The 1,153,433-nt window shown below is 44.6% G+C and overlaps 1 protein-coding gene across 2 annotated transcripts; it reads left to right on the top strand.

Moving 5' to 3' along the window:
* Window positions 1-28,547: 28,547 nt before the first annotated feature.
* LOC146809832 (histo-blood group ABO system transferase-like) lies at window positions 28,548-972,561 on the top strand. 2 transcript variants are annotated; one of them, XM_085616683.1, is made up of 7 exons: window positions 28,548-28,640; window positions 416,028-416,121; window positions 479,666-479,755; window positions 524,945-525,016; window positions 713,872-713,907; window positions 812,614-812,748; window positions 967,041-972,561. In XM_085616683.1, the coding sequence occupies exons 2-7, from the start codon at window positions 416,036-416,038 to the stop codon at window positions 967,705-967,707; spliced, it is 1,086 nt and encodes a 361-aa protein (XP_085472809.1). In that variant the 5' UTR covers window positions 28,548-28,640; window positions 416,028-416,035; the 3' UTR covers window positions 967,708-972,561. The 2 variants fall into 2 exon arrangements, with proteins under 2 accessions (XP_085472809.1, XP_085472808.1); XM_085616682.1 differs by lacking the exon at window positions 28,548-28,640 and adding an exon at window positions 123,768-123,859.
* The last annotated feature ends 180,872 nt before the right edge of the window (window positions 972,562-1,153,433 follow it).

Here is a 1,153,433-nt window from a genome sequence, read left to right on the forward strand (position 1 = left end):
AGGGGTAGCTATGGAGAGCAGCCTTCCGGCTAAGTCTTGAAGGAATGTAAAGCAGCTTGTTTTACCAGTCTATAATCTCTTGAATGGCTAAATGAAAGACAACCACACCAGGTATGTATATAAAATATATGTATTTATTTATAAACACACCCTACTAGTCTCTTTATGAGACTAGAGGTCTAAACACATAATTTACACTTCAAATATTACAGTAAAATAGCACAAATACCCATTAGGCCCTAGGGGCGAGCCAAACCATATACTAAAATAGTGGTATAAGAGCCACGTCTTAACTAGACACAAGGACTAGAGCCTGTAGAATCGCTGGAACCCCAAGGAACCACCCAAGGTAGTGACACAGGGGACCCAGTGCAGTGTGAGAACACAGCCGCAAGCTCCCGTTAGCTTCTATGGGGAAAGTCGCGGTTAGATGTTTAAAGATTAGGGACACTTACAGATGAGCTAGGACCAAACCCTTTTGGACTTAGGAAGTTCTAGGGTCAACACCCACGGGAGCACCAGAGTACTCGAGTTACCTCACCCAGGGAAGCCGGGTGCATAGGTGTCAATTGTTGTCGTGTCGGGTCGTCGTTTTCAATGGGAGCTGGCGAAGAAGTGCTGCTGCCGGGTAGATGCGAAGTGTCCAAAGAGATCCAAGCATGGATCGAAGTTGAGAAGAACCTGAAAGCAGAGGAGACAAAGTCTGGGTCACTAGCCAGTGACCTGGGGCACGGTAGGCATATACCCACCGAAGTCGGGTGATTTCAGGTGAATACGGTGAAGCTTGACTCTTCAGCCACGAGGACGAGGAAGCGTCGAGGACAACCAGGAGCTGGATTTGAGCTGTCCCATGAAGGATGTCGAGTGCTGCAGCATCGGTGCCCGGATTTGACACAACAAGCCTTGGCAACAGCAACCCGCGCAGAAAGGAGAAAGATGCTTTGGTGCAGACCAGCAAGTTCTGAGGGACTCACCACACGGTGGGGAGTCAGGGCATGTCTGGAGCAACCAGGAGAGCCCAAGGAAAATGAAAGCTGCTTTCACAGGGACCCACCAGTCGACGGACCAGGGATCGCGAAGGAGCCTACAGCTGAAATGCAAGAAGCGGGCTCACGGAACACTTGTGTTGTGTAGGCCAACAATCTTCGGTGCAGATAGTGCTCGGTGCAGGGGCTACAAGTATCCCAAAGCGCGACTTCGAGAGACGTCGGGAAGTCAATGCACTTGCAAATGTTACTCACGAGGGCTGCGGGTCTCAGCTTTGCTGGGGACTCGGGTCGGCCTCTGAGAAGTCTGGAAATCCTCTTCCTGGGCTGCAGATACTTCGGAGTCTGGCGGGAGCTTCGGAGATGCAGACCGGCAAGATGCTTCGTTGATGCCTGCCAAGCAGGGGAGTCACTCCTTGACCCCAAGGGAGATTTCTTCAGTCCTCTAGTCTTCAGTAGAGCGTCGAAGTTCCAGGACTCAGTTGCAGAGTTTCGTCCAGGGATATCTAAAATCCTGTTGCCAGGGGTTCCTTACTTATACCTAAGAAAGGGGTTGGACGAACTCAGGGGACCCACCTATGGGAGGGTTTGGAAATAGGGGCGGCTACACCCATTTCCTTTGTCCAGTTTCACCCCAGAGCAGGGGCTGGTAGCCCCTGATCCGGTTTGAGCTGGACTAAGCACAGGGACACCAAATGTGCCCCCAGTGCAGGACTTCAAAGCACTCTCAGAGTGCTCCCACCCAGCCCCAATACACATCAGCCTGTCTGGGAGGTAGTTGCACCTCCCTGTGACAGGAAACCTATCGTCCAGGTCTCCCATTTTGTGATGCCAGGGCTCTTTTAAGTTGGTACCGGGTATACCGGTGCTGACATTTCTCTCCCTCTAGAAGGGTGGGATCATACTCCCACACCAGTTATTGGTGTTGGGGTATTATTCCAAGGTGTTTGACACCAAACACGACATGTTTCCGTGCAGCAAGTCCAAAGTTAGCATTTACCATTGGGTTATAATGCACTTAAGAGTATATGGTCAGGCTGCATCACTGACAACCCCGGAGAAGAGATTCCGAAGGCTGCAGAGGTGCTCAGCTCATGCCTGGGCACCCTCTCACATATAACCAAGCACCCTGCCTTCAGGATTGATAAGGCCTGCCATAGGGGTGACTGATAGGTTTCTATGTGCAGTGATAGGTGAGGTATAGTGAACCTATACCTCAGTAAGGGGTGCATGCACCACCTCACCCAGGCTGCAGTAGCAGGCCTGTGGTGTCATTTTGGGTGGCTTTCCAGGGGTGGCACAATACATGCTTCAGCCCCCCATAGGCCTCTGGGGTACCTATGCCCTGGGTACATAGTATACCATATAATAGGGACTTATAGGGGCACCTCAGAATCCAATCTGTCATGTACCTAGGGTACATGGAATCAATGTGTAAGAGAAAACAGATGGACTGGGGACCTGATTAGCAGGTTCCCAGCCAAACTAAGTCAAAAACCATCAAAACACCAGGAAAAAAGTAGGGGCAACCATGTAGTCAGATTCCACCTTCCTACACAAGGCATTTTATCTGACCTACAGTATGGGTTCAGGCCAGGTCAGAGTGTCATTGAGCAAAGTCTGCATCTTTACTTACTGATTGGTAAGTATACCAAGGTCAAGAAGGGGGCAATTCATTTGGCCTTCACGGTCCATAACTCTGCCTTCGACAGAGTCAGTCGTTCCAAACTATCGTCCATGATGGCTCAGCTGGAAGTAGACCCTGTGTTAATCAACTTTTTGTATGACTTACAAATAGATCTTTCAGCTAATGTTAGATATGGACCTAACAGGGAATGCACTGAGCACTTTAAATTGCAGCGTGGGGTTCATCAGGGCTGTATTTTAGCACAGTTTTTATTTATCTTTTATATTAATCATTTAGAATAAGCTCTGAAAGACCCATGTGTGCATGTTCCCAAAGTAGGAGGATGTTCTATACCGGCCCTGCTCTATGCAGATGACACAGTTTTAATTGCCCGGACAGCCAAGGGATTACAAACATTTCTTAACCTCTTTATTGATTTTATGAATAGCCTTGACCTCTCTACCAATTTCTCGGAATCGCAAGCAATGAAGTTTGGCCCACCCAATATGAAAAGTATGACATTTCTAGTGGATGGAGATCACGTCAGTCAGGTGGATGAGTTCAGACATCTAGGGGTCCGGCTGGACTTTGGCCTAAATTGGCACCCACTTATAACCCAGAATGTGATGTCTTTTAACAGAGCTATGTTTAGCATAGGTGATTTCTCACACCGGCTTGGGCGCACCCACATAAAGTCAGTCTCAGAAATCTTCAAGGCAAAGTGCGTCCCAATAGCCAGTTATGGTAGTAGAATATGGGTCTATGACCCGGTCGCCCCGATTTAAACAGCAGAAAATACATTTTTAAGGGGCCTCCTGGGAGTCCCACAAAGTGTACCTAAAGAAATTGTTCATGCTGAACTGGGATTAAGTTACATCATTGATCAGCTTCGACTCTGTCCTTTAAAACTGTCGCTTTCAATCTGGACAAAGGAGGAACTTGGTCTCAATAGATTAATTCTGCAAGACTGTCTGAAAATGGGTGAGCCCTCTCTGATCCTGTGGTTGGCTTCTATTTCCCATAATATGATGTCTTTAGGGAGGCCCGATTTAAATTCTAATCACAGTAGCATAGTTAGCTCTGATCACAATCGGTTTGTAGCAGCGTTCAGAGATAAGATGGTAGTGGACCATGAGACACTGCACTAGCGAAACTTTCGGTGCGACATGCAATATTAGGTAAAACTGAGAGCAATTTAGAACCTCATTTGACCTGGAACCTGACACGTCATCAGCGCCGTCTACTGATATATTTTAGGTTCAACTTATTCCTGCCATTAGTTTCTTTTAATAATGGCTGTTTTAAGGATTCAGAATTGCCCCTATGTGACTGTGACAATGTCTCAGTCAAAGATACATTACATATTGTCATGACTTGTACAAAACATAATAACTTGCTACTTAAGTTTTTGCGACCTCTTTTAAAATCATTGAATTGTACTCAAGTTAAGCCGGCTCTACAGTATTTACTGTTTTTAAACACACCTACAGTCTGTTTTTGTGTTTTACGTTATCTTTCTGGGGTTTTAAAGCAAGTGTAAAATAGATGGATGTCAAATTTTGCACTTTTAAATTGATTTGTCTTTTATGATTTTATCTTTAATATCGAATTACAAACACAAGCACAACAGGCCTAAGTGGGAAAATTAAGTTTTGAATTGCGATCATTGTCAGGCCATTAATGGGTAAGACTTGATACTGGGGCAACTTGGTTTAAACTTGGCGTGCCTGCAAAAAGGGCCCTCATACTTCTATCTAGGTTCAGAGTGGTACTGCCTGAATAAGCGTAGATGGCCTTTAACGTCACCAGAGGACTCCATAATATCATCAGAGACACAGTGGTCAAGTCATGGGCTTTCCCTTTTCATTACATTGCTCTCAGGTGTATTAGTCCACTTGGTTAACCCCTTCGCTGCCAGGCCTTTTCCCCTCCTGTGCCACGCCCTTTTTTGGCTATTTGGGGTAGTGCGCGCTCAGGCCCCTGTAACTTTTTGACCACATAAGGTATCCACGCCAAATTTGCGTCCTTTTCTTCCAACATCATGGGGATTCTGAAGGTACTCAGGGTTTGTGGATTCCCCTGGAGGGGTCACAGAAATGAGCCAAAATACAGCAAAATGTAGGTTTTTTTGGGGAAAATGGGAAAAACGGGCTGCAAATGAAAGCATCTGGGTTTTTCCCTGCAAGTGTTATCAAAATGGGTTAGTGGGGCTGAAATCACAATTTTCCCAGCTTTTAGGGGATACCAGACTTTTGTCAGAAACCCAACATTTTTTACACAGTTTTGGCATTTTTCTGGGACATAGCCTATTTTTGCTATTTTTTGTGCTTTCGACCTCCTTCCAGTTAATGGTAGAAATGGGTACAAAAGCAATAATGGATCCTGGAAAGCTATACATTTTAGAGAAGTAGACAAAATTCTGAATTCAGCAAGGGGTCATTTGTGTAGATCCATCAAGGTTTCTTTATAGAAACTAACAGTTAAATATAGGATAAATTGAAAATTTGTTGAAAAAAAGCGCCTTTTTTGTCAACGTTTTCACCTGTAACTTCTTGTAATTATGACAGCTCTTTGAAAGCAATGTACCGTTACATCCGCTGGACATTACTGGTTGTGGGGATATATAGGACTTGTAGGTTCACCAAGAACCCGACGAACCCAGAGCCAAAAACTGAGCAGCAACTTGCAATGGTTTTTTATTATGTACCGGGTATATAGTAATTATTCTGTAAAAATGTGTACATGGAAAAATCGGTATGAAAGACACCTATGTATTTCTGAAATGGGAACAAAATATAGAGTTTAGAAACAGCAGATATTTGCACATTTCCAAATTTGGGAATACTCATACTAGCATGAGAATTATCAGTCATTTTTTAGAATGACTTCTTTTTTACACAATGTCTTTCATTTGGAAGGCAGAAATGCATCGAAAGTCAATAGGTAATAACAGTTCCTTTACAAATCTGAATTACCCTAAGTCTCCCGATAAAAATGATACCTCACTTGTAGGGGTAGGCATAGTGCCCACGACCGGAAATGGCTCAAAACCCAACGTGAACACACCACATTTTCACGATGCAAAATTACCCTAGCCTAGCTGTAGTTTTTTAACCCTAGCTCTGCCGGCACGTAGGGAAACCTAGCAAACCTATACATTTTTGAAAACTAGACACCCAGGGGAATCCAGGATGGGGTGACTTGACTGCCTCCCACCAGGTTCTGTTACCCAGAATCCCTTGCAAACCTAAAAAATTGCCAAAAAAAGAACACTTTTTCCCCACATTTCTCTGGTGGAAAGTTCTGGAATCTGCATGGATCCACAAATTTCCACCCACCCCGCGTTCCCCAAAGTCTTCCGAGAAAAATGGTACCTCACTTGTGTGGGTCAGCCTAGTGCCCGCGACAGGAAACGGCGCAAAACGCAACGTGGACACACCTCAATTTCGCTGTGAAAAATGACCCTTTTTTGGCAAAGTGCCTAGCTGTAGTTTTTGAACCATAGCTCTGCCGGCACCTAGGGAAACCTAGCAAACCTATACATCTTTGAAAACTAGACACCCAGGGGAATCCAGTATGGGGTGACTTGACTGCCTCCCACCAGGGTCTGTTACCCAGAATCCCTTGCAAACCTAAACAATTGCCAAAAAAACGCATTTTCCCCACATTTCTCTGGTGGAAAGTTCTGGAATCTGCGTGGATCCACAAATTTCCACCCACCCCGCGTTGCCCAAAGTCTTCTGAGAAAAATGGTACCTCACTTGTGTGGGTCAGCCTAGTGCCAGCGACAAGAAACGGCGCAAAACGTAACGTGGACACACCTCAATTTTGTAGCGAAAAATGACCCTTTTTAGGCAAAGTGCCTAGCTGTAGTTTTTGAACCATAGCTCTGCCGGCACCTAAGGAAATGTTAGAAATGGCGATTTCTGGTTGGCTAGGGCTTGCGCCGAAGCCAGGCAGAAACCACCACTAGTCAGGGCTGGGGAGTTACACGCCAAAGATAACCCCTGCTCACCCCCTTGGTAGCTTGGCACGAGCAGTCAGGCTTATCCCGGAGGCAATGTGTAAAGCGTTTGTGCGCGCACCCAGCAACAACACCCAAGGCCCACCACAAAAGAAACTCCACACAAGGTATTATATCAAAATAGCCTTTGTATTATACCAAAACACATTAGATAATATTCACACAATTTACACTGTGCCAACTGGCACTGGGCAGAATTTTACAAGGGACTATTTACACGGGACAGGGCCACATGGACCACTGTCAGAATTAGCACAAATCACCAATAGTAAATGTAGAACATATACCAATGGAAACACAAAGCAACTGTAGAGCACGACCAGTAACTACTGGCGCAATAATGACCTCAGCGTCATCACACTAGCATCAGGTATAAAACCTATCCTGCATCCATCACAGGGGCATAAACACATTTATGCAATTTCTCATCAGTCTAACGCATTAGACCTAACCACCTAAGTATAACTACACTAGGGGCGTATATCGCACAGGGAAGTACAATCTCCCTAATACCAACCTAAACAGGTAAAACAATCTCCTAGGCAGAAATGACCACATTTAGAGGTATAAGAAACAGGGTGCGCAAAACATACTATACACAGTACATTTCCTAACACCATAAGCATTAACACAGGGTGCGCAAAACATACTACACACAGTACATTTCCTAGCGCCAAAATCACAGAGTCCAGGTTGCGCCAGAACCTAAACGTAGCAGCTGCCCACTACTTGCTGGGCAGCTGGGGACAGAACAGGGCCTAAACGCTGCAGGTGGCACTAAGTGCTGCGCAGCTGGGGAAGGCAAATAGGCGCAGGGGGGCTCTCATTAGCCCTCCAGAACAAACTGCGCCAATCCTTGGAGTCCTCTAGGCTCTAGAACAACCAGTGTGACAAACGAGCCATCTGGCTCTGGAAATCATGTCCCCTGGAGCACACGGGCTCCTGAAATAATTGTGCGCCAAAATGTTGGAGCCATCTGGGGCTCTAGAATAATTGTGCCCCATAGTTGGAGCCACGCAGGCTTAGAAATGCATAATGCCCTCGTAGCGTTGGAGCCAGCTGGGGCTCCTAAAATAAACATGCCCCCTTGTTGGAGCCACGGGGCTCTATAACAATTATGCCCCCTTGTTGGAGCCACGGGGCTCTTAACCTCAACCATGCCCCCGTTGTTGGAGTAGCGCTCCAAGCCAGCATGACCGTAATGGAACTGCCCCCTCTCGTTGGAGCGGCCCGCAACGGCGGGTCCGCTCAGAAAGCAACTAAACGTGCACACTCTGGAGCCCGCCTCTTACCGGCTCTCGGCGAAGGCAGCTGTCGTCCCTTTCACCCGGTCCCTCTCCTAGGGGCCGGGACTTCTCACAGGCGGCGGGGCTTCCCTCAGACACACGGGAGCCCTGCGCAGAGTCGAGATGCTGGCGCCACTTCCCGCCCGGCTGCAGGCTCCGCCCCCGTCACGGGCAGGAGTGCCTGACTTCCGGGTCAGCCGAACGGGGCCGCAGCGGTGATTTTCGAGATAGTTAATTCGAGGGGTGGGCACCCGCGACGTGAGAGAAATAAACGGGGTGGCCACCCGCAACGTAAATAGAGAAATTAAGAAGGCGGCCATGACGCGGGGTGGGCACCCGCGATCTATAAAACAAATTCAGTAGCGGGGTAGGCTCCGGCCCAAAGCGCATAAACGCGGGGTGGGCACCCGCCGGGACAGACAATTAGCGGGGTAGGCACCCGCCGGGCAGCTTCACGGGGGAATCCCTCCAAAGCGGGGTGGGCACCCTCAAGGCTCATCACAAAAGGGGGGAATACCTACGCTGGGGATTCCCTCAGCCAGGGCTGCAGCACCGCTCTGCTCAGCCCCCAGGCTCTGCCTCTCTCGGGGTAGCACAGCGCATTCCGGGCGCACAAAGGTTTGGACCACGCTTTGGCAGCATCCAGGGGGCAATGTAGGGCCCAGGGGCCAGCACACAGGGCCCTCCAGCAGGGAGGCAGCCCCCATGGCGGTCCCTCCTGGGCCCCACCAGCAGCAAGCCCCCTCCTGTCAGGGTCCAAAAAGAGAACAAGCAATAAAGCGCTCACCAGGCGCTAGAAGTAAAGTCCTCCAGCATCCAGGGCATCCAGGGGCTGGGCAGGGCCCAGGGAGGCAAGCCTTCCTCTGGGCCCCAGCAGCAGCACGCCCCTGGTAGATTCAAGACAGAAAGCAAGAACCTTTTACATGGGGTCACAGCCCCTTTCTATACACAGATCACCTTTGTTTCAAGGTGCTGGGGAGGGGCGAACCAGATGCAACTGGATCTTGAGCACTTTGTTTCGCTCAGCCCCTCTCCTTATTCACAGGGCAGGCCAGGGTCATCAGTCGCACCACAGGGGCGGAGCCAGCATTGTGTGGGGGAAAGCCCAGCCCTATTCAGGTCCTAAGTGTACTCCTCAAAATTCATCCACATGCAGCTATCTCCATTCACCACCGGGGCAGACCCATCCTGACTCTGGGGATTCCCTAGCCCGTCACATGACCTCAGCCAGCCAATCACGCGACAGGCAGTCACTGCACATTTATGCCAGAGTCTAGAAGTGGCACTTCCACACTAGCTACATGGACACCGCACACATCATCGCGCTGCATTTAATCACACGAGTCCGTACATACCAAACTCGCACCTGCACTCCCCACGCATCAGGAACTACCAGGGACACATCCATTCCCCATTCATTCCTATGGGTGGGCAGGTCAGTCTCACTCAATGTAACCCAGAGCGCACGCACTTTACACTGGGACACAGTGTTAAAGCGCCTAGAGGCCTAAAACCACTAGTACAATACAGGAAAAAGGCTAGGATAATGCAAAAAGTTCTGGGGGTGAAATTACCAGAAGGGCCAAGTCCAACAGGAAACCTAGCAAACCTATACATTTTTGAAAACTAGACACCCAGGGGAATCCAGGATGGGGTGACTTGACTGCCTCCCACCAGGTTCTGTTACCGAGAATCCCTTGCAAACCTAAAAAATTGCATAAAAACACATTTTCCCCACATTTCTGTGGTGGAAAGTTCTGGAATCTGCGTGGATCCACAAAATTCCACCCACCCCGTGTTCCCCAAAGTCTTCAGATAAAAATGGTACCTCACTTGTGTGGGTCGGCCTAGTGCCCGTGACAGGAAACGGCGCAAAACGCATCGTGGACACACCTCAATTTTGCAGTGAAAAATGAACCTTTTTTGGCAAAGTGCCTAGCTGTAGTTTTTGAACCCTAGCTCTGCCGGCACCTAGGGAAACCTACCAAACCCACACATTTCTGAAAAGTAGACACCCGGGGGATTCCATGGAGGTATGGCTTGTGTGGATCCCCCAACGTTTCCTTACCCAGAATGCCCTGCAAACCTCAAATTTAGCTGAAAAAATCACCTTTTTCACACATTTTTGTGTGGGAAAGTTGTGGTATCACCGGGCTGACACAAATTTCCTACCGCCCAGCGTTCCCCCGGGTCTCCCGATAAAAACGGTGCCTCACTCGTGTGGGAGACCCAAGTACCCGCGACAGGCAAGGGCCCAAAACGTATTGAGGCGACATGAAAATTGCCTACCTCAAAACTACCTAGTTTTGCAAGGGGGGTCACCTGGGTTTTTGGCACGGTGCTCGGCGGCCACCTAGGGGAACCTACCAAACCCACACATTTCTGAAAAATAGACACCCGGGGGAATCCAGGGAGGTATGGCTTCCGTGGATCCCCCAACGTTTCCTTACCCAGAATGCCCTGTAAACCTCAAATTTAGCCCAAAAATTCACCTTTTGCACACATTTTTGTGTGGGAAAGTTGTGGCATCAGCAGGCTGACACAAATAACCTACCACCCAGCGTTCCCCCCGGGTCCCCCGATAAAAACGGTGCCTCACTCGTGTGGGAGGCCCAAGTACCCGCGACAGGCAAGGGCCCAAAACGAATTGAGGCGACATGAAAATTGCCTACATCAAAACGACCTGGTTTTGCAAGGTGGGTCACCTGGGTTTTTGGCCCAGTGGTCGGCGGCCACCTAGGGGAACCTACCAAACCCACACTTTTCTGAAAACTAGACACCCGGGGGAATCTGCGTAGATCGACAAATTTCCACCCACCCCGCATTCCCCAAAGTCTTCCGAGAAAAATGGTACCTCACTTGTGTGGGTCGGCCTAGTGCCCGCGACAGGAAACGGCGCAAAACGTAACGTGGACACACCTCAATTTCACAGCGAAAAATGACCCTTTTTTGGCAAAGTGCATAGCTGCAGTTTTTGAACCATAGCTGTGCCGTCACCTAGGGAAACCTAGCAAACCTATACATTTTTGAAAACTAGACACCCAGGGGAATCCAGGATGGGGTGACTTGACTGCCTCCCACCAGTTTGCAAAACCAGGTCGTTTTGAGGTAGGCAATTTTCATGTCGCCTCAATACGTTTTGGGCCCTTGCCTGTCGCGGGTACTTGGGCCTCCCACACGAGTGAGGCACCGTTTTTATTGGGAGACACGGGGGAACGCTGGGTGGTAGGAAATTTGTGTCAGCCCGGTGATGCCACAACTTTCCCACACAAAAATGTGTGAAAAAGGTGAATTTTTCAGCTAAATTTGAGGTTTGCAGGGCATTCTGGGTAAGGAAACGTTGGGGGATCCATGCAAGCCATACCTCCCTGGAATCCCCCGGGAGTCTAGTTTTCAGAAATGTGTGGGTTTGGTAGGTTCCCCTAGGTGGCCGCCGAGCACCGGGCCAAAAACCCAGATGACCCCCCTTGCAAAACCAGGTCGTTTTGAGGTAGGCAATTGTCATGTCGCCTCAATACGTTTTGGGCCCTTGCTTGTCGCGGGTACTTGGGCCTCCCACACGAGTGAGGCACCGTTTTTATCAGGAGACATGGGGGAACGCTGGGTGGTAGGAAATTTGTGTCAGCCCGGTGATGCCACAACTTTCCCACACAAAAATGTGTGAAAAAGGTGAATTTTTCAGCTAAATTTGAGGTTTGCAGGGCATTCTGGGTAAGGAAACGTTGGGGGATGCACGCAAGCCATGCCTCCCTGGAATCCCCAGGGTGTCTAGTTTTCAGAAATGTGTGGGTTTGGTAGGTTCCCCTAGGTGGCCGCCGAGCACCGGGCCAAAAACCCAAGTGACCCCCTTGCAAAACCAGGTTGTTTTGAGGTAGGCAATTTTCATGTCGCCTCAATACGTTTTGGGCCCTTGCCTGTCGCGGGTACTTGGGCCTCCCACAAGAGTAAGGCACCATTTTTATCGGGAGACCCGGGGGAATGCTGGGTGGTAGGAAATTTGTGTCAGCCCGGTGATGCCACAACTTTCCCACACAAAAATGTGTGAAAAAGGTGAATTTTTCAGCTAAATTTGAGGTTTGCAGGGCATTCTGGGTAAGGAAACGTTGAGGGATCCACGCAAGCCATACCTCCCTGGAATCCCCCAGGTGTCTAGTTTTCAGAAATGTGTGGGTTTGGTAGGTTCCCCTAGGTGGCCGCCGAGCACCGGGCCAAAAACCCAGGTGACCCCTCTTGCAAAACCAGGTCGTTTTGAGGTAGGCAATTTTCATGTCGCCGCAATACGTTTTGGACCCTTGCCTGTCGCGGGTACTTGGGCCTCCCACACGAGTGAGGCACCGTTTTTATTGGGAGACACGGGGGAACGCTGGGTGGTAGGAAATTTGTGTCAGCTCGGTGATGCCACAACTTTCCCACACAAAAATGTGTGAAAAAGGTGAATTTTTCAGCTAAATTTGAGGTTTGCAGGGCATTCTGGGTAAGGAAACGTTGGGGGATCCACGCAAGCCATACCTCCCTGGAATCCCCCGGGTGTCTAGTTTTCAGAAATGTGTGGGTTTGGTAGGTTCCCCTAGGTGGCCGCCGAGCACCGGGCCAAAAACCCAAGTGACCCCCTTGCAAAACCAGGTTGTTTTGAGGTAGGCAATTTTCATGTCGCCTCAATACGTTTTGGTCCCTTGCCTGTCGCGGGTACTTGGGCCTCCCACACGAGTAAGGCACCGTTTTTATCGGGAGACCCGGGGGAACGCTGGGTGGTAGGAAATTTGTGTCAGCCCGGTGATGCCACAACTTTCCCACACAAAAATGTGGGAAAAAGGTGATTTTTTCAGCTAAATTTGAGGTTTGCAGGGCATTCTGGGTAAGGAAACGTTAGGGGATCCACGCAAGCCATACCTCCCTGGAATCCCCCGGGTGTCTAGTTTTCAGAAATGTGTGGTTTGGTAGGTTTCCCTAGGTGGCCGCCAAGCCCCGGGCCAAAAACTGATAGGACCCCCTTTGCAAAACCAGGTTGTTTTGTGATAGGTAATTTTGATGTCTCCTCAATAGGTTTTGGGCCCTTGCCTGACGCGGGCACTAGGCCTACCCACGCAAGTGAGGTACCATTTTTCTCTGAAGACTTTGGGGAATGCAGGGTGGGTGGAATTTTGTGGACCCACGCAGATTCCAAAACTTTCCACCACAGAAATGTGAGGAAAATGTGTTATTTTGGACACATTTTTAGGTTTGCAATGGATTCTGGGTAACAGAACCTGGTGAGAGTCAGTGAAGTCACTCCATCCAGGATTCCCCTCGGTGTCTAGTTTTAAAGAATGTACAGGTTTGCTAGGTTTGCCTACGTGCCAACTGCGCTAGGGCCCAAAATCCACAGGTATGCACATTGCTTAAAAAAATCCGGAGCCCAGTGGCCTTTCTGCCGCCCTGGGGGGGAATCGGGGAAGGGGGTTTCATCCTGATATGCCCCTAAAGGGGCAGAAAGACTGTGGCTATTTTTTGTGGGGGTGGGGGCACTGGTATGACCATTTTGGGCAGCCCCCACCCCCACGCATAAAAAAAGCCTGCGTACTCGCTGGCGCCTAGTGGGCTTTCTGCCCCCCCAGGGGGCAGGTCAGGGGCCACTGCCACCATCTGCCCTCCCGGGGGGGGCAGAAAGACTGGAATTTCTCTGGGGGTGGGGTGGGGTATTGTCATGCCCATTTTGGGGAGCCCCTACCCCATCACTAATAAAACAAAAAAATCCATGGTTTCTAGTGGCCATTCTGCGCCCCCAGGGGGGGCCAGATTGGGGCCTACAGCTCCCATCTGCCTCCTGGGGGGCAGAAAGACTGTCATTTTTGTGGGGGGGAGGGTGGGGGCATTGTCGTGCCCGTTTCGGGCAGCCCACACCCTAAAAACAATTGCGCAAAAAAAATCCCTGGTGTTTAGTGGGCTTTCTGCCCCCCCCCCGGAGGGGCAGATTAGGGGCCAAAGACTGTGATAATTGGGGGGTGGGGTGGGGGCATGGGCCTGCCCGTTTTGGGCAGCCCACACCCCTATTTTTTTTTTTTTTACAATTCCCTGGTGTCTAGTGGTCTTTTTGCCCCCCCGGGGGGGGCAGATTGGGGGCCAATGCCCCATCTGCCCCCCAAGGGGGGCAGAAAGGCTGTAATGGTGGTGGGTGGGTGGTTGGGGGCATTGGCGTGCCCGTGTCGGGCAGTCCCCACCCTAAAAAAAACTGAAAAGAAATCCCTGGTGTATAGTGGGCTTTCTGCCCCCCCGAAGGGGCAGATTAGGGGCCAATGCCCCATCTGCCCCCCGGGGGGCAGAAAGACTGTGATTATTGGGGGGTGGGGTGGGGGCATGGGCCCCCACCCCTATTTTTATTTTTTGGAAAATTCCCTGGTGTCTAGTGGGCTTTTTGCCCCCCGGGGGGGCAGATTGGGGGCTACTGCCCCAAGCTGCCCCCCAGGGGGGGCAAAAAGACTAAATAATGCCCAAATAATTTGGGGGGAGCAAAGGCCCTTGCCCAAGGGGCCACTCCCCCCTCCCTGGTGTCTAGTGGGTGGATCCCTGCTTGGGGATCGCCCTCCTGTGGCGATCCCCAAGCAGGGATCCACTGGGGAGGGGTACCATTGGAAAGGGGAGACTCTCCCCTTTCCAACGATACCTCTCCCATCTTTCTACATGCTCAGGGGGCTGAGATAGCCCCCTGAGCACGTACAAAGTGAAACCTGAAATGAGCCTCTTGGCTCATTTCGGTTTTACTTTCACTGTAATGATGTCGGCGCGAAGGGGGGGGGGCCTCGGGAGCTGGGGAAGCTCTTCCCCAGCTCCCGAGGCTATTTTGGTTAAAAGGGAATCCCTCTGGTGCCCGCACCAGAGGGATTCCCCTGGGAATGCCTCATGACGAGCTGGACTCGTCATGGGCACAGCGCGACTGTGCTCCATGACGAGTCCAGCTCTTCATGGGCACAGAAGGGGTTAAGCTGATGTAATGCAAGACTACATACAGGGCCAGCTTTAGCGCTTGTGGAGCCCGGTGCGACAATCATTTTTGGTGCCCCCACCCCATGGCCTCCTCCTCGGATTTTCTCACTCACACCGGGCAAAAGTGCCCCTAATCTCTCCAACCATAAGATATTCCTGAACAAAGCACACCCCCTGAGGTCAGCCCCCCCTTCACAGGTTAGCGCCCAGTGCAGGTCCACTGGTCACACTGTCCTAAAGCCGGCCCTGACTACATATCCCAGAATGCACTATTGTGCTTAAGGAAAGTCGGGGACTGCAAAATAGATATTTTACTGATACGGAGTCATCTGGTACCTTTACTAGGCTTCATTAGTGAAGTGGGAAGGCACAGGGAAAGTGCCCTATGCACTCCGTGATTCCTAATTTCAAGCCCCAGCTCCCACCTGAGCCAACTGTGATCTGCGACTGCTGTGCTTAACCCCACATTCAGGCTCCGATAATACTTCAGTTTGTGAGGTAACCTTGACATTCAAAACACAATAAGCAGGAAGCAGTGGTCGAAGTGGAAAGAAAAAGTAGGAAAACTATGGCCGGAGAATCAGAGGGCGAGAATACCCTGAGATTTGGTTCTGTGGGAAGAGTCACAAGTGTGATCAGAACGAGCAAAACTTCCCTAGTTTTAGTATTTGTGTGGCATTTCACTGACCAGTTACAGCGTATTACGTTATTTGATTCAACAAATAGATATAGATGTTTATTTAAAGTTTAATATGAGTTATTGATATTAAATAAATTCAAAAAGTGGGATATGTTTCCAATCTCAGAATGTGCCAAATACGCTTAAAAGTGAAATCGCAAGTCATTTGTCTCCGAGCCATGCAGTTTCTGTCATCAGCACTCATCCTCCCTTTTTCCACAAGAGCAGTTCAAACATGAATGGCAAAATATCCTAGTTTGCAAATGTGGTCCACTTAATTATGGTTGTACCATATTTGCCACATAATACATCATCTGCTGCTTAAGCTAACGATTTTGTCATAAAAGTTGTTTGTAGCTCAAACGGATCAAAACTTACTAAAAAAAGTGACTTATGTTGCTTCGAAGTGGAGGGCCCTTTGCAAAGGTTGAATGGTCACCTTTCTCACTGCTGCATTTGTATGTTACACAGGTACTAATGATGCAAAGTCTTTGCAGAGGCTGTTAGTATGTATAAAAATGTCTAAATAATAAAGTATCATAAAATGTACTGCATTACGCTGCAGCCTTTTTTTTGCTGCATAATTTAGTCAACACTGCGATCTAATTTTGTCGTTCATTGCTGCATACTTCCAGTAGCCCAAAAGCTGGCAGCACTTGTTAAGAGTGCTTGTGCATGTAGCAGAGAGACCATGAAGTTTACAAACTTAGTTTGGTGTGTGTGCATATCCTGCATTGACGATCCCTGGAGAGTTGCACTACTACTGCTGAAAAAGACCAACGGAGGTCAGTGGCGGCTGGTGACATTTGAAAGTGGTGGGGCGTCAAACGTGTGGTGGAACGCACCGCGGCGAGCGAGCGCGCCCGATCAGCATAAGGAGGGTTCGGGGGGGTCCCCCCCCGAGAAAATGTGGAAAAAGAGTGGGCAAATGGTGCATTTTCAAGCAAATTTGAGAAAGCAAGATGGTTAAAAAAGCAATTGTGAAAGTACAGTTATTACATTAATAAAGAGATGTCAATGTCATATTAATAACATAGGTAGTTCTTTATTCAGTATAATCACAGAACTGCATAGCAGACTTCGAGATAACAATGCTGAGTACCATTCATACATAGCACATTTGCCATCAAAATGTTCTTTTTTTGAAGCATTCACCTTAACTGTTTGAGCTCGTAAAATAAGTAAAGCAGTGGCAGCTGGTGATTTTTCAAAGTGTAAAAAAGTTAGAACCAACTGAGCCCAACTGATATAAGTCAAGATCAGGGGGAGGGGGTTCTTCATCTAAGAAGTTTTTGAAAGAAAAAAAGGGCAAATAGTGCATTTTAAGCTAATTTAGACAAAAAAATGAAAAAGCAATAAGAATCTAGACCACACATAGGGTGCACGACAACTGAGCTGCCTCTTTGTTAATGGCATTATTGTAAGGAGGGAGGCTGAACACTTCTAGTAAAGTACACCTGCACCTCAGTAAGCAGTCTAGGGACATAGTGTTGGACTAAACCTGACTTGTATTTTTATTTGTCACAAATCTAACAAAAAATAAAAACATAAGTTGGCAGTGTAAGGCACAAGACCCACCATGAAAGCTTTAATGTGAAAACACACTTCCTTCTGTAATTACTAAAACATACACAGCGACAGTCCTATTCTGCCTCAGCATTGTGGCTTTTATTGAAAAAAGGACACTAGATGGAATACATAATCTCCCAAATACATTCTGTAACTATTTCTCACAGCGAAACATCGATCACATGCATCAGTGTACACTGTTGTTGCTCTATAAAATATAAAAGCCAACAGTTGAAAAACTGCTGAAAAAAATATTTAAAAATCATAACAAAGCACAACAGTGCATTACTGCTGCATAATCAGTAGTTTTGCCTGTAAATTGGACAGTCACCCGAGGTCAGCTCTGTACCCCCAGAAACATCAAAGTCCAAGTTCATATAGGTGTTTTGCAAGGTATAGGAGATTGCATGCACTTTACTTGCTGCAGACAATGTTTGTGGTAGTACCAGAGAAATAAACAGTAAAAGCAGCCTTCCAGACCATAAAACAGGAGCACAAACATAACAAAAAAAACTGCCTACTCTTTCCCATTATTAAACGTTACCTCACTGTGTTAGTGATGACTTCACTCGGCCTCAGGAGTCTGCTGAGAGAAGGGTTCCCACTTCACCTCTACTCTCGCCTTCTGTCAGCAGAATCTGTTGCGCAAATTGCACTGCATTTTACGCTACTAAGTTAAAGGCATCAAATGGCGTGCCAGCCACCTAGCTTAGGCGGCAAGGAGCCTTTGATGTGGTTTCTAACACTTGCAACAATGTGAAACTCTATGTAGATATTCTGGGTTTGCAGACCTCTTTACAGCACTAAAGTGTAATAACATGCGCTCTCTGACATACTTTGGGTGCTCTCATACACCAATCTATAAATAGAAGCAGATCGGCTTAGTTTGGCACACATGTATCCATGTCAAAAAGTTGTGGCGGAACCTGCCATTGAGCAGCACTGATACTTGGACCTGAATCCAAAAGTGCACCCAGCTTTAATTTTAAGAACCCTGAGTGAAAGTGCACCCTGCTTTAATTTGAAGAACCCTGAGTGCTTTCTGCCCTCTTACTCTCCCTGCTCTGCCAGTGGCTCTCTAATTACCCATCTGCCTCCTTCTACCCCTCTCTGACTCTGCCCTGCTCCGTGCTCTCTCTCGCCGCTCTGACTGCCCCTCTGTCTCTGCCCTCTTACAGTCAGAGCTCTCTCTCTGGCCCAACTGCCTCTCTCCTACCTCCTGCCACTCTCTGTCTCTGCCCCACTGCTCTCTCTGCCTCCCAGGCTCTCCCCCCTCTCACTCTCCCATCTCTGACTGCGATTCTTGAACTGCCTCTCTTTCTCTGCCCTCCTACTCTCCCCACTCTGCCTGTCCTCTAACTGCCCCTCTGTCTCTGCCTTGCTCCTCTGTCCCTGCCCTGCTCCACACTCTTTCTCTCGCCGCTCTGACTGCCCCTCTGTCTCTGCCCTTCTCTGCCCTCTTACACTCAGAGCTCTGTCTCTGGCCCAACTGCCCCTCTCCCTCCTCCTGCCACTCTCTGCCTTCGAGGCTCTTCCCCCTCTTACTCTCCCCGCTCTGCCTGTCCTTTGACTGCCCCTTTGTCTCTTCCCTGCTCCTCTGTCCCTGCCCTGCTCCACGCTCTATCTCACGCCACTCTGATTGCCCCAAAAAACCACAAACATACTTTAATTTTATTCTAAACCAAAGGAATGTTACCACTTTTCTGTGATATACAAGCTGATGAATATACTATAACAGAATTGTCGGTATATGTATTCAGTATTTCTTATATATAAATATATCACACTCGTGTAAAATCCAATATTTACAGTCATAAACATGTAGTGATTAAATACATTCTTTAGTTGTTTCTAAGTATAACTATAATAAAGAAACTTTGAACATAACCTAAGGGAAATCCCATCCTACAGCCAGTCAGATGGAGCCATAAAATACAAATCACTCACCTCGTGAGACAGGGTTGAGAGTCTGCAGAGCACCATCTGGACTCTGCAAGCAGTGACGCAGCCACGAGTCCCAGACAACTGAAGTGGGCACCTAAGCAACCTTCCCTTCATGCTGCCATCGTGTCCAGGGGTCTTCTGCTGGCTGCCAGACAGTCCATCACTGTGTAGTGCTGTAGACGTGTGATGCACCTACAATTCAACACCGGAAACAGAAAACTCGAGTCTGCGCAGTGTGTCTTCAGGAATCATGTGGATACACTGCACAGAATCAATTTCTACGCTTCCTGTCTGCCTGGAGCCTCTACCCCACCCCTTGCCAACTCCTCACAGGGTGGGACCAACCCACCGTGACGAGTTGGAAATGGGTGGGGTAGTCATGCTCTTCACTCCCTGATTGGCGTGAAGCCCCTGCACTACAGGGCTTAAGCCTGAAGCGCCCGGGGCTAACTTTACCCCCACGTCATCAGGGGGTGGAGACTGATCCTTTGAGCTATGTGTTTGCCGAGCTGATGACCTCACAGACCTCAGGTCGGTGAGCTCTTCAGCCCGGCAAATAGTTTGCCCAACGTCACTCAGCGTCAGTGACTCAGGCTGGCATTGTGCATTACTTATGGCCCCATTCACAGAAAACAAGGATGGCATGTATACTATTTACCGACCGAATTTAGGTGAGTGCAGCAGCCTGCATTTTTAATAACATAAACTGCAAACTGTTTTTATTGTGGAGATGGACGGACCCGGTGATGATGGGGACAAAAGTAAAGGGGGCGGAGCCCCGACGCCCGGTACGAGAAACCGCCACTGACGGAGGTACCAATGGGTGAGGTGAACTGGCCTCAAGGGTCTTGTCACCTTAGTGACAGGATCACTGTCGCTCTAGGGTGTGCTGTTCGTATGCCTACCCACAAGACTGGAGGTGAACTTCAGCAGGCAGGCCACACTTGCCACCGCTAGGGTCCACCTGCTGGTGCTAAGACACCAGGTCTTCTATGGTCTATCGGGGCCTTCTAAGGTGTAGCATGGGAATGTGCTCCTTCAGGACAGTGGTCTGGTGGACTGGTCATGAAGGCTGAACCTGGTTCTCCAGTTCCAAATTCGGCGGCTCTGGCCGAAGAGCCATAGTCTCTCCCCCACTGAACACAATACTGCCCCACTGAGAGAAACCTGCACTGCTTTCAGCTACAACCCAATTGTGCCGGCTTAATTGAAATTATGCACTAGACAAGAGTAATATCCTGCCTGAAAAAAGTAAAAACACTCATAGGGAATGTGAGGATAAGTAAAGAATGTGAAATGTAAGCAGGAACAACATGGTTACCTTAACGCTTTTACACTCTCACACTCACATTCAGAAATCAGTGAGTGATTTTGCCTGAAAAGTTCAGTACATGAATACAGGGCCAGGAGGGGACCCGTTTCAATGTCCATTGCTTATATCCTTACAAAATGCAAGCAATGTGGTTTAAAAAGACCACATCCCTGAACAAAGAGCTGCAGTACACATTTTATAAGCTAAAATAATTAAAACAGTTGAGAAGGATCACATTAATCGTTTTCCACTCCAACTATCAACCAGGTATTGCAGTGCCTCCAGGCATGGTGCACTTCCCCACCCTGGGAAAACAATGTTGTTGAAAGAAAGAAGATAAAAACGAAGAAAGTAGCGCTTCATTGCCAAACTATGTAAAGTGGCGCTAATGTGTGTGGGTGTGTATGATACCAATCTGGTCTGTCTGCGACTACTCTGTATTGCTTTATTTAGTTGTTTAATTATTTTTTGCATTTTGATAATTTTTTAGGTCAAGCCTGGACAGCGCATGCACTGCTCTGCTAGGCATTTTGTAATGTAGACTGTTGCCTGCATCCCTCCCATGTTTTCAATTTGTTTGTGTTTGTGCCCTTCATACATGCCTGTTATCAATTGGAAAGCGTGCATAATTAGTCCCGCCTTTTTACATATCAGACCCTCCCAGTAAACTACACCTGCTACATGTGGTTTTACACGTTTTAGGTCTCGCCTGAGCCAGCGCATGCGCTGCCCTGGCGACACTTTTAGTAAGGGGGCTTTAAAAAGCTCACCACAAGTTTTTGCTTGTGGCCTAAAGCTTGCGGTTACGCGCACAGTTACGCGCATGGCCGCCATCTGGCTTTCCTCTGTTGTCATGGGTCATTAAGCGCCTCTCTAGTGGGCACCTTTCTGATTGCAGTACCATGACATGCTCTCTCTTAAAAGCCAGCCTCGTCTCCAAATTATACATGTTTTCGTGCTTAGCGTTCCTTTTGCATTATCTCTCGTGGGCACCTTTCTGATTGCAGTACCATTCCGTGCTCTCTCTTTAAAGCCAGCCTCGTCTCCAAATTATACATGTTTTCGTGCTTAGCGTGCCTTTTTCATTTTGAAATATCTCTTGCGGGCACCTTTCTGAGTACCATGACGTGCTCTCTCTTTAAAGCCAGCCTCGTCTCAGAATTATACATGTTTTCGTGCTTACCGTGCCTTTTGCATTTTGAAATATCTCTCGCGGGCACCTTTCTGAGTACCATGACGTGTTCTCTCTTTAAAGCCAGCCTCATCTCCAAATTATACATGTTTTCGTGCTTAGCGTGCCTTTTGCATTATCTCTCGCGGGCACCTTTCTGATTGCAGTGCCATGACGTGCTCTCTCTTTAAAGCTAGCCTCGTCTCCAAATTATACATGTTTTCGTGCTTAGCGTGCCTTTTGCATTTTAAAATATCTCTCGTGGGCTCCTTTCTGATTGCAGTACCATGACGTGCTCTCTCTTTAAAGCCAGCCTCGTCTCAAAATTATACATGTTTTCGTGCTTAGCGTGCCTTTTTCATTTTGAAATATCTCTCGAGGGCACCTTTCTGATTGCAGTACCATGACGTGGTCTCTCTTTAAAGCCAGCCTTGTCTCCAAATTATACATGTTTTCGTGCTTAGCATGCCTTTGTAATACCTTGAATCTGTTATTCATTACAACACAAAAGTATATTTAATTGAATATTTGTTTTCAAAACAATACTTTCCCATAACACTTTCTCACTCTCACTAGCTCACTAACTCTCTCACTACCTTGCTCACTCACTAACTACATCACAAATTCTATCTTCATCTATCAAACTCACAAATTAATTAACTCTCTCTAGTTCACTCTCACATACTACCTAAATAAATCTCACACTCTATCACTAACTAACTAGGTCTCTCACTAACTATCTCAATCTCTATCTCACTCAATCACTCACTCTCCTATTAACTCAATAACTTGCACTAACTCTATATATACATATGTAACTAACTCTTGCAACCTGTAAACATTACCCAGTGCCAATTGGAACATTGTATATTGTACATTTACTATTCCATTATGTTTTATAATAATACCAAGGCTATTCTTCATAAAACCTTGTATCGAGTTCCTTTTATTGTGTGCCTATTATGGTGCTGCTCTAAACATACTGTGCAAACGCTTTACAAATTAACTCAGGGATAAGCCTAACTGCTAAAAAACGTATTTAAATAGACACTAAAGCCGAGTTAGGGTTACATTATCTAAAACAAGATCCTTCACTCACTCTCTCTCACTAACTAACTCACTCTCACTCACTAACTGACTCACACTCTCACTAACTAACAAACTCTCACTCTCTCACCTACTCACTAACTCTCACTTTCACTAACTGACTGACTCTCTCAATCTCACTAACTCACAATCTCTCACTCTCACTGACTGACAAACTCTCACTCTCACTGAATGACTCTCACTAACTGACTTACTAACTGATTTTCTCACTCTCTCACACTAACTGACTCACTCTCTCACTGACTAACTCACTCTATCACGAATTACATGACTCTGTCACTCTCACTAACTGACTAACTTACTAACCTTCACCCTCCTGTTATTTATGCCCTCATAACAACAAAAAATTGCCATAGCCAATAGGTCTCGCCTTTGGAACTTTATAAGTTTTTAGCCATGCAACAGTTGATAATATTGCACAAAGGATATTATGCTGCATAAATAAATACTTATAAGGTCCCAAAAGCGAGACCTATTGGCTATGCCAATGCTTGTTTTATTTACCTTACGGAGATGGAGGCGGAGACGCTGTTCGCAGGAGCAAGCCATGAGCCGGGCCAAGCCAAGCGAAGCCAAGACCAGCGAACTGCAGGAGTGACGGGGAGGCAAGTGAACTGTTGCGTGGGGGGCAAGTGGGCAGTGCAGGCAGCGGTGAGGTTAGTGCCGCGAATTCCTCCCGGCCATGCAGAAGTGGCCGAAGTTAGGTCAGCTCGGCTTGCACGAACAGCGAAGGCCACTCCACCCCGCCTGTTCTGCTGAGCTCATGTCCAGCCCTGCTCGTCCTGCTCCGACCACATCCACCTTCACGGGATGCAATGACAGGAGTTGCAGGATTGTCCCAGTGGCGCACTATCGCCTGAACCCCCCCCTAATTGGGATAAAACAGTAATTACCATGCAACCTCTAAGGGGCAACCAGGGGCCCTTGACCCTGCTCAGGCTCAGGACCAGGCAGTCAAGCCAGAAGTGTTTACTCAGGCTGAACTTCCAGTCTGGTGTGGAGGTGCTGTGGTAACTAAAGGCTAGCGGCTAATGGCTAGTAGGACCCTTTGCAAAGGTTGAATGGTCACCTTTCTCACTGCTGCATTTGTATGTTACACAGGTACTAATGATGCAAAGTCTTTGCAGAGGCTGTTAGTATGTATAAAAATGTCTAAATAATAAAGTATCATAAAATGTACTGCATTACGCTGCAGACTTTTTTTTTTGCTGCATAATTTAGTCAACACTGCGATCTAATTTTGTCGTTCATTGCTGCATACTTCCAGTAGCCCAAAAGCTGGCAGCACATGTTAAAAGTGCTTGTGCATGTAGCAGAGAGACCATGAAGTTTACAAACTTAGTTTGGTGTGTATGCATATCCTGCATTGACGATCCCTGGAGAGTTGCACTACTACTGCTGAAAAAGACCAATGGAGGTACCAATGGGTGAGGTGAACTGGCCTCAAGGGTCTTGTCACCTTAGTGACAGGATCACTGTCGCTCTAGGGTGTGCTGTTCGTATGCCTACCCACAAGACTGGAGGTGAACTTCAGCAGGCAGGCCACACTTGCCAACGCTAGGGTCCACCTGCTGGTGCTAAGACACCAGGTCTTCTATGGTCTTTCGGGGCCTTCTAAGTTGTAGCATGGGAATGTGCTCCTTCAGGAGAGTGGTCTGGCGGACTGGTCATGAAGGCTGAACCTGGTTCTCCAGTTCCAAATTCGGCGGCTCTGGTCGAAGAGCCATATTCTCTCCCCCACTGAACACAATACTGCCCCACTGAGAGAAACCTGCACTGCTTTAAGCTACAACCCAATTGTGCCGGCTTAATTCAAATTATGCACTAGACAAGAATAATATCCTGCCTGAAAAAAGTAAAAACACTCTTAGGGAATGTAAGAATAAGTAAAGAATGTGAAATGTAAGCAGAAACAACATGGTTACCTTAACGCTTTTACACTCTCACACTCACATTCAGAAATCAGTGAGTGATTTTGCCTGAAAAGTTTCAATGTCCACTGCTTATATCCTTACAAAATGCAAGCAATGTGGTTTAAAAAGACCACATCCCTGAACAAAGAGCTGCAGTACACATTTTATAAGCTAAAATAATTAAAACAGTTCAGAAGGATCACATTAATCGTTTTCCACTCCAACTATCAACCAGGTATTGCAGTGCCTCCAGGAATGGTGCACTTCCCCACCCTGGGAAAACAATGTTGTTGAAAGAAAGAAGATAAAAACTAAGAAAGTAGCGCTTCATTGCCAAACAATGTAAAGTGGCGCTAATGTGTGTGGGTGGGAATGATACCGATATGGTCTGTCTGCGACCACTCTGTATTGCTTTATTTAGTTGTTTAATTATTTTTTGCATTTTGATAATTTTTTAGGTCAAGGCTGGACAGCGCATTCACTGCTCTGCTAGGCATTTTGTAATGTAGACTGTTGCCTGCATCCCTCCCATGTTTTCAATTTGTTTGTGCCCTTCATACATGCTTGTTATCGATTGGAAACCGTGCATAATTAGTCCCGCCTTTTTACATATCAGACCCTCCCAGTAAACTACACCTGCTACATGTGGTTTTACACGTTTTAGGTCTCGCCTGAGCCAGCGCATGTGCTGCGCTGGCGACACTTTTAGTAAGGAGCTTTAAAAAGCTCACCACAAGCTTTTGCTTGTGGCCTAAAGCTTGCGGTTACGCGCACAGTTACGCGCATGGCCGCCATCTGGCTCTCCTCTGTTGTCATGGGTCATTAAGCGCCTCTCTAGTGGGCACCTTTCTGATTGCAGAACCATGACATTCTCTCTCTTAAAAGCCAGCCTCGTCTCCAAATTATACATGTTTTCGTGCTTAGCGTTCCTTTTGCATTATCTCTCGCGGGCACCTTTCTTTTTTTTTTTTTTTTTTTTTTAAAGACCTTTATTGTTATGTTTACGATACACAGCTTTGGCCTACAACCCTTCGGGCCGGCCGCATATTGCATTCATGCACTTTGTCTTAACTAACACAGCCCAGTGCCGTCAACCCGGGGGTACGGCGGCGCTAGAAAGTGCATTCGTATCACAGTTAAAGAAGGATAATGCAGGCCTCATTTTCTCTATGTAAACCATAAACAAACGGAGAGCTCCCAACGGCGCCGGCGCCGAACGAGCAACTACTCCCCCCCCCTCCCCCCCAAACTTCCCTAAAACCAGTCACCACTCTTACCGTAGATATACTCTGTACCCATGGGCGGCTGCGGCTGCGGCACCCCACCTCAGCCCCGGGAGCCACTGAAACGTGGGAGTCCTATATAGCCCCTGCATCATCCTGCTCGACTGCAGGCGGCTCACAAATGCCACCCCTAAAGTCATTCCATTTGGACCATACTTCCCCCCATTTCCTGGGGCACCCTCTCGCAATATATACAGTCTTTTCTCGCAGCATGCACCAGTCCATGTCGCCGTGCCAGTCCGAGAGTTTTGGTGGAGTAGGGCTTCCCCAGAGTCTGGCAATGTTCCGTTTAGCCACCATTTGACCAAGCGTCACCCAGAGCCTACCCTTCGGTGGCAGGTCCGTTGGCTCCCAGATGTTCAGGAGACACCTCTTGGCCTCCGGGCGAATTTCCACCTCCCATACCTCCTCCATACACGCGGGCACCTTTCTGATTGCAGTACCATGACGTGCTCTCTCTTTAAAGCCAGCCTCATCTCCAAATTATACATGTTTTCGTGCTTACCGTGCCTTTTGCATTTTGAAATATCTCTCGTGGGCACCTTGCTGATTGCAGTACCATGACGTGCTCTATCTTTAAAGCCAGCCTCGTCTCAAAATTTTACATGTTTTCGTGCTTAACGTGCCTTTTTCATTTTGAAATATCTCTCGAGGGCACCTTTCTGATTGCAGTACCATGACGTGGTCTCTCTTTAAAGCCAGCCTTGTCTCCAAATTATACATGTTTTCGTGCTTAGCATGCCTTTGTAATACCTTGAATCTGATATTCATTACAACACAAAAGTATATTTAATTGAATATTTGTTTTCAAAACAATACTTTCCCATAACTCTTTCTCACTCTCACTAGCTCACTAACTCTCTCACTACCTTGCTCACTCACTAACTACATCACAAATTCTATCTTCATCTATCAAACTCACAAATTAATTAACTCTCTCTAGTTCACTCTCACATACTACCTAAATAAATCTCACACTCTATCACTAACTAACTAGGTCTCTCACTAACTCAATCTCTATCTCACTCAATCACTCACTCTCCTATTAACTCAATAACTTGCACTAACTCTATATATACATATGTAACTAACTCTCGCAACCTGTAAACATTACCCAGTGCCAATTGGAACATTGTATATTGTATATTTACTATTCCATTATGTTTTATAATAATACCAAGGCTATTCTTCATAAAACCTTGTATCGAGTTCCTTTTATTGTGTGCCTATTATGGTGCTGCTATAAACATACTGTGCAAACGCTTTACAAATTAACTCAGGGATAAGCCTAACTGCTAAAAAACGTATTTAAAGAGACACTAAAGCCGAGTTAGGGTTACATTATCCAAAACAAGATCCTTCACTCACTCTCTCTCACTAACTAACTCACTCTCACTCACTAACTGACTCACACTCTCACTAACTAACAAACTCTCACTCTCTCTCACCTACTCACTAACTCTCACTTTCACTAACTGACTGACTCTCTCAATCTCACTAACTCACAATCTCTCACTCTCACTGACTGACAAACTTTCACTCTCACTGAATGACTCTCACTAACTGACTTACTAACTGACTCCCTCACTCTCTCACACTAACTGACTCACTCTCTCACTGACTAACTTACTTACTAACCTTCACCCTCCTATTATTTATGCCCTCATAACAAACAAAAAATTGCCATAGCCAAAAGGTCTCGCCTTTGGAACCCTATAAGTTTTTAGCCATGCAACAGTTGATAATATTGCACAAAGGATATTATGCTGCATAAATAAATACTTATAAGGTCCCAAAAGCGAGACCTATTGGCTATGCCAATGCTTGTTTTAATTTACCTTACGGAGACAGAGGCGGAGGTGGAGACGCTGTTCGCAGGAGCAAGCCAGGAGCCGGGCCAAGCCAAGCGAAGCCAAGACCAGCGAACTGCAGGAGTGACGGGGAGGCAAGTGAACTGTTGCGTGGGGGGCAAATGGGCAGTGCAGGCAGCGGTGAGGCTAGTGCCGCGAATTCCTCCCGGCCATGCGGAAGTGGCCGAAGTTAGGTCAGCTTGGCTTGCACGAACAGCGAGGGCCACTCCACCCCGCCTGTTCTGCTGAGCTCATGCCCTGCCCTGCTCGTCCTGCTCCGACCACATCCACCTTCACGGGATGCAATGACAGGAGTTGCAGAATTGTCCCAGTGGTGCACTATCGCCTGAACCCCCCCCCCCCAATTGGGATAAAACAGTAATTACCACGCAACCTCTAAGGGGCAACCAGGGGCCCTTGACCCTGCTCAGGCTCAGGACCAGGCAGTCAAGCCAGAAGTGTTTAGTCAGGCTGAACTTCCAGTCTGGTGTGGAGGTGCAGTGGTAACTAAAGGCTAGCGGCTAATGGCTAGTAGCTCTTACCCAGTACATGAGCACGTGCAGAGAGTGTCTTGCGGACAGCAGACAGTGGAGGATATACACATGACAGGAATCAATCTGCTATAAAAGAACTATAAGAACTGTAAAAGAACTGAGCAGGCGCCCCCCGTGCCTAGAGGAGGGGTGCCCTTAGTTGCACCACGGGACCAAGCAGACATCTGAGAGCCAGGTTTGAGGAGGGGGACGGTGACGTTGCGGTTTCCGGATGGGTCAGAGGGCCAAAACGAAACCGAATCCTAAGGGTTCAGGTATTTAAGGCAGTGCCTCGTGGTGATCCTCCTCTTTGTCTCCCTGGACGTGTGAAGCTGAGGCGCCGGAAAACACAGAAGGAGTGCGGGTTCCGGTTGTCGGCCCAAGGAGGGCAAAGCGGTGGGTTCAGGGGGGCCAGCGTAGTGATCAAAGTGGGGATTGCTTAACAGAGTTTACACATTGAAATAATCACCCCGGAGCTGTAGTAGTGATGTGGCATTTCATTTCCTTTGGTTTCTGCTTCCATTGATTGCCGTGTTTATGTTTTCGGAGTCCGATGTCACTGTTTACACACAAGCTCTCCCGTGCGGGTGCATGCACACGCTCTAATGGTCGGAGCCATGGTGGCAGATTTTGGAGAGCCGTAGTAGAGTGTTTCTTTATGTGTACCTTTTAATCGCAAAATAAATGCTTTCAGTATTACAGAGCGATGCTGGCAGCTGTGGGGGTGAGTCAAACACTCGAGACATGGCAACGCGTAGTGCAAATCAAGCAGCACAGGGGCCCGTGCTCAATATGACAGTGGGGGCGGTGGGGCAGAGCATCATAGCAATATCCACGACAGCTGCGTCTGTGGGGGCACCTCAGGTGGGGGGTGCGCCAGTGGCATCACAGGCAGCAGGTAGCGCTCCGGCTCCACAGCCCCCGGGCAATATGGCAGGCTTAATGGTACTATCGGGGTGCCTTCAGGACCCCAAAGGGGTTTGCAAACGGCGGGGTCATCGGTTGCCCATCAGGCCCCAGTGGTGTTGGGGGGGGCAGCTGCAGCATGTCACGGCCCGCAGTTAGTAACAGGTCCACAACGGGCGGTGGCGGCACAAGTGTGGTCACAGACCTGTGGGACTCCAATAACAGCGGGCCTGGGGGTAGGACAGCCTACTACCACACTACATGCAGCGGGAGCGAGTGTAGTCCAAACCCCACCAGTGGTGACCTCTTTAATATTTGGATCAACGTCATTGGTGCTGGCCCCCCTTCCGCGATTGCATGGCATGTTCCATCGGAGACAAGAGAGAAAATTGACAAGGGTGAATTTGTGAATGTTTTGATCTGATCAATGCGGGGGTAGTCCCAAGTCATCCCAAAACAGTTAAAGAGAGTGAGTTTAAGCCAAAAACGGTGTGGGTGGAGTGGTCCCTGCGGAACTGGGTAACAGGGTTTTCTATTTATGCAGCGATCTTAACTGAGAAGACACCATCATTAGCCCCACAATTGTTTGGATACATGTCCCTCATACATGGGGCGGCCTCCGAGTTCCAAAGATCTGCTTGGATGCAGTACGACACTAAATTAGGCAGATGAAAACTGTCAGGCCTGAGATAGCATGGGACCAAAGGGAAATCAATATTTGGCATGCTGAGTTTAATATGACTTGGGCACCTGGGAAGACAACTCAGTCCTTTCGTTTCAACAAAACTTTGGGGGACAAAAAATTGGCCTGTTGGCAGTACAACAAGAAGGAATGCAGCAAAGGGCCAGCCTGTAAGTTTAAACAAATTTGCTCATTCTGTGGGGGACAGGGACATCCGGAGTTCAAGTGCTTTAAAAAACAGGGCAAGTCAAGAGAGCGCACACCCTTTAAGAGCATATTGCCCAAGCAATAATACCGGGCGTCCTTCACCAATCCGCATGCATGTTCCCACGCACCTACTCAGTAAATACAATAATCATGAAGATGCTTACAGGTTGTATTATGGTTTCAAGGATGGGTTCCGCATTCCTTCCAGTGCACCCCCTTCACCAGTTCTGCCAAAGAATCAACAGTCGGTACTGCAACAGCGGGAGTTGATCTGGGACAAGATTATTGGGGAGGTGTTCGCGGGCAGGGTGGCTGGTTCTTTTAGTTCTCCATCTTGTGAATCTTTCGTGTATTTACCCCTGGGGTTAGTGTCAAAGAAAGAGCCAGGCAAATTTTGCTTGATCCATAATCTGTCTCACCCTAATGGGCTCTCAGTAAATGATGGTTTGGACCAGGCCCTTTGCACAGTGCGGTACACCACCTTTGACGAGGCCATTGTGAAATTACAGAGTTTAGGCAAAGGGCCGCTAATGGCAAAATCAGACATTGAGGCCGCCTTCCGCCTTCTTCCCATACACACAGAGGATACTCGCTTGCTGGGTTTCACTTTTGGGGGACAGTTCTTTATGGACTTGTGTATGCCCATGGGATTTTCCATAGCGTGCTCAGTATCTGAGACATTCAGCAGATTCCTGGAATGGGCGGTGAAGGACTTGGTGTCATCGGACGATGTGGTGCACTACCTAGATGCCTTCTTGTTCATGGGGACCCCGGGTGATGAGGTGTGTGGGAGGGCGCTGCAAGGTTTCCGGAAGCTTGCCCAGGCACTGGGTGTTCCATTAGCTGAGGACAAGACAGAAGGCCCTACTATCCGTTTATGTTTCCTGGTGATTGAAATTGACTCAGTGGCAGGAGAGTGTAGGTTGCCACAAGAGAAGGTGAGGGCATTCAGGGAGGCGGTTAACGCCTGCATTTCAGTCAAGAAGGTTACCTTACATCAACTGCAGGTCTTAGTAGGCCAATTGAACTTTGCCTTAAGAGTGATTCCCATGGAGAGAGTCTTTTTAAATGCCATAGCAAGAGCGATGTCCGGCCTGCGGGCTAAGCACCATCACACGAGGTTGTCAGCAGATGCCAGAGAGGACTTGGAGTCATGGCGAGGGTCCTTAGACAGCTTCAATGGAACACTGTTATTGCAGCAGCCAGCGTGCAGCAACAGTGAGTTAGCCCTCTATACTGATGCGGCGGGCAGTATTGGTTTTGGAGCAGTATTGGGCAGTAGGTGGTGCATGAAGCATTGGCCGGAGGTATGGGTTACTTCTGGGCTTACACGCAATGTCACCTTTCTGGAATTGTTTCCTATCATTGTCGCCTTACACATCTGGGGGGCAATTTTGTGAACACAAAAGTAATTTTCTGGTCCGACAGTATGTCGGCGGTGATGGCCATTAATAATCAGAGCGCGGAATACCCGTTGGTGCTGCGGTTGTTGAAAACTCTTATTCGTCTGTGTCTCTTGCATAACATGTCTTTTGCTGCCAAACATGTACCTGGTGTGGATAATACAGTGGCGGACACTTTGTCTCAATTGAAGATGGCAGAGTTCAGGGCACGGTGGCCGCAAGCAGACGAACTGATGACGGAATTCCCAGAGGAGTTATTGAGGCTTGGTGCCCGATTGCCGCACACCTAATTACAGTATCATTGGCACCCCAGACAAAACGTATGTACGAGAAGGCTTGGGAGGTGTACAGTGCGACGTTCGTCACAGGCGCAGAACAAAACAGATTCACACCGGAAGGCGTACTGGGTTTTCTGGTGGCCCAGAAGCAGCAAGGAAAGTCACTTTTGTCAGCGCGTAGGCAATTGTCTGCCATCGCTTTCTTTGCGGGGTTGCATGGTATTAGAGATCCCACTAAAGATTTTAGGGTGCAAAAGGCCATCAGGGGTTGGGAACGTTTGGTGCCTGGAATACAGGACACTAGGTGACCTATCAATGTAGAGAAGTTGGGTAGACTGGTGGGGGCCCTACAGTGGGTGTGCCTTTGTCAATATGAGGTTAAGTTATTGAGTCTGGCATTCTTTCTCGCCTTTTTTGGGGCATTGCTGGTCTCTGAGTTGGTGGCCGCATACAAACAAGGTGAGAGTGGCTTAGAACTGGTGGATGTCTTACTAGAAGAGGGAACGGTCCACATAAGGATCCGGCGGTCAAAAACTGATTCGCGTGGAAGGGGCACATGGGTTAAATTATATGCGGCCCATCAGGTAGCATATTGTCCAGTTGAACTCACAAAAGAATACCTTAAGGTCCGCCCAGTGGTGGCCTCAACCAGGCTTTTAGTGCACAGGGATGGTGTGCCAGAGACAAGATATCAGTTTATCCAGGTATGTAGGAAGGTGTTACGATACCTAGGGGAGGATTTCATGCAGTTTAGCTCCCACTCCTTCCGAATAGGGGCAGCCACTACAGCAGCTGCAATAGGTTTGTCAGCTGATGCAATCAAAAAAGTGGGGCGTTGGCAGTCAGAATGTTTTCAGCGGTATATTCGGCCAAGTCTGGTGTAAGGGAAGAATGATGCCCAGGGTGCCTATCAATCATGGTCTTAAAACCATTTATTTCTCTATTGCAGTTGTTTACCGAAAACCTATACATGTGTGTTGGTGTGGGCATTCCTTGATTTGCAGTGCGGAACAGCAATTTCACGGGTCCAGTTTGGAGGCAGCACAAGGGGCCGCCTGGTTTGTGCATCACTGGCTGGGGGTGCGGGGTCTGCGGTTACAGGATCTCTTTGTCCGGCTTCAACAAGTGGTAGAATCCGAAGTGATGCCTCGCCCAGTCATTCTAGTTATGCACGTAGGTGGGAACGACATGCTGCCCCTAGGCAGACAAGGAGTACGAGAAACTTTATTTTCAGTCCTATCTAGGATTCGGCAGTACTTACCGACTGCTCTGATATTGTGGTAAGAGGTAATACCCAGGGCAGTGTGGCTTGGCGGTGCTTCGGCTAAGGCCATTAATAACTCGGTATGAAAGCTGAACTCCTCAATACATTAACTTTCAAGGGGCTCTTCCGTGGGTACAATCCGGCACAATTTGCTACATCCGGTAAAAACTGAGTTGTTCCATCACAACGGTGGGCATCTGTTGGTGAAAGGAATTGAGATATTCATCTGCACAATACTGGGGGCGCTACTAGAGCACAGTCAGCGCCAGCGGGGGGGTGGGCGTGTGCGCCGGGGAGCTTCTCTCCCTGTGGCGGAGCGCTGACAGTTTACAAAATGGGACATGCTCAACAAGGGAGGTTGAGTGACTGGATGGACCCCATGATGGGGTAGGATCGAAGTGTTTAGTGGATTGGCGGAGAAAGGGGGCCGGCTTGCCGGTGGTCCTCAACTCTACCACCCGAACACGTCACTTAAGGACTGAGATGAATCTTGGGGAGGCTGCCTGTGTTCAGGTAATGCAACTGTTTGCTGTAGCGCGTTATGGCCTGCCGGCATAAGGTGCACAGTAGAGTGTTCATGAGAATGGACAGCTTGATGATATGCTGAAAATGTAATGTCTATTTTAATGTCTTTGTGCCTTGATCATATGAAGGAAGCTAACGTGTGAAGCATGTATAACTTTATGTACCCAAGTAGGATACTTATACTCTAGTAGTGGTTATGTTGAATTATCCTGTTTGATATGAATAAATCTACGCCTTGGACAGTATAATCGGATTCTGTCAGTTCATGAGTAGGACAAAGAAATGGGTAGAGGGGAATGTTGGCAGTGGTTGAGAGGCTTAAGTGTCACGTTGTGCGCACACTATGAGCAGGCGCCCCCCGCGCCTAGAGGAGGGGCGCCATTAGTTGCGCCACGGAACCAAGCAGACATCTGAGAGGCAGGTTTGAGGAGGGGATGGTGACGTTGCGGTTTCCGGATGGGTCAGAGGGCCGAAACAAAACCGAATCCTAAGGATTCAGGTATTTAAGGCAGTGCCTCGTGGTGATCCCCCTCTTTGTCTCCCTGGACCTGCGAAGCTGAGGCGCCGGAAAGCCACCCACCCACCCAACCTTTTATTTTTAGGGATGCGGAGCACTGACAGTTAACAACAAGGGACATGCTCAACAAGGGAGGTTGAGTGACTGGATGGACCCCATGACGGGGTAGGATCGAAGTGTTTAGTGGATTGGCGGAGAAAGGGGGCCGGCCTGCCGGTGGTTCTCAACTCTACCACCCGAACACGTCACTTAAGGACTGAGATGAATCTTGGGGAGGCTGCCCGTATTCAGGTACCTCGGTGGGCCGGTGCGCTATGCGGAGCCCTGGTTTTCAAGTAAGGCAACTGTTTGTTGTGGCACGTTGTGGCCTGCCGGCACAATGTGCGCAGCAGAGGATTCTAAACTATGAACAGCGGAATGCTATGCTCATCTGTGACGACAATTACAATTGTATGGTGCCTATGATATGTGTATGCGGAAGGTATTGCCATTGTTCAGGTACCTCTGAGGGCCGGTGCGTTAAGCGGAGCCCTGGTTCAGGTAATGCAACTGTTTGCTGTAGCGCATTATGGCCTGCCAGCATAAGGTGCGCGGTAGAGTGTTCTTGAGAATGGACAGCTTGATGCTATGCTGAAAATGTAATGTCTATTTTAATGTCTTTGTGCCTTGGTCATATAAAGGAAGCTAATGTGTGAAGCATGTTAACTTTATGTACCCAAGTAGGATACTTATACTCTATTAGTGGTTATGTTGAATTATCCTGTTTGATATGAATAAATCTATGCCTTGGACAATATAACCGGATTCTGTCAATTTATGAGTAGGACAAAGAAATGGGTAGAGGGGGATGTTGGCAGTGATTGAGAGGCGTAAGTGTCACGTTGTGCGCACACTATAAAGACTCCAAGACTCCAATATTTCTAGGGCAGCAGGCATAATATAGCATAGACAATACAGCAGCCTGCAGTAAATAGTGACACACAGTAGTAGTGTCACGACCGCTGCCACAAGCCATTGCTTTCCGGTTTATTTCAGAAATAACACAGTGCGCTTTAGCTTGAATCAGCACAAGGAGGGCAAGTGCCTGATAATACACAGTGTAAAGAACAATCGCCTGGCAACCACGGGGCAGTGGATACTGCGCAGAGCGGAGGACGGCTTTTCAAGTGCCTGCTAAGGTTCCTGCCTCTGAGTACCCGCCAGCAGTGTGACCAGCCCAACCAGAGAGAACAGCGACAGGTCTGCTTCTTGCTTTCGATTATCCACCAATAGTGTGGACAGCGAGAACAGCACAACCAGGGGGAACAGACACTCGGAAACCCAGCAAGACAAGGGGCTGACCCTGATAATCATGCTACAAAGTAACCACATAATCTAATCCACAACCAGTAAACAAATCAATACCAATTGTAATATCCATACCAATATCAATATCCATTTTGAATATAGCAATGGAGTGGACTAAAGCTACAAAAGCCTAGCCGGGCTCAGCCCGACTGATAGGACACCGCCCATTAAGATAGCAAGGAGAAAATAACTGTAAACCATTCTATAACTATCAAGAATAGAAAATGAGGTAAGGGAGACTCAGAAAACAAGTGGCACAAAAAACAACAGAACAAGCCACCAAGAAGCCACCTGCGTCAGGTTTAATGTACGCAGGGTGGGCGTTCCATCGCAGGAAGCCCCGCAAAAGTGACGCATTGAAATCTACAAGATTTCACTGAGTCACTTTTACGTCCATGCTGCGTCAAAACTCTGCGCCTGCGTGAAGCAGGCGTAAGGGGTGACGCATCATGTTAGGCATAGGGCGCCCCTGAGCATTGCTGGAGTTGTGTCGTGCTTGCGACACGACTCCAGCAATGCTTGACTTTTCCGTCAACAGATGCGTCAGAATTTCTGACGCATCTGTCAATCCTTGCGCCATGGTGCGCCGTATTGTACGCAAGGGTTTTGCATGTTGGCGCAGGGAAAGTGTCGCATCTCTACAGATGCGTCACTTTCTTGTAAATCTGCCCCAGAATATATAGAAAAAGTGGCTGGCCAGGATCAGGTCAACAGCAGTCAGCTAGTGATTCAGGCACAAGTACATGCTTCTGATTGTCCACATTCCACACCTAAATCAGTGTTAAATATGAGAACATCCAAACAAACGTAAAGAAGTCGAAGACATACAGCTCGACATCCCTGATAATCCCCAGTCTCCAATCGCGCAATCCAACAACTCGTGGTTTCACTCAATATTGTTAATAAGTAATACAGACTTACTACAGGCGTTAGAGGTCAAAACCCTGAATCAATCAGTGATGAATAAGGCAATCAGTGATACAACACAGGGATATTCAACACAAGGATGTTCACAGTCAATTATTGAGCAATCTAGTACACTGGAGCAGGCAACACAAAATCAGAATTGGAAGAGGTATAATCTGGACGAAAAAGTATTCAACCCCATAATAAAGACACACTCTAGTCCCAAAGAAACAGGAGTGACAGAGAATAAAACAACAGAGAACAAAACAACAATGACAGATAAAACAAAGGGACGTGATCACATTTTAAAGAACACAAAAAGGAGGGGTCTATACCTGAGACAAAAGCAGAGAAATACCAGACATCATGTACCTCACTCTCAAATGTGCTAGAAACTAAAAGAACAGTCCTCAATTTGCAATCGGATAAGCTGGACACACAAATAGATCTAATGAACATTATAGCTTCATATATTGTCGGAATAAATGCATGTGAGAAGTTGGCCTGGTATATGCTGTCCACTAATTATAGTGGGCACCCTGTACCAGTCCAAACAACCACTTATTGATGATAGGTTAAAGTCAACCTTTATTGAAAGCTATCCTAGTGGTAGCTATGGAGAGCAGCCTTCAGGCTAAGTCTTGAAGGAATGTAAAGCAGCTTGTTTTACCAGTCTATAATCTCTTGAATGGCTAAAGACAACCACACCAGGCATATATATATAATATATGTATTTATTTCTAAACACACCCTCCTAGTCTCTTTATAAGACTAGAGGTCAAAACACATAAGTTGCACTTCAAATATGACAGTAAAATAGCACAAATACACGTCAGGCCCTAGGGGCGAGCCAAACCATATAGTAAAATAGTGGTATAAGAACCACGACTTAACTAGACACAAGGTCTAGAGCCTGTAGAATCGCTGGGACCCCAAGAAACCACCCAAGGTAGTGACACAGGGGACCCAAGGGGCCGTGTGCAGTGTGAGAACACAGCCGCGAGCTTCCGTTAGCTTCTATGGGAAAAGTTGTGGTTAGATTTTTAAAGGTTAGGGACACTTAGAAACAAACTAGGACAAAACCCTTTGGGACTTAGGAAGTTCTAGGGTCAACACCCACGGGAGCACTGGAGTACTCATGTTACCTCACCCATGGAAGCCGGGTGCATAGGTGTCAAATGGTGTCGGGTCGCGTCGTCGATTTCAATGAGAGCTGGCAAAGAAGTGCTGCTGCCGGGAAGATGCGAAGTGTCCGAAGAGATCCAAGCATCTATCGAAGATGAGAAGAACCTGAAAGCAGAGGGGGCAGAGTCTGGGTCACTTGCCAGCGACCAGGAAGACGATAGGCGAATGCCCACCGATGTCTGGTGTTTCAGGTGAAGAAGGGGAAGCTTGACTCTTCAGCCACGAGGACCAGGAGGCGTCGAGGATGACCAGGAGCTGGATTCTAGCTGTCGCACAAAGGATGTCAGGTGTTGCAGTGTCGGTGCCCGGATGGGACACAACAAGCCTTGGCAACAGCAACCCATGCAGAAAGGAGAAAGATGCTTCAGTGCAGACCTGCAAAGGTCTGAGGGACTCACCACTTAGTAAGAAGTCAGGGCCCGTCTGGAGCAACCATGGAAGCCCAAGGAAAATGAAAGTTACCTTCACAGGGACCCACCACCTGACGGACCATGGATCGTGAAGGGACCTCAAGAGGAAACACAAAATGGCGGCCCACGGGTCACTCGGAGTGACTAGGCCAACAATCTTCAGTGGATTCTCTGCTCGAGGAGGGGGCTACTAGTAACCCCAAGCACGACTTCAAGAGGCGACGAGAAGTCAATGCACTTGCAAAAGTACACGGTGACCAGGTTCGACGCTACTCACGAGGGCTGCGGGTCTCAGCTTTGCTCTGAGATGTCTGGAAATCTTCTTCCTGGGCTGCAAATACTTCGGAGTCCAGTGGGAGCTTTAGAAATGCAGACCGGCAAGATGCTTCGTTGGTGCCTGCCAAGCAGGGGAGTCACTCCTTGACCCCAAGGGAGATTTTTTCAGCCCTCTAGTCTTTAGTAGAGCGTCAAAGTTCCAGGATTCAGCTTCAGAGTTTCGTCCAGGGATATCTAAAGTTCTGGTTACAGAGGTTCCTTACTTATACCTAAGGAAGGGGTTGGACTAGCTCTGGGGACCCACCTATGGGAGGGTTTGGAAAGATGGGTGGCTACACCCATTTCCTTGGTCCAGTTTCGCGCCAGAGCAGGGTCTGGAAGCCCCTGAACTGGTTTGAGCTGGACTATGCACAGGGACAACAAATGTGCCCCCAGTGCAGGACTTCGAGGCACTCAGACAGTGCTCCCACCTGGCCCCAATACACATCAGCCTGTCTGGGAGGTGATTACACCTCCCTGTGACAGGAAACCTTTTGTCCAGGCCTCCCCTGCCGGAGTTTCGGTCAGCAGAAGGAGGCCAGACTTGTGTCTGTGGCTGCAGCATCCATTTTGAGATGCCAGGGCTCTGTTAAGTTTCTACCGGGTATACCAGTACTGCCATGTCTCTCCCTCTAGAAGAGTGGGATCATACTCCCACACCAGTTACTGGTGTGGGGGTATGATTCCAAGGTGTTTGACACCAAACAGGACATGTTTCCGTGCAGCCAGTCCAAAGTTAGCATTTACTGTTTGGTTATAATGCACTTAAGAGTATATGGTCAGGCTGCACCACTCACAACCCCGGAGAAGAGATTCCGAAGGCTGCAGAGGGGCTCAGCTCATGCCTGGGCACCCTCTCACATATAACCAAGCACTCTGCCTTCAGGATTGTTAAGGCCTGCCATAGGAGTGACTGATATGTTTGTATGTGGAGTGATAGGTGAGGTATAGTGAACCTATACCTCAGTAAGGGGTGCATGCACCACCTTACCCAGGTTGCAGTAGCAGACCTGTGGTGTCATTTTGGGTGGCTGTCCAGGGGTGGCATAATACATGCTTCAGCCCCTGGTAGACCTCTGGGGTACCTATGCCCTGGGTACATAGTATACCATATACTAGGGACTCACAAGGGTACCTCAGGATCCAATTTGTGGTGTAGCTAAAGTACATGTAATCAATTTAGAGAGGAAGCAGCTAGGCTGGGGCCCTGAATATCAGGGTCCCAGCCAGACTAAAGTTTAAAAACAGTGAAACACAAGCAAAAAGTGGGGGTAACCATAAGAGGCAGATCCTACTCTCCTACAATGCAAAGCTGGAAACACTTGCGGACTTAATAATCAAGGATCAGGGAACAAACACAGCAGCATTTGGGGAGTGTACATGTGGCCCAATAATAGATAAACTGAGTATAATACCGGCCATCCTAAAAAGTATCCTAAACGAAATGCAAGCGAACTGATCAGATAAAAAGTACAAAATACACAAACATGATACAACAGCCAAATCAACAAATCTCTCCCCAGAGCAATCAAAAACACTAGTCATACCTGAAATGGCTGAGATTTCAAATGTAGGACCTGGAGTAAAAGACACCAAGAGTGAACATGTAAAACAGCAATTAAATGCACTGGTTAAAAACAGAGATGCAAGGGATCACCGGGAACTGAAGACAACAATAGCGTGCAAGCAAAACAACCTCCTGACCCAGTAGAAGACCAAGGTAAATCTGAAAAATGATTGCAAACTAAAAGACCGAAGAAACGAGCGAGGACATCCAGAAAGAACAACCAAAGTATAAAGAATGATGCTAACACTGGGAAGAGATGGTTTCATATCTTTGAAACAAAAAAAAACACAAACAGTTGCGGAACTCCCGAGCAAACAGACAAATCAAGCAACGATGGATGAGAACGAGAAAACTGAAGGACAAATTACTTCATGGAACACCTCAAATTAACTAACGAATCAACGGACATCAAACAGACAAACCAAGAAATAGTGCTGACACAAACGCATTAACTAAAAATAACCTACCAGAACTGAAAATTAGAAATTCCTCGACGCAATCCAAACAAGATTCAGGGATTAAAAGAAATGCTTTGGACAAAGGTCAGAAAAAATCCAACGACAGCACAAATGTAAAACAGTATTTAGTCATGCAGCACAATATCCTTGGTGCAACAACATCAACTGTTGCATGGCTAAACACTTATAAGGTCCCAAAGGCGAAACCTATTGGCTATGCCAATGCTTGTTGTATTAAGTTCTCTTCCTTGTGTGCTGCTTCACACCCTCAATACCTCTCCCTCATTCCTCGAAGTTAGTATGTAAAAGCATAGAAAGTTTGATATTTTAGCTTTGGTATGGCAGAAGACCAGACTGTTTTTTTTTGTTTAATTTTATCTCCTGCATACCAAATATTGCATCAAAGCACAAGCTTGGGCACACAAGGCATTTATGGCAATCTGCTGTGTTGATTCAGCTGGCATCTGAAGCAGAAGGCATACTTAGCATGACACTTCTGCTGAAGGTCCATACATCTCCTCCCTGAGTTACTATAGAAGAACAAATGGTTGAATCCCATGGAAAGTAAATTGGGTCTTGTGAAGCGTTTCCCTTTATGGTCTGATACTTTCAAATTTTTTAGGTCGAGCCTACAGCAGCGCATGCGCTGTTGCTCGACTTTTGTAAGTGGGATTTGGAAGTGCTTCCCACCGGCATTTGCTGGCCTAATGCTTGCGTTCACGCTCGCGTGAACGTGCAATTACTTTCACTTCGGGCACTGGTGCGCGCGCACCACTCGTGTGTTTGCCTGCACGCGTGTGCGCGCCTCCGCCTCTCTCTCCTACAGCAGCCCCCATCTTTGCATTCCCCGCGACCAATGCTTGTTTTCTTTTGGATAAAGCAATTAACGAGTGTCTTCGCTTTCCAGCTCTCCCTTGTGTACTTCTTTCAATGTCCGCACATGTTGCTCATTTCCCCCATTCTCTCCAGATCTCACTTTCATGTATTCTCCTCCCAATGGGGTGCTCTGTGTTATGTCCTTCCTTCCGCACTTCAAAGAAATTGTTCTACCACTTCTTATTTTATGTACTAAACCATCTCGTTATTTTTTTTTTTTTAATTCTTGCATCATTTTGTAGACACGTGCATACATGTTCATAGCGCTATTTTTAGGTTTCCTTTAGCCATGCTGCACAGCGTCGAGAGTGCTGTGCAATATGCCTAAAAATCATTGTCAACGCGAAAAGGACCCAAAGGCTTTACCAAAGTTTGTTCCTCTATGCAATGATTAATAAACACATTTGTGTTTCAAAATGAATCTTAAAGTATTAAATTATGATGTGATTTGATTTTTTAGAAACAAAAAAAAATAAGGAAATACACATTACATGTTCCAATGAGCGTGATCAGTAAGGTATTCGTGCAGATTAACATTCCATGCACGTTTAAGAAAATGTTCGGTTAAAAAGAACCCTTGTTTCAGTGTATAATATCCTTTCGCTGATGTTCTGTTCAAGCCTTGCCTGCTGTCATTCTGTTTCAATTCACAAAGTTATGGCACCGCCACATTTGTATCAAGTGCTGTTACTAGGCAACTGCTGACGTCAATCACTACTGCACATGGTTTGTGTGTTTATCTGTGGACTTAAAGGGCAGAAGTACGGGGCGAGTACCATGGTAATCCCAAACGTAGTGTTAAACGACAATCTACATCGTGTAGTTAAACAGTTTTAGATGCCTTTTCAGTGTAATTGACATCTATTTAGCAGTAAAACAAGCTGCAAATGCCATTAGCTTAGGTGAGCCCAGCTTTTTGTATCTTTATTTTAAGAAGGAAAAACGACCTTTATGCTTTTTTTTATCTTGTTAAACACGTAATGGGAGTATCACTAAAATTGATGGTTTGGCAAGTTTGAGAATGTTGATTATTCTCGTACACAATAACAGTTAAGTATGTTTCTCGGCAAATCAGTGCCATTTAATAGCAGAAAAATAATTGGCAGCTTTGGTAATGCTTATTGAAACGTACTTCAGATTTATTTGAAGTGTTTTGACTTTTTTATATTAATAATTTATAAAGCTTCGTTGGCAGAGGCGGAACAGATGCAGACGTTTTTACAGTAAGCAAGGTAAAGCGCACACTGGCAGCGCTTATCCCTCAAGCCTCTTTTCGTTCCTATGTTGCGCCGAGCATTTTGAGTCTGCTGCAAAATCTTCAGTTTCACTCCCAAAAAACTCTGGGAGTTGAGGCAAATTGAAATGGCATAGGGTCGGGAAGGAGCATTGCATAGTAGTGGATATGAGCCTGAGAATTGTAAAATGCAGTGGACTAGGTCTATACCGATCTATGCAGGCATCCATGGCACAAATATTGCTCTTGTTGTGCCGTCAACCTGCTGTCTAAGATTTAGTTTCTTGGAAACCCCTCCGGGTCATTTCTAACTCCATGGGCATTTAGTGATTTCGGATACTGGTGAACTTGAGTTTTTATCCGTTCTGCCGTGAGTGCTAGAATTTTTCTGTAGATTAGATACAAACTCCAGAAAGAGTAAATAATTCCTTTATTCTTAGCTCTGCAGCAGCAGAGAAGCGCACCTCTCGTGCGCATACCTTCTTTTCCAACTGCCCTCCACAGAACCTTCTCACATCCCCCATTCCATACTACATCATAACCTCACACACTCTGTTGCACGCAGGCAGCAACACCACACATCCTTCCTCTTTATACACCCAAACAAAAGAAACAATCAGCCCAATAAAAACATTGATAAAACACTTGAGCTGTATTGAACGTTACTTAAAATGTAGATGAATACCTTCCTAAATAAAGGCATAAAATCATACTATAAACCAGTTCCTTTAGGTATACTTAAGCATGATATCATAATAATAGTTGTATTCAATGATGCTAAACTATGCATGGATCAATAATGAATACCATTCTACTTCAATAAAAAAATTAATCTATTTTTTCAGAATGTGAATGATCCTTCCTAATCAGCTGGTTCGTTCCAGCTTAATACCTTCCTCCCCAATCCTTATCCGTCTCTTCAGAGGCTCTCCTTTCTGCCTGCAATCCTTCCAAATCACGTTCATGTTCCACCACCACATCCTTCCACAACCATTAATTCTCATACAATCCTTTCGCCATTTCCTCACCATTGGTCTCATTGCATTTTACCATCAGACTTATATGCCACACACTATTATCACTCAACCTCGCAGAATTTTGCGAACACTTCTTCACTCTCAAGGGTTCTGCATACTTACTTTCCCCTTTAGGCAACTTACCAACCTTCCCGACTTTCACCCATTCACCTTCCTTCGACTTCTCTATCTTAGTTCCTCGCTTGGTATCGAGTTCTTGTAAACACACTGATCCTTCAAAATATTCTCCTTCACTATTTCTGATGACTATTCTACCTTTCTTGTAGTGTCCATCCACCATAAGCTGTAATTAGTATATGGTTCTGTCCTTCACATTAATAACAAGCATTGACATAGCCAATAGGTCTCGCCTTTGGTACCTTATAAGTGTTTAGCCATGCAACAGTTGATGTTGTTGCACCAAGGATATTGTGCTGCATAGCTAAATACTTATAAGGTCCCCAAAGCGAGACCTATTGGCTATGCCAATGCTTGTTTTAAAGTCTGGTGAGTTCCCATAGTGAAAAGTGCTTAAATAATAAACCCTGACATTTATAAAAATTTAAAACATTTCACTGTTTAGTTTTGATGTACCGTAAGAAATGTGTTCAGGACCAGCTCTAGTGCGGTGCGACCGCTGACTTTGGGTGGGGGCGTCACACTTGCAAGTATATTATGGTTTTAAAAGCACTTTCTGCCCTGTTCCTGGCCTCCAGTAATTTTCAGGCAACAATAAAAATGTTGATTACTCCAGTGATTAATGTTTTTCCTAGAGAGAGATCGGAGTTTTGTCTAATGGAAGTTTTGACTCATGGTGAGGTAGCGCAAACGGTTAATGTGCCTTCTGGACAGAACATGTAACATGCAGATCACAAAGTGCATAATATGAAAATAGGTCAATGGGTTACTGCTTTTGACAGAGAGACCCTTTTTATGTCTTGCCTGAGCCAGCGCGTGCGCTGCTCTGGCGAGACATTTAGGACATTTAGTAAGCTGCTTTTGGAAGTGCTTCCAAAGGGGCCACCAGCTTGCGGTCACGCGCACAAGCGTGTGCGCCACGCTCCCCCTCTAATGCGCGTGCATCCCTTATTTTCTTTCACTTTCGCGCAAAGCTAATCGCGGCACCGGCGCTTTACTTTTAACATTAAAAGTATAGCGTAGGTGCTGCGATTATAGCAAAAGTAAAGAAATAGAAACAAACATCTATTTCTTTACTGTTGCTATAATCGCGGCACTGGCGCTTTACTTTTAATGTTAAAAGTAAAGCGCGGGTGCCGCGATTATAGCAAAAGTAAAGAAATAGATGTTTGTTTCTATTTCTTTACTTTTGCTATAATTGCGGCACCTACGCTTTACTTTTAATGTTAAAAGTAAAGCGCGGGTGCAGCGATTATTGGAAAAGTAAAGAAATAGATGTTTGTTTCTATTTCTTTACTTTTGCTATAATCGCGGCACCCGCGCTTTACTTTTAATGTTAAAAGTAAAGCGCCGGTGAAATAGAAACAAATATCTATTTCTTGTCAGTCATCATTTTTCAGTTTCCAATGCTATTTAAACGCAGTAACTTGCTAGTCACAGCACTTTGGTAACTGTTGTGGTTCCTGAAGCCATGTCTTAAGTACTCCGCCTTCCATTTTGTTACTACTATTTTGACTTGCCTCAACTGGTGACTTGATAGTTTGCACATAGATGGATTGAAGGAACGAAAAGATATTGCAGTATGGTAAATATAATATATTTGGTGTCGATAATTTGACATGTTTTCTTAGCTGCAATGGCATACCTTCGTTGACATTTTCTACCATTTTTGTTGCAAATGTGTATATCAAATAGCGAACTTTCTGCTGTCTCCCAGGCCTGATTTTTGCAAAGATAGGCACACCTAAAAGCTGTCATGCCCAGACCAGGGGCACTAGGACCCTGGGGCAAAGGGCAGAAGCCAGAGGACACTGGACACCAGTTCCGGTGAGGGGAGGGGGGACGAGGGGACAGGGGCATTCCAGGGCAGGACCTCAGGACGAGAGGTCAGGGTCCACGCACGAGACAAGTAACGATAATAAAGAATACCTGAAACGATCTGGTGTGTCTCGCGTAGTCTGTGGGACCGGGAACACGACAACTGGCGACGAAGGTGCGTGATCGTGTGCCCAGCAGAAGAAAGAAGAGTGGCGGTCCGCCGCGTCGAAGGACAACGACATCGAGACCAGGAGCCCACCCTGGCTCGTGTGTGCGGCTACAGAAGGAGACACGGCGCGGGAGCCCACCCCGACCGTCATCGAGTGAAAGAAGACTGTCCTGCATCACCCGGTAAGGCGACTGGGAAAGTGGAGTGAACGCGCGCTGTGAACTGCTTGCAGCGCGAAATATCGCGAGAAGAGGGCAGAAGTCAGGCAGAAAGAGGGACAATCAGCATTGAGAAACAGCGGGCGGCCATTTTGAAGTCAGGCAGCACCCCGATTGGAGGACAAAGTATCGCGAGACCACCGGCGGCCATCTTGAGGTCAGGCAAACAGACTAATAAGAAGACAGAACAGCGCGACGGCCATTTTAAAGTCAGGCAAGGAAAGAAAAGTGCCAAATACAACACTGAAAAGAGAAAAGAAGCACTGGCAAGGACAAATAAAGAAACAAGAAGCAGAAAACAAGCCTTGGCAAAGGCAAACAAAAGGAGAAAAAAAGCACTGGCAAGGACAAATAAAGAAACAAGAAGCAGAAAACAAGCCTTGGCAAAGGCAAACAAAAGGAGAAAACAAGCACTGGCAAGGGCAAATAAAGAAACAAGAAGCAGAAAACAAGCTTTGGCAAAGGCAAACAAAGAGGCAGCATTAAAAGAAAAAGATGGCAGAAAAGCAAAGTGCGCAATATCGTAGACCATTACCATTCAACCCATCAGAGCCACAAGCAGGAATACGATGGGAGAAATGGATCAGGCGTTTTGAAAGGTACATGGAAGCGACGGATGTGACAGCAGCGAAGCAACTAGGCCTATTCCTAAACCTAGTAGGGGATGAAGTTGAAGACCTATTAGTGACACTGCCAAACGAGGAGACTACCACCTACGACAAACTAAAAGCGTGTCTGACAAACAAATTTGACCCGCAAAGAAATGTCGATTTCGAGCGATATACCTTCACGATCGCTTTCCAACAACAAGATGAAACGCTGGACGATTTCGCAACGAGACTGCGAAAGCTTGTAACACACTGTGAATTCGACAAATTCGATAACGAACAAGCCATCAGACTGCGCATCATAGAGGGCTGCCGTGACACGGAATTTCGCACAAGAATTCTAAAGGAGCCAACGTCTTTAGAAAACATCCTATCACTAGCAAGAGCAGAACAAGAGCGATAGCACAAGCAAAGGAAATGGAACGAGGAAAGGAACGATCAGTGGGCCAAGTGCACCGAATGACAAACAACAACCGCACAAGCGGATGGAAGAAAGACAGAAATGACCAGACAGTGAAGAAACGACCAGAAGGAACGTGCTGCAGGTGCGGACTTGAATTTCCACATTGAGGTCCGTGTCTGGCGTTTGGTCAGACATGTCGGAAGTGCAATGGGAGAAATCACTATGCCAGTGTGTGTCAAGGAATGCAAGTCAGGAACGATAGAGGAAAAACAGAAAGACCACGAGCATCAGCAAGCAGGCATGTCCGACACGTTGAAACAGGAACAAGGAGCTCCTCAATAGAATCCGAAGAAGAAGAAGAAAAAGAAGAGGTACCGACGGGACGACTATATCTCATGTCGGATGTCACTACCGAACAAGCTGAGGAGGGTGAAAGTGGAGAAAGCATATGTCTGATAGACAAAAGCAAGATAAAAAAGACAGAATCTGTTACAATAGGTGTAGGTTTCAAAAAAGGGGGATGGAAAGGGCTTTTTCCGCTCTCTAGGGAGTGGGAGGTCCAGACAGGTAGTGAGCCCCAACAGTAAGACTATCAAGAAGAAGTGTTACCTGTTGTTCCTCAATGAAGAGTGAAGGTTGAGAATGAATCAACAAGAGAGCTGGATAAGACTACAAATGCATTGTGTGCAGGTTGGGTAATCCTTTTGTTGGATATTAATGCCCTCACACACCCTTTCAGGTGTCATGCTTCATCATCTGGGCTGCTCCTCGTCGGGCCGGCGGTGCAATGCCTAACGGGCTCCCTTAAAGGGGCACTTTATCGGAGTTCTTTAATCCAACAGCCGTTTGGTGAAGTGCGGGTATGGGGGCCTGATAGATGTAGATGTGAAAAAATGTGATTTAAAACAGGGTCGAGAGTACCAATATAGGAATTCGATTTTATTCTAAAGGTCTCCTTCCCTAATTAAAAAGGTGTGTTTTGACACTCGGTAGAGTTTAATGTCTCTAATTAGAGTGTTTTAAAATTAGTGTAAGTGGTCAACATGTTTCTCGCTGTGAGCTCGTGCACTCGCGATTCGTCAGGACCTATAAACAAAACTATCTACAAAAGAATAAGTGGGGACTATACAGAATATTAGTCTCGCAATCACAACAAGTAATGTGAAAAAGTCAGTTAACTAAAATACCTGTCATGGTCTGGTACTACCCCATTCAGTAGGACTGTGGACCACAACAGTACTTGGTGGGCTCTGCATGAGCCAGGGAACCTCTAAAAGTAGGTATCTGCCTCCCAGACTCGGTGGCTCGGGCAGGTCTAGGAATACAGCGTGAGCGGGGCAGATACCTACTTTTAGAGGTTCCCTGGCTCATGCAGAGCCCACCAAGTACTGTTGTGGTCCACAGTCCTACTGAATGGGGTAGTACCAGACCATGACAGGTATTTTAGTTAACTGACTTTTTCACATTACTTGTTGTGATTGCAAGACTAATATTCTGTATAGTCCCCACTTATTCTTTTGTAGATAGTTTTGTTTATAGGTCCTGACGAATCGCGAGTGCACGAGCTCACAGCGAGAAACATGTTGACCACTTACACTAATTTTAAAACACTCTAATTAGAGACATTAAACTCTACTGAGTGTCAAAACACACCTTTTTAATTAGGGAAGGAGACCTTTAGAATAAAATCGAATTCCTATATTGGTACTCTCGACCCTGTTTTAAATCACATTTTTTCACATCTACATCTATCAGGCCCCCATACCCGCACTTCACCAAACGGCTGTTGGATTAAAGAACTCTGATAAAGTGCCCCTTTAAGGGAGCCCGTTAGGCATTGCACCGCCGGCCCGACGAGGAGCAGCCCAGATGATGAAGCATGACACCTGAAAGGGTGTGTGAGGGCATTAATATCCAACAAAAGGATTACCCAACCTGCACACAATGCATTTGTAGTCTTATCCAGCTCTCTTGTTGATTCATTCTCAACCTTCACTCTTCATTGAGGAACAACAGGTAACACTTCTTCTTGATAGTCTTACAATAGGTGTAGGGTCACACAAAGCAAAGTTTGTCCTAGACAGTGGCGCAACATGTAACATCATGTGTGTATCGGAACACAAAAAAATGAAGATAAAGCCAAACTTGAGGCCGTCCCGAGTTGAAGTATTCACCTGGGGGTCCCGGACACCAGTAACAAACATGGGGAAATTTACAGAAGAACTGACATACAAAGACCAAAAGACGAAGGAAGAAATTCATGTGTTAAAGGGTGACATCCCAGCGCCATGCCTATTGAGCAACATCACAGCTCAGATGATGGGTCTTTTTGAAATGACTTACAACATATCAGATAAAAGAAGCATCCTGAATGAATACCCCAAACTACTGCAAGGCTTAGGGAAGCTAAAAGGGCGGCAAATAACACTACACATTGATGAAACAGTAAGGCCGATAGCGCAACATCATCGGAGGTTACCAATACACCTGCAGCCGCAGGTAGAAGAGGAATTGGATGCATTACTAAAGCAAGACATCATAGAACCAGCAGAAGGACCTACCCCATGGGTATCACCGATCGTGGCCGTACCAAAGAAAGATACGTCAAAAATAAGAATCTGTGTGGACATGAGGATTCCAAACAAAGCAATTGAACGCGAGAGACATCCCGGACCGCACCTTGATGATATGATCAGCTGTCTAACAGGCATGAGGCGGTTCTCTAAAGTAGACCTGTGCAAGGGATACCACCAGCTAGAACTAGATCCTCAGTCTCGATACATCACGACGTTTTCCACACACCTAGGCCTGTTCAGATACAAACGTTTGAGCTTTGGTATATCGTCGGCTGCGGAGATATTTCAAGAGACAATACGACAAGTAATAAGACCGGTAAAAAACAGCCTGAATTACAGCGATGACATCCTGGTGTTTGGAAAGTCAAACGAGGAGCACGACAAAGCCCTAAGAGAGGTATGCTCTCACCTAGAGCAGGCGGGTCTGACACTGAATAAAGAGAAATGTGAGCTGGAGCGAGACGAACTAGTATTCTTTGGTCACATCTTCTCCAAGAAAGGAATGCGGCCGGATCGCAACAAGGTAAAAACGCTGGAAAGAGCACAACAACCAAGTGATGTGGCAGAAGTGAGGTCATTTCTTGGCCTGTCCAGCTACTGTGCAAGCTACATTCAAGACTTCGCTACTGTAAGTACACCGCTGAGGGAATTAACAAAACAAGGACAAAGATTCGCATGGTCTGAAAAATGCAGCAAAGCGTTTGAGGAGATCAGAAGCGCCGTAACGGCAGTAGATCACCTAGCATACTTTGATCCGAAACTGTGCACTGAACTGACCGTAGATGCCAGCCCAGTGGGGCTAGGGGCAATACTGGCGCAACACCATCCAGGAAAAGACTCCCCAAGGCATGTAGTAGCATATGGAAGCAAAAGCCTATCGGATGTCGAAAAAGGATACTCCCAGCCGGAAAAAGAGAGCTTGGCGGTAGTATGGGAATGTGAACACTACCACATGTTCATCTACGGAAAACCTTTCACAATAATAACAGATCACCAAGCACTGATAACAATATACGGAAATCCAAATGCAAAAATACCACCCAGGATAGAGAGGTGGGGAATACGACTAATGGACTACAACTTCAAAATAATACACAAACCAGGGAAGGAACACAATCCGGCTGATTATGTGTCAAGGCACCCCCTGCCACAAGCATCTCAAGTAACAACAATGGCAGAGGAATACCTAAACTTTGCACTCAAACTCAACACACCGGCAACGATATCAATGGAAGAACTGGAACAGGAGACAGGGAAAGACCTCACCATGCAAGCAATAATGAAAGTGACGAAACAGCAAAGGTGGAGGCACGTCAACAACAACAACAACTGGGAAGCAGATGTGAGAAAAGAACAACTGCTTGCATTCAAAAAGATCAGCGAAGAACTCTCAGAAAGCGAAAATGGAATAATGATGAGAGGCACCCGAATTGTAATACCGCAAACCCTGAGGAGAAGGACAGTAGAACTAGCACATGAGTCACATCGAGGGATTGTGGCAACAAAAAAAATGCTACGAGAAAAAGTGTGGTTCCCGGGACTGGACAACATGGTGGAAGACACCGTGATGCACTGCCATATCTGCCAAGTAACAGGGCCCCCATCAAAGCCGGAGCCACTGCAAATGTCCAAACTACCAAAGGCAGTGTGGACAGAACTGGCGGCTGACTTCTATGGACCTCTGGAGACAGGAAATTACTTGCTGATAATAATAGACGAATTTTCCAGATTCCCAATAGTGAGGCAGGTAGCATCAACGTCAGCAAACGCAACACTGCCAGTCATAGATGACGTTTTCGCAGCATGGGGCTCACCAAAGACACTGAAGACGGACAATGGGCCCCCATTTTCAGGCGAGGAATTCAAAAGGTTCATGGAATACCTCGGGATCAATCATCGACGAATAACTCCCCTCTGGCCACAAGCAAATGGGACGGCAGAACGGTTCATGGGGACAATCAAAAAGGCAATACAAAGAGCAAAGTTGACGCAGGTCTCAATAGGACAAGCTCTGTGCCAGGTCCTAAGGGACTATCGAAATACCCCCCACAGCTCCACAGGAAGGTGCCCCGCAGAACTGGTGTTGGGGCGATCAAGCAGGACGAGGTTGCCACAAGTGAAAGAAAAGGAAAGCATGGAGCGACAAGACATAGCAACGAGAGACACCGAAGCGAAAGGAAAGATGAAGGCATATGCTGATCGGAGAAGACACGCGGCAAACACAAAGATAGAAGAAGGAGACGCCGTGGTAGTACGGCAGAGACAAGTGCGAAAGTCAGACAGTGTCTTCTCAAGGGACCCACTGACAGTGACAGGAGTGAAAGGGCCAATGATAACGGCTTCAGCAGGGCCATACCACATCACTCGCAACAGCTCACACTTCAGAGAATTGAAATTAAAAGAAGAGGAGCTGCCAACACATGGGCTGAAGGAAGAGACACACGAGGAGACAGCTCCAGTGGACATCAGAACGCAACGACCAAGAAGAGAATGCAAGAAAACAAAAAGTCTAATTGAAGAAATATAAGAAGACAGAGGTCCGTGGAGACTCTCTCTCTCTCTCTCTCTCTCTCTCTCTCTCTCTTTATGGACGAGAAGCAAAAAAAAGAAAAATAATTTTGTTTGCAACAAGGGGGGAGATGTCATGCCCAGACCAGGGGCACTAGGACCCTGGGGCAAAGGGCAGAAGCCAGAGGACACTGGACACCAGTTCCGGTGAGGGGAGGGGGGATGAGGGGACAGAGGCATTCCAGGGCAGGACCTCAGGACGAGAGGTCAGGGTCCACGCACGAGACAAGTAAAGATAATAAAGAATACCTGAAACGATCTGGTGTGTCTCGCGTAGTCTGTGGGACCGGGAACATGACAAAAGCCATGCAGCTGGTTTCAAATCTGCTCTCTACTGTAGGTGCATCCAGCAGTTCAAACAAAAAAATCTAATGCTAGCTAGAAGCTTAGAGGTTGCAGCCTGAGTACTTTAGAGAAGTAAATACATAGGCCGCTTTTCTTTAAGTTGAACAGCGCTGAATTACGCACAGGCAAGTGTCTACTTCCATCTTACGATTCTGGGGACAGAATTAAGGGGCATATTATCAAGACAGGCGATAACATTATCTTCAGATGTGAAGAACATCTAACATGGGCTTCAATTAGAATTCCATAGAGCATATTATCAAGCCCATTATCGCCGTTTTAGCTGCAGTTTTCTGCCGCTAAAGCGGCGATAATGTTATCACCTGTCTTGATAATATGCCCCTAGGTTATCTGACTGCAATGATATGAGCAAATGAATCGTGCCGGATTCAATGCCAGATTTCTAAGATAACTACATTTATGTAAATGTGGATATGTCAAAAATCTGGCATGGATCCGGCCCTCCAGGACTGACTTTAGAGAACCCTGCTATATATGTATAGGCTTTGCTACCAGAATATCTTTATCTCAGAGCCAACGACTAAGTCAGCCCAAGATTTCATTTCTAATAGACTTCCTCTTTGAAATATGATACAAAAGTTTCCCGTGAACGCCAGAGGCTTTTTTCGCTTTTGCTTTAAGAAGGGCAAGCTTTGACACCATGTTAACTTTCAAGTCGTTCAAGTGTTCGGCTACACCACAGCACTGTGAGAAAGACTCTATAAAAAGCTACCGAAATGCAGTGTTAATGAAGCATCAGATTTGCAACCAGTGAATTTACAGCTGAGAAAGGAGGCGGGCACAGAAGGCAACAAACTTATGACTGCCAGCTAAAGACAAATATTGCCTGAAACGCTTCAATTATAAAATCTGCAGAGCTTGCAGATGTGAGGTGACAATGTGAGAAGATGAAAATATATTCACATTTATAGGTGCGTTTGTGGGCATTGAAAGGCTCTGTGTCTCTATTCTAATTGTTTTTGGGGGAATGTGCTTTACAGGGCATCTGACAAGCAGCCTGTCTTTTCGTCCTTATTTGCATTTTTAAATTGAAAACCTTACGTATGTAGGTATAATGTTTACAAAACTATGTTTAGTTACATACACAAGGTTTGCAATTTAAAAATGTAAATAATAACCGAAAAGTCACGCAGCTTTTCAGATGTCCCTAAAACACATTCCTAAAAAAACAATTAGGAAGAGAGACACTCAGCCTTTCAACTGGCACCGTTCATTTAGCCATTGAGCAACCTGGTTGTCACTATAGAAACAAGCATTGGCATAGCCAATAGGTCTCGAGATGCCTTTGGGATCTTATAAGTATTTAGCCATGCAACAGTTGGTGTTGTTACACCAAGGATATTGTGCTGCATAACTAAATACTTCTAAGGTCCCAAAAGCGAGACCTATTGGCTATGCCAATGCTTGTTTTACTTGCAGTTTTTAAGTTAAAAATCCTAACATAGAACAGTGAGCTACTAACTGAAATCAAAGAGCTGTGTGCAAACTGCAAGGTATAAATTATAGTGTTATGATTTTCCCCCAGTCTTTGATTATTAATGTTGCAAAAAGGGTTCATTTGGAGAGAAATCAATCCTGATTATTAAAGAGAACCCCCAACCATGGTGTTACCTTTTACATTCTGAGTTTGTACTTCTCCAGACCAATCACTATTAAATTATATTGCCTACCAGTACGGTTGTCACGTGATTCCTCCACCTTGTAGTCCTCAGTTTTATGTAACATATCCTACACACTGATTTACACACATATGGTTGATTGTCTCTCTTTGACGTATAGTGTTTTGACACCCTATACTGGTATGAGTGTCACTATAAAATAATTAAATGCATCTGAGAGAAAGAGAGATAGTGGTTATTGAGGCTTGAGGGGCACTGTTAAAGGGTGGTCATTGGGGGTACCACCAAACCTTGTCGCACAGGGCGCTACCAGCGATAAAGACGGTCCTGTATGTGTTCGCATTTCTAACAGTATTTTGACATTTGCTTTCTTTTATATTTTTTAAACAATATTTTACTGAGAAATATCGGCACAGTGAACTACTTGCCACTCACATTATAAGGACGAGACCTATTTGCTTTTTGTTATTTAATGCAGCCAATAGAGGTGGTGTGCGGTATCTCCCCCAAAAATGCCACATATCCCTCTCCAGAATTCCTGCAGATAAATGAAAGGAAGCACTGTAATCACTTACTCTCTTGCTGTTGACATTTTTATTAAACCTGAATACTATTTTCTTGTAGACACGTCTAAATGAGATGTGTAAAACTTTCCTGCTGAAACGGGACCCGGTTAGAATGCATTTGTACCAGGGCGTTTGGATTTCCCCCCAGCGGCAGCTGAAAACACAGTTCAAAAGGAGTGCGTGTCCAAAAGGTGGACGCCTGTATTTCACGCATGTTGTATAATTTCCTTGGCAATACCTGTTATACTTGTAATGCCAGTAAGGTACTGTGTCTCGTATATCAGAGGCTGCAGACTAGAACAACATTGCGAAGTGAAGCTGTCATGGGATACTGTAGCTGACCAGGGGCGGCTGGTGGAATTTTAAACTGGCGAGGCGTAAGCAGAACGAATCAACGTATGTGAGCGAGCGCAGCGAGCGAGCGCGATGGCAATAAGGGGAGTTCAGGGGGATTCTCCCCGTGAAGAATTTTGTTTTAAAATTGGCATCTTTTTGGTGCGATTTTCAGCACTATTTCTGTGATAAATGGACTAATAATCCAGTTCTTCTAGGCATTCATAGAAGAAAACTGATACATTATTTCAGAGAATTTCTGGGTTGCCAAGCAAGTCTGACTTCTGAAGAGGGCTCGGGTACTAAGCAAGACTGCTTTGGCTCTACCCTTTCCAATAGAAAACACTAGTTAGCGATGTGAACAAGTTCAATGGACAAATCTGGGGTCTAGGGAGAGTCCCTCTCCTGAGAAAGAAATTTTAAAAAGATTGGCAAACTCTGCGCTGGCTCGTCTCCTTCACCTCGTGGTGCACGGCCACACGGTTCTGAAGAGCATGTTGCGCCACATCTTGGACTTGGCGTGCGCCAGCAGATCAGCTTCACCTGCTGTCATGGCTGCAGCTGTGCATTTAGGCTTGCATACTCCAAGGAGATCTGCTACAAACGTGAGCCTGAAAGAACAAGATGCAAGGTGCCCAGGGAGGACTCTGCAAGGGGTATGGTAGCAGGATGTGAGAGGTTATTTACATCATTGGTGGGTTTGGGGATGTGAGAGTCAACTGAGGGGAAGTGAGGGGTGAGACTCTGCCACCATACGGCTTTGCTTGCATGATATTTATCTATGACTTGGGATACTCAAAGTGTTTGCAATAGGTGTAAAGCCAGCAAGGGTGAAAGCCGCTGTTTTCACAACCCCCCCCCACAAGAAAGCAGGGACCCTGCAATACACCTCTGCAACAAAAGACACAGAATGCAATCTCCCATCACAAGGTGCTTGAGAGACAATAATAATATGACAGAAAAAAATCTATTACAAATGGATGGATCCACCCTTCCCATGAAATGGTCAATAAAATCGATATCAAATTATAAGATGTATGTTGGTGGTTAATTTTCACCAGTTTAAAATTCCACCAGCCGCCCCTGGATTATAACATCTTGGTTTTCGACTCTGACACGCCAAGTATGGGCAAATGAAAGGCAGCCGATCCAGCGCAGTGCACTCAAAATATTGAAAGAGCTCCACAAAACCCGATAACTGCCCTTTAAAGGGAATTGAGCTTCTAATTAAGGAGGTCAAGCCAGTAATCGGCACTGACACAAGGGAGGACACAAATTACACTCACACTATTGCCCAGCATGCTGAAACAGGAGCAATACCTAAACGGAAACACCACCAGGATCCAAAAATGTATAAATGTTCAGCCCCTAAGAACAAACATGAGACCCCCAATATAGCGAGCTATTTCAATGACCCCACAAAAGAAACCCATTCAAAAGAAACTCATATTTCCCAAGACACACTAGACTCCGAGCTAATCAATGGGTGTGGCATTCACAAATTGGCTATACACTACAGGTACCCTCGATCCCGTGCAGTAATCGTTTCCTTCCTCTTGCCGAACAGGTACAGATGCCCCCATCCCAAATGATACACGCAGGGCCCCAGGCAGGAAAATCTTTCCCCTCGATCCCCACAGATGATTCCGCCTCCTTAGTACAGCAAATCATTGAACTCACGAAAGAGGTAGGGGGCATTAAGATTATGCTAACACAAATAGCTTCCGACCTTAAAGTCCATTCACTTGTCGCTGATACTAAAATTTTATATTTTCGCCAGACACAACTTAAAAAGGCACATTGCATGATCACTGTGGGAGTTTATCAAGCTCAAAAGATGTTCAGGGTTAGGAAATTGAAAAGTGCAAAAAATTGTGAAAAAACCCCACGGCCGGCCGTATAAGTAATTGACATAAAACTTTAGTTCACACGGATCAAACTGCTGATTTTTTAAAGTATGAATGAGAAATATGACAAACAACTTTCTTGATGTCAAAATGCCATTTAATTTAGTAAACCTGCAGTGTATGAACATGAATTTGGGCCACACGCATTTCCAAAATATTTCATTAGCTTGAAGTCTGAAAATTATATACAAACAATACTTCCTCTGCAGCAAAAGTTAATATGATTGGTTTGATACTGTCTACGTCTAGACAATACTGTACCTTTTGGTATTCAGCAAAATAAAACATATAGTCAATCTCACAGGCCCAGCGCTCATGCTGCACGTATCATTCACATATTGTGCAGTGAGCACTGCAGCTTTAGCATTTGGTCCTCCCGCCCCGAATCCAATCAGTGGGCGTAGCAATAGTATATTTCTTGACGCTGTAGGCATGCGACACATTCCTTTCAACTTCCTTCAAATTCCAAAATTCCTAACTAACGCAACTGGGACAGGTTGAGCCAGTATGAGTATCAGCAAGTAAAGGTGACGTCAAAATGTTATCTGAAGGCACAACAACCGGTATAGCTTCAAGGGAGTAGGTAAACGACTGGTAGCTGCCTACGTCTGCGAAGCGTGCAACAAGCATTTTGTGAACAATTTTCTTTTGCGTATCAGGAAGGGTTGTGAGTCTGTAGGGCATCAGTTTATGTTCCCCATCGTAAACAAGGATAAAAATATTCTTCCCTGACAAGAAGCGGTCACAATCTCTAATATAATTCCTCGGAATCATCAGTGGCTTTATCTTTCCATGGCTGTAGCTGTCCTCCAGTGCAGGAGGTGCAGTGACACCGAGGTTCGAGGATGTGAGGACCCTACTGCACGCCAATTGACCACCACATCTTGAACAATTAAAAAAGTTGAGTGATAAATGACGTAATCCGAAAAACATTTTACCACTAAACTGAACATACAAGTTTCAAAAGCTTTATTCGACAGCATGTCATAAAAGCAATTAACATCCTAACAATATCATAAATACTATACTAAAATACAATATTAAAAATACATTAAATCATGATGCTGGCGAATAACTTTAAGAAAAAAAAAGCAACATCAATAATTAAAATCTACTTAAGAGATAAGATAATGATTTTTAAAATTGATTAAACGTCATTTGGTATCAAGCATTCAATGACCAGCTTCAAGGGATTTTAGGGTACGAAGGCGTAATATCCATGCCCACCCCAAAAATTTTGCGACAGCAATGGCTGAACAAGGAGTGCAATCAGATTCGAGTATTCTTAGTGCTTCCTTGTAACTACGTGTACCCAAGTTTGAACATACTGGTTTTAGCCACCTATGGCGTGGAGCAATATACAAAGGACACACAAACAGCAAGTGACCTGGGTCTTCAATTAGATCTAGACAATAGGGACATTTATCATCCTGGGTTGATGACCATCTATGGGTAAAAGCTTTTACAGGGAGAGACCCAATTCTAAACTGGAAGTACAGTTTCCTGTCAATGGGCCTCTCTATAATATCCCAAAATGCCTCGCAAGATGGTATGGATTTAATGTCAAAAAAGCGACCAGTCAGGTTGGAATTTTGGCCAGAGCTAGAGGCTGATGTCAGGGTCATGTCCCAGTACAATTTCTTGAGAATTGACTTTGATGGGAAACTTGAACCATTTGAGTCATTCCATAAATGCCCTAGTTCCAATTTTATAAGCAGATCTCTAATTTCTTTGAGCCATAGGATGGAATGGAAACGGTCGGCCCTAATAATATCTTTCAGGGCTGTGGCGTAATGTGCTAGTTCTGGAGTTGCCATGATCCATCGCCAATAGAGGAGTGGGCGTAATCGTGCCAAATCCTCTACTTTTTTCCTGCCTAGGTCATATTTAAGCGGAACCATTGGGGTACTTTGGGGAACACCTGTTAGGCAGCGCAAAAACGTATTTTCAGCCAATCTTAGTTGGTTCAGATTGGCAAAACCCCATAGTTCCGAACCATACAAGGAGGCACTGATAACTTTCATATTATAAATTTCCAGGGCGGGAGTAATGGGTTTAGTCAAAGAAGATTTATGTTTAGAAACAATTGCACCTGCTAGCTGATGAAATTTTAAAACAGCCATATCAATATGGTTTGTCCATTTCATGTTATTCTGGAGGGATATTCCTAGGTATGTAAAAACCTCGACCTGTTCCAGCGGGATGCCATTGAGTTTAATAACTCCTCTAAAATTTTGCCGCTGATTTAAACACATAAACTTAGTTTTGGAGGTATTTATCTCGAGGCCACGTACTTGACAAAAATCGACAAATACATTTAATGCTTTCTGTAGCCCACTTGGTGTTCGCGAAACTATCAGCGTATCGTCCGCGAACATGAGAACAGGCACTCAGGACCCTGCCAATACAGGGGCATCCGTGGGGGAACATCCAAGATGGTCAACTATGCCATTTATATACAAGGAGAACAACGTGGGCGCCAAGACACATCCCTGTCGAACACCACGCTCAACAGGAAATGGGTCAGTCACCTCCCCCTGGCTTCCCCATCTAATTTGTGCATAATTATTCTCATGCAAGCGGACAAGTAGCGTTAGTAGTTCTGGGGCCATTCCTGCATCATCGAGAACCCTCCAGAGTTTAGAGCGAGGCACTAGGTCAAAAGCTGACTTCAAATCTATAAAGACCGCATAAAGGGTCCCATTAGTCAGCTTCACATTCCTCCAGTAAAGAGCTAAAAAATAGAAAACCTGGTCAACAGAGCTGGTGCAAGGTCTAAACCCAGCTTGGTACGGGGAGAACATGTGATTTTCTTCAACCCAAGATTGTAACTTATTTTGCACTAGTCGACCTATCAGTTTTTGGGCTGAATCTATAAGACTAATAGGTCTATAGTTACTTGGTAGAGATTTATCCCCTTTTTTAAAAACCGGAATTATTTCCGCCCCTTTCCATGAAGGGGGAATAGGTGCACCCATGGCTACTGAATTAGCTAGCCATTGAAAATATTGACACCAAGTTGGTCTGTCGGTTAAAAACACATCCGCAGGTATCCCGTCCATTCCAGGAGCTCGGCCCCCAGTTACACTATCTAAAGCTAGATTAACATCTTTGATCGAGAACACCTGCGTTTTAAAATAGATGGTAGGGGGGAGTGAGTGTTCTCCTTCAGATAAGACAGAAGCATACTGTGGTCTAAAAAAATCTACCCATTGATTTTTTGCCACATTATTTTGAGGTGATGGTGCAATCCCATCTCTATCCCACTTTACTACGGCCCAAAATTGTTTTTGGTCTTTAGCCAGGCAGGCATGTTTCAAATCTTGCCACAGCTCCTCATCCCACTCTTTCTTAGCCACTAACTGCACTTGTCTATATAACTTCCTAGCTAATTTCACATCTTCCGTATTTCTTGATCTAAGGGCTACACTCAAATTCTGGCGAGCTATTTTACAAGTTTTATTAAACCATCCCACCTCAGGTGGATTTCTCTTGTTAGCTTTACCAGCCTTAGAGGACTTCATAAAAAACCCTTGAAGTTTTGAAAAGAAGATGATGTGGGCCTCAAGCATGATTAAAGAGAAATTTTTATTAGTCAATTGGGAACTTAGATTGGCCACTTCGTCAATGGTCACTTTTTTAAGGTCCTCTAAATTTTCCAACTTCTCTATAAATCTATCCCATTTGACATGTCGCATATTATTTGATACGACAATGTCCAGGGTAGTTTTCTCCCCTCCGATTTTGGGTTCTCTAGACCTATTAGGAGTTTGTAGTTCCAAACGTAGGGGATTATGATCACTTTCATCCCGTAGAATTATAATCATGTCGTTCAGTCTGTACCAAACTCTAATATCCACCAGGAAGTAATCTATACGACTAGAGGACCTGCCATTGTCGAATGTACTTGCACCCTGGCGATCTGACCGAGTGCGCCCATTAGCGGCTCTGAGCCCTCTCTCCAGACAGAGTGCCTTAAGTTGAATGGCTGCGGCTGACCATCTCTTGACTGGGGGAAGATCCAGCTGGGGAACACCCCACCTATTATCCTCTTCAGCAGCAAGAAACTGGTCCTCAGGGCCAAGGGGCTCAAATGTCGTGTTAAAATCTCCTCCTACGATCATTAACATTTCCGATGGAAGTGCTGAGAGGTGGTAATCCAAAGCAGATGTCACATCAGACAAGGTTCCTCCAACCATCCCTCTTGCATAAATGTTGAAAATGGCCATTCCCTGGCCATTGGGCCAAATAAGATTTAATGACAAAATATCATTAGATGGGAGGCTCTGTTGGTTAATTTTACAACATAATGATTGGCGTATCTAAATTATTAAACCACCTGATGGGCGACCTTTGGATTTTTTAATAGCAGGTATATAGAAGTTAAGAAATCCAGGGCGGAAAACCGGGACCAGAGACCACGATTCCTGGAATAAGATAATGTCGAATTGGTCAACAAAGCTGCACCAAGCAATAGAATGCAGCTTGTTGGCTATTCCTGCAAGATTCCAGGATAAGAAAGTCAATCCTGATTCAATTACAGGAAGACAAAGGAGTTCTTTAGTCAATGGGCCTTGTATCTCGCCAACTGTCCTATTCACATGGTCAACATTAATACATGGAAGGCCCAGTGAAACATTTACTAGTACATTGGATCCTAAACTTACACTTTCAGGGATACTGGGGAACGTTAGCCCATGTGATTCGATTACATCCGTCTGAATTTCTCTGAGGTTAACTACTACCCCGTTTTCTCGACTACTAACGGAAGTTGTAAGGTCAGTCAAACTATCAGACAGTACTATATTCTTATTCACTGGACTAGTTTCCCCATCAAGTCAGTCACAGTCATTTAAGTCTGACAAAACCCCAAACCTATTTTCTAGGCTAATGTTCCACTTACTAATGGAGTCCCTCCTACCCCCTATACTTGGGTCCGGAGTCCTCCCTGGCCTCAATATCGCTCGATAGGCATCTCTGCTACTCTTATAGTAAAAATATTTTAGAGTTAATGGGATGATAGCACCTTGCCTTCCTTGGGGGGGAAATATGTTATCCAGAACATTGGGAAGAACATCTGGATTAGAAAAGTTAAGAACCACACAGTCTCCTTTAAACATTTTTGGGTTTTGCCCTAACCATGAGACTCTTCTTGCCATAATTATTTCCCCTGCTAGTTTTTGCTCGCCCCAAGGGGACATCCTCATATTATTTACCATCCAGTGCAAAGATTTGCTAATCAAAGAAGATGTAGACTCTGCTTTGTCAGCCGACAGGGTAGGAACATTAGCAAGAACCAATGTAAGGGGATGGGCCTCAATGATACATTGAAATTTATCGCTTACTGGAAGTGGGGCATTATGGCTAGCTTTAGTTACCTTCTGAAAATTTTTATCAGATGTAGGTTGCTGAAGTGGGACATTAACTATCTCTTTTGTTGTAGCACTTACTCCACCGCTAGAGGGCACCATATTTGAAATAGATGTACTTGGTGCCAAAGGTATTACTTCTTCCACTGGCCTGTTTATTAGAGCACTCAGTCTAACTACCTCTGCCATAAGGTGATCGATTTTAGCTACCAAAGGTGTAATAATACTTTCTATTTTGGTATCGATCATGTTTACAATTTTTGCAGATAGCTCATTCTCAGAGTCTTTATTAACATGTGACCCAGGTGCCTCTTCTTTATTCGTGCTTTTATTTACGGTAGTTACCCTTTTCCTTCCTAAACGAGTCGCATTATTTTTGGTCTGGGATTTCCTGCATGCTCTAACTACCCTGGTTCTCAGAGGAAGGGCAGGAGACTGGGGATCTGCCACTTCAACATCCTCAACTAGATCTAAAACAGGATTAGATGACAAATTAAGGGCTGGGGGCACACTTGGTTCACAGTTATCACCATCTAAGATCACTATGTCAGTGGGAGTACTACTAATAGCCTGTGAGGAAGAATCCAACAGTGAATCAGACAGGGAAGTCGACAATGGGGGATTGGACAAACAATTTAACCCCAGTGACACCCTCCTATCATTATTGATTTTGCTGACAATCTGTACCAGGTAATTGTCCATGGTGTTTGACGTCGAAAAGTTTTTTTGTTTGGACATAATAACACAACCTGGTTTTGAGTCAAGTGTTAATGGCGCAAATCGTCAATAATCTCAGACAACAGCAATACCTGTGAGGTCTCAGGCCCGATGATAGTGACACAGAAACGCAGATGACAATAATGTGGCCCGTCCCGTCCTCAATCGCCCTCAGACGGCCCGCCCTTTGCCCGGGCTTAGCCCGGCGCAGTCCGCGCGCGGTCCCGCGACGCGGGGGCGTTATTATTTTTAAAGCGCCTTCTGGCGCGAAACGCAGGGTGTCCGTCTCCGCCTCCGGAAGTTGCAGCACAGGAGCCTGGGTGCCGTAGTCCTGCAAGATACCCACACAGCGGTCGCCGCAGAACACCCAGCGACAGCGGGAGAAAAAGCACAGCAGGCAGGAGTTTGCCAGCCCCCTAGAATGCGCCACAGGTAAGGAGCACACCACCAGCAAATTCGTAGTAGCAAACGAGCAGAGAAACTGAACATACACATACTCGACACCAAACCACCCGCAGCGCTGTTAGAGCGCACTTCCGAAGTGCGGTGCCGGACCCGCGGCTCATCACTTCTGAGAAGCAGTCAAAAGCGTGGATGCAGCCTCGTTTCGCGGACAGGCCTCGGTCCCAGCTGCTGTTAGTAGCTAAGAGCGCACGATATCGTGTTATGTCTCTCCCACTAAAGCTCATTCTGCCTGCCCTCTGATGGATGAGCGGACAGACGGATGGATGAACGGCTGCTCGACAAGACCTGGGCTGCCGGAGAGCTCTGCTGGGAGCTGCAGTAGTCTCACATCCTTTGCAGCGCCGTCATGATGGATAGAGCCTCTCAACTTTCTCCAGAGCTCCATCGATCCGCGCATTACCTCAGCGGCCAGGATGGCAGCGATATTAAAAACACACAATGACGTTAAAATTCTGCGGATGTAAACCTCCTACAACAACAAAAACAGCGAGTGTGTTTTGTGGCCATGGACTGTCTTATGCTGTTTGATGAAACCGAATCAGAGGACGGACAGCGGAAACCTCCCAGCCGACCGCAATGTAGCTGCACACCTGAAATAGTGAGAAGATCGAAATCGGATATTTAAAACTACAACGCAAACAAAATGTCTGGCAGGATCATGCACCCTTGAGGATATGTGCATTCTGCTGTCGAATAGAGTACATCATATAAATATACAGTCAATGCGGGCCTGTTTAGCGTTTCAATTATTTTTCTTATCTTTCTTAAAAATAACCGCAGTTATAAGAAACAAATCTTGAGAAATATTAGCCTGTTTCTCACACACTTCACACGACTGCTGGGAATAGAATTCCTATTCATTCACTTGTTGCAGTCTTGCAGTCCTTCAGTGGAAATATGTACTCCACTAAAAATCTGTGCTTAGCACAGCGCGCCGCCCCACTGGTATTGTGCTGCTTCTGTCCATTCAAACAGATATATAACACAACAAGTTATATTACACCTACAACAAGCCAGGACTATTGGCTTTGTCAATGGTTGTAAGTTGCATAAGATAAATAAGCAAGAACTATCTCTTCGTTGTATATGAGATTGAAAATGCTGCTGACTCTTGTGGGCGAAGTTGTGGCGTAAGGCTAGCGCAGCCGACCTTCGAGGTGAGAAAACAGGTTCGAGCCTGACGTCCTGTGATTCCAAAGAAGAAATATGCCCTTGTGTAATGTAAAAGGTGCTCATGTAAAGCGCTCCAGGCCGGCGCTAGGCATGGGCAGTGTGTGCAGCTGCCCAGGGCCTCGCAAGCCCGGCACTGAAGTAGCATCGTGAAGGGTGGCTCAAAACCCATAATTATCCTAGCAAAGTGGGCATGACGGGGAGGAGAAATAATTCTAGAAGTCCGTAACAGGCAGATTTACTTAACTTGCACGACCTGGCTTTACATGGAATTCTAGCACCAAATGAAACCACGCCCAGACAGTGGGCAATTGGATTTTTGTAATATTTTCAACTGTAACGTGTCATTTTTGAGGTATTACAAATTATATGTGGCTTGCTCTTGGAGGGTTGTCTGTGCACAAAATGTGAACGCAAAAAAAGGTACAAATATCATGTAATTTACCAATAGCTTGCGTTTGCGCTGTGGTGCAAAATATGAGCGTGGCGCTATTTTTAAAGCAAGTGTGGTTGATGACAATATCCACACCCACCTCCTAGCAAAAACAAAGCTGCTCAATTCTCTTCTGTTTCTGCAACTTTGCATTTTTACTAATGGCTGCTTTACCGGATTTTCAGTCAATCTTGGCCATTCTGCAATAAGCATCTGGCAACATAGCGAAAATAAGGAGACTGCTTAGCCCGATGATGGAATGAAGTTTCGAATAGAGAACTCCACAAAATAAATTGGCCGCCAACATATGTTGCACAGACCAACCTTTTTTAGGTCTCGCATGCGCTGCTCTAGCGAGACATTTAGTAGCGGCTTTTCGAAGTGCTACCAAAGCGGCCACCAGCTTGCTGTCACGAGCACAAGTGCGCGTGCTGCTGAGCGCGCATCCCTCGCGTGCTTTAGCGCGTCATCGCGATCACTTTCGCTTTCACATTGATCGCGATCACTTTCGCTTTTACAGTGATCACGATCGCGATGACTTCCGCTTTTACGGCCGCGCGGCCAATGCTTGTTGCTTATTTGTTTTAAATCACTCTATCGGTTTGCTCAAAAATAAAAATGTTGTAGTATAAATGCATCAATCGATAAAGAAATTGGTATATATCACAAGCATCTGACATAGATCACGTTAGCGACAATAAGAATCTAACAGTTCTCAAGTTAGTTGAAGTTGATATCAATATCCAGCTTCAAACTCTTTATATTTGTTTGTAGTTTGCTCTCCCAGTAGTTTTCTCGGCCCACCTCGTTATCAAGAGACCTATGACGTGTTTTACCATTTTGCTGCGTGTGGAACAGATGCTCTCCAGGGGACCCATTCTGTCTTTTCGGTAAAGGTCAACTAAATCGTGCCCCAAGTGTTGATTTCCACCTTTCCCTTTCTACGTCTTTGCGTCCTAGTAAGTGGTATTCTCGGCCTTCCACCATCTCCACGTTTCTAAACCAGAGAAGTATGGGAGGTGCTGTTACTTCCTCCCATGTCATGGCTATTCTTATAGCCAGAATATATACCAAGTCGGAAGGCGTATTTATGGATTTATATTTCCTCAATCTCTAGGCAATAATTCCAACAGGCGGGATTCTGGGCCACATGCTAGACGCCGATCCGTTTCCACTGTGTTCCAGTATTTCCTGCTCTGATGGAATTCCCACACCATGTGGTAGAAGACTGAGTTGGTTTCCCTGACTCTTGGACAGGTCTCCTCCTAGGTATATCTTGCATTTGTGCTTGGGGGACAGGTAGGTCTGGTGTAAATGGTTAAACTGTGTAGATCTGGTGGCACATCGCCCAGAAGAAGCTCGGATGGTCCGGAGTCCTCACGAGGGCCACGCCACTGTGGGCCTCAGAAGTGTTGGGAAATCTGCGGCGCACCAAAGGGTTCCGCAATTGGGATCTGATCGGCATCTCTCAAATTAAAGACATCTGGGGACCTGCCGGGATCCGCACGTTCGCCCAAATGCAGGACGCATACGAGCTGGCAGATGCCGAATATTTTAGATACTTGCAGGTGCGTCACTCCTTACAGGCGAATATCCCACCGGAGGTCAAACTGCCACCGGCCTCCCCGCTCGAAGATAGATTGCTGGATGGACTCCTCGCGGAACACGCCATATCCCTCACTTACAAAAAACGTATTAATAACCCCCCAGATTTGCTTCTTCCCCTTAAAGAAAAGTGGGTCGCTGAAGGGTTAGAGATAGATGACGAGGAGTGGCTGCATGCTTTGGCTTCTCCACGTGAGGTCGCGATATCGGCCCGACTGCGGCTGATCCAATTGAAGATCCTACACAGAGTCTACATCTCTTGCACGAGATTACATATGATGGGTAGGGCGGACACAACGCTATGTAGGAGGGGGTGTGTAGGCGATGGAACCTTTTTTCACGTGCTGTGGGACTGCCCGAAGATTCAGAGGTACTGGAGGAGGGTGGTGCGGAATATGGAGGAGGTGTGGGAGGTGGAGATTCGCCCGGAGGCCAAGAGGTGCCTCCTCAATATATGGGAACCAACTGACCTGCCACCAAAAGGGAGGCTCTGGGTGACACTCGGGCAAATGATAGCAAAGAGGAACATAGCCAGGCTCTGGGGCAGCGCTGTTCCGCCGAGGCTGTCAGACTGGACCGGCGACATGGACTGGTGCATGCTGCAGGAAAGGACAGTATATGTGGCGAGAGGGTGCCCTCGCAAGAGGGTTGAGGTGTGGTCCAAGTGGAATGATTTTAGGGGGGCATTTGCGAGCCTCCTTCCATTGTGCAGGAAGAACCCGGAGATGTCTAGACACCTGCCATTGCTGCTTGGGGAGCTGGGAAGGGGGGGAGGGTTGCTGGCCCGAGCCAAGGGCACATACGATAGCGCAGTGTTGACCGGTGTGTCAGGGGTTGGGGGGGGGAAGTTGGACTGTTCGGCACCTTATGCCTCCTAGGACATCATGCCTTTAATTTGTGGTTGTTCGGTATGAAACTGAGACCTGCAACATTCTTCTCTACCTCTCGGTACGCTTGCATTCCTCAACGCCGCCGTACCTCCGGGTTGACGGCACAGGGCTGTGTGATCCGACATAATTGCAAATGTGTCCTCCGCTGCCGGCCCTCAGGGTTGTAGGCGCTCTGCTGTGTACCGTAAAGTTTAAATAAAGGTCTTTTAAAAAAAAAAAAAAACTGTGTAGATCTGAACCTAGGATTCCTATACATTATTTTTTTATATAAAAGTATTCCAATCCGTTCTATTCTGTCTTATTCCCTCCTGATACTTTAGCTTCATTGTTGCTGTTTTTTGTGGTGTTCACCTGGGCCAACTTAAGCAGTGCTCCTTAACATAAGGATACAGTCTTTTCACTCTCTAAATATCAGCATGAGTTACATACGTTGAGAGGTTTGGGGTTCGTTTGCCTTTGAACTCCATGTCACCTGTGTTGGTCTTACTTGAGCATTGTATGTCATAAATTGTATTATTGTTCCAAATTTTTTTCTTACCTTGTCAAACAAGCGAAGGACTCCGGTCTCCTATAGTTTGCCTGTAATCATACATTTTACACCTATCTATTGGCGCTTGTCTCCTATTCAGAAGTGTGGTAGACACTATATTGGGATTGCTGGTGCAAAAGCTGCTGTAGCACTCATGTACTTGGTGCTTCGTTTTCAGCAGTACCATACAGTATTTACCAGCTTCAAGGCGCTAAGTGCTAGCGCAGTACTGGACAATGCTGGCCTCGGGGTCCCATTCCTCTGCATTCCCTTACCATCTCGTGGGCCATTGCAGATGGGCTGCTAGGCAACAACTCGCGCCATCCCAGCATCCCTTCATCTGTCGGCGCTGATGCTTCATATATGCAGTCTTTTACCACCCTTGCCCTAGAGAAGAGTGGCTAGGAATCCAGAGAGTCCTGCAAAAAATTACAGCGTTTAACAACCCCTTTCCCTATGAACCAATCAACGCCTTTCCTTGGTCTTTGACGTATGTTAGGACAAATGTCGGCTATTGCTTTATTTTAAGCACACTTTTTAAATCCAATTTGTGGGTTTTGTACAATATTAGCCAATTAATGAATCCCAACTGTAAATGCCAATGCCCCCAGACCTTTTACGTGTTTGATGTGGGTTTCATAACATTGAGCACATTTTGGAATGTTTCTCTGGACAGCTCCTTGCCATGTATTATAGGCTCTTCCTGTTGTGCGCACCAATCCACTTCTCTGCACTACGCCACCAGTGTGGGTGTGTGCGGATGTTTCCATAGCGAAGCTTTGTCCCTTTTTGCTACTATGGTGCACATTTTGTTTTTATTTTTTTTATATTTCTCTTATTGTAAACTTTCATTTGTACATTGCCTTTCTTGCTTTTATGCGACTCGTTACACTGATAGTGGCTTTTATGCTCTGATGCACCTTGTTTTATTGTGGCTACATTTATAATTGACCCACAGTACAGTCTTCGTTCGTTTGGTGCATGCACCCTTCACCTTCATTTAACTGCACATGAGAAAGAGCATTATTTCTTCAATGAACAGCACAGAGATCGGTTTATAGGGACTGACCCAAAGCTTTGTTTGAGTTTAGTGCAGGCTGACCGTAAATTCGGCAGCTGTGGGTATATTTGCACCACCTTTATCAAGTTTTGCAGGTATCAACTTAATCTCACCTCTTCTAAACAAAGGTAGATAGATCCAGTCATTCGGTGTTTTGTACAGTGAAACGTTTTCCCAAGCTTCAGTAATTGTCACAAACCAGGAACCACCTGCACAGAAGCAGCACAATCTTCTCTCACACACAGAGCGGGTACAGCGCTGAGCACCACAGTTCACAGGTAATGGTTGGTATGTACAGCCTTGAAAAGGCAGTCCATGTTACTGAGGCGATTGCCAGAGCACAGTCATTGACTAATGACTGGTCAACCACCTGCGCATTAATCTCCACACACCGGTCTGGTCGAGATAGTTCACGTTAATACCAACTCTGGCACGCTCCCTGAGATTTGAATATATGACCAGCAGGTAGTACACATTTCTACAGCAGTCAACACTTCATATGAATCGAGTTCATTTAAGGCAGACCACTTCTGCATAATCAAATTCTATCATCTCAACGTGGTTTTCCATCCCATTTGAAAAGCTTGTGTTCTGTGACCCACATTGTTCTGTACCTTTACTTGTGAATGCTGGGAGTGATTGACATAAGGGGTGAGGGTTGCACCCTATGCCTCTGTAATTAATGGAAGTGCAATTAAAAAAGTGCCACTTCTATTACCCATCCCAGAGGTCAGTACACATGTAAAACTAGAATGCTGCAGTACTTTATTACAAGACTAAGTGTGAGTTTGACGAGTTGTCCCTGACATGTGGCTTTACTTCCCCAATAAATGGGGGCTTTTAAAGCACTTTTTGCACAGTCCGGTAGTGTCTGGTCAGGTGACCGTGGACGGTAGAAAATGTTTTATGCTGTCAGCTAGGATAGATTGAAACATGATGGTGTGGCTGTTGTCTTCTGCTCTGCTCACTTTCTGACACTCTTATCAGTGTAGACGTCTTATGACATCAATCCCAGTGACCCAGATAAAAAGGTCTGGTCTCACGGTTTATTTTCTTGATCAAGGTATTCTGTTAACCACTGTTTTATGGCCTATACCCACAATTGGGACAGAAGTACGCTGACGGAAATGTGGGTATTCTTGATGTGTCCCTCCATATCACTGGACGGGTCCAGAACTCACATAGGCGGAGACTGGCTTAGGCCTCTCCGCACATGCTTAGATGAATGTAATGCCGGGGACAATAAAGTCAGGATACCAGCTAGATATCATATACCTACACATGGACATTCAGGGCTGGGAGTAAGTCCATATAGCTGGTAGGGAACTTTAGTATATTCTTCTGACATGGGATCGATCTTTTGCTGAAAACAGAGTGTTAAACTGATCTAGCTATGTACCCCATAATGGAACAGTTTTGCAAATTTCTATGTTGCGGAGGCCTGGGGGCCTCTGTTACTTTCTATACAGATCCCCAGGATATTGCAACATACATTTGTAAATTTGCAGCAAAAAAACGGGAATTAAGCGGTGCAAAAATTGAAATTGTGTAGCATTTTAGCTGCACATTATTTTTGTTTTGGTTTGGTTTCTTTTTAAAAACCAAACCTAAATTGACCCCAGCTAGTCCCACCGCATGCCCACGGGCGGCAGTCTCGAATTCTTTTTTTTTGTTTGCCTATAGGTCTCGCTTTTGGGACCTTATAAGTATTTAGTTATGCACCACAATATCCTTAGTGCAACAACATCAACTGTTGCATGGCTAAACACTTATAAGGTCCCAAAGGTGAGACCTATTGGCTATGCCAATGCTTGTTTAAACTCAGATTTCTGTTTAAAAGAAAAGACAAGCTGACTGGCTGCAGACTGAGTCTGTGCAAACAATGCGCTCCGGTGGTTTGTGACGAAACTCGAGATAAACATTCCAGCCCGCGTGTTAATTACTGTGAGAGGAGCAGCTGAGGAGCCGAATCGGTACATGCTGGGCACGGCCAACCCACGAGAGAAGGAGAGGGTGCGTGCGGGGCATGAGTGGCCTCTCTGCCACCAATGTGGAGGGTGTTATGCTGAGGCCTGGTGGCACAGTGGACTCGCAGTATGGTCTGGCTCCGTTGAGAGCTTGCTCGCACTGTGGTACCTAACAAGTCGTCGGAGGAGGGTGAAGCACTGGTTTGCCAGGGAAGGCGAGTCTGGGACAGCGCGCCTGCTTCTACCAAAGTGAAAGTGGGTACGGCGCGAGATAACATATGGCCCCTGCGCGGCCTGTAGACGCTGAGGGGGTAGGGGTGGGGGGTAGTGCGGCCGAGAGCACACAGAGCGATTCCCTTGCGGGAGCGAGCAGGGCCACCATCCAAAGCTCGCTCCTGCAAGGGAATCGCCAGACGTGCATGCTTTGGCATTGAATGCAATGCAACGCGTGCACGTTTTTCGCCGAAAAAGTTAATCGATTGCAAGAGGTCCCCTATGCAGCGCTTGCGCGCTGCGTAGGCCCGACCTAAAAAGGAAAAATGGGTGATGTCATAAAAATAAGGAATGGGCAAAAACTCCATCAGGATCCAGCATCTTGGAATTGGAAGGCCTCTACTCTCAATGCTGAGAAAATAGAATTACTCCCTTTACAAGAAAAAAGGGTTGGCAACAATTCAGTAAAACTCTTATCCTGGAACATAGCGGGGGCAAAAAGAGAAATACAGGAAAATGCACCGCCAACAAACTGGAAGGATTATGAGATCATAGCGTTGCAGGAGACCTGGCTGGTTGAGTCAAAGGAAATCGCCAATTGCACACATCACTATGTAAAAGCAGCAAGAACACATCGCTATGGGAGACTAAAAGGCAGCCTAGCAGTACACGTCTCTACGGCTTTGAACATCAAGTCGGAACAGCATCCCGCACTACAGCAGACACACAAGTAATTAAGATAGACCAATGGTCCAACCTCCCAGCAATATCATTAATATTAATAAATGTCTATATGCACCCAAATCCAAAGAAATAAGAATTACAATATGAAAAACTTCTTTTGATAATAACAGCAATTTAATTTGAGAATCCTGCCTGGGAAATAATGATTACTGGTGATTTTAACCCAAACTTAATTTACACCCCGGACGAAGAGGAATACCTGGCAACAGCCAACGAGTACTGTTCTGTTCCTCCACAATCCTCCTATGCAGCAAAACAACAGGATTTAAAAGGGCAAAATATAGTCCTTGCCTTGGAATATCTAGGCCTCAGAGTAATAAACGGCAGAACCAAAGATGATATTCCCCGCGATGGACCTACCAAACAATAATAGACTATACAATCCTAACGCTCTCACTATTGAACCATGTGGGGATATACATCATTAAGTATACAACTCCAAGCGACCACTCATACCAGCATCTGGAACTAAAAATAAATCTTCCAAAACATCAGTTAGCCCCCATAGAGATGGGCCACCTGACAACAGTAAATCTGAAACGCACCCAATGGTCGGCAGATACTCTTCCAGATTTAACACGGCTAGCTAAAGATATATACGAAATAAACACAACTCTGGAAAATAGTCGAGTACCCAATTGGAAAAGTAATACGCACATTTCAAGCCTCTCAAAAAAACGCCTATATGCTAAGAAAAGAACTGAGAAAAGCAGTCAGAAAAAAACAAGACTTCCAAGGTTCCAAAACACAATTGGGATCAGATCAAGAATGTTCGGACGTGGAGGAGGAGCCTAGCGCGCAACCAAGATGGCCGCGTAGGTGCGAGGCTCCCGAGGACCTCCGCAACCTCCTACATCTATCCTGAATTCATCCTGCCTCGGTTGAGGGGACTGTGTTGGTGAGCCTGAGCTGAGGTGGTACCCGTTTTCCGTTCTCAAATCGGACCTCGGGTGCCGGAGTGAGCACCGATTGAAGTTTGCGGCCTTCTTCTCGCCGAACCCCGGATTTGAGTTGGGGGGTGACCCAGTGGCAAAGTGAACAACAACAGCGGGCCGGGCCTGGCGAGTCGCGTACTCCGCACTTTCGCTTTCGCTTTCGCACCGTCTCTGCAAGTGGGATCGCGGAGCTTTTTGTGTTGGTGTGGCCTCGCTGGGGGACCCTGCCTGCCTGCCGGCTGTGACCCACCCCGCCGATCTGGGGTGGCCCCCCCCGGAGCTCGTGGCCCTGATTGCCTGCCCTCTACGGCGTTGCTGGTGCGATTGTGGGACCAGCGGCGATGGCCACGAAACAAGATGGAGATCGGTCAAAGACCAAGTCGACCCGGCGTGGCATCGTCCATCAGGCCAACAGCATGGACCGCTATACCCTCCAGAGGGGATCTCCCGGCGGACCGCACAAGTCCCCTGAGGGCCCTTCTGATGCCCCGGACTTGCCCACGGATCTGACTCTCCACGACGTCATGGGCGCCATTTCCGAGATGAAGGCCTCGGTGGGCCAGCGGTTCGACACCCTGGCACAGAAGATCGACGCGGTCCTTGTGGATGTTGGCCTGGTGAGGGCCGATCTTTCCAAGACCAACGATCGAGTTGATTCTTTGGCCCAAACCGCATCGGGCCTTACGACTGAGGTGGCGGCACTACAACTGGAGGTGCGCCGGCTTAGTCAGGCGAGCGCACTTATGGATCGGCGCCTTGAGGATTCCGAGAGTCGGGCCCGGAGGAATAACATCCGCATCATCGGAGTACCCGAGGGACGGGAGGAAGCGGCGGCGGATCTATTTGTGGAGGACCTGATCGCTACCCATCTCCAGCCTCGGGGACTGAGTAAATTTTTTGCCGTGGAGAGGGCCCACAGAGTTCCCGGGGGAAGGCCGAAGGTCGGAGCCCCTCCGCAACCTCTCATTGCCCGGATTTTTAACTTTCGGGACAGAGACGCGATCCTGCAAGCCTCCAGACTACATGGGCCGGTTAAGCTGGAAAATATGGAGGTGAACTTTTACCCTGATTTCACCCAAGCGGTCCAGAAGGAAAGACTGAGCTTCCTGGGCGTCAAACGCCGACTTCGGGACCTGAACTTAAAATACGCCATGCTCTACCCGGCCAAGCTGCGAGTGGAGGTGGATGGTCGCACGCACTTTTTTGATCGTCCCGAAGCGGCCGGGGACTGGCTGGACACTCTGTCTGGGGATCGTGATCGAGATGGCGGGGGGGGGCGGCGGGAGGAGACGGCCCACTGGATCGGGACTGAGGGGTCAATATTGGGCCTCACTCTGGACGAATACGATGCTACTTTCGATCAAGCGTCTGTCTTTGTACATTCCCCTCCCATGGAGGTTGTGTGGGGTCTAGAGGGGGTACTCTTTCCTCCTCTAGGGGGTCTAGCTAGTTTCATTCTATAGGGGCGACAGGCACACTGCAAGTTGGGGGGGCTGTCCGGGCTCATGCAGGGGTGCAGGGAGGGGGGAGTTTTGTTGGAGTGGGTGGGTTGGGGTGGGGTGTTGTTCGTTTACACCACATGGCAAACATATCATTGTGTTATCTCTACAGTGCTCTCTGGGGGACGAGTGATGACTTCTGTTTATGATGGGGGGTAGGGGACTGAGTTTGTTGTCCTGGAATGTTAATGGACTGGGGGACAGGATAAAACGAGGTGTGGTCCTGCAGTTCTTGAAGCGAATTTCGCCCGATATAGTTTTTCTGCAGGAGACGCACCTCATTGGCAACTCCTTTTGCGCTATGAATCGACGGGGCTACCGCCTTGTGGCCCATTCGGGCTTCACGTCTGGTTCAAGGGGTGTGGGCATTATGGTGAAAAACTCGCTCCCGTTGGAGATTGATGAGGTGCGCCATGACGATAGGGGACGTTACACGGTTTTGGTGGGCAGAATGGAGGGCAGAGTGGTCGTTTTTGTGTCAGTATATGTCCCGCCGGGGCTGCATACGACCACCTTTGCGGACCTGGGGCGCCTCCTCCTTGGCCTTCCGGAGGGGATTCTAGTGGTGGGGGGGGATTTTAATGCTATAGTTTCTGAAACTGTGGATCGTCACCCCCCTAGGGATCTCCCCCGGGCCCAAGCGTGGTTATCTGGCCTCTTGGATACCCTGGGACTGGTGGATTGTTGGCGTTTAAAACATCCCACGCAGCTACAGTACACCTTCCATTCAGGGGCTCATGGTAGTCTCTCACGGCTAGATTATGTCCTGGTCCCAGCGGCTTATGTGGGGAGGGTGGGAGAGGTGCGCCATTTGGCACGGGGTATTTCGGACCATTCCCCGCTCTTGTTGCACTTTGATATTTTGCCGAGGGGAGAGGGTAGGGTGGTCCCGATCCATCCCTGGTACCTGCGTGACCCCACCATTCGCGCAGAGCTGATTAAATCCCTTAAGCGCTATTTTGACGAGAATGTGGGGTCTGTGTCATCGGCGGTCTCACTGTGGGAGGCGTTCAAGACAGTACTCCGAGGAGAGGCCCTGTCCCTTATTTCCCACTCCCAGAGGCGCGAGCGGGAGGAGGTGACCCGTGTTGAAGCTGAGATAACCGAGTTGGAGGGTGATCTAGAATGTGGGGTGACGGATGACAAATTACATGTTCTCCAACTCAAGCAAGCGGCCTATAAGGCCCTCGTCACGGAGGCGGCCAGGGGCCTCAGTAGAGAGCAACAGGGGAGACTGTATGATGTGGGTGATAAGGCTGGTAAATTGATTGCGTGGCTGGATAAAAAAGAGAGAGCGAGTCGAGTTGTCCCGTTGATTGAGAAAACGAATGGTGTGTGTGTCACTGAACCGGAGGAAATTGTCTCCTGCTTCGCGGACTATTTCCGTGGGGTGTATTCCCCGGTGTCTTCCCGCTCTGAAGAGGATTCCCATGCCCTGCTCAGAGATATCGCGCTGCCTTCCCTTTCGGAGGAGGACAGAGTGTTGTTGGACGCCGCTCCAACCTCCGAAGAAATTGCCCTCGCCATACGCTCGGCCGCTTCCGGCAAGGCCATGGGTCCTAATGGTCTTCCCATCGAGTTGTATAAACTGCGACCGGATACGCTGGCGCCGCATCTCCGTGCTATGTTCCTTGCGGCCCACTCGGTGGGTTCCCTCCCGCTAGACCAGCGTCTGGCTACCATCGTGGTTATCCACAAGGAGGGGAGGCCACGAGACCGGGTCACATCCTATCGACCCATTTCGTTATTGAATGCGGAGCCCAAAATTCTCGCCAAGGTGTTGGCCAATCGGCTGGTCGGCGTGGTGTGTGACTTGGTCCACCAGGACATGTCCGGCTTTATTCCCCATCGTAACACAGCGCTTAACCTGCGGCGTTTGCATGGGGTGCTCGCACGTGTCCCGTTCATACGGGAGCCGGCCATCTTGGCATCCTTGGACGCCACTATGGCGTTTGACACACTTGAATGGCCATATATTTGGGCGACGCTCGCGAAATTTGGGTTTGGCCCAGGGTTTATCAGCTGGGTTAAATTGTTGTACTCTGGCCCACTGGCGCAGGTGGTTGTGAACGGTAGAGTGTCGGCTCCGTTTGAGTTGGGCAGGGGCACGCGGCAGGGCTGCCCGTTATCGCCGCTCCTTTTTGCGCTTGCCTTGGAGCCCCTGGCGGAGTGGCTGCGGTGGGAACCTTCTATTCGTGGTCTCCGCTGGACCCCCGAGTATGAGGACCACATATCTCTATACGCTGACGATATTCTCCTGTACCTGGCTTCCCCACGTAAATCACTGATAGTACTGGTTGATGTATTGCATTCATTTGGTCGTAACTCCGGCCTTGTCATCAACTGGGCTAAATCGTGCGTGTATGTTCTCTATGGGGAGGCTCCTATCCTTCCGCGGGGCTGTCCTATCCAGATCGCCCCGCAGGGATTTAGGTACCTGGGTGTCTTCATCACCCTGGACGCGGAGGCCCGGTATGATCGAAACTTGCTTCCCCCCCTCCAGCGCCTGAAGGAGGATGTCGCGCGTTGGCGGCGTTTGCCGCTCTCGCCGCTCGGCCGGGCGGCATTGTTTAAGATGATGTCGCTGCCGCGTTTCCTGTACGCTCTGCAGAATACAATGGACCTCGTCCCGGCGCGCTACTTCCGCGAGGTGGAGAGTTTGCAACGCCGCCTGTTCTGGGACGGGAGACCGCGTATCGCCCTGGCGAAGCTGACGCTCCCGTGGTATGACGGGGGGATTGCCCTCCCGGATATTAAACGGTATTATTGGGCCTTCCAGCTGGCTGCGATTAATCACGGCCTATACGGGCCCGCCCTAAACCCGGCCTTTGAAATGGATAAGATGCTACTGCCGGGTGGTGACTATAATCGAGCGCTCTACTCCAGCTCGCTCGACGCACGTCTGACGGGCCCCATGCGTGTCATGGTACGAGTGTGGCACGCGGCTAATGTAGCGATGGGGTGGAAGGATCGTTTGACCCGGGCGTCACCACTGTACGCATCTGAGCAGTTGGGCTCCCTGTGGACCTCGAAGGGCTTCGAGAAGTGGGACATGATAGGCATCAGCAGGGTGGGGGATCTCTGGACGAAGGGGGGATTCAAAACGTTCGAGATGCTGCAGACGGAATTCCAGTTGCAAGACAGGGAGTACTTTCGGTATATGCAGATCCGTCATGCACTATGCTCCGCCTTCCCGGACGTCGCCTCCATCCCGGAGTACTCCCCTCTGGAGGATAGAGTGCTGGATGGACATGTACCGGAAAGCACGATCTCGTTAATCTATAAAAAACTGATTAATGACCGCTCGGGATTGCTGATTGATCTTCGCGAGGCTTGGGTTGCCGATGGATTGGAGCTGGACGACGAGGACTGGGTCTCTGCGGTGGCCTCCCCGAAAGAGGTGGCCATACCGGCCCGCCTTCGCTTCGTCCAGCTCAAGATACTCCATAGGGTCTACATAACGGGGCCAAGGCTATTGCGTATGGGCTATGCTGTGGACGGGTTGTGTAAGCGTGAGTGTGGTTCTTTGGGGACCTTTCTTCATATTTTGTGGGAATGCCCAGAGGTGGAGCGATTCTGGCGTGGTGTGCATGAGGTCCTGCGGGTGGTTACGCGTGTGTCGCTGCTGCCCGAAGCGAGGAGATGCCTGTTGAACGTGTGGGAACCAACCGACTATTCGGCGCCACAGACGTGGTGGGTGACTCTGGGATATATGGTGGCCAAGCGCGATATTGCTCAACTGTGGGGTTCCCAGAGGTCCCCGACTGTTTCGGCCTGGAAGGAAAATATGGACTGGTGCATGTTTCGGGAAAAGGTGGTGTATGTAGCGAGAGGTAAGCCTGGGACATGGGTGAAAGTATGGGGCCCCTGGAACGCCTACCGCGGGGGAATCTGTGCCCCGCCGTTATTGCCCGATCCATCGCCTGCCCCGTCCCCTTAGCCGGTTTAGCTCTCCGGTACTGGGCACTGAGTCCACCCAGTCCCTGTCCTGACCTTCTCCCCCCCCCTTGATACTCCTATGGATTAGTAGGGTCCCCCTTCTAGGGGAGCACATGCTGCTGTTTTCGATCGTGGGTTGCCTTGTGGTTTAATTTTTTGTTGTTATTTATGTTAAAAAGAAACCGTCATGTGGGGTCCGGATGGTGTGGCCATCAACGCTGTTAACTCCTGTACGTTTCCCTTTGCCGCAGCATGCGTTCTACTGTGTGTATCATATGCTCCTCTTGTTTGCTAGCGGCCGGCCTGAAGGTTGTAGGCCCATCTTTGTATATTCTTTGAACTTTGTAATAAACGGTTTCAAAAACAAACAAAAAAAAAAAAAAAAAAAAGAATGTTCGGACGTTATATAAAAAGCAAACCTGGAAATATTGGTTGTTACACACGGTCTCTCGGGCAGACTGCACCTTCTCATGCATGATGCAAGTACGTCGGCCAAGGGATTGGCCTAGCCGAATCCAGTGCTGTGTTATGTTACTGTGTGTCTGTATAGAGCAGCATTCGCCAATTACTTGCTTCTTGGCGCTTAATCACTGGCATGTGTGTGTGGCATCAGTGTAACTTATTGAGGGATATTTGCTCCCCTCTGGGCAGTGTTAGACTTTGCTAACCTGTTTCAGCCATTAAGGGCACATTCTTTACTTGGCCTCTTGGTGCTTAATAACCGGCAGTAGAGTGTGGCATCAGCAGGGCTTAGTCAGGATTATTTACCCCCTTAGCAATGTTGGATTTTGTTGCCCCCTTACAGCCACTGAGCCCACACTCTCTCGTTGGAGTGGCAATCGGGTGCCCTCCTGCTGGTGGTGCCCTAAACATCCACCTGGCCCTAGAGCGTGCCCTCTCTTCTGCATCTCATCTCAATCACCAACAGGGTCACCAAACAGGTTCTACAAATTGCACAAGTGGCCCATCTCCAGTATAGAAGGACAGCAAATGTATCCTGCCCTAGGGGGGAAACGAGCTCTCACCATCCCTTACCAGATCCATCTAAAATGTCGGACACTGATTGTTGGAAACGGCCCTTTTTGCAGGGTTATCCCCAAACTTTTTGCTTCTTCCTCCTTTATGTTTTCTGACCCGTGGTTGTTGGCAATAGGACTCTGGGCACTTTACCACTGCTGATCAGTGCTAAAGTGCATATGCTCTCTGTAAAAATTGTTATATTGATTGGTTATCCATGATTGGCATATTTGTTTCACCTGTTAGCCCCTAGTAAAGTGCACTGAGTGTGCCAGGGCTGGTGATTCAAATGCTACTAGTGGGCTGCAGCACTGATTGTGCCACCCCCAGGAGTAGCGCTAAAATGATGTCTTAGGCCTGCTTGCAGTGCCTATGTGCAGTCCAGGACTGCCATGTCGACCTGGCCAGTGCACCCACTGACCAGGCCTTATCCTTCCCTTTCTGTACATGTCAGGCATCCCTATGGTGGCCCTAGGTACCCCCTGGGCTGGGTGCAGTGTATCTGAAAGATAGGGCATGAACTGAGGTGTGTAACATGCCCTGGTAGTGAATAACAGCCATTTTCGTTTTTCACTGCTGAGAGGCTATCTTGCCCATAGGATAGAATGGGGAAGGCTGTTTACATGCCTATCTTCCCATAAGGGCAAGATAGAAAATCCAAGTTTGGTATCTCTGTGTTCAGAATTTAATTATACATCTTTTTAGCAAGATGGTTTTTAAATTCACTGTGTGAGAATAGCATTTTTTAGAAAGTAGCTATTCTCCTGTTTAACCTTCCTGTGTGCCTGTGTGCTGGTTGGCTGACTGGTGTCATGTGATGGGCTAGGTGGCTCCAGGAGCCTGGATGAGTCAGCAGCAGGGTGAATAGGGAGATCTGCTTTAGATGGGTGGGAGGAGTAGTCCCTGGGTTTGAATAGGGCTGCCCCTGACAAACACAAAGCTGGCTCCACCCCCTGCTGGCCAGGCTGAGGACTCTGCCTCTGCTGGCACAAAGAAGGCTCCACCTCCTGCTGAGCGTCTAACGACCCTGCCCCTCACTCTGAAAGGAACCAGGTGCTCCAGAGCAGAGCACACCCAGGAACCGGTTTGAGCAGGGGAATCCCCCCACTGGAACAAAGAGAGACAAAGACTTGGAGGGGTATAAGAAGAGGACCCCAGACACCTAAAACTTTAGATCACTTTGGAACTAAGAAGAAACCTCTGCCAAGGAGAAAGCTGAAAAGAACTGAAGAGGAGAAGACTGCCTGCTTGCTGTTTTGCTTTGCTGCCAAGGAGAGGGGAAGGACTTTGCTGTGTCCCCTTCTTTTGATTCTGATCTCCAAGGGCCTGAGAAGAGCTGGCTCCCTGTTAAGAAGTCCCAGGAACAAAAGGACTTCACCACCAGCTCCCCTGGAACTCTGCTGAGAGAGTTCTGACCTGCCTTGGAGTGCTTGCCCAGTCTTGGGGCCTCAGGAGGTCGTTTTCCTGTGTTTGGGAGCTGGGAAGCAGAAGCGTGAACAAGAGTGACTGGTACCCAACGCATCATCCGATTGCGTGTCGCAAGACGAGAGTGCGAGGAAAATTTCATCGCGGCACCATCGCAACACGCAGGGTCCCCGCATCGCCGAGTGCGTCGAGCATCGTCCCGAAGCGTGAAGATTCCGGCCATTGCGAGGGTTGTCGCAGAACCAGTTTGCGAGCCGCACCACTGCCAGTGCGTGAAAAGTCTCCAGTCATCGGGTGCGTCGACGCAGAGTCCCGTTCCGTGGCGCATCGAGAGTTGCGGCGCCGGAAGGCAACGCTGCGCCACGCATCGCACCACATCGAAGAGTGTCGCATCGAACCTGTGCGTGAAGCTTCCCCCTAAGAAACCTACGCAACGAAGGCCAAAGTCATCGCATCCTCCCCTTACAGATCGGAGCCGGTGCATCCACCTCTGCTGCATGAAGCAGGGCTGCTGCAAAGCCTCCCCAGGATCTCAGGAGTATCGCATCGCCTTTGCAAGCTTCCTTGTTATAGCTTTTGGGAACCTTATCGCAACTACAGGTACTGTTGGGCACGAAAGTGTCGCATTTTGTGCATTGAGAGTCGCATTGTGCAGGACACTGACTTTTACATCCTGGAGTACTTTCTGCAAACTCTTGAACTATCTTTAAAGTAACCTTTTGAATTATATGTTGGTTTGTCTGTAGTATTTGGTCTTGTGAAGTTTTTAGTAAAGATACCTTATTTTTCTAAAACTGGTGTGGAGTAAATCTGTGGTGTTTTCACTGTGTTACTGTGAGTGTTGGTACAAATACTTTACACATTGCCTTCGATAGCCTAGACTGCTCAGGCCAAGCTACCTAGAGGGTGAGCAGGGGTTATCTTAACAGTGTATCCCCCTTTCCCTGACTAGAAGCAAGGGTCCCTACTTGGACAGTGGTACCTACCCTGCCAACTAGAGACCCCCAGATCTAACACTGATTGTCAAAGGCACACAGGTTCGGTTCATATAAACATAGAGGACTCGTAGACCATCGTAGGGCTTTTCAATAGTTACACATTCAATAGTTTTGCAAAAAATGCATGGCATTCCTAGGTATGGGTCTTCATCTGGTGATCTTACCCACACTGGCAGAGTCAATACTTTTTTGTATGCACTTCGACCGCTGCACCCAGGCCAGATATTTGTTTGTTGCACACTGGGATTTGTAGTTCTGTTTAATACATTAAAATATTTGCAATAAAAAAATCCAGATTTCAAATGAATAATCGGACCAGACGATCTATTCACAAATGCAACAGCTTAACTTCAAAACTCTGGCCAGGCAATGCAGACCATTCCAAACTTGATTCCGAAATCTAGGACACTTCAAATGCTGCATTCTGGTACCTGCACTCTTATTGTATCACGCTTCACCACTGAACCCACTTCAGACGCTAGCAGAGCGCTGACGATGCAATTAAAAGAGGTGCGTGTTTAATTGTAAATTGATGGATTTCCCAGTTACTAGTGAGGAATCAAGAACAAAGCTTCGAAAGATTTCACTAAGTTTGAGCACGTGCTTTTCTATTATTTTCTTGCACAGAGTAGAAGTTAAAATCAAAACCCTTTTTGGCAGAAACCAATCCCAATGTGACAAAACATTTTAACCAGCTGTAACCGCAGTGTCAGACAAGCACTTGCAATGCAATAGTTCTCGCATTTGTGAGAGTTTGAGCTATTGGCATTGTAAATGACAATGCCTTTGATTTATGTGTTTTAAAACCTGTAAGCGGTGCGTAAACACGCACTTTGTACTTATAGTCATTGCTTACAAGAACAACGAGAATCAAGGCTGGCAGTAACTGCTCCTCTTTGACTGTCAGCCTTGCTTCTCGTACGCAACGACTATAAGTGCTTGTTTACGGACCAATTTAAAGGTTTTCAAAACACATAAATAAACGGCATTGTCATTAACAATGGCAATAGCTCAAATTCTCACAAATAGGAGCCCTATTACATTGCAAATGCTTGTTTCCCTCCATCCTGAGGTTGCACTTTAGAATAGAAAAAGGTCAGAAAATGCCATCCCTAGCCAAAGTGTTTTCTTCTTTTTTTAAATCCATTTCACAGTGGCACAAATAAAGGAAAGGAGAGGCAAGAGAGGTTAAGAGCCCTCTCTTGAAATCAGCAGGAGGAGGAGTGAAACAGAGTGAGACAGAGACAGAAAGAGAGGGAGTGAGTGAGGAATAAAGAGAGGGGGGGCAGCTGGCAGCAGCAGAGCAGTAGAAGTGGACACTGTCCTTGCCTTCTCTGGGCAGGAAGGAAAAGAGACAGAGCGTTTTCCCCTTCTCCGCCCATCCCATAAAGGCTAGCCTTATCTACAGGCCTTGGTCATTTCTGTCATCCCTGGAGCACATTTTCTTTTTTAAGTAGGAGAACAGATTATATTAAATTTAAAAAGTAGGGGCATGCTGTGCCCTGCCGATCCCGCCCACTTCGATCACTGGCAGGATGAGGTGGAGAAGGTGGAGTGTCTGATCAGGGCCGGCGCTAGGCATGGGCAGTGTGGGCAGCTTCAATAAACTACAACAGAGGGACCCTGAATATTTTAAATGTGTGATGAAGGGATCAGGGAATTAAACTATTAAACACAACAGGACTTCCTACACCTATATATTTCAATATTAGGCAGTATGTCCATATAATAAGGAACGCCCACGACCAACGGTGTACAAAAATTGATCAATTCATTTATTGGATAATTTTTTCATTTTTTTGAAAGACATATAAATGTCCATTTATGTAATTAGTAAAATGTAATACATATTAAATCACAATAATAAGACAAAAATCAAACATATCGTCAACAGCACACACCATAATGACATTAATAAATAGCACTAGAACATAATGCAATGCAAAAACTAAAACAGTGGAGACAATAATGACAAAAGAATTTAAACAAAATATGCAGAACAGTTAGGCAAAAAATAAAACACAAGACAGGCGCCAACGCGCGTTTCGGAGATCCTATATAACCTATATAGGCTCCTTCCTCAGGGCATAAAACACAAGACAGGTGCCAACGCGCGTTTTGGAGATCCTATATAACCTATATAGGCTCCTTCCTCAGGGCGTACAAGATAGGTCTTTCAGAAGGCGACAAGTACTAAACACAACTTCATTTCCAACGTCATGTAGTGGAGGTGCTGGTATTATTTCAATATTGACAACCGTTGGTCTGTGGGCAGAAAAACCAAGATAAGTACTTTTACTGTATATTTATATTTAGTAATGTGTGGCTGGAGCTTAATGAAGTAAAAAAAGTTTACTAGCCTGTGAACAAATGACTAGCAAATAGAGGAATAAATCACCGAAACGTGACGAAAGAAAAGGGTACCAATCACCTCAGCTAGAAAGTATAGTAAACATACACCTACTTGGAGGGTTAACCCCTTCTGTGCCCATGACGAGCCGGACTCGTCATGGAGCACAGTCGCGCTGTGCCCATGACGAGTCCAGCTCGTCATGAGGCATTCCCTAGGGAATCCCTCTGGTGCGGGCACCAGAGGGATTCCCTTTAAACCAAAATAGCCTCGGGAGCTGGGGAAGAGCTTCCCCAGCTCCCGAGGCCCCCCCCCCCCCTTTCACTGTAATGACGATCGGCGCGCACGTCGCGTAGACGTCATTACAGTGAAAGTGAAACTGAAATGAGCCAAGAGGCTCATTTCAGTTTCACTTTCTACGTGCTCAGGGGGCTATCTCAGCCCCCTGAGCACGTAGAAAGACGGGAGAGGTATTGTTGGAAAGGGGAGAATCTCCCCTTTCCAATGGTACCCCTCCCCAGTGGATCCCTGCTTGGGGATCACCACTGGAGGGCGATCCCCAAGCAGGGTTCCACCCACTAGACACCCGGGAGGGGGGAGCGGCCCCTTGGGCAAGGGCCTTTGCTCCCCCATGTACCTTTGGCACAAATTAGTCTTTTTGCCCCCTCTGGGGGGCAGATGGGGGCATTAGCCCCCAATCTGCCCCCCCGGGGGGGCAAAAAGCCCACTAGACCCCATGGCATTTTTTTATCAATCAAAATAGGGGTGGGGGCTGCCCAAAACGGGCAGGCCCATGCCCCCACCCCACCCCCCCCAATTACTACAGTCTTTCTGCCCCCCCGGGGGGCAGATGGGGCATTGGCCCCTAATCTGCCCCTTCGGGGGGCAGAAAGCCCACTAACTACCAGGGATTTGTTTTTACTTTTTTTTTAGGGTAGGGGCTGCCCGCAACGGGCCCACCAATGCCCCCACCCACCCGCCACCATTACAGCCTTTCTGCCCCCCCTGGGGGGCAGATGGGGCATCGGCCCCCAATCTGCCCCCCCGGGGGGTCAGATAGCCCACTAGACACCAGGGAATAAAAAAAAAAAAATAGAGGTGGGGACTGCCAAAAACGGGCAGGCCCATGCCCCCACCCCACCCCCCAATTACTACAGTCTTTCTGTCTCCCCCCCGGGGGGCAGATGGGGCATTGGTCCCTAATCTGCCCCTTCGGGGGGGCAGAAAGCCCACTTAATACCAGGGATTAGTTTTTAGTTTTTGTTTTAGGGTGGGGGCTGCCCGAAACGGGCACGCCAATGCCCCCACCCTCCCTCCCCACAAAAATGACAGTCTTTCTGCCCCCCAGGAGGCAGATGGGAGCTGTAGCCCCCAATCTGGCCTCCCCTGGGGGTCACAGAAAGCCCACTAGAAACCATAAAGTTTATTGTTTTATTAGTGTAAGGGTAGGGGCTCCCCAAAATGGGCATGACAATACCCCCACCCCCCCCCAGAGAAACGGTGCCTCACTCGTGTGGGAGGCCCAAGTACCCGCGACAGGCAAGGGCCGAAAACGTAGTGAGGCGCACTACGTTTAGGACCCTTGCCTGTTGAGGCGCACTACGTGTTGAACCCTTGCCTGTCGCGGGTACTTGAGCCTCCCACACGAGTGAGGCACCGTTTTTAGCGGGAGACCCGGGGGAACGCTGGGTGGTAGGAAATTTGTGTCAGCCCGGTGATTCCTCAACTTTCCCACACAAAAATGTGTGAAAAAGGTGATTTTTTCAGCTAAATTTGAGGTTTGCAGGGCATTCTGGGTAAGGAAACATGGGGGGATCCACACAAGCCATACCTCCCTGGAATCCCCCGGGCGTCTAGTTTTCAGAAATGTGTGGGTTTGGTAGGATCCCCTAGGTGGCCGCCGAGCACCGGGCCAAAAACCCAGGTGACCCCCCCTTGCAAAACCAGGTCGTTTTGAGGTAGGCAATTTTCATGTCGCCTCAATACGTTTTGGGCCCTTGCCTGTCGCGGGTACTTGGGCCTCCCACACAAGTGAAGAACCATTTTTACCGGGAGACCCGGGGAGACGCTGGGTGGTTTGAAATATGAGTGAGCCCGGTGATGCCACAACTTTCCCACACAAAAATGTGTGAAAAATTGAGCTAAAATTGAGGTTTGCAGGGGCTTCTGGGTAAGGAAACTTTGGGGGATCCATGCAAGCCATGCCTCCCTGGAAGCACACGGGTGTCTAGTTTTCAAAAATGTATAGGTTTGCTAGGTTTCCCAAGGTGCCCGCAGAGATAGGGTTCAAAAACTACAGCTAGACATTTTGCCAAAAAAGGGTCATTTTTCACTGCGAAATTGAGGTGTGACCACGTTGCGTTTTGTGCCGTTTCCTGCTGCGGGCACTAGGCCAACCCACACAAGTGAGGTACCTTTTTTCTCGTAAGACTTTGGGGAACGCGGGGTGGATGGAAATTTGTGGATCCACGCAGATTCCGGAACTTTCCACCACAGAAATATGGGGAAAATGTGTTTTTTTTGTCAATTTTTGTTGGTTTGCAAGGGATTCTGGGTAACAGACCCTGGTGGGAGGCAGTCAAGTCACCCCATCCTGGATTCCCCTGGGTGTCTAGTTTTCAAAAATGTATAGGTTTGCTAGGTTTCCCAAGGTGCCCGCAGAGCTAGGGTTCCAAAACCACAGCGAGACATTTTGCCAAAAAAGGGTCACATTTTTCACATATTTTTGTGTGGGAAAGTTGTGGCATCACCGGGCTGACACAAATTTCCTACCAGCCAGCATTCCCCCGGGTCTCCCGATAAAAACGGTGCCTCACTCGTGTGGGAGGCCCAAGTACCCGCGACAGGCAAGGGTCCAAAACGTATTGCCCCTCAACAGGCAAGGGTCCTAAACGTAGTGAGCCTCACTACGTTTTGGGCCCTTGCCTGTCGCGGGTACTTGGGCCTCCCACACGAGTGAGGCGCCGTTTTTATTGGGAGACCCGGGGGAACGCTGGGTGGTAGGAAATTTGTGTCAGCCCGATGATGCCACAACTTTCCCACACAAAAATGTGTGAAAAATGTGATTTTATCAGCTAAAATTGAGGTTTGCAGGGGATTCTGGGTAGGGAAACGTTGGGGGATCCACGCAAGCCATGCCTCCCTGGAAGCACACGGGTGTCTAGTTTTCAAAAATGTATAGGTTTGCTGGGTTTCCCAAGGTGCCCGCAGAGCTAGGGTTCAAAAACTACAGCTAGACATTTTGCCAAAAAAGGATCATTTTTCACTGCGAAATTTAGGTGTGACCACGTTGCGTTTTGCGCCGTTTCCTGCTGCGGGCACTAGGCCAACCCACACAAGTGAGGTACCGTTTTTCTTGTAAGACTTTGGGGAATGCGGGGTGGGTGGAAATTTGTGGATCCACGCAGATTCCGGAACTTTCCACCACAGAAATGTGGGGAAAATGTGTTTTTTTTGTCAATTTTTTAGGTTTGCCCGGGATTCTGGGTAACAGAACCTGGTGGGAGGCAGTCAAGTCACCCCATCCTGGATTCCCCTGAGTGTCTACTTTTAAAAAACTACAGCTAGACATTTTGCCTAAAAAGGGTCATTTTTCACTGCGAAATTGAGGTGTGACCACATTGTGTTTTGCGCCGTTTCCTGTCGCGGGCACTAGGCCGACCCACACAAGTGAGGTACTGTTTTTCTCGTAAGACTTTGGGGAACGCGGGGTGGGTGGAAATTTGTGGATCCACGCAGATTCCGGAACTTTCCACCACAGAAATGTGGGGAAATGTGTTTTTTTTGTCAATTATTTAGGTTTGCAAGGGATTCTGGGTAACAGACCCTGGTGGGAGGCAGTCAAGTCACCCCATCCTGGATTCCTCTGGGTGTCTAGTTTTCAAAAATGTATAGGTTTGCTAGGTTTCCCAAGGTGCCCGCCGAGCTAGGGTTTAAAAACTACAGCTATACATTTTGCCAAAAAAGGGTCATTTTTCACTGTGAAATTGAGGTGTGACCACGTTGCGTTTTGCGCCGTTTCCTGTCGCGGGCACTAGGCCGACCCACACAAGTGAGGTACCGTTTTTCTCATAAGACTTTGGGGAACGCGGGGTTAGTGGAAATTTGTGGATCCACGCAGATTCCGGAACTTTCCACCACAGAAATGTGGGGAAAATGTGTTTTTTTTGTCAATTTTTTAGGTTTGCAAGGGATTCTGGGTAACAGACCCTGGTGGGAGGCAGTCAAGTCAACCCATCCTGGATTCCCCTGGGTGTCTAGTTTACAAAAATGTATAGGTTTGCTAGGTTTCCTAAGGTGCCCGCAGAGCTAGAGTTCAAAAACTACAGCTAGACATTTTGCCAAAAAAGGGTCACCTTTTTCACACATTTTTGTGTGGGAAAGTTATGGCATCACCGGGCTGACACACATTTCCTACCACCCAGCGTTTCCCCGGGTCTCCCGATACAAACGGTGCCTCACTCGTGTGGGAGGCCCAAGTACCCGCGACAGGCAAGGGTCCTAAACGTAGTGCGCCTCACTATGTTTTGGGCCCTTGCCTGTCGCGGGTACTTGGGCCTCCCACACGAGTGAGGCACCGTTTTTATCAGGAGACCCGGGGGAACGCTGGGTGGTAGGAAATTTGTGTCAGCCCGGTGATGCCTCAACTTTCCCACACAAAAATGTGTGAAAAAGGTGATTTTTTCAGCTAAATTTGAGGTTTGCAGGGCATTCTGGGTAAGGAAACGTTGGGGGATCCACGCAAGCCATACCTCCCTGGAATCCCCGAGGTGTGTAGTTTTCAGAAATGTGTGGGTTTGGTTGGTTCCCCTAGGTGGCCGCCGAGCACCGGGCCAAAAACCCAGGTGACCCCCCTTGCAAAACCAGGTCGTTTTGAGGTACGCAATTTTCATGTCACCTCAGTACGTTTTGGGCCCTTGCCTGTCGCGGGTACTTGGGCCTCCCACACGAGTGAGGCACCGTTTTTATCGGGAGACCCGGGGGAACGCTGGGTGGTAGGAAATTTGTGTCAGCCCGGTGATGTCTCAACTTTCCCACACAAAAACGTGTGAAAAAGGTGATTTTTTCAGCTAAATTTGAGGTTTGCAGGGCATTCTGGGTAAGGAAACTTTGGGGGATCCACGCAAGCCATACCTCCCTGGAATCCCCCGGACGTCTAGTTTTCAGAAATGTGTGGGTTTGGTAGGTTCCCCTACGTGGCCACCGAGCACCGGGCCAAAAACCCAGGTGACCCCCCTTGCAAAACCAGGTCGTTTTGAGGTAGGCAATTTTCATGTCACCTCAATACGTTTTGGGCCCTTGCCTGTCGCGGGTACTTGGGCCTCCCACACAAGTGAGGCACCATTTTTACCGGGAGACTCGGGGGGATGCTGGGTGGTTCGAAATTTGAGTGAGCCCGGTGATGCCACAACTTTCCCACACAAAAATGTGTGAAAAATTGAGCTAAAATTGAGGTTTGCAGGGGATTCTGGGTAAGGAAACGTTGGGGGATCCACGCAAGCCATGCCTCCCTGGAAGCACACGGGTGTCTAGTTTTCAAAAATGTAGAGGTTTGCTGGGTTTCCCAAGGTGCCCGCAGAGCTAGGGTTAAAAAACTACAGCTAGACATTTTGCCAAAAAAGGGTCATTTTTCTCTGCGAAATTGAGGTGTGACCACGTTGTGTTTTGTGCCGTTTCCTGTCGCGGGCACTAGGCCGACCCACACAAGTGAGGTACCGTTTTTCTCGTAAGACTTTGGGGAACGCGGGGTGGGTGGAAATTTGTGGATCCATGCAGATTCCGGAACTTTCCACCACAGAAATGTGGGGAAAATGTATTTTTTTTTGTCAATTTTTTAGGTTTGCAAGGGATTCTGGGTAACAGACCCTGGTGGGAGGCAGTCAAGTCACCCCATCCTGGATTCCCCTGGGTATCTAGATTTCAAAAATGTATAGGTTTGCTAGGTTTCCCAAGGTGCCCGCAGAGCTAGGGTTCAAAAACTACAGCTAGACATTTTGCCAAAAAAGGGTCATTTTTCACTGCGGAATTGAGGTGTGACCACTTTGCGTTTTGCGCCGTTTCCTGTCGCGGGCACTAGGCCGACCCACAAAAGTGAGGTACCGTTTTTCTCATAAGACTTTGGGGAACGCGGGGTGGGTGGAAATTTGTGGATCCACGTAGATTCCGGAACTTTCCACCACAGAAATGTGGGGAAAATGTGTTTTTTTTGTCAATTTTTTAGGTTTGCAAGGGATTCTGGGTAACAGACCCTGGTGGGAGGAAGTCAAGTCACCCCATCCTGGATTCCCCTGGGTGTCTAGTTTACAAAAATGTATAGGTTTGCTAGGTTTCCTAAGGTGCCTGCAGAGCTAGAGTTCAAAAACTACAGCTAGACATTTTGCCAAAAAAGGGTCACCTTTTTCACACATTTTTGTGTGGGAAAGTTGTGGCATCACCGGGCTGACACAAATTTCCTACCACCCAGCGTTCCCCCGGGTCTGCCAATAAAAACGGTGCCTCACTCGTGTGGGAGGCCCAAGTACCCGCGACAGGCAAGGGTCCAAAACGTAGTGCGCCTCAACAGGCAAGGGTCCTAAACGTAGTGCGCCTCACTATGTTTTGGGCCCTTGCCTGTCGCGGGTACTTGGGCCTCCCACACGAGTGAGGCATCGTTTTTATCGGGAGACCCGGGGGAACGCTGGGTGGTAGGAAATTTGTGTCAGCCCGATGATGCCACAACTTTCCCACACAAAAATGTGTGAAAAATGTGATTTTTTTCAGCTAAAATTGAGGTTTGCAGGGGATTCTGGGTAGGGAAACGTTTGGGGATCCACGCAAGTCATGCCTCCCTGGAAGCACACGGGTGTCTAGTTTTGAAAAATGTATAGTTTTGCTAGGTTTCCCAAGGTGCCCACAGAGCTAGGGTTCAAAAACTACAGCTAGACATTTTGCCAAAAAAGGGTCATTTTTCACTGCGAAATTGAGGTGTGACCACGTTGCGTTTTGCGCCGTTTCCTGTCACGGGCACTAGGCCAACCCTCACAAGTGAGGTACCGTTTTTCTCGTAAGACTTTGGGGAACGCGGGGTGGGTGGAAATTTGTGGATCCACGCAGATTCCAGAACTTTCCACCACAGAAATGTGGGGAAAATGTGTTTTTTTTGTCAATTTTTTAGGTTTGCCCGGGATTCTGGGTAACAGACCCTGGTGGGAGGCAGTCAAGTCACCCCATCCTGGATTCCCCTGGGTGTCTAGATTTTAAAAATGTATAGGTTTGCTAGGTTTCCCAAGGTGCCCGCAGAGCTAGGGTTCAAAAACTACAGCTAGACATTTTGCCAAAAAAGGGTCATTTTTCACTGCGGAATTGAGGTGTGACCACTTTGCGTTTTGCGCCGTTTCCTGTCGCGGGCACTAGGCCGACCCACAAAAGTGAGGTACCGTTTTTCTCATAAGACTTTGGGTAACGCGGGGTGGGTGGAAATTTGTGGATCCACGCAGATTCCGGAACTTTCCACCACAGAAATGTGGGGAAAATGTGTTTTTTTGTCAATTTTTTAGGTTTGCAAGGGATTCTGGGTAACAGACCCTGGTGGGAGGCAGTCAAGTCACCCCATCCTGGATTCCCCTGGGTGTCTAGTTTACAAAAATGTATAGGTGTGCTAGGTTTCCTAAGGTGCCCGCAGAGCTAGAGTACAAAAACTACAGCTAGACATTTTGCCAAAAAAGGGTCACCTTTTTCACACATTTTTGTGTGGGAAAGTTGTGGCATCACCGGGCTGACACAAATTTCCTACCACCCAGCGTTCCCCCGGGTCTGCCAATAAAAACGGTGCCTCACTCGTGTGGGAGGCCCAAGTACCCGCGACAGGCAAGGGTCCAAAACGTAGTGCGCCTCAACAGGCAAGGGTTCTAAACGTAGTTCGCCTCACTATGTTTTGGGCCCTTGCCTGTCGCGGGTACTTGGGCCTCCCACACGAGTGAGGCATCGTTTTTATCGGGAGACCCGGGGGAACGCTGGGTGGTAGGAAATTTGTGTCAGCCCGATGATGCCACAACTTTCCCACACAAAAATGTGTGAAAAATGTGATTTTTTCAGCTAAAATTGAGGTTTGCAGGGGATTCTGGGTAGGGAAACGTTGGGGGATCCACGCAAGTCATGCCTCCCTGGAAGCACACGGGTGTCTAGTTTTAAAAAATGTATAGTTTTGCTAGGTTTCCCAAGGTGCCCACAGAGCTAGGATTCAAAAACTACAGCTAGACATTTTGCCAAAAAAGGGTCATTTTTCACTGCGAAATTTAGGTGTGACCACGTTGCGTTTTGCGCCGTTTCCTGTCGCGGGCACCTGGCCGACCCACAAAAGTGAGGTACCGTTTTTCTCATAAGACTTTGGGGAACGCGGGGTGGGTGGAAATTTGTGGATCCATGCAGATTCCGGAACTTTCCACCACAGAAATGTGGGGAAAATGTGTTTTTTTTTGTCAATTTTTTAGGTTTGCAAGGGATTCTGGGTAACAGACCCTGGTGGGAGGCAGTCAAGTCACCCCATCCTGGATTCCCCTGGGTATCTAGATTTCAAAAATGTATAGGTTTGCTAGGTTTCCCAAGGTGCCCGCAGAGCTAGGGTTCAAAAACTACAGCTAGACATTTTGCCAAAAAAGGGTCATTTTTCACTGCGGAATTGAGGTTTGACCACTTTGCGTTTTGCGCCGTTTCCTGTCGCGGGCACTAGGCCGACCCACAAAAGTGAGGTACCGTTTTTCTCATAAGACTTTGGGGAACGCGGGGTGGGTGGAAATTTGTGGATCCACGCAGATTCCGGAACTTTTCACCACAGAAATATGGGGAAAATGTGTTTTTTTTGTCAATTTTTTAGGTTTGCAAGGGATTCTGGGTAACAGACCCTGGTGGGAGGAAGTCAAGTCACCCCATCCTGGATTCCCCTGGGTGTCTAGTTTACAAAAATGTATAGGTTTGCTACGTTTCCTAAGGTGCCCGCAGAGCTAGAGTTCAAAAACTACAGCTAGACATTTTGCCAAAAAAGGGTCACCTTTTTCACACATTTTTGTGTGGGAAAGTTGTGGCATCACCGGGCTGACACAAATTTCCTACCACCCAGCGTTCCCCCGGGTCTGCCAATAAAAACGGTGCCTCACTCGTGTGGGAGGCCCAAGTACCCGCGACAGGCAAGGGTCCAAAACGTAGTGCGCCTCAACAGGCAAGGGTCCTAAACGTAGTGCGCCTCACTATGTTTTGGGCCCTTGCCTGTCGCGGGTACTTGGGCCTCCCACACGAGTGAGGCATCGTTTTTATCGGGAGACCCGGGGGAACGCTGGGTGGTAGGAAATTTGTGTCAGCCCGATGATGCCACAACTTTCCCACACAAAAATGTGTGAAAAATGTGATTTTTTCAGCTAAAATTGAGGTTTGCAGGGGATTCTGGGTAGGGAAACGTTTGGGGATCCACGCAAGTCATGCCTCCCTGGAAGCACACGGGTATCTAGTTTTAAAAAATGTATAGTTTTGCTAGGTTTCCCGAGGTGCCCACAGAGCTAGGGTTCAAAAACTACAGCTAGACATTTTGCCAAAAAAGGGTCATTTTTCACTGCGAAATTGAGGTGTGACCACGTTGCGTTTTGTGCCGTTTCCTGTCACGGGCACTAGGCCAACCCACACAAGTGAGGTACCGTTTTTCTCGTAAGACTTTGGGGAACGCGGGGTGGGTGGAAATTTGTGGATCCACGCAGATTCCAGAACTTTCCACCACAGAAATGTGGGGAAAATGTGTTTTTTTTGTCAATTATTTAGGTTTGCCCGGGATTCTGGGTAACAGACCCTGGTGGGAGGCAGTCAAGTCACCCCATCCTGGATTCCCCTGGGTGTCTAGATTTAAAAAATGTATAGGTTTGCTAGGTTCCCCAAGGTTCCCGCAGAGCTAGGGTTCAAAAACTACAGCTAGACATTTTGCCAAAAAAGGGTCATTTTTCACTGCGGAATTGAGGTGTGACCACTTTGCGTTTTGCGCCGTTTCCTGTCGCGGGCACTAGGCCGACCCACAAAAGTGAGGTACCGTTTTTCTCATAAGACTTTGGGGAACGCGGGGTCGGTGGAAATGTGTGGATCCACGCAGATTCCGGAACTTTCCACCACAGAAATGTGGGGAAAATGTGTTTTTTTTGTCAATTTTTTAGGTTTGCAAGGGATTCTGGGTAACAGACCCTGGTGGGAGGCAGTCAAGTCACCCCATCCTGGATTCCCCTGGGTGTCTAGTTTACAAAAATGTATAGGTTTGCTGGGTTTCCAAAGGTGCCCGCAGAGCTAGAGTACAAAAACTACAGCTAGACATTTTGCCAAAAAAGGGTCACCTTTTTCACACATTTTTGTGTGGGAAAGTTGTGGCATCACCGGGCTGACACAAATTTCCTACCACCCAGCGTTCCCCCGGGTCTGCCAATAAAAACGGTGCCTCACTCGTGTGGGAGGCCCAAGTACCCGCGACAGGCAAGGGTCCAAAATGTAGTGCGCCTCAACAGGCAAGGGTTCTAAACGTAGTTCGCCTCACTATGTTTTGGGCCCTTGCCTGTCGCGGGTACTTGGGCCTCCCACACGAGTGAGGCATCGTTTTTATCGGGAGACCCGGGGGAACGCTGGGTGGTAGGAAATTTGTGTCAGCCCGATGATGCCACAACTTTCCCACACAAAAATATGTGAAAAATGTGATTTTTTCAGCTAAAATTGAGGTTTGCAGGGGATTCTGGGTAGGGAAACGTTGGGGGATCCACGCAAGTCATGCCTCCCTGGAAGCACACGGGTGTCTAGTTTTAAAAAATGTATAGTTTTGCTAGGTTTCCCAAGGTGCCCACAGAGCTAGGATTCAAAAACTACAGCTAGACATTTTGCCAAAAAAGGGTCATTTTTCACTGCGAAATTGAGGTGTGACCACGTTGCGTTTTGCGCCGTTTACTGTCACGGGCACTAGGCCGACCCACACAAGTGAGGTACCGTTTTTCTCGTACGACTTTGGGGAACGTAGGGTGGGTGGAAATTTGTGGATCCACGCAGATTCCGGAACTTTCCACCACAGAAATGTGGGGAAAATGTGTTTTTTTTGACAATTGTTTAGGTTTTCAAGGGATTCTGGGTAACAGACCCTGGTGGGAGGCAGTCAAGTCACCCCATCCTGGATTTCCCTGGGTGTCTAGTTTTCAAAAATGTATAGGTTTGCTAGGTTTCACAAGGTGCCCGCAGAGCTAGGGTTCAAAAAATAGAGCTACGCACTTTGCCAAAAAAGGGTAAATTTTCACTGCGATATTGAGTTGTGACCATGTTGCGTTTTGCGCCGTTTCCTGTCGCGGGCACTATGCCTACCCACACAAGTGAGGTACCATTTTTATCGGGAGACTTAGGGTAATTCAGATTTGTAAAGGAACTGTTATTATCTATTGACTTTCGATGCATTTCTGCCTTCCAAATGAAAGATATTGTGTAAAAAAGAAGTCATTCTAAAAAATGACTGATAATTCTCATGCTAGTATGAGTATTCCCAATTTCAGAAATGTGCAAATATCTACTGTTTCTAAACTCTATATTTTGTTCCCATTTCAGAAATACATAGGTGTCTTTCATACCGATTTTTCAATGTACACATTTTTACAGAATAATCACTATATACCCGGTACATAATAAAAAACCATTGCAAGTTGCTGCTCAGTTTTTGGCTCTGGGTTCGTCGGCTTCTTGGTGAACCTACAAGTCCTATATATCCCCACAACCAGTAATGTCCAGCGGATGTAATGGTATATTGCTTTCAAAGAGCTGTCATAATTAGAAGAAGTTACAGGTGAAAACGTTGACACAAAAGGTTGTTTTTTTCAACTAACTTTCAATTCATCCTATATTTAACTGTTAGTTTCTATAAAAAAACCTTCATGGATCTACAGAAATTACCCCTTGCTGAATTCAGAATTTTGTCTTCTTCTCGAAAATGTATAGCTTTCCAGGATCCATTATTGCTTTTGTACCCATTTCTGCCATTAACTGGAAGGAGGTCAAAAGCACAAAAAATAGCAAAATTAGGCTATGTCCCAGAAAAATGCCAAAACTGTGTTAAAAATGTTTGGTTCCTGACAAAAGTCTGGTATCCCGGAAAAGCTGGGAAACTGGTGATTTCAACCCCACAAACCCTTTTTTGATAACATTTTCAGGGAAGAACCCAGATGCTTTCATTTGCAGCCCGTTTTTCCCATTTTTCCGAAAAAAACCTAAATTTTGCTGTATTTTGGCTTATTTCTGTGACCCCTCTAGGGGAATCCACAAACCCTGAGTACCTTTAGAATCCCCATGATGTTGGAAGAAAAGGACGCAAATTTGGCGTGGATACCTTATGTGGTCAAAAAGTTACAGGGGCCTCAGCGCGCACTACCCCAAATAGCCAAAAAAGGGCGTGGCACAGGAGGGAAAAAGGCCTGGCAGCGAAGGGGTTAATCTTTCAATGTAGGCACCAAGCCTGAGATGACTTCTAAAGGTATGTTTATAGAACTATAAAGAAAATCAGAAATTAATAATTAACAATAAAGAACTGTAGATAATAGTTTACACGCTAGCAGAAGACTCCAAGAATGAAGAAATAAATTCGTGTCCTGAAGAATTTTTTTTTAAAAACCACATGGTAAGCATATCAATGCTATCTCCCCTTGAGTAATTCACTCAAACTGCACAAACATCCTTACATAAAACACTGGTCCGATAAAGAAGGTGTAAATAATAAGCTGGTGAAGACACCAAATTAACCAAAACAGACCCCCAAAGTATGGAAATAAGCCGTAGTAGATGACTAATGGCGGCTAAAACGCTAGAACACCTAATGCAGACAGCTTTAATTAGCCATAAGTCTAATGGCCAGAACGTTAAAAAACGGAGTGTCACAGTCCAAACCAACACTTACCAGTCTTAAATAGAATAGTAGTTGGGTCAATGTCCTAGGCGGGATTTTAAGGCAAAAATAGCGCCCGTATTCGGGTGGTAAAACCAGCAAGAATCTATCGGAATATAGTTATGAGATAACGTGCTGCCAGTGCTGCCTGAAAGTACAAAATTAAAAAGTGTTATAATAGGTATAATCTAATCTAAATCCGAATCCGAAATGATGACCCCATGTTCACTTACAGTTGACACGTTCTGGATCTAATAGAGGTAGCGTCCGTACAATGCAAGAATGATAAGTCCATACATTTGGACCATCCAAAGGCCTCAATGGAATAGACGGTAATATTATTTCTAAGAGAAAAACAAAGTTACAGCTATTAAATAGGAGGACTTTCTAAAATAGTTATAGCTGGAAAAGTAGAAGCTAAGATACATGCTGGGGCCAAAGTTTCACTTACCGCAATATAGCAATATTCAGACTAGAAGATTTGCGGCATCCGCGATCCCGGCGGTAAACGAAGAATGAACTGGGCGTCTTCCTTATAAGGAATACCCTGTAGGCAGTGCGTATACGGCAAATAAATAGAGAAAGGACCAAAATATCAAATAGACATGCATATAAAGCAAGATTAATGGAAAGAGGACAAAAGCAAACTGAATGTGCTTACCGAAATAGACCCAAAAGAAGATCGCCATATTGGAAGTGGGTTATCGGCTACACTCTACAGGAGGAAAAATTCTCAAAGAGAATATACACATATCGCGTGTAGTAGCACAAAATAAAATATAACCAAATGAGAATTAACAACGTATTAGAATGATGACGAATGATGCAGATTACTGACCAATATATAATTAAGTCCCAAAATACAACAGGGGCTACAACATAGCGTCCCTATAATGTACTAAGGAGTGTAAAAGACGGAGATAAGACCTCAAAGAATAGCATTTTCCCAAGGGAGGTGCTCATTCAAGCCCCTTTCCTGAGTTTGAAGAACATATATCCAGAACACTTCCCTTTTGCGTCTTAAGGCATCAATATTGCCATCCCTAGGTGGGTAGACATGTTCCAAAATAATCCAGCAAAGATCAGAAATGGTATGTTTCTTTTCAATCCAATGTGAAACCAAGGGGGCCCCAAGGCGTTGGTTGGAAATAGCCGACTTATGTTCACTAAATCGGACTCGAAATTGCCTACCCATTTTGCCTACATAGCCTTTGCCACAAGGGCAAAGGATAAGGTAGACGACATGTTGAGATCGACAATTGGTCATATTTTTGAAGGTGAAAATCCTTTTATCCCAAGTTAGCTTGTTTGATACAATGGCAAACTGGCAAGCATGACAATAACCACATTTGTGCGTACCCATGATAGGTATGGTACCGGTAATAGATTTCTGGACAAAGGAATTGTTAACAGGTCCTTTTGATTTGACCAACAAATTTCTCAAGTTCTTATTGCGTCGAAACGCAAAGATGGGCTTAGGAAGAGTCTTTTTACCGTTATCAGAGTTGAGGATGTGTCATTCACTGTTAATGATTTGCCTAATCTTATGGTCAATGTTCGAGTGAGTAGTAACACAAACCAATTTGTCTTCAATTTTAGTTTCTTTGTCCTGCAACAATACTGTTCTATCGTAGTATTTAGCTCTTTTATAAGCATCCTTAATCAATTTAAACGGATAACCTCTATTACAGAATTTTTGTTTGAGTTGTTCAGCATGCAGATCATAATTCTGTATGGTGGTACAGTTCCTGCGAAGTCGCAAAAATTGGCTGAACGGAATGTTGTCCTTTTGACTACGAGGGTGGTAACTAGAGTATTGGAGGAGAGTATTTTTGGCTGTGGGTTTCGTATACAAACTGACCTCAATCTTCTCATCAACAATTTGAATCCAGATGTCAAGGAATTCAATTTTGGTTTTACTGATATTGGGGCTGAATTTGAGATGGACATCACAGAGATTAATCCAAAGAATGAATTCTTCTAGCTGTTCCTCTGGGCCTCTCCAGATAAAAAGGATGTCGTCTATAAATCGATGCCAACATAGAATATTCTCACTGAAGGGAGCTATCTCGTTGAATATAAACTTAGCTTCAAATTCTCCCATGTAAATATTGGCTACATTGGGCGCACAGGCATCGCCCATACTAACTCCTTGTATCTGTTTAAACACTTCACCATCAAATTCGAAGTAATTTTCTTTGAGAACAATGGCCAAACATTCCAACAGAAATAACCGATCACCAGGGCTATTACTGTTAGTGAGGGTTTGTTTAACTGCTTCTAAAGCATTTGTGGAATGTTAGTATAAAGAGCTTCAATGTCCATAGAAACCAAAATGTCAGTGTGGCTGTTGAAGTGTGTACCCTCAATTTTGCTAATGAGGTGTCCAGTGTCTTTGATGTATCCCCGGAGTTTGGATGCCAGGGGTTGAAGAAACATGTCTAGGTACTTGGAAAGAGGCTCAGTGAGCGACCCAATGGTAGATACAATGGGTCTAAAGGGAGGTACAGTCGAGTTCTTGTGTATTTTAGGAACCCCATATAAGATGGGTATTCGATGAAATTCTATATTTAAATAGTTGAACTCTTGTTCACATAGGGAACCTCTGTCTAGGGCGCTCTGGGTAATATCTAGAATATCAGCTTTGATTCTTTGTTCCGGGTATGACCTATGTTTGATGTAGTGCTCGGGGATATTGAGCATAGCCTGAATTTGTTGTTTATACGTGGAACTATCAAGTACCACAATGCCCCCTCCCTTATCGGCAGGCTTGATGGTCAGCTCAGAATTATTAGCTAGTTGTTTAAAAGCTTGATATTCCGAATAGTCCAAATTGTACTCAGGTTTAGGTACAAAGGTAAGGAGTTTCTGTATTTTGGAACTAACCACTTTCTCAAAAATATTGACTTCGGCCCCAACCTGGTCTAGGGTGGGCGTAAAAATAGATCTGGGCCGAAGTCCGGTATAGTTGTCGTCATTATGAGTTGGTCTATCCTCAAAAAATCTTCTAAGTCTGATCTTACGAAAAAAAAGACTGAATGTCAGTAGTCATTTTAAAACGGTCAAGGTAGGTAGTCGGGATAAACGTAAGTCCTCGAGATAACAATTTGAGGGCAGGTATATCTAGTTCAGTTTTGGAAAGATTAAAAACTGGGATGGTTTGTAGGCCTTTCGAAATGTCCTTGTCAGAGGGTACTCCTGGTCCCTTCAGTATAATTTCCTTAGAAACTGTAAGTACTGAAGCGGATACTCTATTAGTAGATACATCTGAAGGGGAGTTCATATCATGTGTAACTCCTATTCTCTCCAATATTGGTTCCTTCGGGTCTGTAGGAATTGAGGGGAGTTCTCTGATTGTTGATAGGGGCCCCTCTCTAGATTTCTGTATCGTGCTCTCGTTTGGCCTTGTCTGTTGCCTAAAAAATGGGCATTTCTTCTCGGGCCCTCAAAATTTGCCCTTCTTTGTCCATAGTTACCAAAGGAACTAGGGCCGCTTTCGTCACGTTTCTGTGATTTATTCCTCTATTTGCTAGTCATTTGTTCACAGGCTAGTAAACTTTTTTTACTTCATTAAGCTCCAGCCACACATTACTAAATATAAATATACAGTAAAAGTACTTATCTTGGTTTTTCTGCCCGCAGACCAACGGTTGTCAATATTGAAATAATACCAGCACCTCCACTACATGACGTTGGAAATGAAGTTGTGTTTAGTACTTGTCGCCTTCTGAAAGACCTATCTTGTACGCCCTGAGGAAGGAGCCTATATAGGTTATATAGGATCTCCGATACGCGCGTTGGCGCCTGTCTTGTGTTTTATTTTTTGCCTAACTGTTCAGCATATTTTGTTTAAATTCTTTTGTCATTATTGTCTCCACTGTTTTAGTTTTTGCATTGCATTATGTTCTGGTGCTATTTATTAATGTCATTATGGTGTGTGCTGTTGACGATATGTTTGATTTTTGTCTTATTATTGTGATTTAATATGTATTACATTTTACTAATTACATAAATGGACATTTATATGTCTTTCAAAAAAATGAAAAAATTATCCAATAAATGAATTGATCAATTTTTGTACACCGTTGGTCGTGGGCGTTCCTTATTATATGGACATACTGCCTAATATTGAAATATATAGGTGTAGGAAGTCCTGTTGTGTTTAACAGTGTGGGCAGCTTCCCAGGGCCTCGCGCTCAGCTAAGAAACAGAGGGCCCCGATTCCCTGTTACAAAACACACTTTCACAGTTATCCCAAGCGTGGTGGCATTCCTGGGGGTGCAGGGGTGGGGGGAAGGAGCAAACAGAATGAAGCTGGTACAGCAGCTGGGCCAGCAATTACGTTGGCTCAGTGTCAGGTGTGAGGCAGCACCTCTGTTAGTTACCGGCCATTCTAGGCTCCCTTTCAGCATTTTGTTGCTAGGTGACAGAAGGTCCCTTTGTTTCCAGGACCAGCCGGACACAGAAAACGGCGGGGCTTTGGGGTTATACATAGGAGAACGACAGAAAGTGAACAGGGTTGTTAAAGTGTGTGGCATCGATTTCGTGAAAGGTTCAACTCCCAAAGGTGGTGTCCTATGGTTGATTGAGAATTTGGTGTCAGGTTCATAATCATAATTAGCAAGGTGTGTGGGGTAATTTTGCTGTTATTTTGAACAAAAGGATCACTTGCACAAGCCTGTGTTTTTGCTCGTTTTATTAGTGATACCAGTAGCACATTCTGATTATCGAATGGTCTAACAAGGATCTGCTGAGTGCAACATAGCTTCAGGGGGGTGGGACACATTTATGCTGTTTCACTTAGATGTTATAGATACCAGGCGACATCAGTGAACACACGAGGACCGCAGAGTCTTCGTCGGGGTTTGGACAACCGGTGAAGCACACAGGTTGCCTAAAAGGACACAGGCAGGCCCGCACTCCAGCGCTTCCGGGAGCCGCACAGGTTTGGAGTGGATCACCTGACCCGCTGGATTAGCTAGTGGTGGGCTCTGGTTGCGCGGATGCTTACGGCCTGTTTGTGTACCTCCAATGTGTTAAGGTAAGCGCCTGGACTGGGGTCCAAGTCATCGCTGGACCTAGGAGTGTTTAAGTCAGGCTACTACACGTGTAGCTCGCCTGTGGGCAGAATACTGCTGTAAGTTTTATAAGTAATGGCTGGGAAAGCTAAGAGGGGAGACCAGCGTTCTCGTATGGAGAGGCTGATGAAGGCAATGATGAAGAAGGTAGATGAACTGGGTCATGGTCTCGCTGATCTCAGGGAGAAGGTGGAGGGGCAAGAGGGGACAGAAGAGAAGGCTAGGCGCAGCACTGTGCCCCCCAAGGCTCCATTCCCTCCTATCCCGTGGGGAAGTCCCACCTTTGCCACCGGTACCTCTGGGGGAGGTCCCACATGCCCCAGTACCGGCACCTCCAGTGACACCGGCTGTCCCGGTGCCAGTACCAGCCCATCCAGTGACACCGGCTACCCCGGTGCCAGTGCCAGCCCATCCAATGATTCCGGCTGCCCCGGTGCCAGCTCCCCAACCCGCACCCACAGGGGTAGTGCCAGTTGAACCAGGGGTCCCGGCACCAGTTGCACAGCCCACGGGTGAGCCCAGGCCTGCAGGGGAGGCCCCACTGAGGGATAGCCCACAGCTCCCAATAGAGGTGCTGCGAGGTAGCACCTCTGTTAAGTACCGGCCATTAAAGGCTCCCTTTCAGTATTTTGTTGCTAGGTGACAGAAGACCCCTTTGTTTCCAGGACCAGCCGGACACAGTTAAGTAGATGTGGGTGAGGGGAGGAGGGAACAGCCAAATCAACTGGCTTTTGTAATCTTTGCATCACACGTAGCAAAGATTGCTTTGATGTGAATGCGCATTTAAATTGTATGTAGAACTGCCGGTGCTAGGGAGTGTTGTGCATAATGCCTCGTACTGCTTCAAGGCCCAGGGGAGGGCCGACCCCCCCTTTCCTGGGCCTCGAAGCGCTAGAGCCAGCTGTAAGGTCTAGGTGTGGGGGCCCCCTTCCCTGGGCCTTGTAGCCATTATTCCCTCTTTCCTCTCCTTTCATTTATTTGGTCCTATGTGAAATTGACCCAAAAAGAAAAACACTTTGCTGGAAATGTCTTTTTTGGGAAATTTTTCTAATGCAAAGTGCAGCCTCAGGATGGAGAGAAATAAAAGTTTCAAAATGTGAAAAATAACTAAATGAAGCAAGACAGGGTGGATCACATAGTGGCCAGATTGATTTTATACACACCCAAAACACATTAGCGCTAATTTACAGAGTTTGCCAGTGAATCGCTACTTTTATTTTCTCTTCTTTCTTTGAACAACATTGTTTTCCCCGGGTGGGGAAGTGCACCATTCCTGGAGGTACTGCAATACCTGGTGAATGGGTTGATTGGAAAATAAAATGCGTACTGCGGCTCTGTGTTCACAGATGTGGACTTTTTAAACCATACTGCTTATGATTTGTAAGGATAAATGTAATGAACATTGAAATGGGTCCCTTCTGGGCCCTGTAGTCATGTCCTTAACTTTTCAGGCAAAAGCATTTCTGAATAATAAGTGCAAAAACGTTAAGGTAACCATGTTGCTCCTTCCTACATTTCACATGTGTTACTTAATCTTGAATTCCCTATGAGTGTTTGCTTTTTCCTGGATGTTGTTACTTTTTTTAGGCAGAATATTACTCTTAATTGATCGTAATTTTGAATTGTGTCACATCCAGGTGTTTATAGCGAGGCACAATTTGTTTGTCGTTGAAGGCAGTGCGAGTTTCTCTCAGTGAGGCAGTATGGTGTTCGGGGGGAAAGGATGTGGCACTATCGCAGAGCTGACGAATATGGGACTGGGGAACCAGGTTCAGCCGTCATGACCAGTCTCCCAGACCACTCTCTTGAGGGAGCACATTCCTGTGCTAGACCTTAGAAGGTCCTGCCAGACTATAGAAGCCCTGGTGTCTTAGCACCAGCAGGTGGACCATAGCAGTGGCAAATGTGTGTTAACCTTGAAGGCCTGTCCTCCAATCTCCATCCTGAAGTTCATCTCCAGTCTTGTGGGCAGGCCTATGAAACAGCACACCTTAGGGCAGCAGTGACCCTGACACTGAGGTCACAGGACCCTTGAGAAGGGCTGGCTCTAGGGCAGTGCGACCGGTGTGATCGCACCGGCCGCTGACTATGGGTGGGGGCGTCTTGCTGCCTCCTTCCTGGCATCCAGCAATTTTGGGCAACAATAAAAATGTCATGATAACTCCATTGATTAACGTTCCTCTTAGAGAGAGATGTACTTTTGTCAAGTGAAAGTTTTGACTCCTGAAAAGTAAGCGCAGAGGGTTAAGGTGCTTGCTGCATAGAACATGTACCATGCAGATCACAAAGTGCACATAATGTAAATAGCTCAGTGGGTTACTGCTTTTGTCAGTGAGATACTTTTGTTACTTGCAGTTTATAAGTCAAAAATCTTAACATAGAACAGTGAGCTATTAACTGTCATCTTAGAGCTGCATGCAAACTGCAATGTATAAATTAGAGCATTATGGTTATTTCCCCAGTCTTTGAATATCCCAATGTTGCAAAGAGGGTTCATTTGGATAGAAATCAATTCTGGTTATTAAAGAGAACCCCAAACATGATATTATGTTCTAAATTTACAGATTGTGTTTCTCCAGACCAATCACTATTAAATTATTTGCCTACTAGTATGATTGTCATGTGACTCCTACACCCTGTAGTCCTTTGTCTTATCTAACATTTCCTATACAGTGTTTTACATACGTGTGATTGATTGTCTCTGTGTAACGTGTGTGATGTAAAGTGGTCTGGCACCCTACACTGGTATCAGTGGCGCTGTAGATCAAAATAAATGCATCTGAGCGAGAATGTGGTTGCGGAGGCTTGATGGGCACTGTTGAGGTTATCTGTGGCAGAGGGAGTCATTGGGGAGCACCAACAAACATTGTCGCACAGGGCTCCACCAGCAGTAAAGCTGGCCTCTACCACTTTCTACTGTTCCAACACTAAATCAAAAACATTGATTTGAAAACCCCTTGAATCTGCAGCATACCTTCAAGTCAATGTATGATTTAGTAGTGGTCTCGGTGGTTCTAAGCATTTTTTTTAATTTATGTACAATCTTTATTTGTTTGCAATGGTGTCTTGTATTTTTGTAATATATGTGTTGTGTTTTTACACTTAACATAATTCTGGCGAGTAAAGAGCCCATACACAAAAAAAGACTGTCCTACGAGTCTTAGCATGTGCGTATGGGATACTGGTGAGAGGATTTACTTTAAAACAACTTACTAAGTATTAATGTCATACTAATGTGGCACAATAATTGCACGGAAAGATAATGGAGCCTTTTGAAATTTGCGATTATATCCATGGTGTGAGGGTTTTTGTCGTGTTTAATGATATATTTTGAATAATCCCACCACTCATTACCTCAACAGGATCTCTCCCCTTTATGAGACAGAACTGGAATTTGTATCATGCACTCATCTGGAAACAATCATGGAATCTGGAAACATGGAGTAAAAAATATCTATATTTTTGAGACCTGCACCTAGCTTTTCCATCCAATGTGACAAATGTAATCCATTTAACAACGTCTTCAAATATATGGACTTATTTCACTTGTATATTTATCTTTTTGTTCATGTTACTGATATCCACATTGTTAGACCTGGCACCATTGGCGTGGGTCTCCCTTCCATTTTTGCTGTTGCCTCATGTGTTTTTGCTGGTGTTAGATGCTTTGGGCACTGTGCCACTGCTGTCCAGTGCCACAGTGCAAGTGCTCCCTACTGTAAATGAATGTATTGATTAGTGATTCCATGGTTGACTGATTTGGTTTACTTGTCAGACCCTAGTATAGTGCACTGAGTGTGCCCAGGGCTTGTAAATCCAAATGCTGCTGGTGGGCTTGCAGCACTGGTTGTGCCACCCACAGAAGTAGCCTTGTAAAATGTGTCTAACATCTGCCATTGCAGAGCCTGCGTGCAGTCTGGTACTGTCATGCTGACTGGGCAAGTGCACCCACTTGCCAGTCCCTAAACCTTCCCTTTTCTTCATATCAGACACCCGTATGGTAGGCCCAAGGGCAGGGTGCATTGTAAGTATAAGGAATTATTGCAAGGCTACTGGTTCTCCATAGGCCAGAATGGGCTGTTAGATTATTACATGTTTATAATCTTAACTGACTCAGAGAACATGGTAGAAATTCAAGATTAGTATGCCTGAACTCAGAATGATAAAATACATCTTTTAGTGAAGGTGGTTTTAACATTCTGTGTTTGAAAATATCACTTTTAGAAAGTAGGTATTTTCTTGCCTAACCTTTCAAGCCTGCCTCTGCTAGGTTGTGTATTCCTTTGTCTGGTTTCTGTGAGTGACAGGGCTGAGGGATTCCAAGAGACAGGATGAGTCAGCCCGGTGGTGAATAGAGAGAACTGCATCTAGATGGGAGGGAGGGGTTACACCTGAACCTTGAATAGGGCTGTGCCTGCCTTCCAAAATGCTGGCTCCACCGCCTGGGGAGCGGCTGATGTCTCTGCCCTGCACAGTGATTGAAGAGAAGGAATCCTGTCAACAAAGTGCTCCAGGGCTGTACTTGCCTTCCACAATGCTGGCTCCACCTCCTGTGGGGCGTCTGATGTTTCTGCCCTACACTGTGAAAGGAAAGAAGGAGTCATGTAAACAGAGTGCTCAAGAACTGGTTTGGACTGGGCAAAGGCCCCTCTGCCCTCAGAGGACAAAGGGGTTTGGGGTATAAGTAGTGGGACCCTGATCCCAAGAATTTAGATCACTTTTGGAACAAGAAGAAACCTTTACTGAGGAGCGGAACCTGAAGAAACTGAGGAGAGACTATCCCTAAGTTGAAGTGCTGCTTGGGGGATTGGCCTGCAGTGGTTTACCTGACTGCCAAAGGAAGGAGAAGAGACTTTGTGTGCTTATTTCAACTTGTAAGGATCTCCAAGGGCTTGGAACAGAGCTTGCCGCCTGCTGAAGTCTCAGGGACAACAGACTTCAACCCCCAGCTTCCTAGAGTTCTTTGGAAGTGCCTGCTGCTGTTTTGGGCCTTCTGAGGGACTGTGTGTTGCAAGGAGCTGAAAGCGCGACTCACCGAAGCCGAAGGGTGTCACCGTCGCTGCTGCCTGCCGTCGCACTTCTGAACAAGGGTGTCGCCGCTGGAGTTGTCGCACTGCACCGCATCGAGAGAAGGGTCTCGCAACGAGGAAGAAGCGTGTCGCTGTTGCTGCCGTCGCACTTCTGAACAAGGATGTCGCCGCTGGAACTGTCGCACTGCACCGCATCGAGAGAAGGGTCTCGCAATGAGGAAGAAGCGTGTCGCTGTCGCTGTTGCTGCCGTCTCACTTTTGAACAAGGGAGTCGCCGCTGGAACTGTCGCATTGCACCGCATCAAAGAAAGCGCATCGCATCCCAAGAGAAGCGCACCGCCGTCGGAGCTGCTGCCATCGCATTTCTGAACAAGGATGTCGCCGCTGTAGTTGTCGCATTGTGCGGAAGCTTTACGCAAACTGGGAGAAGAGTGTTGCAGCTGAAGCTGTTGCCGTCGCACTTCTGAACAAGGGTGTAGCCGCTGCAGTCCACGTATCGAACCGAGAACTTCTTGCATCCCCGGAGAAGAGTGCCGCATCTGGAAGATCTTCACGTCTTTATTTCTTTGCACCAGATCTTTGCTGCATTTCCATTGCTGCGACATTACTTGTTGTGGAAGCACAACGCATCGTAAGGTACATTGACGCAAAGTGTCGCATCTTAAGAACTGAACTGAACTAAGCTAAAAACTACCATCTTAAAGTAATAGTATTGTGTATTTTTGTTGTTTATGGTCTTGTGGTAAATCTATATAAAGTATACTTATTTTTTATATAAAACCTGTGGGGTGTCCATTTGTAGTGTTGTCACTGGATTGCTGTATGTGGTCACAAATGCTTTAGACACTGCCTCTGAGATAAGCCTGTCTGCTCGTGCCAAACTACCAAGGGGGTGAGCAGGGGTTATTGTAGGAGTGTACCCCCTTACCCTGACTAGAGGCAAGGGTCCCTATTTGTCACAAGTACCTACCTGTGCCAATTAGAGACCCCCAAATCTAACATTGGTGGTCAGCGATGAGGATCCTGGACTTGCACTTGTGACTTATGTACAGTGATTGGTGAACACTACTTAGTGAGTGCAGACCATAACGCAACCACTGTTTGGTAGATTACTTTTTGGGTTTTCTATTTTTGAAAGATGCCAGATTCAGTTGTCATGGGAGATACAGAATCCATAGCCTCTATTGATTGTGATTGGGAAGAAGAGAAGCTAGAAAGCTACAAAGTAAGGCATCTGAAGTACTTCTGCAAGAAATTCAAGGTTTCCACTGTTGGGTGCACCAAGAAGGAAGAGTTCTACAAGGCGCTGAGGTAGAAGCAAGGAAAACTTCTGAAATTGAGGAGGGGGATGACCATGCAGATGTACAGCTGGAAGGGCCAGTGGGCCAAGGAGGAAGGAAAGTACCTTCCCCGCAGGTAGCAGTACTTCTGGCAAGAGTCTGTCTCCAGAGGAGTTGGAGGACAGAGAGAGATCTAGGAGGCACAAAATGGAGATAACCAAGTTCAAGGTGAACATGCAACTGGAATTAGAAAATAGGAGATTAGACATAGAGGAAAAAAGGTTACAGTGTGAGCATGAAAAGGTTTTGAGGGGGTTGGAGTTTAAAACCAAGAGTTTAGAGGTTACTCCCTCTGGAGGCAGCGTACCGGCAGTGCCTGTGGAAGCTAGAGTGTACATTCCTAAAGATGTGGTGAAAGAAATTTATAAAAATGATGATATTGGGCAGTGGTTCAGAGCCTATGAGGTAGCCATGTCTTCCCACCGGGACCGTGAGAGAGATTGGGGAGCGGGGTTGTGGGGAAGGTTCCTTAGTGAGGGGCGGGACACACTGTTAGACTTGCCTTCTGAAGTCCACAATTCATACAGCCACATGAAGGATGCATTAATGTCTAGGTATGGTTTGACCCCTGAACTCTATAGACAGAGGTTCAGGAAATGCAAGAAGTTAGAAAACAGTACCTGGGTAGAATGTCACTTTCTTTTGCAGAGCATTGGATGGTTGATTGAAGGGCAGCAAGGTTAATGATTTTCAAGGTCTCTTTGATTTGGTTGCATGGGAGCACTTGTCTGATAATTGTTTTCCAGAGCTGCGCCAGCAACTGATAGATAGCAAGCTGACTAACCCTAGGAAGCTTGCTGAGGAGGCAGACCGCTGGGTTAGCACCAGGGTCCACAAGGGTTACATGGGAGACTCAGCCAAAGGTGGGCAGGGTCCCCAGCAGAAGAGTGGGGGGGACAAGGGTAAACAGAAGGAGTTCCGTAAAGGGCCCCAAAGTAGTCCCCAAGGGAACCAAGTGAAAGGTTCACAGCCTCCCCGTGAGAGAAAGCAGGGGGTCCTGACAGGTAGTCCTGCTCCACAGGGGCCCCTGAAATGTTACAAATGTGGGGACCTGGGTCATAAGGCAAATGATCCCAGGTGCCGCCTATTTGGAAAGACAGCACCCACTGGTGCTCCGCCCTGGCAGATGGCTAGTGTAGCCTTTGGGGAGGAGATTGATGTCCAAGGTGGGTGGGTTCCCACAGAGATGTCCCTTGTCTCTTTAGGAGACTATGAGGTGGTCCCAGGGACCCAACTGCCCAGGAACACTAAGAAATATGGGCAGTAGGTGACCATCAATGGCCACAAGGTGGAGGCTCTTAGAGATACAGGAGCCAGTGTGACAGCTGTCAAGTGTAACCTGGTGTCTCAAGAGCAGATTGTCCCTCATGAATTTTGCCGAGTTGTTGTCGTCGACAACACAGAGAGCCATTGTCCAATGACTCAGGTTCCCTTTGAGTGGGGGGGGTGTCTCTGGTACTCTTCAGGTAGCTGTGATTTGGAGAGCTCACCTTGGGGAAAGGTGGAGAAGAGTACTCACCTGGAGATGTTGGGTCTGCCTGACTGGGCGTGTGAGACCACCCGGTCAATGGCAGCCAGTAGGGGTGCTCAAGAGGACCTGGAGCCTGGGAGGGAGGCCCAGGAACCTGCCTTAGAGAGAAGAGGCCAGGGCGTGGGAAACCGGTCCCCGAAGTTCCCACGGCCCAGGAGAAGGTAGACCTTGAGGGGGATGTACTGGAGCCTACCAGGGAGCAAGTAGCTGAACTGGGGGACCTGCCAGAGCAGACCCATTGGCAGCAAGAAGGAGGCCCCTCCAGGGAAGAATTCTGCAGGGAGCAGAGAGAATGCCCTTCTCTTGAGGGCTTGCGGCGACAGGCTGCAAGCCAGGCAGCAGGTGATCAGTCAGGATAATAACAACAGCCAAGAGGATAGCGGATAACATCTTAGTCGAGATACAACTTTTAGAGTCCCAGATCAAATCAGTGCTGGTTACGGCCACTTACAATAAACAGTCTAAAGAAACTGACAAAACCAGCAAGGAGTTCAGAGATACCATTCTTGCAAACAAAATTGTTAAATTCAAGAAGGATCTGGCTAAATTCTCTATGACTAAAGTTTATCCTTACACGAGTGATTCCTATGTTCCTCCCTCATACAACCAACAAAGTGGTAGGTCTGGTTCGAACTACTCTACGTCTGGTAGCGATGGCAATTCGTCTGACTCAGATCCAGGCACGTACCAATCCTCAAGAGGTCGCAATTGGAGGAGAAGGGGCCCCAGAAGAGGTAATTTCTTTGGAGGTCCTCCTCAGCCACAATGGTGGCCACCCGGACCCTACAATTTCCAACAACCCTACTTCCAGCACCCAATGTATCCTGGTCCTTTGCATCCTGACAATTTCCAACAACAGCCTTTTTTAGGACAAGGCCAACGCCGCTCCAGAGGCAAGAGAAGACCAACTCAACGAAACGTCCATTGGAGCCCTCCTCCATCGTCCCGGACACGGAGCAACCTGAGAGATCCTGCGGCACCAGGACCAAGCAACGTGACAGCCTGATTGTCAATTTAAGTAAACGCCCTCTTACTGTTGATGAGACCAACGTTCTAGAGAAGGGGCTTGGGTATGTTCCAACATACAAAGGAGATTCATTTCAAACTAGACAAGAACTAGCTGCCTTCTTTAGAAAGGTGAGACTACGTGCGTTCTTTGGTGAGAAACCACAAGAGGCCGATGAGGAGAACACCACTAACACTGGCTTACGCCCGAAGTCCACTTTTAATCCACCTACACATCTAGTTCCCCCGGAAATACTCACTTTTGAGAGGGCTGTTTTGAGAGATGCTGAAATGCTTTTCCAGCTCGAGAATTGACAATTTATGAATTTGTCCAAGAATGAAAACTTTGCTCCCCAGACATTATCGATGGACAGGTCGGTTACCATCAAACCTGCGGATAAAGGGGGCGCCACAGTAATTATGGACACAGAAGCATATAGAAGTGAGTGCAAGAGACAACTGAATAATGGCACTTTTTACCAGCCTCTTAAAATGGACCCCACCAAGAGGCTGATGGCCATCATCAAAGATCGAGTAGATGATGCGTTGGAACAAGGCTGGATCACAAACCATGAGGCAATGTTCTTGAAAACTACATTTCCAGTAGTTCCATATTTTTATGTATTACCAAAAATACATAAAGGGGTGTTACCCCCTCCAGGCAGACCCATAATCTCGGGGATAGGGTCACTCCTTGAACCCTTGTCTACTTTTGTAGACTTTTTTCTCAAACCCCTTGTGAAAACAATGCCCACATACGTTGAGGACACGAAGGATCTACTGCGCATTATAGATGGGATGCCTTTTGACACCACACAAGACTTCTTAGTGAGCTTTGATGTGGAGTCACTATACACCTGCATCCCACAAGATGAGACTTTGTCCGTCATTAAAACACTCCTGGAAGCACAAGACCTGCAGAGTCCCACGCCAGTTGAGTTCATCATGTTTTGTGCAACACTGGCGATGAAGGAGAATTTCTTTCAATTCGAGGATGAGCTATTTCTACAGATCTCCGGAACATCTATGGGGGGTATTTTTGCCCCTTCTTTAGCCAATCTGTATGTTCACCAATTCGAACAGGAAGAGATACTGTCCACCACAAATCCGTTTCTAGGCCATATTTTGTCCTGGAAACGGTACATAGACGACATTTTAGTCATCTGGAGAGGTTCTATGGACACCATTGAGAGCTTCCACTCTTGGCTGAACAACAGAAATGGTTTTCTGAAGTTTACTTGCGAGACTTCGAAAGAGAACTTACCTTTTTTGGATCTATTGATCGGTTCTCAGGATGGGACACTTACTACGGAACTATATAGGAAACCGATGGCTCGGAACTCTTTGTTACATTTTAAGAGTTTTCATCCGAGAGCTCTGCGGGAGAACTTGCCATTTGGGCAATTTCTCCGTATTCGGCGAAATTGTTCAACTGTCTCCAAATACTATGAACATGCCACCCAGCTCTCTTCCCAACTGCTGGATAGGCAATATCCTAAAAAAACTGTAAGAACATCAATGAAGAGAGCGTTTAATAATCACAGGGAGGCTCTCCTGGAGAAGCGAATATGTAATCCAAGTACTGAGGAGAACAGGATTACGTGTGTCAACACCTTTTCGAGCTACTCAAATGCACTGAAGAAGAGCATTCTCAAAAATTGGAGAGTGGTCAAGATTGAAGGAAAGGCATTACCCCCTCCTTTATTTGCTTATAAAAGGAGTCATAATATCAAGGACCAGCTGATACATACACGTCCTCGAGCTTTGAGCAAATCCACAGATGCGCCCCTTTGGGGTCTTCCTCCAGTTAAAGGCCATTTCCCCTGTGGGAACTGTTCGGTGTGCCCCCAGACTTCGCACACCACGGAAATAGACATCGGTACGAACAGACCATGGTGTCTTAACAAACATACTAACTGCAACAGTGACAGGGTTATTTACCTAATAAAGTGTCCGTGTGATAAGAACTATGTGGGGATGACATCTCGAAAAATCAAACTGAGGATTGCAGAACATAAGAGTACCATACGGTGCAAAAAGAGTGCTACTAAACTCACCAGCCATTTCATCACAGCAGGCCATAAAGAAACTGATTTACGTTGGGTAATACTTGAACAACCCTATATTCCCCAACATATTGTAGACATCCAACGATTTCTCCTATGCAAAGAACAAAAATGGGTTTATCGACTACACTCGGATGTTACAGGGCTTAATGACGATATCCCCTGGCTTTTGCTATGAGGTGTTATGAGATATATGTGCGTTAAGCAGTTTTACTTTGACTGATATCGCAGTAGTCAACACTTCAATCTCAGCTTTTACATGTTAGGCTGGTCTTAGCACCGCTCTGGCTTGCGAGCTGTGTTTGATTAGTGTAAACAGATCGACACATGCGCACTGTTTAGGAGCAGAGGTAGCATACTGATGACACATGCGCAGTCCGCTATAGCTACGAACCCGTTTGGGTCCTCACGCCGTTTTTAAACACAACAGGCTTTGCCTTGGCCACCCCGGTGAACACACGCAGCTGTGTACAATTAAGGTTCCTATAAAGCACTCCTTTCCTATCTAGTCGGCACCTCCGGTCTTTACTCATAGACCGCCCCGGGGTACCGACGGATAGGTAAGCGCTGCTTCATGCTCTATGACTACTTTCTGAGTCTGGGAGCGTGTTTTCCTTACTATATTTAAACCATACAGAGGCTTGACAACACTCGAATATTTGCGAGTGGTCTTTAAGATAAAGTATTGGGTTTCGTTATTTATCCTGTTAGAAACCTTTGCTTGACACTGTAGGTAAGCGCTACTGTCTGATTCTGGGAGCGTTTTTTCGTAACTACATTTAAACCATGCAGAAGCTTGACAACACTCTAATACTTGCGAGTAATCTTTAAGATAAATATCGGGTTTCGTTATGTATCCTGTTAGAAACCCTTGCTTGAAACTGAATTTTTCTAAGTTCCCTACCCTTAGATTCCCAGTAAGGGTGAACACTATTTTAAACCATGCTGTTTGCCATCACATTTATGTAATACATGGACGTTGCCTATATTCTTTTTTGCCATCTTGACGGGGAGGAATAATGTTTGGCATGTTAGCTAGCAGCCTGTCTTTTTCTTCTCCCCTTTATCAGAGCGGGGCCCCTTTCCCTGAGCAGAGACCAGGTTGAGGTGAGGGTGTCACCCATAATTTTGGGGTAAGTGCAATCTAATACATTATTGGATGCATGGAGCATTAATTTGTGCTTCTAAAGACGGTATTTGATTACTGTTATTTTGCTGTCTTAGACAACATTGTTGATTTGTTGCAATTCTGATTCGTTTCTCTTTGCTTTCCTAGGTATCCGGTTTTTGACATCTGTAGAGTTAACCGGTGGTAGGAATGTCTGTATTTTTCCTTATATTTTCATACACTTTTTACATAGTAGCAGCAATTTAGGTCCTGATGAATGCCCTTGATACTACACAGATCCTAATGGGCAGAAACATGTCGACCAGATACTATGGACAATGAGCATAATGACAAAATATTTATGCTGAATTGCCATTTTGCTTTTTAATGTTGGCAGAGGCACTCTAACAATTAAAGCACTTTTGAGGTACCCTAGCCATTTTTATCGTCACTCTTATGATTTAGTGCTGCACTTTTAGAACCCCTTTCACGTGAGCGAGGGCTTACTACATTTCTCTTGTTATCATTGGTGGAGATCTGACAGCAACCCTTGTATGCCACTTCTCTTTACTCGCAACCGGGTCGTTCCAACAGGACCTGGGGCGTTGTATCAAGAGACACAGACCCAAATGATGACAAACACATTGACTCCTTGGTGATTGATGGGTTCTGTTCCAAGAAGGGTTCTCTATTAACAAGAGATGTCGGAATCAGTAGATATGCTTCCTTTTCTTCTGTGTTGACACAGCACCAGACCTGGGTTGATCAGTACATTGGATTTACTGGGAGAATGGTCTCCTGTATAGTGAGCCTAAGGTTGCTGAACCTGGGTCAGCCCATGTGCTGGTGGTACCCTAGAGTTTCAGAGCCTTCCTACTGGGGCTCATGATGTGCCGTTAGCAGGACATTTGGGGCAGGACAAGACCTTTGAAAGGCTTGTCACCCACTTTCATTGTCCCCAAATGCGCAAGCATTCAGACACCCATTGCAGGACCTGTCAGACTTGCCAGGCAAGTGGAAAGAGTGGGAGGAAGCAGAAGGCTCCTCTTCAGCCATTCCCTGTGGTCAATACCCCCTTTGAACGGGTGGGGATTGACATTGTGGGGCCACTGGACCCCAAGACAGCCATGGGCAACAGGTTCATCCTGGTCTTGGTGGACCATGCCACCCGGTACCCGGAAGCCATACCTCTGAGGACAGTGACGGCCCCTGTGGTGGGATGAGCATTGATGGGAATTTTCTTCCGAGTGGGATTCCCTGGCGAGGCAGTGTCTGACCGGGAGACCAACTTCATCTCTAAGTATATGAAGTCCCTGTGGCAGGATTATGGGGTAACTTACAAGTTCACCACTCCTTACCACCTCCAAGGAAACGGGTTGGTTGAAAGGTTTAACCGAACCCTGAAAGGCATGATAATGGGTCTTGAGGAACCCATGAGGCGTAAGTGGGATGTCCTCTTACCATGCCTACTCTTTGCATACTGTGAGGTGCCACAGAAATCTCTAGGGTTCAGTCCCTTAGAGCTTCTCTATGGACATCCAGTCAGAGGACCTCTGAGTCTGGTCAAGGAAGGCTGGGAGCAATCTCCCAGGAAACCTCACCAGGATGTATATAGCTACATGCCGGCCTTCAGGAACCAGACTAGGCGTTTCAGGCAACACGCTGAGGAGAATCTGGAAGCCAGCCAGGAGGAGATGAAACAATGGTATGACCAGACTGCCACTCTGGTAGAGCTTCAGCCTGGTCAGAAAGTGTGGGTCATGGCCCCAGTGGAGCCCTGCACGCTCCAAGATAAGTGGACCTGACCGTTTGAGGTTGTGGAGCGCAAGAGTCCAGTTACCTACTTGGTGGACTTGCGGTCTCCCAGGAACCCCTTGAGGGTCCTGCATGTCAACCGCCTTAAGCCCCATTTGGAGAGGCCCGAAGTGGGCATGCTCTTAGCAACAGATGCTGGAATGGAGGAAGAGACTGAGCCTCTTCCTTACCTCCTGTCTGCAACAGAGCAAGATGGGTCAGTGGATAGTGTTAACCTCTCTTCCACCCTGACCCCTGAGCAACAGAATGACTGCCGCCAGTTGCTGGGACAGTTCTCTGACCTGTTCTCCCTGGTTCCTGGTATCACAGATTGGTGTGTCCATGATGTGGATACAGGAGACAGCTTACCTGTGAAGCACAAGACTTACAGGGTAACTGACAGGGTAAGGGCTTGCATCAAAGACGAGGTCTCAAAGATGCTTGCGCTATGGGTGGTTGAGTCCTCTAGCAGTCCTTGGGCCAGCCCAGTGGTCTTGGTCCCAAAAGCTGCGGCGCCAAGTGCCACACCCGAATTCCGGTTCTGTGTGGACTACCGAGGGCTCAATTCGATCACGAAGACTGACGCACACACCATTCCCAGAGCTGATGAGCTCATTGATCGGCTAGGGGTTGCACGGTACCTCAGCACGTTTGATTTAACGTCTGGGTACTGGCAGATCGCCTTGACTGATGGGGCAAAGGAGAGGTCAGCATTCTCCACACCAGATGGGCATTTCCAGTTCCTGGTTATGCCCTTTGGGATGAAGAATGCCCCTGCCACCTTTCAGAGGTTGGTCAACCAGGTGTTGGTTGGACTGGATGAGTTCAGTGCCGCCTACCTGAATGACATCTCAGTGTTCAGCGCCAGTTGGGAAGAACATCTGCACCACCTTTGGGAAGTGTTGTTGGCGACGCGGAAGGCAGGCCTCACGATCAAGGCGAGTAAGTGCTAGATCGGGCAGGGTTCCGTGGTGTACTTGGGACACCAAGTTGGGAGCGTCCAGGTGGCGTCCCTACAGCTCAAGATTGAAACCATCCTGGCTTGGGAACCCCCCAAAACTCAGGCAGAGGTGAGAGCCTTTTTAGGACTCACAGGGCACTACAGGAGGTTTGTCATGGGGTATGGCAACATTGTTGCAGCCTTGACAGAGCTGACTTCCGGGAAGCAGCCCAAGAAAGTGATTTGGACTGACACCTGTCAGAAAGCTTTTGAGGCCCTGAAAGCTGCCATGTGCACGGCGCCCGTGCTCCTGGCACCCAACTTCTCCAAAGAGTTTATCATTCAGACAGACGCTTCAGAGCATGGTGTGGGGGCTGTTTTGTCACAGATGAATGAGGAGGGCCTAGATCAACCTTGAGCCTTCATCAGTAGGAGGCTACTTCCACGGGTACAGTGGTGGAGTGCTATTGAGCGTGAGGCATTTGCTGTGGTCTAGGCACTGAAGAAGCTGAGACCATACCTGTTTGGGACTCACTTCCGGTTTCAGACAGACCACAGGCCCCTCAAATGGTTAATGCAGATGAGGGGTGAGAATCCAAAGCTGTTGAGGTGGTCCATTTCCCTACAGGGTATGGACTTTACGGTGGTACACCGCCCTGGTACAGAACACGCCAACGCTGATGGTCTGTCCAGATTTTTCCGCCTTAGTGATGAGAACTCCCAGGAGGTAGGGTAGTTCTCCCCACATTTCAGCTGGAGGGGACACGTTTTAGACCTGGCACCATTGGTGTGGGTCTCCCTTCCATTTTTGCTGTTGCCTCATATGTTTTTGCTGGTGTTAAATGCTTTGGGCACTGTGCCACTGCTGTCCAGTGCCACAGTGCAAGTGCTCCCTACTGTAAATGAATGTATTGATTAGTGATTCCATGATTGACTGATTTGGTTTACTTGTCAGACCCTAGTATAGTGCACTGAGTGTGCCCAGGGCTTGTAAATCCAAATGCTGCTGGTGGGCTTGCAGCACTGGTTGTGCCACCCACAGAAGCAGCCTTGTAAAATGTGTCTAAGGTCTGCCATTGCAGAGCCTGCGTGCAGTCTGGTACTGCCATGCTGACTGGGCAAGTGCATCCACTTGCCAGTCCCTAAACCTTCCCTTTTCTTCATATCAGACACCCCTATGGTAGGCCCAAGGGCAGGGTGCATTGTAAGTATAAGGTAGGACATGCCCTGAAGTGTGTGGCATGTCCTAATAGTGAATTACAGCTATTTTCGTTTTTCACTATTGCAAGGCAACCTGTTCTCCATAGGCCAGAATGGGCTGTTAGATTATTACATATTTATAATCTTAACTGACTCAGAGAACATGGTAGAAATTCGAGATTAGTATGCCTGAACTCAGAATGATAAAATACATCTTTTAGTGAAGGTGGTTTTAACATTCTGTGTTTGAAAATACCACTTTTAGAAGGTAGGTATTTTCTTGCCTAACCTTTCAAGCCTGCCTCTGCTAGGTTGTGTATTCCTTTGTCTGGTTTCTGTGAGTGACAGGGTTGGGGGATTGCATGAGACAGGATGAGTCAGCCCGGTGGTGAATAGAGAGATCTGCATCTAGATGGGAGGGAGGGGTTACATCTGAACCTTGAATAGGGCTGTGCCTGCCTTCCACAATGCTGGCTCCACCTCCTGGGGAGCGGCTGATGTCTCTGCCCTGCACAGTGAATGAAGAGAAGGAATCCTGTCAACAAAGTGCTCCAGGGCTGTACTTGCCTTCCACTTTGCTGGCTCCACCTCCTGTGGGGCGTCTGATGTTTCTGCCCTACACTGTGAAAGGAAAGAAGGAGTCATGTAAACAGAGTGCTCAAGAACTGGTTTGGACTGGGCAAAGGCCCCTCTGACCTCAGAGGACAAAGGATTTTGGGGTATAAGTAGTGGGACCCTGATCCCAAGAATTTCGATCACTTTTGGAACAAGAAGAAACCTTTACTGAGGAGCAGAACCTGAAGAAACTGAGGAGAGGCTATCCCTAAGCTGAAGTGCTGCTTGGGGGATTGGCCTGCAGTGGTTTACCTGACTGCCAAAGAAAGGAGAAGAGACTTTGTGTGCTTATTTCAACTTGTAAGGATCTCCAAGGGCTTGGAACAGAGCTTGCCTCCTGCTGAAGTCTTAGGGACAACAGACTTCAACCCCCAGCTCCCCAGAGTTCTTTGGAAGTGCCTGCTGCTGTTTTGGGCCTTCTGAGGGACTGCGTGTCGCAAGGAGCTGGAAGCGCGGCTCACCGAAGCCGAAGCGTGTTGCCGTCACTGCTGCCTGCCGTCGCACTTCTGAACAAGGGTGTCGCCGCTGGAGTTGTCGCACTGCACCGCATCGAGAGAAGGGTCTCGCAACGAGGAAGAAGCGTGTCGCCGTCGCTGTTGCTGCCGTCGCACTTCTGAACAAGGGTGTCGCCGCTGGAACTGTCGCATTGCACCGCATCGAGGAAAGTGCCTCGCATCCCAAGAGAAGCGCGCCGCAGTCGGAACTGCTGTCATCACATTTCTGAACAAGTATGTCACCGCTGTAGTTGACGCATTGTGCGGAAGCTTCACGCAAACTGGGAGAAGAGTGTCGCAGCAGAAGCTGCTGCCGTCGCACTTCTGAACAAGGGTGTCACCGCTGCAGTCCACGCATTGAACCGAGAACTTCTCGCATCCCCAGAGAAGCGTGCCGCATCTGTAAGCTCTTCACGTCTTTATTTCTTTGCACCAGAACTTTGCCGCATTTCCATCTCTGCGACATTACTTGTCGTGAAAGTGCAACGCATCGTAATGTACATTGACACAAAGTGTTGCATCTTAAGAACTGAACAGAACTAAGCTAAAAACTACCATCTTAAAGTAATAGTATTGTGTATTTTTGTCGTTTATGGTCTTGTGGAAAAACTATATAAAGTATACTTATTTTTTATATAAAACCTGTGTGGTGTCCATTTGTAGTGTTGTCACTGGATTACTGTATGTGGTCACAAATGCTTTACACACTTCCTCTGAGATAAGCCTGTCTGCTCGTGCCAAACTACCAAGGGGGTGAGCATTGGTTATTGTAGGAGTGTACCCCCTTACCCTGACTAGAGGCAAGAGTCACGATTTTTCACAAGTACCTACCTGTGCCAACTAGAGACCCCCAAATCTAACACACATTAGGTCTCTACAGTGATGCCAAATAAGATCAATAGTCCTGCGATGTCACTTTCTGTAATGTCACTTCTTGCGATGTTACATGCAAATTAGAGGGGCCTCACATCTTCCTTCTCACCCAGGGCCCCAGAAGTTCTAGGGCCGGCCCTGCGTGTGATCTCTTGTCGGCCGGAGCATCATGGTTTCCACTCTTGGGGTTTACCAATTCCCGAGGGCTTCCTTCCAGCCGTTGTCATAGTGCAGTGTTGTTGCTCTGCTTATTTCCACACAGCAGTGCCCCGTGAAGCAGCTTCCAGGACTTCATCCAGATGGCGATGTAACCAGGAACGTTACGTGGTCACCCTAGCTTCGGTTCACTTGTTGGGCATCCCTTTGGGCTTGTGGCCTTTGGGTGCCTGTGTCTTCTGGCTTCCATTTCTGTATTTATTGTCGGTTTCGTTCATGGTCTGTGCTTGTTCAGATGTGTACACAGAGGCCGAGGATGCTGACGGACTCAGACATTAAAATGCTTTGTATTTCTGGAAGTGCTTTAAATGGAAATAGAGAAGTTCTAGTACTCACTAACCGTAGTACCTCTTTGCTCCTGAGATGTACTAGTACTCTCCCAATGAATCTATTGCGGCGGTGCTGAGGAGTGCAGCAACTCTCCCTTCTAATTCAATGACATATGGGTGCTCAGTACCGGACAGTACCTGCCCACTTCGAGCACTGATCTTCACTTCTGAGCTCTTTCGGTGCATGGGTTGCTGCCTGGCCTCCATTGACACCTAGATCTGTTCTCAGCAGAGCAGAAAGGTAGAGTTAACCCTTTGAGTGGGGTTTAGGGGGCGCAGGTTTCACCTTGCGTTGCACCCTTATCATGCACCGCACTTTATTATTGATGATGCCCTTTAATCAGGACAAAGATGGTGTCAACCTAGGATCACCAGTGGATCTGCCGACTTCAGTTCGCAAAAGCCCCATTAGTCTGCAAATAACTTTTCTGGCCCTCTGGTTATGTTTTCAGGATCTAAAGATTAGTGTACTAGATTACTTAATGTCAGACAGAACACCAGCTCCTAAACCTGCGATGAATTAGCAAATCCTTGCTATCAAGTCTAGCTGTGTAGAAATTGTTGCAGCTGCAATTAACCAAGACTACAACTCCCAGAAAGCTTTAGGTTGGTGAAGGAAAGCCCAGAACTGGAAATAGTTTCCTTGAGGACATGGAATCATCTTTTAGCGTGCTACTGGCCGAAAAACGCTTTGACGCCTCGTCAGGGGTAGTAAGCGTGGAATTACACTTATGTGGCTCCCACCTCCGGCAGCGACATGGTTGGCTCTGTTGGAGACTCCTAACACTGCAAGCATTTGGCCTGCCAGTCCAGGAGCTAGTCTTCCCATATGCATGTCCCTAATGTCCCGTGCTCTGTCCTTGTCACCTCCTTTCTCCTCGCTGTCAGGTGCACTTTCTGAGAGTGTGGTGACTCTGTAGACCCCTGACCTCACTGGGGCTAGCATGGCAGTATCGTGTTGTTATGACAATATGTACTGCAGGAGGGTGAGTACGGCCGATTCATGTTGGAAGTTTGACATAACACCTACATTAAGAGATTTTCACAAACCGCGCAAGGAGACATCATATTTCTTTAGTGAGAAGACATTCCGGAGAAAACGGAAGGATGTCTCAGAGCAACAGAGCTGTTCACAGCCCTTTCAGTCTGGAGCTCTTTCAAGCTTCTGTATGGGGTACTTGACATATATTCCCAGTACCTACACTTAACCCTTGTGTCTTAAGCCGATAACGTGAGTCCCGATAATTATGTAAAAGCAACACTCGTTATTTACATGAGCATGGACCTGTTGGACTGCGACAGGAAAAGCAGCAAAAACATCACAATTAAAAGTGATCTATAAAAAGAACACACTGAAAAGAGAGCAACTTGGTGTGATTTTAACACTGTAAATATACTCAGTGGAGGCTCCTCTGCTATTGCGAAGAAGCGTCTCCCACTGCTCTGCGAGCAGTAGTTAAAAGAAAACTAAAATGATAATAACCAGCGTTTTAGTTTTGCGTTTTGCATTTCCTGGTGTGGGGTGGGGTAGGCTGCCAGAGCAGAGGCCAGGAGGAGGAGCGGTGGCTCACTGTAAAGCCTCTTGGGCCAACCATAACAGCAGGGCCGGACTGGCCTTAGCGGGCACCGGGCAATCCCCCGGTGCGCCGCACGGGTGTGGGCCGGTTTTGGGCCTCTGGGGGCCGTTTTTGTTACAAGGCCGATTTTGCAGCATAGCTGCAAGATCGGCCCTGTTACAAAATCGGCCGAAAACCGGCCCTGGCAAAGAGCTCGGGGCACCCCCAACCCCCCTGCCGAGCACTTTGCCAGGGCCGGTTTTGGTTCCCAGTCCGGCCCTGCATAACAGTCATGCACACTTTGCACGTTCTGCTCCAGGGTGCAGAACATGCCCAGGCCCCCATTCTCTGTCTGAGCGCCGTCCACAGCGCTCAGATCAATCACAACTTTGCACTGCAATATTGTAATTGGCTAGGGGAGTCAGGAGCATGGGTGCTACCTGCTTCCGAGGAGCGAGAGGAGGCAGGAGCAGACCCCGAGGCAGCGGCCGGGCAGGTGGCAGTCCTGAAGGTAAGTGTTTTTTGTGGGTTTTTTTTAAATTTGTAAACCCCTCTCACCCTCAACACCGCCCATCCCACCACCTCTGGTATATAGCAGCCACCACTGAATATACTAGGAGCACGGTGTGTGTAAAAGAACCTGCTCCAGTTGAATAACTGTCTCAGGTGTTTGGATGCAGCAATCAGCCTTGTTTATCTGTCCGTGGTTGATAACGTGATGAGCGGGCAGCAGCAACCCACATTACTTGTAGTTCTGTTATGATACTGCAAGACACGGGAGAAAGTTAAACTTTAAAGCGCATTCTGAGTGTAGTGATCGTATATGATTTGAAACGCACCATGACTTCTTCAGAGTGGCAGATGCTGGAATGCGGGTCTCTGTACAGAACAAGCATTTGCAAGAGTTTGAGCGTTTGGCATTCTAAATGAAAATGCCTTTTATTTATATGCTTTGAAAACCTGCAAGCTGTGCATAAACACGCACTTTGTACTTATCGTCCTTGCTTAAAGGGAAGCAAGACTGGCAGTAACTGCGCCTCTTTCATTGCCAGCCTACAGGCGCGCAACTCCCATGGGGCTCACGGGGCTTCAGCCCCCCCCCCCCCCCCCCTCGTGTGTGACAGCCCGGCAGCCGCACCAGAGTACATCACGGGTCTTTAAAAGACCATTTACTCGTTAATGAGGCTTTTGTTGTGTTTTCGCCCCTTCTTACAGCCACTCTGCCTATGGCCGGAAGACTTAACCCCCGAAATCTTTTTCAGCCCCCCCCCGAAATTTGTCTCTAGTTGCCCGCCTGCCAGCCTAGCTTCTGGTAAGCAAGGACTATAAGTAACGCACCGCATGCAGGTTTTCAAAACACATAAGTAAAAGGAATAGTCATTTACAACGCGCGACCTGGTGCAATGCAAACGCTTGTTTTACATGTTGCACAACCATGCTTAAAGTCATTTAAAACAAAAAGCGCTATGATGTGGCCAGCGGTGACCCCGTCGGAACACTATTTCTTTTTTTACTTGAAATCATTTAGCACAGCATCTGTGCAACATGTAAAAAAAACACAGAAAATGACAGTCAATATATATGGCAAGGGCATACCTATTGGCTTTGACATTGCTTGTTATAGCAGCTGTCGCTGTTGTATTCCCTGGCCTGAAGTTCATCCTGGAGGGAGGCGGCCCCTGCCATCCGCCCCTCCCCATTAATGACTGGTGGGACTACCTCTGAGCAGACACACATCGGGCGAGAAATGAGGGAAAACGCCACCGCTGACTGAGCAGGTGTGAGGCTCGAATGTATTTGTGCGATTACAGTCCGGCAGCAAGGTAGGACACACATTTACAAACTATTTTGGCACTTTCGGAAACTTTGAGATCGCCTTTTAACACCGCGAGGAGGGGTGCGCAGAATATGCACGACTTTTTTCATTGGCAGCTAAGTCTGTTTTTTCGGGGTTTAGCTGAATGCCTTCATTTTTCGATTGGAAATTCTTAGCCCTCAGTCCCAAATGTACTTAATTGTTGAATAGAGAGGAGAGTGCAGTGTTTTTCGTAGATATAAGGTGATCAGGCTTGCTCAGCAAAATCTACGTTTAAACAGAATGTCGCAACTCGCAGCCTTTGTGGGTCCACGCAGCCTTACATCCTACTGAGGCTGATGAGAACAAGCACAACTTCTTCCTTTCTTTGCGATTTTATATAGCGCGAACGCGACACGCAGGAATGGGAGCGCTTTACACGAGTACCAGTGACCTCACACAAGACACATTCATTTTTTGCAGGGACGGGCAGATTAAGCAATTTGCCCGGAATCACAGGGTCTTGAGCCGACGCCGACACTAAAAGTGTAAAACCTGGTTCACTAGTCCATGGTTGGCAACTCTGGCAGTTATGGCACATCCTCCAGCGTAGTGTGAGGTCTCATCAATCAATCAAACCACTTTAATCGATTAGTTAAAATCATAAAAGTACAAGACAACATTTACATTCATAAACAAATACAAATACAATAAATAACAATATTATGCTCATCATAGATACATCCATAAAAAATTATTTCATAACCATCAAAGCTAAGGTGCATACAAAAACATGGTCACTGATAGAATACCGATCCGTCAGAATCCAACATATTTTGAAAGTTACTTAACTAAGTCGTTGATCAAATTGATCAATAGGAATTAAAACAAATTGCAAAAATACACAGGGGACCAAAGATCGCTATATATTCTATCTAAAAAATGTCAACTGACCATAATTCTTCCCCTCAGCCTGACTGCGGCCACTCATCTCTTGAAATGAGGGCCACTTGTGAGTTTCCATTAAAATACTTGAAAAGACTAATATCAAACAAGCATTGGTAAATGCATTTGATTTTGCCTATGTGATTAATAATAAGCTGTTTTTTGTTGTAAGCTGTAGCTTGCCGAGTAGTAGTACTTAATAGTGGTATAGTGCAGGTAAGTAATAGCAACATTTTGAAAAATGAAATGAAAGAGGGAAATAAATAGAATTAATTGATGTAATAGTAATATTATGTGTTTAGAGGAGTTCTGACACGTTTGGGCTCTGTGCCACTGCACCTGCTGAACCACTCAAATCCTGCCCCTAGTACCAGCATGATAACTGCATTTCTGACTGCACCTGCTGCACCATTCAAATCAAGCCCCTTTTAATTGCAAGATAACTGCTAATGTGTCTGCCTGTATAGTAGTAAAATAGTGCACTATTAGGTGTTTAGAGGAGTTCTTAAAAGTTTTAGGCTTGGTGCCACTGCATCTGCTCCACCATTCAAATCATAACCCTGTTGCCTGAAGGTAACATAGCAATTTTAGGTGTTTATTGGGGTGCTTAGAGCTTTTGGTCCTAGTATCACTGCACCTGCTGCACCATTGAAAGCATGACCCTGTGGTCTGCAAGGTAACTGTACCTATGGCTGACTGTTTAGTAGTAAAATATAACATAGCTCTTGTATAAGAACTTTATTTTTAACGTGCAATGTTTATTACAACTTTTAGAATTCGATCATAATGACCAAATAGATTATGTTGAAAAAATCAATCCGATAATGCCTACAAAGTGCAAAGAAACGTACTGAAGCATAAATAGGAAATGCTACAAACGTTCTAAGGCTAAAGCATCTGCTTTGCACAACTGAGTAATAATAAGCAAGCATTCCAGTATACTGTACTTTTACTGCCTGCCTGCCTTTTCTGTGGGAAGAGATCTAATATTGACAGTGAATGGGGCTTAAACAGTGTGAACAGCTTTAGTAAAAGTATTGTAAATGCGTGCAGCCAGGGGAAGTTAACAAAAAAAAGTTCCACACAAAAGCGAATGAACACAGTAATTTGGCTTGGGGACTGATAACAGACCCCTTTTAAGTTGTATTAGAACGAGATTTCAGAAGCACAGCGTGCTGTGCAGGCAAAAGCTAAAAACACTATAATTAGTGGAGATGATGTGGCGTAACGTCCAGAGCTGCCAACTGGGGAACCAGGATCTAATCTCAGCATCGGCTCAACTTCCAGTGATTCTGGGTAAATTACTTAATTAACGACCCTAAGCATTGATAAATTCAATAGGTATCACCTATATGAATAATAATACACTGTTTTTGTTGTAAGGTGTAGCTTGGTGAGCAGTTGTACAATATAATTTACTGAAACTCCATTAAAGTGTTATGACTTGTTAATTGAGCAAGGCAATATATTGTGTAGTTACTGGTGGTACTATAAAGCGGGGAGAATATGTAAAGGGCGGAGGACAAAGAAAAAACAAGCATTGGTATATCCATTAGGTCTTGCCTTTTGGCCCCTTAAGTGATTAGCCATGCAACACATATGTCTTACGAACAACGTACTTACCTTTGGAGTATGCAGTGAATTTTGGATAAGCCAGAGACTGAGAAAAGGGGACATACGGACACACACGTGGGCACGACACTTAGATATAACTGTCCCATGCCAGGGGCCTGACCAGATCGCACCTATATGTAATGCAGCACTAGGGCAGAGCACCCTCCCCCTTATTCTGTTCCCTTAATTACACCCACTACAACTGGACCCGACAGCTTGCGCTCTGCAGTGGCGGTATATTAAGCAGGTATATACATACGACACTTGTGGAATAGGCACGCTAGCTTGGTGGTTTCAAGTTTAAAAGTTTTCTTTGTTTTTCTCTCCTCTTTTTTTTTTTCTTCTTAGAATCGAGTCTCTATGCAGTTATGTACTATAATACCGGTTGTTAATCGTTGTAATGACTTGACGCTGTCAGCATTTGGGAGTAATGTCGAAAGCGGCAATTTCCCCCCCCCCCCCCCCCCACCTAGTGGGCATAAACAGGCAAATGAAGATGCGCTATGTTTTGTATTTCAATATGACGCTTATACAGCTGTATGGTATGTTGATTAGAAAACAAATAAAGATTATTTTAAAAAAAGAGATAACGCAGTGAATTACTGCTACAGTGTGCCCCTAAAATAAATCTGAACACCTTTTGGTGGATATGTACTGGAGTTGTAGAGAAAATCCGAGCCGCTTTAAATTAAATGTGTGTCTAGCTATATATCTCTTTTAATATAGTCAATAAAGGGGGATAAAGGCTGAGGTGACTCTGATGGATTTCAAAGCCCTGGCATGCAAGTTACATAAAAGCAGAAGGATCATTAACCCCCCAATCTATCTAGTTGGCTAGTGGGAATATTTCTAATAATGCACATCAGCATACTTAACTGCGTTTTAACCGGATCTAGGTCACATGAGAGGAAGGAGGAAACAAGCATTGGCATAGCCAATAGGCCTCGCCTTTGGGACCTTATAAGTGTTTAGCCATGCAACAGTTGCATAACTAAATACTTATAAGGTCCCAAAAGCGAGACCTATTGGCTATGCCAAGCGAAAGTGAAAGTAATCGCGATCAAGCACGGCGCGCGCGCCCACGCACATGCACCGCGGTTCTAGGCTGGCCTGGTAGCACTTTTTGGAGCCCTCTCAATAAGTCTCGCCAGACCAGCGCATGCGCTGGGTCAGGCGAGACCTAAAAAGAGAGGGCTCAAACTGCGGCAAAGTTTGGCAAGCCAGTAAAAGTTTAAAATCAGCAACTGAATCTTGTTTAGCATTCGTGGAGACAGAGGGAGAGGTGCTTTGCTTCAGTGATGCGGGACAGCCCGGCGAAAACACAAAGGGAGAGAAAGTGCCCCTTCCAAAACAGCAACAGTAGATGGGTGCAGGAGATGAGGAGGATTGAGCGAATGCACAGGCCCTTGTGAGTGGGAAGAAGAAATGTCCAGGATGAGCGTAACAATGGGGCAAGATTTCGATAACTTCATACTGTCAACATGAACCGTGCCTGTAGAGCAGGCAGTGCAGAAGATGGCCTGTACATTCATTGCACCTTCACGATCAAAGTTACATTTAGTGATGCTAATAATGAGGAATGTCAATACTTGGGAAGCAGCCCGAAACAAAAAGTGGACTCGCCCCACCACCTGTAATGCAATTTGTTGACCCAGCACTAGCCATTTTTGAGTTAATGGAAATGTGATGAAAATGTAAATATGAGAAGCGTATTGCAATTTGGGTGCGTCCATCTGTATTGGGCAAAGTTGTCATTCATGCGGGTGAGTCTAGCAGCACTCTATGCCCACCCTAGTAGCCAAATAACAATACGTAGTAACCATTTAAACATTATCACCTACCTAGGGTGAAGAAACATGTTTCTTAAAGATGGGGAGGCGTGGAGAAAGTGTTAGAAACCAAAGTACTGTAGGTATTCTGGAAAGTTGTAAAGTACCCCCCCCCCGACTTAGACTCAACCACCCACTGACACAGACCACGTCCTACATTTACATAGAAAGAAGACAGGAAGCAGAGGTTTGCTTGTTTCGATTCTGTGGAACTTGGTATAACAATCAGCCATCATGGAGATCAAGTGTAAGTGAATGGCCTAGTGCATATTACACTCAATAACAAGCACTAACAATGAAATCAGTCTCGCCTTTGGGACTTTATAGGTTTTTGGGAATGCAGCATATTATCCTGGTGTTGTAATGTAGGACTTCCCCCCCTTCCCTTCCCACCTCCTGAGAACCCGTACCCCCGCGCGTGCCACTTCTGTTGTGACATATCAGCTGGCGTTCTAAAATGCCAGCTGATAGCCTGTCAGTTGAGAATTGTCTCTGAGGCGTGGACACGCTGTGGTTACTACGTGGTCCACCTCCTTCCCAATGTGCTGTTACTACATGAAGAATAAACCTGTAACTTGGAACTACTGCCTACGTGTATTCTTCACAAGACCTGGGTGCTAAGAAACGTAAGAAAGACACATTATGAAACTGTTGAAAGGCCAAACTACAAGGCCCTCAATGTAGCGAGCGCATGGTTGATTCTGCAGAAATCACTTTAATCTCCCCGTGCCTACTAAATAATGAATGTGTCCTTGTGTAAGTAGCTGGGTCCGGTTCGCACTATTAAAACAAAAAAACAAAAAACACAACACCTGACCTGCAATAGCCAGATGGGAGGAGGGCCTGACTCTCTCCCTTTGATCGGCGGAGCTCTGAAATTAATTAATATTCACCGGCAGCCAGCATTTACATTATAGCCGCCACAGCAGGGGCCCAGCCGTGGGTGTGAGCAATCTAAACATTGTATTTTGTATTGAAAGAGAACCCTTCCAGTAAAAACCTATACTATACTGACGCAGCCATCCTTGCACTATGTTGCAAAGGTGTGTGTGTAGTGCACAGCTACCCGATTGTGTGCTGGCGCTCGGGATGGGGAGGAGAGTGCCATATCCCTGTAAATATGGCGTACTCCTGCTCTCTCCTTCCCACACAACTCAGCGCAGCATTTTTGGCTGTGTGAACATTTCGTAAATAGACCCCTATCAGTGGCATGACATAGGCAATGAGGGGAAATCTAAAGTTTGCATCCCTCTTTCAGTAGTGCGACTTTTGCCTCGTGGTTTCCAAAGATGCAGAGTAGTGCTTAGTGATAGATTATGACACAGAAAATGTTACCATACAGAAATTGATGGAAGTGTTCCTAGGATTCCTTTTTTCCCTGTGAGTAGGCCTTCCCTGGGTCTGTGATGATCCACCTGGCACATACACCAACCCGTCAAAAGGCTACAGGATCCACAGGTGTTTGAGTAAGAATGAACTCTAAACCAACATGGCTACATCAACTACCAGTTCAGTGTGTATGAAGGGGTCGAAATATACAAGATTTCCTGCTTCGGGCATCCTTGTGCAAGTATTGTTAAATGCTGTTTGGCACTGGTGGTTCAATTTAAAATTGTTTCCCTTTTTTGTGAGTTCATGTACCAATGCACTAAATGGGAACAGTAGTAGATAGCTAACCCCAGAAAAAATAATTCTGGTGTGTGAACCAAAGCAAGGACAAAGACTGTAATAGGAGCCAACCATATGCTGCTTCTTGCAGGGCGATGTGCCATAGAATTTCATTGAGATTTCCCCAAAGTGGCATTTTGGTTTTCTGAGAGTGAGGCAGGCATGCATTCTGTAGGGCTTGGCAGACTTTTATCAGTGGCTCAGTGTGTTCCTGCTTGGATTTGCCAATAAGTAGTACATTGACACAGTAGCTCAAGTAATTGTGTATTCCTTGTATGACTCTCCATAATCCATCATGGAATATATTGGCAACATCAAAATTGAGGTGCTTGAATCAAAATAAACCAGGAGTTGCAGAGGTTCTTAGTTGGCCTGACCCTTCCTCTAGCTGAACATGGTGGTAGCCATTGAGCAAGTCAAGATTGGAAAACATGTGGGCTCTATTTGACTGGTCAGTCATATCTTGAATTCTCAGCGCTAACCATTAAATTATCAATTTGGCTTCAGTTTATTGTTTGGGCACAGAGACAGATGGAGAGACCCATGGGGTCGGCACCTCCACAGGTTCGATGATGTCTTTCCCGCCTTATTATTTTTACACTAAATTAGATGCCTCTTAAGTGTTGAGCTATGTGGTTTCACTGTCTCCTCTACGAGAAGCCCAATTTGTCAGATTTTCCAAAAATTTGCTTATGCCCTGAAACTGTTTTCCCACATCGCCTTGGCCCTCAGCTGTCAACTTGTCTCTAATACTGCAAGGTATCTGCAAAGGTTCTACATAGATGGCCACCCTAAAGCTCATGACACGGTGCCAACAACATCTTCCTCTATGCAGTGTCTACTACAGCGGAGTGAGATCCTTGTGGGAGCTCAGGTTAAAAAACCCTGAGACATCTGAGAGGTCTTCTGAAGTCATATTCATAAATGCTCACATTGGTGTGCAGAAGATCAGGCATTAGAGGTCGTTTGGCAACATTAATCTCAATCATAACATTAATGGTGGCACCTATGTCTACTAAAAGTGGAGCTGACACTCCAATAACATCAATGTTGACTACCAACTCATATAGACCATCATTATATATAGACTGCATTCTATCCTTGATGGAGAACAAAAATACCTTTTTTTGGTGTTCTTCTGAGTCTGTTGGAAGGAACCTGTATATAGTGGCATGGTGGTTGAAAAATGATAGACTAGAATGAGGCTGCGACTGATCACCAGTGTCAGAGATTATTTCAAACATCTTTTCATCACTGGTTGTTTATTGCAGTCTCACTGTAAGCAGAAAGATTCTCCTTCAAAGTAATAGAAAGACTGTTCCCTTCTGAAGACTTTGAAAATGATACAGTTCACAATGGTGTGTGATTGCCGAAACATTAATACAGACGCTTTAAGTAGACTTGCTTCAGGAATGAGCTTCTCCGTTTCCCGGGTGCAGAGGCTGCCTGGAAAATCAGTTGAGAGAGAACACCTCAGCTAGTCAGCTTGAGCTGCAGGCGAAGGGGCACAGCGGGCCACTTCATTGAAAAGGAAAATGAAATGCTACCAGAACAATATACACTTTTAAAACTGGACACTACATTAATGCATATGAATAAAAAAGGTAGACATGCGGCACCTGGGCGAATCACTTAATCTCCCCGTGCCTACCAAATAATGAATGTCCCCTTGTGTAACGTAACTAGAGAACTTCGAGTCCGATTACCAATATAAAAACTACAACAACAAAACAAGCATTTGCAATGCAATAGGTCTCGCATTTATAAGAGTTTGAGCTATTGGCATTGTAAAATTACAATGCCTTTTATTTATGTTTTGGTTTTAAAACAAATAAAAGCCATTGTCATTTACAATGTCAGTAGCATAAACTCGCATAAAAGCAGTGTGTGGAATGCAGCAGTGTGTGGTGTGCAGCAGTGTGCGGCGTGCAGCTGTGTGCGGCGTGCAGCAGTGTGCGGCGTGCAGCAGTGTGTGGCATGCAGCAGTGTGAGGCGTGCAGCAGTGTGAGGCGTGCAGCAGTGTGCGGCGTGCAGCAGTGTGCGGCGTGCTGCAGTGTGTCGCGTGCAGCAGTGTGTGGTGTGCAGCAGTGTGCGGCGGGCAGCAGTGTGTGGCGTGCAGCAGTGTTTCGTGTAGCAGTGTGAGGCATGCAGCACGGTGTGGCGTGCAGCGGCGTGCAGCAGTGTGCGGCGTACAGCAGTGTGAGGCGTGCAGCAGTGTGAGGCGTGCAGCAGTGTGTGGCATGCAGAAGTGTGTGGCGTGTAGCAGTGTGCGGCGTGCAGCAGTATGCGGCGTGCAGCAGTGTGAGGCATGCAGCAGTGTGAGGCGTGCAGCAGTGTGTGGCGTGCAGCAGTGTGTGGCATGCAGCAGTGTGTGGCATGCAGCAGTGTGTGGCGTGCAGCAGTGTGATGCATGCAGCAGTGTGTGGCGTGCAGCAGTGTGTGGCGTGCAGCAGTGTGTGGCATGCAGCAGTGTTTTGTGTAGCTGTGTGCGGCGTGCAGCAGTGTGTGGCATGCAGCAGTGTGTGGCATGCAGCGGCATGCAACAGTGTGTGGCGTGCAGCAGTGTGTGGCATGCAGCAGTGTGTGGTGTGCAGCAGTGTGCGGCGTGCAGCAGTGTGTGGCGTGCAGCAGTGTAAGGCGTGCAGCAGTGTGCGGCGTGCGGCAGTGTGTGGCGTGCAGCAGTGTGAGGCGTGCAGCAGTGTGCGGCATGCAGCAGTGTGCAGCGTGCAGCAGTGTGCGGCGTGCAGCAGTGTGCGGCATGCAGCAGTGTTAGACATGCAGCAGTGTGTGGCGTGCAGCAGTGTGAGGCGTGCAGCAGTGTGTGGTGTGCAGCAGTGTGAGGCGTGCAGCAGTGTTTCGTGTAGCATTGTGTGGCATGCAGCAGTGTGTAGCGTGCAGCAGTGTGTGGCGTGCAGCAGTGTGTGGCGTGCAGCAGTATTTCGTGTAGCAGTGTGCGGCGTGCAGCAGTTTGTGGCATGCAGCAGTGTGCGGCATGCAGCAGTGTGTGGCGTGCAGCAGTGTGTGGCGTGCAGCAGTGTGTGGCGTGCAGCGGCATGCAGCAGTGTGTGGTGTGCAGCAGTGTGTGCGTGTAGCAGTGTGCGGCGTGCAGCAGTGTGTGGCGTGCGGTAGTGTGCGGTGTGCAGCAGTGTGCGGCTTGCAGCAGTGTGTGGCGTGCAGCAGTGTGTGGCGTGTAGCAGTGTGCGGCGTGCAGCAGTGTGCGGCATGCAGCAGTGTGTGGTGTGCGGTAGTGTGCGGCGTGCAGCAGTGTGTGGCGTGCAGCAGTGTGTGGCGTGCAGCAGTGTGTGGTGTGGTTTGAAAACAACAAGAAAAGCGGACATCAAAGGAAGGGTGGGAGGGAACGAGCATATGGGGTGTGAGTTATAACGAAAGTTAATTGTTGTAAGAGGGGATGCAGAAAGTGAGGCCGAGCGCGCGCTGGCGAAAGCAGTCTGCTGCTTTCAAGTGCGATGCCAGATGCCAGCTTCGCGCTTGAATGCCTCACATGCACTGGCCATAAACCGCATTCCTAAGGTCTTGTGCCGCTTACTAAATCTCCCTGAATGCGTGAGGCGGCGCACGCGCAGGAAGTAGCTGGTGGCAAATGTAATGCGCATGGTTGTGCGCGTAACCGCCACCCAATCCGCCTGGGAAGCCTTTGGGAGCATTTTCTGAAGCCCCTACATAAGTCTCGCTGAGCGATCGCTTGCGCGATAGCCAGGCGAGACCTAAAAACAACGCATACCAGCCCTTCGTAGAAGTGGCGGTCGAGAGGAATGAGCTCAGACCCGCCTTGAAGTGGCTGTTAAAGGTGGGATAGTTTTTAATGTACTAATGAACCCTGTGGACCCAACTAGATGTCAGTACCACAGGATAGCGACTATAATTTCAGAAGTATCATTTTCACATTTTTACAAGCAGAGTGACTCATATTTTTAGTCCTGACGAATGCCATGCACCAGCTGGTCAGATTAAAGCAAAAACATGTTGACCACAATATGAAATAGGAGAATATCCATGTCCATGTTTCACTTAGCTTGGTTTTAAACCTACTGATTGGGGGTGCCAGAATAAAGTCTATTATACCCACCAAAAGATAGTTTTAACCCACATTTACCACATATTTTTTGTATGCACTCTGACCCTCCCTCCCCCACAGACTTTCACAAAGAGATGACCTGACAAAAAATAAGCCTCCTGCTCCTCGCCTTAGGGTTAGTTGTAGCCCTCAATGGGTACCTTGCGGTCCCAGAGTGAAGAGGGGACCCAATGATGAAGCATGCCACCCTAGTGGTAGGGTTTCTGGAAACAAAATGTATAGCATCACTGTGGGAGCCCCAATATCATAAAATAATTTTACATGAATGGTGAGTACGGTTACAAAACCATTTTATCTATCATCTTCATCGTGTCTCTTGTCTAAACGTTTATGATTGGCTTTTTAAAATCTTTTTAATAGTCAAAATAGTTACTATTAATCAGTACTCAGGGGTTGGAGTAGTACTCACCACTCTGAGTAACATTTAAAATTATTTTTAAATTCTTTTATGTTATTGGGGCTCCTATAGTGATCCTGTACATTTTTTTTCCAGACCCCCTACAAATCACCTTTAAAAGAATGCAGAAAGGGTGGTCCTGATGAAGGTGGATATAACTAACAATTTCCACCGACACATGCGTTAAGCTGATTGCATTGGTTCCCAGCTGGCAACACAATCACGGACATTAATTAAGGGTTTTCTCCGTGATTTCACAAGTGTATGCTGGTTATGGCTGGCAAGTGTATGTACGTGATGTGTGCGCTAGTGTGGCGTGGTGTGAAAGGTTAGGATGTGAGTGTGGTCATAGTATGGGGATTTATTGCTTGTTTTTCATTTGCACGCAAACCTTAATGAGATGATATACCTCAAATATGTTATGTATGTAGTAACTGTTTCTCTGTGTGTATCTGCACTTTAGAAAAAGATTTGTTGTTTCACTTTCATGTCTTTTAACTTTTGTATAATTGATGGGAAACAACATTATTTTTATATTTAAAAAAACGTCCTTTACATACAGTTGAAAATTAATTGAACAATAAAATGAGGCATAAAAACAAATGGATATTCAATTGATTTTATAGCAATGGGTAGCCCATAGAGCTATTGGTAGTCACCAGTGAAAATATATAGGTCGGGGGGAGGGGGGAGTTCTTTCTAATTATATAGCATGAATCATTGTTTTCCAGAGGTGGTAGCTTGTGCTCCGAAGAACATGGAATATGGTGTAGGAATTCTGCTTATGACTCTTACATAAGATTGTGATTTAATGTATAATGTGAATTACTCTTCTAGCCTTGATGAACTCAATTGATATGCAAATGTCTAGAGACAAAATACTGTTGGCTAGTGTGGTGTAGAAATTACTAGAACGATATGCCGACCTTGAGTGGATTGTTGTTTATTGCTGGAGTGCTCTAGATTGCATTCTTTGTTTGTGGAATTTATCTTTTGTGCACCCAGTAGATTTATTTGATATGGTCTGTATTATTTGTGATTGGAATATCGGATACTGAGTGTCTGTGTGCTGAAGTTACCCAGTCGCCATTTTTAGACTGAGGTATGCCAAGGGTGAAGTGCTAAATATTGTCATCTGGTGTACTGTTGTTTTAGCTTCACAATGGAGTATTCCTAGTGTAACCTTTGACCTTTTGATGGGAAAATGAGTCGATTGACAATGAAGCACCAGGACAAAATTGATTTTAATATGGAAGTGCACTTCTAGGAATAAATGTCAAAAAATCATCTGGCGTCAACGAAAATAATGCATTATACTAGCTTAAGGTCTGTTTAAGCAGGTATGGCCAGGATGGCTTCCATGAGGGGTGCAGTGGAGCAGCGGTTGCATCAGAAGCACACTTTGTATAGTAGTGTTTGCCACTTGTGCAGTCTTCATTCTGTACGCGAAAATGGGGAGTGTTAACTGATTGAGTCACCATGCCTATTGATGGTGGTAAGCAGTGGTTCCTCGAGTAAATATTACTATATTTAAAGGCACATAAATACAAAACTGATTAAACAGTATCTGGTCTTATTGAATCATGCTACCTGCATGGCCAGTGCCAATACGTCCTTGCACCATTGATTCACATTTGGTGTGGCATATGTAGATTTCAACATGAATTGGGATATTAATAATGTGATTTTATGCAGATGTCTGATTTACCCTTTGGTAGAAACTTAACACTTTACTTCTATGACGCTTGAGTAACATCAAAGCTTTTTTCTCTGCACAGTAAAACATAAATACAATCCTTTAGGCTCTGTGTGGAGCTTGGCTGCACGGCGCGTGGACGCCATCCATACACTGACCTATTTGTCTTCCAGGACACGTCTCAATTCAAAATCAGTAAAACATTCACTGTACCCTTTTTTGTTGTTTCTTAAACTACAGATGAAATATTACCAGAAATATTAATATTTTTGATCTTGAAAATATATATTTATTCGATTGCCGCTACGGGGCACTTCGCACTCTGCAGCACGTATGACGCACTATCAATTGTGTAATGATTACATCACATACCGAATGGGGGTAAAAAGTCACTTTATTAGCAACCATCTAATCAATTACAATAATGAAAGCAAGTCTTAACTAACACATCTCAAATGTAACTCCTCCCGCCACCCCTACTGGATCCCCCATGAATTTTTCCCCATCTTGATCCCCCATGAATTTTCCCCCATATTGATCCCCTCTGAATTTTTCCCCATATTGATTCCCCATGAATTTTTCCCCATATTGAACCTCGTCCCCAACCCCTTAGTTAGTCCACCTTCCTACCTCCTGCCTCATTCCTCTGTCATCTGTTTTCCCTCTATCATAAGCTATTCTGCCTGCCCCAACCCTTCCTGCCTGCCTCAATCCCGTCCAAATCAGCCACCAGGAAAAAACCCTGAACAGGCGTTTGTCCTGTCCCCCCCCCCCAAGGATTTGAATTGTGACGGATGCCCCTTTTCACTAAAGATGAAGTCAGAATTTCCAACCAATTCAGTAACAATAGAGGATTTAATTAAAAATGCCAGAACATAAAAAACGCATTGCCCTCAAAGTCGCTCCAACAGAGGATAAATAAATGAAACCTCATAAGAAATGACTTTTGGAATATAAAAATTGACCCCCAGGAACAAAATAAGAGACTGTCGCTAATACAGCCCTTAACCCCAAGGGTGCAACCCTAAAATATCAGATAACTTTTCTTTAATATTCACCAAATACAATTTGTTTGCTATAAACGAAAGGTGAACGCCATCAGGTCTGAAAAATTGGCAATCGTCTTTGCTGATATCCTCATGAGCCATCCAGCTAATTCCATTAATAATGGAGAAACGATGCAGCTCTCTATTGACTTTTCTCCTGGCTCTGTCAACTGCTGAGAATTTCTCAGCCCCCCTCCACACCCTCCTTGGTACCAGAGCAGTTAAGATGAGTTTTGCAGCAGGCCAAGACGTGATGATCCTCTCTAAATCAGCTTTTATCTCAATGAGTAAACCCAGGCCTGAAACTTGCACCAAGTCATTTTCCCCCAAATGAATAAGTAGAACGTTAGGGCATGGCTTAGAAGAAAAATAACTCATGTAACAAAGGTAGCAATTGACCCCAACGCATGCCACTTTTTCCCCACCAATCAATCTTAATGTCCTCAAAGCTAAAACCTAGGTTAGGTCCATAATGGTTTCGTTCAGCCTGCTTGGCTGCCCACTTAATAAAGGAGTGTCCGACGATCCAGACGCTTGCCATGGATGCCGGTTGAGTCAACAGGGCACCTAAAAAGAGAAAGATGTTAGAAAAGCCAAAAAGATCTGTAAGTCATCTAAATCTCTAACATACTTTAAACAGCAGTTTGATGACCTGCAGCCTAAACATTTTAGCTGTTGCAGTGAAAACCCCTCTCACACAGCTTCTGAAGCCACGCCTATTCTAAATGAATGGGTACCAAATTCAATAGGGTTGAGACCTAAGATACCAAAAGCTTTCCGCAAGACTGCTAAGATTTGTGAAGCTGTCAAAGCAGAACCATCCTGATGCTGAAAAACAAATTCTTGCAAATAGGCGTTTTCTGATTTAAATTCAAACCAAGCTGACAATGGGCAAAGCGGGTCACTTATCCACTGTAGCCCCTTTACCTTTTTGTTCCGTTTTTGAGGATTCCACTAAAATACGTAGATACCGTTTCATGGTTGCAACATTGGAGACTTTTAGCCCTTGTAAATTTGACTTACCTAATATCTCTGAAATCCTAAAAGCTCCAAAAAATAACCGCACCATACAAAGTTTGAATAACAAAAATTCAAAATGGGAATAGCAAATTTTAGGTAACATTTTTATAATGCTGGCCAATGATTGAAGAGATATAGGCTTCCTCAACACAATACTGCATTTCTTTATTTTAGACCAACCCTGTAAAATTCTCCTACCCAGCTCTCCTAAACATGGTTCGTAACCCCAAAAACACTTACCATAAAAATAATTCCAGCCAGTTTTCCAGCAATTGTAGTTGCTGAGATATTCCAATCAATATTTTCCATTACAAAATGTAAAATGTCATTCTTACGATTTATAGAACCCAATTCATCATTGTTGTGACAAGCAGCACCTAGATGGATGAATTCTGCCCAAGCTCTTCTGTAAGATGAACGTGTACTGTAAGCAAGAGAGTTTTCAACGAAGTGCCGTATCTTTAATCTGCAAGTTCCCATACCTCTCAAGGAATCTGAGTTTTCTCTGGGTCTGCTCTGGGTGCCAAACCACAGAATCTCTGCCACAGGGAATGAGATAATGCATCTGCTATATTATTATCCAAACCTGGCACATGCTTTACTTTAAACGTTATATTGAACATCAGGCAACCAAGCATGAATCTCTGTTATAATTGTAGCAGACGCCTATCTTTGGCCTTTTGCACATTTACCAGGTCAACCACAGTTTTGTTGTCAACATGAAAAAGAACGTTTTTCTTTTTGCCAAACTTGTGCCCCAAACGGCCTAAGCTACATTCAGAGGAAGGAATTCAAAAAATGCAATACTGCGTTTTTCTGCAATCCATGTCTCTGGCCAGGTTTCAGCACACCAATTTCCATCCCAGAAGAGCCCACAGCCATTGGCCCCTGATGCATCAGAGAAAATCTGAATTGATCATAAAAAACTTTCGTCTAAAGACCAAATAGTAACTCCATTGAAGACCTCAAGAAACATAATCCATACTTCAAAGTCCGCTCTCATGGAGACAGACACGTTAACTCTGTGATGAGGTAAGGTAATCCCTGACATTGCAAAACCTAACCGTAGAAAAAAGGAACGGCCAGCTTTCACCATTCTGCAAGCAAAATTCAAATGAACTAATAAGAGTTGCATTTCAAACAAACGTGAGTTTCTGAGATAACCTAACATGCTCCAATAAAACCTTTACTTTTGCCAAAGGTAACCTGGCCTCCATTTTTATGGTGTCAATTTCAATGCCCAGAAAATGAGACATGTCGGGGGGCCTTCTGTTTTCTCTTCAGCCAGAGGTACGCCTAATTCCTTGGTTAGAGACTGAAAAAACTGAGGAGCTCTGCTACACTGTTGAGTCTTTGCTACACCAACAAACAGAAAGTCATCCTGATAATGTGACACTTGAACATGACCCGATGTTAAAGAGAAAACCCATTGAAGAAATTAGCTAAATTATTCAAAAAGTTGACAAGAAACTGCACAAACCATAGGCAAAATTTATCGACCAAAATTTGTTCTTCAAAATGGATGCCAAGCAAGGCAAAATCCTGTGGATGTACAGGGAGTATCTAACGCAGATTTAATTTGGCATTTAGCTAACTCTGCATGTAAGCCTGCTTCCCTCACCAGTTCAAGGGCCTCATCTACTGAAGCAAATTGTACCGTGGTATCTTCTTTAGCTATGAAATCATTTACTGATAAACCTTGTGGCCATGACAAATGCTGGATCATGCGAAATCCGCCGTGCGTTTTCTTTGGAACGACTCCCAAGGGTGAAATGATGAGATCGGGAAGAGGCCAAGTAGGAAAAGGACCAGCTATTCTGCCCTCTGTCGTCTCTGTATGTAATTTCTTAGGGATAATGTGTGGGAATTGATTAGCAGATTTAAAATTTTGAGCAAACCTGCGGCACCTAGGACCCTGGTAACCCAAACGGAAGCGTTCTTTGAAGCCCCACACCTAGGACCCTGGTAACCCAAACGGAAGCCTTCTTTGAAGCCCCACTCCAATTTTAAAGCCTTGTCCCTCAGAGGATAAAACTGAAGCCAATAACATAGTTTTGGAATATCAATTGGGGTAACTGCCCTTGTAGTTAGGCTGGAATAGAGCACCCCACCCTCTGCTTTGACCGAAAGGATTCCTGTGGGTTTTCTCACAGAAACATTGCAAAATGGTGTGTTTACCATTACATTTGGAAGACTCATGCCTGTATTTACAGGGATTGTTTTGGCAGTACCCCCTAATAAAATTCCAGCACGCTCCAGGAATGAATGATTGAGGTTTTGCCCAAGTACCCACCCCTCCCGAGGTGGGTTTTTAAAGAAAAGGCCGGTGAGCAACAGCAAGTCCGCTGGCAGTATGCATGGTAGGAGGAGGACTCTGTGGATACATCCACTGAACCCACAATTCTTTGTCAACCTCCCCCCAGGGTTTATCGAGAATAAGGATTAGCTGGGCTCTAAATTCCTCATCATAATGAAGCCATGCAAACCCACCAAATTCAGACTGAGCCTTTCTGATTGTATCCAAGTATTTAAAAGTAGAGACTAATCAATTTGGAAATTTCTCACAATAAACACTTGCGAAAATCAGGAAGGCTGAGGTCCAGGAATCTATTGGTAGGATCTCTAGGTCTCTTAGATAGTTCCCAAGCTTCTTCCCTGGAACCCTCTTTAGATTGTATTTCTCTGTGAAGAAGCTTAAAGACATCAACAAACTCACCTTTCCAAAATTTCTCTTTGGTAGTCTTATTTAAATGGGAACCCGAGGGGCATAGATAGACCCATAAAAGGAAGCCTTTTTAAACCCTCTACTTTTGCTTTATCCTCTTTTACTTTAGACGGTGAATCCTCATTCTGATCAAGTTTGTCTGACCCCGGTAAATTGTCCTTGTCCTTAGATGTACTAGGAAGTATCAATTTTTTAGAGTCCAAAGGTTTCTCGCAATGACAGCAAACCATAGTATCAGTACCTTTACCTGTTACTAACATCTCGTTTGCTTTGCATTTTTTAGTATTTGCATGGCCGCACAGATGTCTGAATTGGGTCTCACCTGTCTGAAAGGGCTTTTCCAGCGCCAAATATTTCCTCCTGTTGACACCTTCTCTGCAGCCGGTCTGTTTTTCTTAGTCCTTCCAGCACTTTTCTGACTCCTTCATCTGTAAAATATGAGCTTTGGACATCTTATTAGTAATCCACCCCCTTGTTGGACTGGGAAAAACTGGTAAGGACATCCTCATCCCCAGCCCCATTTCCCCCATCTTCCGGTTCGGGGGTCATCATCCCCATCAACATAAACCCCTTGAAAGTCCCCACTGCAGGTTGGCTGCACCCCATTCCCTACCCCACTATCAAAATGTCTCCAGTTCACCGCTTTTTTGAAGGGACTGCGTATTTGAGTGAATACATTATATTTTGTTTTAAGACAACAAAGTGAAACAAAAACTAATGCCTGAAGATCTATGACGAAATAAAACAAAATTGTTATTCGAGTTTGACAAACTAAATATTCTGCTTGTGTGGGATAGAACATTCTTCTGGCCCTAGGCTGGTCCTTTGCCTGTGTTCGAAAATGCAGTTAAACAAGTTTACTGCATGAATTTTTTGGGGGGACTGATGATAAGAAATTCTACACCACCTATGGAAATGAGCCTACGTTTGTTGCCGTTGTGTGATTATAAATATGCAATGGCAGTTAAAGTAGGGGTGTTATGGGGTGCTGTAAGCACCCCTAAAATAACCATACTGGAGTTAAGAAGGTGAATGAGCAATAAAGATTATTATAAATTTGGATTTTAAACTTGAACTTTTTATGTGCATTCAAAGACAGGCCGAATTTCAGGGTCTGTGTTCTGTCAAATTGCTGCTTATTTTTTAAACATAGAAATTGGTGTTTACTTTTCAGGTTTATTTGATTATGCTCAGCTTATTAAAGCCATTACAAATTGATAAAACATATAAAACAAACACAATTAAGAGTAGTGTCAGACACTATTGTAACGTTGAGTTCAGTGAAAATTTTAAATTACTATTACAAATAAATATCACTTGTGAAATTGCGTGACTGCAATAAAGTGTTGTATACTGCCATAGCACAAGTTGTATGATCATTTAAAATGTAGATATATCATAGCTTAAAAAGAGATTCTTTCTGCACGGTATCAAAGTCTTGCCCTGGTCAACTTAATGATATTAGTATGTAAAGCTGGTTACTGGTTTGGGCCATTGAATCCAGTAAGCTGGTTAATAGAAATAGGTGTTTAAATAAAACTTCAGACACTGCCGTTGCACCCTTTGTGGTGTAACTTAGAATGTCAGTGCATCATTAAAAATAAGCACATTCCATGAGGACAAGATATTATGCCCAGTTCCTCCTTGAGGTGTTAGTAGAAAGTGCTGCTGTCAAGCTCCTAGCATTCTGATGGTGGTGTGTGCTTTTGGTAAGCGCTCATGTTTAATTACCAGTGGATCAGTGCTTCGTGCATTTGTGCTTAATCAAAGGTGCAAATGAGAGATGATAGTTTGCATACAACAGTTCTTAAACATAGAGGCGCACATAGAAAAGGGATAGTGAGTAAGAGTTTATGTTCCAAGAGAAACTGGAGAAATGAAAGTTCTTAGCAATTTGTCGTCTTTGCTCATTAATTTGACCAAGCCACAAATAGCTTGAGGATGAGAGTTGTTGAGCAGGAAATCTACTGCTGCTTGAATTGTTTGGGACCCTTGTTTAATCCGTGCTTGACGAAGAAATTTCCTGCGATCATCGATTAGGGCTGGACAAATACAGAAAAGATGAGATAAGCTCTCCTGAGATTGACCACATAGCTGACACTCGCTAGACTCTGGGTGGGTTGACCATGGCAGTAAGAGATCCAGTGATGAAAAGTTTCACATCCTAATAATGCAATACTTGATTTTGTAATGCACAGCAAAAGTGTATGTAATATATTTTTTAATAGTTCTTTTGTTGTAGCTTCTCTGCATATGATAAGCATGCTTTCAGACCATAAGGGCCCAGAATGTAAGTATTTAAGAGTGAAGGCTTTTTGTGCCAGGACTTTATCGCATAACATGAACTCCAATCTAATCTGAGCTGCTGCAGAATGGTTTGAGAGTTTAAATAATGCTCTTAACATTTGGCTCTGAGATTTATTCAGAAAAGTGCCCAGTTTCCTGGGGAAGGCTTCCAAGCTGTAGGCCAACATGGGGATAATTTGGCTTTTACTATTTTCAACAGAGGTTCTAAAGTGGGTTGCTTGATGTGTTTAAAAACGGATTGAAATGCAAACCGTAGCGAAGCCGTCTTTTGTTTAAGAGAATATTCATGGGTTAAATGCCCTCCCTTATCATCTAGCCAGCATCCAAGGTACTTAAATCCAAACGGTCTGGACAAATGGTGTTTGATGAAATGCCATATTCCGAGGTTTTTTTTTCCATCCGAAGATCACATTGTTAGTCTTCTCGAACTTCACTGTCATACTGTTTTATGGTGCTATGTGAAAATAAGATGTCTAGAGGACTTTGTAATTCCCAAGCTGTTTGGCTCAGAACAACAATGTCATCAACATAAAGAAGAGAAGCGATGTGACGATGGCCCAATTTTGGCACGTCACTAACAACCGCCAAAAGCACCCTTGTTTGACTCCTTACTCTTCTCTATCCTGATCTTGTTGGAGACTGTTGAGTTATTGTCGAGATTGACTCTTGCCCATGTTTTGGAGTAGAGTAATAGGATGCCACGTAGCAGCGGTTCAGGGATGTCCCAATTTTTTAGTTTTCGACCAGAGAAGTTCCCGTTTGACGTGATCAAAGGCCTTGCTGTAATCTACAAAAAAATAGTTCTTTCCATATCTGTTTTGACACTATCATCCTGATTGCTACTAGGTTATCAGTGGTGCCCAGCATGGGTCTGAATCCAGTTTGGTTGAATAATATCAGGTGGTTGGAGCTGCACCATGCTTCTAGGTCTTCCAATAATAGAGAAGCGCAAAATTTAGCTTCAACACCTAGGAGGGCGATGAGCCGATAGCTCTCAGGGTTTAACACTGGGTCTTTTTTTATAAATGGGGTGCAGGATTGATCCTTGCCAAGCAGGAGGAACAGTGTCTGTGATGAGACAGGTTCTAAACAGCTTTTCAAATAGTTTTGAGCAAAATTCGATATCCAGCTTACAAACTGAAGCAGGAATGCCATTTGGTCCGGGGGCACCATCAGCTCTGCTTTTTTAAATTAGAATGGCGATCCTTTTAGCCTTGATGGTTAGTGCTATGTGGTGCGTTTGCTCTTTAACATTCCCCGGGTTTCTAAAAGTTTGGCCAATTTGAGGCTGCAAGTCTTGGATGTTTGAGGAGCTGGATTTAGTTTGGTACAGGGTGCTGATATGGTAAGAGCAACTGTCTGCATTTACGTTGTTTCCTTTATGTCGAGGATGGGCGTTTCGCTCTTTTGTCAATTTATTGTAATCCAGAACGCTTTAGATTTTTTTGTTTGACAAGCCCAGAATAATTCTAGCTGCAATACTTCCTGATGGCTCTTTTTTGCTTGCCAGATGGAACATTTGTATATTCCAGAAAGATTATTTATTTCTTCTAGAAAGACAGCATTTGATCCGGTTTTTAGCAGTCTGATCATTTTTTTAAGGCATGTTTCAAGATTTTGAGATCATTTGTTAACTATGGCCACATTAGACTATCTGTTGGGTGGCCTGAACACCAGCCGGACTCCTGAGTGTAGGTAAGGGCTATAAGGAGATGGTGCACAAATGGTTCCCAGTCTTCAGTTGTGTGACATCGTGGGGAAATCTGATTGGGAAGTGTTGTTTTCCACATAAAACTTTTCGAGGGAGTTTTGATGCGGGTTTCCTGAGCCAATCGTCTCCAATGTCATGAGGGCCTCAGTCTGATGCTCTAAGGACAACTGCAGGGGTAGGTGGTCGCTTTCACAGCGTATTTGGATGACAAAGTATTTTCCATGACTTATAAGTGGAATTGAACAAAACTTGTGGCCTAAGATCATTTGACTGTGGCTTGTAAAAGTGTATAATGGGCTGGCTGATCCTCAGAATTGCGACCATTTAAAAGGCACAGATGCATGTCCTCAAGAACAGCTAGTAGAGCTTGTCCTGTGAAATGAGTTCTTTGAGGTGGCTTGATCTGCGAGGGTATTAGCCCCCGTGAGTCCACTAGTGCAGAAGAAGGGTTTTGAGATGGATTATCAATTACATTTTTGTTATACTCACCAGTTAACAATATATGGTCATTTGGATGAGTTAGTCTGGTATCTGTGATTAGAGCTCCAAAGCTTTGATGTTTTGCTTCTTCGCCCGGGTCTGCTGGGTGAATGTACACATTTAGTAGTATTAGACTGACTGCGTAGGGATTTTGGCTCCAATTGTTTATTATAATGCCTAGAAAGTTGTGATGGGCAGTGGGATAAATGGAAGCATCAAAAGACCAGCGTAATGATAGATAGATGGACAAACCGCCCATCTTGTGACCCTCGATAGATTGTCAGGTGGCTGAAATGGAAAGTTTGCGGTAACCTTCAAGCATGGTCTCTTCTTCGCACCATGATTCCTGAATGCATATGATATCATGTGATGTTAATAAAGATTTTTCATCTGGTGTGTTAAAAATCTTTTTTTTTTTTCGAGCCGAGACTCTTTTAAGGACAGTAGGCTTATGGGTTTGGGTTCACTCTTCGTTTTCAATGCTGGAGGTGCATGTATTTTGTACTTAAGTCATTTTTGCGAAGGACCTGCCAAAGTGGCAGCCAACCAGCCCCAGTCCTCTTGCTGATTTTCCAGTGCTAGTAAAACGAACTTGCAGAATCTTCCTTTGTGGGCATTGGTGGAACTCATAAAACCTTGCTTGTGGTTGGCCACAGTTGAATGAAGAGCGTGTATCAGGCCGATCCTGAAAAAGCCTGCCCTGGATCCTACCGAGGTAAAAAATTATCAACCTATTTCATGCCTGCCATTAGAAGTCAAAATCCTTGAAAAATCAGTCAACAGGGAGCTAACTCAATATCTAGAATCCAATAATCTGCTTGACTCAAGTCAGCATGGTTTTCAGTCATGTCATTCTACAGAGACTGCTTTGATCATGGCAACTGAGGAGATTCGCAGACAGGTGGATGGGGGGGCAGAGCTGTCCTTCTCCTCTTAGACCTAACAGCAGCATTTGACACTGTGAATCATTCAGTGTTAGTGCGGCGGCTGAAGGCTGTGGGGATTGGGGATGCGGCTCTGGCCCTTTTCTCCTCCTTTCTATCCTCAAGTGAGCAGAATATACACTGGGAAAATCTACAATCCGACACATTTTATCTTCCATGCGGAGTGCCGCAGAGATCAGCCTTGTCACCGACTCTATTTAATATCTATGTGACTCCACTGGCCAGAGTCGTCAAAGAGCATGGCTTTATCTTGGTCTTGTATGCGGACGATTCGCAGCTTGTCATATCCGTATCTAAACAGCCAGAGACCACCGCCATTAGCTTTCATGCCTGCCTGACGGAAATCATGAGCTGGATGGGTCAAAATTTTCTTAAGATCAATACTGGTAAAACGGTGGTAGTGGAGTTCAGCAAGGGCCAATCCCTGTGGAATCAAATTTGATGGCTGACTGAGGCTGGTGAATGTACCCGCCCAACAGCTAAGGCCAAAAACCTAGGAGTGATCTTTGATGATCAGCTTAATTTTGCATCTCAGATCAATCGTCTAACTTCTTCCTGCTTCTTTTTATTGAAGACCTCACGGATGATTTTCCCCTTCATTCCTCAGGAACTCAGGAAAACAGTGGTTGTAGCTCTTATTCTCTCAAAAATAGACTACTTCATTGCACTTTTTATCGGCATTAACAAGGCGCAGATGACGAAATTACAATTGTTACAGAATGCTGCTGCACGATTGTTATTAAATATTCCTAAAGGCCATCCCACCTCGGCTGGTATAGATCATAGAAATCTTAGATCGCCAAATGTGGGTCTCATCCATATTTCCAAAATTCGCAGAGCAAGATGGGGAGGTAGGAGTCTATCACACTGTGCAGCCAAACTGTGGAATCAAATGCCTATCACTATGAGACTGCAATCCAACAGGCAGCTTTTTAGGAAATTGTTAAAATCCTGGCTGCTCCCCCCTAACTAAGTCGCCGGTGTCAACGGTGCAGTCCCTCTTCGCACCTTAGCGCCAAGACGCCGCAAACATTTGAGCGCTTTACAAAATGTATCTTATCTTAAGAGGACCTGTTGTGTTTCTAAGAAGTGTTGAAGCGTGTGGCATTTGTTGCCACCTGCTACGGTTTGTATTATTCATTGGATCGGGAGGATCCTGTTTTAAAAGGCATTGTGGATCTTGCAGAAGGAGGGGGTGAGGATATCGGACCTTCAAAGCCGGTGTGATCAGAATCCCCCATTCCTAGAAGAGTGTGATTTTCAGATATGGCGGTTGGCTACTAAAAGAGTAGTCCACATCACATCTGTCTCTTTTTTATGGGGGAATAAGGTTGAGGGTATGAACTGGACACTCTTGATATCAACAGAGTTTAAGTGTTGAAATTTAGGGGGAGATGCTAGATCCTTGGGAGATATACTCAGAATGCACTATTTTACTTAGAATGGCAGTTAGTGATAAGGAAATGTTTTGGGTTGGAACTGTGGTTACTTTAGGCACTGATGTTATTGAGGTCACCTGATGCGTGCTTGTTATCCTGTTATTCTGTTGTTAACTTGTGTCGATGCAAACCTTCGGGCAGCTGAATGATCCCTTTGAGGACTTGCCTAGATTTATTTTCTGGAGGGCTAATCCTGTGTAGAGCTTAGCTAGATTTATTTTCCAGAGGGAGAGCAGCCAGGACTTTGTTTGGAGATTGATCATTAAAAAGCTGGGCTCCTGAGATGGTGGGTCTAGCGGAATGATAGAGGTTTGAATTATAATCTCTGTGGTGTCCGATGAGTGTTTCTTAACATTGACGTGAAGTTAAGCTAATTTGGAGGAATGCACAATGGCATAGTGAAAAATTAGTTGGTGTTGTGGATAGTTTAGAGCTAGGTTGACCAGCCTTCTGCTTGTCAATCAGTTTGACCTTCTGGAGTAGATCACTGACTCTTGCTGGTAGGACAAATAATTTGTATAACAGGATTGCGCAGACACAGTCCTGAGGACTTTGTTTATTGGTTTGTTAAGGTGTGAGGTTGCTAAAATTGTGGGGGTTAGATATTAAACTACTGACGGTGGAGTTCAGACACTAGAAACGTGAAACAATGGATGATGTCTACTGAGCTGGTGCTTCTAACAGAGCAATTTGAATGTCGAATTTGTTTGATTTATACTCCAGTGCTTTGACTGTGGGTTCTAAGGTGCTTATCAATTGTTGCCAGGTCCTCACGTCAAAAGTTGAGGTTAGGCTGCCATTTTGGGTTGGCGATTCAATGCGAAATTCACCAATAAATCATAATTCACGTGAGAGAGAGAGAGGCTGAAGAAGCGAAGATGGAGTCGTTCTAGACAGCTTTGAATTTGCTAAATGGTCTGTGGTTTGTTGAAAACAAGCTCTTTAAGATTGCAGAAGAAGGGGTTTAGTTGATGAAGCGACATTGGGCGTACCAATATTAATGCAGTTTTTTAGAGCCTCAAGAGTTTTGAGAGGCATCGAGTCGGCACTTAAATTCAAGGGTGGCTTAACTACCTAAGCAGTTTGGTGAACAATTTGTGCATGTGATTGAAAAGTTGAAGAGGACCTGGGTAGTTGTTGCTGTGTTGATTAATTCAAAACTTTTTGACTAGTTTGGGGCGGGGTTTGCAGTCCTGTTGCGTTTGGTGGGTTTATTATATGAGTCTGTGATATTGTCTGTGGTGTTGTATTGGTGAGTTGATTAGTAGCTTTTTCCGGGGTACCGAGTTTTGGGATCATCAGTGAGTGGGAAGTACTTCTCTGACCTCATCCGCTGATGGATCAAGAATGGCACTTTCATCTTTCATGTAAGTGAATTTTGATATCCTATTTTTCCGAAGTTTGGGCCACAGGTCAGAAATGCTAGATGGTTGATCTGTAAGCGGTGATACCAACGGGTTGACTTTTAATAGTTCAGGGTTTGATCTCCGACTAAAGTGACTGTGGGGCACAGTTGGGGTGCATTGGCTCTTCTATTTGCGATGCAAAAGGTGGGGGGTTCCTCTTGTTCTGCCTGACCTCATTGTTTTGGGGAGAATTTTCAAATATGTATTTTGCTATCTGTTAGACCTGGCATCATTGGCGTGGGTCTGCCTTCCCCTCTCCTCTTCCTATTTTTTATGTTGGCTGGATTTAGATGCTCTGGGCGCCATGCCGTTGCTAATCAGTGCCACAGCGCGAATGCTCCCTGTATATAAATGACTGTATGACTTAGGATAATCATAATGCTAGATCTGTGTAGCATGTCCAATGGTGAGTTACCCTCCATTTCACTGTTGCTACTGTGACACAATCCGTTCTCATAGGCCAGACTGGGCCGGTTGAGGATTACTTTCTATCCTCCTATCTGGCCCCAGGAACCTGAAAGGAACTTCGAGTTTGATATGTTTGTGCTCAGGACATTGAGAGACACCTTTTACAGGGGTGTGGAATTTAATAAAATATCTACTTGTCCATGGGACAGATAGCTTCACAAATCTACTTGTCCTGAAACATAATCCACTTGCCCCTTTGGTGCCATGTAGTGCAGTGACAAATAATGACACCAATCTCATTTTATAGGAGCTCTGATAAAAGCCTCTCGGATTATGCCAGGGGTCATACTATAGAAGGGTTTGAATACTAGCAATTGCCTTATTTTGCCACCTTTCTGCATATCATAGCTAGAGGTAGTGGTAAGCAATGATTACAAGGTTGGATTGCCTTTTTGAGTCTGTATAAACCTACTAACTTGCACGTTTTAGTGATTTTCACCAGCTCTTCTGTAATCTTTTCCCGTACTGAGAAAGGTTAGAAATTTACCACTGACAATGACAGAAGGAAAATTTCTTCCTGGGCTGGGAAAAATGTGGTTGGAGGAAAAGTGAACTTGTAAATGCTCAACAGATTTTCGAAGGAGCAAAACTATGCATTCATATTTGGTAGTACTAAAATGCAGTTCACAAATATTTTCTAGGAGTACGATTTCCTGGCCTTCATGTGAATACATGAAAGTCGTGAATCTGCACTAATGCAAGGAAATATACCATGGGTGAACTTTCATGACTTTCTTTAACAATTGGGCTCCTAATTAGGCCTGGAATTAAGCAAGACCTTTTGTTTTATGAAAAAATTATCTATATATTAACTGGCTTTACTGTGAGTTACAGCATTCTGCTCTTTTACATGGAGCATATCCGAACACATAGTAGTTTTGTTCAGTGCCAGGAAATACTGTGGCAATGTGTGCTTTGAGACCAAAAACTATTTTTCCAATAGTTGTAATGGTTAGGACCCAGCATCTCCTGCAACAGTAAAGGTTTACATAATCCATGTCAAAACAAGACACGCATTGACAAAACCAAAAGGCGGACCACCAAAGTCAGACCTATTGGCGTTGTGAGTGCTTGTTTATTTTCATGTTTCCCATAATCTTGTTGAAACTATTTACACTGATTTTCTATTATGAATATTTTTGGGAAAAACTAGCATGCATCCACACATTTTAATAATTTATGCTTCACAGAAATGGATCCTAAAATTTCACAGTAGTGTAGCAAAACGGAGGGAAGGGTTTTAGAGGTGGCTTGGGATGGTTACGGTCTTAAGAAGAAGAGTTTCTACAGTGGGTGCCTGTGAGATTTGTGCCGTAAAGAACACAGCATCAGTACACTTTCAAATTGTATTACTGTCTCTCCTGAGAAGTTTGCACTGTTAGCTGTTCCTGGGTTTAGTACCTTCTAGTGGTAACTTCTCCATGTATTCACTTGCTCTGCGTGTGATTTCTTTCCAGCAGAAGAAAAACTGTCTTCCTGACTACCTAGCAGTACAATTCTCGGCTCTGTGCATTCATTTAATGTTCAACCTTACTGCAAGGTTGTAGAAAATCCGAGGCTCCGGGAACAAATCTAACACAAAGAACAGACTCATGAGCCTCTGCAAACATTTGCACCCTGAAAACAATACATCTTACTGAAGTCAAGGAGCGGGAAGCCCCATCAATCTATCCGTCCCAAACAGGAGGAGGATTTCTTTAGACCAATTTATCCTACGGTCTCTACTTCGTTTTTCTATGTCAATTGTTAAGGTGCCTATTTGAATACATTGCATATACACACACACATTGTCTAGCCATAGTAGATCCTCTAACTAGTCACCTCTACCAGTACATTGTAGGTAACCATTCCATATTTTTGCCTTGTATCAGCACACAAATCACCTGGTACTTGCGGGAATGTGGCTTAAAAATCATCTTTGAAACGAGGGATCTGAACCTCCAACCAATACTCACTTTCAGTTAACTACATTGTGTGATCCTGGGCAAGTGTTTTATTTTCCTGGTCCTCCGTTTCTTAATCTACTAAATTTGGTAGTACTTAGCTAAAGGTTACCAAACGCTACCTTAAACAACTGTATATTGCTAAACAGCACAAGAGTGCTGGGTTTAACCAAAACTTTAGTAATGTTTGCAGGGGCGATTAAGAGTTTAAGGCTTAATTATTGCTGTAAATTAGATAAAGGTGCAGGCAGCATATTGGGACACTCATTGGTATTTGTGGGTGAGTTTGACGTTACGTCCTTATTTAATGAGAACTGAGCTGACCCTGCTGTAGCCCCTTTGTAGGCCTCAAGTCATGTAGTCTTGTGCCCTGGCACTTCAAGAGATCACCCTCCATTTAGCAACCCATGTTTCCTCAAAGCCATGCCTGGCAGTGCACAAAAAAGCATATGAATTCCCTCAGTTCAGAGGCAAGGCTTTGGTAACATCAGGCAATTTAAATGAAGATTTACACTGAGTGTCTTTTGTGCACATATCTTCACAGCACAAGTTGGGGGTGGAAGAGAGGGGGCTGAGTCCCTCCACTAATGGGGACACCGTCATGTTTTGCCCAAGGCAGAAGGAAGCTCAGGTATGTCCCTTTTACAACTGTATGAAAACCCATGCAGTTACCTAACATTTTCATTGCTGTTCCCAAAGGCAGACACATGCCTTTGTGTTTACTTGCAATGTGGCTCACGGTAATTTGTCACTAGACAACATCTTCCTTCTTCTCCAGAGGAGCCAATGAGGGGGTTAACTGATGGGGGAATTGTCCATCATTGACACATTAATTTCTTTACAATGTTAGGAATCTAGTGTTTTGCGGTTTTATGGTGTTATACATTACAGCAGGATCGAAACATAGAACACCTAACAATTTGCTCTGTACAAAATATACACAAAACACCTTCCATGTACTCATTGAAAACTGCAGTTTTTAACTGTAATAAGAAGAGTCTTTAAAAATGTCACTTTGCGTCCCCCTTTGTGTTTGGGAAAACAAATGATTTATAAGAAGTAAAACGATTATAAAACATAGTTTAGCATTTCACTGAATAATTATATTTGTTATTTTTGAAAAGCTCTTATACAATCAGGGGACCATTTCGGAAGGCTGACAAAGCCTAACAATATAAAAAAACTTTTTTTTAAATGCTACATTTTTAATGCACCGCACAAGATTGTAACATTACTTGCTGTGACATCACTTCATGTGATGTCTCTGTGCCTTGCCTATTCTAATTAGTCCACTAGCGATTTTCTCAAGGACTTGTGCCTTGCATACCAAAACAAACCAGTCTATAAAAGCAGACTGCTGTGCCCCTCCTGTTTTCTTTTTCCCTCTTCTCGTTCCTGGTGCCGGTGAAGGGACAAATGCAGAGCACCTGGCTGTCTAGGAAGAACAAGCTGGCAAATAGCACCAAGCCCACCAAATAAGCCTCAGGTAGCGAAAGGAGCATAGTGCAGGCACATACGGAGACATGAGGGGCCCAGTGAAATGACAGAAATGGGGGTAGGCCAGAGGCCTATATGAAAGCGAAAGCCCCATCGGTAAAGTAAGAAGCTTTAATGTAAGCCAGCGAAACGATAAGACATGAGAAGCCAAGGGAAGCGGGCCAGGGCTGTCCGAGAAGGGGTAGGAGGGACAGGCACCATGTGAGATATAAGGTGCACAGGGAAGGCAAAGCATGAAGGGAGGGGCACGAGCTGCATGAGCAGGGAAAGCAAGGCACTTCACTGTAGGCCCAGGAGGCGAGGGTGAGAAGGGATCTTGGGGCCTTATGAGGCCCATAGGTGGAACAAAGAATAAAAGGCAGGGATCACGGGTTCAAGTCAGAGCAGGAGCCTAGGAGCAGATAAGCCAGCCTCTTACATGCCAGTGCCGTAGGTGTTCTGGAGCTGCAGAAGCTCGATGTTCGCCTCGTGCTTGAAATAAATGAAAGGACGAGGGGAGGGCCCGGAAGCCACACAAGAGCCTCGGGGAGAAAGCAAAATGCCTGTTACCTGATAATGCTGTGGGTGTTCCACACGGAGCTGCAACTACGAGTTCCACTCCATCCTGTTGGTCTTTTGCTCAGGGAAATGAAAGCGCAGGCCCCACTGACCCTTTCACTGCCAATAAACTGCTCAAAGCCCAGCCTTGATCAGAAGCCACCAATAGAAAGGAAAGGGGTACCAGTGGAGCGAGCTAATCCCTCCCCCCATCCAAACCCAGTCGTGACTGCACTGCAGGCCATTAGTGCAATCACAGGCCACAACATTTCAGAATGTAAAGGCATGTAGTTCATTCAGAATCATTGACTGGCTATGACCAACAGTGTTGAAGAGCTGTGTATCGGATTACAGCAAGTCTTTGTCTACTTGTCCTTGGGACAAAATAGTCATTAAATCTTCTTGCCCTTGTGAGAAATCTAGATGTCTCGGGCGTCGGGAGATACAAATTCCCCAACCCTGCTTTTAGTAAGGACCGTTTATATATCCCATGTTTAGAATTGCCTCTTCTGAAAACGCGGTAGTTTCTTGCCTAAGCTTTACTGTAGGTTTTGCGAGTATGTGTATTAGTCGTCTGGTTTTGGAGCAGCAGGGCCAGCTGGGTCAGACCTGGCTAGAGAGAGGGATCAGTATTCACAGCCTGGGGAGGGGTGACTCTTTGATCCGAGCAGGGCTGTGCCTGGCAAGGTGAATGATGGCTCCACCTACCACTGGGCGTCTGATAGCAGACCCCCTCATTCTGAAAGGGCAGGATGTCACCTCATAAACCAAGTGCTACTTTTATAATGGAAATAATGTCAAAAAGTATCAAGATTGGGGTTTAGAAAGTCCTGATTGGTCCACTTGGGGTCGAGGGGTACAGTTCTCAGGGTGTCAAATGATGAAGTCATCAAACTTGCTTGTTCCGGCTTTTAAATTGAGCTTTGTCTTTGGTCTTGGATAGGTTCCCGGAGCGTAGATGAAGGGTACATGTTCTCCCGGGGTCAGATCCAGGCCACTGCTGCTGGTGGTGACGCCTGCGCACTTCACCCAGAACCTCGTGTTGTCAGGGCAGTCACGTTTAACGTCTTGTTCAGCCATCTTGTTTAGGCCGAAATGGTCAACTTAAGCAAAAGAAACACAAAAATGTAATTAAAACATAGAAATGGCTAATACCCTTGCTAATACCCATATGTGTGTGTATTTATCTAGCAGAAGCAACACTCAGAGCGGTTTATACTCACTGAATAAAGCACAAATCACAAATACATCACCAAAGCGACATATAACATGCAATATTCTAGTTTTCTACTATTAATATGCGTACTCAAGTTAGTTTACAATTAATATAGCCATGCAAAGTGCAATTCCCACATGTAATTCTTTTGTTAATATAATTGGTGAGTTATCACTTCAAACGGATTAGTAATATTACAATTAATTGATTATTCGGATTAATATAAACATGCAGAATGGGGGGGGGTATACAAAATTTTGTATTACCCGCTCCAGCAATCCCCCCTTTGGTGATTATATCACCACACTAATTAAAAAATTTGTATCCCTTTTACGGAAATATAAATTGATTTCTTGTTTTGTTCATATTTCAGTTTCCCCTGTTTCTTCTCTTTTTGCTGTTTTGTACATGCTATCCTTTAACTCTTCTAGTTCTATTTCTTCAAATTCTCTTTCTTGTTTCTTATCCCTTCTCCTTAAGTTTTCTCTTTTTATTCTTTTCTGATTTTTATTCTTTCTACAACAAATACAACCTAGTCTAATTATTAATACTAAGGAAATCACACAAGTTAATGGAAGTAATATCTTACCTATAAATGTACTACCTAATTTTACTACAAAGTCTTTAATAGCTTATATTTTCTTACCAATCTTCTCCCAGACACCTTCAACCTCCAGTGGTACAATTTCGTCATGCAATTTTGTAATATTTTTAATATACATTTTCAAATCTCTGCTGTCGTCAGGAATGTAAGTACAACAATGTTGAACTTTCAGCATTCCACAGACTCCACCCTCTTTTGCCAATAAAATATCAAGGGCAAGTCGATTTTGCATTACCATAGCACACATGGCAACCATTTCAGTATTTACCAATAAGAATCCTCCAGCGGTGCTTGTTGACAAGCGATCCACTACTGTTGAAAGTTTTCTAATTTTGTTCGCATTCAGAGATATTCCCACTGCGGGTATCAGTGCTCCAAAAATGTCACCCACAATTTCAGTCCAAGATTCTCTCTTACTACGTGCTAAATAACTACCTAGACTACGTACACCATCTTCTCCTCTATCCATGTGAAAAATCTTTGGAAAAACTATAACATGTGCCATACCAATGGTCTGGCAAATGATAATATGCCCTGTTCCCGCAAATGAAATACAGTCCTGGAAAGACTGGATCTCTTCCACCTTTAAATCCCCATCCTCCCATGATTCGGTATGTATCATGGCACTCACTATTCCCTAGAAAATAATTGTCATACGCCGTCTGATTCCTTCTTATACATAATTTCCCTTTCTGAGGCCAATCTAAAGCCATAGTTGGACTTGTTTCCCCTCTCAAGTGCTTCTCTGTTTCTACATCCCAAACTTTTTTCTCCACTTTCCCTTCTAAAGCCTTTCTTTGCATTTTCAATCTCCTTTCTTCAACCATATCCAAAAATGTCTTCTCCTCTTTCTTTAAACTGCAAGTCAAATTATTTCTAAATATATATTCTAATGTTAGTTCTTTAGTCTCTAAGAAAAATTCACCTAATACCTTTGCAGGGTTTACCTTGTTTAGTTTGTGAATTGCTGGTACTTGTGAAAATATAGTATCTACATCTGAAAAATAATACTCTAATTTACCTGTTTGATATAATAAACTAGCTATTACACTACATGTTATTCCATATGTTTTACAGGAAGGTGATGATAAGTCACTCCTTCAGATACAGATGCAGGTAATTGCATACAGACGTAGCAATCCCTTACGTCCATTGTTTTGACATATTCATACAACAACTTTGAAAACACATTGTTAGAAAAATCTGTTATTGACCTGTCTTTATGTAAATAGTTTTTATCTATTCTAGTTGGAACTATCTTTTGAACTTTCCCTATATTAGTTATGTTATCACTATGTCCTTCTAATGTATCTACAGTAACTCTGAATGAAATGAATAGAGCAAGAATACTCCAAAGAAGCATTAATAATCCTGTATAACAACAACACATTTTGCACCATCTTCTAAGGAAGGTACATCTACTTTTGCTACTTTCTATGTTTGCCATCTTTTCTAAAATGGGCCGTGTCTTTTGACTTAGCCTCTTCTACTTCACAACTAGTTTCTAACCCAAGGCTTCTAAGCACCTACGTGGTTCTAACAGTTTTTGTCTTTTTCAGTATTTTATTGTCTTTCCATCAGTAATTTTCTTGTCTCATTCAGTTTGGCATCTCATTATCTTTCACTTTCCCTTCGTTCTTAACATACAGGTTGTCCTGAACATCCGCTTCTTCTCCAATATCAGACAAGATAACTCTCAGGATTTCCGATTCTTCGTCTTCCTCAACCACTTCCGGTACAACCACCTCTGGATTTCCTTGGCTATCCGCCTCTTCTTTCACTTCAGGCAGGGCCACATATGTCCATTCCGGTTAATTTATACTTCTGGTTAGGTTTTCTTGTTTGTTTGTTTTCTTTGACTACTGTCTGTTCTTCTTCTTTCGATTTTTCCTGACTCGTTACTTCATTCACCTGTTCAGCTCTTGGCGAATTTACACGTGTCAGTCGATATCTCAGTCTCTTTATTTTGTTTGGCCACACCTCATCTTTTGCCGCTCTTTTCAATTTACTCCCTTTATCATTTTTTTCAGTTCTCCAAGCTCTCTTTCTCAGAACTCGGCCTTCTGGTATTTCATCTTTGCTTCCCTCAGACTCTGTTTCAACTTGCTTTTTACCTTCAATGATTTCTTTTTCCACCTCTTCTTTTGTTTTCCCTACTTATGTCCCTCCTCGAATCTCCGTCACGCAATCTTCCTGCTGACTACTTGTCCCTGCTTCTTCTGGATGTTGGAGTTCCCTACGCCTCCTCGGGGGTCTTTCGCAATAATCTTTCCCTCTCTCTCTGTATCTGGCACCTGTCCATCTAAAGGTGTTATTTCAGGTGGAATTTCTCTCAATCTTTCATCTGGCACTTCCTTCTCACGGATTTCTTTTATTGTCTCTCCGCTTTCTTTTTCTTTGTTCCACCTTTGTTCTTTCTTGGACGAATGTGCTCTTTGTTCTGTCTCTGAGTCTGAACTGGATTCAGAAATCTGTAACCTTTTCCTCAGGGAGTTACTTCTGGAGACCAATGTTAACCTTGGATCTGTCCCCCCCCCTTTCAGAGTTTTCTCCTTCCTTATCTTTTGGCTCTCTGTCATCTGACTCAGTACTGGATTCTGATTCATCAAAATACTCCTTTTCTTTACAGTCAACTGGATTTGGAATTCTCAAAGTATGACTTGCATGGGTCCCGTACTTCAATCCAGCACACTTCACAGCTGTTGTTGTAGTCAAAATGACTTGCCTTGGTTTTCCCCACCTAGGAACCAAACAGTTTCTTCTTCTATGTACTTTTATCCTTACCCAGTCCCCTGGGCTCAGATCATGAGCTGGCTTCTTTTCAAGAGTGGTGGCATCCGCTCCAACCTGATGAAACACAGAATGAACTGCGTCAGCCAGGCTTTTACTGTATTCCAATACCATGTCATCAGTTATTGTCATTAGTTTGTTGACTGGTATAAATACATGTCTCATTGCGCGTCCCATGAGGATCTCATGAGGACTCAAACCAGTAGTTCTGTCTGGTATTGATCTAATAGTCATGAGTACCAGAGGCAAGACATCGGGCCATTTCATACCTGTGGCTAATCACATTTTCCCTATTCTGTTTTTGATAGTACCATTCATTTGTTCTACTACACCAGAAGCCTTTGGTCGGTAGGCACAATGCAGTTTTTGTCGTATATTCAATGCTTCACAAATCAGTTTTATAATCTCATGATGAAAATGTCCTCCTCTGTCTGATTCAATTGTTACTGGGAACCCAAACCTAGGTATAAATTCCCTCAACAATAATTTTGCCACTGTCATTCTATCATTTCTTCTTGTTGGGAATGCCTCTACCCACCTTGAGAATAGACACGCCATCACCAAAGCATACCTCAACCTGTTACAAGGAGGCATTTCAATGAAATCTACTTGCATTCTTGTGAAAGGCCCTCACTCTCGACCTATTGTTCCTAGACTCACCACTGTCTTTCTTCCTGGATTGTATTACTGACAAATTAGACATCTTTGACAAAAACTCTCCGCCACAAGCCTGAACTTGGCATTATACCAAGTTTGTTTAAAAGACATAACCATGGCGTCTCTCCCTATATGTCCCTGTCCATGATACATCCGTGCCATGGCAGACATCATGCTATGAGGCATAACTGGTCTTCCATCTCGATAGAACCACACATGATCTTTCTCTCTTGGTGCACATCCTGCTTTTATCCACTGTTTTACTTCTTCCTCTCCTGCTTCTTCCTGCAATTGTCTTACCTCATCCCATGTTCCCACAGTGTTAGTAAACATTGGGAAACAAGAAATCGACTCCTTTTCCTTTGCCCGATTGATTGAATTCTGATTTCGTGCACAATATTGCGCCATGTCGTTCGCAAACTTATTTCCAGTGGCAATGTAATTACCACTGCGACTATGAGCAGCACATTTTACCACAGCCAATTGCCTAGGCAGCTGTATTGCCTCAAGCAACTTTCCAACCACTTCAGAATTCTTAATAGGAGTTCCACTTGAGGTTAGGAAACCTCTTTGCAACCAAATTTGGCTGAAATCATGGACCACCCCGTAGCCATACTGGCTATCAGTTATCACACTCTCACACTTTTCCCAATCTTACATGCTCTGGTCAGGGCGATAAGTTCAGCTACTTGGGCCGACCTTACTCCTTTTAAATAGGATGCTTCCATCACTGCTGCAACTGTACATACTGCATATGCTGCACTCAGCACTCCATCATCTGTTCTCAAACAAGATCCATCAACAAACATGACATAATCACTTTCCGGTAAAGGGTCATCTTTTATTTCAGGTCTTGGTTTTGTACAGAAATCAAGTACATCCAAACAATCATGATCTGCTTCATCTCTTACCTCCACATGCTCTACATCAGGCAACAATGTTGAAGGATTCACATTCACGCATCTCACAAGACTCCCATTTGTTGCACCCAAAATGACCTTTTCATACTTAGTCAGTCTGCTGTGCGTCATATATTGAGTACGACTCCTTGTTAAAAGAATCGCCACATCATGAGGTACAAACACTTTCACAGGGTATCCGATCACAATTCCTTCTCTCTGTTCCAAACTTCGACATGTAGCAGCTACTGCTTTCAGACACCCAGGAAGGGCTACAGCTACTGGGTCCAACATGGATGAAAAATATGCAATTGGTTTCCTCAGTTTTCCATGCTTCTGTACTAGAACAGAGAGCGCACATCCATTTCTCTCACTGCAATACAACTCGAACTCATTATCGTAATCAGGCATGCCTAATGCAGGCGCTTCACACAATCCTTCTCTCAATTTCTTGAATGCTGCCAACTCCTCTTTGTTCAAATCAATTGGATCTCTCACATCACTTCTTGTCAATCGTACCAAAGGTTTTGCAATCAATGAAAAATTGCCTATCCACTGACGACAATATCCAACCATTCCCAGAAACATTCTCACTTCTCTTTGGGTCATTGGTGGACTCATTCTTTTTATGATCCTTATTCTGTCTATGGTTATTTTCCTGTGTCCTTTCTCAATGATGTGTCCCAAATATTGGACTTCTTTCTTACAAAATTGTAATTTTGATGGTGACACTTTTAATCCTCCATCTGCCAAATGATTCAGCAAAACTACCATGTCTACCTCACAAGCTTCACGAGTTTTCGATGCCACAAGTAGGTCATCGATATACTGGACTAGTACTGAATTTTCGGGCATTTCCAAACTCTCCAAAGACTTTTTCAATAGCTGATTAAATTGAGGGGCTTTCTGTATACCCCTGTGGAATTCGGCACCACGCCAAAATACGCTTGCCAAAACGAAATACAAAAATTTGCTGGCTGTCATGGTGCAATGGGATGGAAAAGAAAGAATGGCACAAATCAATCACTGTGTACCATTCTGCGTCATGAGGGATCTGATATAAAATCACAGATGGATTCGGTACAATGGGACAACATGGTACAACAATTTTGTTTATCTTTCTCAGATCTTGCACTATTCTGAACTTCCCACAAGGCTGTCTCAGTCCCATTATTGGTGAATTACATGGGCTACTCATTATTTCTCTCAAAATTCCTTGTTTTATAATTTTCTCAATCACAGGAGTAACTCCTTCGATTATTTCAGGGGTCAATTTATATTGTGGGACATTTGGGTAACATACTCCTTCTTTTACAGTTATCTTTACTGGATCTACATTCCTCATCAATCCTACATCTTCTCCTGTAAAGTCCCAAACTTCTGCTTTTATGGATTGTTTTAATTCTTTTGGTAGTTCGTCAGGGTTGAATACAGCATAGGTTCCTGTAATCTCTTTCTCTCTGTTTGCCAATGTCATTTTATACAACACATCATCATCTGGTGTTTCAAAGGCTATTCCATCTGGAGTACAAAATATAGTGCAATTCATCTTGCACAATAAATCTCTACCTAACAAATTCACAGGACTGGTGTCGCACACTACAAATCTGTGCATTTCAGAAAATTTCCCTATACTAACTTTCACTGGTTCTGTAAGGTAAGTTTTAATCTGTCTGTTGGATACACCAACTACTTGGATCGTTTCATCCGAGAGAGGACGATTCTTAACATCAGCTGATCTAACTGTTGATCGAGTAGCACCAGTATCAACTAGGAAAGTAATATTTTCATTATTAACCTTTCCATCTACAAACGAGCCTGTCTGGTCTACTTCTAGAGTTGCGCCAAGTACGCACTCTTCTTTCTCCCTTCGGCACCGTCAATAACCCTCTTCTGAATCGCTTTCATCGCATTGCAGCCAATACTGCGAAGCAGCGCTAGCGCGTTGCGGCTTATTTACCTGTTCTTTGTTGTAGAATCCATTCTCCTTACTATACTTCTGGCAATTTTTGTTCTGTGGAAAAGGTGGTTTTGGCACCTGATTCTGTTGTGTTACACCCTGCTGTTGTCGTTGCTGTTGACCACTCACCTCATTCTGCACCTGTGGATTCAAGGATGAATTTTCATCGTTAGTACTTGGTGGATTCTTATACTCGGATTTCCAATGCCCTATCCTACCGCAATTATGACACGGAAATTTCTTCTTAGCTTCCTCAATATTCCCTTTATTTTTCCCAGGATTAAATCTCTGTTTTGACCCAGCTTGTTCCACTAATTGTGCTTCCTGTCTCTCTGCTACTTTTACCTGTGCCCACATTGCCTTCTCTTTTAGTTTTCGCTGTTTTACTTCAATTTCATCACTGAAATATTTAGCATGTCTTAATACTTCGTCTATTTTCTTATTTTGCCAATCTACTGTATGCTGCTTTATCATTTCACTAATTTCTGGACGAAGACCATATACAAATCTGTATACGTAATTACTCAAATCCTTGTCACTCAAATTTTCATCTCCACTGAATTGTTTAAAGGCTAAAATTAACCTCTCATAATAGGCATGTACTGATTCTTTGCTTTCCTGATGTGTTCTGTCAATTTTTACCCAATCTGTCTCTTTAGGGGGTGCTTTTTTCTTCAAAAATGCCATAACCTGTTCGTATTTCTTCATTACCTCAGGGTCTGGAGCGCCTGTCTTAGGATCCCTTGGGTATTCCTGTGTCGGCCAATCCATTACTATCTTACATTCCGTCCATAGATCTGCTGGTACGATTATGTCAAACAGGCTATTCAGATCAATCCACAATACTTTGGATAATTTCACAAATCTGTCCACCTGTCTATACCACTCGACAGGTTTTTCACGCAGTCGAGGGAAGTCATTCGTAAATGACAAAATATCCTGTCTGGTCCATGGGACATGCACATATCCTCCTCCCGGAATCTCTCTCATAGGGTATTCTGTCACAACCTTCTCTTTCTCTCTCACAGGATAAGCTGAAAACGTTTTGTCTGAAACTTCGTCTCGTTTGCGATACCATCTGCTCTTCCATTTGTCCACATCTCCCCATTTTCTCAATAAAATAATTATTTCCTTAATCTGACCTATTCGTCCTGTGGTATTCATGTTTTCAATATCTTTTTCAGTGAAATCTACTCGGTAGGGTTTCTGTAAGGCTTTTACCTTTTCAATATCAATACCCATCTCATATGCCACTTCTTCTAATCTTTCATGAAGACTCTTTGCTCTCCATGTTACGCTTTTGCACAGAAATAACAATTCCTCATCTTGGTAGGTTTTTAACTTCTCTGTCGGAATAGTTTCCACTATTAATTCTTCCAGTACCATTCGTAATTTAGCTACATCTATTGAATGAGATTCCTTGTCTTTCTTTTGCAAGCTTCTCAACCATTCACTCAACTCTTCTGTAGACGGTCCTACTGGCTTCTCTACATTTCCTTGTCCAAAGTCTTTTTGAGTTTCTGACATTGTCTCTATCATTGTCATACGTTTCTCTGCACAGTTCTGACCTACAAACGGGTTATTTGAAAAATTCGGTTCAATCATACTCATAGTCTGTCTCCATGGATTCTCACTCTGACTCATTCTTGGTTGTTCAACCAGTTTATTACTTTTATAAGGGACTGTCAAACAATGTTCACTGTCTTTCTGCTTGTCAAAAATAGGCATTACTGGACCTATGGTTACTGGTACAGTTACTGCTTCCAAATTCTTAGTCAATTCTCTTATTTTCTCAGTCAATTCTAGGGTTGTTTTTGCTAGTTCTGCTGAATTTTCTCCATCTAATTTTCCTCCAGACTTCTTTTCTACCTCTCTAATGGAATTGTTTCTTCCTAAATCTTGGAACTCTGGTTCCGATTTTATAATTCATACTGTTTCTTTCATTTGGGCACTTGGAGTTAATATTTCTGGTTCTGGTCGATATGGTGGTGGATTCTTGTAAAACATATCATCAAGAACATCATCCTCTGACTCATTCACTCCATATCCTCTCGATTCCACATTATGCCTCTTTTCTACACACTTTCGTCCTTCATTCTCTCCTGTAGTTCTTACGGGAAACAAACCCTCTGTCATACTTGCATTCCGCCACCTTCTCATTCGATCATCATGCGTCTTATGTCCGTATGATCTGCCAAACAGGTACCTATATCCTCTACCATTTCTCTGTCTTTCTCGGTCATGCATTTCGTCTTCCCACTCCGTCAAAGCCTCAAATTGAGTCGGTCTAGGTCTCGGTTCTAAATTCATCATTTTCTCTCTCAAATTTCTCAAAACAGCCAAATTAAATGAACCATGCTCTGGAAAGGCCAACACTCCGTCCTTTTCAGTGTATTTAACCCAATTATCTAACCAAACGCAGGTGTGATATCCATTTTTCGCAACCATAAAGTATGCAGGTGTTTTCGGTGGAGGAAGTAACTGTCCTTCCCTAGTTATGATTGGTTTGTCCTTCTTAAACCACTTCTTAATTTTACCAAACCATGACTTTTTCTCCTTTTCTGGTGGATCGTAATACATTTTCCTTTCTTTCGTGTCTCACTAGTTTCTCCTTTACAACTGTACCGCTCTTCTGTCTAATTGCAGCGCGACTCTCACTAACGCACCAATCCGGAGCGGCTACGTCACTGTCACAATTCTCAAATCCCAGCGCGACTCACAATAACGCACCAATAGGGAGCGTTTACGTCACTCTGTATTTCTCCACTCCTAGCGTGGCGCACACTAACGCACCAATCCGGAGCGTTTTACGTTTTTGACCGTCTGTCCAATCCCAGCGCGGTCGTTCTGACGTCAGCAGCCGCTGCGGCAGCTCCTTCTCCTGTCTACCCCTCCATACAAATCTGCTCAGTACGTTTTTGTTTACATTTTTACAATTCGGTTTGTAACAACATAAAAACGTCTCCATTGTCCACTTCGCTAACCAAGGAATAGCAATAGACCTTTCTTACGAGAATTCAGTCTTTCCCGAGAGCAGCGCTTACCTCTGCCCTACTACGGAATCGTTACCTTCGTTGATAAAGTAGCACATCCCTCTACTTCACCCTTCTAACAAGCATTAGCTAACCGTTTCTCCAGAATTAAGACACATAGTTGGAGACCCAATGCTCCTGAGAAATAAAACTAGAGTTTCACAATTAACCCGAATGCCTTTTCATTCATGCGCTTTCACACAAGAAAATGTAGTCCATTCACACAGAATCCTGTCTTTCCCGAGAACAGCGAACAGTCTGTCCTACTACAGAATTATGACATACGTTAACAAAGCAGCGCTTACCTCTCCTTTGTCCTTCTATCAAGCTCAGAGAGTACCTATTACCTTTCCAGTGATAAGCGTTATCGGAATGCCAATTGGATCCCTGGTACCTAAGACCAGAATTTCACAGGTAACCTTCGCTATCATACACACTTCTTCCACACAGAAAATGTCTCTAATGGCAACACATGGCGATGTCACCGAATCGAACCCAGACAATGCGTCGTGCAACTTCAATCATCACACGTTTCTCCTGTGTACCTACAGGATAACAACAATTCCGTCTTTCCTGAGTACAGCGCTTACCTCTGCTCTACTACGGAACCGTTACAAACTTCCGACTTCCTACATCCCAGAAGCCGTGCAAACAACATAAAACTCAACGCGACACAACATAGAGTGTTAGTACATAAACCAAGATCAATAACCAATAATCAATAAGCTATTTACAAGCAATAATCACCAAACCAAAACAATAAAAACCATCGTCTTGCTACCAGAAAAACTATTGCAGCGCGGAACATCAAATTCCTCCTTCGGCACAGACCAACTACCTCAGCATCAAATTCACTCATGTACATTCATTGGTGGGGCCCATAACACCAATACTTACTCTCAGTTGATCTGCTTTCTGAGGGAAATATGTTTCCAAACGCTGACATGAAAGGAATACCTTTACCTTACACTAAACACATTGACCTCAGCCCTAAGATATCCCTCTCATAAGGAGATGGATCATTTAGTTGTTTGCAGGTTTAGTTTCACAGTCATTTATCTAGTCTTTAAATCTCATTAAATTTTCTTCTTAAATAATCGACACAACACATTTGTCAATTAATCAATTATTCTTTATCTAAGAAATATTGCAAGAAAAGTTAGAAATCGTCATCAGCATTTCAGACCATCATATTTACCTATTCTGGCTAAAGTCGTCCTCTAAGTCAGTCAGTCAAGAAGAATTTTATTCTGCAAAGTTAGGCTGCAATTCAGTCTCTCAAAGATACAGGATAACAGCTGTCCAGCAGTGTCACCGTCCGCTCCGTCAGCATAACGTCAGGAAATCGAGTTCATCAAAGAAGAGCAAGCCAATGACAGTTCAATTCCCTAGCTACTACTATAATGGAAATAATGTCAAAAAGTATCAAGATCGGGGTTTAGAAAGTCCTGATTGGTCCACTTGGGGTCGAGGGGTACAGTTCTCAGGGTGTCAAATGATGAAGTCATCAAACTTGCTTGTTCCGGCTTTTAAATTGAGCTTTGTCTTTGGTCTTGGATAGGTTCCCGGAGCGTCCTTGAAGGGTACATGTTCTCCCGGGGTCAGGTCCAGGCCACTGCTGCTGGCGGTGACGCCTGCACACTTCACCCAGAACCTCGTGTTGTCAGGGCAATCACGTTTAACGTCTCGTTCAGCCATCTTGTTTAGGCCGAAATGGTCAACTTAAGCAAAAGAAACACAAAAACATAATTAAAACATAGAAATGGCTAATAAAATGTTATCCCCTTGCTAATACCCATATGTGTGTGTATTTATCTAGCAGAAGCAACACTCAGAGCGGGTTATACTCACTGAATAAAGCACAAATCACAAATACATCACCAAAGTGACATATAACATGCAATATTCTAGTTTTCTACTATTAATATGCGTGCTCGTTAGTTTACAATTAATATAGCCATGCAAAGTGCAATTCCCACATGTAATTCTTTTGTTAATATAATTGGTGAGTTATCACTTCAAACGGATTAGTAATATTACAATTAATTGATTATTCGGATTAATATAAACATGCAGAATGGGGGGTATACAAAATTTTGTATTACCCGCTCCAGCAAGAGCTGCTGCCACTGTGAGCCCACCACGGAGCTGCACGACGAGAGTCATCGCCACCACCAGCCCGGACCGCCGCAGCTGCGTGCTGCTGCCGCTGAGAGCCCGCCTGTCCCCGTGTGCCCGAATCATTGTGGGCGCACGCTACGGACCTCTGCAGCCTAGACTTGTGGTCGCTGGGAGTCTGCCTGTCATCGTCTCAGCTTCTTTGAGAAGCTGCGTGCTGTGTGCCCTTTCACCGACAGGTTTCTGGTGCGCAACGGATCGCGTAGGCCCAGGCCTTGAACTCAGTCAGTGTCACGTTCTGGTGAATACGTATTGCCTTTTGGAGTCCCTACTGGATGACGTGAATTGTAGTTGTTGAAACGCTTTGAAAATTTTGAGTTAAACTGTTAGATAAAGATATTATTTTTCTATACATACCTGAGTTGTGACCTTTTGTGGTGTTGTTACTGCCGTGTTGTACGTGGTGATACATGCTTCACACACTGCCTCTGAGATAGGCCTAACTGCTCGTGCTATGTTACCACAGGGTTGAGCAGGGGTTGTCAAAGGGGATAGCCCACTTGCCCTTACTTAGGAAGAAGGGTCCCTATTTGGACATTGGCGCACGCCATTGCCAACTAGAGACCCCCATTTCTAACACTATCACTAGGATGAAAGCTCTTGTTGACTTCCCTCACAGGGTTTGTGTTGAAAAGATGAAGCGCTTTTGCACTTTACTGCACTTTGTTACGGTGCAGTGCGATGCCTAGTTGGCAGAAGGGTAAACGTCTGTGGGGGTGAGTGGCTTAGCTCCTCTAAAGGCTATATAGCCTTGTGTTCTTGCTCGATATCAGATGACAGCGTGGATCGGCGCAAAGGAGCTGGCTGTGTGTGTGAGCGGAGGCTCTCGGAGGTGCCCCACAAGCCGCACCCAGACCTATCTGGGCCGCTTGTATGGTGAACTTACAGTGCGCTCACTCTGCAGGTGTCACATACTGCTCACTGCGTTCTCCCTCTGCTGTGGGCTGGGAGTTGTAGATTGTGGATTGAAGATTGTATGTTAAGCTGAGCTTCTTAATGCACACAGGCCTTTGGATCCACAGAGATTGAAAACACACTGCCCCTCTGACTTGCAAGGAGCAGGTGTGTCCATTCGATCAGGGTTTGGCAGGGGTCCAGATTTAAGGAAATCTTGTGGATACTTCACCATTTATTGGACAATTTTAGGGGGCTCTTTGAAGCTGCATAGGACTGCATAAAATACAGGTGAGGGTCCTGGGGTGAATGGCAGAGAGGTCGGGAGCTGGTAAGCAGGTGAGCAAGCTGGCAGTGTGCAGTGGGGGCTGGATGAGCTGGGGAGCTGTGGGTATGACGCAGAGGATGAAAGGCGGGCTCCTCGTCAGTGCAAGCCGCACCGGCCTAACGCTGGCCGCCTCCGCCCAGAGAGGAAACGTCCCTGGACTAGCTTTACCTCCATGCTGGTTGGGGATTCTATTCTGCCGTCTCACTCCCCCCTTGCAGAAGGCTGGACATAGCTGCCTCCTGTCTTGCTTCTATCGCTTCACTCTCCCAATAGGAACTGCAACTCCTCCAGCAGAAAGTGAGGGGAGCGGAGGGTGTAGAGTGGAGACACAGGGAGAGGATTTTCTAAGGTGACATTGTACAATCTTGCTGGGGTACAAGGAGTGTAGAAGGAAAGGCTGTAGGATGTCAACACAACAAAAGTTTAATACCTGTATATAAACTGTAAAAATTAGTTAAAATATATCAGCAGTTGGAAAAGCACAAATAAAGCACAATTTTTGCAAGTCTAAAATAAGATGGAAACAAAGATTTTAATCCGATCAAAAGAAAATTGAGGCTCTTTACTTGATGAATTACAAATTATAAATGTTTGGGAAATCTGACTTCCACACATTGTGTGCTAAATTGTTCAGTCAGTAAAACTGTATGTGTGTGCAAATTTAGTTGCCATTTCTGTGAAAATAGTGCTGTCTGTAAATGTCAGTGTCCTATCACACCGTGCTTTAGTAACCTATGTGAGACTGTGCTTTGAAATGCACCACAGGCTACATACCACATCTTTACCACTCTCCTGTGGCATGGACGTGGCTCATTTGCTACACTTGTTCTTAGTGTGATGCATTAACTTTTCACAATCCCTATGAATGCATTCCCTGCCGAACAGAACGCTGCACATCAGTCCATTCTTGAAAGAATTGTGTGGATTTGAGCTACTGCGGAACTAAAAGCAGCTTTTGAAGCACTCAAGAAGGGTTTGCCCTGAGTAAGTTGAACATTATGTTGAGTTTACAACACTGGAATATTACATTACTTGATTGGCCCTTTGCCATTTCAGAAAAACACAAGAAACCTTTTGAATACCTGGAAATAACATAGAACAAAGCAAATACAGATGGCTTACTCCTGATGAAACGCGTGTAAATGTGGCTAGGTCGAAATGTCGAGGCTAAATTTTTCGTTTTATTCAGGGGTGGGCCTGCAGAATTTGGCGACTCCACATTATTCGTGTAGTGGATTTTTTTCACTCTTGGCTTCAGAAATGCAAGTGAGATTTGACGTACTCTAGCGCCATTTTCCAATCGCAGTCAGAGGGTTGCTTATCAAGTGGTTTTGCTGCCTCTCTAGGAGATTTTCTACTTGAGCATTAGCAAAATCTACTTGAATGCCGCATGCTCTAGCGCATCGCATGGTGCCGTTTGCGCAGATTTTTCAGAGCAGCTCACGCTTCTGACGCTAAATAGCAGTGCAATATGGAAATTTCCTCTCATTGGTGGAACTTCACAAAATCTCACAGATTTTTTTATGTAACTTTGCATAATTGTATGGAGTGGAACTCTGCAGGTTGCACAGACCCCAGTTGTATTATAATTATACCTCAGACGAGGATTATACCAAACATGAATAATTTCCATTGTGATTAACCGACTATACATCTGAAGTTATTGTGATTTTAAGGGAATTTGTAAGCATTTTTACCATAAAGGGTACTGTGCCTCTACACTTTGTTTATTTATCTATGTGTACTAATAGATTGGGTATGCGTTGAAAAGAGTGGTTTATGAAGGCACAATCCCACTAGACACTTGGGTAGGTTTTATCATGCTGCAAAGCACAGCATGTAATATGTAGGTCACAGTATTTTTATGTGACATTTCTCAGTAAGTTGATGTTGCAGAATTCTTTCTCTCCCCTGAAAGCCACAATCCTGGTAAAAAAAAAGCTCTGTTTGAAAGGAGAAGAAAATGTGTTACTTACATGTAACTTCAGTAATCCAGTATTGACATCTTTCATAGATTTACATGCTTGAATCCCCGCTATCGAGGTGGGAGTCTCACTTAAAATTATAATAGTAGTAATTCATATCATCATAGGCAACAATCCATTGCACAGCACTGCAGTAGCCCATCCAAATCCGGTTTAAAAATGAACCGAAGCTGAAACACAGCCAATTAGACGTCAGCACCCTCTAGAACACTCCACAGAGGCAAGAGTCAGATTTTCTAGCACAAGTGACAAGAGTATTTATTCTAATAATAATAAAGGAAGCCTCTCCAGAGAGGAGGGTGTGTTGCATGTGAATCTATGAAAGATACCAATACTGGATAACTGAAGTTACAGGTAAGTAACTAGATTTCTTATCCAGTACTGGATCTTTCATAGATTCACATGCTTGAATCAGAATAGCTAGCAGTTACCAAAGAATAATTTTTCAAATGTAACATTAGAGGATGGCGGGTACCATATAAATATCTATTAGAGATCTATACAAATAGATATACATATATACATTTACATACCATCATTTATAAAGCAGCATGTAAAAACATAGCAATAACATGTCAACAGAATATCATTGAATTGAAATAATTGACCACCTCCAAAACAGAGGCTTACCTTATTGAAAAAGATTGCGTAAGACTCCCTGTCTTACTGCCGCTTCCACATCCATAGCCAAATCCAAGCAGTAATGCTGCATAAATATATGCACACTTCTCCATGTTGCAGCGTGGCCAATGTTGTCCAATGGCACTCCTGCGAAGAGCACCACTGAGGACGATACTGCTCTCGAAGAATGAGCCTTAGGCTTGAATGTAAGTGGCTTGCCTGCTTTAGAATGGCAGAAATGAATAGCAGCTGCAATCCACCTGGCAATTGTTGCTTTAGTCACTGCAGCACCTGGTCTTTGTAAACCATAGGAGACAAACAGCTGATCAGATTTTTGAATGTTCTTAGTATATGATAAATAAAACTTGAGATATCTCTCTATATCCAAAGTATGAAGAGCTTTTCAACCGAAGAAATAGGATTTACAAAGAATGTTCTTAGAATAACCGGCTCATTAAGTTGGAAAGCAGACGGTACTTTTGGAATAAATACTGGATTTGTTCTAAGCAGTACATAGTCATTAGTGAAACAAAGGTACGGTTATTTAATTGTGAAGGCTTGAATTCCACGGACTCTCCTGGCTGATGTAAGAGCCAACAATAATGCAACTTTCCAGGAAATATATTTGAGCCCAGCTTTGTATATAGGCTCAAAGGAGGATTTCAAAAGTTGTGCAAGAACCAAATTAAGTCTCCAGTCCGGATGAGGAACTCTAATAGGAGGGTAAACTCTGAAAAGTCCTTTGATGAACTGTTTCACTAGTCGACATGAACAAAGAGAAAAACCTCCAGAGGAACGTCTCTAAGTAGAAACAGGGACAAAAATTACCTTAATAGAAGTATACATAAGGCCTGCTTTTGCCAGGGAGAGAAGTTAAGGCAAAAAAACTTCTGAAGAAGACTCAAACAGGTACACATTGTTTTGAAGACACCATGAACAGAATCGCATCAATTTGAGATTGTACGTTTTAATAGTAGAGAATCCTCTTGCTTTAGATAAAATGTCTCTACAGTCTTGTGCCAGGTCTAGGTCCTTAAATTCATTGAGTTCAGTAACCACGCGTGCAGCTGCAGTGACACGGGATGTGGATGGAGAATCTAGCCCTTGCTCATTGTTAACAGCGTCAATGGTACCGGAAGGCGATAAGGTTTGCATTCTGAGAGCAGAAGACTACCCATGAACCAATGTTGGCGTGGCCAACGCAGAGCAATGAGGATCAGACTACATGGCTCCCTTTTAATTTTTAATTTTCATCAGCAGCCTTGGTTTTAATGGATAAGGGGGGATAGCATAAGCGAAGATCCCCGACCACCTTATCAGAAAAGCAACTCCTCATGATCCTCTTTCTGGTTCCTAGCTGGCGAAGAACTGGCACAGGTTCATTTCGGAGGTGAAGAGATCCAATTTGGGCTTACCCCGTCTCTGGAAGATGACATCAAGATCTGTCTTGATGTCTCTCATGCGTGGCAGGAGTTGGAAGTGCTGCTTAGAGTATATGGCAGACTGTTGTTCACCCCTTTATGATGTTCCACCTTGATAGAGATGTGGTGTGAGAGAAACCATTTCCAAATTTCCTGTGCTTCCAGCAATAGGATATGGGAGCGTGTGCCTCCTTATTTGTTGAGGTAATGCATGCATGTATTATTGTCTGTTTTTATAAGAACCAAAATGGCTCGTAACTCCAGGAAATTGAAAGTGCCTTGGACCACTTGACTCTTATTCCGAAGGTGTGCCCCCCAACCTTCTGGAGAAGTGTCTGTAGTGAGGACGAAATCGGTTTCAGAGAACGGAGAGTTAGCCCTGTTAAGAGATTCCTGGAGAACTGCCACCAGGGAAGTGCTTTTTTCGTGACTGGAGTTATATGCACTAGGTTGTGGAATGATCCAGTTACTTGGAGCCATTGATTGTCCAGCTCCTCCTGTAATGGTCTCATTCTGAGATCTGCCTAAGGTACCACTAGAATTGCTGAGGACATCATGCCGAGCAGAGATGTTATCATAAGCACAGAAGCAAAATTTTTTCCTGTCAGCTTTGTCTCCAGGAAAATAAGGTGGGCTTGCCTTTCTGTAGATAAGAATGCCTTTTCTTGGACGGTGTCTAGGATTACTCAAAGAAAAAACATCTTCTGAGATGATTGCAGAACTAATCTTTGATAATTGAGTGTTAGCCCCAGGGAAACAAACATTCGTAAGCAGATTAAACTTGCCTTTGAGGCCTGCTGAAAAGACCGTGCTTTCACTAGCCAGTCATCAAGGGAAGGAAACAGTTGCAGGACTTGAAGCCTGAGATGAGCAGCAACTGGAGCCAGACACTATGTGAACACTCTTGGGGCTGAACAAAGAGCAAACAGGAGGACTTTGAATTGAAAATGAGCACTTGCCACAGTAAAACGGAGACATGTTCGATGTTTGGGATGAATAGGGAAATGGAAATATGCATCTTGCAAATTTAGAGTTGTCATAAAGTCAACATAATTGAGAAGTTGAAGTATCTTCTGCAGGGTGACAATGCAGAAAGATTTTTTTCTGCAGATATTTGTTTAGCTTTCTGAGGTCCAGAATTAGTCTCCATTCTCCCCACTTTTTCCTTATTAGAAAGAAGCGGAATTAAAAACCTTTTTCTATAGCCCCTTTCTGGAGCATAACCATGGCTTCCTTTCTGAGCAATTTGAGATGAGCAGGAAGTCTCCTTAGAGGTGAAGAAGGCCGTGAGGACTTTTACAAATTCTTGAGTATGACCATACTTTACAATGTCCAGGACTAATTTTTCCATCGTAATTTTGTTCCACTGATCGTAGTGTAAGGAAATATTTGCAGAATTGAGGTTGGTTTTCAGCAGAGTCTTAGCAGGTGTTGGGAAGTTGTTACTGTTTTCTAGCATTGTCTGTGGCCTAGGTAGGTTGCTTTTTACTGGGTTGCTGTCTGGAATACGCAGCAGATGGTAGGGCTCGATATGACTGCTGTTGTTGATAGCCATATCTGTAGTGATATGATCGTGGTTGGACTTTTGATAGCTCCCTCAAAAGTAATACGATCCTCTGCCAACGGGCTCCTAGACAAGGTGTTTTGCTATAATGAATCACAGCCACCGCCTTAGCTGTATCAGTATCCTTTTTAATCTCTGGTAAAGCCTCCTCAATATGGTTTCCGAATACCGCATCGCCATCAAACGGCATGTCTAAAATCTTACCCTACACCTCTGGACGGAAGGTAGTAGACTTGAACCATCCTTTGAGATGGAGAAATTCTGCACCATCTAGTTGCCTAAAAGCAAGAGAAGCCATATCCATAGCTATATCAATAATTTCAGAGGCTGACCGTTCATCTTCGAGCAGAATCTTTCTTGCCTCTTGATCTTATCGTCTGAAAAAAATTCAAGATATGTTGCCACATCCGACCACATTTGGCCGTCGTATCTTTCTAGAATAGCTAGGGAATTAGCGGCATGCACTGACACACCAGCAATGGTGGTCAACCTCTTTCCGATGTTATCTAAACGTCTTCCATCCTTATCAGGCAGAGCAGTGATGGGTATCGAGGGATTCCATGATCTTTGTTGCGCATCCTTGGTAATTATAGAATCTGGCCTTGGATGTCCCACTAAGCATGATAGTGCATCGTCTGGGGCATTCTATTTTGTATATCAATCCTGAGAAGGATTGCCGCCACGGAATATGGTGTTTTCATGATTTTTATTTCTTCTTCCAAAATATGATCTATAATGGGAATTGCGCTTACAGATTTCCTATTCTGATCTTTAAAATCATACAAAAAACAGTCAGACTGTTTCACAGGCATTGGTAAGTGAAAACGATTTGCCACACTTTCCATTAAAGCATGGAAACCCCCAACATCTTCAGTTGCAGAGTCAATCGCTTGAGGAGTTGGCGGAAAAGGCGCAGGAATTAGATAATCTTCCCACTCGTCTATAATAGTTGGAGTTTTCAGAATTTTGCCCTCTTCAGCATTATCATCGTCATCCTGTGGAACGTGATCGTGTGGCACAGGTACAGAATCTTGTGACTCAGCAGGGGGGCAATGTAACTTTCCCAGAATCCAAAACAGGTGGTGGAGACCTTTCTTTTTCCACAGTCCCTGCTGCTTTAGGGAAACGTGGATGGTAATCGTACAACACAGCTGTTTGATACTGCACCAATCAACACCTGTGACCTACCCATGGATTAATGATATTGTGGCCCATAATACTCATCTTCATCCTCCTCTTCCTGAAATTTTATAAGAAGTTGGGAAGGGCTACGGGCCAGGCTAAACATCCCATCATCTTCAGATTCCTCCAAATATTGACTAGGAGGCAAAGGGGAAATGCAAGATGGATCCTGATTAAAACCTCTTGACGCCAGGATCGTTGGCGAGAATGTGGATGATGAAACCAGTGTGAAATGTAATGTAGAAGGTCTCTTTGCTGGAGGCATCGACAAAATCTTTGTTGACGGAGAAAGAAATGCTGTCGATGTAGAGAACACAGTAGTCAGAGACGGTGTCGTCATCGTCGATGTCGTAGACGGCATAACTACAGTCGAGGAAGAAGTCATCATCGATGAAGTAATTGTCGCTGGTGGAGGTGTCATCGACGGTAGAGACGCCAACGATGGCGGCAGTGCCGTCGAAAATGGCAAAACCTTTGCCAAAGCTTTGTTGTGCAAGTATCAATGACGACTGCTGAGAGATGAAATCCAATGGCTGTTTTGTCATTGACAACTTTTTTTTGATGAAGAAGAGGTCTTGACAGATTCTGACTGAGCCTTAGGTTGCTTATAGGCAGTTTTTGAGGTAGATTGTTCCTCAGAAGGGAATGGAAATTTCCCTTTTTTAGAGGTAGCATGCTCAGACTCATGATGATTTTGTATGTCCCTCAGGGATTCCACAGATGTGTCCCTTTTGATAAGAAGCTGGACTGACGCCTGCGAACTAACACTGCCTTTCTCATCAGATAGTACAGAGGATTTAGATTGTAGCATTTCCAACCAGATAAGCAAACTGCCTTCCCTGTCTTTCAGTTTCTTATAAGGAAAAAGTTCTGCAGATTTTACAGTCCTTTCCCTTGTGAAGAAGGTACAGGCAGTAAGAATAATCCTTGTGGGGATCTTCAGCATGTAACCTTTTCTTACCACATGACCCACAAGGCCTGAAGAGTCCTTTCTTAGAAGATTCTGACATCATGAACTCACAGAAATCCATGTTGAAGAGAAAAAACTGAGCAGAGCTCAGGGAGACTCCCTGTCACAACAATGTGCGGTAGAAAATCTGAGGGTCTTGCCTCTCTGTGGAGTGTTCTAGAGGGTGCTGATGTATGATTGACTGTGTTTTAGCTTTGGTTATTTTTACAAAAGGATATGTAGGGACTACAGCAGTGGCTGTGCAATGCATTGTTGCCTATGATGATATGAACTACTACTATTATAATTTTACCTTGAGACTCCCACCTCGACAGGGAGGATGATTCAAGCATGTGAATCTATGAAATATCCAATACTGGGTTAAAAGAGACTTTTATGATGTGTGGTAAGAACTTGGTTATCAGATATTCTGTTTAAGAGACCAGAGCAAAATCTGCCAGTTTCCATCAGCTTGGATGAAATCAATGGACCAACCTATGAGACTTGTGTAGGACCTTGTTAGACCTGTCAGCCTTAGGGTGGTCTCCCCCTACATTTTTGCCCCTTTTGCCTCACATTTTTACCTCACATTTTTGTTGGACTTAGGCCTCTGGGAACCTTACCACTGCTAAACAGTGCAGGTGCTCTCCCCTAAAACATTGTGACACTGGCATATCTGCCACAGGCCCCTGCTACTGCAGTGAGGCTTAACCCTCCAGAGGCTAACATTGGGAAACCCCTTTCTGGGATAATTTCTCACTGGGACTTAATGAGTCTGTCATGTTTGGTCTCGTTAGAATCGGGGCGGGGAACCCTTTCCAATGATATATGGGGTTTGGGCACTACTACTGTAGAAATCCCACTTTTAGAAAGTGGACATATTTCTACCTTCACTTAGTCTGGGCACTGGCAGACTTCCCCCTCCCATCTGCACTCTGATAGCCTTGCTAGGCTGTGAGAAGGGAGTGGTGATTCACACCTTCTCCACTTGAATGGGCTGTGACTGGCTGCCCACTGTAGCCTTAACGACCCTGCATTTTGTCCCTGGTCAGGGAAGGCAGGGAACATCCCAAAACTCCCTGGACTCTTCCAGAATATCCTACCCCCTAGACCCTTCCAGAGACTTCTGCCCCCTTCTAGTAACTAGACTGCAGGGTATAAAAGGGAGGGTCCTGGTCACACATCTCTGTTACACTGCTGGACCAGGAAGAATCTCTGCTGGAGTGAAGACTGCTGCGCCAGGAGGATTGCCACACTGCTGAGGCTGACTGCTCCTAGGAACTGCTGCCCCAACTTGCTGAGCTGCCCTGCTGCCTGCTCATCTTGCCTTGCCAGGGAGACTGAAGAAATTCTTCCAGAGTGACTCCGTAATCTGCTGATGACTGTCCCCCTGCCTGCTGGGAGATTCATAAGGACAACGTTTTACAAACTGCCTTTTGGAACCACGATGCTCCCAGGACTTGCCCTGTAGCGCTATATTTGCACTCTGCACAGTGATCTTCAGGACTGCCTGACAGACTTTTTGATACCCAATCGTTCACCACGCGGCGTGCCTGGGGTTGCACTCAATGTGGGACTTCCAAAGCAATAAAAACTGCCCCTGAAATCACCGCCGCTGGCCCATGGTAAAAGCGCTCCCAGAAACGCTTCTGCAACTAGCCCTGAAGTCGCCGCTGCAGGCCAGAGTCAGATCGCTATTTAAATTACCCCCAGGATCCCCGCCGTGTGCCCGAGTCCAGGCGCACTAAAATCGCTGCAGGAATTGCCGCCACCAACTCGGGAGACTCGGGAAACCCGTGCACTGCCCCGCTGATGTCAGAGCAGGACCGTGCTGGGATTGGTGCAGGCGCTGGAGTCTTGCCCGACAACGAGGGGCTCATCCTGGAGCGAGACCGCATTACCGCATTGGAAATCTGGAAGGGCTGCCCCTCTCGCTACTGTGCAGCGCCAGCGAGAACCCAGCATTCCAGCGGTCAGAGGACCCTCGTACCACTGCCAACATCATCTCCCTCAGGTAACGCTTGTGGTTGTGTGTGCTGGGAGGCCGAGGGCGGCATTGCCTTAAGCGGGACTGTGGGAACTGCCTCCCTGCAACAGCGGGCTGGCCGAGGACTCTGCATCGCATCGCGAGCCTGCCGGGGACTCCATAGTCATAAGGAAAAGGCCTGCGGGAGACTGTGCTCGTTGGACCGCTGGGAATTGGAGACACTGCTGGGCCCTTTTCTTTCCCAATCGGCGGGGCTGTTAGCTCTGCACCGCTTTGCCACAAACCATTAAGAACGCACTGCCCACAATACGAACAGGGCAAAGAGTGGCACCCCCTCCTAATCTCTTGATCTAGGGACAGTTTCCCCCAGCGCTTCCTGCCTGAACCTGGGGGGCTCAAAGAGTAAAGGCCTCAGAGAGGAATAACCCCTGAGATAATAGTGCGGCAGGGAAGGGTACAGGACAGTTGTGTGACACTTCCCTTTGGTATCTTTGGAATCCGAGGAACACAAGCTTGGAGATACCGCGGTCAGGTGCATAATCTTCTTCGCGTAAGGGACTGTTTCGCCTTAGATCTTTCCGCTTGGAGAATTACAGTCCCAGCCAGATTATTTCTGTAATTCCATTCTCCAGAGACATTTTCCCTGGAAACCATTACTATATGTGATTGATTCTTGCCATTTTTGAGCTTGATAAATTTTAAATAAAAATAGTTTTATTTTTATATAAATCCGGTGTGGTGTCCCTTTTATGAGTATTTTTTACTGTGCTACTGTTGGTGTGTGTTGCACAAATACTTTACATATTGTCCCCTGCGTTTAGCCTACCTGCTTTGCGCCAAGATACCCTGTCGGAAGCGGTGGTCCCTGTTTGGACTAGGGTGCATACTCCGGTCAAGTAGAGACCCCGGTTCTAACAGACTCCTTGAATAGGAGGTGTATAGTAACTAAACACTATTCCATTGAGGATGCAGAAAACATAAAATATATGTTTCCAAGAGGTAATGAAGAGATAATAAAATATTTTAGCAATAAAATGGCGTTTGTGAAATGTGGTGATGAGCCCTAATGGACTACCAAGCATGTTCAGATCAGACCTAGATAACTGGATATGCAGGCTTGGGGCCAGATGTACAAAAAACCAAAAAAAACCAGGGATTGCGATTTCCTAATTGAGATTTTTACTGAAACGCAATAATAAAAAAAACACAAGTCCTAATTTAAGAAAATTTACAAACTTCAAATATTGATTCCCAATGGGTTCTCAAATAGACCTACCTCATGATTATTGATCAATGGGTTCAGCAGACCACCATGTCTGTAATTGCTTTGTAATAAAGTAGTCCTTTTTCTGGGGGTGGAAAACGCAGCCCATTTTCCTTAAACGAAATGCGTTTCGAAAAATACAATAAAATGTTTAAGTTGCAGATTTTTAGGAGCTGGCCGCTGGGGGAAGTTGTCCCCTGGAGACCCTATCTCCTTGCGAATGGTTACCACAACCCTTGAGGTGTCGATTAAAAAAGGATTGTTTCATGGTCGTTTTTCAGTTGAAAAACATTGATGCATAGAACTGCAATTTGGAATTTGGAAGGTTCGCATTCCAAATAACAATTCACTAAACACAAATTGCGATTTGGTAACATTTGACCAAATCATAGTTTGTGTTTTGTACATATGAAAAAGCATTTTTGCAGCCGGAAACTGCTCGATCCTTCAAATAGGGCTGTTTCTGACAGTAAAAATGCTTTTGTTCATATGGAGTTTATTATGTAATTTGCAGCCACCTTGCATATGCCGCAGATTCCTAATTCCTGGAGAGGCTCTTTACTTTACTTCTTCAAAAAAGGGTGACCCTACTAATTATCTATTAAAAAGCCTACACTATTATCCCTTTGGGTGAATTAGAAAACTGTTGAATTAAACAATTGTTAACCTTTCTATCAAACAGGGATTAGTCTTACGTTTAGCACAGCAGCGAGTGTACTAGCAATGACGTTTATGGTCTTTCTAACATCTTGACGTTGGGAGGAGGGAGGAGGGGGATGGAGAATTTGTTAATATGGCACATATAATATTGTACTGCTGCCTTTGATGGTGTGGACCATTGTTTGTTTGTGGCGAAAACTTGCTACCTGTGGTATTTCAGATGCTTTAAGAAGTTTCGCCTCTCATCACTCAGACATTTGGGTCAGGGTAAAGGCTGGTATTGATACTAGAGTCTCAAGATGAGGCCACACTAATAAAGGCCTGAAGCATAGCTACATCTTGGCAGCTGTATAACGGTACCATCCAGATGCCTTTATCATGCATGCCTTTACTATATCTTAATTTAATGTTGTTTAATTTACTTCTAACCTGCCTTTACCATTTTGCGCCCTTGAAAGTATTATTTAATTTGTGGGGAAATGGAACCCCCCCCCAACTATGATTTTTTATTTTTTAAATTTACTCCTAATCTCTTTTTACCAAAATCCAGCCTCAAGCCCTAAAATTACCCTTACTGCTCTTTACCACTATCACACCCTTAACCCCAAGAAATAACTAGTACCACCCTTTAGCACTATCCGTACCATGCTTGGAAAAGGCATATGTGGTAACGGCACAAATACCTATATGCATGGTAAAGGTATCTTTCGCTTCCCCATTTTGGCTCCTCCGTTGTTCAGCCTTTCAACAGCCAGTCTTTGAAAAGCCTGGGAAAATGTAAGGTCATTCCTCCCCAGAATTAGTCTCACATCTTTTACATCTCCCTCGATGGACGATTCTGTTTATTTTGAATGAAACTAGTATCTGTCTTGAGAGGTCGTTAGAAGGGTTATGTGTATATAGTACAGTTAATAAACTAGGTGCCTATACTTAAAAAAAAAGATCCTGATGTTTGGTTGACAGGACAGGAAATATATGAACTAAAACCTGGGTCCCACTAGATCAGGTGACAGTCAGAGGCTCCCCTAGATCCCATCAGATTTCCTTAAAGAATGAGTGTGCCATCCTCAGTCCTTCTGCTGGATCCATACTTAGTCATTAAGACCAAATTAATGCCAGTCCTTTCTTGTGACTAGGAGATTTTCCTTTTATGGTGGCTAAAAGTTTGGATCTTAAAAAACAAAAAGGCCAGTTAAAAAACACACTTGGGCTTACCAGACAAGACCTAGAATGTAACGCTGCATTGGTGGAGTACGGCCACCAGGTGGAAAGGCACTTGTGGTAGGCACCCTTAAAGCTTGATGTTCTCAGGCCCATCTGACATGGATTTAAAAACCTATCCTTGGAATATTTATTTGTCCTCAATAGAAGACCTGTGTTGCATCATGGGCAGACAATCGTACTTATTTTGGGGCCGATTACGATCCTGGAAAAACCTGGTACAAATTGTGGGTCGGAGCTTTTTCTCCGTCCGACTCGTACCGGGTTGTAATACTTTACAAACATGCAATTACGATTCGTTCGGAAACACCATTCCCGTACGATTCGGAAAAAAGACCAACCGATAGAAAAATATATACAAATGTGATCTGGGACACCGCGGACGTGACGTCCGGACGGAGTTAGGCATGCTTTTACGTACCAGTAATTACGATTCGCACCGACTGCAGTCCAGATGGGAAAATTTTTACGGCACCTAAAAAGTGCCGGAAAAGCAGCGATGCGAGCTGATTAGGGGGCCCGGTACGTGCCGTACCCCCCCCCGCCCCCGTATGTACGGTGCGTACCCCCAAGCCCCCCATATGTACGGAGCGTACCCCCCAGCCCCCCATATGTACGGAGCGTACCCCCGTACCCCCCATATGTATGGAGAATACCCCCCAGCCCCCCATATGTACGGAGCGTACCCCCGTACCCCCCTGCCCCCCATATGTACGGAGCGTACCCCCCAGCCCCCCATATGTACGGAGCGTACCCCCGTACCCCCCAGCCCCCCATATGTACGGAGCGTAATCCCCAGCCCCCCGTATTTACGGAGCATACCCCGTACATACGGGGGGCTGGGGGGTACGCTCCATACATATGGGGGTGGGGGTACGCTCCGCACATACGGGGGGCTGTGGTTACGGGGGTACGCTCCGTACATACGGGGGGCTGGGGGGTACGCTCCGTACATATGGGGGTGGGGGTACGCTCCGTACATACGGGGGGCTGGGGGTACGCTCCGTACATACGGGGGGCTGGGGGGTACGCTCCGTACATATGGGGTGGGGGTACGCTCCGTACATACGGGGGGCTGGGGGTACGGGGGTACGCTCCATACATACGGGGGCTGGGGGGTACGCTCCGTACATATGGGGGTGGGGGTACGCTCCGTACATACGGGGGGCTGGGGGTACGGCGCGCCCATCCGCGGGGGGCTGGGGGTACGGCGCGAACATACGGGGGCGGGGGGGTGGGTACGGCGCGTACCAGGCACTTGTTTGTACATCTCCATGGTTGCTATGGGAGTTCGCTCCGGACGGTCTTTTTTCCATACAGTTGTACAATCGGACGGATGGGACGGATCGTAATTGCGCATTGGGACTTGACTTTTCCCATTTGTACGTAAAAATGTCCGGGGACGTGTCGGAGACTTTTCCCGACCCGAGGACGTGTGGGGGAATTTTCCCAATGCGATTTGTATGGACTTTTTCCCATACGAATCGTAATTGGCAGTTTGTACGGCGCTTTTACCATTTGTACGGAAAAAAGTCCAGATTCAATTCAGTTGGGGAAATTTTTTCCAGGATCCTAATCGGCACCTAGTGTTTAAATCAGTCGTAAAATGCCAGTTATCGCTGAACCCTCGGACTATAGATCTTGTGAATACAATCAAAAGAAGCATGCAGACTTCCTAATAAATTCATGTACTGTATTTCCAATGCAGTATTACTTGAAGAACTGCTGAAGAGTACATGTGGACAAAACTCATTTGTATACGATCCCTGTTATTCACGATTATTGAATTTAGAGCAGGCTGGCGTAAGCAGATAATACGTTTTACACCAGTAGATTGTTCAGTTATAAAAATTTTGAATGTGGATTTTGTATCAAGCACAAAGAACCCCCAAAGCCTCAACAATTAAATTAACACTGCTCAGAGACCCCCAGAAACTTCAGAATTTTAATTAACCTCGATCTGCCAGCTAATAATATAGACAGTAATTGACCGCATCTCTTCTGCTCGCACACACAGTCTGGGTTCAATGTCTTTCGTGCTTTCTCTGTTTTTTTCTCTACGTAAAAAATGCAATATTGGCCCCGGTCTTTGCCTTAGGTCAAGTAATAATGTTTAAAATCTACACTGTGGCTGCTCTTCACTTAAGAAAATGGCAGATCACTTACAGTTTGCTTCCCTCTGCTTCACTTAGCTTCCATTAAGCTCTCACGGGGTGAAGGTCACAGGATAAGATGTCCGTCCACTGCACAGATGCTTGTCGCCAAAATATGTAGTAATTTACACCTAGACAGGTGTAAATTATAATTAAGGCTTGTGATTTCCCTTTTTACTGATTTTTACAGACACAGACTGTTATAACCTATTGTTGTTGTGGTGCATCTTCCTTATTAATATTTTATCCCTTGCTGCTCAGCCATGAGTGATGTCACTTGGAATGTTGAGTGTGTGGGACTGGAGGAGTTGGCAGTTGGTAGAGATGGGCTGAGCAGCAGGGAGGCTGCTCCTGGTGGGGCTCTACAAGAGATCTACATGGGCCTTAAATGAGCTTTTATATGGACTTTGTAACTTGATGAATAAACCTACGACTTGTTCTAAGCGGCCTGTCTACGAGACATCTTTCATTATTACACAGACAAATAGCAATGTGCTTCCTGTCTGTATTTATTTTTAAAAGTGGAAACGTTTTCCAAAAATCATGAAAGAACAACATAGGAATTACAAAAGGTTGGCAGACAGTGCCAAACCTATTGGTTTTACCAATGCTGGTTTTATAGCTGCAACACTTACGAATTACAATATTTGTTTTAAACTCATCAGATAAACTGTTTTCGGATAAACGTGCACAAGCAAGACTTACTGAATTGGGCCCCATGGTGACTCTAGGGGGCCACACACTGACAGAAATTGTTGCAGTTAAAAATGTTTGACCATGCAACGTTTTTTTCATATTCAATATTTTTGCATTATATTAACTGTAACCAGTAAACATGTAAATGCTATTAACTGTGTATTAATCACGTGTAGATTGACCATAGCTAAAGTAGGCCTGCATTTTAAATGGCTTATGTCTGTTTTCCATCTTGTTTCATACACATGTATGTTCTTATTTCCAGGAGAAACTGAACTCACAATTAACAAATGCGTTGAGTCTTTGCTCACGTTAAATATTTTAATGTATGTGACAACTGCAGAACGTTTTGGTGAGTTGCAGAAGTACACCTGCAGAGTAGAGGCAGGCCCCATGTATCTCGTTATGTTGCAGATCACTGTACGTTTGAAGGACCTTTAGAGAAGCTTCATTGTGTGGTATCCTGAAAAGCTAATTAGCCATAGTTTGTATAATTTGCTCTAACCTGATTGGAGCGTTTTATGTGTAGGTGTATCAAATGGTAGAATAGGACAGCGTACAATACAGTCCAGACATGTATTTACTCACTTTCAAGACTGCTCAGAGCAGGGTAGGGCACTCTCTTTATGGGACAACTGATTTATGTGACTGTTCCTTTTGACGTGACCGCCTAATAGTTTGTCTTCTCACTTGTATGACTGATTTGAAGTTCATATTTACTAATGCATTCATGCATTGATAACTGATTAACCTTATGCTGATGATTTTGAATTTTGAACCTTTTAAGCCTTTAAAAAACCTTTATCGTTTGAAATCTTAGCCAATCGGTTGCTTCCTTGTGCTTCATATAATTTAAATGTATTGATTTGATGACTCGCCTTATTCATGGGTTTTGATTTCTCATATAGCGCTTTATTGACCCCAAATGTGCATGAAGAAAAGCACTTACAACTACTAGTGTCCACATCTGCAGGTCCCTTTTTCTTTCATTCTACCATATAATAATAATAATATTAATAATAATAATAAGAAGAAGAATTGATTGATATATCTAATTAGGTTCATTTCTCTCTACTTTAAAAAACACAGACAAATGATTAAAAAAAAAATTAAAAAGTTTTAAGGTGTTAAAAATGGAACCAGTCCAGAGTGGCTATGTCCTTCGCGTAAATACACATAAATAGTCAGGACATAAAGTCTGGGCATAAAGGGCTTAATGCTTTGTGGGTTGATATGACAGCACTGGACCAGTCCTGAGATAAAGTGCTTGATGTGTAACTGTAGCAGCAACATCATGAGGTGGGCCTGAAGTTTGGCTGTATTTCTGCCAATATGATGAGTATGTTTTGGCTGTGAGAGACCCTAAAAATAATGCGTGGCAGATCGGTTTAGTATAGCACAGCAGTTTGGCTGTTGTGCCCTTCCAGCAGCTTAGAAACATGGGTGAGGAACGGCACAGCATTGCATGAAGATGGCACCGGGTACCCACCTATCAGGGCTCTTACTGCAGAGCGACATGATCTAACTTTTAATGATCTTAAGGTTGTGCATAAAGATTTCACCTGTGCTGTAGCGTGGCTGGACACATACACATACACACACACGTCCAGCTGTAGGCCAATTTCCCTCCTCCCAGCTTTCTCTACAGTACCAGAGAAACATGTGAACCATCCGATATTATCATACCTTGAAAGGAATTGCCTACCACATGCCAGACAATCAGGGTTTTGCCCTTATCACAGTACCAAAACAGAACTGTTGGAGGTTGTTGACTCCATCCGACTTGGTCTGGAACTGGGTGGCAGGGCACTGCTGGTCCTGTTAGATTGAAGACACGTTTTTATTTTGAAGACGGACTACGTTGGAATACCCGATACATGAGCCTCAGCTTCGCACTCGAGGATACCTTACCGGGACTCACCAGTTTATTTCCACATGTTTTTTCAAATTGATTGCATTTTGGAACTCTTGGGTTTGGATTGGAATCTATGTCATTGAAAATAATTTTAAACGCCATTTGGGATGGAATTATCACCATATGAGAAGTCTCAACTTTAGATACTGGAGCCTTGAAAAAGTCGCTGCACGATTTCCCTTTGTGGCGACGAAACACGTGTTGATTGGCTGAGAAGTCAACACAGTGACAAGAGAAGGAAAAGAATAAAGAAAAGAGGATAACTGCAACTTTGATCTAATTTTTGTGTTTACACTAATATTGATTTTACCTTGTGGACATGTGCTAGGGATTGTATATGCTATTTTGTGTTAGCCTAGGCCACACCATAGGGAGACTGGTGGTTCTCTCTGCCCTGTAGCACTCTCATTCAATACTAGTCATTGAACTAATACATGTCTTTTGATACGATCTCTCACCATATTCTCCTGGCCCGTCCCCACTCGATAGACATTGGGGGGCAGGCGTGGAAATGGCTGGCATCCTTCCTCGAGGGGAGGGGACAAGAGGTATGGTGCCACACCTACTCGGCCAATTCCCACAAGCTGAATGTTGGTGTTCCTCAGGGCTCTGCCCGACTTTGTTCAATATTTTCCTCACTACTTTGGCTACTTTGGCAGGCTTGTTAGGGGCAAAAATTGTGTCTTGGGCAGATGACACCCAGCTGCTGATCTCGTGAACCAACTTAAATGTAATGCGTGAAAGACAGAGCTGCTTTTTTTTGGGTCAGATACGGTGACACCCTTGCAGTCCTTCTGAAAAACTTGAGCTTTAACTTTGACAGTCAATTGCTATTCCATACCCAAGTGAACTCGGAAGAGGTCACCTGCTTTGCCCTCCTGCGACTCCTTTGGAAGTTTCTGTTCCTATTGTCCTTGGCGGCCAGACAACAAGTGATTCAAGCCCTGATCATCTCACGCCTTGACTATGGGAACGGTCTTTACTCAGGCATGCCTAAGTACCTGATAGATAGGCTTCAGCTGGTCCAGAATGGGGTGGCCCAAACTATTTTTGGGCTTCCCCGTGATGCTCACGTGTCATGCCTTTTTAGGAGTCTTCGTTGGCTGCCAGTGAGGAAAAAATTATCTTTAAGACGCTGCTTCTGACCCAGAAAGCCTTATACGGCACGGGCCCTGGCTATTTAAAAACAGTATTTTATTCTATTCCTCACAGAGAAATCTCTGCTCTGTGAATCTCTTCCTGGCCAGTACCCCTCATATCAAGAAGGCTAGGTCAGGGGGAAAGGCCCTCTCCTTTCTGTCCCCGTCCCTTTGGAACAAACTGCCGCTGACCCATCAAGTCAACCTCCGTGTTTCGAAAGAAGCTGAAAACGTGTCTTTTTTCCAGCCCATAGCTCCTTCTTGACCCCGTTGACACACTTCAGCAATCTGTGCCAGGACACTCCTAGGAGTAGCAGTTGCGCTTCATAAATATTCCTACATAGACATAGACATAGCAAGTGGAGCAGGGTTTTGTTAGTGTACTCACAAAAGGTGGCACTGGTTGCTGGGCCTGGGCTGCTCCCAAGAAGGGACTAGGTCCTTGGATGGTTAGACGGCAATGCTTATAAGCATCAAGTCATATTTCCCGGCTGCAGAAAAGTGAGAGGACAGGTAGTGCTGTGGGCCGCAGGCTGCTTACGATGGCATGTCTGCCCACGCATGCCGTTTGCACTCAAAAACAGCCTTGTCTAATGTATGTGATAAAAGCTTGACTGTTCTATTGGTGATTCGTTTGAAGGCAGTGTATTCCATAGGGGTGTGCCAGGTGTCCACTAATTGCAGCACTTTGAATGTCAGAGAACCACAAGTTCTTTTTGTGTGCTTACTTTTCAATTTCCAGCCAGCGCTGATTTGAAAGAGAGTTCGCCTCGGCCGTTCTCATCCTTCAGCACAGTTTGACTAAGGCCTTGTTCCTTGCTTGGCTCTCATGGAACAGGCTGGAGCCTAATTTTAGCTTGTAAGATATACTCTGGTATTTCAAAGAGTTTTCTGAAGAGGCTTGTTTGTAGTGTAGAGTCCCCACATTTTTCCCTTTTGGCAGGTCTGAGCCAAAGTTTACTGAAGGCATAAATTCGGCACCCACAACCTGAGGTATCATGTTGAGGTGGTTTGTGTCTTTTGCTGCCTAGTTTTGAATGCAAGCAAGAGTTTGTTTGATGTGGATTGTCTGGATACAAGATGCGTTTTGAAGGTTAGGTGAGAAACTAGGTGGACCCTAAGATACTTATAGAACGTTGACAGTTTTGGGTCACTGCCCTTTGCCCGCTAAGTGAATTTGAGCTCCGTTTTGTTTTATTCACTCGAGAAGCAGATCACCTTTGCTAAAGTTAAGTTCCAACCGCAATATGTCGGTATATCCCAGTAGATGGTCTATTAAGCGCTGCATGCCGAATGGTGTTTTGCTGAGAAATACAATGTCGTCTGTATATTGCAGACTTCTGAGTTGGTACTGGCCCAGCCTGGAGGGATCATTTGATACTTCGGCCAGGTGGCTATTAGGTCAGCCTAAGCATGGGGCACCCCTGTTTTAGGCCCTGTTGGTTGGGATTCTTTGGGTGGTACTTCGGCTGTCCCCAAACCTGATTTGGACCCAAGTGTTGCTGTAAAGGTTTATAATTGTGCCCAGGATTTTCGGCAGCACCCCCCAGCGAGAGATTTTTCCCCACAGCTGTGCCCTCAGTACCTTGTTGAAAGCAGTCTTAAGATCGACTAAGCAGACGTAGAGCTTTCTGGGTATAGCTGTAGCTTGTTCAGCAAGTAGAGTTCCAACCAGCAGGTTGGTAGTTGTTGCTCATGCCTGCTCTGAAGTCAGTCTGAATTTTTGGCACGATGTGTGAGCAATTGACCCAGTCCTCTAGATCAGTGAGCAGATTGGAGGCATGAATCTTGGCTTCTACGTTGATTAGGGCAATTAATCTGTAATTTGTGGGATTTGAGTGTTAACCAGATTTGTAAATTGTGTGTAATATGCTGCCTTGCCAGGAGTCCGGCATGGAGTTTATTAGTATAAGTAATTGTAAAGTGGTGTTAGGTGTGTGGCCCAGAATGAGGGATCCTTTTTGAGTAACACTTTGGAAGGCTATTGGGCACTGGAGCACCCTTGGACCTGAGACGTTTCAGAATCTGTGCGACACGTGTGTGGTATAGGGCGAGGTGAGAGGCTACTTTTAGTTGGGTGCTTTGATGAAGGTGCCAGTGGGTGTCCTCTTGCATTTTCGGGGGCTGGGCCAGGTCAGTCAGATTGTAGACTGTGTCTATGTGTGTTGCCCAGGTGGCCTCCATGATACAGCGGCCATTTGCTAATTTGTTGATTTTGGCCCAGAAGGATTTTGAATTTTTCTGCTTACCTGCATGGAGCAGTTTAATCCAGAGCCTCATAGTAAAGTTAGATTTGGCTGACCAAATGTTTTTTGGTAGGCTTGTTTCATTTTGACAATTTAAAGTTTGATTTGATTGCTGGGTTTGCAGCCCAGTGGGAAAGTGCATCTATCTCCTTTATGAGTTGCCTTTTCATGGCCCCGAGTTGTGGCCTTAACCATTTGGCTCAGGTTTGGTATCATCCATTATCAATAGGAAAATTGATTGGGAGTTTTGTTATAAGGACCTTTGTGAAATCCTCCCTGGACAGGTGAGTTGCTGGAGGTACCACACAGTGGCCCAGTTTCAAAGTAGAGATTAATGAAATCCATGATTCTGGCCGTCATTGCATCTTTCCAAGTGAGGCGCTCATGTTTAACAGCTGTGGAGATGAGGACAGACCTTTCGCTTCTGGTGGCTGTAGGAGAGAAATCTTTAGGGTAAATATTTGAGAGGGGTGGCCGCTCCCTAGTCTTGGTTTTATGGAGAAGTTAGTAATTACCACATGGTAGCAGGTTTTTTCTTATCTACAAAATCAAGTACTTGCATAAATAATATTGCAAACTCAGGTTATTTCACATATCTAATTTTCCTAACAGTTTCTATCTTGTCTGCCACATATAAGTGTTTATATTGCATCACTTTTGCAGTGATGAGAAATAAAGTTAATGTGTGAATAAATAACGGGGAGTGAGTTCGAGAGCCAGAGCGAAGTGGGAGAGTGAGCTTGAGTGAGTGAACAGTAGTGATTGCTTACCATTCATTTTTATTAGCCTTAGTCCAAAGTCCCTGTCACAGTCATTTACTTGTGAGGTGAACACACCTCAGTGATAGGAGCAAAAACAGGAAGAAGAAATGGACTTGCCTTAATCCCATCCATATAGTGTGGTATAAGTAATTGCCAGTCCCATTCCTCTTCTTGACATATCAAGCCATCTGAGGCCCGACGTTTCAGGATGGGAGGGACGTAATGACTGAGACGAGGACCTCAAACTAAGGATAATGAAAATTACTGGTAAGTAATTGGCTCATTATCCCTACATCCTTCTCATTTACTCATGAGGAATACCAAAACCAATACTGGCTGAACAATCACATGTCCTCAGCAGTACTGCCTTTAAAACATTCTTTCATATTAATAATAAATGAAAAAAAATACAAACCAGAAGAAACAAAGTATCTTCAAGTGTTTAAAACTGATTCAAATACTTTGACTAAAGGAATGTATCAATACCCACCCCCAGAATCTTGTAGTGGTGTAAGAAGGTGTGGGGAGAATCCAAAGTGCCTGCCCAGCAAATCTCTTCCTCAAGACAGGAACAAAAGCAGGAAGAGGAATGGGATTGTCCATTATTCAATTCATGAAATTTGTTGAGCACATAGATACCTCTAAGGAGATATCCCGGCACTAGCAGAAAGCTCATGAAAGTGAGGGTCAACTGTAATATTACAGAACTACAAGAGAGGTATCAAACAGAGAGATTCTGAGTTTGAGCCTGAAGACAGATTCCGAGGGGCTACAGCGCATACTGAGTGGCAATATGTTCCAAAAATTGAAGGCCAGGTACATGAAGGATCGACCGCCTCTTCTAGCTTTATGTATGCAGGGAACCTAGAGCAACTTGAGGTTGTTGGACCTCCAAGCTCTGGACCATAGATAAGGCTTAAGGCTTCTCCTATGTTAAAGAGAGCCTTTATGAGTTGAAGGCTCTGGGGACAAAAACAAGTGCTATAAACTGGATCCTCAGCCATTGACGATGCTGCAAGTGTGAAGATACTGCAGATCGCAGGGGGTGAAGGTTCTTCAAGATGTGGAGTGCAGCAGAGTTCTAGGTAATTTAGAGGCGTTGCATAAGAAAAGCTGGTAGGCCCAACTATGAACTGTTGGCATAATCCAGTTTTGCTGTAACCAGAACGTGGACAACAGTTTTACAGGAGTCCACCGGAATGAGGTGGAACATCCTTCTGAAAGATCTGGGAGTGGCAAAGCAAGTTGTGTGTAGGGACTTAATTTGAGGTTCAAAGATAAGATTTTTGTTGAGTTTTATCACAAGGTTTCTGGCCAGTAGAGTTGGGGGCCAGTAGAATTGGGGGGGGGGGGCAGCACCCAGCTTAGGTGGCTACCAGAAACTAGCCTCGGGGAAACGCATTAGTGCCAAAGAAAAGGATCTCAGTTTTATATGAGTTCAGCTTGAGCCACTCTCTTTTCAAACCACCACTGCCTTCAGACCTAGCTTAAAGGAGCTCAAAGTTGCAGGCGTGTTTTCATGGAATGCCAAAAGGAGCTGGGTGTCATCCGCGTAGGAGACCACCCGCACCCCCCAGGACTCCAGCAGTTTAATCAAGAGTAAATGACTGGGATGAGGACGTAAGGATAATTAATGCAATATAGAGTGTGCTAAAAAGAGGGAGCAAGCAAGAGGAAGAAAGTTCGAAATACTGATAGAATGAAAGAGTAGGGACAGAAAATGAGAAGTTGTACGAAAGATCATGAGTGTGACTATTAGAACCTAAATATGTGAGAGAACTTGAGCGTGTGAGACTGTCTGTGTAAGCATGAGTGGGTAAATAACTACTCGAGGGTGAATATGACAAAGAAATTAAGTGTTTGAGAAGGTCAGAGATAACTTTGAAAGACAGGGAGGGAAGGAAGCGTTGAGGAGAGGGAGAAAAAGACAAGTTAGGTAGTGGAATTTGAAAGGAAGAGGGAATAGAGGGAAGAATGAATCAAAAAGAGGAAGACAGACTGCTGCATTCTGTGGCATGATAACACATTGGTCAGGCATTCTGAGCACTGCTAATGCCTTGTGGTGTTTTCTTGTTCTAGGCCCTCATTTCTTGTGACCTGGTTATTTTTTATATGTGTGGTAACTGATGTCACCGCACGTGTGGTAACTCAAGTCACCGCATGTTTAGCAATCATGTTTTTTTAGGATAAATATCGAAAGGTAAAACCTGCTGGTATTAATCGGAGAATAGATTTTAGCACACTGACCCTCACAAACACAGGTCAAGCACACAAAGATGCTATCAGCAAAAGACCCCATATAAACAGGAACACAAAAGTGTAGGATGTATTATAAAGAACACGAAAGCTTTTTACACCAGTAATTCAGATGCCAACTATACCTCCACCCAGGAGTGGACAGAGTACAGAGATAAACCCTTGGAGCAGAAAGAAATAATGCACAGCAGTGAAAAGCAATCAGCGACCAGCGCAAGTATTGTCATAAAAGGGACCACTACTCCTAAAACCCCAGTCACTGGCACAGAAAAGCATATACCTTGTCATACATGTATAAGTTGTCACAGAAGCAGTGAAAGAGTAATAGTACAGATGTATAGGACACAGTGTGGATTTAACTGCATCAGGGTGCCTTGGGAACTAAACTAAGCATCGTTCAGGGAGCATACTGCCCACCTGAAAAAAGCGCATATGAATGTCACAAACAGATGCTTTACAGTGTATCACATTCCCTGGTCATTGTTTTTTTTTTTTTTTTTTTAGACAGGGCTTAATAACTTTGAGTTACGCAGTGCCTTGTAAAACATGCATTGGCAAAGCTAATAGTCTCTGCATGCGAAAGCTATTTGCTTTGTCAATGCCTTTTAACCACTTGGCACTTTCTTTCGTTACTTTCAGCCATGCTGCACAACAGCCAAAGTGCTGTACAACATGGCTGAGCAAAACATTGACAAAGGCGATCAATCTTGAGTAGGAGAGACCTAATGGCTTTAACAGTGCTTGTTATACACACTATTCACACAACTGGATTTCTTAACTAGCCCCTTGCTGCGTTTACTCACACATATGTAATAAAATAATATGTGAAAATAGGCCTCTCGGAAGGAGATTTTTTTAAAATCCATTCAACGCAGTGAAGCCCCCAGCGAGGCTGTGCTGCGTTGCGTGACAGTCAGGGAGCAGGAGAGCGCCATATCTTCAAAGATATGGCTCTCTCTACCACTTACCCCCAGCTGATTACAGCTGCCGTACGTCACACACACGTTGGCGCCATAGCCCTTGGGTGTGTGTGTGTGTGTGTGAGTCTAGCATAAGTTTTGTACAGGGCGGGAACCGCTCCTGTACAAAATACCATCCCTAGACAAGATACAAAGCTTTTCTCACTTTGCATGCGTGCTACACAGTGCAGCGTAATCTTAGCATTTCCTTTCAGCATGTCCTGCCTCTAGGTCATTGTTTGCTTACTCCTTCTAATCGTGTCGGGCAGTCTTTTTTTATGTGGAGTTCTTAAGATTTCATCACACTGTTTTAATTGTATCTTGCGCATCACTTTGGTACATTTTTCACAGCATCGCTAATTTCTGCTCACAAGTCGTTGCTGTGAATAAATATTCACACTGCCTTCAATTTCGGCCAGTGCGATATGTCCAGCTATCCTTGAAGCAGTGTGGCATGCCATCCCCACATTGCCTATAATGCTTAAAAGTAAACAGAAAACAAACAAGCGACTGAAGTCATATTAAAAAACAAAAAACCCTCACCCCTTCCAGCACCGCAATGCATGGATTGGTTTTATTTACTTTCAAGGGACCGACATAGTCATGCGTTGTGCTGCACGTTACCACCGCAGACATCATGCAATGCACTTTAGCGTTGCAATAAGAAAAGCAAACCTACAAGACCAAAAATCCAAAGTGCTGTTGGTGAAAACAGCTGGCTATGTGACGGTGGATAATATCAACAAGCATTGGCATACCAATAGGTCTCGCTTTTTGGACCGTATAACTATTTAGTTATGCAGCAGAATATTCTTGGTGCAACAACACCAAATGTTGCATGGCTAAACACTTATAAGGTCCCAAAAGCGAGACCTATTGGCTATGCCAATGCTTGTTTTCTCAGAAGCTGTACTTACTTGTATCCAGTCTGTACCTGGAGCGTTGTTTTACTGGATGGTTTGATGCAGGAAGTTTCTTGAAAGTGGTTTCCTTGTTCGTAAAATGCACTCGTGTCCTGCCTTTCGTGTGTAATTTCCCCAGTCTGATATAAATAATGTCTCGTAGCGGTATCTGTTGTCTGCGGTGTCGTCCAGTTCAAGATCCTGTACTTTTGGGACGTAATGTGTAGATACGATGAAGATAATGCAACAGGTGTGACTTTTCAGTCACACTCCAATCTCCAAACTGCAGCCAGGATTGAAGGCCACCTCACACTGCAGAGTTCAAACATTCATCATACTAACGCAAACTACAGCATGCTCATCCTCACACTGCACAGGTGCAAATGTCACACTCATGGAAGCTGTAGGGGTCTCAGTCTCACACTCAACCCAAAATGTAGGTGGCATCAACATTCGCCCAACACTGCATGAAGGCCCCAAGTTCACTGCACACTGAGTACAAACCTTAGTACACTCATGGAAACTGCAGGGGTCTCATCCTCAAACTCACCTCAAAAAGCAGCTGGGACCAACCCTCACCCCAAACTGCTGCCAGGACTCAAGCTCACCTGGCACTACAGAGTCTAAACATTAATTACACTCAAGCACACTACAGAGGGCTCATCCTCAAACGGCAGCTGAGACCAACCTTCACCCCACACTTCATGGAAAACTCAACTTTAGTGCAGAACGCAGGGGCCCAAATATTGCCCTTACGCAAACTACAGAGGTCACATTCCAGGGCTGGCTTTAGGGAAATGCAACCAGTGTGGCTGCACTGGGCGCTGACCTGGAGGGGGACGCTGACCTGAGGGGGCATGCTGTGTTTAGCCTAATTTAAGATTTAAAAGCACCTGCCGCAGAGTTTCTTGGGCGTCCACGTTTCAGGCAGCAACAAAAACGTCAAGATAACTCTTGTGATTAATGTTCCTGCTAGACACAGAGAGAGAGAGAGAGAGAGATGGAAGTTTTGTTTAGTGGCACTTTTTACTAGCTTTAAAGTAGCGTTGATGGTTAACATGCCTGCTGCAAAGAACAGGTCTATATTTTATGTGGATAGCTGAGTAGATTAGTAAAGCCAGCCTTTACCAGCGCTTTAAACAAATTAAATGGATGTGGGAAAGGGGCTATGGAGAGATGAGGGGCATTTTTGCCTGATGGTGGTGTATTCACTGTTTTCTTGCATCTTAACCTTTTTATTTATTTCCGCCTTTATCTTTCTCGAAGTGCCCTTTCCCCCTTCCTCTTCTCTTCTGCCCCCCTTTCTTATTTATTTCTTTTAATCTCCTTCTCTTGTTCCTGCCATTACTGGCTCGTCAGTTTTTTTTTATTTTCTCATCCTCTGTTCTTTTCTTGCTCTGTTCTTATTTATTATTTATTATTTATCTTAGCGTTCTGTCCTTCCTTCTTTCCCCCACTCTTTATTTTCCCTTTTCATGTTTTCATGTTCAATGGTGATGACGGTGCTCTAAGTTGGATACAAAGAGGAGGGCGGGGTCTATAAAAGAGTAAAGAATGGGGTAAACGTGCACTGTTGGCTATGTTACTCACTTTTTGTGTGACGCACTTCTATTACTTTCATGGCCTCGTAGCGCTGGTAAGGGCTGCCTCTTGCTATGGCTTCATAGTACCCTCAAAATCTGGCATCTGTTAATTCTCCCCTAATATCCGTCCGTTACTCAATTTATAATTCACCTACCGTGTCCCAATCTCTACTCTCCTGTTATTTATATCTGCTCCCACTCAAAAAAAAAAACTATAATAAACATTAGAGCAGTTATGAAAAAGTTGCCAACACTAAACATTTTTTTATATACATTTTTATTTTAATAAGGCCATTCAATTAGACATAATCTCATCTTAATTATAGAGAAGGTAACAAAAAAATGCTTATAACTTTCCAACATGATGCACAGTAGCCACGCTGCTCCACACTATAGCTTAAACACATTAGCAAAACCAATAGCTCTGACTAAACACTTATAAGGTCCCAAAAGCGAGACCTATTGGCTTTGCTTGTTTTGTTGTTGGGAGAACAAAAAGTTGAGTGGCTGTGCCATGAATCAAGCTTGTGATGCGTCGGCTACACATGAGATTGATGCAGCACGCGCTCAATCCGCAGATCTGCAGGAGGGGAGGAGACACATTGCAATGCTAATTGTTAGAGGGCTGTGTCAAGAGCACCACACGCGCATCCTGTGGTTACTGTATGGGCATTCTTTGTGTGACCCGCCGCTGTGCGCACAGTACATCCCAGGTTTACATACATTATCAGTTTCCTGACTGAACACAGTGAATAGGGGCGCGCAATAGTGCTGCTTATTGCATCCTATGGTCCCTTTATTGGTTGGAAGTGGTTGTTGGGGTGGAGAGGAACTGTGAATGTGCGTAAGCACGGATATAGCGCCTAGTGGGTTTTGGCACTGGTGACAGTGCTCGTGCTGGCTATGAAAGCAGCATATTGAGGTAGGGGCATGGAAGCGCCTACAGTTGGTGCATGGGGTGACACTGTCGCCAGAAGCTGGCATCAGTGGGCCAACTTTTAATAGGAAGGCGCTAGCAGCCGAGCGGAAAGCAACTCTTTCATTTAATGCTTGACTGGTCCGTTCTATGATCAATCCGTTTTTATCATTTTTAAGAAATCTTGCCACTAAAGGGCATTACTTTGTTGGAAATAACATGTTAGGCCCTGGTTCCCCACAATGCTTGTGCATCGATGGATGTAGGTGCTTGGATTTGGTTTCTGAACTCCTGGGTGGACTGTAGGGTAGCATGGTGAAGTGAGCAGAGATCCTGCCTTGAGAATGATGGCTGTGAAGTTGTGCAACACCTAGTGTGTCCTCATCTTACACCACAAGTGTGATGGAAGTGGTGGTCAGGGGCGAGTGCTAGGCCTCCGTTCAGCTGTGTGGGCTTGGGGCAGTGATGCCACAGATATCTGCCCCGTGTCTGCTGAGTGGGCTGGACAGTGGTACTATGGACAGGTGTTACTTGCAAGTGATGCTGTTGCGAAGCAGATCGTGGCCTCATTTTCAGCAAGATGCCTTGAGGCAGCAGTTCCCCTGGTATGTTCTTGCAAGAGATGAGGTGCTGATGAGAAGCAGAACAAGCCCCCTTATCTGCTGAGTGGCCCCGGCCAGTGGTGCCACGGGTGGGGGTGTCCCTGTCTGTGATGTCTTTTGAAGCATATATGGCCCATTTCTAATACATCCAGTCAAGGGGTAGGTTGGCCTTTCTAAAGTAGTCTACTGGACTGTAACAACAGATGATGGCCGAATATGTCTACCATGTCCTAAGTTTGGATTGGTAGTATGTGTATTGCAGACAGGTTCGTAAGTTTATTTGTGGATTTTTAGTTTATTTTCATGTTTTTCTTTGATTCACCCTCTATCTCAAAAAAGACCGATAAAACCTGCAAATCTTAAACATTCACTGTGCTGTAATCCAATTGTTACACCATCATAATACACATTTTAGGATGCCTCTTGCAAGTAACCGGCAGTTCTTTGTAAGAATTTTCTCCCTCTGAAGCCAGGCCCAATGTGTTAAGCTGATATATAACACCAGGCTTGTTCCGAGGCCATGGGTCTAGCCTAAGATAATTACTTTTTCTTAGTTTCATTTCATATTTCGTTTACAAGGCAAATTGGCTTGTGTGTGGTCTCAGTTTGTTATTTTCTTCATTCTTTAGTATTATTTGGCCATTTGTTAAACATGTACGCTAGGAGCCTCTTGGTGTAATAGATATGAAACAGATTCAGCTTGGTGGAAGGAATTATAGTGTGAAAATACAGGTTTTTAGCTTTTTCCTTTATTTCAGGTGGGATAGTGTTCTGTAATGGTACGGAATAATCTAACACAAACACACAAGTACAAAAACACTTGAAAGTCTTAAAGTTTATTAAATGCAACTTTATTCTACATGGATTACCTTCCTTATGCATTTAGATGACTTTCATGTACTTATGTATCTTTATATTTATTACTTTGCACTACCCTAGATCTCACCATATCTCTCTCGCAATATATTCTCTTCCTCCACTCTGACTCATCTCAAACCTCACTACTACTCTCTCCAATGCACTGCCCTATTTCTAACCCTATACATCTATCAATATATTCTCTACCTCCACTCTTTCATTTATCCTAAACCCCATACTCTTACCTCCTTCCAGCATCGCATACCTCTTTTACTATTCAGATCTCCCAAACAAGCCTTTCTAAGTGTTCCCCTCTGACTCTTCCCCCTCCATCCCCAAACCCTCTCCTACTGCTATGAACCCCCCCAAAAAAAACATTCTAGACCCTTCCTTCTTCTATCCCGCCACTATTCCTATTCAATACAAATAACAGACTAACATCGCCACCACTCAGATTAGTTTCATATTTCCTTATACCAGTTCCCCACTAAATCTGTTTGGGTTCCAGAGTAGCGTGCTAACCACCAAAAAGCGCTTCAACACCTCATATGGGGTAGTAAGTGCTATATATATGCAAACCTTTTCCCTCTTCTATTCCTCCACTATGCTTCTCAATCCAAATAGCAGACTAACATATCCACCACTCAAATTACTTTCATATTTCACTATACTAATTCCCCACTGATCCTCTATGGGTTCCAGAGTAGCGTGCTACTCACCGAAAAAGCGCTTAATCACCTCGTCAGGGTTAGTGAGCGCCATATAAATGCAATTACAATAGGAGCTGCACCAGCCGAAGAGGTGAGGATCGGAATTTTGTGACAGGGATATAATTACCAAGTTCTGTATTTTTTGCAGGATCAAGAGCCTGGCATTTGACCTGTCTTTTGAAGAACAGAAAATGTAATATGTAAATGCCTTATTATTTCTCATGCACCCTCTGAATTCCAGCATTGTTATTATGGGGGTGCTGCTGCACAGCACCCCACCCACCCCTACTTCCACTGCCTATACATTAAAGCACCATGCTTTAATGTCTGTAATGCCAATACATTAATGTTTGTTGGTGCTATCGTTTGTAACAACACTGCAAATGGACACATTGCAAAATCTGAAATTCCTTCTGTGGCTCTCGGTGGTGGACGGAGTACCCTTTTTGTGTGAATTATATCTGTGAACAGTCTAGGTTTTTCAGAGAGTAGCATGTTGTTCTGGGCTCTTTTGTCCCAGTTTCATGGGCATTCCATTAGAAAAAAGGGTGTAATTTTAATTGTCTACATAATATCGTTGTGAGACAATATAATGTACTTGAGTGACACTTTATTGCAAGATGAACGAATCCATTGTCTGTTATTATATAAATGGTTCACATTACCCTCTGTTCTCCAATTTAATTCTCATAAAACTGATTGTTGTCCAGTTTCAAATGCCTAATTTGCCACTTCTTTTTCTCAGCTTGGCCTGGGCATTACCCGATCCTGATTGTCTGCCATTTTAGCCCCGCCCCCATTGAATTGAACTAACACCACAAATGAGTAGGCGTTACCATGGCGTCAGAGACTGGCCTCCTGATGTTGTTTGCTTTTGACACCTGTTGTTGTTTTCTACAGGGAGCACCCTCCCTTCCCTTTTCCAAGAACAGCAAATCGCTAGAGCACAGAAACAATTTCGAGGAAAACAAGCAACAAGCATTGTGTTAATTTATGTTAAAGGCAATCTTTCCTTTTCAAATGTCCTCGTTAGTGTGCATAAATCTCCTGGGAGCTGAAGACAGGCAAGGAGAGGAGTGGAAATGATTTGCACAGCATGACTCATGAAAATGTCAGCAGCTTGTATCTTAACACGCAGGAATGAATGGGAAAGCGAGAGGACAACTATTATAATGTTTTTTCCTATTGTAGTTAAAACATTAAGGCTGAAAGCCCGGGCGTTCAGCCCAATCTACTTGTTGCCAAGTTGGGCCAGCGCTATGCCTGTGTATTTTAAAACTGATTCAGGAGAAAGCTGGAATGATCTGTACAGCGCCTTCCCAGATAAAGAATTGTTTCTACGAGCCTCAGCACAGTTGCTTTTTAATCATATTTTTATAGGGAAACAGCCTTTACCACGAAGGCTTTTCTACGCATTACGTTTACAACGGTACACTTACCACGTAAACGTCTTTACAACGCGTATTGCTTCCACGACCGTCTTTACCACGCAAGCAACGTCTTCACGGAACGTCTTCTTCCTCATCAGATTCAGTCCTTTTTTAGTGTTGGCGAAGACGTGAGAAAAAGAAAAAAAAAAGAAAAAAGGGGGCTTGGGGGGGTCTTCCCCCTAAAAAAAAAAAAAGTGAGAAAAAAGGGGGCTTGGGGGGTCTTCCCCCCCAAAAAGAAAAAAACAAAGAAGTAACGTCAGGTCGGGGAGGAAATCGACGTCGTTTTAGGTGAAAGGGAATGACGCTTCAATTTTAAGACGTAAAACGTCAACAAGGAAGAACGAGGAGACGACATGAAAAGGGTAAGGGGAATATAAATTTAAAAAATAAATATATGGATTAAGGGTAACGGGCAGGGGTAATAATAATAAGTATTGGGGGTCAGGTAAGGGTACAGGGGAGGGGTATAACCTTTACCAAGAGTGTGCCATTACCATGCATACATTTACAACAAAAATCGTTGTAAAACTATGCGTGGTAAAGGAATAATCGCGGTAAAGGTTATGCGTAGAAAAATCATTCCGTTGTAACGCATGCGTGGTAAAGGCATGCCTTGCAATGAAATGCGTAATAACGACATATATTCATTCTTATAATGAAGACGTGCGCAGCTGTCCTTTCAACTCAATTGCTCTGAAGTTCTGAACCCTCTTGTTAGCCTCAATATTACTACTACAGTATAATGTACAATTACAGCCCTGGGGTTTCCTATCATTGTGCAGAGCGGCAGTCCAAGGTATAGTAAATAGCAAAACAATCGGTTGTTGCTGTACTCTCCAGCTGTACCCCTGGATGTGCCAAGGAGCAGAATCGACACAGCTGGAAAAACTTTGGCACACTCTCCTCTGCCCGAGGCACTGATGCATCGCCGCTCCTCTCTGGTGATTTACTGCTGTCACTCGCATTGTAGCGCTACAATAAACAGCAGTAAAATAAGAAAAAAATGCTGTCAAGCTAAACACGGAATAGCGTTAAGCGTGGCACTTAAGCAGAAATTAAACAAGCATTGGCATAGCCAATAGGTCTCGCGATTCAGGAATACATCCTTGCCTCAGGTAACATTTATGGGAAGGCCAGGTCTGATAGATAGCGGTGGGCGAGAAAGGTGGGACAGTGAGAGGGATTGAGTTTGGGAAAACCAAAAGGTGAAATGAGGCCACAGTGGTGTAGCAGAGGAGCCTACTACATTTGTACGGGGGAGAGGAGGGGTGCACACCTTTCTGTCACTAAAACAGTTTAGCCTAAGGCCTAATAAATCTCCAAGATACATGAGTCTTGGGGGCCCTCGTCACACTCTGCAGGTAGCCCATTATTTTGAATGATACCACTGCAGAGGGGTTGTGGGGGGGAGGTGAGTCAGAAAGCTGGGGAAGGCAAGTGGGAGAGGTTTATGACAGAAACAGGCAGGTGGGTGAGCCAGAAGAGAGAGAGGGCATCACAGTGAAAGATGTGTGGGAGAGCAGAAAAGAGACTTAACAAAGTGAAGGAAACAAGTGGTGAGATAGAAAGAGGGAAGGGAAGCCACAGGGATAAGTGGGAATGAGAGAAATGTGGAAGAGGCAGCTGTATAATTAGAGGGAGAAACAGCTGACAGAGGAACAAAGCTTGGAGCGAGGGTAGAGATGCTGTGGAGCGAGCTGCACAGCAACTAATAAAAAAGTGAGGCAGATAGACTGGAAGATACGGTGGAGAGAATGCTGTAAGCGAGAAGGGAGGTTGGTGGTTCGATCACACATATAAACAATGAGAGGCAGGTGTACAACGCATCTAAGGCAAGATACAGAGTTTCAAGAATCCAGTTATCTTGCCAAGAGCACATGCTGGGACTTGCAGGCCACCCTAATAACAAGAAAAGTTTTTTAAAAAAGTCCCAGAAAAAGAAAACAGATGACCTGGCCACCCTCATTATGACAGTGGTTATATTGGGAACGCAAGTGGTCTAAGGGGATACAAAGTGAGACAGAGACAGGTGGGAGAAAATCCTGTGAGAGAGAAAGATTCAATTAATGGGGAGGGGAAGAGGGAGGAAGAGAGAAAGGTAGAGGAAAACAGACAGGAAGAGAGAGAGTTTGTGGGAGAAGGAAAGTACTGTCAGGTGGAAGAAATGAGATGCAAAGGTGGTAAGTGACCCATAATATGTGTAACACCAACCAGGTCTGACTTTCACCAAACACAGCTTTGCAGTCTGGGACTTGTAGTCCCACAATTACACAGCGAGGCTTGCAACTACAAGCCAGTCAATACAAAATGACGGGTAATAAAACAAGCATTTGCAATGCAATAGGTCTCGCATTTGCAAAAGTTTGAGCCATTGGCATTGTAAATGCCAAACCCGTCATCCATGTGTTGGTTTTGAAAACAGATAAATAAAAGGCATTGTCATTTACAATGCCAATAGTTTAAACTCTGGCATTGTAAATGACAATGCCTTTTAACCATGTTTTTAAAAAAGAAACATAAATAAAACGCATTGGCATTTACAATACCAATACCGATAGCTCAAACTTGTGTAAATACTCGTGTAAATACCAAAAATACTCGATCTCTGATCAGCAATCGATGCTTCTGCTTTTCAAACATAAAAACATACGTTGTATTAGAAACACCTTAAACAAATGTAATGCAAAAATTTCCGTTTTGAAAATATGTCATCCATACATAAATAGTATTTTATAGGATAAGCAATTAATGCACACATATATGCACGGTCTGTGAAGCACTAGATATAAAGGGGCTTCCAGTGCAGAGAAAAACACACAGTCCTGTTTGCTCATTTCGCAACCGCTAACAACCACCAACAACAGACATAGTAGAATTATTTTGTGATGTCTGCTGCGGCTTTGAACTGCTGAGTGAAATATCTCACTGGATTAGGTAGGTCACTAAACCTACAACAAGTGCTCCTTTAAATGTCCTGTAATTTATATGCGTGGATACAGCTGAAGTACACTGTCCCGTCTACACAACCACTGCCCCTCAAGCTGTGGCAAGTAGAATTTGTGCATTTTTATATAGCACCAACTTTAAATGATAATAAAAGATTATGAGTGACACTATCTTACGAGCAAAATCAAGCAATATAGACAAGGGAAACATATATAAATAATAGAAATTACACCTATTTGAGCAACAAGAAACTCTAAGATATTAAAACTGCTGTAAGCAAGCACCAGGAATGCAAGGGCACATACCTTGGCTGCTGTCTGCAACCAGAAACACCCCTGGACACAGAGTTTCACGTCCCACTTCCATTCATGAACTCCTTGCCTCGGAGGATTTAAGTGATCCCCTCTGACAAATGCGACCAAATAAATGCTCTGTTAAAAACCAAATCTGTTTAGGGGCGGGAAGGGCCAAAGGCGTGGAATCTATGCACGTGGTGGTGGAAGCATCAGCTAAAAAAGCAAAAAGAAGTGCGAACTGATTATTAAGAAAGGTACGGGAGGACGTCCTGTTATTAGTCCTGGCTATTCTCTGCATAACTCTAGAAACCGTTCCTATGAGATGAGGATCTGTCATAGCGCCAAGACGCCCACGGGCATTCGCACGCTCTACAAGTTGACAAATCAAATCAAAATCAAATCAATCACATTATAATAACTGCATCATAATCGTCAATTTTTGTCCGATCTACAGAATCACAGGAATTGTGCGGCTGAGGAGGACTAAATTATGAGGCAGGGTAGACTAAATTATGCGACGATAAAAGCTGTTTATGCAGCGTAATGCGGCATCTTTTGTGATAAAACTGCTTCATTGTTTTGTACTTTTTACACTGTCTGTGGAAAGTGTTCACCCCATTATGCGGAAAATGGCAGAATTCCTTAATTCCAGAGTCCCTACCGAACTCGCACTACTGGGGAAGCTGAGCTTGATTTTAGAGTGTTTTGGCAAGGCCTCTCCTTGATTCTTATGCTAGGAAGATAGTGATTTTAGGGTGTTTTAACTGTACCTCTTTCGTGGACCTGCATGAGACATTTTTGCTATTCTAGGGCCCTCTGGTAGGCCACAGGGTGGTGAGTGGGCCTATGCTAGCCGTAGGAAGGGTTGCTTGGGTCTGTAGTTTCTGTTCGGGCCCAGTGTGACAGTAGGGTGTATGAGGCCTGTGCCCAGTGGGGAAGGGGTGAGCAGTATGGGGAGAAAGGTACAGAGCCTGGCTCTGTACCTTTATAGTGCACCCGCAGGTTGTTCTAAGAGAGGCCGATGTAGCTGAACTTGTCCTTGGGGCTCCAGGCTCGGGGCAGCGGCGTCTCCTGTTCATCCACAGCCGGGTAGAGGCGTCAGAGCCTGCGCTGCAGCTCCTTCTCCTGCTGGTTCAGGGCCGAGTCTCCATGCGGGTGTGCGGGCAGCGGGGGCCCGGGGGCTGTCGGCGTGGGGGGCTCTGGGCCCAAGGCTGGGGGAGGCGGCGGAGGCGGGGGTGGGGGGGGTGCAGCAGCAGCGGGGCGGCAGAGCTCGGGGCCGAGAGCAGCAAAGAGGAAGGAAGAGGACAGCGAGGAGACAGTGCCCGTGACCGGCGGCGGGGGCTGAGGCCCGGACATGCTGCGCTGGGCCCGGGGTGTGGTTTCACGAGAGAGCCGATGCTGCGTGAGGAGAGCAGGGCCCTGGCTGGCTGTTGCGCCGAGAGGAGGCGGACGCTGTTCCCGGCTCAGGCGCCGCGAGTGTACTGCACTGCGACCTCTACTGCCTCTGCCGGCCTCGCACAGTGTAGACCCGCCGGCCCCACGGCAGCGTCTCCAGCACAGGCACAAACTACTGCCTCTGGCAGAGTGACTCCAGCGCACAGGCTGCTCCGCTGCTCCCCCACTTCCCATACCACAGTCACCACGCAGCCGTGTCTGTTAGCTATCACAACATACAATGAGTGATGTCGGCTGCCCTGTGACGGGCAGCTGTGAAAGGCGAACCCGGGGCTGCTCAGCTGCTTCCTGGGCCCGGCTCTTGTTTTTCTCCTCTGAGTCTCTCTAGTTCTCCTCCTCCTGGCTGAATCTGGTGTTGTTGTTGTACAATCTCCCTCCCCACACTGCCTATGCTCTGTTTTTACCCCCACCCTTCACATAATTTCCTCATGATTCGCCATCCCCCAACTGGGCTCAACTGAAACGCATTTGTATGCTTTCGACCAAGCTAGTTTTTCATCTCCTACTTTACTTTCTTTGTATGTTTTTTCATGCCATTACAGTACCTCCCCTTTCTAACAAGCGCACGGCATGACGTATTCGCTGGGCTTTTTCTGCCGTTCCACTTGGACGGCCTCGCCTGCGAAAAGGTTTTTTGTCTTTATGGGGCCATGTGTTTGGCCCCATAAAGATAAGAAACCTTTTGCGACGAACGCAAAGCAGGCCAGGCCGTCCAAATGGGACGGCTCAGAAAGCCAAGCAAATATGTCACCGACACCTCTTTTCCAATGGCTGGCCACCGTTAAGCATAAACGGTGATGCCAGCCAATGGAAAAGAGGGGCGGGGTTTAATGCCCCTTACAGAAAATACCCACATCTCATTAAATCTCGCCAGCGAGACTGCGCATGTGCGCAGCCTACGCTAGGCGAGACCTAATTTTATTTATGTTTTTGTTTTTAGAATATAAATAAAAGGCATTGTCATTTTCAATGCCAATAGCTTAAACTCTCGCAAATGCATTGCATTGTGAATGCTTGTATATAAATGTTTTCTTTAAAAAAAGGCACAAGCCTCACTGAGAGCTTTAAATGTTCTCCTTCTCGGTTGCCTTTTGGGTTCTGCCGGCGGGGCCATTGGGGGAGGGGGAGGGGTGGAGCCAGGGACACTGTCTCATCTAGTCTCCTTTATTCTGTGAGATATCATGCAGCTGAAAGCAGCCCCGTCCTGTTAATCCTTTCCAGAGACGTCAGAAGCAGACCTGCTGGCTGAGACCCTCTTGGTTACTCAGCTAGTCTGTTTCATTTTTGCAACATTTCTTCCGCCAGCCTGTTAATTTGTAAATGAATGAAGACAGGGGGAAGGTAAGATTATTCCTGTTTCTCTTGTAAGCTATGGGCCGGACATTGGAGGAGGGGGAGGGGTAGAGACAGCCATAGCATTAGAAACCAGAAGAATCTTACCTTCCCCCTTGTCTTCATGCATTTACAAATTAACAGGCTGGCGGAAGGACTATTGCAAAAATGAAACAGACTTGCAGAGTAACCAAGAGGGTCTCAGCCAGTGGGTCTGCTACTGATGCCTCTGGAAACTTTTAAGGCAGCTCTAACCACTGTGCCTCCTGCAGAGCCCGGAACTTGCACAGTAAATATCTGCCGAGTGCAGGAAGCACGAGTCACTCACAATTAACACAAGCATTTGCAATGCAATCGGTCTCGCCCTTGGGACCGTACAAGTATTTAGCCATGCAGGTAACATAGAAACTTTTACAGTAATAGGTTCATTATAGTGCTGCTTTTAGCCTGATACAACTCTTTCAGCCATGTAGCCCTACATTTTAATAGAATTGTTTTTTTTGTGTTTTTAATATATATTCTTCAGTCTGTCGACCTAAAAAGAAAGGAAAGCACACGAAAATGCAAAAGAGGGGTTTAGGGCCTCTAGTCTGCAACAGCATAGGCCGTGTGGCTGTAGGTGTAAGAATCAAACTGGCAAAAGGTGACTTTTTACAACAAAAAATGACAACATTTCCACTTTCCAACCGAGGCCTTACCTTTCTGATATAAATTGAGGGTTAAAGTAGTGTGTTTATGTTTTTTATAGGTCTATATAACAAACTTGAACCAGATGCATTAGAGCGGGTTAGATTCTACAAGGTCGCATTCTGTTTATTTAGGCAGAGGGAAATTAACTGATTTGCCTAGAATTACAGGATGCCGAGGCAAAGCTGGAACTTGAACCTGGTTCACCATTTCAAAAGATGGCAGCTCTGGCATCAACACAATAGTTCACTGGGTTGTTTTGCCATGAAAACCGTCTGCTTATTGTTCATTTATGTGCTCATTTGCGCAATGTAGCAAGCTCTCCTATTATATAATTCTTGTAAAAATAGTGTGAAAATGAAACCGGGATGGCTAAAATTGTTACATATATTACAAACGCCGGCAACTTTATCAAGGCAGGAAAAACAACAAAACAATGCCTAATTAGCAACAACGCAAACTCTTGTAAGCGTTAAGCAATACCAAAAGAATATCTTTAATTTAGGACAGCAGTGCAATGAATGAAGTGGTTGGTGGTGGATTGAAAACTAAACCCAATAACTCCTACTCGGCCTTTTATCTTCCAACATAGGTAAAAGGAGTACCGTTTAGTCGGGCCCGTGCTGTGAAGCACTATTGGTAAATTAATAAAACCCAAAACTATGTCCTGGAGTGACTGGTCGCTTTTGAATATTGTTTGAAAAGTGAGAACAATTGATTGGTTTGTTACCCGAGATGCGCAGCGCTGTGATAAGGCCGCTTGGTTTTGTGTTTATTGTTTTGGTATTTCCGGGTACTGTTTGCAAAATTAAATATTTGCAAATATTTTTGTCTTAAGATTCTGTTTTGTTAAAAACGCAAATCAGAGCAGCTATGGTTCCTTGTTGACGTTTGCATTTAACACGACAGGTATTGCTGTAATATGTAGGAATACCTTTTTTATGCATAACCTGTGTTTATGACGAGCGCATTCATCCATGAGTTTCTTGGGGCTATCTGATTTTTTTGGGGGGCGGGGCGAGGAGGCTAGCTCAAATAAACGTATTTTATCAACTTGGGGGTGCGTGGGGTGAAGGGTTAATGGGACACAGAGCAAACTTTTTTTTACTGATGTTCTGCCGGTGTGTTAATTGACTGATATTCCACTGCCGGTGGTATGCGTTCTGGAAAATGGCCTATGTATGTTGCCTTTCACTTTTATTTTGTTGGTGCTGAAGGCAGCTAGTAGTGTTGTTGCCGTTCTTTATGATCGGAGCCTTGAGAGGTCAGGCGGGACAATGAGGCGGAGTGAGGGCAAAGAATTGGCGCTGGCGAGAGAGACCGGGGTCCAGTGACCGGAGAGAAAACTACAAGGAAAAGAGGGCGCTTGTATAGTGCCTCACCCTAGTATGTTTGAGGAGGTTAAGCGTTCCTGGACAGTGGGGGACAGTGCAGCACGTTGAACAGTGTCGGAAATATAGCAGCGGGATCTTTAAATCAGGGGCAGTCTGAATGTCCCATCCAGCCACGATAGTACAGGATGGAAGCACCGAAAAACAAGATGTGCCAGCGCCTTGGGTGAGGCTTTAATAAAAAGCAAAAGTGAAGTACGCAGGGGTTTCATATTTATAGTTTGCCTCAAAGGCATGACATTTTCGACGAAGAACATTGTGAGCTGAAGACTATGCTGATGGCCCAAGGAGGAGCGTGAGCTAAAGAATGGAGCAGCTGCATATCAAGGAAAAGGAGGGAAGGAATGACAGGAAAAAAAGAGCGAAAAGCTCACGTGAAAAAAACAAGCATTGGCCGTGCGGCCGTGAAAATGACACGGCCGCGCGGCCCGCGAAAGTGAAAGTGATCGCGGACGCGATCAAGCAGGGCGGAGGTAACACATATGGCGGCTGCGCGCGTGCACGCTCACGTGCACGCAAGCTTTGGGCCACAGGCAGCACTTTCAAAACCCGCATACAAAATGTCTCGGCCAGACCAGCGCGTGCGCTGGATCAGGTGAGACCTAAAAATGGCATCAGCTAAATACGGAATCGAGTTAAGTGCGGCGCTTCGACAAACAAGCATTGTTAGCATTGTGCTCTTCAAAACATGAAGCTCAACAAACAAGCATTGTTAGCATCGTGCTCTTCGAAACATGAACTGCAGCATCAGAGAAACGGGTGCCCTGCTGACATATGCAGTGAGGGAAAGCAAAAAAAGAAAATATGCTCATTGAGGAACATCAGTGGGGTAGCTGGGGGGTGTAGGTGCAGACCACCCCAGGTGGCACAAGTTTTGGGGGGTGGCGTCCCCCCACTCTTAACAGCGGCTGTCATGGCTGCATGAATCGCCATTACCAACCACAGGGGCAGCCCAACACATAGCAGTCAGCGTATAGTCCTAACAATGGTTCAAGAAGCAATTTGCTGAAAATACAATATTCATACACCAATCAAAATTATAGACAGAACAAATAAACTACAATCTAATAAAGGTAAAAGAGAAACAATGCCCATATGTAGAAAACAATCTCTGAAAAATTATTACAAATTTATTACATATTATAAAACATTTAAGACAGTAGCGCTCAATGCAATATGCTGGTATACAAACAATACATATCACAAACTAGACAGGTGGCTAACGAAAAAATACACGTTCCAAAACAGGAACAACATGTACAAAATTAATGTGTCCTCCGTTAGTTTTTTGGCCACATAAGCGTCGACGGCGTTTCGACCACTGTAAAATTACACGGTCATCATAAGGACCATGAATTCCAATGAGCGTCACAAGCAATTCAATTTAAAATGACCATCCAACCATATTTGTTTTAAGTTGGACAGGGAAGAATTCCAAAATATCAAATGGACAAGTGTGACTTCAGCCTGTCCCAAAGAAAAATTATTTTCAAATTGGCCGCATCTATCCTTACAAATAGGAAGATGTCAGGTGAACAAATCACTGCTGTACCTCCACACAGCAGTGGGCATGTGCGTCCGCACAGCAGCCGAAGAATCAAGAAGCCTGCATGAATCGCCAGCACCCCCCGCTCTTCGATTAGGCCAAAGTGGGCGGCAAGCGCAGGGGCCGCCACGGGCAGTCTAAGGCTTAGCTATGCTACTGAGGAACATTAACTAAACAAGCGTACATACATTGTACTTTACCAGTGCTCCTCAGCCTTGAAAAGAAGTGAGGTATCGGCTGCAGGAATAAAACAGAAGGCAGCAAAGAAGAGCGAGGCTGGATTAGACCAATGGTAAGTAGGAGGCGGGAATATGGTCCTTTTATTGATCACACCAGATCTTGCAGACAGCGCATGCATGCTGTCGGCTCGACCTAAAAATTTGCCTTCATTCGGAGCATTCATCAGCCCTTTACTTCCCACATTTTAGGTTTTGTGTGCATGTACTTCAGATATGGCCAGGTTTGTTTATCTTTAATCCCAGCACTGCGAGAAAAGGAATGTTGATGTGCGAGTAAATTAAAGTCAACTTGTCCCAACAGCAGCTGCGCAATGCAATGTTGCTTTTTCTTGACTGAATTAAAATAAAGCCTCACATCTAATAGCTAAACGGTGGTTGCTGTTTTGTCGTACTGTGGAAACATTTCTTTGCCCTTTATATGGATCGCATTTTTTAACTCTTTGAAGACTGAACGCCTGGGTTGGCCCTGCTAGTGTCCAATGTCTTAACAAGCAGCTACATTTACATTCTTTGGGCTGCAGCTTCAAACATTGTCACCTAGTAGGCGAACGAGAGCAGTGGCGGCCAACACTGATTTTAAGTGGTAGCGCGGGTGGAGGAGGTGCGGCGGGAGGTGGATGTGGCTGGAGCACACAGGGTTATAATAGAAAATAAATAAAAACGTACCTGGTGCTGCCGCCTGCTTCACGCTCCTCTACTTGCACTTCCTGGTCCCAGCAGTCCCTGGGCCACCATCATGGACTTCTCATCCAATCCACTGCTGCTCTCAAGCATGAGAGCCATGTGGGGATTGGTCTGAACAGGCTGGACCAACGCTCACTCAGCTACAGTGCTGTTTCTCCAACCTGGCTGTGCAAAACAGGTTAAAGAAACCTAAGTGCGCATGTCAGTTTGGCTGGCCTAAGATGGCCGGCCAAACTAACATGCACACTTAAAAGTGCACATCTACCACTCCTCCTACTCCCTCCCATGGCCTGTCCCCACCCCTCACTGCACACGCTGGCTCAGCCCCACTCTTTTTAATGCAGATGTCACCTCCCTAGCAGCAATCAGCAGGAAATGGGGTTTCGATGTCTCTTCATACGCTGATGATACACAACTACTGATCTCCCGGAATGACATACACGTCGACACCAAAAGCAACCTAACTGTCTCCCCGAAATCGCAGCTTGGATGACGGAACATTGATTAAAGCAAAACTCCTGAAAATCGGAGATTATACTTTTCGGGGGAGCACATCTAATCTGGGACAGTTCCTGGTGGCCGCAAGCGCTGGGAGCCGCCCCGAGCCCAAGCGAGTTGCTAAAAATCTGGGCATTTTATTTGATAACCCACTAGCTATGCAGGATCAAGTGCGGAAGCTATGCAGAAAATGTTCTGCCACACTGAAACTATTCGGTAGGCTCTTCCCCTGGATCCCTCTGAACTGCAGAAAGACTGTCACTAAGGCCCTCTTTTTGCGCAAATTGGATTATGGGAATATGCTTTATGTGGGCATGCCCGAGTATCTCTTCTCTTGTTTGCAGGTGTTCCCAAACGTGGCCGCCAGATTGGTCTGCAACAAAAGCAGGTATATCTCAGCATTGGACAGCATACTGGAGTTGCATTAGCTGCCAGTGCGCCAGAGGGCTAGATTCAAGATCCCCTGCTATGCACACTGTGAGAAGTTGGCCTGGTATATGCTGTTCACTAGTTAAAGTGGACACCTTGCACCAGTACAATTCGACTCTTATGGTAGTAGGTTTAAGACAACCTTTTAAAGAAAGCTATCCTAGTGGTAGCTGAGGAGAGCAACCTTCAGGCTAAGTCTTTAGAGGAATGTAAAGCAGCTTGTTTTACCTTATAATCTCTTCAATTACTAAATGAAAGGACACCACACAGGTATATATATCAAATATATATGTATTTATTACTAACAACTCTCTGCTAATCTCTTTATGAGATTAGAAGTCAGGAACATATGCACAAATCAACATTTCACAATAAGTTAAGCACATATATGGCTGGGGCCCTAGGGGCGTACCAGACCATATACTAAAAAAGAGACTTAGAGATAACGACTTGCGAGGGGACAAGGCCTAGGACCTTCAGAAGCGCTGGGGCCTCACAAAACCACCCAAGGCAGGTAAGTGAAGGACCCACGGGAGACGTCTGCAGTGTGAAAACACAGCCATGAATCCCTATTGACTTCAATGGAGCAAGTCGCGATTGTAAATTTAGAGTTTTAGGATACTTCGGGAGAGTCTACAAGCAAGTCACTTACAGGGTAGGTAGTTCTAGAGCCAACACCCACAGGAGCACCGTAGTGCTGGAGTTACCTCACCCAGGGAAGCCAGGTGCATAGGTGTCTTTTGGTGTCGGGTCGTGGCGTAGTTTTCAATGGGAGCCAAAGAAGACTTGCTGCTTGTGAAGACAGGAGAAGTGTCCAGTGGAATCCAAGCCTGGTTTCAGAAGAAGGAAGACCTGAAAGCAGAGGGGACAGTGTTCAAAGTCACTTGGTCGTGACCCGAGGCAAGGAAGACGGATGCCCACAGTCGTCGGGTGATTTCAGGTGATCCTCGGATTTCTTGACTCTTCAGCCACGAGGTCCAGGAGGCGTCGACGATGACCAGGAGCTGGGCTTGGCATGTCCCACAAAGTCTGCAGCTTACTACGGTGTCGGTGACCAGATTGGAGCCAACAAGCCTTGGTAACAGCAAGTCTCGTGGAAAGGATAAAAAGTCAGCGGTGCAGACCAGCAAGGTCTGAGGGACTCACCCAGCAAGGGTAAGTCAGGGCAGGCCGGGAGCCCTTTGGAACTGTAGAAAAGTCTTCTGGGGACCCGCAAGCCAACCGGCAAGGGATCACAAAGACGCCATGGGAGGATTCACTCAACAGGGGCCCACGGTCACTCGGGATGGGGTAGGCCTCTGATCTTCGGATGGATTCCTGCTGGAGGCTTGGACCACATTTGGTCCAATGCACAAGTTCGTAGAACATCGTGAAGGGGTTGCACTCGAAAATAGTGCACCGTACCCAGGGGATTGCGGTTCCTCGTCACTCGTGGGGTCCACTTGCCTCAGCGTCGCTGGGGACTCACGATGGCCTTGGAGAAGTCAGGAAATCCTCTTCCTGGGATGAAGGGACTTCGGACTCCGGCGGGAGCGGGAACGTTTGCGTCCGTTGATTGCAAGATTGGGTGCCTGCCAAGCAGGGGAGTCACTCCTTGACTCCAAGGGAGATTCTTCAGTCTTCCAGAGGTAGTGGAACGTCGAAGGTCCAGGATTCTTCTTCAGAGCATCATCCAGGGATATCTAGTTTACAAGGGCAAGGGTTCCCTAACTTAGACTGAAAGGAAGGGAGGGACTAGCTCTATGACCCCACCTATGGGAGGGTCAGGGGAGTGGGTGGCTACACCCACTTCCCTTTGTCCAGTTTCGCGCCAGAGCAGGGGCAAGTAGCCCCTGAGCCGGTTTGAACTGGTGTATGCACAGAGGAGCCTACTGCTCCCGTAGTGCAATACTTCAAAGCACTCTAGGAGTGCACCCACCCAGCCCCAATACACTAAACCCTGTCTGGGAGGTGGACACACCTCCCTTTGACAGGATGCCTATTGTTGGGCCTCCTCCACTGCGAGTTTCGGTTATCAGCAGGAGGGCAGCCCAGTGTCTGTGACCGGTGGGCTCCATTTTGTGATGCCAGGGTTCTTCAGGATTCTACCGTGTTCCCACAGTAGGTACATGTCTATCCCTCTAGAAGGGTGGGATCATACTCCCACACCAGTTACTGGTGTGGGGGTATGATTCCAAAGCGTTTGACACCAAACACGACATGTTTTGATGCAGCCATCCCAAAGTTAGCATTTACCGCGAGGTTATAATGCACTTAAGAGTATATGCTTTGACCACATTTACAAACAGCCCCAGAGAATGGACTCTGCTTGCTGCAGAGGGGCCCTGCTCAGGCAGAGGCACCCCTCACATTGAAACCAAGCACCCTGCCCTCAGGATTGATAGGGCCTGCCTTAGGGGTGACTGATAGGTTTAAATGTGTGTGCTGGGAGAGATATAGTGAACCTATATCTCAGTGAGGAGTGCTAACACTACCTCACCCAGGCTGCAGAAGCATGCCTGTGGTGTCAGATTTAGTCTGCTTCCCAGGGGTGGCATAATACGTGCATACTGGTAGGCCTGTGAAGTACCTATGCTCTTGGTACCTAAGGTACCATAAACTAGGGGCACATAAGGTACCACAGTATCCAATCACTAGTGCACCTAATGTGCATATCATGTCGTTTAAGGGAGTAAGCAGATAGGCTGTGGTCCTGAATAGCAGGATCCCAGCCAGACTAGTCAAAAACCATCAAAACACCAGGAAAAAAGTGGGGGCAACCATGTAGTCACATTCCACCTTTTTACACACACATTTAGAATTATACGCTGCTCCACGAAACCTGAGGTCCCTCCACCAGGCCCTGGCGAAGATCAAACAAACCACCAGAGTTAGAATGGGAGATCGCTCCTTTTCTAAACTGGCTGCTGTCCAGTGGAATGATCTTCCGCTTGACCAACGACTAACAGACTAACAGACGGATATTTGCTCTTTAGAAAGAAATTAAAAACCTTCTTGTTTCCCAGATGCTAATTAGGTCAGCCTTTATCTAAGAACACCCCACTCTGAATCTGGACACTTTCACCCCCACTCCACAAGAGTATGCTCTCCTAGCACCGTAATGTCCCTCTGTATGAATGTTGCACTCTCCAAATGCAAAAATATTGTACTTTTCAGCTGCTGGCTCTGAGCCAGTGGGTTGACGCTCCTCTGCTATTGCAGAGGAGCCACCCCTGACTGTTAGCCCTATGAACTCTGGTTCAATGTGGGACATTCAGTATTGCTTGTGGGAGGGAGTGTGGCAGGCAATACAGACAGCGGGAAGGGAGGGTGGTGCAAAGCTAAACAATTCTTTGAATCAACTGTTTGGGAGGGAGCAAGGAGCCGAATGGGGAGGAATGGCCCGCTAACACAAGCAGACTTATTCAGTGCTGTAACTTAAATACATGAAAACGGCTTCACCACCCCCCCATCGATTTCAGATGGGGGTTCTGTGTTTCTGCATTTAACAAACTGATGCAAGCTGGACCTATAGCCCTCACTGGTTTCCCCTAAAACTCTCCTAATGAACTGTCACCATAGCATGTGACACCAGCTGGAGCAAGGTATCTCTGCTTCCCTTAGCTTCCATGTAAAACACTTGACAACCCCGAGAGCAGTGGCCGTGCTACAGTGACACCCACACTTTAAAATTATTCAAATGATAAAAACAGTAGGTACACAAGAAAGGTCTCTGAAGTTGTTTTCACTTCAGCTGCGACTCTCAGGCATTCTCGTCCACAGAACAGGAAAATTGTATGAGAGAATCTTGATTTAAAAAAAAGAAAAAAGATAAAAATCATTTAATTCCGTATTTTGAGCTAAAACAAATATATTTATACGGGGCTTCATAATTATATATGGAATTTAGGGTAACAAAGTTTTTTGAGGGTAGCGCCTTGCCCACTGATAGCCCCGGTGATCTCAGACACATCACTATTTTGGCTGTGAAAGTTTGAAGCTGTGTCTGCGAGCTTAGTGGAATAACCGAGACAATTGTGTGATAGGGGCTGGGCATAGGTAGGGCCACTGGAGTTATGAGGTAGTGGTAGGCCAAATTATGCTGCAGGTTTGAGAAAATTATGCGGCAAGGCAAGGCAAATTATGCCGCACATTTTGTTATGGTATTATTTCTTTACTAGTTTGTCAACTTTAAACTTGTTAAAAGTAAGCATTAGTTGCATTTCTTTAGTACCTGTTTAAGACTGAAATATTGCAATAAGCTCCAGACATGTGACCGGTGTTGTGCAGCAGCACGTGTCACTGTGTTTTTATTAAACCATTTGGGCTAGAAACACATTTTCTTTTTGTTATAATCTGCAGAATATGCAGCAGATGATGGCTTATGTGGTGTTAGAATCCGGGTTCTCTGGTTGGCACAGGTAGGTACCTGGGACAAGCAGGGAACCTTTCCTCTAGTCAGGGTAAGGGGTTACACTCCTAAAATAACCCCTGCTAACCCTCTAGGTAGCTTGGCGCGAGCGGACAAGGCTTATCTCAGAGCGTTATAGGTTAAGCATTTGTGAATACATACAGTAACCAAGTGACAACACTACAAATGGACACCACACAGGTTTTTATATTAAAAATAAGGATTCTTTATATAGAGTTACCACATGACCATTAAACAACAAGAATACACAATATTGTTACTTTAGATGGTAGAAGTTTGCTTAGTTCTCTTAAGTTCTTAAATGCGACACTTTAAGTCAATGTACCTTAGATGTGACACGCAGGGCAACGATGCTGATGCGATGAAGTTTTTGGTGCAAAGAAATAAAGACGTGAAGATCTTCCAGATGCGTTACGCTTCTCCGATGTTGCAAAAAGACTCGTCTTGATGCGTCGGCTGCAGCGGCGTCACCCCTTTACGCGATGCGACGACAGCGGCCTTGGCAGCGGCACTCTTCTCCGACGTTTGTGAGACGCTTCCACTCGATGCGATGCTGCAGCGGCATCACCCCTTTACGCGATGCGACGACAGCAGCTCCGATGGCGGCACGCTTCTCCGTGGATGCGAGGCGCTTTTCTTGATGCAGTGCAATGCGACAACTACGATGGCTGCGATGGCGACACGCTTCTTCCTCGATGCGAGACTCTTCTCTTGATGCGGTGCAATGCGTCAGCTACGATGGCTGCGATGGCAACACGCTTCTTCGGCGTTGCGAGATACTTCCGGAATGATGCGAGACACTTCCGCTCGATGAGATGCTGCAGCGGCGACACCCTTTGCGAGATGCGACGACAACAGCTCCGACGGCGGCACGCTTCTCCTTCTCGAGTCACGCTTCCAGCTCCTTGCGACACGCAGTCCCTCAGAAGGCCCAACAACAGCAGCCGGCACTTCCAAAAGACTCTGGGGAGCTGGGGGTGAAGTCCACTGGTCCTGGGACCTTGTTCAGGGGGCAAGCTCAGCACAAGCCCTTGGAGATCTTTTAAGCACAAGTTGAAATAAAGTCTTTGTAGTCTTTCCTCCTCTCCTTTCAGCAGCAAGGCAGCCACTGCAGGCCAATCCCCCAGGTCAGGGACAGTACTCCTCCTTACAGCTTTCCCAGTTCCTTCTCCTCAGGCAGAGGTTCTTCTTGTCAAGCAGGATCTAATTTCTTGGGAGCAGGGTCCCAATACTTATACCCCTAATTCCTTTGTTCCTCTGGGGTAGAGGGGCCTTTGCCCAGTCCAAACCAGTTCTTGAGCACTTTGTTGACATGACTCTGCCTTTCTATTCAGGGTGCAGGGCAGAGACATCAGCCGCTCCACAGGAGGTGGAGCCAGCATTGTGGTGGCAGAGCACAGCACTATTCAGAGTCCAGGTGCACTCCTCCCACCCATCTGGATGTCAATCTCTCCATTCACCACCAGGCAACCTAGCCCTGCCCCTCTGGGTTTCCCCAGCCCTGTCACTCACACAAACCAGACAGGCAGATACACATCATAGCAGAGGCGGGCTGAAATGGTTAGGCAAGCAAATACCAACTTTCTAAAAGTGGTATTTGCAAACACAGAATATTAAAATAAACTTTACTAAAAGATGTATTTTATTATTCTGAGTTCAGGCATACTAAACTCGATTTTCTACCATGTTCCCTGGGTCTGTTAGGATCATAGGATGAAACAATTCTAACAGCCCATTCTGGCCTATAGAGAACAGGTAGCCTTACAATAGTGAAACACGAAAATGGCTGTAATTCACTATTAGGACATGCCACACACATCAGAGCTTGTCCTACCTTATGCTTACACTGCACCCTGCCCTTGGGCCTACCATAGGGGTGACTAATATGAAGTTAAGGGAAGGTTTAGGGACTGGGAAGTGGGAAGTGGGTGCACTTGCCCAGTCAGCGTGACAGTACCAGACTGCACGCAGGTTCTGCAATGGCAGACCTTAGACACATTTTACTAGGCCGCTTCTGTGGGTGGCAAAACCAGTGCTGCAAGCCCACCAACAGCATTTGTATTTACAAGCCCTGGGCACTCCTGGTGCACTTTACTGGGGTCTGACAGTAAACCAAATAAGCCAATCATGGAATCCATCCAACATATACATTTTACAGTAGGGAGAGCATATGCACTTTAGCACTGATCAGCAGTGGTAAAGTGCCCAGAGTCATAAAACAGCCAACAACAGGTCAGAAAAAATGCAGGAGGAAGGCAAAAAGTTTAGGGATGACCCTGCAAAAAGGGCCAAGTCCAACATGTGGCACATGCAGCAAATCTATTATGCGAAAATCACCATAATTCAGCTGTGTGCATTCTTCTACAGGTGTGCTCTGACACAACTCCTCCCTGCTTTGAAGAGAGGGGGGAGGGGCTTGTATACAGGCACCAAAGAGAGAACAGCCAGCAAGGAATATAATGGAAACAAGCAAAAAGAAGAAAAAAAGCATTGGCATTGCCAATAGGTCCCGCCTTTGGCTCTTATGAGTGTTTAGCCATGCAGCACTTTATCCTTGGTGCTGTGCCGCCGGGGATTGCAGAACTATACAATTACTACACACTGGGGGACATATTACATAATTGCGCTCCCCGGGGCACTTTGGTATTATAGAAGGGGGCGCAGTCGCTTGTGCGTCCCCTTCTATAATACTAATAGTGCTGGTGCACTTAATGCGCCAGCGCTACCTACAGAGGGTGCTCAGTCAATGCAAATGAGGGAATTCCTTTGACTCTATGCCAGCGCCATATTACAGATGCGGGCGCAGAGTCAAAGAAGCCCTCAGGAGGTGCATTGACAGTGCACCATTTAAAAGGTGGCACACTGTCAGTGCGCCTCCTGACAGCATCCCTCTGCAGGGGGTAATGGGGGTCCCACGGACATAAAAAACAAAGGAGGAAGGGGGCGTCCAAGGGAAATTTAAAGACCGGGGTGGATCAATACCCCAGACATTAATGCAAAACACAAGAAATCATCGGGTCTGAAATGCTGGAGAAAGCACAGAAAAGAGACTACAGAAGAGATATCTTGTTGTTAGTGGGGGAGTCATTTAATTAGGACGCAATACCATCACCCACCTAGGTGGCATGCTTCATCATCTGGGATTATCTTCTTGGTGGAGACTCCTAGCAACGCCAAGGGTTACAACCCTCTCACTGTGAGGGAGCAGCTCAGGGATGTTTTCAGATTCCTACTCTATGAAGGATATCCTAAAATCCTCGAGAAGTGAAACTAAACATTTTGGGTTACAGGCGCAGTGCAGAGAAAGGAATCTCAAAGTGTGCGTTACGTGATACTAAAACTAACTACTAAGAATGAAAAAAACGCTATTGGGAGTGAGGCAATCCCTGAGCTCCTTCCTCACAGTGAGAGGGCTGCAGCCCTTGGCGGGGATAGGAGTCTCCACTAAGAGGAGAATCCCAGATGATGAAGCATGCCACCTCGATGGGTGATTGGATTTCGTCCTAATTAAAGGACTCCCCCACTAACAACAAGATATCTCTTCTGTAGTCTCTATTCTGTGCTGTCTCCAGCATTTCAGACCAGGGGATTTCTTGTGGTCCCATGGACCCCTCAGACATCCCCTTGCAGGCGGGTGCAGTCACTGACTGCACCCGCCTGCAAGGGGACCTCTAAACTCCTTTGAAAGTGGAGGCGGGTGCCGCCTGCATAGTGGAAACACAGAGCAGCTGCTCCGTGTTTTTACATGAATGTACTGCCCCCAGGGCAGCGCGAGTTCGCGTCTGCCCCCAGGGCTGCACATTCACCATTATGGGCCACATTAGCATTGTTTGCGCCCGGTGCACCATTTTAAAAGGGCGCCGGGCGCAATCAATGCCAATACATAATACAACCCTGGCTTGCCTCAGGAAACATGTATGGACACATTTCACGGCTTGTTGATGCACAGACTGAAAAACAAGTGCCTAAATCGCGATCACGATCAAAACGCTCCTTGCAGATCTCTCTGCACTGCAACTCAACCCCCTCATCCTCACTTCAACTCACTTAGCCGGCCACATCCTAGACCCAGTCTTCTCCAACTTAGAAGAACTCACCTCAGAGCCACCCCTTCCTATGGGATGGACAGATCATTCCCTTATTAAATTAGCCATTCCGGTCTACAAAAGCAGGCACAACACGGCACCGACCAGCCGTCTAAAAAGACCGTGGCATAAACTGTCTCATGATGACCTACACAAGACATTAGGGGACTTTCACCCTGACTCTAACGCTGACATCAACACTAACTACAGCACGTTTCACGAGTGGATTACGAGCGGACTAGACAGTCTTATCCCTGCTAAATGGACAAAAGGTCGTAACTCGCCATCGAACCCCTGGTACAACGACACACTCAAAAAACTACGAAAAGAGTGTAAAAAGGCAGAACGCCTTTGGCGTAGGGAATACAATAAAGAAGGAAAAAGTGAATACCTTTTGCTACAAAAAACGTACCATAAAGCCATCCGTGCTGCACGGACCGCCTTCTACGCCGTCAAAATTGAAACTAGTCCCACCCCCGCGAAAGAAATTTTCAAACTCGTGCAAGAACTACAGAGCAGTAAAACATCCCCCCCTATGATCTCCTCTGAGCAACAGTGCGATGAACTTGCTAAATTCTTCGTTGACAAAGTGCAGAAAATTTACACCTCCTTCCCCCAGCATGACCCTAATACCATTAGCTACCCCTCCGCTTCTCTTAGCTACTCGACTTTGACCTACATCCCAGAAATCTCCAAAGACACTCTTACTATACTTTGCAATAAAGTAAAGTCTGGCTCCCCCGCAGACCCTATGCGCCCGGCCCAATTCCTTGATTCTATCAACTTCTTTCTACCAGCGCTAACCGCCATCCTGAACCTCTCCTTTACTTCAGCGCGTGTACCATCTGCCTGGAAGCAAGCGTGGGTTTCACCTATCATCAAGAAACCCACCCTAGATCCATCTAAACCGGAGAACTTTCGCCCAATCTCCCTGCTTCCATGGCTTTCCAAACTTGCTGAAGCACATGTTAACAGCGCTCTATCCCAACATATGGTCAAAAACAACATTCTGGACCCATCACAAAATGGGTTCAGACCAGGCCATAGCACTGAGTCTGCTCTTTTAGCCACCACAGAGCACCTCCGGACGATTTTGGATGCCGGTCAAGGTGCTGCGCTGATCCTCCTGGATCTCAGCGCGGCCTTTGACACGGTATCCCATGTCATCCTTCTTAAACGTCTGGAGACCTTTGGAGTAACGGGCCATGCCTTGGAGTGGTTCAGATCCTTCCTCGAAAACAGGTCCTTCCGAGTCTCTGCCCCCCCCTTTCTATCTAAACCCCACCCTATTGAACAGGGTGTCCCACAGGGCTCTGCGCTAAGCCCCTCTCTTTTTAATCTTTATGTTCAGCCTCTAGCGGCAGTAGCCAAAGAATGGGGCTTGACATTGGTATCGTACGCTGACGATACACAACTGGCCATTGCCCTCTCAGACGGACCTTCCAACCTTTCCTCTAATTTTAAAAACGGACTCTCTGCAGTCGCCCAATGGATGACTACAAACTGCTTACAACTCAACGGCGGAAAAACAGAGGTGCTTCTCCTTGGCAAAAACACCAGCCTTTGGAATGAGCAATGGTGGCCATCCTCCCTTGGTACCATCCCTCCCCCCAAAACCCTAGTGAAAAACTTGGGTGTCTGGATGGACGACTCACTCAACTTTCGAGCTCACACCAAGAAAGTTGCCGGCACCTGCATTGGCTTACTGAGAAGCCTTAGCCATATACTAAACTTTTTTGACGCAAAGACCCGCCAACTCATCATCCAAGCCACCATCCTCTCGCGTCTAGACTATGCCAATGTACTCCTTCTTGGCGCCAACAAATGTGAGTTAGCACGACTCCAACGCGTGCAGAATGCGGCCGCTAGAACTCTGGTCGGCCTTCCCCGCAGATGCTCAGCCAGAGCAACCATCAGGAAACTGCATTGGCTTCCGGTTGACTCCAGAATCAAGTTTAAGACCCTCATCACGACCTTCAAAATTCTCAAACTTAACACTCCCCCTCTGCTTCAACCCCTTCTCACTCCCTATGCGCCGTCACGGAACCTAAGATCCTCTAACCAAAACCTTCTCTGCGTCCCACGCATAAAACTCTGCCGCATGGGCGGACGCTCCTTCAGGTTCCTGGGAGCCAAGATGTGGAACGAACTACCACATCATATTCGCGAGATAGACAACCTATCTGCCTTCCGGAAGGCAGTGAAAACTCTTCTATTCCCTTGCCCGTAAACTTTCCTCCGTCCTCGGACCCTCTAGCTCAGGATCGGATCTGGGTTTCAGCGCCGGGACGCCTCATTGCCGGGGCAGCTGTTGCGCTTCACCAAAACAATAAGATAAGATAAGATAAGATAAATCCAAGTGAACAGAACTACAACATTCTAAACCTCATACTTCACAAGAAAAGGAAATCTGTACGGAAAGATGGGATACAATTTATACAGCATTAGATACAATTATATTCCCTATTAGAAGGGCAGTATAAACAAAGAACTCCAGGGAATACACCTGCAGCTATACTTTAAACAAAATCTATTAGAACAAAAGGGGATGAATTGCAGTCGCCAATGCTCAAAAGATGGAAGGTTACCGGGAAGAAGGAAGGAGCAACTAGGGTCCTAATTGGGTGACGGGAACATGGGGAACAAAGAGGGTTTTAATTCTTTTGTGGACAGGGTTTGATCAAAGAGATTGTAAATGTAAATTTGATACTTGTATAGCGCACTACTCACCCGCAAGGGTCTCAAGGCGCTTGTACGAATACCGCTGTGGAACCCATCCTGGCTTTCCCTGTGAGGCGTCCACTCCTGGGCACCCCCAAGGTGGAGGCCAGGCATCCTTAGCGTTGTGGGGGCCGTTGTGGAGATTAAGCAAGCTATTGCCCAGAGTTGCAGAGTGGGACTCCATGATTGGAATAGGCACCGAGACAAGAATTATCAGGTCCGTGGAATTTTTTTTTTGAGCCCAAGACCCGCCGAGGCGGGGAATTGAACCCTGGTCCCGGGCTAGACCTCTGCATCAGGGTCTGCCGCTCTAATCATTGAGCCACACTTATCCACTTGCTCTATTGATTAACTAATATGCAGTGGAGATGGTGAGCGCTTCCACCTTGTTTCTCATACTGACGTAGTCACATCAGTATGCATCATGGCCAACTGAGTTTCACAGCTGGAATGTTATCAAAGCTACCTAAAATAATGGTATGACTTGAGATTTCTGCTGGTGCCCCAGAGTTTCAATTTTGCACTGCAAAATTATAGATGGTATACAAAGAGCATAAAAGCGTGTTTGGAGTAGGTTTAGTGACTCAGAACAGAGGACAGTACAGATCCTGGAAGTTATGCTTGTGACTCCAGCATGGACGGCCCCCGGAGCTGTGTAAGCACATTGAAGGATCCAAGGTAGGATAGGGGACAGAGTGTGGAAGGGAGTAGGAGACCATTGAAAAGCATTGAGACCGCTCCTGATGATAGTGAGATTTCGTTGGTGAGGCGCTGCATATGAGCCGTGACCAAGGGGTGGCTAATTCCAAAGGCTGGCCGGGTTCCAAACTTGCCGAGAAAAAATGTTGTCACGTATCTCCAACCCGGGGTCTATATCAGCTGGTCATGGTGGTTCACTACACAACTAAACAAATCCCCAATTCCCAAAACCACATACCTGGAAAGCCATTATGGGAGACTTCAATGGCATGCCCAGCGAGAGTACAGGAAAAATTTTGGGTGCACCATCTTTAAGGGCCACCAATGACCGAAACACAGCAGTGGAGGATGGAAAAAGAGGTGAGCTCTGGGAATTGTGGTTCCTTAAAGAAAACCACTGCACCAGTAAGGGATAAGGCCATGAAAACATGCAGCCCTCCAAGCTCTCTGACTGGGCAGAACTGTGGCCTCCTGTCAGCATGCTCTGCAAAAGTCAGATAAACACAAGCATTTAGGTGTTAGTGGCCGACTTAGGTAAGTGAAAACAAAAGGGATTAGGGCGACCTGTGATATTGAAGTCACATAGCCACCATTATTAAAAGTCTAACTCAGTATCTGCGAGAAAAGCTTGTCTGAAAAAGAAATGTGCCCTTCGGTAATGCAACTGGTGCTTATGTAAAGTGCTCTGATACCTTTGGGTCGAGTGAAGTTGTAATGACTAGTTAAGAAATCCAGGTTACAAGAAGCTTAAAAGATAGTCTTGAAAAAAATCGAACACATATTTGGCGAGTAACGGGTGACGCATAAGATAATCAATAGTAAAAGAAATGTTTGAGGCCACTGTGAGCGTTCGGTCACTGGCAACTGTCAACCACCCTGCAGGGCCCCACTCATTCAAACATCAGAGCTCCGTCTCCCGCCATGCTAACTGCAGACAAGTGCGCCACTGGTTTCAGGGGTGGGCACTCTGCCAAGCATGCAGCTCTCAGCCGTTCCCATCAGCAAGCGGGGAAGGTGGAAGAAACAAGGCCAACCTCCCCTAAAAGTAAGCCCATATCCAACCAAACATTTTACGAAGGCTAAAAAAAAAGTACAACAAATAGAGCGGGATGTAGAATTAACGCAAACAGTGGCATTAAGAGGAGGTGTGAGGGGGAAGTGCAATAGTTAAATGTAGGAGCTATAGCGCCAAAGCTGAATACAGGCAAACAGTAACTGAGGAGGAAACCAAGAAAAAAATTGTTCCCAAAAAAACAGCTAAAGAACCATAGTGGAATGAGACAGTACTAATTCCCTGCTCTGTGGGAGGAACAGAAGAGAGAAAGGAGGGAGAAAGAGGCAGGATTGACCACTAGCAAGTAGGGATTCTTAAAGGACACTGACATAGAGAAATGAAAAGCAATGGCATGAAAGGGGATGGGTGTGATGCATACAGACTGATTACAGCAGGTCTCAAAGAGACAGCGCTGTCTAGCTCGACGTAAAAACAGCTCATCTGTTGTACAGGAAATGAAAGAGCTAAATATAGATTAGTGATTTTGAGTGACATGACAAAATCTTAGTTTACCATAAAGATATCCTTTCAGCTCGATTGTTGCCATACCCATACTCTCCAGGGATGTATAGCAGTAATTACTAACGATTTGTGGATGAGGTGTGTTAGAAATGAGGGTCTCTAGTTGGCAAGGGTTTGCACTTTTGTCCAAGCAGGGACCCTCGCTTCTAGTCAGGGTAAGGGAGTTACACCCTTAGACAACCCCTGCTCATCACCTTGGTAGCTCGGGTAGAGCAGACAGGCTTATCTCAGGGGCAGTGTGTAAAGCATTTGTGAACACATAAAGTAATACAGTGAAAACACTACAAATAGACACCACACCAGTTTAGAAAAATGCGTAATCTTTATCTAAACCACACAAGACCAAAACAACAAAAATCCACAATACATATACCAATTTATCCTCAAAAATAGGTTATTCACACAAATAAAGCTTGTTGCAATAAATAGCTCCGCCTGGAGCCATTACGTCATTGTGACAGATTAAAATAAAAAGTCCGGCGCCGACCGCGAGGTGCGCAGCATCGGGCGTGGAGTCACACAGACCCCCAAAAACATAGTACCTTGGCTCCCAGTGAAAGCAAACATGATCACAGCGTCGGAGAGGTGATGATTCGTTGGTGCCGGGCGGCGTTAGTTCATTACAACCGCAGGGGAGGTGATGCGTCGGATCCTTATGACCCAAGAGGAGGTGAGATCTTGGTTCCTTACTGCAATGTAGGGGAGGTGAGGCGTTGGTTCCTGAATGTTGCCGGGGAGGTGATGCCGTGGTGGCAGCTAGGTGTCGGTTCCTTACACAGTGCAGTGTCAATGGATTCAGCAAGTCACCCACATCCAGTATTGGCTCCGCGATGAAGAGGCATGGGCGTTGAGGAGGTCGGGTTGCGGTGCAAGTCGGGGCTGAGTCGTGAGCGTCACGAGTGGTGGCCTAGGCTCTAGTGCAGGCAGCGGCTTTGGTGACAGCATCTGAGTTGATACAGTGCGGCATCGGCAGGCATCGGGGCTGCAGTGCAATGCGGGGCGGTGTGTCATTGTAGGAAGGTGGGATCATTCTGCATGGTTACCCCCACTTTTGCCTGGTGCTAAACTGTTTTTGGACTAGTTTGACTGGGATCCTGCTAATCAGGACCCCTGTCTCTCTGCTTTACCTCTTAAATTATTGTGGTAAGTACTTAGGTACATCCCAGATTGGATACTGGGGTACCCTTATAGGTCCCTAGTATATGGTACTAAGGTACCCAGGGCATAGCTACCCCAGAGGTCCCCCATGGGCTGAAGCATGCATTATGCCACCCATGGGAGACTATTCAAAATGGAACTACAGACCTGCCATTGCAGCCTGTGTGAGCTGGTGCTAACACCACTTACTAAAGATATAAGTTTCCTATATCTAGGGTCACTGCACTTAAAACATATAAGCTACCCCTATAGCAGGCCTTTACAATCCTGCAGGCAGGATGCTTGGTTCTAAGTGTGTGGGTGCACAAGCATGAGCAGGACTCCCCTACAGCCTAGAGTCCATTTTCCCAGGTTGTCAGTGAAGCAGCCATATACTATATAGAGGGGCACCGTGTAATTGTGCGATGACCATCTGGAAACTGGCTGCAACGAATCCTATCATGTTTGGTATCAAACATGTTGGAATCATACCTCCCACACGTATGATTACAAGCGCTGGAAGAGCCCTCCTTTAGGCTCTCAGTGTTCCCGTTGCCAGCCTTCTTGACCCGGACAGAACAAAATGGCTGCTGCCAACCAGAGACACGATTCTGCCCTCCTGCTGCTGAGCGAAGCTCAAGCAGGGGAAGGCAGAACAATAGGCATCCTGTCACAGGGAGGTCTGATCACCTCCCAGATGAGATTTAGTGTATTGGGGTAGGGTGGGTGCGCTTGCCATCGCCACTCAGTCTGCATGAGGGGCATATTTAATGTCCCCATGCATAGTCTAGTTCAAACCAGTCCTGGGAGCCGTTGGCTCCCACTCTGGCACGAAACTGGACAAAGGATATAGAAGTAACCTCCCCCGTGTCCCCTGTATCGTCCCAACCCTTTCTCTAGAGTACTTAAGGGTTTACCTGGGTTTAGGTCCCTAGATTCGTTGTGGGACAAGATTCAGATCAGACACCACTTCTACTTCTACCGTCTGGGCACTTTGGACTTCGCCGGACTTTGTTTGGCTCGACTTTGTCTCCCTTCCAGTCTGCTGCATCGTCTGGACCTATGCACCATACAGGAACCTTCCAAGGCCTGTGGGCATCAGAGACATCTGAAGGAATCTTCCTTAGAGTGAAGAAGTCACTTCCCTGCATTCACAGGCACCACAATTAAGTCAACCGGTCTGTTGATCTTGAGCTCCTCCGGACTCTGTAAGGGTCTACAACACAGGTGGTAGTTTTCCACAGCTCCCGAGGCCTGCCCTACCCTCTCATAAAGTTAGGGTGGGTGCGCTTGCCACCGCCACTCAATTTCGTTGCGCGCGCACCATCGCCAAATGCGATGCAGCGCGCGCAACAAAATTTGTTTTCTTTATTTTTTTCGTAACTTACCTGCAATCGGCCGTATGCCGCATTTTGCAACCCCCCACCCTGCCCCTCCTCTGCCCCAAGTCACCGCCCCGGTAACACGCCCTATACGGGCCGTCGCTGCATTTGCCAAGGCTTGTTGGTGCTCCCGCCTGACACCGACCCCTCAGAACAGGACATCCTTCCTGCGACACCTCATGCATGGATCATCATCATCCATCCTACACCACCCGACATAGGAGGGCATTCGTCTTCCAAGTCTCCTGGTCACTCCTGACATAGGCTCCGTCCCCTCTGCTTGCAGGTACTTCTCATCAAAAATCCACCTTCCGATTCCACTGGACGGCGGCTTCCGACACCACTTCACATGTATGTACCCGGCTTCACTTGTGTCGGTAATGTGGATACTAGGGTATCCACAGGTGGTGTGGCTCTCTAACCTTCTGTCTTCTACAGGGTTTCTTTAGGGTCTACTGGGAAGGGTCCTTAATCTTTAAAGATCCTAACGCGACTTGCATGTAGAGTTGTACGGAGCATGCAGTTGTGTTCCCACACTGCACACACTCTCTGTGGGGTCCCTATCTACTCACCTTGGGAGGTTGCTTGGGTCCCCAGCACTTCAACGTCCTCTTGACCTTGTGTTGACTCTAGTCATGGTTCTTATTCCACTTTCTTCGTATATGGTTTGGTCTCCCCCCGGGGTCCACTGTGTATTTCGTGCTATTTACTGTGTTTCTTTGCAAAGTATTGTGTGCATTGTGTTTATCTCTGTTTAGGAGATATTTAAACGTGTTAGAGAGTGTCTTTTATTGAATACATATTTTTATAAATACCTTGTGTGGTTCTTTTTCAAATAATCTATACTTAAAGATTGCATTCTGGGAAAACAAACTGCTTTACACTCCTTCTGGACTAAGCCTGAAGGCAGCTCTCCACTGCTACCACTTAGAGAGCTTTCTAAGGTAGTCTAGGACCTCTTAAATCACCATACAGGTTGTCTGGACTGGTGCAAGGTGCCCACTTACATTAGTGGACATCATATACCAGGCCAGCTTTCCACAGTCTTGCTCTTCAGTAGCGGTGCCCACTGCTTCGTTGCAGGTCGCGGCGTTGCTTGCTGGCATCTGTGTTGCAATTTGCCTCTGTGGCAGCTGAAACAGCAGTTCCAGATGCAGGAGGACAGAGGAAATTAAGTATTTGTGTCCCTGAGACTTCTGAACAGGAGGCAAGCTCTACATCATGGTCTTGGAGATCATATTCAAGCAGGATACACAGCACACAGCAAAGTCTTGCCTCTCTCCTTTGCAGAAACAGCCACTGCAGGCCAGCCCCAGACAGCACACAGCAAAGGGGCAGTACTTCTCCTTCACTTTTCCCAGCTCTCATCCTTGGCAGAGGTTCCTCTTGAGTCCTGAAGTAATCAAAAGTTCTGGGGTCTGGGCCCCAATATTTATATTTCATTTATTTTCGTTCTCTAGTGGCAGAGAGGCTCTGTGCTCAGTCAAAACCAGTTCTGTCCTCTCTGTGGTCCAGCTTCCCGGCAGGAGAGGAGACAGCATTGTGTAGGCAGACCAGGCCCAATTAGGTGTACGGAAATCTCCCCCTAATCTAAATGCAGCCCAGGTCTATTCAGCCCAGCCCATGACTCATCCAGGAAAGGCAGAATATACCTCATCCCCCCAGTGGCTGTCTTCCGTTAATGCAAATCCCCAGCCCCTGTCACTCCGAAGCCAGACAGTCAACCCACAAACTAACAGAGAAACACAGGATGGCTGAGCAAGAAAACACCCACTTTCTAAAAGTGGTATTTTCAAACACACAATATAAAAATCATCTTTACTAAAAGATGCCTTTTTTAATTCTGAGTTCATGCATACTAAACTTTGTCTTTCGATCTTGTCCCAATGGGAAATTATACTTATAAAATGCTATAGGAAAACTCCCATTCTATACTATGGGACAGATAGCCATTCAATAGTGAAAAATGAAATACGCTGTTTTTCACTATCAGGACATGTCACACATATCAGTACATGTCCTACCTTTCACACACACTGTATACTGCCCACAGGGGTACCTTGGGCCTACCTTAGGGGTGATTTACATATAATAGAAGGGAAGGTTAGGTCACTTGCCAGGTCGACATGGCAGTAGAGATTGCGCGTAGACACTGCAGTGGCAGGTCTGATACCCCTTTGAAAGGCTACTTGTGAGGGTGGCAAAATCAGTGCTACAGGCCCAGTAGCAGCATTTGACTTACAGACCCTAGGCACACACTGTGCACTGTAGTAGGGACTTAATAATAAGTCAAATAAGCCAATCATAGAAATGTAAATCCATCAACGCAATTTACAGGGAGATCATATGCACCTTAACACTAACCAGCAGTGGTAATGTGCCCACAGTCATAAAACCAACACAAACAGGGTCAAAAATAGAAGGCCCAAAAGCAAAAAGTCTAGGGATAAACCCGCTGAAAAAGCCAGGGTTAACAAGGTGGCATAAAAATATAGGGGTGTTGAAAGACGAACAAAAGAATAAAAGGGGGTCTGGAGGGAGCAGCAGGCGGGGGAGTGAAAGGGGGCATGAAATAGTATCTGAATCACGTTGGGCGCAGCGGTGGGCACTGATTAAGTTGAATCAATCTGTGCTTGGTGACTGCTGTACAGCAAGCATCGGAAGTGACGTTTCAACTGCACTGCCCAATTAAGATGGCTGCAAAGAAGAGGGATGCTGAAGGAGACAAATGGTAAGCAGTGGGGCAGGTCCAAGTCCTTTTTGTAAACAACAGTGTCTCGCAAGCAGTACACATGCACTAGCACATGCTCTCGCAGCCATGACCATAAAAATGAATCCATTTAAAACAAGTTCAAAGCTCTGAAAAAGTGATACAATTTTCAATTCTCTATAAAAAAAATAGCACCTCAACATCCTCAAATAGGTTTGCAAGGTTAAGAGTTCCAGAACCCAGTGTTTATATCTAGCACATGTTCAAGGAAGGTCACAGGACAAGACCCCCATAGGAGCATCCAATAGCATTAAGAGGCTGTGGAAATGGCACTCGTTCTGCTATATAAGACACATAAACTAGTGCTGTTCGAAACAATTGAAACAGACTTATATCCACCTCACCCCCACACACTCCCGCAAACTTTCAGTAGGCAAACTAGCATTCTTGCAGTGTGTGTGTATATGCAGGCTAGAAAGTGACCTTTAATGAAAAAATATTTTTTTACTTACTACTGTAATTTTGTGTAAACGTTGTGTGACTCGGTCTCTTGACACTGCCCTATATCACATGTGTACATATAAAGGGAGCCTTTGTGAGCAGGCTGGTACCCCAGTTCCCTGTTGCTCACTCTGCACTACCTGGTGCTCCCTTGCTTACCCTCAACTCCCTCCCACAGCTTTGTACCCCCATGAGGCAAGTCATAGCTAGGCTGCACCCAACCCCAACTCCACCACAGCCTGGTGGACCCTGGAGGACCCGCAGACTTTTACCACTAGTAAGTGTGGCAATCAGGTATTTTTAGGTTTCGCCTGCATGAGCATGCACTCTAGCTTGCGAGACACTTTTCTATAATGGGCTTGAAACCCGCTCATTGCTTACCTTTCGTTTGCAGTGTTGTCACTCTAATGTTCTGCCTTCTAATTGGACAGTGCTTCGCATGCACCACTTCTTCTCCCGTCGGCAGATCATGGACCAAACACAGATTCATTTAAATTTAATTAATGTCCCTCTTCTGCTATCATTGATTCAGGTATTATTTCTTTGTTAAAAAATAAAATGGTGTGACTGGGTCAATTCATGCCGCTTCATAGAGCTTTTTTTTTCACCTTTCCCCAGACCGGACCTAGTAAATTTAGGAGTTTGTGTTTGCTTTGATATTATGGCAGGACCTTATTGTGGCTGGTGTATGGGACTTGCACTATGGGAGTTTGATATAATAATATGAGTTCCTATAGTAATTTGTATGTAGTGGTTAGGGGTGGGCGGAATTTGCGAAAGTGACTTTCGCAAATTATCGCGAAAATGTTAAAAATCTCCGCAAACACGTGGAAATATCGCGACGATGCGGAAGTTTTTTTCCCGCCCGTTCGTGGTATTTAGTGCGTGGTCGCTGCTTGCCAACTTACCCATGCGGTTGCTCGCGGGCGCGGCCATCTTCTCTCGGTGCATGATCGCGAGAATAAAGACGTGATCGCGCAACCAATGACATTACTGCGGGCGCGAACTGTCGCGAGACAGCGCAAATGGCTACCAACAATCCAACATCTCGTGGAGAACGCGACCGGATAGGGAAAACTTGTCGGCGAACGCGGGGATTCAGGTAAGTCGATCGCGCGCGCGCAAGAATGTATTATTTTACAGCGCGAGCAAGAAACAAATTATCGCTAAGCTGAGTAATGCGGAAATTTTGACATTTTCGCGCTCTCCGCGGAACGTGAAAATGTCAAATTATCGCAATTTCAACGAGCGGAACGGAAATTTAGCCCAGGCCTAGTAGTGGTGCTAACTTGAATCATACAAAGTGCTAAGTTACACGTATTTTAGGGGAATAGCGTGATATTAACAATTTTTTGCTGCTGATTTTGCACCAAGATGGCGGTATCACAGCATGCCAAGGTGTACATTGTTCTCTTTGAATTAATTGTTCACAAATATTCGTGTGTTACTCCTCTCAGTAATGTTCTTAGCGTGAGTGAAATCAGCGGAATTGGGGTGTTTGTAGACGTCCAGCACAGGTAGGACAGGAGCAGAGCAGGTGAAACTATAGCCAGTGTTTCTTATAAGGTACACCTAATCCTAATGGGTCCCACATCAATTGAGGCTTACGTATTGAATTTGGGTGAATGTAAGGAACACTGATAGCGTGATGAGTCATTCGGATTGACATAGTGTTATGCTACATATTTTCAGATATTTGACTACCGTATCCTAGAGAACTTTGAGCTATGCTTAAGCACTGCTGCAATGATTCAAGGTGAGCCCATACCATATTAGCTTACCTCTGACACGGTGGGAGCTGATATCTTTCTCTTGTGTTCTGTTACTCTTACTTTATTTACCATCTATTTACTCTGGAGACCTCATTGATTGGTGCCAATTACCGTCTTACTAATATTTGTAGTTTTAACTAATTGTTATACTCCCACCTTTGTAGATACACAAGTTGTGGACCTTCTGGGAATGTAACTGAGTGTGCAAAACAATTTCTTGATCCCTTTTGTCTACTGAGTGTGTCTGCACCACATTACCCACCCTCCTCTAGTTGTTGAATTCTTATTGGTATTTATCCATGTTTATGTTGTGTTTTGTGAACAAATGAAGTCATAACTTGTATATTTCCAAATTTATGTTACCAATAAATGTGCACTCACACTTTGATGCCTGCCAGTATTTAGCATGTTATACAGCCAAACATGCTAACACCCATGTGGAATTTTATGCAAAGAAACAGGCTACGGCTGACCATAAGTTAAGCACTTCAAATCCCAGATTTTTTAATTAAAAGTTCAGTTCCTGTGCACAAATCTTCCTGGAGCACGCCGTAGATCGACTCCACTGGAGACCAGTTATATAATGAAGAAGAGCAAAAGAGGAAGGTGCACCAGTAAGAAGTCCAGGTCCAAACAATATCTTTGAAATATTCTTTTAATTTTCTTGTAAAAAAGACTTGCAGCCAACGCGTTTCGTTCCACACTGGAACTTCTTCAAGGCTGAAAACATGCAACATAACCACATTTAAATACCAAAAAACACCACAGAACATCACATGACACATTCTATCCGATAGTCGATTGTTTCAAAAGTACCAAAGACAAAGAATACATCAATTGAAAAAATAATAGTATAACAACATGAACAAAGCTTCACAGGAAGGACAAAAAATGTGTGCCAAAGGAAAAACATCACAACATTTATATCATTAATAAAAAACACATAATACAACATTTATATCCCATATATCTTGTGCAATAAGAATACTGCATACACGCATATAATAAGGGAATATAAATATGAAACATTAAGATATCGTCAGCACCAATTTTAAGGTACCTATCTCTAGTATGTGGCTGGGAGGAATTGATTTATATATGTAAGGCAAGATGTCATTCCCCAAAAAAATAACCACAAACTACTAAAAGAAGAGCGAAAGAGAAGGACAAAAAGGGGGGGAAAGGGAAAGAAAAAGAAAAAAGAGAAAAGAAAAAGGGGAAAGGAAAAACGAGAAAAGGGGGGTAAAGAAAGGGGGAAGAGGGGGAAGGAAGGGAGGGAGAGGAAAGAGGGTGGAAGGAGGGGGGAAGTTGAAAAATATGGGAGAAAAGGTTAAAACCCAGTTGGAGTGGTCAATCAATAAGCAATATGCAAGAAAACTCACCAAAAACAGGCTTCTATTAGAACAAACAGCGTAGTAAAGGATGCAACGTAATGGTGTCCCGCACGTGTGAAGAATATATATTCACAAGCAGAAGGTAAGTCTATCTGTATTAGAAAAGGAGGTTTATATATAAATGAAAAATTTCAGAAAAAAGAGAGACAGCCCAATATCACAAGTAAAAAGTGCTGATAGTATCTCACAGTGATCGGCGTGGGCTTACCAATAGTAAGAATATAATATGGCTTTGTCTTATATTCGAGTTCAAAACAGGAAAAGTCACCACGACTGCATATGTAGCTATACAATGCAGGTGACCAAGGTGACGGCTCCGTAGTACGAGCAAACAAGTATCAGGAATTCCAATATTCTAAAAGGAAAAGTATGACGAATAATTAATATACTAATTGCACCCCATGGCTAAAATCAGATTTTCTAATATGTTTATGGTACAGGTAACCAATAGTACGTCTACAGTATAGTACCGAAAGAGAATGAAACACGGGCCAATTGGGGGTGTAGCAAAATCAAACCCTTCACATCAATATCAGAGAAAGGGGGGCTATCGGGTTGGCCCTAGCCCCAAAAATGGTATGGAAGAGCAAAGTATAGCCATACTATATATATATATATAGCAAATATATAGCAAATAACTTCCATCTAACCAGAACCATGATATAACAATAAATACCGACTCTAAAAAGGGGCCGCCTACTTAAGTATCATAGGACGGTACCACATTTAAAAACAATATATATATATATCTATATTAAATGCTTGAAAGCAAGCAAGCAGTGCGCTAATAGAAGAAAGTCTGTCGGAGGTGAGTATCTAAGTAAATTCCTGCGTGCAACAAGCATAACCCAAAACGGCAATGGCCGCATATTAATATATAGTGGGTGTCGGGTATTATATCTAAAGAGAACATGTCCAGAAATTAAAGACAGCATGCTGCACATATATCCCAAAAAATTGAAGGGCCACGTTATCGTAATGAAGGGGAAGGGGAGTGCTTAAGAGTAAACAGTCAGCTAAAAAGAAGCGAGTCTGTAAGGGGTAGATCTCTTATTGATGACTGTGTACAGTACACACCGCCCACAGTCATCGTAGACACATGTAAGTCCACTAATATTAGGGAATCAGCCTACATTATGATTCTAGATAAAAGCACACAACATCCAAAGTGGCAGTACACGCGTTCCCGTGTATAAGCCATCGTATATGTAAAAAAGCGTCACGGAATAGCTAAAGACATATCCATTTAAAAACTAGATGCTCCATGTGGAATTATTAGCAAAATAGCACAAACATAGGATATATAATAAGGAGTGAATCAAGGAAATCTTAGTTCATTTTTTAACTCTCCGTGCTGTGAATCTGTGTAGTTATGGGCCTGAAATTCACTAATCACAGCATGGAGAGACACTGAAAGGAAGCTCCGTTTTCTGTTTTTTTCAGTAAAAAAAAAAAAAAAGCATGGCAAATCCAATAGGTCTTACCTATGAGGGAGCTATTGTCTTTTCAATTGGGTGGGGTGCAGTTGTATGATGGAACCACGCATTCCATTACCACTTATGCCTTTACAACGCTGTAAATACACCTCATGCGGCATTATCACGCATGCATTTACAACGTACATTTTTACAATGCATATGCCTGTACCACGAAGATTTGGTGGTAAAGGCATGGTTGGTAAATGCATATATGTGCTTAATATTTGGCATGCGTGGTAAAGCTGTGGTAGGATCTTGGTAAGCAGTAGCACAAAATTAAAGTCCGATCTTGAAGGATGGAAGGCATGCTAACAGTTGGGGTGCACTGGCGTGGCTGCAGAGTGAAAGCACAGGATAAAGCAGAATAAAGGCTGTGGTTGAAGGGAATGAATCTGGGGATACAGGCTGTGTTGGATTATGGGTATTTTGTGACATTCATTTGGGGTTGTTTTATACAAGAACTGCTTACTTCAGTGACACATAAGTTCAGTTGAGGAGTGCACAACAGGTGGGGCAGTGACAGGACTGCGAAATTTAAAATGGTTTGTGCCCCAGAGTTGGAATTTACATAACATATGAGCAGGACCAGTGAAAATTAAGCCTGGACAAAGCACTACACTACGCTCGAGTAGTTTGCGAAGTTTGCGCTACTTCGCACTACACGAATTGCATGCAGCACAGTGCAAACATGTGTAGCGTAGCATTGCGTAGTGCACCTGTCATTTTTTGCTTGCCCGCGGTCCTCAACATCAAGTTGGCGACCGCGAGCAAGCAAAATGACATCCCGGCGAGACTTTTTCCTTCTTCGCGATCAGCAACATCAAGTTGCCGATCGCGAGCGTGGAAAATAAACATCCTGGTGAGATTCTCAACGCGAGGAGGTCAGGTTTCTCATTGCGAGTTGTCGCGTATGCTCGCGACCGCGTATGCTCGCGACCGCTCGCAATGAGAAACTACCAGTCCGTATTGAGAAATCTGCTGCTCGAGTAAAAATCTACTCGAGCCGCAGAAAACTACAGCTCGCACTGTGCAAGATGCCATTTTCAATGATTGCACAGTGCCGGATGCTTGTCCGCACTGTGCAATCATTGAAAACGTCATCTTGCACAGTGCGAACAGGGTACTACGCAGTTCGCGAAGTGCTACGCGTAGCTCGCGTAGTGCGAAGTGCACTTTGCGTAGCTTCGCGTAGTGCTACTTCGCGAACTACGCCCAGGGTTAGTGAAAATATGCATATGGGGAGGATCAAATTATGCGTTAGGTTTAACTAAATTATGCAGAAAGAAAAGGTAAAGTGTGCAGCATCATGCAGCACATTTTGTGCTAGTATTACCTTATAACATTGGCATTTTTACAGGTTAACATTTTTCTGGGTTAATGTTTAATCTCATTTGTAACACTTTGACACCCAAAAACAACTAGTTGAAGCATGCCTCGGGCTGCTAACAGAGCACTGGAAATCAGAAGGAACTAGTGACTGCATCTTGACAAGGACGGGTTATTTCTGAACTTTTGCCTGGCTCAGGAAAGAGCTGGGATTAGTCCAGAGGAGAGGGGTGAGCAACTGCCTGCGGCTGTCTTTGTAGAGCATAGAATACTATCAGTGGCGGATGGTGACATTTGAAAGTGGTGATGCATAAAACAATTGTCGTACTGCACTGCGGCGAGCAAGAGTAGCGAGCGCGCCTGAACCACCTTAGGGGTTCTCCCCTAAGGAGAACATTTTGAAAAAAGAGTGGGCAAATTGTGCATTTTCAAGCAAATTTGAGAAAGCAGGAAGGTGTCTAGAATAAAATTGAAACTGAGAGAACCTGCCTACAACACAGTCCAAACTAACTCTTTGATTTACCTCTCTAGTTTTCTCAAACTATCTGGCAGCCTGAGAGGCTTTCTGAGTAAAGGGCATATCATCAAGACAGGCGATAAAATTATCATCGCTTTAGCGGCAGAAAACTGCCGCTAAAACGGCAATAATGGGCTTGATAATATGCTCTATGGAATTCCAATTGAAGCTCAGGTTAGATGTCCTTCACATCTAACATGGATAGGAAGGTGGTTACTTTTTGTAGCGAACAGTATTAATTTGTTTTTGTCTGGGTACAGCTTTAAGTGATTAGCGTTAAACCAGGATTGGATTTAGTGTGACATTGAGGTGTTGAATGACGCTTGGTGATTTGATTTTGTAGTAAAGTTGAGTGTCATCTGCATATAGGTGATATTTAACTCCTGCTTCTTTCAGAATGATTGTAAGGGGCTCCATGAAGAGATTGAAGAGGGCAGGGGAGAGGATCGAGCCTTGAGGGACCCCGAGTGTGACTCATGTTGGCTTAGAGAGGCAGGAGTTGATTTTAATTTGTTGAGACCAGTGCTGGAGGTAGGAAGCGAGCCATTGTAGTACCATGCCATCAATGCCAGAGCGGCCCTTCAGAGTCTCAAGTAAAGCTGGGTAAATAATTGTGTCAAAAGACGCAGATAGGTCAATAAGGATGAGAAGACAGGCTTCACCATCGTCTAAGACTTTATGTATATCGTCCGATATATGAAGCATGGCTGTTTCCGTGCTACACACTTGAGGAGGTCAAAGTCATAAATATGTTTGTTAAGTTTTTGGAGAACGCACTTCTCCAAGGTTTTGCCTAGGAACGGGAGGTTGGAGATAGGTCTTAGATTGTTGAGATCATTAGGGTCGGCTCCTGGTTATTTGAGTATGGGTGTGATTTGTCCTAATTGAAGGGAGTCTGGTACACAGCCTGATGTGAGAGAGGAGTTGATGATCTTAGTCCAGAAAGGGGTAATGATGTGGTTGAGTTTTTGTACAATAGTGGCTGTGAGGGGGTCCATAATGTGGGAGGAGGGCTTTAAGCTCGCAATTATATTGAAGATCTCGTTTTCCGACACAAGTTCGAAGTCCGACCAATTTGCATGATTTTTCAGTTGGCAGGGGACATGTTTGTCCTTGGTATGAATTAGATCTGCTTGGTCGAGGGCAAGTAGTGGGGGGCAGGTTGAGATTGAAGATGTATTGGAGGCTTGGATGAAGGATTGCTCAACTTTTGTGATCTTGTCTGTGAAGAAGCTGGCAATTTTTCACATCGATCCTTGGTTGATATCATTTTGTGCAGGAATTTGCAGTTCATTTGCCTTTTGACAATATTGAAGAGTTCTCTAGGTCTATTCTTAGCCTGGTCTAGTTGGTTACGGAAGAATGAGGCCTTTTCTCTGAAGATTTGCTTTTAATATTCTGACCGAGCTGACCTAAGAATTGCTAGGTGCCTTGTTGATGGGTCTTGTCTCCAAGTCCTTTTGGCCAGTCCGAGTTGTCGTCTTTCGGTATTGAGATCCACATTGAACCATGATTTAGATTTGATAGATCTCAATTGTTTGAGTTTGAGTGGCGCTACTTGATCTAATACCTCCGTCATCGTAGAGTTAAAGTGAGCTGTAAGGTCATCGGCCGATATAGTGGTAGGCTGGGGCTGTAGATGGGCGTGTATCTTGGATTCAAGTTCAGAGATAGGGACTTAATTGATGTTCCTGATTCAGTGCTTGGGTTTGTCAGATTGTATTAGTTGGTGTCTGACAGATGAGTTGATATTAAACAAAATGAGGTGGTGGTCAGACCAGTCAATGGGTGAGATTGACCTCAGAGAGACTAGTTCATTACTGGTGATGATCGTGTCTAGAGTTGCTCCTTTGATGTGAGTTGGTTCATTGCAGAGTTGTTTTAGGTTGGTTATTTCAAGCAGGTTGGAGAGATTCTGGACAATGGTGTCTTCTGTGTTGTTCCAGTGGATATTGAAGTCACCCAGGAACAAGTGTCTGTTAGGGAGAAGCGTGTTATTAGGTTGTTTAGTTCTTCAGCGAAGAGGGTGCGCGTCCCAGGGGGGAGGTAGATGGTGTGAAATTTGATGGGGGAGTTGCCTTTGACTGCAAATTCGATGCCAAGATACTCCAGAGTCAGGCATTCCCCAGGTTTTAATGCGGTGATCAGATTACCTTCTTTGTGGACGATTGCTAGCCCTCCACCTAATTTGAGCGGTCTGTCCTGTCTAATGACGTTGTAACCTGGAGGGGAGAGTAGATCAATAATGGCGTTGGAGTGATCATTGAGCCAGGTTTCTGTGAGAAATGCTATATCTATTTCTTCCCTAAGTATAACTTCGGCAATGTCTGTGGCGTGTTGTACTGCTGATCTGCAGTTGAGCAGCATGCAAGAAAAAGGGCAGGACGTTATAATGTCGGGGTGTGCTGTAAAGATAGAGGTGTATTGTGCCGTGGGTCTGGGCGAATGGACTGTTCTAGGCATTCTGCTTGTGCCAACAATAACTGGGATTGGCACGGGAGCTGTATTCTGGTTTGTTGTGGGGTGGAAGTTGTTGATCTCATCGGTTTCCATCATGGAAAGGGTGCGAAGGGCTCGATTAGGTCGATGAGCCTGCCTCCCCAAAGGAATGGTGGGCCATGGGGAGGTCGGGCGGGGCCATGGAAGCGGTTGTGGGGAGGAGGAGTGTTACTACCCAGAGAGTATGAGCATGGTGGCTTGAATAAGTTGGTCCGCTCTAGTTGTAGAGGTAGGATGTCGGCAGCTAGGGCGTTGCTTTTTTGCTCCAGTCTGGTCAGTTGTTGGGTAAGGGAGTTAAAAGAGTTAAGAGTTACTAGTCTTCGGAGGGGATGGTGTAGAAGACGAAGTCCATTTTCGTCTTGCCGTTAGTTGTGGTGTGGTAGTTGTCTACTATGAGTATTTCAAGGTGCTGTTTTAGGGTTCTGTGTTTTAAGTTTTTTTTAGCATAACTGGACAGATTTTCTTGGTAGATTATGGACCAAGAGTTGGGTCCGTAACGCCTGAGTGCCGAGTTAAGGGGGGGGGTTTAGCAGGCGCATGGTTATCAGTAGAGCATTCCGGTTCTATGTGACTCGGGGGTAGGAGTAGGTCTTGATCTGATCAATAACGAAGGAGTTCAGTTAAACAAGATAAATTCTATCTATCCCAATTGACTTCATGTAGCTTCTTTGAGAGATGTTTTACTGGCAGATGTATGAGTAGGGGGCAAGAAGGTGGCTTTATCACGTATGGCTTTGTGTAACTTGGTTGAGAATTGTTTATCTGTGCCTTACCCTTTGAGCATCCTTTAATGTGGTATCGGTTCAATGCTTAGTGGTACTGCCTTCCATGCAGGTTCACAGGAGAGCTTTTCAAAAGTCTCAATATAGAAGCTAGATCAGAAGCCAAATTCAGTTTGAGTTGCACAGTGTCATAACACTGGTTAAGTGATTGACTAATCAGTGTAAGGGGCTTAAAAAGGCTTTATCAGAACTGCTTTGTTGCAAGGATTGAAGACAGACAGGTATACACTGTATTAAATACATCTTTCACTGTGGTTGGTTAGAGGCAGAGGATTTCCATGCCCAGATCCAATGAAAGTACCATCTGGGTATCACTGGGCCTTATAGAACTGAGGGTTACGCTGTCCAAGATGGCCCCCGCCTTGGTAGCTGCAAATGAAGGAGAGCTTGAGATCCGGTAGTCCTCTTTCCATTTCAGTTGTAGAGGGCCTCAGGGACAGCAGTCTCTTTTTTATGTCCATGAATAAATTGGGCAAGATCCGAGAGGAAGGGGACGGAAAGCAAACCCAAGATGGAGGTCATGGGTTCTTCAGGTGTCCGCATGGACTCTGTGATCAGTTACAAACCACCATGTGGTGCACTTCAGAGGCGGCCCGCATATTAATGACCAGTCTCCCATCTCAATCACAGAGCATGTGGCGGAGGGGAGGGGGAACACCCTGGGAGCCCTCTGTAGCAGTCAAAGTCCAGGGGGCACTGCGGGAGTACGACTCACCCAGCTGCCCATACCCCCGACATTTGTGAAAGGAAGAGAAGACGAGTGAATTGTTAGTCAATACGGCTCCTAGTTGTAAATATCCAACTCTTTTCTTCAGCAGCATGAGTGAAATGTAGATAAGTAACTTGTAGAGGGCCTCAGGGACAGCAGTATCTTTTTTATGTCCATGAACAAATTGAGCAAGATCCGAGAAGAAGGGGACGGAAAGCAAACCCAAGATGGAGGTCATGGGTTCTTCAGGTGTCCGCATGGACTCTGTGATCAGTTACAAACCACCATGTGGTGCACTTCGGAGGCGGCCCGCATATTAATGACCAGTCTCCCATCTCAATCACAGAGCAGGTGGCGGAGGGGAGGGGGAACACCCTGGGAGCCCTCTGTAGTAGTCAAAGTCCGGGGCGCGCTGCGGGAATACGACTCACCCAGCTGCCCATACCCCCGACATTTGTGAAAGGAAGAGAAGACGAGTGAATTGTTAGTCAATACGGCTCATAGTTGTAAAGATCCAACTCTTTTCTTCAGCAGCATGAGTGAAATGTAGATAAGTAACTTGATAGAAACAAACAGCAGGATGGCTAATTTCCGAAACCCACTGTAGTCTACAGGTGAAATGTAAAAATAAAAGCAAAGAAACAATACACACAGTTTCAAGTCTTTCCAAATTCTTAATAGATTTTATAAATGCCACACGGGCCGTGAATTATCAGAGTGTAACATTTGTCTTTTAAATGCGTGCTAAAATGTTACAAAACAAGATTTGGTAGTTAAGTCTAGTTTATGCGCAGGTCCATGAGCAGTTTGGAACTAATAATTAAAATTGGAGTCATGAATGTACGTTACAAGATGGCAGATTAGCATTTTGCCCATGAAAAGTCCTCCTTTTCTTTTTTTGGTGCACTTATATTTGTGGCGTTTGCTGTATTACGGGCACAAATGAGTAACGTAAAGTTTTTTTTTTAACTTATTTACGGTACCTAATTGGTTTCAAAAGCAAACAGGAAAAGGGCGTTTGTGACCACGCACATTAACATTTCACAACTTTATTATTATTATTTTTTTTTTAGATACTTGTTGCAACAATGTTGCGTTTCTTTAAATCTGACGTTTAACTGGAGATGATATCTTCAGAATATCGAAGCTTTTGCACGCTGCTTGAGGGTGGGGGGAGTGCTTTTCTCACATGAAGTTCATATTTAAAAAATGTAACACCGCATCATGAGAGCATAAATAGAAACGATATAGCATTTCCACACGCATCAAAGGATCACGAGTTGGCGCAAAATCATTCAAACCGAGCACATATTTTCAGAACGCATATGGGATGGGGTGCAATGCAATAGGTTTCACATTTATGGAAGTCTGAGCTATTACAAGTTCAAATAACAAAGCCTTTTTTTGTCATTTTAGTTTTTTGTAAACGCTGAGACCTATTGCATTGCAGATGCTTGTTTAACATTTTGTGGTTTTGCGAGCATATTTGTAATGTCCTTGTTCACAGGTTTTAATGTGCAAAAGTGCAATGCTTACTCACTGCATTATGAAGGGCTGCATATTGATGCTGTGCACACACAGAGGGGAGTCGTACATAAAAGGGCATATTTAAAAGCCCCTTTCGCTGTTGGTAAGTTACTTTTTATCATACTAAAAGTAACGCTCCAGCGGCACAAGGAGCTTGTAAATAAGCCCCTTAGTGCTTTAAATGGCCCGGGACTGTCCGGTACGGAGTAGTGTCACCTTTTTTTTTTTTAAAGGGAGAGTACCTGAACTTATCAAGAGAAAAATAATACTTTTAATTGGCAAGGACCAGCACTTATCAGAAATAAACTAGTACTATAGTACTGAAGACCTGCACTTTTTAGTTTTGCAGTTTAAGTACTGTGTAGATCCATTTGTATCTATAAGTAGCCAGGCCAGCAGTCGTAGCTCCGTGACTGTTAAACATGGAGTGGCAGTTTTGAAGATTTGGCCCCTGTAGTGCAGGCACAACCTGCACAGCTGCCAACGAGGCTATTTGCTGCAAGGACATATGGCCAGGTACTCCCTACACCCCCTCCTCCCCACAATGAAACCCGTGACAGGGGAGAAGTTTTTGGAAGCAGGGGGCGTGACACCCCCCGGCCGTATTTATTATACAAAATTAATAAACATTAAAATTAAGTTTTACAAACACATAGCAGAAAATATACTTTTCACAGATTACAAATGATAAGTTTACAGATATCAAATGGCTAACCTTAACATAACTCTAATACAAAGGTTTCCTGTCCATATCTAAACATATTGTTATTAATCTTTACAAACTTTATTTTCTGCATTCTAAAAAGGGGCCTACGGCAAGGTCACTAACTGGTGTCAGATACTTATCAAATTGTAACCGCGCCCTCCAACCGGAGTGCGCATGCGCAGAGGGCCCGTTCACCGTGAGGGTACTTCCCCCCCCCCGGTTACCTCCGTACGCTCCATACCTGATCTCCATAAAGGGGACCTTGCAGCCGCTGTGCACGTGCGGGATGGCCAATCAGCCTAGAAAAAGCGTGACTCCCTCCTCCCCCGCACCCAACTGCCCCTGGAGTTCTAGGAGAGACCACTTGTCCCTCCTACTTGGGCGACACCATTCGGGAATGGCGCCGCCCTCTAAAGGACCTTAAATTTACTGCTCACCAATCATGACCTTACCGCCACAGGCTAGCATAGTTGACCGACTATCTAGCCCCCCCCTGTGCTCACTAGAAAAGGTCATCCCCTGCGCCTAAGGCCCCTCAGCCATGCCAACATATTCTCTAAGAACACCTCGTTGCCTACCTGGTATAAGTGAACGCCGTCTTTTAAGAAGCACGGCTCACCCCTAATGCATCCATGGGCGATGGTCTGTAAGTGGGGAGCCCTGAAAAGTCACTCGAGTTTATTGTTTATTCTCCTTGCAGAGTGATTCAATGCCTTTACAGACTCCCCCCCTCTCCATTGGAACCGGGGTATCATCTGGGATCACCCAATGGTACAGCCCTGACAAGTCTTAGCTAACCAGCCTATCTCAGTGACTATCGTTTCCACCAACCCTCTACTTCCCAGTCTTGCTAAATCGTTCCCCCCCCAAATGCAGGATGATTATATCCGGGGGCGGACCCCATTTCCTTAACAGGTCAAGTATGATATCCCGGAACCGATCAAAACACAGCCCCCCTTTTCCATGGCATGCAATCTCAAACCCTGCCTGCCGCGCTCTTTCCCTGTAATCACCTGTAGAAAAAAGGTTAGACAGACGCCTTACATATGAATGGCCTATGATCCACACATTCTGAAAAGTTTGCCTTTGTGGTGATAGTATCCGCTCTGCTGATTGCTGCTGGTGTAGTGTCTTGAGTTTCTCCCCTGCGTGACAGGCTCGAGAAACTGTAAAGAAAGCAGAAAGACCATGCATCAGCGTTGTGTGCCTCCCTTAGTCACAACATGTGTAGGCGCACATAACGTTTGTAACAATTGGACACCCATCTCCCTATCTTCTGTACGTCGCCGGTTGATAGACCCCTGGCCGTTGCTTCAGTGGCAGCCCCTATCCTAAAGGAGTGGGTGCCGAAACACTCTGGGTTCTGACCTACCTTCAGAATTGCCATGTCCAATACCCTTTTAAATTGGAAGCATGTCAGCGGTACCCCATCTGCATGAATCAAGAAAGGCCCCCTTACGTTAAGTGGTCTAACCTGCAAGTAGCTCTCAACGTGTGCTACCGGACAGCATGGGTTACCCTGTGCCCGGTGGAGAACCAACTCATCACCCCGGGCCTCCTGATCAGTCTTGGACTTCCTGATTGATATTAATAGGGCATCGGCCTTGATTTTTAGGCATTCAAACTGAAGACCGCCGTGCATGTCTAGTTTGTTTGGGGTCACCAACTCTCCAATACGGAAAGCACCATAAAAGGCTAATGAAAAGGCAGCAGTGAATAACCGGACCTCACTTGGTGTGTTGCAAATTGCGGGGAGGGCTGCTAGTATTGACGTGAGATGCTACACCCCAATTTGCTGCCTTGTGTCTGGGGCCGACCCCTGAAGGCGTCGCCACCCTTTCAAAGCCTTCTTTACCGTGAAACTGCTAGTGAGGTCACCCCTGTCCCTGATCTGAGCAAAGAAGGAAATCGCCGCTACCTGTTTCCTAGCTGCCGCCGCCGAGCGCCAGTTGGCCCTTAACCAACCCAGTCATTAAACCCAACTCCGCGGATGCAATGGGCGGACCCGGCCAAACTACCCTGCCATTAAAATCCTGCAGGAATGCCATCCACATCCGCATGTCCTGCCAAACCTCAGCTGACAGCCTTGTGTGGTGATGTTTTTCTTTGAGGCCAGTCATGGCTTGGGAGATGGATCTGGAGAAGGGTCTGGCCATTGGAATGACCCGCAGGACGAAATTGAGTTGCCCTACCGTCTGCTGCAACTGATGTAATGTGACCTTCTGCTTGCTCAAGCATAGTTGTAAACATGCCCTGAATTTGTTGACCTTGTCCAAGGGTAACCTAAAACACTTCTGGACAGAATCCAGCTCAATGCCCCGGAACTCTATAGTAGATGCAGGGCCAACCGTCTTCCCCGGGGCCAAAGGAACCCCCAGAGCCCACCCACATTCCGGGGAGCCCCGCGACCCCAGGATAAGAAAATCATCAAGATAATGCATGACCCACTGGTGCCCTGACTTCTGTCTGAAAACCCATTCCAAAAATGAACTGAATTTCTCGAAGTATGCGCATGAAACAGAGCATCCCATAGGCATACACATATCCATGTAATAATTATCCTGAAATTTAAAGCCAAGCAGGTGATAATCGTCCGGATATACCGGGAGTAACCGAAAGGCTGATTCTATGTCGGATTTCGCCATCAGTGCTCCTGGGCCCAACCACCTGAGAATCTCCACTGCTTGGTCAAATGAAGCATATTTAACACTGCAGAACTCATCGTTAATAGCATCATTCAAAGAGTTACCCCTGGGAGCGGACAAGTTGTGTATGAGTCTGAATTCCCCTTCTACCTTCTTGGGGACTACGCCCAAAGGGGAGCACACAAAGTTATCAACTGGCACAGACTTGAAAGGGCCGGCCACCCTACCCAGGCGCAGCTCCTTGGCAATCTTTGTGGAGACTATGTCTGGATTGGTCCGGGCGGAGAGTTGGTTCTGGCATTCAGATGCCCCCCTATAATTTGGAGCTGGTATCCTAAACCCATTCCTGAAACCCTCCAACAAAATTCTGGCTGTCAGATGACATGGGTATTTGTTGAGCCATGGGATCAGGGCCGTGACATCGAAGGGTGAGCGTGCCTTAAGCGGGAAACCCACCTCACTCCTGTTTCTTCCTGCCCTTATCTTTAGATCTTTTAAGGCATTTGGATTCTGGGTGGGATGGATTGGCGCAAATGGAACACGCGTGCTTGAACCTGCACTGACCCTCTGGTCTGGTGCAAGTCCTCCTGTTGAAATCCCAGCACGTCCCTTTCCTTCCACCATTATTGCTTGAATTCGAGGTGTAGCTAGCGTTACCCTGTGAACGAAAGGGCTGTAAAGGCTGGGCTGCCTGAAAGGACTGACTCTTTATGCTACCATGGCCCTCGCCCCCGAATAGATCCAACCAAGATACCGTGTAAATTCGATCCCATGACAGGGTTGGGTCAGATGCCTTAGCCACCCTGAAACTTTTGTCATACGCTAACCATCCCCCGCCTGCGAATTTATCGTGGGCCAACACTATTCTGTTCTGGTAACAGGCCATCTGCGCCTGCAAGTTTGGGAAACGCTCGGCTGTGACTGCCATGAATATGGAAACAGCTCTAATTCAATTAATTAAGTTCTCCTCCACCCTAAATTTCTGCATCTCAATGGCCCATTCCCTTGGAAGCATGTAATCCTTGTTCTTTCTTGACACCTCCCTTTCCCTCTCGCAGATCAGAAGCGAAAACATGTTAATATATTCACCAGCCCAAATTCTGTTTTTCAACTCCTGGGACACGTGCCTGCCCAAAAACTCCCGTTCAGAGCTGATTTCGCCCACGCCCAACATTGGTAATGCTGGCAGTTTACCTGTTACCGCTGTTCCTGAAGCTTCTGGCTGAAGCCCTGTCGCCGCACTGGGGACTGACCATCCTTTGTTCTCCAAAGCGCCTGTGGCCCCCCCCTGAAATTACAGGTAATGGTGCGACTGGCCCAACATTGATCGGTTCCCTGGGGATTGTAATGAATTCATGTACAATGCGCCGTGCCTCGGCCAAAGTATTAGCACCCAACTCTTTCACCCCCACAGCTGGGGCGAGTATGCCTGCCCTCCCCAACCATGGCAGAATTGCCGCCAGATGTGATACTACATCTTGCGGGACCCCCCCCTCCCACCAGTGGTGTTGGTAAAGGGACAGTGGCCGGGGTCGCTGGGAGTGGCCCCCCTAGGGGAGCGGGTTGGGGCACAGGGAGCATGGGAATAGCCGGCGGCCCGGGATGCAGAGGTGGCGCCAGCGGTGTCAGCACCGGTGAGGTTGTCGCCGGCACTGGTGTCACTGGGCTAACTGGGCCCGGCACCGGCACCGGGGCAGGGGTAAGTGGCACATGATCGCCCCCTGGGGCTTGGGAGGTGGGTGGAGCTATTCCCTTCGCCACAAATGTTACCACCTCCTAGCGAGGCGTGTGGGGGTGCAAGCTGGGGAGCCAGGAACCAAGAGGAGGCTTCCTGGGCTTCCCAGCCCTCTATAGCCCTGGTTGGACGTTTGCCCCTTAGCGCGACCCGGAAGCGATTTGCATCGCCTCCGGGTCACGCTCCTAGCCCGAGACCAATGAGGGTGGGGGGGGGGGCGGCCGCCACGTCACAAGTGTGCGCGAAAGACACGCCCCCCCCACCCCCTGTCGCGGAGGGGGCCGGATCGACCGCCATACCTTTTGGCGTGGCCGATTCCGGCCCCGCCGTTCTATTCCCATTACTTCCTTGTGTTTTGGGCTACCCTTTGGGCTACCCTTTAAAAAATATAAAAGCAGGGAATATTATACTATACATAGGATCATTGGGAAACTGGGGTTTTGGAGCCCCAAAATATGTGGGAAGGTTGACCAAATTGTGCAGCAACAAAAAGCAAATAATGGTGCACAAAGTCTGTGGCGATATGTCCGAAGGGAATTGACTTCTACCAACACAGCAGGACTCAGAGCAGAATTGTCCTATTGCTTCAGTGTAGCTGGCATGCTCGCAGACACCTCACTTTCTCTGTATTCGAAGAACTCCGAGGCAGCTGAAATTTGCAGTGTTTTGCTTTGAACATTGTAAATGGATGAACACAGCGATGAAAAATACTTCAATAGATAACTGACACAAGAATATGTTGCTGATTTTACAGCGGTTTCAGGTTTAAAGGAGTCCACTCGAGAGGAATACCAAACTTAGGGGCATATTATCAAGGACATCTAACCTGAGCTTAAATTGGAATTCCATAGAGCATATTATCAAGCCCATTATTGCCGTTTTAGCGACAGTTTTCAGCCGCTAAAGCGGCGATAATTTTATCGCCTGTCTTGATAATATGCCCCACAGTTGGAAAATATACAGCGGCAGTTAACTACAAGGCGGTGATAGTAAATTATCGCCGCTTTTGCGCCCGTTTTCGTCCGAAAAGCAGCGATAATTTTATTGCCTAATTAGAAAGGTCACGCTAACGCGTGAAACCTTGCTTGAGCGCCCAGATTCTTAACGCCCAGCTTTGCATCTCTAATGAGATGCAAAGTGGGCGTTCCTGACCTAACATGACAGGAGAAATGTCGCTAAGCGACATTTCTCCTATCACCAAGCCCTACGCTATGAAGCATAGCGGCAAGAAAAGTAGCGATAACCCCTGTTATCGCTACTTTCCTTATGCCTGCTTCAGGACTGACTTAGCCATGATAACCTATGGAAGGTGGATATCATGGCTAAGTTTGTGAGGCCCTATCATCAAGCTAACGCCACATTTCGTGAGATTATCGCTGGGTTTCCAGCGATAATCTCACATTAGGCAGTTAGCGCTAGGATTTTTATCGCTAATGAGATAAGCGTTGCTAATAGCACGCTATCTCAGTGATAAAAATCCACGTTAGGTGGCGATAATTATTCTAGCGCTAAATGCGCTTAGTGATAATTATCGCCGGTTGTTGCTGATATGCCCCCATGTTTCTGGCGTAGTGTCTGCAGCTCATGCGCCAACTTCTTGAATTACAGAGAAAACCCCAATTACAGGCTGAGCGTAATGTGAGCTAGAAAATGTGCAGCGTGGGTTGCGTGTTTTTGTAATGCTTTAAAGCATATATATTGCAATGGATTTCAGTTCCAAACGTGCTTGTTGCTGTATTTTTGTTCATCGATTTTACAGCTTTTAACTGTGCACAATGTCATGATATAGGTACGACCACAACGAGGGGGTTATGTGTCATAATTCTGGTATCAAATGAAGCATACTGCTGTCTGTACAAGTATCACAACTTAAAGTTTTTTTTTTTTATGGAAACAGAGGCCAACTGTTTAAATTACAAAGTGAAAAAGTTCAATGCAGTGCATGGATATAAATGTAATTGCGTGTAAGGTGCAGGAGTCCAACAATATCCCCTGTTGCTATTGTGCAGGTTATAAACAAAAATGTTGAGACTATTTTAGTGTATCCTATTCTGTTAGTAGCTATAAAAAACAAGCATTGGAAATGCAATAGGCCTCACATTTGTTGGAGCTGGAGCTATTGGCATTGTAAACTGCAATGTTTTGTACTTTGCAATAGGACTTGTATTTGTTGGAGCTATTCACATTGTAAATGGCAATGTTTTTTATTTATTCTTTGGGATTTATATAGCGCAAAACTTAACAGCCTCAGTTGTGAATTTCGATTCATCAAAGTTTTGTGAGCTCTGAAACAAGTAAATTGCCAACAGTATAAATATGGGCACTGTTTAATAAACAAAACCACAGCAATACAAGAGCAAAGGTGACCGAGTGACTGCTTCTGGGTTGACAGAGTTGCTTACAGTCACTGCCCGTTAAAGCTAGCTAGCCCGGTACTATGAGTTTATCAAACTTAATGCTATGTTTTCTTATGTTATGCTATGCTATGCTATGCAATGCTATATTTTGTTGTGTTTTGTTATGCTATGCTATGCTATGCTTTGTTTTGTTATGCTATGCTATGTTTTGTTATGTTATGCTATGTTTTGATGTGTTTTGCTATGCTATGTTTTGTTGTGTTTTGTTATACTGTGCTGTGTTTTGTTGTGTTTTGTTATGGTATGCTATATTTTGTTGTGTTTTGCTATGCTATGTTTTGTTTTGCTATGCTATGTTTTGTTATGGTGTGCTATGCTTTGGTATGCTATGTTTTATTTTGTTATTCTATGCTATGTTTTGTTATGGTATGCTATTGTATGCTATGTTTTGTTGTGTTTTCTTACGCTATGCTATGTTTTGTTTTGTTATGCTACGCTATGTTTTGTTGTGTTTTCTTATGCTATGCTATGTTTTGTTTTGTTATGCTATGTTTTGTTGTGTTTGCTATGCTATGATTTGTTTTGTTATGCTGTATTGTTATGGTATGCTATGTTTTGTTATGTTTTATTATGCTATGCTATGCTTTGTTTTGCTATGCTATGCTTTGTTATGCTATGCTATGCTTTGTTTTGTTATGCTATGCTATGCTATGTTTTGTTATGCTATGCTATGTTTTTTTATGCTATGCTATGTTTTGTTATGCTATGCTTTGTTATGCTATGCTATGTTTTGTTGTGTTTTGTTATGCTATGATATGTTTTGTTGTGTTTGGTTATGCTATGTTTCATTTTGTTATGCTATGTGTTGGTATGCTGTTTTGTTGTGTTTTGATTTACTATGCTATGCTATGATTTGTTTTGTTATGCTACACTATACTTTGTTATGCTATGGTATGCTATGTTTTGTTATGCTATGCTATGTTTTGTTGTTTTGCTATGCTATGCTTTGTTTTGTCATGCTATGCTGTATTGTTATGCTATGCTATGTTTTGTTGTGTTTTGCTGCTATGCTATGTTTTGTTTTGCTATGCTATGCTTTGTTATGCTATGCTATGCTTTGTTTTGATATGCTATGCTGTGTTTTGTTATGCTATGCTATTTTTTGTTGTGTTTTGTTGTGTTTTGTTATGCCATGCTATGTTTTGTTATACTATGCTATGTGTTGTTGTGTTTTGTTATGCAATGCTATGTTTTGTTGTGTTTTGTTATGCTATGTTTTGTTGAGTTTTGTTACGTTATGCTATGTTTTGTTGTGTTTGGTTATGCTATGCTATGCTATGCTGTGTTTTGTTGTGCTTTGTTATGCTATGTTTTGTTGTGTTTTGTTATGCTATGCTATGTGTAGGTATGCTGTTTTGTTGTGTTTTGTAATGCTATGCTATGCTTTGTTATGCTATGTTTTGTTTTCTTATGCTATGCTATGCTATGCTATGTTTTGTTATGCCATGCTATGTTTTGTTTTGTTATGCTATGCTGTTTTGTTGTGTTTTGTTATGCTATGTTTTGTTATGCTATGCTATGTTTTGTTTTGTTTTGTTATGCTATGTTTTGTTTTGTTATGCTATGCTATGTTTTGTTTTGTTATGCTATGCTGTTTTGTTGTGTTTTGTTATGCTATGTTTTGTTATGCTATGCTATGTTTTGTTTTGTTTTGTTATGCTACGTTTTGTTTTCTTATGCTATGCTATGCTATGCTATGTTTTGTTATGCTATGCTATGTTTTGTTTTGTTATGCTATGCTGTGCTTTGTTATGAATTCTCACTTGTCAGTGGAAGGGTGCTCTAAGGGTTGGGGCAGGAGTGGGCTAAGGCAGAACAGGGCCTGCCACCCAGCCAAATTGTCTGTTTATTGGTACTTTGAGAAAGAGAGCATCATAAATGATGCACTGTGGAATGCCGAGCAGTCGCACAATGGAGACAAGGTGAAGCCCCGATACCATACCCTCAGCAAGAAAGTGTGCATTAAAGCTTCAGCTGAGGGGAACGGGGCACCGCCTATTTGCTACGAAGTTATAACTGGTTTTATTTTCTGACACAGATTTGCATGCGTAATCAAGGACACATTATCTACTATATGTAGAGTACATTGCCTCTACGCCAGGACGCTGAAAATGTTTAAAATTCTATGCATGCTGATCCAAATCCAATTCTAACTAGACTGCAGACATTTTATGACCCCCGTGTTCCGTTTCAGGAAGGGGTGACGGTTCCAAATAACCTCTTTAACAATGACGATTGCCGGCTAGAACCAAACATCCAGCCTCCTGCACTCTCAATCGAGGCCTTCTGTGACCGGCCGCCTGCGCAGCTGTGTTTGCGCTTCACGGCTTCAGGCGAGCAACTAGAGCCAAATTTCGGGGGGGGCTGAAAAAGATTTCGGGGGGGGGGGCCTAAGTCTTCCAGCCATAGGCAGAGTGGCTGTAAGAAGGGGCAAAAACGCAACAAAAGCCTCATTAACGAGTAAATGGTCTTTTAAAGACCTGTGAAGTACTTGGGTCCGGCTGCAATTAGACGGACGCCAGCACGCGAGGCTTTCTCAGCCGGGCTGACACACATGACGGGGGGGGCTGAAGCCCGGTGAGCCCAATGGGTGTTGCGCACCTGCATGGCTTCCCATTGAAAGGCGCCCTCTGACCATGGCACGAGGGTCAACATGACAGCCCCAATGTGCCTCTCGCGGGAACCCGCAGTAATTTACACAGAGCCTCCAGTCAACACAACCGAGGACCGAAGGCAGGCACGGGCCTGGGTGTGCTCATCAGGCCCTGTTGTTTTTCCTCATCTTTAAGCAGTGAGTGTAAACCGTTAAGTAGTTTACTCTGAGCCACGCTCTGCACACAGACATGCTAGTGCTGTAGTAACTGGCCAAGCCCCGTGTAACGTCACGTTCCCCCAGTACAGACGCTAGCCATCTCAATAGAAGATGGACTAATGCTGAAAGCCCTTACTTAGAATATAAAGCGGGCTGTGATCACCCACTGAGGCCCTCTATCTAGTCTGATGACGCAAACTAGAAATCTGCCTCAGAGCTATCAATCACCAACACCATTAAATACTCCACAAGAGAGCAAGAAGTCCGAATGCATCATTTAATGCAAACAATATAAATACACTTTCATTGGTTGCGTTTCTGTGTTAGGCCCAGTCTGAGCGAAAGGGTCATCGTCGGAGGTCATCAAGCCGTGTGCACAATCACATTCCACACCAACCCTGAGTCAGACACGGTTCAAAAATGTAACATTACGGCCCTTGGCTATAACAACATAACTCCGCTGACCGCGCCAGCCAGCTGCCTTTTAGGCACGCCAAGGAAGGATCAAAGGTCGGGGCTAGGAAAGTAATTCCTCCCAAGCTGAGCCGTACATCAAAGCAAGGCTCTGTGTGAAATAGTGAAGATAACTCTGATGTGCAAATGTGCCGGGCACAGCTTGGCTCGCCCTCGGCTGGAAGGAGCTGAGGACGCTCTTGCGCCGGCCCTCAATATACGAGGGGTTCAGTAATCCTCTGACACAGCGATCAGGCTGCAGTGGGCGACTGTGGGGCATACGCACCTCTGTAATTAAATACCAATAATCTACCAGAAATGCGATTAGCTATTTAATTGTGAGATTTTGTATAGATATACAAACACAGGCATACACAAAACAAGCGCGGTCCCGGAGCATGGGGATCTCTTATCTTTATGGGGCCATGTGTTTGGCCCCATAAAGATAAGAAACTACTTTGCGACAGCAGCAAAGCAGGCGAGCCAGTCCGGCTCGGAGACAAAGGGTGTGAACAGAAAACCCTTATTTCCAATGGCAGGCCACCGTTTACCATAAACGGTGACGCCAGCCAATACAAATGAGGGGCGGGGCTTAGAGCCCTTTTCTGAAAATTCTCTTCTACAAAATCTCTCGCGGAGGCGGAGCAGGGCTCTGCTCTGCAAGGCACGCGAGACCTAAAAATCTGTGGGAAAAAAGGAGCCTGAAAGTCTGCTATAGTGTGAAACATCAACATGTTTCAGTGCTGGAAAAGGAAACCAGGACAAGCTAATTGAGTGAGAATAAGGCTTGTTGTAGAGATCCTAATCTTTCCGTTTGCAGCATCTGTGAGATGCAGATCTTTAAGTTGAGAAAAAAAGCTAGATGGAAACCGTGTGAAAACAACTGTAGTTTACAACTAAAATGTCCCAAAAAACACAAAACATTACACACATGTACAAGAATTGTAAAACCCACAATTCATTTTATAAATGTAACACAAGACCTAGAGTACCCGAGACAAAATTTATTTTATAAATGTGCCAGTATGTTTAAAACCGTGGGTGGTGATTATTTGTGGTTTGTTTGCAGATAAACATGGATTTGGGAAAGATAATAAGTAGTAACCCTATAAAAAACAGAAACTGCGTGGTATATAAAATATAGAAACAGGGATTCAATCCAAATTTCTGTCCTATATACTTTTAAGATGATGTGCACATTCCCCGTGCTCAGATTTTGTGGTGAGAGTTGGCTATGTCTGTATAAACATGCTTAAGCGCGTCCCACCATTTTGCGCCATTATGGCAATGGAAAATAAAATATTTAACAGTATGGCACACAGATTTTTTGTGGGTTAAAGCATAAGTCTTTATTGACGGTGCAGAAATAAATAGTTTTATTAAAAGACTGCATCTATAGGGGCGAATTTATTGTCCTTTTATCATGTGAAGTTTTGTTTTTGACCTTTTTGCAAGCGTTTCAAGAGAACATATAGTACACATTGTGCATTCGGTAACAGAATGTGTGAAAATCAAATCTGTAACTTAAACAAGCACGCATTTTCAGACCGCATACAGGGAGGAGGGAGGGGGTTACACTTTGCATCGCTGGGCGCGATTTCCTTATGTTAACACTGCATTTTGACTCTTCCCCCATAAGCATTGAAAGAAAGTACATGTTTCCTAAACGTTTGGGGGTTGGGGGAGGTAGGTAGTGTTTTTCTAATGTTAAGTCCATTGTTCTAAATGTGAGCACCGCATTATAATAACTTTATTAAAAGCCAGATAGCATTTTACACTGCATCCAAGATTCGAGTGTTTTCGCAAAAACATTTAAACCAAGCTCCCCTTATTAGAACGCATGTTGGGGGAAGGTTTGCCCATTTCTCTCGATAAGTTTTTTTTCCGACATCGTTCAACCGTAGCACGAGAACATATGGTACAAATCGTGCAGTAGGTAACAGCAAGTATCAAATGCAATTCGGTAACTTTATTGTTCTAAATGTAAACACCGCATTATAATAACAGAATAAAAGCTAGATAGCATTTTTACACCGCATCCAAGATTCCAGTGTTTTCGCAAAAACATTTAAACCAAGCACCCCTTATTATAACGCATGTGGGGGGGAGAGTTGCGCATTCCTCTCGTTAAGTTTTTTTTTCTACATCGTTCAACCGTAGCACGAGAACATATGGTACAAATTGTGCAGTAGGTAACAGCAAGTATCAAATGCAATTCGGTAACCTTAGAAAACAAGCCGCATTATGTGAAAGAATTGTACAAATTATGCAGTCGGTAACAGCATGTATAAAATGCAAATCTGTAACTTGTATAAAACCAACACGCATTTTTACACCCCAAAGGGGTAGGAGGGAGGGGGTTTCATTTTGCATGGGAAAAGGGCATATATTACATTAACACTGCAAAATGATAAATGAAACAAAGTACCATTCCCAGAATGCATGGGGAGCTGGAAGGGGAATTTGCGCATTTTACACATTAAGAAACTGTAGCTGTTACCGTTTTTTTTGCTAAACTACAGAGAAAGTGTGCATAAAACAGTTGTGCAATGTAGTAGCGGTTTGTAGTGTGAGTGCAGCGTGGCGTAGTTGCGGGTTCTGGTAGAGGTAGGGTGGGGGGTAGCAAACCGCGGTATACAGGTGACCAAATCAAAGTACATAATTAATGTAAAAATAAAAATGTACCTAATGGGCACAAAATTTCGTTTCAGCGTGCGCAATGAAATTAGTTTCATTGGTACACTGAGCCGCTACTGAGTTTAACATATTTTTTTTGTTTTTTTTGTTAACCTGATTGATTTTGAACGTAAAAACGTTAAAAGCCCGTAAATTCTACAAATGTCTTTGTTTTAAATTGACCCTTAGGTTCGATAGCAAATTAGAGCTGTGAAACGAGTGTTAGTGCACAAGCATTTGAAACAAAAAAAGCACCCAAACAGAAAAAAGTTCCGCAACGAATACTTCATGCCAATGGGAGCATGTTTACTGTAGTCAGGCGGTGCTGCATAGGCGTGCCTAAACTAAGAAAGGAGGAACAAAGACACAAATTAGCCAGTCACAGCAAACAAATTTAAGATATCAGCGGTAAAAAACAATAAAAGTCAAGCAGAGCCAAGGGGTGGAGTTTCTACACATAAACAAATTACTTTGTGTTTCGTAGAGACAGCGCATGCGTTGCCTAGGTGAGACCTTAAAATGGTCATGCTTCCATGTGTATTATACTACTGTACTATTCACCCATAGTGATCCTAGCCCATTGTTCCACAACTTTAAATTCACTCTTGATGGAACTGATCTGGGAAACAGGCCGCAGATGGTTTGGACTAACGAAACTACAACAACCACCCGACGAAGGCAGCCTAGGGCCACCGGATTTCCAGCCATACTGTTATGCAAGGCAACTGCAATAGCTAGCGTACTGGCTGGCGGGACACAATTTGCATGAAACAGGCTATACACTGAAAATGCTAGCCCGAAGTGCTTTGCACACAATACTGCTCTCCCGGAAAACGACCCCCAAAACAGCACCCCTGCTGCTGAGAATCGCTATTGTATATTGGAAATTAGCTCTAAAATATATGAAGAAAATAACCTCCTATGCCCCAAATATCCCACTTTTGGGCCTACCCATTCCTACTGGGATACTGATGAGCCAACGCATACAGGCGTGGCAACAGGCGGGCATGACAACAGTGGGAGCGCTATATGGGAACGGGTCACTGCTTAGTCACATTGACTTCACCCAAGAACATGGCCTTCAAGACTCTTTATTACTTACACATGCAAACAATATACAATACATTTGAATACACTGGTCCCCGAACAGCACGGAACTCCCTACACATGAACTTGTGCACTCTCTCCATCTGATGGGAAATGATGACTACATAAAGGTATACGCACACACTCTGCGGTACCACTTGCAACCTTGAGGGAGAAGTGGGAGCGGGAACTGGGTAAAGCACTCCAGGATAAGGAATGGAAAGATATACTGGCTTTTCCCTAGAAAGTCTCCCGCAACACAAGATTCAAGCTCATCCAATATATGATGCTGCATAGAGCATACCTCACACCACACAGGCTACATAACATGTTCCCAGAAATGTCCGCAAAATGCCCGAGATGTGTAGACCCAGATGCAAACCTGATTCTATTCATACGTGACGGATACAATACAAAAACTAACAGGAGGAACACAATGGGATGTAGTGAAAGGCTGCATACTAGGTTTGTATCACGCACCCAAAACACATAAAGTACAAATAAAATTTGCCAACCTATTATTGCTTTTTGTGAAATGTTTAATAGCTGAAAGATGGAAATCTGCATTGCCACAAGAGTACGCTGACCCGGCGAGAAGAAGTGATCCAATGTGGAACAGCAGAAAGTAGCGCACTCCAGAGGGAGGAATACAGGGGGCTACGGAAAACATCAATATCCACGGAATGGGACATGTTATTAAAATCCTTTAAGGCAGTAGATGAGACAACAACCTGAGCAGTACATACCCGAAACTCTGGCCAAACAACACTACATTACCCCTTTAAGCGCTGCACCTAAGAGTAATACCCGAGCTATTCCTCCTAATCACTTCACTAAAGAAAAGGCCCATGGCCCCTACAGCAGGAAATGATGAAATCTGTACCTACAGGTGTTGGCATCTCGTGTACCATATGTAATAGAGTAGTAAGTGAAGAGGGGAGGAAGGTTAGTTTGGGGTTTATTTGATAACCAACGGGTAAGATACCACAATGGCAGAATGTGCAAGAGCCCACAGTTATAGGCCACGTAGAGATATGTCCTACTTGGCCAATAGGGTTGATGTAGAACACGATGCCTGTGTGAGCTTTGAAAAACCAGCATCCACTAAAATAGACCAGTGAGAATTGTTGTAAGCCTGTCAGTTAGAGGGGCTGTGTGTTTGTCAGGGACTCCCTGTGATCTAAGGTGGCTGCTGCATGGACATTTTTTTCATGAATGAATGGCCACAAACAGGCCTTGGGATGTTGGGGGCTCCAGGTGAGGTAAAAAAAAAATTCTGGTGTGCTCCCCTCTCGCTAAGAAAAAATATATATGTATTCAGGTCTTTTAAAGCAATTGTGCACCACCACTAGGTGTTGCCGTGAGACTTATTCCCTGACCAGTTTTATGGGCGTTCCGGCCAGACCACAATACAAGGCTTTATCCAGTGCTTAATTTTAAAATAATGTCTTGATTCCTCAGCGTTTCTTTCTTGCAGCTCCCCACGCTTCCTTTACCTTTATCTCACAACTACAGGTTGTTTTTATCCCATCTGTCTCTCGTTGTCACTGTTTTCCTGTCTTTCTCTTCCAGCTCCTGTCTTCATTTTCTGCTTTCCTCTGCCATGTCAAAGTCTGATGATAAAAAGTAAGGGCCATTGCCACTACCTGCAACCATCAACCACCTCCACAAATCAGGCACTGTTCCCACTCCAATAATCCAATGACTTCTCAGAGATCTGGTTAGCCAGAACAATTTCCTCCAGGGGTGCAAAATTGAGTGTTTCCCCTAAAGACAACAGCCTATCTCTTGAAATATTAGATTTTTTTCTTCTGCCAGGGCCTTAAAATTCCAGGAGGGACTCCACCAAGCCTGTGCTGAGACTAGAATTAACGGATATAATGTAAGAATAAACGTTGACTTTCAGCAAGGAGGGGCAGTTGTGTTTTTCCAATTAGATTACCAAATACACTCAACAAAAATATTTCTGAGCTGCACGTTTTTAGGTCAAGCCTGAGCAGCTCATGCGCTGCTCTGCAAGGCATGCTGTATTTAGGTAGGTACTTGAAGCCCCGTCCCCTTTCCACCCATATTTTTCATTGGTTTGTATCATTGCCCACTGTAAACTGTGGCTGTTCATTGGTCAATAGGCTTAGTAGTCCCTCCTTAGTACCGTCCTGTCTCATTTTGTAACCGGCCATGGCGACACTCCGTTACATGTGTTGTTACTCGGTAGGCTTTATTTACAGCCTCCGAGCGCTCTTTCCTCAAATATCTTTGTCCTGCCTGCTGTTGCTTGCAGGACATGCTCTCTCCTAATGCTTTTTGTTTAATTTTCATAGCACAAAAGCTTTTGCAATGCAAAAGGTCTCGCATTTGCGAGAGTTTAAGCTATTGGCATTGCAAACAGTGGTGGCTCCTCAGCTATGGCTGTGGAGCATCGCCCTACAAGAAAAATAAAATGATAATAACGGCAGCTTGTTATCATTTTATTTTTCCCTAGCGATCTCCAGGTGCAGGGCAGGTAGGGCTGGGCTACCCACAGAGCAGGGGAGGAGTGGTGGCACTCCCCAAGTCTGCATGACTGCTTGGCCAGCCTTCTTGGGCCGGTAAAACAGTCCTGCGCACTATGCATGTTCCCCACCAGGCTGTAATACACAACCTGGTGAGGAACATGCCCAGCCTCCCATTCTCCGTCTGAGCGCCCAGTCATGGTGCTCAGACCAATCACCACGCTGCTATCAGCAGCGTCGTGATTAGCTGGAGGAGTCTGGAAGCCTGGGTGCTTCCTGTTCCTGCGTCTGCAAGAAGGATGGAGGAGAGGCAGCCGCTTGTAAGGTAAGTTTTATTTTTTTCTTAGTTTTTTCATTTCTCACTTTTGTTTTATTAAACCCCCCTGCCCCGCCCCACTACTGATGCCCAATAGCAGCCTCTACTGATTTTAAATGGCAATTCCTTTTATTTATCTGTTTCAAAAACAACACATAAATAAAAGGCATTTGTCATTTACAATGCCAATAGCTCAAACTCTCGTAAATGCGAGACCGATTGCATTGCAAATGCTTGTTTTTCCAGTGGAAACGGCGCATCTGGCTTTACTCTGCTAAAACGTTTACCACGCATATGCCTTTATCATACATTCCTTTAGAACACAATTCTTTGTAAAGGCATGCGTGGTAAAGGCATGCATGCTAAAGACATGTGGTAAAGTCATATGCGTGGTACTGGCATTGTTGTAACGGTCACGTGTGGTAATGACACATTGTTATGGTTGTTTCTTGTCGGGTGGGTAACAAGGGAGGTCAGATGGGGTGGATAATGGGATGGTTAAAAAAAGCGATTGCATCTTCATAGCGCTTTATTTTATCCTTCTGTCAATTGGGAGATCTGAGAAGTGCAGGTATTGAAATTTCACAGGAAGGGTTCAGTAGTGAAAGCTTGGCAAGATCTGCTTCTGCCTTGCCTCATCCAGCAATGGAATGAAAGAAATTGTGGGAGATTAGCTGTAATTCAAAGCGTTTGACCTTAATGGGCGTTGTGCGCCTGGTGCACATGTCGGATTGTCCGACTGTCTTGTGATGGTCAGCCCAACATGCGCACTCCAGACCTCACCAATCCCAGCGATGTTAAACTGCCGAGGTATTGCAGGCACAGGCAATTCGCCTCAAAAGGAGCACAGGGTTAGTGCTCAAACCAATATTGGTGCTTCTCTCATTCTGAAAACAGCATGAGAGCAGCTCCAGGATTGGTTAGGTTCGCATTGGCTTTCTCATTTGTAGGACGTCAACCCCTGTCACCCAGAGCAGACCCTTCTGCCTCATGGCTCCTTCTGGTTAGTTAAAACTTGAATATGTGTATTGATTATGACGCTCCTTAGGGCGGAACAACCTGCCATGTCTATGTTTGTTCATCCACAAGGAGCCAAGGACCCTGCTCCCTTTGAACTGCCTCTGTGAACAGGCGATCTTCAAACAATGAAGTAAAAGCGCAGGATGAACCCGATAAGGCCTCATCGAGTAGATGCACTGAACTGATAATTTCCTTCTCCGTGTAAACGTTGCAGGAGGGCTTCCGGGCCCTCTTCCGAAGGCGGGCCAAACACGAGGGCCTTATCCAAAGGGGAGCCGAGAGGAAAAGTCCAGTAAGGTTTTTATATGGCACGCAGCAAGACAACGAGCACTTTTTAATCTTTTTATGTTGCACAGCTCGAAACAAATGTGCAGAGCTGCGGCATATCGATTTTTATTGTTACAGGCTGTATATTCATAAAGTGTCGCTGTTGCGCCCAGTCATTCATGCGCTTTTTTCAAGCGAAATCAGGAAAGGGACAGGGACCTGTGTAGCAATTACCCTGTGCAGAGAAGCTGGGCTCCGAACAGCAAACACCCTCTGCCTCAGAAGTTGACCTCTCATCGATAGCGCTCCGCGAAACGCACACCACGTGGCGCATCGGTAGAGGTCTGGAGCTGAGTCAAACTGTCATTGACTTAATGGTCACATACACCTGCGCTGTAGGTGAGTCAGTCTGGAGAACCACTGAAACACAGAATTCAGAGAAAAGTGGCACACAGTGATGGGGAAATACTGGCACCCTCCCATGAGCAAATGCATGAAACTCACCAGACACAGCAGGTTTGCTCAGAAACAGAGTGAAATGTATTTATTGGTACCAAAAGCATGCATCATTGCTAATCAGCAAGGAAGAAGTCAGATCTGCCACATTAGGGGCTCTCAGACGGCTTCTTTCTAGAGTGGCTGCTTTCTGGGTGCTATATAGTTTAGTAATGCCATGTCAGCGGAACTAGAATAAAGCACCAAGCCAAATATGGCTAACATGGATGTGCAATGTCTGCACCATGCAAATGATAAACAGACAGATATGGGCAGACCAGAAAGGCTGGCTCGGCACTGTGTAAGCAACTTGCACAACCAGATAAGGAAGCTTATGATGACGTCAGGACAAGGAAAGTGACCTCTAAGGCTGATTCAGAATAGCTGTTGGAACCTTGTCCAGGCAAGGTAGATAGGAAGCCCTTTGGAGCTCTGGGCCTCATGTTAGTGTGAGTGCATACATACGAATTTAGATGGAAATACATATATATTTTGCAACACACAGCCCCATATAGCCCTATGAAAAGAGGCGGGTTTGGAAGTAGAGCTTCCGATATACTGGAATCGATGCCAGATGAGATGGAATGATAGCACTGGTAAGAGCGCCATCGATGACGGGGTCCTTCGCGGGTCACCTGCTTGACTGTAATGTGGCATGGTGGTAGGGAGTCAGTAGAGTGGTGAGGCCTAATATAAAAAAGCCATTGCGGTGCAGTCCATACCCTGAGGCTTAAAGCAGACGCACGGTGAGTAGAGTAACAACTAAAGAGAAGATGTGGCTTAATGGCTAGAGCGGCCGACTTTGAAGCTGGGGGAACCAGTCTCGATTCTGGCGGGTGGCTCAAACATCCTGTGATGCTGGGCAAATCACTTCATCTCCCGAGTCTAGCAATGAATGTGTCCGACTGTAATTTAACTGGTGCACATGTAAAGCGTTCTGATACCTTCAGGTCCAGTTTGCTCTATATAAAATTGTAAATGAGAGCTGCAAGTAAAGGACACTAAGAGGCTGTTGTCAAACCCACGAGTGCGCGAAACCATATTCTGCGCCCCGATTCAACGCGAGGCTTTGTGAGTTCTGCATTACTGAGGGATACCCGGGTGTAATTTTAACCGTTTTCCTGGTGCAGCGAAGCAGTTTAAGGGTGTAAAACTGGGAACAGCAACCAGCTGTGCACTGGGAACAGCAAGCAGCCTTGGCAGATTGCTGCTCGATTGGCCTGAGTTTGGATCACAAGATACAGCTCTTTAGCAGTGCACCGGTACAGTGAAGGAGTAAGCTGGTGTAAGATCGCTGTATAGGTTAAGATCATGCGATACAGAGTTTATGCAAGGCCCTGGTGCAGTAAACTAGTGTGGGCAAGTAAAGAGTCTTGCTTTTTTAGTTACGATATAGAGCCCTTTAGCAGTGATTGTGGTGCAGTGAAGCAGTGTGATAGTGTAAGATCTCTGTGTAGGTTGTGCTCACATGATACAGAGCTTTAGCGGGGACGTGATGCAGTGTGAGAGCATAAGATCCTTGCTATCAGTTTTGCATGAGTGCCAATTCAATATGTAGAATACTCCTTCATGTAGCACGCGCAAACATGCCGTCGAGCTCTGGGACCTGCTCTACACAACATCCCCGGACGTCGCCTTCCTGACAGAGACCTGGTTGAACGACTCCTCCGCACCGACATCGCCATCACCATCCCAGACAGCTACAAGATCACCCGCAGAGACCGCACCAACAAAGTCGGAGGAGGAATCGCCATCGTCCACAAGAACAGCATCAGGGTCTCGACTAGCACCGACGTTGCGCTCAGCACCAACGAACACATGCACGTCCAGATCCACACAGACCCCAACTCCACCCTCAGAGGCACCCTCGTCTACCGACCCCCTGGACCCCGCCCCCAGTTCAGAGACTCCATCCCCGATTTCATCAGCACGCACGCCCTGACCTCCACCAACTACGTACTCCTCGGAGACATGAACTTACACCTTAAGAACAACAACGACAACAACTCCACAACCGTGATCGATAACCTCGCCAACCTCGGACTAAAGCAACTCGTCACAACGCCCACCCACTCTGCCAGCCACACGCTCGACCCCGTCTTCTCCTCAAGCCCGCTCGTCTCCGTCAGCCACACCACCGAACTCCACTGGACTGACCACCGCTGCATCCACTTCACCTTCCAGAAACCCACCACACACCACCGCACCCAACAGATTCCCCGCAGCTGCTGGAGCAAAATCACCGAAGACCAACTACATGCAAACCTCGCTCTCAGCCCACCCAGCGAACCCTCCAACGTCGACCACGCTGCCCACAGCCTCAGATGCTGGACCGAAGACTGCGCTAACACCCTCGCCCCGCTGAAGTAACCCCCCCCCACAGAGACACCAGCAAGAGGGCCAGCTGGTTCACCCCAGAACTCCTAGCCTTCAAGCAAGCCTGCCAGAAACTAGAGAAGAAATGGCACAGCGAACAAACTCCGGACAACCGCGCAGCACACAAGGACGCCATCCGCAAGCACCACCACCTCATCAGGGCCACCAAGAGAACCTCTTTCAAAGACCGCCTCGACAACAACTCACGCAATAGCAAGGAGCTCTTCAACATCGTGAAGGGACTCTCCAACCCCAGCTCCAACACCAACGACATCCCGCCGTCGCAAGCCCTGTGCGACTCTCTCGCCACCTTCTTCAACCGCAAGATGGTAGACATCCACAACAGCTTCAACACCCAGACAGACCCTACAGACAGCAACACAACAGCCACTCCGCACACCATCGACCACGACCCCCTGCTGGCCTGGGCCAGCGTGAGCATCGATGACACCATCAAGACCATGAGCACAATCCACTCTGGCTCTCCGTCAGATCCCTCCCCGCACCACATCTTCAACAAAGCAAGCAGCTCCATTGCACCCCACCTGCGCAACGTCCTCAATCTCTCCCTCGAGACAGCGACCTTCACAGAGAGCTGAAAACACACTGAGATCAATGCCCTACTGAAAAAACCCAAGGCTGACCCAAGAGACCTCAAGAACTTCCGGCCCATCTCTCTGCTCCCCTTCCCGGCCAAGGTCATCGAGCAAAATCGTCAACAGTCCGCTAACCCGATACCTTGAAGACAACAGAATCCAGGACTCTTCCCAGTCAGGGTTCCGCCGCAACCACAGCACCGAGACTGCCCTCATTGCCGCCACCGACGACATCAGGACCCTGCTGGACAATGGCGAGACCGCAGCACTAATCCTCCTAGACCTCTCCGCCGCCTTCGACACCGTCTGCCACCGCACACTACGCGCACGCCTCCACGCCGCAGGGATCCAAGAGAAGGCGCTGGAATAGACCACCTCCTTCCTCTCCAGCAGAACCCAGAGCGTCCACCTCCCCTCATTCCGGTCCGAAGCCTCCAAGATCATCTGCGGCGTACCCCAGGGATCCTCCCTCAGCCCAACAGTGCTCAACATCTACATGGCCCTGCTCACACACGTCGCCCGACAGCACGACCTCGACATAATCTTCTACGCCGACGACACCCAACTGATCCTCTCCCTCACCAAGGACCCCATCACCACCTAAGCCAACCTCCACGAAGGAATGAAGGCAGTCGCCGACTCGATGGAGACCAGCCATCTGAAGCTGAACTCGGCCAAGACGGATGTCCTCATCCTCGGCTCTAACCCTTCAGCCTGGGATGACTCCTGGTGGCCGATGGCACTGGGAGCAGCCCCGACACCCACTGACCACGCACGCAACCTGGGAATCATACAGATGGATCCCGACAGATACAAGAAAGACAGTCACCCAGGCCCTCGTCAGCAGCAGACTTGACTACGGAAACGCCCTCTACGCGGGAGCCCCAACCAAGCTCATCAAACGACTACAACGCATCCAAAACGCCTCGGCACGACTGATCCTCGACGTACCATGCCACGGCCACATCACCCCCCACCTGAGGGACCTGCACTGGCTCCCCGTCAGCAAGAGGATATCCTGGTGGCCGATGGCACTGGGAGCAGCCCCGACACCCACTGACCACGCATGCAACCTGGGAATCATACAGATGGATCCCGACGGATACAAGAAAGACAGTCACCCAGGCCCTCGTCAGCAGCAGACTTGACTACGGAAACGCCCTCTACGCGGGAGCCCCGACCAAGCTCATCTAACGACTACAACGCATCCAAAACGCCTCGGCACGACTGATCCTCGACGTACCATGCCACGGCCACATCACCCCCCACCTGAGGGACCTGCACTGGCTCCCCGTCAGCAAGAGGATATCCTTCAAGCTCCTCATCCACGCACACAAGGCACTCCACAAGACCGGCCCAGCCTCTCTCAACAGACGGCTCTCCTTCTACATCCCCAACCGCCAGCTACGCTCCGCCACCGTCCCGCGCATCCGAAGAACAACCACCGGCGGGAAATCCTTCTCTCACCTCGCCGCCAAGACATGGAACACCCTCCCACTGAGCCTACGATAGACCCAAGACCTGCTGACCTTCAGGAGGATGCTCAAGACCTGGCTGCTCGATCTGTAGCGCCCCCCCCTAGCGCCTTGATACCTTCATGGGTGTGTAATGCGCTTTACAAATGACTGACTGATTGATTGATTGACTCTTGTGCAGTGCATACCTTGAACTGAGCGGCACCACTTGTTTGCAAGATTGAGAGCTCTGGAGCTGTGGTTGAAGGCACTGCGAGTTTCTCACAGTGTCTGTCAGTGGATTATATAAGGTGTTCACAATTCAAGGCTGTCATTGGCCTCTCTGCAGAGCGCACAGGAGAGAGCCCACATGTTTCAGTTGTAATTGTGATTCTATGCAAATAGGTGCGATTGGGGGTACACTGTTTTCAAAACTATGACAAGGCGAAAGTAAGTGAAGAAATAGTGGTTGCCTGCTACTTGAAACTCATCCTTAATTTTTACACCCCACCACCTTCAAATGACACCAGCCTCCATTAGGTTACATGCACGAGACCGACAAAAGATTGCCTTCTCAGTGATGCTACTCGAAGACTGTAAGTAGGTTAATCTGGCATGGGACTGACTCATCCCCCGCTCTACCGCCATTCCAATAGCCTCACAATGTCCCTGTAGATCATAAAGGGGGAGGGCAAACCTATGTGTAGAAGCGATAAAGGAAAAGCAGTTCATTTCCTTAACTTTGAAACAGCACTCGGTTTGGCAGGAAAATGCATTCCAATATTAACTAATAAACAACACTGTCTGTATTTTATTCTCAATCTGACACAGGCTGAATTCAAAACGTTACAGAGCAACTGCATTAGTCAATCTGACTTCTCCCTCCCCCCCCCCCCACCCAGCAGAGGCCCATTCTCTATGGAGCGTCAGTGCTAGGAATAATAACGGACTGCATTTAGATAGAATACACTAAGTTAAGAGGGTCAAATAAAAGGCTCTTTATATGCCCAACTCAGAAGCACTCTTCGAATCGATGTTGGGTAGATAAAAAGGTGGAGTTGTCCTTGCTGGGATTCACACATCTGGCATGTGGCCGTATTGATAGGCCTGGGCGTAGTTCGCGGAGTTGTGCTACGCGAACTTCTCAAAGTTTACAAAAAATACTCAGCGAAGTTCAGGGAGTGGCAGAGTGCAGTTCGAACTGCAGTTTGTGCTGGTATTCCTTCAGCTCGGGTAGAAATTGTACCCGAGCGGCAGCTCGCGCTCGCGAACCTACCGTTCGTGATCGTGAGCGGGGAAAAATCCATGCTGCACATCGCGCAGCGGAGTTTTCTGCACTCAGCGAGCTCCGCGGAGTGCAGAAAACTCTGCAAACTCCGTGAATAGAGCGAAGTTCACCGCCCAGGCCTAATCAGGATGGGATGGGGAATGACTATGTCTGTCATAACGAGTATGGTGAAACTCTGAACGTAATCATCGTCAAATATGATTTCCAGCTTTTGAGGGGTGATTGTGATATAAATGGAGAGCGAGTATCAACATTTATTGGGAGGAATTTGGCTACTACTATTGATCACATACTGATATCTGCATCAGCTAATGCTTTGTGCGGCACACTCTATTTTTGGGGTAAGTGGCGTGATTCATTTACTATAGTAAATAACATCACCGCAAGTAGACCAAATGGCGTAAGGATCAAATGGGAAGGAGTTGATCCTAACATTATGCTACACTAAATAGTACACGAGAACCACAGTGAAATTAATTACTGCCGTCAGGAGACCATTGTAATCAAGTTGCTAGTAAAAAACTTTAATTATATTTCTAGCTCTATAAATTCACTCCTGACTTGCCATCCTACAAGATCAGGGAACATTAAAAGGGGTTGGTTTAATGCAGCCTGCACCAAAGCACTTAGATCTCTCAAACATGCCCTAAGTAGCTCCCCAGGGGATACCTTGATCATTAAGACATGGTACATTCAATATAGACAGGCCTTGGGTGCAAGGTAAAAAAACACCACAGAATAAAGCACTGGATAATTTTGCCCTTGCGGCAGCGAATAAGAACATTAAGTTGTTCTGGGATACTGTGAATGCCCTATTCCTAAAAAATTATGATATGCCGGATGTTAGTAATTTTGTCCCCTGTGATAGTTGGGTGGCACATTTGTCTGACACTTTTGGACAGAACACCAAGGATGCAATTAGGCATTAATGGAGGCCGGAAGGCGACTGAGGGGTTGCAAAGCGTGAAATTACTCTTGAAGAAGTCAAGCTGGCCATAAAAGCCAGCGCAGGGGGAGGGGCTACTGGACCGGACAGAGTACCAGTTAATGTATTTAAATCTGCCCCCAACCTTTGGGACCCTATCCTGACTAGGGTTTCTAACATAGCGTCGATGGGCAATATTTCATCTTCCTGGGAGACATCTATTATCATAACAATATATTAAAAGGGGGACAGAGCAGATCACAAAAACTATCGCCCAATTTCACTCTTAGACTCTTTGATGAAGGTAATGAGTGGAGTCTTACTGTTAAGGCTGGGGAATGGGCATTTGAATAAACGATCCTGGCCCCGGTTCAGTATGGTTTTAGGAAACAATTGTAGACCGTAGAACAATGTATTAATCTTGAGCTCCTAATTGGAAAATACACCAGGGCCAAATTTGAGTAGTGCTTTTGATTTAGTAGACCATCATTTATTATGGGCTTCACTGATCTCTATAGGCACACCAAGACAAATTGTGGGGTTTCTATTACGTCTATAAGAAACTACCCAGTCAAGTTCACCTCGGTCCTCAAGGGGAATGCACGCCAAACTTTAAATTATGGTGTGATATTTGCCAGGGCTGCGTATTGGCATTTCTACTGTTTTTACTTTTCATTAACTGGGTAGATCGCCATATTCAGGCTCTGCAGGCTGATGCTCCTACGGCTGCAGGGCACTCTCTATACCAGTATTGCTTTATGCAGATGATGCAGTATTCCTAGCTTGAACACCAGTGGGTCTGCAGATATTGATGAAGGCTTTTGGCGTATGTATGGCGTATATATGGCTTCTGAAAAGAGGGTCAATTATGAAACCAAAAACATTTCCCATGGTCTGTGGCCAAAAGTGAAAACTACGCAGAACATTTTTCATTGATATTATTCAAATAGTCTCAGTGAATTAATGTTGCTATTTGGGGTTTCTGTTTGTGGGCAATGGCTCATGGTCGCAGCATGTACTGAACACTAGAGTCAAAATGAGTAGGGTCTCCCAGGGTATTTTTAAGTTTGCCTCTAAACTGGATAGCCAACCCATTAGGAAAATGGTAGCTCTCTATAAAGCTAAGGACGTGACTACTGCTATGCATGAGGATGGCCTTTAGGGGCATGCTAACTGTTATACCTTACAAATTGAGGAAAACCAATTTCTTGAATGGCTTTTATGTCTACCACTTTGTGCATAAAAGACCATAAGTCATAATGAGGTTGGCTTGCGGTATTTAGAAGACCACCTTTTGGTGAGACCCTTTTATGATTGATATCACTCTGGGCTAAGTAAGAAACCAGCTTCACTAGACCAATTACTCTTGAATGCCTTGCCTTGGATAAGGCCTTAAGGATACCCTGGCTATCCTACATTAACTCTTGCCTTGGCAAATTGTTCAGCCTGTCAATCTGTTCCGACCTCACCAGGTTTACATCACTATTCAAGAACAGGATTAAAAATATATTTTTCCATACTAGGTTGGACATACGTGAGTCAGATGATGAGAACAAATTGTCAGTAATATTCTATAATTCTATAAGTCCTTGGATAAGGAGGAGGGGCACAACAATTACCATACTAAGTTGGACAAACGTGAGTCAGATGATGAGAACAAATTGTCAGTAATATTCTATAATTCTATAAGTCCTTGGATAAGGAGGAGGGGCACAACAATTACCTGTCATATGTAACCAATATGCAGCACCGATTTGTGCTGACAAGGTTGAGATGTGGTATTAACCATCACCTTGTTGCCTTCCCCCATATGAGGTCCTGCCCCTCTGATATACATCTTTGTCCCTGTGATAGACTTAGCAAACAAAGCAGTATGCGCTTTATTGTCCTGCAATCTGTACTGGAACCTTAGGTCCCAATATTTGAAACCCATGCTTGTTGCTCAGAATTTTAGAACTCATAAAACTGTGAAGAAATACCTGGTGACACTAGGCGACCCCTTTATGTTTTAAAATGTTGCACTCTTTCTATTGAATGCTATTAAAATACGAAAAAGCATATTGCAATGGCTAGGGAACTGATATCGATGTAGTTATTATCAATTTAATCAGATTTACTCGATTTCTTTTAGACTTACTTAAATTACTGATTGTTGTTTAATACAACAGATTAATTGCATATCTGAATTTTAGGAGACAATTGATTGTATTCTTTTTCATGCTATACAGTTGTAAAAGGAAAGGGATTGTAAACCCTACTGTGTTTTATGTACTAAATGATTTGGAGTTTCCGATGATGTGACCGGAGTTTTTATTGCTTGTTTTTAGGTCTGGCCTGGCAAAAGCAGTGCAGGCGTGCTCTCGCTATGTGAGGGCCTTTTGCGATCAATTCAGCCACAGCTGAATGCACACGCGTACAGAAGGACAAAGATGGCTGCTCTCGCCATTCACAAAGCTAAACATGCACGCGTACGGACAAAAAAATGCACGTGCATGTGGACAGCCTGACGTCATCTTTGTTTACTTTAATTAGCGTAGGGATGTGCACACGCGCGCGCATTTTTTTGTCCGTACGCGTTCATGGTGGCGTGCTTTCGCTTTCCCTCCCTCCTCCCGTCGGAATTTGGAACTGCTCCCAGACGGTCTGAAGGGCCCGGCGGCAGTGCTGAGGAATCCGCCGTGGCGCATTTAGTGATTTGTTTAGGTCTTGAAGCCACCCGAGTTGACCTCAAACCACTCGTGTTGGCGACGAGGCACCTTAGATGGCTGCAGTTTAGCTAAAGATATCACATCTCATTTGCTATGTAAGCAAAGCTCCCTTCCAGGGAGAGCGGATCCGTTCCCCCTCATTAGACACACACTATCTTCTCTAGGATTCAGAGCCAATCCAAGGCTCACAGGCCTCCCCCGAGGCCTGCCTGCCCGCCCGCCTGCCCAGCCAGAGCTCTGCAGGCCCATGGTGTTAATCCGAGAGGCCTGCGTTCATCAGGAGCCTTCATGGAGACAGGCCGTGCTTCATAAGCACAAGCAGGGCCGGGGCAGAGTCAGCGAACTGTATTCTACCAGACCAATGCCTCTGGAAAACAAGCTGATGCGTGGCACAGTCATTGAACCTGGCAGGTGATGCATGAACTGATTGCCATCACTTTTTTGCCTTTCCAATCATATTGTGTTGTATTCTATTGTACTTGGATTTGTGTAGCGTCTCATACCCCTGTACCAAATCTCACATGTTGTAGCAATAAGAATGAGCAGCGCCACTGGTATTGAACCTGCTGGCGTGCTTGTGGGTCCGTAAATCTTATAAAAGTATTAAGGTGTTACTTACCATGCTTTATCGTCTAGTTGCACATAAACTGTTTATGCAAATGTAAAAGACTGGCACGATGCAGCTTCCCCTTTTGTTTTTCACAGATCCTATTATTGTAGCCTTGCACAGATATATCTCACTGATTTCACAGTCTTGGACAGAAATAGATCCTCTGAGTGTAAAATGAATGTAATTAACAATGTGCCCATGTCACCATAAAAGTCAATGCTTCTCCCAGCAGAGCTAAGAAAATCGAACACACATACACTCTACTTCTCCCCCTAATATCGAAAAAATACTATCTCCGCTCTCCCTCTCATTATCCCAAACCCCACCACTCCTCTCCTATCTGCATCAGCAGATTCTTTTATTAGAGGGAGAGAAGTTTCGGTTCGGGAGTGCAGCTGCCAAGAGGAAGCAGTTTGTCAAGTAAGTGTGCCTGAATGAACCCATGGGTCTCCAGACCTCTTTACCCAGCTAAAGAATGAACCCATGGGTCTCCAGACCTCTTTACCTAGCTAAAGAATGAACCCACGGGTCTCCAGACCTCTTTACCCAGCTAAAGAATTAACCCCACTGGTCTCCAGACCTCTTTACCTAGCTAAAGAATGAACCCATGGGTCTCCAGACCTCTTTACCTAGCTAAAGAATGAACCCACGGGTCTCCAGACCACTTTACCCAGCTAAAGAATTAACCCCACTGGTCTCCAGACCTCTTTACCTAGCTAAAGAATGAACCAACGGGTCCCCAGACCTCTTTTCCTAGCTAAAGACCAAGATCACCAGTGATAGCTCACCTGATTGCTCACTTCTGTGACCACGGAACTGCTGCTAGGGGAACATTTGGGCATCAGCTTGGAGGCCTTGTCGTGAGGAGCCAGCCATCGCCTTTATCCGTCTCATCGCTCCAGGGGGTGCTCTGCTGCTGTCTACACTCAGGGGGTGAGCCGCTGCAGGACCGCAGCCGCTGAGAACTACGTGTCCCACAACCCCCTGAAGGCCTCCTAATCAACTGCACTATAAATCGCAGCCAGAGCCCCGCGGGCCCGTCCCCACCTGTCAAAAAACGGAAGAGACTGGGCTGGGCCTCCCCTCATAGTTTTCTTATTTTGGAACATCTAAAGGTATTGTCCTGATGAAAATTAAGATTATTTCTTGTTTGGCTTTATGTAAAGTCTTTGGAGGATCGATACCTTTCTATGGACTTCATAGAAGATTATATTCTTTTTCCTCAATTACTGTTATAATTTAGCATTAATTACACCAAACTTGGGTGGGATTAATGTGTGCAGCCTAGCTACTATGGGGAAGCGCAAGGCCGCAGATCAAGCCCAGGGAAAAGCTAAGCAACCTAAAAAATCAGGGATTAAAGATACAAGCAGCCTAGAAGAAATAAATCATCTAATGGAGGAAGCTGAACTTCTCTACGGCCTGGCCATCCCCAGCTGAGTGAGCCCCCAAAAGAAAGCAAACAGATGTATGCCCCACGAAATGTCTAGAGATAGTGGCAAACCCAAAAACACACAAGCATTGGCATAGCAAATAGGTCAAGCCTTTGGGACATTATAAGTGTTTAGCCATGCAACAGTTGATGTATGCCCCACGAAATGTCTAGAGATAGTGGCAATCCCAAAAACAAACAAGCATTGGCATAGCCAATAGGTCTTGCCTTTGGGACATTATAAGTGTTCAGCCAGACGACAGTTGATGTTGCACCAAGGATATTGTGCTGCATAATTAAATACTTATAAGGTCCTAAAGGCGAGACCTATTGGCTATGCCAATGCTAGTTATATATTTGTATGTGTTTTACTGATGCACTTTTATGGTTGTATTTCCTTTCAACTGAATAAAGTTTATGAATTGAATTGAATTGACATGTACAATTCTTACTACCGGCTGGGACGGTCGATCTCGAAGCTGGAGAATCGTGTTCGAGTCTCGCAGGGACGCTCATCATCCTGTGATTCTGGGTAAATCAATTAGTCTCCTGTGGCTACCAAAAATGAATGTGTCCTTTAGTAACACAACTGGTGCTCATGTAAAGCACTCTGATACCTTTGGGTCGAGTTCGCACTCTATAACCATTCCACCAACAAAAAGAGATCTCTGCAGTAGCAGGCATCGAAAACATTGAGCTTTTCTGCTGTCAGAGCAGCCATTTCTACAGCTGGTTTCTCATCTGTACACGTGTCATGGAAATGTGGGATGCCCTTCACGTACAGCAAAAAGGACAAACTCTAAGCTATATAATCAGCCGAAAGGTATCAAATGCATTGCCAGCGGTGGGTATAAAAATGCCTGGCCAGTTCCATGGACTCCCCCTTCTACACAGGGGCCTATACAGTTTATGTTTCAAACTCACTTTGGTACCATTCAGTCTGTGAACACTGGGAGATGAAATTTCGTTTTAAGTAACAAAGCACAAGAGCGCTTACATTCCCAAAAAACTGTTGTCCCTGCTTAATTCAAGTGCCTAGAAACTGACACACTTTATCGCACACCAGCAGTACATGGCAGGAGCTTGCTGGTTGTCAAATCTTTTTATTTAGATGGTTGAAGATTCTGAAGTCTAGGCTGCTGGTAGTCCAGAAAAAAACTAAGAAAGCAAAACTGTGGCATAATGTGACCACCTGGCATGGAGGCAAATTCAGGACAGAACTGTAAATAGTTTACGACAAATGTTCAAAGCTCAGGACAAAAATTTAGGATAAAGGGTCAAATTCAGAATAAAAATTCAGGACACAAGGAGGAGCGGCCATACCCCACTAGTTTATTAATGCATTTATTTACTATTTTTTATATTTCACTACCCATTCATTGTGCTGTGTATGAGATTGCCTGCAGGTATGCTACATTCAGATACCACGTTATGCCCTCGTTCAAAAGTACATTGATGCACTTGAGCACAGTGTCAAGGGCATCACTTCACCCAAATATACCCAATCTTTCTTGGAGAGAAAACAACAGCAGCATTTTGATTATGTTTGTAAACATTTCAATACACATGGCAAACAGTTTGGGAAACATTAAGGTAAGGGACTTTTTCACCTGCTAATTTAGGCAAGTTGAACAAACACATCTGGCTCACCTGACCCTCCACTTGCCGTAAAACCTCTAAAAATTAATGAGGCAGAGTAGATGGTGTAGGTGACAGTCTCACACCAAATGCCAGTTTGTATGGTACCCACAACTTGTCTGTAGTCTTAAAGCAACAAAAAGGTCCAACTTCTGCATCAGAGTATGTGTCAGGGACTCTAAATTTCTCTCGTAACTGGGAGCCTGACTAGCAGACATAGAATTAAAGTGCAGGATGAAGACCGGATCCGATGGGAGATCCGTGTAAAGATGAGACTGTTCACCAGGCAGGCTTGTAGTCAAAGATTTATTGACAGTTCAGCACGATCCATAACACAGCACCAACACTTCTTCCGTTGCTCTCTCTCTCTCCCTGGAATCAATCTACATCATCTGATGCATCACTCCATTCCATGACATGGAGAGCATTCTAACCACAGATCACAACACATCCCCCTCCCAATAAACAAATAAACAACAACACAAATCAACAATAAAATACTATTCCACAAAAGAAATATAAACAACCACAGAAACCGACACTCTGCAAGGAAACACAAATTAAGCAGAGCAGGTAAAAATTAACACAAGCGCAACATGCACTTCACAGCTTCAGCACAGTGCAGCAACAACAATTACTGCATGCAACTTCATTGTTATAGCACAGTATGGCAACTGCACAGACCATAGTGACATTAATTCAACACATAGTCCTTCAACTTGATGGGCACTCTCCTACACCTTGAAGAATGAGATCTAGTTCCCCCCCTATCAAGGGTGCCACTCTCAATAGGACTACCCATATCCGACAAAGCAGATCTGGAAACCCCCACATTCTGAAAACCACCCGAATACCTGACCAACCTAGACATACTCCACCAGCAGTCAGTGTCAACTCTCACAACATTCTTCCTGATCGCCACAATGGTGAAGGGACCCAGAAAACCAGATCTACCTTTGAAAGTGTGTCTGGGATTTTTCACCAGCATCCGATCTCCAACACACCACTTCTTGTATTTCACATTCATCCTAGAGTCATAACTTGATTTATACCTCCCCTGGTGGTCAGCAACCCTGGTACGTCTCGTGTCTGCAGATATACCACCACCAACGCTGGGAGGTAACCAACTCGGGTTCAATTTGGAAGGAGCCTTCCTCCCCCTCAAATCTTCAAAAGGAGACTTTAGTGTGACGACATTCGGTGTAGTGCGGTGAGCCCACCAGGTTTCCCTCAAAACAGCACTAAAGGGTATCTTAGATTACAGAGCTCGCTGAGCACAACCCTTAACCACCCTGTTCATCCTTTCCGCTAATCGATTAGCCTGAGGCGAGTATAAGGCTGTCTTCTGATGAACAATGTTAGAATCCCTAAGAAAATTGCACATTTCATGAGAGACAAACTGCACACCATTGTCAGTAACTAAGAACCTTGGAACTCCTTCCGAAACAAAGATATCTTTGAGAAACTCTATCACCGTTTTCGTGTTAGCTACAGACACACATTTGGTGACCACCCACTTGGAGGTGTAATCCACCAGCAAAAGAACAAACCTTTCAAAATAAGGTAGCAGTTCAAATGGGCCTACAATATCCAAACCCACCTTCGTCCATACCTTCTCAGGAACCTCCACAGGAGACAAAGGAGCATTACTGGGAGTGTGAGACTTATCGTTAGCAGCACAAGATAAACAATCTTTAACCACCCCTAGATCATGCGGTCCATACTGGGCCACCAGTACTTCTCTCTCACCCGAGCTTTTGTCAGACTCCTTCCTAAATGACCTTCATGAGCAAGGTTGACTATTCTCTCCCTAAAAGCACTGGGAGGAATCACTCTATCACCTCTCATGAGATTGTCACAACAAAAAGACAACTCTTCCCTCACAGCCCAAAAAGGTTTCATGTCAAAACCTAGAACCTTGTAATCAGGCCACCCATGATTTATCCACCCTTTAAGCAGAATAAAGTCCCTGTCACTGCTTACACCCTCCTTCCATTCTTCTGATGAAAAGGCAGACTCCGCAACCCAAAACACACCCTCAACCTCACTACAATCCGATGTCTCTCCAACCGGCAACCGAGAAAGACAATCCGCAGACTTGTTACTCAAACCTGGAATGTAGCGAACCACAAAATTAAATTCTTGAAGTCCCTCACTCCAACGCTTGAGTCTGGGCGTAGTGTTTTCACTGTGGCGACATGAGAAAACTTGAACTAAGGGACGATGATCCGTCCGAACCAAAAAGGGAATCCCCCAGAGATAGAATTTAAAGTGCTGAATTGCCCAAAATACACTCAACGCTTCTCTCTCAATACAAGAGTAATTCACCTCGGCATCCCTGAGAGCTCTAGAAGCAAATGCAATAGCTCTGTCCTCACCATCCACTACTTGGGAGAGCACAGCTCCCAGCCCTTTTAGACTGGCATCCGTCGTCAGAACAGTTTTACAATTCACATCAAAATGTCCCAAAGTGGGCATCTTACCAATTTCAGCCTTAATACAATCAAAAGCTTTCTGACACTCGTCAGACCAAACAAACTGTGTCCCCTTTTTAAGCAAAGTTCTGATCGGTTCAGCCACACTAGCAAAACCTTGAACAAACTTAGAATAGAACTCTGCGAGTCCCAAAAACGATCTCACCTGGTCTTTATCCTGAGGAGTAGGAGCTTTCACCACGGATTCAGCTAACTCCAACTTGGGTTGAATACCCTCCCCAGATATTACATGCCCTAAGTATGTCACAGAACTCAACCCCACTCGACATTTCTCCTTTTTAACCGTGAGTCCAGCCTCCCTCAATTTTCCCAACACCGCATACAGGGTTGAGCAATGTTCCTTTTCATTCTTGCCATATATCAAAATATCTTCTTGGAAAAACATAACGTTAGGTATTTTCCCAAGCACCATCTTCATGACCCTTTGGAAGCAAGCCGCCGCCGACGCCAACCCAAAAGGTATTCGGAGAAACCGATAAGCCCCCAAAGGCATCACAAAAGACGTGAGGTGCCTCGAGTCTTTGTGCAGCATAATTTGGTGGTAAGCCGACGACAGATCCAGCACACTGAAAACTTTAGCCCCTCTCAGGATACTAAGAGACTCTGATATGTTAGGCAAAGGTTGGCGATCAACCCAAATCCACTCGTTTATTCCTCTAAGGTCCACACACATCCTGACACTCGTTCCTCCATCCTTTGGAGCAAGAACAACGGGCGCAAGCCATTCTGAGGCCTCAATCTCTTCAATAATCCCCAAACCAAGCAACCTCTGCAACTCTGTTTTTAGTGGTTCAACCATCATGTTCGGCACCTTCCTAACCTTGTGCACACAAGGTATGGCCCTTTCTTTTAGAACAATACGATGCTCAAATCCTTTAAGGCAGCCCAGGGCATCTGAAAAGACCTCTGGGAACTTCTCGTAGCATTCATCACTCGCACCCCACAAATCTACCAACATAACTTGTTCCTTGGGGTCACTTGCACAAGGGTTAAGCACAATGCCAAGATCCCGTTGGTGCCTCCATCCCAGCAAATTGTTCCCTCTTTCAGCCACATAAACTTTGCCCATGGTGTGCCTATCCTTAAATTTGATCAAAGCTTGAACATAACCAAGGACATTGATCTTGGCACCACCATAACTAACAGGGTTGATGTCTGGCGTCAATAAGGTCATATTCTCTAGACCTACACACTCATCCCATTGCTTATTCCCAATCATGGTAAACGGTGAACCAGAATCAGCTAACACAGTAAAATCATACTCATCAACCATGATTTTACATTCTGGCATGATTACTCTGTCTGCATCCACTTCCCCACTATCAGCTTTAATGCTCAAAAGAATAGTGCGTACAATTTCAACATTTCTCTTAGAGTTACGGTTCTTATCCAAACCCTTGCACACTCTAGCATAATGTCCCTTGATGCCACACTTGTTGCATACCGCCTCTCTCGCAAAGCAGTGTGGATAATTTGAGAAGTGTGAGAAACTACCACACCTCAAACACTTAAATTTAGGATTAGACAAAGCAGTCTTATCACTAGAGTCACCACCCCCTTCAGCAAGGTGGTTGTCACGTTCTCCCTTATTATAAACATCTTTAAAAGGAAGACGCCCACGTGTGTCCTTCTCAGCAGGCGCCTTGCTGTTGACAGAAGAAGAAACCTTTGCCAAGGTACTGCAACCCTCAAAATTTTCCTCTTCTTCTATGGCATGTACTTCACTTGGTTTCTGCCCTTTATCTTCCTTGTTCTTCCTAATCTCTTTTACCCATTTGGAGGTGTTCTCCATTCCCTCTACAATAGCTACAGCTTCAGTCAAAGAAGGATTTTTCGACAGTAGCTTCTCTTGAACACGAACACTGTTGGTGCATCTCACCAATTGGTCTCTTATTAGCGAATCTGACAAGTCACCGAACTCACACGTGCGAGCAAGCGTTTTCAAAGCTGCGACATAGCTCCCAACACGTTCCACTGGACCTTCTACCCTAGTAAAAAAACTTGTGTCTTTCCAAAACTACATTGATATGGGGACCAAAATACTTTTCCAGCATAACTAAGGACATCTCATACACATCACCGGGCGATCTGTCACCATCACCAACGGGGATTAAATCCATACTGTCATAGGTATTCCTTCCTTCCACGCCCAAATTGTGAAGAAGAATAGCTTGCTTCCTAAAAGCAGAAAACTTTTCACCCCCAATAGCTACAATATATGAGTCAAACAAGTTTTTCCATCTTTTCCATGGTAGAATTGGATCCCCTTCTTCAGAGAGAAAAGGCGGCGGCTGCGACATGCTTGAAGACGAAGCTAACGCCATTCTACCTCGCTTAATCAAGTTTGAACAAAAATGGCGAAGTGATGTTGTTGATTCAATCAATTCATTACAACTTGTCTGCTCTTGTCATGACACTGTTAGTTTGCATTTGTAATGACTTGCTTTTAACTGTTAAATGGATGCACTTCAAGAGTCTCAGTAGAATTATTTCAGAACTACTTCAATTTCTACTAAACACCGTTCAACACCGTTTAAAGAAGCGTACAGGAAACCACTTTACCTCTTTACCTCCTTGTGATAGAAGTTTTTCCTTTAGGCAGAGAGTAAAAAAAAAACACTTGTTCGCTTTTTTTGCTTGCTCCGTGTAATCCAACGCAACTTTTTCTCCTTGCTCCGTGTAACCAAGGAGACTGTAAACAAAAATGGCCGCTATGACGAGGCGCGTAGGCACGTAGCTGTGCGTTCCAGTGCGTGCGTTCCACAGCAAGCAACGATGCAGGAGCTCGCGGACAAGCTTGCGAAGACCAACGGTGAACGGTAGGATCCAAATTATTCCAAAATGTCTCTAACACGAACTAGATCATGCCACACTCACGTGAATGAGTGAAGTCTTCATTTCACTTCACTGAGTTCCTCCAAAGTTGAAATCCAGGTCCAAAAAACAATCGAAATTGAAAGTGATAGGGGAATTGGTGCTTCGCTGCGTTGCCTGTCCCCAATCAGGCATAAACAACTCGTCGCCAGTGTAAAGATGAGACTGTTCACCAGGCAGGCTTGTAGTCAAAGATTTATTGACAGTTCAGCACGATCCATAACACAGCACCAACACTTCTTCCGTTGCTCTCTCTCTCCCCCTGGAATGAATCTACATCATCTGATGCATCACTCCATTCCATGACATGGAGAGCATTCTAACCACAGATCACAACAATCCGCAGCCACTGGTTCAAAGGGTCATTGCTACGAATCGGATAAATAAGAAAGAACAACAAGGCACGACAATTCCTGCTTTCCGATAGGCCCTCCATGAGTACTGGTAAACTCTGTCGGTGTGATGGTCCATTGGTAGTGCTTGTGGAGGGCATGTAGGGGACGGCCCCCTGAAATGTTGGGCCCTGAGCAATAGTCCACTCTGTTCATGTCTTAAACTGGCTCTGTATCGGGCCAAGCCTGCACATCTGGCTCATTCCTAGGTGCCAAGAGCATGCAGAAGCTTCAAAATATTTGGGACACAAATTACACAACAAACAAAATATAAGAACATGATAAAGACTTTAAAATGTAGAAAGTGTTTCTCTAACACGTGGAAGTGTTTCAGTTTAGTATAATAGATCACAACACTGCATTGACACTTATTTGAATTGGAAGTTTCAAAACATGAACTTTAAAATATTTATTAACCCTCCCTCCTGACAAAGCCTTGAGTGAACAAAGAGTATGACTTGTCAGGTGTCCCTTATGTCAGGGCCAATATTTTTATGGATGGAGGAATATTACAGGCTATTAGAGCATATACAAGTGAGGTGTTTACACAGGATACATCTTGAACTGAATTACTTGAATTTGCTCTCATATGTCACTATCAAGTAAACTAGACACATGAAGTAACTTAATTTGACTTAAATCACATAACTTTAGTCATGCGGGTGAGCCAGGATTAAGACCCTGGTTTACTGGCTACACATAGTGTAATTAAGCAACGGACTTGACTAATTTATTTTTCTCAATCCCCTTTAGCCCCAGAGGACAATGTTTTTGTACAATTCTGTCAGATGAGTAGTAAACTGCATTAAGTGAATACAGATCACAGGTTAACTTGACATAATGTCTAAAAACACTAAACAAAAAAAAAGGTATATAGGAAAGGTGAGGGACTGCAGGACAACATATGTTAACATCACTGGCTTTCTCAGTGGTCAAAAGACATTAAGGGTACTGTGATCCCAGGGACAATGGGGATGTGGTCAGTCAGTGTGGAGGCAGAATGAAAGGCGTAGCTAAAAAGAACAAAACATTTTTTGACTATATTTTGATCTTTAACCATCAGGTAACAGCATATAAAATAATGCACACCTTAAATAAAAAGTAAATGCAAGTTGAAAAGAATTAGTGGAAAAAGACAACAGTTCATGTCATGAAAAAACCTTTGTTGATTATTGCGAACACTGCAGATGAATGCGTGTGCAACTAGAAGTCCATAGAACTGAATTATTTTTGTTTCAGCAGGGAATAGTGACTTGTGCATTTTTAGTGCTAAGAGGTCCCTGCTTGTCGCAGAAAGACCTACAAAAGTGTTTGTCACTATTTTAAATTTGCTTTACACACGGTATAAGATAGGCTGCCACAAAATGTGGACTTATGTTTAGGTTAAAATCTAAAAAGGGTTTTCCAAAGTGTACATTTTAGTAGTATGGTGATTGCACTTAGTACGAAACTTTTACAACTGTCCATTAAAAGCATGCCTCACTACTGTCCATTAAAAGCGTGCATTCCACAACTCAGCTTTGAACTCCTTCCTACAATACTTCTCAAAAAGAATAAATCTTTGTCTTCAGGAATTTTAAAGTGTCTCTATCAAATAACACCACCACCACCAAGTAGCCTTTACGTTTACAGATTTACCAATTTCACGAATTTAGCAACGACTCCTCCACCAAGGCAGAGGAGCGTCGCCCCACTGTTTTTCTGCAGTGAAAAATGAAAAATAAAATAAAAATAACATAGGTTATTATCATTTTATTTTTCCTTACTCACTTCCGGCTGCCAAGCCGAGGGCTGGGCCATCCATTGTGACCTAACACAGCTGCAGGAGGGATGAGGAGTGGTGGCACTGCTTCAAGTGCGCATGACAGTTTCGCCGACCATCTAAGGCCAGCCAAACCGTCATGTGCACTTCGATCTCTCCACCTGTGCTGTGCCGAACAGCCGGTCGGAGAGCAAGCACAGGGCGCAGTTCCTTAGTGAGCCCTAACTAAGGTGCTCACACCAATCACGGTGCAACTGTCATGATGGTTAAAACCATCATACTAGTATTATTCTCAGCAGCTCGATCCCGGCAGGCCGGGCAGTGAACACACAGGACGTCCTGCTCGCCACTTCCTTCAAGGGCCGTGCTCACTGCATTCCCCTGTGGATCACATTTGGCTCACAAGTTAGAGCTAAAAACGTGTCATACTTTTTCACTGATCGAAAGCGGCCCCTGTTATTGGAGCGGCTCTAAAGTCTGTTGTCTAGTTCAATATGACTAAAATGCACAAACGTTGGGGTCCAGGTGTTATAAGCATTGCGTGTGCTTGTTACGGTTTGCATGGCTTTTTGTGCAACTAATAGTTTGCATTGAATTTCAGTGGTTTTCCATTTTTAAATCATAACCATGGTTAAACTTTTACAGTAGTCAATAAGTGAATTTTGAGTGTTTTTTTTACAATAATGGCTTGTAACCAATCCTAGCTAAAACTTTCTCTTTTTTAATATGTACTACTTCACACTTTCCGCCTCCATGTACGGCCAACTCCCTCTGCACACACCCTTTGGCCATGCACAGCGGGGTAAACAGCAGGGCATTCGCACAACTCACGCAGTCAGCCCGTGGGGTGTTAGCTGGACAGCCTTGCTTTATGCTGGCTCCTGCCAGCAGCCAGCCAGCATTGTGCACTGCCTTTGTTAGTATGCCACATAGCAAAGCCCCATTTACAGGTGCACTCTGAACTGAATCACTTATACGTGTCTTCAAGTGTTGCACTGAGGCAAAAGTAGGCGTTGTTAAGTGAAGAGCTATGACTCACATTACATTGTTCTGCCATGTGGTAGCTGGGTTTTAGGGCAGGAGTTCAAACACTGGACTTTTTCTCTTCTTGCATTCAATTTTATACCGACCAACGTCTGCATTGTGGCAAATCAAAAAATAAATTGGCCCTTTGATTAGTAATTAAACTTTGCCTAACAATATCAAAGTAAGTTTCAATTCTGTTAAGGGCACGGAGATGATGATTATGCTTTTATCTTCCTTTGCATTTATACAATATTTTCAAACAGCAGCCATTTTCAACATTTGAGAAAAAACATTTTTTTCCATGAACATCAGGGAAAACAAACAAGCAGTTCATGAGTCCTTCTTTATCCTTCTTTAATATCCTCAACATAGGACCCCACATAGTCCTTCCTCACTGCCTGGACTCCCTCTTTCTTCCTACGAATATCCAATCAGTTCAATATCACGAGTCCTGTTTTGATCCATCATTTCCTGCAAAGGCACACCATGTTGGTAATCATCTCTGACCTTAATTTTCAGTGCTTAATTTGTAGATTATGAAGTGCAGGTGCTCAAATGTTTGTTGGAGGCACACCTACTTTTTTTGTTGATTGCTCGGTCTGCGATTAAGCGCTCGTTTGGAAGAGAGTGAAGATAATTGCTCTCACTGATCTTTTGATACAAGAACCTAAATATGTGGATTTACACTAAAACTTGCAACTGCTCAAATGTCAGGCAATGGAGCCATGGCCATCATGAGTCAGCCACAGTTAGAGGTTCTAATTTCCTGTCTGTGCCATCCCTGATGGCGGGCATTTCAGAACTGCCACAGCAGCGAGACACAGATGAGCCCGTTTTTAGGTCTCGGCTAATGAAGGCTGCGCTTGCGCAGTCTCGCTCGCGAGACATAATGACTTGGAGAAGAGGGGCTTGAACCCGCCTCTCTTCTCCCCTCTTCTCCATTGGCTGGCCTCTTGAATGCTGGCCAGCCATTGGAGAAGAGGTCCGTCACTCCGAACAGGCCCCGTCCTTTTCGGATTCGGGGGCGTGTTTTTTGCAACTTTTCTCATTATCGCAGCCCGGCCCTTTTTTCGCTGGTGGGCGTGTTTGTTTTTTTTTTTTTGGGCATCCGAAGGTTCGGCCATTTCGTGCGCGGCGGGACTGGGAACGGTCAGGAAAGGTGTGACGCGCGCTGTGCACATCACCTAAGAGGTGCACAGCCTTTTATACATTTGTGATCAACATTATACACGTACTCAGAAGTATTCAAAAGTTCATCCAATTTATTCATTTCTCAATAGTAGTCTATCACGTCAAAGGTACGAGGTTCCATAATTTCATGCATTTTTGCTTGCTCTGGAATTGCCCATCCGGGCCTAATCACAGGCACGTTTAAGAAACTCGAATCCTCCATTTACAATTCAGTTCACCCAATGCATTTCGATCATAATTGATCTTCGTCAGGGGTATCTGCAATAGTTAATAAATAAATATCAGCCCAACAAAAATAGTTCATTATATGGCAGCAATAAACTGGGAACGGAGCATTTTTTTTATATGCGGCAGACAGGAGTCTGCAAAGGTACAGAGCGGTGGCTGTATTCCCTCTCTCTCACCACCGTGAGGCTGTAGGGTGAGAAGTATGCATTTTCGAAGACGTTCGCTCTTTACCTGCCCTTGAAACGGCTGAGAAGGGGCCGTGTTTACATCGCAGACTGAGTTTCTGATAATCCTTATCCCGCACGCAGCAAGGGCCTCCTCCCGAGCTTGCTGGTGTGTGAGCTCAGCTGGTGACTCAGAGCATGCAGTCATGCTGCTGCTGCATGGCAGGCGCGGGGTGAGGAGCAGCGCGGGTCCCGGCCGTGGAGGGACGCACTGCGCGTCGCGTCCTCGGCTGCAGGGAACCGGGGTGCAGACGCACGGCTGCCGCTGAGTAGGGAGCACGCTTAACTTCCAGCGGTTGGCTACAGCACGAAACTTGGAAAACCAGACCTGCTCTCACGCTGGAAGGAGGTATGTGTGAGGAGGAATGTACAGTGAGTTTCAATTCCCGTGTCATGGGCGTGCACTTTACAGAGGGAGGAGGGGGGCGCTCGGAACTACACGTTTGTAAAAACACTCAAGTTGTAGGGCAACTTTTATGATATATTGGCTGTTCAGGTTGTCTCGACGTGCAGAATGTTGAAATTAGGTTGTTTTTTTACGTTGAAATAACTGCTGGTTCAGCGCTCGTATTTAGGGGAATTTTGGTATAAATGTTTATCCCCCGCAAAAACTGGCCTCCTTTTACCTGAAAATAAATTGAAATATCCTTTCCTTATGCATCACGCTGCATGTAACATCGCGATCATGCAGGGTTGTGCAAGCCAGTTTTTCCTGCAGAGTCTGTCCCTTTGGGATGGAAGAGGTGTTTGGGGGGGAGGAGGGGGGGGGAGTAGCGCGGTTAGCAGGGTGTTTGGATTCGTGGCAGGGTGTTAACTTCTACATGCAGCATTGACGCTGAACACGTTGTTTGCCTTTTTTCTGTTGTTTTCCGCGGTTTGCACGCCCATATCACTTTCTGCCGATCTGCAGCCCAGAGCCGTCCACTAGGGCTTGCAACAGCATGCAGTTTCCTTTCAGAGGAAGTTTGCAGCACCGAGCCTCGCATTCTCTCGTGCAACCCCACCTGATCCCAGGCACTTCCCTCCTTTACCATTTAGTTATGCTTCAGTGTCGCGTGCGCTGGACTTTGAGAGCCCCACTGATTTGCAAGATCTGATAAGGGAAACAGTGACGAATATTTCATTTGCATGCAGTAGCCAGCCGAGCACGCTGTCTGAATAATTAAACGCATTTAAGCATTTTTCTGATCAGATAGCGAGCTTTTGAAACGTACATAAATGCTCACACCGTGTGCCTTTGATCATTCCTTTTTGTAAAAATAGACATGCTTGGCTCTGAGGTTTCTTTCAAGCTTCCCAATTCCCGTCTTTCTCTCCTTACTCCATCTTCCTGCTTTCCCTCTGACCCCTTTCCATCTGACCCCCTCTCTCTTTATCGCATCACTACATCAATCTCTTCCTTTCCCTCTCATTATTCGATCCCTCTCTCCCTCTCCCCTTCTCCATTGCTCAATCAGTAGCACCTCTTCTTTCCCTTTCCTGCATCTCCCTTCCTCTCTCTGATTCAGAGTACAGAGCTTGGGATCAGAGGCTCCATCGCGCTCCCCCCGGTCCCCCCCCCCTACACACACCGCTCCCAGCGGGAAGCAAGGCTGGGCATGTAGAAGTTCACACCCAGTCCAAGGCGTGGACCTCTGCAAAGTTCTTGCACTATCAGTCCATAGGCCTAGTGCAACAAGGGATGGCAGTGCATTAGCAGTGGTGCCTTGGCCGACCCAACCAGCGATCACCAAGGTTCGAAATTGCACGTATTTATCTCAACTGTGGCAGGCTCCAGCTGCGCTATGTGTGGGCACAGGTGGCTATGTGCATACAACTTCCAGCTTAACTCGCAATCTTAATAAAACTTTTTATTAAAAGCAAGCTGTGCTCAGTATCAGTCTCATATTTCATCCTCTAACTTCTAGAAATATTAAATCTGTTTTATCTGGATTTAAAGTTCTTTGTCTAACAACAATTTTGAATTATATATTTTTTTACTCCCCACCTCCTCTTGTTGGTTTAATGAAAACCGTGATTATGATGTACTGACTATGACCACGCTCGTCCCTTTTTACAAAGAGGTGGCGCTGGCACAGTGGTAGACTATCTAGAGCTCATAAGTGGCCTGGTGTGCTCCATTTAGGTCCTGCCGGGAGGATAAGCTATTGACATTGTAAATAACAATGCAGTTTCTTTACATGTTTTAAAAACAAAAACAATGTCAGGAGCAATGCCAATAGCTCTAACTTTAACAATGCCGAGACCATTGCATTGTAAATGCTTGTTTTGCCAGCCCCCACGGATTTAGCTATTTTAGCCACTCTGAAGCAGAGGAGGATACTTGAAGGGCAGGGACCCCGGAAGCAATACTATCCAAGATGACAGATGACACCCAGGATACTACAGCAGCCCAAAATGTAATCAGGAGCCAGGAAGCAGCAAGACAAAGATGTCAGCAGGGGCCCATGATGCTCCAGAAGCCCAGAAGTTATAGGAGGAACAGATGGCAGTCACAGCCCACAATGTTGAAGTGGTCATGATGCTAGTCAGGAGTCAGGACCCAGGATGATGGCAAAGGTCCAGGATGCCGGCGTCTGTGAACTTATGATGTGGGGTAAAGTGGTAAACACCTTTCTGGAAAGGAAGCCTGATCAATAGACTGATGCAGATAATACATTACTTCCCAAGGCTTTCCATTCAGTTATACAATTGTCCATAGGCACAGGTTAGAGGCAGATTGCATTAATGTGCACCAGTGCTAGGCAATTTAGGAGTTACATTTCTACAGATAGGCCGGGGCCCGGAGGGAATATTTATTTTTGTAGCAGTCGGTTGGTGAAAATTTCTTTTAGTGCACTTTTTAATTGTTGCAAATTGTGCTTCAAAATAGCCATCACTGCCTCAAATGGATGTAATTTGACCCCAATATTGAAAGTTGGCGTCTGCCTACTCAAGTCTTGTGACACCAGAACTGTGGGAGAGAAGTGAGCATGAAGTGTGGCCTGCAGCTTGTCAAAAGAGGCTATGAGCTCCCCTGCAAAGACACGTAGCCACGGAGTGCATTCTCCTGTACTCATGGATCATCATACAGAAACCCAAAGGAAGTGCTTTTAGAACAGTGGGGTGCGTGCGTCGTGCGTGCACAAGGTTTTAACTTTAAAGCCTGAATCATTCTGGAATGTGGCCGGTCAAAAGGACTGGTATAGGATACTGCCAAGCATTTGGCTGAGTGAGCACAAACTCCTCTTGAAAAATTTCTTAACCGTGATTCACTCGGGAGACGATAACGACACTCTGCGGCTGCGCCGAGTTCAGTAGGAAGGTAAATAAAATACATCAGTAATGCAATCTTTGATGTGCGCAGCAGATGCGTGTAGGCCCGGCACTGATAAGTAAGTGCCGGTGCTAAGCACCGGAAAGAACCGGCACAAATTAAGCACTGATACTTTTTGTTGCAACAGGCCACATGGCAACCATTAATTTCATACAAGGCAGAGAAAAAACTTCAACAGATGAACATCCAAAATGTTCAATTGTAATATCGATAAGGGCAAACAACTTTGCTTGCTATGATACGCGAAGGGTCCACATCTTAACCCCTTCGCTGCTAGACCTTTTCCCCCCTGTGCTAAGCCTTTTTTGGGCTATTTGGGGTAGTTCGTGCTTAAGCCCCTGTAACTTTTTGACCACATAAGGTATCCACGCCAAATTTTCGTCCTTTTCTTCCAGCATCATGGGGATTCTAAAGGTACTTAGGGTTTGTGGATTCCCCTGGAGGGGACCCAGAAATTAGCCAAAATACAGCTACATTTTTGTTTTTGGGGAAAAATTGGAAAAAAGTGCTGCAAATGAAAGTGTTTGGGTGTTTCCCTGCAAATGGTATCAAAAAAGCGTTTGTAGGGCTGAAATCGGCATATTCCCAGCTTTTTGGGAATGACAGACTTTTGTCAGAAAAACTAAATTTTTTACACAGTTTTGGAATTTTGCTCGGGTATAGCCTATTTTTGCTACTTTTTGTGCTTTAAACCTCCTTCCAGTTAATGGTAGAAATGGGTATGAAAGCAATAATGGATCCTGGAAAGCTATACATTTTTGAAAAGTAGACAAAAATTCTGAATTCAGCAAGGGGTCATTTGTGTAGATCCTTCAAGGTTTCTTTATAGAAATTAACAGTTAAATATAGGAAAAATTGAAAATGATTTGAAAAAAACAGCCTTTTGTGTCAACGTTTTCACCTGTAACTTATTCTAATTATGACAGCTCTTTGAAAGCAATATACCGTTACATCTGCAGGGCCTTACTGGTTGTAGGGATATATAGGACTTGTAGGTTCACTAAGAATCCGACGAACCCATTGCCAAAAACTGAGCAGCGACTTGCAATGTTTTTTTATTATGTAGCGGGTATATAGCAATTACTCTGGGAAAATGTATACATGGAAAAATTGGTATGAAAGACACCAGTAGTGGCCCGTGGAGGGAGTTCGGTGGGGCAGTGAGGCGGGGCAGGGGAGGGGCAGGGTGGGGAAATGTAAACACCGGAATATGGATGAACGGAGGTAAGTACATATTTAAATAAATAAAACGTATTTCGTTGCGCGCGCTGTATCACATTTTGCGATGCAGCGCACGCAAAGGAATTCGTTTTATTTATTTAAATTTGCACTTACCTCCCTTCATCCATATTCCGGTGTTTACATTTCCCCACCCTGCCCCTCCCCCGCCCCGCCTCGTGCCCCACCGAACTCCCTCCACGGGCCGCTACTGAAAGACACCTATGTATTTCTGAAATGGGAACAAAATATAGAGTTTAGAAACAGTAGATATTTGCACATTTCCGAAATTGGGAATAGTCATACTAGCGTAAGTATTATCGGTCATTTTTCAAAATGACTTATTTTTTACACATTGTTTTTCATTTGGAAGGCAGAAATGCATTGAAAGTCAATAGGTAATAACAATGGCTTTACAAATCGGAATTACACTAAGTCTCCTGATAAAAATGGTAACTCACTTGTGTTGGTAGGCATAGTGCACACGACAGGAAATGGCTCAAAACGCAACGTGAACACACCACATTTTCACAATGAAAAATTACCCTTTTTTTGCAAAGTGCCTAGCTGTAGTTTTTGAATCCTAGCTCTGCCGGCACCTAGGGAAACCTAGCAAACCTATACATTTTCGAAAGCTCGACACCCTCGGAGAACCCAGGATGGGGTGTCTTGACTGGCTCTCACCAGGTTTTGTTACCCAGAATCCTTTGCAAACCAAAAAAAATGGCCAAAAAACTAGATTATCCTCACATTTCTGTTGTGTAAATTTCTGGAATCTGCGTGGATCCACAAATTTACACCCACCCCGCGTGCCCCAAAGTCTTCCGAGAAAAGTGGTACCTCAGTTGCGTGGGTAGGCCTAGTGCCTGCGACATGAAATGGCGCAAAATGCAAAGTGGACACATTACAATTTCACAGTGAAAAATGACCCTTTTTTGGCAAAGTGCCTAGCTGTGGATTTTTAACCCTAGCTCTGCTGGCACCTAGGGCAACCTAGCAAACCTATACATTTTTTAAAAATAGACACCCAGGGGAATCTAGGATGGGGTGACTTGACTGCCTTCCACCAGGTTCTAGTACCCAGAATCCCTTGGAAACCAAATCAAATTGTCCAAAAAAACACATTTTCCTCACATTTCTGTGGTTGAAAGTTCTGGAATATGCGTGGATCCACAAATTTCCACTCACCTCGCGTTCCCGAAAGCCTTCCAAGAAAAATGGTACCTCACTTTTGTGGGTAGGCCTAGTGCCCGCTGCAGGAAATGGCCCAAAACGCAATGTGGACACATCACAATTTCACAGTGAAAACGGACCCATTTTTGGCAAAGTGCCTAGCTGTAGTTTTTGAACCCTAGCTCTGCCGGCACCTAGGGAAACCTACCAAACCCACACATTTCTGAAAACTAGACACCTGGGGTATTCCAGGGAGGTATGGCTTGCGTCAATTACCCAACATTTCCTTACCCAGAATCCCCTGCAAACCTCAAATTTAGCTGAAATAAATCACTTTTTTCGCACATTTTAGTGTGGGAAAGTTGTGACATCATCAGGCTAACACAAATTTCCTACCACCCAGCGTTCCCCCGGGTCTCCCAATGAAAATGGTGCCTCACTTGTGTGGGAGGCCCAAGTACCTGCGACAGGCAAGGGCCCAAAACGAAGTGAGGCAACATCAAAATTGCCTATCACAAAACAACCTGGTTTTTCTAGGGGGGTCACCTGGGTTTTTGGCCACGTGCTCGGCAGCCATCTATGGAAACTTACCAAACCCGCACATTTCTGAAAACTAGACACCCGGGGGATTCCAGGGAGGTATGACTTGCATGGATCTCTCAACATTTCCTTACCCAGAATCCCCTGCAAGCCTGAAATATAGCTGAATAAATCACTTTTTTCACACATTTTTGTGTGGGAAAGTTGTGGCATCATAGGGTTGACACAAATTTCCTACCATCCAGCGTTCCCCCAGGTCTCCCGATAAAAATGGTGCCTCACTCATGTGGGAGGCCCAAGTACCCGCTACAGGCCAGGGCCCAAAACGTAGTGAGGCGACATCAAAATTGCCTATCTCAAAACGACCTGGTTTTGCAAGGGGGGTCACCTGGGTTTTTGGCCCGGTGCTCGGCGGCCACCTAGGGAAACCTACCAAGCCCACACATTTCTGAAAACTAGACACCCGGGGGATTCCAGAGAGGTATGGCTTGTGTGGATCCCCAACGTTTCCTTACCCAGAATCCCCTGCAAACCTCAAATTTAGCTCGAAAAATCACTTTTTTCACACATTTTTGTGTGGGAAAGTTGTGGCATTACCGGGCAGACACAAATTTCCTATCACCCAGCGTTCCCCCGGGTCTCCCGATAAAAACGGTGCCTCACTTGTGTGGGAGGCCCAAGTACCCGCGACAGGCAAGGGCCCAAAACGTAGTGAGGAGACATCAAAATTGGCTATCACAAAACAACCTGGTTTTGAAGGGGGGTCACCTGGGTTTTTGGCCCCGTGCTCGGCGGACATCTAGGGAAAGCTACCAAAACCACACATTTCTGAAAACTAGACACCCTGGGGATTGCAGGTAGGTATGGCTTGCATGGATCCCCCAAAATTTCCTTACCCAGAATCCCCTGCAAACCTCAAATTTAGCTGAAAAAACTCACTTTTTTCACACATTTTTGTGTGGGAAAGTTGTGGCATCACTGGGCTGACAGAAATTTCCTGCCACCCAGCAATCCACCGGGTCTGCCGATAAAAACGGTGCTTCACTCGTGTGGGAGGCCCAAGTACCCGCGAAATCTCACTGTAAATAAAATTGCAAAATCTGCCCCCGGGGCTGCAGACAAAGCCAAAAAACACTGCCCCCGTAAGGGGAGCGACCCTAGCCCAAGAGGCCACTCCCCATAAACAAATCCCTGGTGGTCTAGTGGGCCAAACATAGGGAGACACAGCCCCCAAAGGAGAGTGACCCTTGCCCAAGGGGTCACTCTCCCAAAAACAGTTCCCTGGTGGCCTAGTGGGTCCTAGATTAAAAAAAGGCAAGATCTACCCTCCCATGGGGCAGACAGCCAAAAACATAGCCCCCGAAGGGGAGTGACCCTTGTCCAAGGGGCCCATTCCCCACAAAGTATTCACTGGTGGTTCAGTAGGCCACATTAAAAAAAATGTGAAATCTACCCCACAGAGGGCCAGCCAAAGCCAAAAAACATTGCCCCCATAAGGGGAGTGACCCTTGCCCAAGGGGCCACTCCCCACAAACAAATCCCTGGTGTGCTAGTGGGCCAAATATGGGGAGAGACAGCCCCCAAGGGAGAGCGACGCTTGCCAAGGGGTCACGCTCCAAAAAATAAAACCCTGGTGGCATAGTGGGCCCTAGATAACATAAAAAGTCAAGATCTGCCCCCCAGGGGCCAGACAGCCATAAACATACCCCCAAAGGGAGTGACCCTTGCCCCACCGGCGCTTCTCCTGTGGGTGGGTGCCATGACGGCCTGGAGCCGTCATGAGCACACACCCACTGTGCATCATGACGGCTCCAGGCCGTCATGAGCACAGAACGGGTTAATGATCACCAGATGGGATAATCCTCGGCGCCGTGTCCTTAATAGAATTTAAATTTACCTTCACGTTGTTAGGCAGATTTTCATTCTATGTAAGGACTTGAGGTGAGGATTGTGCTAGTTCACCACCAAATGAGCCACTTTTACCTCCGGCTTAAAGTAGAATCTCTTGAAGGTAGAGTGTGAGTACCAGTCCGCCCCTAGACAGAATGCATTGGAGGCCATTGCTCCCCTTGAGGAATGTGTTCCAAACACTTTGGTATCCATGCCCACTTTTTGCATCACCCAACAGGATATTGTAGGGTAGGATAGCGCCCTGCATGGTTTTCTCAATGAAATGTGGAGCTGTCTTGAGTCATTTCCTCATATGCCCTAAGGAAACGCACAACTTTGGAGAGTCACTGAACGCTAGTAAGATATTGTATGAGTATTTGACTTGGTACTTTGACTCACAGTAATGATCACCATGTCCGGGGAAAATACAATAACTTAAATATCCAAAGCCCGCACATCCAAGACACATCTGCATGAAATGAGGCAAAGAAGCATTGTCAATCTAGCCAAGAGCTGCTTTGTGGATAAGAAATTATTTGGCTGCCAGGAAAGGAAAAGATCTGGTACTAAATCTACATACCACTGAATTGAATACCACAGTTCAGGGGGAAGGGAAAGGCAGATGACTTTAAGTAGTTTGCAAACATAAGGGTGTTCTCCCACCGAGGCCCCGTATGACAGTTCTGACTGTGTTAATGGAACTCCCCCAGGCTAGACAGGAAATTCAATATGTGCACTACATCTGTAACCAATGGGTCTGGATACCCCGTAGCAGATGCCATCAAACCGATCTTGTGCAGGACAAACTGTATAATTAGGTGGTACTGTCCACCCAGGCCTTGGACAGGAGAAACTCAGCCTTTCATGAAAGGCCTGGGAGCTACCTGAAGTACTGGGTTTTTCAGAACCAACCCAGCGGTGCCAGGGAACACACCCGAAGACTTCGAATTCTTCCTGTCTCAGACCACAGAAACACAGAGTCTTCTAGGTGAAGTCAAAGATCGTATTTATTGGCTGCAGACCAATCACAGGTATCCGAGAAGTACAACACGATGTATGTGCTCAGGAGACTGCTCTCAACCAAAAAACAGTCTTTTCTTATATACAAAATATTACGCTCTGGGCAACACCGCCCCTACTTTACAAGTGGTCGTTCACATATTTTCGCTTCAAAGAAACAGCAAAGTCATGATGATAATCCCACATTTCAGCTCGGTTAGCACATAATTATTTACCCAGCGAGGCTCAGAACCTTCATCAGATTTCAGCGGACCCCAATAAAACGGGCACCTCCTACTCGTAAAATAAGCCATAAAGTGGGAAACAGAGTCAGGTGTGAAAGAGATTGGTCAGGGTTCGTGTGGGAAAGACGACTTTATGGTGTGTCAAGCCCTGGTGCTAATCCCATTTGGCCGCAGTAAAAGGAACCGGCCGAACAGGACTGACCTCGGGCAGTGGAGTCAGGTTGCACAGGTCACCAAGAAGGCACAGAAGGTGTGCGTGTCCTTTAGGCCTAGGCATGTCCTTAATTCGCTGCCTATGTGAGGGCAACCACAGAATGGTTACCGTTCTAAAATGGAACCCGAGGGCTCGATATGTAGTGTCGTATACACGGTGCATTCATCGGTGAAATATGACGAAAACACTCATAAATACCGCGTTAGTCATTTGCGGTTCGCTGATACCAAAATCGGCATGGTGGGACCATGCCTCCAACATGGTTCCGAAATTTACAGTACCACAGACCCTCCTTTTGCCCTTACATAGGCAATAACTATACTCATACTAATCTGAGTCCAGGTCTATATTCATAAGGCCATGGAGATGTTGCTGTAGCATCATCCTATTGCTCAGCTCGTCCCTTGATACAGGTCTCCTTACACATGATGTAACACAGAGGCTACACATTACAGGAGCACACTGTACACATAGACAGAACAGGAAAGGAATGGCTAAGATCGTCCCAGTGACTATAAGGATCTTCCATCCCCAAGCTTATATCAGTCCCCAGAACCACCCCATCATCGACCAATCTCCTTTATCCACGTGAATGGATTCGGAAACCTTATGCAGTTTGGAGATGGCTTGATAGACTGTCGGAGCGTTATCTGGTATGAAAATACAACAGCTTGATTGGATAACCTTACATACCCCACCACGGTCTGCAAGTATGACATCTAGAACCATACGGTTCTGCAACGTCATGAGGCGATCCGCTTGGAGCTCAGCTGTCAAGTTACCAAGGGCACCAGCCGTTACATTAACAGTGGTTTCAACTACACGAGTCAGTTGTCTCAGGTTCCTACTATTGACCATTGGTCCCCAAAACGGCAGGAAACCCAGGAAAAAGTCTCCCGCTTCCTGACCGGCAGTATCCTCCTTACTAACAACGCCTCTCACAACTCTGGTCTTGTGATAATCAGAGGCGGCAGTAAATGTCGGCGGTAGCAAATTTGCAACATAACACGTGTCCGAGAAATCAGGGGGCAACCATGTATATGCTCGATCATTACAAAGTATATACCCTTGGCAGCCAAAAACGCAGGGGAAAACTGTGATGGGAAAGTGTACGTTTCAGCACAGTCACTCTTCCCTAATTGAGCTCTTGGATTCTGACCATTACCTTGTAAACAGAACCGACCTATGTGGGGTACGACCCAAATCGGGGATGAACTTTTACGCTGTTTCTCACCCAAACTAATGCTATACCCCGTCGCGTTCCAACCCACATAAGCTCGCAACTCATCCTTGGGAATAGATGAATATGCATCGATATCTCTGCTCATATCAGCAACTCCTTTCATCAAGGCCTTATTGTTCGTGCTAGGTCTAGTGGAACGCGGTGGTCGCGGGGAGTAGGTTCAAGCGCAAAAAGAAACATAGTCTGGAATGCCCATGATGACCCATTATAGCTAAACGGCAGCACTAGATATGGGATACCCTTATTAATGGTATGCGGCATCAAACCACACACCCAGCAATTTGTCATATTCATAACTAGTTGGTGCTGGTGCAGAAGTTGAATAAACGAATTGTTTACGAACTCAGAATGTCTAGCTTGTTCGTGTTCAGGCAGAGGGTGGAAAGAGTGTGAGGAAACAGTAGGAGGAGGTATGGGCTGTATAGTGGGTGCAAACGGCACTTGAAAAGACAATAATACATAGCCTACGGAAAACATCATCATGCTAAATAGGACAAACAGACATAATATTACAAAACGTTTGCTATTCATTACTTTACATATTCTGCTCTTAAAATTTATTTCCTCAGCGGGTCTCTTCATCTCGAAAAACTCCATCCTCTAATCGTGCTGTCCGCGGCGGATGAGTTTATTCTGCTAAGGAGTACACCTGTCAGTCCAGGGAACGCCCTAGACCAACCAGAGCGTTGACCTAACGTCTCCGGTTTGTACCCCAAAGTCTTGGCACCGCGACCCTGCAGCTGAACCCGGATGGCGGTTCGAAAAAGCAAAAATGAGAAAGTTTCTCAGATGGAAGAGAGAGCTGCACTTCTCATAAAATATCAAAGAAAAAGGATTTTTATTTGTCCATAGTTCTCGGCCTCAGATTGTAACGACTTCTTGTAGGTACTGTTTGGTCTTGAAACAAGAGTTCAGGCTCTGCAGTGTCCAATTGAATTGACGGTGGCACAGTTTCTTGCAAGATGTCATCGCTTTCCTTCTCAGAAAGCGTTCCTTTTACTCGTGCATCGCTAAACGGCAGAAAACAAGGCACATTCTCAGTCTCTGAGTCAGCGATCCCTTCCTGGACCCACTGGTCGTAAGGCAAAGGCAAAGGGACCCTCTTGCAGTGAATGCCGTGTATCCAGTTCTTTTTCCCTTTTACTCGAACAGCCGATCTCGTGGAAAGAAGGACGAGATGGGGGCCGGTCCAACGGGGCTCATCATTATTTGTCCTTTTGAAGTTTTTGACCAGCACCCATGATCCAGGATTGATAGGATGGCCTGGAGCTTCAGAGACCTGAGGCAGAGTATCATGCACCTGTTGGTGTAAAACACGCAATTTAGCCGTCAATTCATACAAATAATCAAGCAGTACTGGATGTTCGATCTCACTGAATTTTGTAGGCCTTGGCACTCCCCATATGTTGGCCGGGCGGCCAAACACGATTTCGTAGGGACTAAGTCCCACTCGTGAATGCACAGTCATTCTTGTTGATAGGAGTGCTAAGGGCAGAGGGTCAGGCCATTTAAGACCAGAACTCGCTTGGATCTTGGCTAATTTGAGCTTCAATGTGCCATTATAGCACTCTACTAGTCCAGCTGATTGGGGGTGATTTGCAGCGTGGAATTTCTGCTTTATACCTAGTCCCTCACATACATTTTTCATCACTCGTCCCACAAATTCCCATTATTACTCCATACCATTCTTGGCATTCCAAACCTAGGGAAAAATTCCTTGACAAGGGCTTTAGCTGTGGATAAGGCAGTATTGTCTTTTAGGGGATATGCTTCTATCCACCTTGAAAAAGCGCAGACAACAACAAGTACATATTTCAAATTGTTGCACCTTTCCATGTGGATGAAATCTAGCTGCAAAACCTCGAACGGATACGTTGGAGGCGCAAAATGACCAGCTGGAGTTGGGGTTCCCCTACCAGGATTGTATTTCAAACATACCATGCAATTTTTGACCACATTCTCTGCACACTTGGGAATTCCGGCATTCTGCCATACTGGAGCTAACAACTTACAAATCCCTTTCACACTGATATGCGCCATTCCATGTGCCATCGTGACCACTGGAAGCACATATGCATCATGTAACAACCATCGCCGGAGCTCTGACAAATCAATCCAACAACCATTTTCATCCAATTTTCCCTTACTTTCTTTCCACATGCTCAATTCTTTCTCTGTGGCTTCAGCTTGAAGGGACTTCACACTCTCTATTGTGTCTTCACACATTCCAACATCACCAACCCATCTTGCAGGGCCTGTAACATACATTCGATTCGTCACATCTTTTGCTGTTTCTTTCGCGATTTCGTCAGCAAATGCATTACCACGACCAACATCATCAATAATTTTCTTGTGTGCACTGCATTTCACAATCACGACTTGTAATGGTAAGGTCAGTGATTCGAGGAGATCATTCACCAACTGACCATTCTGAATCTTAGTTCCATGCAAAGTCAGGAACCCACGTTCTTTCCACAAGCGCACAAAACTATGGGCCACGCCAAAGGCATCCTGACTGTCAGTATATATGTTCACTTTCATTCCTTTCGACAACACGCATGCTCTTGTAAGTGCAATTAATTCTGCTGCTTGAGCCGAATTATGTGGTATACGTGCAGTTTCAACAATCGTGTGCAAAGTCGTGACAGCATATGAAATGAAATGAAATGAAAAATTATATTTATATAGCGCATAGACTACCCGGAGGCCTCGCAGCGCTTTAATTGATCACTGTGGCGGGCCGCAGGGTGAGACTAGCACGCTTTGCGAACAGGTGGGTTTTCAAAGCTTTCCTAAAGGCCAACCGGTTATTATTTTCTCTGAGGACTAAAGGGAGGGAGTTCCAAAGTCTCGCAGCAGTATGGGAGAAGGAACGGCCGCCCCAACGGGCTTTGTTGATTTTAGATGTGGTGACTAGGTGCAGTGAGCAGGAGCGAAGGGCTCTGGATGGAGCGTAAGGCACGACTAAGGGGGACAGGATGGCAGGGCCTGTTCGATGGAAGGATTTGTGCACAATACACATAGCCTTAAACTGTGCTCTAGCAGCCATAGGGAGCCACTGCAATTCTTTTAGAGCTTTCTTGGCTGACTGCCAGTGGGGGATGTTGAATAATAGTCGGGCGGCGCAGTTTTGCGTGACTTGGAGCCTGTTGATCACTGATGCCGGGGCACCTAGGTATAGTACATTTTCATAATCCAGGCGGGAGAGTATCAGGGCCTGAACCATGATTCTCCTCGCCTGGAAAGGAAGCAGAGGGAGGACTTTGCGGAGCATTTTCATTAGACCGACACACGTGGAGGCAGTTTTAGTAGCCTGGACCGAGAAGTCCAGCGCTTTATCGAGCCAGATTCCCAGACTCTTTATCTGCGGTTTGGGAGGGAGAGGAGCACCGAGGCAGGTGGGCCAGATTGATGTCAAAATGGTCGGGGGAGGGTTGCCCAATAACATAATCTCGGTCTTCTCCCCGTTAAGTTTGAGACAGGTCGATTGCATCCACTTAGCGACGGCCTCTAGACAGAGGCCCAGGGTGTTGGACGACTCCTTAGTGTGGTCCAGAGAGACCACCAACTGGGTGTCGTCCACGTAGGTGACAATACGCACACCAAAGGGCTGGACTATCTCCGCTAGAGGTCGCATATAGACATTAAAAAGTGTGGGGCTCAGGGAGGAGCCCTGGGGAACCCCACATCTAAGTGGTTGCTTAGGGGAGACTGCTTTGCCCTCAAACACCTGGAAGAATCGCTCGTCCAGGAAGGAAGTCAGCCATTCCAGGGCCGCGCCCGACACGCCCATGCCTTTCAGGCGATGTAGTAGTGTGGCATGGTTGACAGTGTCGAACGCGGCACTGAGGTCGAGTAATATGATGGCTGCTTTTCCTCCCCGGTCCAGCACCAATCTAGTTCCTTCCGTCACTGCTAGGAGAGCAGTTTCAGTACCATGCTGCGGGCGGAAACCCGTCTGAGAGGCACATAGCAGACTATTTGATTCTAAGTAGTCCACTAAGATATTATTGATGTGCCTTTCGAGCAGTTTGCTCATCCAGGGAAGTAGGGAAATGGGGCGAAAGTTGGCCAAGTTGTTCTGGTCCAAGGTGGGCTTTTTCAGAAGGGCCCTAACCATCGCACACTTCCATGGTACTGGGACGGAGTTAGAGGAGATGGAAGCATTGAGGACATCCAGGATAACAGGGCGGATGATGTCAATCACCTTATTGAGAGTTTGCGGGGGCGCTGGGTCATTGGGAGAACCCGAGGTGACTTTAAGAAGCATTCTGTCTAGAGTGACGGGATCTAGGAGGGGGAATTTATCCAGTGAGCTGGGGACTAAGGGGTCGGGATCTGTAGTGGTGGTGTGGTCCATGTCACCACTGCCAGTGGAAAATGAGGAGTAAATGGCCTGAATCTTCTGGGAGAAGAATGTGGCTAAATTGTTACAACGGGTTTGCGCGCCGTCGGCGGACAGACGCTCAGGGGGAGGGGGGGAAATTAAAGATTTGGCTATTTTGAAGATTTCTTTGGGGGAGTTAGCAGCTAGGTTGATTTTGGCTTCATAGAAATGGGCTTGTGCAGATTTTATTTGGTTTTTATAGAGCTTTATTGCGGCTCTATACTCAACTTGCTTTGATTGTGAGTAATCTTGTCTCCAGGCTCTCTCTAGTTTGCGACAAGATTGTTTCATAGTCCTGAGAGCCGGGAAGTACGAGGGGGCAACTTTGGCTCTGTTTATTAAGTGCAGAGATTCCTCTGGTAGGACTATGTCAAGAGAACTGGAGATCCATTTATCAAAATTGACAGTGGCTGTATTGGGATTGCTCACATTTGGGGGTAGATGTTCTATAAGAGCCAGTTTCCACTTAGAAAGTGGGAGGGAGGCCCATTTTCTTCCCCGGTGCTTATTGTGATTTTGAGAGATGGGGGGGGGGGAACATGTGGACCATGTAAAGGGTACTAAAAAGTGGTCGGTCCAGGGTAGTGGTACTGGATCCTCGACGGTTAAGCTATCTAGATTGCTATAGATGTGATCTAAGAGATGCCCCTTGACATGCGTTGATTGAAAGCCTTTCTGGAACAGGTCAATGGACTGAAGGTTGGTTCGAAAACTGTTGGCTATTGAATCAAGCGGATCGTCTAGGTGTAGGTTAAGATCGCCCAGCAGGGTGAAGTTTGCCGAGGTGAGCACAAGGTTGGCAGCTAGGTCCGTCATGTTAGTATATGCAGCAGTCGTATCACCATTCGGAAACTTGAAGCACGAGCCATCCACCCATAAGGTACCATCGCACTCAACCAGGGGAGTATCTTTAAGATCCACTCTCCCTTTTGTTTCTTCTTCTGTTCTGAACAGACAATCATGCTGTTCAATCTCATCTGTGTCTGCTGAAATCGGTAATAATGTAGCTGGATTCAACGTATTGCACCTCTTTATGTGCACATGACTCGCTAGCAGTGTCAACTCGTACCCTGACAATCAAGCACTAGTTAAGTGCTGTGTCTTGGTCCTGTTTAACAATGTGTCCACTGCATGTGGAACCATTACAATCAACGTGTTATTCATTACTAACCCAGCAGACTGTCGAATCGACACAGCTGCTGCCGCTGTGGCTCTCAAGCGACTTGGCAATGCCTTAGCTACTGGATCCAAAGTTGACGAAAAATACGCGCATGGACGCTGTCCGTCTCCAAAAGACTGTGTCAGCACTGACAACGCACAACCTTCTTTCGCTTGAACATACAATGTAAAAGGTTTACTGTAGTCGGGGGTACCCAACACAGGAGCTGAACATAATGCCTTACGTAATTCCGAAAAACTTTTCTGACACCCTTCAGACCATGGGACGGGATTCGGTGTATCTTTGCATGTTAATGCTATCAAAGGTTTTGCCAGCAAAGAAAAACTCGGGATCCACTGCCTACAGTATGAAGTAATACCCAAGAAAGCACGCACTTCTCTCTGTGTTCTAGGCACGCTCAATTGTGCAATGGCCTGAATTCTTTATTGGGTCAGTTTCCTTCCCTCATTCGACAAGAGATGACCTAAGTAGGTCACTTCTTGTCGACAATATTGCAGTTTTGAGAGAGACACTTTGTGATGAAAGGCAGACAAATGACGCAACAATGACAATGTAGCTTCTTTACAAATGTCCTCAGTATCCGCGGAGATTAGTAAATCGTCAACATACTGAATAAGGGTAGCACCACTAGGTAAAACAATTGCATCAAGCTGCGCTTTTAAAGCCTGACTGTATATTGATGGACTTTCACAGTAGCCCTGTGGAGCGCGTTTAAAGCGGAAGCTGCGACCTCCTAAACTAAAACCAAAAATATCCCTGCTTTCCTCTGCAATCGGAATGCTAAAGAAAGCATTCTTTAAATCAATCACTGAGAACCAAGCAGCGGAAGCTGGGATCATAGTTAACAAGGCAGGTATATCAGGGACAACTGGAAACTGTGGCACAACTATCTTATTTACCTCTCTAAGATCGATCACAAACCTGTAAACAGGTGGCCGAGAAGGGTCAGTACGTTTTAAAACAGGCAAAACAGGACTAATGCAAACGTTGCCTCTTGTCTCTTCGATTACATCCTTTTCAATCAAGTCATAGAAGATCGCTAACAACGCTTTCTCACCTTCATTAGAGATCTTGTACTGGGGAATGCGTGGCGATTTAACATTGGCTTTCAAGGTGACCACATATGGCGGTATTTCCAAGAGACCCACATCGTTAGGACCAGTAGCCCAAAGGACATCCGGAAGAGACGACAATTCAGCTGGAAGTTTATTCTTCGACAAATACATTGGAGAAGTCACTTCCCTACCCAGTGTAAGTTGTACTCCCGAGGGGGAACAATATAATGTTGCATGTAATCTCTTTAACAAATCCAATCCTAACAGGTTTTCACCACAACCTGTCGTTAGGATAAGGGGTGCTTTCAGCTCACAAGGTCCAACAGAAAGGGGCATAGGACTAGAGATCGGGTTCCTAACCGGGGCGCCAGAAAAACCTAATGAAACATTCATTTCGCCAGACAAAGGCGCGCCAGGGAGTTTTGAGTGCATAATTGAACTCTTTGCAGCACCAGTATCCAACAGAAAAGGCTCTGACACACCCGCTGTAGTCACCTTAACATACGGTCCACTCTGATCCACTGGCACTGAAACAACTCCCTCTCTTTGTCTACGGCTGTCCTAGTAATCATTACCTTCCGCATTTCCATCTTCTGCATAATAGTCGTTATTATAGTACTGAGCTGTCCCACCAGTTACATTGGCCTGCTGATCAAAACTGTTCATCGTATTTTGAGGCGGAAGAGGACGCGCGCTCTGGGGAACATTCCCACGCCCTCTACCCCTAGGAGCTTGCTGACCACCTCTACCTCTCGCGCCATAAGCATTATTCGTGCGCTGCAACAATATAGGACAACTATACTTAAAATGACCTTCTTGTTTGCAATACGAACACTGATTGGGACCCACAGGAACACGCGGTTGGGAATACCCGAACCTTTGCGAGTTACTCTGAAACTGTTGGGGTTGTTGATAGTTACTTTGACCTTGCTTATAGTTATTCTGATCTCCACGTGGCGGGTAAGCCTGCTGTAAAAGAACCTTCGTCTTTAATTCTTTTGTTTTCTTGTCTGCTCTATCCTTCTCATCTTTATCCCTATTTTCGTAATACTGTGCAGTAGCCAGGGGAGCAAATTATGCACAAATTTATCAACAAATAACCGTTGACCACCTTCCGTACTCATGTCTTGACCACTGTGGTCGATAAATGTTTCTTCAAACCTGGTGAAGAAATCAGACACTGTTTGGTCTTTCTTTTGTTTGCATGCGGATAATTTATCCCAATTCACACGCATCGCCGGCATTAAAGTCTTCATGTAGGTAATAATTCTACCAGGGAGTTCTGCTACTAAGGGCTCAGGTTTCGCACCACCAACTTGTCTAGTGTCTGTAGCAATGATATTAGCCCATGTGCCACCTAGCTCTGCAGCATGATCTGTATTACGAATCAATCCCCACAAAGGCTGCGGAACAACATTCCCGAACAACATATCAATGTCAGCTAAATTCATGACACACGATTCTGCGGTTTGTGATAACTCCTTATAATATCCTGCAGGGTTTTTACGGGGGTCAGGCAATGTCTGCTTAAGCGCTATCACTTCACCTCGCTTCCATGGCACGTGTACCCAAACACTCTGAAAATGTGGCTGAACAGGTGGATTAGCATTTGCATCACCAGGTCTCCAAACTGGAGGAACCTCATGCATCGGATATTGGCGCGCTTTTACCTTTTTCCCTACAGGGAACTCCTGTTTGAACAACGACTGATGACAATCCCCATTCCTGAAGGACAACAATGTCGTAACTGCTCTATCAACATCGCGTCCCACAATCGTGCCTTTCTCAAAATCGAACCGTACATGACACAACTCCTGCGGGCTTGAATCTAGACCATGATCCTCCAATTCCTCACAGAGGAATTCACACATTTTCTCGAAAACGTATCTCTGTTTTGGTGCTTCCCATTGATGAAAAACATTTACAACAGATTCCACATCATATCTTGAAGGAAAAACAACCCATTTATGTGCCATGCGGTCTAATACTTCTTTCTCTTCAGAACCTGGCAGCTGACTACGCAACTGCGTACGTTGTGAACCAGGGGTCGTACTAGATGACCCGAAGAGAGGTGACATAAAACTAGTGACCGCACTAGCTATTCGTTGTCGTGTAGAAGGAGAAGTTGAGGCAAGAACAGGGGGAAAGACAGAGGGAAGAAAAACAGGTGCAGATACAGGTACAGGGGTCGTATCAGGAAGAGCGCCGAGGGAGGCAGCTGATGTACTAGGTAAAGTCGCAGGGAGCGCAGAAGAGATAGGCAGCGAAACCGGCGGCCCTTGAGAGGGCTGCGCCGTAGGCATAGGAGCCGGCTCAGGGGGAGCTGGCGGCTGCGGGAAGGCTTGCGGCAAATTAACTAGAGGCTGTAAATTTAAGGGTTGCGGAGGTGCTGTAGCACTCTGCACATACGGGGGTGGTGAACTCAGCAAATGTGACATTAGGGGATCTTTCTCCTTTTCTCTTGACGCATCTTGCTGAAGGGGCGGCAAAGCTGGGTAGCATTTATCAATCACTAGTTTACGTTGCCTGTGCAGCTGCTCATTCATTTGTTCTTCTTCATTATCTTTAAACTGTAAGGCTGCTTGCATTATCGACATACCTTTCTCTCTTTTATTTTTCTTCGCTAATTTAATTTCTTTCTGTTTGGCTTCCTTTCGCCATAGGCGGAAAGAATCAAACATCGCCGGCCGGGCTTTCTTTTTAAATAATTTAACTTCTAAGTTATCTAGGATTTCTGTGTCGAAACTACCATTTTGGGGCCATTTTAAAACACCATCTTTCCTGGTGTATCGGATCCATACTTCATTATACGCAATGGGGCCCACGCCATGTTTCACATAAAGCTCATACGTTGGAGTTCCAATTGGAGGAACCGGACACGAATCCTCTAATCGGGAGTCCCTATTACAACCCAAACAAAATAAATTTCCAAATATACTAGAACCAGGCATCCTCGCTCACTAGTCTACTTTCAAACTTCAAAGGATTATCGAATACGATAGTCTCGTGAATACACGAGTCCTTCGGCTTTGGCACTTGCAAGTTCCAAATCAAAGCGATCCCGAAGGGATACCAAACTAAGAACCAAACTAAGAACTGGGAGACGCTCCACTTATACTTAACTGAGGTATCGATGACGTCACCAGAAGACTCGTTAAATCGTTTCGCTCTACCAAATCATCAAGGGTCCAAAACAGGGCGATAGTCAGGGCAGCAGTCCTTTGTAGCCGTCGGGACGCGGAGAACCTCGCAGTAAAGACTTTCGGACCACGTCGACATGCAGGGGTCGATGAATTGGCGGCCTTCCTCCAGAATTTTCCCACAAAGCTCCTCACGAACCTCTGGCTTGGACCGGTACCGCTGAAATCGCCCCACGTAGGGCGCCAACTGAAGTACTGGGTTTTTCAGAACCAACCCAGCGGTGCCAGGGAACACACCCGAAGACTTCGAGTTCTTCCTGTCTCAGACCACAGAAACACAGAGTCTTCTAGGTGAAGTCAAAGATCGTATTTATTGGCTGCAGACCAATCACAGGTATCCGAGAAGTACAACACGATGTATGTTCTCAGGAGACTGCTCCCAACCAAAAAACAGTCTTTTCTTATATACTAAATATTACGCTCTGGGCAACACCGCCCCTACTTTACAAGTGGTCATTCACATATTTTCGCTTCAAAGAAACAGCAAAGTCATGATGATAATCCCACATTTCAGCTCGGTTAGCACATAATTATTTACCCAGCGAGGCTCAGAACCTTCATCAGATTTCAGCGGACCCCAATAAAACGGGCACCTCCTACTCGTAAAATAAGCCATAAAGTGGGAAACAGAGTCAGGTGTGAAAGAGATTGGTCAGGGTTCGTGTGGGAAAGACGACTTTATGGTGTGTCAAGCCCTGGTGCTAATCCCATTTGGCCGCAGTAAAAGGAACCGGCCAAACAGGAATGACCTCGGGCAGTGGAGTCAGGTTGCACAGGTCACCAAGAAGGCACAGAAGGTGTGCGTGTCCTTTAGGCCGAGGCATGTCCTTAATTCGCTGCCTATGTGAGGGCAACCACAGAATGGTTACCGTTCTAAAATGGAACCCGAGGGTTCGATATGTAGTGTCGTATACACGGTGCATTCATCGGTGAAATATGACGAAAACACTCATAAATACCTCATTAGTCATTTGCGGTTCGCTGATACCAAAATCGGCATGGTGGGACCATGCCTCCAACATGGTTCCGAAATTTACAGTACCACATACCAGTGTCACCTGTAATCCGCTACGCCATCAACTGGAGGAAACCCTCTGATACCAGGAGATGCGGCGTCCGATCTGGATGTAACACAATATGTGGAAACTGAGGGAATCAAATTGTAGAATCCCAAAGAAGATCCAGAAAAACTGGTAACAAATACTTGCGACTTCAAAATGTGGGTTAGCAGGACTACCTCTGCCACCTAACCGACAGACCTGAGACAATGACCAAATGATCATAGAGAAGGAGGGGAAGGCATAACCCCAATCCTGGATTCAATCCAAGAGAAAGGAATCAGTTACTGCTGCCTGAGGGTCTGGCCTCCAGCTGAAGAACTGGGGCAGCTGATGACTGAGATGGGACGCGAACAGATCAACCGAGAAAGGGCCCCAAGAGGCAGTAATCCACTGCAGTCGTGAAGATGCCTGGAGTGCCCAATCCACCACCTGGTTGGCCTGGCCTGGAAGGTATTCCACTGTGACAGAGATGTGATGCTCCAGGCACAAGTTCCAGAAATCGTTCGCCATGTCTGCCAGAATACTGGATCTGGTGCCCCCCAGGTGATTGATATAGCTCATTGAAGAGACTATGTCGATCTTTAGCAGGACATAAGACTATATTTGGTCTTTGGTCCAACACTGGACCGAAAACGATCCCGCTAGGAACTCTAGACCGTTTGGCAGCTCTCTTCCTCTAATGACCAACTTCCTCCTGTGGAGAAGTCCAGTCAACGGGCGCCCCAACCAGATCTGCTGGCATCCGATTCGATGACTAGGTCGGGAATGGAACCGAAGATTGCTTTCCCATTCTATGCCTCCATGTGGGTGAGCCACCATCTGATCTCCTCTCTGGCTTTGTCTGCCAGAGACACCAATCAAGCATATGTCAAACCCCTTCTCAGGTGATGAGTTTTCAGGCACTGTAGCGACCGGTAATGAAGCGGACCCGGGAAGATTGCCTGAATTGAGAAGAAAAGGAGGTTTACTAAGCGGGCCATCTGTCAAAGTGATGTGCAAGACCTGGCTAGTGTCTGGCGAAGTTTGGGCCTCTTTTTGGCCATCTTCAAGAGGGAAGGCTCAGAGATGTCGACATGGAGCCTACGATGAAGCCCAAGAAGGTCGCTCTTAGGGAAGGGTAGAGAAGCGACTTCTTCTCGTTGATTACAAAACACAGGCCTTGCTAAAGGTCGATCGAGATCTGTAGCTGGGAAATATATTTTTGTGGTCAGTGGGCCATGAGCAACATGTTGTCCAGGTAAACAATTAACCAGATGCCCTGTGCTCTGAGAAACTCTATCACTGATCTGAGCACCTTGGTGAAACACCACTGCACCGATGATAGGCCGAATGAGAACGTGGGTCTGCTACCAGAATTGCAGAAATCAGCAATGGGGAGAAAAAACTGGGTTGGATAGGTAAGCGTCCTTCAGATCCAGGTGCACCATCCAGTCCAACGGGAGCAAGACATCCAGAGGAGACAAATTCCTTCCATTTTTGAAGTGGCGGTTCACCAGCCACTCGTTGAAATCTCAGAGATTGATAACTGACCGGAGACCGCTTTCAGACTTGTGGAGTAGAAAGATTTTGCTTTAAAAAACATTGGGATGCAGGTCCGAGTGACAGATGGTTCCTTTCCGGAGGAGAGCCAAGATTTCTTCATCTATAAGAGCTGCGACACGGGCAGAGAAACATTTGGACCTTCGGTGTGTAACCCAAAAAGGATGGTCCCAAAACTCTATATGGTCTGCAAGACCCAAGCATGTGAGGTGATGGAATCCCAAGCTGAGAGGAATCCTGCCAAGTGCCCTCCCACCTTGAACTGAACAGAGTAAAGGACACTCACAGTATGAGTTGGCACTGCCAACCTCTTCTCTGTATCCACCTCGACCCCGGAAACGTTGCCCTCTTGTTGTGTAGAAGTTGTTGAAGGACAAGCTATTCAGTGTGGGCCACGCCTGAAGCCTTGTTCCCAGGGAAGGATTTAGTAGGAGGGGTGGCTGGTCGAGAGGCCCCTGCCTCGACTGCCCCCCTGGAAAACATGTGAGATAAATGTTGTGGTTAATGTTGGCTTGTACTTTATCCAAGCAAGTGAAAGTCACTACAAACCTTCGGAATTCTTTGACTGTGCCCCACATCAGAGGAGGCTAGGTCCCCCAACTTGGGGTAGAGTTTGATCAGTAAAGAGCTGCGCTGCTCTGTCAATAGAGCACAGTTCGCATTGCCCATAAAAATAATGGTTGCATACTGCGCCCAGTTCGAAAGAACCTCTGGGGAAATGAGAGAGCTTGACATCTTGGCCTCTTCTTCCATGTCCAGTATCTTGGTCATGAGACCCATGGCATCTAATAGCTTGTCCTGAAGTGCCATGACCTATCTCTGGCCATCTTAGGGTCTGCCATGTACTTTGCTAAGAAGGTAGCCATTTTTTAATCAATGTCAGGGGTGTGGGCCACCTTTCCCTCCAGGGTAGGTCAAGGACACTCTGCACTAAGGCAGTTTCAGTCTTCCTTCTCTAATGGTTTGCGGAGGTGCCCAGCAACAAACTTAGCAACCTTGTCCCCTGGGGCCCGCACAGTTGACTTCCAGTGTATGATGTCATCCGGATCTAACAAATTTGAATCACCTCTTTGAGGGGGAATGGGGTTGGCAGTCGGGATTGAAGGACTCAAGGAACCAGCCTCTTCCTCCGAGTCCCCCGGGGGAATGTCCGTCCTGCTGGTCAGTGGTAACAGGGTGAGGGGGCTTTGGGGAAGAGTGAGCCGGTTCAAGAGGGGGGTGCTCCTGGGGAACTGACTTAGCCAAGAAGGCCGGTGTGGGCACACAAACCCATCTCTATCCACACCTGCCTCAAATTTCTTCTTTAGGATGGGGGAAACCTTCCCCTGGGGTATCCATGGGGAAACTTCTGCTTGACAGTGGCCTGGACCTTGGCAATTTTGGCGCACTCTTGAGTAAATCTGTCAGAGAGGTGCTGTACCATAGGCCCCATTAGATTATTTATGGCCCAGTAAATTGAGGTGTCCACCGCCTCATAAAAGCCTTCATCCAACCTCAAGTAAGAAAGAAATCCTTCTCCTCATAGGTGGCCTCAGAAGCCTCCATGTCTAAACTAAATGCACTGCGGGGTACAGAAACCTCTATAATGTCACTTTATTGCAGCAGGAGGAGATAACAGCTGTTTATATTGTGTGTTTATGCAGCATTAAAGTGTGCAAGAGTGGTAGACAACTTCTATTTATATATTGCTTTTATGCAGCACACACATGTGCAGGAATGGGTGCTGGAAGGGGGTCCAAACAATGTGGGTGGGCCGAGGATTGGTACCCACTAATCCCAGGGACATGCTCACACCCTTTGCACTTACTGGCCTTTGCTGCCCAGGTGATATTGCACCAAGAAAAGCCTTAGCTCCTGTAGTGCAATACAGGCCCGAAGAACGTCAATGCAAGTAAGGCTCGCAATACAGACCCCCAGCGTGGGCGTACATTTTGTAGAATGTGGGGAAAGTACTGACCCGGCTGACCGGGCACAACCCTGAACATTGTGACAGGGCCCAGTGGCTCGCGGGCTATGGCAACACACACTCTCCTGCTGTGAAATGGGAAAACGAGACATGCTGTGCAGAGCTAGCGAGACGTGCCAGAGCAGTGCCCTCTACCAGGTGAGGAGCGCACCGCCGCAAAGGTTGAACAGAACTTGGATGCGTGAGGAGCGAAACAGCAGTACCGCTGCCTCCCACCTGGAGGGTTGCCTTGCTTTTCCCTTCCAGGTTTTGCATGTGACATTTCGGGGAGTCCAGTGCCAATAATATTTCTAAGACTTCAGGTCTTCCTTGCCCTGCCTCACACTGCAAGGATTCCTGGGTCAAAGAGCAATCAGCTACACTTTCCAAGGGGCATAAGGATCTCTCATTGGCCAGCTTCTCACAGTAGTGTAAATTTAGTTTCTGGCTCTGGCCGTCGTCTACTTGTTGCTTCACCTGGTCAGCTGAGTATGGTTCGTGCAATGTAGCCTTACTGAATGGCTTCCCTTTCACAAACGTTCTCAGCGAAGCTGGTGTTGGCGTGAAATACTTGCAGATTTTCATGGCGTTGGAGTTTGGGTGTATGACGGGGATAGTTCGAGCCGGGCTCGAGGCTCCATAGATGGCGTTCTCGCTGTGTGGGTTTTACAAGAGGATGGTTTAGTACTCGGTCCCTCTTTGTCATTTTCCATCCCTGTAGCAAGCTGAGTCCTATTCCCCAGCTTAAAAGGTAGTTTGCAAACCAGTTTCTAGATGTGTGGCCGCTCTTCTTCAGGTTGCTCTGTTTTACGGATCTTTCCGGGGTGTATTTGATGTGGTTTAGCTTGGCTTTTTTGGATCCAACTAGTGGATCAGGTTGCTCTTTGGTCGCTCTCACTGCACTGATCTGCTGAGTGTCTTGGATTTGTTAGTGCTGTCTCACCTTTGTTCACCCTCCAGCTGACTCTGACTGTGGCGAGGACCACTAGGCAGGGCCAGGCAGCCACGTAGGCACTCCTCATCTCTAGCCTCACCGGTCCTGGTGCCCTCTCAGAGACTAGAAGCAGGATTCTTGCCCTGGGTCAGGATAGGGCCTCTTTGGTTGTCCGCCTGGCAGTGTTTGGAGGGGTGGAACAGGAGTGGCTAAAGAAGAGTGACAGCCGGGGTGGCGAGGGAACGGGGCTGTGGGTAGGTGATGTTAACCGTGATAGTGGTGGTGCCGGTGGGAATAGTGGGAATCCCTCTTGTCTCCCTGTGATCTCCCTTACCACAGGTGTATGTGGCCTGACGGCCCTATTGTGCAGGAAAAAACCAACAGCAGAAATAAGCGAGGGGCGGGGCCCGCTCTGAGGTAAGCCGCACTAGCCTATTGTTGGCTGCTACTGCCTCAGTGTGGGGCAGCCCCCAGCCTAGCCTCCTGTTAGTTACCTGCTGATCCTCTGTGCTGCCTCCTCCTCACGACGGCCCCCGTGGCAAGATCCAACTGGTCCGGGGACCTCTGCAGCCTCTTCCTGCTTCTCTGTGTACCCTGTGGCGGCTCCCAAGGTGCCGACGTACCGCAGCTGAGCGAGTGCAACACACTTCTGCCTCGCTTAAGCTCTGGCTTGAGCAATCAGTCACCGAGCAGCCCAGTCCTACGCTGTGATAAGCTCCAGTAGGAGGTAGAGTGGTTGAAAAGTAAGTCATTTTGAAGGGCATAAAACACTGCCCTGAGGGTGCAGCTCAGGGGGAAAAAGTAGGAATATCATTCCAGCTCCCCTCTGGTTGGACAGGTTGATATTTCAGTGATGTAGACATGTGCTGACTTGGGGCTACACTGAAATCACATGAATTTCATGTGTGCCACTCTAGAGCTACCAGGAGACAAATCAATTTCATCTCAGAAGCCCTGTGTGTGGTCGTGACAGGCCTGGTGAATTGGTGAAGCGATATAGACGTGTACACTGTGTAGACTTCAAATTGGCAAAGGACAACTAATTGAGAAGTGCACGGATATCAACCCTAAACCTCGGGTGTACACAGGATTATTTTTTTTCTTTTTCTGTTTATTGGGTTTTTAAAATTACATTTTAGAAGAAAAGGAGCGTGTAAAAGTCCATCCTTGATTAGTCCTTCCAAAATTCAAAGAATAATACTGTTCATTCCTTAATTATCATCAGTCAATTCAAAACGTATTCATTTTGGAGTCTTGTGTTTCTTAATGGATCCCAAAAATTTTATTAAATCAATGCTTTTCATCAAAAGCAGTCAACGCAGCCCAGCCAATGCGTTTTGTCCCTACAGACATCATCAGGGCTGTAAATCAAAACATATGTATCAATCATATGAAGTTGGATTTATAATTTATATATATACATATTTACAATACAATATATATAATTCAAATACAACATTATTCCCATTAATACAATAAATTGCACAAAATCCCCCCACAAGACTCCCCCCTATATACACTCTACTGTGGACATTCTGTCCAATAACATCTTAGTGACATATCAAAAAGGTTTTTATTTTTATTTTATCTTGATACCCCCTATTTCTGCATGATCAACATCTCTAAATATTGATGTGCTGCCTCCTTTCCAGCCACACCCTCCATGCCTGTATACCACCTTGTAATGTTTAGAAAACCTCCTGTATACCACCCTGTAATGTTTAGAAAACCTCCCATCTGTGTATTGTGGAATACTGCACTCCCTCCCTTTAAAGAAACATAAGTTCCATCTCTAACGTGAGCAGAAAACACGTAATTATTGCCTCAATATCACGATTCAGTCAGAAGACTCCGTTAATTCCTCTGTTGTGTCTATTAAGGTGCAGCACAATTCACATAAATGTTTGACATCCAGATCTCATTGATCTCTATAATAAAAGAGACACCACTTCAAACCCAGTTGGTTACTTATTACATCCAACCACTGTCAACCTGACTCGATAAATATACATGCCAAAATGGTCCATTTACTTTGGCCAAAAATAATAATCAATTTGACAATTTCCTCAAGCCCTTCTCCATGCCCATGTTAAAGTTATCCTTCTCCTTGCCTCCTCTCCAACTGTACCTATTTATTTAAATAAAGCCATTCAGTATTGGCCTGACATGTCCTGACAATAAGCTGCAACTTGTAGTCATTGCAAAACCAACAGAGCATCCATACCATGGCTACACATCTCTTGGCTAATACAAACAGGATGGAGGCGAGGCCCTGCAGGAGTTGGGCAGAGCTAAGGTATCACCCAGCAAGGTCATCTGGCAGGATGGTGAGACTTTGGGGTCAAGGATCTCGAACACTGTTAAGAGTATTTCCCACAAAGGGCCACGCAACGGGGGCCTATCAATTTTCCTTTCCGCCCCTTGGGATTTTAAAGTCAGAGAGCATGATACGGGCCATAAATATGTACAATGTGTGGAAATCTAAAATTGGAAACATAAGCATATAACCTGCAATTTATTTTTAATAAATGCCTACATCCATCCTGTAGTGGCAGAGAAACAACAGTGCGTGAAGAAACTAAAATATCTGATTACTGCTATTAAAAAAAAAAACACGAAGTCACAACTGGAGATTTTAACTTTATTAGAGAATCCATACTGAAGCATGGCAGAAAAAATTGAGGATATCCAGTGGCGGATTCCCACACAAGTCTCACGCCTGCAAAGATTAGATTCTTTGGGGTGCTCCCTACTTGCATCACTAGAGGCATTGTCAATTTGAGCACTGAATGGTGGCTTTGCAGGGGATCAACCGACACGCACTACACATTATTGCCTAAAGAGGTCAGGAGTATTGGATTACACTTTCTTTTCCGTTACTCACTTCAACAGCATTCCAACGTATTCTATCCAACTATGCTGCGAAAGTGATCATATGCCTCAGGTTTGGGTATTCTGCACAACATTCAACAGCAACCCATCACTGTTAGCGAAAGGGATAAATGATGTGCATTACAACTGGAGACGGAACAAATGGAGTTCGGAAGCCTCTATAAAGTATGGTGATTGGAAAAGCATTAGCTGACCAGGGCAGGCCATCAATAGATACCATTAGTGATTGGGAAAAGCTAGCACAAACACTAATTGCCTCCTTGGTCAGCAATAAACCAGGCCGTGACCCCTTAAAATTCACAAACTCCAAACACTGGTATACAAAGAAGATGAGGATGTTAGAAAGAACACTGAATAAGAAGTGCTGTGCACTCGAAACACAAGCAAGCCTGAAATTAACTAAATCTTTGCGCACTGAGCATAAAAAACAGATTTGGCAAACCAAACGAGATCATGAGGAACTGCTCCAAACCGAACAGTTCTTGGCTTGCAGACACAGAAATGCAAGACTATTTTGGATGATGATAAATAGGCTGAACAGTGGCTCATCGTTCACTGCTACAAATGGGAACAATGTTACTGCAGAAAACTGGATAAAGCATGTTACCATGCTATATAAAGCTTCTCCCATAAAGTCCATCGAAGTGCCAGCTTTAAGCGAACAAAACCTGGCATAGTTCCCTCCAACATCATCTGTGGCCAGAAGCCACCAATATGCAACATATTTTGACGCTGGCAGGATTGCAACGTTAATCCCAAAAAGTAGAGGGGACAGTGCGCCGGGCCCAAATGGTATCTCGACATTAATTTACAAAGAGGACATCGATTTTTGGTCTGGGTTATTACAAAATGTATTCAAGAGATACATAGGGCAGCACACAGTGCTCTTGTCTTGGCAAGGCTCGATTCTCCATCCCATACATAAAAAAGGCCCCATCTCTCTGCTGGACAGCTACAGACATATTACACTACTGGATTTCGAGTCAAAGTATTTTACCTCATTATTACTTGAGGATTTACAAGACTGGGCAATGTCAAACAACCTGCTCTCCTTTAACCAAACTGGGTTAAGAATGCAGGCCGGCACCACAGACAATCTGGCGGCCATAAGGATGCTTGCCACTAGACAAATACAGGAAAAGGAAGAGCTGTTTTTCTGCTTTATTGACTACAGTAAAGCTTTTGACTGAGTCAATCCGTCACTTACTGTGGGCTAAATTTACAGCTTTGAAAATCCCAGAACCATTATTACAAGGCATCATGCTACTCTATTCCAACACATGGGCGAGAGTAAAATTAGGACGATGCACTGCAGTTTCGTAAAAAATAAACATTGAACAAGGGGTTAAACAGGGGTGTGTACTAGCACCTACCCTTTTTAATCTGTACATGAGTGATTTGGTTCCTGCATTAAATCTTAGTTAATAGTCACGCTCCTAAACTGACAAATCAACACATCTCTTCTCGGCTGTATGTGGATGGCATCATCCTGCTCAGCCAGATGCCGGTAGGGCTTCAAAGATTGTTAGATGCCTTAGTCACGCATTGCCTGGCAAATGATATGTAGATAAACTATGAAAAAACAAATACAGTTATCTTTGGTCGGAAAAAGAGAAAACAACATCAATGGAATCTTGACAATCATCGCCCGACCATCATGAACCAATACAAATATCTTGGCTGCTGGTTAGACAACAAAGGAGGTCACTTACTGCACTTGAACTCACTAAAACCAAAACTAGCTTGGTTGCAATGTGCTTTCCGAACAATATTCCAGAGCACAAACAAGTTCTCTATTGAGGCACTGCTGAAAATTGTCTCTGCCAAATTAGTGCCAACACTGTCATACGGATCAGAGGCCTACCCGGGAAAACTGGGGACTTTCCTAAATAGGGCACAGAGCGCAGTTTAGGCCGTTATTTCAACTGTAAGGCAACACCTCGCCAGCTCAAATTAGGATGGAATTTGCACTACAGGATCAACTGTTTGTACAGATGGCTGGCATAATAAAATACCTGCACTCCACAAGATCTGCTGAGCAAGGATCGTTAAAACATCTCATTTGGTGAGAAGCTGCATGTTTTGACAGCACAAACCTTTCCAACTCCTGGTCGCATGCCCTAGATAATGCACTGGTAGAAACTCGCTCAAGGGAGCTGTGGAACTCAAAATGACCTCCTCTTCATTCAGTTCAAAACAGCCCTGAACAGAAATGTAAAAATGATATCTCTTAAATCTGATCAAAGAGCATTTGCTAGAAGAAAACATGCTTACCTGGTCCGTAGTAGCTATGACAAAAAAAGCCCACAAAAATATATCAACAAGACATTTTCCTCCTATTATAAAATATTTTGCCTCCTAAGACCCGTCGCCACCATGGGCGGTCAAAAATATGCCGATTATACACTCTATTCCAGGAGTCGATTACTCATTTGCTCCGTATATGTCCTACACTGCTGGAAGACATCAGAAGATTGCTTAGGTTCCTACGGGCTAAGGAGGGGACACGGACATTACCAACTGCTGTCAGCTTCCTACTGAACAATGAGCAGCCGCAAGCAATCACAAAACTGGTAAAATTCTTGGGGTGTGTGGAGAAGTGGCTAAAAATAATTTCAGAACCCCAAAATGAAGAAGGGGAGGATCCCTGAACCTTAGTAGTCTTAAAACAAATTAGCCTCAAATAGACCGTCAGTGCTGCTTTTCTTTTAAACCAAAGGCACTCTTATTAAGTCACTAGCGTTTTATCGAATTGTATTTTAACCATTTTCACCAGTGACGAATCCTGAGGATGAACTATGAATTACATTTCAAATTTAGGAGACTTAAGAAAAATTGTGACAGTAGCTATCATTTCGATTTTATTTGAAAAACATGCACTTTGACAGACTTCATTGTCTAAATAAAGTATTTTTTTAATGAATGTTACGAATGTTTCATGCCAGAAATTTGTGAGGCCTGGTCACTCTCAAATGTATAAAATAGGCATTGATGAGACTACATCTACAACATTTACTGTGCCGGTTTCACCTAACTGCGAGATTCTGGCTAGTGTGTAGTAGTATTGATGTAGCTATTTAAACTGTATTAGTTTATGTTTATAATTGTAAGGAGTGTTTTTAACTTTTACACAACAATATGCCCAGGTCTTGGAATTTGATAACCCAGGGAGATCTCCTTTCTGCGTCCGGTACATCAGGCCTAGGAGCTAGGAAGATAATATACCGATATGAGAATGATTGCCCCCATATCAGCCCACATAATGCAGGCTGTTAAGAGTGTTGCTTCAGGTCTCGCAGCAGGTACTGTGGTAAGTGCTGCCTGGGCCGCTGAGTGCAATCTAAGGTAGCGGAATGGAGGAAGCAATGTCAGGTCTCAGCCAGTGCAGAAAGAGTGCCGCCAAGTTATTCACAAAGATAGTACAGAGGTTTATTTGACCCAGAAGGAGGACTTCTAGTCTCGCCACATCTTTCATTTTGGTTTAGATTTCTTTTTTCGTCTCCCATAACAATTTATAGCTCCCCTCCCCACTTCCTGCATGAGTCCAGACTTGCCTCAACACTTCTCCCTCTTGTGAGTCACTATCTAGGATCATTTCCTTGAATCCTGATGTTTGCTTGACATACAAATGCATATTCATACTGACCACTTACGAGATAAACTGTATACTCTGAAGAGCCCTCATTTCTTCTCTCCATTATGATGACCAATTCAACTCTCTTATGAGTTTGATTGCCTGTGTTTTGGATCTCACTCTAGCTGGCCCCTAAGAAGCCCCATCCCAACACCCTTGTGCCCCCCGGCCCTCCTTGCCATAGATCTAACCTCTCATCCTTAGATGGCAGTCCTGCTTTCAGTGCATGTCCGATTACGGGCAACACCCACCTTTATGAGACTAATTCCCTGCTTAAGAATTTTAACTTGTAATCTAGCAATTGACTGTGCTGCACAGGCTAAGCCATCTTCATCTTCTTAATTACCCAGCTAATGTTAGAAGAAATCCCTATCTTTGTTTTTCAATGAAAACCCAAGCGTAGCTTTTTAAGGCTACACATGTGTAAAATCATGTTAGCATACCCTGTCCATACCCAGAGGTCCATTCACTTTCCAGGGAGAGTATGTAGGCTGGGCGATCAAAACCAGACTGTAGTCCGTACCCGCTCCTCCCCAACTCAGAGGGTAACCTGAAATGTAGGGGCAGCAAGAAAATATTTATTATGGTTTATTTAGCAGTCTACAACTTAGACCGTAATTGCTAGCAAGGCATGACCATCAGCCATGTGCCAAGAAAAAACCTTAGATTTTCTTTTGGTTCTGTTCTCAAATGCCATCTTTAAAGAAAATCCCAACCAGCAAAATATGTTTTACACTGCAAGACTTCACTATATGGTATGTCTATACACTTAAAGTGACCAATAAAGATAATCGTCTGGCAATCAAAATAAGTTAGAAATTAGAGAGCATGATGTACTAAGCCATCTTGCAGTTGCAATCCTGAGATTCGCAAAAGCATTTGTTGCAACCTCAAAATGGCTTTTTGGTATGTGCTAAACCCACTTTGCATTAGGTAAAAGGTTATCAATTAGCAAAATAGGTTTAGAAATTGATACTGAATCTTAATTTAGAAGGAACAGGTTTAGAGCATCTCTTCGATATTGTGATTCGGTAGCTAATGTGGGTTGGTAACTGATCCTCAAGGTAGGTGGTAACCTAGTCGCAAAGGAGAAAAGGTTTGTTTGAGAGTAGGCATTAGTCCAGAAAAAAGTATTTTCCCATTAGGTAATTATAGTTTTTCTTTTTTATCCTCAGAGTTTTATATAGCGCAAACGTGACCTGAGGTATTAGGTATCAGAGCGCTTTACATGAGCACCAGTTGCATTACAGACTGACACATTCATTTTTGTTAAGCACAGAAAGATTAAGTGATTTGCCCAGAATCACAGGATGTTGAGCGTTGTTGTCGAGACTTGAACCCGGTTGCCCAGATTCGAGGTCGACCGCCCTAGCCGTTAGGCCATATCCTCTCCCCAAGGACTTAGTTTCTATAGGAAAAGTAATTTTGTTTTGCCAATAACTTCAGCGCCGTTTGAGGAATCCTAACAATTTTCAAAACTAGTTTGACAGTCTTAAAAGTTTAAGGGTGATCTATCAAGAGGGAGCCGAGAAAAAGGGGGGGTCCCAAAATATATTTTCCCCATGTTAAATCCCACAGGAACTTTAGACACAGCTACAGCCCGATCTGCTGAACGAAATTACATCAAATTTGGCAGAAAGCTAGATATTGGTCCAGAGAAGTGTCTTTATGTTATTTGGTTTAAATCTGTTCAGTAGTTGCAGAGGTCATCAAAGAAATTCAAATTTGGATATATAGGGATATAGGGACGTGGATCCTCCGATTCCTCATGCTCAAATCTGATTGCCAGCCACCTTAACATTTAGGCAGCAGCTGCTGCTCCCTCCAAAAAAAAAAAAAAGAACAGGCTCCTGTGCTTCTCTATTATTAAGCACTCGGGCTGGCAAGGTCCGGAGGACATTGCAGCCATAAACGTGAAAAAGAAATTGGGGAGTCTTGTGTTCCCCACGTACCCCATGACCTCCCCTGGGCTATCGCGAAATAAATCAGAGGGGGGGCTTGCGGATCTCCCCATGCTCCGGGGACCAGCACTTCCCCAGAGCTATTTTATTTGCAATAGATGGGCCTCAAGGACCCCCCCGGGGACCACCCCCTCCCCAGAGCCAAATGATATTTTTTTAATTGGGAGGGGTCATGGGGATCATCCTTTCCCTACTGACTGAAAGCAGGGGCCACGCGGCCACCCTTCCTGGAGCCAACCAGGGCCAGCTCCTGCTATGTCCTGGGTTGCCCACCCCCGGGACATAGCTGTTTGCTGTGGCTTGGCGGGAGCTTTAACCGCTCCTATCAAGCCACAGCAAGCACTCCACCTCCAGCAAGCAAGAGCAGTGAAAATGCTCTTGTCTGATGGAAGTGGAGCATTCATCTGTTTCCCTGCCTGCTGTCAAGCGAGGAGGGAAATAGAGAAATTGCTTTCAGACACAGGGAGTTGCATGTTTAGCAGCTCCCTTTGTCTGAAAGCAATGACTTATCCTGCAAGAGGTGGGAAGCCGACAGGGACAGCGGGGGCCTTGAGTCTACCCTTGCTGTCCCAATGCAAATTTAGTGCCCTGTGAGCACCCAGGACAAATGGCCAGGTCCCGGGAAGGTGTCCCTGGGGCTGACATTGGCCCCTCCCCCCATTTCAATGGGATGGGGTCCCCAGGGCCAAATTCTGCCTTGGGAAGGGGGCCATGCGGCCCCCCACTCTTTTAAAATAATTTTTCAGGGGGATGGGTCCCCGTGGCCAAAAATCAGTTACCCTAAATATGTATGTATATATTTTTAAGGCCAGCCACAGGGGAAGTTGTTGGGAATGAGGGAATAAAGAGGAGAGAGAGAGAAAGAAAGGAAGGATGGGCCTGAAGGAATGATGTAGGCAGGAAAGGCAGAAGAGATGGTGGAAGAGTAAGTGGAAGAGACGAAGAGTAAAAGAAAATAGGGGTGTAGGGTAGGTTTGAGGGAAGGAGGTAGGGTGGAAGAGATAGTGGAAGAGACGAAAAGGAAGGAAAGGAGGGCCGTAGGGAGAGAGGAGTTAGAAGGAAGTAAGAAAAAGAAAGGACTCGGATAGGAGAGAAGGAAAAAGTGAACTAGAAAGAGGGAGCAGGAGAGGAAGAGAGGGGAAGAGGTGAGGGTAGTAATGAAGAGAAGGGAAAGAGTTAAGGAAAAGAGGAAGTAAAGGAAGGGAAAGAGAGAGGAAGGAAGTGACTGGAAGGAGGGATACCTGATGGAAGGAAGAACATATAGCGGTAGAGCATGGATGCAGTGGAGAAGAATGAAAGAGAAGAGAGGACTAGAGGAAGGAATCAAAGGGAGGGGAGGCAGAAGGAGCCCACTAATGCTGCGCTGCACAAAGTACGTGCTTCATACATACTCAGCATCGGGAGCAAGGAAATGTCTGCCATCATATCATTTACCTTGAGATTACGTAGGTGTGGCATTGAGACCTGGATATGTCCTGGGTGCAGGCCAAGAAGCATGGAGACAGGAGTAAAACTAAGAGAAACACTACACCTAAGAGAAGCAGGTAATTGTATTTGTGGCACCCCAACCTAATTAGAGCTGGCAAAGCCATGGCTTACAAACACTTACAGCCCTCTCACCCTGACTGGAAGCAGCTGGTGGCCTGGCTGTCTGCACCCAGCTGCCAGCAGCTCGTGATTATTTTTTACCTTTTTTTTTTTAAAATTCTTTTTATTGGCATTTTCGGCAACAAACTTAACACCAAAACTACACACTGCTGTGTACATATGACAAATTATGACAACACAACCCCCCACCCGCACCACGACTATGACAGGAGTGATAGAGACCATCTCAGTATTGCGGGGCAACCCGCATATGTCTTATCCACCCACACTCCTCGCCCTCCCGCACATGATCCACCTCGCCGTTCCCTGCTAGCGTGCCCCAAAGTCAGCCTCAAGTATATCCGTCCCCAGCCAGCCCTAGTGATGAGCCTCGAATTACAGTGCTTGAAGCATGGTTTGCGCCAACCAGTGCGTGAAGGGCTCCCATGTGTCTTCCGGTCGTGATCGCACCGGCAAGAGCTCCCATTATAAGGCGAGCTGTGTCTGGCGGCTTTTAACCCATTCTCTAAGGCTTGGCGGCTGAGTCACACCCCAATACATTGCAACTTGTCGTTTGCCCAGCAATAGTAGCATCGCCGGCAGCTTACGGCGTTTAGGCTCAATCATGTGTAAAATTCCCAGTAGCGCAGCCTGAGGCGTGCATGGAATCAGTAGGCCAGTGATTGCACATATTATCTCCAGCGCCCTGGCCCAGAATATCTCCAATACGGGGCAGTCCCACGCCATATGCAAGAAAGTAGCTCCGCGCGCTTGGCAGCGCCAACAATTATCTGTTTCTCTCAGGCCCATGCGGTGCAGCCGGCTAGGGGTGCGATAAATGATATGTATGTACTTGAAATGGATCAGGCGGAGCCTGTAATTGGGGGATAAGTTCTCAAGGAGTTTACAGCACAGGTCCCAGTGCGCATTGGATATGTCGGCACCCAGTTCCGCGGCCCAGTTGCCACGCGCCGCCGGACGCACCACGGGGTGGCTATTTTGCATTCGCCCATACAATCGGGATACGAGTTTGCACCCCGACTCCACCGCTAGCACATTCTCTAGGGCGAGTAGATCTGGCGTCGGCGCCGGAAATGTGGGAAACAGCTTCTGGCAAGTATTGCGGAGCTGGCTTTAAAGAAGCGTGTCAAGCATCGTCGGAGCCTCCGCACCACACATCTGCTCCGGCGTGAGGAAGTTGTCTCCGGGGAACAAATCTCCCCCAATGTGAAGACCCAGCGCCGCCGCCCGCTCCCCAGTCTGCATATGTTGCAACGGTGGCCACATCGGGTTACCGCGTAGAGGCACCGACCTGGTGTAGAGAAGGCCCAACCCGGCCCTCCGTCGCAGTCCATCCCAGGTCCACCTGAGCGCATGTACCGGGTCGATGTCCGTGCATCTCCGCTTGTGTGGCGTGTACAGTGCCACAGAGAGCGGCAGCAGGGCCACTCTGTCCGTCTCTATCACCACATGCGGCTGAAATGGTGTGGGGTGCGCCCAATAGTGCAGGAACTGGGCCTGCGCGCAGTAGGCATATAGGGAGAAATCCGGCGCCGCCAAGCCTCCCTGTCGCTGTGGGAGAGTGAGGGTCTCCCACGCCACCCTCGGCTGTTTTCCCCCCCAGGCCAGTTCTATCATCTGCGAGCACACTTGCCGCAAAAAGCGGGCAGGCAGGGGCAGCGGGATATTTACAAATAGATATAGGAGTTTGGGCAGGATCACCATTTTGGCCACAGCGATTTTTCCCGCCAGCAAAAGGGGCAAATGTTTCCAGTGGCTGACCCTCTCCTCTACCCAACCCAGCACCTTGCCGTAATTTTCAGCCCATATCTGCTGCATGTCTGTGCTGATCCAGATCCCCAGGTAGCGCACAGGTCCTGTTGCCCACTTCAGCGGGCAGTCCGGAGTAAAGCGGGGCGTCCCGGATGTCAGGGGCAGAATAACCGACTTTTCCCTGTTTATGGTCACTCCCGATAGCCGACCATATTCCAACAGTTCACTCGTCAGAGGGGAAAGATTTACCTGCGGATCCAACACATCTAATGTAATATCATCCGCATACAGAGATACGGTCAGCGCCCTCGACGAGAAACCGATGCCTCTGGCTGCATGATGCTGTCTAATGCGGGCGGCCAGAGGTTCAGTAGCGATTGCGAATAGTAGGGGCGATAGGGGGCAGCCCTGCCTCGTACCTCTTCCAATGGCAAAGGGCGCAGAGATTAGCCCGTTCACTCTCACCCTGGCAGTGATGTTAGTATAAAGCAGCCTGATGTATCGGATAAAGGCCTCACTCACCCCCATTCGCTGCAGCAAGGGAAATAAGAACCCCCACTTCAGGGAGTCGAACGCCTTTGTGGCGTCCAGCAGCACCGCCGCGGCCTTAACGTGTGGGGCCAAATAGTGCAGTACCCCGAAGAGGGTGCGAAGGTTGTGGGACGTTGAGCGGCCCGGCACAAAGCCCGACTGATCCGGGCATATCATAAGCGGCAACACCGGCTGCAATCGCGTTGCGAGCATCTTTGCGAAGATCTTTGCGTCAGTATTGATTAAAGATAATGGCCGATAGGAGTCACAGTGCTGGGCATCTTTGTCAGGTTTTAAAAGGGTAATAATGGCTGCCTCTCTCATCGATTCCGGAAGTATACCAGCCTCAACTGCTTCCGCATACACTGCCAACAGCCGGGGGGCCAGGAGATCCACGTATTCCTTGTAAAACTGTACCGGGATGCCATCCGGCCCCGGAGCTTTACCGGCCGCCAGGGACCCTATTGCCTCCCTAACATCCTCTACCTCGAAGGGGCGATCAAAGTATCCCTTTTGGTGCGCATTGAACCATATGAGTTGTATTGTGTCCAGATAATCAGACAACTCCGCCTGCGGGGGTCTACCCGGGTACTATATAGGTCCCTGTAAAAAGTCCGAAACGTATCCAGGATTTCCGGAGGAGAGTGTATGCTACCACCTCCCGGTGTTGCCACCGAGGAGATGAAGGGGGATGGTCTTTGTGATCTCAGCAGGAGGGCGAGCGTCCTGCCCGGGCGGTCCCCCTCCCCGTATCTGCGGGCAACCGCGTGTTTGGTGAAAATTTGTAGCTCCCTATCCGCCTCCGTCTGATATTCAGTGAGTGTGGTGCGTGTCTGCGCCAACGCTGTCGTCGAGGGGTCTGAACAGTATCTCACCTCCAGGGCATGCAGGCGGTCCTCTAACTTACTGAGCGTACCCCTGATGGACTTCAGTACTTTGGCCTGTCCCGCAATGCAGTGACCCCTGATCACCACCTTGAACGCGTCCCACAGGGTGCTCAGCGATGCAACAGAACCTGTATTGAGCTCAAAATAATCGATTATGTGTTGGCGTATGTCTTCCTGGAACACCTGGTCCGACAGGGTCTGCGCCGGCAGTCTCCAAGTGAAGGGCGTAATGTACGGTTTTGGGACGTGCAGAGCCAGCTCCACCGGGGAGTGGTCTGAGAGGGTGCGCGCTCTGTGGGTGATGCCAGAAACCCAAGCATGTACCTGTGAGGTTAAGAGCCAGAAGTCCAAACGGGACCAGGCTCCTCTGTGTGGGGTAAAACAGGTGCCTTCCCGTACCGCGGGATGCAATATACGCCACAAGTCCAGCAAATTGTAATCCGCCATTAGGCCACGGATAAGACCTGCCGCTTGCGGGTGGTGCGTGCGAGCAGCCCCCTCCCTGTCAAGCTCCAGCGAAAGCACCGCATTAAAATCTCCCCCCCACATGCACGCCCCCCCCGCCCAGGGACTGTGCCAGGTGCCAGACATGCCGGAAAAAACCAGGGTCATCCGAGTTGGGGCCATAAGTGTTGACTAGTGTGATCGGCATGTGGAACAACCTCCCCGACAGTATTATGTAGCGCCCCTCAGGGTCGGCATGTACTTTAAATGTTGTCCAGGGCAGGCCCTTGCGGATTAAAATAGCCACTCCACGGGAATAACTGGAGCAGCCGGAGGAGTGTATTTCTCCCCAGCGGGCATGTCGAAGCCTTTCCCCGGCGCTCTGCGGCAGATGCGTTTCCTGTAGTAAACATATGTCAATCTGGTGCCATGTCAAATGTGCTTGTGTCAGGCGTATCTTGCGGTGATTATTAAGACCACAAATATTCCATGTAAGGCAACGCAGCGCGGTCAGGGATGTAAAGATGTGTGTGTCCCATGCAGCGGCGCGGCCACCGGCGGCCCCCCACCCAGGACCCACAGGGAGACCACCCGCGCACCACGCCCCCCAGTCAATAACAACAGATAGATCGCCCGTGGCAGGGCCGCATCACCATACAGTAGTGTAGTAAAACAGTGCAGTGTGATAAAACCAACCAACGACAACCGTAACCCCCCCCACCCACTCCAATCCCCCAATCAGGTTGAGACACAATTCCCCCCCGCAATCCCACCCCACAATAACTGTCCCGCAAAGGTAGCTCGGGAATCATCCCTATGAGGGCGTGGGGTCACCCGCTAACTCCCCTGTCAGAAAGCGACAGGGTGGCCGAACAGTTCTGCCTTCTACTCACGTAGTCCGTATATCCACAGCTGGAGATGCCCTGCACCACTCCCCGTACAGTTCACGCCAAGTACCAGAAATGTTCTTCGTGCCGAGCCCAACTGTGTAGTGCAGCTCACTACTGCAACCCCCGCCCTCCACAGGCCAGAGGTCACCCCAAGGCGGCACAGGTCGTATACTCATCAGGCACGGCGTCCAGCAGTCCATCATGGCACAGGGATGGGAAGTACCCACAATATTGTGCTATGTTACTCTATGTCACTTAGTAGGGCCGTCGAGGAAGTCTCTTGCTCATCTCGCCGATCCCTTTGCGACCGCTCCGCCTGCCTCGCATACTTGAGCGCTTCCGTCGCCTCTGTGAAGACCATTGGTTTCCCTTTATGGTGGATCCGCAACTTGGCTGGGTACAGCATGGCATACTTAGTCCCCACCTTCTGGAAGATTTTTTTAGCCGGTAGGAATTCCCGCCTCGCCGCCTGTACCGCCTGTGTGAAATCCGGGAACAGGGAGACAGCCATATTTTGGAAAGTGAGCCCTCCTTTTTCACGTGCCAGCCGCAGGATCGTGTCTCTGTCTCGATAGTTTAGGACTCGGGCAAGGATCGGTCGCGGCGGAGCCCCCGGCACAGGGCACGGCCCCAGCGTGCGGTGCGCCCGCTCAACCAAGAACATGGCCGACAGTGCATCACCGAACAGGTCGCGGAACATGCCCTCAACAAATTGTTCCATATTGCCAATGTTCGTAGATTCCGCGATACCAATAATTCTTACGTTGTTTCTACGGGAGCGGGCTTCCAAATCCTCGTTGCGCCCCCTTATCACTTCCAGGACCCTGTCCATGCGTAGTAATTTCTCCTGGGTAGCGCCGTGGCTCTCTTCACAGTCGGCAATCCGCGCTTCCGCCGCAGCAATTCTCTCCTCATGCTGGTCGACTTTATGGGATATTCCGTCGAGTCGCTGGGCCATGGAGTCGAGTTTGCCGTCAATCTCCTTCAGGCAGCCCTTAAGGTCGCGAAACATGCTTTTGACATCTTCGTCCGGCGCCGGGTCCATCTGAGTTTCAGGGACCACCGTCTGCGACGCCAGTTCCATCTCGATGTGTCGGGTGACCTGCCTCTCGAAATGGAGCTTCCGCTGTTTGGCCTCTGATTTACCCATGGTGCCGCCAAGGAGCCACCGCACACGGGCACCAATTGAGTGGACGGAATGCCCAGAGGGAGCACCGCAAGTCCAGGCCCCGGCCAGGCACTCAGGCCGTGCAGGCCCTCGATACACTGTCACAGTGCTGCTCCTGCTCGGAGTTGAGCTCCACGCCTACGGCAAGGCCCAGCAGGTCGTCAGCGCCCCCCGACCATGGGCCGGCGTCGATTTTCGCGCCGCCGGTAGGCTCACCGCGGACGGGCAGCCACTCGGCAGGCACCCCAGGCGGCCCCTCGAGCAGCGTCCGTCATCACCTCGACAGCACCACAGCTGGCAGACCCCTCCGCACCGATGCTGCAAGGCGCCGAGATCGGACCGTCAGGTGTCACCCACAGGCAGGAAGAGGGCGGGCCGCCCACACCGGGCGCCGCAGTCATCGACTCTCGCCCCCGGGAGCGGCAGCGTAGGCAGCAGCACAGATCTAGACCTCGTTGGCGAGGCCGCAGCACCTCGCCAAGCAGCCCGGCTCCCGGCGTCCCCAATCCCTGCCAGGAACCAAGTACACCGCTCTCCCGGGGCCTCGCCACAGCTATGCAGGTGACGAATGCGGGGCAGTTCCGGCTCCACCGGTGTTAGCAACGCCTCCACTGCACAGGCCAGGTCCCGGCCCGCGACTGGGGACTCGCGTAGTGGCAGACGCCGTCCAGCGCGGGTCCGACAGGCAGCCGGCTCAGCGATGGTCCGTAGTGCCGGATCTCCGCCACAGAATTCTGCCGCAACCGCAGCACACGGATCCGCTATGTCCAGGCACCTCCCGCCGTATCTTCCCTGCACACTAAGTAAGGCAGCAATCGGATGGGCTGACGGATTAGTTGGTCGGCCGGCAGAGCCCCGTTACACGGCGGCCATCTTGCAGCTCGGCTCGGCCACGCCCCCATTATTTTTTACCCTTAGATTAAATGTTAGGGGGTTTGAATGACCTTATAAGACAACAATGAGCTAAACAAGCATTAGAAATGCAATAGGTCTCGCAGTTTTTGGAGTTAGAGCTATTGCGATGTAAATGGCAATGTCTTTTAAGAATGTAGAGCTTTGGAAAATATGCAAGGGATAGAGAAAGATTGAGCAGGAGTGACATTCTAAAGCCAAATGTGTGCCTCTTTGAGTATATTTGTGACACAAACAGACACATGGTATATGTGCTCGGGATCGGCATATGGGTAATTAATAGGAATCATTTACCGTGTGGCACCAGTTCCTTTGATTATGTTATGTGACTGTGAAGGCCACTGCACAGTGCTACTACTCAAATTCCTATTGAAACTAAAGAGTGAATAAAATGCCGAACACCTGCAAACAACCAAATCGCATCACACATTATTAAACGATGGCCTCTTTTGTTCTGCACAGATGAAAATAGTGTTAGGATGCCATGACATGCCATGATGACTGAAAGTGCTGTACAAATACCAGTGATATAAAGTGATTTTAAGCAATGTGCAACACAATCTTCATAGCGTTCAAGTTTCCCAGTTCCATCTGTGATGTGCTATTCCAATCTAGGGTTTTTCTTTGAGTTCTGAGACTTGTAGTCCTGTTTTATAATGGAGTGAGCAAGACTACAAGTCCTACAATTTAAAGAACAAACCGAGACTTGAGCACCACCGCACACCTGGACCAGGAAAAAAAACTTGGTAGGACTGAATCTTTGTTGTTCACTTGCCCTCTGCTGATTTAGATTTGCTGTTTTAAGCGTCATACTCCCTGAAACTGTTTTTTTAAATTTTATATAGCACAAACGAAGTATTAGAGCAGTGTGCACGAGCACCACCAGTTTATATTAACCACCTGTTACATTACAGAAGCCACTTTTTTTTTTAGTTCTAGCGAAATTAAGTGATTTGTCCACAATCACAAGATGCTGAGGGGACGCCGAGACTACAACTCTAACAGATGTTACCAACAGGAAATGAGCGTGAGAAAGACACGAGGCTCAGGGAATTAGATTACGTTAGATGTGCCAGGGCGTTGGAGGCAGCTGTAACAAAGCATGTTACAAAGCATGGTGTTAATAAAAGGAATGCGGGGGTTTTAAAGAGACCGGCTCTGCTCTCCTAAGTGCACCGTTCATATTTATGGTATTGTCATGCAACTGTGGCCTGTTATGAGTTAAACTCATACCAAACAATGGCCAAATACCGTGACAATCCTGTCAGCTATTTTTTTTGTTGCATATTTATATGGCGCAAACTCGACCCGAAGGTATTGGAGCGCTTTACATGAGCACCGTATTTACATTAGACATTCAGGCACGGGGAGATTAAGGGGCATATCAACAAGGGCTTTATCTCTGCTTTTTTGGCTTTAAAAGCCAAAAAAGCAGAGATAAAACTAGTGCCCTATCAACAACAGGGTGCTAACATGCAAATTTGCATGTTAGCACCCTTTTACTCTACGCTTCCCCTTGCATCTCTAATGAGATGCAAAGGGGGCGTTCCAGAGTAAAATAATAGGAGAAATGTCGCTAAGCTACATTTCTCCTATTATCAAGAATGTCGCTAACCCTGTTAGAGACAAAAAAAGCAGCGCTAACCGCGGTTAACGCTGCTTTTTTACATCTGGTATTTTCCTGACTTAGCCATGATATCCTATGGAAGGAGGATATCATGGCTAAGTTTGCCTGTCCCTATCAACAAGGTAACGTGAGATTATCGCTGGGTTTCCAGCGATAATCTCACGTTAGCCTGTTAGCGTGAGGATTTTTATCGCTATTGAGATAAGCGTTGCTAATAGCACGCTATCTCAGCGATAAAAATTCACGCTAGCCGGCGATAATTATCCTAGCGCTAAGTGCGCTTAGAGATAATTATCGCCGGTTGTTGTTGATATGCCCCTTGGTGATTTGCCCAGAATCACAGGATGTGGAAGCGATCTCGAGGCTCGAACCCTAGTTTCCTGCTCCAAAGTCGTTAGTTTTAGCCGACGGACCACATCCTCTCCCCATAGCTATCATTTCAGGACGCTACTTATGCCGCTTTCTCCTTGTCGATGGTGACCGCCGCCACTCTGCACCGGTGCGTCTCTCACCACTCGAGTTCTAAAGCCCAAGCAATAAAGTAAGGGTGACGTGACCGGTACACACGGGGAGCAGAGGGAGGGGGGCGTTATAGGGAGCTGCTGCAGACGATGCAATGTCAAAAAGAAACACAGTGAAAAACGGCGGATATGAAACAAACCTAGGGGCATATTAACAACGAGGCGATAAAAAATTATCGCCGCTTTTGCGGCCGTTTTCGGCCGAAAAGCGGCGATAATTTTATCGCATTATTTACAAGGACACGCTATTGCGTGTTTCCTTGAATCAGCTCCTGTTTAGTTCACGCCTCACTTTGCATCTCTAATGAGATGCAAAGTAGGCGTTCCCTGCAAAAACTAAGGGAAAATGATCTCTAACTGCCCTACTCCGTATTTACAATACGGCCTAGGACACCCTTAGCGATGTAAAATACAGCGTTAACCACTGTTATCGCCGGTATTTTACATCTGCTAATTTACATGACTACCCTATCTATGACATGGGAGGTGGATTCAGTGGCTGAATCCACATCTCCCTATCATCAAGGTTTCTTCTATCGCTGCGGGAATATCGCTGGTTTACCAGCGATATTCCCGCATAACGCCACTTTTGATGTAAAATTTATCGCCCTGGAGTAACGCGTTGTTAATAACGCGTTATCCAGGCGATAAATTACAGCGATAGGCAGCGATAAATATAAAAGCGCTAAGCGCGCTTTGCGATATTTATCGCCGTCTGTTGCTGATATGCACCTTAGTGAGGGGGTCACAGTGTGTGTGACACTTACCTGGTCTCCCCCACGCCCCCAGCATCGTCCAGTGGCCCATGAAACTCTCGCGACTCTTGCCGCAGCATTGAAGGGTGGGGAAGCGAGATGACGGCAATGCTGTGTTCCAAACCTTGCAACCAGTAGATGGCTCTTCCTGCAAAGTTTCACAGAAAGTATAAAGTCACAGAAAAGGGTTAAGCAAGAAAAAGGACAGAGACGTGACTTCCAAAAGTTTATTAAGAAATGCAGATTAGTCCCTGCGCGTGGCGCACGGACCGGAGGTCTGTGCTTATATTTGAAGGGAGCCAGTGTTTTAAATGGGGAAAAATAAGTGCAGGTACTCATTAAAATGAGCTAGAGGTGTAATGAGGGGTCGGGGCTAAGGGCAAGACATGATGAAACTTAACAACTTCTATATTAGTTGCAGCACATACCAAAACACATGAGAAATGTGTTTATATAAACAAAGTAGTTTAACTCATTACACAAAATGAAAAAGAAATGCGATAACATGTTAACATTTCCTTTTTTTGCAATAGTTGCACCTTCTTAATGTCATACTGGTAATTGCGGTTTGGCACAATACTATATATTTTTGAGCACGCGAGTAGGAAGAGACTGAAAATACCCTCACATCGCACCAAAGCTCTTATGGCACCAAGCAAATGAAGCAACTCATCATGACCCTCACCAGAAGATATCTCTTGTCTCTTCCATCAATCTATCCATTCATCCTTTCATTTACCTGCTGATGTCCACCATTTAACCTTTACATGCTATCGTCTCTTCAGTCTTTCATCAATCATTCAGGTTTTCACCATTCCGTCTATCCACCCTTCATATCTAAACCTATCCATTCATCCTTTCACTCATCCATCTCTTTATCCACCCATTCCCTCATCCATCAATCCTTACGCTCATCCATCTATCAACCCTTTCACTCCTTTATTCCATCCACCCTTTCACTCAATTCTTTCTTTCACCATCCATCACCCACCCTTTCATCCATCATCCCTACCTTTCATTCATCCATCCAATCTTTCACTTAACCACCCATCATCCGCCCTTTTATCCAATAATCTACCTTCTTTCACCATGCATGTTTTCACTCATCCATCCATCTATCTATTCATCCAGCTATCCATCTATACATCCACCCTTGCTCACTCATCCATCCACCCACTTATCCACTCACCCATCAACCCACCAACCCTCCCTTTTACGTTATTTATGAATCTTTGTCACCGAACAGACATGTACAAACAAAGTGCCGCACATTTTCTTTAAAATACCTCCTGAGAGTGTCTTTATTCTCTCGTTCACTTTTCTCTTACAAAAACAGGCATACAAATGCAGGCAAACACACAAACATAAGCAGACACACAAAAGACTCGGGTATGATAAAAGCCATGTTATACTCTTCACCTACCATGGCTTTTTGATTTGCCACCGTAGCCTGATTGCCACTGCCAGGGGACTACCATAATTCCCGTGTTTGCACAAATGCACAGGATAGTGTGACAGTGTAAAGAGGACGTTCTCCCACAAGGAAATCGCACCCTCCCGGCATTCCGCAGTAGGTTTTTTAATAATAATTCTTTCAATCACAGTTTTGGCCAAATTGTATTATATTCGGTTATAAATTTCATTTATATCATCCTGTGGTTATGCAGCACTAATGTTGACTTCACATTGTACTTAGCATACATCTTCACATTGCTTTAGCACAAACCCCGATTCCAAAATCAAGAATATCACTCTTTGCGCTTGATACCAACGTGTATAAACTCATTCAAAAAAACAAAGTACAACGATGTACTTCTCCAGTAACACCTAGTTACCGACGGTGCCTTAATGTCACAATCATGCGTTCAAGTTCCTGACCACGTGAAATGAAGTTCATAATACAAGTGGCTCAGCAGCCCCAAGGGTGACTGTAGAAAAATAACGGGTGTCTAGCACAATATTGTGCCCCGTAAGAAAGAAAGCGTGTCTGCTTAATTGTCATACCAAACATAAATAAGTGCTCCTGGCAGAGATCAGAATCCAAGTGAATGAGAACCCGGTGCAAACCTGAAGTTAATAAAGTGAAACCCCGCTTCACCTAAAATAGAAGAGGTCCGAAATGCTGGGACGTGGTGTCAATTACATGGAATAAAAGACCGGGTAACGTGACGAAGAATTTAAAGGAAACAACATTTTTTAAATGTAAATGTGAGTCACTGTCTCCAGTGTACAATAACTGTGAATGGAAACCACGTCAGTAAGAGGCGTACTGTGGGTCGAATTCAGGCAAGGAATACCCACTGGCACCCTAAACATAAGCACAGGGACAATTTCATGCATTAAGCTTGTTTATACTTAAAAGAGTGCGATCGCTAACTTCATTTTTGCAATGATACTGACAGCACATGGCCTGAACGGAGCCTGCTCCATCAAACACATCACAGCGTGATGGCGAGCACCGGACATTATTCAAAGGAGCCCTGCTGAATAGCTCAGCTGGGGCTCAAATCAGGTCTACAGAAGCGGCGCCTTGGCTTCCAGAGACACGTTCCACTCCATCACAGCCAAAGAGCCTACCTTTTCATGAGTACCGGTACTCTCCAGGGCAGTAGAGAAGTGCCGGTACTCAGAGTGATAATTCTAAGAAGTGCCGGTACTCAGTACAGGCGAGTACCGGCCCATTTAAAGCACTGAAGGGAGCAGTACAAAAGGGGGTGGTGATGGACGGAGCATCAGAACCAATCAAACACTCACACCCAGTCAACAGATCTGGGTTTAATCCATCACTGTTCTTTAGCCCACTCTGCCACCCCAGTTCAGACATGGCCATATGCAAATCAGTCTGACCCTGTGCCTCATGGGAAAAGTCCAGCCCGAACTGCCAAGCCATGCCTTCCCTGGACCGGAAACAAGATTCCTAGGACCGGTTTCTGGCATTTCAGCCGTCTTCAGCCAGGCTTGCTTGAATCCAGTGACAAAGTGAGCAAGGGACTCACGTCTGAGCATACCCTGCCAACTTATGGCGAACAAAGCAGTACAAAAGGGGGTGGTGATGGACGGAGCATCAGAACCAATCAAACACTCACATCCAGTCAACAGATCTGGGTTTAATCCATCACCGTTCTATAGCCCACTCTGCCACCCCAGTTCAGACATGGCCATATGCGAATCAGTCTGCCCCTGTGCCTCATGGGAACAGTCCAGCCCGAACTGCCAAGCCATGCCTTCCCTGGACCGGACACAAGCTTCCTAGGACCGGTTTCTGGCATTTCAGCCGTCTTCAGCCAGGCTTGCTTGAATCCAGTGGCAAAGTGAGTAAGGGACTCACGTCTGAGCATACCCTGCCAACTTATGGCGAACAAAGCAGTACAAAAGGGGGTGGTGATGGACGGAGCATCAGAACCAATCAAACACTCACACCCAGTCAACAGATCTGGGTTTAATCCATCACCGTTCTATAGCCCACTCTGCCACCCCAGTTCAGACATGGCCATATGCGAATCAGTCTGCCCCTGTGCCTCATGGGAACAGTCCAGCCCGAACTGCCAAGCCATGCCTTCCCTGGACCGGAAACAAGCTTCCTAGGACCGGTTTCTGGCATTTCAGCCGTCTTCAGCCAGGCTTGCTTGAATCCAGTGGCAAAGTGAGCAAGGGACTCACGTCTGAGCATACCCTGCCAACTTATGGCGAACAAAGCGGTACCAAAGGGGGTGGTGATGGACGGAGCATCAGAACCAATCAAACACTCACACCCAGTCAACAGATCTGGGTTTAATCCATCACCGTTCTTTAGCCCACTCTGCCACCCCAGTTCAGACATGGCCAAATGCGAATCAGTCTGACCCTGTGCCTCATGGGAACAGTCCAGCCCGAGCTGCCAAGCCATGCCTTCCCTGGACCGGAAACAAGCTTCCTAGGACCGGTTTCTGGCATTTCAGCCGTCTTCAGCCAGGCTTGCTTGAATCCAGTGACAAAGTGAGCAAGGGACTCACGTCTGAGCATACCCTGCCAACTTATGGCGAACAAAGCGGTACAAAAAGGGGTGGTCCTAGGAAGAACGGTGATGGATTAAACCCAGATCTGTTGACTGGGTGTGAGTGTTTGATTGGTTCTGATGCTCCGTCCATCACCACTCCCTTTTGTACTGCTTTGTTTGCCATAAGTTGGCAGGGTATGCTCAGACGTGAGTCCCTTGCTCACTTTGCCACTAGATTCAAGCAAGCCTGGCTGAAGACGGTTGAACTGGGGTGGCAGAGTGGGCTAAAGAACGGTGATGGATCAAACCCAGATCTGTTGACTGGGTGGGAGTGTTTGATTGGTTCTGATGCTCCGTCCATCACCACCCCTTTTGTACCGCTATATTTGAAGGGAGGCAAAAAAAGCAAAATAAATCAATAAAAAGACGAGTGGGGGGTTCGCATGCAAGCGCGGTGAGGGGGGGTTCTTGTGGAGTTGTGTTGGTTGTGCGCATGTTATGGAGCCGTCTTTTCGCTTAAATCATTTAATTAAATGCCACCCACTGTCAAAACAAGTGCCAGACAGAAAGCGTCAGTCCCGTAGAGAGCGGTGGAGCAAGGCTTCAGGTGAGGGCAGGAAGCTGGCAGATGTGCCAGTGGCGGCAGTGTGCAAACTTCCTCTGGAAATGTAAGCAGCAAAGAAAACAAGTAGTCCCTAAATGAAGGATAACAGCCAGCATCGTAACTAGACTGTAGTTGGTCGGTGCTGCTTCCTGCCAAAACGGAAGTGAAATTCCAGATCGCCAGCCAACTAGAAGCCAGATAAGAAGAGCAATGCCAGACTTAACCAATGGCAAGCAGCAAGAGAAATGACTCTCCATATTCTGTTTACTACAGGTCTTGTGACAGCGCATGCGCTGTCTAGGCTCGACCTAAAAAATAAAAGGGGTGAGGAACAGACTCAGGAAGATAGATGCCTATGGCACAAAAACACAAACTGCTGCATCTCAACCCCTTCCAGTGCAATCAAGTATATGACATCTGATGTGATGTAGCGACATTGTAATGACACATTCAGGGCATGTAAATTAACTAACTGGGGAGAGGAGTTTTTCTAATGGCTTGGCGGTCGATCTCGGATCTGGGGAGCTGGGTTCGAGCCTTGGCTATGACGCCGAACATCCTGTGATTCTGGGCAAATCACTTAATCTCCCCGTGCCTAACAAAAATGAATATGTCTTCATGTAATGCAACTGGTGCTATGTAAAGCGCTCTGATGCCCGATTCGGGACAAGTTCGCGCTATATAAAACTCCGTAAAAAAAAAAACCAAAATAATGTAAAACTGAGGGGTCCTGAGTGTCGCTAGACTAGGAAATTATTTTTGTGTGTGTGTGTGTGTGTGTGTGTGTGTGCGCGCGCAAGTCTAGGCATGTTGTGCCTAGTCATGATGATAAATAACCTGTGTATGCAAGAGTGGGGTGCTGTGTGCTGTTTTGTTAAAGACTTGGAATAAAATACCTGTTTGTGCAAAACTGAGGACAATGTCTGCCCGAGAGACGATAATTATTTACAAAGGTAAACAAGGGACAGCAGTGTGTGGTCTGGGAGAGGCTGAGATTAAGCAGGAGGGAGGGACGAGGACTTCGCTTCAGTGAAAAAGACAAAGTCATATTTCACACCTGCACTCTCCCCAAACATGCTCTTCGATAGTGTCCTGGCTCTCCGCACTCAGCTGCAGTTCTTGATTATTTTTGGCACTAAGGGGAAATGTCAGGTGATTTGAATTATCATATATGACTTTTAACACACAAGTGGAGAGAGGGAGGTCCCGCCACCGTATATCCTCCCTAATCAAACCACAAATACGTAGTGGAAGTATCCATGAGTGTGGTAAATACGCATCTGCTACTGCTATCAATGTGTTACTCTTCTGTCTTCATTTCCATCATTCCACTGTACATACAAAAGCAAAAACAAATGCCATTTCTTAGGATTTCTAAATGTATAATGGTTTCAGTCAATACGTGTATTTTCCTGAAACTGACATCATCTGTCCGTGGGAGCAAATAAGCGTTTTCAAAAGAACTGAAACTTTTTTTTTTTTTTTTTTTTTTTTTGAAACCGTTTATTGCAATCTCAAATATATACAGGTATGGGCCTACAACCTTCCGGCCGGCCGCTAAAGTGACGATAACAAATGAGAAACATACAATGAGGCACTTAGCTTTGCATAGACACTAAGGCAGGAGGTATCAACAACGCAGGCCATATGGCTCAGAGCCCGCAATACGGTTTCATTTTCTACAACACAACAACATAAGTAAACACACACCCGCAAGGCAACCCACGATCGAGAGTGACAGCACGTGCTCCTCAAATGGGGGACCCCAAACCATCCACTGAAAACCCCCAAGAGGGGAAGGGAAACAAGTCCAGGACTGGGGGAACACTATGCTTGGAGCTAGGGAAGGGAGAAAACTAAGGGGATGGAGCTGGTGAGGCGGGAGGCAACAACGGCGGCTCGCAGATATCACCGCGGAAGGCGTTCCAGGGGCCCCATATCTTCACCCATGCACCAGGCTTACCCCGCGCCACATACACCACCTTTTCTCGGAACATGCACCAATCCATGTGTTCTTTCCAGGCCGATACCGCCGGGGACCTCTGGGATCCCCACGGCTTAGCCACCATATAGCCCAGAGTCACCCATCGCGTCTGCGGAACTGAGTAATCGGTCGGTTCCCACACATTCAGCAGACATCTCCTCGCTTCAGGCAACAGCGCGACATGCGTAACCGCTCGCAGGACCTCATGCACACCACGCCAGAATCGCTCCACCCTCGGGCATTCCCACAAAATGTGTAGAAAGGTCGCTGAGGCACCACATCCACGCTTACACAGTCCGTCCTCGGCATAGCCCATACGCAGAAGCCTTGGCCCCGTCATGTACACCCGGTGGAGTATCTTAAGCTGGACGAAACGAAGGCGAGCCGGGATGGCCACCTCCTTCGGAGAGGCCACCGCGGAAATCCAGTCCTCGTCGTCCAACTCCAGCCCATCGGCAACCCAGGCCTCGCGGAGGCCAGTCAGTAAGCCCGAGCGATCATTTATCAATTTCTTGTAAATGAGGGAGATCGTGCTGTCCGGAACATGGCCATCTAGCACTCGATCCTCCAGGGGGGAGGACTCCGGGATGGAGGCCACGTCTGGGAAGACGGAGCCCAGTGCGTGACGGACCTGCAGGTACCGAAAGTATTCACTGCCCCGCAGCTGAAACTCCGCCTGCAACGTCTCAAATGTTTTAAATCCTCCCCTCGTCCAGAGATCCCCCACTGTACTGATGCCTATAGTGTCCCACTGCGCAAAGCCCTTTGAGGTCCACAGAGAGCCCAACCTCTCGGACGCATACAGCGGTGACGCCCGGGTCAAACGGTCCTTCCAGCCCATAGCTGCACTAGCCGCGTGCCATACTCGCACCATAACACGCGTGGGTCCCGTCAAGCGGGAATCGGGCACACTAGCGTAGAGCGCTCGATTGTAGTCGCCACCGGGCAGGAGCATCTTGTCCATTTCAAATGCCGGGTTTAGGGCGGGCCCATAGAGGCCGTGATTAATTGCAGCTAACTGGGAGGCCCAGTAATACCGTTTAATATCCGGGAGGGCAATCCCTCCGTCGTACCACGGGAGCGTCAACTTTGCCAGGGCTATACGCGGCCTCCCGTCCCAGAACAAGCGGCGCTGTAGACCCTCCACTTCACGGAAGTAGCGCGCTGGGACCAGGTCCATGGTGTTCTGGAGAGCGTACAGGAAGCGCGGCAGTGACATCATCTTGAACAAAGCCGCCCGGCCGAGCGGCGAAAGTGGCAAGCGCCTCCAGCGCGCGACATCCTCCTTCAAACGCTGGAGGGGGGGAAGCAAATTTCGCTCGTAGCGGGCCACTGGGTCAAGCGTAATGTAGACACCCAAGTATCGAAATCCCTCCGAGGCAATCTGGATCGGACAGCCCCGCGGGAGGACAGGAGCCTCCCCGGAAAGCACATAGACACAGGATTTGGCCCAGTTGATGACAAGGCCTGAATTACGGCCAAATGAGTGCAGAACATCGACCAGGACAATCAGTGATTTACGCGGGGAGGCTAAATACAAAAGGATGTCGTCTGCATAGAGAGACACGCGGTCCTCATACTCGGGGGTCCAACGGAGACCTCGGATAGAAGGGTGCCACCGCAGCCACTCCGCCAGAGGTTCCAAGGCCAGTGCGAACAGGAGCGGCGACAGGGGGCAACCCTGTCGCGTGCCCCGTCCCAGCACGAATGGGGCCGAGACTCGACCATTCACCACCACCTGCGCAAGTGGGTCCGAGTACAACAATTTGACCCAGCTGACGAAACCCGGCCCGAAGCCGAACCTCGCCAGCATCGCCCAGATGTACGGCCACTCGAGTGTGTCGAACGCCATGGTGGCGTCCAAAGACGCCAAGATGGCCGGCTCCCGCACGAACGGAACACGCGCTAGCACGCCGTGCAGGCGTCGTAGATTAAGAGCCGTATTGCGATGGGGAATAAAGCCGGACTGGTCTTGGTGGACCAGGTCGCCCACCACGCCGACCAGCCGGTTGGCGAGCACCTTGGCGAGGATTTTAGGCTCCGCATTCAAGAGCGAGATAGGCCGATAGGATGTGACTCGGTCTCGAGGCCTCCCCTCCTTGTGGATAACCACGATGGTAGCCAGACGCTGGTCCGGCGGGAGGGAGCCCCGCGAGTGGGCCGCAAGAAACATCGCGCGGAGGTGGGGTGCCAGTACATCCGGTCGCAGCTTGTATAACTCGATAGGAATGCCGTTCGGGCCCATGGCCTTGCCAGAAGCGACCGAGCGGATGGCGAGGGCGATTTCGTCCGAGGTGGGGGCGGCACCCAACAACTCCCTGTCCTCCACAGAAAGGGAGGGGAGCGCGATGTCACGCAGCAGGGCATGGGAATCCTCCTCCGAGCAGGTAGAAACCGGGGAATATACCTCGCGGAAATAATCCGCGAAGCAAGAAACAATGCCTTCCGGCTCAGTGACACGCACGCCATCCGCCCTCTCAATCAGCGGGACTACACGACTCGCTCTCTCCTTCTTATCCAACCACGCAATCAACTTGCCCGCCTTATCACCCACATCATACAATCGCCCCTGTTGCTCTCTGCTGAGGCCCCTGGCCGCCTCCGTGACGAGGGCCCTATAGGCCGCCTGCTTGAGGTGCAGAACGTGTAGCGCAGCGTCAGTCACCCCACTCCCCAAATCACCCTCCAATTCAGTAATTTCAGCCTCCACCCGGGTCACCTCCTCCTGTGCGCGCCTCCGGGCATGGGAAATAAAGGAGAGGGCCTCCCCTCTCAGCACTGTCTTGAAAGCCTCCCAAAGGGAGATAGCCGACAGGACTGACCCCACATTCTCCTCGAAATACCGTTGCAAGGATTTAATCAAGTCAGCGCGAATAGTGGGGTCGCGCAGGTACCAAGCGTTGATCGGGGCTACCCTGCCCTCCCCCCTCGGGAAGACACCAAAGTGCAACAGGAGCGGGGAGTGATCTGAAATGCCCCTCGCCAAATGGCGCACCTCCCCCACCCTCCCGGCATAGGCCGCAGGGACAAGGATATGATCAAGCCGCGAAAGGCTACCATGGGCACCCGAATGGAAGGTGTACTGCAGCTGAGTGGGATGCTTTAAACGCCAGCAGTCCACCAATCCCAGTGTATCCAAAAGGCCCGACAGCCACGCCTGTGCCCGGGGGAGGTCCCTAGGGGGATAACGATCCATAGTCCCAGAAACCACTGCGTTGAAATCCCCCCCAACCACCAGAAGCCCCCCCGGAAGGTCAAGAAGGAGGCGCCCCAGGTCCGCAAAGGTGGTGGACTGCAACCCCGGTGGGACGTACACTGAGACAAAGACGACCACTTTGCCCTCCAGTCTCCCCACCAAAACAGTGTAGCGTCCCCTCTCGTCATGGCGCACCTCGTCTATTTCTAGCGGGAGCGAGGTCTTGACCATAATGCCCACCCCCCGTGAGCCTGACGTAAAGCCCGAGTGGGCCACCAAACGATAACCACGTCAATTCATGGCACAAAAGGAGTTACCAATAAGGTGTGTCTCCTGCAGAAAGACCACATCAGGCGAAATCCGTTTCAGATACTGCAGGACCACACCCCGCTTAATCCTATCCCCCAGCCCGTTGACGTTCCAGGACAACAAAGTCAGGTCCCTACCCCCCATCACATACAGAAGCCATCATTTGTCCCCCCGAGAGCAACTCAAGAACACCAGTACAATAAAGGGTTTGCCTTGCGGTAGAAACGAACCACACCCCACCCCAACCCACCCATCCCAACAAAACTCCCCCCACCCTGCACCCCTGCATGAGCCCAGACAGCCCCCCCAAAGTGCAGTGTGCCTGTCGCCCCATAGAAGAAAACTAACTAGTCCCCCAGAGGAGGAGGGAGATCCCCCAAGAAGAACTGAAACTTTAAAATATCCAAGATCTTAAGAGTCTGGGCATTTGAACTGTTGTAACAATAAGGTCACTGTAAGTTGCATTTCTGTGATGTCGTGTCTATCCTTTGGTAAAGATCGATCTCAAAATCACACTACTCAAAAATATTCAGTCTTTAATAAAATGACTTACTTTGTACATACTTTGAAAAATCTGCATGGCGGGTAATTGAAGGAAACCTGACCAAGTTACACTCTGCTTTTACAATTCTACTAGGTATCCTTCCCAGCCTCTATTAAACTTTATTTACAAAGTATCTAAAAATTTGGAAAGCCTCCATAAAATTTCACCGAGGGTGTAGGCCTCACTTATACACAGTGACCTTGGGCCTCAAGAGGGTGTAGAGATGAGGTGGTCTAGTAGCTGTGTGGGCGGAGCAGAGTGGGTGGAGTAAGGAAGGTACTGCCCGGGACAGGAAGGGGCGGAGAAAGGGAATAGCCAGGCAGTTGAGCGTAGGGCTATGCTGGTGTAAGGACGTGAAATAAAGTGTCCTGAATAGAACCCTCTGTGTCTGTCCTTATTGGTGCCCTGAGGACACGACAGCTGGCGACGAGGGTGGGATGGAGCTAGCTGCTCTCCCCGGAACACCAGCACACTAACGAGACCGGCGAAGGGCTGGTCACGAAGAGACCAGCGAAAGCGCCGCCACTCGCGACACACCCGGAGCGTGTGAAAGCCCCACGACCGAAAGGGCAAGATCGCGAGACGCGCCCTGCATGAGGAAAGGGCCGGCACCAGGAACGGCAAGAAAGGAAGCGACGACGCTGACACGCGCGTCACCAGGACAGATCGGAGCAGTGAGCGCGAAGACTTCAGCGAGCACAAAGACCCCCGCCCGCCTACCTGCTGCAGAACCGTGAGTGAAGCGGATGATGAGAGGGGCCGCCTGAGCAGCGCGCAGTCCTGAAATGAATGAAGTGAGGGCCCAGCACCACGTGTGATATCTACGCGCGTTATCCAGCCGGCGGCCATCTTGAAGTCAGGCGGATTTCCAGACGCCCCATGCAAATAGACCCGGGCGGCCATTTTGAAGTCAGGCAACGCTGAAATTTAAACAAGCACAAGCAAATACAAAAAAAAAAAAAAAAAAAAGAAGGCGGGCAACGACCTAACACAGACGCACCAGATCCCTGGAGGATTCCCAAGGACTGTCCTTGCGCTGACGCTGCGCACATCACACGTGCACCACGATGTCGAACCATGGATCCCCTGCTCATTCTCCAGCGCGCCAGGATGCAAAGCCGATCATCATGGGGCTGTCGCACCTGCGCCCCCCAGAACCCTTAGCGCTCGTGGTTGGGAGCAGCATGGGCCCTCGCTGGGAAGAGTGGATTGAAGACTTTGAGGACTACATTAAGGGCTCGAAGGTGATGGGGGATGAGGATCAAATGATCGCACTTCGGAACCTCGTGGGCAAGGACGTCAGCAAGATGATAAAGGAACTTCCCGCCGCAGACGCGGGAACGTATGCAAATGTGCGTGCAGCCCTGGATCGGAAGTTTGTGCACAAGAAGAACGTAGATTACGAACGTTACGTGTTCCAAAGAGCGCGACAAGAAAAGGATGAGGTCATGGGCTCATACATCACAAGGTTGCGGCGACTGGCGCGCCACTGTGAATTCGACAAGTTCTCGACGGACGATGCCATACGCCTGCGGGTGATCGACGGCTGCCAGTCAGAGACACTACGCAGAAAACTACTAAAAAAAAGTCACACATTGGATGAAATAGAAGAGATCACAAGGCTCCATGATCAGACTGAAGAACAAGCCAAGACCATGGAGGCAGGACGCGTGGATCGCAAGGAGGTAGTCTGCCAAGTGCGCACTGACCGCCCTCGCCGGGGGTCGAAAGAACGGGAACGACAAGCTCGGCCGCCATCGAGACATCACCGCCACCCTGGCCATCGGCGGCCTGACTCGGGGAAGAGAAGCCGGCGTCAGGACTATGGGAAGAAGGCGCCATTGAGAAGATGTTACCGTTGTGGATACGACTTCCCACACATCGGGGCGTGCCCGGCCCTGGGACAGAAATGCCACAAGTGTGGTCGCAACAATCATTTTGAGACAATGTGCGGGGACTACCGCCGGGAGAAGGAAAAAGCCTCCACGAGGTCACCAAGAGGCGAGACGCGCCGACATCACGCGCATGCGGTACGAGACCGCCGGAAGTCCTCCTCCAAGTCCTCCCAGTCCAGCAGGGAGTCGCGGTCCTCACGGTGGTCTAGAAGATCACCATCCAGAGACTCCGAATCACCTTCAAGCGAACATGAGTACTCCGTTGAATATGCTAACATGATCGCCGATCCAGACCAACTAAAAAAATACCCTAGGCTGGACATCAGCGTTGGCACGCATCCCACAAAGTTTGTGATGGACAGTGGGGCATCCCTCAACTACATCCCAGTGACAGAATACAAAAAGATGAACCCTCGGCCTCGGCTCAGTCCCGCACATGTGCGTGTCTACACCTGGATGTCCAGGAAGCCGCTCCCTTGCCTTGGGAAGTTTTCAACGACACTGAGGCATCAAACAACATCTATTCCGGCCGTGATTCACGTCATCGAGGGACCGGAAGCAGACTGTCTCCTCAGTCTCCCAACTGCTGAACGGTTGAAGTTGGTGGAGATCCTGTACCGCGTCAACAGTGACAATGACACCATTCACAAGTTCCCAAGGCTGTTCTCCGGACTCGGAAAAATGAACAGGGGCCAGATCCGCCTCCACATAAATGACCAGGTCCGCCCGGTTGCCCAACACCCGCGGAAGGTACCGTTCCACCTCCAGCAAGCGGTGGAGGATGAGCTACAGGATCTGCTGGACGCCGACATCATCGAACGGACAGAGGGCGCCACACCGTGGGTTTCTCCAGTCGTGATAGTACCGAAGAAAGGAACGCCAGGGAAAGTACGACTCTGTGTGGACATGAGAATGCCCAACACCGCCATTGAGAGAGAGCGTCACAGGATGAGCTACAGGATCTGCTGGACGCCGACATCATCGAACGGACAGAGGGCGCCACACCGTGGGTTTCTCCAGTCGTGATAGTACCGAAGAAAGGAACGCCAGGGAAAGTACGACTCTGTGTGGACATGAGAATGCCCAACACCGCCATTGAGAGAGAGCGTCATCCAGGACCCCACTTAAGTGACATGATCGCCGCCCTCAATGGGGCGAGGGTGTTTTCTAAGTTGGACTTAAATAAAGGCTACCATCAGCTGGAACTACACGAGAGTTCCCGCTATATCACGACATTTGCGACCCATCTGGGGTTGTTCAGATACAAGAGACTGAACTTTGGCATTTCATCAGCCGCGGAAATATTCCAAGAAGCCATCCGGCAAACCATACATCACATCCCAAATACGCTGAATTACAGCGATGACATCCTAGTCTACGGGGCAACACTCCAAATCCACGACACGGCCTTAGACAGGGTTTGCCATGCTCTCCTGGAAGCCAACCTCACACTCAACAGGGAGAAATGCGAGTTTCATCAGTCGCAACTGAAATTCTTTGGCCACATCTTTTCAGGAGCCGGAATGCAACCAGACCCTGACAAAGTGAGTACTCTGAACAGCACCAAGAGTCCACTTGACGTCAGTGACGTGCGGTCCTTCCTCGGCATGGCGAGCTACTGTTCAAGATATATTAAGGACTATGCCACAATCAGTCACCCACCTCGCACTCTCACCAAACAGGGACAGGCATTTGAGTGGACCCCCGAATGCGAGCAAGCATTCCAGGACATAAAGAGAGCCGTGGGCACGGTGGAAAGCCTGGCCTATTTCAGCCCGGATCGCAAGACCGAAATAACAGTGGACGCAAGCCCCGTCGGGCTGGGAGCCATCCTGGCTCAATATGACAAGGACACGGACCACCGTCACATTGTGGCGCACGCCAGCCGGAGCCTCTCCGACACGGAGAAGGCCTACTCCCAACCAGAAAAGGAGAGCCTTGCGGTGGTGTGGGCGTGTGAGCACTTTCACGTGTTCATCTACGGGAAGCATTTCACCATGGTAACAGACCACCAGGCGCTCGTCACCATCTATGGCAACCCCCGGTCCAAAATGCCACCCCGCATTGAGAGGTGGGGACTCCGTCTGCAGGAATACACGTTCACAATCGTGCACAAGCCAGGGAAGGCTGCCAACCCGGCCGACTACATGTCGCGCCACCCGGAAGACTCGCAGCGTCTCACACCGTCCATGGCCGACGAGTATATCCACTTTGTGGTGGACCAAGCGCGACCACCAGCGGTCCCCCTAGAGGCCATCCTGGACGCCACCCAGCAAGACACCATGCTACAACAGGTGATCCGAAGGGTCCAAACGAACAGGTGGCGGCACGAAGAGTCGGAGGACGGGAGGGGTGACAGCACAAAGCGTCAGGAGTGGCAAGCGTTCCGGAATGTGTGCGACGAACTATCTGTCACGCCCGATGGCCTACTGTTGCGAGACAACCGAATCGTAATACCCCAGCAACTGAGACAGGGAGTCGTCAACCTGGCACACGAAAGCCATCGAGGAGTAGTCACGACGAAAAGAGCACTTCGTGAACGTGTCTGGTTCCCCTTCCTAGACAAAATGGTAGAGCACACTCTGAAGGACTGTCTGCAGTGCCAAATGGTAAGGCAAGGAGACCCGCCAGCTCCACTTCAGATGACGCCCCTGCCACCAGGAGTATGGCAAGAACTGGCCATGGATTTCTACGGCCCCATGCCGTCGGGCAAGTACGTGTTAGTTATAATAGATGAATACTCGCGGTTTCCCATCGCCCGGTTCGTCCCATCCACCAACGCGGCTGCCACGCTTACCATCCTGGATGAAGTCTTTGCAGCTTGGGGCATACCCACTGAGGTGAAAACAGACAATGGGCCCCCTTTCAATGGCCGGGAATTCAGTGACTTCCTGACGCTCATGAACGTGCGACACCGACGGATAACACCACTATGGCCGCAGGCCAACGGCACCGCGGAAAGATTCATGGCCACTCTCAAAAAGACATTCCAACAGGCTGCTCTAGACAAGAGAGACCCGCAAGCAGCCCTCAATGATGTACTCCGAGCATATCGGACGACACCGCATGCCACCACAGGCAAATGCCCGGCCACACTCATGCTGGGACGCCCAGTCCGGACACGGATACCCACATGGGAGGGAGCACTACGACCCATTTCCCCCAGCCGCATCCATCGGGAAGTGGAAGCCACCGACAAAGCTCGCAAAGAAAGCATGAAGGCATACGCGGATGGCAGAAGACGTGCTCGGTCCCTTTCATTCCACGAGGGAGACTGCGTGGTCGTTAAGCAGGAGCAGTGCAAGAAGACGGATAGCAAGTTCAGGGCGGAAGCCCTAACGGTCACCCGACAAAAAGGTACCATGCTGACAGCGGAGTCAGACAACAGGCGCGTAACAAGAAATGTGTCCCACTTTCAGAAGTGCAGCCCAGGCCTACAAGAGACACTCGAGTCGCGAGTGACACCGTCAGGAACTCGACAGTTCGAAGCACAGAGCGACGGTGACGGCCACCTGGGACAGATACCCGGCGCCGGCACCACTGCAGTGCCTGAAGGTCGCACGCTTAGACCACGACAAACAATCCGCCAGCCCAAGCGGCTGATTGAAGAGATGTAACTCTTGGTGACTCATTTCTTGCTAACAAAGGGGGAGATGTAGAGATGAGGTGGTCTAGTAGCTGTGTGGGCGGAGCAGAGTGGGTGGAGTAAGGAAGGTACTGCCCGGGACAGGAAGGGGCGGAGAAAGGGAATAGCCAGGCAGTTGAGCGTAGGGCTATGCTGGTGTAAGGACGTGAAATAAAGTGTCCTGAATAGAACCCTCTGTGTCTGTCCTTATTGGTGCCCTGAGGACACGACAGAGGGCAGCAGTGTCCATTGATGTGCTTCCCTCTAGCCAATCTCTTGAGAGCCTGAACAGCCAGAGGGACGCGTCACACACTGGATGAAACTGCCATTTTACCCCAAAGTACCTCGTCCTCCAATTTGGCCGTTAGATTTTGATACTGCCCAACCCCTGTCTGCACAAGGATTGAAATTCTGAGTCATAATTACCCCGGCAAGTTAAAAAAAAAAATTGGTAGGTCTAAAGTGCTAAAATGTACAGAATCAAAGCATGCAGTAGTTCTCAATGCATGTGCAATTAGTTGCAGAAAGAACGCAATTCTGTGTGTAATTACTCAAATTCTCAAGTAACGCTCGTAGTTGGAAGTATTTACTGCACTAATTAAATTCCCCAATCATGTGGTATCCGTTTTTACTGCCCCATATGGCCCAGTTGTAACTGGGAGTATGTAAAGACCTGAAGGGCATTTTTACATTTTGCCTGAGGCGGTTCATGTGCAATTGCCTATTGCGAAGTCTCTTGTAAACACAAACAAAGGCTTAGAGCTAGACCATGAGATATTGGGTTATTGGTTGAGGGGGGAGAAACTCTTCTCAAGCAACAACCACAATCCTTGTCTTGGTGAACCACAAAATTAACTAAATTAACTTGTGCTTTACAAAGCTTGGTACAAAGCAGTCAGGCTAAACCTAAAGGCAATGACACCAATTTAAAACATAAAAGATCGCCCCTGATGCAGTCGCACCAAAAGGAAGCGCCCAGGGTTTCGACCAATATCTCTAAATATCCTGCCTATCCTGACATCCCCACAAAGTATATATATATTCACTGAAAAAATCATAGGTTTCAGAGACGTTATAGTTAGAAATTAGTATTTAAAAAACCTTAGAAATTCACAGAAAAAAACATAGGTTTCAGGAGTGTTATAGTTAGCTGGCCATTTCACTCGTACAAAACCATAGAAATTCCTTTGTTATATTTAGTTCTGCTAACTATAACTCGCACGCCCGCAATGCACTGCTGATGATGTCACATATTGCATCATTCATGACATGGTCAGTGACATCACTGATGACATCACTGATGACATCTAAAATGGCATCACTGATGACATCACTGATGACATCATTCGATGAATGTAGTTTAGTTTGAAATTTAAATATGTATTATATATATACCAACTCTATGCATAGATGTGTGAATGGTTGATTGACTAGGTGCATAGGTTTAAGAGTGCATGTGGAAACAGTTGTTTGGGTGACTGAGTGTATGTATTTGTGTGTTGGTGAGTCAATATATGTTTTAGTTGTACATCTTCAACAAAGTAAAAAAATAAAAGGCATTGTATGTGAGAGTTGGTGTATATAAATAAGTATGTGTAAGAGTAAGTGATTGTGAGAGTAACTATATGAATGAGTGTATAATTGTAATGGTTATTTTTTAACATAATAACTATGAGTTACGATGTGTTTGAATAAATGATGTGTTGTTGGATACTTTTGTAAGTAAGTAAATGTAAGTGTGATTAATTTCTTTCATGAGTGAGTAGGATGACTGCATAACCAACTAAGATGACTGCTGATGTGTCAATGTCTATATATGTGTATAAGTGCATTTGATAGTGTTCTATTAATTAGTGACTGCATGTATAAATGATTCTGTTGTTGAATGGGTAGTTGTGTGTGTAGACTTAGGAATCAGTGAGTGGGTATGTAGTAACTGGTATTGGTGTGTCAATTGTTTCAAATATGGTACTCTGTATTTTACAGTGAGTGATGAAATGTTATACTAGTGTATGATGAGGTGTATCAGATTGTCACGTGGATGATGTAATCAGTGATGTCATTGGAGATGTCATCAGTGATGTCACTGACCATGTCATGAATGATGCAATGCGTGACATCATCAGCAGTGCATTAGCAGAACTAACTATAACGGAGGAATTTCTATGGTTTTGTAAAGGTGAAATGGCCAGCTAACAATAACACCCCTGAAACCAATGTTTTTTTCTGTGAATTTCAAAGCTTTTTTAAATGCTAATTTTTAACTATAACGTCTATGAAACCAATGGTTTTTTTCAGTGAATTTCAAAGGTTTTTTAAATGCTAATTTTTAAGTGTGATAGTAATTATACCTATTGTTTGTAATGATTTTCTACAGTTTTTTCACTGTTTATTTATAAATATTTTATTCATTAAATAACATTATATATTTTGCTGAAAATAGCAAAAAAAAAGAAAAATTTGAAACTGAAATATTGCTTAATGTTTTTGTTTTCATTTATTATTTTAATATATTTTTATTATTTTCTTTTAAAAAAAATGTTTTCCACATTTTTTTCGGAGTCGCGCACTCAAAGCGTACACATCACGGTGGGTGTGCGGATTCTAGCTGCTATTTTAGAAAAGTCGTGAAGGATCCACGTACGGTGTGCGACGTCTGCGTGTTTTTCAGTTACATCATAAACATTTAATATTACGTGATGTGCGCGATTGGTTTGCGACCAGTCTGCGACTCCTGCTCCCCATGCATTCGCGACACATGCGCATTACGGTACGAGATGCTTGTGCGGTGGCGGGTCCCGCGTGACGTCATATACATGCTGGGGGGTGCTGGGTGCGCGACTCCCGCAAAAAAAAACTTATGTTGAAAAATGATATGTATGTGTCTTTAATATACATTTTAGGGCAAGAGATAATCTAAGATAGTCATAAAAATAACATATTTGTACTTATAATAAATGTATATTATTTTTAATTTCGCGAAGTCGAGTGCGTGCATCATGAGTGCAGAGAACCATGTCAGCAGCGGTGCTGTAGAGCCAGAGAAACCAGGTCAGCAGAGCCGTTGTAGAGCCAGAGAACCAGGTCAGCAGAGCTGCTCTAGAGCCTAAGATGCAGGTCAGCAGAGCAGCTCTACAGCCAGAGACCCAGGTCAGCAGAGCTGCTCTAGAGGCCGAGAACCAGGTCAGCAGAGCTGCTGTAGAGCCAGAAAACCAGGTCAGCAGAGCTGCTTTAGAGGGAGAGAACCAGGTAAGCAGAACCGATTTAGAGCCAGAGAACCAGGTCAGCACAGCTGTTCTAGAGCTAGAGAACCAGGTCAGCAGAACTGCTTTAGAGCCAGAGAACCAGGTTAGCAGAGCTCTTTAGAGGGAGAGAACCAGGTCAACAGAGCTGCTTTAGAACCAGAGAACCAGCCCAGCAGAGCTGCTCTAGAGCCAGGGAACCAGGTCAGCAGAGGTGCTTTAGAGCCATAGAACCAGATCAGCAGAGCTGCTTTAGAGCCAGAGAACCAGTTCAGAAGAGCTGCTCTAGAGGCAGTGAACCAGGTCAGCAGAGCTGCTCTAGAGCCAGAGAACCAGGTCAGCAGAGCTGCTTTAGAGTAATAGAACCAGGTCAGCAGAGCTGCTCTAGAGGCAGAGAACCAGGTCAGCAGAGCTGATTAAGAGGGAGAGAACCAAGTCAGCATAGCTGCTTTAGAGCCAGAGAACCAGGTTAGCAGGGCTGCTCTAGAGCCAGAGAACCAGGTCAGCAGAGCTGCTTTAGAGTCATAGAACCAGGTCAGCAGAGATGCTTTAGAGGGAGAGAACCAGGTCAGCAGAGCTGCTCTAGAGCCAGAGAACCAGGTCAGCAGAGCTGCTCTAGAGCCAGAGACCCAGGTCAGCAGAGCTGCTTTAGAGCCATAGAACCAGGTCAGCAGAGCTGCACTAGAGGCAGAGAACCAGGTCAGCAGAACTGCTTTAGAGCCAGAGAACCAAGTTAGCAGAGCTCTTTAGATGGAGAGAACCAGGTCAGCAGAGCTGCTTTAGAGCCAGAGAACCAAGTTAGCAGAGCTCTTTAGAGGGAGAGAACCAGGTCAGCAGAGCTGCTCTAGAGCCAGGGAACCAGGTCAGCAGAGCTGCTTTAGAGCCATAGAACCAGATCAGCAGAGCTGCTTTAGAGCCAGAGAACCAGTTCAGCAGAGCTACTCTCGAGGCAGCGAACCAGGTCAGCAGAGTTGCTCTAGAGGCAGAGAACCAGGTCAGCAGAGCTGATTTAGAGGGAGAGAACCAGGTCAGCAGAGCTGCTTTAGAGCCAGAGAACCAGGTCAGCAGAGCTGCTCTAGAGCAAGAGAACCAGGTCAGCAGAGCTGCTTTAGAGCCATAGAACCAGGTCAGCAGAGCTGATTTAGAGCCAGAGAACCAGGTCAGCAGAGCTGTTGTAGAGCCAGAGAACCAGGTCAGCAGAGCTGCTCTAGAGCAAGAGAACCAGGTCAGCAGAGCTGCTCTAGAGGCAGAGAACGAGGTCAGCAGAGCTGATTTAGAGCCAGAGAACCAGGTCAGCAGAGCTGTTGTAGAGCCAAAGAGCCAGGTCAGCAGAGCTGCTCTAGAGTCAGAGACCCAGGTCAGCAGAGCTGCTCTAGAGGCCGAGAACCAGGTCAGCAGAGCTGCTGTAGAGCCAGAGAAACCAGGTCAGCAGAGCTGCTTTAGAGGGAGAGAACCAGGTCAGCAGAACTGCTTTAGAGCCAGAGAACCAGGTCTGCAGAGCTGCTCTAGAGCCAGAGACCCAGGTCAGCAGAGCTGCTTTAGAGTAATAGAACCAGGTCAGCAGAGCTGCTCTAGAGGCAGAGAACCAGGTCAGCAGAGCTGATTAAGAGGGAGAGAACCAAGTCAGCATAGCTGCTTTAGAGCCAGAGAACCAGGTTAGCAGGGCTGCTCTAGAGCCAGAGAACCAGGTCAGCAGAGCTGCTTTAGAGTCATAGAACCAGGTCAGCAGAGATGCTTTAGAGGGAGAGAACCAGGTCAGCAGAGCTGCTCTAGAGCCAGAGAACCAGGTCAGCAGAGCTGCTCTAGAGCCAGAGACCCAGGTCAGCAGAGCTGCTTTAGAGCCATAGAACCAGGTCAGCAGAGCTGCACTAGAGGCAGAGAACCAGGTCAGCAGAACTGCTTTAGAGCCAGAGAACCAAGTTAGCAGAGCTCTTTAGATGGAGAGAACCAGGTCAGCAGAGCTGCTTTAGAGCCAGAGAACCAAGTTAGCAGAGCTCTTTAGAGGGAGAGAACCAGGTCAGCAGAGCTGCTCTACAGCCAGGGAACCAGGTCAGCAGAGCTGCTTTAGAGCCATAGAACCAGATCAGCAGAGCTGCTTTAGAGCCAGAGAACCAGTTCAGCAGAGCTACTCTCGAGGCAGCGAACCAGGTCAGCAGAGTTGCTCTAGAGGCAGAGAACCAGGTCAGCAGAGCTGATTTAGAGGGAGAGAACCAGGTCAGCAGATCTGCTTTAGAGCCAGAGAACCAGGTCAGCAGAGCTGCTCTAGAGCAAGAGAACCAGGTCAGCAGAGCTGCTTTAGAGCCATAGAACCAGGTCAGCAGAGCTGCTCTAGAGCCTAAGAACCAGGTCAGCAGAGCTGCTCTAGAGGCAGAGAACGAGGTCAGCAGAGCTGATTTAGAGCCAGAGAACCAGGTCAGCAGAGCTGTTGTAGAGCCAAAGAGCCAGGTCAGCAGAGCTGCTCTAGAGCCAGAGACCCAGGTCAGCAGAGCTGCTCTAGAGGCCGAGAACCAGGTCAGCAGAGCTGCTGTAGAGCCAGAGAAACCAGGTCAGCAGAGCTGCTTTAGAGGGAGAGAACCAGGTCAGCAGAACTGCTTTAGAGCCAGAGAACCAGGTCTGCAGAGCTGCTCTAGAGCCAGAGACCCAGGTCAGCAGAGCTGCTTTAGAGCCATAGAACCAGGTCTGCAGAGCTGCTCTAGAGGCAGAGAACCAGGTTAGCAGAACTGCTTTAGAGCCAGAGAACCAAGTTAGCAGGGCTCTTTAGAGGGAGAGAACCAGGTCAGCAGAGCTGCTTTAGAGCCAGAGATTCAGGGCAGCAGAGCTGCTCGAGAGCCAGAGAACCAGGTCAGCAGATCTGCTTTAGAGCCATAGAACCAGGTCAGCAGATCTGCTTTACAGCCAGAGAACCAGTTCAGCAGAGCTGCTCTCGAGGCAGCGAACCAGGTCAGCAGAGCTGCTCTAGAGCCAGAGAATCCAGGTCAGCAGAGCTGCTTTAGAGCCATAGAACCAGGTCAGCAGAGTTGCTCTAGAGGGAGAGAACCAGGTCAGCAGAGCTGCTTTAGAGCCATAGAACCAGGTCAGCAGAGCTGCTCTAGAGCAAGAGAACCAGGTCAGCAGAGCTGCTTTAGAGCCATAGAACCAGGTCAGCAGAGCTGCTCTAGAGCCAAAGAACCAGGTCAGCAGAGCTGCTCTAGAGGCAGAGACCCAGGTCAGCAGAGCTGATTTAGAGGGAGAGAACTAGGTCAGCAGAGCTGCTTTAGAGCCACAGAACCAGGTCAGCAGAGCTGCTCTAGAGCCTAAGAACCAGGTGAACAGAGCTGCTCTAGAGCCAGAGAACCAGGTCAGCAGAGCTGCTCTAGAGCAAGAGAACCAGGTCGGCAGAGCTGCTCTAGAGCCAGAGAACCAGGTCAGCAGAACTGCTTTAGAGCCATAGAACTGGTTCAGTAGAGCTGCTTTAGAGCCAGAGAACCAGGTCAGCAGAGCTGTTGTAGAGCCAGAGAACCAGGTCAGCAGAGCTGCTCTGCTCTAGAGCCTAAGAACTAGGCCAGCAGAGCTGCTCTAGAGCCGGAGAACCAGTTCAGCAGAGCTGCTGTAGAGCCAGAGAAACCAGGTCAGCAGAGCTGCTTTAGAGGGAGAGAACCAGGTCAGCAGAGCTGCTCTAGAGCCAGAGAACCAGGTCGGCAGAGCTGCTGTGGAGCCAGAGAAACCAGGTCAGTAGAGCTGCTTTAGAGGGAGAGAACCAAGGTCAGCAGAGCTGCTCTAGAGGGAGAGAACCAGGTCAGCAGAGCTGCTCTAGAGCCAGAGAACCATGTCAGCAGAAATGCTTTAGAGCCATAGAACCGGGTCAGCAGAGCTGCTTTAGAGCCAGAGAACCAGGTCAGCAGAGCTGCTTAAGAGTCATTGAACCAGGTGAGCAGAGCTGCTTTAGAGCCAGAGAACCAGGTCAGCAGAGCTGCTCTAGAGCCTAAGAACCAGATCAGCAGAGCTGCTTTAGAGCCAGAGAACCAGGTCGGCAGAGCTGCTGTGGAGCCAGAGAAACCAGGTCAGTAGAGCTGCTTTAGAGGGAGAGAACCAAGGTCAGCAGAGCTGCTCTAGAGGGAGAGAACCAGGTCAGCAGAGCTGCTCTAGAGCCAGAGAACCATGTCAGCAGAAATGCTTTAGAGCCATAGAACCGGGTCAGCAGAGCTGCTTTAGAGCCAGAGAACCAGGTCAGCAGAGCTGTTGTAGAGCCAGAGAACCAGATCAGCAGAGCTGCTCCATAGCCTAAGAACCAGGTCTGCAGAACTTCTCTAGAGCCAGAGAACCAGGTCAGCAGACCTGCTGTAGAGCTAGAGAAACCAGGTCAGCAGAGCTGCTCTAGAGCCAGAGAACCAGGTCAGCAGAGCTGCTTTAGGGCCAGAGAACCAGGTCAGCAGAGCTGCTCTAGCTGACACTGACTGACTGACACTGTCTGACTGACACTGACAGATTGACACTGACTGACACTGATTGGCTGACACTGACTGACACTGACTGACACTGATTGACTGACACTGACTGACTGACAATGACTGATACTGATTGACTGACACTGACTGACTGACACTGGCTGACACTGATTGAGTGACACTGACTGACTGACACTGACTGACACTGACTGACTACTCTCTACTACTCTCTACTACTCTCTCTCTACTAATCAATCTCTACTAATCAATCTCTACTACTCACTCTCTACTACTCTCTACTACTCACTACTACTCTCTACTATTCACTCTCTAGTACTCACTCTCTACTACTCCCTACTACTTACTACTTTCTCTCTACTACTCACTCTCTACTACTCACTCTCTGCTATTCTCTACTACTCTCTACTACTCTCTACTACTACGCTCTACTACTCACTCTACTACTCTCTACCACTCACTCTCCACTACTCTACTACTCACTCTCTACTAATCTCTACTACTCTCTCTCTACCACTCACCTTCTACTACTCACTCTCTACTACTCTCTACTTCTCACTCTCTATAACTCTCTACTACTCACTCTACTACTCACTCTCTACTACTCTCTACTACTCTCTACTACTCACTCTCTACTACTCACTCTACTACTCTCTACTACTCACTCTCCTGCTCTCTACTACTCACTCTCTGCTACTCACTCTACTACTCTCTACTAGTCACTCTCTACTCTCTATTATTCATCCTCTACTCTCTACTCTCTACCTCTCTACCTCTCTCACTATTACTCTCTACCTTTACATCTCTACCTCTACACCTCTACCTCTCTACCTCTCTCTACATGCACACATATGCACATATATATGCATATTCATTTATATATATGTATGTGTATATATATATTTATACATACATATATAAACATATATATAATCGGCATATCTATATAAATACAAATATAAATGCATGCATACATATACATATACATATATGCATGCATATGAATGTTATGTATATGAAAGTTTGAAAAACACTAATAAAAGCAAAGCTAAAAATCCACCTAATTACAAACAGAATTGCTTTAACTTAAACGAGGGCGAGACCTATTGCATTTTCAATGCTTGTTTACTTTGGTTCCATCAAGAAGGCATTCAGATGTGTCACACATTTGCCATAAATTCTGAATGGTAGCACTCTAGTTGCTCATTAGATCACTGTAGTAAAGCTACTGCTCACCAGGGAAGTCTGCTGCTGGTATTGAAAGTGCATGTTTCAGTCTGCATGTCAGAATTTTTTAATCAACTAGAAGAGGATTTGAGAAGTCACTCAAAATGTGCCTTAATTTTTTTTCCTGCAGCACTAATCATACTTTCTATGGCAAAATGAGCTCCCTCATTTTGTTCCTTTTTAAATTAAATGTTTTAAGAGTTACCACCTTATTCCAATCATGATGGCTTCAGGTGTGCCATACGTTTGTCATAAGTAGGAATGTTAGCGCTCTAGTTGTTCTTTGGAACACTCTGGGGAGCTGCAGTAGAACTCAAAGGAATCAACTGACAGTTTCTGCCCTTGATGGATGTGCATGTTTTACTGAGAATGTCAGACTTCATTCTCACATGACTGAGAAAGAGAATGTGAATTTACAGAAAATATGCTCTCAGTATAGCTTTTAGATCACCTTCCAAACCTCTGTGGGAAAAGCATGAGAAAATAGTTTTCTCTCAAACATGATTCATGATATCCCAGCAGAAGGCTTTTTCACATGGTAAAATCACATTAGAACATACCACAATTCCTAAAATGAGTATGGTACCATCAACAAATGATTTACAATGTAACTAAAGTCTTAAAACCCTCTATTAACTGCAATGCTTTTCAATGAGGTGCTATCATGTATATTGGTCCCAAGATGGCTGTCAACACTTCTTGGATGAAGTGCTGACAGCCAATCAGATCTCACGATGAGATGTGTGGTTAGGCTCCGCCCAGATATATATGTGATTTTACTTTTGATTTTCTCAGGAACTACTGAACGGATTTACACCATTTAAGCAAAAGGCGCGACTCTGAACCAAGGTCTACCTTTCTGCCAAATTTGGTGTAATTCCAGTCAGCAGTTCAGGCTGTAGCTGCGACTAACGGTCCCTATGGAAAATTGCATGGGGAAAACACGTTTTGGGAACCCCTTTTTTCTCAGCCCCCGCTTGACGAATCACCCCGAGACTTTCAGGATAGGAGCGGACCAGAGCGGGCCACGAGGTTCGAAAAATTTGTGAAGATTCATCAACCGGCACCAAATTTATTCTAAATAGAATGTTGCTGATTTCCTATGGATAATAGGTCCTAACTATAACTACCTACTGGTGACCGCCAGTAGGTAATATATATATACATGCTGGCAGCTCACATCCCAAGCACCTCATCCGAAGCATTCCTTATGGAGAGATGCTGTGGCTTAGACGCATTTGTAGCTGCGAGGAAGATTTGGCGATAGAACAGGAAAACGGCAAACATCGCTTTGTGCAGAGAGGATATACTAAACACGGCATCGATGTTGCCATCCGCAAAAGTATGATGTTACCTAGGGAATCTTTCTTGAAAAAAGATAGTGTCCTGAGTCCTGAATGGCAGTGACCCCATCACCGTGAGACAACCACAGCACCAGACTCCCTTCGATCAGTGAGGCATATTTCCATATGCAACGGCGGCGACACGTGGTGCCAATAACTCTGTTCAACACAAGCCAAACAATCCCACATGTGGAACTGTGTCCTGAGTCCTGAATGACAGTGACCACAAGTCCATGGCAGCGACCACAGCAGCATACTTCCTCTGATTAGTTAGGCATATTTCCATATGCACCGGCGGCGACACGTGGTGCCAATAACTCTGTTCAACACAAGCTGATCCCACATGTCTAACTGTGTCCTGAGTTCTGAATGGCAGTCACCCCAAGTCCGTGGCAGCGACCACAGCACCACACTCCCTTCGATCAGTGAGGCATATTTCGATATGCAGGGCCGGCAACACATAGTCCCGCTAACCCTCTTTAACACAAGCCGATCCCACATGTGTAACTGTGTCCTGAGTCCTGAATAGCAGTCACCCCAAGTCCGTGGCAGCGACCACAGCACCACACTCCCTTTGATCAGTGAGGGGTATTTCCATATGCAACTACAGACTCCAGTAGGCAAGTAACTATCACAGTCCTACACCCTACATATTATCCTTTTAGTATCCCCACTTTCAAGACCTTTTTTTTTATATCAGTTATAGCTTTACTACAATGACCAAATTAATCTTCAAATGCAAACTAACATGGAATAGCAGTCTACACTGCAGGCAGTATAGCTTGCAATTCCAATTTTAAATGTTAATTTCTAACAACAAGATTGTACTCAGAAAATACAATACTTTGTCAGTGTATTCTATACTTATTTCATCTTTTCATCATACTCCTACACTGCACTCAGTAGGGCTCACAATGAAAATTATTTCTTCATTCATTAACTACAGAGTCCACTAGGCAAGTAACTATTACTGGCCTCAAATCTACATAATATCCTTTTAGTATCCTTTCTTCTTGAACATTTTTTATATCAGTTATAGCTTTAGTACAATCACCAAATTCATTTGCAAGTACAAACGAACACTCAGCAGTCTACACTGCGTGCAGCAGACCTCGCAATTTGAATTTTGGACAACCTGATCCCACATGTGTAACTGTGTCCTGAGTCCTGAATGGCAGTAATCCCAAGTCCATGGCAGCGACCACAGCACCAGACTCCCTTTGATCAGTGATGCATATTTCGATATGCAAGGCCGGCGACACGTAGTCCCACTAAGCCTCTTTAACACAAGCCGATCCCACATGTGTAACTGTGTCCTGAGTCCTGAATGGCAGTCACCCCAAGTCTGTGGCAGCGACCACAGCACCAGACTCCCTTCAATCAGTGAGGCATATTTTGATATGCAAGGCCGGCGACACGTAGCCCCACTAACCCTATTTAACAAAAGCCGATCCCACATGTGTAACTGTGTCCTGAGTCCTGAATGGCAGTGACCCCAAGTCCGTGGCATTGACCACAGCACCAGACTCCCTCTGATCAGTGAGGCATATTTCCATATGCAAGGCCAGTGACAAGTAGTCCCACTAACACTATTTAACACAAGCCGATCTCACATGAGTAACTGTGTCCTGAGTCCTGATTGGCAGTGACCCCAAGTCCGTGGCAGCAACCACAGCAGCATACTCTCTTTGATCAGTTAGACATATTTCCATACGAAAGGCCGGCGACACATAGTCCCACTAACCCTCTTTAACACAAGCCGATCCCACATGTGTAACTGTGTCCTGAGTCCTGAATAGCAGTCACCCCACATCCGTGGCATTGACCACAGCACCAGACTCCCTCTGATCAGTGAGGCATGTTTCCACATGCAAGGCCGGCGACACGTAGTCCCACTAACCCTATTTAACACAAGCTGATCTCACATGTGTAACTGTGTCCTGAGTTCTGAATGGCAGTGACCACAAGTCCGTGGAAGCGACCACAGCAGCATACTCTCTTTGATCAGTTAGACATATTTCCATATGCAAGGCCAGCGACACGTAGTCCCACTAAACCTCTTTAACACAAGCCGATCCCACATGTGTAACTGTGTCCTGAGTCCTGAATGGCAGTGACCCCAAGTCCCTAGCAGCGACCACAGCAGCATACTCACTTTGACTAGTTAGACATATTTCCATATGGAAGGCCGGTGACACGTAGTCCCACTAACCCTCTTTAACACAAGCCGATCCCACATGTGTAACTGTGTCCTGAGTCCTGAATGGCAGTCACACCAAGTCCGTGGCAGCGACCACAGCACCATACTCCCTCTGATCAGTGAGGCATATTTCCATATGCAAGGCCAACAGCACGTGGTGTCACAAACCCTGTTCAACACAAGCCGATCCCTCATGTGGAACTGTGTCCTGAATCCTGAACGTCAGTGACCCGAACTTCGTGACAGTGACCACAGTACCACACTCCATTCGATTAGTGAGGGGTATTTGAATATGGAAGGCCGGCGACATGTGGTGCCACTGAACCTGCACTATGCAGGCCGGTGGGGCCACCAACGTATGCACGTGGCTATGGGCCCTTGCTCACCTCTACCTCTGGTCTACACTGCGGTCAGCAGGCCTCACAATTCAGATAGAGTCTTAATTCCACATGACGTATTCCAGTAGCCAAGACACATTGCTCCCAGTGCGGCCCGTCCACACCAAGCATCATCACAGGCTCATACAGTCTCAATGGTTCTGGTGGCACTAACCCTCTTTACCACAAGCCGATCCCACATGTGTAACTGTGTCCTGAGTCCTGAATGGCAGTGACCCCAAGTCCATGGTACCAACCACAGCACCACACTCCCTTCGATCAGTGAGGCATATTTCGATATGCAAGGCCGGAGACACATAGTCCCACTGACCCTCTTTAACACAAGCCGATCCCACATGTGTAACTGTATCCTAAGTCCTGAATGGCAGTGACCCCAACTTCGTGGCAGTGACCACAGCACCAGACTGCCTTCAGCCTTATTTGTTTTTCTTTTCTTCAAATATTTTTTTTATATATAAATCTATACATGACTAAAATTCTTCTTTGTTCAACCGCACAGGGACACTTCCAGGCCCAAGAAGGTTTTTGGGGGTATGATGGTAATGTGGGAAGAGGGTGCGTTACCTGCTGATGTGGGGAGAGGCAGCGTCAAAGGGGTATCTATCACAGAAAGAACTCAGATATGTTTTCACAAATGCCTCAGACCAATGCCAGCTGATGGACTGAATCACAACATGGTTTTACAATGCTTATGTAGTGTGAGTTATGAACAGTTCGTACCCAGGCTCGCAGAGGGACAGCTGCGGCCCGTCCGCTCGACTCACAGATGCAGTACTACGAGCCGTCCGTGTCAGGCTATCCCTGCCCTGTTCCGTCGTATGCCACGCCACGCCACTCCACTCCACTCCGATTACTTTCCGACGTTGGCCCCACATAGCTACCTGTCGCCGGCTGTTAGACTTGGGGGGCTCTAGTTGGCACAGGTATGCACTTGTGACAAATAGGGACCCTCTCCTCTAGTCAGGGTAAGGGGGTACACTCCTAAAATAACCCCTGCTCACCCCCTTGGTAGCTTGGCACGAGCAGACAGGCTTATCTCAGAGGCAGTGTGTAAAGCATTTGTGAACACATACAGTAACCAAGTGACAACACTACAGATGGACACAACACAGGTTTTATATCAAAAATAAATATTCTTTATATAGATTTATCACAAGACCATTAAACAACAAAAACGCACAATACTGTTACTTTAGATGGTAGGATTTTGCTTAGTTCTCTTAAGTTCTTAAATGCGACACTTTAACTCATTGTACCTTTTAAATGCGACACGCAGGGCAACGAAAGTGTTGCAACGATGTTGATGCGATGAAGATTTTGGTGCAAAGAAATACAGATGTGAAGATCTTCTAGATGTGGTACGCTTCTCCGATGTTGCGAGAAGGCTCGACTCGATGCTTCAGCTGCAGCGGCGACACACTTTATGAGATGCGACGACAGCGGCCTTGGCAGCGACACTCTTCTCCGACGTTTGCGAGACGCTTCCGCTCGATGCGATGTTTCAACGGCAACACCCCTTTACGCGATGCGACAACAGCAGCTCCGACGGCGGCACGCTTCTCCGTGGATGCGAGGCGCTCTTCTTGATGCGGTGCAATACGACAACTACGATGGCTGCGATGGCAACACGCTTCTTCCTCGATGCGAGACTCTTCTCTTGATGCGGTGCAATGCGCCAGCTACGATGGCTGCGATGGCAACACGCTTCTTCGGCGTTTTGAGACACTTCCTGGATAATGCGAGACGCTTCCGCTCGATGCGATGCTGCAGCGGCGACACACTTTACGAGATGCGATGACAACAGCTCCGACGGCAGCACGCTTCTCCTTCTTGAGTCACGCTTCCATCTCCTTGCGACAAACAGTCCCTCAGAAGGCCCAACAACAGCAGCAGGCACTTCCAAAGAACTATGGGGAGCTGGGGGGTGAAGTCTGTTGTTCCTGAGACTTCAGCAGGAGGCAAGCTCTTTACCAAGCCCTTGGAGATCCTTCACAAGTTGAGCAAAAGTACACACAAAGTTCCTTTCTCCTCTCTGTGGCAGTAAGGCAACCACTGCAGGCCAATCCCCAGGTTCAGGGATAGTTTCCACCTCAGCTTCTTCTGGTTCCTCCCTCAGCAGAGGTTCTTCTTGTTTTCCCAAAGTGATCTAAGTTCTTGGAATCAGGGTCCCAATATTTATACCCAGAAATCCTTTGTCCTCTGAAGGCAGAGGGGCCTTTGCCCAGTCCAAACCAGTTCCTGAGCACTCTGTTTACCAGACTTCTCCTTTCCTTTCACAGTGCAGAGCAGAAACATTAGATGCCCCACAGGAGGTGGAGCCAGCATTGTGGAAGGCAAGTACAGCCCTGGAGCACTTTGTTGACCGGATTCCTTCTCTTCATTCACTGTGCAGGGCAGAGACATCAGCCGCTCCCCAGGAGGTGGAGCCAGAATTGTGGAAGGCAGGCATAGCCCTATTCAGGTCCCAGGTGCAACTCCTCCCACCCATCTAGAGGCAGATCTCTCTATTCACCACTGGGGTACCTAATCCTGTCTCCTGGAATTCCCCAGCCCTGTCACTCAAACTCCAGATAAAGGAATACACACAGCCTAGCAGAGACAGGTTTGAATGGTTAGACAAGAAAATGCTTACTTTCTAAAAGTGTCATTTTCAAACACAGAATGTTAAAACCAACTTCACTAAAAGATGTATTTTATCATCCTGAGTTTAGGCATACTAAATTCGAATTTCTACAATGTTCTCTGAGTCAGTTAAGATTATATGATGTAATAACCAAACTGCCCATTCTGGCCTATGGAGAACAGGTAGCCTTGCAATAGTGAAAAACGAAAATGGCTGTAATTCACCACACCCACACACACCAGGGCATGTTCTACCTTATACTTACAATGCACCCTGCCCTTGGGCCTACCATAGGGGTGTCTGATATGAATAAAAGGGAAGGTTTAGGGACTGGCAAGTGGGTGCACTTGCCCAGTCAGCATGACAGTACCAGACTGCACGCAGGCTCTGCAATGGCAGACCTTAGACACATGTTTACAGGCTGCTTCTGTGGGTGGCACAACCAGTGCTGCAAGCCCACCTGCAGTATTTGGATTATAAGCCCTGGGCACTCCTGGTACACTGTATTAGGGTCTGACAGGTAAACCAAACCAACCAATAATGGAATCACAATTTATACATTAATTTACAATAGGGAGCACTTGCACTGTGGCACTGGACAGCAGTGGCACAGTGCCCTGAGCAACTAACACCAGCAAAAAAAACATGAGGCACAGCGAAAAAAATGGAAGGGAGACCCACGCCAATGTGCCAGGTCTAACACAGGCGTACTCGCTGTTGGTGTGCAGGTCAGTGGTCTAGTTCTCAACATCTCACAGCCACTCTCTGAGGGTAGGTTTGCACGCAATCCACACCCATCCGGCACATGTGTCACAGATCATGTGACCACGCAAATATAATAGATCGACAACGTCACATCCTTTATTGCCGGTGCTGACTAGATGGCGGAAGCTCCACGTGTCTCAACCATAAAAAGTCTTTGAAAAGTTGCGCAGAAGGTTACTCGCACCCTGATCTGTATAGAGGTCAGGGGCCTACCACCCCCTTGGCGCAAACTTCAGATGCACAGGGTTAGTGCCACCCGAAGCTCATATGGCCATCAGGAGCCTACCACCACGTGGCTCGGACTTGAGTTCCACAGGCTTGGCGGCCCCAAAAGCTGATGTGGTCGCCGCCATTGATGACTCAGGACTCAGCGACATGTGTGAGATCTGCTGGGCCGCGGAGAAGCTGATGTGGAGTCCGCCATTGATGACTCAGCACTCAGCAACATGTGTGAGATCTGCCAGGCCGCGGAGAAGATGATGTGGTCTCCGCCATTCATGACTCAGGACTCAGCGACATCTGTGAGATCCACGGAGAAGCTGACGTGGTCTCCGCCATTCATGATTCAGTACTTAGTGACATATCTGGGATGCACGGAGTTTTGACTGGCACGTGGAGTGCCCACTGCTGCACACTCCGGTGGCACCAGGTAATTATTTGCTCATGGATGCGCAGGGGCGGCAGAGTCTGTTTCTCTCTCTCTCCCTCTCTCTCTCTCTCGCTCTCTCTCTTCCTTCTTTTCCTTCTATCGCTCTAACTCTCTCTCTTCCTTTTCCCTTTCTCACTCCCTTTCTTTCCTTCCCTCTCTTTTTCTCTCTGTTTTATTTTTCCTTCTCTGTTTCTCTGTGTATCTCTCCTTTGATATTACCATTACAGACGTCCTTATTTTGTGCTTTATTAGGCTCTGTTGTCGACATCCATGGTCCCCTCAGGAGTGTTCAACCTTGTTGTTTTGTGTTATTTTTGATTAATGTTGTTTATTAGTTTATCATTCATATATATATATGTTAATAAAAAAATTAAGTTTGAAAATAGTTTATCGTTTACATATATATGTTTATAAAAAAATAAAGTTTGAAAAAAAAAAAATAATAACGTTTTTGGTTGTTCTCTTAACTGCTGTGTGTGTGACTCTTTCTTGTTCTTATTACTGTTATTTGATGGGGCCCACCATGGTGTTAAATTTTGGGGCACTTATCACTGGAATACTAGTGATATCTGCAGTTTGCACCAACTTCTGAATAGTGTGTTAGATTTATCTCAACTTTACTTCCATTAAAGTTCTGATAATGAAATGCAGACTAGCCGTTCCGTGCAAAAAGACACGAGTTGCACCTTTGCGATTTATTCTAAATACTAAAATCCTGTATTGAATAGCACTGAGGTAGTGACTGCAGTGTACACACAAAATCAATTAAGAAATCTCATTGTATTTATATTGATTGGGAATAGTGCGTCAGGTGCTGGATCTTGACGAGATACACTGCTCAGTTCGTATATTGTTCTGCACACAAAAAAAATCACATCAAATCTTTCACACCAACTGCAATGCGAAACAAATTCCGGTGATAAGCACCAGGGATTTTACACCTGCTTTCTGCTGGTGTTAAGCAGGACGACTACCTGCACCATGAAAGGGAACACAGCCAAGAGCCACACCAGAACACCCACAGGTGCCATAGAGTCAATGAGCATGATACAGGGATACCCATGAGGGCCACAAGACTCATCACAACAACTCCAGGACCGCCAACGCCCCCCAAATCCGCATCTGAGCAAGCGTGTCCCTGTGGTCATTGTCTTAGCATGATAGGCATGGCCCTGCAACATCACAGTGTACTGTCACCTCAGCGTTGGCAGTGAGCCTGGACATGTAGCTACGCACGCATCCTCCTGCATGCACAACCGGCGTGTGCTGGTTCGGGGTACACATGTCAGCGCAGGGGTCTGCCTATCCACTCAGAGGAACGGGGTGTCTCGGACATGTCCATGTACAGGAAGTGCGGTAAGTGTGTCTCTGTGTTCTGGTGTGGCCTGCCACAAGGGCCGCAGCAGTCGATGTTGTAAAGTGGCATGCACCACCTACAAACGGCACTGTGATGGTGTAGTTAGAATGTAGCAGGACATGCACGAATAGGCATTACAATGGTGTGCTGTACGAGTGCACGAGATACCACAGCGCACCGTACAAAAGTGTGGGGACTCGTGGGAGGGAGGAGCAGCTGTTTGGCACTGTAACACACACAGTGAACTGCGCCCATGTGCCACATGCTGGCCATCTCATCCATGATGACCACAGTCGCAGACATCCCACAACACCAACGACCAGCCTTTGTACACATCCTGTATGAATGCAGCGTGGTTTTCACTTCTGTGCTCGTTCAGTGGTGTGTTGTTGGCGGGTTGTGTGACTTGCGCTCCTTGTTGGTGTGTTTCATTTTGGCCATTGTTTGTCTATACTTGTGCTGTACTTAATTGTGCATGTGTGCCATTCTGCCCATCTCCCCCGTCCCCCCACTCCCTGCTTCTTCCTCTTCCTGGTGCTGTTGTGTCTATAATTGTGTTGTTCCACACATAAATACATGTAAATAACAAATTAGAATAGTTCCTTGATTCTTTTAGGTTTCAAAACTTCTCTCTATCGGTTTCTTTTTAATTTTCCATATAAACGATTTTTAAAATATTCAACAACACATAGAAGTAAGAAGTGCAACGTATTCTATCAACACACTTTCTAGAACATTCTACATCACGTGCAAGTTAAAAGTTCATCAATCTTTATAAACGTAACAATATTTTTTTGCAACATTTTCTCGAACATTTAACGGCACGTGCAGGTTAAAAGTTCACTATTGTTTTACGTTCGAACAGTGCCTTCCAAATGCAAGTACCAGGCGTGGTTGAGTTGAGCAAATTTTATCCTATGATATGTACTCCACGTTGAAAACTGCTTTTTCTTAACCAATCACAAAGATGCTTTTCCACAAAACGAATGTGCACCCTACTTTTAAAAAAGAATGCTTTTCATCTCCCAATCACGTATTGTTTTGTATGGAAAAAAAAAGTAGTTCCCCATCTTTAAACATATCTCTTATTCTACCAAGGAACTGCATGAGCTACAGACATCTTTCCATACCTTCCAGCATACCTTCAAAATGCTAGTGTGGATCGTAGGACATAGCTATTTTTTCTGGTGCAAGAGGTATGCAGATAACAGACGTATTGACTTAGACCTAGGTTTACAAAATGTGGACATTAAATGGTTTGCACAGAGAAGATTGAAGTGGCACCAATTGCTACCTTTGATTAAAACCTCTTTGCATCTTCCACACCCTGACCTCACGATTGTGCATTGTGGTGGAAATGACCTATGCACATTGACTGGGGTTGGTTTGGAAATGCTTATGAAGGACACCTTTGGACACCTCAGCTCAGCACCATGTGACTCTGGGCAACAGCTCACTTAATAGCTCACATAATTTCCACGCCAGCCTCGAGGGCCTTCAGACCCATAGGGGTGAGTAGTTTTGCGCTTTACAAATACCGTATTGATTTGATACGCGCAAATTTACCTTCGCACTCCCTGTATAACACCCCCTAAGCACCATACACAGGTTACAATGTTCGAAACAGAAGTTCCTCAGAGTAGGTATAACTACATGCTGACACTACTTGACAGATGTGGCACAGCGGCCAGAGCACATGACACACAGTTTGGACTCACGCTTTCATCCCTGACTCTGGCAGCACCTCAGCTTATCACCATGAGACTCTAGACAATACCTCACAAATTTTCCGTACCCCAGGACTTTCAAACCAGTAGGAGTCAGTAGTTTGTCATAGTAGGTATAAACACATGCTGACACTACTTCCACAAGTGTGCTGCAGCGGCCAGGGCACATGACTTCACACCATAAAGACACACAGTTTAGGCTCACGCTTTCATCTACGCAATACCTCACTTAATTTCCGTACCCAGCACTTTCAGACTGGTAGGTATGAGTAGTTTGCTTCACACCCCCTCTACAGCACACCCTAAACACCCCACAGAAGTAGCAGTGCTCCTACCCTCTTCTTTCCTACTTTTTTCACCCTTTTTTTCCCTAACTCGCTTCAACAGAATCACAAAATGGCAGCCAACACTTCCTGGTTGCAACCGCTCACAGCGCTCCCAACCAATAAGCAGCAAGCTCGTGCTCATAACGTTCAGCAAATCAGATGGTAGAATTCCCAAATATCGATATCTGTAAATTCCGATATTTCTCAAAAACTACTGAACTGAGACCCTTCTCCTTGCTAATTTTGGGGTAATTCCATTCACCCGTTCGACCTGTAGCCTTGTCTAAAGTTTCCTATGGAAATTAACATGGAGAAAACACGTTTTGGGACCCGCTTTTTTCTCGGCCCCCCTTGACAAATCACCCCCAAACTTTCAACATAGGAGCTGATATAAACAAAGAATTAGTTTGGAAACTTTCATGAGGATTCATCAAAAAACGCCAAAGTTATAAGCATAACAAAAAATGTTCTTCCCATGGAAACTTCCTCCTAACTATAACTACCTACTGGCGACCGCCAGTAGATAAAAAATCAAATAAAAAAAATAAAAAAAAATATATATATATTTAAACAATCTTAGAAATTCACGGAAAAAAACATAGGTTTCAGGGACGTTCTAGTTTGTTGGACATTTCACTCATACAAAACCAGAGAAATTCAGCCTTTAAAATTAGTTGAGCTAACTTTAACTCGTGCCCCCGCAATGCACTGCTGATGATGTCACATATTACATCCTTCATGACATGGTCAGTGACAGCACTGATGACATCTCAAATTACTTCACTGATGCTGGGGCATGAGTTATAGTTAGCTGATCTAACCATAGCAGCCAAATTTCTCTGGTTTTGTAGGAGTGAAATGTCCAACTAACTATAAAGTCCCTGAAACCCATGTTTTTTCAGTGAATATATATATATATATATATAGTTGAAACTTCGAACGTTTTTTGAGCTGAACAAAGAAAAAGCAAATAACACGCAAAGGGAAACAGCCGCCATTTCCTTCAGTCCTCCAGTAGGCACTGTGGGTGACCTCAATCTTCTTTGTGATCTTCAACGGTTACATGAAGAAGGCCGAGTTGACGATCTTTCGCAAGTTGACGTTGCTCCTATTACCAACAAACCAGGTACAACACCCTTTAAACCAAAGTCCACATTTAACCCCATCATGGTCCATGACAACATAGATATATACAATGAAATGGTTACCTGCCAATCGAAATCTTTGCACAAATCCGTCAAAAGTGCCCGGCAAACTCAACAACACTGGAATCATGGTTATGGGCAGTTGATGAAAAAGATCCAAAGTGATGACAATATTATTGTCCGTCAATCGGATAAGGGAGGAAACGTTGTCTTGTGGCCGAGGAAGTTGTATGTCGAGGAGGCCCTGTTGCACCTAAATGACAGGTTGTGCTACAAGAGAAGCGAGTGGAAGGTGGTTAAAGCAGCATGGGGTGATTTCTACAACAAACTATTGGCGTGGAAGAGCGTTGGTCTACTCAGCACTGAGGAATTTAAATTCTTGAAAGTTAATCATCCCATCATGCCGGTTTTCTACCTTATTCCTAAAATACATAAGAACACTGTTAAACCCCCTGGCAGGCCTATTATCTCGGCCAGGGGCAGTATTTTGGAGAAAACATCACTCTACGTTGATTTTTGAGTATGTGAAGGGATTACCATCATACATACAAGACACTAACGACTTTTTGAGGAAGATCAATGACATTGAGTGGCAGGATGAATACTGGTTAATTACCCTGGATGTTACCGCTTTGTACACCAGTATTCATCATCAGGATGGGATTAAAGCGGTTGAACACTTTCTGAGGACTGAGCCCATGTACATGATGGACCACTGCAAAATGATTTTGGCCATGATTAACATCTGTCTTAATAACAACTTTTTCTTATTCCAAAATGTTGTGTTCCAACAACTGAGAGGCGTGGCAATGGGGGCTTGCTTTTCCCCGAGCTACGCATGTTTACACATGGGCATGTGGGAAGAGCAAGTCCTCAAAGCAGACTTTAGTGAGGTCATGTCTAATAACATCATTACATGGCTTCGCTATATAGATGACCTCTTTGTGGTTTGGAAGGGGTCGAGATCAGCAGCCTCTGATTTCATTCAGGCCATTAATGTCAACCAGCTTAATTTGCAGTTCACAGCCCAGATTAGCCAAACCCAAGTTAACTTTCTAGACGTAGAGGTCTTTGTTCTTGAGGGTAATCTACATACTAAGCTGTTCCGCAAAGCAACTGCGGGCAATACAGTGCTGCATGCACACAGCCATCATCCTGAACATCTTATACGCAGCATCCCCTACGGGGAGATGCTGCGTATTAGACTCATTTGCAGCACTGATGCACACTGCGTGTCAGCCCAGGAACAGAGCAAACTTAGGTTGCTAGCAAGGGGTTATTCCCCGGCAGTGATCGATAAGGCTATGGCTCGAACTAGGTCTATGGCCAGAGACCAAACTCTAACTACCAGAACTACAAACTCCAATTCTGAAGATGCCTCTAGTTTGGTATCCACTCAAGATGACACACCCAGACTGATTTTAACCTATAGTCGCCAACATCACCACTTGCGTAGAATCTTCAAGAAAGATTGGTCACTCATTTGCCATGACCCAGTAATTGGCAGCAATGTACCAAATGCCCCTGCCATAACTTTTCGGAAGGCTCGGTCCATGAGCAATATGTTGGTAAAGAACAGTCCCGAAATAAGTAGCAATACAAGCAATTGGCTACAAGCCAGCAAGGGATTCATTAAATGTTCCTCTTGCAAGGCCTGCATGTTGGGCAAGAGTACAACTACTTATTCTTCTCCGTTCTTCAGCACACCCTGTAAGATTACTAAGAAACTTACATGCAGGACAGATTTTTTTTTTTTTTTTTTTTTTTTTTTTTAAAAACCTTTATTTGTGCATAGTAAAAGAACAAATACGGGCCTACAACCATCCGGCCAGGCACAATACGGTTAAGCACTGAGTCAAACATTACATCCCTTGTGCATTGATGATCAAGCTTAGCTACGATTCACGAGGTATACACTGGAGAGATCCTTGACACCAGGGGAAGGAGAAGTGAAGGTTAATTTTAAGGTTTTTAAAATAATTTTTCGAGAAAAAGTCAGTAAAGGATAGAACCAAGGAGATTCGAGTCCGCAAGATGGCTTCACCACACAGGAGAGCAGCAGCATCATTAAAACGACCATAGAAATTCTCAGACAGTGAGGCGGTGCAGTTAGATAACAGGATAGTCACGTGAGTAAATACGCACCCCTCCAAAGCCGCCCCCACTCAATCCACCCCACACCCGGACCCCGAATCGAAACAAGTATAGCGCAGAGACATAGAAGAAAAAGGCCCATAGAACTAAAAAAACAGTGAATTACCCCCCCACCCTACACCAATGCGGAGGCTACGGCCTGCCCCCCCCCCAGCATAGTGCCTGTCGCCCAATGAACCCGAAATATAGACAAGAGAGAAAGTAGGAATAGAATGAAGAAAATAAGAAAACAAGAAAGAAAGAAAGCGGGGAGGAGCCCCACGTAACCTCGGAGCGCCCGGGACCACCGGCCAGCCACGCCTCCACACACTGAAAACCCACTATACCCAAAAGCGATCGTGTGAAGATAACGTGTCACAGCAATTTAAATGAAGGCAGACAATTCGCGACGAGTGCGCACAACATATGCAAACAGTTCCAGTCCGAGTCCAGTCCAGCCGTGAAACCATGGTGATATAACTCAACCTAGCCCTGGCCCAATCGCGGGCTTAAGATTAGACCAGCCCCCACATGAAGGCCCCGCATCCCGTGCAGACAAAGACAATATGGCCGCTGGGGAGAAGATGGAGAAGTAGAGTCACAAAATGGCCGCCGATCGGCTATTGAGGTCCCCTTGTGCACCATATAAAATCCAGACCTGGCCTGTAAAGTACACGAGTTCCACATAAAAGAAGCCATAGGCCACCGTGAACGATTCCTCGAGGACGTCAGGTGTCGCTCAGCTGGATACTCTTGCGGGCGCGGTGGGGCAGGCAACAACAAAGCAGGCAGCGATGAACGGGGAAACAAAGTATCCGCAATTGAGCAGGAGAGCGATTGATCCTGGATACCGGGAAAGCCAGTTGCAGACACCAGCGTAGCACGGTTATACACAGTCATTGCGGCCCCGCAAGAGGACAGAAGCACCGGCCGACCCATGTCTTGTTGATAACAAACGGGGCGCTCACGACCCGCAGCCGACAGTATGGAGTCGAACCGCTCACTCAGTGTTTGCAAGCCAGCACACAATTGCAGACGAAAGTCCCGCAGGGCAGCCAGAACGGAGCCGCATGTCAGCGGAAGCTGCGCCCCCACATCGGCAGCAATCCGGGACGGCACTGTGGAGCTAGAATCTGGTAGAGGGAGGGCGAGGCGGGTAGCGGGCCAGACCGGAGCATCCCCCCCCAGCAGCAGGCAGGCAATCAACGCCATGTTTTACCGCTGAACGGTGCAGTGGCCAGGGGGGGGTCGTTACAAGGAGGCAATTCCCATCAGGTCTGCGCCGCAACAGGTGAAAGCCAACAGTCGCTTCCCCTCCCTCGGGCTCTCTGTGCCGCCGACTAGGCGATAGAAGAAGGGGGTCTGCAGCCTCCCACAGCGCGGTCCACAGAGCGGGCCAGAAGACCCGCCACACCGGGGCTTACCCTATAGCTCCAGCCCGTCAGGTGCAGGGCGCAGGAGGTGTCCGGGCTTCTCTCCCCCGGCTCATCTGGCGACAGTCCGTGGTGTGAGGCGGGATCGGGACCGCGGGGCTCAGGTTTGCGCCAGCGGGTCCGGTGACTGCGGAGCTTCCAGGGGGCCGGCCAAGGCCACAATAGAGCAGGGGTCCAGTGCGAAGTACAAAGGCACCAAGAACTCCGGCATCCGGGCGGGCTAAGACTCCGGGAAAGCGGCGGCGCGGTCAGCGCGTCGTCGCACACGGTGCACCTCGAAAATCGGCGAGGATAGGGATCAGGATGATAGTCCGAGGCCAAGGGCCGACGGAGCCGGGCGCTCAAGCGTCTGCTCCGGTCGCCATCTTGGCTCCTCCCCGCAGGACAGATTTTGCAGTTTATGTGCTGGAGTGTACGTGTGGCCTGCAATACATTGGTAGCACCAAATTGCAGGCACACAAACGTATACTCCAGCACATGAGGGCTATTACCAATCATGACGCATCCTATCCTGTAGCAAGACACTTTGGTGATAAACATAACAGCAACCTTGAGCATCTTAGCTACTTTGTCATCGATTCAGTGCCTCCACTCAGACGTGGTGGTGATCGGGAAGCTATCCTTAGAAAACTGGAGACGCGGTACATTTTGGAGCTAGATTCCAAGGTATCAAACGGATTAAACTCCAGTGAGGACTTCTTTACATGGCTCTAAATCCAACCAATACTCCAAACTTGCCCTGCATGTGTAATCTGCATAGTTTCTAACAGCACATGTTCCTCGTAAAAGCTCAGATCCAATGTAACTGGTGATCATCATTTTTTCCTTTTTGTTTATTTGTTTTCATTTACAATTTTTGATATCACCCTTTTTTGTCTCTTCCTTTTGCTACACTAACCACTAAGATGTTGGTTTCTCTATGGCAGCACAAGCACTTTCTTGAATGTAGTCAAACTTAGAGGGTCTCAGTAACTTCAGTGGCTAACTTGTCTGTGGGACAATGTTTAACATAAGTTGCAACGGATTGAACCAGGTATATGCAGCAACTTGATTAAGTAGAAACAAACCGAGTTATCAATTCAGGTTAGTTTCATGAGCCAACCCAATAATGAATTATGGAGTGGTTTACAGGCGTTATGTATCTATGCCTGTGGTGTGTCACCATATGGGGTTCCTACAAGAGCTATTTAAATCTATTGCAAAATATTTATGAAATCATTTCTAAGCAATATGTGCTCCCCGCTTTTATGGTGCCCCTCATTCATGCCCCAATTGATTTAGATATTTATTTATCACTGTATACCTCTGTGGCCTTCTTTCGTTGTTTTTTTAAAGATTACAATGTATTATACATATATGACAACAAGTTTAAGAATTGCATGAGTATCTTTGACATTTTTACAAAAAAAAACGACGTAAAATTCTGTTTTCTATGTTCATTGTGATGATGTCACGCAATCTTGCACTTGCACTTTAAAAATTCAGGCTTCTGTCGACAGAGTCATGTGATCTAGGCCTCCAGTAGGTCGAAACGCGTCATGGCGGTGGTGCAGGTTATGGATTGAATAAAATTCTAAGAGCACCTACTTCTGGGTCCGTGTTTGTCTCTAGAGCGTGTATGCTGCGCAACCTTTGAGGCAATTCCTTGTGGCATATATATATATATATATATATATATATATATATATATATATATATATATAATATGAACCCTAGACTTGTCACTGCTAAACAAACATAGTTTGACTGCTACGAGATGTAGCCTAGTAACTAATTTACAAATTTTACAACCAAGAGTCGTGTTGCTGTTCATTCTGTGTCTGGCTTTCTCTTGATTACTTTATCTGATCAAATTAGAGGCAATTCACTAAGAGCATCCACTGGTGAATGGTGACATTTTTGACACTGTTATATTATAATGGGAAAAGCAAATGAGTTCAACTTTCTAAAAACTGTGTTTGGGAGAGAGATTCCGGTTAAGAAAGTTTAAGAAAACTGTGATTTTTAGACTTTTACTGCACATTTTTCTAAGGAGCATGACTAGAAATTCCTAGCTTTTACGGCCATCTCAGAAACAAAAATCATAGAATATTCTTGTACTTCTGAATGTTCTCTAGCACCCAGCACTAGCATTTGTCTGCAGGAACAAATCTCATATGCAGCTTTAAGAACATTGAATACCTCATAGAAGCATTAGATTCTCAAAGAGAAGTGTGTGCAACCGGAGAAATAATGGGTCCAGGTGCAATTTATTAATGAGGAAATTCCCTTCAACTCATGCTTTTAGCCTTGAATGGTCCCCCATACAAGTTCCCAGAATCATCCAGTAAATGTAATACAAGTTGAAAATAAATTATAGAAATTTAATTTCTATCACATCTTTCCCACTGCAACAGCTGAAAGTTAACACTTCGCAACTGACACTTCCTTCCCTGTTCAATAGCACATTTCAAATAGAGAATATTCTGAAACCATAAGGTTGGACAAATGCATTGAACAGCATACGTGACAGGGAGAATTCCCAAGAACCCTGTGGTAAGACATAAAGTAGATGGGGAGAAAACCTTTGTTTGATCAGTTGGGAAAAGATAGACCAGCTTACAGCTGCTCCTGTGTGCCACCCAGGTGTGAAGAAGTAGGACTCCCAAATCTGTGGTGTAACAAAGGCCCCGGTTGGGGGGGCCCCCTCAGCACAGTACCCTGGCTTGAGAGCTCCTGGGTGAGTCCGGAGGGGGACCTGTGCATATAATTTGCAGGGGGCCCCCTCAAGTTTCATTAAGCCACTGTCCCAAATATGGTGTAGTGTAACAAGATTTATCGAAGTACCCCAGTGTTTGGAAATGTCCCATCAACCACAGTGGCAGGCAGGTAACTGACCTGCATCATTCCACCACATCTCAACATTCTTCAACCCAGGTGCTACAAAGGCAATAACATGGAAAGAAGTTACAATGACAGGCTACCACACACCTTCCCCCAATATAATACAATGAACTCTAACAGACCATAACATAACCTAATCTAATCTACAATATACCATAAGTTATTTTAGTGGTGCAGTATAAGGTTGAAAGAAAAGAAAAAAAAAATGCAACACAGGGGTATATTCTCAAGAACGCATGATAACCATCGCAAAAGTAACAACGCAACTCTCAACATCGCAGTCTATCGCGGGAAAATTACGCCGTGTCAACTAAGTATTCACTCTCAATGGGGGCCAAGTAATTATAAACCTGGACACAAGCATGCGCTGCACAAGCGTTATACTGACATTACATCACAAGTTCACCATGTTTAGTCAAGCTTTTCTGAGAATATTTAAACGCATATTCTTTGATCATCATTTCTTATTTACACAGGAGTATGTATTTTATCATACATTTCATTTTCTGCTTCATTATATACACAACCTCAATTTAGAAATTACAATCATTCAACAATATAATTTCTATGTTATAGATGTTTGAAGATCTTCGCCCAATGCATTTTGGGACGATAAGAGTCCCTTCGTCAGGGGCAGTACCTGTCAATAAAGCATATATATACAAAATATTAACTTAAAATGTTTCCAGATTATCAAATTTACAAAGCAGTCCTATTCAAACAGTCTGTCCGTTATACAATCACCCTGATATTGAGTCTAGTTCCATGTCAATCGCAATACAAAAAGCTGAGAAAACCAGCAACAGGCCTGCAAATCCCACGCGTCTGGCGGGTAAAATGCACCATTAAAACTACAAAATCAACACACCAGAAACAATCCAAATTGCGTAGCAACATGGATGCACTCTGACCGAGCAGAGGCCAACGCGAACCCCACAACCCCCACAGACCATCAGCAAGGTACAACGGGACCGGGGAAGGCCAGGGAGAAGAGAGAGAGGAAAACGGGGTGCAGTGCGCAGCAAAACCAGATCAGCGTCATGGAGGTGACAGAACACTACCATCAACTGACCCACAATTAGACCACCGGGAATGCAGTCGGAGTGTCGAGAAGGCCAAGAGGCGCTGGCTTGATGTGAAAATCTAAACCAGGCACAAAGCCGCTGCCAACAGTAAAGCAGCAACGGCGACAGAAGGTGGGAGTCCTGCGCCACAGGAGGAGCTGGAGGAAATGGAGGCCACAGTCAACAGTGTGGAGACGGTGCAAGGAGTCGGGAGTGCGGACACAGCTTGGGAGGACCTGACACAACATCAACAGGGTCAATAAAAACCAGGAACTGGGGGGACGGGGTGAGATGGGCACAATGGCACACATTCACAATGATATGTAGCACACTACACACCCACAATGACCCTGGATCATGTCCCTCATCCCCGTGGTACACTGCAGCACACACACATAGCAATAAAAGCACATCCACATTGACGACAATGTGGTAAAATGTCCAACCCCAACACTGCAGAACAGAGGACACAACTGGCTCCGCACACACGCAGAAACAGGCCTACAACATCTGACAGAGCTGGAAACTGTGAAATGGAAATGTACGCGTACAATCTCACATCCGTCATGTAGTCCAAATGTACACTGTCCCGCATCTAAATCCTGCACCTCCAAAACAGTCACAATGTACATTGTCATACAGTCTGCATGTAAACAAGAACAATGTGCCAACATACATGTCAACACAATGTCAACATGCATCTCCCCTTCACATTGCAGAGGGACACACAACACCTCCAGCAAAGCACAGAAGACCACACATCAGTGATGCCAGAGAGGACCACCACCCCTTCGACACCGACGCCTTACAACAGCCCATGGACATCACACGCAACCCACCACCAGGACCAGGGCAGCCAAGCTACTTAGAGAAGAACCCAGCCCCTGCAACAAACCACACAGCATGAAGCACCCGCAAGCACGGCTGGCTCATAACACTTCACCGACCCGCACATGGCACCCCAATGCCAGGTGTCAGAACGCCAAAAGGAGATGTAGGAACAGGTGTGGGTGTGGGCCGAACCCATGGAAGGCGAACTAGATCACATACGTGGGTGTCTATTACCCTTCAGGGACCACCTACACCCCACAAAGGAGACCCACACTGCCATAGAGACACATGCAGATGCACATTCCCAGTACAGACCCACGCCCAGGGGCACGCACATATCAGTCACACACCCACATTGGCTGTGCATACAATGGCCCAGTCTACTCCCCTTATGAATTGAGTGGGTGACGACAAAGTTACATATCCAAGCTCTAACCCGCTGCCTGCGGTGACATGTCTGTGTCCACTGGACACAGCACAGTGTAATGTCGTAGGGCCCAAGGCCCTCATGCATACAACAAGACCACAGGGACACATGCAGATATTATGTTGAACTGGTTACGGGCACGTGCGCCCAGCCCCTTTGTTGGCAGGGCCACATGTACAGTGACGCCTGTGCTGGATGTGTGTGGGGTGAGTATAAGCCAGCCCGCACAGAGTGCTTGGTGCTGGCAACAACTTGAACAGTGGACACCAGTGTAATGCCGGCACAGGCACACTGCCACGGGACAGTCACTTGCGGTCCACTGAGGTAGGGCCACGCAGACTGAGCGGGTCCTCGTCAATGTCGAAGGTGAATGAGGTGGAGGGTTGCTGGGGACAGTGGAAGGTGTCCTCCAGGGCATGATGCAGGGGACAGAAGCTATCCGGAAGCATCAAATGGAGGATTAGAAAGTGACAGCCTCATTGCCACCACCAATTCGGTATCAGCTGCATGAGGATGAAAACTACCCCCTAGTCCATAGACGCAGACACCACCAATGTACGACCAGAGAGTGTCCATGAATGTCGGCGAACAGACTTAGTGGCACCGGGGCTGAGAGGGGATGCAGTCTGCAATGATGCCAGCCCGGTACGCTGATATGAACTCCGGCATTGCCAAATCAAGACTCTGTGACCTACTGGACCGCAGTGTAGGCCCTAGGCAGCAGTCAGCAGTGGGCCACAGCCACGTGTCGTAGGCTCACGATGCACAGAGTTAGTGACCCTGGGGCAGTTGTCGGTAGTGTTCGATCACCTCTGTAAAGATGATGACCTTTTTCCCCTCCCAAATGCAACGCGTCATCCTCTTACGCCTCTCCTTGTGTGCAATGATATGTGCTCTGACTTTGAATAATCGATGTTCAGTTCCAATTCTGTAACCTACTCGAGCGCAGCCTAGGCCGAGAGCAGTAGTCCGCATGGGCCCACAGAATCTTGTGGTTGTGATGTACTACTAAGACCTGGTGGCACCACATCAAAGCGTGTATAGTGACATACACTCAGCCATAATTAATGTGCTCCGCCATGGTGTAATCAAGACTCAGTTCCAAGTGTGTGACCTACCTTTCCGCTGTGCATGCCAGTGGAGTACGTCAATGAGGAAGGAGTACTGCGGGCCTGTATTGCGGAGGACGTGATGGTCTGAGGAGGCTGCCAAGGTCGCAGGCCTCGGGCTTGGAGATTGCACTGGCACGTGGTGGGGCCTCTTCGACACACGCCGGTGTTGGCAGGTGGACAGTGAGGCCTGGGTGCGCAAGGGCAGGCAGGACTGGTTCGGGGACCAGCGTCCCGGGGTGCAGCAGGCGCACAGGATCACTGGCAACACCGCTCACGGCATCGGACTCGTGGTGGGGTGAGAGGCACGGCCCTGGCAGAGATGTTGGGCATTTCGGAAGAGGACCATGCCCAGAGTCAAGTGGCTTTTATTCACACCCGTACGCTGGCCGGGCGTACGCCGTGCCAGCCCACTCCGCTTATGCTTACGGGGGGGACTTAACAAGCTACATTTACGTGATCTTCCCCACTGGCTGGGGTGACATGGTTGCGTCCACTGTCCACTACACTCCAAACACCAGCGGTGTGTGTCGACATGGATATGTGTGTGGTCTGCATACTGCAGTCTGGCCAGCACATCCACACCACACTTGGCATTGTGTACAGTCTCATTCATCAGTCACTTGCCTCCTTTGCACATGCCTGGTCCCACCTCTTCTGACATTCTGCTATTGTGTGGCCAAGGTGCCACGCCGTTGATGGCTAATGTACATGGCTGGCTCAGGTTCCCACAGTGAGTTGTGCTGTCATGTCTGGTGGGTGTGTATGTTGTATGTGAGCTTGCGACGTGTGCATTTCCTGTGTTGTGTGTTGCATGATTGTGGAGTTGAGGTGTGTGCATTTGGTATTGGCCAACGAGCAGTGCATTTCCGTGGGTGCCATTCTGGAGGCGCAGGTTGATGATGGACTGTCGGAAGGTGTAGGAATCATGCACACTGCTTGGGTGGTTGGCGGCGGCGTTGGCGGAGATTCCCCGGTGGTCCACAATTGCCTGCACATTAGTGGGACACGTGCGCTTTCTGTTGCGCTTATTGTGTGCCGTGTTGCCAGGGGCCACTAGTAGGACATGTGTGCAGTTAATTGCCCCCTCACATGTGCGGAAAGCCAGCTGTGGCATACACGCCTTGCTTGGTCTCTGGCTGTTCCTGCGCAGTGTATGGGAAGTATAGATAGTGGGGTACCAAGCTGATGGTGTCATCCATGACCTTTGTGAGGGACTTGGATTGGCCTGGCTGTGTGACTCCTCCGTCTCAGGCGGATGTTGGTTGGAGGGTACCTGAGGCCAACACGTGCAGCATGGCCAGCAGCTTTGTCTGAGGTTGGATGTTGGTTGTCCGCTGTGTTGGTACCGTCAGCCTGTGGGCAAGGGTGGTCAGGATGTGGAGGAGGGTTGTCCCTTTGAGCATGTAGTGGGCAATGACATTCTCTGGTGTTGAGTCTGTGAGGTTGGTGCATTTTCGGAGGGTCACAGTCTTTGTCTGCGCTGCCTCACTGTTGGTCCGGGGGGCGGAGCTGTGTGTGTCCTGGGGGGTGGGGGTTGTCCTGGGGGTGGTGGTGATGGGTGTTTGGGCCCTCTTGGGTGTCTGGTCCGCATGTTCTGTGGCTCAATGGCATCTGTTGTTCTTCAGGTGTGGTTGTGGGATGGGCACCCTTTTGTGGTGCAGGCTGCCGTCCGACTTTACACCAGGTCAGAGCAGGTGTTAACTTCCTGCTGTTAACGCGCTTTATCGCATGTTTTGTGGTCTTTTCGCCAAACTGGCTGGTCGTTGAGAATGTTGCAGAGTGGTGTCGTGGCTTTTGGCACGGGAACGCCTATTCTGCATCTCATTAGCGATAGTTGCCAGGGTCAACTGTGGCGATGTTTTTTGCGGCTGCTATCGTGGGTAAACTGGTGTTATGGGCTGTTCACACCAGCTTGTGAATGGGGCGATAAGTTTATCGCAACTGTGGCTGCGATGAAGTGCCGTTAACTTGTCTGTAGCTCCTTGAGAATATGCCCCACAGTCTATAAAGCATATACACCCTTGGGGAGAGAGTGACTTTGAACGAAGTCCTTCAAAAGTTCAAAATATTAGATGCAACCAAATATATAACGGATATGTGCAGCATAGGTAAGAGGCTTTAAAGAAAGTCTTTCAAATGTTTAGGATGCACCACAGCCCGCCCACTTCTCCTTTGTCTGGTACATTTATTTAAAAAACATTTAATGCTGCAGTACGTCCGCTCCTGCACCCCTGCATGAGCGCCTCCTGCTGCCGTGGTGGCCTGAGTGAGGTTCTCACGCTGTCATTTTGGCCTTCTCCTCGAAAAGTTCTTGGACACATCATGTTGTTAGGGCAACACTGGGAGAAGTGTTTTACCTCACGCAACCTCTGTGGCATAATATTCTTCACTTCACACTGTGGGCGTGAGTTGCCAAGACAACTCCGCAAAATAAGGAGGAGTCTTCCAGTTTTATGGTGTTTTCACGTCAGTCATCACACACAAGTGGTCACGCTGTTAGTGAGGGTTGCCAAGACAATGCAGCAACAATAAAGAAGAGCCTTCTCATCAGTCAAGAAACACAGGGTTTTTTCTTGCCTCTACAATGCAGCTTTTCAATTGTTTACAACCGCTAGACAATTCTGCTGAAATTTAAGTTTGGTGCACAGGTGCCAGGCACACCTTTTGCTGCATATCCTCAGCATAAACACCTTCGCAAGAGCATGCTCCTTCTTGTAGTGACAGTGACAGTGACACGCACACCCGTGAGATTTTAATTCTTGTACCTCCTTGCTGTATTTCTGTATTTCTTGTGAGATGCATAATGTTACGCCACCACCCTTCTTTTTGTCCAATCTGGGCGAACCACCCATTAGTGGAAGAAGATCTTCATGCATTATACATCAGTGTAAGGTGGTCTTCATGCATTATGCCAGTGGGGCCGTGTTTCATTAAGTGCTCAGAAGAACACATCCTGAAATAATGACACCGACGCGAGCTGAGTGTAAGTACGTCTTTATTGTAACTCTTACTTTTCCTAACTGGCGCGCACTCGCGCCGCTCCTCCACATCTGCTTACGGCCATGCCTGACCCAGAAGCCCGGGACATGGTCAGGCATGGCGACGCAACATCGCCCCCTTTTGTAAATTGGTATGTACCTTAAGTCACTATTCTTTAAAGTTCTTCAATAAGTCAAACTGGCCTTGGAGTAGTCCTCTGTGTCCGGTGAGGAGGATGTTGTTCTCTGGATTCATCCACGTCCACTCATGGGTCTGAGGTGTCTGTGTCTCTGTCCGTTTCATCTTCTCGACTGTAAACTGCTGGATTACACTTCTTGAAGTGCGATATGTTTCTCGTGGTCCTCTTTGTTGTGGAGGCTGCTGTGATCATGGTTTCTTTCCTCTTCACTACTTGTAGCGGGTGGGCATGATATCGGCTATCCGCTTTAGTTTTCTGTTTCTGCTTTACTAGGACCCAGTCTCCATCTTGGATACTGGATGTTCTTGCATGGTGCCAATTGTCAGCGTAGTATTTCATTTTTGCTTTCTTATCTCTATCAATGTTCATAAGTGTCTCGTGATCTGAGGTCGGGAGTCTGGAGTGTATAACTGCATCCGACATCGGGATCCTGGTGCACGGGGTTCTCCCGAGCATTAGGGCGGCGGGGCACCTGTTGGTGGTTCTGTGTAGTGTGGTTCTGTATGCTCTCAGTACTTCGTTGAGCACAGGTTGAATGTCACGCTGTGACAGCTCGGCTTGTTGTATTGTTTTCTTCAGTGTGGCCATGAAGCGCTCAACCATCCCATTGGCTTGGGGCCATAAGGGGGTGATTTTCCGGTGTTTGAAGTTCAGATGGTCTGCGAATTCTGTGAACTCACGTCCATTGAAAGGCAGTCCATTGTCCGGCTTTACTATCTTGGGAATTCCCCAGGCTGCGAACACTTCTTCAAGGATGGGTATAACAGCAGATGCTCTTGTGGATGATAATTGGTGTGCAATGGGGAAACGGGAATATTCGTCCATGATGACGATGACATATTTCCCAGATTTTAGTGGGCCGAAGAAGTCAACAGCAACTTGATGCCATACACTGTCTGGAAGATCCGACATCTGCAGTGGGGCGGGTGGTTCTTCTCGCCCCACTAGTTGCCATTGTGGACAATCTTGAAGCGTGGCTTCTACCATTTGATCAAGGGACGGGAACCAGACCCACTCTCTCGCTGCTTTCTTTGGAGCTACAACACCTCTGTGGCCTTCATGGGCTAGATTAACAGTCCCTTGACGTAGATGGTGAAGAATGACAATCCTCCTGTCTCTCAGTAGCAATCCATCTGCACTGATTGTGAGGTCATCCTTGACGTGTCTGAAGGATGAAAGTTCATGCATGTTGATAGCAGTGGTAGTTTGGGAGGTCTCCAGATGTCTCCATGAGTCCGCTCGAATGCGCTGCATGACGTCTTGGAGTGTGGCATCCTTGGCAGTGACGTCTATAATGGCATCTAGTGGGACAGCAGGTGGGCGCGCTTCGTCAATAACGAAGTGGAGGTATTCTTCAGCTAGCGACGTGCGTGTCTGTGTCAGTATTTGAGGATGGTGGGTTCTCTGCCTTTCCTAGCTTGTGAATGATGGTGTAAGTGCAGTCCTGCAAGCGGATCCCCATCTCTCGATCCTTGGAGGCATCTTTGCTCGAGGGTTGCCAAAGATTGTAATCAAGGCCAGGTGGTCAGTAAAAAGTGTGAAATGCTTCCCGAAAACGAATAAATGAAAATGCTCGCATGCCCACACGACAGCCAGACTTTCTTTCTCTGGTTGCAAGTACGCCTTCTCGGTGTCAGTGAGGCTGAAGCTGGCATAGGCTATGATGTGACGCTGGTCCCTTTCATCATCGTACTGGGCAAGAATGGCGCCAAGGCCCACGGGGCTGGCGTCGACAGTGACTTCCATTTTCCGTTTGGGATTGAAGTAAGCCAAATGTGCGGCGGAGCTCACAGCGCCCTTGATCTTGTTGTACGCATGATCGCATGCCTTGGACCAGTGGAATGGTTGGCCTTGTCTCGTTAGCTCTCGCAGTGGATAGCTGATGGTGGCATAGTCTTTAATGTATCTGGCACAATAGCTGGCCATGCCCAGGAATGACAGAACGTCACTGACATCGCAAGCTTGTGGGGTGTCAGCGAGTGCTGAAACTTTGTCAGGGTCTGGTCTCATGCCGTCTCCAGAGAAGATGTGTCCGTAGAATTTGAGAGTTGACTTGTGGAATTCACACTTGTCTCTGTTGAGTGTGAGGTTGGTGTTGAGAAGGGCATGGCACACGCGGTCTAGGGCTTTGTCATGGTCTTCGCGTGTCGTACCAAATAATAGTATGTCGTTGCTGTAGTTCAATGAGTTAGGAATGTGGTGGATCACTCGCCGAACGGCTTCTTGGAAGATTTTAGCCGCTGACGAAATGCCAAAATTATGGCGTTTGTATCTGAAGAGTCCTTGATGGGTGGTAAACGTGGGAATATATCTCGAGTTCTCATGGAGTACGAGCTGGTAGTATCGTTTGTTGAGGTCTAGTTTTGAAAAGACCATCATTCCGTTCAGGCGAGTAATCATGTCGCTGATATGGGGTTCCTGTTCTATGGCTGTATTCGGGGCGCGCATGTCCACGCACAGGCATACCTTGTTTTCATGACCTCGTTTGGGCACAACTACCACTGGCAACACCCAGCGAGTGGGTCCAGAGGACCGCTCTATAATATCCTCTCTCAGCAGGTCTTGGAGCTCATCATCGACTGCTTGTTGGAGGTGAAACGGTACTTTCCTGTGGTGTTGGGCCACTGGCGTTATTTACTTATTGATGTAGAGTTTAACTTTGACGTTGGCTAGTTTTCCTAGGCCTGAGAACAGCTTCGGGAATTTGTTGATTCTGTCGAGTGAGTTGTCCACTTTAAGTAAGATCTCTACTATCCTCAGCCGTTCTGCTTTGGGTAGGCTGAATAGACAGTCAGCAGCTTCAGGGCCTTCTATGACATGAATTTGGGCCTGGATTGTCCTGTCCTTGTAGGTAAGTGTTGTGGGAAAATGCCCTAGACATGGCAGTGGCTCTTTGGACATCCATGTGTAGACTCGTACTGCGGTTGGTTCTAACTTCGGGCACATCTTTTCATATTCCGTTGTGCAGATGTAGTTCAGTGATGCTCCCGTGTCCAGGACAAACTTGGCGGAATGATTTCCCATTCAAATGTCTAGTCGGGGGTATTTCTTCAACCGGTCTGGGTCTGCCACCATGCATACATACTCGTCACTGTCTTGTGATATGGGAGTGAGTGCGGACGATTCTCTTGATGTAGACCGGTGGGATCGATATGAAGTTTGGGACTGGGTGCTAGACCTGGATGAGCTGGTTGAACGGTCTCTTCTTCCGTGTACCGCCCTCACATGGTGGCGTGCCCCGGCGCTTCGTCTGACCGGTCTTGTTTCTTTACGCCGGGTTTGGCACATAAAAGTGATTGTCTCTCCCGCATCTGTGGCATTGTTGTCCTAGGGCTGGGCAGGTGCCGGTGTGTGGGTATTCCAGGCCGCAGCGGTAGCAGTGTGGCGGTTGTTTCTGGGTTTTACTGGTTCTGGCCTCACCGCGAGATGAACTCGTGGGTTTGTCAGGTCTCCGATGATCTGGCCGACGCTTTATTTCTGTCTGGGATTGAATTCGGAGGGCTTGTTCACGCTTTTCTGTTTTTCCGGCTTCCATTTTCTTAGCATGCTCTGCAGCTTGATCATTTATGCACGTGAGATCTTCAATGTCATCAAGCGAGTAGTGTTTTTTGAGTAGTTGACGTTGCAGTGACTCTGTCTGGCATCCTTCGATGATGCGTAAACGAAGCGCATCTTCAGTGTTAAAGTTGTCAAACTCACAGTATCTTGCCAGACGCTTTAGTCGCAAAATGAAATCGCCCATAGATTCATTGCGTTCTTGGGACGCAAGGTTGAAGGTGTAGCGTTAGTAATCTAGGTTACGTTTGTAGAGAAATTTCGTGTCCAGAGCATCCTTCACATCTGCATACAACGCAGCATTTGCTGGGGGCAATTCTTTGATTATTTTTCCAATGTCTTTTCCCACTAGGTTTCTCAGTGCTATAAGTTGATGGTCAGGGTCATCTACTCTTGAACATTTCATGAAGTCTTCAAAATCTTCTATCCAGCTCTTCCACTTGGGGCCCATACTTTTTCCTGAAGTCAGTATTAAAGGTTTTGGGGGATTCAGGAACAATACTCCCATTAGTAGGGGCCCGTGAGGCACTGGCGGCGCGGCTGAAGCTTGTCCTGGTATTGCATTTTCCGTGGAGTCAGGTCGAGTGGACATGGTGATGTATTGCTACTTCCCACGGCGCTTGCAAAGCCTCAACTCTCTTTTTGGCTGGCCCAGGGTCCTTTTCTTGTCTTTGCCTGACTTTAAAATGGCCGCCAGACATGACACTTGTATGCCAGCTCAACCGTGGGGAAAACTGGTGTTCTTACCCCAGAGCTGTATTTTCTTATTTCTTTCAGGCCTCAGGGACTTGCCTCGTCGGGACTGCAGAGGGAGCCGATCGGCACTGCTTTATCACTCGGCTGGATAGTACATCTCTTTCTGGCTGGATGCTCATCAGACACTGCTCTCCACTTGTGTTTACCGAGGGGGGTGTCCTGCAATCCCACCCTCATCGCCAGGTTTAATGTTTACCTGAAATAATGACACCAACGCCAGCTGGGTGTAAGTACATCTTTATTGTAACTCTTACTTTCCCTAACTGGCGCGTACTCGCGCCGCTCCTCCCCATCCGCTTATGGCCATGCCTGACCCGGAAGTCCGGGACATGGTCAGGCATGGCAACGCGACAGGTGGCCTGGAGGTCTTCGTGCATTTACCTGACCTATGTGATGGTGATTCTAATAATCTTCATTAGTTTGTGATATGCTTGGCGAAATTAGATAAGCACCACCTAAAGTAAGTACTATTTTGTAACGTTAGCATTTCAAAAGGCGTATGCAAAAAGCACATTAATCCATTGAGTCTTATGTCACAGACTTGCGTAAGTTGGTTGCTACTTGCATGTTTGATGACTTGTTGGAACAATGTATACACAACCAGTTAATGCTGGATTGCAACATTCAGAAAATTAAAGACGAACTGTGGCAGAAAGATAACCCCAAATTAGATAAGGTGCTGCTGGTCGCCAAGCATATTGAACTCTCTATTGCCTGTGTTAAAGTGTTAAAAAAGGACAATGACTCAGATCGTTATGAGAAGATAGAAAGTATAGCTAGGACATCTGCTAAGAAATCAGGCAATTTCTTGACCAACGATAACAAGAAAACAGCCAAGGTGAAGTGTTTTCATTGTGGAAACAGTGGGCACCGTGTTAATAATAAGTCCTGCTCCACTTTCTTAGTTAAGTGTTGCATTTGTGGTAAAACAGATCGCTTTGCCAAATACTGTAGAACCCTCCAGAAGACTAAACATGTAAAGCAAGTGGGGTTTGACGAGGGTAGTGTCTGTAAGTACGATAATTTTCACTGTGGTGAGGTGGTGCTTCAAATTGATCTTCATAAAAAAGGCCTGTTTGATATTGTATTAAGCAATGGTCAACCAGTTCAGATATTGTTTAACTCTGGTGCCAAAATCTCACTAGTCCCGAAAATGTTCTACTTGGAAAAACGTATTAAAGCCTAACATAAGACCTTTGGTGAATGGTGGCTAGCCAATAAATTGTTTGGGTATTTTTTGAGCGATTTGGAGTACAAAGACTGTCTAAATGCGGGTAAGGTTTACGTCACATGTAAGAGAGATGGTATTATATGATGGGTCCACCAAGTTGAACTTGAGGTTATGTTGGATCCAAGTGGTAAACCCAACATTATATTGAAAGAAATGTCTTCCAGTGGGAAAATGAAGCAGAATGTGAAGTCTGAAGTGGAAGGCAGCTCAGTGGGAAAAGGTAGTGATGACATGAATGTGAGTTAGCATCGAGAGTTTGAAGGTATCTCTAGTGACAAGGTGGATCCCTGGGACTTGGAGGATTTTAGAGTGTGTAAAATCACTGATGGGGTGAATGGTGAGTACATTTGGAAAGATATGTTGACAAAAGATGTGGTGTTACAAGGTGCTATTAAGCAGATTTTGAGTAGTTGGCAAAGCAAGAATGATGTGTGAGAGGACGCTCCGAAATACTGCAACGTTTGTGATGAACTTGATGTCAAAGACGATCTTCTCTGGAGGCGCACAACATTGGTACCTCCTCTAAAGGTCCAAAATTAAAATAATCAATTTTGGTCACCAAGGGCACCAGGAGATTTAAAAAATGAAAGAGAGAATCAGATTTTACTTCTGGTGGCCTGATATTGATGTACAGGTAGCTAAAACAGTATGGGATTGTTTGTAGTGTGTCTCCAATGACAAGGTTTGTAAGACCAGGGTTCAACCTATAATCATGAGGTAGAAGCCTTTGAGAGTCTGGCAAGAAGTGAATCTTGATATTTGAGGACCTGTGACCAGCAAAACTAGACAGTTGTATGTCTTAGTCTTGATAAATATTTATTCAAGGTGGCAAGAGATTTGCATGATGCATAGTACCGAGACACAAAAAGTTATAGAGTTTCTTAGTGACTTGTTTAGTATGTAAGGTTTGCCTGAATGCATTTTTACAGACACTGGCATGCAATTGGTTTCCAAGAAAATGGAGGTGCTTTTGTCTGAGTATCCAGCATAAAAGTTCTCCACTCTACCATGCTAAGATTAACAGATGTGAATAAACGTTGACTGGACAGGACAGAAGCCAGTTATAGCAGCATATCCTCACAACCTTGAAGCCACCCTGATTCCAACCTGATGCGAAGCCATAAGGTCTGTGGATTCCAAAACATTGAATATTACATTTTTACCCATGTTATCCATGGTGGGACAGAGATATTTGCCTGATGTTTAGAACAACAGAAGGATTCAAAAGGATGGTTTTGCAAAGATGAGACCATTGCTTTTTTCCACGGCTGATGACCCGTTCCTGAAGATTAATAGTATTAAAGAAGAAAGGGAGTAGGTAAGAGCAAGTCTCCGGGAATCAGAAGTGAGTAAGGGATCATGAGGAGTACCAGATTTTAAAAGAGAGTAGACAAGCCCCCTATGATTTGTTGATGGAAAACTCTGCAGCATTAGCTACGGAGATGAGTACAGGTCTGTTAAAAGAAACACAACTGCTCTCATAGATTGTAACCATTTGTTTTGTCCACAAGGATATTAGAATAAGGAATCTTTTCTCACAACAATTGCAAAATGTCAACACTTACAATTGTCAGCTCGTTTATGATTGGGGTGCTTTCTAGGAGAATTAGAAGAAGCTGCAGTCTTGAAGATGAAGAAAACAGCTTTAACTGGGGCTTATTTATTGTTTATCTACACAGTTAGAGATCCTAGTCTTCACATGATTTGTCCAAGGAGAAGCGCCCCATCAAAGTACAAACTGATGGGTAAGCCGTGTTTCTGTGTGGAGAGAGGGAGGGAAATCTCTGAGTTGGTCAGGATTACGATTCTTGGGTATTTGCCTCAAGAATACCAAGCGGTCTGCAGAGATGGTTGCTTTATCAAGTTTCATTGAGAGGTGACCCTTCAAAGAAGATCCTTCAGTATTAGATCAACTTTGAAAGTACATGAGACCGCTTTCAAGTTCTTTATCTAGTCTGCTTATATTTCTATTTTCTACGATCCCTGCCAGCTCTCTGAAAGTAAAGGAGAATTGTTTTTATTGCCCTTACTGCTGACTCTGCACACCTTAATACAGAAACAGGATTCAGGGGATGCCAAAAAAACATTTTGCACAGCACCTTGGAGGAGTAGAGCAGTACAGCCTGGACTAATCCATTGGGTCAGATAATATCATCATTGTATTATTTTAAATTTAATTTTATATTGTGATATATTTTAAACGAATGGCATACGGTTGTAAAACGATTCACTGCCCAGTACATACATTTGTGATTGTGAACGCAACAGTGGTTGCTAATAAATAAAATTAAAAAATAATAAAATAAGGGAAAAAGGAAATTATCAACGGACCAAGGAAAGTCCAGTTCCCCCGATCGGTCACAGACACATACACAGACCTTATCATTGAAGTGTTTAACACATGTGCCATGGGCGTAATAAAAACACCGAATAATGTTGTTGAGTCACTCTTAGTCTGTGGAGAACAAAATCTGACACCGCCAGTTGCAGTACAAGGCTTAGTCGGCGGAACGGTAATACCGACTGATAAAGAAGCGAATGGGTGTATTTAGAATACATCTGATGCCAGTAACTCCTCTGCATCAGATTCGCCACTCCCAGCTAAATAGATTAAAAAGCTACGTATGTGTACAACAACTAACACACAAAGCAAAGTGATTATCTGTAACAAAAGGGCTAAATCCTAATGTAAAACTGCCAAAAAAGTAACAATAGATTTACTGCTCAGTCTAAGCAGTGCGGTGGCCTAAATAATGATGCATTCTGTGCAGCTGTTAAATCCCTTGAGTTATTTGTGAGAAACATCATAGAGAGTATTAACAAACGATTAACTGAGATTGAAACCAACCTGTTTGGATAAACTGGATTACCGATTCACAAATGAGCCCACAAGGAATGAGATGGCCAACAGGAATGCGAATGTAACTAATCTTGAGAGGCAATTAAACATCGTACGCACATACATCCCACAATGCTCTACATCGCAGGACCACATAAGCATACTAGGGAAAGAAGGGACAATCCCGGTAAGACTGTTACCTCCACAGGACAACTTAATTCTCGCAGTCGCTTCGACTCTGCTGCCAACTGAGTTTCTAGACCTCCCACCTGCTGCCACCCCATGTGTAATAGTTCTATCTAATGTCCTGCTTTTAAATCATAAGACCACTGAATCCTGGACCTCTCTCAAAAACAAGTTCTTATACTGGATTGGGGTAAAATCAGGACTAACTGAACACCTATTTGCAGGCCTAAAGATGGCCAGAGGAATCAAATGGGTAGGCAGATCACAGAAGTAATTACCAGGAGATTGCATAGTTCTGTCTTTTAAAACACCGACATTTGTGGAGACAGTGTTAAATAGAACAAGGCAAGAACCAAAGGAAATGATGGACGGAGTGTTGAACATTGCAAGCACTCACCCCCAGTCAACTGATCTGGGTTTAATCCATCACCGTTCTTTAGCCCACTCCGCCACCCCAGTTCAGACATGGCCATATGCAAATCAGTCTGACCCTGTGCCTTATGGGAACAGCCCAGCACGAACTGCCAAGCCATGTCTTCCCTGGACCGGAAACAAGCTTCCTAGGACCGGTTTCTGGCATTTCAGCCGTCTTCAGCCAGGCTTGCTTGAATCCAGTGGCAAAGTGAGCAAGGGACTCACGTCTGAGCATACCCTGCCAACTTATGGCGAACAAAGCAAAAACCAAAGGAAATGATGGACGGAGTGTTGAACATTGCAAGCACTCAGCCCCAGTCAACTGATCTGGGTTTAATCCATCACCGTTCTTTAGCCCAATCTGCCACCCCAGTTCAGACATGGCCATATGCAAATCAGTCTGACCCTGTGCCTCATGGGAACAGTCCAGCCCGAACTGCCAAGCCATGTCTTCCCTGGACCGGAAACAAGCTTCCTAGGACCGGTTTCTGGCATTTCAGCCGTCTTCAGCCAGGCTTGCTTGAATCCAGTGGGAAAGTGAGCAAGGGACTCACGTCTGAGCATACCCTGCCAACTTATGGCGAACAAAGCAAAAACCAAAGGAAATGATGGACGGAGTGTTGAACATTGCAAGCACTCACCCCCAGTCAACTGATCTGGGTTTAAAACCATCACTGTTCTTTAGCCCACTCTGCCGCCCCAGTTCAGACATGGCCATATGCAAATCAGTCTGACCCTGTGCCTCATGGGAACAGCCCAGCACAAACTGCCAAGCCATGTCTTCCCTGGACCGGAAACAAGCTTCCTAGGACCGGTTTCTGGCATTTCAGCCGTCTTCAGCCAGGCTTGCTTGAATCCAGTGACAAAGTGAGCAAGGGACTCACGTCTGAGCATACCCTGCCAACTTATGGCGAACAAAGCGGTACAAAAGGGAGTGGTGATGGACGGAGCATCAGAACCAATCAAACACTCACACCCAGTCAACAGATCTGGGTTTAATCCATCACCGTTCTTTAGCCCACTCTGCCACCCCAGTTCAGACATGGCCATATGCAAATCAGCATAGGAAGAGGGGTGAGGCAGAGCTGTGTCCTTGCACCTTTTTTGTTCTCACTTTATATCAACAACATGGGCACTGCACTCACACTACAAGCGAAGGACCTGGCCCTAGTGGGACACCGCCCTATGCCCACCCTTCTCTATGCTGATGGCGCCGTCCTGATGGTGCGCACCCCAATTTCAAAGCAGCTGGTACTCAACGACTTTGTCAAACATATGCAGGATCTTGACCTACGTGTGAATCAGGCCAAGACATTTATAATGAAGTGCGGGAGGAAATCGGGCAGCCCCCGAGCTATGAGAATCCAGGATACTACCATTGAATATACCAACACCTTCTCATATCTTGGTATGTTATTTTACAAAGATGGCTCTTTGGAGTCAAGTTAATAAAGCAAGGTCATTACTTTTTAGAAGTGCTTGTATGGCCTTACGTAAAATCGCTTTAAGATTGGGTACTAATCCTCCAAGGGAAATGCATATTATTTATAAGGAAAAATGTGTCAGCAAAGCAGTATATGGGGCAGGCATATGGGGCCATGTAAACTGTATGCCTATACAATTAGTGGAGAATGAATTTTTAAGATATTTACTCGCTACTTCGAAATCCACACAAACCTTTGTCTGTCATGCGGAGCTGGGACTATTGTTCCTTGTGGATTTACTTTGGCATAAAGTATGGACATCTGAGTATACCGTCTTAAATGAACTTGTCATCAGGGATTGTTTAAAATCTACTCAATATGCACAAACCCCTTGGCTAAAGTATGTAGAATGCTTTTACCAGGATTTGGGTTACCCTGAATATTTTAATAATCCTGAAAGCTTAGTCAAACTGAACAGGAAAGACCTAAAAGCTGTCTGTTTAGCACACCTTGAGAATAATAGGATGTCTGCAGAACTTTTAAATCCCTCTGTTCAAAGAAATCAGTTCCTTCTAACTAGCTACAAAATGCAATAATACCGTAGTCAGGTCCCACACCAAAAGCACCGATATTTTTTAACCCGTTTTAGGATGGACACCTTGCGTCGCATGGTTAAGATTCCTGAGTTAAATGATTGGTCTCTTACTCCGTCGAACTGTCCCTGCGATAATGTCTCAACACAGACAACAATGCATGTCGTACTTTTCTGTAAATTGTATTTTAAAAAAATGGAGGCAGCATTACATACCAAGTAAGCTCTTAGATGTCTATCAATGCCGCCCGGCTTACTTACTCCTGCAGTCTTTATCGACAATTGACATGTGTGAAAGAATGCCATTCTTCTCGAGGAGCGTTCTCTATGCCAGGAAGTCTGTTTCATCAGTTTTATGAGATGCTAGTGTGACGATGGTTTATATGTATCTTAACAAGTAGGTATTGGATCGGGCGAGCACCACAAAGCTTGTATGGCGGGTCCAGCTTTGAGGCTCCTACCCTCCTGGATGCTGCTCTCCGATCATGTACTTAGAACTTTTTAATGAATATAAGGCAACAATACCTCTAGAATATTTTTAAGTAGGTATGGAAAGGATTGTTTTTTCATGAATGAAGGGTGATTTACATGTACTTGGTAATGTGCTTTATATATACGAGTTGATGTGACATGCAACAGGTTCACAGCGTCCTATCTTTTACATGTATGTGGTATATTTATAATGAGCTTTAATGGTCTAATGTTTTCGACCGAATAAAGATGATGATGATGATAGATTCAGTGGAAATATCAATGTGGTGAGTTCCACAAGTGAAAGGAAGTACAGCATGGGGAGCAGTGCAGGATCTCCCACACAGAGAACAGTCTTAGTTCAATCATCAGCAGTGCAGATTGCCTAAGCCACTGTGAAGCCACAGCATGGGAAGCAGCTGAGCAAGACTTGTTTGAAACAAAATGAGCATCACGTGGCAGCAGTGCAAGTATCCCTCACACAGCATATGCACGGGATAGGCAGCATCAGTATGAACAATCTTCATGCAGGTCAGGCACAGAACTCCAAGCAGCTGTGCAAACCTCCCTCGCAGAAAACTGCAGCTGTGCAAACCTCCCTCACACAAAGCTGCAGCTGAGCTGCAGCTGTGCAAACCTCCCTCACAGAAAGCTGCAGCTGTGCAAACCTCCCTCACAGAAAGCTGCAGCTGTGCAAACCTCCCTCGCAGAAAGCTGCAGCTGTGCAAACCTCCCTCGCAGAAAGCTGCAGCTGTGCAAACCTCCCTCGCAGAAAGCTGCAGCAGTGCAAACCTCCCTCACACAAAGCTGCAGCAGTGCAAACCTCCCTCACACAAACCTGCAGCTGAGCTGCAGCTGTGCAAACCTCCCTCGCAGAAAGCTGCAGCTGTGCAATCCTCTCTCACACAAAGCTGCAGCTGAGCTGCAGCTGTGCAAATCCCCATCACACAAAGCTGCAGCCGTGCAAACCTCCCTCACACAAATCTGCAGCTGTGCAAACCTCCCTCGCAGAAAGCTGCAGCTGTGCAAACCTCCCTCGCAGAAAGCTGCAGCTGTGCAAACCTCCCTCACACAAAGCTGCAGCTGAGCTGCAGCTGTGCAAACCTCCCTCACAGAAAGCTGCATCTGTGCAAACCTCCCTCACACAAAGCTGCAGCTGAGCTGCAGCTGTGCAAACCTCCCTCACACAAAGCTGCAGCTGAGCTGCAGCTGTGCAAACCTCCCTTGCAGAAAGCTGCAGCTGTGCAAACCTCCCTCACACAAAGCTGCAGCTGAGCTGCAGCTGTGCAAACCTTCCTCACCCAAAGCTGCAGCTGTGCAAACCTCCCTCACACAAAGCTGCAACTGTGCAAACCTCCCTCATACAAAGCTGCAGCTGTGCAAACCTCCCTCGCAGAAAGCTGCAGCTGTGCAAACCTCCATCGCAGAAAGCTGCAGCTGTGCAAACCTCCCTCACAGAAAGCTGCAGCTGTGCAAAACCCCTCACAGAAAGCTGCAGCTGTGCAAACCTCCCTCACACAAAGCTGCAGCTGAGCTGCAGCTGTGCAAACCTCCCTCACACAAAGCTGCAGCTGTGCAAACCTCCCTCACACAAAGCTGCAGCTGTGTAAACCTCCCTCACACAAAGCTGCAGCGGTGCAAACCTCCCTCGCAGAAAGCTGCAGCTGTGCAAACCTCCATCGCACAAAGCTGCAACTGTGCAAACCTCCCTCACACAAAGCTGCAGCTGTGCAAACCTCCCTCGCAGAAAGCTGCAGCTGTGCTCCATCGCAGAAAGCTGCAGCTGTGCAAACCTCCCTCACAGAAAGCTGCAGCTGTGCAAACCCCCTCTCAGAAAGCTGCAGCTGTGCAAACCTTCCTCACACAAAGCTGCAGCTGAGCTGCAGCTGTCCAAACCTCCCTCACACAAAGCTGCAGCTGTGCAAACCTCCCTCACACAAAGCTGCAGCTGTGTAAACCTCCCTCACACAAAGCTGCAGCTGTGCAAACCTCCCTCGCAGAAAGCTGCAGCTGTGCAAACCTCCCTCACACAAAGCTGCAGCTGAGCTGCATCTGTGCAAACCTCCCTCACAGAAAGCTGCATCTGTGCAAACCTCCCTCACACAAAGCTGCAGCTGAGCTGCAGCTGTGCAAAACTCCCTCACACAAAGCTGCAGCTGAGCTGCAGCTGTGCAAACCTCCCTCGCAGAAAGCTGCAGCTGTGCAAACCTCCCTCACACAAAGCTGCAGCTGAGCTGCAGCTGTGCAAACCTTCCTCACCCAAAGCTGCAGCTGTGCAAACCTCCCTCACACAAAGCTGCAGCTGTGCAAACCTCCCTCACACAAAGCTGCAGCTGTGCAACCCTCCCTCGCAGAAAGCTGCAGCTGTGCAAACCTCCATCGCAGAAAGCTGCAACTGTACAAACCTCCCTCACAGAAAGCTGCAGCTGTGCAAACCCCCCTCGCAGAAAGCTGCAGCTGTGCAAACCTCCCTCACACAAAGCTGCAGCTGAGCTGCAGCTGTGCAAACCTCCCTCACACAAAGCTGCAGCTGTGCAAACCTCCCTCACACAAAGCTGCAGCTGTGTAAACCTCCCTCACACAAAGCTGCAGCTGTGCAAACCTCCCTCGCAGAAAGCTGCAGCTGTGCAAACCTCCATCGCACAAAGCTGCAACTGTGCAAACCTCCCTCACACAAAGCTGCAGCTGTGCAAACCTCCCTCGCAGAAAGCTGCAGCTGTGCAAACCTCCATTGCAGAAAGCTGTAGCTGTGCAAACCTCCCTCACAGAAAGCTGCAGCTGTGCAAACCCCCCTCGCAGAAAGCTGCAGCTGTGCAAACCTCCCTCACACAAAGCTGCAGCTGAGCTGCAGCTGTGCAAACCTCCCTCACACAAAGCTGCAGCTGTATAAACCTCCCTCACACAAAGCTGCAGCTGTGCAAACCTCCCTCGCAGAAAGCTGCAGCTGTGCAAACCTCCATCGCACAAAGCTGCAACTGTACACACCTCCCTCACAGAAAGCTGCATCTGTGCAAACCTCCCTCGCAGCATGAGCAGTTGCTGTGCCAGACTTCCTTACAATAAGGTTTCACAACAAAGGCAGCAATGCCATCTCACAAAAGACACACAAAAAGGGAGCAGTGAAACAAGACTTGTCCACAAAACACACAGTAGGAGAAGCAATTTACATTGGATTTATAACAAACACAGGTCCTCAAGCTAGGCACAGCTGTACTAGCTATAGGAAAAGGAATGTCAGTGATGGGAAACGGGTCACTTTCTTACTCCTTCCCACCATGAACACTTTTTCAACCACATCCAGTCCCTGCTTCCCAGTCATTTCTACTTATTCAACATCCGCATGTTTGTTGTTCCTGTCCCACCCTGCCATAATCTGGAAGATTGTTTTCTTCCCACATCTCCTGGAAGAATTACTTCTGGTACAGTTCGACCGTAAATATGTAATCTGCACACATTCACTGAACGTTCAACACTCAGAGAACTGTTGGATTTTGCCCTCCTTCCATTCTCAGGTAAACATTTCTATGATTGCTGTATGTTTTGTGGTGATTAGTCTCACTTAAACAGTAAACACGCCACATTTCAGTGACCAAAAGCAGATTTATCTAGTTTTAAAATTACTAATAAGCATACGTGAGATTATGCCAGTTAGCAGAAATTTCCCGTGGGTTTACAGAAAGGCGGCAATCCCTATTCACCTCAGCAATGTACCTCAGCATATTCATCCTGCTGTTTCAAGAACCAGATGTTTGTGCACAGAACAGCCAACTCAAGTCTGATCTGGTGTCCCTTTCAAGCAGTGGTTGAAGTGGGGGGGAAAAAGTAGGGGAACTGTGGCTGGAGAATCAGAGGGTGGGGATAACCAGAGGATTGGGTCAGTGGGCGGGGTCAGAAGTGTGGCCAGAAAGAGCAAATCGTTCTTATTTTTTGTATTTGTTTGGCATTTCACTTCCCAGTTACAGCTTATTACGTTATTAAATTCAAACAATGGATACACGTTTATTTATGGTTTAATATGAGTTATTGACATGATAATTCATTCACAAAGTGGGATTCGTTTCCAATCACAGAATGTCCCAAATAGGCTTAAAAGTGGAAGCACATACTTATGTTTTTGTCATTATCTCTTTGCAAAATCAATAAAATTGACTGTCAAAAAAAAAAGTGGAAGCACAAGCCATTTTGTTATCAGCATTTCTCCTCCCTTTTTCCACAAGAGCAGTTCAAGCATGAATGGCACAATATCCTAGTTTGCAAATGTTTTCTATATAATTATGGCTCTGCAATATTTGCCACATAATGCATCATCTGGTGCATAATTTGACGATTTTAACGAATAAATTGTTTGTAGCACAAACGGATCAAAAGTTACTAAAAAATGTGACTTGTGCTTCTGCGAAGTGGAGTGCCCTTTGCAAAGGTTGACTGATCACCTTTCTCACTGCGGCATTTGTATGTTTCACTTGTAATAACAGGCCAAAATCTTTGCAAAGACTCTTAGCATGTGTAAAAATGTCAATATAATAAAGTATCAGAAAATATACCGCATTACGCTGCAGCCTTTTTTTTGCTGCATAATTTAGTCAACACTGCGGTATAATTTTGTCCTCCATTGCTGCATAATTCCATTGGCCCCAAAGCAGGCACCACATGTTAAAAGTGCTTGAGCATGAAGCAGAGAGACCATGAAGTTTGTGAACTTAGTTTGCTGTGTGTGCAAATCCTGCATAGACAATCCCTGGTGAGTTGCAGCTACTACTGCTGAAACAAGGCCAATGGAGGTACCAATGGGTAAGGCGGACTGGCCTCAAAGGCAGGGCCAGCTTTAGCGCTGTTGGAGCTATGTGCAACCATGTTTGTTGGTGCCCACCCATTTACTCCTTTTGCAACGATTCCATTACTACCACCCTTTAACAGTGCCCCTCAAGTCTCCATAACCACATTCCCACTCACATGCATTTAATTTGATTTACAGCACCACTGCTACCAGTGTATGGTGTGAGGGCACTTTACAGCACACACATTGCACAGAGACAATCAATCATACATGAGTAAATCACTGTATAGGAAATGTTACATAAGGCAAAGGACTACGAGGTGTAGGAGTCACATGACAACCATACTAGTAGGCGGCATAGTTTAATAGTGATTGGTCTGGAGAAACACAAACTCTGAATTTAAAATGTAATACCATGGTTGGTGGTTCTCTTTAATAACCAGAATTGATTTCTATCCAAATGAACCCATTTTTGGAATATTAGGATAATCAGACTAGGGAAAAAAAACATAACGCTCTAATTTATACCTTGCAGTTTGCCTGCACTTCTTAGATGACAGTTAATAGCTCACTGTTCTATGTTATGGTTTTGGCTATAAACTGCAAGTAACAAAAGGATCTCTCTGACAAAAGCAGTAACCCACTGTCTTATTTACATTATGTGCACTTTGTGATCTGCATGGCACATGTTCTTTGCAGCAGGCCCATTAACCTTCTGCACTACCTTTCCACGAGCCAAAACTTCCACTTGACAAAACTCCATGTCTCTCTAGGAAGAACATTAATCACTGGAGTTATCTTGACATTTTTATTGTTGCAAAAGATTGCTGGAGGCCAGGATGGAGGCATCAAGTACTTTTAAAACCATAATATACTTGCAAACACATGCCCCCACCTAAAGTCAGTGCTCGGTGCGGTCGCATCGTCCTAGAGCTGCCCTCCTCAAGGGTCCTGTGACCTCAGTGACGGAGTCACTGTCGCTCTAGGATGTGCTGCTTCATAGGCCTGCCCACTAGACTGGAGGGTAACTTCAGCGTGGATTGTGGTGGACAGGTCTTCAAGGTTACCCCACACTTGCCACTGCTAGGGTCCACCTGCTGATGCAAAGACGCCAGGGCTTCTAAGGTTTTGCGGGGCCTGCTAAGGAGTAGCATGGGAATGTGCTCCCTCAGGAGAGGGGTCTGGGGGACTGGTCATGAAGGCTGAACCTGGTTCCACAGTTCCAAATTTGGCAGCTCTGACCATAGTGCCACATCCTCTCCCCCTTTGAACACCATGCTGTCCCACTTAATCAATCAGGGATTTGTGAAGTGCACTACCCACCCGTGAGGATCTCAAGGCGCTGGGGGCAGGGGGGATTCGTGCAGCTCCCTCTCCCCACTGAGACAAAACTTGCACTGCCTTCAGCTACAACCCAATTGTTCCCCGCTATGAACACCTGGATGTGAATGCACTAGACGAGTAATATGCTGCCTAAAAAAAAACCTAACAACATCCTGGAAAAAGCAAACACTTAAGGAAATGAAAGATTAAAGTAAAGCATGTGAATTGTACGCAGAAACAACATGGTCACCTTAATGCTTTTGCACTTAATATTCAGACAGCAGTGAATGTTTTGCTTGAAAATGTAAGGACAATGCTGCAGGGCACAGAAGGGACAAGTTTCAATGTCCTTTGCTTATATATATTTTTGCACTGTTTTATACAGCGCGAACTTGACCCTAAACCAATCAGGTATCAGAGCACTTTACACAGCTCCAATTACGTTCCTTTCAGACACACATTCATTCTTTGTTAGACAGAGGGAGATTAAAGTGATTTGCCCAGAATCACAGAATGTTTAGGTCATTACCGAGACTTGAACCCAGTTCCCCCCGTCCGAGGTCCAGCGCCCTAGCCGTTAGGTCAACTCCTCTCCTCTTTTATAGCTTTACAAAAAGTAGGCAGTATGGTTTTCCAATCCACCATCAAGCATGCACTGCACAGTACCTCCAGGACTGCTGCACTTCCCCACCTGGGGAAACAATGTTGTTTAAAGAAAGACAAGGAAACAAAAGTAGGCTTCACTGGCAAACTTTGTAGAGTGGCGCTAATGTGTTTAGGTGTTAATAAAATAAATCGGTCTTGCTTTATTCAGTTATTTTTCACATTTTTAACCTTTGATCTATCTTCGTCCCTAGGCTGCACTTTGGAATAGAAAAATATCCCAAAAAAGACATTTCCAGCGGAGGTGTTTTTCTTTTTTGGATCCATTTGATGGAGGAACAAATAAACGAAAGGAGTCCCGGTTTTTAGTAAGGGTGTAAGGGCTAGACAGAGAGGGAATAAGATGAAGAAAGAGGGGGGCAGCTGCCAGCGCAGAGCAGGAGAAGTGGACACTGTCATTGTCTTCTCTGGGCAGGAAGGAAGAGACAGAGTCCTTTTCCTCTTCTGCCCGTCCTTCTCCGAAACGCCACGAATGCCCGGACTAATCTGTGCACCTTGGCAACTTCTGCCGTCCTGGGACGTGTTTAAAATAAAAGCAAGGTAGGGGACCAGAATCTATTAAATTGAAGAAGTAGGGGTCCTGCCGATCCCGCCCACTTTGAGCACTGCTTTCAAGGCCATGACAACCCAGACTGATGCTCCTCAATGCAGCTCAATCATGGGTTGAGCTTGTAGCTGACTCTTCTCACGTCTGGTGGCCCTGGGACAGTAAATCTGTCTCAATGCAGTGAGTCGCACAAAGAAACATCAGCACACCTCTCTCTCAAAACATCAGCGGCCCAGCGGCGAACAAATCCTGGACCCCCTCGCCCCTTCAACCCTAAAGCATTATGGGGCATCTCCATCTGACACACCCAGGCTCAGAAAAAAGAGATTGTTCTTCTCAAGCCAGGGTGAGCAGAAGGTCTTCGGAAAGCCTGGTGCACGCATCAGCTCCAGGTTGAGCCGGAGTCGAGTAAACACCCACGCAAACAAAATCAGAAGCTGAGGTGGACCCCTTAAGGGCTCACCCATTGCGGTGGGAGTGGGGTCCAGGGGGTATGCCTCTGACCCCAAGGCTTCACGGCATTACCTCCTAAAACACCTAAAGAACAAAGACCACATTAGACAAGACACTGCATATGTCCCTCCTTTAGGAACATATCTTGCAAGAAGGCAGGAGCCACTAGGACCAGACATACTCAACCCTCAGGCTATGTAGAACCAAAATAGAACAGGTGGCTTAAAAATGGTGCACACAATAATACGCCAATAACACAGTACATTCCCATTTTACTTCTTCACAGCACAACATAAGTGCATCTTACAAGGCTGCATGCTCGGCATGTGGGTGGTTCAGGGGCCTGGTGGGCATGATGGGCATGATCAAGACGAGCAGTAACAAATGTGACAAACAGCTTAAGCTTTGGTCAAAGCTTGGTAGAATTGAGAGGCTAATTGTCAGACAAAGACCACCTAATTCACACAAAAGTAGCTTCCCTTTGGAGGCATTCAGCCTGCATACAGATACCTACGCTAACTCCTTAACACCCTCCACCTTCCAGTGTACTATCTGAGTGGTTCAGAGACCCCTAACGGGCCTTGACCAACCCAGATAGCTGCCAGAGACCATCATTCCACCCTCAGAGGCCATAGCTGTTGATCTAACAACCACAGCATATCTTTCAACTCCCCTAGCCCTAGAGTCCCTTGCATAAAGAGTTAGCCCCAAATTTAAAATACTTCCCAACCCCACTCTGAAGTGTAATTCTAATGGCACTAAGGCTGTACCGTCCAAGACAGTATATTTTCATTCAGTTCTGAAGAAGCATTCACTAATAAACTGCAATATTAAAGCATTACGTGCAGAGGCTGATCCTTCCCAGTTAGAGAAACTTACCCTTGCCAAAATCATTTTGAAAATAAGGCCAAATTGTACATGTCATCACACAATTTAAAAACATGTTTAATACATTAAAGTTTTGCATACAGTTTTGAAGAGGCGCTCTAAATATTGGAGTATTCATACTCTATCGACCAAATTTAATCTTGAATAGGGGGACTGACAAAGAGAGACGAGGGAGTTAAAATATCTCCAATGAATAGCGGCCTGTCCCCTGCCAAAGTGGGGTGAGGGGCTAGGCCAGAGGAGGGAGTTGGGGAAAAAATATAAAACAAAAAAAAACTTGCCTCAGCGCCGCCTTCCGCATTTTGCTCTTCCTGCATCTGGGCACATGCTCCCAGACTGCATTGCGGCCAATCATGCTGCTGCATGAAAGCAGCGTCAGGATTGGCCTGAGCGTTGGCAGCATGCGCTCCCAGGCAGACTGGGAGCCTGTGCGCGCTCTCTCCAGCCCCAGCATCGCAGTTGAGGCTGCAGAGAGCTTCACTGCAATGAGGGTTTTGCTGGCTCACTGAGCTGACCGGCCAAACCCTCATGCACAGTGAAGGGAGTGCACTACCACTCCCCCACCAGCAGTGTCATCCCCCTGGACCCGACCACAAGACTCATTAGAGTCCTAGGGGCAGATCGAGGGGATTCAAATAAAATGAGTTTAAAACCTGTTTTATTATCTTTTTATTGTTAAGATGGAGGCAAGCGGGGCGTTGCTCCTCCACCCTAACGGAGGAGCTGCCGCTGCCTCCAACTATGTCCAAGAAACCTTTCTAAGACATGGTAAAATCAAGCATTTTTCAATCCAAATTCCCTAAGAGGTGGCTTAAAAGATTAAGTGGTAAAGGCAGTGCAGTTAATTTTGGGTAGGCAGTTTGACGTAACCCATCATTTTATGTTTAAATCTTTTATTAAGGTTTTCAACAAAGGAAAGTATGGCAACAGGCAGTTACACTCTCCCTGACCCCAGCGGGGGCAGGATAAACACGGCTCGCTTCCACCGCTAACAGTCGGGTGGGAAGTCGAAGAGATGCTTGCCAGGCCCGTCAGCCGCTATCCTATTCTCCCCGCACCCCTAACCCAAACCCCCCTAGAAACCCCCTCCCACCAACCCTCCCCTCCCCTCCCCTTCCCCATTAACAAGATAGTCAGAAGAGCGAAGGAAAGAAGAAAGAAGAAAAGAATGGAGACCCTATCTCGGGGTCAAAGGGACCTGAAAGCCGAGCATAAAGGGCCGCCTCTGGGCCAGTAGGCCAGTCAGGGTGTCTGAGCGGGTTCCCTATCCTCCGGATCTGTACTGAGCCGTAAGAGGCGTAAGTATCGGGGACAAGTCAGCTCCCTGAAGTCCTGGGTCAGGAGGGACCGGAACGGCTGCCACAACTCCGAAAAGGCGGCGCCCTTTCCTGCCAGTGTCAAAGAGATACGCTCCATCCCTAAGATATGCCAGAGGCGGTGCAGCCATTCTAAATGTGTGGGTATGCGGGGCGTGTTCCAGCAGGCTAGCAGGCACTGTGTGGCCGCCCCTAGAGCCAGGGCCATCTGTTTCCCCCTGATAGACTTCAAGGGGTAGGTAATGGCATTAGGGACCCCCAGGATGATGTATGCAGGGAGTCTGGGCAGCTCAGTGGCAAAGTATCTGTCCACCTCGTCCAGGATTTGTCGCCAATACGAAGATAACAAGGGGCAATCCCAAAGAATGTGGGCTAAGGTGCCTAGGTGACCGCACCCCCTCCAGCAGTTTGCGTTGCGTGAGCTATCCATGCGGTGTAGGCGTTCCGGTGTATAATACCAGTAGTTCACCAATTTAGTGAACGTCTCCGTGAGCCCTGTGTGTGTAGCCGTGTGGCGAGCCCTATAGCAACTACCCTCCCATTCCTTCGCTAGTAAGTCCCTCCCCAAGTCTCTCTCCCTAACCCATCATTTTAAATATGTATGTAGAACCTTTCCTCACATCTGCCCACACCTAAGATCCCCCCTACCTGCATTTTACCTTTCTGCCATCAGTCAGTCGCCCAGGTATTAAATATACTATTCAGGTTAAAGATTCAGGATGCAGATGTAACCTTAAGTTTACACTAGATCGTATAGGCTCATGCCTCAGACTGTAGTACTTATGATTATTGTTTTGAAAAGCTTTACAAATAAAGATGGTGAAATGCATTTACATATGCCAAGAAATGACATCCTGGAAATTAAATCGGCAATCTTGTGCCACCGAATTATCATTTAAATAGCTGCTTTTAATGTGTGCTGTAAATGCAATCATTTTGATTATTTCCCTGATGCCATAATTTCACTTTAGGCAAATGGATCAAGACCACCACTCAAAAAAAATGAGTATTTAAAAAAATATAAGGGGGAATGAAGAAATATTACCCGAAATGAGAAAGAAAATTAGGGAAGGAAAAAGGACAAAGTAAAATAAAGAACAAAACAATTAAAGCAAGCATGAAATCAAAGAGCAGACAAGAATAAAAAGAGAAGTTGAAATGAGAGATAATAAATGTAAAATGAAGGGAGCAGAAATATAAAGAAAGGGAAAGGTACTGATGGGAATAAAGCAAAGGAGAAACGAATAAAGAAAAATGGGGCATGGTAAGAAAGACAGACAGACTAAAGGAACCTGGAGGTAAAATGAGAATGGAGTTGGAAAGATAATAACATAAGAAATAAAGAAAAAGCAAGAGGGGAGAGGAAGAAATTAAAACCAAGATTCAAAGAAAGCCAAAAGAAAAAAAGCAATGAGAATGGGTATGCAGGGAGAAAGAAAAGAGAAAAAGAACAGCAAGAAGTGAAGGCAAGGGGAAAAAATTGAAAGCGAAGACCGGAAGTAAAAGAAAGCAGGAATGAATAAAATATAAACAGAGATAAACCTGAAAGTGTTGTGTCTGAGGAAGGCCCTCATAGAACCAACGCCCTCTTTTGTAATGGACACGTTTTCTTAAGTTGCCTTCCTCTTTATACAATAACCTTTTACACCACATTTGGGTGTGTGACAATGTTGGATTCATTTCTCTAAAGCTGCTTTCCCTACAGATTCTGCTCCGCCTAACATTATCACGATTCATTGAATACTACGTTCAAGGTCTCGACACACATTGTGGAAATGTTGTTTTATTTTTTATCCACGGGCGACATGGCTAACTATAGACCAACACAATGCAGACTTGCACAGTGCTCGCAAAAATGCTTGTCTTTATAAATAAACAAACATTTCCAGATTTAGGCAGCGGAGTGCTTTTCTGATATTGGCAAGGTCTCTATGCACTAATGCTTCGGCCCAGCAGCTTGCTGACTTCTTAGTGCAAGGGTGTCCAGCTTAAAACCAAAACAGGGATATGCATTCTTTCGCATGCGGCAACTGTGGTGGATCATGCAGTACGGGGATTCTTGGCTACATACACTCACCCTCAACACTTAGGTTAGGGACTGAATAATAGGAGTACAACCAATTTTCTAGTTCGCATTTTATGACTTCATATATATTTTGTTTTATCACAATGGTGGAGCTTATTATTCTGTTTACCATTCTGGTGTACTTAATAACACTCATTTGTTTCTATGGATCATTTCAGCACATATATTCTATACAAGATTCACGCTGGTTCAATAAACATTGAAAACGTCCCTTAGTGTATTTCTTGATTGTTTCTCTGAGGGTATTAGAACAGGAGATGTCTGAGAAAAAGAGTTCTAGATCTGTTACCATACCGTCGGTTGGGAACCACATGACAAAGGAGACATGGAGGTTATAAGGAGTGGATAATTAAGGTGAAAGCTGGAGACAGATGAAAAGGAGACAGCGGAAAGAAAATATAAAGGGAAGGGAGAAATATTGAAAAGATGTTTGAGAAATATTCAGAAACATTTGTCAACCCCTTCAATAAAAAAATACTTGAGATACAACTGGACAACGAAAATACTAAACCTAATTCTTCTACAACACCTACTCCTCCTCCCTGCTGCTCCACACTATGATCATCCTCCAGTGCCTCAAAGCCCTCTCCTGTCAAACTTCATCAAATCCCTCTCACCCCTATTGACAATGAATCCCTTACTCAAGGAATCTTTCCAGAAGTGCTCAATATATGCCATATTCTTCCACCCCTGACAAAACTCATACTAGACCCTGATAGCCTTGCTAATTACCAGCCCATCACTCATCTACCCTTTATCAGCTAGATTATCCAAAAGCAGTCTATTCACAAATTTAGGGTCACATCAGCACCAACCATATCTTGCGCAGCTATCAATCTGGCTTCAGACCAGAGATAAAACTATATTACAAATCATAGGTGTCCTTCTAAACACAGATAAAGAGGACCGCTTTCGACTAATATTACTGGACCTTTCATCTGATTTCTACAGCCAACCATCCATTCTTATCCACACCTAGAAGTCAAGAATGGTATTGACAGGAAACTCACTTCACTGGTTCTCCTCGTGCCTATTCAAATGATACATGTTCATGCACATGTGCACCTTCAGGTCCCCAGTGATCTCAATCAGCTAAAGCTTAGCCTTACCAAAACAGAACTGGTGGTGTTTGTCAACAACAAGCATCACCTAGTCAATACTGACTTATCTGAACCTGGACAGACCTGAATCCCAACTATCACACAATGCCAAGGATCCTGGATTTACCCTGGACACCAATTTCAAACTCAAGGAACACATGGTCATGAAAACTAAGCTGGACCAGTACCAGTTCTCTCAACAAACAAAAAAAAGTAACACCATTACTCCCAGAAAGCGACTTTGGAACTGCACTTCAAGCTCAATTACTCTTTCATTTGAGTGGTGGCAATGCCCAGCTCCAGGGTTTACCAGGCTCTGCTTTGGTCCATCCCCTTTCCCTCTTAAGGACATCCTACCTTCTGCAGCATGCTTCATGAAGGGCCTGAAAAATATTACCACATCACCGCAACGCTGATAAAATTCCACTGCCTCTTCTTGCCAGTTCATTATGGTGGCCCTGGTATTAGATCACTTTCCTTGATGTTTTTTGGGGAGCATTGTATAAATAATTTTGCGCTTTCCTGACATAATGATGTCCATGACAAAGGAGCTCATACGTGGCATATTGGAAGTATTCTTGGCATTACAATAATCATCCAAGGTGCAGGGGTGGCCATTCTTGGCATACTGGAAACAGCCTTTATCCCATAGTCTTAACAACGACCTTACTTTGCAATGAAGTCGCCATCCTGAATGTGACATTACCACCCATTACTTTAACCCGCAAGTCGTTACAGTGACTTGCTGTAGGGAGCACAATGTTGGACTAGTGTTGGATTTTTATTCCCAACACTTTCCCTACTGTTGCGTAGACTGGAGTTGGAATAGTAATTTATACTATTTCAAAGTCCACCTCCACCTAAAGCAAGTAGTTGTAACATCTTGCATGGTAAAATAACGAGTACTAACATCCCAGTTGGGGTAGTGACCTCGTAAAGGCATGCAGGTAAGTGCTTGAGGGGTTGCGTCATACAAACTTTGCAAACGGTCGCCAAATTACTATTGCTGGACATTCTGACATAAGGCAGGCATTCCTGAAATTAGAGGCTACCACAATCCTAGGATGGGCATCTCTGACATGAGATTGCAATACTTGGATATGTGATGCAGATTCTGGCAATGTGTGGCAACAGTGCATGTGAGTAATTGCCCCCAAAGATCAGCTAGTAATTATCATCAGACTCATGGATATACTACAGCAAGAAAGCTGGTATTTAGGTTGAAAAACAAGACCTGGGCTTTGAAGTTCAATCTTTCCTTCAAAAATAGCCTGTAGAGGGACAATGGAGCCTGTTCTCAAAGCAGAAAATAACCACTGCAAGGTTTGTCATTTAAAAAAAATAAAAAATGGTAATGAAATGGTCGAACACCTATCATACACAGGTGATGGAAGGCAGATGTGGAGACACTGTTTTACTGGTAAAGATGCTACCACTCCAATAGCACTCTAAATTGTCAAACAGCACATCAAAGCTTTGGACTTTCTCTACTGAATGTGTGGAAAATCCCAGTTAATCAGACCCTGACAGGGAGGTAGACCTTGGAAGAAAGGCCCCAGTAAAATGGAAGTTAGAGAGGTTACGTGTCATGAGTAAAGACAAGTAGCTGGTGAAATTGACGGGAGGTGTAGGTGGTGAGAGAATAAAAGATTATCTAGATCATACTGGTTCCTTATGAAAGGAAATGAAAGGGAATCAGTGTTCACTAACTAATAAGTCAGCTAAGCGTAGGGGCCCAAGTTTAGAGAGTAGGTTTGAGTAGAGTTTCACAATGTGTTTGTGATTCAGGAGTGTGTACATTTTCAGGTGGGGTTTAAAACATATTTTAAGATAGGACATCATTTTCTGTTGTGGTCTACTGACTTTCAACGTTAGGACTTTGTTAAACAGTATACTTTCCCCTTAAAATATCAACTGTCCCTTGATTTCAACTAATTGGCTTAACTTACTTTCCAGAAAGGCCAGTGTAGATGGCACAAGAAATGTGCTAGTAGCATGGACATTAATTGACAGATGTAGGCTGCAGTGTGTATTTGCAAAACCCACATATCTGACAATGATATATGCTTTTAGGACACTCCCCTGTGAACTGCCTGGGCAGCAGATTTAAAGTCGTGGGACAGTTTGCTCACCATGGCCGTGTATTTTTCTGTGCCAGGAATTATTAGAATGTCTTTTCAGTTATAGAGCTGAAGTTGCTCTGCCAGATTATCAGCTTTTCACTCTTAGAAGTTCTATTGAGATCCACTGCGGTAATTCCATCACATTTCTGACACATCTCTTTGGCTGCTAAGCCTTGAAGAATGGCTGCTTTTTTTGAGTGTGTGCCTATCGGTGCATTTTAGATTGCGGTTTGGGGACAGTGGCACCCCTGTAGAATCCCAGGATGTGATGATGGGGATCCACGCCACCTTTTTCACAAGTGGTCTCAACTTCTTGTGAAGTCTTTGCAACACGATAGAGAGACTGAAGATCTGTAAATTTACTCTATATTATTTTGCTATTGCTTTCGGTCCTGCTAAAGGTGGAAGGAAAATTAGGGTGTTCCACTCAAACATACGTCAAAGTCTTTAAAATTTGCCTTCTACTGTTAGCCACACAAGGGGGAAGAGACATATCTCTCCTCTTTAATGTTTAGACTTTGTGTCCACAGCAGAGGCCATGTTTTTAACCAAGGACTTAAATTTAGGTTGGATTAATTCTGTAATGTTGGTGGCAAAGCTGGTTTTGTTGTATTGGGTTTAGAATGTATATTTGATCTGCGATTAATTATTTTCTTCTTTTCTCAGGAATAATACAATGATTTCTTAACAAATGTGTAGTAAATAAATTGATGAATTGATGTAAGTAATGATCTTGATTAATAATTGAATGTTTGGGCTGAGGCGGGTTGTGTTTTTGCTTATATATTAAGTGGGTATTCTTTTGCCCTATACATCACACTACCTGTTGTGTTTTTAATTATTACAGTGATACATGAGAAGGAAAAGGGTATTTTGCATAAAGGAACATCTATTTTTATACATTAGCTATGACAGCCTTTATATATTTCATGTAAGCCAGCAGGGCTGAGTGCAATAGCAATGTGTACTCTACACACTAGGCACAGAATTCACAGGATGCCCTGGCAACGAACAATTCCAAAAGCTGTTTTCACTGTGTAGGTACAGCTGTGTTTCCCAGGAACAAGCATACCTATAAATAGAATCAATATATTATATCTAATCATGATAAAATGCTGGTGTCATTAGAAGTTATTTTCAGTTAGTTCCAAAAATCAAAATCCATGGTGATGACAGCGTTTTGAAACAGTAGTGGAAAAATACCTTTAGGAAAGTGTACTTTGCGCTGCTCGTGTGCAAACTGGTTTAGAGTTCGTACACATCCTTGGTTTACTTGCTAACTACCCTCCTCTAGTACGGAAGTGGCTTAGCCTCTGGCAGCAGGGAGGCAGGGCTATTGTCAACATGAAGCACCTTACCATAGATGAATCATCTGGGAAGCATGCAAGAAATCTTTAAATTCTCGACTCTCGAAAGGCGGGCCATTGTCAGACTTCACTTTGGCTGGAACAAGCCATGTCTCAAAGATGCCATCTAGGCTTTCAATGACTTGCTCTTGAGTAGTAGATGAAAGATCTTCAATTCATGGAAATTGTCAGTATGCATCCACAATCACCGGCAGGTGATGTCCATTGTCAAATGAACCGAAAACTTCAAAGGCTGTTCTCTATCAAGCATGCTTTGGGAGTTCTGACATGTTCAAGGTGTGGTGAGTAGCTTTTGTAGAGCAGTAGTTGCATAGATGACAGACAAGAGGAGGCCAGCTTTGTTGCAACCATTCCACAATGTCCTTTAAATGACACTTTAATTATGTTCTGTCGCAGACTCTCCAGAATCTGAGTTTTCGACCCTCATAGTATAACTCCTTCTGAGTTATAGACAGCTCATCCTAGACTGTTTTGTATTTTTGATATTTACCATTACAGGTAGTCCAGCCAATCATACAAAATACCCCATACACCTAGTATTTAAAATTTCAAGAGCAGGAAAAAGCTGTGCTCTGAGAAGCTTCGACTTTTTTCTTCTCATACCTCCTAATCTGGAGAAGAAATCGTCGCAGGTGCCCTCTTTCTCAGGAAATGCTCCCAAGATTTGGAACTCATTCCCTGAAGATTTCTGCCACAACCTCTCCCATTCCTGCTTCAAACAGGACCTCAAATCTCTACTGCTTAACAACTACTTCAACATATTCACATGCTGAGCCTCGTTTCTTGTAGATCCAACCCCACTCAATAGGATTCTTCGATGCATTCACCTGACATATTTAGGGCCATATGTAGGAAAATTACATTTACCGATTCTTAAATACCGAATTTTACCGATTCGGTATTTATGAATCGGTAAATGTAATGTAGGTAAAAAAATACCGATTCGGTAAGTGTCGGTATTTTAGAATCGGTATTTACCGATACGGTAATGGTAACCTGTATCTCATTGATTCCTATGGGCCAGGAGGCCCATAGGAATCAATGGGAAGCCAGTTACCATTACCGAATCGGTAAATACCGAATCGGTAATGGGGGGAGCTCAATCAAGGGTGGCAGGGTGTCACATTGACACACTGTTGCACCCCTGATTCCTGCATGTGTGCACATGTGGCACACATACATGCCCTGAGGGCATGTGTGTCTGCCACATTGCACACATCTAAGGGCCAAATAGTGTCTTAACTGAGACATTCGTAATTTACCACCAACTTTCAGTTGGTGGTAAATAACGAATCCCCACACCCACCACACACTCCCCCTACATCTCATTTCTGTATTCGGTATTTACCGAATCGCTAAAATTACCGATTCGGTAATTTTACCGATTCGGTAAATTACCGAATACAGAAATGATCCCCCTACATATCAAAAGCCTAAATACCGGTCGGTAACGGTATATTTACCGAAAATCGGCCGTTACCGACCGGTATTGGGCTACCTACATGAGGCCCTTCGTCTTCAATCTGGTGGTTACGCCATTACTTTATTGCTGTATTGTTTACTTATTTTTTTGAAAATTATTCTAACTACCCTAATGCTGTATTGTTGCTTGTTCACTTCTTAGACCCACTAAAACTCAAATAAATAAATAGAACAAGCTGGAAGAACAAAGGGCAGCTTTTACAGCTCTTTCATTGACTTGGAAATGTCAAACATAGTTGTCGGGACGGATCTCTCTACTGACTCATCTTATTTTGGTTGTTTTGGTATTTTTTTTAATTAAATGTACTGTTTTCTAAATTAGTTTAGAAATGTTATTTTGTTGTTTTCCCTACTTTTAAAGTGTGGGTACTACTTCTTTGGGAACTTTTCTACTACTTGGGATTGCATTAACCAGCTTGAGTAGAGTTTCTATTAGAACTGTGTTGTGACCAAATCAGGGTCTGTCTATTAAGTTAGTAGGGGTACCCCCTTCCAAAATAATAAATCACTTTCTAAAATATATGATGCAAGGTCATTCCTAAGCTCAATGGATATGCTTTTCCAAATCTTAGAATCTAAACTGGAGAAGTAGTAGGGTAGATCTAGTGTTATGAAGAGATCTCTACTTGTTGAGAATTGTGTTCCTACTTCAGGCAGTGGGATCTGTTTAGGCTCAGTGACCATATTGACCTGAATGTACATCGGACAAAGCCATTTGTGTTGAATTAGTGTAGGTGCAATTTAATAAATTCTTTAGGCCTGCGTTCATTCTTGCGCCTGCGTTAAAGACTTTTCGAGGGGGATGTCCCAAAGGCAGGAAGGCCAGTGAGTACAAATATTCCATTCATGAAATGGTCAGTGCTTGAATGACATGAGAACATCTTTAGGTATGAATTGTCTTCATTGATTACAAATGTTTTAGCTGACAACGAGCAATTTGTAACCTGTATAAAACAAGGATTAACGGCGGACTCCAAATGCCGCACCTCCTTACTATGTTCCCATAAGGTGTAGTTAGTAATATAGTTGTAGTTGGTGTGCACAAAACTGCTCCTGCATCCACCGTTAAGGGATGCAAACTGCCAAGCAGATCGACAAAGTTTGAAGAAAATCAGAGCGGTGCACTACCAGATTGCTATTTTATGTCACACCAAGTGGTCAGTATTCTTTCAATAGAAAAAGTCTTTATTATGATTATCCAACAGAAATGTAAGGACAGTCTCAGCCAACGTGTTTCGTTCAGAAATTGAATTTCTTCAGGGCATGCGTGAGAATGGATGTTCACTCCACAGTAGAGCAATTGTCTGTATAGTTGTGAGTCAGTCTCGAGAGGAGCTAATATTGCTAACGTAGCGATTCCAAATTACTTTGTTTGACATAAATGCCTCCTTGATAAGGGCACCATTAATGATTCGTTGGAGCCGTGTGCTCTTGAACCTCCCGACTTCCAAACAAAGTAATTTGGAATCGCTACGTTAGCAATATTGGCTCCTCTTGAGAGCTAAAAATGATTATGTTTTACCACTTTAGACAGTGCCAAATCATTTTCGACACTTGACCTTTTGAGGAATGTGCTGCTTTTGGTTTTAAAAAATAGCAGCATTTTTTGACCTTTAGAACATAACTACAGAACACAGCACGCCTCAAAAACCTACCACCTAACAATAACATAGCACAAATCAAAATAGCACAATACAAACTTAACCACGTTAAAAACAATTAAAACAGGAACACACAATGCGTTACGTAACATAAGATACAACAGCACACACCAGAACATAACAGATCACCGCCGTAAGAAAATGTTACACCATAAAATGAAATAAACGGCCACTACACAGTAAAACAACTTTAAATACATCACAACAACACAGTGGAATGACACAAAGAATCACAGTAAAAATGAAATTACAAAATAATGACACAATAAATACACCAGTATAATACACCACAATAACACAGTAGTACATTTTTACAACAGTAAAACAATCCACCCACCAACACATAGCAGAACACCAAGAGAAACAAGCATTTGCAATGCATTAGGTCTCGCATTTACGCGAGTTTGAGCTATTGACATTGCAAATAACAATGCCTATTGGCATTGTTATTTACAATACCAATAGCTTTAACTCGTGTAACTGCGAGACCTATTGCATTGCAAATGCTTGTTTAAAGCTGCAAGACCAAATGCAGTAGCAAGCTGGTTGAAGTGCACTCTGCTAAACTCACTGACCGTGGTAGGGTATGTGCGTGTGTGAATGTAATCGCGATCGCGATCACATCAAAGCGGCCATGTGGCCCGCGAAAGTGAAAGCAAACGAGTGCTTTCAGGCCTATTTCTTTAAATATGTGTTCTAGTCACATTTTATGTTGCTGCAAGTGTATACTCTCACCCTATGGGACTTCAACGCGCTATATAAACATCCGAATTAATACACTAAATAAACACGGTAGAGAGTGTTTGTGAAATAAACAGAAGAGGTTCAATAAAGTAACAGCTGGGGGAAGGTGGACAGTCTTGGGCCTGCCCAGGGCGCCAGGGGGCGGTAGGAGGGGGAATTCATTAACAGATGTGCTTTGATTAAGCCGCCGGAGCTGGGAGTGAAGTGCCCGCTTTGAAATGAAGTCTTGCGCCGATATGAATGGGGCTCTCGATGAATTATGGAGGGCGTGTGCGGATGTGTGCTGGCCGGAAATGGAAGGCACTCAGGAGAGAGGCATTTATCCATCACTCGACAGCCTGATTGCCAGGCACTTTTGTGATATTCAGGCTTCCAGATTCACTGCACAGGCATTGAGGGGGGGATGTGGCCGGTTTATTAAACATAGAAACTCTATAGTAAAGAAGAAGAACTATCTTCACAGCTTCAAGGCACATGTGGTTAATAAACACGTAGGGAATGGGGGAGGAGGGGTGTGGGGCGGGGGCAGAGAAGAGGGCGCACTGTAGCCCGTAAACAACTAGCTGGTTTTATATGGGGCTGGCTGCTGCAGTTTGTGGCTTTGTAGAACGCAGGGGCTGCTTCTGGCCATCCCAGAGGGCAGGGGCATCACAAACCCCCATTCTAGCAGCTGCAAAGAGGGAGAAGGAAGGGGGAGTAGGTTGTCACAGGGCCAAACACACTTAGAGGAGTTTCTATGGGACGCTTTTGTTTTCAAAGAAAACTCCATAATGGTGTGGCTCAAACATTCTAATCAAGACAAATACAGCAAGCAAGACAGAGAGAGCGAAGATAAACTTGGGGAAAAGGAGAGAGCAAGAGATGGAGAAATATATTTGTAGAGAAAAGGGGGTAACTGTGAAAAGGATGGTTGAAATGAAAGAGGGTAAGGGAAAGGATGAAGCATGAACATGAAGCTAAAGCGAATAAAAAGAAGAAAGATATAAAGGACAAATCTAATAGTGAAAGAAACAAGAGTGAACAGAGGGAAAAGTAATCGCGATCGCGATCACATCAAAGCGGCTGTGCGGCCCGCGAAAGTGAAAGCAAACGAGTGCTTTCAGGCCTCCAAATGGTGCGCGCGCCCGGCCGACGCACATGCACTGTATTTGGAGGCCTGAAAAGCCACTGTTTGCACTTCCAAAACTCGCTTACTATAAGTCTCGCCAGAGCAGCGCTAAAGCGCTGTCTCAGGCGAGACCTAAAAAACAACTAAGCCGAACACAATAGAATTGCAAAAGTGTGCTACCACGATGTTTTGTACTGGTGTTATTGTATTTTTATTTGTCAGCTGTTTTGTATCCGTGTTGTATTGTTCTTTTTGTCTTGTTGCTGTGTTATTGTGTCATATTGTGTTATTATTCTGTGCTCTGTTGCTGCTATCGTTGTGTGTTTTTGGAATATGGTGTTGTTATTATGGTGCTGATATGCTTAAACACAGTTTGTCTGCTTAAATATCCATCCATATTCTTGTCACACATTACCACCTCCACAAATCTGCTTTCATAACACAGTATTAAAAGATGCTTGTAAAAGTGCTAAATTACCTTACCGCCAATTACATATAATAGAGCGAGCCAAAAAGTTTTTGTGATCTGGCTCACAGAACTTGGATGTTGAAGCCAGATACAGGAGGGTCAGATTCATATCAGACTTTTTAGCTATGTAAAATATTTTTACATACAATGAATCAATATGAAACTTATTTACATAATCAGTAGTTAACCTGCTATGTATCCGCCCATGTGGATATATACCAGACACCCATGAATAAAGGATATAATCATAGTGTTTAGCTGCTCATTAGAAAGAGGCAATATAAAACTAGCAAATTTACAGCTGCATTTTCAAAGTGTGTAGTCCTGATTCACACTAGTAAACTATGGAAGAAAAAAGGGCTGGGCACGGGAGCTTGCTTTTGTCACTAGGTGTTGCATCACTTCACCCATGTGGTCAGGTAGAGCACTGGCATGTACAGTGTTTAAAGGGTCAATGCTGTCGAATTCCTTTGCATTCTTAATTTGGGGTATAATGAAGTATAATTGAGTACTTATGGAGTTAAGAGACTGCAGGGGATAATTCAGTTCTCTAACAGCACAGTGCAACATCACAAATGCGGTAGGGAAATGGTATGTGTGTAAGGCAGCAATCTCATTGCATCCTTAGGTGAGCATTCAATTGGTTGTAACAAAATGTACCCCTGCAACGTATTTTTTACATGAGCAAATATATGAACTTCCATGCTAGCAAAATGCAACCTTCTGCCTATTTGTGCTTGAGCAGATTGGGAGGATGAGTTTCTGAACCTCCACACTGTGTCACCTGGTTATTTTATTTATGACTGTAACTTTAAAAGGTACACTGGATTAATTGTACCCTTTTTATGGTTCAAGGTTTGATCTGTTCTGGTCTTCTCTCCCTGCTAGGGTCCACCATGTTCTGGGACACAGACACATATATGCTGGATATCTTCATTTTCCGCTCCATTGTTTCTGTTGCAGCCATCTTCTACATCTACAAGTATGTAATAGTTATCTCTTCAGTGGTTTCTTGGCCGAGAAGACATATTTGTGACTCACTACAATGAAACAAAATACTGTATCCACCCCTAAGCCATTGCTGTACTGTTCATTGTAGAAAAATCAACTCAAATCATGGGCCTCTTGCGTTAAGAGGCATGCTAGCTCTTGCCATTGATTTTCATGGGAACGATCACACAAAGCCCACGGGCAGAACTGTGTGGGTGAATTCACTGGCTGTGTTAGCACCATATACTGCATATTATAAGTTACATACCTTCATACACTGGCTGTACTTGGGTATTTATAGAATGGGATCAAAGGGATTGTTGACCATCGGTTAAACTTTGATACACTGGAAGGACTTGTTTGGAATTCTGGAACGGAATAGCTTGGAGGGCTGCACATTACATTCCAGAGTTAGGTGATAGAGGATAATACTTCAGTTGAACGTATTCGTAAAAAATTATTTGTTTCCAGAGGTCTCAAAATAAATTACAATTACATCTCCAACAATTTCACAGTACTGTGGGGACAGACTAGTGATGCACATTCAATTTAACTTCAGTTATAAGAAACATCAGTTAACATACTCCTAGTAAACACTGTTCACCACTATCAACATTCTTCCACCCTCATACTCTGAACTGTCTTCTGCCTTTGACTCTACCATCCTCTCTCTACTTGATGAGCATCACAGACATACCACATCAATGGCTTGTATCCTCCATCACCAACCACCCTATATCCATTGCCTGGCAATTCAAGTTCTCCACATCAAACTCGTTTACCATGGGCTTGCCTCAAAACTCCACTCAAGGGCCCCTCTCTTTCTCACCAAACACTCTAAAACATCAGCGCCTCATTTGGAAACACTCATACTATCTCCACCCTCACAACACCTAAATTGTTTCTCAGTTTCTTTTTTTAAGCCCTCCTTCAGACATGCATTTCTGTCTTTCAGTCATCCATCACTGGATGTATAATGGCCATTCATAGTAAACTTTTCTGAAACTGAGATGCTACATTTTCACTGTTCCTCACCACCTGTCTCTCTGCTTCTATTCATTGTTACCCTGATGCTCTTAACTTTGCCTCCACTTCTACAAATCTGGAGGTTCATTTCAGCCTGTCTATGAAAATGAACTCCTTCATAACCACATCAGTCACTGCAGTACTGTATCAAATGGTCCTATATTTTATTCAACATATCTACAATGCTCAAACTCACTAGCATTACACAGTTGGTTAGTGGGCCAACCCAATATTCTTTTGCACAAGAACCATATACATTCTAACTTGTTATGCAGACACTTCATCATACAGCCACAAGCATGAAGAAGACTTGCTCTTTCCCAAAAATAGGGCTGTAACCCAAACTACCTCTTTAACATTGTGTACTGCTGCATTTCAAACCGGAACCTAAGATCTGCTATCCAAAATCTCCTAGTCTCACCCTAGGCACTGTGCACCACTTCTCGGTTCTGTGTATTTTATCTTTTAAGGTCTAGAGTTGCATAGTGGATGCAAATGATTCTTTAGAATGTTCCACAGACTAATTGCTGATGAGGCCCCCTATTTGCAAGTATCCTTCACATTACTTTTTATGCGTTTGATATAACACTTTAAGTGGCCAAGAGTAGACCCGCAATGTGTGTCCCTTGCTCGCTTTCATGTGGGATCCAAGTCACACCTCACCTCTGAAAACTTAACAAGGCCAAAAGGTCCATGTTTCTTGGGTATTATTGGACTGGAATATAACGTGGTGCTGCAGATTATCAGTACGATGTTAGAGACAGTTAAGGGCCGAATACGAGCTCTGTCGGAAAGCCTCCAACTGCTAGTTGGAAGCTTTCCGACCGTGGTCAGAGACTTTACGACCGACACGGTTGGTTTGCGGTCTGACCACCCAATGACAATGTCAGTGGTTGGAACGTAAACAGGCCGGTCCTTCCGACTCAGTTCCGATCGGCTCTCAGAGTCCTCCTGCCGGTCGGAACTGCAGCGTAATCCCCTATGGATGGCGTTTCCACCAAGAGGATTACGATGTTGGTTTCCCACAGCCTTTCCGATCTGGAAAGGTTGTCGGACAGTGACAGTGACTTTGGATTCCACTAGCAGGGTCCCCTTGCCTCTGCAGCCTACAGTTGGGTGGTACCCTCTTGTAAATCGATGCACTGTGTGGCAGGCACCATGAGGTGTCTGACATAGGGTTCAGGGTTTTACACACACACCCTTTTCTCCATAGAACCCTGTATTACGGCTGGTTTACAGATGTGACACAAGCTCCCATAGAGAACAGTTGGAATCCAACCGAACAGTGTTTGGAAGCATCTTAATGAGGCGGTCAGAAGCACTGACCAGAGTTCGGTTGGCACCGATAGGGTGTCCGTCGGTTGCAACTCTGACCAACATTGTAAGCGGTTCCCTTAGTGTTGAACATGAAATCAGTGATGTGATAAGCAGGTGAAGATGCAGATAACTGGTAAGGATATAAGTGCTCTTTCTTAGGTAGATTCAATGCCTGCAGCTAAACTGTTAGGAATTCTCTAGGTTATCCATTATTATTTGCACTCATCGGGCTCCAGTAGTTCGAAGTGACAATCACCAACTGCAGCAATAAATGCAGATGGAAAGAAATAAAACATGTACCAAACATTCGGATAGTCGGTAAAACAAATCACTGAATATTTGGATCCCATATTTACTATGCAAGGACTTTTCTATAATATATGCACAGACTGACAATCCTGCTTACATATATTGGCACGGAGGACATACATGTAGGCAATGCATGCACATAGTGACCCAGAGGCATGTAGACAGTATGCGTATATCTACTGCACAGGCACAGGTAAAATGCAAATTATTATTGTGTTTAAAAAAAATTTTGACAACAAAAAGTGTCGAACATTAGGCAAAAGTTGCACAAATAAAATGGGTATAGGAGCATGCCTGAATCCCATTTCTTTTAAATAAGTCTTAAGATACAATCACCTAGGATAGGTAAAATGTTTTCATAAGAATTCAAAATGTAGAGGGTCCAGTGGAGACCTATTGTCGCAGCCACAGGGGCCTCTACCGTCTACACATAAAACACAACTTGAAGTAGAGGCCACTAAATGAAGGAACATATTTAATCTAAAACGAGTAATTAAACATTTATCATGGGCGCTAGTTAAAATGGAGAGATAGGTCTCCATGCCCTGTACTGATTTAACTAGAACAAGACCTCTTACGTTATAGAGCTCCCTGTCCTCACGGTCTGCAATGGATTTTTTTTTAAACAAATTTTTGATCAATTTTTTGTCCTGTTGCTGCATTGTGTAACATTTTTAAAAAATGTCTGCTCTTCCCAGGGACGAAAATATTTCCTTTACATTCCTTATCCTTGGGATTTTAAAAGCTAGGTCAAGTGAGAGGCAATCCAAAATTACTGCTGGTTTAAAAGATGCCGCCTCATTGGTCCAGACATTCACCCAACACAACAAGCGCTTAACCGCAACTAGATCGGTTATATACTTAATCCCTAGTTCTTAATGTACAGAGTAAGTGGGAGTTCCCTGAGGGTCTTTTGGAAATCCACCTTAAAAATTAATTTTGCGCCGTCAACAATTTATCGACCGCCTTATACCCCCAGATCTCACTCCCATACAGGATCTTGAAGATGCAAAAAGACTGATATAATTTTTAAATCATCCCCGGAGAGCATGTGCCTAATCTGTGTGCATAATTTGCAATAGCTCCCAAGAATTTTTTCATATCGCTTAACTTCTCCTTCAAATGTTTCCAATTCAATTTGGCATCAAATAGGATGCAGAGTTATGTGAAAGCCGGGACCTTGGCTAGACTAAGAGTGCCTGCCTTATATGTTTCTGTTTTAGTCCCTCGACAACCTTACTCCATCACAAACACTTTAGTGAAATTAGTAGAGAGGTCCAACCCCTTCATAAAGGAGACAAACCCATTTATTAGGACTTGCAGCGCCCTAGGTGTGCGGTTTATGAAAACAGTGTTGTCCGCGTACAGCAGGACTGACACTGTTCTCCTGCCTATTCTTGGTGTATCAAAGCAAAGACAAGGAGATGATGGACGGAGCGCTGAAACTTTTCAGATACTCACCTCCAGTCACAGATCTGGGTTGAATCCATCATCCTTCTTTAGCTCACTTTGCCACCTCAGTTCAGACCCAGCAATATGCAAATCAGTCTTGATCCTGTGCCTCATGGGAACAGTCCAGCCCGAACTGCCAAGCCAAGTCTTCCCTGAACCGGAAACAAGCATCCTGGAACCGGATTCTAGGTAACACCCTTCATCAGCCAGGCTAGCTTGAATCCAGTGGCAAAGTGAGCAAGGGGCGATGGATTTAGGCCCAGATCTCTGTAATGGGGTGAATGTATGACAGTGTTCTGCATTCTGTCCATCAATTGTTCTTTTAGCATTTGTCACCCCAAGTGGGACGGGTATGCCCAGATATGTGTCCTGTGCTCTCCATGCCACTGGAGTCAAGCTATCCTGGCTGATGAGAGCTGAAAGCCCGAAACCGGTCCTATGTTGCTTGTATCCAGCCCAGGGAGGACCTGGCCTGGCAGTTCGGGATGGACTTTTCCCATTGGGCACAGGGTCAAGACTGATTTGCAAATGGCTGGCTCCAAACTGGAATGGCATGGTGAGCAAAAAAACGATGGATTTAGGCCCAGATCTCTGTACTGGGGTGAATGTATGACAGTGTTCAGCATTCTCTCCGTCAATTGTTCTTTTTGCATATTCTCGGTGTATCGGCCTGTAGGGATGTCAGGGCAGATTCTGATCCATTAATATTTAAGGTGAATAAAAAGGGGGCAAGAATACACCCTTGACTAACCCCTCTAGAGCACTTAAAATTATCATTGAGTCCCTCTTCTTGGGTGAATCTAGCTGCAGCTGTGGTATAGACGTGAAAAGTCGTTAAAACATTTATAATTGCTGGCTCAACTCCTAGCTCACCAGGCAGCATCCACAATTTGTCACGATTCACTTGATCAAATGCTGCAGTGAGGTCCATAAAACCAAGGAAGAGGGGTCCCGCTTTGGCGATCATATATTTGGAAATTTAAAGATAAACATTAAGACCCTGGTCTACTGTAGATTTGCCTAATCGAAAGCTGTATTCGACCTCCGAAATGATTAGGTTTTTTTCTGCCCAATCAGACAGCCTATTTAGTAAAACCCGACCCAAAACCTCAACTGTAGAGTGAATCAGTTTGGTTCCGAAAAACAATGACTGTTAATAACCTTACAGAAGAGAGTACTATCTTTTAATTTGCTTACTTGTATCAGCTCATCCCAGGCCTGTTTTTCTAACAGGGACGTCCGTTTCTTAAGGGCCCTTTTATAATTACTTTGACAACTGACCACCCAGGGTGTCTGTTTCAGGGCCATCCTAAGGTTCTTGAGCGCCTTAGATCACTCACTATCAAACCATCTCTGATTATCCGAGCAGGCAGTCACTACTGGGACTGTTAGCAAACCAGCAACTGTCTGGGCGATGACAATAAATTAACTAACTGTTTCTTCTTCTATGGCTGATGTATGTAAGCACTTTAAAATCTCCTGCTGCCTCACTTTAAAAAGAGAATGATTAAAAACATTAGTAGCTTGACTTTGTGCCTTCCCTCTAGACAGGGCCTAGATACCCTCACTGGTGGTTAGCTACGCTATACAAATGTAGATTGATTGATTGATTGAGACAGCCAAACATAAAGGAAGAATAGGTGAGTCTGAGTGCCCATCTGCATCCTCATGGCTCATCCTGGGCAGGATGGAAGGGAAGAGGTAGGAAGAAAGGACTTCTATGCACTTCAAAGACTCTTCTTTGAAGTCACCCCCACTTCATACACTTCAAAAGCTAAACTGGGTAGGAGTACTGGGTCTCTGTCGAGAGGAAGAACTGCTGTGTTCCTACAAAGACTGTCACTCTGCTGAACTGCTGCTCTGGAAGAACTGCTTTTCTGCTGTGCTGCCCTGCTGCCTTCTACCCTCTGACACCACAGACCAAGAACTGGACTCTGCTTGAACTGAGGGTCATCTCCATGGGCTTGTTGGCTTGCTTCCTGTTTCTGAGACTCAGGGAAAACAAAGTCTCACCCCCTGCACCTGGTCCATTGGAAATGGACCAAGGTGTTTGATCCAGTCGAACCAACAAATCTCCTGTCTGCGTGTAGCCAAACTTATCAAGTGCTGAAATGAAGGCCTGGATTCAGCTGACTCCTCTCTGCCACCAGTCTCGTCTGGCTTCTTAATTCCTCTTTCTGTCCATGCGCAGCATGTGCTCCAGTTCCAATAGAAGGCAAGGAGTAGGGGGACTACGGCAGGTGTGCAGCTTCAGCAACCAAAAGACCAACATTTTGGCTGCATACCTTTTGAATTGATGTGAACAAATGGTAATCATCTGGCTTCCAGGTAAGCTGCATTGTGGGAGAATCACAGGGAGTACATTTTTTAACATTGTTCCTGCTGATTTCGTCTTGGCTTCTGGTACACATGAAGTGAAAAATCACAGGGTGGATGTTAGGGAGTTTTGGGTTGATTTTCCACCTTTGCTACTGTCCTGTGAGTTATCCTTACAGCATTGGGAACAAGCATTGGCATAACCAATAGGTCTCGCCTTTGGGACCTTATAAGTGGTTAGTTATCCAGCACAATATTCATGGTGCAACAACATCAAGTGCTGCATGGCTAAACACTTATAAGGTTCCAAATGCGAGACCTATTGGCTATGCCAATGCTTGTTTATCTTCCAATGGGACTTTCTCAAACGCTTGCGGTGGCCCTATATGCAGATGATAACCTGGTTTATTTACAAAACCTGAACAGGATGGTATCTCTGTTTTTGGAAGAACCAGACAAATTTGCAGCGGTGTCCGGCCTACAAGCTAATAAGACAAAAAAAATGTGTTCTCTTTGAGAGGACCGGGCCAGCCAGGAGCAGGTATCCCACAGGGCAGAGATGGGAAGAAGAAAAATTCCAGTATCTAGAAATATTGGATTATGCGTAGCACTGGGGCACATTATGATGTTAATGTGGGGGCACTGCTGAGAGACCTGGACTTATTCATGGAGTTCTCGGTTAAACTGCTGCACTTGACGGACGTTTGGCACAGGGTGATCAGTAAAACATTGAAAAGGACTGCCTCTGCTGGAGGACCGGAAGCGCGACAGAGGACTAAGAAGCAGTGGGAAGCTGCATGCTCAGATAAATCTAACGACGTTGGAATGGACAAGGGCTCGTGCAAAAGTTAAACAGGTATTTTCCAACACTAGGTTCAAACTAATTCAGTTTAATTATTTACACCAGACATACCTGACACCTCTCAAGCTGACTCAGATTGACTCGAACAGGCCGGTAGCGTGAGGGAGGTGCAGGCTATGTTCGGCAGAATTACTCCATATGACATGGACATGCCCCACGTGGGGAGGTTTGTGGGAACTGTAGTAGAGAAGTTGTCGCGCATAGTGGCACACCGGCTGGAAGGGACGGTTAAACTGGCTTACTTGGCATTCTGAACAAATGGCAGCTCTGCAAAATGAGCACTCCACTGGTGGCACTTAGCTTGGTGTTAGCCAAACAAAGAATAGCAATACCCTGAGTAGCACCACAGGCCCATAAATCCTTGAGTGGATAAATACCTTCTGGTGTGGGTCACAACCAGCACATAAAGTTAACGAGAAAGGATGGAAAAGTAGGGGAGGACCAGTTTGGGCGGTTACAATTAAAAAGATGATGGACCATCATGGAGCCGGATCTCTTTAAAAGCCCACAGAGGGGAGTTTGGGATGTATACAAAAAGATGAAGTGGGTGGGTACCAGGGGATATTTTCTGTCTGCCGATAATAGTGGCTCATACTGTACTGTACACCTATGAAATTATATTTGTGGGTTATACTAAGGAATGGTTGCAATCAATCTGCTTAAATGCTGTTTGTGTGCCTTGAAAAAAGTCAATAAACAGATTTCCAAATGAGAAAAAATAACCGAAGATTTGAAATTTTCATTTGTAAAAGAATTAATAGAAGCAAAGGATTAAGAATAAATCTGTCAAACTAAACAAAATCGATGTTAATGTGTACCATTTGATAAGCAGTCAAATAAACAAGAAACGCGAGTGGTGCGCTGGCGAAAAGTGAAAGTAGGCTGCACGCACGAAGGTGAAAGTGATCACGGCTGTACTTATTGCAAAGATGCAGGCTGCGCGTGTGCACGCTCGCGTGAACGCAAGCTTGTCGCCAGCCAGCAGCACTTTGAAAACTCACCTACTAAATGTCTCTCCCTGCAGCGCATGCGCGCTGACTCAGCGAGACCTAAAAACTTAACTCCATGACCTCATAAGAAGGAAATGAAGTCACGAAGGGCATAATCATGAAAAGCAGCCTAAGAGTCCATTTATAAATTACTGTTTTTTTAAACTCTGCTGCATGGAGAAATATGACTGTAAATCGGTTCTGGCTTAAGTGGTCACAAACGCTGCATTTCAAATTATCTTGAGGGGAAAAGGCACCTGCTGCAAAGATCTTTGTGTGCCCAATAAATCTCAGGTAATAATAATGTTAAGATAATTCTGGTAGTTAATACACTTGCTGGAGGGGTCTGTGTTTCATCTAGTCACAGTTTTGACTCAAAGTAGAGTAGAGGGTTATTGCGTCTCCTAAAAGCCACATCATATAACATACAGATGTCAGATTTTATTGTGTGTAGTTAGGTAAGTGCTTTTAACACTGAGATTATTTTGTTACTCGTAGTTTATAAATTGCAATCCTTCTAACAGAGCTCAATGAGCTGTGACCCTGCATCAGGCACCTGCATTCAAACTGCAAGGCATGAGTTTAGAACCTCATTGTTTTTTCCTCAATCTTTTAATTATTAGTACGCTGCTCAAAAGTGTTTCTGTAGGTAGAAGTAAAGCCTTATTAGTACTGGCAACCCCAAGCACTGCATTATTTTGTTTCTCCCAGCCATGCACTATTAAAAAATAATGCCTACCAGTAAGGGCAATATGTGACTCCTACACCTTGTAATTCTCCTTGTCTTATGCAACACATCCTGTACATTGATTAAATGTGTACGATTTATTGGCAATGTATAACACATGCATGTGATGTAAAGCTCTTTAAGATCCTACAGTGAAATGAGCGGTTCTATAAAAGAATAACATTTAAAAAAAATAGAGGCATTAACATTATTTGCGTATATAATCATACAGACTGCTACATCTGTCATTCTTACAGTGCACGCATATCTCTCATGTGCTGGGATTGAACAAAGTCAAGCTTGCCACCAAATCGTAGTATCTTTTAGGTACATCTGAAGTGATAGGTACTTGTGAATTGTTAACGAGCTGGGTGCCTATGTTTCCCTTCCATTCATTGGCACCTAGGGGTTGGGCTTCAGATAGCTCCTTTGCAGAATCTTACTCGAACAAAAGGAGGGTTGATGGCCTCCTAAATTCCACCTTTATTTTTGTCCCAGCTGGAATCTGAAATCTTAAGTTTCACTCACCGTCCGCGTGTTGCTACTAGGACCAAAAAGCAGTCAGTCAGTCAGTCAGTCAATTTAACTTTATTTAGTTTGTTACAACCATAAAAGTGTACATTACATCTGTTTCGTCTATTAAAATACATATATAAAATATATCACAGATTCATCATAGCTAAAATAATCCATATCCTATAAAATATTCTAAAATTAATAAAACCAGGTGATTCCTGCGTTTGTACCTTTACATCCAGTATTTCCGATAGATCAATTGCAGGACTGATGTCTTTTCGTTGTGCCATCTCATAACAACGTTTGCGTACCCATACAAAGGTTACTCTAAGCCCTTAAGAATCGCTTTGACCTTACACATAAATTTCCCCATGGCGCAAGCTATGTCTAAATTCCTCATTTCCATTAAAAGTTCAACAGCTTGCATCCTACTCATTATTCTGTATTTTATGAATATTGGGCGTAGAATCTCCTTTCGTAAATCTAAAAATGTCATACAATCCAATAAAATGTGTAGAATATCATAGGGGGTCCCCAAAGTGCAAGTGCATTTCCCCCTAAGATCTATCATGAGATTTTTCACCCCATTATTCATATAACAGGGGTTTATCCCCATTCGCACTCTTAGCACCTCACGTCGTAAATAGTGACTTGGTAACCTATCTATATAAGGGTAATGTTTATCCTTTTCCCAAGCCAAAATCATATGTGATACTGAAATTTTTCGTGAGAGATACTCCTGGTCATGTATACATGACGTATCAAAACCCAATGACCTGAGTTCTTTCTTATCTATTCGGGGGTGACCTAACTGCGGATCCAGCATTAAACCTAGTATTCCATACGCTTCCTTTATTACAGATTTTGCCTCTTTTGCCCAGGACAGCTCACTCGTGGCAATTTCTGCTTTACACCACTGGGAAACTTTATGAGACTCCTCTGCCCCTAAGCGCTGCCAGAAGCGTATTAGTGCCATACAGGCTGTTATGGCCCATGAGGTGATTCCCAACTCAAGCCTTGCTGCTTGTACCATTGATGATTTTGGCAGCGAGAACAAACTTTTTAGGATATTTCCCTCTTCTTTATCCCAGCTGGATTTTCCGCTTAAATATAGTACTTCTATCCCGTACAGGAATTGTGGCGGAACCATTGCTATATAGGCCTTTATAACCGGCCTATCCGACATCTCCCCATATACGCTATTAAATCTTTTTAGGCCCTTCACAGACGCCGCTGCCCGTATTTTTAGCGCTTCCAGATGAGTATTCCATTTTAGATTACTCGTAAACCATATACCTAGATATCTATACTCCGTAACTCTCTCGAGGCTGAATGTGTCCCGGTGTCGGAAAAGTGCACTGGGACTAATTCAGCAGATTTCACTGGGGCTCAACTTCTTGGTAGGGGGGATGCCGCCCACGCTGTGAAAATAGTGGGTGAAAGTTGTCCACACGCTTGTACCCCCGATTGTGTCCTGAGCTCAGAATAGTGGTAAGCTCTTTGTAGAGAGCTACAAAGCAGTTGTACGGAAGCACTTTCACCTATACCTATGCCATGAATTCCAGGTCAGATGAAAAAAGTAGTTAACCTACCACCAAGAGCGACATTTTCAAAAAAAGGTTTCTTTAAAAATGAATAACTTTTAAGAAGGGTACAGCAAGGTGTGTTGGGAGATCACTTACAAAGATTGATTAATTGCCATGATTTAAAGCTCTGGTCAACTCTGTCTGAGAGGGTAATGGTACAGTATGTGCTTTAAAATATTTTTGGGATGTGTATGAAACGGTGCCCTTCTAGAACCAGCATGCTGTCTCATCATTAGGTAACATCTCTGGTTCCGATCCAGTAGTGCTTGAAGGGAGATATTGTTTACACACAAGTCATGGCCCACCATTTATCCTGGAATGGGCTACAAAGCCAGTGCATGGTTTATTTTGGGACTTAATTCTTTCTTTCCAGCATGGTAATATGATGAACTGATACAGTCTTGTGATTGTTCTTCTTTTAATGTTCTCTGATCACATATATGGTGTGGTAGATGCTAATTTGAAGGTGGTAGAATAGCTTTAAAGTTCATTCAATATTTGTACATTGTTATATTTTTCTTATAAATGTGTTTAGTGCGAGTAGGTCAATATCCTGTGATATCTTACTGTGTATGATACCATAGGTGGATCAGAATGTTGGTGGAATTTGAATCAGAACAGGCAGTTGGGATCGAATCGAAGGTGTAAACATGCTGTATAGGGCTGAAGAATAAAGGCTAATTTCTTTAATTCAAGAACTGCTGTGTATACAGTTATTTCAACACAACACCGCAGGATATGGTGGGTCCTAATTATTGATTGAAAAGGTGCATTCAAGAAATGCCATGATCCAAGTAAGTGATCGAACTAAGGGTAAATGTACATTTATTCAGCTGTGCAGTTAGACCCTTGTCACTCAAGACTGATACCACTCTCTATACCCTATGGTCATGTTCAGCACAGTTCTTACCCTCAATAAGCATATTGTCTGGGGAAGAAATTTGTCATCTTCATGGTCTTTAAAAATGGATACATCATACGCTGAACTACAGTGGCAGCTGGTGCCAACCCAAATGGCATGCTCATGCACTGGAAACATCCAAATGTTGGGATGCAGTATCACCTGGTGGTACGCTGAAATGAGGTTAAGAGACGTAAACCACTTAACACCCCTTGTTATGGCCAACATTTCACTAATTTTGGGAAGCAGAAACTTGTTAATAATTATCCAGGAAGTTAATGCAAAGTCAAACTTTACCTTCGGCACGTCGTGTCACCACCAAAAGGGCTAACCACTCACTAGTCTCATTGCATTCAATAATACCTTTCTTGGCCACTTGTCTGATTAATCCTCAACTTCATCCCTGATACAAAATAGTATGTTTCTCACTATATTTCTGGTATGATTATCTTTTACAGTAATTTAATGCTGAAATCCTTGTAGCTCTCCAATTTTGCCCTAAAATACCTTGTGGAACTCCTTCTACATCTGTTATGAGAAGTAGTCCTCATCATTTAACAATTTCACCCTTTCAGGACTATTATGGTAATTAGTGATGCCCAAATTCCACTGATCCAACCACTCGAATACAGGTAGTCCTTTCTATTAAACATATAGTCTCCCATTTTCTCTGCCTTTGAATTCGAATTTAACAACACAATGCCCCACCATTGATATAGGTTCACCTGTAAAACCTTTAGGGCGCACATCTGTGGAAGGCAAATGCTCCCCTAAGGTGTCTACAAACTTCTACGGGCCTGATCACGATAAGGTTCAGACCACAACATATGGCTTGTCAGTTGCAGTCTGAACTGCACTACTGCTGCGGTCTGCCCGATGCAATATGATGCGTGCAGTCGGAGGCAGCAGTTGGAGGGTCTGACCAACACAATCTGACAGACTCATGGAGCCCGTCGGTCAGTCAGAAAGGCCTCATACTCCCTAAGGAGAGCGTTTTCGCCACCAGGATTATGATGTTGGTTTGCAACAGCCTTTCTGACATGGAAAGGCTGTCAGAAAGTGACATTGGGGACCCATAGCAGGGCCTCTTCCCCCTGGCCCTCCGCATGTGGCACTGGGAGGCACCTATAATGCCTCCTTAACATCCCTGGCCACACGGGGAAGGGATGTTTTAAAGCTTCAATTTTTCAATGGGAGCTTGTGCTGCAGGCGGGTTCGATCCGACGCATAAGCACCAATTGATAAAACGGTGGAACCTGAGGTCATTTGGTTCCAAAGACGCAGAGATGTTGGTCAGAGGCAACTCCGACCAACATCGTAATTAGGACCTATGTTGTTCCTGATCATCTTCTTGATCTGATGAGGAATCAGAAGGGTTGGCAATTAATTTAACAGTAGAGTTGGGTTTTGGTACAGCGAAAAAAGAGCTGGGCAGCGGCTATCATTTGCAAAATAATCCCTGTTGCAACATCTGTAACACCCCTTGCAGTTGTTTTGGGAAAATCTTTGAGATTGGTCTTTGGACAATCTAACTTTCTGAACTGGTACCTTCTTCAAGTGAGAAGTTACAGGCATTGACATCTTACATGCACTTTCTTTCTTTTCAATATTATATAATACTTTCTTGGTACAACATTTCAAATGCTCTCATATCTTTCAAAGTGGTATCTATATTTGCCTAACGTCTTTCTTGGACACTTGAATCCTTAGTGTTCTCTACAATTACATTTCTGGTGAGATCATCATGGAGGCTACCAACTTTACATGAAATATCTAGTTTTGTAAGCTCTGCCACACAATCCTCAGTGAATTCTTGAGCATCGTCCTTGCATTGGAAAAAAATTGAAATGGTCTTTAGAAATACAAATGGGTGGTGTGAAATGATTATCACGCTTATCCATGGTGCTTGAAAGCACGTCAATTTCTGTAGCCAATCTAGTTTTTTCCCCCTTACATTATTACACGCTTTAAACCTCTGTGGTGAACTTGAAGAAAGTTTGAAACCCTTTCATTTGGTGTTCCTACAGGAGTCCTGGTTGAGAGAGGATCAGATAATACAAAGTTTTATGGTAGTGAACAATAAAGTTTAGAGCCTGCATAAGACAAGAGTATCCACAGGTGTCCTAACCTTAATAACCATTAAGATAATTAAAAAATCATTGGAGGTCATAAAAGTGTCAGGTGGTCTGCAGCTTTCTGTTAATGAACTTGGCTTGAGTAATAACATATATAGATGCTTCCTTCTTATAAATGTTTATATTCATAAAGAAGACCACCGGCAAATGAAAGGCTGACTGGAATCATTTGAACTTTCCTTCCAGTGTCTGGTAGCAAAATACCCAGAATCAGTCATAATAATGGCCGGAAATGTTAACACCTGTCTTTTTCCTGCACAGATGCACTTACAGTTGGTGGAAGCTTTGGAATCCTTTAACATTCCTCTAGCATAATTTCCTCCTGGTGTTTTTAAAAAGGAGGCAAGAGTGCTGAGCTAATGGCTGGTCAACGATGGTCTGATCTATTTAAATGGAAGTGAAAGTGATATGTCAGCAGCCACAACTTTACAGCAGGTCCTTTCCCTAGGCTAGATTGACTATATATTCACGTCCTTTTGGCACTTCAATCTCTTCCTGGACTTTGAAGTGGCAAAATATGAGGGTAGTGACCAATTGGTAACCTCTAAGGTTCCTAGACTGTACGAGCCGGTGACCCCTGGGAGGGTATTGCCACTAGGGATATCTTATCTGCAGAGACTTTCAACATGCCTAGATCCCGTTCATCTCCAATATTTAACCGCCTTTTAGTTAAATGAGAATATCGATATCCTTTCCATTTGTTTCGAGAACACTATTGAGTGGTACAACGAAATTGTGCATTCTGAAAACGTTAGTGAGAAGGGACCTCGAGTCGATCCTCTTATTATGGGGGGGGGGGGCTGGTATGATCCCACTTGTCAAGAGGTTAAGCGATTGGTGAGATGGAGAGCCAGGAGTGCCAGGTAACACTCAGGTATTGTAGCCTCCCAAAAGCTGGCTAAACTTAAGCTACAATATAAATCCCTAGTGGAGGCATAAAAAGCTTCCTTCTACCACAATAAGTTGGATGAGAGGCAGGAAATATTCCTCTCCAAGGATCAAAAAAGGTTCTGGGCGAAGGTCAATGAGCCCAGTGAACTTTACAGGAGTACCCTTGTATGTATGATTCCGGTAGATCAGTGGGCTACCTATTTGATAGACCCCAGAGAACCTTTGGACAAAAACTCCCCCCCACCTGGTTTTTAATAAAGGAGATAAGAGCAGTCCTTGAGAGAACAAAGCTTTCCCGAGCCGCAGGCCCCAATTACATTCCCACAGTTATAATTAAATCAAACAGTATATATACAAGAGAAGAGGGTGGAGGCTGATTAGGACCGCACCAAACAAATGTTAGTGGTTAACGTAAATAATTCAAATAGTGCACGAAACCAGAGAGTACTACCCTCTTTACTCTCAATAATGTGGGACAAAGTCCTACAACAACATATAAATGCACAGGAGGTTCAGCACTATGTACTATGGTTAGATCTCCAAGTACCTAAATACTTTTGTATCGTTAACAGTTAACGAGTAAAATTCTGATAAAGCACACGACACATTAAACATATAAGTCTTTTTCCTTTTCTTCTTTATTGATTTTGTATGAAGATTTCTTCCATGTCATATTTCATATTTTCATAGCCAACGCGTTTCGTCTCCCATGAGACTTCTTCAGGGCTATCAAAAGAGCATACACGAAAGAGTTTTAGAGTTCAATGTTAGCATTTCTAAACATTGTTTAAAAACATGTTTCAATTCCTTCACATACAAATCTTTACTTATAAAAACATAGCAGCTCTATATAATTCTACACTGACCATATCATTCATAAAGCATGTTACATACACAGATAAAGGACCTAGTCTATAAAAACATTGGACAGCATTAGTATTATTATTTTTTAGTATTGAGTTGTTGTCTGAATTGATAATTTCATCAATACATATCACGTCTTCCTTAACATCTAAGTTTCTTAACTTGCAAGTATATAGCATCCTATTTGCCTAAAAACCACATGATGGTCAAGAGCTTTAGGGTTACAAAAAAGCTTCAGTTAAAAGTGTAAAATACATAGTTCTGTTATAATACAAGTTCACATCCTCATTGTCAATATTCTATGCTCGATTTATATCTTAATTAACAACCATAAGTAGACCTTTGCATCACTATTGCATAATACTCTTTAAAATCATATTTGCTTTGCATACCTCACGGATATTTATCTTAATGCAAACAGCTTTAATGTAAAGCTCACCATTCAGCACTCTGAAACAAATATAGAGTTTTTAGATCTAAAGCTATTTGTCATAGATGGAAATATACATAGCGACATTTTTAGCTGAAGCTTTTTTGTAACCCTAAAGCTCTTGACCATCATGTGGTTTTTAGGCAAATAGGATGCTATATACTTGCAAGTTAAGAAACTTAGATGTTAAGGAAGACGTGATATGTATTGATGAAATTATCAATTCAGACAACAACTCAATACTAAAAAATAATAATACTAATGCTGTCCAATGTTTTTATAGACTAGGTCCTTTATCTGTGTATGTAACATGCTTTATGAATGATATGGTCAGTGTAGAATTATATAGAGCTGCTATGTTTTTATAAGTAAAGATTTGTATGTGAAGGAATTGAAACATGTTTTTAAACAATGTTTAGAAATGCTAACATTGAACTCTAAAACTCTTTCGTGTATGCTCTTTTGATAGCCCTGAAGAAGTCTCATGGGAGACGAAACGCGTTGGCTATGAAAATATGAAATATGACATGGAAGAAATCTTCATACAAAATCAATAAAGAAGAAAAGGAAAAAAACGTATATGTTTAATGTGTCGTGTGCTTTATCAGAATTTTACTCGTTAACTGTTAACGATACAAAAGTATTTAGGTACTTGGAGATCTAACCATAGTACATAGTGCTGAACCTCCTGTGCATTTAAATCAAACAGTATTTGGTGGGCTACAGTTTATTCATCTTTGTCCAGTTGGATTGCTTCATCTGGCTTTCATTCCCACATCATGGGAAGGGTCCAAAGTAAAATCCTTTAAAAAAAGGGAAGGACTCAGACACCAAACATTCATGCTTATTAGCCTTCTGGATATCTTCCTAAACGTCTTCTCCAAAATTATTTTATCTAAGCTGGAAGACTGGGCTACCGAACCTACGATAATCCCAATAGAGCAGGGGGTGCTTCCGGGTTGGCCACTCCACCAGTAATCACTGCTTTGCGTTGGGGCCATTATCCAGAAGGCCCTGGAAGTAAATCATTGGCTGTGCTGTTGTTTTGTCGACTCCAGGACAGCCTTTGATTCTTTGGACAGGGACATACTATCAGGAAAACTTGCTGCCTGGGAGCTTCCTTCAAACCCCATTAGTGTCATCCAATACTTTCACTCTGACAACTGGGCTCAGGTGCTATTGGATAAATTGGGTGGACTATCTCAAAGAATCTCCATCAGGAATGGTCTTCGGCAGGGGTTCGTCCTATCACCCTCGCTTTTCAGTCTATTTGTAGCTGACCTTCCCACCTTTATATCCCAATCAAAGTTTTTCTACCCCAAAGCTGGGAAACAGCACATAGATGGTCTGCTATCTGCAGATGATCTGGTATTATTGGACTGTACCCCAATTGGTCTGCAGAGGAAATTAAACGCCCCAGCAATTTATAGTAAGCAGAACCAGCTTCAAATTACACGAGAGGTGGAGCAAGTTAACCAATATAAATATGTGGGTTTGACTTTTAAGAGGAACTTGAACTGAAGCACGCATTGTTATGTTAGCTGGATTTGTAAAGCGCATTACTACCCAGAGGCGTCTAAGCACTGAGCATTGGGACTGCACTAAGCAGAAGGCACTATTGCAGGCTAGTTGTTTGTCTTGAAACAACAGTAAATTTGGGGGGCTATCTCATATTCCTCTAATAAGGGTTTATGAAGGGAAGATACCTCCACTGAGTCTGTATGGAGGAGAGATCTTTTCCCTTGATCCCCCCTCCTATGAGTGGGACCGGCTAAAAGGGGCAGTTCTTAGAAGGCTTCCATCGCTCCCACCAGATACTATGGTACAGGCCATAATGAGAGAGTTCAATCTGGTCTCCTGGAGTCTGCTGGCCTTCAATCGGGCCCTAAGATATTTCAATTGCCTCGCGGAGGACGATGAAGTGATTAAAGTATCTAAACTCTGCTGGGGTGAGATTCAAGGTAGTGAAAGAAGGCGGGCAAAGAAAGTAAGAAGTAGATTGATCTTTATCAAGAACCTCCTTTCAGACAGTGGAACAATTACATCCTGGTCCCCCTTCCCAGGCAAACAAGCATTGAAAGAGTCCGCAGTATTGGTGACTCAGACTAAGGACCTGGCCTATTTGAGCAAGAAACCATCTATTAGCTTCTCAATTTCTACTCTAGGCAAGGACACTGTCTTGACATACTCGATACAGTTACCGGAGCATGGCCTGCGTGATATAATACTAAGGGCTGGAGTGGGATGTAATGCAATCCATTAATTCCGTCCATGTTGGGCCAGGGTCCAGGATAACAGTGGTCTCCTCCCCTGTCCCCTGAATGTAAAATGCTCTCACGGCATATACTCATGGATTGTGTTTATCTCTCAAATCGTATTAACCTGCTTAAGATCCCTGTTTTTTAAATATGAAACTTTTCAAAGGAGGAAAGCTGTGGAGCGTTTATCAAAAATGCACTATTTAGATGTGTCGATAGGAATTGCTCAGTTTTTACGGTCTGTTAAACAGAGTTTTAATGATGAACTCTAGTAAGAGCAGGGTGTCAGGCAGCCAAGATGAGGTTAAATCATCGATTTTAACAGTTTTATGTGTTTTTAGAAAGTTTTACGGACAAATGTCAAAGTAAACTTGTTTTCAACCTACCTACCATAAACCTTCAGGATGCTCTACATGAAAAATTATCTTTTTTTCTCAGTAGGAGGCAAACCCTTCCTTAAATGTTCCTCAATTGTGGAAATGTAATTTAGAAAATAGGCCTTCCATTGCGGCAACTTCAGAACCACTTCACCTGGAGCTTCTTGGAAGGCCTGAACAGGAGTTATTGTGAAGATTTAGGCACACATTTTTTAGATGGAGACAAATAAAATTCCATTCAAAATGTATATAAACTGAATTTAAAGTCACTTAGAGTCCACTCACCATAAAATAGAAGAATATAAACTTTGTTTTGTGCCATTGCAGGGGCACTGCTAATAAGAGGCAATGTGCTGTAAATGCACTGAGTAAATATGATGTACAGTCCCAATGCAATTTAGAAGAAATGGTGCAATGTCAATGTAATCTTGAGTTTTTCAAGATGGTTGTTCATTAGGTTCACACAGCCTGACCTTGCATGACACATTGCACTAGGATTTGTGGGTCACAACACCATCCTTAGAATACAGCGGCATAACACTAAGGGGGATGCTAGAAAACAGCATGGGGAGTCGGTGAGTTTGTTTACTTACAAAAGAGCAGCCTGCACACTGTCAGGTGAACTGTGGCTGTGTAGCCTTGCAAGACACAAGACAGGGTCTTAAAAATTCATTATGTAGAAATCCAAGTTAAGCACAATTCCTCACGAAGAGTAGTCTGGTGAAGTCTTAGAGAAAACACTCTATGTTGGAAAGACAATTGTTTGTCACATAGCAAATTTGAAAATGCTGAAAATATGTGCAGAACATTATGGGGCCGATTCCGATCCTGAAAAACCGGGTACGAACCGTCGGTCGGAGCGTTTTCTCCGTCCGACTCGTACCCGGTAAAAACACGATACAAACTTGCAAGTACGATTCTTACGGAAACACCATTTCCGTACGAGTCGGAAAAAACACCGACCGACAGCAAAATCCATACGGATGTGATCCGGGACACCGCGGACGTGACGTCCGGACGGAGTTAGGCATGTTTTTACGTCCCAGCAAGTACGATTCGCACCGACAGCAGTCCGGATGGCAATATTTTTATGGCACCCAAAAAGTGCCGGAAAAGCGAAGGACGCCGCGATGCGAGCGGAATAGGGGGCCCGGTATGCGCCGTCTCCCCCCCCCAGCCCCCCGTATGTACGCGCCGTCTCCCCCAGTCCCCCGTATGTACGCGCTGTCTCCCCAGCCCCCCGCGGATGTATGTGCCGTACCCCCAGCCCCGTAGGTATGGCACGTACCCCCACCCGTGTATGTATGACACATACCCCTACCCGTGTATGTACGACACGTACCCCCACCCGTGTATGTACGGCATGTACCCCCACCCCCGTAGGTACGGTGCGGACCCCCACCCATGTATGTACAACACGTACCCCCACCCGTGTATGTATGGCACGTACCCCCACCGTGTATGTACGACACGTACCCCCACCCATGTATGTACGACACGTACCTCCACCCCCGTAGATACGGTGCGGACCCCCACCCGTGTATGTACGACACGTACCCCCACCCGTGTATGACACGTACCCCCACCCCCGTAGGTATGGTGCGGACCCCCACCCGTGTATGTACAACACGTACCCCTACCCGTGTATGTATGGTACGTACCCCCACCTGTGTATGTGGGGGTACGTGCCGTACATACACGGGTGGGGGTACGTGTCGTACATACACGGGTGGGGGTACGTGTCGTACATACACGGGTGGGGGTATGTGCCGTACATACACGGGTGGGGGTACGTGTCGTACATACACGGGTGGGGGTCCGCACCGTACCTACGGGGGTGGGGGTACGTGTCGTACATACACGGGTGGGGGTACGTGTCGTACATACATGGGTGGGGGTACGTGCCGTACATACACGGGAGGGGGTACGTGTCGTACATACACGGGTGGGGGTACATGTCATACATACACGGGTGGGGGTACGTGTCGTACATACGCGGGTGGGGGTACATGTCATACATACACGGGTGGGGGTATGTGTCGTACATACACGGGTAGGGGTACGTGCCGTACATACACGGGTGGGGGTACGTGTCGTACATACACGGGTGGGGGTCCGCACCGTACATACACGGGTGGGGGTACGTGTCGCACATACACGGGTGGGGGTCCGCACCGTACCTACGGGGTGGGGGTACGTGTTGTACATACATGGGTGGGGGTACGTGTCGTACATACATGGGTGGGGGTTTGTGTCGTACATACACGGGTAGGGGTACGTGTCATACATACACGGGTGGGGGTATGTGCCGTACATACACGGGTGGGGGTACATGTCATACATACACGGGTGGGGGTACATGTCGTACATACACGGGTGGGGACCCGTGTATGTACGACACGTACCCCCACCCGTGTATGTACGGCATGTACCCCCACCCCCGTAGGTACGGTGCGGACCCCCACCCGTGTATGTAAAACACGTACCCCCACCCGTGTATGTATGGCACGTACCCTCACCCGTGTATGTACGACACGTACCCCCACCCGTGTATGTACGACACGTACCTCCACCCCCGTAGGTACGGTGCGGACACCTCCCGTGTATGTACGACACGTACCCCCACCCGTGTATGACACGTACCCCCACCCCTGTAGGTATGGTGCGGACCCCCACCCGTGTATGTACGACACGTACCCCTACCCGTGTATGTACGACACGTACCCCCACCTGTGTATGTGGGAGTACATGCCGTACATACACGGGTGGGGGTACTTGTTGTACATACACGGATGGGGGTACGTGTCGTACATACACGGGTGGGGGTACGTGTCATACATACATGGGTGGGGGTATGTGCCGTACATACATGGGTGGGGTACGTGTCGTACATACACGGGTGGGGGTCTGCACCGTACCTACGGGGGTGGGGGTACGTGTCGTACATACACGGGTGGGGGTACGTGTCGTACATACACGGGCGGGGGTACGTGTCATACATACACGGGTGGGGGTACGTGTCATACATACATGGGTGGGGGTACGTGCCGTACATACACGGGAGGGGGTACGTGTCGTACATACACGGGTGGGGGTACATGTCATACATACACGGGTGGGGGTACGTGTCGTACATACACGGGTGGGGGTACATGTCGTACATACACGGGTGGGGGTACGTGTCGTACATACACGAGTGGGGGTACGTGCCGTACATACACGGGTGGAGGTACGTGTCGTACATACACGGGTGGGGGTACGTGTCGTACATACACGGGTGGGGGTCCGCACCGTACCTACGGGGGTGGGGGTACGTGTTGTACATACATGGGTGGGGGTACGTGTCGTACATACATGGGTGGGGGTTTGTGTCGTACATACACGGGTGGGGTACGTGTCATACATACACGGGTGGGGGTACGTGCCGTACATACACGGGTGGGGGTACATGTCGTACATACACGGGTGGGGGTACGTGTCATACATATACGGGTGGGGGTACGTGCCATAAATACACGGGTGGGGGTACGTGCCATACATACAGGGGGCTGGGGGGGTACGGCGCGTACATACAGGGGGCTGGGGGGGTTGTTTGGCGCGTACCGGGCACCTGTTTGGACGTCACCATGGTTGCTATAGGAGTTCGCTCCGGACGGTCTTTATACCATATGGTTGTACAATAGCACGGACGGTAGGAATCGTACTTGCGCCCTCGGACTTCAGTTTTCAGATTCGGACGTAAAAATGTCCGGGGACGTGTCGGACACCTTTTCCGACCCGAGGACGTGTCGGGGAATTTACCCAATGCGATTCGTATGGACTTTTTCACATACGAATCGTACTTGCCAGTTTGTACGGAACTTGTACGATTCGTACGGTAAAAAATCCAGATACGATTCGTACGGGGAATATTTTTCCAGGATCGGAATCGGCCCCTATGTAGATTCAGCTCCTACTCATTGCCATTCTGTAAAGTCATCACATTGTTATACTATTTGCAGACTCGCAAAACAAAAATGTCACAAAATGCTTGCTCAGATGGCTTTACCATGCCATCTGAAAGAAACTTCCTCTAACCTGCGCAATACAGGGTAACCTCAACGACCACCTTCTCCTTGCTTCTCAGTGTCACACACCCCAGTCTTCTCCGGACCACCCCTGTCAATCATTTCACAGCAGAACCCATACTTTACAGGAAGACTTAAGCCGTATCTGTGTGAAAGAACAAGCAACCCTCCCCTGGTCTTGCACCCTGAACTTCACTTGAAACCCCACTGTGGCTGCAAGCTATTTATTTTTTAAGTCTTGTTGAATACTTATCAGTGCCCTCTTCCTGTCCAATGTTTGTGGGCTCATGTCTGAGATCAGTAAGTCTTGAGTCTCCTCGTTTAATCACTGTCTTTGGTACTGCTGCACTCATGTCTCCTAGTTCTGATCTTTTTATCATTCCTATTACTATGGTGCCAGAATTGCCCCAGTGCTGACTAAAGCTTTGTGAAAGCCAATATGCTTTCTTCACAATATCCTAATTGTCTTCTAGTTGTAAATTTAGCAACACAAACAATGTCCTTCTGATATCAGCCATAATACCCTTCACAGCCATCTCAACAGGAACTTGAAGAACCCAAATGTCTTGGCAGTGGTTAGCTAACATCTCGGTCTCTCCTCAAGGTTTGCCAGGGCTCCCACTGCACTAAGTACAAAGGGTTTCGTCTTTTACCGTCTAGCCTCTATGCCATTTTTCTGATGTTGTAGGGCCTTTATCTTTTTTCACCCCCAACAATTTTGATCCACCATTAAGAATTTGCCAGATAGACCTCCCAATTTTGCTCCCAGACATTTCTGCACCACATTAAGCGTGTCTATCTACTTTAAAATGACTATGCAAGGCAGTAATAGATCTCAATAAAGTCCTCTCATCCTGTGTTCTGGTACCTTCTTCAGTTGGTTGGGAAGAACATCCTCTCTCCTAGCATTGAATGAATCACCTGTGGACAGAAAATGTCCTTCTCATCCTTTTGTCTACTTGATCTGTTCACTACTACACAACAGCCCCATGGGACAGCGAAACAATTCGAAACCGTTCTGCACTGTCATAGAATGAACTATCCTAGTTCAAAATATTTTATTGAATTTTACGTTGAATCAAAAGACCAAACAAAAAAGAGCACGGAAAAAGGTGCATGCAATTGCACATCAATATAATAATTAAGCTACAACAAAACCAATTCTAAGATAATATATGAGTTAAGCCAATAAAGTATCTATACATTCTTAAATGCGAGAATGCTAATTAAAGTAAAGGAAACTGAAAAGGGAATAAAGTGAAACAACATTACAAGTATAACTCAGTAGAGCTCCTAAATTGAAACCATTCAATCTAAACAGGAATCTATTATATATGTTATCAGTAAGAATTAATCAGAAATGAAAATCCATATCATTATCAATAGGCTTACAAAATAAATGATAATTAGGAGCATTGTGAGTGACACCCGACAAAGTCAGTTTTGCTCCTCTTCAGGTAAATATTATCCCGAACCACCATATACATATTGAGACCACTACAACCATTTATAGGTTTCAATTGTACTGTTTACAACTATAATGCTATATATATATGTGATGCACTCTGATACTGTTTAAAACTACAATGCTTTATATATGGGAAGCGCTCTGATACCCATTTCTGGGTCTTGTTCCCGCTATATAAAACACTAAATAAATAAATAGATAAATAAATAAATACATATATGTACAGATAACAATTACACATTTTTCCAGTTGGTAGTAATTGATTTTAAAGCTGACGAAATTAAAGAAATTAAGAGTTTGCTATTTATCACAGATAGCTTTGTTTCAAGTAAAAATTATTTAAAATGACTATGTCATATGACAGTGATATGAAATATTTTTGTAATGATCCTCCAAACCTCATATCAAAATTTAGCAACAATAGCACACTCCTAAAACATATGATGCAACGAGCCGGTGTTCTGACTACATTCCAACAATTTGAAGAATCTGAAAGTTTTGGATTAAATAACCTTTAAGGTGTCCATAAACGGCCGAATAATGTAAAGGAATTAGTTTGATATAGAGAGTCAGATAACCATCCAGAGGTATCATTCATCCAAATTTTCTTCCATGTGTTTTGAGATATTGAAAAATCTAATTCTATATTCCAAAACGATGAGAGAATGTTAATATTGACCCCTTCTGAATTAATACATCATTTGTAAAACAATGATACTGCATGTGATGATGAAGCAATTGTATGGATGTACATTTCTAAATCTGAAACATTCTTTAGAGAAAAACTATTTGGGAATGAATCCTCAATTGGATTACACAAGAGTTGATATTCATAAATATCTGATGGTTGCACAGATGGACCAGAATACAGAGCTGAGATCATATGAATAATTGAGCTGCCAATTTTTTAAGCAGATAAGATACGCAAAAGATATTGCCAATAGACTTTATCAAAAGATATGTTTGCATCTAAAGCTAAACAACTAGATGGTGTCTGAAGAGATGGCCCAGTTTCAATAGTATGGAATAGTAATATTACATTATTTACTGAATGCCTATTTTTCATGAAACCAGATTGATTAATATGAATAATAGTATCACACACAGAGTCCAATCTAGTTGCAAGAATCTTTGCATAAAGTTTACAATCTTGATTAAAGAAATAGGTCAATAATTTAAAACAATAGTGGGATCCTGTTATGTTTCGGAAGAACTATAATTAAAGCCTCAGTCAAAGTCCCAAAAGTTTATCCTGTACTACCACAATTAGTAAATATTTTAAGAAAATGAGGTGAAAGGTGAGTAGAAAATTCTTTAAAAAATTCAGCAGGAATACCATCTGGACCAGGAGATTTAAGCAGCTTAAGGGATTTAATAGCTGTTTGCACTAATGTAATCGTAAATCCAATGTATTCTTAACTGACTAATTACCCTTAAGCAAACCATGCATCTCCAAAAACATATCAATATGCAGCATATCACAAGATGGAGGCTTATTATATAAAGTTAAATAATAATCCAGAAATTCATGAACTAGTTCTTTGTGAGCTAAAGCAGTTTGACCATTGGAATTTGGAATTGCATTCATTTTATTTTTATCTCTCTTAATGTAATGCCCACAAGGAACAGGGTCAAGACTGATTGGCATATGGCTGGGTCCAAACTGGGGTGGTGTGGTGAGCAAAAGAATGATGGATTTAACCTAGATCCTTGTGAATGGGGGGTGAATGTTTGCATTGTCCAGCATTCTGTCCATCAATTGTTTCTTTTGCATATGTCGCCCTAAGTGGGAAGGGTATCCGAGACATGGACCCCGTGCTCACTACACCACTGGATTCAAGCTAGCCTGGCTGTTGAAGGTTGTTGCCCTGAAACCGGTCTCAAGATGGTTGTTTCCGTTCCAGGGAGGACCTAGCTTGGCAGTTCGGGCTGGACTGTTCCCACAAGGAACAGGGTCAAGACTGATTTGCATATGGCTGGGTCCACACTGGGGTGGTGTGGTGAGCAAAAGAATAATCGATATAACCCAGATCCTTGTGACTGAGGGTGAATGTTTGCATTGTCCAGCATTCCGTCCGTCAATTGTTTCTTTTGCACCTGTTAGCACAATGGCACTGCCCGTTCAACTTTGAGTTACAGGGATGACAGTAATAGAGGAACTGGATGCAGAGAGCAAGCAGAAAGCAAAACTGGGAACCACATCAGAAAAGCCAAGACTGCAGAAGGAATGCAGGGGTACTACTAGCCAACCAGGGCATGCTGGGCAAAAGCAGCCAATACTCCCGGCGATTTTCACCACTGCAGGTTCACCCTCTGAAGATTACAGAATTGAAAGGAACACAGGGTCAATAATATCTAAAGTTACTCCTGGCAAACGATTACTCAGTTTGATTGACTTGGTGGGGGAAAACCTCCACAAGTATGGAAGGGGGGTCAAAAACAGGTGGAGGGGATAGGTGCCACGCCCTCAGATATATCTATCCATGGGCTTGAGAAAACTCAGAGGAGCCCTGGCAAGGTGGCCGATGCTGCTTCCCCAGATCAATGCGATACGTTTTTCTCATTGACAGATGAATCGGAGCTGTCTGGTCTAAGGGAAGAGTTATCTGATGAAGAAACTGGCTCAGGGGCCTCCGGGGAAAGTATTAGTAGTAGCTTCAAGCAGAGTACAACACAGAAACAACCAGTGACTTTGAAGAGGTGGAAAGTAAGAAATAGATCCATCAGCAAGAGGGCCGATCCAGCCTCCAGTGTCAACCTAGCCTCAGGTGTCTCCCAGCAGCTGATATGGGACTACTCCTTGACCCAGCAAGTTTATGAAGAGATTGGTGTCAGTCCCTGGATGTGACCCCTACAGGTCCTGGACCTACATACGCCCCTCTATGGAACTTATCTATGGCCCATTAAATCAAGTGCAGGGGGAGGCTCCAGCTGAGAATCGGAGGGCTCATCTGGCTACCATAAAACTGCAGGAGGCAACACGCAAAGTTATCAAGATGTGCTCCGATATGGTTGATAGAGTGTAATCGGTGGAATTACGGACCATGGCGGCGGAGGAAGCTGCTAGCAAGCTACAAGCACATGTAGATTAGCATGATGCTCAAATAGTAGATGTCCAATCAAAGCTAGAAGATGTAAAAAATTGCCAGAGGCATATTAACTTGCGATTTTTTGGTCTCCCCAGAAGCGTTGAGGGTGGTGAGATCAGGGCATTTATTGTGGGCCTGCTTAAGGGAGCCTTCACTGATCTCCCCAATTGGAATTGGGATGCGGAAGTACATGATGTTGAGGAAAACTCGACCAGCAGATCAGGTGGAAAAACCACAGCCGATTTCAGCTTTTTCTGGCAGTTTTCTATTGCGATAAGCAATATTTGAAAAAGCTCAGCCAGAAGCCAATCGCTCATTTGAAGGCCATACCTTTTTGGTTCAGCCTGATTTCTGCCACGCCACAGTTGAGAGGAGGTGGTGGCTGCGCCAAATGTTTGCCCCTCTGCAGCGGGCTGGGTGCCAGGTGTTTTTGCTAAACCATCCCCGACTAACATTTACTTTAATGGCAGAGTTCTGTCTTTTCCCTCAGGAATAAAAGCATGAGAATTTTGGGATGAGATTTCAGCTGATTCTAACTTTTCTGGGGTTGGAAGAGTTGGGCAGGGGTGAGAAGGTCCTTTTACTAATTGTACAAGGGGAAATGATGCATTACCCTCTTGATAGGTAGGGGGCACGCAGAGGTTTTTTCTTTTTGTTGGCTTCTAGCTGGGTACCATCTACTTTTCTTGTTCTTTTTCAGGTCACTGGATAGGCTGGGTTCTATAGATTCGCCGGAGCCAACAGGTTGTGGGAGTGGTGCCACAGTGGGTGTAATCATTAGGGTCAGTAGTGCCTGGTTGCTTAAAGCTGATTTTGGGGTTGTGAAAGGGGGTGGGGTGAGGTGGACTGGGTTGGAGGGGGTATGGGTCAGGCAGACATCGGTACAAGCATGATAAAGCAGCGGGTGTATGAATTTGTGAAATGCTTAGTTGACATATTGTGGGTGTTGCTTTCTTTTTTTCTATGAGTAATCTACGTACAGCTTCAATCAACATTTGTGGGCTTAATGATTGGTTAAAAAGGCAAGGGGTGGCCATCGATTTACGCATGTTAAAGGTGGATAGAATTTGTATTCAAGAGGCGCATATAGAGAATACACAGCTAAACGTTCTAGGTGGTTTGGGCTTCCGAACTGTTTGTTGTACTACTCAAGGGACACACACTCGGGGTTGCTATCTTGACAATAAAAGGGGGTTTCAAACTTTCTTCGGTCGAGTACAGATACATTTGGTCACTTGGCCATTACAGAATGCTGCTCCCCTCAGGCTCTTTTACAATCTGCTCTATATCTGGGCCAGTATTGGCTGACCCGACAGTTTGTAACTGGTTAAAAAATTAATTAGCGCTACGTCCTCTACCGCTTATTGTATGCAGAGACCTTAATAATAATTTAGCAAATTGAGTTTTAAAAACAGGTTCTAAAATCTACCAGGGTAAAAAAACTGAATGTTTATGGATCGCTGGCTAATTTAAGGTTAAATCATGGGTTGGTGGATGTATGGGAGGGGGGAAGTAGCAACTGACCTGGACTTTACCTTCTTTTCTGCCCCCCATAGAGTGCATGTAAGATTGGATTTCTTTTTTATTTCAGAAGAGCTGGTGCCAACATGTCAGACCATAATCCATTGGTACTTGAGGTTAAAATAACTTTTTCATCTAAGTTTGAAAGCAGCCGGTCTTTTGAGAGGGCACTTCTGCTAGATCCAGAATATGTGAGACATATGTTGGGCTGCATTCCAGAGTTCATGGCAGAAAACCTTGGTAGCGCCCCAGCTGGAGTTAAAGGCTAGCCTGCGGGGTGAGACATTGAGGAATAGCATAGAATGACAGAGAAACGAAAAATAACAAATGATAGTCCTTTATGAGACTTTGGCAAAAGCGGAGGCCAAATTGGTTGACTTGATATCAACAGAACAAGGGATAGGGAAAGTCCTTTTGAAAGTGACTGTTGCCAGAGCTGCAACCACCAATATTTCTGAAAAGAAAGCTGCAGATAAATATATGGTTTGTGGAGAAATGTTTTATGAGTATAATGAGCGGGTAGGGCAGTTTTTGGCAAGCAGAACAAGACAAACAACTATTATGGGGCAGATTAAGGGAATTCGGGACCCTCTGTTGGGTATGAAATCAGACACACCTGGAATATGAACGGCATTTTAGCAGTTTTACCAACAGCTATATTTCAAGGTAGTGGATAAAATAAGCAATGGTATAGTCGAATATTTGGCTTCAGATCTTGCAGATGTTCTGGATGCGGAAGATAGGGAGCTCTTACAACAACCCATCCTAGAAGAAGAGGTGGGACTTGCTATCACTAATATAAAATCAGGGAATGCCACGGGGATGTATCTTATACCCAGAGAATTTGATAAAACCTTCTCTACTATACTTGAAGGCTATATGGTGGAGCTATTTCAGCAAGTCCAGAGGAGGAAAGCTCCTCCCAAGACTTGAGCTTTGGCTAATATAATTGTTTTTCCGAAGAAAAATAAATAAGCCACCTCAAGAAATAGGTTCAAACCGGCCGATAACACTTATGAATAGTGCTTCTAAGATTTACTCAAAAATCCTGGTATTACAACTAGCAGCTGTTATCAACCGGCTTTTCTCTCCAGATCAGCACGGATTTATAATGGAAAGCGGGACTACCGATCATATTCATCAGGTTATTGTCCTGTTTGATGCAACTGGAACAGCATGAGACCCCATGGCATTAATACTTCTAGGTGCGGAAAAAGCATTTTATAGGGTCTCCTGGTCGTATCTCCGGGAGGCTATAGAGGGATAGGACCAGGGTTTATGGCATCTGTTAAAGCCCTTTATCATAACCCTCGGGCTAAGATCTTATTGATGGGGGTTATTCTTAACCAGTGAATATATAGAACTGGGTACTAGACAAGGTTGCCCTTGCTTCCCCCTATTGTTTGCTCTTTACATCGATCCTCTTATCAGGCGAATTCCGCATAATCTGGCAATTTTGCCAATATACTCTCTCTAGGGGAGGGAGACAAAAATTCTTGCTTATGCCGATGACATGGCTATTGTCACCCCTGATCCTAGAAGCGCCCTTTTAGAAATTGAAAGGGAAGCTAGGAGTTTTGGTAGCTTCTCAGTGTATTTATTGAATAAGGAAAAAACACAAGTTGTCATTAGTAAGGAAATCGTATTTGTGGATAGACGGGTGGCGGAGGCTTCGGTTTACCTAGGCGTCACCATCAAGGCAGATGTTGGAAAAATTCTGGACTGCAACTTGGCCCCCTTGCTACATAAAAAAAGGGATTTTTTGGCAGATGGAACAATTTAAGACTTTCCTTGATAGGGAGGAGAAACGCTATCAAAATGATGTTCCTGCCCAAACTTTTATCTTATTTTTGGGCCATTCCCCTTGAGGTAGGAAACAAGTGGTTTGAGGAATTGGATGGGAGGCTTACGTGATTTCTTTGGGCACATGCTAAACCTAGAAGGGCGTTTAAATTCATGACCCTTACGAGAGAACGAGGCGGCTTGGCAGTTCGACATCTTAAATTATACTATTGGGCCTCAGCAATACAACAACTGAGCACCCTTTTGCAAGTGAAGGAATTAGGGGCGGGGTATAATATTCCATTTATATATGAACTATTACTTGGGGAAAAAGCCTGGGAGTGTCTGTTTTGGCACATTGAGTATGGTTATTTCAAGAGAGTCAGGTTTAAGACTCTGGAGGCTGCATTCCACATATGGGTAAAGGTTAGAAAAAAAGTGGGAAGTGATCGCTTTAACTTTTATTCACCTGTGCATCGTAACTCTCTCTTATCCAGGATTTTTTGGGACTCATATGTTAACAGGTAGTTAATACATGGGCCATAAAGATTGGGAGACTTTGTTTCCACAGGCGTGGTAAATACATTTTAGGTTGTACAGCAGAAATGTAAGCTTGATCATAAGGATTTTTTAAAAATATTTACAGATTCTGGATTTTTTGAGGAAAAATGGAGGGAGGATGGTGGATTTATGATGCAGGACGAAATGGATAAACATGCAAAAGGATGGGAAGATAAGATATATGCACAAGCTAATGATTTGGCTGATTCACTTGATATGGCCCAATCTTATTTAATATCCGCTAATGTACAGGCTCAACATTACAAAACCTGTTTTAATTTGTATATAACTCCAGGAAAAATGTCAAACTGGAAGGGTGGTTAAAGGGCCAAGCTGCCCAAGATGTCACAGGTGTGGGGCAGATCTGGCACATATGCTGATAGATGCCCAGTATTGGGGGGGCTTAAAGATGAAATTACTGAGTTTCTGGTAAATAGATTGGGTATGCAAATAGCTCTATCTCCCCAATTGGTGCTTTTAGGGGTTCATAATGAAGCAGTACCTATTAAAGCTCAGCCTTTTATGTTCGTCGCAATGGCAGTATTGATGTTGTGCTTAACAACACCTGGCTCGACCCTACACCACCCTTCGTTTCATCAATGGCTGGCGTGTCTTTTGCAATTTATCATTTGGAGAAAGCAGTGTATTTTCGGAAAGGCAAGAATGCCTGTAAAAACAATGGCTAAAATTTGCCTCCCCCGAATGACTTGAATTTCTTAAGAACTGCTGGGGAATAATCTAATGCATTTTTTGAATAGTTAATTGTGATCCAGCATGGGGTCGGGTCGAAGGCGCGAATTCTGCATTTATTGACAACTATACATGGCATTTTATGTCTGTTTTTTTCTTTTGTTCTCTCTTTTTTTCCTGATGAATTATGTATGCTTCAACTGCTGCTATTGGATTTACCGATCGTAAATTATGGGATATGTCTGGTTGGCAGGGGTTATCATTATTTAAAAATGTATTAAAAAAATATATATATTCATATATATATATATATATATATATATATATATTACCTACTGGCGGTCGCCAGTAGGTAGTTATAGTTAGGACCACGTTTCCATAGGAAAACCTCAACATTTCATTTTGAATAACTTTGGCGCCGGTCGACGAATCCTCGCGAATTTCTCAAAATAGGTGGGGCGCTACGCTCCGCTCCTACCCTGAAAGTCTCGGGGGGATCCGTCAAGCGGGGGCTGAGATAAAAGGGGGGTCCCAAAACGCGTTTTTCCCATGCATTTTTCCATAGGACCTTTAGAACGAGCTACAGCCCGAACGGCTGAACAGAATTACTCAAAATTTGGCAGAGAGGTAGTCCCTAGGTCAAGGAAGTGCCTTTTGTAGGTTTGGTGTAAATCTGTTCAGTAGATTCTGAGAAAATAGCCTTTAAATCAATATATATATCTGAGCCCGCTTACGGTACGCTTACCGTACGCTTACGGTAAGCGTACGGTGGCGTGCGCGAGCGCGATTCTGATTGGCTCTTAGATCTTAGTAAACATTCGAATCGGCCGAAACCAGGAAGCGGCGGCCGCCATTTTCTGTGTTTCACTCTGAAAAAAAAAGAGTGAAAACAAGAAAAGGGGGCAATGAGGAGAGTTACAGACCCCCTTACATTTGTGAGGGGGTCAAAGAAGGACTGTAAAGTACAAAACAAACATTTATTGATTTTTAAAAAAAATCACAGGGTACGCGTACGGTAAGCTTACGGTAAGCGTACGGAAGAAACATGGCGTGCGCGAAGGAGATTCTGATTGGCCCATAGATCTTAGTAAACATTCGAATCGGCCGAAACCAGGAAGCGGCGGCCGCCATTTTGTGTGTTTCACTCAGAAAAAAAACAGAGAAAACAAGGAAAGGGGGCAATGAGGAGAGTTACAGACCCCCTAACATTTGTAAGGGGGTCAAAGAAGGACAGAAAAGTACCAAAAAAACATTTATTGATTTTAAAAAAAATCACGGGGTACGCGTACCGTAAGCTTACGGTAAGCGTACGGTAAAAAAAATAAAAATAAATAAATGAAAAGCAGATTTAAGAGTTTAGAAATTAGGGAGCTCTAAAAAGAGCTGTTGTGTTTATGAAGTCATTTTTTTAGTGGTACCTACAAGTAAGTACCGATGCAGAGTCTAAGGTTCAAGAGGAAGACTCTGTTCCCTTCATCATTGAAGTGCACACTATCTCCTCTATAAATGTCTTGCATGTCATAACGCAAGTTGTTGTGGTAAATGGCACCCATACCATAGTCACGGAGGAAAGCAGAAACAGATTTGTTGACGTGCTTTCTTGCTTTGTCAATCTGCGGACAGAAATGATTGGACCAGTTCCATTTTTGCCTTTGGCATATGTTGGAAAACACAAAGGCAGTTTTAGGGAAAAGTGTAAACAGTTGTGCAAAGGTGTCCTTCATAAGCATTTCCAGACCTACCCCAGTCAAAGTGCCTAGGTCATTGCCACCACAGTGCACTATTATGAGGTCAGGGTGTTGGATTTGAATGAAGGATTTCACCAATGGCATCAATTGGTGCCACTTTAACCCTCTCTGACCAATCCATTTAATGTCTACATTTGGCAAAGCAAGGTCTCTCACCATACCTGTTTTCTCTGCAAACTTTTCACTCCAGAAGACATAGCTGTGCCCTACAATCCACACTGTGAACATCTTCAAAGGAGAACTGGATGCACTCAGGAGGTGTCTTTCAGTAGAATGGCAATATGAAAAGAAAGACAGTTTGGAAATGGAGGCATACATATTTTTTTCAAAACAAAAAGAACTGATTGGCTGTTTCATACCATTCTAGAATAAAAACTAGGCTGTATGTGTAAATTAATAGAAGCATGTTTTGTATTGGTACAAAAAAATGTGTAACCAAAGAACAGTACTATGGATTTGCTGTAAGGTTTGAAAAGTCAAGCACTCTTGCTCTGTGGAATTGAAACATTGTGTGTCGAACTTCTGACCTAACTCTACACAGCAGTGTTCCATGAGCTGTTGCTATGGTAGCAGGCAGAAGTCAAGTTGGGGGAAGGGTACTAGGCAGAAGTCAAGTTGGGGGAAGGGTACTTTTGGAAAAGGGTTGGTTTTCAACCAATAGAAATGTGTGATTACATTTGAAAAAAAGGGGGAAGCACTGAGATTTGAAACTTACATGTATATGTGTGGAAAAATAGAGGGAAAGTTTGCCATTATCTGGTTCTGCTGAGAGGAGAGAGGTGAACACAACAGAGATCCTGGCTCTGATAATCTGCTGTTTGAGTGTCACATTTCTTTCACAACTAACTAATTTTAAAGGTGAGTTTACAGTTTGAGAGGGGATGTATGTGGTAACTTAAGAAATGAATAATAGAAATGGGAATTGTTTTTGTTGTAGTTACACATGGTGGTTTCATAATGTGTCAGTCTGTAAAAGTGATTTACACTTGCCCCGAAAAAAAAAGAGCAGTAAGTGTGCTTTCAAATTGGCAAAGAAATTTCGTTTTGGGACTAATGTGAAAACATGACTCTGTGTGCATAGAAGAATTATAGGCAGAGATTTATTGCGTCTTGCTCTGGTGATTTCATAGTTGCATTAGATGGAAAGGGGGAGCGAATTTTTGGGGGAAGAAGCAGAGTCTTAGCACACACCCATGTGCTTGCCATGTATAGTCATGCACAGTATTTAGAAGCGAGTGGGGTTTTCAGGTTTAAGTCTGTAATGCAAATACATTCAGCATCACTAAGGCTGGTTGCCCTTGCTGGAGTGTAGGCAGTCACAGAGAATACACATGGTGGTGGTCTGAAAAAACAGCTTGGACATGTGCATTTAAATAAATCGAAAAAAGTGGTTTTATAATGTGTCAGTCTGTAAAAGTGATTTCCAATTGTAAAAAGTGATTTTCACTTGGCCCGAAAAAAAAAGAGCAGTAAGTGTGATTTCAAAATGGCAAAGAAATTTCGTTTTGGGACTAATGTGAAAAAATGACTCTGTGTGCATAGAGGAATTATAGGCAGAGATTTATTGCGTCTTGCTCTGGTGATTTCACAGTTGCATTAGATGGAAAGGGGGAGCGAATTTTTGGGGGAAGAAGCAGAGTCTTAGCACACACCCATGTGCTTGCCATGTATAGTCATGCACAGTATTTAGAAGCGAGTGGGGTTTTCAGGTTTAAGTCTGTAATGCAAATACATTCAGCATCACTAAGGCTGGTTGCCCTTGCTGGAGTGTAGGCAGTCACCGCGAATACACATGGTGGTGGTCTGAAAAAAACAGCTTGGACAAGTGCAATTAAATAAATTTAAAAAAAAGGTTTCATAATGTGTCAGTCTGTAAAAGTGATTTTCACTTGCCCCGAAAAAAAAAAGAGCAGTAAGTGTGCTTTAAAAATGGCAAAGAAATTTCGTTTTGGGACTAATGTGAAAACATGACTCTGTGTGCATAGAGGAATTATAGGCAGAGATTTATTGCGTCTTGCTCTGGTGATTTCACAGTTGCATTAGATGGAAAGGGGGAGCGAATTTTTGGGGGAAGAAGCAGAGTCTTAGCACACACTCATGTGCTTGCCATGTATAGTCATGCACAGTATTTAGAAGCGAGTGGGGTTTTCAGGTTTAAGTCTGTAATGCAAATACATTCAGCATCAGTAAGGCTGGTTGCCCTTGCTGGAGTGTAGGCAGTCACAGAGAATACACATGGTGGTGGTCTGAAAAAACAGCTTGGACATGTGCATTTAAATAAATCAAAAAAAGTGGTTTCATAATGTGTCAGTCTGTAAAAGTGATTTCCAATTGTAAAAAGTGATTTTCACTTGGCCCGAAAAAAAAAGAGCAGTAAGTGTGCTTTCAAAATGGCAAAGAAATTTCGTTTTGGGACTAATGTGAAAACATGACTCTGTGTGCATAGAGGAATTATAGGCAGAGATTTATTGCGTCTTGCTCTGGTGATTTCACAGTTGCATTAGATGGAAAGGGGGGCGAATTTTTGGGGGAAGAAGCAGAGTCTTAGCACACACCCATGTGCTTGCCATGTATAGTCATGCACAGTATTTAGAAGCGAGTGGGGTTTTCAGGTTTAAGTCTGTAATGCAAATACATTCAGCATCACTAAGGCTGGTTGCCCTTGCTGGAGTGTAGGCAGTCACAGAGAATACACATGGTGGTGGTCTGAAAAAACAGCTTGGACATGTGCAATTAAATAAATTAAAAAAAAAGGTTTCATAATGTGTCAGTCTGTAAAAGTGATTTTCACTTGCCCCGAAAAAAAAAAGAGCAGTAAGTGTGCTTTAAAAATGGCAAAGAAATTTCGTTTTGGGACTAATGTGAAAACATGACTCTGTGTGCATAGAGGAATTATAGGCAGAGATTTATTGCGTCTTGCTCTGGTGATTTCACAGTTGCATTAGATGGAAAGGGGGAGCGAATTTTTGGGGGAAGAAGCAGAGTCTTAGCACACACCCATGTGCTTGCCATGTATAGTCATGCACAGTATTTAGAAGCGAGTGGGGTTTTCAGGTTTAAGTCTGTAATGCAAATACATTCAGCATCACTAAGGCTGGTTGCCCTTGCTGGAGTGTAGGCAGTCACTGCGAATACACATGGTGGTGGTCTGAAAAAAACAGCTTGGACAAGTGCAATTAAATAAATTAAAAAAAAAGGTTTCATAATGTGTCAGTCTGTAAAAGTGATTTTCACTTGCCCCGAAAAAAAAAAGAGCAGTAAGTGTGCTTTCAAATTGGCAAAGAAATTTCGTTTTGGGACTAATGTGAAAACATGACTCTGTGTGCATAGAAGAATTATAGGCAGAGATTTATTGCGTCTTGCTCTGGTGATTTCATAGTTGCATTAGATGGAAAGGGGGAGCGAATTTTTGGGGGAAGAAGCAGAGTCTTAGCACACACCCATGTGCTTGCCATGTATAGTCATGCACAGTATTTAGAAGCGAGTGGGGTTTTCAGGTTTAAGTCTGTAATGCAAATACATTCAGCATCACTAAGGCTGGTTGCCCTTGCTGGAGTGTAGGCAGTCACAGAGAATACACATGGTGGTGGTCTGAAAAAACAGCTTGGACATGTGCATTTAAATAAATCAAAAAAAGTGGTTTTATAATGTGTCAGTCTGTAAAAGTGATTTCCAATTGTAAAAAGTGATTTTCACTTGGCCCGAAAAAAAAAGAGCAGTAAGTGTGATTTCAAAATGGCAAAGAAATTTCGTTTTGGGACTAATGTGAAAAAATGACTCTGTGTGCATAGAGGAATTATAGGCAGAGATTTATTGCGTCTTGCTCTGGTGATTTCACAGTTGCATTAGATGGAAAGGGGGAGCGAATTTTTGGGGGAAGAAGCAGAGTCTTAGCACACACCCATGTGCTTGCCATGTATAGTCATGCACAGTATTTAGAAGCGAGTGGGGTTTTCAGGTTTAAGTCTGTAATGCAAATACATTCAGCATCACTAAGGCTGGTTGCCCTTGCTGGAGTGTAGGCAGTCACCGCGAATACACATGGTGGTGGTCTGAAAAAAACAGCTTGGACAAGTGCAATTAAATAAATTAAAAAAAAAGGTTTCATAATGTGTCAGTCTGTAAAAGTGATTTTCACTTGCCCCGAAAAAAAAAAGAGCAGTAAGTGAGCTTTAAAAATGGCAAAGAAATTTCGTTTTGGGACTAATGTGAAAACATGACTCTGTGTGCATAGAGGAATTATAGGCAGAGATTTATTGCGTCTTGCTCTGGTGATTTCACAGTTGCATTAGATGGAAAGGGGGAGCGAATTTTTGGGGGAAGAAGCAGAGTCTTAGCACACACTCATGTGCTTGCCATGTATAGTCATGCACAGTATTTAGAAGCGAGTGGGGTTTTCAGGTTTAAGTCTGTAATGCAAATACATTCAGCATCACTAAGGCTGGTTGCCCTTGCTGGAGTGTAGGCAGTCACAGAGAATACACATGGTGGTGGTCTGAAAAAACAGCTTGGACATGTGCATTTAAATAAATCAAAAAAAGTGGTTTCATAATGTGTCAGTCTGTAAAAGTGATTTCCAATTGTAAAAAGTGATTTTCACTTGGCCCGAAAAAAAAAGAGCAGTAAGTGTGCTTTAAAAATGGCAAAGAAATTTCGTTTTGGGACTAATGTGAAAACATGACTCTGTGTGCATAGAGGAATTATAGGCAGAGATTTATTGCGTCTTGCTCTGGTGATTTCACAGTTGCATTAGATGGAAAGGGGGAGCGAATTTTTGGGGGAAGAAGCAGAGTCTTAGCACACACCCATGTGCTTGCCATGTATAGTCATGCACAGTATTTAGAAGCGAGTGGGGTTTTCAGGTTTAAGTCTGTAATGCAAATACATTCAGCATCACTAAGGCTGGTTGCCCTTGCTGGAGTGTAGGCAGTCACCGCGAATACACATGGTGGTGGTCTGAAAAAAACAGCTTGGACAAGTGCAATTAAATAAATTAAAAAAAAAGGTTTCATAATGTGTCAGTCTGTAAAAGTGATTTTCACTTGCCCCGAAAAAAAAAAGAGCAGTAAGTGTGCTTTCAAATTGGCAAAGAAATTTCGTTTTGGGACTAATGTGAAAACATGACTCTGTGTGCATAGAAGAATTATAGGCAGAGATTTATTGCGTCTTGCTCTGGTGATTTCATAGTTGCATTAGATGGAAAGGGGGAGCGAATTTTTGGGGGAAGAAGCAGAGTCTTAGCACACACCCATGTGCTTGCCATGTATAGTCATGCACAGTATTTAGAAGCGAGTGGGGTTTTCAGGTTTAAGTCTGTAATGCAAATACATTCAGCATCACTAAGGCTGGTTGCCCTTGCTGGAGTGTAGGCAGTCACAGAGAATACACATGGTGGTGGTCTGAAAAAACAGCTTGGACATGTGCATTTAAATAAATCAAAAAAAGTGGTTTCATAATGTGTCAGTCTGTAAAAGTGATTTCCAATTGTAAAAAGTGATTTTCACTTGGCCCGAAAAAAAAAGAGCAGTAAGTGTGCTTTCAAAATGGCAAAGAAATTTCGTTTTGGGACTAATGTGAAAACATGACTCTGTGTGCATAGAGGAATTATAGGCAGAGATTTATTGCGTCTTGCTCTGGTGATTTCACAGTTGCATTAGATGGAAAGGGGGGTGAATTTTTGGGGGAAGAAGCAGAGTCTTAGCACACACCCATGTGCTTGCCATGTATAGTCATGCACAGTATTTAGAAGCGAGTGGGGTTTTCAGGTTTAAGTCTGTAATGCAAATACATTCAGCATCACTAAGGCTGGTTGCCCTTGCTGGAGTGTAGGCAGTCACAGAGAATACACATGGTGGTGGTCTGAAAAAACAGCTTGGACATGTGCAATTAAATAAATTAAAAAAAAAGGTTTCATAATGTGTCAGTCTGTAAAAGTGATTTTCACTTGCCCCGAAAAAAAAAAGAGCAGTAAGTGTGCTTTAAAAATGGCAAAGAAATTTCGTTTTGGGACTAATGTGAAAACATGACTCTGTGTGCATAGAGGAATTATAGGCAGAGATTTATTGCGTCTTGCTCTGGTGATTTCACAGTTGCATTAGATGGAAAGGGGGAGCGAATTTTTGGGGGAAGAAGCAGAGTCTTAGCACACACCCATGTGCTTGCCATGTATAGTCATGCACAGTATTTAGAAGCGAGTGGGGCTTTAAGGTTTAAGTCTGTAATGCAAATACATTCAGCATCACTAAGGCTGGTTGCCCTTGCTGGAGTGTAGGCAGTCACAGAGAATACACATGGTGGTGGTCTGAAAAAACAGCTTGGACAAGTGCAATTAAATAAATTAAAAAAAAAGGTTTCATAATGTGTCAGTCTGTAAAAGTGATTTTCACTTGCCCCGAAAAAAAAAAAAGAGCAGTAAGTGTGCTTTAAAAATGGCAAAGAAATTTCGTTTTGGGACTAATGTGAAAACATGACTCTGTGTGCATAGAGGAATTATAGGCAGAGATTTATTGCGTCTTGCTCTGGTGATTTCACAGTTGCATTAGATGGAAAGGGGGAGCGAATTTTTGGGGGAAGAAGCAGAGTCTTAGCACACACTCATGTGCTTGCCATGTATAGTCATGCACAGTATTTAGAAGCGAGTGGGGTTTTCAGGTTTAAGTCTGTAATGCAAATACATTCAGCATCACTAAGGCTGGTTGCCCTTGCTGGAGTGTAGGCAGTCACAGAGAATACACATGGTGGTGGTCTGAAAAAACAGCTTGGACATGTGCATTTAAATAAATCAAAAAAAGTGGTTTTATAATGTGTCAGTCTGTAAAAGTGATTTCCAATTGTAAAAAGTGATTTTCACTTGGCCCGAAAAAAAAAGAGCAGTAAGTGTGCTTTCAAAATGGCAAAGAAATTTCGTTTTGGGACTAATGTGAAAAAATGACTCTGTGTGCATAGAGGAATTATAGGCAGAGATTTATTGCGTCTTGCTCTGGTGATTTCACAGTTGCATTAGATGGAAAGGGGGAGCGAATTTTTGGGGGAAGAAGCAGAGTCTTAGCACACACCCATGTGCTTGCCATGTATAGTCATGCACAGTATTTACAAGCGAGTGGGGTTTTCAGGTTTAAGTCTGTAATGCAAATACATTCAGCATCACTAAGGCTGGTTGCCCTTGCTGGAGTGTAGGCAGTCACCGCGAATACACATGGTGGTGGTCTGAAAAAAACAGCTTGGACAAGTGCAATTAAATAAATTAAAAAAAAAGGTTTCATAATGTGTCAGTCTGTAAAAGTGATTTTCACTTGCCCCGAAAAAAAAAAGAGCAGTAAGTGTGCTTTAAAAATGGCAAAGAAATTTCGTTTTGGGACTAATGTGAAAATATGACTCTGTGTGCATAGAGGAATTATAGGCAGAGATTTATTGCGTCTTGCTCTGGTGATTTCACAGTTGCATTAGATGGAAAGGGGGAGTGAATTTTTGGGGGAAGAAGCAGAGTCTTAGCACACACCCATGTGCTTGCCGTGTATAGTCATGCACAGTATTTAGAAGCGAGTGGGGTTTTCAGGTTTCAGTCTGTAATGCAAATACATTGAGCTTCACTAAGGCTGGTTGCCCTTGCTGGAGTGTAGCACTCTGGACATGGGCTTTTTAAAAAATCTGAAAAGTGGTTTCATAATGTGACAGTTTGTAAAAGAGATTTTCACTTTCCCAAAAAAAAGAGCAGTTTGTGTGCATTCAAATTGGCAAAGAAATTTTGTTTTGTGACTATTGTGAAAAGAAATGTAGTAATATATTTAAATACAATAAAGGATTTTTTTTTAGTTTTTTTCAGGTATTGCTGAAGAACAGTGAACAAAATTTAAGATGCCTACAAAATCTCGAGTTCAAAAAACGCTAAAAAAAAAACTATATTTGAAGACAACTGGAGGACCAAAGTTAGTAGAAGATGCTCATGTTGGGAAAAAGAAAAAATCTTCTGGTAAGCAGAAAAAACAATTTCTTAAAAAAATATTCAAAACAAAGAAAAATGTACAAAATGTCTGTCCTGGGAAGAATGTAACAAAACGAAGAGAACAGCAAAAAATTGAGAATTTAGTTAATGCAAATATACCTTCTGCAACTGAAAAGTTTTACATAAACAGAAAAACAGCGTTTAAAGAGATACGTAGAAAAATGTTTCAGAGAAGAGTTATGTCCAATTTGATAAAGGATGTGAAGAAATATAAGCAAAAGGCAAAATATTACAAGAGAAAAAAAGAAATTGAAGCCATTGCAGCAAAAGCATTAGAATTAAAAAGGAAACTATTCATATTAATTTTGAATAGGATGCGTACATTAGATAAAATGGTTAATGTACTGAAATCACAAAGCAAAAGCAAAAGAGTAGTGAACAGAACAAACTTTTGTAAAGTGTTTTTAGGAAAGTGGATGCATAGTTCAAGTAGTGAACCTTTTTTTAATGAAGAGAGCTATTTTCAAAGTAATAGTTTGCTGCATGCAGTTGACACCAGAGGTCGTTCATACGAAGTAAAAAATGGTTGCATAATGGAGAAGGAGATAATGGTTCCAAGAGATGAGGTACAAGTGATGGCAGATGAGGCAATGGGGAGACGTCCTAAAGCCCCAGTGTACACTTGGAATTGTAGTAGTATTTGCACTGTGCGTCAGGAATCTATTGACAGATTTCGAGAGTTTCTAAGAGAATATAGTAAAAAAAGTGTAAAACAGAAGATTAAGGTGCTTCAAAGTCTGGATCCATGCAGAGTGAGAGAGAATACTGGTTTGCAGGGTCATTCTCTGGCTTGTCTATCTAGAAAAGTGTGCAATAGTGTTTTCCATCATTTTAGGATGCTGGCTGTTCATCATACTGAAATGAGAAAGTTTGTGAGACGGTTGTATTTTGCCAAAAGTCCAGCAATAAAGTTAAATGAATTGAATAGGGCTCTGTTCCGAGGAACGGTATCAGATGTAGAGAAGGTTGTTGATGAAATTCAGTTTTGTTACTTTGGTCCTGAACAAAACAGTGCAGAGAAGGACACAGTAAATGAGGAAGAAGTGGAAGAGAATGTAGAACCTTCTGTAAGTAAGACATTTAATGATCACATAACAAAATTTGCAATAGTCTCTAATGAAAGACCAAATGTTACTTGTATTTGTTGCCGCAGAACTCATTATAGAAAACAAACTAGGAATGTTGATCTCTACAGAAAGAGTGAAAATGAAGATAATTATAAGTGGATGGATTTTGCCACATATATATTTCTTGAAAATTGTTTTGAATTGGGTGAAGATCAGCGTATTTGTAAATACTGTTACAACAAGTTAGAGGAAAATAGAATGCCGACCAGAGCTGTACATAATAATTTAGAATTGGATGCTATTCCTGCTGAACTTTCTGAATTAAATACATATGAGTCTATACTCATTCAATGTGTTCATCCGTTCCAGACCATAGTACGTATGGAGCCCAAAACTGGTAAATTACCTCCTTCAGATTTACTGAGAGGTTTAAAAGGTAGAGTGGTGTATTTGCCCTTGGATTTGAAAAAAAATATGGAAACTATTGATGCGGATACTTTGGAAACTGAACCATTAATTATTCTGGTTAATGGTGTACCTACAAAGAATAAGAAGATTTGGCAGGAGCTGGTAGATGTGCGGAAAGTACAAAGAGCAAATTTGTATTTGAAAAAAAATAACAAATGGTATGAATCAATTTATATAGAAGAAGAAGAAGAAGACGAAGATTTTCAAGAAGACACAGAAACACCAACTGGACAAATTGAAAAAGTGGACAAGACAAAGGAAGAAGAAATTTATGAACATTTTAGCATACATCCTCTTCATTCGAAAGAAGTTATGGGAGACAATATTGATCTCTTTCAGATGAAGAAAGCAAAAGGAACTCCCGTGAGTGTATGGGAGGAGAGCTTGGAAGCTCGATGTTTTCCCCAGCTGTTTCCTACGGGAAAAGGAGGACGATACGATGAACGTCCAGAACAGATTCCAGCTTCAGAGTATCGGACTACAAGACTATATGCTGAAGATCCCAGATTTCGACAAAGTATTCCTTATTTGTTCCATCTTTTATTTGAAAGCGACTTGTCTGCACTGTCTTATGCAGTAAATCACATTTTAAAAAGTGGAGTACATTTACAAAATGTGTCTGCTAAGGATTTTATGGAGAAAGTGCAGCACCGAGATGATCATTTGGAAACACAACTGATCAATCTGATGGCTTGTCAGCGTGGGACAAATGAATATTGGTACCGATGCCATGGTGAACTAAAATGCATGTTACGCAATTTAGGAACACCAACATGGTTCCTTACCCTAAGCTGTGCCGAGTACGCTTGGGATGATTTACTGGATTTTCTACGAGAGGCCAATTCAAACATTAAAAACATCGAATACAAGACAGCAGGAGAACTGTGCTCATTGGATCCGGTTAATGTTTGCAGATATTTCAATCATAGATTTGAGGCTATGATGTCCTTCATCTGCAATAAAAAAAATCCACCCCTTGGAGAAGTAGTGGATTTCTTTTGGAGAAAAGAGTACCAGGCAAGAGGTGCTCCTCATATTCATATGCTGTTGTGGATCAAGGATGCCCCAAAGTTTGGAACAGATACTGATGAAGCAGTGTTATCTTACATTGAAGAATATGCAACATGTGGTATACCAAAAAGCACAGAAGAGAACAAGTTAAAGGAGCAAGTTTTACGTTTCCAAAGTCATCGGTGTGGAAAATACTGTCGACGGAAATACAAGAGCAAAGAAAAATACTACACTAAATGTCGATTTGGATTTCCTAGACCTGTTCTTTCAAATGGAAGAGTAAACAGTTTTATGTCAGCTGTGAGACATACTATCACAAGAAAATCACCTAAGAATACCTACAACCTTAAAAGAAAAGAAGAATCAAAAAATATAAATGACTACAACCCAGTCATTTTATCCATGTGGAACGCTAACATGGATATACAGTATGTAGCTGACAATTCCATTGCTGTTGCACGATATGTAACGTCTTACATTACGAAATCAGAAAAAACAGAATTGAAGGAAATGTGGGAAGAGATTTCTCACGAGAAGACTGTTAGTAAGAAGCTGTACAGTTTCAGTTTGAAGATGTTATCGCATCGAGAAATTGGATCCTACGAATGTTCAGATAGGTTATCTTCTGCAAGTCTCTACTCAAAGTCAAGAAGAATAATTTGGGCAAGTTTAGGCCTTGCAGCAATGAGAAATCGGGTACTGAAATCTGTTGGAGAAATTGAATATTTGGCCGAGAATGACCCAGAAAGTACAGATATATTGAAAACAAACATGTTGGACACATATTATCCCAAGAGAAGTCATCATCTGGAGAACATGTGTCTCTATGAAGTGTTGCAGAACTACATTTATTCACGGAAAGCTGCAGAAGACATTAGTAATGGAAAATATAAAGTTGTTGGTGAAGAAGGATGTTTGGTGAAGCAAACCAAAGGAAGTTTGATAAATCACCGGAAGCTGAGTTGCGACACTACCGACAAGAAAGAATTTTACTACTTGGCTCTTTTACAGTTGTTTAAACCATGGCGTACAGAGGATGAACTACTGGGAGAATTTCAAAGCTATGAGTATTCATTTAATGCTTGCAAAGACAGCATACAATGCAATACATTCACAACTTATCTGCAAATGTTAAATGAAGAAATTGAACAGGAAACTACAATTGCAGCAGAAATAGCTAGAGACAGTTCTCAGGACAGCCAAAGTTCAGGAACACACAGTCAAGATCCCCTAGGACAACCAATCGTTGAAAATGAAGCATCAATAGCCATGAATGAAGTGGAAACAGCTATGAATCAAGCTCAAGAAGAATTTATAGACTTAGAAAATTTGGAAAGACAACTGAATCAAGAGCAGCAACAAATTTATGAAGAGATCAAAAACAAAATTGATCACGGATTTCTACATGTAAAAAAAGAGTGCTCATGCACATCATTTCATCCAATCAGGATGTATGTAAGCGGACAAGCTGGCACTGGAAAAAGTTTCCTAATTAAAGTCATCAGAAGCTACCTAAAGCAAAAAACGGATTCTACGTTGTCTTGTGTGGTTACTGCTCCAACTGGGTTAGCAGCATATAACATAAAAGGAATCACCTTACATCGTTTGCTAATGTTACCAGTGGAGCATGAGAACAAAATACAATTCAACAAGCTAACTGGAGAAGCATCCTTGGAAGTTTCACGAGTATTGAAGAAGATGCAAGTTCTCATTATTGATGAGGTGAGCATGGTATCAAACTTAATGCTTGCCTTTGTGCATTTAAGAATGCAGCAAATTTTGAAGACAGACTATGACGTGTTATTTGGTGGAAAACACGTCATAGTTTTTGGAGATCTTTTGCAACTTACTCCAGTTAAAGGACAACCAGTGTTTAATACTGTGACACATGAAGACACGAAGAAGTCATTGGGAAGCATCGGTAATACAAATATTTGGTCCTTCTTTGAGTACAAGGAACTTACAACTAATATGAGGCAAGCAAACGATGAAGAATATGGAAGTATTCTGAAAGATATCAGGATTGGACTACTCACAGAAGCTGGCAAAAAAGCATTACAGACTCGGCTGCTACATAATTTATTTCCAAAGGAAGAAATAGTTGCAGAGAAGATATACAAGAACATTGCAGAAAACAAAAGTGTCATCTGCTTAATGCCTACTCTACGTGAATGCTCAATATTCAATGAGGAGCTTTTGAAATTGGAAAAGGAAGAGATCAGGAAATTGGAAGCAGTGGACAAAATTGAGGATGGAAGAATTACTGTCACAGTAACAGGCAAACTGAAAAATAAATTGGACTCACAAGAGAAGAACATCTCCAAAACAGCTGGATTAGAAAAAAATCTATATGTTTGCATGAACTGTAGAGTGTTTTTAAGGAGAAATTTGGATGTTGAGAAAGGTTTAGTTAATGGAGCGATGGGAAGAGTTGTGGGTTTTATTAATTATCAGAAAAAAGAAGGAATTGAATGTTTAAAAATAAAATTTGATCAGATAGATGAAGTTAAAGATATTTGTCGTTGTACAGTTCGTTTTATGCTTGTGAAAGACTTATATGTACGTAGGAAGCAGTTTCCGTTTTCTCTAGCATATGCTGTAACTATTCACAAGTCTCAAGGATTGACTGTAGATTGTGCATTTGTGAACATTGGTTCAACTGTGTTCAAAGAAGGTATGGCATATGTTGCTTTGTCACGAGTCAAAACATTATCAGGTTTATTCATGATAGACTTTGAAGAATCAAAAGTTAGTGCTGATACAAATTGTGTAAAGGAGTATAATAGATTAAGAAGAAGCTATGCTCCTCATTTAGGTCAGTATCCTGTGTTGGAGAAACGTGTAGTTTCTCGTAAAAGAAAAAATGAGAATATCTGTAGTGAAGATGTAGAGAAGAGGAAAAAAAAGAGGAGTGATGTAATTGCAAGCAAAAAGAAAAAGGAAAATGAAGAACAGGTTGTAGGATGTCATTTTGAAAATAGCTCTGGTGTCAACTGCTACGCAAATGTAGTGGTGAATGTTGCATTTTATCTGGAAAGTTTGCAAGAGCAGATAATAGTAAATCAGGGAAAAAGATTCTGTTCAGAGCTGAGTCTCCTTTTTCAAAAGTTGAGTAAAGATAAAACTCAAATAGAAAGTGCTACTGACATTAGAAAACTTTTAGATGTATGTTCAGGACGAACACAGTTTTCTCAAAATGAACAGCAAGATGCACATGAATTTTTGATGTATTTTCTTCAGGTAGTGGAAGAAGGAGTTCCCATTGACATTTTTTTTGGTCTCTCTTATAAATGGGAACATAGTTGTGATAATTGTTATAATATATGTGGCTCTATTGTTGATAATGAAAGGTTTATTTATTTGACATTGCCAGAGAGTAAAACAGTCACTTTTGCAAAATTAGTTAAAGATGCTAATCATAGCATGAAATGTGGTGAGTGTAATTCTGACATGTTTTCAACATTAATTTTAAAGGAATACGGACAGTATGTAATTTTAATGATGCAACGATGTAGAGCTGATGGTTCAAAATTGGATACTTTAATAAAGAAGTTTACAGGACAGCAATTATCAATTTCAGGAAAAACTTTTGTAACTGTTGCAATAATTTTCCATGATGGACCTACTGTTACTTCTGGACATTACACAGTTTATCTAAAATGTGAAAAAGGCTGGACACTGTGTAATGATTCCCAATTGATTTTCAAACAACGTTTGCCTTTTGATTTAGCAAATTCCTATCTAATCTTCCTGAAACCTAAATTTTAGAGAGACTTGGCAAGATCTGGACAAAATAATTTTACCATTTTACTGGATTACCATTGCAATTTTGTAAAAAAAAGATTTTTAAAATTATCATTTGGCCTAATGGAAAGATAACCAATTGTAATGTGGACTTTTTTAATTTTTAATGCAATTTTGAAAAACCAATAATTTAGAGATTATCGGTAACTTCTGCACATTTTAAATTTTGGAATGTTATTGGACTGCCATTGGAAATTTTTTCAAAAATGATTTAAAAAATTACTATTTGGCCATGTGGAAAAGTAACCAATTCTATTGTGGACTAAATAAATTATTCAAAAAATTTTCGTGAACCAAAATGTTACAGAGAATCGGTGAGATCTGGACAAATTAAACTTTAGAATTTTATTGGATTTCCGTTGGAAATTTATTCCAAAAAAAAAATTAAAATTACTATTTGGCCTAAAGGAAATGAAATCAGATGTATTTTGGAGTTATTTGAGATATAATATTGTGATTATAGTTCTGAAACAAACATATCAGACGGTATTTTAAAGAAATAAGTATTGGTATTAGATGATATTTTTTTACAATATTATGCATTTCTATAATGTTAAGTTTAATTAAAAAAAGAATCAGGGCTTTTTTAATACAATCTTTGTGATTGGTATTTTTTTTTGCCCGCTGTAAAATGATGAATGCAATTGCTTTCACAATTTATAGTGAAATGCAATATATTCTGAAAACAGCAAAAATAAGGCAAAAAGATTTTTTGGTAAAAAATGTAAATATGTGTACTGTATTATAAAATGTTTAAAAAATATTAATACTTTTTTCTTTTTTTCCAGATAGATATAGAAAATTTTCGAAAACTACAAACATTTTTAAAACTATTTTTTTTAAAAAGAAATGAATAAATATTTTTTCAGTGAGTATGGTAAGTCAATAATAATAATTGTAGTCTCTCAAGGACAATGTAATGTGATAAATGATTTTTAGTGTTTTTTTTAAAAAATTAAAAAAAAGTACGCGCACCGTACGCGTACGGTAAAAAAAAAAATAAAAAAAAGTTTTTAAAAACATATGTAAAAAAAAGATGAAAGATAAGGTTGGCTCTTAAAAGAACCGTTGTGTTCATGCAGGGACAGAGGAAAGGAAGCATGGGAAAATTATTCAAAGCGACAAATGTGCTGATCTATTTTGTTGTTCACTAGGGAAACACTGGTCTCCCTATGGCAAATTAGATCTTTACAAAATGTGCAATGAATATCAACCTTCCGAAATCGAGGGTTCATTTCCAGAGGGCCAGCAAAAGGAGATTCTCCCCCCACAGATGAAGGGCTCACCTGACCTGCAGAAGAAGGAGTAAGCCCTGCAGGTGATGGTCCAGGCTGAGCTGCTGTGGATGTACTGGCTCGTCTTTCTGAAGAGTTACCTCCAAAAAGATGACCATGTGTCCTTCTGTGTACATCCTGGAGGTGTCTCTTCATGGTGTGATTCCCAAAGGAATACTTCCTGTTAGGATTACCTCTAGAAAGTACACGCTGACACAGCTTGCAAGTAACTAAGGGTGCATTCACCTTTTGCTGGCCTTCTGGAAAAGTAAAATAATCCCAAACATAAGAAGGCTTTTGTTTCCTCGATCTCTGCCTCAAGACAGTGCTGCTAGTGCTAGCCTCACTCTCAGAAGAGCTCTGCTGTTCTGCCATCGTATCCCAAAGACAAACCAGCTCCTTCTCCCAAGGGATCACAAGCAGAAATGAGGGGAATGGGTGTGGTGTAGGAGAGTTCTAGAACTGAAAGTAGTTTCAACCAATCAAAAGTTGTGTTTCAAGATCACATGACCTACCGTACGCTTACGGTACGCTTACGGTACGCTTACGGCAAAAAGTACGCGTGCGCGTAAAAAAGACACGCGCTTGCGCGCATGCGCATAACAGTCACTCCCCGGCACTTCCGCGTAACGTGCGCGTGTGGCGTAAGCGCGCACGCGTCCCACGCGCAGTACGCGCGGCTACGCAAAGTGCGTAACTATACGCAAGCAGCGTAGATAGATTACGGACGTTGCGTAAACCGTACGCTTACCGTGAGCTTACGGTACGCGTACTAAAAAAAAAAAAAAAAAAAAAAAAGAACTGGAAATAAATTTTACATGTTTATTTTAAAAAATATATTAAAAAAAAATATTTAAGGATTTTAAAAATTAAAGCATAGTCTTTATAAAAGGTAAGAAAATTAAATTAAAAATATGTTTGAAAAAATTGAAGAATAAAAAAAATTAGCTTTTAAAAAACCTTGCAAATTCACTGAAAAAACCATGGGTTTCACACACGTTATAGTTAGGAATTAGCATTTAAAAAACCTTTGAAATTCAGTGAAAAAACCATAGGTTTCACACACGTTATAGTTAGGAATTAGCATTTAAAAAACCTTAGAAATTCAGTGAAAAAACCATAGGTTTCACACATGTTATAGTTAGCTGGACATTTTACTCGTAAAAAACCAATGAAATTGCCCCGTTATAGTTAGTTCAGCTAACTATAACTCGCGCGCCCGCAATGCACTGCTGATGACGTCACATATTACATCACTCATGACATGGTCAGTGACATCACTCATGACATCACTGATGACATCTCAAATGACATCACTGATGACATCACTGATGACATCATCCTTGTGATAGAGTGGCAGACCTCCTCTTCCCCTAATATAACCTTTGACACACACATTCAAAAATAGAAACTACAATGTTCAAAACAATGGACATACCAATACCAGTTAAAACAACCTTTTCAGTAATTCTAAGATCCACATACACATCCACTCATTCACCAACAGTCCAATTCAGTCACTCATACATGTACTCACTCATCATATGTACTCATACACCTATACATCCTGTTACACAATGCCACTCATCCATAGAGTTACTCACACACATAGTCACTCATGCTAACAAAGAATCAAACATACATTTACTTGCATATACAGTTATACACACACCACCACACTTACTTCTACGGAAACTTACACATACTTAGTCTTTTAAACAATCACTTATAGAAACACATACTTATTCATACAGGAACTCTTTCAATCTCTCACTCTCACATATACTCACATATATACACCAATAGTCACATATACTAGTTTAAAACATATGTAGTTACTCATAAAGACAATATTGAGACAGTCATTCACTCACTAACACACCCATACACACACTCATCCACCCATACAGTCCTGCACACATGCTGTGTTCAACCCATACAAACAGTGAGTCCCTCATTCATGCACCTATGCACTACGTAATACCCCCCACCGAACCATGCAGACACTCAGACTGATACTCAAAAAACCAACTAATAACCTATATAGACACCCATGTAGCTACTCACCAACCCATGCAGCCACTTATACACAAAGTGAGAGACTGATACAGATATTTACATATTTAAACATTACTCACTAAGCCATGTATTCACTATGATACACTTAATCAGTCAGTTACACAATCAATTTTTCAAAAACAAATCATCCATTTAGACACTTATATACCCATTTATTCTTCCATCGACCTTGAGATATACATATATAAAACATATTTAATTTTCAGAAAAACACACATTCACTGGATGATGTCATCAGTGATGTCATCAGTGATGTCATTTGAGATGTCATCAGTGATGTCATGAGTGATGTCACTGACCATGTCATGAGTGATGTAATATGTGACGTCATCAGCAGTGCATTGCGGGCGCGCGAGTTATAGTTAGCTGAACTAACTATAACGGGGCAATTTCATTGGTTTTTTACGAGTAAAATGTCCAGCTAACTATAACATGTGTGAAACCTATGGTTTTTTCACTGAATTTCTAAGGTTTTTTAAATGCTAATTCCTAACTATAACGTGTGTGAAACCTATGGTTTTTTCACTGAATATATATATATATATATATATATATATATATATATATATATATATATATATATATATCCCACGGAGTCAGTGCCTGTTTCTGCATGCGAGAGACCAGGATTGGAAAAAAATATATATATATAGCTGGCATCTAATTCGTGAAGATCCAGTGATTGGTTGCCTTATGCCCTCAAATCCTCCAATCAGCTTCCGTAAGTCCAGAAGCATGGGGAATATGTTAACGGACAAAAGCCAAGAAAGTTTTAAAAAACAGACATGGCTACCTACAAGAAAAGGTTTTTTTAAATGCTCGTCCTGCAAGGCTTGCCAGTTTGGTACAAATACAAAAACATATTGCACTGCTTTTTCAGAAATTCCAAGGGAAATTAAGCAACATCTGACGTGCAAACTAGACTTTTGTGTCTATGTGTTACAATGTGACTGTCCCTTAAAATACATAGGCAGTACCAAACTGGCAGTCCACAAACGAATCTTGCAGCATATTAGAGCTATTGTTATTAAGGACCAAAATTACCCTGTAGCTAGACACTTTGAAAAAATGCATGAAAGTAACCCCAAATGTCTTAGGTACTTTGCAATTGAATCAGTTCCCCAGAAGCGAAGGGGTGGAAATAGAGAGGCCACCCTACGTCGCCTGGGAACACAGTATATATTAGAATACGATTCCAAATGGCCGGGGGGTCTCAATGCAACAGAAGACCTTTATACCTTCTTATAAGTTTAAATAGTGTATCTGGCAACAATATATTGTTACAGGGTGTCTGTTTCTCCCTGGGAATGTCACGTATCCATTTGAAGGTTCTTGGGCTTGTTTTTTATGAACATATATATTTTTAATGATTGGTTTTAAAGGCAGGGTAGGTTTTATTTACCTGGTGTCTTTTTTATTGATCATTTTAAATATGTCACAAGCCATCTTTTAGCTCATTATCTTACTATTGCATTTCTGAATAACCGATGTCAATTGTTTACTGCACTTTATTTGTCTATGTCTCCTACCTCAACTCGCGAAATTTGCACCCCTAAGCATCAGTCACTTTATGTCCTTTTAACACAGTTGCATTCATGCACTTTATTTGATTAACTAGATGTTAAACAAAGTGTTGGACTATTGTGGAAATGTATATAGATTAATAATAATTTTTTGATTTCTTTTTTTATTCACTAACACGGCTAAGTAAGCAAAATATATAGTAATCATGTGTCAGAAAAAATTCTTTATTGTCATTAATTACCAATTAGGGGAAATGTTTAGAAAAAACTGAACTTTACTAATAGTGGCATTTAAGCTTTTGAATTTTCAAATACTCCTTGGTAATTGTCTTTGCATTAGCAATATATGACTATGTTAAAAATGACGAGACAAACAGTAACTTTTCCATGTTTACTACTAAGGTAATTAGCACTAGCACTTTAAATTGAGGGCTTGTCAATGCGTGTGGTCAGGTGATCAAGGCTGCTTGGACGGCCGAAACGCTTCTGGACATCGAAATTGGGAAATAAATAAAGCAAACTGTTCTGGTATAACAGTGGTCTGTGCCCGTGATTTTCCTTCAGGAAAAAGAATTGCGAGTTGCTTCATATATATATATATATATATATATACATATATATATATTAGCTGCTGAAAGCAATGTGAGACACTCACATCTTGTCTTTTTGAACACATTCGCTCACAGGATAAATGGCCCCATATTGGTGTAATATCATCCATGAGCAAATCCCTTTACAAATGTACACTCATTTTAAGTTTATTGAAAAGAAATTGAAGTGACTGAACAAGATATGCAAAATAAGTTGTACATCTTCACATTCCAAGCTTATCATATACAGAATAATAGCATTGGACAAAAAACGTAAATTGAAACAGAAATATACAGAACAATTGAAATATATATGCCATTTAGATAAATAGAAAAAACTTGTGGAACAATTAGGGAGTCTAGGGTGGCTTAGGAACCTCCTGTTGAGAAGGGCGTGGTAACGAATACTGTTTAGCATTTGTATCAATAAACATTGTGACAGACGACCATAAATCAGCGCAGTTTGTAGCCAAACATGGAGGGAATACAAAAGCATTGTCCAGCCTGTGATTATGGCAGACGGTATAGCACCAAGCCCTATAAGAGATTTTCGATGAGTCTTTCCAAGTGACAGTAATTTGTTGAAAGGCCACTGCTAATAATAAATCAATAATCTTGACATTGAAAGGCGTATCATCCCAGATAGGAGAAAGGCTACCTAAGAAGATATGAGTAAAGGAGAAGGGAAACTCAGGGGCAGATCAACAACAACCGGTGATAATTATCGCTAAGCGCACTTAGCGCTAGGATAATTATCGCCGGCTAGTGTGGATTTTTATAACTGAGATAGCGTGCTATTAGCAACGCTTATCTCAAAAGCGATAAAAATCCTCACGCTAACTGCCTAACGTGAAATTATCGCTGGAAACCCAGCGATAATCTCACGTTAGTTGTTGATAGGAACTCACAAACTTAGCCATGATATCCACCTTCTATAGGATATCATGGCTAAGTCAGTCCTGAAGCAGGCGTAAGGAAAGTAGCAATAACAGAGGTTATCGCTACTTTTCCTGCTGCTATGCTTCATAGCGTGGGGCTTGATGAAGGAGAAATGTCGCTTAGCGACATTTCTCCTATCATGTCAGGTCAGGATCGCCCACTTTGCATCTCATTAGAGATGCAAAGCTGGGCGTTAGGAATCCCGACACTAAAGCAAGGTTTCACGCGTTAGCGTGACCTTGCTAATTAGGCGATAAAATTATCGCCGCTTTTCGGCCAAAAACGGCCGCAAAAGCGGCGATAATTTATTATCGCCTCCTTGTAAATATACCCCTTAGTGTTGTTAATTAGATTAATTTGAGCCCAGACTTGTTGCCAGAATCTATGAACCTGTGAGCAATTAAACAACATGTGAAATAAATCAGCGTTGGGAGAGGAACATGTCAAACACGTATCTGGGGTAGATGAGAAGTGTTTAGAAAGGTTAACTGGTGTAAATAACAGTCTGTTGTAAACTAAAAATAACGTTTGGGTAATATTTGCTGCTCGTGAGGCCTTACATAGTTTAATCCATATGCCTTTCAACAGTGGTAAAGGCCAACATGTAGTAAAATCTCGTTCCCATGCTAGTTCGATTTTTGTCTTCTGTCTGTTAGTGTCATTGCCCTGTAAGTATCTGTAAATAATAGACGCCTTAGGCGTGGTCATTAACAAAGTCTGAAGACTGGTAGGGGGATCTGAACCATTAGAAGTGTCTTGTAAGGTGTGAATATGGATAAGAGAATCTAGGACGCTGCCTTTGATTAAGTTATATTTATTGAGAAAGGAGGCCGTCAAATTGAATAATAGCCTGAGCTTATCAAAAGGTATGAATTGCGATTCTGAAAATAATTGATAAATCCAAATTAAGCCTCTCTGTCTCCAAGTCGTCTAATAGAAGGGATTATTCTGGATCAACAACTGTTTATTATGCCAAATCGTTGAATTTAAAAAGGAATCTTTAGAATCCAGAGGAGAGAGTGAGCATAATTCAAGCAATTTAGATGTATGTTTTATTATAGGAGTAGAAATAGATTGTGGCTTACGGGAGTAGGAGAGATATTCAGAGAAGGAATAAGGAGCTAAAAAGAGGCGTTCCATTGAGGTCCAAAGAGGACAATCATCTGCAGAGTCAAGCAACCATAGAGAAGCCTGACGCAACAAGAAAGCTTTCTGATAAGCCTGGAAATCAGGGAAATTGACTTCTCCTTCTGATTTGGGGCGAATTAATTTTAGCAAAGACATTCTGGGTTTTTTATTACTCCACAGAAAAGAGGATAAGATGGAATTAACTTTTTAAAATAATTTAGTAGCAATTGGGACCGGGATATTCGAGATAGTGAATAGGACTATGGGCGATAACATCATCTTGATGGTATCCAGGCGACCCCACCAGGACAGATATAGAGGATGCCATTTAGAAGTTAAGTTGGAAATCTTCTGAATGCATTTATTCATACATAAAGTGACCATTTCTGAAATTGAAGGTGTAAAATGTAGACCCAAGTGTTTAATGTTATTCGGATTCCAGTTAAAACGGGAAGCTTGAAATTCTGAACTAAAAGTATACTTTGTTAAAGGCAACATTTTGCACTTATCATTATTTAACTGATACCCAGAAATAGAAGATTTCACCTCTGCTAAAAAAGCATGAATTGATTCTTCTGGTTTGGAGATAAAGAGTAAGATATCATCGGCATATGCTGCGAGTTTAATGTGGACATTCGAAGATTGAAACCCAAAAATACTAGGATTTTGATGCAATTTGGATAAAAAAGGTTCAAGGGCTAAATTAAAGAGGAAAGGTGAAAGAGGACAGCCTTGACGCACTCCTCTGCCTAAGTTAAAAAAAGGGGAGATTAAGCCATTAGCACAAATTGCTGCGCGAAGATTAGAATAGAGAAGAGAAAGTAAATTTATGAAGTTGGGGCCAAATCCAAACCATTTTGAGGTATAAAATAGATATTTCCATTTGACTCTATCAAAAGCCTTTTCGGCATCTAGTGCTATTGCCGCTAAAGAGTGATTATGATCGGATGATTTGGATAGAATATCAAAAAAGAGTCGCGTATTATCAGAAATGACTCGACCTTCAACAAAGCCGGATTGTTCTTTCTCTAGTAAATTTGGTAAATAGGAATCTAGACGTATGGCTAAGGCTTTAGAGAAAATTTTATAATCAATATTAACAAGTGAGATAGGTCTATAGTTTTCGCAGTATCTGGAGTCTTTACCATCCTTGGGGATAAGACAAATGTGAGCTTCTGAAAATGAACCAGAGGAGTTATTGGAGGAAGAAAAAAAACTAATAAGTGAATGTAACTCGGGAATTAGAAGCTGAGAAAATTGAGTATAAAATTCAACAGTGAAGCCATCTGGACCAGGGGCTTTATCTTTTTTGAGACTTTGAAGAGCAGTTAAAAGTTCCTGTTGCAAAGACCAGATTCTAGGCAGGACAAATCCGGAGGTGCTTCCTGAAGCTTCTGGATACTAGAAAAGAACTGCGACAACGAATGATCCGTAGGTTGAGTTTCAGAAGAATATAAGGATTTATAGAAAAGAGAAAACTTGTTCAGAATTTCGACATCTTTAAACTTTAAAATTGAATGCTCATCAAAGACAGAGTCAATACTCAATTTATTTTGGCGAATCTTGAGATAATTGGCTAGGATTTTCCCTGCTTTATTTTTGCCCTCGTAAACTTTTGCGCTCGATTTTAACAAATAAAGGGAGGTGTCCTCTGTTGACTTTTTATCAAACTTCAGTTTACCATTAATAAGGGCTTTTAAGCATTCCTCCGAGTGGGATGTAAAGTATGAATGCTCTAGTGCCTTAATGTCTTGGAGGAGATCTGTCGTAATCTTACGTGCAGTTTTCCGCTTCTTCGCAACAAAGTTTATAATAAAGTCTCTCGCTGACGCCTTAAAGGCATCCCAAATAGTTGCAGGTGATAAAGGCTCTGTGCAATTTCTATCAAAGTAATCACCAAAAAAAGAAGTAAAGGAAGCTGGGAATTTGGGATCCAAAAGGAGAGCGTTATTAAAACTCCATCTTCTAGGGGCGGTATTCCTGGGCAGTATATCAAAGCCAATGGAAATAGGTGCATGATCTGATAAAAGAATGAGGCCAATATCTGCAAATGTGAGGAACTGCGAAATATTATCAGAAACAAAGACATAGTCAATTCTTGATTGGGTATGGTGCGTTGAAGAATAAAAGGAGTACTCCCTAGTGGTTGGATTACAAAGGCGCCAAGCATCAAGCAATTTATGTTGGGATATAGTGTGAACAAAGGACTTCTGTATTTTATTGGGAATAAAAGGAACTTTAGAATTCCTATCTATAAAAGGGTCTAACACTTGGTTGCAGTCTCCAGCCATAACAAAATTATCCTCAATGCAATTAGATATTCGTGTGGCCAAGGTGTTCCAGAAATAGGTATCTCCCCCCGTGGGTGGGTAAACATTAAGAAGAGAGAATGAAACACCTTTTAGTGATAATTTAACAATAAGCCATCTCCCTGTAACATCCATTTCTTCCGACATTAATGTAACTGGAAGAGACTTACGACATAATATCCCAACACCATTTCGTTTGCCGTCCCCAGGAGAAAAATAAGCCTCACCCACCCAACCTCTTTTTAAATTCAAAGACTCACTATCCGTAAGGTGTGTTTCTTGTAAGAAGATAATATCAGCATTCAACTTAGCTAAATGTGCTAAAACCCTCTGTCTCTTAATAGGAGAGTTTAATCCCCTTATGTTCCACGAAACCAACTTAAGCGGCATAACAAATTAAAACAGAGTATAAATAACCGTGTAAAACGACAGTCCAAAGCACAACAATATAGTAAGCTACATCAAAAGAACTCAAGTTAATGATGCTAAAATCCAAATCTATGTAAAGACATTGTAGATTGTTAAAGGAGAAAAGAAATAGTAAGAAGAATAAAATAAGCTTAGAATAAGGAAAGTTATAGAGACTGTACAAGCAACGGAAAGAGAAAAGAGAGAACAGTCTCATAAGAAGAAATGAGTGCAGAAATAGAATGATGAAGAAAAAAGATAGAGGAATGTGTTACAAAGCATAAAACAAAAGGCAAAAGAAAGGACATACCAACATACAGCGTACCTACAAAAAGAAGACTCAGGGAGATACGAGAAGGGAATGGAACCACATGGGAAAGGCGGTACGACTGGGGTCAGACAAACGGGGGATCCAGGAGAAACCCCGGTATAGGACTGAAAGATCTGTAAGGGCGAAGAATAATAAGGATTAGAACCAATATTGAAACGATAATTAAGTTAAATATGGAAATAATCAAAAACAGAAACAACGTTAAAAAACTGAAGAGCTAGACTAAATGAATCAGCAACATGGAACCTTTTGTAAACAGAAATCATCAAATAGAAGGGAAGGCGGTAAAAGATACATTGAACAAGAGACCAGGAAACAGTGAAAACGAAACAATTGTGATAGAACAAACAACATTCAAGGTAGGATAACACGAGGGGGATGGTCCAGGTAATTTAAGAAGCTAATTGATATGCAAAATTCCACACAGGATAAATCAAAACCTGAATGAGACGGGAAGATATATAGAAAACCAACCATGAGTGAATAAGAAATCATATGGAAGATTGAACAGGCAGCCCATGAGGGATCAAGGAATGCATGAGTTCAAGAAACACATAAAGTCAGGAAGTGTCCGAAGGAGAAGGTCGTTGAGTATCGATAGCATTCGGATTGCATGAATTAATAAAACTCTGTAGCCTTATTGGATCATCATACATTGTGGTTCTATTATTGTATGTAACCTTGAACAAGCATGGATGAAAGAGGCCATAGCGGGCTCCCAACGAACGGAGAGCTGGTCGCAAATTAAGAAAAGCTTTTTGTCTGTTAGCAGTGGCCTTAGCATAATCCTGCACGAAAAACAGAGTTGAACCAGACCAAGTAATGCGTTGAGCAGATTTAGCCGCAGACAGCACCAATAACAGATCTGTGTACTCCAGGAACTATATAATTACTCCCCTTGGTCGTTGTGAAGGCGACATGTTGGAGGAAGGATGACCAAGCCTGTGTGCTCTTTGAATGTTTAGTTTTGTGCCCTCAGCTAGACGTAACACCTTGGGAAGGAGGGACGAAAAGAAGGTAAGGGGTCGGACCCCTCAACTCCATCCTCCAGGCCATAGATATGCAGATTATTCCTCCTCTTGCGGTTTTCAAGGTCCTCAATCTGCTTTTGGAGTGTCGAAACTTGAGACTGAAGCTGGGAGACACTCGCAGTCGTATCCTTAAAGGTGGAGATACTCTGTTCAACTGCAGCGACTCATGTGTCGAGTTGAGTCCAGTTGCCTGTGAGAATTTGTAGTTTAGAATTGGTTTCCTCCATAAAGGGTCAAAGGGCTCTTATCTCATCCAACAGCATTTCCATGGAGACCGGAGAAGCTGATTTAGGAGGAGAAGGAGAATTGTGCTTTAGACGCTTAGTACGTGACTTCTCAGGTGGCGTAGGTAAGGGATCCATGACGACCGCCAAGGAACTTGGTGACAGCTGCAGAGAATCTTCTAGTTTAGAATAAGCAGAGAAGATCTTAAAGTTTTTAATAAAGACGTGCTTTTGTTTTGTCTTTGTAGATGAAACACCCTTCGTCCTGCCCATAAAAGAAAGCACCAACGTAGCCCTCAGGCAAAAATAGACAAAAAAAGTAGCTCTGTGATGTAGAATTTATATATAATAAAAGAGGCAATGTGAGTGACAGCCAATGTACATCCAAATCAAAATCGCAGCATCCGGCAAAGCATAGGCAGAACAAACAAGGTCACAACTGTGGTAAAATTTGCCAAGGCGCGAAAGGTGAAAGTCAATGCAACTCAAGCTTTGTTGTTTAATATTGCAGCATAAAGGACAGAATAATGGTTAAGTTCCTATGGACTGAGGTAAAGGCGTCATAAGAAATAATGGAATCACTCAAAATGGTCGACAGAGCCCTCTTTTAGTCAGAAAAAAGTGAAGAATCAGCCAATTAATCAGAAAAAAGAACAAAACTGCATATTCAATCCAGTAGAATGCCCTAACATGAATCATGCCAAAAAGAGCAATAAAATGGCATGAGTGAAAGCATCCCAGTAATTATGAGGAAATCTTCCGATCGTGAGTAATTCAAAATGGCGGCCGCCGCATTTTGTTTCCACAAAACCGACTCACTTGTGTAAAAAATGCATTTCCTGATGGGTATGAGCCTCTTCAGAACGCTCACGTTACTCAGCGAGCATTCCGACGACCAATGCGCATCTCAATTTCGCCCGTCACTGCCAGGGACCGCGGAGACTCGTAATCCCTCCAGAGAGCTTCACCCCCGCGCCGCCATTCACGCGGACACTCATTTTAGAGGGCTCAAAACACAAAATATACTCGGAAAATGCTCTTGTAAGTTTCCTCCTCTACTTATAGCAATTTTCCAACAACATTGCAATCCACAAAGGTTTTCACAACTTTTGGAACAATCGGTTTCCCAGGATTGTATGAATTCCATGTTACTGGCATAAGTGAATTAAAAAAACACAAATGCAACTGCACTTTAAAACGTCTTTACCTTTTTTTCACCGGGTGCAACTCGATGCCCAATACCTCATCCAGGCTTAGGGTTTTCTCCGCTCATTCCCTCCCTGGACATAGACACTAGGATTGAAAGGTTGGCCAGTGATAATTATACAATCCCCTTGTGTAAATCATGAGAGGCCTTAATAGAGGATGCCTCAAACAAAGCACAGGTTGAAAATATGGCTTGCGAAGGTTAGTAAATACCAAGAAACACACAGGTTTGGCAGTGTCCACAAACTTTCTAAGCCATCCCCTCCCTGAAAACCCACTCTCGACCCTAAGAGCGATTTTTTAAACATAATTTCACACAATCAGGGGAATATGATACACTTGTTAAAGAATCCACATGTGCACCGCCTATCTGCAGATTAGTTGCAGGTTTGCTGCGGGGAATGAAATTATTTGCACACCTTAGCCTCATGGAGGTGTACAAACATATGAGTGAATCGTCCACTGCAAGAGGTGTTTCGAATTCTCTTGTTTCCTTCACAGAATCTAGCCACCAAGGAAGCTCCCAGCTGCAGCTATCTCTGCAAATGTGGGGGGAGGCCAAATTAAATAATCATTATTTTGTAAACCGGAAGATACCATTGTATCCCCAGATACATAATGCAAGATGCATTCTAACAGTTTGTGCTTTATAATTAATTGTCGAATACTGTTTAGAGACGCTTTAAACATTAAAGATTTATAAGCAATGTTTCTGTGAATTGGTGTGTTCTTCTGTTCTGTTTGTTGAAGACAGATGGTATTATATACGGTTAACCTGTGAAGAAGTGTAATCTTGCTCCCATCTGACATAACGTAGGAATGCATCATACTCAAGCAAAGCCAACACTCAAAATCACTCTGTTGTATCTAATTGTACTGAAACGAATGGAGAATAGCATAATCAAAGTACTCTATTTGATATACGTGTTTAGAAAGTGGTTAATAGTGTTACAGGAGAATTTAACTTGAAATGTCTTAGAACGAGATACTTAATTAGGATGTGTGCAATTATTGTTTGACAATTCATACGTATAACCCAAATTAATCAAGTGTAGGTATGATTACCATGACACTTTCATAGTTTATTGCATTATATTCATGCGTATGAGAAGTTGCTTTTATTTAATTTTGTAGAAATGGTTACATATTTGTAATCCAGTGCACTAGCAAAAATAGCTACTGAAAGTGGGGCCTAACTTTGTGTGCCATTTTATCTTAGCCTAACGTTCTCCGGGTCATTGCAAACTCATGTTTGTCTGTGTTCAGCCTTCGGGATGGAATGTTTTGTCTCATTTTGTTTCCACTGCTGGTGTGGTGAAGCTTCATTAGTTAGGATAAAGGGGTTTTGTCTTAGTAGATAGTAAAGCATGAGAAGGAGTCAGCCGAGGAAATGGCAGAAATGAGCAAGGAGAGGAGTTCTCATGGGAGAGGAATGACCAGGGATGGGAGTATCCAGTCGTGCCAGAGCTATAGAAATTTCCCAAGAAGAAGTCATGTAGTAGTGTCAAGTCGACTGCAGTTGATATTATGTGCTGTGTTTAGTGAGGGAGAGAGTCCATCTTAGGTTTTTTCAGAGAGCAGACCTACATTTCTGCTTGCGTGGCTTTAAGCTACTCGACCCATGGTCGGAGTGTTTCTACTGAAGACTCTGACGGCTGACACCTTTCTTACTTGATTATGTCCTTACTCAAATTCTTTCAGTTTAGGGTTGTCCTTGTTAAGGTAGTGTAGGGAAAGATAGTTTGCTCATGCTCATTGAAGAGATTAATTTGATGCAAGTTAATCTTCGTTTATTTTTATTTTTCCTGATTGTCTGCGTCATTTTAGAGTTAGTCATTGCTTTGTACTATATAGGGTACATATCTTAAGGAGATTTGGACTTATTCTATTCTTTTTGTACTTTCATACAATTATGCTGAAATTGATGTACATCGACTTGTTTCTAAATTAATAATTAAACTCTACTAAACTCAGGTCAGGGAGTCGAGTAGATTAATGTGTAGCCCCTTTGGTTGTACTGCATTGACATGATAAACAGTGATCTGTTTCCTTTCACCACTCACTCTACTAGAAAGACCTGTCCCCTCTGGAGAAAATTGTGTGAATGGGCTTAGACTTTAACAACTGTGATTTATTCATACCGATGGAAGCCTTGGTGGCACCAGCAATACCATTAAGAGAAACGCCTTTATTATTTGCAAGTATTTGGAGCTCATTTCCTGTTGACTCGAGGCTCACTGGTGTTTCTTTCTTTCAACAGATATAAAGAAAACTATGTACGATCTTCTCTAACGCTTATCTTCTTCTCTCTGGCATTTACAGTTATGTTTATTGACATATACTTTTCCAGGTAAGCAATAGTGGTTTTAAATTATACCTGCTTTATTTTTAATACTCTACCTTTGCCCGAATGATTTTGATGCTGAACAGTTTGAGATAAAATCATTGGTATGACTGAGTGACTGAAAGAATGAATACATCAGTTGGTCTGCAATTTGCTTCAGTGGTACACATGTGTAGTTCTGGGGTTATTTGCTGTTAATCTTGCTGTGAATCTTACTTGAATCAGCACTTACTCACTGGGGTGTGCTCAAAAAGGCACAAGACACTCCTTCACTCAGAAATGTGATCTGGGAGGACAAAGATGCCAGTAACCAGGGGCCTGTCCATTGTATATTGTTAATATTTGCTTTTTGTCACCATGTTCATTGTCCATAGCACCACCTCCTACTCTTAGAAAAGCGACAGCACCTCAAGTGCATCCTCCACCACCATTTCATTCCACTTAAATTAACAGGAAAGATCAAGTGTCAGCACACCACCCAGACTTTGTCTCTTTACCCGAGATCATCGGACTTCATTATCATGATGAGTGTAGGAAAGCAATGGCCCAGGCAAGAGCCCATCACAACATTCCTTCCTGAATCTCTCCCTGTAGTAAAATTACTGGTTTAAAATAAAGACATAATGACATGTCCACAGTGACATGAAGACACACAAAGCCATGTTCCTTTTCACCTGAAGCATTTTCTACAGCAATGTGGACACCCATTCATGGAGGCGGGAAGTCTTTCTCTCAGGAAGAAAGACTGCTCTCTGATAAATCCTAAACGGTGCACTGATAAACTCAAGTGTTGTAAGCAGAGAATTTATAATCTGTGCAGGAAATTACAGACTTTTAATATTTGGCATACCATCTTGGATTCCCTTGTCAATTTGGCGCTGCAGTGGGCATGGATCAACTAATCATTTGGCTGGTTGATACTGAGCTAATCTGTTATCGCTATTAATGGTATTAGGACATCGATGGACGGTCATGGGGAAGACTTTAGGTCAGATAGAAGAACCTGAAACTGCTATATGTCATATCACTGCAGACACAGAATGCCAGCAACCGTACATGAGATGATCTATCAGAACATGAACATAGGGGCACATGCATCAACCATTTTTGCGAGCGCAAACAGTGCGATTCGCAAAAATTGGCCGTTTGCGCCCGCAAAAAGAGCATTTCCGATGCATGAAAGGTCAAGGCACTCGCAATTTGAGAATTCGCAATTAATTGCGAGTTCTCAAATTGCGATTGCATTTAAGGAATCGCAAATTGAGATTCCTTAAATGCAATGCATTAAAGTAAAAAAATTAGCGATTTCGCAAATAGGGGGAGCAAATTACTCAAGTGACTCAACGCCAGTACTCTATGCCACTGCACTCTACCCTGCACCACTACACTCCACCCGCGCCACTTCTCTTCACTTCACTCTACTCTGAAGCTATCTACTCTACACCACTGCACTCGATGCCTCTGCACACGATGCCACTCCACTTTGTGCCACTGTACCTCTAAGGGCCCGATTCACAAAATTAATATGAGACAAAATCCTAACTTTACAACTTTTGGCATTCACAAAAGGCATTTAGGAGTAGTAAAGTTAGGATTCCTAACTTTACTACTCCTAAACTGAGAAAAATCCTAACTTTACAATGTTTGGTAGTCACAAAAGGCATTTAGGAGTAGTGAAGTTAGGATTCCTAACTTTACTACTCCTAAACTGAGAAAAATCCTAACTTTATAACTTTCGGTATTCACAAAAGGCATTTAGGTGTATAGGTGTAGTGAAGTTAGGATTACTTACTGCCTTGTTTATATGCCTGCATATATACACTGTTTTAGCACCATGGTAGAACTGTATTTACTATTTACGCCTTTGGTGCTTGTAATCAATTGCATCTGCTTCTGTCAACATCTAGATGGCCCCCCTCACAGCCATCATCAGAAGCAATGGACTCAGCATCATCTCTTACCCCAATGACACCCATCTCATTCTCTCCCTCACCAAGGAACCTAACATCACCAGGTGCAATTTCCAAGTAGGGATGAAAGCTGTCATGACCTGGATGAGCAACAGCTGTCTGAAGCTCAATGCGGAGAAAACTGAAGTCCTCATCCTCGGCTCCACACCCTCTGCATGGGACAACACCTAGTGGCTCCCAGCCCTCAGAACCCCACCCACCCCAACGGACCACGCTTGCAACATCAAGCATCTTACTCGAGTCTTCACTCACCATGAATCGCCAGATCAAAGATGTATCCTCCTTATGCTTCAACACCCTCCGCATACTTTGCAAGACATTCAAGTGGATCCCCCCGACTCCAGGAAAACCGTCATCCACACACCCATCACCAGCAGACTGGACTACGGAAACGCTCTCTACTCTGAAACCAACAAAAAACTACTCCGCAAACTGCTGACCATCCAGAACACCACAACCAGACTCATACCCGACATCCCACGACATGACCACATCACCCAACACCTCCGCGACCTCCACTGGCTCCCCGTCAAAAGAAGAATAACCTTCAAACTGCTCACACACCTACAAAGCTTTCCACAACACTGGACCTCAATACCTCAACAACCAAATCCCCATGGATGCCCCCAAAAGAAACCTCCGCTCAGGCGAACTCACCACTGTCCCCCGTGTCTACAGAACCACAGCAGGGGGAAGATATGTCTTCTACCTCGCAGCAAAGACCTGGAACAAACTCCTCCTCAACCTCCGACGAAGCCCGACACTTCACCAATTCAGAAAGGACCTCAAGACCTGATGTGACCCCAACTGAGCTGCCCACTCCTCCCTCCCTCAGCACCTTGAGACCCTCATGGGTGAGTAGTACGCTCTACAAAACCCTGATTTTTGATTGATTGATTGATTGATTATCGCAGCACATGTATTCTAAACAAAAGACGTTGGTTCAGTAAATATATTGAAAATGTCCCACTTTGTATTCTGTATACTTCTCTGAGTACAAATAAGCATGAGAAAATGAGCGAAAGGTTCTGATCTGTTTCCACTATCCCTGAGGGGTCAGGGTTCTCATGTTCAGTGGTTGCCAGAAACTATTCACTCCCTGGTAAGGATTAGGGGGTTATGGGGGCACTGTGAGCTAGCTGGTCTCTATGCCAACATATCCAGTGGGGTTGCCCGGAATCAATCTAGGCACCTCACTCAAAGTTTATGTTGTCCAACAAACGTGCAGGTCCTACAAATTATTGGGAACTGCACAACACCACTGTACCTATGCCAACTACTTTGCACCACTGCACTTTCCGTCACTATGCCCTACCACATTCTGCTCCATGCCACTGTACTCTACACCTCTGTAGGCTACGTCACTCTACACCATTGCGCTCTATTTCACAATGGAATAGTGTTGAATTGCTCCCCTGGCAGGGCTGCCTCCTCGTAGCCTCTGGTCAGAAAACACAAACACAGACCAACTTCTTCGTGCGATAATTTATTAGCTTAACTGCAAGTTTGTCGCCATAACGTTTCGGCTCCCCTTGAGCCTTGTTCACATGACAACATGCAAATACAAAACACTTCCTTAAATAGGAAGAATGATACTCTGCACATGATATGGTTCAACATGGATATAGAAAGCAGACTTCAGAAATACAAGTCAAGAGCCAAGACATGAATTTTGTACATAGGAGTGCCTTACAAAATCACAATATTATCTTAATCATGACATGCGGACTTATCATATTATATTTGGTATAATACCAACAGGAATTCAAGCAAAAATAATTTTTTATATTTATATATATATTGATGAATTTGATGCTGATGTAAATAGTCGAATCAATAATGGCCGACTCCATTTTTGTTGCATCCCACTCACGAAACAACATATAAATGGGTTTATTACGGTTCCTGATTAACTCTCAATAGTAAACCTGTGTGGCCAAAAAAAGATTCCTGTAAGAATGTAAAGTCCTACTGGAGTCTGCACATTTTTAAAATAACGGGATGAATCCCCAAAAGAAACCCCATGTATCATGGTTCTAAACACATATCAAACTGCAGATCCCTGCACTTGTGCAGGTATACGAGGAAGTGTGCTAAGTGCAAAAAAATGCCAATAAATTAACATTTTATCAAATAATTTAACACTCAGTCATTTCACATACATAGCTATTTCATAAAAACATTATAAATATATAAATATGTAAACAGCATAGACGAAGTTAAATTAGAAAACTGCAATGAAAGTACAAGTAAGGATGGAAATCCGCTACTGATTCCAGTTACAGATATCCATTGCTCTTGCGTGTATCTATCAGTCCTGACAGATAAATAGATACAGCTTTGTAGATTCCTGCCAATATGATACCTGGTATGGTATTACCCTCCAAGAGAATACAGATAGGGGGTATGCACATACCGACGGTTGCCGAAGCCAGGAGGTAATTTGTGACTGGGGGTAAAATGTGCCTCATGGGGTTAATTGGTTAAGCAACATTAGAATTGATAACTGTGGGGTGTTGTTGTACTCATAATCAAATGTCATCAACTCTCCATGCCAAGTGGATATAATATGAAATGTCTGATTCTTTTAGACATCCTCAAGCTAACCTAATATCCTTCATGATTAGTAGCTACTCTTGATAGTAAAACAATAAATAGAGTACAAAAAGGTTAAAATATTTTCCCACATTAATATAAAAACCTATTGATAAAAACCACTAAAAAGTTGGTTAGATACTAATCAATATATCCAGGCTTGATATGCATTGATCTCATGTAATTACCTCCACAGTATGTATATAAAATGAGAAGTGTGACTCTAATGCAAAATGATGTGTAGGTCCTCTGTGACATTGAGCCCACCCGGGAATTTGGAGTATATATTTGGTTTCCAACTGCCTTAACTTAGTTTCCCTATTTCCACGCGTCTACTAGGTGGTACTGAGTCGATGACAAAAAAGGTCAAATCCTAATTATTGCTGTGGTGTAAATCCTTAAAATGTCGAGCCACTGGGTAGGTGTTATCTTGGTTCGTGATTGCCCTCAGGTGCTCAAGGATTCGTTTATGTACCTCCAATTTGGTACTGCCTACATACCTTAGTGCACAGGGACATTGGAGCACATATACTGCAAATTCCGTTTTGCATGTTAAAAACTTCTCAATTCTATGTTTTCTGTCGCTAAAGCCATCTTTGTAGTGTTTGGTATTGACCCCATGTGTGCACGCTTTGCATGTTTTACATTTAAAGAAACCCCCATTGGATTGGAGCCAACTGGTCTTTTCCATGATTTCAGGATTAGTGTCTACTATGTAATCTTTCATAGAGAGTGCTCGACTAAACGTCACGGTCGCTCTGCAGGTCAATGTTGGGCCTAGTACGGGGTCACTCAGAAGGATGGGCCAGTTACGATAAAAAATACGATAGAGATCAGAGTGTTGTTTACTGAACCCAGTTATAATTCTGAAATCATTTTGAGGTTCTGAAATTATTTGGGTTGTTGTATTGCTGTTAATCGCAATGTCATACTTATTAAGTAAATCCTGTCTAGATTTAATTCGAGATCTACTAATGGCCCCATCAATGGTCTTTGCAGAGTAGCCCCGTTGATGGAATCTGACCTTACTAGCTGCTTGGGCCGCCTCCAATTCCATCTCATTGCTACTGAACCTGCGGAGCCGCAGCATCTCACCATAAGGTATACTGGTGATAAGATGCTGGGGGTGAGCACTTGCAGAATGTAAAATAGTGTTTCCGGCTGTTTCCTTTCTAAATAATTTAGTTTCAATGGCCCCATTAGAAATGTATACCTCCGTGTCCAAGAATGTTACATTGGTCTGACTCATGCTAACTGTAAAACTGAGATTGAAATCGTTCGTATTGATTGCCCTGACGAATTCCTCAGCAGCATCTCTGCCGCCCCCCCATACTACAAAAAGATCGTCTATGTAACGATACCATGCAATAATGTTTGAATCCATTATGTCCTTATACTCAGTTTTGAGGACCAGCTCCTCCTATGCTCCCATGTGCAAACATGCATAGCTTGGAGAGAAGCTGGCCCCCATAGCCACTCCCTGGAGCTGACGATAAACCAGATTGTTATACATAAATACGTTGTTATTAGCGAGCTATCTCTTCTAGATGTAATATATCATTTTATCATGATAAACTTCCCCTATGGGGCAATCCACTATTCCCAGGGGTGTTCCAAGATGTTGCTAGTAAATGCTGGGCTAGCTATGGGATTATTTGTCTTTGGGATCTCTTCGATTATAACGGCCTTGCATCTTTTAAGAACATGCAGTTGCATCTATATCTGCAGTGATAGTGATCTCACACCTATATCTGCAGTGATGGTGATCTCACCCCTATATCTGCAGTGATAGTAATCTCACACCTATATCTGCAGTGATGGCGATCTCACAACTATATCTGTAGCTATAGTGATCTCACACCTGTATCTGCAGTGATAGTGATGTCACACCTATATCTTTAGTGGTGTGATCTCACCTATATCTGCAGAGATAGTGATCTCACACAAATATCTGAAGTGATATCTGCAGTGATAGTGATCTCACACCTATATCTGCAGTGATAGTGATCTCAAACCAATATCTACAGTGATAGTGATCTCACACCTATATCTGCAGAGATAGTGATCTCACACCTATATCTTTAGTGATGTGATCTCACCTATATCTGCAGAGATAGTCATCTTACACCTATCTATGAAGTGATATCTGCAGTGACAGTGATCTCATACCGATATCTGCTGTGATAGTGATCTCAAACCTAAATCTGCAGTGATGGTGATCTCACCTATATCTGCAGTAATAGTGATCTCACACCTATATCTGCAGTGATAGTGATCTCACACCAATATCAGCAGTGATAGTGATCTCACACCTATATCTGCAAAAATAGTGATCTCACACCTATATCTGCAGTGATAGTGATCTCACACCTATATCTGCAGTGATAGTGATCTCACACCTATATCTGCAGTGATAGTGATCTCACACCAATATCAGCAGTGATAGTGATCTCACACCTATATCTGCAGCAATAGTGATCTCACACCTATATCTGCAGTGATAGTGATCTCACACCAATATCAGCAGTGATAGTGATCTCACACCTATATCTGCAGCAATAGTGATCTCACACCTATATCTGCAGTGATAATCATCTCACACCTATATCTGCAGTAATAGTGACATCACACCTATTTCTGCAGTGATAGTGATCTCACACCAATATCTGCAGTGATGGTGATCTCTCACCTATATCAGCAGTGATAGTGATCTCACACCTATATCTGTAGTAATAGTGATCCTTAAACTATATTTGCAGTGGTAGTGATCTCAAACCTAAATCTGCAGTGATGGTGATCTCACCTATATCTGCAGTGATAGTGATCGCACACCTATATCGGAAGTAATATCTGCAGTGATAGTGATCTCACATCTATATCTGCAGTGATAGCGATCTCACACCAATATCTGCAGTGATAGTGATCTCGCACCTATATCTGCAGTTATAGTGATCTCACACCTACATCTGCAGATAGTGATCTCACACCTATATCTTTAGTGATGTGATTTCACCTATATCTGCAGAGCTAGTGATCTCACACCTATAGCTGAAGTGAAACCTGCAGTGATAGTGATCTCACACCTATATCTGCAGTGATAGTGATCTCACACCAATATCTACATTAGTAGAGATCTCACACCTATATCTGCAGTGATAGCGATCGCACACCTCTATCTGCAGTGATAGTGATCTCACACCTTTATCTGCAGTTATAGTGATCTCACACCTATATCTGCAGTGATAGTGATCTCACACCTATATCTGCAGTGATAGTAATCTCACACCTATATCTGCAGTGATGGCGATCTCACAACTATATCTGCAGCTATAGTGATCTCACACCTGTATCTGCAGTTACAGTGATCTCACACCTATATCTGCAGTGATAGTGATCTCACTTCTATATTTTTAGTAATGTGATCTCACACAAATATCTGAAGTGATATCTGCAGTCATAGTGATCTCACACCTATATCTGCAGTGATAGTGATCTCAAACCAATATCTACAGTGATAGTGATCTCACACCTATATCTGCAGAGATAGTGATCTCACACCTATATCTTTAGTGATGTGATCTCACCTATATCTGCAGAGATAGTCATCTTACACCTATCTCTGAAGTGATATCTGCAGTGACAGTGATCTCATACCGATATCTGCTGTGATAGTGATCTCAAACCTAAATCTGCAGAGATGGTGATCTCACCTATATCTGCAGTGATAGTGATCTCACACCTATATCTGCAGTGATAGTGATCTCACACCAATATCAGCAGTGATAGTGATCTCACACCTATATCTGCAGTGATAGTGATCTCACACCTATATCTGCAAAAATAGTGATCTCACACCTATATCTGCAGTGATAGTGATCTCACACCTATATCTGCAGTGATAGTGATCTCACACCAATATCAGCAGTGATAGTGATCTCACACCTATATCTGCAGCAATAGTGATCTCACACCTATATCTGCAGTGATAGTGATCTCACACCAATATCAGCAGTGATAGTAATCTCACACCTATATCTGCAGCAATAGTGATCTCACACCTATATCTGCAGTGATAATCATCTCACACCTATATCTGCAGTAATAGTGACATCACACCTATTTCTGCAGTGATAGTGATCTCACACCAATATCTGCAGTGATGGTGATCTCTCACCTATATCAGCAGTGATAGTGATCTCACACCTATATCTGTAGTAATAGTGATCCTAAAACTATATTTGCAGTGGTAGTGATCTCAAACCTAAATCTGCAGTGATGGTGATCTCACCAATATCTGCAGTGATAGTGATCGCACACCTATATCGGAAGTAATATCTGCAGTGATAGTGATCTCACATCTATATCTGCAGTGATAGCGATCTCACGCCAATATCTGCAGTGATAGTGATCTCGCACCTATATCTGCAGTTATAGTGATCTCACACCTACATCTGCAGATAGTGATCTCACACCTATATCTTTAGTGATGTGATTTCACCTATATCTGCAGAGCTAGTGATCTCACACCTATAGCTGAAGTGAAACCTGCAGTGATAGTGATCTCACACCTATATCTGCAGTGATAGTGATCTCACACCAATATCGACATTAGTAGAGATCTCACACCTATATCTGCAGTGATAGTGATCGCACACCTCTTTCTGCAGTGATAGTGATCTCACACCTTTATCTGCAGTTATAGTGATCTCACACCTATATCTGCAGTGATAGTGATCTCACACCTATATCTTTAGTGATGTGATCTCACCTATATCTGCAGAGATAGTGATCTCACACCTATAGCTGAAGGGATATCTGCAGTGATGGTGATCTCACACCTATATCTGCAGTGATGGTGATCTCACACCTAGATCTGCAGTTACAGTGATCTCACACCTATATCTGCAGTGATAGTGATCTCACTTCTATATTTTTAGTAATGTGATCTCACCTATATCTGCAGAGATAGTGATCTCACACCTATATCTGAAGTGATATCTGCAGTGATAGTGATCTCACACCTATATCTGCAGTGACAGTGATCTCAAATCAATATCTAAAGTGATAGAGACCTCAAACCTTTATCTGCAGTAAAAGTGATCTCACACCTATATCTGCAGTGATCGTTTTCTCACACCAATATCTTCAGTGATAGTGATCTCACACCAATATATGCAGTGATGGAGATCTCACACCTATATCAGCAGTGATAGTAATCTCACACCTATATCTGCAGTAATAGTGATCTCACACCTATATCAGCAGTGATAGTGATCTCAAACCTATATCTGCAGTGATGGTGATCTCACAACAATATCTGCAGTGATGGTGATCTCACACCTATATCAGCAGTGATAGTGATCTCACATCTATATCTGCAGTAAAAGTGATCTCACACCTATATCAGCAGTGATAGTGATCTCACACCTATATCTGCAGTGATAGTAATCTCACACCTTTATATGAAGTAATATCTGCAGTGATAGTGATCTCACACCAATATCTACATTGCTAGAGATCTCGCACCTATATCTGCAGTGATAGTGATCGCACAACTGTATCTGCAGTGATAGTGATCTTACACCACTATCTGCAGAGATGGAGATCTCACAACTATATCTACAGCGATAGTGATCTCACACCTATATCTGCAGTTATAGAGATCTCACACCTATATCTGCAGTGATAGTGATGTCACACCTATATCTTTAGTGATGTGATCTCACCTATATCTGCAGAGATAGTGATCTCACACAAATATCTGAAGTGATATCTGCAGTGATAGTGATCTCACACCGATATATGCAGTGATCTCAAACCAATATCTACAGTGATAGTGATCTCACACCTATATCTGCATTGATAGAAATCTCACGCCTATATCTGCAGTGATAGTGATCTCACACCAATATCTGCATTGATAGTGATCTTACACCAATATCTGAAGTGATGGTGATCTCACACCTATATCTGCAGTGATAGTGATCTCACACCTATACCTGCAGTGATAGTGATCTCACACCTATATCTGCAGAGATGGTGATCTCACACCTATATCTTTAGCGATGTGATCTCACCTATATCTGCAGAGATAGTCATCTTACACCTATCTCTGAAGTGATATCTGCAGTGACAGTGATCTCATACCTATATCTGCTGTGATAGTGATCTCAAACCTAAATCTGCAGTGATGGTGATCTCACCTATATCTGCAGTGATAGTGATCTCACACCTATATCTGCAGTGATAGTGATCTCACACCAATATCAGCAGTGATAGTGATCTCACACCTATATCTGCAGCAATAGTGATCTCACACCTATATCTGCAGTGATAGTGATCTTACACCAATATCTGCAGTGATTGTGATCTCACACCTATATCTGCAGTGATAATCATCTCACACGTATATCTACAGTAATAGTGATATCACACCTATTTCTGCAGTGATAGTGATCTCACACCAATATCTGCAGTGATGGTGATCTCTCACCTATATCAGCAGTGATAGTGATCTCACACCTATATCTGTAGTAATAGTGATCCTAAAACTATATTTGCAGTGGTAGTGATCTCAAACCTAAATCTGCAGTGATGGTGATCTCACCAATATCTGCAGTGATAGTGATCGCACACCTATATCGGAAGTAATATCTGCAGTGATAGTGATCTCACATCTATATCTGCAGTGATAGCGATCTCACGCCAATATCTGCAGTGATAGTGATCTCGCACCTATATCTACAGTTATAGTGATCTCACACCTACATCTGCAGATAGTGATCTCACACCTATATCTTTAGTGATGTGATTTCACCTATATCTGCAGAGCTAGTGATCTCACACCTATAGCTGAAGTGAAACCTGCAGTGATAGTGATCTCACACCTATATCTGCAGTGATAGTGATCTCACACCAATATCTACATTAGTAGAGATATCACACCTATATCTGCAGTGATAGTGATCGCACACCTCTATCTGCAGTGATCTCACACCTTTATCTGCAGTTATAGTGATCTCACACCTATATCTGCAGTGATAGTGATCTCACACCTATATCTTTAGTGATGTGATCTCACCTATATCTGCAGAGATAGTGATCTCACACCTATAGCTGAAGGGATATCTGCAGTGATGGTGATCTCACACCTATATCTGCAGTGATGGTGATCTCACACCTAGATCTGCAGTTACAGTGATCTCACACCTATATCTGCAGTGATAGTGATCTCACTTCTATATTTTTAGTAATGTGATCTCACCTATATCTGCAGAGATAGTGATCTCACACCTATATCTGAAGTGATATCTGCAGTGATAGTGATCTCACACCTATATCTGCAGTGACAGTGATCTCAAACCAATATCTAAAGTGATAGAGACCTCAAACCTTTATCTGCAGTAAAAGTGATCTCACACCTATATCTGCAGTGATCGTTTTCTCACACCAATATCTTCAGTGATAGTGATCTCACACCAATATATGCAGTGATGGAGATCTCACACCTATATCAGCAGTGATAGTAATCTCACACCTATATCTGCAGTAATAGTGATCTCACACCTATATCAGCAGTGATAGTGATCTCAAACCTATATCTGCAGTGATGGTGATCTCACAACAATATCTGCAGTGATGGTGATCTCACACCTATATCAGCAGTGATAGTGATCTCACATCTATATCTGCAGTAAAAGTGATCTCACACCTATATCAGCAGTGATAGTGATCTCACACCTATATCTGCAGTGATAGTAATCTCACACCTTTATATGAAGTAATATCTGGAGTGATAGTGATCTCACACCAATATCTACATTGCTAGAGATCTCGCACCTATATCTGCAGTGATAGTGATCGCACAACTGTATCTGCAGTGATAGTGATCTTACACCACTATCTGCAGAGATGGAGATCTCACAACTATATCTACGGCGATAGTGATCTCACACCTATATCTGCAGTTATAGAGATCTCACACCTATATCTGCAGTGATAGTGATGTCACACCTATATCTTTAGTGATGTGATCTCACCTATATCGGCAGAGATAGTGATCTCACACAAATATCTGAAGTGATATCTGCAGTGATAGTGATCTCACACCGATATATGCAGTGATAGTGATCTCAAACCAATATCTACAGTGATAGTGATCTCACACCTATACCTGCAGTGATAGTGATCTCACACCTATATCTGCAGAGATAGTGATCTCACACCTATACCTGCAGTGATAGTGATCTCACACCTATATCTGCAGAGATAGTGATCTCACACCTATATCTTTAGCGATGTGATCTCACCTATATCTGCAGAGATAGTCATCTTACACCTATCTCTGAAGTGATATCTGCAGTGACAATGATCTCATACCAATATCTGCTGTGATAGTGATCTCAAACCTAAATCTGCAGTGATGGTGATCTCACCTATATCTGCAGTGATAGTGATCTCACACCTATATCTGCAGTGATAGTGATCTCACACCAATATCAGCAGTGATAGTGATCTCACACCTATATCTGCAGCAATAGTGATCTCACACCTATTTCTGCAGTGATAGTGATCTCACACCAATATCTGCAGTGATGGTGATCTCTCACCTATATCAGCAGTTATAGTGATCTCACACCTATATCTGTAGTAATAGTGATCTAACAACTATATTTGCAGTGTTAGTGATATCAAACCTAAATCTGCAGTGATGGTGATCTCACATATATCTGCAGTGATAGTGATCTCACACCTATATCGGAAGTAATATCTGCAGTGATAGTGATCTCACATCTATATCTGCAGTGATAGCGATCTCACACCAATATCTGCAGTGATAGTGATCTTACACCAATATCTGCAGTGATAGTGATCTTACACCAATATCTGCAGTGATTGTGATCTCACACCTATATCTGCAGTGATAGTGATCTCGCACCTATATCTGCAGTTATAGTGATCTCACACCTACATCTGCAGATAGTGATCTCACACCTATATCTTTAGTGATGTGATTTCACCTATATCTGCAGAGATAGTGATCTCACACAAATATCTGAAGTGATATCTGCAGTGATAGTGATCTCACACCTATATCTGCAGTAATTGTGATCACAAACCAATATCTACAGTGATAGAGATCTCACACCTATATCTGCAGTGATAGTTAACTCACACTTATATATGTAGTGATAGCGATCTCACACCAATATATTCTGTGATGGTGATCTCACACCTATGTCAGCGGTGATAGTGATCTCACACATATATCTGCAGCAATAGTGATCTCACACCTATACCTGCAGTGATAGTAATCTCACACCAATATCTACAATGATAGAGATCTCACACCTATATCTGCAGTGATAGTGATCTCACACCTATATCTGCAGTGATAGTGATTTACAGCAATATTTGCAGTGATGGTGATCTCACTCCTATATGTGCAGTGATAGTGATCTCACAACTAATCTGCATTAATAGTTATCTAACAACTAGATCTGCAGTGATAGTAATCTCACACCTATATCTGCAATGATGGTGATCTCACCTATATCTGTAGAGATAGCGATCTCACACCTATATCTGAAATGAAACCTGCAGTGATAGTGATCTCACACCTATATCTGCAGTGATATTGATCTCACACCAGTATCTACATTGATAGAGATCTTACACCTATATCTGCAGTGATAGTAATCTCACACCTATATCTGCAGTGATAGTGATCTTACACCAATATCTGCATTGATGGTGATCTCACACCTATAGCTGCAGTGATAGTGATCTTGCACCTATATCTGCAGTTATAGCGATCTCACACCTGCATCTGCAGTGATAGTGATCTCACACCTATATATTTTAGTGATTTGATCTCACCTATATCTGCAGAGATAGTGATCTCACACAAATATCTGAAGTGATATCTGCAGTGATAGTGATCTCACACCTATATCTGCAGTGATAGTGATCTCAAACCAATATCTGCAGTGATAGTGATCTCACACTGATATCTGCAGTAATAGTGATCTCACTCCTATATCTGCAGTGATAGTGATCTCACGGCTATATCTGAAGTAATGGTGATCTCACACCTATAGCTGCAGTGATCTCACACCTATATCGGCAGTGATGGTGATCTCACACCTATAGCTGCAGTGATAGTGATCTCACACCTATATCTGCAGTGATGGTGATCTCACACCAATATCTACAGTGATAGAGATCTCACACCTATATCTGCAGTGATAGTGATCTCACACATATATTTGCAGCAATAGTGATCTCACACCTATACCTGCAGTGATAGTGATCTCACACCAATATCTACAATGATAGAGATCTCACACCTATATCTGCAGTGATAGTGATCTCACACCTATATCTGCAGTGATAGTGATCTTACAGCAATATTTGCAGAGATGGTGATCTCACTCCTATATGTGCAGTGATAGTGATCTCACAACTAATCTGCATTAATAGTTATCTAACAACTAGATCTGCAGTGATAGTAATCTCACACCTATATCTGCAATGATGGTGATCTCACCTATATCTGTAGAGATAGCGATCTCACACCTATATCTGAAATGAAACCTGCAGTGATAGTGATCTCACACCTATATCTGCAGTGATATTGATCTCACACCAGTATCTACATTGATAGAGATCTCACACCTATATCTGCAGTGATAGTGATCTCACACCTATATCTGCAGTGATAGTGATCTTACACCAATATCTGCATTGATGGTGATCTCACACCTATAGCTGCAGTGATAGTGATCTCGCACCTATATCTGCAGTGATAGTGATCTCACACCTGCATCTGCAGTGATAGTGATCTCACACCTATATTTTTAGTGATGTGATCTCACCTATATCTGCAGAGATAGTGATCTCACACAAATATCTGAAGTGATATCTGCAGTGATAGTGATCGCACACCTATATCTGCAGTGATAGTGATCTCAAACCAATATCTGCAGTGATAGTGATCTCACACTGAAATCTGCAGTAATAGTGATCTCTCACCTATATCTGCAGTGATGGTGATCTCACACCTATATCTTCAGTAATAGTGATCTCACTCCTATATCTGCAGTGATAGTGATCTCACAGCTATATCCGAAGTAATGGTGATCTCACACCTATAGCTGCAGTGATCTCACACCTATATCGGCAGTGATGGTGATCTCACACCTATAGCTGCAGTGATAGTGATCTCACACCTATATCTGACTAATGGTGATCTCATACCTATATCTGCCTTGATTGTGATCTCACACCTATAGCTGCACTAATAGAGATCCCCCACCAATATCTGCAGTGATGGTGATCTCACACCAATATCTACAGTGATAGAGATCTCACACCTATATCTGCAGTGATAGTGATCTCACACCAATATCTGCAGCAACGGTGGTCTCACACCTATATCTGCAGTGATGGTGATCTCACACCAATATCTGCAGTGATGGTGATCTCACACCTTTTTACTGTTAGCACATCACTATAGCAAGGCCAAGCGAAAGGAGCCCCTTGAGCGTGAAGGGGCATCTTGAGGCCACAATAAACAACAAAGGATGGCTGGACTCTGCTGTTGATCAGTGACTGGTTGAAGAGTTGAAGGGAGACTCGGCGGCTGGCAGAGGGGGGAGATGGTGCACACGTGTGCTCTGGAGGCAGAGGGGAGATGGTGTATGTATATCAGCACAGAAATCTGTTTAAACCAACCAATGAAAATTATGGGCGGAGCTTCAAGTACCCTTTGAAATCTCCTCTACCGCAATATGTCGCGCAGAGCGGCAGTGCATGCGTGCTGCAATGCTAAGTGTGAAGCAAAAAGGGCCAATACGTGTGTAAATGATGCATCCTTGTTGATCATACAAAAAGTTCAGGCCTCCAAGACGAGTATAGACTCAGTGTGCACGGTGCCTTTGACAAAGAAGACAACTGACATCAGAGCCTTGAGTGGTGGAACAAAAAAAAGTTATACCTTCCCCATTGCTGCCCCCTACTCAAAATTGTAAGACCTCTGCTAAGGAAGCTACGGCCAAAAAGGATTCTCATTTTTCTTGTTTTTATTTGTTGTATGTTAGCATTGGCGGCGGTTACCCTCAAAACTGGAGGGTCATCAGGGGGACAGAGACACAAACCCAGTGGAGGGCAAAAAGATATTTTGTATTCTTTTTAAAAATGTAGCTATCCTTGTTTTGCTCCCTGTGTTTTCTTCATTCTTCTGGCTTCAGCGCAAGCCAGGTCACCTCATGAAGCCTCAGGCAACCCCCTTCTGCAAATCCCAATGCTGCTCTCATGCTGCGGATAAACAGCATAAGAGCAGAGCCAGGATTGGCTGGAGCCAGCAGCTTCGACGCTCCAGGAGGTACAAGGGGACTGTGTCTGCTCTTCACCCAGCTGTCTGAGATAACTAGTCAGAGAGGTTTACACTGTGCATGTCTGGCTGGCCGTCGCAAGACGGTTGGCTAAAGTGACTTACGCAGTGTAACCTGGTAAAGTGAGCACCACTCCCCTACTGCTAGTCAGCAGCAAAGCCCTTCCCCCAAACACTGCTTGGGCTGGGAGCAGTGAAAGAATAAATGTTAATTCATTTTATTACCGTTTTATTTTTCACTTTTGCTTCAATGGAAGCAGAGGGGCGATGCTCCGCTGCCATAATGGGTGGGCCGCCGCTGTATGTTAGAGAACCTGGAGGAATGGCTGAAATCCTTTTGGAAATTATTTCAAGACAACTGGGGGCAATTAAAAGCTTAATTCCATGTCAACACCTACCTGCATGCAGCATTCCACACCACTTAATAATGACATATCTACGTCAACATGGGAAGTTGGGCCTCTTATTAAGGCACTGTTAATATGGACGCCAATACAAAGAGAAAGGTTTTGACCCCTCAGTGTTGCTATCCCTGCTTGTTCAGAACAGCACAAGGAAGAATTACTGTTCCTCATGTGGTCAGAAATACAGCCCTGCACCTGCAGCTACACCCTATCCTATTCTCTTAAAGGGCGTCCCACCCATTTGCCCGGATGAAGTGGAAATACATGATCATTTACTTAATAAAGTAACTCACTGGTTCACGTGTCAATTGAGAGATACACTCCACAAGGACATTAATGTGGAGTAGCATGGATTGATGATAATTCCAAACTTCAGGAAAGTGACTGTATTATTATCAATTTTAGAAATGAGGTTACTGTGAGAAATGTTCTTTTTAGCCAGTAATCCACAGTCCCCCTTGGTCACTCAATCCAGCCAAACAATGCAGAGGGGCACCAGAGTCAGCACAGGAGCACAGAAGCAAAGCAACCACGAAGGGGGAGAAGAAGCTACAGCTTAATAGAGCCGATATCTGCCTCCAGCTCAACTCCTCTGCAGCGCTGCCAGGATGACGGAACAGCTGCTCAATACTCCAGGGCTCTCCGTGAACAGCACCGTCTCATCCGTTCCGAAATCGGCAGAATCGGTAAAGTTAACCGCAACTCGAACACTCAGCCGAAACGCAGTGAAAACCTCCAGGGCAGAAACGCCGACCCGGTACGAGCAGCCATTGCCGGGGGGTGGGGCCGCTGGTCACATGTGGCTATCCGGAGGCGTGGCTCTCCGTAGCCATGTTTCCAGAGGCAAACATTTCTGTCAATGAGCTGCTGTCCTTCGTTTTGATGCCTCTAGATTGCCTACGGATTACCTGCTGGAAACGGAGGGAAATTGGTTGAAAGAGGCATAGCAGGAAAAGTTGTTTTAGGGGGGCAAATAGAACGTTTTTGGAGAATCTTTTGGATTTTTTTGGCAGACCGACACATCTCACGGAGCGGAAACGATTGAATAGGCAATTTCGAGTTGGGGGGGCCATTTGCGACAGCATTGGGAACTGTAATTAAGGCAATAAAGGCAGGGAAAAGCAGCTAAAGGCTATAAGGGGGCTAATAAGGAAAAAAAAGGAGAAGAAAAGGAGAGATACATTACAGCCAGAGACAATTAAGAAACAATTAAGGATAAATAACAACAGGGAAGGCTGAGAAAATGGGTAAACCACTGAAACATCTAAATGCGGCTGCCAAAACCGATTCCGCTGCTCGTCTTAAAACCAAAACACGACTAGCCCAAGCAAAAGAAGCAGCCCAGCTGGCCCGGTTGCCTAGTAAGGAAGATAACATCAACTCATGTGGTCTTGACAGATCCCTTGAGAGCACGGAAGAGGATTCGCTTCCAATTACACCTCCGTAACAGGATGAATCATGTGACAATCAAATAAATATGAGCGAAACTGCAATTATGTTAACCAAGTTCCAACAAGACAACCCGCTGGCAGAGGTCCCGAGGGGAAAAAAAGAGGCAAAGCAATTTTCTCTATTCCTGAAGAAAGCTCCCTTACCACCATACTTCCTAAGTCCAAGCTCCGGTCAAGCTCCAAAATTCTCTAAAGATTCTCCAGAAATACCAGCACTGCCAGTACCAGTACCAGTTTTAGTCTCGGCATCACATAATCGGAAGAAATCTCAATGCAATTTGGAACCAGAACGTATGGCAGTTTTGGAGGCTTGTATGGGCCAAGATTCTAGTCATGATGAAGCAGCTTCATTAATTGTATCAATGGAAATGATTGTTCCAATTACAAGTGAGTCCCGACCACAGAAATCATTAGACAAATCTGAGCTACAACCACTTTCGGCATCACAGGAGTTGATACTGCCAGGTAGCCAGCAGTCTTATAAAGATATTATGGTCAGAAATAGCTCTCCTGGTGTGGATAGAACTCAAAATGATCCTAGCGTAATTATGGAGACAGCGGGTGAATATCAATTGGATATTAAGAATCTGTTGAACTTAATATTGGATGAGGTTCGCGAGATGAAGAGTACGCAGAAAGCGGAAATTGCCTCTCTTCACCAACGGCTAGGAAAAATCGAAGAAGCGATGTCATGTTTTCCAATCAAACTCCAGGAGGCGGAAGCTAGAATCTCAGTATTAGAAGATGAGATGACCACGGTAATCGGTGAAGTAAAAGTGGCAGTAAAAAATAAGAGCTATCTGGAAAACAAATTGGAGGAGCTTGAAAATTATTCTCGGAGATCCAACCTCCGGATAGTTGGGGTTCCTGAAGGTATTGATGGCTCCCACACCCTGCAATGGGTTAACTCTTTTATCAAGCAGAAAGTTCTCCCCGAGCATGAAGGAGATCTTACTATTACCAGAGCTCATCGATTTCCAGCCCATCCTTTCCCCAACTGCTAAATTTTGCAGATTTTCGAGTGAAGGAAAAAATATTGACAAAAGCTATTCAGCAGAGACAGTTCCCAGTAAATGAAACTAATAAATGTCGTATTTTTTCTGATATGACTGCTGTTGCTGCGCGTAGAAGGAAAGAGTTTGTTAAGATCCTTCATCTGTTTTAAGCTAATGGTGCTCAAGCATCAATCGCCCAGCAATCTAAGTTGAAAGTCTTAGTCAAGGGGAAATTTTTTATGTTCTCTGATCTGGAAGGAGCTCAGGCATTATTAAAAGAGATCTCGCAAGGATCTCGGACTTAAAGGAATAGTTTTTCTTTTTTTCTCTCTCTTTAATTGTAAGATGGATATTGTATTGCCGGGGGGGTGTCGGGGTCAGCAGGGTCACTCAGGGTGTAAATCCATGACACCCATGAGGTTAGAGGGGAGGGGCGGAATGTGGATAGCGTGGTTGGTAGGGGTTTCGACACATCCCGCGGGGTGGTTTTTTTTTTCAAGGGTGGGGGCGGGATTAGGTTTTTTGCAGAAAAAAGAGCAATAGCAAAAGATACAAATAACATACAACGTGAAGCCTTAAAGATCTTAGAATAGAGATCAGTAAATGTCAGATCCTATCAGTTAATGTTAATGGAATTTTAAATTCTAAGAAGTATGGTGCTCTTATCAGATGGTTGACATCTTGTTTCTACAAGAGACACATTCAAAATGTAATTCCCCTAAGTTATTTATACCGAGGTTCTTCTCTAATGCCTTTTTTGCATCGGCAGGTTTAGCTACGAAAGGAGTGGCTATTTATTTTTCTAGAAAACCCCCTTGAGAATTTTTACAGATACATAGGGATGTACATGGGAGATGGATATGGGTGGTTACTAAGCTACTGGGGAAGATCTTCAATTTTATAAATTATTATGGTCCAGTGTTGGACGACATTTCAGCCCTGAATCAAATTATTGAGCTTTTGATAGGAGCCCCCGGCCATATTATCTGTGGAGGGGACTTTAATTTTATTCAAGACCTTAGAAAAGATACTTCTAATAAAAATAAAAAACAATTGAAACCAAATACCAAAAAATTAGTGGAAGGCATCAGACAAGAATATCAATTGATAGATCCATGGAGGGAAATCAATCCGGATAAAGAATTTTATACTTGCTATTCATATCGGTTTCGGACCGCGTCACGAATTGATTTTTTTCTTACATCTAGATCCCTCCAGATTGTAAAGGCCGATATTGGGTGTAATCCTTTTTCGGACCATGCCTACGTTACATTAGAAATGATGCTTGGGGGAGGGAGTAGGGAACGGCCTAGGTGGCAGCTGGACCGGATCCTTCTACAGGATCAGGATTGGGTGAAAGATTTTAGGAAATGGATCTCAGAGCATTTTAAGATCAATGAGGGTACAGCAGAACCCTTCTCAGTTTGGGGTGGGTTTAAGGCTGCGGCCCGCGGCCAAATAATTGCCTTTATGGCTGCCCAATCAAACATCCGGAGGTCTAAGATAGCCGAACTACAAGCGGAAGTTGAAAAAGAATAAGCTTTCCAACGTCAGTCGCTTCCTAATCAGCTTGAGCAGGCAAGAATGGCATTGAGGGATTTTTTTGTTCTAGAAGAGATCTGTAGTTCACAAATATTTCAACAAAAAGTTTACGAGGAAAGTCAACTAATTGTAAACTTCTGGCCAATTCAACCAGGAAAAAACAAGAAGCAGCCATTATATCGAAAGTGCTCGATCCTCAGACTGGTCGAGTTGTAGCTAATAGTGCCGAGATCCCGCAGGTCTTCCTAACACATTTCCATAAACTTTACTCGACTGAATACCTTGTGGATGAAGAGCAGATCAAGGAATATTTTATGAATATGAACATCCCTAAACTCTCTGAAAATCGGATCAGTATAGTGGGATCCGATATGGAATCTGCTGAGATCATGGCTGCTATTAGAGCAACAGCTGGGGCAAAAGCATGTGGACAGGATGGCTTCCCTATTGAATTTTATAAAGTTTTTTTAGGAGAATTGATCATGCCCCTGAAGAATTTATTTAATTATATAAAAGAGGGAGGCTTGGTTCCCACATGCTCTAAACAATCAATAATTGTATCCTTTGTTAAAAAAGATAAAAATCCAGCGGATGCCCATCAGTCTTCTGAATTCAGATTATAAGATTCTAATGAAAGTGTGGGCAGGGCGCTTTTTGTTTGCCGCCCAAGAGACAATTCATAGTGATCAGACTGGTTTTATCGGAGGTAGATCGATGACGGCAAACACACATTTTTAATACATGCCTTGGACTATTTTAATACAAATTCTATACCGGCAAGTATTGTTATGGTCGACACTGAGAAGGCTTTCGACCTAGTGAATTGGAGTACCTTGTTCTTTGCCCTTGGACGGTTTGGCTTCCCAGCCCAGGTCTTTAACATGCTCCGCAATATTTATCAGGGGGCCACGGCCCAGGTAATTATAAACTCAAAACAAGCAGGGACTATAAAAATAAAACGTGGGACCAGGCAGGGTTGTCCGCTGTCGCCCCTGCTTTTTACCTTTTTTATAGAGCCTCTTTCAATTAAATTACGAAACAATCCTGCTATCCAAACACCTATTTGTGGCATGCCTAGGTTGAAACTTTTCGCAGATGACATAATTTTATATTTATCTCCGGATAAAGACAATCTTGAAATTGTTTTAAGGGAATTCAAGAACTTTGAGTTAATTGGCGGTTATAAAATAGATGCAGATAAAACCGAAGTTCTCGCCCTTAATACAAATGTAAATTCCTTTCCAACTTGTTGAAGAAGGCAAGCAACTAACCTTGATCCCATCAGATATCTTGGGATATATGTGTCTAGCCAGTATCAACAGCTATATAAACTGAATTATTTAAGAATGAGGGAGAAAATCAAGAAACTTTTGGAACAATGGTTGATACTCCCCCTATCGATAGTGGGTAGAGTTTCTTTAATTAAAATGTCTATACTTCCGCTGTTAATATTTCTCTTTTCCAATGTCCCAATTAAAATAAATATGTCTTTTTTTAGAGAATTAGAAACCTTATTTAGAGAATTCGTTTGGGGAAAGAAAGTACCAAGGGTAAAGTTGACAGTGGTCCAATTACCCATTGCACAAGGGGGGTTAGCTTTGCCTCATTTGAGAACTTACTATGAAGCAGCTTTTCTAGACCTAGTGTCTGGACTGATGGGATCTAATTGTACTAAAGATAGCTTCGTTTTAGATCGTATGATTCAAGAATCAGATTCACAAATTCAAGTGTTTTTAAAAACTTCCAAATTTCCCAAAAAAAACAGGTATAAGACATTGAAGGATCTTGCTTTTAGACTTCAGTCGTTTTTTAAAAAGACAGGCTCTTCTGGTCTCCATTATTCAAAGTTGAGAGAAGCCTCTAGTCTTGGCCTTCGGTTTCGATTAAGACATCTTAATAATTGGGAAAGCTGTGGACTATCTGAGCTAAGACATTTCATAATTCAAAACAGGGCGATTTCCTGGTCAGAGGTAATGGTTAGGGTGGAGAGCCATTTGAAACCCTCCTTCTTTGAATATCTGCAAATTGCTCACTTTTTAAAAAACACGAGTGGCATTTTCGATGCCCCAAATAAACTGGTGGTAGCCCTTTATGGGGCCAGAGTGAGTGGTGTGGGGAACTGGTACCGGTTGCTATATAAACAGGGTCAAGAGTCTGTCTTAGAGAGCCACTTGGCTAAAATAGATCGTGAGACATGATGTACTTTTTCATTGAATGATTGGGAGGCTTTGTGTCTTTTAGGAAACAAATCATTGCGTGCTGCAAATTTTAAAAGGATGTCCTTCCTATCTTGGTGGCTTTCATACTTAACTCCGGCTGCTTTAAAAAAAAGATTTCCAGGAGTGGAAAATAATTGCTTCCGTTGCCAGGCTATTGGGGAAGGCGGATTGCACCATATCTTTTTGTCATGTCCACGGTTGAGGCCCTTTTGGGAGTCAATTTTTGCAGATATTAGGTTAATAATCGGGAAGACTGTTTTGGTAGAGGCCGAGGCAGCTTTATTTGGATATTGTGGGGACAAAGTGAGGTTAACAATGGCCGAGAAAGCTTTTTTATTCATTTCTTGTACGGTAGTCCGCTCCTTAATTTTACAGAATTGGAAATCTAGTGAAGCCCCCTCTCATTTGAAATGGTTTAATAAAATGAAGAGGTCTCGAAAATTTGAAGAAGCTTATGCTAGACGGATCGGGGCCATTAGAAAATTTGAAATAAATTGGAAGTTTTTTATGGATTTAGAAAAGTTAAAAGAGGGACTTTAACACTGGTTTTATATTTTGGATATTGTAGCCATCTGGCATTGTATTTTGGATGCATTTGCACTTTCTTCACCATTGCACTTTATTAGATGATCGATTTATGGTTATTTTGGATTAACGAGGGTAACAGCCGTTTTAGTTATATTCTTTTAAAAAAAATAAAATAAAAAAAAAGTCGATTTTAAACGCCGGAATAATAAAGGTTATTTGTGATAAAAATGCACTTGCACTTTAATGGATATTGCACTTTAGAACCATTTTCAACCACGTGGGTTGGCGCACTTTAGGCTACCTAGCTTGCATATTGCTAATTAGAAGCTATCGTATTTGTTTTACTAAAATGTTTATTTTTAATGATCTGAAGTTGATTATGTATTTTTGTATCTAAGGCCTTGCTCAATAAAAAAAAAAAAAAAAAAGAAATGTTCTTTTTAGACTTCACCAAGAAACAAATGATGGACGGAATGCTGAACAATGCAAACATTCACCCATGTCACAAAGATCTGGATTTAATCCATTTATTTTTTGCTCACCAGTGCACCCTAGTTTGAACCCAGCCATATACAAATCAGTCTTGACCCTGCTCCTCAAGACAACTGTCAACCTCGAACTGCCAAGCCATGTCCTCCCTGGTCTGGAAACAAGCATGTGGGACGAATTTTGGGGCCTCACACCTTATTGGCCAGGCTAGCTTGAATCCAATGGCAGTGAGCATGGAGCCATGTCTGGGCATACCCTTCCCACTTAGAGCAACAAAAGCAAAAAGAACAAATGATGGACGGAATGCTGAACAAAGCAAATATTTACCCCCTTTCACAAACATGTGGGTTTAATCCATTGTTTTTTTGCTCACCACGCCACCCAGTTTGAACCCAGCCATATGCAAATTAGTCTTGACCCTCATGGGAACAGTCCAGCCCAACTGCCAAGTCAGGACCTTTGGACTGGAAATAGGCATCCTGGAACCGGATTCTGTAGGGGCTACTGAGGTTACTGTGAGAAATATTCTTTTTAGACTTAGTAGCATTTAAGCGAGCTATAGCAGAGTTGGAGCTGTCCCATTCTCTTTCTATATTTCAAGACCTGCCCCACTTTGCTTGTTAACCAGGGCTTCCAGGAAGGGGAGTGCTTTATATGAAGTATTTCAAATACTATTATACAATAAATACGCTGTCCTTGCCCAGTGTGAGAACGTGGATTGACAAACAACAACATGTGCACCATGTTCAACCCCATATGGGAATGGGGCAGGCCACATTTAAAAAGCTACTGAGGATTTACTCGGCCTTCAAGGTAATATTGGAGTAACACATGTTATCAACTCCCTGGTGCAGGATGGTACAATCAAAATTAACTGCAGGACCACCTCCACCCAAGTTACTAGGAAAATTCTGAACTTGGAATCTGGCCAGCTTGAATTAAAAAATGAGCAACCCACAATTGCTTGCCCTATTAGGGAGCTACAATATTATTTCATTACAGGAGACATGGGCCACTAACCTATGTTATATCCAGGGTTACACGTCGTATTGTACACCGGCTACCCCGGGGTTCTCAGGAATGGCCTAGGGTGGGTTGCTAACCATGGTATCCACCACATTTCCCAGTCGAGTTATTAGAACAAACCTCCAGACACTTTCAGTTACCTTAGTTACTGTACTGCACTGAGAAGTTTCTGTTAATTATTATACTTGTTTTGATTTCAATAATCTTGTTAGTGCCAATGCTGTGAGCCATAAGTAAGAGATATCTTGCACTAATTCTGGAGAACCCTCCTTAGTATTATGGAAGAGTGATTTCAATACTTGATGTTAGTAGTCAGGTATGGTCATTTGTAGCTTAATTGACATTCAGGGACAATCATTAACACGATGCCCTCAACCAGCGTATTGTTAAATACTATATACAGTGTGCTTTTGACTTGTTTATTAAATTCCCGGTATTTAGCATCATCTATTGTTTTTAGTTTTTTGATGTTCTATTTAGTTTTTGTTCTGGATATGGAGTTTTAGGTAATGTTTCCAGTGATCATAATTTGCTCCGAATATCCTTTTACTCTAGTGAATCACCAGTGGAGACTCATTGGCTGCCTGTACCCTTACTTGTCACCAAAAATGAAGATGTACTGCAGAAATGGGAAGACGTTGACAAATCAAAATTATTTAGCAGTATTGTTACATGTAATAAAGAGGACTTCTTTGTATGTTTGAATGATAGCGGAGGCCCACTAAAGATCACCACATGCCGCAGCTCATTGTGCAGCTCCACTGGGGAGCTGGTGTCTCTGCCAGTTTCGAATAGCATCCAGAACCCTTTAAGATGGTTTGATTCAGATTGTCCTATGACACTTGCAGAGCTGCTAAAATCTGCTGACCTCATTTGAAAGTGTTCAGGGGCTTGTAAGTTGGCTATGGCAACTAGGACAAGAGAAATCAGAGCTGCAGCCTCTGAGTCTGTTAGCGGCTAGTATTCTGAAAGACTCATATGGATTTTGGAAGGCAAGCAGTCCCAGGATGCTTGTTTCCCGTCCAGAGAAGACCTGGCTTGGCAGTTCGGGCTGGACTGTTCCCATCAGGCACAGGGTCAAGACTGATTTGCATATAGCTGGGTCTGAACTGAGGTGGCGAAGTGAGCTAAAGAAGGATGATGGATTCAACCCAGATCTGTGACTGGGGGTGAGTGTCTGAAATGTTTCAGCGCTCCGTCCATCATCTCTTTGTGTTTGCTTTGCTCACCCTAAGTTGCCAGGGTATGCCCAGACGTGGGTCCCTTGTTCACTTTGCCACTGAATTCAAGCTAGCCTGACTGTGGAGGGGTGTTACCCCAAAACTGGTCCCATGATGCTTGTTTCCGGTCCAGGGAAGACCTGGCTTGGCAGTTCGGGCTGGACTGTTCCATGAGGCACAGGGTCAAGACTGATTTGCATATAGCTGGGTCTGAACTGGGGTGGCGATGTGAGCTAAAGAACGATGATGGATTCAACCCAGCTCTGTGACAGGGGCTGAATTTCTGAAAAGTTTCAGTGCTTTGTCCATCATCTCCTTGTGTTTACTTTTAGAAAGATGGCGTTCCTGCTCCTATTCCTCTGTGTCTGCAATCTATCTCCAACACACATCTGGAGTGGGTAACAGATGAACGTTGTGCATTCCCTCTAGTCAGTCACACACAAAGGGAGCTTAGGTGTGACTGATGGGGCATCTACATCCTGATGGGTGGTCCTGGGCAGGAGGGGTGAAGGATCTGAAACACCTGAATAGGACGTGTCCTGTCCCTATATAAAGGGCTGCATACTCCTCTGGAATTAGTCTAGAGCCAGAGCTGGGATCAAGTGGAGGAGCGCTGTGCACTTCAAATTCCCTCTTTGAAGTCAACCCCACTACAAAGGCACAATGGGTAAAAGTATTGGGTATTTGGCCCTACTACTTCACTTCACTAATGGACCTGTGAAGAACTCTGCCAGGAGGAAAGACTGCTGTACTACAAGGACTGACACTCTGCTAGACTGCTGCTCTGGAAGAACTGCTTCTCTGCTGTGCTGCCCTGCTGCCTGCTACCCTCTGCTCTGCTGAGGAAGGACTGGACCCATGTCAGAGTTACTCCAAAGGCATGCTGGCTTGCCCCCTGTTCTAAGTCTTAGGGACATCATAGGCTTTTCATCAACCTGCAATAGCACCTGGACTTTGCTTGCTGCAAGTCTTGCCCTGCCAAGTAGTGCCAATCCAGTCCGGGGCCTTTGGAAGTAGGTAAAAAGTGCTGCTACATCCAGAATCCACACATTGATGGCGTTTCACCAATCAGAACCAGCGCATCTCCCTAAACGCATCACCGCTGCTCCAAGGACTGATGCCATTGCCGACTACGCGGCACATCGCCTCCAGTTCTCGATGCATCGCCATCATCCTGCGGTGCACAAATGACACATTCCCGATTTGCGTTGCTTGGCGACTACGCATTGGCTACAATGCTGTGCTTTCCAACAATACATCACCTTTTGATTCTTCAACTTGTCCCTGTTAATGATGCATCCAAGGTACTTTCCAGCAGGCCAAGGCTGGTCCCTATATCTGACCTGTGCTCCATCGCAGTCGGCCTGGACTTTCATATTTGTCCCAGTCTAGCATGACCAGATGGCCCGCTCGGCCCTTTAATCTTTTAAGAACTATGTTTTCATTTAACCTTTACAAATTCATAACTCTGGTTATACTTATTGGATTTTTGTTGTTTTGTTCACAAAAATGTACTCTATGTTTCTAACTTGATGTGGAGTCTTTTAATGATATTTTCAATGTGTTACTTTTGGCAGTGTTGCACAAATACTTTACGCATTGCCTCTTAAGTTAAGCCTGACTGCTCTGTGCCCAGCTACCGGAGGGTGAGCGCAGGTTCATTTAGGGTGTGTATCTGGCTTACCCTGACCAGGATTGTGGTTCCTGCTTGGCAGGGTGCATACCTCTGCCAACCAGAAACCCAATTTCTAACAGTATTTAAAAAGTAGGAGATGCACTTTTAAGTTTTACTTGTCCTGGTAGTGAAACACTCTTAAATGTGTTTTTTACTGGCACAAGGCCTACCTCTCCCATAGGATAACATTGAAGTTTCCTCATTCAATTTTATAAGTGTTATTTCCAACTGAGAACAGGTAACCAGTTCATGTTTGGTGAATCTGGAATTGGAATTCGAAATCCTAACTTATGGTGAAGTTGGATTTTAATTTTCAATTTTGAAAATGCCACTCTTAAAAAGTTGCCATTTACTTGCCTTAGCTATTTTATGACCTGCAGCCTGTCTCTGCTTACATGACTAGGTGTAGTTGATAGGCTTTGTGTATTCTTCTTAGACAGCCACACACAATGAGGAGCTTTGGTGTGACTGAATGAGCCATCACTGGCAGGATGGGAAGGAGGAGATGGGCCCAGCCCCACTTACACCTGAATAGGATATGTCCTGTCGCTACACAGTGGGCCGCATACCCCCTGTATTTAGTCCAAAGCCAGGGTCAGGAACCTGTGCACCTCAAAAACATGCCTGTAGAAGCTTCTCCCCACTTCACAGGCAAAACTGGTTTTACATACAGGACCTCAGACACCAACTATTCAGTACATTTCTGGACCTGTGGATTCTTTGCTAAGAAGGACTGCTGTGCTGCTGCAAGGACTGCCACTCTGCTGGACCACTGCTCCCAAGGAACTGCTGCACTTCTGTGCTGACCTACCACCCTTTTTCCTGGGTGAGAAGGAATGGAACTCTAGCTTTTGAACTAAAACCCAGAGAGGGCTAATTGTCTGGACTCCTGATGTGAAGCTTCAGGGACACACAAGGCTTCCTACAGCCTCGCACCTTGGACGCTGCCATCTGTGTGTTTACCCTGCCAATTGGTGTCACACCAGTTCTGGACCCCTTGAAGTTTCCTAAGGTGATTTGCCAGCCTCTGTTTATTAAGCAGAAGCTGTGCAGTGCAACCCCAAGCAGAACAGACACATCGCCGCTGTTGCTTGGATTGGACCTGTAGTAAAGACCTACATTGCTGCCACAGCCCCATCGGAACAGTCACTGCACGAAGCATCTTCAGCGCAGGCCCCTGGATCCCTCATCGCCGGTAGTTTCAACTATGATGCCGGACTCCGTATCACTACTTTGCTGCTCTTTGGAACCGAAGCATCGCCCCGACTGTTCATCACATCCTCGAAGCTGGACTTAGCATTGCAAACCCCATTGACAGGATCCTCAACGACAACGTATGCCATCGCATCGCAGTCTTGCTGTATCTTGGAACCAACACATTTCGTCTGCTGTGCGACACATCTTTAATGCGGATCCATGCAACACTCCACACACCAGGATTTAAGGTACTTTGTTCAATGGGCCTAACTGGGTCCAAATAGCCGGTCCGCGCTCCATCGGGATCAACTTGAACTTGTGCCTTTGGCTCAATCTGGCATGACCAGATAGCCACATTTGGCACTTTGTGCTTTTTGCACTATTTTCACAAAAATCTTTAAAAGTGCATCACTCCAGTTCGACTGATTGGATTTGTAATTTTGGTCTTGATCTATTCATTAGAACAAGGCCTGGTTTTCTGAGCTAGTGTGGGATTCTTTTTGTGTAGTGTTTACGTTATTACTGTTTAAAGCGTTGCACAAATACTTTAGACATTGTGCCTAAGTTAAGCCTGACTGCTCTGTGCCAAGCTACCAAAGGGATGAGCACAGGTTAGTTTAGGGTTGGCTCGTGCGTCCTCCTGACAAGGATTGTGGTTGCTGCTTGACCAGGGCTCACACTCCATTCGACCAACAACTACATTTCTCAGAATCTGCCTCTTATAATCAAGCAATGCACATCACACATCTCTGTGCCACTTTTAGCACTTATGGCTGTGTTGTACGTAGTTTTTATTGTGATAGCCATTTCATCACATTGTTCTTAATAACTGGAAAATTCTTACTTACATCTGGTAGATCAGTATATGTAATTTAAAATAAGCAAATAAATAATGCATGCTTGTTGGACTAGCCAGTTTGCGTAGTGTCCTACATTTAGAGTAATCAACATCCTAGACATGAGAGAAGTATTTATTCAGGGCCATGAAACTAAATAAAAGTCTTCACCAACCCATTAATCAAGTCAAGTCAAAGTACTTTATTCAGCAGCCAAGAGCCATAAAAGCAGATAGTTTTAAAAAAAAGCCCATTTCATTGAAATACATTCTATACATAAAACTAAGGTCACATAAATCTATTAAAAATTTCGTTACAGAGCGAATAAAAGACAGTCAACATTGCTGTTTCAGTGATCAGATATAGAACTTACAGAAAATACAACATGTAAAGTGCAACAGTGCCAGGCGTTCGGCCAAGAGCTATAGGTATAAGCCCATAAAGTGCACAGTGTATAGTTCAGGAAAACATATTTGCACTGGCTGGTAAAGCAAGGTGGCTACTGCAGCGACAACCTTTTCCTATGTCTAGTGGTCCCTGTTAGAAAACTTGCCACCCCAAAGCAGACCATAGCCGAAGATAGCATTTGATGATAAAGCAGAGCTGGCCTGACTTGGACAAATTGACAATCTCTAAGTAGTGGAAGTATATGTTTTCTGTGCAAAAGATCATAAAAGGCACAGAAAAACATGAAATGGAGAGTTTCCTGCTCCAAATAGTGGTCACTTGGCAGGGTTTTAATGAGCCAGGTTTCGAGGATCCTTGGGGAAATGCCAGTAGCCAAGGAACCAGGTTCAGACAAAATCTGGTCAAAATGAAGCAATGATACGCTATGTTAATATAAGATAAATATGGTTGCATCTGTGGACTCAAGCTCAGTGTGGCAAACCTTCTTACAGAGGGTTTGACTAGCTCTGTCTCCTCCCTAAGCCTCTGCCGCCTGTCCAAAAACTGCTGTTTAAAATCTCTGATTGCAGTCTTGCCCAAGGGCCCAAGGCTCAGGAACAGGTCAGGACGTCCGAGCCATCTTGTCTGTTCTATTATGTATTTCAACCACGGAATGTGTAAAGCCCCCTCCAATGCAATACATTCGGTAATTATATAAGTTGGTTTCAATTTGGGATCGGACATGTCTAGATTCTGAGCCAGCGCAACAGCGGGGCAACCGTGATCTGATCCAAAATGTAACCCACCCCCAATTCCTCATGTAAAATAAAAGTAGGGGTCGCAGCGGAGACCACAAGGAGTTTGTACATAAAATTGTTCTCAGCTCCCTGAATTTCCTTCACGTCCTTGTAGCCACAAACGTCACACCCGTACGTAGCCATGAGGATACATTTTGCATTATAGATCTTCAGTAATGCGAAAAGGGGCTTTCACCTCAATCTTTTTGCAAAATTCAGGGTGGCCCCTGCTGCGCTAGTTAAAACATTCTTTTTGAGTGTTTGATGCACGCACTAAGATCCTTGTTCATCGAACAGTACCCCTAGGCATGGAAACGTGGATACTTTAATTAGTACGGCCCCCTTGCAGTAAAACTTGGCCTTGTCTGCCTTTTGCGAACCTATTGTCAATTGTGTGTGACTTCTTAAAATTTGTAGTTAGATCTAGTGAATCCATAAAAGCTATAAAACCGTTTAAAAGTTGTTGAAGGCCCAATGCAGTTTTGGCCAGTAGAACTGCGTCATCAGAGTACAGGAGTGCAGGGATCATCTTAGTGCCAGCCCTGGGTACATCTTTACATCTAGATATTAGGAAGTTTCCTAATTTACAAGACTCTGAGAACAATGACAGTAAGGGAACACAATGTGCGCAACTAACACATACAGTACCACCCAATTGAAAAATGTTAGATGCTCAACTTCCTGTGGTTCACTGTCATCAAAACCACAATCAATAAAAGTGTACAGTTAAGAAGGAACATCAAAAAATAGAGTCCATGAAATGTTTCCTTCAGGTTTCAGTAACCTTTTATTTTTTTCTTATTTCAAATTTGCTGATTCTTCAACGAGTTGCTTCAATCGACAATACAAAATCGATTTGTAGATCACAGTTGCATTTTCTATAGATCAACAGCCTTTCTGCCTACGCGTTTCGTCCTTCCCTTAGGACTTCATCAGGGCTGTAATAATAAACAAATAAACATACAATTTACACCCGATTTTCACAATATACCAAAACCATGTGATGCAACAAACATTTAGTTTAAATGACCTGATTCTAATACAGACACTTCCTATAATAATGATATATAGCACCCCTCACCAAATGAAAAAGGCAACAGTGACTTCTATAAAATTAATAAATTAACAGTTTCCAATAAACTATAGTAATGATTGTTAAACTTCACACACCTTGTATTTTAGAGAGAAGAATTCTCTTCTTTTTCTAAACATCGAATACTTTGTGTCATAAATTTGCGGCGCGCAACCAGATATCTATAGTCAATGGGAAATGAAACATGTATTGAAAATTCTCTTCTCCATTTAGTTTAAAAGAATTCATCCATATCCCTTTCTTACATGTTAGAAAATCACATTCCCCAACGTTACTCATTGAACCAGTGTAACCTGATATATGAACTTATGTCTACATAAATACATACATAATTATTATGTTCTTATAATAAAGATCTCTCTTCTTGTTCTGAAAATGAAATATTGCTGGTCCCTAATTAACAGCGTGCCCCCAAATCTCTGTGATGGATGAGGAATAATACCTGTCATATACATTAATTTCATTGATAGTTTCCAATTAAGGCTACTCAAGAACTCCTTACTTTTATATTAACAAAGGTCGCACTGGGGGGAGGAGCCAAGATGGCGACCGAGACGGCAGCGTAGACTCCCGGCTCCGTGAACCTCCGCATCCCGCACGGATATCCTGCCTGAGATCCTCAACCTGTGCTACGTGGTCGTGTTTCTGAAGGAGAGGGGCTCCCGACTGTGTGACTCCGAGGTTTCTAGCCGTGCTATCGCCGGAGAAAACTGCATCGGAACTTTACGGCCTGTGCGGCCCTGGAGCCGGGACATCGAGTGGACGCCGTGGCCGGGTGGCAGTGCGACAACAGCGGCCGGAGGTGACTGGGTGGAGTCGGCCCACCGGAGCGGTGCCAAACTCGGCCTACATTTCAGCGTGGTCGCTTCTACTGCCCAGTGTAGCTGACCGAGTGCATGACCGGGGGTGCAAATCTTAGATCCTCCGGTGACTGCCCCTGCCTTGCTGGTGAGCTGCCCGGCCGCCGTCCGTATCCTGTTCCGATCATTGCGGGCCGCCCCCGGACTTCTACGGGAGCTGGTCCGTGGTGGGGACGACTGTTGCCCGTGACCACGGATAGTTTTTTTGCCTGCCCCCGGAACCCGGTCACCCGCGACGTGGCCATCGCGACGCTTGTCCCGGGGTCCCGGCCCCGGTGAGGGTCGGGCATACTTGGCGGCCATCTTGGGTCGATGAAGCCTACCATCCTGTCCGCTGGGCCGCAGCGGGCCTGTGAGCGTACGATTATTGGGAGTGTGGCGGCGAGATCACAGAGAGCTGAGCTGGGGTACGGCGACCTCCTCGAGGCTCTTGGTACTCTTCACTCCTCCTTGGTTCATGGTTTCGTGATCTTGGGGAGTAAGCTCGATGGTGTGGCGTCGGAGTTGGGGCAGTGGCGGCCCGCCTGTCCGCACGAACACAGAGTCTACCCACACTGCGTGCAGGAGGACGCTGTGGCGGCCACCCCTGAGGTTAGTACACGACTGGACGCCCCGGCCAGTGTGCTACAGTGTGTTCGACCTTCTGAGGGCCTGATCTGTCCCGGAGGCGTTGGACCTGAGTGGGATGTGGTGGCCTCATCCCGTGCATGCCCTCCTGCGACCCAGAGACAACTCCAGCAACTAATGTCTGCTTTGGCTGCTTCTGCCTTCCTGAACCTTGCGTGCAGTGCAGATCCTGGGGCAGCACTGGGAAGCCTGTTTCCTCACGCGGCGGACTGTGTTGATGCTCAGAGACTTCCACCCCGCCTGTGTGCGTCGCTTCTCTGTCGTTGTTGGACATTCCTCTGCCTAGAAACATTGGGTATGGTGCTGGGTCGAGGGGTAGGCATGGGCAGAATTCCACAGAGTGGTCAGGGATGAGGCTGGCCCCTCGGGGGTGGTCACCTAGTGGACGGGCGGGCTTGGGGTGGTGTGCTCTCCTGACATAGCTACTGGCACAATAGGTGCATAATGCTCCCCATCGTGGTTTGAGAAGATTGTTTTTGTGCTGTTCCTTGTTACCTTTAGGGGAACCTTACCGTGCGGGAGGGAGAAGCCGGGGGTCTGTTATGAAGGCCCTCCTCCAGTTTATAAATACTTTCTCTACCCCCCCGTCTGGTGGGGGTCCTTTCCTACTTCTTTTTCCCTATTTTCCTACATTTCGGGTCAGGTTCCAGGGCGACAGGCACACTGCTGGGGGGGGGGGCCGTACTCATCTGCAGAGGTGCAGGGTGGGGGTTTGGGGGAGGGGATTCTGTATTCTTTCACCTTTTTTCCATGGCCTCCTTTTTCTTCTCTGATTCTTTTTGTTTCTCTTTTTCTGGGATCAGCGTGATACACCTCCCTTTGCTATGCCTCGTTGCCGTTCCATGTGTTCACAACTTCAGGGGTGTTCTTGGGGAGTTCTGGCGGGGGACTGCGGGCGCAACTGTATACTATGTTTTTACCCATCCTGATGTTCTTGTGTTTGCGCCATTGACCGAATAGATTGCTGTAAATCGCTAACGTTCATTACTCTGCATATCCGTGATCGTTGTTTTTAAAATTGCTTGTCACCTGATCCTTCTGCTTTGTTTCATCATAAAATGAAAACCTCTTTCTCCTGGTGCCCTACTTACGCTGTTCACAGTATTAGCAGTACGATTTTGCTCCCCGAAGTGCTGCCTGTGTTTATACTTGTCGTTATTGCTCTGATTGCTTAGCGGCCGGCCCTGGGGGGTTGTAGGCCCATACTTGTTCTTATTGAACTGTCAATAAAGGTTTTCAAAAAAAAAAAAAAAAAAAAAAAAAAAAAAAACAAAGGTCGCACTAACCTAAATTGATCTTTGAAATAGAAAAGTCTCACACCTAATTCCTTATTAAGTCTCTAAAAAATAATAAGAAAACAAAAGGTCCCCATTGAATTAGTACCTAGCAGTATTTACTAAAATCAGGAGGTGAGCAATGGGTAAGCTCAAACCTACCTTGAATTCCATCAATTCTTATTTCTCATAATTTCTTCAATACTCCTCTTTTCACTATGTTCAAAAGATAATCACTGTGTAAAAAATCAAAATCAAGAACCAGAAAATTAATCACAATACTGCCACCCAAAAAATATTATTCAACTAGACTGTTTTTAGCTAAAGTCATCCATTACCTAAACTACTGCCATTCGAGATTTCAAAACATATCATAAAAATAATCAATTATTATTTCTCTGGAATGGAATTATCTCGAACACCCAAACTTCCAAATTTTTCACAAGGTGTCAGACAAACTTTTTCCACACCTGCCAATTACGTCACTGATCAGACTTATACACCAGTCAGTTCATGGTTGAAATATCCCATCAACATTTTATTCTCAAAAACATACTCAATCTGTTAACTGACAGTCAAGAGTTCAAAACATACCTTGAAAATAATCAATTATTATTTTTCTGAAATCCTTCAGTCCTCCTCCTTTCACTAAGTTCAAAATCTTTCACTCTGCGACAAAAAAAGCACAAAGTACCAAAGAAAGACTATTAGTCCCTCCACTTTTATAATGTTATATTTTATATTTTACTGTTATGAGTTCAAGATATCCCCTAACAAAAACTACTAGCAGTCGACTTTCCCATAATCTTACTCTGTTTACTGACCAATCACATTAAAACAATGACATTTGAGCCAATCACACTCTAGAAATACTATCCCACTGATTACCATACTACGGCTTCCATTCTGGTCAGCCATCGTAAACCAGCCTAATAGATACCTTTTACAAACTACATCATTAATATCAATCTACAACATTAAAAAACCTTTAATATATGATGATATAACTGAAAAACACCTAAAATGTTAAATCTCCATTACTTCAACAAAAATCACAAAGATGGAATTAGCCCCAACTCGTTCTCGAACTCACAAATGTCCAAATTTTCACAATGTGTAAAACAAAGTATTCCACACCTACCATTTGCGCCACTAGTCTGACTTATCTGATTCTCAAAAACATGCTAAATCTATTAGCTAAACTCAACTTATGTACTCAATTATTCAAAGCATGTATATTAACTGCCCAGTAGCGCCCTAATTACTATACCAGTCTAGAACTCACGACCTCCAAATTTGTATTAACACCATATTATCTCAAGGAGCAATATTCCATTCAAACTGTGATACCACATGGGCTTCTAATTCTCATGAATAAGATCTACCACATATCTTAACTACATTTTTATCATTAATTACTTCATAAAAAATATATCTAGCAACTGAAATAGCACACTAGAAATAATTACTATTTGCATCTCACGTTGTATATCGACTGCCCAGTAGCACCACAATTACTATGCCGGTCTAGAACTCGCGACCTCCAAATTTGTATTAACACCATATTATCTCAAGGAGCTAACACTCACCACACGATCCAAGACTGCTCCTAAACAGTCTATTATAACAAATGTCCGACAACAATATTCCATTCAGATTTTAACTTCACATAGGCTTCTAATTCTCAAAAATAAAATCTAACACATATCTTAACAGCATTATTATCATGAATTACTTATAAAATATATATTTCAACTGAAATATCACACTGGAAATAATTACTATTGGCATCTCACGTTAAATCCAAACCCTTGATGACCCAATGTTTTACTCTGGCAAGATTATACCAGTCGATATGAATACAGACTTTAAATCTTGTCTAATTAATGTTGCCTAAGACACTGTAACATAAAGCCCGAACTCGTCCCAGTGTTCAACAACATCACATTGTCTGTACACACTCTAAAAGGTGAAAACTATGTGAGGAAATAGTGCAACTCAGAGTCAATGTTCAAACCAAAACGCACCGCTCTACATCTACTAATCCATCTGGATTCTTGCTGTCTCAGACGTAACACTAAGTCTCCTCCTCTTGGTCCTAATACAATTTTCTGCACACCATGAAGTTTAAATGACTTATTTTCACTGTGCTTAGATTTAATATGTTGGTATAAGGGAGACTTCACATCCTCATTTATGATTGCCCGTCTATGCTCTTGTATTCGTAGTTTCAACATCCTCTTAGTACTCCCAAAATACACCTTGGAGCAGTTACAAATGATCACATACACAACACCTGTGCTATTACAATTCATAAATTCATTAATAATATAAGTTTTATCTGTATTACATTTGAATGATTTAGTTCGATTAAGGCCAAGAGCACAGATATTGCAATTATTACATGTATAAAAGCCTTTGGGTGGAGATGGCAACCAATTCGTGCCCTCATCCTGTAGCTTCTCTACATAGTTTTTCGAAATCATGCTCCGCAAATTTGGACAGTTTCGATAAGTGATTACCGTTTTTTCCGGAATTATGACCACTAATCCAGGCACACCTTTTAGTAGACTCCAGTTTTTATTTAAAATTCTGAATATCTGATTAGTCTCTCTACTGTACGTCGATATAAATGCAATCCTGTCCTTAGCTTTAGACTTCTTAATTGTTGTTAAAGGGCTCTCTCTTGTAATTTTCTCTATCTTACTTCTTGCTTGAGAAAGAATTCGTTTGGAGTAGCCTCTATTTAATAATTTGTTAATGTATAGCGTAAACAGCAAGGGTGCTAAGCTGCTCCCCTGCCAAACCCCCCCCTCCTTACTACCCAGGTTTCTGTCAGGCTGTCATCGTCATTGTACCTTACCGCTGCTGTAGTATTTTCATGAGTGGTGTGCAGGAAAGAGGCCAATTCTGCATTTAACCCCATGTCACATAAGATCAACCACAGCTTAGACCTATTTACACAGTCAAAAGCTGAGGTTAGGTCCATATGTAAAACTCCCTTCTTGGTGATGGTATACTTCCCAATCACTAGGTGCAGGTTAAGGCATTTGTCCAGTGTCCCTTTCCCCTGCCTAAAGCCGTACTGTTGATCGGAAATAATCTTAAAATGGTCAAGCCAAACTGTTAGGCGATCCAATATTACTTTCCCCAAAATTTTGGCAGCTGAGTCTAAGAGAGTAATCGGTCTATAACAAACAGGGTCATCCCGAGCGCCCTTTTTGAAAATGGGGATGATAATCGCCTTGGCCCATAATGAAGGGAAGCCCCAAGAACAGGCAGCATTAAAAACATGAGCCAAAATATTGGCCCAGAATGTGGGATCGGCCTTGTACAGGGGTCTTTCCTCCAGATGTTGAAATGATAGCTTTATAGACCTCATCTGTGCTAAAGTGGACAGAGGTGCTTGCTAATCCGGGAACTATTTGTACCACAAGCTCTTCTAGATTTGCGTCACTATAGATGTTTCCAAAGTGCTGGATCCTATGCTCAGCAGGTATCGTACAGTCTCTACTGGAGTTTGGTGTGTCTAAGTAAAGGGGACTAAATCTAGGGCTATCACCTAAGACACTAGCTTGGCTGAGGGCATCTCAAGCCTGCTCCCTTATCTGCTTTTTTCTTTCCTGTACGGCAAATTTATATGCCTTCCTACAACTCCTGATTGGTGTTGCATCCCTCGCGTTTCGTTTAAGGGCCTGCATTAGCTCTTTGTGGGAAGCCGAACAGGTGCCGTCAGACCACCTTTTGAGTTTTGGGCATCTTACTCTAGTCTTGGTGGATAAATTGGAGGCTATCTGCTTGGTAATTTTGTCAAAGGCATTTAGGATGGCTCTATCATTGTAGTGGAGACAGGGTTCTGCTTGCACACATTGCTATGTTAACATAAGCGTATAAGAAGTTAAACACCATTTTGACACTTTTGCCGCTTTTGCCGCTTTTGCACACAACACTACATGTATCTGTTGTTGTAAGTTAAACTGCTTGCTTTTCTTCACATGAGAATGGTCTGTTTTTCACATCCCTAGACTTACACCGCAACCTCAGTCTGTACACTGTGTGCAGAAAACTTCAAGGTCATAATAACAATGTATGATGTTGATTCAGGTTGATCGGCCCACAATCTAGACACAACACGCACACAGCTGCAAATATCTGAAACTCGGGTGCCTTTAATATTGCATTGCATGCATGAGGCGGGCACGTGGAGAAAACCTTTCCAACTACAGAGAGCGTTGCTGATCCTGTGATGTGATTAACCTCTGCTGATCTTGGAGGTATGGGGTTCCCCATTCAAACCTAGAGACCTTCTATTATTATAAAACTAGCTCCTAGCCAGGGGAAGGTGGTACACAAGGCGCTATAAGACCTGTTTCCACTATCATTATAACATGATTTCTCCCTTTATGTTTTATGGAATTGTAACAATGCTGATTGTTTTATTTCTAATCACTTACCTGCTTATGTCAGCCAAAATACTGCATCTTAGAGCACGTAGTTAAAAATAAACATTTTAAACTTTTCAGTGTCTCTGATTACTCACGTTGCAGACTTATATGAGAATAAAAATGAAATAGTGTTCTTGATTCCCACCATTCCTGAGAGTACCCTAAATCGCTTGTTCTGGGTTGTCTAATCATTGGTAGCTTCGCAATAGTATGGAGAATGAAAGAGACACTGATGGTAGTCGGATAGGGGTTCTGGGTACTGAGGTGAGTTTTTTGGTACACCACAATTCACTGAGGTCTTGGTTTCCAGTGCATAGTTCTGTGCATGAGCAGAATCCCTGCAACATCATGTGGGGCAGGATCCATACATACTTGAAACTCCGGGGCACAGGAGGTATACAGATTATCTAGAAAGCTCTCTGGGGTAATCCTTTCCCACTTCAATCTCCGCACTTGATCTTTGGTGCTAATGTTAGAGATTTGACTCGCCACCCCCCCTTTAAGGCGGCGAAAAGGAAGGATCCAATATTAGAGGATTCTGATCACTATGGCAGTTCCAGGTAACGCTTACATTTTTCACAGCTTGCGTTAATAGTGCAGAAAGCATGTTATAGTCAATTATACTAGAGCTATCACTGCCTACATAGGTAGGGACCAGGGCAGACGTGTCTGTTTGCGGTAGGCAGTGTAAATTATGGGCTGAAAGGAGACTTTCTAAAAAAGTGCCCAATGGTGTGTGCTCAAAATGATTTGACAACTGAGAGCTGTCCTTCTCCTTCGACTTGGAAATGCAATTAAGGCAACAAGGATGGATGTTAAAGTCCCCTAATATTATTCTGTCATGGTGAGCTTGTCTTCGTTCCCCATAACATTCCAGAAATTCATCTAAGGCCAGAAAATGTTCAGTCTTGTGGGTTCTGGAGAAGGAATTATAAAAGTTAACCAATAACAAAGTGGGAAGATTCTTACATGACTGTTCCATTGCTAGCACATGGGGTGATCGACAGTCCATCAGTTTGACTTGGTAAGAAAGTTTGGTAGAGAACATTAAAAGAAGACTCCCCCAGCTTTGCCCATGTTCGAAGGGGTAGCATGTTTGCAAAATGAAATAAAACTGTTCAGATAAAAGCTATTATTGGGCTCCCACGTTTCTTGTATGGCAATAATATGGTGTGTAGCAAGAAAGTGTTCCCAGGCTATGTTGCCCTTCTTCGAATTAAGGCCAGCTATTTTCCAGGACAAGACCTTCATGTGGGGGTCACCAGGAATGGCTGGGTGGGATTAGAGGGATTATCCAACAGAAGTTGGAAAGTTGGAATGTAGAAGCAGGTACAGTTGACTTAGTGAGAGCCTTAGGTGGCGACTTCATATCCTGCATTTTGTTCTGCCGCTGACATTAGTCAATCATTTTCGTCAAGACCCTAAGGGCTAGCTAAAGGTATGTAATGATTAGTCAAGGGTAAAATTGGGTTCACATTTCTGTCTTGAACGAGCTCAACCAGCTTGAACGGTAACTGCCAGGGGGGATTTGCTAGGGGTTGTTTAAAAGGGTAAAAGGACTGCAAAGAAACTGTTCTAATTTTAATTTTAGTACCATCCTTATATTGGCATCCTGCTAGTGCTTTGGCCTGCATGGGGTGCTTGAAGTTAACAATTATGCAATCCCCACAACGTTTTGCCTAGTCCCATGGCCAATCCAACCCACTCTTCTGGCCATAATGATGTCAGAGGATATTTTAGGACCATTGATCACGTTGTTATTGCACCAATGAATGGTCTTGTGTATAAGGTCTAAAGAAGTTTCCAAAATACCTGGTGTAAGTGAAGGAACCCCTAATAGAACAGCAACTAGGGGTGCTGATTGAGGGGGGAGATGGAGTATTCAGTGATTTTCAACTGTGGCCATATTAGGGTGGAAGAAAGAACATGTGGGTGGTGGACCTTCTTTGGCTGTTGCCTGCCCTTTCATATGGGCCGCCTGAGGTAGAATAATCGACCCCCGGTGTGTAAATAGTGTTAATTTTACTAGAAGGGAACACACCCACTGGTTCTTGAGTACTACTCGCCTGGGGGACTTGGGTCAAGCCACCAGATACCAAATGGTCCTTCCATAGATGAGGCTAGAGGCATAAGGGAGGATCTTTCTCCCACTGGGTCCCTAGTTACATCCAGCAGTTCTCCATTCCTTACAGAGCCGTGCTAATTTCTCAGTCTCCATGGTGAGCCTTCTCTCAGTCAGAGCGATCTACTTCGTAATAACACTTGCCGCTCTGGTTAGGAAGGAGTCTATGGTCCCTGCTGTATTATTTCCTGAAAGACCCCCTTGGCCGATAGTCAGTTTCCTTTTACCCATTGCTATTTGGTCTGGAGATGCTTTATGTGTACTGAGGTACAGAAATACGGCTTCTTGGAGTATCTATGAGAAATACGGGGGGCACTCCCAGGGCTCTAAACATAGGAACTAAAAAGCAAAGTAACAGAGAATACAGTCAGGGATCACCATTGAAAGGAATTGTGCAAAGTACCTTATTCCTGCCCTTGAAAGTTCGATCCAAAAAGCTGTAAACTGGGTAAGTCCTGGCCTGATCGCACGGCTCCAAAAAGAGAGCCAAGAGACCTGGCCCAGCCCAGCCTCTTTCGGCCGCTGACGGGCGCAGACGAGCCCGCCCTTGGCCTGGGCTTCGCAGGAGCCTCCAATTGATTTTATAGCGTCTCCGGGCACAGAGCGATGGCGTTGGCGGCAACAAGCCGCAAAGGAGGCTAGAGGTTGTGGTCTTTACCTCCTGGTCCCCACAGCAGAGGCAGCAAAGAGTAAACGGGCGTTAATCATAAGGGTATAGAGAACCGATTTTCACAGGAAGAGGGTATTGGTTGACTGTCTTTAAAGGGCATTAGTTAAATACTGGGCCCATTTGCAGTTGCTAAAAAGCCCTACTCCTGTTGCTTATGGAGTGTGACACATAGATATTATTTAACTCTGCACACCTACACAGGGATTTTTTGTGGGTCATGAGGATAGGTCTGCAGTGGGGACTGTACTTCAGGAGCGGGTTGGCAGTGGAAGGAGAGACTCCACCATACCTCTGTACTAAGAGTGCCGGCAAGCGTGCCCTTGAGGGAGGGTACACTGCATGGAGAAACTGCAACCCATTGAAGATGTCCTAGTTACAGCTTGAGCCTTGCATGGACACCAGAGGAGACACAGGCTGAAAATGGTATCCCCCTACCCTGCTCTATATGCAGAGGTTTCTGTGCCTCTTGGTGACCATTAGGACTCACACTCTGCCTCTGCATAAGATCTTTCTTCAACATACTCCCATCTCTGTGTTGGGGTCACCAGTCAGGTGACGCTGCTAATGGAAGTGAGGTGGGTGCATGCCCCTTTACCCAGGTTCTACCCTTTATACTCTTTTTGCTGTGTCTGTATGGTCCTTGACTCAGCACTGCCGGGGCAGTAGGCAACACTTCGTACAATGGTAGACACAATGTTCCAGGTCACACCTATTCAAGAGGGCTGCCACCCTATCCTGTGCCCTTGGAAACTTAGCAGACTGATTCAGAGACAGAATCTAACCAGCACATACTAGATTCCCTCATCAACATCATCTCACATTACTTTTACTGGATTTGCTGTTCATTTGGGTAGGTGAGGGCAGTTTCTGAACTCATGTTGAACCCCTTCTCTTGTCTGCCATGTGCTGCTAAGAAATGATTTGCATGGAGGCCATGGCTTTACTATTACTGCTGCCAAGTCTTCTATTGCACATGAAATATTGCTTCGCAATCTGAATGATGGAGAACTCTGACCCTTCCCTATTTGTGTCTGTTCTGGTGATTTTGTGATCTGGTGCTGCGATCAGCATTCCTGTAGCTCTGAGCTCTGAGCTGGGCAGTTCTCGTCCCAGTGTTGTCAGTGTAATGATTGATCCTTAGGATAACGATTATGATTCACAAACAACAAAAGGCCCTGTTATTAGAAAAATTAGGTAAACACTATTTGTGCATTTGTGTCATACACAACATGCCCTTGCTCATGTTTCACTTGGATCTATGTGTTTAGGAAGAAGGCCACAATTAACAAACTGTTATGGAAAACCTGCTATAAATATACCTAAATAACACACATTTTGCTGAATGTTACATGTTCTGCTACAGTAAATCTGTTAGATTGAATTCCTTTTTGGATAAAAAGGGTGTTCCTTGCCCTCGCCCTTAAGTACTTAACGTTGCCTAAATCTAAAGCTCAGTTTAGCCTTAATTCTGGCCTTCACCCTGCCCTAAATGCTTAAACCTTGCCAATCCCTAAAGATCAATTTAACTCTAATCCTAACACTGGCTCTAGCCTTAGATTAAATGATTGAAGCATGCTAAACTATAAAGCTCAATTTAAACCTAATCCTAACTATAATCCTAGCCGTAACCATGGCCATTACCCTAACACTAAACCGAAGTGGAAATGTAATGCACACTATAGCAGTTACCATGACCCTAATACTAACTCTGTCAATCACCATACATTTACACCCTTATTAATGTTGAATAATGACGAAAATGTTTTTTCTCTTTATTTTTCATTTATTGCACTATACAATTGTTATTACCATTTTTATGCATTTACATTTTGTTATAAAGAATTTCTTTATACAGGATCCTCCAGAACCACATAACTCTGTTTCGTTTCAGTAATCTTTTGTACATATATAATCATACCTCAGTGGCAGCTTCCAGCTATTCAAATGAGTTGTTGGTTTGTAATTACTATTGTGGCTAACATCTTTCATAAGAGGGGAAGAAGGGATTTGATACTACAAACTTGTATGCGTCAATAGATTGAGATAAGGGCAAGCCACCAGCATAGAGGAAGAATGGACGTTGACTTAAATCCCTTGGAGGTACAAAAGATAATTTACAACTCTCACAGGTGAGAAATACTCTTCAGACCAAGTCCTAATCCAATTTGATAGGCAGACCTAAGATGTAGTGTGTATTGAGGCTCAAGAGACAGCTTGCACCACCTAATAACCTGTACTATAATGATGCACTTACCTACCAGTTCAATGTATCATAAAATATAAATATAAATAACCAGGCAGATTTCAGTTTAAACTGGTGAGAAATGAAAGTACAGGCTCTCTGTTTAATCAGAACACCTAATCATTTTTCTTTTTAAGACACTGCAACACAGAAGATCATCGGGTGACGAAGACTGAAGTGTTTAAGAATTTCAATTGGAACTCTGAAAGGTAAGAATTCCCTTTGAAACATACAGTATTGGAAGTTCCAATATATCCTTTAGAAATATTTGCTCTATTTCAAGGTGGAGCAGTAACTGAAATCTCAACATGCATTCCCCCATCACACCCTCATCAAATTCACTTTTTAAGTTTTATATACCTTTCTGCTGTAAAACTTTGGTGTTTTCTTTTAAAACATTGCCCTTCTGGAAACAGCCTTTTTTTCTACACTCTCTCTCTCCTTTCTCGAGTTTAGTTTCTATCTTTCCCATGCCCTCTAATGCTGTTCACAATGCCCACAGAAAGGAAGCAAGTAATATCAGTGGTAGTAGGCCAGTCTGATGTTTATAAGTGAAAGTGCTTGTTTGTTGCTAATTGTGTTTTGTGCAGCTGCATGGATGGGTAAATAAGTGTGAGGTTAATTTGTTTTTTAGAGGGTGGATGGATGAAAGAATGTATGCATTTTAAAACACTTTAGACCAGTGATATTGCTCAATACTTAATAGGTTGTAAAAAACACTTTATATGGAGTTTAAAAGGATCTTTTGAAACAATTTTTCGAGTCTATTGTAAATGGTGCATTTTAAAGCACATAATGCCCAATGCACTAAGGGACTTTACTGGCATGTATGACAAATGTTGATGAATATATTACAGTGCCTCTAAATAGGACATAGTGCTGCCCACAAACAAAAACCTTGCCCATACCTCCGTACAAAAAATGTTGTCGAGAAATTTTCTTTTTTGGTTTGTGTTTTGGGATCATTAGAGAAGCAATTTAACTTGGGTCGACATTGCTGATCCGAGTTTAATTTTTCTATACAACATTTTTAAAAATGGTGGATGTGTTGCAGTGAGGATGTCATATTTCAGGAACCATGAGACCTATATACTTCATTATGGTCTTAAAATATACGTCTGGGGGGTCAATTAGTTTTATAGAGGCAGAAAACAACTCCTCAGAGAAACCATTTTCAAGAATGGCAGCTATAATAGGAAGAAGAAGAGACATATATAGAAATGAAACAAAAAATGTTTTTTAATCCTTTTATATATATATACCAAACAATGTTCATGATCTGAATATGAAAAAATAAATGTTTATCACTCCTGTTTTAGACACATTTTCATAGTTCACTTTATTTATTTGTTTTGGCAATCGCTCATGGTAAATTTGCAGAATGTTAAACATTTGAGAAGAGCATATCAGCAGGGATATATTTTTTTGTAGCAAAGGTATTGCAAGTACATGTGCGTGTAAGTTCTATGGGTAGAGGCTTTCGAAATTTCATAGGTTTTAGCACCCCATCAATATCTTCCCAACCAAATTCACACAGATCTTTCTCTACATTTGCATGATCCAAAACATTTACACATCTTCTGATCAAGTAGAATGCTCTTTTATTGTGGTCACAGACAGAATATAACATCGGTGGACAGATCTCTTGATCTCACTGTACCAAAGATTCTCAAATGTGTGATAGTCAGAACTCGTTTTCCACACAGGCACAAGGCATTTTCCTATGTCTTTATAGTCACATTATTCTCCTGTCTCAGCAATCCTTTAAAAAACTTTGCAGGTTCAGCAGTTAAAGCTCCAAGCTTTGTTCATTGTGTCATCACCCGTAAGAATAAGTGCCTTGATAAGAACACTGCAAAAGACACAAATTTAGAACAAATCAAAACATTCACTCCCAGTCAAGAGATCTGGGTTAAATCCATCATTCATTTGCTCACCATGCCACCCAGGTTAGACCTGGCCATATGCAAATCAGTCATGACCATGTGCCTCATGGGAACAGTCCAGCCCGTACTGCCAACCCTGGCCCTTTCTAGACCGGAAGCAAGCATCCTAGGACCAGTGTCGGGGTTTTACCCCTCATCAGGACAGTGAGCCCAGGACCCACTCTGAAGAGTGCAAAAAATATTCTCTCTGCTTGTCACTGCAAGCTATTAAAATGGAGCAGAAGAAAGAAAAGCAATGTTCCATTTTTGTTTCCTTCAAACAGCTGCTTCAATTATGCTCTATGACCTGACCTACCTTTCACCACGGTTGCTTGCTTTGCCAGCAGGCATTGTGACATCAGAACTCGACTGTAATAACTTATAAAAGTCAAGCTCTGCTGTCTTTTCTTTATAATCTGTGACTTGGTGCGTCACAAGTCGCCCATTATAAAGAAATTTGTGACTGCCATTTACACAAGGGTTACAGAAACCAATTTATTATAGGAGGTATTGGAGTTAATTTATTAAGTCAATTCTGGTTCACTAGAGGATGTCTGTTCAGAATCGACATTTAGTGCTCTTTGGTCCCGGGATTTGACCCTACCTCGATGCCATAGTCAACTAAAGTTTGGCCACTGTTCAGGTCAATTCACAATGGAAAGAAGCGTTGGCAAGGCTAATAATTTTTTTCCTATGCAAGATCTATTGGCTTTCTCAATCTTTTTAAGGTCAAGACCTGCTGTAAGCAGTATAGCGAGTACAATCCTGCCTCTTGCTTGCCATTGGTTAACTCCTGCATTACTTTTCTATCCTGGCTCCTTATTGGTTGGTGCCACGATACATCACATCCGTTTCATCGGAAGGAGCACTAACCAAGTACAATTCAATTACGCTTTTTGTTATGTGTTACTAATTGTTTGTCACCACAACACCTAGCACGGCATGAGGTTTCATGTTTTTGTTTATAACCATTGTGCCCACTTCACGGGCTGCCATGCACAATACTTAAATATAAATGGGCCCCGCTATTTATATCTTAGCACGGTGGCCGATTTCAGCATGATGTTTTAATGACTATACATGGCCGCCATTCTTTGTTTTAGCACGGCCCCCGCATTTATATTTTTTCCCATGGCACAGTGTAGCCCACACCCTGTTTCTGGTGGCTGTACTGGACAAACGTGCTGCTGAGGTGGTGTGCTTGAATGACATATCTTATATAAACCTTTCCTTACTAGGGTCCTGTCACAAAAATTGCACTGAGCCATGGAATACTAAGTAAAACATGGGCTAATCTGTACAATATTTGCTGTTCTCGATGTGACATACTAAAGAGAGCTACAGGCGCCGCGCTTTATTTTAGCACAGCACCCGCTTTTCTATTTTTTCCCCTGGCGCAGTTGAAGCTAGTGCAACCCACACCCTGTTCCTTGCGGCAGTACTGGACAGACCTGCTGCAGAGGTGGTGTGCTTGAATGATGCGTCTTATGTATATATTTCCTTACTGGGATAGTGTCACCAAAATTGCACTTAGCCCGGATTTACATAGTAAAACTTGGGCTATGCTGCACAATTTTTGTTCTCGAAGTGCATTCTGAAAAGAGCTATGGGTGAACATTGAGATGATATTTTATTTAGGATATTTCATAAAGCATAAATATTTATTCTTTTAAGTGCTTGTTTGATGTGCACCGTAACGCAGCTCGTATGATTGTGGGCTATTCTTTTAAAATTAGCAAACCTGAGCGAAAAAAATGGATTTCTCCTGTTAAAATTGCTAGAAAAAGTAAGCGAGATGTGGTTTTCCTAAACTTCAGCGGTCATGTTGTGCCAGGATGCAGTTTACTACTCATTCAAGGAATTGCAGACTTTGAACTGATCGATTAATTCTAGAGTTTTTATTTTCCCTCTGCAGAGGAAGTCTGTCTCAAGTGAGTGCAATAAATACAACTGTGGTGGCATCTGAACAGCCAAACTTTTTAGGTAGGGCTCAGATCTTGGCAAGAAAATTCTCTTCTCTTCGGTGCCTCTTGGCAAAGTTTGAAATTCCTCCTGCCTTTGTATACACAACTTATTTAGATACACTCAGCGAGCCTCTGCGCAAAGAAATGTAATTGTTAGTTCAGTTAATTAGTATTTGCCGATTTACTACTAAAAAAAGATATTTCAGCAGTGCTCATCTGAGTTTATGTAACTGCTCCAGCGGAAAGGGAGGCAAATTTACAGATCCTCCCTGCGTCACAGATCCATAACCACACTTATTCATTCACACACGCATTCATTGGTGGGGCCCATAACACCAACATTCACACTAACGCATTCGTATCTGCACACAGGAGGATGATGATTCTGCTGGACATGTGGGGGGATACCTTATAACCTATAGGGAAGAAAAAGTTATTTTACAAAATATACATTAACATTCGCCACCTAAAGATTCCTAATCCCAAACATCAAGGCACTCCACCCACTTGGTCGACGGACCAATTAGTTGGATTGGTTGATGGTGATTTAGAAACAGCTAAAACACATTTTAAGACTCAGAATCCTTTATTCTCTTCATCGAAAAACCACAAACTCGTAATTTCTGTTAATCAAATATTTGTTTATCTAAATTTTGTTTGCAACTAATATTAGCATTTGTTTAATCAAAAGTTTAGAATTTCTGGATCAATCAATTCAAATCGCAGGACATTATATTTACCTATTCTTGCTATCTGGATTTTCTCTAATTCATTTGGCTCTGCATAACCGAAATAGCCGTTAAATTGTCCAAATAAAGCAGGCCAAAGTTTAAAGTCCAAAAGTTCTTTGCTCAGTACGTTACAGTCCCAAAGATCTCCAAAGGACCAGAAATCGTGCAGGCATCTGTCGTCGCCTGTGGGGTCAAAGAGGGTGTGCAGTCATAGTAACCGCCGAATGCCAGACCCCTCCCTATTCTACTACTCTTTTATAATACATTTCGGGATAATATGAAACATTTTTAGGTGGAGAAAGTCTGTGATTGGCTGATCGAAAACGTCCGATTTTTATTTAATTGAGTTCTCATGGATTTTGCTGGTTCACTTCCGTAGCGTATGTTTTTTCCTTATGATACAATGTTTTAGGTTTGCTTGTATGATCCAATTGTTGATTTAAACCAGTTTTTACTGACTGAAGTTTGGCAGTCCACCAAGATCCTATCTTGACCGAGGACATTGGGTGCTCAGGTCTTTAGGAAGTTCACGGAGCCATCCGAGTCTGCGCAGTAGGCATCGCGCTCACGAGACAGTGGCCACTTCTGAACTCGATTTTCGATGCCATTTTAGGGTAGGCCCAAATGTATACCCTCACTAATCCCTTTATGTATTAGTATTTTCCTAGCATATAGCAACATTTAAAGCGATAATATTCACCTTTAGGATCCAATCAGGAATGCAAACATCACATAAGCAACATAAATCATGCGATATCTAATTACCACATATACTACTATTAATATGCGGACGTATTTTAGTTATTTGAGTTATTTTGCCATGCAAATAGCAATTTCTCACGTGTAATTGGTGTATGCAAAAGGTTGAATTAATATCACACAACAAACCAGTTAGTAAATTATAATCAGTAGGTTATATAGTTAGTCTTTTCATGCAAAATAGAGGCGGTATACAAACTTTTGTTCTACCTGCACCATCAATCCCCCCTTTGGTAATTTTTAACATCCCCACATTACCTTAAATTTGAATTTTTTTGTAAATAGAAATGAATTCAGTTTTCTTAATATTTTGTTAGATCACATTACTGTTTCACCTGTCTCTTCTTCTCTTGTTTTTCTATACATATTCTCTTTCCACTCTTCTAATTTTACCTCTTTAAGTTCGCTTTCTTTTCTTTCTTTCTCTCTTTTCTCTATAGTTTCTCTTTTTATGTTATTTCGTATTTTTCTTCTTTTGCTACATAGACATTCTAATCTCAGAATTAATACTAAAATAATCACACATGTTACTGGAAACAGAATTTTACCAATAAAGGTACTACATAATTTTAGTAAAAAGTTCTTAATAGTAGAAGACTTTTTCCCAATCTTTTCCAAAATACCTTCAACCTCCAGTGGAACAATCTCCTCATGCAAATCAGTTATATTTGTAATGTACATCTTCAAATCTTGACTTTCGTCAGGAATGTAAGTAAAACAATGTTGAACTTTCAGCATTCCACAGACTCCCCCCTCTTTTTCCAAAATTATGTCAAGGGCAAGTCGATTTTGCATTACCATGGCTCGCATGGCAACCATTTCAGTATTTACCAATAAAATTCCTCCAGCAGTGCTTGTTGACAAGCGATCCACTACTGTTGACAATTTTCTAATTTTATGTGCATTCAGAGATATTCCAACTGCTGGTATCAGTGCTCCAAAAATGTCTCCTACAATTTCTGACCAAGATTCTCTTCTTCTACGTGTTAGTTGTCTACCTATCTCATGTGCATCATCTTTTCCTCTTCCCACATTAATTATCTTTGGGAAAACCAGGCCTAGATAACATGTGCCATGCCAGTGATCAGGTAATCGATAATAAGCTTTGTTCCCGCAGATAAAATATAATCCAGAAAAAAACGGATCATTTCCTCCTTTAAATCCCCATCCACCCATGATTCTATAAGTATCATGGGAATCACTTGTACCTACAAAATAGTTATCATATGCAGTTTGATTTCTTCTAATACACAGCTTTCCTTTCTGAGGCCAATGTAAAGCCATTGTTGGACTAGCTTCTCCTTTCAAATGTTTTTCTCTTTCAACATCCCAGACTGTCTTTTCTTCTTTTCCCTCAGGTACCTTCTTTTGCATTTTCAATTTCCTTTCTTCTACCATATCTAAGAAAGTTTTCTCCTCTTTCTTTAAACTACAAGTTAGATTGTTTCTAAATATTGACTCTAATGTTAATTCTTTAGTTTCTAAGAAAAATTCACTTAACACTTTAGCAGGTTTTACTTTATTTAGTTTATTTACTACTGGTATTTGCGAAAGTATGTTATCTACATCTGAAAAATAATATTCTAGTCTCCCTATTTTATAGAACAAACTTGCTAATACACTACAGGTTATTCCATATGTTACTGGGAGGTGATGGTATGTCACTCCCTCAGATACAGATGCAGGCAACTGCATGCAGACGCAGCAATCCCTCACATCCATCGTCTTCACATACTCATATAATAATTTTGAAAAAACATTGTTAGAAAAGTCAGTTATAGACCTATCTTTATGTAAATAATTTCTATCTATTTTAGTCGGGTAAATCTTTTGAATCGTTTCTACATTGGTCTTATTTTCACTATGTCCTTCTATTGTTTCTAATGTAACCTTAAATGAAACCATTAAAGCTAACGCACTCCACAGAAGCATTAGTAATCCTGTACAACAACAACACATTTTGAACCATCTTCTAAGGAACACACATTTAGATTTTCTACTTTCTGTGTTTGCCATTTCGAAAAATGATCAGTGTCTTTTGACTTAGCCTCTTCTACTTCACAACTAGTTTTGTCTAACCCAAGGCTCTAAGCACCTACTTGGTTCTTTCAGTTTGTCTTTTCCAGTACATTTTTATTTTCTCCCTTTAGAGCACTTTTTGTCTCTTCAGTTTGGCATTTGATCGTCTTTCACTTTTCTATCACAATCTTGATTCAGAATTTCCTGAACATCCGTCTCTTCCCCGATGTCGGACAAGATAACTCTCAGGATTTCCGATTCTTCATCCTCCTCAACCACTTCTGGTACAGTCACCTCTAGATGTCCTTGGCTGTCTGCCTCTTCATGTACTTCAGGAAGTGCCACATACGACCATTCTGGTGACATACTTCTGGTTGGGCTTTCTAGTCCTTTTGCTCTCCTCTGATGGTGTCTGTTCAATATCTTTTGGCTTCTCTTGACTAGACACCTCATTCACTTGTTCAGCTCTGGATGAATTTACTTGTGTCAATCTGTATCTCAATCTCTTTATCTTGTTTGGCCAAATTTCATCCCTTGCTGGTCTTTTTAACTTATTTCCCTTTTCATTTCTCTCAGTTCTCCATGCTCTTTTCCTCAGGACTCAACCCTCTGGTACTTCTTCATCACTGTCCTCCGATTCAGTTCCAACTTGACCTTTACTTTCAGTAGTCTTTCTTCCCACCACTTCTTTTCCTTTACCTACTTCTATCCCTACTCGTGGTTCTTCCACACAATATTCCTGCTGACTAACTAACCCTTCTTCTATCTGGATGTATGGTTTCCCTACATCTCCTCGTGGGTCTTCCGCGACAATCTTTCCCTCTCTCTCTCTGTATCTGGTACCTTACCATCTACTTCTGTTATTTCAGGTGGAATTTTTCTTAACCTTTCTTTTGGAACTTCCTTATCAAGAATTTCTCTGACAGCCTCTTCACTATTTTTATTTTCACCCTTACGTGTTTGTACTTGTTCAGTGTCTGATTCTGATCTGGAGTCAGAAATATGCAATTTTCTTCTTAATGGAAGATTCTCTGGTGCTATAACTGGTCTTGGCTCTGACTCCCCCCTTTCAGGAGTTTGTCTTATTCTTATTTTTTCAGTATCTGATTCAGAACTTGTATCTGATTCTTCAAAGTATTCTCCTTCCTTGTTATCCACTGGATTTTGAATTCGCAAGGTATGATTAGCATGAATCCAGTTCTTCACTCCTGCACATTTTACAGCTGTCGTCATGGTCAGAATCACCTGACGTGGTTTTCCCCAACGTGAGACCAAACAATTTCTTCTTCTGTACACTTTTATTCTCACCCAGTCACCTGGGCTCAGATTATGAGCTGGCTTCTTTTCAAGAGTGGTGGCATCCGATCCAACCTTATGGAACACAGAATGAACGGAATCAGCCAACCCTTTGCAATAATCCAACAACAAGTCATCAGATATAGGCAATAGCTTGTTGACTGGTATGAAAACATGTCGCATTGCTCTTCCCATGATGATTTCATGGGGACTCAAGCCTGTATTCCTATCTGGAATAGATCTAATAGTCATCAGTACTAGAGGCAAGACATCAGGCCATTTCAAACCTGTGGCTAAACACATTTTTCCCAGTCTGTTTTTAATGGTGCCATTTACTTGTTCCACCACACCCGAAGCCTCTGGGCGATAGGCACAATGTAGTTTCTGTTGTACATTCAATGCTGCACAAATTAATTTCATGATTTCATTATGGAAATGTTTTCCTCTATCTGACTCAATCGTAACTGGAAAACCAAACCTAGGAATTAACTCTCTCAATAATAGCTTGGCTACGGTAATTCCATCACTTCTTCTTGTTGGGTATGCTTCCACCCATCGAGAGAACAGACAACCATCACTAGAACATACCTCAACCTGTTGCAGGGGGGCATTTAAATTAAGTCAATCTGCATTCTGGTGAAAGGCCCTCCTTCTTGACCTATCGTTCCCAGACTGACCACTGTTTTTCTTCCAGGATTGAAGTGCTGACATCTAAGGCATCTTTGACAAAGGCTTTTAGCTACAAGTCTAAATTTTGCATTATACCATGTCTGTTTGAAAAGTCTGATCATAGCATCTCTTCCTACATGTGCTTGTCCATGATACATCCGTGCCATGGTAGAAACCATGCTTTCAGGCATGACTGGTCTTCCATCCCGATAAACCCACACATGATCTGTTTCCCGTGGTGCACATCCTGCTTTTACCCACTGTCTCATTTCCTCATCTCCTGCTTCTTCCTGCAACTGCCTCACTTCTTCCCATGTATTCACAGTGTTAGTAAACAACAAGGGACATGAATTCATTTCTCTTTCTCTTCCCCGATTCACAGAGTTCCGATTGCATGCACAATACTGAGCCATATCGTTGTCAAATTGGTTGCCAGCTGAAATATAGTAATTAGACTTTGAATGACCAGCACATTTTACCGCAGCTAACTGCTTAAGCAGATGTATCGCCTCAAGCAAATTTCCAACCACTTCAGGATTCCTTATAGGAGTTCCACTCGATGTCAAAAAACCTCTTTGGGACCAGATTTTCCCAAAGTCATGCACTACACCGAAGCCGTATTGACTATGGGTTATCACAGTCACTCTCACATTCTTTCCCAACTTACATGCTCTTGTTAATGCAAAAAGTTCAGCAACCTGGGCTGATTTGACTCCTTTCAGGCAAGATGCTTCCAATACAGCTGCTACCGTACATACTGCATACGCTGCACTCAGAATTCCCTCATCCGTTCTCAAGCACGATCCATCCACAAACATCATATAGTCACTTTCTGTCAAAGGTACATCTTTTATGTCAGAACGTGGTTTGGTACAAAAATCAAGCACTTCCAAACAGTCATGATCCACATCATCTCTGACTTCCACATTCTCAGCATCAGGCAGCAACGTTGAGGGATTCACATTCAGACATCTCACAAGCAGTGACGGCCCGTGTAGGGTGTTTTACTGGGGCGGTGACGTGGCGCAGGGGAGGGGCAGGGTGGGGGGTTGCAAAATGCAGCAAACGGCCGATTTCAGGTAAGTTACGAAAAAAACTTAATAAAATGAATATCATTGCACGCGCTGCATCACATTTGGCGTTTTATTAATTTGTTTCGTAACTTACCTGAACTCGGCCGTATGCCGCATTTTGCAACCCCTCACCCATCCCCTCCTCTGCGCCACATCACCACCCCTGTAAAACGCCCTACACGGGCCGTCACTGCTCACAAGGCTCACATTCGTAGCACCTAGGATGACTATGCGTCATGAACTGAGTGCGGCTCCTTGTTAAGAGGATTGCCACATCATGGGGTACATACACTTTCACAGGATATCCCATCACAATTCCTTCACTCTGTTCCAGACTCTTACAGGTAGCTGCTACAGCTTTCAAACAACCAGGCAATGCTACAGCTACAGGGTCTAATATAGCTGAAAAATATGCAATCGGTCTCCTCAATTTTCCGTGTTTCTGTATCAACACAGAAAGTGCACATCCATTCCTTTCGCTGCAATAGAGCTCAAATTCTTTCTCATAGTCAGGCATGCCAAGTGGTGGTGCTTCACACAAACTATCTCTCAATTGTTTAAAAGCCGTCAATTCTTCTTTATTTAATTCAATGGGATCTTGACTCCTTGTCAAACGTACCAATGGTTTTGCAATCAGGGAAAAGTTACTTATCCACTGACGACAGTATCCAACCATTCCAAGAAACATTCTCATTTCTCTTGGAGTCATTGGGGCTCTCATTCCTTTTATTATTTTGATTCTATCTGCAGTTACTTTTCTCAATCCTTTTTCAATTTTGTGGCCTAAATATTGTACTTCTTTCTGACAGAATTGCAATTTCGATGGGGATACTTTAAGTCCTCCGTCTGCCAAATGATTCAACAATGCAATTGTGTCCACTACACAAGCTTCTCGAGTTCTTGATGCCACAAGCAGGTCGTCTATATATTGGACCAGAACCGAACTTTTGGGCATTTTAAAATCTTCTAGGGACTTTTTCAATATCTGATTGAATATTGAGGGACTTTCTGTATACCCCTGTGGGATTCGGCACCATGCCAAAATGCGTTCGCCAAACCTAAATGCAAGCATTTGTTGGCTGTCAGGGTGCAATGGAATGGAAAAGAAAGCATGACACAAATCAATCACTGTGTACCATTCTGCATCATGAGGAATCTGATACAAAATCACAGATGGATTTGGTACAATGGGACAACATGATACAACGATTTTATTTATTTTTCTCAGGTCTTGTACTATTCTAAAAGTTCTGTTAGGCTTTTTCAGACCCATAATTGGTGAATTATATGGACTGCTCATTATTCCTCTCAGAATACCTTGCTTAATCATCCTGTCTATTATAGGAGTAACTCCTGTAATTATCTCGGGTGTCAATTTGTACTGTGGAATGTTCGGGTAACTTACTCCTTCTTTTACAGCAATTTTTACGGGATCTACATTTTTCATTAATGCCACATCTTCTCCTGTGAAATCGCATAACTCTGTCTTTACTGTCTTTTTCAATTCTTGAGGCAATTCCTCTGGGTCAAATACAGCAAATGCCACGGTATTCTCAGGTTCCATATTAGCCAAAGTCATTTTGTACAGTACATCCTCATCAGGGGTCTCAAATGCTATACCATCTGGAGTACAAAATATTGTGCAATTCATTTTGCACAGCAAATCTCTCCCTAACAAATTTACAGGGCTTGAATCGCACACGACAAAACGGTGCATTTCAGAAAATTTCCCTATGTTAACTTTAACTGGTTCAGTGAGATACGTTTTTATCTGTCTGTTGGATACTCCAACTACTTGGATAATTTCATCCGAGAGAGGAACATTTTTAACATCAGCTGCCCTAACAGTTGAACGAGTAGCACCAGTATCTACTAGGAAAGTAATGTTTTCATCATTTACCTTTCCATCCACAAAAGGGCCTGTCTGGTCTTCTTCTAGAGTTGCGCCAAGTACGCACTCTTTTTCCTCCCCTCGGCACCATCAATAACTTTCTTCTGACTCACTCTCATCGCGTTATAGCGAAACAGCACTAGCGCACGGCAGCTTAGTTACCTGTTCTTCGTTGTAAAATCCTGTTACTGTATTTCTGAGGATTTACGCTCTATGGAAAAGGCGGTTTTGGTGCCTGATTCTGTTGGGCAACAACCTGCTGCTGTCGCTGCCGTTGACAACTCACCTCATTCTGCACCTGTGAATTCAATGATGCATTTTGACCTTTAGCACTTGGGGGAAATTTACACTCGGTTTTCCAATGCCCTATTCTTCTGCAATTATGACATGGCCATTTCTTTTTGGCTTCATGTAGACTAATTTGTCCTTTCCCTTTTCCAATGCTAGGTTTTTGTCTCATGCCCGTACCATTGCTTGTTCAATCAATTGAGCTTCCTGTCTCTCTGCAACTTTTACTTGAGACCACATGGCTTTTTCTTTTAATTTACGCTGCTTTGCTTCAATCTCAACACTAAAATATTTTGCATGTCTCAGTACTTCATCTATCTTTTTATTTTGCCACTCTCTGTATGCTGTTTAATCATTTCACTTACTTCAGGTCGCAACCCATACACAAATCAATATACAAAATGATTCAAATCCTTCTCACTCAAATTTTCATCACCACTGTATTGCTTAAAGGCTAATAACAAACTTTTGTAATAAGCGAGTGCAGACTCCTTTACTTCTTGATGAGTTCTATCAAGTTTTACCCAATCCGTTTCTTTAGGGGGTACTTTATTTTTCAGAAAGGTAACTACTTGTTCATATTTTCTCATAACTTCTGGATCAGGGGCACCTGTCTTTGAATCTCTAGGGAATTCTTGAGTAGACCATCCTATTGTAAATTTACATTCTGCCCATAGGTCTGCTGGTACAATTATGTCAAATAGACTATTCAAGTAAATCCATAATACTTTTGATAATTTTACAAACCTGTCTACCTGCCTATACCACTCCACTCGCGCACTCGTGGAAAGTCATTGGTAAATGACAAAATATCTTGTCTAGTCTAGGGGACATGTACATAGCCTCCGCCTGGAATCTCTCTCATGGGACATTCAGTTACTACCTTTTCCTTTTCTCTTACTGGGTAAGCTGCAAACATTTTATCTGCTGCATCATCTCATCTTCGAAATCATCTACTTTTCCATTTGTCTACATCGCCCCATTTTCTCAATAAAATAATTAAGTCTTTAATCTGAGTTGTTCGTCCTGTAGTATTCAAATTGTCAATGTCTTTTTCAGAAAAATCTACTCTGTATGGTTTTTGTAATGACTTTACCTTTTCAAAGTCAATACCCATTTCACTTGCTACTTCCTCTAATCTTTCATGTAAATTTCTTGCTCTCCACGTTATACTTTTGCATAAAAACACTAATTCTTCATCCTGATAGGTTTTTCCATAGGAATAGTCCCTACTATTAATTCTTCTAACATTATTTTTAATTTGGACACATCTGATGGTCTAGGCTCAGCATCTTTTTGCTGTAAACTCCTTAGCCATTCACTTAATTCATCAGAAGTAGGACCTACTGGAATCATCTCATTTCGTGTCTGTTCTAAACCTTTTGGTGATCCTGGTACTGATTCTCTCGTCATTATTGCTCTATTTGCTAGACTCTGATTTACTGTCAAATTTTTAGGAGTACTTTGTTCAGAAATTCCTACCTCTTGTCCCCATGCCTTTTCTCTTGTATCCCTTCTGTGTATTTCATTTTCTCTATTACTGTTATAAGGAATCGTCTGACAATGCTCACTATTCTTTTGTTTATCAAAAATTGGCATTGCAGGTCCTATTGTTACAGGAACAGTTACAGCTTCCATATTTTTAGTTAATTCCCTAATCTTTTCAGTTAACTCTAAAGTAGTTCTGGCTAATTCAGCTGAATTTTCATTTGCCATTTTACTAGGTTGAGTATTTTCTGTTTCTCTGAAGGGGTTATTTCTTCCTACCTCATGTGGTACTGATTCGAACTTTATATTTTGTGGTGATTCTTTTACTGGGTCACTTGGTGTCAATAATGTGGAATTTGGTTGATACGGGGGTGGATTTTTATAAAACATGTCCTCAAGAACATCATCCTCCGACTCATGCACACCATCCTTACAACCTCCCGACCCTGCATTATTTCTTTTTTCTGTACATTTTCTACCAGTAGTTTCTTCGACATTTCTCAAAGGGAACAACCCATCAGTCATATTTGCACTTCGCCATCTCTTCATTCTATCATCATGATTCTCTTGTCCATACGATCTACCGAACATATATTTGTACCTTCCGCCACTCCGCTGTTGTTCTCTGTCATACATTTCATCTTCCCATTCTGTCAATGCTTCAAACTGTGTAGGTCTAGGTCTTGGTTCTAGTTTCATCATTCTTTCTCTCAAATTCCTCAATACCGCTAAATTAAATGAACCATGTTCCGGAAATGCTAAAACTCCATCATCTTTTGTATACTTTGCCCAATTGTCTAACCAAGTACATGTATGATAGCCATATTTCGCAACCATAAATGATGCAGGTGATTTTGCTGGAGGAAGCAACTGTCCCTCTCTAGTCACAATCGGTTTGTCCTTTTTAAATAAGTTCTTGATCTTTCCGAACCAAGACTTTTTCTCTTTCTCTGGTGGATCGTAATACATAATTTTCTCTTTTCTCTGTATCGCTAGATTTCTCCTACGACTATTCTGTTGTTTTATCTAATCGTAGCGTGACTTACAATAACGCACCAATCCGGAGCGTCTATGTCACTTTTGCAATTCTCTAATCCCAGCGCGACTCCCACTAACGCACCAATCTGGAGCGTCTACGTCACCCTGTAATTCTCCACTCCTAGCGCGGCACACACTAACGAACCAATCAGGAGCGTCTACGTTTTTTACTGACTGGCCAATCCCAGCGCGGTCGTTCTGACGTCAGCTTTTCTAGGTACTCCTGCTTCTGCTGACCCCTCCTTTACAAAATTTATCGGCAAACTTTCCTATATTCACTTTTTCTCAAATTCTGTTAGTAACGACATAAAAACGCCACCATTATCTGTTTCGCTAACAAAAGGATAGTCTTGACCTTTTTCACAAGGATTCCGTCTTTCCCGAATGCAGCGCGACAATCTGTCCTACTACGGAATATTACATCCGTCGATAAAGTAGCACTTCCCTCTACCTTACCCTTCTAGAAAGCATTAACTAACCGTTTCTCCGGTAATAAGACACCTGTTGGAGATGCACTGCTCCTGAGAAATAAAACCAGAGTTTCACAATTAAGTTGAATGCTGTTTTCGTTCACACACTTTCATACGGAAAATGTAGTTCTTTCACACAGAATCCTGTCTTTCCCGAGAGCAGCGCAACAATCTGCCCTACTACAGGATTATTTCATTTGTTAATAAAGTAGCACTTCCCTCTACTTTATCCTTCTAACATGCTTAGGGAACACCTATTACCTTACCAGTGATAAGCGTAATCAGAGCTTCCCAATGGTCTCCTGTTACTTAAGACCAGAATTTCACAGGTGGCCTTCGCTACCCATATACCTCTTTCACACAGAAATGTCCCTAACGATAACACATGACGATGTTACCAAATCGAACCCAGACAATGCGTTATGCAACTTCAATCGTCACACGTTTTCCCCGTGTACCCTCAGGGCAACAATAATTCCGTCTTTCCCGAGAGCAGCGCTTACCTCTGCCCTACTACGGAATCATTACAAACTTCCGACTTCCTACATCCCAAAAGTCTTCAAAAACAACATAGAGCTCAACGTGACTCAACATATAGTGTTAATACATAAACCAATACTCATCCAAACATCTGCAATCAATAATCGATATTCAAAAAATAAGAAATCAATAAGCAGTATTCAAATCTATAAGCAATAATCACCAAACGAATGCAATAAAACCATAACTCTGCTACCAGAAAAACTGCTCCAGCGGAAAGGGGGGCAAATTTACAGATCCTCCCTGCGTCACAGATCCATAACCACACTTATTCATTCACACACGCATTCATTGGTGGGGCCCATAACACCAACATTCACACTAACGCATTCGTATCTGCACACAGGAGGATGATGAATCCGCTGGACATGTGGGGGCGGTACCTCATAACCTATAGGGAAGAAAAAGTTATTTTCAAAATATACATTAACATTCGCCACCTATAGATTCCTAATTCCAAACATCAAGGCACTCCACCCACTTGGTCGTCGGACCAATTAGTTGGATTGGTTGATGGTGATTTAAAACCAGCTAAAACACATTTTAAGACTCAGAATCCTTTATTCTCTTCATCGAAAAACAACAAACAAATAATTTCTGTTAATCAAATATTTATTTATCTAAATTTTGTTTGCAACTAATATTAGCATTTGTTTCATCAAAAGTTTAGAATTTCTGGATCAATCAATTCAAATCGCAAGACATTATATTTACCTATTCTTGCTATCTGGATTTTCTCTAATTCATTTGGCTCTGCATAACCGAAATAGCCGTTAAATTGTCCAAATAAATCAGGCCAATGCTTAAAGTCCAGAAGTTCTTTGCTCAGCACGTTACAGTCCCAAAGATCTCCAAAGGACCAGAAATCGTGCAAGCATCTGTCGTCGCCTGTGGGGTCAAAGAGGGTGTGCAGTCATAGTAACCTCCGAATGCCAGACCCCTCCCTATTCTACTACTCTTTTATTACATTTCGGGATAATATGAAACATTTTTAGGCGGAGAAAGTCTGTGATTGGCTGATCGAAAATGTCCGATTTTTATTTAATTGAGTTCTCATGGATTTTGCTGGTTCACTTCCGTAGCGTATGTTTTGTCCTTATGATACAATGTTTTAGGTTTGCTTGTATGATCCAATTGTTCATTTAAACCAGGTTTTACTGACTGAAGTTTGGCAGTCCACCAAGATCCTATCCTTGACCGAGGACATTGGGTGCTCAGGTCGTTAGGAAGTTCACGGAGCCATCCGAGTCTGCGCAGTAGGCATCGCACTCACGAGACGGTGGCCACTTCTGAACAAGATTTTCGACGCCATTTTAGGGTAGGCCCAAATGTCAACTTAAGCGAAACAAACACGAAAGAATAATTAATACACAGAATTGATGATTCTAATGTTATACCCTCACTAATCCCTTTATGTATTAGTATTTTCCTAGCATATAGAAACATTTAAAGCGATAATATTCACCTTTAGGATCCAATCAGGAATGCAAACATCACATAAGCAACATAAATCATGCGATATCTAATTACCACATATACTACTATTAATATGCGTACATATTTTAGTTATTTTGCCATGCAAATAGCAATTTCCCACGTGTAATTGGTGTATGCAAAAGGTTGAATTAATATCACACAACAAACCAGTTAGTAAATTATAATCAGTAGGTTATATGGTTAGTCTTTTCATGCAAAATATAGGAGGTATACAAAATTTTGTTCTACCTGCTCCATCATAACTCCTGCTGAAATAGTGTGCATTCGTTTGAGATAGTACACATATGAATTCCACTTTTATGATATTTGTTTGACATGTACCCACAGTTTTTCATAATTTGTGGCATTCTTTTTTTTGGTTTATTTTGAGTTAGCAACATTTTATTTCCTTGTTTATTTAAATGTTGAATTTGTACACCGCTTCAATTATGTAGGTTGTTAGTACGTTAGTAACAATATGCAATAAAAATGTAATCTCATCTGAAAGCATTAACAATTTAATACTAGCACTGTGCTCATCTACGACTTTATTAGACATTCTCATAATTTGTTCTACTCTCTTTGTTACCTGTGAGGAAAACTGGTGGCCCGACTTTCAGGATTAAGAGCTTTACCCAAGACCTTTTGAGTTTAAAACCATATATATATTTCCACGCTCTTATTTAAAGGGGCTTTCAGCCAACTTTCTTCATCCATTGATCTGCTGGTGTGTCAATCACATTTTGCTCATTCCCGCAACTGCTTACAGCATGAAGCGGGGGCTCAGCCCACTTCTGCCCACTGGGTAACATCACTTTGAGTGACTTCATGCTGCTCTTTCACAAGGAGCACATTCCCACACAATCTTGTTCCCTTCTGTGTCTACATTTTTGTTTTTAATTTATTACTTTGATGTCACTTTTGTGTTTAGAGTCTGTGACAGCAGAACTCTATATAATAGATGGCAGCATACCAGATGTCAGCACAGGCCACAAGCCACCCTACAGCAGGCTCTGTCTGCTGTCAATTGCTGTTGTAATTTACTTTTGGAACAGTCGTTTGTTTTTCTGACTTTTTCCACTAATTAAAGACAGTCCACAAGGAATTTCCAGCCCTTGTAACAATTTTGTTTTCCTACTTTCTCCTTTTCCTTTTTCCTTGTTTTTTATTCCTTCTGTGAACTGGGCAAAGCAATACCTTGCACAAAAACAAGCATTTGGCTCTGCCAATGTGTTTAAGATATGTTATTAAAAATTACTTAATTTAACGACAGCCCACAAACCACTCAGTACAGACTTCCCATTGTAAGGGCTACTAGAATTATGTGGCAAAAGTATGTAAATAATCTGACGTGGTTATGGAAATTATGCAGCATGTTTTCTGGCAGAATTAATTTCATCCATTAGAGCTAAGCAAAATATTTTTTGAAAAAACTGCAAATAGAGTGACTAACTATGGGGAACATTCAGTAAATTAATAATTACAAGCCATGAGCTGCAGCCACAAAACGCAATAAATGTACAGGTTCTGACCATTAATATTCTGAATGTAAAATATTTAATAATTTAATTAATGTGTTTTAAACCTAATCTCTCATACCTTTTTATTACCCCCTTACCTAATAACTTTATGGTTAGTATTTTGTGTGATTTATTTTCTCTATTCATATATAATGAACAGCGCTTTATTGCATCTAGGTGAAGAAGCGCTTTACAAAAACACTGTAATTAAATAGTCTATTATTTCGAAGCGGTTAATTTTTACACCAAGGCAGCACAACAGAGCTTCTGTACATCTATGTGCACTAGAATTTAGGCATCAGGCACGTCCACAGAGTGTTAGGATATGGAGGAAGGGTATGAAGATGGGTATACCTGCACCGCCGGCAGTTAGGGAGTTAGGCACCTCTCCACGTATTGTGCCATTAGTGCTAAATGCACATGAAGGTTATTTGCGTCCATTTATATCAGCAACTATGAAAACCTTTCTGAACCCCACAGTGCTGCATAGGAGTTTGTGATGTGGATGGGTGGGGGCGAGCGGGGAAAGAGGATGCATCGCAGAATAATGTTGCTTACTAGGGGATATCTGTTGAAAGCAGGGCACAGGTGGCATCTATGTTATAGATTTCTGAAACAGACAATATGTGTACATCTGCCAGGTCTTGAGCAGCCGCAGTTATGGCAGTCTGTCACATGGTGGCACTGTTTATATAATTTAGAAATTAGCACATCAGCAGTTATTTATTAAACCAATATACATTAAAAATGACTGCTGTCCAGGACATCCTTATAATGATGGGCAACTGGAAAGGTCTGAATTGTTAAACCTGTAAGAGAGTAATGGTTAGGAGTTGTGTTGATAGTGTCATTGACAGCGGTGGCAGGGGCAATGGATGGTGCAAGCTGCAGTGGTCTTATGGCGAGAGCCCTGGCAATTATTTTTTTACAAATAAGCACTGATAGGCTACAAAGAAAGCTCCGTCACTGACGCCAGTACTTTGAAATTACTTGGAGTGTTTTTATGAACATTGACCCAGTTCGTTGTGCTGCTTACACCTAAACATGTAGCAAAATGAAGCAAACATGATAAAAATACAATGTGTGCGCCATCGTATCTGAGCATGGATTCAAGTTGCAACATCAGGCGGTGAGGGGCGCCAAGTTGTAAAATGAATGATCACTCTGATATTGAACTGCTCTTGGAAACATGGCCCACTACACTTGGGAGGAAGGGAGTGGCAGGTTCAATGTACTGGTGAGTTTCCCTGTGCTTGGATTTTCAAAAAGGGCCTTTCATTGGTTTGGAGAAGTTGTTGCTCTCGCATAGGACAAATCAAATGGGAGAACCGCTGGACAGACGGCCTGCTACTTACCAGCCTGCTACTTACCGTTCAGCCAATTGGATGGTGACTTGCAATATCCTTATAACATATGGAAGCGGGTACTTTATCCCTTATATCTGTGCTATAGCAGGCCTTCACAATTTACCTTTGGGGAAACTACAGCATAACAACAATTAGATCCATTCCACTGCTCAAAACTTCAAACAGAGCAGTCCTCTGCCAATGCGGTTCCACACTTGGTATGCACATCTGCTCTACCTGTGACCCCATTATGACCCTTTGCAACCAAGAGGAATACATGATCTCAAACAGGATGTGTGTGGCACTCGAACTTAGGGTGGGAGGTTAAAGGCAGCACATTTTGGGGGGGTCAATTGAGGACATGGAACGAAGTAGAAATCAAATCAAAAGGGAGTACCGCCGGACAGACAGCCTGCTACTTACCAGCCTGCTACCTACCACCTAGCCAAATGGATGAGATGTTCTGCAGCAGGATAACGGGCACTCAGAGGAAGGCGATGAGTAGGTCGCTGTGTGCCAGCGAGCAGATGAAGATGTTGGTGACAGTACTCTTGGCCTTGCTGGGGTCACCACGTACAGCACCAAGGTGTTGCCAAAGAGAGCGAGCTCGAAGACGAGCACGAAGAGCAGCACGAAGGTGAGCTTGGTTCGGGATGTAGACCAGCCGCTCCAGCTGGAAGCACTTGATGTACTCCCTCCGCATCACATTGTTATCCCACAGAAGGCGGGCGAACTCTTCCGGCGTAATGTACAGAGACTGCATCAGGGACCGATTGTAGAGGGCAACCTTTGATCAATGTGTGCCCACGGAGTTTGGAGCGTGGCATCCCCACACAAGATGCAGACAGTACATAAAACCCTCTCTGATCTGCCTGCTCTTCCTCCTGTAGTGGCTTAGAGATCGCCAAAGAAACGTTTCTTGGGCAAGAGACCATGCCACTCACTGAAGTCCTCTCACCCCTGTGTCCCAGCTCATCGGCACTTAGAAAATTGCATTGATCTGCCACTTTCATCTGCATTTAGCAATAGTTTTCACTGTGCGTTGTTATAAGAGTTCCCCTTGCAGCTACCCAAACAAGTTAGCCATGCCGTTTCGTTTACTCTTCATCGTGCAAGCTATGTTCCCCGTTCATCTGACATGGGCGCCTGACTTCCGTGTCGCACTGTTTTCTCCAGTTCCAAGGTGTAGGGTGGGTTCCCGCCTCAAGGACCACAATGCGAGGTGGGCTCCCGCTGACAGAGTGGCACAAAGTGCGAGTTGGGCATGCTTGTCACTTCGCAGTACTTTAAAACAATCATTTGCAATGCAATATGACTCGCATTTACGTGAGAGGTATTGCATTACAAATGGTAGTGCCGGTGTTTAAGAAGACACAAATGGGAGTGGAGGGGGTGATGGGGGTGAGAAGTGAGGAACTGTGGGAGGGGGCGGGGTGGGGGGGACACAGGGCAGAAAATAGTGTTGGAGTAAAGGGGCCAATAGCCAGGGAAGGATACAAATTACAAGATGGCCATCAGGAGGAGGGACTAACAAGCCAAAAACCAATCAGAAAGCAGCATTTACGAGCAAAGCAAATTAAAAAGATGGGTGGACAGTGTGCAGAGCTTCAACGAAGCTTCCCACCCTATAGTGTATACTGCATGCCTCGCAAAGCGATAGCACCGCATTCGCGCTGCAACGCTAGGCAAGACCTAACAAGTCCCTATAAAACCTTTGCTTCTTCTACAGACTGGCAAAGCATGTACTTGCTTTTCTCCTCATAACATAATGCAAGTCAAGTCAAAAGCTTTTATTCGGTTTGTATGAATACAACCATATAAGCTAAACAATAAAATACAGTGAAATATTATACCACATAATTTAAAACAGTTTTAAAAAAAAGGTTATTCCTGAACCGGCCCCAGTATCTCGCGGGGGATGGTAGTACACTAATCATACATACATCAATAAATAAACAAATATTACATCAATTAAGGATAAAATCAAGCATATGTCAATACTACATATATGAAGATACTCGATAAACATTAATTTTCAACAGAGTGGGAGGCTCCACCTCACTATAATAAAGTGACCTGTGCATAAGTGCAAATAAATCTTGACGCTGTAATATTACATCAATATATAGAAGTGCTCAAAAAGACATTGATTTTTATCATAGTCAAGAGCTCTCCCTTGCCATAATAAAGTGACTTGTGCACAGGTACAAATGGGCCATAACAAAATAGAAAACTCTACCTCGCTATAATAAAGTGACTTATGCATAAGTGCAGATTAGGCCATAACAAAACACAATTTCACATTATTCATATAATTATAGATTTCCTAGCAGCTCTACATTCCAGAATAAATAGTGCAACATGGAAGCAGACATCTGGACTCTGAAGAGAACATAGTAGATTCATGGCATCTGCTGTTAAACGAATGTTGTATTTTAAAAGGATAGGTTTCAGATAAAATGTCCTTAAAAATACATAAAATTTACAAAATAACCGAAAATGGCAACAGCTTTGTTTGGAGACATTGTCACAAGGGCACTTTAAGTTAGAGCCTGCCCCGATTACGGGGAAGGATACAAGATGGTGTGCAATGCCCAACCTTAAACGTACTAGTACGAATCGGTGCAATTTTCTAGTCACGTCCACCAGATATGTCTGGAGTCCACTCTTGAGATTTAACTGCCTATAAAATACAGAAGTCTTTTGGGTCCTAAGCAATTTATTTCTTTCTTCCGTCTTATAAAGCAAAAACGTATCTTTTCTTTCTTTCTTGGAGAATGGTATTGTATAATCTGAATCTTTAGAAATAGTAAAATCAAATAATATATTATACCAGAAGATAATATAATTCAACCACGGAATACGGGGACAATGGTCTAATTTAAGGCAGTCTTTGATTACGGACTGTGTAAACTCAGTTTCCTTTTTGTGCCAAATTGAACGTCATAATAATAAGGGGCGTAAGGCGGCCAGATCTGATATATATTTAAGACCAGTTTCTTTATGTATTAGGTCAGTTGATGCTGTGGCCGGGACACATAACAATCGTTTAAGGAAATTATTTTCATTTGTTTGGAGTTGGGCCATAGAGGAATAACCCCATAATCCAGCTCCATACAAGGCTGAAGAGACACATCTTGCGTTGTATATAGTTACCATATCTTTTATTCTGTGGTCCCCTATTTTTGCAGCAAAACGAAAAATACCATTGGTGTTTCTGATCACTTTATGTCCAATATTTTCTTGCTCATTGGTCCATTTACCATTTCCATCAAAATTAATGCCTAAATAGCAAAAGGTCTTAACAGCTTGAATCTTTGAGCCTTCTAAAAAGAAAGACCGCGGTGACATTAATTTCTTACCACATATCATGGTATATGTCTTTTGTTTATTAATCAACAATTTCCTGCCGCTAATAAAATCAGTAAAAGCATCAATAAGGCGTTGCAGACCCAAAGAGGTGCGTGAAATTAAAACAGCATCGTCCGCATATAACAATACGGACACAAAAGTATTATCTATTTTAGGGGCATCAGCCGGGATATTATTTAAGACCAAGGCTATTTGATCAATAAAAAGGGAAAATAAGAAAGGTGCCAGTACACACCCTTGTCTGATACCTCTTCGCACATTAAAGAACGGGGTTCGCTTACCAGTAGACCCATATCGTACGCTGCAAGAAAGTTTCTCTAAAACCCTTGCTAAAAAGAACACGATCTCCTTTGGTGCCCCCAATTCGAGCAATACTGACCAAAGGAGCGAATGGTCCACTAAGTCAAACGCACTACTCAGGTCTGCGAAGCATAAAAACAGGTTTCCCCCTTTCACCACTGTGTATTTATCAATAAGTAGGTCCAGATTTAAACATTGTTCGATGGTGCCTATGCCCTTCCTAAAACCATATTGAACTGGGGTCAATATTTTTGAATCTTCGGCCCATGTTTCCAATCTTTTTAAAAGCACCCTACTCATCACTTTTATTGAGGAATCAAGTAGTGAAATTGGGCGATAGTTACGTGCTTCAGAGCGCGAACCCTTTTTGTAAAGGGGAACGATTAATGCTTCGGCCCATGATGTTGGGAAATTCCCCATAGCGGCAACGTTAAAAATTCTTGTAAGGATTGGTGCCCAAAGGTCCATCTCGTCCTTATATAAATCAATCGGAACACCATCCGGTCCTGGTGCCTTGCCCCCTTTGCTGTTTACCATCCCTTCACACACTTCCTCGACACTAATTGTTAGTGGTAATGTAGGCCATGTAAAATCATTGGGTAAAAAAGAATTTAAAAAAACCTTGTCCGGATTAAAAATGTTAGAAAAGTGTTCAATCCATTCCGTGCAATTAACATAAGACGTCAGTTCAGGAATATGATCATCCTTTAAAAAAGGGCTATTTACAATTTCCCAGAAAAGTTTTATATTATTGGTTTCACTTGCCATACCTAATTTGTCCCAGGCATCTGATCTCATCACCTTTTTGTGGGCCAAAACAGCTTGTTTATAGTCAGTTCGCAACTTACGGACAAATATTTGATTACGGGGTTTCGACCTTAATGCTGATTTTATTTTAAATAATATCTCGGTACATTCAGAATCAAACCACTTCTTTCCATCTTGTTTCAAACCTTTAGTTTTCCTAGTTAAAATATTCCTAATCATATTATTTATATTAGAAGATTCCATACATAACATTTCGGGGGTAACCTCTTCGCTGAGACAGTAATTAATATTGTCTCTGCATATACTGACCACATCCGATTGTATCTTATGTGGGTCCACGCCATCCCACTTAATTCTCATACCATTCGGCCTAATAGGGAGAATATCTAAGATTGTATGGGCAGTATTTGTCAATCTGTTGCCCCAGGCCAACAGAACTATAGAAATACTATTGTGGTCACTAACCACCTGTTCGGATATCCAAAGGTACGTATATGGACTATTCTTCGAGAATAAGATATGGTCTATATTACTATTAGCTTCCCTGCCAGTGAATGTTGGGCATTTGATATGGCCCTTTCTCATAGTACAATCTAACAGCTCAAGGTCGAATTTTGCCATTAATGTATTAAGGGTCATACCATATTCACAATGTGGAAAATGTAGCATATCATCCTTAGTCCCCGCTGCGATCGTATAGGTCTTCATATAGCCACATGAGTTAGTATATGTACCGGAGTACGCTTGAATATTAAAGTCGCCTGCCCACAAAATGACCGTCAGTTTATTTGAAATATTCAGTACCCTATCTATCTCCTTTTCCAGTGGATCTAAAGGAGCTCCCCTATCTTTATGAAAATTGTTATTATAGTGATTTATTAACACCAGATCCTTACCCTTTGGGAACGATAGTCGCAAAACTTGACTGTGATTATCAATAAATGAATAGCTTACAATTTTACATCCAATCAATTTGGTGGAAATAAGCATCAGTAGTCCACCCTTAGCTCTACCCATTAAGGAGGGTGTAGCATTTAAACAATATGATGTATAGCCTTCGACTGTGACAAAATCTGTGCACCATGTTTCTTGTAAGCACATTATATCGCTACCGGAAGTGATAAAATCTTGCCAAAAAGGCGTGCCTAATTAATTCCCGAGACCTGCGATATTCCATGTTGTCAGTGTATACCCTTCTTGTGTTATTGCTCCTTTAGCATTATTCAGGTTTGTGGGCACATCCACACTCGTAAAAGGCTCTACAGATGTACTAGTTGTTAAAATATCAGTCTCATTAATAACCAGTGTCTTACTCATTATAATGGGATCCGTAGGCAGAGAATGGATATTACTTATTTCACTTTGCCTTGTTGATAAATTGGAACTCGCCATCCTCCCCAAATCAATGGTCCCCGCAATATTTATATGTCAATCATTGTCCTCCATTTGGGTCAAACACTGAAACCTATTATATAGTGGTAGAGGAGATCGCACTGGATGGGTTACCGATATTGCGGGCAACCAGTTATTACTAGAATGGTAGGCCATATGATTGGTGACAGGGTTATTTAGCAACGAATGTCTATAAAAATAGGCAAGTGGCAATAAAGTTGTGTTAAATTCCCGGCGAGAAGGTGGAGGGGCCCTAAGTAAAGTTTTTTGGGCCCAATCTGGTGACCTAAAATTGACTATGATGCAGTCCCCGTCAAATGTTTTTATTGTGGGACCTATCGAGCCCACTCTTTGTGTGAGTATAATCTGATCTGCACCTAATATTGAAAAAACACAATTTTTAGTTAACCAGTGAAGGGTTTTGTTTTTAAGGTTTGCATTAGTTTCAAATTGCCCTTCCCGTAATCTGGGAACATTACAAAGAACTGTGACATATGCTCCACATTCTGGTGGTAAATTCATCACAGGTGGTACGGTGTTACTTTTAAAATCTTCTGGGTGACGGACGTTCTTTATCTGGTCTGTTGTTTGGCCCCCTTGTTTCCCATTGCCTTCCATTAAGGTAACACCTTTTTCCATCAATGCTTTATCCTTTTCTTCACATCTTCCACCATCGATGGGACGACTACTATGATTACTAATACTTTCCAGTAAATTATTTGGAGCTATACATTGTGTAACTGTTCCCTTTGACTTATCCTTGGCACCCTCGATCGTGTATAGGGCAGATTCAGACACAACCTTATTTACAGTGGATTCGGATGGAGGGGCAACTGATAAAACTTGAGTAGACTTAGTTGGGTAGGGAATTTGCGAAAAAAGTTGTTGTTCAATAGAACCTACCCTGGCTTCAATAACATTGATTTTCTCACTAATTGGCCCTAGGAGTGTTGATAACAGCGTCTCCATTCTCTCCCAAAAACCCTCTTCGCTAACCTCATTCTTATTTCTGTTAAACTGAACATCTGTAACTCTTGGCTGAGCTTCACATAATTCCCCCTTTCGGCCCAGCAGATTCGGTGCTGTTTTATGATGTATTCTGCTGCCTTTGCCCCTATGTTTATGTACAGGCTGCTCCTTATTAATGTGCTTTTGTTTACTTTTGGCTTTTTGCCCTCTAGTTCTAACGGGCGAGATTTCAGCATTTGTCCTGTCCGTACGTATAGTGTTAGTCAGCAATTCGGTATTATTACCATCTAAATCCGTTGTGTTATTAATAAGATGGAGTTCTATGCTTAAATCCTACTCCTGTAATACTGGTGTGGTAGAAAGTCTGCTTACCAGGGGGGACGAATCCGAGTGTAAGATACAATTATTGTTAAATGTCTCAGGATGTTTATCTGCACCTGGTAGTCCGGCGTACGATGTCATTAGCATAGAGTCAAAGGAGTTAGCCATAACTGTAGATGAATTAGCAGGTAATATAGGTGGGGCTAAGCCAATAGGAAGCGAGAGGCGTCTCGCCGTATTCTCTATCGCTGTGGCAACGACCCCAATAGTCTTTTGTAACATCCTGTCTATGGCTGTTAGACTTGGTAGAGGGTTATTTATAGATTTGTTCTGCCAGGTGTTGGGACGGGATAGTTCGGTGGCAATTTTCCCCATTTCAACTATCTACACCAACAATAACTCAGTAACAATAACTGATAAGATTAGGATGCTCGTTAACCAAACCCGTAGTCACCTCAGCGTTGTTTTCCAGCTTTAGGATGCTCTTACCTCCACGTCGGGCACACGTACAACGAAGAGCCAAGGGGGGTGGCCCTGCCCTGCCTGCCCCGGACGGGCACAGACGGCCCGCCCTTTGCCCGGGCTTAGCCCGGCGCTGCCCGCGCTTGATCCCGCGACGCGGGGGGTGGAGTCGTTTTTAAAGCGCCTCCAGACGCGAAAGGTGGTGTCACAACTTCCGGTGGTGGGTAGCCAGGGAGCCTGGGAGTTGTAGTTGTTGTCTCCCTCCACACAGCAGCCGCGGAGATTGCAGGCGCGGCGGTGGGAGGGAGAGTCGGGCAGCAACAGGGACGCCAAACCGGAGGAAATCAGGAAGGTAGGCACAGGGTTTTCACTTCGGGCCAAGACGCTTACCATAATGCAAGCGTCTTGGCCATAATGCATTTTTCGAGTGTGTAAATTCCACAATTGTCTGTATTAGTTTCCTACCACTGCCTTGCGATTGCTTAATAAAAATGGACGAGCTGTTTGTGAGCACTGCAGGCACAAGGTGCCATGCCACATAATTCCACTACACAAATCCACTCCACGCCACACAGTTCCAAAGCTAACAATTCCAATGCAAGCCACATAATTTCACTACACACAACATACATACACACAATAACACATGGGTAAAAGACATTGTCACTTACAACTCCAATAGCTATAACTCAATATAATGTTTCTCTACATAAATTTTCAAACTACACACGCATGACGGGATGGAGCTTAAGTTTACATGTATTAGGAAAGTGAAGTTCTGCAGGTATAACTCACTGCATGTGTGATGCCCTACTCATATGGGAGAGGCTGTGCATAAGGGTAACTATCTGTGTGGGTGTCCATGCATGAGAGAGAGGTTAGGCTTGTTTCAGGCTCTGGATGTGTGAGGTTCTGTCTGTGTGCGAGTTTCAGTCAATGTTAGTCCATGTCTCTGTCTGAAACTCTCTGTCAGCTAGAGATTCTGTCTGCGTGCTAAGGAAGAATCATTTATACAGCGGTGTCACTATAGGGGTGCGGGGGGTGCGGACCGCACCGGGTGACACCCTCACATGGGGTGACTCCAGCAGGGCCAGGGTGCGCAGAGCAACCTAACCTTTTAGGAGGAGGAGGTGCCTGTGCGCAGCGCGCACTGTCTCCCCTCCTTTCTTTTATGTGCTTCCATGTGAAATGGATCTAAAAAAGAAAATTACTTTTGCTGGTAATCAATGTCTATTTTTCTGACATTTAATTCCAAAGTGCAGCATCGGGAATAAAAGTTTAAAAATGTGAAAAATAAATAACTAAATAAAGTAAGACAGAGTGGTAGCAAACTGGCCAGATTGATTTTATTCACACCCAAACACATTAGCGCCACTTTTACAGTTTGCCAGTGAACCTCCTGCTATTTTTTTTGTTTTGACTTTGTTTTCCCTGGGCTTGGAACTAGTGCACCAATCCTGGAGGTACTGCAATGTGAGGATTGAAAAACAAAATTTGTACTGCTTCTCTGTATCTAGGGATGTTGTCTTTTTTTACCATACTGCTTACGTTTTGTAAGGATATAAGCAATGGCCATTGAAATGGGTCCATTCATTGCCCTGTTGTCATGTCCTTAACTTTTCAGGCAAAAGCACTCACTGATTTCTGAACAGTGAGTGTAAAAGCGTTAAGGTAACCATGTTGTTCCTGCTTACATTTCACATGGTTTGCAAAATTTTGCATTCCCTATGATTGTTTGCTTTTTCCAGGATGCTGTCACTTTTTTTTGTAGGCCACATATTGCTCTTGCCCAGTGCGTAATTTAAATTGAGTGCATCCTGGTGTTTATAGCTGGCAACAATTGGGTTGTAGTTGAAGGCAGTCTGAGTTTTTCTCAGTGGGGCAGTATGGTGTTCAGTGGGGGAGAGGATGTGGCACTATGGCCAGAGCTGCTGAATTTGGAACTGGGAAACCAGGTTCAGCCTTAATAACCAGTCCGCCAGACCACTCTCCTGAGAGAGCACTATCTCATACTAGACCTTAGAAGGCTTCGCAAGACATTAGAACCCCCGGTGTCGTAGCACCAGCAGGTGGACCCTATTATGACAAGTGTAGGTTAACCTTCAAGGCTTGTCCACCACTATTCATACTGAAGTTCACCTTCAGTCTTGCGGGCAGGCCTATGAAGCAGTACACCCTAGAACAATGACCCTGTCACTGAGATCACAGGACCCTTGAGAAGGGCCAGCTCTAGGGCTGTGCAACCAGTGTGACCGCACCAGGTGCTCACTTTAGGTGGAGGCATCATTTTTGCAAGTATATTATGGTTTTAAAAGCGCTTGCTGCCTCCTTCCTGGCCTCCAGTAATTTTCGGTAACAATAAAAATGTCATGATGACTCTGGTGATTAATGTTCTTCCTAGAGAGAGATCGGAAATTTGTCTAATGGAAGATTTGACTCATGGAAAGGTAGCTCAGAGGGTTAATGTACCTACTGCAAAGAACATGTACCATGCAGATCACAAAGTGCACATAATGTAAAGAGGCCAGTGGGCTACTGCTTTTGTCAGGGAGATCCTTTTGTTACTTGCAGTTTATAAGTTAAAATCCTAACATAGAACAGTGAGCTATTAACTGTCATCTACTCCGCAGCAACACAAGTCACATTTTGTATTAACTTTTGATACGTTTGAGCTACAAACAATTTATTAGTTTAAATGGTCAGATCATGCTACAGATCTTGCATTATGAGGCAAATATGGCAGAGCCATTATTATTTAGAAAACATTTGCAAACTAGGAATTTTAGCCATTCATGTTTGAACTGCTGTTTTGGAAAAGGGAGAAGTGCTGATGACAGAAACTCCATGCCTCGGAGACAAATGGCTTGTGCTTCCACATTTTATTGTATTTGGGGACATTCTGTGATTAGAAGCATATCCCACTTTGTGTACACATTTTACTGTCAATAACTCATTATAACCTTAAATAATCATGTGTATCCATTGGTTGATAAAACTGGGCAGTGAAACCAAAGAAATACAAAAAATTGGGATGTTTGCGCATTCTGGCCACGCCTCTGGCTCTGCCCACTGATCCAATCCTTGGGTTATTCCCGCCCTCTGATTCTCCTGCCACAGTTCCCCTACTTTTTTCCCCCAACTTCGACCACTGATATATCATGTTAATGCTTCAGTCCCATTAAGAACTTTTTCAGTTAACAGGTCCACGCCATCCGCCCCCTGGTTCTCTGAATGTCTCTGTTTGGAAAAACAGCGATGTCGTCTAGAACGACGGTGGCGGGTAAACTATGACGAGCTGGAGAAATCAGCTTACAAAAAAGCATTATTAAAATACAAAAAACTTCTCATTTCTGAAAAGAAAAGATATTTCACCTCTCAGATTGACTCAGCTGCCAATTCCTCCAAGGAACTGTTTGCAGTGATTAACAAGCTATTTATACCCAATAACTCAGGCAGGAAGGTCAACCAGAAATTTTGTAATGATGTTGCTGGTGTTTTTAAATCCAAGGTCTTAGACATCTTCCAAGCATTCAGAGAGGTCTCCGATTCTAGCCCACTATCACGCTCAAGCTGTCTAGGTACCAACAATCACTTGCCATTTGTGTTCTCTCCGATCTCGATAGACACAGTGAGAAATCATGTTCTTCAAGCTAAATCGGGCTCACCCTTAGACCCCTGCCCCCCGAGGTTCCTTCAAGGACTGGCAAATCTGGTGAGTCCATACCTTACCGACATTTTTAATTTAATGTTCTCCTCCGGTGTTTTCCCGATTAGCTGGAAGGAGACATCGATTCTGCCTCTCTTAAAAAAAAACACTCTTGACGCGGCCAACCCTATTAACTATCGGCCCATTGCTAGACTGCCTCTGCCAACAAAGATAGTGGACAAAATAATGAACAATCAATTGTCACTATTCGTTAATGCAAACGGTTTGCTGGATCATACTCAATTTGGCTTTCGCAAGGACCATAGCACGGAGTTGGCACTGATCAAAGCCTCTGAGGAGATCAGAGCACTTATGGACGCAGGAGCCTTATTTCATCTAGGCTGGACTACTGCAATGGTTTATTCCTTAACGCTCAGAAGCAGCACCTGCGAAAACTCCAGATGATTCAGAACTCAGCAGCTCGTCTCATACTGGATATCCCTAGACACTGCTCAGTCTCTAACGAAATCTGCAATCTTCACTGGCTTCCCGTCTCTCAGCGTATCGAGTTTAAAGCCTTGTGCATTGTTTTTAAAGCCTTACATCGCATTGGTCATTCTTTTTTGCAGGATCATTTTACATGGTATCAACCCACCAGACAGCTTCGGTCTATGGGAGCACGAATACTGGCTGTTCCTAGAATTCACAAAGCCTATTGGGGTGGACGCAGTTTTTATTACGGTACATCTAAACTGTGGAATTCCCTTCCCTTTTTTGTCAGGAATGCCAGTTCCTTGACCATTTTTAGAAAGCAATTAAAAACCTGGCTCTTTCAGCACTAGGGTCAAGGTTGTAGCGGGTCACTGTTGGGTCTAGCGGCAAGACACCTCCGGGTATATGTGCGCTTTTATAAATTCCTGTAACATAACATAACATGTTGCTGGATAGTGGGAACACCACACCAATAAAAAGTACCATACCTATGATATAAATTACAATAAACTGTTGACTAGCAGGTAGCCCACTGTACAACCTTATTAATGAGTCATTATCACACTGTTGTTAACAGGCACATTTTGTAAATATAGGACCTACATTTACAAACGTTACTAAGGATTCTGTATGGTCCCGCTATTTGCCAACTGTGTCAAATGGTGGACTTGGGGCAGAGGAGGTCCATGCGGTAAGTCGTGAGGGGGTGAGACCATGAGTTACCTGCACCGGGTGACACCAACCCTAGTGACGCCACTGCATTTATAGAACGCCCAAATGGACTAAGCAGCAGTATGTTCACAGAGCTATAGCTTGTCTCCATGTGCAATGAATATTGTTTCATTAATTAATTTACTCTCCAAAGAGCAACCACAAATGTTTTAACACTGCCTAATGCTGTCTTAGGAAGCAAAGTTCCTTCCTTGTATAGCCATGGACCCTGCTTAAAATGTGCTGTGAAAGTCAAATCTAACCATGCACTGACAAAGGTTTGTCTTTGCCATAGCACATGGACTCATTGAATAAAATCACATACACGCGTGAAGAGCACTATATTTACAGATATCCATGTGCACACAGAACAGTGCGGTAGGCATCCATTCAGGCAGAGCGCCAGGCACAGAGGAACCCATGCTCATAAACCATCAGCCCTAGAGGCCCCGATGCAAGTACTCCAGAAGTGACCCATGCACACCGACCAGCAGACAAACCATTCCCCATGGACGAAGGCCAACATTCGGAGGCTCATTACCACACAAAGAACACAAAGCCAAGTAGCACACAAGCATGTAGAATAGACATAGATGGATGGAGAAAATCAAATGTACGTCTGATAGAAGAATGCAGTGCAAGCACCCATGTAATCCTCTGGGGAACCATGTACGAATCTCGGCAACGGCGCTCAACACCCTGTGATTCTGGGCAAATCACTTAATCTCCCCCTGTCTAGCGAAAATGAATATGTCCTTGTGTAATGCAACTGGTGCTCATGTAAAGCGATCTGATACCCGATACCTTCGGGTCAAGTTCCCGCTATTCAAAACACCGAAGAAAAAAAATCATTAGCCCCTTGGGTGACAAAGAACTTCCACCGGGAAGGAATACTTTTGTCATATGGCGTGGGACTACACGCAGGTCAGTGATTTGCCATTCAGCTGGCACAACTTGTTAAATAGTCATTAATGAAACACAACGCTTGCATCTCTCTTTCACAAAAAAGAAAAGAACCAAAGCTTCCTCTTGGCAGGTCACATGGCACTCTAGGGCTCATGTTCTTAATTCTTTGACCTGAATGATCAGCATTCAGAAATGCTAGGCAGAAGGTCTAGTAGGAATGTGTCAGAAGTACAAAAAAAAGATAGATAAAATAAATAACTCGTGCAGCCTCTTCTATATAGTTATATTTCATATAATGGGTTTGCAAAAATAATCTCTAATAATATGATGATGCAGATAACGGAATGAGCAGCATCATTGAATCTAATCCTAAAAAGCAATCCAGTCATACATGAATGCTGAAAAACATACTGCGGGTTCTAAAATCATATATCTTTAAAGGGAACTGAAGTTTGAATGACTGTCTTTTATGACATTATATTTTGTAAAAGACAAAACAGTAAAAGAGTATGCTACCGATATTAAGAATTGCTTTCCAATCCTTTCCACATCGGATTCCACAGAATATGCATTCATTCTTTCACTGATTGTTTCACACTGGTCCTTAATTAATGGAGGGGCAGAAGCTTTTTCCAGATAGATCCCTTATTGAAAGTGACTAGACTACCATGTCAGCAAGAAGAGCTGAACAGCACAGTGGTTGGAAGAGTAAAGTAATGACTGAATGCACACATTGAGAAATATCAAGAGATTTATGCTGCAATTGAAAGGAGCAGTAACCTCGTCATGGTAACAATGTGGGAAAGTATAAGGGTAAATAATGCAAACATTGCAATTTGGCACATGCTCAAGCAGATTTCTTGTGATGTTCGCCCTTAAAGTGTGGCTCACAGTCACAGTGTTAAAAGGATCCATTTGGATGCGCCTGGTTTCGATGAGGGGTGAGAAGAGACTTCACAGACAAAAGAAATGTCCAGTCTGCATTCCTGTGGGAGAGAGATGGCGATCAAGACAGGGAAGTAGGAGTGGGAGAGTGTGGTACTGTAAAATTTGGAACCATGTTGGTAGCATGGTCCTACCCTGCCGATTTTGGTATCAGCGAACCGCAAATGACTAATGCGGTATGAATGATTATTTTCGTCATGTTTCACCGATGAATTCACCGTGTATACGATACTACATGTCGAACCCTCGGGTTCCATTTTAAAAGGGTAACCATTTTGTGGTTGCCCTCACATAGGCTGCGCATTGAGGCCATGCCTAGGCCTAAAGGACACGCAATCTTTCTTTGACTTCTTTGTGACCTATGCAAACTGACTCCGCTGCCCGAAGTCAGTCCTGCCCGGCCGGTTTCTTTTACTGCGGCCTTATGGGATTAGCATCAGGGCCCAACACATCATAAAGTCGCGTATCCCACGCGACTCCTGACTAATCCCTTTCACACCTGACTCTGTTTCCTACTTTATGGCTTGTTTTACGAGTAGGAGGTGTCCGTTTTATTGGGGTCTGCTGATATCTGATGAGGGTTCTGAGCCTCGCTGGGTAAATAATTATGTGCTGACCGAGCCGAAATGTGGGATTATCATCATGACTGTGCTCTTTCTTTGAAGCGAAAATATGTGAACGACCACTTGTAAAATAGGGGCGGTGTTGCCCAGAGCGTAATATTTTGTATATAAGAAAAGACTGGTTTTTGGTTGGGAGCAGTCTCCTGAGAACATACACCGTGTTGTACTTCTCGGATACCTATGATTGGTCAGCAGCCAATAAATACAATCTTTGACTTCACCTAGAAGACTCTGTGTTTCTGTGGTCCGAAACAGGAAGAACTCGAAGTCTTCGGGTGTGTCCCCTGGCACCGCTGGGTTGGTTCTGAAAAACCCAGTACTTCAGTTGGCGCCCATCGTTGGGCGATTTCAGCGGTACCGGTCCAAGCCAGAGGTTCGTGAGGAGCTTCGTGTGAAAATTCTGGAGGAAGGCCGCCACTTTATCGACCCCTGCATGTCGACGTGGTCCGAAAGTCTTTACTGCGAGGTTCTCCGCGTCCCAAAGGCTACAAAGGACTGCTGCCCTGACTATCGCCCTATTTTGGACCCTTGATGATTTGGTAGAGCGGAACGATTTAACGAGTCTTCTGGTGACGTCATCGATACCTCAGTTAAGTATAAGTGGAGCGTCTCCCAGTCCTTAGTTTGGTTTGGTATCCCTTCGGGATCGCTTTGATTTGGAACTTGCAAGTGCCAAAGCCGAAGGACTCGTGTATTCACGAGACTATCGTATTCGATAATCCTTTGAAGTTTGGAACTAGACTAGTGAGCGACGATGCTTGGGTTGTAATAGGGACTCCCGATTAGAGGATTCGTGTCCGGTTCCTCCAATTGGAACTCCAACGTATGAGCTTTATGTGAAACATGGCGTGGGCCCCATTGCGTATAATGAAGTATGGATCCGATACACCAGGAAGGATGGTGTTTTAAAATGGCCCCAAAATGGTAGTTTCGACACAGAAATCCTAGATAACTTAGAAGTTAAATTATTTAAAAAGAAAGCCCGGCCGGCGATGTTTGATTCTTTCCGCCTATGGCGAAAGGAAGCCAAACAGAAAGAAATTAAATTAGCGAAGAAAAATAAAAAAGAGAAAGGTATGTCGATAATGCAAGCAGCCTTACAGTTTAAAGATAATGAGGAAGAACAAATGAATGAGCAGTTGCGCAGGCAACGTCAACTAGTGATTGATAAATGTTACGCAGTTTTGCCGCCCCTTCAGCAAGATGCGTCAGAAGAAAAGGAGAAAGATCCCCTAATGTCACATTTGCTGAGTTCGCCACCCCCGTATGCACAGAGCGCTACAGCGCCTCCGCAGCCTTTAAATGTACGGCCTCTAGTTAATTTGCCGCAAGCTTTCCCGCAGCCGCCAGCTCCTCCTCAGTCGGCTCCTATGCCTACGGCGCAGCCCTCTCAGGGGCCGCCGGTTTCGCTGCCTATCTCTTCTGTGCTTCCTGCGACTTTTCCTAGTACATCAGCTGCCTCCCTCGGCGCTCTTCCTGATACGACCCCTGTACCTGTATCTGCACCCGTTTTTCTTCCCTCTGTCTTTCCCCCTGTTCTTGCCTCAACTTCTCCTTCTACACGACAACGAATAGCTAGTGCGGTCACTAGTTAATATCGCCTCTCTTTGGGTCATCTAGTACGACCCCTGGTTCACAATGTACGCAGTTGCGTAGTCTGCTGCCAGGTTCTGAAGAGAAAGAAGTATTAGACCGCATGGCATATAAATGGATTGTTTTTCCTTCAAGATATGATGTAGAGTCTGATGTAAATGTTTTTCATCAATGGGAAGCACCAAAACAGAGATACGTTTTGGAGAAAATGTGTGTATTCCTCTGTGAGGAATTGGAAGATCATGGTTTGGACTTAAGCCCGCAGGAATTGTGTCATGTACGGTTTGAATTTGGCAAAGGTACGATTGTGGGTCACGATGTTTTTTAAAGCAGTTGCGACATTATTGTCTTTTAGGATCGAGGATCCTTCTCAGTCACTGTTTGAACGTGACTCCTCTGATAGAAAGGTTAGACAATACCCTATGAGGGAAGTCCCTCTGGTATGGAAGGACGTGGTTGCGGCTGATGCCGTTAACGGTATTGCTGCTATGCCAGCTCATTTCCAACGTGTTTGGGTACATGTTCCTTGGAAGCGATCAGAAGTTTTAGCCCTTAAGCAGACATTGCCTGACCCCCGTAAAAACCCCGCAGGATATTATAAGGAGTTATCACAGACTGCAGAATCGTGTGTCATGAACCTAGCTGACATAGATATGTTGTTCGGGAATGTTGTTCCGCAGCCTTTGTGGGGATTGATTCGTAATACAGATCATGCTGCAGAACTAGGTGGCACATGGGCTAATATCATTGCTACAGACACTAGACAAGTTGGTGGTGCGAAACCTGAGCCCTTAGTAGCAGAGCTCCCTGGTAGAATTATTACCTACATGAAGACTTTAATGCCAGCGATGCGTGTGAATTGGGATAAATTATCCGCATGCAAACAAAAGAAAGACGAAAAAGTGTCTGATTTCTTCACCAGGTTTGAAGAAACATTTATCGACCACAGTGGTCAAGACATGAGTACGGAAGGTGGTCAACGGTTATTTGTTGATAAATTTGTGCATAATTTGCTTCCCGAGTTGTGTAAGAAATGAAAAGATTCAGAGAGTTCTTGGGCTGTTTCCTCATCAGCGCAAATACTGGCTACTGCACAGTATCACGAAAATAGGGATAAAGATGAGAAGGATAGAGCAGACAAGAAAACAAAAGAATTAAAGAAGAAGGTTCTTCTACAGCAGCCTTACCCGCCACGTGGAGATCAGAATAACTATAAGCAAGGTCAGAGTAACTATCAACAACCCCAACAGTTTCAGAGTAACTCGCAAAGGTTCGGGTATTCCCAACCGCGTGTTCCTGTGGGTCCCAATCAGTGTTCGTATTGCAAACAAGAAGGTCATTTTAAGTATAGTTGTCCTATATTGTTGCAGCGCACGAATAATGCTTATGGCGCGAGAGGTAGAGGTGGTCAGCAAGCTCCTAGAGGTAGAGGGCGTGGGAATGTTCCCCAGAACGCGCGTCCTCTTCCGCCTCAAAATACGATGAATAGTTTTGATCAGCAAACCAATGCAACTGATAGGACAGCTCAGTACTATAATAACGAATATTATGCAGAAGATGGAAATGCGGAAGGTGATGATTACTAGGACAGCCATAGACAGAGAGAGGGAGTTGTTTCAGTGCCAGTGGACCAGAGTGGACCGTATGTTAAGGTGACTACAGCGGGTGTGTCAGAGCCTTTTCTGTTGGATACTGGTGCTGCAAAGAGTTCAATTCTGCACTCAAAACTCCCTGGCACGCCTTTGTCTGGCTAAATGAATGTTTCAGTAGGTTTTTCTGGCGCCCCGGTTAGGAACCCGATCTCTAGTCCTATGCCCTTCTCTGTTGGACCTTGTGAGCTGAAAGCACCCCTTATCCTAACGACAGGATGTGGTGAAAACCTGTTAGGATTGGATTTGTTAAAGAGATTACATGCAACATTATATTGTTCCCCCTCGGGAGTACAACTTACACTGGGTAGGGAAGTGATTTCTCCAATGTATTTGTCGAAGAATAAACTGCCAGCTGAATTGTCGTCTCTTCCGGATGTCCTTTGGGCTACTGGTCCTAACGATGTGGGTCGCTTGGAAATACCGCTATATGTGGTCACTTTGAAAGCCAATGTTAAATTGCCACGCATTCCCCAGTACAAGATCTCTAATGAAGGTGAGAAAGCGTTGTTAGCGATCATCTACGACTTGATTGAAAAGGATGTAATCGAAGAGACAGGAGGCAACGTTTGCAATAGTCCTGCTTTGCCTGTTTTAAAACGTACTGACCCCTTTCAGCCACCTGTTTACAGGTTTGTGATCGATCTTAGAGAGGTAAATAAGATAGTTGTGCCACAGTTTCCGGTTGTCCCTGATATAACTGCCTTGTTAACTATGATCCCAGCTTCCGCTGCTTGGTTCTCAGTGATTGATTTAAAGAATGCTTTCTTTAGCATTCCGATTGCGGAGGAAAGCAGGGACATTTTTGGTTTTAGTTTAGGAGGTCGCAGCTTCCGCTTTAAACGCGCTCCACAGGGCTACTGTGAAAGTCCATCAAAATACAGTCAGGCTTTAAAAGCACAGCTTGATGCAATCGTTTTACCTAGTGGTGCTACCCTTATTCAGTATGTTGACGATTTACTAATCGCAGCGGATACTGAGGAGATTTGTAAAGAAACTACATTGTCATTGTTGCGTCATTTGTCTGCCTTCCATCACAAAGTGTCTCTCTCAAAACTGCAATATTGTCGACAAGAAGTGACCTACTTAGGTCATCTCTTGTCAAAGGAGGGAAGGAAACTGACCCCAGAAAGAATTCAGGCCATTGCACAATTAAGCGTGCCAAGAACACAGAGAGAAGTACTTGCTTTCTTGGGTATTACTTCATACTATAGGCAGTGGATCCCGAGTATTTCTTTGCTGGCAAAACCTTTGATAGCATTAACATGCAAAGATACACCGAATCCCGTCCCATGGTCTGAAGAGTGTCAGAAAAGTTTTTCGGAATTACGTAAGGCATTATGTTTAGCTCCTGTGTTGGGTACCCCCGACTACAGTAAACCTTTTACATTGTATGTTCACGAGAAAGAAGGTTGTGCGTTGTCAGTGCTGACACAGTCTTTTGGAGACAGACAGCGTCCATGCGCGTATTTTTCGTCGACTTTGGATCCGGTCGCCAAGGCATTGCCAAGTTGTTTGAGAGCCACAGCGGCAGCAGCTGTTTCTATTCGACAGTCTGCTGGGTTAGTAATGAACAACACGTTGATTGTGATGGTGCCACACGCAGTGGACACGTTATTAAACAGGACCAAGACACAGCACTTAACTAGTGCTCGATTGTCAGGTTATGAGTTGACACTGCTAGCGAGTCATGTGCACATAAAGAGGTGCAACACGTTGAATCCAGCTACATTATTACCGATTTCAGCAGACACAGATGAGATTGAACAGCATGATTGTCTGTTCAGAACAGAAGAAGAAACAAAAGGGAGAGTGGATCTTAAAGATACTCCCCTGGTTGAGTGTGATGGTACCTTATGGGTGGATGGCTCGTGTTTCAAGCTTCCGAATGGTGATACAACTGCTGCATATGCTGTCACGACTTTGCACACGATTGTTGAAACTGCACGTTTACCACATAATTCGGCTCAAGCAGCGGAATTATTGCACTTACAAGAGCATGCGTGTTGTCGAAAGGAATGAAAGTGAACATATATACTGACAGTCAGTATGCCTTTGGCGTGGCCCATAGTTTTGGGCGCTTGTGGAAAGAACGTGGGTTCCTGACTTTGCATGGAACTAAGATTCAGAATGGTCAGTTGGTGAATGATCTCCTTGAATCACTGACCTTACCATTACAAGTTGCGATTGTGAAATGCAGTGCACACAAGAAGATTATTAATGATGTTGGTCGTGGTAATGCATTTGCTGACGAAATCGCGAAAGAAACAGCAAAAGATGTGACGAATCGAATGTATGTTGCAGGCCCTGCAAGATGGGTGGGTGATGTTGCAATGTGTGAAGACACGATAGAGAGTGTGAAGTCCCTTCAAGCTGAAGCCACAAAGAAAGAATTGAGCATGTGGAAAGAAAGTAAGGGTAAATTGGATGAAAATGGTTGTTGGATTGATCTGTCAGAACGCCGGCGATGGTTCTTACCTGATGCATATGTGCTTCCAGTGGTCACGATGGCACATGGAATGGCGCATATCAGTGTGAAAGGGAGTTGTAAGTTGTTAGCTCCAGTATGGCAGAATGCTGGAATTCCCAAGTGTGCAGAGAATGTGGTCAAAAATTGCATGGTATGTTTGAAATACAATCCTGGTAGGGGAACCCCAACTCCAGCTGGTCATTTTGCGCCCCCAACGTATCCGTTTGAGGTTTTGCAGCTAGATTTCATCCACATGGAAAGGTGCAACAATTTGAAATATGTACTTGTTGTTGTCTGCGCTTTTTCAAGGTGGATAGAAGCATATCCCCTAAAAGACAATACTGCCTTACCCACAGCTAAAGCCCTTGTCAAGGAATTTTTCCCTAGGTTTGGAATGCCAACAATGGTATGGAGTGATAATGGGAGTGAATTTGTGGGACGAGTGATGAAGAATGTATGTGAGGGACTAGGTATAAAGCAGAAATTCCACGCTGCAAATCACCCCCAATCAGCTGGACTAGTAGAGTGTTATAATGGCACATTGAAGCTCAAATTAGCCAAGATCCAAGCGAGTTCTGGTCTTAAATGGCCTGACTCTCTGCCCTTAGCACTCCTATCAACAAGAATGACTGTGCATTCACGAGTGGGACTTAGTCCCTACGAAATCGTGTTTGGCCGCCCGGCCAATATATGGGGAGTGCCCAGGCCGACAAAATTCAGTGAGATCGAACACCCAGTACTGCTTGATTATTTGTATGAATTGACGGCTAAATTGCGTGTTATACACCAACAGGTGCATGATACTCTGCCCCAGGTCTCTGAAGCTCCAGGACATCCTATCAATCCTGGATCATGGGTGCTGGTCAAAAACTTCAAAAGGACAAAGAATGATGAGCCCCGTTGGACCGGCCCCCATCTCGTCCTTCTTTCCACGAGATTGGCTGTTCGAGTAAAAGGGAAAAAGAACTTGATACACGGCGTTCACTGCAAAAGGGTGCCTTTGCCTTTGCCTTACGACCAGTGGGTCCAGAAAGGGATCGCTGACTCAGAGACTGAGACTGTGCCTCGTTTCCTGCCGTTTAGCGATGCACGAGTAAAAGGAACGCTTTCTGAGAAGGAAAGCGATGACATCTTGCAAGAAACTGTGCCACCGTCAATTCAATTGGACACTACAGAGCCTGAACTCTTGTTTCAAGACCAAACAGTACCTACAAGAAGTCGCTACAATTTGAGGCCAAGAACTATGGACAAATAAAAATTCTTTTTCTTTGATATTTTTTGAGAAGTGCAGCTCTCTCTTCCATCTGAAAAACTTTCTTATTTTTGCTTTTTCGAACCGCCATCCGGGTTCAGCTGCAGGGCCGCGGTGCCAAGACTTTGGGGTACAAACCGGAGACGTTAGGTCAACGGTCTGGTTGGTCTAGGGCGTTCCCTGGACTGACAGGTGTACTCCTTAGCAGAAGACACTCATCTGCCGCGGACAGCACGATTAGAGGATGGAGTTTTTCGAGATGAAGAGACTCGCTGATGAAATATATTTTAAGAGCAGAATATGTAAAGTAATGAATAGCAAACGTTTTGTAATATTATGTCTGTTTGTCCTATTTAGCATGATGATGTTTTCTGTAGGTTATGTATTATTGTCTTTTCAAGTGCCGTTTGCACCCACTATACAGCCCATACCTCCTCCTACTGTTTCCTCACACTCTTTCCACCCTCTGCCTGAACACGAACAAGCTAGACGTTCTGAGTTTGTAAACAATTTGTTTATTCAACTTCTGCACCAGCACCAACTAGTTATGAATACGACAAATTGCTGGGTGTGTGGTTTGATGCCGCATACCATTAATAAGGGTATCCCATATCTAGTGCTGCCGTTTAGCTATAATGGGTCATCATGGGCATTCCAGACTATGTTTCTTTTTGCGCTTGAAACCTACTCCCCGCGACCACCACGTTCCACTAGACCTAGCACTAACAATAAAGCCTTGATGAGAGGAATTGCTGATATGAGCAAAGATATCGATGCATATTCATCTATTCCCTAGGATGAGGTGCGAGCTTATGTGGGTTGGAACGCGACGGGGTATAGCATTAGTCTGGGCGAGAAACAGCGTAAAAGTTCATCCCCGATTTGGGTCGTACCCCACATAGGTCGGTTCTGTTTACAAGGTAATGGTCAGAATCCAAGAGCTCAGTTAGGGAAGAGTGACTGTGCTGAAACGTACATTCTCCCATCACAGTTTTCCCCTGCATTTTTGGCTGCCAAGGGTACATACTTTGTTTGTAGTGATCGAGCATATACATGGTTGCCCCCCTGATTTCTCGGGCACGTGTTATGTTGCAAATTTGCTACCGCCGACATTTACTGCCGCCCCTGATTATCACAAGACCAGAGTTGTGAGAGGCGTTGTTAGTAAGGAGGATACTGCCGGTCAGGAAGCGGGAGACTTTTTCCTGGGTTTCCTGCCGTTTTGGGGACCAATGGTCAATAGTAGGAACCTGAGGCAACTGACTCGTGTAGTTGAAACCACTGTTAATGTAACGGCTGGTGCCCTTGGTAACTTGACAGCTGAGCTCCAAACGGATCGCCTCATGACGTTGCAGAACCGTATGGTTCTAGATGTCATACTGGCAGACCGTGGTGGGGTATGCAAGGTTATCCAATCAAGCTGTTGTATTTTCATACCAGATAGCGCTCCAACAGTCTATCAAGCCATCTCCAAACTACATAAGATTTCCGAATCCATTCATGTGGATAAAGGAGACTGGTCGATGATGGGGTCGTTCTGGGGACTGATATCAGCTTGGGGATGGAAGATTCTAATAGTCACTGGGACGATCTTAGCCATTCTTTTCCTGTTCTGTCTATGTGTACAGTGTGCTCCTGTAGTGTGTAGCCTCTGTGTTACATCATGTGTAAGGAGACCTGTATCAAGGGACAAACTAAGCAATAGGATGATGCTACAGCAACATCTCCATGGCCTTATGAATATAGACCTGGACTCAGATTAGTATGAGTATAGTTATTGCCTATGTAAGGGCAAAAGGAGGGTCTGTGGTACTGTAAATTTCGGAACCATGTTGGTAGCATGGTCCTACCCTGCCGATTTTGGTATCAGTGAACCGCAAATGACTAATGCGGTATGGATGAGTATTTTCGTCATGTTTCACCGATGAATTCACCGTGTATACGATACTACATGTCGAACCCTCGGGTTCCATTTTAAAAGGGTAACCATTTTGTGGTTGCCCTCACATAGGCTGCGCATTGAGGCCATGCCTAGGCCTAAAGGACACGCAATCTTTCTTTGACTTCTTTGTGACCTATGCAAACTGACTCCGCTGCCCGAAGTCAGTCCTGCCCGGCCGGTTTCTTTTACTGCAGCCTTATGGGATTAGCATCAGGGCCCAACACATCATAAAGTCGCGTATCCCACGCGCCTCCTGACTAATCCCTTTCACACCTGACTCTGTTTCCTACTTTATGGCTTGTTTTACGAGTAGGAGGTGTCCGTTTTATTGGGGTCTGCTGATATCTGATGAGGGTTCTGAGCCTCGCTGGGTAAATAATTATGTGCTGACCGAGCCGAAATGTGGGATTATCATCATGACTGTGCTCTTTCTTTGAAGCGAAAATATGTGAACGACCACTTGTAAAATAGGGGCGGTGTTGCCCAGAGCGTAATATTTTGTATATAGGAAAAGACTGGTTTTTGGTTGGGAGCAGTCTCCTGAGAACATACACCGTGTTGTACTTCTCGGATACCTGTGATTGGTCTGCAGCCAATAAATACGATCTTTGACTTCACCTAGAAGACTCTGTGTTTCTGTGGTCCGAAACAGGAAGAACTCGAAGTCTTCGGGTGTGTCCCCTGGCACCGCTGGGTTGGTTCTGAAAAACCCAGTACTTCAAGAGACAGGACTACCTTTAGAAATGTATTGTTCGTTCTTCAGCAACACCGTTCTTTGACGTATGATAGGAGTGAGGGTGAGGCTGTACTTTCTGTTATTCAAGGTGAGAAACTTTATTGGCCAGGCGTGTTCTTTTTCCTTCTCTAATTGCTATGTCAGGAAGTTTGGAGTGATGAGACCTCACACCACCTTGTGCCTCTCTTGTAGGTGCTCCTACGTACAACATACACAACATAACCCACACACCCACACTTCACCTTACGGCATTTAACAGATCTCCGGCAAAATGCCACCAACGGGTGCCTGTCGGGCATTGAAGGGCAGGCGCGATAAGGAGCATGCCAAATGATGAAGAATGACACCTCTTGGGGTGTGTGAGGGCACTTGCTCCTATTGGAGCTTTTTTCCTTTAACTTGGAACATTAGACCATTTTTTCCTCCCTCCTTTCCCCTTGTTTTAGAGGAACTGCACACCCTTGTTTTTTATTATATTGCCTCAGCGTGGAGCCAGCCCCAGTACTTCCGGCTGTGAGAAGTATACTTCACACAAAGGCTGTGTCTGGAAATGGGGGATGCGCCTAAGACTAAGATCCTCCGGGATTTTGTGATTTGGCAATTTGCAAAAAAAACGCAAAATTGGGACTTCTGTAAAAATCTTGTGAATTTTACTGAAGTCCCCACAAAATCATTACAAAAGCTAGGTCAGTAAAAGTCAGGTGAGTACGAGAGCAGGAGAGAGGTGCTTTCATTCACCCTACTGCTTTGCCTGGCAACAACACTACAAGCTGCATGGAGGCAGAGCCGGCCTCTGAGAAGCAGAAAAGAAAACAAACCTGCACTTACCCTTCGCCTGTCACCTTTTCCCAGCCCAGCCACCCCCTTCAGTGTTCTTTTTCCTGCCATCTCTTGTGAACTTTTCATAGACTTTCTGACCCCTCCCCTCCATGCATCAGCCTCATGCTCAGACCAAATTTAAATACATGCTGCTGCGGGTAGGTGTTAACTAGCCCTCTCCACCCCTCCCACTTCACATTAAAATGGGGGATTGTGGATGTTGGGTCTGGCATTTTATGGCATGGAATCACACGAGGACAATGCAGACGGCTACGGAGCGCCACGCCTCCTTGTAGCCACAGGTGATCCCCGGCCCCACCCTCTGCAATGGCGGCACGTTCCTAGCTGGCCGGTTTTCGGCATGCTGCTGCTCCCGGTGATGCGGTTGTTTTCTTGCGCAGCGAGGCAAGATGTTTGAAGAGTGAGGGAAACGCTTTCTCCATCTGAGGGAAGAAAACAGCGGTTTTCTCAGCGGCAGAGTGGATCTCAAAATCAGATGGTGAGGGAAAAGCAGAGTTCTGGGCACCGAGTCGAATTCCCTGAGATCCCTCCTCGGTGAAATATGCGAAATATGCGAAAAGCGCTTTAAAATGACTTTAAGACACAATATCAAGCGCTTTACTGAAAGTATTTGATTTAGTGCTGCACCAACCGAACTGGACAACCAGAAGATAACAAGCAACTGTGAAAGGGTCTGAATGGTGGTTAGAATTTCCAGCGAAGGGCAAAGCAGCGGCTTTTGACTTAAGTGCAGTTTTTGAATTTAGATATGTTTCTTCTGGGCTTCATCGATGTTGTCATAAGGAAAAATACGTTCTTACAAGGACTAAATGCCCGTTGAATAAGCACCGAAAGGTATTTTCTTGATCTAATTAAGCACCCGGCAGCTAGTGGAGGGGAACAGCCATTACAACGCGGTTTTTACCACGCAGTGCAGTTACATCGCATGCGTTACAACGCTTGCGATGTTACAACGCTATGCCATTACAACGCAAGTCTGTACATCGACTTGCGCTAGATGGCGTGCTAACATTACAAATAGTGTAGTTTACTATGCCAACACCTTCCCTACTGTTAAGTCGACTGGAGTTGGAATAGTAAATTACACTTTTTTAATGTTAGCACGCCATCTAGCGCAAGTCGATGTAAAGACTTGTGTTGGAATTGCATAGCGTTGTAACATCTCATGCGTTGTAACGCATGCGATGTAACTGCACGCGTGGTAAATGTTAAACATCCGCTAGTGGAACGCTCTAGTTAAAGCATTTAAGGGCGCAAGCTGGTTCTGGCCGGTTTATAAGGCAATAAATGCTTGATTGACTGTGACTGTGCTGTGCCCGGTTGAGTGGTATGAAGGTATCGCAGAGCACTTGACGGCTCCCGGACTTAGCGGACCTAGTGGACCTAGTGGAGGCGCAGCAGAAAACCAGGGACAAGAACTTTTTGCTTCTAGCGCCTAGGGGGAAAAAAAAGAAATCTTATTCTGCAACAAAGGGAACATACAGAGCTGTTTTTTAGGCCTGGTTTGAAAACGCTTCATGATAGAATGGATTAAATGAAACGACAAGTTATAGAATAAAAAAAAAGTGTGGTTTTACCTCTTTGTACCTCTCTGTACTGCCTGCACTGTTGGCAATGCTTGTGTGTAAATCTCCGACAGGGGGGTGCTTGTTCATTTGAAGTACTTAAGCACCCAAGAAAACAGGAAGAATATTTCCTGAAAGTGAATACTCTATACCCTATACCCTATTGCTGGGTTAAGGAAAAAACCTGTTACCTGGTATTGGAGATATAGTGGGGTAAAATGGGTAAATAGTTGAATGCTCGTATTAAAGCTAAGGCTCGTCGTATTCAGATCAAGGAAGCAAAGCAAGCGGCTCTGATGGAAGATAAGGAATCCTCTCAAAAATCTCCGGAACTCAACTCTACATTTGAGAGTACAGATGAACAGGAATTACTCTCTGCCGAACCATTAAGCCAGACTAGTATTTTAGTAGATACGACAACGGCGGATATGAACTTAATCACTGCCTGCCCGGCTTTGCCCCAACCAGATAATATTGGATCTGCTAGCCCCAAGAAAGCGAAAGCAGTTATTAAAGAAGCAAGACAGTTTTCCCTTTTTCTAAAGAAAAATAATAATAAAATAACCTAAAGAAATACTGTGAATACTGTGAGTCCTGTGAGTCCTGCCTTAAATCTGCAACACAAGGAGATCTCAGGGAATTCTCAACCCTCATTTAGTCCACTATGTGCAAAGCCTGCCGTAGTCAGTCATGGAGCTTCCGAAGCTGTCACACAACTCAATATGTGTTCAAACACTGCACCTTTGCTGGGACCGATATCTTACCAAGATGTTGATTCATCGCTGCTTACTGTCTCAAAGGAGTTTCGTTCAGGAAATATTTTACCAGCACAAGTCTTGGTCAAGATGGAAGGTATTTCCTTTCCCATTCTCTCTGGCTCCTCTGTATTTCCGCTGGCAAAGTTAAAGACACAGTCTCAATTGGGTGCACAGAAGACAGCCTCATCGGAAGATACACTGTCAATGGCTGAGCATATGGTTACTCTACCACCTTATGCCACGGATCCTTTTAGTCTCGTCCTTAGTCTGAACACTGAGTCAGCAAGTGAGGTTCAGATGACGGTTAAAGACATGCTAAATTTAATTTTAGAAGAGGTTTGGGAGTTGAAAAAAACTCAGAGAGTGGAACTCTCCTCTATACATCAGCGACTGGAGAAAATTGAGGATGTAATTTCTGGTTTCCCTCTAAGACTTCAAGAAGCTGAGGCTCGGATTTCTATCCTTGAGGATCAGATGACAGTGGTAAAAGAAGAGGTTAAGATGGCAGCCAAAAATAGGCAGATATTTGAAAATAAATTGGATGAGTTGGAAAATTACACACGGAGATCCAATCTTCGAATAGTTGGAGTCCCGGAGGGACTAGAGGGGGCCAACACCATACAATGGGTCACCTCATTCATTAGGCAAAAAGTTATTCCTGAATTTGAAGGGGACCTGACTATTACCAGGGCGCATGGGGTACCTGCTCACCCCTTTCCTAACTCCTTGCTGCCACGCACAATACTTTTAAACTTTTCTGATTTTCGCATCAAGGAAACAATACTTTCTAAAGCTATACAGCAAAGACAGTTTTCAGTAAACGAAACATCAAAGTGCCGTATTTTTTCGGATATGTCTGCAGCAGCGGCACGTAGAAGGAAGGAATTTGTGAAAATTTTACATCTGTTTAAAGCTAATGGGGCTCAGGCCTAGATTGCCCAACAGTCTAAGTTGAAAGGCACATTTTTCATGTTCTCTGACTTAGATGAAGCTCAGGAGTTATTGAAGGAAATTTCGCAGGGTCACAAAGGGTGAATGAAAAGAAGTGGAACTGGGCAAAAATTCTTTGTCTTATCAAATGGCTGCATTTAGTATAAAACAAATATGTTCTAATCTATTTTTTTTTCTGGATATGATAGTCAGCCCCATGGTTATATGCTACGCTAGATTAGATTGTCGGTTACTGTACCTTTTATTTGAATTCACTAGAGTTTAAGCATGTCAAATTACCTTCATTGCTGAGAGGGGGATGAGGGTTCACGGGGGTGTGACAACAAGACACCCAGGTTGTTAGGGAAAAGGGAAGTGTGGTCGGCGTGGGGAGGGAGAAAGGACTACATTTGGGGGGGAGGGTCTCAGGGGTAGGGTCAGGAGCATTATGGAGAAGGGGGGGCACAAGGTCAGGATAGGGTGTAAAAGTAAGAGAAAAATGAAGTCCTCTGTTTTTTGTAATTACTTTTCTTTGGATCAATTTTTTATATCTTTCTATGAGGATTGAAGCGATTGCAAGAATCTGGTTAAATTGCTGTAATGACCAGTAAGGAGCAACTGAAAGTGGTATCATTTAATGGAAATGGTTTAAATAATCAGAAGAAAATGCGGGCTATAGAGATGTGGATTAAAACTGAAAATCCTTTGGTAATTCTGTTACAAAAAACCCATATTTCTTCTCAAGGACATTAAATTTCTCTATGCCTGGGCCTCGTATCGAGGTTTCTCCAGTACCTCTGCGTCCCATAGAGGGACAGCTATCTTTTTAAATAAAAATATTCATGCAGAGATTATAAACTCAGAAAGGGATCAGCAGGGGCGTTGGTGCTGGGTTACATGCACAGTTAAACATAGACAGAGACCTATAAACTTTGTTAGTTTTTATGCACCGATTGAAGACAACTTTAAGATCTATGAAGAATTGTTTCAATCCTTGTTGACTGTTATAGGGGATGTAGTAATTGGGGGAGATTTTAATATACTTATTAATCCAATAATAGACTCCTCTACTAAGACAAGGAAACAGCTAAAACCTAAATCATTGAAAATTCTGCAGAAGAACGGGGTTACACTTGATGTGCATGATCCATGGCGTTTGAATTTTCCATTTAAAGCAGAATTTACATGCTGGTCAGGCAGATTCAAGTCTTCATAACGTATTGATTTTTTTTAGGTCTATAGAAAGCTTTGTTTCAGTCAGCAGAGATTTTTCCATAATGGATTCTCAGATCATGCTATGATAGTTTTAGAGATTTATTTAGAAAATTCGGTAAAAATTCCCAAGCGATGGGTGTTTAATAGAGAATATTTAAGTGATGATTCCTGGGTTAACTCTATAAAGGTAGAGATTAAAGAATTTCTTACCCAAAATTATGAATCTGCCCCATTAAATATTGTTTGGGACTCGCTTAAGGCTTTCATTCCTGGAATAATCATCGGAAAGGACGCGGCCAATCTAAAGGAATTTAGAGTTAAAAAGAAAAACTTAGAGCAGAAAGTACAAGTACTTAGCACTATAAGATTTAATAATCCATCTAGAGCTAACCAATTTCAGCTTGATCAGGCAAAACGCGATCTTAGTGCTAATTATTATATGCAGAGCGAAGCGATTGCTCGGCAAAATACCAAAAGGTATACGAAGAAAGCAATTTTACGGGCAGATTTTTGGCTTGGCAGGCTAAGGAACATGCGGCTGCAAATCTAATTAAAACCCTAAAATGTCCTCTTACTGATTTAGAGACAGATGATCCGCTTAAAATGGGGGAGATAATGCTTAAACATTATGAACACATATATGGTCAACATCAGAAGGTAGATCTTTCCTTGCTAGAAGCCTTCTTACACAAAAATGAATTACCTAGGCTCTCAGAAGTAGATCAACAGTCTATGGCTAGATTATTCTCTAAAGTGGAGCTCGAGAGAGTTATAAAAGATCTCCCTAATGGCAAAGCCTGTGGCCCAGACGGGTTGCCATCGGAATTTTTTAAGGTCTTTTTTTCTGCATTTGGCGATTTTTTCCTTATATTAATAAATTCTATGTTAGAGGGGGGCACAATACCAGATTCCTTTAGACAAGGTAACGTAGTGAGTTTCTTGAAAAAGGGGAAGGATAGTAAAGATCCAAATTCTTATCGCCCGATAACATTACTAAATTCTGATAACAAAATATTAACAAAATTGTTGTCAGTACGCTTCAATAATATCTCGGCAGAATTGTTCATCCGGATCAGAATGGTTTTATTGCGGGCAGACAATTAGCAACTAATACACATTATTTAATTGAGGCTTTAGATTACTTTGAGTCACAAAGGATTTCTGCGTTGGTTTTGTTATTAGATGCCGAAAAGGCATTTGACCTGGTCGTTTGGGAGACACTGTTTATTATTTTGGGACACTTTGGGGTTTCATCTAAAATGATATCTTTGATCTGCAACTTATATTTCAATGCTAAAGCTAATGTAATTATCAACACTATAGCGGCAGGATCAGTATTAGTAAAACGAGGTACAAGACAGGGATGTCCCTTATCGCCAGTCCTTTTTGCCTTTTTCATCGAGCCTTGGGCAATAGCATTGAGGAACTGTGCAGAAATTCCCCCCCCCCCAGTTCCATCAATGGCAAAACTAAAATTATATGCAGATGACATTATGTCTATCATAAAACCAGGTACAGGTAAATATAGAATACCGCAGTATACATACCAGCCTGGGCTCAGCCCTTCAAGCCCAGCTTGGAATGAAAATGTTAACAGGTGACAAGAAAATTCATGCATATTTCAGCGAACTTTATGTTTCATATTGCAGCATTCTATGCATAAAACCATAAATACATTTATGGATCTAATCTGTAAAGAAAATCAGATACATGCTCCTTTACACATGTTTAAATCTCCCAAATTTGTTCGTTATAAGTCCCTTCAGTGGTTTTTTAAAAAACGTCAGACTTTGTTTAAAAGATATTCTATTCCCATTATTGACTTAACATCTTTACTATCCAGTATTCTTCCACTGACGGGTGTTACACCAGGTTCAGATCTTGCCGTCAATTGGGCTGTGGCAGGTTTCTCAAAAGTCTCTGACTTTTTGAGAAATGGGAAATGGATCACTTTGACGGAAATGTCTCAATTAATCACCCGAAATTTCATCTTATTAGGGTCATATAAATCTATTCATAAACTCCTGGTTCAATTGGATATTATTCAGTTAGAACAGCAAAGTCAGTTAATGAAGGAATTATTAGTCGACATGTCTGATAGAAAACCAGGGGTATGGAAGCGCCATCTCGCTCAAAGCAGGAAGTTTGACCTTAGTCAAAAGGCAATTAAAAAGTGGTTGGACCAGGAAAATCAGGTAATGTCTTTGAATGTTTGGTCTGTTATTAATAGATTTAATTTTACTACATTACGGGGGGCAAATTGGCGTAGAATGTTATTTTTTAGTAAGTGGTTACTTTATCGTACACCCTCTTCTGTCGCTAAAATGTATCCTAATCACTCTCCACACTGTTTCAGATGTATTCATCATTTTCCAGCCAATTGGTCACATGTTATAGTCTATTGTGATGAGATTGCAAAGTCCTGGGAAGAGATTTTCAGCTACTTCCAGATGAAATGTGGTATCGAAATTGTAGTGAACGAGAAATAAATTTTGTATGGCTTTGATCCCGATCTCTCCTTTTCTGACCAGGTGGCTAACCAGGTGGCTAAATTATTACATATTGCTATGGCAGTGGCTAGATCTCTTTTACTACAACAATGGTGTACAGAGCAGATTCCACTTTTCTGTGATTGGCTTCATAAGATGAAACGGGTTAAAACTAGTGGAAGGACTTTCGCGCAACGAGCGGGGGGTATTAGAAGATTTGAGAGAATATGGGGGATGTTTTTTGATTAAGAATTCAAGAGTCGTTATTGATATTATGGGAAATAGTCGTTTTTATATGCCTTATAGCATATTATATGTGGACACTCCAATGTTATTAATTAGCGCTTTAATGCGTGGTCTATGATATTTGTTCTTTCTTTAAGATTTATGTAATTTTTTATGTTAAACGAGATGAAATATTGGCGATGAATTGTATATTATTTGCAATTTTATATTGTTTCTTAGGACTTCAATAAAAAAAAAAGCTGCATGGAGGCAGAGCCAGCCTCTGAGAAGCTGAAAAGAAAACAAACCTGCACTCACCCTTCCACTGTCACCTTTTTCCAGCCCCCTCACCCCAGCTACCCCCTTCGGGGTTTTCTTTCCCACCATCTCTGGTGAACTATTCATAGACCTTCTGACCCCTCCCCTCCCTGCCTTAGCCTCATGCTCAGACCAGCATGAAATACAGGCTGCTGCGGGGAGGTGTTAACTAACCCTCTCCACCCCTCCAACTTCACATTAAAATGGGGGATTGTGGATGTTGGGTCTGGCATTTTATGGCATGGTTTACCCTGTCTTTTTGTCTGTCCTCATGTTTTTGATTGTGTGCTGAACTTCATAATTGCTGGTTTTAGGACTGTGGACACTTTACCACTGCTAAACCAATGCTAACATGCATGTCCTCTGTGTCTAAAATGTAGTGTCATTTGGTTTATCCGTGATCGGCATATTTGATTTATTAAGTCCATAGTACAGTGCTACTAGTCGGCCTGCAACACTGATTGTTCCACCCACATCAGGTGAGATGCCTGAGACAGGCATGCCACTGCAGAGCCTAGCATACACACCCGGGCATGGTGACAGCGGGGCTGTGTGAATTCACTACAGACAGTCAGACACAAAGGGAGCCGAGGTGTGCCCTTCATATCCTGATGGTCCATCACCAGGCTGATGGTTCTTCCTCAGCTTGAGTGGTGGGAGGAGCTGACACTTGCAGTTAAAAAGGTCTATGCCTGTTCCCACACTAAGAGCTGTGTAAGATTGACCACTACAGGAATACAGGAGGCAGAAGAGATGAAGTGGTGATAGTCTTTATTAAGTAGTAGACAACAGAGACCCCATCCAGCACCGAACACTGTCAACTGACCAGTTCCACAGCCTCCCTTAGCAACCTTAAGGTTCCACATTCCATACATGGTCACAAGGTAACCTCCACTTAAAGCAAGACACTACATCACCTCCCCCTAATATATAATGACATAACACCAGAATTATGGTGCAACTGTAGAAAATAATATCAAAACATTAACAAAAGTGTAAAAATATCATAATGTGCTAATAAAATCGCAGAGACATATCTCTGAAATTGCAGGACCTTACACAAAATCTTGCAACTTGGTAGGATGTCTGACTGCCCTATGAAGTCTCAAGTTCCAATCCTCAAGAAACAAGGCAGAGGTGGAAACAGTGGAATCAGACACATCTGTGGAACGACATTTTGATACCCTGTTGAGATTCCACACTCTTTGGTCACTGGTCTTAATGGCATTCTTAAAAATCTTAATAACCTAAAAGGGTTTACGAAATTTTGAACTACCTGTACCCAAGCGGGGAGACTTCATTTTGACCCAGTCTCCCACAGAAACAACTGTCTCTTTCACAGCTTTACGATCATCAAACCAAACTTTACGCTTTGTTAGCACCCGCCTCTCCTTCTCTTTCCATCCTTCCACACACCCAACATTCTCATCAACACCAGACCTCTTGGAAAATACCCATGAAGGCCAAACCTCAATGTTTGCCACTCTTCCCTTGAATAGGCGGAAAGGGGAAACCCCTGTGGAAGAATGTGGGGTAAACCTATATTCTCTGACTTTCTTTCTCATTGCCAGTTCACAGTTCACCCCTGACGCTTTAGCAAGCTGTAAAGACTCCTTCAAAACTTTCACAAACCTCTCAGCCACACCATTACTTTCAGGATGATAGAGAACTCCTCTGTTGTGCTTCATACCTCTTGAAGACAAGAACTCTTTAAAGATCCTGGAAGTGAATTGGACGCCATTGTCTGACAACAAAGAAGACGGAAAGCCTCCCCTCTCAAACAACTCATCGTAAAAATCAATTACAACACTTTACTCCACGGAATTCACAATCTTAATTTCGGGCCAACGTGAGTGCATATCCATACACACCAACACATACCGATCACATGTGTTCCTTTTGACTGGGCCCAATATGTCTATGGCAATGTCACACCAGGGCCCATCAGACTGTTTCCTTGTCCCCATGGGCTGCGTTCTACATTTTAATATCTTATCGCTACCAGTACACTCTATGCAATTCCCAATAACCCTCTCAACGTGAGCATTAACACTAGGCCACCAATAAGCTTCCCTAATTCTCTCTTTGGTCTTAACAATTCCCATGTGACTGGCATGAGCGCTCTTCAGTAATCGTTCCCAAAGATCACGAGGGAGAACCAACTTACTGCCCCTCAAGAGAACTCCGTTGACAACAGACAACAGACAACTCCTCCTTGACCTGCCAGAAGCCCTTGAGTTCTTCACCGCAGTCTTTTTTTATCACACCACACACTCAATACCATGTATACCACCTTCTGCAATAACTCAGCCTTGGCCAAAGACTCCTTCCATTCTTTTTCAGAAACAATGCCCTCACTAATGAGACAGTCATCAACTTCTTCCTCAAGTTCCTCACCACGAAACCATTCACCTTCACGAGGAATAGCAACCTCATCATCACACACATCACCTCACCTAGATAAACAGTCAGCCAACGTGTTGCTATCCCCAGGAAGGAACAAAACCATAAAATCAAATTCCTGTAGGGCCACAACCCATTTTCCGATGCGGTGAGACACTAAATCTATACCTTTCCTTGAAAACACTTCCTTCAATGGTTTGATTGGTTAACACAGAGAACTCACAGCCCCACAAAAACTTGCGCAACTTGCGTATGGCCCAAAATATAGCGAGTGCCTCCCTCTCAATGACTGAATAATTGCACTCTGCAACTCTCAAGGGTCTGGACAAAAACAAAATAGTTTTCTCCTCACCACCACATATCTGAATGAGCATGGCACCAAGACCCTTAGAACTGGCATCAGTCGTTAAATAGGACGCTTCACAGGACTTATACCAAACAAACTCACACCCTTTTTTCAAAAGATTCCTTAAATGTTCCGTAACACCAGAAAAATTGGGAATAAACTTATGATAAAATTCAGCCATCCCTAAGAATTTCACAAGTTTGACTTTATCTTGGGGATCCCTGAGATTGCTAATGGTATTAACCAGGGCAGGCTTTGGTTTGATGCCATTTGCTGACAACAAAAGGCTTACATATTCAATCTCTGCCACATCAAAGCGGCACTTGTCAGCTCTTAAGGAAAGACCTGCATCACATAATCTTCTTAAGACAACTCTCATCCTGCTATCATGCTCTTTGGAGTCAGCGCCAAACACAAGTACATCATCTTGGTAGATTTTCACCCCATCCACACCTTCAAGATTCGCTCCATGACCATCTGAAATACAGAAGCAGCGGAAATGAGGCCAAAGGACATCCTCGAAAATGTTAAAGTGCCAAAAGGCGTCACAAAGGCTGTAAGATCTTGAGAGATGGGATGTGTTTGACCTGATGGTAGGCGGAGGTCAAATCAAGGAAGGAGAAATGCTTGGCACCACCTAGTGAGACAACATTTCACTGATGTTGGGTAGAGGGTAATGATCAACTACAACAGCCTTGTTTAGCTCCCTCAAATCTACACAGAGCATGGCGTGCCATTAGCCTTGCGGGCCATAATGATAGGAGAAAGCCACTCTGTGGCTTCGACTTCTTGTATGATGCTGTTGGCAACTAACTTCTCTTCACTCCTAACCTTGATGTAATGTAAGTAGCTCTTGAGACACCCAGCTTTACAAACAACACTTCAGAAAACTCCTTGACCCATGGTTTCCATCCATCACCAACTTGACTAATAGACGGAATCTCCTTCAAGCAGACAGAAGGATTCTCATTGGGGTCCAAGATCACATGTAAATCACCTTTCCACGGATAATTCTACACTTTGATTGTTCCCCAAAAATAACTTAATAGATCGATTATTTCTACGCCATACCCTTTGGTCTTATATCAGGTTTGGACAACTTAACTTTCTTCACTAAATATTGTTCAAGAATGACTTAGGAATCAATGTCAACTTGGCCCCTGAGTCAAATAACATCTTAACCAGTGCATCATTAATTAGCACCATGTCTATGGGACCATTACTACTAGAACCCTTGATTTGACACATGTTTATCTCCTCTAAATATGAATCATTTTCATAGAGAACTACTTCCCTGATTTTCTTCAGATCTTTACTTGATCTGCAACATTTAGTAAAATGTCCCTTACGTCCACACACACTACATGTAACCTTCCAACCAGGACAAGCTTTATGTCCGGGGTTGTCACACCTGAACCACTTGCCAGAGAAAGACTTGGATAAAGCAGGTTTGTTCTCTACCTTAACAGGGATTTTGGGTCTAGTTACTTTTTCTTTCTCAACAACCAAAACACCATTTTCATTACCCTTTTTTAACAGTTCATTTTTAGGAATTGTTTCAACACAGGCCTTTGAGTGTTCATGAGTCTTAGCTATGGTAAGGACCTCATGCAGTAATGGATTTTCCTTCTGCCACAAGCTATCTCTGGCTTTATCGACACTACAGCCCAACATAAATTGATCTCGAAGACGTTCATCCAAAGATGCTGCAAAATTGCAGGTAGCAGTAGGTTTGCGTAATTCACTAATGTACTGCTCCACAGTCTCTTCTTGTCTCTGCATCCTTCTTCCAAAATAATACATTTCAAGAACAGTGCTAATCTTTGGCAGGTAATGCAAATCCAGTTTTTTTATTGAGATCCCAAATTCTTTTAAGTCTGTGGCATCACTATTCGAAAGTTCGGGAAGGTGCTTGAAAACTTCTTGCCCTTCTGAACCCAAGCAATGCATTAAAAGAGAAGTTTTCCTTTCAGAGCTGAGAGATGTACCACAAACTCTCGCGGAGTGAGTAAAACCTTTTTCCATTTCATCCAAGGAAGAGCTGGCTCCCCAGGGGAATACAAGAAAAAGGGAGGAGCAGGTACGTTTTGCATACTGAGAAGTGAAGATTGAATTTTAAAGAGATATGTAAGAATGCAGGTTTCCTCTACCACATAGACACTTTATGCAATCACTAAACGTTGAAAGGTTGTACCACTTTGTTGAAACATGCACATATTAAGATACCTTCCCATACAAACACCGTCACTTTAGCAAAATTAAAGTACCTTGTGGATTTTCCAGTAAGCTGTGTGCGTCAGCGGGTATAAAACACACAGAGAACCAATAAAATGATGATTGAAGACTGTGCGTGCCAGCGATGAAGCGCCGTGGCACACTTGTGTACACCAGAAATTTATCCCAAGGGAAGGCTTTGCGTGCAAGCGATGAAGCTCCGTGGCACGCTTAGTGTACAAAGTAGAAGCATAACGATTTACTATAAAGTTGTGTGCGTCAGCGAGTGTATAAACGCACAGTGCACCACACAAATAGAGGAGAAAAGGCTGTGCGTGCCAGTGATGAAGAGCCGTGGCACGCTTAATGTGCACTTCAGAAATTTGTCACCAGTGAAAGCTGTGCGTGTCAGCGGTGAAGCCCTATGGCACACTGAATGCTCATTAGTGGTGAATGGCCCAATCAAAAATGGCGGCGAAACGCCCTGACGTCACACGTCAACGTTGAACTCAAATTTCCGTGATTGCCATGCAAACAATGGAACAGCATGTATTTGTAACACGTAGTCTTGCGTATAGTGACTTATACAGCTAGATTCTTCATCACTGGCTTCACGCGCCACAGCACCACAGATAAATAGTAAGGTCAAATAAATTACCAGAAAGCGATGTCCTCAGGTGTAACAGTGGACCCCACAGTGGTATCACCGACAAAAAGCAGGAAGCAGGAAGACGTTCTCACTGTTCAAATAGATGAGGCTTGACGCGGCGGTAAAGCAGGATGGTGTGTTGGGGTCTCAACAAGGTAGGGATCGTTTTCTTATTCTCCAGTCATTGCCAAATGTAAGATTGACCGCTTCAGGAATACAGGAGGCAGAAGAGATGAAGTGGTGACAGTCTTTATTAAGTAGTAGACAACGGAGATCCCATCCAGCACCGAAGACTGGCAACTATCAACTGACCAGTTCCACAGCCTCCCGTAACAATCTTAAGGTTCAAACATTCCATACATGGTCACAAGGCAACCTGCACTTAAAGGAAGACACTACAAGCTGTATACCCCACTCTGGTGCGTCTGGACCCAAGGCCAGGAAGGGCAGTGTCTTGTGCACTACAAACAAAAGAGCCCGTGGGTCTGAGGAGATCTACCTAGCGATGAAACCTAGAAACCAGTTTGCTTACCCCAGTAGAGGATCCTATCTACAAGAACCAAGTCCCATCACCCACCGAAGTGGCATGCTTCATCATCTGGGACCTCCCGTTAACCACACCTGGTGTGGTTAAAGAGCTACTACTCCTTTAATTACTTAAAAAAGGAGGAGCTCAGGGATGTTTTTAACTATCCAACAGGGGGGGGAAAAAAGCACTACCCAAATGGAAGAAAGCTGCCTATGGTGTGGTGAAATAAAGTGCAGTGTGTGAAAAATGTGAGTTAAAATTGATTATCACGGGACAACTGTTTTATTAAATATCCAGTGATATCAACAATAAAAAGACGCAGAAATAATAGAGTAAAGCGTGTACACCAAACAATACGGAACACGTACTCTGAGTGTAGGTCTACAGGTTTCAGCCAACTAGCGTCTCTGAGAGATGACCGAGGCTTTCTTCAGGACCAAAGTAATACACTACTGCAAAGTGATAAAGTGTGCAAAGGGATAAAAAAAGGGGAACGATACAACCAACAGTGGTACCTGCTTGTCATTGATCTACGGCACCATCTGGGGGTATTCAGGTCACCTGTTAAAAGACAGAATGATCTCTGTTCAAAATGAAATTGTTATTGACCTAAGGTAAACACACAAATTGTTGCAAACTGGATCAAAAAGACATGATGGTAGATCTACAACACACGTTAAATAAATGAACGTTTGTCTAGAAAAGGATCAAAAAATGCCTCCTTACCCGTCAAGAGATCGGGGAACGTCCCACACTCCTGGTCACAACTCAGGGCGTGAGGCAACGCTCTAAAAAACAACAAGAAGAACAGATACAACAGAATGTAATCTGCTCACTGATGTAAACATTAGCTGCGGTTAGCTCTAAGACTCAAACATTATAATACAGGGTGAATTGACTATAACTCAGAAAAACTGAGAGCCCCTCACAGGGAATTTCGCACTGGGGCCATTCTATGAATCTGAATTGGTACAGCTGGTCACACAAATGGGGTTCATATGGGCATTCACGCCCGTCTGTAATTGACTATGGGGCTGTTATTAAAATGCCACAGAAGCAATACATTTCTAGAGTCTGCCATTTCCGACTCTCACTACTCAGGTCCAATGAAAATGGATAAATGGGACCTCAACTCTTCTCGAGTGGAGCTCAGGGGTAAAACAGAACCGCTGACACCATAGAGCCGAGCTAGTAAGGTCTGCGGCTACAGGCTATGCGTTCCCTTAGACAACGCAGTGGATATCTTTAACCGAACAGCCCGTGCAATAAAAGGCTACGCTAGTGCAAAGTACAGGGAACTTCGCCTACCTGTCCGTCGCTACCCCGGGCCTCCTTCCTGGATGTGCCGAGTGGTAGCCGGAACTATGTGGATGCCGCCCTTGAGGTCTCGCAGACACGCATTCACCAATCACAACCTTGCCCCCAGCACGTGATCTGAGAGTAGCCATGTTAGGAGGGGCATATAGGCGGATATCGGTGCATGAACCAATCGAAAAGCCCGGCCATCTACCCATGTGATGAGAGTTGACCCGCATGGGGGGGCGCCTAATGACGAATATCGGAGCATGTTGGGTAATGTAGTCAGACAGACGCCCCGGCCCGCTACAAGTGAATCGTTTTAACTACCGAACACACGCACAGTGTCAAGGCACGCGTGGCTACCAAGATGGTCCGGCAAAAACGTTCAATCTGCTACCAAACCGCACCAAATAATTAAAAATAATAATTCCAGACTCAAAGTGCCCACAAAAATAGCTTTATTAAATAGCAAGTGGAACCTGACTCGTCTGCGCAACAACCACCGCGGTGTGTCTGATTCATATAGGAGGATTGTTGTGGCCACAGCAATTATGCTAATACTCTCCATGACTAGTAATCGCCCATCCAGCGTGGCAAAAGTATACACAAGGGTGGACATGCCAAAATGTCTTAGAGCTAACCGCAGCTAATGTTTACATCAGTGAGCAGATTACATTCTGTTGTATCTGTTCTTCTTGTTGTTTTTTAGAGCGTTGCCTCACGCCCTGAGTTGTGACCAGGAGTGTGGGACGTTCCCCGATCTCTTGACGGGTAAGGAGGCATTTTTTGATCCTTTTCTAGACAAACGTTCATTTATTTAACGTGTGTTGTAGATCTACCATCATGTCTTTTTGATCCAGTTTGCAACAATTTGTGTGTTTACCTTAGGTCAATAACAATTTCATTTTGAACAGAGATCATTCTGTCTTTTAACAGGTGACCTGAATACCCCCAGATGGTGCCGTAGATCAATGACAAGCAGGTACCACTGTTGGTTGTATCGTTCCCCTTTTTTTATCCCTTTGCACACTTTATCACTTTGCAGTAGTGTATTACTTTGGTCCTGAAGAAAGCCACGGTCATCTCTCAGAGACGCTAGTTGGCTGAAACATGTAGACCTACACTCAGAGTACGTGTTCCGTATTGTTTGGTGTACACGCTTTACTCTATTATTTCTGCGTCTTTTTATTGTTGATATCACTGGATATTTAATAAAACAGTTGTCCCGTGATAATCAATTTTAACTCACATTTTTCACACACTGCACTTTATTTCACCACACCATAGGCAGCTTTCTTCCATTTGGGTAGTGCTTTTTTCCCCCCCTGTTGGATAGTTAAAAACATCCCTGAGCTCCTCCTTTTTTAAGTAATTAAAGGAGTAGTAGCTCTTTAACCACACCAGGTGTGGTTAACGGGAGGTCCCAGATGATGAAGCATGCCACTTCGGTGGGTGATGGGACTTGGTTCTTGTAGATAGGATCCTCTACTGGGGTAAGCAAACTGGTTTCTAGGTTTCATCGCTAGGTAGATCTCCTCAGACCCACGGGCTCTTTTGTTGTTCTAGTTCTGGTATTTGGGGATTTGCCCGTGCTGGTCTTTAAATTCCCTTAGACCCTCCATCCATTGTGTATTTACTTGTGCACTACAAAGACATTCTTTGAATCCTCCCTACTTCAAAGGCTAAAATGGGTGTAAGTACTGGACCTCTGACACGGTATACATTTCTGGACTGAGGACATTTTGCCAGGAAGAAGAGCTGTTGTGCTGTCAGGAGGGACAGCCATTTTGCTGCTTGCATTGCTGTGTTGGTCCGCTGCCTGCTACGTCTTGCCTGGGAGTGAGAGGACTGGACTTTAGTCTTTTTTTTTTTAAACGTTTATTTAACATTTTCCATCATATGTTCCATACATTACAGCTTAAAAAAAAGAAAAAACCCATAGTACTGGTATGCATAGGTCTAGCACAATGAGCTATCTGATTTCGAAATGAATAGCAGAAGAACAAATCACATCGAGTACAGTAAGTGTATAAAGTCTTGGTATTATGCCGTTGCTGTAGGAGAAAGTCAAGCAGGTATAGTACGACAGATTGTCCCACAAGGCATCAGGAGGACACCTCTGACCAACATCTCATAACATATTGTTTCACATAACATCTATGGCACATATCCTGGATTACGAAGCCTGAATGGCCAAGATTGGGACAGTGGAATTTAAAACATTTGCATTAGTGAACGTTTCAGGTATCATAGGTAATGGGGTGGGGATAACGGGATACCGAAAAGATAAGCTACATCACCGCCCTCAACCATCCTGCCCTGGAGGGGAGGAGTCAGATCTCTCCGTGTTTTGTGTTAAAAGATAGCTCTGGAGAGGACCCCATATATCCTTAGGCCTAGAGGTCAGCAGGAGCGTTTCGGCATATGTTGTCAACTGCCGCTGACATTAGATTAAATCCTCTAGCCACTTTTTGAATTTTGGGGCTCGTCCCCTACCCCATCTACAAGCCACCCTACGTTTGGTTAATAGAAGCGATGTGGCAATGAATTTATGATTTGGCTTAGGGAGCTGTTCTGTGTTTCCTAGTAGCACCAATAAGGGATCACTCTCCACCGGGACACCCGTCATCCTCCCAAGAGCTTCAAAGACTAGCGCCCAATACTCTAGTATTTTGGGGCATTCCCACGCTAGGTGTAGGAACCCTGATCCCAGTTGTTTACATCTCTCACAGCAGTCGTTGTCTGCCAGTTTAAATCTAAACTTTTTGACAGGCATGTAGTAAAGGCGTTGAGGGAATTTGTAGTGTATTACACATAATCTACAACTAGCAGAGATTTGCGAGGTTTGAAGACAGCAGTATTCCCATTGTTCATCAGTTACCTTACTTCCCAGTTCCATACTCCAATGTGTACGGGCTGTGCTGTGGGACCCTATGTGTTGTGCGCGTATGCTATGATAGATCCCAGCATCTGATGCAGAGGGGCAAAGCTTGTGGGTTCCTGCGGGAATTCTGGGATAACAGAGCGAATTCCCTGCCACAAGCGGATATAAAGAAAGGTGTCAAGGGGCGAAGGTCGAGCCTCATGGAATATTTGATCTAAAGTGCGGAAGAGGCCATCATGAAAGAGATCCCCCGTGTAGTAATCTTGGCCGTGCGGACATTTGGTGAAAACTGTGTCCCTGCAGCAGGGGCATACAAGGATGATAGGAGATGGGGAGTCGCAGGGAGTACAGCAGGGGAAGCCAAGAAGGTCCGTAATGCAGTGCCACGCATCCACCGTACATGTAATAGTGGTGGGGGGTGTATCAAGGGCACATGGAGGTGCATGTATTATTCCATCCAAGGGGATGGGATCTGCCAACCAGTGTTCCACAGCCACCTGTGGCATGTAACGAGGGGGGTTAACCCAGTAGTAAGCATAATGTGTATGCGCAATAAGATAATAAACTTCGAAGTCTGGAATGTCAAAGCCGCCCTGCGCATAAGGTCTCGTGAGTGTGGACCATTTGAGCCGAGGTTGTTTGCCTCCCCAGAGTAGCCTAAGTGGTTCAGAATGAAGAGTTTAAAAAAAATACTGACCCGGATGATAGGGTATGTTCATAAAAAGTTACAAAAACAGCAGAAGCACTACCATCTTTATCAGGGAAGCACGGCTAGCGAATGAGAGAGGCAGAGAGATCCAGCGAGTGACATTGCTAGTAGGGTGATGTATAGCCATACCATAGTTAAGACGAAGCAGTTCCTCCCGATCCCTGGAAAGTCTTATCCCAAGATACCGGAGGTCAGTATTGCACCATTCTAATGGGTAGTCCAGATCGAATCTAGTGACTGCAGCAGTCAGAGGAAACACCTGTGATTTCCCCCAGTTAATATGCACCCCGGATAGCCTACCAAATACAATGAATTCTAGCAGCAGAGGATTAATGTTCTGTTGAGCGTCTCTCACATACAGAGTAATGTCATCTGCATAAAGGGACAGTTGTATTTGGCATAGATAGCAACGGAATGCCTTGTCGTTATGGCACTGACGCAACCTGGAGGCTAATGGCTCTATCGCTATAGCAAATAGAAGGGGGAAAGTGGGCACCCCTGCCGGGTACCCCTCGATATGGCGAATGCAGCCGATAGATGCCAATTAATTAACACTTTAGCCGTGGGTTTATGATACAATAAGCGTATCAAGGAAACGAACAGGGGGGGGAGCCCATCCGCTGCAGCACCCCGAAGAGGTAATCCCATTCCACAGAATCTAATGCTTTGGTAGCATCCAGGAATACCGCAGCGAATGGGAATTCAGGGGCGACAGTCTGGAGTAAGGAAAAGAGGGCAAGCAGGTTATGAGTGGTGGCACGTCCGGGAAAAAATTCCGACTGATCTGGGAGGACAAGTTTATCTAGCAGTAGTGCTAGTAGGTTAGCAATAACCTTGGCCAATATTTTGGTGTCGCATTTTATGAGTGACAAAGGTCTATATGAGTCGCAGGAATCCTGGGGCTTGCCGGGCTTCAGCAGTGAGGTAATAAGCGCCTCTCTCATCGATGGGAAGAGTATGCCGCCCTCGAAGGATTCCTCATAGACTTCCTTAAGAACCGGGCCATTATTTCTATATAATTTTTATAAAATTCGATAGGGATGCCGTCGAGGCCTGGTGCTTTGCCAGATTGCATCTTCATTATCGCCTCCCGAATTTCGTCTAATTCAAAAGGAGCGCAGAGGAACTCTCGGTGTGCGTCACTTAACCAACCCAATGCCACGTCTCCCAAGAAGCTATCAAGTTCTAATATATCGCTGCGTTGTGTAGTATAGAGTGTAGTGTAATGGGAGGTAATGCGTTTAGTATGTCTGGAGTATCATGATACTGTTCTTCCCCAGGGCCCTGAATTTCTAATATGTAGTTTGAGAAGCGTGGACGCCGGATCACCTCAGCCAAAGCCCGTCCCGGCCTCTCACCCTCACCATACCTGCGAGCCTCCCAGTAACATCCCCAGAATCTCGACTCTCCCACTGCGGCTTCTTCGTATTCCGACAATTTCATCCGGAAATCTTTCTGCACTTGTCCCGTTTCTCCTGCCCCCATCCGAGCCTCCATCACTTTAAGGTCTTTCTCCAGAGTCTTTAATGTTCCTTGGATATCCCAAAGAACCCCACAACCTTTAGAAATACAGAACCCCCTGATCGTAACCTTAAAGGCCTCCCATATCATTTCCACACCATCCAACAATCCTTTATTCCTCTGAAAGAAATCTTGTAGCTCCTCCCCCAGCTCATGGTTGAAAACCGTATCTAGTAAAGCTGTGGGTTGTAGCCTCCAGCTAGGCCTTGGTTTGTCATACCCTGGTGGGTGAAGTATAAGCATCACCGGGCAGTGATCCAAGAGCGTTCTGGCGGGGTGCTTGACAGCTCGGATGGCTGGCCCCAGACCTCTCGTAGTTAGGAAGTAGTCTATTCTGGCCCAAGTGGCAGCATAGGTCGTGAAATGTGTGCCTTCCCCAACCTGAGGGTGAACGTGGCGCCAGGTATCTATCAGTTCTCCTTCCGTTAATATTCCCTGCAGGACCTCCTGAGTGTGGTTATAGTGATGGGGTGCAGCATTGGATCTGTCTAGAGCCGGGTTAAGGGCCACGTTAAAATCACCTCCACAGATTATGTGGGTAGAGCCTATGCTCACGATCTTACCCCAGAGGGTGGTACAGTATTCGGGGGTATCTGTGTTAGGGCCATAGCAGCATGCTAGCGTGATGGAGCCCGTACCCAGTCGGCCCCAAGCGATCACATATCTCCCCTGTGGATCCGCCACCAACCTCGCTAGTGCAAAAGGTGTCTGCTTTTTATTAGTATCGCTGTGCCTCGAGCGTAGGAGGAGTGCGACGAGAAAAGCCTGCACTCTGCCCATTTACTAGCAAATGTATTGGGGAGTTTGGGGTTAATATGGGTTTCCTGGAGCATGGCAATGCTTATCTGGTGGCGGTCTAGGTAGGCCAATATTTGTCGCTGCTTCGGCAGATCTCACAATCCTCTAATATTCCAAGACATGAATCTCAACTGTGATATTTCTGTCTTATCACTGTTTCCCTCTGGTGTTAGTCCTGTAATAGTGTGAATGTATACTCAGCAGTGTTCGAGCATGAAAGGAATAGCAGCTGCTAAAGGAAAGCTGTAAATTGCACATACCTAAACTTTCAACAAACCATAACCCTACCACCCCCTCCCACTGAAGCATCCCAAACATGCCAGTTACATCTTCACCTCCCCCCTCCCAAGTACCCTCAAAACTGAACATTTCGTTCAACTTTTCTAGTCAGCGACCAGAAGAAATCTGACAGGGGGATGTCCCTTAGGGGGTACACTGCTGGGTGGCACACGGGTACCTCTTGCCGTCCAGGGGCAGCGAGTTGACAACCATTCCCCCTGTTAGGCACAAGGGCGCCTGGCAACATTTGATTCTCGTTGCCCATCATAGGGCGCAAGTCATCAATTCATATGTGTAGCCTGTTAGGATAGGATCAGTTTATGCAGGTGTTCGTTACGTCAGATCAAGGTAATCCTTGTAGATAGCAGTAGAAAGTATATGGCCACGTCGCGAGTATGCCATCAATCTATCGGCGGTGTGAGCGATCTCGGTGAGCTCCCTGGTGTAGCTGCAGCAGCCTTATGGGTTTTAAGCCATTTTAAAAAGTCTTCAACGTGTTGGGGCTTCGTGTAAAACATTTGTTTGCCTTGGTACGTGAAACGTAAATGCGCTGGATAAAGGAGAGCGTACTCTATTTGGGCCTGACGCAGCTTCTGCTTCACCGGTCTTCATCGTCTTGCACTGTGGGAGTAAAATCCAGATACATGGTGAAGGGCTTCCCCTCAAAATGTAGTTGTTTCTTCTCCCCCTCGCGATCCGGAGGGTGACATCCCGGTCTCTATAATTCAGGAGGTGAGCAATAATGGGTCGGGGCGTGCTTCCAGGTGGAGGTTTCGGTCCGCGGGAGCAATGTGCCCTCTCCACAACAAAGTGAGGGGAGAGAAGTTCCACCCCGACTACTTCTAGCAATAGCCTCTCGATGTATTCCTCCATTTTGCCCGTGTTTGTTCTCTCGGGAATGCCCAATACGCAGACATTATTCCTACAGCTCCTCGCTTCAATGTCTTCAGTCTTTGCAGCGATAGGTTTGAGCAGTTTATCCATTTGCAATACTGAACTCTGGATGTGAGTCGCTGCATCCTCCGTGTCTGATATGCGTTGCTCTGTTTCCTTTATACGTGCCTCGTGACTGACAATCTTGTGGGCAATTGCATCCATGCACGTGTTCAGATTGTCTATCTTGTCTGCTATGCCAATGCAGTGGGTTCGCTGATGATGCCCTGAGGTGTGGATGTATGACGTTACAACGCACACTTTTACAACGCATGCACTTACAACGCATTTTTTACAACGCATAATCCATTACAACGCATGACATTACAACGCATGACACTACAACGCATTTTTAAAAAATACCTTTACAACGCATTGCCATTACAACGCATACTACCTTTACAACGCATACCATTACAACGCATTATATTAAATTACATTTAAGGTAAGTATTAGATAGTATAGGGGTAAAAATTACTATTCTAACTCCAGGGGGTGCATCAGTAGGGTAAGTGTTGGATAGTATAGGGGTAAAAATTACTATTCTAACTCCAGGGGGTGCATCAGTAGGGTAAGTGTTGGATAGTATAGGGGTAAAAATTATTATTCTAACTCCAGGGGGTGCATCAGTAGGGTAAGTGTTGGATAGTATAGGGGTAAAAATTACTATTCTAACTCCAGGGGGTGCATCAGTAGGGTAAGTGTTGGATAGTATAGGGGTAAAAATTACTATTCTAACTCCAGGGGGTGCATCAGTAGGGTAAGTGTTGGATAGTATAGGGGTAAAAATTACTATTCTAACTCCAGGGGGTGCATCAGTAGGGTAAGTGTTGGATAGTATAGGGGTAAAAATTACTATTCTAACTCCAGGGGGTGCATCAGTAGGGTAAGTGTTGGATAGTATAGGGGTAAAAATTACTATTCTAACTCCAGGGGGTGCATCAGTAGGGTAAGTGTTGGATAGCATAGGGGTAAAAATTACTATTCTAACTCCAGGGGGTGCATCAGTAGGGTAAGTGTTGGATAGTATAGGGGTAAAAATTACTATTCTAACTCCAGGGGGTGCAACAGTAGGGTAAGTGTTGGATAGTATAGGGGTAAAAATTACTATTCTAACTCCAGGGGGTGCAACAGTAGGGTAAGTGTTGGATAGTGTAGTGTAATATTATGCGTTGTAATGGTATGCGTTGTAATGGTAGTATGCGTTGTAATGGAATGTGTTGTAAAGGTAGTTTTTAAAAATGCGTTGTAATGGTATGCGTTGTAATGTCATGCGTTGTAATGGATTATGCGTTGTAAAAAATGCGTTGTAAAGGTAGTGCGTTGTAAAAGTTGCGTTGTAAAGGTTGTTCCCCTGAGGTGTGGGTCGTCTCTATGCTGTCTGTCTCAACGCAGTCTCTGGGCTGTAATAGGGCCGTGCAGGCAGTTGCTAGCCGATTCTCTGGGATAGGATGTGTTGCAGAGTGGTAGCGAGCTAGCGCGCCCAGTTCCCTCGCTCGCTATGTGTGCTCCCCTGTAACCTGTAGTGTCTGTGAACTTGGGAGACAGACTCTCCCGCCCTTCAACACTTCTTTGTCTCTGCAGTTATCTCCCACACCCCTTCTCTGTAGTGGGCGAGAGTCGTGTATGTCCTACAGGGTATTCCGGAACCCACCCTCTTGTTAGACGCTGGCATTAACTGTTCATATATGCTCCTTCAATAGTGCCACAGTGCCCCTCTCAGCAGAACCGTCTGTTTATCTCCAAGATGTCGCCTCTTATAGCAGGGCAGCCACTCACGCGGCCCCCATTCAGCAGTGTTTCACCACACACAAGTGCCCAGATACTATACGTACAGATATATAGTTGCTTTCACTTTTTTGCCGTAGCTCGCTGTAAATGTCAATATATGCATTTCTAGTGAATGAGTCACCCTCGTGTCACACCGCCAGATCAACAGAGCAGCCCGCTGTTTCCCAAGATGGTGCCGCTTATGGCCGATCTGCCATCTGCGCGGCCCCGCATGCAGCGAAGAACCAACACACACAAGTGCCTAGCTATAATGCGTGCAGCGTCGTACCCGCTTTCATTATTTGGCGCAGTGCGCTCACACTTCCAGGGTACTAGAGGGAGATGCCAGGGGGGACTCACCACACCTTGCCACCGAGTCTCCGTCTTTCAGGCCCACACACCACGTGGGGTCCCCGGCACTTGTGTGAACAGGCAAGCTCAGCGGCAGTTCCAGACCACACAGGCTGGCAGAGCGGAACTGGATGTATGCAGCTGCTATTATCGCATTTTACAGCGGATCCATGCAGACTTGCGCACAGCTTCTTCGCATCTCAGGCTCTCCGAATATTGATGTTTAGGGGCGATTCACGCCGATTGGGTAGGATAACTGGCAGGATATCAGTGCCAGGCTATGGGAGCCTCACGTAAGGGCAGCCATTCCGCTCGTGCGCCATCTAGCACCCCCCTGGACTTTAGTCTTTGCATCCTGCTTTCTAAGCTTCTCCAATGGCTTTACTGAGCTTGACTCCTGTTGCTGAAGTCACAGGAATATTAAAGATTTCACCTGCATCTTGTTAACAGCACCTGGGCTCCTCTGCTGTGAGTCCTGACCTGCCAAGTGGTGCCAAATCCAGTGCTGGTCCCTTGGAGGTGATTCTTGTGCTGCAATCAAGAAATCTGCACATAGACTCCAAGAGTCAGTTTGGAACCGGCGCATCCCTGTGAAATTGACACATCGCTGCTGCCTGCACTAAAGCTGTGGAATGTAATTGTTGGTTCAGTTAATTAGTATTTGCCGATTTACTACTGTCTTGTAAGATATTTCAGCAGTGTGTAACTCATGCTGAAATGGTGGGCAGTCGTTTGAGATATTACACATATGAATCCCACTTTTATAATATTTGACATGTACCCACAGTTCCACACCGCTTCAATGATTGTAGGTGTTAGTGCGCTATGTAACCATATGCAATAAAAATGTACTCTCATCTGAAAGCATTAACAATTTAATACTAGCACTGTGCTCATCTGCAACTCTATTAAACATTCTCATAATTTTTTCCTCTCTCTTTGTTCCCAGTGAGGAAAATTGGTGGCCCGACTTTCACCATGAAGAGCTTTACCCAAGACCTTTTGAGTTTAAAACCATATATATATTTCCACACTCTTATTTAAAGGGGCTTTCAGACAACTTTCTTCATCCATTGATCTGCTGGTGTGTCATTCACATTTTGCTCATTCCCGCGACTGCTTACAGCATGAGGTGGGGGCTCAGCCCACTTCTGCCCACTGGATAACATCCCTTTGAGTGACTTCATGCTGCTCTTTCACAAGGAGGAACATCCCCACACAACCTTGTTCCCTTCTGTGACTATATTTTTGTTTTTAATTCATTACTTTGATGTCACCTTTGTGTTTAGAGTCTGTTACAGCAGAACTCTTTATACCAGATGTCAGTATACCAGATGTCAGCACAGGCCACATTCCACCATACAGAAGTCTATGTCTGCTGTCAATTGCTGTTGTAATTTACTTTTGGAACAGGCATTTGTTTATTTGACCTTTTGAGCTAAATAAGGACTCTCCAAAAGGAATTTGCAGCACTTGTAAAAATGTTGTTTTCCTACTTTCTTCCTTTCGTTTTTCCTTGTTTTTTATTCCTTCTGTGAACTGGGAAAAGCAATACCTTGCACAAAAACAAGTCCCTCTAAAATCTTTGCTTCTTCTACAGACTGGCAAAGCATGTACATGATTTCTTCTGATAAAATAATTCATTTTTCAAGTGTGTAAATCCCACAATTGTTTGTATTTGTTTCCTACCACTGCCTTGCGATTGCTTAATAAAAATGGACGAGCTCTTCGTGAGCACTGCAGGCATAAGGTGCCAAGCCACATAATTCCACTACACAAATCCAAACCACACTGTTCCACAACTATCAATTCCAATGCAAGCTACATAATTCCACTACACACCACATACATACACACACTAACACATGGGTAAAAGACATTGTCACAATGCCAATAGCTATAACTTGATCTGATGTCCGACTATTGCATTGCAAATGCTTGTTTAGAGATGTTGCACGGCGGCGCAGGTTACCTTTGCAGACTTACTAGTATTTCAGAGGCACAAGCCTAGCATGTGACTATGTGTTTATCTACTTACATTTCCAAACTGCACAAGCATGACGGGAAGGAGCTTAGGTTTACATGTGTTAGGTATGTGAAGTTCTGCAGGTATAACACTCACTGCATGTTTGATGCCGTACTCATATGGAGAGGCTGTGCGTAAGGGTAACTATCTGTGTGCGTGTCTATGCATGAGAGAGAGGTTAGGCTTGCATCAGGCTTTGGATGTGTGAGGCTCTGTCTGTGTGCGAGTTTCTGTCAATGTTAGTCCATGTCCCTGTCTGAAACGCACTGTCGGCTAGAGAATCTGTCTGCGTGCTAAGGAAGAATCATTTATAGAACGCCCAAAGGACTAAGCAGCAGTATGCTCACAGAGCTATAGCTTGTCTCCATGTGCAATGAATATTGTTTCATTAATTAATTTACTCTCCAAAGAGCAACCACAAATGTTTTAACACTGCCTAATGCGGTCTTAGGAAGCAAAGTTCCTTCCTTGTATAGCCATGGACCCTGCTTAAAATGTGCTGTGAAAGCCAAATCTAACCATGCACTGACAAAGGTTTGTCTTTGCCATAGCACATGGACACACTGAATTAAAATCACATACACGCGTGAAGAGCATTATATTTACAGATATCCATGTGCACACAGAACAGTGCGGTTGGCATCCATTCAGGCAGAGCACCAGGCACAGAGGAACCCATGCTCATAAACCATCAGCCCTAGAGGCCCCGATGCAAGTACTCCAGCAGTGACCCATGCACACCGACCAGCAGACAAACCATTCCCCCTGGACGAAGGCCAACATACGGAGGCTCATTACCACACAAAGAACACAAAGCCAAGTAGCACACAAGCATGTAGAAGAGACATAGATGGATGGAGAAAATCAAATTTATGTCTGATAGAAGAATGCAGTGCAAGCACCCATGTAATCCTCTGAGGTACCGTATACGAATCTCGGCCACGGCGCTCAACACCCTATGATTCTGGGCAAATCACTTAATCTCCCCTGTCTAGCGAAAATGAATATGTCCTTGTGTAATGCAACTGGTGCTCATGTAAAGCGCTCTGATACCCGATACCTTCGGGTCAAGTTCCCGCTATTTAAAACACCGAAGAAAAGAAATCATTAGCCCCTTGGGTGACAAAGAACTTCCACCGGGAAGGAATACTTTTGTCATATGGCGTGCGACTACACGCAGGTGCAGTGGCGTCACTAGGGTTGGTGTCACCCGGTGCAGGTAACTCATGGTCTCACCCCCTCACGACTTACCGCATGGACCTCCTCTGCCCCTAGTCCACCATTTAACACAGTTGGCAAATAACGGGACCATACAGAATCCTTAGTAACGTTTGTAAATGTAGGTCCTATATTTACAAAATGTGCCTGTTAACAACAGTGTGATAATGACTCATTAATCAGGTTGTACAGTGGGCTACCTGCTAGTCAACAGTTTATTGTAATTTATATCATAGGTATGGTACTTTTTATTGGTGCGGTGTTCCCACTATCAAGCAACATGTTATGTTATGTTACAGGAATTTATACAAGCGCTAGACCCAACAGTGACCCGCTACAACCTTGCCCCTAGTGCTGAAAGAGCCAGGTTTTTAATTGCTTTCTAAAAATGGTGAAGGAACTGGCATTCCTGAGAAAAAAGGGAAGGGAATTCCACAGTTTAGATGCACCGTAATAAAAACTGCTTCCACCCCAATAGGCTTTGTGAATTCTAGGAACAGCCAGTGTTCGTGCTCCCATAGACCGAAGCTGTCTGGTGGGTTGATACCATGTAAAATGATCCTGCAAAAAAGAATGACCAATGCGATGTAAGGCTTTAAAAACAATGCACAAGGCTTTAAACTCGATACGCTGAGAGATGGGAAGCCAGTGAAGATTGCGGATTTCGTTAGAGACTGAGCAGTGTCTAGGGATATCTGGAGTTTTCGCAGGTGCTGCTTCTGAGCGTTAAGGAATAAACCATTGCAGTAGTCCAGCCTAGATGAAATAAGGCTCCTGCGTCCATTACTGCTCTGATCTCCTCAGAGGCTTTGATCAGTGCCAGCTCCGTGCTATGGTCCTTGCGAAAGCCAAATTGAGTATGGTCCAGCAAACCGTTTGCATTAACGAATAGTGACAATCGATTGTTCATTATTTTGTCCACTATCTTTGCTGGCAGAGGCAGTCTAGCAATGGGCCGATAGTTAATAGGGTTGGCCGCGTCAAGAGTGGTTTTTTTTAAGAGAGGCAGAATCGATGTCTCCTTCCAGCTAATCGGGAAAACACAGGAGGAGAACATCAAATTAAAAATGTCGGTGAGGTATGGACTCACCAGATTTGCCAGTTCTTGAAGGAACCTCGGGGGGCAGGGGTCTAAGGGTGAGCCCGATTTAGCTTGAAGAACATGATTTCTCACTGTGTCTATCGAGATCGGAGAGAACACAAATGGCAAGTGATTGTTGGTACCTAGACTGCTTGAGCGTGATAGTGGGCTAGAATCGGAGACCTCTCTGAATGCTTGGAAGATGTCTAAGACCTTGGATTTAAAAACATCAGCAACATCATTACAAAATTTCTGGTTGACCTTCCTGCCTGAGTTATTGGGTATAAATAGCTTGTTAATCACTGCAAACAGTTCCTTGGAGGAATTGGCAGCTGAGTCAATCTGAGAGGTGAAATATCTTTTCTTTTCAGAAGTTTTTTGTATTTTAATAATGCTTTTTTGTAAGCTGATTTCTCCAGCTCGTCATAGTTTACCCGCCACCGTCGTTCTAGACGACGACATCGCTGTTTTTCCAAACGGAGACATTCAGAGAACCAGGGGGCGGATGGCGTGGACCTGTTAGCTGAAAAAGTTCTTAATGGGACTGAAGCATTAACATGATATATCAGTGGTCGAAGTTGGGGGAAAAAAGTAGGGGAACTGTGGCAGGAGAATCAGAGGGCGGGAATAACCCAAGGATTGGATCAGTGGGCAGAGCCAGAGGCGTGGCCAGAATGCGCAAACATCCCAATTTTTTGTATTTCTTTGGTTTCACTGCCCAGTTTTATCAACCAATGGATACACATGATTATTTAAGGTTATAATGACTTATTGACAGTAAAATGTGTACACAAAGTGGGATATGCTTCGAATCACGGAATGTCCCCAAATACAATAAAATGTGGAAGCACAAGCCATTTGTCTCCGAGGCATGGAGTTTCTGTCATCAGCACTTCTCCCTTTTCCAAAACAGCAGTTCAAACATGAATGGCTAAAAATCCTAGTTTGCAAATGTTTTCTAAATAATAATGGCTCTGCCATATTTGCCTCATAATGCAAGATCTGTAGCATGATCTGACCATTTAAACTAATAAATTGTTTCTAGCTCAAACGTATAAAAAGTTAATACAAAATGTGACTTGTGTTGCTGCGGAGTAGATGACAGTTAATAGCTCACTGTTGTATGTTAGGATTTTAACTTATAAACTGCAAGTAACAAAAGGATCTCTCTGACAAAAGCAGTAGCCCACTGGCCTATTTACATTATGTGCACTTTGTGATCTGCATGGTACATGTTCTTTGCAGCAGGTACATTAACCCTCTGAGCTACCTTTCCATGAGTCAAATCTTCCATTACACAAAATTCCGATCTCTCTCTAGGAAGAACATTAATCACCAGAGTCATCGTGACATTTTTATTGTTACCGAAAATTACTGGAGGCCAGGAAGGAGGCAGCAAGCGCTTTTAAAACCACACTATACTTGCAAAAATGATGCCTCCACCTAAAGTGAGCACCTGGTGCGGTCACACTGGTTGCACAGCCCTAGAGCTGGCCCTTCTCAAGGGTCCTGTGATCTCAGTGACAGGGTCATTGTTCTAGGGTGTACTGCTTCATAGGCCTACCCGCAAGACTGAAGGTGAACTTCAGTATGAATAGTGGTGAACAAGCCTTGAAGGTTAACCTACACTTGTCATAATAGGGTCCACCTGCTGGTGCTACGACACCGGGGGTTCTAATGTCTTGCGAAGCCTTCTAAGGTCAAGCATGAGATAGTGCTCTCTCAGGAGAGTGGTCTGGCGGACTGGTTATTAAGGCTGAACCTGGTTTCCCAGTTCCAAATTCAGCAGCTCAGGCCATAGTGCCACATCCTCTCCCCCACTGAACACCATACTGCCCCACTGAGATAAACTCAGACTGCCTTCAACTACAACCCAATTGTTGCCAGCTATAAACACCAGGATGCGGCTCAATTTAAATTACGCACTGGGCAAGAGCAATATGTGGCCTACAAAAAAAAGTGACAGCATCCTGGAAAAAGCAAACAATCATAGGAAATGCAAAATTTTGCAAACCATGTGAAATGTAAGCAGGAACAACATGGTTACCTTAACGCTTTTACACTCACTGTTCAGAAATCAGTGAGTGCTTTTGCCTGAAAAGTTAAGGACATGACAACAGGGCCGTGAATGGACCCATTTCAATGGCCATTGCTTATATCCTTACAAAACGTAAGCAGTATGGTAAAAAAAGACAACATCCCTAGATACAGAGAAGCAGTACAAATTTTGTTTGTCAATCCTCACATTGCAGTACCTCCAGGATTGGTGCACTAGTTCCAAGCCCAGGGAAAACAAAGCCAAGACACAAAGAAATAGCAGGAGGTTCACTGGCAAACTGTAAAAGTGGCGCTAATGTGTTTGGGTGTGAATAAAATCAATCTGGCCAGTTTGCTACCACTGTCTTACTTTATTTAGTTATTTATTATTCATATTTTTAAACTTTTATTCCCGATGCTGCACTTTGGAATTAAATGTCAGAAAAATAGACATTGATTACCAGCAAAAGTAATTTTCTTTTTTTAGATCCATTTCACAGGGAAGCAAATAAAAGAAAGGAGGGGAGACAGTGCGCGCTGCGCACAGGCACCTCCTCCTCCTAAAAGGTTAGGTTGCTCTGCGCACACTGGCCCTGCTGGAGTCACCCCATGTGAGGGTGTCACCCGGTGCGGTCCGCACCCCCCGCACCCCTATAGTGACGCCGCTGCGCAGGTGATTTGCCATTCAGCTGGCACAACTTGTTAAATAGTCATTAATGAAACACAACGCTTGCATCTCTCTTTCACAAAAAAGAAAAGAACCAAAGCTTCCTCTTGGCAGGTCACAGGGCACTCTAGGGCTCATGTTCTTAATTCTTTGACCTGAATGATCAGCATTCAGAAATGCTAGGCAGAAGGTCTAGTAGGAATGTGTCAGAAGTACAAAAAAAAGATAGATAAAATAAATAACTCGTGCAGCCTCTTCTATATAGTTATATTTCATATAATGGGTTTGCAAAAATAATCTCTAATAATATGATGATGCAGATAACGGAATGAGCAGCATCATTGAATCTAATCCTAAAAAGCAATCCAGTCATACATGAATGCTGAAAAACATACTGCGGGTTCTAAAATCATATATCTATAAAGGGAACTGAAGTTTGAATGACTGTCTTTTATGACATTATATTTTGTAAAAGACAAAACAGTAAAAGAGTATGCTACCGATATTCAGAATTGCTTTCCAATCCTTTCCACATCGGCTTCCACAGAATATGCATTCATTCTTTCACTGATTGTTTCACACTGGTCCTTAATTAATGGAGGGGCAGAAGCTTTTTCCAGATAGATCCCTTATTGAAAGTGACTAGACCACCATGTCAGCAAGAAGAGCTGAACAGCACGGGGGTTGGAAGAGTAGAGTAATGACTGAATGCACACATTGAGAAATATCAAGAGATTTATGCTGCAATTGAAAGGAGCAGTAACCTCGTCATGGTAACAATGTGGGAAAGTATAAGGGTTAATAATACAAACATTGCAATTTGGCACATGCTCAAGCAGATTTCTTGTGATGTTCGCCCTTAAAGTTTGGCTCACAGTCACAGTGTTAAAAGGATCCATTTGGATGCTCCTGGTTTCGATCAGGGGTGAGAAGAGACTTCACAGACAAAAAAAATGCACAATCTGCATTCCTGTGGGAGGGAGATGGCGATCCAGACAGGGAAGTGGGAGTGGGGGAGACAGGACTACCTTTAGAAATTTATTGTGTTTTCGTTCTTCAGCATCATCGTTCTTTGACGTATGATAAGAGTGAGGGTGAGACTGTACTTCCTGTTATTCAAGGTGAGAAACTTTATAGGCCAGGCGTGTTCTTTTTCTTTCTCTAATTGCTATGTCAGGAAGTTTGGAGTGATGAGACCTCACACCACCATGTGCCTCTGTGTGGGTGCTGCTGCGCACTACATACACAACATAACCCACACACCCATACTTCGCCTTACTGCATTTAAAAGATCTCCGGCAAAAAGCCACCTAGGGGGTGCCTTACAGGCATTGCAGCGCAGGCGCGATAAGGAGCATGCCAAATGATGAAGAATGACACCTCTCGGGATGTGTGAGGGCGCTTGCTCCTATTGGAGCTTTTTTCTTTAACTTCAAACATTAGAACCATTTTTTAGGTTGAGCCTAGCGTCGCAGCGCATGCGTTGCTCGCTTTGCGAGGCATGCTGTATTCAGTACAGCATGGATGCTTAGTGGAAGCTCTGCCCACTCTCCGCCCATCTTTTTTATTGGCATAGGTCCTAAATGCTAGCTTCTGATTGATTTCAGGCTTGTTAGCCACTCCGCATGATGTCCATTTTGTCATTTGTATCCTTCCATGGCTAATGGCCCCTTTACTCTGAACATTATTTTCTTCCTGTTGCTCCCCCCTCCCGCAGTCCGTGACTTCTTGGGGCCTCGCCTCCCCCCTCCCGTGTACTCCCGGTCATGCCTTTTCTCGCCTGCCCGCACTCCAGTTTCCAATGTAATAGGTCTCGTGTAAATGCGAGTCCTATTGCATTGCAAATGCTTGTTGAATTATGTTGTGCTTCAAGATGGGCTAGGGAGGAACCTGAGCCACCCCAAACGGTCAAACAGGTAAGAAGAAACCGCTTGTTGACACCATTATTATTTGCTGCACGCATGCGCCCTGCTAGGTTTCCTGGTGTGCGGCGGCTATCCCACCTCAGGGAAGTTGTCTGTCCTTCTCGAGTCTTCCTGGGACCTCGAAGGACAGTGCGCTGAGACCGGGGCCAGAGGTGTGTCGAGGTGCTAGAGTGCTGCAAACTGCTCCTTTTGCCCTGGGTGGAGCGGGGAAGAAGAGACTGGTGAACTAAGGAAGTGAGGCACAGCCAGGTGAAAAGCAAACTATTGGTCCGCTTACCCGTTACCAGCATCCAGCCCGACGGCCCAGCCATGCTCAGAGCCTTCCTGGTAAAGCGGCGTAGCCCACAGCCCTCTGCCCATAGGTGGCACGTACTGCCCGACGAACAATAGGGGGACAACTACATACCTTTTGAGTACCTGGCACTGCCTCTGCTAAACTGGGGGGTGGCAGAGCAAAGTCTGCGGATGAGAGGAGGAGATACACATAAGTGGTTAGACGGAATATGACATTCAATTAAAAATGTTTTCGTAACGGAACTCACCTTGTGGAAGAATGACTTCTTGCGGTAACATTATGGTGAAAATAAATCTGAAACAATGCAAGTGTGCAGCTTGAAGAGGAGTTTTGTTGTGGGTTGGCAACTTGAAAACTCAAGTTATTTGATGGACGGGGCTCAATTTATTTCTATGTGCAAGATAAACTAAATGCGAAATACAACTTAAATTCTGGATGTCTTACTGGGGGTCGAAAAGGTTATTGTATCTTCAAAGTGATATAATGTAACACACGCTTCAACGATCTTTCACTCTTGTGATTTGACTCAGTCACAGAGTTTCAAACTTTGATTTTTGCATAAAAGCGGGACAGGCGATAACTTTAATTGCGCAGTTACTACCAGGACTTGGGAAGTGCCGAAAGGGACAAGGTGTGTGTGAATGTCTGGGCTGTAGGCCGCAGGTGGATGGCCTGGGGTGGTGGGGGGAGCCAGGCAGACCTGTTATGGAGATCCGCTAGGTCTCTTTGTGCCCCCCGGCTCCCTCACCCTGACTGGATTAGGCGACGTGGAGGTCTATTGTCCCCAGAGACTGGTTCTTTTGCACGCAGCGGTTTCCCAGTGGACAGGCTGTATCCCAGTCCTCCCGTCGCCCTGTGGTCGGTGGAGGGTACAGTAGCGCCGGCAGGTCGGCCTGCAGACTCCCTTAGAGAGCGCACAGAAGGGGAATGCTGGGCTGGGGGGTGCGACATAGCGGGGAGATATCTCACATGTGAGAAACCAGGATGATGAAGGTATTCATCATTCTAGTGGTAATTCGGGGGTGGCAGGATATAAAGAGTTTGAGGGGTCTGTTCTTTATTAAATGGTGTAGTAGCAACCCCTGTGGTATAGTGATTAATCCAAAGAATGTTAGTAACTTATTTCGAGGGGTGGTAAATCCTCCTGCCCTGGTTCGCTCTTCTTTTCCCTGAATCTAACAGAACCTCGCTCCATCCCGCTGCTTGCTGGGTGGATGCGCTCTGCGTCTTCTACTGCTATATATTTGTCACCCTCACCCATCCACCTGTAACTGAAACCTCCTCTGCACCAGCAGCAGTTAGATAAGTTGAGGCTCGGTCTATCCTTGTTCCGGGGTTGGCCGGTCCCCCTCAAGTGTGCAGGTGAGCAGCAGCGCCGAACAACCAAGAGTCACGGGAAAGGTTTGGGGACTGGCAGCCTGGTAAACCTTTGGAAGCAGGGGCTTCTTTATACACAATAAACCACATATTATATGGAGAGGTGTCATTTTTAGTAACAAGCATTTGCAATGCAATAGGTCTCACATTTACGCGAGTTTTAGCTATTGACATTGCAAATAACAATGCCTTTTATCTTGGTTTTCGTTTTTAAATCATAAATAAAAGGCATTGACATTTACAACTCCAATAGCTTAAACTCGGGTAAATGCGAGACCTATTGCATTGCAAATGCTTGTCCTCTCTCCTTTCCCCTTGTTTTAGAGGCACTGCACACCCTTGTTTTTGATTAGAATATTTTGTGCTTACATATGCTTGTTTAAGGTTCCACATAGAACCTTTATGTGTTGTCATGGTGCTCTGTGGTGCCTGTTCTAAGATGAGTCAGTTGGTGCCTCTCTTCTGTGTTGAGAGGAGCGGAGGCTCGTTGTACCCACGAATAAAGACATGTGACCTTACTACTGTGTCCTGTGGTCAAAAGACAACCTCTGGGATACAACATTATTTTTGGCGACGACTGGGCGAGCCACCGCAACTTTACGCTGTTTATGGTATATGCCTTAGAGAGATATAAAAGGTGTATTCACTGCCAGACACAAGGTGATACATGAAAAGTAATTGGATGAAGAAGAGAACACCACCATCCATGAAGAAAATTATCTCCTACCTCCTCCAGCGGCTGTATGACCTTGAAGAGAAGATTAATTTAATACTTCTCCAGCGGCTGCCAGGGTATCTTCGTGAAATCTGCATCTTCAGTGCGGTGAGGAGGTTAACGGGGGAGGTCTGGTGTCTGCTCTTGATGTCCATTTGTGTCTCTGTGTAAGGAGAATCGCTGTTGGGTGGCTGTGTGCTGGATCTGAGACTTTCCTGTCTCACGACCGTTGGCAGTGTTCGTTGGAAGAGAGCTCCATACTCTTGAGCCGCAAGGGAAGAATGATGACGAAATAGAATCCTACGGAGGATGCAGCGATTGCTCAGCGTCATCTGCCTCACTGTGTTCTGGAATTCCATCCAGTAATAAGTCATCAGCGCTGTGCGTATGCGTGCGAAAGCGTCATCCACGCTTCGTCAGTTTCCTGTCATAACGGGATTTGTATCTTTCAGAGGTCAGTGCTGTTATTTGACATACCTGTGGCAGTTTCTTCACGGAGCAGCGGCAATTTTCAACAAAAGAAGACACTGCTCAGTGGTACTGTGATCGTGTACATTTTGAGCTTTCAGTGACATTCTTCGTTTTATTTATACATGCAGCCTTTAATATGTTGATTTGCAGCCTATGTTTTTTGTAATAGGTTGTTTTTTTTGCAGGCCAAATGTATTTTCTGATTGCTTCACGACTCGTACATTTTTCAATATCCTAATTTCATGGGGTATATTATTTGATCGTTTGCATTATACTGCTATCTAGTGGGTCATTTGCCACATTTATCATGCTAACATTGCATGTAGTGCTGAATATGGTGAATATGATTTACTAAAGCAAAAGTGGTGCTTTATTTTGCTACCATTGCGCGTAGAGTTGAATATGGTGAATATGGTTTATTAAAGGAAAAGTGGTGCAATATATTCTAGTGAAGCACTACAAATATATAAATTTGAAATATGCAATCTGTGAACCCTCCACCCCCATTTCTTGAGAGCCCTGGCACACCTCAGATCCAATGGAGGCCATGGTTTGATGCATTTGAAATGTATATAGGTGCCATTGGAGCTTCAAGATATAGGGCAGAAAGGAAAAAATTTCTTCTACTCAATTCATTAGGGTTTGAAGGTAGGGAGGTCTTCAAACACCTTCCTGACATTGTGTTGGCGGAGGGAGAAGTAGTCGACGAATACCAAGAAGCAGTTAAGAAACTAGTAATCAAATTTGATGTACAACCCAGTTTAGTAGTTTTGAGGCACAAATTTTTTAAGCGTGCTCAACTTTAGAGTGAGAATGTTGATACATATTTGAGTGCGGTACGTAAACTGTATGCAGAGTGCCAATTGGGTGAGTACCGTGACCAATTGGTAAGAGACCAGTTCATTGAACACTGCTATGACAAGCAAATCCAACAAAAGTTGCTTACTATGAGTAACCCCAGTCTTGAAGAGACCATTAAAGTGGCGAAAAGTGTAGAATTGGCACAAAACTCTATTAAGGAGTTGAGTGTGAGTTCTACTTCGAAGGAAATGGTCAATGTTGTTACCTCTACCAATGCTACTAGCAGCACCGTAAGAAAGGTCAAACCAAATGAGAAAGGCATGTTTCAAAAGAAAAATATTTGTTACAGGTGCGGTTATCCTCCACGTGGCACGGACAACAGATTCTGTCCCGGCAAGAATGCCAAATGTCACAAGTGTGGAAGGATTGGACATTTGGCCAAAGTCTGTCAATCTAGTCTTAAGAAGGGTGAGAAAGTAAATTGTGTTGTGAAGAATGAACAGTTGTGTGATAGTGACATTGTTCAAGACTTTCAAGACATGATCGTCACTGTCACAGATGATGATATTGTTACTGGTGACCCCTCTGAATGTGTTGATCCTTATGTTGATGTGTTGGTGGGCGATGTGTGTTTGAAGTTGTTGGTGGACTCAGGCGCACGCATAACTATGATCACATACGAGCTCTTCAAGAAATCCTGGTGCGATAGAACACTTTTTCCCCTTGACAGAGAACCTGTATCATATGAGCGACGCAAAATTGACTTGGAAGGTTACATTGAGGATGTGTTGGAGTTTAAAGGTCGAAGGATTCAGGGTAAAATCTACGTTGCTGTTCGCGGCTTGACCATCCTTGGGTGGTTTCACCAAGGCCTTTTTGGCATTGCGCTGAAGCCTGGTACAAGTGAGCAAGTCTTAGTTGTACAAGATATGCCCGAGTCTCTTTGTTTAGAACAAGAATTTCCAAAAGTGTTTTCCGACACTCTTGGAAAAATTGCTGGTTTCAAGCACAGGATCAAAATTTAAAAGGATGCCGTGCCTGTGAAACACAAGGTCAGATCAGTCCCATTTAGCCTCAGGGGTTATCTCAAGTTGGAATTAGACAGATTGGAGAAGTCTGGGATCATTGAGCCTGTGGAATCCAGTCTATGGTTAAGTCCATTGGTGGTCACACGAAAATGGAATGGGGAGATCCGTTTGTGCATTGATCTAAGAAGCCTTAACAAAGAGATTTGGGTTGATGCCCATCCGCTTCCCAAAATTGGTGACTTATTAGAGGAATTGGGGGATGCTCAATGGTTCTCTAAGATTGATTTAGCATCCGCATACCATCAAATCTTGTTGGAGGATGATTCACGTCATTATACTGCTTTTAATTCTCCTTTTGGATCTTTCCAATTTTGTAGGATGCCATTTGGCCTCGCGTCCGCGGCTTCGGAGTTTCAAAGAGTCATGCAATCAGTGCTACGAGATGTGAAAGGCGTTGTCATCTTCCAAGATGATGTTCTCATTTTTGCAAAACAGTTAGAGGAACATGATAAGATTTTGAAGACTGTTCTTGGCACTTTTGAGGAAAAAGGTATTTTTGTTAAAAAAAATAAGTGTGAGTTTTGGAAAAGAGAGATAGAGTTTCTAGAACATCTTGTTTCTGCTGATGGTGTAAGTCCCAGACCTGGTTTGGTGAGAGCAGTGATTGAGTGTCCTTGTCCCAAAAATAAGGATGACTTACGTTCTTTTTTGGCGTTGTGTGAGTTTTACTCATGCTTTATTCCTGACTATGCTAGCAAGATGAAGGTACTCTCTAATATGCTGGGGACGAATGTCTCATTTGTGTGGGATAGCAACTGTCAGGAAACGTTTGAGCTGGTCAAATCTGAAATGGTAAATACCAAAACACTCAGAGCATATGATCCGGCAGTCCCTTGTACTATTACTGTTGACGCTAGCAATTATGGTCTAGGGGCAGTGCTTACACAATCTGCAGGTGTGAATGAGGTTACCATTAGCTACGCGTCTAGAGTTCTGAGAGATCCTGAGCTGAAGTATTCAGTTACAGAAAAGGAGCTTTTGGCTTGTTATTGGGCATGTGAAAAATTCAGAACATACATTTGGGGCAGGAAGTTTGTCATACAAACTGATCACAAACCACTGCTATACATTTTGGGGGGAGAACGTCTCAAGTATGCTACGCCTCGCATTGCACGTTTAACCACCAAACTCCTGCAGTATGATTTTACGGTTAAGCACATTCCTAGAAAGCAGTATGCAAGGGCTGACATGTTGTCAAGACTTCCCTTAAGTGAAGATGACACTATGGATGTGGAGGAAGACAAGGAGGATTGTTTCATTGCTGCTGTGGATGTTGTTGAAAGCAAAGCTTGCAGCGAGACTGAATGGAGGGAGGCGTTGAGTCAAGATTCCAGTCTTGCTAAAGTTAAAGAATACATTGTGAAAGGTTGGCCCAGGAAGAGATGTGTGTCCCCGGCTATCCAGCCTTTTTGGAAAGTGGCTGAAGAGTTGTCCATTGAGGACGGAGTAGTCATGAGAGATGGTAGATGTGTTCCCCCCATGAATGTCCATACTAAGTTGGTTGACTGTGCACATGATGGCCATCTGGGTGCAACCATGACTAAAAGGCGGGTCAGACTGCATTTTTGGTGGCCCTCCATGGACAAGGATATAGAGGAGAGGGTCAAGGAATGTGTGGTGTGTAGTGGCGCAGAAAAGGGGATGAAAGTTGTTACTCCTCCCCTTCAGCCCATCCCTTTCCCCACCAAGCCATGGCTTAAGGTGGGCATCAACATGGTTGGCCCTTTCAATTTTCTACCGCACAACTTACGCTTTGTGTTTGTTCTTATGGATTTCCATAGCAAGTGGCCTGAAGTCAAGTTCTGCTCCTCTCCCACAGCCGGTAATGCCATTCTTTTTCTCAAAGAGATTTTCATGAGGGAAGGATTCCCGGAGGCCCTTGTCTTGGATAATGGGGTGCAGTTTGTCAATCAGGAAATGAATGTGTTCTTGAGTGAATCTGGCGTGAAGCATCTTAGAAGCTCTGTTGGACACCCTCAAACCAACGGTTTGGTAGAGAGGATGAACAGAGTGGTGGTAGAATGTATCAAGTGGGCAAAGAGTCATTGTTATGACGTAGAGGGTGCGGTCAGATCCATGCTGTGGTTTTACCGCACTACGCCACATTCACTTACTAAAGTTGTACCTTTCATATCACTCAAAGGTAGAGTACCCACTTCTGCACTTTATCCTGCTTGGCTGTTAAGAACTGTTTGTGATAAAGTGTCATGTTGGGTTGACAATGATGCGCTGGAAACTCGAGTTAAAACTGCACAAAAGAAGATGTCTGATAGGTACAATCAAAAGAAGTCTGTTAAGACAGTCAACATGTCTCCTGGGGACTTGGTTCGTATCAAAAGCACCAGCCTTGTTAAAAAAGGTGGTAGGTCCTTCGGTGAACCAGTCAGTGTAGAGAAGGTTTATGGGGGTGCTGTCATGGTTCGTGGCAGACATTGGTGGAACCTAGCAAAAGTTGTGAAAGTTCAATCTGCAGGGGATAATTGCAATGGCACCATAAATGTTGAGCTTGCAGGGAATTCTCCTACTGGTCCAGCCGTTGTATCCTCAGGAACTGTCTTTAAAACTGATGTGACATGCTTAGTACCAAGGAAGTCTATTCGTGCTAGACGTCTTCCTTGGAAATTACGCTGAATTTGCAGTATTGCTACATTTTGCACAATGTTTATTCTGTGCTGATGGTAATGTATTAGATATCCTCTTTTATGTTTCATTTCTTTTGTTTTATTTTGGTTTCTAATTTTTGTTTCTCTGTACACCTTTGTACTTAACTCTTTGTATTTCTGTAAAAAAAAAGAGGTAATATGTTGTGCTTACATATGCTTGTTTAAGGTTCCATATAGAACCTTTATGTGTTGTCATGGTGCTCTGTGGTGCCTGTTCTAAGATGAGTCAGTTGGTGCCTCTCTTCTGTGCTGAGAGGAGCGGTGGCTCGTTGTACCCACGAATAAAGACCTGTGACCTTACTACTGTGTCCTGTGGTCAAAAGACAACCTCTAGGATACAACACATTACTTCTGTGTGGAGCCAGACCCAGTACTTCCTGCTGTGAGAAGAATACTTTACACAAAGGCTGTGTCTGGATATGGGGGATGCGCCTAAGACTTAGATCTTCCAGGATTTTGTGATTTCGCAATTTGCAAAAAAAAATGCAAAATTGGGACTTCCGTAAAAATCGTATGATTTTTACAGAAGTCCCCACAAAATCATTACAAAAGCTAGGTCAGTAAAAGGCAGGTGAGTATGAGAGAAGGAGAGATGTGTTTTCATTCACTCTCCTGCTGTGCGTGGCAACAGCACTACAAGCTTCATGGAGGCAGAGCCGGCCTCTGAGAAGTAGAAAAGAAAACAAACCTGCACTCACACTTCCCCTGTCACCTTTTCCCAGCCCAGCCACCCCCTTCAGTGTTCTTTTTCCTGCCATCTCTTGTGAACTTTTCATAGACTTTCTGACCCCTCCCCTCCCTGCATCAGCCTCATGCTCAGACCAAATTGAAATACATGCTGCTGCGGGTAGGTGTTAACTAGACCTCTCCACCCCCTCTCATTTTACATTAAAATAGGGGATTGTGAATGTTGGGTCTGGCATCATTTGGCGTGGTTTCCCCTGCCCTTTTGCTTCTGTCCTCATGCTTTTGATTGTGTGCTGAACTTCATAATTGCTGGTTTTAGGACGGTGGACAGTTTACCACTGCTAAACTAGTGCTAACATGCATGTGCTCTGTGTCTAAAATGTAATGTCATTTGGTTTCTCCATGATCTGCATATTTGATTTCTTAAGTCCATTGCTACTAGTGGGCCTGCAACACTGATTGTTCTACCAACATAAGTAGCCGTTCAAACCTGTCTCAGTCATGCCACTGCAGAGACTGTGTGTGCAATAGTAAACTGCCACATCAACCTGGCAAGTTCACCTACATGCCAGCCCAAAACCTCCCTTTTTTTGCATGTAAGGCACCCCTAAGGTAGGCCATAGGTAGTCCCATGAGCTGGATGCATTATTTTAAAAAGGTAGGACATGTGCTGTTGAGTTGTGCATGTTCTGGTAGTAAAAACTGCTAAATTAGTTTTTGACTGCAGCAAGGCCAATCTCTACCACAGGCTAGCATTGAAGCTGCGTTGTAACACATTAAACTTCAAATTGGGAGCAGATGAAAAATTGGAGTTTGGTGCCTCTGGACTCAATTAAAAACACATATTTTTTTTATATTGCAGGTCTGAAAATGCCACCTTTCTGTGCCTCTGTCTGTCTCTAGAATACATACCTGGGCAGGGTGACTGCTGGATTGTGTGAATTCACTTTAGACAGTCACACACAAAGGGAGCCGAGGTGTACCCTTCATATCCTGATGGCCCATCACCAGACTGATGGGTCTTCCTGAGCTAGAGTGGTGGGAGGAGCTGACCCTTGCAGCTGAATAGGTCTGTGCCTATCCCCACACAAAGAGCTGTATACCCCACTCTGGTGCGTCTGGACCCAGGGCCAGGAAGGGCAGGGTCTTGTGAGGGATGGGTAGGTAGTAATTTATTTGTTAATTAATTAAAATCATTACAATCATGTGCACACACACAGAAAAATAAAAAATAAAAACACCTTTGAAAAGAACCACTACTTGTAAATTAATAATTAACAATTTTTCAACCTAACGTTAAAACCTTTACATAAAACAGTAATTAAAAAGCATTATAATCAATAAAGTGCATTATACTTCCAATAATTACCATTTAAAATGCAGCAAAATATAACAACATATATTAGCAGCGGTTATTATAATTTGCAATTATTTCACTATTATCATTTCATGTTTGATGAAAAAACTGCATTATGCTTACAAAAATACCTCTTACTGACCGCAAAAAATATTTTAGCAACATCTTTCTAAAGTAACATATATTAGCAGTAGATATTACAGTTGAGATCCTTTTACTATTATCCATTCATAAACTACTATAAAGTGCATTATGCTTACTAAGGAGCTTTATGTTAGCAGCAAATATTGTTTTAACTACATCTAATTAGAGTACCATGTTTTAACGTCAGATATTTTAACAGCAACACAGTTGATATAATATGACCTGTGAGCTACAATAACTTCTAATAGTAACACGTTTCATAATTTCAATAATTAGACATTAAGAGATAATACCAACTAAAAAAAGAATGTTATCTCTAATAATTGTCTACAAACTCCTCAATTATATTAAGTTGCTGGTACTCTATAGTCGTTTAATATTATTCTTCAAGCAGCTATTTTTTGTAATTTCTTTTCCTCAATAGTGATGAACTTAATAAAGAGATGAACAAATTTAATATCATCACCACTTAAACAGGCAATAATTGCATTCCTACATGTTCTAACTCCCGATTCATTAAAAATCGGTTTAAGGATAGACTTTCAAGCATTTGTTAGCCCTGGGCATATTGTTACCATATGCATTAAGGTTTCTTCAGTTAACCTACAGAGCCTGCAGACATTAGATGACCATTTACTTTCCCATTTTGGTATTCCATCCTTTGTTGGATATCTTCCCAACCCTATATGAATAAATTTGTTCTTAATCAAAGGTCTCAAATAGTATGACAAATAAAGTTGGGGGGACAACCTACCAAAAGAGTTAGCTATTGTCCAAAAATGAGTTTTTTTTCTTAGGTCATCCTTGTCCACTATAGTGCTAAGCAATGCAGCCATTTGATTAATTTCTTTCTTAAATACAGTTTTACTCCTCATTTCGTCTTCTAATTTTAAACATTTATAATTGCTTAAACATTCATTTAAATATGACTGCCAACTTCTCGAGTATTCACCTTCTGAAATTTCGAGCCAACACAACTTCGCTAAAGATCCTTCCTCTGATCGGACTAATGATAATAAAGACTTTAAAAATACAGATTGGCGTGCCAATAATTGGTTCTTCAAACCAAATTCTAATCTTATATTGGCACGACTAATATATTTAGGTATCTTAAAAACAGATTTGTATGTCCTAATTTCTATATCATCAAGCAATTAACTTGTGCACTACAAAGACCTATCTTTGAAGCCTCCCTGCTTCAAAGGCTAAAATGGGTGTAAGTACTGTACTCTGACACTGTATACTTGGAACACTTGTGGATTGAGCACATTCTGCCAGGAAGAAGAGCTGTTGTGCTGCCAGGAGGGACAGTCATTTTGCTGCTTGCTTTGCTGTGTTGGTCTGCTGCCTGCTACTTCTTGCCTGGGAGTGAGAGGACTGGACTTTAGTCTCTGCATCCTGCTTTCTAAGCTTCTCTAAAGGCTTGACTGAGATTGCCTCTTGTTGCTGAAGTCTCAGGAATAATAAAGATTTCACCTGCATCTTATTAACAGCACCTGGGCTCCTCTGCTGTGAGTCCAGACCTGCCAAGTGGGGCAAAATCCAGTGCTGGACCCTTGGAGGTGATTCAGGTCCTCAATCAAGAAATCTGCAAATCGACTCCAAGAGTCAGTTTGGAACCGGCGCATCCCTGTAAAATCGACACATCGCTGCTCCCTGCACTAAATCCATGGATCCCGCTGGCCGAGTGCGTGATTCATTGTTCTCGACTTTCAAGGCAGGCCCGACCTTGCTGCAGCACATCCGAAAAACTGCTGCTATCTGAGTCTTGGACACTGCTCCATCGATGCCCGTGGTGCACCGTCCCGACGCATCCCTGACCCTGTGTGGCTTTCAGCCAATGCATCGCCTTAAACCAAGTGGTTCGACTTAGATGCCAAAGAATCGATGCACTTCACTCTCGACATTGACGCACCATCAACAACAGGTCGCCTTCAGGAACCGAAGTCTCGCACCAGCAACTGACACATCACCACTGCTCAGCGAATCATCCCAGAGATTCAAAGCTTCAAAGACCTTGCACCACCTTAAGGAACCGACATCTCACCTGCATCTCGATGCATCACCTCCCTTGCACAATGCATTACTCCTTTACCTCGCCCTTGCTCCATCGTGGTTAGACTGAACTTTTGTATTTGTCCAGGTCAAGCACGACCAGATTGGAGTTATGGACTTCTAAGCACTGCACTTTAGTTTGAACTTCAAAAAGTCATATTTTGACTTTTGTATGTTGGATGTTTGTCGTTTTGGTCTTGTGTGATAAATGATGGCTATTTCTCTAAACTGATGTGGAGTACTTTTGTGGTGTATTCCCTGTGTTACTTTGTGTGTGTGTGTACAAATACTTTGCAAGTTGCACTTTAGTTTAGCCTGTGTCCATACTTGGACAGGCTGAATACGTCTGCCGACTAGAGACACCATTTCTAACATTGGTGATCAGGGGTGAGGATGGGATTTGTACTTATGCATTAAATACAGTGATTGGTGTACACTAGTTCCATATCTCAGACCATTACGTGCCTGTAGGAAGCTGGCTCTCTGCATAGTGTAGTAAGAAGTACACTGTGCAGAGTCCAGTGAGTCCCAGATTGGTCTACAGAGACATAAACAGATATTACTAACGCTCTCTTTTGTGGCAGTGTGGGCGAGCAGTTAGCCTTATCAGAAGGTAGAGCAAAGCATTGGTTGCACTCACAACGGCAATAAGTGAGACACACACTCAAATAATAAATCCAAGACCTATTTAGAAAAATAACACAGATTTTTTTACATATTTTCAAACCAAGAACTTTGTTCAAAGGTAAATACTGTTTTTCTTAGACATTATCAAAGTTCAGAAAATATTTCACATTTATGCGCAATCAATTAATCAATCAATCAATCAATCAGAGTACTTGTAAAGCGCGCTACTTACCCGTGAGGGTCTCAAGGCGTGAGGGGGGTGCCGCTACAGCTCGAAGAACCCGGTCTTGAGGAGTCTTCTGAAGGCGAGTAGGTCTTGGGTCTGCTGTAGGTGGGTAGGGAGGGTGTTCCAGGTCTTGGCGGCGAGGTAGGAGAAGGATCTGCCGCCGGAGGTCGTTTGTTGGATGTGGGGGACAGCGGCGAGGGCGAGGCAGGTGAGCGGAGCTGGCAGGTGGGGGTGTTGAATCTGAGTCTGGTGCTCAGGTAGGTTGGTCTGGCATTGTGGAGGGCTTTGTGTGCGTGGGTGAGCAGCTTGAAGGTGATCCTCTTGCTGACGGGGAGCCAGTGTAGGTCTCTCAGGTGGGGGATGATGTGGCTGTGGCGGGGGACATTGACGATCGGGCGGAGGCGTTTTGGATGCGTTGTAGTCGTTGTAGGTATTTGGCTGGGATTCCTGCTTAGAGTGTGTTGCCGTAGTCCAGTCTGCTGCTGACGAGGGCCTGTGTCACCGTTCTTCTTGTTTCGGTCGGGATCCACTTGTAAATCCTGCGGAGCATGTGGAGTGTGTTGTAGCAGGAGGAGGAGATGGTGTTCACCTGCTTAGACATGGAGAGGGAGGGCTCGAGGATGAGGATGGTTGCGTGCATGGTCGGTGGGTGTTGGTGCTGTTCCCATTGTGGTCGGCCACCAAGAGTCGTCCCAGGCTGAGGGGGTGGGTCCGAGACGAGGACCTCCTTCTTGTCCGAGTTCAGCTTAAGATGGCTGCTCCTCATCCAGTCGGCGACGGCCTTCATTCTCTCGTGGAGGTTGGTTTTGGCGGTGTGTGCGTCCTTGGTGAGGGAGAGGATGAGCTGGGTGCCGTCGGCGTAGGAGATGATGTTGAGGTTGTGATGGCGGGCCACTTGTGCGAGGGGGGCCATGTAGACGTTGAACAGCGTCGGGCTGAGGGACGAGCCCTGGGGGACGCCGCAGATGATGTCAGGGGCTTCGGATTGGAAGGGTGGGAGGCGGACGCTCTGGGTTCTGCCGGAGAGGAAGGACGTGGTCCAGTCGAGGGCCTTCTCTTGGATTCCGGCTTCTAGGAGGCGTGTCTTTAGAGTGCGATGGCAGACCATGTCAAAGGCGGCTGACAGGTCTAGGAGGATGAGGGCTGATGTTTCGCTGTTGTCTAGTTGGTGCCTGATGTCGTCTTTGGCGGCGATGAGGGCTGTCTCGGTGCTGTGGTTTCGTCTGAATCCGGATTGGGACGGGTCCAAGATGTTGTTGTCTTCCAGGTGGCGGGCCAATTGCATGTTGACGATTTTCTCGATGACCTTCGCCGGGAACGGGAGCAGGGAGATGGGCCGGAAGTTCTTGAGGTCCTTGGGGTCCGCCTTGGGCTTCTTGAGGAGGGCGTTGATTTCGGCGTGCTTCCAGCTTTCCGGGAATGTCGCTGTTTCGAAGGAGATGTTGATGACCTTCCGTAGTTGGGGTGCGATGGCTGCGTCTGCTTTGTTGAATACGTGGTGTGGGCACGGGTCTGACGGAGATCCTGAGTGGATGGAGTTCATGACCTTGCGTGTCTCGTCGTCATTGACATTGGAACAGGAGGTCAGGCGGTTGGCGCTGGTGGTGTTCGCAGGGAAGGTGGAGTCTGGTGTAGTCGGGGCGGTCGTGGTGTTGAAGCTGTCGTGGATGTCTGCGATCTTGCAGTGGAAGAAGATGGCTAGTGAGTCGCACAGTTCTTGTGAGGGCGGGATGTCGTTGGCGTTGGCGCTGGGGTTGGAGAGTTCTTTTACGATGCTGAAGAGCTCTTTGCTGTTGTGTGCGTTGTTATCCAGGCGGTCTTTGAAGGAGGATCTCTTGGCTAATCTGATGAGGTGGTGATATCTGCAGGTGGCGTCCTTGTGGGCTGTGTGGTTGTCCGGTGTGCGTTCTTGGAGCCATATCTTCTCCAGTTTCCGGCATGAGCGTTTGGAGGTCTGGAGCTCGTCGGTGAACCAGGTGGCTCTCTTGCTGGCGTGGCTGTTGGAGGGTTTCTTGAGCGGGGCGAGGTAACACAATGTATTTCTATAGAATGAAAAAAACATAAATGCAGAGAAAATTGTGCAGTTGGTTCTAGGGATTCACCTTCTGGGTTTAGTGTAGTAGCAAGCCAAGGTCCAAAGTTCCACCAGCGCTTCTTCTGTAGAGTCCTAAATTCAGCCAGGAGCAGGGTGCTGATGGCATTGGAAGCTGGTGTGCTATGAAGAAGGAGGGCCACATAAAAGCAGGTTGCGCATGGCGACCTGTGTGCAAGTCTGAGGGCTCCCGGATTGGGCTCAGGTTGCAAGGGCCTCTAGAGCGTGGGAACACAGCTGGTCCATTGTTACACATGCTGGGCGGGCTGGTTGCAGAGCAGATAGGTTGACCGGGCTCTGTGCACAAATGTGCTCTTTGCATTCAGGGCAAACAGCTGACAGGGGCGATTTCAGGATGGCTGGGCCACTCACGAAGTGGGTCATGGGGGTTCTGACGTCCCTTAATGAGTGCCTGTTTCCTGGGCAGTTGGAGTCCCGACTGGACTCCTTGTTGCAGATCTTGGTGTAGAGCGTTTGGTACCCTGGGAATAAATAGGGCGCTGCTCCGGTTGGCTCTGCTGTCTCCACATTCGGTGGAGAGACAGAACTGACCTTCCAAAGCACAATTACCTCTTCCTGTGTCGTGGCAGCGTCAGTCGGGCCAGGGAGCTGCAAGTCGGTAAACTGGACTCTGTGGGCCCGATTCACAGAACTAACTTAAGACAAAATCCTAAACTTACTACCATTTTGGTATTCACAGAAGGCACTTACTCATTTGGTATTCACAGAAGGCACTTACTCATTTCGGTATTCACAGAAGTTAGGAGTCCTAACTTTAGGACTCCTAAATGCCTTCTGTGAATACCGAAAGTCTTAAAATTAGGATTTTTCTCAGTTTAGTAGTAGTATAGTTAGGACTCCTAACTTTAGGACTCCTAAATGCCTTCTGTGAATACAGAAAGTCTTAAAATTAGGATTTTTCTCAATTTAGTAGTCCTAAATTTAGGACTCCTAACTGCCTTCTGTGAATACCGAAAGTCTTAAAATTAGGATTTTTCTCAATTTAGTAGTCCTAAATTTAGATTTAGGACTACTAAATTGAGAAAAATCCTAATTTTAAGACTTTCGGTATTCACAGAAGGCATTTAGGAGTCCTAAAGTTAGGAGTCCTAACTATACTACTACTAAACTGAGAAAAATCCTAATTTTAAGACTTTCGGTATTCACAGAAGGCATTTAGGAGTCTTAAAGTTAGGACTCCTAACTTCTGTGAATACCGAAATGAGTAAGTGCCTTCTGTGAATACCAAAATGAGTAAGTGCCTTCTGTGAATACCAAAATGGTAGTAAGTTTAGGATTTTGTCTTAAGTTAGTTCTGTGAATCGGGCCCTGTGGGTTCGGTGCATGCGGACTGCAGGGGAGTAGATCCTCTACTCAAAGGGAGTTCTTGGGAGATTTGCAAAGGGGTGGAGGTCCTCTGGGGTTCTTAGAGGCCAAATAGCAGAAACACAAGACAGTTCACCTCGATGGTTGAGTCTTGAAGTGGCAGACAGGGTTACGCGCTAAAAGTCCATAGCAGGCATTCAGTTCTCAGGTTCAGCAGCTCTCCTTTGTCCTTTTCTTTTTTAGGTCTGTCGAATTGAAAGTTCTGGGTTGTGGGGTGCCACCTAAATACTAAAATTCAGGGCGTTAAAGGGAAGGGCAGGTAGTAGCTAATAGGCTACGTACCTCTAGGGCATCTACACCCTCTAAGTGACCACTTCCTGTGGAAAGCAGACACAACCCCGACCCTGATAGGCTGAGGGGTGCTGCTGACTGAATGTTGGCACACTTCTTAATCTTACTAATTTTCCTCTCTGTCGTCCCGCCAAAGGTTGGGTCGGGACAGGGTAGTTGATGCGCTCCACTAACTGGAGAGGACTGGGTTGCAGTTCAAAGGCGGCTACGCCTTTGACGCGTCCCACCCTGGAATGCCATTCTGGCCTGGAGTAGATGCTAAGCATCTCTGCCAAGAGCAGGCATTGTTCCCGGCCTCTGAGAGTGAAGGCTCTCAGCCCATGAGGTCAGAAACATGTCTAGTGGTAGCAGGCTGGCTGAGACCAGTCGGTGACCACACTAGTAGTTGGTAGGTTTTCAGGGGGCACCGGTGAGGTGCCCTCTGTGTGCATTTATTAATAAATTCAAATCTGGCATCAGTGTGGGTTGATAAAGACAATATGTTTGATACCAAACATCTTGGGGTACAGTGAAGCCATCATGGAGCTGAGGATCTCATAACAACGAGTGTCCAGCCCATGTACTCTGTATGGCTTTCTTGCGCACTTACAACATCTAAGAATGTACTCAGGCAGATATGACCACACTTGGGATATGGAACATCCTGCCTTAGGGCTTTTAGACCTGCTGTAAGGGTGACGTACCTATATCTCATTCAGTGTCTCTAGGCAAGGCACACCGAGGTGTGTGCCATGTCGACTCTTCGTTTTTGTCTGAACCAAGTCACGTAGCCTGCAATTACATTTTGCATGATTTTGGTGAGGGTCCCTAGGATGGCACAATTCAGGCTGCAGCCCTTGTGGACCCTCTTCAGTCCCAATGCCTAGAAACCAGGGGTACTATTTACTAGAGACTTACATGGAGGCTGCAGTTGTGCCAATTGTGGAGCAATGGTGCAGTTTAGGGTAAGAGCTCTGCCACCAGGGACCTAATTAGCAGAGACCCAGTGCCCTTTCAGTTGAAATCACAATACCAGGCAAAAAGTGGGGGTAACCATGTCAAAAAGAGGCACTTTCCTGCAGTAACAATATACTATTCAGTCATGTCTCAATTTGGAGAGCTGTCAGCTGTACCAGCACTTGTGGAGTTTGAGCAGGAGAAGTTGAAAACCAGGTGTCCCAGATCAAAGGTTTCTGCAGGCAGCTCAAATCTTTTTAAAGGCGTCACTAAAATGGAGGCACTTCAATAGGCACTGAGAGACTGGTTAGCAGCCAAGGATGCAGCTGTGCTCCCAGAGAATGAGAATGTTATTGTGGATTATGAGGAACCAAGCTTAAATATGGAATGGCTGGATGATCCAGCATTGCCTGTGGGGTGAGGGGCCCACCTAAATGGTTGAAGAGCTCCGTTCGGAGCTAGTAGCAGTGTTTCCTCTAAAAGTCTGTCTGAAGCAGAGTTGCAAGACGGGTGGGAAGAAAGAAAGCTCCAGTTGGTACTGAGAAAACTCACTGTGGATATGGAGAAGCAAAAATTGACAATGGAGAAAGATATGTTGGTCATGGTGGAAAAGAAGTTGGTATTGGCTCAAGAGCTGAGCTTGAAGGAGCTGGATTTGAGAGCCAAGAGGGCTAAGTCCAGCACAGATTTTGGCAGCAGTTTTTCAGTATACTCAGAGGGAAAGGTACACATGCCCAAAGTCTGATGCCTGATTATAGAGTGAGAGATGACATAGATTGGTGGTTTCAGGCCTATGAGATTGCACAGGTTTGTGAGAGGAACTGGGGTGCAAGTTTGTGGAAGCATTTCGCAGTGGAGGGGAGGGACACCTAATTGGCCCTAGGGGAAAAAGACCAAACAAGATACTCCACCATGAAGGAGGCCCTGATTAGAAGATAAGGTCTGACCTCAGAGAAAGACATGGAGAAGTTTAGGGTAGGTGAAAAACTTGGTCCTCAGACATTAGTAGAGTAGGTTGATTCTTTCTGTTGAGGACTGGATGGTTGGGTGAAGGGCAATGAGATAACAGACTATCAGAGGCTATACAATTTGATTACACATGAGCATATGTTTAGTCTTTGTTTTTCAGAGCTGCATCAGCATTTGTTTGATAGTAAGTTTACTAATCTGAGGTAGCTTGCTAAGGAGAGGGACCTCTGGCTCAGCACCAGGGTCCAAAACAAGTTGTTTGTGGGAGACTCAGCCAAAGGTAGGAAGGATCCCCGAAAGAAGAAGGGGTGGGACAAAAATAACAGTAAGGAACTCTCTAAAGGACACCAAACTAATTCCGAGGGTAAAAAATCCCAAACCCCTGTTTAGGAGATGAGTTGGTTCCCTTCAGGAAAGCCTGAAGGGAAGGGACCCCTGAAGTGTTTTGTGTGTAATCAGGAGGGCTCTTCGAGGGGGCCCTAAGTGTCCCAAGCCGGCACAGCCTCTCACTGGTGGGCAGATGGCTTGTGTAGCACTTGGGGAAGAGTTGGTCTCAGTTGGTGACCCACACAGGCACTCACACACCTACTAACACCACTGCTTACACACATATTCTGCCATTTACACACACCGTCACACACGCACGTCTTAGTAAACAGATGAATGTGTTGCAATCCACTGTTACAGCCATCCATTACAAACAATGGACTTCTACAGAAACTGGTCAGTATCTAACAAAACAGAACTATACTCAGCATTCACTGTGGAAAGAAGTCAAAATTAAACAGCTTAGACTGTGGCAAAGTACTACCATATACATACACCAGCAGGGGACATATGTCGTGTAAAGGATAGTTTACTGATAAATAGTACACCCACATGAAAAGTGGGATTAAAGATCAGCTGACATAGGTTAGAAATAGTATCACCCATTAGTAGTATAGAAAGAATAGTAATTTAACGTATGCAGTAGTATATATCTTTAAGTCTTGGAAATGTTTACAAAACACTCTCACTGGATGATGTCATCAGTGATGTCACTAACCAGGTCACTTGGCATATACTTCTGACCATGTTATTAGACAATATGTCAGTGCCCACTTAAACTCACCTTATACCCCCGGGGCAATCTTATATTTTGGAAAAAACTAACAGTACAACTGACATGATTGTTCTCTTTCAAGATTGACATTATGTAATTGTTATATTGTAAAGAAACAAGGGAACCCAAGTAAGGTCTGCCAAGGACCTTGGGAATTAAGCTATTTTTAATAACAGTGGTCCCTAGACAAAGAACAGTAAATTAATATAGACCCAGTCAGTACTATATTTGTATAACTTGTCCAGCCGGACAGAGGTCAGATATTTAATATTTTAAGTGGGACACAAGCCTGCATCCAACTAAACCAAGAGGGACAAACAATGAAGAACACAAAAGGCTCAGGCATAGCTGTAGGTTTGTTAAACACACAATTTTCAATGTAACAAACAAATTACAAGAGAACACCTTTACACATTAAATGCCAATTTAGAGCAGGTGTCGTCGGCATTTCGATCCATATATACAATAAATGGATCATCATCAAGGCATTTAGAATAAGCATGCCTGTGTGCAATTGCCTGTAATAACTGAGGTACAATTAGGAGAAGAAAAAAGGGGAAAAAAGGAAATACAAATAATTAAAAGAGAGCACCGGTTCAGGTACAAACATAAGAGTAAAATTCGAAGTAGTCTGTTTCATGTAGCAAGGTTTGGACACACCTCATATATAGAGTACAATTACAAATTTGCCTTAATGACAAGGTCTGGAGAAGGCTGTGTGAGCAGAGATAAAAACATGGAAGGGAGGAAAATGCATAGACATTCTGCACTTGGCCGCGTGAAGGTGCCTAAGAAATATGAAAAGGCGAGTGATTCTGCTGTGAACTGGGAAGAGTGAACGTGCGTGCCTTACGTAAGTTAAGCCGTGAATACACACTTATAGGGAGACTCATACATGTTGGCAACTCCCGCATGGTTCGGAACAAATATGGAACTGAGGGCACGAATGGTGAACAGCCAGACCTAAAGGAGAAAAAATAGAGGAACTATAGTAAGAGGGGAAGAGGGAGTTAAAATAGATGCCAGAGAATGAGCAGGCAGGTGCTTACCAAGAAAAATACAATCAGAGGTGTAGGGGAACTTGACCGCTTAGAGTGTCAGAGGTAATGGCGCGGTATTAGTGAGACCTGAACAAACAAGAATAATAAGGAAAAAGTAAGGAACATGCAGAGCAATCGCTCTGAAATAGAAATTGGTGAGTGAAGGAAAAGAGGGCTTACCCATCCAGTAATGGGAAGGCGCGATGGCTTGAGTATCCCAATCGGTGAGGGAGCCGCAGCTGCGTGCTCCTAATTCCAGATATAGGGTTATGCTGTAAGGAAAGAATGAGGTCAGGTCTGAAAAAAGGTAACTTCAAGCGTAGTGGTAGGATTTGGGAGGGAGAGTGCGCTTACCTAGGTCCGTGTTCCTGGGTTACAGACAGTGAATGCCGGCTTTCGAGATGCGGGAGGGAGAGCCCTTAGCCAGTTGAGTTTTTATGGTATGTGGTGAAGTGCGGTTGGGTAGAAATGGTCCTGTGGTCTCTGGATAGAGATGAATGAGGGACAAGGGTTTTTTTGTTCTGTGGTGAAGCACGATTGGGTAGAAATGGTTGTGTGGTCTCTGGATAGAGATAAACGAGGGACAAGGGAAAGTAAGAATGGTGTCAGCCATCTTAAGCTGGTAAGGAAGTGACAGAGTGGTAGAGTGTTGAATGCAACTCTGATAGTGAGAGCATGTAGAAAAAATAGATCACAGAGGTAAGAGTAAAAGAGAAAGAAAAGTGAAAAACGGGGAGCCAATTTGGTGAAAATCTATACAGTTGCCAGTGTACGGCGCTTACGTAACAAAAAGGTCAGAGCCAAGTGCAATCGTCCAATTGCAGGTAGAACGATGCCAATGCCTCCAGTTAAATCCCTAAATTCCAAATGGATTAAAAAGGACAGTAGAGGGTAGGTGGGACAAAAACATGTAAGCAATAAATGGGCACGACCACAGTGCTATATATACATTGATGTCAAGATGGTAATACTTGCATCAAAGGTTACAGGTAATGTCTAATTAAACCACAATTGCATTATACTTTATATAAATGTGGTCCAATCTTCAAGCCGGTTCAGACCTGTGTGTATGCTGTTAGTCTTCAGGATCCATTTTAATTCTTCCTTATTGAGTAGTTTGGAAATGTCCCCACCTTTCGGGGCTGGTTTAACCACGCTAATGACAGTCCAGCGTATGTCATTGTCAGGATGTCCGGTTTCCTCAAAATGTTCAACGAGGGGGGCATTTTGTGGCTTACAGCGTACTCTGCTACAGTTTTGGCAGATCCTGATGCATAACTTTTGGGTGGTTTGCCCTAAGTAGATTTTCTTACATGGACTTAAAATAGCATAAACAACATTGTATGTATTGCAATTAGAGAATGATTTTAGTTTGATTTAGTACTTTCAAAAAGAAATTCTTTAAATTCAATGGCATAAACTGCAGTTACCACACTTAGGGGCCGATTCCGATCCTGTATTTTTTTTTCCCGTCCGACTCGTATCGGTAAATTTTTCCATATAAATTGTACAAGTCCCGTCAGACCCGTGAAGTACGATTCGTATGGGAAAAATACAACTTTTCCCGATCCGATTTGTACGGATCGGCCCGATCCTTACAAATCGGATCGGGAAAAGTTGTACCAGACAGACGCGGACACTTTTCCGTACAAATTGTAAAAATGCAGTCCAACCGTACTAGTACGATCCGGACCGGCTTTCCGATTTACGATTTGTACGGAAAACGTCCCGTACACGGGGAATGCCATTACCCGCTACGAAGTGAACTTTGTACGACTCGTATCCCAGGAAAAGTTGTTCCCGGGGTGCGAGTCGTACAGGAGTACGAGTCATACAGGCATACACCCCCATGCGTTGTGTATGTACGGTGCGTACCCCAACATCGCGTACCCCAACATCACGTACCCCAACATCGCATACCCCAACATCGCATGCCCCAACATCGCGTACCCCAAAATCGCGTATGTACGGTGCGTACATACGCGATGTTGGGGTATGCGATGTTGGGGTACGCGATGTTGGGGTACGCACCATACAAACACAATGCATGGGGGTGTATGCCTGTATGACTCGTACCCCTGGGGACTCTGCTTTTACAGCTGTTTTTGGCTCCCATCAGAAAAGAGCCGTACGGAGTGCCGTAGGGACGAATCGTACTTGCTGGGCTTGAAACCACTGCTTAAATACATACAGATGTCGCGTGCAAGCTGTTCCGGATCAGAATCGTTGGGTTATTTTAGATGTATGGTCTTTTGTACGATTTGTATGGAAAGAGGCTTTCTGTACGAATCGTACTTCCTAGGTTGTAAGAAAAGTTTACCGGGTACGAGTTGTACGGGAAAAACGCTCCATACTACCATTTGTACAGCCTTTTTCCAGGATTGGAATCGGCCCCTTAGCATGCCCAGTAAGGGGTGCAAGACCCCAGTAATTATTGAGGGTGCTCGAGGGTTTGGCATTGGGTAAGGCTGCACGTGCGAGATGGTCTTTAATGTTTTTGTTCTTTTTGAAAGCGCCTCCTGGTGCGCTCTTGGTTGGGGGATGAAGTCCCCTTGCCTCCTGAGGGTCCCTGGGGGCCAACTAGCCCACCAGGTACCTCCAGTAAGCCCCACACAGCTGAATTGCTGAGAGTGGTCTGAGGACTACCTCTCTGCAAAAGCCACTCTGTGGGGCTTACTGAAGGTACCTGGTGGGCTAGTTGGCCAACAAGGACCCTCAGGAATGAAGGGGACTTAATCACCCAACTTAGAACGCGCCAGGAGGTGCGTTTGGAGAGTGGTGCAGGGAGGGGGTCCTCCGGCGAGATGCCGACTTTTCTTTTTTCAAAATATTTTTAGAAGTGGGCTGTGAGGCCCCCCTTCTTTTAATATTTTTTGGACACTGAAGACCCCATCCCCCAGGGCCTTAGCATTTTTTTCATTTCTTTTTTTTTTCAACAGGAAGGGTGCGTGTGGCCTCCCTTTCCTGTGCCACTATTGGCCCCGTGGACCCCATCTCCCAGGACATGGCATCGTTTTTTTCAAATTCATTTTTCCCAGGAGGGGGGCCGCATGGCCCCCATCCCTGGGCCACTTCTGGCCCCAGGAACCCCACCCCCCGTGGCCTGGCCAGCCTGCTTTTTTTGAGGAGGGGGGCTGCGCATGGCCCCCCTCCTGAGGTCAATTATGCCACGCGGCACCCTCCTCCAAAAAATGAGGCTGGCCTGGCCCCGCGGCCGAACTTCCCCAATGCCCCAACGGTCCCTGCCGGCTCCCCGCCTCCTGCGGGAGCCGGCATTGCTTTTGGGCAAGGGGAGCTGCTAACATGCAGCTCCCCTTACCCAACAGCAATTCTGCTTTGCTTCGTTGAAGTGAGAGCAGGTTTCCTGCTCTCCCTTCAACAAAGCAAAGCAGTGTTTGCTATGACAGGGCGGAAGCCGTGCTCCCGCCCTTCCATAGCAAACAGCAATGTCCCAGGGGTGGGCACCCTGACACATTGCAGGAGCCGGCCCTGGGGGGGTGCCGGTCCCCAGGGCCACTGAGGGCTCCAGGAGGCCCCCTATCAACTAATGTAAGCCCCAGGGAATTGGTGTTCCTCGGGGCCCGGGCGTCTGCAACCGACCCCTGCATTTTAATAAAGAGTGTCCAGCGGAGGTGCTGGTCCCTGGAGCAGTGGTGGGGGCTTGGGCCCCGCACTTTATTATAAAAAGTAGACCTGGGGAGGTGGCAATCCCCGGGGTAATGCTTGGCCCCCCACATTTCAATCCTATAGGAGGCTGTGTGGGGGCCGCATGCCCCCACATTTAATTATTAAAGCCAGGAAGGTGGCAGCCCCAGGGGCTGCATGGCGGAAGGCATAAGCCTCCCCACGCCTTTTCATTTTAATAAATCTGCGGGGAGGTGGTGGTCCCTGGGGCTTTGGGGGGCTGTGTCCCCCCGCATATAATCAGCATGGCCCCAGGGAGGTGGCCATCCTCGGGCCTGTGGGGGCCCCTGTTGGCCCCCTACATAATTATACATTGCCCCCGGGCCTGGCCCACCAGGGGGCTTAATTAAACTAAGCTCGGGAGACGGCACTTTGTTTTTTAAAATTTTTAGACCAGATACGCACACACACTATGAATTCGGCCGATTTTGTTTTTTTCAAAACATGTTTTTTATGGCCCTGGGAGTCCTTGTTGGACCCCCTGAGCAGGCCTAAGGGGTCAGGGTGTTTCTACCCTACCCCCTTTCATGTTTTTCATCTTTTTTTTTTACTGTTTTCATGTGACTCAGTTAGATGGCTGCCAACACATTCTGGTTTGGAGTGTTGCCAGCCAATCAGAAGGAAGCTCATGCTCGGGAGGAGTCGCAAATCCTCTTTGGTGCTCAGATATCGATATTTTTTAAAGTTCTCTGGAACTACTGAACGGATTTACACCATTTAAAAAAAAAGGTCGCTTTCTGAACCAAGAGCTACCTTTTTGCCAAATTGGGTGTAGCCTGTTCCAAAATTCCTATGGAAAATAACATGGAAAAAACGCTTTTCGGGACCCCCCTATTTTCTCGGCCCCCGCTTAACAAATCAACCCTAAACTTTCAAGGCAGAAGCTGACCTGAGCTGGTCAATAGTTTGGAAAATTTCGCGAAGATTTGTCAAACAGCGCCAATGATATTGACAAAAGAAAAGACGCTTTTTGAATAGAAACAAGGTCCTACCTATAACTACCTACTAGAGAATATCTATATATATTTATATATTCACTGAAAAAAACACAGCTTTCAGGGACGTGATAGTTAGTCAGACATTTCACTCATACAAAACCAGAGAAATTCGGCTGTTATAGTTAGTTGAGCTAACTATAACTCGTGCCTTCGCAATGCACTGCTGATGACGTCACATATTTCATCACTGATGACATCACTGATGACATCTCAGATGACATCACTGATGACATCATCCAGTGACTATGTGTTTCCGTAAAGTTTAAATGTGTTATATATATGCCAAGGTGTATTGAAGAATGAGTGGGTGCATGAGTGTCTGAATGGATGATTTAGTAGGTGCATGACTGACTATATAAGTGAGTGATTAAACGTGTCTTACTGAATGCATGGGTTAGTGACTAAACTGTGTGAATATCTGTATCAGTCTCTGAGTTGGTGTGTAAGCGGCTGCATGGGTTGGTGATTACCTACATGAGTATCTATACGGGTTATTGATTGGTTGTCTGAGTATCTGTATGGGTGCCTGAGTTTCTGTGGGGGTGAGTGGGAGTGTGTGACTCTGTGCATAGATGTGTGAGTGCCTAATTCGCTGGGTGTATGCTGTCAAAAGTGCATCTGTGAAGTGTTGTATGGGTGGGTGAGTATGTGTATGGGTGTGTTGGTGAGTGAATGGATGTCTCAGTGGTACATGTGTGAGAAACTACATATGTGAAAGGCTGTATATGTGAGTGTTGGAGTATATAAATGACTAATGTGGGAATGAGTGATTGTGAGAATGGCTGTATGGATGAGTGTGTGCTTGTATCAGTGATTGTATAAGAGAGTAAGTATGTGTTAGTAACTGAATGAATAAGTGAGGTGGTGTGTGTATAGGTGAGTTAATGGGAGTGTGATTGATTCTTTGCGTGGCTGACTAGGCGTGTGAGTAACTCTTTGGATGAATGGTGGTGTGTGAGTGTCTGTATAGGTGTATGAGAGCATATGATAGTGCTGTATTGATGTTGTGACTGCATGTATGAGTCACTGTATAGGTGAATGAGTGGATCTGTGTGTAGATCTAGGAATCAGTGAGTGGGTATGTAGTAACTGGTATTGGTGTATCTCTGGTTTTGAAAATGGTAGTCTGTATTTTAGAGTGGGTGTATCAAAGGTTATATTAGGGTGTGAGGAGGTGCATCCGATTATCACATAGATGATGTCATCAGTGATGTCATTTGAGATGTCATAAGTGATGTCATCAGTGATGTCACTGACCATGTCATGGGTGATGTAATATGTAGCGTCATCAGCAGTTCATTGCGAGGGCACGAGTTCTAGTCCACTCAACTAACTATTAAGGCCGAACTTCTCTGGTATTGTACGAGTAAAATGTCCAACTAGCTATAACGTCCCTGAAACCTATGTTTTTTTCAGTAAATTTCTAAGGTTTTTTTAAATAAATTTCTTACTATAACGTCTGTGAGAAGTTGGCCTGGTATATGCTGTTCACTAGTTAAAGTGGACACCTTGCACCAGTACAATTCGACTCTTATGGTAGATTGGTTTAAGACATCCTTTAAGGAAAGCTATACTAGTGGTAGCTGTGGAGAGCAGCCTTCAGGCTAAGTCTTGGAAGGAATGTAAAGCTGCTTGTTTTACCACATAATCTCTTGAATTACCAAATGAAAGGACACCACACAGGTTTATATATCAAATATATAGGTTTTTATTACTAAACAACTCTCTATTAATCTCTTTATGAGATTAGAAGTCAGGAACATATGCACAAATCAACGTTTCACAATAAATTTAGCACAAATATGGCTGGGGCCCTAGGGGCGTACCAGACCATATACTAAAAAAGAGACTTAGGGCCCGATTCACAGAACTAACTTAAGACAAAATCCTAAACTTACTACCATTTTGGTATTCACAGAAGGCACTTACTCATTTTGATATTCACAGAAGGCACTTACTCATTTCGGTATTCACAGAAGTTAGGAGTCCTAACTTTAGGACTCCTAAATGCCTTCTGTGAATACCGAAAGTCTTAAAATTAGGATTTTTCTCCGTTTAGTAGTAGTATAGTTAGGACTCCTAACTTTAGGACTCCTAAATGCCTTCTATGAATACCGAAAGTCTTAAAATTAGGATTTTTCTCAATTTAGTAGTCCTAAGTCTAAATTTAGGACTACTAAATTGAGAAAAATCCTAATTTTAAGACTTTCGGTATTCACAGAAGGCATTTAGGAGTCCTAAAGTTAGGAGTCCTAACTATACTACTACTAAACTGAGAAAAATCCTAATTTTAAGACTTTCGGTATTCACAGAAGGCATTTAGGAGTCCTAAAGTTAGGAGTCCTAAACTTAGGACTACTAAATTGAGAAAAATTCTAATTTTAAGACTTTCGGTATTCACAGAAGGCATTTAGGAGTCCTAAAGTTAGGAGTCCTAACTATACTACTACTAAACTGAGAAAAATCCTAATTTTAAGACTTTCGGTATTCACAGAAGGCATTTAGGAGTCCTAAAGTTAGGACTCCTAACTTCTGTGAATACCGAAATGAGTAAGTGCCTTCTGTGAATACCAAAATGAGTAAGTGCCTTCTGTGAATACCAAAATGGTAGTAAGTTTAGGATTTTGTCTTAAGTTAGTTCTGTGAATCGGGCCCTTAGAGATAACGACTTGCAAAGGGACAAGGCCTAGGGCATTCAGAAGCGTTGGGGCCTCACGAAACCACTCAAGGCAGGTAAATAAAGAACCCATGGGGGACGCATGCAGTGTGTTAACACAGCAGCGAATCCCTGTTGACTTCAATGGTGCAAGTCACGGTTGGAAATTAAGGGCCCGATTCACAGAACTAACTTAAGACAAAATCCTAAACTTACTACCATTTTGGTATTCACAGAAGGCACTTACTCATTTTGGTATTCACAGAAGGCACTTACTCATTTCGGTATTCACAGAAGTTAGGAGTCCTAACTTTAGGACTCCTAAATGCCTTCTGTGAATACCGAAAGTCTTAAAATTAGGATTTTTCTCAGTTTAGTAGTAGTATAGTTAGGACTCCTAACTTTAGGACTCCTAAATGCCTTCTGTGAATACCGAAAGTCTTAAAATTAGAATTTTTCTCAATTTAGTAGTCCTAAGTTTAGGACTCCTAACTTTAGGACTCCTAAATGCCTTTCTGTGAATACCGAAAGTCTTAAAATTAGGATTTTTCTCAGTTTAGTAGTAGTATAGTTAGGACTCCTAACTTTAGGACTCCTAAATGCCTTCTGTGAATACCGAAAGTCTTAAAATTAGGATTTTTCTCAATTTAGTAGTCCTTAGGACTAATAAATTGAGAAAAATCCTAATTTTAAGACTTTGGGTATTCACAGAAGGCATTTAGGAGTCCTAAAGTTAGGAGTCCTAACTATACTACTACTAAACTGAGAAAAATCCTAATTTTAAGACTTTCGGTATTCACAGAAGGCATTTAGGAGTCCTAAAGTTAGGACTCCTAACTTCTGTGAATACCGAAATGAGTAAGTGCCTTCTGTGAATACCAAAATGAGTAAGTGCCTTCTGTGAATACCAAAATGGTAGTAAGTTTAGGATTTTGTCTTAAGTTAGTTCTGTGAATCGGGCCCTGAGAGTTTAAGGGTACTTCGGGAGAGTCTACAAGCAAGTCACTTACAGGGTCAGTAGTTCTAGAGTCAGCACCCACAGGAGCACCATAGTGCTGGAGTTACCTCACACAGGGAAGCCGGGTGCATAGGTGTATTTTGGTGTCGGGTTGTGGCGTTGTTTTCAAGGGGAGCCAATGAAGACTTGCTGCTTGTGAAGACAGAAGAAGTGTACGGTGGAATCCAATCCTGGATTCAGAAGAAGGAAGACCTGAAAGCAGAGAGGACAGTGTTCAAAGTCACTTGGCAGTGACCCCGGGCAAGGAAGATGGATGCCCACAGTCGTCAGGTGTTTTCAGGTAGTTCACGGGTGTCTTGACTCTTCAGCCACGATGTCCAGGAGGAGTCGACAACAACCAGGAGCTGGATTCCGTGTGTCCCATGACATCTGCAGCTTACAGCAGTGTCGGTGACCAGATTGGAGCCAACAAGCCTTGGTAACAGCAAGTCTCGTGGAAAGGACAAAAAGTCAGCGGTGCAGACCAGCAAGGTCTGGGAGACTCACCAACCAAGGGTAAGTCAGGGCAGGCCTGGAGCAGCCAGGGGAGCCCTTTGAAATTGTAGGAAAGTCTTCAGGGGACCCACAAGCCAGCTGGCAAGGGATCGCGAAGACGCCTCAGGAGGATCCACTCAACAGGGGCCCATGGTCACTCGGGATGGGGTAGGCATCTGATTTTTGGAGGGGTCCCTGCTAGAGGCATGGAACATACGTGACCCAAAGCACCATTTCGTAGAACGGCGTGAAATGGTTGCACTTGAAAATAGTGCACGGTACCCAGGGATTGCGGCCCCTCGTCACTCGTGGGGTCCACTTGCCTCAGCGTCGCTGGGAACTCACGATGACCTTGGAGAAGTCAGGAAATCCTCTTCCTGGGCTGCAGGGACTTTGGGCTCTGACGGGAGCGGTGGAGTTTGCAACCATAGTTTGTCATTTTTGGTGCCTGCCAAGCAGGGGAGTCCCTCCTTGACTCCCTGGGAGATTCTTCAGTCTTCCAGAGGTAGTGGAATGTCGAAGGTCCGGGATTCTTCTTTAGAGCGTTGTCCAGGGGTATCTAGTTTGCAATGGCAAGGGTTCCCTAACTTATACTGGAAGGAAGGGAGGAACTAGCTCTAAGACCCCACCTATGGGAGGGTCAGGGGAGATGGTGGCTACACCCACTTCCCTTAGTTCAGTTTCACGCCAGAGCAGGGGCAGGTAGCCCCTGAGCCAGTTTGAACTGGTGTATGCACATAGGAGCCTACTGCTCTCCCAGTGCAGGACTTCAAAGCACTCTAGGAGTGCACCCACCCAGCCCCAATACACTAAACCCTGTCTGAGAGGTGGTCACACCTCCCTGTGACAGGATACCTATTGTTGGGCTTCCTCCACTGCGAGTTTCGGTCATCAGCAGGAGGGCAGCCCAGTGTCTGTGACTGGCGGCATCCATTTTGTGATGCCAGGGCTCTTCAGGATTCTACTGCGTTTCCACAGTAGGTACATGTCAATCCCTCTAGAAGGGTGGGATCATACTCCCACACCAGTTACTGGTGTGGGGGTATGAATCCAAAGCGTTTGACACCAAACACAACATGTTTTGATGCAGCCACTCCAAGGTTAGCATTTACCGCGAGGTTATAATGCACTTAAGAGTATATGCTTTGACCGCATTCACAAACAGCCCCAGAGAATGGACTCTGAGAGCTGCTATGGGGCCCTGCTCAGGCAGAGGCACCCCCTCATATGGAAACCAAGCACCCTGCCCTCAGGATTGATAGGGCCTGCCTTAGGGGTGACTGATAGTTTTAAATGTGTGTGCAGGAGAGATATAGTGATAGCACCACCTCACCCAGGCTGCAGTAGCAGGCCTGTGGTGTCAGATTGAGTCTGCTTCCCAGGGGTGGCATAATACATACTTCAGCCCCTGGTAGGCCTGTGAAGTACCTATGCCCTTGGTACCTAAGGTACCATATACTAGGGTCTCATAAGGCACCACAGTATCCAATCACTAGTGCGCCTAATATGCACTCCATGTTGTTTAGAGAGAACAAAGAGGCTGGGGCCCTGATCAGCAGGGTCCCAGCCAGACTATAGCCAGAAACCAGTGTAAACATAAGAAAAAAAGTGGGGGCAACATAAGAGGCAGATCCTACTCTCCTACATAACCCCCCCCAAACGCAGGGACACTAAACTAACTTTGACCAGTTGAGTCTTCGGGTTCTAAGTGGAAATACCTTGAGAGTCCATCTGCATTGGTATGTTGGGTCCCAGGTCTATGTTCCAATGTATGGTCCATCCCCTGTAGGGAAATGGACCACCTTAAAAGTTTTGTGTTTTCACTTGTCATCTGTTAAGCCATAGGAGGGGCTTGTGGTCAGTCTGAACTATGAAGTGAGTGCCAAACAAGTATGGCCTCAGCTTCTTCAGGGCCCACACCAAAGCAAAGGCCTCCCTCTCTATAGCTGACCAACGATTCTCTCTAGGGGTCAGCCTTCTGCTAATAAAAGCTACTGGCTGGTCTTGACCTTCATCATTCAGTTGAGACAGTACAGCCCCCACACCCAGCTCAGAAGCATCTGTTTGGACAATGAACTTGTTGGTGTAGTCTGGACTCTGTAAGATGGGAGCAGTGCACATGGCCTGCTTTAGGTCTTCAAATGCCTTTTGACAGCTAGCTGCCCACTGAACCTTTTTTGGTATTTTCTTTGAGGTAAGATCATTCAAGGGGGTCACTATGGATCCATATCCCTTCACAAACCTCTTATAGTACCCAGTCAGGCCTAAGAAGGCTCTAACCTGTGTCTGGGTAGTTGGAGCAACCCATTCCATTATGGTTTGGATTTTGCTCTGTAAAGGCTGAACCTGGCCCCCACCTACAAGGTGGCCCAGATACACAACCTGGCTCTGCCCTATCTGGCACTTAGTGGCCTTGATAGTGAGGCCTGCTTTCTGCAGTGCCTCCAAAACATTTCTGAGGTGGACCAGGTGATCCTGCCAGGAGGAACTAAAGACAGCAATATCATCTAGATAAGCTGAGCAATAAGTTTCCATCCCTGCCCGAACTTTGTTCACCAACCACTGAAAAGTGGCAGGTGCATTTTTCAATCCAAAGGGCATCACCACAAAGTGGTAGTGCCCACTAGGGGTCGAAAATGCTGTTTTGGCTTTTGCATCATCAACTAACCTGATCTGCCAGTAGCCAGCTGTTAGGTCAAATGTGCTGAGATATTTGGCTGAGGGCAAAGTATCAATCAGCTCATCTGTCCTTGGAATAGGATAGGCATCAGTCCTGGTGACTGCATTGAGGACTCTGTAGTCTACACAAAACCTCATTTCGTTCTTACCACTCTGGGTATGAGGCTTGGGTACTAGGACTACTGGGCTAGCCCAGGGGCTATCTGAGGGCTCAATTACACCTAATTCCAACATTTTCTGGACTTCAGTCCTGATACAGTCCCTGACATGGTCAGGTTGCCTGTAGATTTTACTCTTGACAGGCAGACTGTACCCAGTGTCCACCTCATGGGTGCACCAGGTAGTCTGACTAGGGGTCAGGCTAAACATATGTCTGTACTGTTGCAGAACTTGTCTGCATTCAGTTTGTTGATGGTCAGTGAGGCTGCTTGCCAAAGCAACACCACCTACTGATCCATCATCAGGGTTCTGTGAGAGCAGGTCAGGGAGAGGGTCACTCTCCTCCTCCAGTTCCTCATCAGTTGCCATGAGAAAGCCCATGTCAGCCCTGACAACATATGGTTTCAATCTGTTGACATGGAGCACCCTCAGGGGGCTCCTGGGAGTTCCAAGATTCACCAGATAGGTGACTTTTCCCTTTTGCTCAACTATTGTATGTGGGCCACTCCATTTCAGTCAGTCAGTCACATACTTTTATTCGATAATTTAAGATCATAAAAAGACACAAATACAGTATTTATCACAATGATACAAATCCATATTTAAAATAATACATTAAAGTTTCCTATCAAATCCATTCTACGTACTACACATAAAAGTAGTGAGCAATTCCATATACAATAAGCTAAAAATAAGTCACAGCAATAATCATAAACAAACTACAGCACCCATAGGGCCTGCTCTTTTCTTCGTATTATTAATCCGCACGGCTGCCACAAGTAAATTTGCAACATGAAAAATAATCCGGGCACTACTCAACAGTTGCAGATAAATAAGTGCCGGCCTAACCTGGACAAACCCTGCTCCCCTTAAGACTGGAATCAAATACTTTTTCCTAATGTCTGCGTAAAACTCGCAGAACATGACAAAATGCAGAGTATCTTGTATTGAAAAATTGTCACACTTACAGGGCTCAGCATTATCCGGTATTCCCCATTTTGGGAAATCTCCCAATGTAAGGTGAATTATGTTAAATCGGAATCTGATTAACAGGTACCGATGAAAAGGGCGTGTAACTATCTTAAGGTAATGTTCCAATCCTGGTGAGCTCACTAGCCCATAATGCGATCTAACCATAGGTTTTTTCAGCTCTATTTCCTCCCTTTCAGTAAATAGGAGGTTTGCCATGGCAATTTTTATCAAATCTACATCTACTTTCTTAATAGTTTCCGGGGCCGAAAAAGCCAAGGACGTCCCAGTTTTCTAAAGGTAGATTCAATATATGCTATCCCTGGGATTTTACCTGCCTTATCTAGAGCTAGGCAGTCTTTTAAAATCATATGGTTCAATGTGATCTCCTGGTTAAGCCAGGTCTTAAGCCAACATATTAGCGGGGCTGTTTTCAATATATCAGAGACATAACCCAGCCCCGTCTCTGCATGGATCGAAAAAGTAGGGGTTGACTGTGGTACGGATAGCAAGGTTCTTAGAAATATATTTTCTACCACTTGAATTTGATGATCTTGTGAGCTATACCCCCCCAGATCTCTGAGCCATAAGTAGCAATTGCAAGGCACTTAGCCTTGTAGACCTTCAAAATAGCGTCCATGGGTCTAGCCCCAAGACGTTTAGAAAAGTCCATAAGAGCTGAGGTAGATCTGGCAAATACATTTCTTTTATGTTTCAGTTGGGGACCCCAGGACTCCATTTCATCAAATAAGAGCCCTAAATAGGTAAAAGGAGGGACCCTTTTAACCTCATCTCTCCCACAGAAAAAAGACATCATTTTTTTCTTTATACTTTGATCACCCACAATCATTACATGAGATTTTTTAGCATTTATTTTCAGATCCAATGACTCCATAAATTTACTAAACTTATCCAGCAATTTATTTAGCCTAACACAAGTACGTGCCAATAAAACCGCGTCATCCGCATAAAGGAGAACTGGTATAATTGTTTCTCCTACACGCCGGACGTCTAATGTTGCTCCCTTCAGGGCAGGTTCCAATGCATTTATATAGAGCGTAAAAAGTAGGGGTGCCAATATGCACCCCTGCGTGACCCCTCTTTCTGAATTAAAATACTTTGTGCATTTCCCTTCCTGGGTGACTCGAATAGTGGCTAATAAGCCACAGTGGAGATCAGCCAGGAATTTAACTAAAGCATGGTCAATGCCTATATTCAGTAAAATTTGCCACAGCTTCGATCTGTTTACTAGGTCGAATGCCGTTGAGAGGTCCATAAACCCCATATAGAGAGAGCCCTTTTTAGCTACAGTGTATTTACTAATAAGGAGCTGTAGATTGAGACATTGGTTTAATGTGCTCCTTTTGGTTCTAAAGCCGTACTGGGCATTAGACAAAATCCCTCTCCCCTTAAGGCAGTCTGTCAACCTCGCCAAGATAACTCTGCCTACAATTTTCACCGCAGAGTCTATCAAGGAAATAGGCCTATAGCATGATGGATCATCTCTTTGGCCTTTTTTAAAAACCGGAATAATATTAGAGTTAGACCAGGAGGCGGGAGATGAATTCGACCCGAGGCATTAAAGACATTAGTCAATATCCTAGCCCAGAATCTGGGAGAACTTTTAAATAGGTCCGCTGGGACCCCATCCGGTCCTGGCACTTTGCTAGGTCTCGCTGAGCCTAGCGCATGCGCTGGCTCGGAGAGACATTTTGTAGTTGGGATTTTTTAAGTGCTGCCTGTGGCCTAAAGCTTGAGTGCACGTGAGCGTGCACACGTGCAGCCGCCAATCACTACTGCGCGCGCACCACTCGCGTGCTTGCCACACAGCGCTCCCGTCCAAGCGATCGCGATCACTTTCGCTTTGATCATGATCGCTATTACTTTCGTTTTCACGGCCGCGCGGCCGTTACTTTTACAGCCGCGCGGCCGAATGCTTGTTTCAATTGTTTTCAGTTGCTCTCAGGCCTGTCCTGCTTTCCTCTTCTCCCCTTTCAGCGAGGATATCTGGGATGCATAGGCCAGAGTTCCCGCTCATCCTCTTTTCCACCCAGAGCGTTTATTAATCATTCCCAGAGCAAGCTTGCTTTTTTTTCTTCTTCCTTTCTACTTAATTGGCACTGCTCTGGCCAGTCCACTCTTTCAATTTATATTTTATGCCATTTCCATACATGTGTATCTCTTTGCATTATGTGCATGGACTCACGCATTAATATTACTCTAATACGAAACGCTGCCGCGAGTTATGGATAGATGGGTGTACTTGAATGGTTGGACCACTGGAAAGTTGACGGTCGTCCTCACCTAAGATGGCTGACTTGTTGTGTCAGCTGAGCTGCCTGGACAGCTCCGAAACTTCCCCAACCAACATGGTAGGCCACTCGCATCTGCAGCGGTGCGGAGTCGCAGAGAGACAGCCTGTGGTGCTCTTCTCCCTGGTCCTGTAAGGGGACTCCGGGCACCCTGCACCTCCTGGGGTGGCCGACGGGAAAACCGGGGCTGAAGGTGCCATGGTGGCTGTGTATGTCTGGGAGCAGCAGGAGACCGCTGCAGTGTGAGCCTGGCACCCGCTTCTGACAGGTGAACAGCTCCCCCTCTTCCCGCCTCATCTTTATCCTTCCAAGAGTCTCCGCTGTTTCCCTGCTTATAACCCCATGGCAATCTCTTCCTCCTTCTAAGCAGTCTACTCGCAATTGCTTTTTTCTACCCTTTTCTCCGTTCCATTCTGTTTCCATTGATTTCCTGTCATTTCAGTAACATCATCATTTCATCCACTTACACTCTTTATTTTTGGCAACCCCACAATCTTTTCTATATTTTTCTCCATTTGGACTGCCCACACATCTTCTTTTTTTCTTTCACTCTTCTCCCTGTCTTTCGCTCTTCTCCCTGTTATGTACACATCACCATTTAATTCTATAACGCAACCTCAATGTTGCCACCTCGGACTGCAGCCACTCTCACCAATTTCCTCTTATTTCCATTTGAACGTGTAGCTTAAAAAATGTCAGTATGCGCACTTCCTTTCACCCACCTTTCCCCAACACCTTCAATCAACTCATTTATGAACCTTCGTTTTCACTAGCGTCCTCTTTTTCTTATACGCTCTGCCTCACCGATTTCTTTTTGCACCCTCATTTACTTCCCCATTTTTTCACTTGCACTTCTTTCACCAGTATTTTTTGATTCATGCTCCTCCCGTTTAATCCTCCCCTCTGTTTCTACATACACCTATCGCCTTTTAGACATCCCTCCTTACCGTCTTCTCATTCAGTTATACAGTCTTTCATGCTTCATATTTTACCGCAATTTCTATTCTAGTTATTATTACTTTCGTCCTATTCTTTGCTCCTGCTGCCCAGTCAGTTTCAATTTCTCCATTGTGTTTACCCTCTTGTTTATGCTGCAGTCAATGGCGATTTCAAGAACCTCAAATACTGTGATGATTTACTTTAATTTCGGAGAACGTTAGTTATACAGTTGTTGAACGAAGTGTTGTATGCAAATTATAATTTGGCACATCTAGTCAACAAGTTCTAGCATGAGCACTATGATTGTATAATATAAAACTATAGATACAATTGTGGATGGCTCTTCTGAATTCGGTGTATTTTGTTCTCTGTATACAGTAAACTATACTCTGCTGCCTACACCCTCTTTGCATAAGAATCCATTTGCAAAACTTGCTGTTGGGCTAGTGGTAGTTCAAACCTTCGAAAGGCAACATATAGTATTATAAATTGGTAACAATTAGTTATGCTAATGTTTTTTTGCATATCGGTTCTGAGTGGTATCAGTTAGACTAGAGTAAAGCTCGAGTTAACTCTGATGTCATTCAGAGCGCCAGGTTAAAAACATCACTGTAATTCCTTTGTGACACAGCAACAGTTGTTCTGTGACCCCCCTGTTGTTTTGTGATAGCAGTGAATTACTGGATTTAGAATATGAGAGCCACGCCTAGTGCATAGAATTATAGATGGGTAACAGTGAGCTACGGGGAGGTCAACATCCCTGTTACTAACAGTACCCATCTGTTATTCTATGTAAATGATAGAGGCTTGCTGTGGCACAAACCATAACAAGCATTTACAATGCAATAGGTCTCGCATTTACGCGAGTTTGAGCTAATCACATTGCAAATAACAATGCCTTTTATTTGTGTTTTCGTTTTTCAAACATAAATAAAAGGCATCGTCATTTACAATGCCAATAGCTTAAACTCGCGTAAATGCGAGACCTATTGCATTGCAAATGCTTGTTTTTCCTAGTCTCCTCAATTGCCCTTACCACTTTAGTCTCCTGGAAAACCACTGCAGGGGCTAATTCTAAGTTCAAGATCACATCTTGTGAGCACACTGCCAACTGTCTCCCATAAATCTTCTCAAAGTGGGCTATCCACTGATCGTCAGGAATATTACAGTCAAGTGGGGAATTATCTTCTCCAGAAAAAAAGGGCTCATTTATGGTTAGCCAGAATTTCCCACTATCCCTCAGAATCTCCGTGGACAAGAGTTTATCCCATGCCTCTTCTTTGATCTGGTTTTTCCTTTCCCCAATGGCCTGTTTGTAGGACTTCCTTAACTCCTTAACTAGCTCCCTGTTTCTGGGGCACTCTTTCAGTGCTTTGAGAAGAGCTGAGTGTGCCCTAGAACAGGAGCTAACAAACCATCTTTTTCCTTTACTAATTAAACGGTGACTTTTCATGATCAAGGAACTAATAATTTGTTTACAAATAACATCAAAAGCCCCCACAATCATTGTACTTGATGCAGCAGTGTCCAGGCAAGTGGAAACCTCGCTCCCTACTTTGGACAAGACTTCCCCCATAAAGAGTTCTGGGATTACTTTTGTCCATTTTAGTCTCCTGCCCTGGTCAATTGGTATAATCTCCCGCCTAATACCCGTGATCTCTGTTTCAATAAAACTTAAATAGGCCCCCGGGGCCACTTCTAAAATCACGGGATTATGATCACTAAAAACAGAGAACCCCACCTTGTAAATTGACACTCTAGTCAGAACTAGCGCTGACATAAATATATAGTCAATGACTGTGCCCGAAGCCGTACCTTTATAAGTAGGAGCCCTTGCGCCTCCCATGACACACCCGGATTCGTAAAGATTCGTAGTGGCCAGGAGGTTCTCCAGGGCCTCCCGTTGCTTAGTGTGTTCAAAATGAGTTTGAACTGAGAATGGGGGACCTTCAGAATTATTAAAAACACACGCTAGAGCACAAGGATGAATATTAAAGTCACCCATAAGGATAACCTCAGAGCTACTCCATTTGTCTTGGAGGGCTGCTGGGGCCACAGGCTCCAACACCCACACTTTCTGTCCTGGCTGGTACACAGTCAGCACAGCCTTTTGGTCATGCCAAGCTTTTTGTAATTCTTGGCTGGCCTCCGGGTTTTTGGTTGCCTTTTTCATGTCTTCGGCCATCCTGGAGCAGAGACCAAGTACATAGTCCATCACATCCTGTTTGGGGGGTTTGAGAGGTAACTCCCAGCCCTCTTTTACCAAACATAATGGACCTCTTACAGGATGTCCAAACAGAAGCTCAAATGGGCTGTGGTGGTCCGTAGGGGAATTGCCTCTGGGTACCTGGTGGCATGATCCACTACCACCAGGTTACATCTGTGCCCAGATGCAGTTGGAGGGTCAAGGGGACCAACAATGTCAATCCCTACCTTTCAAAGGGAACCCCTACCACAGGGAGTGGTATCAGGGGGGCCTTTGTTGTGCCACCTGCCTTGCCACTGGCTTGACAGGTGACACAGGAGTGACAAAACTCCTTTGTGTCTTTTGACATATGTGGCCAATGAAAATGTGGAACAAGCCTGTCCCAGGTCTTGTTTTGGCCCAAGTGACCTGCCAAAGGGATATCATGTGCTAGGGTCAAGAGGAAGCCCCTAAACTTCTGAGGTATTACCAACCTCCTGGTGGCTCCAGGGGTTGGATCTCTACCCTCAGAATATAGGAGTCCCTCATCCCAATAAACTTTATGGGACCCACTAGCACTCCCAGCAGCCTCCGCAGCAGCCTGCTGTCTGAGGGGTTCAAGAGTGGGGCAGCACTGTTGCTCCTTACTCAGATCTTCCCTAGAAGAGCCCCCTGCCCCCAAGAACTCAACCTGATCAGGCTCAAGTCCCTCTGGGGCAGTTCCTTCTTCAGGATCTGCTTCTCCTCCCTCAAGAGGTGAATCTTGGATCTGAGACAGGGGGGAAGGCACTGCCTTAACCTTACTGCTCCTCCTCTTGGGAAGCATCTGGTCCAAGGGGATCCAGAGCTGGTTCAGTATTATGCATTTTGGCGTGTGAACTGGTCACAGCAAATACCTCTGCAGGGATGCCCAACATTTCAACATGAGTCCATAACTCTACTTCAGACCAGACTGAAGTCTCAAGATCATTGCCCAATAGACATTCTACAGGGAGGCCTGCACTGACTACAACCTTCTTGAGGCCAGTTACCCCTCCTCAGGAGGTATTCACAACTGCCAGACTATGGTTGGTCCTGACATTGCTTGCATTGGTCACCTGGTACATTTCGCCCAGGATGATCTGTCCAGGGTCCACAAGATCCTCTGCCACCATGGTGACACTAGCACCTGTGTCCCTAAATGCCAAAGCCTGTTTGCCATTTATTACAGGCTGCTGTTTGTATTTGCCCAGATTACTGGGGCTCACTAGGAAGGATAGATCAATGTCTCCATCACAAATCAGCAATGCCTGAGTGGGTACTCTGACTAGGCCAGAGTCCACTTCAGAACCCAGGGTCTTATTCTGTGTACCACCTCCACCAGTAGCTGAACTAGGGGGAACAGTTGCCTTAGGGGCAGGAGTGGTGGTGGTTTGGTCTTTGCACTTGTTACAATCAGAAGTCCAGTGCCCTTTCTGTTTACAGAATTTGCACCAGGGCTTCTTTTGGCCTTTTCCCTTGTTGGATTGTGACTTCCCACCAGATGCAGATTTTTGGGGCCCTTGTGAAGATTTCTAGTCTTTTGACTTATCCCCACCTTTCTCAGAACCCTTAGAATCCTGCTTCTTTGTGTCACCCCCTTGGTTCTGGGTTTTCTGCCTCACCCTGGTTCTGACCCATTTGTCTGCCTTCTTTCCCAATTCTTGGGGAGAGGTCAGATCTGAGTCCACCAGGTATTGATGCAACAACTGGTTCTGGCAATTATTAAGGATCTGTTCTCTCATCATTGGATTATATAATCCCTTAAAATCAGTAACCCTACTGCCAACCAGCCAACCCTCCAGAGCCTTGGTTGCACAATCTACAAAGTCAGTCCAGTCCTGAGTCTGTGCCTTTTGGGTGTCTCTGAACTTCAACCTGTACTGATCAGTGGTTAAGCCAAACCCATCTATCAGTGCACTCTTCAGGACTCCATAGTCATCAGCATTCTCTTCTCTAACAGTGAGGAGCTTGTCTCTACCTTTATCTGAAAAGGAGAGCCACAGGATTGCTGCCCACTGCTTTTGGGGGACCTGTTGTACTCTACATGCCCTTTCCATAGCAGTTATCCACTTGTGGATATCATCCCCACTCTTGTAGGGAGGAACAACCTTGCAAAGGTTCCTATGATCTGGAATATATTCTCTGCCTCTAGGGACACTGTTGCTGCCACCAGGGGGTTCTAACCCCTCTCTTCTAGAAACTCTCTGGAGCTCAAAGGCTTCTCTATCTAATGGCAACTGCTTGGTTTTGAGGGCAAATCTTGCTTCCTCAGACTGCAGCAGTTTGTACATTCTGTCAGAGGAGGTCTCCCTTCTAGGAAAGTAGGAGCTCCTCTGGTGGACAGATTCTCTGCCAGAGTGATAGGAGTGGTCAGACTCCCTAGAAAGGGACCTAGGCCTTTCCTCCACTTTGTCAGTTCTCTTAGGGAGAATTCCTCTGTCCTTTTCAGACCCTTGGGGATCTGGCCCTTCAACCATAGAGTCTTGGTCATCTTGATGTTCATCATCTGACCCAGATACTATAATTGACCCACTCACTGATTCAGACCCATTAGCTCCTAGAGCTAATCTAAGATCATCTGCTGTAAACAGATCTATCAGGTGTAGTGTGGAGGGACTCTGTCCTAGCTTCAGGTGCCTTGCAGCACACATGGCTTTCAAGTCAGAGAAAGTAATGTCTTTATACTGAGGCTGGGTGGACCCACTGATTCCAACCCTTAAGGACATTCAAGTGTTGTGCAGTGTTGTACAACCTACACTAGTTTGTGGCCTACTGATCCTAGCTTGAGCTGTAGAAAGGGTGTGCTATCCCTTGGCACACAGCTCTAAGTTCAGTAGAACTTATTGATACTAAGCTTGACTTTATATGTACCTTGAGTGCTAAAGTGGTTTTCAGTTAGTAATTCAAATAGAGATTTTCTGGTAAAACAATAGCAAGCTGGAATCCCACACGCTGCCCACCAATGTGAGAAGTTGGCCTGGTATATGCCGTTCACTAGTTAACCCCTTCGGTGCTCATGACGGAACGGTTCCGTCATGAGCGTCGGTTGAGCTGTGCTCATGACGGAACCGTTCCGTCATGAGCCCGCCCGCGCAAGAAACGGTCAGCACCGCGGCGGAATTCGCGCCGCATGGAAGGGGTTAAAGTGGACACCTTGCACCAGTACAATTCGAATCTTATGGTAGATAGGTTTAAGACAACCTTTAAAGAAAGCTATCCTAGTGGTAGCTGTGGAGAGCAGCCTTCAGGCTAAGTCTTGGAAGGAACGTAAAGCAGCTTGTTTTACCACATAATCTCTTGAATTACCAAATGAAAGGACACCACACAGGTATATATATATCAAATATATAGGTATTTATTACTAATCAACTCTCTACTAATCTCTTTATGAGATTAGAAGTCAGGAACATATGCACAAATCAACGTTTCACAATAAATTAAGCACAAATATGGCTTGGGCCCTAGGGGCGTACCAGACCATATACTAAAAGAGAGACTTAGAGATAACGACTTGCAAAGGGACAAGGCCTAGGGCCTTCAGAAGCGTTGGGGCCTCACGAAACCACCCAAGGCAGGTAAGTAAACGGCCCACGGGGGACGCATGCAGTGTGTTAACACACCCGCGAATCCCCGTTGACTTCAATGATGCAAGTCGCGGTTGGAAATTAAGAGTTTAAGGGTACTTCGGGAGAGTCTACAAGCAAGTCACTTACAGGGTAAGTAGTTCTAGAGCCAACACCCACAGGAGCACCGTAGTGCTGGAGTTACCTCACTAAGGGAAGCCGGGTGCATAGGTGTCTTTTGGTGTCGGGTCGCGGCGTAGTTTTCAATGGGAGCCAATGAAGACTTGCTGCTTGTGAAGACAGAAGAAGTGTCCGGTGAAATCTAAGCCTGGATTCAGAAGAAGGAAGACCTGAAAGCAGAGGGGACAATGTTCAAAGTCATTTGGCAGTGACCCGGGGCAAGGAAGATGGATGCCCACAGTCATCGGGTGTTTTCAGGTAGTTCATGGGTGTCTTGAATCTTCAGCCACGAGGTCCAGGAGGCATTGAGGATGACCAGGAGCTGGATTCCGTGTGTCCCATGAAGTCTGCAGCTTACCAGATTGGAGCCAACAAGCCTTGGTAACAGCAAGTCTTGTGGAAAGGACAAAAAGTCAGTGGTGCAGACCAGCAAGGTCTGGGGGACTCACCCAGTAAGGGTAAGTCAGGGAAGGCCTGGAGCAACCAGAAGAGCCCTTTGAAATTGTAGGAAAGTCTTCAGGGGACCCACAAGCCAGCCAGCAAGGGATCGCGAAGATGCCTCAGGAGGATCCACTCAACAGGGGCCCACGGTCACTCGGGACGGGGTAGGCCTCTGATCTTTGGAGGGATCCCTGCTAGAGGCTTGGACCACATGTGGCCCTAAGCACAGGTTCGTAGAACATCGTGAAGGGGTTGCACTTGAAAATAGTACACGGTACCCAGGGATTGCGGTTCCTCGTCACTCGTGGGGTCCACTTGCCTCAGCGTCGCTGGGGACTCATGATGGCCTTGGAGAAGTCAGGAAATCCTCTTCCTGGGCTGCAGGGACTTCAGGCTCCGGCGGAAGCGGTGAAGTTTCACTCCTTGACTCCAAGGGAGATTCCTCAGTCTTCCAGAGGTAGTGGAACATCGAAGATCCGGGATTCTTCCTCAGAGCATCGTCCAAGGGTATCTAGTTTGCAATGGCAAGGATTCCCTAACTTATACTGGAAGGAAGGGAGGGACTAGCTCTATGACCCCACCTATGGGAGGGTCAGGGGAGTAAGTGGCTACACCCACTTCCCTTTGTCCAGTTTCGAGCCAGAGCAGGGGCAGGTAGCCCCTGAGCCGGTTTGAACTGGTATATGCACAGAGGAGCCTACTACTCCCCCAGTACAGGACTTCAAAGCACTCTAGGAGTGCACCCACCCAGCCCCAATACACTAAACCCTGTCTGGGAGGTGGTCACACCTCCCTGTGACAGGATACCTATTGTTAGGCTTCCTCCACTGCGAGTTTCGGTCATCAGCAGAAGGGCAGCCCAGTGTCTGTGACTGGCAGCATCCATTTTATGATGCCAGGGCTCTTCAGGATTCTACTGCGTTTCCACAGTAGGTGCATGTCAATCTCTCTACACGACATGTTTTGATGCAGCCATTCCAAAGTTAGCATTTACCTCGAGGTTATAATGCACTTAAGAGTATATGGTTTGACCGTATTCACAAACAGCCCCAGAGAACGGACTCTGAGAGCTGCAGAGGGGCCCTGCTCAGGCAGAGGCACCCCCTTACATGGAAACCAAGCACCTTGCCCTCAGGATTGATAGGGCCTGCCTTAGGGGTGACTGATAGGTATAAATGTGTGTGCAGGAGAGATATGTGAACTTATATCTCAGTGGGGAGTGCTAGCACTACCTCACCCAGGCTGCAGTAGCAGGCCTGTGGTTTCAGATTGAGTCTGCTTCCCAGGGGTGGCATAATACATGCTTCAGCCCCTGGTAGGCCTGTGAAGTACCTATGCCCTTGGTACCTAACAGGGGTGGGGAATTCATATCGCCCGACGCCCGAGACTTCTTGATTTCTGTCAGGGGCAAGAAGATTTAATGTCTCTTTTGTCCCACGGACAACTAGACATTAAATCAAAGTAAACTGGGATGTTCCTACTCGGCCCCGTCCCCACAGCTATCGGCTCTGTGTGTGGCCATTAGTGTTCCTCAGATGCATCCTCTCTTCTGCTATTGGTTTTAGCTTCTGTATGCAGGCATAGCTTTTGCGTATTATGAGTGCACACAAGAGCAATGGTCTGCCTATGACTGCTCACAAGTATCTCTCACTTGATTTACTAATGCCATAGTATGCGTGATAGCATGGGTTGCCGAATACAGAACGCACAATTTATTTTTCTTGTAGGTTAGGATTTTAAAAACACGCTTTTTTGTTCTCCTAGCAGCTAATGTCTGTGTAGCTAGTACTGAAAATGGGACCTTTTGCTCTGTAAGCTTACGAAGTAGGGGAAAGAGGCGGTAGAAAGAGAACGAAACTGAGATGAGCAAGGAGCGGGATCTTTCAAAGCATACTGTCTGCCAGTATGTATGTTTTTTTTTTAACTAATTGCCACACTAATACAAGACACAATATAAAATGGGCTGAGGCACAGTAACTCCTTTCTTCTGTTCGTTTTGTTGTCCATTTTCTCTTTCTCCTGTGGTGCGGCTGTCCAAAGAAATCGAAAGTGTGGTGAAGACTGCTCAAGCAGGATAGTCAGTTTGTATTTCCAAGCGTTTTCTACTGGTGCGCCCGGAAGCAGTCCTGCGTGGGTAGCACTGGAGAGGGCTGTCTAATCTGGTGTGCGGGGTCCCGTTTGGCTCAGATTCTCTCCTGTTCTGGCAATGGCGGCTCTGCCAGGGTTGAAGCAGTCAGCTGTGGCTGTGCTAAAGTGAACAGAGGCGTTAGACGGTGGCTCCAAGTTCCAAGAGACCCCGATTTGCCGAAAGGAGGGCATAGACCTTCTCATTAAGGTGCTGAAAGGTGAGCTTGTGTTCGGGAGAAGCGCTGCCAAGTTTTAGTGTGCTTAGGCATTACAGTTTCATATTTTCAGGGTATTTATATTTAACGTTATCTTAGTTTGTGTGTAAAATTTAGGAGTTATTCTGTTGGCTCTTTTAGCGACACACTTAGCCCAGCATTTTGAAAGTCTTTTGTGTGATGTGGTGCTCATAGCTGCTTTTTTATTTTTTATGTGTGACATTTCCGTGATTTCAGTGTACTTCTGAGTGACATTTTATTGTGAGTAAACCGAATAACTTAGATAATATAAAGAAATTCATCTAGAAATTACCCCTTTTGAGCAATTAGAACTGCTTCAAAATCCCTGAAATGGATGATATAGCCTACTGGGCATGTTTTGAAAAGAATACAAGTAAAGCACGTGAGGCTCTCTGACTGAGAAACCAATGCAGAATATTAGGATTGAATATAATCTACCCTAACCAATGTAGGAATATGTTTAATTAAATTCTCAAAAATACTTTGCCATGATAAGGGTCAGGGCAGGATATTCTTTTCAGATCTGATTAGTATTGATCTTCAATGGTCTGAAAGAATACTTTAAAAAAAATAAGCAATAATGTTTCATATAGTGCTTCAACTTGTTTAAAAATAAGCAATAATGTTTCATATAGTGCTTCAACTTGTTTAAAAATAAGCAATAATGTTTCATATAGTGCTTCAACTTGCACGCTTGCCCTTTCTAAGCCCAGACAAAAAACATAGCTGCACTCTACAGGAGTATCATTGCTCCAAACTATCATTTAATGATATATTACGCATTAGAGTAAAATCAACATACTTCCGAGTCAACACATGTAGTTTGCCCAACAATAATACTGTCTCCATTTTTCTCCAAGCTCTCTGGAAAACGAACTACAAAGGAAGCAGTAAGACCTTCCCCTACAATCCCACCAAAAATTAAATGGTGTTTTCTTCCCACTTCCACCCTGGACACAGTTTTTGTCCGATCTTTGATATGAGCAAATATTTGGCCATGTCCGTCCATGATGAGAATGGGCTGTGGAAAAATTTGTGAATACTCTCAAATGCATTATTTTGTGGGTGTGCACAAACTTTCTAAGGCATTCTGACCCTGAAACATCCACTTCTCAGAAGATCTTTATTCACAAGAAAAGGTAGGTGTAAGGGAATCTTTTTACAAGTCCACATCTAAACTTTGAGCCTTACAACCTGAAAAGCTGTGCTATTTGTGAGCCGAAGTTGAAACAAGCATTGGCAAACTAGAGGTCCTAAACAGCCAAAGAGACTAGGGGTGTCCAATGAGGACCAAACCCATGCAAGATTTTCAGAATTATCATAAAATGAACAAATATTAATTTAATCCCATTGGAACAAATTTGAATAGTTAGTGGAATTTAGAAAGTCTGGCCATGGATTTTGGCCTCCCCTCATGGACCTATGCTGAACATCATTGCCACCTAATCCAAAACTTCCTAAGAATCCTTCCCTTCTGCAACATACATTTGTATTTTTTATACATTTGTAGAATGTCCTTCCTTAGAATAGAAAAGGAGTGGCTTCTTTCAACCCTTTTGGAAATCCATGGATATCTTTTCAGGCCGTATCTCTGCTACAGTCAGGACCAAGTTAGACACATGTTATGCAAACCTTTCATGTTAGGCACTGCTTGTCAATAGGAAGTGCTTAGGTCTATCTATAGTGGGTGTCTATATGTCTGCGTGGGGGTAGGTCTTCGGGTGTGGTCCTGCATCTGATTGTGAGTCGGTCCATTAAGTGACGTATGAGCCTATGCAACTGTAGTGTAGCTATGTTTCTGTGCAATGGGATTGTTTGAGTGTGCAGTGGGTGTGTTTGTCTGTCCAGAAGTGTGTGTCACTGCAGTTGGGTTTTGTGTATGTGCAGAGAGAATGTCAGAGAGGAAAAATGAAAGAGTACGATCCAATAAGGCTGGAAGCAGGCCAGACGTCTCGTAACAGACAACACCTCCCCAACTGCACATAATTTCTCATCCATTTCTTTTTTACTGCAACACTGAGGTACTCCACCTTAATTTTGACTTCATAATACCATGCTACCAGATTATTATATACAAAATATTGAGGGTCAACATTTTGAGATGGTAATTGGCTATTCTTAACTCCAGACTCTATATTTTGGTCCTCAATATTTTGGCAGCATGATGTTTCTGCAATAGATATTTCCACATACAACCAACATGGATGGATGTGCAAATATGGTGCAGCTTGCGTTTTGGACCAGTATATCCAAATTACCATACCTGAAGTCAGTGCAGCTTTTCACAATTTTATAGCATGTCTTAGAGTATTCGCAATTTGGATGGATGCAAATTGTTTAAAACTAAATTCTGACAAAACAGAATTTTGGTTTTTCCCAAAATGGCCCCACCACCTATCTGATGGCACTCTGAGCCTGTCCTAATAATACGAGGTCTGCTAAAAATGTGTGCATTATCTTTGACTCCACACTCTCTTTTACATTACAAATTAAACATATTTCGTGTGTCTGTCTTTTGAAGATGAAAATGATAAAGAAGTTTCTTGATCTGGTTCCTGAAGAGACAATGAAAACAGCTCATTCTTTAATTACATCCCATCTGGACTAATTTAACAGTCTCTACCTTGGTCTTCCTGCATATTTGATACGCAGACTTTAGCTAATTTAAAATGCAGTGGCAGAACTAATCAGGAGAGTTCTGAGGCGTTATCATATCTCTTCACATTTGAGGCATCGGCACTTGCTTCCGGTGGAATAGCGTTAGGCCTGGACGAAAATTCCGTTCCGCTTGCGAAAATTGCGATAATTTGACATTTTCGCGTTCCGCGGAGAGCGCAAAAATGTAAAAATGTCCACAATCCGCATCTTGCCGAATTTTTTTTTTTTTGCTCGCGCTGTAAAAAAATACATTCTCGCGTGCGCTCGATCGCCTTACCTGAACCCCGCGCTCCCCGACAAGTTTTCCCGATCCAGTTGTGTTCTCCACGAGATGTTGGATTGTTGGTAGACATTTGCGCTGTCTCGCGACAGTTCGTGCCCGCATTAACGTCATTCATCGCGCGATCACGTCATTCATCGCGCGATCACGTCATTCGTCGCGCGATCATGCACCGCGAGACAAGTGAAAACAAGATGGCCGCGCCTGTGAGCAACCGCATGGGTAAGTTGGCGAGCCGCGATCACGCAGAAAATACAGCGAATGGGCGGGAAAAAAACTTCTGCGTCTTCACGATAATTCCGCGTGTTTGCGGAGATTTTTAAAATTTTTGCAATAGCTTGCGAAAGTGAATTATGCAAATTCCGCCCACCCCTAAATAGCGTACCAACTTCAAAGCTCTAACGTTGTCTTTCAGAGCTTATCATGGTAAGGCGCCATGTTATCTGCTAAATAGACTGTCTCTGAATACTCAAAAGAGGGTACTTAGAGCCAACAATAGTCAAATTCTGAGGATTCCAACATTTCCGAAGTCTCATCGTGGTGGCAACCCCTTTACTCTATGCTTTGCAAAATTATGGACAGTCTTCCTTTTCTGTTACGGTTAATAGACTCAAACAGCCTTCAAAAGGCAACTTAAAACCTGGCTATTTGACTCAGTTTAGTTTCTTGTTGCTTTGGACTGCGTTTACTGACTGCTAGAGCAATGGGACGCTACCTTCGAAGCAGCTGTGCGCTTTAACAAGTGTCATTTGACTGATTTATTGAAGATAAATTATTGTTGTGTTTCAGTACTTAAGGAGAATATCACTTTTCTCTGCTATAAAGTCAAGTTATCACTGTTCAGTTTTTAAAACAAAAATTCATCAATGGCTTTGTCATCCCACATTACGGATTTGGGAATAGGTGGGGCAAGTTGATTGTCTTACAGGACATGTAGGTTTATGTTGCATTTTGTCCCATGGACATGTAGATTATTTAAACATTTCCACACCCCTGTACCTAAGGTACCATATACTAGGGATTCATAAAGCACCACAGTATCCAATCACTAGTGCACCTAATATGCACTCCATGTTGTTTAGAGAGAACAGAGAGCCTGGGGCCCTGATTAGCAGATATAGCCAGAAACCAGTGTAAACATCAGAAAAAAGTGGGGTAACATAAGAAGCAGATCCTACTCTGCTACAACGTCCCTGAAACCTGTGGTTTTTTCAGTGAATTTCTGAGGTTTTTTCAATGATAATTTCGAACTATAACATCCCTGAAACCTAGGGTGTTTTCAGTGTATTTCTAAAGTTTTTTAAGTGAAAATTTCTAAGTATAACATCCCTGAAACATGTTATTTTTTCTGTGAATTTCTAAGGTTTTTTAAATGCTAATTTCTAACTAGGCCTACAGAGGTGGAACATGTGCAGAAAGAGGAGAAAAGAGCAGAAAGAAGCAAGAGAAATGCAGAAAGAGGCAACAGCAGTCCAGAAAGAAGAAGAAAGGTGCAGAAAGAAGCAAACTACATGCAGAAAGAAACAACAGAGGTGCTGAAAGAGGCTTTGTTGCAAAGTCATCCTGTGCCCTGGGCACCCCCCAACGTTTTGCTGACTGGTACTGGTGGTAACTGACTCTGACTGACCCTGGGCTCTGCCTAACCAGGCCAGGACCCAGTGCTTTGCCGAAAGACACTTAGATTACAGTGAAAACACATACATACACTAGGGTACACTATGGGTTGGGATTACCCCTGTGATTGGCATGACCTCCCTTGTAAGGCACTAGTACATAATAGGGCAGGGGTTTAAAACTACCTCGAAGTCCCTAGCATATAATAGAGCATGGCAGTTTAGAGGCCAGCTGCCCTTTTCTGCACTTGCATGTGTACACTATTGCGTACAAGGTCAGTTTAAAAGTAGCCTTGTGTGTGCAGAAAGAGGCAAGAGAGGTACAGAAAGAGGCAAGAGGTGCAGAAAGAGGGAAGAAAGGTGCAGAAAGAGGCAAGAGAGGTGCATAGAGAAACAAGAGATGTGCAGAAAGAAGCAACAGAGGTGCAGAAAGAGGCAAGAGAAGTTCAGAAAGAGGAAGCAGAAACAGACAGAAGAGGTGCAGAAAGAAACAACAGAGGTGCAGAAGGAGGCAAGAGGGGTACAGAAAGAGGCAAAAGAAGAGCAGAAACAAGCAAAAAAGATACAGAAAGAGGCAATAGGGGTCAATAAAGAGGCAAGAGAGGTGCACAAAGAGGGAAGAAGGGTGTAGAAAGAGTCAAGTGGGGTGCAGAAAGAAGCATGAGAGGTGTAGAAAGGAGCAAGAGCAGTGCCAAAAGAACCAACAGAGGTGCAGAAAGAGGCAAGAGGGATGCAGAAAGAGGCAAGAGAAGTGCAGAAAGAAACAAAAGAGGTGCAGAAAGAGGCAAGAGGGGTGCGGAAACAGGCATAAGAGGTACACAAAGAGGGAACAGGGATGCACACCGAGGCAAGAGAGGTACATAAAGAACCAGCAGAATTGCAGAAAGAGGCAAGAGGGGGCATAAATGTGCAAGAGAGTAGCAGATAGAAGCAAGAGCAGTGCAGAAAGAACCAACAGAGGTGCAGATAGAGGCAAGATAAGTTCAGAAAGAGGCAGCAGAGGTGCAGAAACAGGCAGAAGAGGTGCAGAAATAGGAAGAAGAGGTTCAGAAAGAGAGAAGAGGGGTGCAAAAGAGGCAAGAGGGACGCAGAAATATGCAAGAGAGAGGCAGAAAGAAGCAAGAGCAATGCAACAGAGGTGCAGAAGGAGGCAAGAGGAGCACAGAAAGAGGCGAACGAAGAGCGGAAACTAGCAAAAGAGATGTGGAAAGAGGCTAGAGCGGGCCAGAAAGAGGCAAGAGATGTGCACAAAGAGGGAAGAGAGGTGCACAAAGAGGGAAGAAGGGTGCAGAAAGAGGCAAGTGGGGTGCAGAAAGAAGCATGAGAGGTGTAGAAAGAAGCAAGAGAAGTGCAGAAAGAAAACAGGTACAGAAAAAGCGAGAACAGTGCAGAAAGAAGCAACAGAGTTGCAGACAGAGGCAAGAGCAGTGCAGTAAGAAATAACAGCGGTGCAGAAGAAGGCAAGAAGGGTACAGAAAGAGGCAAAGGAGGAGCAGAAACAAGCAAAAGAGATTCAGAAAGAGGCTAGAGGGGTCCATAAAGAGGCAAGAGAGGGGCGCAAAGAGGGAAGAGAGTTGCACAAAGAGGTAAAAAGGGTTTAAAAAGAGGCAAATGAGGTGCAGAAAGAAGCAAGGGAGGTATAGAAAGAACCAAGAGCAGTGCAGAAAGAACCCACAGAGGTGCAGAAAGAGGCAAGAGGGGTGCAGAAAGAGGCAAAAAAAAGTGCACAAAGAAACAAAAGAGGTTCCGAAAGAGGCAAGAGGGATGCAGAAAGAGGCAAGAGATGTGCAGAAAGAACCAAGAGAAGTGCAGGAAAAGGGAAGACGCGTGCAGAAAGAGGCATCAGTGGTGCAGAAAGAAGCAGGAGAGGTGAAGAAAGAATCAAGAGGAGTGCAGAAAGAAGCAAGAGAAGTGCAGAAAGAAGTGACAGAGGTGCAGAAAGAGGCAAGAGGGGTGCAGAAGGAAGCAACGGAGGTACAGAAAGAGGCAAGAAAAGTGCAGAAAGAGGCAAGAGTGTTGCAAGAAACAGGCAAAAGAGGTGCACAAAGAGGGAACAGGGGTGCACACAGAGGCAAGAGAGGTACAGAAAGAACCAACAGAGGTGTAGAAAGAGGCAAGAGGGGGCAGAAATGTGCAAGTGAGTAGCAGATAGAAGCAAGAGAAGTGCAGAAAGAAGCAACAGAGGTGCAGAAGGAGGTAAGAGGGGTACAGAAAGAGGCAAAAGAAGAGCAGAAACAAGCAAAAGAGATACAGAAAGAGGCTAGACGGGTCAATAAAGAGGCAAGAGAGGTGCACAAAGAGGCAAGAGAGGTGCACAAAGAGAGAAGACAGGTGCACAAAGAGTCAAGTGGGGTACAGAAAAAAGCTTGAGGTGGTGTAGAAAGGAGAAAGAGCAGTGCCAAAAGAACCAAAAGAGGTGCAGAAAGAGGCAAGAGGATGCAGAAAAAGGCAAGAGAAGTGCAGAAAGAAACAAAAGAGGTGCAGAAAGAAGAGGCAAGAGGGGTGCAGAAACAGGCAAAAGAGGTGCACAAAGAGGGAACAGGGATGCACACAGAGGCAAGAGAGGTACAGAATGAACCAACAGAATGGCAGAAAGAGGCAATAGGGGGCATAAATGTGCAAGAGAGTAGCAGATAGAAGCAAGAGCAGTGCAGAAAGAACCAACAGAGGTGCAGAAAGAAGAAGAGGAGTGCAGAAAGAGGCAAGAGTAGTACAGAAAAAAGTAGGAGAGGTACAGAAAGAAGCAAGAGAAGTGCAGAATGAAACAACAGAGGTGCAGATAGAGGCAAGAAAAGTTCAGAAAGAGGCAGCAGAGGTGCAGAAACAGGCAGAAGAGGTACAGAAATAGGAAGAAGAGGTGCAGAAAGAGAGAAGAGGGGTGCAAAAGAGGCAAGAGGGATGCAGAAATATGCAAGAGAGAGGCAGAAAGACGCAAGAGCAGTGCAACAGAGGTGCAGAAGGAAGCAAGAGGAGCACAGAAAGAGGCGAACGAAGAGCGGAAACTAGCAAAAGAGATGTGGAAAGAGGCTAGAGCGGTCCAGAAAGAGGCAAGAGAGGTGCACAAAGAGGGACGAGAGGTGCAGAAAGAGGGAACAAGGGTGCAGAAAGAGGCAAGAGAAGTGCAGAAAGAAGCAACAGAGTTGCAGACGGAGGCAAGAGCAGTGCAGTAAGAAATAACAGCGGTGCAGAAGAAGGCAAGAGGGGTACAGAAAGAGGCAAAAGAAGAGCAGAAACAAGCAAAACAGATGAAGAAAGAGGCTAGAGGGGTCCATAAAGAGGCAAGAGAGGGGCACAAAGAGGGAAGAGAGTTGCACAAAGAGGGAAAAGGGTTTAAAAAGAGGCAAATGAGGTGCAGAAAGAAGCAAGGGAGGTATAGAAAGAACCAAGAGCAGTGCAGAAAGAACCAACAGAGGTGCAGAAAGAGGGGTGCAGAAAGAGGCAAGAAAGTGCACAAAGAAACAAAAGAGGTGCCGAAAGAGGTAAGAGGGATGCAGAAAGAGGCAAGAGATGTGCAGAAAGAACTAAGAGAAGTGCAGGAAAAGGGAGGACGCGTGCAGAAAGAGGCATCAGGGGTGCAGAAAGAAGCAGGACAGGTGAAGAAAGAATCAAGAGGAGTGCAGAAAGAAGCAAGAGAAGTGCAGAAAGAAGTGACAGAGGTGCAGAAAGAGGCAAGAGGGGTGCAGAAGGAAGCAACGGAGGTACAGAAAGAGGCAAGAAAAGTGCAGAAAGAGGCAAGAGAGTTGCAAGAAACAGGCAAAAGAGGTGCACAACGAGGGAACAGGGGTGCACCCAGAGGCAAGAGAGGTACAGAAAGAACCGACAGAGGTGTAGAAAGAGGCAAGAGGGGGCATAAATGTGCAAGAGAGTAGCAGATAGAAGCAAGAGAAGTGCAGAAAGAAGCAACAGAGGCGCAGAAGGAGGCAAGAGGGGTACAGAAAGACGCAAAAGAAGAGCAGAAACAAGCAAAAGAGATACAGAAAGAGGCTAGATGGGTCAATAAAGAGGCAAGAGAGGTGCACAAAGAGGCAAGAGAGGTGCACAAAGAGAGAAGACAGGTGCACAAAGAGTCAAGTGGGGTACAGAAAAAAGCTTGAGGTGGTGTAGACAGGAGAAAGAGCAGTGCCAAAAGAACCAACAGAGGTGCAGAAAGAGGCAAGAGGGATGCAGAAAAAGGCAAGAGAAGTGCAGAAAGAAACAAAAGAGGTGCAGAAAGAAGAGGCAAGAGGGGTGCAGAAACAGGCAAAAGAGGTGCACAAAGAGGGAACAGGGATGCACACAGAGGCAAGAGAGGTACAGAAAGAACCAACAGAATTGCAGAAACAGGCAATAGGGGGCATAAATGTGGCTGAGAGTAGCAGATAGAAGCAAGAGCAGTGCAGAAAGAACCAACAGAGGTGCAGAAAGAAGAAGAGGAGTGCAGAATGAAACAACAGAGGTGCATATAGAGGCAAGAAAAGTTCAGAAAGAGTCAACAGAGGTGCAGAAACAGGCAGAAGAGGTACAGAAATAGGAAGAAGAGGTGAAGAAAGAGAGAAGAGGTGTGTAAAAGAGGCAAGAGGGATGCAGAAAGAGGCAAGAGATGTGCAGAAAGAACCAAGAGAAGTGCAGGAAAAGGAAAGACGCGTGCAGAAATAGGCATCAGGGGTGCAGAAAGAAGCAGGACAGGTGAAGAAAGAATCAAGAGGAGTGCAGAAAGAAGCAAGAGAAGTGCAGAAAGAAGTGACAGAGGTGCAGAAAGAGGCAAGAGGGGTGCAGAAGGAAGCAACGGAGGTACAGAAAGAGGCAAGAAAAGTGCAGAAAGAGGCAAGAGAGTTGCAAGAAACAGGCAAAAGAGGAGCATAAAGAGGGAACAGGGGTGCACACAGAGGCAAGAGAGGTACAGAAAGAACCGACAGAGGTGTAGAAAGAGGAAAGAGGGGGCAGAAATGTGCAAGAGAGTAGCAGATAGAACCAAGAGAATTGCGAAAGAAGCAACAGAGGTGCAGAAGGAGGCAAGAGGGGTACAGAAAGAGGCAAAAGAAGAGCAGAAACAAGCAAAAGAGATACAGAAAGAGGCTAGACGGGTCAATAAAGAGGCAAGAGAGGTGCACAAAGAGGCAAGAGGTGCACAAAGAGAGAAGACAGGTGCACAAAGAGTCAAGTGGGGTACAGAAAAAAGCTTGAGGTGGTGTAGAAAGGAGAAAGAGCAGTGCCAAAAGAACCAAAAGAGGTGCAGAAAGAGGCAAGAGGATGCAGAAAAAGGCAAGAGAAGTGCAGAAAGAAACAAAAGAGGTGCAGAAAGAAGAGGCAAGAGGGGTGCAGAAACAGGCAAAAGAGGTGCACAAAGAGGGAACAGGGATGCATACAGAGGCAAGAGAGGTACAGAAAGAACCAACAGAATTGCAGAAAGAGGCAATAGGGGGCATAAATGTGCAAGAGAGTAGCAGATAGAAGCAAGAGCAGTGCAGAAAGAACCAACAGAGGTGCAGAAAGAAGAAGAGGAGTGCAGAAAGAGGCAAGAGAAGTACAGAAAAAAGTAGGAGAGGTACAGAAAGAAGCAAGATAAGTGCAGAATGAAACAACAGAGGTGCAGATAGAGGCAAGAAAAGTTCAGAAAGAGGCAACAGAGGTGTAGAAACAGGCAGAAGAGGTACAGAAATAGGAAGAAGAGGTGCAGAAAGAGAGAAGAGGGGTGCAAAAGAGGCAAGAGGGATGCAGAAATATGCAAGAGAGAGGCAGAGAGAAGCAAGAACAGTACAACAGAGGTGCAGAAGGAGGCAAGAGGAGCACAGAAAGAGGCGAACGAAGAGCAGAAACTAGCAAAAGAGATGTGGAAAGAGGCTAGAGTGGTCCAGAAAGAGGCAAGAGAGGTGCACAAAGAGGGAAGAGAGGTGCACAAAAAGGGAAGAAGGGTGCAGAAAGAGGCAAGTGGGGTGCAGAAAGAAGCATGAGAGGTGTAGAAAGATGCAAGAGAAGTGCAGAAAGAAAACAGGTACAGAAAGAAGCGAGAACAGTGCAGAAAGAAGCAACAGAGTTGCAGACGGAGGCAAGAGCAGTGCAGTAACAAATAACAGCGGTGCAGAAGAAGGCAAGAGGGGTACAGAAAGAGGCAAAAGAAGAGCAGAAACAAGCAAAAGAGATGCAGAAAGAGGCTAGAGGGTTCCATAAAGAGGCAAGAGAGGCTCACAAAGAGGAAAGAGAGGTGCACAAAGAGAGAAAAAGGGTTCATAAAGAGGCAAATGAGGTGCAGAAAGAAGCAAGAGAGGTGTAGAAAGAACCAAGAGCAGTGCAGAAAGAACCAACAGAGGTGCAGAAAGAAGCACGAGGGGTACAGAAAGAGGCAAGAGATGTGTAGAAAGAACCAAGAGAAGTGTAGGAAAAGGGAAGACGCGTGCAGAAAGAGGCACCAGGGGTGCAGAAAGAAGCAGGAGAGGTGTAGAAAGAAGCAAGAGGAGTGCAGAAAGAAGCAAGAGAAGTGCAGAAATAAGTGACAGAGGTGCAGAAAGAGGCAAGAGGGGTGCAGAAGGAAGCAACAGAGGTACAGAAAGAGACATTCAAAGTGCAGAAAGAGGCAAGAGAGTTGCAGAAACAGGCAAAAGAGGTGCACTAAGAGGGAACAGGGGTGCACACTGAGACAAGAGAGGTACAGAAAGAACCAACAGAAGTGTAGAAAGAGGGGGCAGAAATGTGCAAGAGAGTAGCAGATAGAAGCAAGAGGAGTGCAGAAAGAAGCAACAGGGTTGCAGAAAGAGGAAAAGGAGGGCAGAAAGAGGCAAGAGAAGTGCGGAAAAAAGCAAAAAATGTGCAGAAAGAGGCAAGAGGGGTACAGAAAGAGGCAAGCGGGGAGCAGAAAGAGACAATAGAGGTGCAGAAGGAGGCACGGAAATTTCAGAAAGAGGCAGCAAAGGTGCAGAAACAGGCAGTAGAGGTGCTAAAGAGAGAAAAGGGTGCAGAAAGAGGAGAGGGGTGCCGAAATATGCAAGAGAGGGGCAGACAGAAGCAAGAGCAGTGCAGTAAGAAACAACAGAGGGGTCCAGGAAGAGGCACAAGAGGTGCACAAAGAGGGTAGAGAGGTGCAGAAAGAGGGAAGAAGGGTGCAGAAAGAGGCAAGTGGGGTGCAGAAAGAAGCATGAGAGGTGTAGAAAGAAGAAAGAGAAGTGCAGAAAGAAAACAGAGGTGAAGAAAGAGGCAAGAGGGGTACCGAAAGAGGCAATAGAAGTGCAAAAAGAAGCAAAAGAGGTACAGAAAGAGCTGAGAGGGGTGCAGAAAGAGGCAAGAGACATGCAGAAAGAACCAAGAGACTTGCAGGAAAAGGGATAACGCATGCAGAAACAGGCACAAGGGGTGCAGAAAGAAGCAAGAGAGGTGTAGGAAGAGGCAAGAGAAGTGCAGAAACAAGCAACAGAGGTGCAGAAAGAGGCAAGAGGGGTGCAGAAAGAGGCAAGAGAAGTACAGAAGCAGGCAACAGTGGTGCAGAAATAGGCAAGAAAAGTACAGAAAGAGGCAAGAGAGTTGCAGAAACAAGTAAAAGAGGTGCACAAAGGTAACAGGTGTGCACCCAGAGGCAAGAGAGGTACAGAAAGAACCAACAGAGGTGCATAAAGATGAAAAGGAGTATAGAAAGAGGTAAGAAAAGTACAGAAAAAAAGCAAAAGAGGTGCAGAAAGAGGCAAGAGGGGGCATAAATGTGCAAGAGAGTAGCAGATAGAAGCAAGAGCAGTGCAGAAAGCACAAACAGAGGTGCAGAAAGAAGAAGAGGAGTGCAGAAAGAGGCAAGAGAAGTGCAGAAAAAAGCAGGAGAGGTACAGAAAGAAGCAAGAGAAGTGCAGAATGAAGCAAAAGAGGCACAGATAGAGGAAAGAGAAGTTCAGAAAGAGGCAGAAGAAGTGCAGAAATAGGAAGACGAGGTGCAGAAAGAGAGAAGAGGGGTGCAAAAGAGGCAAGAGGGATTCAGAAATATGCAAGAGAGAGGCAAAAAGATGCAAGAGCAGTGCAACAGAGGTGCAGAAGGAGACAAGAGGGTCAAAGAAAGAGGCGAACGAAGAGCGGAAACTAGCAAAAGAGATGTGGAAAGAGTCTAGAGCGGTCCAGAAAGAGGCAAGAGAGGTGCACAAAGAGGGAAGAGAGGTGCACAAAGAGGGAAGAAGGGTGCAGAAAGAGGCAAGAGGGGTGCAGAAAGAAGCATGAGAGGTGTAGAAAGAAGCAGGAGAAGTACAGAAAGAAAACAGGTACAGAAAGAAGCGAGAACAGTGCAGAAAGAAGCAACGGAGGCAAGAGCAGTGCAGTAAGAAATAACAGCGGTGCAGAAGGAGGCAAGAGGGGTACAGAAAGAAGCAAAAGAATTGCAGAAACAAGCAAACGAGATGCAGAAAGAGGCTATAGGGGTCCATAAAGAGGCAAGAGAAGGGCACAAAGGGAGAAGAGAGGTACACAAAGAGGGAAAAAGGGTTAAGAAAGAGGCAAATGAGGTACAGAAAGAAGCAAGAGAGGTGTGAAAGAACCAAGAGCAGTGCAGAAAAAACCAACAGAGGTGCAGAAAGAAGCAAGAGGGGTTCAGAATGAGGCAAGAGAAGTGCACAAAGAAACAAAAGAGGTACAGAAAGAGGCAAGAGGGGTGCGGAAAGAGGCAAGAGATGTGCAGAAAGAACCAAGAGAAGTGTAGGAAAAGGGAAGACACGTGCAGAAAGAGGCACCAGGGGTGCAGAAAGAAGCAGGAGAGGAGTAGAAAGAAGCAAGAGGAGTGCAGAAAGAAGCAAGAGAAGTGCAGAAATAAGTGACAGAGGTGCTGAAAGAGGCAGGAGGGGTGCAGAAGGAAGCAACAGAGGTACAGAAAGAGGAAAGAAAAGTGTAGAAAGAGGCAAGAGAGTTGCAGAAACAGGCAAAAGAGGTGCACAAAGAGGGAACAGGGGTGCACACAGAGGCAAGAGAGGTACAGAAAGAACCAACAGAGGTGTAGAAAGAAGCAAGAGGGGGCAGAAATGTGCAAGAGAGTAGCAGATAGAAGCAAGAGGAGTGCAGAAAGAAGCAACATGGTTGCAGAAAGTGGAAAAGGAGTGCAGAAAGAGGCAAGAGAAGTGCGTAAAAAAGTAAAAGAGGTGCAGAAAGAGGCAAGAGGGGTGCAGAAAGAGGCAAGCGAGGAGCAGAAAGAGACAAGAAAGGTGCAGAAGGAGGCAAGAGAAGTTCAGAAAGAGGCAGCAAAGGTGCTGAAACAGGCAGCAGAGGTGCCGAAAAGAGAAGAGGGGTGCAGAAAGAGAAGAGGGGTGCCAAAATATGCAAGAGAGGGGCAGAAAGAAGCAAGAGCAGTGCAGTAAGAAACAAAATAGGGGTCCAGAAAGAGGCAAAAGATGTGCACAAAGAGGGTAGAGAGGTGCAGAAAGAGGGAAGAAGGGTGCAGAAAGAGGCAAGTGGGGTGCAGAAAGAAGCATGAGAGGTGTAGAAAGAAGCCCGAGAAGTGGAGAAAGAAAACAGAGGTGAAGAAAGAGGCAAGAAGGGTACCGAAAGAGGCAATAGAAGTGCAAAAAGAAGCAAAAGAGGTACAGAAAGAGGCGAGAGGGGTGCAGAAAGAGGCAAGAGACATGCAGAAAGAACCAAGAGACTTGCAGGAAAAGGGAAGACGCGTGCAGAAACAGGCACAAGGGGTGCAGAAAGAAGCAAGAGAGGTGTAGGAAGAAGCAAGAGAAGTGCAGAAACAAGGGACAGAGGTGCAGAAAGAGGCAAGAGGGGTGAAGAAAGAGGCAAGAGAAGTATAGAAGCAGGCAACAGTGGTACAGAAATAGGCAAGAGAAGTACAGAAAGAGGCAAGAGAGTTGCAGAAACAAGTAAAAGAGGTGCACAAAGGTAACAGGTGTGCACACAGAGGCAAGAGAGGTACAGAAAGAAACAACAGAGGTGCAGAAAGAGGCAAGAGGGGGCAGAAATGTGCAAGAGAGTAGCAGATATAAGCAAGAGCAGTGCAGAAAGAACCAACAAAAGTGCAGAAACATGAAAAGGAGTATAGAAAGAGGTAAGAAAAGTACAGAATAAAGCAAAAGAGGTGCAGAAAGAGGTAAGAGGGGGCATAAATGTGCAAGAGAGTAGCAGATAGAAGCAAGAGCAGTGCAGAAAGAACAAACAGAGGTGCAGAAAGAAGAAGAGGAGTGCAGAAAGAGGCAAGAGAAGTGCAGAAAAAAGCAGGAGAGGTACAGAAAGAAGCAAGAGAAGTGCAGAATGAAGCAACAGAGGTGCAGATAGAGGCAAGAGAAGATCAGAAAGAGGCAGAAGAGGTACATAAATAGGAAGAAGAGGTGCATAAATAGAGAAGAGGGGTGCAAAAGAGGCAAGAGGGATGCAGAAATATGCAAGAGAGAGGCAGAAAGAAGCAAGAGCAGTGCAACAGAGGTGCAGAAGGAGGTAAGAGGGGTACAGAAAAAGGCGGACGAAGAGCGGAAGCTACCAAAAAGAGATGTGGAAAGAGGCTAGAGTGGTCCACAGAGGCAAGAGAGGTGCACAAAGAGGGAAGAGAGGTACACAAAGAGGGAAGAAGGGTGCAGAAAAAGGCAAGCGGGGTGCAGAAAGAGCATGAGAGGTGTAGAAAGAAGCGGGAGAAGTGCAGAAAGAAATCAGGTGCAGAAAGAAGCGAGAACAGTGCAGAAAGAAGCAACGGAGGCAAGAGCAGTGCAGTAAGAACTAACATTGGTGCAGAAGGAGGCAAGAGGGGTACAGAAAAAGGTAAAAGAAGAGCAGAAACAAGCAAAAGAGATGCAGAAAGAGGCTAGAGGGTTCCATAAGGAGGCAAGAGAGGGCACAAAGAGGGAAGAGAGGTGCACAAAGAGAGAAAAAGGGTTCAGAAAGAGGCAAATGAGGTGCAGAAAGAAGCAAGAGAGGTGTAGAAAGAACCAAGAGCAGTACAGAAATACCCAACAGAGGTGCAGAAAGAGGCATGAGGGGGCAGAAATGTGCAAGAGAGTAGCAGATATAAGCAAGAGCAGTGCAGAAAGAACCAACAGAAGTGCAGAAACATGAAAAGGAGTATAGAAAGAGGTAAGAAAAGTACAGAGTAAAGCAAAAGAGGTGCAGAAAGAGGCAAGAGGGGGCATAAATGTGCAAGAGAGTAGCAGATAGAAGCAAGAGCAGTGCAGAAAGAACAAACAGAGGTGCAGAAAAAAGAAGAGGAGTGCAGAAAGAAGCAAGAGAAGTGCAGAAAAAAGCAGGAGAGGTACAGAAAGAAGCAAGAGAATGCAGAATGAAGCAACAGAGGTGCAGATAGAGGCAAGAGAAGTTCAGAAAGAGGCAGAAGAGGTGCAGAAATAGTAAGACGAGGTGCAGAAAGAGAGAAGAGGGGTGCCAAAGAGGCAAGAGGGATGCAGAAATATGCAAGAGAGAGGCAGAAAGAAGCAAGAGCAGTGCAACAGAGGTGCAGAAGGAGGTAAGAAGGGCACAGAAAAAGGCGGACGAAGAGCGGAAACTACCAAAAAGAGATGTGGAAAGAGGCTAGAACCGGTCCACAGAGGCAAGAGAGGTTCACAAAGAGGGAAGAGAGGTACACAAAGAGGGAAGAAGGGCGCAGAAAAAGGCAAGTGGGGTGCAGAAAGAAGCATGAGAGGTGTAGAAAGATGCGGGAGAAGTGCAGAAAGAAAACAGGTGCAGAAAGAAGCGAGAACAGTGGAGAAAGAAGCAACGGAGGCAAGAGCAGTGCAGTAAGAACTAACATTGGTGCAGAAGGAGGCAAGAGGGGTACAGAAAGAGGTAAAAGAAGAGCAGAAACAAGCAAAAGAGGTGCAGAAAGAGGCTAGAGGGTTCCATAAAGAGGCAAGAGAGGGCACACAGAGGGAAGAGAGGTGCACAAAGAGAGAAAAAGGGTTCAGAAAGAGCTAAATGAGGTGCAGAAAGAAGCAAGAGAGGTGTAGAAAGAACCAAGAGCAGTGCAGAAAGAACCAACAGAGTTGCAGAAAGAAGCAAGAGGGGTGCAGAAAGAGGCAAGAGATGTGCAGAAAGAACCAAGAGAAGTGCAGGAAAATAGAAGACGCGTGCAGAAAGAGGAACCAGGGGTGCAGAAAGAAGCAGGAGAGGTGTAGAAAGAAGCAAGAGGAGTGCAGAAAGAAGCAAGAGAAGTGCAGAAATAAGTGACAGAGGTGCAGAAAGAGGCAAGAGGGGTGCAGAAGGAAGCAACAGAGGTACAGAAAGAGGAAAGAAAAGTGCAGAAAGAGGCAAGAGAGTTGCAGAAACAGGCAAAAGAGGTGCACCAAGAGGGAACAGGGGTGCACACAGAGGCAAGAGAGGTACAGAAAGAACCAACAGAGGTGTAGAAAGAGGCAAGAGGGGGCATAAATGTGCAAGAGAGTAGCAGATAGAAGCAAGAGGAGTGCAGAACGAAGCAACAGGGTTGCAGAAAGAGGAAATGGAGTGCAGAAAGAGGCAAGAGAAGTGCGGAAAAAAGCAAAAAAACGTGCAGAAAGAAGCAAGAGTGGTACAGAAAGAGGCAAGCGAGGAGCAGAAAGAGGCAAGAGAGGTGCAGAAGGAGGCAAGAGAAGTTCAGACAGAGGCAGCAAAGGTGCAGAAACAGGCAGTAGAGGTGCCGAAAAATGAAAAGGGTGCAGAAAGAGAAGAGGCGTGCTGAAATATGCAAGAGAGGGGCAGGAAGAAGCAAGAGCAGTGCAGTAAGAAACAACAGAGGGGTCCAGAAAGAGGCACAAGAGGTGCACAAATAGGGTAGAGAGGTGCAGATGAGGGAAGAAGGGTGCAGAAAGAGGCAAGTGGGGTACAGAAAGAAGCATGAGAGGTGTAGAAAGAAGCAAGAGAAGTGCAGAAAGAAAACAGAGGTGAAGAAAGAGGCAAGAGGGGTACCGAAAGAGGCAATAGAAGTGCAAAAAGAAGCAAAAGAGGTACAGAAAGAGGCGAGAGGGGTGCAGAAAGAGGCAAGAGACATGCAGAAATAACCAAGAGACTTGCAGGAAAAGGGAAGACGCGTGCAGAAACAGGCACACGGGGTGCATAAAGAAGCAAGAGAGGTGTGGGAAGAAGCAAGAGAAGTGCAAAAACAAGGGACAGAGGTGCAGAAAGAGGGAAGAGGGGTGAAGAAAGAGGCAAGAGAAGTATAGAAGCAGGCAACAGTGGTGCAGAAATAGGCAAGAGAAGTACAGAAAGAGGCAAGAGAGTTGCAGAAACAAGTAAAAGAGGTGCACAGAGGTAACAGTTGTGCACACAGAGGCAAGAGAGGTACAGAAAGAACCAACAGAGGTGCAGAAAGAGGCAAGAGGGGGCAGAAATGTACAAGAGAGTAGCAGATATAAGCAAGAGCAGTGCAGCAACAACCAACAGAAGTGCAGAAACATGAAAAGGAGTATAGAAAGAGGTAAGAAAAGTACAGAATAAAGCAAAAGAGGTGCAGAAAGAGGCAATAGGGGGCATAAATGTGCAAGAGAGTAGCAGATAGAAGCAAGAGCAGTGCAGAAAGAACAAACAGATGTGCAGAAAGAAGAAGAGGAGTGCAGAAAGAGGCAAGAGAAGTGTAGAAAAAAGCAGGAGAGGTACAGAAAGAAGCAAGAGAAGTGCAGAATGAAGCAACAGAGGTGCAGATAGACGCAAGAGAAGTTTAGAAAGAGGCAGAAGAGGTACAGAAATAGGAAGACGAGGTGCATAAATAGAGAAGAGGGGTGCAAAAGAGGCAAGAGGGATGCAGAAATATGCAAGAGAGAGGCAGAAAGAAGCAAGAGCAGTGCAACAGAGGTGCAGAAGGAGGTAAGAGGAGTACAGAAAAAGGCGGACGAAGAGCGGAAACTACCAAAAAGAGATGTGGAAAGAGGCTAGAGTGGTCCACAGAGGCAAGAGAGGTGTACAAAGAGGGAAGAGAGGTACACAAAGAGGGAAGAAGGGTGCAGAAAAAGGCAAGTGGGGTGCAGAAAGAGCATGAGAGGTGTAGAAAGAAGCGGGAGAAGTGCAGAAAGAAAACAGGTGCAGAAAGAAGCCAGAACAGTGCAGAAAGAAGCAACGGAGGCAAGAGCAGTGCAGTAAGAACTAACATTGGTGCAGAAGGAGGCAAGAGGGGTACAGAAAGAGGTAAAAGAAGAGCAGAAACAAGCAAAAGAGATGCAGAAAGAGGCTAGAGGGTTCCATAAGGAGGCAAGAGAGGGCACAAAGAGGGAAGAGAGGTGCACAAAGAGAGAAAAAGGGTTCAGAAAGAGGCAAATGAGGTGCAGAAAGAAGCAAGAGAGGTGTAGAAAGAACCAAGAGCAGTACAGAAAGAACCACCAGAGTTGCAGAAAGAAGCAAGAGGGGTGCAGAAAGAGGCAAGAGATGTGCAGAAAGAGCCAAGAGAAGTGCAGGAAAAGGGAAGACGCGTGCATAAAGAGGCACCAGGGGTGCAGAAAGAAGCAGGAGATGTGTAGAAAGAAGCAAGAGGAGTGCAGAAAGAAGCAAGAGAAGTGCAGAAATAGGTGACAGAGGTGCAGAAAGAGGAAAGAAAAGTGCAGAAAGAGGCAAGAGAGTTGCAGAAACAGGCAAAAGAGGTGCACCAAGAGGGAACAGGGGTGCACACAGAGGCAAGAGAGGTACAGAAAGAACCAACAGAGGTGTAGAAGGAGGCAAAAGGGGGCATAAATGTGCAAGAGAGTAGCAGATAGAAGCAAGGGGAGTGCAGAACGAAGCAACAGGGTTGCAGAAAGAGGAAAAGGAGTGCAGAAAGAGGAAAAGGAGTGCAGAAAGAGGCAAGAGAAGTACGGAAAAAAGCAAAAAACGTGCAGAAAGAAGCAAGAGGGGTACAGAAAGAGGCAAGCGAGGAGCAGAAAGAGGCAAGAGAGGTGCAGAAGGAGGCAAGAGAAGTTCAGACAGAGGCAGCAAAGGTGCACAAACAGGCAGTAGAGGTGCCGAAAAGAGAAAAGGGTGCAGAAAGAGAAGAGGGGTGCTGAAATATGCAAGAGAGGGGCAGGAAGAAGCAAGAGCAGTGCAGTAAGAAACAACAGAGGGGTCCAGAAAGAGGCACAAGAGGTGCACAAATAGGGTAGAGAGGTGCAGAAAGAGGGAAGAAGGGTGCAGAAAGAGGCAAGTGGGGTGCAGAAAGAAGCATGAGAGGTGTAGAAAGAAGAAAGAGAAGTGCAGAAAGAAAACAGAGGTGAAGAAAGAGGCAAGAGGGGTATCGAAAGAGGCAATAGAAGTGCAAAAAGAAGCAAAAGAGGTACAGAAAGAGGCGAGAGGGGTGCAGAAAGAGGCAAGACACATGCAGAAAGAACGAAGAGACTTGCAGGAAAAGGGAAGATGCGTGCAGAAACAGGCACAAGGGGTGCAGAAAGAAGCAAGAGAGGTGTAGGAAGAAGCAAGAGAAGTGCAGAAACAAGGGACAGAGGTGCAGAAAGAGGCAAGAGGGGTGAAGAAAGAGGCAAGAGAAGTATAGAAGCAGGCAACAGTGGTGCAGAAATAGGCAAGGGAAGTACAGAAAGAGGCAAGAGAGTTGCAGAAACAAGTAAAAGAGGTGCATGAAGGTAACAGGTATGCACACAGATGCAAGAGAGGTACAGAAATACCCAACAGAGGTGCAGAAAGAGGCACGAGGGGGCAGAAATGTGCAAGAGAGTAGCAGATATAAGCAAGAGCAGTGCAGAAAGAACCAACAGAAGTGCAGAAACATGAAAAGGAGTATAGAAAGAGGTAAGAAAAGTACAGAGTAAAGCAAAAGAGGTGCAGAAAGAGGCAAGAGGGGGCATAAATGTGCAAGAGAGTAGCAGATAGAAGCAAGAGCAGTGCAGAAAGAACAAACATAGGTGCAGAAAAAAGAAGAGGAGTGCAGAAAGAAGCAAGAGAAGTGCAGAAAAAAGCAGGAGAGGTACAGAAAGAAGCAAGAGAATGCAGAATGAAGCAACAGAGGTGCAGATAGAGGTAAGAGAAGTTCAGAAAGAGGCAGAAGAGGTGCAGAAATAGTAAGACGAGGTGCAGAAAGAGAGAAGAGGGGTGCCAAAGAGGCAAGAGGGATGCAGAAATATGCAAGAGAGAGGCAGAAAGAAGCAAGAGCAGTGCAACAGAGGTGCAGAAGGAGACAAGAGGGGCACAGAAAAAGGCGAATGAAGAGCGGAAACTAGCAAAAGAGATGTGGAAAGAGGCTAGAGCGGTCCACAAAGAGGCTAGAGAGGTGCACAAAGAGGGAAGAGAGGTACACAAAGAGGGAAGAAGGGTGCAGAAAAAGGCAAGTGGGGTGCAGAAAGAGCATGAGAGGTGTAGAAAGAAGCAGGAGAAGTGCAGAAAGAAAACAGGTGCAGAAAGAAGCGAGAACAGTGCAGAAAGAAGCAACGGAGGCAAGAGCAGTGCAGTAAGAAACAACAGCGGTGCAGAAGGAGGCAAGAGGGGTACAGAAAGAGGTAAAAGAAGAGCAGAAACAAGGAAAAGAGAAGCAGAAAGAGGCTAGAGGTTTCCATAAACAGGCAAGAGAGGGGCGCAAAGAGGGAAGAGAGGTGTGCAAAGAGAGAAAAAGGGTTCAGAAAGACGCAAATGAGGTGCAGAAAGAAGCAAGAGAGGTGTAGAAAGAACCGAGACCAGTGCAGAAAGAACCAACAGAGGTGCAGAAAGAAGCAAGAGTGGTGCAGAAAGAGGCAAGAGATGTGCAGAAAGAACCAAGAGAAGTGCAGGAAAAGGGAAGACGCGTGCAGAAAGAGGCACCAGGGGTGCAGAAAGAAGCAGGAGAGGTGTAGAAAGAAGCAAGAGGAGTGCAGAAAGAAGCAAGAGAAGTGCAGAAAAAAGCAGGAGAGGTACAGAAAGAAGCAAGAGAATGCAGAATGAAGCAACAGAGGTGCAGATAGAGGTAAGAGAAGTTCAGAAAGAGGCAGAAGAGGTGCAGAAATAGTAAGACGAGGTGCAGAAAGAGAGAAGAGGGGTGCCAAAGAGGCAAGAGGGATGCAGAAATATGCAAGAGAGAGGCAGAAAGAAGCAAGAGCAGTGCAACAGAGGTGCAGAAGGAGACAAGAGGGGCACAGAAAAAGGCGAATGAAGAGCGGAAACTAGCAAAAGAGATGTGGAAAGAGGCTAGAGCGGTCCACAAAGAGGCTAGAGAGGTGCACAAAGAGGGAAGAGAGGTACACAAAGAGGGAAGAAGGGTGCAGAAAAAGGCAAGTGGGGTGCAGAAAGAGCATGAGAGGTGTAGAAAGAAGCAGGAGAAGTGCAGAAAGAAAACAGGTGCAGAAAGAAGCGAGAACAGTGCAGAAAGAAGCAACGGAGGCAAGAGCAGTGCAGTAAGAAACAACAGCGGTGCAGAAGGAGGCAAGAGGGGTACAGAAAGAGGTAAAAGAAGAGCAGAAACAAGGAAAAGAGAAGCAGAAAGAGGCTAGAGGTTTCCATAAAGAGGCAAGAGAGGGGCGCAAAGAGGGAAGAGAGGTGCGCAAAGAGAGAAAAAGGGTTCAGAAAGACGCAAATGAGGTGCAGAAAGAAGCAAGAGAGGTGTAGAAAGAACCAAGACCAGTGCAGAAAGAACCAACAGAGGTGCAGAAAGAAGCAAGAGTGGTGCAGAAAGAGGCAAGAGATGTGCAGAAAGAACCAAGAGAAGTGCAGGAAAAGGGAAGACGCGTGCAGAAAGAGGCACCAGGGGTGCAGAAAGAAGCAGGAGAGGTGTAGAAAGAAGCAAGAGGAGTGCAGAAAGAAGCAAGAGAAGTGCAGAAATAAGTGACAGAGGTGCAGAAAGAGGCAAGAGGGGTGCAAAGGAAACAACAGAGGTACAGAAAGAGACAAGAAAAGTGCAGCAAGAGGCAAGAGAGTTGCAGAAACAAGTAAAAGAGGTGCACAAAGGTAACAGGTGTGCACACAGAGGCAAGAGAGGTACAGAAAGAACCAACAGAGGTGTAGAAAGAGGCAAGAGGGGGCAGAAATGTGCAAGAGAGTAGCAGATAGAAGCAAGAGAAGTGCAGAAAGAAGCAACAGGGGTGCATAAGGAAGCAACAGAGGTACAGAAAGAGGAAAGAAAAGTGCAGAAAGAGGCAAGAGAGTTGCAGAAACAGGCAATGGAGGTGCACCAAGAGGGAACAGGGGTGCACACAGAGGCAAGAGAGGTACAGAAAGAACCAACAGAGGTGTAGAAAGAGGCAAGAGGGGGCATAAATGTGCAAGAGAGCAGCAGATAGAAGCAAGAGGAGTGCAGATCGAATCAACAGGGTTGCAGAAAGAGGAAAAGGAGTGCAGAAAGAGGCATGAGAAGTGCGGAAAAAAGCAAAAACGTGCAGAAAGAAGCAAGAGGGGTACAGAAAGAGGCAAGCGAGGAGCAGAAAGAGGCAAGAGAGGTGCAGAAGGAGGCAAGAGAAGTTCAGACAGAGGCATCAAAAGTGCAGAAACAGGCAGTAGAGGTGCCAAAAAGAGAAAAGGGTGCAGAAAGAGAAGAGGGTTGCTGAAATATGCAAGAGAGGGGCAGGAAGAAGCAAGAGCAGTGCAGTAAGAAACAACAGAGGGGTCCAGAAAGAGGCACAAGAGGTGCACAAATAGGGTAGAGAGGTGCAGAAAGAGGGAAGAAGGGTGCAGAAAGAGGCAAGTGGGGTGCAGAAATAAGCATGAGAGGTGTACAAAGAAGCAAGAGAAGTGCAGAAAGAAAACAGAGGTGAAGAAAGAGGCAAGAGGGGTATCGAAAGAGGCAATAGAAGTGCAAAAAGAAGCAAAAGAGGTACAGAAAGAGGTGAGAGGGGTGCAGAAAGAGGCAAGAGACATGCAGAAAGAACCAAGAGACTTGCAGGAAAAGGGAAGACGCGTGCAGAAACAGGCACAAGGGGTGCAGAAAGAAGCAAGAGAGGTGTAGGAAGAAGCAAGAGAAGTACAGAAACAAGGGACAGAGGTGCAGAAAGAGGCAAGAGGGGTGAAGAAAGAGGCATGAGAAGTATAGAAGCAGGCAACAGTGGTGCAGAAATAGGCAAGAAAAGTACAGAAAGAGGCAAGAGAGTTGCAGAAACAAGTAAAAGAGGTGCACAAAGGTAACAGGTGTGCACACAGAGGCAAGAGAGGTACAGAAAGAACCAACAGAGGTGCAGAAAGAGGCACGAGGGGGCAGAAATGTGCAAGAGAGTAGCAGATATAAGCAAGAGCAGTGCAGAAAGAACCAGCAGAAGTGCAGAAACATGAAAAGGAGTATAGAAAGAAGTAAGAAAAGTACAGAGTAAAGCAAAAGAGGTGCAGAAAGAGGCAAGAGGGAGCATAAATGTGCAAGAGAGTAGCAGATAGAAGCAAGAGCAGTGCAAAAAGAACAAACATAGGTGCAGAAAAAAGAAGAGGAGTGCAGAAAGAAGCAAGAGAAGTGCAGAAAAAAGCAGGAGAGGTACAGAAAGAAGCAAGAGAATGCAGAATGAAGCAACAGAGGTGCAGATAGAGGCAAGAGAAGTTCAGAAAGAGGCAGAAGAGGTGTAGTAATAGTAAGACGAGGTGCAGAAAGAGAGAAGAGGGGTGCCAAAGAGGCAAGAGGGATGCAGAAATATGCAAGAGAGAGGCAGAAAGAAGCAAGAGCAGTGCAACAGAGGTGCAGAAGGAGGTAAAAGGGGCACAGAAAAAGGCGAATGAAGAGCGGAAACTAGCAAAAGAGATGTGGAAAGAGGCTAGAGCAGTCCACAAAGAGGCTAGAGAGGTGCACAAAGAGGGAAGAGAGGTACACAAAGAGGGAAGAAGGGCGCAGAAAGAGGCAAGTGGGGTGCAGAAAGAAGCATGAGAGGTGTAGAAAGAAGCAGGAGAAGTGCAGAAAGAAAACAGGTGCAGAAAGAAGCGAGAACAGTGCAGAAAGAAGCAACGGAGGCAAGAGCAGTGCAGTAAGAAATAACAGCGGTGCAGAAGGAGGCAAGAGGGGTACAGAAAGAGGTAAAAGAAGAGCAGAAACAAGGAAAAGAGATGCAGAAAGAGGCTAGAGGTTTCCATAAAGAGGCAAGAGAGGGGCGCAAAGAGGGAAGAGAGGTGCGCAAAGAGAGAAAAAGGGTTCAGAAAGAGGCAAATGAGGTGCAGAAAGAAGCAAGAGAGGTGTAGAAAGAACTAAGACCAGTGCAGAAAGAACCAACAGAGGTGCAGAAAGAAGCAAGAGTGGTGCAGAAAGAGGCAAGAGGGGTGCAGAAGGAAACAACAGAGGTACAGAAAGAGACAAGAAAAGTGCAGCAAGAGGCAAGTGAGTTGCAGAAACAAGTAAAAGAGGTGCACAAAGGTAACAGGTGTGCACACAGAGGCAAGAGAGGTACAGAAAGAACCAACAGAGGTATAGAAAGAGGCAAGAGGGGGCAGAAATGTGCAAGAGAGTAGCAGATAGAAGCAAGAGAAGTGCAGAAAGAAGCAACAGGGGTGCAGAAGGAAGCAACAGAGGTACAGAAAGAGGAAAGAAAAGTGCAGAAAGAGGCAAGAGAGTTGCAGAAACAGGCAATAGAGGTGCACCAAGAGGGAACAGGGGTGCACACAGAGGCAAGAGAGGTACAGAAAGAACCAACAGATGTGTAGAAAGAGGCAAGAGGGGGCATAAATGTGCAAGAGAGTAGCAGATAGAAGCAAGAGGAGTGCAGAACAAAGCAACAGGGTTGCAGAAAGAGGAAAAGGAGTGCAGAAAGAGGCATGAGAAGTGCGGAAAAAAGCAAAAAACGTGCAGAAAGAAGCAAGAGGGGTACAGAAAGAGGCAAGCGAGGAGCAGAAAGAGGCAAGAGAGGTGCAGAAGGAGGCAAGAGAAGTTCAGACAGAGGCATCAAAAGTGCAGAAACAGGCAGTAGAGGTGCCGAAAAGAGAAAAGGGTACAGAAAGAGAAGAGGGTTGCTGAAATATGCAAGAGAGGGGCAGGAAGAAGCAAGAGCAGTGCAGTGAGAAACAACAGAGGGGTCCAGAAAGAGGCACAAGAGGTGCACAAATAGGGTAGAGAGGTGCAGAAAGAGGGAAGAAGGGTGCAGAAAGAGGCAAGTGGGGTGCAGAAATAAGCATGAGAGGTGTAGAAAGAAGCACGAGAAGTGCAGAAAGAAAACAGAGGTGAAGAAAGAGGCAAGAGGGGTATCGAAAGAGGCAATAGAAGTGCAAAAAGAAGCAAAAGAGGTACAGAAAGAGGCGAGAGGGGTGCAGAAAGAGGCAAGAGACATGCAGAAAGAACCAAGAGACTTGCAGGAAAAGTGAAGACGCGTGCAGAAACAGGCACAAGGGGTTCAGAAAGAAGCAAGAGAGGTGTAGGAAGAAGCAAGAGAAGTGCAGAAACAAGGGACAGAGGTGCAGAAAGAGGCAAGAGTGGTGAAGAAAGAGGCATGAGAAGTATAGAAGCAGGCAACAGTGGTGCAGAAATAGGCAAGAAAAGTACAGAAAGAGGCAAGAGAGTTGCAGAAACAAGTAAAAGAGGTGCACAAAGGTAACAGGTGTGCACACAGAGGCAAGAGAGGTACAGAAAGAACCAACAGAGGTGCAGAAAGAGGTAAGAGGGGGCAGAAATGTGCAAGAGAGTAGCAGATATAAGCAAGAGCAGTGCAGAAAGAACCAACAGAAGTGCAGAAACATGAAAAGGAGTATAGAAAGAGGTAAGAAAAGTACAGAATAAAGCAAAAGAGGTGCAGAAAGAGGCAAGAGGGGGCATAAATGTGTAAGAGAGTAGCAGATAGAAGCAAGAGCAGTGCAGAGAGAACAAACAGAGGTGCAGAAAGAAGAAGAGGAGTGCAGAAAGAGGCAAGAGAATTGCAGACAAAAGCAGGAGAGGTACAGAAAGAAGATAGAGAAGTGCAGAATGAAGCAACAGAGGTGCAGATAGAGGCAAGAGAAGTTCAGAAAGAGGCAGAAGAGGTGCAGAAATAGTAAGATGAGGTGCAGAAAGAGAGAAGAGGGGTGCCAAAGAGGCAAGAGGGATGCAGAAATATGCAAGAGAGAGGCAGAAAGAAGCAAGAGCAGTGCAACAGAGGTGCAGAAGGAGACAAGAGGGGCACAGAAAAAGGCGAATGAAGAGCGGAAACTAGCAAAAGAGATGTGGAAAGAGGCTAGAGCGGTCCACAAAGAGGCTAGAGAGGTGCACAAAGAGGGAAGAAAGGTATACAAAGAGGGAAGAAGGGTGCAGAAAGAGGCAAGTGGGGTGCAGAAAGAAGCATGAGAGGTATAGAAAGAAGCAGGAGAAGTGCAGAAAGAAAACAGGTGCAGAAAGAAGTGAGAACAGTGCAGAAAGAAGCAACGGAGGCAAGAGCAGTGCAGTAAGAAATAACAGCGGTGCAGAAGGAGGCAATAGGGGTACAGAAAGGGGTAAAAGAAGAGCAGAAACAAGCAAAAGAGATGCAGAAAGAGGCTAGAGGGTTCCATAAAGAGGCAAGAGAGGGGCGCAAAGAGGGAAGAGAGGTGCGCAAAGAGAGAAAAAGGGTTCAGAAAGAGGCAAATGAGGTGCAGAAAGAAGCAATAGAGGTGTAGAAAGAACCAAGAGCAGTGCAGAAAGAACCAACAGAGGTGCAGAAAGAACCAAGAGGGGTGCAGAAAGAGGCAAGAGATGTGCAGAAAGAACCAAGAGAAGTGCAGGAAAAGGGAAGACACGTGCAGAAAGAGGCACCAGGGGTGCAGAAAGAAGCAGGAGAGGTGTAGAAAGAAGCAAGAGGAGTGCAGAAAGAAGCAAGAGAAGTGCAGAAATAAGTGACAGAGGTGCAGAAAGAGGCAAGAGGGGTGCAGAAGGAAACAACAGAGGTACAGAAAGAGACAAGAAAAGTGCAGAAAGAGGCAAGAGAGTTGCAGAAACAAGTAAAAGAGGTGCACAAAGGTAACAGGTGTGCACACAGAGGCAAGAGAGGTACAGAAAGAACCAACAGAGGTGTAGAAAGAGGCAAGAGGGGGCAGAAATGTGCAATAGAGTAGCAGATAGAAGCAAGAGAAGTGCAGAAAGAAGCAACAGGCGTGCAGAAGGAAGCAACAGAGGTACAGAAAGAGGAAAGAAAAGTGCAGAAAGAGGCAAGAGAGTTGCAGAAACAGGCAATAGAGGTGCACCAAGAGGGAACAGGGGTGCACAGAGAGGCAAGAGAGGTACAGAAAGAACCAACAGAGGTGTAGAAAGAGGCAAGAGGGGGCATAAATGTGCAAGAGAGTAGCAGATAGAAGCAAGAGGAGTGCAGAACGAAGCAACAGGGTTGCAGAAAGAGGAAAAGGAGTGCAGAAAGAGGCATGAGAAGTGCGGAAAAAAGCAAAAAACGTGCAGAAAGAAGCAAGAGGGGTACAGAAAGAGGCAAGCGAGGAGCAGAAAGAGGCAAGAGAGGTGCAGAAGGAGCCAAGAGAAGTTCAGACAGAGGCATCAAAAGTGCAGAAACAGGCAGTAGAGGTGCCGAAAAGAGAAAAGGGTGCAGAAAGAGAAGAGGGTTGCTGAAATATGCAAGAGAGGGGCAGGAAGAAGCAAGAGCAGTGCAGTAAGAAACAACAGAGGGGTCCAGAAAGAGGCACAAGAGGTGCACAAATAGGGTAGAGAGGTGCAGAAAGAGGGAAGAAGGGTGTAGAAAGAGGCAAGTGGGGTGCAGAAATAAGCATGAGAGGTGTAGAAAGAAGCAAGAGAAGTGCAGAAAGAAAACAGAGGTGAAGAAAGAGGCAAGAGGGGTATCGAAAGAGGCAATAGAAGTGCAAAAAGAAGCAAAAGAGGTACAGAAAGAGGCGAGAGGGGTGCAGAAAGAGGCAAGAGACATGCAGAAAGAACCAAGAGACTTGCAGGAAAAGGGAAGACGCGTGCAGAAACAGGCACAAGGGGTGCAGAAAGAAGCAAGAGAGGTGTAGGAAGAAGCAAGAGAAGTGCAGAAACAAGGGACAGAGGTGCAGCAAGAGGCAAGAGGGGTGAAGAAAGAGTCATGAGAATTATAGAAGCAGGCAACAGTGGTGCAGAAATAGGCAAGAAAAGTACAGAAAGAGGCAAGAGAGTTGCAGAAACAAGTAAAAGAGGTGCACAAAGGTAACAGGTGTGCACACAGAGGCAAGAGAGGTACAGAAAGAACCAACAGAGGTGCAGAAAGAGGCAAGAGGGGGCAGAAATGTGCAAGAGAGTAGCAGATATAAGCAAGAGCAGTGCAGAAAGAACCAACAGAAGTGCAGAAACATAATAAGGAGTATAGAAAGAGGTAAGAAAAGTACAGAATAAAGCAAAAGAGGTGCAGAAAGAGGCAAGAGGGGGCATAAATGTGCAAGAGAGTAGCAGATAGAAGCAAGAGCAGTGCAGAGAGAACAAACAGAGGTGCAGAAAGAAGAAGAGGAGTGCAGAAAGAGGCAAGAGAATTGCAGAAAAAAGCAGGAGAGGTACAGAAAGAAGCAAGAGAAGTGCAGAATGAAGCAACAGAGGTGCATAAATAGTAAGATGAGGTGCAGAAAGAGAGAAGAGGGGTGCCAAAGAGGCAAGAGGGATGCAGAAATATGCAAGAGAGAGGCAGAAAGAAGCAAGAGCAGTGCAACAGAGGTGCAGAAGGAGACAAGAGGGGCACAGAAAAAGGCGAATGAAGAGCGGAAACTAGCAAAAGAGATGTGGAAAGAGGCTAGAGCGGTCCACAAAGAAGCTAGAGAGGTGCACAAAGAGGGAAGAGAGGTATACAAAGAGGGAAGAAGGGTGCAGAAAGAGGCAAGTGGGGTGCAGAAAGAAGCATGAGAGGTATAGAAAGAAGCAGGAGAAGTGCAGAAAGAAAACAGGTGCAGAAAGAAGTGAGAACAGTGCAGAAAGATGCAACGGAGGCAAGAGCAGTGCAGTAAGAAATAACAGCGGTGCAGAAGGAGGCAATAGGGGTACAGAAAGAGGTAAAAGAAGAGCAGAAACAAGCAAAAGAGATGCAGAAAGAGGCTAGAGGGTTCCATAAAGAGGCAAGAGAGGGGCGCAAAGAGGGAAGAGAGGTGCGCAAAGAGAGAAAAGGGGTTCAGAAAGAGGCAAATGAGGTGCAGAAAGAAGCAAGAGAGGTGTAGAAAGAACCAAGAGCAGTGCAGAAAGAACCAACAGAGGTGCAGAAAGAACCAAGAGGGGTGCAGAAAGAGGCAAGAGATGTGCAGAAAGAACCAAGAGAAGTGCAGGAAAAGGGAAGACACGTGCAGAAAGTGGCACCAGGGGTGCAGAAAGAAGCAGGAGAGGTGTAGAAAGAAGCAAGAGGATTGCAGAAAGAAGCAAGAGAAGTGCAGAAATAAGTGACAGAGGTGCAGAAAGAGGCAAGAGGGGTGCAGAAGGAAACAACAGAGGTACAGAAAGAGACAAGAAAAGTGCAGAAAGAGGCAAGAGAGTTGCAGAAACAGGCAAAAGAGGTGCACTAAGAGGGAACAGGGGTGCACACAGAGGCAAGAGAGGTACAGAATGAACCAACAGAGGTATAGAAAGAGGCAAGAGGGGGCAGAAATGTGCAAGAGAGTAGCAGATAGAAGCAAGAGGAGTGCAGAAAGAAGCAACAGGGTTGCAGAAAGAGGAAAAGTAGTGCAGAAAGAGGCAAGAGAAGTGCCGAAAAAAGCAAAAAACAAGCAGAAAGAGGCAAGAGGGGTACAGAAAGAGGCAGGCGAGGAGCAGAAAGAGACAAGAGAGGTGCAGAAGGAGGCAAGAGAAGTTCAGAAAGAGGCAGCAAAGATGCAGAAACAGGCAGCAGAGGTGCCGAAAAGAGAAAAGGGTGCAGACATAGAAGAGGGGTGCCGAAATATGCAAGAGAGGGGCAGAAAGAAGCAAGAGCAGTGCAGTAAGAAACAATAGAGGGGTCCAGAAAGAGGCACAAGAGGTGCACAAAGAGGGTAGAGAGGTGCAGAAAGAGGGAAGAAGGGTGCAGAAAGATGCAAGTGGGGTGCAGAAAGAAGCATGAGAGGTGTAGAAAGAAGCAAGAGAAGTGCAGAAAGAAAACAGAGGTGAAGAAAGAGGCAAGAGGGGTACCGAAAGAGGCAATAGAAGTGCAAAAAGGAGCAAAAGAGGTATAGAAAGAGGCGAGAGGGGTGCAGAAAGAGGCAAGAGACATGCAGAAAGAACCAAGAGACTTACAGGAAAAGGGAAGATGCGTGCAGAAACAGGCACGAGGGGTGCAGAGAGAAGCAAGGGAGGTATAGGAAGAAGCGAAGAGAAGTACAGAAACATGCAACAGAGGTGCAGAAAGAGGCAAGAGGGGTGCAGAAAGAGGCAAGAGAAGTACAGAAGCAGGCAACAGTGGTGCAGAAATAGGCAAGAAAAGTGCAGCAAGAGGCAAGAGAGTTGCAGAAACAAGTAAAAGAGGTGCACAAAGGTAACAGGTGTGCACACAGAGGCAAGAGAGGTACAGAAAGAACCAACAGAGGAGCAGAAAGAGGCAAGAGGGGGGCAGAAATGTGCAAGAGAGTAGCAGATAGAAGCAAGAGCAGTGCAGAAAGAACCAACAGAGGTGCAGAAAGATGAAAAGGAGTATAGAAAAAGGTAAGAAAAGTGCAGAAAAAAGCAAAAGAGGTGCAGAAAGAGGCAAGAGGGGTGCAGAAAGAGGCAAGGAAGGAGCAGAAACGAGCAAAAGAGATATGGAAAGAGGCTAGAGGGCTCCAGAAAGAGGCAAGAGAGGTGCACAGAGAGGGAAGAGAGGTGCAGAAAGAGGCAAATGGGGTGCAGAAAAAAGGAAGAGATGTGCAGAAAGAGGAAATAAAGGTGCCAGCAGTGGAAGAGATGAGCAGAAAGAGGCAAAATAAGTGAAAAAAAAAGAAAGTTGCAGAAAGAAGCAACAGAAATGCAGAAAGTGGTAAGAGAGGCACAGAAAGAAGCAACACTGGTTTGCACACAATTAGTACCAATTTAACCTCTTCAGTGCCCATGACGAGATAGTCTCGTCATGGAGCACAGTTGCGCTGTGCCCATGACGAGACTATCTCGTCATGAAACCCACCCGCTAAGGAAGCGCCAGGCACAGGAGGGTGAAAAGGCCTGGCACCCAAAGGGTTAACGCCCACATTTTCTAAAAGTAACAGGTCACCATTCTAGGTTTGCAAAGGGCCTTCCAACACGCTGTAACACTTGTCGGTGCATTTTTTGTAACGTTTGATCCATTTGAGCTAGAAACAAGTTTTTTTTTGTTCAAATCTGCAGGCAGCAGATGATCGATTATGTGGCTAATGGGGAAAATGTATAATTGTGCAAAGTGTGGTGCAGCCAAACATTCACATAATTCCAGTGGCCCTGCTCATAACTCTGATTAGGTCCAGAAGTGCTCCTCAGTGATTCCTTTGTTTTTTCTCTCATAGAGTTCATAATTTAGATTCTATGGAAATGAGGAAGACTGTAAACTTCCCCAAGACCCTCTTACCAACCGGTATTTTTGCGATTTGTGTGCAGTTTTGGCTGCGGGTCTCTTGGAGTTTTACACGCGGGAACGTCGGCTGTGTTCTTTTACGCTCTATCTACCCTTTTTCTTCTCTTTGGTTTTTGTTGTTTCTGAAGATCCTCATAATGGCTGATTTTACAGGTTTAGCGTTCAACGAAGAAATGGCTAGACTTATTCTAACTACCACTCCCAGTATTGTTGACACCATTATTACCACAACAGGTGGAACTGGAGATGAGTGGTCTAAACTTCTCATCTTGAAAAAGTCACACACCCGAACTGGTATCCACGGGGCTATCATGACAGAGTATCTCCGAGGTAATTGTGCACCAACTGGTTTGATTGTTACAAACACTCCCCGCCTCTTTTTACAAGATAAAGCTTTTCTTAAAGACTGGTCTCTAATAGCATGGCGATGCACTCGTGACTGGTTGATTTTGATCATCAGTACCGCTAAGCGCAGCGCTATACTTATTGAGATACAACTACTTGTGGAGAAGTGTGGCTCAATGGTTAGAGCGGCAGACCCTGATGCAGAGGTCTGGCCCGGGACCAGGGTTCAATTCCCGCCTCGGTGGCTCTTGGATTCAATTTCCCCGAACCTGATAATTCTCGCCTCAGTGCCTATTCTAATCATGGGTCCCACTGTGCAACTCTGGGCAATAGCTTGCTTAATCTCCACAATGGCCCCCACAGCGCTAGGATGCCTGGCTTCACCTTGGGGGGTGCCCAGGAGTGGACATCTCACAGGAAAAACCAGGAAGGGTTCCACAGCAGTATGAATACAGCGCTACGAGACCTCTGGGTAGAAGTGCGCTATATAAGTACAAATACATTTTTTTTTTTACTTGAGGGGCAGATCAAGACTACACTGTATAACACCATATATAAGAAAAATCTCGATGAGACAAATAAATCAAACAAGGAATTTAAAGACAGTATCCTTGTCAAAAAAATTGACAAATTACAAAAAAGACCTGGCCAAATTTTCATTAGAGAAGGTTTACCCATTCACACAAGAGAACTATGTACCACCAGAATTTAACAAGAAAGGTAGGAAATATGGTTCCAACTATTCCTCTTCAGGATCAGATGAATGGTCTAGTGACTCTAATTCTACCGAGCAGGGACCTACACGCAATAGAGGGAGAGGGAACAACTAGAGGGAACCAACAAGCACAGTGGTGGCATCCAGCTCCATGGCAATATCTGAATCTCCCTTTCCATCCCCAGATGATGCTATTTAATCCTCTACCGCAGTTTTTTCCCAACCAGTCTTTTTTAGGGCAAGGCCGGGGATGCTCCAGAGGACGAAGAAGAGGACCACAATCACAAACACGAGTCCATTGGAGCCCCCCAACATCTCCGAGACATCTACGCACTACAACGAAGGGTCCAGCAGTGGCGGGACCAAGCGGAAATTAGTAGTACAAAGAAGACAAAGTCCTCAATAGAGGTTTGGGCTTTGTGCCTACCAACACTGGAGATCCGTTTACCATTCAAGGTGAATTAGCTTGTTTCTTTCGAAAAATTAGACTTCATTTCTTCTTTAAGGATAAGATCTATGAGAACATTGAATCTGGTGATAGTGGGCTACAAGTGAGATCTACTTTTAATCCCCCTATTCATGCGATGCCCGCTCATGTTCTTGCCTATGAAACAGCTGTTCTCAAAGATATCTCCAAGTTGGAGATTTCGTCCAGTGGACAGTACCAGAATCTCCCAAAACTTGAGAAACAGGCCCTAACTTCCCTTTCTAAAAATTCTGACATTACTATTAAGCCCGCCGATAAGGGTGCAGCTATTGTCATCCAGAAAACAGGGGACTACAGGGCTGAGTGTTTGAGACAGCTTAATGATTAGCGTTCTTACAAACTACTCGCTATTGATCCTACGCCCAGACTTAAGAAGGAAATCATTGAGTTAGTCGATAAGGCTAAACACGAGGGCTGGATCTCTGCACATGAGGCCGAGTTCTTGGTAACTGAACATCCGGTAATACCTATTTTTATGTGTTACCCAAGGTACATAAGGCACAACGTCCTCCTCCAGGCAGACCTATTTTTTCGGGGCTAGGTTCACTTCTTGAACCCCTCTCAACATTCGTGGATTTTTTTCTGAGGCCCTTAGTAAAGATGATGCCTACGTACCTCCAGGACACTAAAGCTGTCCTCCAGCTGCTTCCTAATATTGGTTTCGACACTAAGACAGATTTCCTCATCAGTTTTGACGTTGAATCCCTCTACACTTGTATACCACAGACCAAGACACTCACAGCTATCAGAGGCCTTCTAGACGACAAGTCAGAGGAGTTGAGTTCACCAGTTTCTTTCATTATGGATTGTGCCAGGCTGGCTATGACTGAAAAATTTTTCAAACATGAAGACCGGATTTATCTTCAAATCTCCGGTACATCAATGGGGAGTGTATCTATATGTTCATTTATTCAAACAGAACAGTGTACTCAATACAGACAACCCTTACCGCGATGGTATCATTGAGTGGAAACGCTACATTGATGGTATTTTTGTTATCTGGAGAGGTGATTTGAAAACACTGAATGCCTTTCATGGCTGGCTGAATACCCAAAACTATTTTCTCAACTTTACCATGGGAGCCAGTAAGTTGAGTTTACCGTTTTTAGATCTCCGGATTTTCCCGTGTGATAACGGCCTTGGAAGCAAACTCTATACCAAACCCATGGCCAGAAATTCCATCTTATCATACGATAGTTTCCACCCCAAGTCTACTCGTGAAGGGTTACCATTTGGGCAATTCCTGAGGTTGAGACGTAACTGCTCCACGATTGATAACTTCAGGAAACTTGCCAACTCGCTGTCCCAGAACCTCCGGGCGAGGCGATATCCTCCTAGATTGATACGACAGTCGTATAAACGGGCCTCTAATAATAATCGGCAAGCCTTACTTGAAGCTGCTGTACCCAAAGCATCTTTGAATAGATTGACCTGTGTCAACACCTTTAGTACACAATCTAGTCAAATTCAAAAGATTATACGAAAACGCTGACAGATTCTAAACATTGGTCTTGTCCAAATTTCACCTCCACTGTTCTCTTTTAAGAGAAGTGCCAATTTGCGTGACACATTAGTGCATACATGTCCTAGAAATACAGCTGCCATACCTGTGAATACTCTTTGGCAATTGCCCCCTGTACAAGGACACTATGCATGCAGCAGCTGTGCTGTGTGTCCACAAACACTACACACCACTGAGATTGACACAGGCACCTGCAAACCGTGGCGATAAACAAAACACACGAATTGCAACAGCAAAAAGGTGATTTATTTAATCACATGCCCCTGCAACAAGAGATACGTAGGAATGACGACTAGGAAAGTCAAGCTTAGAATCATGGAACATAAGAGCACCATTAGGTGTAAAAAACAACCGACCCACTTGACCAACCATTTTGTCGAACTCAATCACAAACCTGACAAAGTCTCATGGACTGTCCTTGGACAACCCTTCATTCCCTCACATGTCACTGATATATCAACCTTTCCTCTTTAAAAAAGAACAGCGCTGGGAGTTCAAACTACATAGTGATGAAGTCGGGCTCAATTACGCCATCCCTTGGACTTCCTTGCGCTGATGTAACACAGTGTGACATAAAGGCGGGTTTATCAGAGGACAGAAGATAGCGACTAGATTTTTAACCATGAACTACTGTTGGTATCTTGGTATCAATAGGTGCCATGATCAGGGTCACCTGGAGCCCGGTTTTAGTGTGTTTGGTTTCGATCCAATGTTCTCAGGGTTTGGATGGTGCACCAGTGAGCTGCACTGTTTTACACCCTTTTGCACACACACTTACAATGTTGTCTAGTGGTGTTGAAGCTTTCTGTAACTCTCTTGCTGAGGGCCTTCTCTTATAGACTGGTCCAGTTTATGGGCACAGCCTCTTGACACCTGCATTCCACCTTTGAGTTTACACGAGCCCCCTTTCAGAGCATCATGGCTGTGATCAGAGTTTGCCCTATCTGTGAGTGACTGTCACACTCTTACACATATGCCCCCAGCGTGTTGAAATGTTTGAGCGAGTTTGTCAATCTACATGTTTATGTATTTAGGCGGGCAAGCGTTTTCTACTGATACGCTTTATCCCGAGTTTTGATGGTAATTACGGCATTCCTTCTGATAATAATTTTGTATTTATAGATCGTGTCATGTTATCACTACAGTTCCCATGACGCTAGAGATGCACGTACAGGGTAACGTTGCATGAAGCCGATATACTATGATCACGTGACGTGCCCTGTCTGACGCTACGCCCCGCACGCTGGCTTCCGGGTATTCGTTGCTTTCAAATAGACGCGCCTGCTTTGGTCCCGTTACCGCTCGGAACGATCAGGAAGACCATCCGGGGTAGCGACGGCCAGGTAAAGCAGTTTGCGTGCCATTGTCTCCCCCTTTGTAACTAGTATGTGGCACTCTGGGTGAACCTGTTAGAGTGGTAGTCTATTTTGAGATAACAAAGAAATCTCTTCATCCGTTTTGGTGATTTATTTCAGGACCTAGTATATTTGTATCTTTAGCACATGTATTTGGCCATACTAACGGTCAGTCTCGTTCTCGAGATTACGGCCATAGCTTCCTGTTTACCAAGTGTACACGGATGTCTTTTTCCAAGCGACAAAGGCTACAATGTTTCTTTACTTGCCCATTTCTGGTCGCTATTCACTTTACTTGCCTAGATTGACAGTAATTCCTGAGTTTGGCTGTAGGATCTACAACTTGGCTCAGGCAGCCATGCTGAGTGATTTTCAGTTTTTATATTTGTTGTGTGGCTATGCCAATGCTACTCTAAGGAATGAAGTATCTTTTACCTGACTTCTTCCTATTATTAGTTTTTCATCGTTTTATTTTTTATGTAGAGCGCTGCCTCACGCCCTGAGTCGTTACCAGGAGTGTAGGAGATTATCCCCGACTAATTACGGGTAAGAAGGTCATTTGGTGACCTCACCATGACAATTGTCTACTGTTCTTACAGTTGTTTTAGTGACTGAGTGCTGTGGTCCAAGACAATTTGTGATATTGATGTGTTCTCCTGTTTCTGCTTTTCTCAAACAGGTGACCTTTATGTACCCCTGCAGTTCCGCTTATTCTCTAATAAGCAGGTATTTCTGTAGGTTGTATCATTCCATTTAGTTTTTGTTATGTGATTCTTTGCACTTTATTTTTTCACTTTTGATGCAGTAGTACTTATCGGTCCTGAAGAAAGCCACGATCATAATGTCAGATCATTGTTGGCTGAAACATGTTGACCATGTCTGTTATTGACCATGTCTGCTAAATAGCGTGTTCGGAATTTTCCTGGGAACACGTTTCTTGATTTTATTTCTTGACACCTTAAGATACACAATAATTACATTTTTCTTTAGGTAGTCAATTTTAATACACTGTTTACCTACACTGCACCTTGTTTTACACATAGTTTCACCACACTTTAGGCAGCTTCACCTATCTTTAGGAGTAGTATACCTCTGTTGTTATTCTTAAAAACATCCGCAAGCTCCTCCTTTTTTGACACTAGCAAAGGAGTTGTAGCTCCTTTACTACACTAGGTATGGTTAAGAGGAGGCCCCAGATGATGAAGCATGCCACCTCGGTGGGTGATGGGACTTCGTCCTCCTTATGAGGACTTTTTTCTCTAAACATTTTGTGTTGTTGTCGTCAGCCCTCAGTTCTGTTTTAGTAGGCCCGCGGACTCCTTGAAGATCAGGGTCAGCCAGTATGTTTCATAAGCAGAAGGCGGACCCCTAGAGAGAAACGTTGGTCAGCTATTGAGCCTCCCCTGACGGAGTTTCAGTCAGCAGCAGGAGGTCAGACCCGTGTCTGTGGCAGTGGCATCCATTTTGTGATGCCAGGGCTGTAGAAAGTCTTTACCGGGTTAGACCAGTGTGAACATGTCTCTCCCTCTAGAAGGGTGGAATACTACCCCCGCCGCCAGAACTGGTGGGTGAGTAGTATTCCAAAGCTTTGGACACCAGTTCTGGCGGCAGGGGTAGTATTCCACCCTTCTAGAGGGAGAGACATGTTCACACTGGTCTAACCCGGTAAAGACTTTCTACAGCCCTGACATCACAAAATGGATGCCACTGCCACAGACATGGGTCTGACCTCCTGCTGCTGACTGAAACTCCGTCAGGGGAGGCCTGGACAATAGGTTTCCTGTCCCAAGGAGGTGTAACCACCTCCCCAGACAGGCAGATGTGTATTGGGGCTGGACGAGAGCACTCTCTGGTGCTTTGAAGTCCTGCACTGGGTGCACACTTGGTGTCCCTGTGCATAGCCCAGTTCAAACCGGTTGCAGGGGCTACCTGCCCCTGCTCTGGTGCGAAACTGGACAAAGGAAATGGGTGTAACCACCCCTCTTTCCAAACCCTCCCACAGGTGGGTCCCTAGAGTATGTCCAACCCCCAAACTGTGTATAAGTATGGGAACCCAGTCCTTGCAACTTTAGATTACCCTGGACGAAACTCTGAAACATATATCCTGGATCTCCCTCGGGGTCAAGGAGTGACACCCCTGCTTGGCAGGCACCTAAGAAGCAACTGTCCGGTCTGCAATTCTGAAGCTCCCGCCGGATGCCGAAGTCTTGCATCCCCAGAGGTGGATTTCCAGACTTCCCCGAGGCTACCCAGAGTCCCCAGCAAAGCTGAGGCCCGTGGCTATTGTGGGTGATGTGGAACCCTGACCCCTGGACACCGTGAACTTTTGCAGCTCCATCATCTTCCTGGTCTTCCTCGAAGTTGTGCTTTGGGTTCCCAGTAGCTCCAGCCTTGAGCACCTCCTGCACCAAAGATTGCTGGCCTCCACTCCACAAGTAACCCATGGGCCAGTTTCCAGTGCGACCACTTGAGGCTCCTTCGTGATCGCTAGCCCGTTGGCTAGTCGGTCCCCACAAAGGTAACTCCTCTTCTGATTGGGCTTTCCTAGTTGCTCCAGAAGTGCCCCAACTTACCCTCACTGGGTGAGTCCCCCAGACCTTGCTGGTCTGCACCAACGTCCTTTCTCTGTTTCCAAGTGACTTGTCATTGCCAAGGCTTGTTGGGTCCAATCTGGTCGCCGACACTGCAGCACTCAACAGACTTTGTGGGAAAGCTCTAATCCAGCTCCTGGTCATCATCAACACCTCCTGAACCTCGTGGCTGAAGAATCAAGACACCCATCAACTCACCAGAAGCACCCGACATCTGTGGGTATTGGACTATCATGCCCCTGGTCATTGGTAAGTGACCCAGGCTCTGTCCCCTCGGCTTTCAGGTTCCTTCTATCCTCGATACGGCCTTGGAACATTTCAGACACTTCTCCTCTTCACGGCAGCTGCACTTCCTGAGCAGCTTCCATTGAAAACAGCGACGTGACCCGACACCATTTGACACCTATACACCCGGCTTCCCTGGGTGAGGTAACTCGAGTACTCCAGTGCTCCCATGGGTGTTGGCCCTAGATGCCTCTAAGACCAAAAGGGTTCGCTCGTAGATATCCTCTAAGTGTTCTTAAACTCTAAATTTCCAACCGCGACTTTCCCCATAGAAGTTAACGGCGATTCGCGGCTGTGTTCTCACACTGCATGCGTCCCCCGTGGGTCCCCTGTGTCACTACCTTGGGTGGTTCCTTGTGGTCCAAGCACTTCTACAGGCTCTAGGCCTTGTGTCTAGCTCAGACGTGGTTCTTATACCACTTTATTGGTGTATGGTTTGGTACGCCCCTATGGCCCAAACGTGTATTTGTGCTATTACTGTTGAATACTGACTTGTAACTTAAGTACTTCGAACTCCAGTCTCATAAAGAGACTAGAGGGGTGTGTTTTATCTTAAATACATATATTTAAAATATATACCTGGTGTGGTTTTCTTTTCATTTGATCATTCAAGAGGTTATAGACTGGTAAAGCAAGCTGCTTTAAATTCCTTCAAGACTTAGCCTGAGGTATGTTCTCCATAGCTACCACTACGATAGCTTTCAATAAAGGTTGTCTTTAACCTATCGCCATAAGGGGTTGTTTGGACTGATACAAGGTACCCACTATAACTAGTGTACAGCATATATCAGGTCAACTTCTCACAGCACTTCTCTTGACTCTTTCTCTGCCCCTCTTCCCTCTTTCTGCACCTCTTTCTGTACTTATCTTGTGTCTTTCTGTACCTCTCTTGCTTCCTTCTGCACCCCTTGTGCCTCTTTCTGCACACCTCTTCTCTTTCTGCACTCCTCTTGCCTCTTTCTGCACATCTGTCATTCTTTCTGCACTTCTTTTGTTACTTTCTCCTACTCTCTTCTTTCTTTCTGCACTCCTCTTGCCTTTTTCTCCACCCCTCTTCCCTCTTTCTGCACATCTGTTGCTTCTTTCTGTACCTCTCTTGTTACTTTCTCCACCCTTCGTCCCTCTTTCTGCACCTCTGTTGCTTCTTTCTGCACCTCTGTTGCTTCTTTTGCACCCCTCATGACTTTTTGCACCCCTCGTGCCTCTTTCTGCACACCTGTTCCCATTTTCTGCACCCCTGCAACCTCTTTCTGCACCTCTGTTCCTTCTTTCTGCACCTTTCTTGTTTCTTTCTATATACCTCTTACCCCTTTCTCCACCCCACTTACCCCTTCCTGCATCTCTTGCTTCTTTCTGCACCTCTCATGCTTCTTTTTGTACCCCTCATGCCTCTTTCTGCACCCCTCTTCCCTCTTTCTGCACTCCGCTTGCCTCTTTCAGCACCTTTGTTGCTTCTTCCAGCACTTCTCTTGCTTCTTAATGCACCCCTCTTGTCTCTTTCTGTACCCGTTTTGCCTCTTTCTGCACCTCTCCTGCCTCTTCCTACACTTCGCTTGCCTTTTTCTGCAGTTCTCTTGCTTCTTTCTGTACCTCTTTTGCTTCTTTCTGCACTTTTCTTGCCTCTTTCTGTACCCCTTTTCATCTTTCTGCACCTCTGTTGCTTCTTCCTGCACTTCACTTGCTTCTTTCTGTACCTCTGTTGTCTCTTTCTGCACCTCACTTGCTTCTTTGTGCACCCGTCTTGCCTCTGTCTGCACCTGCCTTGCCTCTTTCTGCAACTCTGTTCCTTCTTTCTTCACTTCTATTGATTCTTTCTGCACCCTTCGTGCCTCTTTCTGCACCCCTCTTCTCTCTTTTTGCAATCCTCTTGCCTCTTTCTGCACATCTGTTCCTTGTTTCTCAACTTCTTTTGTTTCTTTCTTCACCTCTCTTGCTTCTCTCTGCTTCCCTCTTGCCTCTTTCTCCACCCCTCTTCCCTCTTATTGCATCTCTGTTTCTTCCTTCTGTACTTCTCTTGCCTCTTTTTCCACCCCTCATCCCTCTTTCTGCATCTCTGTTGCTTCTTTCTGTACTTCGCATGCTTCTTTCTGTACCTCTGTCCCTTCTTTCTAACACCCTTGTGCCTCTTTCTGCACCCCTCTTCCGTCTTTCTGTACTCCTCTAGCCTCTTTCTGTACCTCTGTTGCTTCTTTCTGCACTTCTTGTTTCTTTCTGCACTTCTCTTGCTTCTTTCTGCACCCCTCTTGCCTCTTTCTCCACCCCTCCTCCCCCTTTCTGTATCTCTGTTGCTTTTTTCTGCACTTCTCTTTACTCTTTCTGTACCTCTGTCCCTTCTTTCTGCAATTCTTTTGCCTCTTTCTGCACTTCTCTTGCTTGTTTTCACACCTCTCTTGCGTCTTTATGCACCACTGTTGCCTCTTTATGTACCTCACTTGCTTCTTTCTGCACCCCTCTTGCCTCTTTCTGCACACCTCTTTACTCTTTCTGCATCTCTCACCTCTTTCTGTACCCCTATTCCTATTTTTGCACCTTCCCTGCCCGTTTCTGCACCTCTCTTGCCTATTTCTGTACCTCTGTTGGTTCTTTCTGCACTGCTCTTGCTTCTTTCTGCAACTCACTTGCCTCTTTCTGTACTTCTCTTGCTTCTTTCTACACCTCTGTTGCTTCTTTCAGCAATTCTCCTGCCTCTTTCTACACTTCTCTTACTTCTTTCTGCTCCCATCCTGCCTCTTTATGTACCTCTCTTGCTTGTTTCTGTACCTCTCTTGCGTCTTTATGCACCTCTGTTGCTTCTTTCTGCACCTCACTTGCTTCTTTCTGAACTCCTCTTGCCTCTTTCTGCACCCCTCTTCCCTCTTTTTCCACCTCTTTTGCCTCTTTTTGCACCCCTGTTCCCTCTTTCTGCAACTTTCCTGTAGGGGTGGGCGGAATTAGCGAAAGTGCCTTTCGCAAAATATCGCGAAACGGCACAAAATCTCCGCGATCACGCGATATTTCGCGTGATCGCGGAGATTAGTGCTTTCGGTTGGGGTTTAATTTTTGTGACAGGAGCATCATGCCAGAATGAATCCTGCCCGGCATATTTACCGAAGAAGATGCCACCGTTTTGTGCAATACCTCTACTCAACTCGAGTACTTTCTACTGGCTAATCAGTAAGTGCTACCTCGTTGGGTAAATGTATAGTGCTTTTCCTACACTACAGCTGGGTAAAGGGCCAAAAGAGTTGTCTCCAGTGGCAATGTGTGTCTGTAACTTTGCCACGGCGCCGACGGCCCTGGGGTCCCTCGAGTCAGCTGTCCATCATAGTGGGGGAAAGGGCGGGAAGACGTTGCCCACCGCTGGTGTGTGTGGCGGGGCTTCCATGCAGTTCACATGCCGCTTGTTTATAAAGGGCCAGAGACCGATCAGAGCAGCAGACGAGGAGACAGAACCTCCTGGTATCAGGAACTACAAGGGGATTGCGCTCGAGAAAGTCATGGCTGCACAGAGCTCCATCAAAGATCACAGCTAATTTTTGACGGTAGATATGGGGAGAAAGCACACCTGCCCAGCCTCGACCTAGCTCCCGAATGTTTTGTGCTGATTAATGCGTTACTGAATTTGAGCCTCAACTTGGGCCCCTGCTTTATTTATATCTGTAGGTGCTTCCTGTTGAGGTTTAATTTTTGTGACAGGAAAGGACTCAAGGCGACAATTTCCGTTCCCTCGTGGATCGCGGAAATTTCGACATTCTCGCGTTCCGCGCGGAACGCAAAAATGTCGAATTGTCGCAATTTCCGCGAGCGGAACGGAAATTGTCGCCCACCCCTACTTTTCTGTCTGTTTCTGTACCTCTCTTACCTCTTTCTGTACCTCTGTTGCTTCTTTCTGCACTTTTCTTGCCTCTTTCTGTACCCTTCGTGCCTCTTTCAGCACCTCTGTTGGTTCTTTCTGCACTGCGCTTGCTTCTATTTGCTACTCTCTTATACATTTCTACACAACTTTAGCCTCTTTCTGTACCTCTCTTGCCTCTTTCTGTACTTCTGTTGCTTCTTTTCCACCTGTGTTGCTTCTTTCAACAATTCTCTTGCCTCTTTATGCACCTCTTTTGCTTCTTTCTGCAGCCCTCTTGCCTCTTTCTGCACCCTGTTCCCTCTTTTTGCACTTTCCCTGCCTGTTTCTGTACTCTCTTGCCTGTTTCTGTACCTCAGTTGCTTCTTTCTGCACTTCTCTTCCTTCTTTCTGCACCCCTACTGCCTCTTTCTGTACCTCTCTTGCCTCTTTCTGTACCACTCTTGCCTCTTTGTGCACCTCTCCTACCTTTTTCTGTACCTCTCTTGCCTCTTTGTGCACTCTCCTACCTTTTTCTGCACCCTTATTGCTTCTTTTTGCACCTCTGTTGGTTCATTCTGCACTGCTCTTGATTCTTTCTACTCCTCTGTTGCTTATTTCAGCTATTCTTTTGCCTCGTTCTACACTTCTCTGGCTTGTTTCTGCACCTCTCTTGCATCTTTCTGCACCTCTGTTGCTTCTTTCTGCACCTCACTTGCTTCTTTCTGCACTCCTCTTACTTTTTTCTGCACCCCTCTTCCCTCTTTCTGCACCTCTTTTGCCTCTTTTTGTACCCTGTTCCCTCTTTCTGCACCTTTCCTGTCTGTTTTTGCACCTCTTATGCCTCTTTCTGTACCTCTGTTGCTTCTTTCTGCACTTTTGTTTGCCTCTTTCTGCACCCTGGGGCCTCTTCCAGCACATCTGTTGCTTCTTTCTGCACGTATCTTCATTTTTTGCACCCTCTGCCTCTTTTTGTATCTCTCTTGCCTCTTTTTGCAACTCTGTTAGATTGTTCTGCACTGCACTTGCTTCTTTCTGCACCTTTTTTGCATATTTCAGTATCCCTCTTGCCTCTTTCTGCACCCTCGTCTCTATTCCTCTGCCTATCTTGCTTCTTTCTGCACTTTTCTTGCTTGTTTCTGCACAGCTCTTGCTTCTTTCTGTACCTCTCTTGCACATTTATGTATCCCTCTTACCTCTTTCTGCACCCCTGTTCCCTCATTCTGCACCTTTCTTGCCTGTTTCTACACCTCTCTTGCCTCTTTCAGCACCTCTGTTGCTTCTTGCTATACTTCTCTTGCCTCTTTATGCACCTCTGACTTAGAGGTAGTTTTAATTTCCCTGCCCTATTATGTACTAGAGCCTTACAGGGAAGGTCATGCCAATCACAGGGGTACCCAAACCCATAGTGTACCCTAGTGTATGTAGGTGTTTTCACTGTATTCTAAGTGTATTTCAGCATAGCACTGGCTCCAGGTCTGGTTAGTACGAGTCAGTTACCACCAGTACCAATCAGCCAAAAAGTTGGAGGCACAGGATGACTTTGCAATAAGGCCTCTTTCTGTACCTCTGCTGGTTATTTCTGTAGATCTCTCTGCTTCCCTCTTGCCTCTTTCTCCACCCCTCTTCCCTCTTTTTGCATCTGTTTCTTCTTTCTGTACTTGTCTTGCCTCTTTTTCCACCCCTCATCCGTCTGCATCTATGTTGCTTCTTTCTGTACTTCGCATGCTTCTTTCTGCACCACTGTCCCTTCTTTCTAACACACTTGTGCCTCTTTCTACACCCCTCTTCCGTCTTTCTGCACTCATCTTACCTCTTTCTGTACCTCTGTTGCTTCTTTCTGCACTTCTTGTGTCTTTCTGCACTTCTCTTGCTTCTTTCTGTACCCCTCTTGCCTCTTTCTCCACCCCTCCTTCCCCTTTCTGCATCTCTGTTGCTTTTTTCTGCACTTCTCTTGCCTCTTTCTGTACCTCTGTCCCTTCTTTCTGCAATTCTTTTGCCTCTTTCTGCACTTCTCTTGCTTGTTTTCGCACCTCTCTTGCGTCTTTCTGTACCACTGTTGCCTCTTTATGTACCTCACTTGCTTCTTTCTGCACCCCACTAGCCTCTTTCTGCACACCTCTTTTCTCTTTCTGCACCTATCACCTCTTCCTGTACCCCTATTACTTTTTTTTGCACCTTCCCTGCCTGTTTCTGCACCTCTGTTGCTTCTTTCTGCACTTCTCTTCCTTCTTTCTGCACCTCCTCCTGCCTCTTTCTGTACCTCTCTTGCCTCTTTCTGCACCTCTCCTACCATTTTCTGCACCCCTCTTGCCTCTTTTTGCACCTCTGTTGGTTCTTTCTGCACTGCTCTTGCTTCTTTCTGCAACTCACTTGCCTCTTTCTGTACTTCTCTTGCTTCTTTCTACACCTCTGTTGCTTCTTTCAGCAATTCTCCTGCCTCTTTCTACATTTCTCTTACTTCTTTCTGCACCCATCCTGCCTCTTTATGTACCTCTCTTGCTTGTTTCTGCACCTCTCTTGCGTCTTTAGGCACCTCGGTTGCTTCTTTCTGTATCTCACTTGCTTCTTTCTGAACTCCTCTTGCCTCTTTCTGTACCCCTCTTCCCTCTTTTTGCACCTCTCTTGCCTCTTTTCGCACCCCTGTTCCCTCTTTCTGCAACTTTCCTGTCTGTTTCTGTACCTCTCTTACCTCGTTCTGAACCTCTGTTGCTTCTTTCTGCACTTTTCTTGCCTCTTTCTGTACCCTTTGTGCCTCTTTCAGCACCTCTGTTGGTTCTTTCTGCACTGCGCTTGCTTCTATTTGCTACTCTCTTATACATTTCTACACCCCTCTAGCCTCTTTCTGTACCTCTCTTGCCCCTTTCTGCACTTCTGTTGCTTCTTTTCACACCTGTGTCGCTTCTTTCAACAATTCTCTTGCCTCTTTCTGTACCTCTTTTGCTTCTTTCTGCAGCCCTCTTGCCTCTTTCTGCACCCTGTTCCCTCTTTTTGCACTTTCCCTGCCTGTTTCTGTGCTCTCTTGCCTCTTTCTGTACCTCAGTTGCTTCTTTCTGCACTTCTCCTCCTTCTTTCTGCACCCCTCCTGCCTCTTTCTGCACCCCTCCTGCCTCTTTCTGTACCTCTCTTGCCTCTTTCTGTACCACTCTTGCCTCTTTGTGCACCTCTCCTACCTTTTTCTGTACCTCTCTTGCCTCTTTGTGCACCTCTCCTACCTTTTTCTGCACCCCTCTTGCCTCTTTTTGCACCTCTGTTGGTTCATTCTGCACTGCTCTTGCTTCTTTCTGCCCCTCTCTTGTCTCTTTCTGCACTTCTCTTGATTCTTTCTACTCCTCTGTTGCTTCTTTCAGCAATTCTTTTGCCTCTTTCTACACTTCTCTTGCTTGTTTCTGCACCTCTCTTGCATCTTTCTGCACCTCTGTTGCTTCTTTCTGCACCTCACTTGCTTCTTTCTGCACTCCTCTTGCCTTTTTCTGCACCCCTCTTCCGTCTTTCTGCACCTCTTTTGCCTCTTTTTGCACCCCGTTCCCTCTTTCTGCACCTTTCCTGTCTGTTTTTGCACCTCTTATACCTCTTTCTGTACCTCTGTTGCTTCTTTCTGCACTTTTGTTTGCCTCTTTCTCTACCCTTGGGCCTCTTCCAGCACCTCTGTTGCTTCTTTCTGCACTTATCTTCATTTTTTTGCACCCCCTGCCTCTTTCTGTATCTCTCTTGCCTCTTTTTGCAACTCTGTTAGATTTTTCTGCACTGCACTTGCTTCTTTCTGCACCTTTTTTGCACATTTCTGTATCCCTCTTGCCTCTTTCTGCACCCTCGTCTCTATTTCCCTGCCTATCTTGCTTCTTTCTGCACTTTTCTTGTTTCTTTCTGCACAGCTCTTGCTTCTTTCTTTACCTCTCTTGCACATTTATGTATCCATCTTACCTCTTTCTGCACCCCTGTTCCCTCATTCTGCACCTTTCTTGCCTGTTTCTACACCTCTCTTGCCTCTTTCAGCACCTCTGTTGCTTCTTGCTGCACCTCTCTTGCCTCTTTATGCACCTCTGACTTAGAGGTAGTTTTAATTTCCCTGCCCTATTATGTACTAGGTCCTTACAGGGAAGGTCATGCCAATCACAGGGGTACCCAAACCCATAGTGTACCCTAGTGTATGTAGGTGTTTTCACTGTATTCTAAGTGTCTTTCAGGATAGCACTGGCTCCAGGTCTGGTTAGTACGAGTCAGTTACCACCAGTACCAGTCAGCCAAAAAGTTGGAGGCACAGGATGACTTTGCAATAAGGCCTCTTTCTGTACCTCTGCTGGTTCTTTCTGTAGATCTCTTGCTTCTTTCTGCACCTTTCTTCCTCTTTCTGGACTTGTGCTGCCTCTTTCTGCATTTCTCTTGCTTCTTTCTGCACCTTTCTTCCTCTTTCTGCACATGTCCTACCTCTGTAGGCATACTTTGAAATTAGCATTCAAAAACCTTTGAAATTCACTGAAAAAACATAGGTTTCAGGGATGTTATAATTAGAAATTAGTATTTAAAAAACGTTAGAAATTCACTGAAAAAAACACAGGTTTCAGGGACGTTATAGTTAGTTGGACATTTCACTCGTACAAAACCAGAGAAATTAGGCCGTTATTATTAGTTGAGTTAACTATAACTCGCGCCCCCGCAATGCACTGCTGATGATGTCACATCTTACATCATTCATGACATGGTCAGTGACATCACTGATGACATCTCAAATGACATCACTGATGGCATCATCCACGTTATAATCTGATGCACCTCCTCACACCCTAATATGACCTTTGATACACCCACTCTGAAATACAGACTAATTTTTGGGAAACCATAGACACACCAATACCAGTTACAACATACCCACTCACTGATTCTTAGGTCTACACACATATCCACTCATTCACCCATACAGTCACTCATACATGCAGTCACTCATCAATACAGCACTATCATATGCACTCATACACCTATACAGACACCCACATACCGTCACTCAACCCTAGCATTACTCACACAACTAGTCAGTCATGCAAAGAATCAATCACACTCCCATTTCCTCACCTATACAGTTATACACACTCCACCTCACTTATTTATACATATACTAACACATACTTACTCTCTTATACAATCACTGATATAAGCACACACTCATCCATACAGCCACTCTCACAATCCCTCACTCACATATAGTCATTTATATACTCCAACACTCACATATACTGCCTTTCACATATGCAGTTACTCACACCTGTACCACTGAGACATCCATTCACTCACCAACACACCTATACACACACTCACCCACCCATGCAGCCCTTCACAGATGTACTCTTGAACCCATACAACCGGTGAATCTCCCACTCACACATCTATGCAGAGTCACACCCTGCCACCCACCCACACAGACACTCAGGCACCCATACAGATACTCAGACAACAAATCAATAACCCATATAGACACTAATGTAGCTATTCACAAACCCATGCAGCCGCTTACACACCAACAGACAGACTCATACAGACATTCACGCAGTTTAGTCACTAACCCATGCATTCAGCAAGACACGATTAATCACTCACTTATACAGTCAGTCACGCATCTACTAAATCATCCATTCAAACACTTATACAACCACTCATTCTTCAATACACCTTGGTATATATATATATATATATATATATATATATATATATATATATATGTATAAACTTTACAGAAACACACAGTCACTGGATGATGTCATCAGTGATGTCATTTGAGATGTCACCAGTGATGTAATCAGTGATGTCACTGACCATGTCATGAATGATGTAATATGTGATGTCATCAGCAGTGCATTGCAGGGGCACGAGTTATACATAGCTCAACTAACTAGAATGGCTGAATTTCTCTGGTTTTGTGTGAGTGAAATGTCCAACTAACTATAACGTCCCTGAAACCTGTGGATTTTTCAGTGAATCCATATATATATATATATATATATATATATATATTACCTACTGGCGGTCGCCAGTAGGTAGTTATAGTTAGGACCACGTTTCCATAGGAAATCCTCAACATTCTATTTTGAATAACTTTGGCGCCGGTTGACGAATCCTCGCGAATTTTTCAAAATAGGTGGGGCGCTAAGCTCCGCTTCTACCCTGAAAGTCTCGGGGGGATTCGTCAAGCGGGGGCTGAGATAAAAGGGGGTCCCAAAACGCGTTTTTCCCATGCATTTTTCCATAGGACCTTTAGACAGGGCTACAGCCCGAACGGCTGAACAGAATTACTTGAAATTTGGCAGAGAGGTAGTCCTCAGGTCAAGGAAGTGCCTTTTGTTGGTTTGGTGTAAATCTGTTCAGTAGATTCTGAGAAAATAGCCTTTAAATCAATATATATATCTGAGCCAGCTTACGGTGCGCTTACCGTACGCGTACGGTGGCGTGCGCGAGCGCGATTCTGATTGGCTGTTACATCTAAGTAAACATTCGAATCGGTCGAAACCAGGAAGCGGCGGCCGCCATTTTCTCTCTCGCACTGTGAGGGAGGGGCTGTAAACAAAGGGAAAAAACATATAAAAGGGCTGTTTAGAGAGCGCCCATGCACATAGCCATGTTAGTTGAGTCCTCAAAGATCCCCCAAGGCCAAAAACGGTAAATTTTTAGAAAATTTCGCCGATTACGCTTACCGTACGCGTACCGTGCGCTTACGCTAAAAAATATATAAAAAAAAAAAAACGCACTCTCTGTGCATGGCATATTATTGTCATCACTTACAAATTAAATTTAACAGATTACCTATCACAAGGAAGCGCATAATATGTCCTCCATGTGCGCACGGTGCGTTACGTGGGCACGCGGTGCGCGTAGCGCACTGCGTGCCCACCTTGCGTGTACGGCACTAACTGCGTAAAGTGGGCGCGCGGTGCGCGAAGCGCACCGCGTGCTCACTGTGCGCACCGTGCGCGCACGGAATGAACTGCGTTAAGTGGGCGCGCACGCCACGAATGGCGTAAAGTAATTTAGCATTTAAAAAAACGTACAAATTTACTGAAAAAACCATAGGTTTCACACACGTTATAGTTAGGAATTAGCATTTAAAAAACCTTGCTAAGTCACTGAAAAAACCATAGGTTTCACACATGTTATAGTTAGCTGGAAATTTTAGTGATAAAAAACCAATGAAATTCCCCCGTTATAGTTACTGTAAGCAACTATAACTCACGCGACCGTAATCCTCTGCTGATGACATATGTGTCTTTATGAAAAAAAAAAATTTGTAATATATGTATAGCTAAAATTTAATGGAAGAAGACATGGGCAAATAAGTGTCTAAATACAGTATTAGCATCAGCAAAAGTAAAATTTCCAGCTAACTATAACATGTGTGAAACCTATGGTTTTTTCAGTGACTTAGCAAGGTTTTTTAAATGCTAATTCCTAACTATAACGTGTGTGAAACCTATGGTTTTTTCAGTGAATATATATATATATATATATATATATATATATATATATATATATATATATATATACACACAGACGATGTTTTTATAATATGGAAAGGATCTAAAGCCCAGGCTGAAAGCTTTGTATATGACATCAATTGCAATCAAATGAATTTGAAGTTCACTGCACATATAGACCCATGTACGGCTAATTTCCTGGATATCACTGTATACATAAAAGAGGGTAAGGTAGAGACATCACTAAACAGGAAACCTACCGCAGGCAATACATTATTGCATGCGAGCAGCATCCACCCCAAGCATATGATAACTAGCATTCCCTATAGTGAGTTCCTACGTATTCGACGAGCATGCAGTACTCAAGAGACCTTAGATTTCCATCAAAAGGCTGCTAAGCTGAGGTTTCTGGAAAGAGGTTATAACCCCACTGAACTCGATAGAGCCTTAGCCAAAGCTAACAACAAAGAAAGGCAGGCACCACTGGTTAGTAAGTACCGAGAAGCAACTACAGAAATTTCTGAACAAAGTAGCTTATCAGTTGCCAATGTTATTGATGAACCAGAAATCTGCCAATGTAGGCTCATCACCACTTATAGCAAACAAGCCAATGCTATCAAAGCCATTATAAATTCGCAATGGCCTATCGTATTAACAGATGTCACTCTTAAACATATCTTACCCATAAGACCTAACTTAACTTTTCGTTAGGCCTATTCCATGCGTGACGATTTAGTCAAAACTAGCCCAGAATGTGATAAAATCACCAATTGGCTGTCACTCAAAAAAGGCTTTTATAAGTGCAGCATGTGTCGTGCCTGTAAATTTGGAATCAATACGGCCACGTATTTCGCGGCTTTCTCAGATGTGCCAGTCCAACTAAAGAGCCATTACACATGCCGATCTGATTTTGCGGTTTATGTGTTACAATGCAACTGTGGGCTACGTTACGTAGGTAGCACCAAGCTACAAGTATATGCACGCATATTGCAACATCTTCGAGCCATCGTCAACTCGGACCTTACATACCCTGTGGCCCGACACATAAAAATGGAACATAATAACAACCTCAATTGTATCCAATATTATGTGATTGACACAGTACCAGCAAATAAACTGTGTGGTAACCGAGAAAAGAAACAGACAATTAGAAAGTAAATACATTGTTGAACTCGATACCAAGTCCCCGATGGGCCTCGATTTATGCGAACATTTATATAATTACTTGTAGCTGTGTAACACTTCTAATATAGCCAAGTCAGTGCCACAATCGCTGCTGCTTACCCTGAACTCCAGTGATTCGATTTGATATTGCCCGTGCAGCTCACCATTAGAAATCTCAGCAATGTTGCTTAGAGTTTGATAGTTAATGATGATAACTAATTCAATTAAAAACATTATATAAGGGGGCTCCCCTTTATTGTCCTAATCGAATTCACATAGAGACTCTACTTATTTGGTATCAATCTATTCCACTGCTAGCCATATGTATATGTTTTTAATACACATCATGCACTTTAGATACCTTGCATATTTGCACTAAGCACTGTACTTTATAATCTAGCACTGCATTAAATAAGGCGATATTTTAATGATTAAATGTATATTCAACTGTAGGTAACCAATATGCATATAAATTGATGATATCGCAATATTTTGCACAAATTTCTCTCTGTATATAATCGGTTATATATTTATAACCAACTGACCAATGTCAGTTGGTTATATGACCGGGCGGATGTTCACATTTTGTCCTATATGCGGGTCTGGTATTCCATCAATCCACCATTTCATGACATTTTCGAATAATTGCATTTGTGCTTTTTTAGATATTACTAGTTGTTCACTTATTGGTGGTTTGTTGATATTTATCCCGCCTTACTGTACATAAGATATGCCATCAATGTTGTTGCAACTAGTTTATCAGCAAAAGTTGGTTTGTAACGGATAGTGAAATGATTTTATAGTAACTGTATTTGTGCATAAGATTACTGCAGATCTTTGAAATTAAAAGCTGTGTTGAGGCCTTGTCAGTCAAACAAATAGCCAATGCATATTGTATTCCTTTGTATCACGGTATTCACAAGTTAACCCGGTTTGATATGGTATTTTGTCTATGTCCATTTAAATGCAGGGATTAGTGTCACATGTTCATTTGAATCCACCTATAAGTACTCACCGGCACTTAACGCGATCATGTGACCAAGGCCACTGTGTTGGCTGAAACACGTCATGATCGACTGCACTTTATTATGAAATAAACGCTGAATTTGTCATCAAGCGAATCCAAGTTGTCCGTATCTCTCATGTGCGACGAGAGCACGAAGGAGCGGTGGTTTGATATATATATATATGCAAACACCAGGCGCATTCTTCCACTTCCAGGCGGGCGAAGAAGAAAGCACACGGACACCAAATCGTGCTTCAAAGGGTTTTAATGGAAGCCAGCAACAACACAGCACGTCATTACGCGTTTCGGCCACAGGGTGGTCTTGATCACATAAAGTAACCACCATTATTAGTACCCTTATATACTTAGCACTCTATGATCTTGTGATAGTTGTGATAAAAGACATAGAAGAAATCTGCGGTAAGTAGTGCTATTACAAAATATACCAATATACTTGTAAATACATGTAATTACTACACAGAACGTCTATAACAGAAATCCTTGGGATGGACTGCAAATTTGTTTTTCTCTTGCCAAAATGATTTCACAAAGTGCAAATGCTAGTTGTGCAAAATACGCAAATTAAAGTGCAAATTGCAATGGCTTTGTTGTGCAAAATACGCAATGTTAGTGCAAAATGCAAACACCTGCATAAAATATATGCGGAGCAGCAATATTGTCAAAAGAATTGACATAGGGACTTACAAGCCAATCAAAGTGCAAAGATTTTGTAGTGCAAAATACGCGATAATAGTGCAAAATGCAAACATTCGCATAAAATATATACATAATAACAATATTATAGACCAAATGCGGAATATTCATGAATACATTCAAAGACATCTCTCTGCAAGTTGGCAAGGAAGCAAGAAATAAAAAAGACTAGTGAGCAGACCCAGGATTCTGTAAAAATCAATTTCAAATACATCAATCATAAACACATTGTCAAGAAAAAGTGAAAAGAGTGCAGATGTAAATAATAAAAGGATGGAGAAAAGAGGGAAAATGGAAAATGTGGAAATATGAAAGTGCATAGAGACAAATAGCATATGTGCACAAATTCAAAAGCTGATTTAAGGTTCATGTTTAGAAACAGAGATTATGCGACTTCTGTTGAGGTGATCCCGCATGGGACACGGCTGGCAAAAGCCGGAAGCGCCGAACTGTATGGGACATCAACTAAGGAAAACAGAAGTCGCCGGCACCAAGGAAAATATGAAAAACAGGAAGAAAAAGAAAAAGAAAAAGAAAAGAAAAGAAAAGAGAAAAGAAAATGAGCAAATTTCAATAATGATAAAACAAAGTTCCAGTTGTCAAACAATTATGAAATATAGACATATTATTATGTAACATGTATCTAAATATGACCCCTACAGTTGGTATGGCTACAGGACCAAGAACAAAGAACAGAAAACATCTGCGCGAGTTGCCAATGTATTGTCTACTTATATCTGATGGAACACTAAAAGATGTTACATGTAGTGAACTGCCTGTTTTCAAATAAAATTATGTAAGTCTTCAGTATTATTGAGTTCTGTGGGTGCTTTGCTATCGAACTCAAGGATATACCTTGTTTTGAGCTGTCTGAGAAGCTTTTCTCTGTTGCCACCTCTACGTTGTACGGGAATGCTATCAATAACAAAATATTTGAGACAGCTGAGATCATTGTTGTGGCATTTCCTGAAATGTCGTGCTACAGGGTAGCTAGAATCGTTGTTCACGATCGCTCTTAAATGTTGAAGATTTCTAACATGAGCTTGAAGTTTGGTGCTACCTATGTAGTTTAATCCACATGTACAACTGAGGACATATACCACAAAATCAGACCTACAAGAGTAATGGCCCTTAATTTGCCTGATGTTAGGTCTAAAAGGAACAGAATATTCACTGGTGTTCTGGCCAAATTTACAGGCCCTACAGCTGGCACATTTTAAAAAAACATTTTTGGGTTTGAGCCATGTGCCGCTGGAAGAGCTCTCAGTATTGGACCTCATGAGTTCTCCTTTCATAGTCTTGACCCTTCTGAACGTGAGAACAGGTTTAGAGGGTAACATGGGTGCCAGAACTCCATCAGTGAGCAAAATGGGCCAATTTTTGGTGACAATGGCCCTGATTTTGTGGTGTTGCTTATTGTAGGTCGTGATAATACGTGGTGCGTCAGGCAATGGACTGTTTGACCCAAGAACGGGCTCGTTAAGACTTGAATTGTTGGACTTATCATTTAGCAGTGTGTCTCTAGAAATGGATTGCACTTTTTTGTAAGCGTCCCTCAGAATCTTCTCAGCGTAACCTCTTTCCTTCATCCTCATTACTGCTTCTTCTGAGCATTTGGCCCTCTCCTCCGTCGTGCTACAAATGCGTTTGATACGGAGGAGTTCCCCGTAGGGGATACTTTTTATGAGGTGCTGGGGATGAGCACTGCTGGCATGTAAGATTGAATTGCCAGCAGTGGGTTTTCTATAAAGGGTTGTCTCAATCTTATTGTCAACAATCATAACTTTAGTATCTAGAAACTCAACAGAAATTTTGTCAATGTGAGATGTGAATTTGAGATTAAAAGTATTGTTGTTTAAAATCTCAATAAAATTCATCACACTAGTAAAATCACCATTCCAGACCATAAAAACATCATCAATATATCTAAACCACTTGACAACATTGGAGTTAAACACGTCAGCATGGGTCCCCATGAGAACCTGCTCCTCCCACCAACCAACATGAAGACATGCATAGCTGGGGGAGAAGCAAGCTCCCATGGCGACTCCCCTCTTTTGAGAATAAAGATCATTTCCAAACATAAAATAGTTATTGCACAAAGCCCACTTGATCAGTTCTAAAAGCATGACGTTGTGGTTATGAAATTTGATAGGTCTGAGGTCCAAATAATGTTTGGTTGCGGCAATACCAGTGACATGTTCAATGCTAGTATAAAGTGATCCAATGTCTAGGGTCACTAAAAGGAACCCCTCTTGCCACTGGATATTGTTCAGTTGCCTGATGAAATCCCCAGTGTCTTTAATGTAGGTGGACAAATCTTGGATATATATATATATATATATCTATATCTATCTATATATATATTCACTGTAAAAACCATAGGTTTCACACACGTTATAGTTAGGAATTAGCATTTAAAAAATCTTGCAAATTCACTTAAAAAACCATAGGTTTCACACATGTTATAGTTAGCTGGGCATTTCACTCGTGAAAAACCAATGAAATTCCCCTGTTAGGTTATAGTTAGGTCAGATAACTAGTAATTCAAGTAATTCTGTTCAGCCGTTCGGGCTGCAGCTTGGACTAAAGGTCCTATGGAAAAATGCATGGGGAAAACGTGTTTTGGGACCCCCCCTTTTTCTCAGCCCCCGCTTGACGAATCCCCCCGAGACTTTCAGGGAAGGAGAGGAGCGGAGCGCCCCACCTATTTTGAAAATTTCGCGAGGATTCGTCAATCGGCGCCAAAGTTATTCAAAATAGAATGTTGCGGATTTCCTATGGAAACACGGTCCTAACTATAACTATCTACTGGCGACCGCCAGTAGATAATATATATAAATTAAAGTGCAATGAGATTTCTAAGTGGTGGGAGTCAGTCCGCTCAAATTAACAATATTATATATATATATATAACTATCTACTGGCGACCGCCAGTAGATAATATATATAAATTAAAGTGCAATGAGATTTCTAAGTGGTGGGAGTCAGTCCGCTCAAATTAACAATATTATATATATATATATAATATTGTTAATTTGAGCGGACTGACTCCCACCACTTAGAAATCTCATTGCACTTTAATTTATATATATTATCTACTGGCGGTCGCCAGTAGATAGTTATAGTTAGGACCGTGTTTCCATAGGAAATCCGCAACATTCTATTTTGAATAACTTTGGCGCCGATTGACGAATCCTCGCGAAATTTTCAAAATAGGTGGGGCGCTCCGCTCCTCTCCTTCCCTGAAAGTCTCGGGGGGATTCGTCAAGCGGGGCTGAGAAAAAGGGGGGGTCCCAAAACACGTTTTCCCCATGCATTTTTCCATAGGACCTTTAGTCCAAGCTGACAAATTAACAATATTATATATATATATATATATATATATATATATATATATATATATATATATATATATATATATATATAATATTTTTAATTTGAGCGGACTGGCGAATGGTGCACCAGGAAGAAATGTCACTTTCCAATGAAACTCAAATTGATGTATCTTTTGAGAAACAGATTCAATCCTTTATTTTCTTTGTATTTTCTCCTCTGACATTAATATATAAACATGAAAAACGTCCAGCCAACACGTTTCGTTCAGGAAAAATTTAGTTTTTTCAAACTTCCTGGTATATATATATATAAATAAATATACTACTGTAGCTTGTAACTTCAATCTGTTAAACCCATCTGTTACAGAGCTCCTTATGTTACCAGCAATTCCCAGTGGATATTTTAAAAATGAAGATAAGGTTGGCGAATAATGTACCTGCAGGAGAGATCAGAGTTTTCTTTAGTTGCAGTGTTGACTCCTCCAATAGAGGGTTAATGTGCCTCCTGCAAAGTCACAACATGCAAAATAGAGAGGATGTTGCATAATGGCCAGAGCTGCCGGCTTTGAAGCTGGAGATTCAGATTTGATTTTAGGTGTCACCTTAAAATAATGTGACTCTAGTCAATTCATTTTAACTCCCTGTGCCTATTAAGGTCAACCAATGCCATTGATCGAGTTTGCACTATATAAAACTGCAAAAAAAACTTTCAGCCCACATAACTGTAATTTATGTGGATAGCTCAGTGGGTTACTGCTTTTGTCACAAAGATCTTTAGTAAAAAAAAAATCATGCATTCTTATTTGTAAAGATAACACCAATCACTGTGTTATGCTTTAAAATCTATGTTTTTATTTCTCCAGGCCATGCACTCTTAACATTTTTAATGTCCACCGGCATGGATGATGTCACTCACACACCTTGTAGTCCTCATTTTCTTTTGTAACATTCCCTATATATTGATGTATACACTTTTATCATTCATTGTATTTGTAATATGTGTATGATGAAAAGCTCTATAACATCCTACATTGGATTGAGTTGCATAACTAATTTTACGAAAGAAACACACTTTGCTGGAATGTCATTTCAATTTATCTGGCTAATACTAAAAATTCAAGGATGATATTCAATGGCTGGATCTGTCTTTCACCATCTAATTTTTTCAGTATTTGCCCTGTTCGGTGTGACCACCGGTCTGGGTCTTGATGACCTGATCAACCAATACAGTAAAGAGGCAATGATGTGTTACAGGTTGCACACACATTCAGAGGACCTTGTTCCATTGGTTGAATGTGCTTGGCTCGAGTGTCATTTTGCACATAGACCAGTTTTAGGCTTGTGAAAATTTTTGGCTTGTTTCTAATGTTTTCCCCAATCTTGTGCTTTAAAATGCTATCTTTGGATCCCCTTTTTTCAACAGTTTGCTGTGAATTTGAGCTGTAAAATCCAGTGTTCGAATACATTTTTTTTCAAAAATGTCTTGCTGGCGGAGAATCACCCCCCTCCTACCCTCTTTTTGCACTTCGGGCTCACTTCCCTTTCTCGCTCATTGTACTTATGTTTAAAATTTCCACCCACCACTTTTAAAATCCACCAGCCACCACTACCTAGTAGTAGGATCTTTAGTTTTAAAATGTTGAATTGTTCTTGAGGAGCGTGTAAAAGGGCACCAAAGAGATTGACCGCACACTGATGCAGCTCCAGCGTGCAGAGGAAAAATCTTACGTTATGTTGCAAAATGTAAGCGATGATCAGCATATTTAATTGCCGATAAGACTTTGTAATATACCTGCACTATAGTGGTATGTTAATTTTTGGCAGTGGGGCAGCCAGGGTATTTGTGGTCTGCTCTGAGGGTAAGCACCTTGTCAATGGCCTGCGTGAGTAGGAGGGACGGCATCATCAGGGCAACCACTGGCTACACACAGAGATCTCGCCCTCTTTTTGCGGGATCGCTATTGTTAAGGGCATGTGGAGCCATTGAAGAAGGCTGTTGGGGGACCGGACTGCTCCATGAAAGAGGACAAAGCAAAACTAAAGGCGATGATGGACGGAGTGTAGAACATTGCAAGCACTCACCCCCAGTCAACTGATCTGGGTTTAATACATCAGCATTCTTTAGCTCACTCCGCCACCCCAGTTCAGACATGGCCAAATGCAAATCAGTCTGACCCTGTGCCTCATGGGAACAGTCTAGCCCAAACTGCCAAGCCATGTCTTCCCTGGACCGGAAACTAGCATCCTGGGACCCGTTTCTGGCTAATCAGCCGTCATCAGCCAGGCTAGCTTGAATCCAGTGGCAAAGTGAGCAGGGGACCCACGTCTGGGCATAACCTGCCAACTTAGGGCGAACAAAGCAAAACCAAAGGGGATGATGGACGGAGTGTTGAACACTGCAAGCACTCAAAGAGGACAGCAGCAGAGTATTGTGGCCTGATGTGTGCTCTTGGGCATGCCAAGTGTCAGGGCCACACCTCCGTCTACAATGACAGATGCGGCCTGTGAATGAGTGTGGCCAGTGGGTCAAGCGCTCCAGTAATTGTGGGTTCAACTACCCAATGGCTCGGTGGAGGCTTGCACGAGGCACAGAGGGTCTGAATGCTTATTGGCTTGCTGAGTTTGGAATGTTTGCAGCTCATATAGAACATAGCTGAAAAACAGGGCATTACTAAGCTAGCAATGTCCACCTCGTCACCTATTCACCTCCTCCTCATCTATAACACATGGGCAGCAGCTAAAAATCTCTCCCTGTACTTGTTTAAATGGCTCACTCACTATTTCACTATATAATAATGGTACTGTCTTGATTCAAGCTAAAGACACTTGTCTCTCTAGCTTAGACCACCTCTTCCCTTCCCTATTCCCCACCCCTGTGACTGTGATTTCCCTTTATTCTTCATCAACCTCCGCCCTTTACTCCCTATCTCCTCCTCTGACCCCTTTTTACCCCAATAGGCCCCTCTCCTGGGAGGCACAGGCCGACCCTTTGCCCCCCTTTCCCCTGCTCCCTCATTTCTCACTCTTTCCCCTTCCCAACGGGAACTTCCCCTCAACACATCAGCCATACCTCTGGCTAACACTTTCCTTTTCCACTCTGCACCATCCTGGTATTCCAAAGTAACCTCTCCCCCTAACCCTGCCCACCACCCCCTTATCTAATCCACCTTTTCTACAGCCTAATCTCCCAGTTAACTTTCCATACTTTCCCCCTTTCTCCCTCCTTCTCTTCTTCCCCACTCGCTCTCCCCCTCTCCTTGTACCCTGAATTCTGCACAAACCCCTTTCATTTCTCCTCATCATCCCATTCCTCCAGTAATGTTGCTCAACCCTTTATCCCCCATTGGCAATCCCTTCATTTTCCCTCCCCCGGACCTAGCAGAACCATACTCTTTCTTCAACTACCCTCTAGCCCAATCCCCCCGACTCTGCTTGGTGCATGTCCTAATTCACTCAACTCTTCAAGCGTATGGGACCTTTCCAGCCCCTTCTCCTCTCTTCTCCCCAAACCTCCTGCCATTCTATGACTCCCCTCTTTCCCCTCCCTGTATTCCGCTCTCCCTCCTCGTTCCTCACCTGTCTCCTCCTAAATGTAATCTTAATTCTTCTCCTCTGTTCAACATCTGCAAAGAGAACTCTCTTTCCACCCCAGTTGCACCAGCAACCTCTTTCAACCACCATCTATCTCCACCTCTTACTCTTGCACCCCAATACTCCCCCCGCACTTGGGCTCTTTGGAAGACGTAGCTGCCAATAGGCTTGCCACTTTTCTCTCAGGAAATGATCTTATCCAAAACTGCACAGAAACAACACACTATAAGGACTACATTCTTGACCTTGTTATATCCAAAGCAGATATGCTAACTATTCAAGTAGACTGGTCTGACCACTTCCTCATCTCCTTCTCTATTCACCTATCTCACTCTATAACTCTTGGCCAACCTAAAAGGACTACTACCTGGTTCTGTAACAGCAAAAAAATGTACCTTGACACTCTTTGTGATTCTGCTATGCTATTACTTTCAAGGTTAGACCCTAATTTGGATGTCAACAATCTTACCTCCCAATACCTCTCAGTCCTTGCAGTCGAAATTGATAATGTCGCTCCACTTCAAAGCAAAAGGAAAAGGCCTATTCCTTCAGCACCATATTTCAATAAACCTCTTTATGAAGAAAGGAAGAACCTGAGATTCCTGGAGAAACAATGGAGACAATCTCCATCCACCACTAATCTTTCTATTCTACGTTCAGCAAGATCAAAATACCACAAACACATCTTCCATGGAAATGCATCACACTTCAGAACCCTCCTCGACTCAGCCAAAAACAGACCCAAAAAACTATTTGACGTCATCAAAAATCCAAACTGCTCTCCTTCAACCATCAAGCCTGACGATCCTCCAAAGAAAACAGCAGGATATGCTATATTCTTTGATGAAAAAGTTTAATCACTGGTGGAACAGGTAATTCATTCTACCCCTCTAGAGGAGCGCAAATCCTTAGTCATTTGGCAGAAGATGCCCTCCTCAAATGCAGCCTTGAAATAAAACCCTCTAACCATTCTTTTGACCCCATCCCTAGTGACATTACCATTGACTTCTACACCCATACACTTTCCTATTGGACCAGTCTGGTTAACCTCTTCTTCAGCCAATGCTCCCATCCTGCTGCCCTTAAAACAGGACAGGTTACCCCACTTCTTAAAAAACCCTCAGCTGATGCGAACGACCTCAACAACTTCTGCCCTATCACTAACCTCCCTTTTCTTGCGAAAATCACAGAAAGACGTGTAGCGCAACAACTTTCCCTACATATTAAGGATAATAATCTTCTTGACAAATTCCAGTCTGGTTTCATTCAAAACTGCAGCACTGAAACAGCCCTGCTGCAAGTGATCGACGATGCACTGCGTGTACTCGATTTGGGAGATTCTTGTCTTCTGATTCTTCTAAACCTTTCTGCAGCCTTTGACACTGTTAAACACAACACTCTACTTAACACTCTACAACAGAGGATGGGCTTGGAAGGCACCGTGCTTAAATGGTGTGCCTCATTCCTCTTGGACAGATCCCAAATGAATAAAATAGCGAACAGTCTTTGATCTTCAGTGGCGGTAGGTCAAGGCGTCCCTCAAGGTTCTATCCTTGCACCCACTTTGTTCAATCTTTATTTGGAACCATTGGGAAATATCCTAAGTAAATCTGGGATCTTTTACCATCTCTATGCGGATGACACTCAAATCTACCTTAAGGTGTCTTCCGCACACAATATCTCAATCCTCAACTCTACTCTCAACTCTATTCAAAACTGGATGTTAGCTCATCAACTCATTCTGAATCCTTCCAAAACTGAATTCCTTCTCCTCTCTACCTCACTCTCTCCTCCTCCTGTTCAATCTTGGATGGATCAGCTGAATTTTCTCAACAATAAACCTATTGTTGTCGACAGCGCTAAATCCCTTGGTGTCATACTTGACAAAAGGCTCAATCTACTCTCCCACATCAGTTCCATTGCAAAGAATGCACGATGCCAACTGCACCTTCTCTGGGGGATTCGACGTTTCTTTCCGGAGCAGGACCTAAAAACCTTGGTCCAATCTCTGGTTCTCTCTAGATTGGACTATTGCAATTCTCTTCTTGCTGGCCTCCCCAAATCCCACCTTTCCCCTCTTAAATCCGTTCTCCATTCAGCGGCTCGTTTTGTTTTTGGGGCCAAAAGAAGTGACCACATCACACCCATTTTGTCTTCTCTGCGATGACTTCCCATCGAGGCAGGATCAATCTACAAAACTGCCTGTATCACCCACAAAGACTTGCATACTTCCTCCCCTCGATACCTGGTGAATAAACTTAAAATCTCTGGAGGCTCCAGACCTTCTCGTAATGCGGAAAATGTACTGCTTGAGCCCCCCACCTTCAAAAGGGAAAGATCAATGGCTCAATCCTTCTCAGGCAATGCAGATAGAATCTGGAACTCACTTCCTCCACTACACTGTACCACCATCTCTACCCGGACCTTCAAAACTGACTCTTCTCTTCCAAAGACACTTCTAGAACTAATACATCCCTTTTCATGTCCTTCAAGGAAGTTCTTACAATATTGTAAATATTTAATCTATGCCCGTAGGACCCTCATCCTAATGTGTTTTTAGTGTGACTGCCATCTATTTTTTAATTTTACTTTTTCTCGTTTCTATCTGTAATGTGTAAATATGTCAAATTCTCCTCATCTAAGGTACTTGGTTGTATTGTGAAGCGCTCTGACACCTTTGGGTAAAGTCTGCGCTATATAAAAATGCATTAAATATAAAGAAATAAATAATGTACTTATGACATCTAAAACTGCCCTATTCGACCTGTACCACCACGACTTAGATTGACTGGGTGCATGGTGATCGCCCTAACTAAGCAGAAGAGGAAACCAGACAACAAGCAGCCGAGGCGGACTTTCGGGGGATGTAAAGGCTCATGGTCTACGGAGTGTGAGGATGAAATGGACCTGAGTGCACCATGAGCGAATCAGAAAAAATGTTAAGTTATGTTATGTTATGTTATGTTATAAGGTTCTTATATAGCGCCTATCACCACCGGTCTCTAAGCGCTAAAACAGAAGACCCCGAACATAATGACGCCTGAGATCCATCTGCCTGCTCCAATTAAACTGAAGGTGTTACCTAGTAAAATAGTACAGAGTCAAAGCACTCCTGTTGGAAAGGAACGGCAACCTGGCTAAAAAAGAATACCAAATCGACACACTTCCCAAGAGCCGAAAGGGTATGAAGGACAGGCTAGACAAGCAGCATACATAGCCGGACCTCGCTGAGCTCAGAATATCAAGGAGCAGATTTACAAGCCCCATGCTCCACTTTTGCGTCGTGATGCAAAAGTGGCACAAGGGGCTTGTAAATCTGCCCACAAGTGTGTAAAAGAGCGCAAGCGAAATTAAAAAGAGATATGTAAACAGAGCTTGGAGAATGTAAGTTCAAAGCAGAAGACCTTGAGACGTGCACTAGAGAAAGCAGCCCACGAGCCACCCCAGTTCAGACATGGCCATATGTAAATCAGTTTTGACCCTGTGCCTCATGGGAACAGTCCAGCCCAAACTGCAAGCCATGTCTTCCCTGGACCGGAATCAAGCATCCCAGGACTGGTTTCGGGGTGAATGGGTTCTGAACCAGGGTGGCGTGGTGAGCAAAATAACAATGAATTAAACCCAGATCTGTGACTGGGGCTGAATGTTTTGCCAATGTGCAACATTCCGTCCATCATCTTGTGTGTTTTGCTGTTCACCCTATGTGGGAAGGGTATGCCCAGACGTGGGTCCCGTGCTCACTACGCCACTGGAGTCAAGCTATCCTGGCTGAAGAGGGGTGAAAGCCTCTTGTTTTAAAATGCACCTTATAATATCACTAGTATGTCTTTTGCAAATCTTCTGCACTTAGCCACGAGAAGGCTATTACTAACAATAAGTATGGGATCCTACTTTAATAACTATGCATTTTACATTTCTTTTAGGTTGGTCTACGTAAACAAGGTACCTCACTGTTAGGTTTGTTTGTTGGGTTCACAATACGACACTGTAAGTGAACCAACCATTGTGTAGATAAGATATAGAGATTGGTCCTGAAGAATCGCCACGTGACAGGTTTGACACACAAGAAAAGAAACATGTCAACCTCAAATTCATAGCCACTATTGGACATTACTCCTGTAGTGGCCTACACTATCCGTTTGTAACTGGGACCTGTGAGCTGTCTGATTAAATTTGAATTTTGAAGCACCACTGGCATCCCCCTTTTTAATACTCTCCATCACAACACCGCTGCACATCTGCTCACACACGTCTACACCTAAAGGCCCTCTACCAACACCACACCTAACGGCTTTTGATAAAAAGATTGCGGAAAAAGAGCCCCTCATAGAGTGCCCGTCAGGCATTGCAGCGCCGGCCTGACCTGGAGCAATCCCTATGATGAAGCATGACACCCAGCTGGGTGTGTGAGGGCTCTAGTTGCCAAATTGGGAGACAACCTGTCTCCACAATAGGGTCAGGTAACAGACCTTCCTAGCCTCCTCCCGCTTCGCAGCCTTCCTCATTAGGGACTGCATACTCTGGGAAATTCACTTACCTTTTTGGAAGCCACGTCTTTAAGTGTTACTAAATGTCTTATTCTTCTTATGGTCCATTTGTGTGTTGCTCAAGTCTCACCACAAAGGTGACTGCCTATTTTGTGGTACAAGTTCATCCCTCCATGTGTAACCAACTACTGCAATTCACTCTAGACCTCGTAATTTCGTTGAAGAGTAGGTTGCTCTCATATGCTCCTAGCAGAAGGATTAGCGCTTAAACATCCTGCCCCCTGCAAGTTACCTTCAGTGAAAATAATGATAATGAATATATGCGGTCCCAATTTTGATCGTACATTTTCTGAAACCGATGGCATACCAATACTTCAAGCAAAATAAAATTGTGATTGTCCAAAGCTATTTAAAAAGATTCAAGTATTCTTTAGTCAATTATTATAATCACATGCTGATGAGTTGTAAAATTTTATAATGACATTGAAGGCACTGTTCTCTTTAGTATCAAAACTTTTATTCCTCTTCCTTTACTGTCTTTTCAGCTTAATCTACGAGAAGCCAAACCTCCTCCAACCTCCGTGAGTGTTTTTGTATCTTCCTTTACTATTAACACAATTGTTTAAAATATTTTGTGTATGAAGGCATATTGTATCCATTGAAATCTCAGACCAAGAAACTGCAAGCCGACCAATGATGTGCCTGACACTGAAACAAATACAAAAATGTATCTCCTATGTAAACTTGAAATCTCTTCACTGCTTCATGGGTGAACAAGGTTGAACATGCCAGCTACTTGCAAGGTCCTTCGTCCAACTGTGCCTGCCTGCCCTGCTCATAAGGGCTTTAAAGAAAGAAGCAGTGAGGATGGTCCTTCAACCAGTCAGTCAATCAGGGGTTTGTAATGCTCGCTATTCACTTGTGAGAGTTTCAAGGCGCTGGGGGGGTGCAGCTCCAGATCAGTCAAAGAGCCAGGTCTTGAGGCAGTTCCTGAAGGTGTGCAGAGCGGGGGACCATCTGATGTTGACTGGGAGCTCATTCCAGGTCTTTGCTGCAACGTAGGAGAAGGCTCTTCCACCTGTTTTGGTTCTGCGGATGCTTGGCGTCTCTGCCAGGGCGAGTTCGGCGGAGTGGAGGTTCCTTATGGGTACGTGCAAGGACACTCTTTCGTTGAGGTATTTGGGTCTGATGTTGTAGAGGGATTTGTAAGCGTGGGTGAGTAGCTTGAAGGTCACTCTCTTCTCGAAGGGGAGCCAGTGGAAGTATTGTAGGTGCCGGGTCATATGCTCGTGCCGTGGGGTTCCGAGGACGAGTCTTGCTGCGGTGTTCTGGAGGGTTTAGAGCTTGTGTAGCAGGGTTTTGTTGATTCCAGCGTAGAGGGCATTGCCGTAGTCCAATCTGCTGGGTATGAGTGCATGGGTGATGGACTTTCTGCATTCAGGGGAGATCTACTTGAAAGTCTTGTGGAGGATGTGAAGGGTGTTGAAACAGGTGGAGGCGACAGCGTTGATCTGGCGGGTCAAGTTGAGGGAGGAGTCTAAAATCATGCAGTGGTTCCGGGTGTGGTCTGTCAGGGTGGGTGGGTTTCCGAGGGCAGGGGGCCACCAGGAGCTGTCCCACGCAGTGGGGGAGGGTCCAAGGACGAGGACCTCTGTCTTCTCCGTGTTAAGTTTTAGGCAGCTGTTGCTCATCCAGGCTGCGACATCTTTCATTACTTCTTGTAAGCTGAGTCTGGTGTCTTTGGGGTTCTTCGTGAGAGAGAGGATGAGCTGGGTGTCGTTGGCGTAAGATACTATGCTGAGCCCATGCTGTCTGACAATGGCAGAATCCTTGCAACAGGCCATGTAGATATTGAACATGGGGATGAGCAAGGATCCTTGAGGTACTCTGCAGTTGATCTCAGCGGGTTCAGAGAGGAAGGGAGGGAATCTGATCCTTTGGGTTGTGCTGGAGAGAAAGGAGTGGATCTAAATGAGGACGATTTCCTGTATACCTGTGTCGTGGAGTCTGGCTGCAAGAGTCTGATGGGAGACAGTGTTGAAGGCTGCGGGGAGGTCTAGTAGGATGAGGGCCGCAGTGTGGCCCTGGTCGAGTAGCAAGTGGATGTCATCGGTGGTGGCAAGGACGACGGTCTTGGTGCTATGGTTGCTGCGAAATCCGGACAGGGAGGTGTCGAGGATGTCGTTCCCTTCGATGAAGGTGGTCAGTTGGGTGTTGATGAATCTCTCGGTGACTTTGGCTGTTAAGGGAAGGAGAGAGTTGGGCCGGTAGTTTTTCAGGTCTGTTGGTCGGCTGAGGGTTTCTTGAGGAGGGGCTTGATCCCTGCCTGCTTCCAGTCATCAGGGAAGATGCTGGGATCGAGGGAGGCGTTGATAGTCCAGCCTTGTTTAGGTGCTATGGCGACGGTGGCTCTGTGGTAGATGAGCAGTGAGCAGGGGTCCATGGGGGGTCCTGAGTGGGTGTTCTTTATGGTCGTGGTGGTGTCTTCAGTGGTGGCAGGTTTCCAGGGGGTGATGGTCAGCGGGTTGTCGGTGGTGGGTAGGGGTGAGGTGTCCGGAGTCTGTTCACTGAATTTGTCGTAGAGTGCCTTGATTTTCAGTTGGAAGTTGGCAGCTGAGCTTGTTGCAGAGGTTCTGAGAAGGAGTGACGTACGTTGCTTCGCTGGGGGGTTTGGTGAACTGCTGTATGACGTTGAGGAGTTCTTTTGTGTTGCTTGTGTTGGTGTGGATTTTTTTCTTGATAAAGGTCCGCTTGGTGGCTCCTTGCACTGGTGGTAATCATTCATGGCATTTCTGTAGTTGTTCTGGTCTTCTGTGCTTTTCCGGTACCCCCAGAGTTTCTCGAGGCGCCTGCAGCAGCACCTGGCTACTTGTAGGTCGGTAGTGAACCAGGTGGCCTTCAGGGGGTGTTGTTTGATGAGGTGGTGGAGGGGTGGGAGCTTATCAGCACAGCTGGCGATCCAGCGGTGTAGTCCTTTAGCTGCGGATTTGGCATCGGTTGTGGTGGGGGGGTCGTGGAGGAGGGTGGTGTTGAAGTGTTCCTCTGTGATCTTGCTCCATTTCCTCCATGGCAAGCGCGGGATGGGTTTGGGTGCTGTGGTCGTGGTGAAGGTGAAGTGTACGCAGTGGTGGTCCATCCAGAGAGGCTGGTTGGTGTGGCTGAAGTGGACATTTGTCCCTCCTGCCTAGATGGGGTCCAGGGTGTGTTCGGCTCTGTGGGTGGGGGTGGAAATGAGCTGCTTCAGTCCGAGGTTGTCAAGGTTGTCAAGGAGGGTGGTGGAGTCAGGGTCGCTGTGGTTGTCGAGGTGGAAATTCAGGTTTCCGATGGGAATGTAGTCCATGGAGGCGATGGCGTGGGGTACGGCGAGGTCGGCAATGGTGGTGGTGGAAGAGGCGGGGGTACAGGGGGTCTGTAGATGAGGGTGCTGCGCAGCGTGGTTCTGGGGCTGGTTTGGGTCTGGAAGTGGGGGTGCTCTGTGTTGGAGAGGTGGTCGCTCGTGCTGGAGGTGGAGAGTCGAAGGGAGCTCTTGTGTACGATGAAGAGTCCACCTGATGGGCGGAGGGGGCAGTCCTATCTTTGGATCTTGAATCCGTCGGGGATAGCGGTGGTGATGTCGGGGGAGGAGGTGGCGTTGGTCAAAGTTTCCGTGAAGAAGGTGAAGTCAGGTGAGAGGGTGTCGAGTAGGGGTGGGCGGAATTTGCGGAATTAACCTTCGCAAATTATCGCGAGAATGTTTAAAATTATCGCAAACAAGCAGAAATATCGCGTAGATGCGGAAGTTTTTTTCCGGCATGTTCGCGAGATTTTCTGCATGGTTGCGGGTCGCCAACTTACCCATGTGGTTGCTTGCGGGCGCGGCCATCTTGTTTTGAGTTGTTCTCGCGGTGCATGATCGCGAGAAGAAAGACGTGATCGCGCGACGCATGACGTCACTGCGGGCGCGAACTGTCGCGAGACAGCGCAAATGGCTAAAAACAATACAACATCTCATGGAGAACGCGACCGGATCAAGAAAACTTGTCGGCGAACGCAGGGATTCAGGTAAGGCGATCGCGCGCGCGCAAGAATGTATCATTTTACAGCGCGAGCAAGAAACAAATTATCGCCAAGCTGCGGAAACCGGAATTTTTGACATTTTCGCGCTCTCCGCGGAACGCAAAAATGTCAAATTATCGCAATTTCCGCGAACGGAACGAAATTTTTGCCCAGGCCTAGTGTCGAGTAGGTCCCAGATCTCTGTGGTGTGTCTGTGGAGGGAGCATACATTGAAGAGGATGCACGTCAGGGCATCGGTGGTGCAGGCATCTGTCGTGGGTTTTGCAGTCATAGGAGGGCTGGTGATAGTGAAGGATAGTCGGCAGTGTCGGCCGGAGAATTGGCCGTGGGTGGTGTTCGGCGTCAAACTCTGGCAACGTCTATATATAAATGCCTCAGTGCTTATGTACTGTCTAAAACCTGGTCTAAAAATAGCCTGAACATGGTCTACATACAAACATCTTAAAACAGCAATTTTTCAGTCGTAATATAAGAAATGTATAATAATTTAGCTAGCACCTTAAATGATGTATTAAAACTGTAAAAATTATGTATCAGTTGTTCAAAAGAGCAACTAAGTGCCTCAGAACTGACCTACAGTCTAAAAACAAGCTCCTAAAATAGCCAAAACATAAACCAATATAGAACCCTTTATTATATATATATAATTATTCTTCAAATGGAATTAAATATATTATAACAATGTTTCACAACGGTTTATGTAGATGGTGAATCATATTTCAGCATATTGTCTGCTAGGATCGTGACCAAGATGCGTGTGTACACCGAAACGCGGCAGCATATTGACTCTGCCTGTGAAAGCAGAATAAACTTTTTTGACTTGCACTGGAGTGCTGCGGAGTCCTTTTTGAGTGGAGGAGTCCTTTTAAAAAGTTATCGATACTGCGGACGGCGAAGTACTGTCAGCTGTGCACCACCGACTATCGGGCAACCTGAGGTTAACTCGCCGACAACTGAGGAGGAATATATATATATATACATACATACATATATATATATCCAAACCAATTCTGAGCTCGATACAGATCAGACACCGACACAGGGGTAGCGTTGCTATTCCATCCTTTCATTTATTTCGATTTTCTTTTGCTATGACGTGTTTCGGCATACCTGTCTTGTTCACATAGGCAGTTGTAAAAATACAAGATGCTTCATTTAAACAGAGTACTGCGGTCATATGACCCAGTAATTCAATGACTATGGAAGACAGACTATCTATGCTGCTGCCAATACAGAGTATACACTTTCTCCTTAAAATGTTTTTCAAAAACCAGCATAACAACAATTCCATCATTATTGTCAGCACCGACAATACAATAATATCAACATCATGTCAATTAGTTTAAATATTTTTGACTCGAAAATCTCAGTGTAGTACTCATTTTTCTTTACATACCACAGTAAGCATATTCAGAACAAATGCTCTACTTTGTTTCACTTGTTTAAAATCTCACAAGCGACACCCAACATTGTCGAGTCTTTTGGCATTAAATAACATGTATTATAAAACCATATTATTCTTACAATCATGATGTTTAAAATTATATGAATATTTATACATTTACAAAGGAAATCAAAAGGTTCAATAGGGCAGCAGCATATAAAATAAAGTGCAAGTGCAAATTTCATGATTTAATTCCTCATACAGATTGTATTTTGTATGTACTATGTTGAGAGGTGTCCTGAAAATATCTTCTTTTCACTTTCCACCAATACATCTGCCAATAAAAAGATAAATATCTCTCCTTTAGATACATGTTTGACCTCTTGTATAGCGTAAATTTAATACAACAGTTTAAAAAGACAGATAAATTCAGTTCTAATAAAGTGCTAGTGTTTTACAGTACTTAAACTACATTCATATCTCCTCTCATTGTGCAAATTTTGCTATTTGAAGTGCAAGTGCTTTTGATATAAAATTTAATTGGCTCCTGGTGGCTTGTTTGTGAAAGATCAATCTAAAAAAGGACCTCAACTGTTTAGATTTAAATTTATAATCCAGTCTCTAAGAAATATCATCATACTTGTCTGTCTTCCATTCTCTGATCGATATTAAAATTATGATAAAAACAATCTTACTGCAATGGAGGGCTCAATCATGTCAAATGAACGTGCAGATCCTCATCAGCATTCAATCCATACGGATTTTTAGAGTTAAACAGCATTATGTACTTTGATTCAAGTTGGCGGAGTCTGCTCTCTCTATTTCCTCCTCTTATCAATTTTTGTACTTGATCAATAGCAAAGTACGATAAATCATATATATTTTCTTTATGCGCCTCATTGATATGTCGGGTTACAGCATAACTTTTGTCATTATTTTTTACCGCCCTAAGTTGCTGCAAAATACGGCCATGCACCTGATGAATCGTGCTTCCAACATATATTTTGGGGCAAGAGCATGGAATAATGTAGACTTTTGCAGTTTAATACACTTCGTATTTTCCATGGACTACTTATCAGTGGAGTTATGACTTGTCGTTCATTCTTACCAAACCAACATGCTTTGCACTTAAAGCATTTGTGGAAGCCAGGGCTGGCTTTTAGCCATCCTCCCTCTTTCCAAATTTCTGGGTTGGTTTTAAATAAGTCATTTCTCATGGACCTGGCTTTATAAAAAGTCACCATAGGTCTGCGTGGTATTGTTCCCTGTAATATAGGGTCTTGTTTTACTAGATACCAATGCCTACACAGGCTAGCTCTCACTTTAGGCATAGTATCAAGTAATCATCCTTATGTGACTTCCAGTGCTCTTTTTCTTTTCTTTTGCCTTCACTGTGTCAGTCTTCAGCAGTCTGTCCCTTTCAATCTTATCAACTTTGATTTTAGCCTGCTCTAATGTCTTGTGTTTGTACCCTCTTTGCATAAACCTTTCAGTGAGGCCATCCTGTGCTTCATGTAAGGCAGTACTTTTTGCTGCAGTTTCGCTTCATTCCCAAATGTTCTGCATATGGTATACTCCCTTTCAAACGTGGTGGGTGGGAGCTCTGGGCATGTAGAATTGTGTTCCCAGCAGTGGTTTTCCTGTATGTGCGGGTATGGATCATTTCTTGTTTCACATACACTTCAAGATCCAGATATGTAACACTGGATTTACTAATGTGTTCAGTAAATTTTAAATTTAAATCATTATCATTAATATCCTGTACAAATGCCTTAGCCAATTCTGTTGATTCATCCCATAAAATGAAATGATCGTCTATGAAATGAATCCACATGATTATGTGTTCATCCCATATTTGGCTATTTTTGGTTTTGAGCACCTGCTCCTCCCACCAGCCCATCTGAAAATTAGGATAGCTGGGGGTGAAGCAGGTGCCCATCGCTGTGCCCTGTAGTTGCCTGTAGGTGTCTTCTCCAAACATAAAATGATTATTTGTCTGGCACAATCTACACATTTCAACTAGCATGTTTGTGTGCTGATATAGATTGATGGGTCGTGTGTTCAAAAAGTGCTGCATTGCCCGCAAGCCATCATCATGAGCTATGCTGGTATAAAGGCTAACGACATCCAAAGTGATCAAGAGATATGTTTCTTTCCACTCCATTGTATCTATCTTGTTCAAAAAATCTCTTGTATCCCGTATCTATGCAGGCAATGCTTGTACATATGTTTGTAAGAATGATTCTAAGTATCGTAACGTTGGCTCAAATAAACTACCAACGGCTGAGATTATCGGCCGCCCAGGTGGTTTTTCTTTATCCTTGTGAATTTTGGGAATAGGATATAAGGTGGGTAATATCGGATTGTCCACTTTTAAAAACAGATATTCAGTTTGTGTGAGTAGTCCTAGTCCTTGCCATCTAGCTAAGTCTTTTAGGTATTTCTGTTTAACCTCAGACATGTTGCTTTGTGGAACTTTAAGATAACATTTTTTGTCCTTCAATTGTGACATTGCCTCAATGTTGTACGCTTCCAGAGGACAAGGTTCTCACCTTTATCAGCCTTTCTAACCACTGTATCTTGTCTGTTTTTTATTTTGGTGATCACTGCTTGATAATCTCTTTCAAAATGACGGTCATTCTTCAAAAAATCTTTTCTCGAACTGACAGATAGATCTTTTAAATCTTTAATAACTAGATTTGAAAATATATCTAAAGCATCTCTAGGTGTATTTGGTTTGAATGTAAATTCAGGTCTAAATGGTGTTTTAGTGCTATCATACACATCCATGCATAATGAATCTGTTGTTAGGCTCACAGTTTCCATTCCTTCAAGACTCTCGCCCTCCCGTTGCGATTGCTGTAAATCAAGTAGTAATCCCATATCACCAACCTCAAGCTTGTCTACTTCTTCTCTTTCTTCTAATGTTCTCTCAACATTGCTTTTGCTGTTATGAAAGAATTTTTTACGCTTTTAAGCTTCAATTTTTGTATAAAATTGAAAAAATCAATGCGCTTTTGAGTATAGTTAAAATTAGTACGCGCACAGAATGAAAGCCCCAGCCATAGAATCTTTGTATCCTTGTCTGTTAGAATCTGATCTGTCAAGTTAACCACTGTTATTGTTGCTTCTTCCATCCTCTGCGTTGATGTGTATCCTCCTTCCTCGCCCCTGAACAAAGCTTCATTCCCACTCCGTCTGTTTTTGCGTTTCCTTGATTTTCTTTTCTGTATCCCTGTGTGTTCTATCTGATATTTTGAGTTCTGTAATGACTTGTTCATGTTTTTTGAGACGGGTACGCAGATCTGTTTCAAATTTAATAATTGCTTCCTCACTCATTAGTTCCTTTAACTCCGTTTCTGTAGTTGCGATTTCATTTATAATTTTCTCCCGATCCTTGGCTGCATATTTAATCAATATTTTCATCATATTTTCCAAAGACGAGGCATTGTTAGCTGCCCATTCTCTTAGCATTTCCGGACCTGGGTTTTCATAAGTGGGGGCTGTTAGCACTCTTAATCTGCGTGGTATTCTACCCACATCAAGATATTTGCTCAGCGATTTCACCTCCCACCACTTAGAAATCTCATTGCACTTTAATTTATATATATTATCTACTGGCGGTCGCCAGTAGATAGTTATAGTTAGGACCGTGTTTCCATAGGAAATCCGCAACATTCTATTTGGAATAACTTTGGCGCCGGTCTACGAATCCTCGCGAAATTTTCAAAACTAATGGGGCGCTACGCTCCGCTCCTACCCTGAAAGTCTCGGGGGGATTCGTCAAGCGGGGGCTGAGAAAAAAGTGGAGTCCCAAAACGCGTTTTCCCCATGCATTTTCCCATAGGACCTTTAGTCCGAGCTACAGCCCGAACGGCTGAACAGAATTACTTGAAATTTGGCAGAGAGGTAGTCCTCAGGTCAAGGATGTGCCTTTTGTAGGTCTGGTGTAAATCTGTTCAGTAGGTCCTTAGAAAATAGCATTTAAATCAATATATATATCTGTAAGCGCGCTCCGTGCGCTTACCGTAAGCTTACCGTACGCGTACGGTGCCGTGCGCGAGCTCAATTCTGATTGGTGGTTACATGACTGTAAACATCCGAATCGGTCGAAATCAGGAAGTGTCGGCCGCCATTTTCTGTCTCTCGCACTGAGAAACAAAGGTGGGGAACGTGAAAAGGGGGCAACGAAGAGAGTTGCAGACCCCCTAGTGTTTGTCAGGGGGTCCAAGAAGGACCCAAAAGTACGAAAAATACATTTAATAATTTAAAAAAAAATCACGGAGTGCGCGTACGGTAAGCTTACCGTACGCGCACGGGAAAAAAAAATAAAAAAAATAAATAAAGAAGTAACAATCACATTTATTAAATAAATAAAAGGACCCACAAGGAAGTAAACAAAGGCGAGGCGCGCACGGCATGGACTGCGCAACGTGGGTGCTCGGTGCGCGAAGCGCACCGAGCGCCCACAGCGCGCGCACAGAGCGCGAAGCGCACCGTGCGCGCAGGGTGTGCGCACAGTGAAAAACTAGAAAAAAAAATAAAAAAAAAATACATAACTTAGCATTTAAAAAACCGTACAAATTCACTGAAAAAACCATAGGTTTCACACACGTTATAGTTAGGAATTATCATTTACAAAACCTTGCAAATTCACTTAAAAAAACCATAGGTTTCACACATGTTATAGTTAGCTGTACATTTCACTCGTAAAAAACCAATGAAATTCCACGTTATAGTTAGATCAGGTAACTATAACTTGCGCGACCGCAATCCACAATGTGTAATTTCAGATGTCATCATTGATGTCATGAGTGATGTCACTGACCATGTCATGAGTGATGTAATATGTGACGTCATCAGCAGTTTATTGTGGGCGCGCAAGTTATAGTTACCTGATCTAACTATAACGTGGAATTTCATTGGTTTTTTACGAGTGAAATGTACAGCTAACTATAACATGTGTGAAACCTATGGTTTTTCAAGTGAATATATATATGTATATATATCTTACCTACTGGCTGTCACCAGTAGGTAGTTATAGTTAGGACCTAGTTTTCATAGGAAAAGCATTTTTTGTTTTGCCAATATCTTTGGCGCCGTTTGACAAACCTTCGCTACATTTTCCAAAAAAAAGGTTCACCCAGGTCAGCTCCTGTCTTGAAAGTTTTGGGGTGATTTGTCAAGCAGGGGCCAAGAAAAAAGAGGGGTCCCAAAACACGTTTTCCCCATTTTAATTTCAATAGGAGACTTTAGACACGGCTACAGCCCGAACTGCTGAACGGAATTACACTAAATTTGGCAAAAAGTTAGCTCTTGGTTCAGAAAGCGCCCTTTTTTTAAATGATGAAATCCGCTCAGTGGTTCCTTAGAAATTCCCAAAATAAAAATATTGATATCTGAGCACCGAGGAGGGTTTGCGAACACGCACAAGCTGTATTCTGATTGGCTGCCAACACTCCAAACCAGAATGTGTTGGCAGCCATCTTGTGACTCGGTAGCTGAGTCAGAAAAAAACTGTGGGAAAAAGGTTAAATAACAAGAAAAGGGTCAGGGTAGAAACACCCAGACCCCCCTAGGCCTATTCAGGGGGTCCCACAGAGACCCCCAGGGCAAAAAAAGCATTTTTTGTTTGAAAAAATCAGCTGAATTTGCGCTGGGTGCGCGAATCCCGTGAGAAAATGTTTTAAAAAAAGAAGCGCGGGCTCCCGTGTTTCGTTTTCTTGAAGCCCCCAGGTGGGCAGATCCTGGGGGTAATATTTAATGATGGTGTGGGAGCTTACATTAATTAAAGGCGGTGGGACTCGCGGCCCCCCCAAGCCCCGTGGACCACCCCCCCCCGGGGCTTTATTAAAATTTGAGGCGGGGGCCTCGCGGGCCCCCCAAGCCCTGAGGACCGCCACCTCCCCAGAGCTTCCTTCATTGATTAGGGGGGCCTCATGGGCCTCCAAGCCCCGGGGACCACCACCTCCCTGGGGCTTTAATACATTTGAGGTGGGGCACCTCGTGGGCCATCCAATCCCTGGGGACTGCCACCTCCCCGGTGCTTCTATCATTAATTAGGGGGGCCTTGCGGGATCCCCCCAAGCCCCAGGGACCACCACCACCCGGGGCTATGCAAATGTAGGGTGGGGGCCCTGTGCCCCCCTCCTGAAGCCCTTGATGGCCCTGGGGACCACCACCCCCAAAGGTCGGCTCCTGCAATGTCCCGGGACAGTGCAGTTTGCTATGACAGGGCAGGAGCACAGCTCCCACCCTGTCATAGCAAACTCTGCTTTGCTTCAGCATGTCAGCAGCTACCCTTGCCCAAAAGCAATGCCAGCTCCTGCAGGAGGCTGGGAGCCGGCAGGGACCTTTGGGGCCTTGGGGCTCCCCCATGGTCCCCAAATTGAGGGCATGCCTCGGGGATGGGGTCCTCAGGGCAAAATTAAGCCCTTTGGGGCAATGGGGGTAATATTAAAATATGGAGCTTTTATATATATATATATATATATATATATATATATATATATGAAGTGGCTGGGCCACGGGTGATGAGGTCCTCGAGGCAGAATTAAACTATTCAGAATGGGGGCATTTATTTTTCTCGCGTTTTTGGAGTCGCGACTCTATCGCGTCCAGTTCAGCCCCCCCCCCCAGTGTAAACGTGATGGGTTTGCAACTCCAAGCAAAATTTCAAAAAAAGAATATGTACGTTTTTAAAAGGTAAGATTCACTGTTGGGTTATAGGGTGGCTCTAAAAAGAGCCCTTGTGTCTATTATGAGTTTGTTGTAGCTACATGTAAGTGCAGATGCAGATGCAGATGCAGATGCAGAGCTTTAGGTTGTTGAGAAAGACTCTGTTTCCTTGATCTGTGAAGTGCACTCCATCACTTCTGTAGATGTCATCCATATAAAAACATATATTGTTATTGTAGATGGACCCCATTCTATGATCTCTTAGGTATGCAGAAACAGCTTTATTGACATTTTTCCTAGCTTTTTCAATCTGTGGACTAAATTGATTTGACCACTTCCATTTCTGTCTTTGTCATATATTAGAGTAAACAAAGACAGTTTGAGGTAAAAGCAACATCAATTGTGCAAAGGTGTCATTCTTTATCATTTCCAGACGTACCCCAGTCAAAGTGTCTAGATCATTGCCACCACAATTATGAGGTCAGGGGGTTGGAGATGCAAAAACGTTTTAACCAAAGGCATCAATTGGTACCACTTTAATCCTCTCTGTGGAATCCATTTAATATCCACATTTTGCAAAGCTAGGTCTTTGTCAATACCTCTGAGTTCAGCATATCTTTTTTCTTTTTCACCAAAAAACATAGCTGTACCCAACAATCCACAGTGTAAGCATCTTGATGGGAAGTCTGGAAGTAATGAAAAGATGTCTTTAGCTGTGGTAGTCAGTTGGTAGAATAAGAGGTATCTAAAAGGGTGGACAAGATGCTGTTTTTTAAAAAGTAGATAATTGATTGGCTGTTTAAGAACATTGTACACTGAAAAATAGGGTTTATGTTACTTTTTTTTCAAACCATGTTTCTTATTGGTTTCTTCAAAATGTTTGAAAGGTACAGAAGATAGGATAAGGTCTTATTTTGTAAACGTCAACCACACCTGCTGTTTGCATTTGTAAGCTTGTGTGCTGAACTTGAAGATATAGTGAACTTGTGACTTGTCAGTTCACTTCAATGTTACACGAACTGTTGCTATGGAAACTGGCATTAGGCAGAAGGGGGGAAGGGTTGAATGGTATCGGTGGTTTTAAAATGTGGAATTGTAATTTATATACAAGTGATATGTTATTAAAGCAAGATTTCCCATGTCAGTACTATCTTTAGAAGTGATGTGTTCTTTACCTCTTCAGTGCCCATGACGAGATAGTCTCGTCATGGAGCACGGTTGCGCTGTGCCCATGACGAGACTATCTCGTCATGAACCCCACCCACTAGTGCAACGCCCGGCACAGGAGGGGGAAAGGGCGTGGCACTGAAGGGGTTAAAAAATAGTGGTATTTTTATTTGTAATACATTTTTGAACTACCGTCTGAATTTGCGACTCTATCAAGAACGTACACGGTGGAGTCGCGACTCTTGGAAAATTACAGAACCAGTTTGGGTACTTTTAGAAGTCAGTTGGTAAGTCTTAATATGTCTAACCAAAAAAAATGTGTTTTTCAATTTGAAATTATGTAGGAAGGAATGTGATTTGGTATTTAGATTTATTTGTGTGGAGAAAGAGAGGGAATGTTTGCCATTACTCGTTTAACCTTGTTGAGAGCAGTGCATTATATTGATTGTGTGCATAAGAAAATCTATTATGAGTTTATGAAATTTGATATTCTACAAATCAATTTTTAAGGTGAGTTATAAATTTGTGAGGTGTATTATGTATTAGGTTTATTTTTAAACTTAAAAAATATTCAAGAAATGTGATGTTTGAAATATAATAAATGTTGCGATGTGTATTGTAGTTTGTTTTATTGTGCTTAAATGTTGTTTGAAAAGGATTCTGTATAGTAATATATGTATATTGGAAGATCGATTAGTGATTATGGTAGGTTGTTTTACTGTGTGGATATGTACATTTGTAGTATACCGCATAATTTTAGCTGTTGCTTTCATATTGGATGTGCAGACTGTCACGTTTTAAAGTGTGTATGGACTTGCGTCTGAAGTATGTGTATACTTATATATGTTTTTAATATGTCTTATACATTTGAAAGTGCATGATTTATAACAAAGATGTGTTGTTGCTTTTTATTTGGTAGGCTCTAGATTGTAAGTAGTAGTTGAATGGTGAAGATGGAGCACAAAAGTGTGGTTTAAAAGATGTTGAGATAAGGTATTAGTGATTAGATTACTTTTTATAAGTCTCTAGAGAGGTAGAGTTGAAATCTGCCACATAATTTTTGGTGTTTGCTTGAAATTGGAAGTTTGTTCTGTGCACGCCTCCAATCACTTAGCCAGTGGACATGCACTTATAAAATCACTCAAGTTACTACTTATGCACGTATGCAATTGCCCAGGCAGTACCCTAGTACTCCTTCAATCACCCAGGTACTACCCTGTTCTCATACAATCACACAGGCACTACCACTGCATTCCTTCAGTCACCCAGTCAGTCTCTATTTGTATATGTATTTTTAAATGTCTTATACATTTGAAGGTGCATGATGTATACACAGTAGGTGTTGTTGCCTTATGTGTGGTAGTGCCTCACTCACTGAGGCACTAACACAGTTATACTCCAATCTCCCAGGCAGTACCCATGCACTTATAAAATCACTCAGGCACTTCCTATGTACTCCTGAAATCCCCCAGGCATTACCTGTTCACTCATACAAACACCAGGCATTATGTATGTATTCCTCTAATCCTTCAGACATTACTTCTGCAATCATGCAATCAAGAATGCATTAGCTATTCAGTGGTTTAATCACCTAGGCAGGACCCTTGCACATCTCCAATCACCCTATGAGCATCTATTCACTCCTCCAATCAGTTAGCCAGTGCCCATGCACTTATAAATTTACTCAGTTATTAGCAATACACTTATAAAATCACCCAGGCAATTCATATGTACTCCTGTAATCCCTCAGGTATTACCCCTTAACTCATGGAATCACCCAGGCATTATTATTTACTTCTTAATCCCCCAGACACTACCCTTGCAATCATGCAATTACCAATGTATTAGCTATACAGTGGTTCAGTCACCCAGGTACTATCCTTCCATTCCTCCTGTCATTCTTTCAGGATCTATGCACTCCTCCAATCACTTAGCCAGTATTCATACACTTATAAAATCAATCAGGTACTACTTATGCACTTATGGAATCACCCAGACACTACCCTAGTACTCCTCCAATCCTTCATGCACTCCTCTTGTTCTCATGTAATCACCCATGCACTTCCCTTGGATTCCTTCAAGCGCCCAGCCTCTAACCCTGAAGTCCTTTGATCACCCAGGCACTAGCTATGTACTCCTTGAATAACTCAGACACTACAATATTACTACTTCAATCACCAAGGCAGTATCCATGCACTTATAAAGTCACCTAGGCAGTTCTTATGTACTCCCAAAATCCCCCAGACATTACCTGTGCACTCTTGCAATCACCAGGCACTACGTATGTATTCCTCTAATCCCCTAGACATTACTCCTGCAATCATGCAATCATGAATGCACTAGCTATAGACTGGTTTAATCATCTATGCAGTATCGTTGCTGTCCTTCTTTCACCTTGTGAGGATCTATGCACTCCTCTAATCACTTAGCCAGTGCCCATGCACTTATAAAATCACCCAGGCAGTACATTTACACTTCTCAAATCACTGAGGCACTACTACAGTACTTCTCCAATAACTGAGGCAGTACTGATGCACTTATAAAATCACCCAGGCACTTCGTACATACTCTTGAAATCCCTCAATTTGTACTCCTTAAGTCATTGTAACACTAAGGCATTACCTATGTAGTCCTTAATCCCCCAGGCATTACTCCTGCACTCATAGAAACACCAATGCATTAGCTTTACAGTGATTCAAATACGTAGGCAGTACCCTACCACTGCTCCAATCAGCCTGTCAGGATCTATGCACTCTTGCAATCACTTAGCCAGTATTCATCCACATATAAAATCACTCAGTTAGTACTTGCGATGTTTGAAATATAATAAATGTTGCGATGTGTATTGTAGTTTGTTTTATTGTGCTTAAATGTTGTTTGAAAAGGATCCATCCACATATAAAATCACTCAGTTAGTACTTGTGTACTTTTGCAATTACCTAAGCACTACCCTAGTACTGCTCAAAACAATTGGGTACTATCCTTGTTCTTATACAATCACACAAGTAATACTCCTTCATTCCTTCAATCACTCAACCACTACCTCTGAAGTTGTTCAATCACCCAGCCACTACCGATGAACTTATAAAATCAACCAGGCACTACTTTTGCACTCCTTGAATCACTCAGGCACTACAATAGTACTACTTCAATCAACAACGCAGTATCCTTGCACTTATAAAATCACTCAGGCAGTGCCAATGCACTTATATATTCTCTCACACACTACCCTTACACTCCTTAAATCATGCAGGCGCTACTCTTTTACATATGTAATCGGTGAGCTAGTAGTCATGCACTTCTTAAATTACCCAAGCAATACTTTCCACTCCTCTAGTCACTCATGCACTACGTTAATACTTCAACAATGAACCACACAGTATCCATACATTCATAAAATCAGCCAGAGATTTCCTATCTGGTCTTGCAATCCCCTAGATAGTATACTTGCAGTGATGCAATCACCCAGGCATTATGTATGTACTTCTTTAATTCCCCAGATGTTTCCCCTATGCTCATACATTGCTTCAATCAGCCAGGAACGACCCTTGCAGACTTTCAATCAGAAAGACACTGCCTTTGCACTTATGAAATCACTGAGCCACTACTCATGCACCTTATAAAATCACCCAGGCACTATCTTTGCATTCATTCAATCACTGAGGCACTACCACAGTATTCGTACCATCAGTCAGGCAGTAGTCATGTACTTTTGAAGTCACCCAGGCACTTCCTATGTACTCCTGTAGTTCCTCAGATATTATCTCTGCAGTTATGCAATCAGTAATGCATTATATATATATATATATATATATATATATATATATATATATATATATATATATATATATATATATATATATATATATATATATATATATATATATATATATATATATATATATATATATATATATATAATCTACTGGCGGTCGCCAGTAGATAGTTATAGTTAGGACCGTGTTTCCATAGGAAATCCGCAACATTCTATTTGGAATAACTTTGGCGCCGGTTGACGAATCCTCGCGAATGTTTCAAAACTAATGGGGCGCTACGCTCCGCTCCTACCCTGAAAGTCTCGGGGGGATTCGTCAAGCGTGGGCTGAGAAAAAAGGGGGGTCCCAAAACGCGTTTTCCCCATGCATTTTCCCATAGGACCTTTAGTCCGAGCTACAGCCCGAACGGCTGAACAGAATTACTTGAAATTGGGCAGAGAGGTAGTCCTCAGGTCAGGGATGTGCCTTTTGCAGGTCTGGTGTAAATCTGTTCAGTAGGTCCTGAGAAAATAGCATTTAAATCAATATAAATATCTGTAAGCGCGCTCCGTGCGCTTAGGGTAAGCTTACCGTACGCGTACGGTGCCGTGCGCGAGCTCAATTCTGATTGGTGGTTACATGACTGTAAACATTCGAATCGGTCGAAATCAAAAAGTATCGGCCGCCATTTTCTGTCTCTAGCACTGAAAAACAAAGGCTGATAACATGAAAAGGGGGCAACGAAGAGAGTTGCAGACCCCCTAGCGTTCGTCAGGGGGTTCACGAAGGACCAAAAAGTATGAAAAATAAATGTAATAATTTTTTTTAAAAAATCGCGGAGTGCGCGTACGGTAAGCTTACCGTACGCGTACGGTAAAAAAAAATCAAAAAAAAAAATAGAATTAACAATCATATTTAATATATAAATCTAAGGACCCCCAAGGGAGAAAAAAACAATTGATATTTTGTAAAAAAAGGAGAGGCGTGCACGGAACGAAATGCGCAACGTGGGTGCTCGGTGCGCGAAGCGCACCGTGCGCGCAAAAATTAAAAATAAATACATAACTTAGCATTTAAAAAACCGTACAAATTCACTGAAAAAACCATAGGTTTCACACACGTTATAGTTAGGAATTAGCATTTAAAAAACCTTGCAAATTCACTTAAAAAACCACACAAGTTATAGTTAGCTGTACATTTCACTCGTAAAAAACCAATGAAATTCCATGTTATAGTTAGATCAGGTAACTATAACTTGCGCGACCGCAATGCACAATGTGTCATTTCAGATGTCATCATTGATGTCACTGACCATGTCATAAGTGATGTAATATGTGACGTCATCAGCAGTGCATTGCGGGGGCGCAAGTTATAGTTACCTGATCTAACTATAACGTGGAATTTCATTGGTTTTTTACGAGTGAAATGTACAGCTAACTATAACTTGTGTGAAACCTATGGTTTTTTAAGTAAATTTGCAAGGTTTTTTAAATGCTAATTCCTAACTATAACGTGTGTGAAACCTATGGTTTTTTCAGTGAATATATATATATATATATATATATATATATATATACTGGTTTAATCACTCAGGCACTACTGTTGTACTCCTCCAATTATACTGCCACTACCATTACAGTTATACAATCACACACACATTACCCGTGCACTCATGCTATCACTTAGACATTACTCTTGCACTACTCTAATCACTCACTCACTTTTGTAGTGGTTCTTCACCATTGTAGTAATGTTGAGGGTGTTGGGCCTATGCAAATATAAAACAAAAATGTAAGACATATGTGAGCTGTAAATGTAACTATATTATAAAAATAATATATGGATATGTGTGTATCTTTTAAATTGAGTGTATTTTCATACTTATACATGAGAATATTTGTATATCATTATTTGAATAATATTACATAGTTTGACATTTTTTTTACAGATATTCTGCATAATTATTAAGACAGATTCAGTATGACTAGAAAAGTTGAAAGAAAAAGACAACAAAAAAAAGGAGAGAGAAAAACTGAAATTAGATGAAGTACAACATGTGACGTTAAAGAAAAAGTCTGCTGGTAAGAGAACTAAAGAATTTGTGAAAAAGTTTTAAATAATGCAACAAATTGTCAAAATGAAGAAATTAGAATGAAAAGTACTACAACCAAACAGAAGGAAATGAAAAAAGGACAACAAAGTGGAAAATCGGGTTATGGGAAAACAATCTATGTTGAAAGAAGGATGAAACAATTTTAGACATTAGAAAGAGAATGTATAAAAGTAGAGTACTACAAAATTTGTTGAAAGATTGCAGAAAACATAAAAAGGCTTTCCAATTGAAAAGAAAATTGTTTATATTGGTATTGAACAGAATGAAAACATTAAATAAAACAATGCACTTTATGAAGGAGAAAAGTAAAAGAAAAAGACTGGTTAATAGAACTAACTTTTGCAAAATATTTTCTGGGGAATGGAATCACACTTCTAGTACGGAACCTTTTTTTAATGAAGAAAGCTATTTTTTTTTTAAATCATTAGTTCACGCTGTTGATACCAGTGGTCATTGCTATGAAGGTTAAAGACGGTTGTCCAATTGAAAAAGAAAAGATGGTTCCTAGAAATGTTGAAGAAGTAATAGCTGAAGAAGTTCAAGGGAGACGTACACAGGCTCCAGTGTTTAAGTGGGATTGTAGTAGTATTTGTAGTGTACGACAGGAATCTATTGATATATTAGAACATTTTTTACTAGATTATGGGAAAAATAGTAAAACAGAAGATTAAGATGTTGCAAGGACTAGATCCTTGTAAAATGAGAAAATATACTAACTTGCAGGGTCATTCTCTGGCTTGTCTTTCTAGGAAAGTGTGTCAAAGTAGTTTTCAACATTTAAGAATGTTAGCAGTACATCATTCAGAAATGCGAAAGTTAGTAAGAAGATTATACTATGGAAAAAGTCCTGCATTATGTCTAAATGAAATTAACGCAGCTCTTTTGCATGGTTCAGTGTTGGATATAAAAAATGTCTGATGATATACAGTTTCTTTTTTTTAGTTCACAAGAGGAGTGTAGAGAAAGTGAGAGTTTGATAAGTGTAGGTGTTGAAGAAGAGATAGAAGATACTACTACTGTGAAGTTTGAAAATAACAAAGTTCAATGTAGTTTCTGGTGAAAATCCAAACTATGTTTGTATTTGTTGTCGACGTACTCACTTTAGAAGTCCAACTAGGTATGTAGATCTGTATTTAAAAAGTGAAAAGGAAAACAATGATAAATGGAGGAAATTTGCTGCTTATTTGCTTGTGGAAGGTCGTTTTGAGTTGGGTAGTAATCAATGTATTTGTAAATATTGTTACAACAATTTAGAAGAGAAAAAAATGTCAGCTAGAGCTATACATAACAACGTGGAGCTGGTAGCTATACCTCCGGAACTGGAACATTTAAATACATATGAGTCCATTTTTATTCAATCTGTGCTCCCATTTCATGCTATAATTTGTATGGAGCCTAAAACAGGTAGGCTTCCTCCAACAGATCCACAAAGAGGTTTAAAAGGAAGAGTTGTGTATTTACCTTTAGATTTTAAGAAAGATATTGAAACTGTTGGTGTAGAGATAAAGGAAGGTAAACCTGTAGTAATTCTAGTTAATGGTGTACCAACAAAGATTCAGAAAATTTGGCAAGAGTTAGTAGATGTCACCACACTTCAAAAGGCTACATTATATCTTGTACAAAACAATATTTACTATAAAACTGTAAATGTGGAAGAACAAGAAATATGTTTAGAACATGATACAGAAATTTCAAGTGGCCAAATAGAAAAAGTGGAGAACTCCAGGAGAGAAGAAATTTACAAACATTACAGTATACACCCACTACATTCTAAAGAAGTGATAGGAAATACTATTGAATTATTCCAAATAAAGAAAGCTAAGGGAACTCCCATGAGTGTATGGGAAAAAAGTTTGGAAGCTCGTTGTTTTCCACAACTGTTGCCCACTGGAAAAGGTGGACGATATGATGAACGACCTGTTCAGATTCTAGTTTCAGAATATTGTACATTAAGACTGTATTTAGAAGATCAAAGATTTCGACAGTATATTCCATATTTATTTCATCTTCTGTTCAAAAGTGACTTGTCTGGACTTTCATATGCAGTGAACCATATATTAAAAACAGGAGTTCATCTTATCCATGTTTCTGCAAAGGAATTCATGGACAAAGTTCAACAAAGAGACGATCATTTAGAATGTCAGTTGATTAATTTGATGGTGTGTCAACGTGGTACTAATGAGTATTGGTATCGTCATCATGGAGAACTTAAATGTATGTTAAGGAACTTAGGAACCCCTAGATGGTTTGTTACGATTAGCTGTGCTGAGTACGCATGGGACGATTTACTTGATTTTCTACGACAAGCAAATTCAAATGTTTATAAACATTGAATTGAAGACAGCTGGAGACCTGTGTTCCTTGGATCCTGTAAATGTGTGCAGATATTTTAATCATAGGTTTGAAGCTCTGATGTCTTTTATCTGCAAAAAAAATATCCACCTCTTGGAGAAGTTACTGATTTCTTTTGGAGAAAGGAATACCAAGCTAGAGGTGCATCTCATATTCATATGGTGTTCTGGATGAAGAATGCACCGCAATCTGGAACTGATACTGATGAAAGTGTTTTGTCTTTCATTGAAAAATATGTTACCTGTGCCATTCCAAAAGAAGGAGAGAAAACAACTTGAGACAGAAGGTTTTATGGTTTCAAAGTCATCGATGTGGGAAATATTGTCGATGGAAATACAAATCAAAGGGAAGATTTTATACAAAATGCCGTTTTGGATTCCCACGTCCAGTATTTTCAAAAGAAAGAGTCAACAGTTTCATATCAGCAGAAAGACATTCTATTACTCGAAAATCTCCCAAAAATACTTACAACATAAAAAGAACTGAAGATTCAAAGTATTTAAATGACTACAATCCAGTGATTTTGACAATGTGGAATGCTAACATGGATATTCAGTATTTGCAGATAATTTGATTGCTGTTGCTCTCTATGTTACGTCATATATAACCATATCTAAAAAGACGGAGTTGAAAGAAATGTGGGAAGAAATTTTACAAGAGAAGAATCTTAGTAAGAAATTGTACAGCTTTAGTTTGAAGATGCTTTCCCATCGAGAGATTGGATCCTACGAATGTTCAGATCGGTTGACCTCTTCAAGTTTCTATTCAAAGTCAAGAGGAATCATTTGGGTAAGTCTTGGTCTTGCTGCAACACGAAATCGAGTATTGAAATCTGTACGAGAAATTGAATACTTATCATTGCATGAACCAGAAAGTAAAGATATTTTTAAAACAAATATGTTGGATACGTACTGTCCCAAAAGGAGTCCACATCTGGAAAACATATGTCTCTATGAAGTACTCCAACGTTACAGCTTTAAAAGAAATGTTACAGAAAATATAAATGAAGAACAATATGCAGTAATAGATGTGAAGGATGTGTGGTAAAACGTGCCAAAGGAAATCTTATTAACCACAGAAAACTCAGTTGCGAAACTCCAGATAAAAGGGAATCTTTCTATTTAGCACTTCTGCAACTATTCAAGCCCTGGCGTAGTGAAGCAGAATTATTCGGAGAGTTTGACTGCTATGAAGGTTCTTTTAATGCATGTGAAGATAACATTCAATGCACAGTTTTCCCTACTTATCTACAAATGTTAAATGAAGAGATTGATCAAGAAACTACTAATGCAGTTGAAATAGCTAGAGACAGTTCTGAAGATAGTCAGAGTTCTGCTCCACTAAGTCAAGATCCTCTAGGACAACCAATTCTTAAAAATGAAGCAGCAATAGCCATGAATGAACTAGAAACGGCAATGCAACAAGCACAACAGCATAATATTGAGTTGGGAAACTTGGAAGAACAACTAACTATTGAACAAAAACAAATATATCAGCAAGTGACAGAACAGATACAGCATGGTTTACTGCATGAAAAAAAGAATGCCAATTCACATCATTTAAACCAATTCGAATGTATATCAGTTGTCAAGCTGGTACAGCAAAAAGTTTCTTAATTAACCAGTTATCTACAGAAAACCACTTGTGTTGTAACCGCTCCAACTGGGTTAGCAGCACACAACATTAATAGATTACATTACATCAATTACTCATGCTACCATGAAAATATGAAATAAGTTGGAATACCACAAGCTATCTGGAAAAGCTTGCTATGAAGTCTCGAGTACTGAAAAAAATGAAACTTTTGATCATAGATGAAGTGAGCATGGTCTCAAACCTAATGCTTGCCTTTGTACATTTAAGAATGCAACAGATTTTAAAAACAGATTATGATGTTTTATTTGGAGGAAACATGTAATTGTATTTGGCAATTTCCTACAACTTACTCCTGTGAAAGGACAATCAGTTTTTAAAACATTTATCCATGAAGACACTAGGAAATCTTTGGAAAGTATTGGAAATGTAAACATTTGGTCTCATTTTGAATATAAAGAACGTATTAAGGATATGCGACAAGCAAGTGATGAACATTATGGAAACATTCTTCAAGATGTAAGAATTGGTGTTTTGACAAAACATGGTAAAGAAGCTTTACAAAGTCGGCTACTGGCAGACCTGTTTCCAAATGAAAACATAGCACCTGATATAATATATTAAAAAAATTGGAGAAAAGAACTCTATAGTTTGCCTCATGCCGGCACTGCAAGAGTGTTCTACATTCAATGAAGAACTTTTGAAGCTGGAAAAACAACAAATAATGATCATGGAAGACATTGATAAAATAGAACACAAAGGAGTTACTATTATTCTCTCAGAAAAATTAAAATCAAAATTGGATTCTTTGGGAAACTCTATACCTAAGACTGCTGGTTTGGAAAAGGCATTATATGTGAAAACTGTTGGGTAATTTTACGGCGTAATTTGGATGTAGTAAAAGGTTTAGTAAATGAAGCAATGGGAAAAGTTGTTGATTTTGTTAATTATCAGAACAGAGATGGAATTGAAGTTTTGAAGATAAAATTTGATCAGATTGACGTGGTGAAACGGATTGCACTTTATGCTGTTTGTTTTTTGCTTGTAAAAGACTTGTATGTTCATAGAAAACTGATTCCTCTTTCTTTAGCATATGCAGTGTCCATTCATAAATCTCAAGGTTTAAGTGTTGACAATGCTTAGGTAAATATCGGAAGTACTGTGTTTAAAGAGGGAATGGCACATGTTGCATTATCTCGAGAAAGAACATTATCTGGTTTGTGTTTGATTGATTTGGTTAGAAAAAGGTTAGTGCTGATGTAAATTGTGTAAAGGAGCATAATCGGTTAAGAAGAGTTTATGCTCCTAACTTAGGTGAATATCCCATATATGAAAAAAATAGATTACTATGTCCAAAATGGAAATATGACAAACATTCTAGGGCGATTAAAAAAAGAAAACAATTCAAGAGAAGCATGGAGCTGCCAAGAAAATGAAAATGGACTCTGTTGATGATATTGTAGGATACCAGTTCGAAAATAGTTCAGGTATCAACTGCTATGAAAAGGTAATTCTAAATGTTGTCTTTTACCTAGAAGATCTTTATCATAAAGTTAGGAAAGTCAAGAGAAAAGAATCTGTTCTTTATTACATCATATGTCTCAAAAGTTGGTAAGCGATAGACCTAAAATCCATACTGCTTCTGGCATTCAGCATCTTTTGGATATATGTACTGGTTCTTCGCAATTTACACTTAATATACAACAAGATGCACAAGAGTTTCTTATGTTTATGCTGGAAGAAGAAGGGATTGAAATTGAAAATTGTTTGGACTAAGTTACAGATGGGATCATAAATGTGAAGAGTGCTCATTTTCTTCTACCACTTAAATAGACACTGAACAATCCATATATTTGACAATACCAGATTGCAAATCAGTGACTTTTAACAAATTAATAAAAACAGCTAATCAAGATATGAAATGTTCTCATTTTAAATCAGAAATGTTGTCAAAATTATTTATAGATTTGGACAATATGTCACTTTAATGCTACAACATTGTAGAGCAGATGGAAGAAAATTGGAAACCAAAATAAAGAAAATTGTGGCAAGTCAAATATCAATTTTAGGAAGAACTTTTAAAGCAGTGGCTATTATTTTCCATGATGGACCTACTACAGCATCTGGACACTATACTGTGTATTTAAAGTGCAATAAAGGATGGACACATTGTAATGATGCCCATTTTGGAATTCAAATGCCTGTTGCCTTACGAATTACCAAATTCATATCTGATATTTTTGATGCCAAAGTTTTGAAAACATCATTCAGCCTATTGGGAAGATGTGAACATGAATTAACGGGTTTATTTTGGATATTTCGGATATTTGGAATGCAAATAGATTTAGAAACATTATTCAGCCTATTGGGAAAATGCGAAGAATTACTGTTTGGATTATTGTTTGTGCTAATTCTTATTGTATTTGCAAAATTGTGTTTGAAACAAGTAGTTTACATATTTGTTCTTTATATGATACGCAATGTAATGAGAGTGTATATTTTAGAAAATGTATTTCAGAGAAGTAGATCATTTAATGTAGTTGAAGAATGTAATTTAGAAACTGTAGATAGGTAAACATATAGTTGAACTTGTTGTAAATATTATATAACAGAGATTTCTTTTTTTTTTTTTTTACAATATTACTGATTGTATTTTTTTCCCAGCTGTTATATGATGATCAGCATTGAAATCACTGTGTATGGTGAATTTCAGTAGAATCTGAAAACAGCAAAAAAGGGAAACTGAATATGTTATGTAATTCTAAAATTATGTTGTGTTCCTAAAACTATTATATTATATGCAATAACAGTTTTTTTCTTTTCTTTTACAGAAAGGAATACTAAAGTTTGAAAATATTTTAAATTTAGTTTACAATGAAACAACTGTAAAAGAGTTTCAATGAGTTTGATATGTACTTCAATATTCAAGGTGAAATGAAATAATGCAATAAGCATAATAATATGAAGTAATGTTTACAGTCACTTTTATTGCAGTCATTTATTTTTTCAAACTCTACCAACCCACTCCTCCAATCACCTCAGCACTAACCATGCACAATTTCAAATCACTGAAGCATAACCTATGTACTTACAAAATCACCCAGGCATTACCTATCCACATCTTTAATCAATCTGGCAGTACCCATACACTCCTGCAATTACCCAGACATTACATTACTACTACAGTCTTGCTATCACCCAAGTATTACCTATACACTCCTTCAATCATCTAAACATTACTCCTCCAATTATAAAATCACCCAGACACTAGCAATGCACTCATGCAATCACTCCGGCCTCACCCATGCACTCCTGCAATCACCCACACATTAGCTCTACAGTCATGCTTTCACCCATAAATTAGCCATGCATTAACAAAATCACCCAGGCATTACCAATGCACTCCTCCAATCACCCAGGCACAACTCATCCACTCATGCAATAACTCAGACACTACCCATGCACTGCTCCAATCACCCATGCACTACCCATGCACGCTCCCAATCACCCAGCCAGTACCCATGCACTCATCCAATTATTCTGCCACCACCCAAGCACTTATAAAATCTCCACACACTACCCTTGCACTCAGGCACTACCCAAGCACTCATGCAATCATCCAGGCATTACCCATAAACTCATGCAATCACTCAGGCATTACCCATGCACTCTTCCACTCACCAATACATTGCCTCTGCACTCGTGCAATCTCCAAGGCATTACCCATGCACTTACAAAATCACCCAAGCAATACCCATGCACTTACACAATCACCCAGGCATTACCAATGCACTCCTCCAATCACCCAGGCACAACTCATCCACTCATGCAATAACCCTGACACTACCCATACACTCATGCAATAACCAAGGCACTACCCATGCATTCATCCAGTGACCATGGCACTACCCCTGCACTCATGCAATCAGCCACGGACTACCAATGCGTGCATCCAATCACTCAGGCACTACAATTGCACTCGTCCATTCACTCAAACACTAGCCATACAGTCATGCAATCGCTCAGGTACTACCTATGCAGTCCTCCAATCATTCAGGCACTTCTATTACACTCATTCGTTCCCCCAAACAGTACCTAAGGAAATGATGTATGCACTGATGTAGTACCCATTTACTCATGCAATCACCTACGCACAATCCATATATTTCTCCAATCACTCATGCACTACCGCTACACTCATGCAATCACTCTGGAAATTTTTCTATTTTTAAACAGTTTATGTGGTTCCGTAAGAGCCGTTTTGTTTTTTTTGTATTATTTTGTATTTGTATAAAAAAAATTGGGTGGTGTTTTTGACTTTTTTTAAATAAAAAACAGTCCAACATCAGTAGCTGAAAAAAAACCAGGAAAAAGAGCAGTGTCAACTACAGAAAAAAAATTAACACTTGTGTGCTTTAATTGCATTGACAATAACATCAAGACTGCTCCGCAACACACAGTTTTGCATTGTATTTGCAACAATAAAGGGGCACATCCACCAGCTCTGGAACAATGTGTGGCCGAGGTGACGCTGGAAGTCCTGCACCCGATGTTGATGGGGCATTATTGTCAGCCAGGGTAGCTTGTTAATTTTTCTCCCGCCACATGATTTCTTTTGCCAAACAAACAGGATGCATAGTTTCTAAGTGTTTCTTCATAGAAGAAGTTCAGCAGGAGTACTTCTTCTCTGAGCCTCAGGAAAGTTCTCTTTGGCAGATAGTGCGGGTGACTTTCCTCGCATTCAGTTTCTTTTCACCCTCGGGTACTGAAAAGAATGCCCAGACTACACTCTCTTTTAGTTTTTTTACTGGCTCTTCCACTTTGTCAGGCTCTTCTTCAACATCTGGGTCAGGATGACTGGATGCCATATTGCTCAAAAAAAGTCAAGCACTCCAAAAAGAAAGCAAATCCAGCAGCCTACAAAAATAGGTCCTGCTAGGAAGACAGACAAATAATAAGGGAAATAAAATAGGTGTTGGATGAAAATGATTTAAACCAATCAGAAGCTTTCTTTTCAGGTCACATGGATTCACATGGAGTCGAATAGGGTGTCATCAGTGATGTCACTGACCATGTCATGAAGGATGTAATATGTGACGACATCAGAAGTGCATTGCGGGGGCACGAGTTATAGTTAGCCGAACTAAATATAACAGCCGACTTTCACTGGTTTTGTACGAGTGAAATGTCCAACTAACTATAATGTCTCTGAAACCTATGTTTTTTTCTGTGAATTTCAAAGGTTTTTTAAATGCTAGTTTCTAACTATAATGTCCTGAAATCTATAGTTTTTTCAGTGAATATATATATATATATTCACTGAAAAAACCATAGGTTTCACACACGTTATAGTTAGGAATTAGCATTTAAAAAACCTTGCAAATTCACTGAAAAAACCATAGGTTTCACACATGTTATAGTTAGCGGAAATTTTACTGATAAAAAACCAGTGAAATTGCCCCGTTATAGTTACTGCTGGCAACTATAACTCACGCGACCGCAATCCTCTACTGATGCTAATACTGTATTTAGACACTTATTTGCCCATGTCTTCTTCCATACATTTTTAGCTATACATATATTACAAATATTTTTTTTTTTCATAAAGACACATATGTCATCAGCAGAGGATTGCGGTCGCGTGAGTTATAGTTGCCAGCAGTAACTATAACGGGGCAATTTCACTGTTTTTTTATCAGTAAAATTTCCGCTAACTATAACATGTGTGAAACCTATGGTTTTTTCAGTGAATTTGCAAGGTTTTTTAAATGCTAATTCCTAACTATAACGTGTGTGAAACCTATGGTTTTTTCAGTGAATTTGCAAGGTTTTTTAAATGCTAATTCCTAACTATAATATGTTTGATACCTATGGTTTTTCCAGTGTCTTTGCAAGATTTTTAAATTTCTAACTATAATGTGTGTGATTCCCAAATTCAGTGAATTTGTATTGTTTTTTAAATGCAAATTTTTTTTCTGTCATTTTTTTGTAAGCCTTTTTATATAATAATATATGTACTATATCCTGCATTATGGAAAGTTTTTTTTTAATGCATTTTTTTCCGTGCGCGTACGGTAAGCTGACGCTACGCGCTTGTAGGATACGCGTACGGTAAGCTGACGCTACGCGCTCTGGACGTCATTAGTGCTGCGCGCCTACGTGATACGTGCGTGCCGTACGCGTATACCCGGAAGCAACGTCGCGGTTACGCTGGGGCGTGTAATGCGCATGCGCGATACGTGATACGTGCGTGCCGTACGCGTATACCCGGAAGCAACGTCGCGGTTACGCAGGGGCGTGTAATGCGCATGCGCGAAAGTGACGTAAGCGCTGCGTAAGCGCACCGTAAGCGTCACGTGCGCGCACGGCAGGTCATGTGACTTACAAAAATCACTTTTTATTGGTTGAAATTACTTTCACTTCCAGAAACTTCCCACACCACACCCATTCCCCTCATTACTGCTTGAAAGAACACTTTTCATTGGTTGAAACTACTTTCAGTTCCAGATTCTTCCCACACCACACCCATTCCCCTCATTTCTGCTTGTGATTCTCTAGGAGCAGGAGCTGGATTGACATTGGGATACAATGGCAGAACATCAGACCTCTTCTGAGAGTGAGGCCAGCAGCACCACCATGATCCAGAGAAGGAGGAAACAAAAGACTTCTTTTGTATGGGAGTATTTCACTTTTCCAGAGGGGGAGAAAAAGGTGAATGCTCAATTGGTCACTTGCACACTTTGTGGTCGTGTTTTATCAAGAGGAAATCCAAGGAGGAAATATTCCTTTGGAAATCACTCTATGATGAGACACCTCCAGGACAGACACCCAAGGACCTTTGCTCGACATACTGGAGAAAACTCTTCAGTAAGTCACCAGAGCCCAGCCTCAGATGCTCAGCCGAGTACATCACCGGCAGCTCAGCTGAGCCCTTCCTCTGTTGTTGGAGCATCACCTTCTTCTTTTCCTTTGGACATCAACCCTCGATTTGGGAGTGTTGAAATGAGGTGTACAAAATGTGGTGGTCTTATTGTTTTTGGGGAGGTCAGTCTTCCCCTTATTAACAATAAGATAGACCAGCATGTTTGTAGACGCTCATAATACTCCCATTCTTTCTTTCCTCCATCCCTGTATGAACCCAACGGCTCTTATAAGAGCCAACCTTACCTCACAATTTTTTTTTTTTTTTAAGCTTTCCTTTTTGCACATTTTTTTTCGCCGTGCGCGCACGGTACGCGTAATTTCGCGGAATTCCGCAGGTCACCGTGCGCGTACGCTACGCGCATACGGCGATTTTTTGGAAAATTTTTTTTTTTTATTTTTGCCCTTGAGGGTCCTTCTGGGACCCCCTGACCAAGGCTAGGGGGTCAGGAACTGTCGAGCCTGCCCCCTTTTCACATTATCCACCTTTTTTATTCACCCCCCTGACAGTTCGAGAGAGAAAATGGCGGCCGCCGCTTCCTGGTTTCGACCGATTCGAATGTTTACTATGATCTAACAGCCAATCAGAATCGCGCTCGCGCACGCCACCGTACGCGTACCGTAAGCTTACCGTAAGATTACCGTAAGCGCACGGTAAGCGCACCGTAAGCTGCCACAGATATATATATTGATTTAAAGGCTATTTTCTCAGGATCTACTGAACAGATTTACACCAAACCTACAAAAGGCACTTCCTTGACCTGAGGACTACCTCTCTGCCAAATTTCTAGTAATTCTGTTCAGCCGTTCGGGCTGTAGCCCTGTCTAAAGGTCCTATGGAAAAATGCATGGGAAAAACGCGTTTTGGGACCCCCCTTTTATCTCAGCCCCCGCTTGACGAATCCCCCCGAGACTTTCAGGGTAGGAGCGGAGCGTAGCGCCCCACCTATTTTGAGAAATTCGCGAGGATTCGTCGACCGGCGCCAAAGTTATTCAAAATAGAATGTTGAGATTTTCCTATGGAAAAGGGGTCCTAACTATAACTACCTACTGGCGACCGCCAGTAGGTAATATATATATATATGCAAAAAAGAAGCAGAGAACTCTGGGTAGTTCTCAAGTTTAGGTGGAAAGCAGCTCCTGTATGGAGCACTCTCAACACCAGCGACACTCTAGATCTGCTCACCTCAAATGTCTGTTTTTCTATCAAAATCTTTAAGCATAGGATTAGCACAGTGCAATCCACGCCGAGATAGAAAAGGACAAAGTCTTTTGCCATTTGTACAGCAAAGTCTTTAAGCATAGGACTAGCACAGTGCTGTCCTTGCCGAGCTGTAAAATGACAAAAGCCAATTACCACTCCAGGCACAATATTACAGCTTTGAATTGGTAAAATACCAATCAAGCCAACCTGAAATGAGTAAAAGCAACCCCTGACACAGTGTTTCGCTCTAATTAGAGCTCTTCAGAGAGGTATAGCTTTGTCCAGACACAAGGGAGCACCCAGTATAAGTCAAAAAAATACCCTTTCAGGCATAGAGTGACGAATAAATTATGCAAAAAAGAAGCAGAGAACTCTGGGTAGTTCTCAAGTTTAGGTGGAAAGCAGCTCCTGTATGGAGCACTCTCAACACCAGCGACACTCTAGATCTGCTCACCTCAAATGTCTGTTTTTCTATCAAAATCTTTAAGCATAGGATTAGCACAGTGCCATCCACGCCGAGATAGAAAAGGACAAAGTCTTTTGCCATTTGTACAGCAAAGTCTTTAAGCATAGGACTAGCACAGTGCTGTCCTTGCCGAGCTGTAAAATGACAAAAGCCAATTACCACTCCAGGCACAATATTACAGCTTTGAATTGGTAAAATACCAATCAAGCCAACCTGAAATGAGTAAAAGCAACCCCTGACACAGTGTTTCGCTCTAATTAGAGCTCTTCAGAGAGGTATAGCTTTGTCCAGACACAAGGGAGCACCCAGTATAAGTCAAAAAAATACCCTTTGAGGCATAGAGTGACGAATAAATTATGCAAAAAAGAAGCAGAGAACTCTGGGTAGTTCTCAAGTTTAGGTGGAAAGCAGCTCCTGTATGGAGCACTCTCAACACCAGCGACACTCTAGATCTGCTCACCTCAAATGTCTGTTTTTCTATCAAAATCTTTAAGCATAGGATTAGCACAGTGCCATCCACGCCGAGATAGAAAAGGACAAAGTCTTTTGCCATTTGTACAGCAAAGTCTTTAAGCATAGGACTAGCACAGTGCTGTCCTTGCCGAGCTGTAAAATGACAAAAGCCAATTACCACTCCAGGCACAATATTACAGCTTTGAATTGGTAAAATACCAATCAAGCCAACCTGAAATGAGTAAAAGCAACCCCTGACACAGTGTTTCGCTCTAATTAGAGCTCTTCAGAGAGGTATAGCTTTGTCCAGACACAAGGGAGCACCCAGTATAAGTCAAAAAAATACCCTTTCAGGCATAGAGTGACGAATAAATTATGCAAAAAAGAAGCAGAGAACTCTGGGTAGTTCTCAAGTTTAGGTGGAAAGCAGCTCCTGTATGGAGCACTCTCAACACCAGCGACACTCTAGATCTGCTCACCTCAAATGTCTGTTTTTCTATCAAAATCTTTAAGCATAGGATTAGCACAGTGCCATCCACGCCGAGATAGAAAAGGACAAAGTCTTTTGCCATTTGTACAGCAAAGTCTTTAAGCATAGGACTAGCACAGTGCTGTCCTTGCCGAGCTGTAAAATGACAAAAGCCAATTACCACTCCAGGCACAATATTACAGCTTTGAATTGGTAAAATACCAATCAAGCCAACCTGAAATGAGTAAAAGCAACCCCTGACACAGTGTTTCGCTCTAATTAGAGCTCTTCAGAGAGGTATAGCTTTGTCCAGACACAAGGGAGCACCCAGTATAAGTCAAAAAAATACCCTTTCAGGCATAGAGTGACGAATAAATTATGCAAAAAAGAAGCAGAGAACTCTGGGTAGTTCTCAAGTTTAGGTGGAAAGCAGCTCCTGTATGGAGCACTCTCAACACCAGCGACACTCTAGATCTGCTCACCTCAAATGTCTGTTTTTCTATCAAAATCTTTAAGCATAGGATTAGCACAGTGCCATCAACGCCGAGATAGAAAAGGACAAAGTATTTTGCCATTTGTACAGCAAAGTCTTTAAGCATAGGACTAGCACAGTGCTGTCCTTGCCGAGCTGTAAAATGACAAAAGCCAATTACCACTCCAGGCACAATATTACAGCTTTGAATTGGTAAAATACCAATCAAGCCAACCTGAAATGAGTAAAAGCAACCCCTGACACAGTGTTTCGCTCTAATTAGAGCTCTTCAGAGAGGTATAGCTTTGTCTAGACACAAGGGAGCACCCAGTATAAGTCAAAAAAATACCCTTTCAGGCATAGAGTGACGAATAAATTATGCAAAAAAGAAGCAGAGAACTCTGGGTAGTTCTCAAGTTTAGGTGGAAAGCAGCTCCTGTATGGAGCACTCTCAACACCAGCGACACTCTAGATCTGCTCACCTCAAATGTCTGTTTTTCTATCAAAATCTTTAAGCATAGGATTAGCACAGTGCCATCCACGCCGAGATAGAAAAGGACAAAGTCTTTTGCCATTTGTACAGCAAAGTCTTTAAGCATAGGACTAGCACAGTGCTGTCCTTGCCGAGCTGTAAAATGACAAAAGCCAATTACCACTCCAGGCACAATATTACAGCTTTGAATTGGTAAAATACCAATCAAGCCAACCTGAAATGAGTAAAAGCAACCCCTGACACAGTGTTTCGCTCTAATTAGAGCTCTTCAGAGAGGTATAGCTTTGTCCAGACACAAGGGAGCACCCAGTATAAGTCAAAAAAATACCCTTTCAGGCATAGAGTGATGAATAAATTATGCAAAAAAGAAGCAGAGAACTCTGGGTAGTTCTCAAGTTTAGGTGGAAAGCAGCTCCTGTATGGAGCACTCTCAACACCAGCGACACTCTAGATCTGCTCACCTCAAATGTCTGTTTTTCTATCAAAATCTTTAAGCATAGGATTAGCACAGTGCCATCCACGCCGAGATAGAAAAGGACAAAGTCTTTTGCCATTTGTACAGCAAAGTCTTTAAGCATAGGACTAGCACAGTGCTGTCCTATGCATATATATATATATATATATATTATCTACTGGCGGTCGCCAGTAGATAGTTATATTTACAACCTAGTTTCCATAGGAAATCCGCAACATTCTATTTGGAATAACTTTGGCGCCGGTTGACGAATCCTCGCAAAATTTTCAAAATAGGTGGGGCGCTCCGCTCCGCTCCTACCCTGAAAGTCTCGGGGTGATTCGTCAAGCGGGGGCCGAGAAAAAGGGGGGTCCCAAAACGCGTTTTCCCCATGCATTTTCCATAGGACCTTTAGTCGAAGGTACAGCCCGAACGGCTGAACAGAATTATGTGAAATTTGGCAGAGAGGTAGCCATAAGGTTAAGGAAGTGCCTTTTGAAGGTCTTGTGTAAATCTGTTCAGTATTTCCTGAGAAAATAGCATTTAAAAGCATATAAATATCTATACGCGCGCACCGTGCGCGCACTGTGCGTGCACCCTGCCGTGCGCGAGCGCAATTCTGATTGGTTGTTAGATGTCGGTAAACATTCGAATCGGTCGAAACCAGGAAGTGTCGGCCGCCATTTTGTCTCTCGCAGTCTGAGGGGGTGAAAAACAAAGGTGGAGAACGTGAAAAGGGGGCAGGGTGGACAGTTCCTGACCCCCTAGCCTTTGTCAGGGGGTCACAGAAGGACCCCCAAGGGCAAAAATAAAAAACTAAAAAAAAAAATCGAAAAATCGCGGAGTGCGCGCACTGTGCGTGCACGCTGAAAAAACACACGTAAATTTTTGTAAAAAATTTTTAACGGAAAATTAAGCGAGGTTCGCGCACCGTGCGCGCACGCTAAAAATACCATAAAAAAAATAAAAAATACATACATAAATTAGCATTTAAAAAACCTTTGAAATTCACTGAAAAAACCATAGGTTTCACACAGGTTATAGTTACGAATTAGCATTTAAAAAACCTTGCAAATTCACTTAAAAAACCATAGGTTTCACACATGTTATAGTTAGCTGGACATTTCACTCGTAAAAAAACCAATGAAATTCCCCCATTATAGTTAGTGCAGGCAACTATAACTCACGCGACCGCAATCATCTGCTGATGACATATGTGTCTTTCTGAATAATAAATATTTGTAATATATGTATAGCTAAAGATTAATGGAAGAAGACATGGGTAAATAAGTGTCTAAATACAGTGATGTAATATCTGACGTCATCAGCAAAGGATTGCGGTCGCGTGAGTTATAGTTGCCTGCACTAACTATAACGGGGGGATTTCATTGGTTTTTTACGAGTGAAATGTCCAGCTAACTATAACATGTGTGAAACCTATGGTTTTTTAAGTGAATATATATATATATCTATATATCTATATATATATATATATCAAAAGAGCACCTCCATTTTACCGGGGGCCCCCAGTCCTGCAGGGCGAGCTCTGGAGCCAGGAATGGAGATCCTGGTAACAACGGTACTCCCACCACACACGAAAAGAGCTCAACACCGACTGAGTGACAGGCTTGACTTTTATTCGTCTTTCAAAGCGGAGGTAAGAACACCCATAAATCCTTACGCGTTTCAGCCGTTAGGCCTTGGTCACAGGTGAGTGTCATTAAGATTGTAATCCCAGTGGTCACTTGGCTTGTATTCCAACTGCAAACCCCAGAATGCAATGTTCTTTTCTTTCACATCAAGACATGGCATATTTACAATTTTGCGATGTTCGCGTTTATTTACAATGTCCCAATGAATTGCTTTTCAATTTTTATCTGCATGGTGCGGGTTCTCAATTTGTCTCTGCATAGTGCGGGTTCCTCCGCTTTCTTGGAATTGCTGCTTGTCATGCGGTGCCGTCCGAGAAGGAATTAACCTTCTCTTCTCCCTTTCTCGAACGGAATGCTGCCAAATAGCAACGGAAATCCTTTATTGCTGGCGCTTCCACGAGCGGACCATGCCCCCTCATTTAACATCAAACGAGCACCTCCATTTTACCGGGGGCCCCTGGTCCTGCAGGGCGAGCTCTGGAGCCAGGAATGGAGATCCTGGTAACAACGGTACTCCCACCACACACGAAAAGAGCTCAACACCGACTGAGTGACAGGCTTGACTTTTATTCGTCTTTCAAAGCGGAGGTAAGAACACCCATAAATCCTTACGCGTTTCAGCCGTTAGGCCTTGGTCACAGGTGAGTGTCATTAAGATTGTAATCCCAGTGGTCACTTGGCTTGTATTCCAACTGCAAACCCCAGAATGCAATGTTCTTTTCTTTTGCATCAAGACATGGCATATTTACAATTTTGCGATGTTCGCGTTTATTTACAATGTCCCAATGAATTGCTTTTCAATTTTTATCTGCATGGTGCGGGTTCTCAATTTGTCTCTGCATAGTGCGGGTTCCTCCGCTTTCTTGGAATTGCTTCTTGTCATGCGGTGCCGTCCGAGAAGGAATTAACCTTCTCTTCTCCCTTTCTCGAACGGAATGCTGCCAAATAGCAACGGAAATCCTTTATTGCTGGCGCTTCCACGAGCAGACCATGCCCTCTCATTTAACATCAAAAGAGCACCTCCATTTTACCGGGGGCCCCCGGTCCTGCAGGGCGAGCTCTGGAGCCAGGAATGGAGATCCTGGTAACAACGGTACTCCCACCACACACGAAAAGAGCTCAACACCGACTGAGTGACAGGCTTGACTTTTATTCGTCTTTCAAAGCGGAGGTAAGAACACCCATAAATCCTTACGCGTTTCAGCCGTTAGGCCTTGGTCACAGGTGAGTGTCATTAAGATTGTAATCCCAGTGGTCACTTGGCTTGTATTCCAACTGCAAACCCCAGAATGCAATGTTCTTTTCTTTCGCATCAAGACATGGCATATTTACAATTTTGCGATGTTCGCGTTTATTTACAATGTCCCAATGAATTGCTTTTCAATTTTTATCTGCATGGTGCGGGTTCTCAATTTGTCTCTGCATAGTGCGGGTTCCTCCGCTTTCTTGGAATTGCTGCTTGTCATGCGGTGCTGTCCGAGAAGGAATTAACCTTCTCTTCTCCCTTTCTCGAACGGAATGCTGCCAAATAGCAACGGAAATCCTTTATTGCTGGCGCTTCCACGAGCGGACCATGCCCCCTCATTTAACATCAAAAGAGCACCTCCATTTTACCGGGGGCCCCCGGTCCTGCAGGGCGAGCTCTGGAGCCAGGAATGGAGATCCTGGTAACAACGGTACTCCCACCACACACGAAAAGAGCTCAACACCGACTGAGTGACAGGCTTGACTTTTATTCGTCTTTCAAAGCGGAGGTAAGAACACCCATAAATCCTTACGCGTTTCAGCCGTTAGGCCTTGGTCACAGGTGAGTGTCATTAAGATTGTAATCCCAGTGGTCACTTGGCTTGTATTCCAACTGCAAACCCCAGAATGCAATGTTCTTTTCTTTCGCATCAAGACATGGCATATTTACAATTTTGCGATGTTCGCGTTTATTTACAATGTCCCAATGAATATATATATTCTCACTGAAAAATCCAAAGGTTATAGGGACATTATAGTTATGCTCAGATTTCACACGCACAAAACCAGAGAAAATTAGCAGTTATATTTAGCTGAGCTAACTATAACTTGAACCCCCGCAATTCACTCTTTATGACCTCACATATTACCTCACACATGACATGGTCAGTGACATCACTGATGACATCTCAAATGACATCGCTGATGACATCTTCTAGTAACTGTGTTTTTAAAATGTTTGAGTGTTAAATACATATACCAAGGTTTATTGAGAAATCAGTGTGTGTATGAGTGCCTGTATGGAGGATTCAGTGGGTGCGTGACTGACTGTATAAGTGAGTACAGGTGTCTTAGTGAATGTATGGGTGAGTGACTTGCGTGAATGTCTGTATCTGTCTGTTGGTGTCTAACTGGTTATATAGGTGTGTGGGTGGGTACTTGAGTTTCTGTATGGGTGAGAGATTGGTTGTCTGAGTACTTGTATGGGTGTCTCAATGTCTATGTGGTTTGGTGAGGGATTATGTAAATGCTTGTATGGATGAGTGATTGGGTGAATCAGGCTTCATGAAGAACCACAGCACCAAAACCGCCCTACTCACCGCGACAGACAATATCCGCTCACTCCTCGACTAAGGAGAGACAGTAGCCCTCGTCCTCCTGGACCTCACTGCAGCCTTCGACGCAGTCTCCCACCGTACCCTAGCCTGCAGACTCCTCGACACTGGAATCCAGAACAAGTAGGAATCTGGAACAAGGTCCTCACTGGATCCGCTCATTCCTCTCTGGCAGAATGCACCAGGTCAGACTCCCACCCTTCCTCTTGGACCCCACACCGACCACCTGCGGAGTCCCCCAAGGATCCTCCATCAGACTCACCCTGTTCAACATCTACATGGCCCGCTTGCACCCATCGCCAGATCCCACGGACTCAACATCATATCACACGCAGATGACTCTCAACTCATCCTCTCGCTATCCAATGCACCCAACGTCTCCAAATACAACTTTCAAGAAGGAATGGAAGTAGTTGCCAAGTGGATAAAGAACAGATGCCTACAACTAAACACAGACAAAACCAAACTTCTCATCATGGGCCCACACCCTGATGCCTGGAATGACACCTGGTGGCCCCCCTGCCATCGGGAACCCACCCTCCCCCACTGACCATGCACGCAACCTCGGAATCATCCTGGACTCCAAACTAAAAATGGACCACCAAATCAATGCTGTCACGTCCTCCTGCTTCCACACCCTCCACCTCCTGCAAAAGACCTTCTATTAAATTCCCTTTGAATACAGAAAAACCATTACCCACGCCACATTAGCAGAAGACTGGACTACGGCAATGCACTATACGCCGGGATCAGCAAGAACCTCAACCGCAAACTCCAGAACATCCAGAATGCTGCCGCCAGACTAGTCCTCAACCCACTGGGCCACTTCCACATCACTCAACACCTGTAGATGCTACACTGGCTCCCCATCAAGGAGACAATCACCTTCAAGCTTCTCACCCATGCCCACAAAGCTCTCCTCAATGCTGGACTCGCCTACTTGAACCAGCGCCTCACGTTCCATGCACCTCCAAAGATCCCTCCGCTCAGCCCAACTCTTCCTTGCAACTGTGCTATGCATCAAAAAGACCCAAACAGGAGGCCGTTCCTTCTCCCTCCTCACGGCCAGAGCATGAAACACCCTCCCTCTTCACCTCCGACAGACACCAACACTCCAAGTTCTTTAAGGACTTCAAGACCTGGCTCTTCGATGAATTACTGTGATCATCCAGGAGCTGCGCGACCTGCTTCCCAGCGCCTTGTGACCCTTTGCAGGGGCACGAGTTATAGTGCCTGTATGGATGGTAGCTCAGCTAACTATAACTGCTAAATTTCTCTGGTTTTGTGCATATGAAATCTGAGCCTAACTATAATGTCCCTGTAGCCCTTGTTTTTATCAATAAATATATCTAAGGTTTTTTTAATACTATTTCCTTACTATAACAGCTCTGTAACCTATGTTTTATAGTGAATTTCGAAGGTTTTTTAAATACGAACTCCAATCTATAACTTACCTGTAACCTTTGGTTTGTGTCAGGGAATTTCTATCGATTTTCTAAGTAGCAATAGTCTTTCTAGAATGGTGAGGAAATAGGGCTGGGCCTCTGACCAGCTCGCTGGAATTTTGCTTGGTAGGACTTACAGAAAGAACCAGGAGGGCTTCTTGGTCCCCAAGGTGCCTTAGCAGCCAGGGAAACATAATTCCCCAACCAGTATTGTGCCAGGAGAGGCGTTTGCAGAGTGGTGCCAAAACGGGATGTGGCCTCTAATGACCTCTTCGAAAACTGACTGTGAGGGACTTGCTGGAGTTAACAGGAGGGGTAGTTTGTCCCCAACGACCATCAATAGCCAAGGGTACTTCATCCCCCAAATAGTACTGTGCCAGGAGGCGTGTTTGCAGAGTGGTGGAGAAAGGACGTCCTAAATGATTGCACAGGTAGTGCCTGTATGATTCCATGAGTGCCATTGCCAAGGACACACTGTGAATACTGGGTGTTTTTGACAAAGTGTAAAACACATATTTAGACATATCTTACATAAAGTTTCACTTAGCTATTTAGTAAGATACTAATTTAACTTTCCCCTTTGTATACATTTGTCGAAATAACCACATCAAAAATGGATTTTCCTTCTTCACAGCAACAGCGAAGGCCGCAATGACATCAGTAGACAAAAATCCAAATGACAAAATGTAAAGCAGATATTTAAACATATTTTACACAAAGTGTGAGTCTAGCTGTTTGGTAACATAATAGTTTAACTTTATTTTAACAACAATCTTTACAAAAACAACAATGTCAAAAAATTACTTTGAACATCTGAACTCATCAATAGAACATAACTACTACAAAACAACTATAAAACTTCCCAGTCTTATCCAAACTCAACAGGAATCAAAAACTGCTCCAAAACTAGTATAATGCTAAAATCTTCATGTGGAATGACATCCATGATGTATCATCTTAAAAGCTAACAAAGAAAACATCTCTAACTGGCAGTCAAGTAGAGGGAAGCTGAAAGACCATCTACATCAGTGGCACCAGCAACAACAATTCCCAACAAGAAAGTCCTTTCAGAGGTGCAGACCACTGCAACAGACATGGATCCATATTTTTCCAAGAATGACCAAGGATTGCATGGACTGTACTGTTATAACTGCTGGTGAGCAGCATGTTACAGCTATTCACAATGATGCAAAAAAAATACATGCTAATTTTTTTCCCCTTTTATACTTTTTGCAATTTTTTTTTTAATTCTTCCTGTCCCAGTTGCCACTTTTATTGCCATAAAAACAACCCAAAAAGTACAACTATACAAATCCCGGCCTCCCCCCTAAAAAAAAATCAAAAACAAAACAGAAAATCATTTCACTAGGAAATAAAGGAATGTAATTGGATAATACACTTTTCAACTAAAACAAAAAGAAGACCATGCCCATTTATCTATCTTGAACATTCTTTAAGATGAGTTCAAAGTGAGCAGATTTGAGCAATGCACAATATGCCATAAGACATTGTCAAGGGGTACAAATAAAAATTATTCTTGCAGGACGACGTCCATGCTTTGCCATCTAAAAACATACTAAATCAATAGTGTAAGATTAAAGATTTTTTAGGGTTCAGGAGTCGGAGCGCATTAGGTGTTAGGAAGGGGTTTTTAGAGTTCAGGAGTGTGTGGAGCATAAAGATAGTGAGGAGTTTTACCATTGAGGGAGGAGCATAGGGGTAGGGTTTTTAGGGTTCATGGATGGGTGTAACCATCGTAGTGAGGAAATATGAATTTTATGATCAATTGTGTCCCCTATCTTAGACCCCTACGGCTCCATGTACATGCTACAAGTACATGTATGTTCCCTCCACTTCAAGCTATGAAGACGCAAATACAATTGTGTCCAACGTTAACATGTCCTCTTTCAGATCCACCATGAATGGGTCGAATATTCCGTTCCTAAGTATGCCTTGCCACCGTCTTTATATGGTGTACTTTTCACGTTCTTCAGCTCTGGCAAGTTAGGCCCTGAATCCTGCCATCGAGCTTTTCCTGCTTTCTGCCTCTGAATGCTCCAGCCTGGACCTGCATCTGTATCCATGACCTTTGTCTTACTTCCTGCGCGGCTAACGGTGCCTGGCCCGGCCTGTTGCCTGCCAAGACTGTATTCAGCCTTCAAGTTATCTGCTCCGCTCCTCGAGAAATACATTCCTGTCTAGTAGTTTAGGTAAACATCCTTCCAGCTACAGAGCAAAGGGCCCGGCCTTACTGTCTCCGTGCAAGTAACTCATAGCTCCTGTTACCATGGTAGGCCCATGCCCCCTCGCATCTCATGTAGACACGTAGACACTTATACACGTACTAGAAGTCAGTATAGGATAGCCTCTGCCTGAGAGACCTTTCCTTCCAGATAATACAGTTCCTTAAACACAAGATATTAGATACGATTTGGGATTAGGTTGTTCTGACATCCCAGACTTCTGTCTCCTCATGTAGGGCTAAATGTCAAGTCCCCTTCACCCTCCAGTTACACGTCAATCACACGTCATGCTGCCGTGCGCGCACCTCTGCCATGTACTTCTGCTGACTTTGCAGGATTCTCTTATGGATCCACCCACCTGTGACATCCTCAGAATGACGTTTCTAGTACACGCCCTTATGCACGCCTATTGTAACGCCTTTTTTCATTACGTATGTGTATTCTTATCTCTCTTCTCAGCTGTTACGCCTTCTGCATATGTCTTTACTGTAATGCATTGACTATATATATGACAACCTGTCAATAAAGTATTGCCTTTTCCCTTCCCGAACCTTCGTGGTGACGGAATCCGATTGCCTGGTTCGAACCAATTCCTTTGTAAGGAATAAATCCCCCTTTAAAACCTCAAATACCACGGATTCTGCCTCTTATTTTTACTGAGTTATTCTTATTGAACTTTACCGCATAAATTAAGTCTAGGTAATTTAAATTTACCACATAATTGGCGCCCGAACAGGGACACCTCCCCCACCCCACGCGCCGGAGGTGCATTGCAGACCCGGTCTCCTGCCACAGCCGGACGGACAACTACGCGTACCTGCAGGATTTCCTGTACCTCCCTCAGGCCAACGGAGGTGACTGAGGCTGCGATCAACACCCAGACGAGGCGGTGAGGAGTGCGGAGGATCCCGACCAGAGCCTAGCTGAGAGAGCAAGATCCGAGGTATACAGAGGCCCACCAGGTTCCGAAGTTCCGAAGTATCCACGTCACGAGTCGAGTCGAGTCCAGTCTGGTCTAGTCCAGTCCAGAGTTTCCGAGGCCTTCTGTTCCGTTCCGTGCTTCCCGGTGAGTACCGTTGCTGGGGACGCATCTAGACGTGCGCATTGGTTTGTGCCGGTCAAGACGAGTTTGGGTACACAGACCCGGTCTGCACTGTTTTAGCGGTGTATCTGTACTGTTTAGCAGTACATCCAGTATTATGCAGTTAGCTAGTTTTATTCTAATTATTATTGTTCGTTTTAAAATGTTTTAATATGTTTTAAATGTCGTGGTATGAGTGATTGTTCGATCTTCATTACTGTGTTTATTGTATTAATTGTGTTCAAGTCCGAGAAAGAATCAAGTAGCAAGGTTTAAGATGCCGTTATTCTCAAAATTAAGACAGATAAGAACTAGAAAAGGGATACTCGAGGAAGCCGTTCCCATTCCACCTAGGGACACTCCAGGGTACTTTATGTACCATAAACATGGCCTAGATGCCGTATTATATCTCGATTTGTGGGTGGACTACACCAAGGATTTAGCAGAGAATCAGAGATGGCCCGCCGCTGGGACATGGGATGCAGATTGCATCATGAGAGTAGAAGAAGCATTATGGAAAAAGAAAGCCAGACAGTCACAGAAAGATGCCATTGAATTATGGCGTAAAGAATCGCATAGACGCACAGAGAAAGCACTCAGAAAAGAAGAGAAAAGTAGGGAGGATTCAGACAAAGCCCGAGAAAACGTATTAATTGAGGAAGGTATCCGAGCAAAAGCAGAACAAGTAGACAGACAACGAAACACTCTTATGAATGGTATGTATCCTCTTCTGGCCGAGGGTTTACCTAAGGCCACCCTGGAAGTACCGAAAGATCTGCCACCTCCATTGCTTCCGACTAAATTGCTCCCCAAGACCGCAAAGGACATTTTCCTTTCTTCCTATTTAGACGATGTAGCCCCCGAATATGTTAATGCTCCGCCGCCACGCACACCACCTGCTAACGGCGCTCGACCCCGAGATAATCTGCCCCCACTTCCGCAGCAACATACTCCTCCTTCCGTTCCAAACCTTCCGCCCGTTCCTTCACTCCTTCCTGCATCTATTCTTCCTACCTTACACCCAACGAATCCTTTTGGACCTAGCACCTCAGGAGGTGCGACAGGAAGTTTTCATACGCCGCCATCAGCGCGTCGATTGACTTATAGGGATTTAGCACACCAACGTACACCTCAAACAGCGAATTACGACATACTTAAAGAGCCTCTTACAGATTGTAGATATGATCCAGTACCCGGTAAAGACGACAGAATGATGCTATCATCAGTACGTCTACGACGAGTTGCGAACTATTTAATGATATTACCAGGAATGATTGATCATCTAGACAAAATATATCACTTTGTCCAAACAGGGCAAGGTCCTGAAAGTATTGGCGAGGCCATGGCATACCAGAAAGTGGACACGCAAAAACTGTTGTTACGCTTCTTCATAAACTGCCTGATAAGAAACAGAGATAGGCCAGGTGTAGACCCGGAAGAAATTAAGGCACTTAACAAATGGGGTCAGAATATAGCAGACGGAAAACATGATAAACAGAATAGTATAGAAAATATGTACCGAAGGAGCCGAAAAACAGTAGAACAAATATGTGAAAGAGAACAGCCTGAAAGAGAAATAGATGCAGATAAGACTGAATCCTCGGGGGAGGAGGAACAACTAGAAACGACAACAGGACAATTACAATTACCAGCTAGAGAAATGATAGCTTATGTAGGTAAGGGAAGATCTTTTAATAATTCAATGCATCCGATACGTCCAGAAAGTAAGAGAATTTTTCAAGCAGCCATGTCAAACCCAAAGACCCCTGAACACTTATTTCAGGCTACTGATAAAATACTTCAAGAACGAATGGGGTACCATGTACTCGATTCTATGGATGAACAAGAATTAGCCAGGTCAGCAGTACAATGGGCTGACAGTTCTGATAAATATAGTGATGACGCGCTAGCACACACGTTTTTGAATCTTTCACCAGACGAACAGCGTTTAGCTGGTATGTACATGATACAACACCTCCTTATATTGTATAAAAGCCAACACTCCGATCCTGGTCCCCTACCTGATATACTGATAGAACTACTCATGAAGAAATGGAGAGGTCTAGGTACCGATCTAATTAAAGTAATTCTAGAACATCGGCACAGATACAGTGCCTTCCTGTGTCCACAGCTTGATCCAGCTCCCTCCATGGAAAGAAAAATGTATTACATAGACAGACAGAATCCCTTACGCGAAGTGCACCCAGTTAGAAATGATGATAATACTTTTAGGCGCGTGTTTGTGTACACGCCTATAACTAAAATAGAACTATTGGAAATGAAAAAATTAGTGCCCAGCCATGACAGAGATCCAGCAGGTTTTCACCGTGAAATAAAAGACATGTTACTCATGGGTGATTATACCTATCCTGACATTATGAAAATATTGAAAGTATTATTGCCTGCCGGTATTTACGAGAAACTAAAAGAAAAAGAATGGGAGGTGGGAGAACAAAAGATTGATTGGGCAGCATTAGAAAACGAAGAAAATGCCCGAACTGCAGGCCTAGGGCTTGGGGACAAAACTAAAGCATTACCAGGATTATTAGTACAAGTATTGCCACGTTTATTAACTACGAAAAAGGAAGACTGGGGAGCAATCTCAGCTTGCAAACAGAAACCCGATGAAGACACTAGTGATTTTTATTCCCGATTTGAAAAATGTTTTGGTATTAATAGCGGTCTGAAAGCAAGTAGCGATTCATATCCACATCTTTTTGTAACAAAATTAGTCGAGAATTCCTTGCCACAGGTTAAGAATAGAGTATTGAAAGTAGAGAGCACTTGGCAAGCTAACACCCCGTCACAAATGTTACAAATGTTACAGTACCATCAGAATAGAATTAGAGAAGAACAAGAACACGAACAAAGACGTATGAAAGACACGAAAATGAAAATGCTCGTCGCCCAGTCAGTTCCAGCTGACAGTCATAAAAAGGGTGCGACACAGTCCAGTAATTCAGCGGTTCCTGTTAAAGGGACATGTAACTATTGTAAACAGCCAGGTCATTATATAAACGATTGTGCAGTTCTGAAACATAATATCTCTACGGGTAAAACCAAGGAGAGACCGCGTCCACCTAGACAGGATCAGATCCAACAACAAGTACCTCAGAATGTACAGCCTATGCCAGCTTCACAACAGACCGTAGCGGTACCACAACCACAGCCTAGTGTCGCAACACAAAACACGACACAACAGATGTACCAGTATGCACAAAATGACTATCCCGATTATCAGCGATACACATGAAACAGCCTAGAGAGGGAGGTTGGCTTACCCCTTATTGAGGTTCCTGTAGATCAAGAGGGTCCTTATGTACATAGTCAAGTATTAGGGAAAGACAGAAAGTTTTTAATTGATACAGGGGCAAGCAGAACAACTATAAGTCACGACGAGGTTCCAGGGGCACCCCTCTCAGGCTCACAGAAAGTTTCCCTTGGTTTTTCAGGAAAGCCTATTGTTAATGAAGTATCGCAACCTCTTCCTCTTGCAGTTGGTCCATTGACACGGACTACAGATTTATTGCTAACAAAATCGTGCCCCGAAAACTTGTTAGGTATAAAGACATTGAAAGCTCTAGGAGCTGTAATATGTTGTTCCCCGGAAGGGGTACGACTATTTTTGCGTGACTTTAAAGGTCACTATGTATTTAGAGACATGGATCACCGGTTACAGAATGTCCCTGCACATTTATGGGCACAAGGCCCCACTGATGTAGGTTGTATGCATATTACACCATATCGAGTTACACTCAAAGCAGGAGTGGTATTACCACGAATTCGACAATACAAGTTACCTCCAGATGCTGTAGTGGCTTTGCTGCAAATCATTGACGAGCTCATTGCACAAGGAGTGGTTGTGGAAACCGACTCCAATGTATGTAATTCTCCTATTATTCCAATTCTTAAACGAACTGATCCACATGCACCCCCCGTTTATCGATTAATTATTGATCTGCGCGAATTGAATAAATGCATTGTACCACAGTATCCCGTGGTTCCAGATATCTCTTCATTATTAACAGCTATTGATTCAGAAGCTACGTTCTTTACTGTAATTGACCTCAAGAACGCCTTCTTTAGCGTCCCAATCGATCCGGAAAGCCAATATTTGTTCGGATTCTGTTTAAATGGACGAAGCTTCAAATTTGCACGCGCACCTCAAGGATTCACAGAAAGCCCCAGCATCTACAGCCAAGCACTGAAAAGACAACTTGACAGTATCCACATGCCTGTTAACACTACCCTGCTTCAGTATGTCGATGATCTGCTGATCACCGCCCGAAGCGAGCCCGAATGTGAAAAAGCATCACTGACGGTTTTACATTTCCTGGCCGACAAGGGGCACAAGGTGTCCCCTTCGAAGCTGCAATTCTGTGTTCAGAAAGTTGTGTACCTTGGGCACTTGCTGTCCAAAGGGGGGAGACAGCTCACACCTGACCGCATCCAGTTAATTGTAAACATGCCACCACCCAAGACACAAAAGGAGGTGCGGGCCTTCATAGGTCTCACTTCATACTGTAGGCAATGGATTCCCCAATATGCATTTCTAGTAAAGCCACTCATTCAGTTGACAACCCAGGAGGCAGCGACTTCGACTGTCCTCCCTTGGACTCAGGAACATACACAAGCTTTTGAAGACTTAAAGAAAGCCTTATGTCAAGCACCTGTTTTAGCGACACCATGTTACAGTAAGCCTTTTACACTTTTTGTTACAGACGCGAAGGTACTGCCTTGTCAGTACTAACTCAGGAACAAGCAGGTTCACACAAACCGTGTGCTTATTTTTCTAGCACATTAGATCCAGTAGCCCAGGCTCTGCCTACGTGCCTGAAATCAGTCGCAGCGACAGCTTTAGCGATCAGACAAAGCGATTCCATAGTATTAGGACATCAATTGACAGTGCAAGTTCCACATTCCGTGGAAGTTCTTTTAAACCGAACTCAAACTCAGCACTTGACTATAGCACGACTGACAGGTTATGAATTAACATTGTTCCAGCCACACATAGAAATCAGACGCTGTAGTACATTAAATCCTGCCACACTTTTGCCATTAAGTGGAACAGACCCATTGGCACATGATTGTATTGAAGTCATTACTATTACGACGAAACCCAGACAGACGTTCCGTTACCAGATCCAGACCTGACACTTTATGTGGATGGTTCATGCATGAGAACAAGTACAGGAGAATTAGTGGCCGCTTACGCAGTCACGACAGACACCGAAGTTATTGAAACGAATTGTATTGACACATTGTCAGCTCAAGCAGCAGAGCTCATCGCTCTGACACAAGCCTGTATTCAAGCCAAAAATAAAAGAGTCAACATATACACAGATTCACGTTATGCATTCGGAGTTGTACACGACTTCGGAGTCCTTTGGCGAGAGAGAGGTTATTTAACTTCTCACGGTGCCAACATTCAACACGGTCCCCTCATTCAAGCTCTGTTAGATGCAATACATCTGCCTACTTCAATATCCATCATGAAGTGCAAGGCCCATACAAAAATTACCGATATCATTTCCCAGGGTAACGACCTAGCAGACCGAACAGCTAAGCAAACAGCACAGAATCGGACTCATGCAACTGACTTGACAAAGACAATAGTTCCAACATCGACACACTGCATGACAGTTAGGGATCCCGCCCTTGATGTAATTGACATACAGACACATGCTACACCAGAGGAAATCAAGAAATGGACTGAACTAGGAGGGATCCAAACAGATCAGGGATGGATGACGAAGGGAAAATCTACATGGTTTCTCCCCGACTCCATGGTTCAAGTTATCATTAACACAATACATAGTCCAGCGCATCTAGGAGAGAAAGCTATGTTAGACAGTATTCAAAACATTTGGTTTAATAAACACTTACGAGCTGCAGCCAAACAGAAAGTGCGTACTTGCATGATTTGTTGTCAGTTCAACCCAGGTAAAGGCGTTCCTGTAGAACAAGGTGGATTTCAACCTCCCGATCACCCTTTTGAAGTCCTCCAGATGGATTATATCCAGATGGAATGTTGTCGAGGATTCAAATATGTCCTCGTAGTTGTATGCGCACTTTCCCGTTGGACAGAAGCATATCCAGTCTCAGATTACACTGCCCCGACCACTGCCAAGCAGCTGGTTCGTGAATTCTTCCCACGGTATGGTTTGCCCCGTATCGTGTACTCAGATAATGGTCAACCATTCTCATCCGAGCTAATGAAACACATTTCACTCCTGTTAGGCTATCAATGGAAATTCCACTGTGTCCAGCATCCCGAGGCAGCAGGTCTCGTGGAGCGTCATAATCAGACTCTGAAAATACGACTTTCTAAAATCTGCAGAGAGAAAGGCGTCGACTGGATAGTAGCTTTACCAGTTGCGCTCTTTTACATGAGAATGATAGCACATTCTCGAACAGGGCTATCCCCGTAAGAGGTGGTCTTCGGTAGGCCACCAAATATGTGGGGGACGCCTATACCTCGTAAAATCACTGATGTTGATTGTACTATGCTGACAGATTACCTTGCTTCCTTGATGTCTGCACTACAATCTTGCCGTTCACAGGTAGCTGCAGCCTTTCCCGACAACACCGAGGTGAAGCCCCATGAAGTGGTTCCCGGAGACTACGTATCCATAAGAAATTTCGACAGGAGGAGCCCGCTGGAGCCCCGCTGGCAAACGCCGAAATTAGTACTCCTGACCACGAGGACAGCAGTGAAGATTGAGGGTCGCAAGGGTTGGCTACATTCGAGCCATATCAAGAAATTTCATGGACTGCCTTCTGATTTGAACTCTCAGCCCTACCCTCCTCCACAGACTGACTCAAAACTTCCCCTGGTCGAGAAAACTGCTTCCCAGGAATATAAACTGAAACTAAGGTCTAGCAAGTCAGACAATTTGATTGTTTAAGTCCTCTCCTAGGTGAATCGGTTAAATTAGTCTCTGACATGTATCCTCTAGACCGAAACAGAGAGAAAGATAGACAGAAACAGCTCAAGAAACGTGCATATTGTAAATTACTTCGTAGTCACTGTATAGTGACATTATTGATTATGTTTTTCCTAAATCTTCTGATTATTGCTGCAAGTATACTGTTGCACATATACTACCCTATTTTCAAGCGTGCACATTCTGCTTCCGATGTTACTGCCGAACACTCTTTTAGCGAATTACCTCCACATGAGTTGCCCTACAGACTTGCGCTGCGCAACAACACATTCATTAGTATGTTACATCACTCCCATCAGGCCAACAACGCTACAAATTGTTGGATATGTGGCCGACTCCCTCCCTACCAGAAATACAAGGGAGTTCTGCCCCTCTTTCCATATCCATTCACACACAATGGTTCCTGTGGTGCATGGTTTAGTTTGATTAATTCCTTAGATTCAAATACCGTAGTTTACCAGAGCAACTGGGTATGGGGAAACCTGAACTTAGTTTTGCTTAAAGCCTGCTACCCTAACAAGGAGGGACTTCCCAAAAGGACAGGAACTGATCTAGAAAATGAAGTATATGGATTAGGTAATTTTACACTTAACCTCATGATTCTGAATGTTGAATCCGAAGCCGCACCAGTCTTGCCTGCTATGTCAGTATTACCAGTCAAAGGTGAATTATGTGTAAGAAAGAATGGTTCAGTACACTTGGGTCATAGTAAATGTACTACTGTGATCGAATTCAGTGATCAAGGCAAGTCTACATTTAGAGCTTCCCGTCATTCCTACTTCATTTGTGGTCATACCGCATATATACGTTTACCGCTAGATTGGGATGGTACCTGTTACATTGCATTCCTTCTGCCACCTGTTTTCCTAGCCCCTCCTGATTATCATAGAAACACCCATCTAGTACACAATAGACCCCAGAGAGATCTCCCGATTGTCGACTACACTGAAACGGCATGGGAACAATATACAGACTTCAATAAAGGTCTCTTCCCCTACATAGGTGTTGTCTCTAATAGTAAACTGATACGCAGATTAACCAGAACCCTTGAAGCAGTAGTGAATGAAACTACCTCTGCCCTAGGCAACTTAACAGAGGAGCAGTCTGCGATGCGGATTGTTGTTCTCCAAAATCGTCTTGTCCTTGACGTCATCCTGGCCGATAGGGGCGGAGCCTGTAGAGTCATCGGATCAAGTTGCTGTGTTTTCATTCCAGAAAATGCGCCATCAGTATATAAAGCCATAACACGTCTTCATAAGATTGCAAGTCAGATACACCAGAATCCAGGCACCTGGACGTGGTCCGGTTGGTTCTGGAGCGTGTTGTCAGCCTGGGGATGGAAAGTCCTATCCTTCCTAGGTATTGCCCTTCTCATAGTATTCAGTTGCTGCCTGTGTCTACAATGTGGACCAGCGATTTGCGGCCTGTGTGCCACATCATGTATTCCACACTCAAGTTCTCATTCAAAATCCCGGAAGAAGAAAGAAGAACAAATGATGTTACATGAACAGATTGATGGATTCCTGAGGATCGATATCTCATGAAGGGTCCGTAGGGGACAAGGAGGGAATGAGGAAATATGAATTTTATGATCAATTGTGTCCCCTATCTTAGACCCCAACGGCTCCATGTACATGCTACAAGTACATGTATGTTCCCTCCACTTCAAGCTATGAAGACGCAAATACAATTGTGTCCAACGTTAACATGTCCTCTTTCAGATCCACCATGAATGGGTCGAATATTCCGTTCCTAAGTATGCCTTGCCACCGTCTTTATATGGTGTACTTTTCACGTTCTTCAGCTCTGGCAAGTTAGGCCCTGAATCCTGCCATCGAGCTTTTCCTGCTTTCTGCCTCTGAATGCTCCAGCCTGGACCTGCATCTGTATCCATGACCTTTGTCTTACTTCCTGCGCGGCTAACGGTGCCTGGCCCGGCCTGTTGCCTGCCAAGACTGTATTCAGCCTTCAAGTTATCTGCTCCGCTCCTCGAGAAATACATTCCTGTCTAGTAGTTTAGGTAAACATCCTTCCAGCTACAGAGCAAAGGGCCCGGCCTTACTGTCTCCGTGCAAGTAACTCATAGCTCCTGTTACCATGGTAGGCCCATGCCCCCTCGCATCTCATGTAGACACGTAGACACTTATACACGTACTAGAAGTCAGTATAGGATAGCCTCTGCCTGAGAGACATTTCCTTCCAGATAATACAGTTCCTTAAACACAAGATATTAGATACGATTTGGGATTAGGTTGTTCTGACATCCCAGACTTCTGTCTCCTCATGTAGGGCTAAATGTCAAGTCCCCTTCACCCTCCAGTTACACGTCAATCACACGTCATGCTGCCGTGCGCGCACCTCTGCCATGCACTTCTGCTGACTTTGCAGGATTCTCTTATGGATCCACCCACCTGTGACATCCTCAGAATGACGTTTCTAGTACACGCCCTTATGCACGCCTATTGTAACGCCTTTTTTCATTACGTATGTGTATTCTTATCTCTCTTCTCAGCTGTTACGCCTTCTGCATATGTCTTTACTGTAATGCATTGACTATATATATGACAACCTGTCAATAAAGTATTGCCTTTTCCCTTCCCGAACCTTCGTGGTGACGGAATCCGATTGCCTGGTTCGAACCAATTCCTTTGTAAGGAATAAATCCCCTTTTAAAACCTCAAATACCACGGATTCTGCCTCTTATTTTTACTGAGTTATTCTTATTGAACTTTACCGCATAAATTAAGTCTAGGTAATTTCAATTTACCACAGTAGTTACACTTCAAAAAATCAGTATGCAAATGCTGATTTCGAGCAAAAATACATTCTATGAATTGATTTCCATGAAATGGTGAATTCAGTTTAGGTGAAATAGTTTCCCAGTAATGGTATTCCATTCAATGTTTTTTCTACGGAATCACATACAAGCCTAGAAAATGCATTTAAACAGCTGCCAAATTCCCGAATTGCTTATGTCAGACCTCTAAGCTATCCATTGTTTTTCATATGACACAGTGAAAGGGACATCTATGGCACCTAAGGGTTTTTTGGAACAAGGGCATCATGAACCCCTCACTTCAGCACTTTGAGAAGAGTTGAGTGCCAGTAGGCAGTTGTATGTAATATGAAACCTTTAAATTGTCCTTCATTTGTCTTTTGAGGTTGATCAGAGACCCTTGTTTCCTCAGGGAGAAAAGCGCATAAGGGAATAGTATGAGGGAGCGGTGGGGTTGGGGGACATGTGGAACAAGATAGCATGGAAGAAATGCAGTTGGAGGCACAGAGTAGGACTGATAGATGGATAATGGATGTTGAGGTGGGTGGATGATAGATAAGTGATCAAAGGAAGGAGGAAGAGATGGCTGTGAGGAAGGATAGAAAGAAAGGTGGATGAGTGGAACAAAGGATGGAACAGAGGATGGATCGAGAGACAAAATGAATGAAAAAAGAAGGAAAGATGGCTAGAAAACAGTCAAAAAGAAGGATGGGGAGAGTGAGGGAATGAAGGAAAAAAGAAAAGACTGAAGGAAAGGAAGGCGAAAAACATTAAGAATGATGGAGAAAAGGAAGGAGATATAGAAAGATGGCAAAGAGAAACAGGGAGGGAATGGAGGAGTGAAATGGAAAGTAGGGTGAAAAGAACAAAAAGAATGAAGGAAATGAAGGAAACAAAGTAGTACAAGGCTGAAACACAAGGATGGAAATGAAGGGAGAAGGAACAGAGGTAACCAGGAAAGAAGAAATTAAGATGACAGATGTTAAAATGGAAGGAAAGATTGAAAACTGGAAACCAAGGCAGAAATATAGGCAGAGATAGGGGAAAGGACAGAAGGCTGTAAAAAAGAAAGCTAGAAAGAAACTAAGATGAAGAAGAAAGAAACAAAAAAGGAAATAAAATGAGAAGAGGAAAGCCATGAAAATAAATATAATAGATTGATAGATTGCCCTCCCCACCAGTATTCATGGAGGGGATACACGTTGCCTTGTGCACCATATATGTGTGAGAATATCCCATGGGTCCACCTTAACAACTGCCTGTAAAGCCTCTTCTTATTAATTTCTGACTTTTCACTCTGTCTCTTTCCCTACATTGCATTCTCCACTGACTCTGTTTCCTCACACCTCCACCTTCTACCTCTTTTCATTTACTCGTTTCCCTCTTTACTCTGCTTTTCCTTGTGTTTTTCTCTTCTCTCTTTCCTAATGTTTCCCTTTACCTCTTCTCTCCATTGTCTCTCTTCCCCTCTTCTGCATCTTTCTTCTGGTCTGCTGTTGCATATCCTATTGCAACCTCTTTCCTTTCTCTCCATGTCTATGCTCCTTTTATTTCTCCCTCTCTCATCCAATTCACTCTGTCCCTTGGTCACTCTACTGCTCTCCATCCTCCTTCTCACCTCCCTTTTAGTCTGTTACCTTCTCACTCCCTTCTCTCACCTGTTTGTCTCTCCCTCTCTCTTCCCCCCAGCTCCTCTCTATAGTAATTTCACTCACTCCCTCTCATTCCTTTCCTCCTCCTTTTTTCTCTCATCTCTCAATGTTCTCTTCTCCCTTGGTCTACCTTCTCATTTGCTTCCCTTCTTCTCCTGTTCAACTGCTGGCATGGAAATTTGCACACTAGTTATAAATAGCAAATCGCTAATTTGAACAATGTATTTGTTCATTTAGTCCGAGAACATAATTCGTGTGACCCAGTAATGTTTCCTTTCAACATAGAAAATCTCTGTTGTTTTTCTTCTTGCATAAAGAAAGCACTGCTGTGGTGTCTGCAGTTCATGCATTAATTCAAAGATATACTGAGGTGCACGCATGAGCCTTTAACACTGCCAATAAGTCTAGGCAATCCAAGAGCAATAGGCATTGGCAATGTCAATGCATTTGTGTATATCAATACAAACAGCCCCACAGCCATACAAAAATGCATTTACTTTGTCAACGCCTAAAGCTCTTGGATTGCCAAGACCTATTGGCTTTGCCAAGGCTTGGTTGCCATTCTGTTATGTCTCCCCGTGCGACATCCAAGTGAAGTGGGGCGGTGTCATGCCACTCTCTTCCATCTTTTGTGAGGTGTCAGTTTGTGAATGGTCATGGTGACAGCGCAGCAGTTCAGTACTGCATCTAACCATAGGTGCACCTTCGCAGTCATGGTGGAACATAGCGACTTCACTCAACTCTGCAGAAAGAGAGGGGCGCTGTTGGACTTGGCCCTTTTTGGCTAAAGTTCCCTAAACTTTTTGCCTTCCTCCTAGACCTTTTTCTGACATGATGTTGCTGACTTAGATGCTTTGGGCACTTTGCCACTGCTGATCAGTGTCAAAGTGCAGGTGCTCCCTGTATAAAGTGTTATGGTAATTGGTTGTCCATAATTGGTATGCTTGTCTTAAAGCCCCTAGTAAAGTGCACTATGTGTGCCAGGTCTGGAAATGCATATGCTACTAGTGGGCCCGCAGCACTAATTGTGCCACCCACAGAAGTAGCCCTAAAAAGAGATCTCAGGCCTGCCACTGCAGTGCCTGCGTGCAGTTTGTTAACTACCATGTTGTCCTGACAAGTGCATCCACTTGCCAGGCCTTACCCTTCCCTTTTTATGCACATCAGACACGCCTATAGTAGGCCCCAGGTACCTCCCTGGGCAGGGTGCAGTGTATGTGAAAGGTAGGACATGTACTGAGGTGTGTACCATGTCCTGACAGCGAAATACTGCCAAATTTGTTTTACACTGTTGCAAGTCCATCTTGCCCATAGGACAGAATGGGGAATGCTGCATCACATGTTTCCAGCATATATTCCCATAGGCATAAGGCGGAGAGATGGAGTTTAGTGTGCCTGAACTCAGAATTTAATAACACATCTTTTTGTGAAGATGGTCTTTAAATTGTGTATTTAGAAACTACGCTTTTAGAAGTGGCTGGTTTCTTGTGTTAAACCATCCTGTGTGCCTCTGCCTGGTTGTGTATTGGCTGTCTGGGTTTGGATGTGACAGGGTCTGAGGAGTATCTGTAATCACCAGATATTACATGGCCTAAGTAAGAAACTGTCTCTACACCAATACGACATTTTTCTTTTTTTACCGTTAGTCCCTTCGCCTTCAATCTCTCTAAAACCTCCACCAAAGTTCGGCCATGTTCCTCACTTCCTTTCCCATATATCAAGATATCATCTTGAAAAAACATGATGTTACTTATGCCCTCCAAAACTTTCTTCATGACCCTCTGGAAACATGCCTCTGCCGATGCTAAGCCAAACGGCATCCTCAAGAAACGGAAAGCTCCCAAAGGCGTCACGAATGAGGTGAGATGTCTTGAGTCTTTGTGCAAAGGGACTTGGTGATAAGCAGACGATAGATCCAGCACACTAAAAATCTGAGCTCCCTTAAGTGTGCTGAGGGATTCTGATATATTGGGTAGAGGCTGTCTAGCTACCCAAATCCACTCGTTCAAACTCCTCAAGTCAACACACATCCTGACCCCTGCACCACCATCCTTTGAGGCCAAAACAATTGGGGCCAACCACTCAGAAGATTCTATCTCTTCTATAACTCCCAATTTCAACAACCTATCAAGCTCAGATTTCAGTGGCTCCATCATCATGTTCGGTACTTTCCTTACTTTATGCACACAAGGTACTGCTCGGTCTTTTAAAATAATTTGGTGTTCAAAACCCTTCAGACACCCTAAATCTTCAGTAAAGACTTCAGGAAACTTGCTAAAATACCCACAATCTTGGTTACCCATAGCACCACTGTCAACCTCTCGATCTACCAACATGACTTGCTCTTTAGGATCCTTGGCATTCGGGTTAAGCATAATGCCTAAATCACGTTGGTGCCTCCAGCCCAATAGATTATCTCCTCTTTCTGCCACATAGACTTTCCCCACCGTGTCTCTATCCTTGAATCTGATGCAAGCTTGAATATACCCCAGGACATTTATCTTCGCACCTCCATAACTGACAGGACTGATGTCAGGTGGAAGAAGCACGACATTGTCAAAACCTACCACTTCATCCCATTGTTTGTTCCCAATCATTGTGAAAGGGGAACCTGAGTCCGCCAGAACCATAAAGTCAAAATTATCAACCAAAATCTTACATTCAGGCATGGTTAATTTACCACTATCAATCTCACCATTGCCACCATCAACATTTAAAATTATTGTGCGTACAACCTCAGTCTTCTTGTCTGAGTTGCGAGTTGACTTGCAGACCCTTGCATAATGTCCCTTGACCCCACACTTCATGCAAATGGACTCTTTGGCATAACAATGAGGATCAACCGTCAAGCCTCAGCTCAGCTGCTCGAGTAATGAACAAACCCCCACCCCAACATTCTATAACATACCCATAGTTCTGCTCAGCAGCATTCTTAACCAGATTACAACAGTATCCTTACCCCAAGGAGGAGTAGGTGAGCAGCCACAGGCTGGCCTGCATTTGATGTGGGGAAGGAGTAGCTCCCTGGATGTGAAGAGGTCTGTGTTGCTGCCATCAAAGAATGGCTCCACCTCCTGCGGAGTCTCTGGGGCTGTGACCCTCACTATCAAAGGAAGAGGGTGTGCACTAGCAGGAAGACACCCAGGTCTGGATTGGACCGGGCTCAGAGCCCCCTGAACACAAAGACTTCAAAGGCATTTAGGGGTATAAATGTGAGAGCTGAAACCCCTGAACGGAAGACTGAACTCAAGCCTGAAAAAGAATTGAGACTACTTCGTGATCAAGAGGAACCTCTGCCATGGAAGAACAGCTGAAGAGACTAAAGAGAAGGACTGCCCTTGCTGTTTGTTCTGGGGCTTGCCTGCAGTTTGCTGATTTGACTAAGGAGAGGACAAGGGACTGCTGTGTGCTGGGTCCCCCTGCTTGAAAGGACTCTGCTGTGTGCCGTGTCCTGAAGTAACTTTTCTCCAAGGGCCTGAGAGGAGCGGGTTCCCTGTTGTGGAAACTCAGGAACATAAAAGTTTCCAAGTGTGTCTCAGCGACGCTGTGTGCATGTGCTTTTTGCAAAAAGAACTATTGATGGACAGAATTCAGAACAATATCATACATTAACCACAGTACAGAGATCTGGGCCTAAATCCATCATTGTTTTGCTCACCATGCCATTCCAGTTTGGACCCAGCCATATGCAAATCATTCTCGACCATGTGCCCAATGGGAACAGTTCAGCCCGAACTGCCAGGCCAGGTCCTCTCGGGACTGGAAACAAGCATCCTAGGACCGGTTTCGGGGTTTCACCCCTCTTCAGCCAGAATATCTTGATTACAGTGGCATGGAGAGCACGGGACTCACGTCTGAGCATACCCGTCTCACTCGGGGTGACAAATGCAAAAAGAACTATTGCAGCCTGAGACCGTCGTGAGAATTGCCCCGTGACCGTGTGCCCCGGAGCAGTCTTGCGATCTGCTTCGATCGACAGCATGGACAGAAGTGCTTTGATCTTTTTTTTTTTTTTTTAAAACCTTTATTGCACATAAAAATTAATACAAACATGGGCCTACAACCACCAGGGCCGGCCGCCAATATGTGCATGGCCAACAACATCAAGGAAACAATGGGCCCCCTGGGGCTCAGCCGAATTGACAAAATATTGGGTGCACCTCAGAAGTTATCCGGATACATAAATTTTAGAAATACAAACAAAAAGAAAAAATAATAACACCAGAAGACAAGGCGGAAACCATCGAAAAAGAGGCGTCTTACCACGGCTGGGGGACCACACAGTACCAACTCCACCCTCGGGTGGTCAATGAGGATGATCAAGGGGGAGGTGGGGGGGACGGGAGAGCCATAACCATCTACAGGTGAAATGCAATAGTCCGGGAACCTCAGGATCAGGGGGACAAGGCAGCATCAGATGAGACCACGAGGGGGGGTGTGCAGATGTTCCCACGGTACGCGTTCCACTGGCCCCAAATTCTACCCCATGCCCCTGGCTTACCCCGGGCCACATACACAGTCTTCTCTCTGCACATGCACCAGTCCATGTTCTTCTTCCATACTGACACGGTGGGAGGCCACCGGGAACCCCAAAGCTGTGCGATGTCCCTCTTAGCAACCATGTTTCCAAGGGCCGCCCACCGAGTCTGAGCCGCATTATAATCGTTAGGCTCCCACACGTTCAGCACACATCGGCGAACCTCAGGCAACAGGGCGACCCCAGTGACACATTCCATGACAGCATGCACCCGGCGCCAATACTCCGCAACCTTATGGCACTCCCAGAGAACATGGAGAAAAGTTGCGCTGAGCCCACAGCCGCGCCTACAGAGCCCGTCTTCAGAGAAACCCATCAGAACTAAACGAGGGCCCGTCACGTAGACACGATGGAGAATTTTAAGCTGGACCAGACGGAGACGCGCGGGTATGGCCACCTCCTTAGGGGAGGACAGCGCAGACTGCCAGTCCTCGTCGTCCAGTTCCACCCCATCCCCGATCCATGCCTCCCGCAGACGCACGAGGAGATCCGCCCGAATGTTTATTAGTTTTTTATAGATAAGGTAAATAGTACTGTCGGGCAAGTGACCGTCGAGTATGCAGTCCTCGAGTGGCGAAGACACAGGGACTGCAGTCCCCGCCCCGATGGCCGAGAGCAAAGCTTGGCGAACCTGAACGTAGCGAAAGAACTCCCTCTCACTTAATTCGTACTCACTCTGCAGCGCAGCGAAGGATTTAACCGCACCCTTCACCCAAAGGTCACCCACCCTGCTGATGCCAATCGTGTCCCAACGATCGAATCCCTTCGTCGTCCAGAGGCTTCCCAATCTTTCAGACGCAAACAAGGGGGTCGCGCCCGTCAAGCGATCATTCCAGCCCATGGCCACGTTTGCAGCCTTCCACAAGCGTACTGCAATCTTAGTGGGACCGGTTAAGGTCCTCCCAGCCGATCGAGAGTAAAGCGCTCTGTTAAAGTTGCCGCCAGGCAACAAAAATCTATCCATGTCGAAAGCCGGATTCGGACCAGGTGAGTACGTTGCATGGTTAATAGCAGATAGCTGGGAAGCCCAGTAGTACCCCCTGATGTCCGGGAGCGCGATGCCCCTGTCGTACCAGGGGAGAGTCAGTTTTGCAAGAGCAATACGTGCACGACCGCCCCAGACAAGTCTCCTCTGTAAGCTCTCTACTTCCCGGAAGTAGGCCGCCGGAATAATATCAAAGGAGTTCTGAAGTGCGTAAAGAAATCGGGGAAGGGACATCATTTTAAAAAGTGCCGCACGACCGAGGGGAGACAAGGGAAGCTTACGCCAGCGGGCCATGTCTAACCTCAATCTCCGAAGTGGAGAGAGGAGATTATGCTCGTAACGGACAGCAGGATCCAATGAGACGTACACCCCCAGGTACGTAAAGCCGGAGCTGGACGCCTTAATGGGAAAACGAGAGGGCAAGAGAGGAAAGCCGCCGGATATAGCATAGACACAAGATTTGGACCAGTTAATGATCAAACCAGAGTTCTTGCCGAAGGAAGTGAGGATGTCAAAGAGCACATTGAGTGACCTACGTGGTGAGGTGAGGTACAAGAGAATGTCGTCCGCGTACAACGAAACACGATCCTCGAAGCCAGGGGCCCACTGGATCCCTCTTATCGACGGTTCCCAACGGAGCCAAGCAGCGAGCGGTTCCAGAGCTAACGCGAAGAGCAGGGGAGACAACGGACACCCCTGCCTAGTGCCCCTCCCAAGAACGAAGGGCCGGGAAACCCTCCCGTTAACGACCACCTGTGCCAGCGGGGCAGCGTATAAGAGTTTAACCCAATTAATAAATCCCGCCCCGAAGCCAAACTTTGCCAGGGCAGCCCAAAGATACGGCCATTCTATCGTATCAAAGGCCATCGTGGCGTCCAAGGAAACCAAGATGGCCGGCTCTGAAAGATACTCCGCCCTTGCAAGTACGCCATGTAGGCGCCGCAAGTTAAGGGCCGTATTCCGGTGCGGGATAAAACCGGATTGGTCCGGATGCACCAGATCGCAAATAACAGTAAGCAGGCGGTTCGCAAGAACCTTGGCGAGGATTTTCGGCTCCGCGTTCAGCAGAGAAATAGGCCTATACGAGGCGCAACGGTCCCGAGGTTTACCGTCCTTGGGAATCACGACTATAGTGGCCAGGCGTTGGTCATCAGGGAGAGAGCCGATTTCTTTTTTTTCTTTTATTTTTTTTATTAAATTTTCACAACAGCATAGATAATTGAACGAGCTTAACAAGGCATACATGAAGATAGAAAAAGAAAAGTTAACACAATTGAGAAAGAAAAGTTTGTCTTCTCTTCTAAGACTGAATCCAGTTGCTAATAGGGGCCCAGATATTTAAACCTAGAGCTCTCTTTTTCTTCCCTTTTAGCCGATACACAGCTTGCTCTAGCTGATAAATATTCAACAATTTCGATTGCCATTGTATAAATGATGGAGAGTCAGAATCAAGCCAGTGGGAAGTGATACAGTATCGAAAAATAGACATAGATATAAATAAAAAGCCTTCTTCAGCAATTGTCCATGCTTTAACAGGATTTGATTGAACACCACAAATGACAAATTCAGCAGAAAGAATAACGGATGAATTCATAATATTATTCAAAAACATTTGGATTTCGGAAATAAATTGAGTTAGCTTTGGACAGAAAAAAAAACATGTGTGCGGCATTTGCACCAAGAAGATTACATCGGCTACATTTATCACCCCTATTAGCTTTCCATTTCATCAATTTAGCTGGAGTATAATATAGATCAAAAATACTCATAAAGAATTGGCTTTTAAAAGATCCATTAATTAGAACTAAATCAGATAAATATAGAGCATCAGATAAGTTAATAATCTCTATACCCAAATCCTTTTGCCATTTTAAATTGAACAAATCAAGATTGTCTTCCTTCCGGGTCAGCATAGTCTGATACATTATGCCAATTCTATTTTGTTTCTTACAACATTCGAGTATATCAATTTTCCTAATGTTATTAGTATATAACAAGTTCTTGGTGAGTAGAAAACTACGTATTTGCAAGTACTTAAAAAAATCTTTTTGAGGTACATTATAGTTTTGTTGTAAATACAAAAATGAAACAAATCGTCCTTCTTGATAAAGATCGCCTAAATTAAACATATTAAGTCTTTGCCATTGCTGAAGAATCTGATCTGAGAATATTGATGGCAGAATCGAATTATTATACAATGGTGTATAATAGGTAATGTTATTAAAGCAAAACCTTTTCTTACATTGTCTCCATACCTGAAAAATGGTCAATATAACTTTAAATCTTGTCTTTTTATAGTAACTTGGTTCTGAAAAACGTACAAGGCATTGACGTGCTTGCACACCTAAGATCATTTCATAAATAGTTGGATAAGTAAGGTCCTTGGGTGGTGATTCTTGAAAAATTAGGACTCTCATAAATTTAAGTGATATCGCCAAGTAGTATAACCGGAAATCTGGTAGTCCCCAACCTCCTCTATAAGTAGGGAGTGAACACCACTTGAAAGATCGCCTAGCTCTCTTATATCCCCAGAAAAATCTTGAAAATATTCTATCTATTTTTGTAAATAAAGTAGAGGGAAATAATAATGGTATGGTGCAAAAAAAATAAAGAAATTTGAGGAAAAAGAGCATCTTGATTACATTGGTACGACCATAAAGGGAGAGATGGAGATTATTTAACCTTTCGAGAGATCTAGAAGTTGAGACGAGTAGTGGGTCGAGATTAAGATTAACAATATCCTCAACCTTAGCAGAAATTGTTACGCCCAAATATAGGGCTGTTTTAGCATATGTCAGGTCTGTTGGTAGACTAGCATTAGAGTGAATTATTTGTGTTTTGGCTATATTTAATTTATATCCAGAATATAAACCAAATTCTCGAGCTGCCTCTACAATTTTAGGAAATGCCAGACTGATATCTGAAGTAGCAATCGCGACGTCATCAGCATATCCAAAGATTTTATACTCTACTTGATGAATTATAACCGGTGGGATATTTTCCTGATGTATTAGTTTTTGCAAATAAGACTCAATATAAAGTGCGAATAAAGGAGGCGAACATGGGCACCCTTGCCTGGTCCCCCTTGTTATTGATAATATAGTAGATGTCTCAGAAGCAATACGAATTACAGCCTTGGGTTGATTATATAAGGCTTTAAGAGCAGATAGAAATTCAGCCGGGAATTTTTTCCAGATCAGTGCTTGCCAAAGGAAACCCCAATCAACCCTATCAAATGCCTTCTCAGCATCAAGTAAGACAATTCCGACTTGGGATCCCGTGGCTTGCGCCCAATCTAGCAAAGTAATTATCCTTCTAACATGATCAGTTGTATCTCTCTTTTTAATGAATCCATGTTGCGACTCAGCCACTAAATTTGGCATTAAATCATTTAATCTATTAGCTAATATTTTAGAGAAGATTTTACTGTCTGATGTTATTAAGGATATAGGTCTGTATGATCCAAGATCCATAGGATCCTTCCCTTTTTTTTTTTAATACGACAATAGTGGCTAGAGACCATGGTGGAGGTGGCCGACCATTAAATGCTTCTTGAAATATTTTCAATAACTCTGGTTGTAACATATTACGGAATGTTCGATAAAATTCTAGAGGGATATTGTCTGGTCCGACCGCTTTACCAGATGCCAAGCCTAGAATAGCCCCTTCTATCTCTTCCCAAGTAACTGAAACGATTAGTGTATTTTTTTGAACTTCCGTAAGAGAGGAGAGATGTTCAATTTCCGGAAGATAGTTGGAAGCATCTTCACAAACACTAGTACCGTCATTTGATCGATTGTACAAAGATTGATAGAAATTTCGGAATGCTTCTAAGACATCAGACTTGGATTCCTGAATAACCCCTTCCATATCCAATATTTGAGCTATATCCGTAGCGGTTGCTTTCTGTCTCAATCTCTGGGATAATATTCTGCCGGTTTGTTCACCTAATTCATAACAGTCCTTTTTAAATAATTTGTACTTCTCAGCTACCTGATTGGCTAAGAAAGAGTAAACAGTCGACCGTGCAGTGGCCAGCAATTTTTGAGCTTCTTGTATCACTGAACCCAGCCTAACACAAGAGGCTAATTTGATTTCTGCTTGCCTTATTCGATCCAGACTCTCTCTGAATGCGGCTAATTGTTTCTTTTTACGAAGATTCGAATAACTCAGGGTCTCACCCCTTATTACCGAATTAAAAGTATCCCATACCATTTGTACAGAGGCAGTATTATTATTCTTCGCAAAAAATTCCTTGATTACCAGGGCCATATGAGCTAAATAATCTTGATCTAGCAATAAATTTCTCTGAAATGTCCACGGTCTTTTTTGTAAATAGGCAGAATGAGAAAGCAACAAATCTAAGACAATAGGATTGTGATCAGAGATGATTTGGGGTAGAACTTCAATGCTGCTATTACTGACAAGTTGAGTGGAAATAAAAAAATAATCCAGGCGTACAAATTTTTGGTGTGGGGCCGAGAAGTAAGTAAAGCCTGATTCTAAAGGTCTAAATTTGTTCCAGACATCAACCAGTCCGTTATTAAATGTTAATTCTCTAAGAGCTTTAAACGTTTGAGGTTTCCGATCTCTATAATTCCTAAAATTCCTAATATTACAATCAGCATTTAATGTTGAAATCGCCACATAAGATTAAAGGATGATCCCAAACTGCTAGTTCAGAATTAATTGTATTAAATACCTCCTTATCGTCTAAATTCGGCCCGTATAAAGAACAGATAGTCAATTTATTCCCATCAATAATAATTTCTGCAATCCCCCATCTCCCCCATTTGTCGCCTAAAGATCTAGTACATTTCCCAATCCCGCGTTTTGTAAGAATAGCGACACCTCTAGTTATTCCCATTTGTTTAGAACAGACTAGTAACTCTAGGTCAAGATTTTTGAACATATTCATCTTGGACCAAGGGATATGTGTCTCCTGTAGACATAAGATATCAATTTGAAGAAGTTGAATCAAGTGTCGCAGAATCCCCACCTTTTTAAAATCATTCAGACCATTAATATTAAGAGAACAAATTTTAATTTTCCTCACCATATTGAAAATTTTTGAAGAGTACCATCAATCGTAACCTATTTAATTGAATCAAAAAAGCCTTTTGCCGATAAACTCTCACATAACGTATAAAGATCAACCCACCAAAGTTTGTGTAGCCCAGCTCAATCATCACTGCTGTTTTATGCCACACCACCCACCACCAACCCCACCACCCCCACCACCACCTCAACCCCCAGGTTGAGGACCACCCACCCAACCCCCTCCCCCACACATGAGGCTCAGGAACTAACAGTTCCTGTGTAAGATGGAATGCCATATCTCTCTGGCTCCGACCCTTACCAAAAAAAACAGAATTCTGAAAGCAGATAGCGCTACGCTAGACAGATACATATATAAAATGTCCAATATCTAGCACTGACCATATGTTATAACATGAGTAAAAACTCTTTAGCTTTGATCTCTGAGAAAAAGAATTTTGTTTGATCTTTCCATACAACTTTAAGTTTGGCGGGATTCTGAAGATAAACCGTGGCCCCTTTCTGCTGAAATTGAGGTATTAGCTGTCTAAGCTGCCATCGCTGGGCCACTGTTGCCTGGCAGAAATCTGGCCGTACGAAAAAAGTACAGCCTTTGGCAGATATCTTCTTCTCAGGTTTTGCTAACATTGAGAGTTCCTCTCTTGCAAGAAAGTTATTAAAGCTGACAAGAATTGCTCGCGGATATGGCTGGTCACCCTGTCGAGTATTCTTCATAGAAAATGGGAAGCGATGGGCTCTTTGAATCTCCTTTGTCCAATCCCATGTTTTTAGATCAGGGAGGGCTTCCTTTAGAAGTTCAATAATGAATTGTCTAGTATCTAGTCCTTCTTTCTTTTCAGGAATGCCCAAAAATCGCAGGTTGTTTCTTCGAGCCTAATTTTCTAGCCCGGTTAACTTATAAGATAAATCATCCCTTTGTGCTTTGACGCTCTCCAGTTCAGTTTTCTGAGTTCGAGACTCCTCCTCCAGCACCGAAATACGAGTCTCGGCTTCTGTGACTCTATCAGCGGTCTCCGTTGAGACCTTAATCACTCTACGAATAGAATTCTTTAATTTAGCACATGTAGCTTGAGTACGTAAATTTTCCGCTTTACTTTCTGCACGGTGTATCATCATAGTGTTGTATATAGTGGTTAACGTAATTTCTGGAGGGCTTTCACTTAAATTAGATCTGTCTTGAATATTAGTCGATACATCTTCCATTTCGACCTCAGATCTGTTTTTTAGCGCTGGATTGTCAGGAGCTGAAGAGGGGGATCCCCCAACCTCGATTCTGAGTTTAGTTGTAGCTCGATTATGAGATCCCCTCTTCTTTAGTTTTTAAATTGTCGCAATACTTGTACTTGGTGAGACACCATCATCATCGTCTTCCCCGACAACACTGCTCTCTGCAGTATAATCTGCCCACTCCTTACTGTGATTTGGACTAGGACTGTCATCCGATGTGTAGTCAGATAGGGAGTAGAAGTTTTCACCTGCTTCTTGACTGGTTATGGCTCTTTCTAGGATATTTAAATCTGAATTAATGGGATTTTCGACTAACCCATTAGATTGTAAAATATTACTTAGAACTCCGACTCCCACAACCCCTTGCGGGCCAGAATCCTGATTGTCTAGTTGCACCGCTATGTTTGAAGCAGCAATATTGGTTTCAAAGATAATATCTGCAGTTGCTGGCTCAAGAATTTCAGATATAGGTGTTGGTGAAACAATATCTCTCTGTTTCTCATTTTTTTTCTCAAAGAAATGATGTATCGGGGTGAGCCCTTGATTTACAGCAGATTGAGGCAGGGAGTCTTTCTCCAAAGTGCCTACAGCGGTAAGACTTGCTCCTTTGTCAGCAGTAACGGGTATAGATTTATTCAAATCTGGTTGAGATGAGGCACCCTTTCCCTCAGCGGGTTGTTTAATCCGCACACTCCGAGTATGAGGCTTTGACTGGTTTTTTGGTGGCATACTTTGAGAACTCCGCGAGGTACTACCCCCGTGTATTATCGACCAGTGAGCGCCAGTGAAACCAAAATAGCGCCAAAACAAAAAACAGTTCCGGTACTCGTGAGCAAAAACAACATTTAATGCAGATTTCTAATTAATTAGTGCTATAGATAGATTAAAGTTCAGGAAAATTTAGTTGTGGTAGACTCTCATTCCTCTCCTCTCCTCTGAGTACAATGGGGCAGATTTATGTTTCCTGGCGCATCCCTGCAAATCAGCAAGGATGCGCCAGGAATGATGCGTCACGCAAGTTTACCCTTGCGCCACACATGATGCGCCGCATTTACAATGCGGTGCATCATGGCGCAGGAATAAACAGATGCGTGACGCATCCGATGGCGTAAGGTTGGCGCAGTGCTTCAGTTGCGTCGCAAGCGCGACGCAACTCCAGCACTGTTCCAACCTACCCTATACCTAACATGGTGCGTCAAGCCTTGCGCCTGCTTCAAGCAGGCGCAGGGTTTTGGCGCATCAGCGTTGGGAAAGTGACTCAGTCAAATCTTATAGATTTGACTGAGTCACTTTTCAGGGGCGTTCCTGCGACGGAACGCCCCCCCCTCTGTCGACACGCCCACGTGAAACCTGACGCAGGTTTTACGTGGCGCAGGGCTTTATATCGTGACGCATCTCCATAGATGCGTCACGATGTAAATATGGCGCAACGTGGCGCAGGGTTTACACCGCCGCTGCGTCACAAAAGTGACGCAACGGCGGCGTAAAAGTGGCGCATCTCCAATATAGATCTGCCCCAATGTCTTTAACAGTGAGTCGAGATATATGTATCCATGCAGCGACACAATGTTGCAAGCCTCTTTCTTAAAGCCACAGTGCAGTTGGTACCAATATTCTTCTTTCTACGATTTTCAAAAAGCAGAACCGGAGGCTCCCACAGACGCCGTCCACTTCAATCTCAAAACAGAGAGGAACTCAGGTCGCGCTGCGCCACCCACACAGTCAAACAGTTTCAGCTCACTCACGCTTCTCTCCGAAAGAAAAAGCGGCTCCGCAGCCTCACCCCGAACGGCGGCGTCTCCCGAAGCGTCCGCCTCTGAGTCAACGTCCGTGCTTAAGCCGTAGTCCGATTCCCGCCTCAAGACCGCAAACCTTCCCTGCGAAATCTCCACAGCACCACACGGGGCTCCAACGGCTAGCTCCTCTGCCCCCCAGCGGCGCAGATCAGTCTCCCCGACTCATCCGGTCCACATGGCAGCGTCTTAGGTAAGAAAGCTCCAAAATAACGCTCTTCGTTTCCACCGGGTACGGAGCCAGAGTGAAGAGCTGCTTACACAGCCCACGCCACGGCCGCCGATTTCAAGCGACTCCGAGAACATACGACGGAGAAATGGCGCAAGTTTATCCGGTTGCAGTTTATAGAGTTCAATCGGGAGTCCGTTGGGGCCCATAGCCTTGCCTGAGCGAAGGGAACGGATCGCGGTTGCAATCTCGTCAACCGAAAGCGGGGCATCCATCTGCTCACGCTCCTCCACCGACAAGTAGGGCAAAGCAATATCCTTCAACAAGTTGCGAGAGTCAGCCTCATCTCTAGTAGACACCGGGGAGTACACAGCACAGAAGTAGTCCGCAAAACACTCCACAATCTCACCAGGATCAGTCACACTCACTCCCTCCGACGTCTGAAGCACGGGGACCACTCGATTCACTCTCTCCTTCTTATCAAGCCAAGCAATCAATTTACCTGCCTTATCCCCAGCATCATACAGTCTACCCACCTGCTCCCTATACATTGTCCGAGCAGCATCCGTAACAAGGGACTTATATTCGAACTGCTTCAGGTTGAGGGCGTGGAGCCCGTCCTGAGTGACACCCGTCTCCAAGGCAGCCTCCAACCCCGATATCTCAGCCTCCAACGCAACCTCCTCCCCGTTCTTAGCTTTCTTGGCCTCCACGATCAGGGATAGGGCATGTCCTCGGAGGACCGTTTTGAAGGCCTCCCACAGGGACACCGAGGACAAGACGGACCCCTCATTCTCCAGAAAATACTGATCAAGCGACTTAATGAGACCCTTGCGAATCTTGGGGTCACGCAAGTACCAGGGGTTAATGGGGGCGATCCACCTGGCGGATCGCATCCCGGTATCGAAGAGGAGCCACAATGGGGAATGATCGGAAATGCCCCGGGCCAGGTGCTTAACCTCCCGGACCCGGGTGGTCTGGGCTGCGGGCATTAGAAAATAATCTAGTCTGGAGAGACTCCCGTGGGCCCCGGAGTGGAATGTGTACTGACTCTGTGTCGGATGTATCAACCTCCAGCAGTCCACCAGACCGAAAGTGTCCATGAACCCGCCGAGCCACGCCTGGGCGGCCGAGAGGGCCCTGGGAGGGTAGCGATCCAACTCGCCAGAAATCACGGAGTTAAAATCCCCACCCACAATCAGGAGACTATCAGGAAGTTCAAGTAACATGCGACCCACATCAGAGAAAGTGGAGGTCGACCGAAACCAATGAAAGAGTTTGCCCCTCCCACCGCCCAGTCAAAGATGCATAGCGCCCTCTATCATCAAGAGTAACTTTGTCAATCTCAAGCGGGAGGGAGGAGCGCAGCAAGATGCCCACCCCTCTGGAGCCAGTGGTGAAGCCAGAGTGTGCGACCAGTCGGTAGCCCCCCCTGTTCATAGCATGACATACATTTCCCACCAAGTGCGTCTCCTGAAGAAATACCACATCAGGGGCCAATCGACGCAGATATTGCAACACAACCCCACGTTTGATACGGTCCCCCAATCCGTTGACGTTCCAAGACATCAGTTTCAACCCGTCCCCCCCCATCCCAACACAAGAAGCTGGAGTCCCCGGGCACGCAGCCAGACACCTGAAACTGAAAGAAAACAATAAGACCGCCTTGAAAAGAAAAAACACACAACCCATCCACCACAGCCACCCTCCCACCCCCACACCATTACTACCCCCCCCACCCTGCACCCCTGCGGACTATACAGCCCCACCAACTTGCAGTGTGCCTGTCGCCCTAACAACCCCATGCTACAAGAAGACCCTAGAGGAGGAAAGGGACCCGTCTCCACCCGCACCCAGACGAATCATTAATAGGCAAAATATACAATTGAAGTAGAACCTGGCTGAGCACAGAAGGAAATGTCAAAGTAAAGAGCGAAAAATTATTCCTGCAGAGGCCCACCGCCCTCGGCACCGCCAGTACGCCCAGTTCGGTCTCCCGGTTCCGGCAGGGAATCCAACCAGTCACTCACTGTGTCGGGGCGTTCAAAAAAGAGAGTCCGATCTTCATATTCCACACAAAGCCTGGCAGGGAAAAGCATAGAGTATTTGATGTCCAGATCTCGAAGACGGCGCTTCACCCCCTGAAAGCTCATTCTCTGTTTCTGAACGAGTTGGGTGAAGTCCGGGAAGAGGTTGATGGAGGAATTCTCATACTTAACTGGGCCGTGCACCCTCGAGGCCTGCAAAATCGCATCCCGGTCTCTGTAATGAAAAAGTTTTGCAATGATAGGCCTCGGGGGAGCGCCTGGTCGAGGCCTACCGCCCGGGACACGATGGGCACGCTCCACGGCGAAGAATTTGCTCAGGCCTGAAGGAGCAAGATGACTGAGGATGAAATCCTCGACCATGAGGTCCACCGGACGATTGTTGGAAGTCTCCGGTACACCTATGACACGGATATTGTTGCGTCATGCCCGTCCTTCGAAATCCTCCAGCCGCCGGGACATCGCGTCGTTTGCAGACTTTAGATCGCCAAGAGTTGCCTGGAGGTCTGATACATCCGTGACAAGAGTGGACGTCCTCAAGTCCAACGATTGAACCCTCTCGTTAGTCTTAGAGAGATCCGCCCGGATTAACATAACATCAATGGCAACCGTGTCAATTTTACGGGCCAGAGCCTCGTACTGCTGGGCGATGGTCTCCCTTATGCCGTTGATGGCGCCCATAACGTCCTGCAGCGACAATTCCGTGGAGACGGACGGACCCCCACCTGAGTCCCCAGTGACGGCACCCGCCGGCCCGGGGGTCCCTTTACCCTGGGTATAGCGATCCATGATGTTAGTCTGGACAGTTCCTCCACGCAGGGATGTCTTGGTCTTCCGTTTCTCGGGATCCCCCTTGCCCCCCATGTTGGGCGATGTTCACCGGTGGGGTCCGCCCGGACCGATAGCAAATGGGCACCAGCAGATCAGACACCGACTGTCCGGGAGCCCGCTCGGGAGAGTTGAGAAAAAGGGGGCACAAATCAGTCCGGTACCAAGGCCGGAGGACGCCCCAGCCGTGCGAAGTAGCTCCTCGATCAGGACAAGCAGAAGTGCAAAAGCGAAACTGAAAGTGGGTGCGCGATCATTGGCAAGGCTCCGACGCCGTTGTTGTTCAACTACTCCCCGGCCCCACGGGTCACCAAAGCACCGGGCACAGCTTCCAGGTGGGCCTCCAAAATACAAGACGCTGTATTTCAGGTCGCCCCGGTCCGATTTTCGTTCTGAGAAGAGTTATGGATTCAGCCAAGGTTCATCTTCCAGAATCTGTCCACAAATCCAGGATAGTGTCAGGATAAGTTGCGAGGAGCGGCAAGGGTCCGTGGAGCCCTGTGCTCACGCGACCATCTTAGATGCGCATGAAGCTCCTCCCCCAGTGCTTTGATCTTTATCGCCATCGGCCCGGACCGTCGTCCCAAGGAGGAGCCGTGAGAAATCACCGGCGCCGGCCCGGGCCTGCCTTTGCCAAGGAGAGACCTGCAAACCTTCATCATCGTGGGTCTAAGGTCCTTTGCCCAAGATTAACGGAGTCGCTCGGGGAGCCGATCAGCTGAGAGGCCGTCACCTGGTAGCCCGACTCTCACTCCGAGGAGCAGGTGCCTCCAACCCGAAGCCGAACAGCTTGACGCTCAAGCCGCAAGGAGAGGAGAGAGAGACTACACCTCCCCAGGTAGCGCTCAGAGAGCGTGCGTGTGTCACTGCCTGGGGTAAAGTGGGTGCTACGAGAGACCGCTCTCGGCCTTTCCCATCTTTGCAGCGCGAGCCTCCGCTCAGTATCGCGGCCCTTACTGGCCAAGCAGTGGCAGTACCATGGTTGGATTGGGGAGCTGCACTTTGTTTCCTTCGTAACAGGATTGGGGGCATATTTTGGCAATCGCTGACCGCGAGTCAGCCAGGAGTGGCATAGAGACCTTCACGAGCACTGCGATCTGTGCCAAATTGTTTTTACGATCCGCATTAGTACGTGCACTATGAACTGCCTTATTACTTGATTTTACAATCCGCATTAATACTTGCACCATGAACTGCATTATTACTTGCTTTTACGATCCGAATTAGTACTTGCACTACGAACTGCATTATTACTTGCTTTTTCAATTTGCATTTGTACTTGCATTACGGACTGCATTATTACTTGCTTTACGATCCGCATTAGTACTTGCATAAGGACTGTCTTATTTCTACATTACGAACTGCATTACGAACTGCATAGCATTGGATTAGGACTGCATTCGATCATCGTGAACTGCTCATTAATACCGCAAGAACCTACGAGTGATTGTTGGCCTAATAACCGGCCCAGTTAAATATTATGAGTACGCATATGCTGGATATTTTTATCGTTTGGTCTCATCGTATTTTTTCTTGATAAAGATACCGCTATTTTTTCCTAAAATCAGTGTGGTGTCCATTTGTGGACTGTGTTACTGGGATTGTGGTTGCAAATATTTTACACATTGCCTTGGAGATAAGCCTTGCTGCTCGTGCCAAGCTACCGGAGGGTGAGCAGGGGTTATCTAAGAGTGTGCCCCTCCTTTCCCTGACTAGAAGCAAGGGTCTCTATTTGGACTAAGGTACCTACCTCATCCAACTAGAGGCTCCCAGTTCTAACAGGCGCCTTCAAGCGTATGCCTTTTACTGAGTGTTAGAAATGGGATCTCTGGTTGGCTTGCGCAAAAGCCAGGCAGAGACCACCACTCTAAGTCAGGGCTGGGGAGTTACATGGCAAAGATAACCCCTGCTCACCCCCTTGGTAGCTTGACACGAGCAGTCAGGCTTATCACGGAGGCAATGTGTAAAGCGTTTGCGCGCGCACACAGCAACAACACCCTAGGCCCACCACAAAAGAAACTCCACACAAGGTTATATATAAAAAATAGCCTTTGTATTATAATAAACACATTAGATGATAATCACATCATTTACACTGTGCCAACTGGCACTGGGCAGAATTTTACAGGGGACTATTTACACAAGACAGGGCCACATGGACCACTGTCAGAATTAGCATAAATCACCAATTGTAAATGTAGAACATATACCAACTGTAACACAAATTATAACTGTAGAGCACAACCAGTAACCACTGGCGCAATAATGACCTCAGCATTATCACAATAGAATCAGGTGTAAAACCTATCCTGTATACATCACAGGGGCATAAACACATTATGCAATCTCTCACAAGTCTAACGCATTAGACCCTACCTCCTAAGTATAATTACACTAGGGGCGTACATCACACAGGGAAGTATAATCTCCCTAACATAAACCTAAACAGGTAAAACAACTTCCTATGCAGAAATCATATCAAGAGGTATAAAACATAGGGTGCGCAAAACATACTACACTCGGTACATTTCCTAACACCCAACGCATTAGTATATAAACCACAATAACACCTAAATCACATTAGGGTCCAGATTGCACCAGAACCTAAACGTAGCAGCTGCCCACTACTTGCTGGGCAGCTGGGGACAAGAACAGGGCCTAAACGCTGCAGCTGGCACTAAGTGCTGCGCAGCTGTAGAAGGCCAAAGTAGGGGCGAAGGAGTGCGTCCCACTTCTGAGTTCACAAAAAGCAAGCCCCTAGGAAAAAAGACCTAAACGGTGCATCTGCCCACAACTTGCTGGGCAGCTGTGAAGTCAAACTGTGGCAGGGGGCTCTCACTAGCCCTCCAATACAACCTGCGCCAATCATTGGAGCCCTCTAGGCCCTAGAACAACCAATGCGCAAAATGTGGGCACCACTGTGCCTTGGGACCCCCACTGGGGCCCCTTTAATCAGATTAGCCCATCAGTGCAGCTGCCCTCTGCAAGTGGGGCAGCTGTAAGACATATGGCCACCACGGGGAAAAGCATGGGCCCCTCTGGGCCCTCTTGAAAATAAATGTGCCCCTCGTTGGAGTGGCCCGCTCCCTGGCGGGACCACTCAGCACCACTGCACCTACGGTGCCACGGTCGGCACTAACAAAGTACATATCCTCCCCCCCACAGCCATCTCAACTCACCGGCTCTTAGCGGGGGGAAGGTTCCTCGTTATGAAGGCGGCGGCAGTACTTCTCCTGCGGACCGGGGCTTCCCTTTCACTCGTGGGAGCCCCGCGCTGCCATGGGCGGCCTTTGCCGTCCTCCCACTTCACCCGGGCCCCCTCCTGGGACCCGGGACTTTGTTGTGGAGCCCGCAAGGCTCCGGGGGCACTTTCCTCTTCTCCTGCCTCCGGGAGGCGGGGTGGGCTCCAGTCTTCCCTCATGCAGTCAGCTCCGGGGCTGCCATCGACTCACTGGAGCCCCGCACTGACGAGGCACAGCTTCCGGTCCTGCCGCGGCCCCGCCTACATCACAGGCCGACTTGCCTGACTTCCGGGCGGCCACGGCAGGGCAGCAGCAGCGGTTTCACAGCATAACGAGGGATAGGCTCCCTCTTAATCAGCGATCTAACACGGGGTGAGCACCCGCTACGGCCAGCACAACAAAAGAGCGGGGTGGGCACCCGCCTAAAATCCTGAATATAAAGCGGGGTAGGCTCCCGCTCGAGTTAGCATCAATGCGGGGTGGGCACCCGCCGGAACCTCGAAATGCGGGGGGGTCCCTACATTGGGATTCCCTTGAAAATGATCGCAGCCCAGCGCTGCAAGGACAAGTCACAGAGGCTCCCTCTCAAAACAAAGGGGGCCAATTAAGTTAAAGCGCTCCCAGGCGCTAGGGATAGAAGGACTATGTCCAAGAAGTCCATCAGGCATCCAGGGGCTGGGCAGGGCCCAGGGAGGCAAGCCTTCCCCTGGGCCCCAGCAGCAGCACGCCCCTGGTTGTTTCAACTCAAGAACAAGAACATTTTCATGGGGTCACAGCCCATGTTTTATACACATTGGGGCAGATCTATATTGGAGATGCGCCACTTTTACGCCGCCGTTGCGTCACTTTTGTGACGCAGCGGCGGTGTAAACCCTGCGCCACGTTGCGCCATATTTACATCGTGACGCATCTATGGAGATGCGTCACGATATAAAGCCCTGCACCACGTAAAACCTGCGTCAGGTTTCACGTGGGCGTGTCGACAGAGGGGGGGGCGTTCCGTCGCAGGAACGCCCCTGAAAAGTGACTCAGTCAAATCTATAAGATTTGACTGAGTCACTTTCCCAACGCTGATGCGCCAAAACCCTGCGCCTGCTTTAAGCAGGCGTAAGGCTTGACGCACCATGTTAGGTATAGGGTAGGTTGGAACAGTGCTGGAGTTGCGTCGCGCTTGCGACGCAACTGAAGCACTGCGCCAACCTTACGCCATCGGATGCGTCACGCATCTGTTTATTCCTGCGCCATGATGCGCCGCATTGTAAATGCGGCGCATCATGTGTGGCGCAAGGGTAAACTTGCGTGACGCATCATTCCTGGCGCATCCTTGCTGATTTGCAGGGATGCGCCAGGAAACATAAATCTGCCCCAAAATCATTTGTCTCCAAAGGTGCAGGGAAGGGGCGAACCAGATGCAACTGGTTCCTGAGCACTTTGTTTTGCTCAGCCCCTCTCCCTATTCACAGGACAGGCCAGGGACATCAGACGCACCACAGGGGGTGGAGCCAGCATTGTGGAGGGAAAGCCCAGCCCTATTCAGGTCCCAGGTGTACTCCTCCCTGCCATCAACATGCAGATCCCTCCATTCACCACCGATTCAGACCCAACCTGACTCCTGGAGCCAGACACACCAGCCAATCACAAGCCAGACAGTCACTGCACATTTATTACACAGACATGCCATCTTCTAGAAGTGGCACTTCTACACTAGACACCGTAACGCCGCACACATCATTGTGCAGCATTCACTCTCACAAGTTCGCACATACCAAATTGGACCCTGCACTCCTCTCACATCAGGACTTCAAACAGTCACTCAGATCCCCCATGCATTCCTATGGGAGGGCAGGTCAGTCTCATTAAAATATACACAGAGTGCACGCACTTTCCACTGGGACAGTGTAAAAGCGCCTAGAGGCCTAAAACCACTAGTACAACATAGGAAAAAGGCTAGGATAAATGCAAAAAGTTCTAGGGGTGAACTTGCCAGAAGGGCCAAGTCCAACACTGAGCTTGATCCAGTATTTGATGAATTTGGAACAATCAATTCTCGTACCTGAAATGCACATTTTTAGTTTTCCAGGCAAGCTACCAACTCCACCTGCAACTTCTATACCTTTAAACGCTTTGCACACACAGCTTGACTGTACAACTATCTGCCACATCTATACTATGGATTATTAGAGGTCAATAAATCAATTGATCTAGATAATAAAAGATATGCATCTTTATTGCCTGCAATGCCTGTGAGCATACTTTTGAAAGAATAGGAATCAATTTAATAGTGACAGTACAATGTATGAGGTCAATGTACTGAGAGGAAATGCTGGAAGATCATTTCACAGCATTACAATTTAATTTTCCTAAATTATCACTGTCATGCATTCTCTATACTTGCTTTTTCCCAGGGTACATTCCTTAAATTAAATTCTTAAGGTTTAACCCATTTTATTTACTGAAAAAAACACATCTCTGTGCTCGTTGTGTCACCTCTGCTGGTATACGGCAGTACTGTGAATCATTCATGCCAGAGCCAGGTTTCTGCAGACACTGTGAGTACCTGAGTTTCTATTCCAGTATATGAGTGACCAATATCATAACAAGCATTAGAAATGCAATAGGTCTCGCTTTTGTCTGAGTTAGAGCTATTGACACTGTAAATTGCAAGCTCTTTTACCCTTGTGTTATGGATTGGATTTGTGTGTGGTTTGAGTGGAATTATATCTGTTGGATTGGAATTGTTAGTTGTGTAATTGTGTGGCATGGAATTATGTGGTGTTGAGTTGATGTGTATAACGGAAATATGAGTAATGTTGTGCAGTGGAATTATGCATATAGCAATTATGTAGTATTGAGTGGTTTTTAATACGACGCCAATAAAATAAACTCATTAGTTATAAGTAAATCCTTTTTTTTTTTATTGTAAACTAGCAAAAAAGCCAAGACATTAGTTAAATCCGGCGACAGGATGGAGACAGACGGTGTGAATATGGAAGGGCTGAAAACTGTTGCAGCAGGGTCTAGAAGTCCCTTTATGTAACTTAAGTCAAACGTTCACAGATGTTAACGGATGTGGTGACAAGAACCTTTGTCACCAGATGTAATGTCTGCAGCCGTAACTTTTTTTTGTTAAATGTAAAAGTAGATCAATAATCTTGTTTCTAAACTGATTGTGGTATTTTAAAATAAAAGTGTCATGCACAATGCAGCAGGTTGCTTAAAATCAATCAATTTGTGTGAATGCAAGTGTGTTTGCAATGACTGTTTTTTGCCTGTAAGTAAAAGATAGCAATTATCTGCTTACCCCCCAAATGTATTTATGTCATTGAATAGCACAGTGATGTATATTTTTATTAACACCATATAATTAGTGTATGTATATTTAAAGTTTGTACCTAATTTTTTAAGTGTTGAAAGGTAGTTATTTTGTAGTTTATTTACACATATTTCCTTCAATGTAATACAAAAATGTTAAACATGCCGCTTTGAAGAGCAAACAAGAAATCTTTCTAGTAATTGCATTTCTATCCTGCAGTCCATTACAATTGAAACTTAGTAAAAAGGGGGGGTTTAACTTTTTTTGTTATATTACAAATTAACGGTAGTGTGTAGCTCGGCAAAAATGATAACAGTTAAAGCGTGGCGTCTGTCAATTGGGTGCCGTGCTGATCAGGTCACGCAGAACATGAGCAATTGAAGGAAGTGCTCCATTTAGTGCCTGTACATTTTCCACATCGCTGCCCATTTCCAAACAATATAATGTGTGTTGTTGTGCAAAACAAACACGACACTTGGGTTTGTATTATTCTTAAAGCAATAGAGTAAACCTAAATATACACCAATGAGGGACTGTTATACAAGATGGAAGAGCGGACCTATCACGCGCCGGAAGTGCCATCACAAACAGTCAGCATAGGTAGTTTTCCCATGAAGCAGTATCAAGAAATTAATAAGCGGGAAGCCCGGCCCTACGCCATGGACAGAGAAATGACAGCCCCCCACTACTGAACCACAATGAGCATCGGGGGATCAAAGTCGCCCAAAAAGGTGTCAGAGCGACCATAACAAATGCACAAGGCCTGGCCACGTACCCCACTGACGAATGCCAAAGGGCACAAGGGAAAATGGAAGTGGAGAATAACATCACAATCTTCACTCCCGAATACACTTCACAGGGAAGTGCCGACATTTTAAACCGGTCCAATATTTTACAAATATTTCATCATATTCGAAGAGCTCTCCTCGATCGTGACCGAAGATCTCATCCAAGGCCAATTCAAGCTATTGGGTAACAATGAAACAATTGAGTCATCAATACTAAAATGGAAAAATGACTCCATACCACAAAAAATCATGACAGAAAAAGATCGCTTCGCGAATTGGGGGATCAAGGTACACATTCCTAAAGAGGAGAAATACCCGTTTATGTTAAACGTTGGTACTAACATCAAAAATACAGCGAGCTCATGAAAGTCTTTCTTAAGAGGGACTAACTATGTTGCTCATACTACAGCATTCCCCAACTTAAGAATACACCTTTCACCTAATTCCACTCAAACAAGGTGCACGTACACAGAAACTGTAAAAATGGATCTTGAAAGAAACCACAATGAGGGAACATCAATAACCCAACCACCGTCAAGAACAATTGCTCCTAGCAAACAAGGAAATGATACTCACAGCTCTGGATTGAGTGATACTGTGAAAGTAACTTCATGGAATGTGTATGGGTTAAAAACCACATTGCAAAACACGGAATCAGTTGACTTTCTACACGCTGGGGATCTGCTATGTCTTCAAGGAACTTGGCTGCTAGCCTCAGAGGCCATTCCAGGCTTCACGGAATTTCAGCAGCCGGCAAAAAAGCACAACATATTTGGAAGACCATCGGGGAGTCTATCAATATACATACGAATCAGCAGTAACATAAAAGCTACACCCCTACTGAACACGGACCTGGCCCAAGCTACTCTTTTGCAAGGCTTGAAATTGAACGGCTGCCCAATAAAGATTGTACTTGTGAACATCTACTTCAACAGTAATGACTCACCAAGATTCAGTGTCATGAGGGCTCTAGTGTAGATAAACTGGTCCCAACATAAAAACAGATCATGTCAAAACAACCTCAATAAACATTTAAGCAAAACAAACTGAAATAGAGTTCAAGGGTTGTTTAACCCGTTCGACGCGCATGACGGAACGGTTCCGTCATGCACGTCGGTTGGGCTGTGCTTATGACGGAACCGTTCCGTCATGGCCCCGCCCGCGCACCGAACCTTCAGCGTGGCGCGGAAATCCGTGCCGCGCTGAAGGGGTTAATCACATTGAACCAAAGTAAACATATACTTGATTGAACTGATTTGGCAAAATCTTTTCAACTGGATTATGAAAGTGCCCCGGAAAAGGAAGGGAGGGGGTTTAGTGATTGAGTGTGGAATTAAGGGGAAAGTGAAGACATAGGTAAATACACTAAACAACAATCAAATTGATCGGCATTATTAAAGTACTGCCACATGTTAGACATAGATCCAATCATAAAGTACGGTACAAGCAATTTAGAAAAAAGCCATGTATAAAGGAGATCACAGTGCATCATGTACTGGTGATAATACTGGCAAGGATGTAATGTCGACGTTTCGACCCCTTGGTTCGTGTAGGTGTTCAATAGGACCTTACAAAGTGGGGTCTTCCTCAGGACTAGGGTACGTGTGGAAGGCTGGAGGGCACCGTATCTGCCAAAAGGCAGGGTTCTAAGACGCAGAATATCGTCAAAGATAAAGGGGTAGCAAAGCCTCCTCACGGTACGGGTGGAGAGAGTGATGGCCACTCTGCCAAAGAGAAACAAATCCTCTGTCGTTTAATCCCAAAGTCATCCAAAAACCGCCTTGGCGGAGCCGTGGTCGGTATTAATTATGCCAGGACAAAAAACGGGGCTGTGCCTCCGCTGAGTCCTCGTGGGGGAATGAATCTAAACGTAGAAGAGGAGGACTCTACTGGACACAATGGAAGAGCTACTAAGTAGTCAGCCAAACTGTGGGATTATAATCGCCGGGGATTTTAATACTCGAAACCTAGGGACTGCACTACATGATGCCCTGCCGATGGACACGGCCGGAATGCTAATGAAAACATTTCTAAATACATACAGACTAACACAATACAAATCCTCAATCCTCCGAAGGCTGTCTTGAATACAGAACTACAGGGAGATATCTAAACCACGATAGACTATATCTTTGTGTGTAATCGCTTGCATGGACAAGTGTCAGACTCGCAAAAACCTATGTTCCAGAAGAGTGATCGTCTTCCACTGGCCATAGCATTTGCACTAAAAAATGGCCAGGCAACCAGTCATTGCCATTTTGGGTCATACTAAGAGGGAGGAAATCTACATCCTACAGAGGAGAATAAAATAGATACATCAGCCCATGTAAGTGGAAAAGCAACTGGCCCCCACTCGCCCATGAACTTACAGCAGGCAACGTTTGTGAAAATTGGATTAAACTGACTACAGATATGCAGACAAACAAACCACCATCGAGCCTCTGAAGAAAGGATCTGTTTCCATCCACAACCCCGGTGCGTAAAAGTGGGGCAAAGCAAGCAGGCCTTGAGATCAGCCATCCGCACTCACAAGCGAGAGGGAAAAGATAAAACATTCCAAGATCAACTCCTAGCTAGGAAAATACATGGGAAACATGTATGGGACTGCAAAAGACAACAGCAAGACTCCCAATGGTTGCACATTCACAGCATGTTGACCCCAAATAAACAGGCTGAATTTTGGTCATACATCAATAGGCTCTCATGGCACGGCCATGATAGGCGCAATGTGGTTGCCAGCCACTCATGGATTACCCATGTGGCTACATTGTATAGTTGCGCACCAAGTCAGGCTCAACTGCATCAGCAATATCTCTCTATTACCAACGATTTGCGAAATACCCTCCCCCCACCCATCGAAGATACAGCTGTACCACCGGTAACAGGGACGCTCCCGTCTAGCGAAGAAACATCAGAGCACCAGGTTGCAGTGAACCATGTGACACTAATCCTAAAAAACATCAGAAAGGACGGGGCACCGGATCCCAATGGCTTACCAGGACACCTCTTCAAAGAAGATTGTGATTTCTGGGGTACCACACTTACGCCACTTTATCAGTACTGCCTAGCCAACTCAATAGTCCCGGAGACTTGGAAAGGTTCTTTGCTGCAACCCATTCAAAAAAAGGGAGACACCGGGGACCCATCGAAATATAGGCTGATTGCTCTCCTGGACATCGAGGCAAAAGGATATGCAAGCCTCCTTCTGAAAGATCTGCAGGAATGGGCTAACAAAATTGAAATCCTACCAGCCTACCAATCCGGTTTTAGGCCTGGTGCATCAACAATGGATAACATCTTATCCCTCGGTTACTTAGTAGAACAGTCCACTCAGAAAAAGCAGCTTCCACTCTTTGCATGTTTAGTGGACTACTACACGGTATTTGATGGCGTTAACCGGAGCCTGCTGTGGCGGACCCTGCAAAACTGAGGGATACCATCAATGCTGCTAAAAGCAATAATCAGTCGCTACACTGGAACCTGGGTACGGGTAAAACTCACGACGAATGCAGCCACTAAAAAGATCCTAACAGACCGAGGGCAGAAACTAGGCTGCGTACTGGCGCCTCTCCTTTTTAACTTATACATGGCGGACCTCAGCAAAACATTATCCAAGGCTAACCTTCTATCTCCTAAAATTGGCTCGACTAGATTATTTTTAATGCAGTACGCGGGCGATATGGTGATATTGGACCACACCAAAACAGGCATGCAAAGATTAATGGAAGCACTAAACAGATATAACAACATTAACGGCTTATGGGCAAATGTGGAAAAAACGAAGGTAGTAATATTTGGGGAGTATGCCAACAAATTCAGACAACATTGGAGACTGGGCACCTTTAAAATAGCAACAACGTCCAAAAATAACTACCTGGGGATTTGGCTCACGAGCAATCGGAAGCCCACAGCACACATCGCTTCCATTGAAGCAAAAGCTAAGGCAGTGACCTATGCCCTATTTATTAAATTTTTATGGCGCAACAGCTACCCAAAAAGGGTTTCCCGGCGCCGGGATGGACTGGGGGGTGTCTGGCAAGATATAGCGGCAGTGGGTAAAGTTATTGGTTAAATAGCCAGGTTGTCAGGGATCTGCGGAAGCATGTGTAAATAGTTCTTTTCAGATGGTGAGGGGAAGAGCGTTCCAGAGGGACGGGCCTGGGTATGCAAAGGATCTTCCACCCATCCAGGAGAGTTTGAACCTGGGTACTGTGAAGTGTTCGTGAGTTGCAGACCGTAGATGGCGAGTGGGAGCATAAGGGCAGACAAGGGATTGCAGATGCTGTGGCGCCGTACCTGTTTTGATTTTGATCATATAGCTCACGGCTTTGAACTTTATACGGTTCTCAAACCTGAGCCAATGTAAGTCATGGAGGTAGCCAGGGATGGGAGTGGCTTTGGGAACCCTGCAAAGTAGTCTTGCTGCAGAGTTCTGCACCAACTGTAGTCTACGAATCACTGCCTTGTTGGAACTTAAAGGACGTTTCCATTGTCCAGCCGTGACGTGATAGGGGCATGGACCACTGTTTTCTGGGTTTCATCTGGCAGCATCCAGATAATCTTCCTAAGCTATTTCAAGATGGTAAAGCATATGGCTGTAACCTTGACTGCTTGATGGTGCATGGTCAGTGAGTTGTCAATAATTACGCCCAGGTTACAGACATGGGTGGAGGGCCGCGGGAGGGCACCCATCTTGGTAGGCCAGTGTAGCGGGCCCCAAAGATCTTTCTTTTTACCGAGGATCAGGACCTCAGTTTTTTCACCATTTAATTTGAGGTGGTTGTGATTGATCCATGTTGCAATTTTCCCAAGGCCCAGCTGAAGGAGAGATGTTGAGTAGGGGTCGTGTTAGAGAGAGAAAAAATGATCTGGGAGTCGTCGGCGTAGGTAAAGAGAGTCAGGCCGGCCTGTCCGGCTATATCCGCTAGAGGCCTGACATATAAGTTAAAAAGCAAATGACTAAGGATGGAGCCCTGGGGTACACCATAGGGTGATGAATGAATGTTGGAGCTAGCCGTGGCAGAGAAGATTTGAAAAGTGTGGTTGGCTAAAAAAGAAATAATCCAATCCCAGGGATGAGCCATGGATACCCAGAGACCTCACTGTATTGATTAGTATAGGATGGGAAATTGTGTCGAAAGCCGCGCAGAGGTCCAACAGTATGAGAGCAACGGTATCTCCAAAATCAATATGATGGCGCAGCCTCTCCATGACCCCCAACAATGTGGTTTCTGTAGAGAATCCGGTTCTGAAACTGGATTGAGAGGGATGGAGGATTTTGTTGGTTTCAATAAACTCGGAGAGATGGGAGTGAATATGTCTCAAGAATTTTGGAGAAGGCTGGCAGAAGGGAAATCGGTCGGTAATTGGACAGTACGCCAGGGTCTGCGGTGGGCTTTTTTAGGAGAGGGTTTACCATGGCGTGTTTCCAATGTGACAGGACTGTTGATTCAAGTAGGGAAGAGTTTAGAACATTCAGGATGACAGACAGATGAGAAAGGTCAAGCTGTTTTAATATTGAAATTGGTAGAGGATCCTTAGGAGAACCGGACATCACTTTGTCTAAAATGATTTTCAGAGAGTCAATGTTAAGAGGGGGCCAAGAGCCTTAATGGGATTCTGTGTGGGGTGAAAAAGTCAGATAGGGAGAGGGTGTAATCTGGGGCGTGATTTTGGATTGTGACTTTAAGGGCCTACTCGTATGCGAATTAGCGATTTCTAGATACATTTTCTCAATTTTGAGCGTGAAAAAACGGGCAAGATCTTCGCACTGGCATTTGTTTAAGGGCAGAGGATTTGCTAGGGTCTCTGAGCCGGCAAGCTCTTTAACTAGTCCAAAGAGTGTTTTTGAGCAGTCTGCAGCTTCAGAGATGGTTTTAGAGATAAAACTGGCCCTAGCAGAATTACAGAGGTTATGGTATTTTTTTTAGTTTTTTTATAAGCATCTTTGGAGTCAGGTGCGTAGTCTCTCTTCCATCTTCGTTCTAAAGATTTACATTTAGATTTCTCATTTTTTAAAGTATCATTGAATCATGGGGCCGGAGGGCGATGGTTGTTGAGTTTTTTATTAGTGAGGGGAAGGCAAGAGTTTATGGCACTTGAGAGCCAATCATGTACATTTTCTGAGAGCACGTCAACCTTCAAACCAGATGTGGGATTAGAACATAAGAGCTTGTTAAGAACATTTAAATCAAGTTTTTTCCAGTCTCTTTTTGGAATCTTAAGGGAAGGGAACGAGGGAATAGGGGTGAAAGAGTAAGGCTAAATTTGGATGTAAAATGATCAGACCAGCATATGGGCACTGCAGGGGCACAGTGAATGTGAGGAAGGCTTGAAAAGATAGGGTCAAGAAGGTGGCCTGCTTTGTGTGTAGGGCCCGAGTATAGTAGATTGATATTCATGGCGGCTAGGTCAGAAATGAAATTACTGCATGTAGAATTTAAAGGATCATCTAGATGTAAATTTAGGTTGCCTAGTAGCGAGAAGTTTTTGGAGCTCAAAAGTGAGGGGGTTATATGACCGGTAAAGGATGTAGCCCAAGATGTAGGTGGTCCTGGAGGGCGAAAAACTAGTAGACCTGAGAAAGTAAAATTGGGGTTAAGGGTTAATTTGAATATGGCGGCTTCACAATTGGGGATATCTAATGAATCAAATTTGCATTGAAAATGTATTTTAAAAATGATGGCTATTACCCCCCCCCCCCCCAGTTGTTGTCACTCTATCCTTTCTAACAATGGCATAGTTGGGTGGTAATGCCGCTATAACGTCAGTAAACTGAACTCTAAACTAAGCGACCCATCTACCAAATCCATTAGAAAGGTCATATGCGCCAAGCTTCTACCCTCACTCACATACGGCCATCTAGCATTCCCGGCAGCTTTTAGCAACACCTTGGAACAAGCCAATTGTCGAGCGTTTAAGCACATTTTCCAGATACCAACTCATGCCCAGAATGCACTGGTTTGATTGGAATTCGGGCTAAACAAACAGAGTCACGAGCATTGGGCCTCGATCGTGCGGGTTTATTGGGGAGTGTGTGGCCCCACCACACACAATGAAAGCAATTTTAAAAACAATCTTTGTGAAATGAAGGAACTTGTGGTCAAAGGCTGCACTGAACTGCACCTTGACATGACCATTTGGCAGGATTTTATTCATCAGCCCGGTACCCTAAAATCGATTTTAAAAAAACAAGTTAGACTACTCTCGAAGAAAGAGGACCTGAAGGAACTGAAGCTCTCCAGCAGTAACATCAGGATACTTGCTAGCTCCTACAAAAACCGCCTAAGGCAGCCGTACCTTGATGCCGTTTAAAACAAGACAATTTTAAAGCAAATCTTAGCAGTGAGACTCATGGTGCTGCCAATAAAAGACATTAACATTCGCTGGAAATCTTTAGAGGTAGTCAGTACCTGAAGACTCTGCCAACAGTATGGGGAATTCATGGCTCACCTGGTTTGCATATGCCACTGCTTGGCACAGGCACGTCGCACTTTACTAAAACCATTGTTTTTAAAATACGGAACACGCACATGCCAAGACGCAATGAAACTTCTTTTTAACTTGGACATTCCAACAGAACTGGCAAGATTTGCGAAATTTGCACACAAGGCGAAAGAACTTTTAGGCAACGCCTTGCACGCCGCACTTTATTGAAATCTCGGTGGCGAAAGTATCGAACATTTACCTGCACAGTCGCCACAAAACCTTTCTGGGACCCATATAGATGAGCGAAAATCTGCACTTTACTGAAAAAAACTCTAAGTCAACGCCTTAATCAGGGATTGGAACTAACTGAAGGCTTTGACAGTTGACCTTTTGCACTGCTTTTATTCATTTTTCATTGTCAAACGCAGTATTTTAGATCTATTTTATTCATGCATTAGAACGGTATACTCGAACGGTTAAATACGTACCTACTATAACTGAAGTAATTAAGTGCTGGAATATCTCTGCTTGATCTCCATTGTAACAATTTTACTTAATTGAGACAATAAAATGTTTTCATTCGTTATAGCAGCCACTGTGTCCAGAACTGAACCCAGTGTAAACAAATTCAGTTTCACAAGCAACAAAGTAACATGGCTGTATGTTTTGATTTTGCGTTTCACATATGTACTTTAGACAATGCATGCACATAAAAAACGGGGGCTTCTCTGCAGAAGCACTTAGGGGCATATTATCGAGACAGGCGATACAATTATCGCCGCTTTAGCGGCAGAACGGAGATAATGGGCTTGATGACATGCTCTATGGAATTCCAATTGAAACCCATGTTAGATGTGAAGGACGTCTAACATGGGCTTCGATTGGAATTCCATAGAGCATATTATCAAGCCCATTATCGCCGTTTTAGCGGGTTTTCTGCCGCTAAAGTGGCGATAATTGTATCGCCTGGCTTGATAATATGCCCCTGGATTTTTTAAATTTAAAGGCGCTTGCCTTAATTAAAACACCAGCGTTCCTAAGGTGTGGCCACACCAGGCACCCATCACAAGTAGTTCGAAACAATCCATATAAATGGCGACTGCGTATGTTTAACAGTATTTGGCCGGTGCTCTCAGGGAGGGCAAAACACCAAAAGAGGCATGACATATGCATGCCCTCCACAAAAGGAGAGAAGGCAAAATGGAGTAACGATGGTGCCAGTAAATGGGAAGCCTATGACTGTAAGACCACAAAGCAGATTCAGCATGTCTGGGTTCGAGACAGTGTATGCGCGCCATCTACAGCCGAGACCTAAAACAGGCGCTCAGCTCTGCTTTGAGACAGCGCAACTGTTTATAAGAAGGCATCGTGTTCTTTGAAACAAATAAACGACCCTGTGCTCAGTGCCTCGAGCAATGTGAAAGGCAGAGAGGTGCTCTCATTGTGTGCAGTATGCTCCAATGCAGTGATGTAGAGACAAGCACTAAAATGTGTTAAGCTAACCTTAATCCGTGGTACTTCGCCAGTTGGGGTCATCGGTGCTGTTGGTTCGGAGTTACATTAATAGAATCCAAACTGCAAGTTCGAAAATATAAAATAAGTATTCGCAGAGTAAAGAAACCTCAATTCAATGTGCTAATGTATGGACGCCTAGAGTTAGCACACTAAAAATAGACAGCTGCGGGCAGGGGACGTGTGAGGGGGAAATAATGGGAAGTTGACGGATGACCGGTGAGGCAGAAGTAAGGGCAGAGAAAGGGATATGTGGGAGGCAGGACCCGGGGAAGGAACCACTGGAAATAAACACGGAGAGAGCGACATGCCTCCTGGAGGAAATGATGTGGAGAGTGGAGTAGGGGTGCTCCGGACCTGGAGTGAAAAATGGTGATGGAGAGAGCAGACGTGGCTCGTGGACACAGAATGGGGGCTTCAGATGAACGGTGAAGAAGGAACAAGCGGAGCTGCTGAAGGAGAATAGCAGCATCCAAAGAGCGCTATGCAGTTGATGCCTGGAAGGAGAAGGTGATGCTCACGGAAAGCTGCTCGGATGATCCTATGGAGCCCCCATCAGCAGTAGATGATGGTTATCCTTGAAGCACCAGAGATGCTCGTCTGGCGCCAAACACCATCAATGAAGTTCAACTTTCTCCTGCTGCTGTGGCTCCCCGTGGTGAAGTCATGGTTTAAGTTGCAATCCCCTATTACCTGCACAGGCCCAAGGAGTAAGCGTTTGCAGAACAATGACAAAGGTGGACGCCATCAGAGTGGTAGGATGAAGTGCACACAGAAGCGGAAAGAGTACGGGCAGGAATTGGCAATGAGACAAGAGGAAGAGACCCCTCTACGAGGCAGCAGTTATAAAATAGTCCTTTGTGCAATTCAAGGCAAGTATTTCATTGGAGGTGGAAAGATACATCTTGACAGCCAACAGCATCACATGATATATCTGTACTCCTCTGATCTGAGACGAGCTTTGTTAGACAAAGTCTCTAGCCAGTGCCCCGAAAGAGATTGGCCAGTGATTGAAAAGGGGGTTTTAAAGCCCACGCTATGTGCTATAAATGTGTTCTACGTATTTAGAGCCATAACGTGGATGCACTTTTTACTCTCTCATTCTTCCTCCGCCACCACACTCGCGGCGCCTGAATTGCACCCTGTTAGGCAGAGACAAGCAGGAGGGATTGATTTATTTGATGTGCTCATTTCATGCTCTGGAGGGATTCTTGTACATTTAATCTAAATCCGAGCTGACTCAGTACACAAACGTGATCCTGCTACGAGTCAGTCAATAGATGGTTTCCTTGGTGGAATCCAAAATTAAAGCAATCAGTATTATCAATTATATATTAAACATGTGAGTACGACTTTTTTCTACTGCACATTTTGTGAAGTGAATCACTTCTGCTCGAGTTTTGTCAGTTAAGCAAAAAGAGTCACAGGTGGTTAAAGTTATTTGTTTAGGAATGCACAGTTTGCACTGGTGAAGCTGTGATTGCAGCCCAGCTTTTCTGATTAGCCATTAGACACTGTCATATCTCCTTCCGTTACTTCTAAACATATGTGCAATTTTTGGTCATACTTGTTTTTCAAGAATAAAATCTGTACTCGGAAGCGTTTTGCATCCCATATGAAGGAATGTGTGATTTAAAAAAATGATACTTTAAAGCTGTAGTATGAAAGGACATGAGCAGAAATCCATAATGATTAAGATTTGTATTTTGTGATTAAAGGGTCAATATGGCATTATTTGGAGAATATTAATGTTTCTTTTGCATGTAACTAAATTAATCTGAAAGCAATGTTTTTTGACTGACAAGCCGACTTGCAAAGATTACACACACACCATACTAACACAATTAGCGCGGGAGCAATGGGGTCAGGGGAGGTCAGGTCAATGGTATAAATGACAAACGGTTTGCAGAATAGTCCTATTTTCTGCATGTGAACCCGCTATACTGGAGGATGGAGGATAAGGTTGATGTAAAGGGTAGCACTGAACTTTGAATGCCTGGTGTTACCTTGTTCCCGCCTGGCAGCACGTGCAGCAGGAATGGGGGCGCTGACCGAGAAGCACCCCACACTGCTGCACATGATGTAGCTATTGAGCAACGCTGTTCACTATTCATCAGTAGGTACTGACCCCACTACGGATATCCAGCACCAAATTCGGGACATTACTGAGAAAGGCGTAACAGAAGGTTTTCTGTCACATAACGAAATACTTTTTCTAAACACTAAGGGCCATATGTATGAACACATTTTCCCATAGACACAGAATGGGTAAAACCCTTTGATACATCTGGCCCCAAGTCCGCCAGAACTCCTGTAATTTACACCCTACCCAAAATACACAAAAACTTTAACAACCCGCCGGGACGTCCGATTGTCTCTGGATGTGGCTCTATACTCAAGCCACTTGGTCAACATTCCCAAGACACATTGTTACATCAAAGATACTCTTGATATGATCAATCAGGTTGAGCACCTCCCTTTTGATCCCAACACTGAAATTATGTGTACTTTGGATGTGGAGTCTCTCTACACCAATATCCCACAGAATGAGGGACTTGAGGTTATTGAAAAAAATGTTGACTCCAGAATCAGGCCACACCCTGTACCCACATCTTTCATTCTTTATCTCCTCCAAAACTATCTAACACGTTATTTATTTCCTTTTGAAGGAGTATTTTACCAACAAGTTACATTTTCTTCCATCGGAGCTGTTTTTGCTCCCAATTTTACCATCCTATATATGGACGACATTAAAATTTCCAAGATATTGGCTCCCCTGAACCCATTTCTCAATAATGTCACAATTTGGAGAAGATACATAGATGATGTGTTTATGATCTGTCATGGCACTGAACAGATATTAATGTCCTATCTTGACTGGCTTACCATCAATTGTAATTGTCTTAAATTCACACTTACTCATAGCAAATCAGAGATTGCCTTTCTAGGCCTACTGATCAAATCTCATGACGAGGATCTCTTTACCACCCTATAACGTAAACCTACAAACAGGAATACCCTTCTCTCTTATGACAGTCATCACCCCCAAGCTTTAAGAGACTCATTGCCATTTTCCCAGTTCCTACGCATCAGGAGGAACTGTTCATTTAAACAAGACTACTTCAATGAGGCTAACAATTTAGCTAAAAGATTGTATAATAGAGGATATCCTCTCAAACTTGTTCAGAAATCTCTTGAAAGAGCCTGGAATTGTCCACCTGAAATATAGCTCACACACAAACCCAAAACAACTAATGGTCGTATGGTATGTGTTACTACTTTTCCCCACATTTCCAACCAAGTTAGGAAGTGCATTCTGAAACATTGGCCCATTCTAAATGCAGGTGATTGTACCCTTGAACATCCTTTGCTCGCATTTCATACAAATAGGAAAAATCAAAGACCATTTAGTCAGGGCAAGTCTTCCTCCCAAAAGACTACATAGACTCTCTATCCCCCCTGATCAATGGGGTATCACACCTGTATTGGGCCCCTCTAAATGCGGAAACTGTACTGTTTGTCCATTTACCATTGAAAGCAAGGAATTTGTGTTTGGCAATATCCAGATTACTCTTAACCAATTTTCTAACTGTAACACTGCAAATGTGATCTATGCTATTTTATGCCCTTGTGAAAAGATATCCATTGGTCAAACATCACAGAAAATATGCATTTGCATCTGTCAACATCGTAGCCGCCTTCGCTGCAAGATTCCTAATGCATCGCTGGTTGCACACTTCAAAAAGAAAGGACACATGGAGGATGAAATCCATTGGCAAGTCATCACTGTGATAAAAAACCTCGAGTGGAGCTGACTTAAGCTCTATTCTGAATAAGGAGGAACTGAAAATGATACTACAAACTGATAGCCTGAATACTGGGCTGAACCGACCAGAAGACTTGCCATCACTAATCTAACACTGTGCTGTATATTTTGGCTTCTTCAGTATAAATCCCATACAAAACAATATGGATTTTTGCTGCCACCCTGTATATATATTGACAGGTGCTCACTAATTTAACACTGTATTGTATATTTTGGCCTTTTCAGTATAAATTCCATGCAAAACAATATGGATGATTGCTGCTACCCTGTATATATATTGACATGTCCTCTCAATTTTACTTCATGCAATCTGATTGTGCATCCTTCTCTTCTCCCCCTCTTCTTCACTAATAACTCTTACGTATTCCAAACCTGGACCTCGATCCTCTCAAAATCTTTCCAGGTTTTCCTTTTTGACTATTCAACTTTTAAATCATCTGACTCCCTAGTGCCCCATCACAAATTGCCCTCTGACTTTTTCTGTTCAGATCGGTTTTACCCTTATGATGGCCGCCTCCTTCACCATCACAGCCGGCTGTTACATTCTCGCACATATCCACTTGGTTCTTATTTTGAAATCCTTGTTGGCCACCACTTTTTATAACTTCAAGGCTTACACACCCGAATATTCACCGCGATCTCTATGCTCAATATGACCGCCATTGTTTCCCTGCAAACCTCTGGCCCACACTAGCACCGGACCCCTGACGTCATTCAGTAGACCAATTAATAGGGGACACGTCAATGTCGGCCATCGGCAATTTCCCTGGACCGCACCGTGTCTGCATTGTTCGGACCTGCCTGATCGCCCAACTGGTAAGCGTCCTTACCTCCTGATCTAATAGCATGACTGTTTTTCTAGCTGGCTGGTCCTGGCCTTGATTTTGTTAATTACTATACTTCTTTTGCCTTCATTGAATCCCGGTTGCCGGATAACAGCCAAACTGCCCGTCATCTATCTTGAGGTAATCACCTACCCCTCCCACCTCCGATCGCGTCACCGCCCGTTTTGTGATCCTTTCATTGACTGCACCATTCCCTTCCTTCACAGGCTGGTCAAGCGTACACAGTCTTGCACTAATTGGGGCATCCCTTGGACCCCTCCTTTTGCCTGTATTTTCCCAGCATTTTCTGGCATTGGACGCTGGTTCTGCCGTAGGCCCTCTTTTAACTTTGTGTTGATTACTGACAAACTCTTATCCGGGTTTGCGGGTGACATACCTCTTGCTGCCCTTTGCTGAGAAGGTCAGTTGCCTCCCCATTGAATACTCACCGGATTACAATCCGACCCGGCTATATTAATTAATGCTAATTTGTCACAACACCTGGGATTCGACATCCCAATTGATTACCTACACCATAGGCACTTCCCAGCATGGTTGCCCTTCAGGATTCACTCGTGTTGCTCCTTCGTATTTTTTTCTAAGCTTATTCTGTTTTTTTCCTCCTTCCTTCTTTTTCTATGTTCCTCATTTCAACATGCATTCTCCTCAGGCAACACATCTCTATCTCCTGATGATGATCCGACTATTTTCTATGGGATCGAAACGTCGTCAAATCTAGCACCTTGACACCAAATGTGTTCAATATAATCATTATATATTGGTGCAATGGTGCTTTTACTATGTTCTTTGGCCTAATTATTATTTGTATTTTGGCCATGTTTGTTTCTTTATGCCTCACGCCGCACGGCTCGCCAGCGGTGCCCCCTCGCTGCTGCTTGTTGTCCCTGCATCGTTTTTGGCCCGTTTTTTCATGCTCACTGCTTCTTTTTCTGTACTTGCTCCCTTTTAGCCCGATTTTTCGTGCCCACTGTATCTTTGTTCCTGTACTTGTGTTTTTAACTCCTGCATTGTATTCACTTGTGCTTTTGTTTTGTTTAGCGTGCCTCGCTAATCCCTCTGGTGCCCCCACCCGCTCCCCGCCGCTGCTCCATCGCGGCCCGCCCCCTTTTCCTTCTGTACCCGATTGGCCGCCCCTCTCCCGCCTCCCAGTTGCTCCACCCTCCCACTTGGCCTCATATGGAGCCCGCACGGCGCAGGTAAGTGTGACCTGACCTCAGGACACCCCCCACGCCGCAAGGCAAGCCAGCAGTACCCCCTCGCTGCTGCTCGTCGTTTAGCGTGCCTTGCTAATCCCTCTGGTGCCCCCACCCGCTCCATCGCAGCCCCGCCCCCTTTTTCCTTCTGTACCCAAGTGGCCGCCCTGCCCCCGCCTCCCAGCTGCTCCGCCCTCCCACTTCGCCTCATATGGAGCCAGCGCGTACGCGCAGCGGTCACGCGCAGCGGGCGCTCCGATTGTGCACCGAAGGCGTGCCAAAGGCAAGCCCGTCTACGCCAGTCCGCGCCTGGACCGCGCCCAACGCCAGGACCCCTGGCCCCCGAAGATGCCAGCCCACACGACGGACTTACGACACCGCCACCCTCAACGCACTCAACGCCGGACGGAACCCCGCCTGCTACCGAGCCACCCCAAAACGCGCCCACAGACCCTTCACCTGCCAAACCTGCAAGTTCACCTGCCTCCGGACCTGCACCGCACCCGCCAAGCCGAACACCAGCAACAACCACCTCAAGTGCATCCTGCTCAACACCCGCTCCGTCCACAGACACACCGTCGAACTCTGGAACCTCCTCGACACAACATCGCCAGACGTCACCTTCCTCACAGAAACCTGGATGAACGCCTCCTCAGCGCCCGACATCAACACAGCCATCCCGGACTGATACAAGATCACCCGGAGGGACCGCGTCAACCAGACCGGAGGAGGCATTGCCATCGTACACAAGAACACCATCCGCATCACGACCAACTCCGACACCTTCACCGCCGCCGAGCACCTCCACTTCCAGATATGCACCGACCCAAAGACCACCCTCAGAGGCACCCTCATCTACAGACCCCCGGGACCACGCACACAATTCAGCGAAGACATCGCAGACTTCATCAGCCCGCACGCCCTCCCCTCCGCTGACTACATCCTCCTAGGGGACCTCAACTTCCACCTGGAGAACAACAAGGACTGCAACACCACCACCCTGCTGGACAACCTCGCCAACCTCGGACTCAAGCAACTGGTGAACACCCCCACCCACTACGCCGGCCACACGCTTGACCCCGTCTTCTCTTCCAGCAAGCACGTCTCCTTCAGCCACTCGACCGGACTTCATTGGACTGACCACAGCTGCGTCCACTTCAGCTTCAGAAGAACCACGACCCACCACCACCCGCAACAGGTTCCTCGCCGGAGCTGGACCAAGATCACCACCGAGCAGCTCACCACCTCCCTCAGCCAGAACCCTCCCACCAGCAAAACGGACCCCAACGAAGCAGCCAGCAACCTCATACAGTGGCTAACCGCCTGCACCGACGACCTCGCACCACTGAAGAACACTCCCAGCAGACCCGGCAGCAAGAAAGCCCCCTGGTTCACCGACGAACTCAAGGACTCCAAGAAGAACTGCCGGACCCTCGAGAAAGCCTTGCCCCACGACCAGACCACAGACAACATGACCGCCCTCAAGCACGCCACCCGCAAGCACCACCAGCTGATCCGCACCACCAAGAAGACAGCATTCAAAGAAAGACTGGACAACAACGCCCACAACAGCAAGGAACTCTTCAGCATCGTCAAAGAGCTCTCCAACCCCAGCGCCGGAAACAACGACATCACTCCTTCACAAGACCTCTGCGACTCACTCGCCACGCTCTTCCACCGCAAGATCGCTGACATACACAACAGCTTCGGCGCACCAACCACGCACCCAACCGCCGAACCAACGCCCCCCACCATCACCCTCTGCGCCTGGACCCCGGTCAGCACCGAAGACACCACCCGCACGATGAACACCATCCACTCCGGATCTCCAACCGACCCCTGCCACCACCACGTCTTCAACAAGGCCGACTCCATCATCGCACCCCAACTCCGGGACATCATCAACACCTCCTTCCACACCACCACCTTCCCGGAGAGCTGGAAGCACGCCGAGCTCAGCGCCCTCCTGAAGAAACCAACAGCGGATCCCACCGGATCCCACCGACCTCAAGAACTTCCGCCCCATCTCGCTCCTCCCTTTTCCTGCCAAAGTCATCGAGAAGACCGTCAACAGACAGGTCGCCGCCTTCCTCGAGACGAACTGATCCCTCGACCCCTCGCAGTCCAGTTTTCGAGCAAACCACAGCACCGAGACCGCACTGATCGCAGCCACCGATGACATTAGATCCCTGCTTGACAACGGAGAAACAGCGGCCCTCATCCTCCTGGACCTCTCGGCAGCGTTCGACACTGTCTGCCACCGCACCCTAGTACAGCGCCTCAGCAACATCGGGCTCCAAGAGAAGGCACTGAAGTGGATCATCTCGTTCCTCGCCGGAAGAACACAGAGAGTCCGCCTCCTCCATTCAGATCCGACGCCACCGAAGTCATCTGTGGCGTACCACAAGGATCATCACTCAGCCCAACCCTCTTCAACATCTACATGAGCCCCCTCGCAGCCATCGCACGGCAACACAACCTCAACATCATCTCCTACGCTGACGACACCCAGCTGATCCTCTCCCTCACCAGCGACCCCACCACCGCCAGAACCAACCTCCAGGAAGGGATGAAAGACGTCGCCGAATGGATGAAGAACAGCTGCCTGAAACTGAACCCAGACAAGACGGAAGTCCTCATCCTGGGATCATCGCCCTCCGCCTGGGATGACTCCTGGTGGCCCCCTGCCCTGGGCACCACTCCCAAGCCAACGGACCACGCACGCAACCTGGGCTTCATCCTGGACTCCTCCCTCTCGATGACCAGACAAGTCAACGCCGTCTCATCATCATGCTTCAACACCCTGAGCATGCTCCGTAAGATCTTCCGATGGATCCCCACCGAAACCAGGAGGATGGTCACCCAGGCACTCGTCACCAGCCGAATGGACTACGGGAACACCCTCTACGCCGGAACCACAGCCAAACTTCAGAAAAGACTCCAACGCATCCAGAACGCCTCCGCACGACTCGTCCTGGACATCCCCTGACACAGCCACATCTCCGGCCACCTGAGAGACCTGCACTGGCTCCCCGTCAGCAAGAGGATCACGTTCAGGCTCCTCACCCACGCATACAAGGCTCTCCACGACCTGGGCCCCATGTACCTCAACAACCGCCTGACCTTCTACACGCCCACCCGCCAGCTACGATCGACCAGCCTCGCCCTCGCTGCCGTACCACGCATCCGCAGAGCCACCGCCGGAGGAAGATCCTTTTCCTACCTGGCAGCCAAGACTTGGAACTCCCTCCCCATCCACCTTCGGCTGACCCAGGGCCATCTCTCCTTCAGGAAGCAACTCAAGACCTGGCTCTTCAAGCAGTAACGGACCCCTCTCTCCCAGCGCCTTGAGACCCTTCCGGGTGAGTAGCGCGCTATACAAATGCTATGATTGATTGATTGATTGATTGATTGAGTTCTTCTAACCCCATTTCTTGTCAGTACCACACTTTCCTTTATGTTTTATTTTGATGTTCTTTGTATTGAAATTTAAAACGGTTATTTTCCCATACTAACTACATGACACAGTCTTTATTATACCTCTGTGTTGATTTGTTTTACTTACCTGTGTTGAAAGGGACCACTGTTCCTTTATAATTACTCTTAACCTAGGCCCCTCTCAGATCCATTGAGTTCCCTTGTCTCTTGTAAGTTTGCACATGAGATAGACAGCACGCTTTGCTCAGGTCTGATTTTGCTCTTGCTCTGCAAGACTGTCTCCCAAGATTGTTTGCTTGGGCAGAACTGTGCAGGTTTGGTAAGTAGAGATGCAGTTTTCGTATTTTACCTAATGCCACGCTTGTCTATCAGGTGAAAGGCACTTGATGGGCAGGGGGAGAAGCTCTTGCACAAGGAACAAATGATTGACGGAATGCTGAACAATGCAAACATTCACCTCCAGTCACAAAGATCTGGGTTTAATCCATCATTCTTTTGCCACCTCAGTTTGGACCCAGCCTCATGGGAACAGTCCAGCCCGACCTGCCAAGCCAGAAGAGCAGCACTGCCATAATACTTCTATAGCACCAAACAAGTAGTATTTCCACCACTACAGGGCACTTTTGACCTTGTTTGTATGCCAAATGTTTCACACGCCAAAACAGGAAAAAGTGTGTTTTCTATGCTCAGTTGATTTTACCAGATTAGCCCTAACAGTGCAACACTTGAGAGAGTAAATAGACAGGAATCAGAAAAATTGTCAGACTAAAAATGTATACTTATTCAGATCTGTACAAGAAACAGCAGAGCAAGAATGAAGGGCAAATTTCAGTGAATGGCTGGCCGCATAAAAGGGAACTGATGTAGTGACTACTCTGGCAAGGGTGGTCTATGGAGCTCTCCATCTCGTTTGGACACATGCTGCAATGTGGCTCATGCAGAATGCACAATGGACAATACAGCTCCCTGAATGACAGCAGCGGCTGCACCTGGAGACAAAACACAGACAATTTCTCACCTCTGAGCAGCTGGAGCTCAGCTGTCCCATTTATTCCACAGAGCGACTCTGACCAAAGTGGCTTGTATGTAGGCCTGGGCGAAGCACTACGCTACGCTCGCGTAGTTTGCGAAGTTCGCGCTACTTCGCGCTACGCGAACTGCACGTAGCACAGTGCGAACACGCGTAGCGTAGTGTTGCGTAGTGCTGCGGTCATTTTTTGCTTGCTCGCGGTCCTCAACGTCAAGTTGGCGACCGCGAGCAAGCAAAATGACATCCTGGCGAGACTTTTTCCTTGTTCGCGATCGCGAGCATGGAAAATGAACCTCCCGGCGAGATTCCCAACGCGAGAAGGTCAGGTTTCTCATTGCGAGGGGTCGCGTATGCTCGCGACCGCTCGCAATGAGAAACTACCAGTTCGCGTTGAGAAAGCTGCAGCTCGAGTAAAAATCTACTCGAGCAGCAGAAAACTACAGCTCGCACTGTGCAAGATGCCATTTTCAATGATTGCACAGTGCCGGTTGCTTGTCCGCACTGTGCAATCATTGAAAACAACATCTTGCACAGTGCGAACATGTTACTTCGCAGTTCGCGAAGTGCTACGCGTAGCTCGCGTAGTGCGAACTTCACTTTGCGTAGCTTCGCGAAGTGCTACTTCGCGAACTACGCCCACCCTTACTTGTATGCCTTAAAGAAAAAAAAAAATACAGGCCTCGGAGGATCCCAGAGACAAGCTCCCTTCATCTCTTTGTGATTAAACAGGTGAAAGAGTAGCAAGAGCCTGAACAAACAAGCAACAAACCATGTGGGACAGGGGGTCAAGAAAAAGGAGCAAAGTAACAGAGGAAACTGACGACGGAGGAAGCAGCTGCAAGGGAGAAGAACCTCAAACGAGCTCTGTGCATGTAAAACCTTTAAAAAGTAGTTCCACAAAAGCGGATGATAACAGTACTTGGGTGCCAGGAAACTGATAAGAGAAGTACAGGAGGAAAACACGAGGAACAACAGGAAACAGTATGCTACAGACCATTAGAAACTGAGGAAAAGTAAGTGGCAAGCAAAGGATCCTAAGAAAAGCAAGGGGCCGGATGTAAGACCCTTTTAAGATTTATATTAAATAGAATACATTTCACAAGCACAGCACAAGCGCTGTGCATGTGAAACCTAAAAAAGGTACCTGTTGCCCTTTAATGGATTTGCTCTTGTGTAATTGTGTGCCTCAACAGCATCTTAATATGCAGAAGTAATCTGCAAAAAGGAGTGGGACGTGAGGGGATCACATGGAGGGTTTGTGAACTCGCACAACCCTGTAATATTGTGGACATGCATAAATCTTTTAGAGTTAGAAGGGGAACAGAAAGCTCAATGATTTCCTGGGGGTGAAGAGCAGAAGTCTCTCCACAGGAAAAAGTACATTTGCGCTTTGGGCTACTAATCCTAAATGTGAGGTTCCCAAAAGTTTAACATGTAGATCTGTGCACCAGAGTTTCTCAGTGGGTGTAAGTTGATGGCTACCTGTAGGCCAGAGTGAAGACATTGTTAGCTAGCCTGCTCTGATAAACGTCCAAGCAGTTGTTGTAACAGGAGGCTGTGTGCCAGGCAAGGACTGGGCATGTACTGCACTTGTTGTTCTAACTTCTCCCTCTTATTTGTTTCAGAAGCTCAAAGGTGATGATAATCACACCCTGGCTGGCTCCTGTGGTGTGGACTGGGACTTTCAACAGAGACATTCTGAACCAGCAGTTTAAGGAAAAGAATTGCACCATAGGCCTGAGCGTGTTTGCACTTGGCAGGTAGGCTCAGATGTGAAACTATTCCTTTTGCATTGTATTAATATGATTCATGTGCAATCAGAATCTTGAAGGGAGAAGGTGAGTGCATTCACAGGATACACACCACATCTGCAACTTTGAGCGCCTGGAGAAAAATGGCGAGTTTTGAGTTTGTAGAAAGGTTCAGATCATAAAGCACTGAATATCTTGTTTCTGAAAAAGTCACAAATAACCCTATCCAAGAGTCTCTTACCTAATGAAACCACATGCTAGATACAGTGCTTTCTGGTACTTCTGGGGCCAATGGTAGTACCATGTCAAGTGTGGCATAATTAGGGGTTGGGCAAAGCCGGGGTTATCGCTAGCACTGTATTCATTGGGACCACTGATTTGAAACCGGATTGGTTTAATATCTGGGATTTTCTCAGCGTCTTTTGAGCAGTTTCTTTACATCCAGTGTAAAGCATCTGTTCTGGGAGATGGGGCATTGATTAGTTCATACGCTGTGAATACTCAGCACTTGACCTTCTGACTCTCAACATGTGGGCGGAGTCAAAGCTCTTCTCTAGTGATGCTCACAAAATTGTCTGACTGCTGCGCAGTCCAATCCAGAGCATAAAAAGGGATGGGCTGCTTACTTATCTCCAAAATGCTGTGTCCTGATGTGCTCAATAAGAAAGAATCTAGCAAGAGATCTTGATTTGTAAGAGGTTGTTTGGCTCCATTTTACAAACTAAGTGGAAACTGTAGGATGCCTACCATCCCAAAGAAACCACAGTGATGATGCATCATTGATAGCTGGTTGCCATGACTGGCCCACGGTCACAGTAGTCCCTGGATCACCCAGCTTTGTTCCTGCTGCTTCGTCGCCCGTACTCCATTTGAAACTGTAAAGGTTTTCCCCACACTGAGCCTGTTAAAGCACCCTCTCCCCCTTATGTGACTGAAACCTGAAGACACAAAAGTGATTCATTCTTACAAGCCAGCTCTATCTATGGATCCTGCCAACAGATGGGAGAGAGATTGCAGATACTTGCCAGATCAGTGCCGGTGTGTCACAGTTAGTAAGGCTAGAATCTCTTAATGCTTGTATTTCCCTCCAGAACCATACTGGGCAATTTTGCTACTTCCTCCTCACATCGCTTTTTAAGAATTTTAAACACAGGTGAAGATATAGAATGTCCATATATTATTACCCTGGGTATTTTTGTGTTGTGAGCTACATGACCACACTTATAAGGGATTTACGCTTAACAGAAATAAAGTTTTTTGTTTATTAAAAAAAATGACACTAGCTGGACATTTATCACAAAAGATGGGGCATGCGCTGTCTCTTCGAGACATGCTGTATCTAGAGCATGCGTGATTGCAGGCAGATACAAGTATATGTACACAGCATTACAAGGCAGAAGCAAAAAGGGTAGACTCCCGGTGTTCTTTCAAAAGTGCTCATGGCATCATATATTTAAATTCACAGTTTATACAAAACAGTTATAGCAGCACTGTGGGCATAAATTGTGAAGGCAACCCAAGAAAACTTTGTGCACGTTGTGCTCGTGATACAATGAGTGACGGCGCAAGTGACAAGTGGAAAAACACAGCGAAAGACGCAAGGTGACAAGTTGCTGAAAAAAAATATATATAAGAATCAATGGTTCAGTAGATTTAGTTATTTTCAGTGATTAGAAGATATATAACTTTTTATGAACCAGGGTTGAGTATGCTGCTATAAATGTTTTGTATAACTGTGAATTTAAATATATGCCATGAGCACTTTTGAAAGAACACTGGGAGTCTCCCCTTTTTGCTTCTGCCTTGTAATGTCGTGTACATACACTTGTATATGCCTGCCTCATTGAATCCGGTTGAGACATTGTTGTCAATTACGTATACTTACCCAGATCTCAACCCGGTCTATGGGTCATACTCCTGATGTCCTTTACTGGATCTAGAGCATAGGCTTGAACCACCTCCCATGTTTTCTATTGGCTCCTGCTAATGGCTGCTTGTGATTGGTGAATATGGTTAATTCGCCCCGCCAGTTGCTAATTCAGACTCTCCCAGCAGACTGCCCCTGTTATATGTGTTCTTACTTTTCTTGGGTTTCACCTGCACATTTGTGAAATCTATTGTATTGAATATAAATCTTAATAGGGCTTACATCCCACCCTCTTGCTTTCCTGGCTTTTGATTGGTTCCTGTCCTTGTCACTTACCATTTCTCTATTTATATTGCCTGTAGCATATTTTCCTGCATTTACCCATGCTTGTTCCTTGTCTGCTTTGCTTATCAGTTCCCCGTGGCTGAAATACTGTTAAAATCCTCTGTGGTGGAACTATTTTTTACTGAAGTTTTGCCTCTTTTTGCTTTTTCTGGTTGCTGGGATACTTTAAATTAAATTAGCAGATGTATATAGCCCAGTTTATTACCCGAGAGATTAAAGGTATTTCCCAGTATCACAGGATGTTGCACCGCTGTGACTCAAACCTGGCTCACTAGTTTCCTAGTCAGAAGTTGTGGCCGCTGTGTCACATCCTCTCCACTCCTGTGATACTTGATTCCCCTGTTACTAGAATTCGCCTTCAGCCCATACATCACTTTGCTCCTGCCCACACTGCCCTTAATTGAGAAGCAATTAAGCAATCATCTCTTTACAGCACTGACGTATTTCACTTAATCCCACAGACTCAACACCCACTCCAAACCTGTGACCCTGCAAGACTGCTGCTGTCTTGACCCTGGTGGCGCGTAGGGTATGTGTGGCCATTAATACTAGAGATGCTGGGCCCTTGCACGTGAGCATCAGGCGATGTCACGTTTCCTTATGATATTGACTCTGCCTCGCCCTTAGAGCTGAAGTTTTGTGAACAGCAATGCTCTCATTAGCCGAGGTAGGAATTGGCTCTCATATGACATAAACCGCGTGTGGCATGAAGTGCAAGGTCCGCGTACACACGGCTGCCGGTTGATGTTTAAGGTTTACACAGCAGGCTGTATGTGGGGCTTCCTGCATGTGCTGTTAGAGGCACCCTGCACAGGCGACTGAGACGTCCCTGTCCACCACTGGACTTAGAGTATGTGGCAGATTCACGGTTAAAAATTTGATTTCTGTTATGGGAATCTCACTCTTTGAATGGTTTCTTGTGTTCGGTAATCTCCTAGGTGATCGGTGACGAGCCTTGGTGCATACGTTCTTTGCAGCCTGCATGTCAGATCGGCAGTCTTCTGCATGTTTGTTGTTATTGTTTAGACAGGTGGCATTCAAAAAAGATGCTTAGTCAGGCCAGGAAGGCCAATGAGGCTGCAGCACTTCATTTTTACAGGGTAAGCTGTGCAGCCATTGGCACCAGATGTCATCAGCTGGTACCTCAACGCCAGCTCTTGGCTCAGACTGGCTTTGTTCACAAAGCATAGCCACCTCCTTCAGAAATAGAAATTATTAAAATATTTATTTTCAAAACTATTCAGGCTTAAACACCTACTACCAGTTTATTATTTCCAAACACCCTGCAAAGCCAAACAAACAGGTAACCCTCCTCCTTTTCAGGTTCCAAGCTTTCGATGTTTAATTAGATTTTTATGTAAGGTAAACCTTTAAAGGGAAACCTTTATCGTTTTGCGGAGAATCAACGCGTGTGCAGTGGCCAAAGCAGGACCTTGAACCAGGGGCTACCCTTAAATATTGTACCGGACGCCTCCAGCAGCTACTCCTTGCGTTTCCCGCTTCGCGGGAAACACTCGCACAGGGTCCAGCGAGCAGTCTTTTGCGAAGAGACTACACCTCCCACAAGGCAGTGGGGGACCCAGAACACCGCCGGCAACACCCAGAGCAGACCAGGTGATTTAAATCTGCATCAGATACGCACACCGCGGGATGCGCGCGGGACACGCCGGGCTAAGCCCGGGCAAAGGGCGGGCCGTCTGTGGCCGTCCGAGGCTGTGCAAGGCTGGGCTGGGCCACCCCCTTGATAGGTATCTTGTGCCTGTGTGGTTTGCATTGTTTCAGTTAGGTTTCGTATGTCCATAGGTGTATTTGATTCTTTCTGTTTAGAGTGCTCAAGTTAATGTCTACCCGTTCGGGTAAGAGTGTGAGAGGGAGTGCCGGGGGTGGCCCTGGGTGTGTAGCGGGTACCATGGACCAGTTTATCACCCGTGTTGTTACTGTAATTGAGAAGGAAATTGCCATGACAGAGCGGCGCCTTTCTCGGGGGCTTCCTGCTGATAAACGGTCCTCGTTGGGGCCGTTGGCTTTAGTGCCATCCCCAGTACGCTCACTGGATCCTTTGCTGGCTGCCTCACCCCTTTTAGATCACCCACGGGTAGCAGCTCTAAGGGTCAGTTTGGATAAGCTGGAGGATCTAACAGCCACCATACAGCTTAATGTTGAGAATGCTGCACCGGTCCCTCCTCTTAGTGAGCCACAAGTTCCAGAGCTCCCTCCTGCCATTACTCCCAGCATTGGGTTCTCCCTTCCTCAGCCAGTATTGACCATGATGGCAGTAAATAACCCAGCCCTCAATAAAATGAAAAGAACTGTTAGCCCACGCAAAAGTTGCCATGCTAAACTTCACAAGAAGCTTAGGAGGTCAGGTGCCAGGGGGGGGTGGGCTCCAGAGAGAGGGGCAGGGTATTAGTTGCCCTCTGGGGGAGAAAGGGGAGGTATCCCAAGGTACCATAGTAGAGAACTCCTGTGTTGACTTGACGGCTGGTCTTGTTGAGGCTTCACCCTATGATTCTGGTTTAGAGAAAATTATGAACTCATTATTGTTACCGCTTTTTGAGAGTGTTATGGGGCTCTCAGAGCGGCTAGATAGGTTTGAACAGGCAACCCTGGACAATTTTTTCTCCATAAAATCTCTTATAAAATTATATTCAAGAACTAGGGAAGATGATCTCGGGGGGGAACTTGTACCCCGGGGGTCATTTGTATCCCTACAGGGTCTTACCACTGTAGCCGTATCAGCTCCCGGTGTGGTCGTGGATAATGTTCCCATTGTACTCCATGAGGTTATCTCCGGGACCGCCGGGAAGTCAGGGCCAAATAAAACAGATGGCATGGTGCGACCTAAGAAGCCCAAGGCCAGTTCCATCCTAAAAAAAGGGTCTGTGCAGACCAATGTTGCTGCCAGTAGTTGTCCAGTGACCTCATTGAGCCCTATAAATACTATTCGTCCTGTGTCGATCAATGCCAATATTGGTGACTTGATGACAACTCAGACCACACTCTTAGGAATGGAGCTGGATGCGGGGCCGGTCCCTACTGTTAATTTACTACCTGACTGCCAGCCTTATGTGGCAGTCCTTGCTGGGGTCTCAGTCCTTAAGCCAGGATATAAAGAGACTTACGTTGAACTCAGAAACAAAACACTATTCTGGCTTAAGGAAAATAGACCTTTGCCTAGTGCTTTGGGTGGACAGGTTCTGCATGTCAGAAGGGTTAGTTGGTTATGCACTAGGCCGAAAGATATTAGGGGGGACTTCATTATAATTAATTTTGATGACCCTAGGGTTGCCAGCTATGTATGTTGTCCCCCCTCCAGAGAGGGTAGTCTAACTGGAGGTATTGGTGGTATTGGTATGTATGACCTTAGTTATTTTTATCCCCAAAAAATCCCTGTCATGCCAGTCAGACCCCCTGTTTGGGAGAGATGGGAAGGCAGACAAGCCCATCGAAATCGGTCTCAATTTAGCCTGTTCTGGAATGATACATGTCCCCCGTCTAACTGGTCATGCCACGACTATTGACATGCTGTCTGCCAACCTACAGCGAAGCTATTTGCCGTGCCAGAGGAAAATGATTGTGGTAATCTTGCCACAAGCCTGGTGGTCATGAGGCCACCCTCTTTTCTTTCTTCACCTCCTGTCGTCAAGGTCGGCCTTCAAGGCCGGGAGTTCAATGGGCAATCTGAGCCTGTTATCCCCATACTGGAGGCCCCTAGCGGGGAGGGCCTAGCTTTGGGTGCGTTATCTCATTTCCACCCGGGGGACGGCCCTCTTTCAATTGGGTCTTCACTGGGGCAGGCTACAGATGGCATTAGGAGCCTGAAGGTTGTCAGCTGGAATATAGCCGGTCTGGCACGTAACATGGATATTCCCGAATGGAACTTATTTATTGAAACATTCGGGATATGTATGTTCCAGGAAACTTGGTGCCTGGAGCCCCGGCATAAAGTGGGCTTTACTAGCTATTTTGTACCTGCTATCCCATCGCCCGGAGGGAGAGGTCGCCCTTCCAGCGGCCTATTAATCTGGGTAAACATCTCCTTGGGTTATTCTATTCGATCCGTAGCCACTAAGCCCCTTGACCTGCAGAGACTAATAGTTAGAGGGCCATGTGGGGGGAGGGCGCTTGAAATCCTTAATATTTATATTAGAGGGTCTAGGGGCGGTACATCGACATTGTCCCTCACGGGCATCGATGATGAGCTTAGTTCTTGTGGTGTTGACTCGTTTGTTTTACTTGCTGGGGATTTTAATTGTACTTTTGAACCCCTAGCTGTAGAAGATATATTGGGTATCCAGGAGGATGATGCTAGGCGAGGCATCCCCTATCTCTCAGTACCTCCGATTAAGAGATGGACCCAAAGTGCCATTGATCTTAATGCTCTTTCTTTGGAACATGGTATAAGGGCTGTAAACGGCAGAACAAAGTCAGACTCCGGTGGGGCACATACATTCAACAGGGTTGGTCATTCCTCTAGAATTGATTATATCCTGTTGAATTTTAAACTCTGGGGTCATTTGATGGATATGGTGGTCCTTCCTTCTACTGATAGTGACCACAATCCCCTGTCTTTGTCCCTTTCCCCTTTGTGGACCGTAGGGCCTAATGATCAAATTTCTCATGATTGGAAGTCATCTCGTGAAGTATATCCTTCAAATTGTGAGAGGCGGTTAAGATGGAGGAATATTGTTGACAATGAGGATAAGATGCAGGAAGCAAGATCAATTATGGCAAACGTCTTGTCCAGTTTGCATCTTGTCACAATTAGTGCCCACGAGATTTCCACACTGTTCGTCCAAACCACTAAAGCTTTGGGTGATCTTTTTTCAGTCTGTAATGCAAGCTCTAGGGTTTTTAAAACTTGTCGCCCAAAGGGCAACCCTGGCTGGTATTCGCCTGCTTGTCGTAATGCCAAAAGGGAGTTAATTAATGCAGTCAAACTTAAGGATGGTGGTCTGATTCGTACCGCTAGGAAAAGTTGCAGAGGTGTCATCTCCAGGGCTAAGTCAGACTGGGAGAACCAGTTTTGGTGCGATCTGAAACTGGCAAGCTCCGCTAGAGATTCGAAGGGCTTCTGGGAATTGATTAGAGCCAGAGACAAACCTGTGGACTCGCTCATAACATGTAATATTCCTGAGGCCTCGTAGTTCATCCACTTTTCCCACTTATATAATGTAGCAATATATAATAGTCGATGCACCCCTACTAGATCCTCAGGAGCTGAGCCTAGAATTTACGTTTACGGCCAAAGAAGTGGCGGACGTAATTAAGCGTCTTGTTCCCAATAAAGCTGCGGGGCCGGATGGCCTACCTGGGGATCTGCTTTGCGTTAACCCGGTAGTATGGGGGAAACTTATTGCCTCATTACTAAATGCTAGCTTTTCTGACGCAGTTTTCCCAGAATCCTGGAGGGGCGCTGAGGTCGTCCCAATCTTTAAGAAAGGGTGTCGGGAGAACCCTGCTAATTATCGCCCCATAAGCCTTCTAGACTCTTCACAGAAAGTGGCAGGAAAGGTGGTTCTGGGGAGGGTCTTACAGTGGGCAGAGGAGAAGGGTATTCTGTCTGATTTTCAGGCAGGCTTTAGAACAGGTACTGGGACTATTGAGCAAACTTTCCGGTTGTTGATGCTTTTTTGGAAAGTGGTTGTTCTGGGTAAAGGCAGTCTGTATTTGGCATTTATAGATCTGCGGACTGCTTTTGACCTAGTTCCCCGTAACCATCTCTGGAGGGTGCTATCTGGGTTGGGCTTGCCCCCATATTTACTGTCCTTGCTAATTAAGTTGCATTCAGGTAATTACGCGCCGATTAGATGGGGAAATCAGGGCCAAAAGACTTCACGAATACCTGTAAACAGAGGCGTCCGTCAGGGATGTGTATTAGCCCCCACTCTGTTCTCTTTGTATGTTAACGGTGTGGTGGATTTCCTTCTGTAGACCCCTTCAGATGCCCCTTCGTTGGCAGGCAGGAGGGTACCCACCCTTCTGTTTACAGACGACACCCTACTGATCTCGAAGACCCCGGTAGGTTTACAGAACCTCTTAACCAATTTCCAGTCCTTCTGTGACTTGCGGGATTGGAAATTAATACTGACAAGACTAAGTATTTGGTCTTGAATCCCCCAAAGAAGCTTGGTAGGCCACCAACACTAAACTCAGTTCCCCTCGAAAGGGTCAAAGAATTTGATTATTTAGGAATTCGCATCTGTGACACCATGAGATGGAATGGGCACCTCCACAAGATGTTACTGAACCACAAGAGGGTGGCGGGGGCTTTACTTAAAGAAGATCGGGCCTCCTCCCTCAAGCCAATCGCCCCGGTACTTGACATTTATAGGGCAAGAGGCATGAGTGCGGCGCTCTACGGGGCGAAACTTTGGGGTGTGCAAAAGGTGGACCAGTTGACGTGTTCTGAAAATAAATTTCTTAAGGACCTAATGGGGCTTCCTTATAGCACCCCAACCCTTCCACTATTGCTTGATATGGGCAGTTGTCCCATTAGTGACTTGGCAAGGTTGCGTCCTCTCCTTCTTTGGGCCCGTATTTGGAGAGTCCCCGAATTGGCCAGCTACGCAGACAGTTTAAAAGAGATCTTATCGATGCCTGGCTGGTCCAAAATTAGTTGGCTGAGGGAAGTAAAGAGATTAATGACAGATTTGGGTCTAGAAGAAGCTTGGCAGACTAGAACTGCTCCCCCTAAATCTGTTTTGAAGAAATTGTATTGGTGTTGGGTGATAGACGGGCGAAACACCAATTCCAAGCTTTGTAGGTCTACTGCTGAATTTTTACTAGTGAAGGAGATCCCATTCCGCGAGCCCTATCTCGCTATTATAACAAAATCTAGAGATAGGGCATTGTATTTTAAATTTAGAGTTGGTTTACTTCCTGTGGGTGAACTGACTGCTAGGTGGAGGGTCCCAGCCCAGACTACTTCTGTGTGCCCGTATCGTTTGTCAAAGATAGAGACCATTCCTCATTTTTACTTCGAATGCCCCGCTTATGAAGCTCCACGTCGCAGGTGGTTGAAACCTCTCTGTAGAGAGTTAGGCACTAGACACCATAGGGTGGCCCTGCGAATTTTGAAAATGGACCCGCGGCCCCTATATGCCTGCGGCCTGGCGAAGTTTCTAAGCTGGGCATGGTCGATTAGATCAAATAGGCTTTTGAACCTTGTTTAATTCTGGTTTTAAAATTTATACTCTTTTTACGTAATTTATTGGCGCCTTCGTTTTGTGAATTGAATGTATTCTTGTTACGAATTGGCTCCTTTTATTGTTTTAAAAATTGTTTGTGTATTTGTATTGCTTTTTAAGACATGTTTTTCTGTCGAAATAAAGCCATTTGCCTTGCCTTGTAAGGTAGCCAAAGGCTTCTGAGCACTCTTCAATACAAAGAAACAGAAAACCGCATATTCAAAAGAGCATAAAACAAAAAGAACAATAATTGTAACACAAGAGTAACATGATTTTACTGCCCTCAATACACTCCCTAATAATTGCAGTGCCTCTTTTAGTGGCACCGACCTGCACCTTTAAGACTTGTCGCAGCCCCTATATGTGTGTCCACCACTCTCCATACTAGTCTCACTAACTGCGCACACTACATCACTCACACCCAGATACTTACTTGGTTCAGAGCCTGACTAGTCTCCCTGCCCCATCTGGTGCCCCTTTCCTTCTCCTCCGTACCTCCCTTGTTTTGTTTTCAGCATACCACTTCTCCTACTACTGCTCGTTATTGTTGCTTCCTCCCCCATCATTTTGCCTCTTCTCAACCCGCAGTTTTTTTTTTTAACACGGCCTAGGCCGCTGTGCTACATGGCTTAAAAAAAAGCGATATAACACGGTCAATGGTAGTCGTCTCATAGCGCTTTTTTCCTTGACTTTAAGCAGTGTTACACAGTAGCTCACCCTGGGTTGAATCATGCCTGAAACACATTGACAAAACCAACAGATCTCAGATAGGCGAGATCTATTGGCTTTGCCAATGCTTGATTTTGAAAAGCACCGGAGCGCAGCATCTGAAGCGTTTTCTGAAGGGGTCAGGAAGTTGGAGATGTAGTTAGACTGCCATGTGTGCTTCTCCTTCTTTCCAGCTTGTGGCAGGCTTGGTGCTGTGCTGATGTTATCTGCACTATTGTTTATTTACTCAAACTTGTGTGGTATCATTAGTACATCAGGAATTGTCGGCCTCCCTGGTTTGTTAAAGGCTTCACCTAGGAGTTACTTACACCCTAACACAGTGTATTGATGTGTTTACAGGACAACCCTACATGTTTGTGTAGTTTTATAGCCTGTATGCAATTTTGACTTCACTTTCCATGCAGTGTTTCCATTTTTAGCACTTTCCCCCCCAAAAAAACCACAAAGAAAAACAGTATTATTCATGTATTTCTAAAGGCAGAAGTAATTTAAAAATGTGTCTTTAACAATGACTCACTATTAACAGCCAGTACAGTACATATAATCTTTAAACTGTGTTCATAACTGGAGTTGCTTCTTTCTTTCTGTTCCAAATAACCTATAATAAGATATTTAAGTGTGCAATTTTAGTCAGGAGCTGACAACTAATTCCTTTAGGGTTTTTTCCTGGCACAGCTTGTGTGGCAACTTTGGTTGGTAGGGGGGTTCACATTCACTATCTAGGTGCAATTTTAGGTTTTGCCTGCACAGCTTGTGCGTTGTGCTTGTGAAATCTCTTGAATGTAACATTTCTTAAAAGGGAGCTCTCATTACCGAATTATTATGTCCATCCCCTGTTGTGTGGAACTTTTTTTGTTTACTTTCCCTAGCAGCATGCATTGAAACAACTGCGTTACATTCCTGATTACTGTGATGACATGGAGGAGCGTTCATTTGATCTCTACATTTTATGCTGACTTTTTTTGAGTTGAAAGAGCTTTATTAAAGTAATTAGAAAAATGGGTACAATACACTACAAAGCATATAAAACAAGTAGCATTAATTGAACAGCTGAATAAGTAAATTAGTGGAATAGATATCATAAAAGTATTATCATGAATCTAAAAATTTGCCACAAAGAGAAAGCAGTAATAAACTTTGTACCAGAAAGAGTAAATAGCATTTTTCAATTTTGAATTTTACAGAAAAAAGGAAAATCTAAATAGGAAACAGGAAAAGACAGAAAAGACTGAAAAAAACAGAAAGAGGAAAAAAACAAAATGGAAAGGAAGGAAAGTAAAGGAAAAAGAAATTGGAGATATAATACTATCTTCATCTATTATAACAGTAGAACGATAGTCTTATAATATTCACATTGGTATCCAAAAACAGAGTAATAACTGTATAAGTGACATATCCAAGGAATTAGAATAAAAGAGAAAAACTAGAAAAGAATAAAGTACTCATGGTGGCCGATAAACAAAAGAGCTATTTTGAGTACGCAAAGCCAAAGCAGATAAGTAGCTTATAAGTGGAGACCAGAAGGCTTTTTTTCGAATACGTTGTTGAGAAGTTTTGGAAGAATCTCTGTCCACTCTATGATGATAACAAAGAAGGTTCCACCAGGCTGAGAAGGAAACCTTAGAGGCATCCTTCCAATTAGAAGTAATTACCTGAAAAGCAATAGCAATCAACAAGTCCACAAATATACCCACTCTACCGGAACCAATCCATTTAGCAGAATTGCTCCCCAAAAATATGGAGTATATGTCAAAAGAAAATGTAATATTACAAATGGAGGAGATTGATTCACAAACCCGCTTCCCAAAACGTGAAATGTTAGGACAAAGAAAAAAGGAATGCAGAAAGGAGCCGGGAGTGGAGCGACATGCCCAGCAATTTGGGGATAGATGTGAACTATACCTGGAGATTGATAATGGAGTTAAAAATAATCTATGATAAAAATAAAAAAGGGTCTGAGTGGTGCTAGAATTACAAGAGGTGTATGTGTGTCTAAATGGAGTTCCAAGTATGAACGGGAAGGGTGTGTTGTAGATCAGATTCCCATAAAAGCTCAACTCTACTTTTAGTGCGACTAGGAGAAGAAAAATGAAGTATTTGTAAACTTGGGAGGCTTTATTGGAAGGGGAGATAGATAATGGTTCTAACAGAGGATCCTGAGAGGGAAGAGGGGAGATAGTAGAGAAAATTGATCCGATAAGAGCAATCCTAGAGACTCGTATCTGAGCAATGAAGATGTAGATAGGTCAAATGCAGACTGAACCTCTTGAAGAGAAAGACAGCGAGAGTCCTGAAATAATTAACTTGAAAAATCCCCTTGGCCACCGATGCGTTCCAAAAAATAGTACGATTAGATAATTTGATATTTTTGTTATGCCAAATAGAAGAATCTAAATATATCTGTAAGGGAGTATAAGATTTACATTTAATAGGATGAAAAGTTGAAATGAATTTGGAAATCGTTGGATAATTGAAAGAGCGAGGAGGATGAGTAAAATTTGCTAAGAGAGAAAAAGGAAAAGGAGAAATAAGAGATTCCTCCAACTTATACCAAATAGAAGAAGGAACATCATCCGGAAGAGATATATGTGGTAACATTTGGCGAATTAGAAAAAAAGAATGATATTTTTGAAAATTGGGAAAAAGAACGTCACCCCAATCTTTTGGGGCAGAGAGAAGGGCTAAGGAAATACGAGCTTTCCGGCCATTCCATAGAAATTTACTCAGAGTTCCATTAAGTGTTTTGAAAAACTTCAATGGTATTTTAACTGGTAGCATAGATAAATAAAAATAAACAACGGGAAGCATCAACATTTTAATAGTGTCTAACCTACCCCACCACAACAAAAAGCGAGGGGACCATCTTTCTGCCATATTCTTAATTTCGGATAGGACCTTTTCCAAATTAAAGTGAATCGTTCCAGCAAGGGTGGAAGAATATTTAATACCTAAACATGTAATAGTATTAGTATTCCATTTAAAATCAATACCCGCAAACATGCTTTTTAAACCATATTTGTTTAAAGGAAGCACCTTGAATTTAGAAAAATTAAATTTATACCCTGACAAGGCCGCATAAGAAGAAAGAATTTCGGTAAAAGCAGGCATAGAAGTAGAGGGATCAGAAACATATAACATAATATCATCAGCGTAAGCAGTAAACTTAATTTCTACAGACTTATGCGTGAAGCCACGGAAAGTGGGGGAGTGTCGTCAGAAATGAAGAAAGGGTTCAAGAGAAAGGACAATGAGTAACGGAGAGAGAGGACATCCCTGACGAGTACCCCTCTGAAGAGGGAAATAAGAAGATTTTGATCCATTAACAAAGATGGAAGTGGTCGGAGAAGAACATAATAAATTAATAAGGGATAGAATAGAAGGACCAAACCCATGCCATTTAAGGGCACGCATCATACAAAGCCAATGGACGCGGTCGAAAGCTTTTTCCGCATCCAGGGTTCAGGCGGCTACAGGGGAAGAACTTTTAGCGGCAAGATGAATAATATTGAGGAAAGTTCTAGAATTATCAGAAATATTCCTTCCCTTAACAAAACCCATTTGTTCAGATCCAATTAAATTAGGAAGGACCTGATTGATGTGAAGGGCTAATATCGGGAAGGATCTTTATTTTTTTGGGGAATAAGACAAATCATGGCTTCAAGAAAGAGCCTCGAGCTTCACCATGACGAACAAAATGTTGAAAAAGAGATAAAAGATGAGGTAGAAGAACTGAAGAAAAGCAGGAATAGAACTCAGCATTGAGACCATCAGGACCAGCAGCCTTATCCTTAGGTAACATGGACAAAGCGGATTTAATCTCAGAAAGAGAAATATCTCCTTCCAAAATTGAGCAGTCAGGAAGAGGAGGGGAGCAGGGAGATAGGGAATCGAAAAAAGAATCTAGATTTGCGTCAGATGGGGAAGTCTCAGGGGTATAAATGTTCTTATGGAAATCTGTGAAAACATGATAAAATGTCTTCATCTTTGAGGCAGGGAATTTCCCTGTCATCAATAATCTTGGCTACTCAAGATCGTTGAGATTTAACAATCAGGTAATTTGCCAAAAGTTTATCGGATCGGCTGCGACCACCATAAAATTTAGAGTTCATTTTTAACAACGTCCCTGAGGCTTCCTCCGTGGATTTCCTATTAAAATCAAGTTTTGCTTGGACTAAAGTCTTGAGGGTATCAGCATTTTTCGAAGAAAAATAGGCATGTTCCAATTCTTTAATAGAAGAGAGCAGAGAGATAGATTCTGTGTGGTACTTTTTCTTTTTGCTAGCTACATAGTCTATAATAAAGCCTCTGGCTGTTGCTTTGAAAGAATCCCAAATAGTATGAAAGGGCATATCGGGAGTAGAATTTAGTAAAACGAATTCTGAAACAAAATCTTTAGAGCAGCCTAGAAAGGAGGGATCTTTAAGAAGATAGATGTTAAAATGCCAGCAGCAAGATTTAGAAGGTAAAGAGAGAAGGTCTAAATTATTCAAAATAGGAGCATAATCAGAGATGAGAATGGAACCAATCTCTGCATGTAGAAGGTTGGGAAGGAGATGTGGGCTTAAAAATATGTAATCTATTCTAGAGGTAGAGTTATGAGTGGGGGAATAAAATGTATATTCTAGACTATCTGGGTTGAATATTCTCCAGGCGTCTACTAGACCTCGTGAATGAATAGTCCTAACAAATGTCTTTTGCATTTTATTGGGGATGTAGCTAGAAGATGATTTCCTATCGGTGAAAGTATCCATAACCTGATTACAGTCACCACCCACTATAAGGTTACAGCTGGAACAAGTATGAAGAGTTTCAGACATAGATTGCCAAAATTGGGAGTCAATGCCTGTGGGGCCATAGATATTGAATAAAGAAACATGAGACCCATTGATAATAGTATGAAGAAGGAGCCATCGACCATCTTCATCCTTCTCTTCTTTTTCTATCATGAGGGACAAGGATTTGTGAAAGACTATTGCAACACCATTTTTACGGTCTTTGGAAGGTGAACTATATACATGACCTACACATTGCTTTTTAAGGGAATTAATATCATTCTCAGTAAGGTGTGTTTCTTGTAGCATAGCAATTTTGCATTGAAGTTTAGCGAGATGGGTAAGTACCCACTGTTTCTTAACAGGATTACGTAGCCCCTTCACGTTTCATGTAATAATGCGAACATTATCAGACATTACAAGGCAAAGGAGGCATTAATACAAGTAATAATGTTAGATAATTACACAAAAATAATATAGTCAATATAAAAGCAACCAAAATGAAGACCATGAGTGCATTGAAAAATGTGAAATTGAACATAAAAGAAGAATATGAATAACAAAATATAAAGATTACAAGAAGAATGAACAAAGTAGGAAAAAATGAAGATATAATCAAAGAAAGAGGTACAAAAGCGGAAAGGAAGAAAGCGTTAAGGGGAAAAAAGAAAAAAACAGAATTAGAATAAGATAATACGAAGAGAAAAGGGAAGAAATGTGGAAGAAAGGAATAAAAGGAGAAACGAATTTAGAGGATAAACAAGGGAAGGTGAGAGAGGAAAAAAGTAAACAATTGAAAAAGACGCAAAAGAAAAAGAAACAAGAAAAATGAGTGACAAAAATCAAGCAGTTGACAGAAAGCCGAGAGACATCAGTCAAGAGAGATGGAATAAGCATCCAGAGGAAGGAAGAAGGCATAGGGAGGCGGGGAGCTGCAGAAAGAGAGAAAGATAGCGGAACCGACACAACACAGATAATTGAGACCGGTGGGAGCCAATCAAGTAAGATAATGAATAAAAAGAGATAGAAGGAAGGGAAGAAAATATATAAGAACCAATCCAGGAGGACCTTCCATGAAATAAAAAAATAACATAGAAGACAACGCAACCAAGAAGCCAATTAACTAGACAACACTTACCAAATATATGAGGTAATCGTAAACCCAAGGATCAGAACAAAAGGGCAGGGGATATAGGGACATCCGGGGAATGGATCGGCACAATAATATAAAATGCTAAAAAAAAAAGAAAAAGAAGATACGTAAGAATACAAAATGAAGTAACCACTAAGGAAGTTAACAAGTCATAGTTACTAAACAAAAAACAACATCTGCAGAACATAAAACAACAACATCATAAAAGTTGAAAATTGTCAGAACATTGGAATAAGTGCAAAAATTTCAAAGAACAAAACACAGACAAATTAAAGAATACAACTCAGGGCCCTCCAAAGTCCATCTCGTCTTCTTTGTGTCGAGAAATAAGTCCTCAGGACGATCAAAGAAATAGGACCTCTCTTTGTAGGTAACTTTAAAGAAGCAGGGATGTACTAGACACTGTCTGGCATTCATGGATCGAAGAGCCAGGCAAAGAGAGAGAAATTCCTTGCGTCAAGCTGCAGTAGCGCGGGCCACACACTGAGAGAAGAACATTTTTTGGCCAGACCACAACATTTGCTTCCTAGATTTTGCCAATGAGAGGACCATTAAAAGTTCAGTATATTTCAAAAACAGAACAATTATCCCCCTGGGACGTTGTGCTGACGTTGATGAAGAGGAACCAGACGTTTTAGGGCCGATGCGATGAGCGCGCTGTAAATTAAGAGATGTACCCTCTTTGAGACCGACAATCTTGGGTATGTGTACTTTTAAGAAAGCGAGCATATCGGACCCCACATCTCCTTCAGGAATACCGTAATTACGGAGATTATTGAGTCTATTGCAGTTTTCTAAGTCTTCTGTTTGAGTCTTAAGGAGAGCAATCTCTTTAGACATAACCGATATCGATATCACTGACCCTTTGTTCCACCACAGACACTCTTGATTCCAAACTAGACCATTTCCCATCTAGCTTCTGAAGACTTGCATTGGTATCAATAACAAAGGGCTTAAGTAGTTTTATCTCCTCCATGAGGTCTTCCATCGTTATGGGTAATGGCGACTTGGTGGGAGAATTAGGTTCCTTCTTGTGACGTTTCTGAGAGGTGGCAGGTTTCTTACGAGAGGAAGACATACCTGTCAGGATGGATCGTTGGCCAAGAGGAGGAGAAGGCTCCATAGAGATTCCAAGTGAACAAAAAAAAATGGCGCTAGCTGTAAGTTATAAGCCAAAATGCTCACAAGAAGGTGGCACAAAGTGAAAAAGTGAATGTGGGTGAAGAAGTCTCTACAATACTTTGGCAAAACCAGGTTTGAAAAATAGCAGTGCTTGATAGAAGAATTGCAGCAGTAAATAACTACTTCAAAGAACCACAAGATGGCAGTGTCACATCAGTCAAAAAAATACACTAAACATGTTAAAGCAGAATTCTGAAAGCTGACTTAACCCCTTGCATGCCCACCCCTTTCCCCGCCCAGTGCCGCGCTTTGTATTAGCGGGCGGAGTTCATGACGAGCTGGACTCGTCATGGGCACAGCGCCACCGCAGCCCATGACGAGTCCAGCTCGTCATGGGCACTGAAGGGGTTAAAGAAAAAAATTGATGGAAACAGAAGGAGTTGGTCTGTATATCAAATATTCATTCCCTAATATCACAGGGTGAAGAGAACACTGCTACACAAGGTGGAATGCAGAAGAGTTGTGAAGTTCCATTCCCTAAATGTGCTGAAAAAGAGGGTGGAAAGCTGGTGAAATATATGCACGTTTTAGGGCTTGGACAAGAAAAAGTGCCCTTTCCGAAAAAGCTGAAGAGTTTTATGAGCATTGCAGAGAAGCGTAGCATTTCTCCACATCGGCGAACTCAGCGCGAGGTGAGCGCTATCTAACGCGCAAGATGGTGGTCGCCGGCTCCTCAGGAAACGCGCCACATATTTAAAGAAAAGTTCGGTATGTAAACGAGCCTACCGCGACATGACAATAATAGCGGTAGACTCAGTGAGGGTTCCGATGTTGACAGTGATAGGCCAAGCCTTCGGCGAAGCTCCTTACCGGTCGCTTTATTCAGATTTCGTTAAAGTCGGACCGGAGCCACGTCAGCCCGCCGCCATCTCCTCCAGCGCTCAAGCCACGCCCTAAACTTACGTTTTTGAACTTGATTTTATGACTCTGTTTTGAGCAGTTATATTAGTGTGCCTGCCCGAGCAGTGTTAAGGTCTCACATTACTCTCTCCCCATATTGGAAGAACTGGACAACACTGCCATCTACTGGTTATTTTTTTAATTGAATGTAAAAATTGCTCTTTCATACATTTTCTCTTCAGGTTTTATGTTGCTTGTGTACTGAACCGAGTACCAGTAGTCAACTCGGATATCAATATCAGTTTATTATTATTCGCATAGGGGAAGCATGATGCATTTACCAATGACTGTCTTCATTTAAATTTGTTTTTGGCGCAATCTTTTTTTTTTTTGTTTGCCTCTAGAGCTCACTCCTGCCTTGGCAGCATAGAGCATGCGTAGGAGGCTGCAGTGGCACACAGCATCACTCTTTGCAAGCTCCTATAAATTTTTTTAATAAAGTATTGTTATTATCATTTTATTTTTCTGTGGGTCAGCTGGTTAGGGTCGGGGCTGGGCTGTTACAGAGGAGCAGGGGGATGAATGGTGAGCACTCTCTTAAGTGCAAAGGATGGTTTGGCCGGCCGTATTGGGCCGGCCAAACTGTCATGTGCACTTAGCATGTTCTCCACCAGGCTGTATGGTCCAGCCTGGTGGAGAACATGCACAGCCTCCCAGCCCATGTCTGAGCACCGAACCACCGTGCTCAGACCAATCACAACGCTGCTGTAACGCAGCTCTATGATTGGCTAGGGGATTCTGGGAGGCTGTGCGCTTCTTGCTGCTGGAGAAGAGAAGAGGATGGAGGAGAGGCAGCAGCCAACGGTATCCAGGTAAGTGCTTTTCTTATTTTTTTTTATTCCCCCTTTACTCCTTCCCACTCCCATGTTCGGTTGCAGCCACTACTGACTATACACACACACAGATGAATGAACGAATGAAGCATTTCTATAGTGCACGGCTACTCAAAGAATGTCCCAGCGCTTTTAGGTATGCCGCAAGTATATAGTCACGGAGTCACTGCCCATACTCCCCCTTAAAGTCTAAATAAGAATGTTTTCAGCACCTTTTTGGAATCTCACTTCTTCAGGTATCTGTCTGAGATAGTTCAGTAGGTTATTCCACATATTTGCAGCTTTGAAGGAGAAGCAAGAACCACCACTTCGTTTCTGAAATGGGGAGGTTGCAATGAGACCCGCTGAGCTGGAACGCAACAGCCTCTCAAGGTAGTATGCATTGGCACGGTCATTGAGATATTTGGGTCCCTATTGTAGAGGGCTTGGTGTGTTGGGGTCAGTGCTTTATACTTAATCCACTGATGGATTGGTAACCAATGGAGCTTACTCCGAAAACTTGACACTGAAGTACATTTTGGAATTTTGTATATTAAGCGTACTGCCAAGTTCTGCATGACCTGCAACCACTGACTCAGATATTCCGGGAGGCCAAGATACAGAACATTAGCGTAGTCCAATCTGGATAAAATCAATGCTCTAACCACTGTGATTTGGACTTCATCAGGAAGTAAATGAAGAAACTTCCTTCTCATGCGAAAAATCCCAAAGCAAGACTTCCCCACTACTGAAACCTGCGCTCCAAATGGGAGTTGAACAGCACCCCCAGGTTTCTTACCACTGTTGTTGGAGGGGATGGGTGGGGGACATTATCAGGCCATGCCCCTACCCAACTAGGGAGGGGATCTCATCCAAATAATAAGATCTCTGTCTTATCTGTGTTGCACTGTCTATTTGTCTTCAGCCAATCTATCAGTGCCACCAAACAGTTGTTAAAGGCTGCCCTTGCCCTCCCATCATACGTGAGCAGGAGTTGGGTAACATCAACAGACAAGATGATCTTGATATTATGGGATTCCACAAAATGTGCCAGGGGAGGCATATACATGTTGAAGAATGTAAGACTAAGATACTTATTTCCACTATGCAAAAAAATATACAGAATATACACAGAAAACAAATGTGTGACATTGTTTCTTGAAATAAAAATGTATTGCATGACTCATCGGATTTTGAAGATAGAATTGATATTATTTGATAGATGCATAGACAGCATTACAGTGTAAAGGTTTCTACCCCTTCAGTATAGATACATGGCCATCTTCAGGATGAGTTTCTTAAATCTCGGTCGATAGGGTTAACACTCATCACCATATAGTCCCTTCATGAAGCGTATTCTAAAATTGCGTAACTAAAAAGCGTGCAATTTGGTTCTCTTCTTAACTGAAGCCATTGTGCATCAGGTACTCTACAATGATACTTAAAGGAGTATAAAGTATTACCCAAGGGATGATTTCAGAAACACTTTTCCCTCCCAGAGGTGTGATTAAAAATGACCCCCACCACTGCAAAATATGATGAGTGGATCCTTGAGTCTTCCATTTTTCATAGATATTAATTGGTCTTGGGCTGTATGGGAGCCCCCTGAAAGGGTATGACGCCCCTGGAAGCTTGGGCCCCTCCCTGCACTGCAAGGGCTGCAGGGGTCTGTGTCACGCCACTGGTCCCGCCCTCTTGCTGGTAACAGTTGTGTCCTATTGCCGTTGAATCTCCTGGTTCCATTAGTCCCTTCTAAAGCCCACCTATTTTTTGTACTAGTATTTGTGTCTAGGTTACTCTGGAATTCCCTGATGCTATCCAAAATGGACTGATCTGGCCTCCTTACTCATAATACATTGTTACAGGCAGAATATATCGTTGGTGAAAGCCATCTTGTTCTGCTAAAGAAACTCAAATTGCATTTTGTACAAGAAGTTTCCATTCAGTACTCTGCAAGGCTATTCATTTGTGCCTACCATAGACACTGTGTTAGTGTTTCTCATGTTTACATTGGTAATTTAACTATTCTGTTAAGTAAAGCTGTGGGAGCCCACCATTCTCACAACTGTGCTGAGTGATGACTTCAGTGCTATTTGCCCGACTCAGTCCAAAGAGCAGCAGAGCAGGTCATCTTTCCGGCCCAGCCTTACCTTCAAAATCTTCAGACAGACCTGAATTAACCAGGGGCGTCTCCTTTATAGGGGCAAATGAGTGGCGACCCCCCAAACCATCACATCTCACTCTGCATCTATTTGGTACGATATTACAGCTTTTACATGAATGAAACGATCTCACCGATCATTTGCTTACATGTAAAAGCTGTAATATTACCCTGCACCAGAAGAGGGCTCACGGGGCTGTATTGCGCATGTGTCAGGCGTGGGCTGTTACAGCCCATCTTTTCATAAGAAGAAATACATATCTGACATGCTGCACTAGCAGAAGGCAGTGCAGCATGTCAGATAATGGTAAATTGGGGCCTGTCAGTCATGCGTCCTTATGCCCCATCAGAAGCCACGGTAATGGAAAAGGACAGCCTCCCGTCCTATTTGAGCTTTTGATTGGGCATAAGGTTATGAGCATCGCTCTGGCACTTTGGCTGTTGGGAATCGTGATTTGTGATGTCCGTGTTAAGAACAACCTCAGGTAAGTTTCACATTATGTGCATCACTGAAAGCATGTCTATATTATGTGTGCCTGCACCAGTGTATGTGCGTGAGTTTGAACACAATTGTGTACGTATAATCCGAGCTTTAAGTGGGCCGGGTCTGTTCGGGTCTGATCACCAGCAGTTATTTTCAGGGAGCCTTGAAACGGATCTCAATCGGGCTCTATTTTCGGGCCTCGCGAAGGTAGTCCGTTTTCTTTTTTTTTTATTGAACATGCACATCGCTCACTACTGAGAAGTGGAGACGTCATGCCAGGTGAGCCGCGTTGTAGGGGAAGGGAAATCATTTAAAGAGAGCCATTTTCTCTCAGGATTTCCCTTCGCTTTTTGCAGCGCAGGAGCAGCAACATCATTGTGGGATGATTAGGCGAGAGACGACAAGGCGTGCAACGCCCATTGCCCCGGGCTGAGACAGCTTCCCGGGCGCACACACACAGCCGCACCCGGGTACTTCACAGATCTTTAAAAGACCATTTGCTTGTAAATGAGGCTTTGTTGTTTTTCACCCGTTTTTAGAGCCCCTGCATCCCCACTCTGCCTATTGCTGGAAGAATTAGCCTCCCCCGAAATTTGGCTCTAGTTGCTCCTTTGCAGACGACCACAGGCAGCCAACTCCAACAAGAGCCTGCTCTGACCTTTCACAGTGTCTTGTTTTAGTGCTACGAAAACACACGCATTGCCTTGCTTACTTAGTTCTCACACCTCCTCTTTAATATGAAGATAGTAGAGTTGGAATTACCTTTATATTCCTATACTGTGCTTCACATGGAAACATAGAAGGGCAGGTTCTCACCACCCCAAATTAGCTGTTTGGTATACTCTTTCAAATGTAAGAACTCCAGGTATTCAGTATCTGTCAGTCACGGCCAATTTAAAGCAGTGTTCCTATAAAGAAATGGACAAAAGGTTATTTTTCTGAATTAGCGTCTTACACTGAAAAGCTAGTTTACATTTCTTTTGCTGGATCAACCTTTGTTTAAAACACCACCAGAGAAGGGTGGTGAACTATTGTCCACAAAGAGCAACTGAAAGCTTTCTTGTTTTTTATCAGAAACATCTGCCTGTCAATGGTTATCACCAGCCTTTTCCGCCCATTAAGAGGCTGGGTGGATGAGTATAATACGGGGTGCTTAGGAATGGAGGCGGAGGGTGAACGGAAAGAAGGATGGATAGGTGAATAAAGGGCGAGTGGATGGATGGCCAGATGGATGAATGAATAGCTAGATGGATGGATGAATGTATGGATGGATGGATGGATGGATGCATGGACCAGTAATTAGGATAGGCGGGTGTGCTGATAGATACTTAGGATAGGTTCTGGGACAGATGTAAGTATGGATGTATGGGCGTATGGATGGATGGATGGCACAGTGCTTAGGATAGGTGGGTGGGCTGATAGATGCTTAGGATAGGTCAAGGGACACATGTATGTATGTAATTAGAGCGACCTCCGTACTCGAACACGAGATTGAGGAGCAACGCTTCTCCCTTGAGCCCATATCCCACAAAAGATCTTCTCTGGGGGGCTTGGCATCTAATATAAACCCAGACTAGTGACCGAGCACAGACAAAGTAATTGAAACCACAACAGATCCTGTCCAGGTCTCAGAAATACTAACTGGACAGATATCCTTTGAGCTAGAGCCCGAGACTGTCACAACCAGTATCACATATCGATCTTCCACTAGGGCCACAGGACTAACAAAACCCTCAGGACTAGGAATGACCCCTGAACCTGCAGTGAAGAGGAAGAGGGGTGGGGGCCCACAGAGACCGAAAACCGCAAAATCTGCTAGGACGATGAATAGTGGAGGGGGGGCATAATAGACACTACTGACACAGATGTAAGAGTCACAATTAATTTGGGAACACCTCATATGCCCCATGCCCTGCCACAAACGAGGCAATGTGGAAGAGATTGGAGACCTTAGTCCTTTCAATGTTGACCCCCATTACACAAAGACTAAGTCGGATTGAAGAAAGACTAAACGGTTTTTTATTCCCAGGCTTGGTCCAATTTTTGTTCATTGGAGGCACTATTAGTCAGAACTAAGTTGACGCCACTGCCAGTGCCATTGCCTAATGGAAAATCCCAGCCCACGCACGAGCTAAAAAAATCTGCCCCCTTTGCTAAAATAAGGAAACCACCAATGGCGAAGTCTGTACCACAACCCCGTGGTTAATAGCTCTGTCACAGTTGTGGATGAGGTTAACTCCATGACAGCTGATACATCTAGCGAATTCGCCCAAATTCTTGAGGCGATAAAGTATCTAATACTGACGCATCCAATTTATTAAAGGACAATCTTAATCTTATTCCCAATTGTCCATCTACTGGGCAGGTCAGCATACCATCAGTGAAGAGCGGCCCAGAAACTAATGGGAAGTATGGAAGATTGGACTATGGTACCTCAAAAGCTGGTCCTCAGCCTTTATATCTGCCCCCTGCGGCTGCACCTCTGGTGGTGGTATTGGGGAATGTGCCATTATTGCGGGAGGGTCAGGCAGAATCCACAGTCCAATTAATGCTAAAAGTTATGCACTGGGTGGATCAACGATTGAAGGGGGTAGGGATACTGGTCGGGGGCATTCAAAGCCAAATGATCATGGCCAGAAGAATCACTTGGATAGGGCCCACAAGGAAAGAAATGCGGGGAGATTGTGTGGTCTTAAACTTCAATAACGGGTCTATCGTCCGATTCCTTTTGGAATATCTGGGAAACAACTTAGATAGACACTCCGACAAGATTACTGTGTTGCCACTTGGCTTTTTCTACAGATCACCCCCCCAACTCTTATCAGGGAGCTGCCCTTTACGTGTGGAGAGACAGACATGGGTGACCTAAAGAGGTCAAACCAGATTTTCCGATATAAGTCTTCATAACAGATTTGCCTCCCTAACCGATCTAGAAGCATGCGACTGACTGCAGCCAGCTCACCTAAATATTACAGAAAGTAGCGATAATCAGACCACATAAGTTCCTGACGCTGGTAATGAACCACAACTAGCAAATCCAAACCAATCCGAGAGTAGCGAGATCCAGCTCATCTCGGAAATAAATGGTGAACCGGCTAGATCCCTATTAGCTATTATTTCTTGGAATAATGCCGGCCTACCATCTTTGTTTGTGTCGGCAGATTGGTCATCATTTATAGAGGGGTACGATATCTGCACCTTTCAGGAAACATGGACACAGAATTCAATTTTCCGCCCAGGCTACCTGACGTTTATTAAACCAGCTATTGCAGGACAAAAAGGGAGAACTTCTGGGGGGCTTACTATCTGGGTAAGGCAAAAATCTGGATATCAGGTTGAAGAGATTCTAACGGACAGCTCCGATATTTTGGCTATCATAATACGTCCAAAATTTGACCAAGATATACTAGTGATTAATGTATATGTGAGAGGGATGGTGGGTGGGAAACTCTCAACTACTGTCTCCTAGTTAGATACTTTTATTAAGACCCATAGGGGGAAAAATCACATGGTAATTGCAGGTGATTTTAACTGCACTTTTGAGCCCCTTGGTGATGAAGACTGCGGTCTTAGTAGCGATGAGGATTCCAACTGGGGGATCCCCTTTCTAACTTTGCCACCAATAAAGAATGGACCGAGGAAGCACTCCAGTTAAAAAGTTTTTGCCTAGAGAATGGTATAAGGGCTGTAAATGGGAGGTCACTGTCAGACAATATAGGCCAGCATACCTACAACAATGGGGTAAGAAGTAGCCAAATTGACTATTTCCTCATTAATTTGGAATTATGGCCTCGACTTAAGGACATGATGATCCACCAAAGAATTGAGAGTGATCACAATCCCCTATTGTTAACACTAGGGATAAGAGAGCTGGATCCCCAGATGGAGTGGATAGAGACAGTGACCGCAGATGTAAGAGTGGCAAATTACATGCATAGCGTAAAATGGGCAACATTACTAGTAAATGATAATACCCTAGAGCAGATAAAGAAAGCAGTGCAAAACACACTAGCAGCCATTTCAATCCCAGACACACAGGATAATATCAACACTGTGATTACAAAGGCACATAAGGAGCTGATTGTTAAACTTAAAGCTTTCTTTATTAAGAACAAAAAACCCAACAGCCACGAAGTTCATAAGTCAGCAAAGTGGTATAACAAGGATTGCAGAGTCGCATATAAGCATCTCTCCCAAGCTATCAGAACAAAAACAATAGAGGAGGTTAGAATTGCACGGACCTCTAACAAAAAAGCCTAATGTGTAGCCAAAAAGGCCTTTGATGAACAAAGATGGAATGAACTTCTGCAAGCATGTAACGGAAAAGACATGCAGAAATTCTGGCAGACAGTAAAATGGGGAAGTGGTGAAATTAGGCAAGTCCCAGTCAATAACGTAGCTCCAGAACAGTGGGTTTCCTATTTCCAGGCCCAATTTGCTGCCACCCTAGGAACCTCTATGAATCATCTTGAAATAGTCCCTGACACCACATAGATTTTTGGGAGAGGGGAGATTGCAACTGTCCTGGATGCAATCCCAATCGGAAGGGCCCCCGGCCCGGATTGTATCTCCGCTGACTTATTTAGATACGCAACACTAACTGTCTTAAATACTTTCAGATATTAGCTAATGCTATAGCCAGAGGGTCTCCTAACCCGGAATCTTGGTGTGGAGCCGAAATAATACCAATATATAAAAAAGCAGACAGCACTAGCCCAAGCAATTATAGGCCAATGAGTTTAATTGACACAACACAAAAGATTATGGCCAGGCTCGTGCTGAGTAGAATTAGTATATAGATAGGCGAACATGATATTTTATATACCTTACAAGCAGGTTTTCACCCCCATGTTAGTACCATTGACCAAGTTTTCAGGTTTATGATGATTTACTGGAGTACTGTAATTATTTCCGGGGGAACTCTATATGCAGCATTTATAGATTTAAAATCTGCATTTGACCTGGTCCCCCGAAATAAATTGTGTGAGTCATTAAAGGAATCAGGGATGCCCCCAGAACTCTTACACATAATTATCAAACTGCACGAGTCAAACTACGCCCAGGTACTATGGGGCTCACAGGGGAACTAACGGATCGCTTCCCAGTAAGTAATGTGGTCCGACAAGGGTGTGTTCTGGCCCCCACTCTTTTCTCATTGTTTATTAATAGGGTTGTTACCTACTTCTCTACATTCCCCACAGACGCACCTACACTTGCCGGCTTGAAGGTACCACTACTGATGTTTGCAGACGACACTCTAATACTGTCCAAAACCCAAATAGGACTGCAACGAGCCCTGGACAGATTTACAATCTTCTGCAATGACCACGAGCTAGTAGTAAATGTAGACAAAACTAAGTTTATGGTTCTACACAGACACAAAATAGTGAAAGGAAGAGTAGTTATGAATAATGCACTCTTGGAACTAACCAACACTTTCACATATCTGGGGGTTACTCTGGGAAAGAGGTTAAATTGGAAACCTCAGATAGATCTACTGGCCCTTAGGCATGTCCAATTGGCAGGAGTCCTATTGAAAGAGCATCGACTCTCTCAAACCAAATCGGTAGGCCCCGCAATAACGATTTGTAATGCTAAGACCAGGGCATCAACACTCTATGGCGCAGAGCTCTGGGGCTTTGAAAATTTAACACCATTAGTTTTAGCTCAAAATAAGTTCCTGAGATCCTTAACTGGTCTGCCACAATCCACCCCTCTCAAATCACTGTTTTTAGATCTGGGCTGCACTGCACTTGAGGAGATTGCTCGCTTCAGACCCATAGCATACTGGAGAAGGATCTGGACTACGCCGGAGCTATGCAAATGCACTAAAATATATAAGAGAAATAGACTCGTCATGTAAAATTAAATGGTTACAGAAGATCAGGTGTTCACTGTTTGACATGGGGCTCAGCCATTTGTTGGAGGATCCAGTGGGTCGTTACATTCCCTCAAAAAATTATTATAAGCAGGCATATTGGAATATGGCTAACCTAAGTCCATGTCATTGGTCCAAAATACATCCCTTCCCGGCTTATTCATGGAGCATAAGTATGAAACCAGGAGTGAAGCATACTGGCATTTTATTACCAGACCATGTGACAGAAAAAATTTCCACCAATTTAGAGTAGGCTCTCTCCCTATAAAAACGTTTACGACAAAATGGTGTAATGCAATAGAAACCAAATGTTGCTCATGTCAATTGATGGATTAGTCCATTATGCATATACTGTTTGCATGCCCTGCTTATAAGAGCCCTAGAGATAAATGGCTCAAGCCGATTTGTGTAAATCTCGGCACAAGATCATGCAAAACTGAGCTCCGTATACTGACAACAGATACGTGTGAGGTCATAGTAATAGCAATGGCAAAGTTCTTGAGTTGGATGTGGGACATTTGAAGAAATAACATGACGATTTTAGGTATTCCTGCTTCCTAATAATCACTAAGTTTTTTATATATTTTATCTGGGGAGTCTCAGATGTCCCAATCTGGCATCAATAATTATATATTATGTTAGTGCTCATAAACACGTGTAATATGAAAAACTGCGGGTGTAGGAGAATAGGATCTGCTTCACATGGATACCCCCACTTTTTGCTGGTGTTTCACTGTTTTTCGACTTTAGTCAGGCTGTGGCCCTGCTAATCAGGCCCACAGCCTAGCTGCTTCCTCTCTAAAATTATTTGCATGCACTTTAGGTACATAGCTAATTGGATTCTGGAGTGCCTTATAAGCCCCTAGTATATGGTATAATATGTACCTAGGGCATGGGTACCTCAGAGCCCTACCAGGGGCTGCATCATGTATAATGCCACCCCTGGGAAGCACTCCAAAATGGAACCACAGGTCTGCTACTGCAGCCTGGGTAAGGGTGTGCTTGCACCCCTTACAGTGGTATAGGCTACCTATATCCACACATATATACAGACACATATAAACCTATAAGTCACTCCTATGGCAGGCCTTGACAATCCTGAAGGCAGAGTGCTTGGTTTTGTGTAAGAGGGTGCCCAAGCATGAGCTAAGCCCCTCTGCAGCTTTTGGAAATACTTCCTTATAGCTGTTCTGTGATACATCCAAAAGTTGTAACTCGCGCCTTGCGAGTCACAAACGAGTTGCACAGCCTTGTAAACAATTCATAATCCAATTGATACACATAATCAGCAATCTTTCAATATTTCAATCCTTTTTATTTCCATGTTTAGAAGTACTTGGCTGTCACGTCACGGGCACGAGATTTCAGAATTTCTTGCATTTTAATTGCATAGGAATTGCCCATCCGGGCCTATTCACAAGCATGTAGAAAAACTCGATTCCTCCAAGTCATCACATAAAATTCACTCAATGCGTTTCGGTCTTCTGTGACCTTCGTCAGGGGTATCTATAATATTTAAAAATATGCATCAACTAAACATAGTTCACATGCAGCAATGATGTATAACTAGTGATTCTTTCCTGAACCCCAAATAAATAAACCGTGCTTCTAAAGTACATGACATAAATTAAAACAGTCCCCTTACTTTATACTCCTCTACGAATCCCACCATACCTGCCCATAATTCACGAAAAAAGCAAAAAACCTACCCTCTAATCAGTGTCCCATTTCATTCGGCCACTCCACCCTCCTAATTAAACCAACTTGTGAATCTCTCGTGAAACCTGCCTTTATGACGCAAGGGGAGCACAAATTTAAGCTCATCTTCACGTTTAACGATAACCTAGTCTAGGTATTTCAAACGCTTTAGCCCCCAGTACATACCTGCGGTTTATCTAACGTGTCTTGAACGACATAAATCTGCACTCAAACGCCAGTCTAATCTAAAACAACTAAAGCCATGGTTTTTAACCTTGCGTTTCCCTCCCCACCTGTGTGCAACTAATATCACATGATCCTATGACCCCGCCCTCTCAAATCCTCGTACATGCCCAAATTACGAAAACAAACTCGCTTCTGTACACTTTAGAAAAATACGTGTTTCGTTCTCCCCATTTATATTAATGCTTTGTGTTGCCTTTTAAACACCATAACTACATAAAAATGATAGAACGGCAAACAAAATCAAAATCAAAGTTCATTCAAGAGTCCTCTGCAAATGTAGGTAATCCATAATTTTTCGTTCTTCCAGAGGTGACGCTTCATAAATAGCCTTTGACGGGAGATTGTAGTTATATGACAGTTAATCCTGTAGTGACCTGCGGGGTGCTAGACAGGGTTGGAACGGTGTGGTATAAACATATCTGAAATATACCTGAAGCACACCCTTGTTTAATTTGCTCAATCCTTTGTCAATCCTTTTTTCATGGTTGGAGTGCACGCACTCGTATATGCTCCGTTCCGGTAGCACGTTTCTAAAATCATCCAAAAGTTGTAACTCGCGCCTTGCGAGTCACAAACGAGTTGCACAGCCTTGTAAACAATTCATAATCCAATTGATACACATAATCAGCAATCTTTCAATTTTTCAATCCTTTTTATTTCCATGTTTAGAAGTACTTGGCTGTCACGTCAAGGGCACGAGATTTCAGAATTTCTTGCATTTTAATTGCATAGGAATTACCCATCCCGGCCTATTCACAAGCATGTAGAAAAACTCGATTCCTCCAAGTCATCACATAAAATTCACCCAATGCATTTCGGTCTTCTGTGACCTTCATCAGGGGTATCTATAATATTTAAAAATATGCATCAACTAAACATAGTTCACATGCAGCAATGATGTATAACTAGCGATTCTTTCCTGAACCCCAAATAAATAAACCATGCTTCTAAAGTACATGACATAATTGAAAACATGACATAAATTAAAACAGTCCCTTTACTTTATACTCCTCTATGAATCCCACTGTACCTGCCCATAATTCACGAAAAAAGCAAAAAACCTACCCTCTAATCAGTGCCCCATTTAAGTCGGCCACTCCACCCTCCTAATTAAATCAAGTTGTGAATCTCTCATGAAACCTGCCATTTTGACGCAATGGGAGCACAAATTTAAGCTCATCTTCACGTTTACCGATAACCTAGTCTAGGTATTTCAAACACTTTATCCCCCAGTACATACCTGCGGCTTATCTAACATGCCTTGAACGACATAAATCTGCACTCAAACGCCAGTCTAATCTAAAACAACTAAAGCCATGGTTTTTAACCTTGCGTTTCCCTTCCCACCTGTGTGCAATTAATATCATGTGATCCTATGCCCCGCCCTCTCAAATCCTCGGCCATGCCCAAATTACGAATACAAACTCGCTTCTGTGCACTTTAAAAAAATACGTGTTTCGTTCTCCCCATTTATATTAATGCTTCTTGTTGCCTTTTAAACATCATAACTACATAAAAATGATAGAACTGCAAACAAAATCAAAATCAAAGTTCATTCAAGAGTCCTCTGCAAATGTAGTTAATCCATAATTTTTCATTCTTCCAGAGGTGACACTTCATAAACAGCCTTTGACGTGAGATTGTATTTATATGACAGTTATTCCTGTAGTGACCTGCGGGGTGCTAGACAGGGTTGAAACAGTGTGGTATAAACATATCTGAAATATACCTGAAGCACACCCTTGTTTAATTTGCTCAATCCTTTGTCAATCCTTTTTTCGTGGTTGGCGTGCATGCACTCGTATATGCTCCGTTCCGGTAGCACGTTTCTAAAATCATCCAAAAGTTGTAACTCGCGCCTTGCGAGTCACAAACGAGTTGCACAGCGTTGTAAACAATTCATAATCCAATTGATACACATAATCAGCAATCTTTCAATATTTCAATCCTTTTTATTTCCATGTTTAGAAGTACTTGGCTGTCACGTCAAGGGCACGAGATTTCAGAATTTCTTGCATTTTAATTGCATAGGAATTGCCCATCCGGGCCTATTCACAAGCATGTAGAAAAACTCGATTCCTCCAAGTCATCAAATAAAATTCACCCAATGCATTTCGGTCTTCTGTGACCTTCGTCAGGGGTATCTATAATATTTAAAAATATGCATCAACTAAACATAGTTCACATGCAGCAATGATGTATAACTAGTGATTTTTTCCTGAACCCCAAATAAATAAACCGTGCTTCTAAAGTACATGACATAAATGAAAACATGACATAAATTAAAACTGTCCCCTTCCTTTATACTCCTCTACGAATCCCACCGTACCTGCCCATAATTCACGAAAAAAGCAAAAAACCTACCCTCTAATCAGTGCCCCATTTCATTCGGTCACTCCACCCTCCTAATTAAATCAAGTTGTGAATCTCTCGTGAAACCTGTCATTATGACGCAAGGGGAGCACAAATGTAAGCTCCTGTGGGGAGGGAAACGCAAGGTTAAAAACCATGGCTTTAGTTGTTTTAGATTAGACTGGCGTTTGAGTGCAGATTTATGTCGTTCAAGACACGTTAGATAAACCGCAGGTATGTAATGGGGGCTAAATTGTTTGAAATAACTAGACCAGGTTATCGGTAAACGTAAAGATGAGCTTAGATTTGTGCTCCCCTTGCGTCATAATGGCAGGTTTCACGAGAGATTCACAACTTGATTTAATTAGGAGGGTGGAGTGGCCGAATGAAATGCGGCACTGTTTAGAGGGTAGGTTTTTTGCTTTTTTCATGAATTATGGGCAGGTATGGTGGGATTCGTAGAGGAGTATAAAGTAAGGGGACTGTTTTAATTTATGTCATGTTTTCATTTATGTCATGTACTTTAGAAGCACGGTTCATTTATTTGGGGTTCAGGAAAGAATCGCTAGTTATATATCATTGCTGCATGTGAACTATGTTTAGTTGATGCATATTTTTAAATATTATAGATACCCCTGACGAAGGTCACAGAAGACCGAAATGCATTGGGTGAATTTTATGTGATGACTTGGAGGAATCGAGTTTTTCTACATGCTTGTGAATAGGCCGGGATGGGTAATTCCTATGCAATTAAAATGCAAGAAATTCTGAAATCTCGTGCCCTTGACGTGACAGCCAAGTACTTCTAAACATGGAAATAAAAAGGATTGAAATATTGAAAGATTGCTGATTATGTGTATCAATTGGATTATGAATTGTTTACAAGGCTTTGCAACTCGTTTGTGACTCGCAAGGCGCGACTTACAACCTTTGGATGATTTTAGAAACATGCTACCGGAACGGAGCATATACGAGTGCATGCACGCCAACCATGAAAAAAGGATTGACAAAGGATTGAGCAAATTAAACAAGGGTGTGCTTCAGGTATATTTCAGATATGTTCTGTGATACAGCCATACCATATACTCTCAAGGGAATTATAACCTTGCGGTAAATGCTAACTTTGGAATGGCTGCATCAAAACATGTTGTGTTTGGTGTCGAACACTTTGGAATCCTACCCCCACGCCAGTTCTGGCGGCGGGGGTAGGATTCCACCCTTTCAAAGGGAAAGACATGTTCACACGGGTCAAACTTGGTAGGACTTTCCTGAGCCCTGGCATCGCAAAATGGATGCCTCTGCCACAGACATGGGTCTGGCCTCCTGCTGCTGACCGAAACTCTGGCAGGGGAGGCCTGGACAATAGGTTTCCTGTCGAAGGGAGGTGTAACCACCTCCCCAGACATGCAGATGTGTATTGGGACTGGGCGGGAGCACTCTCTGGTGCTTTGAAGTCCTGCACTGGGGGCACGTTTGCTGTCCCTGTGCATAGCCCAGTTCAAACCCGTTGCAGGGGCTACCTGCCCCTGCTCTGGCGTGAAACTGTACAAAGGAAATGGGTGTAACCACCCTTCTTTCCAAGCCCACCCATAGGTGGGGCCTTAGAGTTAGTCCATCCCCTAAATTTGGTATAAGTATAGGAATCTAGTCCCTAGGACTTTAGATTACCCTGGACGGAACTCTGCAACATATATCCTGGACCTTTGACTTTCTATCACGACTAGAAGATGGAAGAAATCTCCCTTGGGGTCAAGGAGTGACTCCCCTGCTTGGCAGGCACCAAATAAGCAACTCACCGCTCTGCATCGCTGAAGCTTCCACTGGACGCCGAAGTCTTTGCATCACCAGAGGTGGATTTCCAGACTTCCCCGAGCCTACCCTGAGTTCACAGCTAAGCTGAGGCCTGTGGGTATCATGAGTGACGTGGAACCGTGACCCCTGGACACCGTGAACTTTTGTAGCAACACCATCTTCCTGGTCCTCCTCGAAGTTGTGCTTTGGGCTCAGAGTAGCCCCAGCCTTGAGCACCTTCTGCACCGAAGATTGTTGGCCTCCACTCCACGAGTGACCCATGGGCCAGCTCCAAGTGTGACCGCTCGAGACTCCTTCACGATCACTAGCCCGTTGACTAGTAGGTCCCACGAAGGCAACTCCTTTTCTAAATTGGGCTTTCCTTGTTGCTCCAGAAGTGCCTTGACTTACCCTCACTGGGTGAGTCCCTCAGACCTTGCTGGTCTGCACCGCAGTCCTTTCTCTGAATTCCATTGACTTGCCATTGCCATTGTTGGGTCCATTCTGGTCGCCGACACCGCAGCACTCAACAGACTTCGTGGGCCAGCTCGAATCCGGCTCATGGACTTCATCGACGCCTCCTGGACCTCGTGGCTGAAAAGTCAAGACACCCATCAACTCACCTGAAGCACCCGACATCTGTGGGCATTGGTCCATCCTGCCATTGGTCACTGGCTAGTGACCCAGACTCTGTCCCCTCTGCTTTCAGGTTCCTTCCATCCTAGATCCAAGCTTGGATCTCTTCGGACACTTCTCCTCTTCACGGCAGCAGCAGTTCTTTGTAGGCCCCCATTGAAATCGACGACGTGACCCAACACCGAAACACACCTATGCACCCTGCTTCCCTGGGTGAGGTAATTCGAGTACTCCGGTGCTCTCGTGGGTGCTAGCCCTAGAACTTCTTAAGTCCAAAAGGGCTTGGTCCTGACTCGATTGAAAGTATCCCTAATCTTTAAATGTCCAACACGACATTGCCCATAGAAGATAATAGGAATCAGCGGTTGTGTTTACACACTGCATACAGTGCCCGTGGGTCCCCTGTGTCACTACCTTGGGTGGCTCCTTGGGGTCCCAACGATTCTACAGGCTATAGGCCTAGTGTCTATTCCAGTCGTGGTTCTTAAACCACTTTTTTGGTATATGGTATGGTGCGCCCCTAGGGCCCAAACGTGTATTTGTCCTATTACTGATTCTTGCTAACTTGTAAACAAAGTACTTCGAACTCCAGTCTCATAAAGAGACTAAATGGGTGAGTTTTATCCTAAGTACATATATTTTGAATATATACCTGGTGTGGTTGTCCTTTCATTTGATCATTCAAGAGATTATAGACTGGTAAAACAAGCTGCTTCACATTCCTTCAAGACTTAGCCTGAAGGCTGCTCTCCATAGCTACCACTAGGATAGCTTTTAATAAATGTTGTCTTTAACCATTCACCATAAGGGTTTGTTTGGACTGATGCAGGGTGACCACTAGAACTAGTGGACAGCATATATCAGGCCACCTTCTCACATTGGTGTGCAGCGTGTGGGATTCCAGCTTGCTATTGTTTTACCAGATAATCTCAATTGAATTGATCAACTGAACACCACTAAAGGTACCTAAGGTACATATAATATCAAGTTTACCTACAGTAAGTTCTACTGAACTTATAGTTGTGTGTTAAGAGATAGCATACCCTTTCTACAACTCAAGAGAGTTTAGTAGGCCAAACTAGTGTAGGTAGTGCAACACACCACACCACATTAGTAATGTCTAACCAGCCAGGAACCACTGGGTCCCTACCAGGAACCAGTGAGCTCCTTCCCTATAAATATGAGGATCTCTCCTTTGCTCAGCTTAGGGCCTTATGTGCCATTAGGAAGCTGAAGACAGGCAAAAGCCCATCCACCCAGAATCTAATAAAGATACTTAAGCTGGATGATATCACAGGGCCTAGTGGGCCTGATGATGTAGACAGTGTGGGTGGGGCAGTACCTGAGGGTGGGCCTAGGGGTGGAAACTCCCCTGACCCTACCTCTAATGCTGACCAAACTGGTGACAATGACCAGACTCTGGTGAACCCAGATCTCCTGGATGAGGATGAGGAGGATGACAATAATGCTCCTTCCTTTATTCCTCCAGGTAGACCTGACAACAGGGCTAGAGGGGATAGATCTCTGTCAAGTGGATCTATCCAGTCTAACTCCTCTATAGGGACCTCTGTCTCTTCTCAAAGAGGGAGGGAAACCTCCCAGGAGAGGAGAGAGAGACCGCTGAAGTATGAGTAAGACAAGTTCAACCTCAGAAAGCATCAGATGGCCTTAGATAGGGAAGCACTAGAGCTCTACAGAGCTAGTAAAAAGGAGGGAATAGAGTCCCTTGGTGGCAGCAATTTCCCTAGAGATAGGGAGAGGTCTTATGGCCATGAAACCTAAGTAAGATTGTCCCTCCCTACGAGAGTGGGGATGACATCCACAAATGGATAACTGCCTTGGAGAGGGCTTGTAAAGTACAAAAGGTCCCTCAAGGTCAGTGGGCAGCAATCTTATGGCTCTCCTTTGCAGACAAAGGTAGAGATAGGCTCCTCACTGTAAGAGAAGAGGATGCTGATGATTACAAAGTCTTGAAAAGTGCACCGATAGATGGGTTTGGCCTAAACACTGAAAAATACAGGTTAAAGTTCAGAGACACCCAAAAAGCACAACATTGAGACTAGGTTGACTTTGTTGACTGTGCTGCTAAGGCTCTGGGAGGTTGGTTATTAGGCAGTAAAGTGTGTGACTTCAAACAATTGTACAATCTGATAATGAGGGAGCAGATTCTTAATAATTGTCAAAATCAGCTGTTGCACCAGTACCTGGTAGACTCTGATCTGACCTCTCCCCAAGAATTGGGAAAGAAGGCAGACACATGGGTCAGAACCAGGGTGAGGCAGAAGGTACAGAACCAAGGTGGTGACCCAAAGAAGCAAGATTCCAAAAACTCTGACAAGGGTGGGGACAAGGGTAAAGATCAGAAGTCTTCTCAAGAGCCCCAAAAATCTTCTTCAGGTGGGGATTCACAGGCTAACAAAGGGAAAGGCCAAAAGAAACCTTGGTGCAAAATCTGTAAACAGAAAAATCACTGGACTAGTGACTGCACCAAGGCCAAAGAAAATACTCCAGCCACCACCAATGCCCCTAAGGCACCTGCTCCCCCTAGTGCAGTTACAATTGGTGGTGGGAATACACAGAATAAGGGTGCAGTAGGATTGACCCTGGGTTCTGAGATGGACTCTGGCCTAGTCAGAGTACCAACTCAGGCTGTGCTTGTCAGTGATGGGGGCATGGATATGTCCCCCTTTGTGAGTCCCAGTAACTTGGGCAAATACAGACAGCACCCTTTAATTAATGGAGTAGAAGCTTGGGCATTCAGGGACACAGGAGCAAGTGTCACAATGGTGACAAAAGATCTTGTGGATCCTGGGCAGATTATACTTGGTGAAATGTACCAAGTGACCATGCTAACAATGTGAGAACAGACCATTCTCTGGCAGTTGTTAACTTCTCCTGGGGAGGGGTAACTGGCCTTAAGAAGGTTGTGGTAAGTGCAGACCTACCAGTACAGTGCTTACTTGGCAATGATCTAGAGACTTCAGCTTGGGCTGAAGTGGAGCTCAGGACACATGCAGAAATGTCAGGGATCCCTGCACATGTCTTTGCTGTGACCAAGTCACAGGCAAACATGTCTAAAACTGGACAGGCCCTGGATTCTGGAATAATAGACCAGGTGCCTCACAAGAGGAGGAGCAGTAGGGTTAAGGCAGAGCCTTCCCACCTGACTCATAATGCTGATCAGTCTCCTCAGGGAGATGATCTTGAGCCTGAAGAAGGAACTGTCCCAGAGGAGCTTGAACCTTACCAGGTTGAGTTCTTGGGGACAGGGGGCCCTTCCAGGTATGATCTGAGCCAGGAGCAGAAAACCTGCCCCTCTCTTGAAACCCTCGGACAGCAAGCTGCTGATGAGGCTGCTGGGAATGCTAGTGGCACCCATAAAGTTTATTGGGATGATGGAGTCCTATACTCGGAAAGTAGAGACCCCAAGCCTGGTGCATCCAGGAGGTTGGTTATACCTCTGAAGTTTAGGGGTTTCCTATTGACACTAGCCCATGATATTCCCCTAGCAGGACACCTAGGCCAGAACAAGACTTGGGACAGAATTGTTCCTCACTTTCACTGGCCCCACATGTCTGAAGACACAAAGGAGTTTTGTCGCTCCTGTGTAACTTGCCAAGCCAGTGGCAAAGCAGGTGGCACTACAAAGGCTCCCCTGATACCACTACCTGTGGTGGGGGTGCCATTTGAAAGGGTAGGGATTGACATTGTTGGTCCCATGGATCCCCAAACAGCATCTGGGCACACATTTATACTGGTGGTAGTGGATCATGCCACCAGGTATCCAGAAGCAATTCCCTTAAGGACCACTACAGCACCTGTGGTGGCAAGAGCTCTCTTGAGTGTGTTCTCAAGAGTAGGCTTTCCTAAGGAGGTAGTATCTGACAGGGGTGCAAACTTCATGTCTAGTTACTTGACAGCTATGTGGAAGGAGTGCGGAGCGAACTACAAGTTCACCACACCCTATCACCCACAATGCAATGGTTTAGCTGAAAGATTCAACAAAACCTTAAAGGGCATGATCAAAGGACTCCCAGAGAAGCTTAGGTGAAAATGGGACCTGCTCTTGCCCTGCCTTTTATTTGCATACAGGGAGGTACCTCAAAAGGGGGTTTGCTACAGCCCATTTGAACTTTTGTTTGGACACCCTGTCAGGGGTCCATTGTGTTTAGTGAAGGAAGGATGGGAGTTACCTCTCAAGCCCCCAAAGCAAGACATAGTGGACTATGTACTTGGTCTCCGCTCCAGAATGGCTGAGTACATGAAAAAGGCAAACAAAAACCTTGAGGCTAGCCAGGAACTGCAAAAAGCCTGGCATGATCAAAAGGCTGTACTGACTGTTTATCAGTCAGGACAGTAAGTGTGGGTGTTGGAGTCAGTGGCCGAAGCAGCCCTCCAGGACAAATGGAGTGGCCCCCATACAATTGTTGAGCAAAAAGGGGAGGTTACCTACTTCATAGACCTTGGAACCCCTAGGAGTCCCCATACGGTACTTCTTGTCAACAGACTTAAACCATATGTTGACAGGGAAGACATGGGCTTGCTCATGGCTACTGATGAAGGACAGGAGGAAGAGAGTGACCCACTCCCTGACCTGCTTTCTCAGAACCCTGATGATGGGTCAGTTGATGGTGTAGCCTTGGCAGGCAGCCTCACTGCTTAGCATCAAACTGACTGCAGAAACCTTCTCAGCCAGTTTAGACATATGTTTTCTCTGACTCCAAGTCAGACCACCTGGTGCACTCATAAAGTGGTCACTGGGGACAGTCTACCTGTGAAGAATAAGATCTACAGGCAACCTGACCATGTCAGGGACTATATAAGGACAGAAGTCCAAAAGATGTTGGATTTGGGTGTGATTGAACCCTCAGTTAGCCCTTGGGCTAGCCCAGTAGTCCTCGAACCAAAACCTCACACCAGTGGTGGGAAAAGAGAGATGAGGTTTTGTGTAGACTACAGGGGACTCAATGCAGTCACTAGGACTGATGCCCATCCCATCCCTAGGGCAGATGAGCTGATAGATACTTTGGCCTCAGCCAAGTTTCTAAGCACATTTGACCTAACAGCTGGCTAATGGCAGATCAGACTAGCTGATGATGCAAAACCAAAGACAGCATTTTCTACCCCTAGTGGGCACTATCAATTTGTGGTAATGCCCTTTGGTTTGAAGAATGAACCTGCCACTTTCCAAAGGTTGGTGAATCAAGTCCTTACAGGCCTGGTAGACTTTAGTGCACCATATCTAGATGATATTGCTGTCTTTAGCTCCACCTGGAAGGATCACCTGGTCCACTTGACAAATGTTTTGGAGGCCCTGCAAAGGGCAGGCCTCACTATCAAGGCTAATAAGTGCCAGATAGGGCAGAGTCAGGTTGTGTACCTGGGCCACCTTGTAGGTGGAGGCCAGGTTCAACCATTGCAGAGCAAAATCCAACCATAATGGAATGGATTGCTCCAACTACCCAGACTCAGGTGAGAGCCTTCTTAGGCCTGACTTGGTAGGGTACTATAGGAGATTTGTAAAAGGGTATGGATCAATAGTGACACCCTTGAATGACTTAACTTCTAAAATGATGCCCAAAAAGGTTCAGTGGACAGCTAGCTGTCAAAAGGCATTTGATGACCTGAAGCAGGCCATTCTGCAGAGTCCTGACTACTCCAAGAAGTTAATTGTCCAAACAGATGCATTGGGGGTAGGGGCTGTACTGTCACAATTGAATGATGAAGGTTAGGATCAGCCAGTAGCTTTCATAAGCAGAAGGCTGACCCCTAGAGAGAAACGTTGGTCAGCCAATGAGAGGGAGGCCTTTGCTGTGGTTTGGGCTCTGAAGAAGTTGAGGCCATACTTGTTTGGTACTCACTTCCTTGTTCAGACAGACCATACGCCCCTCTTATGGCTAAAACAAATGAAGGGTGAAAACCCCAAACTGCTTAGGTGGCCCATTTCCCTACAGGGGATGGACTTAACAGTGGAACATAGACCTGGGAGCAACCATGCCAATGCAGATGGACTCTCTAGGTATTTCCACTTAGAACATGAAGACTCAACTGGTCATGGTTAGTTTAATGTCCCTGCGTTTGGGGGGTTGTGTAGGAGAGTAGGATCTGCTTCACATGGGTACCCCCACTTGTTGCTGGTGTTTCACTGTTTTTCGACCTTAGTCTGGCTGTTGCACTGCTAATCAGGCCCACAGCCTAGCTGCTTCCTCTCTAAAATGGTTTGCATGTACATTAGGTACATATCTTATTGGATTCTGGAGTGCCTTATAAGCCCCTAGTATATGGTATACTATGTACCTAGGGCATAGGTACCTCAGAGGCCTACCAGGGGCTGCAGCATGTATTATGCCACCCCTGGGAAGCACTCCAAAATGGCACCAAAGGTCTGCTACTGCAGCCTGGGTAAGGTTTGCTTGCACCCCTTACAGTGGTATAGGCTACATATATCCACACATATATACAGACACATATAAACCTATAAGTCCCTCCTATGGCAGGCCTTGACAATCCTGAAGGCAGAGTGCTTGGTCTTGTGTGAGAGGGAGCCCAAGCATGAGCTGAGCCCCTCTGCAGCTTTCGGAAAGACTTCCTTATGGCTGTTCTGTGATACAGCCATATCACATACTCTTAAGTGCATTATAACCTCGCGGTAAATGCTAACTTTGGAATGGCTGCATCAAAACATGTCATGTTTGGTGTCAAACACTTTGGAATCCTACTCCAGGGGGGTAGCATTCCACCCTTCTAGAGGGAAAGACATGTTCACACTGGTCAAACCCAGTAGGACTTTCCTGAGCCCTGGCATCACAAAATGGATGCCTCTGCCACAGACACGGGTCTGGCCTCCTGCTGCTGACCGAAACTCCGGCAGCGGAGGCCTGGACAATCGGTTTCCTGTCGAAGGGAGGTGTAACCACCGCCCCAGACAGGCAGATGTGTATTGGGTCTGGGCGGGAGCACTCTCTGGTGCTTTGAAGTCCTGCACTGGGGGCACGTTTGCTGTCCCTGTGCATAGCCCAGTTCAAACCAGTTGCAGGGGCTACCTGCCCCTGCTCTGGTGTGAAACTGGACAAAGGAAATGGGTGTAACCACCCCTCTTTCCAAACCCACCCATAGGTGGGGCCTTAGAGTTAGTCCATCCCCTAAACTTGGTCTAAGTATAGGAATCCAGTCCCTAGGACCTTAGATTACCCTGGATGAAACTCTGCAACATATATCCTGGACCTTCAACTTTCTATCACGACTAGAAGATGGAAGAAATCTCCCTTGGGGTCAAGGAGTGACTCCCCTGCTTGGCAGGCACCAAAGAAGCAACTGACCGGTCTGCATCACTGAAGCTCCCGCCTGACGCCCAAGTCTTTGCATCACTAGAGGTGGATTTCCAGACTTCCCCGAGGCTACCCTGAGTCCACAGCAAAGCTGAGGACTGTGGCTATCGTGGGTGACGTGGAACCGTGATCCCTGGACACCGTGAACTTTTGCAGCCACACTATCTTCCTGGTCCTCCTCGAAGTTGTGCTTTGGGCTCCAAGTAGCCCCAGCCTTGAGCACCTCCTGCACCGAAGAGTGTTGGCCTCCATTCCACGAGTGACCTGTGGGCCAGCTCCAAGTGTGACCGCTTGAGGCTCCTTCGCGATCACTAACCCGTTGGCTAGTAGGTCCCCACAAAGACAACTCCTCTTCTGATTGGGCTTTCCTGGTTGCTCCAGATGTGCCGCAACCTGTGACTCACCCTTGCTGGGTGAGTCCCCCAGACCCTGCTGGTCTGCACAGAAGTCCTTTCTCTGTTTCCAAGTGACTTGCCGTTGCCAAGGCTTGTTGGGTCCAATCCGGTCGCCAACACCGCAGCACTTGACAGACTTTGTGGGACAGCTCGAATCCAGCTTCTGGTTGTAGTCGACACCTCCTGGACTTCGTGGCTGAAGAGTCAAGACACCAGTCAACTCACCTGAAGCACCCAACATCTGTGGGCAATGGCCTATCGTGCCCCTGGTCACTGGCAAGTGACTCAGACTCTGTCCCCTCTGCTTTCAGGTTCCCTCCATCCTCGATCAAGGCTTGGATCTCTTCGGACACTTCTCCTCTTCACAGCCGCAGCACTTCTTTGCCAGCTTCCATTAAAACGACGCCGCGACCGACACCATTTGACACCTATGCACCCGGCTTCCTTGGGTGAGGTAACTCGAGTACTCCGGTGCTCCCGTGGGTGTTGGCCCTAGACACCTCTAAGTCCATAAGGGTTTGCTTGTAGTCGTCATCTAAGTGTCCTTAAACTCTTAATTTCCCACTGCAACTTTCCCCATAGAAGTTAATGGCGATTTGCGGCTGTGTTCTCACACTGCGCGCGTCCCCCGTGGGTCCCCTGTGTCACTACCTTGGGTGGTTCCTTGTGGTCCAAGCACTTCTACAGGCTATAGGCCTTGTGTCTAGCTCAGTCGTGGTTCTTATACCACTTTATTGGTATATGGTTTGGTACGCACCTAGGGCCCAAACGTGTATTTGTGCTTTTACTGTTGAATACTGACTTGTAACTTAAGTACTTCAAACTCCAGCCTCATAAAGAGACTGGAGGGGTGTGTTTTATCCCAAATACATATATTTTAAATATATACCTGGTGTGGTTGTCCTTTCATTTGGTCATTCAAGAGATTATAGACTGGTAAAACAAGCTGCTTTACATTCCTTCAAGACTTAGCCTGAAGGTTGCTCTCCATAGCTACCACTAGGATAGCTTTCAATAAAGGTTGTCTTTAACCTATCACCATAAGGGGTTGTTTGGACTGATACAGGGTGCCCACTATAACTAGTGGACAGCATATATCAGGCCAACTTCTCACACTGTAGTTGTTTTTAAATGTCAACAGAACCCCGAGATGCCCATTAACAACAATATTACAAGTGTTACCCGTTAAGTATGTTATATTCAATGTTTGTTTTGTGTAGTTAGCTTGAAAACGGTATTTTTCCAAACGCTGAAATGTTTATAGAGAATAGAAAATGAAATACTAGACTATGGTGTTTGTCTACAGTAAAAGAAGAGAACAATTCTTAAGTCACGAATGTCGAATTTGCCGAAATGACACCCCTTGCTTTGTTAAAAAGCTTATTATGTCCATTAAAGTAAGAGATTGTTGAAGCTGTTCTCTGCAAGGTGCAGATAACAATGGGCACTGATTGGAATAGAATGTTCGTTTTGTTTACCGTTTATGAATAGAGTGTTCATAAAACAATGTAAAGTGGTCAGGGCCAGTGAAATCATCCTATCCTGTAGCTGTGTTGTTTACTGCTTAATAATGGGTTTACCACTTAATGTGTTGCATACATTTATAGAGTTCAACAAAAAAGTATAGTTTTAACTCAAATGGATAATAAAATATTGCAAGAGTTGCTGAGAATGTTACTCAAAATACTGCAGATTTGCCCTTTCTTGCTGCATAATTTAGATAACTCTCACAGGTAATTTGGTCCACCATTGCTTAGAATTTTACCTGCCCTGACTAGTAGGTCCCACGAAGGAAACTCCTTTTCTAAATTGGGCTTTCCTGGTTGCTCCGGATGTGCCCTGACTTACCCTCGCTGGGTGAGTCCCTCAGACCTTGCTGGTCTGCACCGCAGTCCTTTCTCTGAATTCCAGTCACTTGTCGTTGCCAAGGCTTGTTGGGTCCATTCTGGTCGCAGATACCGCAGCACTCGACGGACTTTGTGGGACAGCTCAAATCCGGCTTGTGGACTTCATCGACGCCTCCTGGACCTCGTGGCTGAAGAGTCAAGACACCCATCAACTCACCTGAAGCACCCGACATCTGTGGGCATTGGTCCATCCTGCCCTTGGTCACTGGCTAGTGACCCAGACTCTGTCCCCTCTGCTTTCAGGTTCCTTCCATCCTAGATCCAGGCTTGGATCTCTTCGGACACTTCTCCTCTTCATGGCAGCAGCAGTTCTTTGCAGGCTCCCATTGAAATCGACGACGCGACCGGACACCAAAAGACACCTATGCACCCGGCTTCCATGGGTTAGGTAACTCGAGTACTCCGGTGCTCTCGTGGGTGCTAGCCCTAAAACTTCTTAAGTCCAAAATAGTTTGGTCCTGACTCAATTAGAAGTGTCCCTAATATTTAAATTTCCAACCGGGACATTGCTCATAGAAGATAACGGGAACCCGTGGTTTTGTTTACACACTGCATACAGTCCCCGTGGGTCCCCTGTGTCACTACCTTGGGTGGGTCCTTGGGGTCCCAGCGATTCTACAGGCTATAGGCCTAGTGTCTTTTCCAGTCGTGGTTCTTATACCACTTTTTTGGTATATGGTTTGGTACGCCCCTAGGAACCAAACATGTATTTGTGCTATTACTGATTCTTGCTAACTTGTAAACAAAGTACTTCGAACTCCAGTCTAATAAAGAGACTAGAGGGGTGTGTTTTATCCTACATACATATATTTTGAATATATACCTGGTGTGGTTGTCCTTTCATTTGATCATTCAAGAGATTATAGACTGGTAAAACAAGCTGCTTCACATTCCTTCAAGACTTAGCCGTTCGTGGTTGGAGTATTGAGACTGGTTTTATTCCTAAACTTGTTAACCGAAGGATCTAATGAGCGCTGAAGAACGGAGGAGCTGCTTAAACCCCTATTGGTGACTGTCATCTGAGGAAGCGAAGGTAACGCGGGACTGCGAGGACCAGCAGCCCCGCGATTGCACACAGCTGTGTCCTCTTCCCGTACTCCCGCCCTCCCGCCCTGACGCTATAACACTCCTCACGGCCCCCGCTTCGCGGGAGCCGTTCGTGGTTGGAGTATTGAGACTGGTTTTATTCCTAAACTTTGTAACCGAAGGATCTAATGAGCGCTGAAGAACGGAGGAGCTGCTTAAACCCCTATTGGGGACTGTCATCTGAGGAAGCGAAGGTAACGCGGGACTGCGAGGACCAGCAGCCCCGCAATTGCACACAGCTGTGTCCTCTTCCCGTACTCCCGCCCTCCCGCCCTGACGCTATAACACTCAGCACGGTCCCCGCATCGCGGGACGCGCGCGGGCGCGCGCCGGGCGAAGCCCGGGCCAAGGGCGGGCCCGTCTGGCCCGTCCGAGAACGCCAGAGAACGGAACGGGACCCTTCTCTAACACCTATTGCTTGCAGCTTTCGATGCTGGGTAAGTGCAAGCTAATAGCTGTACGTCTGTAACTCAGTGGGTTTTTGCTTTAAGACGTCGCAACTAGATGCCAAAAATGGATAAAATACCCAAAAGGGATGGTCCTATTTTGCAATCGACTGGGGGCGCACTAATGGGAACATTGGACAACTTCTTGGTGAGAGTACAATCAACCCTTGCTAAGGATATAGAGTTAACTGAAAAAAGACTATCATTAGACATTCTCTGTGACAAGAGGTCCTCTTTGGGGAATATGGCTAACTCAAGATCACCTCCGTGTGGCCAGCCTGTTAGGTTGGATTCCTTGAGTCTAGTGTCTCCTGTGATGGAAGAACGAATTAATGACTCAACGACATGTCCCTTGTCTCTGATTGAAATATTGGATGATAATGCTGACACTATAAACATTGGTAGTGGGGTCCCTACTTCCAAACCTTTGTCAAATATTAAGACTCGCTCAACCAGTAACTTAAATGCGGCTTCCGGCCATCAACAACCAGCCACTACTCTGAAAAAAAACTGTAGGGGTAATCAAAAGAAAGCCGCTGGGAAGAACGCTAACGCTAAGGCTGGTCATTCCCTTGTTTCTGTTTCAAAGAGGGTTACACCCCCATGCCCCAAGCCTCTAACAACCGAAACAAGGGCATACCCATTACCATCATTGGGGCTGTCAGATGTGGAAGTAACAGATACAGTATTTTTTTGGGATAAATTGGAAAGTATTGTTAAGAAGCTATGTGACCCCATCTATGAAAGGTTAGGTTCTATTGAAAGTAGACTTGTATGTATGGAACTCTCACTTGCCTCGGGTCATTCTCGGGGTGGTAAACAAGGCCAGAGTTCGTTAAAAGAGCGTTTTGGCGCAATAGATCATCGTATTGAGACCAATTCCACTGCCAGTAATTTGATTATTTCTGCGCCAGATAATTGTTCTATCCCCCAGGAGTTTAATCCTACTTCAGCAGTGGACACCCGGGTACCAGTTGAACATCTTTCCCCATGCCCGATACCAAATAGTCCTAGGGAAAGTAGAGCAAGAACTGACAGGCAGCCTCCATCTATTCAGCCTGTAGTACAGGCCTCTCCAGGCCTAATTGATCTACATTTACCCCCTGAAGCTGCCCCCTATGTGGTGATTTTAACTGGGGTTCCTAATTTGGCGAATGGAGCAAGGGAATCCTATTGGGATTTAAAGAATAAATGTACACACTGGCTCAATGCCAAACGACTACTGCCGGCCCATATGCGTGCTGAGATTTTATATGCTAGGCGAGTGAATTGGGTGGGCAGAAGCCCTAAGTCATCTAAGGGGGATTGTATTGTTATTAATTTTAGGGATAGGCGGTGTGTGGAATATATCTGTTCTTGGCCCCAAAATGACCCTTCGGCTCTGATATGTACAATGCCACTGTCTTATTTCTATGTACCTAAGTCCCTGCCCCCAGGTGGGATTACGCGTAGGGGCCCCTTGACAAATGGAACTTTTTTTGAGGACATAAGATCCATTAATAGATTCGATGTACTCTCTGGGTTAGCGGACTGCGACTGACTGACTGATGGTAGAATACACTTTAATGATACAAAGTCATATGTATCCATAGCGATATCGGGCAACTGTGAAAAAACATATGTGGCTCTAATGGCAGATGAGGGTATATGTGAAAGAGAGCCGCCTAATATAATTGATGGCAGAGATGTTAATATATCCTTTGACCAAACAAATATGATCGGAGCTAGGGAACAAGGCATCCAAGTTGAATGTCAAAATGAAATTTTAGGCATCGATATCACCCCTTGCCTTGGCCAAGATATAGCCCCTTCCCCTATATCTACTATAGGGAGTATGGAAGGGGGATCTGTCTCTGCAGGTCATGTATTGTTTTTATCTTGGAATGTGGCGGGTATAGGCTCCAAACTATCATCTCCCCTATGGGTAGATTTTATCAGCAAGCATGACATCTGTCTTTTTCAAGAGACATGGTCACTTGAGCCGGTGTTCATGTTGGGATATTTGAATTTTTTTGTTCCAGCAGAGAAAAAAACCCAGGGGGCGGGCATCAGGTGGCCTGACCATCTGGGTTAAACAAAACCTGGAATGTAAAGTTCAAACCACCCAAACACAGAACGCTGATATATTGGGAATTAGGCTGACCAGTTCGCAAAACCTTAAAATTGACATATACAATGTATATGCAAGGGGCTTACCAGGCGGGAAAAAATCCGAGGTGATGTCCGCATTAAATACTCTTGTAGAATCTAGCCCTATTGATGTGCTCCCACTTATTGCGGGAGATTTTAATACGACTTTTGAGCCATTAGGGTCTCAAGACATGCTTTTGACAGAGGAAGAGGATTTAAAATGGGGTGTTCCACAGCTTGAGACAAAGGCAGTCGGTAACTGGACTGAGGCGGCCCTGTACCTGAAAGGGTTCTGCCTGGGCAATCAGTTGAGGGCGGCCAATGGCAGAACCATATCAGATAGGATGTGTAATAAAACGTATGTTAATGGTACCAGGGCAAGTAATATAGATTACCTCTTAGTCCACTTGAGGATGTGGCACACATTAGTGGACATGGTGGTCGAGACACGGATAGAAAGCGACCACAATCCCCTAGTTGCTATCTTTGATTTGGGAACGAGAGATAGAAAAGATCAAACTCCTGAAAAGATAGGTCTAGCTGTAGTTCTAGCAAACAATGAACGTCACCTTAAATGGCGTAACGTAGTAGAACACCCAGACCTGTTAAGTAGCATCGAGTCCCATGTTGAAGAGGCGCTGACGTCAATTACGGCAGTAGATAATTTAGGGCAACCCTTAGTTACATTTGAGAAAATTCATGAAAAACTAGTTGCTAAACTAAAATCATGTTTTTGCAGACCTCTTCTAGTACAGAAAGCCCCGAGAAGCAAACAGGAGGGTTGGTATAATGCCTCCTGCAAACAAGCCCGTACTGATCTGGGACTTGCTCTAAAATCAAAGGATGCAAGTAAGATCAAATTAGCTCGCAATATTCATAAAAAAGTCCTATGGAAAGCAAAAAAGGATTGGAATGAACGTGAGTGGCAAGACCTAAAAGCAGCATGTGCTGATAAAAACCAGAAAAAATTCTGGAATATTTTTAAATGGAAAAAGGGCGAAATTATCGACAGTCCTCACAATTATGTCCCTCAGAGTTCTTGGGTAGACTTTTTTAAGTCTCAGTATTCAAAAGGTGTTGAGGAAGTTAGTAAGCCTCATCAGGAGAGGCCGTTTTATGATACCCCCGTGTTTAGTGTCGGGGAGGTTGATATTGCGCTTGACATGGTTACCCAGGGCCGTGCACCCGGCATGGATTGTATCCCGGCCGATGTATTCTTGCATAATAGAACGAGGTGGTCATTATATATTACACACCTAGCTAATGCTATAGCTCATGGAATGGCGATCCCGCACTCTTGGAAAGGTGCCGAAATCGTCCCAATATACAAAAAAGGGGATAAATCGTTGGCTTGTAACTATAGGCCCATTAGCTTGATAGATGCATTACAAAAGATCTTGGGCAGGCTGGTTTTGGGCAAAATCCAGACCTGGATGGAATCTAGTAATGTCCTAAGCCCATTACAGGCCGGGTTTCGCCCTAAAACCAGCACCATAGACCAGGTCTTCAGGTTTATCGTCCTCTATTGGAGGACAGTTGTTTTAGAAAAAGGGGTTTTGTACACTGTGTTTGTCGACCTGCGGGCGGCCTTCGATTTGGTTCCACGTGACAAGCTGTGGCAAGTGTTGGAGGATTTGGGGATGGCGCCGGAGTTATTGGCATTGGTCGTCCGCTTACATGAGAACAATTTTGCTCGGGTCCGGTGGGGACGGCAGGGCGAAGTAACGGAGTCTTTCCCCGTGGAGCGAGGAGTGCGGCAAGGCTGTGTCTTGGCACCGACCTTGTTCTCACTCTTCGTGAACGGGGTGGCCGAGTTCCTCTCCCGGGTCCCATCAGATGCTCCGGCTATGTCTGGAACCCGCATTCCTGTTCTCATGTTCGCGGATGACACGCTGCTGATTTCTAAAACTCCGAGTGGCTTACAGCTTACCCTCCGACGCTTTGAAGAATTCTGCTCGCTACGTGGCTTGGAAATAAATGTTTCCAAGACCAAGTTTATGGTTCTGAATGGCCCCAACCCGCGTAGATCTTACAAACCTTTTAGTAGTGTAATTGTTATGAATGGCTCTCCCCTGGAACAGGTGGATGCTTTCACTTATTTGAGAGTAACATTGCAGAAGAATATGCGTTGGAAAAGTCAAATAGATCTTTCTATTATGAAGTTCCAACAACAGACAGGTTTCCTTCTAAAAAGATTTAAAAACTCGCACTCCTCGAAGTTTATTCAATGAAGATACGTAGCTCATCTCTATATGGTTCTGAGCTATGGGGGTATGGAAATAATCCAAAACGGTTGAATGTTATGGAGAGCGAGTTTATACGGAAAGTTGTTGGCGTACCACAAAGTACTCCCATGTTACCTCTTTTCTGGGACCTTGGCTTGAAAACCCTACAAGACACCGCTAATTTGCGACCACTGCTGTATTGGCGTAGGATCTGGTCAACTGAGGAGCTAAAGCATTATGCTTTGGGCCTAAAAGAAATAATGGAGAAAGACCTCTTTCATAGAATAGACTGGTTGAGGTCTATCAAGCTATTACTTTATAGATTGGGATGGAGCAACCTTTGGGATGATCCTCAAAATGCTGTCTTTCCCCCAAAAGAAATTGTTAAAGCTAAGTACTGGGAATTTATTGCCATGGAATCTGTTTCAAAGGGTTGTACATCCCAGCTAACAGCTAGATACTTAGAGATCAAGGCTTACCCCAGACAGGAACTTTTTTGGGACTTGATTGAAGCACCAATTGATCGCAAACTTTATTTCCAGTTTAGGATAGGTACTCTCCCTATTTGTTCATTTACATTTAAATGGACTAAAGGGTCCCTGGATAAATGCCCAAAATGCAGGGACACGACAGAATCTTTGAGCCATTTTGTTTTTTTCTGTCCTCTTTATGAGCTCCCGCGCAAAAAATGGGTGTTACCTGTCTGTCGGCTTTTAGGTACCCGAAGGCACGAAGAGGCACTAAGAATCTTGTGTTCAGATCCGAGCCCATTAATTGCAATAGCAATGGCAAAGTATATAAAGTGGGCCTGGATAATACGGTCCAGACAGTTAAATATTAAAGCGCCTAATGAATAGGCGCTTGTTTGTAGTCATGTATTTACTCATTTTCTATTTTCTGATTTATCTGTTTAAATTAAATTAAATTGGAATGTTTATTTAATTAATTGGATCGCTAGATATCAATGTTGTTTATTCAAACTGGTGATTAGCGCAGGTTTAAGTTTGAAAATCGTGTGCCCATGAAATTATGTTTTGTTTTAATTTATGTTTTAATCCATGTGTATGTAGATGGTCAATGTATGATACTTTCATGACTTAACTGTCGAATAAAGTTTTTCAAACCGGAATATATACCTGGTGTGGTTGTCCTTTCATTTGATCATTCAAGAGATTATAGACAGGTAAAACAAGCTGCTTTACATTCCTTCAAGACTTAGCCTGAAGGCTGCTCTCCATAGCTACCACTAGGATAGCTTTCAATAAAGGTTGTCTTTAAGCATTCACCATAAGGGGTTGTTTGGACTGATAAAGGGTGCCCACTAGAACTAGTGTACAGCATATATCAGGCCACCTTCTCACAGTGAGGATCACTCGTGTAACACTATCAAATGACAAATGTTTTTAAATTTCTAAATACTCTTAGTATATTATATTTTAAATCATTTTTAATTGTGATGTTGTTTTATGAATGTCAATGTTATCGTTTTGTATGTATTGCTATTGTGTCTTTAATGATTGAGAAATATCGCAATAAAGACTAACTGTAACTGTATGTATGGATGGCTGGATGGATGGATGAATGAATGAATGGATTGCTGGCTGGCTGGATGGATGGATGGATGGATGGATGGATGGATGGATGGATGGATGGATGGATGGATGGATGGATGGATGGTAGGATGAATGGATGAATGGACCAGTACTTAGGATAGGCAGGTGGGCTGATAGATGCTGAGGATAGGTGCAGGGATAGATGTATGTATGTATGTGTGTAGAAATGTATGGATAGATTGAAAAATGGTTGGATAGCGCAGTGCTTAGGATGGATGGATGCAGGGCTTTAAGTGGGCCGGGTCTGAGCACCGGCAGTTATTTTCAGGGGCCTCAAAACGGGTCTCTATCATGCTCTATTTTCGGGCCTCGCAAAGGTAGTCCGTGTTTTTTGTTGTTTTTTAATTGGACTGCAGTGAGAGCATGCACATAGATGCGCGCATGCTCATTTTGCTCACTACTGAGAAGTGGAGACGTCATGCTGGTGAGCCGTGTTGTAGGAGGAAGGGAAATCCTTTAAACTAAGAGAGTGTTTTCCGAAGGTAGGATAATTGGAGGGGATTTTCTTAAGAACACAATGCTAGTTATCTTGATTTAGACCATGCCCCTGCTTGGATATGCCACACCCCTTTAAGAGGTTAGCCCCACCCCTTTTAGTTAGAGCACCCACAGTTTTTTCTCCCCACTTAAAGCCCTGGGTATAATAGATAAAAAAAAGTCCTTTGTGGCAATGCTGCCTGCGTCGCTCTGCCTCGCCCCTTCACTCTGGCAGTGCAGTCTAGGTCTGAATCATCAAACATCCCAGGACACTACAGAAAACATTTTAAACATTCCACCACCCTCCCATGAACATATTCGGACAGTGCACCACGGAGACAGATAATACCAGAGATTACGGTGCAGAGCGGACACTGGCCTCTTCCACTGGCGTAACGAAACGTGAGGGGGCCTCCCTGCAAGTAGGCTCAATCAAGAGCTCTCCGGCCAGAGTGCTGTGCTGAGGGGGCCCATGATACGCCCCTGGCCTCCTCGTCTAATCTCCCACCAGAGCCTCGGACTCCGGTAGGATTTGTGTGATAGTGACGCTTTAACTTTTACTGCAAAAAGCATGGTAGGTAGAGGGATATCTTTGAAAACACATGGATTAGACAATTACATAGCAGAGACAAGTTAGGCCATTGATTAATTAATTAATTGTTAATTGTTAGGTAGGTCGCTCCCCCACCACACAGCTCCGCCTGTGTGTCCTGACCCTGACCCTGCCCCGCTGCTGAAGAAGTTGAGGCCCTCCTCCACACCTGCGACTCATCCCTGGTGGCCAGTGGTAGGCCTTAGGTTTGTATCACTGCTGCTGTCTTTCCCTGTACTGCCCTTACTGTCTTCTGGTGTCTGTGACCGCTGTTGTCTGTCTCCCCCCTTTGCCTGCATTCTTTTCTGTGCCCAGTTTTCTTTTGTTCCCCTCGTTACCCCTTCATTCTGTGCCCTCTTTTGCCTTCTGTTCCCCCTCGTTGCCCCCTGATTTGTGCCCGGTTACTTTCAGTGCTCTCGCCACTCCCGTTCCTGCCGCTGCGTTCCCTGCAGCCCCGCTCCCCTCACTGCCCATTTGCTGCCCCTGCCTCCTGTCTCCCAGCTGCTCCTCCCTCCCACCTCCCCATATATGGCGGCAGCTGCGTGGCCACGACTCTGGCGGGCCAAAGGCGCGCCTAAGGCAAGCCCGTCTGCGCCCGGACTGCGCCCAGCGCTAGAACCCCTGACTCCCGCACCTGCCATGATGACCGCCGCCGCTACGATGCCAGCACACTCCATACTCTCAACTCCAGACTGACCCACACCTGCTTCAAAGCTGCCCTGAAACGCTCACAGGGTCCCTTCCCCTGCCGGAACTGCAGCTACACCAGCCTCAGAGCCGCCGACCCACCCACCAAGAAAGGCCACAATCACCTCCGATGCATCCTACTGGACACCCGCTCTGCACACAAACATGCTGTCGAGCTCTGGGACCTGCTCGACACTTCATCCCCGGACGTCGCCTTCCTGACAGAGACCTGGATGAACAACTCCTCCTCACCCGACATCGCCATTGCCATCCCAGAGGGCTCAAGATCACCCGTAAAGACCGCACCAACGGAGTCGGAGTAGGAATCGCCATCGCACACAAGAACACCACCAGGGTCTTGACCAGCCCCGACGACACTCTCAGCACCGCAAACACATGCATTTCCAGATCCACAGACCCCAATTCCACCCTCAGAGGCACCCTCGTCTACAGACCCCCCGGACCCCAACCCCAGTTCAGCGACTCCATTGCCGACTTCATCAGCACACACGCCCTGACCTCCACAGACTACATCCTCCTCGGAGACCTGAACTTTCACCTTGAGAACAACAACAACAGCAACTCCACCACCGTGATCGATAACCTCGCCAACCTCGCACTGAGGCAACTTATCACAACGCCTACCCACTCCGCTGGCCACACACTCGACCCCGTCTTCTCTTCAAGCTCCCACGTCTCCTTAAGCCACACCACAAAACTCCTCTGGAACAACCACCGCTGCATCCACTTCACCTACCAGAAATCCACCACTCACCACCGCACCCAACCGATCCCTCGCCTCGGCTGGAGCAAAATCACCGAAGACCAACTACACGCAAGCCTCGCTCTCAGACCACCCACCGAACCCTCCAACACCGACGACGCTGCCCACCGCCTCAGATGCTGGATCGACGATTGCACCAACACCCTCGCCCTGCTGAAGAAACCCTCCTACAGAGACACCAGCAAGAGGGCCAGCTGGTTCACCGAGAACTCCTAGCCTCCAAGCGAGCCTGCCAGAAACTAGAGAAGAAATGGCACAGTGAGCAGACTCCGGACAGCCATGCAGCCCACAAGGACGCCATCCGTAACCACCATCACCTCATCAGGACTGCCAAGAGGACCTCCTTCAAAGACCGCCTCAACAACAATGCACACAATAGCAAGGAACTCTTCAACATCATGAAGGAACTTTCCAACCCCAGCTCCAACACCAACGACATCCCGCCGTCGCAAGCCCTGTACGACTCCCTGCCACTTTTTTCCACCACAAGATAGCAGACATCCACAACAGCTTCAACACCCAGACAGCCCCAACAGACATCAACACAACTGACTCTCCACACACCATCGACCACGACCCCCTGCTAGCCTGGGCCAACGTGAGCATCGATGACACCATCAAGACCATGAGCACAATCCACTCCGGCTCCACGTCAGACCCATTCCCGCACGACATTTTCAACAAAGCCAGCAGCTCCATCACACCCTATCTGCGCAACGTCATCAATCTCTCCCTCGAGACCGCGACCTTCCCAGAGAGCTGGAAACAAGCCAATATCAACGCCCTACTCAAAAAACCCAAGGCAGACCCAAGAGACCTCAAGAACTTCCGGGCCATCTCTCTGCTTCCGTTCCCGGCCAAGGTCATCGAGAAGATCGCCAACAGACAGCTAACCCGATACCTAGAAGAAAACAGAATCCTGGACCCTTCCCAGTCAGGGTTCCGCAGCAACCACAGCACCGAGACTGCCCTCATCACCGCCACGAGGACATCAGGACCCTGCTGGACAACGGTGAGACCGCGGCCCTCATCCTCCTGGACCTCTCTGCCGCCTTCGACACAGTCTGCAAACCGCACACTACGCGCACGCCTCCATGCCGCAGGGATCCGAGACAAGGCTCTGGAATGGACCACCTCCTTCCTCTCCGGCAGAACCCAGAGCGTCCGCCTCCCCCCATTCTGATCAGAAGCCTCCGAGATCATCTGCGGCATACCCCAAAGATCTTCCCTCAGCCCGACACTGTTCAACATCTACATGGCCCCGCTCGCACATGTCGCCCGACAGCACGACCTCAACATAATCTCCTACGCCGACGAAACTCAACTAATCCCCTCCCTCACCAAGGACCCCATCACCACCAAATCCAACCTCCACGAAGGAATGAAGGCCGTCGCTGACTGGATGAAGATCAGCCGACTGAAGTTGAACATGGACAAGACGGAGGTCCTCATCCTTGGCTCCAACCCTTCAGCCTGGGAAGACTCCTGGTGGCCGACGGCACTGGGGCCAGCCCCGACTCCCTCCGACCACGCACGCAACCTGGGAATCATCCTCGACTCAACGCTCTCCATGACCAAGCAAGTCAAGGCCGTCTCCTCCTCCTGCTTCAACACCCTCCGCATGCTCCGCAAGATCTACAGGTGGATCCCAACAGATACAAGAAGAACAGTCACCCAGGCCCTCGTCAACAGCAGACTCGACTACGGAAACGCCCTCTACGCAGGAGCCCCGACCAAGCTCATCAAACGACTGCAACACATCCAAAACGCATCTGCACGACTGATCCTCGACGTACCTCGCCACAGCCACATCACCCCCCATCTGAGAAACCTGCACTGGCTCCGCGTCAACCAGAGGATATCCTTCAAGCTCCTCATCCACGCACATAAGGCACTCCACAAGACCGGCCCAGCCTACCTCAACAGACGAGTTTCCTTCTACATTCCCAACAGCCAGCTCCGCTCCGCCGACCTTGCACTCGCCACCGTCCCTCGCATCCGAAGAACAACCACCAGCGGGAGATCCTTCTCCCACCTCGCCACCAAGACCTGGAACACCCTTCCTCTGAGCCTACGACAGACCCAAGACCTGCTGACCTTCAGGAGGCTACTCAAGACCTGGCTGTTTGACCAGTAGCGCCCCCCCCCCCCCCCCTCCCAGCGCCTTGAGACCCTTGCAGGTATGTAGTGCACTCTACAAATGATTGATTGATTGATTTATTGAATTATTAAAAGGCATCACAGACGACAAGTAGTTAGGAGCAAGCTGGGGGTGGCCTCAGCGAGAGTTAAGCCCTAGAGAAGGAGGTCCTGGGTGTGACTCCAGGGCCTCAAAGCGACTGCTACCAAGCCATACAGAGGGTTCAAATAAACACATCAAAGGACAGTAACTGAATGTGTGTGCGCACACGCAAAGGACTGTGTGGCTTTTCAGCCCACGTTATTGCTTGTTGACCAGACTGAAAAACACAGGTCCTTTGCCGCTGTTAAAGAAGTGTGTCATGGTGCTGCTGAATGCATTACTACTTGCAGCCAGCAATTCAGAGAAAAATTACATTTCCAGGCAGGCACAGACAGCACTCCTTGATCAAACTGAAAAGTAAACAGGTGTCAGAGCTAGTGCTGCCAATGAGATGAGATCAATTCTTGTGCACGTCAGAGACTGAGCATGCTCGCATTGCCATAAACATGTTTGCCTAAGGATCCATTCTAACATGACGACGTTTCTAGAGTGTCATCTCTGCTGTATTTCGCTTGAAATGATTTTGCTATCTGCACCGATAAACAGCATTTCAGGGTGAAAATAATGTTAGTTTAATTTTTAGTCTGCGACAACAATGAATTTTTTATCCTGCGCACATTGTATATAATGTAGTTGTAATGCCAGATAGCTGACCCACACTTAGGAAACTTAACAGGATTTGCTTTTACCCTGACGGCTTTTTTTCTAATTTTGTTAGTATACCGTATTTCTATCTTCCGATGATGTAATCATCTTGTTGTGCATTCTCTATGCACTCTCCATGTTCTGCCGTTCTGCCAACATAGAATAGAGTTCAGACTCCATTCAACCGTACAATATACTGCCCTGCCAAGGGGCCCCTCTGCTACTCCCAACTCAGCCGTGCTTTTAAAGAGAATGTCTGATGTGAGTGATAAACTGTAACTACTCTGTGCACGTTAATAATCCTACATCCTGCAGGTTATCCTACTTTGGGTGTCTTTTTAGGGTTGTGTACTGCTAGAGGTTAAGTTATCTTGCTTCGAATGCTTGTTTCAATATGAGTCAGGCAGTACCGCACACCATTTCCAAAGTTCACTAGCCGCCACTGGAATTAACCATAGGCCTGATGTAGGTTTGTCTGTAGCAGGGCTTATTACCCATTTTTTCAATTCTTAAACACTTATCTAGTCGTAAAATAACTACACAAATAGCTCACTTGAATGGCAGTATTGTGCCATTTTCATAACGTCTTTAGAAGTTTTAAATTGCGTTCAAATAAATTCCTAAAAAACAGAAAGTCCTGGCATATTTGCACATTTGACATACCATTTGTAACTCCAATGAACACCTATAATAAGATATTTCGTTACACCAGTTTCAAATCAGAAAGGGTGCACAAAAATACTGCACTGTCTCTATGTTGTTGTGAAGCTGGAGAAACAGCTACGGCTGTAATCTGGAGAAGAGAACAGCAACATACAGCAATGCTCCTGTCTGACCACCTGAGGAATAGAGTCCACATATGAAGGACAGGGTGGACGACCTTTGGATACAAGAATTGGTAAAGCCAATAGGTCTAGCCTCTGCGAGATGTATTGGCTTTGTCAGTGTTTGTAAGAATTGCTGCACAGCAGCTCTATGACGCTGCCAGTGTTGACCGTGTTGACCACGTTGTACCACTCTTTTTTTCAAGCCATGTTGCACAGCAGCCTGCACTGCTGTGCAATGTTTAACAAAAAAGCTGGGGGCGTCTTGATGCATGAGCACCGCTCTGACTGTATGTTTTGTTTTAAAAATGTGCAAAAATGTTAATAAAGCAGATTTTTTTTTTTAAATAAAAAAAGTTGGGGGTGCAACGTGAGGAGTGAAGGGGAGGAAGCAGCAATAACAGACATCGGGAGGAGGGAGTATGAGGGTAACAAAATGAGGGAGGAAGGCAGGAGGAAGGCGGGAGAACCAGACAGGAGCAGGAGGAGTGGGATGGGGGAAGAAGAAATAGCAACACAATCACAGTGCAAGTAGCAGACGGGCACTGATGAAGTTGAAGCAATTTGTGCTTGATCCATGCTCCTCAGAAATGAACGGACGTGACACGTGGCCTGCGCTGGCCAATTAGGAGACTGCAAAGAACAGTAACACTGAAGATACAAACAGTAAGCAATAGGCAAGATCGATGCCCTTTATTGTATACAGTAGTGTCTCACAAACAAGAGAGCATGTAGCACATATGCTATCGCAAGCTTAACCTATAAAGAAGGAAGGAAAGTGTAAATTCATTTAACTTCAGCTTAGAACAAGTCCTTGCTTGTCTGGGTGAGCAGTTGAGAAGATAACACAACTGGAGTCATTCAGGAGTGATAAAACAGCAATGTCCCCTGTTGTCAAATTCTGGCTGTGCTGCATTACTGAACTACAGTATTTTACCATGGGTCAGTTGCAATAACAGAAAGAATATCAAAATCAACTTTTTGCCATGTTTTGCAGCATGTGACTGATGCAATAATAGCGAGATGTTCCTGTTCCATTAAATAAACAGTTCAGTGGTAAACATAGTTTTATAGAACTGCGTCTTTACCGCCTATCTACCTGCGTACAGAAAACCTGTGACAGCAGCGTTACTTTTTTCATGGCAACATTATTAGGGAGAATCTGGCTGTTGAGTAAGCACTGAGTGTACCAACACATATGAATTATCTGTTAGAGTATGTTACTGTGAATGCCCTTATTGAGGTTGCTATTGTAAATCAATCTATCAGGATATGTAAAATGCATCAAATCACCCGTGAAGGTATCCAAACACTGGAGTTGCTGCTTGCTTCGTGGTGATCTGTTCATTTGAACAGCCAGGGCTTGAGCTCTTTCTTGAATTGCTGGAACTATGGGGTGGTCCTGAGGTGCAGGTGAAGGTCATTCCAAGCTTTGTCTGCCAGGTTTGAGAAGGAGCATCCTCCGCTGTTGCTTTGGCAGCTCCAGGGGGTGTCTGCGAGGAAGAAGGAGGCGAATTGTAGGTGTCTGGTTGGTTGGTTGAAGGTCAGGCATTTGTTGATGTAAGCTGGCCCTTCATTGTGCAGGGCTTTGTTTACATGGGTCAGCATCTTAAACTGGCCTCTCTTCTGGATTGGGAGCCAGTGTAGCTTCTTGAGGAGGGGTGTGATGTAGATATGTCTGGGGAGGTTGTGGATAAGTCTGGCCGCCGAGTTCTGTATTGTCTATAGTCTCCTCTGGAGGCATGTGGTGATTCCTATGTAGAGTGTGTTCCCATAGTCTAGCCTGCTGGTGAAAAGGACATGCCTGACTGTCCTTCTGGTATTGACTGGAAGCCCCCTAAAGAGCCTACAAAGCATGTGTAGAGTGTGGAAGCAGGCGTATGAGACTGCCTTTACCTGTTTCTTCATGGAGAGCTTGCTGTCCAGGATGATGCCGAAGTTGCGGGTGTGGTCTGTCGGGTTGTGGAATGGGCTGCGTTCAGCAGGTCACCATGCGTTGTTCCATGGAGACGTTTTGTTCCCAAAGATGAGGACTTCCAACTTGTCCATGACGAGCATGAGACAGTTGTCCTTCATCCAGTCTGTGACATTCATCATGCATCTGTGAAAGTTAGCTCTGTTGGTGGCGGGGTTTTCTGACAGCAAGATGATGAGCTGAGTGTCGTTGGCATAGGAGAAAATTTTGAGTCCGTGTGATTTGATGGTGCCAGCCAGTTACATTTTAAAGAGGGTGGGGCTGAGGGACAATAGTTGGGGGATGCCGCAGATAATCTTCTTGGTTTTCGAGGTGAACGGTGGGAGACTGATTCTCTGGGTTCTTCCGGTGAGGTATGAGGTGATCCATTTATGGGCATCTCCCTGGATTCCGATGTGGTGGAGTCTGTTGATCAAGATGTAATGGGAGACGGTGTTGAAGGCAACTGACAGGTGGCTGCGAGCAGGGCTGTCTCAGTGCTGTGGTTGGCTTTGAATCTTGATTGAGATTCTTGCATTCCAGGTGTTCAGTGAGTTGCTAGTTGAGTGCCCTCTCAAGAACCTTTGCTGAAAAGAGGAGCTGGGAGATGGGCTGGTAGGTCTTCAGTTCTGCTGGGTCGGCATAATGATTCTTCAGGAGGAGCCTCACTATAGCGTGTCTCCAGTCCTCAAGGAAGGAGGCTGAGGTAATGGAAATGTTCAAGACTTTCTTGAGCTCGCCGCCAATCATCTTGCTCCCGAGGTTGATGATGTGTTCATGATGGAGATAGTGGTTTGAACTGTGAGAGGGTCCCAATGGGTGAGCAGGTGTTCAGGGTTTGTTCTTGAGTGTGTGGAAGCTGATACTGTCGGCAGTGAAGGGTTGGGGATCGAAGTTTTTGTAGATGACTGAGATCTTGTTGCGGAAGAAGTCCATTAGGTTGTCACACAGTTCTTTGGAGTTCATTTCTGTGGCTGCGGGGTTGGAGAGCTCCTTCACAATGGCAAAGAGCTCCTTTCTGCAGTTTGTGCTGGCTTCTATGTGGTCTGCTAGGGTGTTCTTTGTTTCATTCAAAAGGCGATGGTACTGGTTAAGTGCTATCTTTAAGATGGTGTGGTCATCTGTCTTTTGGCTGGTGTGCCACATCATTTCTAGTTGCTGGTAGTTGTGTTTGGCGGATTTCACCTCTGCAGTGAACCAGTTGGCTCTTCTGGAAGATCCTTTGGATTTGTTTGGTTTGGCAGGCGCGATTGTGTCAGCACATTCTGTGATACACTGGGAGAAGTTCATCACAGCTTGATCAGGGTTGGATATTGTGCCTGGGAGGAGGGAGTTCAGAGTATTGTTCCACAGGTCTTCTGATATCTTTTTCCAGTTTCTGCCCATGAAGCTGTGGGGTAAGGCGCCAGTGTTGGAAGGTCCTGAGATGGTGAAGTGGACACTGAAATGATCGGTGCAGGTGAACTGAGAGATGTGGTTGTACTTGACTCTGTCGCTGGATGTGAAAATAGGGTTGAGCGCATGCCCTGCAATGTAGGTAGGGTCAGTGAAAAGATGCTTGAGGCCGATGTGGCTCATGCTTTCCAGGAGGTCTACTTTGTTGGTGTTGCTGGGGTCATTGAGGTGGAAGTTAAGATTTCCTAGGAAGATGTGCTCGGAATTGATGACGATCAGGGAGATGAGGTCAGGGATGGCAACTCAGATTCTGGTACATGGTCCTGGTTGTCTCTGTAGGCGGGGGAGACTCTGATGGTGCTTTTTCCATCTATGTGGAGTTGAAAGATGAGATGGTCCATTATCGGGGTCAGTTTGTCTGAGGAGGTCATGCAGCAGATTGTGTCCTTGTAGATGATGGCAATTATACCTCCTTGTTTGTTAGTTTGGTCCCAATGTGTTATCTTGCAGCCTTTAGGGGAGGCGATGGCAATCTCCAGCGCAGAGGCAGGGTTTTCCAGGCCTCTGTGAGGAAGATGACATCTGGGGTGAGGGATGAGATCGTTTCCCAGATCTCACAGGCTTGTTTGTCGAGTGAATGTGCATTGAGTAGGATGCACTGGAGTTGTACTGTGGCAGTCTTAGTCGGTGAGGTGTATGTGGTCATGTTAGCGGTGTCGCTGATGTTGTTGCTTGCTCTGGTGTTGCAAGGGAAGAGGCAGTGGTGACAGGTTAAAGGTCCTCCTGTTGATCATGGCAATGAGATGCAGCAGTTGTTGTTGCGGTGTCCAGGGCTCTGAGCTCTGCGGCAGAGTATCAGTAGGTGGTAGGAGGGCCAGGGCTGCTGGCGCTGGATGTAGTCCAGGCGCAGGTGGGCGCACATGGGCTTGTCTTTGGCATGCCTATGGCGTGTCTGCTGCGCAATCATGCTGCGACCTCCATTAAGTGGATCTTGGGAGGTCGGTCTTTTGCTGGGAGGTGGTGGGCAGGGCTGACGTGAGGGAAGAAAACACGACAGGAATAAGAGGGCTGTGGGGGAGCAAACAGTGCATGCAGTAACAACAATCAGGCAATAATTGACCACACAAACGCAGGTAACAAAGCAGCAAAGGCACAGGGGCTTTGTCATGCAGGTGACAGAACCTACCCCTTAAAACCATAGCTGCTCAATTCACCATCCCCTGAACGAGACAGACACAGAATACAAAAATGCCCATCAAGACATGCAAAGCTTTGAAGATGACCTACTTGACTTCTGAGGAGCTGTTTTAATTGCCTTCACATCTGAGGAAGAGAGATAGCGTAAAAACCGGTAAAATGCTGCATCTGGGTAGCATGCTGCATGTTTCATAGTGAGGCTTCCCAGTGGATGATACTACTGCATGCAAGAGTGGCCTAACTCGGTAGTGATGGTTGAAAGGAGGACTAAGTGAAAGTTCACTAAGATGTTTTGATAACATGACAAAGGCAAAGAAGTCCATTGTGATTTTGCAATTTATTTTTTATTACACTTTTGTTACACTTTTGTAGTAAATACACATGTTCATGTATGTCTGACAAAACTTACATCACTGTGTCACATCTGTATGCTTGAAAAATAAAGTTACATTGTTAAATATATAGCAGCTGTTGTCCTTAAAATGCTGCAAACAATAGTTTCGTAAAAACACATGTACTGAACGTATGGTAGAACTAGCAAATGGTGACACCTCTTAATTTTTTTCCTGTTTTTTAAAACCGTAATTCTTTTGGGATTGTTATGGATGAAGGATGCTGGAAGGTGGTTCTTTCTGAATACAGGCACTGGAGGATGATGCTGCAGTCATTAACCTCTTCTCTTTCACTGTTTTGTGGCCCCATTAATGTAGTGGTACCTGGGATGGCTTGTGAATTATTTCTGGGATGGCTTGTGAATTATTTCTGCAGCATGCAAATACAAAACTAAGGGCCAGATATGCTAACATTAGGTATTGAGATTTCCTAGTTGAGATTCGTACCGGAACCCAGTTAGGAATTTACAATCCTAATGTATGAAACTTTTCATTTTGATTTTCCTAGTCCTAGTGGGTCGCAAAGAAACATCCCTTATGAATATTAATGAGTCAGATCGCAATTTGCGACGCATTAGGAATCAACACTGTCACAGGGATGGTGGCCTTCTGCAGTCGGCACACCCCTATGTCTGTGATTGCTTTTAATCAAGCAAACCTTTCCTTTATTAAATTTATGAGTTAAAAAAAAAGAAAATAAAGCGTTTAAATTTAATTTTTTTAGATCAGGCAGTGGTCCATTGTTCTACTGCCTGCTATTAATAGATATTTTTTGACCCTTCTTAAAAGGGAATGGAACAAAAGGGTACCACTTACCCTTTGCGAATGGGTTACCACCTGTTTGAAACTTGCAGTAAGTATTACTGTTTACCGACTGGAATTTGGTCACAAAACAGTAATACATTCCATACTGATTCAGTATTTGGAAGGCCCACCCCAGACACGGCCCTTCTAACTTCCGAATTGCTAACACAAATCGCAATTTGGTAACAATCCCAACTTGTGACTTGAGATTTCATCAGTGATGTCATGAGTGATGTCACTGACCATGTCATGAGTGATGTAATATGTGACATCATCTGCAGTGCGTTGCGGGCGCGCGAGTTATAGTTAGCTGAACTAACTATAACGGGGGAATTTCAATGGTTTTGTATGAGTGAAATGTGCAGCTAACTATAACGCCTCTGAAACCTATGGTTTTTTCAGTGAATTTCTAAGGTTTTTTAAATGCTAATTCCTAACTATAACGTGCCTGAAACCTATGGTTTTTTCAGTGAATTTCAAAGGTTTTTTAAATGCTAACGTCTAACTATGCCTAAAGAGATAGGACATGTGAAGAAAGAAGAAAAAATGCACAGAAAGAAAAAAAAGAAAAATTCAGAAATAAGCAACAGAAATCCTCAAAGACGAAGAAAAGTGCAGGAAGAAGGATAACATGCAGAAAGAACAAACAGAAGAGCAGAAGGAAGCCTTGTTGCAAAATCATCCTGTACCCTCCACTTTTTCAGACGGATACTGGTGGTAACTGAGTCTGACTAACCAGTCCTAGAGCCAGTGCTATGTTAAAAGACACTTAGAATACAGTGAAAACACCTATGTACACTAGGGAACACTATACGTTGGAGTCCCCCTGTGATTAGCATGACCTCCTCTGTAAGCACCTAGTATATAATAGGGCAGGGGGATTAAAAGTACCTCTGAAAACGTGACACAGGGCGTGTTTGCACACGTCACCTCAGGCCCCGTCCCCTCCCTTCCCCACTGTGTAAACACGCCCTGTGGCTGTTTTAAGTTGGGCGATTAAGTTCCCTTGAATCCTGGGTGTCCCTAGGGTTCAACTAGCCCATTAGGTACCTCCAGTAAGTGCCACAAAGCTGCGTTGCAGAGAGATGTAAAAAGGGGCACGGCCTAGACCACCTCTCTGCAACGCAGCGCAGTGGCACTTACCGGAAGCACCTGGTGGGCTAGTTGGCCCCCAGGGTCCCTCAGGATTGAAGGTGAATTATTTCCCCAACTTAAAACGCGCCACAGGGCGTGTTTGCACACGTCACCTCAGGCCCCGTCCCCTCCCTTCACCACTGTGTAAACACGCCCTGTGGCCATTTTTAGTTGGGAGATTAAGTTCAATTGAATCCTGAGGGTCCCTAGGTTCCAACTAGCCCACTAGGTACCTCCAGTAAGCACCACAGAGCTGCGTTGCAGAGAGGTGTAAAAAGTGGCACGGCCTGGACCACCTCTCTGCAACGCAGCGCAGTGGCGCTTACTGGAAGTACCTGGTGGGCTAGTTAGCCCCCAGGGGCCCTCAGGATTGAAGGGGAAATATTTCCCCAACTTAAAACATGCCATAGGGCGTGTTTGCACACATCACCTCAGGCCCCGTCCCCTCCCTTCCCCACTGTGTAAACATGCCCTGTGGCCGTTTTAAGTTGGGAGATTAAGTCCCCTTGAATCCTGAGGGTCCCTAGGGGCAAAATAGCCCACTAGGTACATCCAGTAAGCGCCATTGCAGAGAGGTGTAAAAAGGGGCACGGCCTGCACCACCTCTCTGCAACGCAGCGCAGTAGCGCTTACTGGAAGCACCTGGTGGGCTAGTTGGCCCCCAGGGTCCCTCAGGATTGAAAGGGAATTATTTCCCCAACTTAAAACGTGCCACAGGGCGTGTTTGGACACGTCATCTCAGGCCCCGTCCCCTCCCTTCACCACTGTGTAAACGCGCCCTGTGGCCGTTCTTAGTTGAGAGATTAAGTCCCCTTGTATCCTAAGGGTCCCTAGGGTCAAACTAGCCCACTAGGTAACTCCAGTAAGCGCCACAGAGCTGTGTTGCAGAGAGGTATAAAAAGGGGCGTGGCCTCAGAACACCTGTCTGCAACACAGCTCCCTGCCGCATACTGGAGATACCTGTTGGGCTAGTTGGCCCTCAGGGACCCTCAGTATTGAAGGGGAATTAATTCCCCAACTTACAACTCGCCAGGGGGCGCATTTGCAGAGTGATGCAAGGAGGGGGCGTGGCCTCCGGCACGATGCCGGTCTTTTATTTATTTATTTATTTATTTTAAGAAGGGGGGCTGTGGGGCCCCCCTTCTTTTTAGGTCTCGCCTAGCGGTGCAGCGCATGCGCTGCTCGCTTTGCGAGGCATGCAGTATACACTATAGGAGAGGGAAGCCCCGCCCACTCCCACACCCACTTTTTCATTGGCTTGTGGCTTTCTCCTGTATAAATGCTGCCCTCTGATTGGTTTAGAGGCTGCTAGTCCCGCCTTATGACGGCCATGTCTCCTTCCACGGCTATTGGCCCCTTTACTGCGTGTTTGCTGCGCACTACTTTGTTTCTGTGCCACCCCTCCAGCTGTCCAAGCCTTCCTCCCGCCCCCCCACTTCCGTTGTTCGTGCCTTATTAACGCCCGCCCACCCGCAGGTTAAAGCGAGCACTTGCATCGTGTCAAGAATTGTGGAAAAAATGGGCGCAGTGGTGTATTGCAGGCTGGATGCTGTGTTTAGTAAGGAAGAAATTTATCGGCGGCTCGCAATGCAACTTTATTTGGTCTGGAGTAATGGTTTCATTTTCGCGTTCTGCTTGAGGCAATGTCTTCCCGTCTCAGTCGGGTGCCATCTCGCTGCCCCCATCCTCAGTCCGGTGTCATCTCGCTCTCCCGCCCCCCCCCTCCCCTCCCCCCCGCAGTCCGGAATTGGAGCAGTTGCATCGCGTCAAAAATTGCGGTAAATATAGGCGGTGGGCGCGGTGGTGTATTGCAGGCTGGATGCTGCGTTTAGAAGAGGCAGAAATATAAATCTGTTGCTAGCATTCCGAATTTATTTGCTCTGGAGTAATGGTTTTATTTTCGCGTTACACGGGAGGCAATTTCTTAATTTGGGCTTTTTATTAGTAGGATTGGGCTTGTTGAACAGCTGTCTGTGGCGTCAGCTAACGTGGATTCCCGTCACAAAACACAGTGATGAATAACTTAAATTAAGTGTGTAAAATTCTTTCCTCTCTATCGTGAACTTGACCTGAAGGTATTGGAGTGCATAACATGATTGCTTTCAAGGCGATAAGGTGATTTACCCAATTCATATGTTTTTTGTGCCGATGCCGAGACTCGAACCTGGCTGCCCATTTGATTTAACAGTGGTGCTTTCAAAGGAATTGAGCCACCCGGCCTGTACTCTGTCACGTTGTATACGTCACTGCACATTTCCATTTGTTTGGAACCTGTGTTCCCACAGCTATGGCTGTTAATAGTCTGTTCCCAGCCTGTCACGGGCACAAAGCACCAACAGCGGCAAAAGCATGGGGAAGAAACAAAGGAAAGAATGAGGACAGGTAACCGCTGTCCAAGTGTATCCCCTCTGCCCTTAGCTACCCTCATCCTGACTGGAGCAGCACTGCTGGGACTGCAGCGCTTCTATCACTGTGCAGCTGCACCGATTTTTGATTGAAATGTTGGGTTGGCATGTTTTCGGTTGTTTTGTAGGAAGAGTCGAGTAGGCCGCTCTCCACCAATAGAAACACGTATCCTAACTTTATTTGTACTGCATACTTCCCCACCGCGACCCCCGATGTGTGACCCTCGGCAGGCGAGTAAGGTCATCTCTCTGACTCAATTTTACAGTTTCACTAATGCTGGGAGCACTTAAGAAACAAGACAAACCCGGGTGTTACACAAGCGGTGAAAACTTGCGCACTTATGGTAAAAGCATAATGAATATATTAATCGATGCTTGAATGCAACCAGGAGTGTTATATGGGATGTGATCCTATCTTTAAAGGTCGTACCCTCGAAGCTGAGGAGCAGGTATTTAGATGGGTTACTCCGGTGTCACATTACCATATTTTGTTTGTGAAGTAGTGTGAAATGTTTCTTGTCAACTTTGATTAAGGGGATGATTTTAATAACAATGAGAATGCAAGCAGCACAAGTAACAGTACAGAGTCAATACATCTAGCGTGTCACTACAGTTCCATTTAAAGTTATGTCATGTGTTATGTTATGTTAGTGATTATTTGTATAGGTCTGCGCTCGCTTATTGTTTCGCCTCTAGGTATTTATAAAATTTAACAAACTAAGGAGTGCCATGAATGTCACAAATGCTTTTTATGATTTTAAAGCAGGTTTTGGGCCTCTGGAGTTAAAGCAGTGGATTTTGCTTCATTAACAATCCTTCTATGTGTTGATAGATGTGTACTCTCTCCGTGTGATAATTATTTTCCTTCGTTTTCACGTCCATAAACGTTGTTAACTGTTTGCCCCAATGTCCAACCGATCAGATCTACTTCAGCTGTGATGAAAATGTATGCGAAGGACCCCTGTCCTTTCTTTCAGGGGGAGGAGGGTAGTTCCAATACCTTAGATGGCTTTGAAAGGCTCCTATAAAGAGTCTACGTTCAATTCATCTGGCCATTCGAGAGGATTTGCTACGATCAGAAAAGTCTCTCACTCTTAGGAATTCTGGTTTGCGTTTTCAGTCCATCAAGGCTTAGGTAGTCATCTGTCTTTCAGGCCACTTGAAATGATCTTGCAGTGTTCCCTTCCTTTTTATTGGTGTATTTTGTAGACACTATCCGTTAGAAATGCTGTATTCAGTCTATGGCTGCATGGATCAACACTTATAAGTTCCCAAAGGCGAGACCGATTGCATTGCAAATGCTTGTTCTAATCTATTGGCCCTGGGGACCCCATCCCCCAGGGCCTGCCCCCTGATTTTTTTTTTGAAAAAAAAAATTTGGAAGGGGGCCGCGTGGCCCCCTCCCGAGGCCTTAATCGGCCCCGGGGACCCCAACCCCGGGGCATGGCCTTTTTAAAAAAAAAATCTTTAGAAGGGGGGCTGCGTTGCCCCCCTCCTCAGGCCACTTATGGCCCCGGGGACCCCATTCCCCGGGGCCGGCCTTTGTTTTTTATTATTATTTTTTTAAATATATATTTAAAGAAACACCTAGGACATGCTGGACAAACCGCATGTACATATCACCATGACGATTTACGTGATATTCATTAAAAGGTGACTATGCATACAATGAATCCACGTGGAATGTATTTACACCGCTTGTGAAGCTCTGACGTGTCTGACGCCCTACCGTGCCTAATCCCGGCACCCCCGCCGGTGGGTACCCTCCAAGTAGACACCCTTGTCTTTTATTTATACAAACATGGGCAGCTATTGACGGGCACATTTAATACACACGCACACCAAGCCATTCAAAGGGGTTTCGATAAAAATTCGACCAAAACTATGCAAGAAACCCCCCTCACGGTTAATAAAACACACATCCACCGCCGGATGTGTAATACTTTTTATTTTTCTCTCTGTAAAGGAGACGAACCTCACTTGAGAGTCACAGTGCGCTCCTGGCTTAGCCCAATGCTGTGTTACACCCACCAGTGCCCCCCAAGTGCCATACACCTCTGTGTTGTATTCCACCAGCTACTGCATATGCTATGACACTCTCTAGCTCATGTGCACCGTAACACCACCCCGTGAATATGTCATGCCACACTTGCCTTCACATGGGTTATATTGCCCCAACTAGCGTGCCTTCCCTGATGCCTATGTTATAACGCACAGCGCTATGCCATACATATTACAATCTGGGATCCATATCTTTGTCACAGTGCATATGCAACGTTACACTCCCCAGCACATATTTTATATTACAACTTTAGAGACTAGTTAGGTTACACAACACTGCCCTGTGCATATTACGCTCCAAGGTGCATATCGCATAGCACGCGCTAGTGCCTGTGCTATCTCGCGCTCTTCAATGAATCTGTCATTGACAATGAGCTCGATTGGCTCCTGATTACCGAAACTTGGCTTAAGCCTTGGTGTAATCCAGATTTAGCCATAGCCCTCCCGCAAACCTTTTCTATCCAGCGTTTGGATAGAGTAGAACAACGGGGAGGGGGCCTTGCCATTATCTTTCGTAGCTCATTAAAATGTTCTTCACATGAGCTGGTTGATATCAAAGGAGCGGAAGCATTATTTTTCTCGTTGGGTATTCATGACTCATTTACATTTTCGGGTGCACTCATTTATCGGCCTCCAGGCCCCCCGAAGGAGTTCTTAGATACTGTGGGAGAAGTCTTAAGCGATCTATCGCTCAGATTCTCTAACTTTACTATACTGGGTGACCTGAATTTACATCTTGACTCCCCTAATGCCCCAGGAGTGGACTACTTTATGGACACCATTAATATACTAGGACTCACCCTTTTGACGCATCAACACACACACTCGGGAGGACACTTATTGGACTGCGTCTGTTCCAACTTCATTGGGCTTGCAGTTCAATCCCCTTGTCCCCAGATCTGGTCCAATCATTTTTTTGTTCCATTCCATATTCCTTTACACCAAAAAAACTTGGGTGTTACTACAAATAACTCTTTAACATCTAATTTGATATATAAACCTAATTGGAAACAACTATCTAGTCGATCAGATGTGTTGGATACTTGTGTAACTTGTATTCCAGTGCTAACAGGTAACACCTCTATAGACTATCAAAACTTTTGTGATTGGTTAACCATGGTAGGCCAGAATTTAGGCTCTACTAGCCTTAAAAATCCTACTTCGACCAAAATTAAAAGGAAGGCCCCCTGGTTTACACCGGAGTTAAGAATAGAAGTAGGTAAATTAAGAAGATTAGAACGACGGTGGCGTAGACATTATGAAGCCACTGCCCGTGAGACATACAAACATGCTAGGAGAAAGTATCATGCAGGCATAAAATCAGCTAAAAAAGCATATTATTTTCAGGCCATAACGATGGCCGACCAAGAGCAAAAAGAAATCTTTCAGATAGTTAAAGATTTCATGAATCCATCAGCCCTCCTGCAGGAAATTCCACCATCTTTAAATCTCTGTAATGCAATCTCAGATTATTTTGAGAATAAAATTCTCAATATTGTGAATGGTTTTCCTCCAGTGTCTTCTACCTTAGGAGATGTAGAAAGAGTGGAGAGGGTGAGCTCTCTAATCTGCCTGGATACCTTCGCTCCCGTCTCTCTTGAAGACTCCTCTAAAGCTATCTTAGCCTGCAAATCAGGATCCCTTTTCGATCCATATCCTTCCCTGGTACTACAAACCCTGGTAGAAACTATGAATCCTATTATCAATAGCATCATTAATTCATCCCTAGCCACGGCAGATGTCCCTAATGACTGGAAGCTTGCCGCTGTTAAGCCGCTTAAAAAAAAAGCCCTTGCCGACCCTACCACTCTTTCTAATCTACGCCCGATCTCCTTACTGCCGGTGATGTCCAAGCTGACTGAGAGATTCGTGAATAAACAACTTACGAGTTTCTTGGAAGTAAATAATATTTTACATCCAAATCAGTCAGGGTTTCGGTCAAACCACTCCACCGAGTCCGCCCTGCTGTTTACAGCAGAGACCCTTCGCATGGCCATAGACCAAGGAAAGGAGGCGGTCTTAATTTTACTTGACCTGTCAGCAGCCTTTGATACGGTTTCACATTACATCTTAGTGGACCGGTTGGCTGCCGCAGGAGTGGCTGGGACGGTTCTGGCTTGGCTGAGAAACTTTCTCAGAGACAGGCGTCAAATTACAGTGCTGGGCCCCTATCATTCTGAAGCTAAGGCTCTCAGTTCCGGAGTTCCCCAGGGATCAAGCTTGAGCCCTATACTTTTTAACTTGTATATGGTTCCCCTGGTAAAACTGATCGCCTCCTTTCAGATCAGTACTATTTCGTATGCTGATGACACTCAGCTCATTTTAGTACTGGATAGGGAGCAGCCTGGTGCTGAGGAAAATCTCAAAGAGTGTCTAGCAGCAACATTTAAGTGGATGACTGACAATCACCTCAAATGTAATGCTGATAAGACCGAAATCTTGCCATTTGGAAAGCATAATTTGTTTTCCCCGAAAATCTGTTGGCCTGAGGATGCAGTAGCCCCCCCTAATACCATCACCTCAGCTCGGAATTTAGGCATCAAATTTGACAACCAACTGTCTTTTAAACAGCAAGCGGTTGCCGTAGCTGGCACTTGTTTCCACATAATAAAAGCTTTGAGAAAATTCTTTGACCTCCTGCCTTTGTCAGCTAGGAAAACAGTCGCAGTGGCATTAATCACCTCCAGGTTGGATTATTGCAATAGTTTATATGCTGGAGCAAACAAATCGGTTCTCCACAGATTGCAAATAGTCCAACATGCAGCGGCCCGCCTAGTATTACGTCTGCCGCGTAGGTCATCAGCCTCAGCAGCATTGAATGCGCTTCACTGGCTTCCCATTGCCAAGAGGATTCTTTTTAAGATCCTCTTAATTACTTTTAGGGCCTTCCACCACCAAGGACCCAAATACCTGCAGAGTGGATTTAAACGTTATCATCCGGTACGCTGCCTAAGGTCTGTGGGGCAGAATTTGCTTGTAACCCCCAGATTCAAGCTAACAACTAAAGGTGGTAAATCCCTTTTTGTGTTGGGTACCAAGGCGTGGAACAAACTTCCCCTCTTTTTACGCTCTATGTCTCACGAAACCCAATACAGGAAGGCATTAAAAACTTGGCTATTCTCGATGACTGATGTTGCATGCATAGCAATGGTTTAAGTATGTAGTGTTTAGCGTGAAGTGTGTCTTCTCCCACCAACCCCGTCCATCTGGGTTGGGTGAGCGCCATGATACTCCTTGGAGTGATAATAGCGCTATATAAATACATTTTACATTACATTACAATGTATTGCATATTATATTTCACGCCCCGGTTCATCTTATATCACGCTTTTGGTGCATAGTTTATACCATACACTATCTCTAGTTTTCATTTTCAATCGTGCTTTCAGGATTATATTCTATATAACACTGCGTTCACCTACCCTTTTCACGGGCATTACATTTTGCGATGGGGGGTGGAGGGTCAGAGGGTGTTTCTGCCAAGTGAGCCCGGTGTCACAGTCACAAACGTCCTCTTCTTCGTGAATAAAAGTGAGATTATGCTGCATACTTGTACATATTTTAAGTAGTTTGCACAGACTCACATTTTAAAAACAATAAGGTTCCTAATACCCGCCTTCTCTGAACAGTTAGCTTGCTGCCCCATCCACCTCCTCCCTATCCTCTGTTGTCTGAGTCCATGGACTAGCCTCCTCCCTCCTGCCATGCATGGTCTGATGTGCTGCCACTGCCCTCCATTTAGCATGATGTACCAGTCCATTCCTCCTGCCCTCCATTGCCCAATTCTATGCCCCATCATTGACCTCCTCCTTAGCCTCTGTGCTTAGTTTGCTGGCCCTATTTTCCTTCCCCCTGCCCTCCGATGTCTTTGTGCATGCCCCTGCTCCATCCTTTCTGCCCACCATGTTCCATGGACCTGCCACTCCTATCTACTCTGAGTGTTCTGTTGAGCTGCCACTCCCCTCCCACCTGCCTAGCATTGTCAGATGACTGTAACCTGTCCCTGCCACCTCCACCCTGCCTGTCTACATTCCATGCCCATATCCCCTTCCTCCTGTCTTCCATGGTCCATTTTACTGCCACACCCTTATGCCCTCCCTGGTCTGTTGTGCTGCAACTGCTCCTCCTGCCTGCCCCGCGTGGTCTGTTGTGAGGCCCCTTCCCCAGAAATCTCTTGTCTGTGCCCAGGTCCTGACCCTCCCTTCATGGTCCTTTGTGCATGCCCCAGCACCCTCCTTCTTGCCCATCATAGCCATTGTGCTGCCATTAACCCTCCCGCTTGCCATGCATGGTCTTCTGTGCTGTCACGGCCCCTCCCACCTTCCCTGCATGGTCAGCTAGCTGCCCCTGACCACCTCTCACCTTCCCTCCATGGTCTGTGTGTATGCCATCATAGTCTCACTGTTGCTCTCCATGGTGTGTCTTGTTTCTAGTGCCCATACTGCCTGACCTCCATGGTCATCTTGCTGCTCCTGCCCTGCCCACTTGCCCCCAGCCCTCTGATTCCATGTGCAGACCCCTATTCCCTCCCTCCTGGCTTGTCTGTTCCAATGTAATGCCCCTGATCCGTCCCTACTGCCCTTTATGGTCTGTTATGCTGCAGCTTTCTCTCCTGTCTGTCCATTATGGTCAGCTAGCTACCATTGCCTCTTTCCCCTCTGTTCTCTGTTGTCCATGTGCATGGTCCTGTCCCCTCCCTATTGCTTTTTATGGATTGTTGTGATGCACTCCTGTCCCGCATGCCCCGTGTGGTGTATTGTGCTGCTGCAAACCCTGATGCCTGCCCTGTAGGGTCATTTGGTGCACCTCTCCATGATCCTCCTGTCCTCTGTTATCCGAGTCCATGTCCCTACCCCAATTCCTCCTGCCTTCCATGATCCAATGTGCCATACTTGTGAACATTTTGAACTTGGTAAGAGGGAGATTTTGAAAAACAATGGGCTATTGATTTCCCCTTTGAGTTACATTGAAGAAAAGGAGATTGTAGACAGGAGACAGATCAAATAAAGCCCATTTGAGCATAAAAACATTGGACGTTTCCTGGCTGAATCGGGTAATTTGGCATATATGGTTGTACTACCACTGCCTCTTCCTTCTGCCCATAATGGTCTATTATATTGCCAGTCCTGCATTGTTGGTTTCTTGCCCCTGCCCCCCTTTCCACTGCCCTCCATTGTCTGTTGTGCTGCCACTGCCCTTCCTGCCTGCCCAGTGTGGTCAAATTGTTGCCACTGCACCCTCCTACCTGCCTTCAATTTTCAGAGTCCATGCCCCTGGCCTCTGCCTCTCAACAGTATCCTAATGAACAACTAGATTGCTAACATTCTATATATATTACAAAAGTGTGGAACGCCTGACGTCATCCTGATGTAATCATAACTGTAACACCTAGAGCATTTCCTTTAGAAATTACATATATGAGAGGGTCTTATTTGCATCACAATTATGGTTAGTACTCTAAAAAACTAAAAAGAGGACATATTTTCTAAATTTTCAAATAGCGACAAAGCACTTTTACATTATTTGTTATCTTTATGTTTTTTTATCCAGTTGACCACTTGATTAAATGTTGCACTTAGGGGAGAGGATGTGGTGTTACTTCCAGAGCTGCAGACTTTAAAACTGGGGAACCAGGTTGGAGTTTCTGCTTCAGTTCGACATTCTGTGATTCTGGTCAAATCACTTAATCTCCCCATGTCTACAACCAAAATGAATTTGTTCTTGTGTGATGTTACCAATGCTCATGTAAAGCACTCCAATACCTGACAAGTCTGCCCTATATAAAACTGCAAAAACACACAAAATAAAAAGTGTTTTGCACACGTCTGTCATTGGGCTACATGTGGGCTACATCTGGGTGATAATTGTGCTACATTTGGGCTCTTTTGTCTCTGGTAGCCATCTTGGGAGACTTATTTGATATGAAGTTTCCTAATTTCCTCATTTACTGCAGTCTCCTCAGTAGGAAATACTTTCAGTTTTTTACTTTGGTTCCATCAAGAAGGCATTCAGATGTGTCACACATTTGCCATAAATTCTGAATGTTAGCACTCTAGTTGCTCATTAGATCACTGTAGTAAAGCTCCTGCTCACCAGGGAAGTCTGCTGCTGGTATTCAAATTGCATGTTTCAGTCTGCATGTCAGAATTTTTTAATGAAATAGAAGAGGATTTGGGAAGTCAAAATGTGCCCTAATGTTTCTTTCTGCAGCACTAATCATAATTTCTATGGCAAAATGAACCCCCTCATTTTGTTTCTTTGCAAATTAAATGTTTTAAGTGTTACCACTTTATTCCAATCAAGATGGCTTCAGGTGTGCCATACTTTTGTCATAGGTAAGACTGTTAGCGCTCTAGTTGTTCTTTAGAACACTCTGGGACATTCTGTCATTGGGCTATACGTGGGCTACATCTGGGTGATATTTGTGCTACATTTGGGCTCTTTTGTCTCTGGTGGCCATCTTGGGAGACTTATTTGTTATGATGTTTCCTAATTTCCTCCTTAACTACAGTCTCCTCAGTAGGAAATACTTTCAGTTTTTTTACTTTGATTCCATCAAGAAGGCATTCAGATGTGTCACGCATTTACCATAAATTCAAAATGTTAGCACTCTAGTTGCTCATTAGATCACTGTTGTAAATCTACTGCTCACCAGGGAAGTCTGCTGCTGGTATTGAAAGTGCATGTTTCAGTCTGCATGTCAGAATGTTTTAATGAAATAGAAGAGGATTTGAGAAGTCACTCAAAATGTGCCCTAATTTTTCTTTCTGCAGCACTAATCATACTTTCTATGGCAAAATGAACCCCCTCATTTTGTTCCTTTTTAAAATAAATGTTTTAAGAGTTACCACTTTATTCCAATCCAGATGGCTTCAGGTGTGCAATACGTTTGTCATAAGTAGGACTGTTAGCGCTCTAGTTGTTCTTTAGAATCAACTGACAGTCTCTGCCCTTGTTGGATGTACATGTTTTACTGAGAATGTCAGACTTCATTCTCACATGACTGAGAAAGATAATGTGAATTTACAGAAAATATGTTCTCAGTTTAGCTTCCAAACCTCTGTGGGAAAAGCATGAGAAAATAGTTTTTTCTCAAACATGATTCATGATATCCCAGCAGAAGGATTTTTCACATGGTAAAATCACCTTAGAACACACCACAATTCCTAAAAAGAGTATGGTACCATCAGCAAATGATTTATAATGTAACTAAAGTCTTAAAACCTTCTATTAACTGCAATGCTTTTTAATGAGGTGCTATCATGTATATTGGTCCCAAGATGGCTGCCAACACTTCTTGGATGAAGTGCTGACAGCCAATCAGATCTCACGATGAGATGTGTGGTTAGGCTCCGCCCAGATACATATGTGATTTTACTTTTGATTTTCTCAGGAACTAGTGAACAGATTTACACCATTTAACCAAAAGGCACGACTCTGAACCAAGGGCAACCTGGTGTAATTCCGTTCAGCAGTTTAGGCTGTAGCTGTGATTAAATGTTCCTATGGAAAATTACATGGGGAAAACACGTTTTAGGACCCCATTTTTTCTCGGCCCCCGCTTGACGAATCACCACGAGACTTTCAGGATAGGAGCAGACCGGAGCGCCCCACCAGTTTTGAACATTTCGCGAAGATTCGTCAACCGGCGCCAAAGTTATTCCAAATAGAATGTTGCGGATTTCCTATGGATAATAGGTCCTAACTATTACTATCTACAATGATATGTATCTATTTATATATATATATATATATATATATATATATATTATATATATCGATGATATATACATATATATTTATACATATATATATATATATATATATGTGATAAATTATCCCCTGCCGTACATTATAACAATATTTCAAGTCACCAAGGAGTTACATAACAATATAGAGGAACGATGCTGAAGGCAGAGTTCTTTTATTAGGTTATGGAACTTCAAAGTGAATTGCAATATCTTTATCTTGTACGCTAGGTGGTACTTTATCCCCTATAATGCGTGGTCACACCATCATCTTTCCAAGAAATAATTACAAACTTGGTACATAGCTCTTTCATTTGAAAGAAAGACTATGTTTGCAAGCATGCACAATTAAAAAGAACCCCTAGTGAAAAATGTAACTCATCAAAAACCTGTTAGATATTTGGTGAAAAAAGATATTAGAAACTGTTCAATACAAATTAGTTTAAAACAAAAAAAGCTAGTAGTCCGGAATGGGTAGAAACATTCAGAAAGAATCAAACCTTTCTATAATTATCTAATGAATACAAAAGATAAGCATGTTCTTTCAGCCATTCACTGTAAGCTGGAAGAATAGAGCAGAAGTAAGAAAAGCAACGTTTTATTTCCATTACTTTAACCCCTTCCATGATCATGACGGAATGGTTCTGTCATGAGCATAAGTGCAAGTGAGCTCATGACGGAACCATTCCGTCACCAAGACAACTAAAGATTCCATGCCAGACTTACATGTAAATTACAACACATCCCCTTTACAAAACAGCAAAACAAATAAAACAACAAAGAAAGATAAACCAAACAATTTGAAGCAAAATATAAAGAAAATGACCTGACTGGAATCTACACATGCAAATAAGAACATAAGATAAAATTCTAAAACATATTCTTAATACAAAACATAATCTTTAAACTTAGCTGGTACATGTCTGAGTCTAATGGAATCGTCACAATTCCCATTTTCATTCACAGGAGCACATCTGCGGTTGTTGGCTGTACGCAAACTTGCATCAACAATTTTAACAAACCTTGACATGCTCCAGGTACAACCATTGTCCAAAGTCACAACATTTTTCCTTATTGCTGTGATGACAAAAGGACCAAGAAAATTAAATAACCCTTTATGACCATACTTGTTTTTTTTAATCCAAACACGATCACCAAGGTTCCATTTCTTCTCTTTCACAGACATTTTGTCATCATAATGCAACTTGTACCTTCGCTGATACTCAGCCAGTTTACTCCTTCTCACATACTCACTCACCACATTCCCTTTCCACACAGGAAGCCACACAGGATTCAGCTTGGACATTGCCAATCTTCCCCTCAGGGCTTCAAAAGGTGATTTTTGAGAGATGGCATTAGGAACAGTGCGGTGTGCCCACCAAGTTTCTCTCAACATACTGCTGAAAGAAACCCCAGAATCAAATGACCTTTGAGCACAACTCTTGACCACCCTATTCATTCTCTCTGTGAGACCATTAGCCTGTGGAGAATATAATGCCGTTTTCAAATGAACTATACCAAGATACCTCAGAAGTGAAAACATCTTTTAAAAATTCAGTGATGGACCTGGAATTAACAACACCCATACACTTGCTAACCACCCACTTTGAGGTGTAATCCACTAAAAGAACAATAAATCTCTCCTGGGAAGGCATTAGCTCAAAAGGACCCATGATATCCAACCCCAACTTAGTCCAAACCACCTCCGGTACCTCCACAGGCGAGAGAGGAGCTTGACTGGTTACATGAGACTTATCATTGATGGCACACAAATGACAATCTTTGACAACATTCTCCACCATCCGATCCATTGCCGGCCACCAGTATCTCTCTCTGACTCGCGCCTTCATAAGACTCCTACCGAGAGGCCCTTCATGAGCCAAATTAATTACCTTATCTTTAAGGACATCAGGCGGAACCATTCTCTCACCTCTCATAAGTTTCTCTCCACAAAAAGTTAAATCATCCTTTACACACCAAAATGACTTCACAGCTGGATCAAGATGCTTGCAGTTCGGCCACCCTTTGGATATCAAATCCTTCAACAAGATAAATGTTTTATCTTTAACCGCACAATATAACCACTCTTCCTCTAACAATGAATTCTCCATTACCCAATTCACACACTCTAACTCATCATCCACATTCCCAAAAACTACCGGCAACCTAGACAAACAGTCAGCAGACTTATTATCTAAACCAGAAATGTAATGTACACGAAAATTAAACTCTTGTAGACCTTCACTCCATCTCTTAAGTCTGGGGGTCATGTGATCACTATGACGACTTGAGAAAATTTGGACAAGGGGACGATGATCAGACTTCACCAGAAAAGGAATTCCCCACAGGTAAAATGTAAAGTGTTGTATCGCCCAATACACACTTAAAGCCTCCCTTTCAATGCAGGAATAGTTGACTTCCGCATCTCTAAGGGCCCTGGAGGCAAAAGCCACCACCTTCTCTTCACCATTAACAACCTGAGAGAGTACGGCTCCCAAACCCTTGAGACTGGCATCTGTTGTGAGAACAGTTTTCAATTTGGTATCAAAATGACCCAATGTCGGCATCCTTCCAATTTCAGACTTGACTAACTCAAAAGCTCTTTCACAATCTGGAGTCCAAACAAAATGTGACCCTTTCTTCAATAAAACTCTAATTGGTTCGACTACACTGGCAAACCCTCTTACAAATTTGGAATAAAACTCTGCCATACCCAGAAAAGACCTAACCTGTTCCTTGTCTTGAGGCGCAGGGGCACTGATTATGCTCTCCGCAAGCTGCAATTTGGGTTGTATACCCTCCCCAGAAATAACATGTCCAAGATACGTTACAGACTTCAATCCTATTCGACATTTTTCCGTTTTAAGAGTGAGACCTTTCTCCTTCAACCTACTCAAAACCGATCTCAAAACTATCTCATGCTCACCCTCACTCTTCCCATATGCTAAAATGTCATCTTGAAAAAACAAGACGTTAGAAAGATCCCCAAGCACAATCTTCATTATCCTTTGGAAGCAAGCCGCCGCTGAAGCCAACCCAAAAGGCATTCTCAAGAATTGATACGCCCCTAAAGGAGTGACAAATGACATCAAATGTCTAGAGTCTTTGTGAAATCTGACCTGATGATAAGCGGATGATAAGTCCAAGACACTAAAAACTTTAGCTCCCTTCAACAAACTTGTACATTCTGAAATATTAGGAAGGGGTTGGCGATCCACCCAGATCCATTCATTCAATCCGCGCAAGTCAACACACACCCTCACCGCCGAACCACCATCCTTGGGTGCCAAAACCACTGGAGATAACCACTCCGATGCGTCTATCTCCTCAATCACTTCCAATTTAAGTAACTTTTCAAGTTCAAGTTTTAACGGTTCAACCATTAAATTTGGCACTCTCCGTACTTTAGGCACACAAGGTTTGGCTGAATCTTTTAGGATAATGCGATGTTCAAACCCCTTAATGTTGTATTTAGGCTTTACGTGTTAGGTCCGTGAAGTTGACCAGCTACGTACTTGGGAGCCCGTGGGGATTCTTGTTAGGAATGTAGAATGCGGGGGAATCAAGGAAGGCAGTTGCAGCGGGGAGTGGACAGCGAGATGGTGTAAACCGATGGGGCGTATGATGTAACTCAATCTATTTTAATAAAACCAAGAACCACGGGACTCTCCTGACTTGTCACTTTCATCTGGTACTGGAGCAGTTATAAAAGTGGCGACGATCGGACTTGCCGTGCAGCGTGACTTCACTTGCTAATTTGTATGTCGAGAGGTACGTGGTATGTTTTTACATATTTAATCGGAGGCACGCATCGAGCCTCATTACCCATACCTGTTTTGTTATTGAGAACTCACATGGCCCCATCGGAGATCTCGTGAATGTCCATTTAACAGTAACCCAAGTGAATCGGGAAACTTGAAATATGAGCGTTAACTTAAATTGCCAAGGTTTTTGAACTTTCATTTAAGCTAAAGTGGGATTTTTACCTGGGAAAAGCCGTTGTGGTGCTCTACGCTCAGTGTCCGAAAATAAACACCGTACGAGGACAAGAACGTCACCGTCACGTAGCCATCGTGTTCACCCTTCACAATTATTGACAAGAATATGTGGTTTTCAATCAATAAGAACAGTCTTTTACCGTCAGATGTGGAACCGGTAGGGTATGGTGGAAACAAACTCCCAGTCTTAGGATATTTCGTGGGTAACATATCATACAAAGATAGAAACACTCATGCTAAAATTTATGTAGTTGACAAAGGTAGAGCTTTGTTAGGGTGGAAAGAACAAAAAAGTTTGGGTATAATTCTTGATCCAAATCACCCCAACCAAGTTTTACTAACTGGTGACTCCCACATCACAGAGTGGGGTGTGAAATTTCCTGAGTTATTTAAAACAGAATTGGGTTGTTTAAAGAAATTTGAACATCGTATCATATTAAAATCGGATGCCATCCCAATAGTTCACAAAGTTCGAAATGTTCCCTTGATTTTAAGATCACAATTGAAGCTGGAACTAGACAGATTATGCAGGGAGAACATAATAGAGCCTATAGAAGCATCCGAATGGCTTAGTCCAGTGGTTTTGGCACGCAAACCCAATGGAAATTTGCGTATGTGTGTAGATCTAAGAGATCTGAATAAAAATATTTGGATAGACCGGCATCCCCTCCCACGCATCAATGAAATGATAGCTAGTGTCAAGAATGCCAAATATTTTTCAACTATTGATTTGTCTAATGCATACCACCAGATAAAATTGCACCCCACCTCACGTCATCTCACATCATTTATTACACCTGAGGGCGCATTTCAGTTTCTCAGAATGCCTTTTGGGTTAGCTTCTGCGGCAGCAGTTTTTCAAAGAATCATGTGTAGTATCCTAAGGGGTATAAACAACATGCTAGTTTTTCAAGATGATGTGTTAGTGTGGGGAAAAGATCTTTTGACTCATGATGTAATTTTGGAAGATGTCCTAGGAAAACTCCAACAAGCGGGGTTGACACTTTCAGCTGATAAATGTAAATTTGCTGTTACACAGATTGACTATTTAGGTCACACCTTGTCGGCTGATGGTGTCAAACCTAAGAAAAATCTTTTGGATGCGATTAATAATGCTCCGTCTCCTATTGATAAGGAACAACTTCGTTCATTTTTGGGGTTAGCGGAGTACTATTCTAAATTTGTAGATCATTTCGCGTCTAAAGTCCATTGTTTGAGACTTTTGATGAAAAAGGGGGCGAACTTTTTATGGAGTCCCGAATGTCAAACTGCATTCGAAAATCTTAAGAATGACATCAGTCAAGCGGTTGCACTTAAACCATATGACCCTCACAACAAGTCTATCATTGTAGTAGATGCCAGTTCGTATGGTTTGGGGGCTGTTTTAATGCAAAGAAGTGGTAATTCTGAGTGGGTAGTTGCATTTGCTTCCCGTACCTTAAAAGGTGCGGAAGCTACTTATTCAGTTATTGAAAAAGAAGCTCTAGCGTGTTTTTGGGGCATTAACCATTTCAGAACGTATATTTGGGGCACACATTTTGAATTAAGGACAGATCACAAACCCTTAATAGACATTTGTACAACTAAAGGAGCTGGGAAGGCCACCCCCAGAATTGCGAAGTGGTTGTACAGACTACAAGAATACGATTTTCAAGTGGTGTATGTACCCGGCCTCAAAAACATCAATGCTGATTGTTTATCACGTTTACCCCTCCCAGAAGTATCCAAGGAGGACATTCCTCATGAAGACCTTGATGGAGATTATTTGATAGCTTCAGTAGAGGAAGCTTGCAATGGGGCAATTAGTTTTGAGGAATGGAAACAGGCTACTCTTAGTGACCCAGCATTACAACGGATAGTTTCATGCTCTGCCAATCAAAGTAATCATCAAATCTGGGACAACACAGAGTTAACTGAATACAAAATGATTTGGTCTGAATTGTTTGTTGAACCTTCTTCAGGCATAGTTAGAAGAACTGACAAATTAGTAGTGCCTTTGGGATTACGCCCAAGGTTGTTAGAACTGCTACATGAGGGACATCCTGGCATGTCCAGCATGAAAAGGAAGGCGAGGTGTGATTTTTGGTGGCCTGGTATAGATAAGGACATCGACAGATATGTGAGAAATTGTGTAGCTTGCATGTGTAGTGACAAATCACATACATCACAAGACACGACCATTGCACCTACTCCTTTTCCAGAAAAACCATGGCAAAAACTTGCTATGGACATATGTGGTCCGTTCAATACAAATTATAGAACTGGTAAATTTGCCTTTGTAATGATGGATTATTACACTAAATGGCCTGAAGTTGCTTTTATAAGAGAAATCAAGGCATCTAATGTTATCTGTTTTTGTGAGGAAATTTTTCACAGAGAGGGTTATCCTGAAATCATCACTACTGACAATGGGCCGCAATTTTTAGCCAAGGAATTTCAAGACTACATGAAAGTCCATGGGATTAGACACATGACTACTGCAGTGTATAATCCTAGGGGAAATGGAATGGTTGAGAGATTCAATCGTTTGTTGAAGGAGAGTATACAGTTGGCTGAAACGGAGGGTGAGGATTGCAGGTTATCAGTTAAAAAAATGTTATGGAATTATCGTAACACTCCTCATTCAGCTACTCGGGAAACTCCATTCAGTCTTCTCAAGGGCAGAATGGCTTGTAGTAAAATCACTCCTGTCTTGGATGCATAAGGAAAGTGTTAAGGAAATTCCACGTGTAACTATAGAACGAAGAGTCGGTGATTACCAACATAAATATGTTTTGAGACACAATAGCAGGATAAAGGGGCAAACACGACCAATCACAACTGGGGATTGGGTTAGAACGTCACTTGAGGGGTTACCCAAAACAGGAATGTCCAAATGGTCAAAACCCAAAGTTGTATGGAAAACTAGTGGGAATTGTGTAAAGTTAAGTGATGTGTGGTAAATAAAAATTCCTTTACCGGGACTGAATTTGATACCGAAACATTATAAAATAGCTCAGTAAAATGAGAGGCAGAATCCGTGATATTAGAGTTTCGGAATGGGCTTTATTCCAGTGATCGATTATAATCGGATGCTCCAAGTTCCATCACCACGAGGGTTCAGGAAGTGAAGTACATACTTTATTGACAAGAAGTAACTTTTATAGTACATACATTATAATGAAGTGAATACAGTAGGCGTAACAATTGATAAAGAAATTGACGTTTTGTCTGCGTAACCGAAAATGGGTGTAATAATGAGTAAAAAGGAACATAATTGGTTATGATGTCATGTATAGGTGGATCTATAAGATAATACTTGGCATAGATGCGCGCGCAGCAGTATGACGTGTAATTGACGTGTAACTAGGGGGTGACGGGGACTTGACATTTAGCTCTACATGTGGAGACGAAAAGTCTGGGGGGTCAAGTCAACCTAATCCCAAATCATATCTAACATCCTATGTTTAAAGAACTATGTTATCCACAAAAGAAGGACTCTCGGACAGAATCTATTCTATACTGACTGTGTGTGCGTGTACAAGCGTCTAAGTGTCTACACTGAATGCGAGGGGGTAGGAATATTCCATGGTAACAGGGCTATGAATTACTTGCATGAGGACAGAGAAGCCGGGCCTTTTGCTTGGTAACTGGAAGAATGTTTACTTAAACTACTAGGCAGGAATGCATCGGCTGAGGGGGAAGCAGATAATTCGAAGGTGAAATACAGTTCTTGGCAGAGAATAGGCTGATGTCAGGCTTCGTGAGCCGCGCAGAGAATGAGACAAAGTTCATGGTCACAGATGCAGGCTCAGACTGGAGCTTTCAGAGGCAGAAGGCAAAAGGAGTTTTGATGACAGAATCAGGGCCTACTTGCCTGGACTGTAAAATGGCATAAGTGAACCATACAAAGCCGGTGGCCTTTCATATTTAGGAATGGAATATCCGGCCTATTCATGGCGGATCTGACAGAGGACATGTTGACGGTGGACGCACATGTATTTGCGTCTTCATAACTGGAACTGGAGGGAACATACATGTACTTGTGACATGCACATGGAACCGTTGGGGTCCAAGATAGGGGACATAACTGACCAGAAAAATCCATATTTCCACATTCCCTCCTTGTCCCCTACTTGCTCTTCAAGAGATATCAATCTTCATCAATCCATTGATCTGTTCATATAGCATCATTTGTTCTTCTTTCTTCTTCCGTGATGAATGAAATCTTGGTGGTGGAATACACGATGTGGCACACAGACCACAAATCGCTGGTCCACATTGTAGACATAGACAGCAACTGAATAGTATGAGAAGGCCAATACCTAGGAAGGATAAAACTCTCCATCCCCAGGCTGATGCCATATTCCAAAACCAACTGGACCAAGTCCAAGTGCCTGGGTTCTGGTGTATCTGGCTTACAATCTTATGAAGGCGAGTGATGGCTTTATATACAGATGGCGAATTTTCTGGTATGAATACGCAGCAGCTTGATCCGATGACCCTACAAGCTCCGCCCCTATCAGCCAGGATGACGTCAAGGACAAGACGATTTTGAAGCACAACAATCCGCATAGCAGACTGCTCTTCCGTTAAATTGCCTAAGGCGGAAATAGTCTCATTCACTACTGCTTCGAGGGTTCTAGTTAATCTACGTATCAGCTTACTATTAGTAACAGTACCTATATAGGGAAAGATACCTTTATTAAAATCTACATACTTGTCCCATGCCGTCTCAGTGTAATCGACAATGGAGAGATCTCTCCGCTCTCTGTTGTGTACTAAATGAATATTTCTGTAATAATCAGGAGGAGCTAGGAAAACAGGTGGCAAAAGGAATGCAATGTAGCAGGTACCATCCCAATCTAGAGGTAGACGCATATATGCAGTCTGACCACATATAAAGTAGGAGTGGCGAGAAGCTCTAAATGAAGATTTGCCTTGATCACTGAATTCTACTATAGTAGTGCATTTACTATGGCCCATATGTATGGAACCAACCTTTCTTACACACAATTCACCCTTCGCTGGGAATACTGACATGGTGGGTAAGACTAGTTCAATTTCAGATACGACATTTAGAATCATGAGATTAGGTGTAAAATTTCCTAATCCATATACTTCATTTTCTAGATCAGTTCCTGTTCTTTTGGGGCGACCCTCCTTGTCAGGGTAGCAGACCTTGAGTAAAACTAGGTTCAGGTTTCCCCATATCCAATGATCTTGGTAAACTGCTGTGTCTGAGTCCATGGAATTGATTAAACTGAACCATGCTCCACAGGAGCCATTATGTGTAAATGGATGTGGAAAGAAAGGCAGGACTCCTTCATAATTCTGGTAGGGAGGGAGTCGGCCACATACCCAACAATTAGTGGCATTACTAGTCTGATGGGAATGATGTAACATACTAATGAAAGTGTTATTGCGCAGCGCAAGTCTATAAGACAATTCATGCGGAGGTAAGTCACTAAAAGAATGTTCAGCAGCAACATTATAAACATGTCTAGGGATAGGGTAATATATGTGCAACAACATACTTGTAATAATTATTATAAGACTCCATAAAAACAAAATTAATAATGTCACTATGCAGTGGCTACGCAGTGATTTACAATACGCCTGTCGTTTCAACATTTTTCGGGTATTTTCTCTACTCAGGTCCAAGGGATACATGTCAGAGACAATTCAACCGCTTCACCTTGGAGAGGACTTAAACAATCAAATTGCTCGACTTGTTGGGCCTAAGCTTTAGTTTGTAATTTTCAGAATTGTTCGGTTCAACAAAAGGAAGCTTTGTATCAGTCTGTGAGGGAGTGCAGGGCACAATGTCTATATCCGAGGATAGTCCATGAAATTTCTTGATATGGCTTGAATGAATCCAGCCCTTGCGGCCCTCGATCTTCACGGCTGTTCTTGTGGTCAACAGGACCAACTTGGGTGTCTTCCACCTGGGCTCCAGCTGAGTCTTTCGGTCGAAATTCCTCACAAAGACAAGATCACCCGGAACAACGTCATGGGGTTTCACCTCAGTGTTGTCGGGAAAGGCTGCAGCTACCTGTGAACGAGAAGATTGTAGTGCAGACATCAAGGAAGCCAAGTAATCTGTCAGCATATTACAGTCAATATCAGTTATTTTGCGTGGTATAGGCGTCCCCCACATATTCGGTGGTCTACCGAAGATCACCTCATACGGGGATAGCCCTGTTCGAGAGTGTGCTACCATTCTCATGTAAAAGAGTGCAACTGGTAACGCTACTACCCAGTCGACACCTTTCTCTCTGCATATTTTGGACATTCTGATTTTCAGTATCTGGTTATGTCTTTCTACGAGACCTGCTGCCTCGGGGTGTCGGACACAGTGGAATTTCCACTGATATCCTAACAGAAGTGAAACGTGTTTCATTAATTCGGATGAGAACGGCTGGCCGTTATCTGAGTGAACAGCACGTGGTAAACCGTATCGTGGGAAGAATTCTCGAACCAACTGTTTGGCAGTAGTCGGGGCAGTGTAATCTGAAACCGGGTATGCCTCCGTCCAACGGGACAGAGCGCAAACAACTACGAGAACATATTTGAATCCTCGACATCGTTCCATCTGGATATAATCCATCTGGAGGACTTCAAAAGGGTGATTAGGAGGATGAAATCCACCCTGTTCTACGGGAACGCTTTTTCCTGGGTTGAACTGACAACAGATCATACAGGTACGGACCTTTTGTTTAGCTGCTGCTCGTAAATGTTTATTGAACCAAATGTGTTGAATGCTGTCTAGCATAGCTTTTTCTCCTAGATGTGCTGGACTATGTATAGTGTTAATTATAACTTGGACCATTGAATCAGGAAGGAACCATACAGACTTTTCCTTCATCATCCATCCTTGGTCCGTTTGGATCCCTCCTAATTCAGTCCATTTCTTTATTTCGTCTGGTGTAGCATGTGTCTGTATGTCAATTACGTCAAGAGTAGGATCTTTAACTGTCATACAATGTGTCGGTGTCGGGACTATTGTCTTTGTCATGTCGGGGGTTTGAGTTTGAGCAGTCAGTTTAGCTGTTCTGTCGGCTAGATCATTGCCTTGGGAAATGATATCAGTAACCTTCGTATGAGCCTTACATTTCATAATTGATATTGCAGTGGGTAGATGTATTGCATCTAATAAGGCATGAATAAGGGGTCCGTGCTGAATGTGGGCACCGTGGGAAGTTAAATAACCTCTCTCTCGCCACAGCACGCCGAAGTCGTGTACAACTCCGAATGCATAACGTGAGTCAGTGTATATGTTGACTTTTTTATTCGTGGCTTGAATGCAGGCTTGTGTCAGAGCAATAAGCTCTGCGGCTTGAGCTGACAAAGTATTTATACGATTAGTTTCAATGACTTCAGTATCTGTGGTGACTGCGTAAGCAGCCACTAACTCTCCTGTACTTGTTCTCATACATGAACCATCTACATACAATGTCAGGTCTGGATCTGACAATGGGACATCGGTTAAGTCTTGTCTGGGTTTTGTTGTTATTGTAATAACTTCAATACAGTCATGAGCTAGTGGGTCTGTTCCGATTACAGGTAAAAGTGTGGCAGGATTCAATGTGTTACAGCGTCTGATTTCTATATGTGGCTGAAACAATGTAAGTTCGTACCCTGTAAGTCGCGCTATAGTCAAGTGTTGTGTTTGCGTTCTATTCACAAGAACCTCTACTGCATGTGGTACTTGAACTGTCAATGGATGTCCTAACACTATGGCATCGCTTTGTCTGATTGCTAAAGCTGTCGCTGCTACTGATTTCAGGCATGCAGGCAAAGCCTGAGCTACGGGATCTAATGTACTAGAAAAATAAGCACATGGTTTGTGTGCTCCTGCTTGTTCCTGTGTGAGTACTGACAAGGCAGTACCTTCGCGTTCTGTAACAAAGAGTGTAAACTGTTTTCTGTAACATGGCGTTGCTAAAACGGGTGCTTGACATAAAGCTTTCTTTAGGCTTTCAAAAGCTTGTGTGTGTTCCTGAGTCCAAGGGAGAACAGTCGGTGTGGCTGCCTCCTGTGTGGTTAACTGAATGAGTGGTTTTGCTAGAAATGCATACTGAGGGATCCACTGCCTACAATATGAAGTGAGGCCTATGAAAGCTCGTACCTCCTTTTGTGTCTTGGGTATTGACATGTTAGCTATTAACTGAATGCGGTCCGGTGTAAGCTGCCTTCCCTCCTTGGACAGCGAGTGTCCAAGATAAACAACTCGCTGGACACAGAATTGCAGCTTGGAAGGGGACACCTTGTGCCCTTTTTCGGCTAGAAATTGTAAAACTGTTAGTGATGCTGTTTCACATTCCGGTTCGCTTCTCGCGGTGATCAGCAGATCATCGACGTATTGAAGCAGAGCAGTGTTAACTGGCATGTGGATACTGTCAAGTTCACGTTTCAATGCTTGGCTATAGATGCTGGGGCTTTCTGTAAATCCTTGAGGTGCGCGGGAGAATTTAAAGCTGCGCCCATTTAAACTAAATCCGAACAAATATTGGCTTTCCGGATCTATTGGGACGCTGAAAAAGGCATTCTTGAGATCAATTACAGTAAAGAATGTTGCTTCGGAATCAATAGCTGTCAATAATGACGAGATATCTGGGACCACAGGAAATTGTGGCACAATGCATTTGTTTAACTCGCGCAGATCAATAACCAATCGATATACTGGCGGGGCTGTGGGATCTGTTCGTTTAAGAATCGGAATTATCGGTGAATTACATACATTGGAGTCTGTTTCTACAACTACTCCTTGGGCAATAAGCTCGTCAATGATTTGTAGTAAAGCCGCTACAGCATCTGGTGGTAACTTGTATTGTCGCATTCGTGGTAGCACCACTCCTGCCTTTAATGTGACTCGATATGGTGTAATATTCATGCAACCAACATCAGTAGGGCCTTGTGCCCATAGATGTGTAGGTAAAGTCTGCAGTCGGGGATCCATGTCTCTAGACACATAGTGACCTTTAAAATCACGTAAAAATAACCTTACTCCTTCCGGAGAACAACATATTATGGCTCCTAGAGCTTTCAACGTTTTTATTCCTAACAAGTTTTCTGGACATGATTTAGTAAGCAATAAATCTGTAGTTCGGGTCAGAGGTCCTATCGTAAGTGGAAGAGGCTGTGATACTTCATTAACAATAGGTTTTCCTGAAAAACCAAGGGAAATATTCTGAGAGCCTGAGAGGGGTGCCCCTGGAACTTCACTACGTTTTATAGTTGTTCGACTTGCCCCTGTATCGAGTAAAAATTTTCTATCTTGACCTAATAATTCACTATGTACATAAGGTCCTTCTTGGTCTACAGGAATCTCGATAAGGGGTAAGTCAACTTCCCTCTCTAGGCTAGTTCATGCGTAACGCTGATACTCAGGATATTCATACTGTGCAGTCTGATACATTTGTCGTGTTGTTGTCTGTGTGGCAGCAACAGGCAACGGTGGTGCAGCTGGCACAAACTGTATTGGCTGTTGTGCGGCTGGCATGGCCTGGGCATGCTGCATAGCTCCTTGTTCATTCTGATCTTGTCTTAGTGGCCGTGATCTTTCTTGTGTTTTACCTATGGCGATATTATGTTTTAAAACTGGACAATCGTGTACGTAATGACCTGGCTTTTTACAATAATTGCATGTCCCTTTTACAGGTCCTGCTGAATCGGAATGTGTCATACCCTTTTTATGTCCTTCAGCTGGAACTGTCTGGGAAACTAGCATTTTCATTTTCGTGTCTTTCATGCGTCTGTGTTCATGTTCTTGTTCCTCTCTAATTCTATTGTGGTGGTACTGTAACATTTGTAACATTTGTGTTGGAGTGTTACCTTGCCAGGTACTCTCGAATTTTAATACTCTATTCTTTACTGGGGGCAGGGCATTTTCCATTAATTTTGTTACAAACAGATGTGGGTATGATTCGCTACTTGCTTTTATGCCACTATTTATACCAAAACATTTCTCGAATCGGGCATAGTAATCACTAGTGTCTTCATCTTGCTTCTGTTTACAGGCTGAAATTGTACCCCAATCTTCCTTTTTCGTAGTTAATAAACGTGGCAGTACCTGTACTAATAAACCTGGTAGTGCTTTAGTTTTATCCCCAAGTCCTGCTCCTGCAGTTCGGGCCTTTTCTTCCGCTTCTAATACTGACCATTCTATCTTTTGGTCTCCCACCTCCCACTCTTTTTCCTTGAGTTTCTCGTAAATACCAGCAGGCATCAATACCTTTAGTATTGTCATAATGTCGGGATAGGTATACTCTCCCATGAGTAACATGTCTTTAATTTCTCGGTGAAAACCCGCTGGATCTTTGTCATGACTGGGTACCACTTTCTTCATTTGCAACAATTCTATTTTTGATATGGGCGTATATACAAATACGCGCCTAAACTCGTTGTCCTCGCCTTTTATTGGGTGTACTTCTCGTAAGGGATTCTGTCTATCCATGTGATACGTGGTTCTTTCCTTGCCGGGCAATGAGACATGCTCTGAGCATACAAAAAGAATATACTGCTTTCTTGATACTAGAATTTCTTTAATTAATTTAGTACCTGGACCTCTCCATTTATTCATAAGCAATTCAGTCAATATGTCAGGTAAGGGACCAGGGTCCGAATGCTGACTCTGATATAGTATAATGAGTTGTTGAATCATATAAATCCCAGCTAACCTCTGTTCATCTGGGGTGAGATTTAAAAATGTGCGTACTACTGTCTCATCACTATATTTTCCGGGACTGTCCACCCAATGGACAGCTGCCCTTGCTAAATCTTGTTCATCCATAGAATCGAGAAAATGATAACCCCTTCGTTCTCGGAGTAGTTTGTCGGCGGTTTGGAACGAATGCTCGTTAGACCTTATATTAATTATAGGTATTTGGAAATTCCTGTCATTATCTGGACATATTGGACGTATTGAGTCAGTATGACATCTAGTCTGATTCCTATTACAAGATCTTCCTCTACCTACATAGGCTATGGTGTCCGACTGTCCTGCGGGCAGTCCTGACCCTTCTTCCTCGCTTTGTTCGAACTCATCTGTCTGTAATCTCTCTTCGTGTATCCGTTCTATTTCTTTACGGATCTTTCGGCACATGGCTATTATACAATTTTGCTTATCGTGTCTCCCTTCTGATATATTCTGTCTCCACCTTGTAAGAATTTGCATTGCATCCGGATCTACCCCCGGTCGGTCTTGATTTCTGATCACACAGTTTATGAGGAAACGTAACAGTTCCCCCTGTATCTCTACTTTCTGGTATTCCATAGCTCTGTAAATACATTCTGGATCTCGCCCTGTTTGGACAAAATGGTATATTTTATCTAGATGCGCAGTCATTCCTGGTAACTTCGCTAAATACGCTGCGGCTCGTCTGATACGCAAGGATGCCAGGATCATTTCGTCATCTATACCGGGCACCGGGTCATATCTACAATCTACAAGAAGTTCTTTAAGCGCACGGGCACTTACGAATTTGGGTGTACGTGAATGTGCTGACTCTTGAAAAGTAAGTTTATTTATTCTAGGTGGCGTAGAAAAAATATTGGTAGCACCTCCCGTTGCCCCCTCTGGGGCGTCGGGTGTGAAAGGATTCGTCGAACGTGACACAGCAACTATAGGTGTGGACTCAGCTATAGAAGTACCTGTAGGAACAGATGCAGAAACAGATGTGCTTGCCGGAACTTGTGACTCGATTTGTTGCTGTAGGGATACGGGTGCTGGATCTTGGCGTTGGACCTCCCTGGTATGCGGTCTATGGGGGGCGGAATTAGCATACTCGGGAGCTGCGTCATCTAAATATGAGGAAAGAAAAACATCTTCTGCGGTTCTAGGATGCCCCTTAGGATGTACCTTGATTGGGAATAGTGGGGGTGGCAAGTCTTTCGGTATCTCTGGAGTAGCCTTAGGTAATCCTTCGGCCAGAAGGGGATACATACCATTCATAAGGGCATTTCTTTGTCTGTCTACTTGTTCTGATTTCACTCGGATACCTTCCTCAATTAATAGATTTTGTTGAACTTTGTTTGAACTTTCTTTACTCTTCTCTTCCTGTCTACGTGCTTTTTCCGTACGTCTATGAGATTCTTTACGCCATAACTCAACGGCGTCTTTCTGTGACTGTCTGACTTTCCTTTTCCATAACTCTTCCTCGACTTTCATGATGCACTCTGCATCCCAGGTCCCCGCTGCGGGCCATCTCTGACTTTCTGGCAATCCCTTGGTGTAGTCTACCCATAAATCAAGAAATAATATAGCGTCTAAGCCATGTTTGTGATACATGAAGTGCCCTGGAGTATCCCTAGGAGGAATAGGGACGGCTTCTTCGAGTACCCCTTTTCTAGTAGTGATCTGTCTTAATTTCGAAAAGAGCGGCATATTGACAATCTTATCTGATACTTAATCTTGAACACACTTAATACAAAAGCACAATAATGAACAACCATTCATACCACAATATGCAGGACGTTTAACACATTAAACATTAAAACATTAAACCTTTAACTGAAACAACAATGATGATCGTCTGCATAACTAATCACCATGCTTAATTCTTGACACTTAACTAGATACCTCGAAATACTTGATATACTGCTAAACAGTACAGATACACTGCTAAAACAGTGCAGACCGGATTTGTGTACCCAAACCCGTCTTGACCGGCACAACCTATGTGCACGTCAGAAATGCCTCCCCAGTAATGGTACTCACCGGGTAGCTTCGGAAACAGAAGGCCTCGGTAACTTGAACTTGAACCGGACTGGACTCGACTCGACTCGTCGGATACTGGGCTTGACTTTGAACTGGTGGGTCTCTGTATACCTCGGATCTTGCTCTCTCAGCTAGGCTCTGGTCGGGATACTTCGCACTTCTCACCGCCTCGTCTGGGTGTTGATCGCAGTCTCAGTCGCCCCCGCTTGACCGGAGGGAGATACAGGAAATCCTGCTGGTACGCGTTATTGTCCGTCCAGCTGTGGCAGGAGACCGGTCCTGCTACTCACCGCCGGCGCGTGAGATGAGAAAGTGTCCCTGTTCGGGCGCCATCATGTGGTAAATAAAAATTCCTTTACCGGGACTGAATTTGATACCGAAACATTATAAAATAGCTCAGTAAAATGAGAGGCAGAATCCGTGATATTAGAGTTTCAGAATGGGCTTTATTCCAGTGATCGATTATAATCGGATGCTCCAAGTTCCATCACCACGAGGGTTCAGGAAGTGAAGTACATACTTTATTGACAAGAAGTAACTTTTATAGTACATACATTATAATGAAGTGAATACAGTAGGCGTAACAATTGATAAAGAAATTGACGTTTTGTCTGCGTAACCGAAAATGGGTGTAATAATGAGTAAAAAGGAACATAATTGGTTATGATGTCATGTATAGGTGGATCTATAAGATAATACTTGGCATAGATGCGCGCGCAGCAGTATGACGTGTAATTGACGTGTAACTAGGGGTGACGGGGACTTGACATTTAGCTCTACATGTGGAGACAAAGTCTGGGGGGTCAAGTCAACCTAATCCCAAATCATATCTAACATCCTATGTTTAAAGAACTATGTTATCCACAAAAGAAGGACTCTCGGACAGAATCTATTCTATACTGACTGTGTGTGCGTGTACAAGCGTCTAAGTGTCTACACTGAATGCGAGGGGGTAGGAATATTCCATGGTAACAGGGCTATGAATTACTTGCATGAGGACAGAGAAGCCGGGCCTTTTGCTTGGTAACTGGAAGAATGTTTACTTAAACTACTAGGCAGGAATGCATCGGCTGAGGGGGAAGCAGATAATTCGAAGGTGAAATACAGTTCTTGGCAGAGAATAGGCTGATGTCAGGCTTCGTGAGCCGCGCAGAGAATGAGACAAAGTTCATGGTCACAGATGCAGGCTCAGACTGGAGCTTTCAGAGGCAGAAGGCAAAAGGAGTTTTGATGACAGAATCAGGGCCTACTTGCCTGGACTGTAAAATGGCATAAGTGAACCATACAAAGCCGGTGGCCTTTCATATTTAGGAATGGAATATCCGGCCTATTCATGGCGGATCTGACAGAGGACATGTTGACGGTGGACGCACATGTATTTGCGTCTTCATAACTGGAACTGGAGGGAACATACATGTACTTGTGACATGCACATGGAACCGTTGGGGTCCAAGATAGGGGACATAACTGACCAGAAAAATCCATATTTCCACAGATGGAAGATGGTGGAACCTCAGGAAAGTGACTTTATGCAATGAACTTGAATGTAGGAGGGAAATTAATGATGAGAACAGTGTTTGTTCTCCAAAACCTCGTGACCTTAAGGGAGTTCCCCCCAATAATAAAAGATATGACGACTCATCTGTTACACGCAATGTGGGTTCCAGGAGACTATCAGGGCGAATCATTCATAAGCCATCCTGGCAGAAAGATTATGAGTGTTCCTAATTATGGGGCAGTGTATGTATTTTTCTTATTTTTTTATTGTTTTTTTATTTTGCAATTTGACACTGCAATTTATTTATATTACTGTTTTTATTCAAAATGTTTGGTATTTATTAGTATTATTTGCGAATAGATCTTTATCTTTTGTTTTTGGAGAAGGGAGATGTGTTGTATTTAGGCTTTACGTGTTAGGTCCGTGAAGTTGACCAGCTACGTACTTGGGAGCTCGTGGGGATTCTTGTTAGGAATGTAGAATGCGGGGGAATCAAGGAAGGCAGTTGCAGCGGGGAGTGGACAGCGAGATGGTGTAAACCGATGGGGCGTATGATGTAACTCAATCTATTTTAATAAAACCAAGAACCACGGGACTCTCCTGACTTGTCACTTTCATCTGGTACTGGAGCAGTTATAAAACTTAAGACAACCAAGTGAATCAGAAAACACCTCCGGATAATCCTCAATATACTTTTTATCATTCGCTCCATCCATTGATAAAATCTTACCAGGTGAACTCACACCTATTTCATCCATCAACATGACTTGGTCTTATGGGTTGGTGGCATTGGGGTTTAAAATTATGCCTAAGTCACGTTGATGCCTCCAACCCAGAAGATTATCTCCTCTCACAGCCACTTAAACCTTCCCCATGGTCTCTTTCTGCTTAAATACAATTCTTGCAGTTACATATCCCAAAATATCCACCCGAGACCCTCCATAACTGAAAGGTGAAATATCTGGAGGTTGAAGCTTTACATTTTCCAACCCAACCACTTCATCCCATATTTTGTTTCCAATTAGCGTGAATGGAGAACCAGAGTCAGCCATAACTGTAAAATTGTTGCTATCCACCATAATACTACAAAATGGCATGGTAATCTTATCCGAATCCACCTTGTCTCCCTCTTCTGAAATACTTGAAATGACTATGGTACGAATACTGTCAGAGGGATTTTCCATACTGCGACCCTTCTTTGAAGATTTGCAAACCCGAGCATAATGTCCCTTGATTTCACAATTCATACACACACATTCTCTAGCATAACAGTTAGGAAAACTGGATGAGTGAGAGAAACTTCCAAATCTGTAGCATCGCACTTTCTGATTGTCACTATTATTTCTCTCACGGTCAAAAGGACGTTGTTGTCGAGAATCACGTTCATTGCGCAGTTGAGCATCCTTGTTCAAGGTAGCACGAGATTGAGTGTTCTTCACAACACCTTTATTCTTTGACCCTGACGATACCTTGGCAATGCTCTCAGAAAATTCGTCTTCAACCTCACACTCTGACATGGAGTGGACACTTTCTTGGTTTTTCTTTATACTCTCACCATGACCCTGCTCGCTAGCTTCACGATTTTTCCTTATCTCTTTCACCCATGAGGAAGTATTCTCAACACCCTCCATAATCGCAATGGCCTCTGTCAATGTTGGATTCTTGGACAACAGTTTTCCTTGTACTCTTGAACTGTTCGTGCATCTGACTAATTGATCTCTCACTAGGGAGTCAGATAGTTCCCCAAATTCACAAGTGCGTGCCAATGTTTTTAGTGAAGCGATATAAGTTCCAACACGTTCTGTTTGGCCCTGAACCCTTGGGAAGAATCTGTGGCGTTCTAAAACAACATTGATCCGCGGACCAAAATAGCGCTCTAGCATAGTCATGGACATTTCGTACACATCTGCAGACTCACCATCACCATTACCAATCGTGATGGGGTCCATACTATCGTAAGTGTTCCTGCCTTCAACGCCCAAATTGTGTAGCAAAATAGCTTGTTTTCTTGCTGCAGAAAACTTTTCTCCCTCAATTGCTACTAAGTAGGAATCAAATACATTTCTCCACCTTTTCCAAGGAAGAATAGGCTCCCATTTCACTGATAAGAAGGCAGGAGGTTGCGACATGCTGGAAGCAGTTGCCATAATACTATTGCTTAAGTGTACTCCAGAGTAATCCAAAATAATTAAGCTTGCAACTTTTTTTTTTGTTTTAAACAAAATGAACAATAAATTCCTCACCGTGAAGCAGCTTCCAAATTATCCCAGGCAGATAAAGCTTCGCGTCGCTATTTGTGGAAAAAAAAACATACTTCCACTTCAAACGCGAGTGATTGTATGTATCCCAAACCAAAATGGCCGCTACGTTGCGTGACGCGATGCGTTTCAACGTAAGCGTCAACGTCACAGACTCATAATCCAAAGATTCGGCCAGAAGGCGAGGAATGCGGAGCCAATGGAGCGCGCAGTCAACAGCCACTTACTGTGTATGTAATACACGACGATTTGTACGGCTCAAAATTGATGTTGTGGAGGGTAGGCCAGGTTGATAAAGTGTCCGTAAGTTAGGAATCCCAAAGAATGTCGCTTGAGATTAAATCCTATGCGATGAAAATCCGTCCGTTGCGATGAAAATCCGTCCGTTCAGAATAAAAGCGGGTTCACAGGGGAATTGATGGCTGCCACTTGTCCCCAATCAAGTTCCACTCGTCGGCAGTATTAAAAGCCAGGATAGCATGCAGGTTCCAAAGTAGGCTTTATTGAAGTGCAACCACCAACACAAACAGGTCTCCTTCCCAGCATCTCCAATATGCCCATCTCATCACCAACCAGGACATTCTGATTCTGTCACCAAGACAACTAAAGATTCCATGCCAGACTTACAAGTAAATTACAACAACCCCTAACACCGATTGTTTTTTCAGTGAATTTCAAAGGTTTTTTAAATGCTAATTCCTAACTATATCAGGCCTGAAACCTACGTTGTTTTCAGTGAATTTCAAAGGTTTTGTAAATGACAATTTTTAATGTATTAATTGTTATACTGATTTTTTTGATACTGATTTAATACATTTTTTAAACTATTTATTTTTAGATATATTATTTTTAATTACATTATAAATACATTATACATTACAATACAAAATATACTTTCTCAGAATGAATTACTTTAGTTTAAATACTTGGCAAATAGGCAACAGACTTTTAAGTACAGTAGTTACAGTTGTTGCAATGGGCAACACAAAGCAACATTGAGCTCAATGTGAATTTCTAGTTAAATGCAATTAGTTACTTTATGGGTTACTTTTCTAACCACAGGACTGGATCCTAGATTCAGTCCATGGACATCTCCTGTAAACAGTTGAGTGAAAGCGTTTTGGTTACAGTAGTTATTTTTAAGGAATATTAGTGTATTTTAAAAGTTGACACTTAGAAACATTTTCACATAGAATCACCAATGTTATCCTATGGCAGAAAATTCACTTAGCAGGTAAGTAGTGTTGTTGTTACTTTTTCTTACTCAGTGGTGGATCCTGGATCCAGCACTGGCCAACCTCCTGTAAACAGTTGAAAGAATGTGTTTAAGTCATACAGACGATTTTTTAGGAATATTTTTAGTTTGTGAAAATAGACAGAAACATTTCTGCTGAAAACCACACACTGGATTCCTATGGAAGGAAATACAAGTTACTGGTAAGTACGCTTAGAATTACTTTTCAGAGTCAGTGCTGGGCTAAAAGATGCAGCCCGGGGTTCTCTCCTGATAACAGGTGAGTAAATCAGAATTCGTAGTTCGGCTGATTTTAGAGGAATATTTGTACAATGGTAAAGGAAGGGGGCGGGCCTGAAGTGACGAGTGCAAACACGCTCTGTGGCGCGTTTTAAGTTGGGGAATTAATTCCTCTTCAATCCTGATGTCCCCTGGGGGCCAACTAGCCCACCAGGTACCTCCAGTATGCGCCAGGGAGCTGCGTTGCAGAGAGGTGTTCAGAGGCCACGCCCCCTTTTACAACACACTGCAACGCAGCTCCGTGGCGCTTACTGGAGGTACCTGGTGGGCTAGTTGGTCCCCAGGGACCCTCAGGATTGAAGAGGAATTAATTCCCCAACTTAAAATGCGCAACGGTGCGTGTTTGCACACATATCACCTCAGGCCCAGCCCCCTACCTTCACCACTGTGCAAACGCGCCCCGTGGGGTGTTTTAAGTTGGGGGATTAAGTCCCCTTGAAACCTGAGGTCCCCTGGTGGCCAACTAGCCCACCAGGTACCTCCAGTATGCGCCAGGGAGCTGCATTGCAGAGAGGTGTTCAGAGGCCACGCCCCTTTTTACAACACTCTGCAACGCAGCTCTGTGGCGCTTGGTGGAGGTACCTGGTGGGCTAGTTGGCCCCTAGGTGACCTCTGGATTTAAGAGGAATTAATTCCCCAACTTAAAACGCGCCACAGGGCGTGTTTGCACAGTATCACCTCGGGCCCCACCCCCTACCTTCACCACTGTGCAAACACGCCCCGTGGCACATTTTAGGTTGGGAGATTAAGTCCCCTTGAATCCTGAGGTCCCCTGGCGGCCAACTAGATCACCAGGTACCTCCAGTAAGCGCCAAGGAGCTGCGTTGCAGAGAGATGTAAAAAGGGGCGTGGCCTCATTACACCTCTCTGCAACGCAGCCCCCTGGTGCATACTGGAGGTTCCTGGTGGGCTAGTTGGCCCCCAGGGACCCCCAGTATTCAAGGGAAATTAGATACCCTTCTGCAAACGCGCCAGGGGGCGCGTTTGCAGAGTGGTGCAAGGAGGGGACGTGGCCTCGGGCCCGATCCCTTCTTTTTTTAAATTTTTTTTTTTAAGGGGGGCTGTGTAGCCCCCCTTCTTTTTCTAATTGATTGGCTCTGAGGACCCCATCCCCCAGGGCCTGCCCCCAATTATTTTTTAAATAAAAAAAAATAAAAAAAATCGCGAAGGGGGCCGTGTGGCCCCCTCCCGAGGCCATAATTTGCCCCAGGGACCCCATCCGCCGTGGCATGGCCTTTTTTTCTTGTGTTTTTTTTGCAGGGGGGCTGCCTTGCCCCCCTCCTGTGGCCCATTTTGGCCCGGGACCCCATCCCCCAGGACCGTTTTTTTATTTTTTATTTTTAGGAGGGGGGGCCGTGTGGCCCCCCTCCCGGGCCACTACTGGCCCCGGGGACCCCATCCCCCAGGGCCTGGCCACCTCGCTGGGGACCGTGGGGCGGTCCCAATCCCCCCACGGTCCAAGCCGGCTCCCACTTCCTGCGGGAGCCGGCATTGCTTTTCCACATGGGGAGCAGCTAACATGCTGCTCCCCATGTAAAAAAGCAATCTGCTTTGCTTCATTGAAGCGAGAGCAGGTTTCCCTGCTCTGGCTTCAATGAAGCAAAGCAGTTTGCAATGGCAGGGTGGGAGCCGTGAGGCCATTGCCATTGCAAATAGCAGTCTCCCGGGGGTGGGTACCCCGGGACACTGCAGGAGCCATCCCTGGGGCGTGGCGGTCCCCAGGGCCATCATTGGCTCCAGGGGGGGGCGACGCGGCCCCCCTCCTCCCAGTTAATTGAAAGCCCCGGGGGGTGGTAGTCCCCGGGCCTTGGGGGTCCGTAACGGACCCCCTATTTTAAATATATAGTGCCCCGGGGATGTGGCGGCCCCGGGGCGTGTGGTGGGGTTCGAGCCCCCCCCCCCCCCCCACACAGGGTATTTTTTTTTTTTTTTAAAAACAAGCCCCGTGGGGTGGCGGTCCCCGGAGCAGTGTGGGGGGATTGGGACCCCCACACACTTCTTTTTTTTAAATTATGCCCCCGGGATTAGGCTCCCGGGGGCAAATTAGAATATTCAGCGCGGGAATCCGCGCTGAATTTTTTTTTTTAGTTTTGGCTTAAATTCGCGCTGGGTGCGCGAAACTCGCCGATTTTTTTTTTTTTTTTTTTTTTTTTTTTTTTTTAAACATTTTTTTTGGGTCCTTGTGGGACCCCCTGAGCAGGCCTAGGGGGTGAGGGTGTTTCTACCCTGCCCCCTTGTCGCGTTTTTCACGTTTATTTTTCAGGTTTCTTGTGCCTCAGTTCTACCAAGGCACAAGATGGCTGCCAACACTTCCTGATCTGGAGTGTTGACAGCCAATTAGAATACAGCTCGAGCACGGCAGGGTGCGCGCTGGGTGCGGGCAGGGTGCGCGGATCCACCGAGGCCATAGATATATCTATCTATTTAACTGTAATTTTCTCAGCAACTACTGCACGGATTTACACCATTTAAGCAAAAGGCACGAGTCTGAACTGAGGGCTACCTCTTTGCCAAATTTGGTGAAATTCCGTTCAGCAGTTCGGGCTGTAGCTGCGTCAACAGGTCCTATGGGAAAATGCATGGGTAAAACGCGTTTTGTGACCCCCCTTTCTTCTCGTCCCCCGCTTGACGAATCACCGTGAAATTTTCAGGATAGGAGCGGACCGGAGCTGGGCAAAAGTTTGGAAAATTGCGCGAAGATTCGTCAATCGGCGCCAACGTTATTCCAAATAGAATGTTGCGGATTTCCTATGGAAAATAGGTCCTAACTATATCTACCTACTGGCGACTATTACAGTAGGTAATATATATATATATATATATATATATATATATATATATATATATATATTTTTTTTCATTTAAAAAACGGCCAATGTAATGTTATAGTAATGTGAAAATGAAACTCTAAAAACCAGTAAATGTGTTTTGAGGTGTGCGGGAAGTGTTTATTCTGCATTGGGCATTTGAACGTACTGCATAGGCGGGTTCCGTGCTTATGTAAAGGCATTGCCTTCCCAGATAGTTAGCCCTCCCTTCTGCTTCTTTGTTGGGCTGGAGTCCTTTTCTGTTGCTGCTGTTGCCATGCAATTGATAAACCACCTACTCCCTGGTGCAGTGTCTGTCTGACGTCCCTGCGGCTGAGCGTATGGTGCATTCGGGTTACCTTAGGGTCGGTTTTGAGGATGGGTATTTTATGGGGACTGACCCCGATTTATCAATTTCTGCTTGTGATATACTTTCAAGCGTCATCGGTCGGCCACGTGGCTCACTCAGTGGCAATAAAAGCATTCTCTGAGGGCCGGCTGCTGCCAACCTCCCTGATCCCTGCTGTTCTAACTGGGTTGAAACCCTCTGGGGTTTTGCTGTTAAGCCTTCAAGACAGATGCCATTTGTATGTTAGCAGCCAACGCGGCCCCCTGGAGGGCGGTCTTTTTCAATTTGGGTTGGACCCACTTGGCGGTGTCTTTCTGGGCTTGCTCCTGCCCCTTCTCAGTGGGCTGCTTATGGGGGGTTCATGTGGCTGACTACCCCTCTCAGGCTCTGGGCCCCTCCCCAGGTGGTTGGTAGGGACACTTCTTTTGGGGTGGTTTCCTATTTGCTCTACGTGCCGAATTTACTATGGTGGTTATGCACCTGGATACCGTATTCGGCAGCAGGAAGGGGGCTTCATGCATTGAGAATGCACAACATAGTATCAGACAACCGTGTGTGCGCCACCTCTTTATACATGGAGGTGCCATGATGGCAACAGAGGCTAATCTAAGGGATCTTGGGGGTATGTGCGCTCTGGCTGTTTCCACAATTACCACATGCACCTTGGCCCTTCTTCCCACCCAGTCTCTAGAGACCCAGCAGGCATAAGCCTGTCACAGGCCCATCTTCCTTGCTCCCTGCATACCCTGTTAGTTATCAGGGTTCTCACTCTTTTGGCTGCTTCAACTAGGAGGTGGTGTGTGCAACACACCCACGGCCGGGCTAACCTGCATAGTTTGTAGAAATTTCCTGTATATTCCAGGACTGCCTCAGTGAATCGGGTCTGATTGGCTGGGCTTTTCCTTGCCTGTGTACATGTTGTATTGGAAGGCTTCTTGGGTCTGGGTTCTAGGGAAGAATCTCCGAGGGAGAAGAAGGTTATAGTTATGTTGCTGGCAAACTGAATGGCCATTTCTAGCTTGGTCAGTAGGTCTGTTCCTAAGATATTAGTCGGGATGAGGGAAACTATAGTAACTGTTCCCTCATCCATTTCTCCCTATCTCCAAATCGAGGGGATCTGTGATGGGGATCCCAAGCACTGTACTAGAGACTCCTTGTATAGTTGCAGTGTGCTTTGATATGTGGACTGTCCCTTCCCATAGGCATGACCATGTGACACCCCACCCAGCGTATCCACCATGAAGTTGTATGGTGTCTTGTTCTCAAGCACTGCGGCCACAGGGTCTTCCTCCGATCGTCCTGGGGTGGACAGTGGGATGTGTGTGCTTTCGGGTATTTTGTCGGTTTCTGGTAAAGGCGCCCCATTTTCCCCCTTGATCTGCTGGGCTGACCCTGTAGCTTTACTCTTATGGTCGGAACCCTGGGAACTGGAGCCCTCCTCCTCACTCTCGCTAGTTGTATCACTGTCCAGACCTGCTATGACTCTCCTTGTCCCCCAACTGTGCTCTCCTGAATGAGAGGGAGTGCACGTTCTCTGTTGCTGAGGGTCATTGGGTAGAGCACAATGGACGGGCGTTTGAGCCTCTGGGAGCTCTGACATTGGACTGGTGTGATGCTGGTATTGCCTGGGCCTGGTTGCCTGTTAGCCTCCCTCATCTGGTTCTAGTCTAGTAGTTGGATGTTAGGTTAGGGCTCTCCGGCTCCCTCAACCTGTGGATTGGTGTAACCTAATGCGGGAATGGTAGGCATCGGAGAGAGTACCTCCATTCCTATATATGGTGGGGGGGTGCAGACTCCTTACTTGTGGGTTCTAGGATAGGATTGTCAGTTTGGGCCTCCTCAAAGATGGCTCTAATACTACAAGTGCCTCTCTTCTGGTTTTCTTTTGTAGTACGTATTTGGTCCAAATGTGCGTTCTCATGTGTACTATTATGACAGGACGTGCAATTGCAACAATTTACCACAGCACAATATCAAGTATGCATTAATTAAGAACCAAAATGAAGAAAGAGAGAAATAGCTAACAGCGATAAAATGATGGCTGTCAAAAAATACCATAGCCCGCTCCTTAGCCCATGCTACCCAATGACAAGGGGAAGCTTTGCACGGTACACAGGACCAAGTGAGCCCAATAGTCTGTCATTATCGGCTCTGGGACAAAGATGTCTACAATTTACATGGAAACGAGGAACAACTTGACAACCACAGGCCCTCCTTGGCCAAGCACAAGCTACACCTAATCTCCAACGCCCAAATTTTCCCTAACGTTCAAATTACACTCTATGTCACACCCCGGGGTCATGTGTACCATCTGTATCACACCCAGTGGTCCAAGTGAATAGCACCTCTCTCTTCTTTCAGATACCACAGTGTCAAGAAACTGGTAGCACTGAGAAAACCCCTAGATTAATAAATAAGGTGCTGGCCCTATATCACCACAGGGCCTATGTCTTTGTCACACCCAGTGATCCAAGCGGTGAGGTCTTACCCCTGTATCACACCTAGGAAACAAGTGTACAATCTGTGTCATGCCCAGCGGTCAAAGCCTTCACCGTTTCTAGTGTGATAGCTATCAAACAAAGGTGACCTCTGTGGCCGCCTTGTGACTACTCAGTTTGGACACAAAAAATTGGCAATATGTCAGACTTTTGTCAGTAGCAGGGTGCTCAGGTTAAAATTTTGCGATTCCTCCCAGTTTGCCATACGCCAAATGCTGGGGCTAAAGATCAGATGTAGTCTGCTAACCAATAAACGGTGGCTTCAGGACGGACCTCTGCCTCGTGAACTAAGCAGTATTTTCAATCAATTGCCCAATCTGCTCACCTTCCTTGCTGCACTGATGTGAATCTGTCAGAGCAGGGTCCTTTCCTTCGGCTTCAGTCGGGTTGAAGCACTAATCTCTCCTATCTGGCTCGGAAAAATGTTGCTCGAATATGAATTTGCCTTGAAAAAAACAAAGACAGAAGGCATTTGGCGAAACACGAACGGTTGGCTTCTCAAACACTACGGCCGGGATCACAGTTAGAGTCGAGGTCTGAGGACTCTCTGAAAGTACAATCGTTCTGAGCATTTTTATACAATTCATAAATTTTGGTTTCGACCTTGTGTGTATACAAGGAGGACCACTGGGTAACATGTCCAGATGTCGGGCATGGGGAGTGTGTGGTCACTGCGTGTGCTGTGTTCTGATTGGTTGAATGTTCCTAACTTCATTTGGAATCTAACTTTATGGTGTTTTGGGAAGTCCCGCCCTACCAGCAATGTGCGTTTTATTTGGGCCAATCTCGCTGGACCATTGTGATGTTGCTGCCTATCTGTGGGACTAATCTGGGTTTTTCCTATTCAAGCACTTTTCCTGCTAGTTACATGCAACCCCACCTGTGATCTGTCAATCAGTGGCCTCAGGCCGCAGGGCCTGCCTGACCATGTATTTCTGACTTAGGGTTGATGAAGAGGTCATAGCGGGAGATTTCGACGACAGTGATTTGATTTAATTTTTGTACATACATGTATCGTTGCGTACATCGACATCAATATTAACACAGCTCTCATCTTAATAATTTAACCTTAGAGCAGATGATAAAACTACCTGCAATAAAACATTCTTTACAAAATTATATCCGCACTCATTCATTCTAAAGCCACGTGTGTCCATATCAATACACTTTTTCTAACACAAGGAGTACTAGTTAGGACTATAAGTCACATGCCAGAGGACTTGTAGCAAATCTATAGCAAATGGTACCAAAGATACATTTGAATTTCACTGCTTGCAAACTTTCTGGCTTAAAAAAGCGAGAGGCTGACAAAAATTGTAGTCATGTACACAATCTCTATTCAATATGATAATTTACTTTGGTGCCAAGAGTAGGAAGACTGGGGGTCATTGAACTTTTAAAAATGTCTGTGTGAACCAACTTGTAAGGGAGCACAGTGGGTGATTGCCTCTCTGAGGGGGCCTCAACAACAACCAGTGCTTTAAAGACACATATATACTCCAAGTACAGTTTTACCCACCTCTAGTGTACCATCCAGGCCCTACGGGCAGGGTGATGACTCTCAAAATAAACGGACATGAAGTCACATGGGCTTCCCCAGAAATACTTTAAGACAGTGTGGTCATGGTGTATACTGCGTAGCAACAGCTGGTGAGGCCTAGTACACTCTGTTGAATTGCCAACTGTACCTGAAGGTCAGGGTTGTAATGTCAGGAGGTTGTAACAACTGGCGATGAGGTGGAGCCCACCTGCCATACCGTGTCTGGCACAAGTCCACTCTTCACCTGCCTCACCTTGTGCAGTGTGCCCGGCCGGCAGCACCGCGCTACAGAAGGAGTCAGTCTTCATGTTCTGCTGGCACCTGAGAGCCCTCCAGCCCCATGGTGTTGACTCCATTTGGGACGTTGACCATGAGGTGTCAGTTGCAATCCTGGTCGGCGTGATCCTGTGGGGAGCAGCGCCACCTGCCGGCACTGTAGTCTTCAGCCTGCCATCCTCAGCGAGTCTCCTGTTGTAACAGACTGGCCTGTCCTCTCCTCTCCTAACCCCATTGATGCAACGCCTGTAAGGGAGACACAAATTACTTGGCTAGTCTCTCCCTGAGCCTGGAACATTTCCTCCTGTTAGCTCTCTTTGGGGGTGATACAGATGGCACTGAGACAGAGTATGCCCACAGTGAGCAAATAGGCCCTCAACTTTAGGTGAGAATGAAAGCATTTTCACCTATGCAGGTGAGAATTTAAAGTGGTGACAGATCGCAAGCCACTGGTGGCTCTGTTTGTGGGCACTTCAAAGAACCACGGCCCAGGATTGAAAAGTGGGCAGTGCTGCTGCAGCTCTGACTTTGCGGTGGTCTACCGACCCAGAGCTGGCAGCAACCCAGCGGACTACCTCGGCAGGCTGCAGAAAATCGGGACGCTAATCAGCTACAAGCAGCCTGCCCCAAAGTGCTGTCTGTGGAAATAATCAAGGAAGCCATCAAAGAAGACTGCTGCCTACAGAAGGTAGCTCCGGCACTTCAGGGTTACCAACGGAGGATATTCCTAAGGGGTGTGAGGCATCGGATTTTGTGGATTGGAGGGTGATGTCCCAGCTCTACGTAGTCAGAGGTGACCTCAGCACCACCGTAGAAGGCGTCATCTTTCGCAGATGGTGCGTTGTCGTGCCTTTGTGTTAGAAATGGGTCACTAGTAGGCAGGTATGCACCCTGTCCAAGTAGAGACCACCACTTTAGTTAGGGGAAGTCAGCTACACTCCATAAATTAACACCTGTGGTAGTTTTGCAAATTGCAGGTAGGTTTAACTTAAGAAGCAATGTCTAAACAATTTCTGCAACACTTATTACAGTAAAACACTACACAAAAATAATCCACATCTGGTTAGAAAAGAAGAGGGTGAATTATTGAACAAAACAAGACCAAATTGACCAGAATCCAACAAATAGAACCAGAGATCTGAATTTATGAAGATTAAATCCTTAAATCCTAAAACAGTGAAAAACAAATTTGTGAGCTTTCACCACCGGGAGATGTAAAATTAAAAGGTATATGTCCTGTCTTTTACTTACAGCAAGTACTGCACTATGGAATACCTAGGGCATATCTTAGGGTGACTTGTATGTAATAGAAGGGGTGGTTAAGGCTTGGCAAAGAGTGTCAAAGGCCAAGTCGACATAGCAGTCAAGCTGCACATCAGGCTCTGCAGTGGCAGGCCTGAGGCATGTTTAAAGGGCTACTGAAGGGCCTGGCACAATCGGTGCTGCAGGCCCACTAGTAGAATTTGATTTACATACCCTGGGCACATATAGTGCACTTTCCAAGGGTCATATAAGCAAATTAAATATGCCACTTGTGAATATACCAGTGTTACCATGTTTTTGAGAGAGTGCACATGCACATTAGCACTTGTTACCAGTGGTAAAGTGCCCAGAGTCTTAAAGCCAACAAAAACGAATTCAGCAACCAGGGGAGGATGAAAGCAAAAGGTTTGGGGCAGAAAAGGCCATTCTCAGCACTATGGGAACAGACAGTAGACCTGGCCTATCCAGGCCACAGAGGAGCGGTCATGACAAAGGAGAGGCTATGTAAGAAAGTATGGTTCCCGGAGATGGACTTGATCCAAGAGGAGAAAATCAAGGTGTGTCACCCATTTTGACAGAGTAAGCCAACACTGAGCCATGGAGCATGCTGAGCATGGACTTCAGCAGCTTCCTGGAAGGGCATCATATGGCAGTGATTATAGACAGTCACTCAATGTACCTGGTAATGGAGGTGACCCCCTCCCCTGCTTTTCCCAGCCTCAGGCCAATCTTGGAAAGAGTTATCGCCATGTTAGGCTACCCCGCATGATCAAGACTGACAATGATCACCCGTTTCATAGTCAAGAGCTCCAGGAGTACCTTCAGTCCCTAGGTACATCCCCAGTAGAATAATGCCCTAAAGGACCCAGGCTAATGGTGAGGCTGATCAATTCATGTGAACCCTGAATAAGACACTACACACTGGGGTGTCCCAGCATGAGGAGCTGGACTGTTGCCTGCACCAGTTTCTGACAAGATACTGAAACATTTCTCATAGCATGACATCCTGTTTGCCTATTACCTTGCTATTCAGGTGACCAGTGACAGACAGTATCCTAGTCGAGCCAGGGTGGAAGCCCAAACTCCTGGACGCCACCGTTGTGCAAGCCAAGAGGTAAGCTGCCAATGACTGAACCAGCCAGGCCAGGTCTACCACAAGCCTCAAACTGTGTGTCAGGCACACAGTGGTTCTTTGAGACCGGCGTCCTATATCGAAGTTCAGAACCTCTTTTGAAAGGGGTCAGTGGCAGGTCAGGGAGTGCAAATGCACCATGATTACTGCCGTAAAAATGTGAGATGTATTCACATGATATGCGTCTTGGTTATTCAGGTGGCAGCAGGGAACGATCCCCTGGTCCCCGGCAAAGTGACAAAAGGAGAGAATGAGGATGACTGGGCAGAGGTAAGGGAGTTGCCCAGTTTACCTGGCACAGAATCAGCAGTGCCCTCTCATAGGAAGGAGGTGGCCACTCATGGAGTCCTGCCCCAGACATTCTGCCTGCGGTGCAGGTGAACAGTGAGAAGGACTCGAGAGGGCAGCTGGCCAGCCAACGTTATCACTTGCAGCCCATCTCCCAAACTAAGAAGCGGAAGAAGCACAGTTCTCATACCTTCAGCAGCCAGGACTGGCAAAATGTCCCAAACTCTTTTTCTACACAATTTTCTCCCTGACCAGGTCCCCAATGTTTGGGACCAGCCAGGTCTTACCGACACTACCTTTACTTCTACAGCAGCTGTGCGTTTTACTTCGATGTTGCTCTGTTTGTCCCGGAAATAATTCAGTTCCTGTAAAACAGCCAAACATTTAATGATGTCCCAAATGGTGTTTCCGCAGCCACTGTGCTGGGATTGTCGAGGTCTGGGGCCCACATCTTAACCCCAAACAGGATCTCATAGGGAGTATGATCACCCAGGGATTTTCTTGGCTTAATATTTAAAGTCCTCTGGACCCCATATAGGTGCTGGACCCAACTGCGACATGAGCCTAGGACCCTTGCTGTTAAAGACATCTTTAATTCATGTTTTTTCCTCTCCATTACTAAATTTCTCTCGGGATAATAGGGTGAGGAATAGTGCAAGGTCACACCCAAACTTCCTGTGGCCCGTTTGTAAGCCTGAGAGCTAAACTCTGGACCCTGGTCAGAGTGTAAGGTGCTAATTGTGTATTCCCTGATAAAGACTGGCAGATCCTTTATAAAAGTTTGAGTGTCAGCCAACTGCGGTGGCCCTACCCACAGGAATCTAGAGCAGGAATCCACTACCACCAGGATGTACTTGTAAGCCCCATCTGATTGTAAGGGTATGCAGTGATCCAAATAGCCACAAGTCAATGGCTTGTTTGTAATCAGTAGAGGTGTGTGTGGTGGAGGCGCTAAGGTAGAGACCTTCATCTGCTGACAAAGTCATTGGTCTGTTTGTAGAGACCGTGCCACCAACAGCGTTGCTGTAGTAATGAAATTGTAACTGCCACCCCCACATGTGCAGAATCCAGACCCATGTGTTTCGTTAGTATCAACTCAGTCTGCGATCTGTGTTTGGTATTACTCTATCCCCCACTCCAGGAATGTGTGCATATAGTTTGTTTTGTGCATCTAACTTGTAGGAGTACTTGAGTGGAAAGCCTTTTGGCAGGTGGGGGCCCTTGCATTCGGCATTGAAAGCTACCATAATGTCTCCATCTATCCTCGTACTGAAATGAGTGATTGCAGCAACTGCAGCAGTGTGAAATGTTGCTTTTGTGGCTTAATGGAATTCCCTGCAATGTGAATGCTAACACGTTGATGACTTATGGTATTAATAACATGAGTCTGTGGCAAGCATTCTTTCAGCTTTACTACCTTCTTCCGAAGCATCTTGTCCCAAATTGTTCACCCCCTTGCGTCTCTGAATCCATTCTTGCTCCAGTGATGTAAGTATTAATTATAGGACTTGACACAGTAATAAGACACACTAGGAGTGTGGGAATCCATATTCCATATTTTCCAGAGCCTTTACTTCCATCAGCTGTTCTGTGCAGTAACCTAGTGACTACATGTAGGTTTTCTCAGGATGGAATTCTTCGACATACATGGATGCCCTTTACGATTATGGCAGGCTGGGTATATCCATCAGTATATATGATGCAGTCATAGTGATCTAGAGGCATTATTTCATTGGCCAGAGGCTATTCTTGTTCATACTGCAAAAATGCTTGTGTTTGAAGTGTTCGAATAGAATTTGTTATTCTACATCCGGTACAGTGAGAGAGTTAGCCCATTGTATCCAATGTGAATGTAAAGCCTTAGCATTTGGAACGCTTGCTTTGGTGATGGCCTCTAAGGTCAGCACCGGGGTCATAACAATTATGCGTTTACCCTGAGCCATTGCTCTCTCTCACTACAGCAGTTTGTCCTACTGTCTTTTCAGTAGGTGCAAAACTTATTTTGGCATTGGTGTATAGATGCAATATATATGCAATTGGGACAGTGTCACCCTCAGTGAATGTGACATATGTATATCCTGATGTCCTTGCGATGATGCGGATTACCAGGTTCGTTGTGTACACACCTGTGTGTAACTGGTTGAAGGCTATCTCGTCAGCTTGTACGGAACATAAAATGTTTGCATTTCCCTGGGGACAATATGTAATCGAAAGTCAGGACATATTCAGTTTTAGAACAGTTTAATGCGTTCTGCGTAATGTAGAATGTATGTTCTGCCAAAATTCAGAAATCCCAAAATGGATTGTAGTCTTTTCGGTGTTGTCATGGTTGAAGCAGCACACATTTCTCTTGGAAGTGTGTCACAAGGCCTTTGTCTTCACTTGACAACTCATATCCCAGAAAAAGGACTTTGAGTCGGGCAATTTTTGATTTTTTTAAGTTGAATTTGTCAACCCTGTGAGCAAATCCCAAAATATGCAATCCACTCTTGTCAAGTGTTCCATAGGTCATCATCCATCAGATAAATATCAATCATCAACATAGGATAATGTCTGGTCATCAAAGTTTTGTTATAGCTCTGTCACTCTGGCTGAAAACAGCCCAGGGCTATCCTTATACCCCTGATGCAATCAACAAAATTGCCTCTGAGAGCCTAGCGCACTGAAGACAGTCAAATATCTGCTAGCAGGTGCTATATTCCAGCAGAAATTCCATATCTAGTGTTGTTTTGTATTTCTTCTGCAACATGTTGTTCATTAGTGTGACATTGTGTGCAATTTGTACTGCAAATGTGTGAGAAGCTGTGTTTAAATGTCTATGATCTAATTCTAGACGATATGAATGGTCCGGTTTCATTACTGGAAGCAAAGGATTGTTCATGGATGAGGTGCAATTTTCAAGTTGTTCTAGGAATTCCCTAACTTGTTTTTTAGCTTCTTGTTTTATTGGGTGTTCTTTAGGAGCTTGTGGAGTTGTCCTCACTGGTATTTCAGGATATGGAGACCTGTCATTCCACTCCACATGGTAACAGTATAATGCAGGATGTAGCACCAACGCACAAACCTTGGTGTATGAATGTTTCAGTGACTCTGGAATGGGTTCAGAGAAAGCAGGAAAAATGACTGTTTCCCCATTTGGGCAATCCATTACGAAATCAGGTTGCCAATCCTTTTCAGCCAGTAAAATATTGTAACCGTAAGTCAAGTCCTCACAAAAGAGAACATTGATATTTCTGGGTATGTCCAACTCCAGTTGGAGCTCTATTTTGTATAAACAATGGGGAACACTTATCTTTGTATCAGGTGTTTCCACCGTGATATACTCACTCAGCGCTACTCCCACCAGACAATCCCTCAGGTTCTGATGAACTATCGTGAATTCAGCCGCACTCTCTAGCATTATCAGAGCCTATTAGCTGCTCAGAAGCAGAGTCCTCAATATCCTGGGTAGACCTGACCTTCAGTGCAGCCACCTTCTTCTTTTTGAATTGAGGTTTGGAAGGTTTCTTTTTATCTAAGGCTAGTTTTCGGTGAAAACCCCACATCCTCAAAGCAGTACCGTAACTAGGTAAAAGGTCAGTACCAAGAACCGTTATGCAGTGTAATGGCAGGGGAAATATAGGTGAAAGGTTTGATGTATTTATATACCTGACTGTAATATGCGTTGTAGCACTATGGTGGGAATCTACCATCCTTTTACTCTGTTGGTGCTTATGATCATTTATATCTGCTTCTGTCTTATGATTGTTTCAGCACACCTATTTTACACTAGAATGACACTGGTTTAATAAATACTTATTGAAAACGTCCCCACCGTTTATTCTGTGTATCTCTCTTCGACAAAGTGAGAACAAGTGACTGAGCGAAAAGTATTGCACTGTTTCCACGATCCCCGATGGTACAGAGTTGTCATGTTCGATAGTTGCCAAGAACTATTCTCTCTTTGGTAAGAGGCGTTTACACTGGCACTGTGAGCTAGGTGGTATACAGGCGAACATACCCATTAGGGTTGTCTAGAATCAGTCTGGACACCAATTCCATAGTCTATGTTGTCGAAACTCTCAGATTCTATATTGGTTTATAGCAACTACACGACATGGCACCCAACGTGGAGTGTCAGACAACTGCAAGCTGGGGTGCCTGCATGCAGGGTCCTCGGCGTCTTGCGTCAGTGTGTCTGCATGGAAGTCTTTTTCTCCTCAGCCTGCCTCAGCAAAGATATGGTGTTTATATACCCAAAGTGGTACCTTCAGGGGATCCACCTTGCTGTGTCATTTTGGACTAGGATGACGAAAGGAATGACCCTTATACATAGTTATTATGCAGGAGATGGTGGTCCTGCTGAGATTCCAGGAATCCTCATGTATAATGAATGAGGCTAGTTTTCAGAGAAAACCCCACGTCCTTTAAGCAGTACCGTAACTAGGTAAAAGGTCAGTACCAAGAACTGTTATGTAGTGTAATGGCAGGGAAAATATAGATGAAAGGTTTGGTGACTACTTGAGCCTATATTGAGGTACCTGTATGAAACATAACACCCACTTCTTTGTTGAAGAGTCGGTGGTTGCTTAGAGTTATCCTTTTCAGAATGAACCCTTTAGGTGCAGTTTACCAGGTCTGGCTCCCAAAATATCTCTACCTAGATTAGCATAGGTTTATTAAATAATTTTGGGTAATTCGTGCACCTGCTGTGCAAGATTCAAACCCCGTAGGTATTGGCGTATCAGTTTCATCCCCAAGTCCAAGGCAGGTGCTGCCCTGTACTCATTCTGAAGCTGTTTCAGCACCTCAGGCAAAAAGCCAGAAAAGGGGTACCAAGTGTTCTGGAATATACCACAGCAAAGACTGTACCCCAAGTGGTGCAGTCTTCCAATGGTGGAGCCATCCCTATTGGCAAGCAAATTGTCAGTAGTCTGTGTTTTACCTGCTGGCCCTTATGGGGAAAAACTGCTTCAAGCTGGCTTGTTTTCTGGGCAATGGAGAACGGAATCTCCTCCCGCCTGACGGGAACTTTTCCCATGACTGCATTTAGCGTATGTGGACTGATGCCCGGGGTAGCCAATTGAGGTTGTGCAGCTTGAGCAGCCAAAACAGGGTTAAGTGTCAATGTCAACATAACAAAGTGTGTAAGACTCCTGTATATTGTTACTAAGTCGTTATATAGTGTTCGCACCTCTGCTGCGGGTAAGTTATCAACATTAGGATGCTATGTGTATCTGGCTAAGACTGGCCATGTCGCTCCTTCATTATTAAGCAGACTGAGTCTAATGTTTGCTGTTGTGTGTGGGAGGGCACATTTAAACCAATTTATGTGTTCTTGGTAAGTGAAAGGTATCTATGTTACTTCGTATGGTATGTATTCTTCTGGTATTTTATCCTCAGTGTAGATGTGAAATAGCTGTGTGGCGTTGTCTGCAGCTGAGAACGTAACCCAAAAATAGAATACCTCTGTCCTAAATGTTTCGTATGCTTAAATCACAAAGGTAACCTCTCCTCCTCTTGCAAGAAGACCATGTTGTAATAGTTTCAGAGTAACTGTAGATCTGCAGTTGTCTGCGTTGTTTAATACCCGATTTCCTTTGTTGTCAGACATATTTAGCTAAATTAATTTACAGAGAGAGTTACACAATGGGAATAATAATCCTTACGAGCTTATTTTACCTACAGCCAATACATAGGGGTTACATACTCAGCTGAGGCGAATGTTTCCTAACTGTTTTCAGTTCATAGGTAAGTAGGGGTCTTTGAGAAGGTGCGATTAAACTACTAAGACAATCCATTAAATAAGAACCTAACCAACGTTGGCCGTGTCATGTTGTGCAACTTCCAGCTGTCTTGCTTCAACCCTCAAAAAATACCGCTCCCACACCATGGCCCAAACACGACAAAACAGGAGACATATAACACAACAACACCTAGACCGGGGTTTCACTTTACAAAATGCAAAGACATTATTTTTTAGAATAAGGCTTGGGGTTTTATTTATGCAATGCTCTCTAACAGAAAGGCTTTCCCAGATGCAACATTCAAATGTATATAGAGCTATATATTTATATGCAAGCAATAATAACACACTTGGCAAATGTAACTGTTGAATGCATGAATAATAAAAATGAATAAACAAGCAGCAAATAATACTGGACGTCCTGCACAAAATCAGAAAGATATATATACTAAATACATTAAATGATTACTTTGGATGTGCACTCTGACTCAATCACACATCACAAAGAAAACACCTCAACTAATCATAGCCACTGGCCACACATCACAATGGCAATTATAAAAACTCAAACAATTCACCTACTGCAATCTTCATCCTGACCCGCTCCAGACTGGGGGACTTACAGCCGAAGCCAGGAGACTCAGCAACCAGATGCCTGCACTGAAGATGCGTCCATCATTCAGGCTCAAACAATCCTGGTTTCTAAGACAACAACCCTCAGCTTTATAGTCTCAAAAGACATTAGAAGGTTCGAGAGTCCTTCCCTCAGTGCAAAGGAAACTTACTGGAATTGGCCACCTTCCATGCAAGCATTCCAGGGTAAAAGGGGTTCCCAAGTTCCCTCTACATTCTCACATGTTTCAGCCTTTATCTTAACAAAACTTAGTGAAATCCTTCAGTACATTAACCCTTTCCGTGCTTGTGACGGAGCGGTTCCGTCATGCGCGACGGTCGCGCTGTGCGCATGACGGAACCGCTCCGTCATGGCCCCGCCCGCGCACGGAACCTTCAGCGTGGCACGGAAATCCGCGCCGCGCTGTAGGGGTTAAACAATCTCTTCTCTAAAAACAAAACAAGCTTGAACGTGATTAACCCAAACAACTTGCAAACATTATTGCTCAGGCAAGGCAGAGTCAGAATTCAGGATGACATGAGGGCATGTCAAAGCCAAAAGTAAGAACTTCATAATACTTCCCAATGTACAACACAATGCACATTTGTGCACCACTGCCTATAGCATCACATACTTCATCTTTCAGTGTACAACATAATGCACATTTGAGCCCCACTGCTCATAACACTGCACTTCGAGACCAAAAAGTACAATCCACACCTCACTCTCTCTCTCATACTTTCAAATGCACATCCCACAAGTTCTGTTCTTGGCAAGCTGTTCTACTCGCTCCCACTTTAAGACTGCAAGATTACGTGAAAGAAACCTTCAAGGGAAAAAGGCATATGCAGGATGTTGTACATTCATGCTAGGGTAAAGAAAAACACCAAAGTCAATAAAAATGATGGTAGTCAAAGGTCATCACTTGGTGTCAAACCATAAGAGTGCCTCTAGCACTATACCTGTTTACGGTAGGAGCTGCGCGTTCGTGGACAGCAGAAACGGTGTGATAGTGCCAGACTGATTCTATGCACCTCCTCAAGATATGTTGTCCTATAGACCAGCTAGCTCACAGTGCCACCATGAGTCCCCCTAAACCAAGTCGGGCAGTAAGTGATTTCTGGAAACCATTGAACATAACAACCCTGGTACCCTAGGGAGTGTGGTAACAGATCTAGAACCCTTTTGCTCAGTCACTCGTGCTCTAGTACTCCCAGAGAAATATACAAGAAATACACAGAGGGATGTTTTCGATATTTTATTGGACCTCCGTGAGTCTTGTATAAAATATATGTGCTACAATGATCAATAGAAAGAATCAAACGAAAGTTACTTAAACAGAACGGTGAACAAAATAAAAAGCTTCACCATGGTGGTAAAACAATGTATATATGCAGGCATAAATTACAGTATAGAAAATTGGTCATACTCGTACTATGCAGTCTCTAGCATAAGTGTCTAGGGTGAGTGTGTGTGTGTGTGAGTCTAGCCAAGAATCCCTATACTGAATGATCAAATCCTGGTTAACTGATGGGAAAGAATGTTAGTCCTCGTCTTGGTCACAGGCTGGACACACTCGCAAGAAGAAGTCAGAAAGCTGCTGGGCCGAAGCATCTGTGTGTAGCGACTTCACCAATATCAACAAAAAGGCAGCCTATATATGTTTGCAAATGTAATGGATTCAAAAGAGCATACACACTTTGTAAAAACTGCCCTCACCCACAACAAGTTGTGGCATGCTTCATCATAGGGCTGCTACTAACGCCTCTGCGCAAACCCAGCGCTAGAGGCGGAGCAATAGGGAGGGGTAAACAATACAACAGTGATAAAGACAAACGGAAAAGATAGGATCCTAAAGTGCAGATAAATCGTGAGTTTAAAACTGGCTCAGGGATATCTCTATAATAATTTTATTCATGGATTCCCTAGTCAGGATTAAAAAGGTATATAAGAGAATATATACCTAATGGATCGTGGTGGTGTGAGTAAATTAAGTGCTCACCACCCCTCCATTCTGCATAGCGGTCAACATGTTTCTGCCTGTTCAAAGCTTAGTCTCAGGCATTCCTCAGGACAAGTTGGATCCCTATGCTCTTTTTCCAAAACCCCTCTCACTACCCACTATAGTGGGCTATATTCCACCTGTGAGTCTGGAGTGTTTTTGTAACTTTACTCTTCCAATAGGAACAGAGTTTATTAAGTAGATAGCAAGAAATGGCACTGGAGTAGAGAGCGACCCTCTGTAGTCACACATTCATCAAGAGTGGTACGCCGCCTGCGAAGTCCATCTCTCCTGGTGCCTACATGGCACCAGGAGGGGAGGGGTTTTGGAAAAAGAGCATAGGGATCCAACTGAATTTCGAACTTTTGTTTTTTACATTTTATTTCCTAACTGTAACGTCTAAACTTTTAGAGTGGGTGTGTGAGTGGCTGTATAGGTCGGTGAGTGGGTTTGTGAGTGGCTGTATGGGTCTGTGACTGGGTGTGTGAGTGGTTATGCGGGTGCTTGAGTGGGTTTGTGAGTTGCTGTGTGGGTGTGTGAGTGGGTTTATGAGTGGCTGTATTGATTTGTGAGTGGCTGTGTGAGTGGCTTAATGGGTCTGTGAGTGGGTGTGTGAGTGGCTGTATTGGTATGTACAGAGGGTGGATAAAGGGGACAGGGTCTCCGATCAGCTCTTTGCCATCCCGCTGTGCGGAACTTACCGGTAGTAATCTTCAGCACCCAAGGGGACTCCATCCCCCAAATATTAGTGCACCAGGAGGCATGTTTGCAGAGGGCCGCACAAAAGGGGTGGGGCCTCTAATGACCTCTCAGCAATCCTGCAGTGTGAGACTTACAGGTGGTCACAAAAGGGGTTCTTGGCCCTCAAGGACCCTCAGCATCCAAGGGGACTTAATTCCCCAACCAGTAGTGTGGCATGAGATGCATTTGCAGAGTGGTTGAGAAAGGGGGCAGGGCCTCTGATCAGCTGTCAGCAATGCCACTGTGTGTGACTTACTGGTGGTAACAGGAGTGGTTCTTGGCCCTCATGGACCCTCACCATCCAAGGAGACTTCAATCCCCAACAAGTAGTGCACCAGGAGGTGTGTTTGCAGAGTGGTGGAGAAAGTGAGCGGGCGTCCGACAACCTCTCAGAAGTTCCATTGTATGGGACTTACTGGAGGTAACAGGAGGGGTTCTTGGCCCCCAAGGACCCTCAGCATGCAAGGGGATTTCAGCATGCAAGGGGATTTCAAACCCCAACCAGTAGTGTGCCAGGAGGTGCATTTGCAGAGTGGTGGAGAAAGGGATGGGGCCTCCGACGAGCTCTCAACAATCCTGCTGTGTGGTACTTACAGGAGGTAACAGAATGGGTTCTTGTCCCCTAAGGACCCTCAGCATCCAAAGGGACTTCATCCCATAACAAAGTAGTGCACCAGGAGGCACGTTTGTAGAATGGTGGAGAAAGGGGGCGGGCGTATAGCCAGCTTTCAGCAATCCTGTTGTATGCGACTTACAGGAGGTAACTGGAGGGGTTCTTGGCCCCAAGGACCCTCAGCCTCCAAGGGGACTTCAGACCCCAACCAAGAGTGTGTCAGGAGGAGCATTTCCAGAGTGGTGGAGAAAGGGGGCATGGCCTCCAGCGATCCCTCAATGATCACTTATTTTAATTAGTGGAGGAGCCATGCCCTCATGCTAATTTCAGTCCTGGGGACCACATGCTCCAGGTTACAGCCATTACATTACATTAGGAGGGACATTCTGCCCCCCACCCTGGGCCGATTTCAGCCCTGGGGACCGGCCTTTTAATACATTGGAAAGGGGAAGCACCCAGCCCCCTCCTGAGCCTATTCTGGTACTGGAGACCCCATTCCCCGGGGCCTGATTGTAGTTTTAAGAAGGGGGTGGAGGGCATACAGCCAGGGCCTGGCTGCAATTCAAAAGGCAGTGGGACCACACGGCCCCCTCCTCCCGGAACAAATAATAGCTATGGGGACCCAATCCCTCAGGGCTGGCTCCTGCTGTGTCCTGGGGTGCCCACCTCTGGGACATAGTGGTTTCCCTGCCCGCACTGGCGCAGCAGGGAAACCTGCGTTTGCTCTCGCTTGGCAGGAGCAACTTCAAGGCTCCCAGCAAGTGAGAGCAAACACAAATTCTGCACCCAGCTGGCGGGAGCTTTAAAAACACTCCCACCAGCTGGTAGAGGAGTTTAGATCGTGCAAGGAAACAGATATGAATACTGCTCCCACCCACAGAAAGCAGCGTTTTTTTGAATTAATAATTAACTGTTGTTGTGGTCATCTCTAAATTAGCCAGACACGACCGCCTTGTGTCAGCCTGTCACAAGCACCACTGTTGACAATTAAGTGCCAATGCCGAGCACCCGAAACTACAGGCTCAAAATAAGCACTGAAAGGCATCAATGACATTGTACCAAAGTTTTGATCATAAGAACGTTTCAGTAAACTCAGTTCTGCATGCAACATCTAGCCACACCAAAGGTGTGATGAATCGCATTACTTTTTGGTAACTATGTTGTGCTAGATGCAGCTTCGGTATATTAAACGAGTTCATACTGATTTGCAAATCAATTTTCACAGAAATGTTTCACGAGTCGTTTACTGGTCTTATTTTCATGTCATTTACTGTAGGAAATGTGTGTGTTTTTTGTTTTACAGTGTTGTCTTGTTCAAGAAATTGGGTTGTAGGTTGAGTAGTCTGTTAACCCTGCCTAAGGAACAGTAACAATCACTGTCAGGTGAACCACAAATGTCAATAAATTAACCTGTGCTTAAACCTCTTGTAACTTGGCAAAAAGCAGTCAAGCTTAACTTGGAAGCAATGTGTAAAGTATTTATTCAGCACACTAATAAATAAAGTGAAAACACCACACAAGAAAAATCCCACACCAATTTAGAAATATTTAGCAAATTTTAATAAATCATTTGACACCAAAAGAGCAAAAATCCAATTAGTGGAACCGGACTTATGAATTTTTAAAATTTAAGGTAATATCTAGCACCTAAAAGATCAAATCGGACACCTAGTGAGACTGGCTCACAGTTAAAAAAAATCGCCATCCGCAACAGAGCGCAGGTCAGATGCAAAAAGTGGATTAGGCCCAGCCGGTGCTTATTTTTGAACTTGGTAAAAATGTTAGCAAATAGTCTTTGAGAAGGTAGACGTTTAGCGGGGCAAGTCTACAGGCGGTGTCCAAGGAGGAAGTGTTGTCGTTGGGGAACTGCTGGAAGAAGTTGCGGTGAAGATTTCCAGGTTCGAACATTGTTCCTTTTGGAAGCCGAAAATCTCCAGCGAGACTAAATGCTGTAGCCGCCAAGAGTTAGACTAGGCCAGATATTCCTTTTGCAAAAGACTGCTGAACAGGATTTGTTGCTTTGGAGAAGATCGTAGAGAGAGCTGCCGCAAAGTCAGGCTGACCGGTGATGCACCATGGGCAGACAGACAAGCAGGTTGGTCCTGATCTACTCTTAGTTCTCAGATCAGTGGTTAGCCAGAAATGCTTTAAGTCCCAAGTTTTGGTTATCTGGGAGCCTTTAACACTACCATACAGGGTCCAGGACTTGAGGAGCACTGCTTGAGGGGTTAGGCCTCACTCAGGCTTGGTCCAGGTGCAGGTTCAAGAGGGTTGGAGCCTTTTCTGTCCCAGAGTGTCTGATAAGGATGCCAGCCAACTAACCCTTGAAGTCACTCTGGTAGTCCTGGGTTCAGCAGTGGAATAGGGGTCAAGCAGCATGGCAGGCCTCTGAGGGTTCAAGGCAAACATCAAGCAACATTGCAGTTCCGTCCAGATGCCGCAAAGCAGTCTTCTGAATTCCACAGCAGGCAAAAGCAGCAGGCAGTCCTCTGAGAGTCCTTCTGCGGGACCAGAAAGTAGGTCCCTCTCCTTTGATTCTTTCTGGATGTGGATTCCATTCTAATTTATCCTACTCCCTCTGTGCCAGACCTCTCTTGACCCTTGTCTGCCACTCCCTGTTTTCACTTGCTTAATCTCACTCGCGTTTTGTGTCTTCTTTAGTCATACACTTGCCAGCTGCTTCTTCTTCAAGCCTACTCATGATTACTTGTTGGGTGCCTCATCTCTTCTTGTGTACTCTCCCCCTCGGTCCGCCGCACCCCTTCCCTGTAAGTCTTCTCTGGTCTCCCTCTGGCCCTGATCCTGTTCCTACCGGTATTATTCCCTCAAACTTCTCTTGCTCTTCACAGTCTCCGCAACCTCTTAGACTCCTCCTACTACTGATATCGCCATTCTCCAAACTCATAGTTCCTTCACACTTCTCCCTGGTGCTTGTCACCTCATTTGACTTGTTCCTCTCTCGCCTTTCCACCCGCCATGCCTTTTACTCCTCCACCAGAGTTCTTTCATTGCTTAAGAGTTGATGTTACCTTGACCATCTAACCCTGTTTCCCCCATCTTCATCCCTTGACCACTCTCCCATTTCCTGAGTACTCTAGTTGCACGCCGTTACCTTTCTTCCTACCTAAAATGTGCTTTGTGATACAGTTTTCATTATTCTGTTCGATCTACTGTAATGCCACCTTCGGCTTCACAGTTCATTAAGTGCTTTTTAAAACCGTTAAATAAATAAATGGTTGCATAAAGTTCTAATCTTCACAAAGCTCTAACGGACCATGTGTTGAACAGTCCTGCATGTAGAAAGACAATGGGGCTGTTCAATTCAGTATGAATCCTGAGTCCATTTGCAAATTACACACACAAGCTCTATGGATAGAGTTAACAAAAGTCATAAAACCTTCCTGATAAAATGGGACCCTTTTGTCTCTTAAGTTATTTTAAAAGGTGTTTGCAAACCTACATGCTCACACACCTTGGGAATAAGGAAACAAACAGCAAATACATCAGCAGTGCCAGTATCACAGGTAGCTGCAGGGTAAGGTGACAGTGTCTTGGAGTCTGTACACATACTTGGGGATATGGGAGAGGCATACCAATCGGCACACATGGATAACCACCCAAGAGTCTGTGTGGCTCAGCGTGAGCCACAAATGTCCCTGGATACAGCTACCTATCTAGCCAACCGAGTGCTTGACTGCTGTTCATGGCTAGGACACGGAATCAAGAAGAAATAGATAAAAAGTAGTGAAAGTTGATGCAGAGAAGATGTATTTGCCAGGGTACGTCACCGCCACATTCACTGCACATGCAGATGTATTTCGCTGGCAGCCCATCTATCGTGGCTCAACAGATGTTCATGAACTCTGGTGTCCAGCAAGATTGGTTTCTCAACAAACTGCCTCTGTCTCTTGGTGAGGAGTGCAGGTGGCTTCTGGTTTTCTGGCGGTAAAAGACATGCTTGAGTGTGCGGGGGGTTTGATGTTAGACAAAAAAGAACAGGACACTTAAGCAGAGCTCAAGTAGGGCATTGGCTCAGTTCCAGCCATGAGTAAGTTGGTAGGGCTTGTCCTGCATCCTTTGGATATGGTTCTTCTATTAGTGGCCCATCCAGTGAGCTGCAGGACCACTCCAGCTTATATTCCCAAACACACAGTAGCCAGTTTACCAATCACAAAAAACACATCATTCTATTTCCAAAATATCAGCCAATTCATCAAATCTCCCTTTTTAAAGCAGAGTCTGGGTTTCAGGGGACTCTTTATTGTGCAGGGGTGCCCTATGAACCTGATGGCCTGTTTGCTAAGCTATCTGGTTTCCCAGCAGACTAATCTAAAGTATCAAGAAGAGAGGATGAGGTTGTCATCGTTGAGCAGCACTCATCCTTCATCGTATTGATGCCAATCAAAGTATGAGAAATGATGGAGAACATTAAGGCAACTCTCACCTAAGCATACTAGTAATGGTTTCCAAACCCTTTGTTATAATTCATGCCCACTAAATTGTCATGAATGTTTATGCAGGCGATCAATGCATGTAATATAATGAACATTACATTTTTGAACGAAAATGAAAAGGCAGTGTCTGCCTAAGCCTCTGGGCTAATTGTAACCTCGGGGGCCTCAAGGCAACTGCCTTGGGTGTATCTTCGCATCCCAATATCGACTGTTGGGCTGACACAAGTGATTGAGTCAAACGCTGGTGCTCCCTTGAGGCTGCATGTAAGAAGTCCTTCCTTTTATGCGGGTGGCCCAAGTATTTGCTGGGGATTACCAGATCTTCATTTTGAGGCGTTCCTTGTAATTAGGGGCTCCACAAATTCTGAAAGTTGTAACCATTTGGTATAAGAACATTTACAGAAGTCTTTTAAATCAAATTTCCCCTTGTTCAATGAGATTAGCAGAAAATGAAGAGTGGCACATAGTAGCATGAATGGGATCTCCTCTGCAATTTCTATGGTGGACCTAGCCAGTAATCTTGTGCCGGTGCTTTGGAAAGCAGAACTAGGAGAAACTATGAAAACTTATAAGCTCTAAAATATGCATTGTTTAAAGCACCAAAGGGCCGCACCACTTGAGATCACTTAGGAACATTGCAGCCTTAGACATTCGCTGAACCTGCGAACACAATGAGATGAGACCTTTTGGTGTCTCCAAAGACTATCAAGAGACCGGAAATATTGTGTAGATCTGAGGATCTTACATCCCACTTCTCTCTCTGCTTGTGCTACCTCACATCTGGAGCATTTCGTTCATCTACAAGATTCCTTACCACAAACATTCACCAGCCCAACCCAAAGACATGTAGAATGTGCCAAGCACAGATGAGGCTAGCCACTGCTTAACTTTACTCTGCAAGAAACATTAAGGCAGTAGGTAACTTTGTTCAGTGAACAAGCACTCTTGGAACATTAGTTAGAAAACATCTTTAGCCTTGTTCTTCTTGAAACTATTCAGCATGAACATGTTCCTACCATCATAGCCTTGTATGATCCCCTACAAATAATGTTTATAAGACCATAGACGCAATCGCTACAGTGCGGTTAAGACTTTGTTTAGCAGAAAGTTTATTTGTTTCTTTGTTCTCTTCAAACATTATGTCCATTACCAGATCATGCACCTTAAGAATACTGTTCCTCTGGATATCTTTGTTTGTATAATTGAAGTGATTTTTATAGCTCCTTTTATTGAATTTTTGGTTCTGCCCATGCAAGCAGTTTTGACAACATTGTATCAAAAAAAGATGCTTTGTCCCTTCCCAACCGTTCAACCCTGCCCACAAAAAATGCCATACTACATATATGACATCGACTGCTTATTGTGGCCCCAAATGACCCCCTCTGAACTGCCTCCTGGGCTATCAGGCACCATAACTCTGAATCTCCTCATCTAGGGCACTACATGGTGAGTTGATGAGGTCCAGAACAATGCCTCGGTAATGGCTCAAGCCTCCAAGATATTGAGGTGTTTCTTCAGGTATCCTATGGCCTGATAGACTGGTCATTCTTGATCATTCACCAATCTAGGCCTTTACGCCACCCCTTCACCGAGGAGGCATCCCTGTCTTTCCTTTGCCAGCCCAAGGTGGGGTAAAGCCAGCTGATACCTGTTAGACCCAATATCAGTAGTGATGTGGAGAATAGTTACTTTAGGATCGGGTTCCCAGCACCAAGCCCATGTTGGTGAGCACAAACTTCCAAAAGGGAGGAAGCTCCCCATATGGTGTATAAGAAGTCCCCCTCTGATCAGGAACAGCAGAGATACATATGGGAGGTTATCACTCTTAAGTTTCCACAATTTGTGGCGAGTAAAATATACCCTATGGAGGTACTTTAACTGGATGAGTCAGAATTTGCCACTAAGGATGACTCAGATGCCTTAGGGATCTCCCAGTTCACCCATCAAAAGTTCGGCTTCTATTGGATTGAATTTAAGAAGTTCTTCCAACCCCAGTATATAAGATGTAATTACATGTCTCCCATTGAAGGTAGCGGAAGAAATCACTGCAGTGTAGTTGATATTTCCATTGATGCTCTTGGTAGGATTTCAGTATCGCCCCCATCACGTCCCCCAAGGTTGAGATTCCAATAACATCCCATTTTCTGAAGCTTGCTGGTGCTGAAACGTGTGCTAGCATCCTATCCTCCCAGAGAGGTGTCTCCCTGGTCAAGCGTTCACTCCGACCCATGGCCTTTAAAGTTTCTTTCCAAAGCTGCAGCACTAATCTAGTGGCCGGAGGAAGCAAGGGGTCTAGCTGCCCACCATATAATAGATCAATCATTGAGACCCCCGCAGTGCCCATTCCTCGGACACTAACACTGGGTCGCCTTGCGTGCCATATCTTCACCCATTGATAATGAGCAGGTGGGAAGCTCTATATATAGGAGGATCTCATGTCAGTGACTCCGATCCCACCATCATAGCTGGATTGAAAAAAATTGGATATTGCCATATGGGGAGAACCTTTAGCACCAAGGAAGCCCCGGACAAAAGTGGTGAGTCTGTTGAAGAATGTGCATGGCAGATCAAATGGAACAATTTTAAGTTGATACAAAAAGATGGTGGACATACCGAACGACAGAGCATAACTTAATTGATTTTACCTGTATATTTTACCTCCTGTATCACACTTATACTGATAAAAGTCTTTCCAACCTGTACCTGGCAAATGACTTCATAATGCAGGGCTGCACAGAAGAAGCTTGAGGCCCATAGGTCTTTGCACGTGGGAAAGCATGAGCTGTAGTCATATGCAGTCTCTCCTACTAGCAAAATCTGGTTGCGGAAACATCCCAGTGCACAGACGGCTCTTTCCATGGAGGGCTAGCTGAACAGGTAAAGACATGGAGAAATAGTTTGGTCGTGCTATCATAAGGCCCCCCAAGAATCATCTTTTAGAAGAAAGGACATCTAACAGACCAGAAAATGTTTCTGCTCTTGGAGTCAACGCACTTAGTGGATGCATGGTTTGGGACAGAAAAGCCCAAACGAGTCACAGAGAAATGTGGCGAAGTGGTGTATCACTGTGAGTCGTTGGGGGCAACGAGTGAAAGATTTATGTGTTCCCCCTCTCTGCCCCAGATTATGCGGGTGTACAGTGGCTCTTTTCACTGCTTCTGGTTAGCAGGAAACAGATGAGTTGTAATCCCACTTGCTGGTCACCCTCATGTGTAGTTGATGGGACCGGTGGTGCAACCACGTTCATCTCTGACTCAGTTGATGTGGGCGCATCACACAGTAGATTATGTTCATGCTTGTTCTGCTTGTTTGTTGTTAATCTTCATATTGCTTAACTGTGGTGGTGCATTGTGTGGAACCTATGTTATATAATAAGATATTTGCCACATGTGATATAATCCCAAATCACATTGTGTGGTGAAGGCAATGCCTTTTAAAATAATTCTCATGATACAGGATCGATGATCCAAATGAAATTTAATTAATCTTCGTGTTTCTTGAAGAATTATGTTCGAAGAATATTCATGTTCCCATTATATATGACGATTCATCTTACATTCATGAACAAAACCTGAAACCAACCACAACTCGAGTAACAAACATATAGTGGCATTTGAATGTATACACTTTGGCATCTTGATAACTGATCCTAAGATCAAAAAATAACTCATGTGAAAAGAGATACAAACACAATAAGTGTAAAATGTTTGCCTGTGACAGTAGCTTCACGTTACCTATATTAATGGGAAATATCAGACCAATAAGTGCAGTGGTTCAAGCACTATTTAATTCTCCAATTTTTGAGTCCGTTAAACTAATTCCAGAAAAGTGAACAGTGGCGAAAAAACAATACAAGAGTAACGTGAAAGAGGGCCTTAATCTTAATAAATGAGTGCATTCATTTAAACACCTTTTATGTTCGGGTAGTTTACGTTTCACTGGAGTCGAGTTGGCTTCCGGGCTCAATTTGAGACGGTGCTTTCCAGTGCTCAGCACCAGTTAAAGACACACTTATTTAGAACGCACGTGATTTTCCCCAGACACACAGGATGTTGAGCCACGCCGAGACCCGAACCGGGTTCTCCGGCTCTGAAATAGACAGCTCTACCCATCAGGCCAAGCCATCTCCAGGTTAATAAGTGCCGGGGCTCTAGTCAGTAGGCAGTTTGCACCAGCACATTTCTCTTGTTAGCGCTGCCTCCTGAGGAGAGCCTGGCACTTTTTATTTTACAAAGTTACCACTGGTTGGCGTCCAACAATCGTTAGAAACGGAGACATATAACAGTGAACCTCAAGGCGCTTGCAAATATCTTATGGAGCTAAAGCACCTGTGCAGAGAGCTTTGTGGGCCCGGTAACTCTCACAGAGTAATAATAATAATGGTAAGATAACTCTGGTGGTTAAAGCACTTGCTGTAGAGATCTGTGCTTTGTCTAGTTACAGTTTTGACTCCCAAAGTAGCATATAGGGTTAATGTGTCTCCTGCATTGCACATTGTGTAACATGAAGATGACAGATTATTATGCTATGCAGATATGTAAGTAGGTCACTGCCTTTGACACAGAGATTTCACACAGAGATCTTTGTATACTTGCAGGCCATAAATTGCAATCCTTGTAATATAGAATAGGGAGCTATCAACTGACATCAAGAACCTGAATGCAAATTGCAAGACACGTATTAAAAACCTTATTGATTTTTCTTAATCTGTTATTATTGGCTACTAAAAAGAGTTTCTTCAGGTAGTAATAAAGGACAACACCAAGCTCTGCGTTACGTATTAAATCCTGACTTTGTTTCTCCTGTCCATATAATCTTTGCATATAATCGCTACTAGTAAGACAGTGTGTAACTTCTACACCTTGAAACACTCTTTGTCTTCTGTCAATCCTGTACATTATTTACACTGCACACTTGTATGATATATTGTCAATGTGTAATATGTGCGAATGATATAAAGCACTGACCCCAGGGATGAGTAGCTCCATAAAAGTATTATATTAAATAAATTAGTAAATACTATTTAAATTATTTATATAAAAACTCATACATACTGATATGTAACATTCTTACAGTGCGTGCATATCTCTTACATATAGGGGTTACACAGAGTTAAAAACCTGCCTCCAAATCTCTTAAATACTTAAGTTTCTCTTAGCTGTGTTTTCCCATTGTATTGGCATCTCGTTGTTAGATTGCAGATAGCTCCCAGCCAGGCAGCCCCCAGCCAGGACTCTAATCGAACAAAAGAAGGGTTGATGGCCCTTTAAATTCACCCTTTTTTGGGCCAAGCTGGGAGAGAATATAAAAAAGCCCCTGACCGCCTGCAAGTTGTTGCTCAAAGCAGAAAACTTGTGAGGGCTGCTGAATTGATCGGGAAATTACATCGGGACCAATTCAGCATATTTCACTGGGGCTAGACGGATCCCTGATCCAGCTGAATAATAGCTGCCAGATCGGGGATCTGGCCGGTTCCACCTTCTTTCCAGCACTGAATGCAGCAATTGTGAAAGGGTGTGAATCATTCACAATACAAAAATGTTCTATTCCTATTTACGAGTGGTGATGTGTCACTCTATCGAGATTTATAATATTTAAATTAAACTTATGTAGGAGGTAACCAGGAGTGAGTAAACACTCAAAGACATCAGATGCCTTCTAAAGATTACTTTAAGCTACAGTTCCTGACAGGGAATCCAGTAACTTGTGAACTCAGAAAATCGTGCGGGATCTAATGACATTAAAAGAATTAGAAATGTTACTTGTGAACAGATTGCCATATATTAAGACTAATGAAATGACATTTCTTTTTGTAAATAAATAATTATATGTATTCTAATCCTACAAAAATTGTGATGTCATTTTACGTTGAGGCTTGGTGATCTGTGTATGAAATAATGCTCTGAATGCACAGAGTTCTAGACCTGTTCATCATTTAATGACATTATGACCCTCCACCAGGTCGACCTATCGTTTCAGTATTGAGTCTCTCCTGGAACCTCTTAGCAAATTCTAGGATTTTTTCTGAGACCTATCGTTATGCAGACCGCTACCTACTTCGGAGATACGAGTGATGTCTTGAACTTAATAGAGACGTATCCAAACCTGACAAAATTGATCTCCAGGTGACCTTGGACGTGGAGGCGTTGTACACTAACATCCCCCAGGAGGCCACCCTCGAAGTCATGGAATCAATCCTTCACGAAAAAGACCCCTGGCCATTCTACACACCAATCAACTTCTGTAATGAATGTGCATACATAGCCCTCAAAGAGAAATGACTTGCTTTCCAGAATCAGATCTACCATCTGGTACAAGGTACCAGCATGGGGAGCACTTTTGCTCCCAGTCTGGCCTGTATCTCTATGGCCTCATTTGAGAGCAAGTACATCCTACACGAGAGTAACCCATTCCAGAACAACATACTAATATGGCGTTGCCATATCGACAATATCCTGTTTTTTTGGAGTGGCGACACAGACCAATGCTCATCCTTCTGTGATTAGGTTAACACCCTTGACCCATTTCTGAAATTCACCAGCACATGGTCTGGGAGCTCGATCCCTTTCCTTGACCTGACGATCCCAATCCGAGACGGTGAAATCTTTACCACCAATTACAGGAAACCCACAGACAGAAAAATAGCCTTCTGCTTTACGAGAGTCACCAACCTAAAGCCCTCAGAGATAACCTCCCAGTGGGCCAGTTCCTCCGCTAACACCATAGCCGAATATGAAAGGCAGGCAACCGCCTTGAAATCCAACTTGGTGGATCGCGACTACCCACATAAAGTGATACACCATGCTTACAAAAGTGCCAAAAACAACCACAGAGAAAGCTTTCTGGAGAGTAGGGATAGGACACCCACAGATACCCTTACGTGTGTGACAATATTCACCCCCTCTTCCAATAAAGTACAGAAGGCCATTAAAAAGCATTGGGGTATCCTCCAGACAGGCGACTTCACTCCAGGACTGACTCACCTATTCACATTCAAACATACTCAGAATATGAGGGACTTACTGGTTCATATTCGCCCACTCACTCAACAAACTAAACAACCCACATTACCCATGTGGGGCATGTTCGGTATTCCATCTCACCAGTGCCACCAAACATATAGACCTAGGATTGCAGAGGCCATGGCATCAGAAACGGCACACTAACTGCAATACAAAAAACTGTGTGTATCTGATCACATGTCCCTGTAATCTCCGCTATGTGGGCATGACCTGTGAAGGTACGGATGAGTGAACACCAGAGCACGATCCGTTGCAGGAAAACCAATACTAGAATGCTAAGTCATATCTCTGAGGCACACCACACACAAGAGATTCTTCGATGGACTATCATCGACTCCAACCCCAACTAGTCAACGAGAACCCTATTTATGCAAAAGCAACGTTGGGTGTTTCGACTTCGGTCCAAAAAACCAGGCTTCAATGACGAATCGCCATGGGCAGAATTTATTAACTAGCCCACTGTCCCACTAGCTGTGTACATAGTGGATTATTGCCATGTATTTACTTATTAATCTGTTTCCATTGGTACAGATTATTTTTCACCTATACCTGCCATTTCACTCATGTCAGGCATTGACTACTTTACTTCACACTGGAGATTACTTTCACTCCTGTCAGGAGTGCTTTTCTAACCATCTTCCCTGTCCAGAGTGCTTTCCATAATTTCACACTCATGCTGTTGCTTAACAGCATGATCATTACCCCGCTCCTGTGTATCAATTCACTTCCTCCCTCTCATGCCTTGCATCCGTGACACACCCAATATGGCCGCTTCACTTTTGATATGCAAGAGCTGCGACACACGCTATTCCCCTATGCCACCCTGTACTACTCGCAATACACCCAATATGGCCGCCATGCTTTGCCAACACAAGCACCCCAACACACACCATTCCCCCATATTACTCCATACTCAGAAGTTGATACGTGGACTGTTGGATGTGGTTAAAGGCGGAAGCAGTGTTCCTCCCTCCCACCGCCGATTGAGCAGCAGAGGGCAGGTAACAAGCTGGTTTCGTGGGAAGTCAATGTGAGTATTTTCAACTAAATGGGTGTTTCTGTCCCCCACTTAAGAAACTCGCGTCAATATACTGATTGCGATTATACTATATTATTTCCAGGTCTACTTCTCTATATATCGCGCTCAGCGCCGATGAAGCTTTCCCTAACAACTTTTTGGGAAGGGGGATCAATGTTTATGTATCTTTGTGCTGTCTGCCTATTACGTTAGTATCACATATCCACCACTCTTGATACTTGTTTTTGCTCTGTCGAGCATGCCTTTGTAAGAAGCCTCACCACTGATCACAGCTCACGTACTACACCCGGGTAGACATTCCTTATCCCCGAGTGGGTGCGCTTGTCTCTGTCACTCATGCCTGTCACACCAACATTGGCACAGATGAACAGTGTGTCGGATCACTTCACAGCTGGTTTGGGGTATATGTACTGTGTGTATGCCAGCATGCGTCTTTTAAATTAAAAACCACTCTCACGCTGAGATGGAAAACTCAGCTTTCTATAGACAAATCCTTAAATACGGATGCAGGGTATGATTACAAACATGCATGATCTATATTACGCTACAGAATAAGATCATTTTCATGGACAATTGTTGCTTTCTCTTTCTCCTTTTTATCCTCTCTTAGGTTGGATTTTGCAACTAAGGTGGTCGTATCCGTTCAGATGCAGAATCGCCCTGACCACACCTAAATCTAGGTATCTCTACAGGGTGTACTGAGTGTCGCCATCTCAGACCCCTGTATTTCACTTCTCACACTTTGCACGGCCCTGAAGAAATGCCACTGGGTCCACTAGGGACCACTAGAGGCGTGAAACATGTCGACCTGATACCATCAGTTTCTGTCACCACTAGCACTAAGATACGCAGAAGGAAAATACTCCTAATTCTGACTACCTTGTCACGAGTATTCCTCTTGGCTCCAGTTTTTAACATTATCACACTGACCCCAGAATTTAGTTTTTTCAGGGTACTAGTGTGATACTTTTAACTCACTTGGACCAACCCTGCACACCCTCTCTCACCACTGCGGTGTTGCTCGAAAAGATCTCTGACAAAGAGCCCTCTTGCACGGCCCGTGGGGGACAGCAGTGCCACCCCTACGAGGAGCAACGCCCGATGATGAAGCATGACACCCACTTGGGTGTGTAAGGGCACTTCTTCAACAAGGAGGAAGTACCCCCTCTAGAATATCCAGCCTACACTTCTTGATAGAGTTCCCCGCACCTGTCATTCTAGCAACCTGACTGGTCAGCTTTTTCCTAGGAACAGCTACCCTCTAGTGATTGAAACGTAGCCTCTAGGGAGCTCGGGTACTGGGCCTTTATGCCATGCCAACAAGCACTGCCTGTAGCATAGGTAAGTCACTCGTTTAGCAGGCCTCACAGCCCTATACCACAGGAGAGGGCATAGCTTCAGGAGCAATATGTCCCTAAAGTGTCCAAGTCCATCTTAGACATTTTAAGTGCAGTGAAGTCATATTGAGGACACGGGCTGGGAGTATGTCATTACAAACTATACAGCTCCAGGATGGCTTTTCAGAATACTGAAAGGTTTGGTATCAAACTTGTCAGCACAATAAACCCACACTGATACCAGTGTTGGGTTTATTTTAAAATGCACTCAGAGGGCATATTAGAGCATCTTAGGGCATCTGAAAAGTGACCAACTCCCTCATGCCCAGCTGACTGGTCTGCACCAGCCTGCCACACACAGGCATGTTTCTGACCCCCGAGGTGGGAGCCCTTGTGCTCAGATGGGTCAGGTACAAAGGCTGCTTGGGGTGGAGGTGCCCCCCTAACCAAGCCCCTCTTTTGGCTGCAAGGTTGACAGTAAAATTTGTCGTCAGGAGAGGTGTGTCCCCTCTCTGCCAGGACCACCCCTGGGGTGCCCTGAACCAAGGTGACACCCTCCTTAGAAAAGCTTCCATCTTGAATGGAAGGATTCTACACAATCAGGTTAGAGGATGCCCCCTCCCCAAAGGGAAGGGACATACAAAGGGTGGAGTCATCCGAAAATGCAAGTGATCCATTGGCTACCAGTACCTGTAATGCCCTAAATTCAGTATTTAGGGGCACCCCTGAAACTTTAATCTTCAAATTCCTGCAACCTATGAAGAAGGACGAAGAAGACGCAGCGCAGCAAAGCTTGAAGATGACGACTGACTTAGCCCCAGGCCTATTGGCCTGCCTTAATCTTGAAGAGCCTGCAAAGAAGACGACAGGTGTCCTGTGGCCAGCGACTTCCAAGAACCCAGGAAGACTGCCACTCTTCAACATAGAACAGATTTCTCAAGAAGAGTGGCCCTGACCAGAAAACTCTAACTTCAAGGACTCCGGATCCAGGTTGATCCGTGACCTCTACCCACTCTGCACCCGACGCCCACAGCCTGAGTCAGAGTGGCTCACCTGTCCAGGGAAGTCTCCCCAACTATCCAGATCTCGACTCCTTTGGTGGCTGACTTCTCCTGCACCCCACTAAGTAATCTGCAGCCTCTACACGAAGGATCCCCCTGACCCTGACCGGCTCTGGTAAAGAAAATCCAGCACCAAAGAGCACCCCTGCATCCTCCAACCCATGCATTTGGGGAGCCCAGCCAATGGTGCCCAGGCCTCCTTCGACATCTTAACTTACCTGCCTTGCTGCTGGTCACCTTCATTCAGCCTCCTGGACCGAACTAGCAGCCTCTTTGTGCGACTGAGGCCGTTCCTTAGTTTGCATTGGGCGGGTGATGCGGATTTTCACCCTGCCGCCCCTGTTCCGCTGGTGGAGTAGCTTTGGTGCTGACTTGTGTCCTGTGCTTGCTTTAAACCTCTCGGGGCCTGTGCCCTGAAACCATTGGTACCTGCCTGCAAACCGCACCTCTTATGGGTGCCCTCACCCTTCATTGACTAATATTGGGCCCAGTGACCTCTGCACCCGGCCGGCCCAATGCCGCTGGTGGTGCAGTACCTACCTTAAACTAAACCTGGCCCACTGCTGGTCTAAACCCCTGAAGACTGGGAGAGTAAGTTGTGTACTTACCTGTTAATGCATATAATGGTTTTCCTTCTATAGAATTGCATTACATTTCTCCTAGTGTATGTAACTGTCTATCATTTACAACTGCAAAGCTTGCTACTGTTTTTGATTGACAATACACAAGTATTTCTCATACTGTAAAGTATTCCTATTGCCTTTGAAAGAACATTTCTACTGCATTTCTAAAAGTATGGCTACTCTTTAAACTGTTCCTTACCTGCAACTGAGTTCCTCTTGGTTCTAACATAAAATAGCTAAGTAATAACTTTTTATGCAAAACAATTGGTCTTGGATTCAGTCTTTTGAGTGTGTGTAATCATATCTTGCCTGAGTGTGTACAACAAATGCTTAACACAGCCCTCTGATAAGCCTTACTGCTCGACACACTACCACAAATAGAGCGTTTAGTATTATCAGCCTAAGCCTTTGGGGATCCACTGGACACTGCACACTATACCTAACTTGGTATAGTATATACAGAGCCGGCAGATGGCAATGCAGGGGTGGAGGCACATTTGCCTCATGTGCACATTACCCTCGCTAAACAAAGGGTACATGGCAAGATACGTTAGCTGGTGCACTGACCTCAGCCTTGTGTTGTGTGCTGATCACAGGTCATACTCTGCAACAAGAAACCACAGATTCCAGATGGCTGTCCTTCTGAACTTTCAAGGCAATGCTCTGGAACGTTGGACTTATGCTCTGAGCTAAAGAAGGACGGTTCTCTGCACTGCTTCTCCTTTTGAAATGCAGGAGCAGCAAAGTACGTTTTCACTTGTCATATGTATGCAGTCCTTACCCCTTCAAGGGAGGAAGCCAGGGGTCCTTTCTCTTGTCCAACTATCCTCTAGCACAGCTGTATCACAATTCTTTAGAACTCTGCTCAAGGCCGGGTAAACCAGTTACAGTTTATTATATATATTTTTAGGTCACAAAATTTGCCAACTAATTACGTTACAATATGCTCATGGTGTGCTAATATTGCTCATAGAGGAGAGGGCTTACAACTAAAGTATTGATGAATAATGATGTTATTCCTTTCTATAACTAATATATATCTAAAAAATAGATAAGCTGAAGCAGTCACAAGCCCAAAATTGAGCCCATGCCTGTCCAGTATAGGCTTCTCCTCACCTCCAATTAGCACAAACCAATCAGCAACCCATCACATATAGAGGCAGCACACCAACTGCTCACATATACTGGTTGAAATGTATTAATTTTCATCTTTTCAACAGTTAGCAATAAGGGTCCACATGTTTTGGCAGGGACACCTTGATCACAACTTTGTTCATTCATCCCAGGACACTATACATAAAGTGTGACAAACGTTTGTATTTAATGTGAGGGACCAGACCCCAAGAAGCCTCCAGTCCCCTGGAAGGGGACAACCACCCCACAAACGCCAGCACCCGGAGGCACAACATTGGAGTAGGAACGTGGCGGGCCCGCTCCTCACCAGTGCGCTTAAAGCTCGCCCCGGCCTTCCCGAAGCATGAGACGTGTGCTGAATGCGACCAGGCCGCAAGGCTAGGCTGGGCACCCCCATACATTGTTTTTTGGAGTGAGTGGTATTCCCCTCTCTGACCACCCAAGGATTTATGTGCACCTCCTACTTGTTTTTGCAGTGGTTTACCAACTGCTGGGTAAATGTTGTGCAGCAAGGAGGAGGAGGGGACAGATTATACTGTCTACAAACGTATACTTGAGAATAGAGTAGCCCTAGTGGAGTCCTCCCTCATTGGCCCTTTTTCCTGAAGGTACTGGATTGCAAGCTTAAAGTCTATTTGTTAGCCTTGGACTAATATAATACCCATAATGGGCGAAAAAAAATCTGTGGGAGGGCCTTCCATCCATACCCCACTCCTCAAAGCCAATTCCATAGATAGGATGTTACAGAAGGCCATGGGGGTTATTTCTACTGGAATTGAAATGACTGAGAGGAGATTGCCTTTGGTAAACAGGTAGCCGGGACAAGTATCAATATGCTGCAGATAGGATACTTTTATAAACCTAGCTACTATTCTGGCCAAGATTTCATGACACAGAAACAAAGATCACATTGACTATCTGTATTGACTCCTGCCTTTCGTGGCCTAGCAAAAGATCATGTTGTATGCAGGATTTGTGGGGTCGATTCACAGAACTAACTTGAGACAAAATCCTAAACTAACTACTTTTGGTATTCACAGAAGTTAGGATTTTGTCTTAAATTTATCTTCAGACAAACTTAAGACAGACTTAAGACAGACTTAAGACAGACTTAGGACAAACTTAGGACAAACTTAAGACAGACTTAAGACAGACTTAAGACAGACTTAAGACAAAATCCTAACTTAAGTCTGTCTTAAGTCTGTCTTAAGTTTGTCTTAAGACAAACTTAAGACAAAATCCTAACTTCTGTGAATACCAAAAGTAGTAAGTTTAGGATTTTGTCTTAAGTTAGTTCTGTGAATCGGGCCCATTATTATTCAGTCCCTCCTCTAATCGTTTGGACGTTTTAGTGGGAGTAGATTGACTTGCCCATAATATGTGTGCTACCCAGATTGTCCCATTTGTTGCAACCACAGAATGGAGCGGTGGGGGAGCTACCAGCCAGCATGGTGTTGAAAGGGGGCAGCACAATGACACCATAAACATAGGGGTCAGAAACCGATGTGCACAGAAAATTGGGATCTAGGCTCCGATACCTCACAGTGACATGCTAGAAATAATTCATTAACAACATGGGTTCGCATCTACGATAGCCCCTAGTAGGCTAAACATCATTAATCAACCTGAACTTCATACAGATAAAACACCAGTACAGATCCAACCTGGCCCTGATAGCAGTGGGAGGGATAGTCTCACAAAGGTAAGTACTGTTTTATCTGCTCGAACGAAAACCTCTTGAAATTGTGATTCTGACACAAGACAACCCCCCCCCCCATTCTAATTGCTTTCGTGGAATGTAGCAGGGATAGCCTCCAAACTTAATTTTAACAAGGAAGCATCATCAACATTGGGAAAGGGCAGACCCTCAGGGGTACTGTCAGTGGTCAGTACTACTCCCATGGCAAGGGAAGTTATGACAACACCCTCCGATATTTTGTGTGTTGGTCTCACATTCCAGCAGAAAGCTTTATATATCTGTAATGTGCATTTAAGACATATGGAGAATAAATGTGAATCCCCAACTGTAGAGCTACTGAATTCACACATGGCAACTGCATCAATCATAGTGATAAAATTGTGTGCTAGGATTTTAATTGTCAATTGGATGACAATATAGAAGCCCTCACCCAGGAAGAAGATGGAGTATGGCCCATGCCCAAATTAATAATCCCTCCCATTAAAAAATAGTCTCTCCTGTGCTCCAAATAAATACATTAACACTAAACCATGGCATATAGGCCTGCAATGGCAGAACTGCTTCTAAAAAGGAATGGAAGCATACTTTTAGTCGCATTCTAAATACTAGTCTTATTGACTATATATTGGTAGACGTAATAGTGTGGCCACATTTGATAGATATGGTCATAACATCAAGATATAATAGTGACCACAATCCCATAACTCTTGCCATAGACCTCCATGTCTGTTGCAGACAAGTTAGTTGCGCGATCAAAGGTTGAGATTAACTAATAACCCTTTTCCTGGGCCGCAGCACAAGCCACTTTGTAAAGGAACACTTTGCCACCGCTTGCCCGGCGGTCCCATCGTAATGTGATTGTACTGCCAACTACTTGTCGGGCAGTCTTCTGACCCCCCAGCTGAGGTGTTGGGCCAACGGATAGTATAATTGAGACCTGAGAGTGATTGTGAGGAGATATATCTCATCTCGACTCTGGAGTAGATGCAGCAATCAAAAAGATTGTCCTCAATAACAAGATTGACAAGATTTCGGGAGACCTGTACTTAGGCAAGATTGATATTTTGAATCCCTACTTTATATTATACTTTAATGCCATCATGAAAGGGACATTTATTTCCCCATACTGAGCCCCAGCTGAAATTATACTGATATTTTAAAAGGGTTTCCGATCACATCCGATAAACTACAGGCCAATAAGCTTTATAGACAACTCTCAAAAGTTGTTCAGTAGACTTATTCTGTTTAGGTTGCAGAAATGGCTGGCAGCTAATTGAGATATTCAGTGTAAATATTTAAGGCAACACAATTAATGTAATCAACAAATAATGTTTTTGTCAGAAAAGTACAAAATATGTTTTTATTAATGGTATAAAGAGTATTAAAATAGCCCTTTCATACTATCCCACTCATATCAGCAATCATTCCTCACCCGGAAATGAACTTAATTAAATACAATGGGCCCGATTCACAGAACTAACTTAAGACAAAATCCTAAACTTACTACCATTTTGGTATTCACAGAAGGCACTTACTCATTTTGGTATTCACAGAAGGCACTTACTCATTTCGGTATTCACAGAAGATAGGACTCCTAACTTTAGGACTCCTAAATGCCTTCTGTGAATACCAAAAGCCTTAAAATTAGGATTTTTCTCAGTTTAGTAGTAGTACAGTTAGAACTCCTAACTTTAGGACTCCTAAATGCCATCTGTGAATACCGAAAGCCTTAAAATTAGGATTTTTCTCAGTTTAGTAGTAGTAAAGTTAGGAGTCCTAACTTTAGGACTCCTAAACTGAGAAAAATCCTAATTTTAAGACTTTCGGTATTCACAGAAGGCATGTAGGAGTTCTAAAGTTAGGACTCCTAACTTCTGTGAATACCGAAGTGAGTAAGTGTCTTCTGTGAATACCAAAATGAGTAAGTGCATTCTGTGAATACGAAAATGGTAGTAAGTTTAGGATTTTGTCTTAAGTTAGTTCTGTGAATCGGGCCCATTGTATTAACATCGATAATAACAGTGAATTGATGAGCAGGTTTTACATATATAATAAAACAAAACAATGTGGCACAGATTCAGTTGACTGTTGTTATGTTCTACGCGCGTTTCGGTACTAGAAAGTGCCTTCGTCGGGAAAAGGCCACAGTTAAATCAACGATGGTATCCTATATTTGTCATTGATAATGACCATACTGCATCTAATAATGGTGCAGCTCGATCTCATCTTCGAGGCACAGAGTCCCAACTTGATTACCAGTCACCGACTTTTGAAAGGATGTTGAAATTATGTTCTGCGGCTGAAAAAGCATTATATTATTGATGCTAAGTACTTAATTAAGTTCGCCCATGTGGGGATAACCACATGAAAAGGACTGATGAAAATGATTACCACATTAGTGCACCAGAACCGTTGACCAGGTGCTTCTACTCCCAAATAATATTCTGGAAAACGGTGAATCTAGAGGACAGCCAACTCCATGTTGTGTTCGTAGACCTGCAGTCTGCGTTTGACCTGTTACCCAGATCCACACTTGTGACAGGTGCTAGTTGATTTGTGAGTCCCCAACTATCTTCGGGCTACCAATAATATGCTCCACGAACTCAATTATGCTCAGGATAGATGTAGACAGTTGGGAGAATTGACTGAGCCATTTGATGAAGACAGAGGGGTTAGACAGAGTTGCGACCTTGCCGCCACTCTTTCTACATTATATGGCAATGATATTGTAGCCCACCCATTTGAACCAATGTGAGGCTGATGCCCCATGCCTGGTAAATGTAAAGGTCCCCGCTTTAATGTTTGCAGATGACATGCTCCTACTATCTAAATCACCAATGGAGGCTGCAAAAAACCCTAGATAGTTTTGAAAGTTGCTGCAGACATAGAGGTCTGGAAATCAATGTGGCGAAAACCAAATATATGGTGCTAAATCCTTGCCACTCTACAAGATCCAACCCGACCTGGAGCAGTTGCACATCTGTGATAATCTTGGGCTAACCCTTACAGAGCAGTTAGTTTGGTGTTGCCACATTGCAAGGTGCAGGGTCAAACTTGAGCAATACATGTGGTGCTGGTGAAAGTGCATTGAGCACTCAATCTTATCCTATTTCAGTGGTGATTCAAATATACAAACATCTGGCCCTCAGTGCTGCACTTTGTGGTGTGGAATTATGGACTGCTATGGTGGCAGTGTGTTGGACAGGCCACACGAAGGGCTTGCTCCCTCCCCGCACGACAGGGCCCGAGCTCCGGCCCGCCAGGCGTAACCCACGAAAAGCACCTGTACCCCGTCTCCCGACGGATCTTCTACCCTCGGACCTCTACTCATCACGGGGCCCAGCCCCACCGGCTCCCCCGGCCGGTTCAAGCCGCCATCTTGGGCCCTGCACCACGAGGCCGCGTGGCCTCGGCCCGACCCTAACCCCGGGCCTGGCCGGCCCTGACATCCCGGCACCTCCTTCCACCCAGGAGGTGAGCGGACCACTTGGCAGGTCAATGGGAGAACGAAGTGTCAAGAGCTCTTCCCCCGCCAGGTGCCGATCGCCTCCAGCTCCCCCAGGAGCTGGCTCCAACCCCTGCTGGGTGTCTGGACACCTTCATCCCGGGCCCTCCGACCTCCAAGTGCGAGGGTCCGGACATCAAAGGGCGCCTGCCCTATAACTGGGGCAGCTCCGGAGCAGGAAGGCAGTTGTATCCTGGAGTCGAGAGACACCGAGAGAACTCAGCCTTGACGGACTACTGGCGCTGCCGTAGCCCGCTCTTGTGAACCATCGTCCTGCCTGCTGGCGCTGCCGCGGCCTTCTGCAACATCCATCCTCGTCGGGACCTGCTGGCGCTGCCGCGGCCCGTTGTAACGACCATCCTCACCGGGACCTGCTGGCGCTGCCGCGGACCGTACATCGACCATCTTTCCGGGACCTGCTGGCGCTGCCGCGGACCGTGTACCGACCATCTCAACCGGGACCTGCTGGTGCTGCCGCGGCCCGTACCAACTAAACCACCAAGCTCGAGGATTGTGAGCTAGTCATCATCTCATCCGAACTACCTGACTGGTAGACAGACTGTCCCGCTACCCCTTACCCTGCTTTGAGAGACTTGAATCGAGGGGACCCCTGAGTCCAGACCTCCTTGTACCATTCAACCGTACCCTAAGAAGTGCTTATAAAGAACCCTGATCCTTATCCGTGTGTGGTATCCGTCTGTGGGGGGGGAAGTTACTTGTCTGTACGATCGCTGGAGACGGCTCTCCCCGGAGACCTCTCCTCCTGACCCCGGCCGACCCTCCCGGTCCGTCTACCCTTTCTAACATTGGTGGCCAGCGGCGCGATCCGAATCAACGCGTAATCGTACAGAGAGTAGCTCACCCCACGACAAAAACACGATGTCAGCCAAAGATAGCAACTCCACCGAGAAATTCCAAATGGATAAATTAGAAGAATACAACCACCGCGAACTGAGACAATTCTGCATAGAACTTGGCACTGCTACCACCGGCCTGAGTACCAAAGATGATCAAAAGCACGCCCTAGAGTCGTGGACAGAAACTGGGGTCGCCGGACCCTCCGACCAAAGCAGCATCACACCAGAGGGGAACGCCACGGCTCCCGAGGAGCGGGGAACGGGCCTCTCGCAGGAGGAGATCCGAGAAAGAGAAAGAACCAGATTGCACGAGTTGGAAATGGCCCGACTCAAGATGGATGGGGAACTCAAGTTAGCTGAACAGAAACTCAACCTCGAGCATATGCGGCTCCGAGATGAACGAGAAGAGAAGCAGAGACAGAGAGAGCTGGAGGAGAAAAAAATAACGCTCGAGCACGAGCGCAAACTGGCGGAAATAGAACTTCGGAAACAGAATAAAGAACTGGGGGTGCCTGAGCGACCACACACCCCGGGGCCAATCGAGAAAAAAGTCCACATCCCCAAGGATGTTGTCCGCGAGTATGTCCGAGAAGACGACATACAACAGTGGTTTAAAGCCTACGAGATCGCCATGACCTCCCACCGGATCGACCGGAGTGATTGGGGAGCCGGACTTTGGGGGAGGTTTATCAACGAGGGTCGCGATGCCCTACTGCAGCTCCCAGATCACCAAATGTCGTCCTACGACCACATGAAGGCTGCCCTCCTCACCCGCTACGGCCTCACACCCGAGATGTACCGCCAGAGGTTCAGAGATTGCACCCGGATCCCAGGTACAACTTGGGTAGAATACGTGAACTATTTCAGCCGTGCCTTCGAGGGTTGGATAAAGGGGAGCCATGTCACCACCTACGAACAACTCTTTAACCTGATGGTATGGGAGCACCTGTCGAACAACTGCTTCGTCGAGCTCAGGCAGCACCTCCTCGACAGTAAGCTGACTGACCCCCGGCAGCTCGCCGCCGAAGCTGATCGATGGGAAAGCACCCGAGTGGGCCGGAGGGGGCCACACGAACAGAACAGAAACAACCAAGGCCAGCACCGTCCTCGGGGAGGAGGAGGGGGCCAGGGGCGAGGGAGAGACGCCTTGCCAGCAACACCCGTGGCCAGCACCCCGCCTCCGGCCGGCCGGGGCAACCCCCCGTGGCGTCCTGGGGTCCGAGCCAACGTCACGTGCCACCGATGCCAGCGAGTCGGCCACTACGCCAATGACCCGAGCTGCCCGCAGAACCAAACACCCAAGCCCCGCCAGGTAGCTGCCGCCGCCCTGGGGGAAGAGCGATCATCGGAGGAACCAGAGGAATATGAGCCGGCCCAGCAAGAGTGGGAACCGGCCGCCATGGTCCTGGCGTGCTTAGGGGGAAGAGACATGGTCCCGCGGGCTCCCCTACCCGCTAACACCAGGAAATACGGTCAGTGGGTGACCATTAATGGACAGCGAGCCGAGGCCTTGCGTGACACAGGCGCCAGTGTGACGGCCGTCCGCTGTCACCTGGTGAAGCCCGAGCAGATCCTGCCGAACATTCTCTGCCCCGTCCGCTCGGCAGACAACTCTGAAAGTATGTGTCAAATGGCCTGCGTCCCATTCGAATGGGGAGGGGTCTCCGGCCTGTTGAAGGTGACGGTCCGGGACGATGCCCCCGTGGACTGCCTCCTGGGGAATGACCTCGAGAGTTCCCCGTGGGCCACCGTTGAGAGAAGAGAGCACCTGGGGATGCTGGGCCTCCCGGACTGGGCCTGCATAACCACCCGGTCCATGGCCGCCCGTGCCGTCCCTCGATCAGAAGAACCAGAATGGCCAGCACCTCCGCCCCCGGTCGCCCCAGTAGAAGACAACGACGAGGCCAGCCTCCCAGACCCGACGACCGAAGGGGGCGCGCAACCCCAGGACCTTCCTGACCTGGCTCAGTGGCGTCAAGAAGGGGGGCCCACCCAAGAACAGTTCCGCCAGGAACAAAAGACCTGTCCCTCTCTCGAGGGACTCCGCCAACAAGCCAGCGCCCAGAACGCAGGGGACTCCACCGGAACTCACTGGGTCTACTGGGATAACGACCTGCTATACAGCGAGCAAAGAATCGCCGAGCTGGGGGCCGGTCGAGTACTGGTGGTACCTCTCCGCTTCAGAGACTTTCTGCTCAACCTGGCCCACGATGTCCCCCTGGCTGGACACCTGGGCCAGGATAAAACGTACAGCCGCCTAGTGACCCACTTTTTCTGGCCGAAAATGAGGAACGACGTCCTGAACCACTGCCGATCTTGCCCCACATGCCAAGCCAGCGGGAAGAGTGGTCGGAAGCTGAAAGCCCCTCTTCAACCCTTCCCTGTAGTCACCACCCCGTTCGAGAGGGTGGGGATAGACATTGTGGGGCCTCTGGACCCCCGCACGGCACAAGGACACAGGTTCATCTTAGTACTGGTGGACCATGCCACCCGCTACCCCGAGGCGGTGCCCCTACGGACCGTGACAGCTCCGGTGGTTGGCCGGGCCCTAATGGGGATCTTCTCCCGGGTAGGCTTCCCCCGAGAAGTCGTCAGCGACCGAGGCACGAACTTTATATCCAAATACATGAAGTCCCTCTGGCAACAATGCGGGGTCACCTACAGATTCACGACCCCCTATCACCCCCAAGGGAACGGACTAGTGGAGCGTTTTAACCGCACCCTCAAGGGGATGATTGGGGGATTGGAAGAGCCCCTCCGTCGCCAGTGGGATGTACTACTCCCGTGCCTCCTCTTCGCCTACCGAGAAGTTCCCCAGAAGTCCCTCGGTTTTAGCCCTTTCGAACTCCTGTACGGGCACCCTGTGCGAGGGCCCCTCAGCCTAGTAAAAGAAGTTTGGGAGATGGCCCCCCTGAAAACCCCTCCAGACGTCTTCGAATACATCCTGGCCCTACGCAATCAGACCCGGCGCTTCAGAGGGATGGCCAAGGCGAACCTCGAGGCCAGCCAGGAGGACATGAAGAGGTGGTATGATCACAATGCCTCCTCCGTTGAGTTCGAGCCTGGGCAACAAGTATGGGTGATGTCCCCCACCGAACCATGTGCCTTGCAGGATAAGTGGACGGGGCCCTTCAAAGTGGTCGAGCGCAAAAGCCCCGTCACTTACCTCATCGACCTGGGGACCTCCCGGAACCCCCTCCGGGTCCTCCACACCAACCGACTCAAACCACACTTTGTGCGCTCAGAACTCAGCCTCCTGATGGCTACGGACAGTGGGGCAGAGGAAGACTCCGAACCCCTACCGGATCTTCTGAAGACTCAGGAGAATGACGGCTCCGTGGACGGGGTCCGGCTATCTGACGCCCTCACTTCGGAGCAACGCCAGGGCTGCCGGAACCTCCTGCGGCAGTTCGCTACCCTGTTCTCCCTCACCCCCGGGGTCACCCCTTGGTGTTTGCACGACGTGGACACCGGGGGCTGTCCGACACCGGGCCTACCGCGTACCAGATCGGGTACGGGCCTGCATACAGGAGGAAGTGGCCAAGATGCTCACAATCGGGGTCATCGAGCCCTCGGACAGTCCCTGGGCCAGTCCGGTGGTATTGGTTCCCAAAGCCGCTGCCCCCGGCACCGCACCCGAACTGAGATTCTGCGTCGACTACCGGGGCTTGAACGCTGTCACCCGGACCGACGCTCATCCGATTCCCCGAGCAGACGAGCTGATCGACCGGCTGGGGGGCGCCCGCTACCTTAGTATCTTCGACCTAACAGCGGGCTACTGGCAGATCGGCCTCACACCCAGGGCTCAGGAACGGTCAGCCTTCTCTACCCCCGATGGCCACTACCAATTCAAGGTCATGCCCTTCGGCATGAAAAATGCCCCCGCCACGTTTCAACGCCTCGTGAACCAAGTCTTGGCGGGGCTCGAAGAGTTCAGCGCTGCCTATCTGGACGATATCGCTGTATACAGCCGCCACTGGGCCGACCACCTCCGTCACCTCCACGAGGTCCTACAGGCCCTCCAGCGGGCTGGCCTCACAATTAAGGCCGGCAAGTGCCAAATTGGCCAAGGGTCTGTGACCTACCTTGGCCACCGAGTGGGAAGCGGGCTGGTGGCCCCGCTACAACTTAAGATTGCTGCCATCCAGTCCTGGCAGCCCCCCGTCACCCAGAACGAGGTCCGAGCCTTCTTGGGGCTCACCGGCTACTACCGGCGGTTCGTGAAAGACTACGGCAGCATCGTGGGGCCCCTCACGGGTCTCACGTCCAAGAACCAGCCGAAGCGGATTAACTGGACCCCCGATTGTCAAGCGGCCTTCGAGAAACTGAAGGCCGCCCTGTGCACCGCCCCTGTGCTCCAGGCCCCCGATTACAGTCGGGAATTCGTGGTACAGACCGACGCCTCCGACCACGGCATCGGAGCCGTCCTTTCTCAGTTAAACCCCGAGGGTCATGACCAGCCGGTGGCCTTCATCAGTCGACGTCTCCTGGCCCGAGAACAGCGCTGGAGCACCATTGAGAGGGAGGCCTTCGCAGTGGTGTGGGCCCTCAAAAAGCTCCGGCCTTATCTCTTCGGTACCCACTTCCGGGTACAAACCGACCATCGACCCCTGCAGTGGCTGATGCAGATGCGGGGAGAGAACCCAAAACTCTTGCGCTGGTCCATTTCCCTGCAGGGAATGGACTTCACTGTGGAGCACCGGCCAGGCCAAGACCACGCCAACGCGGATGGCCTGTCCCGCTTTTTCCGCCTCGACGAAGAGAGTCCCCAAGGAGATGGGTGACTCTCCCCGCCTTCAGCTGGGGGGGACGCATGTTGGACAGGCCACACGAAGGGCTTGCTCCCTCCCCGCACGACAGGGCCCGAGCTCCGGCCCGCCAGGCGTAACCCACGAAAAGCACCTGTACCCCGTCTCCCGACGGATCTTCTACCCTCGGACCTCTACTCATCACGGGGCCCAGCCCCACCGGCTCCCCCGGCCGGTTCAAGCCGCCATCTTGGGCCCTGCACCACGAGGCCGCGTGGCCTCGGCCCGACCCTAACCCCGGGCCTGGCCGGCCCCGACATCCCGGCACCACCTTCCACCCAGGAGGTGAGCGGACCACTTGGCAGGTCAATGGGAGAACGAAGTGTCAAGAGCTCTTCCCCCGCCAGGTGCCGATCGCCTCCAGCTCCCCCAGGAGCTGGCTCCAACCCCTGCTGGGTGTCTGGACACCTTCATCCCGGGCCCTCCGACCTCCAAGTGCGAGGGTCCGGACATCAAAGGGCGCCTGCCCTATAACTGGGGCAGCTCCGGAGCAGGAAGGCCGTTGTATCCTGGAGTCGAGAGACACCGAGAGAACTCAGCCTTGACGGACTACTGGCGCTGCCGTAGCCCGCTCTTGTGAACCATCGTCCTGCCTGCTGGCGCTGCCGCGGCCTTCTGCAACATCCATCCTCGTCGGGACCTGCTGGCGCTGCCGCGGCCCGTTGTAACGACCATCCTCACCGGGACCTGCTGGCGCTGCCGCGGACCGTACATCGACCATCTTTCCGGGACCTGCTGGCGCTGCCGCGGACCGTGTACCGACCATCTCAACCGGGACCTGCTGGCGCTGCCGCGGCCCGTACCAACTAAACCACCAAGCTCGAGGATTGTGAGCTAGTCATCATCTCATCCGAACTACCTGACTGGTAGACAGACTGTCCCGCTACCCCTTACCCTGCTTTGAGAGACTTGAATCGAGGGGACCCCTGAGTCCAGACCTCCTTGTACCATTCAACCGTACCCTAAGAAGTGCTTATAAAGAACCCTGAACCTTATCCGTGTGTGGTATCCGTCTGTGGGGGGGGAAGTTACTTGTCTGTACGATCGCTGGAGACGGCTCTCCCCGGAGACCTCTCCTCCTGACCCCGGCCGACCCTCCCGGTCCGTCTACCCTTTCTAACACAGTGGAAAATCGATTCCTGTGACAGTTGAGAGGATTACCCATCAGTACCCAATTGCTCCCTCTAAGGCTAGATAAGGGGCTCAGGCCCATCTCCGACCGGACTGAAGTGAGACCAATTCTTTATTAGAGATGGATCTGGGCCATTGGAGAAGGATCTGGGCCACTTCTGAGCTTCGTTCTTACCAACAGGGTCTAGAAGAAGTGCTTGGTATCCCAGGATCAGGGAGCATCCCTTGGATCGAGTATGTCAGCGAGACCCTCATGAAGATGAGGAATTCAAGTCTGTGGTTTGACCCGTTGGTTGCCCCTTCGATTAACAAATGAGCCATCAAGAGAAGCTATTGGCAGTATAAAAAGAGCCTAATGCAGGCCCAGTCAACAATGGCTCCACTGACTAATACTTTTTTCCTGATGAAGGATGAATTTAAAGGGAAGCAGACCTAGATGAGATCAAACCCTTAGCAGCTAGGAAGCTCTGTCTCCAATTTTGATTTGGGACACTGCTGCTTCTCTCATTTACTGTTAAATGGGCATGTACTTCTGGGTCAGCAAAGTGGGCATGCCATTTCTGCAGGATCACTAAGGAAACAGTGAAGTATGCCTTTTTCTTCTGACCGGCATTCACGAATGGTAGGAGAAAATGGTTAATTCCAGTCTGCCGGAATTTAGGTGACAAGAAATACAAAAGAGGCACTACGAATTCTGAAATCTGGCAAGAGGCAATAAATCGTTTTTGCTGTCTCACGGTACCTGTTACTAATGTGGAGTATGAGACAAAAGATGAGTTCCCAGCTAACTGGCACTGACCCTATTGAGGCAGTGAGTTCCCATCGATCATCCCTCTTTTAAAGAATATAGCACCTTACTTGTATGTGTAGAACAGTATAAAATAATTGTTAGCATATAAGCATGAATTGTGATGTTATGTTGAAATGAAACTCATCAAGCAGGATTTTTAATGAAGCAGGCTATATATATTTTTTGTATGTATTGTTTCGGCAGACTGCCGAAAAAAAGATATTCATATAGATTTAGCAAACAGCGATATTAACAAGTTTCCAAAGCCTTAATGGGAAATGAGATCATCATTCATGAAATTCATTATTTAATTAATGAAACTAGGGGTGGGCGAAGCATGCAAAGTTACACCCTGCGGAATTCCCCGTAGTTACTGAAAGAAATCTAGGCCTGGGCTAAATTTCCGTTCCGCTCGCGGAAATTGCGATAATTTGACATTTTCACGTTCCGCGGTGAGCGCGAAAATGTCAAAATGTCCGCATTCCGCAGCTTGGCGATAATTTGTTTCTTGCTCGCGCTGTAAAATAATACATTCTCGCGCGTGCGCGATCGCCTTACCTGAATCCCCGCGTTCGCCGACAAGTTTTCCCAATCCGGTCGCGTTCTCCACGAGATGTTGGATTGTTGGTAGCCATTTGTGCTGTCTCGGGACAGTTCGCGCCTGCAGTAATGTCATTGGTCGCGCGATCACGTCTTTCTTCTCGCGATCATGCACCGCGAGAAGAGTGAAAACAAGATGGCCGCGCCCGCGAGCAACCGCATGGGTAAGTTGGCGAGCCGCAGAAAATACCGCGAACGGGCGGGAAAAAAACTTCCGCATCTTCGCGATATTTCCGCGTGTTTGCGGAGATTTTTAACATTTTCGCGATAATTTGCGAGTCACTTTCGCAAATTCCGCCCACCCCTAAAAAAATCCACAGAGTTCCGCGGGCGGGCGGAGCACGATCGTACTACACAAGCAACGTGAAGGAATGTATTACAGGTGTGTTTGAGAGGCTGTTCACATCTTCAGCATCAACCAAAGGTAGCCAGTAAGCTGTCAACCAATCAGAGCCTGCACTGCCCTAAGCAGCAGCCAATAGACACAAGCAGGCTGCCACTAAGTCAGAGTCTGCATAAACTCAAAAAGAAGCGAAACTAAACTGATTTTAACTTTGGCAACTCCAGGTGAAAGTAAATAACACTCACTGTTGTCTCTGCAGGCAAAAGATTTTGAAAGAATGAGAAACCAACCAGGCGTCAGCAGCAGAAGCTAGCCTGAGCCCTGGACACTCTGCTGCGGTGGCACGACCTACACCGCCCTGGCTGGAACTGGAAGCCTAGGTGCTAGGGAGCTGCAGAGGGGGTAAAGTAGCGGGTGGGTCGAGGGAGGTAACATACTCGTGATGATGTAGAAAAAGTGGTCTCAACAGAGTATCACGCTACAGAACTGCTCCGTCCTGTAGTGCTGCTTGTTGTTACCAGAGATAAAACGGAGTGGACAGAACACTAAAGGCTCAAGATTGGGCACACAGAGAAGCAAGCAGGTGCAGCAACTAGCGGTGCCCTCACTAGCCTCACATAAAATAAGTAGTCCCCCATCTAGCCCCCTCTCACCTCATCCACAAGCTCCATGCATCACCAGCGGCATTCCAATTCACTCCGTCAGCCAAGCAGAGCTGCTGCCCATCAAGCAGCGCTGCTCATGCTGCAGCTTGGGCACCTTGCATGAATCCGGCTCCAGCTGTTCAGTCCTTGGCGGGAGGGATGCACGGTGCAATCGCTGACTCCTGTTGCTCAGCCCACGAACCTTACACAAGCACGCATACCATTATAGCTATATAGGGCAGAGTGAGTGGCTTAGTGTGCCGGTAAAGGTAAGCTCTGCTCCGCCGGCGGTTGGTGGAGTTTTTTAAGGCGAACTCCGAGCTCCACTGAGCGCGGAGTAGCAAAACTTTGTTGGCAGACCAGAGTTTACCACCTAAGCCTAATCTAAACCTGTTTTCTTATGTTTGTGGCAAGAATAGGTTCTCATAAAAATATGTGATTCATGTCAAAACCGAATCGGACTAAATTTCAGGATACTTGTTGGACCTGGCCCTCTCTGCATGGTGATACTAAACTTTTTGCCTTTACCCTCCACTTTGTTGCTGAATTCTATTTTGTTAGCCTTAGGGTTCTGTGCACTTCACCACTGCTAACCAGTGTTAAAGTGCTCGTGCTCTCTTCTTTAATCATGGTTTGATTAGCATATATCCAATTGGCTTATTTAACTTACTTGTAGGTCCCTTGTAGAGTGGCATACCATATACCCAGGGCCTGTAAATTAAGTTCTACTAGTGGGCCTGCAGCATTTATTGTGCCACCCACTTAAATAGCACTTTAAAACATACCCCTGGCCTGCCATTGTTGCCTGAATGCTGTTTTAAGCTGCCACTTCGACTTGGCATTTAAAACCCCTTGCTTAGCCTTAAACTGTCCTTTATGACATATGCCACCCCTGAGGTAGGCCTTAGGCAGCCCATGGGGCAGGGTGTTGTGTAATGAAAAGCTTGGGCATATACTTTTAGGTTTTACATGCCCTGGTAGTGAAAAACTCCTAAATTAGTTTTTCACCACTGTGAGGCCTACCGCTCCCATAGGATAACTTTGGGGATTCTGTATTACATTTAATAAACTGTATTTTACAATCCGGAGTGGTTGCTGTGTCATGTTTGGTGTCTTTGGAATTGTAGTGAAAATCCCTATTTAACGATACAGTTGGGTTTTTGATCACATTTTTAAAAATAGCACTTTTATGAAGTAGTAATTTTTCTGCCCTTCACCCTTTTGTGCTTTTAGCCTGCCTTGGGTCACATGCTGCTCTACAATACTGCTGACCTGCATGTATTTTTTTTGCAGTTTAATATAACGCAAACTCGACCCAAAGGTATCAGCGTGCTTTACATGAGCACCTGTTGCATTACAGATGGACACATTAATTTTTAGGCTCAGGAGATTAAGTGATTTGCCCAGAATCACACACTGCTTGAGCCTCCCGCCAGACTTAAACCTGGTTCCCCAGCTTCAAAGTCAGCCTCTCTAGCCATCCTGCTGCTCTGCTACCTTCTGCCTGGGGACAAGGACTGGATCTTTAACTGTCCTGGGACCTCCCGAGTGACTCACAAAGGACAGTTTGCTGGCCTCCTGGTTAAAGCCACAGGGGCACAAAGGGCTTCCTCCATCTTGAACCTGCATCTGGACCCAGCCTGAGTAAGTCCTAACCCTCCAAATGATACACCTCCAGTCCTGGACCCTTGAAAGTGATGCTAAAGGTGCCCAGATAGCCAAAATCCAAAAGTGTGTATTGGAACATTTTTGGCTAAAAACTGCTGAACCAGGAGGAGACAAGGACCAAATTTCTTGCCAGTCCGACCGAGGTGCATCGCCAGTCGGTTTGACTTCGCTGCTTCTACCGCTATGTTTTGTTCCGCAGCAGCAAATCCATTTCAGCTGTCCTATGACAAAGGGGTATGCAAACTTGTAGAATTGTCTCCGGCTACAGCTCTCTGCCTCGTCCTACTGAAGATTTTTGACTTCCATTTCAGAGGCTATGTCCGTACGTACAAAACTTGACCATGGCTTAGACCCGAGGCTATCCACCGACATTGCTCTCTCATTGGACACCTCCTGCAGCCTTGCCCCTCTGACCTTTATCTTCCCAGAATTTTTTTCCCAAGAATGTTTCTAAGTCTTAAGGTAAACACTAAAAGGGCCCTATCCACTTCTAGTTTCCCAACTGTGCTCAATTGCAGTTGGCCATAATTTTCGACTTTGACCTGGTCCTGCGCAACTAGATGCCTGCTGTTGGTGTTTTTGACTTTTAGGTGCTAGTTTTTCACTAAAAAGTTAAAAGATTCATAACTCCGGTTCTACGGATTCTATGTTTTGTTATTTTTGTTGTCAAATAATTATTAAAATGTACTTTATTTTTCTAAAGTGGCTTAGGATTTTTTTTGTATTGTGTTTTAACTTTATTACTGTTAGTGCCTCTAAATTAAGCCAGACTGCTTTTTGTGCCAGGATTAAGCACAGGTTAATTTTGTAACTTATTGTTTTTCACCCCGCAAGGAACTGTGGCTGTTGCTTGACCAGGGCTTCTACCCCAATCAACCAACAGCCCAATTTCTAACAATACTGATACACAAATGATATCATAATTGCATTCTCCTTAATATATAGAGATGAGTATATATATTGGAACCATTTGTATCCAAGTTTATTTAAATACTTCTTTTTTTGCAAAACAGTGTGCTTGGTAAATGTATAATGTAGTGGGAGAAAGTCTATACAGATATTTACTTTGGCCATTTGTGTTTATAGATGATGTAATACTAATTTCGGACATTTTAGAAAAATTCTGATTGCAACAGTCTTTGCAAATATAAGTTTTTGCCTCCTATGAATCCAAGGTAGCAAAATACATTCCAGATATTATTATTTGTGAGTTGTGAAACTCCATGCCTCATGGGAGGCGAATTCTTGAGAGGGCCAAGTACATATCCAAGGCAGTGGTGGGGGGCTCCGATCGACTCTTCACTCACATTCAAAGGCAGTCCCAATCTTCAAAGGGAACGGATAATGATAAAGTGTGTTTTCCTTTCAGGTGAGCCATAGGTCTATGTTAACAACATTTAGGTGAACTACCACTCTCAGATTTGTGTTGGCTTCAACCTACCTCTGTACCACCAAGGGCTGTTGTTGGGATCATTTCTCTCCAGCAGAACAGCACAACACATGTAGAGAATGAGCAGGCAGTCCATATCATATTTTTTTATAAGTGCATTCTTGCGCGTGCCTTTGGCCACAGTCATTGTTCAAATGTGAGCCTTATCACGTTAGTGTAACTGATTTAGTCCAGGACATACCATAATAATCTGCCAACCATCCCATGGGAGCGCTCATGGAATGGTACATTGTCTAATAGGTGTAAACTAACACAGAGGTTTGGTCATGAAGAAAGCCATTAGAACCACTCATTGGGCTTTTTTAGTGGGGCTTCTCCATGTCAACCTTCTATATGGGGCTCAAATCAGTGGAAAGACCTATATTAAAGATGAGGTGTCGCCCATACTGGCTTACATCACTCCAGTGTGAGGAGGGGCCGATTATGAAGCATGCCAGAGGAGCCCTGTGATGAAGCATGCCACCCAAAGGGTAGGTGAGGACTTTCGTTCTGGTAACACAAGTGTATTTTTTAAGGATATATTTAGAGTAGGTCAGATGTAACCAGTGCTTGTGTGGTTTTGCTGTGTCCAGAGTACTTCACAGTGAATGTGTTCGATATGTTAGGAAGGTGTACTGTTCTAGCATCCTCTCTCCCCTTTCAGTTTGCACGAATCTTTTTATTTGTCCATAGTACTGCCATATTATCTAGGCTGTTCTGGATTAGGCCATAGTTTATGGTTTAGGCTAGGCTTACAGTGAGTTGGGCAGCAGACTGGTAAATTGCTATAATAGAGGAGTGTAAAGTTCATGCCCTAGCGTGCCCATTATCCAAAACATATACCTCCCAATAAATCTTTGGCACTCATCAAAATCTGCACATGTCCTCATTTACGAATGGGATACTATTTACAACATTTCTGTTCAAAGGCTTTGTAAACGGTTTTAATGACATATGAAGAGTTATTTGCCAGTGTTACTAATTAAGAATGTATAAACCTCTGTTTTAGAGAAGCATAATCTGTTCGAAACTCTGTTAAGAATGACATGTTTTTGTGTGAATTCAACTGCTAACGCGTGCCAATAAAAGGCCCTAAAAAGATGTAAATGAACATTGACAGTCATTATCTCATTTGATTTTTTTTTCGCTCAACTAAAAAGCTGTGAAAACATACACATCGGCAGGGGCCATCTTGGAATGAGTTTAAAGTCATCACTAAATGTAGATGTAAGTGCCATTTACAGGTGGCCTCCTTGGATGAGCGTGCATTTACCATCTTCAAATGTGGTTTGTTTTATTTTAATAAATCCTGTTCAGTAGCAGGTGATGGGGAGCAGGGAGAGGAAGGGAGATAAAGAAAACAGTCCCTCTCAGGCACTGCAGAGCCATGTCTAATGTCAGTAGTGGAAGGCTACATCATCTATTCAGAACACTGTGAGACTGAAATGGTCCTCGGCAAGTAAACATAAGAAAGGGGATGAAAACCATTGAATCAGGAACTGGGAAGTGAGACAGACAACATCCAGTCACAAGCAAGGGGCTGACCAAACGTCCACTCTAAGTATATGTAATGTTTGGGAAAGAATAAGTCTTGGCCTAAAAATGAAGTAATCACTTTTCATTGGCTAATGTTGTTACTTCTTCTTTGTCCTCAGCTATTGGACGCTTCTAAAACCCTTCTTGGAATCTGCTGATAAGTTCTTCATGATGGGGCACAAGGTGATATACTACGTTTACACAGATCAACCAGACCAAGTCAAGTGCACCACAAGTCTTAATGATCGAGAGTGTAAGGTTTACAAAACTTCTTCATATGATTCCAAGGCAAGAGTTTTCATGAAGAGAATGGAAATTTTGCACCTGGACATCAAGTCGAAGAACATCGATGTGCAGTATTTAGTGTGTGCCGATGCTGACATTGTGTTTCACGATCACGTGGGTGTGGAAATTTTGAGTGACCTCGTTGCCACGTTACATCCTGGATTCTACAAAGCCAGTCGCAGTGACTTCACTTATGAGCGGCGCGCATATTCTCAAGCCTATATCCCAATCAATGAAGGAGATTTCTATTACCAAGCTAATTTCTTTGCAGGCAAAGTGCAGGAAATTTACAGTTTGACCAAAAGTTGCGACAAAGCCATTAAAATAGATGATTCCCATAGCATAATTGCAGTTTTCCATGATGAGAGCCATTTCAATAAGTATTTACTTCATCATAAACCTACAAAGATTCTTTCTCCAGAATATATCTGGAGCTGGACCATTAGCCGGGCATCAGAGATACAAAGCATAAGAGTTATTCATGGTGAAAAGAACATATAAAATGACATCTTTAACTTGCATTTTGCGTTGTACCAAAGCCCTGACCTTACTGAAGGAGTAAGAATTTTAAGGGGATTCAATATGACCTTAAAGCCCGCCTAAGCGGGCTATACCAGCCATTAAAGAACTGCTTCAGTGTTAAAGGCCTGAGCCGAAGGCGTTAATAGTTTTAAGACTATTAGAACTTTCTGCCCTACAGGGCAGAATGTTCTAATTAGTAAAACAAAGGCCTCATGGAGCCCGAGGGCTCCGAGAGTCCTTTGTTCACAGCAACAGCAGTGAAATTAAAAAAACATTGGAATGTTGCTCCGCGGGCTTCTACCAGCCAGTAGAAGTCTGGAGCACTCCATTGCCTTCAATAGAGGGCTCAAGCATTTCCGTCTGCATGAAGATCCAAAATAGAAATGCCATAATGTATTTTTAAGAAACAGAAGGCTGAAGTCTTCACCCACACTTTCTAGGACAATATCCTGCAGCAAACTTTAAACATCAGCCAACTTGGAGGGTTAATGATGGGGCACCTAAACATACTTTTTCTCACTTCCTTAACCAAGCCTAGTAGGGGGAACTAATCACGGTGGGCGGGGGCGGAGTATACAGCTGAACCCGGCCATTTAATGCCTGTGCAGCACAGGAGCGAGCATTTTTGGTATCGCTGCTGCCCTTGCTTTATTTTGCGTGGTTTTAAACAGTGTATTGTTTGAATTTGACTTGTCTTCTCTCCTCTTCTAATCGCACATGGGATTTTTCTATCTGTTTGTGTCGGCTGATGACGTCGGCCACACTTCCATAACAAAGCCCAGTAGGGGTAACCAATCACAGTGGGCGGGGGCGGGGGCGGAGTCTACAGCTCTACCCAGCCATTTAATGCCGGCTGCAGTGTGGGAGTGCTGACAGCGTGCCAAAGTCAAGCCCGTCTGTGCCTGTCCACGACTGTCTGGGACTAGGGGCTAGACACTATGCACAAAGTTTAACTTACTCAATGCCCGAACTAAAATAATGGTACTCCAACGATTACATATTTATTCCCACCACTCGTTCTAGAGTAGTCAATCTGGAGATCATGAAGTCTAGGGATTTTCTTTCTGAACTCAACCCGCTGTATCCCTCTGAAGACACTATCCATAGGCAGGGTAGTCGACTGAACTAACTATAACATATTTGAATACTTGGTTTTTGGTGAAACATGAAATATTTCATCTACTGGATTCTGCCAAACCAGGCATACTCCTCTTAACTGAAACAATGCTCTCCCATGAGTCCAATCCGGACATCCTTGCAGCACTTCCTAGTAACTATTACATTCTCCAGGCCAATTGGGCCTCAGGGAAACCTGGGGGAAGGGTTGCTGCCATAATTCATCAAAAGCTGAAGTTCACCATCCTCACCGCCTTAGACATCATCTCAGTACAAAGCTTAATTACCAAATTTTACTCCTCTCTTACCCCCTGATATGCGTGCTAATTTATAGGCCCCCTCACAATATGCCTCACTTTTCCCAATTCTTTGGGGAACAAATATTTCACCTAGTAATAACCCATGCTAAAATATTACTAATTGGCAACTTCAACTATTGGGCCAATGATGAGATGGGTGGCCCATGTTCATCAGAACTGACTGATTTACTTAACAGGCTGAACTCTGTCCAACATGTGACATCTCCCACTCATATGAAAGGACACATCCGTGATCACATCTGGAGCTCTAACCTTACGGTGTCCACCCTGACGGTCTCCCCATGCACCTGGTACGATCATTCCTTAATAAAGTTTTCCCTTAGTATTTGACTATATATAAACCCCTAGTTAAGGTGGGTCTAAAGGCAAGGAACTGGTACCGTACCAAAATTAACACCTTTTGTAATATGTTGGCAACCACTGTGCCCACAAAACAGTTTTTGGTTAATCAAAACAAAGAAAATATCAAATCATGGCTAGTGGCCGCTAGCAATATCCATGCCCCTCTCAGGAAAGTTAAAACGGTAAGGCACCATGACTCACAGATATGCTTCTCAGAAGACTTAAAACTTAAAAAACTAGCCCTGCGCCATACTGAACATATCTTGAGACGGAACTACTCTCCAGATAAGAAAGATATTAACCAAGCCCAACTTTAACAGCATTTAAAAAATCCATTCCATAAACCAAGGCCACTTACTTCTCTAACCTGAACTCAACAAATAACTCCAAAGATATATTTGCAATTGTTGCTGAGCTATCCAATCTGGATAGTGTCCCAGTAAAATTAGTCCCTACCCAGTCATTATGTAATTCTCTGAACACCTTTTTCATCGATAAAATCATTACCATTAAAGCCAGTATACCCGCAAATTCCTCTCCATTTGCCCAGCCACCTGCCTCCACGAACTCTAATTCTCTGTATGAGTTCCACATAATCAGCACAGAAGTTTTTCTGGACTTGCTGACCAAAGTTAAATCTGGTTCTCCCGCTAACAACTGCCCCCGCATATCCTGAGGGAATGCTTCCTATACATGTTCTGATCCTGCCCTCTCTCTACTAAATGATTCACTAATCCAGGGCTCTGTTCCCAGAGCCTTTAAAGAAGCAGACATAGTTCCATTTATCAAGAAAACAGGTGCAGATCCTCTTGTCCTTATGAACTATCGCCCCATCTCAGTGCTCCCCTTTTGGCTAAGGTGTTGGAAGCCCTTTTTGCCAACTGTCTTTGCTCTTTTATCGAAAAGTCCCAATTCCTTTACTCTCACCAAGCAGGTTTTCACCTGTCTCGCTCAACTGAGGCAGTAATTCTGACCGCACTAAACTAAATGAGGAAAGAAGCAGACAAGGACACACTCAGGCTTTGGTACTCCTTGACCTATCTTCTGCTTTTGACACGGTCGACCATGAACTTCTGGTGGACTGTGTCAGGGTTGCGAGGATCTAGGGATCTTCCCTCAAATGGCTCATGTCCTTTCTAGATGGTCGCTCCCAATGAGTTCGCCTTTCCCAATTCACGGCTCCCAAAGTTAAATTGACCTGCCGCGTACCTCAGGGATCTTCCCTGTCCCTGACCTTGTCCAAAATGTATCATCTCCCACTAGTTCAGTCTCTAGGTGAAAGAAATGTGTGCACTTTCAATTATGCAGATGATTTGCAATTGCTTTTTACCATCAGCAATACCTTTAACTCCATCTTGAATTTCCAGACAACCATGTTACATGTCGGTCCTTGATGAATAGTAACCACTTAAAAGACAACCAGACAAAACAATACTGATCTTAGTCGGGGGTACTAGAAATCCCTGGAACTCAAATTTCTGGCCCGCTGAGTTGGAAACACCAGCTCAACCCTTAACTTCAGCCAAGATTCTTGGTGTCACAATTGATAGCGACCTCTTTCTGAAGTCCCAAATCGAGACGGTAGTTTCCACCTGTTTTTTCCAGCTGCGGAAGCTCAGGAAATTAGTAGATTCCTTACTCCTGAAGTCCTTCTCCAGGTCTTTCTATCTTTGGTCATCCCTCACATTGATTCTGCGAACTCACTCTACTTCTGCCTCCTGGTGTACTTCACAAGAAGATTGCAGTTGGTGCAAAACCAGGCAGCTAGATTGATATATCATCAGCCAAGACGGCACCACATAACTCCTCATATCAGGAAGCTGCATTGGCTTCCAGTAATACAACGCTGTGCATTTAAGATCGGCTGCCTTATCTGTAAATCGCTTCGCAGCACTTGCCTGGAGTTTGTCTCTACCCTTATTCAGAGGTATGTTCCCACCTGGAACTTGAGTTCATCCCACCTTAACCTCCTGGCTAGCCCTACCTTTAAATGGAAGAGATTAGGTGGATTTAGATTTAGTGTTCTTGCCCCTTATTTCTGGACTTCTCTGCCCTCTAACATCAGCTCCACAACAATTTATCCTCAATTCAGGAGACTCCTAAAAACTTGGTTGTTCACCCAGGCATATGAATAAATTAACGAGCAGCAGGCTACCCCCTATATTTAGTGCAAGGAAGCCGTATAGTGTACACAAGCTTTAAAAATATTTGTAACATTTTCTAATTTTAATTCTGGTAGGTAAGTTTAAGGTAAGGCTATAGAAGTAAAACATTGCCAAATCCAATACGACTGGCTTGTTTTAGCCTGAAGTAAACAAGTGATCGATGAGATGCTTGAATTAATCTCAGCCATTGGTAATTACTTGAGCTACATCCCAGTCCATTGTTTTAAACCAGCAGCACATATTTTAGACAGCAGCACACATTCATACCACATATGTACATGCAGTTAAGCAGCAGGTGGATGTCAGTTGAATACTTTACTTCACAGATAAGGATGTCTTATATGTATTCAAATTCAAAATTACTAAAAAATAAAAACGCAATGATAATTAATTGAATTCTGCTTTAGTTTAATAATAATAATAATAGTTTAATCACATTTTAAAAATGTTTAAAAATGTTTTTTCATTGTTTTAAACTATCTACCCTTGAGCTCTAAGACAGAAATTACTACCCTTATGCACTAGCCAGTCCTAAGCCCTCAAAAACTCCTTAGTACCTAAGGCAATACCTATCCCTGAGCCCTAAAAGCTGTTTACTACCCTTAAGCACTACCCAGCTCTAAGCCTAAAAAATTCTCAACTACCCCTCTAAATACTTAAAAAATGTCATACATTGTAGCTAGTGTGCACTTTATTTGATTAATTACTTATTTTGTATTCACTGTAAATCATGTTTTCCTAATTTACTAAATTAAATGAAATATGAATTGTTTTTAATAATTTATGTAAATAACCTTAAGATTGTAAGTGTTTATCATATTAGCTGTACAAAATACTGTGAGGTAAATGCTGAAATCCTACGCTTGAAGTAAAATCTTCTGATACACTTAGCAGTAATGTAGCGTCCTGTGATGTAACAACTGCGTACTGTTTTATACATGCAGACATGTATATATAGGATGGATGCTTAAGTGGATTGATGACTGTGTAGGTGTATACACTGATGTAATGCTGGTTGTGTGGTTGTAAGTGCTTTCAATGAACAATCATTAAGAAGGCAAATGGAGTAATTGTATATTTGAAGAAGCAAGTATGGGGTGGCAGTTGGTGGAGACATATTTGGGCATTGGTAGCTGTACAAATGCTTGGGCATTGTAAATGTAAAATTATAAATGTACAAAAAAGCAGTGCCTTGCCAGTTGGAGAAGTTGATTTAATATAGTTTGAATCTTGCCCCATTTGTGATACTTTGGCCCAGACCTGGATTTTTGATCAAGAATATTCACTGCCTGTTAGGGTTTGGATAAGTATACATATATGAGTAAAGTTACACATCCAGAAAGCAAAGTAAATGCTCGCTAAAATGGGCATTTTCACCTGGCTCAAGGCCATCACAGGAAGTGGATTCATTTGGCAGAACTGTTGACAAGGGATGCTAAATTGGGGAAGCAGCCTTTACAATGCGGGCGTTACCATGCAGTACCATTACCACGCATTCTTACCTATGAGTGAGTCTTTACAATGCATGTCTTTTCCACGCAAAACTTTACCACATGCATGCCTTTGCAACAAAGATGTATGTATTGTGCATGTAAGTATACAGCCTTTATATATATATATACATATATATATATATTTATAGATAGATAGATAGATAGATAGATACACATACTGAAGAAAACAAAGGTTATAGTAATGTTTCACTGAATGCACTGGTTTCCTGAGCTCTGAGGGTTAAAGGATTACCGTGGATGTCAACAGGCGGCAGGCGAGAGGCATTTGGAATATTCTTAATTACAACTATGTGAAGAGACACATCAGTTGATCAAGGGCATGCAGGATTGTGGTTGCGCCCCTATTGCAACTCGGAACTGCTCCTGTGAGGGCGCAGGCTACCCACCCGTGGTAAGATAGCGATGGGGGACTGTTGGCGTATAATGGACTAATCTGATGACACTGTTGTTTCCTGATACTCGTCGACTTATGGCGAGAGTATGCATCTGATACAAATTGTTAACATCATTCCGGAAACACAACGCCTGTCGTCTGGACACTGTTGCATCAGTCATGCTAATATGGCAAAATTTAAAGACTGAGAATGTCATTGATTTGTCCAGTCCCTCCTCGAGTCCCTATGTTTTGTGTCCTCCAATGAGAGTACAGTTTTACCTATTTGAATAAACTTGAAATGTGATATGCTTTTTACTGCTATGAGTATGGATGAAGGCTAATTGCCGAAACACATTTGCTCTTTCAAAAATACATTTAATCACAGGCCCCATGATGCCTGTCCTACTTTGTTGTGGGAATCGATGGAAATATTTGTGAGTCCACTCTCACGAGCAGAGCACCCGCCTCAAGGTGTACGGAAGCAGTGGTGGAGCCATGCAATAATTCCGGGTTGGCCGGAACGCGTCGGTGAGACAGATTGGCTCTGTATCAATAACAAAAGACCACAGTACAATATTCCAGAGTGCGGCGTCCTTTGTGTTTAAAATTTAATTTGGCCATTGGTTCGGCCCAACGCCTGCACCCGCTGCTGTGCGCTCCAACTGGAACCACATTGAGGAAAAAAAAAAATAATATATATATATATATATATATATATATATTTTCACTGAAAAAAACCATAGGTTTCAGGGGCGTTATAGTTAGCTGGACTTTTCACTCGTACAAAACCATTGAAATTCCCCCGTTATTGTTAGTTCAGCTAACTATAACTCGCGCGCCCGCAATGCCCTGCTGATGACGTCACATATTACATCACTCATGACATGGTCAGTGACATCACTCATGACATCACTGATGACATCTCAAATGACATCACTGATGACATCATTGATGACATCATCCAGTGAATGTGTGTTTTTCTGAAAATTACATATGTTTTATATATGTATATCTCAAGGTCGATGGAAGAATAAATGGGTATATAAGTGTCTAAATGGATGATTTGTTTTTGAAAAATGTATTGTATAACTGACTGATTAAGTGTATCTTATTGAATACATGGCTTAGTGAGTAATGTTTAAATATGTAAATATCTGTATCAGTCTCTCACTTTGTGTATAAGTGGCTGCATGGGTTGGTGAGTAGCTACATGAGTGTCTATATAGGTTATTAGTTGGTTTTTTGAGTATCAATACGAGTGTCTGAGTGTCTGTATGGTTTGGTGGGGGGTATTACGTAGTGCATAGGTGCATGAATGAGTGACTCACTGTTTGTATTTGTTGAAGACAGCATGTGTGCAGGACTGTATGGGTGGATGAGTGTGTGCATGGGTGTGTTAGTGAGTGAATTACTGTCTCAATAGTGTCTTTATGAGTAACTACATATGTTTTAAACTAGTATATGTGACTATTGGTGTATATAAGTGAGTATATGTGAGAGTGAGAGATTGAAAGAGTTCCTGTATGAATAAGTATGTGTGTCTATAAGTGATTGTTTAAAAGACTAAGTATGTGTAGGTTTCTGTAGAAGTAAGTGGAGTGGTGTGTGTATAACTGTATATGCAAGTAAATGGATGTTTGATTCTTTATTAGCATGAGTGACTATGTGTGTGAGTAACTCTATGGATGAGTGGTGTTGTGTAACAGGATGTATAGGTGTATGAGTACATATGATGAGTGAGTACATGTATGAGTGACTGTATAGGACTGTTGGTGAATGAGTGGATGTGTATGTGGATCTTAGAATTACTGAATAGGTTGTTGTAACTGATATTGGTGTGTCCATTGTTTTGAAAATTTTAGTTTCTATTTTTGAATGTGTGTATCAAAGGTTATATTAGGGGGAGAGGAGGTCTGCCACTCTATCACAAGGATGATGTCATCAGTGATGTCATTTGAGATGTCATCAGTGATGTCATGAGTGATGTCACTGACCATGTCATGAGTGATGTAATATGTGACGTCATCAGCAGTGGATTGCGGGCGCGCAAGTTATAGTTAGCTGAACTAACTATAATGGGGGAATTTCAATGGTTTTGTACGAGTGAAAAGTCCAGCTAACTATAACGCCCCTGAAACCTATGGTTTTTTCAGTGAATTTCTAAGGTTTTTTAAATGCTAATTCCTAACTATAACGTGCCTGAAACCTATGGTTTTTTCAGTGAATTTCAAAGGTTTTTTAAATGCTAATTTCTAACTATGCCTACAGAGATAGGACATGCGAAGAAAGAAGAAAAAACGCACAGAAAGAAAAAAAAGAAATGCAGAAAGAAGCAACAGAAGTCCTCAAAGACGAAGAAAAGTGCAGGAAGAAGAATAACTTGCAGAAAGAACAAACAGAAGAGCAGAAAGAAGCCTTGTTGCAAAAACATCCTGTACCCTCAACTTTTTCAGACGGATACTGGTGGTAACTGAGTCTGACTAACCAGTCCTAGAGCCAGTGCTATGTTAAAAGACACTCAGAATACAGTGAAAACACCTACATACACTAGGGAACACTATGCGTTGGGGTCCCCCTGTGATCAGCATGACCTTCTCTGTAAGCCCCTAGTATGTAATAGGGCAGGTGATTAAAACTACCTCTTAAAATGCGCCACAGGGCGTGTTTGCACACGTCACCTCAGGCCCCGTCCCCTGACTTCCCCACTGTGTAAACACGCCCTGTGGGCGTTTTAAGTTGGGAGATTAAGTCCCCTTGAATCCTGAGGGTCCCTAGGGTCCAACTAGACCACTAGGTACCTCCAGTAAGCGCCACAGAGCTGCGTTGCAGAGAGATGTAAAAAGGGGCACGGCCTAGACCACCTCTCTGCAACGCAGCGCAGTGGCGCTTACTGGAAGCACCTGGTGGGCTAGTTAGCCCCCAGGGGCCCTCAGGATTGAAGGGGAATTATTTCCCCAACTTAAAACGCGCCACAGGGCTTGTTTGCACACGTTAACTCAGGCCCATCCCCTCCCTTCACCACTGTGTAAACACGCCCTGTGGCCGTTTTTAGTTGGGAGATTAAGTTCATTTGAATCCTGAGGGTCCCTAGGGTCCAACTAGCCCACTAGGTACCTCCAGTAAGCGCCAAAGAGCTGCATTGCAGAGAGGTGTAAAAAGTTGCACGGCCTGGACCACCTCTCTGCAAAGCAGCTCAGTGGCGCTTACTGGAAGCACCTGGTGGGCTAGTTAGCTCCCAGGGGCCCTCAGGATTGAAGGGGAATTATTTCCCCAACTTAAAATGTGCCGTAGGGTGTGTTTGCACATGTCACCTCAGGCCCCGTCCCCTCCCTTCCCCACTGTGTAAACACGCCCTGTGGCAGTTTTTTAAGTTGGGAGATTAAGTCCCCTTGAATCCTGAGGATCCCTAGGGGCAAAAATAGCCCACTAGGTACGTCCAGTAAGCACCATTGCAGAGAGGTGTAAAAAGGGGCATGGCGTGCACCACCTCTCTGCAACGCAGAGCAGTGGCACTTACTGGAAGCACCTGGTGGGCTAGTTGGCCCCCAGGGTCCCTCAGGATTGAAAGGGAATTATTTCCCCAACTTAAAACGTGCCACAGGGCGTGTTTGCACACGTCACCTCAGGCCCTGTCCCCTCCCTTCACCACTGTGTAAACGCGCCCTGTGGCCGTTCTAAGTTGAGAGATTAAGCCCCCTTGAATCCTAAGGGTCCCTAGGGTCAAACTAGCCCACTAGGTACCTCCAGTAAGCGCCACAGAGCTGCATTGCATAGAGGTGTAAAAAGGGGTGTGGCCTCAGAACACCTGTCTGCAACGCAGCTCCCTGGCGCATACTGGAGATACCTGTTGGGCTAGTTGGCCCTCAGGGACCCTCAGTATTGAAGGGGAATTAATTCCCCAACTTACAACTGGCCAGGGGGCGTGTTTGCAGAGTGCTGCTAAGGAGGGGACGTGGCCTCCCTTCTTTTTCTAATTTACTGGCCCTGGGGACCCCATCCCCCAGGGCCTGCACCCTAATTTATTTTGTTGAAAAAAAAATATTTGGCCCTCCCAAGGGTCATGGCCTTTTCTTTTTTTATTCTTTAGGAGGGGGCTGCGTTGCCCCCCTCCTCAGGCCACTTATGGCCCCGGGGACCCCATCCCCCGGGGCCGGCCTTTGTTTTTTATTATTTTAAAAAATATATATTTATAGAAACACCTAGGACATGCTGGACAAACCGTATGTACCTATCACCATGATGATTTGCCTGATATTCATTAAAAGGCGACTATGCATAGAATGAATCCACATGAAATGTATTTACACCGCTAGTGAAGCTCTGACGTGCCTGACGCCCTATCGTGCCTAATCCCGGCGCCCCCGCTGGTGGGTACTCTCCAAGTAGACACCCTTGTCATTTATTTATACAAACATGGGTAGCTATTGACGGGCACATTTAATATACACGCACACCAAGCCATTCAAAGGGGATTCGACAAAAATTCGACCAAACTATGCAAGAAACCCCCCTCACGGTGAATAAAATACACATCCACCGCCGGATGTGTAATACTTTTTATTTTACTCTCTGGAAAGGAGACAAACCTCACTTGAGAGTCACAGCGTGCTCCGGGCTGAGCCCAATGCTGTGTTACACCCACCAGTGCCCGCCGAGTGCCTCACACCTCTGTGTTGTATTCCACCAGCTAGTGCGTATGCTATGACACTCTCTAGCCCATGTGCACGGTAACACCACCCCGTGAATATGTCATGCCACACTTGCCTTCGCACGGGTTATATTGCCCCATCTAACATGCCTTCCTCGATGCCTATGTTATAACGCACAGCGCTATGCCATACATATTACAATCTGGGATCCATATCTTTGTCACAGTGCATATGCAACGTTACACTCCCCAGCACATATTTTATATTACAACTTTAGAGACTAGTTAGGTTACACAACACTGCCCTGTGCATATTACACTCCAAGGCGCATATCGCATAGCACGCGCTAGTGCCTGTGCTATCTTGCGCTCTCCAATGAATCTGTCATTGCGCACAATGTATTGCATATTATATTTCATCTTATATCACACTTTTTGGTGCATAGTTTATACCATATACTATATCTAGTTTTCATTTTCAATCGTGCTCTCAGGACTATGTTCTATATAACACTGCGTCCACCTACCCTTTTCACGGGCATTACATTTTGCGTTGGGGGGTGGAGGGTCAGGGGGTGTTTCTGCCAACTGAGCCCGGAGTCACAGTCACAAACGTCCTCTTCTTCCTGAATAAAAGTGAGATTATGCTGCATACTTGTTCATATTTTAAGTAGTTCGCACAGACACACATTTTGAAAACAATAAAGTTCCTCATACCCACCTTCTCTGAACAGTTAGCTTGCTGCCCCATCCACCTCCTCCCTTTCCTCTGTTGTCTGAATCCATGGACTAGCCTCCTCCCTCCTGCCATGCATTGTCTGCTGTGCTGCCACTGCCCTCCATTTAGCATGATGTACCAGTCCACTCCTCCTGCCCTCCATTGCCCAATTCTATGGCCCATCAATGACCTCCTGCTTAGCCACTGTGCTTAGCTTGCTGCCCCTATTCTCCTTCCCCCTGCCCTCAGATGTCTTTGTGCATGCCCCTGCTCCATCCTTTTTGCCCACCATGTTCCATGAACCTGCCACTCCTATCTACTCTGAGTGTTCTGTTGAGCTGCCACTACCCTCCCACCTGCCTAGCATTGTGAGATGACTGTAACCTCTCCCTGCCACCTCCACCCTGCCTGTCCATATGCTATGCCCCTATCCCCTTCCTCCTGTCCTCCATGGTCCATTTTACTGCCACACCCTTCTGCCCTTCCTGGTCTGTTGTGCTGCAACTGCTCCTCCTGCCTGCCCCGCGTGGTCTTTTGTGAGGCTCCTTCCCCTGAACTCTGTTGTCTCCTACCCCTCCCTTCTAACCTCCAAGATCCTTTGTGCATGCCCCCGCACCTCTCTTGCCTCTTTCTGCAGCTCACTCTCTACTTTCTGCACCTCTCCTGCCTCTTTCTGCACCTCTCTTGACTATTTCTGAAAATGTCTTCCTCTTTCTGCACCTCTCTTGCCTCTTTCTGGAGCTCACTCTCTTCTTTCTGCATCTCCCATGCCTCTTTCTGCAGCTCACTCCCTTCTATCAGCACCTCTCTTGCCTCTTTATGTACCTCTTTTGCCTCTTTCTGCACCTCTCTTGCCTCTTTCTGCACATCTCATGCCTCTTTCTGCACTACTCTTGGTTCTTTCTGCAGCTCACTCTCTTCTTTCTGTACCTCTCTTGTATCTTTCTGTACTTCTCTTGTATCTTTCTATACCTCTCTTGCCTCTTTCTGCACCTCTCCTGCCTCTTTCTGCACCTCTCTTGACTCTTTCTGAAAATGTCTTCCTCTTTCTGCACCTCTCTTGCCTCTTGATGCACCCGTCTTTGTACTTTTGGCTCTTCTCTTGCCTCTTTTTGCAGCTCTCTTGCTTCTTTCTGTGCCTTTCTTCCTCTTTCTGTACCACTCATGACTCTTTCTATACCTCTTACCTCTTTCTGCACCTCTATTTCCTCTTTCTGTACCTCTCTTGCCTCTTTCTGCAGCTCACTCTCTTCTTTCTGCACCTCTCTTGCCTCTTTCTACACCTATCTTCCCTCTCTCTGCAGCTCACTCTCTTCTTTCTGTGCCCCTCTTGCCTCTTTATGCACCTCTCTTGCTTCTTTGTGCACCTCTCTTGCCTCTTTCTGCACATCTCTTGCCTCTTTCTGCACCAGTATTGTCTCTTTCTATACCTCTCTTGCCTCTTTCTGCCACTCCCTTGCCTCTTTCTGCTACTCTCGTGACTCTTTCTTCACCTCTCTTGCCTCTATCTGCACCTCTCTTGGCTTTCTACTCCACTATTGCCTCTTTCTGTACCTCTCTTGCCTCTTTCTGTACTTCTCTTGCCTCTTTCTGCACCTCTCTTGCCTCTTTCTGCACCTCACTCTCTTCTTTCTGTACCTCTCTTGCTTGTTTCTGCACCTCTCTTGCTTCTTTCTGCACTTCTCTTGCTTCTTTCTGCACCGTTCTTCCTTTTTCTGCATCTTTCTTGCCTCTTCCTGCACTTCTCTTGCATCTTCCTGCACCTCTCGTGTCTCTTTCTGCACCATTCTTGCCTCTTTCTGCACCTCACTTGCCTCTTTCTGCGCCTTTCTTCCTCTTTCTGCATCTCACTCTCTTCTTTTTGCAACTCTCGTGGTTCTTTCTGTGCCTCTCTTGCTTCTTTCCATACTTCTCTTGCTTCTTTCTGCACCTCTCTTGCCTCTTTCATCACTTCACCTGCTTCTTTCTCTACCTTTCTTCCTCTTTTTGCACCTCTCTTGCTTTTTTCCACACTTTTCTTGCCTTTTTCTGTACTTCTCTTGCTTCTTTTGCACTTCTCTTGCTTCTTTCTGCACCTTTCTTTCTCTTTCTGCACATGTCTTACCTATCTAGGTGTAGTTAGAAATTAGCATTTACAAAAACTTAGAAATTCACTGAAAAAAACACAGGTTTCAGGGATGTTATAGTTTAAAATTAGACTTTAAAAAACCTTAGAAATTCACTGAAAAAATCACAGGTTTCAGGGACATTATAGACAAAAATTAGCATTTAAAAAACCTTAGAAAGTCACTGAAAAAACCATAGATTTCAGGGACGTTATAGTTAGAAAATAGCATTTAAAAAACCTTTGAAATTCACTGAAAAAACCATAGGTTACAGGGGCGTTCTAGTTAGAAATTAGCATTCAAAAAAACTTTGAAATTCAGTGAAAAAAAGATAGGTTTCAGGGACGTTATAGTTAGAAATGATCATTTAAAAAACCTTTGAACTTCAATGAAAAAATCATAGGTTTCAGGGACTTTATAGTTAGAAATTAGCCTTTAAAAAACCATAGAAATTCACTGAAAAAAACATAGGTTTCAGGGATGTTATAGTTAGTTGGACATTTTACTAGTACAAAACCAGAGAAATTCTCCCGTTATAGTTAGTTGAGCTAACTATAATTCGCGCCCCCGCAATGCACTGCTGATTACGTCACATATTACATCATTCATGACATGGTCAGTGACATCACTGATGACATCTCAAATGACATCACTGATGACATCATCCAGTGACTATGTGTTTCTGTAGAGTTTAAATATGTTTTATATATATATATATTTGTGGAGAGGTGTGGCTCACTAGGTAGAGGCAGCAGACCCGTAAGCAGAGAATCGGCCATGGACCAGGGTTCAATTCCCGACGCGGCAGGGTCGTGGACCAGGGTCAAAATGGACTTGATAATTCTCGCCTCGGTACCTACTCTAACCAGGAACACACTCCGCAATTCTGGGCATTAAGCTTGCCTCATCTCTACAACGGCCCCCCACAGACGCCGGGGATGCCTGGTTTCACCTTGGAGATACCCAGAAAGGGACCATCTCACAGGGATAGCCAGGACGGGTTCCCCAGCGGTCCACAGCGCCGGGACGCCCCCGTTGGTGGGCAGCTGTGCGCTTTACAAGCTTACAACAAATATATATATATATATATATGCATATATGTATTGTAGAATGACCCTGTGTATAAGTGTCTGAATGGATGATTTAGTAGGTGCGTGACTGACTGTATAAGTGAGTGATTAATCGTGCATTACTGAATGCATGGGTTAGTGACTAAACTGTGTGAATATCTGTATTAGTCTGTCAGTGTGTGTGTAGGCGGCTGCATGGGTTGGTGATTAGCTACATGAGTGTCTATATGGTTTATTGATTGGTTGCCTGAGTATCTGTATGAGTGCCTGAGTGTCTATGTGGGTGGGTGCAGGGTATGTAACTCTATGCATAGATGTGTGAGCAGGTGATTCACTGGGTGTATGGGTTCAAAAGTACATCTGTGAAGAGCTGTATGGGTGGGTGAGTGTGTGTATAGGTGTGTTGGTGAGTGAATGGATGTCTCAGTGGTACATGTGTGAGTAACTACATATGTGAAATGCAGTATATGTGAGTGTTGGAGTTTATAAATGACTGTGAGAGTGAGTGATTGTGAGAGTGGCGGTATGGATGAGTGTGTGCTTGTGCCAGTGATTGTAGAAGAGAGTAAGTATGTGTTAGTATCTGTATGAATAAGTGAAGTGGTCTGTGTATAACAGTGTAGGTGAATAAATGGGAGTGTGATTGATTCTTTGCATGGCTGACTAGGTGTGTGAGTAACTCTATGGGTGAGTGGTGGTGTGTGAGTGTCTGCATAGGTGTATGAGTGCATATGATAGTGGTGTATTGATGAGTGGCTCCATGTATGAGTAACTGTATGGATGAATGAGTGGACATTTGTGTAGACCTAGGAATCAGTGAGTGGGTATGTAGTAACTGTTATTGGTGTGTATATGGTTTTGAAAATAGTAGTCTGCAGTTTAGAGTGGGTGTATCAAAGGTTATATTAGGGTGTGAGGAGGTACATCAGATTATCACGTGGATGATGTCATCAGTGATGTCACTGACCATGTCATGAATGATGTAATATGTGATGTCATCAGCAGTGCATTGCAGGGGTGAAGGACTGGGTTTTTCTAAGACCCAGCGGTGCCAGGGAACAACACCTGAAACCTTCGTGGGTTACCTGTTCTGGCGTACCAAACACAGAGACACGGGACACTTCCAGCGACGTCAGAGATCAGCGTTTATTTTACTGCAGGGATACAGAGGTCACAAGAAGTACACAGCGTGTAGGTTCTCGGAGACTGCTTCAATTTGCAAAAGTGGATCGCTCCTTTTATACACGTTTTTCCCATAGAACAGTATGGTGAACAAAGATTACAACTCAGTTCCCACAATAAACTTCAAAAGGGTCGCGTTCATGTTTCAGGAGGCCGGAACATAATTACCACAGTATTGTCAGTTCCCAACTGTAAAAACATATCTTCTCTGTAATAAACACATTCCATCCTGCCCATAAACACATTAGGAGAAGGGACAAAAACAGATGCAAAGAAAGGACAAGGATGCACACCAGATTAAAGAAGAGTGTTAGGAGTAATAAAGGAAACTTGATAACGAGATCAAAGACCCCGTGTCTAATGCATGCATGACTGAAACAATAGACCGGCACGGCAAGATGAGCCTTGAGCGGGGCCATCTGCCTTCGTCGTGTCATTTCCCTCGTCATAAAAGTCATACTCAAAGGAACACGTGTCCCTCGTGTAAGCTTGAGAGTCCCAGGGTCACGAAGCGGACAAAAGTCCGTTTGCTGGCTACTTGAGGGCAAGAAACAAAATGGATGCCGTATCTAAAATGGAACCCGAGGGTTCAGATGAACAAACCCAAAAATAAGACGAACCATACGTGGTTGCGTAGCGAAACTGCGTACACCCACTATACTCGTCATTTGCGGTTCGTAGATACCCAACTCATCCATATTCGTCACCACTCAAAAGTGTTGTTCCGTCCCACACGGAACCTCAGACGCTCCTTTTGCCCTCATGTAGGCAAGCACTAGTCAAGATCAGAATCTACTTCAATATTCATCAGATCGTTCAGTTGCTGCTGGAACATCATTCTATTCATCAACGTCTCCTTGGTAACAGATGGTCGTCTCATACACGTTGTAGCACATAGGCCACATAAGGCAGGACCACACTGTACACAAAGACAACACGTGAACAGAAACGTTACAACAATCCCTACGATCATCAGAATCTTCCAACCCCAAGTTGACATCAGGCCCCAAAACCATCCTAGAAGCATCCAATTATCTTCGTCCACGTGTATGGACTCGGAAATCTTGTGCAACTTCGAGATGGCTTGGTAGACAGTTGGAGCATTGTCAGGAATAAAAATGCAACAACTCGAATGGATAACTTTACACACACCACCTCTATCTGCGAGAACAACATCTAGAACCATACGGTTCTGCAACGTCATGAGTCTATCCGCCTGAAGTTCAGCTGTGAGATTACCAAGGGCACTTGCAGTAATATTAGCAGTCGACTCTACTACACGTGTCAGTTGTCTTAGGTTCCTACTATTAACCATAGGTCCCCAAAACGGCAAGAAACCCTTAAAGAAGTCTCCTGCTTCTTGACCGGCAGTATCCTCTTTGCTAATAACGCCTCTCACAACTCTAGTTTTGTGATAATCTGAGGCGACAGTAAAAGTCGGTGGTAAAAGATTCGCAATATAACAGGTACCCGAAAAATCACGGGGTAACCATGTATATGCGCGTTCATAACATACAAAATAAGTGCCCTTAGCGGTCAGAAAAACAGGGGAAGAGAGCATCGGCAGAACATACGTGTCAGTGCAAGCACTGTTCCCAAGTTGTGCTCTCGGATTTTGACCCAAACCTTTCAAGCAGAAATTACCGAGGTGCGGTACAATCCATATTGGGGACGAGCTCTTAAGCTGTCTCTCACCCACTGACGTACTATACTCAGCCTCGCTCAGATCCTTATAAGCCTGTACCTCTTCACTTGGGATAAGCGATACATCAAAAACATCTCGATCTAAATCCGCTATTGCTATCGCCAAAGGTTTGTGATACGGCCCAGGACCAAAATTGGCAGAACGTGGCTCTCGACTGGGGTAGGAATCTAGTGCACTACGGAACATAGTTTGGAATGCTCGAGCCGAACCCTGGGAACTGTAAGGAAGGACCAAATATGGAATACCCCTATCCGTGGTATGTGGCATTAACCCACACACCCAACAATTGGTAGTGTTCATCACCAACTGATGCTGATGTAGAAGTTGAACGAAGGAGTTATTCATAAACTCCGCACGTCTAACCTGTTCATGTTGAGGCAGAGGATGAAAAGAATTTGGGGAAACAGTGGTGAGGGAGCTTAGTTTAGGAGAAAGGGTAGGTGAAACAGAAGGTAACAACAACTGTACTCCAAAATATACTCCACCCACCAATAACATAGATACGGTCAGGAACAGTAGGAACACCTGAAACAAAAAACATTTTGTACATACAACTCTTCTTAATTCTGATCTCTGCGCCGACATCCTTTCTACTTCCAACAGCTTAGAGAATGCCATCCTCTACAAACCGTCCGTGACGTACTTGACGCACTTCGTTCTGAGAAGCGATTATCAATCCCCAGGAGTTCCCAGGAATCGACAAAAGTAACCGACCTAGCGTCAGAAACCTGCTAAACAGAAAGGAGTACCCGCACGGCCCTACGGTGACCCGGATGGAGAGGTTTCCTCGAAAAGTTCAGATCACAAATCTCTTAGCCGCGGGACAGCACATAAAAACTCAAAAAGAAAGGATATAATTGTCCATAATGTTCATAACATCAAAAAGCAAATATACAACTAATTTTTATTAGTCCTTGAACGAAGAAAATATCGGCTTCTTCCAGGTCGAGTTTGCTCTACAAACAATTGTTCAGCTGGCACAACAGTGTTCGATGAAATGGACAACGAGTCAGACCTTGGGCTTTCTGCTACCGATAACTCCACAGGTGGGTTTGGCAGTGACAAATCATTCCCCACAGGTTGAGCGTCGCTAAACGGCACAAAGTGCAAAGGAGTCTCAGTTTCTGTTGCCGAAATCCCAGTCCTCACCCAACCATCCGTTGGAAAGGGGATCGGTACCTTCTTCGTGTGGCTGGCGTGTACCCAGTTCTTCCTGCCCTCCAGTCGAACCGCAGTCCTCGTTGTCAATAAGACTTGGAAGGGTCCTACAAATCTTGGCTCCAAGTTACGCTTCCGACCAAAATTTCGGGTAACAACCCAGTCCCCTGGCCGAAGCTGGTGTCCAGGACCCTCTGTCTGCGCCGGTAGAGCTTCAAAGACCTGTTGATGGATTAACCGTAGTTTAGTGGTCAAATCATGCAAGTAATCAATTAACATTGGATGCTCAAGACTATCAAAGGCCCTTGGTCTCGGGACCCCCCAAATATTCGCAGGGCGGGCGAACACAATCTCATATGGGCTAAGCCCTACTCGAGAGTGTACGGTCGCTCCGGTCGATAGGAGAGCCAGAGGCAAGGCATCAGGCCATGATAGACCAGTCGTAGCTTGAATCTTGGCGAGTTTCAGTTTCAGGGTACCATTGTACCCTTCAACCAAACCCGCTGCCTGAGGATAATTAGCACTATGGAATTTCTGACGAATTTCAAGGCCCTTACACACACTCTGCATTACACTTCCCACAAACTCACTCCCATTATCCGACCATACAATCCGTGGCATTCCGTACCGAGGAAAGTATTCCTTCAGCAGGATTTTTGCTGTGGACAGGGCAGTGTTATCCTTAAGAGGATAGGCCTCAATCCATCTGGAAAACGCACAAACCACAACCAAAACATACTTTAGGTTATTGCATCTCTCCATATGGATAAAGTCCAGCTGGATAACCTCAAAGGGACAAACAGGAGGAGCAAAATGACCAGGTGGAGTGGGGGTGCCCTTGCCAGGATTGCGCATCAAACACACCATACAATTCTTAACCACTCTCTCGGCACATTTAGCAATACCCTCATTTCTCCATACAGGGGACAAGAACCTACATATTCCTTTCGCACTGATATGTGACAACCCATGAGCCATCGTCACAACAGCTAATACATACGCATCTGGTAACATCCACCTCTGACATTCCGTCAGGTCAACCCAACATCCATGCATATCCAACTTTCCCGTACTTTCTTTCCACTTAGTCTTCTCAGCTTTAGTAGCTTCGTTCTGAATTGCTTTCACACTCTCAATAGTATTTTCACACATACCAGTCTCTGTCGGCCACCTTACTGAACTCGTGACATACATTCGGGTCGCAAGATCCTTAGCCGTTTCCTTAGCAATCTCATCCGCAAATGCATTACCACGACCGACATCGTCCGTCACTTTCCGATGTGCACTACATTTAACAATCGCCACTTGTTTAGGCAGTGTAAGTGCATCCAAAAGGTCATTCACGAGCTGTCCATGCTGGATCTTCGTACCATGCGATGTCATAAATCCTCTTTCTCTCCACAGTCTTCCAAAGTTATGCGCAACACCGAATGCATACTGACTGTCGGTAAACACATTCACTCGCTTTCCTTTAGACAAAACACACGCTCTTGTCAATGCGATCAACTCTGCAGCTTGTGCTGAATTCTGATTCAATCTCGCAGTTTCCACAACCGTGCTCAACGTCACTACAGCATACGCAGTCGTCACATCACCATTCGGCAATTTAAAGCACGAGCCATCCACATACAAAGTACCATCGGGATCTGTCAAGGGAGTGTTTTTCAGGTCCACACGACCTTTTGTTTCCTCCTCAGTTCGTAAATAACAATCATGTGGTGGCACATCATCTGATTCCATATTAATCGGCAACAATGTCGCTGGATTCAGTACATTACAACGTTTGATCTGTATATGACTTGCCAAAAGGGTCAACTCGTACCCAGACAACCTCGCACTCGTCAGATGTTGAGTCTTTGTCCGATTCAAGAGAGTATCAACTGCATGCGGAACCATCACCATGAGCATATTATCCATAACGAGACCTGCGGACTGTCGAATTGACGCCGCTGCTGCCGCTGTCGCCCTCAAGCAACTTGGCAACGCTCTAGCTACCGGGTCTAAGGTCGAGGAAAAATATGCACACGGGCGCTGCTTGTCGCCAAATTGTTGCGTTAAAACACTCAACGCACAACCTTCCCTCTCGTGAACGGATAATGTGAATGGCTTGCTGTAATCAGGAGTACCTAACACGGGAGCCGAACACAGCGCATCACGTAGTTCAGAAAAACTTTTCTGACATTCCTCCGTCCACGGCAAAGGAGTCGAAACATCCTTGCATGTGAGAGCTATCAATGGCTTCGCTAACAGTGAAAAATTCGGAATCCACTGTCTGCAGTATGACGTGATACCTATAAAGGCACGCACATCTCTCTGAGTTGTTGGCACAGTCATTCGAGCAATTGCTGCGATTCTTTCAGGGGTCAACCTTCTTCCCGCCTTTGACAATAAGTGACCTAAGTAGGTAACTTCTTGACAACAATATTGCAATTTAGAAGGTGACACTTTGTGGTGTAAGTCACAGAGATGCTGTAACAGTGACACAGTAGCAGTCTTGCAAATTTGTTCAGTATCTGCAGCTACCAACAGATCGTCGACGTACTGAATCAAAGCCGCACCAGTCGGCAGCACAAATGCATCTAGTTGACTTTTAAGAGCTTGGCTGTATATCGATGGGCTCTCACAATAGCCTTGAGGTGCGCGTTTGAACCGGAAACTGCGACCTCCTAACGAAAATCCGAACAAATCACGACTTTCCTCAGCAATCGGAATGCTAAAGAACGCATTCTTCAGATCGATTACCGAGAACCATGATGCAGAGGCTGGAATCAGAGTCAGTAAAGCTGTAATGTCTGGAACCACAGGAAACTGCGGGACAACAATTTTATTGACTTCCCGTAAGTCAATAACTAGACGGTACACGGGAGGCTTGGACGGATCAGTTCGTTTCAGAATAGGCAACACGGGACTATTACACACGTTACCTCGTGTCTCCTCGATAACATCTTTACCGATCAGATCATAAATGATCGCTAATAGTGCCCGTTCACCATCAAGGGAAATACGATACTGTGGTATGCGTGGTAAGCGCGCATCAACTTTCAATTGAACAACATAAGGTGGGATATCCAACAGGCCCACATCATTGGGACCTGTCGCCCACAAAGAAACCGGAAGAGAACACAATTCCGGTGGGAGCTTATCGATCGATAAATACATAGGGGAAATCACATGCTCACCCAACGTAAGCTCCACACCCGTAGGAGAGCAGTACAAAGTCGCATGTAACCTCTTCAACAAATCCAAACCCAAAAGATTCTCACCACAACCAGTAGTCAAAATCAAAGGAGCTTCTAACTCATGAGACCCAATCGTAAGGGGCAAGGGGCTAGAAACTGGATTGCTAACGGGGGCGCCAGAGAATCCAACGGAAACATTCGTTAAGCCAGACAAAGGCGCGCCAGGGAGTTTCGAATGCATAATGGAACTTTTTGCTGCACCAGTGTCCAACAGAAAAGGCTCAACGATGCCCAATGTAGCTACTTCAACATAAGGCCCTCTCTGATCAACCGGAACTGATACTTCTCCCTTCCTTCGTCTATGGCTGTCCTAGTAGATACCATCCGTATCAACATCATGCTCAACGTAATGGTCATCCACATGATACTGTGCAGATCTACCGGACGATGGTTCACGTCGATCGAAACAATTCTGCGAGTCTAAGGAAGTGGCAAAACGCTCGGCCTGATTCTGAGTAACTCCACGACCTCTACCACGTGAAGCTTGTTGAGGACCACCACGACCTCCTCGAGCTGACACACCATTATTCCTATCACGGAGAACCGGACAATTAAACTTCAAATGGCCCTCCCCTCGACAATACGCACATTGATTATATCCCAACACAAAACGAGGTGCGGGAGAGTCATTTCGCGTCTGCGATCTAGAGAACTGTGATTGCGATCGATTTGGCTGTTGCGAATCACTGAAATTTGAGCGCGGAGGATACGCTTGCTGCAATAAGACCTTGGTTTTAAGATCCTTTGTTTTCTTATCTGCACGTTCACTTTCCTCCTTTTCCCTATTTTCGTAATATTGGGCCGTAGCCAGTATTTGAGCAGTGGTAGAAACAGCCCATGAACTCTCAGAATTTTTCAACTTATTTCTAAGGTCGGGCAGCAGGTTCGATACAAACTTATCAACAAACAGCCGCTGACCACCCTCTGAGCCCATGTCCTGGCCACTATGATCGACAAATGCTTCCTCGAATCTCGTAAAGAAATCGGAAACGCTTTCATCCCTCTTTTGCTTGCACGCGGACAGCTTGTCCCAATTAACGCGCATCGCCGGCATAAGCGTTTTCATAAGGGTAATAATCCTCTGGGGCAACGCCACAATAAGCTGCTCAGGCTTAGCCCCACCGACTTGCTGAGCGTCTGCCGCTGTAAGGGCAGCCCAGTCACCGCCTAACTCGGCCGCGTGATTCTCGTGACGAATTTTCGCCCAAATCGGCTGAGGCACTACATTGCCAAACAACATATCAATATCAGCTAGATTCATAACAGTAGCATCCACCAATTGGGACAGCTCCTTATAATAACCTGCTGGATTTTTACGGGGATCAGGCAAAGTTTGCTTCACCTGTAAGACTTCCGATCGTTTCCAAGGGAGGTGTATCCACACTCTCTGAAAACAGCCTGGGACAGCAGGGTTAGCATTAGGATCACCTGGCATCCATACTGGGGGAACTTCCCGCATCGGATATTGACCAGGTTGTGCCATCCATGCTGCCGTCTCCTCCTTAAACAATGCTCGAGGTTGCACTGTACATCGAAATGATAACAGACGTTCTAGAGCTTCTCGAACCTTGTCACCTACAATCACACCAGTTGTGAACCGATGCTGGAGCTCAGAAACCTCAGACGGTACAGTATCTACCACATCATGATCCCACTCCTCCTTCAACGAGTTACACAATTCCTCAAACACGAATCGTTGAGTGGGCGCATTAAACTGAGAAAATGTGTCAAACACTACACGCGAAGGATATTTAACTGGATTACGAATCCATTTACGTGCCATTTTTACCAGCGATTCACGTTCTCTATCATCAGGAAGCTGGCTGCGCCTCTGAGCGACATCAGAAAGAGTCGAGCCGAGTATTGGCCCAAAAAGCGGAGAATAAAGAGAAGCAACAGCAGTCAGGAGACGACTACGAACAGAAGGAGAAGAGGAAGAAGATCCAGGCGCGGCGACAGTAGGGGTGGAGACAATAGAAGTAGACGCGGCACCAGGAGTAGCAGGAACAACAGACTGAGGAGGGACTTGAAAAGGCGCAGTAGGAAGAGAAGCCGGTAAAAGAGGAGGAACGATCTGTGGCACAAGGGGATTCGGGAGAGCGGGAGGAACAGCGGGCTGACCAGCAGCCGCCAAAACAGCAGGTGGAGGAAGAGGTAGAATCACGGGACCCAGAGTATCGGGAGCATAGGGAGGTGGTGATTTCAACAGATAAGACAATAGCGAATCCTCTACCGCTTCTTCTCCCGACTTATCAACGTTAGACGGAAGCACCGGATAACATTTATCCACCGCCATATGATGGAGTCGAGCACTAACTTCCTGCTCTTTCTCATCTTTGTCTCGCTGATACTGTTCAGCATCTTGCATCACCGCAATAACGCCTTCTCTTTTATTTTTCTTACTCTGCTTGATTTCTTTCTGCTTGGCCTCTTTCCGCCACAACCGGAAGGAATCAAACATGGCCGGCCTAGCCTTCTTTTTAAACAGTTTAGCTTCCAAATTATCTAAAACGGCAGTTTCGAAACTACCATGAGGTGGCCAACTAAGAACGCCATCATTTTTAGTGTAGCGGACCCAATATTCATTATACACGATAGGACCCACGCCATGGCGACTATAGAGCTCGTAAATTGGAGTTCCAACCGGAGGTATCGGACATGAATCCTCCAGCCGGGAATCCATTCTGCAACATTTGAGAAACCCAAACAAAGTACTACGGCTAGGCATCGCGCACACTAACCGAGTTTACAAACTTCAAGGGCTATCGAATTTATGATATCCTCGCAAAAAGTTTGCGAGACCCTCAGTTTTTGGCAATTGCAATCGTCAAATAAAACCCAACAACTAAGAACCACAAATGCTATGGTACCATGCAAACAACAAAGGAACACAGGGAGCGACCCACAAATACTTAACTGAAAGAACAATGGGGTCACCAGGAAGGCCCGTCTATCGTCTCGCCGTACAAAGGACTACGCCAGGCGCCAAAACCGGTCGACAGTCAGGGCATCAGTCCGTCGCAGCCGTCAGGAGGCGGGGATCTTCGCGGGAAAAGACGTCGGGCCACTTATTTCGACAACTGGATCGATGAAGCGGGGTGCACCTTCCCTCGGAGATTTCACACGAAGTTCCTCACGATCGTCGGGCTTTGGACCGGTACCGCTGATGTCGCCCTACGTTGGGCGCCAACTGAAGGACTGGGTTTTTCTAAGACCCAGCGGTGCCAGGGAACAACACCTGAAACCTTCGTGGGTTACCTGTTCTGGCGTACCAAACACAGAGACACGGGACACTTCCAGCGACGTCAGAGATCAGCGTTTATTTTACTGCAGGGATACAGAGGTCACAAGAAGTACACAGCGTGTAGGTTCTCGGAGACTGCTTCAATTTGCAAAAGTGGATCGCTCCTTTTATACACGTTTTTCCCATAGAACAGTATGGTGAACAAAGATTACAACTCAGTTCCCACAATAAACTTCAAAAGGGTCGCGTTCATGTTTCAGGAGGCCGGAACATAATTACCACAGTATTGTCAGTTCCCAACTGTAAAAACATATCTTCTCTGTAATAAACACATTCCATCCTGCCCATAAACACATTAGGAGAAGGGACAAAAACAGATGCAAAGAAAGGACAAGGATGCACACCAGATTAAAGAAGAGTGTTAGGAGTAATAAAGGAAACTTGATAACGAGATCAAAGACCCCGTGTCTAATGCATGCATGACTGAAACAATAGACCGGCACGGCAAGATGAGCCTTGAGCGGGGCCATCTGCCTTCGTCGTGTCATTTCCCTCGTCATAAAAGTCATACTCAAAGGAACACGTGTCCCTCGTGTAAGCTTGAGAGTCCCAGGGTCACGAAGCGGACAAAAGTCCGTTCGCTGGCTACTTGAGGGCAAGAAACAAAATGGATGCCGTATCTAAAATGGAACCCGAGGGTTCAGATGAACAAACCCAAAAATAAGACGAACCATACGTGGTTGCGTAGCGAAACTGCGTACACCCACTATACTCGTCATTTGCGGTTCGTAGATACCCAACTCATCCATATTCGTCACCACTCAAAAGTGTCGTTCCGTCCCACACGGAACCTCAGGGGCACGAGTTATAGTTAGCTCAACTAACTATAACAGGTGAATGTCTCTGGTTTTGTGCTAGTGAAATGTCCAACTAACTATAACGTCCCTGAAACCTATGTTTTTTTCAGTGATTATATATATATATATATTACCTACTGGCGGTCGCCAGTAGGTAGTTATACTTAGGACCTATTTTCCATAGGAAATCCGCAACATTCTATTCCCAATAAGTCTGGCGCCGGTTGACGAATCTTCGCAAAATGTTCCAAACTTTTGGCCATTTCTGGTCCGCTCCTATCCTGAAAGTTTAGGGGTGATTCGTCAAGCAGGAGCCGAGAAAAAAGGGGGGTCCCAAAACGCATTTTCTCCATGCATTTTCCCATAGGACCCTTTGACGCAGCTACAGCCCGAACTGCTGAACGGAATTACACCAAATTTGGCAAAAAGGTAGTCCTCAGTTCAGACTCGTGCCTTTTGCTTAAATGGTGTAAATCCGTTCAGTACTTCCTGAGAAAATTAGAGTTAAAAGTACATATATTTCTATGGCCTCGGAGGATCCGCGCACCCGATGCGCACCCTGAGCGCACCCTCTGGGATCCGTGCGCGCACCCTCCCGATCACGCGCTGAATGCTAATTGGCTGTCAAGTGTCTGTCAACATTCGAAACCAGGAACTGTTGGCAGCCATTTTGTGCCTCGGTAGAAGCGAGGCTGAGGAACTTAGGGAAATAAGTGTGTGAAAGATGTAAAGGGGGCAGGGTAGAAATACTCTGACCCTCTAGTGTTGCTTAGGGGGTCCCAGAAGGACCCTCCAGGGCCCCCCTTTTTTTTTTTTTAAACAGCAAAATGCGCGCAGGGTGCTCTGATCCGGCCATAAAAAAAAAAATAGAAGCACGGGCTTTCGCGCTTCCTTAATAATTAGCCCCCGGGGTGCCAAATCCCGGGGCAAAATGCGTAAACAATTAAAGGGGGGCCCAGGGGAGCCTGCCAGCCCCAGGGACCACTACCCCCTGGGGCTAGAAAATAAATAGGGTGGGGGGGCTTTACGGCCCCCCCAAGCCCCAGGGACCACCACCCCGGGGTTTAAGTTATTGAGGGAGGGGGCTGCGTGGCCCCCCTCCTAGAGCCTTCGAGGGCCATGGATACCGCCACCCCCCAGGGCCGGCTCCTACAGTGTCCTGGGGTGCCCACCCCCAGGACACTGTTGTTTGCTATGAGAGGGCGGGAGTCTCCCGCCCTCCCATAGCAAACTTCGTTTGGATTTTGAAAGAGAGAGCAGGGAAACCTGCGCTCTCTTTCAAAATCCAAACCATATTGCTTTTCCACACGGGGAGCTGCATGTCAACAGCTCCCCATGTGGAAAAGCCATGCCGGCTCCCGAAGGACGCGGGGAGCCGGCTGGGACTGTGGGGCGTTGGGGCTCCCCCCACGGTCCCTAACGTGTTTTTATAAACCCCGGGGGATGGGGTCCCCGGGGATGATAAAAATTAGTGATAGGGGCTAGTTTTTTTTTTTACCGTGAAATTAGGAGTCGCGCATCCTAACGCGTTGGGTGCACGATTTCTCTCGCGTAGGGTGCGCGACTCCAAGGAAAAAAAACTGACATTTTTGGGAGATAAATATCAAGCTTAAGTGTTTTGTTCTTGAGTAGCTCTAAAAAGAGCCATTGTGTTCATTGAGAGTTTTTGATACTTATAAGTAAGTACCTATACAGAGTCTAAAGTTGTTGAGGAAGACTCTGTTTCCTTCATCAGTAAAGTGTACTCCATCTCTCCTATACATCTCTTGCATATGAAAGCGCAGATTGTTATTGTAAATAGACCCCATTCTATAGTCTCGGAGAAAAGCAGAAACAGATCTATTCACATGTTTCCTAGCTTTCTCAGTCTGTGGACAAAAATGATTGGACCAGTTCCATTTCTGCCTTAGGCATATGTTAGAATACACAAAGGCAATTTTTGGGAAAAAGTGAAATCAATTCTGCAAAGGAGTCCTTCATAAGCATTTCCAGACCTACCCCAGTCAAAGTGCCTAGGTCATTGTCACCACAGTGCACTATTATGAGGTCAGGGTGTTGGAGATGCATAAAGGATTTTACCAATGGCATCAATTGGTGCCACTTTAACCCTCTCTGTCCAATCCATTTAATGTCTACATTTGGCAAACCTAGGTCTTTGTGAATGCCTTTTTTTCTGCATACCTTTGGCTCCAGAAAATATAGCTGTGTCCCACAATCCTCACTCTAAGCATCTTGAAGGGAGGTCTGGATGCACTCAGATGGTCTCTGTAAATGAAATGGCAGTTTGAAAAGTAAGATTTTTCTAAAATGGTGGTTAAGATGCAGTTTTGAAAAAAAAAAGGAATCATTGGGTGTTTGACAACCTTCTAACCTGAAAACTAGGGGGCATGTTTCTGTTTTTTAAACGCATGATTCTTATTGGTTAACAAAAACTGATTGAAAGGAACATTATATTTGATAAGCTGATATGTTGAAAAGTCAAGCACACTTGCTGTTTTGATTAGCAACATTTTGTGCTGAACTTGTGACCTGTGTGCTCAGTTAAGTGTTCCATGACCTGTTTCTTTGGTAACAGGCAGAAGGCAGATTGGGGGGTAGGGTTCAAATTTATGTCATTTGGAAAGGGTTGAAATGTTTAACCAATAGAAATGTGTGTTAGCTTTTGAATTAATGTGGGAAGGAATGTGATTTGATGTTTACATGTATATGTGTGCAAAAAGAGAGGGAAACTTTGCCATTCTTTGGTTTTGCTGACAGGTGCACAGTGCAGAGATTCTGTATAAGAAAATCTGGTGTGTGACTGACATACTTTTTAGTCTACAAAACAACTTGAAAGATGAGTTATTTAATTGTGAGGGGATGTATGTGGTCTATTTTGATTTTAATCAGACTAATGTATTTCTCCTCCTAAAGTGCAGGGAGTACTTTTTTGGTCTACAATCTTATTGTCAGTGTGTGTGCATGTAGAAACCATTCTGTGATAAGCATTTGTGTTTTTCATGTGTTTGCAGACAGATAACTGTGCTGTTTTTATGTTTTGGTAGAATTAGAAACCAGTCATTGTTTATGTATTTGCAAATTGAGTCATGTTTCTACACTAAAATGTAGTACTCCTTCTAGATTAGGAAATGTGTTTTGGTACAGTGCAAAGGATAGTGTTGTTTGTCTAGAATCACACTGTGAGTCTGTGTGCATTCAGGAATCATTTTGAGAGAAACATTTTGGTACTAGTGTGTAGTAGAAGATTTTCTGCAATGTGTGCAGTCATCTTACATCTTGTAGACTAATAAATGTATTTTGTACAAGCGATAGTTTGCTGTCTACAATCACATTGTGAGTCTGTGTGCATTTGGGCAATTATTGTGAGAAAAGCATTTGGTAACATCATGTATTTGCTTGCAGATTACTGCTTTAAAATTTGGTTTGTTGTCAAGTTTGAGTAGCATTAGAGGTAAGGGTGGGCGTAGTGGGCGTAGTGGGTCTACGTGAAGCAGCACGTAGTGTGCCCAAATCTACGCACACTACGCGCTTCGCGTAGCCCCACTACGTGCCACCCACCTCCCGCCCGCCCTTCTTTTAAATAATATAAGCAATGAAAAATAAATTAAAGTAAGTCGACTTACCCGTAAGCGCGGCGTCTCCGGGGCTCCCTCTTTCTGTTTCTAATTTCTTCTGGCAAATGCGCATGCGCGGACGCCCGCGCATGCGCATTTCTTGCGAGAAATGCGCATGCGCGGGTGTCCGCGCATGCGCATTTGCCAGAAGAAATTAGAAACAGAAAGAGGGAGCCCCGGAGACGCCGCGCTTACGGGTAAGTCGACTTACTTTAATTTATTTTTCAATGCTTATATTATTAAAAGGAGGGTAGGCGGGAGGTGGGTGGCGGGTGGCAAGCAGCTACGCTTCGCCCTCGGCGTGTGCGTAGCGCTGCCCTGCTTCGCCTACTTCGGAAAGTGCGAAGCAGGCAGCGCTACGTACACTACGTGGGCGAAGCGTAGTGCTACGCCCGGGGTTAATTAGAGGCCAATCATTGCTTATGCAATTGCAAAATAAGTCAGGCTTTCACTGTAGTGTGCAGTATTGAAATATGTAGAATGTGTGCAGTCATCTTACCCCTTCCAGAGTAGTGAATGACTTTTGGTAAACTCCTAGAGATAGTGTTGCTTGTCTAGAATCACACTGTGAGTCTGTGCGCATTTGGGTAAGCATTGTGAGAGAAGCATTTGGTAACATTGTGTGTTTGCTGACAGATAACTGTTTTAAAACCTGTCATGTTGTCAGGTTTTAGTAGCATAAGAAGCCAGTCTTTGCTTATGCATTGATAAAAAGGAGTCAGGCTTTGACACTAAAGTACAGTACTGAAATATGTAGATTGTGTGCAGTCCCCTTACTCCTTCCAGAGTAGTGAATATGTTTTGGTAAAGTCCAAGGGATAGTGTTGCTTGTCTAGAATCACACTGTGAGTCTGTGTGCATTTGGTAACCATTGTGAGAGAAGCAATTGGTAACATTGTGTATTTGCTGACAGATAACTGTTTTAAAACTTGTCATGTTGTCAAGTTTTAGTAGCATTAGAAGCCAGTCATTGCTTATGCATTCATAAAATGAGTCAGGCTTTGACACTAAAGTGCAGTACTGAAATATGTAGATTGTGTGCAGTCCCCTTACCCATTCCACAGTAGTGAATGAGTTTTGGTAAACGCCTAGGGATAGTGTTGCTTGTCTAGAATCACACTGTGAGTCTGTGTAAGCATTTGGTAACATCGTGTATTTGCTGAGAGATAACTGTTTTAAAACCTGTCATGTTTTCAAGTTTTTGTAGCATTAGAAGCCAGTCTTTGCTTATGCATTGATAAAATGAGTCAGGGTTTGACACTAAAAGACAGTACTGAAATATGTAGATTGTGTGCAGTCCCTTTACTCCTTCCAAAGTAGTGAATGTGTTTTGGTAAAGTCCAAGGGATAGTGTTGCTTGTCTAGAATCACACTGTGAGTCTGTGTGCATTTGGCCAACCATTGTGAGAGAAGCATTTGGTTATATCGTGTATTTGCTGACAGATAACTGTTTTAAAACCTGTCATGTTGTCAAGTTTTAGTAGTATTAGAAGCCAGTTATTGCTGATGCATTCATAAAATGAGTCAGGCTTTGGCACTAAAGTGCAGTACTGAAATATGTAGATTGTGTGCAGTCCCCTTACCCCTTCCAGAGTACTGAATGAGTTTTGATAAAGTCCAAGGGATAGTGTTGCTTGTCTAGAATCACACTGTGAGTCTGTGTGCGTTTGGCTAAACCATTGTGAGAGAAGCATTTGGTAACATCGTGTATTTGCTGACAGATAACTGTTTTAAAACCCGTCATATTGTCAAGTTTTAGTAGCATTGGAAGCCAGTCTTTGCTTATGCATTGATAAAATGAGTCAGGATTTGACAATAAAGTACAGTACTGAAATATGTAGATTGTGTGCAATCCCCTTACTCCTTCCAGAGTAGTGAATGTGTTTTGGTAAAGTCCAAGGGATAGTGTTGCTTGTCTAGAATCACACTGTGAGAGAAGCATTTGGGTAGTTCATATTTTTGCATACCCATAACTGCTTAAAAACCTTTCCTGTTCTCAAGTTTTGGTAGAATTAGAAGGCAGTCATTGCTTATGTATTCACCCAGGAACTCTCCTTGCAGTACTCTAATTATTCAGTTAATATCCAAGTAGTAATGGAGGGAGGCAGGCCTTAGCACATGGATTGATTCAAAGGCCTATACACTATGCATGCAGTTCTCTAACCACCTACACACTTGTCTTTCACAGGTTCAATTCCCCAGTCAGTATCCATACAGTTCCAGCAAACACCCTGTCACTCCCCTTATAGTTCTCCAGTGACTCATTCAGCATCATGCAGTAATCCATTTACTGTGCCAAAACCTAAACACTTATAAATTCACCCAGGAACTCTCCGTGCAATACTGTATACATTTAGTTAATATGCAAGTAGTAATGGAGTTAGGCAGGCCTTAGCATATGGATTGATTCATATGCGTATGCACTATGCATGGAGCCCTCTAACCACCTACACGATTCTCTTTCAGACCTTCAATTTCCCAGCAGTATCTATAAACTCCAGTAAACACTCTTTCAGTCCACTTGCACACCTCTAGTGACTCATCTGGCACTATGTAGTAATCTATTCACTGCACCAAAACACAAAACTTAAAAAGATTAACCCAGGCACTCTCCTTGCAGTACTGTCATGATTCAGTCAGTACCCAGGTAATCATGCAGTGTCCGAGGTCTTAGCTCATGGACTGTTTAAACCTCTATCCACTATGCATGTAGGCCTCTAGTCACCTACACACTTGTCTTTCACTTCTTCAATTAACTAGTCAGTATCTATATACTTCAATAAACACCCTGTCACTAATCGTGCACTCCTCCAGTGACTGATCCAGTATCATGTACTAATCTATTCACTGTGCCAAAACTCAAAAACTTAACAGTTTCACCCAGGCAGTCTCCTAGCAGTAGTTTAATGATTCAGTCAGTACCCAGGTACTCATGCAGTGAACCATGCATCACCACATGGACTGCTTCAAAGGACTATCCAGTATGCATGCAGGCTTCTAACCTACTATACACTTGTCTTTAACAGCTTGAATTCCCCAGTCAGTATCCATGTACTTCCAGCAAACACCCTGTCACTCCTCTAGCACTCTTCCAGTGACTTATTCAGCACCATGTAGTAATGCATTCACTGCGCCAAAACTGAAACATTTATAAATTCACCCAGGCACTCTTCTTGCAATAGTCTAATCATTCAGTCAGTACCCAAGTACTAATGGAGTGAGGCAGGCCTTAGCACATGGATTGATTCAAACGCGTTTCCACTATGCATGGAGGCCTCTAACTACCAACACAATTGTCTTTCAGACCTTCAATTTCCCAGTCAGTATCTATAAACTCCAATAAACACCCTGTCACTCCAATTGCACACCTCCACTGACTCATTTGGCACTATGTACTAATCTATTCACTGCGCCAAAACCCAAAAACGTAAAAAGATTCACCCAGGCACTCTCCGTGCAGTACTCTAATGATTCAGTCAGTACCCAGGTAGTTATGCAGTGATCCAGGTGTTAGTCCATGGACTGTGTCAAACGTCTATCCACTATGCATGCAGGTCTCTAGCCACCTACACACTTGTCTTTCACTCCTTCAATTCCCCAGTCAGTATTCATACAGTTCCAGCAAACACCCTGTCACTCCCCTTATAGTTCTCCAGTGACTCATTCAGCACCATGTAGTAATGTATTTACTGCGCCAAAAAATAAATACTTAGAAATTCATCCAGGCACTCTCCTTGCAATACTCAAAACATTCAGTCAGTACCCAAGTACTATTGGAGTGAGGCAGGCCTTAGCACATGGATTGATTCAAACGCCTATCCACTATGCATGTAGGTCTCTAATCACCTACACACTTGTCTTTCACACCATCAATATCCCAGTCAGTATCCATGCAGTTCTTGCAAACACCCTGTCACTCCCTTTGCATTTCTCCAGTGATTTTTGCAGTAACATGAAGTAATCCATTAACTGTGCCAAAAAACAAACATTAATAAATTTATGCTGGCACTCTCCTTGCAATACTCTAAACATTCAGTCAGTACCCAAGTACTAATGGAGTGAGGCAGGCCTTAGCACATGGATTGATTCAAACGCCTATCCACTATGCATGTAGGCCTCTAACCACGCACACAATTGTCTTTCACACCTTCAATTCGCCAGTCAGTATGCATGCACTTCCAGCAGACACCCTGTCAATCCCCTTACTCTCTTCTAGTGACTCATCCGGCACCATGTAGTAATCTTTACTGCACAAAAACCCAAACCCTTAAAAGTTTCATTCAGGTACTATCCTTGCATGACTCTAATGTTTCAGTCAGTAGTCATGTACTCATGCAGTGAAGCATGCCTTTTGACAAGGACTGTTTGAAGTAACTATCCACTATGTATATAGTGGTCTAACCAGTTTTACACTTGTGCATCAGGCCTACTTTTCCACAGTTACCAGGCATTCACTCTAGCAAACACACTGTGACTGCTGTTGCAAACCCATAGTGAGTCTTTTAGTAGCATGTAGTGATCTATTCATTGAAGTAAAATTCAAACAACTGTGATTTCACTCAGTGTCTCTCCTTATAGTAGTGTAATCATTCAGTCAGTTAGCATGTAGTCTTTCAGTGAGGCAGGCTTTAGGGCATGAACTGCTTCAAAGTAGCATGCACTATGCATGTAGTGTTTTAACCATCGCCACACTTGTGCTTCAGGGCTATAATTTCTTAGTCAGTATTTATATAAAATGTGTTTGTATAGTAATAGAAAAGTATAAATTTTAAAGTTATTAATATACATTTGTGATTAGTTTTTACAGATACTGTTTTTCACCATTAAAATAGAGAAATCATGCCAGAAAAAAAAGAAAAAGAAAAAAACAGAGAAAGGAGTTACTTGAAGAAAAATTAACCACAAGTTTGAATGAACAACATAATGTGGCTAAAAAGAAAAAATCTTCTGGTAAGATTACAAAGCAATTTATTAAAAATGTTTGCAGGACCAGCCTGAATGTACAGAATGCTGAAACCTCTGAGAATGCTTCAAATAGAAAAAATATTCAAAATAATAGGAAAAGCAAAAAATCAAATGGACAGTCAAAGGAGATGAAGTATGGTAAAAGAAGGCAAAATCAGTATAAGGAAATACGCAAAAAAATATTTTACAAGAGAGTAGTATATAATTTGCTGAAAGATGTGAAGAAATATAAAAAGAGAGCTCTATTTTATAAAAAGAAGAAGCATATTGAAAACATTGTTGAAAAGGCTTTTGAAGTAAAAAGGAAACTATTCATTTTAGTATTAAACAGAATTCGATCACTAGATAAACCAATCCATTTAATGAAGGTCAAAAGTAGGAGGAAAAGAGTAATTAATAGAACACATTTTTGTGATTTTTTTTGGGAGAATGGAAACAGTTTAAGTTCAGAGCCTTTTTTTAATGAAGAGATTTATTTACAGAGCAATAATTTATTGCATGCAGTTGACACCGGTCGTCGAGGTTATGAGGTTAGAGATGGTTGTCCAATTGACAAAGAGAAAATGGTTGAAAGAAATGCAGAAGAAGTGATAGCTGATGAGGTTCTAGGGAGACGTCCTAAACACCCTGTATACACTTGGGATTGCAGTAGTATTTGTAGTGTACGACAAGAATCTATTGATAAATTATGTAGTTTCTTATGAGCACATAGTAAAAAAAAGTGTTAAACAAAAGATTAAGGTGTTGCAAGGACTAGACCCTTGCAGAGTGAGAAAAAATACTGGTTTGCAAGGTCATTCTCTGGTTTGTCAATCAATCAATCAAAACATTTATAGAGCGCGCTACTCACCCTTGAGGGTCTCAAGGCGCTAAGGGGAGGGGTGCTTTCATTGCTCGAATAGCCAGGCCTTGAGGTGTTTCCTGTAGGTGAGGTGGTCCTGGGTCCTTCGTAGGTGTGTGGGGAGTGAGTTCCAGGTCTTGGCGGCCAGGTAGGAGAACGATCTTCCTCCGGCGGTGGTTCTGCAGATCCGTGGGATGGCGGTGAGGGCAAGGCCGGCTGATCGGAGCTGGCGGGTGGGAATGTAGAACAAGAGGCGGTTGTTGAGGTATTCGGGTCCTTTGTCGTGGAGCGCTTTGTGTGCGTGGGTGAGGAGCCTGAATGTGATCCTCTTGCTGATGGGGAGCCAGTGCAGGTTTCTCAGGTGGGCGGATATGTGGCTGTGGCTGGGGATGTTGAGGATGAGTCGGGCGGAAGCGTTCTGTATGCGCTGGAGTCGTTTCTGAAGTTTGGCTGTGGTTCCTGCGTAGAGGGCGTTTCTGTAGTCCAGTCGGATGGTGACGAGGGCCTGGGTGACGGTTTTTCTGGTTGTGGTGGGGATCCATTGGAAGATTTTTCAGAGCATGCGTAGGGTGTTGAAGCAGGATGATGAGACGGCGTTGACTTGCTTGGTCATCGAGAGAGAGGAGTCCAGGATGAATCCCAGGTTACGTGCATGGTCAGTGGGAGTAGGTGCAGAGCCCAGTGCTGTGGGCCACCAGGAGCGGAGGGGGAATGTCCGAGGATGAGGATCTCTGTCTTGTCTGAGTTCAGCTTCAGGCGACTGAGCTTCATCCATTCTGCGACGTCTTTCATTCCTTCCTGGAGGTTGGTTTTGGCGGTGGCTGGGTCCTTGGTGAGGGAGAGTATCAGTTGGGTGTCGTCGGCGTAGGAGATGATGTTGATGTTGTGTTTGCGTGCGATGGTGGCGAGGGGGCTCATGTAGATATTGAAGAGTGTTGGGCTGAGCGAGGAGCCTTGGGGTACGCCGCAGATGATCTTGGTGGCCGTTGAGCGGAAGGGAGGGAGGCCGACTCTCTGGGTTCTGTCGGAGAGGAAGGAGGTGATCCATTCCAGGGCCTTTCCTTGGATCCCGGTGTGGAAGAGGCGGGTTATCAGGGTGCGGTGGCAGACGGTGTCAAAAGCTGCCGAGAGGTCTAGGAGAATGAGGGCGGTTGTTTTTCCATTGTCCATCAGGGTCCTGATGTCGTCGGTGGCTGCGATGAGGGCGGTCTCGGTGCTGTGGTTGGCTCGAAATCTGGACTGTGATGTGTTGAGTGAGTTGTTTGTCTCGAGGAAAGCAGTCAGCTGTATTGGCGTTTTTCTCGATGACTTTAGCCGGGAAGGGAAGAAGAGAGATGGGGCGGAAGTTCTTGAGGTCTTTGGGGTCCGCTGTGTTTTTTTTTAGAAGGGCGTTGATTTCGGCATGTTTCCAGCTTTCAGGGAAGGTGGCTGACGAGAAGGAGTTGTTTATGATGTTCTGGAGGTGGGGTGTGATGATGTTGTCGGCTTTGTTGAAGATGTGATGGGGGCATGGGTCCGAGGGGGATCCGGAGTGGATGGTGTTCATAACATGCGTGGTGTCTTCAGTACTGATGGGGGTCCAAGTGCTGATGGTGGTGGTGGGGGTCGTTGGTTCGGTGGCTGGAGGCGGAGAATGGGGTCCGAAGCTGTTGTGTATATCTGTGATCTTACGGTGGAAGAATGTGGCGCTGGGGTTGGAGAGCTCTTTGACGATGCTGAAGAGTTCCTTGCTGTTGTGGGTGTTGATGTCTAGTCGCTCTTTGAATGATGACCTTTTGGTGGTGCGGATCAGCTGGTGGTGTGTGTGGGTGGCGTTTTTGAGGGCTGTCATGTTTCCTGTGGTCCGATCGTGGCGCCAGGTTCTTTCGAGGGTCCGGCAGGATTTCTTTGATTCTTTGAGGGCGTCTGTGAACCATGAGGTTTTTCTGTTGTCGGTCTTGCCTGAGGGGTTCTTCAGTGGAGCGAGGTCGTCGGCGCAGTTAGTGATCCATTGAGCGAGGTTGTTGGCTGCGTTGTTGGGGTCAGAGGTGATGAGAGGAGCTGGTCTGTGGTGATTTTGCTCCAGCATCTGCGGGGGATTTGTTGTGTGCGGCGGAGGGGTGTATTCTTTTTGAAGGTGAAGTGGATGCATCTGTGGTCGGTCCAGTGTAGTTCTGTGGAGTGGCTGAAGGCGACGTGGTTGCTGGCGGAGAAGATGGGGTCGAGCGCGTGGCCGGCGAGGTGGGTGGCTGTGTCCACCAGTTGCCTGAGTCCGAGGTTGGCCAGGTTGTTGAGCAGGGTGGTGTTGTTGTCGTTGTTTTTCTCCAGGTGGAAGTTCAGGTCCCCTAGGAGAATGTATTCTGGTGAGGCTAGGGCTTACAGGCTGATGAAGTCGGCGATGGTTTCACTGAATTGAGTGCGTGGGCCTGGGGGTCTGTAGATGATTATTCCTCTTAGGGTGGTCTTGGGGTCGGTGTGAATTTGGAAATGTAGGTGTTCGGCGGCGGAGAGTGTGTCTTCGGCGTTGGTCGTGATGTTGATGGAGTTTTTGTAGATGATGGCGATTCCTCCTCCGGTTTGGTTGGTGCGGTCCTTTCGGGTGTTCTTGTAACCGTCCGGGATGGCTATGGCGATGTCTGGGGCTGAGGATGCGTTCATCCAGGTCTCTGTGAGAAAGGCGACTACTGGTGCCGTTGAGTCGAGGAGGTCCCAGAGTTCGACGGCGTGCTTGTGGACGGAGCGTGTGTTGAGTAGGATGCACTTGAGGGTGTTGTTGCTGATGTTAGGTCCGGTGGGCGGTGTGCAGGTTCGGAGGCAGGTGAATCTGCAGGTGAGGCAGGTGAAGGGTCCGTGTGTGCGCTTCGGGGTGGCTCGGTAGCAGGCCGGTGGTCGTCCGGTGTTGAGTGCGTTGAGGGCGGCGGTGTCGTATTTCAGTCGGGTTCCTTGGTTCCGGCGGGGGCCAGGGGTTCTGGCCCTGGGCGCGGTCCAGGCGCGGACGGGCACAGACGGGCTTGCCTTAGGCGGGCCTTCGGCGCGCCAGCTGTGCGCCCGCTGCGCGCAGCCGCGCAGCGGCCTGCATTATGGAGGGGTCCAGGGAGGGAGGAGCAGCTGGGAGGGGGAGCGGGGACCAATCGGGGGTCAGGGGGCGGTACAGCAGGGGACGCGGCGGCGGGAACAGAGGAGCAACAGCGGGGGGGAAAACTACAGTGGGACGGGCACAAGTCACGAAAGGGAAAAACAATAAATACAACAGACGCAGCAGGGCACAGAACGCAAAAGGAAATACAATAAATCAGTACAATCAGCAGTAGATACAGTAAAGAGATAGAAGGAAGCAAAGCTTACAATCACTGGACCACCAGGGATCGAACTGGCGGCAGCAGCAGCGAGGCACAGGGGCACAAGGACAGAGCACTAGCAGGGTGTGCTAGCGCGGTGGGGGGGCGACCTGGCCTGAAAACAGGGTCAAGGGTCGCTCCCTTAGCGTGCAGCGGCCTGCATTATGTAGGGGTCGAGGGAGGGAGGAGCAGCTGGGAGGGGGAGCGGGGACCAATCGGGGGTCACGGGCGGGGCCGCAGGGGATGCGGCGGCAGGAACGAAGGAGCAACGCGGGGGGAAAACTACAGTGGGACGGGCACAGGACACGAAAGGGAAATACAATAAATACAACAGACGCAGCAGGGCACAGAACGCAAAAGGAAATACAATAAATCAGTACAATCAGCAGTAGATACAGTAAAGAGATAAAAGGATGCAAAGCTTACGATCACTGGGCCACCAGGGATCGAACCGGCGGCAGCAACAGTGAGGCACAGGGGCACAAGGACACAGCACTAGCAGGGTGTGCTAGCGCAGTGGGGGGGCGACCTGGCCTGAAAACAGGGTCAAGGGTCGCTTGTCTTTCTAGGAAAGTTTGTCAAAGTGTTTTTCACCATTTCAGGATGTTGGCAGTACATCATACTCAAATGTGGAAGTTAGTGAGACGATTGTATTATGCAAACAGTCCAGCACTAAAGTTAAATGAGTTGAACAGTGCTCTTTTGCGTGGGTCAGTATCAGATGTGAAGAAGGTTTGTGATGATATTGAGTTTTGTTACTTTGGTCCTCAGCAAGAGAGTGCAGAAACTGACACATTAGCAGAACAAAATGTTGAAGACAATGTAGAACCTGCGATTACAAAAAATTTTGAAGATCAAATCACAAAGTTTAAGGTAATTTCAGGTGAAAGACCAAATGTTTCTTGTATTTGTTGTCGGTGAAGTCACTATAAAAATCAGACTAGGAGTGTCAATCTGTATTTAAAAATCGAAACAGAAAATAATGATAAGTGGAAGGAATTTGCAACTTATTTGTTGGTAGAGGATTGTTCTGATTTGGGATCTGAGCAGGGTATTTGCAAATATTGTTATAACAAATTAGATGAGAATAAAATACCTGCTAGAGCTATTCCTAATAATCTAGAGTTGGTTGCTATTCCTCCAGAGCTGATAGATTTAAATACGTATGAGTCTATTCTCATTCAATGTGTGCACCCGTTTCAGGCTATTGTTCGTATGGAGCCTAAAACAGGTAAATTACCTCCATCAGAGTTACAGAGAGGATTGAAAGGAAGAGTTGTGTATTTACCGTTAGATTTAAAGAAAAACATTGAAACTATTGGTGTAGACCATGCAGAAAATTAACTACTAGTCCTTCTAGTAAATGGTGTTCCTACTAAGAATAAGAAAATCTGGCAAGAGTTAGTGGATGTTAGAAAAGTGCAAAAGGCATCTTTGTATCTGATAAAAAATAATGAGTACTATAGAAATGTGTTTGTAGGAGAAGAAGAAATAGATTTAGCAGAAGATACTGAAACATAGAGGGGCCGATTCCGATGGCCGGTCGGACAGCTGTCCGTAGCCTTACCGTGCGACGACATGTACCCGGAGCCGGTCCGCCCTGTAGAGTAAGTACGATGCGCATAACTGTCAAAAACTAAGCCTGGGCAGAACACTACGCTACGCTTGCGTAGTTTGCGAAGTTCGCGCTACTTCGCACTACGCGAATTGCACGTAGCACAGTGCGAACACGCGTAGCATAGTGTTGCGTAGTGCTGCGGTCATTTTTTGCTTGCTCGCGGTCCTCAACGTCAAGTTGGCGACCGTGAGCAAGCAAAATGACATCCCGGCGAGACTTTTTCCTTGTTCACGATCAGCAACATCAAGTTGGCGATCGCGAGCATGGAAAATAAACCTCCCGGCGAGATTCCCAACGCGAGGTGGTCAGGTTTCTCATTGCGAGTGGTCGCGTATGCTCACGACCGCTCGCGATGAGAAACTACCAGTTCGCGTTGAGAAAGCTGCCGCTCGAGTAAAAATCTACTCGAGCAGCAGAAAACTACAGCTCGCACTGTGCAAGATGCCATTTTCGATGATTGCACAGTGCCGGTTGCTTGTCCGCACTGTGCAATCATTGAAAACGACATCTGGCACAGTGCGAACAAGGTACTACGCAGTTCGCGAAGTGCTACGCGTAGCTTGCGTAATGCAAACTGCACTTTGCGTACGCCCAGGGTCACCAAAAACACGGCCAACACGTAGGCTGTGAATCAAGCCCCATTCTCCGTCCGAGCCGTAACTCCTAAAGATGAACCGAGTTGCCCGGAAGCAGTATTCATAGCAGTTTCCGGCATGACAAGTATGATGCGTACTTCCTACGCGCCGGACGGGTTGTCACGCACGGGACGTCACAGCATCCGGAAAACAAGCATATCAGCTACGATTCGCGCCACAAATCATTACACGGCTACGAGATGGACCAGCTTGCAGTGGGTACGAGACTTAGCAACAAGCAGCGTGTACGACACGAACACATCATGAATCCCATCGCGCAGGTCATACCAGTACTCTACATCTATGACCGGCTCAGGGACCGGAGCCGATGGCGCAGGTGGTAAGTCAGACACCTACAACACAAACAAACGACACATACCCACAAAATAGCATACACACACAGGGGATCCACATCCTGGCCACAAACAACAGCCCACCATAGGGGTTGCATGGCCAGCACCACTAACACCCCCACCCATAGTGGATCTGTTGCCCGTCACTACTGTCACCCACACCCATATGGCTGATGTTGCCCATCACCCCTGCCACCCCCAGCCAGCCACCCCCACCCATAGTGGATCTGTTGCTCATCACTACTGCCACCCCAAGTCACAGGGGACCTGTTGCCCATCACCCCTGCCACCCCCACTCACAGGAGACCTGTTGCCCATCACCCCTGCCACCCCCACTCACAGGGGACCTGTTGCCCATCACCCCTGCCACGCCCACCCACAGTACTTATGTTGCCCATCACCCCTGTCACCCCCAGCCATAGGGCTTATGTTGACCCTCACTCCTGCCACCCCTACTCACAGGGGACCTGTTTCCCATCAACCCTGGCATCCCCAGCCATTGGGCTTATGTTGCCCATCACCCCTGCCACCTCCACTCACAGGGGACCTGTTGCCCATCACTACTGCCACCCACATTCACAGGGGACCTGTTGCCCATCACCCCTGCCACCCCCACTCACAGGGGACCTGTTGCCCATCACCCCTGCCACCCCCACCCATAGTACTTATGTTGCCCATCACCCCTGTCACCCCCAGCCATAGGGCTTATGTTGACCATCACCCCTGCCACCCCCAGCCATAGGGCTTATGTTGACCATCACCCCTGCCACCCCCACTCACAGGGGACCTGTTGCCCATCACCCCTGGCTCCCCCAGCCATAGGGCTTATGTTGCCCATCACTACAGCCACCCCACTCACAGGGGACCTGTTGCTCATCACTACTGCCACCCACACTCAGAGGGGACCTGTTGCCCATCAAACCTGCCAGCCCCAGCCATAGGGTTTATATTGCCCATCACCCCTGCCACCCCCACTCACAGGGGACCTGTTGCCCATCACCCCTGGCACCCCAGCCATAGGGCTTATGTTGCCCATCACCACAGCCACCCCCACCCATAGTGGACCTGTTGTGCATCACTACTGCCACCCACACCCATAGTGGACATGTTGCCCATCACTACTGCCATCCACACTCACAGGGGACCTGTTGCCCATCACCCCTGGCACCCCAGCCATAGGGCTTATGTTGACCATCACTACAGCCACCCCACTCACAGGGGACCTGTTGCTCATCACTACTGCCACCCACACTCAGAGGGGACCTGTTGCCTATCACTCCTGCCACCCCCAGCCATAGGGTTTATGTTGACCATCACCCCTGCCACCCCCACTCACAGGGGACCTGTTGCCCATCACCCCTGCCACCCCAGCCATAGGATGGGTGATACACCACACATCCAGCATACTCCAAGGCAAGCAACACCATAGCACTGTGGCAATGTAAAAAGAACACCCCCTCACTGTGTAGAACAGAAGTTAAGTGGGGGCTCACAAAATGCAGCAGATGTGGAGCATTGTGGTGATGGGGACCAAACCCCCCTCATCACAGTGACCAAAAGGTAAGTGTCATCATGGTCAAAGCTGCAAATAACAAACAGCATGTATGATCCCTGCTCCCAACACATCAAACACTTATGGGGCAAACTAGTGGTTGTGTTCCATACACACAGAGATGTGGTGAGGCTAACAGTGCTGTGAAAACATAACACACTCTCGGCCATGTGCAGGCAAGCACCACACATGGGGGCTGACAATGCATACAGCGTACAATGACACAACAGCAGAAGTGACCATCACCATCTACATCTATGACCGGCTCAGGGACCGGAGCCGATGGCGCAGGTGGTAAGTCAGACACCTACAACACAAACAAACGACACATACCCGCAAAATAGCACACACACACAGGGGATCCACATCCTGGCCACAAACAACAGCCCACCATAGGGGTTGCATGGCCAGCACCACTAACACCCCCACACATAGTGGATCTGTTGCCCATCACTACTGCCACCCACACCCATATGGACTATGTTGCCCATCACCCCTGCCACCCCCATCCATAGGGCTTATGTTGCCCATCACCCCTGCCACCCCCACTCACAAGGGACATGTTGCCCATCACCCCTGGCACCCCCAGCCATAGGGCTTATGTTGCTCATCACTACAGCCATCCCAACCCATAGGGGACCTGTTGCCCATCACCCCTGGCTCCCCCAGCCATAGGGCTTATGTTGCCCATCACTACAGCCACCCCCACTCACAGGGGACCTGTTGCTCATCACTACTGCCACCCACACTCAGAGGGGACCTGTTGCCCATCAAACCTGCCAGCCCCAGCCATAGGGTTTATGTTGCCCATCACCCCTGCCACCCCCACTCACAGGGGACCTGTTGCCCATCACCCCTGGCACCCCAGCCATAGGGCTTATGTTGCCCATCACTACAGCCACCCCCACCCATAGTGGACCTGTTGTGCATCACTACTGCCACCCACACCCATAGTGGACCTGTTGCCCATCACTACTGCCACCCACACTCACAGGGGACCTGTTGCCCATCACTCCTGCCACCCCCAGCCATAGGGCTTATGTTGCTCATCACCCCTGCCACCCCCAGCCATAGGATGGGTGATACACAACACATCCAGCATACTCCAACATCAGGTATGTCCGCCAAATACATCCCTCATAACATCATGACAACACTGTGTAGTCTGTGACAAATACCCACAACAGTGATTATGGCTACGAGCATACAATGTAAGTAACAGCACATGTGTGACCAACACATGAGTGTGACACACCCAAGGCAAGCATCACCATAGCACTGTGGCAATGTAAAAAGAACACCCCGTCACTGTGTTGAACAGAAGTTAAGTGGGGGCTCACAAAATGCAGCAGATGTGGAGCATTGTGGTGATGGGGACCAAACCCCCCTCATCACAGTGACCAAAAGGTAAGTGTCATCATGGTCAAAGCTGCAAATAACAAACAGCATGTATGATCCCTGCTCCCAACACATCAAACACTTATGGGGCAAACTTGTGGTTGTGTTCCATACACACAGAGATGTGGTGAGGCTAACAGTGCTGTGAAAACATAACACCCTCTCGGCCATGTGCAGGCAAGCACCACACATGGGGGCTGACAATGCATACAGCGTACAATGACACAACAGCAGAAGTGACCATCACCATCTGCATCTATGACCGGCTCAGGGACCGGAGCCGATGGCGCAGGTGGTAAGTCAGACACCTACAACACAAACAAACGACACATACCCGCAAAATAGCACACACACACAGGGGATCCACATCCTGGCCACAAACAACAGCCCACCATAGGGGTTGCATGGCCAGCACCACTAACACCCCCACCCATAGTGGATCTGTTGCCCATCACTACTGCCACCCACACCCATATGGACTATGTTGCCCATCACCCCTGCCACCCCCAGCCATAGGGCTTATGTTGCCCATCACCCCTGCCACCCCCACTCACAGGGGACATGTTGCCCATCACCCCTGGCACCCCCAGCCATAGGGCTTATGTTGCCCATCACTACAGCAATCCCATCCCATAGGGGACCCGTTCCCCATCACTACTGCCACCCACACCCAAAGGGCCTATGTTGCCCATTACTGCAGCCACCCCCACCCATAGTGGACCTGTTGCCCATCACTACTGTCACACACACCCATAGTGGACCTGTTGCCCATCAATACTGCCACCCACACCCATATGGCTGCTGTTGCCCATCACCCCTGCCACCCCCAGCCAGCCACCCCCACCCATAGTGGATCTGTTGCTCATCACTACTGCCACCCCAACTCACAGGGGACCTGTTGCCCATCACCCCTGCCACCCCCACTCACAGGAGACCTGTTGCCCATCACCCCTGCCACCCCCACCCATAGTACTTATGTTGCCCATCACCCCTGTCACCCCCAGCCATAGGGCTTATGTTGACCATCACCCCTGCCACCCCCACTCACAGGGGACCTGTTGCCCATCACCCCTGTCACCCCCAGCCATAGGGCTTATGTTGCCCATCACTACAGCCACCCCCACTCACAGGGGACCTGTTGCCCATCACTACTGCCACCCACACTCACAGGGGACCTGTTGCCCATCACCCCTGCCACCCCCAGCCATAGGGCTTATGTTGCCCATCACCCCTGCCACCCCCACTCACAGGTGACCTGTTGCCCATCACCCCTGGCACCCCCAGCCATAGGGCTTATGTTGCCCATCACTACAGCCATGCCCACCCATAGTGGACCTGTTGCCCATCACTACTGCCACCCACACCCATAGTGGACCAGTTGCCCATCACTACTGCCACCCCCACTCACAGTGGTTCTGTTGCCCATCACCCCTGCCACCCCCACCCATAGTGCTTATGTTGCCCATCACCCCTGCCACCCCCAGCCATAGGGCTTATGTTGACCATCACCCCTGCCACCCCCACTCACAGGGGACCTGTTGCCCATCACCCCTGGCTCCCCCAGCCATAGGGCTTATGTTGCCCATCACTACAGCCACCCCCACTCACAGGGGACCTGTTGCTCATCACTACTGCCACCCACACTCAGAGGGGACCTGTTGCCCATCAAACCTGCCACCCCCAGCCATAGGGCTTATGTTGCCCATCACCCCTGCCACCCCCACTCACAGGGGACCTGTTGCCCATCACCCCTGGCACCCCAGCCATAGGGCTTATGTTGCCCATCACTACAGCCACCCCCACCCATAGTGGACCTGTTGTGCATCACTACTGCCACCCACACCCATAGTGGACCTGTTGCCCATCACTACTGCCACCCACACTCACAGGGGACCTGTTGCCTATCACTCCTGCCACCCCCAGCCATAGGGTTTATGTTGACCATCACCCCTGCCACCCCCACTCACAGGGGACCTGTTGCCCATCACCCCTGAAACCCGCAGCCATAGGATGGGTGATACACCACACATCCAGCATACTCCAAGGCAAGCAACACCATAGCACTGTGGCAATGTAAAAAGAACACCCCCTCACTGTGTAGAACAGAAGTTAAGTGGGGGCTCACAAAATGCAGCAGATGTGGAGCATTGTGGTGATGGGGACCAAACCCCCCTCATCACAGTGACCAAAAGGTAAGTGTCATCATGGTCAAAGCTGCAAATAACAAACAGCATGTATGATCCCTGCTCCCAACACATCAAACACTTATGGGGCAAACTAGTGGTTGTGTCCCATACACACAGAGATGTGGTGAGGCTAACAGTGCTGTGAAAACATAACACACTCTCGGCCATGTGCAGGCAAGCACCACACATGGGGGCTGACAATGCATACAGCGTACAATGACACAACAGCAGAAGTGACCATCACCAAGCATGCACACATCTCGAAAATAGACACACCAATCAAAACAACATGTGTAGACTGTAGGTGTCAGCTCACAAACTCACATTCTATGCCAGCAATGGCACCCAACAACCAGGATGAATGTGCACAATGTTGTGAAATGACTCACAGGGACAGCATGCAAAATCACAGAAACAGCATCCAGACAAAGGCTCACAACAGCAATACCAATGCACTGGTGCAGATGCACAAACAGGCAAACTCCCACTGCACATCAGACACAACATGTGTGTGTGTGTGTCACAGTATCCCCAGGCAACTACACAACACATGAGGGGGGCTGAACCACAGTGACACAGATGTGGACACAGTGCCATACAAAAGTAAACCATCATTGGGACACCCTCAGTGGGCAATCAGGCATTGGGAGATGAGAGGGAGGACAACAGACACATGTGACACAAGCTGGAATGAACACCAACTGACACAGCAAGAGACTGACACACAACACCACTACCCCCAGGGATCAGACATTGGGGTGACACAAGCATGCATGACACCTCTATTGTGATGACAAAGGCAGATGTCGTACAAACTGGGAAACCCAGACATGTGTCCTGTGCCACAAACGTACATCACATCACACAAATCACTCAGCATGGCCCCTCATCCATGGACAAACGGGAGCTAGGGGAGCATCCATGCAAACATTCACATCAGTCCACCCTCAACACCACACACCCTGAACTGCAACAATGTGGTGAACACCCTAAATATCGATTCCAAAATATCGACTGCTCAGAATATCGAAGTTAAAATATGGAGTGGACAGAATATCGAATTATCAAAATATACATAGGTCAGAATATCGAAATTGGGGTACAAAATATCGATTTCCATAATATAGAATTTAAAAATATAGAATTCCATAATATCGAATTTTAAAATATAGATTACCATAATATCGAATTTAAAAATAGAGATATCTATATTATCGAATTTTTTTTAGTGTTATGTATGGTAGTATATGTGTTAAAATTATGTATTATTTTTGTAATGTATGTTTTATTTATTTAAACTAATGAATGTCATGTAATTTAATTTTTGCGTAATTTAATTCCGTAGCGGGTGGTGGGTTTATAGGGGAATAGGATGGGAAGTAATTTAATTATGGTTAATTAAATATTAATTATATTTATATGTTCTGATAATTAATTGTTTGATAATTAATTATTAATGTGTAATTATTTTTTATTAATTGGTAATTAATTTATATTAATTGATTAATTGATAATTATGTTAATTGTATTTTTTATTATTAGGAGGGGGTTGTGGGTTTGTAGGGGAATTGGGTGGGAAGTAATTTAATTGTAATGAAGTAAATAATTTTTTATTTATTTATGTGTATTGATAATTAACTGATAATTAATTATTATTTGGTAATTAATTTGTATTGATGGGTAAATAATTTGTATGAATTGCTAATTAATTTTTAATAATTGAAAAATTATTTTATTAATTGATTAATTGATAATAATGTTAATTGTATCTTTCATTATTGGGAGTGGGTTGTGGGTTTATAGGGGAATTGGGTGGGAAGTAAATTAATTGTAATAAAGTAACTATTAATTATTTTATTTATGTGTATTGATAATTGATAATTAATTATTAATTGGTAATTAATTTGTATTAATTGGTAATTAATTTTTATTAATTGCTAATTAATATTTTTCAATGGTAATTAATTGTTATTAATTGGTGATTATTTTTAATTAACTTTTTATTGGTATTGATAATTAATGTAATCTTATTTTAAATTTAAATAATTACTTTCCCTACTTTTGCACTCTCAGGAGTGGGAATAGTAATTTTTACCCTCCTGCTATCCAACACTTTCCCTACTGTTACACTCTTTGGAGTGGGAATAGTAATTTTTACCCCTACACTATCCATCATTTTCCCTACTGTTGCATTCACTGGAGTGGGAATAGTAATTTGTACCCCTACGCTATCCAACGCTTTCCCTACTGTTGCACTCATTGTAGTGGGAATAGTAATTTTTCCCTTCCCGCTATCCAACGCTTTCCCTACTGTTGCACTCTCTGGAGTGGGAATAGTACATTTTATCCTCCCGCTATCCAACGCTTTCTCTACTGTTGCACTCTATGGAGTGGGAATAGTAATTGTTACCCCTACACTATCCAACGCTTTCCCTACTGTTGCCGTCATTTGAGTGTGAATAGTCATTTTTCTCTTCCTGCTATCCAATGCTTTCTGTACTGTTGCACTCTCTGGAGTGGGAATAGTAATTTTTACCCCCTACGCTATCCAATGCTTTCCCTATTGTTGGAGTCACTGGAATGGGAATAGTAATTTTTCCCTTCCCGCTATCCAACTATTTCCCTACTGTTGCACTCTCTGGAGTGGGAATAGTAATTTTAACTCTTCCGCTATCCAATGCTTTCCCTACTGTTGCATTCTTTGGAGTGGGAATAGCAATTTTTACCCCCACGCTATCCAACGTTTTCCCTACTGTTGCACTCACTGGAGTGGGAATAGTAATTTTTACCCCTACGCTATCCAACGCTTTCCCTACTGTTGCACTCACTGGAGTGGCAAAAGTAATTTTTCCATTCCCGCTATCCAACGCTTTCCCTACTGTTGCACTCTCTGGAGTGGGAATAATAATTTTTACCCTCCCGCTATCCAACGCTTTCCCTACTGTTGCACTATCTGGAGTGGGAATAGTCATTTTTACCCCTATGCTATCCAACGCTTTCCCTACTGTAGTACTCACTGGAGTGGGAATAGTAATTTTTACCCCTATGCTATCCAACGTTTTCCCTACTGTTGCACTCACTGGAGTGGGAATAGTAATTTCTACGCTCTCACTATCCATCAAAATCTCTACTTTTTTTACAATACTTTTATGTTTACATTTTAAGCTATTTTATATTATATTATGTATGTTTTATTTAATTGTTTTTAATATTTAATTACTTTTATATTTTTTTTAATACATTTAAAAAATTCGATATTTTAGCTAACTATATTTTAACATTCTATTTTTTGGAATCAATATTTTAGTACTTACCTGTTTGTAGATAGGGAGTCGATATTCTGTCCTTCTATATTTTGGTGTCGATATTTTGGGCATTCTATATTATGTCCCTCGATATTTAGTCACTGAACCCAACAATGTGTATCTGTGAAGCCCACATGGACAGGTGACATTGCACATGCACCTATGACAAACACAGGAATGTTGGGATGAACTAAGGTGCACAGACACATCACACAAGGACAGTTTACAACCCTGGGGAATGACAGACATACTGCACAGTATGCGGTACATGGCCATGACCTCAAAGCTCATGTAACCTTCAGAATCCCTGCCACAGTCCCAGGACAATACAGATGCCAAGGAGAAACACAAGGCACACATGCTGACACCTGCCAGTATCGCAGCCGTGAACCCGACAAGTGGGAGCAGTCACACACACATACAAATGTCTCAAACACTGAAAACTACCACCTAGGGACAACTACATGATATTGCGAACAAACAAGTGCCTTGAGGAACCCTGACTGTGTCCCATCTGTGTCTGACAACATCATCACCACTCAGAACTGACAAATCCCAATGATGATACACCAATTAACAGTAGTGTGTCATGCACCCACACATCTGGTAGCCCATTGGAAAAGTAGTGGGATGAACCCAGTACCACTCAGCAAGCATCAACAACAGGAACACATCAAGGGAACACTGTCTGTGTATGAACAGGGATGTGGACACACACACATGCTCATACAACACACACCATGGGCCCAAGCCATGTCACTGGACAACACACTAACTTGAGGGGACACAACTCCTGTGGGAGCCCAGATGTGCCAAACATATTCACCGCAAGTCCCACTCATGTCTGCAGAATGCTTGGTCAGTCAGCCATCAGTTACCACACAATGAAGGCTCTAGTCACAACAGCCTGGGTACGTGAGTCTCCCCTAAGTCATCTGCACATACCCAAAAAATATGTCTAGCAAGGTGCACAGAGGCCCCAGTTGCTCCTATTACAATGATGCCCACACCTGTAGGTACAGTCCTGATGAGCACAAAGCATGTGGAAGTGACAAATTGGACAATGGGAAGCACATCATATGTGCAGGGGTGCAAGCCACAGATGTGACCATGCCAATGAAATGTTCACAGAGAGATGTACACAAATAGTTGATCCTGACACACCCAGGTAGCTGCAAAGGATGGCATGGATACCCACCAGAATAGGATACATATATCATGGACCACAGGGAGTACCTCACATCAACACATCAGTATTCAACATTGTAAACCAAGCATTACAGGTGCAAGGGCATGTAAAACAACAAACATCAACATAGTGTACAGTTAAATCAAGTTCACAGGGAAAAAGAAAAAAGCTTTATTCAGCATAATAAAAGTGAAACGTCTGTTCTAACAAAAGGCCAATGGCCAGGCCATGTCCAAATGCCAAGGAGTGAACTAGAGTTACAAATTCAGTATATGAAAATCTAAATGTCTGTGCAAACAAAAGGCCAATGGCTAGTCCATGTCCAAATGCCAAGGAGTGAACTAGAGTGACACCTTGCTTGCCTGCACTGCTAAGGACCGGGGTCATCCCCTCGGAGGGGCATACATGGGGGCAGGCCAGGCACCGCAGGGACAGGATCAGGGCGCACCAGAAGGAGGCAGTGAAGAGGTGGTGGATGCAGGCGAGACACTTGCAACTGCAGTGGAGCTGACTGAAGTGGTGGGTGCTGTCACAACTGTGGAGCACAAGTCAGATAGGGTGGGTGCCGGCACAACTCCAGTGGGCAGGTCAGATGGAGTGGATTGGCTCACCACTGCAGTGCCCAAGTCAGACGCGGTGATCGTGGACTCCAAAGCAGTGCCTACATCCATGGGAGTGGAATGGGGGACAGGTGAGGTCGACAGGGCAGGGGGGGACACGGTCCCCACATCAGTGTCAACAACTGTCTGACCAGGTGTGGAGGACCAAGCGCTAGGGGGGAAGGCCTTAGCATTTTGGGGATGGTGTATCTGTGTATGGGGGAACCCGGGGCAGGGAGTGGCGGGGGAACCTCTGGAGTGGTGGCCTGGGGGATGGAGGACGGAGACTTTGCCTTGGAGCTGCGTGGTGGCGGGGAGGTCTTGCTCTTCTGGTGCCTGGGGGACTTGGGGGTGGGCGTCTCGGTCTGACTGCGCCTGGGGGAGGGTGTCCGGGTGTGAGGGGCACTCCCTTCTGTGTGTGGGAACTTCCTCTTCCGCTTGTAATCAGGATCTGCAGGGTCGGTGGGGAAAAGGCCAAGGTCACAGAGGAAGAGCTTCTGGGGGGATGGGGTTGCAGGTGAGGCAAGGGAAGGGGGCTGGGAGGGAGAGGTCTCGGAGGACTGTGGAGTGGTTGTGGATGACTGTGTGTGTGTCAGCAAACCATCCCCTGTGAGTGCGGAATCAGTCCCCTGCGCTTGCTTGTGTGCACATCTAGACCTTGGTTTGGGGGTTTCTGTGGTTGGGACAGGTAGGGAGCTAGGAATCGTGGGTGGTGCAGGGGTAGGAGGGGTGTGGGACTATTGGAGGAGGGACACTGCTGCCATCAGGGAGGAGGCCACGGACTGATTGGTCCTCTGTAGGGCAGACATGCCCGAGGAAATGCCCTCCATGAATGACACCAGTTGTGTCAACAGACCTGTGTGTGCATGGAGGACCTTCAGCATCGACGTCTGCCCTACATGGATCTGTCGAAGTAAGTCCACAGACTCCTTACTCAGGGCAGCAGGGGACACAGGGGCAGGGGGTGCGGTGCCCGGCACAAAGGAGACATGCTCACGAACATGGGAGCCCACTGGGACCTCTGAGATGAGAGCTGATGGGAGGGGGCTGGTGGTGGTGGTGGTGGTGGCGGGGGTGGGGACAGCCTCACTAGCTGGGGTTTGGTGGCTGCTGACACCCGCCTCCACAAGGGAGTCATCCTCAGAGCTGCTGTGGCCCTCAGCTGGGGGGGATTGTGCTGACGACTCCTCTGTGTGGCTCAACTCGCCCTCTGTGCCACTGGGTCCACCCGGCTCCTCTCCTTCTGTCCCTGTAAGGCTCTGTGGCTCCTCCTGGTCCATGGAGCTGTCCCCTCCTGTGGCCGTGGATGTATCTGGATAGGAATAGGAAGTAAGAGAACAACATCAGTCACCTGCACCGACTGCACACACCCCAGTGAGTACATCACAGGGCAAGCCCTGGCATCATCAACTCAACACTGCCCAAAGTGCCAACACTGTTTAGGATAAGACAATTGTCATTCTCAACATCAATCATGGCACACATATCCCTCCTTGACTTTCACACATATGTCCGTTGCATGTTGGATGCTAACACCCCAATGTGCCAACATGCACCACCCACACATCAGTTGTACATGCAAGTGAACATGTAGGAGTATGTCACTATACACACAGCAAATCTCTTGCTACTGACTCAGTACAGGTGTCCGGATGAAGGGATGGGCAGAGACTCATTCCACATGCTTGTGATGCATGCCAGCAACACACACTATGATATACTCCTGTCCTGATGGGCAATGCCACAATGTGGTGCATGGTGCACACTTGAACACAATGCAGGCTCGCTCATAGCAAATTAAATGCCATGGCGCTGGGATGCCCTGAAAGTCAGTCAATACTGTCTCCTGTCACAGGGGCAGGGTATCCAGACAACAATAATATGCACTGACCCACAATCCTAGCTCAGGGGTAAAGCTAACTCTGCAGTTGACTGGCGCAATTGCCCATCCCATGCAAACAACATATCCAGGACCCAGAAGACCCCACATCATGCAAATCAGACATATGAGTGTCAGCAAACACAAATCCCTGTACATTAACACATCACAGTCTTCCATGCATGTAACCCAGCTGCATGAAGGACACAGTTGCATACACCATTGTGCGCTGCCAGATGATCACACACCTATATGTCACACAGGTCTTGTCTCTCACAGTCACTTCGCAGATGTCATGCTGACACTCTGAATCATGGACACCCCAGTTGTACGTAGCAACAAGCCACACCCTGATGACACAGAGGCAGACACCTGAGGGCACATGTCACTGAGCACAACCTGCAATTTCATACACAGGAGTGGGATTACAGAGTGTTTGTAAATGCCCTTGAGGGGGCATGACTGGCCAGGACTAAGTGAAACAGTGTTTGGCCCTGGACAGTAGTCAGGTGGCTAAGCAAATGGGACATAATTGCTATACATACTCCTGAGGCCCCTAAATTGGAGTCCCCTGCAGCAAGGGTTTGTTTGGAATACCCCAGCCACATGTTGCGAGTCAGACCAGCAATTGGTACACATCTCAAGGGCACACACAGATCACATGTCAGATCTCAGGCATTGTGTAAACAATTGACCCACCCATGAAACACACAACAGATTCACGGGAACTGATGCAGACCGGTACCTGAAGCATAGCTGACTGCAGGGACACAGTGCCCTAGTGACACAAGCAACCGATTAAAGGGACCACACCTGTGGAACAGATGAGGAGGGTGCATCACACAAATGAGGGACCTGAGTTTGGGACTACAAGAGCTACATAACGTGGAAGTGTGAGCAGGACAAAAGACTGCTATTTGCATGTCAGACATAGTGCACAGATCAGACATGGACTCACTCCCTTCCTGCTGCTGTCTGGCCTTCAGCTGCCTATCCAGGTCCGGGAAGACCACCGCTAGGATCCGGAGCATGTGGGGAGTCAGGGTCCAGTGTCCACCCCTCCTGCGTGGAGGTGACAGCTTCAGCTGGACTCTAGCTATCCTCCGGGTCCAGCCCCGAAGGTCCTGCCACCTCTTCTGGCAGTTGCGGATCCGGCGCTTGTAGACCCCCACAGAATGAACAGCCCGGGCGATGGTCAGCCAGAGCTGCTGCTTCTGGTGGGCATCAACCTGTGAGGAGGACAAAGTGAAAAGTACATTAACACACATGCCCCAGATTGCAGCAGCACACATTTGGATAGACATGTCATCATCACAAAGGGAAATAAATTACACAGGTAGTGCAACCATGGGGATTGCAAAAGCACATGCATGTCTGACAGGTTAACAATGCCTGGACAGTTTGAGCTTTCAATAATGCACTTTAGCAGCAGGAAAACTATTTATTGCATGTACCTACACACTTTGGGGGATGAAAGCAGTCATTGAGACTGCTTGCCACTGGTGTACACACTGCTAGTACTGCTAGTCAGACAACATGCATAATTAGGAAGGCAGTGGACTGCACACTCACCTGCTCCCCTGGTTTCCCATAGAGCTTTCTGTACTCTGGACGGAGCCCGTCCAGCAGGGCCTGGTTCTCCTCCTCAGTGAAGGCTGGGGCCCTCTCCAGAGTACGTGCCATAGCAGGAGCCAGAGGATGCAGAGACAGCAGCAGTGGTAGCAGGGATGTGGTCCAGTAGCATGTAGTGCAGGCAAGTGAGCTCCCTGGGGGCTAGCCAGCCTTATATATGTGCTGCAGAGGCAGACTCTGTGCCATGTGTCCCAAGTGATAGGTCCAACACGGTTGCATTCTATGAATCTGGCCAATCCATTTAAAAGTACGACTCATACACACCTACCACATCATTCAAATCTTCACCTTCATGGAACACTGAAATTGCAACATTGTTATAGGCATCCAACTGAATTTCCAGTGCACAACTCATACAACTTTTGAATCCGCATCCGTCTCCATGACAGTCCAGAGCCAATGGGTGCGCATGGCTCGTTCAACTGACTGTACAACGCGTATTTTGAATGTACACATGCACCCGTCTCCATACGATTCAATGGCCAAGGCATATGCCTGTCTCGGACCATGCCTGTCCGACGCGTATGCATGATAGTCACCTGCGTCGGACCTCATTGCATTCAATGTCAAAGCGTACGCACGGCTCGGACATGACCCATGCAATGCGTACACATTGTCACCCGCATCGGACCTCATTGCATTCAATGCCAAAGTGTACGCACGGCTTGGACATGACCCGTGCAATGCGTACGCATTGTCACCCGCGTCGGACCTCATTGCATTCAATGACAAAGCGTACGCACGGCTCGGACATGACCCGTGCAATGCGTACGCATTGTCACCCGCGTCGGACCTCATTAGTGTGACTATTATACGGATGCAACACACATATACTGGCCATAGACACCTGTGCACACCTGCCACACTATAGCATTGAGTTAATGGCAAGCTCTGGACTTGGATAAGCTGTGCACTATTCACCTGGTGTCTACTGCGACACTATATTTAAATTCCAATTGTGTTCAAGTTACTCAATTTATTTCTTGAAATGACAACATAAATTCATTCAATTGTAACAATGTCAAGCGGTGCTGCTCAATAAAGTTTTTACATGTTGAATGATATCACATACATAATACATTTGTATTACATGATCATTTGGCAATCACTGAATTGCATCTTAATATGCGCATGCCCAATGCATTTCGGAACCAAACGGTTCCTTCATCAGGGGAAAACTGAAATGAAAATAAACATATGTGTAAGAAATTGTGTATCCGGTGGCTCAAGATCATTGATTATGAATGAATTCTATTTAAATGTACTCAATCCTACCTGTGATGGGTTTCTGTTTGGTGGACACTAAAGAAAACCGAGGATGTGTAATAAAATTAGCATAACGGTACATGGATGATGGTCATTGCGATATGCTAAGATGATAATGACTACGCTTACCTTGATATAGGTGGGTGTACACACTGTGTAAAAAATAACATAAACACACAGAATGAGCGATAAGTTAAGGGCAAGAACGTGAGAAATACTAAGGCTCAACTGTAGCCTCATCCAAGAATATATTAAACTGCAGCGTGCTTACCTCAATGATGTGAGGTTCGTGTATACTGAAAAATAAAAACATGAAAGAGACCTCTAAGTAATGGTATTGACGAGTCTACAAATCAGCCTTTAAATGTCAAAACTGAAGAAACCGCCTTACCTATTGCTAAATTAACGGAGATATATCGTTGTGCACCGCAATTGAAGTTTTGAAAGAGAACGCCGCGAATGCCGCATTAAAAGTGACTGGTCCAAAGGAATGAACACTAAGAAAGGACTACCGTAGTTAAATCAAGACTACTAGTGATGTTATGTAAGCGCCATCTTGGAACAAGAAAAACCTGTCTATAAAGCTCTCTACGGTGGATATAATAATAATAACAAATGAATAACGATCTGCTATGTGAGTGTAACAATATAAAAGTTCACATTAAGAGATAGACTGTTTGACGTGAAGATAGATAAATGTTGTGGATTAATGCAATGCTTCATGATTCAACATAGATGCGATAAATTTAAAATAACCACTAGTGCCGCGATTGGGCTAATGAATTCTGAAAAAAATTGAGAACAAATAGTGAAAAAATAGTGAAAAATGTAGAAAAATAAAATAAACCATAGTTTACCAAAGTCGAGCTTATGAGCACAAATAGTTCAAGAGAGCGATGTGTTAAGTGCCAATAGTGCTCCAAGATTGCATGTGTGATCTTATTCGGGGAGCTGGAGAGAACCCATATATGCACGTATAATGAGATGTAAAGTCTTTATCCACTGAATGTGGCGGGTAGACAATATATCGTGCGATATAAAAAATATCGTGCAATGTAAAACTATAGTAAATGCTGATACCAACTGAACAAAAAACCCGCTGCTCTCAAAAAATAAGTAGGTTGAAAGACACCTGTGTGATGTACTCCACTTACAAATACCGATGAACTGATAAAAAAACTCAAGAGAGTATGCTCGTGTGAAGTGTTGAGTTAAAGATAGTGAACCACTGAATGGGTAGGTATGAGGATTAAGAGGAACCCAAGTGGGTAATGTACTAAGCCTGAGTTTACCTTTGTATAGATTCTAACACCCTTTTATAAGTAGCATGACATGTCTAATCTGTCGTTAATTCCCTTTGGAAGCATGGTGTCTAGACGTTTTATCCAATAGACTTCTCTCTATAACAATTTGAGATGGTTGTTAACCCCTTGTTGTATTGGAATGTGTTCAATCACTTGAAACCTGAGTTGGGATATGGAATGGTTTGCTTCTGCCCAATGGGTGGCCAATGAAGAGTTCAAATTTCTGGTTCTTATACGACTTTTATGTTCCGTGAGACGAGTCTTGATTTTGCGTTCCGTTTTGCCAACGTACATTTTGCCACATGGGCATTTGATACCATATATCACGTTGCTCACATTACAATCACTTGTATGTCTCAATGTTATTTCTTTTCCTGTAATAGGGTGTGTCAAAACATTTCCCAAAATTACATTGTTGCAGTGTGAGCAGTTCAAACATTTTAAAGTTCCTTTGGAGGGTGTCGGTATTTTAGTGTCTTTAGCTGGAACTAGGAGTTCTCCTAAATTTTTCCCCCTAGTGTAGGCATGTAATGGAGGATCCCGAAAGATGTTGTTAAAATCTGGTTCTTGAGTCAGAAGTTCCCATCTTTTATTGATTATTTTCTTGATCGCTGGAGAACTCGTCGTGTATTTGGATACAAATACGATGTTATTCTTTTGTGGTGCAGTAGTAGTGGTAAGAAGTTCCCTATGTTGTTTCTTCATGGCTCTGTCCATACAGTCTTGTACTGGTTTTTCTGGTAACCTCTTTGACGGTACTTCTTTTTGTATTCTTCAATTTTAGCTTTGCAATCTTGAGAGTTAGAACAGATGCGCTTGATTCTAATGAATTGTGAATACGGGAGGTTTTTAATGAGACCGGTTGGATGAAAACTCGAGTGATCCAACGCATTGTTGCGATCCGTGGGTTTAGTGTAGATCGAGGTTTCTAGACTCTTTCCTTCAGCTGGTTTGAAAATTGTTACATTAAGATATTCAATGATTTGTGTGTGAATCTTATGGGTGACTTGGATCCTGGGGTTGTATGAGTTGATTGTTTCAATCATGTTTTCCAATTTTTGCCTTGAGTCTTTCCAAATTAAAAAAATTTCGTCGATGAAGCGGCAGTATATGTGAATATTAACCCACCATTGAGGGTTACTCAGGATGTATTCATGTTCAAATAGTGCCATAACGATGTTCGCGTACGCCGTGCCCCTGAAAAACCCATGGAGGTTCCCAAGAGTTGGGCATAATATGTATCATTCCATTTAAAATAACTGTGATGTAAACAAAAATGTAACAGCTGTAAAAGAAACACTTTGTCAACATCGATGTCATCTCTTTGTAGTATTGCCCATTCAACTGCCTCCATTATAGCATTGGCCACACAGTGTCCCATGGCATGTAAGGCTGCATTCCCTGGGTGTTTGGGGGGCCACAGCTGTTTTTTTACTGGCACTTTGTGCAGCCACTCCCAGGCTGTGCACGTGTACATGGGGGCAGAATCCTTTGTGCGTTGTGCACATTAACACTGTGATGTGCAATTGTACAGTAATAGGCATGAGTCAAGGCCACAGTGTCAGGTTGGATATGTTTAGGACATGTCACATACACCCTGAGTCCTGGGGGTGATGGCATGTACGTCACAGTGAGACCTGTAGCCACAATACTGATGTGCACCCACAGTCTGTGTGCATGTTGTCTCTCAGATGTGTCTGATCACATGTTACCAATGGGTGACAGTCTCCACAACTATGTGGTATATGCATCAACCTTGATGGGGTGTGTGTCTAAGAGACGTACATGTAGGGCCGGCAGGAACAAAAGTGGCCACTACCTGTGGGACTTACGCTTGCCTTGTGGTGTGTACATGCTACGCCATGTCCATTGCTGTGTTGATGTGGCAATACAGGTAGCCTGGGTGTCTGCATGGCTAAGATCTGTGATGCCTGGGAGACATGAGGCCTCAATTGTCACTGGGGTGTGTTTTTTGAACGTTGCAGCAGCACATAGGTTGGGTGACACAGCCAGATGATTGGCCCATTGCACTACATGGGACTCATGTGGACATGTGGAATTGAGATGTGAGGTGGTGGTCTTGTAGGTAACATATGAGTCCATGCCCAACAGCACACACCTCAGCACATTGTGTAATGTCATGAACTAGCATGTGATAGTGATCGTGGTCATGGCCACATGGGTGGATGTACGGACAATCTTCCTTTGTGCATCTCTGTACTGCAGGGCACCAGCTGTCCATCGTCTGTTCCCAGATCTTGCAACCATGCAGGAACGCGTCTGTATCAGACGGTACCGCTTCACCAGGCCACTGATTGCGGAGTTGGCGAAGCAGTTGGCGCCACATCTGCTACCTGGCCGGACATACCCTACAACACTGACCCCAGAGGTGAAGGTGATGGCAGCCCTGCACTTCTTTGCTACGGGTACCTTCCAGTACACTGTGGCTACTGCTGGTGGTATGTCGCAAACGATGTTTAGTCGGGTGCTACGCGATGTCTTGGAGGGGATGTTGCAATTCCTCGACCTGTATATCAAGTTCACGAGCCCAGATGAACTCCCTGAAATTAAGGATGCCTTTTATACACTGGGGGAATGCCGAACGTCATCGGATCTATTGATGGGACACATGTTGCCCTGATACCACCACAGGCACATGAGCAGGCATACCAGAACAGGAAGCACTACAATTTGATCAATGCTCTGGTGGTCTGTCTTGCTGACATGTCGATCACACATGTGTGTGCACGGTTCCCTGGTTCTGCGCACGATGCCTACATTATGAGGAGTAGTCGCATTGCAACGCTGATATCACAGATGCCAGCTCAGCGTGCCTGGCTTGTCGGTGTGTACTGACTGTTTTTCATTGTGTGTGTTTGTCACTGTTGGATTCCGCACTCCTACAAAACTCAGCTACTTGCTCATTTTTGTGTGTGTAGGTGACTCCGGATACCCCAACATGCCGTGGTTGCTGACACCCCTCAGGAACCCTGTCACACCAGCCGAGATGCGCTACCATGAGGCACCTGGTCGAAGCAGGAGGGTGATTGAGCGGATATTTGGCCTCCTGAAAAGCCGCTTTCGCTGCCTGGACAAGACTGGAGGGGCCCTCCCATATGAGCCTGCAAAGGTGTGCAAAATAATCCTTGTCTGCTGCATGCTACACAACATGGTGGTGCGGAAGGAGGTGCCTCTCATCCAGGATGACGATGACGACGACCAACGTCCGGCACCTGTGGAGGATCCCGGCCTGGGCCAAGATGCCAGTGATGATGAAGATGATGGTGACGTCCGCTCCCAGCTCATCAACAACTTCTTCACCTGAATGTGAGTTTCCACGGTTGTTATTTGAATGTATGGAGGTAGCCTGGAATGTGTTGTGCCAGCTCTGTTGCTGTTTGAGTGTGTCTGTGTGCCACTTGACTGGATGTGTGCTGTGATGTGTCCATTCAGGTGGTGTGTACTCCACAATAGGGTAGTACTGCTAACTAATGTTTGTGTAGGTGTTTTGCAACATGTTTTGTGCATGTGTATTGCATTTCTCTCCTGTTCATCTGTGCTTTTGAGTGTATCTTGGCTGTCCTTCCCAGCGTACTTTGCCTGTTGTGTGGTCAACACTGACCCCCAACACCCAGAAGCCAACACCAGTGTGGAAGTTGACAATTCCCATCAACTGATGTACCACACATCCCTGGACTTCCATTCTCCAACACATTGTGAGTGTGTGTCCACTGTTACGTAGAATTACCGTGCAACTATTGTGGAATAAACGTGTTGCTGATGTGTAATGAACCTGTGCTACGCTTTGTTATGTGCGTTGTCTGTCTTCCCACATCTGAGTGACATCTGCTTACCTCACCTGTGGATTTGTTACCACTGACTGGTCTTGGTGTTGTGTCTGTGCATGCCAATGTGTTTCAGGTCAACATCATTGTGTGTGATGAGTAACATGGCCATGGTGAGTATCTTTTGTGTTGCCATAGTGGTGTGTGTCCCTCACATGTGTCACATCCCCATGACTCACCTTACGTTGGTCGTATTGTTGCAGTATTTGGCATGCACTGTGTTGTGTAGCAGATCGACATCTCCCTCAACATGACAAGTTGGAATCACAACAGAGGCAAGTATGGTGTACTGGTGAGTTGATTTACAAACATGTGTGAGGGAAGTGCACAGGATGGTGGGTGCTGTACAGTGGTTTGGGAATCCAAAGTTCACATTGGAGTTGGAAGTGCTGGTAGATGAAATGTTCAGAGTAAAGTCCACAGTCATCTGATACATTGGCCCAACATGACCCCTCCATGTCATGTGGGCGAGTTGTGTGGGATTGGAGAAGATGAACGGGTTGCGCACAAAGAACATTGTCCAGAACAGGTTTGGAGGCCCTGGGGGATGTGCTGGGACATCTGCCTCTCACATGTCCTTCTTCGGACGACCCCTCTTCTTCCGGGGGAGGATCCTCATGTGCAGGCCTCTCTCTGGTGCAGGGGACTCTCCGCCAGAGTCCTCCTCCCTCCCTGTGGTGCTGGCAGATGGTGTTGCGACAGATGTTGTGGGCACACAGGGGGGTGTGGACAGGTTGGTGTTGATCTGGGGGAGGCATTGTAGTATGTCCTGATGCACCGCAGTGATGTCATCCCACTTGGCCTCTATGCGGGCATGGTGGGCGACCTGCTAGTGTTGCATGTCCTTGAGGATCCCCACTACCTGGCCAAATCCTCTGGTGCTATCCTGGTACGCATCTAAGATGCGTGCCAGTTGGGGGTCATCATGCAGTCCAGACCCCTCTGCAAGGCGTGCCCTGTGCCTCCCGCCCCTCCCAGCACCCCTCTCCACACAGGCAGGACCAGCGGCGGTACGTACAGGTGACACTGGGACCCCTTGGGTGGTGCTGCTGGTGGTGTTGGCTGTAGCTTCCTGGGGGTCCTGGGTCCCTGTGCTGTGGGTGTTGATTGGCCTTGGTCTGTCCGTGTTGGCGGGGGTGCCCTGTCGGTGTCCAGATGCTGGAGGCGTGGGTACAGAGGGGGCAGATGTTAATGCTGCTGGTGCTGCATGATGGCTCACACCGGAGGGGCCAGGTTGGTCGTCGTCATCCGAAGAGGACAGTGAGAGAGTCAGACCAGAGAGCTCAGTGTCCACCAGAGTATGGGACTGGGTATCCTCGTCATTTGGTGCTGGGTGCCCAGCACCACCTATGTTTGGAAGAGACACACAATGTGATTTATGTTTCTACATGCATCGTTGGTTCACAAACATGACATTTTCTACTTTTCAAACAGATGCCTGCCTGTATATTGCTTTTTACCAGCTTGTCACAGACAGAGTTTGATATTGTTGGCCATTTCCCAGCATGGCCTTGTGCCCCGCACAAGAGAGCCCAGTGTCAGACATCTTATCAGTCCCTTCCCACTCCTTGTGAGGCGAGTATGGTTCAGTTTGATCTTGCTGGGCCATGTGGGTGGGTGTAGGTTGTCTGTGACTGCGACTCCCATCATACTCTTGGCTACATCTCCTTCCCAGCATGCGCATACTTCCTCCCTCTTGACTCTGCTTCCCTGTGAGGGGGTGTGACAGCGATGGCAAGATGTCCGACTGTGAAATCCTGGTGTTTGTTTGGCTACAAGTCGCAGCATGGCCTTGTGCTCCCCACAACAGAGCCCAGTGTCAGACATCTTGCCAGTCCCTTCCCACTCCCTGTGAGGCAAGTATGGTTCAGTTTGATCTTGCTGGGCCATGTGGGTGGGTGTAGGTTGTCTGTGACTGCGACTCCCATCATAATCTTGGCTACACCCCCTTCCCAGCATGCCCATTCTTCCTCCCTCTTGACTCTGATTCCCTGTGAGGGGTTGTGACAGCAATGGCAAGATGGCTAACTGTGAAATCCTGGTGTTTGTTTGGCTACAAGTCCCAAGTGAGCCCCTGTGCTTCACACATCAGTACCCAGTACGGGGTATCGTTTGCTGATATTTCAATGAGGTGTGTGTCAATGCATTGTACCCGGTGAGCTGTGTGGAGTTTGTGTTGACGGGGGGGTGTCTCCCCATGCTGATAAGTATGGTCAGGGCTGTCAGTCCTCCTTCCCATCATGAAACGTGCTTCCATTGTAGGGTGTGCAAGTTGTCTTTCAGGATGTCAGTCGGTGGTGTCCTGCTTCTGATTTGCACACAAGCCCTAGCAGGGCCTTGTGCTCCCCACAGCAAGACCCAGTATCAGCCATCTTGTCAGTCATTTTCCACTCCCTGTGATGTGGGCATGTTTCAGAGAGGTCTTGATGGGCCAATCAGGAGGATGTGCATTATCTGTGACTACAGGCCCCATCATGCTTTTGGCTACACTCACTTCACCTGCATCCCCACTATTCCTTCCTGACAGTCAGCTGCACTGTGAGGTGGTGTGTTTGTGGTGGCAAACTGTCTGGCAGGGTCTATTTGGCTTAGTGCCACTGGCTTGCTCTATTTGTTTGTAGGTTGGTGCATGTCATGACACAATCCCCAGTCACTATGAGATGGCAGGTATTGTGTGTGTCTGACTGGCATACACATCTTGGGCTGATTATCTATTGGTTAGTGTAGCTTTCCTTGGGGTGCATGGTTTCACTGTCCCCTTGCCACACAATCTTGGGTATTTTGTTTGTGTACTCACCAGGCTCTGGGATGTGTGTTAAGCCATGGACACTCTCTGGTGGTAGGATGTCCCGCACCTTCTCCTCCCAGGTCCTGAAGTAGACTGGTTTGGCAGGAGGGCCACCGCCGGTGCACTGACTCAGGGCGTGATCTTTTTCGATGAGTTTCTTAACATTCCTGCGCACGTCATACCACCTGTTCTGGATGTCGTCCTTTGTGCGCCTTGCTGGTGCTTGTACGTTCACCTTGTCCACAATCCTCGCCCGCATCTTGGTTTTCTGTGAGTTGGGGGTCCTTTGAACCAATGTACCACACAAATGTGGCTCTACTCTGATGATCTCGTCTACCAGCACTTCTAACTCCTTATCTGTGAACTTTGGATTCTTCTTTGGAGGCATGGTGATGGGTGGTGGTGGTGAGTGATGTGTGTGTGAGGGTGCAAGTGATGGTGGGTTGGTGTTGGTTTTGCTGTGTGTATGTGTGTGCTTTTGTATGAGGTGCTGATGGTGTGTTAGTTGTGTGATGGGTGAGTTGTGAGTGCGTGTGTGGTTGCTGTGTACTGGTGTTTGCTGCTGGCTGTGTCTCCTGTTTGCAAGGGATGATGGTAGTGATTGTAGTCCTTTATATAGTTAGAGTTGTGGGTGTGTCTTGGTCCCATGTTTTTTTTTGTTGGTATTTATTGGCTTTGTCATTGCTTGTTTGGTCCCTTTTTTGTGTTTTTTCTTTTGTGTTTTGTAGGCATGAAGGAGACGTTCATGTGACGGAAACGGATGCGGCTGTTGTCTCGTGCGGGCTTCTCCGCCTCGTTCACGCTGCCTGTCTTCTGTGTTTGGTACGCGCCGTTCACGGCGGTCTCTATTGCTTGTGTGCCGGGTTGTCTGTGCTTTTCAGTCGTGCCGCTTGGTCTCCGTGTGAGTCGGTCTGGTTTTACACGCATTGCATCGTACTGCGCTAATCGTACATCGCAGGTACGGGTCTGTCGGGTTCATTCCGGGTTCGTGTCGGTCGGTGAAAATCGCGTCGGTTTTCTGGCCGGATAACTATTTTCCCTACGGCTCGGTTGTACAGCATGGGTCGTAAGGCGCTGGTCCTTGTCGGTCGGTATTCGGTCCGGGTCCATGTCGGTCGGTTCATTTTGTTGCCGGAATCGGAATCGGCCCCTAAGTGGACAAATTGAAAAAGTGGACATGTCCAGATGTGAAGAAATCTATGAACCTTACAGTGTACATCCACTTCATTCCAAAGAGGTGATGGGGAATATGATTGAGTTGTTCCAAATGAAAAAAGCAAGAGGAAGTCCCATGAGTGTATGGGAAGAGAGCTTGGAAGCTCGTTGTTTCCCGCAGTTGTTTCCAACAGGAAAAGGTGGAAGATATGATGAACGTCCTGTGCAGATTCCTTCATCTGAATATCGGACAACAAGATTATATGCAGAAGATCAAAGATTTCGACAATGTATCCCTTATGTTTAATCTTCTGTTTGAAAGTGACTTGTCTGGACTTTCATATGCAGTAAATCACATTTTAAAAACTGGAATGCATCTGCAAAATGTAACTGCAAAGGATTTTATGGATAAAGTGCATCAGAGAGATGATCATTTAGAATCTCAGTTGATTAATCTGATGGCATGTCAGCGTGGGACTAATGAATATTGGTACCGTCGTCATGGAGAACTGAAATGTATGCTACGGAACTTAGGAACTCCTACATGGTTCGTTACACTAAGCTGTGCTGAGTATGCTTGGGATGATTTACTTGAATTTCTTCGAGAGGCAAATTCCAATATTAAAAATATTGAATACAAGACACCTGGAGAATTGTGCTCTTAGGATCCTGTTAATGTATGCAGATATTTCAATCATAGATTGGAAGCTATGATGTCTTTCATCTGCAATAAAAAGAATCCTCCTCTTGGAGAAGTTGTGGATTTCTTTTGGAGAAAGGAGTATCAAGCAAGAGGTGCTCCTCATATACATATGTTGTTATGGATCAAGGATGCCCCCAAATTTGGAACAGATTCAGATGATACAGTTTTGTCTTTCATTGAAGATTATGCCACATGTGCTGTGCCCAATAGCAGAGAAGATAAAAACTTAAAACAACAAGTCTTACGATTCTAAATCCATAGGTGTGGAAAATACTGTCGACGAAAGTACAAGTCAAAGGATAACTTCTATACCAAATGTCGTTTTGGATTTCCACGTCCTGTATTATCCAAAGGAAGAGTGAACAGTTTTATGTCAGCTATGCGACATACCATCACAAGAAAGTCTCAGAAAAATACCTACAAGTTAAGAAGAAGCGAAGAGTCAAAATACATAAATGAATACAATCCAGTTATTTTATCCATGTGGAACGCTAACATGGATATTCAGTATGTTGCGGACAATTCCATTGCTGTTGCTCGATAGGTAACGTCCTATATTACTAAATCAGAAAAGACGGAATTGAAAGAAATGTGGGAAGAGATTTCTCACGAGAAGACTCTAAGTAAGAAATTATACAGTTTCAGTTTGAAGATGTTATCGCATCGTGAAATTGGAGCATATGAATGCTCAGATTGGTTATCATCTGCAAGTCTATACTCCAAAAGTAGAAGAATCATTTGGGTGAGTCTAGGTCTTGCAGCAATGCGAAATCGGGTACTGAAATCTGTTCAAGAAATTGAATATTTAGCGGAAAAAGAACCAGAAAGTACAGATATTTTGAAAACGAATATGTTGGACACATATTACCCAAACAGAAGTCATCATCTTGAGAACATGTGTCTCTATGAAGTGCTGCAAAACTACACTTTTAAATGGAATACTACAGAGAACATCAATGATGGAAATATGCAGTGATTGGTTCCGAAGGATGTTTGGTGAAACAAAGGAAAGGAAAATTAATTAATCACAGGAAACTGACTTGCGACACTGCAGATAAAAGGGAATTTTACTATTTAGCCCTTTTGCAAATGTTCAAACCATGGCGTTCAGAACTGGAATTACTTGGAGATTTTCAGAGCTATGAAGATTCATTTAATGCTTGTAAAGATATCATACAATGCAGTGCTTTTGCAAATTATGTGAAAATGTTGAATGATGAAATTGATCAAGAAGCTACAATTGCAGCAGAGATTGCTAAAGACAGTTCTCAAGACAGTCAAAGTTCTGATGTACTGAGTCAAGATCCACTAGGACAACCAATTGTTGAAAATGAAGCAGCAATTGCCATGAATGAGGTGGAAACAGCAATGCATCAAGCTCAAGAAGATTTAATGCAGTTAGGGAACTTGGAAGAACAACTAAGGTGCCGATTCGGATCCTGGAAAAATTTCCCCCGTCCGAATTGAATCTGGACTTTTTTCCGTCCGAATCGTACAAGTAGCGTACAAACTGCCAAGTACGATTCGCATGGGAAAAACTCCATACGAATCACATCCGGAAAATTTCCCCACACGTCCTCGGGTCGGAAATTGTGTCCGACACATCCCCGGAAGATTTACCGTACGAATCGGAAAAATGAAGTCCGACCGCGCAAGTACGATCACTCCCGTCCTTTCGATTTCACAACTGTATGGAAAAAACACCGTATGGACCGAACTCCCATAGCAACCATGGAGACACGTGCCCGCATACGTGCCGAACACCCCACCACAGACCCCGCATGTACGCACAAAATGCCCCCCGGCCGCGGATGTACGCGCCAAACCCCCACCAGTGTATGCATGGAGCGTACCCCCACCCATGTATGCATGGAGCGTACCAACTCCCCACCCGTGTATGTACGGACCGTACCCCCACCCGTGTATGTACGGACCGTGCCCCCACCCCACCCGTGTATGTACGGACCGTACCCACACCCCACCTGTGTATGTACGGACCGTACCCCCACCCGTGTATGCATGGAGCGTACCAACTCCCCACCCGTTTATGTACGGACCGTACCCACACCCCACCCGTGTATGTACGGACCGTACCCCCACCCGTGTATGCATGGAGCGTACCAACTCCCCACCCGTGTATGTACGGACCGTACCCACACCCCACCCGTGTATGTACGGACTGTACCCCCACCCGTGTATGCATGGAGCGTACCAACTCCCCACCCGTGTGTGTACGGACCGTACCCCCACCCGTGTATGCATGGAGCATACCAACTCCCCACCCGTGTATGTACGGACCGTACCCCCACCCGTGTATGCATGGAGCATACCAACTCCTCACCCGTGTATGTACGGACCGTACCCCCACCCCACCCGTGTATGTACGGACCGTACCCCCACCCGTGTATGCATGGAGCGTACCAACTCCCCACCCGTGTATGTACGGACCGTACCCACACCCCACCCGTGTATGTACGGACCGTACCCCCACCCGTGTATGCATGGAGCGTACCAACTCCCCACCCGTGTATGTACGGACCGTACCCACACCCCACCCATGTATGTACGGACCGTACCCCCACCCGTGTATGCATGGAGCGTACCAACTCCCCACCCGTGTATGTACGGACCGTACCCCCACCCGTGTATGCATGGAGCATACCAACTCCCCACCCGTGTAAGTACGGACCGTACCCCCACCCATGTATGCATGGAGCGTACCAACTCCCCACCCATGTAAGTACGGACCGTACCCCCAGCCCCCCCTGTATGTACGGACCGTACCCCCACCCGTGTATGCATGGAGCGTACCAACTCCCCACCCGTTTATGTGCGGACCGTACCCCCACCCGTGTATGCATGGAGCGTACCAACTCCCCACCCGTGTATGTACGGACGTACCCCCACCCCACCAGTGTATGTACGGAGCGTACCCACACCCGTGTATGAATGGAGCATACCCACACACCACCAGTGTATGTACGGAGCGTACCCACACCCGTGTATGAATGGAGCGTACCCACACACCCGTGTATGAATGGAGCGTAGCCCCACCCCACCAGTGTATGTAGGGACCGTACCCCCACCACACCAGTGTATGTACGGACCGTACCCCCACCCGTGTATGCATGGAGCGTACCAACTCCCCACCCGTGTATGTACGGACCGTACCCCCACCCCACCAGTGTATGTACGGAGCGTACCCACACCCGTGTATGAATGGAGCGTACCCACACACCACCAGTGTATGTACGGAGCATACCCACATCCATGTATGAATGGAGCGTACCTCCACCCGTGTATGAATGGAGCGTAGCCCCACCCCACCAGTGTATGTACGGACCGTACCCCCACCACACCAGTGTATGTACGGACCGTACCCCCACCCGTGTATGTATGCAGCGTACCAACTCCCCACCCGTGTATGTACGGACCCTACACCCAGCCCCCCCTGTATGTACGGTGCGAAACACCACCACCGATGGACGGTGCGGACCAACACCCTGCCCGTGTTCGGACGCACCCTACCCCAGGCCCACACACCAGCACCCTCACCCAACATTGGGCATGTACGAGTCGTAATAAGCCATAGCAAAGGACAGCACTGTACAACAACATGGCCCATGTACGCACCGTACAGACGCTAAAAACACTCCTACTGAACCAGGACAAACCAAAAAAACAAAAGGAGAGTCAATTGGAGGCACACAAGACCACAAAACATATCCAACAAGGCCAAATACATCCTATACACTGACCTGCAACTGACAAACAGATAAACAGAGGCCCAAACCAGTACCACTCCTTATAACACACCCACCCAAAGTTCAAACACAGCCACACCCACAAATGGACAAATAAAAAGGCCCAACACACACAAACCATGATCCTTTGCAACAGATCCACTGCTGCCAGACCCCAGAGACAATGCACTGCACCATACTTCAACCATCAATACACCTTACACTTGCACTCCTTCACACAACCACCATCACAAACACACCCTCATCTCATTCACACACACACACCTGCACACCCACAACCATCCACAACCACACCCATCCACACCCCCACCCCCACAACCATCCACACCCACACCCCACACCATGCCCTCCAACAAGAATCCAAAGTTCACAAAGGTCGAGCTGGAGTCCCTTGTCGACGAAATCATCAGAGTCGAGCCACAGCTCTTTGGAACATTGGTCAGACGGACCAGCAAATCTGCCATGTGGGAGAGGATAGTCAATTCCGTGAATGCTGTTGGGGCCACCAGAAGGACCAGGCATGAGTGCCAAGCCAGGTGGTACGATCTGCGGAGGACGGTCCGCCGCAAAATGACGGACGAGCACAACCAGGCCAACATCACTGGAGGAGGTCCGGCCCGCAGACCGGTACACTACCATCCCTGGGAGGAGAAGGTGATGGCCACGCTGCCGCCGTTGGGAGTAGACGGACTAGAAGGAGTCCGAGAGCCTGGTGAGTACACAAACAACTCACCTCACATGGGGGGAACGCCATATACAACCCAAATACCAATCATGCACGCAACCCCCCCAAAGCCAGCACCGGACACAACCACACTCCAAAAACACACACATGCCACTAGCGCCTCCATGCCCCATGCCCCAAGCAAGGCCATGCCAAGTCACAGGCCACACAAAACACCAACACAAGACAGGAAGTCCCTGATGCCGGGAGGGTGGGCCTCAAAACTAATGGTGGCCGCGTTGCAGGACGACATGGGTATGAAGGCACAATTTGCACATAACAGCAGCCAATGAAGACGCAGCACACGGAAAGAGTGTCAGCACACACCGCCACAGCAGCAGCGCAGACTCAGACACTCCGCCCAATGGGTGCCGGCAGAGAAGAAACAAACCCACATGAGCAAGCCAATGGCCTTTGAAAGACCTGCAAACTGTGTGTGCCCAGGAAGCTGGGCTGAGGTGACAGAGGGTGACACACAGAGGGAGGGAGAGGGGCAGAGAGAGGGACACAGACAGAGGTGGACACAGGGAGACAGACAGAGGGAGGGAGGAGGCTGACAGAGGGAGGGAGAAGGGGAGACAGAGGGAGACGCACAGAGGGAGGAGGCTGACAGAGGGAGGGAGAAAGGGAGATAGAGGGAGACGGACAGAGGGAGGAGGCTGATAGAGGGAGGGAGAAAGGGAGACGGACAGAGGGAGGAGGCTGATAGAGGGAGGGAGAAAGGGAGATAGAGGGAGACGGACAGAGGGAGGAGGCCGATAGAGGGAGGGAGATGGAGAGAGATAGAGGGAGGCGGACAGAGGGAGGAGGCTGATAGAGGGAGGGAGAAAGGGAGACAGACAGAGGGAGGAGGCTGACAGAGGGAGGGAGAAAGGGAGACAGAGGGAGACGCACAGAGGGAGGAGGCTGACAGAGGGAGGGAGAAAGGGAGACGGACAGAGGGAGGAGGCTGACAGAGGGAGGGAGAAAGGGAGATAGAGGGAGACGGACAGAGGGAGGAGGCTGATAGAGGGAGGGAGAAAGGGAGACGGACAGAGGGAGGAGGCTGATAGAGGGAGGGAGAAAGGGAGATAGAGGGAGACGGACAGAGGGAGGAGGCCGATAGAGGGAGGGAGATGGAGAGAGATAGAGGGAGGCGGACAGAGGGAGGAGGCTGATAGAGGGAGGGAGAAAGGGAGACGCACAGAGGGAGGAGGCTGACAGAAGGAGGGAGAAAGGGAGACGGACAAAGGGAGGAGGCTGACAGAGGGAGGGAGAAAGGGAGACGAACAGAGGGAGGAGGCTGACAGAGGGAGGGAGAAAGGGAGACGGACAGAGGGAGGAGGCTGACAGAGGGAGGGAGAAAGGGAGACAGAGGGAGACGGACAGTGGGAGGAGGCTGACAGAGGGAGGGAGAAAGGGAGACAGAGGGAGACCAAATCACCCTTGGGTGGTGTGGCCATGTCCGCTCGTCAGCAGGTGGACTGTGTGCATGTAGACAAGGTTTGGCAGTGCCTTAACCCCCCCTTCAACCTTTGATAAACACTAGGCCATGTGTCAATCTGTGCACGAGTACATCTGTGCTGCAGGCACAAACAGAACCTTACACCCAATTCATTCTTTTTTTTTTAAAGGGTTTGTTTACCGTGCGCGCTCGGTCACCGCACCCAGTACGCATGCGTACGTTTTTTGTGTACGCATGCGTATGTTATCTACGTACGCATGCGTACGTCATAGTGCGCACTCGGTGCGTGCACTAAGTACGCATGCGCACGTTTTTCGTGTATGCATGCGTACGTACTCTGTGTGCACATGCGTACATTCTCCACGTACGCATGCGTACGTCGTGCGTGCTCTGCGTGGTACATTCGCGCATGCGCGCGTACTACGCACGCTGAGTTCGCGCATGCACACATAGTACGTTCGCGCATGCGCACGTGCTTAGTATGCGCGTAATTCATACGCGCATGCGCACGTAGTACGTTCACGCATGCGCGCGTGCCTCGTATGCGCGCTACATACGCGCACCCGTTCGCGCATGCGTACTTGCTCCGCCGTGCGCGCACCGAGTGCGCACCTCAAGTCATGTGATTAAAAAACAACACTTTTCATTGGTTCATACTAGTTTCAGTTTTCGATTCTTCCAACACCACACCCACTCCCCTCATGGCAAGTCATGTGATCAAGAAACAACACTTTTCATTGGTTCATACTAGTTTCAGTTTTAGATTCTTCCAACACCACACCCACTCCCCTCATTATTACTTCTGATTCACTAGGAGAAGGAGCTAATCTGTTTTTGAGATACAATGGCAGAGCAGCAGCCATCTTCTGAGAGTGAACAGGATACTCTTGTGAGACAGAGTCAGAGGAAGCAGAAAGACTCCTTCAAATGGCAGTTTTTCACTTTTCCAGAAGGCCAAAAGAAGGTGAATGCACCAAAAGTCACCTGCATTCTTTGTCACCGGACCTTATCATGTGGAAATGCTAATAAGAAATACTCTTTTAGTATTCACACAATGTTAAGGCACGTTGAAAAAGTGCATCCTGCGACTTTTGCTCGAGCTGTTAGTAAAAACCCACCAGCAGCTCATCCGAGCACATCCGCAACAGCTCAGCCGAGCACACCATTGGCAGCTCAGCCGAGCACTTCTTTTGCGGTGGTGCCTTCTCCTACTTCCACACCTCTGGATATACGCCCTTCTTTTGGGAGGCTGTATACAAGGTGCATGGACTGTCATACTCTCATTTCTCTGGGTGAGACCAGTATTGATCTCATTTAGAGGAAATTAGAGCAGCACTTATGCACCAGGCCATAGTTTTTTTTCATTTTTTCGTTTTTCTCTTCCTCTGTCCCTATATTAACACAAGGGCTCTTTTTAGAGCCACCTAAAATCTAAACACAAAAACTTGTTTTTTAAATCTATTTGTCAATTTTTTTTTTAGGGTGCGCACACGGTGCGCTCACCCTATGATTTAAAAAAAAAAAAAATCGTTGCTTTCACCCTTTGTGATCCTTCAGGGACTCCCTGACAAAGACTAGGGGGTCAGGAAGTCTCTACCATGCCCCCTTTCCATGTTCTCCACCTTTGTTTTAAATTTAAACACATTTTTAAATGGTTTTTTTTAATTGCAAGTAAAATGGATTACATTTCCTAAATTTTCTTTCATGATCTGAAAAAAAGAAAAAAAGTATTAATATTCAACAATACATTTTCTTAAGCAGTACATATTTTTTCATATTTATCAAAGCAATTTTTTGCCCTTTTTTTGCTGTTTTCAGAATGTATTGAATTTCACTGAAAATAGTGATATCAATTGTTTTCATCATTTAACAGCGGGCAAAAAAAAAACAATCTGAAAGATTGTTTAAAAAAAGCCCTGAATCTCTTCTCACTAAAACAGACCTTGATAGAAATGTCACAAATATATTAAAAATACCTTCTAAGAACAATAACTATTTGCAATAAATAACGTCTGTAAATCTTGCTGCTTAAGCACGTACACCAAAATAATATCTGTCAAACAAGTCCACAATTGTTACCTTTACCTTTCCTTGAGGCCAAATGGTAATTTTGAAATGCTTTGTAAGTGAAATATCCAATGTTAATCCTATAAAATTGAAATAATGGTTTCTTCAGATGCTGGAATTTGTATCTAAAATTTTGGTTTTAGAAAAATTAAAGTAACAATTTGGTAAATCATAAGGCAAACGTTGCTTGAAAATCAATTGAGAATCATTACACAGTGTCCATCCTTTTTCACATTTAAGATAAACTGTGTAATGACCAGAAGTTATAGAAGGTCCATCATGAAAAATAATTGCAACTGCAACAAAAGTTTTACCTGATATTGATAATTGATTTCCTACAAACTTCTTTAGTAAAGTTTCCATTTTAGTTCCATCTGCTCTACAACGTTGCATCATTAAAATTACATACTGTCCATACTTATGTAAAAATAATGTTGATAACATGTCTGATTTACATTGAGAACATTCCATGTTGTGATTTGCATCTTTAACTAATTTACTGAAAGTCACTGTTTACTCTCTGGTAATGTTAAATATATGAACCTTTCAGAATCAACATTACTGCTGCATGTGTTCATACAGTTTTCACAACAATGTTCCCATTTATATGAGACACCTAATATATTTTCTATTTCTACCCCTTCATCTTCCAGTACCATAAGCATATACATCAAGAATTCCTGTGCATCTTGCTGGACATCTTGTGTAAACTGTGTACATCCAGAACATTCATTTAAAAGATTTCTAACATCAGAAGCACTTTCTATTTTAGTTTTATCATTACTCAGCTTCTCATAAAGGAGACTCAGCAGAGAACAGAATCTTTTTTCATGATTTAGTATTATCTGCTCTTGCAAAATTTGAAGATAAAATACAACATTGAGCACTACATTTGCGTAGCAGTTGACACCAGAGCTATTTTCAAAATGACAACAAACATCCTCTTCAACACTGTCCTTTTTCTTTTTGCTTGCAGTCACATCACTCTCTTTTTGTTTTCTGTTCTGTACATCCTCATTACAGATATTCTCAAAACTCCTTTTTCGACAAACAACACGTTTTTCAAACACAGGATACTGACCTAAATGAGGAGCATAGCTTCTTCTTAATCTATTATACTCCTTTACACAGCTTGCATCAGCACTTACTTTTGAGTCATCAAAGTCTATCATGAATAAACCAGATATTTTTTTCACGCGTGACAAAGCAACATATGCCATACCTTCTTTAAACACAGTAGATCCAATGTTTACAAATGCACTATCTACAGTTAATCCTTGAGATTTGTGAATAGTTACTGCATATGCTAGAGAAAACGGAAACAGCTTCCTACGTACATATAAGTCTTTCACAAGCAAGAAACGAACTGAACAATGACAAATGTCTTTAACCCCTTCCATGCTCATGACGGAACGGTTCCGTCATGAGCATCGGTTGAGCTGTGCTCATGACGGAACCGTTCCGTCATGGCCCCGCCCACGCTCGAACCCTTCAGCACCGCGGGGGAATCCGCGCAGCGCTGAAGGGGTTAACCTCTTCAATCTGATCAAATTTTATTTTTAAAAATTCAATTCCAACTTTTTTCTGGTAATTAACAAAACCCACAACTTTACCCATAGCTCCGTTCACTAAACCTTTCTCTACATCCAAATTACGTCTTAAAATTACTCGACAGTTCATACATACATAAAGATTCTTTTCTAAACCGGCTGTTTTCGAGATGTTTTTCTCTAGAGAATCCAATTTACTTGTCAATTTGTTTGTCAATATAATAGTTATTCCTTCATGTTGTATTTTATCCACAGCTTCCAGTTTGACAATCTCTTCATTTTCCAATTTCAAAAGTTCTTGATTGAATATAGAGCATTCATGTAGTGTTGGTATTAAGCAGATTACAGTATGTTTTCCAGCAATGTTCTTGTATATTTTCTCTGGAACTATTTGTTCTGTTGGAAACACATTACATAGCAATTGACTCTGTAAAGCTTTTCTGCCATGTTCAGTGAGTAGTCCAATTCTGATATCTTTGAGAATACTTGCATAATCCTCATCATTGGCTTGCCGCATATTGGTAATGAGTTCTTTATACTCAAAGTATGTCCAAATATTCACATTACCTATACTTCCTAATGACTTTTTTGTGTCTTCATGTGTAAGGGTTTGAAATACTGGTTGTCCTTTAACTGGAGTAAGCTGCAGAAGATACCCAAAAACTATAACATGTTTTCCTCCAAATAGCACGTCATAGTTTGTCTTTAGAATTTGCTGCATTCTTAAATGCACAAAGGCAAGCATTAAGTTTGATACCATGCTTACCTCATCAATGATGAGAACTTTCATTTCTTCAATACTCTTGCAACTTCAAAATATGCTTCTCCTGTTAGCTTGTGGTATTGTATTTTGTTCTCGTGCTCTACTGGTAACATTAGCAAACGATGGAGGGTAATTCCTTTTATGTTATATGCTGCTAACCCAGTTGGAGCAGTAACAACACAAGACAAAGTTGAATCTGTTTTTGCTGTAGGTAGCTTCTAATTACTTTAATCAAGAAACTTTTTCCAGTTCCGGCTTGTCCATTCACATACATTCTGATTGGTTGAAACGATGTGCATGAGCACTCTTTATTTTCATGTAGTAATCCGTAATCAATTTTTTTCTGACTTCCTCATAAATTTGTTGTTGTTCATCATTCAGTTGTTGTTCAATATTTGGTAAGTTTATTAAATCTTCCTGAGCTTGATTCATAGCTGTTTTGACTTCAGTCATGGCTATTGCAGCTTCATTTTCTACAATTGGTTGTCCTAGAGGATCTTGACTGAACGTCCCAGAACTTTGACTGTCTTGACAACTGTCTCTAGCTACTTCAGCTGCAATTGTTGCTTCTTGTTCAATTTCTTCATTTAACATTTGAACATAAGTTGAGAAAGTACTGCATTCTATGCTATCTTTGTAAGCATTAAAGGAATCTTCATAGCTCTGAAAATCTCCAAGTAGTTCGTCCTCTGAACGCCATGGTTTAAACAGCTGAAAAGTGCCAAGTAGTAAAATTCCTTTTTGTCAGTAGTGTCACAAATCAGCTTCCGGTGATTAATCAAACTTCCTTTTGTTTGTTTTACCAAACATCCTTCCTCACCAGTGACTTTATATTTTTCATTGTTGCTGTCATCTGTGGTATTCCGTTTATAAATGTAGTTCTGCAGCACTTCATATAGACACATGTTCTCAAGATGATGACTTCTTTGTGGGTAATATGTGTCCAACATGTTTGTTCTTAAAATGTCTGTACTTTCAGGTTCGTACTCTGCTAAATATTCAATTTCTCGAACAGATTTCAGTACCCGATTTCTCATTCCTGCAAGGCCTAAACTTACCCAAATTATTCTTCTGGATTTGGAGTACAGACTTGCAGATGATAACCTATCTGAGCATTCGTAGGATCCAATTTCTCGATGAGATAACATCTTTAAACTGAAACTGTATAGCTTTTTACTGACAGTCTTCTCATGAGAAATCTCTTCCCACATTTCTTTCAATTCTGTTTTCTCAGATTTAGTGATGTAAGATGTGACATACCGAGCAACAGCAATAGAATTGTCAGCTACATACTGTATATCCATGTTAGCATTCCACATGGATAAAATGACTGGGTTGTAGTCATTTATATATTTTGACTCTTCTTTTCTTCTTAGGTTGTAGGTATTCTTAGGCGATTTTCTTGTAATAGTATTTCGCACAGCTGACATAAAACTGTTTACTCTTCCTTTTGAAAGAACAGGTTGTGGAAATCCAAATCGACATTTTGTGTAGAATTTATCTTTACTCTTGTACTTTCGTCGACAGTATTTTCCACACCGATGTCTTTGGAAATGTAAAACTTGCTCTTTTAAGTTTTTTTCTTCTGTGCTTTTAGGTATAGCACATGTTGCATATTCTTCAATGAAAGATAAAACTGCATCATCAGAATCTGTTCCAAATTTTGGGGCATCCGTGATCCACAACAGCATATGAATATGAGGAGCACCTCTTGCTTGGTACTCTTTTCTCCAAAAGAAATCCACAACTTCTCCAAGAGGTGGATTTTTTTTATTGCAGATGAAGGACATCATAGCCTCAAATCTATGATTGAAATATCTGCAAACATTAACCGGATCCAATGAGCACAATTCTCCTGCTGTCTTGTATTGGATGTTTTCAATATTTGAATTTGCCTCTCGAAGAAAATCCAGTAAATCATCCCAAGCGTACTCAGCACAGCTTAGGGTAAGGAACCATGTAGGAGTTCCTAAATTCCGTAACATACATTTCAATTCTCCATGGCGTCGGTACCAATATTCATTAGTTCCTCGCTGACAAGCCATCAAATTTATCAATTGAGATTCCAAATGATCATCTCGCTGTTGCACTTTGTTCATAAAATCCTTTGCAGACTCATTATGTAGATGTACTCCAGTTTTTAAAATGTGATTTACTGCATAAGATGGTGCAGACAAGTCACTTTCAAATAAAAGATGGAAAAAATATGGAATACTTTGACGAAATCTTGGATCTTCTGGATATAACCTTGTAGTCCGATACTCAGAAGCAGGAATCTGTACTGGACGTTCATCATATCGTCCACCTTTTCTTGTAGGAAACAGCTGGGGAAAACAACGAGCTTCCAAGCTCTCCTCCCATACACTCACGGGAGTTCCTTGTGCTTTTTTCATCTGAAACAGATCAATAGTGTTTCCCATAACTTCTTTAGAATGAAGAGGATGTATGCTGAAATGTTCATAAATTTCTTCTTCTTTTGACTTATCCACTTTTTCAATTTGCCCAGCTGGTATTCCTGAGTCTGCTAGTAAAACTTCTTCATCTTCATCCATATAAATTGTTTCGTACCATTTATTATTTCTTTTCAGATATAAATTTGCTCTTTGTACTTTTCGTACATCTACCAGCTCCTGCCCAATTTTCTTATTCTTTGTTGGTACTCCATTAACCAGAATAACTAATGGTTCAGTTTCCAATCTCTCTGCATCAATTGTTTCCATATTTTTTTTCAAATCCAATGGCAAATAGACAACTCTTCCTTTTAAACCTCTTTGTAAATCCGAAGGAGGTAATTTACCTGTTTTTGGCTCCATACACACTATGGTCTGAAACAGATGGACACATTGAATGAGTATAGACTCATACGTCTTTAAATCCAAAAGTTCTGCAGGAATATCAACCAATTCTAAATTATTATGTAAAGCTCTGGCTGGCATTCTATTTTCTTCTAACTTGTTATAACAGTATTTACAAATACGCTGATCTTCACCCAAATCAAAACTATTTTCCAGAAATATATATGTTGCAAAATCCTTCCACTTATAATTATCTTCATTTTCACTTTTTTTATACAGATCAACATTTCTTGTTTGAATTTTATAATGGCTTCTCCGGCAACAAATACAAGTAATATTTGGTCTTTCATTAGAGATGATAGCAAATTTTGTCATTTCATCTTCAAAATTTTTACTAACAGTGAGTTCTACATTCTCTTCCACATTTTCCTCAATAACTGTGTCATTTCCTGCAATTTCTTGCTCTAGACCAAAGTAACAAAACTGAATGTCATCAGTAACCTTCACTACATCTGATACAGATCCACCGAACAGAGCACTATTCAACTCATTTAACTTTAGTGCTGGACTTTTAGCAAAATACAATGTTCTCACAAACTTTCTCATTTCAGTATGATGAACAGCCAGCATCCTAAAATGGTGAAAAACACTTTGGCAAACTTTCCTAGATAGACAAGCAAAAGAATGTCCTTGCAAACCAGTATTCTCTCTCACTCTGCATGGGTCTAGTCTTTGAAGCACCTTAATCTTCTATTTAACACTCTTTTTACTATATTCTCTTAGGAAGTCACGTAATTTATCAATAGATTCCTGTCGCACAGTGCAAATATTACTACAATTCCAAGTGTACACTGGGGCTTTAGGACGTCTCCCCATAACCTCATCAGCTAACACTTCTTTCTCATTTCTTGGAACCATTTTCTCCTTTTCCATTACACAACCATCTTTAACTTCATAAGCTCGACCATTGGTGTCAACTGCATGCAACAAACTATTACTTTGAAGATAACTCTCTTCATTAAAAAATGGCTCAGTACTTGAACTATGCTTCCATTCTCCTAAGAACACTTTACAAAAGTTATCTTTTTTCACTACTCTTTTCCTTTTGCTTTGTGACTTCATTGCTTTGACTAATTTTTCTAATCTACGCATTCTGTTCAAAATTAAAATGAATAGTTTTCGTTTTATTTCCAAAGCCTTAGCAACAATTGTTTCAATATATTTCTTTTTTTTATAAAATTTGGTTTTCATCTTATATTTTTTCACATCCTTTAGCAAATTTAACATCACTCTTCTCTGAAACATTTTTCTATGAATGTTTTTAAAATCTATTTTTCGTGTTAAGTCACTCTTTCTTACTTCTGATTCAACATTGGCTTTTCGTATTTTCTGTCGACTCTGTTGTTGTTTTGTACTTGAAACATTATTTGCAGTGGATATTTTCTTAACATTTTTTCTTTGTTTGAAGATATTTTAAGAAAAATCCTTAGTCTGCTTACCAGAAGACTTTTTCTTTTTTCCAACATGAGGTTCTTCAACTATTTTTTTTGGTCCAGTTTTCTTCAAATAAAGATGTTGTTGCTGTTCTTTTCTCTTTCTTGACTTTATAGGCATCTTTAATTAATTTCACTGTTGTTCAGCAATACCTGAAAGAAACTAAAAAAAAAATACCTTTACGTAATTTTAATACATTACGATTTTTTTTGGGAGCTTTTCAAATCCTATCATATGACCTGTCCCTTTCCTACAACTGCAAGTCTGACAGAACAAGAGCAACACGTATTAAATCTCTAACATCAATTCCTGTGTGCACACAGACTCATGGTGTGATTCTAGGCAAAAAACGATTTTGGTTTGGCAATTTCAAAGCACATTTACTACTGTGGAAGAGTAAGTGATAATTACTATGGCAGCCTGACACATTTTCCTTATGTTTTAGAGAGGCAGAAAAGAGTACATGTCCTAACAGCTACTTGAGACCATCAGCATGTGTTACAGGGTGAGTGATTAGAGTAGAGCAAAGGAAATGAGCCTTGGTGACGTTGAATGTGTTAGCATTACACACTGCTATCTGAAATACCACACAGAGCTGAATAGTAAGCATGAGAGTGCAGGAGAAGCACCTGTCTGTGTGCTAAGAGCGTGCTTCTGGAGACCGTGTATTGTCAGGTGCAACACAGAACTGCATGTCCGCTTGCACAACTGCATGAAGACTGCAGACATGTATGTAAGACTACATGTGTGGTAAAGGTTAATTGGACTTTTGAACATGTAAAAACTACCTCACCCATTGCGGGAGTGGAAGGAAAATGTACCATGCTAATTTCAAATGTGTTAGCATTTGCCTCTCATTTGTGAGAAAGTGATTTCTGGTAAATGCTAACCATCACAGTTCTTGAAAACAAGCTCCCCCTTTCCTGCGAGTGCAAGTCTAACAGAGCAAGAACAACACAGATTAAATCTCTGAGAAGAACTCCTGTGTGCACACAGACTCATGGTGTGATTCTAGGCACAAAACAGTATCCCTGGGTGATACCAGTACACCTTAACTTATGGTGAAGACATACTCCATAATATCTGACATGTTCAAGGCAGTTAAATATCTTCCTTAACATAAAATGTAAAACACAACTTTTAAAGTGGTAGGAAAATGTACCATGCTTATTTAAAATGTGTTAGCATTTGCCTCTCATTTGTGAGAAAGTGATTTCTGCTGAATGCTAACCATCACAGTTCTTGAAAACAAGCTGCCCCTTTCCTGCAAGTGCAAGTCTAACAGAGCAAGAGCAACACGAATTAAATCTCTGTGAAAAATGCCTGTGTACAGACAGACTCATGGTGTGATTTGAGGCACAAAACAGTATTTCTGGGTGATACCAGTACACCTTAACTTATGGTGAAGACATACTCCTGAATATCTTTCAAGTTCAAGGCACTTAAATATCTTCCTTAACATAAAATGTAAAACACAACTTTTAAAGTGGTAGGAAAATGTACCATGCTAATTTCAAATGTGTTAGCATTTGCCTCTCATTTGTGAGAAAGTGATTTCTGCTGAATGCTAACCATCACAGTTCTTGAAAACAAGCTGCCCCTTTCCTGCAAGTGCAAGTCTAACAGAGCAAGAGCAACACAAATTAAATCTCTGTGAAAAATTCCTGTGTACAGACAGACTCATGGTGTGATTCGAGGGACAAAACAGTATTTCTGGGTGATACCAGTACACCTTAACCTATGGTGAAGACATACTCCATAATATCTTTCAAGTTCAAGGCACTTAAATATCTTCCTTAACATAAAATGTAAAACACAACTTTTAAAGTGGTAGGAAAATGTACCATGCTAATTTCAAATGTGTTAGCATTTGCCTCTCATTTGTAAGAAAGTGATTTCTGCTGAATGCTAACCATCACAGTTCTTGAAAACAAGCTGCCCCTTTCCTGCGAGTGCAGGTCTAACAGAGCAAGAGCAACACGAATTAAATCTCTGTGAAAAATTCCTGTGTACAGACAGACTCATGGTGTAGTTCGAGGCACAAAACAGTATTTCTGGGTGATACCAGTACACCTTAACTTATGGTGAAGACATACTCCATAATATCTTTCAAGTTCAAGGCACTTAAATATCTTCCTTAACATAAGATGTAAAACACAACTTTTAAAGTGGTAGGAAAATGTACCATGCTAATTTCAAATGTATTAGCATTTGCCTCTTATTTGTGAGAAAGTGATTTCTGCTGAATGCTAACCATCACAGTTCTTGAAAACAAGCTGCCCCTTTCCTGCGAGTGCAGGTCTAACAGAGCAAGAGCAACACAAATTAAATCTCTGTGAAAAATTCCTGTGTACAGACAGACTCATGGTGTGATTCTAGGCACAAAACAGTATCCCTGGGTGATACCAGTACACCTTAACTTGTGGTGAAGACATACTCCATAATATCTTTCAAGTTCAAGGCACTTAAATATCTTCCTTAACATAAAATGTAAAACACAACTTTTAAAGTGGTAGGAAAATGTACCATGCTAGTTTCAAATGTGTTAGCATTTGCCTCTCATTTGTGAGAAAGTGATTTCTGCTGAATGCTAACCATCACAGTTCTTGGAAACAAGCTGCCCCTTTCCTGCGAGTGCAAGGCTAACAGAGCAAGAGCAACACAAATTAAATCTCTGAGAAGAATTCCTGTGTGCAGACAGACTCATGGTGTGATTCTAGACACAAAACATTATTTCTGGGTGATACCAGTACACCTTAACTTATGGTGAAGACATACTCCATAATATCTTTCAAGTTCAAGGCACTTAAATATCTTCCTTAACATAAAATGTAAAACACAACTTTTAAAGTGGTAGGAAAATGTACCATGCTAATTTCAAATGTGTTAGCATTTGCCTCTCATTTGTGAGAAAGTGATTTCTGCTGAATGCTATCCATCACAGTTCTTGAAAACAAGCTGCCCCTTTCCTGCGAGTGCAAGTCTAACAGAGCAAGAGCAACACAAATTAAATCTCTGAGAAGAATTCCTGTGTGCACACAGACTCATGGTGTGATTCTAGGCACAAAACAGTATTTCTGGGTGATACCAGTACACCTTAATTTATGGTGAAGACATACTCCATAATATCTTTCAAGTTCAAGGCACTTAAATATCTTCCTTAACATAAAATGTAAAACACAACTTTTAAAGTGGTAGGAAAATATACCATGCTAATTTCAAATGTGTTAGCATTTGCCTCTCATTTGTGAGAAAGTGTTTTCTGCTGAATGCTAACCATCACAGTTCTTGAAAACAAGCTGCCCCTTTCCTGCGAGTGCAAGTCTAACAGAGCAAGAGCAACACGAATTAAATCTCTGTTAAAAATTCCTGTGTACAGACTGACTCATGGTGTGATTCTAGGCAAAAAACTGTATTTCTGGGTGATACCAGTACACCTTAACTTATGGTGAAGAGATACTCCATAATATCTTTCATGTTCAAGGCACTTAAATATCTTCCTTAACATAAAATGTAAAACACAACTTTTAAAGTGGTAGGAAAATATACCATGCTAATTTCAAATGTGTTAGCATTTGCCTCTCATTTGTGAGAAAGTGTTTTCTGCTGAATGCTAACCATCACAGTTCTTGAAAACAAGCTGCCCCTTTCCTGCAAGTGCAAGTCTAACAGAGCAAGAGCAACACAAATTAAATCTCTGTGAAAAATTCCTGTGTACAGACAGACTCATGGTGTGATTTGAGGCACAAAACAGTATTTCTGGGTGATACCAGTACACCTTAACTTATTGTGAAGACATACTCCTTAATATCTTTCAAGTTCAAGGCACTTAAATATCTTCATTAACATAAAATGTAAAACACAACTTTTAAAGTGGTAGGAAAATGTACCATGCTAATTTCAAATGTGTTAGCATTTGCCTCTCATTTGTGAGAAAGTGATATCTGCTGAATGCTAACCATCACAGTTCTTGAAAACAAGCTGCCCCTTTTCTGCAAGTGCAAGTCTAACCGAGCAAGAGCAACACAAATTAAATCTCTGTGAAAAATTCCTGTGTACAGACTCATGGTGTGATTCGAGGCACAAAACAGTATTTCTGGGTGATACCAGTGCACCTTAACTTATGGTGAAGACATACTCCATAATATCTTTCAAGTTCAAGGCACTTAAATATCTTCCTTAACATAAAATGTAAAACACAACTTTTAAAGTGGTAGGAAAATGTACCATGCTAATTTCAAATGTGTTAGCATTTGCCTCTCATTTGTGAGAAAGTGATTTCTGCTGAATGCTAACCATCACAGTTCTTGGAAACAAGCTGCCCCTTTCCTGCGAGTGCAAGGCTAACAGAGCAAGAGCAACACAAATTAAATCTCTGAGAATAATTCCTGTGTGCAGACAGACTCATGGTGTGATTCTAGACACAAAACATTATTTCTGGGTGATACCAGTAAACCTTAACTTATGGTGAAGACATACTCCATAATCTCTTTCAAGTTCAAGGCACTTAAATATCTTCCTTAACATAAAATGTAAAACACAACTTTTAAAGTGGTAGGAAAATGTACCATGCTAATTTCAAATGTGTTAGCATTTGCCTCTCATTTGTGAGAAAGTGATTTCTGCTGAATGCTAACCATCACAGTTCTTGAAAACAAGCTGCCCCTTTCCTGCGAGTGCAAGTCTAACAGAGCAAGAGCAACACGAATTAAATCTCTGAGAAGAATTCCTGTGTGCACACACACTCATGGTGTGATTCTAGGCACAAAACAGTATTCCTGGGTGATACCAGTACACCTTAACTTATGGTGAAGACATACTCCATAATTTCTGACATGTTCAAGGCAGTTAAATATCTTCCTTAACATAAAATGTAAAACACAACTTTTAAAGTGGTAGGAAAATGTACCATGCTATTTTCAAATGTGTTTGCATTTGCCTCTCATTTGTGAGAAAGTGATTTCTGCTGAATGCTAACCATCACAGTTCTTGAAAACAAGCTGCCCCTTTCCTGCGAGTGCAAGTCTAACAGAGCAAGAGCAACACAAACTAAATCTCTGTGAAAAATTCCTGTGTACAGACAGACTCATGGTGTGAGTTGAGGCACAAAACAGTATTTCTGGGTGATACCAGTACACCTTAACTTATTGTGAAGACATACTCCTTAATATCTTTCAAGTTCAAGGCACTTAGACATCTTCCTTAACATAACATGTAAAACAAAACTTTTAAAGTGGTAGGAAAATGTACCATGCTAATCTCAAATGTGTTAGCATTTGCCTCTCATTTGTGAGAAAGTGATTTCTGCTGAATGCTAACCATCACAGTTCTTGAAAACAAGCTGCCCCTTTCCTGCAAGTGCAAGTCTAACAGAGCAAGAGCAACACAAAATAAATCTCTGTGAAAAATTCCTGTGTACAGACAGACTCATGGTGTGATTCTAGGCACAAAACAGTATTCCTGGGTGATACCAGTACACCTTAACTTATGGTGAAGACATACTCCATAATATCTGACATGTTGAAGGCAGTTAAATATCTTCCTTAACATAAAATGTAAAACACAACTTTTCAAGTGGTAGGAAAATGTACCATACTATTTTCAAATGTGTTTGCATTTGCCTCTCATTTGTGAGAAAGTGATTTCTGCTGAATGCTAACCATCACAGTTCTTGAAAACAAGCTGCCCCTTTCCTGCGAGTGCAAGTCAAACAGAGCAAGAGCAACACGAATTAAATCTCTGTTAAAAATTCCTGTGTAGAGACTGAATCATGGTGTGATTCTAGGCACAAAACAGTATTTCTGGGTGATACCAGTACACCTTAACTTATGGTGAAGACATACTCCATAATATCTTTCAAGTTCAAGGCACTTAATTATCTTCCTTAACCTAAAATGTAAAACACAACTTTTAAAGTGGTAGGAAAATGTACCATGCTAATTTCAAATGTGTTAGCATTTGCCTCTCATTTGTGAGAAAGTGATTGCTGCTGAATGCTAACCATCACAGTTCTTGAAAACAAGCTGCCCCTTTCCTGCGAGTGCAAGTCTAACAGAGCAAGAGCAATACAAATTAAATCTCTGAGAAGAATTCCTGTGTGCACACAGACTCATGGTGTGATTCTAGGCACAAAACAGTATTCCTGGGTGATACCAGTACACCTTAACTTATGGTGAAGACATAGTCCATAATATCTGACATGTTCAAGGCAGTTAAATATCTTCCTTAACATAAAATGTAAAACACAACTTTTAAAGTGGTAGGAAAATGTACCATGCTATTTTCAAATGTGTTTGCATTTGCCTCTCATTTGTGAGAAAGTGATTTCTGCTGAATGCTAACCATCACAGTTCTTAAAAACAAGCTGCCCCTTTCCTGCGAGTGCAAGTCTAACAGAGCAAGAGCAACACAAATTAAATCTCTGTGAAAAATTCCTGTGTACAGACAGACTCATGGTGTGATTCTAGGCACAAAACAGTATTTCTGGGTGAAACCAGTATACCTTAACTTATAGTGAAGACATACTCCATAATATCTTTCAAGTTCAAGGCACTTAAATATCTTCCTTAACATAAAATGTAAAACACAACTTTTAAAGTGGTAGAAAAATGTACCATGCTAATTTCAAATGTGTTAGCATTTGCCTCTCATTTGTGAGAAAGTGATTTCTGCTGAATGCTAAACATCACAGTTCTTAAAAACAAGCTGCCCCTTTCCTGCGAGTGCAAGTCTAACAGAGCAAGAGCAACACAAATTAAATCTCTGTGAAAAATTCCTGTGTACAGACAGACTCATGGTGTGATTCTAGGAACAAAACAGTATTTCTGGGTGATACCAGTATACCTTAACTTATGGTGAAGACATACTCCATAATATCTTTCAAGTTCAAGGCACTTAATTATCTTCCTTAACCTAAAATGTAAAACACAACTTTTAAAGTGGTAGGAAAATGTACCATGCTAATTTCAAATGTGTTAGCATTTGCCTCTCATTTGAGAGAAAGTGATTTCTGCTGAATGCTAACCATCACAGTTCTTGAAAACAAGCTGCCCCTTTCCTGCGAGTGCAAGTCTAACAGAGCAAGAGCAACACGAATTAAATCTCTGAGAAGAATTCCTGTGTGCACACACACTCATGGTGTGATTCTAGGCACAAAACAGTATTCCTGGGTGATACCAGTACACCTTAACTTATGGTGAAGACATACTCCATAATATCTGACATGTTCAAGGCAGTTAAATATCTTCCTTAACATAAAATGTAAAACACAACTTTTAAAGTGGTAGGAAAATGTACCATGCTATTTTCAAATGTGTTTGCATTTGCCTCTCATTTGTGAGAAAGTGATTTCTGCTGAATGCTAACCATCACAGTTCTTGAAAACAAGCTGCCCCTTTCCTGCGAGTGCAAGTCTAACAGAGCAAGAGCAACACAAACTAAATCTCTGTGAAAAATTCCTGTGTATAGACAGACTCATGGTGTGATTTGAGGCACAAAACAGTATTTCTGGGTGATACCAGTACACCTTAACTTATTGTGAAGACATACTCCTTAATATCTTTCAAGTTCAAGGCACTTAGATATCTTCCTTAACATAACATGTAAAACACAACTTTTAAAGTGGTAGGAAAATGTACCATGCTAATCTCAAATGTGTTAGCATTTGCCTCTCATTTGTGAGAAAGTGATTTCTGCTGAATGCTAACCATCACAGTTCTTGAAAACAAGCTGCCCCTTTCCTGCAAGTGCAAGTCTAACAGAGCAAGAGCAACACGAATTAAATCTCTGTTAAAAATTCCTGTGTACAGACTGACTCATGGTGTGATTCTAGGCACACAACTGTATTTCTGGGTGATACCAGTACACCTTAACTTATGGTGAAGAGATACTCCATAATATCTTTCATGTTCAAGGCACTTAAATATCTTCCTTAACATAAAATGTAAAACACAACTTTTAAAGTGGTAGGAAAATATACCATGCTAATTTCAAATGTGTTAGCATTTGCCTCTCATTTGTGAGAAAGTGATTTCTGCTGAATGCTAACCATCACAGTTCTTGAAAACAAGCTGCCCCTTTCCTGCGAGTGCAAGTCTAACAGAGCAAGAGCAACACAAACTAAATCTCTGTGAAAAATTCCTGTGTACAGACAGACTCATGGTGTGAGTTGAGGCACAAAACAGTATTTCTGGGTGATACCAGTACACCTTAACTTATTGTGAAGACATACTCCTTAATATCTTTCAAGTTCAAGGCACTTAGACATCTTCCTTAACATAACATGTAAAACAAAACTTTTAAAGTGGTAGGAAAATGTACCATGCTAATCTCAAATGTGTTAGCATTTGCCTCTCATTTGTGAGAAAGTGATTTCTGCTGAATGCTAACCATCACAGTTCTTGAAAACAAGCTGCCCCTTTCCTGCAAGTGCAAGTCTAACAGAGCAAGAGCAACACAAAATAAATCTCTGTGAAAAATTCCTGTGTACAGACAGACTCATGGTGTGATTCTAGGCACAAAACAGTATTCCTGGGTGATACCAGTACACCTTAACTTATGGTGAAGACATACTCCATAATATCTGACATGTTGAAGGCAGTTAAATATCTTCCTTAACATAAAATGTAAAACACAACTTTTCAAGTGGTAGGAAAATGTACCATACTATTTTCAAATGTGTTTGCATTTGCCTCTCATTTGTGAGAAAGTGATTTCTGCTGAATGCTAACCATCACAGTTCTTGAAAACAAGCTGCCCCTTTCCTGCGAGTGCAAGTCTAACAGAGCAAGAGCAACACAAACTAAATCTCTGAAAAATTCCTGTGTACAGACAGACTCATGGTGTGATTCTAGGCACAAAACAGTATTTCTGGGTGATACCAGTACACCTTAACTTATAGTGAAGACATACTCCATAATATATTTCAAGTTCAAGGCACTTAAATATCTTCCTTAACATAAAATGTAAAACACAACTTTTAAAGTGGTAGGGAAATATACCATGCTAATTTCAAATGTGTTAGCATTTGCCTCTCATTTGTGAGAAAGTGTTTTCTGCTGAATGCTAACCATCACAGTTCTTGAAAACAAGCTGCCCCTTTCCTGCGAGTGCAAGTCAAACAGAGCAAGAGCAACACAAATTAAATCTCTGTTAAAAATTCCTGTGTAGAGACTGAATCATGGTGTGATTCTAGGCACAAAACAGTATTTCTGGGTGATACCAGTACACCTTAACTTATGGTGAAGACATACTCCATAATATCTTTCAAGTTCAAGGCACTTAATTATCTTCCTTAACCTAAAATGTAAAACACAACTTTTAAAGTGGTAGGAAAATGTACCATGCTAATTTCAAATGTGTTAGCATTTGCCTCTCATTTGTGAGAAAGTGATTGCTGCTGAATGCTAACCATCACAGTTCTTGAAAACAAGCTGCCCCTTTCCTGCGAGTGCAAGTCTAACAGAGCAAGAGCAATACAAATTAAATCTCTGAGAAGAATTCCTGTGTGCACACAGACTCATGGTGTGATTCTAGGCACAAAACAGTATTCCTGGGTGATACCAGTACACCTTAACTTATGGTGAAGACATAGTCCATAATATCTGACATGTTCAAGGCAGTTAAATATCTTCCTTAACATAAAATGTAAAACACAACTTTTAAAGTGGTAGGAAAATGTACCATGCTATTTTCAAATGTGTTTGCATTTGCCTCTCATTTGTGAGAAAGTGATTTCTGCTGAATGCTAACCATCACAGTTCTTAAAAACAAGCTGCCCCTTTCCTGCGAGTGCAAGTCTAACAGAGCAAGAGCAACACAAATTAAATCTCTGTGAAAAATTCCTGTGTACAGACAGACTCATGGTGTGATTCTAGGCACAAAACAGTATTTCTGGGTGAAACCAGTATACCTTAACTTATAGTGAAGACATACTCCATAATATCTTTCAAGTTCAAGGCACTTAAATATCTTCCTTAACATAAAATGTAAAACACAACTTTTAAAGTGGTAGAAAAATGTACCATGCTAATTTCAAATGTGTTAGCATTTGCCTCTCATTTGTGAGAAAGTGATTTCTGCTGAATGCTAAACATCACAGTTCTTAAAAACAAGCTGCCCCTTTCCTGCGAGTGCAAGTCTAACAGAGCAAGAGCAACACAAATTAAATCTCTGTGAAAAATTCCTGTGTACAGACAGACTCATGGTGTGATTCTAGGAACAAAACAGTATTTCTGGGTGATACCAGTATACCTTAACTTATGGTGAAGACATACTCCATAATATCTTTCAAGTTCAAGGCACTTAATTATCTTCCTTAACCTAAAATGTAAAACACAACTTTTAAAGTGGTAGGAAAATGTACCATGCTAATTTCAAATGTGTTAGCATTTGCCTCTCATTTGAGAGAAAGTGATTTCTGCTGAATGCTAACCATCACAGTTCTTGAAAACAAGCTGCCCCTTTCCTGCGAGTGCAAGTCTAACAGAGCAAGAGCAACACGAATTAAATCTCTGAGAAGAATTCCTGTGTGCACACACACTCATGGTGTGATTCTAGGCACAAAACAGTATTCCTGGGTGATACCAGTACACCTTAACTTATGGTGAAGACATACTCCATAATATCTGACATGTTCAAGGCAGTTAAATATCTTCCTTAACATAAAATGTAAAACACAACTTTTAAAGTGGTAGGAAAATGTACCATGCTATTTTCAAATGTGTTTGCATTTGCCTCTCATTTGTGAGAAAGTGATTTCTGCTGAATGCTAACCATCACAGTTCTTGAAAACAAGCTGCCCCTTTCCTGCGAGTGCAAGTCTAACAGAGCAAGAGCAACACAAACTAAATCTCTGTGAAAAATTCCTGTGTATAGACAGACTCATGGTGTGATTTGAGGCACAAAACAGTATTTCTGGGTGATACCAGTACACCTTAACTTATTGTGAAGACATACTCCTTAATATCTTTCAAGTTCAAGGCACTTAGATATCTTCCTTAACATAACATGTAAAACACAACTTTTAAAGTGGTAGGAAAATGTACCATGCTAATCTCAAATGTGTTAGCATTTGCCTCTCATTTGTGAGAAAGTGATTTCTGCTGAATGCTAACCATCACAGTTCTTGAAAACAAGCTGCCCCTTTCCTGCAAGTGCAAGTCTAACAGAGCAAGAGCAACACGAATTAAATCTCTGTTAAAAATTCCTGTGTACAGACTGACTCATGGTGTGATTCTAGGCACACAACTGTATTTCTGGGTGATACCAGTACACCTTAACTTATGGTGAAGAGATACTCCATAATATCTTTCATGTTCAAGGCACTTAAATATCTTCCTTAACATAAAATGTAAAACACAACTTTTAAAGTGGTAGGAAAATATACCATGCTAATTTCAAATGTGTTAGCATTTGCCTCTCATTTGTGAGAAAGTGTTTTCTGCTGAATGCTAACCATCACAGTTCTTGAAAACAAGCTGCCCCTTTCCTGCAAGTGCAAGTCTAACAGAGCAAGAGCAACACAAATTAAATCTCTGTGAAAAATTCCTGTGTACAGACAGACTCATGGTGTGATTTGAGGCACAAAACAGTATTTCTGGGTGATACCAGTACACCTTAACTTATTGTGAAGACATACTCCTTAATATCTTTCAAGTTCAAGGCACTTAAATATCTTCCTTAACATAAAATGTAAAACACAACTTTTAAAGTGGTAGGAAAATGTACCATGCTAATTTCAAATGTGTTAGCATTTGCCTCTCATTTGTGAGAAAGTGATATCTGCTGAATGCTAACCATCACAGTTCTTGAAAACAAGCTGCCCCTTTTCTGCAAGTGCAAGTCTAACCGAGCAAGAGCAACACAAATTAAATCTCTGTGAAAAATTCCTGTGTACAGACAGACTCATGGTGTGATTCGAGGCACAAAACAGTATTTCTGGGTGATACCAGTGCACCTTAACTTATGGTGAAGACATACTCCATAATATCTTTCAAGTTCAAGGCACTTAAATATCTTCCTTAACATAAAATGTAAAACACAACTTTTAAAGTGGTAGGAAAATGTACCATGCTAATTTCAAATGTGTTAGCATTTGCCTCTCATTTGTGAGAAAGTGATTTCTGCTGAATGCTAACCATCACAGTTCTTGGAAACAAGCTGCCCCTTTCCTGCGAGTGCAAGGCTAACAGAGCAAGAGCAACACAAATTAAATCTCTGAGAATAATTCCTGTGTGCAGACAGACTCATGGTGTGATTCTAGACACAAAACATTATTTCTGGGTGATACCAGTAAACCTTAACTTATGGTGAAGACATACTCCATAATCTCTTTCAAGTTCAAGGCACTTAAATATCTTCCTTAACATAAAATGTAAAACACAACTTTTAAAGTGGTAGGAAAATGTACCATGCTAATTTCAAATGTGTTAGCATTTGCCTCTCATTTGTGAGAAAGTGATTTCTGCTGAATGCTAACCATCACAGTTCTTGAAAACAAGCTGCCCCTTTCCTGCGAGTGCAAGTCTAACAGAGCAAGAGCAACACGAATTAAATCTCTGAGAAGAATTCCTGTGTGCACACACACTCATGGTGTGATTCTAGGCACAAAACAGTATTCCTGGGTGATACCAGTACACCTTAACTTATGGTGAAGACATACTCCATAATATCTGACATGTTCAAGGCAGTTAAATATCTTCCTTAACATAAAATGTAAAACACAACTTTTAAAGTGGTAGGAAAATGTACCATGCTATTTTCAAATGTGTTTGCATTTGCCTCTCATTTGTGAGAAAGTGATTTCTGCTGAATGCTAACCATCACAGTTCTTGAAAACAAGCTGCCCCTTTCCTGCGAGTGCAAGTCTAACAGAGCAAGAGCAACACAAACTAAATCTCTGTGAAAAATTCCTGTGTACAGACAGACTCATGGTGTGAGTTGAGGCACAAAACAGTATTTCTGGGTGATACCAGTACACCTTAACTTATTGTGAAGACATACTCCTTAATATCTTTCAAGTTCAAGGCACTTAGACATCTTCCTTAACATAACATGTAAAACACAACTTTTAAAGTGGTAGGAAAATGTACCATGCTAATCTCAAATGTGTTAGCAGTTGCCTCTCATTTGTGAGAAAGTGATTTCTGCTGAATGCTAACCATCACAGTTCTTGAAAACAAGCTGCCCCTTTCCTGCAAGTGCAAGTCTAACAGAGCAAGAGCAACACAAATTAAATCTCTGTGAAAAATTCCTGTGTACAGACAGACTCATGGTGTGATTCTAGGCACAAAACAGTATTCCTGGGTGATACCAGTACACCTTAACTTATGGTGAAGACATACTCCATAATATCTGACATGTTGAAGGCAGTTAAATATCTTCCTTAACATAAAATGTAAAACACAACTTTTCAAGTGGTAGGAAAATGTACCATACTATTTTCAAATGTGTTTGCATTTGCCTCTCATTTGTGAGAAAGTGATTTCTGCTGAATGCTAACCATCACAGTTCTTGAAAACAAGCTGCCCCTTTCCTGCGAGTGCAAGTCTAACAGAGCAAGAGCAACACAAACTAAATCTCTGAAAAATTCCTGTGTACAGACAGACTCATGGTGTGATTCTAGGCACAAAACAGTATTTCTGGGTGATACCAGTACACCTTAACTTATAGTGAAGACATACTCCATAATATATTTCAAGTTCAAGGCACTTAAATATCTTCCTTAACATAAAATGTAAAACACAACTTTTAAAGTGGTAGGGAAATATACCATGCTAATTTCAAATGTGTTAGCATTTGCCTCTCATTTGTGAGAAAGTGTTTTCTGCTGAATGCTAACCATCACAGTTCTTGAAAACAAGCTGCCCCTTTCCTGCGAGTGCAAGTCAAACAGAGCAAGAGCAACACAAATTAAATCTCTGTTAAAAATTCCTGTGTAGAGACTGAATCATGGTGTGATTCTAGGCACAAAACAGTATTTCTGGGTGATACCAGTACACCTTAACTTATGGTGAAGACATACTCCATAATATCTTTCAAGTTCAAGGCACTTAATTATCTTCCTTAACCTAAAATGTAAAACACAACTTTTAAAGTGGTAGGAAAATGTACCATGCTAATTTCAAATGTGTTAGCATTTGCCTCTCATTTGTGAGAAAGTGATTTCTGCTGAATGCTAACCATCACAGTTCTTGAAAACAAGCTGCCCCTTTCCTGCGAGTGCAAGTCTAACAGAGCAAGAGCAATACAAATTAAATCTCTGAGAAGAATTCCTGTGTGCACACAGACTCATGGTGTGAGTCTAGGCACAAAACAGTATTCCTGGGTGATACCAGTACACCTTAACTTATGGTGAAGACATAGTCCATAATATCTGACATGTTCAAGGCAGTTAAATATCTTCCTTAACATAAAATGTAAAACACAACTTTTAAAGTGGTAGGAAAATGTACCATGCTATTTTCAAATGTTTGCATTTGCCTCTCATTTGTGAGAAAGTGATTTCTGCTGAATGCTAACCATCACAGTTCTTAAAAACAAGCTGCCCCTTTCCTGCGAGTGCAAGTCTAACAGAGCAAGAGCAACACAAATTAAATCTCTGTGAAAAATTCCTGTGTACAGACAGACTCATGGTGTGATTCTAGGCACAAAACAGTATTTCTGGGTGAAACCAGTATACCTTAACTTATAGTGAAGACATACTCCATAATATCTTTCAAGTTCAAGGCACTTAAATATCTTCCTTAACATAAAATGTAAAACACAACTTTTAAAGTGGTAGAAAAATGTACCATGCTAATTTCAAATGTGTTAGCATTTGCCTCTCATTTGTGAGAAAGTGATTTCTGCTGAATGCTAAACATCACAGTTCTTAAAAACAAGCTGCCCCTTTCCTGCGAGTGCAAGTCTAACAGAGCAAGAGCAACACAAATTAAATCTCTGTGAAAAATTCCTGTGTACAGACAGACTCATGGTGTGATTTGAGGCACAAAACAGTATTTCTGGGTGATACCAGTACACCTTAACTTATTGTGAAGACATACTCCTTAATATCTTTCAAGTTCAAGGCACTTAGATATCTTCCTTAACATAACATGTAAAACACAACTTTTAAAGTGGTAGGAAAATGTACCATGCTAATCTCAAATGTGTTAGCATTTGCCTCTCATTTGTGAGAAAGTGATTTCTGCTGAATGCTAACCATCACAGTTCTTGAAAACAAGCTGCCCCTTTCCTGCAAGTGCAAGTCTAACAGAGCAAGAGCAACACAAATAAAATCTCTGTGAAAAATTCCTGTGTACAGACAGACTCATGGTGTGATTCTAGGCACAAAACAGTATTCCTGGGTGATACCAGTACACCTTAACTTATGGTGAAGACATACTCCATAATATCTGACATCTTCAAGGCAGTTAAATATCTTCCTTAACATAAAATGTAAAACACAACTTTTAAAGTGGTAGGAAAATGTACCATGCTGTTTTCAAATGTGTTTGCATTTGCCTCTCATTTGTGAGAAAGTGATTTCTGCTGAATGCTAACCATCACAGTTCTTGAAAACAAGCTGCCCCTTTCCTGCGAGTGCAAGTCTAACAGAGCAAGAGCAACACAAACTAAATCTCTGTGAAAAATTCCTGTGTACAGACAGACTCATGGTGTGATTCTAGGCACAAAACAGTATTTCTGGGTGATACCAGTACACCTTAACTTATGGTGAAGACATACTCCATAATATCTTTCAAGTTCAAGGCACTTAATTATCTTCCTTAACCTAAAATGTAAAACACAACTTTTAAAGTGGTAGGAAAATGTACCATGCTAATTTCAAATGTGTTAGCATTTGCCTCTCATTTGTGAGAAAGTGATTTCTGCTGAATGCTAACCATCACAGTTCTTGAAAACAAGCTGCCCCTTTCCTGCGAGTGCAAGTCTAACAGAGCAAGAGCAATACAAATTAAATCTCTGAGAAGAATTCCTGTGTGCACACAGACTCATGGTGTGATTCTAGGCACAAAACAGTATTCCTGGGTGATACCAGTACACCTTAACTTATGGTGAAGACATAGTCCCTAATATCTGACATGTTCAAGGCAGTTAAATATCCTCCTTAACATAAAATGTAAAACACAACTTTTAAAGTGGTAGGAAAATGTACCATGCTATTTTCAAATGTGTTTGCATTTGCCTCTCATTTGTGAGAAAGTGATTTCTGCTGAATGCTAACCATCACAGTTCTTAAAAACAAGCTGCCCCTTTCCTGCGAGTGCAAGTCTAACAGAGCAAGAGCAACACAAATAAATCTCTGTGAAAAATTCCTGTGTACAGACAGACTCATGGTGTGATTCTAGGCACAAAACAGTATTTCTGGGTGATACCAGTATACCTTAACTTATAGTGAAGACATACTCCATAATATCTTTCAAGTTCAAGGCACTTAAATATCTTCCTTAACATAAAATGTAATACACAACTTTTAAAGTGGTAGAAAAATGTACCATGCTAATTTCAAATGTGTTAGCATTTGCCTCTCATTTGTGAGAAAGTGATTTCTGCTGAATGCTAAACATCACAGTTCTTAAAAACAAGCTGCCCCTTTCCTGCGAGTGCAAGTCTAACAGAGCAAGAGCAACACAAATTAAATCTCTGTGAAAAATTCCTGTGTACAGACAGACTCATGGTGTGATTCTAGGAACAAAACAGTATTTCTGGGTGATACCAGTATACCTTAACTTATGGTGAAGACATACTCCATAATATCTTTCAAGTTCAAGGCACTTAAATATCTTCCTTACCATAAAATGTAAAACACAACTTTTAAAGTGGTAGGAAAATATACCATGCTAATTTCAAATGTGTTAGCATTTGCCTCTCATTTGTGAGAAAATGTTTTCTGCTGAATGCTAACCATCACAGTTCTTGAAAACAAGCTGCCCCTTTCCTGCGAGTGCAAGTCTAACAGAGCAAGAGCAACACAAATTAAATCTCTGTTAAAAATTCCTGTGTACAGACTGACTCATGGTGTGATTCTAGGCACAAAACAGTATTTCTGGGTGATACCAGTACACCTTAACTTATGGTGAAGACATACTCCATAATATCTTTCAAGTTCAAGGCACTTAATTATCTTCCTTAACCTAAAATGTAAAACACAACTTTTAAAGTGGTAGGAAAATGTACCATGCTAATTTCAAATGTGTTAGCATTTGCCTCTCATTTGTGAGAAAGTGATTTCTGCTGAATGCTAACCATCACAGTTCTTGAAAACAAGCTGCCCCTTTCCTGCGAGTGCAAGTCTAACAGAGCAAGAGCAATACAAATTAAATCTCTGAGAAGAATTCCTGTGTGCACACAGACTCATGGTGTGATTCTAGGCACAAAACAGTGTTCCTGGGTGATACCAGTACACCTTAACTTATGGTGAAGACATAGTCCATAATATCTGACATGTTCAAGGCAGTTAAATATCTTCCTTAACATAAAATGTAAAACACAACTTTTAAAGTGGTAGGAAAATGTACCATGCCATTTTCAAATGTGTTTGCATTTGCCTCTCATTTGTGAGAAAGTTATTTCTGCTGAATGCTAACCATCACAGTTCTTGAAAACAAGCTGCCCTTTCCTGCGAGTGCAAGTCTAACAGAGCAAGAGCAACACAAACTAAATCTCCGTGAAAAATTCCTGTGTACAGACAGACTCATGGTGTGATTCTAGGCACAAAACAGTATTTCTGGGTGATACCAGTACACCTTAACTTATGGTGAAGACATACTCCATAATATCTTTCAAGTTCAAGGCACTTAAATATCTTTCTTAACATTAAATGTAAAACACAACTTTTAAAGTGGTAGGAAAATATACCATGCTAATTTCAAATGTGTTAGCATTTGCCTCTCATTTGTGAGAAAGTGTTTTCTGCTGAATGCTAACCATCACAGTTCTTGAAAACAAGCTGCCCCTTTCCTGCGAGTGCAAGTCTAACAGAGCAAGAGCAATACAAATTAAATCTCTGAGAAGAATTCCTGTGTGCACACAGACTCATGGTGTGATTCTAGGCACAAAACAGTATTCCTGGGTGATACCAGTACACCTTAACTTATGGTGAAGACATAGTCCATAATATCTGACATGTTCAAGGCAGTTAAATATCTTCCTTAACATAAAATGTAAAACACAACTTTTAAAGTGGTAGGAAAATGTACCATGCTATTTTCAAATGTGTTTGCATTTGCCTCTCATTTGTGAGAAAGTGATTTCTGCTGAATGCTAACCATCACAGTTCTTGAAAACAAGCTGCCCCTTTCCTGCGAGTGCAAGTCTAACAGAGCAAGAGCAACACAAACTAAATCTCTGAAAAATTCCTGTGTACAGACAGACTCATGGTGTGATTCTAGGCACAAAACAGTATTTCTGGGTGATACCAGTACACCTTAACTTATGGTGAAGACATACTCCATAATATCTGACATGTTCAAGGCACTTAAATATCTTCCTTAACATAAAATGTAAAACACAACTTTTAAAGTGGTAGGAAAATGTACCATGCTAATTTCAAATGTGTTAGCATTTGCCTCTTATTTGTGAGAAAGTGATTTCTGATGAATGCTAACCATCACAGTTCTTGAAAACAAGCTGCCCCTTTCCTGCGAGTGCAGGTCTAACAGAGCAAGAGCAACACAAATTAAATCTCTGTGAAAAATTCCTGTGTACAGACAGACTCATGGTGTGATTCTAGGCACAAAACAGTATCCCTGGGTGATACCAGTACACCTTAACTTGTGGTGAAGACATACTCCATAATATCTTTCAAGTTCAAGGCACTTAAAAATCTTCCTTAACATAAAATGTAAAACACAACTTTTAAAGTGGTAGGAAAATATACCATGCTATTTTCAAATGTGTTTGCATTTGCCTCTCATTTGTGAGAAAGTGATTTCTGCTGAATGCTAACCATCACAGTTCTTGAAAACAAGCTGCCCCTTTCCTGCGAGTGCAAGTCTAACAGAGCAAGAGCAACACAAACTAAATCTCTGTGAAAAATTCCTGTGTACAGACAGACTCATGGTGTGATTCTAGGCACAAAACAGTATTTCTGGGTGATACCAGTACACCTTAACTTATAGTGAAGACATACTCCATAATATATTTCAAGTTCAAGGCACTTAAATATCTTCCTTAACATAAAATGTAAAACACAACTTTTAAAGTGGTAGGGAAATATACCATGCTAATTTCAAATGTGTTAGCATTTGCCTCTCATTTGTGAGAAAGTGTTTTCTGCTGAATGCTAACCATCACAGTTCTTGAAAACAAACTGCCCCTTTCCTGCGAATGCAAGTCTAACAGAGCAAGAGCAATACAAATTAAATCTCTGTGAAAAATTCCTGTGTACAGACAGACTCATGGTGTGATTCTAGGCACAAAACAGTATTCCTGGGTGATACCAGTACACCTTAACTTATGGTGAAGACATACTCCATAATATCTGACATGTTCAAGGCAGTTAAATATCTTCCTTAACATAAAATGTAAAACACAACTTTTAAAGTGGTAGGAAAATGTACCATGCTATTTTCAAATGTGTTTGCATTTGCCTCTCATTTGTGAGAAAGTGATTTCTGCTGAATGCTAACCATCACAGTTCTTGAAAACAAGCTGCCCCTTTCCTGCGAGTGCAAGTCTAACAGAGCAAGAGCAACACAAACTAAATCTCTGTGAAAAATTCCTGTGTACAGACAGACTCATGGTGTGATTCTAGGCACAAAACAGTATTTCTGGGTGATACCAGTACACCTTAACTTATAGTGAAGACATACTCCATAATATATTTCAAGTTCAAGGCACTTAAATATCTTCCTTAACATAAAATGTAAAACACAACTTTTAAAGTGGTAGGGAAATATACCATGCTAATTTCAAATGTGTTAGCATTTGCCTCTCATTTGTGAGAAAGTGTTTTCTGCTGAATGCTAACCATCACAGTTCTTGAAAACAAGCTGCCCCTTTCCTGCGAGTGCAAGTCTAACAGAGCAAGAGCAATACAAATTAAATCTCTGAGAAGTATTCCTGTGTGCACACAGACTCATGGTGTGATTCTAGGCACAAAACAGTATTCCTGGGTGATACCAGTACACCTTAACTTATGGTGAAGACATACTCCATAATATCTGACATGTTCAAGGCAGTTAAATATCTTCCTTAACATAAAATGTAAAACACAACTTTTAAAGTGGTAGGAAAATGTACCATGCCATTTTCAAATGTGTTTGCATTTGCCTCTCATTTGTGAGAAAGCGATTTCTGCTGAATGCTAACCATCACAGCTCTTGAAAACAAGCTGCCCCTTTCCTGCGAGTGCAAGTCTAACAGAGCAAGAGCAACACAATCTAAATCTCTGTGAAAAATTCCTGTGTACAGACAGACTCATGGTGTGATTCTAGGCACAAAACAGTATTTCTGGGTGATACCAGTACACCTTAACTTATGGTGAAGACATACTCCATAATATCTTTCAAGTTCAAGGCACTTAAATATCTTCCTTAACATAAAATGTAAAACACAACTTTTAAAGTGGTAGGGAAATATATCATGCTAATTTCAAATGTGTTAGCATTTGCCTCTCATTTGTGAGAAAGTGTTTTCTGCTGAATGCTAACCATCACAGTTCTTGAAAACAAGCTGCCCTTTCCTGCGAGTGCAAGTCTAACAGAGCAAGAGCAACACGAATTAAATCTCTGTTAAAAATTCCTGTGTACAGACTGACTCATGGTGTGATTCTAGGCACAAAACAGTATTTCTGGATGACACCAGTACACCTTAACTTATGGTGAAGACATACTCCATAATATCTTTCAAGTTCAAGGCACTTAATTATCTTCCTTAACCTAAAATGTAAAACACAACTTTTAAAGTGGTAGGAAAATGTACCATGCTAATTTCAAATGTGTTAGCATTTGCCTCTCATTTGTGAGAAAGTGATTTCTGCTGAATGCTAACCATCACAGTTCTTGAAAACAAGCTGCCCCTTTCCTGCGAGCGCAAGTCTAACAGAGCAAGAGCAATACAAATTAAATCTCTGAGAAGAATTCCTGTGTGCACACAGACTCATGGTGTGATTCTAGGTGCAAAACAGTATTCCTGGGTGATACCAGTATACCTTAACTTATAGTGAAGACATACTCCATAATATCTTTCAAGTTCAAGGCACTTAAATATCTTCCTTAACATAAAATGTAATACACAACTTTTAAAGTGGTAGAAAAATGTACCATGCTAATTTCAAATGTGTTAGCATTTGCCTCTCATTTGTGAGAAAGTGATTTCTGCTGAATGCTAAACATCACAGTTCTTAAAAACAAGCTGCCCCTTTCCTGCGAGTGCAAGTCTAACAGAGCAAGAGCAACACAAATTAAATCTCTGTGAAAAATTCCTGTGTACAGACAGACTCATGGTGTGATTCTAGGAACAAAACAGTATTTCTGGGTGATACCAGTATACCTTAACTTATGGTGAAGACATACTCCATAATATCTGACATGTTCAAGGCAGTTAAATATCTTCCTTAACATAAAATGTAAAACACAACTTTTAAAGTGGTAGGAAAATGTACCATGCTAATTTCAAATGTGTTAGCATTTGCCTCTCATTTGTGAGAAAGTGATTTCTGCTGAATGCTAACCATCACAGTTCTTGAAAACAAGCTGCCCCTTTCCTGCGAGTGCAAGTCTAACAGAGCAAGAGCAACACAAATTAAATCTCTGAGAAGAATTCCTGTGTGCACACAGACTCATGGTGTGATTCTAGGCACAAAACAGTGTTCCTGGGTGATACCAGTACACCTTAACTTATGGTGAAGACATAGTCCATAATATCTGACATGTTCAAGGCAGTTAAATATCTTCCTTAACATAAAATGTAAAACACAACTTTTAAAGTGGTAGGAAAATGTACCATGCCATTTTCAAATGTGTTTGCATTTGCCTCTCATTTGTGAGAAAGTTATTTCTGCTGAATGCTAACCATCACAGTTCTTGAAAACAGGCTGCCCCTTTCCTGCGAGTGCAAGTCTAACAGAGCAAGAGCAACACAAACTAAATCTCCGTGAAAAATTCCTGTGTACAGACAGACTCATGGTGTGATTCTAGGCACAAAACAGTATTTCTGGGTGATACCAGTACACCTTAACTTATGGTGAAGACATACTCCATAATATCTTTCAAGTTCAAGGCACTTAAATATCTTTCTTAACATTAAATGTAAAACACAACTTTTAAAGTGGTAGGAAAATATACCATGCTAATTTCAAATGTGTTAGCATTTGCCTCTCATTTGTGAGAAAGTGTTTTCTGCTGAATGCTAACCATCACAGTTCTTGAAAACAAGCTGCCCCTTTCCTGCGAGTGCAAGTCTAACAGAGCAAGAGCAATACAAATTAAATCTCTGAGAAGAATTCCTGTGTGCACACAGACTCATGGTGTGATTCTAGGCACAAAACAGTATTCCTGGGTGATACCAGTACACCTTAACTTATGGTGAAGACATAGTCCATAATATCTGACATGTTCAAGGCAGTTAAATATCTTCCTTAACATAAAATGTAAAACACAACTTTTAAAGTGGTAGGAAAATGTACCATGCTATTTTCAAATGTGTTTGCATTTGCCTCTCATTTGTGAGAAAGTGATTTCTGCTGAATGCTAACCATCACAGTTCTTAAAAACAAGCTGCCCACTTTCCTGCGAGTGCAAGTCTAACAGAGCAAGAGCAACACAAATTAAATCTCTGTGAAAAATTCCTGTGTACAGACAGACTCATGGTGTGATTCTAGGCACAAAACAGTATTTCTGGGTGATACCAGTACACCTTAACTTATGGTGAAGACATACTCCATAATATCTTTCAAGTTCAAGGCACTTAAATATCTTCCTTAACATAAAATGTAAAACACAACTTTTAAAGTGGTAGGAAAATGTACCATGCTAATTTCAAATGTGTTAGCATTTGCCTCTCATTTGTGAGAAAGTGTTTTCTGCTGAATGCTAACCATCACAGTTCTTGAAAACAAGCTGCCCCTTTCCTGCGAGTGCAAGTCTAACAGAGCAAGAGCAACACAAACTAAATCTCTGTGAAAAATTCCTGTGTACAGACAGACTCATGGTGTGATTCTAGGCACAAAACAGTATTTCTGGGTGATACCAGTACACCTTAACTTATGGTGAAGACATACTCCATAATATCTTTCAAGTTCAAGGCACTTAAATATCTTCCTTAACATAAAATGTAAAACACAACTTTTAAAGTGGTAGGAGAATGTACCATGCTAATTTCAAATGCGTTAGCATTTGCCTCTCATTTGTGAGAAAGTGTTTTCTGCTGAATGCTAACCATCACAGTTCTTGAAAACAAGCTGCCCCTTTCCTGCGAGTGCAGGTCTAACAGAGCAAGAGCAACATGAATTAAATCTCTGTGAAAAATTCCTGTGTACAGACTGACTCATGGTGTGATTCTAGGCACAAAACAGTATTTCTGGGTGATACCAGTACACCTTAACTTATGGTGAAGACATACTCCATAATATCTGACATGTTCAAGGCACTTAAATATCTTCCTTAACATAAAATGTAAAACACAACTTTTAAAGTGGTAGGAAAATGTACCATGCTAATTTCAAATGTGTTAGCATTTGCCTCTTATTTGTGAGAAAGTGATTTCTGCTGAATGCTAACCATCACAGTTCTTGAAAACAAGCTGCCCCTTTCCTGCGAGTGCAGGTCTAACAGAGCAAGAGCAACACGAAATAAATCTCTGTGAAAAATTCCTGTGTACAGACAGACTCATGGTGTGATTCTAGGCACAAAACAGTATCCCTGGGTGATACCAGTACACCTTAACTTGTGGTGAAGACATACTCCATAATATCTTTCAAGTTCAAGGCATTTAAAAATCTTCCTTAACATAAAATGTAAAACACAACTTTTAAAGTGGTAGGAAAATGTACCATGCTATTTTCAAATGTGTTTGCATTTCCTCTCATTTGTGGGAAAGTGATTTCAGCTGAATGCTAACCATCACAGTTCTTAAAAACAAGCTGCCCCTTTCCTGCGAGTGCAAGTCTAACAGAGCAAGAGCAACACAAATTAAATCTCTGTGAAAAATTCCTGTGTACAGACAGACTCATGGTGTGATTCTAGGCACAAAACAGTATTCCTGGGTGATACCAGTACACCTTAACTTATGGTGAAGACATACTCCATAATATCTGACATGTTCAAGGCAGTTAAATATCTTCCTTAACATAAAATGTAAAACACAACTTTTAAAGTGGTAGGAAAATATACCATGCTATTTTCAAATGTGTTTGCATTTGCCTCTCATTTGTGAGAAAGTGATTTCTGCTGAATGCTAACCATCACAGTTCTTGAAAACAAGCTGCCCCTTTCCTGCGAGTGCAAGTCTAACAGAGCAAGAGCAACACAAACTAAATCTCTGTGAAAAATTCCTGTGTACAGACAGACTCATGGTGTGATTCTAGGCACAAAACAGTATTTCTGGGTGATACCAGTACACCTTAACTTATAGTGAAGACATACTCCATAATATATTTCAAGTTCAAGGCACTTAAATATCTTCCTTAACATAAAATGTAAAACACAACTTTTAAAGTGGTAGGGAAATATACCATGCTAATTTCAAATGTGTTAGCATTTGCCTCTCATTTGTGAGAAAGTGTTTTCTGCTGAATGCTAACCATCACAGTTCTTGAAAACAAGCTGCCCCTTTCCTGCGAATGCAAGTCTAACAGAGCAAGAGCAATACAAATTAAATCTCTGTGAAAAATTCCTGTGTACAGACAGACTCATGGTGTGATTCTAGGCACAAAACAGTATTCCTGGGTGATACCAGTACACCTTAACTTATGGTGAAGACATACTCCATAATATCTGACATGTTCAAGGCAGTTAAATATCTTCCTTAACATAAAATGTAAAACACAACTTTTAAAGTGGTAGGAAAATGTACCATGCTATTTTCAAATGTGTTTGCATTTGCCTCTCATTTGTGAGAAAGTGATTTCTGCTGAATGCTAACCATCACAGTTCTTGAAAACAAGCTGCCCCTTTCCTGCGAGTGCAAGTCTAACAGAGCAAGAGCAATACAAATTAAATCTCTGAGAAGAATTCCTGTGTGCACACAGACTCATGGTGTGATTCTAGGCACAAAACAGTATTCCTGGGTGATACCAGTACACCTTAACTTATGGTGAAGACATAGTCCATAATATCTGACATGTTCAAGGCAGTTAAATATCTTCCTTAACATAAAATGTAAAACACAACTTTTAAAGTGGTAGGAAAATGTACCATGCTATTTTCAAATGTGTTTGCATTTGCCTCTCATTTGTGAGAAAGTGATTTCTGCTGAATGCTAACCATCACAGTTCTTGAAAACAAGCTGCCCCTTTCCTGCGAGTGCAAGTCTAACAGAGCAAGAGCAACACAAACTAAATCTCTGAAAAATTCCTGTGTACAGACAGACTCATGGTGTGATTCTAGGCACAAAACAGTATTTCTGGGTGATACCAGTACACCTTAACTTATGGTGAAGACATACTCCATAATATCTGACATGTTCAAGGCACTTAAATATCTTCCTTAACATAAAATGTAAAACACAACTTTTAAAGTGGTAGGAAAATGTACCATGCTAATTTCAAATGTGTTAGCATTTGCCTCTTATTTGTGAGAAAGTGATTTCTGATGAATGCTAACCATCACAGTTCTTGAAAACAAGCTGCCCCTTTCCTGCGAGTGCAGGTCTAACAGAGCAAGAGCAACACAAATTAAATCTCTGTGAAAAATTCCTGTGTACAGACAGACTCATGGTGTGATTCTAGGCACAAAACAGTATCCCTGGGTGATACCAGTACACCTTAACTTGTGGTGAAGACATACTCCATAATATCTTTCAAGTTCAAGGCACTTAAAAATCTTCCTTAACATAAAATGTAAAACACAACTTTTAAAGTGGTAGGAAAATGTACCATGCTATTTTCAAATGTGTTTGCATTTGCCTCTCATTTGTGGGAAAGTGATTTCAGCTGAATGCTAACCATCACAGTTCTTAAAAACAAGCTGCCCCTTTCCTGCGAGTGCAAGTCTAACAGAGCAAGAGCAACACAAATTAAATCTCTGTGAAAAATTCCTGTGTACAGACAGACTCATGGTGTGATTCTAGGCACAAAACAGTATTCCTGGGTGATACCAGTACACCTTAACTTATGGTGAAGACATACTCCATAATATCTGACATGTTCAAGGCAGTTAAATATCTTCCTTAACATAAAATGTAAAACACAACTTTTAAAGTGGTAGGAAAATATACCATGCTATTTTCAAATGTGTTTGCATTTGCCTCTCATTTGTGAGAAAGTGATTTCTGCTGAATGCTAACCATCACAGTTCTTGAAAACAAGCTGCCCCTTTCCTGCGAGTGCAAGTCTAACAGAGCAAGAGCAACACAAACTAAATCTCTGTGAAAAATTCCTGTGTACAGACAGACTCATGGTGTGATTCTAGGCACAAAACAGTATTTCTGGGTGATACCAGTACACCTTAACTTATAGTGAAGACATACTCCATAATATATTTCAAGTTCAAGGCACTTAAATATCTTCCTTAACATAAAATGTAAAACACAACTTTTAAAGTGGTAGGGAAATATACCATGCTAATTTCAAATGTGTTAGCATTTGCCTCTCATTTGTGAGAAAGTGTTTTCTGCTGAATGCTAACCATCACAGTTCTTGAAAACAAACTGCCCCTTTCCTGCGAATGCAAGTCTAACAGAGCAAGAGCAATACAAATTAAATCTCTGTGAAAAATTCCTGTGTACAGACAGACTCATGGTGTGATTCTAGGCACAAAACAGTATTCCTGGGTGATACCAGTACACCTTAACTTATGGTGAAGACATACTCCATAATATCTGACATGTTCAAGGCAGTTAAATATCTTCCTTAACATAAAATGTAAAACACAACTTTTAAAGTGGTAGGAAAATGTACCATGCTATTTTCAAATGTGTTTGCATTTGCCTCTCATTTGTGAGAAAGTGATTTCTGCTGAATGCTAACCATCACAGTTCTTGAAAACAAGCTGCCCCTTTCCTGCGAGTGCAAGTCTAACAGAGCAAGAGCAACACAAACTAAATCTCTGTGAAAAATTCCTGTGTACAGACAGACTCATGGTGTGATTCTAGGCACAAAACAGTATTTCTGGGTGATACCAGTACACCTTAACTTATAGTGAAGACATACTCCATAATATATTTCAAGTTCAAGGCACTTAAATATCTTCCTTAACATAAAATGTAAAACACAACTTTTAAAGTGGTAGGGAAATATACCATGCTAATTTCAAATGTGTTAGCATTTGCCTCTCATTTGTGAGAAAGTGTTTTCTGCTGAATGCTAACCATCACAGTTCTTGAAAACAAGCTGCCCCTTTCCTGCGAGTGCAAGTCTAACAGAGCAAGAGCAATACAAATTAAATCTCTGAGAAGTATTCCTGTGTGCACACAGACTCATGGTGTGATTCTAGGCACAAAACAGTATTCCTGGGTGATACCAGTACACCTTAACTTATGGTGAAGACATACTCCATAATATCTGACATGTTCAAGGCAGTTAAATATCTTCCTTAACATAAAATGTAAAACACAACTTTTAAAGTGGTAGGAAAATGTACCATGCCATTTTCAAATGTGTTTGCATTTGCCTCTCATTTGTGAGAAAGCGATTTCTGCTGAATGCTAACCATCACAGCTCTTGAAAACAAGCTGCCCCTTTCCTGCGAGTGCAAGTCTAACAGAGCAAGAGCAACACAATCTAAATCTCTGTGAAAAATTCCTGTGTACAGACAGACTCATGGTGTGATTCTAGGCACAAAACAGTATTTCTGGGTGATACCAGTACACCTTAACTTATGGTGAAGACATACTCCATAATATCTTTCAAGTTCAAGGCACTTAAATATCTTCCTTAACATAAAATGTAAAACACAACTTTTAAAGTGGTAGGGAAATATATCATGCTAATTTCAAATGTGTTAGCATTTGCCTCTCATTTGTGAGAAAGTGTTTTCTGCTGAATGCTAACCATCACAGTTCTTGAAAACAAGCTGCCCTTTCCTGCGAGTGCAAGTCTAACAGAGCAAGAGCAACACGAATTAAATCTCTGTTAAAAATTCCTGTGTACAGACTGACTCATGGTGTGATTCTAGGCACAAAACAGTATTTCTGGATGACACCAGTACACCTTAACTTATGGTGAAGACATACTCCATAATATCTTTCAAGTTCAAGGCACTTAATTATCTTCCTTAACCTAAAATGTAAAACACAACTTTTAAAGTGGTAGGAAAATGTACCATGCTAATTTCAAATGTGTTAGCATTTGCCTCTCATTTGTGAGAAAGTGATTTCTGCTGAATGCTAACCATCACAGTTCTTGAAAACAAGCTGCCCCTTTCCTGCGAGCGCAAGTCTAACAGAGCAAGAGCAATACAAATTAAATCTCTGAGAAGAATTCCTGTGTGCACACAGACTCATGGTGTGATTCTAGGTGCAAAACAGTATTCCTGGGTGATACCAGTATACCTTAACTTATAGTGAAGACATACTCCATAATATCTTTCAAGTTCAAGGCACTTAAATATCTTCCTTAACATAAAATGTAATACACAACTTTTAAAGTGGTAGAAAAATGTACCATGCTAATTTCAAATGTGTTAGCATTTGCCTCTCATTTGTGAGAAAGTGATTTCTGCTGAATGCTAAACATCACAGTTCTTAAAAACAAGCTGCCCCTTTCCTGCGAGTGCAAGTCTAACAGAGCAAGAGCAACACAAATTAAATCTCTGTGAAAAATTCCTGTGTACAGACAGACTCATGGTGTGATTCTAGGAACAAAACAGTATTTCTGGGTGATACCAGTATACCTTAACTTATGGTGAAGACATACTCCATAATATCTGACATGTTCAAGGCAGTTAAATATCTTCCTTAACATAAAATGTAAAACACAACTTTTAAAGTGGTAGGAAAATGTACCATGCTAATTTCAAATGTGTTAGCATTTGCCTCTCATTTGTGAGAAAGTGATTTCTGCTGAATGCTAACCATCACAGTTCTTGAAAACAAGCTGCCCCTTTCCTGCGAGTGCAAGTCTAACAGAGCAAGAGCAACACAAATTAAATCTCTGAGAAGAATTCCTGTGTGCACACAGACTCATGGTGTGATTCTAGGCACAAAACAGTGTTCCTGGGTGATACCAGTACACCTTAACTTATGGTGAAGACATAGTCCATAATATCTGACATGTTCAAGGCAGTTAAATATCTTCCTTAACATAAAATGTAAAACACAACTTTTAAAGTGGTAGGAAAATGTACCATGCCATTTTCAAATGTGTTTGCATTTGCCTCTCATTTGTGAGAAAGTTATTTCTGCTGAATGCTAACCATCACAGTTCTTGAAAACAAGCTGCCCCTTTCCTGCGAGTGCAAGTCTAACAGAGCAAGAGCAACACAAACTAAATCTCCGTGAAAAATTCCTGTGTACAGACAGACTCATGGTGTGATTCTAGGCACAAAACAGTATTTCTGGGTGATACCAGTACACCTTAACTTATGGTGAAGACATACTCCATAATATCTTTCAAGTTCAAGGCACTTAAATATCTTTCCTAACATTAAATGTAAAACACAACTTTTAAAGTGGTAGGAAAATATACCATGCTAATTTCAAATGTGTTAGCATTTGCCTCTCATTTGTGAGAAAGTGTTTTCTGCTGAATGCTAACCATCACAGTTCTTGAAAACAAGCTGCCCCTTTCCTGCGAGTGCAAGTCTAACAGAGCAAGAGCAATACAAATTAAATCTCTGAGAAGAATTCCTGTGTGCACACAGACTCATGGTGTGATTCTAGGCACAAAACAGTATTCCTGGGTGATACCAGTACACCTTAACTTATGGTGAAGACATAGTCCATAATATCTGACATGTTCAAGGCAGTTAAATATCTTCCTTAACATAAAATGTAAAACACAACTTTTAAAGTGGTAGGAAAATGTACCATGCTATTTTCAAATGTGTTTGCATTTGCCTCTCATTTGTGAGAAAGTGATTTCTGCTGAATGCTAACCATCACAGTTCTTAAAAACAAGCTGCCCACTTTCCTGCGAGTGCAAGTCTAACAGAGCAAGAGCAACACAAATTAAATCTCTGTGAAAAATTCCTGTGTACAGACAGACTCATGGTGTGATTCTAGGCACAAAACAGTATTTCTGGGTGATACCAGTACACCTTAACTTATGGTGAAGACATACTCCATAATATCTTTCAAGTTCAAGGCACTTAAATATCTTCCTTAACATAAAATGTAAAACACAACTTTTAAAGTGGTAGGAAAATGTACCATGCTAATTTCAAATGTGTTAGCATTTGCCTCTCATTTGTGAGAAAGTGTTTTCTGCTGAATGCTAACCATCACAGTTCTTGAAAACAAGCTGCCCCTTTCCTGCGAGTGCAAGTCTAACAGAGCAAGAGCAACACAAACTAAATCTCTGTGAAAAATTCCTGTGTACAGACAGACTCATGGTGTGATTCTAGGCACAAAACAGTATTTCTGGGTGATACCAGTACACCTTAACTTATGGTGAAGACATACTCCATAATATCTTTCAAGTTCAAGGCACTTAAATATCTTCCTTAACATAAAATGTAAAACACAACTTTTAAAGTGGTAGGAGAATGTACCATGCTAATTTCAAATGCGTTAGCATTTGCCTCTCATTTGTGAGAAAGTGTTTTCTGCTGAATGCTAACCATCACAGTTCTTGAAAACAAGCTGCCCCTTTCCTGCGAGTGCAGGTCTAACAGAGCAAGAGCAACATGAATTAAATCTCTGTGAAAAATTCCTGTGTACAGACTGACTCATGGTGTGATTCTAGGCACAAAACAGTATTTCTGGGTGATACCAGTACACCTTAACTTATGGTGAAGACATACTCCATAATATCTGACATGTTCAAGGCACTTAAATATCTTCCTTAACATAAAATGTAAAACACAACTTTTAAAGTGGTAGGAAAATGTACCATGCTAATTTCAAATGTGTTAGCATTTGCCTCTTATTTGTGAGAAAGTGATTTCTGCTGAATGCTAACCATCACAGTTCTTGAAAACAAGCTGCCCCTTTCCTGCGAGTGCAGGTCTAACAGAGCAAGAGCAACACGAAATAAATCTCTGTGAAAAATTCCTGTGTACAGACAGACTCATGGTGTGATTCTAGGCACAAAACAGTATCCCTGGGTGATACCAGTACACCTTAACTTGTGGTGAAGACATACTCCATAATATCTTTCAAGTTCAAGGCATTTAAAAATCTTCCTTAACATAAAATGTAAAACACAACTTTTAAAGTGGTAGGAAAATGTACCATGCTATTTTCAAATGTGTTTGCATTTCCTCTCATTTGTGGGAAAGTGATTTCAGCTGAATGCTAACCATCACAGTTCTTAAAAACAAGCTGCCCCTTTCCTGCGAGTGCAAGTCTAACAGAGCAAGAGCAACACAAATTAAATCTCTGTGAAAAATTCCTGTGTACAGACAGACTCATGGTGTGATTCTAGGCACAAAACAGTATTCCTGGGTGATACCAGTACACCTTAACTTATGGTGAAGACATACTCCATAATATCTGACATGTTCAAGGCAGTTAAATATCTTCCTTAACATAAAATGTAAAACACAACTTTTAAAGTGGTAGGAAAATATACCATGCTATTTTCAAATGTGTTTGCATTTGCCTCTCATTTGTGAGAAAGTGATTTCTGCTGAATGCTAACCATCACAGTTCTTGAAAACAAGCTGCCCCTTTCCTGCGAGTGCAAGTCTAACAGAGCAAGAGCAACACAAACTAAATCTCTGTGAAAAATTCCTGTGTACAGACAGACTCATGGTGTGATTCTAGGCACAAAACAGTATTTCTGGGTGATACCAGTACACCTTAACTTATAGTGAAGACATACTCCATAATATATTTCAAGTTCAAGGCACTTAAATATCTTCCTTAACATAAAATGTAAAACACAACTTTTAAAGTGGTAGGGAAATATACCATGCTAATTTCAAATGTGTTAGCATTTGCCTCTCATTTGTGAGAAAGTGTTTTCTGCTGAATGCTAACCATCACAGTTCTTGAAAACAAGCTGCCCCTTTCCTGCGAATGCAAGTCTAACAGAGCAAGAGCAATACAAATTAAATCTCTGTGAAAAATTCCTGTGTACAGACAGACTCATGGTGTGATTCTAGGCACAAAACAGTATTCCTGGGTGATACCAGTACACCTTAACTTATGGTGAAGACATACTCCATAATATCTGACATGTTCAAGGCAGTTAAATATCTTCCTTAACATAAAATGTAAAACACAACTTTTAAAGTGGTAGGAAAATGTACCATGCTATTTTCAAATGTGTTTGCATTTGCCTCTCATTTGTGAGAAAGTGATTTCTGCTGAATGCTAACCATCACAGTTCTTGAAAACAAGCTCCCCTTTCCTGCGAGTGCAAGTCTAACAGAGCAAGAGCAACACAAACTAAATCTCTGTGAAAAATTCATGTGTACAGACAGACTCATGGTGTGATTCTAGGCACAAAACAGTATTTCTGGGTGATACCAGTACACCTTAACTTATAGTGAAGACATACTCCATAATATATTTCAAGTTCAAGGCACTGAAATATCTTCCTTAACATAAAATGTAAAACACAACTTTTAAAGTGGTAGGGAAATATACCATGCTAATTTCAAATGTGTTAGCATTTGCCTCTCATTTGTGAGAAAGTGTTTTCTGCTGAATGCTAACCATCACAGTTCTTGAAAACAAGCTGCCCCTTTCCTGCGAGTGCAAGTCTAACAGAGCAAGAGCAATACAAATTAAATCTCTGTGAAAAATTCCTGTGTACAGACAGACTCATGGTGTGATTCTAGGCACAAAACAGTATTCCTGGGTGATACCAGTACACCTTAACTTATGGTGAAGACATACTCCATAATATCTGACATGTTCAAGGCAGTTAAATATCTTCCTTAACATAAAATGTAAAACACAACTTTTAAAGTGGTAGGAAAATGTACCATGCTATTTTCAAATGTGTTTGCATTTGCCTCTCATTTGTGAGAAAGTGATTTCTGCTGAATGCTAACCATCACAGTTCTTGAAAACAAGCTGCCCCTTTCCTGCGAGTGCAAGTCTAACAGAGCAAGAGCAACACAAACTGAATCTCTGTGAAAAATTCCTGTGTGCAGACAGACTCATGGTGTGATTCTAGGCACAAAACAGTATTTCTGGGTGATACCAGTACACCTTAACTTATAGTGAAGACATACTCCATAATATATTTCAAGTTCAAGGCACTTAAATATCTTCCTTAACATAAAATGTAAAACACAACTTTTAAAGTGGTAGGGAAATATACCATGCTAATTTCAAATGTGTTAGCATTTGCCTCTCATTTGTGAGAAAGTGTTTTCTGCTGAATGCTAACCATCACAGTTCTTGAAAACAAGCTGCCCCTTTCCTGCGAGTGCAAGTCAAACAGAGCAAGAGCAACACGAATTAAATCTCTGTTAAAAATTCCTGTGTACAGACTGAATCATGGTGTGATTCTAGGCACAAAACAGTATTTCTGGGTGATCCAAGTACACCTTAACTTATGGTGAAGACATACTCCATAATATCTTTCAAGTTCAAGGCACTTAATTATCTTCCTTAACCTAAAATGTAAAACACAACTTTTAAAGTGGTAGGAAAATGTACCATGCTAATTTTAAATGTGTTAGCATTTGCCTCTCATTTGTGAGAAAGTGATTTCTGCTGAATGCTAACCATCACAGTTCTTGAAAACAAGCTGCCCCTTTCCTGCGAGTGCAAGTCTAACAGAGCAAGAGCAATACAAATTAAATCTCTGAGAAGTATTCCTGTGTGCACACAGACTCATGGTGTGATTCTAGGCACAAAACAGTATTCCTGGGTGATACCAGTACACCTTAACTTATGGTGAAGACATACTCCATAATATCTGACATGTTCAAGGCAGTTAAATATCTTCCTTAACATAAAATGTAAAACACAACTTTTAAAGTGGTAGGAAAATGTACCATGCTATTTTCAAATGTGTTTGCATTTGCCTCTCATTTGTGAGAAAGCGATTTCTGCTGAATGCTAACCATCACAGCTCTTGAAAACAAGCTGCCCCTTTCCTGCGAGTGCAAGTCTAACAGAGCAAGAGCAACACAATCTAAATCTCTGTGAAAAATTCCTGTGTACAGACAGACTCATGGTGTGATTCTAGGCACAAAACAGTATTTCTGGGTGATACCAGTACACCTTAACTTATGGTGAAGACATACTCCATAATATCTTTCAAGTTCAAGGCACTTAAATATCTTCCTTAACATAAAATGTAAAACACAACTTTTAAAGTGGTAGGAAAATATACCATGCTAATTTCAAATGTGTTAGCATTTGCCTCTCATTTGTGAGAAAGTGATTTCTGCTGAATGCTAACCATCACAGTTCTTGAAAACAAGCTGCCCCTTTCCTGCGAGTGCAAGTCTAACAGAGCAAGAGCAACACAAACTAAATCTCTGTGAAAAATTCCTGTGTACAGACAGACTCATGGTGTGATTCTAGGCAAAAAACAGTATTTCTGGATGACACCAGTACACCTTAACTTATGGTGAAGACATACTCCATAATATCTTTCAAGTTCAAGGCACTTAATTATCTTCCTTAACCTAAAATGTAAAACACAACTTTTAAAGTGGTAGGAAAATGTACCATGCTAATTTCAAATGTGTTAGCATTTGCCTCTCATTTGTGAGAAAGTGATTTCTGCTGAATGCTAACCATCACAGTTCTTGAAAACAAGCTGCCCCTTTCCAGCGAGCGCAAGTCTAACAGAGCAAGAGCAATACAAATTAAATCTCTGAGAAGAATTCCTGTGTGCACACAGACTCATGGTGTGATTCTAGGTGCAAAACAGTATTCCTGGGTGATACCAGTACACCTTAACTTATGGTGAAGACATAGTCCATAATATCTGACATGTTCAAGGCAGTTAAATATCTTCCTTAACATAAAATGTAAAACACAACTTTTAAAGTGGTAGGAAAATGTACCATGCTATCTTCAAATGTGTTTGCATTTGCCTCTCATTTGTGGGAAAGTGATTTCAGCTGAATGCTAACCATCACAGTTCTTAAAAACAAGCTGCCCCTTTCCTGCGAGTGCAAGTCTAACAGAGCAAGAGCAACACAAATTAAATCTCTGTGAAAAATTCCTGTGTACAGACAGACTCATGGTGTGATTCTAGGCACAAAACAGTATTTCTGGGTGATACCAGTACACCTTAACTTATGGTGAAGACATACTCCATAATATCTTTCAAGTTCAAGGCACTTAAATATCTTCCTTAACATAAAATGTAAAACACAACTTTTAAAGTGGTAGGAAAATGTACCATGCTAATTTCAAATGTGTTAGCATTTGCCTCTCATTTGTGAGAAAGTGATTTTTGCTGAATGCTAAACATCACAGTTCTTGAAAACAAGCTGCCCCTTTCCTGCGAGTGCAAGTCTAACAGAGCAAGAGCAACGCGAATTAAATCTCTGAGAAGAATTCCTGTGTGCACACAGACTCTTGGTGTGATTCTAGGCACAAAACAGTATTCCTGGGTGATACCAGTACACCTTAACTTATGGTGAAGACATACTTCATAATATCTGACATGTTCAAGGCAGTTAAATATCTTCCTTAACATAAAATGTAAAACACAACTTTTAAAGTGGTAGGAAAATGTACCATGCTATTTTCAAATGTGTTTGCATTTGCCTCTCATTTGTGAGAAAGTGATTTCTGCTGAATGCTAACCATCACAGTTCTTGAAAACAAGCTGCCCCTTTCCTGCGAGTGCAAGTCTAACAGAGCAAGAGCAACACAAACTAAATCTCCGTGAAAAATTCCTGTGTACAGACAGACTCATGGTGTGATTCTAGGCACAAAACAGTATTTCTGGGTGATACCAGTACACCTTAACTTATGGTGAAGACATACTCCATAATATCTTTCAAGTTCAAGGCACTTAAATATCTTCCTTAACATAAAATGTAAAACACAACTTTTAAAGTGGTAGGAAAATATACCATGCTAATTTCAAATGTGTTAGCATTTGCCTCTCATTTGTGAGAAAGTGTTTTCTGCTGAATGCTAACCATCACAGTTCTTGAAAACAAGCTGCCCCTTTCCTGCGAGTGCAAGTCTAACAGAGCAAGAGCAATACAAATTAAATCTCTGAGAAGAATTCCTGTGTGCACACAGACTCATGGTGTGATTCTAGGCACAAAACAGTATTCCTGGGTGATACCAGTACACCTTAACTCATGGTGAAGACATAGTCCATAATATCTGACATGTTCAAGGCAGTTAAATATCTTCCTTAACATAAAATGTAAAACACAACTTTTAAAGTGGTAGGAAAATGTACCATGCTATTTTCAAATGTGTTTGCATTTGCCTCTCATTTGTGAGAAAGTGATTTCTGCTGAATGCTGACCATCACAGTTCTTAAAAACAAGCTGCCCCCTTTCCTGCGAGTTCAAGTCTAACAGAGCAAGAGCAACACAAATTAAATCTCTGTGAAAAATTCCTGTGTACAGACAGACTCATGGTGTGATTCTAGGCACAAAACAGTATTTCTGGGTGATACCAGTACACCTTAACTTATGGTGAAGACATACTCCATAATATCTTTCAAGTTCAAGGCACTTAAATATCTTCCTTAACATAAAATGTAAAACACAACTTTTAAAGTGGTAGGAAAATGTACCATGCTAATTTCAAATGTGTTAGCATTTGCCTATCATTTGTGAGAAAGTGTTTTCTGCTGAATGCTAACCATCACAGTTCTTGAAAACAAGCTGCCCCTTTCCTGCGAGTGCAAGTCTAACAGAGCAAGAGCAACACAAACTAAATCTTTGTGAAACTTCCTGTGTACAGACAGACTCATGGTGTGATTCTAGGCACAAAACAGTATTTCTGGGTGATACCAGTACACCTTAACTTATGGTGAAGACATACTCCATAATATCTTTCAAGTTCAAGGCACTTAAATATCTTCCTTAACATAAAATGTAAAACACAACTTTTAAAGTGGTAGGAAAATGTACCATGCTAATTTCAAATGTGTTAGCATTTGCCTCTCATTTGTGAGAAAGTGTTTTCTGCTGAATGCTAACCATCACAGTTCTTGAAAACAAGCTGCCCCTTTCCTGCGAGTGCAAGTCTAACAGAGCAAGAGCAACACAAATTAAATCTCTGTGAAAAATTCCTGTGTACAGACAGACTCATGGTGTGATTCTAGGCACAAAACAGTATTTCTGGGTGATACCAGTACACCTTAACTTATGGTGAAGACATACTCCATAATATCTGGCATGTTCAAGGCACTTAAATATCTTCCTTAACATAAAATGTAAAACACAACTTTATAAGAAGAATCACATTTCTATTATTTATATCCAACTACACCACATACATCCCCTCTCAAATTCATAACTCACCTTTACAAGTAGTTAGTTGAGAAAGAAATGTGCCACTCACACAGCAGATTATCAGAGCCAGAATCTCTGAACTGTACACCTCTCAGCAGAACCAGTAAATGGCAATCTTTCCCTCTCTTTTTTCACACATATACATGTTAACTTCAAATCACAGTGTTTCCCACATTTTTTCAAATGGAATCACACATTTCTATTGGTTGCAAATGTCAACCCTTTTCCAAATGATCCCTTCCCCCAACATGACTTCTGCCTGCTACCATAGCAACAGGTCATGGAACACTGGTGTGAGCAGAGAGGTCAGAAGTTCAGCACACAATGTTTCAAATCCAAAGAGCAAGAGTGCTTGACTTTTCAAACCTAACAGCAAATCCAAACTAATGTTCTGTGGGAACACATTTTTCTGAACCAATCCAAAACATGCTTTTAAAAATTTAAACATACAGCCTAGTTTTTAGTGTTGAATGGTCTGAAACAGCCAATGATTTCTTTTTATTTTGAAAAAAGTATGTAAGCCTCCATTTTACATCTATCTTTCTTTTCATATTGCCATTCTACTGAAAGACACCTTCTGAGTGCATCCAGATCTCCTTGGAAGATGTTCACAGTGTGGATTATAGGTCACTGCTATGTCTTCTGGAGTGAAAAGTTTGCAGAAAAAAGAGGTATTGTGAAAGATCTTGCTTTGCCGAATGTAGACATTAAATGGATTGGTCAGAGAGGGTTAAAGTGGCACCAATTAATGCCTTTGGTGAAAACCTTTCTACATCTCCCACAGCCTAACCTTATTATTGTGCACTGTGGTGGAAATTACCTAGGCACTTTAACTGGGGTAGGTCTGGAAATGCAATTGATGTCACTTTTTCCACAAACTGCCTTTGTATATTTTAATATATGCCAAAGGCAAAAGTGGAACTGGTCCAACCAACATTGTCCGCAGATTGACAAAGCAAGAAAGCACGTCAATAAGTGTGTTTCTGCTTACCTCAGAGACTATGGTATGGGTTCTATATACCACAACAACTTGCGTTACAACATGCAAGGCATTTATAGAGGTGACGGTGTACATTTCAATGATGAAGGGAACAGAGTCTTCCTCTTGAACTTTAGACTCTGCATCGGTACTTACCTGTAGGTACCAAAAAACACTCAATAAACACAATGGCTCTTTTTAGAGCCAACTAATATCTAAACACTTAATCTTCTTTTTTAAATCTTTTTTTTTTTTATTTTTTGCGCGCAACTCGCAAATTTTTTAAAAACATTTTTTAAAAAAATGTTGCCCTTCAGGGTCCCACTGTGACCCCCTGACAAACGCTAGGGGGTCAGGAACTCCCTACCCTGCCCCCTTTTCACATTCTCCACCTTTCCTTTTCAGTGTGACAGACAGAATGGCGGCCGACACTTCCTGATTTCGACCGATTCGAATGTTTACAGACATATAACAACCAATCAGAATTTCGCTCGCGCACGTTACGGTGCGCGCACGGTACGCTTACGGCGCGCGCGCGGTACGCGCTTATAGATATTTATATGCTTTTAAATGCTATTTTCTCAGGAACTACTGAACAGATTGACACCAGACCTGCAAAAGGCACTTCCCAGACCTGAGGACTACCTCTCTGCCAAATTTCAAGTAATTCTGTTCAGCCGTTCGGGCTGTACCTTCGACTAAAGGTCCTATGGGAAAATGCATGGGGAAAACGCGTTTTGGGACCCCCCTTTTTTCTCGGCCCCCGCTTGACGAATCACCCCGAGACTTTCAGGGTAGGAGCTGAGCGGAGCGCCCCATTAGGTTTGAAATTTTCGCGAAGATTCGTCAACCGGCGCCAAAGTTATTCAAAATAGAACTTTGAGATTTCCTATGGAAACACGGTCCTAACTAGAACTATCAACTGGCGACCGCCAGTAGATAATATGTATATATATATATGTATATATACATACTGAGTAGATACACATATGTGGAATAAAGTATAGAAAATCTACACTTACCTGTCAATATTTTAGAGTCGATATTCTGCCCTTGATATTCTGAATACTAGTTTCAATGTACAGGGTGCACACTGTGTGAGTCTATGTGAAGGAATACATGTTTGTATTTAAGTTACATAATAAAGCACACTCAATTTTTCACAATCCAACTTAAAAACCTATCTATTAGATGGAATTTAAAGTAGCGAGGTGTAAAGTTGTAAAGTAGGCTGGCTCACAACTCTACGTATTATATAAACTGTTTAAGATTTGTTAAATGCAAACAAATACATTGGTCTCCCCTCAGAGGCCCCTATCCCACACCTCTTATCTCAGGTGGTAGATGTCCAGCCTCCACACTCAACAGTTTTCTGCTGCAGGATGTCTTACCTGGAACATTCTGCATCGGGAAATCATCACATCTGGAAGGCCTGCAAGTACAAACCTTACCGCGCATAGTTAGCAAACTTCATCTGCTTTGTGAAGTATAAGGATTCCCAACTCCATCCACCTTCATAAGTGAAGTTTTAATTTAACTTGCCACTAATTTAAAGCACATTTACAGAGAGCTTAGACCATATCTATCAAGAACATTTTGGGAAATTAGTGGTGAACAGTGTATTTCAAAAAAAGTAGGGCTACAACAATGGTGAAAACTAAATAGAACTTAAAATGTAATTTTACAAGTTAAATTGGGAAGGTTCCAAAAGGAATTTCACTATAGAGTTGTGACAAAAGATTTATAGTTGAATTACATTTGAGTAGAGGCACCAGTCAAACCTGCATAGCTTTGAAGCAGGTTCCGACATTGGGATACATTCTCATAGTTAGAGGCAGGTTGTGCGAAAGATGTTGTACAGAGAGACCTGTGTTAGACATCAACCTGCAAGACAGGATAGGTGATTGGTATTGGTCCAGTTGGGGCCTGTGGCCTGGCTGAGGATTCCCGTCTCTCCTGTTCTCTCTCTTGATTTTTCTATGTACTCTCCTGTCTTTCTCTCAAGCTTCTCTCTTTTTCAAGAACCTCCTCTCTTCTATTTTCTCTGTACTTGTGAATATGCTTTATTCTATCTCCAGCCCTCTTCTACATAGAAGATATATGGCAACAGAAACTTTCTCCTGGCTGTGCAATGCCATTAGCAGCTCCTGTCACCTTTCTTTGACCTCTGTGCTTTTTGCTATATTCCAGTACCAAAAGCCTACCATCCTGGGACTTCCTGGAACCAGAGAAGTCCCCTACGATCATGGAACAAAGAAATTAGTTGAATCTGGCCATCATATCAATGCAGTGTATTGTCAGTTCTTGTTAGACAGGACATCAGGCTACATGACTTGGTGGGTTTAATTGATTTAGGTCAGATGGTGACCCGTTGTGGCCCAGCACACTACCTTCACTGTGGGGTGAATTCCAATGGGTCTTCCACAGTACTAGAAAAGAAAATGTTTCTGGTAAAAACACCAGAAACATTTTGTTTTCCAGAATTAAAGTCAGGACTAGGGAAAAGCTCCCACATTTCCCTATTTTGACTTTGCTTTATTGCACAACATGTTGTGCGAGCTGATGTTACACAGCAAAACAAAAGCGAAAGCAGGCAGTGCTAATGGACTTTGTGGAGAGCCAGACATTTCCTACACCATAGCATTCTTACACTTCTCCCAATAACAATAGTTCCCCACTTGTGTGACTGGGATGTCGCCCGTTAAAAGAAAGCTATACCAAAGGGGATGATGGACGGAGCGTTTGAGCAAATCAAACACTAACCCCCCAGTCAACTGATCTGGGTTTAACAATGGATTTAGGCCCAGATCTCTGTACTGGGGTGAATGTATGACATTGTTCTGCATTCTGTCCATCAACTGTTGTTTTTGCATTAATCACCCTGAGTGGGACGGGTATGCTCAGACGTGAGTCCCGTGCTCTCCATGCCACTGGAATCAAGCTATCCTGGCTGAAGAGGGTTGAAACCCCGAAACCTGTCCTAGGATGCTTGGTTCCAGTCCAGTGAGGACCTGGCTTGGCAGTTCGGGCTGGACTGTTCCCATGAGGCACAGGGTCAAGACTGATTTGCATATGGCTGGGTTCAAACTGGAATGGCATGGTGAGCAACAAAATGATGGATTTAGGCCCAGATCTCTGTACTGGGATGAATGTATGACATTGTTCTGCATTCTGTCCATCAACTGTTGTTTTTGCCCTTTAAAAGAAAGGCTCCTTAGGCCCCCTAAGACACAATGAAACATCAAGATTTGGCCTTGCAAATTTACGCATGTTGCCTATGTAGATAGCTGTGGTATTAAGGCCAAGGCATGGTCAACACCCAGTAATTTCTCCCAGACCTAGACATTTCTTAAAACAAGGCACCTAGGATAGTCTGTTGTGGTGTGGTTTGCATGGATCCCAATATCTTTTTTTCCCCAAAATGCCCTGCAAATACAGAACTTTGGCTAATACTCTGATTTTTCTTATATTTCTGTGAAGGGAAATTCCAGAATGTGTGAGGATTCATAATTTTTTTCCCAGCCAATGTTCCTAAACTTCTCCCAATAAAATCGCTACACCAAATGTTCACCAAGTATTATGTATTTAGGACAGTGTAGTATTTTATAATAGTTTGTTGGGACTTGGAACCTTGCTGTGCGGTAGTTCCATGTACTCTAGGGCAATGTTGTATGTGGCAGTTTAGAAGCAGTTGCTGCCTGGTGTTGTCCTTGATGGCTCGCAGAATTATACAGCTGAGAATGAATCACCTTATTGGAAGAAACTTACCTTGTCTTCATTTCTCAGCTACAGCATCTCTTTGGCCATGAGCGAGCAAGCCATCTAAACGAACTCTCCTGCACAGCACTGATGCCATATCTTTGATCGGGGGCACACCATGATTACAGCGCAGCCAGACACAAACAGGAGCTCATCATCTGGCTGGAGAGTTTATTTTGTTCACTGACGACCCGACGTTGGTGTGATTTTCATGAGGAGACCATTACCTTGCCGACATTGTGACAGTTCAGGGACTAGAGACTTTTGGGTGCTTTGTAGTGAAACACATTATCTATGTTGCGTTCCATTGCCTAACTAAGCATATTTTCCATCTTAGATGAGGCGCTCATTTTATGTGATTGCTGGCAGAAATTTCAAAAACCTTAAGATGCATGAAGACGTTAGTGACATGGCAGACATTTTGGGAGTTATCAGCGGTGAGCGGTCCAGTTTATTTGGTCAGTGTGATCTAGCGCATCAGCTGGCATCGTTTAGAGAGACATCAAGTCACATTCCAGATCACTGGCCTATGCGTTTGCTTTCATTGTACGGGGAGTTGCTCAGCTGATTAGGGTTTCTGAGGGAAGACCACAAGAAACTGAAAGACAGGGTGGAGGACTCGGAGTCCACCTTGGCGTCATTGGGCCCCACAGGAAAGGCAGCAACTGACCAAATTCAATCACTCCAGCACAAAGAGCTTGTGTGGAGGACCAGGAAGCACGCTCACGCAGGAGCAATGTGCGGGTAGTAGGACTCCCGGAATGGGCAGAAGGCCACAACATGGAGCTCTACCAGAAAGACTGGTTCTCCACGGAAATCCTCCAGACCAAGATTTCAAAATTCTTCTCAATTGAGAGAGCCCAAAGGGTACTGGGGGGGACACCCGCGCCCGGGCAACCCTCCCAGACCAGTGGTGGTGGGGTTATTTAATTATTGAGACAGAGACCACATCCTGCAAGTAGCCAGAGCCCGGGCCTGTGGCAAGTTGGCAATGCCACACTTCACATATACCCAGATTACACCCTGTTGGTACAGCAATGCAGATCTTCCTACCTAGAGTCAAGAAGTGCCTGAGAGATCACGAAATACAATATTCATTACAATACCCAGCCAAGCTATGTATTCGTCATAAAGACAATACTGTCTTCTGTGCCACTCCTGATTAGGCCTGGGCTTGGATAGATCAACAAGGACTTACACACACACTACCCACGATGTTGTCAGACTCTCGCCAAGCAGGGAAACTGGTGGAACTCAGCAGTGGCCGCAGGAGGGGTAGACTGTGACAACCAACAAAAGCCCAGCTGGCTCAAGAACGTGCACAAGCCATAAAGTCAGCGGAACATATCAGCCCAAAATTTAGACTCGGATTCGGACACAGCAATGAACCAGACATTACTCCATACTGCCTCACAGCACGAGGCACTATCTGAGGGCAGTCCAGCCCTCACCCTGCAAATTGCAGAGGCACTAGGCTGAACATTTAGAGGCATGTCTGTGAGTTTTCAACAAAACCGCATATTGTAAATAGGAATATTACTAGATCGAACAATATCCTTTTCCTTTCTTTCTCTATTCTTATTCTCAATTTTCTCATTCCCTCTTTGGTCCCTCTACCTTTCTATATTTCAGCTATTTAAAATGGATTCTTTGGAACGTCTCGTCATAATTTTCAACTATGTTATTTTTTGTTGCAATAAATAGCATTTCAGTGCAGATGGCTAATTGCCCGTTGACAAGTTGGCCTGGGTTGGGATGCTAGGGAACCTGATCATTAAAGTCGATCTGTCTATTGCTTCGCATGGTGTGGGCTGACTGCTTGCTTTTTTGTTGCTGGGGGTGGGGGTTGTGGGGTTGGGGGTTGGATCATGGCAGGGGTGGGACCGAGACCGTAATCCTGTGTTTACTTATTTCTTTATTGCCAAGTAGATGGTTGACGGGGATTGTACTCTGCTAACTTGGAATGTACATGGCTTGGCAGGGTGCGCCAAACGCCACAAGGTATATCAATACTTGCGCAGCCACAAAGTCTCATTAGCACTACTACAGGAAACACATCTGACCCCGCAAACTCTTGCGTCCCTCCGCCAATGCTGGAGAGGCAAGTTTCTCAGTACCATATACTCACGGTATGCCCATTTTAGTTGAGTCTGCCCTCATCTCCCATGGAGCGAGTGGCCAGCTCCAAGATGCTTGTACTCCCCCGTCTTTTGTATTTCTTCTCTACACTCACTTATCGCCTACCACAGAGGATATTCAAATTCTTAGAGTCATTTCTAGTCTCCAAGATATAGGGAAACTCTAGGTCCCGGTGGCTCTAAAAAAACTATACCTACCATTGTCGGACGGCAGCCTGGGTGCACCAAATTATGAATGTTATTATGTTGCAGCGCAGTTGCAATGGCCAATGAGGTTGCTGGCAAAGAGCAACACCACTGAATTAATAACTATGGCCTTATCCAACCATCAATACTGGAGTGGCTATCGGTCTCTGATACAATGCTGCAGAAACAGCAAGGCAATATCTTAATGGTGACAGCCAGACGCAACTGGCCTAAATACGTGTTACCAAAAGACTGGGCCAAATCCTACGCCCCCAGTCCACCACTAGAGGTCTTGCTGGGCACATTTGCTTGCAAAAACAACTATTGATGGGCAGAATGCAGAACAATGTCATACATTCACCCCAGTGCAGAGATCTGGGCCTAAATCCATAGTTTTTTTGCTCACCATGCTATTCCAGTTTGGACCCAGCCATATGCAAATCAGTCTTGACCCTGTGCCCAATGGGAACAGTCCAGACCGAACTGCTAGGCCAGGTCCTCCCTGGACTGGAACCAAGCATCCTAGGACCGGTTTCGGGGTTTCACCCCTCTTCAGCCAGGATAGCTTGATTCCAGTGGCATGGAGAGCACGGGACTCACGTCTGAGCATACCCGTCCCACTCGGGGTGACAAATGCAAAAACAACTGTTGATGGACAGAATGCAGAACAATGTCACACATTCACCCCAGTGCAGAGATCTGGGCCTAAATCCATCGTTTTTGTGCTCACCATGCCATTCCAGTTTGGACCCAGCCATATGCAAATCAGTCTTGATCCTGTGCCCAATGGGAACAGTCCAGACCGAACTGCTAGGCCAGGTCCTCCCTGGACTGGAACCAAGCATCCTAGGACCTGTTTCGGGGTTTCACCCCTCTTCAGCCAGGATAGCTTGATTCCAGTGGCATGGAGAGCACGGGACTCACGTCTGAGCATACCCGTCCCACTCGTGGTGACAAATGCAAAAACAACTATTGATGGACAGAATGCAGAACGTGTCATATATTCACCCCAGTGCAGAGATCTGGGCCATTTGCTTGTCATGGCTGCTCGGAGCTTGGGGCCTGGAAGATCGGAGGATTGGGCACCTGAGAGACATGTATGTGGACTCGCATCTACAAACATTTGAGGCCCTAGTGACAAATTTCGAGCTACCACAGGGAACGTATATACTATACGACTACTAACACACCAATTTCTCCAGACATAGGATAATGGCCACACTGAACCTCCCACGTCACACCTCATACAAACATTACTGACGCAGGGGTGGGGTAGACACGCAAGAACCGCAATATATATTAAACTGAATGGAGTGACCCTGCTGACAACACTGCACGCATATTGGGACACTGAAGTGTCAACCACTATCACCGACAAACAGTGGGCACAATGTATCAGTCACCCTAAAACCATATCGACAAATGCCAGATTGAAATATACCCAATTTAACTATTTACATCACACACATTTAACGGCGCATAGGCTGGCCCGAATGTACCCAACGTCTGCTGATGTATGCCCCAGGTGCGGGGACTCGGAGGCAGCGTTCACGCACATGGTATGGACGTGCCCCCGCATCCAGTCATACTGAAATCAAATTGTGGGAGTACTCACAGAAGCCGCAGATGCCCAGGTGGTAGTTCAGGCCACTCATTTCTTGCTGGGAATTACAAAACGCAGTGACTCCCGCAAAGGCCTTAATACATTTCTGGATTTGGCTCTGGGCCTTGCCAAACGCAAAATAGCTATGTCATAGAAAGCACAGCTGGGCCCCAACATACAATCATGGTTGCTCAACCTCCGCAGGGCACTGGTCCCAGAGCATACGATTCAGCTGTCTAAAGCAGCACGAGTGACCGCACCTACACGAACCAATCCCACTCAGTGGCAAGACTATTTAACGCTTATAGAGATCAAGATAGCTGCGACACAACCACCCCTGACTTAGCTTGCAACCCGGTTAGATGACCCCGAGGAGCAATAGCCATACACATGAACAACCGCAGCACCTGATTGTGCCATGACGGGAGGGCCCTATTGGGTCTCCTGGATGGGGGCCCAGGTTGTGCTCATGCCCCCGCCCCCTAATCCCCGCTCCCCTCCCCATGAACGCCTTGCCACGCATGAGGCTCCAAGCCCTGCACTACCAGCAACCGAGATTACACTCGGACCATTCAGATGAGATCGAGCTTATGTTTTGTCTTCTCTTTTACATTTACAGTTAATAGTTTGATTCGCTTGTGAAGGGACAAAAATTCCTTTTCTTATGTAGTTGAATGTTTATATATTCTTCTGCGAAATTGTAAGTCGACTAATGCTAACATTGTGTTACCCTTCACTGTACTAGTCATGTCTTGGCATCCCACCTATGCTATCTAAGCAGCTGTCTTTGTAATGCTTACATATGATTTTTGCCATACGTATATTCCTTGTACAAATTGTTGAAAACCAATAAAGAACATTTTTAAAAAAAGAGTATTGAAAGTCCAGTTATCAGCCAAAGAACTCTAAGGTGAAAATACTCAGCCAGTAGTTGTAGCTAAAGTGAGAAGTGGAAAAGATGAGAAGGATAACAAACAGGTTGATAAGTCATGTTTATTTTTCTTTGAGAAACACAATTGATTCTTTTCTCAACAGAATATTTGTTTTAGGTGCGGATATCACACACATGTGAAAGGGGGCAAACAATGTCCAGCAAAATATGTGACTTGTAGGTTACACAACAGACAGGGTCATTGCACAAATGGGTATCAACCAGCTAAAACTAAACAACAGTCATCAGTCTTATGTGTTATTGATAATTACATTCAAGAAAAGGAAGATATAAGTATCAGCACAGATCTATGAAACATGGTCATGGCTCTCCAAAGTGACAAGATAAAATTGAGCAACCCAGAGATGTGTGTGGATCCATGGGTGGAGATCATGGTGAGTGACAAGGAGTAGAGATTGTATGTGGATTCTGGTGCGGGTTTTACCATGATCATCCATGGTCAGTATGACAGCGTATGGCTCACCGACCGCTATTACCACCTGATCGTAGAACAGTGTCTTATGAGGGAGGGGTTATTAGTTTGTGTGGGTACATTGAGCGCATATTAGATTTAAAAGGTAGAAGACTTGCTGCACGCATGTTTGTAGCCCAAAAGGGATTGAATATCTTAGGGTGGTTCCACCAGGGGCTATTTGAAATGGTTCTCAGACCTGGGGCAAAGGAGCAGGTGTAGGCTATTAGAGACGATATAGATTAAGGGGAATATCATGAGCAGGTATCCCCATGTATTTGCAGGTAAATTAGGGAAGGTCCAAGATTACAAAGACAAGATAGTAGTGAAGGAGGGAGCTAAGCCATTGAAACATAAATAGAGGAATGTTTCCTTTAAGCATATGGCAAGATTTGGAGAAAGAGTTAGACTCTTTGTGCAAACTGGACATTATTCCTCCCATTGATTCATCTTCATGGTTATTTCCCCTGGTAGTTGCCCGTAAGCAAAATAGTGAACTGAGGGTTAGTGTGAACCTGCGTTGTCTGAATAAAGATTGGATGAATCCAATTGACTTTACACACATCATGTCACTAATAACAGGCAGTAGGCTCTGCATTGAGCCAGCGAAACCCATTGTGATAAAAGTGGATTAAAAGGTTGAAATGGATGGTAGTCTTCTTCAACTAATAATGGCACTATTCCTTTCTAGGTATAATTTAGTCACAAAACATTTTAAACTGAGCTTTAACCCTTGGTAGCTGTAGCACAGAGCAGGCAGGTTTAACTTAAGATAAATGTATACAGCATTTATCAGTACCAAAATGGTTACAACAACACAATGCAATAAAAATCTGGCAGCTGGCAGTGCAGGACCTTGGTGGGAGTATCGACCGCAAAGACCGAAAAACTCTGAGCAGGCGAAGTCTGAATTTGGCAGAAATCATATTTTGAATTTTTAATGCTCTTGTCTCTACTGATGAAATGTAATCCACCTGTAAGAGATAAACATTTTGGGGGATATGTACAATAGAAGTGGCAGAGTGAGGCGTTAGCCATCATGGTTTAACATCTCGCTCAGCCACTTAAGAAACGCATGGTTGCACCATATTTACAAAGGTATGGTACATCCTTGCGTTTCCCCTTGCGATGGCGCTACACTTAACAGAGTAGTGCCGACTCAGGCACCTTTGCACCGTATTGAAAGGGTGTCTGCGTGCAGGGGAGGATTGTTTATGTGTAGGAAGGTGTCCCTTCCTGCACATAAACAATCCTGAAATGCCATTTTGTCACTTTCGTGTGTGCTGCTGAATGCAGCACACATGGAAGTTACAAAATTGAATTTTGGACCTTCCTGTACATAAACAATCCATGGCATTTTGCTTTTTCCATGTGTGCTGCACACATGGAAAAGACAAAAACAAGGAGAAATAATGCATTTCTCCTAGTTTCGCCAACTTAAGACCAGGTTTTACCTGGTCTTAATTTTGGCACTGCCTCCTACGTACGCTGCCCTTGTACATAGGGGGCAGCGTTAAAAATGAATGGGTGTTGCGGTGGAACACCCACAGCAACACCCACTGCCCAACCATTTCACACTAACACAGCGTGAAAGGGGGCCTTATTTACAAGGCAGCGTTCAGCCACATTAAGTGGCTGAAGGCTGCCTTGTAAATAAGGCTTAGCCCCTATCGCCACCACAAAGTCGATAAAAGTGACATAGTGGTGGGGATAGGGGCTTGTTCATATTCCCCTTTGTCTCTTCACTTTGATTCACTGATTTACACTGGGCACACTAGTTTGTTTTCATTTTGAGCGAGGCACCTTTCTTTTTAAATATTACCTGGCCAGATGATGCCCCTGTTGAAAAGCTTGTTTGTATTTTCTTCTTTTGAATGTGGAATGATTCATTACATTTTCATGAAAACCACTCTCATTCGAAAAGCGGAATTCAATCATTATTATTATTTAATTCTTGTAGAGCGCATGGCTACCCAGAGGGTTTCTCAGCGCTAGGTGGTGGGAAAGACACTTTAGGAAGAGAGCTCAGAATAGCCCAGTTTTCAGCTCCTCTCCAAAGGTGAGCATAGAGGTGCAGCTCCGTAGAGATTACGAAACGCATTCCATAGCTCTGTTCCCAAAGAGCTCAGGAGCAACCACCCATCAGGGTGCGACTGACTCTAGGAACGGTAAACAGAGATTGATTCCTGGAACGTAGAGTACAGGGACCGGCGGTGGTAGTCTGGGCGGTAAACTCCGTTCCACTTGTGGAGTTTGTGGAGTTTTCGCACTCCGCAGTATGGAGTTCCAAAAACCTCCGCTTCGAATAGCGGAGCAGAGTTTTTTTCTTCGCTCCCATTCGTCAACGTCAAGCTGTCAAGCGCGAGCGAGGAAAATTCACCTCCCAGCGAGATATTTCTTTGTTCCCGATCGTCAACATCAAGTTGACGATAGCGTAGCGCGGCAGACTTTTTTTTACGCTTCGTGGAGTTCCGCGTAGTGGAACTTGGAGGCAAGGTTTTGCAAGTACTGAGGTCCGGAGTGGGAGAATATTTTGTGCATATAAAGCAGAGTGCCTTAAAAGTGATACGCTTTTCCACCGTAAACAGTGGAGGTCATGAAGAGTCCTGGCAGCAGAGTTCTGAACTACTTGAAGATGCCTGATCACGTACTTGTCTTTTCCTAGTTATTAGATGTTACCATAATCTAACCTGGACAGAATCAAAGCATGGATGACGATTCTTTGAGTAGCAAAGGGAAGTATCCACAGGATCTTACTAAGCCACTTCATAGTAGCAAAACACAAGTAGGCCTCCTTAGCTGCCTTAAACTTCATGGACAGATTTGAGTCTAGTTACAAGGTTCTTTACCTTGTCAGCCAGAACAGGACGGGCCACCAGCGAGGCAGGATAGTGTTGGAGTACTCAGAGCTGAGGGTTCTTAACCAGAACCACAACCTCTGTCTTGTCACCATTCAATTTTAGAGAGTTGTAATTTATCTGGGTAGAGACAAGACTGAGGCAGGAGTTAAGATTTTCCGGGGTGGAATCTCGCTCCGATGACAAAGAGAAAATTAGCTGGGTATTGTCCGTATATGAGGATAGAGTAAGGCCACACCTTTCCACTAAGTCCGCCAAAGTACAGACATAGATATTGAAAAGCAAAGGGCTGAAGACGGATCCCTGTGGGACACCAGAAGTAAGCAAATGAGTTCTACAAATCACATTTGATGAGAAGACCTGAAACGTGTGATCAATCAGAAAGGAGGAGAGCCAGGCCAGAGTACTGCCCTGAAGACCCATGACTGGCAACCTTTTGATAAGGGTGTCATGAGACACGGTGTCAAAAGCCACACTAAACTCTGAATCCTGAATGGGAGGGATAAAGGGCATTCTGCGCTTCCATGAAAGAAGTAAGTTGGGTGTTGATGTGCTTCTCCAATATCTTAGCGAGAGTGGGTAATATGGAGCTAGGCCTAAAGTTGGACCAGTTAGACGGGTCCAAATGTTTTTTTTTAGCAAATGGAGCATAGTGGTTTGTTTCCAGGATTTGAGCAAGGAACCCTCCCGAAAAGAAGAGTTAAAAAGTTCAGCCCGAAGAGAAGGGTGATGAGGGCTCAGGTTGCACTGTTTGGCAGGGGGAAAAGGATTGAGTGGGGAACCTGATTAAATGGATTGTAATAATACCCACAAGCTTAATGAGCCTAGGGGAAGAAATGACCATAGTTGGGCTGACGTCTGGCACATTAGCGGTTCACTAACTTACTCAGACTGAGAGGGGATGGAGTGAGAGGGTGAACTAGGGCTCCCTAGCTGGTGCTTGTCTTTGCTAGCTAAGCTTAAAGCAAGTTCAATATTGTTTACTTTCTACAAAAAGAAAGTTGGCAGCTCTTCGCATTGAGCTTGTGATTGTGAGGTGGGAGTACCAGCGTTTTTAGGGTCAGACAAAGCTTGAAGAGAGTATTCAGCAGTTTTGAACTTTAGAAATCTTTTAAGAGTAAAGAGCAGTATGAGCATCTTTACACCTCAAATGAAAATGATTCAAAGCTGTTTTGTATTTCAGTTTTAAACTCAGGTCCTAAAGCTTCCTCCATCATCTTTCAAGCCACTTCCAACATTTGTTTCTCTTCCTGCAGGGTTGCACTGAACCAGGGGGCAGGAGAGGGAAGCCTACAAGTCAATTTTAACTTGTCAGGTAGAATAGTATCAAGAAAGAGCCAATTGTCGACCAGGAGCTGATCATGGAAGATCAGATTGGTCAGTTGGGAGGATGTGTTGGGTAAACAAGTGTTATGGGAAAACGGATCCAGTTTAGCCCAATTTCTCACCATTGCCTTAGGCCTGAAGGCTGTGGGGGTGGGAGGTGAGCAGTGGGGAAAAAAAGGGTACATCAAAATGGCCGCCCATAGTAACGGCAAGGGGGGGGGTTTAGTGATGAGACCAGCAATGTTTGAGAAAATATGGTCCAACATAAAGCATATGATCATAATCTCTGAAATATTGGGATATTGTTTAAGGTGTGAGATAGCATATCAGAAGAGGAGGAGCTTACGGTTATTGGCATCATAACAGCTTGGCAGTTTGGCAGCTTCCCTGCTGGCGCTCCAGGCCCCCTCACTTCAGGACTTGGCCTCGTTGCAGCCTTTTTTTTTTTACCAATTCTGCAACGATGATAGGAGCTGATAGTCGGGCATTCACTGAGGAGTAGAATTGACGGGGCTGCTACCAGCAGGACCCTGTGCAGGGTCAACCGAAGTAATTGGGGGACAAAAGATGAGCCACAACACACTAGGGGGCATATTTACATAGAATTAAAGCCACTAGGATGTCTCTGTTAGTGACATTCTGGTAGCGTTAAGTTCTTTGCCTCATTTGCAGGGCGGCATTAAGCCACTTAACGTGACTTAACGCCCCCTCTTATTGATGCAGCCCTTAGCGTGAAGGGGGCGTGCAGGGGGTAGTTCTGCTGCAACATCCATTGCTTTTTGATACGGCTCCATATTTACAAGGTATACCTGGTCTTAAACAGGTGACACAGGGAGAATTTTTTTATTTCTCCTTCTATATTTCTCTTTCCTTGTTTGCAGCATTCTGCAGCACACATAGAAACAGCAAATCGCCTGTGCCGATTCTTTATGTGCAGGAGGGTCTCCCTTCCTGTGCATAAACAATCACCCCTGCAGCACAGGCACCCTAGCAAAATGGCGCTAGGGAGCCTGCGCTGGCGCTAGGCAGCTTTTTTAGCACGAGCGCAAGGGGAAACGCAGGGGTGCGCTGTATTTTTGTAAATACGTCGCATCCCTGCATTTTGAAACTGAGGGAGCACGGTGTTACCAATTTTGATGTAACAACGCATCTGCCAGTTTATTGTAAATATGCCCCTTGCTGTTATGGTGCTGGGTCGAGCCGCGATGCACAGATGTGGCCAGCAACAGTGCCGATAGGGCCTGTTTGCCGCAAGTCAACCCCACCTTTCTCTCCCTGCTTTTCAACAACCTCATCACTTCTTGTTTGCCCGAGCTGCACCCCAACTTATCTCCCCTTCTCTCTTGGATTTGAGTGACCTCCCCACCGCCCCTTTGCAGGTTTGTGCCTTGTGGGCTTGTCCCTGCTTGCATACTGCCTGCTATATTGGTCCTATCCCCTCCTTGCATAATTGAACTATCTAATTGACTTACATGACCTGCATGATTGGCATGATATGTGAATGATACATGCATGATAAGAATGGTGACATTCATTAGACAAAAAGGAGTTTCAATACTTTCAACAATACAATATGAGAACGTCCAGCTCCTTTTTATTGCAAGCTCATCAACACCTAAATAAGTCTCATAAATTCAAAAGCCACAAAACTGCAAAATTTTCTAAAGGGGCTTGTTATGGAGAATTATGCAACCGCTGTTTTAAGCGAGGAACTAATTACTGAAAACACGAAGCCATACAAATGTATGTAAGTCGTAAAATCAATCAATGGGCATTATGCACTATTTTAAATCACCTAAAGTGCCCAGCAAATCATCTAGTTCTAACTATACTATTAGTGATCAAGGATACGGTATTAGTAATGAGACCAAATAAGTTATCACTTTGTCTAGCAAAGATTCCAGGGAAGAGGCTAAGAAAGGCAATATGGTGAGTGTAGAGGAAACAGACGACCCAAAAGATCTAGACGATCTAAATAAAATAAATTGGATCATAATGGAGGAAAAGCCAGAGGAATGCGTCAACTGGGCTGTACATGATGCAGAGCTTGAGCAACTCGGGAGTGCAGATGATGCTATAATTGGAAAATTAATTGAACTGTCGAGGAGTATTTTTGTACCTGAATTAACTAAAGCTGAAGTTAAATCAAGGTATACAATGAAAAACTGTTTACCAAATGGTGCCTGATCATTGTTAGAGGAAGTTATAAAAACCAAGGATTATTATATAAGTTCCCCTTGCAGGGAGCTTCCTCACCATCATGTCAATGAGGTGTCTAATAAACATCATAGATTAGCACCTATAAACGAAGTTGTAGACATGGCTCAGAAGGGCGATTTGATTTTGACTAAGCATTGAGTTGATAAGTGTAAGGACAGAAAATCAGAGACAAACATAAATAAAATCAGAGACTTTGACGTAATGTCGACAAGAAATACAGATGCCTATTACTAACACTAAGGTCAATAAAGAGACGCATACTCGATGCAATACAACAATAAAAAGTGATCACAAGATAAATAACAATTCGGATGTAAACGCATCACCACCTGGGTGGCCTAGACTAGACGCATTGCTGTCATAACTCGTGTGGTCTGTCCAGACGCATTATCATAAAATGGACACTCAGATTGAAGTGCTGCATAATTTAGCAACTTATACAGATGTAATTGACTCTAAATTAAACCCAATGATATATAGAGTACAGAATGAGAATAGAAAATGGGAAGAAACATGTCACTGATCCTCCATCATTGATAAGTTGTCTGCATTGCCTGTCATAATGCAAACTTTAAATGGTGATTTAAAAAAAGAACTAATGGACTTAAAAAATCTTCAAACAGATATTTAGGAAACAGATGGCCATAACAGGTACATCACATGTGCCACAAGTGGGAGAGATGGAGAATGGTATATCAACTGCAGGTGAATGGTTGATCCCGCCTATCGAGGGACCTCAAAAAGTCACAAGCGAGATAGAACTTGAATCGGAGCTAGGTAAAATGTCCCACAAAAACAAACAATGTATGAAAAAACTCAGCAAGAAAGAACGTCAGACCCAGAACAAATGTACTTCAGGGGGACAGCGAGTATATAAAATGTTCGAAAGGGATTGTACTATAAGGTTACAAAACTCAACTAATATGAAAGAGAGGTCAACCTCGACACGGAATGATGTTCAAACGCTCCCACAGATATGGCTTGAAAGCCTAACAAAAGAGGGGGGGCGTGGCCAAGCCGCTGACCAAGATGGCCGCCCGGCATTGAAGCTCTGCCAGTCGGCCAAATTTTATCTGCAATATCCCCCTCAATCGGAGCAGTTCCCGCTGCAATTGCCTCACCATTGTGCCATAGATGATCGGCTGAGCGTGATCATGTGCGTGATTGTTGGTGGGGCGCATTATTGACGGTGCTCCGGAGACCTGAGTCAGCGAGAAGCCTGTGTTCGGCCCAGCGGGAGGAGGTGAAAGCCAAAGCGACAAAATCTCGAGATCACAACCTTCCAGAACCGGGGACCGGAGTTAGCGGTGAGTGCTCTGGGTGCCGGTTGGGCAGGTCTCCCTTCTTTACTGGGCTCCAGATCGTCCCGTTAGAATCTGGGCCTATGCACATCATCAGCCCGTGCTCCCTCTATGTCCCTAAGGCCACGCAGGGATAGGGCCTGCGGTCGAGTACGGGAGGCAGTTGACTGGCTGTCGCTGGGAGCGCGGCGGAGGGGTGGGGTTGGAGACTGCCTGGTGTCCCCGGCGCCTGGTTCCGCTCCCGCGCTGTCCCTGAGGTCACGCGGCCCCTGCAATCTTGACCAGTGCCGCCATTACACAGCTAAAGCCCTCCACCTGGCAGCGAGACCCCAGCGCCTTCCAGCAACAAGTGCTACCACCCAGATGCGACCTACATGATAGCACACTGACAAAGTGACTGATCTGGTGCTGCTCGGCCCACTCCTGCCGGTTGCTGTCAGCCCTGAATGCATTGCGCCCCACCTCACTTCAAAGAGATCACACCGATCCCGGTCTCTCCTAAGTGTCCAGCCTCATCGGAGCTGATTGACCTTCTGCATTATCCTGAGATCAGCGCCGCAGTGCCCATACTCCATCCCACACCACCCACCGGCCGGGATTTATGAGGTAGTGGGGATACCAGACACGGAGGGGTCACCAGGCGCTGTCTGTGATCACTAGGGCCTACAATCGGCTTGCAGTGTTCCGTGGCTATCTCCGCCCTGGGCCTGGGCCAGCTCTCCCTCTGCACTAAGTTTAGTGGGCACGTCTGAGCGGCCTGACTCATCTCGCAGCGCTGCGGCATGGGCCGCAAAGATCCGAAACAGAAAGCTCTCCCATTCAAAACACTGGTCCAGAGGGTCGCCTATGAGAGTTCCAGCATGGCGGAGGAAGGCCAGAGTTCAGAGCGTGTTGATTCCTCATCTGCCCCCACAGCGGCTGCAGGAGATGAGGGCGGTCTTTAGGGACTTGGATGGGTGCTTTGACGCCCTTGACAAGAATCTGGAATCACTTGGGGCCAAGATCCTGGTCCATGACAGGCGCCTTGATGTGGCAGAGGCACGTATCTCCGACCTTGAAGATGGCACTGCTCAATCAGTTAAACGACTAGAGAGGGTGGAGCGCATACTAAAAGAAGTGGCCATCAAGAATGAGGACCTCGAAGCGCGCAGACGGCGCAACAACATCCGCATCTTGGGAGTGCCGGAGTCCACCGCCACTGGCCACCTTGACCTCTTCGTCGAGACCCTGCTATCTGATCTATTTGGGAGGGAGTCCTTTACACCAGGGTTTGTGGTGGAGCGAACCCATCGTACCTTGGGGCCCCAACCCAACCCTGGCTGCCCTCCGCACCCAGTTATTGCACGTATCATGAACTTCCGAGAACACGGCACTGCGCTGAGCCTAGCCAGGGAACGCAGAGACACCATCTGCCAGGGCTCCAAACTTGCTTTGTATCCAGATTTCACCATCATGGTGCAGGAGGCCCGGCAAAAATACAACGGGGTAAAGGCCTCACTTAGAAATCTGGGATTGAAATTACAGCATGCTGTATCCGGCCAGACTTAGGGTGGAGGTGGGTGGTAGGGCACGCATCTTTGACAATCCAACCGGAATGCAGGACTTCTGTTGCACTTACAAACACAATACTGATCAGGCAGCTGTGGGTGGGAGTGGTCCTTCTCCTCCACATAGTGGGTCAGATGAGAGCATGGAACTTTTCTCTGGCTCCGGAGTTGGTTACTTTTATTGAACTGCTGCTTTCTATTTAGGTCATGCTGTTTGGGGATTTTACCACTCATCAGTTTAGTAGGTTACATGTAATGGGCCGGCTGGTGTGGCGTTGCCACCCCTCTTGGTGTATACCTTGGGTTTGTTCATGAAGTTCCTATTGTACCTATTTGAAGTTTTGTTGTTCCAAAGTGAAGTAACTTGGTACTATGTCTTACGTTCTCATACACGTGTTTGCCTTATCTTTATTGCACTAAGGCTGGGTGGGGGGTGGTGGGGGGAAGGTTATTCTTACATTGCGATTGCTGATTATCTTTTGTGTTGCTCACTGTCACAGTCTACTTCTTCCTCATTGATGCTCAATTCTATAATGCACATCATGAAAACAAAATGGCACAGCCTGGTGTGAATGAAGGCCCCTCCACTCTGTCCTTTCTATCCTGGAACGTCCGGGGTCTCAATGACGATCGTAAAAGGTCCTCCACTACTTACTTAGACATAATGTAGATGTTGCCTACCTTCAGGAAACCCAAATGCCTACGTCAGACCCTGCCCGTTTTGCTTCCAGCAGGGCCATGCACAGATATTTTGCTAATTTTAGTAACTATGCGAGAGGAACGGCTGTTCTTATACACAATAGAGTCCCCTTTAGTTGCCAGTTGGTCAGCAATGACAGAGAAGGTAGATACACCAAAGTGGTTGGGTTATTGATGGGTCTGAAGATTACGTTCCTGTGTGTATATGCCCCTAAACACCGACTCCCCGGAATTTTTCCATTCCTTGCAAGCTCAGCTCTCCAAACTAGAGCCCACTTTACGACTAGTTGGTGGGGATTTCAATCTCCTTCTCAACACGGACCTGGATAATACTGCCGATTCCACTGACACTAAACCTAGAGCGTGGCGTGCTCTTCTTGACCTATGCGACCAATTTTTGCTGATTGATATTTGGCGCAGACGCAACCCTTCCCTTACGGACTACACACATTATTGGGGTCAACATAATACCTGGACCAGGATTGATTACTGGCTTCTCTCCCCTGGTATTTCCTCTTGGTATCACACGTTGAAGACACTCCCCAGGACATATTCCGACCACTCCCCGGTCTAGCTATTTCGCCGAGTCCCGCGACCAGATGGATTTGAGCGGCAATGGCGCTTCCCTGGTCGAGCCCTTCTCGATGACCTTTTTTGCCATGAGATCCGCGAGGACATTGAGGACTATTTTACTATTAATACTGGCTCGGTTGACACCTGGGCAGTGCTATGGGAGAGGTTCAAAGCGTACATTCGAGGTGTATGCATTTCCAAACACGCGGGCGTGCTCAAGGCGCTCCGCACCACCTTGACAAAACTGGAAGGTGAGCTTACAGATCTAGACAACGAGGCCCGGCACGCCCCAGCACCTGCTTTGGCAGACTGAAAGCTCACCCTCCTCTCTGCCTATAGGGACACAGCGGATCGAGAGATCCTATTTCTGGGCAAATATCAAACTGCCTGACGATATGGTGAGGACAATCACCTGGGTCGAGCTTTGGCTCAGATGCTTCAACCTCCCTATGACAAAGCCTACATTACTGAGATCCCCTCTTCCGCGAATACTATACTTACCTCACTACAGACATTCGCAACAAATTCCAGTCCTACTATATCTCCCTTTACACCTCTAAAATAGGCCGGGACCCTACTGCACAAGAGGCCTATCTCTCAGAGGTAGCACTAGTGTATCTAGAAAAGGACAAGCAGGACTTTCTAAAGGCTATGATCATATGCAAGATCCATGTTAACCCCAGAAGTGATGAGAAAAAGCACACAATTGAAAATCTGATCAGAGCATCTGAAGAGATCATGAGGAAAAATCCAAATGTAATGTTGATTGTCACTGAAGATTTTAATGCATTCTTATTTAAAGATGACTCTGTGCTAGAATTACATGATATAGACAATGCTTACTGAAATATTCCAGAGGCACATGTTACTAACCAAAAGCTAGATAACAAAGGGAGTATCTTAGTTGAAGAACTACAAAATTCTAAAATGCAATCATTCAATGGCCATCTTAAATTGGATAGACCAGGAGGATGTATTCATGTTTCTCCACAGAGACCAGCTATCTTAGCTTACACATAGGTGATGACCGAAGACTTTAAGTATGTTAAAGATTATGCAATGGTTCCAACGCTAGCAAGTGATCCCTGTAGCCAAAAGATTGTTATAATGAGAGAATTATACCTACAACAAAAAATGCTTACAAATGTTTCATTCATTGGCAGATACAGATGCGAATAAATAAACTTAAATGGCAAATTGAATATTCTGACCAGCTAGAGGAAATATCTAAAGGACTTCAAAACAGTATACAAACGTTCCTAAATATCAAAGATGACTCGCTTGCATTTATTGCCAAATGGCCTCACTGAAATTCAAACTTAATGCTCTTAGCCTCAAAAATTCTAGATCAGTCAGTTGTGGTAAATACAATTCATCGATTTACTGGACTAGAGCATTTAGTTTTGGGAGCAGATTTAGAATTAAGAAAGTTAAATACATTGTTAAACCACTCCAGGAGGCATTGGAAGGGTAGCTATGATAAAGGAGCACTTGGGGCGAGAGTTTAAACTTCTCCACCATACTTATTGGAAAAAGTTTTGGGATATAAAGAAGTTCAACCATGAAAAGCAGGCAATGTGGATGAATGATGGTGTCAAACATAAAGATTCCAGAATATTTTGGTTAATTGTTAAATTACATCTCAATAGAAGGAAAAGAATCACCTGACATAAATATCACTCCTATGATTTGGCTAGACTATATTTCAACAGCAGAACCTCCATAGATAAGAGCCCTTTTTATTCAAGTGGTGTTAATGGAGAAGAGAAGGTGGATGTTTTTTTGCTGTTGAATATCCAAATAGCTATTAAATCTTTTTGTAGCGTGGAGCCCTTAAGGCATTCTGGCCTCCTTCCTTAAATCTTTGATGGATTACTGGTTGACAATTTTAAGTCCACTCTACATTGCTTGCTTTACTAATGATATGTCCCAGATTCCTGGAGATGCTCATTACTGGTCCCGATTCATAAAAAAAAGGATCAAATAGATCACCTCAAAGCTTTCGTCTGCATTATTGGATGTCGAAGACAAAGTACACACGAAGCTACTTTTAAAAGATTTGCACAAGTAGGCTACTGAGCACAGATTAATTCCTTTTTCAAACAGGAATTGTTAAAGGCTGTAGCATTGAGGCTAACCTACGTGTGCTGTCAAAATTTGTAGAGAATGTCCTGATAAGAAAAGAAAGCTTCTTTTATGCAGCTTTTATTGATTTTACTACAGCCCAATGTCAATTGGGGAAGCTCTGGGTAAAACTTAATGAATGGGGCATTCCACAACCCTTATTGAAGGAATCATTGGCCTCTCCAAAAACGTGGGTGAAGATTAGACTTACGTCCAAATGAGTCACGACAGGGAAATTGTTATGAACAAGGGTCTGAAGCAAGGTTGCTTATTGGCCCTACCACTTCTTAACGTATTCCTGGCGGACCTGTCCAAAGTCACTCTCCCTAAAAGAGTCTGCCAACTAAACTAGCAGATGTGAAGATTTATATCTTTAAGTATGTTGATGATACAATTCTGTTGGATCGAACCAGAGTGGGCCTCTAAAGGCAATTAGATCAACTTTTAGGATATGGCATTTGCAATGATAATAAAATTAACACGTCTACAACAAAGATCATTGTTTTTAGAAGAAAAAAAAACAAAAAGGCCACTGGGTGATCAGCAGTGAATCTATTGAGAAGGTGCCTCACTACAAATATCTAGAATTGTGGCTTGAGAAGACGGGGCTTACAATGGTGCACAAAAAAGCAATTAGGAATTTGCCACCTTTTTAAGCACAATGTTCTGTTGTCTTTTAAAAATCATTTTATGCTCTGATACAACTCAACTGTGTAACGTGATGGTGTGTCAACTAACCTCAACCATTCTTTATGGTATGATTGTATTTATAGATAAACTGGGTGACTGGCTTGAGACAATGCATTGTAAGAGTTACCACCAGGCATTCAGAGTCCTGTCCTCCAAAGCACAATTAAGATTAGAACTTAATTTGACCAGCTGCACCCAATTATCCAAGCCACATTAATTTTGTATTGGTATAAGTTAAAATGAGCGGACCCGTATACTGTGAAGTGTTATCTTTGGACAATGTAAAATAAAAAATCCAGTTGGTTATTTTGTTTGGAAAGGACCATAAAAGAACTAGAAGCTAGGGACCTCTGGTTGAAGGGGTGTCCAGATAAGACAGAGAGAACGAAGAGTGCTCTCCCAGAGAGTTTGCCGTGGACCAGCGAACTGCTAATGCGTGCCGTGTGTGCCTCAGTCGAAGCGAAAAAACAATAGTTGGCGTATGTGGAGTCAAAGCGATACTCCAGCCAGTGGTAGGCCTGTGGAGAAAGTGAAGGCCTTACAGAAAGCGTGTTTGCCGCTGGCTAGAAATTTATTGACGAAGTGGAGACAAGAGGTACTGCACCACAACACGACACCGAATCGTCATTCATACAGTTCAATAATGCTAAAAGCAGTAACAACTAGGTAGGGAAAGTGCAGTGCACAGCACCGCCCAGGTGCAAGAGAATGCTGTGAGCTGAAGCAGGTGAATGACAAGAAATGCTAGAGGTAGAACAAAACTAATAGAATGCAAAGAGGGAGACAGTTGAAAAATCCATGAGAGAAACAAAGCCGTTACTCACGCCAAAAAAAGAGACAGCACCTTACAGTCAGAGAGTGGAAGTGATGATCCAAACTTCAGAATGCAGCTAGAGCATAATGAAGATGCCAGTATAAATGGGCAACAGATGCCACCGGAGGAAGCTCTGCTCCCGGTAGAAGACAGCTCCACAGGTTAAGGTGCTGCAGCATTCCTAAAACCACTCCCTCTTTCGATACTGCCAAAAAGCTAAATATTAATGATAGATGGACTGCCTGGATTGAAACTTTTGATGTTTTTATTTATGCACTGGAAAAAGCAAATAATAAAAAGATCATTAAACATCTTTAGAATTTAGCAAGTGATGGAGTAAAAGAAGTAATAACGAAAATACCACCAAGTGATGAAGTGAGGCACTATCAATTGAAAGAAGTATTAAACACCAAGCTTAACCCAATGCCAAATGTTGACTATGAAAGGCACATTTTTAGTCAGGAAAGACAGACAGCTGGCAAAATGATGGATGAGTTTGTAGAAAGACTTGATTTGCTCATAAAGCATTGCAAATTCAATGAGTTTAACAATGAAGAGGCTATGTGTCTCAGAATACTAGATGGCTGCTTCTCTGAATTCCTTCAGATGACAAATGCTGAAATGCTGAAATACTGAAAGAGACACTCGCTTGGAGCAAGTAGTCATGGCTGTCAGAGCTGATAAACAGGCAGCTAACATGGCGGAACCAACGGCCCAAAATGAATCAGCACTGAGTGTGAAAAGCAAACCAAAGTACAAGTTAGAAGGCCATTAAGTAATATCTCCAAAGAAAAAGTTGTGTTTTTGATGTGGATTCTCCTTTCAACATGAGGGTAGATGTCCCGCCATTGGACAGGTATGCAAAGGCTGCAGGAAAGGGAACCAGTTTGTAAAAGTGTGAAAAGCGTGGGAAAGATCAAGGGCACCACGTCAAGAAAACAAAATGGAGGCAAGTTCAAGTGCGTCATGTCAGGAAATATAAAATAGATGGCCGAAAATTCCAGACACGATGTTCTGTGCACGCCCAGAAGGCCAAGCGGCAACATCAGTTGTGGTAAGTAGAAACTGAACAATGTTGATTGTCATCAAATTCTTTCTCTAAAAGTTTGCCACTGTCATTGTTGAGCGACAGGGTGGAAGATGGTTGTGCAATGTCAATGTTGAAAGCCCGACGACGAGCACATGTACGATTAGCTTTGTGCAAGGAAGAATGACGGTCAAAGCTAGGCGTACAAGTGAAAGTGCAAAATTAATTTGGACACTGTCCGAAGATCACACTAAAAGTGAATAGGTGCTTAATACCTTTTATCATAGACAGTGACGTGTAAATAAACATTGTACCGGTGGAGAAGTACAATGAACTGTCTCTCGTGCTCCACTTTAATCCATCAAAAACCAGAGTGTTAAAGTGAGCTGCTTCGAAACCACTGCAAAATCAAGATTAATTTATATCCATTGCAAAGCATAAAAAATAAAAGTACAAGCACCAATTCAATATCTTAGCAGGCACTTCATCGATTGCATCTTCACTCAATTTCAGTACTCCTGCTGACATGGGGCTGATATCTGTAAATTACAATGTCAATGCCTATCATGAGATAGTGAATCAGTTTCCGTCTTTGTTTCATGAAAGTGCAACTTCACATAAATGATTACATTCATCCTGTTGCTCAACAACATCATCGATTGCACTCCATTTACAGGAGGCTGTTGGGAAAGAAATTGATACCTTATTAAAGCATGACATCATTGAGCAATCCAATGGTCCAACACCATCGGTATCACCCATAGTGGCCAAAAAAAGGATAGGAGAGAAGCTGAACAAACAAGGCGATTAAAAAAGAAATACATTCAGATTCGCACATTGCCAACATGATTATGAAGCTAAATTGAGCTTGTCTTTTCCTGTATTTATTTGAACAAAGGCTTTCATGAGCTCAAACTGGTAGAGGATTGCATATACAATACTACCTTTTCAACTCCTGTTGGTTTGTTTTAATATAAAAGGCTACATTTCGGAGTGTCATCAGCTGCCGAACCTTTTCAGGATGTCATTCATCGCATAATGCAGCCAGTCACAAATGCTTTCAATTACAGTGATGACATACTAGTTTTAGGGGCCACACAAAAGAAACATAATAAAGTTCTGGGACAAGTGTGTTGCATACTTCCTGATGCAGGTCTCACGTTAAATGCGGCAAAATGTGAGTTTCATCAAACCGAACTCAAGTTCTTTGGCCATGTCTTTTATGTTGGTAGGATGACTCAAGACCCGAACAATGTACAAGCCTTGAGATTCACTTCTCCTCCACAGGATGTAATTATGCTGAGATCCTTCCCTGGTATGGCCAGTTACTATTCAAGGTATATCCATAAACTTGCCACTGTAAGTGCCCCATTAAGAGACTTAATGAAACAACATTTTCTATTGAAAAGGTCAAGTGAATGTGAACAAAGCTTCAAGAAAATCAAGCATGCATTTGAGAACGCAACTGAAATGGCATACTTTGATCCTAAATTGCAGACGGAGGTTGTTGTTGATGTGAGCCCAGTGGGGTTAGGTAACATTCTTGCCCAGATCACTGGACATCATAATGCCCCAAGACACATTGTGGGTTATGCTAGCCGAGGTTTGTCAACGACAGAACATACTTATTCACAGCCCAAAAAAGAAAGCCTAGAGGTAATGTGGGCTTGTGTACATTTTCATGTGTTCCTGTATGGAAAAACTTCACAGTTAAGACTGATTTGCATATAGCTGGGTCAGAACTAGGGTGGTGAAGTGAGCTAAAGAATGATGATGGTTTCAATCCAGATCTGTGAATAGGGGTGAGTCTCTGAAAAGTTTCAGCACTCCGTCCATCATCTCCTTGTGTTTGCTTTGTTCGCCCTAAGTACGGAGGGTATGCCCAGACGTGGGTCCCTTACTGACTTTGCCACTGGATTCAAGCTAGCCTGGCTGATGAGGGGGTTATCCTGAAACTGGTCCCAGGATGCTTGTTTCAGGTCCAGGGAAGACCTGTTTTGGCAGTTCGTGCAGGACTGTTCCCAAGAGGCACAAGGTCAAAACTGATTTGCATATGGCTGGGTCTGAATTGGGATGGCGAGGTGAGCTAAAGAACATTGGATTCAACCCAGATCTGTGACTGGGGGTGAGTGTCAGTGCTCCCTCCATCATCTCCTTGTGTTTATATATTAGAACTTGTCAGATAGCAGTTGAAACTTGTCTCATCGGTTAATTTGTTCAGTTGACGTTTCACTTTCTTAAATTCATGAAATTTGTCTGTAAAGAATTTAATAACTGTGAGTAGTTTCTCCCTTGATTTCTAAATTAGAAATCTTATTTATATTATTCTGTTGCAATCATTTCGATGAATTTTATTTATTAGACTATATGATAGCACTTTTGATTCTTTGTGACATAATTTTTGCTGATGCTTATTTTATTATGAGCGATTATATATGTAATGCCACGATTGCACTTTCTGCATTTGGTCCTATATAGATGACATAATTAATTTTGTCTGTGATGGTCTCTTTTAATGAATCATATGTTTTTGACAACACAATTGGACTTTTGATCCTTTTGTTCCTAACCATTTAAGCCCATGAAGACTCAGAATGTTAGTACTGAGTTTTTCGTTCATGGACTTTATGTATTTGATGGCACAGTTGCCCTTTTGGTTCTTTTGATAGCATGATTGTACTTTCGCCCCCCTCTGTGACATAATCATTTTTGCTGATTTTACTAAGATGGACTATATATGTAAACGCCGCATTTGCATTTTCTGCATTTGGTCCTATTTAGATGAGATAATGAATCCTATCAAAAATAGCCCCTTTTATTGACGTTTATGTATTTAATGACACAACTGCACTTTTGGGTCTTCTGCCATTAATCATTTTCGCCTATACAGACTCAGATTGTTAGATGTAAGTTTTCTCGTTAATGTATCTTATGCATTTGATGGTATGATTGCACTTCTGATTCTTTTGGTACATAATCATTTTAGCCTATGAAGGCTCAGATTGTTAAAATGAGTTTTGTTTATATGTTTTGTTGATCCATGTTGCTCACATGTTTTCCTGCTATAATTTTAATTAGCATTTGCAATAATGATCATTCTTTCAATCACTTTAATGTTTTATATGTAATACACCTTCCGTCTGGATTGACAGTTGACTCTCCTCCGACTTTTGTAGCAGTCCATGGTTATTGCAGTTAAAAAATATTTACTCTAGGTTGAGCCGAAACTCTTGATACTCGAACCCATGACTTGTAGGTCAAACACCTTCGGTGAGCACTGTGGCCAGGCACATTCCACAAATTTGGAAAGCATGTGGATCATGCCAATATGCTATTACTGCTGCAAAGTTTAAGGGCTCAGTTTACCTTGCATAATAGTAGCATGCTTCTAACATACCCATTACAGTAGATTTCAAAGCGGCTGTAATGCCGACTCTTCTGGTAGGGAAGCATGGTTTTTTGAAGGTTCCATTTCAAACACTCATTTGCAAACTGCAGAGCATGCAGCACACAGAAAACAGAGAACTGCAAATAGAGCAAGTCTGGCCTTGATTGTCTTTTATACAGCAGTATTGAATGCATTATACATTTATTAAAAAGAATGAGAATGAATGCAAGTTTTTAAGTTTCATATGTAATGGTGCTTGCACCAGTGTTAGGTTCAGCGTGAAACCATTTTGGCAAACACATTGTATTCAATATATAATCCATTCATACCGAAAGGGGCTGTAGGTCATCCTTCTTTCACTATTGGCTTGTGATATTGTAAAAATACCTTGGAGCATCACACAGTAACATTTTACTCTCACCATTTTTTATCAGTTTCGATGTGTTCTTTTGCTTTTTATGGACTGCATGAGAAACTAACACACACACACACGCACGCACACACGCACACACGCACACACACACACACACACACACACACACACATTTTTGATCTCAGTCATGGCTTGTGCATTAAAGCAATTTCTTTGTTGTGCACTGCAGCAAGAATGTTTTATTTGCTTTTATCATTGGTGAATTAGGACACCGGAGTCTCTATACAGCTCTTGATGTAAACCTTTTGCCAGGAGTTCTGGGGTTGCTACTGGTGACTCAGCTTGGACCAGCTACAGACTTACTATACAGCAGACAGATATCCTTAAAGGAAAATACAGTTCCTGGAAAGCTGAAGTTGCACTCTATAGCCAAAGGATGCCTTGATAGAAGAATATAGTGGAGATTGACAGCTGTCGTTGCACTATACTACTGACAGATGTCCTAGCAGAAGATGGAGGACTACAATTGTTCTGAAGGGTAGACAGGCATACTCACATAAAATTATAATATAGTTGCAATGAATGTACAGGAGACTGTAAACAGTCTCCTGTTAAAGACTACTAGCAAACGAAATCAGGAGGAGGCATAAAATTCAGATGAAGAAAAAGCTTTCTGAGTGTCCCAGCTCTTCCTGAGTGAAACCTTAATGCTTCACCCTGTTCAAACTTTTGCCTGCATTCTGTTATTTGAAGTCATTCAATTGCTGAAGTGGGCAGGGTCATTGTGATGGGTGGGATCATTATTTGAGTAAAAGACACAAAATTGATGGACGGAAACTGGTCCTAGCATGCTTGTTTACGGTCTAGGGAGGACCTGGCCTGGCAGTTCGGGCTGGACTGTTCCCATTGGGCACAGGGTCAAGACTGATTTGCAAATGGCTGGGTCCAAATTGGAATGGCATGGTGAGCAAAAAAACGATGGATTTAGGCCCAGATCTCTATACCGGGGTGAATGTATGACATTGTTCTGCATTCTGTCCATCAATAGTTCCTTTTACCATTATTTGAGTATCATTAGAACAGACCAACGGTGAAAGAGTGTTTATTGAGAGCTTTTATATATGTATTTATTTTTGTATGACATTTTTCAAAAACCTTAGGCTGGGAAGACTGGTAAAGCTGTCATAGAAGGGAAGTTTTCAGTGAATATTCTGTTTATAATAAATATAATTAATGAAGGGGCCACGCTAAACAGTCTTTTGTTAAAGAGTAATGGCAAATGAAGTCAGAAGAAGGCATAACATTCAGAGAATGAGAACAACTTTTGAGTGTCACAGGCCTTCTTTGATAAATGCTTAATAGTTTACACAGTTCTACTTGTTCCCTGCATTCTGGTATTTGTATTATTTTCTTAATAACTATATACCAGAATAGCAGTACAGGACCAAAAATATAAGAAAAGTGTCCTTTTTGCACTTTTTATAGATAGGCATCAGGAAGAGTGAGTTATGCAACCTCTGTATTTATTCTCAGGAAATGCTGAACCATACTTGTGCCATACAAAAAAGTTGACATTTTGATAAAAATGCTTAGAGCACTGCCCCACATCTGGGCCCAAATTTTTCTCAGACAAGTGCTGGAAGGCTGAAGTGTCATTATTCAGCCTACAGATGTCCTCACAGGAGTGTTCAATAAAGATGGAAAGCTTGATACCCTCTGCTTTAAACAGTTGTACACAGAGGAAAGAACAAGGGTGTTTGAAAGCTGAAGTTGCACTATACTACTAATAGAGGTCCTCACAGAATAAAGTAATGGAGATGGAAAACTTGTTGTGCTCTATTACCAACAGAGGCCCAGTGCTACCATAGCCCTTCCTGGGTGTGCACGTACGCTTTAAGAGCAAGCTATACGAAAGGCACCCATTGTTGACATTATAAATACATGCAGCACTGCTTTGCACTTGTGTCCAAGTGCTTCTCAATCAAGTGTATTAACCAAATCTGTTAACTTCTGTAAGATCATATTCACCATGGACTGACTTCCACTATTAAATTGTTCCTTTGGGATGTGCCCTGCAATGGAGAATGGCAACAGCACAACTATTCTGGGATGACCACCATCTCAGAATGTTTGCACACAATGAATACATGTAACTTTAACACCAGGATATTGGGAAAAAACTTAAGTACAAGAGCTGCAAAGCTGCTCTAGTTCCTTGAGTTGTTAGTAGAGGTACCTCTCTAGTCAGATAGAATTGCTTGAAATGTCAGTCACAAAGTGGTGGATGTGGTGCTTGAACCTAGAACTTTGCATTTACATTCTTGCTGCCCTCATGCCTTGTGCTTGTGTTTTTTAAAGATACATAAAAATACCAACGCTGGTTAATGGTGATGAGTTAACATTGCAACTTACAATGAATGACAATGATTAGTGCTTCCCAAACTGTTTAGAACCATGACCCACTTTTTAAAACTTTCACTTTTAAAATGTAATAAAGCATTATGTGGTAGCACATTGTTATTTGTAGACAACACATTTCCCATTAAAAGGGTCACTGAATGCGCACAGACATATAGTTTTATAAATACAAATCTGGTTTCAGTAGATAATAGTTGTACATCATTGTTAGATCTGGGGGTCTCTAGTTGGCAGAGGTAGGTACCACTGTCCGAATAGGGACCCTTGCTTCTAGTCAGGGTAAGGGGGTACACTCTTTAGATAACCCCTGCTCACCCCCTTGGTAGCTTGGTACGAGCAGACAGGCTTATCAAAGGCAATGTGTAAAGTATTTGTACCAACACTCACAGTAACACAGTGAAAACACCACAAATGGACTCCACACCAGTGTAGATAAATAAAGTACTTTTATATAAACTACACAAGACCAAAACGACAAAAATCCAACATACACAGTTCAAGAATATGGTTTCAAAAAGAGTTCTTAGTTTAGCGACAAAATGATCCACATTAGCGTCGATTTTAGCCAACAGTACCTGGTGATGCGATAAAAGTTCCTAGCGGCGCTCAGGCATCGAAAAACAAGCAACACCGTCAGTCCTGAGAACCTGGGGAGGCGATGTGACAACCCGGCTGCACGCAGCGGGCGTGTGCGATGAATCCGGTCTGTATGGGGAGTGAGGCGATACTTGTATGGATCCCAAGGCGTAGCTTCTCCGGTAGAAATTTACTCACAAAGGCACGATGCGACAAAATACGGCCCGCTAACGAGCGGTGCACCGATCTTCGATGGCTCTGCGACGATGTTCGCAGCGACGAAGGGCGACCCACTAACGAGCGGTGCGACGATCTCACTCAGGGGCGGCAGGCTCTGCGACGATACTCGCAGCGACGGGAATCTTCCCGCTCCGGGGGCAATGCACTCCGAAGATGAACGCGGCGTTGACGTTGCAGCGGAAACAGGCGCTGCGACGATCTTCATGGCGACGGAAATGTTCTCGCTAAGCCGGCGGTGCGTGAAAAAGTTGCAGTTCTTTTACTTCTTTTCTCTTGGTCAGCTTCCCAACAGCAGGCACAACTTCCAGAGGCCCCACAATTGGATCAAGCACTCTAGGAAGGGCAGAACTCACACAGCAGAGTTCAGGGGGAAGCTGGGGGTGAAGTCCTTTTGTTCCTGGGACTTCTTAACAGGAGGCCAGCTCTACTCAGGCCCTTGGAGATTCCTTCAAGCCAGGGGACACAGCACCCAGCAAATTCCTTCCCCTCTCCTTGGCAGCAAAGCAACTGCAGGTCAGCCTTACAGCAGGTCAGTCCTTTTTCTTCAGTCTTCCAGCTTTCTCCTTGGCAGAGGTTCCTTCTTGATTCCAGGATGATCTAATTTCTTGGGATCAGGGTCCCAGTACTTATACCCCCAAATCCTTTGTCCTCTGAGGGCAGAGGGGCCTTTGCCCAGTCCAAACCAGTTCTGGAGCACTCTGTTTACATGACTCCTTCTTTCCTTTCACAGTGCAGGGCAGAAACATCAGACGCCCCACAGGAGGTGGAGCCAGCATTGTGGAGGGAAAGCACAGCCCTGGAGCACTTTGGTGACATGATTCCTTCTCTCCTTTCACAGTGCAGGGCAGAGACATCAGACGCACCACAGGGGGTGGAGCCAGCACTGTGGGGGGCAGGCACTGTCCTATTCAGGTCCCAGGTGCAACTCCTCCCACCCATCTACATGGAGATCTCTTTATTCAGCCCTGTGCTGACTCACCCTGTCTCTGGGAATTCCCCAGCCCCCTGGAATTCCCCAGCCCCTATAACTCAAACTCCAGACAAGGAATACACAACCTAGCAGAGGCAGGTTTGGATAGTTAGGCAAGAAAATACCTACTTCCTAAAAGTGGTATTTTCAAACACAGAATGTTAAAACCAACTTCACTAAAAGATGTATTTTATCTTTCTTAGTTCAGGCATACTAAACTCAAATTTCTACCATGCTCCCTGGGTCAGTTAGGATTATAGGATGTAATAATAAAACTGCCCATTCTGGCCTATGGGGAACAGGTAGCCTTGCAATAGTGAAAAACGAAAATGGCTGTAATTCACTATTAGGACATGCCACTCACACCAGGGCATGTCCTACCTTATACTTACAATGTGCCCTGCCCTTGGGCCTACCATAGGGGTGACTAATATGCAGAAAAGGGAAGGTTTAGGGACTGGCAAGTGGGTGCACTTGCTCAGTCAGCATGGCAGTTAGCAACTGCACACAGGCACTGCGGTGGCAGGCCTGACATACCGTTTTAGGGCTACTCATGTGGGTGGCACAATCAGTGCTGCAGGCTCACTAGTAGCATTTGAATCACCAGCCCTGGCACTCTCAGTGTACTTTACTAGGGACCTTCTGATGAACCAAATCTGCCAATCATGGATAACCAATCATAGTAACAATTTATACAGAGAGCATATGCACTTTAGCACTGATCAGCAGTGGTAAAGTGCCCAGAGTCCTAAAGCCAACAACCACGGGTCAGGAAAAACAAAGTAGGAAGAAGCAAAAAGTTTGGGGATAACCCTGCAAAAAGGGCCATTTCCAACACAACCCTCTTCCAGCCTAAAGCCAGGGTAGACCAAACAATACCTCGATGGGATTCCCTGCTTGGGGCGATAGAACACGGAAACTGGCACAAACAGCAGGGCACTATTCCTGTTCTACGCCTTCCTGAACCCAGTTGGATCCCTCTATCCATACTCTCAGGGTCCATCAAGCCAACCCACGTGGAACCCTTCTCCTCACCTGTGGACACCATCTGTGCAGCTCCTAACCTTAACTTGCTCACAGGTGTGTCCCGACAGAAAGCCACAGTGGCCACTCACAGTGGTCAGGGATGTGACCCAGGCCTTATGCCTCTCAGGGCTCTCAAACCCCTGTGGCATCAGAGGGTGGGGGGCCATAGCCCCTGGTGCTTGGCACCCTTTGTCCACTCCCCCTCCTGTCAGGTCAGGTCTGACATCCTGGCACTGACCCACCAGCCCCGGGCCGGTACCCGGCGGCTGGATAGGAGGCTGGGGTGGGCTTTCCCATACCCGGTCCACCTCTTCCTTGGGGCTCTGTACCCTCCCACCTGGAGCGGTACCCCCTTCTAGAATAGTCAGGGCACCTGTGGCAGGGGTCCGGCACCATTCCCCCACCAGTTCAGGGGTTCTATCCTGCAACTGGGATTCCAGGTCAGGAGGGGACACCCCCGACCTGGCCCTCCAACCTAGGGTCTAAACTCTTCAGGTGAACCGGGGGTCAAAGGCGAGGACTCCCTCCCTCTGCACCCCCTTCCAGAGTTATGCACCCTCCCGCTTGGAGTGGTACCCCTAGAAGACAACCTGGTAGGGACACTGCTTACAGATGCGCCTCCCTCCGGGTCAAGCAACACCTGAACCTGGCTTCCCAACCCAGGGACCAACCCCTGCGGTTGAACACTTGCCCGGCGCACCAGTACTTCACTCACAGATGTGTCCACACTGGTAGACAGCACCCACCTGGCCAACACAACGGTGTGGCCCAGTCCACCCCCAGGGTGTGACTCCTGCTCTCCTCCCAGGGGCAATCCTGTCCACCAGAACAACCAGCCACAGGGGCCACTGACAACGGTCAGTGATGAGAGCCAGGCCTCAAGCCTGTTAGGCCTCTCTAACCTCTGTGGTGTCAGAAAGTGGGGGGCAGCAGCCCCAGGTGCCTGGAACCTTTCCTCCACTCTCCCTCCTGCCACGTCAGGTAGGGCATCCTGACACTGGCCCGCCAGCCCAGGGTCTGTACCCTCAGGCTGACCAGAGGTCACGGGCAAGGCTCTCCTCCCCTAGCTCTCCTTCTGGGGTCCTGCCCTCTCCTCCCAGGAGAGTCACCCTCAGAACACAACTCACCCACCAGTTCAGGACCTCTCTCCAGCAACTGGTCTCCCAACCTAGGGTCTAAACCCTCATGTTGCACCAGGGTCAGAGGCGAGGACTCTCTTCCTCTGCACCCCCTTCCAGAGTGCTGCACCCTCCCCACTGGAGTGGTACTCCTGGAAACCAAACTGGTCAGGACACGGATTACAGATGTCCTTCCCTCCAGGTCAGGCAGAACCTGAACCTGGCCTCCCAACCCAGGGACTAAACCCTGTGGTTGAACACTTGCCTGGCATGCCAGGACTTCTGGGGACTCACACAGCACCCCCCTGAGGGTGACACATGACTCATGTGTCTGGTGACAGTCCACCTGGCACAGATCTCCCGACCCCTGTCCATCTGACAGTGCGCGAAGATCCCCCAGGACAGAAGTGGTGTCACCATGGTCACTCCTGGGAGACTCAGCCCTTCTGGCTGGTCCCTGGCCCACTGGTTCTTCCACTGGGGAACACTTCCCCCTTTCACCCCTCAGTCTGGATTTCTGCACCCTCCCAACTGGAGCGGTACCGCCAGACACCAGAACCACTGGAGCTCTGTTTACAGACGCTCCAGGCTCTCCTGACACTAAGAGATCCCCCTCAAATGGCCTTCTAGTACAACCTAGGCCCCCAAACTGGTATTCCCTTAAGGAACCCTGCAGGCCCTGAGACTGGGTTTCGGGCACCTTGGGACCCACAGTCCTACACTCACTCCTTCTCCACTGAGACAAGACGTGAGCCCCTACACCCCTCCAACTATGCTGGAACCTAACTGGGCTACACTGAACCTCTTCCACCACACAGGTCAGGAAGATATCTGCACCACTCCTTTTGGGATCACTCTCCAATGCCTCTTCAGACCCTCTGGAATCCACCAAGAGGTCTGCCTCCAATGCAAGCTCCCTGGAATCAGAGAACTCCCACTCCACCGGATGTTGGCATAGCTCTGGAAAACAGGGACTTAAAATATGCTCTCCAACAAATGAATCACACAGCCCTCTACAAGGGTTAACCAAACCATCCTTCACCTCACCATCCAGTTCCTTGCACACATACCCCACACCACTCTCCTGAGACTGGCAAGGCAGTATCTGACTGTCTCTGTCACACAACCCACACTCTTCTGGGGGGTCTTCACACTCACACGCCAAGGTTTCTACTATGGGGGAACCCCTCTCCCTGCACCACTCATCTAGAGTCAGTAGATTGTCCCTCCCACCACTAGGAATATGGTCCCCTGTGTCAGTTCCCCAATCTACTTCAGGGACACTGCACACCACTGGAACTACCTCATAAACCTGAACCCCCTTATGTATGTCACCCCCTCCCTCAAGTCAGGCGCCACATCTCTGGGTGTTTGTACCTCTCCCTCAGCACTAGATATTACAATCTTGCTGCCACCATCTGAGCTGGACTCCACCTCCAACTCAGCAAAGCTCTCTTCTTGAGCTACCCATTTTTCTTCTTCAGCTGAGACACTCATGGCCTCAAGCCTCTCGAGCTCCAAAACAAGCTCCCTCATCCTTAGGTCATGTGCCAAGGTCAATTTAAATTCTTCCAAGGCATACATCGTCTTGCTCTCTTCTACTTTGTTCTGGGTTTCTATTTCCACCAGCTTGAACTCAAGCCTCATAACTTCTAACTCATGATCTGTAACCCTTTGGTTTTCCTCCAACTCCTCTGGGGAAAATCTTGTAGCTGAATGGTTGCTGCCAGCCCTGGAGGCTGCTCTGGACACCGGCAGATCCTGTGACCTGAAACCATCCCCTTGTGCATCCTCATCCACCTCTGCACCATCTTTCTCCCCAGCCTCTTTGGCCTCCCACCAGGCCCTTAAGGCCTTTCGTAGCTCCTCCTTCCTGGAGCTGCTCTCCATGGGACATCCAAAGCTCCTGCAGAACCGCTTGAGTTGACCTACTTTGTAATCACTTAACATTTCAATATCAAACTCCAGTTCTGCAACATCACTTGCTGGTTTACCCTTCTGAGACATGATGCGTGGATGACTCAAGGATCAGATCAAAAATAGAACCAAAACAAAGCACAATATGTGGTTGCGTAATGGTCTGCACTAAACTAGTGATGTACATCAATGACTGCGGGTCAAGTACAAATACAAGTTCAAATCCCACCGCTGACCACCAATGTTAGATCTGGGGATCTCTAGTTGGCAGAGGTAGGTACCACTGTCCAAATAGGGACCCTTGCTTCTAGTCAGGGTAAGGGGGTACACTCTTTAGATAACCCCTGCTCACCCCCTTGGTAGCTTGGCAGGAGCAGACAGGCTTATCAAAGGCAATGTGTAAAGTATTTGTACCAACACTCACAGTAACAGAGTGAAAACACCACAAATGGACTCCACACCAGTGTAGATAAATAAAGTACTTTTATATAAACTACACAAGACCAAAACGAAAAAAATCCAACATACACAGTTCTAGAATATGGTTTCAAAAAGAGTTCTTAGTTTAGCGACAAAATAATCCACATTAGCGTAGATTTTAGCCAACAGTACCTGGTGATGCGATAAAAGTTCCTTGCGGCGCTCAGGCGTAGAAAAACAAGCAACAGTGTCAGTCCTGAGACCCTGGGGAGGCGATGCGACAACCCCGCTGCACGCAGCCGGCGTGTGCCTCGAATCCGGTCTGTATGGGGAATGAGGCGATACTTGTATGGATTCCAAGGCGTAGCTTCTCCGGTAGAAATTTACTCACAAAGGCACGATGCGACGAAATACGGCCCGCTAACGAGCGGTGCGCCGATCTTCGATGGCTCTGCGACGATGTTCTCATCGACGAAATGAGACCCGCTAACGAGCGGTGCGACGATCTCACTCAGCAGCGGCAGGCTCTGCGACGATACTCGCAGGGACGGGAATCTTCCCGCTCCGGGAGCAATGCACTCCGAAGATGAACGCGGCGTTGACGTTGCAGCGGTGATAAGCGCTGCGTCGATCTTCGCGGCGAAGGAAATTTTCTCGCTAAGCCGGCGGTGCGTGAAAAAGTTGCAGATCTTTTACTTCTTTTCTCTTGGTCAGCTTCCCAACAGCAGGCAGAACTTCCAGAGGCCCCACAATTGGATCAAGCACTCTAGGAAGAGCAGAACTCACACAGGAGAGTTCAGGGGAAACTGGGGGTGAAGTCCTTTTGTTCCTGGGACTTCTTAACAGGAGGCCAGCTCTACTCAGGCCCTTGGAGATTCCTTCAAGCCAGGGGACACAACACACAGCAAAGTCCTTCCCCTCTCCTTGGCAGCAAAGCAACTGCAGGTCAGCCTTACAGCAGGTCAGTCCTTTTTCTTCAGTCTTCCAGCTTTCTCCTTGGCAGAGGTTCCTTCTTGATTCCAGGATGATCTAATTTCTTGGGATCAGGGTCCCAATATTTATACCCCCAAATCCTTTGTCCTCTGAGGGCAGAGGGGCCTTTGCCCAGTCCAAACCAGTTCTGGAGCACTCTGTTTACATGACTCCTTCTTTCCTTTCACAGTGCAGGGCAGAAACACCAGACGCCCCACAGGAGGTGGAGCCAGCATTGTGGAGGGAAAGCACAGCCCTGGAGCACTTTGTTGACATGATTCCTTCTCTCCTTTCACAGTGCAGGGCAGAGACATCAGACGCACCACAGGGGGTGGAGCCAGCACTGTGGGGGGCAGGAACTGTCCTATTCAGGTCCCAGGTGCAACTCCTCCCACCCATCTACTCTGAGATCTCTCTATTCAGCCCTGTGCTGACTCACCCTGTCTTCGGGAATTCCCCAGCCCCCTGGAATTCCCCAGCCCCTGTCACTCAAACGCCAGACAAGGAATACACAACCTAGCAGAGGCAGGTTTGGATAGTTAGGCAAGAAAATACCTACTTCCTAAAAGTGGTATTTTCAAACACAGAATGTTAAAACCAACTTCACTAAAAGATGTATTTTATCATTCTTAGTTCAGGCATACTAAACTCGAATTTCTACCATGCTCCCTGGGTCAGTTAGGATTATAGGATGTAATAATAAAACTGCCCATTCCGGCCTATGGGGAACAGGTAGCCTTGCAATAGTGAAAAACTAAAATGGCTGTAATTCACTATTAGGATATGCCACCCACACCAGGGCATGTCCTACCTTATACTTACAATGCACCCTGCCCTTGGGCCTACCATAGGGGTGACTAATATGCAGAAAAGGGAAGGTTTAGGGACTGGCAAGTGGATGCACTTGCTCAGTCAGCATGGCAGTTAGCAACTGCACACAGGCACTGCGGTGGCAGGCCTGAGACACCGTGTTAGGGCTACTCATGTGGGTGGCACAATCAGTGCTGCAGGCCGACTCAGTGCACTTTACTAGGGACCTACTGATGAACCAAATCTGCCAATCATGGATAACCAATCATAGTAACAATTTATACAGAGAGCATATGCACTTTAGCACTGATCAGCAGTGGTAAAGTGCCCAGAGTCCTAAAGCCAACAACCATGGGTCAGGAAAAACAAAGGAGGAAGAAGCAAAAAGTTTGGGGATAATCCTGCAAAAAGGCCCATTTCCAACAATCATCAAGTAAACATTCTGTATAGGGTGGTGGGAGAGATGCGTAGGCTGCCATCTTGAGGTGCAGCCTGTGGCCTCTGGTCTGGCCTCGTCACTCCTAAATGACATACAAAAGGCGGAAAATGGCTGTTGAGGGTCCTACATATTTCTTATCAAGATCCCTCAAGGCTTCAGGGCTCCACTCCTTTTTGATTCTTTATAATATATTCGGAAGCTGAGTGGGACCCCAGACTGCTTCTATTTCCCTCTCCTGATGAACGGACTCACAGCCACCTTCAGCAGACCTGAGACCCCCCCTCCCCCATTCAAAGGGAACCAGAGCCATGGGTAGTGACTCTCACGGTTGTCAGCAGCAACAACTTGGTGGAACCTATTAGGGACTCCCTGCTCTGAAGACACCAGATGGCACCTGACGCAGGTCATGCTGGCTCCTGTGTCTCTCAGAGCCTCCACCCTCTGCCCATTGATGGATACACACTGACCGTACTTCTTAGTATTGTCAGGCATGAGGATTCTCTGTACCATCTCTCCATCACCTAGGGACACATGGGTCAATTCTACACTACCCCAAAACTATTTGGGGCAATCTCATCCCCAAGCGCTACACTAGCCAATCCTAGCTACTGCCCACCGCTGGGGGTCCGTGCGCACTTCAGACACGAGACATCCCCTTTGTAATGACCTTCTTGCTGACACTCATAACACTTTATGTGTGCCCTCCCTTCAAGCCTATTTTCAGAGGACCGTGTATTCTTCTTATCAGCAGTGGGAAGGGATCCCTGACTCAAAGCACTAGTTTGGGGCCCTCTAGGGAACTCCTTGCGATTCCCCCACCTCATTCTGGTGAGGACACTGCCCACTCTTGTTGTGATTCCCTGGTGCTGACCCAGTGGTCCACCTCCCTTAGCAAGCTCTCAGGGAACAGTGAGCATACTATCAACAAGGCATTGGCACAGATCTGGAAAGCAAGGACTGAACATATGCTCTGTTGCAAACAAATTATACAGCCCCTGGTAATCTGCCCTTCACCCAACCATTGAGTGCCTTGCAAAAGAAATCCACACAGTCCACCCAGGTTTCTTGGAAAAGCGCCTGATTATCCCTGAACCAAACCTCCTGATTAGAGCCTCCTGCATGGGGGTGTACCTCATCTTGTCACTCCCTTCTATGGCCAGAAGAGTGCCTCACTAGGAATATGTCTCCAAAGACTATCCCCCTACCTCAATGTGCCTCAGGGATCTTGTAAATTTGGAATGCAATGTCATATGCCTCAAACCATATGTCTGTCATCTCCCACCACAAAATCAGACACCAGAACCTTTGGTATGTAGACTCTCCTGTCAGAGGGCACAGAAGAATTGCTGTCACCAAGTCACGGTGGCCGTTATTTTTCCTCGGGATCTGCGCGATGCTCTCAATGGCCCACCTCCAGGCACCTCTGAGCTTGATCTGCTATTATAGCATAAAAATCACAGTGGCCCAATGGGGGAAGGGTATGGGATGGGTTCAGCAGGGAAGGAGACCTGTAAAAGTAATGTACAAAACAACACAGAACCATATCCTTTGTTAAGCCTTGAGACTAATATGTTACAGTGTTATTCCTCCTATGATACAGCTGATAGGACTTTGCATGTCACACATATAACAATTATAATGCTGATAAATTACTCATAAGACTCTTTAAATCAGCAAGGGTCTTGTATAATGTATCTAGGCTGTCGGATTTTAGGTTTAAACCTATAATAACTGTTAAACTCCACCAAAAGGGAAATAGCCCTCATCAGTATCAATATATAAATACTGAAAAAACACCTGCACAACCACAAATTAAATCTCATTCAAAGAAAGGAAAAGGAGAGTGAAAGAGTCATTTTGTTACTTCCTGAAGGGGCTAATAAACTTTGCTATACAAGCTAGCAGCATGAAAGACTGGCTACCGTTATTCTGCTTGAGTTTTGTTGTTTATGGATGTCACTAAAATATTGTTTTTTCTTTCTTTTGCTTTTTTCAGTTTTGTAGTCTTTGGTCTAAATATTCAAAGAAGCATGTTTAAGGTCTTGTTCATTTATTCCATAAACTGTATAGTATCAGGAAATATCAAAATCATATTTGATATTTTGGCTGCGTTTGATTCTTTCACTGATATGTAAAATGGCTAGTTTCATAACAATCTTTCCCAATATGTGCCATCACATTTACCCACAGAGAATGGGTAAAAACCCTTGATACATCAGCCCCCAGTTTCTAGTGAGTCAGCATTGATAGTGGGTGAATTGCCTACACCTCAGGCTTTAAACATTCAATACAAGGTATAGTGACAAGTATATGTGAAAAGAGTGCTATCACCAAGCCTCTGGGATAGTGGTGAAAACATGGAACGCAGTGTCACTTGAAATGCTGCTGCAAAGAGGTTGTTTCCAATTTCAATAAAGATTGAAGTGATATTGTTTGTATTTGCAGTGATTCATCTATATATATGAAAAAGTTGTGTGATGACCTGTCAAAATCAATACCTGAGCTGAAGTGCTTCACTGTAAGAGATCCTTGCCACTTGTCAAATGGCATGCTGAAAGCATCTTTACCATCTTCAGACTTATTGAAGAATGCTATTGACTTTTTATTCCATTTTGATGCACTGTTTTGTTATGCACGGGAACGAAAATGCAAATATTTCTCATTTTGTACTTTGTGTGACATCAAAGAGTCATGCCAACTCTGTCACTTAGTTGATGGTTCTCTTTCCAAGAGAAGGGGCTGTGAATGCTATATTATCTATTTGGCAACCTTTACAGAATTTTTGCTGAGTGATGATGAGAAAGGCAATAAATTTGATGATCTTTGGTCACATATTGATAGTGATGTAAAAAAACTCTACTGCAGTCTTAGATTTTTACAGGAAAAAATAACTGTTGTAGTGGACATAATAAAAAACCTAGAGTCTGAAAACACCCTTGTCTGCCAAGTGTTCAGCATAATTGGTGTAGATGTGAAACATCTTATTGAGAGTAGGATGGGTGACACCTTTAGTGAATTTGTCATGCAACATGTTCCATGTTACAGTGCTTGCCACTTGGTAAGCAAAGCAGTGTTGAAAAAAAATTCAGGAACTTTTATTTTACAATGAATGATGTTTGGCTTGCAATGATGCATAGAAATGTCCCCTCGCCAACCATGGCATTTGAAGTCAATGAAACCTCACTGTGGTACTCTGTAAAAGTGCTGCTTCATTTTTGACTGTTTCAATAACTCTGAGGGCATAAGCGCCCAGTTCAAGGCAAATCTTGCAGAACCTGCACAGAGAATCAACCTTCAATGTGCACCAGTATTGGATGGAGAGCTATGTCAGTGGCCAGAGTTAGCAAATTGTGTACTGGCTGTTTTGGCATTGCCCGTCTTAAGTGCCAATGTTGAGATGGCATTTTTACAGAAATAAGTTTACATGGGAAGGAAAGAGCGAGAGCACATGACCAAAGACTCACTGAAGAAGTATTCTATGGTGTACTACAATAAGCTTGATTTGCAAAAATGCCTTTGAACCTCGTATACACTGTACGTACACTGTCTATATACCATTCACTATCAGTGCAGATAGCAAGCAATAATAAAAGCAAAATGTTCAATAAACACCAGAAAAAACATTGTTTCTGTTGTTTTCAATGGTTTGAAAATGTGTAACCACTGATAACCACTGTTTTTTAAAGATATTGAAATCACTTGAAAACACTGAAAAAACTCCACCAGAATTTACCAAAAATAGAAACTGAAGACAGGAAAGCCTAAATATATCACAGTTTTTACTTATAGTACTTCACAAGCCTCTTTAAATCTACAAAAGTCTAGTATGAAGGTCACAGCAGTAAAACAATAACGTGAGAAGCTAAATCGACATCTCACTACAAAAAGAAATATCACCATTTGATAATAACAGAGTGCGAGGAATATGTTATTAAGAATATCTAATTGCTCTAGTAAAGATGTGGTGTACCACCCAGAGCACGGCCTGCTCTGAAGTTGATTTGCAGAGAAGTGAGGAAGATGGCCCTAGGGAAAGAAATACCCACCGGGATCGCTGACATGCTGCGGGAGCTGGCTGAATGGAAAAACTCTGCGGGAGTCATCAAGGAAGCTGACCAGAAAACAAAGACCCATCAGGAAGGGACACAAAGAATCACCAAGGTGAGATGAAAACAAGAAAAACTCCCCAGCTGCACCAAAAACTCACCAGCTGCACCACAGCGAGGAAAGAACCTCCTACACCAACTGGATCAGGAGAATAGTGAGCAACAGTTGCTGGGCGGGGCTGCCATTATCAAGGAAGGCCACGCCCAGGGATACACACCAGAAGACTGCCTTCAAGAAAGTGATACACAAAGGTAAAACAAGAAAGAGAACTTTCTCGATACCAAAAGGGCCGAGAGGAACTCTCAAGAGAGAGTACACCCTCCCGTGTGTTAACACTAAGCCACAAAAACTACTCCTCTAGTAGTCTGGACCTAGAAAGGACCCCAGAATTAATGCCCGAAATAACCCCAGATGAGATAAGGATTATCAGAGGGAGGAGAGAGGGAGCGATAGGGAAAAGAAGGATAAACCCTAAAAATCCGATTCATCATGACTCCAGTATCCAACACGAAGTAAAACTCACAACACCCCTACAAGACAATCTCCTTTCTGACAACTCAGCTATTAATCAGTCCATACATGACAATCCAGACTCTCTTAGCGTAGCAAACTCTATTCATTCCCCACCTAGTAACACGCAAAGGGATAATGTCAACCCACTTTTAATAAACAACATAGCAGAGCTCTTAAAAATCGCTATTACACCACTTGAATTAAAGACTGTCCCAGATGGAGCAACAATTACAGTTTCTTGTTAACATCATGAAACCTAAACAAGTACTAGGGGATAAGAAAAAGAGAGGAACCAAACCACCCCCTCAAAAGGTGCCACAAATGCATAACAACAAACACGAAATTGCCCCAACAGAGTCCCCCTCAAAACTACAACCCCCCGAAGTACTTATAATAGAGAGAGTAGAAGAACCTATTGTTAACTCCAATATAAATTCTCCCCAGGTTAATGTCCCGGCCGTACTAACCACAGGTTCCAAAAATCCCTCCTTTAGGGGGGAAAAAACGTTGTACCAAACAAACACTTCGATTTTAAACAAGCAGGCCCCCAAAACAGCAACAACTGATTCCAGCATAGCCGATACGAGGGGCCCTAAAAGTAGATTGGTGGTAGACTTGCCACCAGAAGCAAGTCCATACGTTGTAGTTATGGTTGGTGTACCCGAGCTAGAAGATCATGCTGTGGAATCTACCTGGTCGTTGAAAAACAAGGTTCAGTTCTGGTTAAATAATAATCGCCCCATCACTGAACCCGGGTCATCTAGGATTTTGATGGTCCGTAGAACCCCTTGGGTGGGAAATAGCAAGAAAACAATACCGGGAGACTGTATCTTGATTTCATTTGAACACCCCTGGGTGGCGGATTATATATGCTCTTGGGAGTTTCCAAACACCTATGGTGAAATAGGAACTAGACGACTTTCCTTTTTCTACCCCTCGAGGTTCTTTAGGGAGGCTCCTACCATCAATGCTCCTCCCCGTGTAACAACAGCCCCAGCCCACGACAATTATTCTAACCAATGGAAAACAGTGGGTTCTCGTTCCCGTGAGCATGGTGGTTATCGGCACATACCAGGGCCTCGATTTTGGGGTGGAGGTAGAGATGAATGGGGCGTCCACCAACAGCGGATATCAAATAGAGAGCCAATGCAAAGGGAAACCTGGTTTGGAATCCCAACTGACAATAGATTCAGTGTCCTTGAGATGGTTGACTGACTATCAATTCCTTCTAAGGTCACCAACCATAGTTCATGTCACTCATTATCCAATGCCACAATGGACAGCTCAATTCAAGAAATAGCGACTAACGCAGAATCGTACCCGTTATCTATTCTTTTTTGGAACATAGCGGGGCTTCGTTCCAAAATCGAAGATGGCTCGATAGCATATTTCCTGGAACAGGGGAAAATTATATGTCTACAGGAGACCTGGTCTCTAACGGAGCTTCATCTCCATGGGTTTCAAACGTATTTTACGTCAGCTTTGAGAGGAGGCATTGGTAGACCAAAGGGGGGGCTAACCACATATATTGCCAACACAGTAAATTATTTTACAACATCGCTGGTTGCGTCGGACCCAAACTTCCAACTATTAAAGCTCCTTTTCAATAAAACCGAGCCCATCCTCTTGCTTAATGTGTATAACAATCTCGAGGATGATCAATTTTTGTCTCTTATTAGTAAAATCAAGGAGAAATTGAGAAATAATTCTATAATTGGTAAAGGGCCAGTTCACTTCATATGTGGCGGAGATTTAAACATACATCCATGCCCACATGTCGGGAAAAATAGATGTGGAATTGTGGATGAAGATGACGCTCCTATTATGCACTTCACTCATAGTAAAGTGGGGATTGCTATGAATAACATGTTACTGGATTTAGAACTTGAAATAGTAAACTAATCAATTCCAGGGTCAAACCTCCTACAACCAACGTACGTGGGCAGGGGCCATAGTACGACAGTAGACTATATCCTCCTCTCGTCAGGATTGTCTCCTCGAGTGAGGTCCTGCGAGGTGTTGTTAAACACCTTTAGTGACCATTCCGCTCTCAGATTAGAAATACAACGAACAAAGGGACAACCTGAAATGGGCGCAATAGCGACAACCCTCGCACAAAATAAATTGGAGCTAGGCAGGACAAACGGGTATGCATTGAAGTGGGAGATGATCAATCCGGAGGTAATTATGGGGAAACTAGTAAAAGAGGCATATATAAATATAATCAACTGCCTCGATCTAGCGCTATCTGACGAAGAAGTTTTAACTAATTTTATACAAATATCAGAGAAGATCAAGGAACTTCTCACCACAACATCGAGGAGGCCACCCTCAACTAATAAGGGCTGGTTTAACCATTCCTGCACTATGGCCCTAGCTAACTTAAAAAAGGAAATAAAAAAAACAGTTAGAGTCCTTGAAACGATCCAATTGCTGAGGCGTCAATATCTTTCTGCACGAAAGCAAAGAATCATTGAATTAAAAAAGAAATTATGGGAAGATTTACACTCCAGTGCTGTATCAAAGAATAGTCTGGCTTTTTGGCGTACTGTCAAAACACCATATCTCTTGGATTCAGACAGCCCCAAGATAGAAGTGGCCATCGATGAAGCTACGTGGGTGGCACACTTCTCTAAAATTTTTAAAAACACAGCAACTGTTAGCAAAGGACCAGAACATTTTCTCCCAAATGTTGATTATCCCATTTCCCTATTCTTCGATATTACCGAAGTTTTAGCGGCCCTGAATGCAAGTAAAAGTGGGAAAGCCCCAGGCCCTGATGGGGTCCCAGTAGACCTGTTTAAATCTAATCCGGACCTCTGGACCCCCATCATAACAAGAGTATGCACTGCAGCGGCAAAAGTGGGCCTGATTGATTCTTGGACAAAGTCAACTATGGTCCCGATCTTTAAAAAAGGAGACCGCCAAGATGTTAATTGTTATCGTCCCATTTCCCTTTTGGACTCGCTAGGTAAAGTGGCTGGCAGAGTTGTCCTCGAACGACTCCGACAGTGGGCTGAGGAGGGAAACATTATTTCAGATCTACAATTTGGATTTCGGGAGGGCTTTGGAACGGTGGAGCAAGCCCTTAATCTCAGTCTGATCCTGGGAAAATATTGCCAAGCAAAAAAAGAAACAGTTTATATGGTGTATGTAGATTTATCTGCCTCCTTTGACTATGTATCACACATAAAACTCTGGAACATCTTGACACATATGGGAGTGGACCCCCCTCTCGTAGATTTTATGAGAGAGTTATATTCTGGGGCCTCCGCAAGGGTGCGTTTTGGTACGAAGGGTGAATTGACCGCGCCTTTCGGAGTGGAGCGAGGAGTCAGGCAGGGGTGTGTCCTCGCCCCCTTCCTCTTCTCCTTGTATACAAGTGGTTTGGAGGTGGAGATGATGAGGGGGGCTCTGGACCTACCTCGGGTAAAACGGCGTTTGATACCTGCCTTGCTCTACGCGGACGATGCGGTCATTCTGGCCCGCACCCCATGCGAACTGCAGAAATCCCTAAATAGATATGTTGAGTTTATGGGCGGCTTGGACTTACAAGTCAATGTCAAAAAAACATTTGTTATGGTAGCCGGGCGAAAAAAGAAGCGAGTAAAGAACATCTTTCTCAAAGATCAAAAATTGGAGGTGACTACGAAGTATTGCTATCTGATGGTAATGATTGACGACGGGCTCAACTGGAGAGCAGCAGTAGAGGCCAGATGTCACTTGTTTAAGAGAGCAATAATGTCCCTGATAAGTTTCTCACAGAGACTAGGGAAAAGGCCCCCAGTGGAGCTTCTAAAAATCTACTTAGCTAAATGCCAGGCGATTGCCCTCTACGGAGCCGGAGTATGGGGATCCGCAGAGGTCAGCGCCCTCCAGGTTGCTGAAAATAACTTCCTGAGATTTCTTTTAGCCGTACCAACGAGCACCTCAGTATACGCTCTCCATTTGGAGCTTGGAATCCCCTATCTCGAGGATTTGATAAGAATTCAGCCCCTATTGCTCTGGAGACGTATTTGGACGTCCGATAATAATGTCTTTTCGCAGGAAATTTTGACGGACTCAATGACCATAGACCATTCTGTAAAAATAAAATGGTTATGTTATGTAAGAAATTTCCTCATGGATCTTGGCTTGGAGAAATATTATTCCGACCCTAAAAAAATTATTGAAATCCCAAAGATAACACTGAAAAAATTGGCGTTAACGCATCTGGAGTCCTTGAGGATCACCTCTGTTGCGACATAGCCATCGGCCATTCATGCCAATCTGATTCAGATCACTTACTCCATTCAACCATACTTGACATTACAGATTAGCACCTATCATAGAATGTTGCTGACAAAATTCAGATTAGATTCTTTTTTCAGATTAGTTTCTTTCCCCGATAGAAATAGTTGGGATTTGATTCCCACCCTTTGTCCTTGCGATGAAGTATCAACACAGTCAAATTTACATACTATTCTATTTTGTAAATTTTATCATCCACATAGGAAGGTTTGGTTACTACCTGTTTTAAAGCGATGGGGATTAAGACAATGTCGCCCGGCGATGCTACGTCTACAAATGTTAGACTCTGAATTGATCTGTTATCATGTCCTCAACTTTCTAAGATGTATTGTGAAACATAGGAATAACCTGTAAACTGGAGTTTGATCTGAGTCTATGTTGACGAAACGAAACTATGTAATTCCATGGTTTAAAGCTATATGACATGATATTTGATTAGTTTTAACCAACACTTTTTAAGATTAGTGTGTTTTTTTTTTTTGTTTTTTTTTTCTCTTTTTCTTTTTCTTTTCTTTTATTTTGTATTGTATTGTCGAAACAATTGTTCTTTTATGGTTTTTAAAATTGCAAAAAACCGAATAAAGAAGATATTATTATTATTATTATTATTACTCCTCTAGTACATAAATCGTATTCATGACGATTGTATAGATGGATGCTCATCCAACAGTGATAGGAAGTACCTATGTGAAGCTAAGGATTATAAGCCACTAGGAAGTGGGGAAGGAAACAAGTCCTTTTTGTTTTAATTACCCTCACACACCCTAGTGGTGTCATAATCGATCACCCTGACGCCTAAGAGTCAGGGTAGGCTCAACCGTATTTCAGGGAGCTCTTAGAGAAGTTTTTGGCCAGGGGGAATAAAGATTAAAAGTCCGCAGACAAATTCCAGATTCCCTTTATTCTTGGATCTGTCAGGGATATCAAAATAGAAATGAATGGGTCGTTACTTTATTATGGTCCTAAGACCCTAGTGCCAACATGTTTCAGTCCGCTTAAGCCCCTAAAGGATGCTGGACTTTCTTCAGGGCGATGACGCAATACCCCCTGGAATAGACAATAGTGAGGGAATTCCCTTATACTATTTACAATAAGGGGAGGTAGCTGCTCCTTTTCCTGTCAGCAGAGTATTATTGTTTCTGGTTACTCCATCCCAATGTGGGAGAGGTTGTGTTCCACAAGGGACCTCACATTGTTAAAACCCTTGGGACCCACGCCTAGTAGGATTCACAACGGGGCAGGACCCTTGGAGGCAGTGTGATTACAGGGCTACCCCTTATCCCTGACAGATCCAAGAGTAAAGGAAAACTGGGATCTGTCTGCGGACTTTTAATCTTTATTCCCCCTGGCCAAAAACGTCTCTAAGAGCTCCCTGAAATACGGTTGAGCTCACCCTGACTTTTAGGCGTCAGGGTGACCCAATGATGAAGCATGACAGCACTAGGGTGTGTGAGGGTAATTAAAACAAAAGGACTTGTTTCCTTCCCCACTTCCCAGTGGCTTATAATCCTTAGCTTCACAAAGGGACTTCCCATCACTGTTGGATCAGGATCCATCTATACAATAGTCGTGAATAAGATTTATGTACTAGAGGAGTACTTTTTGTGGCTTAGTGCCTTCAAGAAAAGGCCATGCCCAGGGACAAACCCAAGATGGCTTCCTCCAAGGAAGGCCACGCCCAGTGACACACCCAAGAGGGCTGCGTCCCAAGGCAGCTGGACCATGTAGTGTAAAGCTGCAAAGGGAAGGAAAAATACACAGAAATAAACACACATACACTGCCATAGGAGCCCTAATAGCATGATCTAGAACAAAACAACCACCAATGGGCAGAAGTGGTACAATGCAGTTTATCACAATATATTTTTGTGCAAGGGAGACAAACAAAACCTTTCTTGGGGGTGTGCATTAAGGTTGGGGCAGGCCCCAGAACACGCGTCGCCATTACACACCATCACTGCTGTTCTCCACCTGCCTGGCCTTGATATACAGCTCGCTGACACTCAACTCCTGAGCCAACATAATTTTCTTTTCCTCTATGGCCCATATTTTCTCCTTCAAGGTCGGTTTCTTTTCTTTTAAGGCCTTCTCCAATTTGAGGAGCTTACCTGGCTTTAATGTCAATTTCCTCTCCTACCTCCTGTTCAAAGCACCTCTGGGGACATGCCTTGAGATGACACCCTGCTTTCTGGCCTGGGCGGTACCATCTCTCCTTGCAAGTTGGTTGCCCCCACAGGTAGTTCCATATTATACACTGAATCCTGGTACCCCTCATCATCATCCTCCACCTCCTCCTCATCCTTCTCTAAGGCCACATTGGCTTCATCCCTAGCTTCAATCTAGGTCCTCAGACCTTTTGCAGCTCCACCTTCTTGGTGAAACCTTTAGTAGACACCCCAAATCCTTTGCAAAATTCCTTCAGCTGGTTTGCAGTGTACCTTCCAACTTATCCAGCTCAGCATCTATGCTTGCAGGTGCAGGAGCAGGTGCAGTTATGGCACCTCAGAGGCATGATTTATAGAAAAGCAAAAATGCCAATGAGGGAGAATTGTACATTTAAAAATGCCAATTAAAGAGAGTAGGGAAAAATGCCAATGGAGATCAGAGACAATTGATTTGAATTGGTCTAGATGTGGATAGTAGTGAACTCCAAATTACTATAACATACTGCACAAACAGATGCCCTATCCAACTGCTGCCAGCAATGTTAGAAATTGGGTCTCTAGTTGGCAGAGGTTTGCACCCTGTCCAAGTAGGGACCACAATCCTAGTCAGGGTAAGTCAGATACAAAACCTAAATTAACCTCTGCTAAGCCTCTGGTAGCTTGGCACAGAGCAGTCAGGCTTAACTTAGGAGGCAATGTGTATTAGCATAATGCTTAAATTACAGTAGCACAGAGAAAACACCACAAAAGACACCACAAGAAATAGAGAATATCTATGTGAGTAAAACAAGACCAAAATGACAAAAATCCAATAAGTAGAACTTGAGATATACATTTTTAAACATTTAATCTAAAATCAGTGCAAGGCCAGGAAAGAGAGGACTCACAGACCGCAGAGTCCAGCAGCTGAAGCACAGCTGAAAGAAGTCTTTGATGGCCCTGAAACTTCAAAAACAGGGGGCAAGCCAGCAAGCCCTTGGAGAAACTTGGGTTCAAGGATGTAGAGCAAAGGTCCACTCCTTCTCACTTCCAGGCAAGAAGGAGCGGGCAGCAGACCAGCACAGCGAAGCAGGTAGCAAAGGGGCAGTCTCTCCTACAGCAGAGCAATCATCAGGCAGCAAGCCAACACAGCAAAGCAGTTAGCAAAGTAGCCAGTCCCTCCAGCAGAACAACTGCTCTTCTTCCTGGCAGATTTCAGCAAAGTTTTGATTTGGTGGTCAGAGGTCCAGTACTTATAACCCGCTGTGCCTTTGAAGTAGATGAGACTTCAAAGAGGCCTTTGAAGATCACAAGGTCCCTGCCTTTCCTACAGAGGGGTAGGCAGCTTTTTGTGTAGGGACATGCACAGCCGTGTTCAGGTGCAACTGTCAGCTCCTCTCCCCCAATCTACCTCAGGAAGGCCCATCAGCCTGGGCCATCAGGATGCAAATGTCATACCCCAGCTCCCGTTGTCTGACTGCCCAGAGAAAATATACAAATCCCAGCTGTCTCCCAACCCAGACATGTATTCAGAGTCAGGCAGAAGCACAGAATGGTTAAAGTAAGAAAACTACAACTTTCTAAAAGTGGTATTTTCAGACTTACAATTTAAAATCCGGCTTTCCCATAAGTTGTGATTTTAACCCCTTCGGTGCTCATGATGGAATGGTTCTGTCATGAGCACCAGTGCTCCTGTGCTCATGACGGAACCATTCCGTCATGAGGACAGGGGCACGAAATCCCTCTGCTGCAGACAGCAGAGGGATTTATTTTTCTCCCTCAAAGCCTCGGGACAGCTCCCGAGGCCCCCCCCCCCCCCACCGTTTCAGTGAACTGACGATCAGCGCGCACTTTCCACTGACGTCATTCTACAGAAAACAAATCTGAAATGAGCCTTTAGGCTCATTTCAGTTTCACTTTCCATTTGCTCAGGGGGCTATATCAGCTGCCTGAGCACATAGAAAGACGGGAGAGGTATCATTGGAAAGGGGAGAACCAGTGGATCCCTGCTTGGGGATCGCCCCAGGCATTTGGGCAAATGTATTCTTGTTGGCCCCCCTGGGGGGCAGATGGAGCAGTAGCCGGCAATCTGCCCCCGGGGGGCAGAAAGTCCACTAGACACCAGGTTTTTCCCCCCGATAAATTTAGGGTGGGGTTGCCCAAGCTGGGCATGCCAATGCCCCCACCCCCCCACAAAATTCCGGTCTTTCTGCCCCATCCTGGGGGGACAGAAAGCACCCTAGATGCCAGGGATTCTTTTTTTTATAGGCCCGGGGTGGGAGCTGCCCAGAATGGGCATGCAAATGCCCCCTCCCTACCCTCAAAGAAAACAAAAGACTTTCTGCCCTCCCCAGGATGCAGATGGGTGCAATAGCCCCTGATCTATCCCCACTAAGCACCAGGGTTTTTTTTTATATAGGTAGATACCACAGTCTTCCTGCCCCGCTCAGGAGGCAATTGGGGCAGTAGCTCCTGATCTGCCCCCGGGGGGATCAGAAAGCCCACTATGTGCCAGCGAATATGCAGGGGTGGGGGCTGACCAGAATGGGCATACCAATGGCCCCCACCCCCCAAAAGAATAGCCACAGTCTTTCTGCACCCCTCTGGGGCATATCGGGGCAATAGCCACTAATTTCCCCCTTTCCCAGGGCGGCAGAAAACCCACTAGGTACAGACTTTTTTCGGAATGTGCCTACCTGTGGATTTTGGGTCCTAGCGCAATATGTCTTAAGGCAATCCCAATGATAAACTATGAGAGTGGCAGGTCTTGCAGTGGTAACAAATTAAGTTAGCAGTTTTTCACTACCGGGACATGTAAAACTCACAAGCACATGTCCTACATCTTAAGTACACTTGCATAGGGCTGCCTAAGGCCTACCTTAGGGGTGACCTATATGTAATGAAAAGATAAGGTTTGGGCCTAACTTACCAGGTCCAAATGGTTGTTTACAACTGCACACACAGGTTCTGCAATGGCAGGTCTGAGACATGTTTACAGGGCTACTAAAGTGGGTGGCACAATCGGCGCTGCAAGCCCACTAGTAGCATTTAATCTGCAGTCCCTGGACATATATAGTGCACTTTACTAGGTTCTTATAAGTAAATTAAATATGTCAGTTGTGGATAAGACAATGTTACCATATTTTGAGTACAGAGCATATGCACTTTAGCACTGGTAAGCAGTTAGTAAAGTGCACAGAATCCTAAAGCCCGCAAAAATAAAGTCAGCAAAACAGGAGGTCAGAAGGGAAAAATTCAGGGGAAACTACACCAAGAATATCAGGTATCAGGATTGTCAGAAGCAATGTGAAATCATTTATAGAAGGAAAGCTTTAGGTGATGATTCTGTTCATAATAAAAAGCACTGCCTTCAAATATGATGTGAATAAGCATGAACATGAGTTACATTTGTCAGATGTTATTTTTGAATAAAATGACTTTTTTATTTTAATTGCAGTTTTTTCCACTAAAAAAACGTTAATTTATTGAGAAACAAAACTTGACAATCTTATTTACGTCATACTGACAGTAAGCATGCAGAATGTGCTATTTTTAATGGGATAAGCCTTCTTCTAGATAGTGCCTGCATTCATCTAATAGTCTCTGGCATCATTTGATGTTCCTCTTGAAAACAATCCACCGCAAGCATTATGATTCGATCACCCTCTAACAGGCAGAATAATGCAAACAATGGCCAGGAACCTGACTGTTGAGGAGGAATGATCCACTAGGCTGAACCAGGAACTGAAAGACCCTGTATCAAAGCAATGGCATTAGGGGGCTCACCCAAACAAGCTATGGATTGAAAGGGAGATTCCCAATTTTCTGCGTGTTATTTGCATGATGTCTGGCAAACAGTTAAAGCTGTCAAACCAGACCTAAAACACTCCCTATATGCACCAAACCTGGCAATAACCCGAGTCCAATGTCCCTCACCAGTAAACTCAAAATGTGTTCTTGGGGTAAGGTTACACTGCACAACTCAAGGCAAGGCCTATGGGTGCTGGGACTGAGGTACTAGGCACAGGATGTGGTAGCAGGCCACCACAAGCAGTAATGCTATGCACGAACTGGGATACTGACTGAAGTTAGAACCAGGGGTGGGATACTGTGAGAATGGCATGGCCACACTTTATGTCCTGTGCTCACTAGTCTAAGAATTCTGCATTGCCTTGAGAACTGAGATGGAGTAATGTGAGTGGGGTAGGGGTCGCAGGGCATAGATAAAGACCATGCCATGTGTCATGGCCACTGCCTGTGCCCAGTGGGTATAAATATTGGACTCAGTCCCATTCATGACCAGCAGGTATTAGGGGAAGGGTACTGGGTGGGTGCACTGTGGGATGGGTTAAGATCATAGCAAAAAGCTCTGACTTTTGGTTATTGTGCACAGCTTTTTGCCTTGCTCAGCACATATTGCCATCACATTTCTCAGCAGAGGGAGTTTATGATTGCCTTGCCCAGCTGGCACTATTAATATGTCCTAGTCTATGCCACAGGCCATTACCAGGAATAACTGTAGCTGGATTATTAGCCCAGGATTTGGTTAACACCACACTGTATGTTTTTTTGGGCTATGATTAGCTGATGTTGGGCCCTGGACACAGTATATGGTTGAAGACTTTAATGAGAGGGTCCTGAGGGTGGGTACTCAGTGTGGGGTGCAGCCATGCACAGCTTGTGGTGGGCCCAAGGAAATAATAAAAGATATGGCTTGAGACCACATAATGTGAGGAGCACTTTCAAAACATGTAAAGAGGCCATGCCCATCATGTGTTGATACCGATGTACTGAGAATAGGGCATGGCGAAGGCCATACCCCATGCCTAGTGTTCACTGCAACCAAGGTATATCATTATAATGTATTACTGACAGAATATCAGAACCAAAAATATTGTGTGGGCAGAAGATTGTATAAAAATATTGAGTACCAAAACATCAAGAAGGCAAATGCAAATAGGTAAGTATAGGTTTACAATTCCTAACGCCACCTCTATGTACCATGAAGATATATATGTCATCAAGGTACGTGGAGTTATATATAGCAAAACTTTACTTATCTATAGAAAGTTATCTTTACAATATTTTTGGCCTCAATAATCTTGACACAATATTTTGTCCCACAATATTTTTGGTTACGATGTCCTGCCTAAACACCATTAGAATACCAAGGACATTTCCTGAAAAAGATGTATTAAAGGAATATTGTTGGCTACTTATATCACAAATAACGCAGGAGTTAAAAAAACATCTCTTAAAACCATAAATAAAATAGGCTTACGGGTCAGATTCAAAACCTTAAAACTCCTGTAATTCCCCATGTATGGTTAGCTGTGCGAACATAGCTAACCTAATGTGCCTATCCCATTACTAAGCTTTGCCCCCTATATGGAACACTGAAAAGGCATCATCTCTAACATCACTACAAAATTTGAGAGGTTTTCTTATTGTTGAGAGAGTATTTCAGTGTTTCAACTGCACATAATGTTTTAAGAGGCTACCTAGTACTTTACAGAGTAACTACATAGCCTTTTATTTCATTATAACGTTTAGTTACAGGTGGTTGCAATGTGGGCTTTAGCTGTGACATACCCATAACTGACTTGTTTCAGATGCTTCTAGATTCAAATATACTTTAAACATAGCATTTTGTAATGTTCTACATATCAAAACAATGTAAAACAGGCAGCTATTTAATATGGCTTAATATTGCTTGTGATGGGTTCTGATGACATGGTTTGTGTCACCCGGAATGATTGCTTTTCTTATCATCCTCAGTAACAGTTCCAGGTTTCCTTCCCACATGAAATGTGGGCAGTCAGCGGAGCCCCGGTGACTGACTGCTGAGTTCCGAGACGTAGTCTCCTCCCATCAGAGTTCGTCGCAAGCTCCTGCTGCACGATGCTGCCCAACGGCTCCCGGTAGCAGTGCCAGAGACGCAGAGGGGCTTTGATCCCCTTGTTCCATGGTTAGCTAGTAGAGCTTACAGGAGATCGGTCCCTTCTTTGTGGGCAGAGACATAGTGGGGCTTATTTACAAGCCCCTTGCGCCACCCGTACGTCACATTTCCCATGTTAAAAATAACACAAAAGTGGCGCAAGGGCCTTGTAAATCTGCCCCTGTGTGTTTTTGAAGTGCGCACTGCAGGAGTACGGCACACAATGCTTAAACGAGGCGTTGCAGAATGTAAGAGAGCTGCACTCGCTCAGCCTCCTAGGACTGCGATGTTGCTGAATAGTGACAGCAGTGAGCTTGGAGGAACGACAGTGGTGCCGGCTAGTGGATTACTAGGTGCACAGGGCCGTCCAACTGACCCAAGGTAGGTGGGATCAGCGCCCGAGGAGCAGTGGGGTGGGCTCTACCTACAGGGCAGAGGCAGCCAATGCGTCCAAACGTAATGCAACAACAGCGCTCAAAGCAGGCGGAAAGTGTCCCAACTACCCTGGTCATACCGAAACAATGCAAAAAAGCACCGTGTAGCAAGTTGGAGAGAGAAGAGCATACCGGCAAGTACTAACTTGGTATATGTTACTACGGAAATACATTGCATGGACATGACTCAGTCTGCCATTCATCGTGCTCAACGGAAAGGAGAGTTTTGTAGAAGGAGGTGGTGCTGAGGCAGGAAGTGATCCATTCCAGATGCAATCTGTCTTGTTAATCAGCCAGTCCAGCTTCCCCCCCCCCCCCCCCAACTGCTGTAATGCCTACCATAACCCTCGACACACTAGGGAAATCTAAGTACTATCCTTTGCTTCAGAAACTGAACCCCAAAGCAAGTTCAGTATAGGCGGAGACTGTCCTAAGATTGCAAGGGCTACCAAGGTCAGCCTAGATTCAGGGGGTGTCTACACCAGACCTTCCAGTGTCAGTGAGGTCATTAAGTAACACAGGGCTGGCAGACAGCCCCGAGAAAATAAATACAGGTCAAGGTTCGGCACAGGATAAGCAACAAGATTTACATCATTAAGAGTCAACACGGGGCGCATCGTTGGGAGTGAAAAATGCAATTTTATTGGAGATTCGTCGGCTGAAAACACAGCAAGCTCTGGACAAGCTCTGGACACAGGAACAGTTAATCAAAGACTGTCTAAAATTGAGGAACGCTTGGCACAGTTACCTAAACGTCTCTGGAGGCCGAGAAAAGGATTTCTGATCTTGAAGATAGATTTCAAAGACTCAATAAGAATATTCTCCCAGAATTAAATAAATTGCAGCTCATGATGCAGCAATTTAAGATTTATTGGTATTCCAGAGGGACGCCAGTCACAGGGGGATTTCAGAGTCCCCCAACGGTTAAATCTTCTCATTAAGAAATGTATATTGCCAACAGCACCAAATGATTTATCTATTATGAGAGCACACAGGGTTCCTGCCCATCGCTCAGAGGATGCCATATATCCCAAGGACAATATTAGTCAATTTTGCAGACGTCTACATTAAAGAACAGATTCTGGCAACAGCAAACCATCACTATTTTGTTATCTCATCATTGGGAGGGGGAGTAAAAGATGTATCAAAAGCTGGCCCAGATTTAGGAAAACAAGAAAGATACTAGACAACACAAAATGTAAAAACAATTATATAAAATGTCAGTGGGATGCTGAACCCATGTAAGTCTGGTGCGATTCTTAAATGGCTAGCATCTTTTTCCCTGGAAGTAATTTTCCTGCAAGAAACTCACTTTAGGACCAATACCCCTAAGATATGTCTACAGAGCAAATACCCTTCTGCTTATTTTTCCTTGGCAAATGTAGCAGTACGTGGAGTGGAGATTTTATGAACAAATATGATTGATTTGCAGATTAAGGAAGTGGTGCAGAATGGGGTAGAGAGATGGTTATGCATCAGGGTAAAGGTTGATGAGACAATGTTAAATTTGGTGAATTACTATGGCCTCATTACAGATGAGACCAAATCACTGGAACAACTCTATGAAATAGCTTTGAAGGCGGAAGGTATTTTAATCATTGGAGGTCAGTTTAACTATATCCAGAATTTGAAATTGGATACTTCCAATAAAACAAAGCGACAACTACAGCCAAAAAGGGCAAAGTTAATAACTACTATAAAAACAGATTTGGCATTAACTGATCCATGGAGGTGGGTGCATCCAGTTTTCTCCCAGTTTACCTGCTATTCATCCAGATATAGGACTCCATCGCCCCAGGACTTCTTTTTGGTAGATAGGAGATTGGTGAATGCTAAAATGGAGATTTTAGCTAACTCTTTCTCAGACCACTCTATAGTCTCCTGCGTGTTAACTCCAGGGATTATTCCAAGGAAAAAATCGAGATGGAAGTTCGATAAATCTTTGTTAGAAGATCTGAATTGGGAAAGGGAGATGAGAATTTTTTGAGGGGCATTATTTTCAAATTAAAATAGGCACTGCCCCAATCTTCATGGTATGGGAATCATTCAAAGCTGCCTTTAGGGGACACAGTATTTCCTATAAGGCTAGGGTATGTAAATAGCACTCACAAAAGGTTCAGGGACTTCAGGGCGCCATGGATAATGGGCATCAACAGGGCAGTATATTTTTAAAGTACAGCAGCAGTAATTATTAAAGGCCAAGGAAGATCTGAAATCATTTTTTATGCTCGAAGAGATTATGGGCAGTAAAGCATACCATCAAAACCTTTATGAGGAGAACCAGCACATTTGTACATTTCTGGCTTGGACTACAAAAACCTAGAAAAACGGGAAAATAATAAATCAACTTGAAGATCCAATTACAGGTCAGTTAGAAAAGGATAACCATAAGATTGAGGATATTTTTCTTACTCATTTTTAAAATGGGGAGAAGAGTTGGCCTAAAGATTTGGGCGCTCGACCTCGGACCTGGGGAACTGGGTTCGAGTCTCGGTAATGACGCTGAACATCCTGTGATTCTGGGCAAATCACTTAGGTGCCGATTATGATCCGGTAAAAACCGGGTACGAACCGTCGGTCGGAGCGTTTTCCCCGTCCGACTCGTACCCGGTCGTTCAACTTTACAAACATGGAATTACGATTCGCACGGAAACACCATTTCCGTACGAATCGTAAAAAACACCGACCGACAAAAATATACATACGAATGTGATCCGGGAATGCTGCGACGTGACGTCGGGACGCTTTCAGGCAGCGTTTCACGACCCAGGAATTACGATTCGAACCGACAGCAGTCCGGATGGCAATATTTTCACGGCACCCAAAAAGTGCCGGAAAAGCGAAGTACGGCGCGAATCGACCAGAGTAGGTGGCCCGGTACGCACCGTACCCCCCCAGCCCCCGTGAGTACGCACCGACCCCCCCCAGCCCCCGTACGTACGCGCCGACCCCCCCCGGCCCCCGTACGTACACGCCGACCCCCCCCAGCCCCCGTACGTACGCGCCGACCCCCCCAGCCCCCGTACGTACGCGCCGACCCCCCCCAGCCCCCGTACGTACGCGCCGAACCCCCCGTGTATGTACACCCGTGTACGTTCGAGTCGAACCCCCCGTGTACGTTCGAGTCGAACCCCCCGTGTACGTTCGAGTCGAACCCCCCGTGTACGTTCGAGTCGTACCCCCGTGTACGTTCGAGTCGAACCCCGTTCAGTCGAACCCCCCATGTACGTTCGAGTCGAACCCCCGTGTACGTTCGAGTCGAACCCCCCGTGTATGTACACCCGTGTACGTTCGAGTCGTACCCCCACCCGTGTATGTACGGTGCGTACCCCCAGGCGTAGAACCACAGGTAATAGAAGCACAAAAACTGACATATTTTGAATCCATTCAATTACCCCAACTTTCTGAGGATTCCACTACCATACTGAATAACCCAATAGAATCATCATAAATTGCTGGAGTATTAAAAAGCATGGCTAATGCTGAGGCTAGTAGAAGCGATGGGATCCCGATAGAGATTTATAAAACCTTTCAGGATGAATTACTCTCATTTCTAACTAACCTTTTTAATCAAATAAAAGACGGGTTGGGGATCCCTACATGATTCAAGTAGTTAGTTCTGATAATTATTCTTAAAAAGCATAAAAACATGCAAGATCCTAATTCTCACCACTCTATTAGCCCCCTAAATATGGACTATAAAATATTTATAAAAGTTTGGGGGAGGAGAATTGCCCCTTGTGCCCAACAACTGGTCCATACTGATCGAAATGGTTTCCTTCCGGACAGGCATATGACCACTAATACTTATTTTTTAACTCAGGCTAAGATTACTTTTCAGTTAACCAGATCCAAGTCGCAATACTTATGATGGATGCTGAAAAGGCTTCTGACCTGGTAAACTGGCAGGCCTTATTTTTAATTCTGGAAAATTTCATATTTCCATATCAGCTGATTGAGAGGCTGAAAGAAATCTATAAGCAGGCAGAAGCCAAAGTTATTATTAACAGAGTTGAAGCAGAAATAGTCAACATCAAGCGGGCACTCAACAGGGGTGCCTGTTAGCTCCCCTCTTGTTCTCCCTTTTTATTGAACCACTAGCGGTAAAAATCCGTACTAAATCATTGATTATACCCCCCATCATTGGGATGGCTAAAATTAAATTATACGCGGATGACATCATTCTGTATCTTATAACTGAAGGCTCTCATATATACAGAATGTGGTGGAAGAAGTAGAGAAATTTGCGCAAATCAGGGGATATAGATTAAACCAAGCAAAAACAGAAATTCTCACATTTAATTTGAATAGCTCAGAAACTCTGGCCTGCTTACAGCATTTTCTACCACACCCTAATAGATACTTTGGTATTTTCTGAACGAATGAATATGCAAAACTGTTTCCGTTAAACTATGGTAATACATGTCAACATTTTTAAAAATTAGATAAATGGACTCTTCTGAATCTATCTGTGATAGGGCGGATTTCAAAGATAAAATTGTATATACTGCCACTATTCTTATTTCTATTTATTAACTTCCCCTTAAAATTCCTACCTCCAATTTAAAAGAATTGGATGGAATGATTAGAAAGTTTGTCTGGAACAACAAGCAACCCAGATATAGCAGAGGGAGGTCTAGCATTGCCACACTTTGCGACATACTGTCAGGCCCCCTTGGCTAATTTGACAATACAATCAGCCGTAACAAATTCGGATTATGACATCTTTTTACTGAATCATATGGTAAATGAGAGCGCAATCAAGTTACTGCAGGGAATAGCTGTAATCATTCATCAGACAGCAAGCTTCACCATAAGATTATGATAGATGAGTGTAGTTTCTAGGAAAACGGAATTTAAAATAATTCACGTTCCCTTTTTAAAATTTCAGTTACCCCTGACAAAGAGCTACAGAGCCTGGAATGCTTCCGCGAAAGCATGGATGGGAACGACTGTGTCATTTGAATACGTTTGGAATAAGTTGCTTTGCAGTGAATGGATTAAGTGTGGAAGAAGCTTGAATAAAAAATCTGGAGTATTGGTTGAAAAATGGTTTGTTATGGATAAGTTCCGCGTTCTACAGACAATGCGGCTGACAGTTGGCGCGTGACGCCATGCCACGTATTCTTAATATACACTTGTGCTATTTGAGGCAGAGTACGACCATCAGTCTGCACGCCACCATTCGCCATGAGCAGTCACAAAGGTGTATAGAACAAGGTGTGCATCGTATCATTTTTTTCCGAGATTTCTTATTTTATCTCCCATAGGAAACTTTGCTCTCATCTAAATCACAAACTAAATAGTTGTGTCAAACGTGGTCTGAACTAGAACTTTACTAAAAAAAAGTGAATTTGCTTATCATTTAACACCTTCCATTAGTTCTTGTGGTATTTAGGTTACACAATTGTGCCAGTGAGCTTCAACGCGTTAATTAGCCAGGGACATTTGTGCATCTCGTGTGTAATTTTCGGATTATTCAGACCCAGATGGGGGCGTGGTTAATTGCTTAAAATGGCAGACGGATTTTCCTAGCACTCCCACAGGGTGCTAGGAAACCACATGTGATCCAGCATTATCTAAGCACAGCACAGGGTAATGCAGTTGCACCGATGAGGAATGACTTGTCCTGAAACTTATGTCTGGACTTCATCGCTGAGCGAGCCAGTGAGCTACCATGATTTGTGTAGGCCGCACGCATGACAATCCGGTGCCTGCCTTCGCCAACTTAGACGACTCCGACCTCTCCCACACACCACTTCGACAAACCCCTGGAATCCGCTAAGGAGAGAAGATCCTTGATGTTTTTGCCGCTGAGCTCCACCGGACAGTCGTGGAGCTAGTGAGACGCCTGAACACCCGCCCACATCATCCGAGTGCAGTGTGGCCAATAGAAGCTGACCCTGACTCTGAGGGAATTTTTTAACCTGATATTAGGGGTGGGCGTCAAATTCCGTTCCGCTCGCGGAATTGCGATATTTCATTTTCGCGTTCCGCGGAGAGCGTGAAAATGCCCAAATTTCCGCTATTTGCTGCGTTGCGAAGATTTTTTCATGTTTGCGCTTTGAAAATGCGTTCTCGCATGCGCGATCGCCTTACCGGGATCCCTGGGTTCGCTGCCGAGTTTTCCAATCCCTTCGCGTGCGCCAAGAGATGTTGATAGCCGGTTGCGCTATCCCATTAGAGTTCGCGATCGCGATCACGTCATTCTCCTCGCCATCAGACACCGCGAGAGTCTGCGATCGCGAACATGTCATTTTCCACCGCGAGAGAGAACGTGAGGTAACAAACACATCAATCTCTACCGCGACAAAGAGCATGAGATCGCGAACACGCCATTTTGGACACGCCATCGACATCCGGCGGAAGTGTGGTGAAGGTCGCGAACACGCCAAATTTTCAATTTGGAGAAGAATATTAACTCTAGCTGCATAAAACCTTCTCTAAATGATGATTTGGATGGAAAAAACTCCTCTGATTGACATTTGGCTGTCCTTTTTTTTGTGCAAGGAGTCCTTTTTAAAAAAAAACTTTGGGGGGGAGAGGGAGAAAGTGCCACAGAGTCTCCAACTTCCTGTTCCTGTCCATCAGGCTCCTCCCAGTGCTTTGTCCATCTCCTGTTCATTCTGCCTTTGGATTTCAGCTGGGAGGATTATTCTTTGTGTCTGCTGCATCATTATAATTGGATTTGAGGACTTTTGAATTTGATATTTTACAAGTAAGTTGGTGTGGTGTCTGTTTGATTGGGGGCATTGCAGTTGCTGCAACTACAATTTTGGTACTTATCATTCTTTTTTTTTAATTGTTGGGGGTAGCCAGTAGGCCCAGAGCTAGTCATGGGTGGGTGTATGATGAAGCAACTGTTCCTTTGGTGTGTGTTGAATGTTTTTCAAACATCATTTAGGGCATGGATGGCATTTTGATTGAGTTGGAAAATGTGTTTTTTGGGGGGTATTTCTTTTTTTGGGGGTGTGTTAAAGAAATGTCTTTGTTGTGTATGCCTGGTGTGTCGGTGTGCACCCTGGAGACCTTGTTTGGCCCTATGGATTTTTGTTTTTGTATTTTATTGCATTATAAAGGCACAGCAGTGTGGTTTAGCATGCATCTTTTGCCTGGCTTCTTAATAGGCCTTTTGGCAGTTCATTGTTTCCCAGGCCTCCAGCTTGTTGCTTGTGATTTGTGAGTGTCCATGTGGCTGTGGGCCTTTTCTGGTGGGAGTTATTAGTGTGCTGCTTTTGCCATATATAGGCCTGCATGGTATTCCTTCGTGGCCTAGGCGTCGTGTTGTGGGCCTGGCCATGAGGCTGGCGGACATTTTCATGGCAGGCAGTGTGTTTTTTGCAACAGGTCTGCATTGTCTGTCTTCTGTTTCTTGTAGTTGGGTGGGCCTGGCCATGGGGCTGGCGGCCATTTTGACGCCTAGGCCTGCAAGCTTGTGTGGCCTTGTCTGCCCACGGGCCTGCCTTCATCCAGTAGGCTCAGAGCAGGTAGCCACACGTGCATTAAACAAGTGTTTATCTGTGTGTTCTGTTGAATTTAAAACATCATTTAGGGCATGTATGGCATTGGATTGAGTTGGAAAATGTGTTTTTTGGGGGGTATTTCTTTTTTTGGGGGTGTGTTAAAGAAATGCCTTTGTTGTGTATGCCTGGTGTGTCGGTGTGCACCCTGGAGACCTTGTTTGGCCCTATGGATTTTTGTTTTTGTATTTTATTGCATTATAAAGGCACAGCAGTGTGGTTTAGCATGCATCTTTTGCCTGGCTTCTTTATAGGCCTTTTGGCAGTTCATTGTTTCCCAGGCCTCCAGCTTGTTGCTTGTGATTTGTGAGTGTCCATGTGGCTGTGGGCCTTTTCTGGTGGGAGTTATTAGTGTGCTGCTTTTGCCATATATAGGCCTGCATGGTATTCCTTCGTGGCCTAGGCTTCGCGTTGTGGGCCTGGCCATGAGGCTGGCGGACATTTTCATGGCAGGCAGTGTGTTTTTTGCAACAGGTCTGCATTGTCTGTCTTCTGTTTCTTCTAGTTGGGTGGGCCTGGCCATGGGGCTGGCGGCCATTTTGACGCCTAGGCCTGCAAGCTTGTGTGGCCTTGTCTGCCCACGGGCCTGCCTTCATCCAGTAGGCTCAGAGCAGGTAGCCACACGTGCATTAAACAAGTGTTTATCTGTGTGTTCTGTTGAATTTAAAACATCATTTAGGGCATGTATGGCATTGGATTGAGTTGGAAAATGTGTTTTTTGGGGTATTTCTGGTTTTGGGGGTGTGTTAAAGAAATGCCTTTGTTGTGTGTGCCTGGTGTGTTGGTGTGCACCCTGCAGACCTTGTTTTGCCCTGTGGAGATTTGTTTTTGCATTTTATTGCATTAAAAAGGCACAGCAGTGTGGTTTATTATGCATCTTTTGCCTGGCTTCTTTTATAGGCCTTTTGGCAGTTCATTGTTTCCCAGGCGTCCTGCTTGTTGCTTGTGAGTGTCCATGTGGCTTGTGGCCTTTTCTGGTGGGAGTTAATATGGGCCTGCATGGTTTTCCTATTGGCTTACTGCTTCCATCCATCCCCTTTGCCAGCAGCAGCTCCCTTCCATTACATTTGTATTTTTGTGGTTGTTCTTTCTCTTTCCTATCCTTCCTGAGAGTGTAGTGTGTGTCTACTGTACACAGTAAGTAGTATACCATAGCCCTTGTTGCCAAAGTTTCACAAATGGCAAAACTATATCTTCTATGTTTTTGTTTGTACTAGTAGTAATTGAACCACATAACAAATGCAACATTTCACTGATGTTCTTCTCATGGCTTATTTGCTTTTAGGTGCACAAAAAGACAGAGGAGGAGGTAACTATCGACATCATCCGTTGTACTGTCAGACAGAAGTCCTGCTGCGCACCACATCACGTCCAACTGTGACCACAGACATCTCTGCAACTTGTGCACCTGCATCCTGTCTGACCTCTGAAGAAAATAGGCCCAAAGAAAGGTACCAGGTACTCCAGTACCAAGAAAGTTGCTGGTGAGAAGAAGGAACAGAAAAAGTAAGAGGCACTAACCACGACTGGTGTGCCGGCAAATGTGTTTTTTGGGACCAAAAAACACACGCCTGCAGCACCGTTGTCCGGCGGGAACCAAGCTGGGAGCAGCACATCCGCACCAGCGGGCCAACCCCACCAACCTAGGCCCAAGCCCAAGCCCATAAGTGTCGCAGAGGTAGCCAGTCTACTAACAAACAGCGATGTTGAAATGTCAGTATCGCAAAGTAGTACACAATCAACGCATGCGGAAACTCATTAGATAAGTCTGCAGTAGCAGGCACAGCCGCAAGAACAGCAGCAGCAGGCACAGCCACAAGAATAGCAGCAGCAGGCGCAGCCGCAAGAACAGCAGCAGTCACAAGAACAGCAGCAGCCGCAAGAACAGCAGCAGCCGCAAGAACAGCCACAACAACAGCCCACAATAGTAGTTGTTCCTCCTGAAGCAGGGGCATTTCAGGAAATCGAGCTTCCTGCAGACAAAGAGGGGCAAGCCACTGTTTCAGAAGATCCATTGTCTTCCAGACCCCCAGCAAGGAAAAGGATGGTTATTCCATCATCTTCTTCTTCAAGCCCCGCTTCTGATAATCTTGATGCCACTTGGAAGCCACCAGCTCAGTCTGAGAGTGATGCACGCCACAAGACAAGGCTAGTGAAAAGGAAGGTTCCAGAAAGCCTTAGAGTTATGGAGGTAGATGTACAAGAGGGGGATGATGATGATGACGGGCCAATCATCATGGACATCACTCCCGGCCCAAAGGATATGGAGACCAACATTATTACCCTATCCAAAATGGCTGCAAGGGATGTAGCACGGATACCACCAACACAGGTAACACCACCACGACCTCCAGCTTCCATATTTTCATTTGCAAAGGAAAGGCAGGGACCTACATTCAGTTCAACCACCACCTCAGTAGGTAGTGGTAGAAGTCGCAGTGTAGCTGCTCAGAGTCACATTCCAAGCACACCCTCCAGTTCATCTGGTATTGAAAGTGGCACATCCAGCAGCACCAGAAAGTTCTCCTCCCCAGTTTGGGACTTCTTTTCGGTTAGCAGTAAGGAGGAGAACATTGCTATATGCTCAATTTGTCGACATGCTGTTAGGCGGGGTAAGCTTGGTACAAACTATGGTACCGGAGGCCAAACAAGTCATCTCAAAATACAC

The sequence above is a fragment of the Triturus cristatus genome, chromosome 7, assembly GCF_964204655.1.
Source record: "Triturus cristatus chromosome 7, aTriCri1.1, whole genome shotgun sequence".
NCBI classification, from domain to species: domain Eukaryota; kingdom Metazoa; phylum Chordata; class Amphibia; order Caudata; family Salamandridae; genus Triturus; species Triturus cristatus.

Coding starts and splice junctions, on each gene's coding strand:
- LOC146809832 (XM_085616683.1), top strand. CDS start 416,036: ATGTTCTGGGACACAGACACATATATGCTGGATATCTTCATTTTCCGC. Junction 525,017..713,871: donor TTCAATTGGAACTCTGAAAG/GTAAGAATTCCC, acceptor CTGTCTTTTCAG/CTTAATCTACGAGAAGCCAA. Junction 812,749..967,040: donor AGCGTGTTTGCACTTGGCAG/GTAGGCTCAGAT, acceptor CTTTGTCCTCAG/CTATTGGACGCTTCTAAAAC.